The sequence below is a fragment of the Leucoraja erinacea genome, chromosome 11 (assembly GCF_028641065.1).
Source record: "Leucoraja erinacea ecotype New England chromosome 11, Leri_hhj_1, whole genome shotgun sequence".
NCBI classification, from domain to species: domain Eukaryota; kingdom Metazoa; phylum Chordata; class Chondrichthyes; order Rajiformes; family Rajidae; genus Leucoraja; species Leucoraja erinaceus.
This window is the reverse complement of record NC_073387.1, coordinates 10,504,135-11,656,634: the sequence shown is the minus strand read 5'-3', so window position 1 is coordinate 11,656,634 and position 1,152,500 is coordinate 10,504,135. Positions and strand designations below refer to the sequence as shown.

Below are 1,152,500 nucleotides of genomic sequence, written 5' to 3'. Positions count from 1 at the left end.
CAGCTGGGATTCGTAACGTGTAGTGCTAACCCTTATGTTTGTCAAGGCCACAATAAGCACATCTTTAGAGTCATTTATCCTGCAAATGAATTTATACATGTGGTGTCTTAGGATAGCTTCGAAAGTACTGACTCCTGCAGCCACAAACATATTACAAACATCTAGGTTGCCTTAGCAGTGTTCTCATGGCTTCGTTATATGCCACCTTTAGTCTCTGCATACTTGTCTTTAAATAGTTCGACCACAGGTGTGCAGTGTAGAGGGGTGTGAAGTATGCTCCAAATAGCAACATCTCCACCACATCTGCACATGCACCAAATTTACGCAAATGTAATATAGATAGATAGATATATATATGTGTGTGTGTGTATGTATGTATATATATATATATATATATGTATATATGTGTGTATATATATAGGTGCACATATATATATGTGTGTGTGTGTGTGAGTATGTGTATATATGCACATTGAACTTTTTTTCTGATTTAGCGTACTATCTTTACAGATTATGTTGTGCTGCTGCAAGTAAGAATTTCATAGATCTATCTGGGACATATAACAATAATAATAAAACACTCTTAACTTGAAATCCATGTGATGACAGGTAGAACATGCAAACTCCACGCAGACAGCATCCAAAGTCAAAATTAAACCCCCACCTATGCCATTGTCCAACCCTTAATCCAACCACATCAGTGAAGTTGCCACGTCTCCGAGCAGAATTAATCTGATGTTTTGTCTAAATGACGCATTTGTGACTGTGCTGTCACTTTGTTCACTTAGACAGCTGCCACTTCTGATGAGGCCGTGCCATGTAAAGTCAGCGGTGATCAGCGTGGCTTGTTGATAAACCTGAATACTCGTGCCACCTGCTCCATTTATTGTGAGAGAAATTATCTCCGCTCTGTTTGAGTACAGAGTCTCACTGCTTCCGTAATGAATTGGGACGTTGTGAAGCGGGAAGCTTGCTTAATGTCTGCAAGAGCTCCCTGGACTGAATGAGATGGAAGGAGACTGTGGGCTGCTGTGACCTTTTCTGCCACAGGCAGGACTGGCCATACATGGCTCTGTGAATGGAGTACGGAGCAGCTCTAGAGTAAAATTGATTTATCAGATTAGATGTTTGCATAATGATGAAACATTGAAGTGACTTGTTCTTTATTCCCTTGAGTTTGAGAAAAAATGTGGATATTTTATTAAAACACTGAACAAGTCTAACCAACGTGAGATTAGCTTAGTTTGGCATCATGTTCAGCACAGACATTGTGGGCCGAATGGCCTTATCCTGTGCTGTTCTGTGTTTTATGTTCTATGAGTAGGTGCAGGAAGAACATTTTCCTGGGTGAGGGGGAGATAGCATCATCTAAAGGGGCCATTTATGACAATGTCTCTTGAATCTTTTTTGCACGTCTGGAGATGCTCAGAAATTGAGGATGTCCAGAATGGAGAATGATGAAATTGTACATAGTATCAGATTCAAAGTATTGGGTACAATTTGGGAGGTTAGAGTTTAGAATATAACAAAGAAGGAAGAGTTCTGCAAGATTTACTCCCCTTCAATAATATCAATAATAACCCATCTCCATTTTCTACTGGGTCTATGTGTGTGAGCTGGATTAATAGTAATACAAAGAAAGCCGGCAACACATCAACAATTGCATAATTAGAACCAGTATGTTCAATTAGCTGCCTCACTGTCATATACTCAGCAACAGTTTGAACCACTTACGCCATATTTGATGACATTTAAAACCCAAAGTCCTGCTGAAAATGATTTTGTCATGTTTTGTTTTCCTTTCTTTCCACTTAATAATGTCAACATTAATTAGCTCTGCAATATTAACAAGGTGACTAACAACGTTCCAATTCTGCAATTCGAGGACAGCATCAAAGGTTGAGGCATGAACCTTAAGTAATACAAAAATAAATTCATTGGTTCTTTATGTTGGAACAGCATTATTGCAGTAATCCTAACACACTTGACAGCAGTAATTCCATCAGTCATCTGCACAGTTGCTCTTCCATATTCCTGCCAAGTAATTGCGTAAAGTTACTGCGCTAATCCTGATGTACCACAAGCACACTGTCAGTGCAGTAATATCCATCATTCAGTTGCTAAAAACATCGTATTATCTCGATAATCTTGGCACACCAGCACCCTTGAACAAGGTTGCTATAGTAATTCTAATTCATCACAAGCACAACATTGAAGCAGCCATCCTGAATAGTAGGCCCATCTCGGTCATGACTGACCATGGGTGATGCATCTTGGTCGGATGTAAGCCTGGGTGATGTCGTATGGAGGTCAGGCTGTTGCCCATGCAGCACGTCCCCCATCCCCACGTCGTTAACCGATTCAAAGGAACAGCAGGGCCGTTACATTGGCACCAACACCGTCGCAGGAGCTGCCAGAGCAAGGTTGTAGACAACGATAAACTGCCTTAGGGGCTCCGAATCCGGATTTTCTTGAGGTTTACTGCTGGATCCTTTTCCATGACTGGATATGGCCACAAGGCAGTGGAGGTTTTATATCAGAGTGTCCCCTCTCCTAGATGGACTGCCTTCCCAGGCTGACGAGCCCCATCTGCCCGAGACTCAGTGTGTTACATAGCATTACTAAAATACCCATTTTACTGTACTTAATCCCAGCACTGTTCTGCATCAGTATCACTTTATTAATCCCATTAAGAAAAATAATATCAGTGATTATGAATGCTACAGTTTCAACAGGTTAATACAGCATTGCTGTGTTATAAATGACACAAAGTGCTGGAGCACCTCAGCAGTTTCTCTGGAGAACATGGATAGGCGTCTTTTCGGGTCAAGATCCCGACCGAAAAGTTGCCTATCCAGAGATACTGCCTGGCCTGCTGGGTTATTCCAGCACCTTGGGTAATTTTGTTTGTAAACCAGCATCTTCAGTTCCTTGGGTCGACATATTACTGTGTTTAAACTTGTTGGCTGGTGTAGTGATTTTCTGCAGGTGAACATTCATCTAATCTATGGATATTTTGTTCTTCGACAGGTATATTGCCATAGTCCATCCCACAACAGAGAGGAGGACCATGCGATGGACAGTGCTGGTGAATGGTCTCGTATGGCTTGTCAGCTTGTCACTGACAGTCCCAGTCATGTTATATTCCAGGACTCTTCAGATGGGGGACTTTGAAATATGTGCAGTGGACTTGCCTTCTGGAGCAAAGGACATGTACTGGTATACACTTTATCAGTCCATATTGGGGTTTATCATTCCTCTGATTATTATAAGCACCTATTACTCACTGACTCTCTATCACGTCTTTAAATCACTGAGACGAATGGGTAGGAAGCAATCGGTGCAGGCAAAGCGGGCGACCAAAACTGTGCTCATGGTGATAGCTGTCTTTTTGGTGTGTTGGTCACCTTTTCATGTGATGCAGGTACTCAATTTAACAGCCATGCATCCCACCATGCTTTTTCATTACATCTACCACATCAGCATCTGTCTGAGCTATGCCCACAGCTGCATCAACCCCCTCCTGCTCCTGTTCTGCACAAAGAATTATCAGGAGCGCCTGTGTGGTATTTTGACAAAGAGCAGCACTGCCTCTCATTTCCAATTAGCCGTAACTCGAAGAGGTGGGGCGTGTGAAACTGCGGAAATAGAGTGCAAGACCTCAGAGAAAGAGGCACATATTTAATGCAACTCAGTTTTCTTAAGGTCTGAACATTCTGTACCCTTATCAGTTCAGGTCGATGGATGCTGCCTGTCCTGCTGAGTTACTCCAGCTTTTTGTGTCCATCCTCGGTTTAAACCAGCATCTGCAGTTCCTTCTTACACAGGACGGTTGCTCATTATTTCTGACTATTTCTAGAAACGTTGTTCCTGCCTGACCTCCACAGTGTTTCCAGCATTTTCATTTCTTATACCAGGTATCATGTGCCACAGTAATTTTCTTAGATGTTATCACCTTTATTATGGAGGTACAAGGGACTGTAGATGCTGGAATCTGGAACAAAAAACAAACTGCTGGAGGAACTCTATATGGTCAGGCAATATATGCGAAGGGAAAGGAATTGTTAACATTTCAGGTCAGGTGTCTGGTTGGCTCCATCTGCCTATCATCCCTCACCCATCCTCATTCCACCATATGTGCAAGAAGGAACTGCATATGCTGGTTTAAACCAAAGATAAACACAAAAGGCCGGAGTAACTCTGTGGGGCAGGCAGCATCTCTGGAGAGCAGGAACGGGTGACATTTTGGGTCGAGACCCTTCTTCAGACTGGTTAAGGATAAGGGAAACAAGTATAGACAGTGATGTGGAGAGATATAGAACAATGATTGAAAGATATGCAAAAAAGTAACGATGATAAAGGAAACAGGCCATTGTTAGCTGTTTAGAAACTTACAGAAACTTGTAGAAACTTTAGAAACTTGTTAGCTGTTTAGAAATAGAAACTTACAAAATTCTTAGGGAGTTGGACAGGCTAGATGCAGGAAGATCATTCCCGAAGTTGGGGAAGTCCAGAACTAGGGGTCACAGTTTAAGGATAAGAGGGAAGTCTTTTAGTACCGAGATGAAAAAATCATTTTTAACACAGAGAGTGGTGAATCTGTGGAATTCTCTGCCACAGAAGGTAGTTGAGGCCAGTTGATTGGCTATATTTAAGAGGGAGTTAGATGTGGCCCTTATGGCTAAAGGGATCAGGGGGTATGGAGAGAAGGCAGGGATGGGATACTGAGTTGGATGATCAGCCATGATCATATTGAATGGCGGTGCAGGCTCGAAGGACCGAATGGCCTACTCCTGCACCTATTTTCTGTGTTTCTATGTTTGTAGAGTGAAAATGAGAAGCTAGTGTGACTTGGGTTGGGGAGGGATATAGAGGGAATGCCCCTCTCTCTATCCATACCACTCGGCTGTAAGCTGCCCAAGTGAAATATGAGATGCTGTTCCTCCAATTTGTGTTTAGCCTCACGCTGACAATGGAGGAGACCCGGGACAGAAAGGTCTGTGTAGGAATGGGAAGGAGAATTAAAGTGTTTAGCAACCAGCAGATCAGGTAGATACAGGCGGGCTGAGCGAAGGTGTTCAGCGATCGATCGCCCAGGCCACGTTTGTTCTCGCTGATGTATAAAAGTCTACATCTTGAACAACGGATACAGTAGATGAGGTTGGAGGGGAGGACAGTGAACTTCACTGTCTATATCTCTCATTTCCCTTATCCCTAACCAGTCTGATGAAGGGTCTCAACCCGAAACGTCACCCATTCCTTCTCTCCAGAGATGCTGCCTGTCCCACTGAGTTACTCCAGTTTTTTTGTATGTCCTTGGTCCACCTATCTTCTACAGGTCCCTGTCTCCCCTCTCCACTTTAGAGTAGTCACCTTTCTCTCCCCTCTCAATCTTGATGCAGGGCCAAATTGTCAACAATTTCTTTCCCTCGACAGATGCTGCTGACCTGTTGAATTCCTCCGGCAGATTGTTTTCTACTACGTTATGCAGTGTTTAGTGGCTGTTAATTCCAGCTATCTGTTACTGAGTGCATCTTTATTCATCTGTGAATAAGTTGTTCATCAAATGAGAGGGTTGTTGTTCCTTTCCATTTCACCGTGCATTTGGACCGATATGTGTATAGAAAGGGCTTTAGTGCGATATGGGCCACATGCAGGCAAATGGGGCTAGCCCAGAATGCCAACTTGTCCATGCTGACCAAATTGGACCAAAGGGCCTGTTCTCATGATGCACAGCTTCATTTCAGACCAACGTGGATTTAACCAAACGGAATATGAGGTGCTGTTCCTCCAATGGAGTCTGCATCCCGGGGGCATGAACATCGAATTCTCCCAATTTTGTTAGTCCTTGCTGTCTCCTCCCCTTCCTCAGTCCCCCTGCTGTCTCCTCTCATCCCCCAGCCTTCGGACTCCTCCTCCTTTTTCCTTTCTTGTCCCCGCCCACCCCCGCCCCCGATCAGTCTGAAGAAGAGGTTCGGCCCGAAACGTTGCCTATTTCCTTCGCTCCATAGATGCTGCTGCACCCGCTGAGTTTCTCCAGCTTTTTTGTGTAACCTTCATTTCAGACCATTTGTGTGTCAGAACATTGTTGCTAGAAACAGAGGAAAATATCCTCTGTTGATCTGTATATATATATCGTGACTCGGTACAGCACACTGGCTTTGTGTCATCTTGGTTTCCTCTGCATCCCACTGAGATAATTATTCAGTGATTCTATTGTATGTGTTATAAACTGAGTTGAAACCCATTTTCCTAAATCCATTTTACATTAGCTATTTTGGAAGAGGTTGGAGTGCAGTGACATGGGCCATGCATTTCACAATAACTCTTACTTAAAGAATGCCTTTAACAGTATGAAACATTCCATTAATCTTCATGGGAGAGTTAGCAAACAGAAGCTGACATTCTAATGATATAAAATCATAATGGAAATAAAGGTTTATGGGCAACCTTAAAGGAGGAGAGGATGGTGGTGACAAATAGTGCCTTTTTGTGGGAGTAGGTGGGTGTGGGGGGGGAGGGGGGACACTTCAGCTTTTCAGTGGATGGGATGTTGAATATGGTTGAGCTATTTAGGTTGAGTATGTTGAAAAAGATGGAATCAGATGAGCACGGATACCCTGGATAGCTCGAGAGTGGAAAGGATTTTGACCCCAATGATTCTGGCCATTGGGGAATTTAAAGTGGATGTAAATTTTAAATTTCAAGCATTGTTCAACAAGCAACCAACATTCATCAGCGGAAAATACATGAACAGAATGGTGAAAGTCCAACCTCCGGGATGTAGATGACCTTAAATTTACCGAGGACATGGGGAGGGGGGAGGGGGGACGAGGGGTGAATTGTTGCCAAGAGTGCATTTGGGTTGTCTGTCTTTCGGTAACAAGGTCACAGTGGAAGGATTCGGCAGTAGCTAGGTTGGGGCAAAGACAGAGTCAGGTAGTGTTACAGAGTGGGCGGCACAGTGGCACAGTGGTAGAGTTGCTGCCTTACAGCGCCAGAGACCCGGGTTCGATCCTGACTACGGGTGCTGTCTATGTGGAGTTTGCACCTTCTCCCTGTCTCCCTATGGTGGGTTTTCTCCGGATGCTCTGGATTCCTCCCATACTCCAAAGACATACAGGTTTGTAGGTTTCCTTCGCTCCATAGATGCTGCTGCACCCGCTGAGTTTCTCCAGCTTTTTTGTGTACCTCAGGTTTGTAGGTTAATTGGTTTTGGTAAAATTGTAAATTGCACCTAGTGTGCAGGATAGGTGTCAATATATGGGGTGACCGCTGGTCAGCGCCGACTTGGTAGGCCGAAGGGCCTGTTTTCGTACAATATCTCTAAAGTCCAAAGTAAAAAGGTGGAAAGAGGTGATCTTAATGACGGCTGGTATGCATTGCAGTGTTGCCACTTTGATGCAACTTTGGCTACAAAGAGCATCACAAATTAATAGTGACAAAATATGATATCTCCTCATGCAATGAGGAACTATAATGCCACAAAGGAACATGTTGTGAATTGAAGGAAACATGGGAAGGAAGCGCTGGCTGAGCCACAGTATTTGTTGAACTTTGCCTATTTTCTTCTCTGAACCCAAGTGTTCTGACTGTCCACAAGCCATGGTCAGCTTATTGCTGAAATAAAACCCAGTCATAAGTTCTTTAAAATATCAATAAATCCCATCTTTGCATGATAATGATGAATCTTTGAACAGAATGACAGTTCCTTCATGTCAAGGGATTGCTGTTGTGTTCGATAAATTACTGGATTCAGACAACAGAGTTTGTTTCAGTAATTAGATGTGGGATCAGGGAGTTAAATGTGGCCCTTGTGGGATCAGGGGGTATGGAGAGATGGCAGGTACAGGATACTGAGTTGGATGATCAGCCATGATCATATTGAATGGCGGTGCAGGCTCGAAGGGCCGAATGGCCTACTCCTGCACTTATTTTCTATGTTTCTATTACACTACTATATAAGGCACATACACTCACGTATCCCCGAATATCCCCGTACTCATTCGCAAACCCTGGATACACAGCAGAGCACGCCACAGGATGTTTCTGTTCTCGATCACCTGGCACCATTCGCGAAAGGGCACCCAACACTATCCTTTATGACATTACTTATCAGAGCTGACCACTCTACTGCCCCCTCCCCGAGGTAATCATAAGCCCCCCGTGTCTGCAATGGTTATTCGCTACTTGCGGCAGGGGGCGCGGGTGGTCTACCCGACTGTTGCTGTTGTGTTTTGTTCACCAACGCTAAGCTTTCCCATCGAATGGCCTATGAAAGGCTCTGCTCTCAGACATGAACACAGGTGGGAGGTCAATTCTAGGAGATAATACGTTGAATCTTGTTTTCACGGAGCTATGGAATGCATGGCTGCTAATTTAGCTGATAACCCCGTTTCCTATTTGAGCTGAAATTGTCTGTTTTTTCCTTAGACAACAACTGCTTAACTGATGAGCTTGCAGCTAACAAACAGGATGAGGATGGCCTAGTCAAAGAGGTGTTGTGGGATGGGGCCATAGTGGTGAGAAATTCAGGAGTAACAAAATCCGTTGTCTGCAGTGTCACCTGATACATTTTGTAGCATGGAGTGGAACTTACTTCTAGATCTGTGACCTATTGAAATTGTTTTAGGACAATTTAGGCAAAGGTGAAACAGTTCTTGCTAAATTCTTGAGTACTTGGGGTCAGGAGGGGCTGGGGGAGGGTTGAGGTGATGTGACCTTTAGATGCAGAACAAAGGGGAAACAAGGAAACAACTGAGGTCAGGAAAGGGGTGAACAAATCAGTCACCAGAATGCCTGCTGGATCATTGGTGGACTGACTACAAAAGTGGCCTTGATTATGTGGGCTTTAGTTTAGTGTTAATGCTTGGAAACAGGCCCTTCAGCCCACCGAGTCCATGCTGAGCACCAATCACCCGTGCACTAGTTCTATGTTGTCCCACTTTCGCATCCTACACACCAGGGGCAATTTACTGAAGCCCATTAACCTACAAACCTGCACGTCTTTTTGGAATGTGGGAGGAAACTGAAGCCCCCTGAGAAAACTCAAGCATAAAACATACAAACTCCACACAGACAGAACCTAGGGGCCCTGGGGAGTATTGTGGAGAAGAGGAAACTAGGAGTACTGGTACATAGTTCCCTGAACAAAGTATCACATGGGTAGATAGGGTGGCAAAGAAGGCTTTTGGTACATTAACCTTCATCAGTTGGATCCCTGCAGAATTTAACTGGTTACAGACATCCTGCCAGAATAAAGTCCTTCCATATTCGTATTTGAAATTATGATCAGGCTCAAAAAGGACAGGGTGTTGAATATTCTTGGATACAAGGTGCTCAGGAAAGATAGGGGAGAGAAGAGCTGGATGGCAGTATTGATTCAGTGGAAAACTGCAGTGCTGAAAAGTGAAATACTGGAATGACTAAGCCCAGAATCCATTTGGCTGGATTTGGGAACCATTTGCAACGCAGGGTCCATACTATTGGCTGTCAGCAAGTGAAAAATATGTCAAGGAACAAATTTGCAGGGAATTGCAAAGATGTGCAAAAGCTGTAAGATGGTGATAAGGCCTTCAACTGTCTTAATTTAGCCTGGGATATTATAATTAGCTGGCACAACAAAATTATTTTTTCCCAAAGTGCATTCAGAAGAATTTTCTTGATGTTATTGCTCGATTTTGTTCTGGAAATAAGGTTAGCCGAATGGAATAAATATCCTATAGCAAGGGAGCTTTTCAGGAAAAGTGATCACAACAAGGTTTATAATTGGAATGGAAAGGATAAGGACCATCCTAAACTCAGCATACTAAGTTAGAAAATGATCATTTTCAATGGGATCAGAGCGAATCTTACCCAGGTAAAATGGAATCAATGATTCACAGAAATGGTTGCCTCTTCAGTTTGCCAGAGTCAAGGAAATCTGTTATCAGACTTGATCAGACCTCGTATAAGATAAGGATGTATTTACAATCTCAATCTACCTTCAGGCAACACTTTTCTTTTATCTGCTTTGTCTCTTGTATTCATGTATGGATGATTTACCATGCAAGACGAAGTTGTCACTGGATCTTGACAATGTGACAATAATAAACCAAGACAAAGTTGTAGCTGATTGACTAAAGTGACATCTTTGGCAAGGAGATAATTCACGTGCATCACATTCCTGTGAAGTAGAAATAAAGCTAGAGTTCCATGGATAATTAAGCAGGTGGCGGAAGAAAGTAGGAAAAAGATTGTGGCACAAGAACTGCAGATGCTCATGATACAAAAAAGATATCAAGTGCTGGGGTAACTCAGCAGGTCAGGTAGCATCTCTGAAGAACATGGATAGGTGACGTTTTGGGTTGGGACTCTTCTTCAGAAGAAGGGTCCTGACCCGAAACAACCACTATCCATGTTCTCCCGAGATGGTGCATGACTTGCTGAGTTACTCCAGCACTTTGTAGCCTTTTTTAAAGAAAAAAATGTTATGCCAGATATTACATTAATAACACAACAGAGGTTTAGACTATTTATGGAAACTAAAACACAATAAAATGAAGGAGCAAAGAGGGAGTGTGAGAAAATACTGATCAGGAATGGAAAAGGACAATCATTGTCACAATCATTCAGTTGGTGCATAAACAGAGGAAGGTATAAGAGGAGAGGTGGGATTTATCAAGGATCAACGGAAATCTACTCATGCAGGCAAAGGGCATAGGTGATATACTAACTGAATGCCTTTCCCTGTCTTTATCATGATATATGATGATACTGCAGTAAATGGATTGAAGAATAATTGATAAAGAATGGGTGCTAGATAGGCCAGATGTGATACATCTGTGTAGCAAGTCCATAGGTCCCTAAAAGTGGCACCAAGAATGGTAAATAATGCTTGCCTTCATCCTTCGAAACATTGAGTATAAAGGGCCTGTCCCACGAGCATGCTACTGCATGCGGCATGCGCGACCAAACGTGGTCGCTTGAGCCGTACGGCCTCACAGGGCTGGTCCCACTTCGATCGGCTGAGCCGTATGGAGTTGTGCGGAGCTGGTCCCAACATCGCGCGGGGCTCCGAAAAACTGACACTGTCCAAATATTCCATGTGGCAACGGCCTTCCGGCCCGCAGCCGCATTGAGGCCGTAAGCACCGTCTCAACGGGCGTGAGTAGCGTCTCGACGCTGTACGCAGCGTCTTGATGCCGTACGTCACGCGCGAACTTCCTGCGGACTTCGCTCGAACTACACGTCAACTCGTACGGGATCACTCGACCTCCGCGCGGCCCCCGCTTCTGGTTTGGTCGCGCTCGCCGCATGCAGTCGCATGCTAGTGGGACAGGCCCTGTACGGGGATCACTCGACCTCCGCGCGGCCCCCGCTTCCGGTTTGGTCGCACTCGCCGCATGCAGTCGCATGCTGGTGGGACAGGCCCTTAAGTGTCAGAAGGTGATAGGACTTTGGTTAGGTCGAATTTGGGGCAATGTGTGCAGTTCTGGTCTTCCCAGAAGTTAGGAAGGATTTGGAGCGGGTGCAGAAGTGGTTTTTGCAAGAATGCTGCCTGGATTAGAGGGTGTTAGTTCTAAAGTTAGACAATCTTGGACTGTTTTCTCCGGAACATTGTAGGTTGAGGGGAAACCCGAGTGAAGTGTACAAAATTATAAGAAGCATAGATATTGTAAACAGTCAAAACCTTTTTCTTAGGGTGGAAATGTCAAAGACTTGAGGGCATAACTTTAAGATAAGAGGAGTGAAGTTTAAAGTAGATGTGCAGAGTAGGTTTTTTTATGCTGAGAGTGGTAGGTATCTGCACCAGACTGCCAGGGTTGGTGGAGGTTGGTGGATGGAGCAGATATGAGAGGGTATTTAAGAAACTTTTAGATAGGCACATGGATATGAATAGAACGAAAGGATTTGGGTTATGTGTAGGCAGAGGAGAGTACTTTAACAGAGCATTATGTTTGGCACAGACATTGTGGGTTGATATGGGGATATTGGGAGAAGGCAGGAACGGGGTACATTGGAGATGATCAGTCATGATCACATTAAATGGCGGTGCTGGCTCGAAGGGCCGAATGGCCTACTCCTGCACCTATTGTCTATGTTTTTGAATACATTTGATGTCACCTTGGTGAGCCAGACGATTTATGGCCTTGAATGGATGTTGTCACGAAGGACTTTACAGTGCCGCTGTGCAACACCCTTCCCCAACCCCTTCCCGCCTTTCCCTCCTAATGAGAGAGTGAGTCAACACTGCTGGGCTAAAGTTCACTCTCAGCAACATCCGGGAGCAACTCAGCAGTAGCTAATGACTCTAAACCCCACAGAGACCAGGCCGTCTTGATTTATGTAATTGTTGGGGCATTTTTTGGGGCACGTAGCCTTCTGGGTAAGCGTCGCCACTATTGTTGGCTTGTTGCCACTCCTTATCTTACAATTGTGACTGAGTACAGAAGTAAAGTTCAGTTTGAAATAGTTTAGTGTCACATATACTGAGGTACAGTGAAATGCCTTTGTTGCATACTAACCAGAATTGTTAATGCAAGTGCGAGTTTATGTATGTCACATATTGCGTAAGGTGGGGAGTGTCTATATACATGATTAAACATATTTCTGGCAACACCGTTTGCCCGTCTAGTTCAGAGTTGTTGATAATGTTATAGTCCTAACTTGGCCATAATGGCCTGTTGTCCAGGCGGTGGCACTGGGTTGATGTTGCAAGGGTTGGGCTGGCCAGGTGATGTATCCATATCCTCCGCCTCTACTCCACTACTCTGTGCTGCTGCAGGTTGTGTCTCATTCACGTGCTCGACCACTAATATTCTGTGATTTACTACAATTTTTGGCATTGGATTGTTTTTGACGTGACCGATTAGTAGATCGTATTAAATTTGATTCTGAACATATGTGCTCATTTGTAGTTTGTTCTTTTTTCATGGGAATTAAATGCCATTCAATGCACTCATGCCACTTTTTCTTGTGAAAATTTCCCCCCAAAGCAGATAATAATTTCACTTCTAGAATAAGCTGGAACAAGTGGGACCTGTTGAGTCCCGTCCCCCAACGTGGGGAGGGGGAGGCGTGCGGCATCACACGGGAGGGCTGGTCTCCGAACGCAATATTCCACCGCTCACCCATAGCTCCCAATTGTGCAGGTGTTGCTGACGGATTCCCATTGTGACATAGACGATGGAGGCATTACTGCAGCTGACGAGCACAGCAGATGGGCACGGCAAGTGGAAAAGTGATTTATTGAAGCCGAATAACTTCAATTTTAACTTTAACTGGATAACTGAAATGTGAATAACTCTTAAAATATAACAACAATTTAAATGTTAAAGATGAGATTTATTCAGTTCTTTCTAGTTGCGTCTCTTGCTCCCCTCTGTTTTATGTTCTTTCTCATTGATCCTCAAGACGTTCAGTTTTTTCTTGTCCCATTTCTTCATTACTCGTGGCTTGCGCTCTATTTCAGAGATCTTCGAAACGTTGTTATTTTTTATTGCCCCTTCTTCCTTCTATCAATCCAATGACATATGATTAAAAAAGTCAATTCTATCTATTGTAGATATTTATAAACTTCTAAAGACAAATTTATCTTTCAATCCATTAACATATAATAAAAAAAGTCACGCTATTGTGTACCGTTCCACTGTATTTTGGCAACTTCTCGCTGTGTCTCTTGTTCCCTTCTGCTCCTTAATGCTTCTCGACGTCTTTTCGCATTGTTCCTTGACCATCCTGCAACTCGATTGCTTCCGCCTCTTGGCACGATGTAAAAAAGAGAAAGATGTTTATCACGATGTAGATATTTAGAAATGTCTAAAGACAAGTTTATCTATTTTAGACATTTATAAACTTCTAAAGACAATTTTATCTATCATTCCATTAACATATGATTAAAAAAATACTTTGCACTATCGTGTACCGTTTTGGCTGTATATTGGCAACTTCTTGTTGTATCTAGTGTTCCCTGCGATCTTCCGTTGTTATCCTCAAGAGGTTCAGTGCTTTCTTGTTGCGTCTCTTGTTCCCTTCTGCTCCTTACTGCCTCATGACGTCTCTTTGCAGTGTTCCTCCACCATCCTGCAACTCGTTTCTCCTGGTTCTTCGAATGATGTAAAAAAGATAGATATTTACCACAATGTAGGTATTTATAAACTTCTAAAGACAATTTTATCTATCAATCCATTAACATATGAATAAAAAAGACATTGTGCTTCGTATACCGTTTAGGCTGTATTTTGGCGAATTCTTGTTGTGTCTCTTGTTCCCTTCTGTCCTTGCATTACTTCTCAGAGATCCTCAAGTCTTTCAGTCTAAATATCTGAGATCCATATATGAGGTGACAGTGACAGCCCGAGACAAAAAGGAATCATTTGAACAAGCATGGTGTTAAGGCATGGGGGGAGGGGGATGGGGGTGAAAAACAGATTGAAACCACAAAGTGTTTTTAAAAATAAATGGGGTAAAAGCAAGGTCAATCTTTTAAAAAAGTTAATATTGAAGGAATCAGTGGGATCAAGTTAAAAACGGAATTAGTGCAATAAAGTTAGCATAAACACAGTCTCAGTTGTTAATGAACACAGATTAATTTGATCACTCTACTGTTGGGGGGCATGGAGGAGTGAAAAATGGATCAAAACCGCGAGGTGTAGTGTAGTGAGTGTGCACCCTTCGCCACTGTATGCCTCGTTCACTGTTGATTGAAACTGGATGCAAGCAACTCAAGTTAGTGTTCTATCAATCCACATTGTCATTAAATACTTTGTGATCACACATTCATTCTGTGTTGTCATTGATTTTGCATAACAATACACCGGTGCTAAATGCGGTTTGGTAAAACTATCACCGGATACTTTGATTTGATTGTACCTTTGTGATTAACATATACCACCACCAAAGTGTATCACCTTGGACTTGTGCATGCCGTATATGCATATCCATACACCTTTTAATGCACAGAATGCACCTGGTGTCCATTGGCAGTTGATACCATGACTGAACACTTGATAACTCATGCTAATCCCATCTGCCTCCGTAACTAGAGATGGTATTAGTAAATTACCCATCTTTGGGCAATAGCATCAGTTTGGAAATGACTGAAGATTTACGGATAAGAGGTTTTAGTGGAGCAAAGCTGTCCATCATTGTGACTTTGATTGTTTCAGCTAAAAATAGCAGAGGTCTAATTTTTTGTCTCAGAGCTGATCCCAGACCAATAAATGGATGATTGTATCCCAACAATCAATAGTTTCAGTTGGTATCAACTTAATTTAAATTTAACTGGACGGGTGAGAACCAATTCCTCAAATATAGCTATGTGGCTGATAAGGCTAATTTAGTAAAATACAGTATGTTCAATATCATCCAGATTGGCCATGCTCCTTATTTGTTAGCTCTGTGCAGCTGAAGCACTGATAGTAGTGATTTGGTAAATAATCTGGAAACTGGAGTTAGCCCATTTTGTAACGCTGCTGAGTGTATCGTTGCCTCATCCAGTTAAATTTCAAATATCTTCAACCCTGTGAGCGGAAATGATCACATGGACGTTATTCAGAAAATTCTATACTGCACATGCGGGTTGAGGCTGTTGACAATGATCAGTCCACATCCCATTCTTGTGAGCCTTGTCTTGAAAGGCAACTCCAACCATACCTGTGTGCAGTATAAACTAATCTAGTGTTATCCCAAACCAGTGTAAATATTCAAACCAGTTTAATATTACCAACTTGTATCTGTGACAGGAGACATCATCGATGTGGCTCCATACCTTTATCCGAATGGGAGGACTTATGCAACCCGACCCAGGAGCTGCCTCAAACATGTGTGCATGATTTTACATCTGCTCCTGGGAGGCAGAGGAGCTCGAGTACGAGGTTGGCACATCTTCCAGGAAGGCCGTTCTGGGCTGTGGCCTAAAAAAGACCTTTGTCCTGGTTGTACGGCCTTCAAGCTTTCACCAGCTTCAGTGCATCGTGGTTTGCTGGTGGGTGCGTAGGGGTGCTGCCGCCGGAGATGTGAGGTCTTTTGTGATGAAGTGGCCTTCCTGAGCCCGATGGCCCTCGTCGAGCTCCTGCTGCTGGTAGTGTTGTTCCTGCACCCCCTGCACACTTGTGGTATCTTCAGCCAAACCCCTGTCTTCAGAGTCAGCCCAGAAGTGACTCCTAATACTCCCCTCTGTTGAGGGAGATACATTATGCAGCCCTCAATAAGGTGCTGCCATGGGCATCCCAGGACCCCCAGGTGACTAGGCTCCATATACCGGAGCATGTCACATTGGAGCTTCTGATCCATCAACCGCACCATGCGGGATATGCGATCACAGTTGCTCGTGAGTCTTCACAGCCTGATTCGTCCGAGTCTTCAGCCTGTCCGACTTCTGCTTGGCTTTCCCACCAGTCTGAGGTGTTGATTCCGACTGTGCAGGTGCCAGGTCGGAGACTGCTATCAATAGCGATCCAGGTGCAGTCTACAGCTGCTGACTGCCCGCAATTCCACGGTCCTCCATAGTCAGCCTGGATGCGGTCCATTCCTGTAACATATTCTCACAAAATAGCACAAAACGACCTTCGAGTAAGGAATTTACCTGCATGTCCTTTTTAAACCTTCTGCTGCGGGGCAACGCTCCTCCCGAGCCTGGTCTCGTGGTCGTGGTTTGTTACAGCTGGGGTTCCTCTGTGGTCCTTGTAGAAACACTTCCATTGCGGGTTATTTCTCCCCCGAGCTTTTTCTCCGCGGTCCCTTATAACAGGGCTTCTCCAATCGTGTTCTCCAGGCGGGGCTCCCCCCCCCCACCCGATATGGGTATCCCCGGACTAACGGCAGCCGGGATATCCCCGCGGTCCCTATAAAAGGAATAGCCGCGATTTACAAAGTCGGTGGGGGGGTATCCTGCTTCGGGGGGGGGGGGGAGGTATTTGAAGCCGCTGGTTTAACTGCCAGCGGCACAGTACTTACTGCCGTCCGCTCCTCGCATCCCGCAGTCTACGGAGCGGGTTCTCAGGTCGCTCCCCATATTCCACGGTCTTCGGAGCGGCTGTCCCGGTGCGTCCGGCACCAATATGAAACCGCTGGCACCACCGCCAGCGGCTTGAAGGTGAATCCACCGCCGTCCGCTCCCCACTTCCCGCGGTCTCCGGAGCGGCTGGCCAGGTGCCCCCGGAACCAATATTAAACCGCTGGCACCACCGCCAGTGGCTCGAAGGTGAATCCACCGCCGTCCGCACCCCGCTTCCCACGGTCTCCCAAGCGGGTTCTCCATCAATATGAAGCCGCTGGTTCTACTGCCAGCGGCTCAAAGGTGAATTTGCCGCCGCTCGCTACCCGCATTCCGCGGTTCCGAGCGCCTAGGTCCTTGGGCGGGATTCCCCGTGACCGGGGTTCCCTGAAGTTCGAGACTGGGGTTTCTCTTCTATCCCAACTTAGGCCCGGACTTTTAGCAGGACCTCCAAGTAGAGGTTCCTGCAAGAAGATTTAACCTGAAAGTTTAAAAAAAAACTTACCTCAGGTCTGTTGCTGGCAGGAGAATCATGTTCACCCTGCCAGTCGTCACGCAATGCGATAGACGATATGGCACGCATGCGTACTGGACGGGGTCTTCACGTAGTCACTCACGTGACTCCGAAGTAAAATGTAATATATACATACCTACATTGATGCAGAAGTGCGAGCTTTAGATATGAATACTGTTCATTGCTACCATAGTTTAGTTTTTAATTTAACATATATTTGAGGAAAATCCAACCTATTTTTGAGGGAAATGAGTTACCGTATTTCCCGGCAATGAAGACGCATCACCATTTGAGTTGCTAAATTCCGAAAAAAGGATGGCGGGACAGGATCGAGGGTTTGGTTTAGTCCAGGGGTCGGCAGGCTTTTTTGCATAGGTGCCAGGACCCTCCAGGACTAGCTGCAGTTCCCAGGTCACCTGCGAGCCCCGGGTCTAGCTGCAGTTCCCAGGTCACCTGCGAGCCCCAGGTCTAGCTGCAGTTCCCAGGTCACCTGCGAGCCCCAGGTCTAGCTGCAGTTCTGCTGTCTGGTCCCGGCGGCCGATCGCAGCCACACAAGCTACTGAGTGAGTTTTTAAATGTGAATATCTCCTAACTACACATTTGTGGGTTAGGAGTATATTGCATCAATCCACTCAATTTTAAATAATTCTACATCAAAATTCATAAACAAGGATAACACTTTTTATTTCTGTCATTTATGATAAGATTTACATAATTTACATTGTTTTATGTGTGAGATATACAGGGTGTTCAGAACAAAAACGGCAGTTCTTTATCAAGCACTCCGTAGTTCGGTGTAGGAGATCTTGTCAACGAGTATTCTGGACCCATTGTCGACATCTGAAATTACAGTAAAATATCATATAGTAATTAACATAAGAACACATTTAATTATAACTGCATACCTGCAGAATGGATGATATGTCACTTAAATGCAATTGTTTTCAGGGGTGGGGAGTGACATGTATATTGAAGATACATTTTTCCTCTAATAGGTCAATTTATCTTAAATGTAGAACAGCTTACACTACCATGCATGCCTTACAACAAGAACAAAACCAAAAATGTACAGCAGTGTAAAAATTGACACCTTTATTATTCTTTAACAAGGAACTGCAGTTGCTGGAAAATCGAAGGTAGACAAAAATACTGGAGAAATTCTGCAGCATTTTTGTCTACCTTTATCATTGTGGTAAGTCAAGATCTATAAAAGAAGACTTTCTAATAACTTGCTCATGTACCAAAAAATTATGCCTTATATAATATAATATATTGTCGGGATCAGAAGAATAGAATTGTATATGTTACAGTTATCATACATTGGGAAGGAAATTAGGCTTTAATGTGTGCCGCTCGTGGCATGTTGTTCCCTATGACACCATTTATCATGTATTTTAAACACCATTGATCCGTGCACATTGTGTATATTTAACACCATTTATCCTGTATTTTAATCACCATTTCAAACTGGCTTGAACACAATCTGATTCGGGACCTCCACGGCTTGGAGGTTCTGAATCGGCCGCCTCCTACCGGAGACCGAGGCTTCACAATTCAATTCAATTCAAAGCACTTTATTCGTCCCCGAGGGGCAATTTAAAAAGGCGCTTTACAGTAGCTTTTTAAAAAGGGACACAATCAACAAACATAAGCAGCACGCATACTGCACAATCAACCAGCACACACATTTCACAGACACACTGCACAATCACACAACACACAACACACACTGCACATCAACATTCAACACATAGCAATAGTTTTAAAGTGCTTCCTAAGTGCTTCAATTAAAAAGTGCATATAGAAGGTTATTTCATTTCATATGTTCATGAGTCAGTGATCAGCATTAAAAAGCTGGACAGCCCTGGGGATGAAGGTTGCCTTCCTCCTCTGTGTCCGGCAACCCGGACAGCGGAGTCTGCGTCCTGAGGGGAGCCACTCAAACACAGGAAACAGGATGTGAGAGGGGTCCTGAAGAATCCTGCGTGTTAACTTTACAGACTGTTGGTCGCATAGGGCAGTGAGAGTTCGGACGGGCTGCTCAATGATTTTTGAGCAGACCTTGACCACATTCAACCGGCGGTTTCTGTTTTGCAGGGTGATGGAGTGGAACCAGCTAGTGGAAGACAAGGTTACTACATTGTCAATGAATGCGTAGTAGAATGTAGTGAGAATGTCTTTGTTAATCCCAAATGACTTCAGCTTCCTGAGTAGGTACTGTCTCTGATGGCACTTTTTAAGGATTTCCTCTATGTTAGAGGAAAACCTTAGCAGGTTGTCGAAGGCTGATCCCAGGTATTTGTATACCTCTGCTATCTCCACTGGCTCCTGCTGGATGATAGTGGTGGCTGCCTCAGCCATCTGTCTCTGTTGGGGGAAAAAAGTCACAATCATGTCCAATGTTATAGGCCACGGGCCGGCGGTCGGAGCTCTTCTCCGGCGAGGAATCCCAGACTCCGTGAGGGAAAATGCACACTGCCCCAGCAACAGAATTTCCGCACACCGTGGCTTCATGGTGTTATAGCCCGCCGGCCAGCGATCGGAACAATTTATCTCCACTCCGCGATCTGAGCTATAGGAAGAGATCGGGCAGACTAAGCGACAGAAAGTAATAATTTTTTTCTTACCTTTCGTCTTTAGTGGGGAAGTTGAAGAAAGACGGGTCGGGTCGAGCACTTTATAGCAGAACAGCAAACTACACTTGTAGACGTGGACGCTATGACAGAAGCCGACTTAATAAAACCTCATATATTTGATTCCCAAAATGGCGCAAAATAAATTACCCATGACGCCCGTGACCATCTACGGCTTTTTGCCTAATGGCCCCTCTTGCTCCTCTAGTATCTATGATGTTCTCAACTGTTGGAGAGGCGGTGAAGGTGGTTTTGAAATGCAGTTTATTTTGTCAATTGGGTAGTAGATCAATAATCTGTGAAAATTTCTGCACCAGCATGTGGCATTTTGACTAAGGTAGAAAGGCACATAGGCATACACGCGCAAACGCACACACACACACACACACACACACACACACACACACACACACACACACACACACACACACACACACACACACACACACACACACACACACACACACACACACACACACACACTCACACACACACATACAAGGCGAGAGTTTTAGGTATAGAGATTATATATCAGGATGTGGAGGAGAGGGAACTAAAAGGACGAATAGAAATCATTAGTTACAAACAGAAAAAACAGAAAGGTTCCAAATGTCTAAGCAATTTTAGAAGTCACCCATGAGTAATTTCCAAGTAACAGATAATTTTAATGTTGAAATTTCACGTTGGAATTAAAGTTAAATAGAATAGCACTACCTTATGTTTAAAGGGTGCTTGATAGTTGGCGCAGAATCAGTGGGCCAAATGGCCCGATCTGGGAATCGGACAATGACTCAATGAGTTTATTAGTCCACCATTCTGAATCTATGACATCCTTTGTTTGAACATTACATTGTCCTCCATTATCAATATTGTCATTCATCTGCCATTTCCCTTTTCCAAACTTTGTTGCACACTTTTTACTCATGAATATGAAGTGCTCACTCTTAAATATTTTAAGACATTTCCATTATTACCTCTACATCATACTCCCATGTGGTTATTTTAGTTCACCAACTTTATGTACCACATTTTAAAGTGTCCCTTGTAATTCACTTTGCACTTCTAAGACTGCATGTACTTCATACCTTCCAACATTTTCACCTATAACTCCCTGTTTAGTTATTTTTCTGCCAATTTAGTTTCAACAGTCCCCAACCATGATTGACACTGATGTGTGGCACAACAGGGATATATGGAGATTATGGTCTTCAAGATTCCACTTTTATCTTCCTACTTGGCTCCCGTAATCTCTTACCATTAGAACAGAACCAGAGCTTGCTTTGCCTTTGGTACAATTCAACTAGTAGCTCACAATATTCTCTGTAGAACATTCTCTTTTATGACATATTTTACCAGGCATTTTATCTGGACCTCTTAGTTACAGAAACATCTTTCTCTACATAACTAATGAGGCTCCTAAAATGCACCATTTCTACACATTATTGGCATACCCTTTTCCATGCAAAAATGAGGTTTAGATTGGACTCTTAGTTTCATCACTCACAGAAGTCCCAATGTTATCCATGTCATCTCTCCAATCAATTTACAATCTCCCCAAATCAAAAGGCATTCAGAACCTGTCCGGTTTTCAAGGACAAGTCTGCCAGTATCCCATCTCTGAGCCAGTTGAAGTAGTGTATAGAGGAAAGGCAATCAAACACAGATCTGTGATAACAATCAGATTGGATTGCAATCTACTGGTTAGAGATTTGCTCTGTACTTTCCAATTGAAGATAGAATGTGGTGATAGAGGAATAGTAGTGACCCCGTGGGCTCCCTTAAGGCAATGTTACCCCATAGTGACCCCTCAAAGGTGGTCCTTAGATCTGGATGAAGAACCCCTACTCCATATTACTCTGGCTTATGACAGGAGTGGGAAGAATAAAGAGCTGGAGGCCTTCTTTAAACTACATGAAGGACAGGACTGGGAGGTAAAAATGTTGGCACTAGTTGAAGGAAGGGAAGGAGCTGCGAAATATGTTGACATACCAGTAAGATTATTGAAGAGAACTGCAGGAATTGCTCCTCACATTACCCGAAATGTTAATAAACCGGCGAAGGCAAAAGATCTAGGAGTAATGGTACAAAGAGCAATCACCTTGGCAAACCCGAATAATTATCAAAAGCAAAATTTGTCTAACCAATATGTTGTTGAATTCTATCAGGACCCAAGGACAGTTGTTACCCACCTATGTCATCACCTGGGGAGTGAGGTATGCGAGTATGTGGACCCACATTTGTGGGCAGAAAGCTCAGCACAGGTAGGATGCGTGAACATCCCATCCAAGAAGCTCTCCAGAAAGGGGTAACACTTCCTTCAATACAGCAATATCCACTAAAACCACAGGCATTGACAAATTGATTCCTTGCTAGAACAAGGAATACTGGTGAAATGTCAATCGAACACCCCTATCCTTGCAGTTCCAAAACCAGGAAAGGAAAACTAATATAGACTAGTGCAAGAACTAAGAGAAATCAATTCTATTGTAGAACCGCTCTATGCCCTAGTCCCAAATCCTGCCCACATCCTAGCACAAATGCCGGCTGAGGCAAAAATCTTCTCGATAGTCGGCTTGCAACATGCATTCTCATCCATGCCTCTCCACAGGGACAGCCAATATGTGTTTGCTTCCACAAATAGGGGCCAACAATGCACCTGGACCAGATTGCCTCAAGGTTTTGTCAATTTGCCTACTTTATTTTCCAGGTGTCTCCGAGAACAATTGAGTACTTTAAATTTCAAAAAGAAATCCATGTTAGTGCAGTATGTCGATGACTTATTAGTGGCCAGCAAAAACGAGTCAAGTAACCGTGAAACTAGATGGTTTAGATACTAAACCATCTAGCTAATTTGGGATATGTAGTCTCCCAGTCAAAAGTACTAATGGCCCAGGTTAAAGTGAATGTTTTAGGGATTGTAATTTCGGCAAATGAAAGGAGTCTAGAGATAAGCAGATTCGAACCCATCTGCGAATTCCCAGTTCCAAAACAAACCAAACAAATGAGGCAATGGCTTGGCATGGTCAATTATTGTAGACCTTGGATCCCTAACATAGCTCTAGAAACCAAAGAGCTAACACCCTATATCAGCAAGGAAGGTGAATTGAAACTAACAAAGAAAGCACAGGAGGCCTTTGAAAACTTGAAGAGATCAATGATGCAAGCTCCAGCATTGGGAAGACCATTATACGACAGACCTTTCCAGCTCTACTGCAGTATTTTATCAGAGTGTGCAACCTCCGTTCTGACTCAAAATCATGGGGATAGACATTGACCAGTTGCCTATTACTCTTCCAAATTAGATCCTGAAGCCAGTGGACACCCACTTTGCACTCACATTCTAACTGCTATATATATAATAGTTTACAATCAGCTGCTAATTTGTCTCTCTAGCAGGAGACAGCTAGCTCACATTCAGTAGCGGCATTGTTTGGGCTGCTCCAAACCCCGCACCTAACAATGGTTCGCCAAAATAAGTATGAGATCTATCTCCTAAACAATCCAAAACTTCAATTTAGACATTGTACATTAATTAACCCAGCCTCCTTTCATGTCTCACCCCAAGAATAGCAATCCGAAGCAGGACATGACTGTTTATTTGTCATCGAGGAGGAAACATCTGTAAGAGAGGACTTGAGGGATGCAACTATAGAGGACTCTGACACAGCAATGTATGTAGATGGGAGTGCATCTATTGGACTATGGGGAGAGAAATTGTCTCGGTACGCAATGGGGAAATTGTTGAGGCAGCTGCCTTTGAGTCACCGTATTCAGCACAACAGGCTGAATTATTTGCTTTAATTCGGGCTTGCATTATTGGGGAAAATCTAAAAGTAAAACATTTACATTGATTCTCGGTACACATTTGGAGTGGTACATGAATTTGGACAATTATGGAAAAACAGGGGATTTCTAACTGCAGCAGGGACTCAAATTTCAAATAAAAAATTGATGACAGATTTATTGAAGGCCTTAATGCTACCCAGATAAATTTCTGTTATGAAATGTAATGCCCACACAAAAGGACAGACTCCAATAGATATCGGAAATCGTAATGCGATTTAGTAGCAAAGAAAGTGTCACGGGAACGTAAGATGGTAGTACCAAAATGATGAGGCAGACTAAAAGTTTAAATTACCAGTCCCCCTCGGAGAGACTGATGCCACCCATCCAAGAAATTGTTCAATTGCAGGAGGAGGCTACTGAAAGGAATAAAGAACAATGGAGACGGCATGGAGGTGTACTGGATTGTATGACTGGACTATGGACCACTCCAGCAGGGCAAATGTGCATGACAGATTATTTGGCAGTATGGGTTATAGAATGTATGTACTATGCAACCCATTGTGGTGCAAGGGCAGTAGGAGACACTCTTTTGGCTACTTGGTGGCATCCAAGATTACAAACTCTAGCTCAGAAGGTAAGCAGTAATTGCCTGGTCTGCCAGAAATACAACCAGGGAAAGGAATAGGATGCGAAGAGGGAAAAACACCATTGTTCATGGGTCAGTTCGAGACACTACAGTTGGACTACATTGAATTAGAAAGGTGCCAGGATTATAAATATGTACTTGTCATAGTCGATGTGTTCAGTTGGTGGATTGAAGCTTACCCAACCCTTGATAATAAAGCAGGTACTATTGTCAAGGTGTTAATGAGAGAAATGGTCTCTAGATTCGGTATCCCTATTCAACTTAGTTCAGATAATAGTCCACACTTTATTGGACAAATCAATAAAGAATTTTGTGAACAGGTGGGGATCCAGCAGCAATTGCACTGTGCTTATCGACCAAAGGCTGCTTGACTTGTAGAAAGAACGTCAGATCCTTAAAATTAAATTAGCTAAATTAAATGCGGAGACTGGACTTGGTTGGATTAAATTACTCCCAATAGCTTTGTTTCAGATGAGAGTCGCGCCTGTAAGGAAATCTAGACTGAGCCCAGCTGAAATTGTTTATGGTAAACCCTTAAGAACACCTTGGAATCAGAATGCAATGAAGGTAATTAACTTCCAGCATATGACTGCAGGGATGACCGACTACATTCTAGCTTTGACAAGAGCATTGAGGGACTCACACTGTAGAGTAAGAGCAGCCTATAGCGAGATGCCTTTATTAGCAGCTTCAACTAAAGTCAAACCTGGAGACTATGTCCTTGTAAAGAATTGGGTGAGGAAAATATTAGAAGTTCGCTGGGAGGGACCTTACCAGGTTCTCCTAATGACAGCAGTTAAAGTAGATGGAAGGAATGCATGGGTACACCTCCACCACTGTAAGAGTATCAGTGGAAATAGGGACTGCTAACTTATTTTATTCCAGGTTCTCTTAGAAATTTCATACTCTACTATGGATCAGGCACAGATGAATTATCAATATGGATGGAGGGGATTTGCACCCACGAAAACTCGGGAGGTGAAGACCCATCAGACGGACATCATGAAGCTACGCTCACGAAAATTCGGGAAGCTTGATGAAATTCTGGGAAAATACACAGCATCTTTGTTAAGATTTCTGTTAGAATGAGGCAGCCACTGTTGTACTTTGGTTATCCTTAATCATGGGTTATCATATGATAAAAGGGAGGAATGTTAATATGGGCTAAAATAGAGATATATAAAATGGAGGATCAGTGCATCTGCAAAACCTGTTTGGTCAATTTCTGTGCAAAGCTGAGAGCTGCAAGTAGGTGCCAGGAAGTCTAGGTCCTAGATTGAACTATCAGATAAGGTGAGGTCCAGATGTCCTCACTATTGTTAAAATGTATGAGTACTTTGCAGAGAAACCCAAAGGCGTTGCAACTGTATTAGCATCATTGGCTGGCTGCAGGATTGTAAATACTGTTAATAATGTTGCAACATGTTTGTGTTACTGTTTGATGATTGGCTGAAGTGTGAAGCCTTCTTTGAATTGTTTATACTCCCGAGGAGAAGGTTGCATTACTTGATTGATTGACTTCTGTAGAAACATTGTAATGGGATGTACACAAAATTGCTGGAGAAACTCAGCGGGTGCAGCAGCATCTATGGAGCGAAGGAAATAGGTGACGTTTCGGGCCAAAACCCTTCTTCAGACTGATTGGGGGTGAGCGGGAGAAGGAAGGAAAAAGGGAGGAGGAGGAGCCCGAGGGCGGGGGATGGGAGGAGACAGCTTGAGGGTTAAGGAAGGGGAGGAGAGCAAGCGCTACTAAAATTGGGAGAATTCAACGTTCATGCCATCAGGATGCAAGCTACCCAGGCGGAATATGAGGTGCTGTTCCTCCAATTTCCGGTGTTGCTCACTCTGGCAATGGAGGAGACCCAGGACAGAGAGGTCAGATTGGGAATGGGAGGGGGAGTTAAAGTGCTGAGCCACCGGGAGTTCAGGTAGGTTATTGTGGACTGAGGTATGCTTACTCCACATTGTAATGGGATGCTTTGTTATTGGGTTGGGGGATGTCAATAACACTTTAATGTAATAAATATCTGAGATTGGTTTGTAGGGGTACCACCTCCATATTGATCTGCCCCACAGTGTTCGATGACCTATAAAAGGTGACCCCCACGAGGTTTGTTATCAATCTTCTGGAGGAGCGCTTGGGACTGCATAACCTTTTGGAAGTATCTGCTTGCATGAGGCTGAAGGGCTTGAACAAGCAGAGACAAGGATTAGGTATGTTACAAAACTTACCTTCAGCGGCGCTGCAGTTCTGTCACTGGCCGTGTGCGCGACTTTGCCGCCTTTGAGAGGGGGGGCGGGTTTAAAATGCCATTTTCTCCAGCCTGTTCAAATCGATCTTTGTCAGGCTGTTTAGCTGCTGCAGAATAATCGCTCCGCAACTGTTTTATCAAGTTTATTAAAAATAGCGCTGAATAATGTAATAGCAGGAGTAAAATAAAAATCATCTTCTAAAGCCGTCAACGCCGACAACGGGACAGATCTCACATACGGGATAAAGCAAGGTACGCCGTTTATTTTTACATATAAACGTGCTTCTTAGGATGCCTTTAATCAAAATTTCACATTGCGAAAAGGTGATTTAGGCCCCATATGAACCGGCAGTGTTTTCCCTGCCGATATGGGGTTTAAATTCACCGCAAATGCAACGTTCCAATCGATCGAGTTCCATAAATTTCACCTGCAAGATGAATAAAATGACCATCAATTTACGGGAATTAAACACTAAACTCCTTCCATTTGGCCTATAAATTCATGACTGAGATTTTAAAATCATGTTATATTGTGAATTCTTGTGTGAATGTTATTTGGACACTTAGGCTATTTAAAAATGTTAACCTTTTCTTAAGAAATGGATAGATGTTTAGATCTAGTAATTGAATTTTGTAATTAGCTACAATTAGGTAACTAACTAATTATATGCTTTAATTTCACCTCATCCAAGTAAGGTTGTTTCATATTTGTTTCAGAATGCTTCAATCTATAATAACTGAAAATTTCATTCAGTTCTCTTAATTATTAAGAAAGTTATGGGCTTTTGAGTGTCCTTGATCACAGCTTTTGAGAAGTCAATGAGAAAGCAATAGGGAACAAGATGCTAATTTCCGAGTATGAAAATCACCATAATTATTTAAATACTGAAGATATGAAAGTGAATTAGGTGTCAAATTAAACTTCTTTTGATGCTTTATCTGATGGGATAAATTGCAGGCTTGATTTTTAAAATCTCAAAATGTTGTAACATTGCTACAAGGATCGATCCTCGGTGTGGGTAGGTATCGTACAGGGAATTTGTCATTGATTCATAAAATAAAAGATTTAGTGGTCCAGTGCTTGACTCGGTGTTTTATTGAACTAGACTAAGGGGGTTAGCTCTAGGAGCATAATTACACCAGCAAAACTGAGAAGTGTTTCGAGAGCATAGCGCATCTTGGGTTCCCCAGCACACCTCCCTGAACAAGATGTCCGGCATTGAATTTTATCTATTTATTTATTTATTTATTTGTTTGTTTGTTTGTTTAATAAATAAATAAAAAAAGCAAGTGTGAAACAGCATACAAAAACAAAACAAGAATATTTATAAAGTGTCATAAACAATATCTATAAATAAATGAAATCGTATGTGTCCGAAAAGGAGCAGGAAGTAGCCTAAGCTTATTAATTCCCACCCCTTATTCAACTGCTTATAATTATCATATACTAATTTAGCAGCTATATGTACACCATATGTACACCAGCAGCTATATGTACACCAAATTATTTCCATTTATACACTAATCAAATATTTACAAAGCCATACAAAAAAGAGAGAAAAAAAGAAAAAAGAAAAGAAAAAACCCTCATATACTATACTGTATTTTAGTCATATATACAACCCATCACCCTATAATCACCCTTCCCAATGCAATCAGTATAACAAATATCCCACTCACAATCACCTATCCTCATCCCAATATCCTTTAAAAAAAGTGTTTTTGTACATCTTTTTAAACTGAATTATGTTTGTGCTAAGTTTTATCTCCTGTTCCAGACCATTCCACAAATTCACACCACAGATTGCTATGCACATACCTTTAAGAGTTGTTCTGACATTGAGTTTTTTAAAATTATGTTCCCGTCTCAAATTATACCCACCCTGTCTTTCCATAAACAGTTTTTGTATATTTCTTGGAAGTAAATGATTTCTTGCTTTGTACATGATTTGCGCAGTCTTAAATTTAACCGTCGGTGAACTTTAGTGTATGTGACTTTAAGAGTAATAAATTGGTATGTTCAAGATATCCAACGTTATTGATAATTCTTATTGCTCTTTTTTGTAATGTGCATAACGGCACATTACTGTGTACTGTGAATTATTGTGAGTCTCTCTCTCCCTGGAGAAGGACCAAATCCTCGAACATTTGACAGCAGAAATGTTCAAATGTGCTTTCATAATTTTTGGTGTGGGATACACATTCTCCAGGATAATAGCGACTACTGCTTTTTCTTGAAATAATGCTATGCATCTTATACAGCTTTTTGCCTCAATTTAATGTTTCATTCACTGGACATCACCTCTCATTTTGGAGTGATTGTTTGATATTAGTTAGTTTTGGAGCATCATCTGGATTTTGTGCTCAACTCTGCCAAAGAGGAGCTGATACTCATTCTGATTCAAAAGCAAGAGTTTTCTCACCGAGCCGAGGCAGCTGCATGCATCTTGATGGTTCATTAGAAGAAAAGAGTGAACAGCGATTGCAAACCAGCTCGAATTGGTGAATGGCAAAGAGAGAAAAATAGTTTGTTATTTCAAGCAAACATCTCATCAAGAAGCATCCTCCCCTTCACTTTCTATTTGCATTCCTTCATCCAGCTTCACAATTTGCAACTCTTCAATCCTTTTGTCTCACACCTTCGGTCGTATTGTTTCTGGCCTTTGCCCAGCCATGTGCCGATCAATCTCTTTCAGCATTCCTTCCCCCCACACAATAGACAATCAGTCTGAAGAAGGGTCCCGACCTGAAACATCGCATATCCATGTTCTCCTGAAATACTGCCGAACCAGTTGACTGCTACTCCAGTACTCTGTGTCATCTCACCAATAAAGATGAGGAACTTTACAGCTATATTTCTATCCAGAATGTATGTGTACCATTGCCAAAAGCAACAGACACATTTGGGTGGCACAATGGCCACTGCATCACAGTTCCAGAAATCGGGTTCGATCCTGACCTCGGGTGCAGTCTTTATGGAGTTTGCACATTCTCCCTATGGCTGCATGGGTTTCCTTCTAGTGCTCCAATTTCCTCCAACATCCTCGAGACGTGCAGGTATGTAGGTTAATTGGCCTCTGTAAATTGTATCTACTGTGCAGGGAGTGGATGCAAAAGAGAGATAACATAGAATTTGGGTGAGCGGGTGATTGTGGTTTATGTGGACTTGCTGGGCCGAAGGGCCTGTTTCTATGCTGAAATTTTCCATCGAAACGGAAGAAGTTTTCATTAATGGTTCACCAGGTTGTGATGTGTGGAATTGAATGTGCATTTGGACTGGGAGAGGAAGGAATACATTCATCCATTACTTGCACCATCCATGCCTGGCTGCAGATCTCGCTTTTACCTCATCACTTACTTGAAAATTTGCAAAACTGGAGTCAAAGTAAGTTATCCTCGACCCCAAAGGATTGCCTGGGTAGAGATTCCAACACACATTTGTTATTCAGAGCATCTTAGATGCTTTGTTTAATGTATATGGAATTCCAACAGTGAAGTTTCACACAAACTTCTGCTGCAGAACCCAACCCTGAGAAAGAGGTCATCCTTGAGCTGCTCACTCTATATAGATCATAAACATTTTTTTTAATTAGCATCGGATGTTCCATAAAGAGAAATACTATCCCTTCAATAATTCAGCATTACTCCCAATTCAACTCAGTCTAAGGCATGGATCCTGTTTCCACATCAGGAGAAGCAATCAGTGCTAGAAAAACAAACACATGTTTAGTGATTGGCACTGTTGGTTCACAGTAATCCAAGTTTAATCCTGCCCTCAGGTACTTTCTATGTGGCGTCTGCACTATCTACTTCTTTTCCATCAGGTCCCCATGCTTCTTCCCACAGCCCCGGGATGAGCTCTTCAGTCAACTGCTGAAGTCAACTGGTTCAGTCGGAACACTGTGCATCAGTGCTTCAGTGCTGTCTGTACGGAGTTTTTATATTCTCCACATGGCCATGTGGGCTTTTACCGAGATATTTGGTTTCCTCCCATACTCCGAAGACATACAGGTTTGTAGGGAAACTGGCTTGGTATAGGTGTAAAATTGTCCCTCATGTGTGTAGGATAGTGTTAATGTGTGGGGAATGTTGGTCGGTGCGGACTCGGCGGGCTAAAATGCCTGTTTCCGTGCTGTATCTCTAAAAACTAAAACTAAATACCTTGGGCTCAATGGCCACCTTCTATGTTGTGATAACTGAATAAACTTCAACAGGCAATGTCCCCAACTCAAGCTTTCTGCTTTGTTCTATTCACTAGCAATGTGAAGTAGTGAAGCAACTTTTCTTTCTTCTTGTTTGATGCTTCATGAATGATTTCAGTAATTTGATTTAGTTTGCAAAATGATTCAGATTCCGTGAAGTGAAGCAAAATGCTCCCACTAAATATAGCTCACTCCCTTTCTCACAACGATGCTTCACAGGACATCACCGTGAATTGATTTTCATACCCATCCTGCTGTGAAATTTCCATGAGCATATGTTGAATAGGAAACCAATGTTTTTTTCATGTTTTTCTTTGCATTGGAATCACACCTCCCAATGAATCAGAATGGTGGAATCAGGGATGGAGGTGAGGTTTATATCTTTAACAAGTCTCCTTCTATGAACCCTTAACAAACTTAAAAGTAGCAATCATATTTCTTTTCAAAACACTCTTTCCAAGTGAATCACACCTCCAGCCCCTTAACCATTCTGCCTGCAGTCTTCAGCACGCGTTTAATAGCTGCAACACCTTACGGTCATGGTGGCGCAGCGGTAGAGTTGCTGCCTTGCAGCGCCGGAGACCCAGGTTCGATCCTGAATACGGATGCTGTCTGTACGGAGTGTGTACGTTCTCCCCGTGACTTACGTGGGTTTTCTCTGAGATGTTCGGTTTCCACCCTCACGCCAAAGACGTACAGGTTTGCAGGTTGGTAAATGTAAAAATGGTTCCCAGTTGGTGTAGGATAGTGTTAATGTTCGGGAATAGCTGGTCGGCACGGACCCGGTCGGCCGAAGGGTCTGTTTCCGGGCTGTATCTCTAAACTAAACTAAACTAAACTAAACTATACCTTGTTTGTGCCATTGCGACAAACAATCTCACAGAAGACGGGAGGACAGAGGATCTAAGGGGGTCGAGGAACTGAAATAAATTTTCATTAGGCGAGAGATAGTATTGGGTAGGCTAATGGGACTGAAGGATGGTAAATCCCCAGGGCCTGATGGTCTGCATCCTATGGTCCTCCGGGAGGTGGCTCTAGAAATAGTGGATGCACTGGTGATTGTTTTCCAATGTTCAATAGATTCAGGATTTGTTCCTGTGGATTGGAGGATAGCTAATGTTATCCCACTTTTCAAGAAAGGAGCGAGAGAGAAAATGAGGAATTACAGGCCTGTTAGCCTGACTTCGGTGGTGGGAAAGATGCTGGAGTCAAGAGGTAATAATGGGGCATTTGGATAGCAGTAAAAGGATTAGTCTACGTCAGCATGGATTTATGAAAGGAAAATCATGCTTGACTAATCTTCTGGAATTTTGTGAGGATGTGACAAGTAAAATGGATGAAGGGGAGCCAGTGGATGTGGTGTATCTGGACTTTCAGAAAGCCTTTGATAAGGTCCCGCACGGGAGACTGGTGACTAAAATTAGAGCACATGGTATTGGGGGTAAGGTGTTGACGTGGATAGAAAATTGGTTGGCAGACAGGAAGCAAAGAGTAGGAGTGAACGGTTCCTTTTCAGAATGGCAGGCAGTGGCGAGTGGAGTGCCGCAAGGCTTGGTGTTGGGGCTGCAACTGTTTACCATATATATTAATGATTTGAAAGAGGAAATTAGGAGCAACACAAGCAAGTTTGCAGATGACACAAAGCTGGGTGGCAGTGTGAACTGTGAAGAGGATGTTAGGATGTTGCAGGGGGACCTGGATAGGTTGAGTGAGTGGGCAGATGCAGTATAATATAGATAAATGTGAGGTTATCCATTTTCGTGGCAAAAACAAGGTTAGGTAAGGGGGAGGTACAGCGAGACCTGGGTGTCCTTGTACACCGGTCACTGAAAGTTGGCGTGCAAGTACAGCAGGCAGTGAAGAAAGCTAATGGAATGTTGGCCTTGATAACAAGAGGATTTCAGTATAGGTGTAGAGAGGTTCTTCTGCAGTTGTATAGGGCTCTGGTAAGACCACATCTGGAGTAATGCATACAGTTTTGGTCTCCTAATTTGAGGAAGGACATCCTTGTGATTGAGGCAGTACAGCGTAGGTTCACAAGATTGATCCCTGAGATGGCGGGACGGTCATATGAGGAAAGATTGAAAAGACTAGGCTTGTCTTCACTGGAGTTTAGGAGGATGAGGGGGATCTTATAGAAACATATAAAATTACTAGACTAAGTGGGACCCGTTGGGTCCCATGTTCACACGGGTGGGCTGGTCCCCCAACGCAATATTCCACCTCTCCACCAATTCCAATATTGGTGGTCAGTGGGGGGGGGGGGGGGGGGCGCTTTATGGGTATTAAGGACTATTGACTAGTATGGGTATAGTGGGCTATAGGGTCTGGTTTCCAGAGGGCTAGTATAGACATTGTGGGCCAAATGGATTCTTGGGGGTGACAGCTTAGTCACTCAAGCCTGATGTGCTGGCAGCTCACTCACGGTTGGTGGGCGAGCAGTTGACTCACGGCTATTCCTTGAAATTCCATTTCAAGCAGGGTGCAAGGCCCCCAAATTCAATTGCAGTTTCCTACCACTTCAAGCAGGGTGCAAGGCCACCAAATTCAATTACAGTTTCATACCACTTCAAGCAGGGTGCAGGGCCACCAAACTCAAGTACAGTTTCCTACCACTTCAAGCAGGGTGCAGGGCCACCAAACTCAAGTGCAGTTTCATGCCACTTCAAGCAGGGTGCAAGGCCACCAAATGTTAGTGCTGTTTTATACAATTTCAAGCAGGGTGCAAGGCCACCAAATTCAAGTGCAGTTTCATATCATTTCATGCAGGTGCAAGGCCACCAAATTCATATGCAGTTTCATACCATTTCAAGCAGGGTGAAACCACCATAAAACCACACAAAACACTACATAAACATCACACACAGTTCAGTAGACATTAACTGCGTTCAGTTGATTCACAGCTCAGACAGAGTCATGACCTCTCCCTCCCCCATCTTCCAGAGGGCTAGTATGGACATTGTGGGCCAAATGGATTCTTGGGGTGACAGCTCAGTCACTCAAGCCTGATGTGCTGGCAGCTCACTCACGGCTGGTGGGCGAGCAGTTGACTCACGGTTATTCCTTGAAATTCCATTTCAAGCAGGGTGCAAGGCCACCAAATTCAATTGCAGTTTCCTGCCACTTCAAGCAGGGTGCAAAACCACCGAATTCAAGTGCAGTTTCCTACCACTTCAAGCAGGATGCAAGGCCACCGAATTCATGTACAGTTTCCTACCACTTCAAGCAGGGTGCAGGGCCACCAAACTCAAGTGCAGTTTCCTACCACTTCAAGCAGGGTGCAGGGCCACCAAACTCAAGTGCAGTTTCATGCCATTTCACGCAGGGTGCAAGGCCACCAAATGTTAGTGCTGTTTCATACAATTTCAAGCAGGGTGCAAGGCCACCAAATTCAAGTACAGTTTCATATCATTTCATGCTGGTGCAAGGCCACCAAATTCATATGCAGTTTCATACCATTTCATGCAGGGTGAAACCACCATAAAACCACACAAAACACCACATAAACATCACACTCACAGTTCAGTAGACATTAACTACGTTCAGTTGATTCATAGCTCAGACAGAGTCGTGACCTCTCCCTCCCCCATCTTCCAGAAACTGAGCCACACCCACACTTCCAGGTTCTATAATCCCTCCCCCCTCCCACCAGAAGGGGAGTGGCTTTCATGGCGTGATTGACAGGAGAGAGATTCTCAACATTTTTCAAAACACTAATAACACTTTTATTTTTCATTGATGGGAAGAATCCTCTGCACCTGATGAGTGGAGGGGGACTGAGTAAGATGGCCAAAAATCACAGCCTGGTAGCATTTTATCTAAAATCAATATACAGTGCAAACAGGAAGTTGTCAAGTTACCACCACCAACAACCATTTGCAGTGCAGCAGTTACCATCACCAACAACCATTTGCAGTGCAGCATTTCAAATCCATCACCACCACCAACAACCATTTGCAGTGCAGCATTTCAAATCCATCACCACCACCAACAACCATTTGCAGTGCAGCATTTCAAATCCATCACCACCACCAACAACCATTTGCAGTTGCTGCATTTCAAAGCAGTTACCACATTTTCATTTTCAAACCACATTAAGTGCACTCACTGTTGAGTAGACATGTGTTCAGTGTTATTCACAGCTCAGAAAGATACGACCCTCTCACTTCCCCCATCTTGCAGAGACTGAGTGAGGCACAACACTTCTGGGTTTTATAGTCCCTCCCCCCTCCTACCAGCAGGGTCAGCAGAGAGCATGTTAACATTTTTTTAAACATTAATAACTTTTATTTTTCATCGATGGGAAAAATCCTCTTGTCCTGCGTAGCGGAGGGGGACTCTGAGTTAGATGGCCAAACATCACATCCGTAAGTGGCAGCGTTTTTTCAAAAATCATGAAACAGAAAAACAGGAAGTGGCCAAGATCTTACTTTTTAGTAATATAGATAAAAGGACTGGACAAGCTAGACGCAGGAAAAATGTTCCCAATGTTGGGCGAGTCCAGAACCAGGGGCCACAGTCTTAGAATAAAGGGGAGGCCATTTAAGACTGAAAACCCGTTTTCTCCCAGAGAGTTGTGAATTTGTGGAATTCCCTGCCACAGAGGGCAGTGGAGGCCAAATCACTGGATGGATTTAAGAGAGAGTTAGATACTCTAGGGGCTAGTGGAATCAAGGGATATGGAGAGAAGGCAGGCATGGGTTATTGATTGGGAACGATCAGCCATGATCACAATGAATGGCGGTGCTGGCTCGAAGGGCTGAATGGCTCCATCCTGCACCTATTTTCTATGTTTCTATGTTTCTATTGTAACTTGAATGGAATACAGCATTCCAAGGGCGTTTACAGAGAGGGTTCACCCTATTGTGTTGGATAAATTGTAACCTTTTAATACATCTCAAAATCTCACCTGCTTCACTCACTGCCATGGAGTAATAACACTACAGCATTAAGTTCTTGTCAATCAGGACCCTGAGACCTTTTCTTATTTTCCGTGAAATTATAAAAAAATACCAGGCGTCTGCCAGATCTGCCATTGTCATTTGACACCAGGTGATTGCGAATTTAAACAACTCTCAAAGCTTAGCAGTTGCTTGGTAACAGAATGTATGAGAGGAAAAACCCACAGGCGGTATAGAATAATTTGAACAAGAAACTAGCGCAGAGGAGGAAGGTGGAACCAACCTGGAGCAGGCACCCTGTTTCACTTGCACTTACCTCCTGGTGAAAGAGATAGAAAGTGGAGAGCAGAGATCACTGAATGGGACCCGAGGATTCTTCAGACACTGCTGTTCAAACATCCAGCCAATGTCACCTGATTCCTGGATATGATCTAGAGTGGAATAGTGTAGACTATACCCAGGAATCAGGGCATGGTCTACATTGGAATAGTCCTGGTGGAAGAGATAGACTGTGGAGAGTGGAAACTGGGAAACCCACCAAGTAGAAAGTGAATCAGGATGGGAAATGATTCCTGAAGCATTTAAGAAGTCCCCTTAGTTATGTTCCTGGCTCCTACTGGCCTTGCTCTTTTTGGTTGTGATGATCATACACTCTGACCCTTTATGACTGGGCTCATTGTTCTGACTGGCACGAACGTTAATATCTTTGCCAACCCTTACAAACAAGACACCTGTTACATGATTGATGCACAGCTCCTTGTGATAGTTGCTGAATGTGTTCTAGAAAATCCCTGGATGTCATTTTACACAGTGGAATTCTTCAGTGGAATAGTGTAGACAATTCCCTGGAATCAGGGTATGGTCCACTGTGGAATAGTAAGGATCATACGCAGGAATCATGGTATACTCTACGGTGGAATAGTGTTGATTATACACAGGAATCAGTGTATGGTCTACTGTGGAATAGTGTAGGCCAAACTCAGGAATCAGTGTATATAGGGTTAGTGGTGGTGCCTAACGGCAGCGGCTCGACTACAGTCGTCTGTCTTTTTTTATTTTTGTCTTGTTAAATGTATGTCTTGAGTTAGTTTTTATTATTTTTTTTAGCTGTGTATATGTGGGGGGTGGTGGAGGGCTGTGGGGGAAACCGTTTTAAATCTCTTCCCTTTGCGGGGACCCGACTATTCCCTGTCAGGTCTCGGATGTCATTGGGCCTAACATCGTGGAGTCGGCAGTGACCTCCGGCCGGGACTAACCTGAGGGCTCCAGTTGCAGAGCCTGCGGAACTGACATCGCGGAGCTGGCCAACTTCGGAGCGGGAAGAGCTGTGGTGGTGTGCGGCTGCGACCCGACTTTTGGAGTTCGGAGGCAACGGCCGCAGACCCGGTGGACGGGAACATCGGGAGCTCGCAGGTCCCTGGTGGGAGACCGCTTTTCCGAACTCCGCAACGGCGACTTCTCCCGCTGGAATCGTGGGTTTAAGGACATGGAGCCGGGGCCTAACATCGCCCCGCGTGGCTTAAACGGCCTCAGGACTTACCATCGCCCGCCGGGGGCTTTAACATCGGAGCCCCAGTTCGCCTCGACACTGCAGTTGGACTGCTGGACCACGGGAGAAGGAACAAAGGGAAGAGATAAAGACTTTGCCTTCCATCACAGTGAGGAGATGTTGGAGACTCACTGTGATGGATGTTTATGTAAACTGTGTTAAGTGTGGGTCTTGGATTGTTTTGTAATGTAAAAAACTGTAGAAATTATAATTCGTTCAAACCTAGGTTTGAATGACAATACATTGCATTCTATTCTATGGTCTACTGTGGAATAGTGAGGACCATACCCGGGATCCAGGAATCAGGACATGGTTGACTGTTGAATAGTTTAGACTATACCCAGGTATCAGGGTATCGTCTGTTGTGGAATAATGCAGATTATACCCAGGAATCAAGGTAAGGTATACGCAACCTGTATAAATGTAGATTAGGGGAACATAAGTCTGGTGCATATTTCTAATGTCTTATTATTATTATCTTATTAATACCCTTAGCATAAGCTGCACCTATTTTGGTATGGCTATGTATATCTCATGGAATCATGAAGTCATGTAACACTTAATTTAGAATGATCTCATGCTAGTTCGTTCCTTCTTTAATTCTCTCCACATTTATAATTATCTTCTCCAGATTCCACCATTTACCAGCTCTGGGGACAATTTGCAATGGACAGTTAACCTATCACCCTGCATATGAAGGAAATCCACATGGTCATAGCGGGAATGTAGAAGTTCCACACACACAGACCACCGGGAGTCAGGATTGAACCTGTTGATGCAGCAACTCAAATAGCTGCACTACCCAGTCATACTGTTTGGTATTTGTGGAAGCAGAGTTTAGTTTAATTTAGAAAATACAGATCCACACTGACCTGTTCACAGTAGTTCTATCTTATCCCACTTTCGCATCCACTTTCCCTACGCACAAGGGGCATTTTATAGAAGGCCAATTAACATACAAACCCACACATCTTTGGTGCATGAGGGGAGACTGGACTACCCAGAGGAAGCCTGAGATACAGAGAGAACATGCAAACTGAGCACAGTCAGCACCCGTAGTCATGATCAAACCCGGGTCTTTGGTGCCGTAAGCTGAGTCACCGTGTGAAGCCAGAGAGGTGAAGGTAAGCAATAGCATCATCAAAAGTTTGCATAATTTCTTCAAAATGTTTCTCCAGACATTCAATCATTAGCGCATGACGCAACTCTTTTAAGAATGTATTTCTGGGAATGCAGCCAAGAGACTGAAATGTTTGTTGCCAGATTTGTTTGTCACCTGTCTCAGGCGGCAACTCTCTTGGCTCGGCTGTGGTGACAGGCACCTAGAAGTTCAGCAAACTCAAGTTTAGTTTAGTTTAGTGTAGAGACACAGCAACGAAACTGGCCGTTCGGCCCACCGAGTTTGCACCAACCATCGATCACCCATACACACTAGTTCTATGTTATTTCACTTTCTCATCCACTCCCTACACACTAGGGGCAATTTACAGATGCCAATTAACCAACAAACCTGCATGTCTTTGGGATGTGGGAGGAAACTGGAGTAGATGGAGTAACCCACGTGGTCACGGGAAGAACGTGCAAACTCCACACATACAGCACCCAAGGTCAGAATCAAACCCTGGTCTCTGGCACTGTGAGGTACTGGCTGCATTAGCTGCACCATTGTGCTGCTAAATTTCACTGTACCGTTTCATTTTTAAAACTGCTGCTCATATATTTCTCAATGATTGAAATACCAAATACTTTCCCTTGGCGGTGGCTGCTTCTCGATACATTTGGTTTACACTCATAAATCTGTATGGTGGACCTCTAACTTGTGGGAATCTAACTTTCTTGCTCCTTTCCAAACCCGTTAAACTCTCAGACCTTACAAGTATGATTGAATTACATACTTGTATTCAGGCCTAGGTAGAGTGGATGTGGAGAGGATGTTTCCAGTAATGGGAGAGTCTAGGATCAGAGGGCACAGAGTCAAAAGAAAAGGAATCAGAATCAGAATCAATTTATTTGTCATTTGGACCCCTGGAGGTCCAAACGAAATGCCGTTTCTGCAGCCATACAATACACACAAATAGACCCCAGACACAACATAATTACATTTAACATAAACATCCATCACATAACTGTGGTGGAAGGCCAAAAAAACTTATCTCTCCACTGCACTCTCCCCCCCCCCCCGATGTCAGAGAAAGCATAGCCCCCGACTGGCGATGGCGATTGTCCCGCGGCATTTGTTTGCCACGCCGGGTGGTGCGAGGTCGCACACTCGGGTCTTGATGTTGGAGCCCCCGGAAGTGCGCTCGCAAAGTCCGCGGCCATGTAGAGGCACAGCATCCGCGCGCGGGGCGCGTGATGTAGGCCACCGCTCCAGGAGCTCTTCGACCCCGCAACTCGGGCGGGAGAAGTTTCTCATCCACTCCCTACAAGCCCCGAAAACAGATGCGGTCTCCCCCCAAACCTGCATGGGCTCGGCGCCGTCGTCCAGGAAACTGGAGTAGATGGAGAGCCCACCGTCTCTCCGGCAGCGTGCAAAACAGCAGCAGCAGCAGGCAAGGTCAGAATCGACCAGCAGGTCTCTGGCACTATGAGCACCAGCAGCATTAGCAACAGCACCAGCCAGCAGCTAAAGCGCACTCCACCGTTCATTTTTAAAACCGGCCAGCTCATACGGTGAGGTGAGTCGACACCTGAATCCCAAATCTCTTCCCTTGGAGGCCGCTCCTTCTTGATACATTCAACGACGACACTCATAAATCCGACGAGGTGGTCCTCTCAGTGCAGGGAAGATTCAAAAAGTTTCCCCCCCCCTCCCCACCCCACCCCCATCCCCACCACACACACACTCCAACATATAAATAACAAACATACATAAAAAACAGGACAAAAATAAGTAAAATGTGGAGAGGATGTTTGCAGAGGGGGAGCTGCTGGATCAGAGGGCACAGAGCCTACCGAAAAGGACATACCTTTAGAATGGAGATGAGGAGGAATTTCTTTAGCCAGAGGGTGGTGAATCTGTGGAATTCATTGCGACAAATCGTGTTGGAGGTCGTCATAAGGTATTTCTAACACGGAGATTGAGAGATTCTTGATTGGGAAGGGTGTCAAAGGTTACGGGGAGAAGGCACGAGAATGGGGTTGAAAGGATAAAATAGTCAACCATGATTGAATGGCAGAGTAGATTTGATGGGCTGTATGGCCTAATTCTGTGCCTAAGTATTATGGTCTTAAGGGCCTGTCCCACCAGCATGCGATTGCATGCATCTAGCGCGACCAGACGTGGTCGCTTGAGGCGCACGGCCGCGCAGGGCCGGTTCCTCTAGATATGTTGCAAAGCCTACCTGAAGCGTCGCTGAAAATCTGTCCCAGCCCGTGTGCGCGATTTTGGCGCCGTTTAGAGGGGGGCGGGTTTAAAACGTGATTTTTCACTAGGCTGTTCAAATCGGGGATGTTCAGCCTAGTTAATTATTAACGAAAAATCGCTGGAAGATTCCGTAGCTAGAGCTATTTTTAGTTTTAACGGCTTTCTATACTTGTTATAGTAGGTTAAAAATTAACCTCTAAACATTATTATTAAACCCCCGACCGCCGACAACCGGCCGGATCTCATACAGGGGACAACAGAAGGTAGGCTGTTTATTTTTACGTTAAAAAGGGCTTCTTAAGATCCCTTTATACAAAGTTTAAAGTTGCGAGTAGCTAATTTTGGGCCCATTATATCCCGCAGTATTTTTCTGGGCATTTGAGGGTACAAATCTACCGCAATGTGAACGTTCTAAACAAGCGCGTTCATAGGATCCCACTAGAAAGCTGATTTAAATGGACTTTAATTTACAGCAATTGAACACTAAATTCCTTCCACTTGGCCTATAAATTAATGTAAATGAGACTTAAAAATCATGTTTTATTGTGAATTATTTGTGAATATTATTTGGACACTTAGGCTATTTAAAAATGTTAATCATTTATTAAGAAATGGATAGATGTTTAGATCTAGTAATTGAAGTCTGAAATTAGCTACAATTGGGTAACTAACTAATTATATGCTTTAATTTCAGGTCATCCAAGTAAGATTAATTTATATTTGTTTCAGAATGCTTCAATCTATGATAACTGAAAATTTAATTCAGTTCTCTTAATTTTTAAGAAAGTTATGGGCTTTTGACTGTCCACGATCACAGCTTTTTTGTTATGTCCATAGAAAATCAATAGGGAACAAGATGCTAATTTCCGAGTATGAAAATGGTCATAACTTTTTTAATAATTGAGATATGAAAGTGAATTAGGTGTCAAATTAAACTTATTTTTATGCTTTATCTGATGGGATAAATTGCAGACTTGATTTTTTAAATCTCAAAATTTTGTAACATTGCTAGTTCCACTTCAAGTCGCGGAGGTGTATGGAGTTGTGCGGGGCTGGTCCCGACGTCATACTCACCAATCAGCTGGGCAGGAAGCGGGCCAGCTGAATTTGGACGTTGCATGGCGTCGGGCGGTGACGTCATCACGCAATGGCACGCCGGGCGGTGACGTCATTGTGCAATGCCACGCTCTAGGCGTACGCCATCAAGACGCTGCATACGCCGTCAAGACACTGCGTATGCCCTCAATGCGCCTGCAGGCTGTTGGCGCGCGGAATTTTTGGTCAGTGCAGGATTTACAGAGCCCTGCGTGATGTCGGGACCAGCCCTGCACAACTCCATATGTCTCTGCGGTTCGAAGTGGGACCGGCCCTGCCTGGCCGTACGCCTCAAGTGACCTCGTCTGGTCGCGCTAGACGCATGCAATCGCATGCTGGTGGGACAGGCCCTTCAATTGTCTTATGTGTTAAAAGCAGAGTCAAGCTCATTTTCCATTTGCTGTTAATTGTTCCCCGGCACTGGATGCAATGAGGCACAGACCACCCCTGCTGTGAACATGCGTTAATTTCCTGCATTAACAGATTGCCAAACCTGTACTGGGTTAATGATGAGATTATACGGTGCAGGTCTGGTCTCTGGGTAGAGACTGGCCAGAGTCATTTCTGTTTCCTAGATTAAACCTTCTTTAATGAGGCAGTGCTGAAAGGCAGTCAGCACGTATGCTATTCAGCATTGTTTATTGCTAACCAAATCTGTTCCTAATCACAATAAAAGGACCAGTTTAATTATTGGAAATGCATAACGTATGTAAATGTATCTGGCTTTGCTTCAAATCTGTAACTGCTTCATTCTCAGTTTCCTCACGCTAAAAGTTGGCCAATTATTGATAAAGTAGGGATCACTATCAAAGAGCCAGTGAATTTGTCATAGCTAAACTAATCTTTTCTTAATAACAGCCAGAGTAATTAAGATGACCCGATAAACTAATTTCCTTTAACCTGTTATGCTACTTACATTACATGTGTTGGCATCCTTTGGATTGCTGAATATTTAAAAATTGCAAACTGGTTGAATGATTCAAAGGGAACAAACTGTAAAAAATTATAAGATTGAATTTTAATCGGTCCCCATACACACAGATCCCAATTCTAATTCAGAGCTAGTGTTCAGCAGGTGATGTTTGTTGGCAGTTCAAAGCTTTCCAATTCCAGCGTGACATGAAGTGATTTAAGCAGGGTGGCACAGTGGCACAGCGGTAGTTACTGCCTTACAGCGCCAGAGACCTGGATATGATACTGACTACATGTGCTGTCTGTAGGGAACTTGGATGATCCCCTTCTGACTGTATGGGTTATCTCTGGGTGCTCCGGTTCCCTCCCACATTCCAAAGTAATGCAGGTTTGTACGTCAATTGGTTTCTGTAATAATTGTCCCTCATTTGAACGATAGAACTAATGTATGGGTGAGCATTGGTCGGTGTGGGTTTGGTGGGCTGAAGGGCCTGTTTCCATGCTGTTTGTCTAAACAAAACTATTACAAGTAAGGAATTGCAGATGTTGGTTTACAAATACAGATACAAATTGATGGAATAACTCAGCAGTTCAGAGAAAGAGCAGCACAAAGCATGATGGCAATAGGTCAACACTGTCGAGGGGCGATTTTGATAGGCAATTGGTTGGACAAAGGCCAGAGATGAAAAATCAGTAGATGTGAGGCTAAAGGATTGAAGAGTTGCGAATTGTGAAGCCAGAGAAAGGTTGTGAGCTACTCGAGCAGAATATGAGATGCTGTTCCTTCAGTTTCATGCTGCCGTACTCTGACAATAGAGGAGGCCCTGGACAGAAAGGTCAGTGTGGGAATGGGAAATTGAGTTAAAATGATTAGCAACTGGGAGATCCAGTTGGCCTTGACAGACTGAGTGCAAATATTCAACGAAATGGTCACCAAGTCTACAATTGATCTCGCTAATGTGGCATCCCCTAGATGAATGTGAGGGAGGTGGTATAGGGACAGGTGCGACATCTACCGTGATCTTAGGGGAAAGTAGCAGGGATGGGAATGTTCTAAGTTATTCTCCTCCTTTACATGTTAGCAGGCAGATCCCCACCCATTCTAATTTGTAAGTGATGGAAACTCAAACAGAACATCAAACATAGAATAGTACAGTGCGGGAACAGGTCCTTTGGCCACAATCTTTGTACCTAACATGATACCAAGTTAAACTAACCTCCTATGCCTGCATGTGATTCTTATATTTAATTCCTTGCATATCCATGTGCCTATCTAAAAAACTCTTGATGCCTCTCTCATGCCTGCATCCTCCATAACCCCTGACTGCTGCAGAGGCTTCCCAGAAAAATTGGGTTTTCATGAACTTGGGTTAGGAGGAGTGAATGGGATGATGGTACATGGTAGGTAGGCCTTACATTATATCTACTCCATCCACTCTTCAACCACCTGTCATTACCCCAGGTACCCCTTTGTTCTGTCAACCCATTCCTTTGTTTCCTTCTCCTCACCATCCCTCCCTCTGGTTCTAAATGTGAATCCCCCACCCACCTTAATTTTTTCCCAGATTCCACTATTTGTGCTATTCTATATTCCCCACGCATCAGCCTCCAGCTATGTTTACTATTTCCACCATTCTTTGCCTTGCCTGACTTATCTGTCAACCACTCCTCCTTACGCGCGACCACTTATCACTTATCAGCTCTTTCCCCACCCCTCTCCCTCACTTTTTTTGTTACCAGCTATCTCCATCTACTCCCCCCAGTCTTAAACAAGGGTCCTGCCCCAATAGTGGCGTTCTATCCATTTCCATCCAAAGATGCTGAGTTCACCAGCAGAGAACGGTGATTTTTTTTTTTAACTTGAGAAACAATACAATATAGGTTTAAAATGGTGCTGACATATGCACTAATTTAAAAAATGATTTTTACATTGTTCATATTAGGTGTGAGAAACCTAAATCAGCGGGGATTACACTCATTTATAGTAAGATTAAACAAGAACTTACCAGTTTGAAGTTTGATCTTTATTTTATGAAGAGTTACATTGAGGGACTACGTGAAGAGACCCCGTCCAGGCGCACGCGCATCAATCTTCAAAGCAGCGGTGTGAAATCACAGATGATAGTTACCGAAGCTTAATAGAAAGCTACGTGAAACAAACATAACTTACCTTTGATCTTTATTAGGGTGAGAGCGGAGGGCACGTAGTCCCTCAACGTAACTCCTCATAAAATAAAGATTAAACTTCAAACTGGTAAATTCTCGTTTAATCTTACTATTTTACTTCGGAGTCACGTGAGTGACTACATGAAGGTTTTAAAGCTTCTGTGATTTCAGGCCGTAGATTCAATCCAGGCGTCTCACTGCATTTGATTGACTCTATATGAGTGAAAAACAATCAATAACATGCAACCATAACATTGATGTAATCAGTTAATGGTTTTTATTTATCATAAAACATTTTTTGTCCCCTTTTTTTATCACTGGGGAACATTTAATACTGAATCCCGTTTTAGCAGTCGCTGGTTTTTCTACAGGGGCCCCCGCTACTCTCAGACATTCTGTCCTCTTGAGTTCTAACTGCGGTGTGCTTCACTTTACTTTTCCCACTTTTCTCCATAATTAGACTTGCCTGATTCCCAGCACACAGTCTCCACGGAAGAAAATTGGCCTGAAAGTCAAAGTAAAAGTACATACCTTCAGGTTTTCGTTCACTCACCGCTTGGTGGGCTCTGCTCCTCCCAACGCGGCCGCAACCGCTATGCGTCTGACGATATGACGCGTGTGCGCCTGGACGGGGTCTCTTCACGTAGTCACTCACGTGACTCCAAAGTAAAATTGTTGATAAGAACCATAGTTGAACTTACAATTGAGTGATCAAGTCCTTTTGTTGGAGAGCGATCAATCACTCAAAATGTTTGACACAAGATGTTGGAGTGACTCCGCGGGATACACAGCTTCTCGGAGGAGAAGGAATGGGTGACATTTCAGGACAAGATCTTTCTTCAGACTGAGTGTCAGGGGAGAGGGAGTCTGGAGATATGGTAGGGTAAGCTGTGAAAATGACAGATCAAAGCAGATGGTGATAAGGAAATGTAGAATGGTTCATTGTTAGCTGAGGGGAAGGTAACAGAGTGGCATACAATATGTAATATTTAATCAGGAGGACTAGTCCGAGAATGAGAGAGGGAAAGCAAGGTTTACTTGAAATTAGAGAAATCAATTTTCATACCGTTGGGGCAATATGAGGTGCTGTTCCTCCAATTTGTGTTGGGCCTCCCTCTGACAGTGGAGAAAGCCCAGGACAGAAAGCTCAGTATGAGAATGGGAGGGGGAGTTAAAGCATTTGGCAACCGGGAGATTATGTAGGTCTAGGTGGACTGAGCGGAGGTGTTCAGCGAAACAATCGCCGAGCCTGTGAACTCTTCAATTCAAAATGTTGAATCTGTAGGTGACTTTCGTTCCATGAATCCCAGGATCTTTCTGCCAGAGTGGACTAAGCAGTGAAGTTCCAAGTTGCTTTAGTTCCAATGTTCCTTCTGTCCTCAACTTCCTTGTGATTCATCAACCACAGATTGATTTTTTCCACCATGATTGTGAGACATGTTGCTGTTACCAGTTGGTTCAAGGTTTATTGGATTACTTTGTGCTAATCAGTTTAATGGTGACTTAGAGAACATACAACAGTATAGAAGATAGACACAAAATGCTGGACTAACTCAGCGGGACAGGCAGCATGTCTGGAGAGAAGGAATGGGTGACGTTTTGGGTCGAGACCCTTCTTCAGCCTGAGAGTCAGGGCAAAGGGAAACGAAAGATTTAGACGGTGATGTAGAGAGATATAGAACAAATGAATGAAAGATATGCAAAAGAGTAATGATGATAAAGGAAATAGGCCATTGTTAGTGTTTTAATATTGTGTTTCTTTACTTTAAACTGCTCCATTACAGCTACACAACTAATTAACAGAGGCTTTACACTCGGGCCTTGGGTTCAGCCATCCATCTTGGCTACTGCCTCATGGGTATTGCATCATCAGTACTGCACCACCGATGGCGCTATTCCCATAACAGTTAGCTGTTTGCTAGATGAGAACGAGAAGCTGGTGCGACTTTGGTAGGGGTGCGATGGAGAGAGAGGGAATGCATCAGAGAAATCTGAGAAATCATTATTCATACCACTGGGTTGTAAGCTGCCCAAGCAAAATATGAGTGCAGCACAGGAATGGGCCCTTTGGCCCATAATGTTTATGCTGAGCGTGGCAGACATAACTTGAGGTTAGTCATATAAATAGGCTCTCAATAGTCAAAAAGCAGTGTATAAGCAAAAGCAAAAGTAAATGCATATGACAATACATGGAACCATGGATCCAGGAGAATATTCCTACATTAAAAATGTTGCCCGCTACTTTGATATTCCGTTCAATTTCTTCATTGCTCGATTACATTTGGGTGTACCAAACGTCTTTGAGTCTCGACTTCACCGATTCAAGACAAAGTTATAGAATTGAGATTGGATTTCCAAACCAAAGAGTTTTCAGTTGTTCTGCTTCCTTCATTTCATCATTGATCACTTTATTCCATATTTAGCTTTGGAACCTGTAACATAGTGCCTCCTTGTTCTCTCTTTTTTCAGATTGCAACCCCCCCTTACCCATTAGAAATAAGATCTAGACATCTTTCATCTTATTTTTTAGCCTTCCTGTAAGATTTATTTTTACATGCTGTTAACAGCTTTGAAAGTAATCTGTCTGGCTGTAAGTAAATTCATAATCAAACAACATTCATTTCATAAAAATGCATTAATAATTGTTCAGCAAAAAACCATTAAGCTGCAACCAAGCGGAGCTTTAATAATAAGTACAAAGAAATAATTAGCACTTGACAGTCAGGTTGCATGCAGGACTATATCTAAAGCGGTGATAGATACCAGTGCAAATGACGCCATCTCCTATAGTGCTTCTCTCTTTCTTATCTTGTCATTCAAATGCAAATCCAACCTCATCCACCAGACACTAGCTGAAACAAAAGTGTAAAAGCAATTCATTTTTGAAGGATTAGCAATGCAGTCAAAGTCTGAAGCAAAGATCCTATAGCGAGCAAGGTGGTCCACTTGATGAAAAAGACGTAGTACAGTCATGGGCAATTCATGGATAATTTAAGGCCGCATTTCCGTAACCGGCTTCCGTCTCCGCACCAAAGATCAATTAGGATAATAGTGCGGAAACGGAAGCCGGTTACGGAAACATCCTCGTAAAAATAAAAGTTACTTGGTAAAAATCTTCTCCTCATTTTCAGAATTTTAATTTATTAACACAAACTGTTCCCCTGCAACGTTGATTACACTGCGAGTCGGGTCGGGTCGGGTCCGGTTACGAAAATGGATGAAAAAAAAGCCCATGTTCCGTTCCGTTGCGTACTACAAGTCAGCCCCATTGCATTTAGCAGGAGTGGTCTAACTTGCTCCGCTATAGGGTCTTTGGCCTGAAGGAGGGTCTCGACCCGAAACCTCGCCCATTCCTTCTCTCCCAAGATACTGCCTGTCCCGTTGAGTTACTCCAGTTTTTTGTGTCTATCTTCAGTCAAAACCTTAGTCGTTTAACTATTTCAAAGCTTGTTGTTAAAATGTTCTCAAGCCCACGTCTTCCAGGGTCTTGCAGGGAAAGAGGCTTATAACACTTAACTCAGTTTTAATTCTGTTCCTTCGGCAGAACAGAAACTCACAAATTCTAAATTGCATGCATGCTGACTGAATTTTCTACGCATAAACTTCAAACATCCCTTCAGGATACAGGCAAAGATATTCATATCATGCCTTACAAATATATAGACTTAAAGATCCTCCAAATCTTCTTTTAAATCTCTTCATCTTGTGGATAATCTTTACCATCCCAGCTCTCACAAACCAAATTAATATCCTTCTTTAGTTGAACCTCAATTTCATTCTCTCCGACAGATAACAAGGAGTTTAACTTGACGCTGAGTGTTTCTCAGCTTAGGACAAGGTCTTTCTGGGTTGGTTCCATTGTTGGTCATTGTTGCCCATGGTCCCTGCCCATTTGCGTTTACCTGGGCTGGTTGCAGACTTTCTTGCCTGCAATGTAACATGCCTTGCAAATTTATAAGGTTAATTCCTGTAATGAGGGAATTGTCTTATCATTGAGTGGGCAGATATGGGACAATGAAATTTCGAAGAACGAGAGGTGATCATAAAGAAACATGATTCTGAGGAACATATAGGTTAGAAACTGAAAAGTCGTTTCCTCCAAACTAATCGCAGAAACTCTGGATAAGCAGTTTGTAAAGTTCAGGAGGAATTTGTTTTTTAGAAGTGTATGAATTTGCGAGTCCTTTACTTTGGAGGAATTCTGCCATTAAGCGAATGTAAGGATTAAATTGGCACGAAGGGGATCAACGAAAATGGGGAAAAGAGAAGAAAATTGGTGGAAACAAGGAATTGCAGATACTTGTTTACAAAAAAAGACAAAGTGCTGGCGTAACTCAGAGGGTCATGCAGCATTTCTGGATAATATGGGTAGGTGATGTTTTGGCTCAGGATTCTTCCTCAGACTGATTGTGGGGCTGAAGAAAACAGGAAGAGAATAGGCAGATGTTTGATCAAAGGCCAATGATGAAAAAACAAAAGTTGGGAGATAAATGGATTGAAGAGTTGTGAATTGTGAAGCCAGAGGAAGGAATGGAGGTGGTGGGGGAGGGGAGGGGAGAAATAAGTGGAAGTCCAGATGAGGCACCAGGGGGGGGGGAAGAAAGAAAAAATAGGGGGGGGGGGGGGGGGGGGGGGTGGGTGTGAGGTTGGTAGGAGTTACTGAAAATTGGAGAATTCAATGTTCGTTCATACTTTTGGGTTGTAAGTGATCCAAGTGGAATATGAGGTGATGTTCCTCCAACTTGTATGTGGCCTCACTCTAGCAATGGAGGCAGCACAGGACAGCATGGGAACAGGAAGGGCAAAGATAAATTGGTATATTAGCCACAATCTTATTGAATATTAGAAAAGGCTTAAGGTGATGGATGCCTTGTTCCGGTTCTTATTTTTATGTTGTCCTTACACAAAAAGTAAGGCAGTGATTCCAACATTTGTGAAAAAAATTGGACATAAGACTTCCTTCAATTTGTGACAATAGAAAAGGAAGATAATGTTTCCTTTTCTTCTTTTATATTAATCATGGAATAATTTAGTACTTATTAATCCGAATTGGTTCCCATGGGTCAACATATTAGAAAGCGGAGAATGACGATGATGGTTGCCCAGAATGCTGTGAGCCACAAAAAGTGTTCCAGATGCAACCCAACACCGCTGACAGTTAACTCTTAGTGAGTTATTCCGGGCAGGGGATGGAGGGGGTGATTCCGACGGGTAAAGGCTGACTTGCATACGGAACGTATCCCTTACTTAAATTGGGGAGTGCCTGTACTTTTTTATTTCAGCAAATAAAAATTGCTGCTTTATTTTCAGATTAAATTGAAGATGTGTAAAAATCGGACTGTAGCTACTGTAGTTTATTCTAGTTTATTGTAATTCATTGTAGTTCTTTTCCCGTGACTTTCAGTCTGAAGAAGGATCTCGACCCGAAATGTCCCCCATTCCTTCTCTCCAGAGATGCTGCCTGCCCCGCTGAGTTACTCCAGCTTTTTGTGACTATCTTCGGTTTAAACCAGCATCTGCAGTTCCTTCCTACACATGTAGTCCACAAGCTTGCCAAGACCTACCATCACTCACTGACTTTCTGAGTTTTCCAAGAGATTCGAGAGGTTTATCCAGATTACAAATTCTTCAGATGGTCTCCCTCACTAGAAAAATGGATGAAGTTAATGACCCAGATTCCTAATTCCTCAGTAAGGATCCCATACAGCAATGACTTACCTTTAGAAATTGAAACAGAAAATGCTGTAAATACATGCCAGCTGGTGACAATTGCAGAGAGAAATGCTTGAGGTCACTGGTCTTTCACCACCTAATTCATCAATTATCTCTGTTAAGCTCCCCACAGATGCTGCCTGACCTGCTGAGAATTTCTGCTTTTATTTCAGATTTCCTCAGTTTGCATCCACAACTTGTTTGCTTCTTGGTTAGGGATTTATAGATAAAATTTTGTCACATAAATTCTCCTTGTTTTCAGCTCACACCCTCGCAGAATATATCCAAACTACTGGAGAGTAAAACATGAACTTCATCTTCAAGCTTCAGAGCTAATATTGCAAACACATTGCTGACAATGCTTTGACTTTCCCTCTATTTTTAAATGCCACAACATTATGGTTTCCCTGGGAGCCTCATATTTCTTATTTGCCAGGGCAATAAGATGAAGACAAGAGGGGGTGTTTGTCTCTTGAAAAATATTGAGGTGGACAAATACCTAGGTCATGACATGACCTATTCCAAGTTATTTAGAGAGTCAAGAGAGGAGATTACAGGAGCCTTGACAAAGATCATTATATCCCCTCTAGCTAGATGAAAGGTCCTGCAAGATTGGAGACCACTAGGGGCGCTGCATTGAAGGCGTCTCTGCCTACAGCCTGTCCGTTTTTTCCCTTTTTAAAATTTTTGTTTGTCTAAACTGATTGTTTAGGGGTTACTTTAGCTTTTCTATGTGGGAGAGGGGGGTAGGGTAATGGGGAAACTGTTTCCCAGTCGCTTCGTGGTGGCGATGCGACTATTTCTCTGAGTCGCGTCCTCGCCCCCCCCTTCTCACGACCTACCAGCTGGATCGGACCAGCCTTTCCTGCCGGGGACCAGACCAGAGCTACTACAGCGGCTCAGCACTGGATTCACCGCGGAGCAGGCACGTTTGGAGCTCCGGAGTGTTGGGCCTGCAGCATCAACATCATGGAGCTATGGTTCGCGGAGCTCCCAACACGGGAGATGCTGACCGACATCGTGGAGTACAGGGGCCCTTTGCCGAGGGCTGCCAGCGTTGAATCTCCGCCTGGCGCGGCAAGGGGAAGTCGGGAGCTGCGGACTACGTTGGGAAGCGGCCGTTTTGGAGGTCCAAGCTGCTGAGGTTGTCCTCCAGTCCCGATGTCCCAACATCCCGGCGAGCGGGCCCGAGCGGCGGGCTGCCCATAGCGGCGACTGCTGACGGCTCCAGAGGCCCCGACCACGGGCGAACATCGAGGAAGAGACTGACTTTGGTACCTTCCCTCACAGTGGGAAACTTTTGATTCTGCTGTGTGGGGATGTTTTATGTTTAAATCTATAGTGTGGTGTGTTCTTTATTTTAGAGTATGGCTGTATCCCATTTCACTGTGCCATCTGGCACGTGACAAATAAATATATATTGTATCTTGTATGTTGCCCCTTTGATTATCTCTAAATCCTTTCTTAAAAACAAAGAAATCACAGGCTGTTGAGCATCACATCAATAGTAGGATGCTATAGGAGAGGATTCATAGGGATAGATTCTTATTTGGACGATAATGGGTTAATTAGGGACAATCAGCCTGCGGCATGTCATATTTTACTAAGTTGATGTTTAATTTGAGGAGGTTACAAAGGCGATTGATGATTGTAGGGCAGTGGATGTTGTTTACATGAATGTTAACATTGATAAAGTCTCACATGGTAGGCTGATTCAATTTAGAGATATAGCCCAGTAACGGCCCTTTGGCCCACCGAGTCCACACCTACAACCAATCCCTGCACACTTACTCTATCCTATACTAGGAACATTTTTTTACATTGCTACCAAGCCAATCAACATACATATGTGTACGTCTTTGGAGTGTGGGAGGAAACCGAAGATCTCATACCGTCACGGGGACAACGTGTAATCAGGATCGAACCCGGGTCTCTGGCGCTGTAAGCGCTGTAAGGTAGCAACTCTACCGCTGTGTCAATGTCGCCGCTCCCGATCCAGAAAGTTAAGATGCTTGGGGTCTATGGTGACTTGGTAGTTTGGATTCAGAACTGGCTTTCTATAGAAGACAGAGGGTGATGGTGGAAGGCTGCTATTCTGGCTGGAGATCGGTGACCAGGGATTTGTGCTGGGACCTCTATTGTTGTGAAATATATAAATGACTTGGATATAAATATAGATGAGTTGGTTCGTAAGATTGCAGAGTTCAGAATAATTACTGGAGGTGTGGGCTGTGAGGAAGGCTGTCCAATGCCTGTCATTTACAGGCCTGGGCAGACAAATGGTAAATGGAACACATGTGAAGTGTTGCCCTTTGGGAGTTTGAATGTAAGGGGAAAGTATACAGTAAATGGCAAGACCATTAACGGAATTGATGTAAAGAGGGAGCTTGAGACCAAGTCCATTGCTCTCTGAAGTGACGATACAAATGGATAGATTGATAAAGAAGGCTGAAGGTATACTTCCCTTCATTGGTCCAGGCATTGAGTATGTGTCAGGAAATCATGTTGCAGCTTTATAAAATGTTGGTTATGTCACATTTGGGATATTGTATGCAGTTTTGGTTGCCCCATTGCAGAAAGGATGTGGAGGCTTTGGAGGGGTGCCGGAGAGGTGTATCGGGATGCTGCCTGCATTAGAGGGTGTTAAGAAGGCATTGGATAAACTTATCTCTGGTGTGTTAGAGGCTGAGGGGAGATCTGACAGAAAACTATAACATTATGAGAAGCATAAATAAGGTAAACAGTCAGAGACTTTTTTTTCCCCAGTTGGAAATGTCATTGACTAGAGGGCATAGCTTCAAAGTCAAAGGGGCAAAGTTTAAAGGAGGTGTGCTGGGCAAGTTTTTTTTTACACTGAGAGTGGTGCCTGGAATATGCTGCCAGGTATGGTGGTGGAAGCAGATATGATTGTGACATTTCACAGGCTTATTGATAGATATATGGACATGCAGGGAATAGAGGGATATGGATCACATGCAGGTAAAAGAGATTCATTTAAGTTGGCATCATGTTTGGTGGGATATTGAGAGCCAGAGGACCTGTTCCTGTGATGTTTTGCTCTCTGTTCTCTGTTTGGAAGAGACACTTAAATACTGAAGCTAAGGGTTCATTAGCTAATTGCCTTCATCTGTATCAACTAAAGGTTTGAATGTGCAGTTCTTTGTGTTATTTGGCCTATTCCATGCCAAAAATACATTATCAAAGTGAAACTCATTTACAGAACAACCATGCTCTACCAGGCTGCCATCGCTCTGCTGCCAGGAAACATGCAGGATAATATGTTGGATAATATGTTGGTACCATCTGCTACAATACCACAGGGATTGTTCTCTCCCTAGCCTTCTGCTAACCAAGCAGCTGACAGATGAAGTTTCAATCGGATTAGCATTACTGATATTTTAATCTCTTCTTCCTGTTGCCAGATGTTTGCCGTTTCATAAGTGATAGGAGTAGAATTAAGCCATTCGGCCCATCGCCAACCCCACCATTCATTTATGGCTGATCTATCTCTCCCTCCCAACGCCATTCTCCTGCCTTCTCCCCATAACCCCTGACACTTGTTCTAATCAAGAATCTATCTATCTCTGCTTATGAAACGGCAAACATCTGGTATCTATCTCTGCCTTAAAAATATCCATTGACTGGGCTCCTCTGACTAAATAAATTTCTCCTCATCTCCTTCCTAAAGGAACATTGTGGCATCACCTGATGGTCAGATGATTTACTGTCGAACCTCATCAGTGGTTACGAGGACTGTCACGTGATGTCATGGGATAAGTGGAGTGTCCTGCTACATCAGTAGATCTTACCTAGAGATCGTTAGTCAACAGGTAGCTGAGCTCGAGTCAACACCATCGCTCAGCAGCAGCAGCAATGACTCTTACGTTAAAGAGTCCCAAACACACATGTATGTTAAACTTATCTCACCAAATAAAGAAACCGTTTGATCACAAAGTTTGGACTCGCTACAACATCCTTTAATTCTGAGGCTTTGACCTCTAGTCCTAGACTCTCCCACAAGTGGCAACATCCTCTTCACATCCACTCTATCCAAGCCTTTCACTATTCTGTATGTTTCAATGAGGTCCCCTCTCATTCTTCTAATCTCTACTGGTGGACTAACTCCACCTGAGGCCCACAGGGTTATTTTGAAGGATTAATCATTCCATATAAGTAGTGATACGAGCAGAATTAGGCCATTCGGCCCATCAAGCTAACTTTGCCATTCAATCATGGCTGATCTATCTTTCCCTCTCAACTCCATTCTCCTGCCTGCTCACCAGGTGGACCTTTTCAACGACCCAACTTGCGTGGATGTCAAGCCAATCCACATGCTGAATTTTAAACCAAAGCACCTTAAAATTATTGCCCTTCCAAATCGGAGAATGTCACCAAATCGCACCTCTTTCCTGCTCTGCTGCTAACATTCAATGCAATTGCAACAAGAATACCCTTTGAAAAATAACCATGTGCAATTCTCAAGGGCAGTCAGTGATGGGCAAATCCTGAAAAATGAGTAAATAAAAATATACATATATTTCCTCTGTGCTGTTGGGTATTTGTACTGCTTCACTGGCTTGGTCCGACAGAACTCTGTGATATTGTTTGTAACATCAACACTTCCTATTTTAAGGCTGGTGATGGATGGACAACGCGCCTTTTAATGGGAGTCCTGTAGAGTTTGAAACGGTGAATGTGGGAGGACAAATTGTTAAAGGGCCACATGGAATAAGAAGAGGCTCATTGTACAAAAGGCAGACATTACACAAACCTATGTAAATAATTGATTACCCACCACCTAGAATATTGAACACCCCACTTCAGGGAGTATATTTAACTGCCAACAGAGCAGGGGAATTACTCATGTGGTAAAAGTCTGACAAAAAAAACATAATGCAAAGGGGAGCAGGAACACACCATCCAGCCCTTGAACCTGTTGTGTATTTTTCTCAAGATCTTGTACAGTACCACATAGCCATGGCCCTGCATTGCCAATATTACCTTTGAATACATTCATAATTCAGAAAATGATTGGTCTTTGAGTTCAAAGACCGAGCTTCAAAGTATCCTGCAAGAAGGAGAAATCCAAAGATGCATCACCACCTGTGTGTAGAAACATTTCCTTATTTCCCTCCTCCTTGAACATCATCCAGCCAAGTCAAATCAATTACTGTTTGCCATATGCACAAGCGCAGTGAGGTTTGCAGTACAATGGAAATCATGTTTGCAGCACTCACAGACACACAAACTCCTGTTACGTTATTCTATGTTCGCTCTTCTGGGTGAGATGCTAACTGCATTTTGTTGTCTCTGTACTGTACACTGCACAATGCCAATAAAGATTGAATCTGAATCTGAATCTGAATCTCAGACAATGCACTAAAACATGAATTACACATCGATTTTGTATGACAGTGAAAAGATAAAGACTGTGCGAATAAAAAAATACTTTAATCCAAAACACGATGAGTCCATGGCAGTGGAAGAGGGTGGTCCATTGTGTTCCATTGTCGAGGAAAAATGAATGTTGTGCAAGTCAGTTCATTAATCTTCGGTCCACCAAGTCCATGCCGACCAGGATCACCGATACGCTAGTTCTATCCTACCCAGTAGGGACTTTACAAATTTTACCAAAGCGATCCCTTATTCTGAAACTGTGACTCCTTAGTTTTATCCTCAGCCAGGAAAATCATCCCTCTTTGCATCCTCGTTGGCGGCGTGACTCAGTGTTGCAGCGGCCCCTACAGCTTGTCTGTCTTTTTTTATTTATTTGTCTAGTTAAATGTAATTTGTTGTGTTTTTTTATACTATTTTTAATTGTGTTTATGTGGGGTCGGGGGGGGGGGAGGGGGAAACTTAAAAAAATATTTTCCCTGCACGGGAGACCCGACCTTTTCCCTGTCGGATCTCTGTTGTCGTTGGGGCCTAGCACCGTGGAGCGGCCTCCAACCGGAAATACCTGGAGGCTCCAGTCGCAGGGCCTGCGGAGCTGCAGACTCACCATCGTGGGGCTGGCCGGCCTCGGAGCGTGGGGAGCGGTGGTGGCTCGCTGCTGCGGCCTGACCCCGGAGCTTGGAGGCGGAGGCTCCAACTGCAGCCACAGGTCCGGTGGACTGTGATATCGGGAGCTCGCGGGTCCGGGTGGGAGACCGCTTTCCGGAGCTCCTGCAACGCGACTTCTCCAGCCCGTATTGCGGGGTTGGAACGACCCGGAGCGGGGCCGTACATCACCTGGAGCGGCTTTAATGGCCGCGGGACATTCGAACTCCTGCTGGGGACTCCAACTTTTTGACTTTTGGGCCTGGAACGGGGCCGTACATCGCCTGGCGCGGCCTAAAATGGCCGTGGGTCTTACCATCACCCGCCTGGGGCTTCATCATCAGGAGAAAAATGGAGAGCAGGGGAGAAAAAAGACTTTGCCTTCCATCACAGTGAGGAGGAGGTTCACTGTGATGGATGTTTGTGTGAATGATTTGGTTGTGTGTCTAGTAGGAATTGTTTTTTGTTTGTAAGGCTGTAGAAACAGAGTTTCGTTTGAGCCTCACTGAGGTTCAAATGACAATAAATATTGTATTGTATTGTATTGTATTGCATCCAGTCTGTCAAGAATTTTGTAAGTTTCAACAAAATCGTCAATCTCCAGAGAATGTAATCCTGCACGCACTGCACTCTAGGGCAAGTGTATCTTTCCTAGGTAAGAGGACTGGAAGTGTACCCAAATCCCAGGTGTTGATTTGTGTACTATTGCAGTAAGACTTCCTTACTCCTGTATTATAATTTGATTGTAATAAAGGCTAAAGTGTGAAGAATAGTCCCGACCCAAAATGTTGTTTGTCCATTCACTCGACTCGCTCAGTTCATCCATCTTTTTGCTCACATACAATTTGTAATGAATTGTATTGTAATTAATTTATTAGCCAAGTCTGTAGACATACAAGGATTTTGATTTGCCAACAGTCATACACAAAAGCACCAAGGTACATAACCACATAAAAATTAAACATAGACTTAAACAGCCACCACAATGGCATGTGAGAATCCCCAGGGCACAGTGTAAGTGGAGACCCACAGCTATCAGTTCAATGATTTGCATTCTTAATCACGTTTCACCTGCTTGTTGGCTTCCAGTTGCACCAAAGCCTCTTAGAACATCAACACTAGCCAATCTTAAAATATAAATGCTTTCATATGTTCTAGAGCTGAATGAAGCCTTTCAGTCCATCAAGTCTACTCCACCATTCAATCATGACTGAACTATTTTTCCATCTCAACCGCATTCTCTTGCCTTTTCTCCAGAATTGACACCCTTACTAATCAAGAATCTCTCAATTTCCACCTTAAAAATATCCACAGCCATCTGTGGCAATGAATTCCACAGATTCACCACCCTCTGACTAAATAAATTCTTTCTCATCTCCTTTCTTAAGGTATGTCCTTTTATTCTGAGGCTATGGCCGCTGGTCCTAGACACTCCCACGAGTGGAAGCATCCTCTCCACATTCATTCTATTCAGGCCTTTCAGTATACGGTAAGTTTCAATGAGGTCCCACCTCACCCTTCTAAACTCCAGTGAGTACAGGCCCAGTGCCTTCAAACGCTCATCATATGTTAACCCAATCATTCCTGGCTTTCTATAGTGTCGACAATGTGGATAACCTCATATGTTCCCACATTATATTCTCTCTGCCCCTTTCTCCTGTCCTTATTCAGATTTCCCTTTAAGGTTCTTTCCATTCCCCTTTGTGTTCATAATTTCACTCTTCACTAGATTAATTTATTTTCAGCTGCACATCACAGTTTTTTTTATTAAGCCTTGTGAACACAATTTTTTCAACAAATCATTTATCAAAATGGCTTTATATGAATAGCTCTGCATGTGTCTGTGAGCATATGAATATTTCTTCTAGGTGTACAAAAAGGTTTAAGCCAAACAGTTTTGTCTCCTGGGAGCATGTTGCTGGGCCATGGATCAATGGCACCAGAGAAAAGAAAACAAATCGATGAATATGGCAACGGGAAAATATGATATTTGTGGGAAAACCTGCCTAAAGGAATAACAAAACACATCCAGCAGAGAGATGAATCCATCCGCAAATACCGATGTCTCTTATCATTTTTACATACTCTATGTGAGTTCTGGAACCAACTGTTATGCAGCTCAGAAGTCGCATATGGACGCTTATTTTTATTCCTAATCTGCATGCAGCAGGTTTAGTCAATGTACCCAGGGCATGGTGAATTACTGTCAAGAAGATAATTTAGTCTCCAGCCAACTCAAAATTCACTGTTAGCCATGGAAATAACGCTCACAAATACCTTGAGTGCAGTGGAAGAGTGGATGTAATTTCATTTACATTTTGAGAAAGAAGACTTACATACCAATCTTCTCACAAAACTTGTCCAAACCAGTGCATTCGATATGTCCTGTGCCACACTCCTAATGTGTTCCAAACTCAAATTTTGTTGAAAAGGGCCTGTCCCACGAGCATGCGACTGCAAGCGGCGAGCGCGACCAAACCGGAAGCGGGGGCCGCGTGGAGGTACTAGTTGCATTAAGTTTGTGCGAATACCGCGGGAAGTTCGCGCTAGGCATATGCTGTCAACACGCTGCATACGGCGTCGAGACGGTGCATACGGCATCGAGACGCTGCGCACGCCCGTCGATGCGGTGCGTATGGCCTCAATACGGCTGCGGAATTTTTGAACAATGCCAGTTTTTCAGAGCCCCGCGCGATGTCGGGACCATATGTAACTCCATACGGCTCCGGCGATCAAAGTGGGACCGGCCCCAAGAGGCCGTATGGCTCAAGCGACCACGTTAGGTCGCGCTTGCCGCATGCAGTCGCATGCTCGTGGAACAGGCCTTTAACTGAATCACTTTTGAATTCGAAGGTTCTAGATATGGAATCAACGTATTTAAATTATATTCTAATTGTTTCACTTCCACAGATCACATCGTTTATGACTGCATAAAATTGTGCAGTATAATATAGATAAATGAGAGGTTATCCACTTTGGTGGCAAAAACAAGGGGCAGATTATTATCTCAATGGGGTTAGGTTAGGTAAGGGGGAGGTGCAGCGAGACCTAGGCATCCTTGTACACCGGTCACTGAAAGTTGGCATGCAGGTACAGCAGGCAGTTAAGAAGGCTAATGGATTGTTGGCCTTCATAACAAGAGGATTTCAGTATAGGAGTAAAGAGGTTCTTCTGCAGTTGTATAGGGCTCTGGTGAGACCACATCTGCATATTGGGACATTGTGTATAGTTTTGGTCTCCTAATTTGAGGAATCCTTGTGATTGAGGCAGTGCAGCGTAGGTTCATGAGATTGATCCCTGGGATGGCGGGACTGTCATATGAGGAAAGATTGAAAAGACTAGGCTTGTATTCACTGGAGTTTCGAAGGATGAGGGGGATCTTATAGAAACATATAAAATTATAAAAGGACTGGACAAGCTAGATGCAGGAAAAATGTTCCCAAGGTGGGGCAAGTCAAGAACCAGGGGCCACAGTCTTAGAATAAGGGGGTGTCATTTAAGACTGAGGTGAAAAAAAACCGTATTCAACCAGAGAGTTGTTAATTTATGGATTTCCCTGCCACAGAGGGCAGTGGAGGCCAAGTCACTGGATGGATTTAAGAGAGAGTTCGATAGAGCTCTAGTGGCTAGTGGAGCCAAGGGATATGGGGAGAAGGCAGGCACGGGTTATTGATAGAGGACGATCAGCCATGATCACAATGAATGGCGGTGCTGGCTCGAAGGGCCGAATGGCGTCCTCCTGCACCTATTTTCTATGTATCGACATATCTATGTCCCTCTGCTCCTCCAACACTGCTCCAGACTTGCTCCGCTCTCATTGTGAAACATCACAACTCACCAGAAGTAAATGTCCAGCTGCCTCCTCATCCCATTCCTGCCCCTTGCTTAATCTTTCTCAATTCGCAACTCTCAATCACTTGCCAGAAAGATCAATGGTCCTAAAAAAAACCTTGCACATGATGCTATCAGATGATGTTTTCTTCTTCACACACCCTGACCTTCCAGTCATCCAATGACCTCCCTATCAGAGTAGCAATGTCTTCCTCAGTTTCAAACTCCACTATTTGCCTCAAACATCTAAGCCCCACTTACAGACTTGAGCATATAATAGAGACCCATTCCAGCGCAGTGGAGGGGGAGGGTTAAAACCATCATATTCACTCTCTAGTTTAATGATACCATCTTTCAGTTGCTAACCTGACTCTATTTTCAGACAGGAACCATTCAGGTGACTCATCATATTTTGTATTCTCATTACTAATAGGTCACTTGCTCGACCCTTAGACTAGAATCAAATCCAATGGCTTTAAGTTTGTCTCCAGTTTTTACCTGGGAGAAGTCATCATTGTTGGTCCCAGAGCCTAGTCTTTGTATTGATAGAAATGGACTAATTCAGCTCTCAATCTAATCACACACAGGTGGAATGCACCATCTTGTTATCTGCACCCAATTTTCATACCTTTCAATTGACTATATCTTCTCCTTCAATCTCTTCAAAGAACACTGAAGATAAATTGTGAAAGAAAATTCCACATTACATTGCAAGAGCTATATATTACAGTAGACAGTGAAGAAAGCGAATGACATGTTGGCGTTCATAACAAGAGGAGTTGAGTATAGGAGCAGAGAGGTTCTTCTGCAGTTGTACAGAGCCCTAGTGAGACCACACCTGGAGTATTGTGTGCAGTTTTGGTCTCCAAATTTGAGGAAGGACATTCTTGCTATTGAGGGAGTGCAGCATAGGTTCACAAGGTTAAATCCCGGGATGGCGGAACTGTCATATGCTGGGAGAATGGAACGGCCGGGCTTGTATACTCTGGAATTTAGAAGGATGAGAGCGTATCTTATTAAAAATATAAGATTATTAAGGGTTTGGACACGCTAGAGTCAGGAAACATGTTCCCGATATTGGGGGAGTCCAGAACCAGGGGTCACAGTTTAAGAATAAGCGGTAAGCCATTTAGAACAGAGATGAGGAAACACTTTTTCACACAGAGAGTTGTGAGTCTGTGGAAGTATCTGCCTCAGAGAGCGGTGGAGGCCGGTTCTCTGAATTCTTTCAAGAGAGAGCTAGATAGGGCTCTTGACGACTGCGGCATCAGGGGATATAGGGAGAAGGCGGGAATGGGGTACTGATTGTGGATGATCAGCCATGATCACATTGAATAGGGCTTAAAGGGCCGAATGGCCTACTCCTGCACCAATTGTCTATTATCTATTGTCTATTTACCATCAGGTTCAACCAATGAAGCCCATCATTTAAGGATTGTAATAAAATTACTAATTTGGTTGAAGATGATACTGAGATCTTCCCCAAGTTATGTGCTGAAAAGACTATTTTAAATAGATATCTGCCAGCATATAACCTGTGTACGTTAGAAGGGATCCCAGGTTATAAATCTGTCACATTATGTGTACACTCTCTTTGTATTGTGTTTAGTTTAGAGAAGCAGCACAGAAACAGGCCTTTTGGCCCACGAGTCCGTGCCGACCAGCAATCACCCCGTACACTAGCACTATCCTACATACCGGGGACAATTTACACTTTACAGAAGCCAATTATCCTACAAACCTGTACCTTCATGGAATGTGGAAAGAAACCAATGCTCCCTGGGAAAACAAGTGTATAACCTGCGCACTCACGGGGAGAATGTACAAACACAGGGAGAAAATACAACAATAGCATCTGTAGTCAGGATCAAACCCAGGTCTCCGGTGCTGTAAGACAACAACTCTATCACTGTACCTGTAACATAGAAACATAGAAAATAGGTGCAGGAGGAGGCCATTCGGCCCTTCAAGCCAGCACCGCCATTCATTGTGATCATGGCTGATCATCCCCAATCAATAACCCGTGCCTGCCTTCTCCCCAAATCCCTTGATTCCACTAGCCCCTAGAGCTCTATCTAACTCTCTCTTAAATCCATCCAGTGATTTGGCCTCCACTGCTCTCTGTGGCAGGGAATTCCACAAATTCACAACTCTCTGGGTGAAAACGTTTTTTCTCACCTCAGTCTTAAATGGCCTTCCCTTTATTCTAAGACTGTGGCCCCTGGTTCTGGACTTGCCCAACATTGGGACCATTTTTCCTGCATCTAGCTTGTCCAGTCCATTTATAATTTTATATGTTTCTATAAGATAACCCCTCATCCTTCTAAACTGCAGTGAATACAAGCCTAGTCTTTTCAATCTTTCCTCATATGACAGTCCCGCCATCCCAGGGATCAATCTCGTGAACTTACGCTGCACTGTCTTAAACACAAGGATGTCCTTCCTCAAATTAGGAGGAATTGGGGACACAACTGTGTCCCGCATTGTGGTAGCCTACAGTGTACCTCAACATTTGAGGGAAGATAGTGAATGGGGCTTGCTCTTGTAGTAGGTGGGGCTTGTTGTGAATGAAATTTCTTGTGAATGAAACTTTTTGTGAATGGCACTTGTTGTTTTACACTGCATATTGTGCATAGTGCTTGTAGTATTAATTTATTAATATCACATGTGCTGTGTTACATAAAAAGCTGTGTTTTGCATGCTTTCCAGGCAGATCATGATGTACATGAGTACACCAGGCAGTGCAAACTAGAAAAATAAACAGAATGCAGAATCTAGTGTTACAGCTACTGAGTAAGTGCAGATAAGAGTGCAAGTGCCACAATAAATGATTAGAAGATCAGGAATGCATCCTCAGCATGTTGTAGGTATGTTCAATAGTTTCACAACAGCGGGGAAGAATCTGTTTCTGAATGTGGTGGCACATGTTATCAAGCTTTTGTGTCCTCTGATTGGGTGTGAGTGGTCCTTGAATATGTTAACTGCTTTGATGGTGTAGATAGAGTCTATGGGGGGAGGAGGAGAGTGTAAGGGGGGGAGGAGCTGGATTTCATGATGGACTGGGCTCTCTATCCGACACTCTAGAATTTCTTCTGGTTTTGTGCAGAGTAGTTGAGATGAATCTGATTAAGGTGCTTCCATGGTGCATCTGGAGAAATTGGTAAGAGTCATTGAGGATATGGAAACTTCCCTTTGTCTTCTTAGGAAGTAGAGACTTGGTATACTTTCTTGACTGTAGCCTCAATATGTTGGGCCTTCATATTGTTGGTCATATGTACACCTAGGAACTTAAAGATCTAAATCATCTCCACTTCAGTACCATTGAGACAGACTGGGGCATGTACTCCACTCATTCCTGAAGTTGATGACCAGCTCCTTCATTTTGCCTACATTGAGTGAGAAGTTGTTATCTTGACACCATGGTACCTAGCTCTCTATCTCTTTCTTGTACTCTCTCATCGTTGTTTGAGATGCAACCCACGATGGTGGTATCATTGAAAACTGCAGCAGTTTTTTGGCAACATTGAACGGAACAAGAGTGTTGTAAAGGGTTGAAGATGCAACCTTGAGAATGCAACCCGGTTGGGCCTTGTTATACAAGAATTTTGCCTGAACAGTCTGTGACCCCTAGCTCTGTGGCCAAAGCACTATGTTTAAAGCCCATAGCGCTATATTTAAAGCCCATAGCGCTGGGGGCGGTAGCATTATATTTAGAACCGATAGCACTGTAGCCGACAGCACTTTATTTAAATTCCCACGCACTAAGCCGACAGCCCTCTGTTTAAACCATTGCATGCTAAACCGGCAGCGCTGTGTGTATTACCTTTACGTGGCAAGTCTGTAGAGTCATAGAGTCACAGAATGAATCAGTGTGGGAACAGGCCATTCAGCCTGACTCGCCTACACCGGTCAACAATGTCCCAAGTTTGAATTTGGGAGCAGCGCTGATTGACCAGGACTTACCAGCGGTTATTTCAACAGCTGATGAAGGCATTAAGGCCTGTATAAAGCAGGCCTTAATGCAGCACTCCGCGAGTTTGGGCTCTTTGCTCAGTCGTGCCTCAGGAATGGGTTGTGAGGTTGGCCGCTCCCACCGCATGTAGTCTATATCCAAGTCAGGCCTCCAGAGGGCCGGTGTGTAGCTGGTCTCTCCTGTAGCCTATGTTTTGTGCACAAGATTTAGACTGACATTCCAATGCTGTGCTGCATTTTCCGCTCGCTCAGATAAGGCAGCTCAAGGCACAGATCTGTTGAGTTTGAGCGCTGTGAATATATAATCCTCACTCTACAACATTGATTCAGATGATCTGGCCATTAACACATTAGCTTTGTTAGGCCCATGATGTCAATTGAGTTCAGAACTTCTTGCATTCAATGGTGGCTGCATTTTTAAAGTACTTAGTTGACTAAAACATACTCTGCGATATGCTGATATCCTGAATAATACCTTATCACTGAATGTCTTTCAACATGGAAGTTTTCTGAATTTTTGGGATAATTTCTATTAATGCACAGAGTAAAATGTAAACAGGTGAATTTCTGATAACTGTGATAAAAATGGTAGCAGTTCAAAGTTGCCAAGTCCATGGCTAACATCAATGTTCAATATCCAGAGTCAATTGAAGTGACAACACAGCCATCAAGAAGGTAGATTCATGGTGTGGGTACATGCTGCTGTATGTGGGGGGTTCATGGATGAAGCACAAAGGCACCAGCATGATATGCCTTTGTTTCAATTTACACTTGTTGAGAGTCATTGAGGTAAAATGCAAAATGTGGGAACTCTGACATGTTAACAGAGGAGGTGATGTTGGGAGGAGGTGTGGTGCTGGGGAGAAGAGAGAGGAAGGGGGGAGGAGTGGGGCAACAGAATATTATGTAGATCGCATTGGATCTGGACCATATTCCATTAAGGTGCAGGATCAGTTCGGGAATTTGAGGGCTGGTGCAGTACAAAGTTTGGGGAAAAATAATCCAAGTCTGATGGAGAATCTAAGTCTGTAAAAACTGAATTAAGAACATACTGCTGAAGGGTATCTGACCACCAAATTGGTGTGAAATTAGAAAATAAATCTACTATTGAGTTTTAAATAAATAAATAGTCTATTTATAGGTAGCTCTTGATTCTTGATGTGCCTTCTTCTTAAATCCTTGATGCGACCCAACCATTCATTTCAAGGGCAATAATCATTCCCAGACCCTGAAAACTGAACACATTTGATAAATGTAGCCCACTTAAGGTCAGTCAACTAGATAGAGCATATCAATGCAATACGCCAGCACTTGTTAGCATGGGGGTAGAGCAATGTCCCATAGACTGTATGGAAATTAAATGTTATCCAACCATGTGTTATCTGGCATCATTGCAACAAACATTTGGCACAGCAGTGGCATCCCAGCTGATGTGATGTGTTAGGAGAGCATCTGCAAAAGGAAACTGTGCCAACAATTCACAATTAATGCAAATGTCACATCAGCGCAGGAGTTATACTGGAGAGTGTATTGCATGATATACCAAGGCAATCTGGGGACATTTACAAAGGGAAATGTGCAGGTAAATCTTCAGACAGATGGAGTAGGGAGGTGGGGGTTGGAGAAAGCTGGAAAAGAGAGGTATGGGCAGTACAAAACCTAGCAAGTGGTAATAGACACAAAATGCTGGAGTAACAGCGGGTCAGGCAGTATCACTGGAGAAAAGGAATAGCTGACTTTTCTGGTCGGAAATCCTTCTTCAGATTGAAAGATAGAGAAGGCCGGAATAAAACAGCACTGGTGACAGATGACCTCAGGAATGGTAGAGTCCATAATGGCCCATTGTTGGCTGAGGAAGATGTGCTAACGACAGGGATACAAGGATGTGAACCGTGGAACTAAATAGGATGAGTAGGGAGGGAAAGGAATGCAAGGGTTACTTGAAATTAGAGAAATCAACATCATACCTCTGGGTAATAAGGTGCCAAGCAAACTATGGTGTGCTGTTCCTCCACTTTGTATGTGTCAAGTCAAGTCAAGTCACTTTTATTTCTATGGCACATTTAAAAAACAACTCTCGTTGACCAAAGTGCTTTACATTGGTGGAGGTACTAACGTTACACAACAGTGGTTCATAGATTAAGTACATACATAAATACATACATATAGCCCTCCCTCAGAGGACGTCAAGAAAGGCTTGAGAGTAAAGATGAGTTTTAAGTCTCGACTTAAAAGAGTCGATGGAGGGGGCAGTTCTGATGGGAAAGTGGATGCTGTTCCACAGTCTAGGAGCTGCAACCGCAAAGGCGCGGTCGCCCCTGAGCTTATGCCTAGACCGCGGGATGTTCAGTAACCCCAAGTCGGCCGATCTGTGGGACCTGGAGGTGGTGTGGTGGGTAAGTAGACTTTTGATGTAGGTGGGGGCAAGCCCGTCAAGGGCTTTGCAAACTTAAAGAAGGATCTTGAAATTTATTCGGAACCGCACAGGGAGCCAGTGGAGAGAGGCCAAAATCGGGGTGATGTGGTCCCTTTTTCGGGTGCCCGTCAGGAGTCTCGTTGCGGCGTTTTGGACCAGTTGCAGGTGGGACAGGGAAGATTGACTGATGTCAAGTCAAGTCAAGTCAAGTCAAGTTTATTTGTCACATACACATACGAGATGTGCAGTGTAAAGAGAGTTGTAGTAATCAAGGCGGGAGGAGATAAATGTGGTCTCGCTCTGACAGAGGAGGAGGTTCAGGACAGAAAAGTTAGTATGGGAATGGGAGGGCGAGTTAAAATGTTTGACAACCGGGAGATCAAGTAGGTCGAGGTGGACTGAGCGCAAGTGTTCAATGAAACTATCGGCAAGTCCACACTGGTCCTGCATTTGGGCCACGGGTTGCACTGGCATATATGAAGAATAGTGACCTTTTACAGTATATATGTCCTTTAATGAAGCAAAACATCCCAAAGCACCACACAGGATTATCATAAACAAATTTACACTGAGCAATACAGATAAGGAGAATGCACATCAGCATTTTCCCCCATGGAAGGTGAATCAAGAACTGGAAGGCAGAGGTTTAAGATGACAGATAGAAACCCGAGGGATAAATCTTGCACACAGACAAAGGAGGGTATATGGAAGGAGCTGACAGGGAAGGTAGTTGAGGTAAACATGTAAAAGTCATTTGGAGTGGTACATGGACAGGAAAGGTTCAGAGGGATATGGCCCAAACACAGGAAAATGTGACTAACTTAGAAAATAGGTGCAGGAGTAGGACATTCGCCCCTTTGAACCAGTGCCACCATTCAATATGATCACGGCTGATCATCTAAAATCTGAAATCAGTACCCTATTCCTGCTTTTCCCCGTATCCCTTGATTCCTTTTGATAGATAGATAGATAGTCTTTTATTGTCATTCAGACCGAAGTCTGAACGAAATTGCAGCAGTCATACACATAATACCATACAATAAAACAACAATAAACACACATTAACATCCACCACAGTGAGTCCACCCAGCATCTCCTCACTGTGATGGAGGCAAAAGTCTTAGGTCACAGTCTCTTCCCCCCTCTTCTCCCTCTGCGCTGGGGCGATACCCCCCCCCCCCCCCCCCCCCCCCCCCCCCCGGGCGATGTTAAGAACAGTCCCGCGGCTCAAACACCGCGGCCCGGGGGTGGTTGAAGCTGCCGCCCACCAGTCCTGCAGAAGCAGCTGCTGGCCCGCGGCCGAACCCCGGACTCAGGCCACCGCCGCCAGAACATCGTCCCAGCCACCCTCACGTGAGTACTGTGCCATCTTCAGCCTCGGGCTGGGCCGCCCCGACTTGGGCGCCGAACCTCCCCCGGATCGGGCCGCCCCGACTGCCCTAAGAGCTAAATCTAACTCTATTTTGAAAACATCCAGTGAATTGGCTTCCACTGCCTTCTGTGGTAGAGAATTCCACAGATTCATAACTGTCTGGGTGAAAAAAAAAATCCTCATCTCAGTCCTAAATGGCCTACCCTTTATTCTTAAACTGTGACCCCTGGTTCTGGACCTCCCCCAATATTTGGAATATTCCTCTAGAATCCTTAAGAATTTACATGTTTCTATAAGATCCTCTCTCATCCTCAATTACAGTGGAAAAAAACCCTGTTAACCCATTCTTTCATCATATGTCAGTCCCGCTATCCCGGAAGTTAACCTGGTGAACCTACGCTGCACTCAATAGCAATAATGTCCCTCCAAAATTGCACACAATACTCCAGGTGTGGTCTCACCAGGGCCCTGTACAACTGTTGTAGGACCTCCTTGCTCCTAAACTCAAAACCTTTCTCAATGAAGGCCAACATGCCATTAGCTTTCTTCACTGCCTGCTGCACCTGCATGATTACTTTTAGTGACTGATGTACAAGCACACCCAGGTCTCGTTGCACCTCCCCTTGTCCTAATCTGACACCATTCAGATAATAATCTGCCTTCTGTTCTTGCCACCAAAGTAGATAACCTCACATTGTCCACATTATACTGCATCTGCCATGCATCTGCCCACTCACCCAACCTATCCAAGTCACCCTGTAGCTTCATAGCATCCTCATCGCAGCTCACAATTAACCCCTTTGACTTCCTCTGTTGAGATTTAAATTTCTCCCAGTCCTCCGGTTTGCTGCTTCCCCCGGCTACTTTATATGTCTCTTCCTTGGATTTAACACTATCCTTGATTTCCCTCGTTAGCCACAGTTGAGCCGCCTTCCCCGTTGTATTTTTTTGCCAGGCTGGGATGAACAATTTTTGGAGTTCTTCCATGCAGTCTTCAAATCTTTGCCATTGCATCTCCACCGTCAACCCCTTAAGTATAATTTGCCAGTCTATCCTAGCCAATCCCCGATTCATACCTTCAAAGTCTCCTTTCTTCAAGTTCAGGACCGTAGTCTCTGAATTAAACATGTCACTCTCCATGACCATGCAGAATTCGACCATATTATGGTCACTGTTGCTTTGTACTAGGTTTAGAACTAGGTTTTAAGGAGGCATCCCATGGAAGGCAAACAGACAAAAAGATTTAGGGACACAATTTCAGAGCTTTCATCTCTGTCCATTTAAGTCAGGTTTGCCAAAGGTAGAGTGATAAATTTGGTGTTGATCAGATTTTGTGGCACATAGAAATCTCAGAAGGTTAACAGGTGAAGCTGAGCCCATGAAAGGATCACAAAATAAATATTTTATGATTGGACTGAGTAGAGACATGGACACACGATTCATAGTTTGTCCCCAGGGATCAAATAAATCATCACAATTATAAATCATGTTGCTTAATTTTAGAGTCAAGAGTCATAGAGTGTGGAAACAGGCCTTTCGACCCATCTTGCCCACACCTACCAACCTGTCCATTCTACACTAATCTCACCTGTCTGCATTTGGCACATATTCCTCTAAACCTATCCTACCCATGTACCTGTTTAAATGTTGTCTGGGTGTAGGAAAGAGCATGAGAACAAGTCAAGTCAAGTCAAGTCAAGTTTATTCGTCACATACACATACGAGATGTGCAGTGAAATGAAAAGTGGCAATGCTCGCGGACTTTGTGCAAAATGACAAACAAACAAACAACCAAACATACTACAAACAGAATGGAACAGAATCACATATTATTTTACATATTAAATATTGTGGGTGGAAGGAAAAAGGGGAAAAAAAACAGCAATTTAAAAAAAAAAGCCGTAGAGTGGTACAGTAAAGTACAGTAAATCCATGGAAGGGGTGGAAGGGGTCTCCCATGATCTTATTGGCTCTGGAGTTGCACCTCTGAGATACTCTGATGGCAACAAGCAACATGGATTGGGTCTCCTCAGTATTAAATTGAAAGAATTATCTGCTCGTTCAGTATTGGATAACCTCCAATTAGAGGAATGACTTAGAGCTGGCAGAGACATGGAGAAGCTTCACCAGAGGTTGAACTGGGTGGCACCGGTGAACATTTGGAAAAACAAACTCTCTGTTTTCAGATAAGATTTTGTGGATCAGTAGCTGGAAATAGAAGGGAATCCTATGGGAACATCAAGGTAATAATGCAAGAACAGGAGGGGAATTTTCTGTAGGTTCTGTTGCCAGATGATCAAGAATGGAACCAGACACATGGAAGATAATAAGGCAGGTTGCATTGGTCATATGCGCCAAAGGTTAAAAACGATAAAATAGGATAAATGAGCAAGTCACAATGTCATGTCTGATTTTGACCACAGCCATTTTAGCAGAAACCAGGTGGGGACGATCCAAATAAGGAGATCCGGGTACCTGGGTTACAATATAATTAAGGAGTTTAAAGAGGACATACAAGTTGCCTAGTTTTTTTTGCCAGATATGGGGTGGCACAATGGAGCAGCGGTAGAGTTGTTGCCTTAAGGGCCTGTCCCACTATACGAGTTTACCCAAGTGCTCTCACAAGTTAAAAAAAATCAAACTCGTGGTAAATACGTAGAATGTACGTGGCGGGTACGTCGGAGCTTGGGTCGTCTCTTAGCAGCTCGTAACGCTAATGGTAGGTACTCGGGAAACGTGGTAAGCTCGTGAAGTGTTTTCAACATGTTGAAAAATGTCCACGAGAGCCCTGAGTACCTAAAAGCAGCTATTACCGTAATTCTTCGAGTTCGAATTAGGGGAAACTCGGGAGTACTCTTGAATTACCTCATACAGTGGGATAGGCCCTTTACAGTGCCAAAAACCTGGGTTTGATCCTCCTAATTACGGGTGCTGTCTATACGGAGTTTGTATGTTGTCTTTGTGACCACGTGGGTTTTCTCCAGGTACTCTGGTTTACTTTCACATTCAAAACACGTGCAGGTTTGTAGAATAGTTGACTTCTGTAAATTGTCCCTAGTGTGTAGGATAGAAGCAGTTAGTGTATGGGTGATGGCTGATCAGCAAAGACTCGGTGGGCCGAGTTTCCACATCTCTATACAAAGCTGAATATTTTGCAAATTTGGTAGAAGAGAGGTTATTGGCAACTGGCTGATAAATGCAACCAAGTGGATGTTGAATGAAGACAAATTAGACCTTACTATTAACAATTCCAGTCCAATTGAAAGCACTCATATTGGAGTCAATCGGCACAGTGACCTCTTCAGCAAGGCCACAGAGAGAGCAGAGCACCTGGCTTCGCTACATGAACGGCAGTCATGAAAACTAGGAAGGAACCAAGGCAAGCATAATTTAATGAGGTTTTTGGCAGCCTTTAGTGAGTTTCCAGGGGAGAAGTTATTCACTGTGCTAACAACAGATCAGCTTTTGTCATTAAAATAGCAGCCTCTAAATTGGCCATCTGGTGGACAGTGCTACCATTGTGTGCTGATCTTTATCATGAACTCATTTCCATTTTGTCTGAAACATTTATCTGCAAATCACAGATAAACGAGCATCTGAAAGGTCTTCTGTCACTTTAACTAATTCAAGAAGGCCAAGTGACTTGATCCTTTACGTCTTTTATGATAAACAGGACTAAGGATTCATTTTGAATCATTTCTAATCTTTCAGTGGGATTCTGGTATCAAGTCGTCAAGTCAAGTCAAGTCAAGTTTATTTGTCACAGACACATACGAGATGTGCAGTGAAATGAAAGTGGCAACTGCAAGGCTCGCAATTATTGCCCATCCCTTGGCAAGTCTGCGATGAGCTGCCTTCCTGAACCGTAATAATTGATGTGCAGAAGGAACTCAAGGGTTTTACACTGGCAGCAAGAAGGTTCACCCCACCATTTATTCCATCACACTCAAGATATTTCATTGTCTTTGTGACTGCAATTTTCCAGAAGTAAGACTGTAGTTAATTATACATTAGTGAAATACAAGGGGTAAACTATTGTGTTTTAGAAATTTGAAGAGCTTCTACCCTTGCACTATGTGCAGGAAGGAACTGCAGATGCTGTTTTAAACCAAAGATACACACAAAATGCTGGAGTAACTCAGTGGGATAGGCAGCATCTCTGGATAGAAGGAGAGAAGAACCTCTGAAGAAGGGTCTTGACCCGAAACACCACCGATTCCTTCTCTCCAGAGATGCTGCCTGCCCATCTGAGTTACTCCAGCATTTTGTATCTATCTTTGGCTTGCACTAATATGGTCTGATAAGTTAGTAATAACTGATAATTTATTGTATTATTGTTCATTTATTGTATTATTGTTCACTGTATATTGTTGTTTCAATGAGCCTGTAAAGGGGTAGGAATAGGAAAATGAATAGGAACAGGAATTGTTCCCATTCCAGACTCACAATTAAACTCTCCTGAGCCTTGACCCTGAGAACATCAGACATAACAAAATGACAACACACCTCAAATACTTCACTGCACCTCTGAGAAATGGTGTAAAATTGCCTGCAGCAGGATAGATTATATTCACAATCACTGGTTTGCATGCAGACATCTGTTGCTGAAGTACACAGCAATGTGAAGATGAATGGATGAATAAATGAATGAATCATCATTTACATTGCAGTCTACAGTCTGGAACTCAGGATCTTTCAGAAAGAAAGATTTTCATTCAACTCATGTAGAGAGCTTGTACAAGCCCTGCAGTGGAGGTGACTTTGAGACAGGAAGAGAAATACATAAGTAACTGAAACATAATGTAGGACAGCATAGTGGTGCAGAGGTAAAATTGCTGGCTTAAAGCGCCAGAGACCCGTGTTTGATCCTGACTACAGATGCTGTCTGCACGGAGTTTGTACGTTCTCCCTGTGACCACGTGGGTTTTCTCTGGGTGCATCGGTTTCCTCCCACACTCCAAAGACGAACCGGTTTGTAGGTTAATTGACTTCTGTATGTAAATTCATCCCCAGTGAGTAGGATAGTGCGAGTGTCAGGGGGAAATTGCTAGTCTGTGCATACTTGGTGGGCCGAAGGGCCCGTTTATCACGCTGCATCTCTAAAGCCTAAAAGTAAAGTAAAGTTTTAAAAAGGCATATGTCGGGAATCCAGAGTCAGATTTCTGAAAACTGCCTTCAGCCATCATTCATTTTGTTTGTTTACTGGATTGGAAGTTTATAACTGAAAGTCCAACACCTCTCACAGGTTGTTTGATTTTAATGGGTCCATGGACAGATGACTGGTCTATTTATCCCGTGGGCCTCTTTCTGTTCTGTATCCCTATTAATATGTCCGTCCATATAATACAGTAATAATACTGTGCAAAACAATAATACTTTATTAGCCAAGCATGTTTTGCAACATACAAGGAATTTCATTTGCCAAGTCAGTCATGCAAATAAAAAGCAACAGAACACACAAATACATTTTAACATAAACATCCACCACAGTGACTCCTCCACATTCCTCACTGTGATCGAAGGTGAAAACAAAGTTCAATCTCTTCCCTTCTTTGTTCTCCCATGATCAGGGCTTCGAGCCTTCCGTTGACGGGGCAATCTTGGCTCCCGTAGCCGGCTGTCGGGCCTTCCGCGTTGGGGTGATCAAGCTCCTGTAGCGGGGGGATCGCAACTCCCCCGCACGGGCAATCGGACCTCGGTCGGGGCTGTCGAACCTTCTGCTTCGTTGGAGCTCCCGACATCAACGGTCTCTACCCGAGACTGCGAGCTCTTGATGTTAAAGTCCGCAGGCCGCGGTTGGACCGATCCCAGGCAAGGAATTGACTCCAATCGTAAGTCAGTCCCGAGTGAGGTCTCCAACTCCACGATGTTAGGCCGCAGAGCAACCAGAGATACGACCCAGAAAACAATTGCATCTCCGGCAGGGTAAGAAATTGAAAAAAAAAGTTTCACCCGACCCCTTCCGCCTCCCCACATAAAACAAACTGGAGACCATTTACACAAACTTTAAAACACACTAAAAAAAAGACGAAAAACAGACTGTTGGCGAGGCTGTCAATGGTGTGGCGCCCCTGGTGGTACAGAAGTTGGTGTGCAAATCTATTGTAAATTCCCATCTCTTCATCTCTTTGGGTGGCACAGTGGCCCAGCGGTAGAGCTGCAGCCTTACAGAATCAGAGACCTGGGTTCGATCCTGGCTATGGGTGCTGTCTGTATGGAGTTTGTATGTTCTCCCCGTGACTGCGTTGGTTTTCTCCGGGTGTTCCAATTTCATCCCACGCTCCAAAGACGACAGGTTTGTAGGTTAACTAGCTTCGGTATAAATGTAAAATGTAAAATGTAAAAAACGATTCTGGACTTACCTGGACTTTTACCTGTCTGTACATCTGGACGCCCGTAGCGATGGCTGCAGAAGGTTGAGGTCCCGACCACGGGGGAAAATGGAGGAGGACTGGCCAAATTTTGTGCCTTCCTCCACAGTGATGAATGCTGTGGGGTATTTTGTGTTAAATATTTAGTGTGTTTTTGTGTGTTCTTTATCACTGTACCACTGCTGGCAAATTCATTTCACTTGCACTTTATGTGCAATGGGACGAATAAAACTGATTGTTGATTGTTGTTGTTGATTGTTGTATCCTAGTGTGCGTAGGATAAGTGTTAATGTGCGGGGATCACTGGTTGACACGGACTCGATGGGCGATGGGCCTGTTTCCGCGCTGCATCTCCAAACTAAATAAAGCAAAGGTCTGGAAAATCCTGAAAGTGTGTAAGTTACGCTGTAGTTTCCCCGAGCTGCTCACTGGCAGACACTAAAAAGAGAAGACAAATGGAAATCAGAAAAAATGATTGTGATCTGAGGAGACTTAATTTCTTCTTCAAGGCTCCCTTTAGATCTCACAAAAGACATGGAATGATTGACCAATTAATTTCTTCTTTGCTATTGACCCAGATTCAGGGACAGTTTGTTCCCAGCTGTCATCAGGCAACTGAATCATCCTACCACAACCAGAAAGCAATGCTGAACATTTATCTACCTCAATGGCAACACTCAGACTATCCTTGATCGGACTTTACTAGCTTTACCTTGCACTAAATGTTATTCCCTTATCATGTATCTATACACTGTAAATGGCTTGATTGTAATCATGTATTGTCTTTCCCCTGACTGGCTAGCACGCAACAAAACCTTTTTACTGTACCTTGGTACACATGACAATAAACTGAACTGAACTAAACTGAACTGAATTGAACCATTTAGCCTAGGACACAGAGAACTTCATCAGAAAATGCTGGTGGATTTTTCCAATATGCATCAGATCCTAACAGGCAGGGTGAAGGTTTTTATTAATGTCTCTGCCTCTTACGGGGTTCCTTCCAACATTATTAGCATAAGTAGGCTGCTGAGTTTCCTACGCTACAGTCGGTGAGTCACTTCAAAGTGTTTTAATGGGTGTAAAGCACTTTGGGTTGTCTGAGTCTCGTGAAATGTATTAATGTTAACTTGGACCATATGCTGTTTATTGGAAATGGGAGCTTGATCCATAACCTTTTCCCTGGAAGTTACTCGAATTAAGTCACATTGGTTATTCTTTGCACTTGTTGTTCCCTTTACACTGTTCTTGAAGCATCAAGTTTACTCTGAGTTAGAAAGATGATGGGGTGGCGTGGGGGTAAGGTAAAATAGTGGCAACAACATTGCTGGCTATTTGACTACAGTGTCCTGAGCTTGATGACATGCAATGGCCAAGCAAGGACAACAACACATTTACTTTCTCAGAAAACGTAAGGAAATTTAGCTTGACTTCAGAGACTCTCAAATTTCTACAGGTGAACACACAAATTATTGGACAAATGAATTGCTATCAAGATGCATAATTTCTTGGTTAGGCAATTGCTCTGCCCAAGATCACAAGAAATTGCCGAGGTGGTTATATTCCAATCAAGCTTCCTCCCGCCTCCCTCATTTCCCCATCGACTCCATTCTAAACATCAACCCGGACATTTACTCTTCTCCATTGTCCTGTTGGGCAGGAGATACAAAAGCTTGAAATCCCATCCCAACAGATTCAGGAACAACTTATTCTCCACTTATATAACTCCTGAATGGACCTCTCACAGACTGAGGGTCTAGTCCTGATCTTCCAATCCACCTTGATGCAAATGTTGCACTTTTTTATCTGCATTTTCTTGGCAGTTGTCACACTACTCTGCTTATTTTCTCTTTGCATGACCTGTTGCACTGGTGTATCATTTGATCGTACTCATGTATGGTATGATTTGACTAGCTGGCACACAACATATGTCAATGTATCTTGGTGTACATGATAATAAAAGACCAATACCAATGCTGTTGAAAAAGGCTTGTATGTAGATATCAGGAGAACTCGGAATTGGACCATGCAGACACCTCTTGGCCATATCTCCTACCCACTTACACTAATCTGGATGGTATGAGAAATAATCTACTGAGCACGATATGCACGTGTCACAACGGTGGCTCCAGTGAATGAAGTATATTGTCAGAAATTTGATTCAATTTATTGAATAATGAGAATAGTCCTGATTGAATATTTTAATTTGAAGGATGTATAATGTCAAGGAGAATTTATGATCTTAAGAAAGAAGAAAAGTATTGAGACAATAAGGCATAAGTTTAAGTACAGAAAAATAAGTTTATAGGGAATCTTAGAGGTATGGTTTTACTCAGAAAGATTAATATATGAAATGCAATGCCAGAGGAGGTGCCGGAATCAGATACATTCACCACGATTATGAGGCATTTAGATTTATTTAGGTAATGCATGGAATGATATGATCCTCATGCAGACGTGGGATTAATGTAGATGGGCAAACAAGGTTGACATGGATGTGAAGGGCTGAAAGTCCTATTTATGTGCTGTATGAATCTATGATTCAATGAAAGCTTTGCAGTGATTTTTTATGATGCGATGGTGGTATCTATGCGTGTTGCTTGATGTTGTGTGGTTTAGAATTCTATATCATAACCCTATAGCATGGCAGTCAATAACAAAGTGGCATGGACAGAAGATTGCCTGGCTAACAAGAAATAAAGAATTGGTATAAATGGGTCTTTTTCTCGTGAGCACGATGCATGGAGTGGTGTGCCACTGTAATTAGTGCTAGACCTCAACATTCCAAAATTCAAGATTCAAGATTCAATTTAGTTGTCACATGTACCAATTAAGGTGAGTTACCATACAGCCATACTAAGTAAAGAGCAACAAGACACACAGTCACATAAATTAAAATGTAACATTAACATCCACCACAGCGGAATCCACATTCCTCACTGTGATGGAAGGTAATAAAGTTCAATCATCTTCCTCCTTTATTCACCCGTAGTCTGGGCTGTTGAACCCTCCGCAGTTTGCTGCTGCCGATGGTCCGAGATCCGAAGCCCTCTTGTCGGTACGATGAAAACTCCGGCGTCGGCACGGAATGAAACACTCCGATCATGAAGATCGCTCTTCTTATCGCGCTTCGCGGTGTTAAAGTCCACAGGCCCCGCAGTTGGATCCTCAGCAAAGGATTGCAGCTCCCGAAGTTAAAGTCCCCACCACTCCCATGGCTTGAAGCACTGGGCCGGTCTCCAGGAAAGGCTGCCAATTCCACGTTGTTAGGCCGCAAGGGAGACGGAGATGCAAGATGGAGAAAACCTATGTCTTCTAGTTCCTGATTCCTTTACTCTGGGTAAAAGACTGTGTGCATCTATCCTTCCTATTCTCCTTATGATATTATACAGATCTATAAAATCACCCCTCAACCTCCTGTGTTCCAAGGAGTAAAATCATAGCCAGCCCAGCCTCTCCCTATAGCTCAGGCGATCAAGTCCTAGCAGCAACCTCGTGAATATTCTCTGCATTCTTTCCAGCTTAACAAGATCTGTTCTACAGCACAGTGACCAAAGTTGAACACAATATTCCAAATACGGCCTCACCAACAGGACTCGCAAGAAACATTTAAGATTTTGAGGGGTTCCAAAAAATAGTTGTGGAGTTAGTTCCCATGGTGGGGAATTGTTTAAGGGTAAGGTGTCATCTATTTAAGACAAACTTTGAGTCCCTCCAGTACCTCATGATTTGCTCAAGTTTCCAGTGTCTGCAGTTCCTTGTCTCCAGTGGGTCAGACAGCATTTTTGGAGGGAACATTATGATTCTTTGGAACTCTCTTTTTCAAAGGAGTGGAAGGGGAATCCTTGAACATTTGTAAGGAGAGTTTGATGGGTTCTTGGGAAGCAAGTGCAAAACTTTATCATGGGTTGACTGGGAATGAGGAGATGAAGTTGCAATCAATGCAGCTATCATATTAAATGGTGGACGAATAGTCTAGCAGCTTATTTTTGCTCCGAGTTTGTATGTTTTTATGAATCAAAGAAACTCTCACTTTCAGATATGAAACAGCAGCAAGCCATCAATCTTGACTCTACACTGGTAATTTAAATATTGTTCTTCTGCAGAATTGTTTGTAATGTGCACCATTATAACATTCTATGGGTAACTCATCAGGACTACTAAAGCTGTCAGTCCATTGTGATTACAGTAGTTAAATCTGTGCCAAATATTCCCCTTATCCCCATTTACTTCCATGATCCCACATCTTCCACTCTGTTAAGTATTCATTCACTTTTACATACACGATGCGATGGTCTCCCCTGATGGTCTCCCCTGATGGTCTCCCATCAGCTCTCCGTCAATGCTTATGAACCGAGACTGTGTTCCCTGTGCTCCGTGATAAGCAGTTCTACAATATGCCCAAATATGTCACTCAGTAGGAGTGCTGCCAGAAGCTGCCAAATGTAACAACCTTTGGGAGCATTTGACTACTTGTTTGTCATGCTGACTTCAAAATAATTGAGAGCTTACCTTCGGAACTTCGTGACGGCGACATTTTTATTGTTTTTTAGTAACTCTTTGTGAAACATTAAAAACTTCACATTTGTGGGTCCATATGGCTGTGTTTCTTTTGCAGAGAAAGTCTGGAATGATGACAATCTAGCAAGAAATAACAGTAAGAAAATATTTGGTAGGTTTGAAATAAAATTAAATACAAGTTAGCTATTTGAACATATGATCAATCCAACTCCACTTAAGCCTGTTTCTCAACAGTGTACTAAGAAGTCTGTTCTGTAAATGTGTTAGTCCAGTGTCTTTTGTTCCTCGCCATGCTCATTCTTCAGTCCTTAAGTTACAGTTCCATTGGTTCTTTGTTTTATTAGTTATAATATGTTCAGTTATTAGTTAAGGTCTACAGATATTTTAATGCTTTGCTCTGATGCTGTGTAACCGTTATGCTTGAATAAAAGTTTTAAAACGCTACTAGTAGACTCGGCATATCATTGAGAATTGAGTGATCCTACACCTTCTTCCGGATGGGAAACCTGAAATGTCACCTATCCTCATGTTGTCTAGAGATGCTGCCTGATGCTGCGTTACTCCAGCACTTTGTGTCTATTGTATTCCAGCCTTTGCAGTCCAATGTGTCTACATTAAATAATATGAAGCATGTTTATTTTAACAGCAAGCTAAAATTAGGGCATTCATTTAGCTGTCAAGGTGTTACAGCGATCCCAGCAAGTCACACCCTGGCACTGTCACTTGCTGTGATTTACACCCAGACTTTTGCTCTCCACAGTCCTTCACCAACCAAGTTTAGAGCTGACATGGTTGAGGAAGTTGTGGTATGAAAACCTATTTAAAATAAGTAGATTTAGCTGCGCAGGAAGGAACTGCAGATGCTGGCTTACACCAAAGATAGATACAAAATGCTGGAGTAACTCAGCGGGACAGGCAGCGTCTCTGGAGAGAAGGAATGGGCAATGGAATGTGTAGGAAGTTTCTGCAGATGCTGGTTTACACTGAAGATAGGAAAGAAATGCTGAAGTAACTCATCAGGCCAGGCAGCGTTTCTGAATAGAAGGATAAATTATTTCTAACCAGAGATGCTGACTGTCCCGCTGAGTTACTCAAGTATATTTAGCTGGTAGGTGAACAGTGAGTGAATCTAGCTAGTCACTGGCAACAAACCTCATTTTACCATCTGATTGAGCTTTGCTTACAAATGACCATATTTTAGGAACTTTCTAATGTTATTACTGTTCCCTGCAATTCCTAGATTCTGAATGATAATGAGAACCATGGAGTGAGATAGTGACTTCAAAGGAGATGGGAGTTGGCACTAATTTAACAACAGGTTATCTCTCCACTCTAATTTCAAGTTCAAGTTCAAGTTCAAGTGAGTTTATTGTCATGTGTCCCTGTGAAATTCTTGCTTTGCTTAAGCACACAGAAAATAGTAGGCATTTACTACAAAACAGATAAATGTGTCCATATACCATGATATAAATATATACACACATGAATAAATAAACTGATAAAGTGCAAATAGCAGAAAGTGGTTATTAATAATCAAAGTTTTGTCCGAGCCAGGTTTTATAGCCTGATGGCTGTGGGGAAGTAGCTATTCCTGAACCTGGTTGTTGCAGTCTTCAGGCTCCTGTACCTTCTACCTGAAGGTAGCAGGGAGATGAGTGTGTGGCCAGGATGGTGTGGGGCTTTGATGATACTGCCAGCCTTTTTGAGGCAGCGACTGCGATAAATCCCCTCGATGGAAGGACGGTCAGAGCCGATGATGGACTGGGCAGTGTTTACTACTTTTTGTAGTCTTTTCCTCTCCAGGGCGCTCAAATTGACAAACCAAGCCATGATGCAACCGGCCAGCATGCTCCCGGTCAGTCCAATTTAATACATCAGTTTTAATCAGGTTTATTAAGATTTGAAATTATTAATTCCTAGCTTCTCAGTCTATGGCTGCAGATGTGATTTTTAAAAATAAGGATATATTTTACAGCTCAGAAGACTGATCACACCTAGAGTTTATGTTGGATAAAACTAAATTACTTTGATTAATCGCTCTTATTGATACCAGCATAGCATGGTTGTAGTTGCAGCTGATGTTACACTCATTAGGGTTATGATACTTGCCTTATATATAGATAATTCATTGTACTTATTCCTTTCCATTTAGTTTAGTTTAGTTTAGTTTAGAGATACATCATGGAATCAGGCCCTACGGCCCACTGTCTGGCCAACCAGCACAAACACTATCCTACACACACTAGGGACAATTTCCCATTTTACCAAGCAAATCCGGAGAAAACCCAGGGACAGAATTTACAATGTCCATTCAGACAGCTCTGTAAGGCAGCAACTTTACCCCTGCGCCACCGTACAACCACCAGTCAAATTCTTCAAGCTTCCTCCAACCTCCAAGTCACATAATCTTGACCAAAGAAAGTCACCAATCCCTGACCATTAAAGAGTAAAAGAATCCTACGGAACAGAAACGAGGTCTTTGAACAACCAGGATCATGAGTTTTATGTCAGTCCTGCACATTTGATTCCTGCACATTTGCCTGTACTCAATCTTTGCCTATTCAAGTACCTGTCTGAATATCTCTTAAACATAGTTATTATCTCTAATTCCACCACCTCCTCTGGCAGCAGGTTCCAGATATCAACTATTCTCTGTGTATGAAACATACCTCCGCAGCTCCCATGTAAAACTCCTTCCTTTCCCTATGAACTGAAATCCTCCAACCCAGGCAACATCGTCATGAATCTTCTCTGTGCTCTCTCCAGTGCAACAACATCACCCCAATTGCATGCCATTTTACTTCGTAGTCACGGGGTGGAACGACGTTCCCCCGCAGCGGTAAATTTGAAACCGCGACCGACAGGTAAGTGAATTACTCTGCGGTTATTTTTTGTTTCCCGCGCTGTTTTTTACAGGGGGAAACTGGGGGGGGGAGGGGGGGGGGGGGGGGGGGGGGAGTATCCAAAAACCGACGTCACAACCTCTATCTGAAGCAAGAAGTATCATTGCTTCAGATACATTTCATAAACTACTTGGAAGTGTGGGTGCGTTCTAGGACTAAAATCATACTGTTCAGAAATGCACCACCTGCATGTTAGACTACAGATTGATAACACCACCATGGTGACATATACTAACTACATGGGTGGAATCAAATCGGTATCGTGTGATAATCCGGCTAACACAATTTGGCAATGGTGTATTCAGAAAAACATTTGAATATCAGCTAGTTACCTACCAGGTAACCTCAAATTTAGTGGCAGACACCAGTTCACGCAAATTCATGTGACAAACATCGAATGGATGTTGGACCGCAAAGTGTTTGCTGATATTGTAGCATGATATGAAACAACAGAGATTGATCTATTGCATCTCGGCTAAATCACCAGATGCCTATCTGTGTTTCTTGGGAATCAGACTGGGGCATCAGCGACGGATGCCTTCTCACTGCATTGGGGGGGGGGGGGGGGGGGGGGGGGGGGGGGGTTGTTATTTCTATGCATTCCCTCCTTTCCCTCATCAGTCGGGGCAAAATACAACTAAACATGGCTCTCCGTTCCGAAATAACCAGATTGTTGGGTCATCCCGTAACGGGCGGGAAAATCATCCCTACCATAATAGGACAAATATGTTCGTCAGCAGAATCTTAAGTAACCATTTTCAGACCTGGGACTAATGAACCGAACAATGAACATATACAGCGGTTCACAGGCAGTCCATGAAGAAACTATATCGGGTCCACATCAGGAAGTAGGAAATATTGTTCTAGGAACAACATCACTACTGTACGACGAACAAAACGTCTATTCTGGAATTCCTGGCAGGCCTCCATTATGATGAGGGGCTCAGTTACAGTGCCATTAACTGCGCCAGAAGTGCCCTTTCAGCATATCTATGGCGAGGATCAGAGTGTCATTCTGTTGGGACTCACCCCCTGGTAACCAAACTAATGAGGGGAATTTTTTAATATCAATCCCCCCCAATACCAGGTACTCTCAAATATGGGATGTGAGTATTGTCCTAACGTTGCTAAGGAACTGGTCTCCAGCAACAGCTCTGTCCCTGCAAAAACTGACGCATAAAACAGTCATGCTGATGACTTTGGTCACAGTACAAAGGGTACAGTCTTTACATAAGTTAAGGCTGGACTATATGACTTCTTCAACAAGAAATATAACTTTTCATGTTCACGAATCAGGCCTCAAAATAGAATTTAGGGCTTACCTTATAGATGATCGTCTCTGTGTAATAAGACATTTTTATATATGGAGAACACCAAAAACATCAGAGGCTATGAGATGGCACTACTAATCAGCCCCAAGCAACCCCACAAAAAAGTGTCGGTTCAAACTATTTCCAGATGGCTGAAACAGGTTTTAACAACAGCTGGAGTGGATACTAACATATTCAAATCTCATTCCACCAGGGCTGCAGCTACATCGGCAGTTATGGAGTTGGACTACCGATGGACCAAATCCTGGAGACAGCAAGATGGTCAAGGGAAAAAACGTTGCAACAATTCTACCATAAACGAGTGGTTAAACCTGGAACTTTTGCAGAATCAATTTTAAGTTCTGTAATATGATTTCACCCCATGAAATAGGGGCTATAATTTGTTGTTAATAACTTTATCATGGATTTCAATGTCGGATTCATGTTTAAACATGTTAACACAATTCCTCCCTTAGTCAATTAAGGCAGATGTGATGCATGGACTCGTTTCCACGGCATGAAATCACAGAGCTTTGAAATCTTCACGTAGTCACTCACGTGACTCCGAAGTAAAATAGTAAGATTAAACGAGAACTTACCAGTTCGAAGTTTGATCGTTATTTTATGAGGAGTAACGTTGAGGGATTACGTGCCCTCCGCTCCCACCCTTGATCATACAGTTCAACTGGTATCTTCTTCTCTAATCTTACTATGTTTAAGTCATTACTGTTATCTGTGATTTCACACCGCTGCTTTGAAGAATGACACGCATGCGTCCTGGCGGGTTCTTCACGTAATCCCTCAACGTTACTCCTCATAAAATAATGATCACACTTCAAACTGGTAAGTTCTCATTTAATCTTACTATTAGACACTGAACACCATGCACCACATGCTGTCCAACCAGTGTTTTCTGAAGTTGCAACACAACATCCCAACTTTTTATAGTTAATGCCCTGATCTATGAAGGTTAAAGCTTCTTCACCGCCCAATCCTTCCACGTTGCCGCTTTCAGGGAAGTATGAACTTAAACCCCAATGTCTCATTGTTTATTAAAAAAATGTTACCAACCTATCAGTCATTGTCTGAGGTAGGGTCTGAAGGGTCTCGACCCAAACCATCACCCATTCCTCTCTCCAGAGATGCTGCCTGTCCTGCTGAGTTACTACAGCATTTTCTGTCTAATAGCAGTCACTGTATACGTTGTACCCCTATTTGACTTCACTTTGCACTTCTCAGGATTTAATTCACTTGGTCAAATTCCTGGAACACTGAAGTAGATTCATAGATAACAGTGAGGAGAGGGTTGAAATGATGGTAGCAGCTGGGACGTGATAAATGGAGTCAACAGAGCAATTCAGATTCTGGAGTGTAATAAGAAGGGAAGGTTGAACTGGATAGGAATGGATGGTGGCAGGTGGGATCAATTCTGATATATTTGACTCTGGTGAACAAAGGATGAGTAAGTGAAGCTGCTGGAAAGTTTCCTGATATGTCTAGTATTTGTGAAAGCAAGAAATAAATATTGGTGAACATCTGCTGATCCCAGCTCATGACAGAATCTCACACATTGCCGATTGCTGTTGCCATTTTCTAATGACCAATTTGAATGTTTAGGTTGAAACATCATCACACGATGTTGAGGAATTTCCAGCTTCTTCATAACAGGAATGTTTGGTAATATTTCCCCAATAACGGCAAGAACCTCTGTGACAAACTGTAGTTCCCACTGGAGGTTGTCATGAGAACAGCACAAGCACATCGCTCAGTAGATCAAATCATATCCCTTGATATATTGTTGGTTATTGAAGGAAAAAACAATTAAGCACTAGAATGACAGGGTTTCGCTGCTATAATATTCCATGCCCTTTGGGCCTGATCTCAGAACACAAGACTGATTTTTATTAAAGGTGGAAATAGTATTGGGTAGGCTAATGGGACTGAAGGATGATAAATCCCCAGGGCTGGATGGTCTGCACCCCAGAGTCTTCAGGGAGGTGGCTCTAGAAATAGTGGACGCATTGGTGATCATTTTCCATTGTTCAATAGATTCAGGATCAGTTCCCGTGGACTGGAGGATAGCTAATGTTATCCCACTTTTCAAGAAAGGAGCGAGGGAGAAAACGGTGAATTACAGACCAGTTAGCCCGACTTCGGTGGTGGGAAAGATGCTGGAGTCAATTATTAAAGAGGTAATAATGGGGCATTTGGATAGCAGTAAAAGGATTAGTCCAAGTCAGCATGGATTTATGAAAGGGAAATCATGCTTGACTAATCTTCTGGAATTTTTTGAGGATGTGACAAGTAAAATGGATGAAGGGGAGCCAGTGGATGTAGTGTATCTAGACTTTCAGAAAGCCTTTGATAAGGTCCCGCACGGGAGACTGGCGACTAAAATTAGAGCACACGGTATTGGGGGTAGGGTGTGGATAGAAAATTGGTTGGCAGACAGGAAGCAAAGAGTAGGAGTGAACGGGTCCTTTTCAGAATGGCAGGCAGTGGTGAGTGGAGTGCCGCAAGGCTCGGTGTTGGGGTCGCAACTATTTACCATATATATTAATGATTTGAAAGAGGGAATTAGGAGCGGATGACACAAAGCTGGGTGGCAGTGTGAACTGTGAAGAGGATGTTAGGAGGTTGCAGGGTGACCTGGACAGGTTCGGTGAGTGGTCAGATGCGTGGCAGATGCAGTATAATATAGATAAATGTGAGGTTATCCACTTTGGCGGCAAAAACAAGGGGGCAGATTATTATCTCAATAGGGTTATGTTAGGTAAGGGAGAGGTACAGCGAAACCTAGGTGTCCTTGTTCACCGGTCACTGAAAGTTGGCGTGCAGGTACAGCAGGCAGTGAAGAGGGCTAATGGAATGTTGGCCTTCATAACGAGAGGATTTCAGTACAGGAGTAACAAGGTTCTTCTGCAGTTGTACAGGGCTCTGGTAAGACCACATCTGGAGTATTGCATACAGTTTTGGTCTCCTAATTTGAGGAAGGACATCCTTGTAATTGAGGCAGTGCTGCGTAGGTTCAGGACATTGATCCCTGGGATGGTAGGACTGTCATATGAGGAAAGATTGAAAAGACTAGGCTTGTATTCACTGGAGTTTAGAAAGATGAGGGGGGATCTTATAGAAACGTATAACATTGTAAAAGGACTGGACAAGGCGCAAGAAAAATGTTACCAATGTTGGGCAAGTCCAGAACCAGGGGCCACAGTCTTAGAATAAAGGGGAGGTCATTTCAGACTGAGGTGAGAAAAAACGTTTTCACCCAGAGAGTTGTGAGTTTGTGGAATTCCCTGCCACAGGGGGCAGTGGAGGCCAAATCACTGGGTGGATTTAAGAGAGAGTTAGATAGAGCTCTAGGGGCTAGTGGAGTCAAGGGATTTGGGGAGAAGGCAGGCAGGGGTTATTGATTGGTGAAGATTAGCCATGATCACAATGAATGGTGGTGCTGGCTCGAGGGGCTGAATGGCCTCCCCCTGCACCTATTTTCTATGTTTCTATGTGTCTATGGCTCCCTCCACTGATTCATTGTTCAGTCTCTTATTTATTCAGCAACTGGAATTGAAAATCAAATTCGCAAGCCCATTCCAATATATATATTTTTTTACTAAAGTTCTATTCACCAAGTGCATGTTGCAAACAGCTTTTAACATCTGCATTTTAGAACATTATTAATATCACAAAAGTCCGCTGGATGATTTGAGGCAACTCATCCACACTCAATTTCAGAATGGTTTGAGACATGTATGCACCACCATTCGAAATGATCATTGCTGATCTTTCACCTCAGCAGGATATTCCTTCAGTAACCTAATTTCCCTGTAATCCTTTATCAATGTCTTCCTTAAGCATGCTTGACGAGATGCTGGTAGAGAATTTTAAAGGCTCATGGCCCCCTGGTTGAATACATTTTTATTCATCTCAGTCCTGAATTTTAAAATGATTTCTGCTTCTCAGTAACCCAGTCAGGGGAAAATCATCCCTTTTGAGTGTTCACGTATATCACATCTATTGTTTCCCTGATCTTATTCTGTTAGACATAATTTTCTTTTCATAAATCCATGTTTTAGTTTGCACATTTTGGAATACTAAAGTCCACAGGATGAGGATTTGCAACTGCTCAGTGATGCAGCTGGTAGAGCTGCTGCCTCCCAATGCCAAAGACCTGGGTTCAAGCCTGACCTCAGCGCTGTCTCTGTGGAGTTTGCATGTTTGGTTTAGTTTAGAGATACAATGTGGAAACAGGGCCTTTGGCCCACCAAGTCCATGCTGACCAGCGATCGTCCATACACTAGTTCTATCCTACACACTCCCTATGACTCTCAGGGTTTCTTCCAAATGCTCCAGTTTCCTCCCACATCTCAAAGACATGCAGGTAGGTAGGTAGGTTGATTGACTGTTGTAACTTTCTCCTGGTGTGTATGTCAAGAGTCAAGAGTATTTTATTGCCATATGCCCCGAAATGGAACAATTAAAACCTGACGCAGCAACACAACTGATATGTGAACATAGTACTTTGTAAACAACATAATAAACAACACAAAAATTCAGCTTATAATAAATGCAAACTAAGAATAATAGTGCAAAGACAATAACAGTCAATGTAGTTTGGAGTTTAGTTGGAGGTTGCAGTAGTTAAAAGCCAGATAGTTGGGAAGAAGCTGCTCCTGAACTTGGACTGCACTTGGTGTTGCCCAGCATAGAAGAGAGAGTAAGGAGGAGGCAAATAAAGCAAGTGTAGATGCCAGGCACAAAATGCTGGAGTTACTCAGCGGGACAGGCAGCATCTCTGGAGAGAAGGAATGGGTGATGTTTCAGGTCGAGACCCTTCTTCAGGCTGATGTCAGGGGAGTGGGCGGGACAGAGATAGAATGTAGCCGGAGACTGTAAGACTGGTGGGAGAACCGGGAAGGGGAGGGGATGGAGAGAGAGGGAAAGTAAGGGCTATTTGAAGTTGGAGAAGTCAATGCTCATACTGCTGGTGTGTAAGCTACCCAAGCAAAATATGAGGTGCTGTTCCTCCAATTTGCACTGGGCCTCCCTCTCAGGGGCTGAAATCGCTATCAAAACATGGGGGGGGGGCACAATTTGGGGGCCCGCAATTTATTGGTGACCGCAAGCGAACGAACACACACACACACACACACACACACACACGCACACACACACACACACACACACACACACACACACACACACACACACACACACACACACACACACACACACACACACACACACACACACACACACACACACACACACACACACACACGGGTTTGGAGACTTCAGTTGTGGGCCCTGTGGACGGTAACAGCAGGAGCTGACCTGGTTGGTGACCAACTCCGAACTCCAGCAACAGCAGCTTCATCTCCCCCGAATCGTTGGGCTTGAATCAACCCGTTCGCGGGGCCTTTCATTGCCCGGCGCTGCTTAAAATCAGCCGGCGGGGGCTTCAACAGGGAGCCTCAATCGCCTTGACGCAGCAGTTTGATTTTAAGCTGCACCGGGTGATGAAAGGCCCCGCGAAAGGGTCGATTCAACCTTTAGAAAGCATCTGATACCCGCTTGAATCTTTCAAAAGCTACAATGTGATAAATAACATTTAAACAAATAAAACTGAAGCAAATAAAGGCAACCAGATAAACCAACCTTGGAGGGGGGGAAAGAGAGAGAGATGCGAAATAACGTGAGTGACCGTGAATGAGGGACATACCTGCAAGCCAGCCAGGAAACCCGTTCGACTGGAGCCCTTAATGACCTGACCCATTTAAATCCGACACCAGTTTAAATCTTTCCCATCCACCAATACATTAATTTAAATGGTAATTGTACCTGTATCAGGCAGCTTTAAGAAATTCTCCATGAATACCTTCAGTAATACTTGAAGGTCAAAATGCAATTGGTGACACATTAAGTTTGCTGATGACACTGTGGTGGTGGGCCTGATCTCAGACAATGATGAGAAGGACTACCGGGAGGAGGTGGCTGATCTAGCACTCTGGTGCCAGGAGAACAGCCTCCTCTTGAACATCAAAAAAACGAAGGAGCTGATCATGTACTTTAGGAGGGCACATCATCCAAGGACGTACACTCCATTGAGTATAAATGGGGATCCTGTGGATAGGGTGAACTGTTTTAAATATCTGGGAGTCCACATCTCTGAGGATATGACATGGTCATCACACGCCTCAGCACTGGTGAGTAAGGCAAGGCAGCGCCTTTACCACCTCAGGCAATTGAGGAAATTCAGAGTGTCTCCGAGGATCCTCCAGTGCTTCTACGAAGCGGCGGTGGAAAGCATCTTGTCCGGGAACATTACCATCTGGTTCGGGAATTGCTCTGCCAAGGACAAGAAGGCTCTGCAGAGAGTAGTGCGTTCGGCCGAACGCACTATGGGAACTTCACTCACCCCCCTGCAGGAACTATACAACAGGAGGTGCAACTCCAGAGCAAACAAAATCATGAGAGACCTCTTCCACCCCTGCAACAGACTGTTCCAGCCGCTACGGTCAGGCAAACGCCTCCGTTGCCATGCAGTGAGAACGGAGAGGTTGAGAAGGAGTTTCTTCCCAGAGGCAATTCGGACTGTAAACGCCTTTCTCACCAGGGACTAACTGTACAGAACGTTTTTTTCCTTCTATTATTTATTATGTAAAATAATATGTGTGTTATGATTGTGTTTATAATTTGTTTGGTTGTTTTGTTGTTCCGCGAGCATTGCCACTTTCATTTCACTGCACATCTCGTATGTGTATGTGACAAATAAACTTGACTTGACTTGACTTGACTTGACTTGATCGTGTTAATACAATGTTAATAGAGACATTTAACAAGTGCTTAATAGTGACATCCCCACTCTCTTGCAGAAAGCGGAGATTTTAATAGATTTTTTTTCACTGATTTTCAAAATCCGGATTACAAAACAGGGGGGGAATTGTTCCCCACCTCTCAAAACATGGGAGGGACATGTGTCTCCCAGGAAAGGGGGGGGGGACATTTCTGCCAATGTTCTCTGACAATGGAGGAGGCCCAGGACAGAAAGGTCAGATTGGGAATGGGAGGGGGTGTTAAAGTGCTGAGCAACCGGGAGATCAGGTAGGTGGATGTGGACTGAGCGGAGGTGTTCAGCGAAACAATCGCCGAGTCTGCTCTTGGTCTCGCCGATGTACAGAAGTTGACACCTGGAACAGCGGATACAGTAGATAAGGTTGGGGGAGGTGCAAGTTAACCTCTGCCTCACCTGAAAAGACTGTCGGGGTCCTTGGGTGGAGTCAAGCGGGGAGGTAAAGGGACAGGTGTTGCATCTCCTGCGGTTGCAGGGGAAAGTACCTGGGGAGGGGGTGGGAAGGGACGAGTTGACCAAGGAGTTACGGAGGGAACGGTCTCTGCGGAAAGATGAAAAGGGGTGCAGATGGGAAGATGTGGCCTGTAGTGGGAGTATTGGGATCCCTTTGGAGGTGGCAAAAGTGTTGGAGGATTATATGCCTTATGCGATGGCTGATGGGGTGGAAGGTGAGGACAAGTGGGACTCTGTCCTTGATGTGAATGGGCAGAGGGGGAGCAAGAGCGGAGATGAGGGATGTCAAGGAATCCCTAGTGAGAGGCTCATCTAAAATGGAAGAGGGGAACCCCCATTTTCTAAAGAATGAGGACATCTCTGATAATCTAGTACGGATAACCTCATCCTGGCATAGATGTGGCATAGACGGAGGAATTGTGAGTAGGTTATAGAGACTGTACAGAAAACAGCATGGGAAGGTGTGTAACACACTCACGCTGTGCTAGCCGTCTTAATTACAGCGCCAACCTTCCTGTTCATCGTGGTGTGTGTCTGTATCTCCTTGGCTTTGTACCATGTGAATTTCAGACAGCACTCCCCCTCTTGCCCTGGCCCCTGCCTTTGCGGTGAATGTGTGTGTGTGTGTGTGTGTGTGTGTGTGTGTGTGTGTGTGTGTGTGTGTGTGTGTGTGTGTGTGTGTGTGTGTGTGTGTGTGTGTGTGTGTGTGTGTGTGTGTGTGTGTGTGTGTGTGTTCCACTCTGACAGTCGCCGTTCCAGTTCCCTGTTTTCCAGGCGACTGCCGGCAACTTGGCAGTCGCCGGCAGTCCACTGAAAAATCGCCTAAGTAGGACAGGCCCATAAGGAAGGCAAATTCAATGCTAGCATTTATATCAAGATAACTGGAATACAAAAACAGAGATGTAATGCTGAGCTCTGGTACACAAATTTACTTGGACCATCGCCAACACCTTCCTCGATCTTGTAAAGACTCTCTCCCCTACTCCCAATTCCTCCATGTTCGCTGCATCTGCACCCAAGATGAAGTGTTCCATACCAGGACAGCTGAGATGTCCTCATTCTTCAGGGAACGGGGGCTCCCCTCTTCCATTATAGTTCCATCACTCGTTTCTCCTCGGTACCCCGCAGCTCCGCCCATGCTCCCCTCCCCCTAGTCACAACAGGGACAGAGTCCCCCGAGTCCTTACCTTTCACCTCATCAGCCATTGCATACAACACATAATCCACCGAAATCCCACCACAAGCCACTATTTTCCCATCTCCACCCCTTTCCGCCTTCCGCAGAGATTGTTTCCTCCTGGTTAACTCATCCCTTCCCACCCAAACCACCCCCTCCCCAGGTACCTTCCCCTGCAACCACAGAAGATGCAACACCTGTCCCCGTAAATCCTCCCTCGACTCTTGGGACCCCGACAGTCCTTTCAGGTTAGGCAGAGGTTCTCTTGCACCTCCTCCAACCTCATCTACTGTATCCGTTGTTCCAGATGTGGACTTTTATACATCGGTGAGACCAAATGTAGACTAGACGATCGTTTCGCAGAACAACTTTGCTCAGTCCGCCTGAACCTACCTGATCTCACGGTTGCTGAACACTTTAATACTCCTTCCCATTCCCACACAGACCTTTCTGTCCTAGGTCTCCTCCATTGTCAGAGTGAGGCTAAATGCAAATTGGAGGAACAGCATTTCATATTTCGCTTGGGCAGCTTACAGCCCAGCGGTACGAATATTGATTTCTCTAACTTCAAGTAGCCCCGACATTCCCTCTCTCTCTATCTCTCCTCCACCCGAATGGCACTAGGTTCTTGCTTTCACCTAACAAACAGTTAACAATGGCCCGTTTCTTGTATCAATGTTACTTTTTTGCATATCTTTCATTCATTGTTCTTTATCTCTTTGCATCATTGCCTATATCTCTCGTTTCCCTTATCCCTAACCAGTCTGAAGAAGGGTCTCGACTCGAAACATCACCCATTCCTTCTCTGCAGAGATGCTGCCTGTCCCGCGGAGTTACTCCAGCTTTTCGTATCTAACTTCGATGTAATGCTGAGGCTCTAAAAGGCGCTGGTCAGGCGCATCTGGAGTACAGTGAGCAAATGTGGGCACCATATCTGAGGAAGGATGTGCTGGCCCTGGAGAGTGTTCAGAGGAGGTTCACAAGAATTATTCCAGGATTGAGTGGGTTGGCATATGACAAGCACTTGACAGCACTGGGCCTCTATTCGCTGGAGTTTAGAGGATTGAAGGGGTCCTCATTGAAACTTAAAGAATAATGAAAGGGATAGGTAGAGTAGATGTGGAAATAATGTTTCCACTAGTGGGAGAGTCTAGGAGCAGAGGTCATAGCCTCAGAATTAAAGGGAACTCTTTTAGAAAAAGGTGAGGAGGAACTTCTATAGTCAGAGGGTAGTTCATCTGTGAAACTCATAGCCACAGAGGGTTGTGAAGGCCAAGTCAGTGAACATTTTCAAGGCAGAGATAGACATATTCTTGATTAGAACGGATGTCAAGGGTTATGGGGAGAAGGCAGAAAAATGGGATTCGGAGGCAGAGATCAGCCATGGTTGAATGGCAGAGTAGACACGATGGGTTGAATAGCCTAATTCTACTCCTATAACGTGAACTAGTGAAGAAGGAGAGATGAGACAGCAGATTTGGTCCTGAAGAGATAAATTACCTGAGGTGGAGATTACAGTAATGTAAATTGCTCGTTCTATGCTTCTCCCCAGTCTAGTTTCAGTCAATAAAATATTAAGCACTTGCGCATCTAAACTTTATTTTGGAAAAGCACAACTTCCCCACTACTATACCTAACTACTGCGGATCCGATCCTTGTATCTGCTTGGCCATTACCCCCTAGCCTCGTGCAAGCAGAGACACTCCAAAAGGTAACGCAGTCCCAAGCGTTCTTCCAGAAGATCGACATTGGACCTTGTGGGAGCTACCTTTTATAGGTCCCCGAACCTCGAGGGGCCGAACCATATGGGGGTGGTCTCTATACAGTCCAATAACAGATATCAATTAACACAGTACATGATAGATATTTCCCTAACCCAATAAAGCCCCTGTCACACTGTATGAGGTAATTCAAGAGTTCTACCGAGTTTTCCCCTGATTCGAACTCGGAGAATGTCCGTAGCGAGTCCGTAGGAGTTTGTGGATGTCTTAGCGGCTCATACGAGTAAAAAGTTAAAAGAAATTTCATCATGAGTATTTTTTTACTCGTGGACATTTTTTGCAGGGATAAAAAAACGTCACGAGTTTACCGGATATCCAGAGTACCTGCCATCAGCATTACGAGCCGCCACAAACTCCTGCGGACCCGCTACGGACATTCCCCAAGTTCGAATCAGAGGAAAGCTCGGAAGAACTCTTGAATTACCTGGTACAGGGACTTAATACAATGACTAATACAATGTATCTGGCGAAGTTTCTAGAAGCAAGTTAACAGAGATGTTACTTGCATGTGCCTGGATAGTCAAGAAACCCAGACAAGGCTCAACACTTAACCCAATCAACATCTAGCAAAGTAAAGCTTTGCTATATTATATACAATGTGTATTTCTGGTTTGCATTCACCCAATCCGTTTCATGCAATTTACACCTAATTGTAAGAATCTGCAGATGTCCCATTCTTTCCCTGCAACTTTATCTGGGCTCCAGACAAGCTGGCACCATTCTGCAGCTTGTCTCATTTCTGCAGAAGGCACATTTAAATTGACCAAATAGCCTAACAGCACAGAAAGAAGCCTTTACTCAATTTTAGTGTCCTGGCATCTCTAATTTGGCCAGAATTAACAGTAACTATAAAGTCCTGACTCCAACAAATGGCAGATATCTAATTCCCAATATCACATTTGCAGGAAGTATTTCAATGTGCCTTCCTGTTTGGGAAAGACTGCTGTAGCTTGGGACTCCTTTTTGAATTGGAAGATAACTTAAAACAAGATTTTAAAGTTATAAACTCTCAACTTTTAATCTCCAAGTTTACAACAAGCTGTTTCTCCTCCCAGTCCTTCTCAACTGAGGTGATGACCAGGAGCAGAAGTCAAGATGCCTTTACTTAGGCTTCTCAATGTAAACCCAAAGGTCTCTTCTTCTGCACTGAAGGCATCGGCTACTTCCTTTATCCTGTGCAGGGTGGCAAGAGTGATATTATTTTCAAAATTAAGCAAACTCCCAGCTAACCTCTAGAGGGAGCAAGAGACAGAGAAAAGGAAAAAAACACAGCCAGTACCTTCCACAATAGGACGCAAAACCCACTATAACCCTTCTGCTAAATCCTAGCCACTGCTATGAATATCCAATCAATCAGGGAACTGCTCTTCAACCTCAAATACCTTTGACCTACTCTTCTTAAAACGTAAAGCTCCTGCCAGTTTAAGGAAAGGAAATATTGAGCAGGACTAAGTTGAGTAGATTCATGGGCCAGCATTGCTCTGTTATAATTCCAGCTAATTCTTCGCCTCAGCAGCATTCCCACTCGATCCTTAAATCTTTGACTCCTTTAGTGGCCCAAATCCCATCATTTCCAGCCATGACCACAGTCAAGCCCAAGTACCAAGGAGGAGGATTTCCAGTGACCTGTAACCTACTGCTTAAAGAATCTTTCTTTGTCTCAGTCTGGGATGACTTATGCTTTAACATAATGCTTTTGTTTAGCTTAGTTTAGTTTAGTTTAGTTTAGTTTAGTTTAGGGATACAGCAAGGAAATAGGCCCTACGGCCTACTGAGTCTGCACTGATCTGCGATCCCCGCACATTCACTCTATCCTATAACGCTATCCTACACACACTAGGGCCATTTACACTTATACCCTTATACAATACACTTAATTTGTGTATTGTTGATGTCTTTATTATTTATTTTACTCCGATTATATGTTTTTTACTCTTGTTAAATTCTGTAAGGTGTCCTTGAGACTTTTGAAAGGCGCCCACAAATAGAATTTATTATTATTATTATTATTATTATTATTATTACCAAGCCAATTAACCCACAAACTTGTACGTCTTAGGAGTGTGGGAGGAAACCAAAGATCTCGGAGAAAACCCACGCATGTCACATCACAGGAAGAACGTACAAACTCCGTACAGACAAGCACCTGTAGTCGGGATCGAACTCTGGTCTCTGGTGCTGCAAGCGCAGCAAGGCAGCAACTCTACCGTTGTGCCAACATGCTGGTTGCTGGCTTATGCCTTAATCCAATGCCTTTGCCTATTTCCAGAATCACTAGCTGGAGAAAGTAATCGTGTGGCACCTTTCCTGTGAATCGCTCTTAAAAAAAACTTGAATATCCCATTTAGACCTTTCCTCATTCTTATTAACTCCAGTATTTCAATGGTTCATTTGTATTTTTATTATCATATGTACCAAAGCACAATGAAATTCTGGTTTTGCATACATTTCTGTAAATTATCACCACACTCCCAGATTTAGTACAGTGTGTGGAAACAGCCCACTGAGATCGGTAAATATAAACCACATTTCTTCAATCTCTCTGCACAGGAGTCCACACTGTGCAGACTCCAAGGCATGTGTTGGAAGACCGCATGGTCTGCTGCAAATGGTACCTCACCAGAGCCATGTACAATCTCAGCATGTGTAGGAAAGAACTGCAGATGCTGGTTTAAATGGAAGGCAGACACAAAATCCTGGGGTAACTCCACGGGACAGGCAGTTCTGGAGAGAAGGAATGGGTAACATTTCGGGCCGAGAGCCTTCTTCACTGATGGTCTTCAGAATGATGATCAGTCTGAAGAAGGGTCTCGACCTGAAACGGCACCCATTCCTTCTCTCCACAGATGCTGCCTGCCCCGCTGAGTTATTGTATTGTATTGTATTGTATTGTATTCAACTTTATTGTCATTGTCTCAATTTGAGACAACGAAATGAATTTCCCTTACAGGCAGTATCATAAAAAAAATAAAAATAATAAAAATAATAATAAATCAATAATAAAACATATTAAAAATAAAATTGAAATTGAATTTAAAAAAAAGCACAAACACAGAAAGTCCACGACACAACATAACATAAATGGCACCAAGGTGAGGATGGCACCATAGTCCAGCCAGCCTCCCCTCCGTGTTCATCCGGGTCGGGGCCAATGAGCCCCGCAACATTTGAATCAGCCCTCACGTTTTGGGGAACGCCGACGCCGAATCCCGACGGTGACTCCTCCTCCTCAGCGGCCCGGACCTCCTAATTCTAACCCGCTACTGGGTAATTGAGTCAGAGCCGGGCAGCATAGAACAGTCCCGTTGTTAGCAGCGCCACCCGCGTGGGAGCTCCGCAAACCGCACCATCAATGTCAGCACAGGTCCAACTCCGGGCTCCAGACTAATCCCATTTATTCCCACCCCCGACCCAGCGCTGTCCCGCCGCTGCAGCTCCGGTCGATCCCGGCAGGATTTTAGCGCCATCCGAGGTAGGCCGCGCGGGGGGAGGGGGGGGGGGGGGGCGAGGCTGGCGCGTCCTCACCAGGACTATGGTGCCCTCTTCTGCACCTCCAGCTTTGTGGTAACTACAATCCAGCATTCCTTTACATTGCAACTCCAACCGCCATCAATGAATGCCTTCCTATTTGGTGGGTGAAACTTTTTGCCTCCTTGTTTCATCCCACTATCTTGTGAAAGCGTTTACCAATCAATACCAATGACCGGGGACCGATTGCCAACATTTGAATCAGCCTGTTTTGGGGCTGCAAATCCCATGTTAATTCATCCTATTCTATTTATTATTGTATTTAAACAGTTTGAGTTACTGGCCATCAAAGCATTCCTTAATCCATTTTATTGATACCCCCTCGTAAGGGAAATCTCCATATTTTAGCGTTCATCTCAAATTGAGGGCTAATTTACAGCAGCCAATTGAACCTTCGACCCTCCCATCTCACCAATGTGAGAGCAAATTGAAGTACCCAGAGGAAGCCCATGTGGTCATTGGGAGAATGCGCAAACTCCACAAAGGCAGGAGACACAAGGGACTGCAGATGCTGGAATTTTGAGCAAACCCCAAAGTTCTGGAGGAACTCAGCAGGTTTTGTTTAGTTTAGTATAGAGATACAGCACAGAAACAGGCCCTTCGGCCCATCGACTCCGCACCGACTAGCGATTCGCACTCATTAACACTATCCTACACACACACTAGGGACAATTTACACTTATACCAAGCCAATTAACATACAAACCTGTAATTCTTTGGAGTGTGAGAGGAAACCAAAGATCTCGGAGAAAACCCACGCAGTCACGGGGAGAACGTACAAACTCGGTACAGACAGCGCCCGTAGTCGGGATCAAACCCAGGTCTCTGGCGCTGTAAGGCAGCAACTCTACTGCTGCACCACCATGCCACCTGGCAAGTGAGGCAGCATATGCGAACGGAATGGGCGGACAAAATTTTGGGTCGGCTCCCTTCTTCAGTCTGGAAGAAGAGTCCTAATCTGAAACTTTGGATGTCCATTCCTCCACAGACTCAGGTAACCCACTGAGTTGCTCCAACACTTTGTGTTTTCCACACAGACAGTCCTGGAAGTCAGGATTAAACTCAAGTGGCTGGAGCTTTGAAGCAACAGCACCACGCCACTGTGCTGCCCCTTTATCTACTCTGTGCAAATAAATTAAGAATACAATAGACTTGAAACATGATCTCACTGTACACAGTGGGTATGGTCCCTGGGTTGGCTACTCTGAAGGTTATGGTTGAGGCACACACTCTCCCATCAGGACACAGAGTCAATTCTACATCGGCAGTAGTCGTTGAGTATGTGTAGGATGGAACAGCAGATGCTAGTTTAAAACCAAGATAGACACAAAAAGTTGGAGTAACTCAGCGGGTCAGACAGTATCTCTGGAGAAAGGGAATAGGTGATCTTTTGGGTTCAGACCCTTCTTCAAACCACTGGAGCCTGAAATGTCATCAATATCTATTCCTCCTTGTTTCAGACCACTTCTTCAGTCACTGAATAGTCGGCCAGTACAGGGGCCAAGTCTCGGCAGATTACCTTTTCTCTAGTCGAGGTGTGTCAAGGTCAATAATCCTCCATTTCAATCCTGCTATCTCTTACACTTCAGCTGTAGTTAGTGCCCTAGGAAAGAGACTACGTCCATGAAAAACAAGTACAATAAACAGAAATGCCACTGTCTGTCCTGATTAAATTAGTGACCCCATGCTGTCTGTACCAGTCGCACAAACCTATAGAGCAAATTGGAGACAGATGATTGTGGGAGACAAAGAGAGGCACACTGTGTTCTCATTCATATTTGAATGAAAAATAAAATAATTGCAAAATTCTGTTAATCTATAGATCTTGACCTTCAGGGGTTGGAAAATGCAAGAGGAAAAAAAAGTCAAAATTGATTTGTGCTGTCACACTCAATAACATTTTCATCCTGTCAGCATCTTACTAACTGGTCTGAACATTTTTCACAAATTAATCTTAAAAGCCTCCAGCTTTTACCATTTAAGTGATTAAATCTGCTGGATATGTGAATACATGTAAAATTATGAAGGTAAAAACTGTGTCAGTGCTTATTACATTTGAAATAATAGTTTGGAGTTCTTAATGAAATATGTTTTCAGAAAGAATATCAGATTGTTGACTCTACCAGTGCAGTCCAAGCTGATCTCCCTCCTTTCTCGAGTCAAGTCAAGAGAGTTTATTGTCACATGTCCCAGATAGGACAATGAAATTCTTGCTTGCTGCAGCACAACAGAATATAATAAGCATAAATTGTGAAGCAGAATAAAAAGCATTTGGCTTGTTGGTCTTATGTGTTCCTGCCTGCAGGTGAGGGAAAAAGAGTCTGGAAGAGCATAAGTTACAATCTGTGACCAGTAGCTGATGATTCAATGGGGTAAATGTCAGCCACCCCTTCAGACAAGAACTCTTCAGACTTCCACAGGGGTTTTGAGGTCCAGGATGAGCTGGAAGTTAGGGGTCTCCTCAAGGTATGCCTGCTTTGAAGAAGTTCTCCTCTCTCCGACGAGAGTTCTGCAACCCCCTCTCTTGCCGAACACCCTCTGTGATTCCTCCTGCTCTCCAGCTATATGATCACATTTTAACCCAGACTAGGTCACTCATTATCAACTTCCCCACAGTCAACAATGTACCATTGTGGGCTCTACCTTTCCTTGGTCATCGGTACCATCCCTGATTTGTTCTGCACTTGTTCATACCTCTCTTTTCCCTCTCCCCTGTCTCTCGGACTAAAGAAGGGTCTTGACCCGAAACGTCACCTATTGTTTTCCTCCAGAGATGATGCCTGACCTGCTGAGTTACTCCAGCATTTTGTGTCTACTGCCAGCACATCTACCTTGTCCCTGAGCATCTGGGCTCACCAACAAGACATGGTGCAAGTGGCGGTGGTGGACGGAGGGAAATAATTATGCCGGTGAGTGGATCCTGGATCTTACTTCCCAAGCCCTTCGAGGCGCTCTGGGTCAGCTCTGGGCAGTGCCTCGAGGTAGGGTGGCTGAGCGATGACCGCTGGAGGTGAAGGATGGCGTGTTATCATGGGCCGATGTCGAGGAAGTGTCGGAGAGGTCGAGTCGGTGGAGTGGGCTGCTGGAGATCCTACGCAACCTGGGCCTCCATTAGATTGGGCGCCGCTCTAGTAGGCTGAGTGTGCAGAACGGACATGGCCTACAGTGGCACGGAGTGGCGGAGCAGTGGCTGAGAACATTGACACATCTGCTGGCCAAGATGACCCCTGCAACACCGACCCAGTGCTGCCACCAGGACAACAGGCTTTTACAGCAAGTTAAGACTAACATTCTTTTGTTTTTAAATTTCTGATTTGAAGGGTAGAAGATAGCACCTTTAATAGATACTCTTTTGTACTGGCTCGGTGTGGTCCTGCACTCTTATACTTGGTTAAATTATGCCTAACGTATAGTGGAATTGTCACTGAACTGTCGCTGAATAAGCAGGGAATGGAGGAATATGGATCACGTGCAGGAAGAGGAGATTAGTTTAACTTGGCGTCATGTTGGGCATGGAAATTGTGGGCCACAGGGCTGTACCTGTGATATCCTGTTCTCTGTGCCTCAGGTGGAGTTCATTGGCCTTAAGACACTGGGATTCTCTGAGCTCAGGAAATGTGGTGCGCAAGTAAGTGCAAGTCTTTCATTCAACTTTGGAGGCCGCTATTATTTTGCACATTTTGTGCCTTTAAATTTTAAGGTTTATTATTTATTCATCAAATAAGATGGTTGTTCATGCCAGATTTATAGATCTCGTTCAGTCCAGAAATAGGGAACGTGGTTTCCCTGAGTCCATTGGGCAACGATATTATGCATATAACGTCCAGTTTTTTCCCCCATTGATTTTCACCTGAAGTTGTGCCAAGGAGAAATGAGAAATCATTTCTCAAGTTGCTGTATTTGCATCCTTGCCAAACCACAAAGTGGTATGAGGAAATTCCCCTTTTCCTTCCCTACCGGGCTCAGGAGATGTTATTCTGCGTGTCATGTGTATTTTTTTCAGAATTGGTCAAGTCAAGGTGGAGACTGGGCACCAGCAAATTTAAGGTCCATTGTGAGGATCCCTCATCTTTCATTAGAGGAAATCTTCAGTGAAGAACTGAGCAGATGAGCCACTTGTTGCACTGAAACAGGGGATTTCCTCTGACCACTTTGTGGTTTGGCACAAATGCAAGTGCAACATGCTGAGAAAATCTTTCCCCATTGCTTCTTAGCCCAGCTTCAGGCAAAAATGAACCAGACGAAACTGGCCATCACAGGTCTAATTTCAGGTGCATTGTGACTACAAGAAGTGAATCTGTCATTTTAAAGCATCACTTAATTTTTTTCTCCTTCTAACCCACTTTTCTCACCTCCAGGCACCCCCCCCCCCCCCCCCCCCCTCCCCCTCCCCCTCCCCCCTACCTCCCGACCTCCCCACCTCTATCTTTTCAGTCTGAACCAAAATGTAATCTATTCCTTTTCTCGACATTAAAAGCTGGAGTAACTCAGCGGGACAGGCAGCATCTCTAGAGAGAAGGAATGGGTGAAGTTTCAGGTCGAGACCCTTCTTCAGTCTGAGTTACTCCAGCTTTTTGTGTCTATCTTCGGTTCAAACCAGCATCTGCAGTTCCTTCCTGCACATTCCTTTTCTATTCCTTTTCTTCAGCAATGCTGCCTGACTCGCTGAGTTCAGCATTTTGCGTCTATCTTCGGTAAAAAACCCCATCATCTGCAGTTCCTTCCTACACTCTGTTTGAACTCACCAGTGTCCCCTTGTTCTGAGAAAAATTGTAATGGAAGTGAAAAGCACACTTTTGGCGGAATAGCTTAACGTGTGATTTTCACATTTTCAGACTCATTTCCACTCAGATGATTAACTTGGAGAACCCATTGATGTTTCTGAGCTCTGCCACTTTATGGAGGTGGGGATAGGATTTGCAAAAAGCCTCATGCAGAAAATGGACAAGGCCAAGAAACTCCACCAAGTATCTCATGTTGATCACCTTAAATAAGAGGTGACATTATCAATGCGTGTGTGAGAGCGTGTTGCGTGTCCACGCCTACATGCCCATGTTAGACTCCCCATCACTGATGGCATTAAGGCTGCAGCTGACGGGTGAATCATGGCCTAGTGTCCCGTACACCATCCAGCCCAACATCTGGGTATTATCAAATTGCTCTCTGTGGAAACAAACACAGTGCAAATTACATTACAGCAGTACCACATTTGAAATGCACTCCATTGACTGTAAATCACTCAGGAATGTGGTACATAAACATATACTATTTTTCTTTCCATTCCTTTCAATTTGGCATTTGCACGCCCCCACTCTCTTTGCCCAAGCCCATTGTTTGAACTTTCAACAGTCCAACTTTAGTTTTTTTCAAAATCACTCTAACCATTTTAGAAATATCTCACAAAATCGTTGTCCAAAGCAACTTTCTGTTAGCTGCCTATTATGAAATATATTTATTTATGACTTTCCATGAAAGACATGGGTGCGTATTTCTATTTCTAAAATCACTATGTCAATGCAACTGCTGCAGGGTGCTTTGTAATAAGGCTTTGCTGGTTATAATGGCTGATATTCCTTGTTCTTCTTCAGTTAGTGTTCACCGTGCTGATTGACTTTATGACCATTTACATGCCAAAGATCGATGAGCAGATATTGTTCTGAGATCCCTGGCGACATTGTTGTCGAACTGATCACTGAGATTCCACAAGAGTATCTGGGAGTAAATGTACAGCATTTAGCAGAGAGAGGCACTGGTTTCTTAGTTAAAAAGACTGAGATTCGATCATTGAATGTGTCGGAAGGAACTGCAGATGTTGGTTTACACTGAAGAAAGACACAAAATGCTGGAGTAACTCAGTGGAACAGGCAGCATCTCTGGAAAGAAGGAATGGATGATGTTTCAGGTTGAGACCCTTCTTCAGAAGGCAGAGGAGAAAATAAGCAATGTATGCTCGCATTGTCTGCAGTTTGTGAGTTACAGTAAGTTAACTACAGAATGGGAGGGAAGTGGGAAGTGAGTAGGGCGAATCGATATTCAGTGACCCTTAACATTGAATCCCTTCTGTTGGTGCTGGTCAACATTCTCTTGGTGATGACCTTCCTCATGACAGCCAGCCTTGTCTTCTCCACATCTCCAGGAAGCTTACATGAAGAAAACACTTAACTCCACCATGCCCTTTCTACTACCTCCTGTTATGCACCACCCCCTGTGCAAGAACATCGAACATCTGTCTGTGAGAGTCCCGTAAGATTTCTGTGGGTATGTAGAATGTCATGTCTGAACATCTGCCACTCATAGTTGAAACTGTAAAGGATCAAATGCTGATGAATGTCCAAGTGTTGAGCAAAGCACATGGAAAGCTGAGTACTGACTGGTGGAGTTTATTGGTGGGTGATGGGGATGTGATGAATGGATGAGGGCAATGGTGTAATTAATATGATGTATTATTTAAACATTAAAGCTGCAGGTCTTGACAGAATATATTGGACTTATTTGCATCCCTGCCCTTGGAATTACACTGCTGGTATTGCAATAGAGAGTCATTTGAATGAATGAATGATTGAATGTATGAATTAATGCCTGAATTAATGAATGAATGAATGAATGTATGAATGAATGAATGAGTGATTGAGTGAATGAATGGATGAATAAATGATGGATGAATGAATGAATGAATGAGTGATGAGTGAATGAGTAAATGAGTGAATGAGTGAATGATACTTTATCATCACATGTACAGTGAAATTGATTGTTTTGCATGCAAAACACAAAAGTATGTAAAGAGTCACCACGCATGGTGATGGCCCGTCAATAACGATGATGACGGGTTGTACAGTCCCAATTCTGGTGAGTTCTGATATGGCTCATGTCCAATTCGTGAACTGCACACTCGAGGGTAGTGTGGGCAGATGAAGGTCATCGCTGGCGGGTTCTGGACGGCAGCCTTCCTCTGCTCCCTGGCTTTGGTAAGTCGCTCTAGACAGCGCTCCCCGAAGCGCAGGCTTCCAGTTGCTCGGGCGCAAGACCACAATAGTGGAGATGGCCCTTGACGCAACCTTTGTGCTGCTTCCTGGGACGCCCGCGGTTCCTTTGTCCCTGGGAGCGCACGCCGTAGAAGACCTGTTGAGGCATGCGGGTTTCATAGGGAGCTGACAAAGGTACAAAAGTATTCATTATAGACCCCATAGTCCCTTTTCATTCTTGTCCCCCACCTGGGTCCTTCTTGTTCTCTTGGCACATCCCAAGCCCCCCCCCCCCCCCCCGTGCCAAACCCCTCTTTGTTGTTAATGCCCCCCCCCCCCCCCATGCCTAGTCTCTCTTTGTTCTTGGCAGCCTCCCCACATTGGGTCCCTCTTTTCTCTCTGTTTTATGGAGACAGGTCCAACGTCCACAAGACCCATTGACACTAATCCTATTTTATTCTTCCCACATTCCCGCCATCTCTCACTCATTTACACACAAGGGGATAACTAACCTACCAACCCGCACAACTTTGGGATGTGGATGAAACCAGGGCATTCAGAGGAAACCCACATGGTCAAAGGGAGAACATGCAAACTCCACACAGACGGCATCACAGGCCAGGATTGAACTCAAGCTGCTGAAGTTGACAGGCAGTGTCCCCATCATGCAGATCTCTATTTTCCTTGTGATACTTTCTAAACATACATCTGTTTGACCTTCCACCTCACCTTTCCTACCAAAAGATTCAGGGAGATCTCCATATCCCGTCCTCTTCCTCCAAGATCTCCAGTTCATTGTCAGAAACCCTTGTGCACACCCTCTAGCATGTTCACCCTGTAACATGTTCCAATGCACAGATTCATTTTTTAGATGACTCTCACCACTTCTTGGAGCCACAAAACATCTCCATAACTTCAATCAGTATTAGTCACCTACTACAGTAATACCACTTTTAGCAGTTAACACAGTGGGAAGCCTTTGGCTGCGTGCAACAATCATGGTGAAACAGCAGACGGCATCAGTTTAAGTTGTTGGCTACAACAGCAGGAACAGATGCAGCTAATCATAATCACAAAACCTCTATGCTGCGGTTTTACGATATCAAAGGCCTATCCCACGTAGGCGATTTTTTAGGCGACTGCAGGCGACTAGGCTGTCGTAACATGGTCGCTGGGGTGTCGCCTGTATGGTCGTGAGTAGTCACCTCAGTCGCCCAAAGAGTCGTAGCGTCTTATTTGCCGGCAGTCGCCTAAAAATAGCCTAAGTGGGACAGGCCCTTAACATAGAAACATAGAAACATAGAAAATAGGTGCAGGAGTAGGCCATTCGGCCCTTCCATTCCATGCACTGCCATTCAATATGATCATGGCTGATCATCCAACTCAGTATCCTGTACCTGCTTTCTCTCCATACCCCCTGATCCCTTTAGCCACAAGGGCCACATCTAACTCCCTCTTAAATATAGCCAATGAACTGGCCTCAACTACATTATGTGGCAGAGAATTCCAGAGATTCACCACTCTGTGTGTAAAAAATGTTTTTCTCATCTCAGTCCTAAAAGATTTCCCCTATATCCTTAAACTGTGACCCCTTGTTCTGGACATCCCCAACATCTGGAACAATCTTCCTGCATCTAGCCTGTCCAACCCCTTAAGAATTTTGTACGTTTCTATAAGATCCCCCCTCAATCTTCTAAATTCTAGCGAGTACAAGCCAAGTCTATCCAGTCTTTCTTCATATGAAAGCCCTGACATCCCAGGAATCAGTCTGTTGAACTTTCTCTGTGCTCCCTCTATGGCAAGAATGTCCTTCCTCAGATTAGGAGACCAAAACTGTACGCAATACTCCAGGTGTGGTCTCACCAAGACCCTGCACAACCTCCCTGCTCCTATACTCAAATCCTTTTGCTATGAATGTTAACATACCATTTGCTTTCTTCACTGCCTGCTGCACCTGCATGCCTACTTTCAAAGACTGGTGTACAATGACACACAGGTCTCGTTGCATCTCCCCCTTTTCCTAATCGACCACCATTCAGATAATAGTAACACAACAAGCCTTCTGAAGCAGGTTGGTATGCAGCACATTAACAGGCTCAAAACATGGCCAAACCTACAGTGTAGTCTGAAGAAGGGTCCCGACCCGAAATGTTACCTCCCCATGTTTTCCAGGGATGCTGCCTGACCCACAGAGTTACTCCAGCATTTGTGTCCTTTTTTGTAAACCAGCATCTGCTGTTCCATATATCTCTAAAATATATACTTTTTTTTCAAATTATATTATGTGTTTTAGAGATGGCTAATTTAGGAAAGCTGTGTTTAATGGGGTTTCCATGCATTTCAGGGCTAATGGAGCGAGTGCTGGTGGGAGGGATTTAAGTTGGCCAGCTCTTTCTCCACACCACCAATACAATGAGTTGAGCAACTGTGAGTTTAGTTTGATTTTATTCTTTCCGATGCTTGGGATAAGGCTATGAGCTGGCATTTCAATTCAAGGACCATTCGTCAGAATTTTTTTTTAACAACATGCAGATTATAAATCGCAGAGGTGGAGAGAACAGAGCAAATGTCCATTTTAGGGTGCAGACTCAAGTATCACGGTAAGTATTATTATAAAGAGAGGTATTATTATAAAGACAACAGAGTAAATTAAACCAGAGGTAGACAAAAATACTGGAGAAACTCAGCGGGTGAGGCAGATCTATGGAGCAAAGGAAGTAGGCGAAGTTTCAGGTCGAGACCCTTCTTCAGACTGATGTGGGGGTGGGGGGGCGTGAAGAAGAAAGGAAGAGGTGGAGACAGTGGGCTGTGGGTGAGCTGGGAAGGGGAGGGGAAAGAAGGAGAAAGCAGGGACTACCTAAAATTGGAGAAGTCCATTTTCAAACTGCTGGGGGGTAAACTACCCAAGCAAAATATGAGGTGCTGCTCCTCCAATTTACGGTGGGCCTCACTGTGGCCATGGAGGAAGTCCAGGACAGAAAGGTTGGATTCAGAATGGGAGGGGGAGTTGAAGTGCTGAACCACAGGGAGATCAGGTTGGTTATTGAGAACCGAGCGGAGGTGTTGGGCGCAGCGATCGCCAAGCCTACGCTTGGTCTCACCAATGTAGTGCAGTGGATGCAATAGATGAGGTTGGAGGAGATGCAGGTGAACCTGCACAATTAAGCCAGAAGGCTGCAGCCACTTTAGACATCCATCTTGTTTTTTTTTTTGCTCTCTCTCTCTCTACACAGATGTGGCAATACTTTTCTATTCCAATTATTTTTTTATATACAATAGACAATAGATGCAGGAGTAGTCAATTCGGCCCTTCGAGCCAGCACCGCCATTCAATGTGATCATGGCTGATCATCCCCAATCAGTACCCCGTTTCTGCCTTCTCCCCGTATCCCCTGACTCCGCTATTTTTTAGAGCCCTATCTAGCTCTCTTGAAAGCATTCAGAGAGCCTGCCTCCACCGCCCTCTGAGGCAGAGAATTCCACAGACTCCCCACTCTCTGTGAGAAAAAATGTTTCCTCGTCTCCGTTCTACATGGCCTAATTCTTATTCTTGAACTGTGGCCCCTGGTTCTGGAGTCCCCCAACATCGGGAACATGTTTCCTGCCTCTAGCGTGTCCAAACCCTTAACAATCTTATATGTTTCAATAAGATCCCCTCTCATCGTTCTAAACTCCAGAGTGTACAAGCCCAGCTGCTCCATTCTCTCAGCATATGACAGTCCCACCATCCCAGGAAGTAACCTTGTAAGCCTACGCTGCACTCCCTCAATAGCAAGAATGTCCTTCCTCAAATTAGGGGACCAAAACTGCACACAATACTCCAGGTGTGGTCTCACTAGGGCTCTGTACAACTGCAGAAGGACCTCTTTGCTCCTATAGTCGATTCCTCTTGTTATATAGGCCAACATGCCATTCTCTTTCTTCACTGCCTTCTGTACCTGCATGCTTACTTTCATAGACTGATGTACAAGGACCTCCAGATCCCGTTGTACTTCCCCTTTTCCCAACTTGACTGTTATATTCGAGGGCTAAATAACTCACAAACGACCCTTGGTGTACAGAACCCGAAGTGTATTAATTTCAAGCCAACATGGCTGCTGCTAAAGCCCTGCAGATCCCCTAGGGACCCTTCCTGAGGAAACATTCATTTCGGGCCCTCCAGTGGTGACTGCAGGACACAACATTGACGCCATTTAGATAGTGATCTGCCTTCCTGTTTTTGCTACCAAAATGGATAACGTCACATTTATCCACATTAAACTTCATCTGCCATGCATCTGCCCACTCCCCCAACCTGTCAGATAGATCCTTTATTGTCATTCAGACCTTTCGGTCTGTCCAAGTCACCCTGCATTTTCATAGCAATATACTCTTTTATATCTAACTATTGTTTTTTTTTAAGTAATTGTTGTCTTGACAATCTTGGTCAGCATCATATTCTTGTATCATTTTTCATATTTGCAAGTAATTAATACTGGATTCTTTGGATTCCATTAAGTCTTTCAGAATGCAAGAAAGAGAGGAGCAAAAGAAAACATTCTTTCACTGACCATTTCCCATCTGAACTTGTGTTAACATGAACATACTCAAGGGAAGATTCTGAAAGCTTTCTCCCCAGATCCAAAGACGATGAAACAAAATTCCAGGCTAACTATCCAACCATATTATTTTTCTTGAAATATTTCATTTTCTAAGTACCAATTTTCTGCAGTCTTAGCTGCTGAGGAACTATTGCAATTCTTGTGGCAGCTGTTAACCCTATGCATATTTATCCCTGTTAAGCCTCTAACCAGATAGCAATTGCTTTGGAGGATTTAATCAATGTGGCATTAACTGTTCCTTCAAGGGATCAATTCTGTAGGGCAGGTGGAAAAGCAAAGGATTCTGACTAGTTTTTAGGAAATGGAGGTTTTTTAGTTTTGTGTCTATCTTTCCCTGGCTCATGTTACTCAACCCGAACATGTACATTGTCCATGCTTCTCAGAATGTTAGGGAATTGTGTATTTATGAAGCTTTCCGACTAATGCTTCTCAAACAGTGTAATTCATTGCATGGGCCTGGATCTTTTTATACAAAGGGATAAAAGGTCAAAGGAATGCCAAGATATCTAAAGCCAACACAACCTTATCAGCAAAGGGACTAAAATAAATCCTCAGACAACTATGCATCTGGAGGTTTCTGAAGGGGTTCCAGCAGTAAAGAGTTGATATGGCACTTATGTTTTATGTCTGTCTGCCGACTTCATAAAAAGTTCAAGGGCGGATGAGTTGAAAGTAAAGACTGCTCGGATCAGTGTAATGGCAGGAAAAAATGTTCATTAACTGGGGGTGGGAATTAGGCAGTAATTCAAGTTATGAACAGTGCCACTGAGGTTTATCTTGGTCACCAAAACAAATGTCAGATAATTAAAATCCACAAAGTCCTGTGAAGATGGGATGATCTTATACACACCAAGGGACAAGGATACCTCCAAAACTCACTGCTGAGAGCATCTCTGCTCCAATATTTCCTCATTAAATTTAATCATTGAGCTGCCAACACGAAGTTCCTTTGCAAGTTCCAGGTACTAGTGATTTACAGTAGGTTGTCCTGTTATAAGAGGATTCCAGTTATAAGAGAGTGTAATTGCATCGACAATGTCTGTATCTTTTTGCATATTTTACTTTGTATGTTACTTTGATCTTTTGCTGTGCTGATTTTTCAAAGCTCTTCCTGCTATACTGACCAGTAGAATATTACAGGAACCACATGTGCAGTTTAAATCCATGCCCAAAATTAATTTGCAATTAATGAAAAAAACATGTTAATTGCAATTTTTGAAATTAATTTTCAAATGCCTCATTATGATAATTTGATGTTCCAATTTTGGATTCATTTACAATCAAGGCAACAGTATTTAAGACCAAAGGTACACAAAAATGCTGGAGAAACTCAGCGGGTGCAGCAGCATCTATGGAGCGAAGGAAATAGGCAACGTTTCGGGCCGAAACCCTTCTTCAGAGTACTTAAAACTATTTGCATTCGATATTAGAGAGTTAAAAAAAATCATAGAAGGAACTGCAGAAAATAAGAAACATAAGAACAAGGTGGACTAAGCTACTGAGCTTTGGGAGCTGGATCAGTGGGGGTCAGGACGGGTAACTACCAGGTACCTGATAGAAGAGAATGTGAATATTAGCTTACAGTCACAATGAAATATCTACCTCACATTGCAAAGTAGCTTTCCCCATGTCAACTTAAGGATGCACTAAGTTGCACTGTTTATCTGCAGGAAGGAACTGCAAATGCTGATTTAAACTGAAGATACACACAAAATGCTGGAGTAACTCAGCGGGTCAGACAGCATCTCTGGAGACGAATAGGTGACGTTTCATGTTGAGACCCTTCTTGGGTCTCGACCCGAAACGTCACCTATTCTTTTTCTCCAGAGATGCTATCTGACCCGCTGAGTCGCTCCAGCTTTTTGTGTCAATGCACTGTTTATCTGTTGAACTGAGTAGATGTACCAGGTTGAACTTTTGCACCAGCAGCCACACCGATCTATCTACTCACTATGTTTGTCGGTCTCGATGTCACAAATCTAATTTACCAGTTGAAATGTAGTTCACTGCTTTTAAGAACAGCCATGTGAGCAATTGCTAAACCATTAAAGTAGCACTCCAATGCATGCCTTGTACTTGGCATAAACAGTAAAATAACATGATTCAATGAGAAACACCACAATGAATTACCAGTAACTATCACTTGTCCTGTTGGTGACAGAACTAAAATTATTGTTTACTCAGCAGCACCAGCACATTTTTAGCTCATACTTATTTAAAAAGTGGCATTCACCCAACTAGATGCAATACTGCTAGATGCCTTCTCATCAATGTATTCATGAGTCTGTTACTGGACAGTGTCAGAAGAAGGCAGCATGAATGTTGCTGTGGTGGAAGACTTTAACCGACCTCCCAACCTGAAACTGAACATCAGTTGTTTTTCCGACCCAATCTACTATCCCAAGTTATCACATGCGCAGAAGGCTAGAAGGTGGAGTTTAGGTTCAGGGAAATACCTGTCCAAATAGATGTGAAAGTAGTCTCGAGAAGCAGTGATTGGAAGACTTGTTCAATATTAAGATCAACGGTATGGAGAAGTCTAGCAAATAATGGTTAACATTTCGGCAGTATACTGATTGCCAAGATGCCAAGGGTGGCAATCTTTCAATTGCTTCAATTGACACTTGCAGCGCATAGGAGGTGAGAAAGGTCACCACAAGGGTAGCATTCAAGCAGAAGGAAGGTCATAGGCTCATGTGATAGGAGCGGAATTAGGCCATTTGGCGCATCTAGTCTACTCTGCCAGTTAATCATGGCTGATCTAACCCCATTCCCCCCAACCCCTGACACCTGTACTAATCAATAATTTATCTATCTCTGCCTTAAAAATATCCATTGACTTGGGTACCACAGCCTTCTGAAATTGCTCCCCATCTCCTTCCTAACGGAACAAACTTTAATTCTGTGGATAGAACCTCTAGTCCTAGACTCTCCCACTAGTAGAAACATCCTCTCCACATTCACTGTATCCAAGCCTTTCACTATTCAGGATGTTTTGATGAGATCCTCCCCTCATCTTAACTCCAGCAAGTACCACCCCAGTGCCGTCAAACACAAGGGTTCATGTTCTTACGGCACTGGAATAATTTCTACAACAAGGGAAGGTAATACTGTGGTGATAACCATCATCTCACCTAAAGCAGGATTGGCAACCTATCAAAGTGGGTGAAGAGCGTACAGTTATATTCGTATTGTAAGGAGAAGGGAACAACAGAAGTGAGATGAGAAAGGAAAGTGATTTTTGAAAATAAAAGCAAATGGCTTGGTTGAAATGTCTAGTGGGGAGGTATTATCAGAATAAATGATAGGGGAGAACCAGTGGATGTGGTGTATCTGGACTTCCAGAAGGCTTTCGACAAGGTCCCACATAAGAGATTAGTATACAAACTTAAAGTACACGGCATTGGGGGTTCAGTATTGATGTGGATAGCGAACTGGCTGGCAAACAGGAAGCAAAGAGTAGGAGTAAACGGGTCCTTTTCACAATGGCAGGCAGTGACTAGTGGGGTACCGCAAGGCTCAGTGCTGGGACCCCAGCTATTTACAATATATATTAATGATCTGGATGAGGGAATTGAAGGCAATATCTCCAAGTTTGCGGATGACACTAAGCTGGGGGGCGGTGTTAGCTGTGAGGAGGATGCTAGGAGACTGCAAGGTGACTTGGATAGGCTGGGTGAGTGGGCAAATGTTTGGCAGATGCAGTATAATGTGGATAAATGTGAGGCTATCTATTTTGGTGGCAAAAACAGGAAAGCAGACTATTATCTAAATGGTGGCCGACTAGGAAAAGGGGAGATGCAGCGAGACCTGGGTGTCATGGTACACCAGTCATTGAAAGTAGGCATGCAGGTGCAGCAGGCAGTGAAGAAAGCGAATGGTATGTTAGCTTTCATAGCAAAAGGATTTGAGTATGGGAGCAGGGAGGTTCTACTGCAGTTGTACAGGGTCTTGGTGAGACCACACCTGGAGTATTGCGTACAGTTTTGGTCTCCAAATCTGAGGAAGGACATTATTGCCATAGAGGGAGTGCAGAGAAGGTTCACCAGACTGATTCCTGGGATGTCAGGACTGTCTTATGAAGAAAGACTGGATAGATTTGGTTTATACTCTCTAGAATTTAGGAGATTGAGAGGGGATCTTATAGAAACTTACAAAATTCTTAAGGGGTTGGACATGCAGGAAGATTGCTCCCGATGTTGGGGAAGTCCAGGACAAGGGGTCACAGCTTAAGGATAAGGGGGAAATCCTTTAAGACCGAGATGAGAAGAACTATTTTTCACACAGAGAGTGGTGAATCCCTGGAACTCTCTGCCGCAGAGGGTAGTCGAGGCCAGTTCATTGGCTATATTTAAGAGGGAGTTAGATGTGGCCCTTGTGGCTAAGGGGATCAGAGGGTATGGAGAGAAGGCAGGTACGGGATACTGAGTTGGATGATCAGCCATGATCATATTGAATGGCGGTGCAGGCTCGAAGGGCCGAATGGCCTACTCCTGCACCTAATTTCTATGTTTCTATGAAAAGGTCAGAACAATAGAAACCTATAGTAGATATAAAATGGGAGCATAACATTGTTTACGTTTAGACAAGACACTCAGAACACAATCTTCACAAGAAATTAAGATAATTAAGTGGTAGTGATAGCGATCATTGCAGCACTATTCATGCTTTGACTAAAAACAACAAAATTGAGAAAGGAAACTCACAACCAGCTATGAATTAATCTTTAATAAAACAGAAGAAATGTCAACTACAGTAACAGACCTTAAAATATGTTATTAAGACAGAGTGAATAGCTTTCACCTGAAGATAATGATTATATAAACCTTTATAATTCTTTTATCAGATAAATTGGATTTAGGAGATTAATTTGGACGCAGCCTAGTCCTTCTGCCACCTGGATTTGATTTACACAGGACTAATCCATTCACCCCAGAAACTGGACTGGAGTCCTGCACTGCCTCAGAGAATAAGAATTAATCAAAGACAGGGATGCTTGATGACATTCCAAATACGTTTTTCCTTTGATTTGATAACCAATACTAAAATTGTCAGTAACAACTTTAATTAGATACGGAGATTTCTTTTATATGTCGTAATTTGATAAACGAGGCGAGGGAAGGAAACTCAATTGACATTTACAAGGAAATTAATAGCGTGAGTTGAGTTGATTACGAGTTTTAAATTCCCTGTCTTAAAAACTGGCGTACATTTGTTTTCCAAAATGCAAACAATTTTCACTGAACAGAAACATTTGCAGTAGTTTGTAAGAAGGAACTGCAGATGCTGCTTTAAATCAAAGATAGACACGAAATGCTGGAGTCACTCAGCGGGACAGGTAGCATCTCTGCAGAGGGAATTGGTGATGATTCGGGTCTCAGAGAAACATAGAAACATGGAAAATAGGTGCAGGAGTAGGCCACTTGGCCCTTCGAGCCTGCACCACCATTCAATATGATCCTGGCTGATCATCCAACTCAGTATCCTGTACCTGCCTTCTCTCCATACCCCCTGATCCCTTTAGCCACAAGGGCCACATCTAACTCCCTCTTAAATATAGCCAATGAACTGGCCTCAACTACCTTCTGTGGCAGAGAATTCCAGAAACTCACCACTCTCTGTGTGTAAAATGTTTTCCTCATCTCGGTCCTAAAAGATTTCCCCCTTATCCTTAAACTGTGACCCCTTGTTCTGGACTTCATCACCCGTTCCTTCTCTCCAGGGATGCTGCCTGTCCCGCTGAGTTACTTCAGCATTTTGTGTCTAAGAAACATTTAGTTTTCCAGTTACAGGACATCCCATCCGACCATCCAGAAGTCTCGTGTAGAAGTCAGAAAATAAGGTGAGAGCAATTCTTAGGCACCTAGGGCTCCAGGTACAGATCTAAGTTTATCTCCTTTGCATGCTCTTGTCCATTCAATTCATTGACAAGAGATGTTATGGATATTGAGGATCTGGAATAGAATGCAGGAGGGGGGAGCAGTGATGCTGAGAAATAATTTTCAAGTGAAGTTTGCTCCATACTCAATCAAATGTTGTTCTTCATGTCAGAGCAGTTCCCTTCACATGGCTTGTGATTTATTTGGTGTTCAAAATTTAATTAAACTAAACACTGAAAAGCAATGATGTCACCTTTGGACTGGTGGTGAAAACTCCTTCCTCCTTAGCTAACTATTTCAACTGATTCTACTATTCCTTTTGACAATACCTTCTACCAAGCTATTAATAACATCGATAATTTCCACCAAGATTGCATCCTAAATCCACGCCTATCTCAAATATCTCTCATTGAATGTCTCATCCATATCTTTGTCATATTCGTAGTTGATAGTAGCCCAGAGTAGGGGAATTGAGGATCAGAAAACATAGGTTCATTGTGAAGGGGAAAAGATTTAATAGGAATCTGAGGGGTAACTTTTTCAAACAAAGGGTGGTGGATGTATGGAACAAGCTGCCAGAGAAGGTAGTTGAGGCTGGGACTATCCCAACATTTAAGAAACAGTTAGACAGGTACATGGATAGGAGAGGCTTGGAGGGATAGGGACCAAACACGGGCAGATGGGACTAGTGTAGCTGGGACATGTTGACCGGTGTGGGCAAGTTGAGCCGAAGCAGTATGACTTTATGTGGTAGAGGTGGGAAACTTATGCAATTTAATTGACAGTTCAACAGGTATTTAAATAAGAAAAGTACTGAGGGATCTTTGGAGCAGACACAGGCATATTGGACCATCTTGGTTAGGTAACTTGGTGGGCATGGATGATTCATGGAGATTCACCACTCTCTGACATTGTGTTTGATTCTCATCTTCTTCCTCACAGGATTTTTCTGAATGAAAACACCAGATCTCAGCCATGTCTCCCAATTTGCTGTTCTTACTGCAGCATCAAAGACATCATCCATGTAACACATTTGCATAACGATAATTCCATCTTCTTTGATTACAGTGAGTGACGGGTGTTAGCTCAGGCCCTGGCATTTGCCCCCATTGCCGCCTCCCCACAGCCACTTACTGTCCCTTCAATGATATGGGTCTTTCACTTGCCAGAACAAGCTTCTACTCCCTACATGTGCAGATGGATGTGACTCATCATGAGATTTTCCTCACTGTTTCCATGAAGCACACATAAAGTCTTCATCTTCAAGAAGACTAACTTGCCAGATCTTTTTTGTTCCCTGGTCAGCGATGCTCAGAAGATTAGATACTGCAGGATAGGGTTAAGATCTACTTCCCTACCTTCTCACACCAATTTATGTCAACCACTATTGCCTAGTGTCACAACAATGCAAGCTATGCCACAGAATCCTTGTGGAAAATGCTATTGGTTTTCTGTAAATTAGATTCTGGTCCCTGCATCAGTCTGAAGGATCATGGCTGTCGATGAGGCTTAGTCATATATGCTGCACAACCTCTTTATCCACTGGTGCAGGAGGAAGAACAGCCAGGAAGCACAAAGTCTGAGAGACATTAGGCAGAGACTGAAGAATAGGAACAGGAGAAGCAAGAGGACAATGAAGACTAGCTGGCGAAACTCCCAGTAGAACATCACGAGAGTCACCTCCCAGCAGAGTGAAAATGGGAGAAAATTTCCAGATTGATAATAAGGGACATTCTGATTAAAAGACACTTTTCATTTCGACAAAATTATCCTTTCCATTATCTAATCCTTAACTTCACCAGAAATCAGCTAAGAGAGGCCGGATGACTCTACCTCCTCACTTGCCAGATGACCGGACGTGATGATAAAATGTGTGATTGAAGCTCAGACCCATTTACATCGCGGTTCCCTACAGTTTTCAGTGGTGTGCAGCAAAGCTGATGTTTGTGGACTTCATGCCGTTTATTTGAAAGGTGTTCATTTGAGTAGGATGTTCAACAGACAGAGGAAACAACTGTAGTCTGAGGGCCTGATCTGCAGGGAGAGGTTGGGTAGGCAAGGACTTTATTCCTTGGAGGGCAGAAGGATGACAATAGATAATAGACAATAGGTGCAGGATTAGGCCATTCGACCCTTCGAGCCAGCACCGCCATTCAATGTGATCATGGCTGATCATCCCCAATCAGTACCCCTTTCTTGCCTTCTCCCCGTAATCCCCCGACTCCGGTATTTTTAAGAGCTTATCTAGTTCGCTCTTGAAAGCATCCAGAGAACCCACCTCCACCGCCCTCTGAGGCAGAGAATTCCACAGACTCACCACTCTCTGTGAGAAAAAGTGTTTCCTCGTGTCCGATCTAAATGGCTTACTCCTTATTCTTAAACTGTGGCCCCTGGTTCAGGTCTCCCACAAAATCGGGAACATGTTTCCTGCCTCTAGCGTGTCCAAGCCCTTAACAATCTTATATGTTTCATGAGAGGTGATCTTATAGAGGTGTACAAGATCTTGGGAGAAGTAGATTGGGTAAAATACTCTGTGCATTCACCCTGAGTTGGAGAATCAAGAAATCGGGACTAGAGGACATAGGGTTATGATGAGGGGAGAGATTTAATTGGAACTTGAGGGGCAACTGTTTCACACAGAGGATGGTGGGTATATGGAACAAGTTGCCAGATGAGGTAGTTGAAGATGATGCTATAAAAGCATTTAAAAGTCATTTGGACAGGTACGTAGATAGAAAAACTTTAGAGGGATTTGCGTCAAACAAGGTTGGACTAGTGTAGATGGGGCATCTTGGTCAATATGGGCAGGTTGGCCCAAAGGACGTCTTTCTGTGCTACATAATGTGACTCCATGTAGCCACCTTCCTCCAGGCACTGGGTATCTCCTGGGTCCTCCGGCACCTCTGTCTCAACATTTGCTTCACTGATAAGAGTTCTGGGTCTTATCATTAAATCCAGAATCTGTCTAATGTTGCTTGCAGCATCCCCTCCAAGCAGTATCAATGCATGTTGCTGTTGTTTGGCTGCCACAGACAGTGTGTCTTTAAGAATTGAAGCCCTTCTCAGATAGAAGACACAAGGCCTAAATGAGACCTGCACAGTTCTCAATAGTCTGGACCTATTGAGAACTGTGCAGATCCTGCTTTGGCTCATGATTCTGGGCGGTTCAATACCACTTTGCAAACCTTTACATATTTTTAGCCAGATTTATGATTTTTTGCAGGTATCTGAGCATCTGTTGATGTTGAACAATACACGTTCAATGCCCCAAAGAGTAACATCCAATTTCTAAGCAATTGTGTTAATTCATGCAGATGTCGGTAAATGAAGGAACTTTGCTTTGATGTCAAAAATGTCTGCTGAAGTACTTTAACAAAGTGGAAAGTAGTTGCAACTTGTAAGGGTCAAAAAAATATAATTTAGCTTTGGGACTAACATGGAAATTGTAGATTGAATTCCAGTTACTTCAGTGCCAATAATTGCAAAAGGTACTTGGAGTTACGATGTTTGTATTGGAAGTTATTCAACCTAAAATTATATTTTCAACCATGGGAAGTGATCCCCTATCCCACCAAGAGCCACAATTCCCAGTATCACTGCTAACTCTTCAAGTAGAATTCATCAGATCAAGAGTGTTTATTTGTTATGTGCACCAGTAAACAGAATAATGAATTTCTTGCTGCAACATTACTGGCACATTAAATGCACCAACACAACAACAAAGTATATGCAGTAAATGAACAGATATACCAGATGAACCAGACCACGATAATGCAAGCAAAAGTGTCTAGTTTAACCTTAGAAACTTAAAGTCCCACACCACCAGGTCCAGGGCCAGCTATTTCCTTACAACTATCAGATTCTTGAACTAACCTGCCCATCATTAATCCTAACTCAACATCAGGATCACTTCTTGCATTGCCAAGGACTTTTTTCTCATTGTATTTTGAGCAGCATTTTATTTTCCTTGTAATTTATGTATGATTTATATTTTTGTGTGTTGAGTCTATGTTCCTGTGATTCTGCTGCAAGCAAGGTTTTCATATTCCCCTTACTTCCCCGTACAATAACTCAACTTTACTTGACTGAACTCTGTGTGTCTGAAGTGGATCTTACAGAGAGACTGCAGGAATGTGTATTGGTATCAAATAGCATGTCATGTACATATTGAAGCCTCTTGCACAACATTTTTCAGTGCACACAGAGCCATATTTCCTACCAGACCTTAACTCAAGACCTTTTGGACATGCCCTGCAGTACACTGCGATGTTCAGGTTAAGTCACTGGAGCGGGACTTGAATACATAATAATCTAGATTAGAGGTGAGATCACTATCAAAGAGATCAAGCCTGTTATGATAAGGTCTTCAAATGCAAAAATGCAGCTCTAAATATAACATAAATGCAGGATGTACAAAAAAAATCGAACACAACTTCTAACTTGAATCTTAGATCTTTGAGCAGTGCAAGTCAAACTGTTTGTGCTAAGACGCTTCGGTAAAAATGTGAAGTCCAAAGCAGGACCCATTGTGTTCACAGGCATAAATGGTAGCACTACTTCAAACCTTGGTAAGCATTTGTGATCTGTGGTAACAGTAAGGTGGGCAGACATCTGAGCTGTATTCCGAGCTGCATTTTAAAATGCATCCTCCTGAATTAGACTTTAATCCTTCTTCTTATTATTATCGAGTCCACACACAAGATTAGAAGTTGTTAAGCCAGAGCTGAACACACCTCTCGGCATCTGCATACAATAGTGTCTAGCTTGCGCTTCTTGTGCGTGGTGGTGGAAAGATTTGTGAAAACAGGGCCGCGACGTGAACACTCTTTTCTTGACCCCACTTTAATCCTGAATGCCAATAGCATAGAAACATAGAAAACAGGTGCAGGAGTAGGCCATTTGGCTCTTCGACCCAGCACCGTCATTCGATGTGATTATGGCCGATCAGCCAAAATTAGTACCCTGTTCCTGCTTTTTCCCCATATCCCTTGATTCCTTTAGCCTTGATTCCTTGATTCTCCCGACGCCGGAGTACCATCACCCGGCGAGAACGGCCGGGAACATCGGGCCCCGTAACGGCGACTGTGGAGGCCTCAATAGGCCCGACTCTGGGTGGACAAGAGGATGGGGACTGGACTTTGTGCCTTCCCCCACAGTGGGAACCACTGTGGGGGGATGTTTTTATGTTTTAATGTTAAACTTTTTGAATGCTATGTTGTATTTTTATTAGTGTGCTGCAAGGACATCTGAATTTCCCCTGAATAAAGGGATTAATAAAGTATTTATTATTATTATTATTATTATTATTATTAAGAGCTAAATCTAACTCTCTCATGAAAACATCCAGTGAATTGGCCTCCACTGCCTTCTGTGGCAGAGAATTTCACAGATTTGCAATTCTCTGGGTGAAAAGGTTCTTCCTCATCTCAGTCCTAAATGGCCTACTCCTTATTCTTAAACCATGACCTCTGGTTCTGGACTCCCCCGACATCGGGAACACTTTTTCAACATGTCCTATATGCGCCATTTATGTAGTTGAAGAAGCTTTGTGGAAGTATATAAGAAGTAGCCATTAATAGTAAGATTAAACGAGTACTTACCAGTATGAAGTTTGATCTGTATTTTATGAGGAGTTACGATGAGGGATTACGTGAAGACCCCAGCCCAGTGCGCAGGTGCGGCATACTTCGAAGCAGCGGTGTGAAATCACAGGATAGACACAATATTTGAAGTAAGATAGTAAAGATCATGAGACATCAGTTTATTAGTTTGATCTATATATTGAGGGTGGGAGCGGAGGGCACGTAATCCCTCATCGTAACTCCTCATAAAATACAGATCAAACTTCATACTGGTAAGTACTCGTTTAATCTTACTATTTTACTTCTGAGTCACGTGAGTGATTCCGTGAAGACTTCAAAGGTCTGTGATTTCAAACCGTGTAACAGTTTTTATTTCACTCACTGCCGAAGTTTTTGAGGGAGGAAGTGTTATCGTAATCAACCAATGGATCTGCTTTCACAAGAAACAGAAAGGTATTTGTTAACAATAACAACATAAATAGCTCACATGAGCTTAAATTAATATTGCAGTTTGTAATATTCTTTCTGCAATTAAATCAGGCTTATCAACGGTTTACAATAAAAAATGTTCTGAACGTCGTTCCCTTGACCATTCTGCCGTATTGAGAATGTGGTCAACCGGGATGTCCATTCGTTCAGCCGCTGATATCAATGCTGCCCTAGTGGAATGGGATTAAAATGTATTATTATCTATTCCGGCAGCTTTCAGTACCTGTTTGAGCCACCTTGGAGTGGTTTGGCTCGTACCCCGTCTTGGGGTTTCTGTGGTTGACCCATAGGCTTTCCTCTCCCTCTAAGATTGTGGGTTGTGTCTATATATTGTAGTAGATGGGTCACCACATTCAACCTGGACTCTGGTGGGTAGGCCCGGAATCCCACCAGTGAATAGGGCGTTCCTGGTCCATATAACCATATAACAATTGCAGCACGGAAAACACAGGCCATCTCGACCCTACTAGTCCGTGCCGAACTCATAATCTCGCCTAGTCCCATATACCTGCGAGTTAGGTTTTTACCAGACCTAGAATGATGAACGTGATGCGTCTGGGGTAATCACCATGTTATCCAGTCTAGTTTTATGGAGTGACTGGACTCTGTGAGCGTATACAAGAGCCATAAGCATGAGCGTTTTTAACATAGATTGAGCAAGACTGAGGGATCTGGCTGGTGCCATTCTCTGAGATATGTCAATATCACACCGATATCCCATACATGGGTATACCTGGGTTTTTGGGGCTTATTATTATAGTTGCCCTTCATAAGTTTATCTTCAGTGGATGGGATCCCATGCTCTGCTGTCCTGCTGTTTTAGATAAGCAGACAAGGCGCTCCATGCTGTATTTACGGCACTGTAACTCACCTTTTAGTCATGGTGTAGATGTTCCAGGAACTCCAATACGTCAGTGGTTGCATAGTTTGGTATGTTGTCCCTGCGTCGTGGCAGTATTTTACCCATGTTAGCTCTTGGTGACTGTTCGCAGGGATGCCGACATGGTGGTAATGGTTCCTTTGGATAATCCCAGTCCCTGGTAAGGTCTATTCAAAACCTGCACCCAGGAGTTTGATGTTTTTCTGGCATGGGTGGCTGCCTGATACTGGGTTGAGTCAGCAACCATGGTCCACTAGGGAAATCCATAGGTGACTCGCCCACCATGTCGTGATGAACTGGGAACCATGGCTGTGTAGGCCGGTCGGGCACGTTCAATATCTCGGGGACAGATTCCATCTGTATTGCGAAGTGCCCGACTGATGAGGCAGAAGGGAGGAAGGCAAAGCAGAAATTCCCCCTTCCAGCGTGTAGGCATCTATCGCTGCTGCCTCTGATCTGGTTCCTAAGTCACATACATAGGTTACTGGTGATTCCGTCTTGTGCAACCAAATTGATATCTGGCTTTCAAACTGCTTAATACCTTTAGCAGATATTTTGGGTTTGACATCTATTCAATGTTATCATAAATTTTTACCCGTGACGTGGTGTCTCCCACTGTGTTCTAGCTTCCTAGGAAATAGGCAGCTGATAGTTAAAATGTCTTTTGACACACCATTGCCAGATCTGTTTGACCAATTTGTTGCACAATAATGATTTTATGCTCCCCATATGGTTGATATAAGCCACCACCATAGTATTATCAATCCGTAACCACATATGTACGTGTTGCATTTGAAATGCATATGCTTTTTAGCCCAATAGGCGATCACCAATCCCAAGTAGTTGATGCCCGGGGTGTGTAGCAACGATGTTTCTGAATTGGTCCATCTGTTACCTGTGCTGGATATGGAGTTTAGTTGCTCCCCAGCCTAAAGTACTGGCATCGGTTTTTAATAACCAAGTTGGGATTGGTGATGATAATAGGGCTGAAAACTATGCCAAATATATGTCTGCCCACCACTGTAATTGTGATATAGCTTCAGTGGGTACATTCATGATTTGATTATAGTGACCCAAGTACCTTGGCAAAGTAACAGTCATATGGATGGAATTGTTATTGAAGCCCAGATAATCCATGGTAGTTAACGGCTTCAATTCTAGTTTATCTGGGCGTGGGATGAACCTCAGAGCTTTAGGGAGCTGTTTCGTAGCTAGAACTGCTGCCACAGCTAATTCCTTTGTTTCCCCTAATATGAGGATATCATCCAATATATGCCATGATTATGCTTGTTTTCTTAATATTTTCATGGCCATTTATAATTTTTATAATAGTTTAGGGCTGAGGTTAGACCATTGGGAATGCTCTATACTCCCATAGTTGCCCTAACCGGGATATCCATTATCCAGGTAAAGATTTTTAGGTATCTATAATGATCCTAGTGTATGGGTATAAGATAGTTAGCATCTTCCATATCAATGCTCGCCATAGGTATCCTTTGGAGATCAGATGTCTGGCAGTGACAAAAAACCCGTCTCCATCTTAAAGTGTATATACTCAACAGATTTATTTAGTGATATTAGATCAATGATGATGCTACATTCACCATCTTTTGTAGTTTTGGTGAATATATTCGATACAAATTCCAATGGTTCATGTTTACTCCCATGATCCGTTTAGTAATGAGCCTTTCTAGTTCAGCTTGACCTTCTCACTTCTCTTTCTTAGAGGGAGAAAATGCCCTTTGGGCGCATTGCTGAACTGGCAGTAATATGCCCAATTTGAATTCAAGTTTTTATCCACTAATACTGTTGAGTATATTTTAGTTATTTGTGACAGCACCCCATGCTTTATCAACAAGTGTAAATGCCCCCCCCCCCCCCCGCAGTTAGTAGAACACCCTTATTTAGTGTAAACTGGGAGGAACCAGACTACCTACCTCCATGTTTATTGTTTTTTCATGAAGGCTTAGTTTTGCTGGTATGCTGGTGCTGTCGGTGGGGCGGCGCATTTTCCCATGGCTCCGCTCTGGGCCCCTGTCTAAAAAGAACTTTGGGGGTAATGTGAAGCGGTCGCCAGGCTTTCACCAGTCCTTGTTCGATATTGCTGGTGGATGCCGAGGGGTGCTGCCAGCTGGGTGTTGGATGCGATGTCCTGCTCGTTCCATGGCCTGCCCTCATGAGGCGCACAGGTTTAGCTGCCTCTCTTCCCGCAGCAGCGGTTTGCATAGCCCCGTATATTTGGGGTTGCGGGCAGGTCTTATATGCACAAATGTCAGTCGAGTATCCCAAATTTGGGAACATCTTAGGCGTCAGCACACTCGTAGTGCAACGGGATAGTCTCATCCTGGGAGAACCACCTTGGTGATCATGGCGTCTCGCCTGCCAGGTGAGTATGATCCGTGGAAAAAACAAGCAAAGGTGGTGACATCTTGACCCTCTGTTAGGAGCTTCAAAGTTCGCTGCTTTTAGCTCTTGTCTGCGAGTCTGCTGACCCGGCTGCCTGCGGATTGCCTCTAGAAAGGCCTACTCCTGCAGGGCTTTGTTTGGGAAGATGGTCGCGTGGAGGAGCCATGTAGTGGCCCACGACACCCAGTAGCTCTTCCTGATCCTGCTCCCCTGTCATACTGCTGTTCTCGTCCGCCTGCCCAGCGTTTAAGCCAGCCCAGCCCTGGCCTCCTTAGCTAGCCTCAAAAGAGGGAGCAAAAGGGTGTGCTATAAATTGGAGGAGGCATAGCTCAAACTCCGTACTCCTCGACAAGGGAGATGGCTAGTGCAATAGCACTGGGGTAGGAGTGTCAGCTCCCTTGGCATTCAGCCAGTGCCCCTTTTTTCCTGGAGGTTTTGAACTCCATGACCTCCTCTGGCTTGGGGAGACAGACATACTTATTTCAGCCTGTTCCAGTGTTGGAGGAAGTTGATTCCTATAGAACCTGTAATTTTGGTAAGGTTTTTGTCTTACCTGTATTTAGAGGCTGCCTGCCGTATTTCAGGCGGCATTGTAGCGGTTCCCGGGCAGCGATTCTCCTTGTCAGGAGTCTGCAGGGCTGCCGGTCGGGTTTTTAAATTTCCCTCCGGTCCGCTGCTGTTAACCAAACAGCTGTTCAGCGGACCGGCATCAGCGCAGCTCCCTGTCAGCGGTCCGCAGCGTGTGCGGTCCCGTTTGCGCCTATCCCCCTCCACTGTCGGCTCCTTCGCTGGAGTCGAACGGGGGCCGCTTCCTCTGCTGCTTTGCTCCCCCTGGAGCAAAAAACCACAAGGCCCGATTAAGGTAAGTACTTACCTCACGTTCCTTGGTTGCGGGAGCGCCCGACTCCCGCTGGCCGCGTTTGCACAGCTGTGCGATTATGCCGCACCTGCGCACTGGGCTGGGGTCTTCACGGAATCACTCACGTGACTCCGAAGTAAAATCCAACATTGAATGATAAGGAAATAGAAGCATGCTAAAGAAATTGGGGCATCCTTCAGAGAATGTTAAATTTTTGGAGTTATGTCAATGACTGCTCAGGTTCAACTGTCTTTATCACCAGTGTTATCTGAACTCAAATTAGACTGCAGTTTCATTCTTACTCTGTTTTGTATTACTCCAGATAATATACATTTGCATGATTTATTGGCCAAAGTTTTGGCTTCACATTATGGCGACACGATAGCTTCAAACTGACTGCAGAACCTAACAGTGAGATGAACTGTCAAGAGTCTGTGATTGGAATTGGCAACAAGTCATTTTGATTTTAAATAATTTTGATGTCTGTCCCAGGGGATTTATGGACCCAGTTCCTTATATTTAAACAAGTATGCAATCAAAGTCAAGTTTGTTTATCAGAAAAGCCACCCTCAATACATGTTGGTATTGACAGTTCTGCAAAATATGGAGACAGATTAGATAGAGAACAAGTTCAATAGAGTAGACATGAAGAAGATGTTTCGACTTATGGGCAAATCAATCACAGGGACCACAAATACGGTTTGTCACTGATAACTATAATTAGCTATTGAAAATGAAAGCATTTTACTCATAGTTTAAAATATGGAACAAAAAAAAATGCTGGAAAACTCAACGAGTCAAGCAGCATCAGTGGAGGGAAATGGACAAACAACGTTTGGAATTGGGATCCTACAATGGAATGAGGTCCAGATAGCATTCTGGAAGCAGTATATACGAGGAACTGCAGATGCTGGTTTATACAAAAGTGCTGGAGTAACTCAGTGGGTTATGAAGGATCCCTGGAGAACAGGAATAGACGATGTTTTGGATTAGTTTCTTTCTTCAGACTCCTGGATAATCTTTCATTCTGGATAGCAGTCGAAATGAAGGGTCCCAACGTGAATTGTCATTTAACCATTTCCTTCTACAGATACTGCCCGGCTTACTCCATAATTTTGGTTGATGTTTCAGATTCAGCATCTGCAACCTCATGTGTCTACAGTTTATTATATGGAGCATGTTGCCATTTGTAAGGATTGACATAAATTGTGCCGATACATTTAAAGGGATGCTTTACTTTACAGCGATCACCATCCTACAGACTAGCGACAATTTTCAATGTCACAATTTTACAGAAGCAAATGAACCTACAAACCCGTACGTCTTTGGAGTTTGGTAGGAAACTGGAGCATTCGGGGAAAACCCTCGTGGTAATAGGAGAATGTACAAACTTCATACAGACAGTAGTCATAGCCAGGATCGAATCCGGATCTCTGACGTTGCAAAGCAGCAACTCTACCGATGCGCCACAGTGCCGCTTGATAGGAACGTGAAGAAAGAAAAGGTAGAAGAACATGGTGAAAGGTCACTATGATGGAAGAGGGTGGTCTGGAACTTAAACACTGCTGCAGACTAAATAGATTGCTTCTGAATCTGTAAATACCACCTAATTGCAGCTTGTGGTAAGACAGAACCAAAAAGCATAAGATTCAGCACAACAAACCATTTACAGTAAACCAAGTCAGTAGATGATTAAAACACACCCTTTTGATCCACTGTACCATGGCACAGTTTTTGCAAAATGTAAATAGATCTAAAATGCAAAGCAATATATTTTTTAGTTTAGAGATACAGCATGGAAACAGGCCCTTCAGTTCCTCGAGTCCAAGTTGACCATCAATGACCGATCAGTGTGGCATGGTGATGCAGTGGTAGAGCTACTGCCTTACAGTGCCAGAGACCCCGATTTAAGTGCTGTCTGTACGGAGTTTGTACGTTCTCCCCGTGACCTGCGTGGGTTTTCTCCGAGATCTTCGGTTTCCTCCCACACTCCATAGACATACAGGTTTGTAGGTTAATTGGCTTTGTTGAAATGTAAAATTGACCCTAGTGTTAGGGTAATGTTAATATGCATGGATCGCTGATCAATGTGGGACTTGGTGGGCCGAAGGGGCTGTTTCTCTAAACTAAACTAAATTAAACCTGTTCAAGCTTTCTCATCCACTACTTACACACTAGGAGCAATGTACAGTGGCTGATTAATCTTTAAAAAGTTTGTCAGTTAATTAAATTACATTTCTTAATTAACCTACATTGATTGCTGATTGATCTTTCATGTCCATGGACAAATTCATGATGGCATAATGAACATATGTTTTTATTTTTTATTATTAAGTCCACAGTAAGATGAAGCAGCTGAGAAAAATCATGTAGCACAAAATCTGTTTATGCTCCAACAGACCATTAAGAGTACCCACTGCATCTGATGGAGAAGGAAGTCCCAAGGATTGATGACTGGTCTCTACATTGGTAGATAATTGCAGCTGGACCTGGTTTCATGTAGAACAAGGAACTGCAGATACTGGTTAATAACCAAAAGGACACACAGTGCTGGAGTAATTCAGCAGGTCAGGCAGCGTCTCTGGAGAACATGGATAGGTGAAGTTTCGGGTCGAAATCAACCTGAAATATTGTCTACCATGTTCACCAGAGTTGCTCCCTGACCTGCGGAAACACTCCAGCACGTTGGGTTGCAGATTTCATGACTTGTTTCAGCATCCTTATGTAGATGTGCATCAGTCTGCGTAGAGATGACCTCTTTCAGAGTGACGCCTTCTATTACTGCATAGAACAACAAACACTTTTGGCACGTCCTACTTGAGGAATGACCACATTGCATGGAGTTACAGGTACCACAGTAAACATGTGAGGAGACAAGAAGGATGAAAAACAATGCAAGAAATTTAAAAACATGTATCCAGTAGATAGTGAAAGTTAAATACCTATGGGGAGTGATTAACAAACTGTAATCCAATCTCAGAACTGGCATTGAAAACTCAGATTGGACAGTTAAATCCCTCGATCTCACTATAGCTTTGTTCTTCAAAGTGTGCACCATAATATTTATATCTATTCTGAGTGTCAATAGTGATTTCATTGCCCAAGAGAGTGCTATATTTCACACAAATTAATGTCCAAACCACTGATCCAAACGTGTGAAACAATATTTAACAATCTGCAGTGAGAGTCTGCATTCCACTGTTCAACTGAATTGGCTCTGAATATTCCAACTCAGTCAGTTGAATTCTGCCAAGTAAAACACATCCCATCAGCTGGAGAAATAGCAACTGTTTTACTCATGGAAAGAAGAACACTAGATCATAATAACAATAATCATACTTTATTAACCAAGTATGTTTTGCAACATACAAGGAATTTGATTTGCCATACAGTCATACTAATAAAAAGCAACAGAACACACAAAATATATTTTAACATAAACATCCACCACAGTGACTCCTCCACATTCCTCACTGTGATGGAAGAGGAAAAAAGGTTCAATCTTTTCCCGTCTTTGTCTCCCGCGGTCAGAGGCCTTGAGCTTTCCGTTGACGGGGCGATCTTGACTCCCGTAGCCGGTGGCGGGCCCTCTTCGCCGGGGCAATCAAGTTCCTGCATCGGGGGGGGATCTCAGCTCCCCACGCTGGCGATCGGACCCCGGGTCGGGGCTAGTCGAACATCATGCGGTTTGGGAGCTCCCAACTCAGTCTCTCCCGAGACTGCGAGCTCCTTGGTGTTAAAGTCTGCGGACCGCGGTTGGCGCATCGATCCCAGGTAAGGGATCGTCTCCAATGTAAGTCCACGCCTTACGGTGGGGCTCAAAGTCAGTCCCGAGCAAGGCCTCCAGCTCCATGATGTTAGGCTGCAGAGCGACCGTAGATACGACCCGGAAAACAATCGCATCTCAACCAAGGTAAGGGACTGAAAGAAAGTTTCCCCCGACCCTTTCCTCCACCCCCCCCCCCCCACATAAAACAAACCAGAGAACATAAACACAGACTTTTAAAACACACTAAAAATAATTTTAAAAAAGGACGAAAGGACAGACAGACTGGTGGCGAGGCTGCCATCACGGCACCACCCAGTGGTCAGATGTCAGATGTCATGTTTGTGCGATGAGTTTTAAGTCATTAATACTCTTGAAAAGAACTTTGGGTTGGTTCGAAGAAGGGTCTTGACCTGAAACGTCACCCATTCCTTCTCTCCAGAGATGCTGCCTGCCCCGCTGAGTTACTCAAGCATTTTTTGTCCATTTTGGGTGGTGAATCATTCCATTCAGAAATGGAAGCCCCAAATTCCCTGCAGTGCTTAAAGTCTTCAAAAATTATCCCTTTTAGTATTTTTAGAGTTTGAGACATTCCTTTAAATGTTTTGCATTACCAAACCTTGAAAACAAGATAGATCCATGATAATGACTTGCCATCTTCTCAGTTTGAAACCTGCAATGCCAGATCAATGAAGATCATACACAAGTGTAGGAAGGAACTGCAGATGCTGGTTTATACCGAAGATAGACACAAAAAGCTGGAGTAACCCAGCAGGTCAGTAGCATCTCTGGAGAAAAGGAATAGGTGACGTTTCAGGTCGAGCCCTTTCTTCAGTCCGAGGAAGGGTCTCGACTCGAAACGTCACCTATTATTCTTCTCCGGAGATGCTGTCTGACCCGCTGAGTGACTCCAGCTTTTTGTGTCTATCTTCATGATTATACACATGTTTGCTTACTGAATTAAATCGTATTCTAAAAGCAAGCAGGTACTTGGGAAAATAATTGCCTTGGAAGATAATTACATGGAGCGTGTGTTTATACAACTGCCAAGACATGGTGGTATTTCTATATTATGTATCTTGTGTCATCAAATTGGTAATGCAGACAGGAAATATTTATTCAACTACCATATGCCATTTCTACCATATGGAGTAAACTCACAGAGACCATACATTTGTCAGCTACTCTTGGATCCTTAGCAATGGAAATGATGATCAAATTGATCAATTGCATGAATGGAAGAAAAAAACAGCAATATTACTTAACTTAAGCAAAAATCAAAATGCTGGAGGAACTCAGCATTTTAGGTACCTTCTGTGGAAGGAATTGACAAGCGACGTTTCAGGCCAAGGCCCTTCTTCAGACTGATTGGAGTAGAACGAAGAAAATTGGAAAGAGAAATGGAGGTAGGGCAAATCTTGACAAGTGATAGGTGAATACAAGTGAGATGTGGTGGGGGGGGGGGGGGGGGGGGGGGGGGGAGAGGTTGTGGCGATTGGCCAATGGGTAGACAGTGACAAGGATTAGAGGTGAAAAGGAGACAAAAGAGTGTTGGGTAAGAAAAGAAGAGGAGGAGTAAAATGAAAACTGGACGGGACGACATGAGTGGAAGGGAATGGGAGGAGGGGAAAGGTGATTAAATGGAAATACAGGATCCGGGATGGGACTTGAGCACATGGAGGAGGGGAAAGGAGCAGGAAGGCTGGGGTGGTAGAAGAATGGTGGGAGAAATGTGAGTTCACCAGGAGGGGAGGGCAGGAGAAAGAGTAGGGGTGGGTAGAGGGCACATTACTTGAAATTGGAGAATTCAATGTTCATACTGTCAGGTAGTAAGCTATTCAAGCATAATATGAGGCACTGTCCTTCCAATATGTATATTGCCTCACTCAGGCAATGGTGGAGGCCACCAACAGAAATATTGGTATGGGAATGGAAAGGGGAGATATAGTTAGCAACCGAGATGTTCAGTAGGCCTTGGGGCCTTGTCAAAGGGAGTGCAAGTGTTTGGCAAAGTTCAACATACTTACAGTAAGTCTATCAATAATGAATGTGCATTTTCTTTACCCGCCTTCATCTCCAGAAACCTCGAGTAAGATTATTACTTGATTGCCATTTGTACTAGACAGTTTTACAGTTACAGACTACAAATTGATTGAGATCTTGCCACATCTCATGAAATCACAGAAACTACAACCAACAAAACTATGAGATGGCCAAGGTAAATATATACCTCACAGTTTGAATAAAAAATCAAAAATAAATCTAGAATTTTTCTACAATAACACAATCTAGACTATTTGAGGAATTTCAACCCAAGATAGTTTGGTGGAATAGATTATCTATATTATTTAATGCATAAATAATATTTCAATCTCTTTAGATAATGATGGAGAAGTTTGTGTGGTCCTGAGATCCAGAGAGCTATGCCGTCTGGAGCTATGCTCCTGGTAGGGCCACCCGTGGTGGTAAGGTCGAGGGGGAGGTCTCTGACAAAGAGCAATCCAACCAAGACCTCAACAGTGGAACAGGAGGAGGATGCTGGCTGACCTTAGTGGAGCGTAACAATGGCTTGGAAGGCGGTTGAAGGCTGCAGCAGAAAAGGGGCCCCAGTCATGTTGGACTCCATGCCACTGGATCCTGACACAGATCTGTCAAGGACCGTGTGGTGGCTGTCTGTGCACCAGTCTCCCCACGTTAAACAAAGTCACGCACTGGCGTCCTCCAACCATGGTCAGCCTTGACCGAAGTGGGCGTAAGAAGAACTTAATATTGAGGTGCTGCCTCAAGAATGCAGCGTAATCATCATAAATGGTGATGATGATGATACTTTATTGTCACTTGGTCCTAGTTACAGTGAATTTCCCTTTGTTCTCAGTGATGCAACCTTGGTCCGACTGCCGGGACTCCAAACTCAAGTGTCCGATCCCCAATCCCCACAATCCGGGTCAGATTTCTCATTGTACCTGTCCCTCACCAAACTCCTGCATATGGAAATAAACTTGAACTACAGTGAATTACTCAAGTATTTGAATATTGTGATTGAATTTTGAATGAATTTAAATATTTTGATCGAATTTCCACATTCGAATCAATATGATTTTATCCCTTTGGTTTATCACAGGAACAGACTCCCTGGATACCCAAATACCCCTGAGATCCTAACCTGAACTCAAACTAAAACCTCTGGTATTCATGAGAGGGTGTGTGGCTGTTTTGCTGAAGACCTGCAATTAATATAATGGATGCCAGCAATAAAATGCTGCAGTGTGTAGGAAGCAACTACAGATGCTGGTTTAAACCAAAGATAGACACAAAAAGCTGGAGTAACTCAGCGGGACAAGCAGCATCTCTGGAGAGAAGCAATGGGTGACGTTTCGGGTTGAGACCCTTCTTTATAAAATGCTGCAATCTACATTGAGAATGTAAGTCCCACTTAGACGACTCTTTAGGCGACTGCCAGGGACTAGTTATAATGGAATTCACCTACGACACCTGGCGACAACCTACGACAACACCTACAACAACCTACGACAACCTACGACAGCAAAAATTTCGCCACTGTCGCCAAAATATTTTGAACGTTGAAAATTTTGCGACAGTCGCCTGTAGTCGTCCAAAAATTCACCTGTGAGACAGGCCCATAAGAAGGTAGAGTGGAACTCGAGGAGTCACCAACAAATAGTGGTAGGCACTGGAATCGAAGAGATGTAACAGCAAGGTCCTCTAGCACATCTGGCCGACCCAACCAACATGAAATGCCAGACAACGCTACAATTCATTTCATAATATATTCTTTATTTTGCTTGACATTTAAAAAGTTCCATTTAAAAAAACTCACTAATCATGGCTGCTTCATTCAAAAATGTGGTTTTCTGCCTCCTTGCGAGTCAAATGTCCTTTTAAAAATCATGTAGTATTTACATAATTAAAAACTTGACATTAAGCCATTCATATTTAATCCAGAAGTTACCTTTTTGCTCTCTATATTGTGATGGTGGGAGATGGTGTGATTATACTTGCAGAGTGATCCCCGCTGCACGATGTATTCTAGGCTGGTTAATAAATAACTTCATAGTCTGTGTAACGGTTTGTACAATTGAGTCCAGATGGTTACTAAACACAGAACATGTGTGCAAGGCATTTGGGAAATCAAACCTACAGCAAGTATTTCCTATATCGATACTTAATCCTTCTGAATTCTTCAACATAATCAAGTAAAGCTCAGCAATAAACATGGAAATGATATCAGCAAACAATGAGGGTATATGTATTGCTACATGATCTAAGTCCTGAGTGACCTATTATAACAAAATTTAGATGTTTCATTTTCAAGGAATAGTCACCTTGATTGGGAGAAAAAGGCTCTGTCTTGGACAAACACCCACCAAGTTACAAAGGAAAGGGAAGAAGAAATGTGACCAGTTAAACATCACCAACCTCTAACATACTGACTGCTCTTTTGTTCACTTTGACACCAACCTAACGAGGGGCTAGGTTGTGTTATTGGATTGAGTTCATGGTATTGGAGTTCAATCAATCTTGATTTCATCAAAATCTTTGAAACTCGGTTATCGCAAGAGAAGTACTGCTGATAGATCATTGACAGAGAACTTGAAGGCAAACACACTGGATTCATAAGCCAGCAATGACAATTGTAAGTAATCCCCTTCCTTCCTTTCCCTGGGGAGAGCATACGGCCCCATTAAGATTTTTGAAGTCGTTCGTGTGTGAAGGCATAGAAAAGGGGCGAGGTGTTAAATGAATATTTCTCGCCTGTATCGTAGCATGGAGAAAGACGTGGATACTAGGGAACAGGGAAGTTAATAGTGATAACTTGAAGAGAGCTGAGGATCTTAAAATGCATTAATGTGCATAAACTCCCAGGACCTGACCAAGTGTATCATAGGCAATTGTGGGAAGCTAGGGAAGAAATTGCAGGGAGACTGACCGAGATATTTGTTTTATCAATGACATTTATTTCATCGATAGCCACTGGTGAGGTGCCGGAAGACTGGAGGTAGCTTACTTAATAAAGACTGTAGCAAAAGGTCTGGAAATAGAGACTAGTGAGCCTCATGTCAGTGGTGAGTAAGATATTGGAGGAGATTTTGAGAGATGTATGTGGAAAGGCATGGACTGATTAGGAATAGTCAGCATGGTCTTTTTATGTGGAAAATCAGGTCTTGCCAATTTGACTGAATTTTAGAAGGGGTGACCAAAAAGATTGTTGACAGAAATGCAGAAGACATTGTCTACATGGACGTTAGCAAGGCCTTTTACAAGGTTCTGCATGGTTAGTGGCCTGGGAGGTTTTACCAGATGGGAATCAAGGGCAAGCTAACCAATTGGATACAAAAATGGCTTGAAGGTATTACTCAGAAGTTGATGGTCGAGGGCAGTTTTTCATGCACTTATGGCTTACTGGCGCCTGTCTTTATACAGGTAAGAAATCAGCCATTGAAATAACCACTGGTAAGTCCTGGCCAACAGCACTGCTCCCAAATTGAAACTATAACGTTTAAACAGAGGGCTGTTGGCTTAGTGCGTGGGAATTTAAACAAAGAGCTGTCAGCTACAGCGCTATGGGTTCTAAACATAGCGCAACCGGCCGCAGCGCTATGGCTTTAAACATGGCGCTATGGCCACAGTGCTATGGGTCACAGACTGCTCAGGCGAAATTCTCATACAACAGTGTATAAAAAGGATCTATGAGGATGCTATGGGATCTGGTGGCTTTGACATAAGGAGACACTGAATAGGCTGTGCCTTTCCCCCCTGGAATGTGGGAGGCTGAGGGGCAACCTTATAGAGGTGTATAAAATCATAATGAAGGTGAATATAGACAGTTGTTTCCCCAAGGTAGGGGTGTCAAAACTGGAAGACAAAGATTTAAGGCGAGAGGGGAAAGATTTAAAATGCACCCGAGGGTCAAGTTTTTCCACACAGTGTTGGGTGCGTATATGGTTTGAGTTGCTAGAGGAAATGGTTGAGGCAGATACAATTACGGCATTTCAAAGAGACATGGACAGGGAAGGTTTGTGGGGATATAGGCCAGGTGCAGGTGGTTAAGCAACTTGGCCGGCTGAGTTAGGCCTAAGGGCATGTTTCGATGCTGTATAGTTCCAAGACTGTACGATTCTATGACTGAAGCATTTGGGAGATACAGGCAATACTGCTATAACATGATAGTTGCATCCCTATAACACTTTATGTTATTGAAAATCACATTATAAAAACAATCGTGTTCATGAAGGAAAGGAGGTTAGGGAACTGAGAGTTTTAGACTCACAATAATAAAGTTCAAGATTTTATAAAAAAATGTATTTTTAATAGCTGTTTATTTTTGTACCATAAGGTAAAAATGTTAAAGGCTCTATTGTTTAATAGACTAATACTGTACATGTCAATAGAACCAATTGCTTGTCAATTTCAATGACCTCTGGCAGTTAAAGTAGCAGCTGATGTCTGATTATTGTGGAGCGGTTACATGGGGAAAAAATTGCACTGTACTTTGTTTTCTCCATGACAGCTTTTTTTATCATGCATGCCAATTTTTAAAGTAACTTTGAAGTGCTTCTCTAGTTTCCGATGGAAATCAAGTTATGATGATTTCAGCCAGTGTAATACAAGTGTTTGCTAATTCATCATTAACATTATAGCGGAACCATCTGAATAGATACTCTGAAAAACAGTAGTTAACAACGTGTGAATTAATAAGTTTAACAAAAGGGAATCCAATATATATTATATTAGAGGTAAGACTGAACTTTAACTCTTGAGAGCTGACCAAATAATTTGATATATTGGAATGTGATGACATATGTTTTATGCACAGCAACGTCCCACAGACAGAAAAGGGTGTGATAATGTCCAAATAATTCATTTCAATGATATCGGGACATCCAATTATTTTTCAAAATTGCAGGATCTTGCACATCCACCTGAGAGAATAGACTTGGCCTCAGGTTAATGCCCCATCTAAAGATTGAGACTGACAATTTAGCACTCCCTCAGTACTGGACCAGAATGGTAGCCTGAATTGTTATACATTTATCGTTTAGTGGCACATGAAGTGAAACCTACAGAAGGGAGAGTGCTTTTGAAAAGCTTTTTTGGTTACTTTGTAGCGGCATTTGCTGGTGCCCGCAAGTAATCGAACCATGCCTTTGGGTGCCTCGGACATGTGACTCTGGGGAGCGGCTGCGGTTTCGCGCGCTTTCTGGGCGATGCCCCTTCGTCGTGCTGGACCACCGTTGTGGCTATGTTGAGTTACATCGTTGATTTCATCATTTTGTTAATAAAACTCATTTTGGAAATCGACTCTCGTCTCATCCGCCAAATTGGTGACCCCGACGCGCCCAATCGGAGATTGAATGACAGCATGCAGGACATTACCTTCCCGCCGCCGCTCCCAACACCCATCAGAGTGCCGTCAGCCTCAAACTGCCCGTGTTTTGGCCTGATCAGCCGCATGTGTGGTTCGCCCACGTTGAGGCGCAGTTTCATCTGCACCACATCGTCATGGACGAAACAAGGTACCTCCATGTGGTGGGAGCCCTGCTGCAGGAATCCGCCTCCCGTCTACTGCCTTATCTTCGGGACCCTCCTGCGACCGATAAGTATGACGGCCTCAAGGCCCTCCTATTACACGCCTTTGGACTCAGCCGCCAGGACCATGCCGCCCGCATCCTTCACACAGACAGTTTGGGAGATCGCCGGCCACCCCTTCTCATGGCCAATATGCTCCTTCCCATGGGCGGCCACCGCCTGTACCTATTGGTCGTACAGGCATTTCTCAAGCAGATGCCTGATGATGTCCACCTAATGCTCGCCGGTGCGGACTTCACTGATCCCCAGCAGCTCGCGGAGCGGGCCAACGAACTCTGGATGACCAGACACCAGGATATCAGCACCATCAACCGCGTGCCAGCACCAGCGCGCCCTGCGCCTCGGCGGCTCCGCGAGGAAGGCCCGCCCTCATCTTCCACCAAAGAACCACAGCAGCGTCCCGAGACCCGCGGTAGGCACCGTTGGTGTTACTATCACCTCCGCTACGGTGCAGAGGCTCAACGCTGCCGCCATCCCTGCACATTTCAGGGAGGTGCCTCGGCCGATCGTCTGTGCAGGAGATCGCGATCGGCCCAAACAACCGCCTCTACATCCGCGACTGCCATTCCGGCTGCCGTTTCCTGGTAGACTCCAGTGCAATCGTCAGCATCCTTCCCCCGACCGGCCGTGACACTCATGCTGGGACGCTCACCGCTCGCCATTGCAGTGGGTCTATGAAAGGCCTTTTCGTGTGCTGCGAGCTGAAGTCGCCACATTCACGTTGGGCGTGTGTAGCTGGGAGAAGTTAGTCTCCGTCGGCCATCTTAAGCCCGCCCACGTGGATGTGGACAGCCCGGTTGTCATTGCTCCACCGCGATGTAGGGGTCGTCCGCCTGCCGTTTTGCCTGCACTGAGTACGCCTGTTTACGGTTTCGTTCTGCCGGCCCCACTTGTTATGCCCGTCCCACTTTCGCGGTCCTCGCGCCCTCCCAGGCCTGTTTTGCCGGCCCCTCCTGTTATGCCCGCCCCACCTTTGAGAACCACGTGTTCTGGACGTCTCATCCGGGTCCCTGCTCGGTTCCGTACCTCGGGTTCTGGAGGGGGGGGGGCCCTGTAGCCGTAATCGAACCCTGCCATTGGGTGCCTCGGACATATGACTCCGGGTAGGGATCGCGGTTTTGCGCGCTTTTGGGGCGATGCCCCTTCAGTCGTTCTGGCCCACTATTGTGGCTAGACCTTTGTATTGGCTGTGTTGAGTTACATTGTTGATTTCATCGTTTTGTTAATAAAACTCATTTTGGAAATCTACTCTCGTCTCATCCGCCAAAACATGCTATTTAGTCACCGAAAAGACTATACATAATTACAATCGAGGCATCCACAGTATAGGATATAGTTTCCAGGACAAGGGGTCACAGCTTAAGGATAAGGGGGAAATCCTTTAAAACCGAGATGAGAAGAACTTTTTTCACACAGAGAGGGGTGAATCTCTGGAATTCTCAAGAGGGTAGTACTTGGATATTTTAAAAGTTAGATGTGGCCCTTTGGCACTCAGAAATGAAGAAAGGCAGGTAGGGAACTGATGGATGATCAGCCATATCTGGCGGTGCAGGCTCGAGGGCCGAATGTACTTGTTCTACAAAGGAAATAAAGTAAATGGATATCAAGATTTTTGTGAAGAAGGGTTTCCGACATGAGAATGTTACTGAAAAGAACATATGTACAAAGGATCTGAAGTTTGAAGATTACTTCCATCCATTACTTCCACTGTTGCTGCCTGACCTGCTGAGTTCCTTCAGCACTTTGTGTTTAGACAGGCTTGTTACCTGTTTTATTTTAAGTTCTGTTTGTGGTCTGAGCTGGGCATATTCAGGAAATCTAACCGTGGGAAACCTATCCATCAAGAGGAAGAAGAAAATAACTTTTGATTGCAGAGACAGAGGAAGGAAGCATTGAAATTAAAATGGATGGAACTTGGCAGAATTCTGAATGTAGTTAAGGAGGAATTCTGTGTTTTCTGTGAAAATGGGGAACATTCTCAAAAAAAAGTGACAATGAGTAAAGACAACAAGTTTTAAGGCTCTGGAATCCATCTAGTTTTGTAAGAAAATAATCTTGGTAGTAAATCTCTTGAAGAAAAATGAACAAGTTTACTGGACATATAACATTCCATTGCTTTTCTCAGAAATACTAAAGCACATAATATAAACATTTCATAGCTACTGTAGTTTTGTGAGCCATTGGAGTTGACATTACATGGAGCAAAGCTTTACAAATAGCAAATAAAAATGCTATATAGGGATATGTAAAAAAGTAACGATGATAAAGGAAACAGGTCATCATTGCGTTTAAAAAATGCTCAATAATAACAGGGAATACAAATAGCTGTGGAGTGAGAAATATAGTTAATGTTTATAACAAAAATAATTTATTTTTGAGAATGTTGATTGGGGATGTTTGTTTGGTGTTGGTTAGGAAGAAAACTTTGTTGCCAATGGCTTGGAATCTAAAATCCATTGGAATCATTAGGAAAGATAAACAGTGTGCTTAGTTTAACATTTCATTATAACTATACAGGTACTTCATGAGCAACCTCATGTTGTAGAAATCTTATAAAATCCACTGTGTCAATTGGGAAAATAAAGTTGGGGCTAGTGTTTATCAGATTCGCAATAATGAAGTCATTCCCTCCTTCTCCCACAGGATTCTATTTTTGTTATTGCAAGCTAAAAATATTAAAGGTTGCACAAAACATCGTTTAATAGTATCATTTCACAAGTGTCAACAGAACCAATTGCTTGTCAATTTCTATGACCTCCCATGGTGAAAGTAACAACTGTGTTGTTAAGGGACAATAGTGTTTGACTACTGCGGGGATGTTACATGGAAACAGTTTTGTTCCAAGGCAGCTTTTTTCTGCTTGCGGATTTCCAAAGTAATTGGTTCCCGATCATGATTGTATTATAACCCTAAAGTATTATGCCATGATAGGCCCATGCAATATAAACAGTATTCCCTAACTCATCAAGCATGTTATATTCAATATGCTTAAAGCACCCATGTAAAGGGGTTGTCCCACTTGGGCGACCTAATGGCGAGTTTAGAAGAGTTTGAAAAAGTGACATATTGAAGACCTCCTTTGACTATGTAGAAGACTTCCTTCAACCTCCTTCGAATATGTTGAAGACCAGCTTCGACTAGCTACGACTAGCTATGACTAGCTACGACTAACTTCGGGAAAATTGGACACCGAATAGTGGAGAGTGACGAAGACCTCTTTCGATCTCCTTCTACCTCCCTTCGACTATGATGAAGACTATCTATGACTACCTTCGACTACCCTCGACTAACATGCCGACCTACTACCACTAAACCTACAAGTAAAAAAGTATCGATTTTTTACCATGTTGACCTTTTTTTACTCGCGTGCATTTTTTAACTTATTGAAAAAAACGCCGCGACCTAGCTGAGGCCTCGAGTACGCGGAGGACACTCTCAAGCATGAAGGAGAATTACAAATACCTCCCACGACCTCGTGTCGACCATGCTGCGAGTACAAGTCGAGGGCAAACTCGCCAGAACTCGCGGATTAGGTCGCCCAAGTGGGGCAGGCCACTAAAGGTGTATGTTATTTCAAACCAATCCATAGGGTCAACATATTTATAATAGATTTTGCATCCAAATTGAATATTTGAGGGCCAAGAAACTCTTGTAAGAAAAGCAAAGAAAACAGAAGCAAGGATGGGATATTTTGGCCGATAACATTGTAGATGGGGCAGCACTTGAACCCTTTTTGATGGCTGGTGTATTGCAAGGATTCCTGTATGGGGCATGTATGAGCTGAGCACTCAACTATATCAGCTGGCTTGTAGTCTGATTTTTCTGGATTGAAAAAGACCAGCACATAATACATACTTGCTCTGCAATGAAGTTCTGTATTCTTGACGTTCCTATTATAAGGTACATTAAACTAAAGCCCCTTCTGCTTTCTTGAACAGATTTATGTGATCATGTAACACCCTTTTGAAAGATAATAGGAGTGCTAGCCTTCAGTAAAATCTTTGATGATAAAAATGATATTAACACACTACTGTTTATGGGAGTTTGCTGTGTGAGAATTAATTGCCACATTTCCTGCATTAAAACAGAGATTATCACTTTGGGGTCCTTCATCAGGTGTAAAGCATTGGGAAGATCTTGTCATCGTGACAAACACTGTATAATTGGATACTCCTATTTGCTTTTCCTTTCCCTCCTGGGGCTTTCTTCAAGTGTGAGGTAGGTAATGGTGTTACACAATGTGGATCCTGCTCAAACCTGACAGCAGTTCCAAGTCACCAGGACTTAGCAAAAAGAAACTGCCAAGATAAAACAACTCAACAGTATCCTTTATCAGGCAAAAAAAAAAAAAAAAATGCTGGAAAAACTTAGCAGGTCAGGCAGCATCAGTGGAGAAAAATGGACAAATCATGTTTTGGGTCAGGGCCCTCCTTCCATTTACTAATTTTCCACCATAGGCACTTCCTGACCTGCTGAGTTCCTTGAGCATGGTTCTTGCTCAAGATTCCAGCATCATCTGCCTCCAGTGCCTCATTCACCAGGTAGATAACCCACATTTGCAAAGCATGAAATGCTATCCATCTGTGTGTTCCATATTTACTATTGGACTCTCAGTAGATTCCTCTTATATGGTTTTGAAGTGAATACTCAATAATGTTTAATTGTCATATGTACCAACTGAGCTTAGTGTCGTGCAGTGTTTGAGCCTGGTGGTTGCTGGGAAGAAGCTGTTCTTGAATCCTGTGGTCATGGTTTTCAGGCCCCTCGACCTTCTGCCCAATGGAAGGATCAAAGCAAGAGCAGGGCCAGGGTGAAGTGGGACTTCGGTATCAGCTACCTGTGTGAGGCAGCGCCTCCTAAAGATCCCTTCAATGGCTGGGAGATCAATCCCTATGATGGGCTGCACATGTGAACAGCACAGTGGCACAGTTGGCAGAGCTGTGGCCTCATAGCACCACATACCCAGGTTTAATCCTGACATTGGGTATTATCTGTGTAGAGTTTGCATATTCTTCCTGTGACCACGTGGGTTTCCTCTGGGTGCTATAGCTTCCTCCTAAATCCCAGAGTCTTATGGAGTTGTAGGTTAATTGATAGCAGTAATTTGTCCTTAATGAGTGGATGCAAAAGTGAGGTAACATGGAACTAGTATGAATGGGTGATCAATGGTCAGTATGGAATCAATATGTTGATGGGCATGCTTCCATGCTGTATCTTTAAACTAACTAAATACCACAGTCTCCCTTGTTCCTGGGCATTCGAGTTGCTTATTCATATTCCCATATTCCAGCAGAGATCAAGTGCAAGTTAGAGTTGTAAATCTTAACGAAAGATTCAGGAGCAGGAGTCGGCCATCTGGCTCGTCAAACCTCCTCCACTATTCATCAACATCTTGATTGATTTTCCATCAAAACCACATTTTTCAGCACAATCCTCATATCCCTTTAATTCCATAAAACACAGAAAGGTATTGACTCTTGTGGCATCAGTCATGATAATAGATGACTAAATAATACACTGGCATTTACACAGCACATCGAACTCACCCAATTATCTTAATTTCTCGAGACAAACAAAAAGGTTCTAGTATCATCCTCACAGACTACAGGGTTTATAAGGGGTAGGTCTGTAGGATCAGGTTAATTGGTTTAATGGCCCTTAATTGGACTTGGCTGTGACTCATTTGCCTGTGGCCGGGAGAGGAGAACTTAAAGGGGACGTGTCACCACACTCTGGAACAAACTCAATGACTAAACTTCTACAACAAACGGGTGGAGAATTTTAAAGTTCCTAACATTCACGGTGAACAGATTTTCATATTCGAAGATTTTCTCTAACTTCAATGAAACCCACCTTCCCTCTTTCTCCATCCCTCCCCCACCTTGATTCTCTGACTAGTTTCACTGCTCCTGATTAATATTACTGTTTGTGTGCCTCGATGTCACCTTCCCCTCAGCCAACAATGAAACATTCTACATTTCCTTGATCATCGTCTGCTTTGATCTTTCGTTTTCAAACCTTACATTCTCTGTGTCCAGTTTATCTCTCCCCTGACTCTCAGTCTGAAGAAGGGTCTCGACCTGAAACATCACCATTCCTTCTTTCCAGAGATGTTGCCTGTCCCCCAGGGTTACTCCAGCATGTTGTGTCTATCTTAGGTGTAAACCAGCATCTGCAGTTCCTTCCTTCATATATTCTCCTCATTTTGGTCTTAAATGGCATTCTCCTCAGCAGGGAATGCATCCACTCTCTCAAACCCTTGAAGAATTTTGTAAGATTCTATGAGATCTCCCATTCTTCTAAACATTAAAGCATATAGTTCCAAACTATTCACTTTCCACATACAGTAAATCTGTCACTCCTGGAACCATCTTCCAGAGTGTAATCCTGTTTGAGGTAATTCTGTCTGAGATCACCAGATGTAATCTCACCAAGACCAAAACTATTGCAAAAAGATGTCCTTAATCCTGTAATCAAACCCTCACAAAATAAAAGCTTACAGCAATCATTTCCCTGCTAATTTATTATGGCACCTGCTTATCGGCAGTAAAATGTGTGCAAGTTCAGCACGAATTCTTTGTACACCAGCACTACTCAGTTTCTCACCATTTAACACACAAACCATTTGCTTTTCTGTTACATGTACCTAGGTGGATGACCTCAATTTTTTCTACATTTTTTGTTCCATCTGCCATGTCCTGACCCATTTTCTCAGAAGGTAGACATTCCTGTGAAGATATGGTTCACTCACCTTTAAATCTATTCACATGGAAAATAATTATAACTTAAGCTAAATGTGTTGGGTAAATCTTTTGATCAAGTCATTTTGGGTGGCGGGCGATTTCATTCTTGCGTTACTCTTTCAGCAAGAATTTTTTTTTAATAGTTCTTATTCAACATTAAACTCCCACCAGGCTCATTGTTGAAAACTTAACAGGCATTTTCTACAACACAACTGTAGTGTTTTAAGATGGTGATGGGCCAGTTGGGCCCTTAATTGTTGGCCTTGTCTCTTCCCTGAACTCTTCCTCGGACCCAGACTCAGTACCTTCTTTGGTACACTGCACAGGATGCTGAGGGAGGGGATTTGATGGGGCTCATTCATTGGACATTAATGTCCAGGCCAGGAGTTGGCAACCTTATTCTCCAAAGGGGCCAGGATGCATGTCTGTGAGCGGATGGCGTGCCACATCTATCATGTGTTCACATAGATCCCGCCCCCATCCCGCCCTAGATGGTAGGCATCAAATCACGTGTTCACATAGATCCTGCCCCTTCGACGACGCCACCCGGAGCATTGGCCCCTAATTACGGGTGCTCACAAACACGGCGTACCTACGGACCATTGCCTTGGCTCTGTCCTGAAGGCGGTGGCTCAAATACTCACACTCACTCATCCCCAGCCTATTGACATCCCGGATCCCGACAGTGAAGCCCAGACGCAAAAGGTGCGTGGCCGTGCCGGCGGCTTTGCGCAGGATGCGGTACAGCCAGAGCTCGGCCCTGCTCGGGCGCTCAGCCCTGCTCGGGCGCTAGGCGGCTCTGCAATGGCAGCCGCCAGCGCAGGCCTCCTTACGTCCTTGTGTCATCACGCCTGGGCACCTCGGGCCAGGGAGGTATCGGAGATGAAGGAAGTCTGCGGGCCAGATGACTTCGGAAAAAACACGCCTTTGGGCCGGATGATTTTGAGTTACGGGCTGCATTCGGCCCGGGGGCCGTAGGTTGCCAACCCCGCCGTAAAGCCATGGCCTATAGTTTTTGATATTTCCACTCTGGGGAAAAGGTTCTGCATATCTACCTTATCTATGCATCTCATAATTTTATATACTTCAATTAGGTCTCCTTTAGGTCTTCAATTAGGTCAGAGAAAACAATTCAAGTTTGTTCAACCTCTCATCCTAGCTAATGTCTTCTAATTCATTTTGGTGAACCTCTTAACTGCACCATCCCCTCAACCCTGCACCTTCTCAGATAAGGAAACCAAAGCAATGCCTCAGGCATGATCTCACCAGAGCCCAATAATTTTGCACAAAGACTTAAGGGCTTGTCCCACTTGGCCGTCATTTATGCGACAGGCCGGTAGTGACAGTCGCGCATGTCTTCATGCATCAGCAAAGCCGTCTGAAGCACGTGACGTCATTTGAATAACCAGTTTATGATATTTACCCAGTTTATGATATTTATGGTGGTGCTAGCAATAGGAAAACTGCAGATGTAATGCCCCTATTCAAAAAAAGAGGTGAATGAAAAGTAGCAAGCTGCAGACCAAATTAATCTGTAGGAAGGAACTGCAGATGTTGGTTTAAATTGAAGATAGACACAAAATGCAGGAGTAACTCGGTGGGACAGGCAGCACCTCTGGAGAGAAGGAATGGATGATGTTTCGGGTCGAGACTCTTCTTCAGTCTGAAGAAGGGTCTCAACCCGAAACGTCACCCATTGCTTCTCTCCAGAGATGCTGCCAGTTCCGCTGAGTTACTCCAGCATTTTATATCACTTATCCACAGTTTCTTTGATCTGGTATTTTATTGGTTCACATGCTTGATCAAGGGTGTTTTATCATTAATGTTTTATTATTATTAATGTTTAGTGTTTTCTGAGTCATTCGTAACTTTCACTGTACGTCATGTTGTTACTTGTGGGTGGAGCACCAAGGCAAATTCCTTGTATGTGAATACGTAATTACTTACTTACTTGCCAATAAACTTAATTACTTACTTACTTATCTGGTTTGCTCATCCATTTCCATATTGGTTTGTATTGGTATGTAACCTTTCAGGAATTTGTGTGCAAGGATTTCCAGCTCGTTCTGAATACAAACATCTACCATACCCTCAATTTCTCATTCCTCATGTGAATTGCCTGTTGCCAAAGATTGCCAACATTCCCATTGTTCTGAAAATGCTAAATAATTATCCACAATGTACTCTTAAATCGCGTGCGTTTATATCCATGATGCATAAAATGCGGGCCGACTGCGTATGGGCGGCGTGTGGCGGCGCATGGTTATGCACGGTGATGTAATCATGCGTCATCACGCACTACACGTATGAGGTCAGGATGTCAGCGTGTGACCGCAGTACGTCCATGTGCATAAGCGATATGCCACGCCGGTGGCACGCGAAGATTTTATGCGGCACAAAATCCTGGAGCGCCATGCGATACCGAACACAACTCCACACTCCTCCACGCATCTCCATCCCGCACTACCCACATGCTACGCGTGCGTCACAACGAGATGACCACACGTTTGGAAGTCGTGTAAATGGCGTGCAAATGACGGCCAAGTGGAACAGGCCCTTTACGTTCTCCATAGATAACCTCTCTCATATGCAGCATACTTTTTATCACATGAATCTGGTGGAAACTGAAGCAAGATTCTTCAGATTTAACAGACGAAGCACTCCCACCTGAAGTCAAGTCAAGTCAAGTCAAGTTTATTTGTCACATACACATACGAGATGTGCAGTGAAATGAAAGTGGCAATGCTCGCGGACTTTTGTGCAAAAGACAAACAACAAAACAACCAAACAAATTATAAACACAATCATAACACACATATTCTTTTACATAATAAATAATGGAAGGATAAACGTTCTGTAGAGTTAGTCCCTGGTGAGATAGGCGTTTACAGTCCGAATGCCCTCTGAGAAGAAACTACTTCTCAACCTCTCCATTCTCACCGCATGGCAACGGAGGCGTTTGCCTGACCGTAGCAGCTGGAACAGTCCGTTGCAGGGGTGGAAAGGGCCTCCCATGATTTTATTTGCTCTGGAGTTGCACCTCCTGTTGTATAGTTCCTGCAGGGGGGTGAGTGAAGTTCCCATAGTGCAATCCGCTGAACACACTACTCTCTGCATAGCCTTCTTGTCCTTGGCAGAGCAATTCACAAACCAGATGGTAATGTTCCCGGACAAGATGCTTTCCACCGCTGCTGCGTAGAAGCACTGGAGGATCTTCAGAGACACTCTGAATTTCCTCAATTGTCTGAGGTGGTAAAGGCGCTGCCTTGCCTTACTCACGAGTGCTGAGGCGTGTGATGCCCATGTCATATCCTCGGAGATGTGGACTCCCAGATATTTAAAACAGTTCAAACTATCCACAGGATCCCCATTTATCCTCAATGGAGTGTACGTCCTCGGATGATGTGCCCTCCTAAAGTCCACGATCAGCTCCTTCTTTTTTTTGATGTTCAAGAGGAGGCTGTTATCCTGGCACCAGAGTGCTAGACCAGCCACCTCCTCCCGGTAGGCCTTCTCGTCATTGTCTGAGATCAGGCCCATCAGAACTATGGCTGACACCATTTTGCAAACAAAACATCCAAGCCTGCAACTTTTCCCATACACTCTATTAACCTTCTAATATTATTGATTATCTTATAATTAATCTTCTTGGATCCAACCTGTGATAACATCTATTCTGGGAATTGGGGAAGAATGATCAAGTAATTAGGAATGTTGGGGGATGGAGGCAGAATCACCAATTGTAGAAATGAGGAAGGGATGGAACAAGAGATTAGGCCTGGCAACATGGAGGTCACAGATCACAGTGGGGTACCAAGAGGGGGGGGGGGGGGGGGGGGGGGGATTGGCTCTTGGGTTGAGGGAGATCAATGTTTTTTCTAGTCGTCGGCATAAGTAGTTGCATTGTTCTAAGGCCACAAATAGTGGTACAAAGTTTGCAGTCTTGGGATGGCACTTTTTAACTTTTATTCTCTAAACAACTGCAAGTCAGGCAAAAAACTGCTGGAGGACCTCAGCAGATCAGGCAGCATCTGTGGATGGGAATGAACAGATGGGTTTTGGGTCCATTTCCTCCACACATTCTGCCTGACCCACTGAGTTGCTCCAGGAGTTTGGTTTTTTCCCCTCTAAATTCCAGAATCTGCAGTCTCTTGTTTAGTTTAGTTTAGTTTAGTTTAGTTTAGAGATACAGTGCAGAAACAGAGATGGCCCTTTGGCCCACCGAGTCATCACTGACCAGCGATCCCTGAACGTTAAAGCTATTTGCACACACTAGGGACAATTTACACTTATCACAACCCAATTTACCTACAAACATGTACGTCTTTGGAGTGTGGGAGGAAACTGAAGATCTCGAAGAAAACCTATGTGGTCACAGGGAGAATATACAAACTCTGTACACACAGCACCCGTGGTCGGGATCAAACCTAGCGCTGCAAATGCTGTAAAGCAGCAACTCTACCGCTGCGCCACCGTGTAACTCAACTTTTTTGTAAGGAATTCTCTGAAACTCATGATTATGATATTTTCTGTACATGCTTTCTTCCTGTACACATTTGGCCAAGTTAGGCAGTAGTATCTTGTTGCTCATGACAAAAAATAATGATTTGTCTCACTTGAGCACTGAAGTGTCTCTCAGCAACATGATGCCTGTGTTTAACCGCATCTACCTGGCAACAGATTCTATGAGAAGACTTTGTGCGATTGATTCATGGTTCACGAGGCTGTCAGAGGCGCTGCTGTATAATAAACACTTTGTCATTGGTATGGGTTTCAACCATCACAGAGTAATTCTCTCCCTAATACATTGTTTTATTTGCTCCTTTCTTTCTTTATATGCACTATAGATATCTTCCCAAGATCAGCAATATATTTTTTCTTCCTCAAGTGGATTGGACATCCAAGTCTGATGGGAGTCAGCTCTCACCACCATTTATCAGCAATATCATTTCAGCAGTTACAGCACAATGATGAAGGGCGGAACAGTGGGGCAGCTGGTAGACCTTTTGCCTAGCAGCACCAGAGATCCTGGCTCGATCACGACCTAGGCTGTTGGCTGGGAGTTTGCATATTTACCCTGTTACCACGTTGGTTTCCTTTGGGTGCTCCCTTTTCATCCCACATCTTAAAACTGCAGAATTGTGGAGGTGAAATTAATAGTGGACAATAATCTGTGACCCATTTTCAATCATGCTGGATTAACTTTTCCTTCACAATGAAGCTCAAATACAGTTGCTGAAAAGTTAAAATAAGAACAGAAAGTTGGCAGTACCAAAGTTTACCAGCATGGGTTTCTTTGTGTGTTCTTCAGGGTTTCTAAGTGTGAAGGCCTATCTAGGATATCAGATAGTCATTTGAGGACCTATCCAGTGCATTAAGTGTTCCTGCATAAACGCGAGTCTCGTGGCTCTGGTTTCAGAAGTCACCCACTTTCTGTTTGTGTTTTTCCCTTTTCTCTGTGTTAAAATAAATATAAAAGGAGAGGGTTTCTTTCTTTATACTCTGCAGACAAGAACATAGATCATGTTGGACCACTGTATCACCCCTTGCTGTCTTACTCCTGTGAATGAGCTCTGATAAATGTGAAAGTAAGTGATGTAAAAAGGCCCAAGCACATTGTGCAGAAGTGCCAAATATAGACGGACTGGCTGATGGCATTGATACTTTCACAGTGGTGGCTGCAAAATAGATGCTCCTGACCTTGGATCCATGAAGGTGAGAACCTATAGGTTGTAATCTGCATAATCTACTTTCAGGATAAAGTTCATAAACTTCTATCTTAATATCATTGTGGATTTGCATCTACTGTGTTACATGGGATCAAGACACTTTGTGGGCTAAAAGAAGCAGGACTGGCTGGATATGGAAGGTTACTTCACCTGACTCTAGAATGATAGAAGAAGAAGAAGAAAACTTTCTTCTAGTTCTGAATTGCCGTGCTTTCTAATGCATCCGGCATAACCTGTCCAACATGATCTCCACCACTGTCCATTTCACCACCAGGCTTCATGATCTCCTCTTCCAGGATCCCTAGTCTGGCCTGTGCCACACACCTTCATGCTCACAGGCCCGCATACCTCACAACCTCTTCCCCACGTTTTCCAACCACCTTGCGCTGATGGTTATACTCCACACAAATCAACTATCTTTCACTTTGATCTCGACTCCCAATAAACTGGGATCATTGGGCCCTCATTGTTCCCAATTTCACCTGATATTGCAATGTCTAACCACCCCCCTCACTTTCCCCACTCTCCTACCTATTGCACCTATCCTCCTGTGGCCTCTGCTCCCCATCCCTTGTAACTACCATCTCTTCTCTCACCAATCTCCCCAACCCACCCATGACCACCCCATCCCCCCTTCAGGCCTTGAGCCACTGGGTTTCACAGCCAAGACTCACATCATGTTGCAGGAAAGAAAGACAAACAGCCCATCCCCGGAATGAGGTTGAAATACCTGAACTGATTTGAAATGTTAACTCTGTTTCTCATTCCTGACCTGCTGAGTGTTTCCAGCATTCTCTGTTTTTATTTTAAGTTTAAACAGTTTAATCAAATTTCCAAACCATTAACTTCCCACCAACACCCCATTAACTGTGGACTCATACCTCAGGAAATATCTGGGATTTTGATATCTCCACTCTTCTTAAATCACCTTCCTTTACTTTTCTCCTCCTCCATCAGTTTAAATAAAGGTTTGGCTTTTGTCGTTTCTCCATGAGAACACTTTAATCAAGATGAAGGCGAGCACATGATATATGAATGTAACAAAATAGGAGTAGGATTTGGTTATTCAACCCTTTTAGATCCATCCCATATTTTTGTCAGCTGCAAGTCTCCTTCTAATCACAGCGCTGTTCCAAAAATGTTGTGCAATTTAAAAGTCCCCACTCCTGGCCATTCGAGATGAAGTAGTCCCACCTATTTCATAGGTAGACAAAAGTGCTGGAGAAACTCAGCGGGTGAGGCAGCAACTATGGAGCGAAGAAATAGGTGACGTTTCGGGTCGAGACCCTTCTTCAGACTTCTATTTCATGGTCAGTATCAACATGTCCAAAATTGTTCCCAGCAAGAGGCACCAATCAGAACATCTGCAGTTGTGCAACTGCTAAAGAAAACCTGGACAATTGGTTTTGCCGGCATTTGCATTGTTCTCAGTGCCTTCTTTAAAATTATAGGGATTGTAGCAACTGCAAATCCTGCAACATCCACCCTCTCCTGCAACAGGCCAGATTATTCCAACCTCCTGCCCACAGCGCAGGTCCCGGGACTAGTTCTCAGCTACTCCCAGGGTCAATGATCTCCCACTTAGAAGACCCAGCAATATTGAATGTGGATATGAAATATTCTCTTTCTTCTTTGCAACCCAACCTCAACATTTTGACATTCATCCCATGGGGTAGGTAGGTTGTCTGTTATACAATGCTAGAAACTGGCAAAGAGTATTGATGTCCATTTTTCTTGGGGGCTGAGCCCATGTTCACATTTAGCCATCCTTTTCTTCTTTGCTGTCAAGTTGAAAAAACGTTGCTGAATCTTTGGTGGTTAACCCTTGGAAACTCAAGCCCCGCTTTATTTCAATAACATATTATAACGTCAAGCAGTAATTCATTGCAGGCAAACTGAGGGAAATCGAGAAATGTGACACTCTAACATTGATGCTTTACAGCTTGAGATCATCTGGAGGGATCCATACCTTGTTGCCCTTGTTCAAGAGATACATTTCAAAGGATGCAGAAGGAAGGTCTGGGGTTACCTTGTCTTACCTCAGTGGCCTAACTGAAGTTGGCAAAAGAAGACAGAAAGATGAGTAAGAGCCATGACAAGTTAGTAGCAAACATCTACTGTATCTAAAGGTATGTCTACGACTTCCTTTTCTCTCAGGTTTCACAGTAAATTATAGTGCAGAAGATACACCTAACATTTACTGTATTCTGAGGAGGGAAAACAAAATTATTTGCTGCGCTGCACTGACGGCCTTGTGGTACAGAAGGTAGTGCAGCTGTTTCCCAACTCCTGTGATCCAGGGTCCAAACGGTTCACTATTGCTGTCAGTGTGGATATCGCATATTCCACGTGAATGCATAGATTTTACCTGAGGCGCCCTAGTTCAACCCCACCATCCCACAGAAGTGTGAGTTGGTAGGTTAGTTGGCCAATAGTCATAGACTCACACAATGTGCAAATAGACCCTTTGGCCCAACGCCCACACCAACCAACATGTCCCATCGGCACTAATGCCGTGTGTGTGTGTAGCCCATATCCCTCTAATCATGTCCTATCCATATACCTGCCTATTTGCTTCTTAAACATTGCAATAGTCTCTGCCTCAACTATCTACACCAGCAGTTTGAGCTATACACCCACCACCATTTGCGTGAAAAAGTTACCCCTCAGATTCCTATTAAAATCTTTTTCCCCTTCACCCTAAACCAATGCCCTCTGGTTCTCGATTCACCCACTCTGGACAAGAGACACCATGCGTCCACCCGAACTATTCCTCGCATGATTTTATACACTACTATAAGCTCACCGCTTCTTCTTTCACGTGGCGTGCACAGCCTAAAGTTGTTGGACAACTTGTTCTATTTGATCTTCCGTTTGTGCACGTCGAGTTGATTGCATTAGTCGAAACAGGGCGGACCACATGAAGGTTGCAATCTTCCACCCCAAGATCACCACTCATCCTCCTGCACTCCAGGGAATAGGGTCCCAGCCTGCTCAACCTCTCCCTACAGCTCAGCACGTCGTGTCTTGGGAACATCCTTATAAATCTTCTCTGCGCCCTTTCCAATTTAATAATATCTTTCTTATAATATGGTGCCCAGATGAACACAATACTTGAAACGCGGCCTCAACAACATCTTATATAACGCAAAACATGAACTCCCAGCTTCTATACTCAATACTCTGACTGATGAAGGCCAATGTGCCAAAAGCGTTTTTGACCAACCCATCTACCTGTGACGTCACCTTCAAGGAACTATATAATTTCCACTCCTAGATCTCTCTGATCTACAACACTTCCCAGAGCCCTGCCATTCACTGTGTAGATCCTGTCCATGTTAGACTTCCCAAAATGTAACACCTCACGTTTCTCTGTATTAAATTCCATCAACCATTCCTGATCCTGCTGCAATTTTTGACAACCATCTTAAACGACTACAAACTTTTTTGTCATCTGAAAACTTGCGAATCTTGCCATGTACATTCTCATGGAAATAGAAGACAAATAATAATGGGCCCAGCACCGAACCCTGAGGTACACCACTAGTCATAGTCCTCCAGTCCGAGAAGCAACCTTCCAAAATAATCCTCTGCTTCCTTCAATTAAGCCAATTTTCCATCCATTCAGCTATCTCCCCTTGGATCCCATAACCTTCAAGAGTAGTCTACCATGTGGAACTTTGTCGAACGCTTTGTTGAACTCCATATAAACAATATCTACAGCTCTGCCCTCATCAAACCTTTTTGGTCACATCTTCAAAAAACTCAGATTTAGATTTGTAAGACAAGACAAGCCCTTTTATCTAAATGCATGTACATCCTATCCCCCAAAATACTCCCCAGTAACTTTCTGATTACAGATGTCAAGCTTACTGGCCTATAGTTCCCAACCCTTTCCCTGCAGCTCTTCTTGAATAGAGGCACAACATTTGCCACCCTCCAGTCTTCCGGCATGTCACCTACATTTAATGATGGATTGTACATTTCAACCAGGGCTCCTGCAATTTACTCCCTAGTTTCCCACAGTCATATGAGAGAGGATAGCGTCTGGGAAAATAAGTCAGGAATTGGATTGTGTAGGAAGGAACTGCAGATGCTGGTTCAAATTGAAGATAGACACAAAATGCTGGAGTAACTCTGCGGCACAGGCAGCATCTCTGGAGAGAAGGAATGGGTGACGTTTCAGGTAGAGACCCTTCTTCAGCCAAGAGTCAGGGGAAAGGGAAATGAGAGATATGGACGGTGATGTAGAGAGATAAAAAACAAATTAATTAAAAATTGGTTCGATTACAAACTCCTAGATGAAGCCAGGCATTAGCTCTCGAGCACCTCCTCAAACCTACCCTTTGACTATAACTTGGGGTGGAAGATTGCAACATTGACGTGGTCCGCCCTGTTTCGACTAATGCAATCAACTTGACGTGCACAAATGGAAGATCAAATAGAACAAGTTGTCCAACAACTTTAGGCTTTGCATGCCACACAAAAGAAGAAGACTATAACCTCATGGACAAACACGTCTACCAGGCCATTACTGATTTCATACATAGAATATAGGTGCAGGAGTAGGCCAGTCGGCTCTTCGATCATCATCATCATCATACATCTCATACGTACATTAGCTAGCAGCAACAAGTTGTCTGTTATTAGTGCTAATGACAATTAAACTCATTTGACAGGACGTGAATACATGTGGCACTAGAAATAGATTTCCTGTCCCATTGGACAGCTTCTGTGAAGGGGTCAAATTGCAAATGATGGTGCTGTCATGGAATTTGAAATAGACCGCAGCATGAAATTTAAAACAATCACCTGGAAACAAAATGTAATCCAGGTTTAGAGAACAGTGCACAAGAGGTGATTTTTGTACACTGGAATCTGATCAAGATGTTTGACTGGTTTACAGCAATTTGTAATTATCTGCTCTTTTTCTTTGAATAGCACCAGAGGCTGAAGAATGACTTGCAAAAACTCCATTGCTAAGAAGAAGAAGCCCCGTCCCTGGTTTCTCCTGCACTGTGTGGATGATGTTTACCGGCTACCACACAGTTTTGACATAATGTGGGCATGGTCCTATGGCAAGGAGATCCAAGTCAAACCAGTAGGGTTAATGCACTTAACATTCGCACATAGCACACAAAAATACACAGAAACGCCCAGTCTAATTGCACACACAAAGACTGAAACACATGACCTTTCCCTTACCTTTCCCCTTTGCCTCCTCCCTTGTCTCTCCTACACTGATGCCCTCAATCCCACTCTTCTTTAGTGTCCTCTCCAGAGTGTCACTTGATCTGTTGTTCCTCCTGAGTTGCTATTTCGCTTGAACACCCTTCCTTTGTTACCAAGAGTAGACCCATCCTCTCTTCCCCATCCACTGGCACCTTCCCCTGCAATCATAGAAGATGCAGCATCTGTCCCTTCATCCAGGGACTGAAACAGCCTTTCCAGGATGAAGCAGATGTTCACTTGAATCTCTTCCGATCTGGTCTACTGCATTTGGTGCTCGTGATGCGTCTTCCACTACACTGTTCAAACGAAGCGTAGACTAGGTTTTGTGGAGTACCTGTGCTCTATCCACAATAGCCATATTAAGCTGCCTCTTGCCTGTCATTTTAACTTTTCTCGCCACTCCCATGCCAGCCTGTCCATCCTCAGCCAGTTCCATTTCATATGGAGAGACCAAATGCAAATTAGGAGAACATCTCATATCCTACTTGGGTAGCTTACAACCTAATGGTGAATTTTCCAATTTCCTGTCACCCACATGTTTTATATGTCATTCTTAACTGTCACTGTATGTCATGTTGTGACTTGCAGGTGGAGCACCAAAGCAAATCCCATGTATGGGAATATTTGGCCAATAAATGTATTCATTCATTCACCCAATACCATCCTGCCACATACACTCTCCTGCCCTCTTCTAGTCATGTCTTCTCCTACCATATGCATTCTCCTGTCTATCTAGTCTTCTTCTCCCTTTGTTTATTCCTCCCATCTCCTCTTCGCTGCCTGGTTCCATTGGCCCACCAGCTCCTCCCCATCTGGTTCCAGCTAACAACTTGCAACCACTATCTCACCTTGTTCAAACTGCTACATTAGGGCAATCTGTTCCCTCTCAAACCTGGGGCAGAACCTCAACCCAAAAACCTCAACCTGCACCTTTTGCCTCCGCTGATGCTAATGAACCAACTGAGGTTTTCCAGCATTCTATATTTGCTCTGGATACCAGCATCTGCTGTCTCTTTTGTTTTCCAAGTAATCGTAACTCACTGAGCAACAAGGGTCAGGAGAACAGTTGTAACAGATTGGAAGGAGGAGGCAGCGCAGAAAAAATAAAGCCTTCCATAATATATTTCCTGCTTTAAAAAGGATTCTGACCTGAAACATCACCCAATATCCACCCTGAGATGATGCCGGACCTGTTGAATTACTCCAACACTTTGTATTCCACGCAAGATTCAAGCATCTGCAGTTCCTCGCATATCCATATTTCCTGGCTCCAATGCAAACGCTCATGTTGCAAATTGTAAGCACAAATGTTCCTGCAAATATTAATGAGATAAACAGACAGTTAAGCTGTCTTAATAGTTTTAATTGAGGGAGAAATGCTGTGCAGATCATCTGTAAAACTTTGCTTGACTTCAAATAAGTCAGTGGATTCTGTCATGAGTTTTTATGTTGAGTAGGCAGGTGTCTCATTTTAATATTTCATCAAAAGATAGCATTACCGACAATGTAACATTGCCTGGGGGTAAATACTTCAGCTGTATGGGCTATAATTGAGGGCTTTGGGGGATATTTTTTAGTTTAATGCATTGGAGGACTGGTTGCTGACATATACTGGTCTTCCAAGATGATTTACAGAATGGAAACTAATTGAAGGTTCTCTTGATTTATATTTAAAACTAGACTAATGGGACCCGTTGGATCCCAGCTTCACACGGGAGGGCTGGTCCCCCAATGCAATATTCCACCACTCCACCAATTCCAATATTGTTGGCCAGTGTGGGAAGAGGGGCTTTCTGGGGGGGCTTCCTGGATGGGTGTTGTGGCAGAAGGGACTGGTTTACAGAGGGCTAGTATGGACATTGTGGGTTGAATAGATTCTTGGGCTGGCGGCTCAGTCACTCAAGCCTGATGTGCTGGCAGCTCACTCACTCAATGCTGGTGGGCTGGCAGTTGACTCACGGCTATTCCTTGAAATGACACTTCAATCAGGGTGCAAGGCCACCAAATTCAAGTGCAGTTTCATACCACATCAAGCAGGGTGCAAGGCTATCAAATTCAAGTGCAGTTTCCTGCCACTTCAAGCAGGGTGCAAGGCTATCAAATTCAAGTGCAGTTTCCTGCCACTTCAAGCAGGGTGCAAGGCCACCAAATTCGAGTGCAGTTTCATACCACTTCTAGCAGGGTGCAAGGCCACCAAATTCGAGTGCAGTTTCATACCATTTCAAGCAGGGTGCAAGGCCACTAAAGACAAAGAGTCGTGACCTCCCCTCTCTCTCTCTCTCTCCCTCTCCTCTCTCCTCTCTCTCTCCCCTCTCTCCCCTCTCCCTCTCCCTCTCCCTCTCTCCCTCTCCCCCTTCTTGCTGAGACTGAGCCACACCCACACTTCCAGGTTTTATAGTCCCTCCTACCAGAAGGGGCATGGCCTTCATGGTGTGATTGACAGGAGAGAGAACCTCAACATTTTGTATACACTAATACCTCTTTTATCTTTCATCGATGGGAAAAATCTCGGCATCTAATGAGCGGGGGGGGGGGGGGGGGGGGGGGGGACTCTGAGAAGATGGCCAAAATTCCACCCGTACTGTTGTAGTGTTTTTTTTCTAAAATCAATATACAGCGCAATCAGGAAGTGGTCAAGATTAGACTTTTAGGGTTACCATCATCAAGTATGCAGATGATACAACGGTGATTGGCCTCATCAGCAACAACGATGAGCTGGCCTACAGGGAGGAGGTCCAGCACTTAGCTGCATGGTGCGCTGACAACAAACTGGCCCTTAACTCCAAGAAGACCAAGGAGCTCATTGTAGACTTCAGGAAGTCCAGGGGCAGCACGCACACCCCCATCCACATTAATGGGACGGAGGTGGAACGTGTTTCTAGCTTCAGGTTCCTGGGAGTCAACATCTCCGATGACCTCTCTTGCACCCACAATACCTCTACTCTGATCAAGAGGCTCATCAGCGTCTCTTCTTCCTGAGGAGACTGAAGAAGGTCCATCTGTCTCCTCAGATCCTGGTGAACTTCTACCGCTGCACCATCGAGAGCATCCTTACCAACTGCATCACAGTATGGTATGGCAACTGCTCTGTCTCCGACCGGAAGGCATTGCAGAGGGTGGTGAAAATTGCCCAACGCATCACCGGTTCGTCATCTCCATTGAGTCTGTCCAAAGCAAGCGGTCTGCGGAGGGCGCTCGGAGAAGGATGCTCTCACCCCAACCATGGACTCCCTCCTACCATCCGGGAGTGCCTACAGTCTCTTCCGTTGCTAACATTCGAGGAACATACTTTTTCCGGCGCTGTCACTCTACTCAACAACGTACCTCGGTCCATTACCCACCCCCCCCCCCCCCCCCCCCCCCGACACTTTAATGCAAATCGTTTGCTACGCTCTTCAAGGGAGATGCTAAATGCATTTCGTTTCTCTGTATGTACTGACAATGACAATTAATTGAATCTGAATCTGAACTTTTAATTATGTAGACGGCAAGGCGTCTTTAGCATTCTCAAACCAACTTTTCAATTAGGCAAGGCAACCTTAGCATTCTCAAACCAACTTTTCAATTAGGCAAGGCAACTTTAGCATTCTGAAACCAACTTTTCAATTAGGCAAGGCAACTTTAGCATTCTCAAACCAAAGGCAACTTTTGGATTTTCAAACCAAAAAAACACATTTAGCAAGCATTTTCAAACCAAAAAATATTTTTGCATTTTCAAATCACATTAAGGGCACTCACAGTTTTATTCACAGCTCACATTGAGAGACGTGACCCTCTCGCTCCCCCATCTTGCAGAGACTGACTGAGGCACTCAACACTTCCGGGTTTATAGACCCTCTGGAAGGGGCGTGGCCTTCAGGAGAGAGAGAATCTCAACACTTTTTAAACATTAGTCTTTTATTTTTCATCAATGGGAAAAAATCCTCTTGTCTTGACCAGCGGAGGGGGGACTGGGTAATATCGCCAAAAATCACAGCCATAAGTGGCAGCGTTTGTTCTAAAATCAATATACAGTGCAACAGGAATTGGTCAAGATGTGACTTTTAGTAATATAGATAATGGATACCCAGGGGTGTGCTGCAGGCTGTGACCCTTGGGGCTGATTTAATTATATCAACATGTATATTGCCAATATGTTTATGGAATAAAATGTATGATTGACATCAATTATTTGGAAATTGTTTGCAAGCAACATTTGCCCCTCTAGTTTATTACATTTCCTTTAGATCTGCGGATAATTATTATTGTCTGAGGATAACTGGCAGCAACAATCATCCACGTGCCCCTTGATAGGAATACAGAATGTTGTGTACAATCATAAACTTAACCTTCAGTGCACCTCTGCCTGAGGACTAGGGTAGACGATTTGCAAATGAAGCGAGGGACAGGATCCAAGTCAGGAATAATGGCCTGAAGCTAAAGAATAAATAACATCAGCATTTCATGAAGTGGTTTTAAGTAACTGTACAGAATAATATCTGTAGGGAGGTCAAATTCTGAATCATTTAGTAGTGTGAACAAATTTGATTTATTTGGAAGTGGGTGCTTTGGAAGTGCAACTCATTGCCAATCAAACCCCATTTAATTTTCTCTCTCCAAAGCCGACAGATGTGAAAGCACAACCTCACATCTGCTGGTGGACCTTTGCTACTCGTCCAATTGACTGTTCTTCATTAGTGAAGCCAGAGGGAGAGTAATGCAGTCTACCTTACAGTGAGAGCTGAATCACAGCTCAAACAGATGTAGTTACCTGACATAAATCCATTAAACCCGAGGGGAGGGAGGGTGGGGGTGGGGGGGAGTGTCGGTGAGGCAGTGGACCTCTACGTGGCCCCAGTGTCACCAGGAACCAAGAGCGGCAAGTTTGATTTCTATCCACAGCAGTCTGGGGTCAGGTTGACTGACCTTGTGGGCTGAGATGAGTTGACTCTAACTGATTACTGGGGCTCCCAGGTTCAGTACCACATGTGGCCAGCTCAACCACCAGCTGATTCTATCGAGAAGCCTGCTTCTGAACTGCTTTCAAAGTGTGATCCTGTCCTCCCACTATGTTTTTCATAAGTGAAGACATTGCATTGTTGATTCCCTTGGGCCAGTTTGCCATTTTCAGCCTTCTTGTTTGAAACATACTGTGATCAAGAGGTTTGGAGGATGTAATAAGTTGACTAGAGTGGTTAAAAACCTGACAAATGGAGTTTAAAATTGGAAAGTGTGAGGTCATAGGAGGAATTCAAAAGCACAGTATTATCAAGAAGAATAAAGACTGGAAATCAACATCGTGAAGAGAGATTTACACGTTCACATAACTGACCAGAAACTTTAACATGCAGGTGAGGCAAGTGCTTCAGAAGGCAAATGGCATATTGAATTTTATTTCAGAGAGATGGAGCTTTAACAATAAGAAAGCATTGTCACAGCTCTGCACAGTGTTGGCAAGGCCACACACGGAGTACTGGAGGTCCTGTGACTTCAGAAAAGATGGATTGGAGGCAGTCCAGAAGAAATTCATTAGATTAATTCCTGAGATGAGATGAATATCTCATCATGAACAAATAAAAATGTTAGATTTGTCAAGTTATATCTCCAATGACGTATTATTAGTAACTCATTCCACCTTTTTTTCTTTTTTGACATTTGTAATTCTTTTTTTTTTCTTTCTCTTTCTATCTATATATAGAAAAACTAGAAGCAGAATCAATCCACAATTGAAAATGTTAATAATGTATGATTGATGTATATGAAAAGTTTTTACGATAATATGTAACTATATTTTACCATAACATGTCTGCTTCTAATTTAAATAAAAAAGATTTGTCAAATTTGGGGCTTCGAAGAAGGATGGGTAATCTTATAGTCATACTGTTATACAGTAAAGAAAGAGGACCTTCATCCCAACTTGTCCATGCTGACCAAGATGCCCTATCAAAGCTAGTCCCATTTTGCCCATATCCCTCTAAACTTAATCTTATGAAACATTAAAAAAATCCTAAAGCACCATGACAGTGTAGATGTTGAGATGTTTCCACCAGTGGGAGAATCTCAAACAAAGGGACAGAGTTATAAGTAAGTTTACAATCATTTAAAAGTGAGTTGCACAGAATCTTCATCTTGGAGTAGGACATGAATTTCTGGATTTTTCTACTTCAGAGGATTTTGGAGGCAAGATCACCGCAGTTATTGAATGGAGAGGGAGGTAACATTTTGAGAGTTCCGGGAATTGAGGGCTTTGTGGAACTGCTTGAAAGAGAAGTTGAGGCCTGGGGCAGATATTGAACGGCAGGGCAGGCTTGGGGGGGGGGGGCAAATGGCCTACTGCTGCTCCTAATTACCGGTGCCCTTGTAATCTCACTGTTTAAAACAGTGGTGATGGCATTATCAGCGTTATGGAATAAAATATTGAATAATGAATGTGAATTAATATCACAATTCCATCATTAACTCAGATATATATTAAACTACCAACCACGTGAGTGTGCCTTAATAACCATTCACAGTTTTTGTCTAATAACAGCAGTGATTAAGATACAGTACAAAGAAGAGAAGGCCACTCAGAAAGATGATCAATGCTAAAATATCGTCACTCATTTTAATGACAGGAATATTTCTCTTGTTTGTCAACTTTTGTCAGTGTCCTCAGTTCCCCGGCATTTGGCAGCTAATCTCAACACAGATCTGGATCAACGAGGGAGAAAGAAGAACCTATTAGTGCAATTTGACCGGGTCCTTTAGCTCATAGGACAGAATCAAATCGCCAACTTTAACTAGTTTCTTTTACGGCACAAATTGAAAACTCTCTTACCTTGTGGGTTAAGAAGTAGGCTGTCATATGTGTCCCGGTGTTCATAGGTGGAATTTATCAGTCCTTGATCAAAGAGTACAGACTGCTCCTGGAGTTCAAGAGCAGTTGAAATAGTTTGTTTTTGTAAGGGGCTTTCTCGTGCTGTTTACCCCAAAGAGTGTAAACTGAGAAATTCTTAATTCTGGATATAATAGGATTCAGTTCCTGATAGCTGCCTGCAACAGTTTCTAACTCAGAAATATGCCAATATATTTAAAATAAACACAGAAGCTAACCAAGGGAAAGATGTATTTAAACCAGGGTGTTGAACTCAACCATTCAGGATACAGCCATGAACCAAGTTCAATAGTTCAATGATAGATTGTCACATGTACTGGGGAATTCATTTTAGTATAAAGTTCAGTACATGTATCACTATACATAAGCACTTGGATACATCTTAAATAAGCATCTCAGATACAGTACACACATCAGTAATACAGTGGAACAGTATACAGTCATCAGATTTACCGCCATTTTCAAGACTGAGTTGTGAAAGGTTTGGGTTCTTAATCTGATCATGAAAGCAAGGTGGTGGTGGGGAGTCTGTTATATAGTGCATGCCAAAGTTTCCAAAAGTATCAGGAGCATTAAAACTTCTTTGTCAGATAGCGAAAATGGCAAACAACTTGAAACAAAATGACAGTCACATCTACAGAGAGAGAGAAAGAAAGAAAAAAGGATGACCTAATGGAATAATTAAATTCAGTATTGTTTCCCTTGTCAATTCTAATGAAGATTCCTTGAGTTGTCGTGATGATGGCTGCTAAATAAATATTCACAAAGTTATTGGACTAAGTTTCCCTTTAGTAAAATTGTGCCTCAGTTGAGTTTATATCAATCCCCGCCAACCTTTGCATTTCATGAATCGTCACTTCAAATGTGGATTGATCACAGCCTCAGAGGGGGTGTAGCCTCAGAACCAAATGTTGCATTAAAATGTTTCATGGTCCCTTCGTTCCTTCTTTTGAAATGTTGACTAGTTGTTTGCTGTCTCTGAACTGCTGTCAATCCTGTCATGAGTTATTTTGAGGCTCAGCTTGTTCAGGAGAGAAATAATTTGGATCAAAGAAAAGAAATGAAAGGATATTGTTTTATATCACTGGGCTCATCAAATCCCAAAACAAAATTAAACCAGGAGCTACATCAGGTCTACCATCCCACCTCCTATGATGATGCATTATTTAACTGTGTTTATATAATGTTGATAAAAGGGCTTGTTCTCTGGAACATTAATTAATTTACTTTACTCATGGAATTTATTTTGCTTACGGTATCTTCTATATTACTAAATCTCTGTTCTTGACCGCTTTTGGCCATCTGTGCTGCGATTTCCGAGAGAACGCCGCCATCTACGGCTGTCATTTTTGGCCACCTTGCTCAGAGCCCCCCTCCGCCGCATGTGTGCCGAGGATTTTTCCCGTAGATGAAAAATGACAGAGATATTAATGTTTTTACACAATTCCCCATTCTCTCTGCTGCCCCTGCTGGAGGGAGGGGGAGGGACTATAAAACCAGGAAGTGGTGTGCCTCAATCAGTCTCTGCAAGTGGTGTGCCTCAATCACTCGGCAACATGGAGGGCACTCTGAGCTCTGAATGACACTGAACAAATTTCTTCACACCTGTGAGTAAGTACCCTTAATGTGGTTTGAAAATAAAATATGGTTAGTTTGAAATAAAAAAGCACTGCCTGCAAATGGTTGTTTGGGGGGTTTGGCTTCCCTCTCTCTCCCCACCTCTCTCTCTCCCTATCCCTCTCTTTTTCTCTCTCTCTCCCCCTGTCTCTTTCCCTTGCTCTCTCCCCTCCTCTCCTCCCCTCACCGCTCCTCTACCCCCCTGTCATCTTCCCCCTCTCCTCTCCCTCCTCTCCCTCCCCTATCCCCCCCTCTCCTCCTCTCCCCCTCTCCCGCTCCACCCCCCCCTCTCCTCCCCTCTCCCCCCCCTCCCTCCCCTCTCCCCCCTCTCCTCCCCTCTCAACCCCCTCTCCTCCCCTCTCAACCCCCTCTCCTCCCCTCTCAACCCCCCTCTCCTCCTTTCTCCCCTCCCCCTCCTCTCCACTACCCCCCTCCTCTCTCACTCCCCCCTCCTCTCACCCCTCCCCCCTCTCCCTCCCCCTCTCCTCCCCCCCCCCTCTCCTCTCCTCTCCCCCTCTCTCCTCCCCTCTCCCCCCCTCTTCTCCCCTCACCTCTCCTCCCCATCCTCTCCCCCCATCCTCTCCCCCCATCCTCTCTCCCCCCATCCTCTCCCCCTTCCTCACCCCCCTCCACTCCCCCCTCTCCCTCCCTCCCCCTCTCCTCTCCCCTCTCTCCTCCCCCCCCCTCTCCTACCTCTCTCTTCTCCCCCCTCTCTCTTTCTTCCCCCCCTCCTCCCCTCTATTCCCTCCCCCACTGTGGTATTATGCAATAATAGTGTAAGGCTGAGCAGAGGGGCACTAGGAACCTGTGTGCCAGAAGCCAGGCTCCAGTAACCGGATGTGACTGGAACCCAGGGTGTGGGCAGTTAGGGAGTTGCCTGGGCTTGCACACGAGGTTGTTGCAGGCTGCTGTTGTACAGATTAAGATATACTCTGTTTACGTCGTCGTCGTACGAGCCTTATTACAAGCATAACCCGACAACCACCATCCCTCCCCTAAACACCCTCCTCTCCACACACCCCTACCCCCTGTCCTCTCTCCCCTCTCCTCTCTCTCTCTCCCCCCCTCTCTCCCCCCCTCCTTCTCCTCTCCCTCTCCTCTCTCCCCCCTCTCTCCCCCCCTCTCTCTCCCCCCTCTCTCCCCCCCTCTCTCCTCCCCCCTCTCTCGCTCTCCTCTCCTCCCCCTCTCTCCCCCCCCTCTCTCCCCCTCCCTCTCTCCCCCTCCCTCTCTCTCCCTCCCCTCTCTCCCCCCCTATCTCCCTCCCGCTCTGTCCTCCCTCCCCTTCTCTCTCTCCCCCTCTCTCTCCCTCCCTCTTCCCCTCTCCCTCTCTCTCTCTGCCTCTTTATCCCCTACACTTAACTCAGCTCCCCTCCTCTCCCTCTATCCCCCTCTCCTCCCCAAACTATCTCTCCCCTCTCCTTATCTCTATCCATCCCTCTCTCTCTCTATCTCTCTAACCCCCTCTCCCCCTCCCCCCTCTCCTCCCCCCACCTTTCCCCCCTCACCCACCCTTCCTCTTCTCCTCCTCTCCACCCCCTATCCCTCTTGCCCTTCTCTCTGTGTTTCTGCCTCTCTCTCTGTCTCTGCCCCCTTCTCTATGTGCCCTCACTCTACTCCTCTACCCCCCCCCCCCCCCCCCCCCTCTCTAGATGTGACTGCAAGTTGGGGGCTATGCGTCAGTAGATAGGGTGGTTTTATGGGGTAAAAGGAGCAAATTAATAATATTAATATAATGTCAAGGGGGGTAATTAGCGTGAGTGCGGGGGGATATAGTTAGTGTGTGTGACGCTGCATGCCGCCTCCCCTCCCCACAACTGCACGTTGGGAGAACAGACCCAACGGGTCTGCACTTGGTCTAGTATATTTATAAAAATTAAAAACCCGAATTGGCCGAGAAACTAATTGTGGCAGCAGTGTCAAGAATAGAATCTAATAGTTCAATGGTACGTGATTGTCACCTATTCCTAGGTACAGTGAAATTATTTGTGTATGTAGTTCCGTAAAAATCTTAGTATACATGAGCACAATCATACTAAGTACAAGAGTGTAAGAATAGTAGATTACACTGAGGCAGTACACAAGAGTCAGCGTCTAGCTGGTTTCCAGCACCATCTTACATCGTTCAAGTTTCAACATTGTTAAAAATATAGAATCTTACCTTGGTCATAAGGGCTCCTTGTCCTGACACGGCAGTAGGTTGGAATTGTGGGGGTCAGCCTGGTCATGCGATGTTGGCGATATTGTCAATGCCCTCCACCGCTGTTCACCACTGTGTGCTGGTGCAGGCCGCATCCTGTTCACGTGGCTGACCTCTTGGAATAGCACCTGATCCAACTGAATCCTAATGTGTATTAAGGAACTGCAGATGCTGGTTTTAACCAAAGATAGACACAAAATGCTGGAGTAACTCAGCGGGACAGGAAGCATCTCTGAAGATTCCCTGACTCCTAGGCTGCTACAGAGCCTTAGCAGTCCACTCCACCAACACATCGACCCGGACACGTTGACCCATGAACGCTTTGTCCCTCACCTCACACGGCCACCACTCTGACTCCATGCATCGCGGCGACCTTGGAACACCCAGGGCATCTCCGTGTGTGTGGGAAGTGAGCCACTGACAACGTTTCTTTCCTCGGTCTGCTGCCAATACCATATTTACTCAAGGGGCCTGGAAGTTAGTTACAGCATGGAATCTAATTGAAGGAGTTAAAGATATTTGTATTCCATTGCTAGAGAGGGCGGAGTGAGGATTTACAAGAATGGTTCCTTCGTGAGGACCACAGTTACAAAGATAGATTATAAAAGTTGGGACTGTGTTTTTTAGAGGAGCAAAAGATGAGGAGAGATTTGACAAGCATATAAAGCATGTGGGGTTTGGACACAGATGGTAGTGGGAGACTATTCCCTTTTGAAGACAGTCGAGGACACAAGGTCATCTGTATACAGGTGAAGATAATTAAGTGTGATTGTGAGGTAAAGATTTAATGTACAACATGTGGTTGGAATCTGGAAGGCATTGCCTGCAGATATGGTGGAGGAAGCTCCCATTGTGGCCTTCAATGGGGAATCGGTTAAATATGTAGTTGAGCAAAATGTACAAGGCTTTGGAGAAGTAGCCAGTGGATGGAAGCTCTGGGGGAGAGCCAGCACAATGGGCTGAATTGGTTCTTTTGTTCAGTATTCGCTCCATGATTATATGATTGCTTCTTTTTTAACTTTCCTGAAAGATGCTAATTTAAGCTGGGGTGTAGAAATTGTGTTCATCTGGCCATGTTAGCACAAGAGCATGAGTAATCAAAGTAGGTAACCATTCTGGTCTCTAATGTATCCCAACACATTGGTTTCCAGCAAGGTTCAATGAATAGAGGGGAATGATGAACAAAATCTTCATGTAAGTACATCTAGTCTAACTGTTGCACCATTATTGGTGAAGGGTCTTCAACCTGTAACATTAATTCTGTTTTTCTTTCCACAGATGCTGCCTCATTTGCTGAATATTTCTGGCATTTTCTGTTTTTGTTTTAAATTTCCAGCAACTGCAGATTTTTTAATTTTTTACACCACTGAAGCTATGGTCACAAAAGTACATCATCGCCTCTACTCCCTCAGAAGACTAAGACAGTTTGGCAAATCTCCAATGACTCTTACCAATTTCTACAAGTTGTATCATAGATAACATCCTATCTGCATGTATTACAGCTTGGTTTGGCTACAGTTCTGCCCAACACCACAAAACATTGCAGAGAGTTATGAATGTAGCCTAATTCATCTCACAAAACCAGCCTCCTCCCACCAACTCCATCTACACTTCACAGTGTCTCGGGACACTTACATCCCAGTCAATGTCTCAACAAAATCAAGGACCATTCACACCCCAGTCATTTCTTCCTCTCTGCTCTCCAAGTGGGTAGAAGATACAAAAGCTTGAAAACATGGACCACCATATTCAAGATGAGCTTGTTCTCCTGGGCCATCAGACTGCTCAACAAGCCTCTCATAAGTTATGGCTGGAGCCCCAGTCTTCCAACCTACCTCATTACCCTTGCATTTATTTTTAACCTGTGCTTTCTCTGTAACTGTAATGCCAAAAATATAACAAAAATAAGTCAATAACAATACCACCAATACTAGCAATGTTACAAAATTTTCAGATTAAAAAAATCAAGTCTGTAATTTATGCCATCAGATAAAGCATAAAAATAAGTTTAATTTGACACCTAATTCACTTTCATATCTCAAGTATTTAAAACGTTATGGCCATTTTCATACTCGGAAATTAGCATCTTGTTCCCTATTGATTTTCTATGGACATAACAAAAAAGCTGTGATCGTGGGCAGTCAAAAGCCCATAACTTTCTTAACAATTAAGAGAACTGAATGAAATTTTCAGTTAATGTAGATTGAAGCATTCTGAAACAAATATAAAATAATCTTACTTGGATGACCTGAAATTAAAACATATAATTAGTTAGTTACCCAAGTGTAGCAAATTTCAAACTTCAATTACTAGATCTAAACATCTATCCATTTCTTAATAAATGATTAACATTTTTACATAGCCCAAGTGTCCAAATAATATTCATAAATAATTCACAATAAAACATGATTTTGAAATCTCATTTACATTCATTTATAGGCCAAATGGAAGGAATTTAGTGTTCAATTGCTGCAAATTAAAGTCCATTTTAAAACAGCTTTCTAGTGGGTTCCTGTGAACGCGCTGGTTTAGAACGTTCACATTGCGGTAGATTTGTGCCCTCAAATGCCCAGAAAAATACTGCGGGATATAAAGAGCCCAAAATGAACTACTTGCTATAGTAAACTTTGTATAAAGGGTTCTTAAGAAGCCCTTTTTAATGTAAAAATAAGCTACATACCTTTAATTGTTTGCTTTATAAAACCCTGGGGCAGCGAGAGGTCGCGGGTTTAGAGAGTGATTTTTAAACTACTATAACTATTATACAAGGCCATAAAAACTAATATTACCTTTTACGACAGGGTCTTTCAGCGATTTTTCGTTAATGATTTACTAGGCTGAACATTTTCGATTGCAACAGCCTAGTAAAAATCGCGTTTTAAACCCGCCCCCTCTAAACAGGACCAAAATCGCGCACACGGGCTGGGACAGATTTTCAACGACGATTCAGGTAGGTTTTGCAACATACCTACCAATACAATACTGGGATGTGTTTTGAGGGGCGTTTTGAATTTATTTTTTTCTTTCAGAAAATATGTTGGGAATCAAGGACCCTCAGCTCACAGACAATGGTTCCTTTACCTCACAGGTTTGGGCACAGGGGGTTGTCTGTCTTGTAGACTTTTTGATAAGGCTCCTCTCCTTCAACATCTGCAGTAAGATGCTGCAGATGTTTTACCAATCGATGGTAGGCCAGTGTCATCTTCTTCACTTTCTTGTGCTGGGACCATAGAGTGAAGGCCGCAGGCCCCAACAGGATTAACAAACTGATCAGGAAGGCTGGCTCCGTCCTGGGGGTGGAGTTGGATTCATGGAAAGTGGTCTTGGAGGAGAGGATGCTCCTCAAACTGCAGATCATCTTGGACAGGACAGCTCACCCCCTCTATGACACACTGGTCAACCTGAGGAGAACCTTCAGCAACAGACTGACTCCACCAAGATGCAGTACAGAATGCCACAGGAGATCCCTTTTCCCTGTGGCTATCAAACAGTAATACTCCTACCCCTTCTGTCTTTGGGTAGACTAATTCCCCCCCCCCCCCCCCCCCCCCCCCCCCCCCCCCACTGTTAGCAGATCAATTTCCCTCCTGAGATAAATAAAGTTCTATCATGACCAGACAGAGATGTTCTTAGCAACCTTCTGTGAGGAGTTCCTGCCTGTAGCCCTCAAAGATCTCTATGACTTTCACCCACGTGACTAGCCTCATGTATGCATTGTTATTCATCAGAGTTTCAGGGCCCCACTGATGCCCTGAAAAAATGTGTCCATCATTGCAGCATCTATTCTCTGAGTAGCAACACTCACCAGCAACTGGAAGAGCATGGCTTCTGTGATGACATGGGAGAGACGTGGCCTGCTAAGCTGCAGGTGGACATCAAAGACTCAGGCAAGGCTGAGTGGCCCCAGATAGTGTTGCTAATCACAATTGGAGGAAACACATCAACTCACAGCAACATTTAAGTCTGAAGAAGTCTCGACCCAAAACGTCACCCGCTCCTTTTCTCCAGGGATGCTGTCCCGCTGAATTACTCCAGCATTTTGCGTCTATCTTTGGTTTAAACCAACATCTGCAGTTCTTTCCCACACATTTTAGTCATCCACTTGGTTTTCATTGTCTCTTAAATAATTTTTAGATCATTAACTTAAATCACCGATTTCATAATAAAGAGTACCCAAAGGCCATCCTTGTTTCAAACGATTGCATCCATCTCAAGTCATGTGAAAGTTATTAGAGAAGTTTGCTGCTCCATCCAGGTTGGGTCTCTGCCTCTGTTACAAGCAAGGCATTTTACTGTATCACAACTATTGATAATAATACTGTTACAATCCTGCGCTTCAATGTGAAACATCGGTAAGAATCCTATGTTTTTAATCAAATGATCAGATTTCCTTTTATGGCTCAAACACCTAATGAATACACATCACAACATCAGCATTGATGCACCTACTGCAGTTCTTTGATGGAGTCTGTACGGCTTCTAAGGAACTAACAGAGTAATCCCAAGGGTGAGGTGGTAACTGTTTCAAATACATACTGAATCATCCACAGGTTGAACAAAGTACTCCAAACCTGTAAGAAACCATCTTGCTGCAGAGTAATCCCATATGTTTGACATATGAAGGTAATGCTCTCATTCAGACTCGTTGACTTTTTGACCAGATGTGTAATCTTTTAAAACACTAATCCCAGGTGATTGATACTCAGCAGGAGAAGCAATTCACTTCATGTACCAATAATTTGTCATTTTCCAGAAAAATAGTTCAGTCGGTTTTGGACTATATATAATATCTAGTAACACACCCTTCTTAGGTGATAGCTTTTGTATTTTTTCATTGACTGCCCAGTAAATGCGAACAATATCAAACTCTTGCACAGATGAATGTCCATGTGCATTATTTTCTAGGGAGGAAATCTTTTGAATTCCTATTCCTTCTCTAGACTGGGCTCTCCATGTTCGATCAGTTAAGAGAACATTTATTTCATTGAACATTGATTGATTTTTCTCCGATCTGCCCTGACTCCATTTCCAGCAGCTTTTTCTCCTTGCTCAGCATAGTTTCAGGTTAGGTTTTATCAATACTTTGAGGCAGCACAGTGGCACAGCTGGTAGAGTTACATATAATCATAGAAAATAGGTGCATGAGTAAGCCATTTGGCCCTACGAGCCATGGCTGATCATCCAAAGTCAGTACCCATTTCCTGCTTTTTCTCCATATCCCTTAAGAGCTAAATCTAACTCTCTCTTGAAAACATCCAATGGATTGGCCTCCACTGCCTTCTGTGGCAGAAAATTCCACAGATTCACAATTCATAACTATTGCTTCCTCACAGCTCTTCGTGACCCCTGTTCAATCCTGACCTCTGGTGTTTGCTGCATGGAGTAGGTACATTCTCCCAGGGATTCCATGGATTTCCCAAATGAAGTGCAGGTTGGTGGGTTAAATGGCCTTTGAAAATTGCCATTAGTGTGTAGGATAATGGGAGGATATAGGATGTATTGATGGGAATTTGAGAGAATAAAATGGAATTAGTAACAAAAGGGTGTTTGATGCTCGGCATGGGCCCAAAGGGTTGATTGGTCTATTTTCAATATTTTCTGATTCTATGACTCGGAAGTTTCTATGACTTGGAAACTTCTATGAAGTGTTCTATAGTCGAAAACTTCAAATTCCTAGGAGTCAATATCAGCAACACTTTTACTAGACCACCCATATTGACATAACAGCCGAGAAGGCACATTTACGCCTCTACTTCCTTAGTGGGCTTAGGAAGTTTGGCATGTCCCCTACAACTCTTACCAACTTCTACAGATGCACCATAGAAGCATTTTATCAGGGTGCATCATCGCTTGGTTTTGAGAACAACTCTATCCAGGACCACAATAAATTGCAGCTAATTGTGGACTATCCCTTCCACTCCGTCAGGCTATCTCGGCAAGTCCAGCAGCATAATCAAGAATGAGTCGCTCCCTGGCCATTCCCTATTCCCCCCCACCCATCAGACAAAAGGTATAGAAGTGTGAAAACTAACACCTGCAGATTCAGGAACAGTTTCTGCCCAGCAGTTATCAGGCAACTGAATCATCCAACCACAACCAGAAAGCAGTGCTGAACTACTATCTACCTCTTTGATGACCCTCGGACTATCCTTGATCAGACTTTGCTGGCTTTACCTTGTACTGAACGCTATTCCCTTACCATGTAACTATACACTGTAAATGGATCGATTGTAATCTTGAATTGTCTTTCTGCTGACTAGTTATCACGCACCAAAAGCTTTTCGCTGTACCTCGGTACACATGACAATAAACTAAACTAAACGAAGCAATAAGTGATGCAGTAAGCTGGAACCCTTAAGGTTCCACATTCATTTCATGCATCACACCTTCACACGTTCCTCATTTTTTTAGTTGTACGCTCGTAATTATCTGCAAACATTATAGTTTTTCCTTCTTTCCAACCTCCAGCCTGTTAACCTTACATAATTACTTTGTGAATTTTGGCATGCATACTGATAGTAGACTTTTAAATTATTCATTCCAATGAATATTTCAGCAACGTTCTTTTAAACTGGCCTTTTGTTAACTTTCAAATGATGACATCAATTATCCTGAATAAACATGAAGATTTGATAAGCTGGCTCTGTGAAATTTCACAACCTGAAATATTGTCCTTGCGAACAGCGCCTACTAATGATATCTTAATCACTTGGAAGTTTTTGATTGAGTTTGGCAGTGCATTTATGCAAGAAAAATTACAAAATGTTTTCATCAAAGTGAAGTTTCACTTCCAATGACAGCAGTTTACACACTTGTCCTTCAACTGTGGAACTTCACAGCGTTTTCAACAGTGCATTCTCCATCAATGGCTGTTTTAGTTATTATCCAACATTGTCCCTGTGGCTATGTAAGACTTTTCCAGATTCTTCCTTTTAACTTCATCCCCAAAGGACATGAGGGTTGGTAAGTCAATTGGTAGAATCTGGAATTCTACATACATTTGTGGAATTTTACTCAATCTTGAATTTCTCCCTTTCGTTCGATACAACATGGAAACAGACCTTCGGCCCATTGAGTCCATGCCTCTACCATTGATCACCTTTTCATTTTAGTTTCCTGCCATCCCATTTTCTCATCCACTCCCTACATACCAGGAGCAATTTTACAGAAGTCACTTAACCCACAAACCTGCTTGTGTGTTGGGATGTGGGAGGAAACCCAAGAACCTGGAGGAAACCCACACAAGCACAGGGAGAACGAGCAAATTCCAGACAAAAAAGTACCCAAGGTCAGGATTGAATGCCCAGGTCTCTGGTGCAGTGAAGCAGCAGCTTTACCTACTGCCCCCTATGCCACCTCTGCCCTAGAACAGGCAGCAACCAAGGTCAGGATCAAACATTTGTCTTGTGTGGTGAGACAGGAGCTCTACCATTGTCCTCTTCATTAAACACTTTGATCTCATTCAGTCCTTCTCATTACTGTGTCAATGTTGCACCATTTCAATGTCATCTATTGTCCAGGATTTCAAATGCTGGGACAGCTTTTTCTCTCTCCCTGCTGGTTGCAATGTCTAAACAGAATGGTGAATGACCTAATCCTGTCTCTATTTTACTATTTTTTACTTTCTTATTTCATGTGCAGGGACAAGGGATTTTCATTAATGCATACTTATTTTGATTCTGTAAATGTGAGATCTTCCATGAGCTCCACAAGATAGCACAGACTCCTGCCAAGTCCTTTATATCTGTGTAGGAAAGAACTGCAATTGCTGGATTAACCGAAGATAGATACAAAATGCTGGAGTACCTCAGTGGGACAGGCAGCATCTCTGGAGAGAAGGTCCTTTATATCTTTGTACAGAGCCTGTCACCCTTTGTCATATAGTGACAACATTATGCATAGCAAAAGGATTTGAGTACAGGAGCAGGGAGGTTCTACTGAAGTTGTACAGGGTCTTGGTGAGACCACACCTGGAGTATTGCATACAGTTTTGGTCTCCTAATCTGAGGAAAGACATTCTTGCCATAGAGGGAGTACAGAGAAGGTTCACCAGACTGATTCCTGGGATGTCAGGACTTTCATATGAAGAAAGGCTGGATAGACTCGGCTTGTACTCGCTAGAATTTAGAAGATTGAGGGGGAATCTTATAGAAACTTACAAAATTCTTAAGGGGTTGGACAGCCTAGATGCAGGAAGATTGTTCCCGATGTTAGGGAAGTCCAGAACAAGGGGTCACAGTTTAAGGATAAGGGGGAAATCTTTTAGGACCGAGATGAGGAAAACATTTTTCACACAGAGAGTGGTGAATCCCTGGAATTCTCTGCCACAGAAGGTAGTTGAGGCCAGTTCATTGGCTATATTTAAGAGGGAGTTAGATGTGGCCCTTGTGGGTAAAGGGATCAGGGGGTATGGAGAGAAGGCAGGTACAGGATACGGAGTTGGATGATCAGCCATGATCATATTGAATGGCGGTGCAGACTCGAAGGGCTGAATGGCCTACTCCTGCACCTATTTTCTATGTTTCTATGTTTCTATTCCCTCCAGTATATCCAGTAATACAGATTTATTACTCTTTTGATTGGGAAGTGAAATAAACTCTTGCTAAACCTAGATCTTGGACCATTATGACATGACACTTCCCAAGGGACATTTTCCTCAGTTGTATAGATCTTGAGGCAGACTGCAGACAACCAGGAACATCGTCAATTCTGCAGGACTCATTTTGTGTGAATATATCAACTCTGCAATGTGGGAAGAAACGTAATGCCATGCACATAATCGGCAGACATCAGCCCTGTTATCAGAAGCAGTGTCAGTCTTTGGAAGGGAGAAGGACATACCTGAAATAAGAATAACTTTGATCCCAGCAACATCAATCAGATCCCCTTTCCATCCCCAGATCCACATTCCCCAAGCAGTTTCCACAAAGCAGCACGAGGAGTTTGTAGATCGTTATTTATACAGTAAGAATGTAAACACCTAGATTGTAATCATCCATCTCAGGAAACCACCTCCATCTGTGGAGCAAACATTTTCCAGAGTTCCCTTGCGATTGCCAAGTCCATGGCGGTGACTAGTCTGGTATTTTATTTGCTGGCACAGAAAATGAAGTCACATAGTTTGATTTGAGAGGAGTAAACAGCAATGGGGTTCTATCAACATTTCTTCAATGAACTAAGTAAGTGGCTCCAATGCGGCTGGATAATCAGATACACAAGTGACAAAGGGTAGAATACTGGAGGCACGTCTTTCAATGCTTTTAGTCTTTCATTCACAGAGGCTCACAAACCTTATTCGATGCATCCCCAGATAAGATCCCACCTCTTCCCAAGCCTGATTCCATATAAATACATAAAACTCGCAAGCATTGCACAGCATCTGAATACAATTAATGTTAATTAATAGAATTAAATCATATGGATACAATTAACAACAAATGGTTCCTGGAGCCTGGCAATTTAGCCTTTGAATATTTGGATACATCAATAACTCAGATACAGAAATACCAATTGCTATTTAACCACATGGGCCATAGTTCCCTGTTTTAGCTTAGAATTTTTCAGCTCAGCTGCTGGTCGAGAATTAACTGCCTTCTCTCCATACCCCCTGATCGCTTTAGCCACAAGGGCCACATCTAAGAATGTGGGTTTTTTCCCACTTTCATGCATCGACTTGCGTGAATAGTTATTGATCACCATCCTTCAGTGGATGCAGGTCGATCGATAAGCCAGGTTAATATATCAATTTTAATGCAAATTCTGTAAAGTATATGTTTTGATATTTTTGTAATTTCAAAATAAATTAATTAAATATTGGTCTTTTCAGCATTTGGATGAGATGAAATCCTGGGCGCAGATGCGGTGTGTAGATGGAGGAATTGGAAGTAGAGGATAGAGTCTTTACAGGAGGCAGGGTGGGAAGAAGTGTATTCAAAATAGCTATGGGAGTCAGTAGGTTTGTAGTAGATGTCGGCATCTGTATATATGTGAGTATGTGCATATAAACACATAATGAACTGTTTTTTTCTCGCTTATTATATTGTTTACAATGTACTATGTTTACACATTCTATTGTGTTGCTGCAAATAAGAATTTCATTGTTCTATCTGGGACATATGACAATAAAACACTCTTGACTCTACATGGAGAGGGAAAGTTTAGAAGAATACGGGGCACATGCAGGCAAATTGGATTAGCTCACGTAGGCAACTTGGTTGGCATGTATGAGTTTGGCCAAAGGTTGTGTGACTCCTTGAGTAAGATTTGATGGAGCAACATTCAAACGTTTGTGTGTAAACACCAGAGTGCCTTTGCATCCAACTCAATGTTCCAACTGGATGGAAAGCTGAGGAGAGCTGTGTGATGTACATAAGTACTTTGGGAAAGGTATAAATATTTATAAAACTTGGACCAAGGTCCTCATGTCTGGGAAGTGGGCTGTTATCAGGATCAGGACTAGCTACAAGGAAGAGCCCCACTCCATGTCTAATCTGTTATTACTACAGCATGTAGGAAACAGTTGGCCCTGAGCATTAAAATATAGCACTGACAAGTAGCGTTGAGTAACTGAGTTTGACAAAGAGACCAAGCTGCCCTCACGTCTGGAAATATACAATCACAAGTAGAAATAGATAAATTCAATACCAAGTATCCTTTGGATACCCATTTCCCCGGATTCCTCTTCCCCACGACTTGATGTAGTATGTCAACGACAATCACAGGTTTAGTTTAGTTTAGTTTAGAGATACAGTGCAGGAACAGGCCCTTCTGCGACCAGCTATCCCCACACGTTACCACAAGTTCACACACACTACGGATGATTTACACTTATACCAAGTATACAAACTCAAGCCAAATAACCTACAAACCTATACATCTATGGAGTGTGAGAGGAAACCAAAGATCTCAGAGGAAACCCACGCAGGTCACGGGGAGAACGTACGAACTTCATACAGACAGCACCCATAGTCGGGATCGAACCCGGGTCTCCGGCTCTACAGGCACTGTAAGGCAGCAACTCTACCGCTATGCCACTGTGCCGCCCTTAATTGTATGATGAATTTTTAAAAGAAAACACCTATCCGCTTAAATGATACAAAGATAGGTATCATTGTAAGCATCGCTTAAAGACACACAAAATTATGAGGAGATAATTAAAAGATAAAATGAAGGAGGAAAAACTCCAGCAGTGGATTCCAACGTGGGAAAATATGAAGTCATCGTCTTTGGACGTTAAAGGTATGGAAACAATGAGCGAAAAGGTATTCACTTACAAAAGTAATTGGCACTTCTTAACTTACATGGCATTGAACCACTTGAAGCTTGGGGAGGTCCCTGATGTCAGCCCCCGCACTACACCCAATTGTGAAATTATTTCATGGTTGAATGATAAACATAACATATAAACCACACACTGGAGAATGGGTTTCAGCAGTTTGGTTGCGTGAAAGATCAGCTGTTACCTGCAGCATATACTTTGTTGAATATTGAGTTCCCGGAGAGCTCAATCCCTTCCCCAAGACTGAAGATTGCCAGTTGATGAACGACTGTTGGGGGAATGATAGTGAGAGATACAAGGAACTGTAGATGCTGGAATCATGCATAGAACCCAAATTACCGAAGTAACTTAGCGTGGAATTACAGTGTTTTGTTCCTCCTTTGGAAACGTCTCAGCTGGGTCTCTCTAGCATTACGAAATACAAGAGGAAAGGGTACTGATTGAGGCAACTATTTTCCAAGAGTCTTGCAAGTTTCTGACTTGCCTCATTCTGACCATCTATGGAGAAAGATGGATGTACAGGAAGCCACATCAGGAACACCGGATGCAGTAGATCAGGTTAAAGGAGGGGGTGCATGTGAACCTCTATCCCACCTGGAAGGACTGTTGGAGTCCTTGGATGAAGGTGAGAGAGGAGGTATAGGGACAGGTGTTACATCTCCTGTGTTTAAAGGGGAAACTACCTGGGAGGGAGTGGTTTAGGTGGGAAGAGATGAGTGGATCAAGAAGTTGCAGAAGGTGAGTGTTGAAGGGAGAAAGGGGTGGAGATAGAAGATGCGACTAGTGGTGGGATCACATTGGTGGTGGCAGAAATGACGGAGTATGCTGCGTTGGATGCAGAGGCTGGTGGGGTGAAAATATGAAGACCATGGGAACTCTATCCTTGTTCCATCTAGAGGGTGGGAGGGGAAAAGCACGAGCAGAACCACGTAACACGGAGATGACGAGGATGAGGGATCCATCTATGTCAGAAGGGTGGACCCACATTTACTAAAGAAGGAGAACCTCTTGGATGTCCTAGAATGGAAAGTTTCACCATGGGAGCAATTGCAGCGAGATGGAGGGAACAGTGTCTTGGCAAGAGGCAAGTTGGGTGGAAGTGTAGTCCAGGTTACTGTGGGAGTTGGAAGGTTTATAGTTGAAGTGATTTATCAGTAGAACACATTTCCCATATAGTATATCACGTTACCCAGTTTGTCATTTTCACCCACGCACAGAATACATGAGGCTTGGGTCTACTAACTGCAAGGGGACATTTTGATGTCAATTCATCATGCGATGGGGAGGGAATGTTCTCCCTCTCCTCCATTTTGCTTGACCTTCATGGAGGGCTTTTTCACCACTGTACTGTGGTTGCGATGGCTGCAGGAGCTCTTTGTGTGCTGACCCATTCCCCAATGGTCATTACGACCATAACATCAACAGGTACTGGCCCTGTGAATCACGTGGCCTGACCAAGGGAGCTGACTGAGTGTGATTGGTAGCTCAGTATCGGTGATCTGACCAGGGAGATGATGCTGACATTGGTTTGTTGATCTTTCCAGTGGAATTGGATTCAACAAGTCCGCCCCTTCTCGACAGGAGTTGATGAGGAGATGAAAGTCTTCATCGTCCATATAGGGATTTCATACAATATGTTTCCTCTCATAGAAGAAAACTATTCACCCCATTGAATGCATACATTCCCAGAATCAATGACACTTAATTGTTACATGTATCCAGGTACAGTGTAATTTTTTGTTTTTGCATACGATACACAAAGTACACAGGTATCTGGCATTGACAAAGTTAGAAATAACTTATTAGAGTCCTATAGGTCCCTCTTCATTCTTGGTAGCTCCCCCCCCCCCCCCCCCCCCCCCCCCCCCCACGATCCCCACTCTGCCAGGTCTCTCTTTGTTCTCTATGGCCCGACCACCTCTACATGGCCCATCCTCGGCCCGCTGTCTCTCTGCTGCTCATATATACTGTACATCCTCTCAGTAATTTCCCCAGGAACTTGATATCCCCACATACCCCAAAATCTCTCGCTAGCCTACAGATTAGAAGCAATTTACATTGGCCAATTAATCCACCTAACCACTTGTCCTCAGGATTTGTAAGGGAATTTGAGCACCTCGAAAGATACCCACGTAGTCAAGGGAGAACGAGCAAACTCCACACAAGCAGCACTGAAGATCAGGAGTGAACTGGTGTCCCCTGTGCTGCAAGGCAGCGGCTCGACCTGCTGCGTCAATGTGCCATATAATTTGAGAGGTCACAGGCCAGAGATTTCCGAGGCTCAGATTGTGGGCTGCATTCCTTGCCTGAGGTTGACTTGTTATATCTGGCATTAGACCAATGGGTTGGCAGCAATGGTAACCAATAATTTCTGAGATGCCTTTCCGTTCCACACATTTGAGTTCCTGTTTCTCATTAGGTACTGCAATGCAGCAGCAGCATTTCCACAGAAACCTGGTCCAAATACACGGACATTCACAGCCTTTTACACCTTAAGGAATGGTATCATGTTATCCATGCCTTTCACAATCCGTGGCGATCTCTCGCAAACCCCCACACCAACTCTCCCCCTCACCCCCACACGACATATATATAAACTTGCACATATGTGCGTTATTACATCAAAAGCATGTGGTGCCAAGGTGTCTGCCCTAGGTACATCAGAACAAAGAAACGGACACAGCATTTTATTACCCCCTGCTGCAATAGACCATAAAGGTTAACATGCGGCAGAGTGAAGTGTTTCCTCACTCCTTGCTTTAACTGCAAACACATTGAGCCAGACGGCAAGCCCTGTTTTTTGGACAAGACAGCTGTCTTGCTCCTCTTGCACAACTTGCTGCTGAGTTGATTCAAAGCAAAGGCCTGCTAAATTACATTTAGAACCGCAAAGACGGTGTTTTTATTACCTTCTGAATTTAAAAGAAAACTCTTAAAAAAATAGAAAGTTTTCAAACTTGCCTTATATTTTTCGTTTTAAAGTTTGAAGATCGTTTGTTAGGCATCTGGACTTATTACATACTTGTCCCAATTTCAAGAATGTGCCTTGTTTTGTTTGTTTTCCTAAAACTATTTTCATGAAAATAACACTGAAAATATGTTGGAAAGTTGTCAGTGTGAATTATTAGATTGAATAAATTGTCGCTTATAAAAGTAACTCTGTAGAGGTGAGTGGGAATGGGGAAGCTAGAGAAATGACCACTTGTTCACCATCAAAGGGCCTAATCCACAAAACTACAACACAAGTACGGTGCGGTGGTGCAGCGGTAGAAATGCTGCCTGACAGCGCTTGCAGTGCCGGAGAAACAGGTTCGATCCCGATGATGGGTGCCGTTTTGTACGGAGTTTGTATGTTCTCCCCATGACCGCGTGGGTTTTCTCAAAGGTCTTCAGTTTCCTCCCACACTCCAAAGATGTACAGGTTTATAGGTTAATTGGCTTGGTATAAGTGTCCCTAGTATGTGTCGGATAGTGTTAATGTTCGGGGATTGCTGGTCGGCACAGACTCGGTGGGCCGAAGGGCCTGTTCCACGCTGTATCTTTAAACTAAAATAAATAAACTAAAGTACCTCTCCCAACTGGAGCTTCATATTAACATATATTGTGTGTCAGGCTTTGATTCTTGCGTTACTATTCCAAGATTTGCCATAGATTGATAGAGAGATATAGCACAGAATCAAGTCATTCTTTGCCAACCATCAATTCCCCATTTTTAATCTATTCCTATTTTTCAATTCTCTCGCCATTTATCAATGGACCCAGATTCTACGCCTGACCCACAGACTAGAGGATAATTAGGGACAATCAATCTGTCAACCCACGCATTTTGGGAATGTGGGACGAAACATGAGCGCCAAAAAGTAACCAATGCAGTCGGGGGGACATGAGAATTCCACACAGACAAGGACCCATGGCAATAATTGAATTCGTATCTCTGGTGCTGTGAGGTAGTGGTTCTACAAGCTGTGCCACTCCGTTGACATAGTGTAATGTACAAATAGATCACCATGTCACAGGGATAATAATACTTTTACTCCTGTGTCCTAAGATGGGTAATGTGTAAAGGGAAAACTCGACGTTAGTTCATTGGTTCTGCAACCAAACAGTATAAGGAGGTGGAAACATGAGATCTTCACTCAGTAGATAGTCAACAAAATATCTTCGATGGACCTGGGGAGAGAACTCAGAACTCAGCTGACAGAACACTCCAAACATGTACAGGTACTGTATGTAGGTTAATTGACTTGGCATAAGTGTAATAATAATAATAATAATAATTTATCAATATTAAAATCAAGGTGATTAAAAACAAAAAAAAGAAAAAATACACAAAACATTTTAAGTCATTAAAATCAGGGTGAACATGGTGTAAGTTATGTCGGGTATGCTAATCTAAACAGGTGTGTTTTGAGTTGTGATTTGAATTGATCGATAGTGTCCAGGTGACGGATGTGAGGTGGGCCGTGTACAATGTCCCGAGTGTGTGTAGGATAATGTTACTGTGCGGGGGTTGCTGGTCGGTGTGGACTCGGTGGGCCGAAGGGCCTGTTTCCAAGCTGTATCTCTAAAACGAAAAAAACAAAACCTATAAGACTAATGCCATAGGAATTTAAAAAAATCAAAAGAAAGTAGGCAGTTCGACAACCTTTACAATGCCTACAGAAAGGTAGAAGCTGTGTTTTGAGATACCACGCATGTACTATACACAAGATCCCCTCTACTTCCAGTCAGCTTACCACAGACGTACGTACAGAGTGGAATATTCATAATGGAAGCATCCGAGTAATTTTTTAATTCACAAACTTGGAACGTGAAGTAAAAAGCATCCCGCGTGAAAGTGGAATAGATTGTATGTATAAATCCTCTGTTAACAGATCATTGGAGATCTCACAGGTCACTGGGTTATCCGCTCAGCTGAAACATTGCTTCTACTTTTATCAGAAAGAAAATCATGCAAATCCCAGCATTCACACGGCTTCTGTTCACTGATGTTGCTAGTGTGCTATTCTGAAAATAGGTCCATAGACATTTATTTTGTAAAAATCACCAAGTGTTGAAGTAACTCAACAGGTCGGGAATCATCTCTGGAGAACATGGATAGAACAATGGGACGTTTCGGGTCCCGTTGAGTTAATCCAGCACTTTGTGACTTTTCTTCTAAACCAGCACCTTGTTTCTACTGGTCACTTTTTTTGTTTAAAGAGACAGCATTGAAACAGGTCCTTCCACCATTATGGCTGATCTACCTTTCCCTCTCAACCCCATACTGCCTTTCCATAATCCTTAACACCCTTACTAATCAAGTATCTGTCAATCTACACCTTAAAAATACCCAAAGACTTGGCTATGCTCTCTGGTTCTCGACTCTCCCACTAGTAGAAACATCTTCTCCACATCCACTCTATCCAGGCCTTTCACTATTCCATTATTTTTAACAAGGGGTCTCCTCATCCTTCTAAACTACAGCGAGTACAGGCCCAATGCTAAAATTGCATTTGCCAACTTCTGAATCCTCTCCCCATTTATAAAATAGTTGACTCCTTTATTCCCACAATCAAAATGCATGATGGCACACTTTGCTACGCTGTACTGCATCTGCACTTCTTTTCCCACTCTCCCAACCTGTCTCCTGCAAAGTCCCTACTTTCTCTACAATACCTGCCCCTCCACATGTCTTCATATCATCTGCAAACTTGGCCACAAAGTCTTTGATTCCCTCATCTAAATTCATTGATATATATTCCACATTCTCAGCTTTCACAAGGGGCAGTCCCCCTATTAACTACAAACCAACCTCCAGTGGGACACTGAATACAGAGGAAACCCAAGTCACTAAAAAAACATGCAAATTCCATTAGACGGCACTTAAGTCTGAACCCGGGTCTCTGGTATTATGAGGCCCCATTTCTATCAGTAGCACCACTGACTCCTCTTATTCCCCAATCAAATTGCACACTGATGTAGTAGTTATTACACGATGTACTGCAGGCTGCAAACTTCTTTGGTTAGTACTCTCCCAACCTGTCCCCCTCCTCTCTGCAGAGTCCCTATTTTCCTACCATACCCCGTCTCTGTCCCCCATCCACATGCCCTCCTCTCATATCAACCCCAAACCCCCTCACAAAGTCTTTGATTCCCTCATCTAAATCATTGATATATATTATTCCACTTTCTCATCTGCTCCCTTCACATTAGGGGCAGTTTATTTTACAGAAGCCTATTAACCTACAAACCAGCACTAGGATGTGGGAGGACACTGAATACCAGAGGAAACAAAGTTGGGGGCTATGCGTGAGTGGATAGGGCGGTGGATGGAGGACAAGTAGCAAATAAATAATATGCATATAATATCAAGGGGGAAGGGTTAGTGTGTGTGTGTGGGGGGGGGGTGGGGGTGGTTAGTTTGTGTGTGACACCGCAGCCACCCCCAACAGGTCCCACTTGGTCTAGTTTTCTATAAAACACTGATCTTTCTATACTTTTAATGCCAAGGGAACTGATTATTTGGGTATGACCAGTGACTGATATTCTTCTTTGGGAAATTGTGGCAAAGGTGCCTTCTGAGATTGTGTTGGGCAATTGCAGTTTGAATAGTAACAGGGACTGGGAGACTTGGACATATTTACATTTCTACCCCACAGTAAAATGGGATTAAGTGGGAGGGGTGGCAAGGAGATGATGTACGTTTTGAAGATAACTCAGTCATCTGAGAGACCAAAGTTAGGGAGGGGTGATCTTTAATGTTGTATTTCACACAGGGTCTGATAGACATGGACATTGTTTTGGACTGTAGCATGCCAGGGGTGAGTGGGAGAGGGGTATTTAAAGTTATAATCTATACATTTTGTGAAATGTGTTCTGAGGGATGTGTATTTTTTTAGATTAAAACAACATAGAGTCCATGACACAGGATGTATTCATAGTTAGAACAGGGTGCATTTGTAGTTAGAACACTGTATGTAGTTAGAACACTAACAGGAAAGGTTAGTTTCAATGGTACATTTATATTTCAGCCAAGGAGTGGATCTCTCTCTTGGAATCCTGGTCATATAGCCCAGAAACAGGCCCTTTGGCCTTCCCTGTCCATCAAGTACTAATCTATACTAACGCTATTTAACAACGCATGCCCGTAACCTTCTATATGGCGATTCAAGAGCTCATCCAATTAATTCTTATTTCTGGGCAAACTCACCAGAATCACCAGAGATGGCACAGGGCACAGCTGGTAGAGTTGCTGTTTGACCTGGGTTCAATTCTGACCTTGGGTGCCTTTTGTCTGGAGTTTGCATGTTGTCTCTGTGACAGTGTGGGTTTCCTTTGAGTTCTCTGATTTCCTCCCTCATCTGAAAGTCGTGTGGGTTTGTAAGTTATTGGACTCTGTAAATTGTGTAGGGAGTGGATGTAAAAGTGGGATAACATAAACCCTAGTGCGAACGGGTGCTCAAAAGTTGTGTGCACCCATTGGGCTGGAGGGCCTGTTTCCATGCTGCATCTTTCAATCTAGTGGCCGTATCCTAATGTTCCCTCATTCAATATTTGCACGTACAATCTGGGAAGATTTAGCTGTTGAGGAAAGGGTTACTGGGACTGTCAACATTACACTGGGTTTTACTGAAGAAATGTATGCCAACTTTTCCGGATCTGAGCAGCTCTGCATTAGTTATAAATGGTCTCAGTTACAGAGGGGGTAAATTGGACAGGGAAATTAAGGGGCAGTTTCTTGACCTGATGCATGCTGCTTACTAGATAATACAACTTGCTCATCCTAATGAATTCCGCATTTATTCACTACTGGAGATTGTCTTTGCATGTCTGCGAGAGGTCCATATTTATGAGTGAACAGCAAATCTACTTTGTCCTGTATGTTTCAATGCAAATATATTCCAGCATTGAGGTGGAAGACACTGTGCAAGCAATTGTACGCTGCCAGGAGGCCGTTATTACCACAGTGGAGGGATGTGGGTTTTAGATTGTTGTACAGGGGAACTTGCTGAATGAGATGGGGGTACAATGTTCTTAAATCAATGCTTTAATTTACTGGATATATGTGCTGCTGGCAGGTTGTCATTTCTTGCCGACCACTGTTCGTGAGGAGAACGATGTGGTGAGTCACCTCAAACTGTGCCGAAGACATTCCCACATGTTGGATGGGGAGAGAGTTCCTGCATATATTCCCAGCAATGATGAAGGATGTTTCCAAGGTTGGATGGTTTGTGTCTTGGAAATGAACCAGTAGGTTGGTAGTCATGCTCCCATGTCTACTGCTCCTTTAGACAATAGACAATAGACAATAGACAAAATACAATAGACAATTGGTGCAGGAGGAGGCCATTCAGGCCCCTTCGAGCTAGCACTGCCATTCACTGTGATCATGGCTGTTCATCCACAATCAGCACCCCGTTCCTGCCTTCTCCCCATATTCCATGACTCCGCTATCTTTAAGAGCTCTATCTAGCTCTCTCTTGAAAGCATCCAGATAATTGCCTCCACTGCCTTCTGAGGCAGAGAATTCCACAGATTCACAACTCTCTGGGTGAAAAAGATTTTGCTCATCTCCGTTCTAAATGGGCTACCTCTTATTCTTAAACTGTGGCTCCTGGGTCTGGACTCCCCCAACATTGGGAACATGTTTCCTGTCTCTAGTGTGTCCAATCCCTTAATAATCTTATATCTTTCAATAAGATCCCCTCTCATCATAAATTCCAGTGTATACAAGCCCAGTCGCTCCATTCTATCAACATATGACAGTTCCGCCATCCCGGGAATTAACCTTGTGGACCTACGCTGCACTCCCTCAATAGAAATAATGTCAAATTTGGAGACCAAAACTGCACACAATACTCCAGGTGTGATCTCACTAGGGCCCTGTACAACTGCAGAAGGACCTCTTTGCTCCTATACTCAACACCTCTTGTTATGAAGGCTAACATGCCTTTCGCTTTCTTCACTGCCTGCTGTACCTGCACGCTTACTTTCAGTGACTGATGAACAAGGATTCCCCAGATCTCATTGTACTTCCCCATTTTTCAACTTGGCACAATTCAGATAACAATCTGCCTTCCTGATTTTGCCACCAAAGTGGATAACCTCACATTTATCCACATTAACCTGCATCTACCATGCATCTGCCCACTCACCCAACCTGTCCAAGTCACCCTGCATCCTTATTGCATTCTCCTCACAGTTCACTGCCACCCAGCTTCATGTCATCTGCAAATTTGCTAATGTTATGTTGAATTCCTTCATCTAAATCATTGATGTATATTGTAAATAGCTGCGGTCCCAGTACCAAACCTTGCGGAACCCCACTAGTCACTACCTGCCATTCTAAAAGGGACCCGTTAATCCCTACGCTTTGTTTCTTGTCTGCTAACCAATTTTCTATCCATGTCAGTACCAATACCATGTGCTCTAATTTTGCCCATTAATCTCTTATGTGAGACCTTATCAAACGCTCTCTGAAAGTCCAGGTACACTACATCCACTGGCTCTCCCTTGTCCATTTTCCAAGTTACATCCTCAAAAAATTCCAGAAGATAATTCAAGCATGATTTCCCCTTCATAAATCCATGTTGACTCGGTCCAATCCTGTTACTGCTATCCAAATGTGCCGCTATTTCATCTTTTATAATTGACTCCAGTATCTTCCCCACCACTGATGTCAGGCTAACTGGTTTATAATTCCCTGTTTTCTCTCTGTCGCCTTTCTTAAAACGTGGGATAACATTAGCTGCCCTCCAATCCACAGGAACTGATCCTGAATCTATAAAACATTGGAAAATGATCACCAATGCGTCCACAATTTCTAGAGCCACTTCCAAGTACCCTGGGATGCAGACCATCAGGCCCTGGGAATTTGTCAGCCTTCAGTCCCATCAGTCTACCCAACACCATTTCCTGCCTAATGTGAATTTCCTTCATCTCCTCCGTCACCCTCGGTCCTCTGTCCACTAGTACATCTGAGAGATTCTTTGTGTATTCCATAGTAAGGACAGATCCAAAGTACCTGTTCAACTCGTCTGACATTTCCTTGTTCCCCATAATAAATTCACCTGTTTCGGTCTTCAAGGGTATAGCTTTGGTCTTAACTAATTTTTTCCTCTTCACAAACCTAAAGAAGCTTTTACTATCCTCTTTTATATTCTTGGCTAGCTTACCTTCGTACCTCATCTTTTCACCCCGTATTGTCTTTATGGTTATTTTCAGTTGCTCTTTAAAAGTTTCCCAATCCTCTGGCTGCCTGCTCATCTTTGCTATGTTATACTTCTTCTCTTTTATTTTTATAAAGTCCCTGACTTTCCTTGACAGCCACGGTCACTCCTTACTCCCCTTAGAATCTTTCTTCCTCTTTGGAATGTACTGATCCTGCACCTTCTGTATTATTCCCAGAAATACCTGCCATTGTTGTTCCACTGTCATCCTTGCTAGGGTATCTTTCCAGTCAACTTTGGCCAGCTCCTCCCTCATGGCTCCATTGTCCCCTTCATTCAACTGCAATACAGACACTTCCAACACTTTCCCTTCTCCCTCTCAAATGGCAGATTAAAGCTTATCATTTAGGTGGGTCACCATGCACTGGTCTGGTAGCAATGGGAAATAATGGTTAAAGGGGTGGATATGGTATCAGTCAGGCCAGGGGCTTCGACCTGTATGGTGTTGAACTTTGTAAGTGTTGGAGCTGCACTCATCCAGGCAGTTCACCAGTGTATCCTGACACATGTCTCTGACCTGCCCTTACAGCTGTTGAGTGAGCAGATAAGTCAATGGTGAATCCCACTGCCCCCTTCCTGCCCCAATGCATCGGGTGGAGGGATCCTTGACCACAGGAATGTCCAGGGGAGGTGGTGAGGATGTAGTCAGATGACTTGGTCCTTGACAGATGGATACAGATTGAATTGAAGGATACAGCATGGAAACAGGCCCTTTGGCCAGCCGACTCCAGGCCGACCATCAATCACCCGTTCACACGAGTTTTATGTTTCATCCGTACCTTACGCCAGCTAATTTAAACCCACACATTTTTGAGGTGTGGGAGGAAACTGGAGAGCCCGGAGGAAACCCACGCGGTCACACAGTGAACGTGCAAACTTCACATAGATAGCATCTGAGGACAAGATCAAACCCAAGTCTCTGGCACTGTGAGGTAGCAGGTGTCCCAGCTGCACGAATGTACTGCCCTCCTCCTCCTCCTCTCTGCCACATGCTCCATTAACTGGATGGAAGGCAACAAGGACTAAACCAGTGTGATGGTGAGGTTATGCAGCAAACACAAAGGACAAAGGACAAAGGACAATTTATTTGTCACGTACACCAATTGGTGTAGTGAAATTTGTCTTGCCATGCAGCACACCGATAAAGATTAGACATAACATTAAATAAATTTAACAATAAACATAAAAACATCCCCCCAAAATGGTTCCCACTGTGGAGGAAGGCACAATGTCCAGTCCTCATCCCCAGTTCACCCATAGTCGGGCCTATTGAGGCCTCTACGGAGGCCCGATGTTCCAGGCCGTTCTCGCCGGGTGATGTACCTCCGGCGTCGGGAGAACCCTCACAGCGGCATGGGACACCTGAAACAGCCGCTTCCGTACTGGAGGCCGCGGCTTCCGAAGCCAACAAGGCCGTGCCGGATGGAGCTCCACAACTGGCGATCTCGGCAAGAGATCCCAGGCCCCCGATGTTAAGTTCAGCGCCGCCGCCCGCGGATGGCCGCCCACAGACCCGAGGCTCTGCGATGTTTTACTCAGCAGTCTTCAGCTCACCGGAGCTCTAGCGCAGTGACCCGGGCAAGGCATCGCCCGCTCTGCTCCGCGATAGCGCTCCAGCGCTGTGCTGTCGCCGAAGCCGGGGTTCTGGACGGTCCCCTCAGGAAACGCAGCTCCAGGCCCGCTGGTAGGCCGCAAGGACGGGTCAACAGTGCAGCCCGGAGAAAAGCTGCCTCTCCGACCAGGTAGGGACCCTGAAACGTAGTTTCCCCCTTCCCCCCCACCACCCCCCACATAAAAAAGGCTAGAACTCCTAAAAACAAAACACGCAACTAACTAAAAATTTAAAAAAAAGATGATAAACAGACAGCTGCAGGCTGGGCAGCCATACCACACAGGACGGCGCCCCCTAGATCCCCTAGCAAAACACCAGAGTACTCTGAACTTTAAGAACCATTTGCTAGTGTGCTTGAGGAAGCGCCAGTCTTGAGTATGCCCAAGGTCAGACTCTGTGTGACACCATGGCATTTCCTATGCCACCTGGAGCCACACTGTTCTTGTATGGCCCTTAGTAGTTAGCCTTTAGCTTTTCATTTTAAGAACAGAAGTAGATTACTAGAGGTTGAAGATGCCACAATTGTGCCCAAGTTACCAGTCACTGACCAAGATGTTGCCTTCTAAGTGCTTACATTCCAGCTCACCACAGAGGAAATGCAACCCCTTCCAAATCCTTGATTTCTGACCCCTGCCAATACTGTAGATTTCACCATGACTGAAGTAGTGAAATCCACAATATTGGTTAAACCATACTTGTTTTCTCTCTTGGAAAGAGAAAATGACATCCCTTGTGGCAGAGTCCATTATTTACCTTCCTCGCACTACATAGGACCTCAAAACTGTGGTCAAGCATTGTCAGTAACAGCTGCCAATTCAGTCCTGATCTACTCAGATAATGGACTAATGGCTACAACAATTAGGCTAGGCACCACTAGTCAACCACTAGTAAAAGGGAGCAGCACTGCAATGAAGACTGCTTAGGTGGATGATTTCATTTTATGCATTAACACTATATGGTGGCTAACCTGATCCACAATATAAATGGGCTGGAAGACACAAAATGCTGGAGTAACTCAGCGGGGACAGGCAGCATCCATGGATAGAAGGAATGGGTGACGTTTCGGGTCTCCTGAAACATCACCCATTACTTCTCTCCAGAGACGCTGCCTATCCCGCTGCCAGCCTGTCCCGCTGAGTTACTCCAGCATTTTGTGTCTACCTTCGATTTAAACCAGCACCTACAGTTCTTTCCTACACATATAAATGGGCTATTGGAACCTATTAGCTCAGCAAGTGCCCAAATTAAAATATGCTGGAAGCAGAATGTTGTGCCCACAGAAATTGATTTTAACAGCAAGGGTGACTTGTGTTGTACAATCTCCAGCAGTAAAACTCCCGCTTTGATTCACAAGCAGAAAATTATTCTTGGACTCCATCAGTAAATGTCAAATGCAGGTTGCAATATTCTTTTCTGTGCTGGTGATGAATTTTTGGTGAGATCTTATTTTGTGCCAGATAGATACTTTGAATGTATGTGTTAGTGCTGGGATGCAGGAAAGTAAGTCCCCCCTGAATAAATCAGCTACCATTCTTCAGTAGAAACAAGGAACTGCAGGTGCTGGTTTACAAAAAGACCCTAAGTGCTGGAGTAACTCAGTGGGGCAGGCAGCATACCTGGAGAACATGGAGCTCCAGGGATGCTACTTGACCTGTTGAGTTACTCCAGCATTTTGTATCCTTTTTTTTAAACCAATCTTCAGTATCCCTCAGAATGAACTTGAGCAGAGTTTTATCATGCTTCTGTCACCTTCATATTAATCACATACCCAAGCTTCAGACTGCCTAGCTTTCACTGTATGCTGTGCCCTCCCTGCTTGCTGCATGTTCCATGGTTGGGTGTCTTAGGACTATAATTTTGATTCCACAGCACAAGTCCTCGTTGGATGTGATTTACTGCAATGATATATGGCAAGTGCTGGGATCCAGAAACAGGAATGTACTGCATGATACAATGTGCTGGAGTAACTCAGCGGGTCAGGCAGCATCTCTGGAGAACATGAATAGGTGACATTTCGGGTCGAGACCCTAGTTCAGATTGAAGAAGGGTCTTGACCTGAAGTGTCACCTATCCATGTTCACCAGAAATGCTGCCTGACTCGCTGAGTTACTACAACACTTTGTGTCCTATTATATATTAACCAGCATCTACATTCCCTTGTATCTACAAGGTACTGCATGAATCGTATTGTGCCATAATCTACTCCCCTGCATTTTATTGTAGTGTCTTGTGTCTCACACAAGGATCAACCCTTTTTTTTCTGTGCTCCATATCTTTCTTCCTCTTGATGAAGTTCTGCCTATATGGAATCCTCCACAAGAGGGAGCTGATGGTTCCGAGGCAGAATCTTTTGTTCCCAAAGAATTTTAGATCTGACTTCCCATGTCATTGCTAACTTCAGTGTAAATATTATCACTATAGCAAGATTGAATGTTATAAGACTAGGCCTTGCCACTGGTCTGCTCATGAACGGGGTCCAGCAACCCAACAAGTTTGGCCTTCCTTCGTTAGCCGAGACATCTGTATTTGACAGGACATGCGTGGATATATTCATTATGTAGCGTGTTAGCTAACATGCAGAGAAACCAGGAAAAAAAACATTGTTATTCAGAGATTTGTGAGAATGTGACATAACAAATACGTCAAGTACTCACTGCTTTTGAAAAAAATATAAAGAAATAACAAAACAAATGTTGAATTTGTACATTAACTTCCCTGCACTTCTCGGGTATTGCTGGGTGCTTGAGTGTCATGGGGTCATAGTGAAATACAGCATGGAAACAGGCCCTTCAGCCCATCGTGTCCATGCCGGCCATCAACCACCCAATTTTACACTAATCCTACCCTAACCATTTTATTCTTCACACATTACCATCAAACCACAATCTCCGTAGATTCAACCCTGACCTGCACACTGGGAGAAATGTGTAGCAGCTAATTAACTTACCAACCCACACAGTATTTGGAAATGGGAGGTAACCCAGACTATCACAGGGTGAACGTGCTGACTCCAGACAGACAGGACCGTAGGTCGGGATTGAACCCGGGCGCCTGGAGCTCTGATGCAGCGGCTCTGCCAGCTGTGCCACTGTGATGCCCATTCAAACCACTATATAGCTGCTGATGTACTTCTGAAATGCATTTGCTGTTATAATGCAGGATTTATGGAGAAACAAGACACCCATCTGTGAGGATAAGGAATAGAATGACTTATTATTGTGGTAAAATGATAAGAGGAGAAGATGCAATATGGAAAGAGAATGCCATCTGCCTGAGGTGGGAGTAGTATTGTATGTGTGGCTGGATGGTTTACAAAGATGTTTAACTCTGCACCCCATTCCAAACAGGACAGTTGTCCTCCACCTTGGTATGGCTGCACTCGGAGTGCTCTGCTTGTGTGATCCGTGTAAGACAGTAAGAATATACAGATTCTGAATGAATTGCAGGAAGGACAACCAAAACTGATATATTGCCTGAAGCAACTTTGAGGAGAGATTGAAGCAATTGATTGTGTATGCTGACGATGAGGGAGACAGAGGAGCAAACCTATTCTGATGATGTAAAAGGGCTTTGTGTCATGAGCAGGCCAAGGACCCCCATTGATAATCCACAAGGTGTATAGCACTGAGCCTGATCTACTCTAAATTTGCCTGGACTTCCTCTGCATGTGCAATAGATGGATCTACATGGACCGGGCCCACAACCAGCAGGCACTGGCACGTTCTCAGCACCCATGGGTCTGTAGAGCCAGTCACACCGAGCTGCCAAAGCCTCCATTCAGATGGCATGGTCGCAGACAAGAGATGGCTTCAGGATGTGCAATACAGAGGTTGCTTCACAGCCGCTGGTTACTCCAGCAATCCAGCATCAGTAGTTCCTTGTGGCACCAGCGGTCACTTTCCTTGGAATAAACTGTGGACCAATCCTTCCGATCAATCTTTGGAACACTTAAACAAATATATAGGTGTTAACAACAATATTTTATTTTTCAACTATTACTACCTATTGTTTCTATAACAATTTGTCATTTTAATTAATGCATATTAAAATAATCATAGAACTAATTTGCACCACCTGGCCTGCTAGAAGGGTCTCGACCCGAGGCGTTACCTATTCCTTTTCTCCAGAGATGCTCTCTGACCTGCTGAGTTACTCCAGCATCTCCTGCTATTTTACTGCTGGACTCAGTTTACAGCCAGAGCTTTCTTGGCTTTGGGAAGATAGCTCAGGACTGAGCCGTGGGATTTGTCTAATGTTGACCTCTACATAATCGCCAGCTTGCCTCTGAATCAGTGGCAAGATCCAAACCCCCCTCGCTTTAGACTTCACTTTGGACTTTAGAAATACAGCCTAGAAACAGGCCAATTCGACCCGCCAAGTCCACACGAGACCAGTATTCACCCCTCACTGTCCGACACACTAGGGAAAATTTATAATTTTTACTGAAGCCAATTAACCTACATTCATCTACGTCTTTGGAGTGTGTGAAGAAACCAGAGCTGCCGGAGAAAACCCACGTGGTCACAGAGAGAATGTACAAACTCTGCACAGACAGCAGTCGAGGTCAGGATTGACCCGAGTCTCTGGCACTGTAAGGCAGCAACTCTACCACCGCAAAATCTACTCTTAGATTCCCCCGAATGACTGAAGGAGAATCAAATGTCAAATCTGTGACGATTTGAAAGTTGCAATACCAATTCATGTTAATACATCCATTCGGTTTAATATTTAGTTGTTACAATTTCAGATTCAGATCCAGATTCAAAATGTTATTGTCATTGTGCGGTGTACTACAGAGACAACAAAATGTCATTAGCATCTCACCCAGAAGCGCGAACACAGAATAATGGAACAGTAAATATATATGTGTTTATACAGTAGTAGTAGTGCAGTTTCCAGGGAGGGAGATCAGTCACTGGGGAAAGAGTGTCTAAGGGGGGAGAATGAGTGGCAAACACCAAGGCGTAGAGTTAAGTAGGGTAACAACCGCAGGGAAGAAGCTGTTCCTGAACTTGCTGGTCCGGGAACGGAGAGACCTGTAGCGCCTCCCGGATGGGAAGAGGGTAAACAGTCCATGGTTGGGGTGAGAGCAGTCCTTGACGATGCTGCGCACCCTACACAGACAACGCTTGCTCTGGACAGACTCAATGGAGCGGAGTGAGGAACCGGTGATGCATTGGGCAGTTTTCACCACCCTCTGCAGTGCTTTCCGGTCGGAGACAGAGCAGTTGCCATACCATACTGTGATACAATTAGTAAGGATGCTCTGGATGGCACAGCGGTAGAAGTTCACAAGAATCTGAGGTGACAGATGGACCTTCTTCAGTCTCCTCAGGGAGAAGAGACGCTGGTGAGCCTTCTTAATCAGTGTTGAGGTATTGTGGGTCCAAGAGAGGTCAAGAGAGATGTTGACCCCCAGAAACCTGAAGCTGGAAACACGCTCCACCTCCATCCCGTTTATATGGATGGGGGTGTGCGTGCCGCCCCTAGACCTTCTATAGCCCACAATGAGCTCCTTGGTCTTCTTGGTGTTAAGGGCCAGGTTGTTGTCAGCGCACCATGCTGCTAAGTGCTGGACCTCCTCCCTATAGGCCGACTCATCGTTGTCGCTGATGAGGCCAATCACTGTTGTATCATTTGCATACTTAATGATGGTGTTAGTACCATGTACAGGAGTGCAGTCATAGGTGAAGAGGGAGTAGAGGAGGGGGCTCAGCACACAGCCCTGTGGAACGCCTGTGTTCAGGGTGAGGGTTGAAGAGGTGTGGTTGTCTAACCTAACCTAACCTTCCAACATCCAATTGCAGAGGGAGGGGTTGATCCCCAGGTCGTTGAGTTTGGTGATCAGTTTGGAGGGGATAATGGTGTTGAATGCAGAGATAAAGTCGATGAACAGCATTCTCACGTAGGTGTCTCTGTGTCGAGGTGGGAGAGGGCGGAGTGAAGTGCCGTGGAGATGGCATCCTCCGTACTCCTGTTCTGGCGGTAGGCGAACTGATGGGGGTCCAGTGTGTGAGGTAGGCAGCCTTTGAGATGTTCCAGGACCAGCCTCTCGAAGAGTTCTTCCTGTGATAAGGCAAATTCCTCCCACATCACCAGCACTATATATAGATGAACTCTCCTATGTTTCGGCACAACTTGGTTCCTATACTTCATATCAACTTCACTGAATTATATAGGCTTCGAGGTACCTGAGGTCAAAATAACTTATGTAAATAAATTCTTCATTCTGCCACCTACGTGGCTTTGTTCCAAGTCACACCAAATCTAAGCTATACCTGCACATGAGACAGATCTAGGGTTTTTCCCTGAATACCACAAAAACAAAGCACCTTTGAAACAATGACTATATCTCTGATCATTTACAGGGAGCTCATCATAACTATAGGCTCACTTTACACTAAGCATTTGTCATTTGTGCTCAACTGCTAGGTGAGGGGAATGAAAACATCCTGTGATATTTTATGATAATCATAGCAGTCAGATTTCATCTCTTCTGCTGAAAGGATTTATCACTTTTGACAGTGCAGAGATTAGCAGATAAAAGGTTTGCAGTGAGAGCCCCCATCAACACAAAGGTTGTTATCAAGGTTGACATTCCAGTGACGGGCTGTAATACACTCCTTTATCTCAATGTGCACAGGAAACAACATTCAAAAGGAAAACTCCTTTGGGAAAATTGCTGCACTTCTCAAAGCTTTGTGGGAGAACCTGAAATCTCGTCCTTGGCTTTCCTTCACTTTCCCGAAATCAATTGGGGAGCAGAAAGAGGAGGTTTAATCAACTCTACCCTAGTGATTTGAGAGCAGGCAACGTGGCCAAAGTGCACAGAGCAATTTCCTCACAGAGTGGTCTATCACCGGGCACTGTGGAGTGAAAAGACTGATTCCACAAACAGTCACTGCGGTTGCATAGTGTTGCTGCACACCTGTGGGGCGTAGTCATGACATCATTCATGCAGCTTTTTCCTGGATATGTCTCTATGGTTCAATGATTGAATGGTTTCTTTATTGTCACATGTACCAGGTTCAGTGAAATACATATTTTTTTGCACACAGCTCAGTAAGACTATCCCTGTACACAAGCACAATCCCCTGGTTAGTACAGAATGTGCAGATCATGCACTGAGACCATATGGAAGAAGTGCCATCTTGGCGCCATTGCATGGTCCCAGCTGTAGTTGGCCGCAGAGGCCCATTGCAGCCATCGCTTCCATCCGGCTGTCCCATGATCCAATGTCCCTGTCCACACCCGGCCCTCTTCAGCCCTCATTCCCTGGGGGGAACGTCTCCCACAGCCGACCTCGAGGGTGCAGAAGGTACAACACCCCGGTTATTCTTACTGGGCCCTTTGTCCAGCACCCACTGGCTTTGCTGTATTGATTGGTGTCACTGTCTCCCTCCACCTCCTCTCCCATTCCCAGTCTATGAGGCGAGCTGGGGCCGGGCTCCTGCTCACCCCGATTAACAATCCATGAGTGAAGATAGCTTAATTAGACTATCCTTATTCAGGATTTTTTTAGACAAGATGGGGATACTTGAACAATGTAAAATGACCGAGTTAACTTTGGGTGAAAAGTCTGACATGTGTGTAAACCGATTTTAAAAACCGTTTTTGATATGGACAGTAGTAAATGGTGGTGCAGTGGCTGAGCTGGTAGTGCTGCTGCCTCATGGCCACAGCGACCCGGGTTCAGACCTGACCTCGGATGCTGTCTGTGTGGAGTTTGCACATTCTCCCTGTGTTTCCTTTGGTACTCCAATTCCCTCCCACATCCCAAAGATGTACAGGTCAGTAGATTAATTAGCTGCTCTAAATTGTCCCAATATGTAGGCAAGGGGTAGAATCTAAGAGGAGTTGATGGCAAGAGGAGGAGTTTTCCAGGGTAATATGGGGAGAATAAAATAAGGTGATTTATGTAGCATTGGTGTACAGTAAATGGTTGTTTGAGAAGGCTGGTACAGAAGGTGGGTTGAAGGACCTGTGTCTGTGCTGTATATCTTAATGACAATAGCACAATGATTTTATATTCTAAGGGAGAGGGAGCATACTGGTGGTGAACAGATGTACTGAAGGAATGCAAATAATAGGTTTCCCAGGGTTTTGCCTGAGGAACTATATTGTTACTGACTTACATTAATCATTTGGACTTCAAGGAATATGATGCAGTTTTGAAACCTGAATATCTTTAAACCTTGGAAATGTATTAAATAGTTGGAAAATTAATAACGCACTTCACAAGGATGCAAACAGGATGATGAAACAGTGGTCACATGGTTGACAAATTTCAAAGCAGAAAGTGTGAGGCAAAATATTTTGATAGAAGGAAAGATAATTAAAAAATAAATGTACAATATAAAGAGTGTGCAGAAAGAGCGTGGTTTGAGCTGATGTGTGTCCGAATCTTTGATCATCAGGAGAGAATAATAAAACAGTTGAAGAAAGTTGAAGACAGGAGACTGTAAGCCTAAAGTTCACAGAGAATCCAGGGAAACTTCAGCAGGTCAGACAGCATCTACGGAGTGAGCAGCGGAGCTAATGCTTCAGGCACGTGTTCTTTCATCGGAAGTAGAGAAACGATAGAATTGTTGGTGGTTACAATAGAATTAAGCAAGTTTTAAGAATGGGAATTAGTTGGGGAGACTTAGTGTGGCACAATGGTGCAGCGGTAGAATTGAGAAAGCAGATTCATCGGGGCTGGATATTGTCATCTTTTGTTGGTGGTTACAATGGGAAATGCTGGGGTTCAGCCCCAGATTTCCATGCATGTGTTTTCAAGCATGGAAATCAGAGACTTGCTTACTGATAGGTGGCACCGTATCTGTCACCATGGTCTACCATTAGACTCCATATCTGTACACTAGTGGAACCTTAGATACACTGGGGAGTCGACCCCTGAAACAGAGCTATTCAGATTCTGAGACCCCTACTGACATCAATAGTTTGTAGGCTGAAATTTTGAAGGCAGGGGGAAAGGTGGAAATGTTTTTAATCATATATATAGAAAAACCAGAAAGTCATAGAGTTTTAGAGCATGGAAACAAGCCCATGGGCCCAAGAGGCCACATCAAACTTCAGAGATCCATTTACACTAATCCTACACAAATTCCACATTTTGTTATCGACCCTCCTTATTTTATATATTTTTTAAGATTAATCATATTAATGGTTTATTTCAACCTAAATAGAACATGGAACAAGCATAAGAACAAACCCTCCAGCCCTTAATGTCTGTGCTGAATATGACGCTGTTAAACTGGGATAGTATTTAATGGTATGCAAAAAAATTGATTTCACTGTACTTGGTATATGTATAGAAAGGTACCATTGAAGCCTTCTCACAACTGATGGTTGACTGATGTGATTTGGAGTATTTTGAGCAGTTTTGGGACCCATATCTGAGGAGTGATGTGCTGGCATTGGGGAGAGTCCAGAGGATGTTTATGAGAATGATCCCGTGGGTGATCGGGTTAACGTATGACGATCACTTGACTGCTCTGGGCCTGTACTTGTAAGAGTTTAGAAAGGTGAGGGGGGGAGACTAGTGAAAGGCCTGGATAAAGTGGATGTGGAGAGGATGTTTCCACGAGTGAGAGACTCTAGGACCAGAGGACACAACCTCGAAATAAAAGGATGCACCTTTAGAAAGGAGATGTGGAGGAAGTCCTTTAGCCAGAGGGTGGTAAATCGGTGGAATCCATTGCCACAGACATCTGTGGTCATTGGGTATTTTAACAATTGGAGATTAGCAGGTTCTTGATTAGTAAGGGTGTTAAGGGGAGAAGGCATGCGAATGGGGTAACAGGGAAAGATGCGAATGGGGTAACAGGGAAAGATAGATCAGCCATGGTTGAATGACAAAGTAGACAATGTGCTGAATAGACTAATTCTGCTTCTATGATTTATGAAATTATGAACATATGACCTTGGGAACATACTTCCCAAGAGATGCAGGTTGCTAGTTTAATTGGTCAGTGTACATTTCTCCAATGTGGGTTAGAGGCGGGATCTTGGAGGAATGAATGAATGAATGCATCAATGAATGAATGAATGCATCAATGAATGAATGAATGGATGGATGGATGAATGAATTCGGTCATACATTAAAAAAAGAACAAAACTTTACAATCTGTGTGAATATGAACCAACACTGTACCCATTTCACACAACGTTCACATAATCAATGACTGAAAAAGGAATAGGCTGAAGCCACAAAGCTTATTTTTGTCTATCCTATATTGATAAGGAATTGATAAGGATGTGGGAAAAATAAAAACAAGATGAATGTAGGATCCATACAGAAGGGTGGCATCAGTGGGCTGAGGGCCTGTCTCCATTGTGTGTCTCTCTATAACTTCATGTTGAATGAAATGCGCTTAAGCTTTCACAGGATCATGTTGAGTTTAATTCAAATGGTGTAAGAGAGAGAGATCAGAGTGGGAGTGAAATAATAGATTAAAGTGACAGGTAATGGAAGGTTGGATGTTCCTGGCGAACTGGGCATAAGTGTTCCAACAAGCATTCGCTCACTCTACCTTTGGTCTCTAGGATATAAAATAGACTACAATGTGAGAAGTGAATGCAGAGCACTGAAGTGAAAGAAGTAAATCACAGTTGCACCCATGTGTACGTTAGGGGGCCCTGAGTGGTGAGAGGAGAAAAAGTTAAAGGGCTTTCAAGATGCGCAGCAAAAGCCCAGGAGTTGGTGGTGATGATGACACGTGAAGGGGAAACTGGCTTTATAAAAAAACAACATGGAATTCCAGGGGCAGGAAGTTGTTTTAAACTCATATGAGCTTGTTCCCAGCTGGAGTGCAGTGTCGAATATGGAATGAAAGATTGCAATGGTTTGGAGAGGCATTAAAGACATTTACTAGAATATCCCAGGAATGAACAAGTATGGTAATGTGGCTGTTCTCCTTTGAACTGGGAAGAGTAGGGGAGATTGGATAGAGATGTTTAAAATCAAGCAGAACTTACGACGTATAAATAAAGAATGTGTTTCCAGTTGCAAGAGCATTAAGGACCAGAAGGTAGTGATTTAAGATGATTGTCAAGCCAACCAGAGGGATTGTGAGGATTTTTTTAAATTATAATACAACGTATAATTAATTAGGGTTATAGAAGAATATGGTTGTGGAAACAGATTCAGCATTAGTTTTCAAAAATGATGAATACTTGGAGGGGGGGGGAAGCTGGAAAGTTGACGAAAAGCCAAGTAGTGAACCAACTACATTGCTTTATTAAAAAAAGCCAACACCTCGAACTGTGAGACAGAAGTTTCTCAGACTTAATAATCAAAGTCTGCAGAATACTGACAGTAATATTTTTGTTTCCCACTTGAATGCAGAGTGAAAGACAGAAGGGATTTCCTCTGCTCCGGCTATCAACAGTTTTATTTTAGAAGATTATTGCTGACTGCAATTATGCAAATATGCGCCCCTTTTTGCACACATTTACATCATTGAAGTGATGGGGACTTCATGAGCTTAGTTCAATTGCAAAGACTTCTCTCTTGGAATCAAGAAATTTAAAGAGGGAAGAAGACAACTTTTATCCTCCATTCTCCTGGCAGCTCCTGAATCCCTATTCTCTGATTGTGCCGGTTCTCATTGACCTTTCTCGTCTCCATTCTGTCTTTCTTCTTGGGTTTGTATGTCGTCCTGTACCTTTTCCTGCACCACCTTTGTTCACATTCTCCTTCCATTGCTCATCATTTCTTCACATCTCACTGCTTCTTATTCTTCGTGTCACACTGCTTTTCTTTAGGACATTTTATCCTTCTGCTCTTGTCCTCCTTTGTTCTCTCATTGCCATTTCTTCCCTCCCTTCTCTCACTGGCTCTCAGTCACTCAGCTATCAACATCTTTCCTCTATTGCATGCCTGTCCTGTCTAATCCTCTCTCCCCAAGTGCATTTGATTATAATGCAGTGTGAACTAATGATGAACTATAACTGATTCATACAGTCAATCTACATTTAAAAACAAGTATTAACTCGAGACAGGCATATACATCACTGCAATGCTTTTCTAATCTTACTGAGCTCTTGACTGAGAAATTATTTGTGCTCCTTTAGACTTTCACCCCCTATCCAGCAGTAAAATACAGTGAGCAATAGCATCTATGACAGAAAATACCGTGAAAGGAGTCACAAGCACACCACTGAGAAACAGAATGATAGCTGATGAATGTCATCCAAATGGCTTTCGGCCTTTCTGCAGACTTTACCCATCCAAACCCACCTGAAGGCAGGTTGTGATTAGACTTCTTGATCTGAAGGGCAATCTACTAATTTCACAGTAATGCTCTCGTGATAAATGATGAATGGATTGGACGGTTGCTAACTGGTCGTGAGGTATTAAATATCAACAGCCAGAAACCGCCAGATATTACTCATGATTAAAATTCCCACAGACACGTTATATATGTGACACCACTCAACCACTCTCTGCTTTACATTACCCTCTGCCCTCTCTTGCTCCTCCACTTCCTCAGCCTCAATATCCATTACTTTTCTTTTACTTCAATGCTTTCCATCTTACTGCATCAAGAAAAAAGAAGCACATCTCATGAGAGGCTTTTCAAAACAGGGTTGCTTTGTATGGAATTAATTCACTTTTTCTATTCTGTTCATTTGTGAGATGCCTCTTGGTGGCCTCGTCGTACTTTTCCAAGTATCCTCTTTTCAGTGATTGCAATCTTGTATATTCCACAACTATCTCATGTCCCAGGACTAGATATACTCATCCAACTTAAAGAACTGAATAAGCAATGCTTTTTACCTCATAAATATTGGTTGGAGTGGGGCCAATGTCTCAAGCACCATCCTGAGCAGCACAGGGGCTCCACAAGGAACTGTGCTGGCTCCATTCCTGTTTACCATCTACACAGTGGATTGTCAATATAACACCAACAGCTGCTTTTTGCAGAAATTTTCAGATGACACAGCTGTTGTCGGCCTCATCAAAGGGGGCAATGAGGAGGAGTATAGAGACACAATTAACAACTTTGTGGAGTGGAGTGCACACAATAACCTCCATCTCAACACCACAAAAACGAAGGAGATAGTTGTGGATTTCAGGAGGGGGAGGAGGAGGACTCAACCAACACCAATCACCATCAGGGGCACTGAGGTGGAGGTGGTCGCCAACCACAGGTACCTTGGTGTGCAGCTTGACAGTGAGCTGGACTGGAAGAGTCATATGGAGGCGGTGTACAGGAAGGGACAAAGTCGACTGTATTTTTTAAGGAGGCTAAGGTCATTCAATATCTGCCAACCCCTACTGTGCAGTGTCTACCATTCAGTGGTGGCCAGTGCTCTGTTTTTTGCTGCGGCCTGTTGGGGAGAAGGCGCCCGCATAGCGGACAAAAACAGACTGGACAAGCTGATCAGGAAGGCCGGCTCAGTGGTTGGGGCTGAGCAACTAACGGTCCAGCAGGTGGCAGAGGCCAGAACTCTGAACGAACTAGGTTCAATAATGACCAACCCCACTCACCCACTCCACGCCCTGAAGGTGATCAAGAGCAGCATCTTCAGTCAGAGACTGATTGCACCAATGTGCAAAATGGAGAGATATAGGAAGTCTTGTATACCAGCTGCTATAAGGTTTTATAATGCACAAAAATAATTTGGGATTTTTTTTAGTATTCATTCATTGTTTTTTAACTTATTAAGTATTGAAGCTGTCTGTGGAAATGTGTGGTGTTATGTCTGTCTTGAAGCTGTTGTGGCACTGTAATTTCCTGTAAAGGATTATTAAAGGTTATTCATTCATTCATTCATTGGCTTTGGTTCCCTTTCAACTCTGTTCTGTAACATTGTTTGAATCCCCTCTCTGACCAACAATTGTTCCTCAACCACACAATTTCATTTTGACATGCTTTGTATCTGAAGGAAAGCATATTTTGTAAAGAGGGATCCTGGGGTCCATAGCTCCTTGAAAGTGGTGCCACAAGTAGGTAGAGTGGTTAAGAAGGCATATTGTGTGCTTGCCTTCATCAGTCGAGGGTTTGAGTACAAGGATTAGGAAGTCATGTTGCTGCTTTATATGACTTTGGTTAAACCATATACGTATGGAACTGCACAAATTGTGTGAAGAATGTGAAGGCTTTGGGGAAAGTGTTTTCTATCTATTCAAATATTCAATAGCATCCATCAATGACATATTGGCTATCTCTGCCCATCTGCAGAGAACTCTTGCCTTTACATTTGTTACCTTCAGATTTTACTTCTCTCCAGATAATAAACACAAAACAAATAAACAAATAATTCTTGATTAGTACATGTGTCAGAGGTTATGGGGTTCAGAGGGAGAGATAGATCAGCCATAATTGAATGGCGGAGTATACTTGATGGACCAAATGGCCTGATTTTACTCCTATCACTTGTGACCTTATAACCTTAATAAATGATAAGTTGCTGATTGAACCTGCTCTGTCACTAAATAATATGTTCGAAATTCTACCACGGCTCCAGTTTCCTAACCTATATACTTAACAATTGTTTCCCTCCAACTCAGTGCTATAATATCTATTGATTATTGCTGAAAATATACTCATCCACTGAACATCCGCAGCCCTCTGGGTACAGATATTCACAACTTTTTAGATGAAGGCATTTTCTCCCATCTGAGTCATGAACGTTATTCTGAGTCGAAAGGACACCAGTACTAAAGCTTTCGATCAAAGGAAATAAACGTATCCATGCTATCCTCAAGGAATGAAATAATCTTTTAAAGTCATAGATTGTACAGAACAGAAATGAACCCTTTAGCTCACCATGCCCACTCTGACCAAATTGGCCAATAGACTAATCATGTTTGCCTACATTAGAATCATGTACTTTCATGCCTTGCTATTCAAATATTTGTCTAAATGCCTCTTAAATGTAGTGATGGTATCTGAATCCACCATCTCTTCAGGCAAAGACCTGCTTATGATTAATCACTCTCGGTAAAAAAAAAATTTCTCCCAGATCCCCTTTAAAATTCTTACCTCTCATTTTAAACTCATGCTTTCTTGTTTTTAATGCTCTTACTATGGGAAAACTGGCTATCTATCCTCGTCAAACCTTTCATACACTTACATATCTCTATAAGGGCATCTCTCTTTCTACTTTGCTCCAGGGAAAACAAACTCAACCTATTCAATCTCTCCCCATAATTAAACTCCCCCAATCCAAGTAACATCCAGGCCAACTCTTCTGTACTCTCTCTACACAATCAGTGTGGCAACCAGAACTGCATCCGTATGATCTGACCAGCATATTGCAGAAATTGCAACATAAGGTCTCGATTCTTACAGTATATTCTAAACCATGATCTGCGAAGGCAAGTATTCCATAAGCCTCCCTCACCACCTTTCCATCTGAATTGCCACTTACAAAGAACAATGGAGAAACAAGGAACCGCAGGAGCTGGTTTACAAAAACATTTTAGAACTTGATGCTTGAAAGGTATGAGATGGCACAAGAAATGTGGCAACTCTTTGTGTAAAGCCTCAGACGATATCTACTATTTTTGTCACACTATAATCCTTGCACTCTTTTACTTATGTATAGGATGATCTTTCTATAAGTGAGCAACATTAGCTATCCTTCAGAATTAGGGAAAATATCAGCTATCCTTGTTTTTCTCTAAACTATGGAAAATGCACACACGCCACTCAATATGTCTTCACAGTAATTCCTTATCGCCCAGGAACCACTCAAATGAAATTCTATCCTCTTGATGGCAAAAATGTATTTTCCTAAGGAAGTGATTAAAGCTGCACAAAACTCAAGCAATCTCACCCTACTCTCCTACTTCAAACAATAAATAATTTTATCAAAAGCTGACACATTAGGTTTTTGAGGCGCTTATTTTCTTGAACGATCCCAATTTCCTTTGATCTTCAACATTTACTAATCATAAATCATTTAAAAATATTTTTTTACTTATGGATGAATTTACACTCCCCAACATCATATGACATCTTCCACCTTTTAGCTGATAACTTATCTTTGCCCCTTTCCTCCTTATTTAATTCATAGCCTACTTTCCCACAACTTACTGGTGTTAACGGCATACTTGGGCATTTTACACCAGGTCCTTTAGATTGCTATAGATTCTAAATAGCTAAAGGCCAAGTGACACACCACTAGCTACCCTCACCAACCTATTTTCTGATCACTATCAATGTTCGATCCTTTTAATATATCATCTCCAATTTCTTGAATGCTGTGTGTGTGTGTATTGTGGTTTGGTCCGATGTCAGAATCGTCTTTGTTACATTTACAACTCAAAATATTCTCACTTTTGTGTCAGATTTTCAACTCACATCCTAAGACCTCATCAGGTTAAAATATGTGTGCTTCACCAATTGGATGTGCTAGTTGGTATGAACAGGAAATCTAAGAATATGTAGCAAGTTGTCTCCTGTACACTGTCTCGAATGCATTCCATGAACTTGTCCTATGTCACTTTTATCATTTTGATTTGTTCAAGCTTAATAAGAGAAACAATCTGACAATTTATTGCTGTATTATCCAAGTTGTATGCTCCTATAAGTTTTTTGAGTTATTCTCTGTTCACATTATGATTGCAAGTGAGAGTGGCCTATAAAGTAGTGAGGGTAATCATTTGCTGCTTTTTCCTTCCTAATAAAAACATCCTGATTTTCCGTACTATGCCACATACGATTGTCTGGAACCACGTGATTCAATTCCAATGAAAGCTGTATTATAATGGAAAAGTGAGACCTTTCGTATAGGTGGCCTGAGTGACTGATGTACAAACACATGGAATATTAGTGTCATACAGCATGGAAACAGAACGTTTGGCTCAACTCATCCATGCCAACCATTATGTCCCATTTATACTAGTTTCATTTTCCTGTGTTTGTTCCATATCGCTCTAAACCTTCCCTGTCCATGTGCCTGTCCAAATGTTGTTATTGTACCTGCAGCAACCACTTCTCCTGGCAGCCCGTTCCATATACAGTATGCACCAGCTTCTGTGTGAAAAGATTGCCACTCAGATTCCTATTTTACTTCGGAGTCACGTGAGTGACTACGTGAAGAAGCCCGCCACGACACATGCGTGTCATATCGCTTTCACGCTTGAGAAACGACAGGCGGGCTGGAGCGTTCCCCCGCAGCGGTAACCGCGACCTGCAGGTAAGTGATTTACTCTGCGGTAGTGTTTGTCCCCATGCCGTTTTACACAGGGGGGGGGGGAAGCTGGACAAAATAGTGTCCACAAGTGCTGTGAGTGAAGCTGGCTGGGGAGGACCGCAAAGTTGCTGCAGCCTATATGGGAGCCAGCAGCAGCTGAAGGCACAAGCCCCGTAAGGGATCAGCTGTGCCGACTTTTGGGTCCCACGCCGGCCAGAACACCACGGCCGGGCGGGAGACTATTCAGAATGGGGCCGTCGACTTTTGCCAAGTCGAAAACGGCAGGAGGCGGGGTGGAACGACGTTCCCCCGTAGCGACAATTTAAACCAGGACCTGCAAGTAAGAACTGCGGTCTTTTTGTGTTTTCCCATGCTGATTACAGGTGGAGAAGACAAGGCCTGCGACAAAACTGGTGAGGGAGGACCGCGGAGCAGCGGGCAGCCAGCAGCAGCCAGCAGCACTCGGATCACCGATAGTGGGATCAGCTGTGCCCGATGTCGCCTCCGCACCGGCCAGATCCACACGGCTGGGCAGTAAGGCTAGACACAAAAACAAACAAGGTCGTGGACTCAGAGGAGTCCGACTTTGAACAACCGCGGGCGGCCAGCGACCGAGAGCGCTGGAGCCAGATGGAGCGGTGTGTGGAGCATTTGCTCCAACGTGACAGACTCCAGGAGATGGAGTCGGGTCACTGTGGGCCTTATGATAAACCCACAGCAGTACCTCTTGAAGGGCTGCACAGTGCTTCTACCTCATCAGAGGGGAGCACTGCGGGTCAGTTCTGGGCTGACGTGGAAGAGGGGTCCGCAGAAGGAAAGACAATTGTGCAAGGGGTGCAGGAACGAGAGAACCTACTGGACTAATAAAAGGGACTCCAACAAAAACCCACTACAGCCAAAGACAGCACCCCTACGCACCCACCAGCAGAACTGGTGAAAGCTCGAAGGCCCGGTACTCAAAACATGAGTCTTTTTTAGGCCATGGCCCAGGCCGGCCTTCTTGGAAGATGCGGGGACCTCCAACGGCAACCAAACCGAAAATCCAGACACCAGCGCAACAACAGCAGTGAAGAACCTACAAAAAGAAGTAAACCTGCCACTGGTAACTATGGAGGTAGGTGGGTCTGGTTCCCTACAAAATATAGGGAGCATGGAGGTTGGGGGGAGATTACACTCTTTTCTGAATGCATGGAGCATGTTAACAACCGATACTTACATCTTAAGCAGTATCCAGGGATATACAATAGAGTTTATACACAAGTACAGCTCTCCAGTTGAACATATACCAAACCGAATGTTCGTACTTTCCGGTAAAGAAAAATCAGAAGCACAGGCTGAACTGGAGCGGCCTTACGCAAAAGGGGTAATTGAAAAATCCCAACACGAACCGCTAGAATTCGTGTCCAATATCTTTACCAAAATCCAAAATCAAAAATAGATGGTGGTTGTTATATTTGCATCATCATAGTATCTTTGTTACTGCTAAATTGAATACCAAAGGTTTATTCATGGCTAATACTTACGATTCAGTGTATACAGGTGACCTTGTTACTTAAAATTCCGGATGGGACAGCTCTGACAATATAGCGCTGTCAAATGGATTAACCAGGCCCCAGACATTTTGAACCAGCCCTAGATGGAAAAAAACACATGGTCATGTCCTTCTAGAGACATACTTCAAAACGAATTGGCCAAACAAACTGTAACAGCCCGCAACAGTTATTTGACAAATTGGGTTTATTATCCTCCGGTTAAATCTAAATTAACGTCCTACGAAGGGGTTCAATTGACCCACATTCGGTAAAAGAAAAGGTGAGGGTATATTGCGCGGGAGGGTTAATAATTGACAATCTGCTGCTGCCTGCACGCTGAGTTAAAAAGTTCCCACGGTAGACTCACGATAGTGTATCGTGAGTCTTGCGTGGAAACTTGTCGTTATATATGGAGAAAACGAAAATCATCATCACAGTGCTACATGATGAAGCACTTGCACTTTCTCCAGCTGTGAAGGTAGAGCCTGCTAGGAGCATCACCACACATAAAAAATGTTGGGTGCATTCTATGGCCTAAAGTCATATTGTACCAGACCCATCTCAAGATTGCTGAAACAGGTTCTCAACACATGTGCTGGGGTGGCAGTGGTGTACTAATATTTTTGGAATCATCTCTTTCCACCAGGTAAACTAAATTTAGGCTGCATCGGCAGCAAATTTAATGAAACACCGAATTGGATGTACCAGCACGATATGGAACCAAATCCTCAAGGCAGCAGGATGCATTTTCAGGGGAAAAAACATTCCTCCAACTCATTCGTTATTAAGGATAATACCAGTCATTCTGGTAAGCCCGATGGAACATTTGCAGAAACCATTTCAAGTTCTGTAATTTAATTACCCCATAAACTAGGGGAATTTATAATTTGTGTTAAAAAATCATCTACTACAGCTGGGATTTCAACAGTGAATATGATTCATGTCTAAAAAAACAGTATGTTGACACAATTCCTCCTCCTACAGTCATCAATGTAGGGGCTGATTAGAGTGATGCATGGACTGGCAAGAAACAGAGCGTCCAGGGCATGGTAAATCACAGAGCTTTAAAACCATCTTCACGTAGTCACTCACGTGACATTGTCCGAAGTAAAATAGTCTCCAGATTAATAGACTGACATTAAAACTTACCATTGGTCACGAAAAGTTTGATCTGTATTTTAAAAATGAGATCTGGACAGACTTACTGATGAGGATGAATTTGAAACGTGCCCTCCGCTCCCACCCTTGATCATATACTTAACTGGTATCTCTTCTCTAATCTTACTATGTTTAGTCATTACAACTATCTGTGATTTCACACCGCTGCTTTGAAGAATGACACACATGCGTCGTGGCGGGCTTCTTCACGTAATCCCTCATCGTAACTCCTCATAAAATACAGATCAAATTTCAAACTGGTAAGGTTCTCGTTTAATCTTACTATTAAATCTTTTCTTTCTCATATTAGCCCTTTAGTTTTTGATTCCCCAAACCCTGGGAAAAAGACCATGCATTCAACTATCTATGAACCTATCAGCCATGATCATATTGAATGGTGGTGCAGGCTCGAAGGGCCGAATGGCCTACTCCTGCACCTAATTTCTATGTTTCTATGTTTCTAAACTCATGATTTTATACATCCCTATAAGATCACCCTCCGTCACCTACACTCTAAGGAATAAATTCTTAGCTAAATAATTTCTCCTGCTAACAGACAATCAAGTCCCAGCAACATCCTTGTAAATCTTGTCTCCATTCTTTCCAACTTAATTACATATTTCTTGTGGCACGATGACAAAAACTGAACAAGTGTGACTTTGCCAATGTCTTACACAACTGCAACATAACATACTTATCAAAAGCCTTACTGAAGTCCATATAGTCCATATCTACAACCATATGCTCATCAACCTTCTTTGTTACTCTTTCAAAAAACAATTAATTTAACGGGATATGATCTCCCACACATAAAGCCATGCTGACTATCCATAATTTCCCCTTATCTTACAAATACAAATCTATCTTATCCCTCAGTATACTCTCTAGTACCTTATCTACCACAGATGGCAGGCTTACTGGTCTATTGTTCCTTTTTTTTCTCTTTTCACCCCTTCATAAAACTTAGCACAACATTAGCCACATTCCGGTCTTCCAGCACCTCATCTGTGACTAACAATGATGCATATATCTCAGTCAAGGCTTCTGACATTTCTTCTCTAGCTTCCCACAGTATGCTCGGATATATCTGATTAGGCTCCAGAGATTTATCTACCTTCATCCTTCTTAAAACGTCCAGCAAATCTATTCTAATGTAGACTAACCCCGAGTCATCTCCATTAACCTTTTCAAATTCCCTATTCTTAATTGAGTACCTTGCTCATACATAGATTTCACTTTGGTATTAGAGGGACCCTAGTCACTTCCTAATTACTCTCTTAATCTATATTACTAAATCTCTGTTCTTGACCGCTTTTGACCTTTGGTGCTGCAATTTCCGAGAGAACGCCGGCACCTACGGCCGTCATTTTTGGCCACCTTGCTCAGAGCCCCCCTCCTCCGCATGTGAACCAAGGATTTTTCCCGTAGATGAAAAATGACAGAGATATTAATGTTTTTACAAAATTCCCCATTCTCTCTGCTGCCCCTGCTGGAGGGAGGGGGAGGGACTAGAAAACCAGGAAGTGGTGTGCCTCAATTAGTCTCTGCAACATGGAGGGCACTCTGAGCTCTGAATGACACTGAATAAATGTCTTCACACCTGTGAGTAAGTACCCTTAATGTGGTTTGAAAATGAAAATATGGTTAGTTTGAAATAAAAAAGCACTGCCTGCAAATGGTTGTTTGGGGGGGTTTGAGTTGAAGGAAAAGGGCACTCTCTTTCTCTCTCCCCTCCTCTCCCCACATCTCTCTCTTCCTATCCCTCTCTCTCCCTATCCCTCTCTCCCCCCTGTCTCTCTCCCTTTCTCTCTCTCTCTCCCCTCCACTCTCTCTCCTCACCTCTTTCCTCACCCCCCTCTCCTCTCCTCTCCTCTCCTCTCCTCTCCTCTCCTCTCCTCTCCTCACTTCTCCTCCAGTCTCCTCCCCGCTCCTCCCCTCTCCTCTCCTCCCCTCCTCCTCCTCTCCTCCCTCCCCCCCCCTCCTCTCCTCCTCTCCCCCTCCCTCCTCTCCCCTCCCCTCGCCTCCCCTCTCCCCCCTCCTCTCCTCCCCCTCTCCTCTCCCCCTCTCTCCCCCCTCTCCTCTCCACCCCTCTCCTCCCCCCTCTCCTCCCTCCCTCTCCTCCCCCCCTCACCTCCTCCCTCCCCCTCCCTCTCCTCCCCCCTCCTCTCTCCCCCCCTCCCTCCTCTCCTCTCCCACCTCTCCCCCCCTCCTCTCCTCCCCTCCCTCTCCTATCCCCTCCTCTCCTCCCCCCCCCCCCCCCTCCTCCTCTCCTCTCCCCCTCCTCTCCTCCCTCCCCCTCCTCTCCCCCCTCTCCTCTCCCCTTCCCCCTTTCTCTCCCCCCTCTTTTTCCTCCCCCACCTCCCCTCCATCCCCTCCCCCACCGTCCCCCCCCTAAACACCCCTCCCCTCCACACGCCCCATACCCCCTTCCTGCCCGCCCCCTCCCTGCTCCCCCCCTCTCCCCATCCCCTCCCCTCCCCTCACCCCCCTCTCAGCACACCCTCTCTTCCCCCCCCCCTCCCCTCCCCTCTCTCCCCTCTCCCCCCCCCTCTCTCCCCCCCTCTCTCCCCCTCCCCCCCCCCCATCCCCCTCCCTCTCTCTCTCTCTCCCCCCCTGCCTCCCCCTCCCTCTCTCCTCCCTCTCTCTCCCCCCCTCCCTCTCCCCCCTCTCCTCTCTCTCCTCCTGCTCTCCTCCCTCCCCCCTCTCCCCCTCCCCCTTCTCTCCCCCCTCCTCTCCTCCTCCCCTCTCCTCTCTCCTCCTCCCCTCTCTCCTCTCCCCTCCCTCTCCTCTCTCCCCCTCTCCTCTCCCCCCTCTCCGCTCTCACCCTCTCCTCTCTCCCCCTCTCCTCTCTCCCCCTCTCCTCTCTCTCCCTCTCCTCCCTCTCCCCCCTCCCCCTCCCCCCTCTCTCTCTCTCCCACCTCTTTTTTCCTCTCCCCTCCCACTCCATCGACTCCCCCACCGTCCCTCCCCTAAACCCCCCTCCACACACACCCCTACCCCCTTTCCTCCACCCTCCCTCCCCCTCCCCCTGCTCACCACCTCTCCCGCTCCCCTCACCCACCCCCCTCTCAGCACACCCTCTCTCCCCCCCCCTCTCATCCCCCTTTTCCCCCTCTCTCCCCCCCCCCCCCTCTCCCCCTCTCTCGTCCCCCCCTCCTCCTCTCTCTCTCTCCCCCTCCTCCCATTCATCCCCTCCCCTCCACACCCCTTACCTTCTTCTCTCCATCCCCTCCCTCCCCTCCCTGCTCCCCATCTCTCCCCTCCCCCCTCTCTCCTCCTCCCTCCCCCCCCCCCCTCTCTCTCCTCCTATCTCTCTCCCCCCCTCCTCCCCCTCTCTCTCCTCCCTCCCCCCCCCCTCTCCCCCTCTCTCTCTCTCCCCTCCTCCCCTCCTCCCCTCCATCCCCACCCCCACCCTCCCACCCCTAAACCCCCCTCCCCCTCCACAACCCCACCCTCTTCCATGCACCTCACTCTCACCCTCTCTCTCTCCTCCCCTCCTCCCCCACCTTTCCCCCCCTCACCCACCCTTCCTCTTCTCCTCCTCTCCACCCCCTCTCCCTCTTGCCCCTCTCTCTGTGTCTCTGCCCCTTCTCTCTCAGCCCTCACTCTCTACCCCCCCTTCCCCTTCTCTAGCTGTGACTGCAAGTTGGGGGCTATGCGTCAGTAGATACGGTAGTTATGGGGTAAAAGGAGCAAATTAATAATATTAATATTATATCAAGGGGGGTAATTAGCGTGAGTGTGAAGGGGAGGGGGGATAGTTAGTGTGTGTGACGCTGCATGCTGCCTCCCCGCCACAACCGCACGTTGGGGGAAAGACCCGACGGGTCTGCACTTGGTCTAGTATGTTTATAAAAACTGTTTGGATTCCACTTCATCTTCTATGACAAATCGATCTCATGCCCACTATTTGTCCTCATAATTTCCTTCTTAGGTATACTCCTGCAACCCCCATTTTCCTCCAGGGGTTCACTGGATCCTGGATGCTTGTTCCTAACACATACCTTCTTTTTTCCATACCTCAGCCTCAATATCTATTGGCAACCAGGACTGCTGCTAGCCTTGCCCTTCACTCTAAAACCTCTTTTTCGCGGGGCGACTTGACTCAAGAATTAACCAAAGTTGAACATCGTGGGAACCTCTTGCGATAACCGTACGGCATTCGTGGACCACCGTGGCGCTAACGGTAGGTAATCGTGTAACTTGGTGACTCGGGAGAAAATTCAAACAAGCTTGAATTTCTCCAAGAGTGACTTGTACACTTGTGGTTGAACATTGCAACATTCTATGCACGTAGTGGCCAGTGCGATATCCGTACTGACTCTTGCGTGTACCGTGGGAACTCCTGCGAACGGTGAACCCGGAAGCTGGACAGAGGGGACAGAAGGTGAGTAAAAATTGTCTTCTGTGGGATTGAATTTAAAAATTAAAGATTTGCATCCGCATATGGACATCAAATCATTCATGAGTTTTGTTAATGAGATTCAAGAAAATAACTATAATCTTTAAAAGGGACTTTACAGAAAGGTCCCACATTTTTATGGTCCGTGAGAAATTTTTCACATGTACTTCTTTGAGAGATACAGCTCGGAGTCCTCGCCGACCAGCGATCGATGCCTTTCCGAAGCAGGGTCCGGAACGCTACCAATCAATGTTCTCCAGAGACCCGTGTAAAGGAGTGAACTGCACATGCTGGTTTAAAACGAAGACAGACACAAAAAGCTGGAGTAACTCAGCGAGTCAAGCAGCATCTCTGGAGAAAAATAGGTGATGTTTCTGGACGAGACACATCTTCAGACTCAATTCCGATTAGGATGTCTGAAGAAGGGTTCCGATTCGAATCGCCATCTATACTTTTTCTCCAGAGATGCTGCCAGACCCGCTGACTTACTCCAGCTTTTTATGTTTTTCTTCCCAGGTCTGACTTACCTGCTGAGTTACACCAACATTTTGTGTCCGTGTTCACTATGAACATTGAATTATTTAATTTTAGGTACACTTACACTCTCTCTCTCTCCCCCCCCCCCCCCCCCCCCCCCCCCCCCCCCCCCCCCCCCCATGCAGTAAATGTCGGTTAACCAGTCCAAGGTTTGCAACGCTGGTTCCCTCTTGGGATCACACTATCCCTAGCCAACAATTAGCCTATCAGGGAACCAAATATAGACATAAAGTGCTGGAGTGACTCAGTGGGTCAGGCAGCATCTCTGGAGGAAAGGGTTAGGCGACATTTTGGGTCGGGACCCCTCTTCAAAATACCCTGCTGAGGTCATCTGTTGTTGGCCCTGATTTGTCCCGGTCTTTTCTTGCTTCCAGTTCCCCCCTACAATCATCCCGAAGAAGGGTCCCGACCAAAAATGGAATTTATTCCTTTTCTCCAGAGATGCTGCTTGGCCCGCTGAGTTACTCCAGCATTTTGTGTCTAACTTGCTGATTCAGACAGTTTTTGATTATCAAGGATTCTATACTGACTCTTTACTCTGAAACACACGTTGGAAATTTAAACTTGGGCGCAACTAACATCGTCTTACTACCGTGGGAACTCTTTAACTCAGCGGGAAGGCAGCAGTTAATTGTTACTCCCTTCAGTTTCCCAGGGGGTCGGGACAGGACTGGAGTTGGGAGGGAAAGGTGGGGGAGTCGAGGGAGAGGAGGGGGAGACAGATGGGGGTGTCTTCATTTACTGGTGGCGGGTGTCTGTCACTGAAACAGGCAGGTGAGATTTCACATCCACCTTGTGTGTGCCTCTCTCTCTCTCCCTCCCTCCCTCTCACACAGGCTGAGAGACTCTGCAAGTGTACGTCTATTTCTCCCCCTCTCCCACACACAGTAAAGACCGAGTAACTGTGCTCACTCCATCTGTGTCTCCCACATACACAGTAAAACTCTGCTTTGTGTGTGTATATACCAATTCAACCAAGGGAGGATATTTATAGTGTGTGAAAAAAAAAAGTGACATCATTTGTGCCACGTGATGATTTAATTACACTTGACAGTTTACAATGTCATTCAAGATTTAACGGGAAAGCTCGGGAGACAGACAAGTCACTCGCACAAATAACAGAAATGCCGAGTACCATGGGAACTCTTTGTCTATACCCCGTTATATCGTGTGATATCGTGGTAGACCACGACCACTTCACTCTGGTTACATCTTGCGTCAAGTCGCCCCGTGAGAAAGGCCTATAACAGAAACAGATCGGACTGGGCAACAGTAAAAAAGAAAATGTCCATGACATTTGCCATGAAGTAATAATTTGTGGTTAATTTTAGTCTCATTGAGTATTGCATTGGTTGTATCCACTTCGGCAAAGTGGACAGGCAGCATCTCGAGACCCTTAGGGTCCCAACCTGAAACTTCACCCATCCCTTCTCTCCAGAGAAGCTGCCTGTCCCGCTGAGTTACTCCAGCATTTTGTGTCTATCGGCAAATGGATCTATCTTGTAGGATTGAAAGCTCTTTAAATCCTTAAGCTTGTTCAAACATTTATGACCCATATGTACTTCTATTTTGCACATTCCCACATTCCTAGTAAGAATAAAGATTGCTTTTTTTTAATGAGTAATAAACACATTCACTTGGAAAAACAGGCATTATTTTATGAGTGACCCTTAGAGTAATCATCCACTGAAATAAAGAGTGGGTTTGAAATACACAATTATCCTCACCAGCCTGGGTCTCTGGATAAAGATCAGGAATGAGAATCTGACCTGATTTGCTTCTCTTTCTTTCAGTTAAATCATCTTTTGCGGATACCAGCTAAAGTAACGGAGAATTGGAGTCAAACACAAGCTGATTTTGGTCCAGATGGCTCAGCTCCACCTTATGCAACAAGATTATTACAAGGATATTTAAACTTACTACATAAAAGAGAGCTTTAGAGCTTTCTAAATTAAGGGGACAGATTATTTTTCAGCCTTTTTCAGATCTGATTTTTGCAGAGAAAGCAAAGTTTTAAAGAGGCCCATTTACAGAGCCAACTCTAGAGGCTGGCCAAGGGTCCACTGAACACATGTTGCAGCCTGACAATTTCAACACCGGCAGGAAGAGGACTTGAGAAAAGTTCCTGTGATGATATTTAATAGGAATCTGAGGGTTAACTTTTCACACAAAGGGTGGTGGATATATGGAATATGCTGCCAGAGGAGGTAGTTGAGGCTGGGACTATTCCAATATTTAAGAAACAGTTAGACAGGTACATGGATAGGGCAGATTTGGAGGGATATGGACCAAACTCGGCAGCTGGGACTAGTGTAGCTGGGACATGTTGGCCGGTGTGGACAAGTTGGGCCGAAGGGCCTGTTTCCACACTGTATTGCTCTATGACTCTATGAGTCGCAAACAATCCTACCCGTTCCTGCATTTTGCACTCTTTCTATGATTGCACTGACCACATGCATTACTTTGAAATCTCACAAACATCCTTCCTTCCACTTCTTGCTTGTAATCTTTTCTTTATGGTCCAATTGTTGAAAATGATGAAGAGGACGTTGAAGGCTGCTTGTCAATAATTAATTCCACAGCTGCCCTGTAGGAAGTAACGCAGATGTCCGAAAGGTGACAATAGGTGCGGACAGAATACGATTAGAGCATTTTCAAGTTCAAAATATGCCGACATTCCAGGTGTGACATCTGCCGGAGCGAGGTCAACTCTGTATCTTTCGCTGGACTAATGGAAGGAGCACAGTCATTTCTGTTAAAAACAAGTCCGATTTGCTGAGCAGTACAAAAAGGCTTGGTAATGTCAGGAATGTGCCTTTCCCACTACTGCTAATTGGTTCCAGATCTATTGTACTGCTACCAATCTTCATGTAACTAAAAAGAAGAACTCAAAAAAGAGAGTCCAGCCACTTTCTAGCTTAACTGCAGCCAAGTGTATAAGGAGCTCATTGGTTTCCATTTCCATCCAAATAACCCTTTATTTGAGGGACACCTTGACCCAGGCAGATTGTCTTTGTTTCTGTAATACAAGAAGCCTTGGTCAAGTTTTTGTTCAAAGATTATTTATGTGAAATAGTGGGAGAAATTTGCATTGTGGTTCGTTCAGGCCTGGGTCAGTAAATGTTAACAAAGCTAGGTTCATTGTGACTTGCCTCCGATTGAGAAGGTTGAGGTGGGGGGGGGTGGTGGAGGGAGGGGGGAGAGGGATGGGGGAGGGGGGATGGGGGAGGGGGGGGGGTTCATGCTTCATTGTGAACATCAGTGAACAATTATGGCCAACATTACTGCAATCATAAGGGCATAAGGTCATAAGTAATCGGAACAGAATTATGCTATTCGGCCCATCAAATCTACTCCGTTCAATCATGACTGATCTAAATGTTCCTCCTAACCCCATTCTCCTGCCTTCTCCCCATCACCCCGGGCACCCGTACTAATGAAGAATCTATCTATCTCTCCTTTGAAACTATTCATTGATCTGGCCTCCGCAGCCTTCTGTGGCAGTGAATACCAAAGATTCACCACCCTCTGACTAAAGAAATTCCTCCTCATATCCTTCCTAAGGGAACATCTTTTAATTCTGAGGCTATGACCTCTAGTCCTTGACTCTCACACTAGTGGAAACATCCTCTCCACATCCACTCAGGACATCCAGTCCTGAATGATTGTTGCATTATTGGCTACTTTATTCACTGGAGGGAATATTAAAGTAAATTCAGATTCAGGATTTTATCATAGTAGTTTGCCAACAACATGTATTTCCAGAATGCGAATTGGATATAACGTGATTGATGAGTCAACATGGTTTTTTACGTGGGAAGTCGTGACTCTCAAATCTGATTGAGTTTTTTGAAGATGTGACTAAAAAGGTTGATGAGGGCTAAGCTGTAGACATATATATGGACTTTAGCAAAGCATTTGACAAGGTTCCACATGGTAGACTGCTCTGGAAGGTTAGAGCGCAGGGGATCCAAGGAAAGGTTAGCAATTAATGGAGAGAAAATTCAAGGAAGGGTTCTGGTGGAAGGTTGCGCTGTGAGGTTTAACCGAAGTTAAAAACACACTTGTAACTATTCTATTCAAGATTTTCTATAATACAAGGTTTCTAAGGAAAACAACTATCAAATTGGAGAACCATTTTTATTTGTGGATGTGCAGCAAATGTTTTTGTCTCTTTATTACAAAACCATATTTCAATCAACATTACCATAAAATGATTAATTGGCTTGTTATCAGAGTTTCTGAGATTTTGCGATGTGCAAGATAGCTGTTCTGTTGCAATAGCTATCATTGTACAATCTTGTAACTAATTGTTTATGCGGAGATATTTTTATGATTCTGAAAATGAATGTAACTACATCAAAGCACAAGCATTATCCACAATCTTTCAATTTTATTGCAGGTAGGAGACAGGTTTATTCCATTATGGAAAAAAAACTCTACTGTGCCAGGATCAAAAAGTTACAGATTCAAAATTATTCTGCGAATCCTCTGATGCTGGAAACCTTATGATCCCCGGCAAACATCAACTGCATGATATTGTAAGAAATGGATGAACATTAAAGTAAATTGCACCAAGAGAAGATAATTAGTGCAGTAATAAATGATTAGAAAGATTTACATTCATACTTTAATATAAAGGCAACTTTGTGAACTATGTGTGTTTTGCAGTCTAAAACTGCTGGCTGCAGTTATTGTCTCATGACCTAATAAATGGTGGGGAGGTGCAGTGAGAAAGAGTGTTGAGTTGAGCTCAACAGACATAATTTTACTGGATTTCATAATTTGAGTATAATTTTCTGTCATTGTTGTGCAAGAGTAGTATAGTTTAGAGATGCAGCATGGAAACAGGCCCTTTGGCCCACTGAGTCCACACTGACCATTGTACACTAGTTCTATTTTATTCCCATACACATTTTACAGAAGGCATCTAGCCTACAAACCAGCATGATTTTGGAATGTGGAAGAAAACCGGAGCACCTGGAAGAAACCCTCATTTTCACAGGGATAATGTACAAACTCCACACAGATAACACCCGAGGTCAGGATTGAATCTGGGTTACTAGCGCTGAGAGGCAGCAGCTCTACCACTGCGTCACTGAGCCAACATTGTGTGCATAGAAATTGGTAATGATGGGTTGACAGCCTATTTTATTTCTCTCCCAGTTTTTACTTCCATCAAAGACATCAAACTTAGTTACTAAAGGGAATATGAAAAACTGACTGTTAGAATTCCAGATAGCTGCAGCAGGTTTCACATTAAACAGGGGATGTGATGTGCTTTGATTTAGCTGTGCAGTGCAATGGGGAAGAGGTGAGTGGACATGCGTGGAAAGATTCTTCAGGATTTGTTATATTCTTTCATAATCATGAAGCTGTGAAATGCATCAGATTTACGCTCTTCTCAAAGATACAAGGTATTCACACTCATTCCAAGACACCCAAAATGGTAAAGGTCTCATGAGATCAAGACAACCTTTTTTATTAAAATCATTTGAGGCAATGGGATATTGAAATGGCACAGTGCCATATGTGGCCTTGAATGGATGTTGTTCAACAGAGATGCTGCCTGTCCTACTGAGTTACTCCAGCATTTTGTGTCCACCTTCGATTTAAACCAGCATCTGCAGTTCTTTCTTGCACATACCTAATCAACATTCAACAGAGCACTGATATCAATGCTTCACCTTAACTTAAGTATCAACCATAATTTGCGAGCCTACCTTTTCTGAACATCTTCCATATTTCCACCTAATAGAGAAAGGGGCCCATCAAGTCAATGTTGGTTCACAGTAAAATCCCGTTCTGCTATTAATTCTCCCCGTGACCCATTCTCCCCACTTTGCCATCAGCTCCCCCAGATTCTGCTTGCACTTGTGCCTGATCAAACTTCCAACTCTCGCAACTTTGGAATGTGGTAAGAAACTGAAGCATTCGGGGAAGTCCATGTGATCTTCCCAAAGCCTCCCAGATAATCACTTTCCCCACCCCTCGATGTTCTTTGCTGGTTTGATGATCTGTTCGTTGGCTGATTTCTTGACCATCTGCTCAACTCTGCATGTTTCCCAATCATCTTCCACTAATCTACATAATCTCTCTCACACAATATAATCCTTTGCCAACTATCCTCACACCAAGCCTAATAAGCTCCCCCATCAATATTGCACCCCTTGTATCCTGGTAACACCCCAATGATTTTTGTCCACATCTCTTTCCCAGTAATAATTCTGTTTTGCCACTGTACCCATGATTGCTGTGCTCCACAATGCCAGGGGGTCAAAGTAGAAATGTGCAAGAAGGAACTGCAGATGCTGGTTTACAGAAGATAGACACAAAATGCTGGAGTAACTCAGCGGGACAGGCAGAATCACTGGAGAGAAGGAATGGGTGACGTTTCGGGTCGAGACCCCTCTTCAGTCTTCCAAGTGGAAAGGTGACTGCTAGGTTTTGCCAGGAATGTATGACATGGTTGGGTTGGCTTGGGAAAGAAAGGAATTTTTGCAACTCAAAAAACGGTGCAAGCTCCCTGCACAGCATGATGTCAAACCACGCTGAAGAATTTCTGTGCCATTGTGGTTCATTCTCTGCATGTTAATGCCATTTGTCAAAGATAGTTTGACAGCAGAAAGTTGTCCTTCACGTGCACATCATAAAGAAAACCACAATGGTCATGCCCTCTCATTGCATCTTGGCTCCCAGAAGGACCTATCCCCCTCTCCTTTGCAACTCTCCCTTGTTACATCAAACTACAGCACTTCCTCTGTCTAACCTGAAGCCTGCTTCTGTTTGCGCTGAATTCTCACAGAAGGTGTTTCAGATTCCCTGCTGAACTCTGCTGGGAAATTGATGAATAAGATTGATGTTTCCTGCCTCTTGAGTTTCTTACTTCTGATACCCTTTCAGGCCAGCTCTCTGACACATCATTCCTTTTCAATTCAAAAATTCCAGGCAAATGTGACAAAACTTACAACAACACCAAAAAAAGAGTTTTCAAAGAACCAGTCCCTCGTGGTGTGAAAATGATTCTCAGATGAATACACTGCTAGCAGTACAGTTGCTCAGGTTGAAAACTAAAGGGGAAATAAACAACGTGATCTCAGCTGAACAAACCTCAGAAGGAAAACAAAGGCACAAATGGCTGGAGTAACTCAGGTGACCAGGCAGCATCACTGGAGGACTTGAGTAGGTGATGTTTGGGGTCAGGACCTTTCTTCAGACTCATTGTGGTTTGGTTTAGTTTAGTTTATTTTATTTTAGTTTAGTTTAGTTTAGTTTAGTTTAGTTTAGTTTAGAGATACAGTGCGGAAACAGGCCCTTTGGCCCATCGAGTCCACACTGACCAACAATCCCCGCACATTAACACTATCCTACACACATGAGGGACAATTTACACACACCAAGCCAATTAACCTGCATACCAGTACTTCTTTGGAGTGTGGGAGGAAACCGAAGATATCAGAGAAAACCCACGCGGTCAGTAGTGGGGAGAAAGCTGGAAGAGAGGTGGGGCAAGAACAAAGCCAGGTAAGTGATAGGTGGATAAAGGTGAGGGAGGTTGGAAGAACAAACGGATGTGAAAACCCTTAGAAGAATATTTCTAATGTACATTCCACGTTGTAGACAAACTATGATGGCATCACGGGTTATTGATAGGGGACGATCAGCCTTGATCACAATGAATTTGCTGGCTCGAAGGGCCAAATGGCCTCCTCCTGCACCTATTTTCTATTTTTCTATGTTTCTATATTCATGCATTACCCTCTCAGCAACATAGGCACACCTTACAGTAGTTGGCAAGCACCTATCTCTTCAATTTAATAAAATAGCTGGACTAAGAATTAATAGTTTCCCATAAAACTGAAATAATTTGCATTAAAATTGATCCCAGGTTTTGGTGAGTGACTTTGAGACAATAATTGGGTCAGATTATGCATACATTCTACGTCCTTGTGATCTGTGATGTCACCTCCACCCCCTGATTATATTCCAATCGTTGACTCAATTCCAGGTGCGCCAGGCATTTTTTTCTAATTGGTCTCACAATCTGGGAGATGTTAATACATTTTCCCTAATTACCTAGTCCAATTTGGATTAGTAGAGGCACAGAGGGCTGCATTTTGCTGGACCTGTTATGGATCTATGCATTGATAATATAGTTTCATGGAATTTAGGTTAGAAACTCCAGGAAGCTAATCTAGAGGTAGTTCAGGTGAGGACATCTGAGGAAGATTGGTGTGGGTGTTGAGGAGAAGTTGTGAGCACTTTAGAGTTTTTAGAGAGTTACAGCATGCAAACAGGCCCTTTAGCCCACCGAAACCTCGCCGACCAGTGATCCCCTGTGCACTGGTTCTATCTTACACACTAGGGATCATTTACAGAAGCCAATTAATCTACAAACCCACACGTCTGTGGAATGTGGGAGGAAACCGGAGCACCCGGAGAAAACCCATACTGTCACAGGGAGAACGTACAAACTTCCGCCAGACAGCATCCGTATTCAGGATCAAACTTGGGTCTCTGGTGCTGTACGACAGCAACTCTACCGATGCATCTAGTAGTTTTACCAGATGCTTGCCTTATTTAAAGCAATGCCTAGTGCTTCAATGAATTGTTCAAATAGAATCAAGTTTTCTGACTTGCTGCTAAGACAGGAGCAAGAAAGGTTCTCTTTTGCAAGGTTGCAGATTGCAATGTTATTCAAATATGTAGTGAAAGCCTCACAATGTCATACGGATGTCCAACCTGCAGATGCCTAGGTACACGGACATGTACCGGATTGCTGAGGATGTGGCTCTTAAGATTATGTAGTCTTGTTGTTTTCCTCACAGGAGGCAAGATTCCCAATCTCAATGGTATAACTGGAGAATATACCATTTTCCAATAATGGTATAACCAAGTAGTTGATCTTGCTTTGAAATCTACATCCCAGACAACATCTTGTCTACTCATTACCTTCATTTATTTCTCTGAGTAATATTGAATATGGTGGAGGACTGAAAGCAAGATTGTGGTTAGTAACCCCAAACTGGAAGCTTTCTCACCTGAGACATTATGGGCTGCAAAATCAATGCTAACACCAGGGCCATACATTATTTCCCCCCCACCTCATTTCTCATAGTCATTGAGGCACTCAGCAATAAATAGGCCCTGGCCCATTGAACCTACACCAGCTATTTACACTAATTTCACACTCCTCCCATTTTTAAATGTCGGATGATAGTAAACTGTTAAAGTTGTGAGCACTGCTATGTCGAACTGTTTTAAAAACAGAAGATTCTGGAAATACTCAGCAGTTTCTTCAAGACTTCAACCTGAAATGTTAACTATTTCTTTTAATTCTGGCCTGACCTACTGAGTGATTCCAGCATTGCCTGTTTTAGTTCAAATTTCCAGCATCTGCCGTTTTTTGATTTTTATTTATGTTAGATTGTTATTTGATGGGCTTGCAGGCATGTTGAGCACTTGAAGGAGGTGCTGCCCAATAACAGCCTAAGCCAACGACACAAGATTTCTACACTTCAGCTTAATGTGGTAATATTTATGGGACTTTTATGCGGCTGGAATTTACTTTATCACGTTCTTTAATATAAATACATACATTTTAGTCATAAAGTACTGTAAAATGAAACAGCCAACTGAGTGGCCACTGATCATCACACACTTAATTACCTAAATCTTCTTATATTCCCCCATATCCTCATCAACTATCCCCCATCCTCACACCCTCATAAAGCTCTAGGGACCAATATAAACACCATAGAGAGTTATTCACAAAGTGGACTGGAGTCAAATGTTGGCCAAGCCAGTTAGAGATAGCAGGTACACAAAAATGCTGGAGAAACTCAGCGGGTGCAGCAGCATCTATGGAGCGAAGGAAATAGGCGACGTTTCGGGCCGAAACCCTTCCTCTCTCCATAGCGATAGCAGCCTTCCTTCACAGGATATTTGCCAACCAAATAGTTCTTATGCCTGTAAGAATACTGAATTCAGCTACTCAACTCCACGGTGGGATTTGAATGAATGGAAAGGAATTTAAACCCTTCGGAATAGGCCAGTAGAACGGCAAATCTGAAATTGGACCCCCAATTTGCACAGATTTTGGTTTGGTTGAAGTGGTTTTGGGGGATAAGATAACCAGCTTGTTCTTCTGAGGTGCACACATCATATAGATAGTTGGGATTCCACAAATATTAGGCAAAGTTTAGACACAATGACTGAGTTACTTGGCATCAAACCATCTTTTACACTTCCATTTCTAGGCGAGGAGGTGCACATATTTTAAAATATTTGAACATTTATTTTTTCGTTGTCTGCACTTCGAACATAAACGAAAATAGATTATTTTGTTGTCATAAGGATTCAGGGAGGAAAAAAATGAAGACAAGCCAAATACTTGCTGAATAATCCTGTTCACGGATTGCTCAATAGGATGAAGTTGTCATCACAACCTCGGCATTGAAGTCGACTAGTAAGAAGTAATACTCAAATTTGATACAGTGGCACCATTTCTTTACACACAGTGTGTTCTCCACTTTTCAGACTGAAGAAGGGTCTCGACCTAAAACGTCACCCATTCCTTCTCTCCAGTGATGCTGCCTGACCCACTGAGTTACTTCAGCGTTTTGTATCTCCCTTTGATTTAAACCGGCATCTGCAGTTCTTTCCCACACATGTTCTCCTTCATTCTGTTTCTGAAGGCATTGCAGACATCTATTCGCCGCTAATACTACAAACTATAATGACCTCCTGCATAAGCTTGCAATTCAATTTTTCCGTTGCCACTCGACTGTTCTAATTCCATCCTTAAAAGCAATGCTGAAGATAATGAGTAATGCTGAGAAAGTGTAGAAATTTCAAAATTACACTATGTTGAGAAACTGTAAATATTTTGCACAATTACGAAGTGCTAATCTGAAGATGGTACATAACAAAAAGGCACACAGAGATTAGGGTTAACTTTTGAGATTTAATGTTCATTGCCTTAATGTTATTGTACAGAATATAGGATATCGCCAACTTAACGAATTAGATTATGTTTCTTTAGCATTTATGAATCCCTCAATTTAATTGCAATCTATCGGTTGATATGTTGGCCTTAGAAACTAAAGATCATGTGAAGACAATAAATTGCCTGTCAACTTATTTTCTATAAAGTTTGACTTTAAAATGTTCTTATAGAAAATAGGTGTAGGAGGAAGCCATTTGGCCCTTCGAGCCTGCAGCGCCATTCATAGTGATCATGGCTAATCGTCCACAATCAGTAACCCGTCCCTGCCTTCTCCCCATATCCCTTGATTCCGGTAGCCCCTAGAGCTCTATCCAACTCTCTTTAAAATTCATCCAGTGAATTGGCCTCTACTGCCTTCTGTGGCAGAGAACTCCACAAATTCACAACTCTCTGGGTGAAAATGTTTTTTTCTCATCACCGTTTTAAATGGGAACATTTTTGGGAACATTTTTCCTGCATCTAGCTTGTCCAGTCCTTTTATAATTGTATATGTTTGTATAAGATCCCCTCTCATCCTTCAAAATTCCAGTGAATACAAGACCAATCTTTACAATCTTTCCTCATATGACAGTCCCGCCATACTGGGGATTAACCTCGTGAACCTTCGCTGCACTGCCTCAATAGCAAGGATGTCCTTCCTCAAATTAGGAGACCAAAACAGCATACAATACTCAAGATGTGGTCTCACCAGGGCCCTGTACAACTGCAGAAGGACCTCTTTATTCCTATACTCAAATCCTCTTGTTATGAAGGCCAACATGCCATTAGCTTTCTTCACTTCCTGCTGTACCTGCATGTTTACTTTCAGTGACCGGTGTACAAGGACACCTAGGTTTTGTTGCACTTCCCTTTTCCCCAATCTGACACCATTGAGATAATAATCTGCCTGCTTGTTTTTGCCACCAAAGTGGATAACCTCATATTTATCTACATTATACTCCATCTGCCATGCATCTGCCCGCTCACTCAACCTGTCCAAGTCAACCTGCATCCTCATAGCATCCTCCTCACAGTTCACACTGTTACCCAGCTTTGTGTCATCTGCAAATTTGCTAATGTTACTTTTAATCCCATCATCTAAATCATTAATATATATTGCAAATAGTGGCGGCCCCAGCACCGAGCCTTGCGGCCCTCCTCTCGCCACTGCCTGCCATTCTGACAGAGACCCGTTTATTCCTGTTCTTTGTTTCCTGTCTGCCAACCAATTCTCTATCTATGTCAATACCCAACCTGCAATACCGTGCTCTAATTTTGCAGACCATCAGGCCCTGTGTATTTATCAGCCTTCATCCCATCACTCGCCAAATGCAAATACAATTTCTCGCCAAATGCAAATTTCTTTCAGTTCCTCTGTCTCCCAAGATCCTCTGTCCTCTAGTACATATGAGAGATTGTTGGTGTGTTCCTTAGTGAAGACAGAACCAAAGTACGTGTTCAACTTTTCTGCCATTTCCTTGTTCCCCATAATAATTTCATCTGTTTCTGACTGAAAGAGACCCACATTTGTCTTTACTAATCTTTTTCTCAACATACCTAAAGAAGCTTTTACTGTCCTTCTTTATATTCTTGGCCAGCTTATCCTTGTACTTCATCTTTTCACCCCGTTTTGCCTGTTTTGTTTCCTTCTGTTGTCCTTTGAAAGTTCCCCATTCATCTGGATTCCCGCTACTCTTTGCTGTGTTATACATCTTTTCTTTTTGTTTTATTCCATCCCTAACTTCTCTTGTCAGCCACGGTTGCCTCTTACTCCCCTTAGAATCTTTCTTCCTTTTTGGAATAAAATGATCCTGCATCTTCTGGATTATGCCCAGAAATTCCTGCCATTGTTGTTCCACCGTCATTCCTGCTAGAATCCTTTTCCAGTCGACCTTGACCAGCTCCTCTGTCAAGCCTTCATAGTCCCCTTTGTTCAACTGCAATGCTGACACTTCTGATTTAACCTTCTCCCTCTCAAATTGCAGATTAAAACATCATATTATGGTCACTACCTCCTAGCAGTTCCTTTACCTCGAGTTCCCTTATTAAATCTGGTTCATTAGACAACACTAAATCCAGAATTGCCTTCTCTCTGGTAGGCTCCAGTACAAGCTGCTCTAAGAATCCATCTCGGAGGCATTCTACAAACTCCCTTTCTTGGGGTGCAGAACCAATCTGATTTTCCCAGTCTACCTGCATATTGAAATCCCCCATCACCACAGTGACATTACCTTTGTTACATGCCAATTTAACTCCTGCTGCAACCTGCTCCCTACATCCAGATTACTGTTTGGGGGCCTGTAGGTAACTCCCATTAGTGTCTTCTTACCTTTACAATTCCTGTATTCTATCATCAGCGACTTTACATCGTCGGTCCCTATGTCACCTCTCGCAAGGGACTGAATTTCATCCCTCATCAACAGAGCTACCCCACTTTCTCTGCCCACCTGCCTGTCCTTTCTATAGGAAGTATAACCCTGAATATTCAGTTCCCAGTCCCAATCCTCCTGCAGCCATGTCTCTGTAATCCCCACAATTTCATATCTGCCAATCTCTAGCTGAGCCTCATCCACTTTATTTCTTATACTTTGTGCATTCATATGTAATACTTTTAATCCATTACTCACCTCACCTTTCACATCGATTCCTATTTCACTTGCCATACTCTCCTACCCCTTTGTGAGTTTTCTGCCCCGTTAATTCTGGTGTCTTTCTTAACTTTTCCTATACTCTCTTTCCCTTTAACTCCATCCTTGTATTTCCAATTCGGCATAATTAAACTATAGTGCTTGCCAAATAACGCCTGCCTATTAATTAAAGTAACAATAAGACAGAAAAATGTCACGTTGGAGAGGAGATAATTGGTGAATTAATCTTCCAAGTGAATGAATTGTGACAGATTTAAAATTAATGGAAGCTCCCAAAGTGTCAGATATATGAAACATTATTATATTATATTAAGTAAAACCAGAGATATGTTTCTGCCAGTCTGTGCCATGGAATTCAGATGGGGTTTCATTGTAATTGTCTTAACTGGTGTTTTAGTTGCCTTGACTTGCTTTATTAAAATCCTGATTAATAATTTTGATTCTGAGCAGAATGAAGACTGGATATTGACACAGCAAGGACTGCATGTTCTCGTATACTCTTAGGCCATTAATGAATCAAATAAGTGGAACATCATGTTCTATCTCCTAACCCTCGTCCTTTAAGTATAAGCTGGTGGCTTTTCTTCCTCTTCTAACTTCTTTTTGCAAACCCAGTGTTACTAATAGCACTTTATTTTATAATTCTTATTCCGTTAACACCTGCAGGCTTCCTCCCACAGAATTACCGTAAACGGCCAGATATGGAGCCAGCTGGGACAGCATATCAGGACTTTACATCCACACCGCAGCCATTACCAAGCCTTTGCTCGGTCCACCGGAACGCAGAGCTCTCTACACCAGTTCAGCAGGATGTGCTGGCCCTAATGTGTAACACACAGTATGAGCTCAACAACTTAAGGCGTGAAAACATCAGGCCTAAAAGCTCCCAGTGGGTGGTCAGGCGTTGGTTTGCGTCCGTGCCCAGGTGGCGGCTCTCCGTCTCAGGACCCTGCAGAGATATATGTGTTCTGAGTGTTCTCCTAGATGACATGCGTTGACGATGTACTTTTTCCACCAGGAGCGCTGCCTCCAGGAGGGCACACGGCTTACGGTAGTGGACAAAAGTCGATGCGCTAGGCAGGAGTTGCCTGGCTTTAATCGTGATTTACTTAAAGCCAGGAATCTGGTCTCCTACAGCCAGGGCGCTGCTCCTCAGGGGGAGGGGGATGTTGTAGCAATGTTACAAGATTTTAAAAACCAAGTCTGCAATTTATCCCATCAGATAAAGCATAAAAGGAAGTTTAATTTGACACCTAATTCACTTTCATATCTCAAGTATTAAAAAAGTTATGGCCATTTTCATACTCGGAAATTAGCATCTTGTTCCCTATTGATTTTCTATGGACATAACAAAAAAGCTGTGATCGTGGACAGTCAAAAGCCCATAACTTTCTTAAAAATTAAGAGAACTGAATGAAATTTTCAGTTATCATAGATTGAAGCATTCTGAAACAAATATAAATCAATCTTACTTGGATGACCTGAAATTAAAGCATATAATTAGTTAGTTACCCAATTGGAGCTAATTTCAAACTTCAATTACTAGATCTAAACATCTATCTATTTCTTAATAAATGATTAACATTTTTAAATAGCCTAAGTGTCCAAATAATATTCACAAATAATTCACAATAAAACATGATTTTTAAATCTCATTTACATTAATTTATAGGCCAAATGGAAGGAATTTAGTGTTCAATTGCTGTAAATTAAAGTAAATTTAAATCAGCTTTCTAGTGGGTTCCTGTGAACGCGCTGGTTTAGAACGTTCACATTGCGCTAGATTTGTACCCTCAAATGCCCAGAAAAATACTGCGGGATATAATGGGCCCAAAATGAGCTACTTGCAACTTTAAACTTTGTATAAAGGGATCTTAAGAAGCCCGTTTTAATGCAAAAATAAACAGCCTACCTTCTGTTGTCTGCTGTATGAGACCCTGCCGGTTGCCGGTGGTCGTGGGTTTAGAGGTTAATTTTTAAACTACTACAACAATTATATAAAGCCTTTAAAACTAATAATAGCTAAAGCGACAGAATATTCCAGCGATTTTCCGTTAATAATTAACTAGGCTGAACATCCTCGATTGGAACAGCCTAGGGAAAATCGCGTTTTAAACTCGCCCCATCTAAACGGCGCCAAAATCGCGCACACCCGCAGCGACAGATTTTCAGCGACGCTTCAGGTAGGCTTTGCAACATACCTAGATGTTGTGGGCGAGGGTCGGTCCTCACCCTGTCACGGTGGGTATCGAGGAGAGGTATGTGCTTGGAGCAATTCCAGCCGAGCTTCCGTCTGCTCCATCGGAATTGCTCATAGGACCTATGGCCTAGGTCCCTTCGCCAGAGCCGGCCCCACGCAACATGAGCCGCCTTTCCGAGATGTCCAGCGTCCCGTTCCGTGACGCTGAGAGGCGCGTACTGTACAGGCTGCTCCTGCACACTCTGCATTCCCTCGCCCTCGTCTTCCATCCGGACTCGCCCTGGCGGTCCGTGTTACCACCTGATGGCGGGAGCAGTCCCCAGTGGAGGTCTATCTATAAGGGAGTCCTCTCCCTTTACATTGGGAACCTGGGGTGGAGAGTCTGAAGAAGGGTCTCAACCCAAAATGTCACCTACACATGTTCTCTGGGGATGCTGCCTGACGTGCTGGGTTACTCCAGCATTTTGTATCTTACTTTGGTAAACTAGCATCTGCACTTCCTTGGTTTTACCACTTGTTCCCCTTGCCTCTCAATGTCATTTAAAATGTTCACACAAATGTTGATTTTTTTGGTGATATTTGCAATTCCTTCATATCCACAAAATCAGGAAATTTTCGATTTTCTTTAGATAAGAGGAAAGTGCAAATGTTTCTGCTGAAACTTGCATGGGCAGACATTAAAGGGCTGCTGTTGATTAGTTGTACAATAGCTTGAAAGGTGTGTATGTGTCAGTCTTACCAAATGCAACTTCTAAATAACAAGGGCAGGTCCCATTCAAATCCATAGATAACAATCCCGTTATTGTACAGCTCAATGATATATATCCTTAAAGGGACACTACCGTCAAGGTTTTGGTTATGGACAACAGATATAAATAAGCTGACAGTACTCCCTTTTTAAGTTGCGTTCTAATATTTTAAGAGCAATTTTACAGCAAATAGCAGAAATGCACTGAATGCTCTAAATGCAAGAAAGCAATATTGACATCAAAGGAAAGCAATAGGATAGAGGAAATGGTGGGTGTTTCAGGGTGTGCCAGCGAGTCAATGCCTGCCTAAAGCAGATCTGTACCCTTTTGAACCCTTTTGTTCAAAGTAGTGAGTGGGTAAGGGTTGTAATGTTTATCCATCAGATTACTTTCAACATGCAGGTGTGATCCCATCTTCAATAATAAGCCAACCCCAAGTGTACATCAGTCACTCCTCGCTGTGTTCCACATTACAATTCATAACAGTAACTGTCCACATTACAGTAACTGCATGAAGAACTGGTTTTGAACAGGCCACAGAATAAATACCATGATGTTGATGCCATAAACTGCATTGGGTCTTGAGCAAAAAACAAAGTGCTGGAGAACTCAACGGATCAAGCAGCATCTGTTTAGGAAATGGACAGGCAGTGGTTTGCATCCAGATCCTTCTTCCTTCTTCACACTGATGTCCCACGCTATTCATGCATCGCTACTTTGTTAAAACTTTTCTAGAGTAATCAAAATGTCTTTAAATGTCACCAAACTGAAAAGTAGTGTAATCTAATTCATCCCATTTTAACTTTACAGCCTCTCATTCGGTAATATATATGCAACACAAATGGAGCCCTCCATATCTGTGCCAATTCATTGACTGAATTATCCATGAACCCTATTCTTCAAAGTTTTCCTTTACAATATAGAAGTAATTTAATTCCCTTCTGAAATTTACTATTGTGTCTCCTTAAAGAAATACAGTCACTGCTGGAAAGACTTGGCACAAAAGGCAGCATCTTCACTGTGCTTTGCATTAGTGAGACTGAAAGAGAAAATGTATTAAAATTTCTCCCTCTGCAGATGATGTTGGACCTACTGAGTGTTTGCAGCATTAATTGTTTCCTGCATCTGATTTTTATTTATTTGTTACTGGTACCGGCCTCCATCAACTTTTCAGCCGACACATTTCAGCGCAACAAATCAAGGACAAAGTAAAATCTCATCTCCTATTGCATTTTTAAAATTGAATAACTTAAATATTAATTCTCTGTTTATCTGACCAACTTCCATTAGATAAAACTTTACCACATTAAAATTTACATTATGCTTTGGTGTTAATCTGACATGTTCTACTTTAAAATATAACAAATGTAGCTTCTTCAAACCCCTGTTTCACGGGGCGACTTGACGCAAGAGGTAACCAGAGCTTAACATCGTGGGAACCTCGTGCGATAACAGTACGGCATTCGTGGACCACCGTGGACCACCGTGGCGCTAACGGCAGGTAATCGTGTAACTTGTTGACTCGGGAGAAAATTCAAGCAAGCTTGAATTTCTCCAAGAGTGACTTGTACACTTGTGGTTGAGCATTGCAACATTTTATGAACGTAGTGGCCAGTGCGATATCCGTAGTAACTCTTGCGGTTATCGTGGGAACTCCTGCGAACGGTAAACCCGGAAGCTGGACAGAGGGGACAGAAGGTGATTAGTAAAAAAAGGTGTGTTGTCAATGTTGCCAATGGAACATGTGTCCATCGAGGACCCATTCCCACCTCATTGTCATTGTTGGAGAATCTTTATATCCAGGAACACGCAGAGATGGCTCCCAGAAAAGCTCAAAGAACAGGGGGTTAAAGCGTGTCAGAAAGGTTTTTGCCATGCAGGAGAATGAGGAGGAGACGCAGCAAGAGAGACAGGTGGAGAGGCAACAGGAGATGCCAGAGATAACACTGCCTGTGGGCTCCTTGGAGCAGGGAGAGGGTGATCAAGGTGGATTTCAGATTGCCTCCCCAGTAGCCGTTGTAGGAATAGCCTCTACAGACGCTTATGTAAAGGGAAGATGGCAGAAGGTAAGGCCAAATAACTTCTCCAGGGAACAAGAGGGGGAACTTGTAGAATGGCACCAATTTAACGAGATTCTCTACGATAAATTTGGAGGATTATAGAAACAGGGAGAAAAAACGGAACCTGCTGAAGGCTGTGGAGTATCCCGGGTGCTCATGTGAGTATATATAACGATATATCAGTTCATCAACAGGAGAACCATTTAATGTTATCCAAGATTTAAAAACATACAATGCTATAGATGTAAAAGTGCTGTTTTTGCAGTTAACTTAAACTTATAAGTCTGTCTGTGCCCTGCAGCTGCAAAGTAAAAAAGTCGCAGACAGCTTTTACATCCTCTGTGTTTGAGGTTGGAATCATGTCTCTAAGTGCCATAAAATAAATTATGACATCATTTGTGCCACGTGATGATTTAATTGCACTTGACAGTTTACAATGCTCATTCAAGATTTAACGGGAAAGCTCGGGAGACGGACAAGTCACTCGCACAAATAACAGAAATGCCGAGTACCGTGGGAACTCTTTGTCTACCCCCCCGTTATATCGTATGATATCGTGCTAGACCACGACCACTTCACTCTGGTCACATCTTGCGTCAAGTCGTCCCGTGAAAAAGCCCCATTATTCTCAGATTCATATTTAGATTCAGGTTCAGATTAGTTTACTGTCATATACTTCATGTTGTATGGAAATCCCTTGTTCACATGAAGATTGCAGAGTAAACATGTGATACTTATGTAATGATATCATCATCATTGCGACGACTCCCCCAACCTGGCATAACGATAGATATAACAATAAATACAACAATGTTGAATACAACAATGCAAAACAGCAGTATAGTGCAATATTGCACTGCAATCTGAAACAATGAAAACAAATTACTAATGTAAAATAAATTGGAAGTAAGAATACATGGCAACAGTTCTGCGAGTGGTGTGTGAAAAAGGTGAATGTTTCATAAGTCTCACAACAATTATGACTGTATGGCAAACCAAAATCTTTGTATGTTGCAAAACGTACTTGCCTAATAAATTACGATTATGATTATGATTATGATTATGATAACAATTAGTAGGATAGCAGTGGGGAAGAAGTTGTTCTTCATGTGTAGGTATAGTTTTAGTTTGGTTTAGTTTATTGTCACATGTACCGAGGTACAGTGAAAAGGTTCTGTTGTGTGCGATCAGTCTGAGGAAATACAATACATGATTCCAATCGAGCCATTTACAGTTTATAGATATTATAGATAACGTCAAATCAAAGATTGTCTGAGGGTCACCAATGAAGCTGATAGTAGTTCAGGGCTGCTCTCTAGTTGTGGTAGAAGAGAAGAGCAAATGGCCAGGATGGCAGGCATGCCTAACGATACTTCCAGCCTTACTGACGCAGTGAAGATTGTTATCAAGTGATGTAGCACAAGACCCATGGCTTGGACCATGTGTTGATCACATGATCTATTCACCATGCTTCTTGTTTTCTGTGGTCCCAGCATTTCGCATCTGTCTGTCTGTATCTCATCAGTAGCAACCGCCTGTCAGGATACTTAACATCCGGTGTTCAATTCCATTTCCATCCTTTTGATCCATTGAGTATTTAGCTAATTGCATCACACTGAACCTTGGCCATATTTAATCTCATACAATGGAAACGCCTGAGTCATTCTCCGTGTTACAATTCTTTTCACAAAGCACAGGCATGTACTGTAAATAGTGTTCAATTGTTCATCCTGTTCCCTTCTCTATAGCAATACAATTGATTAGTACGGGTGTCAAAGGTTACGAGGAGATGGCAGGTAGATGGGGCAAAATAGATCAGCATTGATTGAATGGCGGAGCAAATGTGATGGACCGTACAGCTTAATTCTGCTCCTATGTCTTATGAACTTATGAATATCTTCATGTCCCAGCCATATCCCTTCTCAAAAAGCACATATTTTCCAACTGGAAAACTTCCAACCGAGTTTATGCTGTGGAATTATTGGAAGTTCTAAAGCTTTACAAATAGCTCCCCCACAGTCTCCGTTGACCCAGACTCTAGTTAATCAGCAGAACAGATGCCTTGGTATGCCTGGGTGAATTTTCTTATTGGTTAAATTCCTTAATGATCATTGCTAATCCACGAGGGAAGTTTTCCTTGGTTGCCCTGCTCAAGATTTTTCCGAGCATCCAATTCGACCACATCGTTTGTCTCTGTCAGGATACATTAGAATTGTCCCATCTTTAGTGGAGAATGCCTCGGCTAGGTTATTTATCAATTCTACTTCTTTAAGCTTCACTAACACGATTCCAGAATGTTGTCAGCAAGATCAATTACTTTTTTTTACATTTTGGCATATATCTGTAAAATACAAGTAATTTCTACACTTACTTGCAGTTCTTTATATGGTCCTAATAAGACAAGAGTCTTAGACATTTTTTTCCCACTTGTTTGTTTGGGGTGGGTTTTGTAGTGGAGTCACTTGATTATTTTCCTTGGTTTGTTCCTCTTTATTTTAGTTTTCCATTTATCATATGAGACAAGGTACGTTTCATCTTGGATTTGCTTTAATTCATTGTCCATGGTTTGTGCCTGTATCAGATCTTCAATCTTAGTCTGATTAACTGTGACTGTTTCTACCTCTTTACCTATTGGCAGTTGCCATGGCTCCCCTTCTTGGGCACCTAACCTTGCCAGTTCATCTGCTCGCATGATTTGGCGGTGAAGATTTATGATGCACTCTAATTATACCATTTTCACATCCTTCAGCCTCTTGAATAATGTCTTTGAAAAGGTTGGCACATGATAGAGGTTTAGCATCACCATTACAAATCTGGTAACTTCCCAAAATGGCAAGAAGTCAGTTAGGCTATTAAATAAAAGGACACACAGTGCTGGAGTAACTCAATGGGTAGGTTAGCATCTCTGAAGAACATGGATAGGTGATGTTTTGGGTTGGGATCCTTCTTCAGACTGTCTGAACCAGTCTGAAGAAAGGTTGCAACCCAAAACATCACCTATCTATGTTCCCCTGACCTGCTGAGGTATTCCAGCACTCTGTGTCCAAGTGTAAACCACCATCTGCAGTTCATTATTTATACATTTAGGCTATTATATACATACTGAGTATATGTTGACCTGTGAGGGAAACATGTCAGGGTGACTGACCATATACACTGCTGTTGCCAGCTAGGCATTCTCAGCAATCAGTTTAGCTGGCCGGCTCAAAGCTATCTTTGCTAGCGATGTGCCTTGGTGGTTTCCACATAAATCCCACATCCTGTTTTCCTGATTCCATCAACCACTGCAGAAGATCCATCAACAACATGTTTAATGTGGTGTCTGCGGTGTCATTTCTTCAGCAGCTTGTCTGCTGGCCCCACTATTCCCTGGATCATTTAGTTGCTTGTTCTGTAGTCTCCCCCTTTTGGTTTGGCACAAATAGTCCCTGAGAACCACACTTGGCACCCGTGCTGATCTCCAGAATAATTAAAATTTTCTACAAGGGAGGTACGAATACATCAAAACAGTTTTTCAAAAGTAACACTAAAACTCAAAATCAGCAGGTCATTGTGGGTCGAAGGTCTCGTTCGTGTGCGGGAATGTTCTGTTCTAAAACTCTTGAGCAATGTCTATTACATCCTCAGAAAAAGAAAGAAGTCTTGTTGGCAAGGTCAACTTTTAGGATTGCCCCACAAATGTTCCATTCTCCCAAAATACTAATTTCTAACCCCAGTTTAAATATAATCTAATCAACAATTTCCCAAAAAAGTAAACCTCGCTTTGAAATGTGGGCATCTCATACCTGGAATAGTGGCCCTCACATTTCTAGCACCTTAACCTGGATTTTACTTCGGAGTCACGTGAGTGACTACGTGAAGAACCCCGCCAGGACGCATGCGTGGCATATCGCTTTCACGCTTGCGAAACGACAGGCGGGGTGGAGCATTCCCCTGCAGCGGTAAGTTTGAAACCGCGACCTGCAGGTAAGTGATTTACTATGCTGTAGTGTTTGTCCCCACGCTGTTTTACACAGGGGAGGAAGCTGGGCAAAATAGTGTCCACAAGTGCTGCGAGTGAAGTTGGCTGGGGAGGACCGCGAAGTTGCGGGAGCCAGCAGCAGCTAAAGGCACAAGCCCCGTAAGTGGGATCAGCTGTGCCGACTTTTGGTCCCGCGCCGGCCAGAACACCACGGCCGGGCGGGAGACTATTCAGAATGGGGCCGTCGACTTTGACAAGTCGAAACGGCAGGACTGCGGGGTGGAACGACGTTCCCCCGTAGCGACAGTTTAAACCTGGACCTGCAGGTAAGAGTACTCTGCGGTCTTTATTCTCCCCATACTGTTTCACAGGTGGGGAAACATGGAGAGCTGTGCAAACAACGGCAAGTTTTAAGCCTGGACCTGCAGGTAAGTGATACTGTGGTCTTTATTGTTCCCATACTGTTCTACAGGTGGGGGAAACATGCACAAGGCAAAGAAGTCGACCAGAGCTGCGACAAAGCTGGCGGGGGAAGACAGCGGAGTTGCGGACGCCAGCAGCGGCCGGCGGCACAGGAATCACCCGTAAGGGAACAGCTGTGCCCGACTTCGCTCCCGCACCGACCAGATTAAACACTGCGTCTGGGCGGGAAGGCAAGAAGAAAACCAAAAGGGTCGTTGACTGATGAGTCCGACTTTGGGCGGTCAGCGACCGTGAGCGCTGGAGCCGGTTGGAGCGGCTTATGGAGCCGAGCTCCAACATGACAGGCTCCGGGAGATGGAGTCTAGTCACTGTGGGCACTATGTAAAACCCACAGCACCACCTCTTGTAGGGCTGCACAGTGCATCTCCCTCGTCAGAGGTGAATACTGGGGGATCAATTGTGGGCTGACAATGAAGAGGGATTTTGACGAACAAAACTACAAGTGAGCAGGGGGTGCAGAAAGGCAAAATCTACTGGTCATGGTGTCCAAATACATACAGCCAGACCACGATGGACACCACTGCAAAAATACTTGGGACCAGGAAACTGCGCATCCCTGAATGTTCCAGTCGTGGAAATAGCATCTGGAAACATGTCGGAGCAGGACTTAGGAAAGCCCTGGGGCTCATAAAGGCGACAACATTAAGGATCTCCTACAGCCAAAGACAGCACCCTTATGCACCCACCAGCAGAACAAGAGAAGCTGGTGAAAGCTCAAAGGCCGGGCATACAGGACAGCGGTCTTTTAGACCATAGCCCAGACTAGTCCTTTCTGGAAGATGCGCAAACCCCCAACCCAAAAACAAACCCAGACAGCGGTGCCTCAACCTCCATGAAGACCACACAGAAGAAGCAAACTTCCACTGGTTACAATGGAGGTAGGTGGGTCTGGTCCCTTACAAATTATAGGAAGAGTGGATAATACACACATTGGTGGGAGATTACACTATTTTGGATATGGTGTATATTAACTACAGACACTTATATCCTAAGCAGTATCCAGGGATATACCATTGAATTGTGCAAAAGAGGTAATGGGTAAACCCAACACGATTGGCTGGAATACATTGTACTGTATATTCAGTACAAAATGGGAACTGGTAATTGCTAAAGGACCGATTTCCAAAGGCTACTCCATGGCTAGCATCGACCTAAAAGATGCTTACTATTCAGTGCCTACACGGACTGATCACAAACGTTATTTTTAAAAATTCAACTGGATGGGGCAGCTCTGGCAGTATAGAGCTCTACCAAATACATAATCATATGATCATACTAATTGTGGGCATAACTTTGGAGTTGACCTAACTAGCTGTAACAGCCACCATACAATTGGGTGAAAACTGGGGTTATCATCCATCCAGTTAAATCTAAACTAACGCCTACCAACATACTGGATTATTTGGGGTTCACTATTGACAGCTCACATGTCGGTGACTTTACCAAAGGACAAGGCTCCAGTCTTAACTGAGGCCTGCAACAACCCCACTGACATCAGTGAACCATCTATCAGATTGGTAGCAAGTATAATTGGTATATAGTGTCTGCCTTTTCAGCCACACAATTTGGACCTTTGTATTACCAAAAATCTACAAAGGGCAAAATACAAACACTCAAAGTTAATACTGGTCATTTCGACAGACCAATAAGCCACCAATCAAAGCTTATGGAATTAAAATGGTGGAGGGATAACATTCGGCATTGTTCCAACCCTATCGTTATCAGCAAACCCTTAGTGGTGCTACAAACTGATGCCAGTGCGCTTGGTTGGGGTACTACCAATTTCCATCTCCATCTGTGGAGGTAGATGAAAGGCACAGGAGGCATCATTATCACAGACACTGGGCATAAACTACCTGGAAATGTGGGGTGCGTTCTATGGCCTAAAGTCATACTGCTCTGGGATAAATCACCAGCGTGTTAGACTACAGAGTGACAATCTGACTAATACAATTTGGTAATGGTGTATCCAGAGAAATATTGGAATATCAGCTACTTACCTACCAGGTAACCCAAAATTCAGTGACAGACATCAGGTCACGCAAATTCAATAAAATAAGACTTAATCACCAGTTACCAAACTGTGTTTCTTGGGAACCAGACCCTGGGGCAGCAGGGACAGATGCTTTTCACTGCATTGAGGGGGCAATTGTTTAACTATGCATTCTCTCTTTTTCTGCATCATCAGTCAGGTATTACGAAAAATACAACAAGACTCAGCATCAGTTAATTGGTAGTGCCAATTGGCCTACTTAACCATGGTTCCCTGTGATACTCAACATGGGGTTTAACCATGCATCACCATCCTGAAACAACCAGATTATTGGTTCATCCCGTAACAGGGGAACCCATCCATGTCAAAAACAACAAACCTATCAATTTGAAGAGTCTAAAGAAACCTCTACTGCAACTGGGACTGGCGGACCGAACATTGAACATTATCTCAGCGGGCCACAGACAGTCCACCAAAAACTATATCTGGTATACATCAGGAAATGGGAGATATATTGTCACAGAAACAACATCACCTACAGTTTGATGAACATAACGTCTGTTCTCGAATTCCTGGCAGGCCTCCATTATGATGAGGGTGCCATTAACTGCGCCAGAAGTGCCCTATCAACATATCTATGGCGAGGATCAGAGCGTCATTCTGTTGGGACTCACCCCTGGTAACCAAACTTATGAGGGGAATTTTTAATATCTATCCCCCAAGAACCAGATACTCTCTAAATTGGATATGAGTGTTGCCCTAACGTTGCTAAGGAATTGGTCTCCAACAACAGCTCTGTCCCTGCAAAGACTGACGCACAAAACAGTCATGCTGATGGCTTTGGTCACGGCACTAAGGGTACAGTCGTGCATAAGTTAAGGCTGGACTATATGACTTCTTCAACAGGATTATAACGTTTCATATTACGAATTAGTCAAACAGAACAGACCGGGATCATCAGGCCTCAAAATAGAATTTAGGGATTACCCTACAGATATCGTCTCTGTATAATAAGACAATTATTGTTCTATATGGAGAACACCAAAAACATCTGAGGCTATGAGATGGCACTACTAATCAGCCACAAACAAACCCACAAAAAAGTGTCGGTTCAAACTATTTCCAGATGGCTGAAACAGGTTTTAACAACAGCTGGGGTGGATACTAACATATTCAAATCTTATTCAACCAGGGCTGCAACTACATCGGCAGCTATGGAGTTGGATGTACCAATGAACCAAATCCTCGAGACAGCAGGATGGATCAGGGGAAAATGTTCCAACTATTCTACCACAAACCAGTAGTTAAACTGGAACTTTGCTGAGCCAATTTTAAGTTCTGTAATATAATTTCACCCCATAAATAGGGGCTATAATTTGTTGTTAACAATTTATCATAGATTTCAATGTTGGATTCATGTCTAAACATTTTAACACAATTCCTCCCAGTCAATTAAGGCAGATGTGATGCATGTACTCGTTTCCACGGCATGAAATCACAGAGCTTTGAAATCTTCACGTAGTCACTCACGTGACTCTGAAGTAAAATAGTAAGATTAAACGAGAACTTACCAGTTCGAAGTTTGATCGTTATTTTATGAGGAGTACGTTGAGGGAATACGTGCCCTCCGCTCCCACCCTTGATCATATACTCAACTGGTATTTTCTTCTCTAATCTTACTATGTTCAGTCATTACAGTTATCTGTGATTTCACACTGCTGCTTTGAAGAATGACACGCATGCGTCCTGGCGGGGTTCTTCACGTATTCCCTCAACGTACTCCTCATAAAATAACGATCAAACTTCGAACTGGTAAGTTCTCGTTTAATCTTACTATTTTATTTGCCACAGTTGAATCAGGTCTCTCCTGAAAGTTCACCCATAGGCACCCTTTCAGCACACTATGATCTTTGAGAAATTGTGGAAAGGGTGCCAACAAATTCAGACTTCCAAGGAGACCTGATGTAGTTTGTTTAAGTGTTGGCTGATGATTCAGTAAATATTAATATGTTGCTGTATAAATCATCACTGAAAAAGATCCTAATCAGTGATAAAGCTGTGTGTTTCTTTATGAAAACTGAACATCTAAAAAATTTTTAGAGCCTAATAATTTATTGAAAATCTGTATAAATACAACAACAGTAAAGTATTTCACATCCAAAAAGAGATTTTGCTTTCTTTTATAAGTGTCCAAAATACATAGTCCTTGAAAGAGACTACACCCATGTCCTTCCCATGGTAATTCAACCATTATGGGGAGCAGCTATTTTTGTGTTGTTTAAAGGCCTTTCTCACGGGGCGACTTGACGAAAGATTGAAGTGGTCGTGGTCTAGCACGATATCACATGATATAACGGGGGGTAGATAAAGAGTTCCCACAGTACTCGGCATTTCTGTTATTTGTGCGAGTGACTTGTCCGTCTCCCGAGCTTTCCCGTTAAATCTTGAATGACAATTGTGAACTGTGAAGTGTCACATGGCACAAATGATGTTACTTTTTTTTCACACACCATAAATATCCTTCCTTGGTTGAATTGGCTCATTTGGAGACATGCCTGTACTAATGCCGTGACTTTACTGCAGGAAGATGCCACATTACTTAGACGATGTTAGTTGCGCCCAAGTTTAAATTTCCAACGTGTGTTTCAGAGTAAAGAGTCAGCGCAGAATCCTTGATAATCAAAAACGGTATGAATCAGCAAGTTAGACACAAAATGCTGGAGTAACTCAGCGGGCCAAGCAGCATCTCTGGAGAAAAGGAATAGATTCCATTTTTGGTCAGGACCCTTCTTCGGGATGATTGTAGGGGGGAACTGGAAGCAAGAAAAGACCGGGACAAATCAGGGCCAACAACAGATGACCTCAGCAGGGTATTTTGAAGAGGGGTCCCGACCCGAAATGTTGCCTAACCCTTTCCTCCAGAGTTGCTGCCTGACCCACTGAGTCACTCCAGCACTTTATGTCTATATTTGGTTCCCTGATAGGCCAATTGTTGGAGGTATAGATCCCAAGAGGGAACCATCGATGCAAACCTTGGACTGGTTAACCAATATTTACCTAAAATTAAATAATTCAATGTTCATAGTGAACACAGACACAAAATGTTGGAGTAACTCAATGGGTCAGGCAACATCTCTGGAGAAAATGAACAGGTGGCGTTTGTGTCTATCTTCAGTAAAAAACCAGCATCCGCAGTTCCTTCCTGCCAATGGATCTCAGTGTCAGTCTCTGACTCCCGTTGACAGGCCATTCGGCCCCCAGCGATGTCTAACCCATGTCACAGGGGGATGGTGTGAAGGTGGAGTTAGACAGAGCTTGATTAATGTTACGGTTGGGGAATGGGCCATAATATGGCCAGGGAAACGCTGTTATTCGTGACGCCCCCTCCGCCCTTTCCCAGCTGTTCTCAACCGCACCCCTGGCCACACAAAAATGTATACTTTAAGAAGGAATACACGGAACATTTAAACTCAGAACGCTTCTAACAGAGTGAGCCATGTGAGCATTTTGATCATTCTCCCTGTATTTGTATTTGACAAAATAGTCGGGAAAAAGATGTTTAAAAGTGTTCATACGTTTTGCTATGCCTAATTAACCCTTACGTCTGCGAAAATAGTCTGATATTCGTAGGTGAAATGTCACCAACAATAATTGATTCTATTATTAATTGACTAATAATTGACTATTAGCGGAAAGATGCAATTCTGATCTAATATTATCAATGCCTCTGTCTTTGGAAGCAACACCAGCAATTTATTAAATCTGACTACATGTGGCACAGTGGTAGAGTTGCTGCCTCACAGCCCCAGAGACCGGGGTTCGATCCTGACCATGGGTGCAGTCTGTATGGAGTTTGTATGTTCTCACTGTGACCGTGTGGGTTTTCTCCGAGTGCACCGGTTTCCTCTCACACTCCAGAGATTACAGGTTTGTAAGTTAATCGGCTTTGGTAACATTGTAAAATTGTCCCTGGAGTGTATAAGAATAGGTGGTCAGCGCGGACTTGGTGGGCCGAAGGGCCTGTTTCCGCGCTATATCTCTAAAATCTGAAGTTAGGCAATGTCTAAAGGAACTGCAGAGGCTGGTTAATACACACAAAAAGACACAAAATGTTGGTGTAACTCAGCAGGTAAGTCAGATCTGGGAAGAAAAACATAAAAAGCTGGAGTAAGTCAGCAGGTCAGGCAGCATCTCTGGAGAAAAAGAATAGGTGGCGATTCGAATCGGAACCCTTCTTCAGACATCCTAATCGGAATTGAGTCTGAAGATGTGTCTCGTCCCGAAACATCACCTATTTTTCTCCAGAGATGTTGCTTGACTCGCTGAGTTACTCCAGCTTTTTGTGTCTGTCTTCGTTTTAAACCAGCATGTGCAGTTCACTCCTTACACGGGTCTCTGGAGAACATTGATTGGTAGCGTTCCGGACCCTGCTTCGGAAAGGCATCGATCGCTAGACGGCGAGGACTCCGAGCTGTATCTCTCAAAGAAGTACATGTGAAAAATTTCTCACGGACCATAAAAATACGAGACCTTTTAGTAAAGTCCCTTTTAAAGATTTTAGTTGTTTTCTTGAATCTCATTAACATAACTCATGAATAAGTTGATGTCCATATGCGGATGCAAAACTTTATTTTTTAAATTCAATCCCACAGAAGACAATTTTTACTCACCTTCTGTCCCCTCTGTCCAGCTTCCGGGTTCACCGTTCGCAGGAGTTCCCACGGTAAACGCAGAGTTATTACGGATATCACACTGGCCACTACGTGCATATAACATAGACATAGAACCATAGAAATTAGGTGCAGGAGTAGGCCATTCGGCCCTTCGAGCCTGCACCGCCATTCAATATGATCATGGCTGATCATCCAACTCAGTATCCCATACCTGCCTTCTCTCCATACCCCCCTAATCCCCTTAGCCACAAGGGCAACATCTAAATCCCTCTTAAATATAGCCAATGAACTGGCCTCAACTACCCTCTGTGGCAGAGAGTTCCAGAGATTCACCACTCTCTGTGTGAAAAAAGTTCTTCTCATCTCGGAAAGGATTTCCCCCTTATCCTTAAGCTGTGACCCCTTGTGGACTTCCCTAACATCGGGAACAATCTTCCTGCATCTAGCCTGTCCAACCCCTTAAGAATTTTGTAAGTTTCTATAAGATCCCCTCTCAATCTCCTAAATTCTAGAGAGTATAAACCAAGTCTATCCAGTCTTTCTTCATAAGACAGTCCTGACATCCCAGGAATCAGTCTGGTGAACTGTCTCTGCACTCCCTCTATGGCAATAATGTCCTTCCTCAGATTTGGAGACCAAAACTGTACGCAATACTCCAGGTGTGGTCTCACCAAGACCCTGTACAACTGCAGTAGAAGCTCCTATACTCAAATCCTTTTGCAATGAAAGCTAACATACCATTCGCTTTCTTTACTGCCTGCTGCACCTGCATGCCTACCTTCAATGACTGGTGTACCATGACACCCAGGTCTCGCTGCATCTCCCCCTTTCCCAATCGGCCACCATTTAGATAATAGTCTGCTTTCCCATTTTTGCCATCAAAATGGATAACCTCACATTTAGCCACATTATACTGCATCTGCCAAACATTTGCCCACTCACCCAGCCTATCCAAGTCACCTTGCAGTCTCCTAGCATCCTCCTCACAGCTAACACTGCTCCCCAGCTTAGTGTCATCCGCAAACTTAGAGATATTGCCTTCAATTCCCTCATCCAGATCATTAATATATATTGTAAATAGCTGGGGTCCCAGTACTGAGCCTTGCGGTACCCCACTAGTCACTGCCTGCCATTGTGAAAAGGTCCCGTTTACTCCTACTCTTTGCTTCCTGTTTGCCAGCCAGTTCTCTATCCACATCAATACTGAACCCCCAATGCCGTGTGCTTTAAGTTTGTATACTAATCTCTTATGTGGAACCTTGTCGAAAGCCTTCTGGAAGTCCAGATACACCACCTCCACTGGTTCTCCCCTATCCACGCTACTAGTTACATCCTCGAAAAATTCTATAAGATTCGTCAGACATGATTTACCTTTCGTAAATCCATGCTGACTTTGTCCAATGATTTCACCACTTTCCAAATGTGCTGCTATCCCATCTTTAATAACTGACTCTAGCAGTTTCCCCACTACCGATGTTAGACTAACTGGTCTGTAATTCCCCATTTTCTCTCTCCCTCCCTTCTTAAAAAGTGGGGTTACGTTTGCTATCCGCCAATCTTCAGGAACTACTCCAGAATCTAAAGAGTTTTGAAAGATTATTACTAATGCATCCACTATTTCTGGAGCTACTTCCTTAAGTACTCTGGGATGCAGCCTATCTGGCCCTGGGGATTTATCGGCCTTTAATCCATTCAATTTATCCAACACCACTTTCCGGCTAACCTGGATTTTCACTCAATTCCTCCAACTCCTTTGACCCGCGGTCCCCTGCTATTTCCGGCAAATTATTTATATCTTCCTTAGTGAAGACGGAACCAAAGTAGTTATTCAATTGGTCCGCCATATCCTTGTTCCCCATGATCAACTCACCTGTTTCTGACTGCAAGGGACCTACATTTGTTTTAACTAATCTCTTTCTTTATATAATGTTGCAATGTTCAACCACAAGTGTACAAGTCACTCTTAGAGAGATTCAAGCTTGCTTGAATTTTCTCCCGAGTCAACAAGTTACACGAGTACCTGCCGTTAGCGCCACGGTGGTCCACGGTGGTCCACGAATGCCATACGGTTATCGTACGAGGTTCCCACGATGTTCAACTCTGGTTACCTCTTGCGTCAAGTCGATCCGTGAGAAAGGCCTATTATGAACTAAAGCATCTAATAAATAGGCCATTTTGCCTCTCCTGTATGCTTCACCATTCAATAAGATCACAGATGATGTTTTACTACAGCACCTCTTTCCTACACTCACCCATATTCCTTTATTCTCTTAATTGGGCTTTGGGGGGGACTCCAGAAATTACGTTAAACATGAATTATGCCAGCGCAAAATGTTGTGTATAATTTTATTTTAATAGGAAATTGCTACTGCAGTCTTATTTCATTGCAAAATTGTGAGGCAAGGTATATTTAGGTACCTCACATTTTACACATCAGCTTTCAAAGTTATCTTGTAAGTTCAGTTTTGCTTAACACAAAGAAAACTCAAATAATCACCTGCAGCTATTAGGTTATATGCTTACAAGTGTCTACTTTGGAATATATTTGTCCAATTATGGTCATAAACATAATTTTCTTAGTTTTATACTATGACGGTTAGCATGAAGCATTTTGGTTAAAGCATTCTACAGATAGACAGGAAAGTTTTAAAATGTTATAGCTTGATGTGATTTACCACTATTTGGCAGTGTAGTAGCATGCGGTGGCTGGTATATGTTTGATTTACACATTTTTTGATTTACACGCTGCTTTTCAAGCCTGCAGCCCCCGCGTAAAGTGCAAGGAACTTGTATATCCAAATACATCTATTGCAAGGTAGTAGCCAGCGAATATGTCAAGTCTTTAAGATGCTGTGCAGACTGTCAGTGACAATGTTACATTGCTACAGAGCAGGCAAACCACATGACTCTTCTGCCTAATCTTTTTGTGTTCAGTTCTGGGCACCATGTTATAGGAAAAATATTTTCAAGCTTGAAAGGGTTCAGAGAACAATTACGAGGAAGTAGCCAGGACTAGAGGGTTTGAGCTATAGGGAGATGTTGAGTAGGCTGGGTCTCTATTCCTTGGAGCACAGGAGGATGAGGGGTGATCTTATCATGATCATGAGAGGAATATATCGGGTAGATACACAGAGTCTCTTGCTCTGAGTAAGGGTATCCAGGACCAGAGGACATAGGTTCGAGGTGAAGATTTAATAAGAATCTGAGGGGTAACTTGTTCACACAAAGGGTGGAGGGTGTATGGAACAAGCTGCAGAGGAGGTAGTTGAGGCTGGGACTATCCCAACGTTTAAGAAACAGTTAGGCAGGTACATGAATAGGGCAAGTTTGGAAGGATATGGACCAAGCGCAGGCAGGTAGGACTTGTGTAGCTGGGATATATTCGCTGGTGTGGGCAAGTTGGGCTGAAGGGCCTACTTCCACACTGTATCACTCTATAACTCGAATGGTAATGTTTACGTGTGTTTAGATAGACACGTGACCAGGCAGGGAATAGGTGGATCCAGTCCATGGGCAGGCAGATGGGATTAGTTTTAACAAACATCATGGTTGGCATGGACATGCTGAGCCGAATGACCTATAGAGAAAGATCACATGGGAACTAAATGAAGAAATAGATCTGAGAGTTAGTATAGACTTGAAGGGCTAAAGGGTCTCCTTTTATAAATAAGGAAATGTAAGGATACGCAAATGCATTTGAGTACAACTTTGGGTGAGAGGAGGAAGTCATTATCTTTCAAAGTTGATGCAATTGGTGCTAGAATCTTCAATTGCACTGAAATTGACACCTCTAATATGAAATATTTAAGTTTTGGTCTGTTCATTATCAAAAAATATGAAAGATCGTGAATCATACAGGCAATACCTGAAAACGGTAAATATTGACAATAAAACTATCACCAGTGTCAGTACGGAGCCACTGGTGACAGGTAAGAAACCATATTTCAAAGAAACATTTTGTTGCAAGGATTTTCCATTTGACATCTGAAAATGTCACATTAATGGAAATATCCTAAATCAAGTTGAGATGCTGGCAAAGTTTGACCTCAAGCTGGGTTCATACTATGAGTGAATTGGGAAAAAAAGAAATTGATGATTATTATGACAATGTCAAATGAACCAATTCCCCAAATGGAAAACACATTTTTCATACTTCTGTTAAATAGGTTTACTCTTTGTGTTGGTGCGTATGGCCAATAAAGCAAACATTTGCTCAGCAGGTCAACTATCAAATCATACTCTTATTTGTGAACTCTTACTTGCTGCTTAATATCTGAACACTTCCTTGGATTTCTTACTCCTTCTGCAAATTCCAATAATAATAATAATACATAATAATTACATTTTACTTGTATAGCGCTTTTCAAGGACTCAAAGTCGCTTTACATGGCGAGTCAAGAACAAAACAAAATAGTGCAGTAAGACAGAGATGCAAAGGGGAGGGGGACATGGGACTAAGGGTATGCAGAGGTGAAGAGATGGGTCATGAGGCGGGACTGGAAGATGGTGAGGGACTCAGAAGTTCGGATCAATTGTGGGAAGGAGTTCCAGAGCCTGGGAGCTGCCCTGGAGAAGGCTCTGTCTCCAAAAGCGCAGAGGTTGGATTTCAGAATGGAGAGGAGACCGGCTGAAATGGATCTGAGGGACCATGAGGGTTGGTAGGGGGAGAGGAGGTCAGTGAAATATGGGGGGGGGGGGGGGAGTGGTTGAGGGCTTTGTAGGTGAGGACCAGGGTTTCTTAGATGATCCGGTGGGAAATGGGAAGCCAGTGAAGTTCTTTGAGGACTGGGGTGATGTGGTGCCAGGATTTGGTGTCAGTAATGAGTCGGGCGGCTGCATTCTGGACCAGTTGGAGTCGGTTGATGTTGCTGGAATTAATGCCAAAGAGAAGAGAGTTACAGTGGTCCAGTCGGGAAGAGATGAAGGCATGGATGAGTCTTTCAGCAGCGGGGGGTGTGAGAGAGCGAGGGTCTGATTTTGGCAATGTTGCGGAGGTGAAAAAATGATGTTTTGACAACATGGCGGATGTGAGGCTTAAGGGAGAGGGTTGAGTCAAAGATAAATAAAGCCTTATGCAATAATTTATTGAGTTATGTTTATTATTTAACTATTTGCAAACCATAGATTGGTTATACCATCAGGGGCGCTGCAGATTGGCAGACCCGCCAACAGTCTTTCTGTTTTTTCGTCTTTTTTAATTTTTAGTGTGTGTTAAAAGTTTGTGTAAACGTTCTCCAGTTTGTTTTATGTGGGGGGTGGGGGAGGGAGTCAGGGGAAACTTTTTTTCAGTTTCTTATCTTGCCGGAGATGCGATTTCTTTCCGGATTGTATCTCCGGTTGCTCTGCGGCCGAACATCGATGGAGCTGGAGGCCTCCTCAAGCTGGCTTTGAGCCCCACCGCGGGGAGGGGATATAACATCAGAGTCGGTCCCTTTCCTGGGATTGCTCCAGTCTGCGGACTTACCATCCAGAGCTCGCAGTCTCGGGAGAGGCTGGTCGGGTAGCTCCAATGATGCTGAGGCTCGACCAGCCCCGACCCGGGGTCCGATCGCCAACGCAAGGGCACTGGCATCCCCCCGATGCAGGAGCTGATCACCCCGATGCGAGGGCACAAACGCCACCGGCTGCGGGAGTCAAGATCGTCCCATCAACGGAGGGCTCGAAGCCCCCGACCGCGGGAAAGCATAGAAGGGAAGAGATTTGAACTTTTTTTCACCATACATCACAGTGAGGAATGTGGAGGAGTCACTGTGGTGCATATTTATGTTAAAATGTATTTTGTGTGTTTCGTTGATTTTTATTTGTATGACTGACTTGACAAATAAAAGTCCTCGTATGCTGCAAAACATGCTTAGCTAACAAAGTATTATTATAATTGTTACAGAAACAAGAAAATGGACTGAGTGCATGATTTGTGGTTAAAATATGACATTTAATTCTTGGGACAGTTCAGTTTGGGTGGCTGGAAACGTGATGTTTATTAGTCTCCCAACGACACGCTCATGTAATGTACATAGCGGATACATAGGAGCTTGTGGATGTCACGTGGCGGCTCGTACGAGTAACGGTAGGTACTCGGGAAATCCGGTAAACTCGTGCCTTTTTTTCAACACTGTGAAAAATGTCCACGAGTAAATAAAGTGTTCAAGAAGGAACTGCAGATGCCGGAAGATCGAAGGTACACAAAAATGTATATCAAGTCTGAAGAAGGGTTTCGGCCCGAAACGTTGCCTATTTCCTTCGCTCCATAGATGCTGCTGCACCCGCTGAGTTTCTCCAGTATTTTTGTGTACCCACGAGTAAATAAATACTCGTTATGAAAAAAATTGTTACTTTTTACTCGTACGAGCCCCTACATACCCGCTACGTACATTACACGACCTTGAATCAGGGGAGAACTCGGGAGAACTCTTGAATTACCTCGTACAGTGGGACAGGCCCTTAAGTTGCACACTTAAGTTAACAAATACTGAAAAATTAAGTCACCTACAGTAAGCTATCTGAAACAGCTCACTTGTCTGAAACACTTCACTGAAATTAATGCAGCCTGTTCTGCATACGCCTGTAGTAGTTCTTGCATAACCTCTGGGAAACGGCAGGTACTTGGCACCCTACGGCTTGAAGTCAATGCAGGAGTGCAGCCTTAATAACAGACTCAGAACAAGTCCACATTCATGTTCAGAAGTGATTCTGATCATCAATTGACAATATGATAATACGATTAGAAAAAAGCTGAGAAGATTGTTTGTTCACCAAAAGAGAAAGGGGGGGGGGGGGGGGGGGGGGGGGGGGGGGGGGGGGGGGGGGGGGCTTAATTCACTGTTTAAATGTGTGGTCAGAAAGCCTCATCAGAACCTATAAAGCTAGGGACTGAGTGGTGCTGCGAACTGCAGGTAACCTAAGTAGCTCCAACTCTTGCCAGTATTGCCATGATGTTGTAGATGACCTCCTCCAATGCCAGAAATGTCCACGCCTCAATGCACATGTGCAAAGTACATGTGACAGCCAGAACACGATAGCCGAGTTCCTAAGAAACCTTGCGTTATCGAAAATGGCATCTCAAAAACAATTGTCAACGAGGAAAATGCAGTTCAGGGTTGCACTCACAATAACAAAGTCACAGGATTTTCAAAAATAAAAGTGTTTTTAATAGCAACAAGTTTAAGCTAAAAATACTGAATGCAGTATGTTACATTTTTGAATTAGAGTATCGTTCAACATATGTCAATAGAACCAATTGCTTATCATTTTAAAGATCACCTGAAATGAATCTGACAGACTGTGTTCTTAAGAGACAATGGTGTTTAATTGCTGCAAAGAGGTTACAGGAAAGCAATTGTTTCCTCTTGGCTATTGTTTTTTCCACAACAGCTTTTTTTTTCTGTTTCTCAGCTTCCAAAGTAGTATAGCAGTTTCTGATTAAAATCACATTATAACCAATTTTCCCATGTAAGGCAAATAGTCTTTCTTTATACATCAAATGTGTCATAGTCAATTCACATAATGAAAACAGTCAAAGCAGAACCACATGTAATATTTAGAAAACTCATAATTAACACAGCTGATTTACCTTTATTAGTACAATGAGCTTTCTTGCCTTTAACAAATGGGTTTGCTTGCATTGCTCGTCAAACATCCGTGAGTTTAGACATTGGAGGTGACATATTTCTGGTGCTTGACGTGATAAAGCTTTATAATTGAAAAAAGTTGGTCAACAGATTATACATATATAATGAATCAATGGACCTCTGCCTTTTGATCAAAGAAAAACAAATGTAACAGTTGTTTCATTATATTATATATTATCAGATTGATTCCTGTTCTTACGGGAAGCTCCAAACGACACAGAAGGTTCAACCAGCCCCGACCCGGGGTCAGATCGCCCGGTGCGGGAGAGTTGAGACCCCCCCCCCCGATACAGGAGCTTGATCACCCCGAACGTCCGAATGCCACCGGCTAAGGGGGCCAAGATCATCCCGTCAACGGAAGGCTCGATGCCCTCGACCGGGGGGAACAAAGAACGGAAGAGATTTACTTTTCTTCACCTTCCATCACAGTGAGGAGGAGGAGTCACTGTGGTGTTTTTTCATGTAAAATGTATTTTGTGTGTTTTGTCGGTATGACGGCATGGCAAATCAAATTCCTCATATGATGCAAAACATATCAAATCAAGTATGATTTTGATTCTGATTACATCATAGGTGAGTTCCACAAAGCACCTTAGCTGCTATTCCATATCACCTACCCTGAAACTGCAATCCAGATAACTTTTCATTAGATTTGGAAATAGGCAAAAAAGATAATTCTACTTTGCTGTTGTTTTTAGTCACTGTATTCATCTCATGCTTTCATTTAGATCTCAATCATCTTCAGTAAATAAAGAGTGCATCAATTCGTGAATCTTATTTTATATTTAATGTTGTTAAGACATTTTCTGAATAGAAAAATGTGTAAGCAAATAAATCAGATCATATTTTATAGTAAAAACTCTTGGACTTAATTATTCAAATGCAAAAATAATATAGTCCAGGATTTTGAAAGCCGAGACCATTGTCCACAAATAACTTACATATTACTCAAGTTTTGAAGGTTTCAATATTATTCGTACTTCTTGAGTTTCTCATGGGGAAAAATTGTTTTATAATTTAAGTTATACTTTCCCTTCATTCCAACAGCAAGAATAATTTGACATTTGTTTTATGATCCTGGTTTGCATGAATAGATAAATAGTGCCACCAACATACATTACTGGCTAAGCTTCGATTAACCAGGGATGGATCAGGGTGAATGCCCTTCATATACATTGTGCAACTTTTCTTTCCATTACCATCAATAGGTAAAGATTAGTTGCCCATAACAAAAATCGTACAAATATAAAAATTGGGAGCAGGAACAGACCCAGAGGGTCAACTCTATGGTTCAATAAGATTATGGCTGATAAATTACTTCCTGTCTGGCCACAACGATCCCTTAGGTCCTTTAATATGAAAAAAAATAATCAGTCTTAGTCCTGAATATATTCAATGGCTGAGCAGGCACAGCCTTTTGAGGTAGGAATTTCCGAAGGTTCCCTCAATGTAAATATGGTTATGCTCCTTGCAGTACCTAGACCATGCTGCCTAGCTCTGGGCACACTAGGCTCAGTAAAAGAGGCAATTACTCTATAAATTGTGCTGATGCAAATGAGAAGGAGTCGAGGAGTAGATTAATAAAAAACATGGATGGCAATGGCCAACTTTGAACATACAGGTGTTATTTATTATCAATACCAATTTAGCTGTAACTTAGAGAAACCAACATTTGATTCATTTGCTTAAGTTTCCTTGTGATCACAAATATCCAACTTTTGCCAGACAGAATAATGGATAAAACACATCCAACATGATTGGAGAGAAAAAGTTGGAAAATTTAATACTTTGACTGGGCGGCTCGGTGGCTCAGCAGTGGAGTTGCTGCTTTACAGCATTTGCGACAGCAGAGACCGAGGTTTGATCCCGACTACGGGTGCTGTCTGTATGGAGTTTGTACATTCTCCCTTGACCACATGTGTTTTCTCCAAGATCTTCAGTTTCCTCCCACACTCTAAAGACATACAAGTTTGGAGGTTAATTGGTTTAGTATAAGTGTAAATTTCCCCAGTGTGCATTGGATAGTGCTAATGTGCAGTTATTGCTGGTCAGTGCGGACTCGGTGGACCAAAAGGCCTGTTTCCATGCTGTTTCTCTAAACTAAACTAAACTAAACTGTATTACTTTGTGATGTATTTTGAAAAATATTTCCCCTTTCACTCTCCCTTCTCCCTCTAAATATCATGTTTAACTTTCTGAGTTTTTCCACAGTTTTCTGTTCGACTTTGACCCACAAGGCTTAAAAATTCCAACAAAAGATTATATACAATTTGAAGCAATCACATCGCATTGTTTACATTTGAATAATTATTTTCTTAAAACAGTAGCCAAAAGTCACAATGCTGTGTTTTAAGTTTGGTGTAGAATTAGGTCTGCATTCAATTTTGGGTTGAATTTGTTTAATTGCTATGACTAAGTTTTAAAGGAACAGGCACCAGCCTGACATCTGGTGTTTCTGGTATTGATGAAAGGTTGTTAATTTTAAGTAATCACTGTGTGAGGGTAGATGTTGGGAGAAGTGTTTTAGTATTCACTGTTTAGCCACAGAGAGAGTTTGAAGGGGAACGTATCGACTCTGTTAAGACAATATTGATGGAAATTAGAAGCAGCGTAAGGCTCTATAGAGAGAGCAGATCTGTTGTATCACTGGAGATAGACACAAATAACTGGATTAACTCAGCGGGACTAACAGCTTCTCTGGAGAAAAGGAGACCCTTCTTCTGACCCGTTGTATCACTGTTTGGTTGTTCCATTGATGATCTGGACATTTGCTGTAAGGCAAGAACTTAAGAGTGTAATGGGGCTTTTTCACGGGGCGACTTGACGCAAGATGTGACCAGAGTGAAGTGGTCGTGGTCTAGCACGATATCATACGATATAACGGGGGGGTAGACAAAGAGTTCCCACGGTACTCGGCATTTCTGTTATTTGTGCGAGTGACTTGTCCGTCTCCCGAGCTTTCCCGTTAAATCTTGAATGAGCATTGTAAACTGTCAAGTGCAATTAAATCATCACGTGGCACAAATGATGTCATAATTTATTTTATGGCACTTAGAGACATGATTCCAACCTCAAACACAGAGGGTGTAAAAGCTGTCTACGACTTTTTTACTTTGCAGCTGCAGGGCACAGACAGACTTATAAGAGAAGTTTAAGTTAACTGCAAAAACAGCACTTTTACATCTATAGCATTGTATGTTTTTAAATCTTGGATAACATTAAATGGTTCTCCTGTTGATGAACTGATATATCGTTATATATACTCACAAGAGCACCCGGGATACTCCGCAGCCTTCGTCTCCAGCCGGTTCCGTTTTCTCTCCCTGTTTCTATAATCCTCTCTGGATTTATCGTAGAGAATCTCGTTAAATTGGTACCATTCTACAAGTTCCCCCTCTTGTTCCCTGGAGAAGTTATATGGCCTTACCTTCTGCCACCTTCCCTTTACATAAGCGTCTGTAGAGACTATTCCTACAACGGCTATCTGAAATCCACCTTCCTCACCCTCTCCCTGCTCCAAGGAGCCCACAGGCAGTGTTATCTCTGGCATCTCCTGTTGCCTCTCCACCTGTCTCTCTTGCTGCGTCTCCTCCTCATTCTCCTGCATGGCAAAAACCTTTCTGACACGCTTTACCCCCTTTCTTTGAGCTTTTCTGGAAGCCATCTCTGCGTGTTCCTGTTAAAAAGATTCTCCAACAATGACAATGAGGTGGGACGTCCTCGATGGACACATGTTCCATTGGCGACATTGAGAACACCTTTTTTACTCACCTTCTGTCTCCTCTGTCCAGCTTCCGGGTTTACCATTCGCAGGAGTTCCCACGGTAACCGCAAGAGTTACTACGGATATCGCACTGGCCACTACGTTCATAAAATATTGCAATGCTCAACCACAAGTGTACAAGTCACTCTTGGAGAAATTGAAGCTTGCTTGTATTTTCTCCCAAGTACCCAAGTTACACGATTACCTGCCGTTAGCGCCACGGTGGTCCACGGTGGTCCACGAATGCCGTACTGTTATCGCACGAGGTTCCCACGGTTAAACTCTGGTTACCTCTTGCGTCAAGTCGCCCCATGAAAAAGGGGTTTAACACAGAGCAGGACAGGAAAAAACTCTTCAGACCATGATATCTGTGCTGAGCATGATGCCAAGTTAAACTAATCCCTTCTGATTGCATGTGATCCTAATATGTCCATTCCCTGCATACTACTGCACTTCCCGAAAAGCCTCTTAAATGCCATTATCTTGTCTTATTCCACCACCACCCCTAGTAGCATATTCCAGGCATCCTCTACTCTCTGAGTAAAGAATGTGTTCTCACCGATCTCTTTTAAACTTTCCCTCTCTGACTTAAAAACTATGCCCATTGGTCATTGAATTTTCCACCCTAAGAAATGGGTTCTGTGCCTCTCATAGTTTTCGAAACCTGGCCTCTCCCTAAGGTTTATAAAATTATGAGAAGCATAGATTGGGTAGAGAGTCTCTTTTATAAGCTTAGGTCTCCCCTCAACTTTTGAAGTTTCAGAGATAACAATCTAAGTTTGTCCAATATGTTTTGTTGGCTATTACACTCTCATCTACACAGCATCCTGCAAAACATCTTCAACACCCTCTCCAAAGCCCTCACATGCTTCCTCTAATGGGGCTAAGAGAAGAATGTGGTTAGGCCACATTTTGAATACTCCAAATGTGGCTTTACCAATGTTTTATTAATCTGCAACGTAACTTCCTGAATCTTAATGACCTATTCTTTCCTTGCAGTGAATCCATTATGCAAAAATTAGGCAACAGTCCTTAATGTTCATCCCAAGGAGAGGAAAAGAGCCACAACAACACAACTATAGTCAATACATACCAGTACAATTTAAACTCTGCTAAATTTAAACTGGGAATGCCACTATTTGGGCATCTTTCAGTACTTAATGCCGGTTTCATTCTTATAGTTCACAGGGCTGTGTAGTTTGGGCACCATTTGGATTTATTTACACTAATGATAGGTTTCAGTACAAATTGTAAGAATTTACACAGGTTCTAAAATAGCAATCATATGTGAGTATTAAAATTCAATATTAAATCAAGCATCTGTGCCATTATTTGGTTTACCTGCCCAAGGCACGTATATGTACACTTAATTTTGTAGAATCATCTGAATTTACAATGTAGATGGACTGTATATGGCCCATTATATCCTCGATGGTTATAAATAGTCATAGTCATACAGCATGGAACAGGCACTTCTGCCCAAATTGCCCACACTGGCCAACATGTCTCATCTACACTAGTCCCAACTGCCTGCAGTTAGTCTCAGGTTTATTCTAAATTCAGCTCGTGGGTATGGTATCACGCATCAGCCATGTGGGTTATGATGCTGCAATGTTATGAACGTTGAATTTTCCTATTTTAGTTAATACTTACATCCTGTTTTTTTCCCTCTCTCAGTTTCCTTCCGATCCATCTCCAGACTTCCCATCCTTTTGTTCCTTTTCCCATACCACTCCACCAGACCTGAATTAAATCAACCCTAGCACACATATTCTGTCTCGTTAAGTTTAGTTTAGTTCACTTTAGAGATACAGCATGGAAATAAGCCCTTTGGCACACCGGGTCCCCGCCGCTGAGTGATCTCTGTACACTAATGGGCCTGTCCTATTTAGACGATTTTTCAGGCAACTATTGGCAACTGTCAAGTTGCCGGCAGTCGCCTGAAAAACCGTCAACTGGAATGGCGACTGTCAGAGTAGAGCACACACACGTCACGCACATCATTTCCTTTGCCCGCCCATTATGTAGGCGGGGGACTGGGTAAGCGGGGGGAAAGCCAAGGTGATACAGACACACACTGCGATGAATAGGAAGGTTGGCGCTGTAATTAAGGTGGCAAAGGACACTGGGTTCGGTAAGTCCTTTAAAAGAGGGGGGGGGGGGAGGAGGGGGGGAGGAGGGGGGAGAAGGAGGGAGAAAGACTAGAGACAACTTTTAAGAAGCCAGAGATACACGGCTGTGAAGCTCAGCGGACATTAACATTATCAATCAGTTCTGGAAACTACGGCTTATGTTTTTTTCCCCCAGTTAGCCAATGAAATTCACCGGTCAGCACTGGCTACAACCTACGAGAACCTTCAACCTCCTGGCAACCCACCTTCGTCACGAGAATTCTCACTACTCTCCATAGCAGCTTCATTCTAGTGGCCGCTATTTTTTCAACATGTTGAAAAATTCGCGTTGACCATAATGAGACCGCGACTAGTTCCCAGAATGCGGGAACTCCTCACGACCATGAACGCGACTTCCCTGCAAACCCCTGCAAACATGTGGTGACCATGTGGCGACTGCATAGTCTCCTGCAATCGCCTAAAAAGGCGCCTAAGTGGGAAAGGCCCTTTACACCATCCTACACACTAGGAGCAATTTACAATGTTTACTGAAGCCAATTAACCTACAAACCTGTATATCTTTGGAGTGTGGGAGGAAACTGGAGCACCCCAGGGAAAATTCATGTGGTCAAAGTGAGAATGTACAAACTCCGTACAGACAGCAACAATAGTCAGGATGAAACCTGTGGCTCTGTAAGGCAGCAACTCTACCACTGCTGTACTGTGCCGCCCACAAGCATTCTATTCAGTCCTCATATGTATTCTATTGCTAGAGATGAAATAAGCCAACATGTTCCTGTATGGTACAGTGAAATGAAGTAATATTTGCAATATAACCATACCGGTAAGTAATTTGTACTATCATACTGGTGAGAGATTTCAGTTGCTTTCACCCTGTAATCCTCCAATCCTGGCAATACAGGAAGAATTGCTCGACCCAAAATGTCATCCATTCTTTCTCTCCAGAGATACTGCCTGTCCCGCTGAGTTACACCAGAATGTTGTGTCTATCTGGCAATTCACCTTCTCCATTGCTTTCGTAATCTTCATACTGACCTTCCTGTACAACATTATACATTAAAGGAAGGAGAATTGCAGTGGAAGTTGACAGTGATGCTATGGTATCAGTGATGCATGAGCAAGAATTCAAGGTACATGAATAGATGATATGGTGAAGCTCAAAGGAGCATTAGCCTTCTCTGCAATCTTAACTGGTACAAGGTTCAAGGTGGTGGGAAAGTGTGAAGCTAGAGTCTAGGAGCAGTAAAAAGTGAAATAGAGCTCCCTCTTCTGATTTTTCCAGAATAAGGATACAACTTGAAATAGATATGAAAATGAGATCAAGAGCATGAAAGATTAGTTTGCATCAGCTGTGCTCAATAGATAACCTAATATTTAGTTTGTGAACTTGGGACCATTCAAGGTATGCAGGACAAAGTTCTCCGGAAGGAAATTGCTGAACCTTGATCCTTCAAATCCCTATACCTCCTCCCTCGACTCTGTCCAGGGACCATGACAGTCCTTTTGGGTTAGGCTAAGGTTCACTTGCACCTTCTTCAACCTCATCTACTATATCCGTTGTTCCAGTGGACTCTTATACATCGGCGAGACCAAACTTAGACTAGCCGATTGTTTCACTGAACACCTTTGCTTAGTCCGCCTGGACCTACCTGATCACCTTGTTGCTAAACACTTTAATTCCCCCTCCCATTCCAAAACGGACCTTTCTGTCCTGCCCCTCCTCCATTGTCAGAGTGAGTCCAAATGCAACTTGGAGGAACAGTACATCATATTTTGCTTGGGCAGCTTAAAACTCAGATATATGATTATTAATTTCTCTAACTTCAAGTAACCCTTGCAACCCTTTTTTTTCCTGTCCCTTCCCCCACCCAAGTTGTTGCACTAGTTTCAAAGTTGTCTTGTTGAGTCTCATTGCCTGTAACTCGTGTTCACCCAGACCACAGCTAACAATTCCTTTGACATTGTTACTTTTTTGCACATCTTTCACTTATTTGTTCTATATCTCTGCACCACTATTTATATCTCTCATTTCCTGTTCCCCCGACTCTCAGCCTGAAGATGGGTCTTGACCCAAAACATCACCTACTCCTTTTCTCCAGAGATGCTGTCTGACCCGTTGAGTTACTCCAGCTTTTTGTGTCTATCCTTCAAATCATGAGCCGTATTTCATAGCCTGAAGGGAAGGATAAGGCAGAGTTGAAGTGATTACAAGAAGCTGGCGTTGTTGGTCCAAATGGAGTTGCTGCAGTGAGCGTAGAGAGTACAGGTGGCACCAGTAGCATGTGTGTAGATAAAGTGACAAACAACGGAGAAGCAAGTATAGACAAATAACTCTTACCTCTGACCGATGATTTGTTTGCTCAGCTAGAACAGACCTCCACAATCTTTGACATGCTACATGCTTACTAACAAATCAATTTAGACAAGGATTCAAAGGAGTATTCATGCTAATTACTCACGTTAAGAGCATTCCGATACAGCAGACTTTGATCAGTATATCATCAGCTCAGGGCATTTTCCAGAGAACAATGAATAGTTGGCTCTAAGGTCTGTCTGATTTAATGGATTATCTGGATGACGTCTTGGTGTCTGGAAAGAAATCAAGGAAGCTCTTGAAGGTGTACTCTAATTCTGAGAGACAGGAGTATAGTTGAAAAAGGACAAAGCTAACCCTGGTCTAAATTGGTTAATATGCTGAAAAGCTCCACCTAGTTGGGGATACATTTAGTAACATTAATGTTGGGTTGATATTTTCCCCGGCTACCCATACTTATAGCTGACTAGTGATGGAATTATCACCAGTGGTGCGGAAGTCGTGATGGGAGATCTTTAGTAATTTACATAGTCCAAGATACTTTATTCTTTGATGGAATACCATTACCTGTTGTTGAGAGGTGTCGCTGTTATACCTCATGCTGCCTCGGCAAGGCCAGCAGCATATTCATGGACAAGTTGCATCCTGGCCACTCCTTCTTCTCCTCTCAAAAGTGTGAAAACGACACCTCCTGATTCAGGGACAGTTTCATTCCCGCTGTTACCAGGCAACTGAACCATCCTACCTCAACTAGAGAGCAGTCCTGAACTACTATCTACCTCATCAGGGACTCTCGGACTATCTTTGATCGGACTTTACTGGGTTTACCTTGCACTAAACGTTATTCCCTTATCATGCAATTGTGCACTGTGAATGGCTCGATTGTAATCCTGCATTGTCTTTCCGCTGACTGGTTAGCAAGCAACAAAAGGTTTTTACTGTACCTCGGTACACGTGACAATAAACTAAACTAACAAAGAGGTCACAGATATCTTAATGTAACAGCCAACATGATGATACCCTTCATGGCACAAACTGAAACCTGCACATGCTTATAACTGTCCTAATGATTAATCTGCAGACAATCCTAAGGACAACCTCTGGTGACTGACCAGGCCATCCTTTCCGACTGTAGTGCCCTCAAGGCTGAGAGGTCTAACATTTAAAGTATGTCTATAGCCTATTTTCGTCCACGGGCTTTAAACAATTGTAATTACAGCTTTCCTTTGGAAATTACACAAGGTATGCTGCTCCTTTCCTACTGATTTGAACAAATAGGGCTTCATCTCTATCTATTTCTTCAGTTTGTTATCCAGATCAGATGCTTGATACAAGTTTTAATCTGCTGCTGAGTCATAATTCCAGATTACATTCCAGCAGATCACCACAATTTGAATGGTTATAAAGGCTTCACATCAATAGAATTTCAAGTGTCAAGCCCATTTCAATGGAATTACAATGTGTGAGTGGCGGAGAGGAATGCAGATTTAAAAATCTTCTGAGCATCTGCTCCCTATTCAAACCAAGTTAACCACAAACTGGCCTGTGTTGCCACATGTAAACAAACATGTCCAACACATCAACACATCTGAAAGCTTCAAGAACATAACTCAGGCATGGAAATTCTGTTTTACAACAGCAAGAGCTCGCCATACTGTAGAGGTAAACACTTTCTCTTTCACTGTCCTCACGGTTTACACATTCCCAGAGGATGGTTTGCTCAGACTTGATGGGATTATACACTTTTGTTCAATTTGTATCTGTAAGCCACAAACTGCCCTAACCGTATCTTCTATACTATTACTACAACTGTCATCGTGACCACTTCCGGTTTGCTTTTAAAACACAAAAATGGTTCCCTTTATCGCTAGGCTTTTTACGCCACCTTACTCACCATTCTCCGCGGCTCCAAGCACACCAAGTTTTGTTCCGATCGGTGGAAGATTACAAAAGTTATGAAGGTTTTTAAAAATCATGAGATCAGCAGATTGGTCTTCTCGCCCATCAGGCACCATGAAGGTTACGCCCCTTCCGGCACCGCTGGAGAATAAAGTCCCAGAGGCGAGGCTGAGTCCACAAGTGTTGATTGAGTCTGCAAGAGTAGGGTGGAGTCGGGATAGTCGTTGTGTGGAGTCAGGTAAGCCGCTGTGTGGTCGGGAGGAGCTGTGTGGTGGTTCCTCCCCCCACGTTCCTCACACCCCACTCCCCCCGCACACCCCCCCCACCCATACCCCCCCCAAAACACCCCCCCACTGCCCCCACGCCCCCCCCCTACACCACCCCCCCCCCACCACCCCCCACACCCACCACCCCCCCCCCCCCCCCACACCCATCCCCCCCCCACACCCCCCCACCCGCCCCACACCACCCACACCCCCCCCACACCCCCCCCACCACCACCCAGCACCCCTCACACCACCCCCCTATACCAACACCACCACCCCCCCCCCCTCCCCCACACCACCACACCCCCCCCCTCCCCCCCACCACCACCACACCACCACCCCCCTCCCCCACACCACCCCCCTCCCCCACCCCCCTCCCCCACACCCGCCAACCCCCCCCCCTCCCCCACAACACCAACCTCCCTTCCCTACACCACCCCCTCCCTACACCACCCCCCCTCCGCCACACCACCCCCCCCAACGGGTCCCACTTAATCTAGTGGCATCCTACACAGCCACCCAGCAAGTTAATGTACAACCACCCAACACGGTTATTCTTCCTGTAGCTATTAGTTGCTTCAGGTGTGATAGAATTGGAGGGGCAAGAGGTGGAGGTGTTGCATCGCTTATCAGGGAAGATATTACAGCAGTGCTTTGGCAGGATAGATTAGAGGGCTCGTCTAGGGAGGCTATTTGGGTGGAACTGAGAAATGGGAAAGGGGTAGCAACACCTATAGGGGTGTATTATAGACTGCCAAATGGGGAGCGAGAATTGGAAGAGCAAATATGTAAGGAGATCTCAGATATTAGTAGTAAGCACAAGGTAGTGATTGTGGGAGATTTCAATTTTCCACACATAGACTGTGTGGAAACCTAAGAGTAAACCTAGCAATTATAGACCTGTTTGTTTGACGTCAGTGGTGGGCAAATTAATGGAAAGAATACTTAGAGATAATATATATAAGCATCTGGATAAACACGGTCTGATTAGGAACAGTCAACATGGATTTGTGCAAGGAAGGTCATGTTTGACTAATCTTCTTGAATTTTTTGAAGAGGTTACTTGGGAAATTGATGAGGGTAAAGCAGTGGATGTTGTGAATATGGACTTCAATGAGGCCTTTGACAAGGTTCCTCATGGAAGGTTGGTTAAGAAGGTTCAATGGTTGGGTATTAATGGTGGAGTAGCAAGATGGATTCAACAGTGGCTGAATGGGAGATGCCAGAGAATAATGGTGGATGGTTGTTTGTCAGGTTGGAGGCCAATGACTAGTGGGGTGCCACAGGGATCTGTGTTGGGTCCACTGTTGTTTGTCATGTACATCAATGATCTGGATGATGGTGTGGTAAATTGGATTAGTAAGTATGCAGATGATACTAAGATAGGTGGGGTTGTGGATAATGAAGTGGATTTTCAAAGTCTACAGAGAGATTTATGCCAGTTGGAAGAGTGGGCTGAAAGATGGCAGATGGAGTTTAATGCTGATAAGTGTGAGGTGCTACATCTTGGCAGGACAAATCAAAATAGGACGTACATGGTAAATGGTAGGGAATTGAAATGCAGGGAACAGAGGGATCTGGGAAGAACTGTGCACAGTTCCCTGTGGAATCTCATGTAGATAGGGTGGTAAAGAAAGCTTTTGGTGTGCTGGCCTTTATAAATCAGAGCATTGAGTATAGAAGTTGGGATGTAATGTTAAAATTGTACAAGGCATTGGTGAGGCCAATTCTGGAGTATGGTGTACAATTTTAGTTGCCTAATTATAGGAAGGATGTCAACAAAATAGAGAGAGTACAGAGAAGATTTACTAGAATGTTGCCTGGGTTTCAGCAACTAAGTTACAGAGAAAGGTTGAACAAGTTAGGGCTTTATTCTTTGGAGCGCAGAAGGTTAAGGGGGGACTTGATAGAGGTCTTTAAAATGATGATAGGGATAGACAGAGTTGACGTGGATAAGCTTTTCCCACTGAGAGTAGGGAAGATTCAAACAAGGTGACATGACTTGAGAATTAAGGGACTGAAGTTTAGGGGTAACATGAGGGGGAACTTCTTTACTCAGAGAGTGGTGGCTGTGTGGAATGAGCTTCCAGCGAAGGTGGTGAAGGCAGGTTTGTTTTTATCATTTAAAAATAAATTGGATAGTTATATGGACGGGAAAGGAATGGAGGGTTATGGTCTGAGCGCAGGTATATGGGACTAGGGGAGAATACGTGTTCGGCACGGACTAGAAGGGTCGAGATGGCCTGTTTCCATGCTGTAATTGTTATATGGTTATATGGTTATTACTACATTCGTAATAAAATCAGTAATAAAAATTAAATGAGACAGAGGTGCACATGTACCTCAGCAACACGTTGGTTCCCACCCAAACCACCTTCTCTCCAGGTACTTCCCCTTGCAACTTCAGGAGATGTAACACCTGTCCCTATAACTCGCCCCTCACTTCTAACCAATAAGCCCAGCGGTCCTTCCGGATGAGGCAGAGATTCACGTGCACTCCTCTAACTTTATCTACTGCATCCGATGTGGGTTCCTGCACATCGGTGAGACCAATCGTAGACTCGACGATCGTTTTGCTGATCCCTTGCACTCAGTCTACCAAGGCCTACTGGATCTCCTGGTTGCTATTCATTTTAACTCCCCTTCCTGTTCCCATACTGACCTTTCTGTACTGGGCCTCCTCCATTGCCAGAGTGATGCCACACACCAACTGGATGAACAGCACCTATTGTGCTTAGGTAGCTTACAACCTGTAACTAACCAACTCCCTTTCTCGCCTTGCCCCTCGCCCTTCTCCCCTCTCCTTCCTAGAACCCCATCTGGATCTCACTACTTTCTTCCCTCTGATTCCACAACTATTCAATCCTGATTCACACCATCTGTTTTTATCTCTGACCTTTGGCTATCAATCCCTCCCCCCCCCCCCCCCCAAGGTAGACAAAAATGCTGGAGAAACTCAGCGGGTGAGGCAGCATCTATGCAGCGAAGGAAATAGGCACCATTTCGGGTCGAGACCCTTCTTCAGACCCCGCCCCCCCCCCCCCCCCCCCCCCCATATACTTTGTGCTGCCTCTCCCTTCTTCCAGCTTTCGTCTCTCCCACCACAATCAGACAATTCTTAAACATCAGCTATCCATGTTCTTTAAATCCAACACTTTCCTATCTTTGATTGTTGAACACCAGTATCTGCAGTTCCTTGTTATTACATTACTATATCAGTATATCTTTGCTACATGAGGCCTTTCATTGAAAGGCAATTGTCTCTAAGAGACATAAAAACATAGAAACATAGAAAATAGGTGCAGGAGGAAGCCATTCTGCCCTTCGAGCCAGCACCGCCATTCATTGAGATCATGGCTAATTATCCACTATCAATAACCAGTGCCTGCCTTCCCCCCATATCCCTTGACTCCACTAGCCCCTAGAGCTCTATCTAACTCTCTCTTAAATCCATCCAGTGACTTGGCCTCCAATGCTCTCTGTGGCAGGGAATTCCATAAATTCACAACTCTCTGGGTGAAAAAGTTTTTTCTCACCTCAGCCTTAAATGACCTCCCCTTTATTCTAAGACTGTGGCCCCTGGTTCTGGACTCGCCCAACATTGGGACCATTTTTCCTTCATCTAGCTTGTCCAGTCGTTTTATAATTTTATATTTCTATAAGATATCCCCTCATCCTTATAAACTCCAGTGAATGCAAGCCTAGTCTTTTCAATCTTTGTACATATGACAGTCCCGCCATCCCAGGGATCAATCTTGTGAACCTACGCTGCACTGCCTCAATCACAAGGATGTCCTTCCTCAAATTAGGAGACCAAAACTGTACACAATACTCCAGATGTGGTCTCACCAGAGCCCTATACAACTGCAGAAGAACCTCTTTACTCCTATACTGAAATCCTCTTGTTATGAAAGCCAACATTCCATTAGCTTTCTTCACTGCCTGCTGTACCTGTAAGCCAACTTTCAGTGACCGGTGTACAAGGATGCCCAGGTCTCAATGCACCTCCACCTTTCCTAACCTAACCCCATTGAGATAATAATTTGCCCCCTTGTTTTTGCCGCCAAAGTGCATAATCTCATATTTATCTATCTTATACTGCATCTGCTACGCATCTGCCCACTCACTCAACCTGTCCAGGTCACACTGCAACCTCCTAACATCCTCTTAACAGTTCACACGGCCACCCAGCATTGTGTCATCTGCAAATTTGCTAGTGTTGCTCCTAATTCCCAAGTCATTAATATGTATGGTAAACAGTTACGGCCCCAACACCGAGCCTTGCGACACTCCACTCGCCACCGCATTCTGAAAAGGACCCGTTCACTCCTACTCTTTGCTTCCGGTCTGCCAACCAATTTTCTATCCATGTCAACACCCTACCCCCAATACCATGTGCTCTAATTTTAGTCACCAGTCTCCCGTGCGGGACCTTATCAAAGTCTTTCTGAAAGTCTAGATACACTACATCCACTGGCACCCCTTCATCCATTTTACTTGTCACATCCTCAAAAAATTCCAGAAGATTAGTCAAGCATGATTTCCCTTTCATAAATCCATGTTGACTTGGACTAATCTTTTTACTGCTATCCAAATGCCCCATTATTACCTCTTTAATAATTGACTCCAGCATCTTTCCCACTTCCGAAGTCAGGCTAACTGGTCTGTAATTCCACATTTTCTCTCTCTCGCTCCTTTCTTGAAAAGTGGGATAACATTAGCTATCCTCCAATCCACAGGAACTGATCCTGAATCTATTGAACATTGGAAAATGATCACCAATGCGTCCACTATTTCTAGAGCCACCTCCCTGAGGACCCTGGGATGCAGACCATCAGGTCCAGGGGATTTATCATCCTTCAGTCCCATTACCCTACCCAATACTATTTCTCGCCTAATGAAAATATCTTTCAGTTCCTCTACCCCCTTAGATCCTCTGTCATTCAGTACATCTGGGAGATTGTTTGTGTCGTCCTTAGTGAAGACAGATCTGAAGTACCTATTCAACTCTTCTGCCATTTCCTTTTTGCCCATAATAATTTCACCTGTGTCTGCCTTCAAGGGACCCACATTTGACTTTGCTACTCTTTTTCCCTTAACATATCTAAAGAAGCTTTTACTGTCCTTCTTTATATTCCTGGCCAGCTTCCCTCCGTACTTCATCTTTTCAGCCCGTATTGCCCGTTTTGTTTCCTTCTGTTGTCCTATGAAAGTTTCCCAATCCTCTGGCTTCCGGCTACTCTTTGCTGTGTTATATATCTTTTATTTTAGTTTTGTTCTATTCCTAACTTCTCTTATCAGCCACGGTTGCCTCCTACTCCACTTAGAATCTTTCTTCCTTTTTTGGAATGAAATGATCCTGTGTCTTCTGGATTATGCCCAGAATTTCCTGCCATTGCTGTTCCACCATCATTCCTGCTAGTATCCCTTTCCAGTCTACCTTGGCCAGCTCCCCTCTCATGCTTTCATAGTCCCCTTTGTTCAACTGTATCACTGACACTTCCGACTTAACGTTCTCCTTCTCAAATTGCAGATTAAAACTAAACTTACCTCGAGTTCTCTTATCATATCTGGTTCATTGGACAACACTAAATCCAGAATTGCCTTTTCTCTGGCCGGCTCCATTACAAGCTGCTCTAAGAATCCATCTCGGAGGCATTCTACAAACTCTCTTTCTTGGGGTCCTGAACCAACCTGATTTTCCCAGTCTACCTGCATATTGAAATCCCCCATCACCACAGTGGCATTACCTTTGTTACATGCCAGTTTTAACTCCTGCTGCAACTTACACCCTAGATCCGGACTACTATTTGGGGGTCTGTAGATAACACCAATTAGTGTCTTCTTGCCTTTGCAATTCCTCAACTCAATCCACAGTGACTCTACCTCACCAGTCCCTATGTCTTCCCTTGCAAGGGACTGAATTCCATTCCTCACCAGCAGAGCTACCCTCCTCCTCTGACCACCTGCCTGTCCTTTCTATAGGATGTATAACCCTGAATATTAAGTTCCTAGACCTGATTCTCCTGCAACCACGTCTCAGTAATCCCCACAATGTCATATCTACCAACCTCTAACTGAGCCTCAAGCACATCTACTTTACTTCTTATACTCCGCGCATTCATATACAATACTTTTAATTCCTTACGCATCTCACCTTTCACATCGATCACTATTACACTTGGCCATACTCTCCTATCCCTTTGTGAGCTTTCTTTCCCGTTAATTCTGGGGTCATTAACCATCCCTTTACTCTCTTTCCCTTTAACTCCCTCCTTGACTATCCCATTTGACACCCCACCCCCCTTATTCAGTTTGAGACAACTTGCACTCAAACCTGTCCAGGGGTTCAAGGCCAACTTTGGTTTCCTCATTTACTATGGACGTTTACAGCTAAGTTTTTTAGCAAAGTGTCAGAATCTCTATGTGAGTGGCAAGACAATGTGGAAATGGGGAAAAAAACCAGCAGGTAATAAACTATGAGTCAATACAGTTGCTTTTGACTCACAGCTTCACATTCACTGTAATCCAGATAAGTCATTGTTGCTCCCCTGTTCTTATGGTGCTGGGATTTTGTTTACAAGCTGCATGGAAAATGAAGATGAACAGCTGATTGGTTTTGTACTGAGGTGTTTTTTGAAAATACGGCATTGCATAAATTAAATCAACAAAGGCCAATCAACCCTTGGGAGAAGGTGTGTTTCTAGGTGCTGCTCCAGGTTGCTTCTCCTCAGGAGATGAATAAAATCAAACATGAACGAGATCTGTTTTTTCCAAAATTTGGTAATGGATGGGCTTATTTAAGGTTGGGTGAAGTGATAATGAAAAGTAGAATATCCGTTGACTTAGGTTAGCAGTGCCGGAGGAGATGATACCAAAAGAATGATCAGACGGGTCAACTCGGTGCAATGTGTGTAGAAAGGAACTGAAGAAGGACCCTGACCTTTTTCTCCAGAGATGTTGCCTGATCCACTGAGTTACTCCAGTACTTTATGTCTAATTTGGTACAATATAGATTACAAACAGGAACATGGTTGTTAAGATTCCATCAAACCATGTAACTATTGGATTTACAGTACCATGTGAAATTGGAACATATGTCAATAAATCCTACTGCACCAGTATATTCTAGCCACGCAAGTCCCAGGAAGTGAAGGGGTTAACAATGGATGCCCAGGAAAAGTCCTACAGTTGGGGAAGATGGAGAAACACTCAATGAGGAGACAGAGGCCTGGATCCAGAGACTGGGGAAAGGGAGGAAGGGGTAAAGGGACTGTGCACATGGAGCTAATCTAAAACCAAGAAACCCATAATCTCCTTGCACTTGGCATTGATTAAATTTAATGTTTCAAATGAGACTGAGGATTAGACCAAATGGTTTTTCCAGTCACTGGCTTGTAGACAAGTCTTCTATAAAAGCCAGTTAAATTGTCTGAATTAACTTTTTTTAAATTAGGATTTAGATAATTATATTCAGGATTCTGTTCCAAGTGTCCTTGATTTTCATTCTGGGGGGATCAATATAAATAGGCTACGAGCTCTCTTAAGACTTAGAGATAAAGATCTGTTTCGGATTGACGCAGATTGGAAGCAATTACAGTAGTTCCTTGGCTTGGCTCAGTTGATTGTTCAGCCGAAGAGACACAAAAAAGCCACATTTTGCTGCTGGAAAAACAAAATCCAACCAGAATTCTGGCGCAGGTATGGGCAAGATTCTTTCCAACACTTACAATTGCAGCATTGTTTGCAATGTCATTCGGTGAGGAGAGGCTTGCGTTTGAGTGCAAGTTATGCAGATAAAATCACACTATTCAATGCCAGGCCTCAACTGCAAATATTGGATGACATTGGGTCACATGGACCTAACCAAGCACACAGATGGGTACTGTCAGGGGAACACAAGAACAGTAGAGATAGTGTAGCCTCATTGGAAACCCCATCTATTTTATCTCATTGGAAACCCAATTAATTTTATTCTGTAACATTAAACTGTGGACGGCTTGATTGTAATCATGTGTATTGTTCCTGCTGAATGGATAGCATGCAGCAAATCCCTTAAAATAATCAATGTGTGGTGGCTCCCAAGGGTCGCGCCATCATACTGTCGAACCCCTCGGCCCGGGAGTGGTTCAGTCCGGAGGCGGTCCTTAACCAGAGGGTTTAAAGGCAGGGGTTTGGGTGCCATCTTTCTCTCGTTTGGACCTCCCTACAACCGGGAGGAACATAATTAAAGGTGCCTCTCAAAATACTCGACTCCTCTCTTTCCTTTTGAGACCCGCACACCACAAATGAATCAATTGACCAACCAATCAATCAATCAATCAATCAATCAATCAATCAATCAATCAATCAATCAATCAATCAATCTTTTGAATATATGTATGGGTAAAAAATTGCAAAGATTTGCTATCCACTGGTGAATGAATTATTTTCAGTTCAGTCCTATAGCTGTCCTCGCATTTTGGAAACATAGCGCCGGTTCTTTATAACACACTGAAGAGAAACATTCTTCTGTCCTGTCGGTAAATGTTTTGTACATTCCATTGTGATCAACACTTTTTCTTACGAACTCAAGAGTTCATCAGTGCAGTCTATTTAATCTCTCCTCATTTAACAAACTCACCATCTCAATAAATCTGGTTCACTCTAGATGCTGAAAACCTGAAATCACTCCAGTGAAACTGTGTTTCAATTTGTCCGATGCACATACATGCCTCCTCTACACTATTTCAGATGCACTCTCACAGGGCCTCTATGTAAATGGAACACAATCCCTCTCCTCTTGCATTCAAATCCTTCTACAATCAAAGCCAATGTATCAACAATGAATTCTCCAACTTCAAATGAACCTCCCATCCTGCCTCCTCATCCATCCAATAGACTCCTCACCCTATATGCACACTTTTTCCTCACCACCCCTGTTCACTTTCTTTAACCATCCTTCTCATCTCCCACCCCACCCTACTCAAAGTCGATCACTGTCCTTGGATCCACCTCTTCCTCCTGTCCCCTTCCACCCATTTCCCTGTCTTCAGCTTTACTTCCTTTGTTGTCTGACACCCTTTTGTCTCCATTTCACCTCTAGTCTTTATCACAATGTCCACCCATTTGCCAATCTGTAAATACCTATCATCTGCCCATTTCTTCCCCATACCCATCTTTACCAGCTTTCTCTCCTCTACTCCACATGTCTGAAGAAGGGTCTTGACCCAAAACATCATTGGTCCATTTCCCTACAAAGCTGGTGCCTGACCTGTTGAGTTCCTCCAGCACTTTGTTTTTGTACTCATGGTCAATGTAGCATTTACTTTCCTGATTGCTTGCTTTACCTGCATGTTAGTTTTCAATTATTCATGTATAAGGAAATCAGCTCCCACTGAACATCAATTTCTTTCAATCCGACACCATTTAAAAATACACAAACTTTTCATTCAAGTTGAATATCTGCATACTATTCCACAATTTATTCCATCTGCTTCATCTTGATCCATTCACTCTATCTGTCTATATCCACTGTAACATCCTGTATTCCTCACACAGCCCACACCACTACTTAGTTTTCTTTTGTCAATAAACTTACACTTGGCCCCTTTATTTAAATTATTCACCTAGACTGTGAACAGTAGGAACTCTAGCACCAAACCCTGCAGCACTCCACCAGTCGCAGCCTCCCACCCTGAAAACCATTCACTTATTTCTTCAAAGATAGACACAAAATGCTGGAGTTACACAGCGGGACAGGCAGCATCTCTGGATAGATGGAATGGGTGGTGTTTCAGAATTTCCTTCTTTCTATGAAATCAAAGAGGCTTGAGGAACAAAGACCTCCATGACTGACAGTGGTTGGGTTCCAGCAGAGAGAGAAAAAAAAAGGTTTTATTTTGTAACTTAGTATGTCTCTTGAAGCACCTCAAATAAGATGGATGGATTTTGGTGTGTAGTAACTATTGTCATGAAGTTAATTGCATGGAATGAATAGGGAATCCACAAAGAAGAGGAGCAGAGGGTTTGTACATTAGTAAAAAATGTCAGGACTTCGACCCAGTGGAGCTGCACAGTTAAATCCATGGACTACGACACACAAATAACTTGTTATAACATCTAAAGCCTCGGGATTTGGGAAAATGCAAAGTTTATTATCAGACTAAAGATATGAGTATTGCCAGAACGCACCTGAGTACCCTTTAACTTTAACTGAGTACCCTTAAAGCTAAACTTTAAAGAATTTCTTCATTTTAATATGGGAGTTTAATACAGTTTTCCAGCCTGCTGTTTAAGTACAAGGATCTCGTAAAGTGCTGATGCGACATAGGAGGGCGCTTTTGGGGATTGTGGGATTCGTAGAAGACATTCCAAAATATGGTATTTGTATAAATAAAGTGTTGCAGGATAAAAACCTGGCCTTTATTATTCAGAATGGCAAAAATTGGTAGCTGTATCAGGTTGTTACCTGTGTTTGACATCTCCGCATGGCCAATGCACTCATCTGTATTTTGTTAAGTTTCCAGAAACAACCAACTTAAAATACTCTGTTTTACTTTAAACCCATGCTACAGCATGGGGAAGTAGCCAAGGCAACTATTAAATTCTTTGAAGCCCACAAGACAGAAAGTGAAAGGAGAAAAAAAATATTATCCATGACCCAACTCTGTTGAGGTGACCTCGTCAACTCATCTTCCCTCTGATGCTCTGTACCACATGCTGTCTTCCTGGGGTAGCAGCTAGCTGAAACAGCTGGGCTTGTGCAGTCTGAGCAGCAGTATTTTATTAAACACCTGGTAAACAGCATCTGTTTTGACAGGCTTGACTGACGTTCAACTTGGAGAGCAGAGTTCCTGAATTTTCCAGCATTGAATGATTGCTACTAATTTTCTGACCAATTGTCTTTTGTTGACTCGTGTTTAATCTAATTCTTGCTTCAGGGCACCAAGCCAGGATGAGATATTAATTGGATGGTGAAGGCAGGATACCTGTCCATGTTCTCCAGAGATGCTGCCCGACCCATTGACTTACTCCAGCACTTTGTGTCTTCTTCAGAGGTATTCTTTCACTGGCATCCACTGGTCTTCAGGGTTGCTTCCTGCCTGAATCTGGACTAGAATGCAGGCTGTTATTTTGTGGGGTAGCACGATTTACGGAGGGGGTAAGATCATCTCAATGGTTCTGCAATGGGGCTGCATTGTGTATAGTAGGTGATTAATTGGACAGACATGCACAAAAACATTCTCTGTCTATCCCTTAAACCAGGAAGGCTGAAGGTCAAGGCAGGATCCTCCCTTTGATGAGCTGTACAAACCTACTCTTTTTTTCTTCTGGAAGGAAAAGCAAGTTACTGGTTTTATAGATTTCCCTAAGCCCCACGTCCTTTGTAATTGGCAGATATGCTCGGGCAGCAACCTTCTGAGTTGACTGGGAAGTGTGATGTGTTTCTTGCTAAACTCTGCCTGCTGCGACAAATATTATTAAAAGACCACTGGAAGATGATACTCGTACATTCTGGTGCAACTTGAATCAGCAATAATAGTTTGGGGAAATTGGAAGTGCAAACCACAATCTCAGCACCATATGGCACCGATCTAAATACTGAGCCAATTACCAACAATGCTTGCAATTGCAAAATAGGTGCAGATAAACTGGCGATTTGTGTTCTGCTTGTCCTTCTGAACAAAATTACTGGCTATCTACCACTTGAGCTACATATTAGTTTTGACAAGGCCATTAGTGAGTATGAAAAAAAGGATGATTCAAAACTATCCAATTCAATATATTTAGACACATTTGTTACTCTGGATTGTTACCTCTGCAAATATTACCATTAACATCAATTCCTGAAACTCACAACACCAGGTTCCAACCCACTAAAATGTGGATACAGCATGCTTTTATTGTTTTTCACCAATAATCAATAACACATACATAGAGATCCTTGTAATTTTTGTTTATGTTTTTGCATTGGTATCATTGTGTTGGTCTTATCTTAAGAATGTATTTTTTCAAAATATGGATAGTGTACATAAATTACAGAATAATTATGTTAGATGATAGATGCATTATAGAATATAGAAACATAGAAACATCAAAAATAGGTGCAGGAGGAGGCCATTCGGCCCTTTGAGCCAGCACCGCCATTCATAGTGATCATGGCTGATCGTCTTCAATCAATAACCCGTGCCTGCCTTCTCCCCATGTCCCATGATTCCACTAGCCCCTGGAGCTCTATCTAACTCTCTTTTAAATCCATCCAGTGATTTGGCCTCCACTGCCCTCTGTGACAGGGAATTTCACAAAATCACAACTCTCTGGGTGAAAACGTTTTTTCTCACCTCAGTCTTAAATGACCTCCCCTTAATTCTAAGACTGTGGCCCCTGGTTCTGGACTCGACCAACATTGGGAACATTTTTCCTGCATCTAGCTTGTCCAGTCCTTTTATAATTTTATATGTTTCTATAAGTACCCCCTCATCCTTCTAAACTTCAGTGAATACAAGCCTAGTCTTTTAAATCTTTCCTTATATGACAGTCCCGCCATCCCAGGGATCAATCTCGTGAACCTACGCCGCACTGCCTCAATCACAAGGATGTCCTTCCTCAAATAAGGAGACCAAAACTGTACACAATACTCCAGATGTGGTCTTACCAGAGCCCTATACAACTGCAGAATATACTGAATAGAATAAAATACTTGAGAGAGCCAGCAGAGAAAACCCACAATAGTCAAAACTTAGATGCACGTGGTGTTTTTAAGTGTGTTGGCAGTGGTTATTGTTGTAAAAACATAGAACCATAGAAAACAGGTGCAGGAGGAGGCCATTTGGCCCTTCGAGCTAACACCGCTATTCAATATGATCATGACTGATCATCCAAAATTAGTACCCCTGCTTTCCCCTATATCCCTTGATTCTGTTTGCCCTAAGAGCTAAATCTACCTCTCTTGACAGCATCCAGCGAATTTGACTCCACAGCCTTCTGTAGCAGAGAATTCCACAGCTGTGACCAATTTAATGATTTATTTTAAATGAATCGAAAATTTGATAGATTTGGCTAAAGTATTTTTGATGCTATTTTTGATCGAATAGTGATAACTGGAAAAGCATTCCCAAACTGAAGCAAACACGTTTAAAAATCAATTAACCACAGTATGAGCAAAATATTCACTTACCTCCATAACTTATTAGAGACTGTTGAGAGTTCTTGTGGATTCCATTAAAAACAGCTTGAACATTTAGATTTTGATAGACAATGACAGAGGTTGTTTTGTCCATTGCCTTTATGCTTGCACTCAGTCATTGCATTTTCCTACTAATTGTCCCAACACCTCATTAATTTCACATTCCCATTCTGTCCACTCAGATTCTCCCACACATTACATATTTGGGACAATTTATAGCAAACAAATAACCACCAAACTCAATGTCTATGAGACCTTGGAGGAAAATGGAGTATCCTGGTAAAATCCATGAGGAAAACATGCAAACTCCACTCAGACAGCACTGGAGATCAGGAATGAACTCTGATTGCTGAAGCTGACAGGCAGCAACACTACAAGCTGACATTGTGCATCCCTTAATGCAGCGGACTAATGATAGATAACATTTTGACTTTGTTTTCATATCCATTTGTGATTCTCTGTGAAATAACCGATACAATCCTCATGAGAGGTCAGAACTATCGACAATCCATTCAAACATCATATTATCATAGCAGGATGGCACAGTGGTGCAGCTGGTAGAGCTGCTGCCTCACAGTGCTACAGACACAGGTTTGATCCTGACCTAAGGTGCTGTCTGTGTGGAGTTACACATTCTACCTGTGACTGCATGGGTTTCCTCCAGGAGCTCCAGTTTCCTCCCAAATCCCAAAGACGTTGGTTTGTAGGTAAATTGGCCTCTGTAAATTGTCCCTATTGTGTAGGGAGTCAAGTCAAGTCAAGTCAAGTCAAGTCACATTTATTTTATAGCACATTTAAAAAACAATTCTTGTTGGCCAAAGTGCTTTAAATTTGTTATAAGAATAGTATAGACAAACAAACTACATACATATATACATATAACCCTCGCTCAGTGGACGTCAGGAAAGTCTTGGGAGTATAGATAGGTTTTTAGTCTTGACTTAAAGGAGTTGATGGAGGGGGCAGTTCTGATGGGAAGGGGGATGATGTTCCACAGTCTAGGAGCTGCAACCGCAAAGGTGTGGTCGTCCCTTATGCCTAGACTGCGGGATATTCAGCAGCCCCAAGTTGGCTGATCTGAGAGACCTGGAGGGGGAGTGGTGGGTGAGAAGACTTTTAATGTAGGAGGGGGCAAGCCCATTGAGGGGTTTGTAGACATAGAGGAGGGTCTTGAAATGTATACGGAACCACACAGGGAGCCAATGGAGAGAGGCCAGGATCGGGGTGATGCGATCCCTCTTTTGGGTGCCCATCAGGAGTCTCGCTGCGGTGTTTTGGACCAGTTGCAGGCGGGACAGGGAAGATTGGCTGATGCCAGTGTAAAGAGAGTTGCAGTAATCTAGGCGGGAGGAGATAAATGTGTGGATGATCTTTTCAAGGTCATCAAAGTGGAGGAATTGTTTTATTTTAGCTATCGTCCGAAGTTGAAAAAAGCTAGCTTTTACCACGGCATTGACTTGTTTGTCAAATTTCAGTGCTGAGTCAAATATCACGCCAAGGTTTTTGACGTGAGGTTTGAGTAGTGGGGTAAGGCTTCCAAGGCTGCCTGCTATCATTTTGATTGAGTCCGAGGGGCCGAGAAGGATGACCTCAGACTTACTCTCATTTAGTTGGAGGAAGTTCTGGGCCATCCAGCACTTTATATCCTCGAGGCAGCGGGTAAGGTTAAGTAGATTTGATTGTTTTTTGGGCTTCAGGGAGAGGTAGAGTTGTGTATCGTCTGCGTAGCAATGGAAGGAAATGCCGTGCCTTTCAATGACTTGGCCTAAGGGGAGCATATACAGGGAGAAGAGAATGGGGCCAAGGATGGAACCTTGTGGAACCCCACAGCAGAGATTAGCTGGGGAGGAGAAAGTGTTGCCTATGTTAGTCGAGAAACTCCTACTACAGGGAGTGGATGCAAAATTGGGATAATTGAGAACTAGTGTGAGTGGGTGATCGATGGTTGGCCTGTTTCCATGCTGTATCCTTCAATCAATCAATAGCAACATTTAGAATAACATTTATAGGATCTGAAATGTTTAGTTATTTAATTGTGGAGACATCTGTGTTTGAGTACTTGCTATGGAGGATGCATAATCCCACCACACACTCGGGAAGTTGCCCATTGATCAATACCAAGCTTTTACATTTTACTCACTATTAAATTACATTTTCAATGGAAACAGAGAACCATCCACGAAAGCTTTTTCAGATAGATGTCAGATCCAGAATTGTGCATTGGATATTTGTATTCGCATCAAAAAGCTTTCACTTCATAATTTGCTTCCTGGGCCCAAGACTTTATTTTGCACTAAATGATATATCCTTTATCTTGTATCTGGACACTGGGAGGCTTGATTGTAATCATGTATAGTCTTTTAATTGACAGGATAGCATGCAACAAAAAAGCTTTTCACTGTATCTGTACGTGACGATAATAAACTAAACTAATCTGAACATTCCCGTCTTTGATAACAGATAATTAATTTTGCCAAGAAAAAGCCAGGTTATTTGAATACTTGTGAGCAATAATGGAGTAACTTCTACTTAAGTTGGTAGAAAAGTGTCAAACTTCCTTCACAGAATTAGATTAAGAACATAAGTGCACACAGACCAAGTTAACTGTGCTCCTAGTGTGCAACTGGGTGTGCTCCTAATGTGGCCTCCTACACATTAGCGTGACCGAGCGTAGACTTGATGACCATTTTGTTGAATATTTGCACTCTGTCAAGGACTGCTAACCATATTAACCCCCCTTCTCATTCCCACAATGACCTTTCTGTCCATGGCCATCATTGTCAGAGCGAGGGCATGTGCTAACTGGAATAACAGCACCACATATTCTGCTTGGCTGCTTACAATCCAACCAGATATGCCCATTTCCCCCACCATGTTCCACCTCAGTCACTCTCCTCCTTTCCCCACCTATACAAGTTCATCTCCAATGCCAAAGTCCCACATTTCCCTTTTAACCTTGTTCTTTCCCCTCTCCGTTCCATTCCACCCACATTCATCCCAGCAGCTTGTTATTTCACTCCTCTTCTTTCCTCATCTGACACCCTTTTGTCTCCTTTTCACCTCATGCCTCTCACTTACTCCACCCCTTTGTCAATCGCATCCCCTCACCTGTATCCACCTCTTTTCCAGCTTTCTTTCCCCAACTCCAATCGGTCTGAAGAAAGGTCCTGATCTGAAACGTCATGTGTCCATTTCCTCCACAGATGCTGCCTGACCCACTGAGTTGCTCCAGCACTGTTGATTGAATGAGCCACGTACTTTATTCAATTCTTCTCTGCCATTTTTCTGTCACTGGCCTTCTATGATTTACGAATGTCCTCATAGAAGCAAATGCTTAAAGAACATACTCTAACTAACATCAATCAAATCTGTGTAGCTTGTTCATGGACAGAAAATACAACTTGCAATTGTATGGGTCCCCTGTTCATTCTCAAGAGTATGTATGGCTTGTTATTTGAAATGAGATGCTTGTTAAATTGTAGACATAGTTGCAAAGGCATATACTACAGCCAATACTTGGATAGCAAGATCCAAAACAAATATAAGCAAGGTTTCAATCAGATTTTAGTCAATTTAATGGACCCAGTTCACGGCTTCATGCAAATTCCACTCAGCTGAAAGATGTAATGGGTTATCAGCATTGGCCTGATCTGGCAGAGAATAATTTTTTTTTAAATATCACACCCTAATAGCAAACATCTGGCAGTGTGGGACTATTTGCTCTCAAGTTTTGATGTACATCAACAATGGTTACCGAATCAGAAAGTAGAAAAAATACCTACAAGTTAACTAGGCCATGTTTGTGTTCAGAACCATTCTTTAATGGTTGACAATGAGGCATGGTCAACAGAAAGGTAAGCACACTTATCCCCAAGTCCCACATACACACACCTCACAGTTGTGAGGGAATAAGAAATCTGCATCAATGTGGCACATATTGGTTGAAGGTTTGTAGGTATGATTGACCCAGGAAAAACAATTGTTCTATAGAACAGAATATAGACAAGCCATTTGCATAAAATGTTTCTGTGGAACTTGAATACAAGTTCAACTATTTCTACCTGTACGCAATCCATATCCCTCCATTCCCTGCATATCCAGGTGCCTATATAATAAGCTCTTAAACACCACTATTGTATCGGCCTCCATCACCAACCCAGGCAACAAATTCCAGGCGCCCTCTGTGTAGAAAAAACAAGAACATTTGACCTGCAAATCGCCTTTAAACTTTGCCCCTCTCACCTTGGAGCTATGACTTCTGGTATTTGACATTTACAACAAGCAAAAGTCTACCCTCTCAACGCCTTCCATAATTTTATAGACTTCTCTTAGGTTTTCCCGCAAGCTCCAGCGTTCCAGAGAAAACAATCCAAATCTGTCCAACCTCTCCCTGTAGCTAATATACCCTAACCCAGGCATCATTCTGGTAAACCTCCTACATGCCCTTTCCAAAGCCTCCTTCGTGTATTGGGGGGTGACCAGAACTGCATGCAATAATCCAAATGCAGCCTAACCAACGTCCTATAAAGTTGCATCATGATTTCCTGACTCTACTCAATGTTCTGATCTAAGAAATCAAAGCAAGCATACTATAATACCTTCTTTACCACTCTATGCTACTCTATCTACATGTTTTGTCACTTTCAGGGAGTTGTGGACTTGGACCCCAATATTCCTCTGTACAACAATGTTAAGTGTCATGCTATTAATTGTATATTTTCCCTTTACATCTGAACTTGCAAAGTGCACCATCATACACTTGCTTGGATTTCATTTTCTCTGCCCATTTCTGTAACTGATCTATATTATCAGTCCATGCCCCAGCAATCTTGGTATCATCTGCAAGCAACCTGTCTGCATTTAGTCTGTTATTTAGATATGTCACAAACAGCAGAGGTCCCAGTACAGACCGGGTGTGACTCCACCAGTCACAGACCTCCAGCCTGAATATTGTTCTTCCACCACAACCCTTTGTCTTCCTTTGGTAAATCAGTTCTGAATCCTTACAACCAAGTCACTGTTAATGCAGTCTTAATCTTCTGGATCAGCTTACAATGAGGGTCTTTATCAAATGCTTCCTTAAGTCTACAAAATAAAGAATATAATGTAGCCTGCTGCAATGTTGGAATTTCCTTTAAGGATTACTGTTTATGCTGCTGAGTATCTGGTACAGATGTGCAGAGAGCTCTGCACAAGAACTGAGCATTATGACTGGTGTTGGAGCCAGATGACTTTCTGGTTGGAAATGTATCCAAAAGCTTGTAGTAAATTGTATTAAATTGAGCTGAACAAAATCCCCAGAAATTACAATGCGACCTATTGAAGCTGGGGGAGAAGCATGCCAGAATGAAATGGTCAATATGTAGACAATCCCTACATATTTTGGATCCTAGATCAGGAAATTTAGATGTACAGCGATGGGGATTCTGAACTTGGCAGAACTGCAGTTAGCAGCGCTTGATTTTCATTTGAAACTTTTTTGCTCCAAACAGTTTATAAAATTCCAGACCCTGTGTTCCCTTATTCATAAACTGCAAGGATTAGAATGTTTTCAATCTAAAAGTATGAGCAAGGCACAGCTGCAGGTAATCAGTCAGAAATGGTCAGCTATAAAAGCATTCAAGAATTTAATTCTAACTGTGTTTTCATTTCAAAGTAAAGTATGGAAATCATTTTAGAGCACAAGGCAAAACATTTGGAAATGTAAGGCAAAATACTCGGTTAGCTAAAATATTCCACTATCATTGCTTTCAGGTGATGGCTTTCTTTCAATAAAGATGAAAATGATCTCCACTCCAGCAAGTGGTGGCGGGAAGCCACTTTCATTGTCTATTATTTTATTTTCGGCTGGCAAGATTTAGAGCATGTGTTGTTTATAAATTAAACTAAAGCCATCAGAAAGAGCTTTGTTCAGCGTCTCGGTAACCCTCAAAATCTTAACGACAGTTCAATAGGTTTATGAACATTTCTGAGAACCAGGGACTTCAGAGAGAATTCCAGGTCATGGCAGATCACATGTCCAGTTCATAAGTGCCCTTTTAGTTCCCATGACAACCTAGGCCTCAGCTTCTATGTTTTCCACTGGCACAAGCACACTCAATATCAGGCGCACTTGCACCATCCAAAGTTCTTAAAGGCTTGAGGTGACCTCACGAGAAATGTCCACAGGCTAGTTTAGTTTATGTTAAATATACAGCATGGAAACAGGCCCTTCAGCCAACCGAGTCCACTCTGACCAACAATCACCCATTAAATAGTTCTATTTTATCCCAGTTTCACATCCTGCACACTGGGGGAAATTTACAGAAGCCACTTAACCTGCAAACCTGCCCATCTTTGGAATGTGGGAGGACATTGTAGCACCCGGAGAAAACCCACACAGTCACAGGGAGAACGTACACACTCTGTACAGACAGCACACGAGGTAACGATTGAACCTGGGTCTCTGGCGCTTTAAGGCAGCAACTCCACTACTGTGCCACCCTTAAAGTTGAAACCTTTCTGAAAATGGTTGTGAAATAGAGTACAGAACCAATTATAAGTTGGGAAAAACAGTTGACTGTTTTCATGCAGCAAAGTCCCACAACAATGAGGAGAGAAACAACCAGATGTTCTGTTTCTGAAATATTATTTGAAGTACAGATGTTGTTTTAGGCATCAGAATGCCTTCTTTCTCTTCATCAAATAATGTCATTGAAGTTGTTCACATGAAGCTGTGCCTCCTGTATCAAGTGGCTCATCTCCCGGTACTCCAAAATCTTTCCACAAGGCATAAATCAGGGGTATGATGGAAACGCCCCAGTATCCTGGATGAGTGCAATTCCAAAACACCCGAGGCTTCATGCAATCCAGGACAAAATAACACGTATCTTTAGCAGCTTACTTTCGCCTGAAACATTCACTCCTTCCATCTCTGGCTGATCATGATTGCACAATGTGCCATCCGCAAAATGTTCTGCAATCATTACTCAGGGTTCTTGAACAGCACCTCCTTAACCACAAAATATGTCACATATAAGGACAAGGCAGTTGGCATAAATGACCCATGGCATCATGGTTGTCCCTGATGCGCAGGTGGGGAGGGAAGAATGCAGGCAAGCAATAGTGGTGGGGAATTCATCAGTGAGAGAAACAGACGGTTCAATGATGGAGAGTGAGACTTCAGAATTGGCGGTTGGCTCCCTGGTTACGATACGATACAATGGGATAGAACCTTATTTATCCCAGGAGGGAAATTGGTCTGCCAACAGTCATAAAACACAACAAGGTATTGAAATTAAGGTGACGAGTGGAAAGTCCAGACTTGGGGATGTGCAAAGATTTGGGGGGGAGTTTGCTGAAGGTGCTCCTCAGGTTGACCAGTATGCCATGGATGGGGTGAAGTGTATTGTCCAAGATACTCCGCAGTTTGAGGAGTCAAGTACTAGGTTCAAGTACAGAATGTTCTGAAGAGGGAAGAAAAACAGGCAAAGTTTTAGTACACACTGGTTCTAATAAAAGTTGGAATTAAATAACTTTATGGAGTTAGGCAGAAGATTAACAAGTAGGACCTCTTGGATTGTAATCTCAGTATTAGTTGTGCTATGTATTGGATTACAAAGATGAACTGCTGACAAGAGCTGATTATCTAGTTAGATCATATGGGCGGAAGTTGGGGGAAAACAGAATGGTGATCATTTTGTTGGGGTTACACTAAAGGTCTCATAATAATCAATGGGAATCAGAGCTATGGGTATGTAAGCAAATCAAAGAAAGACCAATAGGGTGGGAGTAATAGAGAGTTTTCTGCCTCAATATTCACTGGGATTTTCTTTGTGTAAGTGGCTTTGACAGGTTGGAATTTTGTTAAGTGCATTCAGGAATGTTTAGGGACAAAATGTTGAAAGTTCCACCAGCAATGATACAGTTCTTGATTTTATCTGAGGATACAAAACTGGGCAAGTGGCGTATGTTGCAAGGCGGATATGGAAAGGAATAAGATTGGCCCTTAAGTTTTCAAGCAGAGAGAAAGCTGATTTAATAACTTAAGAGACGACTTGATAAAAACATTGGGAGCAGATGCTTGCGGGTGAAATGACAGATGACGTGGAGTGTTCCAAAAGAAAGTTAGTAAGAGTTGGGGCCAGCATCTTAAGGCTGAACCTTGGATGACAAAGAATATCGAAGGTTTGATCAGGAGAGAAATAAGAAGCATATGGCATGTGTATGCAATTGGAATGGAAAGAGTCTCTTGAGGATTATAATATATGCAAGAGAGAACTTAAGAAAGAAATTAGAAGGGAAAAATGGAGTCATGAAATGCCCTTGGCAAATAAGATTAAGAAGAATACCAAGATAGGATGAATTTAATCTCCTTAGGGAATCGGGTAATGTGGGCGAGGTCCTAAATGAATTTTCCTCATCAGTGCTCACCAAGGAGAAGCAAGTGGAAGATCATGAGTTCAGGAAGGATTACTTGGATTAGTGATTGCAGGAAAGAACTCGGATGCTGGTTTAAATCGAAGGTGCACACAAAATGCTGGAGTAACTCAGCTGGACAGGCAGTATCTCTGGAGGGAAGGAATGGATGACGTTTTGGGTCGAGACCCATCTTTAGACTGAAGAGTTTGAAGATGGGTCTCGAAGACTGAAGAGTCTGGAACATCACCCATTTCTTCTCTCCAGAGATGCTGCCTGTCCCGCTGAGTTACTCCAGCATTTTGTGTGCACCTTGGATTAGTAGAGTAGGATAGTTTTAAGAAAGAGGAAGTGTTAGATGGGGCACGTCAGGGTTAGTAAATCCCCCAGGGCCAGATGCGATCTGTAACAGTTTGCTAAAGAAAGCAAAGGATGAGATAGCTGGGACCTTAACGGTGGTTTTTCAATCTTCATTAGCCCTAGCTGAAGGATCTGAGGCCTGAATGAAAGCTGAATGAAAATATTCCTTTATTTAAGAAGTGCCGCAGGGATAAGTCAGGTCTCCATAGAGAGGCTTACATCAGTGCTATAGAAATTATTAGAGAAAGTCTTAGGGCATCGAATTTATGTATAATTGGAAAGACAGGTGGCGATCAGGAATAGCCAGCATGCTTTTATGCAGGGCATATTTTGTCTTCTAAGTGGATTGATGAATGTTGTGTGATAGATGTTGGCTTTATAAACATTGGAAAGGCTTTTAAGAAGGTCTCACAAAGTGGACTGGTCCAGAATGTTAAGCTACATGGATTCAAGGGGAGCTGGCTAATTGGATCCAAAATTGGCATAATGATGGGAGGCAGAGCGAGGTGATAGAAGGGTGGTTTTCTGATTGAATGTCTGTGACCTGTGGTGTACCATGAGGTTCAATGCTAGGACCCTTGTTGTCCGTAGTATATGAACCAATCGTATATGAATGTAAGAGGTATGATTCGTAAGCTTGCAGATGACATAAAAGTTGGCAATGTTGTGGATATGAAGGAAGATTGGCTGGCTTACAGCAGGATGGAGATCAGACACAGACAGTTGGCAGATGGAATTCAATGCCTATAAGTGAAACCTGGCATGATTTCATTGTCTGGTTGGTGGTCAATGAAAATGGATTTGTCTATCACAAATCAGGAAAGCAAAGCAGAGAGATGAGTAGAAAAGGAAAATTCTTCTTACACACGTTTGTCAGAGCATAACTCTTTTCAGAAGTTGATGTAGCGATGTTTACATTTTTCAAGCAGCAATTGGATGAATAGTTGAGACAGGGCTCAAGAGAGAGCAAGCAACGGGATATGTTTTGTAATGATCAATCAAAGAATTGGTGCAAAAGGCATTCCTCTGCACTGTAACATACCTGGTTCCAATGAGTAACTTCCTCAACAACAACATACTCCGTTTCCTGTTGGCACACCTGGTGCAGGGGTAGAAAACCGAGCAGTTGAACTACAGGTTGTTTCTCAGACACCTCATCTTGTGCTGATTTTGTTCTACATGGTGTGAGAGCAAATATTGTACTTGTTATGGAAAGCAATGTTGGATAAAACTAACATCAGCGTGTTATCAGCATCCGGAGTTACTGGGGTTGGTAGACTATCCCATAGAGTTAAACCTCCCCTGGAGGAATAAATCAGTCATAGAGCAATTGATTGATTCTTCACTCCTGGGATATTCTTACATAGAAACATAGAAAATAGGTGCAGGAGTAGGCCATTCGGCCCTTCGAGCCTGCACCGCCATTCAATATGATCATGGCTGATCATCCAACTCAGTATCCTGTACGTGCCTTCTCTCCATACCCCCTGATCCCTTTAGCCACAAGGGCCACATCTAACTCCCTCTTAAATATAGCCAATGAACTGGCCTCAACTACCTTCTGTGGCAGAGAATTACAGAGATTCACCACTCTCTGTGTGAAAAATGTTTTCCTCATCTCGGTCCTAAAATATTTCCCCCTTATCCTTAAACTGTGACCCCTTGTTCTGGATTTCCCCAACATCAGGAACAATCTTCCTGCATCTAGCCTGTCCAACCCCTTAAGAATTTTGTAAGTTTCTATAAGATCCCCCCTCAATCTTCTAATTTCTAGCGAGTACAAACCGAGTCTATCCAGTCTTTCTTCATATGAAAGTCCTGACATCCCAGGAATCAGTCTGGTGAACCTTCTCTGTACCCCTCTATGGCAAGAATGTCCTTCCTCAGATTAGGAGACCAAAACTGTACGCAATACTCCAGGTGTGGTCTCACCAGGACCCTGTACAACTGCAGTAGAACCTCCCTGCTCCTATACTCAAATCCTTTTGCTATGAAAGCTAACATACCATTCGCCTTCTTCACAGCCTGCCGCACCTGCATGCCTACTTTTAATGAATGGTGTACCATGACACCCAGGTCTCTTTGCATCTCCCCCTTTCCTAATCGGCCACCATTCAGATAATAGTCTACTTTCCTGTTTTTGCCACCAGTGGATAACCTCACATTTATCCACATTATACTGCATCTGCCATGCATTTGCCCACTCACCCAGCCTATCCAAGTCACCTTGCAGCCTTCTAGCATCCTCCACACAGCTAACACTGCCCCCCCAGCTTTGTGTCATCCGCAAATTTGGAGATGTTGCATTCAATTCCCTTGTCCAAATCATTAATATATATCGTAAATAGCTGGGGTCCCAGCACTGAGCCTTGCGGTACCCCACTAGTCACTGCCTGCCATTGTGAAAAGGACCCGTTTACTCCTACTCTTTGCTTCCTGTCTGCCAGCCAGTTCTCTATCCACATCAATACCGAACCCCCAATACCGTGTGCTATCGTTGCTGGAATCCACTGGATTCCAAGCTCCTCAACAGCATCAACTACAGCACACATTTACATAATACCTTTAATATCATAAAACATTCATAGGTACTTTACATGACATCTTAAAATCAGGGATATACTATTGTCTAAAAATACATAAACACCTGGAGCACTACCTACAGAAAGTGCTGTCACCAATATTGCAAGATGCCATTGAAGGAGTGGTTAATTAAGCTGACTCATCTCTGAACAGAGCATGGAAAACGGAGTAAGGCTTTAACATCCTTGTGAACAATAAGCACCTGGCAGGGTTGATAGCCAAGCCAGACATATCTGTAGAAAATCCAGAGTATGAAGAAGGGTTCTGACACAAAGTGTCACCCATCCTTTTTCTCCAGAGATGCAGCCTGGCCCGCTGAGTTACTCCAGCATTTTGTGTCTATCTTCAGACCTATCAATGTGGCCAAGAGATGTGGTTGCCAGGGCAACTTGAATTATTTCTCCCATGGAAGAGCAAAGGCCACAACTCGTGTGTGATGCCAACAGGAAGCCAAGAGAGGATGCACCCAACTCTATGTGCCTTCTCCCTGTCATAAATCACTGATAAGTTGTTTACTGGAGTACTATTAAAGAGAATGCAGGTGCTAGCAAAGTCTGTATTCAGAGGAGCTAGTCTACATAAGGCATGATATTTTCATAGATCAGCCCCAGGAGAAATGTAAATAACACAAAACAAAACCCACTGTGTCTCGCTAGCATTGACCTAACAAATACAATTGAACCAAAAGAGAAGGCCTCTTCAATATTCTACAAAAGATTTGTTGCTCCCTGAGATGACTGAATATTATCACTTCCATCTGGTCAACACACAGTGAATGGAGTAGCATAATAGAGCCTTCAAGGATCAAGGCGAGAGCCTGGTAAGAATGCAATGCATTCTTCTCCTTTCTCTCTGACATGCTTTCAGAAATACAACCAACATGGCAGCATGTAGCACTAGTTTTGTGCAAAGGCAAATAAAAAAAATCACCATATACTGATCTAGAAAATGTTCCCTATGGAGAAAATGCCTTTGGCATGCATAATACAATTGATGACTAAACACTCTTGTAGGCATACAGAAAATATGTGCTTACATTAAATTTGAAGGAAACTCATACAATATATTGGGACAGAGCATGGAATGCTCTCTCAAAACAAATTCAATGATGGTTGTTATGATTTTGCAAATGTTCTCCAAACTTGCCTTCACTGGCAACTTCTCATCTTTTACCAAGATCAACTCAAGCGTGGTGAAGAGCCAATGTCTTTAAAATGTTGATCAAAACATTTGGAAGAACCAAGAGCTAAGATTAACATGAAAGTGCAAGTACAAAACTGTGCTTTTTTATACTCTGCTTTAAGGAAATAAATCACAGAGAGCTTACAGAAAGCAAGCCAGAAGATTATCAGCTTTCCACATTCCCTGCCAAGGTTGGATCTCAACTGGTATGATCAGTGACAAACATTGAAAGCGAAAACTTAAATAAACTGCATTTGTTGGAAATCAGAAAATGAAAACAGAGAATATTATTAAAAAATATTCAGCATATTGTGCAGCATTTGTGGAGAGAGACACAGTGGTAATATTTCAGATCACAAACCTGAGGAAGGGTCAGGTCAAGAGTTACTGACCTGAATTGCTAGCTTTAATTTTCTTTCTACTGATCAGCAGAATATTTTGAATATTTTCTATTTTGTTGCAAACACTGAAATTCTGCAGGGTCCTCAACAACCCGGCATTACTGCCGTTTTGAAAGATACAGCGTGGAGGTGGGCCCTTCGACCCATCAAGTCCATGCCGACCATTGATCATCCATTCACACTAGTTCAATGTTGTCCTACTTTTGCATCCACTCCTTACACACTGGGGGCAATTTACTGATGCCAATTCACCTGCAAACCCAAACATCTTTTGAATGTGGGAGGGAACTGGAGCACCCGGTGGAAACCCATGCCATCACTGGAAGAATGTGCAAACTCCATAGAGATGGCTTCAAGGTCAGGATGGAACCAGAGTCTCTGGCATTGTGAGGCAGTGGCTCTACCAACTGCTCCACTGTGCTACCCTGAAATAAACCCATGTCACCTGAGAGCTGGAACAATAAGCTTTTAGATCGGCATATGAATATGCATGATTAGTTTAATTTGCGTCATCTTCAGCACTGACACTCAGGGCCTTTACCGCTGTTCCTGAGCTGTATAGTTCTATGTTCTAGGTATACACATCAGAATAAACCTGGGCTAGAGAGTTGCTCATCTTTGCCCAGAGTTGCAATAATACCGAGCTATTCAGCGCACTTACGAATATGGAGAAGTACTGAGCTTCAAGCTTTGAAGTAGCCACTCACATCATGCAGACTGCATTAACGGACTCTGAGAACTTTGGTGTTGGGGAACTAGAACTTTAACTGCACTTGGATGTGGAGTTTAGAGATACTGCGTGGAAACCTCCATGTCTTTGGAATGTGGGTGAAAACCGAAGCTCTAGGAGAAAACCCGCAAAGTCACAGGTAAAACGTACAAACTCCGCAAAGACAACATCCATAGTCAGGATCGAACCCGGGTCTCCAGCACTATGAGGCAGCAGCTCTACAGCTGCACCGTTGAGCCACCATCCTTGGTGCATTACCTAGAGGCAGTTCACTGATGATCTCCCTCTGATGATATATGTCCATAAACACCAAGAGGTTTACTTTTTGATTTGCAATCATTTTTATGGTGTTCCCGTTTAGCAGAATCCGAACCAAAGTAGGATGATATAATTAAAGATGTGAAGTTGGGCCTTCTGTGGAATCAAACTGGAACGGAATTCAACTCATGGTCATCAGAGTGGTTGGAGAGATTAAGATAGAAATGGCATTTGCACATGGAAGGAATCAGTCGATAAAGCAATACAGAACGTGCAGCTGGGGAGAACTCAGTGGCAATAAATTGACAAACAGAAGCTGGGGTCAGGTGTACGTGTTGTAAATGCTTCAAGTTACGTGTGGCCTGTAAACCACAGGTATTAAGCCCCAGGCACATTTCGCTTTAATGTCCTATTCCTGCAGCTTTTATTCATGTGCTGCAGGTAAAACTAGAAAGAAAGGCCATTGCCCTAAATATTCATGTGCATGCTGACTTTCTACAACTAAACCTGCTTTTGGCAGAGGCAGTTATCGTGCCATAGAGAAGGTTCGTGGACTAATGGATAACATCTGTATGGTCAAAGAGTATTTCTGGTCTGAATCTGATTTTCGAGTTGCTAATGAAAATGGATTACTCATTTCGGTTTCCCAGCTTGCGTCTCTATTTCTGTTTTATATTGTCTTTCCCAGAATATTACAAGGGCACAAGTGGACGGAGGTAGTTTTCTCGCTGATCATCCATATTGATGCAAAGTCAGAGAGATGACATTGAATCTACCCTACCCACAGAAATTCCCTTTCTTCCCTTCACCTCTCTCCCTACTCTACAACATAATACAGTATTCATTGCGCATGTGTCCTTGTTCTGATGAAAGGTCATCAAGGGACAGGGCAGATACTGCCTCACCTGCTCAGTATTCAAATATTTTCTTCAGCTATCCAGCATCTAGATTTTTTTCTTCTATTTATTTACTTATTTATGCATCTATTTATTTATTGACAATCATTCATTCACCCATCTATTAATTTATCTGTCTGTCTGTCTGTCTGTCTGTCTGTCTGTCTGTCTGTCTGTCTTTATCTGTCTGTCTATTTATTAATGAATTCATTCATTTATTTACCCATTGAACCAAATTGCCCATATCGACCAAGCTGCCCCATCTAGCCCCACCTCCTATGTTTGGCCACAATCTTCTAAACCTTTCCTATCCACGTATCTGTCCCAATATCTCCTAAATGTTGTAATAATGCCTGCCACAATTACCTATTCTAGTAGCTCGTTCCATATATCCACCACCCTGTGTGAGAAAAAGATGCCCCTCAGGTTCCTATTAAATCTTTCCCCTCTCACCTTAAACCTATGTCCTCTGGTCCCTAGGTACACAAAAATGCTGGAGAAACTCAGCGGGTGCAGCAGCATCTATGGAGCGAAGGAAATAGGTGATGTTTCGGGCCGAAAACCCATCTTCAGACTGAGTCTGAAGAAGGGTTTTGGCCCGAAACATCACCTATTTCCTTCGCTCCATAGATGTTGCTGCACCCGCTGAGTTTCTCCAGGATTTTTGTGTACCTTCGATCTTCCAGCATCTGCAGTTCCATCTTGATCACAAACCTCTGGTCCCTGATTTCCCTACTCTGGGTAAAACAGTCTGTGCATCTACCCTATCTATTCCCCTCATGTTCTTATACACCTTTATAAGATCACCACTCATTCACCTGTGCTCCAAGGAAGAATGTCCTAGCCTTCCCAACCTCTCCCTACAGCTCAGACCCTTAGTCCTGGCAACATCTTGCCATTCACTATGAAGGTCCTGCCCTGCTTTGACTTCCCAAAAAGCAGCACCTTATACTTATCTGCATTAAACCAGGTGTTGCTGTTGAGCCCTCTGAGGGTGTCGTGGGCCTATCAACGAAACACCATGGAAGGAGGGTGCCTACCTGATGACCCCAATGAAGTCTTTACCCCTACCCCCACTCAAGATATTAAGGAGGTGCCAATCATAGTAGTGATTGTAATATCAAGTCCTATAAGCCTAACCATTCCTCAACCCACTGGCCCAAACAATTAAGACACTGCTGTATTTTTTGATAATCATCTTCAATACCACCAGCTTTAGTGATATCTGCAAACTAACTAATCATGCCTTGTACAATCTCATCCAAATCCTTGGCGTAAACCACCAACAGCAATGAGCCCAGCACTGATCAGTGGGGCACACCACTAGTCATACATCTCCAGGATGTATTACAGGCTCCACTGGTCTGTAATAATTATGTTAATTATTTTTATTTTGTGGAAGGCAGTTTAAATGAAATGGTGTTCCTCATTCAGATCTAATTGCAAGATTCACTAAGTCAGCTGTTAATTGAATGGAATTGGCCTTTTTAAATATTCTTAATGACCTTGTGATCATCACAATACAATGAACAGGTCTCCGTACATTTGTCTAAAGGGCCTGTCCCACTTGCCGATTTTTTCGGCGATTGCGGGCATCATTGACTGATGTATCAGGTCACCGAACAAGTCGCAGCGTGACGCGGCATGATGACGTATTGACGCACGGTGTTTCCTCAAGCGTCGTAACGTTTATTTTTGTCGCCGCTGGATTTTGAAATGTTCAAAATCTTTCAGCGACACTAATACGTCAGTCAATGACGCCGGCAGTCGCCGAAAAAATCACCAAGTCGGACAGGCCCTTGAAGAATGTGCAACTTTTAGGTTCTTCATTAGAAACAGTCAGACAGATGAGAAGTGTTATGAGAGCCAGAGCTAAGGAATAAAACAGCTCAACCCCAAATATCTACAGCTCATTTTTGGAAGTTTTCCTGAATCCTATCCGTTGACTAATATTGACAAAAGAGGTACAAGACTATTCTCACATGCAGAGAGAATTCCCTTGGTTTTGAGCTGACAATATATCCCCCCCGACATCAAAAGAGGCAGGAAGTTCAGATTATGAAAAGCACGTGTATTCAATGAGCGAAGGAAGTATTGACTTTATCAAGGGTGTGCACTCAGCACAGAAGGAAGCCCAGAGTATTGTACTCATGTGTTAGTGATCTTTGGGAAAGATTATGAAAAATGGCCATTCACTTTCTGTAACCAGGCCATTAATCATGGGTTGTGTAACTATGACAGGTATAAAAATAAAACATTCATCACAAATGCTCCATGCCATATCTGTGCACAATTAATCAAATTTACCAATAAAATTACCAAGATATTTACAACAAAGTAATCACAGTTTAGGGGAGAAAGGGGTAAATATATTTAGGATCGTTTAATGGTAAGAGCTAAGGCTGTAAATAGTTCAGGGTTAAAGAATCACATGGGGAGGAATACCAATTTATGCTCTGGTTCTGCTTTTCTAAGGTGAATTCCAGTGATCTATTGTGTCTGCTTATGATGATTGACTTCACGAACAGGCATTTTTGTCTTCTGGTCCATTTGAAAACTAATAACTCGCATCAGAAGTGTAATGAGCCTGTTTGAGAGACGGGCGTGATTGGGGCTTCAGGGATATAGTCCTTGGGGTTTTGAAGGCAAGCTGTGCAGGCTGTAACAGTGAGCGTCTCTTTGAAAAGGTTTGTTTGGTCTCAGAGAGGTAACAAAGTCAGGAATTAGTTAAAGAGAGAGAGAGAGAGAGAGAGAGAGAGAGAGAGAGAGAGAGAGAGAGAGAGAGAGAGAGAGAGAGAGAGGAGAGAGAGAGAGAGAGAGAGAGAGAGAGAGAGAGAGAGAGAGAGAGAGAGAGAGAGAGAGAGAGAGAGAGAGAGAGAGAGAGAGAGAGAGGAGAGGAGAGAGAGAGAGAGGAGAGGAGAGAGAGAGAGAGAGGGACAGAGAGAGGGAGAGAGAGAGAGAGAGAGAAAGTCTCTCACTTTTTTCAAAGTCTGATTGGAACTCATTTTGGACAATGTCTCATGGTTGTCACTTATTTATACATGTACCAGTTTGTGCCCCACCCCCCCAGGCTAACCTCCAGCACCAAAAATGGTGCTGACAAGAATACTGCATTAATTCTCAGTAAATGCAACCACCCAGTTTAATTGGTTTTGCTCCACTATATAATGTTGGCACCAAGGGAACTTGTTAAATGTATATTATTGGTTCCAATACATATACTCTGCCATTCGATGGAGACACACAAACTAGTAGAGCTGCTGCCTCACAGCATCAGATACCCAGGTTCGATCATGACCTTGGGTTCTGTTCTGTGTGGAGTTTGCATGTTCATCCTGAGACCACATGAGTTTCCTCCGGGTGCTCCGGTTTCTCCCACATCCCAAAGTCGTGCGAGCTTGTAGGTTACTTGCCATTTTTTTTAATTGACCCTAATGTGTAAGAAGTGGATGTGAAAGTGGGATCACAGACAAGTAGTGTGAGCGGGTGATTGATGGTCAGGATGCAATTGATGGGCTGAATCTTTAAACCATTGCAGTCGCATACACCTGGAGATCACTGCAATGAGAGTCATAGTTCAGAATCACCTACAAGTACTTCCCTCGTAATGATGTATCCCACAATCATATCATGTTCACAAATACAAGAACTCCATATAATAGGCCAGCTAGCTCCTCAAGCCTGCCCTGCCATTCAATACTATCATGGCTGACCAATTCCAGTCTCCAAGTTCTCTTCTGTCGAACATCTCCAAAGCCCCCAAAACCCCAATCTTTCCAACATTTATCTGCCGACACTTTGATCACCCACTGTGGTTCAACCTGTGCAATCCTCAGGGGCAGAGAATTCAAGAGCCTTGCTACCCATGTGAGATAGACACAGACACTCATTGCCTGCAGAGTGACATTTCACAATGATTTACACCTACTGAATGTCACGATTCATTAATGTGTGCCCACTGCCCATAATATGATTGCTCACAGTCATTGCCACTATGTCACAGTCACTAATGTCACAGTCACAGTCACTAATGCAATCATCAAGAAAGCTCATCAGCACCTCTACTTCCTGAGAAGATTACGGAGAGTCGGTTTGTCAAGGAGGACTCTCTCTCTAACTTCTACAGGTGCACAGTAGAGAGCATGCTAACCGGTTGCATCATGGCTTGGTACGGCAACTTGAGAGCCCTGGAGCGGAAAAGACTACAAAAAGTAGTAAACACTGCCCAGTCCATCATCGGCTCTGACCTTCCTTCCATCGAGGAGGTTTATCGCCGTCGCTGCCTCAAAAAGGCTGGCAGTATCATCAAAGACCCACACCATCCTGACCCCACACTCATCTCCCTGCTACCTTCAGGTAGAAGGTACAGGAGGCTGAAGACTGTAACAACCAGGTTCAGGAATAGCTACTTCCCCACAGCCATCAGGCTATTAAACCTGGCTCAGACAAAACTCTGATTATTAATAACCAAATATCTGTTATTTGCACTTTATCATTTTATTTATTCATGTGTGTATATATTTATATTATAGTATATGGACACATTGATCTGTTTTGTAGTAAATGCCTACGATGTTCTGTGTGCTGAAGCAAAGCAAGAATTTCATTGTCCTATCAGGGACATGTGACAAAAAACTCACTTGAACTTGAACTTGCCTAAGCATTTCTCCTGCCCAAGCCAGCATATTCAATATTTTCACAGCCAGAGTACACATCCATGTCACTAGAACTCAAGTCAAGTCTAGTTTATAGTCAAATGCACAAGTGGTACAAGAGGTACAGGCACAATGACAATCTTGTTTGCAGCAACATCACAGAAGCATAGACTCTGACGACACACTAAATATAAATTATACATAAATGACACACAAATGTGGCTGTTAAACTGTTTGTATCGACAAATGATAAAAAAAGTTATAAAAGCCCTTTGTAAAAAAATGACTTTAACCATGATATTTAACTGTGGTTAGATCTACTGCAGTGCCATATTGTATCTCCTAGATCTCACTCTTAGGTTCCAACTTCCATAACACCCTACAATTCTGCTTGATATAAAGCCACAATGCATCTCCTTGTAATATAAATCTTTCCTCACTGATGTAGTTTGTACCTACTTAAGACTTGTGGTAAATATCCATTTTAAGTGGTGCGGCACTGGACAGAAGGGACCAGCATTAAATTGGTCTCGTAAACATGGACTCTTGCACAAGGAACCTCTAATGTGGGAATTGAAACTTGTGATGCACAATGAACAGTAGTAGACATTTTATTAAGTAAAGATAAATATTCAGTGTCTGCAATGTCTTTCATTTTCTTGAAATAGAGCTGAATAACATTGACACAAATATGTGCTGCCCAACATGTGCAACGAGGTACTGGTATAGGACGGCTGGACTCTATCACTACAAAGAGCAATGAATGAATTGTCAAGCACAATTATTTGAACTGGCAATGAGCTAGTAAAGGGATAATTTCCCACTTTTCCATCCTCTGTATTTACCCGACTGTTAATAAAAGACTGAAAAATGCTGGCCTCTAAATCAGAGTATACAGTGCTTGCTTTTCCATGTAGAAAAACAGATGTCCAAGAATCCAATATGATGTGTTAGTTTTGCACCACATACTGCTTCAGCTTGGGTACTCTCTGGCGAACTAGGGTGCTTTTCTGAATCAGCTGTTGGTTGAAAGTCTAACATCTATTTCTGACACTTTTCCAATGGCATGACATTGTAGTCAGGACTTAGAAACATGGAAAATAGGTGCAGGAGTGGGTCATTCGGCCCTTCGAGCCAGCACCGCTAATCTCTCTGATCATGGCTGATCATCCAAAATCAGTACCCCGTTCCTGCTTTTTCTCCATATCACTTGATTCCATTAGCCCTAAGAGCTAAATCTTATGCCCCTGTCCCACTTAGGAAACCTGAACGGAAACCTCTGGAGACTTTGCGCCCCACCCAAGGTTTCCGTGTGGTTCCTGGAGGTTCCTGGAGGTTTTTGTCAGTCTCCCTACCTGCTTCCACTACCTGCAACCTCCGGCAACCACCTGCAACCTCCGGGAACCGCACGGAAACCTTGGGTGGGGTGCAAAGTCTCCAGAGGTTTCCGTTCAGGTTTCCTAAGTGGGACGGGAGCATAACTCTCTCTTGAAAACATCCAGTCAATTGGCCTCCACTGCCTTCCGCAGAGAATTCCACAGATTCACAACTTATGTAGTGGGAACAATTTTCTTAATAGTATTCTAACCGAAAGTCTTAAAGGTCAACAAGTGTTAAGAGATAGAAAAAATAACAATGGATAAATTATTTTTACATTGATCGCAAGTGCTGGTAAAGACTTTAGTTAATTAGTCAAACTATTGGTTAAGATATTAAAACCCCACTTTGATGTGTGAGGGGTCTTTGCTCTCCATGGACCACAGCAGGGACGAGATAGGAGGAGAGGAATCAAGTTAACAGGAAAGAAATCCAGCTATTTAGCTTTAGGTTTTTGTTTGTTAACAACCTGAGAAACATGTTGTGATGCTCCCTTCCAATGCATGTTGCTGTTAAATGATTGAAGTGTAAACCTTTCCATGTTAAAGTTTGGATTGGGAGCCGGCGACGAAACATGTTCCGAAGTGAGTTATCTAATCTCGGTGGTAAATAAATCATTTCAAATCTGCATCCCATAAAAAGAAAGAACTGTGTGGGACTTTCATGCATTTTGTGTAATGAAAGCATCAGCTTATTTATTTTCATTGAATTCACAGTGCACCAGGAAATCTTCCATGGAACCAATAACTACATGATGATTTTACATAGAATTTACAGCACAGGAAGGAATAAGATATCTAGTGCAATTAGTTGACACCAGTGTTTCTGTTCCACACAAGCCTTCCGTTAATTTCACCTTCCACATTCAGCACATTTTTACATTCCTTTCTTTGTCAAATGTACCTAACTTCCTGTTGTTTCTATTCTGTTCTCCTCAACACCACATGGTGCAGCAAGTTTTACTTTACCACACTTTTTAAGTAAAGGCAATTCTCCTAGAATATCAGGTGAATTTTGTGATGACTATGTGTTGTATTAGCGGCCCTCGTATCTGATACCACTCACCTCTCTTTCACCACCACCACTCCACAGTTAGAATTGTCAAACCTCCACGACACAAAATTGAATTAGCATAATTTTCCTGCAGGTGTGTATCAGGAATATTGAGGACATTGTCTTTGTTCCCTACCCCCTCTCCAAAAACAAATTCAGCCTTGCCCAGAACATCCCACTCCTGCAAATTCAAAGCTGTGGAAGAGAAATGTAATTGTGGTGGTGTGTTTGCGCCTGAAATTAGTTTCGATCCATTAATCTACCCGGTCACTAACTTCCCACTGTTGAGCTGCAAAAAGGCTTATATCTGCTCTGTAATTTGAAGCCTGCCTTTAACATACTCTGTTGCCTGGTCTCTCACCTGCTCCCCTACAGAAATTATTCTTGTTCTCTCCCCATTTCTTTAGGAGATACATTCATACATGATTTGGTGACTCAGTCTTTCGTTTACCAGTCATCATGTGGCACAGCAACAATTATATTCTGTTATATAATACCTTGGAACAATTTGATATACTTGAGTATATCATTGTTGGAGTGTTGGTGAATTAAAATCTCATGTAAGTAGATTGGAAGAGATTCATGAATCCTTAAATGTCTACTATGCAGATATGAGACTGTTCCATTATCTTTTTATTTAGACGTTGTATTTAACTGTTTGATATTGGGCTCATATCTGACTTATTCGTGATTATTATTTTGAAATGGTGAACAGCAATTCCCAGTTCTCATCCTATATAATTTCATTTCTCATCTTTAGTTGGTCTAATTCCCTGTTTTCTGTCATTTTGTTATGAATTCTGCCACTGATTTCTGGACTTCGCATGGTCTGAGCATTAGCTGTGAGTTTACGATGTGTTACCTTTATAAAAGCTTTCAGAAAATCCATACACATTATCTTTTTTGCATTGTTGCTTTTTGCTTTAACATTTTTGGGATATCTTCAAAGAATCAACTTTGGTTGGTTGATCATGTATGAACCTTCCTTGTAAAATATGTGCTAATTCGATATTTTTAGGTTCAAAGCATTTTTGTTTTCTATCTTTGAATAAAAAATACATTGTGGCGGCTCCTAAGGGTCGTGCCATTATACTGCCGAACCCCTCGGCACAGGAGTGGTGCAGTCCGGAGGCGGCCCTCAGCCGGAGGGTTTAAAAGGCAGGTTTTGGGTGCCATCTTCCTCTGGTTTCGTCTTCCCTTCAACCGGGAGGAATAAAATAAAGGTGCTTCTCAAACACCGGACTTCGTGCCTCCTTTTGAGACCCACGCACCACAACATTATCTTTGCTCCCAATGATATTAGGTTAATTGGTCTAAAGATTCTTGAAATTGTTCTATTCCCCATTTTAAATATAAGAATCTAATTAGCAATCCTTGATTCTTCTGGCACAAATGCCATTTTTAATATTTTTTGTACATATGTACTATAGTCCCTCCATACATGGTCAGTTTGTTTTAGTTTCTTAGTTTAGTAATACAGCGCAGGAACCTCCCCTTCGGTCCACCGGGTGAGCATCGACCAGCGATCACCCCACATTAACACTATCCTACACACACTATAGACAATTTACATATACACCAAGCCAATTAAACTGCAAACCTGTACGTCTTTGGAGTGTGGGAGGAAACCGAAGATCACTGAGAAAACCCACACGGTCATGGGGAGAATGTACAAACTCCATACAGACAGCACCTGTAGTCAGGATTGAACCCGGGAGAGGTAAGGCAAAAGTTAACGAGTGGGAACAGCAGAGGAAGGGGAGAGGTGAGCAGTGGTGGTGAAGGGAAGGGATTTAGTGGGAGGAGTATATGGGGAGAAGGAAAAAAGATGGGGTTATCCATGGGCTGGGATTAAGGTGCACGTGGACCAGGGTAGATAAAGGGTTGGGAGAAAGTGACAGAGGAGATCTCATCGTTGGTCTCATCGACGGAGACATTTAGAAGGAGTGGAAATCACCATTTGGCAGCATGTCAGGCAGCCTCAAAGGCAGGTTGTCAATAGGGTATTTGTTTCAACCTCCTGCACTGGTGGTTCCTCCCCACCCGCTCCTCCTTGTCGAAAGGGGCAAAAGCAGTGAGGCTGCACAACATTGGAAGTAGGGCTCCTATAAACAGTGTGGCCATGCGTAACCAGAGCAATACGAAAGCTGGATCTGGTGTGTTATGGTTTGCTGTTTGAAAAGAAAGAGTAACATAGGCTAGTAAATTGATGTAGATCATATGTAAATGGTGGAAGAAAAATTGCAAAGCTTGGAATGTTTTATTGCTTGGAGGAGACTGTTTAACTGAGGGCAGTCAGCATGGGTTTGTTGTTCAAATTTAACTGAATTTCTTGAGCTGGAAATGAGAAGTGTTGATGACAATAGAACACTTGACCGGAATGCACAAGGTTTTTTACACAGTATTTCAAGACCGATTGATCAAAAGAGTAAAAGCCATTTGTAAGCACTGGTGTTAAACCTGTGTTGCAAAGCGGTTGACTCCACAATATGCCACTTAAGATGTGCCAAGAGAACCATGTGAGCTGCTGCCCTTCCTAATGCATGGGTGGTGCAAGTTGTGCTACTCTACACCAGTGCCTCCCATGCAGCACACGTGAAGCAAATTGGCAAATTCCCAGCGCAAATCCCAACCTGACCTGGGCCAAATCCTGGCGATGGTAAATTCTGAGGCAGAATTTACAAATTTGCGCCTCCACTTCAGATGTGTGCACAACACATCATGAGGGGAATATAAATGGTGAATGTACAGAGTCTTTTACCCAGGGTGGGGGAATCAAGAACCAGAGGACATGGGTTTAAGGTGAGAGGGACAAGATTTAATGGGATCCTGAGGGGCAGCTTTTTCACTCATGGAATATGGAAGGAGCTGCCAGAGGATGTGGTTGAGGCAGGTACTAAAACAACATTTAAAGTACACTTGGACAGGAACATGGATAGGAGAGGTTTAGAGGGATTCAGGCCAAACACAGGTAAATGGCACTAGTTTAGATGAGGCACCTTTGCCAACTTTGACGAGTTGGGCCGACGGACCTGTTTCTGTGCTGAATGACTCTATGACTCTACTAGAAGTTTAGACCTAGTCTGCATGACTTTACAAGCCCAATGTGACCTGCCCTTCATGTGACTGATTTTTTTACATGAGTGTGCGTTGTGTGAAACCCTGTTCTGGGAGTGAATTGCCAAAGCATAATTTCTACCTTCATCCACCAGAAAAAGCTTCTCTTAACCACATCCTGAGCAGAAACAAAACATATCAGGGGCCGAGAGGTGGAAAATCCATCAAAGGGAATTTCCCAATGATTAGCATGTGCTTTCCTTTGGAGCTGGGAGTTGTTTGACAGTTTGGTCAATGGATAAATATTATATTTCGAAAGGACCCCAGTGTGTGGATCTATTTATTTTTGTTATGTTAAATTGTCAGTAAAATATGGATACCACTTAAGACGGACTAGATATTTAAAATCTGGTTCCTATAAAACGTGAGATATTATGGCATAATGACAACCGTATGTCGACCTGGCGTTGTAATATAAAGAGCACTGCTCTCCACCGTCCAGCAAATTGCAAAGTTAATATGTGGTTGCATTGAATGTTTATGGTTGGAAAATCAAATATTTCGCTCCAGCTAATGAGGTGAATTTGCCGACTTTCCTGTGGCTTGCCCCTTCTTGACAGCACAACCCTACCACAAACTACCAAGTTTCAAAACGTGATGGATGTCAACTCCGAAGGATCTCAAGTTTACAAGTTATAGGTAGAATTAGGCCATTCAGCCCATCGAGACTACTCCGCCATACTCCGTGATCACTGTTTCCAAATCCCTGTTTCCTGCCTTCTCCCCATAACCCTTGACACCCGCTCTAATCAAGAACTTGTCTATCTCTGCCTTAAAAATATCCACTGACTTGGCCTCCACAGTCCTCTGTGGCAATAAGTTCCACGGATTAACTACTTCTGACGAAAGAAATTCCTTCTCACCTTTTCTAAAAGAGTGCCCTTTAATCTTAAGGCTATGACCTCTGGTCCTAGACTCTCCCACCAGTGGAAACATCCTTCCCACATCCAATCTATCTATGCTTTTCATTATTCTGTAAGTTTCAATGAGGTCCCCCCGCAACCTTCTAAACTCCTGGGTTTTTAGGGAAGTTGAAGAAAGCCAGCGGGGAAAGCTCTCGAGGAAAATAAACCCAGGTCACGCCTCTACGACAGGGACTGCTCACAACAGAACCGAACGTTGCCTTTGAAAAACGATTTTGTCCGGGCAAAGAGAGTGCATGTTCGAGTTTATTCAGAGAGTGAAGTCAGTTTAAACAGCTTCTCATATCCTGTAGGGCACTACAATGACCTTTGCACCTAAACAGCTCATGAAAATCTGTCATTGAGAAAACAGAAGCCTGTGTATTCTGGAGGCCCGTAGCCTGATATTAATGTGAATTCACTCAGCCAGTACAGGTTTTATTAATTTGCAGAACTGGAGCAGCAAGGGTAGGGAATACAGTTGTTAGTAATTTAACAGCTCCACAATGTTTTGGTTGCTAAATCTGCAAAAATAATTTTCCATATATTCCTGCCATCTTCATGTTATTTTGCTTTGGTATATTGATGAAGATATGAATGCAAAAAGTTGAGTACATTCAGACTGATGTGTAAAACAAACTTGCACACAAAGGTTAACAGGGAGATCAAGGACTAGAGGAATAAATGTAATGTTTTGGGCTAAGAATAGGGGAGAAAGTCCTGTGAGCAGAGGTTGCTTATATCTGCAACTCATTGCCTGGACAGCTGGTGGAAACAGGGCTTTGAAAAGGGAGCTGGAGTGGAGAGAAATATTTTGCTGGTCTATTGGGAAAGGGTTGGGGAATAGTGCTCTACAACAAACCATCACAAACCTCAAAGGTCCAAATTGATCTTCGGCTATGTTGTAACAATTCCATGATTCAATGTGAACGGAATGGGGGAAGAAAGAGGACATCGCTCTCTGTTCAATGAGAATTCAAAAGCTGCACTTTCTCCCTTTGGGCTGTGGTCGACGGAAAATCTGAGAATCTCCCTTTTGTTATAATTAATGACTTCCCCCGCAAAAACGAACATGTCTAAACCGTGAGAGCTCCCTCCCAACTTTTCCCAAAGCTATGATATGTTAAATTTCTAAAATGATGCATCTTCCATGTTTGTGCAAATCATCTGCACTAAAAAAATGGTCATTACAAAAGATGGAGGAGCAAGATCGTAAAGACCATCCGTTTACAATTTCCACAGACTAATGAACAGTAGCTAATGCAATTCAAAAGGCTCCAGTGAGTATCTTAGAGTGGCATAATGTAGGAACAGAATTTGTCTAAGTTACTGTAATTCTGTGACCTGAATGTTATTTTCCTGACATATCCTGCTTTTATGAAACAGAGGCCCTCTTACTCGCTATAAGCAATGGCACAAGAGAGCTCCATACATCTTTATATCTGCAATTCAATATTTAACAAGACAGTATCTAGATTTGTACTCAGCTGCCTCTCAGGCCCTGGAGACATTTGATATAAACTAGATCTCTTTAAATAAACAAAAGAACTACTTTGATATATAGTATATTCAGTCCCAGTTGGTCGGACTTCTGCCAATTTTAAGCACATAAAAAAAGAGAACTTCTTGGCTTGACTTCTGCACAGCCTTCCTAATTTCTCACTAGCAAAGTTGTCTGGATGCTTTATTGGAAGATGTTGCTTGTGTGCAGCCAACTGGAACAGCCTGAAAGCACCTATAGGTTTCTCATGCAGACAACTTCCAGGCAATTCATAATCTCTTGTCAGCTGCTTTGAGATGGAGTTCCAAAGTTTCCAATTTGGGTCAACTCTATACAAACCAGCATTCAAAATCTAGACCACAAACCCACAGACTTCAGCTGAGGATTACTCATGGTCTTAAAATAAGCAGAGGATTTTCAATAGTTTAGTGCATGGATCTACTCTCCGACAGTGCCCTACATAATGTTTGGGACAAAGACCCAACATTTATTTATTTATTTATTTGCATTTGTACTCCACAATTTGAGATTTGGAATAGAAAAAAAATCACATGTGGTTAAAGTTCATTGTCAGATGTTATTAAAGGCCATTTCACCATGTAGAAATTGCAGCTGTGTTTATACATAGTCGTCATCCACCCCCCTCCCACCCATTTCAGGGCACCATAATGTTTGGGGCACATGGCTTCACAGGTGTTTGTAATTCCTAAGGTGTGTTTAATTGCCTCCTTCATGCTGGTATCGGGGGGCTAGTCTTTCCTCCAGTATTTCCATCACCTTTGGAACCTTTTATTGCAGTTTCACCCAGAGAGTTGTGAATTTGTGGAATTCACTGCCACAAAGGGCAGTGGAGGCCAAATCACTGGATGGATTTAAGAGATAGATTGAGCTCTACGGGCCAGTGGAATCAAGGGATTTGGGGAGAAGGCAGGCACGGGTTATTGATTGGGGACGATCAGCCATGATCACAATGAATGGCGGTGCTGGCTCGAAGGGCCGAATAGCCTATTTTCTATGTTTCTATGTTATCAACATGAGGACCAAAGTTGTGTCAATGAAAGTCAAAGAAACCATTATGAGAATGAAAAACAAAAATAAAACTGTTAGAGACATCATACAAACCTTACTCTTACCAAAATCAACTGTTTGGAACATCATTAAGAAGAAAGAGAGCATTGGTGAGATTACTAATCGCAAAGGACTGGCAGGCCAAGGAAGACCTCCAGAGCTGATGACAGAAGAATTCTCTCTAGAATAAAGAAAAATCCCCAAACATCTGTCTGACAGATCAGAAACACTCTTCAGGAGTCAGATGTGGATTTGTCAATGACCACTGTCTGCAGAAATGACCACTGTCGTGAACAGAAATACAGAGGCTACACTGCAATGTGCAAACCACTGGTTAGCCGCAACGATAGGATGGCCAGGTTACAGTTTGCCAAGAAGTACTTAAAAGAGCAATCACAGTTCTGGGGAAAGGTCTTGTGGACAGATGAGATGAAGATTAACATATATCAGAGTGATGGCAAGAGCAAAGTATAGAGGAGAGAAGGAACTACCCAAGATCAAAAGCATACCACCTCATCTGTGAAACACGATGATGGTGGTGTTATGGCTTGGGCATTTATGGCAGCTGAATGCACTGACTCATTCATCTGCATTGATGATACAACTGCTGATAGTGGTAGCATAATGAATTCTGAAGTCTATAGACACATCCTATCTGCTCAAGTTCAAACAAATGCCTCAAAAGTCATTGGCCGGCGGTTCATTCTACAGCAAGACAATACTCCCAAACATACTGTTAAAGCAACAATGGAGTTTTTCAAAGCTAAAAAATGGTAAATTCTTGAGTGGCCAAGTCAATCACCTGATCTGAGCCCAATTGAGCATGCCTTTTATATGCTAAAGAGAAAACTGAAGGGGACTAGCCCCCAAAACAAGCATAAACTAAATATAGCTACAATAGAGGCCTGGCAGAGCATCACCAGAGAAGACACCCAGCAACTGGTGATGTCCATGAACTGCAGACTTCAAGCAGTCATTGCATGCAAAGGATATGCAACAAAATACCAAACATGACTACTTTCATTTACATTACATTGCTGTGTTCAAAACATTATGGTGCCCTGAAATGGGGGAGACTGTATATATATATAAACACTGCTGTAATTTCTAAATGGTAAAATAAAAATGTATAAAAATGGCCTTTATTAAAATCTGACAATGTGCACTTTAGCCACATGTGATTTTTTTTTTCTATTACAAATCTCAAATTGTGGAGTACAGAGGCAAATAAATAAATGATGGGTCTTTGTCCCAAATATTATGGAGGGCACTGTATATTTTTTGCCGCTGGCTAATTAACATCCTCCTGTTTGAAGAGGCTGATTCGTGTGACCAGATGACCATGTGGCATGATGACCAGATTTAAGTAAGTCCATAACACACATAAGAGGCTGCTCTGCCTCTCCTTAGTCACCATTCTTTGCATGTCAACCAGATGGTGATGATCAATGTTATTCAACAGTGATGGACATCCTGATTAAGACTGGCTCTTTTCTGATCAGTGTCCGTACGCTTACATTCTTTTTTAAGCAGGTGGGCCACTAAAAGTGGTGTCCTTTGCCACCCTTCCTAATTCCCAATAGAACAGTTCTGTGATCAGGACATTTGTCGATCTGTATGGCTTGGTGCTAAATCTCTTGGTGCTCTCTTCCAGACAAGGAGTTGTTAGCGCAAACTAGTTTAATGAGAATGGATTTGCTTTGCTTCTTCTTAGTACACTGATTAGCTCTATAGTATTCCTTATTTATTGAGTGTTACTGGTTCAATGTCTAATTTCTAGCACTATCTCCTCCTTTCTTCCGCAAGGTTACCGGCTGTGGGATTCAGACACACTTGTGTTATTTTTCTGCCATCCTTCGAGATCAAATGTAACTTGTTTGCACTCTGCTTCTGTAGTTCCGAGATGCCATGGAGGCTAATGTGGAAACCACAGTGTCTTTCACATGGAAGGGCAGGAGGGGTCTGATGGGGCAATTGGGTGGATAGTTTGTGAGGAGGTGCATGTTATTGAGAATGCTTCTCTTCAATTTATATTCTCAGAAGTAGGTGGGGATGTTGCACTTTTTCAACAAAGCTGACCACCACATTGATAAGGCACAGATGCGATGGCATTATGTTAGCCGATCACTCCTTACAGGTAAATATATTCAATATTGCCTGAGTACAAAACTGGGGTCCATTCTTCTTCCCCACCTCATCCCATTTATTGGGGTCACCTGAAAAATAGAGATTGCAGCAAAAATACTTTCAAGTTATTGTGCCCCTTGCCCTAATGCAATTCCTGGTTGCACAATGATGGGGAAATGATTCTCAAACCGACAGGCTTTAAGGCAGGAAGCATAGCTAAATGTAAGCAAGCCCACAGCAAGCACAAGCCTTTTTTGTAAGCAAAGACAAATGATTCATGCAAATACATGGAGTACAAACTGGGAAGAAGTTCAACTTATTTAAAATCCTTCCATAGGCTGCATCACAAAAATGGAAGAATTGAATCTTTTTTCCAACATGATTTTTTCCATGTTAAAGCCCTGTCCCACTGTACGAGTTCATTCAAGTGCTCTCCCGAGTTTAAAAACAAATCAAACTCGTGGTAAGTACGTAGAATGAACGTAGCGGGAACGTCAGAGCTCGGGAATGTCTATTAGCGGCTCGTAACGCTAACGGCAGGTACGCGGGAAATGCAGTAAGCTCGGGAAGACTCGTGAAGATTTTTCAACATGTTGAAAAATGTCCACGAGAGCCCCGAGTACCGATGAGCGGCCATTACCGTAAATCTCCGAGTTCGGCTCAGGGTAAACTCGGGAGAAATCTTTGAAAGAACTCGTACAGTGGGACAGGGCTATTACTGCTTGAGGAAAGTGAGGGAAACTGAATATTTTTCATTCCTGTAAGCTTAGATCTGATCTGTTCTTCTGAGTTAATTGCCTCTGTAGTGACAGTTTTTACGTCTCAAGGGTTTAGCCCTCAATAGTCACTTTAATTGATGACCGTCGATCAGGAGGTAATCTAAACGCGCCCACGAGCCCTCCACGAGACATTCAATGCCGTCGAAACATGAACCTTCCAAAAACAGTCTCTTGATTAATAGTTTCTTTATTGTAGTGGTACAAACAGTAAGATAAATCATAAAAGCTTCTTCTTGTATAAGTATGTTTCAATCATACTCGTGTTCATGCTCATGCTCATGCATGACCGAAAACTGTATCTCTCCCCCGATCTTCATCAAACTAAACTAAACTCCTTGGGAGTCTGCACCAGAATCCTAGCCGCAAACCATGCCTCAGACTACGTATAAATCCCACCCACATAATTACAGGCAGATAACATTTAAAAGTAACTGGTTATAAATATAACATACTGAGTTAAGCTAAATGGCTACTACAGCCTCTCTGGCATGGTCCCATCACAACTCTAGAATGGGTTTAAATATTCTACCGTCTTCAAGGGTCAAGAGAAAGTCAAGAATGTTTCATCAACATTTTTATCAAAACAGGAACAACAAAATTCTAACATGCAGCAGCATAACAAGTTTGTAAACGCAGTACACTGTAGCAGACATGATAAAACAAAGAAAGGAAGTTCAACAATTAAAATAAACCAATATAGTGCAAAACAAAACATGAACCCGAAGAGCCGAGTGCGACCAAGGCGGTTTGTCATTCGTAGTTTAGTTATGTTCAGTTGTCTGGTGGTTGTTGGGAAGAAGCTGCTCCTGAACCTGAAGGTCACAGTTTTCAGTCTCCTATATCTTCTCCCCAATGAAGAGAGTGAAATGAGAGTATGTGTCATTGTTTGATGGTGCGCAAATGGGTGTGCATCCTTGATGATCCGGTTGCCATTCCTACAGATCCCTTCGATGGTAATCTCCATCATTCTTGGGCGTTCGAGTTGCCAAACCAGGCAGCAATGTGACCAGTTAATATGCTCTCTACTGTACACCTGCAGGAACTCATGAGAGGATTGGTCGACATACCAAATCTCTTCAATCTTCTAAAGAAGTAGAGGCATTGGTGGGCTTAATTTATGATCGTATCAACGTGCTGGGCCCAGGACAGACCTTCAGAGATATGCATGCCCAGGAACTAGAGGTTGTTGACTCTCTCCACCACTGGACCATTGATGAAGATAGGTTAGTGGCCCCTCACTGACTGGGGACAATGTCATTTGACACCTCCTTATGATTGGTGGACAGAGGTCTCTGTCACTGGCAAATGTTGCGCCTGACGTGGCAATCCTCAAAAAAAAAATCATTCTGATCCTCTTCCTAAACTTCTAACTCCAGGAAGAGGCAGCACTATGACCATGATTTTACTTCGGAGTCACGTGAGTGACTACGTGAAGAACCCCGCCAGGACGCATGCGTGTCATATCGCTTTCACGCTTGCGAAACGACAGGCGGGGTGGAGCGTTCCCCCGCAGCGGTAAGTTTGAAACCGCGACCCGCAGGTAAGTGATTTACTCTGCGGTAGTGCTTGTCCCCACGCAGTTTTTACACAGGGGGGGGGGAAGCTGGACAAAATAGTGTCCACAAGTGCTGCGAGTGAAGCTGGCTGGGGAGGACCGCAAAGTTGCGGGAGCCAGCAGCAGCTGAAGGCACAAGCCCCGCAAGGGATCAGCTGTGCCGACTTTTGGTCCCGCACCGGCCAGAACACCACAGCCGGGCGGGAGTCTATTCAGAATAGGGCCGTCGACTTTTGACAAGTCGAAAACGGCAGGAGACGGGGTGGAACGACGTTCCCCCGTAGCGACAGTTTAAACCTGGACCTGCAGGTAAGAGTACTCTGCGGTCTTTTTGTGTTTTCCCATGCTGATTACAGGTGGAGAAACCAACGGGCTGCGACAAAGCTGGTGGGCTAGCAGCGGCCAGCGGCACTTGAATCACCTATAATGGGATCAGCTGTGCCCGATGTCGCCTCCGCACCGGCCAGATCCACTCCTCGGCTGGGCGGTAAGGCAAGACAAAAAATCATCAAAGTTGTGGACTCAGAGGAGTCCGACTTTGAGCAGCCGCGGGCGGCCAGCGACCGTGAGCACTGGAGCCGGATGGAGGGGTGTGTGGAGCATTTGCTCCAACGTAACAGGCTCTGGGAGATGGAGTCGAGTCACTGTGGGCTCTATGTAAAACCCACAGCAGCACCTCTTGTAGGGCTGCACAGTGCTTCTTCCTCATCAGAGGGGAGTACTGGGGGGTCAGTTCTGGACTAATCCTGGAGAGGGGTTTGCAGAACAGAAATCAAGTGTGCAGGGGGTGCAGGAACGAGAAAATCTACTGGACATGGTGTCCAACTTCATACAGCCAGACCAGACTGGCCAAAACCTGGAGGACACCTGACACCGGGTAACTGTATATCCCGGAATGTTTCCTGTAATAAATAATTGTATATGGAAACTCCAAAACAGCGGGGATAACAGCTTTCACCCGCATAGTGGATGAGAAGGACATGTCGCAGGACCAACAGGATGCACTGGCACTGCTTTGCAACACACGGCCATAGACAGCACCCTTACGCACCCACCAGTAGAACAAGACTGACTGGTGAAAGCTCGAAGGTCCGGTACACCAAACATGAGTCTTTCTTAGGCCATGGCCCAGACCGGCCTTCCTGGAAGATACGCAAACCTCCAACATCAACCAAACCACAAACCCAGACACCGACGCCTCAACATCAACGAAGGATTTACAAAAAGAAGTAAACCTGTCACTGGTAACTATGGAGGTAGGTGGGTCTGGTTCCCTACAAATTGCAGGGAGCATGGAGGTTGGGGGGGGGAGATTACTCTCCTTTCTGGATGCATGGAGTTTGTTAACTACCAATACTTATATTTAAGCAGTATCCAGGGATATACAATAGAATTATACACAAGTACAGCCCTCCAGTTCAACATATACCGAACCGAATGTTCGTACTTTCCGGTAAAGAAAAATCAGAAGCGCAGGCTGAACTGGAGCGGCCTTACGCAAAAGGGGTAATTGAAAAATCCCAACACGAACCGCTAGAATTCGTGTCCAATATCTTTACCAAAATCAAAAAAGATGGTGGTTGTCGCATCATCATAGATCTGACCAAATTGAATACATTTGTACAATATATTCATTTTAAAATGGAAACCTTTGTTACTGCTAAACAATTGATTTCCAAAGGTTACTTCATGACTAGCATCGATTAAAAAATGCTTACTATTCAGTGCCTATACGAGGTGACCACAGATGTCACTTAAAATTCAACTGGATGGGACAGCACTGGCAATATATAGCTGCCAAATGGGTTAACATCAGCCCCCAGGCTGTTCACTAAAATTTTGAAACCAGCCCTAGCGTTTCTACGGAAACGAAAACATGATGACATACTTATTGTGGGCAAAACTTTGGAATTGGCCAAACAAACTGTAACAGACACAAAACAGTTATTTGAAAAACTGGGGTTTATTATCCATCCAGTTAAATCTAAATTAACGCCTTCCACTACTATGGACTATTTGGGGTTCACCATTGACTCAATTCACATGTCGGTGACTTTGCCAAAGGGAAAGGCTATAGACTTAATAGAGGCTTGCAATAACCTCATTGACATCAGCAACCAGTCTGTTAGGTTAGACAAGCACACCTCTTCAACCTTCACCCTGAACACCGGCGTCCCACAGGGCTGTGTGCTGAGCCCCCTCCTCTAATCCCTCTTCACCTATGACTGCACACCTGTACATGGTACTAACACCATCATCAAGTATGCAGATGATACAACGGTGATTGGCCTCATCAGCAACAACAGGAAGGAGGTCCAGCACTTAGCAGCATGGTGCGCTGACAAGTAACCTGGCCCTTATCCAAGAAGACCAAGGGCTAATTGTAGACTTCAGGAAGTCCAGAGGCGGCACGCACACCCCCCATCCACATTAACGGGACTAGGTGGAACTGATTTCTAGCTTCAGGTTCCTGGGAGTCAACATCTCCGGACCTCTCTTCGACCACCAATACCTCAACTCTGATCAAGAGGGCTCACCAGCGTCTCTTCTTCCTGAGAGACTGAAGATTATTCATAACACTCCATAAATCCATGTGAAATGTCTACACTGCACCATCAAGAGCATCCTTACCAACTGCATCACAGTATGGTATGGCAACTGCTCTGTCTCTGACCGGAAGGCATTGCAGAGGGTGGTGAAAATTGCCCAACGCATCACCGGTTCCTTGCTCCCCTCCATTGAGTCTGTCTAAAGCAAGCGTTGTCTGCGGAGGGCGCTCAGCATCGCCAAGGACTGCTCTCACCCCAACCATGGACTGTTTACCCTCCTACCATCCGGGAGGCGCTACAGATCTCTCCGTTGCCGAACCAGCAGGTCGAGGAACAGCTTCTTCCCGGCGGCTGTCACTCTACTCGACAACGTATAGTGCCAATCACCACCCCCCCCCGGACACTTATTATTATTTATTCAAATCATTTTCTATGTCGCTCTTCCAGGGAGATGCTAAATGCATTTCGTTGTCTCTGTACTGTACACTGACAATGACAATTAAAATTGAATCTGAATCTGAATTTGAATCTGAATCTAACCGTCCATCAGATTGGTAGCAAAAGTAATTGGCAAAATGGTTGCTGCTTTTCCAGCCACACAATTTGGACCTTTACATTACCAAAGTTTACAGAGAGCAAAAATACAAGCACTCAAAATTAATGCTGGTCATTTTGACAGACCAATGAAGCTACAAATCAAAGCTATAATGGAACTAAAATGGTGGATAGATAACATTTGGCTTTGTTTCAATCCAATCATTATCAGCAACCTTTCTATGGTGCTACAAACTGATGCCAGTGCACTTGATTGGGGTGCCACCAATTCCATCTCCAGCTGTGGAGGTAGATGGACTGCACAGGAGGCATCATTATTAGTAACACTGGGCATAAACTACCTGGAAATGTTGGGTGCATTCTATGGCCTAAAGTCATATTGTACTAGGTCATATCACCAGGATGGGACTGACGGACCGAACAGTGAACATGATTTTGGCGGCCCAAAGTTAGTCCACCAAAAAACAGTATCTGGTCTCTATCAGGAAGTGGGAGATGTATTGTAACAAAAACAGCAACACCTACAGAGATATGAACATCCCGTCTGTTCTGGAATACCTGGCAGGCCTCCATTATGATGAGGGGCTCAGTTATAGTGCCATCAAGTGCGCCAGAAGTGCCCTATCGACTTATCTATGGCAAGGAACAGAGCGTCACTCTGTTGGGACTCACCCACTGGTAACAAAACTTATGAGGAGCATTTTTAATACCAATCCCCCAAGAACCAGTTTCTCCCAAATACGGGATGTGAGTATTGTCCTGAAGATGCTCAGGAATTGGTCTCCAGCAACAGCTTTGTCCCTACATAGACTGACATTAAAAACAGTCATGCTAATGGCATTGGTCACGGCACAAAAGGTACAGTCATTACATAAATTAAGACTGGACAACATGACTTCTTCATCTGAAAACATTACGTTTCATATTTATGAATTAGTGAAACAGAACAGACAGGGATCAGCGGGGCTCAATATCGAATTTAGGTCTTACCTAACAGATGATGGTCTCTGTATAGTAAAACATTTGTCGTTATATATGGAGAAAACAAAAATCATCAGAGGCAATGAGAAGGCACTTTTAGTCAGCTATAAGCAACCACACAAAAAAGTGTCGGTCCAGACCCTCTCAAGATGGCTGAAACAGGTTCTAACACAGGCTGGGGTGGATACTAATATTTTAAATCTCATTCCACCAGGGCTGCAGCTACATCGACAGCTATGCAGTTGGATGTACCAATGGACCAAATCCTCAAGGCAGCAGGATGGTCAGGGGAAAAAACATTCCAACTATTTTATCATAAACCAGTCATTAAACCTGGAACATTTGCAGAAACAATTTAAGTTCTGTAATTTAATTACCCCATAAATAGGGGCTATAATTTGTGTTAATCAATTCACGGATTTCAATGTCGGATTCATGTCTAAAATATGTTGACACAATTCCTCCTACAGTCATTAAGGCAGATGTGATGAATGGACTGGTTTCCACGGCATGAAATCACAAGAGCTTTGAAATCTTCACATAGTCACTGACGTGACTCTGAAGTAAAATAGTAAGATTAAACGAGAACTTACCAGTTCGAAGTTTGATCATTATTTTATGAGGAGTACGTTGAGGGAATACGTGCCCTCCGCTCCCTCCCATGATTATATACTCAACTGGTATTACTTTCTCTAATCTTACTATGTTTAAGTCATTACAGTTATCTGTGATTTCACACCGCTGCTTTGAAGAATGACACGCATGCGTCCTGGCAGGGTTCTTCACGTATTCCCTCAACGTACTCCTCATAAAATAATGATCAAACTTCGAACTGGTAAGTTCTCGTTTAATCTTACTATTCTTGGGCATTTGTGAACAATCAGAAATGTCAAATGTTGGCATTTTTCTATGTGCTATGTATTTAGGCAAGCTGTGTTTTGGGTGTGTATCGTCACATATCATCGGAGTGGTAATTAGTTGGAGAGGGACAGTAGCGCACAAACAGGGCTGAGTCTCCTTTGTTGATTCTCCCAATACATCTCCCGAGGTTGTCAATGCCAGTGGTGTCTGTACATCACTCCTGATACAGTGTGAACAATTTGTCAGACTCCCCTCTCAAGCCTGACTCACAAGTTCCATCTTGTTGAAGCCCTAGAAGGACGTTATTGAACACATAATAAACTCTGAGAAGACTATTTGTGGCTTATGTTGATTTTGGTCTTGATTGTAATGAAGGAGAATGTTCACTTATTTCATTATCAGTAATTAGTGGTGATTTATCATCATAGAGGGCATTTATACTTATTTAATTTAATGTTTAAAGTTCACACTAATAATAGTACTTCAAGTTGTCAAAATAGTTTAATCGATTGCAAAGTCTGATTAAAAAAAGGAATTATGGAATTAGTGATAAAGTTAAGCCTAGCTCTTCTCAGCAGCCTCTGCCAAGCCCATGCAACAATAATGACTGACATCAATCCGTTGCACGCAGTTGTGGCTGCATTGGAGACAGCCTCCCTCCACAGGAATGTCCAATCAGTAATTGTTTACAGCACAATAAAAAGGCATTCTGGTCTGCTGTTGTTTACACACACACATACACAAACACACACACACAACTTTTTGGAAATCTTACAATTTTAAATTGTCCCAAATGTTTACAAAGTTGTGCAAATAACAGCAAGCCATAATTAGATAGACCAAACATTGTAGAATGCATTGCCCTTCATAAGCAAGCATGCAAGCCACTCAAATAGGTACACATGCTTCACTATAATATGTCTCTGCCAGTGCTTCAGGTATGGTTGTGGGAGCAAGGATATGCTGTGGTATCAGCATGCAATCTCCCATTATTCACTCCCTTGCTGAGAACAGAATTGTTAATGATAAAAATATTATGCCAGCTTTCAGCTGGAATGGAAGATTCTTGGTACACAATCTGCCCGAATGCATTCAGAAAATTGAGGGGATTACTGATTGGAGCTCATAAACAAACTGCAACAATAATCCATCATTTTAAAAAAGAAAAACTGACCATTCTTCAAATAAACTGCAATGGGAAAATTGAAGATGAAGTTTGTCCTGATTCAAGAATTGGAGTATTATAAATATTTGTCTAGGGAATTAAAAGGATCAGGGTTATGCAAGGAAAGTTCAAATTTTGGATGAGTAACAAAAGCACTTTCAACAAATAATACACAAGTATTGTTTCTCAGCACCAGGCTCTGGGTTTGTGCTGCAATCTGAAGGTTCAAAAACTGTCTGGAGTTATAGAGTTATAGTCATAGAGTCATACGATTTGAAAACAGGCCCTTCGTCCCAATTTGTCCATGGCGACCAACATGTCTGCATTTGGCCCATATCTGTCTAGACCTATCCTATCAATGTACCTGTCCAAATGTTATTGAAACGTTGTGATAGTACCTGGCTCAAGTACCTCCTCCAGCAGATGAATTTCCAATATCACCAACTTATTTCAATATAAAATGTAATTGTAATTAATTTAATTGTAATTAATGTATTAGTCAAAGTATTTAAACATTCAAGGAATTTGTTTTGCCAACAGTCATACAAAAAAGCACCAAGATACATAACCACATAAAAATGAAATTAAACATAGACATAAACAGCCACCACAACAGCATGTGAGAATCCCCAGGGGACACAGCATAAGCGGAGACCCACAGCTATCAGTTCAATGTCCGGGCCACACACACACGCTCCTTCACTGTGACGTGACCAGAGTTGTATCGACCACTGTCACTCTCTCCGCAGTCCCTATCCGCCCGACCAGTCAGAAAGTCGTCCACACTCGCACCAGACTCCGGGATGTCGTCATGGAGCCATGTCCCGCAAACACCGAGATCAGTGGTCTTACGGCACTCCCTCCGAGTCCCCACCAGCACAGGCAGCACGTCCATCTTGCTTTTCAGCAACCCACTGTGATGGAAGGCAAATAACTTATACCTTCTTTCCTCCTTTTTTCCTGCCGTCGGCGCAATTGAAACTTCCGCAGTCGGGCGATTGAAGCTCTTGCATCAGGGCGATCGAGTCTCCCACAATCAAGGCAGTCAAAGCTCCTGCAGTTGGAGCTCCCACTGTCGATCCCTAACAAAGGGACACCAGCTCCACGATGTTAAAGCCGCAATGCAAACGGAGATACAATGAAAAAGTCGCATCTCCTTTGAGGAAAGAGATAAAAAGGTTTCCCCCATCCCCCCACCCCCACAATGCAAGAGCTAAAGGTACACTAAAAACATACAAGTAAACATGGTAAACACAGCCCAAAACAGCAAAAGAAGAAAAAGAGGAGACAGGTTGTTGGTGCTGCTGCCATGTAAGGCGCCACCTTGCATGCATTCTGATGGTGTTTAGAGGGCCAGTCCCACTTGGACAACGTAATCCACGAGTTTAGAAGACCCTAGATGAGATGAAATAAATGTCAAGGTCGTGTTGACTCGCAGAAGTAAAAGACCTCCTACGACAATGTCTAGGACCTCATACGGCTATGTCTACGGCCTCCTACAACCCCCACGACCTCAGTCTTCTACACCTAAGACCAACTACCACTAACTATGAGTGAAAAATTATGTCATGTTTGCTTTTTTTTTCACGGGCCAGTTACCGACCTACGACTATTTACGACTATCTACGACTATCTACGACTACCTATAACTACCATCATGACCTACTATGACCTACCTACGACCTACCTACGAGTAAAAAGTATCCATTTTTTTCATGCCGACCTATCTTTTACTCGTGGAGATTTTATTTCAGGCTGGAAAAAACGCCACGACCTACTTGAGGCCACGAGTATGCAGAGACCACTCACGAACATGAGGAAGAGTTACAAAGACCTCCTACGACCTCCTACGACCTTGTGGCGACCATGCTGCGAGTGTGAGTCAAGGGCAAACTCGGTAGAGGTCGCCAGTTAGGTTCGTGAAAGTGGGACAGGGGCTTAACAGTGCTATTTCACAGGCTGATAGAATGCAGAGTCACGTCAATGTGCATTATATGGCAACATGGAAATAAGTGACTCATAAAGGAAAGGGAAAGTGGATAGGGACCAGACAGGACCTCTTCCTCCATCAGTTTGTTGCTGCAGAGATGATTGCCCACAAATGTTGGTGGTGAGTGTGTGAAGTTCGAGCAGTCACCATTGAAAGTTCCAATATACTGGCTGAGCTAAATATCAGGGAGTCACAGACAGGAAGGGGACTGTTGGAATGAACACAACTCGAGGGTCGTTCATGGTAACTGTCAGTTATGATTATAGTTTCTGTCACAACTTCAGAGGTCATGGAACCTTTTTTTTATTCTTTAAGGAGGCCTCTGAAGTTGTTTTTTGAATCATTGGACTTTGCCCAGTGCACTCTGAAGCTTAACATTTAATATTGTGATGGTTGGCTTGCCTGTTTGAATATCCTGCCATGTTACAAGCTCTCCTTGGTCAGGCAGACATGCGCCAACACTCTTTCATCCTAATTTAGTAAATTTATTTCTAACAAAATAAATGTGTGATACATACTGGCATGGATCCACACTCCAACAGTTCATGAAATAGCAATTGATAATCGCTGTTCCATTGCACCCATTTTTCTTTTGAACATAAGTAGATTACATTGGAAGTTAAACTTCAGTTAGCTTTTGGAAATGCGAAGACCAAAAAGCTATTGAAATTTAATTGAGCATATTATCAAATATGAGTGCAATAATAAAAGACTGCAGAAACAAGAAACTGCAGATACGGAAATCTGGAGCAAAGATCAAAAGTGCTAGAATAAAAATTGTAATTAACACTTTCACCACATTCCCCAAAGAAATATAGAAAGTATCACTGAGTCTTCTCCTGAAACTAATAGCCTCCCCATTATCTAGTTGCCTCCTGAGGGATACCTGGTAGAAGTATCTATGATACCACAGATGCATTACATGCATGCCATAATATTTCATGGAATTCAGTGTGACTAAATACTGAACTGCATTTCCATTGTCGGTTATTGGACTCAGCGGGTGCAGTAGCATCTGTGACGAAGGAAATAAATAAAACTGACTGATCTGGGTGGGGACAAGAAAGGGAAAAAGGAGGAGTAGCCCGAAGGCTGGGGGATGGGAGGAGACAGCAGGGCATTTCCGTTGTCGTTGCATATTCAAATGTTGCCTGACATACAAGACGACTTTGAAGCTGATGTGACTTGGGTGGGGGAGGGATGGAGAGTGAGGGAATGCAAGGGTTACTTGAAGTTAGAGACCCAAGTTGTACCAGTTTCAAAGTCGTCTTATTGAGCCTCATTGTCTGTACTTGTTCTCACCAAGCAAGCATCCAACAATGACCTGTTTCCTTTGTAATCGTTACTTTTTTGCATATCTTTCATTCATTTGTTCGATATCTCTCTATATTACCGTCTTCTTCTCTCGTTTCCCTTTCCCCGACTCTCAGTCTGAAGAAGGGTCTCGACCTGAAATGTTTCCTATTCCTTTTTTCCAGAGATGCTGTCTGACCCATTGTTACTCCAACTTTGTGTGTCAATCTTTGGTTTAAACCAGCATCTGCAGTTCCTTCCTACTGCAAGTATCCACAACAGACTCGAGAAATATGTAAATTAATCACATCCCCATCAATAGCTAATATATCCAATAAATCCAGGTGGCCGCATACAAATTTCTGCCTCCTGATCTTTTACAATATGGCCAAGTGAGCATACTCATGCATCTACTTCCTCAGAAGACTAAAGGGCCTGTCCCACTTGGGAGATTTTTTTTGCAATTACAGTCGACTAGGCTGTCGCCATATGGCTGTTACAGGTGACTAGGCTGTGGCCTGACTCCATGGGTGCTGACGGCTGATGCTCCTCCGGGGCACACAAGAAGGGAGAGGAGTGGCCACCTCGAGCTCCTGGGGAGGTGAGTGTGGGGTGTGGAGAAGATAGAGAGGAGGGGAGTATGGAAGTAAGAGGAGTTATGGAGGGATGGAGGGAGTGACTGAGGGTAGGGAAAAGGAGAGGTGAGGGAGGGAGAGTGGGGGAGGAGGGAGAGGAGCGGGAGTAGAGATGGGGAAGTGGAAGAGGTAAGGAGTGGGGAATAGAGGGAGAGGGGGGCAGTGGTGGAAGTGAGGAGGGATAGTGGGGGGATTGGGGAGGTGAGGAGTGTGGGAGGTGGCGGATAGAAGAATAGGAGGAGGGTATAGAGGAGAGAGAAGTTATGGAGGGAGGGAGGGAGTGACTGAGGGTAGGGGAAAGGAGAGGGAGAGAGAGGTGAGGGAGGGAATGGGGAGTGGAGGAGGATAGGGGAAAGGAGGGAGGGTGAAGAGGATGGGGAGTGAGTGGTAGGGATGAGGGGAAATGAGCTGTGCCTGTGCAGTTGGGGGCTATGGGTGAGTGGTGGAATATTGCGTTAGGGACCAAGCCTCCTGTGTGACAGGGACACAGCGGGTTCCACTTAGTCTAGGAAATGTTAAAGTCTCATAGATGTAATAGTAAGCTGTACATAACTGCATGGAGTTTTCTGATCTTGAGTTTCTTATCGAAATCAACTGATAATTTTATAAGTTGACCCAACTCCCTCCTCCCGCAGTTTCAAAAATGTACTTAAATAAACATTAACCACCTGTCTACTCATGCCTTCAATATTTTATAAAGACATTTCCAAAAAAAAATTATTGACAGGCTTGCCTTTCCAATTGTGACACCAGTCAGAAAAACATATACTGTAAGGCTGGCCTTCACTGTAAAGACATTTCCAACATTTATTACTACTTCGGAAACATTGACTCGGGCTGTAAATTCTTCATGTTTCTTATTAGAAGTTCTGCATAATAAGTTGTGCTACAACTGAAGGATACTTGATTTCTCATTCCCTTCCTCCATCCTTCTCTCCAAACATTGCCAAAGTTACCAACTCCTCCAAATACAGTCAAGTGTTGGCAAAGGGTTCTGATTTTGCCTTTTGGAATCGGGTCTTTGGGTCATAGAAACATAGAAACAGAAATTAGGTGCAGGAGTAGGCCATTCGGCCCTTCGAGCCTGCACCGCCATTCAATATGATCATGGCAGATCATCCAACTCAGTATCCCGTACCTGCCTTCTCTCCATACCCCCTGATCCCCTTAGCCACAAGGGCCACATCTAACTCCCTCTTAAATATAGCCAATGAAGTGGCCTCAACTACCCTCTGTGGCAGAGAGTTCCAGAGATTCACCACTCTCTGTGTGAAAAAAGTTCTTCTCATCTCGGTTTTAAAGGATTTCCCCCTTATCCATAAGCTGTGACCCCTTGTCCTGGACTTCCCTAACATCGGGAACAATCTTCCTGCATCTAGCCTGTAATTTTGTAAGTTTCTATAAGATCCCCTCTCAATCTCCTAAATTCTAGAGAGTATAAACCAAGTATATCCAGTCTTTCTTCATAAGACGGTCCTGACATCCCAGGAATCAGTCTGGTGAACCGTCTCTGCACTCCCTCTATGGCAATAATGTCCTTCCTCAGATTTGGAGACCAAAACTGTACGCAATACTCCAGGTGTTGTCTCACCAAGACCCTGTACAACTGCAGTAGAACCTCCCTGCTCCTATACTCAAATCCTTTTGCAATGAAAGCTAACATACCATTCACTTTCTTTACTGCCTGCTGTACCTGCATGCCTACCTTCAATGACTGGTGTACCATGACACTCAGGTCTCGCTGCATCTCCCCCTTTCCCAATCGGCCACCATTTAGATAATAGTCTGCTTTCCCGTTTTTGCCACCAAAATGGATAACCTCACATTTATCCACATTATACTGCATCTGCCAAACATTTGCCCACTCACCCAGCCTATCCAAGTCACCTTGCAGTCTCCTAGCATCCTCCTCACAGCTAACACTGCCCCCAACTCAGTGTCATCCGCAAACTTGGAGATATTGCCTTCAATTCCCTCATCCAGATCATTAATATATATTGTAAATAGCTGGGGTCCCAGCACTGAGCCTTGCGGTACCCCACTAGTCACTGCCTGCCATTGTGAGAATGACCCGTTTACTCCTACTCTTTGTTTCCTGTTTGCCAGCAAGTTCTCTATCCACATCAATACTGAACCCCCAATGCCTTGTGCTTTAAGTTTGTATACTAATCTCTTATGTGGGACCTTGTCGAAAGCCTTCTGGAAGTCCAGATACACCACATCCACTGGTTCTCCCCTATCCACGCTACTAGTTACATCCTCGAAAAATTCTATAAGATTCGTCAGACATGATTTACCTTTCGTAAATCCATGCTGACTTTGTCCAATGACTTCACCACTTTCCAAATGTGCTGCTATCCCATCTTTAATAACTGACTCTAGCAGTTTCCCCACTACCGATGTTAGACTAACTGGTCTGTAATTCCCCATTTTCTCTCTCCCTCCCTTCTTAAAAAGTGGGGTTACATTAGCTACCCGCCAATCTTCAGGAACTACTCCAGAATCTAAAGAGTTTTGAAAGATTATTACTAATGCATCCACTATTTCTGGAGCTACTTCCTTAAGTACTCTGGGATGCAGCCTATCTGGCCCTGGGGATTTATCGGCCTTTAATCCATTCAATTTACCCAACACCACTTCCCGGCTAACCTGGATTTCACTCAATTCCTCCAACTCCTTTGACCCGCGGTCCCCTGCTATTTCCGGCAAATTATTTATGTCTTCCTTAGTGAAGACGGAACCAAAGTAGTTATTCAATTGGTCCGCCATATCCTTGTTCCCCATGATCAACTCACCTGTTTCTGACTGCAAGGGACCTACATTTGTTTTAACTATCCTCTTTCTTTTCACATATCTATAAAAACCATTGCAGTCAGTTTTTATGTTCCCTGCCAGTTTTCTTTCATAATCTATTTTCCCTTTCCTAATTAAGCCCTTTGTCCTCCTCTGCTGGTCTTTGAATTTCTCCCAGTCCTCCAGTATGCTGCTTTTTCTGGCTAATTTGTACGCATCATCCTTCGCTTTGATACTATCCCTGATTTCCCTTGTTATCCACGGATGTACTACCTTCCCTGATTTATTCTTTTGCCAAACTGGGATGAACAATTTTTGTAGTTCATCCATGCAGCCTTTAAATGTCTTCTATTGCATATCCACCGTCAACCCTTTTAGAATTAATTGCCTGTCAATCTTGGCCAATTCACGTCTCATACCCTCAAAGTTACCTTTCTTTAAGTTCAGAACCATTGTTTCTGAATTAACATTGTCACCCTCCATCCTAATGAAGAACTCAACCATATTATGGTCACTCTTGCCAAAGGGGGCACGTACAACAAGATTGCTAACTAACCTTTCCTCATTACTCAATACCCAGTCTAAAATAGCCTGCTCTCTCGTTGGTTCCTCTACATGTTGATTTAGATAACTATCCCACATACATTCCAAGAAATCCTCTTCCTCAGCACCCCTGCCAATTTGATTCACCCAATCTATATGTAGATTGAAGTCACCCATTATAACTGCTTTGCCTTTGTCGCACGCATTTCTAATTTCCTGTTTGATACCATCTCCACATTCACTACTACTGTTAGGTGGCCTGTACACAACACCCACCAGCGTTTTCTGCCCCTTAGTGTTTCGCAGCTCTACCCATGCCGATTCCACATCCTCCAAACTAATGTCCTTCCTTTCCATTGCATTAATCCCCTCTCTAATCAGTAACGCTACCCCACCTCCTTTTCCTTTCTGTCTATCCCTCCTGAATATTGAATATCCCTGGATGTTCAGCTCCCAGCCTTGGTCACCCTGGAGCCATGTCTCCGTGATCCCAACTATATCGTAGTCATCTGACTGTGTGGTGCAATGGGCTGGCAAACTGTAGTTTCAACTTTGCCTTGTGCAGTATAATCTTTTTCACAACAGAAAGTTCAGCTTTCTCAATCCTTTACTAATCTGTGTGGAAAGAGTTCTGATGGCCTCAGCCAATGTCCTAGTGAGTATGGGCTCCCATCTTGAAATTAGCCTTTGCTCAATATAAATTGGTAATCTCACTTAAGTATCAGTAGGACCATCAGTTGTGGAAAGTTAAAATGTCACCATGATACAATTCTCTGGTGCTGCCCTTGTTCTGATGAATCAAGAACTCAGAATTCACCCTATTGATTGCAATAATCCAAATGCTAAGTAGGTGCTCGAATGTCTGGATCTCCAGATAAGATTTTAGTTTTAGTGACAGCATGGAAACAGGCCCTTCGGCCCTCCAAGTCCAGTCCACCCATCGATCACCCATACACTAGTTCTATCCTGTACACTAGGGTCACTTTACAGAAGCGAATTAACCTACATACATGCACGTCTTTGGCATGTTGGAGGAAACCGTGCACTTGGAGAAATTCCACGCGGTGACATGGAGAAAATACAAGCTCTGTACAGACAGCACCCGTAGTCAGGATCTAATTTTGGTCCCTTGTGCTGCAAGGCAGCAACTCTATCATTTATCATTAACCATAACTCACAGCTTGGTGACTTCAATTTACATTTGAAACCTCTGAAAGTGATTCGACACCAGCTTGCTGCTCGTTCCAACAATGTTCTCTTTCTGGAAGATGAGTTTGGAGAACTAGTAAGAGTGAAGAGGATAAAGTTCCTTGAGTCTGACGGGGGTTTGAAAAGGATTAACAAAAAAAATCTGTTAAAATAACAAAGAACTATGAAAAAAATTATTATAATCTGAATCTGATTTCTGTAGTTGCTTCCAATATTCTTCACTTTCCTATGGATAACTTACGCCTTGGACAATTCCTTTAATATTTCAATCTGGCTCATGTGGTCAGTGTAATGTCTCACCAGAAATCGGTTTATGCAGACAAATGATTTCCAGATTAAAAGAAAGATGCAAATATCAAGGTTGGTGTTCTTGGCTCTGTTTTATATCCTCAGCTGACACTGCTTTACCCTTGTGGTTGTCTTCAAATTGTATATTAAATTTATCAGGAAGTGTAATCTACTTTAATCACCAACATATGCCTGTGATATCATAACTTTATTTAAATTGAAAAAACATCGCTGTGATTGTTGCAGGGGAGACTGTTCAGCAATAATGAAAAATAAGCATTGACTAAAAGCACTATTGCTCTTGAAAGATCAGCGAGCTTGTACTCCTGAAGATATTTCCTTTTAAATCAGACTGATTAGCTTCAGTCACTGAGACTTTGGAATGAAGCATCTTTCTTTCACATTTGCATCTGGTGTTAGTGAGCCAACAGTTTTGGTGTGAGAATCCCAATAAATCACTGGCTTATCCAAGAACTCAGTGAGCTTTTACAGTCGAGATTGAATCCTGCAAAGATAATGATGATATTTGCTTTACACTGTAGGATACAAAGCGTAGATTCGGTGACCGTTTTATGGAACATTAGCGTCCGGACCACCAAGGCCTACTGGATTTCCCGGTTGCTCACCATTTTAACTCCCCTTCCCAATCCCATACTGACCCTTCTGTCCTGGGCCTCTCCCATTGCTAGAGTGAGGCCCAGGTGTGTAGGAAGGAACTGCAGATACTGTTTTAAACTGAAGATAGACACAAAAAGCTGGAGTAATTCAGCGGGTCAGAAAGCAACTATGGAGAAAAGGAATAGGTGACGTTTCTTCAGACTGAGAGCATACGTTCATTTGTTCTATACCCCTCTACATCACTGTCAATATCTCTCATTTCCCTTTCCCCTGACTCTCAGTCTGAAGAAGTGTCTCGACCGAAAACGTTACCTATTCCTTTTCTCCAGAGATGATGTCTGACCCGTTGAGTTACTCCAGCTTTTTGAGCAGACTAGAGGAACAAGACCTTATATTCCTCTTGGGTAGATTACAACCCAAATGTATGAACATTGAAGTCTCCACCCTCTCCCCTCCTGTTACTTTCCTCCCTCTGGCTTCACAATCTGCAACTCATCAATCCTGTCTCACACCTTTTGCCAATGTCCACCTCTTACTTGCCACATATTGTCCTGCCACTCCCTTTCTGTCTTTCTTCTCCTCCCCCATAGTCAGTCTGGTGAAGATGGGGCTAAACCCAAACCATCATCTATACATGTTCTTCAGAAATGCTGCCTGACATGGTGAGTTACTCCCGCACTTTGTGGACTTTTGTACATCTGCAGTTCTTTGTTTCTACATCTTTCTTTACGCTGTGTTTGCTGATGTGAACTCAGATACCATTTTACTCACAATTCTTGTTGGCACAAACACAAAGTACAGACAACATTCAACAGGTCAGGCAGCATCAGTGGAAGGAATAGATAGGGGAGACTTTGGTTTGGGACCCTTCCTCGGACTGAGTCTAACCCTTCTTCTTCTTCTATGTAGTGTTTTTTGGCGGTTGGCAAACAACTTTTTGGTGCATTACCGCCACCAACTGGCATGGAGTGTGGATCAAACAACACCATTACATATACTAATAACCTATATCCTTTTGAACAAATTGGTTACCCTAAGAAAAAGCAACAGGATTTGATAGCACTTATATGAACTCCCTTGCAAAATATCTACCAAATCAAATTGTACTCTTTCTTTTCTGAACTGCTCACTCATCCGTCCTCTCTCCTCCTCATACCTCTCACAATGTACAATGACATGCTCTATTGTCTCTTCTTGCCCACAGTATTCACATCTGCCTGTATTATGCTTGCCTATTATAAAAAGTGTACTGTTCAGACCAGTGTGTCCAAATCTAATTCTTGAAATTACTGTCTCCTCTTTTCTATTTTTCCTGCACACCTCATTTCTCCCACTTTCCTCTGGACTCTGTAGAACCACCGTCCTTTCCGCTCTTCCTCCCATTGCTTTTGCCATCTTTCCTTCAGTCTTTGCTTAATAATGTCTTTGATTTCAGTTTTACCTATGTTAATACTTAAATCAATCTTACTCCTTTTGTTACCTGTTTTGCTACCTTATCTGCCATTTTGTTTCCTATAATGCCAATGTGTGCTGGTACCCATAAAAATATGACTGTAAGCCCCATCATTTGAATTCTGAATAGTGTTTGTTGTATTTCAATCAAAATGTCTGGTCTACTATCTGAATGGCTGTGCTGTAAACTCTTTATTGCTAAACTTGAATCTGAACAAATAACTGTCCTTAAAGGCCTAGTATCCTGAGTCTAACCCAACCTGAAACATCGCCTCTAGAACACTTCATAAAATCTGCCTGACCTATTGATTTCCTCTAGCTCTTTGTGTCTTGCTCAAAATGTAAGCATCAGTAGTTGGTTGTGTCTCCATTTTGTTAGTATAATGGAAATTGTCACACTTGCCATGTCTCCAGACACTTGAGACTCTTTCCACACTCCTCCACGAAGCTAATTGGAGTTACACCTGCATTCAATTTGCTCCCCTAATCTTTCACTTGGTATAAATACCTGAGATCATCACCAATTGGGTGCTAACTAATCAGTTCTGCATTCTGTCAGTTTGATAGCAGTTCTGAGTTGTTGGTTCCATTTGAGTTTGTATTTTGGTGTTTCTTCAGTACTCCTTGGTGAGCCTGCATTCAAGGCCTTTCCATTTCTGAGCCTTCTGACAGTAAATAGATGAAGACTTGATTGTATTTGGGTGAACAGAGAGAATGCCTATCATCACAACCAAGGGACTTGATGAGCACAAAGGCTTGATACCAGAAGACATCAGCTTTCAGGCAGGTAATGCTTTCAAGATAGGAAAGATAACTGATTGCAAAACAAAATCATGGATTCTAAAATTGACTCTGACTGTTTGAATGTTGATGGTGAGAGTTAAAGTAACCTGCTTTTTCTACAAAAATTAATAAGCCCTTTATCAAACGGTATTTGAAATTGGACTGTAACTGCCTGTATATTTTTCTTTTCATGTGAATTTTACGTTTTGATTTCGATCAGATTGTTCAATGATATGCCACGGTCTCAAATGTTTTGGAATTTCACCATTCGGTGGTAAAAATCTTTATGGATTACATTATGGATCAGTGGCATTATGATACTGAACAGTTATTGTGAATAATTCTCTGGATGCAAGTGAATTTGATTAATGTATTGGGTGGATGTAAGCAGAATAATAATTTCAATAAGAAAATAGCATTTTGTAAAATACTGCCATCAGCTCATGTTTTGATAGCTCGCGTCCAACAAAATTCTATCTGTCTCCTTGGTTCACTTTGTTTAGTCTTTCATTGGTTCTGACACTTGGCAAGGTACAGTTTTTATTTAACTCCAACATTTCTGGCAATTATTCTTCTCTCAAAATGAGACCCACTTCAAAACCCAATTCAGTCTTTGAGGGTCTTTGTAAGTAAATGTGTGCCTTCATTTACCGATGTTACATCAATAATGGGTGCACTTTCACAATAAATCCATTGTTTATGAAACATTTGAGCTATGATAATGTGCTGGAGAAAATAGTTTAATGTTATGTAAAACAATTATAATTGTTTCTTTAAAAAGGATAGATAGACCTCAAATTGAATTCTATTACCGATTACATGCTAAAACTGAGATCATAAATGCCCAGGTTAAAAATGTGAAAATACTCTAATTCAGGCACCATCTGTAGAGAGTGAGACTTTTGTTAATTTCAGATCAATTGCTTTTCAACAGAACCTTTCATCACATATATTGGACTTGCATAAAATGCGACAAGGTAGTATATAAATGTTCTGTTATATTCGCTGTGTGCCATGCAACATGTATCGAAGAACAATAATAATAATAATAATAATAATACATTTAATTTATTAAGAGTCAAGAGTCTCAAGGACATGCCATGACTGTTTGAGTTCTTGATTTATTAAAGTAACAGGAATATTCTACTTGCTAATTAATGGGTCCTGTATCTCTGGGAGTCATTTAATAAGACTCCTTTCCATATCGTAGAATTCATATTCGGGCAGTGCAGTGGCACAACTGGTAGGGGTGCTTTCTCACAATGCCAGAGACCTTGGTTTGATCCTGACATCGGGTGCTGTTGATGTAGATTTTATATGTTTTCCTTGTGACCGTGTGGGTTTCCTCCAGGTGCTTCAGTTTACCCCATTCCAAAGACTTGTGGGTTTGTATGTTAATTGGCCTCTATAAATTACCCCCAGTGTGTAGGGATTAGATGAGAAAGTGGGATACCACAGAACGAGAGAGCACAGGTGATTGATGGTCGGTGTGTACTCAGGAGGCCTTTGGGCCTGTTTCCCTGCTGTATCTCAAAACTAAACTAAATTAAATTGTGGGACATTACTTGAACTGCTGTGAGATATGAATAGGTGAAATAGAATATTTTTACCTGATGTCCATAGCTTATTTAAGCTCTTTTCACATCTTGGGTTGAGCAGAAATGATTCCTTTTTAAGTCTCTAAAATATAGAATATTCTTGCGTGGATAAGATTTGCTTAATCCCAGATTCAAATTGATGAATTATAACTTGCGCACAAACAGTGAATTATTTATATTTGTGATGAACGTTTTTTTCCCCTCAGTTATGGACAGTTGCCCTACTCTGGGGTGGATGTAGTGGAGGCAGCACATTCCTGGCTAGCAGTATTTTTGCTCATCGGGCCTCCTCCTTACTTCCACTGCAGTTTTACGTTAGTTTAGAGATACAGAGATAACCTTCAGCCCATGGAGTCCATGCTGACCAACAGTCGACTGTACACTGGTTCTATGTTAACCCAGTTTTGCATCCTACACACTAAGGGCAATTTACAGAAATCAATTAACCTGCAAACCTGCATGTCTTTGTAAAGTGGGAGGAAACCAAAGCATAGGGAGAACGTACAAACTCCGTACAAACAGCACCCATAGTCGGGGTCAAACCTGGATCTATGGTGCTGTAAGGCAGCTGCTCCACTGTTGCACCACTGTGCTGTTGTGTGGTACCGAGGTAGTTAATGAGATCAATGTGGTGCTTGCAGATTATTCCACAGATGGGGCAGTTAGTGCGTGATAGAGAGAGAGAGAGAGATGTGTATAGTTTGTGCTCTGGCCCACTCATTCTGCTATTTTTGCACCTAATCCACAATCTCAATGTTCTTCACACCTTCACAAATGCTCCATCTCCACTTTGGGTGGTAGTGGGTAAGGGATTCCAAGGGGTCAGTGGTGATGTTGCATTTCTTCAAGGAGACTTTGAGCACCTCTTGAATCTTTTCATTTGTCTTCCTGGTAATCTCCTCTTCAAGTTTGAAACGGTGGCTATTTCAGCTATGTCGGGCATGAGAACAACATAGCCATAAGATTATGTAATGCCTTTCTTAATGGAAAAGAGCTGCTGTATGCCTGACAGTGCACAAGAATTTCTAAATTCAGCCTGATGGTATTAAGCTCTTAGAAAAAGACAATTGACTTTTCTCTTTGGCCTGTGCCTGTTTCCATCTATGCTTCCTGCATTTCAAAAGTAATCATGTACGATAGTAAGCAACAATCCTTGTGTGCACCACCCTTTATAACCCTCAGTTCATTTCCAAATGATTCAGCCACAGCCCTTGCACCAGCACAATTCTGGCAACTCTAGCTTCTTTCCCATATTTCATCAAGTTTTGTGTTCTCACGCAAGCTTATTTTGTGAGTGTTTGCTGACATTTATTTGACTGTGAGATTGAGGTGGTGGGATGGAGAGAGGTGCTGTGGAGGTATTACTGTCAAGCTGGTCTTTCCCAGCCCACCCACCTACTAAACGAAGCCTGGGACCACGGTGGCGCAGCGGTAATATTTCAATTACGGATTAAAACCAAGTTCTTTGTTCCTGCTATTACCATGACTGCAATACATTACCTCAGAACAGGCCAGAAACCACTCTGGTGAAAAGTTTGCATCTTATGGTGAAATCTTCTCTTCGTCTTTGCTGTCAGGAATAAAAATACCATACCTTGTGCTAAAATGCCATGGGCTGCTTAATGGGTTAAATGACTTAACCCAAAGGTATTAAATAGTCTCATAATTGGCATCTGGGGTACTGGAAGAATTATTAGGAGTTGTGTCAAACCAACATCAAAACCAAATATGAGATAATATGGAATGTTTGTGTCACAGAAAGAGGCCATTCCATCATGTCCTTAGATAATGATATAGTTGGGATCACGGAGACATGGCTCCAGGGTGACCAAGGCTGGGAGCTGAACATCCAGGGATATTCAATATTCAGGAGGGATAGACAGAAAGGAAAAGGAGGTGGGGTAGCGTTACTGATTAGAGAGGGGATTAATGCAATGGAAAGGAAGGACATTAGTTTGGAGGATGTGGAATCGGTATGGGTAGAGCTGCAAAACACTAAGGGGCAGAAAACGCTGGTGGGTGTTGTGTACAGGCCACCTAACAGTAGTAGTGAAGTTGGAGATGGTATCAAACAGGAAATTAGAAATGCGTGCGACAAAGGCAAAACGGTTATAATGGGTGACTTCAATCTACATATAGATTGGGTGAATCAAATTGGCAAGGGTGCTGAGGAAGAGGATTTCTTGGAATGTATGCGGGATAGTTATCTAAATCAACATGTAGAGGAACCAACGAGAGAGCAGGCTATTTTAGACTGGGTATTGAGTAATGAGGAAAGGTTAGTTAGCAATCTTGTTGTACGTGCCCCCTTGGGCAAGAGTGACCATAATATGGTTGAGTTCTTCATTAGGATGGAGAGTGACATTGTTAATTCAGAAACAATGGTTCTGAACTTAAAGAAAGGTAACTTTGAGGGTATGAGACGTGAATTGGCCAAGATTGATTGGCAATTAATTCTAAAAGGGTTGACGGTGGATATGCAATGGAAGACATTTAAAGACTGCATGGATGAACTACAAAAATTGTTCATCCCAGTTTGGCAAAAGAATAAATCAGGGAAGGTAGTACATCCATGGATAACAAGGGAAATCAGGGATAGTATCAAAGCGAAGGATGATACGTACAAATTAGCCAGAAAAAGCAGCATACCGGAGGACTGGGAGAAATTCAAAGACCAGCAGAGGAGGACAAAGGGCTTAATTAGGAAAGGAAAAATAGATTATGAAAGAACTGGCAGGGAACATAAAAACTGACTGCAAAACTTTTTATAGATATGTGAAAAGAAAGAGATTAGTTAAAACAAATGTAGGCCCCTTGCAGTCAGAAACAGGGGAGTTGATCATGGGGAACAAGGATATGGCGGACCAATTGAATAACTACTTTGGTTCCGTCTTCACTAAGGAAGACATAAATAATTTGCCGGAAATAGCAGGGGACCGCGGGTCAAAGGAGTTGGAGGAATTGAGTGAAATCCAGGTTAGCCGGGAAGTGGTGTTGGGTAAATTGAATGGATTAAAGGCCGATAAATCCCCAGGGCCAGATAGGCTGCATCCCAGAGTACTTAAGGAAGTAGCTCCAGAAATAGTGGATGCATTAGTAATAATCTTTCAAAACTCTTTAGATTCTGGAGTAGTTCCTGAAGATTGGCGGGTAGCAAACGTAACCCCACTTTTTAAGAAGGGAGGGAGAGAGAAAATGGGGAATTACAGACCAGTTAGTCTAACATCGGTAGTGGGAAAACTGCTAGAGTCAGTTATTAAAGATGGGATAGCAGCACATTTGGAAAGTGGTGAAATCATTGGACAAAGTCAGCATGGATTTACGAAAGGTAAATCATGTCTGACGAATCTTATAGAATTTTTCGAGGATGTAACTAGTAGCGTCGATAGGGGAGAACCAGTGGATGTGATGTATCTGGACTTCCAGAAGGCTTTCGACAAGGTCCCACATAAGAAATTAGTATACAAACTTAAAGCACAAGGCATTGGGGGTTCAGTATTGATGTGGATAGAGAACTGGCTGGCAAACAGGAAGCAAAGAGTAGGAGTAAACGGGTCCTTTTCACAATGGCAGGCAGTGACTAGTGGGGTACCCCAAGGCTCAGTACTGGGACCCCAGCTATTTACAATATATATTAATGATCTGGATGAGGGAATTGAAGGCAATATCTCCAAGTTTGCGGATGACACTAAGCTGGGGGGCAGTGTTAGCTGTGAGGAGGATGCTAGGAGACTGCAGGGTGACTTGGATAGGCTGGGTGAGTGGGCAAATGTTTGGCAGATGCAGTATAATGTGGATAAATGTGAGGTTATCCATTTTGGTGGCAAAAACAGGAAAGCAGACTATTATTTAAATGGTGGCCGATTGGGAAAGGGGGAGATGCAGCGAGACCTGGGTGTCATGGTACACCAGTCATTGAAGGTAGGCATGCAGGTGCAGCAGGCAGTAAAGAAAGCGAATGGTATGTTAGCTTTCATTGCAAAAGGATTTGAGTATAGGAGCAGAGAGGTTCTACTGCAGTTGTACAGGGTCTTGGTGAGACCACACCTGGAGTATTGCGTACAGTTTTGGTCTCCAAATCTGAGGAAGGACATTATTGCCATAGAGGGAGTGCAGAGACGGTTCACCAGACTGATTCCTGGGATGTCAGGACTGTCTTATGAAGAAAGACTGGATAGACTTGGTTTATACTCTCAAGAATTTAGAAGATTGAGAGGGGATCTTATAGAAACTTACAAAATTCTTAAGGGGTTGGACAGGCTAGATGCAGGAAGATTGTTCCCGATGTTAGGGAAGTCCAGGACAAGGGGTCACAGCTTAAGGATAAAGGGGAAATCCTTTAAAACCGAGATGAGAAGAACTTTTTTCACGCAGAGAGTGGTGAATCTCTGGAACTCTCTGCCACAGAGGGTAGTTGAGGCCAGTTCATTGGCTATATTTAAGAGGGAGTTAGATGTGGCCCTTGTGGCTAAGGGGATCAGGGGGTATGGAGAGAAGGCAGGTACGGGATACTGAGTTGGATGATCAGCCATGATCATATTGAATGGCGGTGCAGGCTCAAAGGGCCGAATGGCCTACTCCTGCACCTAATTTCTATGTTCTATGTTTCTATAAACATCTACCCAGTCGCATTCCACCTTGTGCAGTCTCCCTGACCATTCCTAACTTCCCATAGTTCATGGTTGTCTATCCTACTTGCAGCCCCATGGCCAATTTTGTAAATGCTTGTATGCTTGCGCCTTTGACTTCTTTTTCCATCGTTTTGATTAAATAATCAGCTTATGTTTAGCTAAATTATTAAATATCTCCAGAGTAGGCAACAATTTTGCCTTGGCTGTATTCCTTCAATGAAGATGTGATCAGTGGAAGTTGTTAACTCTCTCTTGGTGATTTAGCTTGGACTTTCTGTTGCATCTCATTTTGATTCATTGATATATAGAGCTGGCAAGTCTGGCTTCATTGTGCAATACCCCAGCAGGCTTATGAATAATGGAAGTATATAAATCAAGAAGCCGTGATTAAGATTGTTGAAGGAATAGATAGATGGCTGTTACATGAAGAATTCCACAATTCACAGAGACTGCGGAGGAGACAATACAATGAGACTTGATTCATTTTCTTTGAGCTAAGGAAGGTGCGACTGCAGGTCCTGACTGTAGTAGAGCATTATTCTCCAGGTTTGTAAAGTGTAGTTTGTGAAAACATGCAATTGTTCAATGAATAGTTTTTCCTGAAATGTAATTCCTGCAGAAGTGGTGTTGCAAAATAATATCGGGTTTCCAAAAAGTATGAAACAAAATGGAAGATCCCTGGATGTAGCTTTAGGAATGTAATGTAAACCAGTCATTGGCATCAAATGAAAGAGATTGGCAGTGTAACTCGTTAATGGCATTTTTTTTCCAGGGAAAAATGTTTGGAAAGGAGACGTGATGTAAAAGGCACCTTGTACAATGCACCCGTTTGCAGACTCATTAACTACTAAAAATTCTGGCTTGGGTATTCTATCCCAGTTTGAGCTGGGAATTCCAAATCACCAATATTGAGATTATGTAAGGAATTAAGGGACATGCTGTTCGTCCGCTCGTGTGTCAAATGACGTATAGCTTCACTGTTCGCTTCTGTTGTCATTCAACATGTTGACAAAATTGGTCGCCCGACACGTCACAGAGTGCATTGTGTCGTCGTTGCCAGGAATCGCCACAAGGTGGTTTCTGTCATGAGCCCTAGGGACATGCTGTGACTTGTTTGGATGCTGTGATTTACTTCGAAGCAGATATTTCAAAAAATCTTAAGGCTTTGTATGTCCATATTCAAACTTCATACTCAAACATTTCAGTTGCCATTGTAGCGATCCAAGGCATTCCAGAGAGCAGGAATTGAAACACTTGTGAAGCGCTCACACAATGCTGGTTCAAATTTTATTTTAGGAAATACAAACTGCTACTGCTCTTGAATTAATATTTATGAATTTCCTCCATAGGACTTGGGGAAACACTGTTTCCCATCTCCTCGCCTCTATGTATCACAGCTCTCATCATTCTGGCTCAGTTAGGAGTACTTTCACTGGGTCATGGGATCAGGTCTCACTCCAGACTTGAGCACTTAATCTGGGCTGACACTCGAGCTGTGCTATGGGAATACTCTGTTGGCAGAGTGCCATCAATTTCATGCTGTCAAAACAGGGATCTGTCCGCTCGCTACGATGATTTTGGTGGTTTTTGAATTATGTTTTAAAAAAAAAATGTATTTTAAAAAGTTCTATCCTGGCCAATCTTCCTTTGTTGATTGATTGAAAAATACAGCATGGAAACGGACTCCTCAGCCCACTCGTTCCACACCAACCATCGAGCACTCCGTTTACTCTAGCTGTATGTTACCCCACTTTCTCATCCACTCACCTATGTACTAGGGGCAATTTACCGAGGGCAATTAACCTAGAAACCCACACACTTTCAGGATGTGGGAGGAAACCGAAGCACCTGGAGGAAACCTATATAGTCACAGAACCTAACCCAGGTCTCTGGCACTGTGAGGCAGAAGTTGTACCAGTTATGCCACTGTGCCTCCCTCGTTTTTGACCAACTGATGAACTCTGCACCTTGCTCACTGCTGTTTTTAACTTTAAGCAAAATACTTAGCAACAATTGCACAATGTGAAATTCTTTGGGAAATGTTTTGACATAAATTTACTGCTTTGGAATTTTTTTGCGGGTGGCAGGAGATTTCTTCCATGCAATTGAAGGACTGAAATCTAATTCCAGTGATTAACTACTTATGCCCAATGTGTTAATGATTTTACAATGTGAAACATCACTCTCTATTTCATTCACGGCCTTTTTTTTAGGAAAAATGTGGGTGGGATGTTTTTGATGAAACAGCAAGTTCCTTCGACCTGAAAAGTTCCACGTTAAATTTAGGTCCTCTAAAAATGCTATTAACTTGTGCAAACTTTTCCAACGGAATGAACTAACTGATAGCAAATCTCTTTCGATTATCTCCAAAGGTAGCAAAGAACAACATTCAGTTGCAGTTCACAGGCATGTTCAGGTCATGTCCATTTAAAAAAAATTCCGTCTGGCGCTGAAAACTCATTAGAAAACCATTTAGTTTCCTCCATGGAGTCCCATCGAGCCCATGCCAGTTCCCAAGGGATTAATTCTGTTAGGCATAACTATCCTATCTCTCGTTCCCTTGTAGCTCTGTAAATTATTCCATCTCACTTTGCCATTCACCTACACTGAGTGGGCAATTAACTAACCGGCATGCTTTTGGGAATGTGAGAGTATCCGAGAAAGCTCATGCAATCTCAGATGGATCTGTGGCATCAGAGAAATGCCGAGTCAACAATGACTACACCAATACCCTTGCGGTAGGGTGAACTCGCGTGATGTTTATTTATAGTGAATAACAATAGTGACAAGAAGGTCCAGGTCCACATGGGTACACCTCTCTCTCTTTCTCCCTTGAGTACAGTGAAAAAACATTTGTGTTGTGTGCAATCCAGTCAGTGATAAGACGAAATATGATTGCAATCAAGCTGTCAACGCTATATAAATATAGGATCAAGGGAATAATGATTAGTGCAAGATAAAGTAATGTAAAGTCCGATTAAAGTTAGTCCGATGATCCCAAACGAGGGAGATGGTAGGTCAGGTACACTCTAGTTGCTGGTAGGATGGTTCAGTTGCCTGATAACAACTGGGAAGAAACTGACCCTTAATCTGGATGTGTGTGTTTTCACACTTCTATACCCTGGCCTGATGGGAGAGGAGAGAAGAGGGAGTGACTGGGGTGAGAGTGGTCCTTGATTGTGCTGGTGGCCTTGCTGAGGCAGCTTGAGGTGTAGATGGTGTCAATGGAAGGAGGTTGTTTTGTGTGATGGTCTTGGTTGCCTTCTCAATTTTCTGCAATTACTTGCAGACTTGGATGGAGCTGTTCCCAAATCATGCTGTGAGGCATCCTGATAAAATTATTTCCACGGCACATCTGTAGAAGTTGGTTTGAGTTGTTGGGGACATGCCAAATGTCCCAAGTCTTCTAAGGAAGTAAAGGCGTTGATGTGCTTTTTTTTTTGTCCATCACTTTGATATGGGTGGTCCAGGACAAGTTGCTGGTGATATTTACTCCTAGGAACTGAAGCTTTCAACCATCTCTACTTCTGCGGATGGGAGAGACCAAATTCTGCGGACCAAATTTCCCTCCTGGGATAAATAAAGTTCTATCGTGTCATTTTGTTTCTGTACCGCTTCACTTCCTGAAGTCAATCACAATCTTTGGCTTACTGACATTGAGGGAAAGTTTGCTGTCTTGACACCAGCTTATGAGTTTCTCCATCTCCTCCCTGCACTCTGCCTTGTCATTATTTGATATCCTGCCCACAACTGGTATCATCTGCAAATTTGTATATCGAGTTGGATTTGTGCGTGGGTGCACAGTCGTGGATGTATGTGTAAAGAAGAGGGCTGAGAATCCATCCTTGCAGAGAACCAGTGCTGAGGATTATTGTAAAGGATGATTTGTCCCCTATCCCCACTGATTGGGGTGGGTTGGTCAGGAAGTTGAGGATACAATTGTAAAGTTCCAAGTTCCATGAGTTTGGAGATGAGTTTGGGTGAAATAATAGTATTGGAAACAGAGCTATTAAAAGAAGTCTCACGTTTGTGTGTCTCTCTTATCCAGGTGTGTCAGGGATGAGGGTCATGGAGGTGGCATCAGCTATGGACTTGTTGTGGGGGCATTAGGCAAACTGCAGTTTGGTCAGTTTGCTTGGTTGTCTGGATTTAATGCTTTCCATAACAAGCCTCAAGTCACTTCATGATGGTGAATAACAAGGCCACTAGACGGTAGTCGATAAGGCATGAGATCTTGCTTTTCTTCAGCACTGGGATGATAGTGGCCTTCTTGAAGCAGGTGGGTACCTCAGAATGGGGTGTGGTTACATTAGTATTTGTCACTGGACAAAACAATCCGTGTTTAATCATTAATAATGTAGACTATGGCTCTATATATACACTTATACTATGACTGTAGCTTCAAGGTTCTGGGAGATTGTCATATATTCTGGAACTGGTCTTTTTTGAAGTGTTCAGCTACAGTCATCCATAACAAAATGGACACTGCAAAATGGTTTTGATGTGGTCTTTGATTGATGTTGAGGCGAAAAAACACTTGACCTGTTAGACTTGGAAAACAACTAAAAGTGGAATTTGTTCAGACTCGTCTCTGCAGCCCACCAGATGATCCCAGGGATGAAATCACTAATCACCATTCACCATAAGAATTCCCCACACACCTTTACCCCTTTACAGCTGCAATATGCCAGTGGTGAAGTGAGATACTCCTGTCTTTCAATTATAGACCATTTCTTGGCTGCATTAACACTGTAAGAATTTCACTTCTCAAAGGGAAGAGGAAAACAGATAGAGGGACAATAGCAATAAAGAACTTTCATTAACATTTGTTAACTGGCATTGATTTGGGGCTTTAATTACATGAAGCGTAATCAAGGTCATATGAAGGGGAAGTGGTGCTGGAAATTTGCAAGTGGGAAAAATATTAGAAGACAATGGGAGATTAAACAATTAGTAATGTTTCTGAAGTGTAGGAGCATGTCTTGTTCTGTATATTTATGTGCTCCTCAGAATCACAGTTCTGATCAAAATGATTCAGGACAGAGAAGCTATCTCTGATCCTTTTTCCACATATGCTGCCCAACCTGCTGAGTGTTATCTGCATAGGTACAAAGCTGGAGTAACTCAGCAGGACAAGCAGCATCTCTGGAGAGAAGGAATGGGTGACGTTTTGTGTCAAGACCCTTCTTCAGTGTTATTCCCCAGAATGGCCTTCTATCCTCTCTAGACTTCTATTTAAACAGTTCCTTCTTACATACGAGTGATTCCAGCATTTCTTCTTTTTGAGAAAGATTGTTAGCTGGAGCATAGAGTTCCAGTTTAATAGTTGTGCCTTCAGATTATCTTTATATAATGACCTATCCATATTAGATTTAGCCTTTGGGTAGAGGGGTGTATATGCTAAGTATCTTTACTAAAAGGCAGCCAATATGACGTATGTTACAATTGTGTGGATATACAATGATTGCAAATTTTTAGCATGAACTCGGCACCAGTACTATCCAAAAAATAGGTATCATAGGATTTTATTGACCCTGTAAATTGAGACCATAGATATACACCACCTTCTTTCACATAGACGAGTGAGCTGCCAGAGGATGTAGTTGAAGCAGGTGCAATGCCAACATTTAAATTACATTTGGGCAGGTCAGGTATATGGAAAGGGAAGGTTTAGAGGGATATGGGTCACATATGGAAAAATGGGACTCGCATACAGTAGATGGGCATTTTGGTCGGCATGGATAAATCATTGTTTACAAGAATGATTCCAGGAATAAGTGGGTTAGCATATGATGAGCGTTTGACAGCACTGGGCCTCTACTCGCTGGAGTTTAGAAGGTCGAGGGGGGACTTCATTGAAACGTACAAAATAATGAAAGGCATAGATAGAGTGGATGTGGAAAGAATGTTTCCACTGGTGGGAGAGTCTAGGACCAGAGGTCATAGCTTCATAAATAAAGGGCGCTCTTTTAGAAAGGAGGTGAGGAGGAACCTCTTTAGTCAGAGTGTAGGTAATAAGTGGAACTCATTGCCACAGAGGGCTGTGGAGGCCTAGTCAGTGAATATTTCTAAGGCAGAGATAGACAAATTCTTGATTAGAATGGGTGTCGAGGGTTATGGGGAGAAAGCAGGAAAATGGGATTTGGAGGCAGAGGTCAGCCATGATTGAATGGCAGAATACACTTGATGGGTCAAATGGCCAAATTCTACTCCTATAACTTATGAATGTGAAATTGGGCCGGAGGAGCTGTTACTATGCTGGATGACTCTATAAACACCTCTGATTACCTGAAACTAACAATCCTGAACACCTAACCAGGAAAATTCCAATACCACTTCCATTTGCTGTTATCTGTGATTCATTCAGTGACCAAATTGTGCTCCTTTTATCAGTTAAACAATGGAGCACTTTACGTTCAGATCCCAGGTTCAATTATCCCGAGATAGTCACACAGGAGATTAACAATGGTCATGAGGTCTTATGTTCTTAGATTATAGGAGCAGAGTTGGGCCATACGGCCCATCAAGTCTACCCCGCCATTCAATCATGGCTGACCTATCATTCCTTCCCAACTGCTTTCTCCTGCCTTCTCCCCATAACCCCTGAAACCCTTTACTAATCAAGAATCTGTTAATCATTACTATTGACTAGTGACCAGACACTAAATTGCTATTATTCACTGCCAAATTATAGATGCAAATTATCTCCAAATGTCGCTTGCACCTCTTAAGGGTCACCTGGGACCAGTTTTCTGGGAGTTTAAGCTGCAGCAATCAGTGTCTAGGCAGCCACTTCCTTTCTCTTCTTGAGTTTTTCTGCTTTAAATTAGAGGTTCCAGGTTAATGAAAACAACTGGAATTTTTGACACCATCCTTGGAGACTCATGAAATCTGCTTACATTAAGAACACGCAAACATGTTTTTTGTTTAATATATTGGTCAAACTGTGAATGTGGGCTGGAACACTGTCCTGTTTAACTGGCCAGCAATGCCTGATGTGCTGCGGTCACTGCAGCTGGTTCTAACTCAATCCTGATTCTATTTATTTGCCCAACTACTAATCCAGAAGTACCAAGAACTGGCAAAAACTTTAAATGCACACCGCAGCAGAAATTGCCTGATTGGGATAATAAGGAACCAATTATTTAAGACTTCACATGATTGCTCTCTATTTTGTTACCATGGGTAGCTGAGATCTAAAATCTTAGTGATCAGAATTACTATACCAGCAAACATCTGTAAATGTTGCTTAACGACCGATTAATTTCCTCTGGGATTGCACTGATTGAAATGTCTATATAACATTTCTTTGTGTGCTAATCAAACAGTTTATTTTAGATGTGTTAATGATTGAACTAATATAGGGCAGGAAGGAAATGAGCATGTATACAAAAACCAGTGCATTTGCAGCGTAAAAGTAAACTCCAATGAGTCCAAAATTCTTTAAAAATAAATTGGTGATGACAATAATCTTCTGTTAATGAGAAAATACATAGGAATGGAAGGTAACCTTCCAAAGTCTTTTTGTTTGATAACCCTTCCTTAGAGCTTTTTTGGATTATTATTTATTCATAATAAGGGTGCAATCCTTTCTGTGGTATCTGCTGACATATCAGCCAATTATTTAACATTAGAATGATTGGTTTGGCTGAATAGTGGTTGCAGTCTGCTCTGTTTGCTAATTTAGCAGCTGGTTGGAATTGTTGAACTATCATGAGCATTGAGGAGCTTTTCTCCAAATGTTTTTTCTTCAAACTATCCTTCCTCCTTTACAGAAGCTGTTCTTATCATTGCTGCTTGGCTCACAATTCTCCATCCTTCCATCAGTGAGCCCTGTCAGTGTAACGTATTCATACATATTCATGTATATGTTAATGAGTTGGTGCTCAATACAAGCAGAGAATGTTGGGTGATAAATCTCTCTCTTGTGATCCAGGCAACCTGTGTGTAAGTTGTTATTCATTCTGCCATCTGGAATATAACAAAATTGGCGACAAGGATGGGATAGAGTTTGAACTGATCCTTTAACTACAGTGCAGGACAGTTTTGCAACATGCAGTATTGTGAAACATTTTAAACAGTAAATACGGAGTTGTGTCGCTGTTGTTTGCGAGCTGGACATGATAGGCCGCAGATCCTTCTATGCAGGGGACTGTAGTTACAAAACAGCAGCTGGACAAATCGTTGTCTCTGTTGTCTATGTGGCAAGATACTGTATATTTTGACTCGGTGATGCTCAGAAATGGCAACTTATCTCCAAGTCAAAATAATGTATGATTGGAAGGAGAACGTACGAGTTGAGCAGCAGAATTGACTACCTTGTATTCCTTCTTCCCAAGTACTTTTTCTTATCCACCAACTTGACTAAATAAAGATTGGGTGCTATGCTAGCCATGAGCTGAATGACCCTGAGACAGTTACTTGTAGTTAATGAATTGACATTTAAGCTGGAAAATGTGCAGAAAAGATTTGCAAGGATATCACCAGGGCCTGAGCTATAGGGAGAGGTTGGACATGCTAGGACTTTATTCCTTGGAGTGCAAGAGGTTGAGGGGTGATGTTATAGAGATGTATAAGGTTATGAGGGGAATAGATGTAGATATACAGAGTCCTTTACCCAGGGTATGAGAATTAAGAACCAGAGATCATAGGTTTAAGCGAGAGCAAATGATTTCGTAGGAATCCGAGGGGGAACATTTTCACACAGAGGGTGCTGGGTAAGCCTGTGGAAATAGTTGACCTGCCTGTGGAAATAGTTGAAGCAGGTACTATAGTAACATTAAAAAAAAAAAAACATTTGGTCAGTTATGTTGGGCAGGAAAGGTTCAGAGCGATTTGAGCCAAGGTGGGACTCTGTGTAGTTAGGTCCACATGGGCAAGTTGGGCCGATTGGCCTGTTTCTGTACTGTACAACTCTTTGACTCTATGACAGAATGGCAAAGATTTTGCACTTGGCGGCTCACCTGTAATAAAATTCTGTAATAAAATGATGTTTAATGTTCAATAATCCTGCCACTGGGAGGAGTCCTCTACAGCAAGGCACAAGTAAGCCTGCCTTGAAGATCGTTTGCCAGCCAGCTAAACCCTGACATCACACGAAAGATATACACAAAATGCTGGAGTAACTCAGCGGGACAGGCAGCATCTCTGGAGAGAAGGAATGGATGTTGTTTTGGTCACACTACCTTGCTATCAAAGGTGGTACTTACAATGATAACAGCAACATGCTTGTATGTTGTTCTTTAGTTCTGAAATATAGAGTTATTGGCCCTGCTTGCCAGGAATGGTGCTCCCAATACCCTGCTGTATTTGTCTGTCGTGCTAGATATTACTGGTCTGAGAGGTGCTATGTACATTGCTTAGTATCTTTAATACTCTATCGTCGGACTGTTTGTAAATCTTAATGCTTCAGCATAGTGGCACACTGGGTGATTTTTCTAAGGTTTTAAAGTTGGTAATGAGAAGGAAAGGACTGGTTCACAAGTTATTATTAAATTAGGGCAAGGCTAATTTTGGAAGCATTAGGAGGGAACTTGCAGAGGTTGATTGGGAGAGCCTGTTTGCAGGTAAGGGGACAAGTGGGAGGTTTTTCAAAAGTGAGACAGCAAGAGTACAGGTGAAGTATGTTCCTGTTCAGGTGAAGAACAAGGTGGAAAGTTTAGGGCATCCTGGCTGACGAGATGATGAAGCTCTGGTCTGGAAAAAGTAATTGGCATACATCAGGTTTAGGCAGTCGGGATCAGGTGGATTCCTAGGTGATTATAAGAAGTATAGGAATATGCATAAGAAGACGAACAGGACGACAAAAATAGGACATGAAATGGATCTACCAGGCAAAGCAACAGAAAATCCTAAGCAAATCTTCAAGTTTATTAAGAGTAAAAGGGTAACTAGGAAGAGAATAGCCTTCCATTAAGATCAGAATGAGATCTTTATGTAGAGCTGCAAGAGACTGGGATAATATTAAATTAATATTTCTCATCCATTTTTACTGAGGAGGAGATCATGGTAGGTGAATTGTGATACCTTATACAAATTAACAAAGACGGGCTATTGGTGGTTTTCAAGTGCATGGAGGTGGGTAGATCCTCGGGGCCTGACCAGGTGCATCCTCGGATCCTTATTCCTTCTGGGGAAAAGTCAGAGCAAGAGCAGAATTAAAGGGCTTAAAGCACCTGTCCCACGAGCATGCGACCTTTGGATTCAAGTGAGCTGGGCAGGCCAGTAGATATTGTCCATATGGACTTTAGCAAGGCCGTTGACAAGGTCTCACATGATATGCTGGTCTGGAAAGTTAGATCACATGGAATCCAAGGTGAACTGGCCAATTGGATTCAAAATTGACATGGAGGATGTAGTCAAAGGATAATTGTGGAGGATTGTTTTGTTGACTGAGGCATGTGACCAGCGGTGCACAACAGATATTGATACTGTTGTTTGTCATCTACATTAACAATTTGGATGACAGTGTAGTTAACGTTGTTAGTGTTGTAGAACAGAGATCTAGGAGTACAGCTCCTTGATAACGGTGGTTCAGATGGACATGGTAGTGTAGAATGTGTTTGGTCCACTTGTCTTCGTTGGGAAGGATATTGAGTACAAAAGTAGCGGCATCATGATACAGCTGAACAAGTCATTGGTGAGATCACACTTGGAGTCCTGTGTGCAATTCTAGGCATCCACAAGGATGTTATTAAGTTGGAAATGGTGCAGAAAGTATTCACCAGGATGATACCTCAAGTGGCCTTCAGTTGCAGGGGTAAGTTGGATAGATGGGGACTTTTGTCTTTGGAGCTAAGGAAGCTGAGGGGTGTCCTCTTGAAGTATAAAAAAATGATGGTGAATGCTCACAGCCTTTTTCCCCAGTTTAGATTATTCTAAAACTATATGGCATAGGCTTAAAGTGACAAGGGGAAAGATTTAAGAAGGACCTCAGGGACAACTTTGTCACTCATTTGGTCACCTATATCGGGAATGAACTACCAAAGGGTGCAATAGAGGTGGATATAATTACAACCTTCAAAAGACATTTGGAAAGAAATATGGATAGGCAGGGTTTGGAGGGATATGGGCCAAATACATGCAAATGGGATTAGTCCAGAATGCCTACTTGTTTGGCAAAGACAGGTTGAGCCACAGTGCCTGTCTCCATGTTATATGGCTCCAGGGCTCTATAACTACCCCTTCCAATTCTGGGGACCGAGCTCCTTTGCTCATTTCTGACTTATTAGATGTCCAGATACTCGCATTCTCTATAAACCTACTGGGTTCACTGGAAAATGTATTCTAATGCTACGTAACATCGAAACTCATGTTGACATCTGAATAACACAAAGTAGTCCAGAATATTTCCAGTTTGGCATCTCCAAACTCCGGACCATGTCAGATTATTAGTATTGTGGGGAATCGTTGTTTAATTCTGGGGAAAATTGCAACCAAATCAATTGCAACTGAACCAAATATTATATGTATCCTGCATCCATGCACTGCACCTTCCATCAATAATGAATAGACCATGGTCAGGAGCTTGAACTCAGTCTAATATTTCTTTGCCTAACCCAGGAGTGTTGACACCAGTTGTATTACAGCAACTGACTGAAATCAACAAAGCTATCATAAACCAAGCTGTTTAGATCTCTATGGTTTTTTGGCTTTATTAACTGATCCATCAGGGGTCTACTTAATTATTTTTTTTTGAAGCAATCCATCACATCTGATTCCAGTCGCTTGGCATTTACAGGAAGGAAAGGATTTACTTTCATATAATGCTGCCTCACAGCCTTGAGTTTGTCTACATTTGCTCTCTGTATCTATAAGCCACTTGCTACTGGTTGAGATGTAATGCTCCCCATAAATCCCAATGCAGAGTACAAACCAAGTCTATGTTGGTTGAGGTCAACACCAGGTCACCTTTAGCGTGCTTGGAGTCTATTCCATCTTGCGATTTCCTCCTGTGTATATGATAATTCTGATGAGTGTGTCACTTCATCAGTTGAGAACCATAAGTCCACAATATTTACTCTGACATTGGATACAGCTTGAACCTATAATCTGTGACACAAAACTCCAACTGAAGGCTGAGCATTTGAGAGTGCTCTGTCGGGCAAATAGCACGGGTTATTATCCCAAGTAGTCCAAAACTTTGAAATAAAAGTCACAAAGTGAAGGGAATGTATATGAATTTTTATGTTAAATTGCAGGTAAAGTTCAGTTGAGCCGGGATCAAGACAAGGGCAGAGCTGTGTTTCAATTCCATTGCTCCTGGGTAAGGCATATGGAGGATTTATAGCATGTCTGGTAATGTCTGGTTCTGGGAAGCATGTCAAAGATGGATTAAACAAAAATGATTATACTCTGCAGAATTCTTTTAGAAATTAGCTGACACTTAGACATGCCAAATATCAAACAGCCGCACAACGGATAGACAGACTCAGCAAAAAAAAAAGACAATGTAGCAATATTCTAATTCCTCTATAACTGCCAGAAGATAAATAATAATCGGGTTCTATGACCTCCTGTATCGTCTTAGTTTTAAAATGTAAAAATCTCCAGAAGTCCCAGAGGTATTATAAAAAAAAATAAGATGGTTGAGCTAATCAGCTGAAACTTAAAGCACAACACACAAAACAAAATCTCACATTACCTTCCTTAAGGTTATACATTTGCTTAGAATTAATCATTCTAAGCACATTCCATTCTTCACACTTCAGGTATGGGTATCACACTGCCTGGTGCTCAGGCATATTTCTGTGTGATAATCATAACTGAATCTTACAAGTGTCAAAACATATGTCATGGTTAAAATTTAAGTCTCATTCCAGAATTATGATCACAAATATCTAAGTTTACCTTCCAGTGAGATATAGCTGTTCTGTTTAGTTTAGAGATGCAGCGCGGAAATAGGCCCACCGGGTCCGAGCCGACCAGCGATCTCCGCACATTAACACCATCCTACACCCACTAGGGACAATTTTTACATTTACAAGCCAATTAATCTGCAAACCTGTACATCTTTGGAGTGTGGGAGGAAACCGAAGATCTCGGAGAAAACCCATGCAGGTCACGGGGCGAACATACAAACTCCGTAGAGACAGTGTTGTGGCCCAAATATACTTAAACAGACAAAAACACGAATAAAATCAGTATAAGCAGTAATCTTTTTATTTTGCCAGGCGGGTGTGGTAAAACTCTTAACAGTATGCTGATAACAGACTATACAGAGATGTCCCACACAAAGGGACAATGGTTTCAGTACGTGTGTGTGTGTGTATATGTATATGTGTATATATATGTATATGTGTGTGTGTGTATATATGTATATATATATATATATATATCTCTTTACTCGACGATTCAGCAATAAGTTATCTATAAAGTTTAGTACATACTCTTGCTTCTTAAGATTGACAGATCCTTAAGATTGACAGCATCAGAAGATTGACGGGTTCTTCTGAGAGAGGAAGAGTTAGCCATATATGGTTATATGAGAAGGTTCTGCAGAAATATAACAAGCATTTTTGTTTTTTCTACTTGCGACACACATCATAATCTTGTGGAACAAGGGTTAGTTCCTATGTTATAGAGGAGACATTCGTGAAGTTTGTGCTTGTTATCTCGCTTATGTTATTGGAAAGAGGACATCGACAGTCTTCTGACCTTGTTAATGTATTGAAAGCAAGGGTTAATGCTTTTTTGCTAACTAGCAATTTAATAGAAGACGGTAAAAGCCTTGCATGCGCTGTAAGACAGCAACTCTACCGCTGCACCACCATGACTGCAGGTTCTGTCTTTGAAAGGTGACATTTAACTAAAGTCTTTTTTGCTCTCACAAATAGAAATCATAAGATCTCATGGGAATATTTCAAAGAATACACCTATTCTCTTCACCAGCATTTATTCTTCCATACAAATTATCTTGTCATTATGTACTTGGTTTGTGTAGGAACTTGCTGGTGTAAATTGACTTCTCCAATCCCCAGCTTGCAGCAAGACTGCATTCATCTACACTAGAAGCATTCCATTGTCTCTAAAGCACATTGTGGCATCTTGATACTGTAAAATATTCCATTAGAATGAAAACTTGTATATTTGTTTAACTTGACTTTTCCAGAGAGAGAATTTTCGAGAGAAAAATGTTTAACGTATTTGAGAAAGAAAATAGATTTTCATAATTTTAAACAAGACATGAATCTGATATCATAGATCATTGATAAGGTAAGGTAGTCTAGATGCTGTTTATTCATTGTCAATATATAAGCAAATCTGTAGGATGCTTTTTAGTGGATAAAGCACGTTTCTTGTATTGGAAGGCATTCAAGCAATGTCTTACTGTTTACAGTGAGGAAATAAAACACCGCATTAGCCCCTCACTGGGATGTTAAGGTAAAACGACTCCAGAAAAGGAAGATTGTAAAACAAGACGGTGAAATATTAAGCAGTTTACATCAGGCAGGATAATCTATTGACAGTTCAGGTTTTATTTCATCTTCAAGTGATTATGTGAAGATCCAATTGAACTTGTTGAATAAAATAACTGATTATAATTTATCTTATGAAAGCTTTTATTATGGATTTAAGTGGCAAACATTCTATGAAGCAAGCCTACTCTGCAAATCAAAAAAAAAAAGCTAAATTTGGAAATATGAAATAAAATCTAAGCACTGGAAATACTAAACATCTGCAGAGAGTGAAACAGTCATTTCAAAGACTCTTCTGCCAAACCTATTCGAGGTAGTTATATAGTGTAGGAACGTTGTCACACCCAGCTTATATGATACAGATGACTGGATATTTGTATTTAAGAATAGCAGCTGCCCTGTTAAGATTTTGGGGAAAACCTAACTGATTTTGTTATGCCGAATTGTAAATTACAGGATTTATTAAAGTAAATTTCAAAACTGTAAAATGGGCCGAAAGGGAGATTATGTAGAGCACAGCGTCATTAAGGACACCAAGTAATACTGCAGTGACTGATGTACCTAATATGCATTAAGAAATGCATTAAAATGTTTAAATACCAAAAAGGATTACATGACACATTGATTTTCCATTTGGATTTTTGACTGGCAAATTAATACTTTAAAGTGCTAAAATTATACTGCAAAGAACCGTGCAATGTTTTCCAATGTGAAACTGAGTGAGATATGAGAATACATTGGTGTCGTTCCTGCTCTTTTGGAAGCCTTTGGAGCTTTTTGGGACACCTCAAAACATCTGGAAATACTCAAAACCGCATCGAGGGCTGACCTCACCAATACACGTTTACGGACGGCAAGTTAGTGGACAATGAGGACTTGGTGCAATTTCTTTGATTTTCTCGGATAGTCTCGGTTTTCTCATGGCTGTTTTTTTGAGGCTGGATGGGAATAGAAGAGTATTAGTTTAGTGTACTTTAGTTATTGTCAAGTGTACCAAGCTGGTTCTGCGTGCTACCCAGTCAAATCATGCTGTACATGAGTACAATAAATCCTCTTTTTAATTTTTAGTATTTGTTTTGGAGACACAGTTGGAGACATTAACCACTGAGTCTGCAATGACCATCAATCACCCATACACTAGTTCTATCCTACACATTAGGAACAGTTTACAGAAGTCAACTAATCTACAAACCTACGCACATTTGGAATGTAGGAGGAAACTGGAGCACCTGGAGAAAACCCATGCGGTTACAGGGAGAACGTACAAACTCTATACAGGCAGCAGCCGGAGTCGGGATCAGACCCAGGTCTCTGGCGGTGTAAGACAGCAACTCAATTGCTATGCCACTGTGCCGTGCTCTTCTGGAACTGCAGACCGGGAGTTGCCATGTTCACGCACCATCTTGCAAATTCAAAGTTTCTGAAAAGTCTGATCCTTCATCTGAACTGGAAAAGAGTAAAAAATGTGAGTTTTAAGTTGCAAAGTGGGGAGAGGAATGGGAGAACAAAGGGAATTAATGTGATGGGTTGATGCCAGGTTTGATGTTGGGATGAATGAAAGCAATGTAGTCTCTGGAATGTCTTCCTACTTCCTTTTCCCTGACCCTACCCTCCAGCATTGGTAATAAAGCTCCTGACTGCATCTTAACCATTTCCCACACCAAGTTATACGATGTAGAAATAGATCCTTTGGCCCAGCATTAACCGCTTATTTTTATTATGCCCATATTTCCATGAGCCTTCTCCAGAACCTGCGAGCAGTTTTGGGCTGCATACCTGAGGAGGGATGTGCTGGTGTTCGAGGGAGTCCAGAGGAGGTTTATATCGGGTTAACATATGATGATCGTTTGATGGCTCTGTACTCACTAGAGTACAGAAAGATGAGGGAGGACCTAATTGAAACTTACCAACTGATAGCTGATTGATATATAAAGGTGTTTAAAATCATGAGGGGAATTGATAGGGTGAATGCACAATTTTTTAAATCCAGGGTAGGGGAATTAAGAACCAGATGACATAGTTTAAGGGGAGAGGGGAAAGATTTAATAAGAACACGAGGAGCAATTATTTTATTCAGAGGTTGATGAGTATATGGAATGAATTGCCAAAGGAGGTAGTTGAGACAAGTACTACAATAGCATTTAAAAGACAGGTACATGGATAGGAAAGGTTTGAGGGATATGGCCAGACACTGGAAAATGGGACCAGAGGAGGTTGCCCACATTGCAGTTCCTAATCATGGGGTTCCTAACTAATAGCTTAGATGGTCTTGGCATGAACATGTATGGCAAAGGTGCCTGTTACAGAGCCGTATGGCTCTCTGACTCTATGACTTTATGTACTCAACTGAACATGCAAAGCTTGAGGATGTATTTGTTCCACTCTGTTGGGGAAGAAATGGAGAGTCAACTATATTGAAGATGTGGACAGCCAGTGAGCATATCTTGACATTCACACTACCCTGGTTGGGTTAAAAGGTCAAGACGCAAGAGTCCAAAAGAACAGATTATATGTCTAGTATTAAACAATACGGAATCTTTTCATGCTGGTGCCACAAATTCCTTTGGGACCATTTATGTTTGGTCAAACTATGCAACAAAACGGTAGAAGGCAGACTATTAATGCATGAACTGCAGAATGCAGAGCATTTAGTGCACAAACAGAAGATCACAGACCATTAAGCATGTAAACGGGTCAATATGAACCATTAACGGAACAAAGGCAAACAAATACAGTAGTTGATAGATTATGTTAGGTAAACACAGTCCCTTCTCAATAGTACCATTGCCTGCTCAAGTCTAAATGGAGCGATGATAGTTTAATGACCAGTGACGTACATTCACAGTCGTGCTGTATGGTCCTTTGTAAGCAGTTTTAAATTAGAAAACAAATCGTTTTGTGTTAAGCCATGCCAGCAATAAGTAAAAGGCCAGCTCATTCCTGGGACATAAATTGTATCCCATGCCTCTCCTATTATTATTCTATTTATAAGGACATGGGAAAAATGAATGGTGAAAAAATCCCTTAGTTCATTGAAGCTTATTCTACTTTTGAATTCATTCATAATGGTTCATAGATGGTTAATAATTGTGAATATTGAGAAGATTTTTCTTCCTTTATTTTGTTTGTTATGTAACGCAAGTAATCTTGCCTGTGGCTAAAGTTTTTTTTTTTTCTGACATACTTTTTTTTAAAAATAAGTAATAACAAGAGTTTTGCCACTACTGAACGGACAATTATTTTGTATGTAAATTTATATCAGTGAATAATTAAATTTGGTATAACTGAGAAACTTAAAATTATCCAGAACAGGCTGTACTAGATGAAGATCTATCTTAAGCCCTAGCTTTCTGGATTCATAATACTTAAGTTATTTGTTCTTATCCTCTGCCCCAGCTTTACTCTAATTTGCTCTGCTCTTCTTTCTTGAGCAAATTTACATGCAATATTTCTTCCCCAGTAATACCCATTGTGGCATTGGACAGTGTTAACTAGGTCATGTTCATAAGTGATAGGAGCAGAATTAGGCCATTCAGCCCATCAAGTCTACTGTGCCATTCGATCATGGCTGATCCATCTCTCCCTCCTCACCCCATTCTCCTGCCTTCTCCCCATAACCCCTGACACCTGTACTAATCAAGAATCTAACTATCTCTGCCTTAAAAATATCAATTGACTTGGCCTCCACAGCCTTCCGTGCAAAGAGTTCCACAGATTGTGTGTGACTGGGCAGTCTTAACCATTTTGCTCTTGGTAGTGTTATCCATTGTATTAGAGGGTACTGCTACTCATTGCACTACTGGGCAGTATTACCCGCTGTGCTTTAGATCCATTTTACCCAATGTGCTGTTGAACAGTGATTCTTTTGTGCTTTTGGGCAGTGGCACCCATTCTGCCATTGGGCAACATTACCCATTGTATCATTGTAGTTTTAGCCAATATTTTGTCACTGGCAGTGTCGCCCTTTGTGCCTTTGGCAGCATTATCCATTGTATGAATGGGTTGTGTTATCCATTGTGTGATTGGGTTGTGGCATAAAAATGGGTTAGCCACAATCGTAAATAATCAGGTGGGAATATGACTTCAGATCAATGACCTTTCAACAGATCTAAGGAAAGGTTAGAGAGATCATAAAGAGAGTGGGTTGAAGAATTTAAGAGACTGGCAACTAAAAGCTTGCGGGTCCCCCTCACGGACTGAACAGCGGAGTTCTGCAAAACAATCACTCAATCTTCATTAATGTTCTTCAGCGTAAAGGAGGCAAAATTGCGACAGCTGAATGTTGTGCCTAAGTTGGATCAACTTGTTTTACTTGGAAGAAATTCTGAGCACCTGAATTGTAAAAGGCCACATGTTGTACCTCCTGTAGTTGCATGGAAAGTATCATGGAGAATGGAGTGGGTATTGGTGGAGATGGAAGAGTGAGTGCGTGAACAGTGAATCAGTAGGGATCAGTCCTTTTGGAAATGAAAGGCGGAAGATACATGTGTTGGTGGCATCTCGTATAAGGTAATAAAACCCAAGGGGATGATCCATTGAACATTGATACTGGAGGGAGGTGGAATATAAGGACAAGGAGAACCTTATCCTTACTTTGGGAAATATTGATGAGATGGAAGCATGAATATGGGAATAGGTGGAGCGGAAAATAAGGCACTGGTCAGGTTGTATTTGGAGTACTGTGATCAAATTTAGGCCCCATATCTGAGGAAGGGTGTGCTGACTCTGGATGAGGTTTAGAAGAATGATTCCAGGAATGATTGAGTTAGCGTATGATGAGCATTTGACAGCACTGGCCTCACTCATGGAGTTTAGAAGGTTGAGGGGGAACCTTATTGAAACTTACAGAATAATGAAAGGCATAGATAGAGTGGATATGGAAAGGATGTTTCCACTGGTGGGAGAGTCTAGGACCAGAGGTCATAGCCTCAGAATTAATGAGCGCTCTTTTAAAAAGGGGGTGAGGATGAACTTCTTTAGTCAGAGGGTAGTTAATCTGTGGAACTCATTGCCACAAAGGGCTGTGGAGGCAGTCAGTGGATATTTTTAAGGCGGTAGACAAGTTCTTGATTGGAACGGATGTTGAGGGAAGGCGGGAAAATGGGATTAGGTGGCAGAGGTGATTGGTGGAGTAGACATGATGGGCCGAATGGCCTAATTCTACTCCTATAACTTGTGAATTTATGAACCCATACTGCTGGAAAAGTGAAGACGTCTCCGATGTAGAAACTGTGTCAACAGGACAATGACAATGGAGACGGTGATAATTGGAGCTGGGCTGTAGGAGGTTTGCTTGAGATAGCTGTGGGATTATGTGGTTTGAAGTGGTCTTTGGTTGCCAACCTATCCCCAGATCTAGAGACGGAGGAGAAATAAGAAAGGAAGAGCCAGAGATGTATAATGTGAAAGTGAGAGTAGAATGAAAATTGACAGCAAAATAATGAAACTCTAGGTTTACGTAGGAGCAGAGTACAGACCAGCGCAGTCATCAAGCTTCTGAGTGGGTGCCAGAATACAATTGAAACGAGGAGTGTTCTTCACATACCACAAAGAAACGGTCATATTTTAGACACATGCAGGTTCATGTAGCTAGCCTTTTGATTGGGAAGCAATATGCGGAGTCAAAGGAGACGTTCAACGAGTGAACAAATTTAGCCAGGCCGACGAATCTGAGGATGAGAACACATTGAAAATGACAAGGCCTCTGACCATCCTGGAGTGGAATACAGGTGCAAGGGGATTGGATGTCCGTGAAGAATATTAGTCTATTAGTACAAAGATATTGGAGACTCTCAAAGTGGCAGAAGATATTGGTGGCGTCAAAGATGTTAACAGGAACCCATTATTCAAGGGGAGAAAAAGTTCACGGCCTATCCAGCCACTCCCTATAAACTATTGCATTCCATCTTCTGTTTTTATTGGGCTTCTGCATGGATGAGGTGATTTGAGGTTCTGATAACCATCCTGGAAGTTCTTCCATTTTGATCAGTCATTTCTGAAATGATAAAAGGGGGAGCATCATAGACTATAGGGGCTCAGAATCTTGCACATGAGGTGCCTTGAGACAGCTGAGCGTAGAGAGCTGTGGAAGTGAGTTACTTGGCAAACATGGACTTTATGAATCATGTCATTATCTATGCAGCTTGTGGTTATGGTACTGTGGTGTTCTTGTTTACACAGTGTAACTGGATGATTGTTTCCTGCAAACTTGGACTCCAATCAAAACAAAGGTCATGTGTACATATATGCCACAGGCTAGTTCTTCTGTAGCGGAATGTGCTAATTCCCATGAAATCTTCTAAGGCTCATGTCTTGGACTAAGGCCATCATATGCATCTCGCCCAAACACCAAAAAAGCTTTAGTATCCAATTGAAAATCTCTTGTGTCTTCACCATTGACAAAAAAACGTAAACAGCAGTTGAAGGTAGAGATTTTAGAAGAAAGTAATGATGGCATCTGTGGTTTATTAAAAGAAAACTTGTGGTAATCGACCTTGGTAACTGGAGTGTAACTGCAGCTGTGCACTGGTCTGCTGATCTGAGATACTTATTACTGGAGGGAGGCTTTCAAGGACCCTTGCTTAAACATGATTGTTATCCATAGAGGGCAATAGACCAAAGATTGCTTTGTGTAGATTTAAGCATGGTACAGTTTTTCACAGCGCTAAGGAGCACAGAAAAACATTGTGAACTGTTAAGATGATAATATCCATAAAATAGATTAGGCACATATGGAAGGAATGGGTTTGAAAACCTAAATAGCTTTCCACTGTCATATGTGTTGGGTTTGTGAAAATGGGTGCAAGAGACCTTTTCCAATCAAATCATACCATATTCCCACATATGGAATGATGAGCGTAATAATGCATTGGTATATTATTGCAATTGGGCAGCGAGTGGAAATTATTTTCCTTGCCTTTGCTTTTTCTTTTCTGGTTAGAGATTATCTTCTTGGTCTTTTGAGGAACGAACTTAACAGTCTGTTTTGATCTTCATATTCTCGTTCTTTTCCACGTGTGGAGAAACCATAATATTACAGCCCCACTGTGTACAGTTTAGAGAATCAAACACATAGCCTCCAGGTCCAGAACATATGTATTTAAAATGTCAGGAAAAGGTGTAGAACCAAGGGAAGTTGTGGTTTACTAATATTTCCGAATATTTTTAAAAAGAGATTGAACATGTTTGGAAATCAGAGAGCAGTCACAGTAGTAAGAACAATAGCATCCTTAGAAACCAAGTATGTATAAATGTCAACATAGATTTCCAAAGTGCACATTTTGTTTCATGACCTCAAAGTGGCATATCATAATCTTTTCAAGTTCACAATGTATAATTTGAAATGTAAATAGGGCAAACTCTCTGGTCATTATTTCATTGAAGATGTGAACAATGTATAAAGAAAACACCTTTGTGATTCCATTAAATCTTTGAACAAAGAAAATCTTTATGAATGAGTCTGCAGTGATGCAGTCCCATGATCAATGCACCTTCTGCAGACGTACAGAGGCATCAAAGGGAAAGACTAGGAATGGGTCATTTGGCCCAACTAGTCATTTTTGCTTCAATTTAGTCTTTCGTCAGTCTTCCTCATCTAACACTTATCAGAACGCCCCCGCCACTTCCAGCTCCATCATAAAATAATGCACAATAGACTTATAGATAGGATCAGAGCTTTTAAATTTAAGTTGATAGAATAGATAGCTACCTGGCTGAAAGATAAAATCAAAGATCAGAGGTATGGAATAGTCATTCGGAGCAGAATAATCTCAATAGTGGGTTCCACCAATTTCACAACCTAGGAAGTTAAAATTTGTGAAGTTAATAATTTAGCTTCGATGGATGATTCTAAACTTCATTTGACAGTCAAAAATGCCGTTGGATCGAAATACAAGATAATAAAAAAATTCACAGCATGGGCATGTTATTGGGGAAATTACTTTTATCATTCTTAAATATGTAAGGTATATTTCTGTCAGAAAAACAATGGTTGCCTATTACATTGACTAGAACAGATAAAATATACAGATCAATAGAAGTTGTAATGTGGGCTAATAAAACTAGAACAAAGCACTAGAATGTATTAGAAGATAGACACAAAGCTGGAGTAACTCAGCAGGACAGTCAGCATCTCTGGAGAGAAGGAATGGGTTACGTTTCGGGTCAAGACCCAATGTGTTTCTGGGTGATATATTTGAGAGGAAGGAATTGTCCGTGTGGAATTTGGAATTCCTCCCACATCCTAAAATAATCCCTTCCTAAAGGGAATCAAAGGGTAGTTGGTGGGCGTGTGTGTGTGTATAAAATTCTTAAGGGGTTGGACAGGCTAGATGCAGGAAGATTGCTCCCAATGTTGGGGAAGTCCAGAACAAGGGTCACAGTCTATGGATAAGGGGAATGTCTTTTAGGACCGAGATGTGAAAAACATTTTTTCACACAGTGGTGAATCTGTGGAATTCTCTGCCACAGAAGGTAGTTCATTGGCTATATTATTTATTTATTTATAAAAATTCTTTATTTCTGAAAGAATAAAAAGCAAATGTGAAACAGCATACAAAAAACATAACAAGAATATTTATAAAGTGTCATAAACAATATCTATAAATAAATGAAATAGTATGTGTCCAAAAAGGAGCAGGAAGAAGCCAATGCTTATTAATTCCCACCCCTTATTCAACTGCTTATAATTATCTTATACAAATGTAGCGGCTATATGTACACCAGCCACTATATGTACACCAAATTATTTACATTTATATACTAATCAAATTTACAAAGCCATACAAAAAAGAGAGAAAAAAATAAAAAAGAACAGAAAAAGAAAAGAAAAAACCCTCATACTATACAGTATCTTAGGCATATACAACCCATCACACTATAATCACCCTTCCCAATACAATCAGTATAACAAATATCCGACTCACAATCACCAATCCTCATCCCAATATCCTTTAAAAATGTGTTTTTGTACATCTTTTTAAATTGAATTATGTTTGTGCTAAGTTCTATCTCCTGTTCCAGACTATTCCACAAATTCACACCACAGATTGCTATGCACATACTTTTAAGAGTTGTTCTGACATTGAGTTTTTTAAAATTGTGTTCCCCTCTCAAATTACACCCACCCTTCTTTCCATAAACAGTTAAGATTATGTTTAAGAGGGAGTTAGATGTAGCCCTTGTGGCTAAAGGGATCGGGGGGGGTATGGAGAGAAGGCAGGTACGGGATACTGAGTTGGATGATCAGCCATGATCATATTGAATGGCGGTGCAGGCTCGAAAGGCCGAATGGCCTACTCCTGCACCCATTTTCTATGTTTAATACATTGTAGCATTGCAGGGAAAATAAGAAAAAGGGAAATGGGAATGATGAGATTGATCTGCTAGGATGGAATGCAAACCCATGGGCCACAAGTGGAGAGGTGGTAGAGCTGCTGCCTCACAGCTCGAGAGACCTGGGCCCGATCCTGACCTTGGAGGCAGCCTGTGGAATTTTACATTCCGCCTGTGACTGCGTGACTTTCCTCTGGGTGCACTGGTGTCCTCCCAAATCCCAGACATGTGGGCTTTTAGGTAAAATTCCCCCTAATGTGTAGGGAGTGGATGAGAAAGTGAGATAATATAGAACTAGTGAGAGTGGCGGACTCGGTGGCGGAAGGGTCTATTTTCATGCTCCATCACTAGCTCCCACTGGTCACTTTCAGTGTTGTGAGAAGTATAATTACAAGGAATTTCCAAGAGTCAATGAGGATATCACAATTTGTCAAGGTTTGAGATTCTCCTTGAAGTGTTTCTCCATTCTTCTGGCAATCACTTTCAATGATAGCAGTCAGGACAAAACCGATGTTCTGCTTGAAGATTTCCTGCTCATGAGAGGTGATTAACTGTGAGATGTTAGCCTGCAATATGATATTGGCTTTGGTTCACCTATTCTAATAGTGGTTTCAATAATTTGATGGGCATCATGTTTTTGATCTTTCTCCATTGTTTAGAATTGCTAATCATATGTTGTCTTAGTGTACAACACATTCAGGGTGATGAGAATCATTGTTGAAATTTGAAGAAGGATCCCAACCCGATACATCATCTATACATTCCCTCCACAGATGCTACCTGAACCATCGTGTGTCTCCAGCACTTTGTTTTTTGCTGATGAGGATCACTGCTCCTCCGTGCCAAGTTTGGCATCTTGATCTATGATTACTTTTCCACAACAGTCAAAGGTTGAGTTGCCGCCCTGGAGTGGTAATGAATTTCATCCTCAATGTGAGCATGACTTTAGTTCTACAGTTGCTGCCTTGTCATAAAGAATAACTCCACTCCACTGGGAAGCTTGTTGGGGGTGAGGTGAAATACTACAATGTGGAATAGTGAGAATAAGCTTGGTGCATTGTGAAAACCTAGTTTATAGTGGGATTGGGTCTGTGATGGATTCAGATTCAGATTCAATTTTAAATGTCATTGTCAGTGTACAGTTATAAATATTTGGGAACATCCACATTTTCAGAAAGATATATTCTAATTGATTGGATTGAGGTTTGTGAGATTGAAGATACCCAATGATCAGTGTTGGACTTTGTACCTTGCTTAATTTTGTCATGTGGCGAGGTTCATGTCTGCTGCACCTCGCAGGAACTCAACCACTGGGCGGAGGAGGTAGCCAGCAAGTAATCTTCTCAGTAACTAATGTAACCAGATATATCTCCGTTATTATAGATGGTTATGTTCATAGTGTCAATGTGATCCACTGGTCTGCTCTTTGTTTGCTCTGGAGTCTTATGGTGTTTTTAACCTCATGCAGCACCTGTATTTCATCAAGTAGTGGTTACTAAGCTAGGGAATAGAGACTTAACTAAAGAGATTTGCAAAGTGCTCCTTCTAATGGGTGCTGACTGCCCCTCCATTCTCTGAATTCTCATCTATTCCTGGCCTCTTTGTTTGGTGTGATTTACAGAGTTACTACTCTGGAGGTTTTGCGTTAAATGAGATTTAATTTCCTCTGTTTTATTAATGTACTCGCTTCCAATCCCAGCTTCACTCTGCTTGCTTCATTGGGAGATGGAGTCTGTGGGTGGAAAAACATCTGCAGTTCCTTCCTACACATTTTTAGTTGAGAGGACCATTATTCCAACCTATGTGTGGTAGACAGTATATGTCTGATGCCAAGGACACCAGCTACATACTCTGTTAGCAAGTTGAAATTGAGTGCTGACCATCTCTGTTAGGTTTTGCTCAATGGTCCAGACCTGGAGGTCAGGCAACTGCTTCTCCTAACTATGAGAATGCGTTGCACGCAAGATGATCGGAGGTTGGTTGCTGTTACAATGACTGTGCTCAGTGTATGTCACATAAGACAAAGGAACAGAATTAGGCTGAAGGTAGACACAAAGGTGTACATCAGTCACTAAAGTGCAGGTACAGCAGGCAGTGAAGAAAGCAAATGGCATGTTGATGTTCATAGCGAGAGGATTTGAGTATAGGAGCAAGTGGTTCTACTGCAGTTGTACAGGGCCCTGGTGAATCCGCATCTGGAGTATTGAGTATAGTTTTGGTCTCCTAGTATGAGGAAGGACATTCTTGCTATTAAGGGAGTACAGCGTAGGTTCAACAGGTTAATTCCGGGGATGGCGGGACAGACGTATGATGAAAGAATGGATCGACTGGGCTTGTATTCACTAGCATTTAGAAGCATGAGAGGGGATCTTATAGAAACGTAACATTCTTAAGGGATTGCACAGGCTAGATGCAGGAAAAATAATCCTAATGTTGGGGGATTCCATAACCAGGGGTCGTAGTTTAAGAATAAGGGATAGGCCATTTAGGACTGAAATGAGGGAAAACATTTTCAGCCAGAGAGTTGAAAATCTGTCGAATTCTCTGCCCCAGAAGGCAGTGGAGGCCATTTCACTGGCATTCAAATGAGTTAGATTTAGCTCTCAGTGCTAACAAAACCAAGGGATATGGGAAGAAAGCAGGAACGGGGTACTAATTCTGGATGATCAGCCGTGATCATATTGAATGGTGGTGCTGGCTCGAAGGGCCGAATAGCCTACTCCTGCACCTATTTTCTATGTTTCCACAAACAAAAATAGTCCAAAAGATTGTGATGCCAATTAACAAAAGTGGCCAATACTTAGTAACACTGCTTTGTTTCGCATTTTATTTTAGCCTCGCATGAACTTTAAAATTTAATTCTGCTCATACAATGTGGAAGCTTGAAAACACAATAGAGTCTGAGTGTAATGATGTAAATAAGCAGGTTTCTGCACCAATTTCAGATTTGTTCTGGTCTCTTTGGTCAATAGTTCAGAAGCCTTGTGTGCATCAACTCCATGTGCATTTAGTACAAACTAATGGAAAAGACTATTGCCTGACATTGTTTGGCCTTGGAGAATTTACAATGCTATCTAAGAAAAGGGTGCAATTAAAATCAAATGAGGAATCTGCTTAAAAAAATAATATTTAATTGACCTCATTTTTTCCAGAATCTCCATTTGGGAGCTGAAGCTTTGAGCAGCTGGGCTATCCCAAAATGCATCACTCAGCACACTGAGGATATCCAGGTTTGGCCAAACACATGGGAGTGAAATAGGGAATAGAATGTCAATGTGAGTCCTGTGGTTTACGCGACTGTTTCTGAATTTTAATAACCTCATTAATTAATATTTCCATCTCATGAGGCACAAAAGGAAATGAAACATGAAGTTTTATATCAAGAAACACATTCTTACCGTGTATGAATATCAAAATAGATGTTGAATGCCCTCATGCTGTTTTTACCAGCAAAATGGGACACATGATGAATGGGTTAGTCACAAAATGGCATTGCGATCATTTTTATCACACTTTACCTTGCACCAAAATCATCGGACTGATGTCTCATCTTGGCACTGACCATTTATTAAACGTTATTGGATCTTGGCATTGCAGGCAAGGTGAACGTTTATGGCGTCTCGTTAACTTCACTTGAAAATCCTGGGATTAGCCACTTTCTTGATTGGTTCCATTTCAATCTTAGCAGTTTGTCCTTGGGGAACATTGCGTGGCAAATGGAATCAAGTTGTTCCACTGTGCAACAGTCAGGAATAGCTGTGTTTTAATAACACTACACTGAAGTGTTTTCTTTATACAGAGCTGACCTCCCACACTGCCAACAATCTACAACCCATCTTCCCATCACATTCCCCACCATCTCCTGATAACATTTCAATCAGTTGTCAGGGTCCTGACATAAAATGTCACTTATCCATTTCCTCCTGAGATGCTTCCTGGCCCATTGAGTTGCTCCAGTGCTTTTATTTTTCTATAAACCAGTACCTGCAGTTCCTTATTTCCACTGTCTCTGACAAAGTGTAAAACCTTATGGGACACATTGAATCCTTGAGGTTCTCCGTGCTGCTCAATGTCACAATGCTGGATTCAAATCTAAACTTCCATAAGCTTAATACATTAAAAGACACAAAGTAGACACAAAAGCTGGAGTAACTCAGCGGGACAGGCAGCATCTCTGGAGAGAAGGAATGGGCGACGTTTCGGCTCAAGACCCTTCTTCAGACTGATGTCAGGGTACTGGACAGGACAGATATAGAATGTAGTCGGAGATGGTAAGAATGGTGGGAGAACTGAGAAAGGGGAGGGGATGGAGAGAGGGAAAGCAAGGGCTATTTGACGTTAGAGAAGTCAATGTTCATAAAGCTGGCATGTAAGCTACCCAAGCGAAATATGATTTGCTGTTCCTTCAATTTGCGCTGGGTCTCATAAAGTGCTGGGGTAACTCTGGAAAGCATGGATGGGGAACACTTTGGATTGGGACTCTTTGTACGATTGTAGGTACTCTATTTGTGTACACTGCTATAACTGCTACATGGACCATCCAAACACTTACAAGATGCCATGATTGTAGTTGTGTTACTGGATTTAGCAATCCAGACATTTGGAATCGCAATTCAGAAAACATTCACTCAACACCTTGTGGCAATTTAAGAACTTGAATTCAGTTCAAAATATTACCAATGATGAAGTTGTTTTTGTAAAATCCCGGTCGGAAGAAGGGACCCAGCCCAACATGTTCTCCTGTTCTGCCTGACCTGCTGAGCTACTCAAGCACTTTGTATCTTCTTTCCCAAACCAGGGAAGTTGGCTCTCAGCTATCCTGACTTGCAGGTTAATTGTATCAAACTAGTACAATTGTTGAAGAAAAGAATTCAAACTGTTCCCAATGTCAGCTTTCCATCGAAAACCTGATAGGAAAATGTGAGATATGTAACACATTGTGGTGGCTTCCAAGGGTCGCGCCATCATAGTGTCGAACCCCTCGGCCCGGGAGTGGTTCAGTCCGGAGGCGGTCCTTAACCAGAGGGTTTAAAGGCAGGGGTTTGGGTGCCATCTTTCTCTCGTTTGGACCTCCCTACAACTGGGAGGAACATAATTAAAGGTGCCTCTCAAAACACTGGACTTCGTGCTTCCTTTTGAGACCCATGCACCACACTGGTGACCCCCGACGCTCCATTGTCGTCATGATGGAGAGAAGAGAAAGTCCTACCTCCTCATATGCCGGCCCGGCCCTGTCTCTGGACGCGGTCTCGGTGAAACTGCCCACCTTCTGGACCACCCGGCCGCACATCTGGTTCCAGCAGGCGGAGGCCCAATTCAACCTGCGGGGCATCATGGTCGATGCCACCCGCTTCTATTACCTGGTGGGGGCCCTCGACCAGGACACGGTTGAAGAAGTATCGGACTTCCTCGCAGCCCCCCCGGACACTGATATATATCTCGGCCTGAAACAGCTCCTGCTCCAGATTTATGAACTAAGCAGGATGGAGCGTGCTGCTAGGCTTCTGCATATGGAGGGCCTAGGTGACCGACTGCCATCTAGCCTCCATCATCTACTGGATGGGCACATGCCGTGCCTGCTATTCGAATATACCTACCTGCATCTGCTGCCGGCCTACATTCGTCTGCAGCTCGCAGACGCCTCGTTTGCTGACCTCGGGGCCCTCGGGAGGCGCGCCGACGCGCTGTGGATGGCGCGCCCTGATGACGTCAGCGCGCTGGCCGTCAGCAGAGACAGGGTCGCGCTGAGGCCGATGCGCCCTGATGACGTCAACGCGCTGGCCGTCGGCAGGCACGCCGGTGACGTCACCCCGGCAGCTCCCGATTTCCTCCGGTGGGGCGGGGGAGCTGTGGAAGGAGTGACGGCTCCAGCCCGACGGCCCGTACGATCGCCCCCCAGCGGCAGTGAGGGGTACTGCACCTGCAGTCCAGCGCCAGCAAGCTGCAGGCACCACCAACAGGAGCAGGCAAGCTCCAAATAGCACCAACATGAGGCGCTGGTGCTATTTCCATCAGCGCTGGGGTGCTGCAGCACGACAATGCCGCCAACCGTGCACGTTCCCGGGAAATGCCTGGGCCAGCTGCCAATAGTCCCCGTGGCGGCTGGCCAAATTCACCGCCTCTTCGCCTGGGATCGGCGCTCTGGGACCCGCTTCCTCGTTGATACAGGAGCTGAGCTCACCGTCCTGCCCCCTTCGCTGGCCGACATTTGTTCCGGTAAGCGGGGGCCCGTCCTCACCATGGTGAATGGCAGCACGTATGGAGTGCGCATGGTCCCGATCGTTTTCGGCTCCTGCCATTTCTCGTGGCGGTTTACCATTGCTGATGTTTCCCAGCCATTGCTCGGGGCCGACTTTCTCCGGGCGCATTCCCTCATGGTGGACGTCGGGCGTCAGCACTTGATCAACGCCGCTACGTTGGAGCCGATCATGCTGCGTTTGGATCAGACGGTGGGACGGCCCCTGTCGTCTGTGGACTCCCACTTTGCGCGGATCTTGGCCGCGTTCCCGGACATCCTGACCCCACAGTTTCGGTCATCGACCCCCAGTCATGGAGTGGTACGTTTTATCCAGACTTGCGGCCCACCTCTCCACGCACAAGCGTGCCGACTGCCGCCGGATAAACTGCGTCTGGCACGGCTGGAATTCCGCACGATGGAGGCCTTGGGGATCGTCCGCCCGTCAAGCAGCCCATGGGCATCCCCACTCCACATAGTCCCTAAGGCAAGCGGGGGCTGGCGACCTTGCAGGGATTACCGGCGGCTGAACGCCGCAACAACCGCTGATCGATACCCTGTACCCCACATCCAGGACTTCACCGCCCATTTGGCTGGGACCACAATATTTTCAAAAGTGGATCTGGTACGGGGTTATAACCAGATCCCGGTCCACCCGGATGATGTACCCAAGACTGCTGTCATCATGCCATTCGGACTTTATGAGTTCACGCGGATGCCGTTCGGCCTCAAGAACGCCGCGCAGGCTTTTCAACGCCTGATGGACGGGGTTTGTCGCGACCTCGATTTCATATTTGTGTACCTGGACGACATCCTGGTGGCCAGCCGCTTGCAGCAGGAGCACTGCGCCCACCATCGGCAGCTCTGTCAGCGGCTCAGCGAACATGGTTTGGCCATCAACCTCAAAGTGCCATTTTGGGGTGACCGAGATTGACGTCCACGACCACCGCGTGATTGCGCAAGGCACGGTTTCCCTGCCTGACAGGGTCGATGCCATCCGTCGGTTTCCCCACCCACGTACGGTGCGCGGCCTGCAGGAGTTTGTCGGTATGGTGGCGTTTTACCACCATTTCGTGCCATCCGCGGCCCACATCATGCGGCCTCTGTATCAACTCCTAGCGGGTGGGCAGAACAAGAATGTTGAATGGACCCACGAGGCAGTGGCTGCATTTGGCAGCGCGAAGGAGGCCCTGGATCGGGCCGTACTGCTGGTGCACTCGCGGGGAAGATGCCCCGACGGCTCTCACGGTGGACGCCTCGCAGTCAGCGGTTGGTGCTGTGCTGGAGCAACTGACGGGCGGATGTTGGCGGCCCCTGGCCTTCTTCAGCCGGCACCTCAACCGCGCGCAGACGAAATACAGCGCATTCGATCGCGAGCTCCTGGCTCTGTACCTGGCAGTGCGCCACTTCCGCTACTTCCTGGAGGGCCGCCCGTTCACTGCCTACACGGACCACAAGCCGCTCACTTTCGCCCTGGCAAAGGTTTCCGACCCCTGATCTGCATGACAGCAGCGACAATTGGCCTACATTTCGGAGTATACCACTTCAATCCGCTATGTCGTGGGGAAGGAGAACCGGGTGGCCGACGCATTGTCCCGCCCCGCTATCAACGCCGTTTTCGAGTTGGCGCCCGGAATTGACTATTCTGCTCTGGCAGAGGCACAGCTCACGGACGATGAGGTGCCCGCGTACCGGACTGCCATCTCCGGCCTCCGCCTTGAGGATGTCCCTCTTGGTCCTGGAGGAGCGACCATCCTATGCGATGTATCGTCCGGTCAGCCGCGCCCCATCGTCCCTGCCGCCTGGCGCCAGAGGGTTTTTGATGTCATCCACGGACTGTCTTACCCATCAATTCGGGCGACAACGGCACTGGTGGCCGCTCGTTTCATGTGGCACGGTCTGCGCAAGCAGGTTGGCAATTGGGCTCGTACCTGCATTCTGTGCCAGACGGCGGAAATCCAGCGCCATGTCCGTGCGCCGCTCCAGGAGTTTGGTCTACCTCACCGGCGATTCGACCATCGACCACAACGTGGACATTGTGGGGCCTCCCCCGCCGTCCCGGGGCATTACCCACCTTCTCACAATGGTGGACCGCTTCTCGCGGTGGCCGGAGGCCATTCCGCTGGCCGACACTTCAACGGCTACGTGCGCTCATGCGTTGTCCGTGCACTGGATTGCTCGCTTCGGGGTGCCGGCTCGCATCTCCTCAGATCGGGGGCCACAGTTCAACTCCGAGCTATGGTCAGCCATGGCTCGCTTGCTGGGGGTGCAGCTGCACCACACCACGGCTTACCACCTGCAAGCTAACGGTCTGGTGGAGAGGTTCCACCGGCAGCTAAAGGCGGCATTGAAGGCACGACTCACCGGCCCGGACTGGATGGACGAGTTGCCGTTAGTCATGCTGGGCATTTGGACTGCTCCTAAAGAGGACTTGGCCTCATCATCGGCGGAGCTGGTGTACGGGGTGCCACTCACGGTGCCCGGGGAGTTCGTGCCGTCAGCGCCGGGGCAGCAGGGGACGCCCTCATCCAACCTAAAGCGCCTTCATGAGCGAGTTTGCAGGCTCACACCCGTCCCGACGTCCCATCATGGGACATTTCACCCGCATGTGCCATCAGCCCTCGGGGACTTCCCATACGTTTTCCTGTAATATTTTGGAAATGCTATATACTTGCATTATTATTATGCTATTAAACTATCCAAGAATTAAATCCACAGGACTGCATATCCTGAGCATGTGAAACAGATTCAGTCAAAGCATTTGTGCATGACGGGCTTTGCCACACACCAGAATAGACTGAGAAAATGAGATTCATTCAAACACTCCTGAGTGTAATGTTAGAATCGCTTCTTTTATGTGGACCTCACGGGGTTGGCTGGCCAGTACATCCACAGCCCAAAGCCATTTCTAGTTTAACTACCCAATCCCTGGATATTGATGAAGTTATTTTTTAATCTAAACCAGCCATTGGAAAACTCAAGTGATCTGGTGCAAACTGGAATTATGTCCTGTTTCATTAATAATTTCATTCCCATTGGACAGTGAAATATCAAGTAGAGTGTAAAGTCAGAGCAACTTCCAATCTGACCAATTTCCCAATTTTATTTAGCGAATGCAAAGTCCTTTAGCCAAGCAGTTGCCTCTTGAATTGCTGTATGAATGGTGACCTCTTTTGAGTCTTTGTTGAGGGCATGCTTCAATGATGTGTTGCATTGTTTGCTGCTCTCCACAAGCACACCGTGAGGTTGGACTGCTGCCCCATTTGTGAAGGCTGGCCAAGCAGGGGCCATGTCCAGTCCTGAATCTATTCAGCGTTGTCCACTGCTTCCTTGGGAGATTGGTGCCAGGGACCGGTAGGGTGGGGTCTGATACCAGATGTTTATTTGGGACATCCTTGGACTCCCATTCCTTTTTCCAAGCTGATTGGATGGTGAAATCAGCTGGTGGTGGGTTCTTCCAAATTGGTCGTCTAGATGGAAGTCGAGCAGCGGGTGGGTTGAAGATGTCCATGTGAATTGGCAGGTGAGGGGAGTTTTTGGTCTTTTGGAGCATCCTTTGAGTGAGGACTACTCGCCGGATGTGTGGAGGGGCTATGTTGGATAGGACAGGGAGCCAGGGGAGTGGTGTTAAGCGGATTGTTCCTGTGATGATCCTCATTGTTGAGATCAATTGGGTGTCCACATGGTCTGTGCGGGATGACCTGGACCAAACGGGGCACAATATTCGGCTGAAGAAAATGCAAGGGCTAGTGCTGAAATGCGCAGTGTGGGGGCTGCTGCCCCCCACTTTGAGCCAGCAAGCTTACTGAGGAGATTGTTTCTGGACTTCACCTTAGCTGCTGTTCTTTTGAGATGTTCCTTGAAGGATAGGGTCCTGTCAAGGGTCACTCCGAGGTAGGTTGGAGTGGAGGCATGCTTCAGTTTGGTCCTGCTCAGATAGATGTTTGGTTCTCTTGTGGCTTCTGCATTATGGAGGTGGAACACACTGGAGACTGTTTTTTTCCCAATGAATGGGTGATACTGAAGTTCCCTGTTAAGAAAGGTAAAACAATAAGCTTTTGGTTTCCCATCTGGTTGGAGATTCAATGTATGCGGTAATTTACTCAGGAAAACAGGTATCGAGTGAAAATTCTATTGTTAAATTTTATCCTGACCAGTTACAAGTCAGCAACACATGATTTAACCTGCCTGCTGGGTCCTCTGACGTATTTTACGTTGTATGTTACGAAGACCATTATTAAGTTGATTAAAATGCTGTAAATGTTATTTTGTTGCTTCCCATATTGTGCACAAAATGTGCTTGTTTGCATGTCGCCATATTAGTTTCCAGTTTACCTATTGCTTGGCAGAACCATGGCATCGTGGTAGTGCTGCTGCCTTAGTGCCAGAGATCCTGACTACTGTGATCTGATCTTGTGCGGTCTGTACGGAATTTGTACATTCTCTCTGTGACCACGTGGGTTTTCCCCGGGTGCTCCGGTTTCCTCCCACATTTTCTCCTGTAAATTTTTTTTAAATTGTCCCTAATGTGATGGATAGTGCTAGTGTATGTCAACGGGGTGATTGCTGGTCAGCGTGGACTCGGTGGGCCGAAGGACCTGTTTTCGTGCTGTGCCTCGAAACTAAACTACTGAGGTATACATCAGTCTCCTGTCTTGAGGACAGAGGGGATGCAGGTTAGAATGCCTTCACGTAATTGAGACAAGTAATTGCAATTCCTGTTGGGTCATTTTGTTGGATAACTAGGTATCGACCAGTAAAATTAAACCCTGGGTCACTGGAGACATGAGCTCCACCTACAGGAGAAACCATTGGCATTGAATCCTGGAAAAACGGAACCCAAACCCAAATAACTCGTACCGTGAGAACAAAATGTGAGAACATGCATTGGAATGTTTTCTTTCATTTTATATGCTGAATAGACTGGCAAGAGAAATGGGTTACTGATCTTCTAAAAAATGTCCTCTAGTTTCCAGAATTGAACAATAATTTCCAGAACATCGAGGAGTAACAGGAGAAAAAACAAGAGTCTATGTTCTTATGGCATAGAAGGAGGCTATTTTGGCTCCTGGATTCCAGGCTGACTCACAAAGCAATCACTGATATTCCTTGTAACTTGTTAGTTTAGTTTAGGTCTGAAAAAGGGTCCCAAACTGAAACATCACCTATCCATTTTCTCCAGAGGTGCTGCCTGACCTGCTGAGTAACTCCAGCACTTTGTGTCATAGTTTAGTGCAGTTCTGTTCAGTTTAGTTTAGTGTAGTTTAGACATACAGCAGGTTCTTTGGTCCACCGAGTCCATACCAACCATCAAACACTCATTCACATTAGTTCTATGTTATCCCACTTTCGCATTCACTCCCTACACTCTGGAGACAATTTGACAGATGCATGAGGAAACTGCACCCCTTGGAGGAAACCATTGCGGTCTCATGGAGATCATGCAAATTCCCATCAGACAGCACCCGAGGTCAGGATCAAACCTGGGTCTCTGGCACTGTGAGGCAGTAGCTCTATCAGCTGCACCACTGTGCTGCCCACATTCTCATCAACTCTCCCCAGATTCTACCACTCACCTACACACTTGGGGCAATCCACAGTGGGCAATTAACCTTCAAAACTGGAGCACCCTATGGAAACCCACATGGTCACAGGGAGAACGTCCAAACTCCACACAGACAGCAATGAAGGTCATGCTTGCTGAAGATACGAGGCAGCTATGCTGAACATAAATGCTGAGTCATGAACAAATTATGTTCTTTATTGGTCTTTTAGACTACTTTCATCCATTAGCTATAAAAACTTTGGAGATGAGGGAGACCAGTTGGACTGGGCATTTTGTGGACTGGGAAACTTGTCATAAAACCTCCAGAAATATGACCAACCAGCTCTCTTTCACCTCTAGTTTCAGGTTTGAATCTCTCTCTCTCTCTCTCTCGCTCTCATAAATACAAGTATAGAGTGCATTGATAGATGTCCCTGTACATAAACTCGCAATAGGCCTATAGCCCTTAATTGATTGCTACACGTTCTTGCAGCTGTAAGCAGTACAACACAATAGCAAGTTTAGCAATTCAATATTAATTTCTTAGTGTTAGTTAATGTCAATTAGTGTGTGCGTACATATGTGCATGTTGGTCATTCACCATCTCTCGGGTTATGGCATACTGTTACGTATTGTGCACCAAGATGTGCCGTATTTCCTTCGCCAAGGATTATTCTTAGTTTTGATCTATCATCTAGTTCTTTAAAGTCGGGGGTTGCCACACTGAGTTTGTCAAAGTATGCTTTCCTTGTTTTGTCAATTTTTTTGCATTTTAGGAGGAAGTGCACCTCTGTTTCAACCTCATCTGTCAAACAGTGGCCGTATATTCTGTTTTCTCTTGGTTGCCAGAATCTCTTCTGTCTTCCTTTTTCAACTGCCAAATAGTGGTCACTTAACCTGTATTTGGTGAGGGTCTGTCTCTGCTTTATGTCTCTAACAGTTGAGAGATAGTCTGCCAATTTATAATCTCTTTTTAGGGCATGGTAACATTCGAATCTGCTTTGGCTTTTGGTTTCTTTATCCTAATGTTCCAAATACGTTTCTTTACATTGTTTGGTAATTTGGTTCACTCTAACTGGTGATTGGGGGTCAGTATTGATCTGAGGCCGGTCAGGGTTTAACTGGATAGGGTTTAAATGAATAGGGGTAGTTAGTCTCAGTACCAACTGACACAGGGAACTGTTTTCTGGGTTCCCCTCTTGTGTTTGAAGGGCTTTAAACTGGAGGGGTGTCTCGTGCGCCTCTCGCCCCCCCCCCCCCCCCCCCCCCCCCCTCGCGTCCACTCTGGGAGTTAGGTTCTGACTGTCTACCATATCTATGCCCAATTGTACATATTACTATCAAGTCTCCCCTCAACCTCTGATGTTCCAGAGTTTTCTCCAGAGTTTTAAAGAATTGGAGATGATCTGGTAACATGCTGAATTCTTCTGGGATTTACATGTGCAGATGTAGGGACCATGTTTTCCCTGGTGGAGGGTCCAGAACCAGGGGTTGAAGACACAAAATAAGATGTTTGGCTGTTCAGGACAGAAATAGGAAGAAATTTGTTCTAGAGGATTCGGAATTAGCTTCGTTTAGAGATACAACACGGAAACAGGCTCTTTGGTGATCGCCGCACACTAACATCATCCTACACACATGAGGGACAATTTACACTCGTAGTGAACAAATTAACCTACAAACCTGTACACCTTTGGAGTGTGGGGGGAAACTGAAAATCTTGGAGAAAACCCACGCGGTTATGGGGAGAACGTACAAACTCCTGACAGACAGAGCCTGTAGTCGGGATTGAACCCAGGTCTCCAGTGCTGCATGTGCTGTAAGGCAGCAACTCTACCGCTGTGCCACTGTACCACTCGCTGTACCCGAGGGCTGTGGAGGCTCAGCTACTGAGTATGTTCAAGAGATTGATAAAAATTTAGATATTAAGGTTAACTAGAGTTAGTGCAGGGAAATGGTGGTGAGGTAAAAGATTAGCAATGAACTCATTGAATAGTGGAGTAGATACAATGGGCTGAATACCCTACTCCTGCCTGTATTCCTTACTAAGAGGAGATCTTGGTGAGCAAGAGAAGCTGAGATCTATAGGGAGATAATAAGGAGAAACCTGGCAAATAAAACAGAGGGGCATCTATGCACTTCCTTGATTAAGAGTAAGAATTACGGAGAGTCAGTAAAGGAGATTAGTTTAACATCACTAACTAAATCAAAAAGTAATGTACAGAATGTCACCTGGAACTACAATTAGGGTTGAGCAATGATTACATTTGCTTAAAAGCCTTGGACAATTTTTATCCCGTGAAGGATTGAAGAGAATTTCAAGCCTACGTTAGGAATATTAAAGAGCATTATTTTTCAGGCAGAATATAAGTCTCTTGAAGCTTTCTGTAAGTGTTAATGTTAAATACTGAATGAAGAATATTGGATCAGAACCGCAGTATCTTTGGACAGCATAATTGCAAAAAGCAATTAAATTGTTGCCATTATGAAGATTCATGAAATATTGTAAAAGTCTTGGCATTCCCAAATATAACATTTAAAAAATCAATAGATTTTTGATTGGACAAATGCTGTTTAAGTGATTATTTAAAGCTATTTCCTGCTCCAGTATTTTTAAACAAAATGGGTCGTCGTGTATTTGAATTTGTTGGAAACTTGCCCAATCCCTATTATTGCAATATAAATCAAAATTGAATTAAATTACACTGAATTCCTTTTAATATTTGACTAATATTGGCTGAAGAGTCAAGATGACTTTCAACAGCATTTTCTTGGTGCTGGTTTGCCCCAGAACTTCATTGAATATATTTTTTGTCCTTTGAGCTGAATCTTAAAAACAGAGTTCCATATAACTCACCAACCTTCGGTTTAACTGTGGATTCTTACACATGAAGTGAGGAGCTGAGCAGGGTCTTTTCGCCTGGCTGATGCACTTAGTAGCCTGAACCTGCAGATCCACTTTCGGAAGGAATATGGTGGATCCAATGCATTTTGCATGTAAACAGATCAGTAAATAATATCACACACGTGATGAATTTATCTTGATTTATTTTCTTCTGTGGATTGAATGGCCAATGGAATGGAGCATCAAAATACAGCAATCATTTGAGCACATGCAGGTCTTTATCATAAGATCATAAGCGATAGGAGCAGAATTAGGCCATTCAACACATCAAGTCTACACCGCCATTCAATAATGGCTGATCTATCTCTCCAACCTAACCCCATTCTCCTACCGTTTCCCCATGCCTCTGACACCCGTACTAATCAAGAATCTATATCTGCCTAAAATATATCCACTGATGGCCTCCACATGATTCTGTGGCAAAGAGTTCCACAGATTCACCACCCTCTGACTAAAGAAATTCCTCCTCATCTCCTTCCTGAAAGAACGTCCTTTAATTCTGAGGCTGACCTCTAGTCCTAGACTCTCCCACTACGAGATGTCCCACTACCACCTGGAGATGTCCTGAAAAGGAAGACTAACGATTTGTGGTCATGTGAGGTCATGCATATTTAAGTGTGTTTCAAATTGTTGGATTATTAAATTTATTTTTCCATTTGGAAGCAAGTAAATCTTCTTTTACCACACAATCTCGCTTTGCTTTTAGGGCTAGCCGGCTAACAAATAGCCTCTTTTGTTGGTGTGCTTAATGTAATGACATAAAATTAATAACCAACAATGTGAATGGAATGCTCGGTTTATTGCTAATTGCTAGGCTGGGCTAGTGCAACAGTTTTGCTTGCCTGTGATTACTAGATGGGTTTTGTGTAGAATTTGGGTCAACCTTACAATAATAAATGAATCAAGGTAATTGGAACAATATTTCCCTATTTCTAAAGTCTAACATTCTTGCAATAAAATCCATTGTGCCTTTTCCCTTCCGCGCCACGTCCTGCATCTGTCTGCTGACTTATTGTGATTTGTGTACTAGAAAACCTAGATTATCTGGTTGGAAAGAACTGCAGATGCCGGTTTAAACCGAAGATAGACACAAAAAGCTGGAGTAACTCAGCAGGACAGGCAGCACCTCTGGAGAGAAGGAATGGGTGACGTTTCGGGTCGAGACACTTAGAAAGATATAGAACGATTAATGAAAGGCCATTATTAGCTGTTTGTTGGGTGAAAATGTGAACCTGGTCGACTTGGGTTGGGGAGGCATGGAGGAGGAAGGAGCTCAGTGGTATGAACATTAATTTCTCTAACTTCAAGTAACCCCGGCATTCCCTCTCTCTTCATCCCTTCCCCCACTCGCCCAGCTTTTCTTTTTCTCCCAACAAACGGCTAACATGGCCTGTTTCCTTTATCCTTACTTTTTTGCATATCTTTCATTCATAGTTCTATATCTCTCTACATCATTGTCTATATCTCTCATTTCCCTTTCCCGTGACTTTCAATCTGAAGAAGGGTCTTGACCCAAAATGTCACCAATTCCTTCTCTCCAGAGAAGCTACCTGTCCTGCTGAGTTCCTCCAGCTTTTTGTGTCTACATAGATTATATGGTATTGGTTCACTGTCATTGCATTGAGATACAGTGAAATGTTGTTTGCATGCTCCCAGTCAAAACATACCATTCATAAGTGGAATCAAGCCATACACGTGTACAACAGGTAATGCAAAGAGAAAACTAACCAGGGTGTCGAATGTGCTGTTATAGCATTACAGCGTTATAACCAAAGTAAAAGTGCAGATTAAAAAAATGTTAAAGAGATTGGGAGATCCAGACTACGTCCTTAGCTTATGACGGGTCTATTCAATCATGTGATAACGGGGAAAATATGCAGTTCCTGAATTTGGTAGTATGTGCTTTCAAGGCTTTGTATCTGCCCATTGGAAGAGGGAAGAAGAGGGAATAGCTGTTTTGGGAGTGGTCCTTACTTATGCTGGCATAGATCCCTCTGTACTTTGATCGCCAGCAATCTTTCTTCAATTAATTAATGGTCTGCCTTTAGATTCCTCGTATAGTATTCTCAGTTTGTTTTTTGTGCAAAACCAGTTTGCAATCCTTGCTTACCTATTTCCCCCCATACCATGAGGTGTTGTGAATCGGTCTTTTATATGGCACCTTGCCAAATATCTTCTTGGAAATGAAAATACATTCCATCTACATGTATTCCACTATTGACTTGACTTATTTATATTCTCAATAAACTCCAGCAAATTTATCATAAAAGATTTCTCACTAAATGATGCACTATTTCTTCATTAATATAGGCTTTCGCATCTTGGCTATAGCATATGTTAAGCTAACAAGCCTATATTATATTGTATATCTTTATTGTCATTTTCCTGAGTACTCTCATACCCAGAGGAAACAAAACGTGGCTCAACCAGTGTCCATTCAGTGTGCAGTAAAAATAAATAGAAATAAAAATGCATATATCATGATCAAATTAACACTCTACTCTCTACTAAACATCAACAGGCGTTCCGATCGGCAGCGGCACGACAGTGGCTCTGCTGCAGTGTGTCCAGGTTGATGGTGCGCGATACTTTGGCAGGGGGCAAAGTCCGTTTATCAGTCTTATAGCCTGCGGGAAGAAGCTGAGGAGCATCCTGCTGCTTTTGCAGCTAATGCTCCTGTACCTCTTCCCAGATGGCAGGATGGAGAATATGTGATGCGATGGGTGGTAGGGGTCTTTGATGATGGAGATGGCTCTGCTGATACATCTCTTCCTGTATATGTCCAGCAGGAAAGGGAGTGGACACAAATAATCCTGCTGGCGGTCTTCACAATGCTGTCTAGTTGGTGCCGTTCATACGCCTTGCAGCTCCCAAACCAGGAAGTGATGCCGTAGGTTAATGTGCTCTCGATTGTCCCCTTATAAAAAGTTTGTAGGTGTATAGTGGGGAGACCTCTTGACCAGTGCTGTGGTGTTGGTCGTGGAGGTCAGGTCATCTGACAGGTGGAGTCCTAGGAACTTCATGCTGCTGACCCTTTCCACATCAGCGCCATCGATGTGCAGAGGTGTATGGTGTTGTTTTCCCGCCCTTCTGAAGTCAACCACCATCTCCTTAGTTTTTCCCATGTTGAGAATGAGGTTGTGGGATTTGCACCATCCTGTGAGCAGCTCTACCTCCATCCTGTACGCCGACTCATCATTGTCACTGATGAGACCCACCACTGTTGTGTCATCAGCGAACTTGTTGATGAAGTTGTTGTTGAGTCTAGCAGTACAGTCGTGTGTAAGCAGACTAAACAGCAGGGGGCTTAGGACACAGCCTTGGGGTGAGCCAGTGCTCACGGCTATGGTTTTTGATGTCCTACTGCCCACCCTGACTGTCTGCTGCCATTGCGATAGAAAGTTCAGGACCCAGTTACATGTGCCAGCATCAACCCCCAATAGCTTTGGTTTTGGATTTCCTCCCTACTTAAACAATATATTCACTTTACAAAGACACAGAGTACTGGAGTAAGTCCACAGATCAGGCAGCATCTCTGGGGAATATGAATAAGTGACGACTCAGTCTGGCACCCTTCTTCAGACTCAACAGTGGGGAAAAGTGAGAGAGGATCTCATGGACCTGCCTTCAGAGAGAGGAGGAGAACTTCAAAGTAGGCATACCGTAAGGAGACTTTCAGTAGAAAAATCAAAATGGAGAAACCAGGAACTGCAGATGCTGGTTTAGAAAAGAAAGACACAAAGAGCTGGAGTAACTCAGTGGGTCAAGCACTATCCCTGAAGAACATAGATAGGTGACGTTTCACTTTGGGAATCTTCTTCAGACCCCATTCCACATTTGTGGTTTTACACCTTCCAGAAACATAGTGAGTTTTGAATAACTTTAACCAATGACTTCACTGTCTCTGTACCCACTTCTATTAAAACAGCCAGATCTTTGATTGCCAACTTTATTGGTTTGCAGGCAGCAGCTTTCCATTGATCCCAAATCTGGTTTAATTAGTCTTCTCTTGAGGAACAATCTGTCATTGGGAAGACTGTGTCCATGTTGATCTGGAGGATCAAAGCATAGATCGAGGGTAGAAGAGGCCTTGAAAGTTTAGTTTAGTTTATTGTCGTGTGTACCGAAGTACAGTGAAAAGTTTTTGTTGCTTGCCAACCAGTCATCGGAAAGGCAATATATGATTAGATTACAATCGAGCGATTCACAGTGTACCGATTCGAGATTTTAAAGTGTGGAGCGATTGTAATGTGTGATTGCAGACCCACTTGTGACTAGAACACAAATAGTCACCTGGGTTGGGCGCCATCTTGGATAGGTTGGGATAAGTGTGGAAAGGACAGGAGGAAGAAAGAGATGCGATAAAAGGAGAATATGGTTCTCGAACCCTGGTGTGCACACATTTCTCCAACCATCTCTCACCGACCCAGTCACCCTGCTCCTTTTGCCTCCTCCATACCTCATCTCCCATCCTCATCCCATATTTCCCTTTTATCTGCCATCCACTTACCTAATCCTTGTTCTCATCCATCCTTCTCCCTCTCTCCAGCTTTACATTTTACTACTCCTCTTCTTTCTGAGACCCTTTTGTTTCCTTTTCACCTCTAGTCTTTGTCACTTTGTCACCCCACAACGCGATTATTACATCTCTGCAGCTGTATCCACCTCTCACATGCCTGGCTCTACCCCACCCACCTCTCTTTTCCTGCTTTCTCACCCCACCCCTACTCGGTCAGAAGAAGGGCCCCAACCCGAAACATGGTCTGACCATTCCCTACACGCATGTTGCCGGACCCGTTGACTGTGAATAATCCTTAGCTTGCTGATTGTAAATGCCATGTGCAACCTTACCCCAATCCAGTCCCCTTCACCCCAGCGCTCAGAGCACCTCTGGCAGGGTCTGACTGATCCAAAGCTGGGCAACTTTCTCTCCTATCCACGCTGAGTTGCATTCAGAGAAAATTAAAAATTATTAACATTATAGTAAATAACTTGTCAGACCCATTTTCCTAGAGTGGAAATGTCTAACACTAGGGGGCATAGCTCTAAGGTGAGAGGGGAAAGGTTTAATGGAGATGTGCGAGGCAAGTTTTTTTTTTTGCACAGGGTGATGGAGGCCTGGGACGCATAGCCAGGGGTGGTGGTGGAGGCAGATACAATAGTGGCATTTAAGGGGCTTTTAGATTGGCAGATGGAGGTGCAGGGAATAGAGGGATATGGATTAAGTGAAGGCAGGTGAGATCAGTTTAGCTAGGCATCCTGTTCGGCATAAACATTGTGAGTTAAAGGCCCTGTTACTGTGCTGTATTGTTCTATGTTCTATATTAAAAAGTAAAGATCATTAAGTAAAATGTTAGAAAAAAAGTTAATTGAAAAAAAAACTACTTAAAAATCATTAAAGACCAGAATATAATTAAAAGAGCAGGAGTTTACCTTTCCCATGGTAATGAATGACCTGTAGAGTCTTCATTGAAACCAAAGGGTCTCTGATACTTTGAATGTTTAATTGGTACAAGACAAGGGGAGGTTTCACTGGTTGCAAGGTGAAGGGCCAAGGTAGGTCATGGATAAAGAAGAAAAATAAGTAATTAACAGGGTGAAATAGCTAGTAATGACATGTTGCTAGTCTCTGGACAAAAATATGCCCAGTTTCATAATGAGAATGAAACAAAGGGATAGTTAACAATGAAAGTATTTTGGTGGTTTAAATCTGCAATCCTGAAACAAATCAAAAATTGTGTTCCAGGACAGAATTCAATGTTTTTTTTTAGATATTCAATGGTATGGGCCTAGCCAAAGACAAGCCCCAATCTTATTTAATGGCAGAGCTGTTACAAAGGGGCCAAATGGCATATGCCTGCTTCCAAAGGTGGCACAGTGGCGACGCTGATAGAGTTCATGCCTCGGAGCGCCAGAGATCTGGGTTCGATCCTGACCTCGGGTGATATCTGTTTACACCCCCTCCCCATGATCGCCTTGGTTTCCTCTGGGTGCTATGGGTTTCTCCCATATCCCAAAGACGTGCAGGTTTGTAGGTTAATTAGTGTCTGCAAAACAAATTGCTCCAAATCTGTCAGGAGAGGATTAGAAGTGTGAATGGGTGGTTACTGGCCAGCAAGGGTTCGGTGTCTTAAGGGCCTGTATCCATGCTGTGTCTCTAAAACCAGAAGGTAAAACTGAAACTATTTATCATATTTTCAACAAATTTTCTTTGCTTATCTGTATGTCAAAAAAGTTCAATTTAGGAAAATTCCCGAGTCTTTTTATTCAGATTACAATACTTGGGGTAAAGATCTAGACAACTGATTTAAAAAAAAAAAAAAAAAGCAAGTGTAAATCGTTTGCATCAAACTCTGGGTCTGGGCGATTGAAATTATGCTAGGCTGAAAATTTGCATTACCCCCCCTCAGTCTCACACACTCCAGAGAGAAAACATCCCAACCTATGCAACCTTTCTTCTAATATCAAGCTCAAAACCTCCAGGGAACATGCTGGTGTATCTTTTCTGTAACCTTTCCAAATTAATGACATCCTTCCTAGAGCTGGGCAAACAGAACGGTGCACAATATTCCAACTGTGGTCTCACCAGTGACTTGTACAACTTTATCATGATGTCCCAACTTTTGTACGTAGTGCACTTCCCGATGAAGGCTAGTGAGCCAAAAGTCTTCTTCACTCCCTGTCCATCTGAAATGCCACTTTCAGGGAACATGTACTTGTACTCCTGGATCTTTGCGTTCCACAACATATTCCAGGGCTCCACCATTTACTGCAGAGGTCCTGCCCTTGTTTGACATGACAATGTTGAACATCTCACATTTGTCAGAGATAAATTCTGCTTGTCATTACTTGACCCACCTTTGCAATTGATCTAGATCTTGTGTGTTTATTTATGAGCACTGTCTTGGAATATCAATATGTACAAATGAGGAATGACATAAGAGGTGTTGGGAAGAACTGCAGATGCTGGTTTCAATTGAAGGTAGACACAAATGCTGGAATAACTCAGTGGGACAGGCAGTATCTCTGGAGAGAAGGAATGGGTCACGTTACGGGTTGAGACCCTTCAGACTGATATCAGGGGAGTGGGCGGGACAGATTTGCTTTATTTATTTATATATATTTGTCTATTTATTTATTTATTTTATGGGGGTGGGGGGAGACGTTAGGGTGCGTAAGGGGAGAGGAAAAATTGAGGCAGTTGATGTCCTGCAGGCAGTTGGAAATGAAAAGGTCTAAAGAAGGTAGAGGGCCATCCAGGGGAGTCCAAGAGGAGAGGGTCCGGTGGAGACGGGAAAAGCGGTCATCACTGGGTGGTGAGGACTCCTTCCAATAGAAAAAGGCACGGAGGCACAGGCGACGGAAGAAGTGTGCTACTGGAACTCGTGGAGCCGGGGGCAGAGGGGAACAAATGTGAGGCCTCTTGCTGAGTACAGACCATTCCGTATCATAAAGGGGGAGATCAGAGGGGATGATGAACACACAGCAAGGGTGAGGGTTGGGGTCGGAGGAAGGCAAATGAGTAGATGGAGGCCGAGGCAATGTCTGATGGGGGGGGGGGGGAGGAGGACTATTGTTTGGGGGGGGATCGGCTGGGGCCACTTGGTTAAAAGTGGAGGGGGAAGAGCCAGTGGAAACCCCACTGATGTTCCCTGTAGGGGATGGGGGGGCAGTAGAGTCGGAGCACATAAGAGGTAATGGTAACCTTCTGAGGTAGATGAAAAATGCTGGAGAAACTTAGCGGGTGCGGCAGCATCTAACGGGCGAAGAAAATAGGCAACGTTTGAGCCAAAATCTTTCTTCCGACTCGAAAATAGGCAATGTTTTGAATCTAAACCTTTCTTCAGACTGGTAACTTTCTAAGTAGAAACAGTAAAGATTGTGGGTATCAGAGTGCGTTATCATAGGACAAAATCTATTTAATCTTTTGCTGCATAGAGGTTCGTAATTATAAACTAAACTCAAACTGCTGGAATAACAGCATATCAGGTAGAATCTGTGGAGGGAATGGATTGGCAATGATTTGGGTCCAAAGAAGGGCCCCGGGCCAACACATCATCTCTACATTCCCAACACAAATGCTGCCTGACCCATTGAGTTACTCCAGCACTTTGTGCTTTGCGCAAGATTCAAGCATCAGCAGTTCCTTGTATTTTGAGCATAATTATACATTCTTTAACAACAAACAGAGCGTTCAACTTAAATCACTGCAAAACGACTGAAACCAAATTTGGTGAATTCAATTTGTGGTTGTTGGAATGATAATCCAACCATGGAATATGAACAAATAACATTGACCAGCAGACACTTAATCCCGCTGGTTGGGGGATGGCAGTGGCTTGTCTGCCTCAGCCAGACAGAGTTCAGGATCTAAGGGCAGCTCACTGAACACATCATCATTAGCATCTTGTGTCCTCCGTACCTCAGTGGAATTGCCGTCATTTCAATAAGTTACACAAGAGAAAAAAGAAAGTTGTCCGAGCTGAAGAGAAGTAAAAGGCCAAGTAGTGTATAATAGAGGAACAGTAGAAAGACAGCTGGATCACTTCCCTGCATTTCTCTGGAGCAAGTTAACAATTTAACAGGAAATAATTAAAGGGGCCATTTCATTCAAAAAAAGAAATCCAAGGAATGTTCTCGGATACTTGGGCACATTACGGGGATAGAGAATGAATATTTAGTTATTAGAAGACTATGAAGTGAGCTATTTTTGAAAAAAGGAACATTACATCAGTAAAGGAGAAAATGCATAATGCTATAACAATTCCGCCTTGTATCCTTCTGTGGTTTCAATGTCAAAGACAACAATAATAATTATCGTAAGCCCCAGTGAAAAATAACCTGTAAAACATTTTTTTTTTTAAGTTGCAGATGTTGCAGTTTAGGGATCCCCCAAGCTTCTCCAAATTTATAGGGAAGCTTTTAATGCAAACCAGATATAAAATGGCAACAATCGACAGCAAGCCCTTCAGGCTGAACCTACAGTGCATTTAAGATGCACATAAATGGGGAAATATGCAATCATAATCTTAGACAAGAAGAATAAATACACTGTAACATATATTTAATTTAACATGTCAACTTTTCAAAGAGACTGAAACTTGTTCACCAGCCGAAGTGATCTAAAAGATTCCATGTGTTTCTTTATTCAAGAGTTGAGGATCTGCTTACATCAAGGTTGCAGTCTGTCTGCATGCAACTCCTCGATGTTAATGAAGCTGATAATCAGCAAAGCATAATACAAAACCACAATAAATCATTACATTTTTTTTTCCTGAAAGCTTTTAAATTGAGATTTTTTTTAAATTAACACTTTTTAATGGCTTATTTCTCTAGCTTCTCTGAAGAGGTGCTGGGTCTTGCTGAGATACATGTTTAAAGACTGCAAGCACGTCCTCTCAGTAAAGAATTCTCCCCGTGGTCACATGGGTTTTCCCCGGGTGCTCCGGTTTCCACCCACACTCCAAAGATGTATAGATTAGTAGATTAATTTGGCTTTGGTAAAAATTGTAAATTGTCCCTAGTGTGTAGTATAGTGCCAGTGTGCGCTGGTGTGTCGCTGGTCAGCACGGACTTGGTGGGACGAAAGGTATCTTTCTGTACTGTAGCTCTAAACTAAACTAAACAAAATGATGTCAAGATGACGAATAGGGTGGCTGCATTAAAATGGTTTGTGGATAGGATACATGAAAATAGAATAAGGAAAGTTACTTACTATTCATTGGAGCGAAGAAGAGGTTTTTACAATTATCAAGGGCTGGAAATGGTCATTAGGAGGAATAAATGTTACAATTGCTGCCATAAAAAATCAATTGATTAGTAGAATATTTTCAAGGGTAAAAATATTTGGGTATGAATTTCTTCACTGGAATTGTTATTAAATATGATTAAACAGGAAATGAATAAATACAAAAGAACAAAGTGAGATACGATGTTGATTTTGACTCTTCAGTCCTTGCTCCGTGCTTGCTCCGCCACTCAGCAAAGTCATCTCGTGCCCTACCTCGCATCCCTTAATGTCTTTAATATCAAAAACCTTTGCATTTGAGCTGTGAATTGAATCATTGATTTAGCTGCCACAGCCTTCCAGGGTAGAGAATTCTAAAGGTACACAAAATTGCTGGAGAAACTCAGCGGGTGAAGCAGCATCTATAGAGCGAAGGAAATAGGCGACGTTTCGGGCCGAAACCCTTCTTCAGACTGTGTACCTTTCATAGATGCTGTTGCACCCACTCAGTTTCTCCAGCAATTTTGTGTACCTTCAATTTTCCAGCATCTGCAGTTCCTTCTTGAACAGAGAATTCTAAAGATTTATCACCAATCTCTGAGAGATGAATTTCACCTCGTTTCAGTATGAAATTACCTATGCCTTACTTTGAGACCGTAACACCTAGTTCTAGACTCCTTAATACGAGGAAGCATTCTCCTTGTGTCTGCCCAGTTAAACCCTCCAGGAATTTGTTATGTTTCGACGCAGTCTTCTCTCCCTCTTTTTAGATGTACCATTCAGAGATCTCACCAACTCGGTCTCTCTTCATACTGCAGTCCTGCCACTCCAAGAAGCAATATGGTAAATCTTTGCTGTTCTCTTTCTGAAGCAAGTATATCCTATTATTAGTAAGAAGACAAAAATTGTACACAATACTCCGGGTACAAGGCACTGGAGTACCTTCAGCAACAGACTGGTTCCATCAAGATGCAGTACAGAACGCCACAGGAGATCCTTAATCTCTATGGGTATCAAATTTTACAACTCCTCCCCCTTCTGTCTTGGGGTAGAATGAGACTGACTGTCATCTCCCCCCCCCCCCCCCCCCCCCCCTGCCCAATCTTTGCACATCCCCCAAGCCTTTCCACTCATCACTTAAATTTCATGTTTCATGGATTTTGTGTTTTGTGTATTTTGTGGTTCAATGACTGTTGGCAGATTAATTTCCCTCCTGGGATAAATAAAGTTCTATCGTATCGTATTTGGAATATTGTAAGCAATTTAGGGCACCATATGTGAGGAGGGTTCAGAGGAGATCTACAAGAATTATCCCGGGAATGAGTAAGTTAACATATGATGAGCGTTTGATGGCACTGAGCCTTTACTCGCAGGAGTTTAGAAGAATGAGGGGAGACCTCATTGAAATGTACAGAATAGTGAAAGGCTTAGATAGACTGGATGTGGTGACGATGTTTCCACGAGTGGGAGAGTCCAGGACTAGAGGTCATTGCCTCAGAATTAAAGGATGTTCTTTTAGAAAGGAGATGAGGAAGAATTTGTTTAATCAGAGGGTGGTGAATCTGTGAAATTCTTTTTATCACAGAAGGCTGTGGAGGCCGTCAGTGATATATTTAAAGCAGAGATAGATTCTTGCTTAGTACACATGTCAGAGGTTATGGGGAGAAGGCAGGAGAATGGGATTAGGAAGGAGAGATAGATCAGCCATGATTGAATGGCAGAGTAGACTTGGGGCCGAATGGCCTAATTCTACTCCTATCACATGATCTTATGCTCTTACAGTCTCAGCAAGGCCCTATAAAATTGTACTGACACATTGCTTTTGTTCTTAAAATACTCTTGCGCTAAAGGCAAAAATATAATTTGTCTTCCCAATTGTTTGCAACATATCCTCATCACTCCTCACAATCGTGGTCAGTTTTGTGTTGTCACCAAAACTGGAAATATTATATTCACGTTCTCCAGCCAAATTGTTGATGGAGATTGTGAGCAGTTGGGACCCTCGCACTGTTCCTCTTGATACTTCACATGTCGCAGTCTACAAACATGACTAGGAGTTGCTTATCCAACTCTTTCTTTTCCATCAACTGACTCTCAATCTACGCAACATTTTACCCCATTCCATGCGCTTTAACCTTTTTCTCTATTCAGCTGTTACTGAAAGACCTATGAAAATCTAACTGCACCACATCCGTTGGTTACCACTCATCTATTCTAATGGATACCTCATCAAATAACACCAGTAGATTAGTCAGGCAAGAAATCCCTTTCATTAGTCCATCCTGACACTACTCAATCATATTATTATTTTCAAAATCTTGATATGACAACTCTTTTTTAAAATTAATAGACATCAACATTTTTCTCACTAGCACTGACAGGTTAAGGTTGGGGTTGGTGACCAATTCTTGGTGATCACCAATTCCCTGTCTCAGTTATGAACTGAGATGAACTGCAGTGTGCTCTCCATGAAATTCAGCCTTTGAGAACTTCCACTGTGACTCCGACCACTATTCCAGCTCCAAAACGTGGAGTTCAAGTTACCGCAACTTTATATAGTTCATGTACAAATGGATGTCTGGATCACTGGAAACGTCAATAACATCTCACATGGCACAGGATATGCCACTTTGCTGAGTTTTCCTGTCGTATCTCACTTTACTGAGAATTATAAAGGTGAAATTAGTCAGAAAACATTCACCCCTCAGCTACATAGCTTCTGCTACTATCACTGCTGGACTGCAGTGTCAACTTTCAAACCAGTGCCAGTGTTGAGTTGTTCCTACCACCTTTTTCCCAATCTAGCCACTCACTTATCTACCAATGTTTACACTCTAAGAACCCTAAAACCAGAGCAATGAGACATGCAAACGTATAAAAGGAGATTTGGGAATGGCTCTGAGTGGTTTGCCTATCTAGAACATTGGAACACTTGCATGAGGGGCCAAATGATCACTTTGGCTGAATTGTTTTAATATTGCTTCGTGTTTTCATTCCTGTGTATGCTACAAGTATTATTTTGTAAACTGTCCGTGTTGTGATGTTAGGGAGAGAGATTTACACATGGTATTCAAAAAACGGGCAAGGGTCTTCTCACCAGTCTTCCACTTGTAAAATGATTGTTGATGAAACCGAGAAGTCAATTTGTTCTTTTCTTTTAGTTATTAAATTGTGATTGGATCTGGCCAGGTAGTTTGAGCTGGATGAAACTTTTTCAGCTTACATCCTTGGATGTAAGCTCAGTTGGATGATCAGCCATGATCATATTGAATGGTGGTGCAGGCTCGAAGGGCCGAATGGCCTACTCCTGCACCTATTTTCTATGTTTCTATCCTCCATATTGAACATTGGCATGTTTTATATGCCAAGCGAGGATCACCATTTCTATGTGTGTCTTCTTCTGGTTGATCTACATCTAGCCATCTGATCAATGTATGGTAGAGCTACACACAAAAAGAAAATTAACTCTGAAGTTGCCGGAATGGTGCAGCTGGTAGAGCTGTGTCCTTACAGTGTCATAGACCTGGATTTGATCCTGACCTCGGGTGCTGTCTGCGTGGTGTTTGCACGTTCCCCCTGTGACTGCATATGTTTCCTCCCAGTGCTCCGGTTTCCTCCCAAATCCCAAAGACGTGCAGGTTTGTAGGTGAGTTGGAACTGTAGGTAACATTACCCTAACGTGTAGGGAGTGGATGAGAAAATGCGATAACATCGAACTGGTGTGAACGGGTGATTGATGATCAGTGTAGTCCTGATGGGCTGTAGAGCCCTGTGCCAATGCTGTATCTCTAAACTAATGTTTTGTGTTAAATTCTATAGTGTGTTGAGTCCTGTTTATTTTTATTGTATGGCTGTATGGGAATTCATTTCACTGTGCCATCTGGCACATGTGACAATTAAATCTATCTTGAATCTCTTGAACTAAAGGAAGTGTGATGAGTTACCTCTCGCTGTTCCATAAACCCAGCTTGCCACTTTTAGCTCAGTCAGCTTGGTGAGATGCCTTGCACAGGCACGATCACACACGAAAATCTTAAGGCTAGTGTTTTCTGTGTGGTCTGTTGGGCGTGTTCAATGACTTCATGTGCTGATCATGTGGCAGATACAGGGATTCTGTGAACAGTACACACCCAACAAATTGATAATGAATATGAATCCATTTTGCTCATCTATCCAGAAGTATCAGTTGACCTTTCTTCCCTCATGCTAGTTGCACGTTGAATAATAACTGATACAAGTTAGTATTCATGTGTTTATTGCACTTCATCCACATGGTTGTCACTCTGAGTGATGAAGGATAATCTAAACTTGGTCTGCCCTTGTTCTTTAGTTGGTTTGTTTACCTTAAATTCCCGACAGCATCTCAGCCAGACCTTCTGGTGGATTTTCTCTGGAACGTCAAAGATTGAAGTGGAACCTGATAGAAGTATATCAAAAATATGACAGGTCTAGATAGGACAGACAGTCAGAATTTTATCTCTGCGTGGAAATGTCAAGTACTGGAGGACATGGGTTGAAGGTGAGCATGGCAAAGTTTAAAGGACATGTGAGGAACAAGTATTTTCAGGCAGAAATTGGTGGGTGCCTGTAACCCGCCACCAGGGGTGGTGGTGGAGGCATATATGATGGTGGCATTCAAGAGGCTTTTAGAATGGCAATCAATGGAGGGATATGGGTCACAGGTAGGCAGAGGAGAAAGGTTTAACTTGGCAACACAGATATTGTGGGCCAAATGGCCTGTTTCTGTGCTGTACTGTTCTAGGTTTCATTACTTTAAATTGATTTTTAGTGAGTGTTCTTAGACATTGAACGTAAGGTTTTTATATAATTAAATGTTTTTTTGCACAGTGATTTTGAATGTTCAAGGATGTCAAAACATTAAACATGTTGGCCATTGGAGTTTGGAGACCAGGGATCTCCAGATACCAAAGCCCTTCTGACGGAACACCTGGCCTGGGACTCTCGATAAGAGAGTGTGGTTCAGGTCACGAGCAAGTACCCATCTCAGGGCTGTAAAAATGTGGATGTATCTGTTGTAGCACTTTGCTGTGCTCTGAATTTGCAATGAAAGAATTTGCTTACTTCAGAGTTTAATCATCAGTGCCATTCATCCTTTGTTCTCAATGCCTGATTTACCTCGGTTGTTATTTGGTTGACTTATCACCAGTGATAAAGCATGACAATCTCTACTAGGATTGTCAATATGCAAGCTTGGTGTTTGAAAATCTGATAGCGATACCCATTATCTCATGTAACTTTATTTATTTCATGATTTCTCTCTCGTTTGCTCTATGCATTGCTTATCTCTCTGTTTGCTGTTTTGTCTTTGTTCCTCGCCACATCCCAGACGGACTGAGAGAATAGCCAGTGTTCATTTATATAAGAAAGGCAATACAGATAATCCATAGGGATAGTGCCGGTGAGCCTTATCTTGTGATACTGAAATGAGTGGAGAAGATTCTTATGGGTAGGTTCTCCTCGCAACTAAAAGGCCTGGACTGATTTAGGACGGTCATGGTAGCTTTGTAAGACTGCCACTTTGTCTTACAAACTTATAGAGTCATAGAGTGATACAGTGTGGAAACAGGCCCTTCAGTCCAACCTGCCCACACCAGCCAACATGTCCCAGCTACACTAATCCCACTCGCCTGCATTGGCCCATATATCCCTCCAAACCTGTCCTATCTATGTACCTGTCTAACTGTTTCTTAAACATTGCAATAGTCCCTGACTCAACTACCTCTGGCAGCTCGTACCATACACCCACCACCCTTTGTGTGAAAAAATTACCCCTCGGATTCCTATAAAATCTTTTCCCCTTCACCTTAAACCTAGGTCCTATGGTCCATGATTTCCCTACTGTGGGTAAGAGACTCTGCAACTATCCGCACAATTTCTCTCAAGATTTTATACACCTGCAAAAGATCACCCTTTATCCTCCTGCACTCCAAGGAATAGAGTCCCAACCTACTCAACCTCACCATATAGCCCAGATCCTCGATTGATTGTGTTTTTAAGCAGAGGATGATGATGATTGATGGGTAGGGCAGTGGATGTGAAATACATGGACTGTAGTGAAATATTTGATAAGGATCCACATGTTAGGCTGATCCAGAAGATGAAGGCCCATGGGATCCACAAACACTTGATGAGTGGATTCCAAATTAACGGCCAAAGAAGACCAAAGTATGATGGTAGAAGGATGTTATTGTGACAAGATACACGATAAAAATACAAGATACATTTATTTGTCACATATACCAATTGGTACAGTGAAATGTGTGGTCACCATACAGCATAGGAATAAAAAAAGAACACAGCACATGATAGACTCCAACATAAAACATCCCCACACACAGAATCAAAGTTTCCCACTGTGAGGGAAGGCACAACAAGTTCAGTCATCTTCCTCTGATGATATTTGAATTTCTCCCATGGTCGGGGCCTCCCGAGCCCTCCGCAGTCACCGCTATGGGTGGCCCGATGTTCAGGCCCGCTCGCCGGGATGATGGGATTCCAACATCGGACCGGGAGAACAACCTCAGTGGCTTGGAGCTCCGAATGGATCACTCCTACCACAGTCCGCGGCTCCCGAAGTTCACAGGTCACGGCTCCCAAAGTCCACAAGTCAGGGCGCAGACCCACGGCGGTGGCCCCCGGCAAAGGGATCCCAGGACTACATGATGCCGAAGTCAGCGCTGCCCGCGCTGGAAGCCCCACGAACCACAGCACCCCGATGTTGAAGCAGCAGGTCCAACACTCCGGAGCTTCAAACGGCGATCCAGGTAGACATCGTCCGCTCCGCAATGAATCCAGCGCTGCGCCACCGCTGCTGAAGCTCTGGTCCGGTCCCCGCAGGAAAGGCCGCGCCAATCCAGTTGGTAGGCCGTGAGGAGGGGGGCGAGGATGCGACTCAGAGAATAGTCACATCCTCCCCAGGAAGTGACTGGGAAACGGTTCCCCCTTACCCGACCCCGCTCCCCCACATAGAAAAACTAAAGAAACCTCCAAAACAAACTGGAGACCAGTGACCAGTTACGCAGTGTTCAGTGCAGGGATCACTGTTGCATGAGGTATTTGGAAAAAAATATAGGTGGTATGATTAATATGTTTGCAACAACACAAAAATTGGCACAATGGAAAGTGAGAAAGGTTGTTAAAGGAGAGAGCAGGATATATACCATATGGAAGTAGGGGCAGAGAAATGGCAGCTGGAGTTTAATCCAGACAAATGTGGGGTGCTACAGTTTGGGATGTCGAGATATAATTCAGTAAATGTCAGGGCCTGTAGGAGCGTTGATGGATAAAGGGATCTTAAGGTTCAAGTCAATAGCTCCCTGAAAGTGGCAACACAATACGGTGTTAACGCATGTGTACACATACTTACAGTAAATTCATCAGTCGGAGTAAAGAACATAAGTTAGGAAGTAATGTTGCAGCTTTATAAAGTTTTTGTTTGTAAGTAAGTAAGTTTTATTTATATAGCACGTTTTAAGTCAACTCGCATTGACACCAAAGTGCTTTACATAAATTAAATAATAAGTTCCATTACAAACCATAGGAAAAGGTTAAAAAAAAAAAGAATAAAATGGACACAACACATTATAGAGTTCAACACAAACGTCCCCCCACAGCAGAATCAAAACTTTCCACTGTGGGGAAAGGCACCAGAAAGTTAAGTCCTCTTCCTCTGTGAAACACCCGAGGTCGGGGCCCATTTGTGGTCGTGCAGCCAGTCCGATGATTTTCAGGGCCCTCTTGCCGTGAAGATGGAACTTCGTCGTCGGGTGAAACATTCCTCAGCGGCTTGGAAAAGTCTGGAGCGGCTGCCTCCTCCCTGGAGACTGGGGCACTCGTAGTCCTCAGGCCGCGCCGGCTGGAGCTCCGACCCCGGTGAACTCGATCCCTGGCTCGGCGGCGCTCCACATGTTTGGAGTAGTATTGTGTGCAGTTCTGGTCATCAGATTGCAGAAATGATTTGGAGAGGCTGTAGAAGAGGTTAATCAGGATTTTGCCTGGATTTGAGTGTATTATCCATCAGGGCAGGTTGGACAAACCTGGTTGTTTTCTCTGGAGCATGGAACCTGAGGAGGTGACATGATAGACGTTTATAAAGATATAAGAGGCATAGATAGGCTAGACAATCAATCATTTTTCCAGAGTTCAAATGTCAAATACTCGAGGACAGCTTTAAAGTGAGGGGAAGAAAGTTTAAAGGAGATCCATGAGGCAAGTTTTTTTTTTTTTTTTTTTTTTACATGGAGAGTAGACAGAGAACACATTGATAGGGGTGTGATGTAATAACAACATTTAAGAGGCATTATTATTATTATTATTATTAAAGCTTTATTTCAGACACAGGTCCATATACACATCAAACAGTACAAAGAATTACAAAGATACATTAAGAAATTGCATATTAACATAGAAACATAGAAATTAGGTGCAGGAGTAGGCCATTCGGCCGTTCGAGCCTGCACCGCCATTCAATATGATCATGGCTGATCATCCAACTCAGTATCCCGTACCTGCCTTCTCTCCATACCCCCTGATCCCCTTAGCCACAAGGGCCACATCTAACTCCCTCTTAAATATAGCCAATGAACTGGCCTATATAGCCAATGAACTGGCCTTTGTATTGTACATACATTTGAATAAGCAGGACATTAAAGGATACAGACCATGTGCAGGCAGAAGGGCTTAGTTTTCCATGGTCAGCATAGACATGATAGGCTGAAGGGCCTTTTCCAGTGCTGTACTCTACTTTCTATTTTCCACTGATTTTCTGCATTTTGACTTATTTTCGTTCTGTTGCTGATGAGATTATCAACAGTACTTGTAGTTGTCAAAATTCTCTTCTTTACTTCTCGGCACATTTCAAAACCCACGGATCTTTTTGTTTGCATGTTAACACTGCCAATATCAATTTGATTGTGTACTTCTGTACCAGGTGAGAGAGACATGGAGAGTGAGTAGTGAAAGTTTCAATTTCTGCTCCTTGTTTAATCTTTCGATAGCATTTGTTTGCATGTCCACGTGTTTCAATTTATGTATTTGTTCCAAACTAAAGTTATTGAACATGCAGAGGATAAAAATGATTCATTACAAAAACATAAATGTTGGAAATACACAGCAGTTCAGTTCCAATGTAAGCTATTCAACCTAAATATCAGCCTTAATTCTCTCCCCATTAATGGTGCCTTTTCTGGTGAGTGTCCCTTGCATTTTTCCACTTTATTGTTTATACCTTTTGTGTGAAAGCTTGAACGTGTGTGTTTATCTGTCAAGACATCATAATAACTGCACCGTCCATATTTTCCACTGATTTACCATCCACGTACTCATGAGGTACTGGTCAGAAACATTGACGGGCAGGGAGGGACATTGATGGTATGTGGCTGGAGCCCCAGTCCAGTGTGTGAGCTGAGTTATGCCCCGGTCCCACTTAGGAAACCTGAACGGAAACCTCTGGAGACTTTGCGCCACACCCAAGGTTTCCGTGCGGTTCCCGGAGGTTGGAGGTGGTTGCCGGAGGTTGCAGGTACTGGAAGCACGTAGTGAGACTGACAAAAACTTCTGGGAACCGCACGGAAACCTTGGGCGGGGCGTAAAGTCTCCAGAGGTTTCCATTCAGGTTTCCTAAGTGGGACAGGGCGTCAGGGTTAGTAACACTGGGGATCAGAAACATGAGTAACCTCACATACAAGTTGACACTTACATGGAAGTTGTTGTATCCATGGGGGGGGGGGGGGGGGGGGTGTGATCACTGTATATTAATGTAGTGTTGGTATGAGAGCTACCCATGTTTTTATTATCCTCTGGCAAGTCCATCCCCTTGACCTGATGAACAATTAGGATTTAGTTTACTTTAAAATACCTGTGTTATGTTGGGTAACTATTCTGCTTGGAATATGAACTGCCCTCGTATTCCTTTTGCCCATAGCTTGCACAAAGGTGACGTCAATGCTGAGAACAGAAAACTCTTCACTAACTAATAGCCAGGATCACCTAGCAAATTAGTTTGAAGAAGGGATCCGACCCAATATGGCATCTATTCCTTTTCTCTGGAGATGCTGCCTGACCTGCTGAGTTACTCCAGGATATTGTGTCTAGCTAGGATCACAGACTGGACGTCTACAGCTATGCTAACCCTAAATGCACATAATTGATATCTCTCAAATGATTGTTTGCTGCAAATTATTTCTATTGGTGCTGACAGTGATTTATTGACCTTTGTCTGCTACATAAAACTAGACAACTGATCAATAAATCTTATAAGAAGTTAAGCTTTGTGAATTCTCTGATCCCAAATGACAATGATCAAAACCCCAGAACTTTGCTCCAAGTTTTTCTTTGCATCTGATTCTCATGGAATCAGATTCAGATGCAATCTTTATCCTTATTGTCATTGTGCAGTGTACAGTACAGAGACAACGAAATGCAGTTAGCATCTCCCCAGAAGAGCGAACATAGAATAATGAGCAATAAATATATATACGAATATTCATGGACTAATAATGATTGAGACAATGGTATATCACAGTGAATTGTATTTAGACTTTGGAATCTTTGAGAAACAGAAGGGCCTCTGACACCAAGGCAGTGGAATCTTGGAGAACATCAAGGCCCACAGTGTGCCCACATATAATTACTTTATCTTCAAACTGTTCGTACAGGTCTAAGAACTCTGCACTGTATGTTCCCTTAGTTGTTGGACCCTAAAGGGACTGTCCCACTTGGGCCGTCATTTACATGACAGGCGACGGTCGTGCGCATCATCATGCGTCCGCACAGCCTTCTGGAGCGCGCGACTTCATTTGAAGATAGACACAAAACGCAGGAGTAACTCAGCAGGACCGGCAACATCTCTGGAGAGAAGGAATGGATGATGTTTCGGGTCGAGACTCTTTTTCTCTCCAGAGATGGTGGAGCAGCATTAGAGTTGCTGCCTAATGGCGCCAAATACCTGAATTCAATCCTGACTACGGGCGCTGTCTGAATGAAGTCTGTACGTTCTCCCCATGATCTATGTGGGGTTTTTCGGGAATTCTGGTTTCCTCCCCCACTACAAAGACATACAGGTTTGTAGGCTAATTGACTTGCTAAAATTGTCAAATTGTCCCTAGTGTGTGTAGTATAGGATTGGTGTGTGGGGACCTCTGGCCAGCGCAGATCTGGTGGGCCGAAGGGCCAGTTTTCACGCTGTATCTCTAAAACTAAAAATAACACTAAAGAATGTATTAAAAAAATTCTGATAGGGTTTAATCTATTACTAGCAGTGAATGGTGATTTCTAGTAGTTGAACATACATCAAAAGCAAACCTTCACTGGTGTTTCTCATCTCTGCAATGTCAGTTGCAGTGAAATATTTTGCTTCCGTCCATATTAGTTTTGGGGGATCTGAATTAATAATCTGTCAATTGTGTATAATCCAGTGACACACTTAATTCCTGTTTATCTTCTCTGAACCATGTCCAGTAAACCAATATCCCTTTGAAAGTAGAAAGGTTCAAATGCACACAATTTAAAATGGTCACACAAATAAATTAAACAACATTAAAAATAACATGTTTCAACTTTAAATAAACACTGTTGATTAATGCTGTAGATAAAAGCGCCACAGCTGGCTGGAATTACATCATTGTGCAATGTAGGTAAAACATTTGAAACGGTCCATTACATTTCTTCTCTCGTAAGTCTTTGTGATTTGCGACAAATATAGGTGGTATTTGAGATCTTATCCTTATTAATGAATTAGGGATCATCTCATTGTTTTATATTCATCAGTGGAAAGAATAGACTCTGTGGTGGAGAAATAGATTCATAGATTGAATTTCATGTTGTCCGCAGTCACATTTCATTGTGTTTACGATGCAGTAGGAGTACAGTTTGATGCATTTTCCCCTGAGTTGATCTGATCTGTTCATTGCAACGTATTCCTCCCACTCAAAGTCTGACATACCCCAATGGTTCAGACTTAGAGTTGAAACAACAGCTATTGCTTAATGCACGCATTAAATATTGTGTTTCAAGTTCACCAGCAAAATTCAACATGCCAACAACATCGAAAAACTACTAGTAATTGACTTGTCGGTGAGATTAGTGATGGTTCCATATCACTTTAGCCATCAGGGTATGTAGTGCCGGAAGCCTTAAAATAAAACAAAGATTCAATGCTGATTCTCTCTGACTAGTTACCAGAAAATTACAAGCTGCAATTAATTTGCATACCTCCTCATAATTGCCAATTAATCCTAAGTGAAACGAGGCTTGTTGGCGACATTGAGAATCTGTGACCAGAAAAAAACTGCAGGCAAGACGGAATACAGCTTTGCGTTATTAGTCCACTGACAAATTATGCACGGCATGGTGTAATAGGCTAGTCATTGTGAGATCTAAATCTATGATGAGCACTATCAAGGGAGACCAACCAGTGTGCTTGTCAAATTATTTTCAGTCTTTGTGATAAGCTCAGAAATGGGCTTTGCTAATGATTAATTGCATTTGGAGCTCCTCAGATAATCAAGTCTGTGCCAGCCTACACCAACATCTAGGCAACATTCACGTATGGGCTGAGAAGTGGCAAGTACCATTGACTCCACACACACATTCCAGGCAATGGCAATCTCAAATATGAGTTTTCGTACTTTCCGTTGACACTCAGTTAGCTTATAATCAGCAAAGCCATGCGCTCTCTAGCAATACCTGCAACATTGTAGAGATTGTCAGTCATGTGGTCACTTAACTAAACCAGCCACATAAACGCTGGCTCTGCTATAGTAGATCACAGGCTTTATCCTGCCAGAAGTGAGTCACCAACTAAATACTCATACTGGTGGCATGATGGTGCAGCGGTAGAGTTGCTGCCTCACAGCGCCAGAGACCCAGATTCGATCCCGATTATGGGTGCTGTCTGTACAGAGTTTGTACGTTCTTCCAGTAACCGTGTGGATTTTCTCAGAGATCTTTGGTTTCCTCCCACGCTCCAAAGACTTACAGGTTAATTTGCTTGGTATATAAGTGTAAATAATCCCTAATGTTTGTAGGATAGTGTTAGTGTATGGGGATTACTGGTCAGTGTGGACTTGGTGGGCCGAAGGGCCTTTTCTGCACTGTATTTCTAAACTAAACTTAACTAAACTAATGCCCCCATCTACAAGATAGGATGGAGTATTCCCCGCAGCTTCAAAAACACTCAAGAATTCTGACACCACTCTGGAACAAAGTTACGGCTTGATTAGCACTGAAATGGACCACCCGGAGTATTTATTTCCTCCACTCTAGCTGAGTATAACTGCAAGGTAAGCCATGTAAATTACCACAGCAACTCACCAAGGCGTCTACAATTGCACTTCCCAAACCACGAGAAATAACAATGGCAGCAGGTCCCGCGTAAAACCTTCACGTGAATATTCCCTTCTAAATCCAACACAATCGTGACTTAGAAATATGGTTATAGTCCCATTCTTTCAACGTTACCATCCTGCATGCAACTGCTGTTGTGTCAAGAATGTGGTTTACCACCATCGTCTTCGTGCCAATTAATTTAGGCAGTAAATGCTCGCCTTCGCAGTGACATCCCATAACTGAATAAATAAAAATCAAGTCAAATTATAGTTTTTAATGTCTGTGTAGTAATGTTCAATGGCACTTTATGTGACATGTACCTAGGTGCTGTGAGATTGCTATTCTTGCATACAGTCCAGTAAAACGTATTATATGTGAGCTCAATCATACCTAACTACAAGAGTGTACGAATAGTAGATTACACTGAGGCAGTTCACAAGAGTACACAAATGTTTCTGGCACCATATTACATACTGCACTACATAAAATGCAGTGATTCAGGTTTGGTCTTCTCGGGGCATTTGCACATTCCCCTTGTAATCATGTGGCTTTCACAACTTGTTCTGGTCTGCCTCCTCACCTCAAATACATGCTGATAGGTTATCAGGCTGCTGCAAATCACCTCTTGGGTAGGTGACTGATGGGAAAATTGGAAGAGTATTAATAGGCATAGTCATACCGCACGGAAACAGGCCATTCGGCCCAACTTGCCCATGATGCCCCATCTACACTTGTCTCACTTCCCTGCATTTCGCTCATAGACTCTAGAATGTTCCTATATATGTACCTGTTCAAACCTTCTAAATGTTGTTATAGTACCTGCCTCAACGAATTCCTCAGAAAGCTTGTTTCATATACCTACCATCCACTGATTGAAAATGTTACCCCTCAGATTCCAATTAAATTTTTCCCCTCTCATCTTAAACCTATATTTTGTCATTCCTAATTTTTCTACACTGGATAAAAGACACCGTGAATAGATCACAGCGATGTCAGTGAGTCAATGGAAATGCTTTGGGAACTGACCTATTCACAGTGTCTTTTATCCAGAGTAGAAAAATCAGGAACGACAGAACATGGGCCATTTGCTAGTGTCCTATGGGAAAATATACAATGCTTCACTACATGCTTATACATCTGTCAGGTTGACAGTACAATAAAGGATGTATAACTGAACAACCAACTACATTGCCCTTGATGGCCTTTTCTAGAACCATTGTTTAAACTGATAATAATGCAAGGTGAAAAAAGATCTGACACATTTACATATCCTGCTGCATAGTCATATTTATTGAACTTTTCCTTTTTTCCCTGTTATATACAACTAGACTAAGTGGGACCCGTTGGGTCCCATGTTCACACGGTGGGCTGGTCCCCCGACGTAATATTCCACCTCTCCACCAATTCCAATATTGGTGGCCAGTGGGGGGGGCTTTCTGGAACGCTGGTATAGGTTCTTGGGGTGGAAGCTCAGTCCCTCAAGCCTGATCTGCTGGCAGCTCACTCATAGCTGGTGGGCTGGCAGTTGACTCATGGCTATTCCTTGAAATTCCATTTCAAGCAGGGTGCAAGGCCACCAAATTCAAATGCAGCTTCATACCATTTCATGCAGGGTGAAACTGCCATAAAACCAAACAAAACACCAAACTCACAGTTCAGTAGACATTCAGTGTGTTCAGTTGATTTACAGCTCAGACAGTCGTAACCTCTCCCTCCCCATCATGCAGAGACTGAGCCACACCCACACTGCCGGGTTTTATAACCCCTCCCCCTCCCACCAGAAAAGGTGTAGCCTTCATGGCGTGATTGACAGGAGAGAGATTCTCAACATTTTTTAAACACCAACAACTTTTATTTTTCATTGATGGGAAGAATTCTCTGCACATGCTCAGCACAGGGGGACTGAGTAAGATGGCCAAAAATCACAGCTGTAAGTGGTAGCGTTTTATCTAAAATCAATATACAGTGCAAACAGGAAGTAAGTGCATTTGCAGTAGTGCCTTTCAACTTCAAGCCAAAGCACCCAAGCCACCATTTGCAGCAAGTAGTGCCTTTAAACTTCAAGCCAAAGCAACCAAGCCACCATTTGCAGCAAGTAGTGCCTTTCAACTTCAATCAAGCCAAAGCACCCAAGCCACCATTTGCAGCAAGTAGTGCCTTTCATCTTCAAGCCAAAGCACTCAAGTCACCATTTGCAGCAAGTAGTGTCTTTTAACTTCAAGCCAAAGCACCCAAACAACCATTTGCAACCATTTGTTTACTTCAAACAAACCATTTTCATTTTCAAACCACATTAAGAGGACTCACAGTTGAGTAGACATTTGTTCAGTGTTATTCAGAGCTCAGAGAGGCGTGATCCTTGGGCTTCATCCATCTTGCAGAGACTGAGTGAGGCACACCACTTCAGCAGGGGCAGCAGAGAGGATGGTGAATTTTTTAAAAACATTATTATCTCTCTGATTCGTCATCGATGGGAAAAGTCCTCTGGTCCAGGGAGGCGCAGGGGGGCTCTGAGCGAGGTGGCAAAAAATGACGGCCATAGGCGGCGGCATTCTCTCAGTATGTGTGTTATGATTGTGTTTATAATTTATTTAGATGTTTTGTTGTTCTGCGAGCATTGCCACTTTCATTTCACTGCACATCTCGTATGTGTATGTGACAAATAAACTTGACTTGACTTGACTTGACTCTCTCAGAAATCGCAGCACAGTGGGCCAAAAGCGGTCAATATCAGACTTTTAGTAATATGGATGTTTACATATTCTGTTGTGCTGCAGCAAGTAAGAATTTCATCGTCCCGTCTGGGACATATGACAATAAAACACTCTCTTCTCTTGACTAGTCTTGTTTCGAACATAGAACAGTACAGCACAAGAACAAGTTATTTGACCCACAATGTCTTTGCTGAACATGATATTAAGGCCAACTGATATCTGCCTGCACATAATTCATATCTCACCATTCCCTGCATATCCATGCCTATCTAAAAGTCTCTTAAATGCTGCTATCATATCTGCCTCCATCCCCATCCCAGGCAGCCGTTAGGCACTCTCCACCCTCTGCCTAAAAAACATTCCCTGCACATTTCCTTTAAACTTTTCCCCTCGCGCCTTGAAGATACGCTGGTGCGGCATATTGAGGGCACAATTGCTGCCTCAGCGCCAGAGACCCAGGTTCAACCCTGACTATGGACGATGTCTGTACAGAATTTGTACATTCTCCCTGTGAATCAATGACCGCATAGTTTATCTCTGGCTGCTCCGGTTTCCTCCCACATCTCAAAGATGTGCAGCTTTGTAGGTTAATCCTATAGCAAACATGATAGACCACTCGATGAAAAAGACATAATACGGTCATGGGCAGATTCATGGGTAATTTTCGGCCCCCTTTTCCGTAACCGGTTTCAGTCTCCGCACCAAAGATCCCATAACGGAGCAAAGATACTAGTGCGGAGATGGAATCCGGTTACAGAAACATCTTCATAAAAATAAAAGTTATTTGGTAAAAATCTTCCCCTCATTTTCAGAATTGTAATTTATTAACACAAACTGTTCCCCCGCAATGTTGATTACACCGTGGGTTGGGTCGGGTTAAGGAAATGGATGAAAAAAAGGCCCATTCTCCGTTGCGCACTACACATCAGCCCATTGCATTTAGCAGGAGTGATCGATCTTGCTCCGCTATAGGATCTTTGGGTTAATTGGCTTCTGTAAATTGTCCTTGGTGTGTAAAACTAGCATATGGGTGATCATTGGTCGGCATGGGCTCGGTGGGCCAAGGGACCTGCTCCCACGCTCTATCTCTAAAACTAAAAATAGAATTTATTGTACTTGTGTAATATGATTTACCTGGATAACATGCAGAACTAGCAAACTAATGCTCTTCTGTTCCCACCAACCACAAAAAAACAAAGAAAACAACCAAAGAGGCTATTTGAGAAAATCAAAGCAATCACACTGAGTCATTGTTCACTGACTTGCCGCCTGTTGACATGTGTATGGGTGATCGTTGGTCAGCGTGGACTTAGTGGACTGAAGAGCATGTTTCCACGCTGTAAGTCTAAACTAAAAACTAAATATGTCATCTGAGATTTGATTTTTTTCTCTCTTGAGAGAAAAAGTTCTGACTGCCTGCCCTAGGTTAGTTTGGGATGTACTGTGGATAATAGGTTTAGCTGAATGTGCATGAAATCCAGTGAATCCAGATGATCATTATCCAGCTGAGTCAGCTCTCCCTAGTAGTTTCAAAAGAGAGGAGCACAGATTAGAAGCTTTGGTGTGTTGGCCAATAAATTGCATTTGCAACCTGTACGAGAGTTTTCCACTAACTTCATCTTTCGTTAAGACTAAATTAGCTGACAAAGTGATTGAATACTTGCAGAGAATTTTCTCCATCTTTCATTGTAATCCATTTTGCCTTAATGTAGCAGTTTTTTCTGTTTAAAGGGATGGAGAAGGAGATGGAGACTTGGTGGTTACTTAATATTGATCTGCTCAAAATTGAAATTCATTCTGTGCCATCCTTCCCTGTAATTTTGGTTGGTATTTTAATGGAAGTGATTTGACAGTTTCCTGGTAGGATGAGGTTTTTACACTTACAATGGACTAGCACAGATCGGGGACCTTCGGGATATCCCATCCATCCCTGTAATTTTAACACTGGTCTTCCTGACAGATGGCATTGAAGGACTGGCAGTAGAATTGGGTTTCTACAATTCCATTGTCTCCCTCCCCCACCCCTGACAAAACTGAGGTAAAGTTCTTCTGACAAACACCTGTTTCATGTTTCCTGCATCAACATGCATTACATTAGGTTTATATCTGCATTAAGTTCCATCTGTCACTCCTTACCTAATCCATTCAATCCATCTTGATCATTTTGAATCTTATTAATTTGCCCCTCATGCTATTTGTGGATTACCTTGGTAACAGAGGACTTTGTTGGACCACGGTCCTTAATACTTCCCAGATATAATGCAGATATAAACCTAATGTGTTTTCGTCATCCAACTACATCACCATTCATTCTATAAAACGTATACTTCAAAAAAAACTCCAATTATGATCCTAAATCATACTTCATCAGTTCTTCGATGAATTCATTTTATTGATTCTAAATACCATGCCTACAGTATCTATGTGCAAACATCACCATTAAAATATATCAGAAAGTCAGGGCATCATGGTGTTGTCGTAGTAGAGCTGGTGTCTTACAGTGCCAGAGACTTGGGTCCGATCCCGACTATGGATGCTGTCTGTTTGTACGTTCACCCCGTAACCTGCGTATGTTTTCTCCGAGACCTTCGGTTTCCTCCCACACTCCAAAGTACAGGTTTTGGCTTGGTATAAATGTAAAATTGTCCCCAGTGTGCGTAGGGTAGTGTTAATGTGCGGGGATCACTGGTCGTTGCGGACTGAGTGGCCTGAGTTCTCTAAAACTAAACTAAAAAAATAATTTGGATTTTTGAACCATAGGTTTTAATCTTTATCAACAATTTTACAGACCTGAACTCAAAAAATGCCATACTTTCTATAATGTTAAGAGATGTTTGTATTTGGCTCTTCCTCGTGAATACCCTTGAAAATTCAGTCTGCTCGCATCTTGGAATAGGAATTGGAGAGTTTCTCTGATTGTCGTGAGTCGTAACATGATAAATATTTCGAGGTCTCCATTCTTTTAGAACATGTTGATGGCTGCACCTCTTCTGTTTCCAATTCCTTGTCAAATGACCATTCCATCTCAAATCTAGAAATTGGCCAAAGGAAGTTAGAATCTGATCCAGCACAAAATCCAAGGAGACACAAGGGTCTGCAGATGCTGCTTTACCAAAAAAGACACAGTGCTGAAGTAACTCACCGGGCCAGGCAGCATCTCTGGAGAATATGGATAGAAGATGCTTTGGGTCGGGAACCTTCTTCAGAATGATTGTGATGGGGGGCTGGGTTCACAGGGAGGGGGAAGCTACAAAAGAGGTGGGAGCAGGACTCCAAGGGTTAATGTCCAATTTAGAAAATAAATCCAAATTTCAAGTAATTTATTTTCAACCAGTTATGCGCACACCAGCAAATTGTAACAGTTTGGTTACAAAAATAGCCAGGCCTCTAATATTTCTGCCTGAATTGCACCATGCACCAGAGGATGAAAGGAACAAAAATCCTATTGATTTCTCAACAAGCTTTAAAAAAGTTTTGCAGGAAATTAATTTTGCAAAGTAAATACATTTTTAACAGAAATTTCAGCAACAGTTATATTTACTAAATGTAACCAAAAGGAATGCTACCAGAGCAGGTTTGAATTCTAAAAGACCATAAGACATCAGAGCAGAATCAGGCCATTCTGCCCATCAAGTCTACTCCGCCATTCAATCATGACTGATCTCTTTTTCCTTTCAATTCCTTTCTCCAACCTTCTCCCCATAACCCTTGAAAGAAAATTGTCTTTGAATCTCAGCCAACGATTGCTCTTGAAGTTTCATACCTCTAGCTGTATTCAGTTGAGCCAATAGATGTTTTTACCATTCCCATTGCTGACCTTTCTGTTCTGGACCTCCTCCATTGCCTGAGTGAGGCCACACACAAACTGGAGGAGCAGCACCTCGTATTCCGCTTGGGCAGCTTACAACCCAACGGTATGAATGTTGAATTCTCCAAATTTAGGTAACCTCTAACTATTTCTCTCCCCTTCCCTCCCTGGGCCCCAACTTGACTCCCACCTATTTCTCCCCTGCTGTTACTTTCCTCCCCCTAGCTTTGCAATCTGCAACTGTTTAAACCTGTCTCACAACTAATGTTCTTATCGCTGGCATTTCTTCCAACCATGTGCCTATCAAAAATCCCCTTTTGCCTGTGTCGTCCTTTTATATTCCATACTTGGCCCTGCCTCTCCCCTTTTCTAGCTCCCCCCCCCCCCCCCCCCCCCCCCCCCCCCCCCCCCCCCCCCCCCCACCCCACACAATCAGACTGAAGAAAGGTCTTGACCCAAAACATCACCTTTCCACGTTCTCCAGAGACACAGGCTGACCTGTGGAATTTCATTTTTATGTAATCCATTGATTGTCATTGCTGTTATTGAGCATAACCTACTCAGTTAATAACTAAAACCACTAAAAAGAACTAAACATATTTCCTAGTGATTGAAATGCTTCTTAATCCCTAATGTACAAGTGTAGCCACCTACCCATTCCTTCAATAGAGAATAATTCTTAATGGGACACGAGCTTTTGTAATCCTCAGAGAACATTGTTGGTGGGAATTTGACTGTTGACTGGGCCAGTGAGCGAGGCACGAACCAGACTGCCAACCATTTTAACTCCCCTCCCCATTCCCACGCTGGACTTTCAGTCCTGGGCCTCCTGCAAAGCCAGAGTGAGATCCTGTACAAACTGGAGGAACAGCACCTCATATTCTGCTTGGGTTGCTTATAACCTAATATTCTGAACATCGAAATTTTCAATTTTGGGAACTAACCTATAAACAATCCCCCTTTTTATTTATTTATTTTTCATCCTTCACCCTCTCGATCAATCTTTCTCTTCCAGCTTTCTTGCCTCCACTGCACCAGTCCTGACATGATTCATCATCTATCCATTTCCCTCCACAGATGATGCCTCGCCCACTGAGTTCCTCCAGCACTTTGTATTTCTGCCGTCGTACGTTGATGACTATGATTTGACTATCACAGTACACGTTACAATTATAAATCAATCACAATACCAGTGGACCAAACGGGCTGATCCTGCTGCCATTTGTCATGTTCCTGGGACCCATCACTGACCAACATGGTTGAATCTTGATCACTTGGAGTAGACTGAGGCTGAAAAGGAACACTTCCTAAACTCCAGTCTCTTTGCCTGATATTGTGCAGACACAGCACTTTTATGCCCCTGTCCCACTTAGGAAACCTGAACGGAAACCTCTGGAGACTTTGCGCCCCACCCAAGGTTTCCGTGCGGTTCCTGGAGATTCTTGGAGGTTTTTGTCAGTCTCCCTACCTGTTTCCACTACCTGCAACCTCCGGCAACCACCTGCAACCTCCGGGAACCGTATGGAAACCTTGGGTGGGGCGCAAAGTCTCCAGAGGTTTCCGTTCAGGTTTCCTAAGTGGGACGGGCATTAGTCCAACCCACACTCCAGCAGAGTAACAAATTCTTCTTGCAGGACAAAAGTTGCAATGTCACTGAAACCGAAAGTTAATTTGTTGCTGCTCCAGCTCAATCCAGCAGAGGGCATTGCAGCTGCAGTGGAGCTTCAACTGATACTTGATGGATTAAAGTCCAAATTCAAGGCATCAGTTTCTGCCCCACCTCACATGCCTTTTCTGGTCGAAATCCTGTCAAATAGCTCATCTATTGTTTGTAGATATTTTTGTTAAGCCTTTTCAAATTAAATTGAACTTGAGCAAAAGTCATTGAGAACATTTTCTTTTCATCGCTTGGTTATAATAATTATAGGACCAATTCACATTGAAGAAATGCAGAAAATTAAGCTGGGGAATAGTTCAGGAACTATATTTTCCCTGCCCCAATCAAAAGTCCCCTTTCGCCTCTGTTGTTCTAGGCACTTTGACTAAAACATTGCACACTGCCTGGGATCTTCTGCTCTACATAGCTTAGCCTTGCACCAGTCAAGTGTCCCGTCAATTTAACATGAAGTCAGTATTACCCTGCATGTTTTCTCCATATAGGTTTTTCATGCGTTAGTAGCCTCTGATATTATGGTCTTATGGTCTAAAGAATCATGTGTAGGCAAATGGAAATCCAGAGAAAAACGTACTCAGTTCTTGAACAGAAGATTTAATGGGGAAAAAAAACATTGTGCTGCATGTGGAACACAGAAGAATATACCAGAGGGACAAACCCTTTGGCCCATAATATCTGTGCCGAACATGATGCCAGGTTAAACTAATCTCATCCGCCTATACATGATCCGTATTACACTATTCCTCACACTTCCTTGTGCCTATCCAAAAGTCTCTTCAATGCCACTATCATATCTGCCTCCACCACCACACCTGGCAATGTGCTCCAAATCCTAACCACTTTATGTGTAAAACACTTGCCCCTACACATCTCCATTAAATTTCCCCCCTCTCAACTTATAGCTGTACCCTCTAGTGTAAGACATTTCCACCCTGGGGGAAAAAGGTTCTGACTGTCTACCCTATCGATGCCTCTCATAATTTTATATACTTCATTCTGTAGTATCTGTATTCTTTTTCCGTTCCATTCATTAAAGTCATGCAAGCTACTATTTTGTTAGTTGTAAAAGTTATAAGGTAGAAATAAACCCAGTTCACACAAGATGGTACATTTCTCCTAGTTTCCACATATTAAGAACATCATATTACTAGGATTACTAATCTACAAAAACATGGATTAGCACTTCAGAAAAAATTTGGTTCCAACCCCATCACAACAGTAGGCTGGTATCAATTAGAGGGTTGGTCAAGGAAGTAGTGTCATCATCACAGGCATCTAACAGGTTTACAAATGTTCTTTATTGAAGAAACATTTGCAATCCTTCCCCAGATTTTTAAATGACCACATAGGAGTATGGAATTTAAAAGTACAAAGGCAAGCTTGTTGAATGCAGAAAGAGGTCACCCTCCAGACCCCTGCAGACCCCATGCAGAACACTATCTTAACATATGTTTAGTGTGCGTGTGTGTTAAATATCTAAGTTGTCTTTTGATTCCAGACCCTCACTGAGATGATGCATGACCTCAGAAAATGGTCAACAAAGAACTTAGCTTTATCAACATTGCTCTAGTTATTGAATAATCAGGATCTTGGGAAAATCAAAGATTTGTATTCAAATCTCATTCTTGCCAGTAAAACCTATATTGCTGTAGCTCTCTCCTTATGATCTATGTTGATTTGGCAATTTTTTTCCTTGTAACCCAATTGAGGAAAAGGTCTGACTGCACTCTCTCACAAAGCAACCAACAGCAACCGTGGAAAAATAACAGTAGCAGTTTCAGAGAACTTCTTCTGTGATGGCATTACTTGGAGCATTGTGATGTTATTATTAATGTTTAATGTTTTATGTGTCATTCTTAATTGTCACTCTGTCATGTTGTCACGTGAGCGGAGCACCAAGGCAAAGTCCTTGTATATGAACATACTTGTCCAATAATCTTATTTATTCATTCATTGATTGATTCATTCATTATTCATTCATTCACTCAATCATTCATTGTGGCATTAAATGTGTCACAAATCAAAATTAAGACAGCTGGCACTTCTCAGAAAAGATGGCAATCCTTTAAATTGGAATGGCCTCCATATTTCACTCTAGATGAACCTTTACATTATCTTTTAGTAAACTTTGCTGTTACATTAGCTGTTTGTATCCCTGATATATATCTAAATATCTAAACTTAAACTTAAAGCCCCTGAGTTCAGATGTTTACATTCCTGTCACACTCTGTGTAATAAGTCGCCTAGTAGATAAAGCCGCTGCCTCACCGCTCCAGAAATCCAGGTTCAATGCTGATCTTTATGGAGTTTGCATGCACCCTCTGACTATGGGGGTTTCCTCTGGGTGCTCCTGCATCCCAAAGACGTGGAAATACCAGGCCACTATAAATGAATGGTACGATCTCTGGGGGAGTTGATGGGAATGAGAGTAGAATGTGATTCTACTCCACTATTTTCAAACCTTATCACATTTTGTGGTACCTTGCTGTACGCAAATTCACTGCAATGTTTCTATACACAGTACAATGACTGTGTCCCAAAGAGATGTCAGTGGCTTTGAAATGTCCTGATCTTGTTTAATCCACAAATTTAATACGTGCTTTTATTTAAGAAAGTTTCTGCAAGCATGTGATCTTAGATAGCTTATTTCCAGATACAAGGAGTAAAGAGGTCCTTCTGTAGTTGTGCAGGGCCCTGGTGAGACCACATCCGGAGTATTGTGTGCAGTTTCGGTCTCCTAATTTGAGGAAGGACATCCTTGCTATTGAGGTTCACAATGTTAATCCCTGGGATGGCAGGACTGTCATCTGAGGAAAGATTGGAAAGACTGGGCTTGTATTCACCGGAATTTAGAAGGATGAGAGGGTATTCTTATAGAAACATATAAAATTATAAAAGGATTGGACAAGCTAGGTGCAGGAAATATGTTCCCAATTTTGTGGGGGTCCAGAACCAGAGGCCACAGTCTAACAATAAAGGGGAGGCCATTTAAAACTGAAATAAGAAAAACCTTTTTCACCCAAAGAGTGGTGAATTTATGGAATTCTCTGCCACAGAAGGCAATAGAGGCCAATTGTCTGGATGAATTTAAAAGAGAGCTAGATAGAGCTCCAGGGGCTAGCAGAATCAAGGGATATGGGGAGAAGGCTGGCACGGGTTACTGATTGTGGATGATCAGCCATGATCACAATGAATCACAGTGCTGGCTCGAAGGGACAAATGGCCTCCTCCTGCACCTATTTTCTATGTTTTTCTATGCTTTCTAATATATTACTACAGGGTGATAAAGGATAATGAGTGGGAACATGCAAAATAATGGATATGTGTGAAAAGAGGAGACTGTGTGTGAGACTGTATGGATGAAAGTGAGAAACATATAATGAAGGAAATTATGCAATCGCATTCCCCCAAGCATTTTCCCAATTGTTCATTGTGAGTTTTACCAGGAAATTCTGAGAAATTGGACAATTCATGTCTCGTGTGTAAGATTAAAGAGGGGGAGAATGAAGGAGAGTATTTCTGTGACAGGTTTGTACTTGCATAGATTTGATCTGTCATGAGGTGTATAGGAGAGAGAACCCAATTTATGACACTTTTGTTAGGCTGCATGTGAAGTACTGTGTGCATTTATGGTCGATCCATTACAGGAAGGATGTGGAGGCTTTGGATAGTGCACAGAAGAAGTTGACAAAGATGTGGCCGTGATTAGAGGATATCTTATTGGACAAACATAGATTGTTTTTTTCTGTAGCGTCGGAGGTTGAGGATAGACTTGATAGAAGTATATAAAATTATGAGAGGTATTGATAGGGAGACAGTCAGAATCTCCCCCCCCCCCCCCCCCCCCCCCCCCCCCCCCCCCCCCCAGTGGAAATATCAAAGACTAGAGGGCAGAGCTTTAAGGTGAGGGCAGCAAAGTTTAAAGGAGGTGTGCAGGGCACATTTTTAACGCAGTGAGTGGGATGTGCCTGGAAGGTGTTGCCGGGGCTGGTGGTGGAAGCAGATATATAATATTGTGGTTTAAGTGGCGTCTAGATAACCATATGGATATGTAGGAAATGGAGGGATATGGATCACATGCAGGCAGAGGGGATTTGTTTAACTTGGCAGCAAGTTCTGCACAGCCTGTGTGGGTCGAAGGGACTGTTCCTGCGATATACTGTTCTATGTTCTAAAATCTATAGGTTGCTATTCTGGCAATTAACCCAGGATTGTGCCAACTGGTATCCCTAGCTCCAGTCTGTGGAGTGGGGACATTAAGCCTCATAGACAATCTGACACTATCTATTATGGTGAAATATATCTCCCCAGTCTGATGCCTGTCCATACATGAAGAGGTTTTTCATATCTGTCGACACCCCCAGCAAATCTTAGTAAGAGAGCCATTCTGTCCAAATGATTTTTGGATCGGGGATGATCCAAGTTTTCCATGAGTCTAACCCCTGGTCTCAAGAGACCCCATTGAAGCTGGTGTACACCACCATCCTCATTCCATTGACCTTGCAATTGGATTCCAACTGAATCTGCAGAGCTATGGTCCTCCTACACCTGGCCAGGACTTTTCCTCCCATATCCCTTAAAAAACGAGATGGGGAAGAAATTTCCAGGGAGGACAGAGACCAAGCGGAGTTTTGCTGACTGCCTCTTGGAGCTGCTGCAACAGAAAGCCAAATATCCCCGAGGAACTCTGCTGAATAAGATTATGCATTTGCAAAAGTATGTATCCGAGGAAGATGGGCAATAATAGAGTGAAAATATGTGTAAGAAATTGTAGGTCACATATTAGTTCATGCTTGAGGTAGGCATGAAGTAATACAGTATGTGAATAAGGGAAAAGTTTGTGTGTGTGTGTGTGTGGGAGGAGAAATATAGATAGCAATACAGTATGCTGGAAAAGGAATGTTGTGGGCATCTGTGGGAGGAGAAATATAGATATGAGAATTCCGACCTTGGGTACCGTCAGTGTTGAGTTTATACATTCTCCCTGTGACTGCATGGGTTTCCTTCAGGTATGGGGTTGTAAGCTAATTGACCTCTAAATTCCCCCTAATGTATAAGGAAAGTGGGAAAACAAGGAACTAGTGTGGATGGGTGATCAATAGCCGGCATAGACTTGGTGGGCCGAAGGGCCTGTTTCCTTGCTGTATCTCTAAAGTAAATTGCATGTCCGTGTGAAAGACAGTAAGAAGTGTAAATATAGATTTGGATGAAAAAGGAGAATAAGAAGGAAAATAACAAATTTGCTTAAAGTGTACACACGTGACACTAAGTGAGAGAGAAATAATTATGAGAGTTGTGTGTTTGTGTGGAGAGCGTGTGTGCCTATAAGTGTGTGCATGTGCCTGTGTGAGAAGGAGAACTCTTTCATTCTAACGTGTTGAATTACATCAGCAAGGAGGGAGCCAGTAGAAACTTCAGCTAGGAATTTAGGGCGAGGGAAAAGAGAACTTTTATTGCAACTAAAATCACCCTCGCACTCCAGCCTGCAGAGCTGGGAAATGAAAGGAGCAACTCCAGGATTTTACAACAATCAGCATCCACATGATCATCAGCAAGGAGAGAGAAAAGAAAAAAACTAGTGAGAGGCTTTAGCATAGGCGAGAGAAACAAACCCGAGATCCCACCCCTCAAAGAGTGTGGCTAAAGAGTTTGTGGAGAAATGTGCTGGAGTTGGAAGTACTGAGCACCCTCGGATCTGGTGACAGGAGTGCGGGCTTGTGCTGAGTGATCTGATGGATGTTTAGACCATCACGAGAGACTACTCTGCTTTTGCCCGAAGTTTGTGGTCATATTTCTCGTCTTCCAATCAAGACTTTTTTTTTTCTCCTCCAAAAAAGGCTGGGGCGAGAGTTCAGGAATACAGTTCAGTGAGAAGCCTGTCCGCTGGGATTGCGTCGCCCTGCTTTTGTGAGGAATCTCCAAACTCGCACGCTGTTTCCGAGCCTACTCTTTCTGCCCGTCAGGAGTTTTAAAGTGAAAGAAAAGTTGGTTGTGTGGGGGTGGGTGGGGGAAGTTGAAGGAATCTGGGCTGGAATTTGTTGTGACAATAGTTTGTGGGATTACTTTGAGTTGCAGAATATAGGCAAGAGGGAGACCGGTAACTCCTCTGTGTAATGGTCTCCTGAAGATTGGCCGTTTAAAAATCAATCTCACCGGGAGTCACCAGTATTGAAGGCTGAACCGAGTGCCTGGGTCGCTGGAAAACTTTAAACTGATTAGAGGAAAAGAAAGCTGAACTCCGTTTCATTGCTCGGTCTTTGAGCTCCCGTGCTCTTTCTTTCCCTCCCCTCTCCCTCTCTCTCTCTCTCCCCTACTCTTCTATACTTCATCCTCTGTAATGGCCAGATTAAGGAGCATTTTGCCAGGGTTCGCCCTGTTGACTCTGGTAGTTGGTAGCCTTTGCATCCACGCGTGTCCCAGCCGCTGTATCTGCTCTGGATCCAACGTGGATTGTCATCATTTGGGATTAAAGGCTGTTCCGAGAGGAATACCCAAGAATACGGAGAGACTGTGAGTACAACTTAATTATAATAACAACGCGTATTTTACTTACACCGGTTCATCGAACTTAAATAAATGTCCTTCAGGTGAATCTGTATTTAAAGAAAAAAAAAATGTTGTGCCCTTCCCCGTTTTAATTGGAAAGTGTCGGGTTTTAATTCACGAAGTATGTGCTATAAATACGACGGATCGTTTGTCTTGGCAGGAAGGTAACAAGTTAAATAAATGTAATTACAGATTTTGCCATCGGTTGCAACGTTGCAACCAGTTGCAAGGCTTCCACTGAGCGACGATTAGACGGTGTGACCCCCACTATAGACATTTCAAAAACACGCCTCCCCAAAACGTGTCATCAAGGAGGGGACGGGGAGGAGTATATGTGTTTCAGTTTGGCCAAAGCCCAGCAGATAAAAGCAGGTCAATGTTTAGTGAAACATCCCGAAGCACTTCGCAATTTTAGCACAGGCGGGCGGGCGGGGAACTAGCATAGAAATGTACAATGCCATCGTTTTGAGTAGTGACAAGTGATATTTTATTGACACGTGTACACGCATTCAGTCTTGTGCTTTCTTAGATTAAAAAGCACACAATTCAGGTGGGAATATAAAGCATTATTCTCATCAAAGTCAGCCCATGTCAGATCACTGAGCTCAAAAACGTGGTATGAGTTATTTGTTACGAGCATTGGAAACCCATGTTACTTGAAATTTAAACTACAAAACATTAAATTTACACTGGATATACATCCTGACTTATTCTGGAGGCTGCAGTGTTCCTGCCGGCATTGAGTTTGTGTATCTTCTACACACTAAAAGCCTGAAGGGTTGGTGATGGAACAAGTATAATAGTTGATATACAGGGCTCTGGGAAGGATCAGAGTGGGGGAGAATATTGTATTTACTGCATTGCACTGCCTGTCACCACCTTGGCAAAGGCCAAATTATTTATAATAAGGGGTTTCTCGGTTCTACACTAAAGATACACCACACCACACCAACGTTGTGAGCTATGATGGTTGGGACTCTGAAGAAAAATGGCTCCAAACTTTATTGCGGTGAACTCTCCCTTTGCTGAAAGTGCTGGCTCGTTCTTTCTCCAATATGCTGTAGTGTGCCGTTTTTCTCCTTGAAGAGAACGCAATCCCGCTTTCACCAGCAGCTCCAAGCATTGACCTTCCAGCAGGGGTCGGTGACAAGAGGTCAGCCTCGGCAACTGCACTGCGCCCACTCACTCTCCACTTAACCTAAACAAGGGACTGAACCTGTGACTTCCTGACCTGTAAGATCCAATTGTGCAACATGCGTTGTGTTAACACATTGGGAGATTTATAACAGCTCCGTGCTAACATGTGTTAACTGTTTTAGAATACTTCCAATACTTAAGACGACAGTGCACATAAATAAAGTTACTCTTTTTGTTTTACATTTCTGTGAATTATTAGTGAGATATCATGGGTTTCTTTCCATCACTAATTCACCATTCTGTAAAACATCGCAGCACACACTATCACAGTATTATGAATTATTTGTGTATAAGTGGGGTCTTTCACTGCTGTGGGGTATTTTAATAAATATCGAAGTATTGGTACGTGCCGTGTTTTAGTTTACAACCTGGTGAATTATTAATGTCTGCTGTGGATTATCTTCCTCTGAATTTTCAATCCATAGGTTATTTTATAGTTTTGTCAATTGTTCATGTGTGGTGTGTCTTATATGCAGTGGTGAGTTATACATGAGTAAAGTGAATTATTTGACATTGTGAATTAATAGTGTGCATTGAGTTATTTTTCATTGTAAATTTTTATTGTGTGCTGTGGGCTATTTATATTGTGAATTATTGCATTGTACAGTGGGTTATTTTACATTGTTAATTGTTGTTGTGTGCTATAGATTATTTTACAGTTGTGAATTATTGGCATCTGTCTTGGATTACTTTACATTGTAAGATATCATTGTGCCTTGAGTTATTATATCAAGAGTATCAAGAGTATATTTAATTGTCATTTGGACCCCATATACATTATGAAGATAGAACGTAGAACAAATATGGCCACAAACACATAGAACAATTGCATGACAAGTTAAGATCATAAGTGATAGGAGCAGAATTAGTCCATTTGGCCCATCAAGTCTACGTCTACTCCGCCATTCAATCATGGCTGATCTATCTCTCCCCCCCCCCCCCCCCCCCCCCCCCCCCCCCCCCCCCCCCCCCCCCCCCCCCCCCCCCCCCCCCCCCCCCCCCCCCCCCCCCCCCCCCCATAACCTCTGTCACCTGTACTAATCAAGATTCTTTCTATCTGCCTTAAATATATCTACTGACTTGGCCTCCACAGCCTTCGGTGGTAAAGAATTCCACAGATTCACCACCCTCTGGCTAAAGAAATGCCTCCATCTCCTTCCTAAAAGAACGTCCTTTATTTCTGAGGCTATGCCCTTTAGTCCTAGACTCTCCACTAGTGGAAACATCCTCCACATCCACTCTATCCAAGTCTTTCACTATTCTGTACATTTCATTTGAGATCCCCCCTCACTCTTCTAAACTCCAGCGAGTACTGGCCCAATGACGTCAAACGCTCACCATATGTTAACCTACTCATTCCTAGGATCATTATTATAAACCTCCTCTGGACCCTCTCCAATACCAACACATCCTTCCTCAGTTATGGTGCCCAAAATTGCTCACAATATTCCAAATGTGACCTGACCAGCGCCTTAGAGCCTCAGCATTACATCCCTGTTTTTGTATACAAGCCCTCTCAAAATAAATGCTAGCATTGTGTTTGCTTTCTTTACTACTGATTCGACTTGCAGATTAACATTTGGAACTCCAGTCCCAAGTCCCTTTGCACCTCTGATTTCTGGATTCTCTCCCCATTTAGAAAATAATCTACGCCTTTATTCCTACTTCCAAAATGCATGACTCCACACTTTGCTACACTATATTCCATCTGCCACTTCTATCCCACTCTCCCAACCTGTCCAAGTCCTTCTGCAGAGTCCCTGCTTTCTCTAAATTACCTGCCCCTCCACCAATTTTCGTATCATCCGCAAACTTGGCCCAAAGCCTTCAATCCCCTCATGCAAATCATTAATATAATGATTATGTTGGGCCAAATAGCCTGTTTCCCTGCTGTATGTACAACAGCAAGGAACAGCACAGGAACAGTTCCTACAGCCTATCATGACTGTGCTACCATGATACCAATCTAACTCATCCCATCTGTTCTAAATTCCTCTATTGCTACCTATTATAAATGTTTCTGTCTAAATCCCTCGTAGTTGTTGCTATCTTAGCCCCTGTCCCACTTAGGAGACCTAAACAGCAACCTCTGGTGACCTTTCCCGCCACCCAAGGTTTCCATGAGGTCACCGGAGGTTTTGGTCACTCTCCCTAATGGTCGAAAGTGGTTTCCGCGTGGTCGAGGCTTCATCTAGGTTGCTGCTATTATTTCATCATGATTAAAACCGGCCTTGACTAAAAATAGGTTGCCGTTTTAAAAATCGATAATTTTATTGTCTCTGGTCTAGTCGAAGCCGGTTTTCTTCATAATCGAGGAAGGTTTTCAACTGCTTTCTTTGGGGCCACCTCCTGCACCCACACACAACTGACTGACTTCATCCACTTCACCACCAACTTCCATCCGGCACTCCAATACACCTGGACCATTTCCGACACTTCCCTACCATCCTTGACCTCACCATCTCCATCGCAGGGGACAGACTTCTGACCGACATACACTACAAACCAACTGACTCACATGGCTATCTGGACTACACGTCTTCCCACCCTGCCCCCTGTAAAGACTCCATCCCCTACTCCCAATTCCTCCGCCTACGCCGCATCTGCTCCCAGGATGAGACGTTCCACACCAGGGCATCGGTAATGTCCTCGTTCTTCAGGGAACGGGGATTCCCCTCCACCACCATAGATGAGGCTTGCGCCAAGGTCTCATCCATACCTCGCAACACTGCTCTCTCTCCCCATCCCCGCACTCGCAACAAGGGCAGAGTCCCCCTAGTCCTCACCCCCACCAGCCGGCAAATACAACAAATAATCCTCCGCCATTTCCGCCACCTCCAACGTGACCCCACCACTCGCCACATCTTCCCATCTCCCCCTATGTCTGCCTTCCGCAAAGACCGCTCCCTCCGCAACTCCCTTGTCAATTCTCCCCTTCCCTCCCGTACCACCGCCTCCCCGGGCACTTTGTTGCAACCGCAAGAAATGCAACACCTGTCCCTTCACCTCCCTCCTCGACTCCATTCAAGAACCCAAGCAGTCGTTCCAGGTGCGACAAAGGTTCACCTGTATCTCCTCCAACCTCATCTACTGCATCCGCTGCTCTAGATGTCAGCTGATTTACATTGGGGAGACTAAGCGGAGGTTGGGCGATCGTTTCGCCGAACACCTCCGCTCAGTCAGCAATAACCATATAACAATTACAGCACGGAAACAGGCCATCTCGGCCCTACAAGTCCGTGCCGAAACCTACCCGAACTCCCGGTGGCTCAGCACTTCCCCTCCCATTCCCAATCTGACCTCTCTGTCCTGGGTCTCCTCCATTGCCAGAGTGAGCAACACCGGAAATTGGAGGAACATCACCTCATATTCCGCCTGGGTTGTTTGTGTCCGGAGGGCATGAACGTTGAATTCTCCCAATTTTGCTAGCCCTTGCTGTCTCCTCCCCTTCCTTAACCCTCTAGCTGTCTCCTCCCACCCCCCCCCCCGCCCTCGGGCTCCTCCTCCTCCCTTTTTCCTTCCTTCTCCCCCCCACCCCCCATCAGTCTGAAGAAGGGTTTCAGCCCGAAACGTCGCCTATTTCCTTCGCTCCATAGATGCTGCTGCACCCGCTGAGTTTCTCCAGCATTTTTGTGTACCTTCGATCTTCCAGCATCTGCAGTTCCTTCTTGAACACAGATTTTCAACATATATGCATGGGAGGTAGTAGGAGGTTGCAGGTCACCTCGAACTTGATTTTTTTTTTTTGGGTGGCGTGCAAGGTCACCAGAGGTTGCTGTTTAGGTCTTCTAAGTGGGACAGGGACCGCACCACCTCGAATGTCAGCACATTCCAAACTGCTCTCTCTATATAAAAAAACAATTCCCCTGCACATCTCCTTTAAACTTTTCTTCTCTTATTTTAAACTCATTCACTCCTGTATACGTATTTCCACTGAGAAAAAGAACCTGACTATCTACCTTCTCTCATGATTTTATAGACAGTTCTATCAGATTGCCCTCAACTTCCAATGCTCCAGAGAAAACAATTTATGTTTGTCCAGCCTCTCTTTATGGTTCATAAAACCTAATACAGGCAATATTCGGGTGAATTTCTGCATCCCCTCCAAAGCTTCCACATCTTTCTTATAGCATTGTGACCAGAATGAAGCACACAAAATTCCAAATATGGCTTAATCAAAGTTTTATTTAGCTGCATCATAACTTCCCAACATTAACATGCAATGGACCTGGCCAGTAAAGGTGGCTTCTGTACACTGAATTATTATGGGCCTGTCCCACCGGACTGCTGGTGACTGTCAAGTTGCCGGCAGTCAACTAAAAAAAGGCAACTGGGACGGCAACAGTCAAGAGTGCGAAACACACACACACACACACACACACACACACACACACACACACACACACCCCACACACACACACCCCTTCCCCACCGTTATGCATGCAGGGGACTGGGCAAGCGGGGGGAGCGCTGTCTAAATAATTCACACGGTGCAAAGCCAAGGTGATACAGACATACACCACGATGAACAGGAAGGTTGGCGCTGTAAAAAGACGGCTAAAGCACAGTGTACGGTAAGTCCTTTAAAAGAGGGGGGGGGGGGGGTGAGATGGGGGAGAAGGAGTGGAGACAACTTCTAAGAAGCCAGAAATGCACAGCTGTGAAGCACGGCGGACATTTAACATTACCAAAGGTAGACAAAATTGCTGGAGACGCTCAGCGGGTGCGGCAGCATCTGTAGAGCAAAGGAAATAGGCAACGTTTCGGCTCGAAACGTTGCCTATTTCCTTCGCTCCACTGATGCTGCCGTACCCGCTGAGTTTCTCCAGCAATTTTATCTACCTTCGATTCTCCAGCATCTGCAGTTCCTTCTTGAACATTTAACATTACCGGTCGGTTATCCTTGCTTCTGAAAACTACTGCTTACCCTTTCTTTTCCCCAATGAGCCAATGAAATTCACCAGTCAGCACCGGCTACAACCTACGAGAACCCCCAAGAATCTTTGACCGCCTGGCAACCCATTAGGACCTCCAGGCGACCCACCTACGGCTTGAGAAATCTCGCTACTCTCCATGGCGGTTTCATTCTAGTCGCTGTTAATTTTTCAACATGTTGAAAAATTCACGGCAGCCATAATGAAGCCGCGACTAGTTCCCAGAATGCGGGAACTCCTCACGACCATGAAGCCGACTCCCCGGTAACCACCCGCGAACATGGAGCGACCATGTGGTGCCTGCATAGTCTCCTGCAGTCGCCTAAAACGTCGCCTAAGTGGGACATGCCCATAAGTGTTTGCAGTGAGTGAGCTGTGCTTGTGTATAGTAAGTGCAGAGATTGTGTACAGAACATTTTACAGTGTATGAGTTATTAGAATATGCTGTTGGTTATTTTCCATTGTGAATTATTAGTGAATGTAGTGAGTTTTTTGCATTGAATTATCCATGTGTTGTAGGTTATTTAACATTGTGAATTATCACTGTTAACTGTACATTATTTTACATTGTGACTTGTTAGTAATGTGCAGTAGGATATATAATTGTTGGAGCAGGCTGTAGGTTATATCATAGTGATGTGAACTGTTGATATTGTGTAGTGAAGTTTCCACTGTGATTGATTTTTACTGTGGAGCTTCAAAGAAACCTTTGGTGTTAATAGTTTAGTTTAGTTTAGAGATACAGAGTGGAAACAGGTCCTTCGGCCTACCGGGTCTGTGCTGACCAGCAATCCGCACATATTAACACTATCCGACACACACTAGGGACAATTGTTACATTTACCAAGCCATTTAACCTACAAACCTGGACGTCTTTGGAGTGTGGGCGGAAACCGAAGATCTCGGAGAAAACCCACGCAGGTCACAGGGAGAACGTACAAACAACACTCGTAGTCTGGATCGAACCCGGGTCTCCGGTGCTTTGACGCAACTATATAAAACTTTGGTTAAGCCGCATGTGGAATCTTTAGTGCAATTCTGGTCACAATGCTATAGGAAAGATGTGGAAGCTTTGGAGATGGTAACAGAGACAATGTTTCTGTTACCCCTGTTGTTTTGAGGATGATTAATGGAGATAAAAAGACTGGAATAGATGTGGGGCAATCCAATAGTCCAACATTTGTGGCAGCTCTGAGGTCCCCAATGCTTGTCTTGTCATAGTTATTCAGAGACCTTGTGATCTCTTGCCTGCACAATGATGTCATCTACTTCCACCATTACCTGAATTAGCAATGTACCCATGAAGTCTAAAACTGCTCCTCTCAAGAAACAGGAGTGTACGTTTCAACAATATTGTGTTATAAGCATTTTGTGGTAATTTTCCTCATGCATTTTTTAAAGTTTCTATGGAACTTGGTGAACTTTTACCGCTGCACCATCGAGAGCATCCTTACCAACTGCATCACAGTATGGTAGGCAACTGCTCTGTCTCCGACCGGAAGGCATTGCAGAGGGTGGTGAAAATTGCCCAACGTATCACCGGTTCCTCGCTCCCCTCCATTGAGTCTGTCCAAAGCAAGCGTTGTCTGCGGAGGGCGCTCAGCATCGCCAAGGACTGCTCTCACCCCAACCATGGACTGTTTACCCTCCTACCATCCGGGAGGCGCTACAGGTCTCTCCGTTGCCGAACCAGCAGGTCGAGGAACAGCTTCTTCTCGGCGGCTGTCACTCTACTCAACAACGTACCTCGGTGACTGCCAATCACCCCCCCTCCCCCCCCGGACACTTATTATTGTTTATTCAAATCATTTACTATGTCGTTCTTCCAGGGAGATGCTAAATTCATTTTGTTGTCTCTGTACTGTACACTGACAATGACAATTAAAATTGAATCTGAATCTGAATCTGATTATTTTACAATGCAGTAATTTTGTTTAGAGTGTGCAATTAGTTGTTTTCCATTCTGGTGAATTGTTTGTGTGTCCTGTGTGTGATACTGCATATGTCAGTGATTGAGTTATCAGTGTATGCATTGTGGTTTAGTCTCTTTGTTGATTGATCGCACTTTCTCAGTTTTATTTTACTTCATGATGAATTATCTGTATATGGCATGGATTATTTTCCATTGTGTATTATGGGTTAGTGTTGTGTTGCCTTTGTAGTGCATTAATAGTACATGCTGTGGTGTATTTATACAGTCTAGTAAATTATGAGCAAATGCTTGTGAAATTTTGCAGTTTCTGTTTATTTGTGTGCTCTGATTTATTTTGAAATGTTAAGAGTTACAAGCGTGCCATAGCATTGTGGTTTAATTTCCATTGCTTAAATTATCAGTCTGTGCTTTGAATTGTTTTCCATTCTTTGAATTATTAGTAGATGCCTTGGGTTATTTGACATCATTAAGAAAGATAAATGGAGTGCTTTGAAGTGTAAGCGTTGTTGTTATGGAGGCAATGTAGCAACTAATTTTGACAGCAGCTCTAAGGATTTATGCAGATAATCCATGTTCAGGGTTTCCAATCTTTGAATCAGGGGAGAATTTGCTTGCTGTCTTCCAAAATGGTATCACAGTTTTTTAGTTTCTATCTGATGGGAAGCAGAGACACAGTCTATAGTTACATGTGGCAGTGCATCATTCCCTCATCTTTTTGTAAGATGCTGGTTTACACTGAAGATAGACACAAAATGCTGAAGTAACTCAACGGATCAGGCAGCATCTCTGGATAAAAGGAATGGGTGACGTTTTTGGTTGAGACCCTTCATCAGACTGAGAGTCAAGGAGCTCTTGATCTGATGAAGGGTCTTGACCCGAAATGCCACCTACTCCATTTCTCCAGAGATGCTGCTTGACCCGTTGAGTCACCCTAGCATTTTGTATCTGTTCCCTCATCCTTGCCTATACAAATGATGGGGACTCAACACTCAAGTACAAATCCACTATTTTCTACCCAAGAAAGAGGAGTGCCCTCATTGCCCTTAATGGATAGAAAAGGTGAGAGCTGAGAAGGCAGGAAGAAAAGGTTGGAATCCCTTGTCCTTTTCAAGGTCCAGGGTATTGCTCCCATAAAGATCAAAATACCTGCAGAACAGAAGCACCTGGAGTCAGCACTAAAGCTATATTCGATGGCTGATTGCTCATGAAACATGAAGAGAGCAAGAACTCCAGACCCCCTGTGTATTGGATTTTTTGGTATTGGATGCACGAGTTCCAATTAGGACACTGCCTGTATAAATGTCTAATGCACTTGTACTACATTCCTGTGTGCATTATCTTTTTTACATGGATATTAAACCATTGATTCTAAGCAGTCTCTGTAAAATTACATCAGTACAAGTGCATTAAACATCTGTTCATGAGGTTTGCCAATTGGAATTTTTGCCTCATGTTATTTAAACGGGAAATCCTCTTTGACCACAGCACAAAGTGGTAAATGACCTCAGATGCAGGTTTGTTTATTGTCCTACACACCAAGGACCAATGAATTTACAAGTTCACATAAAGCTCACAGTGTAAACAATATCCATGGTGATGTCAGATATAGCAATAAATACAATCACAACAGCAAAATAATGAAAACAATACTAAAGTGAAAGAATGGAGTAAGTAAAGGAGAGCGAGAGTACTTGGCAACATCTCCTGGATGCGGCTGAGAAAGAGATATCATAGTAGGAGCTTGACAGCAGTGGGGGAGAGGTGGCTGGACACCCAGGGTTTCATGCTCATGAATCTACTCCCAGTAGAGAGAAGAGAGGAAACAGAATGGCCAGGGTGGCAGCCATCCAGCCTTACTGTTGCAATAACCATGAAGATGGACTGGATGGAAGGAAGTGACAAACCTGTGATGGACTGGGCTGTGTTAACCTGGTTCACAGAGTCAAGAGCAGAGATGTTACCATTATCAAGTTAAATTGCAACCCATCAGAAGACTTTCTAAAGTGCATCTATAGAAGTCGTAGAGAATTGTCATGGACATGCTGAATTATCTCAAACACCTAAGAAAGTAAATATGATGATGCACTTCCTTGATCACCATATCAGTGTGAGTGGATCAGCTGTGGTTGCTGGTGATGCTAGAAATTGCAGATGCTTGAATCCTGAGCAAAATACTAAGTGCTGGAGGAACCCATCGGGTCAGACAACATCTGTCGAGTGAATGTACAGATGACATTTCAGTGAGGATCTACCATTCTTCACTCCGAAGTTCAACTAACACTCTGTCGGTTGCTGGTGATATGAATGCTTAGGAGCATGAAGCTGCCAACCATCTCCATAGCAGCGCATTTGATGAGGACGAGGTTGTGTTCACCCCCTAATTTCATTAGGTCAACAACTAAATCTTTTGTCTTGCTGACATTAAGGACTAGATTATTGCTCTGATGCCATGGCACAAGTTTTCCAATCTCTTCCCTGTACTCCGTCTCATCATTGTTGTCAATTTGGCCAACAAGAGTGGTATCATCATTGAACTTAAAGATTGAATTGGGGCTATACTTGACAAAACACTCATGGGCGTACATAGAGTAGAGAAAGGGACTAAGTAAATAACCTTGAGGAACACCACTGATACAGGTCACGGTGGAGGAAAGGTTATGACCAGTTCAAACAGAAGGAGGGTCCCGACCAGGTTCTTTTTCTCCAGAGATGCCGCCTGACCCGCTGAGTTACTCCAGCACTTTGTGTCTATCCTCAAACCCACTGAGGTCTAATGAGCAGGAAGTCCAGAAGCCAATTGCAGATGAAAACCCCAAGACCAAGGTTTCAGGAGTTCAAAGATTGCCTTATTCAGCGTTATGGTGTTGAAAGCTGAGCAGCAGTCATTGAATAACATAACAATAACATAAAATGTGTTCTTAGTTCCAAGGTGATTCAGAACTGAATGTCGAGCAATGGAAATGGCATTGTCCATTGATCGATTTACCCTAAGTGCAAATTGCAAGGAGTCTCGATTGTCCGGGGAACCGGAGTAAATGTGGGCCATGACCAATCTTTTAAAGCATATTTCTTTAAAAATGGTATCTACACCTAAACCATGAAGCCAACATTCTCCATTCTAGACGCTCCATGTAGTTTTATATTCGCTACAAGATACTGTGCAAAATAGTGTTTCTATTGCTAGGAGGTGAATAAAAGCACCAGGATATCTCATTTTGGGTTTATATGAAGCGAGGCAGCTGCAATGTTTTTCCACTTCCGCTAAATTATTAAAGGTCATAATTTTTGATAAAGTACCAGGGGCGATTTTCCATTGAGGTTACTCCTTCTCCAGTATGCCCCTGGCCACTGCTTCTATTAGCCTGATTTTTGTCATGATGTGATTTGTTTTGACATATGTCTCTGTGAGGAATCTTAGATACTTTTGTGCATTGATATTAACACAAATTGTCCGTATATATTTCACAGAATGTATTTTACATTATTTGTTGTATAGTCCTGGTGCCTAGAGCTGTTGCTAACTGGTCCTTTGAAATTCTGGTTTAAATGTGAAGGAGAGCGATGAAATCCTTACAAGGGATTGATTTACAGTTTGACCCAGGGTTTGTTCAAGATTACCAATCCTACCTGATTCCCTCAGAGAAAAGGAAGTGAATCTCGCAAACAACTTGCTTGCAGCCCCAGGAGTAATGTGGTTTCTCATAATGCCCCTGTCCCACTTAGGAAACCTGAACGGAAACCTCTGGAGACTTTGCGGCCCACGCAAGGTTTCTGTGCGGTTCCCGGAGGTTGCAGGTGGTTGCCGGAGCTTGCAGGTAGTGGAAGCATGTAGGGAGACTGACAAAAACCTCCGGGAACTGCATGGAAACCTTGGGTGGGGCGCAAAGTCTCCAGAGGTTTCCGTTCAGGTTTCCTAAGTGGGACAGTAGTCTTCCTACATTGACCAAAAGGTTGATTGAGTGAAGTACATCCTGGGTTCAGGATATCTGCGATAAACCATTCAGTAAAACCAAAGTAAACATCTAATACAACAACCTAAAAAGGTTTGATTAGCACAGATACCACCAAAGGTCCGTTCCATCCCCCAGCCCCCCCACTGTTCCTCTCCCCCTAACTCCATCTCCTTCCATCCATATCCCTCCCTCCAAATTTGCATTTTTCTTCTCCTCTTCTTTCCTTCTCCGACACCCTTTTGTCATTGAAGATAAATACAAAATGCTGGAGTAACTCAGCGGGTCAGACAGCATCTCTGGAGAAAAGGAATAGGTGACGCTTCGGGTGGAGACCCATCTTCAGTCACTTATTCCTTTTATCCTGAGATGCTGTCTGACCCGCTGAGTTACTCCAGTTTTTTGTGTCTATCTTCAGTTTAAACCAGTATCTGTGGTTCCTTCCAACAATGCACCCTTTTGTCATCTCTAGTCTTTGTCACTTACTGCATCCATCTGCAGCAAAATGATAGTTGGCTTCAGATATAGAACATTTCAGTTGTTTTTACTTGCAGTAGACTGTGCAGTGCTAACATAAGGACTTTGAAAAAAACATTGATGTGTTCCATAGATTAATTAGCTGGAGTTGCTCACAAGTTGTCTGTGGTCTGTGCAAAGTGCCCATGTGACGTTTACCGTGCCGTTCAGACAGGCCTTGTGATTAATCAGAGTTTATGCACTATTCACTAAGTGTTTGGAAGTTTCTGGCTGCAGATCAGCATGGATTTTTATTTAATACTCTGGGCACTTAGAGTGTGATGTCTGGAATATGTCCTCCTGTAATGTTACTCATGGAAACAACAACATTCTGTCAACCTGACCCTCGCTTTAAGGTTAGCACCAGCTACTTACGATGAGAATCTAGGGTATTTTAGTTCCTTGGGAAAAATTATTGAGTAAATTGGAGATCAGAAAATATATTTTTAATTTTCAGACTGAGTCGGGGGATTTTGTTGTTTATTCATGCATTTTTCAGGTTGTGGGTAAGATTTTAATTGCCCTTGAAATGTTGGCTGTGGGTAGGTACTGCATTGAAGATACTACATTGATGTTACTCCCACAGTGCTGTTGGGTAGGCAATTTGAAGATTCAAATCCAGTCGCAGTGAAACATAGGCTGTGTAGGAACAGAGTGACTTGGAGAGCTGGTGCTCCTAAGCACCTGACACCATTGTCCTTCTTGGTTGTAGACAGCATGGTTTTGGGAGTGCTGTTGGAATAGTCTGAGCAAATAAGTTCAGTGCATTGTGTAGATGTGAGTATGATGTGACCACTGTGTGAACAGAGCTGTATAGGTTTATTATTGTCACAATGAAGATGCAATGAAAAGCTTTGTTTGTATTCTGTCCAGTCAAATCATACTACACACGAGTACAATCAAATAATGCTATTACCACAGAGAAACACACCAGAGTGCAGAATATAGTATTACAGCAAATAGCATTACGGTTACAGCAAAAAAAGTGCAAGGTCCGGAATGAGGTAGGTTGGAAGATGGGGACTGCACCTAGCTTACGGGAGGACCGTCTGATATTAGTCTGATAACAGTGGGGACGAAGCAGTTCCTGAATCTGGTGGTATGTGTTTTCTGCTTTTGTGTCTTCTGCTTAATGGGAGAGGGAAGGAGAGGATATGATTGGGATGAAAAAGGTCTCTGATTATGTTGACTGTTTTCCTAAGGCATTATGAAGTGTAGATGGAATTGTTGGTGGGGGGAATGCATGTTTACGTTGGTAGATATAATACCAATCAAATGTGTCACTTTATCCTGGATGGTGTTGGACTTATTGAGAGTTGCTAGATCTGCACTTATCCAGTCAATTAGAGACCATTCCTTCACACTCCTGAGTTCTGCCTGGTGGCATGGTTTTGATAAGCCTGGAGATAAGTCACTCACCATGGAATACCCAGCCTGTGACCACCTTCCATGACCATGGTGTTTGTATGGCTGGTTCAATGGTGATCCCCAGAATATTAATAGTGAAGGACTTGTTGACAATAATTGCCATTGAATGTCAACGGCAGCTAGCTGGAATCCCTCTTCCATAACAAATGTGGAATGTGATAGTTGAAATGTTTGGCATTTCTTGTGGGTATCTAGTCAGTATGTTTTAAAGTTCAGCACACCAGGAGATTTATTTGTTCATTATTCTAAATTTCACATTACAAGATTTGCCAGGAAGCACTAGATGTTTTTTGTTTCTATTGGCATTCCTTCATAACCTGTATCAGATCACCTGTGAACATCCCCTCCTTGAATCAAAATAGTTCCAGTACAATTTGCAAAACAGAGATCGAGAATTGGAATTTTATAAAAGGCAGCAGGTTTGGAGCGGCTAACCCTTGTGTTTGCTGACCAGAACGCGATCAGTGCCAGAACTAGAGAGAGAGGAAAAAAAGTTCCTCGGCAGTAACATCCATCAATTGCAGAATTAGCCAAAACAGAATCCAAACTGCAAGGCTGAAAACACACCAGGGGTGAGGCCATGAGCGGGAACAGGCTAATGCAGGTGGAACCAGACCATTGGCAGGGTCTGGGGTTTGCACTGGCCAGGTGCCAGTGCTTGGCTTGTAATGGAACATTTCATGACGGGTCCATTCAACTATTAACCCAAAATAGGGCAAGAGTCAAACCCAGATTACTCGTAACTAGGTACTGTATTAGGGCATTATTGTTGCCAAATGATCCATTAGAGCTATGTGTAATGGTGTTTTGTGAATGGGAAGTACATTATTGGCAGTTGTAAAAAATAATAATAAACTGTGAAGTTTGAAAGAAACATGCAACTTCAAGACATTCTAAGAAGAACAAAGTCTTCTGATAGCTGAGACTGAATTCAAAGATTCCAATCAGCAAATTCAGCATGGAGCCCCAACCAGGAAATTGCAATTAAAATTAAAATGTTAGTCAAGAATGTGCACATTGCTGGTTGATAGGTTGTGCAACTGAGTGGTCAGAGATGGGGTTCCATTTTGTCAAATTCCATGGAGGAAAAGCCATTTGTTGCTATAACTGAATTCCACCTGGCGTGTGGACTGAATGGTAGACACTTCCTCCCAAGAGTTCTAAAGCAGATGTTGAATATCTTTACATGTAGGAAGGAACTGCAGATACTGGTTTTTTTTTACTGAAGAGAGACACACAATGCTGGAGTAACTGGGGCAACATCTCTGGTGAAAAAGGATAGGTGACATTTTGGGTCGGGACCCTTCTTCAGACTCTTTTTTATCTTTATGACTGTTCTCAACCTAACGTTGTGTTGTGTTGGTCTTTGCTGAGTATAGGCTTCTGCACCTGCAGCTTGGGTAAGGGGAAAGTAAGGTGGGTTTCTGTTTAGACTGTGATCAGGTGGTTGTAATTGAAACATGAATTGAATGTGGACATCTGGTACGGACCTGGACTCACATACTATATCAGCCACCTCTCAGGGATATCCCTATCCTCCCTTTTCTTCCCCAGAGTTAGAGCTCACACATGACAGATGGTCATGGGTGGGATGCTGAGGGTTTTCTGGAAACAACAGACCAATATCGCTGGAGAAAAGGGTACAACAGCTGCACTCTTGCTCTGATGAATGGTAAATTTGATTGAAACCCCTTGTGTCCGAATGATACATATATCGTAAAATTCAGTGGATCAGGAGAAAACTGGACCAAATTACTGAACTCCGTCAATTCAGATTTCCAATGAGTCAGTGTCCAAACTACATATGTTCTTACAAGAGACCTGCTCCCTCTTTTTGACGTCTGTATTTCAAGTTTTAAAGAGCTCCGGTTTGTGGGTTTGGCCCAGGACCAAGACAAGACAGTACATAATTCAAAAGTGTAATTGTATACATTCGGCACATTGCAACTTGAGTTTCTTACCCTATTAGACCCTTCTTATGTAAGCTATCCTAATCGACCACAACATCTGATATAACAAACATTGCTTACGGCTTTCTCATTAACAGACATTATAGAACAATATACTCGAGAGAAAAGTCTTCAAGCATATTCAGAGCTTGGACTGGGTTCGGTTTCATCCTCATCTAAATTCCCCAAAAATAAGTAAGCTGAGGGAGGCTTCACTCTGTTTGGTAGTAAATCATGAAGATAAAATCTTCACTTGTATTTATATCCCTATTAGATCTCCACTTAGAGTTACTAGTTCTTTGCTGCGAAATGTACTCCCCTAGATTGGCGATGAATAATGCAGATAATCACTACTGCACTTCTTGGGGCTCAACGCTAACTGATAGCTTGTCTCTTCATGACTTTAATGTCTCAGATTTAAATTATTTTTGTATTTTTACATCTATCTGGATTTTGTCTCAATCTTTATCGGATTGTTGACTTTGACATCTTATTTACTGATTTGCAAGACTTCCTACTTATCATTTTTCAGTCTAACACGCCCACTCTGTGGCATTTAACATGGACATTAATGTAATACTCCTCTTATCTGTTTCTTGGCACAGACTGCATTACAGCATTCACCCCTAATGGAACCTAGACATCAAAACTTTTGGACAGCCATGCCAAATCATCCTTAATGTTATAAAGGCACATAAAAGTGCATGTATAATTTAACAAAAACATAATATTTTTAGAAGAATATTGGATGTCTTGTGCATCTGGTTATTCCTACTTTCTGCATATCTTGGCATAGGCCTCTCGTACTTATTGATGGGCTCATTATATCAATCCTCTTTGTAGCAAATTAGGGACATCTGTATTTAATCCATCTTAACAACGTATACAGTCACAGAGAGATACAGCTTGGAATTTGTGCTAACCATCAACCACTCATTTATATCAATCCAGATGAAGATACAGATTAGTCATTGTTATATACACAGAGCGCAATGAAATTCCACGTTTGAATGAAGCTTGTAGAATTGACAGCGCACATGACAATGATAGGTACAGCGATATATACAATGAGGGATGCAATAAACGGAGGAATGATGCAGCAAGCGACAGACAAGTGCAATAATCAAATATCTGACTGAGATGAGAGTGGAAATGTATGACAAAGTCATCCAAAATCAGTACCCTTCCTGCTTTCTCCCCATATACCTTGATTCCGTTAGCCCTAAAAGCTATATCTAACTCTCTCTTGAAAACAACCAGTGAATTGGCCTCCACTGCCTTCTGTGGTAGAGAATTCCACAAATTCACAGCTCTCCGATCAACATCCACCAGATTCCAGCATACACTAGGGGCAATTTGCAGAGACCTATATACCTATCGAGCCAGATACAAAATGCTGGAGTAACTCAGAGGGACAGGCAGCATCTCTGGAGAGAAGGAATGGGTGACGTTTCGGGTTGAGACCCTTCTTTAGACTGAAGGATCTCGACCCGAAATGTCACCCATACCTTCGCTCCAGAGGTGCTGCCTGTATCGCTGAGTCCAGCAGCATTTTGTGTCTACCTTCGATTTAAACCAGCATCTGCAGTTCTTTCCTACCTAGCATGCCAAACATCTTTAGGATGCGGGAGGAGATCGGACCACACAAAGGAAACTCAACAGGGAGAATATGCAAACCCCAGACAAACAGTACCCGAGGTCAGGATTGAACCCAGGTCTCTGGTGCTGTGAAGCAGCAGCTGAATTAGCTGTGCTATTGTGCTGCACTAACCTTAGTCCTGCTCAGAAGCTTGACACATGTGATATTTTAACACCTACTACAATATAGACTTGCTACTCTGAAGGCCTCAATATAATAGGCACCATTTCTGGTACTTAATAATGCCTCACTGTTATGTTTACTTTTTATTAGCGCATTGCTCACTGTAGCACCTTCTCTTTTGTCACCCTTTTGCAAACTTCTTTAAACTGTTGCAACATTTTTTTATTAACAGCTATTTAAAACTGTTTAGGTTCACTATTCACTAAAAAAGCACACATTTTGTATTGATGGCGGCTATTTTCCGATGGGTAAGCGCTTTATGTGTGTTGGAGCTGAATGCATGAATGGATGTCCTGGGGATTTCAAATATTGAGATAGGTGAATGACGTAGACGCATTCTGGATGGAAGAAAATAATCGGCAATAAAATGAGAGACATTGACCTATTTCTGGTAGTGTTGGTGAAGGAGGGAATGCTAGGAAAGAACGGTTGATGGATTTAGGTTTGTCATAAGAAATGGCTGGGAATGTGTGATAATGCAATGAGTCTATTAGCATGGTTGTAAGGGGAGGGAAATTGACTGGAGTGTGCTGTGAGGGAGGGCAAGAGGAGTGTTCGAGGGAGCGAGAAACATAGAAAATAGGTGCAGGAGGAGGCCATTTGGTCCGAGACAGCACCACCACTCATTGCGATCATGGCTGATCGTCCCCAATCAATAACCCGTGCCTGCCTTTTCCCCATATCCCTTGATTCCACTAGCCCCTAGATCTCTATCTAACTCTCTTAAATCCATCCAGTGATTTGGCCTCCACTGCCCTCTGTGGCAAGGAATTCCACAAATTCGCAACTCTCTGGGTGAAAAAGTTTTTTCTCACCTCAGTCTTAAATGGCCTCCCCTTTATTCTAAGACTGTGGCCCCCTGGTTCTGGACTCGCCCAACATTGGGAACATTTTTCCTGCATCTAGCTTGTCCAGTCCTTTTATAATTTTATATGTTTCTATAAGATCCCCCCTTATCCTTCTAAACTCCAGTGAATACAAGCCTGGTCTTTTCAATCTTTCCTCATATGACAGTCCCGCCATCCTAGGGATCAATCTCGTGAACCTACACTGTACTGCCTCAATTACAAAGATGTCCTTCCTCAAATTAGGAGAAAAAGATTGTACGCAATACTCCAGATGTGGTCTTACCAGAGCCCTATACAACTGCAGAATAACCTCTCTACCCCTATACTGAAATCCTCTTATTATGAAGGCCAACATTCCATTAGCTTTCTTCACAGCCTGCTGTACCTGCATGCCAACTTTCAGTGACCGGTGTACAAGGACACCCAGGTCTCGCTGTACCTCCCCCTTACCTAACCTAACCCCATTGAGATAATAATCTGCCCCCTTGTTTTTGCAGCCAAAGTGGATAATCTCACATGTATCTATATTATTATACTGCATCTGCCCACTCACTCAACCTGTCCAGGTCACCCTGCAACCTCCTAAAATTCTCTTCACAGTTCACACTGTGCACAGTTCACACTGAGTTGCGATGAAGGGAGTCGGCTGAGATGGAAGGAGTCTGAGAGATGCCGGGAGAAAGGTGGTAATTGAGAGAGAAAGGACGAAAGGAGTGGGTGGAATAGGCTCTGCTGAAGAGGGTGTGGACAAGTGCATTTATTTCCAAATATGTGTGTTCATGCTATTTGGGAAGGGCTACGGGTCTGCAGTAGAGACCAGTCTGCAATCATCTTGGACATTCTTCCTGTTGCACCAAGACTTCTCTCTGTCAACACACTGTGGTAGCTGAAGCACATTAAAACAAAAACTCAAATGTAGGCATCTTCCAGTGCTCAGAAATGAACTGGAAGCATTTGGCCCACAGTGTCTGTGTTGAAAATGATGCCAAGTTAAATTACTCTCTGCTGCCTGCACATAATCCCAATTCCCTCATTATCTGTCTATTCATGTGCCAATCTGGAAGCCTATTAAATGCCTTTATTGTATCGGGGCTTCCATCTATCCTTGGCAGTTCTTTCCAACACCCGTATGGCTTTGTTTAAAGGAGATGTTGTGTGCACATTTCCTTTAAACGTTCCTCATCTGACCTTAAACCTGTGGCATCTAGTATTTAACATTTCCAGCTGGGAAAAAGGTTGTGACTATCTATCCTACCTATGCCTCTCATAATTTTATATACTTTTATCAGGTCTCCTATCAACCTCTACACTCTAGTAAAAACAGTCCAAGTTTGTCCACCATTCTATTATAGTTAATATCTGCTCCAGGCAGCATCCTGGTAAACCACCCATGCATCCTCTCCAAAATCCCCACATCCTTCCTGTAAAGGAATGACCAGAAATATATAGAGAACAGAGATGTCAGATGAGTGCTAATACTAGCCATATCATTGTCGCAGCAATATAAGGAATGACAAGCAGAGATTACTATGTTTCAAATTCTATCCCAATACTCTTTCTTTCTTTGGAATACAATGAGGGATTGACTAATCCTTCTGCCCCGAAGATTCTAAAAGACTATATGATGCACAACTTTTTCATTTAGATAATTTTGGATTTTATTCATGTAATTATTGCTTGCTAACTACAGCAGTAACCAGTGCACTGTCTAATTTCACTTTTGCTATGTAACCCGTTAGATTGTTGTTTAAAGTCAACGTGATGGCTGTAGATTGGCAAAGAGAGAGCGGTGAATTCTTGGAGATTTAAAGAGAATTGTGTTCCCATATTCCAGAGCTTTAAGGCTGGCTTAGTTCTTGGAGAACATACAGAAGCCTATTAAGTTATGGTGCTATGAAATAGTTTATATCAGGAATCAATGTGGGAGGCATCAGGCAATGAATTCAATGTTATGTCCATAGATAGAACTGGGATCTAATTTCCTTTTTCTCAAGGAAGCAGATCAGGGATCAAATTTTATCAATGTTTTTATGTAGGCTTTTTTTCAATATGAGCTACTACAAGGGTTGCACTGTCTGACTAAGCTATGTAAACTGAAATGGCCAGATATGTGTCGGAAGGAATTGTAGATGCTGGTTTAAACCAAAGATAAACATAATAAGCTGGAATAATTTGTCGGGGCAGGCAGCATCTCTGGAGAGAAGGAACAGGTGACATTTTGGGTTTTGAAGAAGGGTCTGAAGAAGGGTCTCGACCCAAAACGTCACCCATTCTGTCTCTCCAGAGATGCTGCCTGTCCTGCTGAATTACTCCAGCTTTGTGTGTGTACGGCCAGTTGATGTGTTTTCCTGTTAGAATGAGGCAGCATGGAGCACTGAGATTTGGGATTTATTATTTAAATATTCTGAGAGAATTGGAATTTTGTCTGTCTTGTTTTGAATTTCAAAACATCATTAACAATCTCTTTACTACTGCTTCAAAAAGTTTTTAAAAATTGCAAAATTGATTTTTATCAGTTTGAAATAGATGCCAGTGTGTAAAGGTCTCCTCTTTCAGCGGACAGTGGAAAGTGAAGGTTGAATTTTCTATGTTATCAACACCTTTCCTCACTGTTCCCAGCTCTGACGAAGGGCAGCAGACCCAAAACTTATACTGTTGTTTTTCCAGCATTATCTGTTTGAATTTTGGTATCTACATATTTTTTTTGATTTACCTTTCCTCGTGACTCTGATCTCAGGAAATAGCCTTCAAAGTGTCCTTCGAAGTGTGAGAAGGTCTTGTAGAACTCCCTTTGAGAGACAAAGAGAAGTTCTTCACAATGGGCACACTGAGGCGATTTTGCAATGTGCAATTACATGGAGATACAGATGCTGGAATCTCGAATCACTGCTGATGGAGGGAAATGATCAAACATGTTTATGGTCCATACCCCAAAAGTCATCTATCCATTTCACTCCACAGATGATGCTTGTTTCTCCAGTAGTTTTCCAGCATCTGCAGTCTGTTGTGACTCTAATTTGAGAGGCCTGGTTTAATCACCTAAGGATGCCGTGGCTGGGATCCCAGTTGAGGTTAATCGATTTGAGGTTTGCATGGCAGAAAATTGTGCAGCATTCTGTCTCCGACTCCATGGGGATGTATCTGAGATTAATTAAGATTCAGTATGATCTTTCACTATTATTAAAAATTGGCTCTACTGTGAGGAATCAGTATAAATTGTTATTAAGACCATTATGGTTAAAAATCTTACCAGAATTTAATTTTCTACATTGCATTAACTATTGACATATCTCAGACAAACTGTGCCAGGCTTCACAATAATCTTGCATCGCATGTCTGCATCTTACTAATGACTGAATTGGCTCATTCAGATATGTGTGCATGATTGGAAAATATTTTTTTTTGGATGTTATACAAATTGATGTCTAGGAGTTTATTCCAGTAACAACACAGCATTTCTGCTTCAAGCCCACTGTGATTATAAGTATTCTTTTTAAATAGAGGGCAGAATATTCATCGGAATTTATGCTGCCTCCGTTCTTGGAAGGCAACATTACAAAATTCTCTCCTATTCAGAACAAATTGGTTTTCAGTTATCAATCTCAGACCATGGGAATGGAATAATGGGGACATTGGTGCAGGTGAGATTTTGAGACATTTTGTCCAAATTAACTTGTGAACACCCCACCGGTACTGTAAGCTTAGTGCTTCAGTTTCACCACTAGCATTCTCTACATTGCATCAAGATAAGTATTTGATAGCTTTTGTGGCTCAATGGATCCGTGTAAAGAGTGCATGGACTCAGCAGACTGGATGGTTCCAGTTTTCTATCCTGAAATGGAAAGTGAACTGTTATCTTTTACAAAGCAGGAAGAAACACAAATATGAGCGCGTGTGCATGCATGTAAGGGATATGAATTTTAACAGAAAATAACATCACTATACCCCAAACACTTCTGTGTGACTGATCATGAAGTAAATATGGACTATTTCATGACAACATAAGTTTTATTGAATTGCTTCTGATTATATGTTGTTCTGTATTGGCCTTTTGAACTGTGGATCCCTTTTTAACCCCACTCTTTCTCTAGTACAGTCTACAGTCTCCATTAACCATGTACATGCTGCTGCATTTAGTTGTTTAAAATTGTGGGGTTTACACTATGGTCCATTCATTCATGGCTTCCTCTGGCATAACGCATGCTTTCCTGCTCACAAGTACTAAAGGACTGGCACACAGCGGAGGATTACCCAGGTTTAAAACCCAGCCCGAGCATAGTCGAAGCAATAGCAATCTTAACCTGAGGACATAAAATGTCTGAAGAAGAGTCCCGACCTGAAATGTTACGTAACCTTTTTCACCACAGATGCTGCCTGACCCGCTGAGTTACTCCAGCACTTTGTGTCTATCTGAAGACCAGCATATTCTTTTGATGTGGATTCACTGTAGGCCATGTTCTATAGTGAAGCCATGCATTGGCAATTGGGAACTCCACTGCATTGCTGCCCCTACTCAGCAGTCAGCTGCACCACAATCCACAGCACTGAGATGTTCCAGGCTCAATGGACCATTGTGGCCTCTTTCTAAGTCATAAATTAAAATAATATGGAGTGTCCGTGCATTTATTTACAACCCAAGCAAGAGGATTAAAATTATTTTGGCACTTGACCTGACCCGAATTTGACAAACAGCCCAGTTTCGTCAAGCTTGGGTTGAACACCCCTTAATTGAGGGCATTCACTCCAAAATGTCCCTTTAAAATCTCTTCAATATTTTCCTCAAAATCGAACAATTTGTTGTGCCTCCTCCCATTCCACGATCTTCCTCTCAAACTCTCCGTAATATAAACAGTTTTCTCAAAGAAAGTGCTTCATCGATGCAAAAAATTGCTTAAAATCTTAAAAGTTGGTATGTGGAGGAAAGGAGACAAACTGTGAGAGGAAACCTTGTCTAATTACACTGCAAGTCTGCCAGCATTTCTTCACTTTACATGGGAGCTGGCATGGATTTTTGCATATAAATAAGAGGCCTGGGGCAAATGGAACATATATTGAAGTTTATTTTCCTTGCATAAATTTATCATAAATGCTGAGCTCTTTGAAGACTGAAGATTTTTTCACAGCTGAAAGTAATACTTTACAATGCTTTGTATTCATCTTTGTTGTCACTAACATGATGCTTTAAACCCTAAACCACATAAATGCTCAAGAATGTACATATTGTATGTTAGATACCATACCTGTCACATCAGTGAGATGTCATTGACCAGAAAAGAATGGATTATGCAAAGTCTAACTGATCTGCTAAAAACTAAACCAGATGTTAGGAATTTTTCTTTTTTGGTCCACACTTTCGTGCTCATTTATTGTATTAGGTTTCTGTGAAGCAGGCAGTAGGGGTGTTTTTTACGCCGATTGCTTGCTGGCATGCTCCGAGGCAATTAGGTGGCCTGCAAAGATTCTCACAAACCACTTTGTGTGTCTTTCAATGCGTGAAGTATAATCTAAATCCCACGCTATCATGGCAAAACAAGTCTTAACATAACTGAATGAAAGAGGGGCTTTTTCTGGGATTTCCAAATTAATAACAGTAAGATTTCTTTTATGTCAATTAAGATCAAACATTTATTAAAACAACTGTAATGTTATGAATGTGGTGACTCAAAATTTAATGAATGGAATGCTGTTTGATGTTATTAATACCATTTAGGACCTCTGACCTCCAGCTAACACCCTCTCTTAACTCTGCACTGCTGTACCACTTCCAGAACTTAGAAGGAAACTACGTAACTTAACACAATTTACAATTTACACAATTGAAGCACAATTTAAATCGGTCACCATCCACATGCAGATTAGTTCTTGACTGATTTCTTCTCTCTGTTGTTATAGTCTGCCAGTGCTTGGCTCTTTCTATAGTTGTTACATATTGAAAAAGGTTTCAGAATTATAGACTGTCGATGAATGGGGAACTGCGTTAAGCTTTCTGGATGGGTTCCTTGTGGACTTACTGAGAGCCGAATGCCTATTAGATTGCTTCTTCTCTTCTATTTTCTCCTGTGTGGCAGGTGCTGAAGGCTTTATTTTGCTCCCTTCAAGGCTTTTTTATTCAACCCAGTTGCCCAGCAGACCTGGGTGCAAAAGTAGGCATGCGTGAATATAGAATGACTGATAGCACAGAGCAGACTAAATAATGGAACAGGGAGCAGAAGAAAGCATCAATGTCTGGGAGGGGTGTTCAAGTGAAAACGCCACACGATGAACTTCAGCAAAAAACTGTACAAACCATGTCTGAATTTCTAATGCAATGTCTTAATGGCATGTTCCATTTGTATCAATTTTTATGCATTATTTAAGACCAGCAGCCAGGGCAAGCTTGCGAGCTACGGGCCGGTGATCCAGACGACAGCGGTGGAAGAGTTCAAGGAGGGGATTCTTAGGAACAAGATGTACCAGCATTTGGATAGGCAGGGGCTGATTAGGGATAGTCAGCATGTTTTTGTGGGTGTGTAAATTGCTCATTCTAAGCTCCCCCTACCCCCCCCCCCCCCCCCCCCAGTCTAGTTTCAGTCAAAAACACTGAATCAAACAATTATTTACAAGGTGTGTGTCAGGTTTGCAGCCATCCAATCCATGCTATGCATTTTGCACCTAATTGACAGGGTCTGCAGATGTTCTTATTCTTTTCTTGCAACTTGTATCTAGGCCCTAGACACACTGGCACCATTCCACAGCATGTCCCATTTCTGCAGAGAGCAATTCCAAATTGACCAAATCTCCCAGCAGCCCTGAAGCTTTTTCCCCATTTTAATGTCCTAGCCTCTCCAATTTGGCCAGGATTAACAGGTGGGAAGTCTTGTCTTACAAATGATCGTTTTTAGAAGAGGCCACAACGATGAGTGGTAAGGGCAGAGCAGTGGACGTTGTCTATGTAGACTTTAGAAAAGTATTTGCAATGTCCCGCATGGTAGACTACTCTGGAAGTTCAGAGGGCATGGAATCGAAGGTGAACTAACCAGATTGATTCAAAAATTGGCTTTCAGGATGGAGCCAAAGCGGTGTTGTGGACAGTTGTTACTTCGATTCTAGTCCTGTGACCATTGGTTTGCCACAGGGGTCAGATGTTGGGTCCTTTGGTGTTTGTTATCTACATTAACAACTTGGATGACAATGTACTTAACATTGTCAGGAAATTTGTAGATGCCACCAAAATTGGTGTTATACTGAACAGTGAGGAATGATATCTCAATTTATAACAAGATCTAGATCATTTGGATGATGGGCTAAGGAATGGTAAATGGAATTTAACTGATAAATTTAAGGAGTTGCATTTTGGTATATCAGACAAGGTCTGGACCTACACTGTAAATGGTAAACCCCTGGAAAGTGCTGCAGAACAGAAATATCTGGGAGTACAATTGCATAATTCCGCGAGTGTGGCGAGTCAGATAAACAGCGTGGTAAAGATGGTGTTTGGCACATGCCTTCATTAGGAAGGCTGATAAGTACAAAAGTCAGGCCTCATAATGCAGCTGTACAAGTTATTGGTGAAATATTTATGTAGTGTGGTCATCCAGCTTTAGGAAGGATGTCATTAAATTGGAAAGGATGCAGAAAAGATTTACCAGTAGGCTACCTGGGCTTGTGGGGTTGAGTTATAGGGAGAGGTTGGATAGACTTTGGCTTTTTTCCATGGAGAAAGGAGGTTTGACCTTATTCAGTGTACAAGATCACGAGGGCCATGGATACTGTGAATACACTCAAACTGTTTCCCAGGGTAGAGTATTCTAAAACTAGAGGGCATAGGTTTAAAGTGAGAGGGGAGAAATTCAAGGGAGCCCTCAGGTGCACCTTTTTGACTCGGAGGGTAGTCTATATCTGGAATGAGCTGCCGGAGCAGGCTATAGCAATGTATGATTTTTAAAATACATTGGGACAGATATATGGATAGGGAGGGTTGAGAGGGATATGGGCCAAATGCAAACAAATGGGACTAGTCCACTCTGCCAACTTTGATGTACAAGGTGGTTAGAATGGCCTGCTTCCATGCTGCAGCACTCTATTGGTATGATGGTAAAACTTTAAACTAGGGGTATGTCTGTGTGCACTGAAAGCTAGTTACCATACAAAATTAGATAGACCAGACCTCTTAAGAGTTGATACAGTTCTGGAGTGGTAGTTGAATCTTCACTGGGGCAGATGCAATATTTCTTGTGAGATGTTAAGTAACTTTTGTCAAGTGTGTGAAAAGCAGGTCAGTATTTCAGCTTGCATGCTAGCAACAAAGATTCCATGGTGGGACCCACTGGACTGGAAACACAGACAATAACCATGCATTGAAATTATTACCATTAACTTTGCTCCACATCTTAGGTGCACTCAGACCTCCAAAAAGACATATACGATACACATACACATATTCATATGCCCGTGAGTATCTGTGGAAAATAAGTAAGCATTAATGTTAAAGGCATTAAAGTAATTCAAGTTTTCATCTAGGCAGAGCATGCACAACCAATGTTTTGAATTTCTTAAACATTGATTATAATTGCCCCCAAATGATTCTGGAGATGAGGTGATTAAAGGTGAAATGCGGAGATTTAAAGTGAGGGGGGGAAAGATTCAATTGGAAACTGAGAGGCAGCTTTTTTACACAAAGGCATGTGGTGGTAGGCATATGGAAGAGCTGCCAGAGGAGGTAGTTGAGGCAAGTACAATCATAACATTTAAAACATATTTGGACAAGTACATGGGTAGGATAGGTTTAGAGGGATATGGGCCAAATGCTGGCAGGTGGTTCTAGTGTAGATGGGGCAGCTTGATCGGTAAGAGCAATTTGGGCTGAAGGGTTGTTGGGCACAAAGTTTTACATGTTGTGTAACTCTATTACTCTGTGTGATGAAATTTTAAAGCACAGGTCACACCTTCTTGTCCACAGTCCGTGACCAGGGGAAATATCTTGTCATGATTTATAAAATGTAGTCTGTTCATAATCCTATAATCAGCCATCAGACCGCTCATTAGTCCTTATTCTGTTGTAAAAAAATATATATATTTTTTTGTATTTGCATCTTATACTCCAATCCCTTCATCTTTTTAACCATTGTGGTTGATCCCTTTTGAATGATTTCAAAGGCTGCATCATTTTCTTAATACTTCAGTGACCAGAACTCCACCATTTATGCTAGGTCCTGATTTGACTTTGTGATTTCACTAGTTAAATGTATTACATGCCAAGTTTTGTAGGCAAGATGTTCCTGTGCCTGCCATAGAAAAAAATGGAGTGCTTATTTTGTGAATTTATCGTGGTGCATACCGTAAGATGCTTCAGGTAATTGGATCAGCACAGATGGAATTTTTTTTAAACATTGCAATATTGTGAGTCAACTTTGAAGTAGGATTAGGTACCATCTGCAAAAAGATTCAATTGATTTTATTAGTGTATCATAGCAATATATTCTATTTGCAGCATGTTCCTTGTGCCCTATAGCGGCAGTAGAACAAAGGAAGACAAAAGAGAATTCAGGGGAAGTATCTTTCTGTCAGAAGAATTTATGGGTAGTGAACCACTATTTTGCAGTGTTTACATTGCTATTAATTCTGCATGAATCTACACTCTGACGTGCAATTAGATATGTGACAGTTGCTGCATTGCTCGTAGCTGTAAAAGTGATTATCGTGCTGAATATCAGTTTCACAGCATTCTTACCAGCTCCAGGGCAATAATGAGCATCATGCATTCATTGGATATTACTGTATTTAGTGGCTGAAGAAATTGAAAAGATGATTACTGCATTGAATTAATTGGCCTTGCATTTTTGCCATTGCATTGTCTAGCGACTTATGAAAACTCGCAGTTTTGTAAGCACTTCTTTAAGCCCGCTGCTTTATTTCCGTGTTGCGTGCCTCGGTAGTCTTGATAGCAGTGCGCCACTCCTGGTAGTCTTGGTAGCAGTCCACATGCAGCCATTTCCGTAAGCCAGTCAGTTGTTCTCGTGGATGCTCCCTCGTGGTCTCTGCATTGGAGTTCCCAAGTGGTCTCCGCGTCGGTGTTCCCGCAGTCTCCACGTTGAAGCTCCATCGTGGTCTGCGTACGCCAAACAGTAAATCAAAATAAAATGAATTGATGTGAGTTGTAATAAATGAGAGCATTTTGATTCATTACCTTTCCCAAAATTGAGGAGAATTGCGATCTACTTGGAAAAACGTTTGTTCAGTTGTGAGGCTTTGAAATTTACGTTGATTTAGTACATTTGCTTTCATTCTTCAATGAAAGCAAAACATTAATTCAATGATTCTGCAAATAACTTGTAAAGGGTATTATGATACATGTCAGGTTCAGAGTTTTGTTTTGTCCTGTACATTTGAGAGAGATAATACATTCTACATTGAGCTTGCTGGAGCTGATGGACATGACATTAACTTAGAGCTGATAACTGCATTAAAGGTTCACAAATTCCTGCAGTTCACAGCTACAGTAAACCATGAGGTCTATTATTAAAAGAATGCTTAACATGTCATTCGACCAGTGTAATAAATAGGGAGATGGCATGTAGTGAATCTCTGAAAAAGTTTTCTCTACCTTTACCTTGCATGATGATTTAGCCAATTTACAAAGCTCACCGCAGAAAATAATTCAGTAAAATGCTGAACTGTATAATCTTCGTTTACAGACGTTGAAGGTAAATTAGATCATGAAAAGTGGGGGAATAAAGTCTATTTGAACTAACTGTTTTATTGCGAGGATGGCAATAAGCTACACAGACAAATCAAAATGTCAATTGCTCATCTCAATGACAATCGTTCCTGAAGAAACCCCATGGGCAACAAACTTCAAAGAAACTTTGCTCTAAAAAATAATTTGAAACAGGCTGCCTGAATTACTAAAAAATATAACTAAAAATGCTGGAAATGCTCAGCATGTCAGAGAGTAAATGTGAGGAGTGAAAGACCTTTCATCAGAAATCATATTAATCTGAAATGGGCAATTTTCCTGAGGAAAATTATCTGAATTTTACAATTCCTTTTATCTCACACAATCTTCTCCCATTGTCCTTTTCCAGACTATCACTGATATTATCACCACTGGAGATCATCTCACAGTGGCCTTCAACAACCCACACTCCCAATTCCACAAAGCCTGTTTCTACATCCTCCTCAAGATGCATAAGGTATCCATTGTTAAAATCAGTAGGATGGAACTGCAGGTGCTGGTTTAAATCAAAGATATGGACAAAAAGCTGGAGTAGCTCAGCGGGACAGGCAGAATCCCTGGAGAGAAGGAATGGGTGACGTTTCGGGTCGAGACCCATCTTCGGACTGAGTGTCGGGGGAGAGTGAGTTACAGAGATAAGGAAGTGTAAGAGATGAAAAGAGATGCAGGTCAAGGAAAATGTAGAATAGACCATTGTTAGCTAGGAGAAGGTGACAACACTGTGACTTCCTCTCTCCTGATGCTCAGTCTGAAGAAGGGTCTCGTCCCAAAACGTCATCCATTCCTTCTCTCCAGAGATGCTGTCGCTGAGTTACTCCAGCTCTTTGTATCTGTAATTGTTAAAATCCGTTTTCTCCCCCCCATGGAACCTATTTCTTCCTACGGAACATTTTGCACCCTCCCCCACTCCCTGTTCAGACTCTTCCTCATTATATCTACAAATAACCCATGCTTATCTCTACTTTGACAATTCTCAGTTTCTTTACCTTTTTCACTTTGTCCAATTCCTCTGCACATGCTTGCCCGTCCTGGAAATTCTGAGGGAATTCTGAGATTTTAAAATAAATTGGATAGGCATATGGATGAGAAGGGAATGGAGGGTTATGGTATGAGTGCAGGCAGGTGGGACTAAGGGGAAAAAAAAGTTGTTCGGCACGGACTTGTAGGGCCGAGATGGCCTGTTTCCGAGCTGTAATTGTTATATGGATGTCCTCTTCTTTCTTGAACAGAGGTCCAGCCAATCTTCCACAACCATGAACACTGTGTTTCACCAGTTGAACATGTTCCTAATTGACAACTTGCCCTTTGATTCCACCTACTTCTGCCCGATAGCCTGCCAATATTTGCTAGTTCTGATCAAAGGTTATTATGAGAATTTATGAGAATAAGAACAGTAGGTCACGGCCCCTTGAGCCTATTCCATAATTCAACATGATCCTGATTGACTTGCCCAAGCTTATCTCCTATAATGTGCCAGTTCCACTTAACTTTCAAAACTTTTATTTAACTCCTCCTTTAATACCATCTATGATCTTATTTCCACAACCTGAGTTAGAGCATTTCAGGAATTCATAACCATCTACGAAAGGATGTTTCTATGCACCACAATATTAAAAGAATTGGATGACGTTTCGGGTCGAGACACTTCTTCAGAAGGGTGAAGGGTCTAAGGAAGCATCTCAACCCGAAACGTCACCAGAGATGCTGCCTGTCCTGCTGAGTTGCTCCAGCTTTTTGTGTCTATCTTTGCACACATACAAACACACGTACTCGCACGCACACACTCACTGTTGACTTGGAAATGTGTAGCCACCTCTTCATTATTGATGGATCCTAGAAATCTCTACGCAAGGACATAGTGAGAGCACCTTCACTGGAAGCAGTGCAGCAGTTCAAGGAAATAGCTTACCAACACCTTCTCAATGGGAATTAAGGATGAGCTAGTGCTCAGATAAGATAAAATTAATTAAAAATCATCACCAAAAACAACCAGAATGATCAACAAAAATGATCAGCCTGCCCATGTTATCTGTAATGCAATCGCTGAACAACACTGTTTAGTTTATCTTCTAGATGTTCCCTATGATATATAGTTAATAATGGATAACAATAGACCAGCGATATGTGATCAGTAAGGGGACTTCATGCTCCAGAGTGTTTATTCCTGTTCAAGACTAATCTTTCTTTGAAATTGAACTGTTTGATGTTTCCATTTAAACTTAATTATGAAATTTCAGTTTGACAAATAAATCTCTCAAAATAGATTTGTTTGATCTGGCAAGCTCACGTCCACACACAGTCCAAAACAAAATAATCTGTTGGTCTCTGCCACAAGCCATGATCGAACCCAAGCTCCTCTCTATCGATGTGTTTCAGAACCATTTTTGTCGGAGTGGTGAGCCAAGTGTGAATGGCACAATGGATGGAGGTTAATTTCTGTGATTTTGTTTGCACACCCATAATAATTTCAGCCAAAAGCTAAAGAAAGCTTTCCCTCTGTGGGACCCATGCATTCCTCAATCAGTTGGTATCTTTACATCTTGCATGGTAGAGGTTCAATGCTAACAAATGGAGATCATACAAAGGAATAGAATTGCAGCTTGTTTTGGTGAAGACTGACGGGGTCAAACATTTGTGGGAAATTATGCTGTCTGTACTTCAGGGCAAGGGTGATGGCTGTTACAGTATACGTAATATCCATAAATCATAGTTTAATTATCCATAAATAATTTGAGTCTGAAATAGGGTCTTGACCTGAAACGTCATCCATTCATTCTGTCCAGAGATACTGCCTGGCCTGCTGAGTTACTCCAGCATTTTGTGTCTACCATCCATAAAGCATAATTCATTAGTGCTGGAAGAGGCCCTTCTGCCCCAGGGGTCCAGAGTCAACCATGATGCCAATTCAAACAAATCCAGTCAACCTGCAGGTGGTCGATATTGCTCCATTCACTGCTTGTTCATTCACCTGTCTAAATGCCTCTTAAATATTACTACCATATCTGCTTTCACTTTGCAGCTTGTTCCAGTTGTCTACCACTCTCTGTGTAAAAAAACAAACTTGCCTTGCACATCTCCATTAATCTTTCCCCTGCAGACTTTAAAACTATGCTCTCGAGGCTTTGACATTATCACCCTGGGAGCAAGGTTCTGACTGTCTATCCTATAGATGCCTGTCATCATTTTACATTCTTCTATTAGGTCCCTCAAGTTGTATAGACTTCTTTCATGATATTTCATTGTGCAGTTCTTGGAGATACAGGAGAGTGTATGCAGATCCTTCTCCCAGCTGCGTGGAGTCCATACCAATGCAGAACGTACAATAGGCTTGAAGCCTAAATGATCATATTTATGCATTAACTATTTGGTGTACAGTGGATATCAACAGCATTGTCCATCCTTTATTGTCCCTGAACTGTGATGTTGGAGAGTCATAAAGTCATGCAACATGGAAACAGGCCATTCGGCCCAACTCGTTCATGTTGATTAAGATGTCCAGCTAAACTACTCCCATGTTTGGTCCACAGAACTGAGTGGATAAGAAGGAGAGGAGCAGAGTTACCTAAATTGGAGAATTCAATGTTCAATTTGTTGGGTTGTTGGCTAACAAAGCAGAATATGAGATGCAATTATAGAGCCATGGAGTCATACAGGAAAGAATCCAGTCCTTCTGCGTAGACAAAAATACTGGAGAAACTCAGCGGGTTACCATATTACCAAATCACCAAATTGTTCAGACATTAAATTCCAAACAACTATGTTACAAATATACTAAATAACTACTATACAACTATGTCCCTCTCTAACGCCACCCGGGTGCAGCCGTAACTCCGGGAAATGGGCAACTATCTGGCTCAGGCAAAGCCCTCTTCCGCCTGGCGCCGTGTCTTGCCAGCTTGGCCAGGCCAACGCAGCCCGCACCTTGATAGTAATTCACAGCATGGAGCACTTCAGACCATATGACGAAGTAACGTCCTGTGCAATTAATCTCTCCGATGTCTGCATTCACTGTCCAAACAGCGCCGTTAATCATTCATGCTAACAATTTTGATTTTTCTTGTGAGAGGGCTGTAATCATTAGCAGCATAACCTTGAGTGGGATGTATGCCAGACTTCATAAGGCACATGTTAAACAAGCATGTACTTTTCACTGTTCTCCCCTTCTGTATACCAAAGGGACATTCCATGCTGGAATGAATCTCATATGCATGGATCTTTCCTGTTTTACCTGCTGCAACACTTCATGCTAATTTTAAGATATTTGAACTCTGCTCTCTGGTGTTTTTCTCTTTGCCCTACCTGTTGTATTTTTATATGGCTTGATTGTACTTGTGTACAGTATGATTTGACTGGACAACAAAGCTTTTCACTGTAATCTGGTACTGAGAGTAGGGAAGATTCAAACAAGGGACATGACTTGAGAATTAAGGGACATAACTTTAGGGGTAACATGAGGGGGAACTTCTTTACTCAGAGAGTGGTGGCTGTGTGGAATGAGCTTCCAGTGAAGGTGGTGGAGGCAGGTTTGTTTTTATCATTTAAAAATAAATTGGATAGTTATGGATGGGAAAGGAATGGAGGGTTATGGTCTGAATGCAGGTGTATGGGACTAGGGGAGAATACGTGTTCGGCACGGACTAGAAGGGTCGAGATGGCCTGTTTCCGTGCTGTAATTGGTATATGGTTATATGTTATGGTTATATGACAATAATAAACCAACACGAATATCAAGATTTATGACATGATTGTGGTTTTCTGGTGGTGCACAGCTAATGGCTGAAATGTTTAACACCTTTTGGTTTATTTTTGTTCCCCCTTTGTTGTTTAAGACCTGCATCCACCAAGACTCCAACAATTTGTTATGTTTTTTTAACCATGCTTCAGTCAGTGTTTTCATTATCTGATTTTATTTTCCTCTCTTGGTTAAGTGGCGGCCCAGGTTTGGCCAAGTCCTCCATCCTCACTTGCACTCCGTCAACCTACCTGGTGTGTATTAATGTGCTGATGACCCTCCTGGCTACATGTTCTTTTCAGAATGCCAGGCAGTGACTTGCGGGGAGCCACAAGGCTCGGTGCTGGGACCCCAGTTATTTACAATATATATCAATGATTTGGACAAAGAAATTAAATGTAACATTTCCAAATTTGCGGATGACACAAAGCTGGGTGGCAGTGTGAGCTATGAGGAGGCTGTAGGGTGACTTGGACAGGTTGGGTGAGTGGGCAGATGCATGGCAGATGCAGTATAATGTGGATAAATGTGAGGTTTTCCACTTTGGTGGCAAAAACAAGAAGGCAGATTATTATCTGAAAGGTGTCAGATTAGGAAAAGGGGAGGTGGAATGAGACCTGGGTGTCCTTGTACATCAGTCACTGAAAGTAAGTATGCAGGTACAGCAGGCAGTGAAGAAGGCATGATGACATTTATTGCGAGAGGATTTGAGTATAGGAGCAAGGAGGTCCTACTTCAGTCGTACAGAGCCCTGGTGAGACCACACCTGGAGAATTGTGTGCAGTTTTGGTCGCCTAATTTGAAGAAGGACATTTTTGCTATTGAGGGAATGCAGCGTTGCTTCACCAGCATAATTCCCGGGATGGCGGGACTGACATATGATGAAAGAATGGGTCAACTGGGCTTATATTCTCTGGAATTTAGAAGGATGAGAGGGCATCTTATAGAAACATATAACATTCTTAAGGGGTTGAACAGGCTAGATGCAGGAAATAAGTTCCTAATTTGGGGGAGTCCAAAACCAGGGGTCATAGTTTAAAAATAAGGGGTAAGCCATTTAGGTCTGAGATGAGAAAAAAACTTTATCACCCAGAGAGTTGTGAATCTGTGGAATTCATTGCCATAGAGGAAGTGGAGGCCAACTCACTGAATGTTTTCAAGAGAGAGTTAGATATAGCTCTTAGAGCTGACGGAATCAAGGGAGATGGGGGGGGGGGGGGGGGGGGGGGAGGGGGGGGTGGGGGGGTTTTTGAAGCAGGAATGGGGTACCAACAGTAGGCCCATTCGAAGGGCCGAATGGCCTACTGTTGCACCTATTTTCTATGTTTTTATGTGCACAGCATCATCCTGTCAAACCCATTGTGATACCTGAGCTTGGACGATATAACTGGGGAGGCCAGAGCTATTGCCGCTCATGTGAACCTCTATATTTTCTTTAAGGGACAGATAGTTATCCATAGACTTTTCAAAAATATTTTAAAGATACATATTTTTTGATTTTCTAAAAAAAATAATATTACCTGAAAATAATTAGATCAATGTTTAAATAATTGAACACGCTCAAATAATCAAAATCAATTAAAGAAAAAAAAATGCAACTTCCTTCATTCTTGCTACTTTTCTTTGTAGTCTTAAATTCCTCTTGCAAGTGAATAGACTGTCAATCTTACATCAGTTAGAGGAGAATATATTCGTGAGTGTAAAGGGAATATTGTAAGGGGCTGAGAACATAGTCTTGCAAGGAAACAGTGTTGAGAATTATAGTGGAGGATGTTTTGTTGCCTCATCTCACTGGTTGCGGAGTCTGGTTTAGAAGTTGAAGGAACCATTTGCTGATGGGTGCTGAGTGGAAGATGCCCATTAACTACAGATTTACATAGATGGGCAACTGAGAAATATAGGTAATATCTGCACTTGCACTGTTACCCAGGTGGACAAGGTTTATAAACATTGGAACAGAGCGTTGCCACAGGGCAGTAGTGTGGCTCAGCTTGCAGTGATATTGCCTCAAAGCACCAAAGACCCAGATTTCAATCCTCACTTCAGGTGCTGTCTGTGTGGAGTTTGCATGCTCTCCCTGTGACTGTGTGGGTTTCCTCTTGGTGCTCCGGTTTCCTCCCGCATTGTAAATATGTGTAGGTTTGTAAACCAATTGGCTTCTCCAAATTGCCCCCTTGTGTGCAGAGAATGGATGTGAAAATGGGCCAACATAGAGCTAGTGTGAATGGGTGATCTATGTGTGGCATGGACTCAGTGGGCTGAAGGGCTTGTTTTTACATGATGTATCTTTAAACTGAATGAAAGTAAGAGCACAACATGTGTGCTTTCGTAGAGTTTGCAGCTCTTCTGCTGGGGGTTAGGGTTGACAAGTGGGACAGCCAATTGTGAAAGAGTGGCTGTGATATAATGTTCTTGATGGTGGGACACAGTGGAGCCTCTCCACATAAACATGGCAACAGAATTATCCAGTTCCTATTATTCTATCTGAAATATGATTGCCCGATGCCAAGTAGCTGAATCGCTAATCCATGTACGTCGGCAACCTTACCCGACAAATGTCTTGACACAGATCACGTGCCAAATGGTAAAATCTACAAGCCAGTAATTGTGGCTGTTGGTAACAAGTATCGAGCAAACCCCTACTTCTGGCACCAATTCATGACTTTGTTTCCCTCATCTGGAAGGAGGAGAGTTTGCCAAGGATCCCAGAAGTGCTATAATCATGACCATCTTCAAAAAAGGAAACAACTCTGACTGAAGTAATTACAGAAGACTCTTCGTGCTGTCTGACTTGGGAATCTTTCACAACTGCTTCCTCCCAGTGATCAATGAGTTCTGCCCACAGCTGGACTGTTGATTCTATCCATCAAGAGGTACAATGGATATGATAAAGGGTCTAACGATGGGTCCCGACCTGAAACGTCACCTATCCATTTTCTCCAAAGATGCTGTCTGTCCTGCTGAGTTACTCCAGCATTTTGTGTCTAAGTGGTACAATGGACATGATTTTCACACTGCAAAAGATCCAAGAAAAATATATAGTTTAGCTTCAATTACACTGCACAGCTGTTTTGTCATTACTATATTCTATGGTTCCATCAACTAAAAAAAATAATTTCAAATTTGTCAGTACGCAAATGTTCATTACAATTTTACACCTTTCAAATTATGGTTTACAAACTGTGATCTTAACCAATAGGCCCATTATCAAAACGTTACAAAAAGCAACTGCAGATACTGATTTATACCAATGATAGATGCAAAATGCTGGAGTAACTCAGCAGGTCAGACAGCATCTCTGGAGAAAATAGATGGGTGACGTTTCAGGTCGAGACCATTCTTTAAACCCATTATCATGTAGACTGGGGTCAAGCAAGAGCATGTAATCACTTCAAACCCCTTCTCCATTTGTTCAAGAAGGAACTTCAGATGCTGGAAGATCGAAGGTACACAAAATTGCTGGAGAAACTCAGCGGGTGCAGCAGCATCTATGGAGCGAAGGAAATAGGCGACGTTTCGGGCCGAAACCCCTTCTTCAGACTGATGGGGGGTGTGGGGGGAGAAGGAAGGAAACAGGGAGGAGGAGGAGCCCGAGGGCGGGCGGATAGGAGGGTGGGAGGAGACCTAGAGGGTTAAGGAAGTCAGCAAGGGCTAGCAAAATTGGGAGAATTCAATGCTAATGCCATCTGGACGCAAGGCCCCCAGGTGGAATATGAGGTGCTGTTCCTCCAATTTCCGCTGTTGCTCACTCTGGCAATGGAGGAGACCCAGGACAGAGAGGTCGATTGGGAATGTCTAGTTGAAGAGCCACAGGTCATGTTGGTTATTGCGGACTGAGCGGAGGTGTTCGGCGAAACGATCGCCCAACCTACGCTTAGTCTCCCCGATGTAAATCAGCTGACACCTAGACCAAAAATGCAGTATGAGGTTGGAGGAGATCAGGTGAACCTTTGTCACACTGGAACGAATGCTTGGGTCCTTGAATGGAGTCGAGGGGGGAGGTGAAGGGACAGGTGTTGCATTTCTTGCGGTCCAAACGGAAAGTGCTAAGGAAAATTGACAAGGGATTTCGGAAGCGGTCTTTGTGGAGGCAGACATGGGGGGACAAATGTGGCAGTGGTGGGGTCATTTTTGACACCTTCCAAGGATGATGGTTTACAAACTGTGGGGTGATCTTAACCAGAGGGACCCCCTTGTCAAAGTGTTACAAAATGTAACTGCAGCATACTGGGTTATGAGACCCTGGTGTGATCATCTATGGTGGCGGAGGGGAATCCCCGTTCCCTGAAGAACGAGGACATTTCCGATGCCCTGGTATGGACAGTCTCATCCTGGGAAAAGATGTGGCGTAGGTGGAGGAATTGGACGTTTCACAGGGGCGGGTGGGAAGACGTGTAGTCCAGATAGCCATGTGAGTCAATGGGTTTGTAATGTATGTCGGTCAGGAGTCTGTCCCCTGCGATGGAGATGGTGAGGTCAAGGAATGGTAAGGAAGTGTCAGAAATGGTCCAGGTGTATTGGAGTGCCGGGTGGAAGTTGATGGTGAAGTGGATGAAGTCAGTCAGTTGTGTTTAGGTGCAGGAGGTGGCCCCAAAGCAGTCGTCAATGTAACGGAGATAGAGGTCGGGGATGGGGCCCTGGTACGTATTGAACAAGGATTGTTCAACGTACCCGACAAAGAGGCAGACTCCATTTGACTTGCTACACCTCACCTCCAACAAGCTTTCTGCAGGAGTGGAGAAGCAATAAGGTGAATTAGAAGTTGCTGAACCTTAAAAACCTCCATTGCCAAACCAACGTCACTGCAAAGATGGTCCTTGGTTTATAGATGCATGTGTTTTTTGTGCGTGTGCTTAAAATGGTGTGCATGAATCTATGCCATGGTTGAGTCCTTTGCTGATGTGTACATGAATGGGCCTCATATTAAACTCCAAAAACTTACCACCAATCTGCCCTCTCCCCACTATATTGTGACCCCTGATAATCAAGATCCATGGTGAGAATCTGGGCGGCAGCAGCAGTTGCTGCCTTACAGCACCAGGGACCTGGGTTCGATTCTGACTATGGGTGCTGTGTCTACGGAGTTTGTACGTTCTCCCTATGACGGTGTTGATTTTCTCCGGGTACTCTGGTTTTCTTTAAAAGACATGCAGGGCTGTAGGTTAATTGGCATCTGTAAATTGTCCCTCGTGTGTAGGGCAGAACTAGTATAGGTGATCATTGGTTGGCACATTGGTGAATGAGAAATCTCTTGGTGAAAGCAGGCATCAATGATAAAATTCACCACAGCCTGCACAACCATTGACTCTCTGAGGAATAGGGTAGTTTTAAGGGCTATATCTAGCAATGTTACAACATTTTGAGATTTCAAAAATCAAGTCTGCAATTTATCCCATCAGATAAAGCATAAAAAGAAGTTTAATTTGACACCTAATTCACTTTCAAATCTTCAGTATTAAAAAAGTTATGGCCATTTTCATACTCGGAAATTATCATCTTGTTCCCTATTGCTTTTCCATTGACTGAACACAAAAGCTGTGATCGGGGACAGTCAAACGCCCATAATTTTCTTAAAAATTAAGAGAACTGAATGAAATTTTCAGTTATTATAGATTGAAGCATTCTGAAACAAATATAAAACATCTTTCATGGATGACCTGAAAGCATATAATTAGTTAATTACCTAATTGTAGCTAATTACAAAATTGACCGTTGTGACTGAAATGGTAATAAACACGCAGATTGCCTTGAAAATTCAAAATTGTGATATTCTCAAGATCAGAACTTTAATATTATTGTATTATATGTTGCAGGTCCGTAACAGATCAGTAAATAAATTGCAATTTCTAGCAATAGACCAAGTTTTCATGGAGAAGATCAGTTGCTAGCTGGTACATTGGCATATCATAATCAGTAGCATCATCATACTCCTCAGATTGTAACCAATAAGAAACTGTACACCTTGTTTTTCCTCAACTTTTCAATTTTGGCATTGTAAACTACTAGTTTTTGGTCTTCAACCACGCATGACATGCCTTTCTGCCCATTACTTTCCCATTAAGAATGTCCTGTAGATTCCATTTCTTAAGAAAATGTTTTTTTTTTAAATAACCTAAGTATCCAAATAATAAACTACTCCCATCCACACAAGAATTCCCAATATAACATGATTTTTAAATCTCACTGTCATTAATTTATATGCCAGATGGAAGGAATTTAATGTTTAATTCCATAAATTAATCTAGAAACATCCACTCAATATAATCAAAATTATTATTTTTGCACAATACATGTGGCTAAAGCTGTAGTGTATATTTAGTATAAAAATATTGACTATGGATAGACAATAACACAAAATATAGATGATTTAAATGCTCATGACATGATTTTCCAAGAAAAAGAGCATTTTAATCATCTTGAGAGTGGGTGTTTCTGGAAAGCGATCGATTGGAATGTTGCGGTTGCAGTGAATTTGAACCCCATATCGGCAGGAAAGATGCTGCCGGTTCATATGGGGCCCAAATAACATTTTCGCAACGTAAAATTAGATTAAAGCCATCCCAAGAAGCAAGACGACTTACCCTTTGTTTTGTGTTTTGTCCCGTTCTTGTGATCCGTCACGTTGTAGGCGTTGAGGGTGTTAGAAGTCGCTTTTTATTTGAATCCAATTATTAAATTGACCAGTGAATTAAAAAATAAAAATAAACTGGGAAGAGAAGTCCAATCGATTTTTCTTCATTTATGGTAACCCCCCCAAAAAGGCCAAATTTTAATTTTTTTTTTTAATTTTGAAAAAAATTCCAAAAAAAAAACAACCCCCCCCCCCCCCCCCCAAAAGTTGCCAGAGTCGCACGCACAGCCAGTGGCAGAACTGCAGCGCCGCTGAAGGTAGGTTTTGTAACATCGCTACTATATCTCACACCATACACTAAGCTCATGGTCTACTGCTTTGGAGGCATGAGTAACCTGTAAATGGTGCATCAAGGATCGGCACTGATTCTTCAAGTGACTGGATAAATGAACCAATGCCAGTGTCATCTCTGTCCAGACTAACCTTTCCAGCATCGAAACACTGACTATCTCTAGCAGTTCTGCTGAATAGACCACATTATCAGAGTGCTCCATACCAGACTCCTCAAGCAAAGGCACTAATCTGCCACAGCAGTTTTTTGTGATTATGGTTTAAACCAGCATCTGCAGTTCCTTCCAACACATAAGTAGCATACAAGGCAGTAAAGGCCTTCAAACACAAAAATGGAATGGATGTAAAAAATACTCCATGAGGAAGTATCATCAGGGTGAAAGACATGTTCAACAGGTTGCATGAGAGGAGTGTAAGTATTTAGTATACTGAACATCTTAATTTAGTGCTGTAAATACGTTATAATAATTAAATCTGGAGGAAAGCCAGTATTATTAAAGAAACCATATTTAATTGTCTCCAATATAACAGAATCTGTTGCCAAATGTCATTGTTTATAGAGATATTATATTTGTTGTGAAAACATCTATAATGGCAGTAATAATTATTTGTTCACATTTTCCGCACCGAGTAATTTGCCAATAATTAATTGCCTGTAAATAAATATCACAAAGTACCTTGCACAAAGAAGCATTTCATTTTTCTAGAATATGCATGTTTGTGGCCAGTAACTAATGGCAATGGGCTATGTGACAGAAATTGATGGAGCTTCATAATGTGGAATGGCATTGCCAGAGCCTCTTTCTCCAACTGGATATAAATTTCCTCACTCTTTGTCGATGTGCATGACACAAATATAATGTGTTTACGAGCCAACATCCATAATGAGGCTTATCACCGATGGCAACATAAGCAAGCTTCAAGACGCATGTGGTGCCATTGTGTACCTCGAAGTGTCCACTGATGAGAATTCTCTTGCTTAGGCTGTTTCTTATTTCACTTCCTCATCTATATGTAGAAGCTCCTACTGCAGAGGACACAGCACGAGACCTCTTCAGGGTCAAGTTACGGCAAGTGTATTTGGGAGAGTACTTTGGTTCCAGTGACCATGATGCTGTTGGTATTAAAGTAGCTGTGGAGAAAGACTGGCCCATAAGATACGGTGGTTAAGTCTCAGTAAGGTTGATTTTAGATAAATTAGGCAGAAACACGCTGAGGTCAATTGGGAGAATCTGTTTGCGGATAATAGGATGGCTGGCAAGCGGGAGGCTTTTAAAAGTAAGACTGTGAGAGTACAGGCTATAAGGGTGAAATGTAAAGCTGATAAGTTTAGGGAACCCTGGCTGACAAGAGATGTTGTGGCTCTAGGTAGGAAAAAGAAGGACGTTTAAGGCAGATTTAGGCAGTTTTGAGCAAGTGATATCTGCATGAGAATAAGAAGGTCTGGGGTTTACTTATTAAGGCATTCAGGAGGACAAAAAGAAAACATGAAATGCCAGTGGAGCAACAAAGTAATGCAGCAGTAGAACTACTGCCTTGCAGCATCAGAGACTCTGGTTCGATCCTGACTTGGGGAGATTTTGTATGTTCTTCCTGTAACCGCATGGGTTTCTCTGGTGCTCTGGTTTCCTCCCACATCCCAAAGACATACAGGTTTGTCGGTTAATTGGCATCTGTAAATTGTCCCTAGTCTGCAAGATAAAACTAATGTACTGTATTGCTGGGCGTCGCAGACTTGGTGGGCCAATGGGCCTGTTTCCATGCTGTATCTCGAAACAAAATTCAACTAAATGGAACTAGAAGATGGGAAAACTCTAAAAGATTCTCCAGGTATTTTGAGAGTTAAGGGTCACAAGGGAAAGAATAAATTCCCTTAACGATCAGTCTGGTTGTCTTTGGTTGGAGCCACAAGAGATGTTAAAGAAATATCTCTCATTTATTTTTAGTGAGACAAGATGAAATGTGTGGACAAGGAATTGAGAAAACTGTGGGGAGTTCTGATGTCTTAGATCAGAAGCAAATTACCAAAGAGGAAGTATTGACAGTCTTAAAGCAGTGGATTCATCTCCAAGGTCTGACCAGGTGCATCCTCAGATTTTATGGGGAGCTTGGGATGCAGTCACATAGGCCCTTGCAGAGATATTTACATCATCTTTAGCCTCTGGAGGATTGAAGGGTGGGTAATTTTTGACCATTATTGAAGATGGGAAGCAAGGAAAAGCCAGAGAATTACAGACCGCTGAGACCAACATCAGTGGTGGGAAAATGTTGGAAGGGATTTTTGCAGACTGGATCAACCATCATTTGGATAAGGCCTGGATATTGAGCATGATATTGTGTATGGAAAGTGGTGTCTCATGGATGTGAATTAGTTTTTTTTTGAAGAGGTCACAAAGAGATTTGATGAAGGCAGGAAAGTGGGCGTTGACTATAAGGACTTTAGCATTGCTTTTGGCAAGATCCCACTAGTAGACTATTCTGGTAGGTTAGATCACATCAAAGGTGAGCAAGCTAATTGGATTCAAAATTATGCTTAATGGAAGGTGTCATAGGGTAGTCACGGGGGTTGTTTTTCTGATTGGATGCCTTCATTGGGAAGGGTTTCGAGTACAAAAGTTGAATCACCATGATGCAGCTGTAAAAGTCATTGGTGAGACCACAAGTTGTCGGTGAGAATATTGTGTGCTGCACTGGTTGCCCAGCTAGAGGAAGGATGTGATGATGTTGGAAAGGGTGCGGAAAAGATTCACCAAAATGTTACTTGGGCTAGGGGGCTTGAATTATAGGGAGATGCTGGATTGTCTGGGACTTTTCTCTTTGGAGCATAATTTGGAGCCAAGGGGTACAAGATTATGAGGGGCATGGATTAAATGAATGTTCCCAGTTTTTTTTTTACAGGATAGAGGTTGCAACACTAGAGGGCATAGGCTTAAGGTGAGAGATTTAAGTGCGACCTTGGGGGCAGATTTTTCATTTAGAGGGCAGTCAGTATCTGATGAGCTGCCAGAGGAAGCTATAATAGTGGAAAAAGTTATGACTTTCAAAATAAACTTTGACAGCCATACGGATAAGAAGTGCTTAAGTGGACATGGGCCAAATGCAGGCAAATGGGACTAGCCAAGAATGGTAACTTGACCGGCATGAAAAAAGTGAGATATAGGCATGAAATAGAGCTATGCAAGATCTATCAGAAATCTGGATCATGTTAGATGATGCCAGGAATGAGTAGGTTAACCTATGATGAGCATTTGTCGGCACTGGGCCTGTACTCGCTGGAGTTAATAAGATTGAGGGAGGACCTCATTGAAACATACAGAATAGTGAAAGGCTTGGATAGAGTGGATGTGGAGAGGATGTTTCCACAAGTGGGAGAGTCTCGGACTGGAGGACATAGCCTCAGAATTAAAGGACGTTCTTTTAGGAAGGAGATGAGGATATAATACCCCATTATCTGTCATTTTGCACTTTATCAGTTTATTTATTCATGTGTTTTGTAGTCAATGCCTATTATGTTCTGTGTGCTGAAGCAAAGCAAGAGTTTCATTGTCCTATCAGGGACACATGACAATAAACTTGAACTTGGGGCAAAATGTATTTATTTAGAGGGTGGTGAATCCGTGGAATTCTTTGCCGCAGAAGGCTATAGAGAACAAGTTGGTGAATATTTTTAAGGCAGAGATCGATAGATTTTTGATTAGTACAGGTGTCAGAGGTTATGGAGAGAAGGTAGGAGAATGGGGTTAGGAGGGAGAGATGAATCAGCCATGATTGAATGGCAGAGTAGACGATGGGCTGAATGGCCTAATTCTACTATCACAGGATCTTATGACTTTAAACCAAAGCAAGCATTGTAGCTCTGTGAATGTTTACATTTTTCCAGTTTACACAATGGCCTCCACTGTCTTCTGTGTATGATTCTAATGTGAAAGTGTCCAAACAATTTACCCCTTTCTTGCTAATCTGACACTTTGCATTATGACAAAGCTATCTGAATACACTTTCCAATATTAAGAGCATTTCGTCTTTGTTGATGTTGCAGTTAAGGTATAGTTTTGATTTTATTGGTGAATCTTAACATCTAGACTCTCATGGCTAGAAATAGTCTGGGTAATGAATTCATGCGACAAGGTAGCTTCTTGTGTGAATAATTATTAGATAGTATTGGCTCTCCTTATCCATATTTAACTGGGCAGAATATGAGAAATGTCCACAATTGGTAGACTTTGGCTTAATTCCATTCAGGATATAGATCTTGTGGCTTGGATATAGAACATTGTTCCTTGTCCATGATTTAATCAGGGTTTACCTTCTATTTCACACAAGGATGGACAGCTTAATCTGACTTGGGCTCCAAACCAGTGGTGCCACCAATTCACTCTGCAGTTTCTAGCACTCCATGATAAACCTGCTACCTTAATCTTCCATGTATCAGGTAGTGGTCTTGGCCGGCTGTGAATTGCCTTGGGATCTACATTGTTGCAATTGTGGTTCCTTCTGCATGTTGCCCTATAAATTCCTCCCAATATATTGATGATGATGACTTATACGTTCTTCCGATCAATCTTTACTTCCTGAGCTCCTTCCGCTAAAAGATTAGTCCACAAGGCATTCAGTCACCGTGATTGGTGTTCACATTTAACCATTGTAAGAATCTAGTAAAAAAAACAACAAAAAACAAATAAATCAGGATAGATACAGAATCGGTGTGAACAGATGGTTGATGCAGACTCAGTGGGTCGAAGGGCCTATTTCCTTACGCCATGTTCTGTGACATTTGTGCATCTATCTACCCCAGAGTGCTCAGTGCACCAGGTTATGTTTTCAAATTCACTGTCTTCTTTTCTAATATCACCTTGCTGAAGACATACATACTCTGCTCATGATAGTGAGACAAAGTCTTGCCCAAACATTTATGTTGATGTTCTGATTATATTTATTTAACATCAAATTGTTGTGTTTCACAAAGTTACTATGTAACATATATACTGTTTAAAATTTGCTCACCTCCCTCAATGTTATATAGACATTTTACTTGTGTAATTCTATTGGCAGAATGCCCATATCTGCCAGTTATAATGTTCTGGACAACTTTGTTTATTAAAAACGGTACTACCCATTTCCTGTTCCAACACCAAAGCTGACCCACCCAGCAATTTTCATTACAAATTTTGTTTAAATCCTTTTATAGTCTTTCACTATCTCTGCAAAGTACACAAGCTCAACAATAATTCTCCCAAATAATTCTCTCCTCCAACTCTAGATTCTTAATCACTTCAGCTTCTGTTGTAAAAACTAATGTCTGACTAAACCGTTCAGGTTTTCTAACTTCAATTAAGTTCCTTTTCAAAGTTTGCTCTCGTTGACCAAACCTTTGGCCTTATCTGGTATTATTCGTCTTTGACTTGATGACCAATTTTAGAATCTGATTACATCTGACTTTGAGATATTTTCTAGGTTGAAAGTTGTACATACTTACAAATTGTTGCAGGTGTGAGCAGTATCAGTGAAGCAACAGTTGAACATGTGTCTGTTCACGTTCACTATGGCTAGTGGAACACAGTGAGGCATTGAAAAGAGTCAAATCCAGGGCAATTTTAGGTTTAAATTGCTAAGCCTGAAAGATAGTCTTGGCTTATGAGATACAATGCTATCAGGTGAGGAAAGACACAGACTGAGTGTATAAAATCATGATTAATTCCACAGCACAGCACTACTCAGAGCGTTTGGAAAATGTTTGTTCTTAAGATCAAACAAATAAATTTGTGATGATGATGATTTGTGGAGTGCTGCTTTAATTAAAATTATAGAATGACAACATAAGACTGCATTTGCATTTTCAAATGCAATTCCATTTTAATGAAAACATTTGCTTTATGCAATTAAAAAATGCACTTACTCCATGATTGGTGGATCCAAATTTTCTCCTTTTCTGTCGGCACAAAAGATGTCGGAAAGAAGGGGATGAATATTCTGCAGCATGACTTTAGAGAGCTCGGAAAAATGCTGAAAAGCAGGACCTCCAGGGTTGTTATCTCCGGTTTGCTTCCAGTTCCTCGTGCTGGCGAGACCAGGAACAGGGAGATACGGGACCTGAACGTGTGGCTGAGGAACTGGTGCACGGGGCAGGGATTTAGATTCTTAGATCACTGGGATCTGTTTTGGGGTAAGGGGGAACAGTACAAAAGGGATGGATTGCATCTTAACAGGTGTGGGACCAGCATTCTGGCAGGCAGGTTTACCATTGCTACACGGGTGGTTTTAAACTGAATAAGGGGGGTGGGGTGTTGAATGGGATAGTGAAGGATGGAGTTAAAGGGAAAGGGTTTCTTAAATGTGTGAGTGTAGAGACAGAGGGGTGTAAAATGAGGTTAGATGCAATAGGTAGCAAGGTGAAAAGTAAAAGTGGCAGGCCGGCAAATCCAGGGCAAAAATCAAAAAGGGCCACTTTTCAGCATAATAGTATAAGGGGTAAGAGTGTTGTAAAAACAAGCCTGAAGGCTTTGTGTCTCAACGCAAGGAGCATTCGTAATAAGGTGGATGAGTTGAATGTGCAGATAGCTATTAATGACTGATATAGTTGGGATCACAGAGACATGGCTCCAGGGTGACCAAGGCTGGGAGCTAAACATCCAGTGATATTCAATATTCAGGAGGGATAGACAGAAGGGGAAAGGAGGTGGGGTAGCGTTGCTGGTTAGAGAGCAGATTGACGCAATAGAAAGGAAGGACATTAGCTTTGAGGATGTGGAATCGATATGGGTAGAGCTGCGAAACACTAAGGGGCAGAAAATGCTAGTGGCAGTTGTGTACAGGCCACCTAACAGTAGTAGTGGAGTTGGGGATGGCATCAAACAGGAAATTAGAAATGCGTGCAACAAAGGTAAAACAGTTATAATGGGTGACTTCAATCTACATATAGATTGGGTGAATCAAATTAGCAAGGGTGCTGAGGAAGAGGATTTCTTGGAATGTATGCGGGATCGTTTTCTAAACCAACATGTAGAGGAACCAACGAGAGAGCAGGCTATTCTAGACTGGGTATTGAGTAATGAGGAAGGGTTAGTTAGCAGTCTTGTTGTGCGTGGCCCCTTGGGCAAGAGTGACCATAATATGGTTGAGTTCTTCATTAGGATGGAGCGTGACATCGTTAATTCAGAAACAAGGGTCCTGAACTTAAAGAAAGGTAACTTTGAGGGTATGAGACGTGAATTGGCCAAGATAGACTGGCGATTGATTCTTAATGGGTTGACGGTGGATATGCAATGGAAGGCATTTAAAGACTGCATGGATGAACTACAACAATTGTTCATCCCAGTTTGGCAAAAAAATAAATCAGGGAAGGTAGTGCATCCGTGGATAACAAGGGAAATCAGGGATAGTATCAAAACAAATGTTGAAGTGTACAAATTAGCCAGAAAAAGCAGCCTACCAGAGGACTGGGAGAAATTTAGAGACCAGCAGAGGAGGACAAAGGGCTTAATTAGGAAAGGGAAAATAGATTATGAAAGAAAACTGGCAGGGAACATAAAAACTGACTGCAAAAGCTTTTATAGATATGTGAAGAGAAAAAGACTAGTTTAAACAAATGTAGGTCCCTTGCAGTCAGAAATGGGTGAATTGATCATGGGGAACAAGGACATGGCAGACCAATTGAATAACTACTTTGGTCTGTCTTCACTAAGGAAGACATAAATAATCTGCCGGAAATAACAGGGGACCGGGGGTCAAATGAGATGGAGGAACTGAGTGAAATCCAAGTTAGCCGGGAAGTGATGTTAGGTAAATTGAATGGATTAAAGGCCGATAAATCCCCAGGGCCAGATAGGCAGCATCCCAGAGTAATTAAGGAAGTAGCCCCAGAAATAGTGGATGCATTAGTGATAATTTTTTCAAAACTCTTTAGATTCTGGAGTAGTTCCTGAGGATTGGAGGGTAGCCAATGTAACACCACTTTTTAAAAAGGGAGGGAGATAGAAAACGGGGAATTACAGACCAGTTAGTCTAACGTCGGTAGTGGGGAAACTGCTAGAATCAGTTATTAAAGATGGGATAACAGCACATTTGGAAAGTGGTGAAATCATTGGACAAAGTCAGCATGGATTTATGAAGGGTAAATCATGTCTGATGAATCTTATAGAATTTTTTGAGGATGTAACTAGTAGAGTGGATAAGGGAGAACCAGTGGATGTGTTATATCTGGACTTTCAGAAGGCTTTCGACAAGGTCCCACATAAGAGATTAGTATACAAACTTAAAGAACATGGTATTGGGGGTTCAGTATTGATGTGGATAGAGAACTGGCTGGCAGACAGGAAGCAAAGAGTAGGAGTAAACAGGTTATTTTCACAATGGCAGGCAGTGACTAGTGGGGTACCGCAAGGCTCAGTTCTGGGACCCCAGCTATTTATGAAATATATTAATGATTTGGACGAGGGAATTGAATGCAACATCTCCAAGTTTGCGGATGACACGAAGCTGGGGGACAGTGTTAGCTGTGAGGAGGATGCTAGGAGGCTGCAAGGTGGCTTGGATAGGCTGGGTGAGTGGGCAAATGCATGGCAGATGCAGTATTATATGGATAAATGTGAGGTTATCCACTTTGATTGCAAAAACATGAAAGTAGATTATTATCTGAATGGTGGCTGATTAGGAAAGGGGGAGATGCAACGAGACCTGGGTGTCATGGTACACCAGTAATTAAAAGTAGGCATGCAGGTGCAGCAGGCAGTGAAGAAGGCGAATGGTATGTTAGCATTCATAGCAAAAGGATTTCAGTATACGAGCAGGGAGGTTCTACTGCAGTTGTACATGGTCTTGGTGAGACCACACCTGGAGTATTGCGTACAGTTTTGGTCTCCTAATCTGAGGAAAGACATTCTTGCCATAGAGGGAGTACAGAGAAGGTTCACCTGAGGATTCCTGGGAGGTCAGGACTTTTATATGAACAAAGACTGGATAGACTCGGTTTGTACTCGTTAGAATTTAGAAGATTGAGGGGGGATCTTATAGAAACTTACAAAATTCTTAAGGGATTGGACAGGCTAGATGCAGGAAGATTGTTCCCGATGTTGGGGAAGTCCAGAACAAGGGGTCACAGTTTAAGGATAAGGGGGAAATCTTTTAGGACCGAAATGAGGAAAACATTTTTCACACAGAGTGGTGAATCTCTGGAATTCTCTCCCGCAGAAGGTAGTTGAGGCCAGTTCATTGGCTATATTTAAGAGGGAGTTAGATGTGGCCCTTGTGGCTGAAGGGATCAGGGGGTATGGAGAGAAGGCAGGTACAAGATACTGAGTTGAATGATCAGCCATGATCATATTGAATGGCAGTGCAGGCTCGAAGGGCCGAATGGCCTACTGCACCTATTTTCTATGTTTCTATGTTTCTATCACCTCTGGCTGGGAGGTTTGCATTGCAACATCAGCTCATTCCCCTCAGTCACCAGCCTGCCAAGTGTCCTTTTCACATGTGTGAGCTTTGAGCATTGAGTCAAGTATATATATATGTCTTCTAGACTGAATATGAAGTGGAACCCTGAAATTCTTACTTGCTGCAGCTTTACAGGAATTTTAGACACAACACCAACAATAAGCATACAATAAGTGATCAGTTATTGTAATATACCTAAACCATGATAACGGGAAAGCCAAGGTATCAAGAACAAGCATAGTAGTCCAAAGCACACAGTGGTTAGGTAGGGTTGAGGTGGTCAAGATTGGTCGCTGGTTAGGATTGTGCAGGGTGGATCAAGAACCAGAAAGTTGATGGGAGGAAGCATTTTTTTGAACTGGAGTTAATAGTTCACAAGCTCCTGTATCTTCTTCATGATGTTAACAGCAAGATGAGAGGTGGCAGTGGTGTAGGTCTCCAGTGCTATGAGATGCCTTCTTGAGGCAGCACTTCCTGTAGATCCCTTTGATTGTGGGAAGGGCAGTCTCCATGAACAACTATTCCATTCAGGAGGCAATTTAAAATTTACCCTGAGGTGAAATAAGAAACTTTAATTGATTTTCATGTCTCCTTCTTGCTATACAGCATTGACCCAAACTCTAAAGTCTACTACTCTGAAAGAGCTGATACTGTATTATTGATTTGGAATTGAACCTTGGGGTTCCATGTCTCTATGCCTTTGCATTTTTTCCTCTGGATAAGTTATCAGTATTGGATTTCTTGCAAGGAATCCTTGGAACAGAATGTTTTCCACTGAGCTTTATCCATGTGTAGTCTTGAAGTTAAAGGATAAGCTGTTTGTTTATTGGTAACCTATAATTTTCCTGTTTGGTGTGATGATGAGATCTACTATGTCACCTGGTGCCATTTCCCTTTGAAGTATTTTCATGTCATCAAAATCTAAAACAATCATAAACAATGATAGAAATGGGGCAGTCTTTTCCAACTGTGACTTTTACTGATCCTGGTTTATTGCATTGATTGTAATTGCAATCTGTAATCAAAGGCAACAAACTAAAGTAATTTGAAGGGTTTTAAAAAGGGTACAAAATCGTGAAGAGGCACTTTTTGTTGAATGTGACAGTTCTTGTTTATCCATAAATGGGACATGTGAGGGGGGGGGGGGGTGATGGGTGGATACGGTATACCAGATTTTGCATTTTAAAGCAGTGTTGTTAACAAAAGAATAAGTTAACGCAAGCAAAACTACCTCTGCCTATCAACTGACCTTAAATAATTATACAAAAATAATAAAAATGCTAACTCCAAATCCGTCACAATTTCAGCAATGAATTACATTTGAAACCATAATTTTCTCTGCTTCTGGCTGATTTCTTTATTCACCATCTAGTTGTTACCTCTTGCTCATTAATACCTCGATGCTTCTTGTCCCTGTCTGCCTTCCTTAGGATGTAAGGGAGTGCAATTCAGAAAATATTAACTGCAAAATGTTTCACTCAGCGATCTCATATATACACACACAAATGATAATAATGTCATTGTTTATACTTGGAGAATATTTGAAGTGTGAATCACCCAGATTGAAATGCTGAATGCAGATGACCTGAGCACAGGAGAGAGAGAAAAAGTCTCGTAATTACATTGATCACTGCGGTTAATCAGGAATGCCGTATTTCAAAAGGTTGGTTCTGCATGCTAAAGTTTCAAAGTGTTCCCTGCCCATCTGTTGAAATAATCCTCAGGTTAGGAGTTACTGAGACACTGGTGGGATGGGGATACGGCGTGCAGCCTGGGATCCATGTAATCGATTTTCCACAGCTCAGCAAAGTGCACGGAGTACTTGCTTCAGCAGAGAACATGATTCAAACAGAAATGAGCAGCAGGGAAGCAAGTGCTTGCATTTCTAGAGACACACTATGACCTCAAGAAATCCCAAAGCACTTTACAGCTCACTAAGTATTTTTGAAGTGCAGTCTCTTCTGTAATGTGAGAAATGTGACAGCTAATTTACACACTGCAAACTTTCAAAAGAGCAACGTGATAATGATTTTATAATGGTACATTGAGAGAACCATATTGCCTTGCTCTTCTTTGGAAAGCAAATGGAGCCCTATAAGTCCATATCCATTTAATAGGCTGGACAGTAATGGCTCCCATCTCTGAGCCCTGGGGCTACACTTTGTTTCGCAGCCACCTAGTGCCAACAAATCTGAGCCTTTCCATTGCTGTCATGGGTTGAAGGGCCACAAAATTGCTGGAGAAACTCAGCGGGTGCAGCAGCAACTATGGAGCGAAGAAAATGGGTGACGTTTCGGGCCGAAACCCTTCTTCAGTCGGCCCGAAATGTCGCCTATTTTCTTCGCTCCATAGATGCTGCTGCACCCGCTGAGTTTCTACAGCAATTTTGTGTACCTTCGATCTTCCAGCATCTGCAGTTCCTTCTTGAACACATGGGTTGAAGGGCAACAGGCTGCAAGCAGCAACTAGGCCTAGCCCATGGAATGCACTTGTGGCATTATCAACGCTTGTGTTATCAGGAGGTTGAACCACTGTTTTCAAATACCCCAGGTAATTGGAGGCATTGTGAAACAACTGGAACACAATTTAATTTATATTTTAATTAAGAACCATGGCATGCTTGCCTTCATTATTCAGGTGTATTGAGTATTAGCGTTGGGAAGTCAGGATGCAGCTTTATACGACTTTGGTTATGTTGATCGTGTGCAACTCTGCTCATCCCAATACAGAAAGGATTGTGGGCTGAAGGGCCTGTTCCCGTGCTGTACTGGCCTTTGTTCTATGTTCTATTAATAAAAAAACTTAATTTATTGACGTTCAGTTCAGTTCAACAAAAGTGGGTTTCAATTGCCATTTTTTGGTATCACCGAGTGACACCATCTCACTTCCACACCATTCACTTGTGTCATCTCTCTCTCTCTCTCTCCTCCCCTCTTCTCTCTCTCTCTTTCCCTCCTCTCTCTCCCCCTCTCCTCTCCTCTTCTCTCTCTCCCCCCCCCTCTCTCTCTCTCTCCCTCTCTCTCTCTCTCTCTCTGTCTCCCCCCCTCTTTTTTTCTCCCCAAGGTGGTAATCTGAAGAAGGAAATAGCGTAGGGAATTATGGCATGTGGCCAAAACAATGGTGGCCAATCTGCAGAGATTTTCTCCAAGCTGAATCAGACCAAGTATTAGGATTGTGCCTCACATAGCTCTGGTGTGATAGGTAAAGAACCATCAACCAGTGTTAAAAATTATTTTAAAGCGTTTAGGCATATTTCTTCTTTGCTCCCAAAAGAATATGCCTGCTGACATTTGCAAATTACTGCCTCTTTTGAAAAGCCAACATTACTCTTTGCAATTTTGCCTTTGTGTGCAACTCGTGAAAAAAATTGCAATGTTTTTCCTGCATCATAGATAACCCCTTAAAAAATAATTTAAATCTCATTAGCCAATGTAAATTAATTCAAATGTTAATGAATAAGATTGTGTAAGATGCAGCCAAGATAACTGACCTCTGCCGCTGGTTGTGTGGTTTGCCAGGGATGTGAAGGTTGGTTGGTTAATTCACCATTTTAAATTGCCCCCCATTGTGTAAATGAGTGCTGTGGTATTTGGGGGCCATTGACGGAAATGTGGTGGGAATAAAATGAAATTAGTGTAAATGGATAACTGATGGTCAGTGTGGCTTGAATGATTGATTTCAGTGCTGTATACTTCTATGGCTCCAGATGTTTGCCACCTCAGCCATTTATGGCCCTTCTCTAGGAGAGACAATATTATTCCCCACTCAAAGTAGCAGCCTTCCATCAAGGCTGCCGAGACATTAGTCTGAAGAAGGGTCTCGACCCGAAACGTCACCCATTCCTTTCCTCCGAAGATGCTGAGTTGCTGCAGCATTTTGCGTCTATCTTTAGTTTTAAGAAACTTGCCTTTTTTTAATGTGAAGATTGTGTAAGGCAGCCATCGGCTGCTGGCTATGTGGTTTGCAGAGATGTGAAGGTTGATTCACCACTTTAATTGCCCTCAGTGAATAGATGAGTGCTGTGGTGGAGGTGGTGGTATGTGAGGGGCAATTGATGGAAATGTGGAGGGAATAAATAATAAATAAATTTCCAAGCACAGTCATGCCATGATGGCAAAGGATCGTCATTCCCTCAAACAATGGTAGGAGGGTGGAGGTATGCAACACAGTAAAGCATGAGGATTATGCCTTGGAAATCATGGATGCAAACACAAAAGGGGCTGCAGTGAAACGAGAGTGAGCTCAAGAACTTAGCTGAATACTTAAATCTGCTAAACTGATTCATTGCATATCACATAAACATAGAACAATACAGCACGGAAAAAATACCTTCGCTTCTCGATGACTCTGTCAACGATGATGTCAAATTAAACTAATCCCTTCTGCTTAATTTTAGGATAGAAACATAGAAACATAGAAATTAGGTGCAGGAGTAGGCCATTCGGCCCTTCGAGCCTGCACCGCCATTCAATATGATCATGGCTGCTCATCCAACTCAGTATCCCGTACCTGCCTTCTCTCCATACCCCCTGACCCCCTTAGCCACAAGGGCCACATCTAACTCCATCTTAAATATAGCCAATGAACTGGCCTCAACTACCCTCTGTGGCAGAGAGTTCCAGAGACTCACCACTCTCCGTGTGAAAAAAGTTCTTCTCATCTCGGTTTTAAAGGAATTCCCCTTTATCCTTAAGCTGTGACCCCTTGTCCTGGACTTCCCTAACATCGGGAACAATCTTCCTGCATCTAGCCTGTCCAACCCCTTATGGATATATCCCAAACCTTCATAGAAACATAGAAAATAGGTGCAGGAGGAGGCCATTCAGTGATCATGGCTGATCGTCCCCTATCAATAACCCGTGCCTGCCTTCTCCCCATATCCCTTGATTCCACTAGCCCCTAGAGCTCTATCTAACTCTCTCTTAAATCCATCCAGTGATTTGGCCTCCACTACCCTCTGTGGCAGGGAATTCCATAAATTCACAACTCTCTGGGAGAAAAAGTTTTTTCTCACCTGAGTCGTAAATGACCTCCCTTTTATTCTAAGACTGTGGCCCCTGGTTCTGGACTCGCCCAACATTGGGAATATTTTTCCTGCATCTAGCTTGTCCAGTCCTTTTATGATTTTATATGTTTCTATAAGATCCCCTTCATCCTTCTAAACTCTAGTGAATACAAGCCTAGTCTTTTCAATCTTTCCTCATATGACAGTCCCGCCATCCCAGGGATCAATCTCGTGAACCTACGCTGCACTGCCTCAATCATAAGGATGTCCTTCCTCAAATTAGGAAACCAAAAGTGTATACAATACTCCAGATGTGGTCTCACCAGAGCCCTATACAACTGCAGAAGAACCTCTCTACTCCTATACTGAAATCCTCTTGCTATGAAGGCCAACATTCCATTATCTTTCTTCACTGCTTGCTATCATCTATTGCAAGGGTTCCCCCAGATGGTAAATTTCGCCTACCCCAGATATTAAATTTGTTGATTCTGGAATTGTACGTATTTTTTCTCATTGACTGACTGTGTTTGTTTCTGGTATTTCATCATTAGTTGTTCATGAATAAGTGAAATAACATTGTTATGTGCTATTAAAGATGCCAGGGGTAAACGGGACGAAAAAGGTTGGGAACCTCCGATCTATCGTGTTGCAGTCATTGCACCCTTTCTTTTATCTTTATTTTCTCTGCAGCAGTAACACTATATTCTGCACAACGTGAATGTATTCCTGTGTGGATGATTTACTTGAATAGCATCGAAAACAACGTTTTTCACTTTATTTCGGTGCATGTAATAATAAACCAATGCTAATACTAATACAAAAAATGCTCTCATAATTTTGTGAACTTTTATTTGGTTCTCCTGTCAGCCTCCAGCTCCAAGGAAAACAATCCAAGTGTATCCAACCTCTCCTTATAACTCATACCCTCTAATCTAGACAGCATTTTGGTAAACCTCTTCTGCATCCTTTTCAAACCTTTCACATCCTTCCTGTAGTGGGGCCATCAACATCTGCACACAACACTCTGCACACAAAATGTGGTCTAACCAAATTTCTATGAAGATGCAAAATGACTTCCTGACTTTTATGCCCAATTCCCAAACCAATGAAGGCAAGCATAACATGCACTTTTTTTTTTTACCACTATCTGCCGGTGTTGCTATTTTTAGGGAGCAATGGACTTGGACTCCCAAGATTTCTCCCCACATCACCACTATTGCGTTGATCCATACACTTTCCCCATACATTTTACCTCCCAAAGTGCAAGACCTCATAGTTGCCCTGATTAAACTCCATCTGCTATATTCCTAATTGATCTGTAGCCTGCTGTATCCTTTGACAGTGTTCTTCAGCCCCGCAGAACGCCATTGATCGCAAAGCTCCAGTCAGAATGATGCCCTTCCACCACTACTCTCTGCCTTCTATGGATCAGTAAGGTTAATTCCAAACTATCTAGTCGTCATGGTTCCCAGGCATATAAATCTTCTGGATTAGCCGAACATTAGGGACCTTGTTCAATGCCTCATTAAAGTGCATGTAGGCAATATGTGGTGGCCTAACTCAATCACCTTTGCCGTCTCCTCAAAATCTCAATCAGGTTAGTAAGGTATTACTTGCCCTGCATAAAGCCATGTTCATTGTCCATAATTAGCCTGTTTTTTTCCCAAATGCAAATAAATCCGATCTCTAAAAATCCTCTCCAAAATCCTTTCCACTGATGTGACGCTCATCAACCTACTATTTTATTTATTATCTCTATTTCTTTTCATAAATAAAGGAGCAACAATCTCAAACAAACCTGACTGATAAACACGCAACAAAAACTTTTCACTGAACCTCGGTACATGTGACAATAAACTAAACTAAAGTAAAAACATATCTTCACTTGTGAGTAATGAATGGATTAGAGCCAGTGGCCTGACTGTAATTCAATTTTAATTCATAACCTGAAGCAAAGACTGACTGCTCCTCGGGATTGATTGTGCAGTCATAAGCACATTCAATCGCTGTTTGTTCTTTATGAAGCATTACACACTTAATGGTTTAATATTTTTTGTTAATTACATTGATTCTGGTAGAAGATCAGTGAAACATATTCATATATTGCTGTGGTTCTCACCATGGGATGCACAATTAATGCATATTTCAAGAGCTAAACCATATAACCATATAACAATTACAGCACGGAAACAGGCCTTCTCGGCCCTACAAGTCCGTGCCGAACAATTATTTTCACCTAGTCCCATCTACCAGCACTCAGACCATTACCCTCCATTCCTTTCCTATCCATATACCTATCCAATTTATTTTTAAATGATAAAATCGAACCTGCCTCCACCACTTCCACTGGAAGCTCATTCCACACAGCTACTACTCTCTGAGTAAAGAAGTTCCCCCTCATGTTACCCCTAAACTTCTAAGACTTTACAAAAATTCATCTGGCAAATAGTTTGTTGTTTTGCAAGGTGAGAGCAACCATCATGGCCCATCTGCCTCACCATAGTGATGCATTTTATGTAATATGTCTGTATTTGGAAATATTTTCTTTGTTTAGAAATGCTAAATCATGTTGGTGATGCCTCTTTAAGAGAATATGCCTATATTTTAACAAAGTTATTATTTTGTTGCAGTGACCTGGACAAGAACAACATCACACGTGTATCCAAGACTGATTTTGTTGGGCTGAAGAATCTCAGAGTTTTGTAAGTGAAATCTAGCTGGAGTTTGATCCCACACCCTGTCTCTTGGAACTGCTGGAGCTCAAAATCCTGCTGCCAGTTATTTCCTATTTGCTCCCAATTTTTATGCTCGTACGAATCATAGGGTCCAACCTTGGGCCTGGCTCTTTCTACCGTCATCCTCTTCCACTCCTCGTTCTACGTATCACCCATTTGCTGTTTTCTCACCCTTGCCCCTCTCCTATTACTGCTGGAAATCTTTCCTCTCCACTCTCAGTCCTGATGCAGGACCCAAACATTGATGATTCCTTTACTGCCTCACCACAGATGCTGCTCGATCCTTTGAGTTCTTCATCTAAATTTATATATGTGAGTGTGTGTATACATATATATATATATGTATATATGTATATAGATAGATAGATAGATTTAGATGAAAATATAGAAAGGCAAAGTGGAGAGTGAGGAAGATTGTCAAAGGATCTAGCAGAATATAGAAAGGATGGAAATTGGCAGAAAAATGGCAAATGGAGTTTAAATGGGAGAAGTGTGAGGCTTTGCACTTTGGGAAGTCAAATGCAAGAGGAAAGTATATGGCAAATGGCAGGGTTCCTGAGCAGTGACGCACTGCGGGATTTTATGTAAAAACCTATAGTTACCCATAAATGTGACAAAAAAGTAGCCTACTTTCATCATTGGGGTATAGAAACATGGCATTGCTGACAATTTTCATTTCATTAAAGGATGAATTATGGCAAATGCCTAGGGAGAAATCTTTTTCACCCACCCAAGGAATTTAAATAAGATTTAATAAGAGAGCATGCTGGGCGTAGACATCAGGCTACATCTGGAGGCAGAGTGAGATGGCAGGAGAACAGAGAGAGAATTTAAAATCTGCTCTTTTGCTTACTTATAACTTTTGTATCCAGACTGTTCATGACTAGAGGGCATAGCTTTTAGGTCATATGGGGACGTATTTCACACAGAGTGGTGGGTGTCTGGAAAGTGCTGCCAGGGGTGGCGGTGGAGGCGGAAAGCATAGCAGCATGTAGGAGGCTTTTAGCCTGGAATGCAGAATGGAGGATGGGGATATAGATCACGTACAGGCAGAGGACATTTGTTTAACTTGGCATCATGTTCGGCATGAACATTGTGGGCTGAAGGGCCCTTTCCTGTGCTGTAATGTTTCATTGTTGTATGTGGGAACCACCATATTTGGAATATTGTGTCAAGTTTGGGTTACATTACAGGAAAGATGGAAAGGTTTTGGAGATGATATAGAGGAAGGTTCATCGGGATTAGAGAATATTAGCTGCAAGGAGAAGTTGAATAAACTTGGTTTGCTCTCTCTGGAGTGTGAGAAGCGGAGAGGTAACAATGGAAATATATGAAATTATAAGGGGAATGGGTAGGGTAGATTACCAAAGTCTTTTCCTCAGGATGGAAATGTGAAATTAGTATTAAGGCATAGCTTTAAGGTGAGAGAGGGAAAGTTTAAAGGAAATTTGTACCATTGCCATATTGTTTCCAGCATGCTGAGACCCTTTGGTATGGTTCTGGTTTAGGTGTTATACTAGGTACATAGCAGTCATACAGGACAATTATATTAATTAAGTAAATGTTGGATTATGTCATCCTTCAGAAGGAAATAAATAAAAATCTAATTATTTCATTTATTTTGCTGCAGGCATCTTGAAGAGAACCAGATCATCATAATTGAAAGAGGATCCTTTCAGGATCTGAAGCAGTTGGAAAGACTGTGAGTTACTTTGCACATCCTTGCTGATGAATTGCCCTTGGTGCATACTGCATTGCATATGTTGCTTCTTGCATGGTGTACAGCATTCAGTGCTGAGGTAGGGAAGGAGGCCAGAGATGCTGCTGAATGTCTTGGGAACGAAGTGTGAGGTGGTGATTACCAGTTAATCGCTCCCACATCAGAACAATCCCAGAACCATCACAGACCTTCTCTTGGCTCTGCTATCCCGTCCTCGGATTCCCCTTCTCCTTGTGTGGTTGACTTTATTCGTATTGCTACTCCACAGGACAGTGTGAATCTTCAGTGTGTTTCCACACCTCCCTGCTACGTTAGTCTCTGTGACTTTCTCTCGATGCTACTGTTTCATGTCCCTTTGACACTATCTCGCCGTGTAATCTAGTTCTTCCTCTGACCTGTTTGCTGACTGGTTTTCACTGGTCAGTGTGTTTTCAATGTTTTTCTGTGATGTTTGTTGGAAAATATACCCAAACTTCAAGCTAGGTGCCAAATTGTTCTTAAATGAAAGTTGTGCTGTAAGTCTGTTTAAAATTCTTCTATGATCAGATCTTGTAATCAAGTCGAAGCATGATTTAAATTATAAACAGGTTGAGTTGTCAGAATGGAATCTCTTTCTTTTATTTCACATCTTTGTTGTTCACGGAACGCTGACATTGGAAGAGTTACACAACAAAAGTGATCATTGTTCAAAGTGAACGAGGAACATGCGAGTGTATTCTTGAAAAAAAAATGGTCTGCTCTTGATACCTGAGATTGTGGTCTCATATTGGTTGTTGTACTGAGTAAACTTTCTATTGCTGAACGCAGGCAATACTTTCTGGAAATTACCCACTTCTTTTTAAATTGAAGTTCCAAGTCCACATTGGTGTACAATAGAGATTCAGTGACCCCCATCTAATGGCAGAACCACTATGAATGGGGCACTAAGGGAGACTAAAATGCTTAAAACTCTTCTGTTATGAGAATTCCAGTGTAGTTTTTCCTTCTGGTTGATTAAGATATTTCCATTTCTATTCCTCATGTTGGAAAGGCAATTGTAATCTTTTCTTAATACATGCACATTGTGGACTTGTCATTATGAAAGTGGCTTTGGTAATTCATGGTAATCAATGGCTGTACAAATTAAAGTGCATCAAAATTATCCAAAACATTCCCTGTGGTTGCGAGCTCCATATGCTAAATCCGCCCCACCTCGAATGATCATGATCCAAATTTAGTATCAAACTTGTGTGAGTAATTTTATACTTTAGTATTGTTGCTCTTTCCCTTAGAAGCAAAGATGTTAAGGAATCTGAGACTAGTTGGAGCCTTGGAGAATTTTGTTTCAGTGAGAATGCAAGGGAGATTTAAGAATGCAAGGGAGATTTATTCGGAACAGTGGGTTTTCGATTATGTGGAGAACATTCTTGTGTTTAAAAGATTAAGATTTGATGATGACTTTTAATGTTCTGATAAAATAAGATGTTTTTTTTTCCCACTGGCAGAAAATATAAGGTAAGGCATGGGTATATTTCTTTCTCATGCAGAAGTGTTTTGATCTTATATGTACAATAAAAATAGAGGCAATTTCAATACACAAAATGGAATTGGATAGATCCATACAAGGTAAAATATTCAGAGCTGTGGGGAATTGAGAAAGGAAGTGGGCAGCACATACTGAACCACTGCATTCGTGTTTCTGCTTTATAGTTCTTGGCTCCTTTGTATGCCAGCCTCTCCCAATGCAAATAACTTTCAGAGTTCCGTGATGCTATAAATCTACTTTTTGCAACTATTCTTTCGAAATAAACTCAGTCCTCAAACTCTTAAGAAGTCAAGTAGAGATTCTGATCGCTTTGCTAATTAATTCTTTATCATTTTTGCCTTGACTTAATAAATTTAGATACCACTATCTACCAGACCCGGTTGTTCAAAATTAAATATAAGATTATAAACAGCCGGTGGGATGATATGCAGCAGTAAAGTATTTTCAATAACTGAATCCTCCCAGACTTATATTATCGTTGAAAATATAAGCTTACTTTGACAAGGCTCTCTCTATTTTGGAAAGCCTGTACTTTTGATTTCCCAATTTTTAATAGTGAGACGGACCTACTTATGGATCAGCTATTGGTAGATAATTGAGCCCCTATATTTACCTTGATATGGGCAAGATTTACAGTTTCTGATGGTTCTGTTTTGATTATGTGAATATGTTCTCAGCATCAATATCTTTTTTTTTAAATCTTGGGCTTTCCAAAACAAGCCTCTCACAGCCTTGCAACTTAGCACTAGAGGTCAATGATCTAATTACTGAATTCCATCAGGCACTGGACATTGAGACAGCAGCATCTTATCCCGCAGGGTCAACAATCCAGAGGCTGTGAAAATCAATTCAAAGATCCCTATTGCAAAATTAAACCTGGACTTTCAATTCCTTCTGAAACTCTTACAGATAATTGAAAGTGTGAATAACGGCAGCGTGTTTCTAATGGCCTTATCATCTCGAGATGCACTTGATTTTGCAGTTCTGCTTTATTTCTATGTGGCAGACGTAGTATGGGTGGATGATTATATATAAGATAATAAATAGCAATTTTTGTAGAAAACTGAAGATGTATGGCAACATTTTACCGTCACTAGAATCATATTGGAAAAGGTAATAGTGCAGTGTTCACAATAAACTGTAGATAATAATCAGCTTCATAATCAATACTATATTATTAATGAAGAAGGGTCTCGACCCGAAACATCATCCATTCCTTCTCTCCGGAGATGCTGCATGTCCTGCTGAGTTACTCCAGCTTCTTGTGTCTATCTTCGGTTTAAACCAGCATCTGCAGTTCATTCTTACACACTTAATTATTACAATACAATACAATACAATACAATATGGTTTTATTCGTCACATTGCACATAAAGTGCAAGTGAAATGAATTTGGCAGCAGCGGTACAATGATAAAGAACACACAATACACAATAAAAATTTAACACAAACATCCACCACAGCATTCATCACTGTGATGGAAGGCACAAAATTTGGCCAGTCCTCCTCCATTTTCCCCCGTGGACGAGACCTCAACCCTCCGCAGCTGTCGCAGACAGGCTGTACAATGTAGCATTACAGTAAACCATTGCAATTATGGACCATGGGAGGGAGGATGGTATCCATTGTTGCCGATTATCCGCTATAACCGAACGGGAGGGGTAACGTTTAACCCAAGGCTGGGAGGGAAGAAACGTGCCATTGGGTGGGGTATTTACAGGCTGGGGAGCTAGAGAACCCCCAGTCCCACATATGGTGCACCAGGGACGGGTCTGGTACTCACAATGCCTTCATGCTGCTCATTCTCTCCACTCCCACAACCAGAAGTATACTTCATGGTGCCATCTCACTGTGTAACTGGCAGAAGTCAGGAAATGGTGTAATGGGAACTGTCGAATGACCCATTCATACTCACGAACATGGTACAACAGTGTTTATTGAAAAGCACAAATATCACACTACAGCATGTTGCTTCTACTGTGTAACAGCATGGACTGCCAGCACAAGTTGGGTTGTGATAATATGAACAGTGTAGTAGGCGTAGCTTCTAATAGTAAAGCACTACATTGGTTAATAAGTGAAGTAACCAATCAACATCTTTCCTTATAGAAATAAAAGTGAAGCACATCTAAATAAAAGTGACCTAGAAGGAAAAACACATTACTATGTGATGACTGAACTATACAGTACCCAAAACGCTAATCACGCATGCAGGGATGTACAGATGGTTTAAACGAAATCCCCGTATCTAAGGGGCGGCCTACAAACCCGTCCTGTGCGCATCTGGTACAGATCCACGACAGAGTATACAATGAGCTCCAGCGGATGGTGTCCCTGGGTGTCATTGCTGCGGCTACTGACCCGTCCGACTGGGTTTCCACCATGGTGGTTGCAACAAAGAAAAACAAGGATGAAATCCGCATCTGCATCAACCCCAGAGACCTAAACACCGCGATCAAACGCCCGCACTACCCGATACGCACAGTAGAGGAAGTAGCTGGGAAGTGTCTCCGTTTTTTCCATTCTGGACGCCAAAAGTTCTCTCTGGCAGATCCCACCTCTGACACCATGTCGAATGACCCATTCATACTCACAAACATGGTACAACAGTATTTATTGAAAAGCACATATAAAACTCTACAGCATGTTGCTTCTGCTGTATAGCAGCATGGACTGCCAGCAAGTTGGGTTGTGATGATATGAACAATGTAGTAGGCGGAGCTTCTAATAATAAAGCACTATATTGGTCAGTAAGTGAAGTAACCAATTTACAGGAACCCCGACCTGCTACAACGAGAATCCGCTATATAGAGGTCTGTTATTGCAAAGGTTTACTATATAGTTGGATGAGTTGCTCGTTATTTATTTACTTAATATTGTCTTGTTTGTGTGATTCAGATTTATTTCATTGCTATAATGGATAATTATACATTAATCAAATCACTAAATTCATATATGTTTTTCCTAAATATTTTTCAAGGCAAATTTCTTATTTATGCATTCTTTGAGATCTTAGCATTGCTAGCAAGACCTGCATTTAGTGCCCATCCCTGATTGTCTCTGAGAAGGTTGCTCACTATAATCACTTACTTTGTTTAAAGTCTATCTCTCACAAATAATATACCAAATCATGCACAGATCCTACTCAACACAAGACTGAGTCATTTTGTGGTAGGAATCACAATGGATGGTGACCTGGTCTGGAGCTCACAACTTGTTACAGTGCATTCCAATTTTGATTCAATCGACAAGATCTATAATAGACAAGTAATCCACTGGATTACTGTCATGCAGTGAAGACACATATCTCCTTTCATTTGTTCCTATCTAGATTAAACCACATCATGGGAGATTAATCTTGTTGATACCTTGATCCCATTGCAATCCAGGGTACATATGGGTATCGGACTCCAAAATGCCATGGTTTGTTGCAGTTGCTGAAATATTCCTAATAATGTGAAGGAAGTCCAGCTGATTTTATTGCTTTAAAGAGTAAAAAATATAATGCCAACCATTAACCTTTAATGTTCTCAGTTTAAATCACTGAATTACTTATTTGGACCATATTTTCATAAGTATTTTAAAATGCACCATTAATAGCATTGGGCAAATTATTGCAGCCATGAAAACCACAGAAGCTGCAGTATTAAGGACAGAGGAACTCAGGCAGGACAACCTCATATCTGTTCCAATATTCAATTTAATGCTGGCTGATATAAATAATGTTTCAAGTGCAACCATCACGCTTAAATGTGCACTCTAAAATTTGAGTGACTTTGTGTTCTCCTTCCACTCTTTTGCTTTTCCAACAGACTGGGAAATAAACACAATTCCATGTTCATATCTGATGTGTGCAGCAGCATGTTAAAGTGCAGCTATTTCCTTCCTTACAGTGAGGAGGTGTACAGTCCATTCAAAACTTGCCATTGATGATCCCATGTTAGAAACTTGCATAGATGCATCCTTCTATGAGTATTCCTGACTGGGGACTGCATTCGACTCCAACTCTTAGAATCTGGAATTTCACCGTTCCTGACTCTGTTTATTCAGGCCACATTTGGAATATTGTGATCAGTTTTGGGCCCCATATCTGAGCAAGGATGTGGTGTCGTTGGAGAGGGTCTAGAGAAGGTTTACGAGAATGATCCCAGCATTATTGGGTTTAATATACGAGGAGCATTTGAAGGCTCTGGGCCGCTACTTGCTGGAGTTTAGAAGACTGAGGAGGTTCTATTGAAACCTACCGAATAATGAAAGGCCTATATAGTGTGAATGTGGGGAGGATAATCCCAGCAGTGGAGAGCCTGGGACCAGAGGGCAAGGCCTCTGAATATAAGGATGTATTTTTAGAATAGAGATAAGGAGAAATTTATTTAGTCAGAGAGTGGTAAATCTGTGGAATTCATTGCGACAGATGGCTGTGGAGGCCAAGTCATTGGGTATTTTTAAAGCAGAGATTGATAGGTTCTTGATTACTAAAGGGAGGAGAATGAGGTTGAGAGGGAAAAACAGATCAGTCATGATTGAATGGCGGGGCAGAGTAGGAGCAGCCTAATTGTGCACCTATATCTTATGGTTTTACAGTCTATTCAGTGTTGCCATCCTTTCTTCTTGTTTGGAAGATGCATATAGCAGACTGGGCTGGAAGCATACTGTAAGCCATGCTAGCTGAGGCTCTGATATGCTGCATGGCACATGATGCACAGCAGACCCAACCCGGCTGTGGTAAACCTATATAGAGCCCGAGCTGGAACATTTTTAATTTAGTTTCCAGGAACCTTATCTGGTAAAAATGAAAAGAGATAGCATTGTGGCTGCTTCGAGACTGTGGCCTCATACGGAAAATATTCATTGCCTTTGGAGAAACCAAGTTTATTTTAATTAAAATCATTGGCTGCTGTACATATTGCTTGAATATTCAAATCTAAACCAAAAAAAGCCCCATATTCACTGCTCAAATAGGTTGGTGGTTTGACATTGCAATTAGTGTGCGAGGGTTTGAGTGGATAAAAATCAGTGCCAGTTCTATTATCTATGCTGGATGATATTTGGACTTTGACAATGAATCGGAATAATTTATATTAACCACTACCATGATTGCTTGCAGTACTCCATTACTATCCCTGTTTGACCTTAGAGAGACACAGAGTCAAACAGCACAGAAATTCCCTCCCAGATTCTGCCAGACATCCACACACCATGGACACTTCACAGTTGTGTTTAGTTCAGAGACAGAGCATAGAAACAGGCCCTTCGACCAACTGAGTCCTTGCTGACCATTGATCATTTGTTCACACTAGTACTATGTTATCCCACTTTCTCATCCACCTTCTGCATACTGGTGGGCATTTTTGCTAGAGGCCAATTAACCTACAAATCCCCATGTCTTTGGGATGTGGGAGGAAACCGGAGCACCCGGAGGAAGTCCACACGGTCACAAGGTGAATGTGCAAACTCCACATAGACAAGGTCGGGATTGAACCCAGGTCTCTGAGGCTGTGAGGCAGCAGCGCCACCATGTGCCACGTTTGCCGATTAACCTACTTCTGCATGTCTGTGGGGCCACGTGGAAAATGTGCAAACTCCATGCAGACCACACTGGAGCTGAGAGTTGAACACAGTTTGCATTGGACCACTCACAGTTCCTCTGTTTTCATTTGCAAGCTCTCATATTTTCTTTGCCTATCGTTAAATTTCATTTTACTGTATTCCTTATGTTCTTGGTGTGTGTTATAATTTTATAATGCAGGTAAAATTATGTATGTAGTAAATCTGAATACAGCTTAGTATAGGCATATGTAACTATGCAGAACATAATGGTCTGCGCTTTCAGACTAGTCTTAGTAATAGAAACATAGAAACATAGAAAATAGGTGCAGTAGTAGGCCATTCGGCCCTTCGAGCCTGCACCGCCATTCAATATGATCATGTCTGATCATCCAACTCAGTATCCTGTACCTGCCTTCTCTCCATACCCCCTGATCCCTTTAGCCACAAGGGCCACATCTAACTCCCTCTTAAATATAGTCAATGAACTGGCCTCAACTACCTACTGCGGGAGAGAATTCCAGAGATTCACCACTCTCTGTGTGAAAAATGTTTTCCTCATCTCGGTCCTAAAAGATTTCCCCCTTATCCTTAAACTGTGACCCCTTGTTCTGGACTTCCCCAAAATCGGGAACGATCTTCCTGCATCTTGCCTGTCCAACCCCTTAAGAATTTTGTAAGTTTCTATAAGATCCCCCCTCAATCTTCTAAATTCTAGCGAGTACAAACCGAGTCTATCCAGTCTTTCTTCATATGAAAGTCCTGACATCCCAGGAATCAGTCTGGTGAACCTTCTCTGTACTCCCTCTATGGCAAGAATGTCTTTCCTCAGATTAGGAGACCAAAACTGTATGCAATACTCCAGGTGTGGTCTCACCAAGACCCTGTACAACTGCAGTAGAACCTCCCTGCTCCTATACTACTAAAATCCTTTTGCTATGAATGCTAACATACCATTCGCCTTCTTCACTGCCTGCTGCACCTACATGCCTACTTTTAATTACTGGTGTACCATGACACCCAGGTCTCGTTGCATCACCCCCTTTCCTAATCGGCCACCATCCAGATAATAATCTACTTTCCTGTTTTTGCCACCAAAGTGGATAACCTCACATTAATCCACATTATACTGCATCTGCCATGCATTTTCCCACTCACCCAGCCTATCCAAGTCACCTTGCAGCCTCCTAGCATCCTCCTCACAGCTAACACTGCCCCCCAGCTTTGCGTCATCCGCAAACTTGGAGTTGTTGCATTCAATTCCCTCGTCCAAATCATTAATATATATCGTAAATAGTTGGGGTCCTAGAACTGAGCCTTGCGGTACCCCACTAGTCACTGCCTACCATTGTGAAAATGACCCGTTTACTCCTACTATAAGGACAAAACGGAGATAATTGTTTTTGGTGCTAAAAAAGAAAGGCTTAGAGTAACCCAACACCTACACTCTCTGTCCCTGAAAACTTCAAACAAAGCCAGAAATCTTGGGGTCATTATGGATTCAGATTTAAATTTCGACAGTCACATCAAATCAGTAACAAAATCGGCCTACTATCACCTCAAAAATGTAGCAAGATTAAGAGGACTCATGTCAGCTCAAGACTTAGAACAACTTGTACATGCCTTTATTAATAGCAGGCTAGATTATTGTAATGGTCTCCTTGCAGGTCTTCCTAAAAAAACTGTCAGGCAGCTACAGCTTGTTCAGAACACTGTTGCTAGAGTTCTAACAAAGACCAAAAAATTTGAACACATTACACCAATTCTTAAATCCTTACATTGGCTCCCTGTATGTCAGAGAATTGATTTTAAAATCCTGCTGCTCACCTATAAATCACTACATGGTTTAGGACCAAAGTATATCACTGACATGCTTCCACTATATAAGCCTTCTAGACCGCTAAGATCTTCTGAAACCAATCTGTTAGTGATTCCCAGAGTAAATACAAAACATGGGAAAGCAGGATTTAGTTACTATGCAACAAATAGCTGGAATAAACTTCCTGAAGATTTAAGACTTGCCTCAACTTTGACCACTTTTAAAACAAGACTGAAAACTTTTATGTTTACTTTAGCTTTCAGCTAAATCTTAACTACATTGCACTTTTAACTGTCGCACTTTTTATAATGCATTTTTTAATTTTGCTTTTCTTTTCTTTTAGTTCTATTTTATTTCATTTTATTATTTCATTTTATTGTATAACATGTTTTTATGTGAAGCACTTTGAGTCTGCCTCGTGTATGAAATGTGCTATATAAATAAAGTTGCCTTGCCTTACTCTTTGCTTCCTGTCTGCCAGCTAGTTCTCTATCCACATTAATACTGAACCCCCAATACCGTGTGCTTTAAGTTTGTATACTAATCTCTTATGTGGGACCTTGTCGAAAGCCTTCTTAAAGTCCAGATATAACACATCCACTGGTTCTCCCTTATCCACTCTACTAGTTACATCCTCGAAAAATTCTACAAGATTCATCAGACATGATTTACCCTTCATAAATCCATGCTGACTTTGTCCAATGATTTCACCACTTTCCAAATGTGCTGCTATCCCATCTTTAATAACTGATTCTAGCAGTTTCCCCACTACCGACGTTAGACTTACTGGTCTGTAATTCCCCGTATTCTCTCTCCCTCCCTTCTTAAAAAGTGGTGTTACATTAGCTACCCTCCAATCCTCAGGAACTACTCCAGAATCTAAAGAGTTTTGAAAAATTATCACTAATGCATCCACTATTTCTGCGGCTACTTCCTTAATTACTCTGGGTGCAGTCTATCTGGCCCTGGGGATTTATTGGCCTTTAATCCATTCAATTTACCTAACACCACTTCCCGGCTAACCTGGATTTCACTCAGTTCCTCCATCTCATTTGACCCCCGGTCCCCTGCTATTTCCGGCAGATTATTTATGTCTTCCTTAGTGAAGACAGAACCAAAGTAGTTATTTAATTGGTTTGCCATGTCCTTGTTCCCCATGATCAATTCACCCGTTTCTGACTGCAAGGGACCTACATTTGTTTTAACTAATCTTTTTCTCTTCACATATCTATAAAATCTTTTGCAGTCAGTTTTTATGTTCCCTGCCAGTTTTCTTTCATAATCTATTTTTCCTTTCCTAATTAAGCCCTTTGTCCTCCTCTGCTCATCTCTGAATTTCTCCCAGTCGTCTGGTAGGCTGCTTTTTCTGGCTAATTTGTACGCTTCATCTTTTGTTTTAATACTATCCCTGATTTCCCTTGTTATCCACGGATGCACTACCTTCCCTGATTTATTTTTTTGCCAAACTGGGATGAACAATTGTTGTAGTTCATCCATGCAGTCTTTAAATGCCTTCCATTGCATATCCACCGTCAACCCATTAAGAATCAATCGCCAGTCTATCTTGGCTAATTCACGTCTCATACCCTCAACGTTACCTTTCTTTAAGTTCAGGACCCTTGTTTCTGAATTAACGATGTCACTCTCCATCCTAATGTAGAACTCAACTATATTATGGTCACTCTTGCCCAAGGGGCCACGCACAACAAGACTGCTAACTAACCCTTCCTCATTACTCAATACCCAGTCTAGAATAGCCTGCTCTCTCGTTGGTTCCTCTACATGTTGGTTTAGAAAACTATCCCGCATACATTCCAAGAAATCCTCTTCCTCAGCACCCTTGCCAATTTGATTCACCCAATCTATATGTAGATTGAAGTCACCCATTATAACTGTTTTACCTTTGGTGACTGCAATACTACAGGATTGTTGTTCGTTTTAATATTTTTTATTATTTTATACAATTTTTTAACAAAACAAAACAAACAAAAAAAAAAATATATATAAAAAAACTGAAAAAGACAACAGGAAAAAAAAAGGAAAAATAAATAAGGAAAAAAAATAAAAATAAAACAAAGCCGCGAGACATAACAGTATTGGTACAATCCACATGGTGCTACACAGTCATGCATTGCAAAAGCAGAAGTAAAGGTCACAGGACTACATCACTGCAGATAATATGAAATTATGAAATTATTGGACTTTGAGATGGTTGATAAATGGTCCCCAAACCCTTAAAAAGTTGTTTGGTACCTTGGAGTTGTAGAAGCGTATCCTTTCCATCTGTATGATTATTATCATTTCATTGAGCCATTTTTCGAAGCAGGGGGGTGTAGATGATTTCCAGTCTGTTAGGATCATTTTCTTGGCTGCCACCATACCAAGCATCAGTGCTTGTTGTTCTTCAGACGTGAAGTACAAAGCAGTCTCTGAGCATCCAAAAAGTGCCAGTTCTGGATCAGGGAGAATATCTTTTCCATAGACCCCAGAAAACCACAAATATTTTAGACCAGTACCTTTGTATATGAGGACAGAGGCAGAAAATATGTGTTAAAGAACCATCTGCACTTTTGCATCTGTCACATAATGGAGAAATAGCAGGATAGATTCGATGTAATTTGGTCTTTGAGTAATGGAGTCTGTGGATGACTTTAAACTGAATCAGTTTATACCTGACATTGATCGAACAAGTTTCGATTCTGGTCAGACCTTCATTCCAAGTGTCGTCAGACACCTCGAAATTCAGCTCAGTAGACCAGGTTTCTTTCAGATGGGTAGTGGATACAGAGGTAGTGACTAGACTCACAAAGCGAGATATTAGATGTTTGGAGTCTGGAGGAAGCTGCAGGAGCTCATAGAGTGGGCAACTGTCAGGCATGGTTTGAAAATTTGCAATTTGATCTTTAACGTAATGCCTCATTTGGAGATAGCGAAAAAAATGAGAGTTGGAAAGGTTAAATTTTGATTTCAGCTGATTAAACGAAGCAAACTTTTTATCAATATATAGATCTCTGAGGGTCGCAAGGCCCTTCTACAGGATTGTTGTTAATATTTCATCTGATTTTCGAAAGGTGAAAACCTACCTTAGTCTGAAGAAAGGTCTTGACCTGAAACGTCACCCATTCCTTCTCTCCAGAGATGCTGCGTGTCCCGCTGAGTTACTCCAGCTTATTGTGTCTATCTTCAGTTTAAACCAGCATATGCAGTTCCTTCTTACATAATATTAATAATTTGCTTCACACAAAGTCACACACATGGAAGTGTTGCTCTGGCAAATTTCCCACTTTTAATGGGTCATTTTCATTTGTCTGTCTTCATTTCAGAGCAATTAACTATCTCCTGCCTGTCCTATTCTCCAACTAAATAATTTTATTATCTGGGCACAATTTTCCATTATAATGTAGAATGAAAATAGACCACAGAATCGAAAATCCAATTGAAAATGTGCAGCAGCTTGATTATATCTTTACTCGGGCATGATAATGTGCTTTATTGAAATATTCAATTGTAGCATTGATGGTCTTTAAACCTATATATTCTTCATTGCCACAGCATCTGATTTGGTTTATTCAATTTCATTGGAATGCAAATCAAATTTGACGATTAGGTGCATCACCTGATGTGAAATCACATATTCCAGATTAGCTATTTCCCTGGTTTCATTCTTAACCCATGCTGTTCTTAATTGCAGCTCAAGTGCGGACAGTATTTTTAGTCTCGGCAACTCAAAGAAAGTGATGATTTAAAAAAACTAACAAAGATTTCTGTTCCTCATCGCTATTCAGTACTTGGTGCACCGTGTTAGTTAGGACATATTTGAAGCCAATATGGTCGTGGCCAGATGTTTTTCAATCTCACACATCTGCTGCAGTGACCTACTGAAAGGTATCTTCTGCCCTTGGTAGAAGTAGGACTATATATGGAAATAAAAACAGAAAATGCTGAAAGCATTTAGGGCATCAGGCGGCATCTGTAAAACGAGAAGCAGAATTCGAGGTGTAAGTCATCGCACCTTTGTCAGAACAATTCTGATGAAGGGTCTTTAGTCAGAAACATTGCTTTCTCCACAGATGCTGCCTGACCTACTGAGTATTTCCAGCATTTTCTGTTTTTAATTTGGAAGTCTAGCACTGCAATTTTTTTAAATTCTCAGTGTGGACGTAGGTTGAATCAGGGTAGAAGAAATAGTACTGATATCAGAGGAAGGAAAATAAATCTATCAGCATTTGAGACACTACTGAATAATTTAAGGATTTTGTAAGCCATGTCACTTTATGGTGAATTCTCCAATTGACCATATGTGGATGGTTTGTAAAGTCTGCCTTGTTTGTACCTCCATTACTTAAGAGAGAGTAACTAGAGCAATATTAATTGAATTATTAACTACATTTCCAATTTTAAAATGTGACACCAATCTTTTGCAGGAGGAATACCTGAGAAATTTCAAAGCAGCCGAGGCCAAGTATAAGAGTTTGGAAGACAAGTTGCAGCTTTATTAATCTTTGTTCAGGCAAAATATTGTGTGCATTTCTGGTCATCCCATTACTGGAAAGTTTGATGAGGGTGCGGAAGATGTTTACAAGAATGATGCCTGAAGTAGAGGAGATTTACTAGAATGTTGCCTGGGTTTCAGCAACTAAGTTACAGAGAAAAGGTTGAACGAGTTAGGTCTTTATTCTTTGGAGCACAGAAGGTTAAGGGGGGACTTGATAGAGGCCTTTAAAATGATGAGAGGGATAGACAAAGTTGACGTGGATAAGCTTTTTCCATTGAGAGTAGGGAAGATTCAAACAAGAGGACATGATTTGAGAATTAAGGGACAGAGGTTTAGGGGTAACATGAGGGGGAACTTCTTTACTCAGAGAGTGGTAGCTGTGTGGAATGAGCTTCCAGTGGAAGTGGTGGAGGCAGGTTTGATTTTATCATTTAAAAATAAATTGGATAGGTATATGGACGGGAAAGGAATGGAGGGTTATGGTCTGAGCAGGTAGATGGGACTAGGGGAGAATAAGTGTTCGGCACGGACTAGAAGGGCCAAGATGGCCTGTTTCCGTGCTGTAATTGTTATATGGTTATATGGTAACAGCTATAAGGAGAGGTTGGACAAACGTGGATTATTCTCCCTGGAGTGACGACAGTTGAGGGGAGTCCAGATAGAAGTATCTATCACAGTAGCACAGTACAGCGGTAGAGCTGCTACCTCACAGGGGTTTTATCCTTGACTACTGGTGCTTTCTATGTGGAGTTTGTATGTTCTCCTTGTGACCACGTTGGTTTCCTCTGAGTGATGCGGTCTCCTCGCCCGTTCCAAAGACATGCATATTTGTAAATGAATTAGCTGTTCTGTTGGATGTGAAAGTGGGATAACAGGTGATCAATGTTCGGCATGGACTTGGCAGGCCGAAGGGTCGGTTTCCATGCTGTAACTGTCAACTCAACTAAACTGTAAGATTCTGATGGACTTAAGTAGGGTAGAAAGCACAAATCTTTGTCCCACGGTAATGTTAAAGACCACTGGATGCAGCTTTTTAAGGCCAGAAAGGGGAGAGTGTAAAGGAGATGTGTGGGACAAGTATTTTCACAGAATAATGAGTGTCTGGAACTTGCTGCCAGATGTGGTGGTGGCAGAATATATGATAGTGGTGTTTAATAGGCTTTTAGATAAGCACATGGAGATGTAAGGATTGGAGAGACATGGATCACTTGCAGGCAGAGAAGATTAACTTGGCATCATGTCTGACCAGATATTGTGGGTCGAAGGGCCAGTTCCTGTGCTGTACTGTTCTATGTTCTTTATTAATGATTAATAGTCAATTGATTTTGATGATACTGATCTCTAGGTGCATTATATTTTTACGCTTTCTTGAAGTTGTACAAATCTTAAGTACGTGCTTTATGAATGATTTTATTTGCTTTTCTTCTAATATTGTCACGAGTTGTTTTAAAAAGCATTGCTGTTTCATTCCTTGGTGGTTGATGGGACAGGAAACTCAGGCATACCCCATGCTTCATTGAAGCCTTGGTGAGTGTGGGCCTTGCATGCAATAACTGCAGAACCAAGATCCTCCACCAAGCTGCTCTACTGTGCAACACCGCACTCCCACGGGAACATCATAAAGGCTCAAGTAATAAACATGAGGTTTTGAAGAACAAAAGGGGGGCTGCTGAGAACAAAGGGGGATCATTAGACGTTGATGATGAAATTCACCATGGCATTCAGTGCATCAATATATCCTTTTCCCATCAGAAAAAAAGAATGTTTGATGATCCAGATGTCAAACTTGGCATAAAGCTCACTGTCTACAAGGAAGCAGTGATCCATGCCATGCTGTGTGTTTCTCAGACATGGGTAACCACAACAGGCACCTCAAGTGACCTGAAGGAATTCCTTCAATGATGAGCATGTCCTTGAGGCCACCATTCCCAGCCCTAAATTATACTCCAATGGCTTTTATGGGCAGGCCACTTCGTTCACAAGTGTATTGCGTACAGTTTTGGTCTCCTAATCTGAGGAAAGACATTCTTGCCATAGAGGGAGTACAGAGAAGGTTCACCAGACTGATTCCTGGGATGGCAGGACTTTCATATGAAGAAAGACTGGATAGACTCAGTTTGTACTCGCTAGAATTTAGAAGATTGAGGGGGGATCTATTGAAACTTACAAAATTCTTAAGGGGTTGGACAGCCTAGATGCAGGAAGATTGTTCCCGATGTTGGGGAAGTCCAGAACAAGGGGTCACAGTTTAAGGATAAGGGGGAAGTCTTTTAGGACAGAGATGAGAAAATCATTTTTTACACAGAGAGTGGTGAATTCTCTGTCACAGAAGGTGGTTGAGGCCAGTTCATTGGCTATATTTAAGAGAGAGTTAGATGTGGTCCTTGTGGCAGGGGGTATGGAGAGAAGGCAGGTACAGGATACCGAGTTAGATGATCATCCATGATCATATTGAATGGCGGTGCAGGCTCGAAGGGCCGAATGGCCTACTCCTGCACCTATTTTCTATGTTTCTATGTAATGCCAGATTCCTGAAACAGGCACTCTACTTTGAGCTGTGCCACAGTAAGAGATTACCAGGTGGACAAAACTAATGATTCAGTGATGTTCTCAGAGCCGCCTTAATAAAATTAAAACCTCCTGCAGCTTTTGGGAGTCTTCAGACAGTTCCTGGTCAGAATTAGGAAGAGCCCTCCACTTGATCTTGAGAACCTCAGATCCATTAATCAGGAATATGGAAGCCCAGTGCAAGTGGGAGAAGAAGCAAACTGCCTCCAAACTCCACATCAGCTCAAACACCTACTGTCCCACCTGGTACTTATCCACTTTAATGTTCTTGAAGAGGTCCAACATATATTTGTTCTTGATGTGAATATGCTCTAGAACATCAGCACACCCCTCCCTGATCCTTTTGGTGAATATTAATGCAAAGTGTTCATTTGGTACCTCACCCTTTTCCTCTGGCTCCTGGAGTAAATTGCTTCCTTTTCCTTGACCGGGGTCCTACCCCCTTCCTGCTTACCCTGTTGTTTTTAATGTTCGTATAAAATGCCTTGGGATTTTCCTTAATCCTGTTTGCTAAGGACACGTTATGGCCTCTTTTTGTCATTTTGATTCCATTATTTAAATTCTCTCCTGCTTTCTTTATTTTCCTCAAAAGGCTTGTTGAGTTGTAGCTTCCTAAACCAATATAGTGAGATCCATGGTGAATGTCATCATCAATGTATGCCTTCTTAGCTCTTGAGGTATGGGAAGTGATCCACATTTTTCTTGGTCTCAATGTCAACCATAATTGTGTGGCAATGAAAGTGTGTGTTTGACATGGATGATGTTGGGCACGAACTGGTATCATCGTTTATTGTGTGGGAGTGGATATGTGGATATATATCAAGTAGGAGTATGTGTATATACCATCATCAATCTTCAGTGTGGGAGTGTGTGTGTGGTCCATGAGTGATGTTAGGCATGAACTGGCATACTGCCAGAGGCTAGACCCACCTCATCGATGAAACAATTTCGGGAAATTCGGTCTTAGTGGCTTTCAGGTAAGTAGTGGGAGTGTTATTTAAACTCCATCTCTGAAATACTGCCAGTGGCCCAGTGGTTAAATGCAATCATCTTAAACTGGGTAACTTATGTAATGCAAGTATTTTCAGGCCTACTTGTTGGCCTAAGTAATTTAGCTGATTCTGGCTATGTCTCTGCAGAGGTAGATGAAAGTGCATTAGTAACCTATTGTGTTAAAGAGAAGGAATATAAAATCAAGCACCCTACATTTGATTTGAAAATGCAGATCTGCTGAAAAGAATGTTGACTCGTAGCAAAAGTCAGTAAGGAGGTGCTGAATTATCTTGTGCCATTGTTATCAAGGCTCAAGTCTCATAGCACCAATTTTCAATGGAAATAAAGAACATTTGTGCATGATCTTAGCTTGAAAATGCTTCCAAACCTTCTGATGCAATTAAAGGCATTCAAAGAAGAATGGTGAATAAGATGAATACCTGGTTAATCCATCTTTGGTTGAGTTGGTGGTGCTGGTGATCAAATCAGAAATATTAGCCAGGATACTGAGAGACAATTCAGTATGATTGGAAGAAGATAAAAGAGAACTAGGCAACTAGGTTGGAGAGGCCACATTTGGAGTATTGTGTTGAGTTTTGGTTACCCTGCTATAGGAAGTTAAGTTGGAAAGAGTGGAGAGAAGATTTACAAGCTACAGAGAAAGGTCGGCAGGGTAGAACTTTACTCCATGGACCGTGGGATGATCTTATGTCGGTGTGTAAAATCATAAGGGGAATAGATAGGGTGAATGCACCTAGTCTGTTACCCAGGGTAGGGGAATCAAGAAACAGGTTTAGGGTGAAGGGGGAAAGATTTAATAGGAACCCGAGGGGCAACCTTTTCACTCAGAGGGTGATGGGTATATGGAAGGAGCTGCTATGTGAGGTAGAAGAGGCAGATAGTGTAACAGCATTTAAAAGATACGTGGATAGGAAAGGTTTGGAGGGAAATGGGCCAAAATGCATGCAATTGGGAAATGGGACCAACTTGGATGGGACATCTTGGTTGGCATGGCGGAGTTGGGCCGAATGGGCCTGTGTCCATGCCGTGACTCTAAACGAACCACCCACTTGATGAATGTGGCAAAACCCAAGTTGGTATAAGGAGAGTTGGTATAAGATGCACACAGACTTTGGTGTCGTCTTGATTAGCCTCTTATGCCTGGTACCATTGTTCCATTCCAGTCCATGAGTGCTGTCATTGTAAACTCTCTGTCCTGTGCGTAGATTGATGTATTTAGTGTCAGCACCCTAGGAATGTGTAGTAATGAAAGCGTGTCTGATCACATTACTGTTCTGTGTCTGTGTCCAATCGTGCCTGTCTGTACCTTTCCTTCAATCAGCCGCCTGAGTGGACATTCCTTTGCAGTCTGATGTAGTGCAGTGGCACTAAACGAGAAGATGATACTGAGAAGCCTACAGAGACTCATTTGATACTGCAGAGACAGGGGCAGCCTGGTACATCTGCTAATGATATGGTAGACATCTTCCAATTCCTTCACCTGTTATTATTCCCCATTTTCTTTCAGTTACTTTAAACATTGTAAAGGGGAGCATTGTAGTTGGAACCTTCAGAAAACCATCTATCTGTATATATGACAGTCAGTAACTCCTTATTTATCTGACTGATTATATGTAAGTTAAATTAAATTTAGGCAGCACAGTGGAACAGCTAATCTCACAGCTCCAGCACCTGGGTTGAATCCATACCTCTGGAGCTGTCCATCATAAATTTTCCCTGTGACTATGGGTGTATTTCCTCCGACTGCTCTGGTTTCATTTCCCATATCACTAAAGTTTACAGGTCGATGCGTTAAATGGCCACTAAGTTGCACACACTGCGTAGGTGAAAGTTAGAATTTGGGGTAGGTGATGAAAATATGGGGAAAATATAATGAGATTAGTGTAGTATTAGTAATGGCCAGCACAGACTCACTGAGCAAAAGGGTCAAAAGGTAGCAAAGGACTGCAAGGCAATGGCTGATTCTTTCTGTTCGTAAATGGCTTAATCACATATATAGGTTTGCCACAAGCCTCTATCACCCCACCCCCACCACCAATTTACTAGCCTCCTCCATTTTGCACACTCCTGACTCCTGCTGGAAGGAGCAGCAAGTAAAATAACTCTTCTTTCTTCCTTATCTGACACCCTTTAGTGTCCATTTCACCTCCATCCTTTGCCCGCATGACCACCCATCTGCCAATCACCCTCACTTATATCCACCGATCACTTGCCAGACTTTGCCTACCTCAGACTACCCTTCTTTACCAGCTTTCTCCCCTCTACTCTTATCACTGAAGATGAATCCCGACCCGAACATCTGTCCATTTCATTCATAGAGGCTGCCTGACCACTGAGATCCTCTAGTAGTTTGTTTTTGCTGTTGATTAGGTGTAACTATCTCCACTAATCCCACTCCAATTTTTGGATACGGTACTCCATTTGCACTAATTATGTTTTCTGCTTTGGTTGTTTCAATAGCAAACCTCTCCAGGTATTACAATGCCCACTGTATGAGAGCATACATTTATCAGTCAAGCCTTTAGGTTGACATATATCGAGCATGAAATCTCTTAAATATGACCTGTCAAATTGTTGGGGTTTTTATTGTCAAAAACCTTTATCATTTCAACAAAAGTCCGTACTCTCTAGATAGCAACAACATAATTGATGAACACAAATCTATGTGTTTCTGATGATTGGTGATTTTGCCATATTTCCAGGTGATGTTTGATTTATCTACACTCGAGCTTAATATAGCCAGTTAGTCAATGAGCTTTTCTTCCTCTTCCATAATGGCTGCTCCTAATTGGTTGGTTTTGAGGCATTTAGCTTCTAAATAAGATCTTTGCTTCTCAAACCTGTCAAATTCTACTCCCCTTCACCCCTATTTCAGATGCTTTTTACTCTGATTAAAGAAGATTAATGTACAAGCAAGAAACAATAAATATAACATTTGGTATAGATTTTATCTTGTGCCTAAATTCAAGAGACATAAAGCTGCTTCAACAAAAAATGTGGCACTCTGTAATGGCATTGATCTGCAATGCTTGACCCTGTCCGTTAACCTTTACTGCAATCACATTAGGCTGTTAGTGATTTTGTTTCAGATCGTGTTGTATAGACTTCCTGGAGACTGCATGGATTCTAATTCAAAAAAACATAACATTTTTAGTAAGAAGCAAAAATTCTTGTCAGATATACTTGTAGCTGTTTTTGGCAACTGACACTGCCATGTAGACTTAGTGGAGTCTATGTGATGGAAAGTAAAAACACAAATAGCATGGTCAGCCACAGGTGGTTTGTCTTGCGTCCTCCCTGCAATGATACGTCGGAGCGAGTCACATCTGAATCTGAACATTGCTGGCGTGAGATGGCGTGAGTTTTCATTCTGCCCCAAATCACAGCCCTTCCCATCTGTCGACCACATTGCAGTAATATGTATTCAACTTGGTTAAGCTTCACAAGAGTAGAGTAAATAAAGGAAAAAAATCACTGTCTCCAGTCTCTCAAACCTTGCCAAATGCTCCATGTAGGGGATTGTGTGCACATTTAACTTTGACCGTGATTGGAGGGGCATGTTTAACAGATGTGTGTGGCACACACAACAACATCCTTGAAATGCTTAATGATTATTGGAAACTGTCAGTCCCTGTATCCCACCTTTGTGAGTGAGCTTGTTGTTGTTGAGCAAGATCCCATTGGTCTTTAACTACAGCCCATTGATCTTGAATATGCATTGTACTTATCAGAATGGTCCTCAATTTAACTTTTGATCCAATGATTTGCATGTCCAACAATACAGTACCTCGATTTTGCGCTTGAGTGCCAGATTCATGAGTTTAGATGCTGGAACCTTCAGGCAGAACACAACCCAGATGCTGAAGTTGCTGTTAATGGTTGATTGCAGATTCCTTTGGAGTGTTTTTCCTCATTATATGAATTGCCTTGGATAGAATCCATATTCAAGGTAGAATGAAGCTTCAATGTCTCGTTTTGTTTAGTTTAGAGAGATGGAATGGAAACAGGTCATTTGGACCAGCAAGACCTTGCCGGCCATCAATCACCTGCTCACACTAGTTGTATGTTGTCACACTTTTGCATCTTCCTACGCACTACAGCCAATTTATACAGGCATATCTATCTATTTATTTATTTATTTATTTAATTCTTTATTTCGAACAGAATAAAATGATTTCAGTTCATGATGCGGATAGATCTACATCTCCGAAAACAGATTTGAAAAATTCTCTTTTAAGGGGCCTTCTCTTCTATTTCTACTTTCTACTTTTTCTTTTTTTTTTTTCTTTTTTATAGAAAACATAGAAACATAGAAATTAGGTGCAAGAGTAGGCCATTCGGCCCTTCGAGCCTGCACTGCCATTCAATATGATCATGGCTGATCATCCAACTCAGTATCCCGTACCTGCCTTCTCTCCATACCCCCTGATCCCCTTAGCCACAAGGGCCATATCTAACTCCCTCTTAAATATAGCCAATGAACTGGCTTCAACTACCCTCTGTGGCAGAGAGTTCCAGAGATTCACCACTCTCTGTGTGAAAAAAGTTCTTCTCATCTCGGTTTTAAAGGATTTCCCCCTTATCCTTAAGCTGTGACCCCTTGTCCTGGACTTCCCTAACATCGGGAACAATCTTCCTGCAATATACACACTTCACGTTTTTCTACTCTCTACCATCTATTTTTCCACTTTTTCCTCTTTCTATTGTTTTCTTTTTCTTGTCTTGCTTACTTCCTTTTCATAACATAAAACTAGAGGTTGTACATAGAATGGATTACGGTATGACATAGTTGGCACCTAAAATTAGGTTCCACTGTACTGTTTTGTACTGTATTAACTTCTAATAAAAAAAACAAAAAAAAAAACAAAAAAAAAGAACAGAATAAAAAGCAAGTGTGAAACCTGCAAACCTGCACATCTTTGGGATGTAGGAGGAAACTGGAGCACCCAGAGGATGCCCACGTGGTCCTGGGGAGATGAATATAAACTCTGCACAGCACCCAAGGTCAGGATTGAACCTGAGTCTCTGGCAGTGTGAGGCAGTAGCTCTACCAGATGTGCTGCTCTGCTGCCCAAACAAAGCGTCGTACTCATCAATGTGTTCATGAGGATGAGTTAAAGCTCTGTTCAAGCTCCGTTAATTCCTATAACCTTGTAGTCAGAACTTAACTGAGCAGGCAGCCCTGAACAGTGCAGCAGAGGTCACTCCACTGATACACTGGAGCCAACCCTTTTTGATAAATGACTGAATGAATGCTGAAATTGTTTAAAAAAAATACTGATAGTTTCCTCCCCCTAGCCTCAAAATTCCACCCAGATGTGGTATTTCATAATTTTCTGGTAAGCTTTTCCTGACATTTCCTTCAACCGTAGGGAGGTTTGTGTACCTGCATAATCCAGAAACAATAGGCCTATCATCACTTCATCCAGCTCTCTGCAAAACTGGCACAGAATCCCATTTTACTCCAGGCTTAAGGCGTATCAGCTCTGACCTTACTTAAAACTGCAGGTTTATGCTGAGATTCCTATGTAATGCTCACAGAATCTTTGGAGCCAGAGTCTCCTTCAAAATAACTCAGGCTAAATGGAGCAGGCAGGACCCGATTAGAATTCATCTGTGGAGCTGATTTTAATTGGTTTTAAAATGTGTTCAGGATGGATGGGTGGCTTTCATTATCCCATTTGGAAAGGGAAGCATTCATTTTGATGCATGAATTAAACTTTATTTACAACTTTCCAGGTATTGTATTCTATGTTTTTCCTTAGTGTATAGATACTGCTTGTCTTCCTGTTTTCATGTCATTTTTTTTACCTTTCTCAAATTACCAATTGGTATAAGGACAAGTCAGATGTTCTGCTACATCACCACAGCTGTTTCCACGTGCATAGGGTGGCACAATGGTGCAGTTGGTAGATTTACTGCCACTTAGCTCCAGCATCCTGGGTTCAACCCCAACCTCTGGCTACGTGGAGTTTATACATTCTCCCTGTATCTGTCAGTTTGCTTCGGATTTATTCTCATATCTCAAAGATCTATTGGTTAACTTACCTTTAGTTTATGGGTGAGTGGTTATGGCGGAGTATGGGGGAGGGATTAACGTGAATGTTGAGAGAAGAGATTACAGGGAAAAATAGTGGTGCGGATGAGATGGCTCTGTAATCTGGCGTCATCTCAGTGGCTGAATAGCTTCCTTTATGTTGTAGGGAAATGTGATAATAGATAATGGCCCTGTCCCACTGTTTGAGTTCATTCAAGAGCTCTCCCGAGTTTAAAAAAAAAATCAAACTTGTGGTAAGCACGGAGAACGAATGTAGCGGGTACGTCGGAGCTCGGGGACATCTCTTAACGGCTTGTAACGCTAACGGCAGGTACTCGGGAAGACTCGCTAATGGCAGGTAAGCTGGGGAAGACGTGAAGATTTTTCAATATGTTGAAAAATGTCCATGGGAGCCCCGAGTACCGACGAGCGGCCATTACCGTAAATCTCCGAGTTCGAATCGGGGCAAACTCAGGAGAATTCTTTGATTTAACTCGTACAGTGGGACAGGGCTTACACTTGTATCAATTTTATTATATCGTACCATTATATTTTCAGAAGGGAGGACAAGGAGGTTGACGGTAAGCTGCCAGTTTCCCAGTTTCCCAACCAATGCACCTGATTAGCAGGCATATTTTATGAGGTCTCAATTGGAAGATTCCAACAAGTTCACGATCTGCCAATATTTTCTATGCTGCACTGTAGTTTCCAACCGTTCCAAAGTGCACATCATCCATCTCCTACAGTCCCATGCAGAACAAACAACCCAACTGCATATGTTTTTTGCTTGTTCCAACCAGGTTTCCAGTGATGTTTAGCATATATTGGTGGAGCTGAGAAATACAAAGGGGATGATCACTTTGTTGGGATTACAAATAGGCAACAGAAATGAGAGGAACAAGCATGCCTTGGGATTTTGGATTGCTGCAAGAATAAAAGGAGTATCATAGTAGGGGATTTTAATTTTCATAATATAGACTGGGACTGCAATCGTGCCAAAGATTTAGACAGGGTGATATGTGCCAAGTGTGTTCAGGAAAGCTTTCTCAAGCAACATGTACAGGGCCCCATAAGCAAGAGGGTAAAGCTCGGTCTATTAGGGAATTGGGCAGGAAAAGTAACTAAAGAGTCAGTGGGTAGGCAATTTGGGAGCAAAGACCACAGTTCTATCAAAGACCACAGTTCTATGAGCTTTAACATAGTCATGGATAATGAGAGGGCTGATCCACATGTTAAAGTTCAAAATTGGGGCAAGGCCAACTTTAGTGGTATTAGACAGGAATGTGCAAAACTTGATTGTGGGGTGAGGGGTGATCTTATAGAGGTGTATGGTGTTGTAGAAGTGTCCAAATTCATGAGGGGGATAAGGTAAATGAGCTTATTTTTTCCCTCAGGGCATGGAAGTAAGTCACTAGAGTGCATAGGTTCAAGGTGAGAGGGAAAATATTTAATAGGAATCAGAGGGGCAAATGTTTCATACAGAAGGTGGTGGGTCGAGGGAATAAACTGTCAGATGAAGTCATTGAGCCGTTGCAAAAGCATTGAAAAGTAATTCAGACAAACATATGGATAGGAACAGTTTAGAAGGTTATGAGCCAGGCACTGGCAAATACGACGAGCTCGGATGAGGTCTCTTGGTCAACGTGGACAAATTGTTTCCATGTTGTATGACTATGACTCTCTAGCAGATGACAGAAATATATCTAAAAACAGCACCATCAATGTTGTGGCTTAAGTTCTGAACTCGGATTTCACGCTCGTGTTTATTTTGCTTCTCTTGGTTATTAGACTGGTGTCTGTGTCAGTTCCACTGAGACAGGGGACTCAATGTTCACTGGACATTATTTGAAATCTGCTAAACATTTGATCAGAGTAGCACCTGATCACATATCTCATTGATTCTTCCGGGCACAGTGATGCAGAAGGCAGAGCTGCTGCCTCAGCTGTGGGATGGGGGGGGATGGGATGGGGGATGGGGGGTGGGATGGGATGGGGGAGGGGGGGGGGGGGGGGGGGGGAAGGGGGGGGGGGGGGGGTTGAAGGGGGGGGGGGGGGGGGGGGGGGGGGTAGGTTGAAGGGGGGGGGGGGGGGGGGGGTTTTGACCTGCGCTGATCCTGACCTCTGCTACTACTTTTGTGGTCTGATACGTCCTCTCTGGGACCACATGGGCTTCCCCAGGATACTCCGGTTTCCACTCGCATCCTAAAGATGTGTACGTTAGTGGATTTATTGGGGCCTGTACATTTTACGAGTGTAGGTTTGCGGTAAATCAGGGAATGTGGGGAGAGTAAAATGTGATTTGTGGACGAGTAGTGTCCATGCATGATTGTTGATGCAGATTTATATTCACTAGAATTTAGAAGGATGAGAGGATATCTTACAGAAACAACAAAAAAATTCTTAAGGGATTGGACAGGCTACATGGAGGAAAAGAAATCCCGGTGTTAGGGGAGTGCAGATCCAGGGGTCACAGTTTTAAGAATAAGACGTAGGCCATTTAGGACTGTGATGAGGAAAACACTTTTCACCCAGAGAGCTGTGAATCTGTGGAATTCTCTGCCACAGAAGGCAGTGGAGGCTAATTCACTGGATGCATTCAAAAGAGAGTTAGATAGATCTCTTAGGGCTAGCAGAATCGAGGGGTATGAGGAGAAGGCAGGAACAGGGTACCGATTGTGAATGACCAGCCATGATCACATTGAATGGCGGTGCTGGCTCAAGTGGCCCACTCCTACACCTTTGGTCTATGTATCTGTGTATCTATATGGGGGAAAAGCAGGAACGGGGTACTGATTCTGGATGATCAGCCATCATCATATTGAATGGCAGTGCTGGCTCGTTGGGTCGAATAGCCTACCCCTGCATCTACTTTCTATGTTTCAGACATGGCACACTGAAATGCCTCTTTCCATGCTATGTTTCCGTATGGGAGCTGTCGAAAGCTAGGGCCATAGATTAAAAAATAATTTGTTAGTGATTATGGTGGAGATTAGGAAGATTTATTCCCCCCCCCCCCCCCCCCCCCCCCCCCCCCCCCCCCCCCCCCCCCCCCCCCCCCCCCCCCCCCCCCCCCCCCCCCCCCCCCCCCCCCCACCCCCCCCCCCCCCCCCCCCCCCCCCCCTCCCCCCCCCCCCCCCCCCCCCCCCCCCCCCCCCCCCCCCGATGATGGTGGTCTGGAACTCAGCATGAAGGGATAGGATTGGGAAAAGCCGAGGGCTAGGTGCTGGAAAAATGTGCCAGTGGGGCTGCAGAACAAGGCTGGGATCTGAGATTGGTTTGGGCGTTTGGGCTTGGACATGGCAGGCCAAACAGCCTGCTGTCATGCTAATTGACTGGGAGGAATGGAAAGTTTTCATCAGTTTCAAATGAACACAGTCATAAGCACTGCTGGGGCAATGTCCTTAACCTCTAAAATAACCGATGGTTTAACCCATCTCCAAAGTTGCTTTCAGAGGACAATAGCATGCAAACCTAAATTAAAATGTATGCATCGGCCAGTTAGCTCTGGTCAAATTCTGTTGATGTTACTGCATGAACTGTATGTCAGTGGGGGGGTTCCTACGATCCTAATCCCAAATTGCTGCAACGTTAAAACCGTGAAGGCACACACTATGCTGAGAATATAGAGATTTTGAAACACCTGCATAACCCGTGAGCTCCGAGACTGGGTAAATTCCACAACAAAGAAAGTAACAGGCTGATAAGTATTTCTTCAAGTAAATACTAACATTGCAACGTTTGTTTTTGGGTGCAGGGCGGGGATTTTCCAACAATCACTGAAAACGAGTAAACTCTTTGGGTTGAATGTGGCCCACAAAGTTATACAATTAAACCTAAATGCTGTATACAATTTACCTTTGATGTTATTTAAAATAAAAATAAAATATATAGTTTATTTGTGATGTTTACAATCAATACAATCAGGACATGGTGTTATCCACTTCATTGTACCATGTATTGAATGTACAGAAATGTTCTCCTACAATGTTACTCATTACATACAACCTTACTCATGCTGTCTTCTGAAACATTTGAGAGGCTGTTATACAGGGACCAGACCCTCGTGTCCAATGGTGGCAGGACCTGAGACTGTGGTCCTATCCCATAGAACCCGTTCAGCGCATCCCTCAGTAACATGGACAATGGTGAGGGACTGCCCATGGGGACAATTGAGCAGGAGAATGGTGTGTGCACAATGGTGTCTTAACAGGTGCCAGTTGAGGTCTGAAATGATTGAGGGAAAGGTGGTCAGTGAAAGGGCTGATTTCCATGAATGGAGATGGGGAGAGTGGTAATCCATTGGAAAGTCAAATCTTCTTAAAATGTCTCTGTCCACCTAACCAGCATCAGACGAGGGAAATACAATGAAGATAGACACAAAATGCAGGAGAAACTCAGCGGGACAGGCAGCATCTCGGGAGGGAAGGAATGGGTGATATTTTGGGTTGAGACCCTTCTTTAGACTTCAGACAGAAATACAGCACCTGATTCTTTGGAGAACATTGGATGAGTAAAGACTTTTCAACTCTTACCAATGTTGATGTCTGCTGAAGCAAAGTGAGCCAGAAAATAAGTCCTATAGAAATGTGCCCAAACTTATTGAGAGAAAATTAAAGTTGCAGATCCCCATGACATGCTGGGCCCTTGATGAATACACTATAATTTACCCACTGTGGAACCCAGGTGGATGTTCCTGTGGCTGACGTCAGACACTATAGTTTGCTCTTTTGTAGACGCAAGCAAACAGGCAGGATTCAATTCTGTGTAATTATGTGTCACCTCATTAGTGCAGTGAAGTATGAAGCAAAAATGAATCTATTCTTTGCCCAACTCTCAAAGAGGCTCTGTTCAGATATAGTCAGAGAGCTTTAATACTGAAAGGCCATGCACACAAGAGAATATTGCTCTCTGAATTCACATTTGTTTGGGGCAATGCAAAATGTGTTCACAAGATGGTAGAGAAACACAGGGAAAAATGGCAGGGACACCAGTGAAAAGATAACCCTTTACATATTAAGGACAATGTTTTACAGTAGTTTTATATGGGACATAGGTAAAAGGGCAACTTATTCTATTGTGCAGCTTCCAGCGAGAGAATATAACACATGAATGTAACAAATTCATTTGGATATAATTATCATGGAAAAGTAAAGCACAATCGTGTATTTTTTGATTCAAGAAGCTTTAGTTGGCATTGTCTTGGGAATTTGAGAAACTCAATACATTTTTTGATAATATTAATTTCAAATAACAACTCAAAAAACCAATGCAATCTGCTGCTTCGGAAATATGATCACTTACTAGTTCTTTCATTTCAATAACGGTATGTATAATTCTTATGGGAATTGATATATTTTCCGTCAATATGTTTGCTGAAATGGTAAATCATTTTGACATAGCTTGGCAGAATTTTGCATCTTTTACTCATAATAGTGGCCTAATAATGTGGCGGAACTTGGTTAACATCAACAAAGGTACAGTCAGAAATGTAATGCTGCTTAGTTCTTTCTGCTCATGCCACTGATAACCCACTGTTTCAAGTTGCTTCAAGTTGTGAAGCTTATTAACAGCACCCTCTACTGCTGATTGCATTCCTGCTGATTTTAATTACATATAGTGTGAACGTGTCTATTTGGTGTATTTTTAAGTGTAAAGTTTGCTAAACTGCAACCGTGTGAGCTGAACTCTGTTTGTGGCACTTTCACCGCAGTCGAACTCTTGGATTCCGAATTCGCAAAGTATTGAAGAGTCACACGGTACAGAAACAGGCCCTTGAGCCAACAAAGACTATGCCAGCCTCCATACACCCATTTACACTAATCCAACACTAGAACTGTGAGGAGGCAGCTCTGCTAGTTATCGCAACACAAAATGTCACTTCTGAGAAATAAGCAAAGCATTTGTAATTGCTAATGAATAACAAGTTTCTGATTCACTTTACTGCACTGCATAGAGTACATTGCATAATAAACTTGGATTCAGTATGGTATAAAATATTCTGTAATCCACTGTGTCACCTCTATATTGTGAGTATTTAACAAAGTAGAGCATTCTAGGGCACTTTCCAGAGTACAATGTTTTATGGATTCTGGGCAACCTACCTGGATTGATTAACTTGTATATAAGGCGATCGGATAATGCACTAACTTGTAAACTTATGTCAGTTTGGTGTATTGCAGAGTATGCTTCACTTCACGTATTTAAGTTGACTTTAGCAGAATCCAGATCACACTACAAAACTATATTTTTTAAAGATTTATCAGAATAAGCAACAACAACATCATATTGGCAGATGTTGGGAAGTTCTGTATTTGGAAGGTGGAGTAGTGAAATTATTGGATCTTGTCACTTGTAAACTTGATCTTCAAACATCTCAGATCAATATATTGATTGTTTTTGTTCTACATTTCTTTACCAGGCGACTCAACAAGAATAAACTTCAGGTCCTTCCTGAACTGCTCTTCCAAGGCACCCCAAAGCTCTCCCGACTGTGAGTAACAAAAATGTTCATCCTTCCCTTTCCAAAAGAAATTGTACTTTGAATCAATTTAATTGACAAAATGGCTGTGTACTGGGAAAAAAAATGTCTGCAATGTTTCTGTTCAATTGATCAATCAATGCCTTGTTTGTTTGAGTTGGTTGACCTGTCATCTAATTAGGAAAAACTGCTCACTCAACTTGTTTGAGTAATTATCCAATCAAAAAAGAGTTTGTTTGCATTATTGACTTGACCTGGATGTTTCAAGAATGTTCAGGATATTATTTTGTAAATTTTGAAGAACAAGTTTCTGTTCACTCGTTTCAATGCCATGTGTATGAATATATTTTAAATACCAAATCAACCACTCCCTGAAACAATGTTGCGTAGTAGTTTTATTTGTGAGCAATTAAAATATGTATTCTTGAGTTAGGCTAAATGGACTTTCCTCCTGCAATCATGTCTTGCAAATGTATTGGTCCTTTTTTTCTTTGCTAACAAGGTGACTAAAGTCATGAATGCCTTTTCGGATTCTCCTTCAGCAAGTGACAACTGACTGTCTTGGAGATATTCGTTAATTAATTTGGTTTTTTTTCTATTCAGGAGGGCTAAGAGTGATTCTTTGTCTTACTTGGGTTCCTTTTACTTGATTTATACCAAATGTAGATTACAGCTACTGCATGTGAAGCAGAATTTTACAAGCTGGCACAATGTCAACTGCTTTCCTTATTGGCAGAGGACCACCCAATTAAGCTGGGTAGGGCATGCTACCAGTGCTGACAATTGCTTTTTGTTTTCTGTAATTATGTTTAAAACATAGCACCTTCTGTAGTGACAAGGTTGTTAACAGATTAACCAAATCCTTTTTACAAGCTCCCAGGCACCAATAGGACATATTCTAGATGAGGATTTTCTCTCTAATTTCTATTGAATTTTTCTGCGTTATTCATTTGCTGGGTGCCCTTGCTTTTCCTGTCATGGGAGGTAGTTAATGAAACTTTACAGTCCTTGAAGGTGCAGAGCTGAGGAAAGCATTATCAATAACACATGCATCATTGCCCAAATATTTTGATTTAGCAGTTAGTGAACATGCATTCAGAGTAACATCTCAAATCTGTCCAGGGATCCTGGGACATCTGATTGTATCCTCAACTCCACATAGTCACACACCCTCAGGAAACTTATACCTCTTTCCTCATCAAGAATCTATCTACCTCTCCTTTAAAAACATTCAAAAGCTCTTCTGTTACTACTGTTGAGGAAGAGAGTTTCAAATCTCGGAGAGTCCGCAAGAAAAAGATTCACCTACATTGGGTGACCCTCTTAGTTTTCTGTTCTCCCACAAGAGAAGACATTATCTCTACATCCACCCTGTCAAGACCCCTCAGGATCTTATGTTTCAATGAAGTGTCCTTTCATTCTTCTAAACTCTATTGGATGCAGAAAATAGATTATTTGAAGTTCTCGTATGTCCAATCATATATTGGTAAATACCCATTTTTATGATTCTGTATATTGCAAAAATAAAATCCTAACCCTGTTTGACCAAGCTCTTTGTTTTTATAATATCTCCGTGTTTGTTTCTGTGCCCATTTCTATTTTCTCCAAGCATTCACCCTTAATTCCTTGGGCTACTTTCACATTAAAGTTGACATGTAAATGAATGAACCCCCCCCAGAAAATTCAGCAGGTCAGACAGCATCTGCGGAAAGGGAAAGCAAATTAACATTTTAGTTCAAAATTCTGAGGTAGGGTCATTTTCTATTTTTATTTGAGATTCTTCACAACATTTTTCTAATGTCAGTACATCGTTCTTGGAGGAATCGCAGAACCAGGAAAATCTTCACCAATGTATTACAAAGTTGTTACTATCAGTTGCTTGTTGGAACAGAAAGTTATGGCAACTGCCCAAGGAACTAACCTTGCAATGCTCCCTGTTCCTGTCATGGCCAGGGCAAGATGGGAAGGTGCCAAGCTGAGGCCCAACTTTCTCCTTTGGAAAGGAAATAAAAAATTAGAGCAAGAGTTACTACCTGGCCACTCTTTAAACCTCCTGGAAATTGTTGGAGGAATGCTTCTGGCAGCAGTGTGTTCAGTCCCCCATGTATCTACTTAGCAGGATTTACTGCTTGTTCTAAAATATAATTAAAAAGGGAAAGAGAAATAATGGCTCAGCCACTTGCAACAAGGCTAGCTTCTGATTGAACAACCTATAACTTCCCTAATTTTGCCCTAACACTTGTTTTTATGCTGAATCCATATTAAAACGTCATAATCTAGGTTTGAATATTTTCCTTAACTGTTGGCGCTTTGATCTGGAAATGGAGACTCGGTGATCTTACAAGCACCTCAAACTGCTGTGCTTGATCGCTGGGGAGTACCCTGCGAGGGTGAAGCTACACCTCAGTTATCCCCACCTGCTGTTATGCTGACTCTCGTGGCTTCTCTATTCTGTACCTGATTCTAGTAATAGTGATGGCTTGGCTGATTTGCTCAGATTTATTGTTGGGGTTTATAACTTGTTTGACTTTTGATTAGTACTGCAGCCAAATATTCTCAATAGAAACCTTGTTTGTTAAACTAAATACGTTGCCTCCATTATTTCTTTGTTTTATGGTGGGACCATCAGACTTCAGTGGTTAAAACAAACGTCTAGCTGTTTTACACAATCCTGATCCAAGTTTGACATGTGGGTTTGCCCTGTTCATCAATAATAATAATAATAATAATGTTTATTTATATAGCACTTTTCAACAAAACCAATATTTGAACCAAAGTGCTTTACAGAGATTGATTAAATTAATTGAACAGATCAAATGTCAATAAATCCATACAAAACAAAAAAGAGAAAAAAAGAAAAAAAAGACACAGAACAGTACACTATAGAAATCAACATGAAACATCCCCTCCACAGCAATAGTAACCATTCACTGTGTTCTATTCTAATGACCTGTCCTGGCAGATCGCTAGTGAGACTCATGCTTTAGAAAGATGCTACTGGTGGATATTTGCATTGGTATAGGGGCATCTCCAATCTGCGTGTTTGAAGAAACACATATATTGGACATGGGTACAGAAAAGTATGCACATGATACACTTGCTCACACTTTCTCTGACTTTACTATTTTCTATTCAATGTTATCGTGTGTTATTAAAACAGGATAAGTCACTGCATGATGACTGATTATTTGCAATGAGAAAGCATTCACATGGTAGGCTGCTCTGGAAGTTAGATTATATGGAATCCAGGGCGAGCTAGCTGACTGGAAAGAGAATTGGCTTCATGAGAGGAGGCAGAGGGTGAGGATGAGAATGTAGACGGGATGATTAGTAATTTTGCAGATGACATGAAAGTGGGTGGTATCATAGATGGTGAAGATGGTTACCAAAATTTACAGCAGGATCTTGATCAGAAGGGCATGTGGGCTGAGGAATGGTTAATGAAGTTTAATGCAGCTAAGTGGGGGTGTTGCATTTCGGAAAGTTAAACTAGGGCAGGACCTACACAGTGAATGACAGGGCTCTGGGGAGTGTTGGAGAGCAGAAGGATCTGGGAGTGCAGGGTTTCCCAAGGATGCTCCGACTTCTTCCGAGATCCCAAAGATGTGCTGACCGCTCGGTTATGGGTTGTGGGTGGTGGGAGAGAGAACGGTGAGTGGGTGCAACTAATGGGGTTACTCTGCAAGCTGGCAAAGGCCTGAACAACCTCTTTCTGTGTCATCAGAAATATTCAAATAGGCACGATATTAACTATCCTCTGGGCCACGTGAGTTTGAACACAAAAAGCTGACGATCCCTGGCTTCTGGTCAAAAAGACGATCCCTGGCTTCTGGTCAGTAGAAGTATAATGAAAAGTTTGCCAAAAACTGGCAATCTCCCTCACAAAATGTGCAAGAACAATTAGAAAATGGATAGGCAAGAATAAACACACACCTGAATTATACCAGTGACTGAGGGAGGGGGAAATGTAATGCTGAGGTATAAAAATAATCAAAGGTTATAATGTTCCTGCAGGAGGCCAGATGGAATCCGATGTAATAAAGCAACAATAACATTAAATGCTAGGATAACAAATACCTTTACAGCATGTCAATGGCATTATTTGAAGAGCTGGTATTCTCACTGGAATAAACCAGTTTAGCACCTCCTGTAAGTAGCCAAGCCATGTGTCTCTACATGACTCCCTAATGAAATCATATCTAGCTTAAATCTATAAAGTGTGATGGTTATTATTCCCCCATCATTTGAAACTGCTATGTGTGCGATTTCTTGAAACAATAAGGTTTTCACTATTGAGGTTCAAAAGAATTTTGCGCAGTTGATAGATCAATAAAGCAGCTCCCAAAAGGAGCCATAGAAACCTCAGGTTGTGACTCCATCTTTCATCTGAGGTGCACTTGTCAGCACAGTGATTGAAAGCAAAGCTGTGTGGTTGTCGTGAACAATCTGCTTCTCATCGGAATCCAGGCATCGCTTGGCTCTTTCCAGAATGTTTTTTTTCTCCTTTTTCTTTTTAACATAAGGAATAAAACCTTTATAGGATCAGATAGTCTACATAGATTATTGGATGATCTGGATTTGTTTAAAAATTACAGCTTGCTGAAGCTCCATATTTGTGGGGCAGACTGATTCCATTTGAAGCTGCACAAGGAATCTCATCTCCAGCGTATCGTAATCCCTGGATATCATTTCCCTTTCGCTGGATAATTTATCCTGACCAGGCCTCTAGGCCTTCAATTGATTAATCACCTCAAATGTGAGTTCAGTGATTGCTTAGAAGCCTGGAATAGTTATGGGCTTGTTAATGAGGTAGCATTTGGTTTGTATTCTGACATCCACTTCCTTTTGCACTTTTTTATGGTTCAGAAGATGAGAGTAAGTTATTTTACTTGCACAAGTACAAACCTTTTATTTATTTATTTACTTAAACATTGGTGCCTGGAATTGCTTTCAATGCACCAGGCTTGGTTGCTGAGTTTGGAATGTTGGAGCTTATGTGACCCTTCTCTCATTGCAATGCGTCTTTAAATGTACCATATTCCTACTATCGTTGGGTGGACAGTCAATTGAGAGCAAAGAGTCACCTATAAGAACTGAGGGAGGGGAACAAAGTCTGTTGGAACCATTCCTGGTTGGCACAGACATGTCAGTGTGGTAGTGCAGTGGGAAAGGTGCTGCCGTACAGCATCAGAGACCCGCGTTCGATCCTGACTATGGGTGCTCTCTGTATGGAGCATGTACATTCTCCCCATGACCTGCGTGGGTTTTGTCTGGGAGCTCCGCTTTCCTCCCACACTATAAAGACAAGTTTGTATGTTATTTGGCTTGGTAAACTTGTAAACTGTCCCTCGTGTATGTAGGATCGTGTCGGTGTGCCTAAATGGGCTGAAGGATCAATTTCCAGTGGAGTATGTCTAAACTAAACTGAATTAGACTGATATGGGAAGGAGAAATAGTTTGTATTAACCAATAATATATACTGTATGAGAGAAACAGTTTCCCTGATGTGAGTGAGAATCTGGTGGTGTGAGAATATGTTAGTGAGAAACAGACAAGGGGAAGCAAAACTTGGGTACATGAGGGAGAAACTGTGTCTTCGCGCTAGGGATGGGTATCTGTTAAGGGAGTAGTTCTGTGACTGGGAAAGCAAGGGAAAGAGTGGCTGTGTTAACAACTTGTGGTAATGGGAAGAGGGATTCAATGCATTGACGAGGGTTGGGTGTGGCTGGGGAATGTGATGAGGACAGGGAGTGGTAAAAGGCAGTGCTCAGTAACTGACGTCAATGTGTGAGTGAGAGATGTCTCTTTACATGGCAAAGGAGTTAGAATAGAGATTGTTAGTGGACTCAGAAAAAAGCATAAATAAATCCGAGATAGACACAAAATGCTGGAGTAACTCAGCGGGACAGGCTGCAACTCTGGAGAGAAGGAATGGGTGACGTTTTGGGTCGAGACCCTTCTTCCTATAAATAAATAGGAGCAGGAAGAGGCCACTCAGCCCCCTCGGCTATCCTGCCGTTCAACAGGATCAGGACCAATCTGCCCAAGGCCTTAACTTCTCTCTTGTGCCACCTTGATATAGTTCTCACTTCCATGATCGTTTAAAAACTATCTACTTACTCTTTAAATCCCTTCAACAATCTGGTCTTGATCAGTCTGAGTAAGGGTCCTGACCCAAAACATCATCTGTCCATTTCCTAAATAGATGCTACTTGACCCATTGAGCTCCTCTAGTACTTCGTGCTTGCTCAAGATTCTTGTATCTCAAATATATAGCCTAGACCAACCCACAGGTTATAGGATTCCAGTGATTTACTACCCTCTACAAGAAGAAGCAGCATCTGTGCATAGAGGGGTGGGTTATGATATTTCAGATAAGGTAGGAGATGGAGATGGGGCACTGGGAACAGAAGTCTGCAACTAACAGCTCGGACAAGCAGCCTTTGATAAAAGATCAACCATGAAAATGTGAAATGCCATTTAATTCTTTGATATATCCACTTTAAGCTGGAAATCGCACAACACTGTGAATTACGTCAACTGTCTTAAAATTATGTAGGGTTTGAATGTAGAAGAGAAGAAATTATGTTCTGAAAACGTCTGAACCAATGGAAGGATACGAGCTGAAGGTAATAGTTCAGCTGTACACGAGAACATTTAAATCTGCCTCCTATGCTCTTGCTATAGCCTAGGGGAGCTCGGGCAAAAGGAGAAAACAACAGCCTCCCTCGGGGATGCATGTGTGCTGTGTTAGGGAATAATCAAGAGTTCCACAAATGATGTGAGGCCCCTCTGCTACAAGCCTGTGGTCAGTGACACGGGTTGAAAAGTATTATATGGAGTTCAAGAGCATTTACAAGAAACAATGACAGCCACACACCACCGTGTAGCCTGCAGCCTCTGTCCTCACCGTATGGAGGTTGCTGCTGCGAAGCCTTTTGCTCACAACCCGGTGAGCAGATGGGCTCTGTTAAATGTTTAGCAATCATGTTTTTTGAAAGTTCCCAAGTTCTTTATCAGCTCGTGAAATACATATTGAATTATAGTCCACAGAGGTGATGTCGGAAACATGGCAATCAATTTGCACAAATCAAGGACTCGCAAGCAGTAATTTGGATGATCTTAATCAGTAATGTAGGACTGAGAGATTAAGCATTGGCCTGTACACCAAGGAGAATTCCTTAGTTTGCAATCTTTTGTATCCAATTGAGAGGACATATGGTAAGCCTGTGCAATGGCCCTCAGTGTTGCCTTGTGCCTTACTGGATTGTTGGAGAGGATTATGTACTAAAGCCTGCAGAGGGACTTTAACCAGTGACCGTCAACTTACAAAGCTGGAAAACTCAAAAGTGGCCTGGATCTTTCTGGTCTGCATGATTCTCGACATTCACTGACTGATCGCATTGGAAGGTGGGAATTAAGTAAAAGGGGAGGCATGAAAGGGGTAACATTGATGTTTGCTCCTGGGGTAATATCTGCTGCATCAAAGGTCCAAACAGTTCTGAGAGTAGATCCATATCAATGTGCTCAACACCAAACAACTAAAGCAAGGACCCTGCTCTGAATATCGCCAAGTAAAATGCATTTAACAACTACCCTCGGTATCCTTGAAAAACACCGTGACAACTTAATCGATCTATGGAATCCATAGCTGTGACCAATCCAAATGTAGAAGGAGCGTCTGCACAGACATTTAAGCACCTCGTACCATTACAGCAGGAGTAAATCCCCCTTCAAGCAATTTAGCCGTATCAGTTGCTGAGTCTGCAGATCTTCCATAGGAAGCATGGGGCACCCCAGAAGCCGTAAAACTACAAGGAAAGCAAGTCGAGGTACTGCCAGAAAGGGAGAAGTAATCTCAATGAGGTTTTGGTTTAGGCTTATTATTGTCATGTGTACCTAGGTTTGTTTTGCATACTATCCGATCAAAATCTGTCAATACAAAACTTAAATGCATTCAAGCCAAGCTCAAGTACAATAGGTAGAATAATGGAAAATATACCGAGTGCATTATATAGTTCTCAGCATTACAGCACAACTGTTCCAGAGAAAAAATCCGATGTCTGCAATGAGGTAGAGGAGAATCTGACTGTATCCTAATTTCTGTAAGGACCATTCTTTAGTCAGAGGGTGTTGAATCTGTGGAATTCACTGCCACAGAAGGCTGCATAGGCCAAGTCAATGGATATTTTTAAGGCATAGGTTTTTGATTAATACGGGTATCAGCGATTATGGCGTTATTATCACTTATGAACATAAACATTCAGAAGTCTGACAACAGAGGGAGAATAATCTGTTATTGAGGGGGAATAAGTCTGGTGGTGTGCGCTTTCAAGCATCTGAGGATGTAAGCATGATGAAATGAGACTGAACAGCAGCCAACCTGAACCTGACTCACCCGCAGATTTGCTCGTCATCAGCTACGTTTGTCACAATCACCATGTGCATTGTGTGTGACCCAGCTCATCATCAAGATTGTGCCAACTGGAATAAGAAATGAAGAATAATTACTTATTTTAAATGTATTATAATTTCTCTTGCGGTGATTATATGTTAGATACAAGGCACATTTTAAGACTTTCACCCTTTCTCAGTGCATGCATTTTCTACTCGTTTTATTGCTTGCAAATTCATGGCCAAAGTTAATTGCCAGGGAGAGCCTTTCAGTTGTTTTAATCCAAGCAAGCACATAAGGATAAGGGGGAAATCCTTTAAAACCGAGATGAGAAGAACTTTTTTCACACAGAGAGTGGTGAATCTGTGGAACTCTCTGCCACAGAGGGTAGTTGAGGCCAGTTCATTGGCTATATTTAAGAGGGAGTTAGATGTGGCCCTTGTGGCTAAGGGGATCAGGGGTATGGAGAGAAGGCAGGTACGGGATACTGAGTTGGATGATCAGCCATGATCATATTGAATGGCGGTGCAGGCTCGAAGGGCCGAATGGCCTACTCCTGCACCTAATTTCCATGTTTCTATGTTTCTATCTGCACAGATCTGCACAGCCTTGCATCTTGTGGCCTAGAGATAAAAGTGTTTGCAAGGGAAGGGAAGAAGGCAGGTCTGGTTATTTGTTTGTCCACACTGTCACCACATCTCAAGTCAGCAGAATCAATCTTGATTGAAAGTGTAAATGCAGTGGGTGTGCTGCAGCACAACAAATTATCAGACAATCCTGGCTGCACACTTGTCTGGTAATTAATTGTCAGTTTTAGTGCTGCCTTAAAGAATAGAGAATATTCAATGCAAAACCTAGCGCTGGTTAATGGAAGTTATTCTTAATTACAGATGAGTGACTATATTATCTTGGTGCATTTTCATTTCCTTTACCATGGTTCTATTTAATTCTGGCTACCCTACCAGAATACCATTGTTCTGTGCTCCTCAAAGAATTAATGATAAAATGTGTAGCCCCTTAATTGAATTAAACTTTTAAATTATTAAAATGCACACTCACTAATTCCATGAATTGCAACAAAGACTTTCTGACCTAACGGATTTTTTTGGACAAGAGATGATCATAAGTCCACCTCGCCAGCCCTTTCAAACATCCCATTAAGATCCTCACTGTAATGACCCTCCGTTAATGCTTTTTCCTCACTGCAATATTTCAGAAACACAAAAGGAAAATACTGTGGATACAGGAAATATGAAGTAAAGGCAGGATATGCTGGCCTTTCTCATGTCGTAGCAGCTGCAGAAATGGAAAGACTCAATGACCTTGTATGATAAAAGAAAACTCAAATCTATGGATTTATCAAGTTTTCAGATTTATTTTGTTTCCAGATACAGTGCGGAAACAGGACCTTCAGCCCACTGAGTCCACGCCGACCCGCCATCCCCGTACACTAATACTATCCTCACACACTAAGTACAAATTACATTTATACCATATCAATTAACCTACATCTTTGGAGTGTGAGAGGAAACCGAAGATCTTGGAGAAAACCCACATAGGCCTCAGGAAGGACGTACAAACTCCATGCAGGCACCACCCATAGTCGGGATCGAACCCAGGTCTCTGGCGCTGTAAGGCAGTATCTCTACCACTACGTCACCATGCCACCCTACATGATGCAGGGAAAGAAGGCAGGGGAAGGAGCAAAAGAATATTCTATGGTGGGTTGAAAGGCAGGACAGATTGAATGCAAGTTAAAAAAGGGTCGGTAATTGGACACACATGATGTCCAGCAGAAGTGTAAATAATAAAATCAATAGTAAAATCAACATCTGAAATTGACATTCCAGTAATTATCCATGCAATGGATAATTCTATAATTCATCAACAATTCATCTCTACCCTTCATTTATTTGGAGAAATGGCCCAGTGTTCTTCACTAGTTTTTGCACTCTGTTTTTTATTTGATTTTTATTTTACTATTATATTCTTCTCTGGAACTCTTACTCCAAATCCTCTGGTTTTGCCAACTTCGTCCTGTCCTCTGTTATATCTTTCAGCCTCCTGCTTTCTCGTTATCTTCTGCTCAGTCAAGGATAAGTGAAGAATTTTGGTGCATGCTGAGTGTTATTCCAGTGCAAAGTGCGTAGCTACATTTGCAGCAATAGCCTCTGTAGCAGATATGTATTTAGACCCACGTCTGGGGAAACATGAATCCATTGAGTTTGGGGAAAGGTCTCATGCACTTAACAAACTATTCTAGATCTTTGATGAGTGATCATTTTGCTCTTTCAACATAAGTTCATGCAGAACTAATATACCAATAATGAAATGATTTTGCAGGAACTCGTTATTTGCAAAATAGGAAGGAAGTTGATGTATAATTGCTAATGATTAAAACCAGGCTCCGTCTGAAGTTTGGCTTTGATATGCAGCACATAAAAGCAGAATGTTTGTTAAATGGTGAAGAACTGGGTAGTGCTGATGTTCAAAGGGACACAGTGGTGCTTGTACACAAGTCGCGGAAAGTCTATAAGGAGGTGCTGCAAATAATTATGAAGGCAAATGTTAATCTTATTTATGGAATTGAATGCAGGGGTAAAGAAGTTTTACTGCAATTGTAAAGTCTTGGTGGAGGATTATTTATAGTTTTTGTCTTCTTACCTAAGAAAATACATCTTTCACACTGAGTTCAGTGAAGATTCATTAGACTGACTACAGGGGTGGAATGGATTGTGGTGACATTCTGCAGAGCTCAGAGGAATGAGAGCAGATCTCATAGGGACATCCAACATTTTTAAATGGCAGGATAAGGTAGATGCATGGAAGATGCTTCCTCTTGCTAATGAATCCAGGACCAGGGTCACATTCATAACATAATTTCTTCACTCAAAGAAGGAACGAGAGGGAGAGGAACAGTGAGAATGAGAGATAACAAGCGAGAGAGTGTGAGTGAGAGTGAGAGAGGATCATTACTTTTCTGATGACTGGTCATTGAGCTGAAATGTTTGTACTTATTCTCTTTCCATTTGGCCAGAGTTTGCATTTGGCCAGATTTTGGTTTCCTAGCACCCTACCTTCCTTTCATACCAATTTCCCAAGGGTGTAGATGGGGCCAAGATTAAGAATATTTTCCCCTTAGCAGAAGTGTCTAAAGTTCTAAAGGGCATAGATTTAAGGTAAAAAGACAAAGGATAAAAATATATCTGAGTTTCTTTTTAACCCAGCAGTTGCGAGCTGCAACACATTGTCAAAATTGTAGAGGAGGCAGAGACTCTCACAACATTTAATAAGTGTCCAAACAAGGATTTGTATTGCCAAGCCATAGAAGGCTATGGATCAAAGGTTCTGGTAAATGGGACAAACATGGATGGGTCAACATAGAGATGATGGACAGAAGGCCTCTTGTCTATGCTGTATGATCTTCAGCCCTAGCTGAACTCCAAGGTATTGAAGTCAATGGTAATGCCCAGCTCCTTCATGACGCTAGACCATACTGGAAGCCACTGCTGACTTTCATTAATGAGCTTCACTTCACTGCAATCTCAGGAACAAGGAGAGTTCAAACCAAGTGAAAATAGAGTTAATAACATATTGCATTATAAAATATAAAATAAATGCTGGTCTTTGCTCAGTCCTTCGATTTCTCCTTCTGGCCTGTTGCAATGGAGGTACATGTAAGAAAATGCTTGGATATAAACCTTCCTCGTGTCCAATCCGGGGAGACCCCAGCAGAAGGTGTGATTCAAATTTCCTTACTAGGAAGGAGCAAAGGCAACACTGGGAACACCTCACGGAGCTGGGCAGATTGTGCTGAGGGCTGCTTTGGGGATCAAATGTCTGCTTCCTGATCCAGTGATGACCTTCTCACACAGAATATTGCTTGAATCACTCCAGAGAAAGCAACTTGAGAACAAAGAGAAATCTTCCCAATCTTCTTGACCTCTGAACTCTTTTGCTAGCTGTAATTTTTAAACTCCCTTCCATTTTAGTTACAGTCAAATGGTGGACTGACCATCGCATCAAGTAATCTGTTTTTTATTTCACTTCAAAACTCTGTAAATCTGAAATTGGAATTCTATTTCTGATTGTTTTCATATGTTTTACCACCCCCTTTACCTATGTCAATGTTTGATATGTCTGTTAGGAAAGCAGATGAAGACTTATTTTGCTTGGCATGTAACACTGTTAGGGCTCAGAACATTGTGCTGCTTCATGGCATGGTCAGTATTTGTTACACAGTGCACTGGAGTTGCTTATCACTGGAATGGTCAGCAATGACGTGAGGGCTACCTGTTGGCAAAGACGTTTTGGCAAAGATATTGTTCACTCCGTTATGAGATTTGTTCTAGTAAATATAACGGCCCAGCAACATAAGGTCAAGAGTCAAGATGGTTATTGCCTTATGCAGCGAGAACAGAACAATGAAATCCTTCTCGTTGCAGCTCAGCTTCAGTTGGGTGTTGGGTGCAGGGATGCTGATCGAAATAATCTAGCATTCTAATTCCTAATTTCTGTGCGGTGAGTGTGGGTAGAATGTAATTTGATTGTCTTCTAGTCATCAGCTTCATCTTTCCACCCTACAAGTGAGTGTGTCAGGCTGTTTCAACTGTTCAATGGAGCTGAGCTCTATTAAACCAACTATGCCCATCCTCAGGGGTTGGAGGCTGGAGACAGATACTCTCACAACCTTTAAGTATGTAGATAAGGTCTTAAATGCATGAAGGCTTCAGTCCAAGTGATGATAAATGGGATCAGTGTAGATGGGCACTGATGGGTCAAGGGCTTATGTCTGCCATGTTTGAATCTATGATACTTCCATAAAGATGCCCATCTCTGCCTCATCTTCTGCTGCTAAAGTCAAGTCAAGTCAAGTCACATTTATTTATATAGCACATTTAAAAAACAACTCCCGTTGGCCAAAGTGCTTTACATTTGTACAGAGTACAGAGCTAAAACACTAATCCATAACTTTGTAACCTCTAGACTTGACTGACCCAATACACTCAAGGTAATTAATGATAGGAGCAGAATTAGGCCATTCAGCCCATCAACTCCACCATTCAATCATGGCTGATCTATCTCTCCCTCCTAACCCCATTCTCCTGCCTTCTCCCCATAACAATAGATAATAGGTGCAGGAGTAGGCCATTCGGCCCTTCGAGCCAGCACGGCAATTCAATGTGATCATGGCTGATCATCCACAATCAGTACCCCGCTCCTGCCTTCTTCCCATATCCCCTGACTCCGCTATCTTTAAGAGCCCTATCTAGCTCTCTCTTGAAAGTATCCAGAGAACCGGCCTCCACCGCCTTCTGAGGCAGAGAATTCCACAGACTCGTAACTCTCTGTGCGAAATAGTGTTCCTCGTCTACGTTCTAAATGGCTTACCCCTTATTCTTAAACTGTGGCCCCTCGTTCTGGACTCCCGCAACATCGGGAACATGTTTCCTTTCTCTAGCCTGTCCATACCCTTAATAATCTTATATATTTCAATAAGATATCCTCTCATCCTTCTAAATTCCAGCGTATACAAGCCCAGCTGCTCCATTCTCTCAACATATGACGGTCCCGCCATCCCAGAAATTAACCTTGTAAACCTATGCTGCACTCCCTCAATAGCACGAATGTCCTTCCTCAAATTTGGAGATCAAATGGGCTTTGGAGAAAGGAGTCAAAGGGGAGTTGCAGAGGGTTGTGTTTCTGATTGTAGGCCTGTGGCCAGTGGAAAACTGGAGGGGCCAGTGCTGGTTCCACTATCGTTCAGTATCTACATTAACAATTTGAATGACAAGTAGTGAGCACTGTTATTAAATCTGCAGATGACATAAAAATTGGTGGAATAGAGGACAATGAGGAAGGAGATCGAAGTTTAACACGCTGATCTATATTGGCAATTGATTTGATATTGCCTCAATTAAAATTCCTGTTACCTACAGACTGCACACTTTTCCTGTTTCTGGAAACTTTGTTAACCTCGTGGCCCTCTGAGATTTCTACATATGTCTACCGTTGATCTTCATTGTATTCCTAATCCTGATCATTCCACCATGGAAAGCTAGCCGTGAGTTTGCCTGCCTAAGCCTCTGTGCTTAAATTCCACCTGTTGAATAATATCTCTCTAGTTAGAATAGAATAGAATAGAATGCCTTTTATTGTCATTCAAACAGCTTGGTTTGAACGAAATTGCATTTCTAGTCTTAACATTACAAAAAACCCAAGACCCACACTTAACACAATTTACACAAACATCCATCACAGTGAATCTTCAACACCTCCTCATTGTGATGGAAGGCAAAAGTCTTATCTCTTCCCTTTGTTCTTCCTCCACGGTCCAGCAGTCCAACTGGCACATCGAGGCGACTGGGGCTCCTGATGTTAAAGCCCCCGGCGGGCGATGGTAAGTCCCGCAGCTGTTAAGCCGCGCCATGCGATGTTAGGCCCCGCTCCAAGTAATTTAACCCCGTGATTCCGGTGGGAAATGTTGCCGTTGCGGGAGCTCCGAAAAGCGGTCTCCCACCAGGGACCTGCGAGCTCCCTGTGTTCCTGTCCACCGGGCCTGGTGCCGGAGCCTCCGAAGCTCTGAAGTCGGGTCACAGCTGCGCGCCACTACAACACTTCCGGTTCCGAAGTCAGCCAGCTCCGAGATGGCAGGTCCGCAGGCTCCGCGACTGGAGCCCTCAGGTTGGTTCCGGTTGGAGGCCGCTGCCGGCTCCACGATGTTAGGCCCAACGACATCGGAAACCCGTACAGGGAAGCGATTAAACGGTCCCCCCCCCCCCCCCCCCCCCCCCACATATACACAGCAAAAACAATAATAAAAACTAGAATCAAAACATACATTTAACGACAAAAATTAAAAAAAAGACTGACGGACTGCAGTCGAGCCGCTGCCGTTAGGCGCCGCCACACCACATAGTTCTTTCTTGATTGATGACATTTCTTAGAACCTATGTCTTTGACCAAGTACAGGTAGTTCTTCTGTAACGCTGTTTCCAAGCTGTGAATTGGACATAGTGTGATTGATGAATTAGGGAATGTTTTTTCGCATTATGTGCCGAAATTGGTTTTAAGCGATTTCAATTACTAATTGGAGAACCACTTAGGAGTTACTTCGGAGATTGACAAACAGTTAAAAAAAAAGCTGTCTTGGCGAAAAAAAACATACTTAGGAAAAATAAATTGTTTTCATGTAACCTTCTTGTTGTAATCGGACACCATTGTCTCTTAAAGATATAGTCTGTCAGTTTCACCCCTGGAAGCTATTGAAATTGACAAGCAATTACTTTTATCGATACTCTAGCAATGAATACTCTATTAAACATTCTGTTGTATTTTTAGCTTGCAGCAACAAAAATAAACACAACATTCTCAAAAAGACCATCATTTCGTTAAAACAATATTTTTATTGTGTCTGAAACTTTTTAGTCCCCAAAGCTCTTATTCCTCATTTTGTTTTTGTTTTGTAAACACAATTTTTGAGAACAAAAGATTTCTAAAGAATTCAACGATAAACTTATAGCAGAACAACCCATCTTCATTCCCCAGTGCAGATATACAGTAAGTTCATTGATTAACTTGGTGTCATAATTTGTGAGACCTTGAACATACAGTTCACAGTATTACTTTAAACCTTGGTCAAATTGACCATTATTTATTGCTGAACATCATGGTGACATTCACTTCTCAACTGACATCTGAAAATAAAAGACTTAGGTGAGATATCAGAGTGCAGTTCTTTGAATCAATTTCTCGATAAGTAATGGGCCTGTCCCACTTAGGCAACTTTTTGGGCAACTGCAGGATACTCTGTGGGCGCAACATGGTCGCCACATGTTCGCGGGAAGTTGCCAAGGAGTCGCCTTCATGGTCGTGAGGAGTTCTCGTACTCTGGGAATGTTGAAAAATTAGCGGTGACCAGAATGAAGCCGCCATGGAGAGTAGCAAGAATTCTCAAGCCGTAGGTGGGTCGCCAGGAGGTCCTGGTGGGTTGCCAGGAGGTCGAAGATTCTCGTTGGTTCTCGAGGGTTGTACCCGGTGCTGACCGGTGAATTTCATTGGCTCATTGGGGTAAAAAAAAGTAAGCAGTAGTTTTCAGAACCAAGGATAACCGACCTGTAATGTTCAATATCCGCCGAGCTTCACAGCCGTGTATCTCTGGCGTATTAAAAGTTGTCTCCACTCCTTCTCCCTCATTTTCCCCATTCTTCCCCCCCTCTCCACCCCCTATCCCCCCCTCTTTTAAAGGGCTTACCGTTCACTGTGCTTTCACCTTCTTAATTACAGCGCCAACGTTCCTGTACATCGCGGTGTGTGTCTGTATAACCTTGGCTTTGCACCGTGTGAATTTCACTCAGATAGCGCTCCCCCCGCATGCCCTGTCCCCCACCTGCATAATGGGCTGGTGAAGGACAGTCACCTGAAAAATCACCTAAGTGGAACAGGCCCATAAGAGTCAGCACTTCAGTGAGGAGAGAAGGATTTTTTTTGAAAGCTTGAATAAAGTTAATTAAAATTAAATTGATTAACAATCATTTTCATTATGGATCTGGGAAAAGCACTGTAAGAAATCACTGACTAATCAGTTCCAAGTGCTTTTATGAACTATACTGTGGAGCAGTTGTCTGATTACCCATTCTGGACCATTGCTTCTTGTGGTTCTGAAGGAGAATTGCAGAGTCACGTGTTATCATTCAGATGCAATGTTAAATTGAGTTCCCACCCATCTGAAATTCTATCACTGCCTTAGTTTGAAGGAAAATAATGCCATTCTCCCCACTGTCCTTAACCTCGACTTTCAAAACTAATTATTGATTAGTTTTTGTAGGACACCTGATGTGCACATTCAGTTCCATGGTATAGAAATTCAAATGCACCTAAATCGGTGTGTTAAGTGGGTGACAGAGTGGGCTTCAACCAAGTGGAAGTGGACTCCAGCCACTGTATAGTTTTTCCGCTCCCAAAGCTTTGGGCACAAGTAAATGAGCACTGCACAATTTTGGGAATAAAAAGGTAGATCCCCGGTAGTCAGGTAGACAGACAGACAGGTTTGTGCAGGGTGGAGTTGGTGTGAGCTTACACTGTGGTCAGGAAGGAGTGGGGGAGATGGGCCATGTTCAAGAGGGTGTGGGTGGGAAGAATGATGGTTTAGGATTGAGGTAATTACCAGGTGGAGGAGTTAGGGCCTAAAGTGATTGCAGCCATGGGTGACACACACACGATTGGGGCCTTTACTTCTGGCCAGGGAGTCAGCAGCAAGACTTGCTTCAAGTTCAAGAGGCAAGATTCAGGAGTTGAGTGTTTAGTGTTTTTTGTATAAAAAAAAACACAGAACAACATTCTTACTTGCTGCAGCATAACAGGTTTGTAAACATAATACTAATAGATAATATTTTAAAGAAAAAAAGTTCAATAAATTAAACAAAATTGTATTAGTGCAAAAATGGCCCAAAGTCCCTAGTGCAACCAAGGCAGTTTATAGTTTGTGGTATAGGTGGTATTTGTATTGTTCAAGAACCTGATGATTGTTGGGAAGAAGCTGTTCCTGCACATGTAGGTCATGGTTTCTCAACTCCTATATCTTCTCCCAGGAGTGAAATAAGAGCATGGCCAGGATGATGTGGGTCCTTGGTGATGCTGGCTGCCTTTTTGATTGATTCCTTCGATGGTGGGGAGGTCAGTATCCGTGATGGACCGGGCAGGGTTGAGGGAGAGGGCTCCAATTGGTAGGGGTTTCCACTCGAGCATTGTCCTGTCAGTTACTGTCCATCTTTGAGCTGAACTTTATGATGGAATTGGGATACGATCTAATTTTTCTTTTCCTTTCCTTGCCTCCACCTGCCCGATTTATGATTCTTCCTTTGTTTCCTGCTTTACTCGTTCCCTCAACATTGTATTCTGCACAACTGCATTCAGCATAAAATTGTGTGTATGCATGTGTTTATGTGAGTGTGAGAGTGCATGTGTGATTATGGTGTCAGAGCTGAGGCCCAGGGGACAGAAAATGGTTTCATTATGTCCTGGTAACTGAAGGAGTTTAAAGGATTCCGCTGCGGGAAGGTCGGAGGTTGCGGTGGGTTAGTGGAGAAAGGATTTCAATCGTGTCATGGGAACTGGTCACACCAAGGAGGTTGATTATAGGGAGAGTGGGTCAGTGCCAGAGTTCAAGAGAACATAAGATTATCAACACACACAGGCCTTGGCAGCATTTCATGATAAAGTGTCATTTTCCTTGTGACATGTCTGACTCTGGTCATAGTCTAGCTGAGTGTTTGGTCGGTACCAGATTATTTTTGCATTGGATTTATATTTTGGTTAATTTCACTGCAGAGTAAATAGACTCATAATTAAAAACAAAAAAAAAAAATGTCAGTACTTTGTCACCATGGAAATTACAGGAAATGACCTTGCAAAAATTAGGGGAGCCCATTTTCAAACAGTTTCTGTTTCCTGCAACAAACAATCTGCTGAAGGAATTCTTCAGGTTAAGCAGCATCTGTGGGAAGAAAGGAATTGTCAAAATTTCGGGTCTAAACCCTGCATCAGGACTGGTGTAGAATTTCAACAATTCTCCACACAGATACTGCTGGATTTAGTTCCTCCAACAGATTGTTTGTTGCGAAGATAGACAAAATGCTGGAGTAACTCAGCAGGACAGACAACATCTCTGGATAGAAGGAAAAGCACCTCATAATTCGCTGTGGCAGCTTACGCCCCAACGGTATAAATATTGACATTTCTAACGTCAAGTAACCCTTGCTTTCCATCTCTCTCTCCATCCCTCCACCTTCCCGATTCTCCAACCAGTCTGATTACATTTTATCTCTGTTTGCTTTGTTGTCACCATCCCCTAGCTAACAATGACCTATTCTACATTTTCCTTGAATTTCATCCCCTTTGGTGTGTCGTTCTCACACCTCACACTTCCTTATTTCTGTGTCTTGCTCTCCCCTGACTTTCAGTCTGAAAAAGAGTCTTGACCTGAAATGTCACCCATTCCTTCTATCCAGAGATGCTGCCTGTCGCACTGAGTAACTCCAGCAAGTTATGTCTATATTCGGTGTAAATAAGCATTTGCAGTTCCTTCCTACACAGATTGCTTGTTGCTCCTGATTCCACCATCGATAGGCTATTGTGACTATGTTCAGTTTCTTTCCTCCTCTACTATGTACATTTCTATTTCTTCCTCACCTTCTTCCTTATATGTGCTTGTCCTATCCTGATCCATGGATCCTCGACTCTGCTCAAACAACCAATATCTCCCACACGTCTTTTACTTTCATTTCCACTCGATTAGAACTTGCCTGAATGGCCATTTCTATTGGCTATGTCTTACTATGCCTTCTTCATGCCAATTTCCCTTGTAGTAAGTTAAGTTAAGGACACTAAGTTGAGGCTCTGTGAGCACATCAGGCTGGATATGGGACATTTGTGTTTCCCTTTGCTTTGGGTTGTTTGTAGTACACCATCTTATATTCTTCTCTTTCAAAACGTGCTCATGTAGTGTCACAGGAATGAGTGTATAAGGTACTAATTTTGTAGCAAAGTGTATAGTCTACGCAAGGATTGTTTCCACTGCAGACTGAAGAACATTGAGTGGCATTCCCTTACAATGTCATCTGAAAAAGGATGAAACAATCAGCTGCTCTCCATTTAGATTGGACATAGTGTGTTTCAGAGACAGCGACACCATCAAAATGGCACTGAAGAATGTTCATGCATAATGCACCCTTTCTACTAGGCAATGATATAGTCACTGAAAAAGACTAAAGTGCTGAAGTCCTGTCACATGTTTAATGCCTTAGAAACTTAAGAAAAGAATAAAGTTTAAATGTTGTTTTTTTCCTCTTAGACGTTCATCAGTTAGACATAGGATATTTAATTAGAGTAGCCACGATATGCCCGGGAGATTCAAACTGCATCTTGGAGATTGCGTCTTGCAACCTGCATCCACCACATGGAGTGGGTGACTTGCTGGAATAATAGCTATAAATGGACTGCTATTGTTATTTTACTTAGAGAGAGAGTAAAAATAATGGAACATGGAACAAAGAGATTTGATCAGGAAATTGAGTAACTGGAGAATGAGGATGAGCAGTTTGCACTGCTTATTGAACATAAATTGTAGACTGATAGATAAAATAGACGATTTGGTTGTAAGCAAAAAAATCCTGGTGTGTTGAAGTGAAATCCCCTCAAGTAATCAAGTCATTTCAATGATTATGGCTGACGTCCTTTCTAATACACTTACCCCTCCCACACTCCTTGCAGATTATTCCTAGTTTTAATACCTTCGTTACAGATCCCACATTTGTGGATTGAGGGATGGAATCTGCAAGCTATTTCTTAATATGTAGTTTATTTTTATTGAAGAAAGAAAGTTGAAGGAGCCTCATTGACTGGAAAGTTGTTCTTGGTGTCCATTGCTTTGTATTTGGATAGGTTGGGGGGGGGGGGGGGGGGGGGGGGGGGGGGGGGGGCTTGGTGGGACCCTGCGGCTTATCCCTGAAGCATACTATCAATCAACTCCAAATAGAAATCCTTAATCTCGTGTTCAGTGCAAAAGTTCGAGTAACAGGTGGAATGTGTGCAGAATTTGTGAATGATAACATAATCAGGTAATATCTAGTTGTCCATTTACAATTACATTCTATTTGCTTCCGAAAGGACCTTGTGCAAGTTGCAGAGGTGAAATATCCATGAGCTCCAGTTACTGAGCATTGCATTGGAGCAAACGACATTGACAGCATATCTGTGATCACTTCATTTAGATTCCGGCTACTGTTCCCCTTAGTTTGCGGCCAACCGTGGGCCAAGATCTGGTTGGCTGAGCAATCTCTTTAATAACTCTCCCTTCAAGTGATCATTTTAGCTCAATACTAGTTATCAGAGAAACACAGGGGGCTGATATGAAGATGGCACAAATCCAATGCAAGGATGGGCTGTAATTCAGTGTGCTGTTACTTTGCCTGGTATTCTTCTGCTACTTCTTTTATTGCCGGTTCCGTACTTTAAAAAAAAATCCCATCATGTAATCATTGGCCATGTTATTACAGGCTTGGGACTATTTACAGGATGCACCAAATTGAAAGTGTTAATTTTAGCTTTTGACTTAGACAAACAAAACTTGGCCTTTTCTGGAATTATGAAGGTATTTTACTAATCCAATCCCCACCAGATACAGGGAATGGTGGAATGAAGAATGCATGTTGGAGAACATAAAGAGAGCAGGTGCATTGTTCTCACTGTAAGTCAGGGGTGTCAGGGAGAGTGGGGGGTTCTTACATCAAGGGAGCTACATTAGCTGAGATGATAACTTTGACTTAGCAATAAGACTCTTGGTCCACAGTCAGAGGCTCATGCAGTCAACCCTCAGTTCAAGACTTGACCACAAAATCCAAGAAGATATTTGAGCAGGAACTTCTGTGAGCATCCTGGCCAACATCAATACCTCCTTTAATCTTGCTACTGAAATCTCATCATTTATCTCTTTGCTGCCTGTGAGTTTTTGCCGTGCAAGAATTAATCGCCATTTCCCAGCATAGCTCTTGGTGAATAGCTGAATGGCAGTGACAAGTGCTTTGACAAATTCTGAATTTACTCAGAGCATGGCATAAATGAAAGTCCTTTCTTAATTCTACATTATGGTGGAATTCAGGGAGAGAATCTCCCCAGTGTATTTAACTACCACTGGCATCCATGTCCGTGTCCAAGTCTCAGTTTTATAATTAGTTTCCTACAAGCTCACCAAATAGCAGAAGCAAAGAATAATTGAAACATCAGAAGACAGCATACAGATTGTACCCTGGTATCAGAATCCCACAACCACAGAAAAATATGACTAACTCCAGCCATTTGCTTCATCAGACTTTCATGACTAGGATAAATGATTGTTCTTTTGAGATGAAGCCAGATGTGAAGAGATAATATTAAAAGCGAGCATTGAATATGAAATGAGTAACTTCAGGCGAGTTTTAATACAATAAGTTAATGGAGCATTTCAATTCACTGACGACATTTTAGATGATTGTGAATCACAAAGCTCTTTCCACCATCTATAATTGCAGCTCCTCTAATTATTGTACTGTTACATAGAAACATAGAAATTAGGTGCAGGAGTAGGCCATTCGGCCCTTCGAGCCTGCACCGCCATTCAATATGATCATGGCTGATCATCCAACTCAGTATCCCGTACCTGCCTTCTCTCCATACCCTCTGATCCCCTTAGCCACAAGGGCCACATCTAACTCCCTCTTAAATATAGCCAATGAACTGGCCTCAACTACCCTCTGTGGCAGAGAGTTCCAGAGATTCACCACTCTCTGTGTGAAAAAAAGTTTTTCTCATCTCAGTTTTAAAGGATTTCCCCCTTATCCTTAAGCTGTGACCCCTTGTCCTGGCCTTCCCCAACATCGGGAACAATCTTCCTTCATCTAGCCTTTCCAACCCCTTAAGAATTTTGTAAGTTTCTATAAGATCCCCTCTCAATCCCCTAAATTCCAGAGAGTATAAACCAAGTCTATCCAGTCTTTCTTCATAAGACAGTCCTGACATCCCAGTAATCAGTCTGGTGAACCTTCTCTGCACTCCCTCTATGGCAATAATGTCCTTCCTCAGATTTGGAGACCAAAACTGTACGCAATACTCCAGGTGTGGTCTCACCAAGACCCTGTACAACTGCAGTAGAACCTCCCTGCTCCTATACTCAGTTACGCAGAGTAGCAATTGATTTTTACGATTCTTGGTTCAATGTGCTAATTACAACCTTGAGGTGGAAAACTGCGATTTTGCTTAAATGCACCATGCACAGGTGACAGAGTGGTGCAGCAGGGAGTGCTACTGCCTCACAGTTCCAAGAACCTAGGTACGACCTTAGACTGCAATGCTGTCTGTGTGGCGTTTACATGTGCCTCTGGGTACCATGTGGGTATGCTCGGATAGTTCGGTTTCTCCCCACACCCCAAAGTCGTGCTAGCTGGTGTGTTATTTGGCCACTGTAAATTACAAGAACAGATGTGAATATAAACAGGATTAGGCCACTTTGCCCCTTATGCCTGCACTGCCTTTCACCACGATCACAGTTGACTTGCCCCAGGTCTCAACTGCTCCCTATTCGACAATACATCTACTTACTGTTTAAATATCCATGGCGATTTATCCTTCACTGCCCTCTGGGAAAGTGAATTCCAGAGATTCATCACTCTCGGCCCTTGACATGGGTAAGGGTAAAAAAAAAAACAAAGGGAAGTTAATGGGCATTGATGTGAGGGGAATTAATGTGAGACAATAAATTCCTGGGCTCTGATTAGTGAGGGGAATGTAACATGAGGTTACTCTGCTGGGAGCTGGCATGAATCCGCTGGGGCAATGGCCTCCATAATTAGCCTCCAGCAACAAAGTTGAACATCTGATTTTTACTCTTGCCATAGGGTTAATGTAATGTACATTTTAAAATTGAGTTTGTGCAACAGTAATTGTGAAGGTTTCTTTAAATGCCTGATGTGATTTAAGACACTGGATTGAAAACTAAGGAAATCCATTTTTTTATAATGCACTACCCTCTGTCACAGGACAGAAAATGATACTCACTCACATGGGTAGCAATCATCCATTTAAGCTTGCTGGATTCTATGCAGCCAATGTACCAAGTCATTTTGTATGCAATACTAGTGTGCACATGTAAAAGTACAATGGGCAGGAAAAGCTCCTCTGTCATGTCATTCAATTGTGACTCATTTTTCAACCAACTTCTAGACATTGTCACTGTCCACAATTCTGTGTCTCTCGAATCTGCTTGGCTTTGCAAAAATCAGGGAGGCTCATTTTCAAACAGTTTCTATTTCCCGCAACAAACAATCTGCTGGAGGAAATCACTGTGTTTAGCAACATCTGTGGGGAGAAAACAATTGTTGACACTTTGGGTCTCAATCCTGCATCAGGACCAGTGCAGACCCCCCTCTCCCCACTGATACTGCTCAATCCTGCTGTTCCTCCAGCAGATTGTTTGTCGCTCTACATTCCAGCATCTGTAGGCTCTGGTGACTCCATTTTCTGTTCCCTCTCTACCCCAATGTATACATTTCATTTTCTCCCCACACTTCTTCCTTTTATGTGTTTGTCCCATCCTGATCCTTGATGCTACTAACCAGCCAATATTTATTTTTTCCTTTCATTTCTACTTGATAAAGACATGCCTGAATGAGAATTTCTTTTTTACCCTGCCACCCATGCAGCAATTCTCCCAGAGAAGGTAGTGGTAAGCTGCCATCTTAAAGCACACACAAAGCTCTAATTTGTAACATACACACCACAGATGGTTGGTTTTCAGTGGACTGCTCAACCATGGTGACATCAAAAACAAGATTGATTCCACCACACAATTTCCAACAGGTGACCCCTGTAACCTATTCTTATAGCACACCCAAGGGTTGTACTAATGAGAACACATTGTAAACTTAGTTGTTCCTCAGTCTAAAGTTTTCTAATCATTCAATGTATTGAATTGATGAAAACCTTTGACCCATAGACCTCCAAACCCTTCCAATCCTTATGTCTGTCCAAATACCTTTTCAAAGTTCTAATTGTACCTGCTTTCTATACCTTCCTCTGGCATTTTGTTCCAGAATCTGACCACCCTTTGAGTGAGAAAGTCGCCCCTGAGGTCCTTTTTAAATTTCTCCCATCTCACGTCAACCTATGACTACTGAGGGGAAAAAAAGACCACGAGCATTCACTTTATCTATGACCCTCATTATTTTGTATGCTTCCATAAGATCATCCTGTTACTTTAGCCCGCAAGTCTAGGTAACATCCTCGTGAATCCCTTCTGCACCCCTTTCAACTAAATCACACCCTTTCTATTAATGGGTGATCAGAACTGCACACAGTACTCCAAGTATGGACTCACCAATGAATAGTCCAATTAACCTACTAATCCACATGTTTTTGGAATGCAGAAGGAAAAAGGAGTACCAGGAGAAAAGCCTCGCGATCACAGAAAGAACGTGCAAACTCTACGCAGCCAGCACCCAAGGCCATTATCGATCCTTGGAAAATGGATCTGTGCCACTGCGTCCGATACATTTTTATAGTCTGAATATAAATCTGTCTTCACATCCTTATTCCAGAAATGTAAATCTCACCTGATGGCTCTCGACACGTACCCTGCTGAGATCAGAAGACTTGAGTTACCTGATGCAGCGGAATGTTCACACTTGTCCTCATGGTTTAAAGCTCATCATCTTATTCACTCTCTCTTGAAGCACAGCCCAGCTCAAATAGCCTCAAACGATTTGGTCACCCTGCCAGGATGGTTTCATTAACGATTGGCACACATGATTATCTGTTGTTATTTCTAATTCAGCTTGGAGAGTGAATACCATTGTGAATTAATAATCGCACGGAAAATATATTTACATGTAAAAACTATCTTCCCAAATGTTGAAATCCACACCTAAACATTCCTGATAACATCTCAATTAATTTATATAATACACTAGACTAAGTGGGACCCAATGGGTCCCATGTTCACATGGGAGGGCTGGTCCCCCAACGCAATATTCCACCTCTCCACCAATTCCAATATTGGTGGCCAGTGGAGGGGTGGGAGGGGGCGCACTTTCTGGAGTGCTAGTATGGGTGTTGTGGGTTGAAGGGACTGGTTTCCAAAGGGCTAGTATAGACATTGTGGGCCAAATGGATTCTTGGGGTGGCAGCTCAGTCACTCAAGCCTGATGTGCTGGCAGCTCACTCATGGCTGGTGGGCTGGCAGTTGTGTATTCAGTGTTATTCAAGCTCAAACTGCGAGTCGTGACCCTCTCACTCCCCCATCTTGCAGAGTTTGACTGAGGCACATCACATCTGGGTTTTATAGTCCCACCGGAAGGGGCGTGGCCTATTGAGAGAGAATCGCAACATTTTTTAAACACTAATAATTATTTTATTTTTCATTGATGGGGAAAATCCACTTGTCCTGCACAGCGGAGTGGGAATCTGAGTAAGATGGCCAAAAATCACAGCCGTATGTGGCAGCGTTTTTTTCTAAAATCAATATACAGAACAACAGGAAGTGGTCATGATCAGACTTTTTGTAATATAGATGATATATAAATAACCTCACTTCTAAAATTACCCCTGAACCAGTGGCACCTCTTAAAACGGTATAAATGGGTTGCCCTTATTGTGCCACCTAATGTTGTAACCAAACAAGGAATAGAATGTAAAAAGAATAGATATCTTTTGTTTCCCTTTTCCCCAACTCTTGATCTGAAGAAGTCTCAATCCCAAATGTCACCAATTACTTTTCTCCAGAGATGCTGTCTGATCCCGCTGATTTACTCCAGTTTTTGGTGTCTATCGTTCTGTTTAAACTAGCATCTGCAGTCCCTTTCCACACATAGGAATAGAATGTTTTTGGACTATATATGCCTCTTATACGATCCATTTTGAACAACTGAAAGTAGCATCAGTGAGACTAAAGCTGAGGACAAGGTGGATTTATACCTGAGTAGACACTGTTGTTAACCTATTACCTGTGCATGGCTAGGTGCTAAACCCAAATTCCTTGCCCCTATTCTGCAATATAATGGGAATCAAGTTGTAAAAATTCCCATTAAATGATCTGGGAAATGGTCTCCCAAAGTAGTGAGTTTTCTACATGAAATGTTTATAAGAGCTTCCTGTACATTAATGAATTATCATTTACTGAAGAAATAATGCAATGAAATCTCGACCGCATACACACAAAAATACAAATGCTCAAATACACACGTACACACATGTTCACCCACATGTACACATCCACCCACACTCCAGCACATGCATACACTCATTTGTGCATGCACATACAATTCATGCATGTACACACAATTCATGCACGCACATATCTCACACCTACACACACGTCAAACATACACACATACTCATACACACACACACTACCGCGCTCACATAATCCCATATACCCACGACGTACTCGGGTGCACACATGAATTCACACCATTATACCATACCCCTCACATACACTGAAGTACATACGCATAACACAAGCATTCACCCACTCTCTCTTCATAAAGAATGGAAATGCTGCACCATTTAGCATGAATAATGATGATTGATTGAATGGCAGAAGCAGCATGCAGATATTTCACTTCCCACAGAAGGGGTAATTTACTCCAGCAAGCAGAGGCTCTCACATGTAGCCACATAATACATACTCTGCTAAGTTATGCACTGGACAGTCAGCTCAATATCTCCAGATGGAAAATAATTTGTTATATGGAAAAAGAACATCCTGGAAGCTTCTGGGAATGTCAACAGCTCTATTAGTTTGTTTATAGACCTTATCTGTCCAGTGTTTCATTTATTTTTGCAACTCTCTCCCCCACCCCAAGGTCTGTAGGCATAAATAGTTTATGTAATAGGGGATAACAGCTGGTAACTCCAGTTCTATAATCCAGTTAATGTTTCAGGAGTGTGAACCCAAAATAAACCATACATGTTCCTGCTTCTTGTTTGATTTGGACCATTTTCCTGCTGCATTTATTTATTAGTGGACAGGATAACTCTCGACTTATATGTGAATAGCAGTCAGCAAGATCACAAGCTTGGAGGATTTGGTGCATTTTCCTGTTAAGTATTAACTCTACATGTGCACATAGATATACTGTAGTAAACTAGAGATGTTCCATCTCTTATAGTCCTTCTATCAAGTACTTTTGTACTATCTCTTTCTTAACCCTTCTGGGAAGGGAAGCCTGGCCCTTCCTATTTATTCTATCTCAGTGGCTCATAACCTTGTTCACCTGAATTACATTCATCATCACCCACATCTCAATTTGTTTGAGCTCTTTTTTTTCCTCAACAAAAACAACCCCAGCCAATCAAGCTTCCAAGATGGCGCCTAACTAAGGCGCCTATTTGCGTGCTAGCCACAGAAGCAGATCTACAATCATATATTATAATCGCTCCAAACTCTTAGAGATCTATGCACTCTCTTGTAATTAGCATCGGCGCGGCTTCTAGCAGCGTCTGCAGCCTTTCCGCGTTTTTACTATCTTTTCTGTGTTTTAACCCTTCTTGGAAGGGGGTGTGCCTGGCCCTTCCTATTTTGTTCTCTCTCCCTCACTGGAGACCCGACATAACCGTGTTCACCTGGCCGCATTAGGAGCGGCCTCCAACAGGAAGAGACATCAGGTGCCGACTCACATTGCCGTCAATTTGGCCGGGTTGAGCTCTTTTTTTTGCTGCTGCTGTCGTTGCTGCTGCTGCTGTCCCTGCTGCTACCGGAGAGTCGGAAAACACAGGTCCCGCCGGGAGCCAATCAAGCTTCCAGGGCTCCTGCAACAGCGATGGCGGCGCCTAACTAAGGCGCCCTATTTGCGTGCTAGCCACAGAAGCAGATCTACAATCATATATGGCTAATCGCTCCACACTCTTAAACTCTCTATGGGGGGGGGGGGGGGACTCAGTTGTAATAATGTTTATTGTCCTTCCATCACAGCTATGTGATGGCATGTTACATGTAATTATTGTTGTGTCTTTTCATTTGTATGTAATGTATGGCTGCAGAAACGGCATTTCGTTTGGACCTCTAGGGGTCCAAATGACAATTAAATTGACTCTGACTCTGACTCTGACTCTGGCATTGTCTTTCTGCTGACTGGATCGCATGCAACAAAAGCTTTTCACTGTACCTTAGTATACATGACAATAAACTAAACTAAACAAAACTAACTAAACTTCCTTTCCTCATAACTAAACATTTCCAGACAGGGTGACATGGCCTTGCATTTCCTCTGCACTGTCTCAAGTACATTCTAACCTATCCTGTGCTTTGGAGACCTCAACTGGATGCAAATTCAACCTGTGGACTGAAGTGTGGTTATAGCTCTGGTATCACCTCTAATCTCAGATCAGATTGTTTCCAGTGTGTGGGATAGAATCTGTGTTTTTTTTTAATGGATTTTGTGTCAGGGACAAAAGAGATTGGTTCTACACATTACTGAATTAATTTAATGGGCATTTCTGCTCACACAGTGCTGGATGTCAAATAATAATTGAAAATCAAAATATTGAAGATGCTGGAAATCTGAAATAGGTAATAGGTACAGCAAAATGCTGGAAATACTCAACAAGCCAGGCATAAACTGTGAGGTGAAAAGCAGAGGTGTATCAAACACCTTCGTAGTCCATATATGAATACATGTGTCTACCTATGAAGACACAACATGGTGGAGTAACTCAACAGGCCAGGTATGTTGTCTAGAGAACATGAATAGGTGATGCTTCATGACAGGGCCCTTTTTCAGACACCTATCCATGTTCTCCAGAAATGCTGCCTGACCCGCTGAGTTCCTTAAGCACTTTGTGTCTTCTTTTGTAAACCATCTACAGTTCTTTGTTTCTACTGTCTAAATATGAATATTAATAAATGAAAATATAAGCATATACATGGAAGCAGATACAGACTAATTTAGAGTAATCCTGTGCGTTCACATGCACCCTGAAACATGCTGATAAAAATCTAATATGCAAAAAACATATTGCAGTTGTATGATATACACTTAATTATTCAAATGATACATACCACCCACAGAAGGGTCTATATAATTTTTTAGACCTCAATGTGTGCATGGGATCCTGATGCCTAGTTTAAATAGGTTCTTGCAGTGACCTTAAACAAGCGTACAATGATGTGGCTGTCATTTATCTTCTGGAGCAACCTTTAATTGTTGCCATAACAGTCATTTCTTGATGTGTAAACTTTAATGATGACTACAAATGAAACAAAAAGAATGAAGAAAGAACCATTTTCCAAACCATTCAAAGCTTCCTTCTGTCCATGTGGGTATTGCACTTCTCTTTGAAAAGTGAGTGTGTTTATTTTAGTCTCTGTTTCCTGCTGTGCTGCTTGTTTGTAGCTTGAAGGATTTGTTGAGTAAGAGTAATTTGCAGTAGGCTTTGATGTTTGCGCTTTTTATTCCCCAGAGTTTGCTTTTTATAAACGTCGGCAATTGGAAGATGTCTTTCTGACTGAACATGAATTTCAAAAAGGAAATGGTATTTTTCAAAATGTGAGATATTTTAGCTGGACAAATTGCTGCTCCAGTCCGTTGAAAGAAAATCTTTAAGCTTTTTGCAATAGCATTCAGTGTAGAAATGTAAACAGTGGGACTTCCTTGATTGCTGCATTTGTTGCTGGTGTGGTTTCAAGCTATATACAGCAGTCCTCACTCCGGGCTGAGTTTTCCGATCTCCGCATGGGTGACTTCAACAATCCATGAGCCAAAAAGTAAATTTGCTCTCAGTATAAATGTGTGAGATTTTGGATGAAGTCAAAGAGGGAAGAGACAGTAACCCTAAGACTTTTGCCTCTATCACAGTGAGGAGGTGCTTGGTGAACTCACTGTGGTGGATGTTAATTTGTGTTTATTGTGTGTTGTTTATTATTACATGTGTGGCTGCAGGCAACGACATTTCGTTCAGACCGAAAGGTCTGAATGACAAATAAAGGAGGTTCCTTAATTTAAACATTTTTCTAAGTGTACAATTTGATTCAATTCAATCATTGAACTTATTTAGGGTGTACTCTGTGGTCAACCAGCCTCTTAATTGTACACATGGTCATAGATGACACCTGAATAATTCCACTTGCACAAAGTCTGGAGGACAACTTATGTCAGTGAAGATCATGAACAAAGTTGACCTTGGGTGTATAAGAGCTGTGTCTAATTGCTTCCTCTTCAACGCTCACACATTTCATTACAACTTCCTTCCTGGCGTTGGGCCGTGTAGAATCATAACTCTAGGAAGTTGAAAGGATGTTAATAACATTTATTGATTGACAGGATGAGACCTGGAGATTAGACTTTGAAAGTAAATGTTTCATCAGCTGTCTCTGTACTGCCAACCTATTCGATGCATGCCAATCAGCATGCTTGTTTGTGCTGTCAATCAGGCAAAGCATTGCGGCCCTTCGGAGATTCCCAAGAGTACTGACTCTTTCAGAGGCAAAGCCGATAATCCTGAAATCCATTAGTTAACGCTGCCTGGGGGTGGGGGGTGGAATGCCCCTCTCTCTGGGCTTTTCTATGACAGCAGCTGAATGTTGTTTAAGAACAAAATACGTCACACTCGACTCTATCCAGTTAATGCAGGAAGGACACATGCCAGATGCAGAGCTACTTCCCCACTGTTGGAGGAGTTCATAATGAAAATCTTCTCTGCAGGACTAAACTAATTCAAAAATAGCAGCTGGATGTAAATGGCAAATGTTGCTCTCTATTGGATTATATCCTGACCTCTAATAATGAATTGCTTCCAATTATTTCAGTACTTTAAAGAGACAGTTGATTGCCATCGAGTTACACAGTAGAAAAACAGGTCCTTTGGGCCCATGGGTTCTTGCTGACCATCAAACACCCATTCACACTGTGTCAATAAATGATCCGACAGAACGTACTAAAGAAACTCTCGGAGGAAATAGAAAGAAAAATGAAGGAGAAGTTCATAAGACATGTTATAACTGATAGGAGTAGAATTAGGCCCATCAAGTCTACTCCACCATTCAATTATGGCTGGTCTATCTTTCCCTCATAACCCCATTCTCCTGCCTTCTCTCCATAACCTCTGACACCCGTACTAATCAAGAATCTATCTATCTCCGCCTTAAAAATATCCACTGGCTTGGCCTCCACAGCCTGGTGTGATAAATTCCACAGATTCACCACCCTCTGACTAAAGACGTTTCTCCTCATCTCCTTCCTAAAAGAATGTCCTTTTATTCTGAATTCTCTAGTCCTCGACTCTCCAACTAATGGAAACATCCTCTCCAATCCACTCTATCCAAGCCTTTCACTATTCTGTATGTTTCAATGAGGTCCCCCCTCATTCTTCTAAACTCCAGCGAGTACAGGCCCAGTGCCGACAAACGGTCATCATTGGTTCACCTACTCATTCCTGGGATCATTCTTGTAAACCTCCTCTGGACCCTCTCCAGAGCCAGCACATCCTTCCTCAGATATGGTGCCCAAAATTACTCACAATATTCAAAATGCGACCTTACCAGCGCCTCAGCAGAAAGTGGCAATTAGTGAAAATAATTAACAGAAGTAATTGCTTTACCCCGGAATCTACTTGACATGTCAATTGAGTTAGATTTAGATTGTCACGAATGGAAACAGGCCATTTGGCCCATCGAGACTGTGCAGAACATCAACCATTCATTTCTACTGTAATCCGAATCTAACCCCTTTAAATCTCCCAACATTTCCAAGCTGCGCTTCTATCCCTCGCTAATACATTATGGGTAATTTATGGCTGCCAATTAAGCTACAAGGTTGAATTCAGCTCTCTGGATCTGTAGGGCAGCAGCTCTACTAACTGTGACCATGTGCCTCTCATATTTTCACTTTTATTTTTGATTTCAACTCTTCATCTCTTTCCATTGTCAGTGAAGCTGGCACGTTGCCTACTCTTAGATCAGAACTCCATGTTAGAAAATGTATACGTAAAAGGCTGGAGGTCAATGTGGGTCCATTATGAGATGTTCTTTATTCTGGATACATTCTAAGGTTGTGACATTAAGCAAGGCAGTGAAGCATCAGCTTCCTTATGGTCACATTATAGTGAATATCAAGCTAAGCAAGTAGTTTATTTTGCTGCAAAACACAAAGTGCTGGAGAACTCAATGGGTCGGGCAGCATATGTGCAGGGAATGGAGAGACGACATTTCAGGTTGGAGCTCTTCTTCAGACTGATTGTCTATTCCTTCCACAGATGCTGCCTGACCCATTAAGGTCCACCAGCACTGTGTTTTGCTCAAGATTCCAGCATCTGCAGTGTCTTGTGCCTTCAGTTTTTTTTTCACTGGTTGTCCCCACCTTTGGCACACTGTCCCAATCAGGATAATTTTGGTCAATAATTTTACATTCTTGATTTATTGTCCAGATACATCTTGAGAGATATTGCACCAAGTTATGTGGATAGACTACACACACTCTCCTTAGCCTTATAAGATGTGATGTATTACAAGTGAACTTGTTGAATAAACAGCAGGGACCTTTCTAATGCAGCAACTATTTTAAGTAATAAATTAGACCCTTTAACACCAGATTCATTGTCGTGTTGCCTTTAAAATGCCGTGAGTTATAGGACAAACGTTTTAATTAGCGGGCAGAAGAATGTTTCCTGTTATTGGCTACACTGTTGAGACTTAACAATTTATGCGGCCACATATTGTGTCCTCGCTGAACTCATGTTTGCAGAGGGATGCCGAACAAAAGGAATGATGCAAATCATTGAACAACTTCCTGGCAAATGCAAGTAAATTAATGTAGGATTAGTTTAAAAGGGCGGCTAATGGTCGCCTCTGACTTGGTGGGCTGCAGAGCTGGTTCCTGTGCTGTATCTATCTTTGACTTCACGACTCCAGTAACTGACCTCCTATTTCTGATCTTTCAGATAAAGTGCAGATTTAATGCCTTTTGAGAATTTGCTTCCAGATAATATAAAGTAGCATTCATAGGACATAGAACATAGAACAAAGAATAGCACAGCACAGGAATGGGCTCTTTTGCCCACAGTGTTTTTGCTGAACATGAAGTCTATCTGAACAGATCTCATCTGCCTGCACATGATCCATTTCCATCTATTCCAGGCACATCAATGTTCCTTTCCAGAAGCTTCTTAAAGGTCATATCTGCCTCCACCACCATCCCTGATAATGGGTTGCAGGTCCACACCATCCACTTTCTAAAAAAACTTGCCCTGCACATCTTGATTAAACTTTCCCCCGATCATATTATAAATATGCCATCTAGTATTGGAGATTTCCACCCGGGTAAAAAGGTTCTGACTGTCTACCCTATCTAGCCCTCTCATAATTTTATGCTCTCTCATTTCATTTAACCCTCCAGAGTGCGACACCTCGCACTTGCTGGGGTTAAACTGCATCCAACATTTCTCTGCCCATTTCTGCAGCTGATCTGTATCCTGCTGTATTTGCTGACAGCCTTCCTCACTCTGCAACTCTACCCATTTTGGTGTCAGCACCAAAGTTATTCACCCTTCTACATTTAAATCTAGGTTGTTTATATATATCAGTCACAAACAGCAAAGGTTCCAACACAGAACCCTGAGGAACACCACTGGTCACAGACCTCTTTCACACAGAGAGTGGTGAATCTCTGGAACTCTCTGCCACAGAGGGTAGTTGAGGCCAGTTCATTGGCTATATTTAAGAGGGAGTTAGATGTGGCCATTGTGGCTAAGGAGATCAGAGGGTATGGAGAGAAGGCAGGTACGGGATACTGAGTTGGATGATCAGCCATGATCATATTGAATGGCAGTGCAGGCTCGAAGGGCCGAATGGCCTACTCCTGCACCTAATTTCTCTGTTTCTATGTTACCTCCAGCCGGAATATTTACCTTTCAACCCTTCTATGAATGAGCCAGTTCCAAATCCATATGACCAAGTCATCATGAAACCCGTCTCACCTTAATTTTTTGCATCAGCTTACCATGAGGGTCCTTTTCCAATCTTTTTTACATCGACAGAGATAAAGACAGGAAGAGGAGACACAAAGACCTGCACATGCTGGAATCTTGCCTGGAATATAAAGTACTGACGTAACTTAGTGGGTCAGGCAGCCTCTCTGGAGGACAGCGATGGGCGACATTTCGGGTTGGAACACTTGTGACTGATTTTAGCTAGAAAAGCCAGGAAGAGTTTGCTGCCAACTGATGGATGAGAATGGATGAGAATACTCCTTGTAGGCATACACAATGTCATAATGAAAAGAACTTTGAACTTATACCCACAGACCTGCCTACCTGCCCCTTTTGCAGATAGAGTCTTAATCATATGGCATGGCCCTTTGGCCCAACCTGCCCATGAGGACCATGATGCCCCATATACACTAGCTCCACTTGCCCACGTTTGGTCCATTTTCCTCTAAACCTTCCCATCTATGTGCATGTGCAAATATCTTTAAATTGTTGTTATAGTCCCTGCCTCAACTACCTCCTCTGGCAGCTCTTTCCATAACCCACCACCCTCTGTGTGAAAAAGTTGCCCAAAAATCTATATTACTAAAACTCTTCTCTTGTTTGTGTGAATATATATGTGTGCGTGCGTATGTGTCATCTGGCCACAATCTGGTTGATTCCTATTTTCTTCTAAATGCTAGTCCACAGCCTTCCCATTTTCACACATCTTACTCACATTTCCCCCCTGGAGGCGATAAACATCTAACTGTCGCATTTCCACCAATATTTCTGAACTTTTTGATCCTTGAAATTAAAAAAACAGCCCAATCTCACCCATTTTGAGAAAGAAAAATCAGAGTGATGTCACAATGCACTCGCAAGGCAGATCGGGACACTCCGGGAGGGAGGGGCACTCCAGCGCTCCCGGCGAATGAGGATTGGCGGCGGCTGCCGACCGCCTGGCGCCCTGCGGCCTCCCGTTGCCTGGTGGGGAGGCTGCTGCCGCGGGCCGAGCCCGGCGACTGGGCCTGGGCTGGAACGGAGCCTGCAGTTGGAGTGAGAGACAAGCACTGGGACCGAGGAAGAGAATGGCGGTGGAACCAAGGACGAGCCTGGGTCCAGGGTCAGAGACGGTGAAGTCAGAACCTGCACTGGAGCACGGGCGGCGGCTGAGCTGACGGCTGGAGGCTGCTGCTGGAACCAAGGATGAGCATGGGTCTACAGCCAGGGCCGGGGCGAGTACGAGAACCAAGCCGAGTTCCAGGCCCTGGCACTGCTCTACCACCTGGGTAGATCCTGTGGCAGGGAATGGGAGTGAGTGGAGGAGGATGAGGGAAATGGGGTTGGGAGTGGGGTGGTAGAGTGAGATGGACGGGGTGTGGAGGAGGGAAATGCCCCCTCACTCCCACTCACTCTAGCCTCCCTCCCCCTCACTCTACCCCCTCCCTCACCCCCTTCCCCTCTCTACCCCCTCCCCTCTCTCTACCCCCCTCCCTCTCTGCCCATCTATCTCTCTAACACCCTCCCCCTCCCCTCCCTCTCCACTGCCATCCCATCCCTCTCCCTCTCTACCCCCTCCCCCCCCTCCCCCCTTTCTCCCCCCCCCTTTCCCCCTTCCCTCTCCCTCTCCCTTTCGCCCCTCTTACCTCCCCCTCTCTAACCCCCTCCCTCCATACCACCCCTCTCTCTCCACCACCCCTCCCTCTCCACCACCCTTCCCTCTTTACAGATTGAAGAGGGAGGGTAACGAGGAGGAGGAGGGAGTGCTGGGATGTGAGGATAAATGAGCCGCGCCTGCGCAGTTGGGGGTTATGCGTGAGTGGTGCAATATTGCGTTGGAGGAACGGCTTGCGTTGGGGAACGGGTGAGTGGTGGAATCTTGTGTTGGTATAGCAGACCCAATGGGTCTGCACTTGGTCCAGCATCGATTAAATCTTTCCCCTCTCACCTTATACCTATGTACTCTGGTTAGATACTTTGAACTTACTCAGTTCACCTGAAATAAAAAGACAGAAAATGTAGAAAACTGTCAGAAGTCAGGAAACAGTCATGGAAAGAGAGACATTTAAGTTTCAAGACCAGGACCCAGAGTTAGCAGTACTACTTTTTCACTGATTGTTACCTGCTTTCAGTTGTTTTATTTCTGATTTCCCGCACCTGCAGTTTTATTTTGGTTTCACCTATACTGTGTGGAAGGCTTCTGATCAGATGCTACAACATGGAACAAAAGAGACTGAGAGAAGGAATAGGTGACATTTTTGGACTCAATGCCTATCCCGCTGAGTTACTCCAGCTTTTTGCGTCTATCATCGGGTTTAAACCATCATCTGCTGTTCCTTCCTGCACAAATGAGAGGAGGAGACTTGCTGCTGTACTCATCTTGCAGCACTGGGTTTCCAAAGGCATTGTTGCAGACCCGGGTGTAAAAGGCTTCTTGCCTGTGCTTGGCTGCAGAGCAGCCCTGCAACAATAGCAACATGGCAGTCAGTCTCTACTAGAACAATTCGCAAATTTTACCAGTCTGGAAGAATCAGAGAGCCGCCTCCTGCAGCCTCAGCATCCTTTGAAGGAACTCCATGGGAAGTCAGTGGCAGCGGCCCAACGCTCTATCCAGACAATATGCATCAGCGTTATTACATAAGGGTGAGTAGCTGCCCAATAAAATAGTAAATTTGTCAACTCGCTCAGTTGTATTCATCAGCTAAAAGCTCTCTGCACCTATAGAGGGACTACTCTGTTGTGCAGATCGTGTAACATTTAATTAATAATTGTCACTCTAGACAGAAACAGGAGGAAATATTTATTCTCATATTCCCCAAATACTCATTCATCCCATCAGCAGCACACCTTGTCTTCTTGTAGAAAAAAGCTCCCACATTATGGCCGAGGATTAATGTGAAAACCCTGACAGTTAGCAAATAATTTATATGTTTTGCAAACTGCATTTCACCAGAGGATGATCTTACATATCGTGAATGCTCTCTGACAGGACTGCTCAGTGGATAATAGCCCATGGTTCCTGCCAGTTTTAAGATGTATCTTTATTTACTTAAACAATGTATTAACCCAAAACAGGTTGTAGAATGAGATAATGTGACGAACAACGCCATTATGAAATGGCTGTATAGTCGCTAAAGAACAATCCAGATGTGCACTTCTCTACAATAACCACTTAACATTTTTTTTCGGCTGCAAATACACTCCAAGGCTTGTCGAAGAAGATCTATCTAACTGAATTTGATACCAATCATGAAGAGGGGATAGCAGGGTGAGTGGTATAAGGAGGTAGGTTGTAAAGATTGTGTAAAATAAGGAAAGAAGGTAATGCTGTGTAAGAATTCCAGATGTTGGAACCATGGGCGGCTGTGGATAATACAAGGACATATTCAGAGGAGATATTAAAGGGGTATAGATCTGTGATTGAACTCTTCCTTCATCTTACCTCTCCCTCTCTTCTCCTTTGTCTCTCCATCAACCTCCATTGTATAGGGTGATTTCACCAAAGGTCAAATGAGCGTAGATCCCCCCTCACGTGACCGAAAATTTTAACTGGAGGACATATCTCAGTTCGGTACATGTTAGTGAATGGGGAAACACGCACTTTCCCACCCGTTAAAAACATGGAAAACGGCCGATTTTTTAGCTGAAATCTTCTGTGCTAGTCGGGGTGACCGTGAAGCACAGCGACCTAAATTTTCAGGCAAAAAAAAAGATAGAAAGTAATGTAATTACAAGACTTTACTGAAGGTAGAAAACAGCGGAAGTGAACAGCTGACATTTGCCGTGGAGATTTTAAGATCCAAAATATCGGGAATTATCGCGTTTGCTCGCTGCATTTCATCAAAAGTAAGTTAATAATTCCTTACTTTTGATGAAATTTAGCGAGCAAATGCGATAATTCCCGATATTTTGAACCTGTAAATCACCACGGCAAATGTCGGCTGTTCACTTCCGCTGTTTTCTACCTTCAGTTCCCTCTTGTAATTACCTTACTTTCTATCTTTCTTTTTGCCTGAAAATTTAGGTCGCTGTGCTTCACGGTCACCCCGACTAGCACAGAAAATTTCAGCTCAAAAATCGGCCGTTTTCCATGTTTATAACGGGTGGGAAAGTGCGTGTTTCCCCATTCACTAACATGTACCGAACTGAGATATGTCCTCCAGTTAAAGTTTTCGATCACGTGAGGGGGGATCTACGCTCATTTGACATTTGGTTAAATCACCCTATAGTTGCCTCATCAATGATTGACTAGACAGAGAGACCACAAAACTGACATGTGTATAGAACAGATGGCAAAGAAAGGAAATGGCGAACTTGTTGAGGAAAGGAGAAAGACGGAAAACATAGGAATGTTTTTCCCCCAAAATGTACTTTATTCATGATGTATAATGCAATACATTTATATTCCATCATTTAGTACAGGGAAGATTTTTCTATTTGATTATAGAATTTAATTTACATCAGCATGAAATCAATTATCATTTACATCCATTCCATGAGCATGAAGCTCAAGGGGTTTGTATGCAGCTACCAGTCCCTAAGTGTTGAATTGAGGAAGTACCCAAAAATGTGGCCTTTCCCCATAGTTCTTGGCAGAGACTGAAGTCTCTGTGCATCCCTCAACATATAGTTCTGAACCTTGGAATGCCCCAGTCTACAATGTTAGGTTGCGGATAGTTCTTTACTCTGAAGACCAGAAAGTGTTGGTTAACCATTGGCTTGACTACCTTCCAACAGTTGAGATTGTCTCAATGTATGTCTCTGGAACTGTGCGGAGAGCATAGATCCAGGGTTGTACTGTTACTCCCAATGAACCTTGTGGGAGCCAACTGAATCCAGGTCCAGACCTTGACAAATATAACAGTCCAGAAAGAGACAGATGATGATCTTATTCCCACTGCAGATTCCTTGAGGGCAGTTTGTGATAGGATTGAGAGTGCTGCTGTGAATGAAAGATCTGACTAGAAGAGTCCCTCTCACCAAAAATGGCAATTTTTTGAAAGAGGCGATGAAGTCTTCTGCTTCATTGCGATTGTGTCCTCCATAATATCTGACAGGATTCACCATCTCCTTTTTCTATAGATATTCAGACCACCATCTGATAACTTGGTGTTCCACTGCAAATCTTCTTACACTGGGAAAGGTGTGTGTTGGCATTGTCTACCAAGATAAAGAGCTACAGCCAGAGCCAACCTACATTACACTGGAGAATTATAGGATATCAGCATGTAGTTATGATACTTACATATCCAATTTCCATGCACAGAAATCCAGAAATTTGTACCACATGGTCCTGTGAGGTTGATCGTAAATCATCAGGTGGAATAGAAGATGGCTTGGGTGACTGCTACAGTACTGCAGTAGGTATGAGTCACACTAACGTCACATAATGCAATGCTGAGAGCATCTCACACCTCACGGACCAGATTAATTTTTGCAACTGAGAGGGAAAAGCATTCCCAACAAATCCAGTGTCCACCCAAATTCTCCCAGCTTTTGCTTCATGTTCCTACTGTTCTGGATGAGATTCCCAGCATTTTTGGGTAATGGGATGCGATAGTGAATGAAGGATCAATGGAATTTTGTGTCAAGGTACTTGGTCGACCTTTTGCAGTGATTAACACTGGACCATGGAGATCTTTTCATAAAACTCACGTTTATTCATCATCCTGTAGAATGGCAAATAGATCACAATAGAACATAGCACCCGTACCTATTCACATGGAGGGTTTAATCTGAATTTCTTCACTCCCTGAGACCATCCTGCATCTGCCTCTTTTCTGATCAGCTTGACAAAACACTTCATACAGTATGTTAGCTGGGAGAGTGAATTAGAATGAAGAAGGGTCTCGATCTGAAACGTCGCCTATTCCTTTGCTCCATAGATGCTGCCTCACCCGCTGAGTTTTTCCAGCATTTTTGTCTACCTCCTAAATTAGATTGGGAAGCTTTCCTTTTCTGACTTATTAATTAAGGAACTGACGTTGATATCTTTTTAGAGAGTTCCCAATGCAGATTGCTTCCTAGACAGGTTCAACAACCCTGTGTGCGTTGTTGTTTCAGAGCCCTTCTGGACCAAACTGACTTGCCAAGCTGATTTTTCAAACATTCACACCCATTGTATCTCATGCACTCAAGCTCATTTTGCTGAATAGAAGAAGGCTATGAGAGATTTTCACGATGGATAAGGTGCAAGTATAATCAAAAAGAATGTCCATGTACCGAACAGACTTGATTAATGAGGACCTTAGAGAAGATATTGTCAAGTCAAGTCAAGTACTCCACATTAAATAGTGAGACAGGTATGATCTTTCCTGTCTGCCCTTTGCTTTTTATAGGTGAGGGTGATGATGTTCTTCCAAATGCATTCTGACATACTGTGAGCTGGATATGTGGCACTCTGCACTTGCTGCAGGTCTGGGCCCATCCAGTCCGCACAGGATAAAGGACAGACAGTTTGCCCAGCATCAATGGGTAGCCCAGGCAGGCTCCCTTTCTAAAATCCAAAACATCAAAGAGAATGGAGAGCAAACTCTGGCTAAGAAAGATTTACAGATTCTTAATATGTCAGGCAGCAAGGATGTTACCAAGCCATCCTCTTCCTTGCATCTCATGTGAACAAGGGAATATATGGGGAATTTTAATTTAACCTATAAAATGAGGAAGTGATGAAATTAGATCTGGTCCACAGTTTAAACTATATATATTTCTACTTTCTGGGAAGTGTGCAAATAAGACAGTCAACTAATCATGGAGGTATCCTGGCAGGTGAACTGCTGTTAAACGATCACTCCCACAGCGTGAAAGGCAGAGAAAGAGAAATGTTGCAATACTGAGGTTGGTGAGAGAAAATGAGTGTGGATCATATGTGTAATTTCACAGTTGGAAGTTCACATATGATCGATTTTTACTGTAGTTGGGATGGGATTTAGTAGCGTTCCACCTTCTGTTTAGGTATTCCTTTGTGATTGAGGGTCAGCCTGTTTTTCTGGATTTCGGCTCTGGCTAATAAAGTAATGCAGGAGCCGTTGACTCCGATTCAACCCCAACCTCCAGTGCTATCTGTGTAGAGTCTGGTCAGTCTGCACATTTGGCCTGAAACCATATAGGTTTTCTCAGGTGCTTCAGTTTTCTGTATTTTCTCTAAACTGTCAAAAGGATTGCTGGTTGGTAGTTTAATTGGCCAGTTTAAATTATCCCTGGTGTGCAGCTGAGTGTGGGATGGGGGAAGATTTGATGGGTATGTGGGGAGAATGAAATGGGATTAGTGTGGATTAGAGTAAATGGCTGCTAGGGCCAATGGTTGCCATAGACTTGGTGGGTTGAAGGGCCTGTCTCTGAGCTGTGTGATTCTGTAACCAATATACCTGAAGTTCTGAGCTAAGATAGTGGCATTCAGATCTGTCACTGTTGAGACTGTGTATTCGGATGTGTGCCTTGAATATGATATCATAGTACAGTAGATGTGCTACTGCTCTGTATGTTTAGCCCAATATTAAGTGAATCCAGCTTTTCTGAGCCATATAGTGGCAGAACTGGACGATAATATAAGATGTTTGATAATGTTACTGAAGGATTAAAGGCATATCCCCAATTACTGGCTGGCTCGAAGGGCTGAATGGCCAAGTCCTGCAACTATTGTCTACTGTCCGCGGACGCTGTTGCCACTCGTGAGGGTGAAGGACGCGGTTCCTCACAGCACATTTCTTTCAAGTAAGTAGTTTTTAGCCAGCGAGATCTGGATACTCTTTCAAAAAAATTCCTGACTTGGAATGCTTGATAATTAGAACAGGGATTGATAGGAGAAGTTCAGATTAAGTGTCAGTGAAGAATTTATGTCCATGGAGTCAGCCAGGAATCTATAAAGTGTTGTAGCCTCCAGATCTCTTTTTTTTTTACTGAATTTGTTAAGTGAGATTAAAACTACCTCACTGACAAGCAGATGAATCAACTGCTTCAGGCATTTTGTGCAGTAAACGGTTAAGTGTTTACAGTGCAGGAGATGTGCTGTTACTCAGTCGCTGCTGATGCCAATCGCTGCATTCCTTCCAAAAGCTAAATGAGCCTCCTTTACTGAATAATGTAGAGAAATAGCTGGAAGCTATTGTGAGGCTCGGCAAATGATGTGTTGCAGTGCTGTCTAACTCGGAAACAAAGCTACTAATGAGCCACTTATTCCAAAAGAAACTTTAATTTCATTCAAAGGAACTCAGGGTGCAAAACGTGTATTTAAACATTTAATTGAACAAAAAAAGCTGGAAGGTGATGGCTGGAGCTGTTGCCATCTTACTCTCTTTTGAGAGGACTCTAGAGCCAGTTGCCATGTTGCAGCTATGTGAAGCTTAGTGACGTTGACTTGTATTTGGTTGCTGGTCCGGTGTGAACTCACTCTTCTGGCTGAACCACTGGTGAGATTAATGGAGTAACTGCTGGCTTCATTCCAGTTCCACTTCGCCAATTGTAGTAGGAGTAATGGGTAGTTCAAGAACTGTGACTGACTTATGCAAGGCCATATTTCATGTTCCACCTCTCTAGGTGACAAGATTGATGACCCCAATCTTTGGTTGTGATGTATTCAGTAATGTTTTATGTCAAAGGGATATTTTCAACTGAAAACTTGCTGCGATAGAAACTTTTACCCCTTTTTCACAGGGTTTCCATTCTGAACAAAATTACACAAAGCTTTCTCAGCTATAGTTCAATGTGAGTTGAGTCTCATTACTAGGTTGTCCTGAAATTTGGTTGGAATCCTCTTCACGCTGGAAATTTTGGTTGAATTTAGAAGATAGAGGGGATTTAAGAAACTTACAAAATTCTTAAGGGGTTGGACAGAGATGCATCCCGATGTTAGGGAAGTCAGGACAAGCTGGAATTTAAAACCGAGATGATTTTTTCACGCAGAGAGTGGTACTCTGGAACTCTCTGCCACAAGGGTAGTGAGGCTTCATTGGCTAATTTAAGAGGGAGTTAGATCGGCTCGAAGGGGACGTATGGAGAGAAGGCAGGTACGGGATATTAAGTTGGATGTTCAGCCATGATCATATTGAATGGCGGTGCCATACTCCTGATGCTGTTTCTATGCACCCGCTGAAGAAGGTTTCGGCCAGCATTTTCCTTCGCTCCATAGTACCCGCTGAGTTTCGATTTTTGTGTACCTTCGATTTTCAGCATCTGCAGTTCCTTCTTAAACACCTATTATTAAGAAAGTGGGAAAAGAGCACGAACAAAATAATAATAGGATTGGGAAGAGTCAACAAGGATATATGAAAGAAAACCCATGATCGATAAATCCTTTAGTATTTTTTGGTATAAATTAGCTGAATAAATAAAGGTGAATCAGTGGATGTGGAGTATTTGCACTTCAATAATGTGGCACATATGTAAAACAGAATTAGAGTGCACAGTATTGAGGGGAATATTGCAGGATGGGCTGAGGATTACAATAGTGTGTAGGAATAAATGGGTCATTCTCAAGTTGGGGAGCTGTGATGTTCACAGCTCAATGTTCACAATCTATGTCAATTAATTAGATGGGGTATTGAGTGTGATATATCCAAGTTTGCTGATAATGCAATGACAATGGCCTCTGGTGAGGATGCAATAAGATTGTGCCAACTGAAGTGCAATGACACAAGAGACTGCAGATGTTGGTTTACAAAAAAAACAAAACAAAGTGCTGGAGTAACACAGCAAGTCACGCAGCTTCTCTGGTACAGGTGAGAGGGCTTATAATATCTGATGGGTGGACAAAGGCCAGAGATGACAATAAGACACAAGGCTCTCAGATGAGTCGAGGAGTGAGAAGTGAATCCAGAAGAAGGGATATCGGTGGAAGGGGGTTGGGATAGTGGGAGGTAATTGGTGTGCACCTCAGTAGGCAAAGAGCTATGGTACCTCAGAGGAGACATGGGCGAGGGACTATCTACAGGGCAATGACATGCCAGATAGAGTATAATGTGAGAAAATATGCATCCTCTGTGGTAGAACAGAATAGCAAAATGTATTTAAATGGTGAAAGAGCAAAATGTATTGGTGTTCAAAGGGAGCTGGAAGACCTTGTATGCAGATCACTGAGGGTTAACATGCAGATTCAGAAATCAGTTGGGACGACAAAGAGTATGTTGCCTGTTGCTGTAAGCAGATATGAGCACAAAAATAGAGATGTCTTGCTTCAATTATATGTGTTCTTTGTTAGACAGGATCTGGAATATTACATGCAAGTCAGGTCTCCCCGCCTTGGCAAGGATATAATTACAATAAAGGGAGTGCAGAAAAGGTTCACCAGATTGATTCCTGCCACATGTGGAGAGATTGAACCAACTGTGCCTTTGCTCTGTAGAATTTAAAAGAATGAAATGTGATGTCAGTGAAGTATACAGGACTGGACAAGGGAAATGTGGGGAAGATGTTTCCCAGGCTGGGGCATCTGATAGATATTTGGATGTTAAGGGAACCAGATGCTGATGTAAAATTCCAGCCATGATCTTATTGCATAACAGAGGAGGCAGGAAGGGTTGAATGGCCTACTTCTGCTTCTACAGTTCACGTTCAGTTTGCATACATGATTAAAACCCATTCCAAACTTACCACAGTTATTTTATCTTCAGTCACTAACTTCACATTCAAGAGAAAAAATGTGTTTCTGTTTGTAGCAGCAACTCCATTTGAACAGAAAACTATTTCACATTCTGAAATATGCTGAATATGAGGTGATCTAAAGTAGGCACCTTTGTTTATTCGCCCAAAGTCTCTGTACACACTATTGAATTTTCCCCAATAATTTTGTAATGTATTTCTCTTCCCCAACATTGGCGAAATATTTTATAATGGCAACCTGAATTGAGGTGCATGAAAAAGACATGACCCAAGGTTGGTGAGGGTCGATGAATCTGTATAATTTACTCATTATCCCCAGGCACGCAAGATAAGCTAGGTTATTCATCACTTGCGGGGATAAAAAGTCTGTACTAACATACACCTTTTGCATTACCATCAGTAGCGTCACCTTACCAGTAACCCTCCATCCAGTCAACGTTGTGTCACTGAGCCACCTGTTTAATAGCTAAATTACCCAAGTCTGTGTGCGATTTCCTTGCCTTCTAAAGAAAATAGCAGAAAGCAATGTGTTAAATGCAAGAGCTGAGCCAGGAAATACCTGCTGGGAAGCTTAGTGTGGTGACATTTCAGCACTAAAGCATTAATGCAGGACATAAACTTCAGACTGCTACTTCGAAATAATGGACATTCAATTGCGTCATCTTTGAAATCTTTTGGCTACTGAGCCAAATTGGGTTGGTGGTATTGATTTTTTTTTAAGAATCCTTCTGAGTAATTGCATCTCACAAAATACATTTAAAAGCTGTATTAATTGTTGATTTGAATCCTGAGGGAATGCTTTTCAATTTCAGCAATGGTTGATGGCAGATTGGTTGCCTGGAGAATGGGTCTTGCACAATTGGTGCTCCTCACAAGGCTGAAACCGATTTTTTCCTACCTAAAGAAGAGGAACAGTATATATAAAGTATTGCCTATTGACAGAGTGAGAGAGCAGTTTCTATGACAGCCTTAACATGGTGGTAGATGCACACGATCAACGCAATGCTCAAAGAACTAAACTGCTTAATGTTTAGTTTAGTTTAGTTTAGAGATACAGTGCGGAAACAGCCCTTTGGTCCACCGAGTCTGCGCTGACCAGCGACCCCAGCATACTTACACTATCCTACACACAATAGAGTCAATTTAAATTATACTAAGCCAATTAATCTACAAACCTGTACGTCTTTGGAGTGTGGGAGGAAATCGGAGATCTTGGAGAAAATCCACGCAGGTCACAGGGAGAACGTTCAAATTCCATACACACAGCACCCATAGTCAGGATCGAACCCAGGATTTCTGGCACTGTAAGGCAACAACTCTACCGCTGCACCACCTTGCCTATAACTATGAACTAAACTGAATGGATTCAAAGATGGACAATGGACAATGTCACTACCTATGCCATCAGAGCTCCTATGAACTGCAGCATGAGTGTGTGTGTGTGCAACTGTGTTTGTGTGAATGCTGTAGCTTTAAGTTGGAAAAAGTAAACATTTTAGAATACTAATATAAATTGATAATATATATCAAAATGATCTAACTGTAACAGCAGTACTGGGAAGCATTAATTAAAAATTAAGTCCAGCGCAATGTTTCTGATTAAATATAATTATTATTTCCACTGAATCACAGAATGATTACAGCATGGAGAAAGGTAATAGAGTGATCCTGTTTGTCCCACTCATCCACTTTATTCACACAGCCTTGCAATGTCGTTCTTCTCGGATACTTATCCAACCTGATTCTGAGCATTCCAATCGACTATGCTTCTACGCTTATCCTTGGTTTTATATTTCAGAACCTCATAGGCCATACATGTCATCTCTGGTTCATTTGCCAGCCACTTTCGTTCTATGCCGCATAATCATTTATCAATGAGAATAATTTATCTCTATCATGATTTCAAATAACTCCACCAGATCTCCTTGCAACTTCCTCCACAAGAAGGATAATCCATGCTTGTCTTGTCTATCCACTGACATCTCTCATCCCTTAAGACATTTTGGGAAATTTGGCTGCGTCTTTTCTAAAATACGGTACCAGGAACTGAACAGGATGCAGCACACATGGCGATGTGTTATAAAGGTTCAACGTGACTTCCTTGCTCTTGTACTCCATGTCTCTATCTACTTATATTTTCTTGACCAGCACTGCCACTTTCAACCAAACAATGAACATATCCACTTGATTCTTTTGACCTTTCCAGAAATATACCTTCTGGTTTATATTCCTTCTTATTCATGTCACCAAGTGTGATATATGATATTTCTCAAAATTAAATTTTATCTGTTAGATCAACCTGAGAAAATCTCCTGAACGATGCTTTCCTGATCACAGTTCACTTTGTCCTTCTTTGACCTCCTAATTTTAAGTTGTACTTGATACAGTCAAATCCAATTCATTAATATATATCAGAAAAAGCTATAGTTCTAATATTGACCCCTGAGGAATGTCACTGCACACTTTCTTCCAGTCTGAAAAACAACCTTTCTCTACTCCTTTTTGTTTCCAGTTGCTTAGCCAATTTGTGTCCATACTGATACATGCCGTTTTGTTTTATAGTCTTTAGTTTTGGTCCCAATGGCCATTGGGAATCTCTGGTGACAAGCCACTTTAATTCCCCTTCCCATTCCCACAATGACCCGTCAGTCCTTGGCTTCCTCTGTTGCAAACAGCAGGGACACCATCTAATATTCTGTTTAGGTACTCTACAACTCAATGGTGTCAACATTGAATCCTCCAATTTCTCACTCCTCCTCCTAGGTCCTCTCATGCACCCACATCATTTTGAAGAACTGCTCCAGGAATCTAAACACCACCTTCCTGCATCATCTCTGCAGCCACTCTTTTAAATCTGTTCCATCCTCCTATGTCTAAAGGCGAGAGGGGGAAAGTTTAATGGGGAAGTGCGGGGAAAGTTTTATACACAGTGTGGTAGAGACCTGGTACACACTGCCAGGTGTGGTGTGGGGAGGCCGAGACAGTGGCATTTAAGAAGCTTTTGGATAGACAGATGGATGTGGAGGGAATAGAGGCATATGATTCATGTACAGGCAAATGAGATCAGTTGAACTTGGAATCATGTTCGGCACAAACATTATGGGCCAAAGGGTCTGTTCCTGTGCTGCACTGTTCTATGTCTTATGCTCACTAATGCAGGGCACATGGAGTAATCTGGAGATTACCATCTTTGAGGTCCTGCTTCTAAATCTCTCTCCTAATTCCTTCAGATCTGTTTTTCAGGACTGTACCTCTTTCCCATCTAAGTCACAAGTGCTAGTATAGCCAACAATCTTCCTCTGCAAAAAAAAAAAAAAAATTGAAAGTGCTGGAGTAATTCAGCAGGTCAGGCAACATATCTGAAGAAGATGGATAGGTGATGTTTTGGGTCTGGGCCCTTCTTCAGACTGACCTATTGAATCAGTCTGAAGAATCAGTCACCTATCCATATTCCCCAGGGATGCTGCCTAATCTGCTGAATTATTTCAGCACATTGTGTCTTATTTTGTAAACCAGCATGTGCAGTTCCTTGTATCTAAATCTTTCTCTCCAGCCACTCAATTACATCTTTAACCTTGGCAATTCCTGGAATCACATTGAAAATCAAAATCTGACACTGTGAGGCAGCATCTCCATCAACTACACCACTATTTCGGAGCCACCAGACAATGGTCATTAAAGCACACTACCTTGTTGTTCTTCGAAGACAGTGGTCTCCTTTAGGCAAATGGGGGTGTAGGTTGAGGTTAAAGGACTTCATGAATACTCCTGCCAATTGGCCCATGCAGATTCTGAGGACACAGCAAGGAACTCTACCCGGTTGTGTTACTTATCATAGATTCACCTTCGGGAAAGCTGATCTGCGAGGGTGAATCAGGATACATATTGCTACGAGGTTGGGCTGCAGTGATATCAGTCAGTGTTGCAAATCCAATTTTTGGAGCTACAACAATGACTGACATCACTGCAGTCCAAGTGTTTAAGAAGGAACTGCAGATGCTGGAAAATCGAAGGTACACAAAAATGCTGGAGAAACTCAGCGGGTGCAGCAGCATCTATGGAGCGAAGGAGATAGGCAACGTTTCGGGTCTGAAGAAGGGTTTCAGCCCGAAACATTGCCTATCTCCTTCGCTCCATAGATGCTGCTGCACCCGCTGAGTTTCTCCAGCATTTTTGTGTACCTTCACTGCAGTCCAACACAGGCAAATCTACACCAGCACCTTGTGTTGGGAGAAAGACCTGTAGAACAGGCAGTGATGTAATGCGACACGCATATTGGCACTGTGCTGTAAGGTAATGGTCGAGTATATGTAAATACTCTAATCTAAAGAGACAAATCTGTACACCCCCAACACTTTACTGTATGGAGACAGACTAGTGATACACCAGAACTTACTCTAAGGCATGAGACCAGTATAAATACAAAGTCTGCACTGTACAAGGACAGACCATTACAAATCCCAACATTGTACTGTAAAGAAAAAGACCAGTACAAACGCAGTACTGAGATGTTGCCTTTCAATACATTTGTGGGGAATATCTAGCACAATCTGGAGAGTCTGTTGAGAGAATAACATGGCATAGGGTAGGATGAAAGTAAAATCGGCTGTTTAATGGTCCAGACTCTTTGAACCAAAAGGCCCATTTCCATCTGTATGCATCTAAGACTCTGACTCAATTCAATGTCAAGCAGATTTCAAAGTAAAGCAGTTAATTCTGTTAATTAATACAATTTTAACGAAAGAAATTGAGGGTTTTTTTAGATTTGGGAATTAAAGACTTTTATGGGCAAAATTGTGTTTTCTGAGCTATTGGGCCTTAGAAATGTTAACGCTAAGAAGGCAACATCAAAAATGTGTGCAGAATTTAAGATTCGAACGCTGTGACTGATTTATGTTTGGGGGACAAGAAAAATGTCTTTGAAGAACATTTTACTGTAATTCAGCTGGGTAGGTTGGGCCATTGTTGGGGCAGTGTATGGTATGGTGTTTATGAGTCTTTTGGGCATTTTTATGAACCAAATACAATCACATCAGAAAGCTTGGTTGCTGTTTCCAAAAAATAATTTTAATTCAATAGCTGTCACAATAATCTACCTAGTAATCTAATGCTGTGAGGAAAATGCAATATATTTCATATCCCAATGCAGTTTGTCATTTGATTTGATGATTTTATCCATCCATCCATCTCTCCCCACCCATCCCTCCCTCCCTCCCTCCTCTATTGGTACAGCACAGAAATAGGCCCTTCAGCCCACCTGGTCCATGCAGACCATTAACCACCATTTACACTAATTCTACATTAATCCCATTTTTAAAATGTTCCCCTCTTTCGCTTCAACACCCCTGCAGATTAGAGAGGTATAGAGACATACAACGCCCATGCCGACCACATGCTCCATCAACACTTGTCCCACTTGCCTGCATTTGACTCTTCTAAACCTATCTTATCCATGTACCTGTCTAAATGTTTCTTAACATTGCAATCGTACCAGCCTCAACTACCTCCTGTGGCAGCTAATTCCGTACACGCACCATCCTTTGTCTAAAAAGGTTATCTCTCAGGTTCTGATTAAATCTTTCTCCCTTCACCCTAAACCTATGTCCTCTAGTTCTTGATTCCCCTACTCTGGGCAAAAGACTGCATTTACGGCACACACTCTATTCTTCTCATGATGTTGTACACCTCTATGAGATCACCCCTCATCCTCCGCGCTACAAGGATTAAAGTCCTAGGCTGCCCAACCTCAAGTCCTGGCAACATCCTCGTAAATCTGCTTTGCACCCTTTCCAGCTTGACAACATCTTTCCTTTAACATGGTGACTTAAAATGAACACAATACTCTAAATGTGGCCTCACCGCCTTCTTATATAACTGTAATCTGACGTCCCAACATCTATACTCAATACTCATTACTGCTGAAGGCCAATGTGCCGAAAGCCTTTTGACCACCCTATCTACCGTGATGCCACTTTCAAGTAACTACATTACTGCACTCCTAGATCCCTCTGCTCTACAACACTCTACAAAGCCCTACCATTCACTGCGTACGCCCTGCCCTTGTCAGACTTCCAAAATGCAACTCCACACATCTCTCTGTATTTTTCTATATTAATTTCCAATTTAGATTCTACCATTTACCTTCACACCAGAGACAATGTACAGTGGCCAATTAAGATACCAACCTGCACAACATTTTGTGACATGGGAGAAAACCAGTGCACCCCCAGGGGAATCCCATGCAGTCACAGGGAGAACGTGCAAACTTCACACAGACAATACCTAAGAACAGGATTGAACCTGGGTTTCTGGAACAGTGAGGCGGTGGCTCTGTGGCCACCGTGTCTCCGATTGATCCTTATATCCTTCGTGCTAAAATATGAATGTCTGTAATTTAATTTTGATCTCCTTGAACTGAGGGTTATAACAATAGACTTATTGCCACAGACAACATGTACACAGTGGGGTGAGTTTTATCAACTCAGCTTCTTACAACCGGAGCACATAAATGTAGGGTGATGTATGTGCTTGGTGATTGATACAGTCGAACTCCCACCTGCCCTCTAATTTCACAAAGCTCTACTTGGGAGCTCTCATCTTTCAAACCTCCCCTAAAGTCCAAATATATTTAACTGGGATTGCTGTGGGTAGCTCTTTTAAGTATTCAGGTTAGGAAAGATGTATTGCATCCTCTCTTTTAAACCATGCATCAAATTTATCAAATTATCATTATCAAAAGTAAATATTAAAAATGGCTATTGTCTGTATTTTAATATAATAGAAATCTATTGTGTTAAAAATGTCAATGACATTTGAATAGCATTGCTTTCTTTTGTGAACAAATATTCCTATTTGCTTGCGTGCAAAGTAACACATGCAAGAGTGTACACTTGCCCATGCAGGCACAGGATTTGTACCCTCACCACAAACCTGAAAACAGTTTTACCTGCATCATTCATCCATGCTTTCAACCAAGAAGTGATGCACAAGCTGTCACACATTCCTGAACTAACATTCCTGGTTGCCAAGCACTGGTGTCCCTGTACTTCACCTTTGACCTGCAGGGAGCCTGCTGAGGGGGTCCATCTGCGTGCGTGTGCAGGTGCGCTGCCTTGTTCTCTCCGTGCTTTACTGAAATGCTGTCATCAAGAAGAGATTCGGATCGAACACATTCCTTCCGTCCTTACACAAAGGCTGTAACTGAAAACCTGTCTGGTGTTCATGATGGTGCCAATGGAAGGGGTCGAGAGAGTGGAAGAACATAGAGAGGGCCAGGAAAAAATAGAGAAAATGAAATGAAAACAAATGGAGGTACAATGTAACCTGAAAGGCAGCAAGATGGCAGTGGAGAATATGGTTGATCAACACCTTCCTTGTTTCCTCTGAGTTCCCATTAACCCTCACCTGCGTTACACCAACCATCAAATACAAGCTATAGACACAATATTCTGGAGTAACTCAGCGGGACAGGCAGCATCTCTGGAGAGAAGGAATGGGTGACATTTCGGGTCGAGACCCTTCTTCAGACTGGTTGTTGGAATACAGGTTGTTAGAATTATCCATCAGTCATCATACAATAGTATAACAATACAGCAAGGTGTGCCAGTGAGTGCTCTGTTTGAAACAAAAAATGCACTTCCACAATTGGGAGCTCCCAACGAAAAATCTCAAACTCTGATGCAACAAAAATTCCATTGTGTAGATTTTGATCAACCATTTTAACACTGAAGCTCAATAGTTGTGTGCTCAATATTAATGAGTGAAAGGAATGAGTTGGTGTCAAGGAGGTAACAAGATCTTTAAGCATGATTCCTTGGGGCGTGAGAATGTTTACTGCTTCTCTCTGCCTTTCTGCTCTCCAGAACATTATCATAATGAATCCAAAAACCAAAATACTATGAATGCTGGAAATTTGCCGAAAATAAAAGCTGAAAATATTAAAATATTAGAAGAGTATGTGGAGAGAGAAATGGAGCTAATATTTCAGGTTGACGACCTATCATTAGAATAATGGTTTCTCATGATAACATCAAAAGGAATTTCAAGTGAATGCATTTAGCAGCTGGTCATTGATGTTACAGGTAATTTTTAAGCTACGGTCAATTAGTACGTTTTTATTGTGAAAATCTAGCAGCAAGCCTCATTTCAGGTATGCATTTTATGCATTTAATTATGCTTCCCTCAAAACCGGAACTTCCATTAATACATAGAGGTAACAAATCCAGAGCAGAGCTTTGTGCCAAACTTCCTCTCAAAGTATTGAGTGTGAGAGGAACACTAAACATATACAACTGATCCTTTGTTCACAGTCTGGCTATACTCCCTTTCCTAATTTACAGAATTGAAATAACACACACATTGTCCAGAGAACAGCCTCTGGGAAAAAATCCTTATATGTTATCTTCTTTCCCCCATTAATCAAGAGGGTTACTCATTAGGATAGACAGATCCCTTCACCAGGCACATCAGACAGAGCTCTTCACATTACCCACACAGATGTAAACAGAAGCATCTCTTTGCCTGCTGTGGTCTCCAGCCAGCTTGCAATAAGGCTTTGGATTACCCAAAATGTGCTTGGACCAGAGATAAGAATGTCGAAGGAATGCAAGGCATCAGCTCCTTTTACTGCAACTACAAGTTGGTTGCACTGGAACATTGCATAGAGGGCATTGGTAGATCCATTTTATACCTGGATATTTATACATCCTTCCTGAAGGAAATCAAGGCTCTGGTACTGGTGAGGCAGTGCTTTATAATGGTGAGGACATGGTGTGTCTTGCAGTTTAAGCACTGCAGAAAGCATGGTGACTGACGCAAATACAGAGAGCTACTAGAGGAGCAGTGGTGCATCTGGTAAACGGCTGCCTTACAGCACCAGAGGCTCAGGTTTTATCCTGACTCGGGTGCTGTCTGTGTGGAGTTTGCATGTTCTCCCTGAGATCGTAGTGGTTTTCCTCTGGGTGCTCTGATTTCCGTCCCAGATCCCAAAGACATGTGGGTTTGTACGTTAATTGGCCTCTGTAAATTGCCCCTAGTGGGTAGGAAGTGGATGTAAAAGTGGAATAATGTAGAACTAATGTGAACGTGTGATCGATGGTCATTGTGGACTCGATGGGGCGATGGGGCCTGTTTCCATGCTGTATCTTATTAAAAAAAAAAAACTCAAAGGGTCAGGCAGCATCTGTGAAGTGAAATAAACAATCAACATTGTGGGTCAGGACCCTTCACCTAGACTGGAAGAGCAGAGGGATGTTATATAGAGATGAGGAGGAGGGGTGGGGAAAGAGGTGGCAAGCAATTGATGGATGCAAGTGAGGAGGGGTTGATGGGCAGATGGAATTAGTGGAGCGAGGGAAGAGTGGAGATAGTGACGGAGGTGATTGTTGAAGACATCAAGAGCTGCAAATTCTGGAATATGATAAGAATGGAAAATGTAGAGTGGAACCATTTGCAGGAGGGATGGTGGCGGATGAAAATACTGAGGGAGTGGTGAGGTCAGGAGTAGGGGGAGCGAGGGGATTCTGTGGGCGTAGGGCAACTGAGGTGTGGCTCATCTACAGAGAAAGTGACACCATGGACTGAGACTAATTACAGGAGCTCAAGTTGCTTTTTTAATCGCAAGGCTCACAACCACTTACTAAGGAAAGGAGTGAACTGTGCATCAAACCAGCGTCCAGTTAATGAAAAGGTTTAGATTTGTGATCCATGCAGCTGGTATTTTTGGTACATAACATGGTAGGACAATGGTTGAACAATTTTTATTTGTGATTATGGCAAAATCTCTGGCTGCTTCGATCAAAAGAGTAGCAATGGTCTCTGGAGAGTCATCATTGCCCCATGAAAGGTGGCTGGATCTACTTTAGCCTGTTAATGGGCAATGTGTTGACATCATTATAGTGCAGCGGTACAATTGCCTGCAGGGGCATTAACACATCTCCCTTTGAGGTAGTTGTAATTTGTTTTCAAGAATAACACCTTTCGAGTGGATCACATTGGCTAAACATTCTCTTTGAGGGAAAAGAACCGTGGAATATTTTTGGCCTGATACATTGCCCAAATGAATGGTGTTTACAATCTTTGTAACCTTTTGCAAAATTCACGTGAAGTGTGTCCCTTATTTAAAAAAAGAGAAAATACTGACTCAAACCAGTGCATAGAAATGTTGCTAAACTTTATTTTGCACTTTGACTTTGAATTGTAATATGTACAATGGAGACAAATAAACTTTCATGACCTAAAGGGAAAATATAGTTTAGCTCAGTTGTTATAACACTTCGTTTTTAAAAAAAAAGGCAACTTTTCAGTTGGCTGAGTGCTGTTGAAATGTGCTGTGGAACCAGAATGTTAAAACCAATAAAGACCCTGGCAGGGAGATTTATGAAGTGCTATGTCTCTGCTTTTGGTAGTTAGCACTCACATTTCTGAACCTTCTGCTTGGCATGATATCTCCAGACCAGGATGTTTGTGTCTGCCATAAGGTTGCTTCAACATTCCCATTATCAACACTTAAAATGACTGCATCCGAGCAATAATCTTTATCTTATGTGGGGATCTCACTTACTGCTGGAACTGGTGAAAGCCTGCTGTGAGCTGAGGGCTCAGAAGAATTAATATAAAGTTTTGCTGCAGCCAACATTGATTGCTTTTTGCAATGGCCAGTTGATTTTCACCTGGGTATTTTGTGCACAAAATGGGTATCATTTTGGTATTATACTTTCAGATAATGCTCTCTTCATGACATCTTTCAAGTTATGTAACAAGGAGTCTACTTATCCAATTCTCCTAATGAACTATAATGACTACGCTTGAGAAACATTTAATTTGGCAGTAAAGTGTAGTAGAAGTCACTGTAAGAGTGGGTGACATGATACATGAACTTTGTTTTGTCAGAAATAATCCAAGATTTAACGAATCATACAACTTCTGCTCATGTAGGATGTTGTTGTTTTAGTCTATTGTGATGATCTCTAGATGTTAGCATGTATGCCAAGTTGCACTGGCTTTCTTTAGGTTATCTCCAAGAATGTTACATCATTAAGATTATATTTAAATTTAGACACTCTGATCTATTAAATTAATATGTCAAGGTAGGTCGGGATTTCCTCCAACATCACAAAAACCTTTTAATGGTTAAAATATTTCTTCAGATGGCGAAATTATCCTCATCGCCCTGTAAATGTTGATCAGGTGCGGTCTGGTGCCTTGCTGAAGTGACCATTCCCTCATAATGTTGCTTGGATAGGGAACCTTTAGGATTTAGCCCTTTTGGACGTGCATATTCCTAATCATGTTAAAACATCCACATGTTAACAATTATACTTATCTTGATCTTCACCTGCTGAGATTTTTTTAACCGCACTTCTAGTGAAGCTCCTGGCAGAGAGCAGACACTGGGAAGTGTTAAGTCTTTCATTTCATGCTCCATGATTGAATATTCCTCGATCTGAAGGCCAACGTATCAAGTGAATGGGCTCGCCGCGCCTTACCTCTCTGAGCTGCTTCATCCATACGCTGATCAGCTGCTCCTGGAGGTATCGAGGTCTAAGCGGAAGCTCAGAGGGGATAGAGCCTTCTCTGTTGCTGCTCCGGCGCTATGGAACACCCTGCCGTTGCACATCAGACAGGCTCCCTCACTGTCCATCTTCAAAACCAGTATTAAAACACATTTATATTCCTTGGCTTTTGACCCTGCTTGAGACTTTGCTCCTGTTTTAGTGCTTTTAATGTTTTTTAATTTTATTGTTTTTACTTTCTCTTCTAGTGTTTTTATTGTCATGTAATAATTTTTTTGTCCATGATTAGTCATGTACAGCACTTTGTGGCAACAGTGGTTGTTTTTAAAGTGCTCTATAAATAAAGTTATTATTATTATTATTAAGTGATGTAGTACGCTTGGCAATGAGTGTTTGTGCTTTCTCCATGTACCATTTATTCATGTTTATCGATTGTTGAGGCCGAGATAACATAAACGGACACATTCTTCTTTATAATTTACTGTACGTGAGCCAGCACAGCTCACTCTAATCTTTACCCAATTATGGTAAATTAGTGACAGAAAAATACTTGATCACCAATATCATCTCATATTACTCAGAAGGCAGTAAATAATAAGAATTTTTTCATAAAATTTAGACAATTTTGTGTTTAACATTCAAGAAGAACATAAAACTAGCAATGAACGCTACAATATTTAAATTTGCACCACAGATCAGATCATTTCTTAAAATATCTTAAAAATCTGACTGTGTGTGATTCCTCTTAGTGATCCAGTTTTCTTCCATTAACAAAAAGACGTGCTTGTATGTTAATTCTCTACTGTAACTTGCCCCACAATGTAGGTTAATGGCATAAAGGATCAAATAGGAGGCGACTGGCAAGTGTGAGAGAGGATAAGGTGCAAAGAAATAGGCCGAGAGAGAGAATGGGGTCAATCGGATTTCTGTTCTGGTAGCTGGATTTGTCCCAATGGTTCAACTGGCTTCCACCTGCGTCATTTAAAACATAAGATCCTGTTGAAGATTTATAGAGGGCTATATACATATACTGAGCAGAAAATGATAAACCAGACCAGGTCTTTGCAGAAATCAATCAAAATTAATACTCATAACGGTGCTTGGGATGATGTGCTCCATTACGTGCATTTTATGTAAAAGCATTAAGTTGTGCAGAAATAATACCTCCATCAAGCAGGCTGCATACAAAACTACTGCTCAGCCATCAGGAAAATCTTTTCTATCAGCTGCTTGCCTCATGCAGAGTAAATGTCTGCTGCCCTGTATAACTGAAGAGGGGCCATTGAACCTACGTTAAACCATATAGAAAAAGGCAAATTCCCTGAGGACATTTTTTACCATAATAGTTTTGCAGTAACATCTGTTGGACCACTTTAGAAGCCATTCTATTGTAACCTTTGCTGCCATGAGTAGGTTTCAGTGGAGAAGAACAATGGACTCTGCTCTGGAAAACGTTCCATTACTGTAAGTTTACTCAGTAAATTTAATTTTCTCCTGACCACAAGATAATATGTTTAATTTGTAACAAGATCATACTGGGACAGTTAGGGTTGAGAGGTTTGGATTGTCCTCTTACATTGAACTCATTGTTTCACAGCAGTGTCATGCTGGCTGCTCTCTTCCAAGTGGTTATAGATCAAATATGACAAACTGATTACAGAGAGTATGCATCCCCCAAACTCTCAGTTTCAATCTATTGTGAGGTTTAATTACACCCGTTTGAGTAATGGAAATTATGTTGAGAATACTGAGAAGAGACTTGGTTCTGATGGTGTGAGAGCATGAAGGGTGGGTGGAAGAATCTTTGTGGTTGGAGGGGGTTGAAGTGGTCGGTGTTGGGTGCTGGAGTAGAATGCAAACGTCCGGGGATTTCACCTTAGAAAGATATGGCATAAAATCATCGGACCCATGACTGAGCTCCAGTAATTAATTTATGAGGAAGGATTACACAGATTATAATTGTTTTCTTGGTAATTTGGAAATCTTAGAGATGGTTTGACTGAGGTTTAAGCAATTAAGGAAAACTAATGGGGTAGATAGAAAACTAATTCAGGGTGGTTAAAAGAGCTGTTACCCCGTAGTCTCCCCTAGGTGCTCTGGTTAAGGTTAAGATTGGCTCTGCTTGTGATGAGGACATCGACCTGCCTACAGAATTCAGAGCTGATCCCTGGCCCATCGACCTCCTTCCAATGAGTCAAGGATGAAGGCAATCAAGCAGAAAAGTGGAACTGAGACCAATCATATCCGCCATGTGACAGGGTATGCTCGAGGACTGTAAGTCTACTTCTGCTTACATTTCTTATATTCTGGAATCAGCATGAACTCCTGAAATGAATGTGCACTATAGTACCATTGATAAGACTTAAGCCCAGGAATCATTGCGTGAGATATAAATATGGATATTAATGAAGGCGGCACCAGACTGAATGGGTGCAGTCTTATTTTTATTGCCCATCTACAGAGCAATTGAATATCTACTCCAAAGTTTAGTTATTGATTCATAAGTAACACTGCTTCAACTGTAACTACACAAGAAACTAACACTGGCTATTTGACAGTAGATGCCACCACAATTGCACCATATCTGATCCTCTTCCAAGCCTGATTATTCCACCTTTCAACAAGGGGCACTGAATAACAATCAAGAACGATAGCTAATGGCCTGCTGAGACCAATTAAAGCACCCTTAGCTGTAACCGTTACTTTTGGTATATTCAGCAATTCTCTAAGTCATCAAGCTAATGAAGAATTCTGCTGTGAACCATCATTGTCTCAATAAATCAAGATTAGTTTGATTATCTTTGATTTTTTTTTTAAGGTCAACCTCTACCACATGTCAAATGTGTGATTAATTTTAACCTACCCAGCCTACTGTGAAACTGATAGGGTCAGATTGGTTGTCTGTTTTTACACCCCACCCATTTACTTCAAAGGGAAAGTGAAATTGGGCAACATCAATCACTTAATTCACCTGGAATGTAGGTTACATTAAATGAGCTGCCATGAGTAACAGCCTGACCATACCTTTTGTGGATGAGATGGTCAAAACGTACATTTAATTAGGTGAGGTTCACTATGCACGTATCCTGAGACATGGAATAGTCCTGTTGGTATAAATAGTGCATCTTTCCCTTGATGCGACCCTTTGCATTTAGCCTCATCCAACCCCTTGCAGCATTGCCTGTTTCATCAGAGACGTAGCCCTATCATACATCTTGTCACCGAAACAGAAGCAGGCTACACATTTCACCCTCTCTCTGCATTTGTTTCTCACTCAATGTAGCACAGTGCTGCCTCACAGCATCAGAGCCCTGGATTTGATCCTGGCCCCAGGTGCTGTCTGTGTGGAGTTTGCACATTCTCCCTGTGACTGCATGGGTTTCCTCTGGGTACATTGGTTTCCCACAGCATGGGTTTGTAGGTTAATTGGTCTTTATAAAAGGTAGTGACGTGAAAGTGAGATTTCACATAACTAGTGTGAATGGGTGAATGATAGTCGGCATCGGCTTGGTGGTCTGAATGGAGTGATTCCATGCTGTAACTTTCAATCAGTCAATTAAGTTGCTCATTCGGCTCGAAGGGGTGAATGGCCTACTCCTGCACCTATTGTCTATGTCTATTGGATTTATGATTCAAAAGTAATATTTGAATATGGATGTGTCCATAGGCAGGATGAATACTTGTTGCATGCTTATAAATTAAAATGTTAAATACTGAACATTTTTCATTTTTAATAAAATGTAGTCTGTGATCATGTTCCTCTTGACAGTCTGATACTGGGTATCTTAATATTTTGTGTATGTAACATTCAAACACTTCAACATTATCAGAATCTGAAATTATTATGATATCTTATTAGTCTCTTCCCTTAACTTTAACTAATAAAGTATTGTCAACTATAACTTAAATCAACTGGTCCACAATTAGTTACTTCACTTCACAAATTCTATCCAAGTGATTGCGTGCTTTTGCATGGGCTAATCCGAAATGAACAAGTCTAAAGGGGGTTAACTTTGAGTGGCGTGTTGGCAAGTGAGTTATTAACAAGCAGATCTTAATTAGGGACTCATGATGAGGACATCGTCCTGCCTATCAATACCAAATTTGGATAACTCGCATTTTCTTCCTGTCTATATCAGAACAATCCATATATAATAAAATATATATTATAAAATGCAAGATAAATAATGTTTGATATAGAATAAGACAGAAATATTGTGTCACGCCAATATTTCAGTGATGAAACAACCTTGAAATCTGAAATGTTACATGTAAGTTACGTTTAGCACAGGGATATGTACCATTCGATCAGTTTTGTTTTTCCAAAATACCCAAAGTCATACAGCATGGAAACAGGCCCTTCAGCCCAATTCGTCCATGACAAAGATACCCCATCTAAGCTAGTCCCATTTGCTCATATTCCTCTAAACCTTTCCTAAACATATACTTGTCTAAGTGTTTTGTTTATGTTGTTAGAGTACTTGCCTCAACTACTTACTCTACCAAGTCGTTCTGAGGGAAAAGGTACCCCCTAACTTCCTATTAAATATATCCCTTCTCACCTTAAACTATGTCCTCTTGCTCTTGATTACCATATTCTGGGTAAAAGACACAGATAAGGCTTGTCAAAGCCTAAAGGAGGTCTAATTTCATTTATAGGGAGTGTTATGAAATACAATTGCATAGAAATAAATGCGAACATCAATAAATGCCAACATGGCAGACTATAGCAGCTTGTTTACTGTAAAACTTTAAAAGAAAACAAGAAAATAGGACAGGTTCCTCAGTCCTCAATTCCATTGATCTTTCAAAAAGTGTCATGAAGAATCATATGGTGACACTAAGAAGGTTTTAAACTCTGAAAAAATGCAGATTGTGTAGAAAGTTGGACAGAAATATGACAAATGGAGTTTAATTCAGAAAAGGTGTTGCATTTGTTGAGGTGTAACAAGGCAAGATGTTGTGGAGTGTTATGAAATAGTGGGAGGAACACAGGGATATTTAAAGGCAGTAGGACAGGTTAATGATATGGTAATAAAGGCAGGGCCATGGAAACATACTGCTGTGCAGCCCACAGAAATAGCCCCTTCAGCTTTTAACTCATTGATAAAATTCCATCTTTTAATTGGTGAGATGTCTTAGTTAAAAGATACACTGCACCTAAATTCGGAAAGTCCAGTTTCCATCATCATGTCTGGGAGTTAGAGGACACATGATCGTAACTGGCATCTGTGAATTGGAAACACGATCACTAATCTACAAAGATTGGAATACTTCTGTGGAAATTGGGTAAGGTATCGACAAACTGTATCATTGTGGTTTGATGTTGGATAGCCTATAGAAGGAGCTAACTCCGTTTCCACTAGTGGAGTAATCACCGTGATAGGTTTTGGACGATGAATCTATCCCAGTAACTTCAATTTCAGCACAAGTCACCACTTTCTCAGCACAGATAACAGGGGAAGAAGTAACTTGACGAATGTACACACAGGCTCCATGCACTCTTGCAGTTAAACTTTCAGGCATTTGCCTACTTCTTCCTGACATTAAAATTAAGCAGAATTCACACCACTGCACTTTTTGCTTGTTACTGTGATCCCAGCATTCCACAGTTACACATTGTCCTGCCTGGATATGAAAATAATATCAATTCAATTTGACTGCATGGATGAATGAATTCAAACAATTTATTGACAAAGAGGCTGTAACTTTGCAACAGAGCAATATACAGATGTATTTGCAAAGTATACTGATAATGTCAGTATTGAATGAATTGCTTATCCTTCCATTAGTGATTTCCCTCCTATCCCCTCTGAGATCCTGTCACTGTTGTCGATGTTTTCAATAAAGCACCTGCTAATACAGTCTCACTGATGGCATCTAACCTTTTAATCCTACCCCAGTCATGTGTTTAATATCATCTAATTGTTTGGATTATAGAAGCTTGGATAATGGACCAATGCTTCTAAGCCTATTGCGGCTTTAAGAGCTACAAGCCCTACATATGGTTGACTTCAGATAAGCACACAATTCCAATCAGCCAAATAACCTTTCATTCACTCGCACTGCTGCAGTTACTGATCCAGAAATAGTATTTGAGGACTAATTCCTGATCCAGTCTCTATGGTCCCAGGATTTCTACCCAGTACCATTCTGTGCTGTATATGGATGGTCTGCTGCCTTTTTGTTATGGCGAGCATGTAGTCACCCTGCATGTTAGGTGTTGCACGCTCTCAGCACAGCATAACCACAGCATCATTTCTGGAGAGAGGATTTGTTCATCTTTAATGTTGACCTGTAATTGGGTGGAGTGGCAGTTTTGATTGATGCATTGACAAACGTATGAGCTAGCAGTTGCTTTGGTTAAAATATGTCATTCGGGTTTGTGCAAGTCATTATTAGAAATAAACACACCTCGTGTGATTAAATGGGAATTAGTTCTTTATTTTGGGCAATACATTTCTCTATAACTTGCACTCTCCACTTGGCCCACTCCATAAACCCAAGCAATATTACCTCACGCCCTGAAGGTGACAGCATAAGTAGATAAAGTGGTAAAGAAGGCATGTGATATGCTTGCCTTTAACAGTCTAGGCATTGAGTGTAAAACTCGCGATATCATGATGCAGCTTTATAAAAACTTTGATTAGGCTGCAATTGGAGGATTCTGTACAGTTCTGGTTGTCTCATTACAGACGTATTTGGAGGCTTTGGAGAGTTTACAGGTTTTTACTAGAATTCTGCCTGGTTCAGTGGGTATTAGCTATAAGAATAGAATAGAATAGAATAGTTTCTTTATTGTCATTGTAACATGAACCATGTACAACAAAATTTAAAAATGTCAGCCAGTCAGTGCACCATTCAAACATTTCTAAAAGCTAACGATACATACAAGATAAAATATTAAAAGATAAACAACTAAAATAAATATCACGAAAATAGCACGCATAAACACCCAACCCTCCATCCTTCTGTCGATTTCACAGTGTACCACAGTCCCTTAGTATGTATCGCCTCTGCGTTCCTTGGCGGCTACATTTAGTGCTTTTATAGCAGTGGGGTAAAAACTGTTTTTTAGTCTGTTCGTCCTTGTCCTTGTAGATCTGTACCATCTGCCTGACGGCAACAGTTCAAACAGGGAGTGTCCGGGGTGGGAAATGTCCTTTATGATACTCTGGGATTTTTTGATGCAGCGGGAACTGTGTGTAAGTCCTCCAAGGTAAGGAGAGGGCAGCCGACAATCCTCTGGGTGTTGTCAATTGCCCTCTGGAGCGCTGGAGCGAGGAAAGGTTGGACAAACTTAGATTGTTTTCTCTGGAGTGTCACAGGTTGAGGGGAAAGCTGATGGAAATAAATAAGATTATTAAGGTGTAAAGAAGGTGGTAAATCAGGTTTTTTTTCCACAGGTGGAAATTACAAAGATTAGAGTTCATAGCTTTAAAGTGAGAGAGTAAAAGTGCTTGGAATAGTGGTGGAATCAGATGTGATAGTTATGGTTAAGACTCTTTTAGACAGGCATGTGGATATGCAGGGAATGGAGGGATATGGTTCACAAGCAGGCAGAAGAGATTAGTTTTACTTGTCGTCATGTTCAGCACAAACATTGTGGACTGAAGAGCCTGTTCCTGTACAATACTGTTCTAGGTTCTATATTCACCACGTTACTTAAAAAGGCAGTGACATTTTTTTTGGTTTTGGTTTTGGTTGTTATCTGCTAATGCTAATAAATCATTTTTTGGTTACCACTAGAATCTATCTCTCCACCAATTTACCAAAATTATATGCCATCTTTATTTAGCAAAAGGATTACAAGGCACTTCATGGGGCCAATTTCAAGTTAATTAGTGTTTCCAGCAGAATTGAGGCCAGCAAATATCAAACTTGAAGGGCTGGTGGCCCACTCCTGTTCTGATTTTCTTGTGTTCTTGTTTGTTATCGAGTCATAGAATCATAAAGCTACACAACATGGAAACAAGGCCTTTGGCCCAAATTGCCCATGCCAACCAAGTTGGCATTCTGAGCTAGTCTCATTTGCTTGCATTTGGCCCATATCACTCTCTTGTTGTACACAGCAGGCTCCAGCAAACAATCTGTTCATGAATAATGTTTTTGTTTGCTGTATTGAGTGCAGGATAAACATTGGCAAGGATACAATGGATAATACTTCTGAATTTCTTTGCATATGAAACCTAACATATAATTGTTCGCGATCACTTGAGAGAACACATGGAGGACCTGGTTAAAACCTGCAAACCACGACCAAGTGACAATAATGATGAGGAAGATGCATCCCATTTGACCCTATCTTCTATAAAGCTTATTTCTCATATTGTTTGCTGCTTCACTTTGAGGAATATAAGACCCTGGTCCGGAATAATAGGAGAAGATACCAATTTAAATAAAGACCAAAATGTTTTTTTTAATTATGGGTTAATAATTGGAAAGAAATTGATACTTAAATTTTGGAAAAATACAACCATACCAACTGTTAAAATGTGGATTAGGAATATGATGGACATAGCACGCCTTGAAGAAATGAGACTCCGACTAATAGATAAATATGACCAATTCTTAAGGAGTTGGTCTCCTTTCATCGACTTTTTGGAATCATGTGATGCAGAGGTACCGTAAAGATTGCTGATTTCAGCTCATGACGCGGATAGATCTACATCTCCGAATACAGATTTGAAAAATTCTCTTTTTAAGGGGCCTTCTCTTCTATTTCTACTTTCCACTTTTTCTTTTTATTTTTTATTTTTTATATACACACTTCACGTTTTTCTACTCTCTACCATCTATTTTTCCACTTTTTCCTCTTTCTATTGTTTTCTTTTTCTTGTCTTGCTTACTTCCTTCTCATAACATAAAACTAGAGGTTGTACATAGAATGGATTACGGTATTACATAGTTGGCACCTAAAATTAGGTTCCACTGTACTGTTTTGTATTGTATTAACTTCTAATAAAATAAACAAAAAAAAACAACAACAAAAAAGACCCTGGTCCATTCTCTTTTCCCATTTCAGGGTGACTGAAACCCATCTAAGTTCTCCATTCAAGGGCTCATAAACATTAACAAATTCAGCACAGGCTACGATGTTCACTGGTGGAACTTCAGTGCAGTTGGTTTAGTTTTGTCTCTATTGAGGTCTACCTGGTATTTAGACTTTTGTCACAATATAAAGTTACAAGCTTCATGTTTATATTTATACTTTTACTGTCTCTTCCCTTTGGCATGCAAAATATACTCTTAATAACAAAAGTCCTATTAAGCTGCAACATGACTTCCTGTATTTTATACTCAATGCCCCGACCGATGACAACAAGCATACCATTTGCCTTCTTTATCTTATGTTGGTACTTTCTGGGAGCTAAGGGAATCAGAATTAATGTTTCAGGCCGAAGACCCTTCCTTCATGATAATTTACTTCCTCACCCAGATGTGATGAAGGTTCCTCATTTTGAAATTATTATCATTGTTTATTGTTCTACAGGTGCTGCCTGACCTGCTGAATGCTCTTAGCAATTTTTACTTTTATTTCTGATGTCCGGCATCTGCAACTTATTGATTTTCCAATTCTTAAGAAGTTTTTGAAGACCATTCATGGGGGATCCGCAATGTGGAGTGCATGTGTAAAAACATGGTGTTGCTCAGAGTTGTTTAGAAGCCCTACCATGGCACAGAGTTCAAACTGACATCAAATTGTGAATAATCAGGAATTCAACGCATCAGTGATTTTTTTTTTCCATTTTTGCTTTTGTTCTCTTTTCCGTTTATCTCCAAAGGAAAAGCAGCCACTTTGGAGTTTCGTCATTCCACTGGCACTCCTAATGGTTAATAAAGCTTGAACATAAAATAGATCTGTAGTCTCCACTGTCATGCATGGTACCTTAATTACACTTCCAGTCCATTGTTCTCCTATCGAATCTGCTCAGTACAAAGTAAGAGCTCGGAGGGCAACTCATCCTTAAAAATGGCTTCTTTTGGCCCATAACTTAAACTTTAAAGCTTTTATTTTATCATCCACAAAATGAGTTTTCTCACTTGAGTGAGACCTGGTGGTTACCAAATTCAATGTGGACGATTGTAAACTCATTTCAGTTCAAAAGCAAAATTGTGAATTTATAGAAGTTTTACAGCTGCACGGGGAACTAATTCTCCCAGTTCACTCGACTGGGTACTCATACGTGCATGCTTCAGCAGTTTATAATGTGTTAAAAAATACAGCCCGTAAAAACACGAAGCTGATGTATTTCATTTCACAGATGGGAATCAAACGTATTTTAATGAAATAGTTTGGTATTTTAAGGGGGCAGAAAATACCTTGCCCCTATATTTGGACCATTATGAATGAAACAGTAGAGAAATATATTTCTAAAGTACACACTTCTCATATTTTGGAGTGTCCAAAAAGTTTCACAAACGATAAATTCATTTACACGTAAATTCCAGTTGCTGTTGCCACCCAAAATACAGACAGATCTGATATATATTTTTACTTCATCAGTTTTGGTATCTAGCTTCTAGCATGAGTCCATTGTCCTAAAGTTACTATTAAATATTTCATTCAATTTACTCTATTAGGAAGAGCACGCAAGTTTTAAAATATTCTCTCCCACGCTTTATTTAAAATTAAAATTTGCCATTAATCAATTGGTGATCAGGTAGTACTTTCCATTGATCTTTCAGGTAAAATCTTGTCCCAATTCCTCGAGTCCTCTTAATGTCTTTGTAATTTAGCAGTCTGGCATCACCACAAGCTCCAAAAACAATATTAGGAGGGAAGAAGTATAATATGAAGCTGACAAGGTTCAGAGCTTTTCCTGTTGAATGAGGGGTATAAAGGTTTTTCTGTCCATTATTACTATCCCTCCTAGTTCTTATTTGATGATTCCATTAAAATATATCTTGGAACTGAACATAGACACAAAAAGTTGGAGTAACTCAGCAGGTCAGACAGCATCTCTGGAGAAAAGGAATAGGTGACATTTGGGGCCGAGACCCTTCTTCAGTTTGAACCTCGTAATGTCCAGTTGGTAAAGAATATGATCCGGTGAAATTGTTTCCTGATAGAGGCTGTCATAGAACAATGTGATGATACCATATTACTAAATTTACAGTGAATTATTTTCCTCTAGAAAATGAAGCAGAGGGTGAAATTCCTCTTTGGGTATAATCATGGAGGAGTGTCTTGGCCTTGGATGTATGATGAGCCACGATTACTGTCCCCTTTAGAGGATTAATTTCACCCCAGGGACTTTAGATTTAGTTTAACGATACAGCATGGTAACAAGCCCTTCTGCTCACCAGATTCACGCTGATCATCGGTTAACCATTCACACTAGATCCATGTATGAAGGAACTGCAAATGCTGGTTTAAACCAAAGATAGACACAAAAAGCTGGAGTAACGTAGCTAGCTGGACAGGCAGCATCTCTGGAGAGAATGAATGGGTGACGTTTTGGGTCGAGACACTACTTCAGACTCATTAATATTCTACTTTCACAATAAGGGCAATCACAGTGGCTAATTAACCTGCAAACCCATACGACTTTTGGATGTGATGGGAAACCGGTGTGCTCGGTGGAAACCCCTTTGTGGAGAACATGCAAATCCAGACACACACACAAGGCCAGGATTGAACCGGGTTTCTGGTGCTGTGAGGCAGTGGCTCTACCAGCTGCGCTACTGTCCCACAATAAATGGTATTCACGGTCGTCTTCAATTTTCACAGACTTGTTACTTTATTGTGGTATGCGCTGGGTTTTCTAAACAGACCCTCCCTTTCATGTTACATTTTGTGTGTTTAAGAAGCTGCTGGGAGAATTTTCTAAACAAGCACCTATGGAGCGAAGGAAATCCTTTCAAACGTTACATTTCCTTCGTCCATAGATTGCTGCACCCGCTGAGTTTTCCATTTTTTGTGTAACTAGTATTTGACGCCTGAGCTATTGCTCAATCCTTTGTTCTTCTGGTGGGCACTTTATCCAAATGATGTATGTCCATGTGTGTACCCATGAATGGGAGAGCACAAGAGTTGTTGAGCATTCTCTTTTTTTGTGACCACTGTTTGAGTGTTGTATTACTACTTTTTAAAATATGCCTTAAAATAGAGAATGTCTAATTCACAAAGAATAATTCTGCTGGTGTAATAGAGTGATGTGGTAACCCTGCTGTGAAACATCAATAGGAATGAAAAACAAATGTTTACCCTAACAAGAAGTGCTCAGTTCCCATGGAGAAAGTTATTTACTGACATTAAAGTTTTCCTTTCCCCTCAGTGGTGTAAAGCGAATGTTAACGTTCTGTTGTGATTAAGTGCGAGACCCATTGACCTCCATCAGTAGAATTTTACTTCACGGTGTGTTCTGGTGTGATCTGGTGACACATGTCTTTTTGTAAGCATTTCTTCTTAATTTTCTTCAGACTTCGCCTGTCTTGCATTGCCTTTGATTTCCTAAATACCAGTCGCATGCCTAGGAACTGCCACATACAAGTTCAGGCAGCATTGCGCTGGTTGGCTACAGAAGGTCATATGCATCGATATCTTCCAATATTGGTCAGTAATAGGCAGCAGGAACCCTGGGTCTGAAGTAGTGTCACCCCTCCTCTGGCTCATCTGTTACCAACTAACTCCAAACGTAGTGTAGATGCTAGTTGAAACTAAAGACAGATACATAATGCTGGAGTAATTCAGCGGGTCAGGCAGCATCTCTGGAGAAAAGGAATAGGTGACGTTTCGGGTCGAGACCCTTCTTCGGACTGAGAGTCTGTGGAAAGGGAAACGAGAGATGTAGACGATACTTAGGAGAAATTCATTAATTTCTCTCATTTCTCTCCCCCAACTCTCAGTCTGAAGAAGGGTCTCGACCCAAAACATTATCTATTCCATTTCTCCAGAGATGCTGCCTGACCCGCTGGGTTACTCCAGCTTTATGTGTCTAACTCCACAAGGAAGCTGATTCATTTGCTCACTAAATCATAACATCACTTTGGAAAATCTTTCTATCAGGTTCTTTGGTTAGTTTGAGATTTGAGTGATGTGAGATTTTCATTGGAGTACCTTGCAGATGTCCCATTCTTCACTATTTTGGACCGTTTGATTCTGATTTTCTCCTACTTTTGGAGACCCAGCTGCCTTGTAACATTGGACGAAATCTCAATCTACGGATATTTGATCGGTATTATTTCCAATGACAAATATTGTGATGCAGTTGATGTTGGAAGGGAGCAAGAATGTCAATACATGGGCAAGTATTGAAGCTAGAACAGTGACCAAATCATAATTCAATCTAGTCTGATTTGAAGTGCTTTCTAGTTTGTTTGGATGGCAGAGAAATTGTGTGTGCATAGTTTATGGAACCAAGAATACACGAGTACGAAGAACCCGTGTTTACACAAATATATGATTTGATATGGATGACATATAAATTGAGTGTGCAGTTGCAGTAATTTATTTTAAAGGGTGGCTATTTCCAGATGGCAAATATTTAATATGAGGATTGAAAAGGCCAGAGGAAAGACTTTCCAGTAGGCACATCAGTTGGTATAGCACAATCGTGTGTGAAATGATGCTGGATTTTGCTGACATTTCTTATCTAGCATTTACTCGATACTTATTTCATAAAGTGCCTTTAAACTGTGAACAAAATGAAATGCTAAAAACACTCAGGAGATTAAGCAGCATCTGTGGAGAGAGAAATATAGATCATATTTCAGATTTCCAACATCTGCTAATGTTTTATTACTTAAACATAAAATGCACAATTGCCAAAGGGGTTATAATGGTGATGGAGAGAAAAAAAAGATTTGGGAAGAGGACGTGCCATAAGAGTTGATGTCTTTTTCAGTGCTATGGTGCCACACACAAGTAAAATGGTTTACCTCACTGTGTTAACATTTGCTCAGCATCTCCCCTTAAAGTTGCTCTGTATTTCTATGCTTTTGTGCTTTGCTTTACTCTGCCTGCAGTTAAATTATGGAGCAAAGGAATAAAGTCTAAAACCAGGCAGGAAAACCCTTTTGTCGTTTCAAAATCTTGAAAATTTGTACTTTGATTTTTAATGTATCTCTGTGTGTGATGGACACACTCAAATATATGCTGCTTCATGTTATCTTGATTTATCAAAAATGTAATGCATCTAACTGGGACTGGCACAGTGAACCATTGCTATCTTTTCATCGTTTCGGTCTGACTGCTATTCTTTACTGAAGGCAGTGATATTTATCAGTATTGCAGTTACCTTCATGCTGGAGAAGGCGTAGATTAGAATTCAATTAAATGCATTAAGCCTCAGTAATCCCCTCTGTGTTGGTCTGTGGAAAAACATTGGCCTTTTTAACTGTGTAAATGCTTTGCTGTTGTGCTATGCATTTTAGCCTCAGTAAGTAATTGAAGGAGATGACACAGTTGTATGCAATTCCCGTTAACTCCACATGTGCTGCGGGGTTTACAAACCTGAATTACTTTTTGCTCTTATAACATCTGTACAAATGTATGTATTGTGCGTATTTGTACTGATGATGTTAAACAGAGATTGGGGAGAAAAGATGGGCATCTGGAATAGGGGAGCAAGAGTAACATTCAGCTTTTGGCAGAAATATAAGACAGAAGGGAGCAAATCTGCTTCCTGATATGCACTTCCCCCAACCTTCCTGCTCATTCACATGTGGATGGGTGGGTGTTAGCAGCTTATAACAGATATTGCAAAAATGTAAAAATGAGGAGCAGGAGCAAGGCCCTTGTTCTTCCATCCGGCACAATGGCTGATCTTATACTTTCATTACTTCCTTACCCAGTCTTCATATCTCTTATTTGGTGCTCAGAAATCTATTAATCTCATTCTCGAACATTCTAAGTAACTGAGTACGTCTGGGTTAAAGAATTCCAAATGGATTCATCCTGAGACCACTGCTCCATTTGGCTTCAATAACAGCATTAGTTATTTAAAAGATGGGATTTGACAGTAAAAATATTAAGGCAAAATCCCCTAGAACTGGCTTTGGGAAGTAGTTTCCAATACTGAACAGTCCTCTTGTAAACCAAGGGTGTATTCCTGATCTCTCAATCTACCTCATTGCAGCCCTTATATTTTTTATGCACCTTCTCTGTAACTGTATCTCTATAACACTGTATCACTATAATTCTGCACTACCTCTTTGTCTGTTGTACTTGTGCATGGCTCAGTTGTACTCATGTATAGTATAATTTGAAAGGAACAAAGTGCTGTAGTGACTCAGCGGATCAGGCAGCATCTCTGAAGAATATGGATAGGTGATGTTTCGGGTCTGGGCATTTCGTCGGTCACAACCCGAAACATCACCGATCTATGTTCCCCAGAGATGGTGCCCGACCCACTGAGTTACTCCAGCACTTTGTGTCTTTCTTTGTAAGCCAGCATTCGCAGTTCCTTGTGGCTCTATAGTATGATTTGACTGGTTAGCTTGCAAACAATGTTTTTCGCTGTATCTCGATTAATGTGACAATAATAATCCAATCCCAATACCAATCCCAATCAAACTCAGGCTCATGGCATAGTAGTCTCCTCTTCCTGCTGGGTTCCCCAGACTGAATGAGATTGGCCAGGCTCGACTCAAGGCAAGTTGACAGTTTGCTAAAAGTACTAAATTGGTCTAAATTTCATAGCTTCACAGAGAAGCCATGAAGATGGCTGATGTTAAATTACCACAATTATGCTTTGGCTTGCCTAAGTTTTTTTACATTTTTCAGATTTTTCTTTTTTTTTGCTTATTTTCTCTGATTTAGCCCAGATTTTGGGGGATCCATTTTTTCTCTATTCTAGAATCTGTGTAATAGTGCTTTTGTGATTGATTTTAATCTGAAAAGTGCTGGAGTAACTCAGTGGGTCAGACAGCATGGCTGAAGGACATGGATAGGCAACATTTCAGGTCAGGACCCTACTTCAAGCTGATTGTAGTTGGGGGAGAAAGCTGGGTGGATAAGGGTGAGTGGGCTTTGATTGGTGGACAAAGGCTAAAGATACAATAGACACAAATAGGTGTAAGAATAGGAGAAGAGTGAAATAATAAGGAGAGGACTTCAGTGGCAGGGATATAGCTGTAAACGAGACTGGGAAGGGGAGGGGTGGGAGGATTAATGGGAGAAATTGGTAATTTAAATCTGGTTGGGCTACAGAAGACTTTAGACAAATATAGCAGACTCAAATCTGCTATATGTATTCATATTTTTTTTTTCTAATGAGAGGATGTAAGGGGTTAATGAACAAATATCATTATTGATTAACTTTCCTTCATAAAGGTTGCGAGACATTATCAAATTCTTGTTTTTGCCATGTATTTCTGAACATTAAGGGTCATTAATATTTTAAACTGCAAAATTGAGAACTGAACCTTCTTGTTTCTCCATTTGGTGTCAATTGGGAGAGACTGGAGGGAAACTAAGGACCCCTGAAAACCTGGGCTAGTTCAGAGAAAATAAGTGAAAGCTTATTAAAAAATTGAAAAAAATCAGAAAGTGGAAGTAAAAAGGCAAGGCAAGTCAAAGCATAATTGTGGTGATTTAAATTTGGAGCACTCGTGTAAAACAAGTACTGGCAAATCGGCAGCCGGCTTTAATTTCCGAATCATTATTGAATAAAGTCGACATTGTGCCTGGCTAATTTAAACAACAACCCTGAATTATATTCAGAGGCCAGTCTGTGCAGCTGAATGGCAGTCACAAAGATTTGGCTATTTTAACGTCACAAGATAGAATCAACATTGAAAGTACACCCCATTCATCCTAAGTTTTCAGAATAAAGCTCTGGGTAACTATGAACCTTACAATGTTGTTCGTTTTATGCAATGATGAAAATATGGCTCTAAAAACAAACTTGGCGGAACTCAGTGTGTCAGGACGCATCTGTGGAGCCAGCTTCCTGCAAAGTCCTGGTCCCAAAGCGTCGACCATACCTCTGCCTCACAGATGCCGTCTGACCAGTTGAGTTCTTCCAGCAGTTTTTCTTTGTGTTCCAATTTCCAGCATATGCATTATTTCATGTCTCTATATAATATGGCTGATGTTCATGTTTAAATCAAAACAAACAAAAATGAACACTCCATGCAGAACATGGGAATTATGCAGGAAAGAAACCTGGAAGTACAAGATTAGCCGCAATGTAGAATGTGGATAAACACTCTAAGATGAGGATAAATACACACATTGAAGCTGGATGCAGAATCTATCACCTTGTGTGCGAATATGCAAGAAGATAGATTGTCATGCTGTTTACAGTGGGACTTTGTTCTCTGGAAACCAGACTTCCAAAGGAAATATGAATGAAGGCTTTAAAATCATGAAGGACTTCATGTGGAGAATTTATCTTCCAAATGATACCAGAACAAAAGAATGGGAATATGTAATATAGCCACCATGACATCAAATGAAGAACTTATGGAGGATTTCTTTACGGAGAGAGAGAGTGTGGGAATGTGGATCATGGTGCTGGATCTGGTGATTAGGAACAGAAGAGGGGATGATATTACAGGATGTAGGGAAGGAACTGGAGAGGGTGTTGAGGGAGGGCCAGTGGGATGTGGGGACTGGATAGTGGGAGATACAGAAGGAGTCAGGGCAGAAGATAGCGAGGCATTGGTTGGTATAAAGTATGTGGGGGCAGTACAGAGGAAGGTATAGAGTGAAGCAGTGCCGGAGTGGAGGTATGTGGTAGAAGTATAGGGGGAGGAATAGACGAATATGTAGAAGGTATGAGGGGAGATGTGGAGGGACTTGGAGGAAGTATAGAGGGATGTAGGGTAGAATAGCAAGATGTCAAGAGAGACTTTGTATGTTGCAGAGAGATATAAGAGAAGTACAGCCGCAGTGCAGAGGGCCATGTATATGGAATAGAGGCACGTTTAGTGGGAGACTAGACCAAGTGCAGACCCGTTGGGTCTGTTCCCCCAGCGTGCGGTTGTGTGGGGGGGGGGGGGGGGGGGGTGGTATGCAGGGGTCACACACTAACTACCCCCCCCCCCCCCCCCCCCGCACTCACGCTAATGGAGGGGAGAGAGAGAGGAGGGGAGGGGGGGAGAGGGGCAGGAGGGGAGGAGGAGCTGAAAGGGGGGTGAGATGTGGGGGTGAGAGCGGGGAGGGAGGGTAGAGGGAGGGGTAGGGATTGTGTGGGAGGGGAGGGGATGGATGGGAGGAGGGGGAGAAATAGAGGGGGAAGAGGGAGAGGGAGAGGGGGAAGAGGAGAGGGGGGAAGAGGAGAGGGGGAAGAAGAGGAGGGGAGGAGGAGAGGGGGAGAGGGAAGAGGGGAGGAGAGAGGGAGAGAGGAGACGGGGGGGAGGAGAGGGGGGGGAGGAGGAGGAGGAGAGGGAGGGGAGGGGAGGGAGGGAGGGGAGGGAGGAGGGGGGGGGAGGGGGGGGAGGGGGGAGGAGGAGAGGGGGGAGAGGGGGGGGAGGGGGGGGGGAGGAGAGGGAGAAGAGAGGGGGAGGAGGAGGGGGGGAGGCGAGGAGGGGGGGGAGTGCTGAGAGGGGGGTGAGATGAGGGGCGGGGGGAGAGGTGGGGAGCAGGGAGGGAGGGTGGAGGGAAGGGGGTAGGGGTGTGTGGAGGAGAGGGGGGTTCTGATTGAGGCACACCACTTGCAGAGACTGATTGAGGCACACCACTTGCAGAGACTGATTGAGGCACACCACTTCCTGGTTTTATAGTCCCTCCCCCCCTGCTGCCAGCGGGGGCAGCAGAGAGAATGGAGAATTTTGTAAAATCATTAATATCTCTGTCATATTTCATCGACGGGAAAAATCTTCAGCGCAAATGCGGCGGAGGGGGGCTCTGAGCGAGGTGGCCAAAAAAGACGGCCGTAAATGGTGGCGTTCTCTCGGAAATCGCAGCACAGATCGCCAAAACCGGTCAAGAACAGAGTTTTAGTAATATAGATAGATATTCAGAACCATGAGATAGATATAAATGGACATGAGGAAGAGTAAGGATGGTTACAGAGGGACACTGATTGATTATAGAAGGCAGAGAGAAATTAGAGGGAGAACAGTGAGATGGAAATCGTGGCATGGGGTGGCAGAAGGAGAGGGATGGAAGGATGTGGAGATGGTAGAGAGGGACGCAGACAGTACTGAAGAAATATTGAGGAAAATATATTTGGGGAGGTATAGAGAGGTATGGGGCAGTATAGAGTGACATGGCATTAATACATGCAGACGGAGATGATTTGAGGGCACACAGCCACAGTTTAAAGTGACATAGTGGTTGTGCAGAGAAAATAGGGACAGGGCACCTGGTCAGTACAGTTCACTGTGAGGGCAATACAGAGACATATGAGGCAGTACATTGAATTTTGAGAGATGGGTGGAAGTTTGGGAGAGTGAGTCAGATTAATCTCATCCTCATGCCATAGTAGACCATCCAGATTGAACGGTTGATAGGTGGCATGTGATAGATTAGGTAGCAAAACACAGGAAACATTTAGAGCAAAAAACACATTTTTTTGTGTTCTTTGTGTCTTTTTTTGTAAACTGGCATCTGCGGTTCCTTGTGTCTCCAAACCTTGAAAGCATCCTGGTTGTCAAAATCATGAGGAACTAATTTTACTGCTATTCTACATGAAATATGATCGTTATGTAGCATATCAGCCACTCTCTGGCTGTCATTCCTCTACACACAAAATATAAAAGAAAATCAGTAAATGATTCAGTAAATGAATAGGCAATCACTCAATAATGATTTTTCCACAAATGGAATACATATGTTAGGGACGATTGACTTTCATTTCTAAAAGTATATCTGACAACCACATGGAACAACATAAGTGGTGGGACAGATCATCAATGTAATACGTTACCCTTCTTTTCCTAGAATCCTTACTCAACCTAGGCACACTTACTTACTAATGCCAAATTGGGAGCTCCACAGAGGAATTGTCTATGTCTTTTGAGTGAAAAATAGAGAGTCATAGAGTGATCCAGCTCAGAAACAGATCCTTCAGCCCAACTTGCCCACACCGGCCAACATGTCCCAGCGAGATTAGTCCCACCTGCCCGCATTTGGTCAATATCCCTCCAAACCCGTCCTATCCATGTACTTGTCTAACTGTTTCTTAAAGTTGGGACAGTCCCTGCCTCAACAACCTCCTCTGGCTGCTTGTTCCATTCACCTACCACCCTTTGTGTGAAAAGGTTACCCCTTGGATTCCTATTAAATATTTTCCCCTTCACCTTAAACTTGTGTCCTCTGATCTTTAATTCACCTACTCTGAGGAAGAGACTCTGTGCCTCTACCCAATTTATTTCTCTCATGATTTTATACATGTCTAGATGATCACTTCTCATCCTCCTGCGTTCCAAGGGAAAGAATCCCAGTTTAATAAAACTCTCCCTATAGCTCAGACCCTATAGTCCTGGCAACACCCTCGTAAATCTTCTCCGTACCCTTTCCAACTTGGTAAAGGTCTTCTGGATTTCCACCAGTGGGAGGAAAATGTCATTGAAAAGTTGTGGCGATCGGTTGGATGGTTGATTTTGACCTGGAAAAGCTTCTGTAACAAGTGGAAATTCAAAGACGTGTGGATTTTTCTACTCCAAATGTTTTGCCTCTCTGTGCAAGTAGCCTGGGGAATGCACAGATGATGATTACTTCACATGCACCTGAGGCTAGTTTACCGGATGCTTGAAAAATCGTCAACTCGGTTTGTGCTCTGGCAAATAAATGGAAGCTAAATTTTGACAGGTGTTCACTTAAGTAGGTGGCAGTGCTTAATAGCATCTTTTAGTGCCATTCTGTTAACTACTCATCTGGCCCCAGGGAGAAATGGCTTTTCTGACCTCCCAGACCTTTCCAGTTTTACAAACTAACTGAGCATTTTACTGTATGAACTCCTTGTGGGTTTCTCACTAGTCTATACTTGCGCTAATGAGAAATTAAACATCTGAGAGACAGGTGCGTGACTTGAGGCCGGGTGAGTTATGTGCACATAATTCTGGTCAACTAAACCAAAATTATATAATTCCACCTCAAATTATTGACTGCATGTCATTTTAACCATCCTTCAATCTTTTGCTTCTTTGATAATGATCTGCTAACCAGTTGCCTATATACTTTGCAATCCACCCAGTCAATTGGGCAGGGTGGTCTACATTGTTCAAATGAGTACTTGGTAAACTGGGAGAGAAGCTCGATTTCTACCCAAGAAGCAAATGGTGCACACCTCTAATTTTGATAGATTGATTGAAAATTTATAGCTTGGAAACAGGCCTTTCGGCCCACCGATTCCACTTGGACCATTAATCGCCCGTTCACAGCAGTTCTATTCTATTCCACATTTACATCCACTCCCTACAGACTGGAGGCAATTTACAGTCAAATTAACCTACAAGCACAGATGTCTTTGAAGTGCGAGGAATCTGGAACACCTGGAAGAAACCCACAAGGTCACAGGGAGAATATACAAACTCCACGCTGACAGCACCTGAGATCGGAATCGAACCTGGGTCTCTGGCGCTGTGAGGCAGCAGCTCTACTAGCTGTGCCACTGAGCCACCAATAATTGTTATTTGTTTCACTCAGCAGTCTAAAGTCACAAAAGGATGGTAACATCTTAAAGTTTAGCAGAGGGTGGAGCTGGAGATGGGGTGATGTTGACTTTATTTGGGGCTAATGTTCACAAGTTGCTTTTGAATCAGGGGGCTACATTGGTAATTGGGTTTGTGTTGCTGGGGTGTTCCGTGAACAGCACCTCCCTTATTTACCTCAATCACTACAAAAACACCAACCCTGGCAGGTTTTACTGTTGCAGAACTCACAATGAGCTAGTCTCAAAAGTACAGATCGATGGAGGGGACCAATAATAGTCTGGCTGTAGCTTACTTCAGAAACCTATAGGATGCTTTAGCTTTCACCTACTACACAGTTTGATGACGGGAAGTAAGATGGGTTGAGCTTACAACCTTACAGTGTAAAGCAGGGAACTTAAAGAAGTGCTCTAGTTGCCACCCATTTAGTCCTCTGAATGCATATAACCCGGAATCATTTACTTTCTGCCTATATAGTTCAATATATGGAACCCGGATACTGGCTTTCACACATGAAGTGTATTTGCAGAACTAAATGATGTTGCATTATAATGTGAAAACTTCAGGACAACATGTCTTCTAGCCATGCAATTCAGTAGGTGAAACCAGATGGGCTTGGATTCAATCAATGCAATTTAATACAGGAGATTGACCTGGCATCGAGCCATAAAGATTAATGCATAGAACCTAGGATGGTTCAGAACCTACAGTATAACGTGCCAAAATATAAATATATTTAAATGCATAAAATATAAATCTATTCATACTTTTCTATATAATAACATTGTTTCCAACATTGCAGAAGTGTGTTCAACAGTGTAAATTGCATATATTATTCTAGGGAGATAAAAGCAAATAAGACTGTGTTTGAAAATCAAAAAAAAATGCAGGTGATGAAAATCTAAAATAGATACAGAAAATGCTGGACGTATTCAGCAGGTTAGGCTGCATCTATGGAAAGAGAAAAAGAGGTAATGTTTCGGATCAAAGACCCCTCATCAAAACGTTATCAGATTGTGTCCTTGCATGTGAAAGCAAGGATTCATATTAGATGTTTTTCGGCTATAGGAGCATATTGCCTACTCTTATGGATGCAACATTGTAAAAACGATATTGGTGCTGAGAAGGGTAGCAAATATTCAAAACAGAATCAAAAAGTTTTGTTATGAAAGTTGACTAAATAACAAAGGAGGTTTATAGAAATAATGTAAATGAATGCTTAATAGTTAGCACCCATTTAATGGTCCAGAAAGCCTGTTTCCCTGCTATATGACAATAATTCTATGAGAAATAAGGAAATAGGAGTTTGTGTAGGCTACATAGCCCTTTGAACCTGTCCTGGTCATCATGACCATAAGACATAGAAGAAAAATCAGACTGTTCAGCCCAAATATGCTCCACTATTCGATCGTGGCTGATTGATTTTTCCCTCTCAACTACATTCTCCTGCCTTTTCCCTATAATGTTTGGCGCTCTTATTATCAAGAACATGTCAATCTACACTTTTAAATTACCCAATGACTTGGCCTCCCTCAGCCATGGCTAATCATGTCTAATCTTCTACATCAGCAACATTTCCCTACATAATCCCCATTGGTAGAGAATTCCAAGGTTGACCATCCTCATCTCAGTCTTACCGTTCAAACTATGCACCCTGGACTCTCAGCCAGGGTCATAGAAACATAGAACCTAGAAAATAGCTGCAGGAGGAGGCCATTCATTGTGATCATGGCTGATCGTCCCCAATCAATAACCCATACCTGCCTTCTCCCCATATCCCTTGACTCCATTAGCCCCTAGAGCTCTATCTAACTCCCTCGTAAATCCATCTCAAAAATTGGTCCTGGATTTAACCTCTAAAGCCCCATAAACTTGGAGTGCCACTGAATTACCAACAATTCCACAGTTGTTACTTTGAACAGCCTAGGGGTAAGTTTTTGTTTTAGGGAGCATTTTGGCCCAGTGACAGAGCTTTTATTAATCTTACTCTCAAATTCTGAAATCATAATGGTGAGAATTCTTTCAGATAGTTAATGTTTTTTGAAGTTATTTGAAGTGGAAGAAATGGCAACTGAAATTTCACTCTGACAATTGTGAAATGTTGTACTTCGTTACTTAAAACCAGGAGAGGGCTTGTACAGTAAATGGTAGAGCCTGAAGAATGTTGTAGAACTGAGAGCTCCAGGAATACAGGTACATGGTTCCCTCAAATTGGCGAGTCAGGTGGACCGGGTGGCGAAGAAAGCATTTGACTCGCTTTCCCTCATCGGGAAGATATTGAGTACAAGAATTGGGACTTCAAGATGTGAACACACTTGGAGTACTGTGTGCAGTTCTGGTCACCCTGGTATAGAAAGCATGTCATTAAGCTGCAGATGAGATTCATGTAGATTTTACCTGGATTTGTGGGCTTGAGTTCTAGAGAGAAGCTAGATGGGTTGGAACTTTTATCTTTGGAGCGTGCGAGGCTGAGGAATTATCATATTGAAGTTTAGAAAATTATGAGGGGTGTTGACGGGTAGAGTATTATAAAACCAGAAGGAATAAGTTTATGTTGAGAGTTAAAAGGGACCTTGGAGAACTATTTCACTCACAGGGTAGTCCAAATCTGGAATGAGGGGCCAGAGAAATCTATGGAAGTGGATATAATTGTGACCTGCAAAAGACATTTGGACATATATATGGATGGGAAGGGTTCAGAGGAATATGGGTCAAATGCAGAAAACTGGGACCAGCACAAATTGCTGACCTGTGCAGCATGCACAACTTTAACCGAAGGGCCTGTCTGCCTGTGGTATACATCTAAATCTTATGGGTCTTAATCGGTGCATAGTTTAAATCGGGTTCAAGATTTGCATGATAATGTGCACTCTCATACAATAAGTAAGATTGCTGCCTGTACACTTGAAACACATGGAATATTTGGCTGTAATGCCATTCACAGTACAATGCTAATTTTACCACTTTGCCTGTTAAATTGGGCTGTATATGTATATACACCCAATGCACAGGAAATTAGGTCTGAACTGCAGACAAAAACCTGCATCTGTACTATTTAAAAGAATCCTTAATGACTTGCAGGTTTATTGCAGATTGACTTGAAGCAGACCTTACAGTACTCTGTGGGGCTGCACTTTGGAGCTCCCAGACTAATAGATTATTTTCCTGCCAACTGAGGTACTGGCTGCTACATTAAAAAAAAATGTAATATGAATACTTTAATACTGGACGGCCAGCACAACTAAAAGCAGGAGTGTCTGAAGCCAAGCCTTTTTTATATATATGGATACTGCGAAAATAGCCTTTGACCAGAAAGTATTCCAGGTGCAATACTTGCATTTCCACACGTATGAACAAGAGCAACAATATAGCCAGAGGCTAGACTTTCAAAAAGGTCAATGAGACCAACCACTTGCTGACCACAGCCCTGATCTATTTTGTTTGCTGTAGTGAAAATCAGATAGACTCTGAGTTTGTTAATCTTCACATCACCACAGGTGTGGGAGGCTAGTATAGGCCACCTCTTGCAGCTGGTAGTTCACTCCCTCTTTATGGCTTGACCGAGGATTTCTGTTGATGGAGGGGGATCAACAAGTAATGTATATGTCGTATTGCAGTAGATAGCAGCAGGCTAAAGAAGTTTGCAGGCATCCAATAGACAGTATGTGCAGAAGTAGGCCATTCGAGCCAGCACCGTCATTGAATGCGATCATGGCTGATCAGACCTTGCAAAAAACTGGAATTGTAATGTTAAGTGGCATGTTTTCTCTGTGACACCCAACCATGCAAGTGTGACAAGTTCCATTAACACAAAGGCAAACACTTTTAATACCAAAGTACATACCCATATCATCAATGCGTATGAAGGAACTGCAGCTGCTGGTTTAATCCAACAATAGACACAAAATGTTGGAGTAACTCAGCAGGACAGGCAGCGTCTCTGGAGAGAAGGAATGGGTGATGTTTTGGGTTGAAACATTTCTTCAGACCATGTCATCAATACTTTGGGTATTGCCTTCATATGGAAAGAATCCTGGGCAATCTACAACATATTGGCGGTGATCTAATTTTACAGTGTGAGACTCAACACCTGGCTTCATAAAGTCTCCATCAAACTACAAAGCCAATATCAGTGTTGTGAGAGAGCTTTCTCCACTTACTTGATGAAGGATAAGGGAAATAAAGAAACTACATTTACTGCTGTCCAATGTCCTCCTAATTGTCTACCTGCAATTGATCTCAAACGTGAGGATGGTGGATAGTGGTGTAGAGTAGTGGTGATGATTGTTAAATCAGTGGTGGGGCTGTGTTATAAGAAGCAATGTGAAAAGCAAATGGTGCAGTTGCCACTAGATGGGGCAGGGTTGATATGTTCAGTGACCCAGATCATATCTGTGAGGTCATTAGATTTCTTTCAGTATTGAGACCATGTCCTGAGTAAATTGATCTCCCTGGCAGTTCCTCCTGTTGATCATCAACAAAACTGCAGAGGCCGGAAATCTTAAACAAAACAGAAAATCCTGGAACTACTCACCTGTGGGAAGAAAAACTGAGTTGATGTTTCAGATCAGAACAACCGTCTGCCGGAGGAACTCAATGGGTCAGGCAGCATCTGTGGAGGGAATGGACAGGCGACGTTTCGGGTGGGAACCCAAAAACTTGCCTAGCCATTCCCTCCACGGTCTGATTTGCTGAGTGGCTCTAGCACTTTGTGTTTTGCTCTATATTCCAGCATTTGCAGTTTCTTGTGTCTCCAGGCCTTTTCTTATAGCTCCCAACCCTATTATTACGGCCTTTCACAAGTTCCCAATGGCTGTGTTGATAAAGTTGTTCTCTCATCTATCTCCTCATTCTTCTGAACTGCACAATCACTTGCAGCTATGGTTCGAGGTGATTGAATACGATATGAGACGATAGTACTTTATTTATCCCTGGAGGGAAATTGGTCTGCCAACAGTCATAAAACACAACAAGATACATGAAGCATGAAATTAATTCACGTGACAAGTGGAAAGTCCTGGTTTGGGTATGTGCAAAGATGGGGGGGTTAGTCTACCCCATGACAGAAGGGGGACGAGTTGTACAGTTTGATAGCCACAGGGAAAAAGGATCTCCTGTGGCGTTCTGTGCTGCATCTTGGTGGAACCAATCAATATAGGCTGCTTTCAGCTTGTGCGTGCAGGACTCCTGAAAGTACACACAACAGTGAAGCAAAAAACAATGTGATTGATTCTGCCTAGCTTTATTCATTTTTGAATTAGATGGATGAATCTTGTTCACAAACTGATGACGGATACCTGAATGTTACCATTCGTTTTTGCCCTCGACAGATCTTAATCCCACTGTTGGCAGACCATTCCCCTTATCAATGTCAATCCTGATGCTCCATAGTTTAGTAAGTGAGTAATTCAATCTGTTAACCTTTCAGGTTAAGACAGATACTCATTACAATGATGGTGATGTTGGACTACATTATGATTCATTTTTTGTCCTTTCATAGAAAATAGAAAACAGTACAACAGGCCCATTGGCCCACAATCTCTGTGCAAACATGATGCCAGGTGAAACCAATCTGCTCTACCTAAACATGATCCATATCCCTCCATCGTTTGCAAATCCATGTGCTTATGTAATAGCCTCTTAAATACCACTATCATATCAATATCCACCATCATTTGTAACAGCCCATTCTAGGCAGACACCACTCTGTGAAAAAAAAATGTCCTGCCCATCTCCTTTAAACTGTCTTCCTCTGTCCTTGAAGCCCTCCAGGCTTTAAGTCACTTCCACCCTGGGGAAAATAAGATCTTGCCTAGGCCTCTCGTAATTTTATATGCTTCCATCAATTCTCTCCTCAGCCTTTGATGCTCCAGAGAAAAACAATCCAAGTTCTTGAACTTCTCCTGCGTGGCAACGGAGGCGTGCCCTCAACAGTCCGTTGCAGAGGTGGAAGAGGTCTCTCATGCATTTTGTTTGCTGGAGTTGCACCTCTGTTGTATAGTTCCTGCACCTAGTGCGTCAAAGCCTTCCAAAATTCTTCCAGATGTACTGAGGCGAGAAGCACTGGAGGACCAAATCTGCAATGCTCTGATACTCGCTTTTTAACTGCTGAGGCGTGTGATCTCATATCCTCAGTGGACTCCCAGAAGCAAGGAGGAGTGTACGTCCTCGGATGATGTGCCCTCCTAAAGTCCATGATCAGCTCCTTCGTTTTTTTGATGTTCAAGAGGAGGCTGTTCTCCTGGCACCAGAGTGCTAGACCAGCCACCTCCTCCCGGTAGGCTTCCACCCCGGGGAAAATAAGATCTTGTCTAGGCCTCTCGTAAATTTTATATGCTTCCATCAATTCTCTCCTCAGCCTTTGATGCTCCAGAGAAAAGAATCCAAGTTTATTGAACTTCTCCTTGGTCAATGCCCTCAAATATAAGGAGCATTCTGGTAGACCTCTTCTGCACCTTCTTCAAAGTCTCCAAATTCTTCCTGTACTGAGGCGAACAGAACCAAATGCAATGCTCTGATACTCTTTTTTAACTTGTTTATCTCATTGTGTTAAGCAAGGAGGAACCTCAATATATTGAACCTCTGTGATGCAGGCAGTTCCAGAAGCCAATTGCTACTCATCCAGGTACTACATGTAACAAGGAGACAAATGATCAATGAGTTTATTGATGTGTACAGATTGGAAATCCCAAGTCTTTGGAAACTGGATGTCAAGCAATGTATCAGTTTAAAGCAAAGTTCCAAAATTTGATAGCTTCTGGAATCAGTCAATTAATTTAACTGTACTGATCACATCGAAAATATTATATTTGAACATCAGAGTAAGTTCGTTGGCCATTAACGCTCAGCAGGGTCCCTCGTCCAATGTTTATGGATAATGTTAGAATGCACCAGTCCTCATGTTGCAATCCATAACTCCACACTGTTAAGATGAGAACGGCAAATGTGTGCCTTATAGTTATGAACACTAACTTCAACAACAATGTGATGTGGAGTTAAAGAGAAGAGCAACTGGAATGTTTCAGACCTTAAACTTACTATTATGAACAAAGTCTCACGGAACACAATTTGTTTTCACTGGAGGTTAGATGAAATATAGGGGATGTGATCCAGATCGTTCAAGTGATGAGAGGTACGGTTAATGCAGATATAAACAAGCAATTTAACTTGGCCTGCAGTAACAGACGTTTAGGGCATGAGTGCAATTTTAATGAGACTCAAGTGAATTTAGGGAATTGAATTTCCCACAGGGAGGTGAAAATTTGGAACAAGCATAATTAATGTGTGTTGATTATGCAGTTTTTATTTTATATGTATATGATCATGAATATATCAATGGAATTGAAAGTTCTAAGTGTGGACATGGATGATCAAATACCATGGAATGTGCAGCTGGGTCCAAGGGAATGTCATCTGTGGAGTGCAACTGGCCTGACTTCAAAACCATGATGTTGAGAATCCAGAATTTTACTAATTATCTTTAAGAGTTAGAAAAAATATATTCCTATAGCTTCATTTTGTCCATGCTTACTTTCCTCCCTCGGGGTAGTAACCGCATTGAGAAGAATTCATGATGATTTTTGTTGTATCTGGTGGAATTTACCCCAAAAGGCATTCTCATGTTCTACATAAAGCTCTTTTCCTTTAAGCAACTTGGCTAATTTCCGAACCTCAGCTTTGTGCTATTCTATTCCTACTTTCCATTCGATTTTTGTTCTTGCCAATATTGCATTTAGCTTTTCCACTTGTAATCTTGCCAACTCCAGGTACCCCATGGAGGGGCAATGACATAGTTTCAACAATGAGTAAAGTGCATGCAGTATTTATTAAAGTAATGTCAGCAAAATCCAGGTTGCTGCCTAATCAATCCAACCCACTAATACTGACAATTATATACTGAACAGTCAGTTCAGGTATGCACTTTGTTTCCCCAGGAATAGGTTAGTATGGCAGAGGTGAAATGGGTGCATATACAATTGGGGAGAAATTGCAGAGAAATAAGGCAAATGGGTCTTTTTTTGTCCCTCCACACAATTTGGTGTGACAGGAGGTGAAATTAACAAATTCAGATCTTATTTTCGTCAAGCTAATGTTATGACATTGTCTGCATATTATTTTTGAGTTGGTACCCTGCCAGACTTTGTATCTTGCATTATTTCTCAAAATGACCAGATCAATATGGGCAGGAGCAAGATCGATGCATAATTTCTGATCGTCCTTCCTTTTTGTGTGTTATTGGTGGCTGATAAAGCCACACATGGTAATAAGATATTCCCAGTGTTGTAATATTTTGCTATGTTATTGGGGCTGTTGGAGTGACAGAGTGGGGAGGGGACAGTAGGTGTTAGGCTCGAGGCCAAACGATAACAGTGCATTGATTCCAATTCACTAGTTTTGAAATAGATCAGTAAAGAGCAGGATAAAGAACACTGCCCAGAACAAAGAGCAGATTTTAATGTAAGAATAAGGAACTACAGATCTGGTCTATATCAAAGAGAGACACACATTGCTGTAGTAACTCATATAAAACATGGAACACATATAAAATCGGTGCAAGAGGAAGCCATTTGACCCTTCGAGCTATTGTGATCATGGCTGATCATCCACGATCATTAACTGTGCCTGCCTTCTCCCCATATCCCTTGCTTCCGCTAGCCCTTAGAACTCCATCCAACTTTCTTTTTAATTCATCCAGTGTATTGTCCTCTACTGCCTTCTGTGGCAGAGAATTCCACAAATTTACAACTCTCTGGGTGAAAGAGTTTTTTCTCATCTCAGTTTTAAATGGCCTCCCCATTATTCTTAGACTGTGGCCCCTGGTTTTGGATTCCCCCAACATTGGGAACATTTTTCTTGCATCTAGCTTTGTGCAGTCCTTTTATAATGTTATATGTTTCTATGAGATAACCTCTCATCCTTCTAAATCCCATACTTTCCAATCTTTCCTCATATGACAGTCCCGCCATCCTGGGGATTAACCTTGTGAACCTAAGCTGCACTGCCTCAACAGGTCCGACAGCATCTGTGGAGGGGGGAGGGGGGGGGAGCTGGAAAAGATGAGGGGCAGAACAAAGCGCCAGTTGTAGGTGAACATAGGTGAGGGGTGGGTTTTGATGGGCAGATTGTTGGACAAAGGCCAGAGATAAAAAAAAGACAGGTGTGAACTCGAAAAGGATAAAGAGTTGTAAATTGTGAAACTCAATGGTAGAAAAGTTATGAATTGTGTAGCAATTGGAAGGGATGCAGGTGAAGAGGGAGGGAGATAAAATGCTGTAAGGTCGGCCAAGGTTCAAGGGAGGGGAGTGGGTAAGGAGAGAAGAAAGGGGAGTGGAAAAGAGGTCTGTTTGAGGGTTAATTACCTATATTTGGAGAATTCAATATTCACACCGTTAAGTTTGCAAGTTGTGAGCAGGTTTAAGCAGTGTTCCGTGACAGACAAACCCATATTTATTTTCAATAGTGTGAAGTGATGATACATTAAGAATGAGTAGCACCTGGCCCGCACTGAGTTACTGTACCAGGTATCCATCCTGTGGTTGTATCTGACTGCTGACTTTGCATGTTTCAGGACACAAAAACGCAATGCTAAATTACACCCGTTAGATTTTAATCATAAAATTACAAACATTAAAGTTTAACCATTCACGCATTTTCAAGAACAATGTTTCGGAATATTTATTCTGGATATTTCTCACAAACCTTTGAAGTCATTTGCTTATCAGAGGAAACCCTTAAAAGTCCATTTATGCGTTACTTACACACAAGCGCATGAAATCTCTGCAAAGTGGTGCAGAGATATTCTGTGGAACAGGTTCTATTTTCTACTGTTCTCAAGGTTTGGAAGGTACAACGTTATAATATCTGACATTATGACATTATGTAAAAGAATATGTGTGTTATGATTTTGTTTATAATTTGTTTGGTTGTTTTGTTGTTTGTCTTTTGCACAAAAGTCCGCGAGCATTGCCACTTTCATTTCACTGCACATCTCGTATGTGTATGTGACAAATAAACTTGACTTGACTTGACTTGATTGTAACATTGAGGTAATACTGGGATGTACGCATTCTGAAGTGGTCTCTTTCCAACTATTAAATAGTGCTGAAGGAACTATGGTAGACGCAATATGACTGTGCAATGGTTTTTCTCATTTCTTTTCCTGGATGCGGCTAACCATTCTCTACAGGATCCTGACAGAAATTTCCTCTCTCTCAGGACACCACTGACATTTGAAGAATCCTACTGTGTGTAACCAGTCTTGACAGGCAAATTCTGTAATGCCCGAGGCAACACAACAAATGACTGCAGTGCAATACAACTGAATGGGCCTGGGGTGTGTTAAACATATTAAGGATCAAACAGGAAGATTAAAGATTTTACCTTAACTCACTTTTTGACCTTTGGTCTTTCCCTTCCTTCCCTTCCCTCCTTTAGGGCAAAGGATGAATAAATTTACTTCTGTAATGTGTTGGGGAAATATTCACACCAGTTGTGTGAGACTGCAAATTTAATGAGTGACTATTGGGTTTTGAAGAGAAGAGCTCATTTGCAAATGCCAGAATTAATTCCTTGGAAACTCACCCAACACCTTCTCCCATTATTGTTTAACAAACTGTCTGCATGAATTATAGAAGTACAGATTTTGTCTTTGAAAATGTCAACAATGCAGAGTTATTTACCATAAAATAAATGGCTTCTTTTTGGGGAGCTGAAATAACACAAATTGGACAACTCAACTGGAATTTAAGTCATCAAGTTTTAACTAGATCTACATTTGGAAAGGTAATTATCATTCAGCATTAAACTATTCCTTTGGGATGGACAGGTTGCCTAAATGATTCACATACTGAAATCTTATCAAAGTGCTTGGATGTTTTATCTATACAGAATAACAGATATCCAGAAATGCTGCTGCACGTGCTCTTTGTGCAGTTATGTATTAAATAAAAGTGAAATTGAACATGTCTCTGTTCCCCTGCAATTTTTCAATCCTTTTCCTAACCAGATATTTACCCAAGTGGAATGAATCAGCTCAGCTCTGACCGTAGACTTTATAGGAGCCTGCTGCACATATGGAGGAAGGAAAACAATGCCTAAAATCTGGGCTGACTAATTTTCAACGTGTTGCTCATCTCTGCAATCAATTCAACTTAAATAACCTAGCAATGGCATCATTTAATCACATCAGAGTAGCTTCAGTACACTTTCTGTTGCCATTTTTTCAAGGGAAGGTTGAACTCAGAGAGTCTCTGTCAGTGAAAGTTCAAAATCCTGTTTGTAATCCCTTGAACCATCTCTAATGGATTGATATCCTTTTTGTGAAGGCTACAACAACAAACGTATTCCAAACAATGCCTCACTGATTATCAGTACAGGGAGATACGTTTTTGACTTGTACTTGCCTGCCCTCAGGATGTATCCTATCCATGGTTCACCACTGCTTCACATCCTGTCAAACTTTAAAAGCCAACTTTCAGTCAATGAACATTTCTCAAACCTGAATTGATTTCTTTCTTACTTTTGCTGGGGGGCGGTTCTTCACCACATGCACGTGTTTCATGTTTCCTGCTTCTATACCACATCGTCTGACATTGCCATCATTCATACCCATCTGTCATCCCTTAGCTCGGACACTGAATTCTTTGCCAGTGCCCCTTTTCCCTTTCGAAAACAATTTCCCTTTTCTTGCATCAGCTGCTTCGATACCACAATGATCTGGAGAATCAACATAACAGTGAACTGTCACTGCTTTGAAAATCGAAGGAGTACTTTGTCTAATATCATGGAATGGTTACGACACAGAAACCGACACTCTGGTCTGTCCATGCCAGCTGTCTACCAGAACAAGTCACCAGATACCCCAAATAAGCCTATTCCTGTTGCTCAGCAAATTTTTCTTCAGCACATATTTATCCAGCCACTTCCTGAAGGCCATGATCGAAAATGTGCCCACTAAATTTGCAGGCAGTGAATTGTAGATTCCAACCACTCCATGCATAATTCAGAAAACCCCTTCATTTCACTTTCATTCTGTTCCGTTTCTTTTAACATCTGTGACTTCTCAAATCCTCCACCATAGGGAATATCCTGCCACCATCCACTCTGTCCAGAACCCTCATGACGTAGTGTACTTATACGAAATCTCCCTTTGCCTAATATGTATGGAGTGCTTCAAAGAGCAAATAACTAAAGTTGCTAGAAATTAAAAAAAAAAAAGCTAAATACTAGAAACACTCAGCAGATCAGGCAGCCTCAAAGAAGAGATGAACAGAGTTTACATTTTATGTTGATGACCTCTTCATCAGAACTGAAGAAAGTAAAAATTGAAACATGATTTATTGAATAAGTAGTTGAAGGTCCAATCAAACAGAAAGCGCTTGACCTAAAATACAGACGGGGATGAATAAGAACACAGTGGATTTCATTTATAACCGATGTATGATTTTTTTTTTAGCATTGTTGAGGCAATCTGTGGCTCATACAGTCATGGGCACACACTGCTGTATCCAAGAACAGCTTTTCAAGGCTAGAGGGGGAGTTATAACTGACTGTAAGGATCACTTTGATATTTGTATGGGTTATTATTGTAACATGTACCAAGATACCGTAAAAATATTTGTTTTGCATAATGTCCATGCAGACCATAACATACATGGGTACATTATATAGTACAATAGATAAAACTAAACAGGCTGCAGAATACAGTGTTAGGGCAACAGAGAAGGTGAGATTTGAAAAAGTGCAAGGGCCGCAATGAGGTAGATTGGAATATCAGGTATTTACCTTTCGCTTATGAGAGAACTGTTTGAAAGACTGATAACAGCAGGGAAGAAATTGTTTTTCAATCAGGCGGTGCATGTTTTCAAGCTTTTGTGTCTTCTGGCCAATTGGAGAGGGGAGAAGAAAAAATAACTGGGGTATGAGTGATCCTTGATTATGTTGGTTACTTTCTCACGGCAGTTTAAAATGTAGATGGAATTGATGGGGTGGGAGGCTTGTTTATGTGATGGAGTTGGCTGCATACAAAACTCTCCATAATTTCTTGTGGCCTTATTGCCAACCAAGTAGTAATGCACCCTAAAAGGATGCTGATGCTTTCTATAGTGCAATTGTAGAGTTTAGTAAGATTCATTGCAGATGGGTCAAATGTCCTTAGTCTTCTGTGGCATTGATGTACTTTCCTGGCAGTTGCATCAATGTGTTTGGAGCAGGACAAATTGTTGGTGATATTTTTGCTGAGGATCTTGAAACTCTCAACCATTGATACATCTGGGGTGTGTACTTCCCCCCCCCCCTCCCCCCCCCCCCCCCCCCCCCCCCCATCTTCGTGAAGTCAATGACTAACATTTATTTTGCTGACACTGAGAGAAAGATTGTTGTCTTGACACCATTTTACTAAGCACTTTGTCTCCTTCCTGTTCTCCGTCTCATCATTATTTGTGATCTGGCCCATTACGGTGGTGTCATCTGCAAATTTGTAAATGGAATGAGAGCAGAATTTGGCTGCCCATTCGTAGGTTTGTACAGAGCAGCGTAAGGAGCTGAGAAAAGCAGCCATGCAGGGAATTGGTGTTGAGAATTATCATGGGGGATGTTTTGTCGCCCACATCTGGGAAGGGGAGCATATTCCAATGTGCTTGCTTCATCGCCATAGTATTTAAGTGGTTGCGCCTATCGAGTCAGTGATACCCTCAAATTGATCATTGATGGTGGATGATTGTTGATGGTAATCCAATTAAATGTTGAATTATTAGTGATAAGATCACTTCCTGGAGATGGTTTTTAACTAATATGGACCCCGGGTAGGTCATTCTAAAGTAGTGCTGCTTTCGGATACAGAGAACTATTTTTATGAATTGAATTTATTATGCGTGAAGATATACCTTGGAGAAAAATCTGAATGTACCAAGAATTTTGTAATTGGAAGATCTGGGATTGTGAAATATTTCCAAAGCCCTGTAATGGGTTAGTGGTACTCTGATGTCATGATGGAAGGAAGGTAATTGAACAATCAGTAGCTAGGTCTGAGATGGTGCCTTGAGGAAACCTCTGCAGGAGTGTGGTGGAACTAAGATTATTTCCTCTCTAAATACCATAAGCATTTTCTTTCATCTCTACAAGTAGAGTTTTCCCTTGATTGTCATGGACAATATGACTCTGGGTCTTTGACACCTCATTCAGGCTAATTCCTCCTTTGATGCCATGGGCAGACATCCTAATTTTAGATCTTTTGTCTAAGGTTAGACCAAAGCTATGATGAGATCTGAACAGTTGCCTCTGGTCGATATCAGTGAGCAAATTATTGGTGAATAAGTGCTGATTGATGACGTAGGATCTGTGGTTTCACTGATATTTGAGAGGATGAAGAGGCAGTTTTGTCCTGCTTTGTTGCAAATGGGACAGACCAATGTTCAAAAATAATGCTCAAAGTACTTAGTAACTATTTTATTCCTAATCATCTGGCCATCATTGAATGTCAAGAACTTGCTAAAACACCATCCATCCAAATGCAAATTCCTCCTTTCTGAGCTCAAACAAGATGGTTCAGCAACAACTAATTGCTGAGCTATCCATCGAAGTCTGTTCTAGGTTTAACTTTCAAGTTTTTGCAAGCCATACTGAATCAGTATTTTACTTTAATACCCCTCTAGTCCACCACAAAAATGATTTGCTCTTAATCACTTGGGGGAAAAAGAAATCCATGCGCATATATTTTATAAAATCTTTCACCCACATCTACAGTGACTAGGGCCTATATTAACATGGTTTTACATTAGCATATCCTATTCTAATTCTCTCCTCCCTTCCAACCAAAGATCCTCTAGCGGAGCTCTTCTATAGGATCTTTGCTTCCAACCTTGTTTGACACGAAAGCAACATGGCACTCCCATTCCCCAATTAATGTATTACAAATCAGTGAATGTCACTCAGCTTGATAAAGATACAAGACACGTGATGGAGGAATTGCAGGAATAGGAATCCTGCCCCAAATTTTTAGGAAAAGTGCAGATATGGCTGCAGGAATTTAACAAAACATCAGGCATAGAGGCAGCATATCAAATTATTGTCCCAATTTTCCTTCTGAATTGATATGTACTGTAAATTCCTTACAGGATTTGGCATTGGAGCCAAACTTTTGCCACACCAGTGTTGAATGAGAATGAGGAACTCAGCGGGGTGCAGCGGTTAGTGTTGCTGCCGCAAAGCTCTGTCGACCCGGGCTAAATCCTGATCTTGGATGCTGTTATCCATGTGACTGCTTAGGTTTCCTCTGGGTGCTCTAGTTTTCTTACATATGCTGGGCATATTAATTAGCTGCTGCAAATTGCCTTTTAGTTTAGACTGGTGATGAGCATGCTGGAGAATATGTATTACAGGGAAATAGTGGGGGAATAGAAGCTCTTGGTGCTGGCATCCACTCGCTGAGTCAAATGACTTCCTTCCATGGTGTACGTAAGTTGTGAGAAAATCAACTTAAATTCAGCCACATAATTAAGATTTGAACACTAGTAATCAAGCCATTTGGGCCGGCAAATTTCAAGCGAGTTAAGAAGCTCGTGATGGTTTCCACATTGCTTTGAAACTTCTGTTTCTTCTCATTGATTATAAGTGCGATTCAGGTCAGGCAGTGCCTTGTCCTCCGAGGTTTTTAATACAACATTGTCATGTTTCTCTGTGTACATCAATAAAATCTGTCCCATTGGGGAATTGAAGGGAAATTGATTGTGAGGCAGCTGGAAGCCAGATGTGGCAGGGTCTGTAAACCAGTGGCAGAATTGGACTCACACAATTGTTTTACTCACACAACTTACCCAACTCGTGTAAAAAGAGGAGGAATGTGCACAGAGATGAATATGTCATTCCGAGTTGCATCTGCATCTGTAAACAGGGCTGTAGAATATTAAGGGTTAACAGTCACAACAGGTCAAAACACAATTGACCTCTGACAAGCAAGTACAAAAGGTTCAGGGGCAAGGACTAATTTCTGAGGAATTTCACAACATTCTTGAAGGTTTTACCACTGATTGCAACACATTTCGTAATTTCAGATCTAGAGCGATGTCGTTCTTCCATATGGCTGAACAGAGAACGAATAGCTGATACATGTAGTGTTAGAAATTTTTTGTTGAGATGTCAGTGACATTGTCCTTCCAAACCGTCTGAAGTATGGGACATATCTAACAGTACAGAGATGAGGTAGAGAATATGTCCTCTAGTTTCACTTCTGGTTCTAAGTGATGGTGCTATTTCTCCATACTGCAAGTTGAACAGGCAGTGGCAGAAAAGAGGCAATTATGCCTCTTCAGTTCCTGTCTACTTTCCCGTTCCATTGGAGTTTTGTGCTACAGATTTCATCCAAGGCAACTCTTACCATTTGGTTATCTGAGAGATGTTGTTGGCAAGTCACATTTAAACAGAAATACCCCACCAAGATCAACATATATTTTTAAAAAGCTTATAATTCCCGTAGTCCTTTCTAAATATTCAGAAATAACTAATGGTGAGTTCTCTGTTTCCCTTGCTACACATCTCAAGGAAAGGAGAGCAGAATGCTTATTTTGTTGGCAAGCACATTTGGTCAAAATATTTTCTGTCAAAACAGTAATAACTTTTCTGTATTTATAAGCAGTCGCATATGACATCGCCCTCCATGTAGCTCAGTGCCTGGGTTCCCTAGGGTCCCACTTTCACCCCACCCCCCTCCCTGCTTGGTATCCAACTAAAAATACCCAATTATACAATGGAGTTACTGTAGGTATTTCAGGTCTGTGCTCTCTCAGTTTAGCATCACCACTCACATCCATAATTGGACCCTATGAACCATAGGGTTCAGGATGCACATCCTCCCCAAAATCTTCTTTAAAAACACACTTTTTGCAGATGCATGATGTGAAGATACCATACCTGCCGATCTTGTGCATGCCCTTGTGTAAATCGCTTTTGAAAGCAAACAAATCTATTAGAATTTGCATATATTCACACACATTTTCTCTAATTATTTGACAGAAAATTTGCAAAATAACAGTTTTTGATATTCTTTATTCCCCTTATTCATCAAAAATACTGTCCCTTCCTAAGGGACATGCCTCATTTTGAAAGTCTGCTATTGAATAGAAAATTAGGCTCTGCTGTCTCCTTTGTTGCTTCAAATGACTGCCCTTTTCTACTGAGAAAAAGCATGCACTCTATTCTTATCTGCTGTTCCTAGTGGAGATCGCATTGCCAATTTTTTTGCTGACCTTGATGAAGAATTCCTCTGCATGGAAATTGTGGAAACAGCATATGCTACTTATCTGGACCTTCTGCTGGGCTAAATGTATTTACTTAATTAATTATAGGAGCAAAAATACATGGCATTTAGAAACCACCTCTCTCTTTGTTGTAAGCTAATATGACATTTTGAGTGTACAGTTTATGTTGCATACTTTTAGTTGACCCTACTATCTCTATAAGGTATCAACAAAATCAAGGGTTATTACAATCTAAACCTAGGGTTATTACAATTTAATCTCTGTTAATACTCGAGTTTCTTAAACATGTACCTGCGCTACTGTTTATAATGGACACATAAAGCTGGAGTAACTCAGTGGGACAGGCAACATCTCTGGAGAAAAGGAATAGGTGATGTTTCTGGTCGAGACCCTTCTTCAATCTGAGTTACTCCATCTTTTTGTGTCTATCTTTGTTGTAAACCAGCATCTGCAGTTCCTTCCTACTGATTTATGACAACTTTATTTCTCAAGTTGACTTACTCTTCCAATTTATCACTTAACCTAAATCATAAGACTTGTGGCTTGAATTGAAATTGCTTTGACACAAACTCTCAATCTCTCTCTCTCTCTCTCTCTCTCCTCTCTCCCTCATACTGTACCTATGGTTGGTAGAATGTTCTCCTGATGCCTGTCAGGATGCTTGACATCTTGTCATCATTGCTTGCAGTTGTGGTCAATAGTTTAAAATCAATAACCTGAATTTAACTTTGGAGGACCCTATGAATACAAAACTGTCCTGAAATATTGTGCATCACTGAAAAGGAGCCGCAACCCAAAATGTCACCCATCCATATTTTCCAGAGATGCTGCCTGATCCGTTAATTTTTTTCAACATTTTCTGTCTTTCTTTGGTAAACCAGCAACTGCAGTTCCTTACACAGCTGACGATTATTGTTTAGATCTTTTCTTGAAGAATGGGCATTATTGGAATTACCAGGGGTCATGTCACTGCTCTTGGGGCCCAAAGTGCTATCTTGAACATCAAAAAAACGAAGGAGCTGATCATGGACTTTAGGAGGGCACATCATCCGAGGACGTACACTCCATTGAGTATAAATGGGGATCCTGTGGATAGGGTGAACTGTTTTAAATATCTGGGAGTCCACATCTCTGAGGATATGACATGGGCATCACACGCCTCAGCACTCGTGAGTAAGGCAAGGCAGTGCCTTTACCACCTCAGGCAATTGAGGAAATTCAGAGTGTCTCCGAGGATCCTCCAGTGCTTCTACGCAGCGGCGGTGGAAAGCATCTTGTCCGGGAACATTACCATCTGGTTTGGGAATTGCTCTGCCAAGGACAAGAAGGCTCTGCAGAGAGTAGTGCATTCGGCCGAACGCACTATGGGAACTTCACTCACCCCCCTGCAGGAACTATACAACAGGAGGTGCAACTCCAGAGCAAACAAAATCATGAGAGACCCCTTCCACCCCTGCAACGGACTGTTCCAGCTGCTACGGTCAGGCAAACGCCTCCGTTGCCATGCGGTGAGAACAGGGAGGTTGAGAAGGAGTTTTTTCCCAGAGGCAATTCGGACTGTAAACGCCTATATCACCAGGGACTAACTCTACAGAACGTTTTTCCTTCCATTATTTATTATGTAAAAGAATATGTGTGTTATGATTCTGTTTATAATTTGTTTGGTTGTTTTGTTGTTTGTCTTTTGCACAAAAGTCCGCGAGCATTGCCACTTTCATTTCACTGCACATCTCGTATGTGTATGTGACAAATAAACTTGAATTGACTTGACTTGAGTATGTAGCTTCAAAGGAGGACAGGAGAAAATCAAGGGACAATGTAATAAAAGTCTTGAGCTGAAGCCAATTGTTGAAAAATATCTGAGGAATTTATGATTTGCCAATGCCAAACCATTTTTTTTACATTTGGAGTCTTAGCAGTTTGTGTTCCTGTGATAATTAAGCAGTCATGGATCACTAATGCATCGTCATTGTTTAAGATTTTTTTGTAAACCAACATGTCCTACTTTAGGCATGTATGTTTGGATTGATTTTGGTCTTTGGACAGGTCTTTATTTCTCAAGTTGATGTAATGAAGCCTGCAAAGCACAGTACTGCATTCATGGCCGTTTTAATGCCCTCTTAACTGCTGAGATTATCACAGTGAGTGCTTCTCGGAATTAATAATGTTAGCAGACAGCAGAACTAATTACTTGTGATTAAAATCAAAAGCTTTTTAAAGCTGAAATTCAGTATAAGCAGCTTGAGTAACTTTCAATGTTAAGGATGACTGTTGCTAACATTAGCTGGTTGTTCTGACAAATGGATCATGCCAGGCTTCAGAACAATCTTCCCGTCACTTGCTTTGATGTTTGTTGAGGTGATTGTCTGCCTGTCTCTGAGTTACTTGTCGGGTTGTTAGTGATGCAGGCTCCATATTCTTGGTCTGCTCACAGCTCACATACCACGGGCCTGTTAGTGAAACATCAAGAGGCTGCTTGCTGTCCATGTAACTCAATCCTCAAAGCTGGTTGTAGATTACTCAGCAGCCATGGAAAAACCTTTGAAAACTGAGTCTGCAGGTCATGGCCAGGGGAGGTCAGGTCATGCACTGCTGCTTTATTCTACTCAGGAGTTGCCCCGACACATGTTCAGCCTGCAATAATTAAATTAAAGACTGTCTGCCATCCCGTGGTGAGAGTGGGAGGAAGGAAGAACCACAGGTAATCACTTAAATCGGTAAAAATCTCACCATAAAACTCAGCATAATGATAACAGCTGGAGTTCCATTCATCCCTGATTATTTATTCTCTCATTATTAGTTGTGGGATCTTGCTGTGCAGAAATTGGCTGTTGTCTTTCCTATATCTGCACTTAAAAAACGTCATTCATTGACTGCGAGTGTTCTAAGGTCATGCAAGATGTTCATAAACACCCATCCCTTGATCTCTCTGACCTCTTAAAAGTCAGACTGCTTGTATGGTTTCCGCAAAATGATGAACGGATGTTTCATTAAATTAAATGGCTCACCATCACTTTGATTGTTTGATAATGCTCCTGTGAATTGTTTTGGTTCATTCAAAGCATTTATAGAGTCATAATGTCCTACAGCATGGAAACGGACCCTTTGACCCAACTTCCATTTTCCAGGCCCCCACTTCCTCATCGTTATCACGGATGCCCAGTCACTCTACACCTGCATCCCCCAACAGGAGGTCTTAAAGCCCTCGTTTCTTCCTCGACCGCGGAACCAGACAATTTTGTGCTAACTCCTGCACCCATGCAGAGCTCACTGACTTCATCAACTTCACGACTAATTTCCATCCTGCACTTAAATTCACATGAATCATCTCCGACATCTCCCTACCGTTTCTGGATATCAGCGTTTCCATCAGACTATTGACCGACATCTACTACAAACCTACTGACTCGCATAGCTATCTAGACTACACTTCTTCCCACCCTGCTTCCTGTAAAGACTCTATCCCCTAGGATTCGGATTCGGAATGGGGGGGGGAGTTGAAATGCTGAGCCACCGGGAGATCAGGTTGGTTAATGCGAACTCATATTTTGCCTGGGTAGTTTACACCCCAGCGGTATGCAGAACCTTCCCCTCCACTTCCCAGCTCTCCCACAAGCCACTGTCTCCACCTCTTCCTTTGTTCTTCTCACCTCCCCACCCTCACATCAGTCTGAAGAAGGGTCTCGTCCCGAAACGTCACCTATTCCTTCGCTCCATAGATGCTGCCTCACCCGCTGAGTTTCTACACCACTTTTGTCTACCTTTGATTTTTCCAGCATCTGCAGTTCTTTCTTAAATATTTATCCTCTCAGTTCAGTTAAGTTTAGTTTATTGTCACGTGTACCGAGGTACAGTGAAAAGCTTTTGTTGCGTGCTAACCAGTCAGCAGAAAGACAATACATGATTACAATCAATACATTTACAGTGTACAGATACATGATAAGGGAATAACGTTTAGTGCAAGGTAAAGCCAGCAAAGTCCGGTCAAGAATAGTCCGAGGGACATCAAAGATGCAGATAGTAGTTCAGCACTGCTCGCTGGTTGTGGTAGAATGATTTGGTTGCCTGGTAACAACTGGGAAGAAACTGTCCCTGAATCTGGTGGTGTGCGTTTTCACACTTCTATACCTTTTGCCTGATGGGAGAGGGGAAAAGAGGGAGAGGCCAGGGTGTGAGTCATCCTTGATTATGCTGCTGGCCTTGCTGAGGCAGCGTGAGGTATAAATGGAATCAATAGATGGGAGGTTGGTTTATGTGATGGCCTGGGCTGTGTCCACAATTCGCTGCAACTTCTTGCGGTAGTGGATGGGGCTGTTCCCAAACCATCTTGATAAAATGCATTCTATGGTGCATCTGTAGAAGTTGGTGAGAGTTTTAGGGTACATGTCAAACTTCCTAAGCCTTCTATGGAATTACAGGTGTAACACTCTCTGCTCCACCACCTTCACCAAATGGATGCTTCACAGTTTACAACCTTTGATCTGCACATTAGGCATTCCAATACAAAATGTGGGGCAGGAAATGTGATTGTTTGCCAGTGTACTCGCCTTCTCACATTCAGTTCCATCACCTTGACCAGAACAGGATAGAGATGAGTTCTATCGGTAGCCAGTATTCCCTCGAATGTTCCACAACATTCCTCGTGCATCATGGTCTTTCCTTAATTTTGATATTTATGGCTTTAGATAAGGGGTGAAGATGTTCAATTTTTTTCACTCAGAGGACATTAAAAGCAGATACTCTCATAACATTGAAGAAGTATTTAGACAAGTCAAGGCATGGTCCAAGAGCCAGTAAATGGGATCAGTTTAGATGGGATAGCAGTCTGAAGAAGAGTCATGACCCTAAACATCGTCAGTCCATTCCTCCAGAGATGCTGCCTGACCCGCTGAGTTCTCCAGCACTATTGCACAAGATTTCAGCATCTCCAGTTCCTTGCATCTCTAGATGAGATATCTGTAGTTGGCATACACGCTGTAAGCTAAAGGGCCTGTTTTTGTGTCGTTATCTCTGTAACACTTATGGAAAGAAAATTGACCTGGAGGATGCCACCCACTGATTCACAGATAGGGCTTTCCAGCTCCGCGCTGGTAGATTGAGTGCTGAAGTTGCACTCTCCAGAAGAGAGCACAACATTTTCGGGTGACTGTCTACTTCAGTATCAAAGAAGTCTGAATCGACAGAAGCACAGCCCTTTGAATTAGGTATTAAAGTGCCTTCTCAAGTAAGGATATTATAATGTGTTGCATTATTTTGAATAAGTAGTTGACTCGACCTGTGCCATGATCATCATTCATCTTGTAGCATCACTGTAAAAAGTATATCTGTCCATTATCACATTGCTATTGTGGGAATTAAACCACCTCAGGGTGTGAACAGGAATCAGATTTAATTGCCTTCAGAAACTAACTTTAAACAGATGCACATCATACTGTACACATTAGATTAATTATCAGGGCAGTCGAGCAGGGAAGGCATACTCCTCACCTTCTTACACCCCCACCCTCATAAGATGCACACCCCGGAGTAAATCTTTATATATCATCGTCACGACACATCAAAACGTTTTGAAGTACTGGAGCATCCTGAGGTCATGAACCCCGTGATATATAATTGCAAATCCATTTTACTTTTTCGTTAAATCTCTCAAGATCAGTTAGGAGGGAACGGAAGTACAGCAGTAGTCTTACTGTGCTTCTAATGCAGAGGCCTGCAAAAATAAAGGACAGATAAGGCACGATCAAATCCCAGCACAAGCACTTTGACAACTTTAATCCTATGTAGAGCAGCAGAGCCTCGTTCAATTGACCTTGCCAATGTATTGTTCTCAATCAACATCACTAAAATTGATAATCAGGTTGCTATCATATTATTTGTGAGAGTCAGCTCTTGGCACCGAGCTGCCAATACTCCACCACACTCATTGATTTCATTATTTGTCATGTGCATTAGTGTATCCTGGGGTATAAAGGCAGCTCCTTTATTTCATACAAGCTATATTCTTTATATGTGTAAATATATTTCATACAAGCAAAATATATGTGTGAGTGAGTGTGTGTGTGTGTGTGTGTGTGTGTGTGTGTGGTCTAATCCTGTTTTCTTGTTCGTTCTTTGCAATGTTTTTTTCTCTAAGAATTTATCATGTTCCATTTCAGATGTTGTGATTAACTTTGTTTCAATTGCCACATAGCATCATAAAATTGCAGCAGCGCAGTGGGCAGAGCTCCAGTGACCTGAGATCCGTTCTTGTTTCTGGTGCTATCTGTGTGGAGTTTGCACATTGTGACTTGTGACTTGTGACTGTGTGGGTTTCCTCCAGGAGCTCCAGTTTCCACCCACATCCGAAAAATGTGTGGGATAGTATGTTAAATGGCCACTGTAAATTGCATTCAGTGTGAAAATGAAGGGTTAGGATCTAGGTGTTAAAACATAGAAACTAGGTGCAGGAGTAGGCCATTTGGCCCTTCAATATGATCATGGCTGATTATCCAAAATCAGTACCCCGTTCCTGTTTTCTCCCCATATCCCTTGTTGGCAATTTGAGAATTTAAAAAAAATGAATGTAACTTTATTGTAAAAGTGGGTGCTTGATTGTCAGTATGGACTTGTTGATCCATCGGGCTATTTTCCATTCTGCATCACAGTACAACTCTATCCTGCACAACTGAAGTGTTCTTTGTTGGCAAATATGTTTTGTTTCCTCTTCTTTACACTTCCTCTACCACACCTGAATGCACCTTTGTTACCCAGACTCCTCCCAAAGCCTGTCAATGAGCAGAGGAAATGGTGCAAAGTGAGATTTTGTTGAGCGTTCCTTTCAAAGTTTATATCACAGGGCACAGAGTGAAATCGTTACCTCATGCTATAACAATGTTATCTGACTATAACAATTTCAGTCTTGCTAGATGTGCTAAAAATATCCTATACATTTTTCCGCAGCTGAATCAACAGAATTCAAAACTCCAAATACTGACTGATACTAGTCACTGGTGACAATTCTGATTGTAATATTACGAAGGCACAATATAAACATTAATCCTGAAACCAATGCACCAGATTACACCAAAATTACAGCATCCCTCGCTCTCCGAAGAAACATTATTTAGAGTAATTTGCAGGTTTGGATGAACTGTAACATTGATATTAAACTTTGCATAGAACATGGAACAATACAGACCAAGAAAAGGCCCTTCAGCCCACAATGTCTGTGCCGAACATGATGCCAATTGAAATAATCCTATTTGTTGCACTTCATCCATATCCCTCCATTCTTTTCCTGCTCACATGCCTGCCTAAATCTATATATATATATTACTAAAACTCTCATCTTGTTTGTTTCTATGTCTGTCTATGTGTCTGATGTCCTGAAATTACGCCAAAACAGTACACGATAGCACAATTTTTGGCCTACCTTACTTAAAATTGTCATTTGGTGTGTTGGATCAAGTTTCGTTCAGATTGATGGTATATTTTACAAGTTATTCACATTTTAAACTTTACAAAAACTATTTTGACAAAAATCTCCTCCATCTGCACTGACAGTTAGCGGCATATGACGTCACAATGGGCTCTCATTTACATAAACTGCCCATTAGCAATGTTCCACCCCATAATAACATCACAATGGGATCTCACTTACATTAAAAAAAGACTCCGTTTTTTTTTTAAAAAGCATCTTCCACCTCACAATGACATCAAGGAGGGGAGAGGGGTTATGGAGGAAGAGAGGGAGGGAGTGACTGAGGGTAGGGAAAATGAGGGGGAGGGAGATGTGAGGGAGGGAGTGGGGGAAGGGAGGAGGAGAGGGGGAAGAAGAGCGAGGGTGAAGAGGAGGCGGGAAATTGCTGGGGATGAGGGGTAATGGAGGAGGTTAGGGGTAGGAAGAGGGATGGCGAGGCGCACTTGGGGAGGGTCACACTGGGGATCTATGGCGTCACAACGGGGCTATGGGTGAGTGGTGGAATATTGCGCTCTGGGGCCAGCCCTCCCATGTGACAGGGACCCAATAGGTCCAACTTGACTAGTACCTCATAAACATTACCATTGTATCTGCTTCTACCACATTCCCTTGCAAAGCATGCAAATCTTCTTTAAACTTACCTGCACTCACTCTAAAGCTATTTGACGTCTAAAAGACTGTGACTATCTACCCTTTCTATGCCAATACACTGCTGTAAGTACTGTGTTGATGCTGCATAGTAACCAACCTTCAAAATACATTTGGACAGGTACCTGGTTAGAAACATTTAGAGGGATATGGGCCAAGTGTGGGCAGGTGGGATTACAGTAGGTAAGGCATCTTGGTAGGCATGGGCAAGGTGTGCCGAAGGGCCCTGTTTCCATGCTGTGAAACTCTATGACTCTAAGTAATGAATTTATCAACACATATTAGAATTCAAAATCATAACCAGAAAACAATTGTTATAATCAAAAAATAACAATATTAATCAAAAGCTAGCAGGAAAATCTTCACACTCTCTTGCATTTTGGCATAATTTCAGGACATCACAGACACATAGTCCATTTATATACAAAAAAATATATCAATTTAGATTTTTCTCATCGATTATGTGTGTTATGCATTGCTGTGCAAGATTTCTCTGCTTTTAGTACATTAAAAAAGAACTGGGTTGCCAGTAAAAAGTGTTAGTGCGCTATTTGGTATAAAGCTGTGTGTGTGTGTGTGTGTGCGCGTGTGTGTGAGCGCGTGTGTGTGTGCGTGTGTGTGTGTGCGTGTGCGGGTGTGTGTGTGTGTATGCGCGGGTGTGTGCGTGTGTGTGTGCACGCGTGTGTGTGTGTGCGCGTGTGCACATCCGTGCGCGCAAGTTTGTTTTTCTTCTTTTTTTTCATGGTAATCCCAAAAGACCCAACTAATGCCAAAAGACCTTCCATTGCCGCAGTTTTAATACGATCCAACTGCATGTGACGCAGTGAGGCGTTTATACCTTTTTGTTGTAACCATGTGCGTTTGCCTTGGATGCTACGGCTCCCACCCTCATCCTAAGAAGTGTTGGTCATCAAGTTACTCTGTAAATTGCTCTAATCTAATGGCCTGTTGGGAGGATAGGGGGAGAGGGATTCACATGAGGGGTTGTATTAATGGGTATATTTGGGAGAATAAGTTACAGGAAGTTAATGGGAGGCTGGGACTGGGAATGACGGGATTGCCTTTGGAGTTGGCATGGACTCAACAGGTGGAGAGGCCTCATTCTCTTACCTCTTACTGTTTGAGTTTGTTACTTCCGATGAGCTGATACTAGTGTCTCCAGCTTTCTCTCAGAAGTACACTCCTGTGTGGGTGATTCATTGGATGTCAAGTACTTGGGATGTTTCTGAGAGACATACTAGGTGCTGCCAAAATAGTGTCTTTTTGTTCTCTGTATTCCTGACATGCTTCCTTGCCCAGTCAAGGTATAATTTACAATTTCCTAACTGTTAACTGGTAAGAATGTTGATAGACAATGAGGACTGTGTCCCGTGTGACAAGGTGATCATTATTGTGAATAAAAACCAGCAAGGTTGTTGAAATATGAGCCAGACCATATGGCGCTGAGTTTCTACATAGATTTTTCCAAAAGTTTAAGATTTGTTGTAACTGATGCAAATGTTGATATTTGTGTGGTGATTTTTGTTTATTTGCTATAAGTTAGCAAGAATTGTGGTTTGGTTGTAATAGGCAACCTATTGCTTCCCTCCTAATCTTCATACACTTATCTTGTTGCAACCTAGTTGGGAGCATATGTGGTACTGTTTGCAAGGAGTAGAATTGGTCACTGACGTAAAGAGGAAAGTGCCAAGGTTAGAGTTAGTGAGGTATTGCATTCTGTTTAGATCTGGGGCATGTGATGTAACATGCACCAAACACAGTGGTACAGTGGTGGAGTTTAGGATTATCATGAAGAAAGAGAAAGGCAGAGTTGCTCCTTTACAGCACCAGAGACCTGGGTTTGATATTGACTATGGGTGCTTGTCAGTATGGAGTTTGCTCTCCCTGCAACTGCGTGTGTTTCCTCCGGGTGTTCTGATTTCCTCCCACATTCCAAAGATGTATAGGCTTGCAGGCTAATTGGCTTCTGTAAATTGTCCCTATTCGGTGGGATAGAACTAGAGCACGCACAGACATGGTGGGCCGAAGGGCCTGTTTTCACGCAGCATCTCTAAACTAAACTAAACTAAATTGCATCCTAGGTTATACATGTATAAGACGTTGGTGAGGCCGCATTTAGGACATTGTGTTCAGTTTTTGGCACCATGTTATAGGAAAGATGCTGTCAAGCTGGAAAGGGTGCAGAGAAATTTACGAGGATGTTGCCAGGACTCGTGGGCCTGAGCTATGGGGAAAGGTTGAGCAGGTTAGGACTCTTCCTTGCAGTGCAAGAAAATGAGGGATGACCTCTCAGAGGTGACAAAATCATGCAAAGAATAAATCGAGTAGATGCACAGAGTCTCTTGCCCATAGCAGGGTAATTGAGAACCAGAGGACATAGGTTTAAGGAGGGGGGAAAGATTTAATAGGAACCTGAGGGGTAACCTTTTCACACTTGGGGGATGGGTGGTGGAACGAGCTGCCGGAAGAGGGAGTTAAGGCAGGTTAAGAAACATTAAGACAGGTACATGGATAGGACAGGTTGTTACTTGTGAGCAGAGCACCAAGGCAAATTCCTTGTAAGTGTACATATTTGGCCAATAAACGTATTCATTAATTTATTCATTCATTCATGTTGGCCAAACGTGGGCAGGTGGGACTAGTGTAGAATGGAATATGTTGGCTCGTGCGTAAGACTCTATGACTCATTGACTCTATGACATGGGTTGGAGCAAGTAAAAATGCAAGACAACAGTGTCAGACTAGAGGTACACAATAATGCTGGAGAAACTCAGCGGGTGCAACAGCATCTATGGAGCAAAGGAAATAGGTAACGTTTTGGGCCGAAACCCTTTCAGACTGGAGCGTGTGTGAAGATATGATAAGGTTCCAAGATATCCACCATGTTGGCTCACATGTAGGAGAATACATGTGGAACTGTTCCCCCCAGCCAACATGTCAGGGCATTTAAAAACTATGAAGGGCTGGGACAGAGTAGACACAGGCTGTTAACAGATCTTAAGCAATGCTTCTTTGAGCTAATTTCTAAAGAATAGTAGCTAAGGTAATCTCCTGTCATGCTCTTCATGGTGGTTGAATTTTAAAATTCAACCAAGCAACCACTGAAGTTGATAAATCACCTCTCCCCACTCCTTAGAAAAAGAGGAGAAGAAAGTGGGGAGTGACATATATATATAAGTGGGGAGTGACATATATCAGTCTGAAGAAGGGTTTCGGCCCGAAACGTCGCCTATTTCCTTCGCTCCATAGATGCTGCTGCACCCGCTGAGTTTCTCCAGCAATTTTGTGTACCTTTGACATATATTGTCACATCAGTTGCCAGACAGTTATTTGTAATTCCAGGGAATTTTCTACTCTCCACTCACACGTCCACTCTTGATTGTGGTCTCCACAGTGCTAATCACACTCACTAAGTTCACTCCCATTGGAATGAAGCTCCAGAGATTGTGGTGCAGTGGTTACGTTACATGAGTGTTGAAGCAGAGATGGGAGTTCTAATTCCACCCTATGGAATCTAATAAAATAACCTGGATGTTTTTTTTAATTGATATTTTAGAATAGTGGGTGATTGTTATAAAACCCTCAGCTTATTTCATGATGCTATGTAGGAAAGACAATGTCTTGACTCGCAGTAATATAAATGACTCCAAAAATATCTGCAGAAATAACTGAGTGAGCCATGCTGTTCTGTTATATTTAAGAGGGAGTTAGATGTGGCCCTTGTGGCTAAGGGGATCAGGGGGTATGGAGAGAAGGCAGGTACGGGATACTGAGTTGGATGATCAGCCATGATCATATTGAATGGCGGTGCAGGCTCGAAGGGCCGAATGGCCTACTCCTGCACCTAATTTCTAATTTATATATATCTGTTCTAGAAGGCAGATCACTGCCACTTTTTGACAGGGAATTAGGGATGGGCACAACACCCACATACTGAAAAATAAATAAAATGCAAAATGTTAAATGTAAGAGGTGAAACAGGTGAAGAGAGGGAGCAGGAGAAGATTTGTTACGTGGAAACGCAATGCACTGTTCACGGTGTGGTTGTGCAGTGCTCCGCTCCCACTATTTTCTTACAGTCGGCTAATGTGTGAAGAGAAATTCTGAAACACCTGAACACATTTGCACCTTAATGAGCGAAATTTGAAAATACATTTTGACAGGTTGTTGAAGAAAAAAGTTTGGCTTGTGTTTTCATCTGTAAATGAAAATCAAAAAATTGCTAATACAGGAAAGCCAAAATAAAAAAATAAAACAAGTGATGCAATCAGCAGGTCAGGCAGCATCTGCGGAGGAAGAAATAGAGTTAATGATTTAAGGGCCTGTCCCACTTACGCGACCTTTACAGGCAAAAGCCGGCACCCGTGATAGGTCGGCGAAATTTTCAACATGTTGAAAATTCAGCAGCGACCAGAAAGACACTACGACTCTTTGGAGACCTCTCACGACCATACAGGCGGCCCCTGGTGACATTTTGCCGACCTATCACGTGTGCCGGCAGTCGCCTGTAAAGGTCGCGTCAGTGGAACAGGCCCTTCAGGTTAAAGACAGTTTCAGTAGAATTAAGACCTGAAACAAGAACTTTGTTTCTCTTCTCACAGATGTTGCCCGATCTGTGTGTTTGCAACACATGCTGTTAAAGCATCAGCCGTGGAAGGTAAAGGACAGATGGTGTTTGGGGTCAGGACCCTTCTTCTGGTTGACGGAGTAGAGGGAAGATGGTTGGTCTGAAGTGAGGGTAAGGGTGGGGCAGGAGCAGGCAAGTGTTAAGTGGATCCGGGTATTGTTACCACATGCAGCAATATCACAGGACAGTTCTGTTTAAGTTGCTGATGCAACGAACTGCAGACGCTGGAATTTTAAACACAACACAAAGCACTGGAGTAATTCAACGGGTCAGGTAGCATCAATGGAGAGAATGGATAGGCGACGTTTCGGGTTGGGAACATTCATCAGACAAGAAGAAGACATGGTCTGAAGAAAGGCCCCGGCCCGAAATGTTGCCTCTGCATACCCTCCATAGATGCTGCCTGGCCCTCTGAGGTATTCCAGCAATTTGTGTTGTTTTAAGTTATCTTGTGTCCCCTTTATGAAGGGGCCATGCACACAGCTCAGTCTGTACATAAATCTAATGGATGCAACATATTTGTCATTTCTCTCTTCCTCTCAGTCCTCTGCTGATACCGCTCGCTACATTTCCATTCCATTGTGCTTTAAGAGCTGGGGCAGCAAGATTTCCACTCTGCTGGTTTTATTGATACTGATGTTACTAAATTAATGCTGTTGGCTCCATAATTCTCCAGCTGTGTGTCATTTATTTATGTAAACAAAGCCCCAGAGCTGTGTTTTCCACATTAGTCTGTAACAGTTTAAACATTCATATTCTGAAGTGCTAGTTTACAATAATTAGTGAGCTCCCCGCAACTAGAAGTAATTATGATGAATCTGTGTGTTAAAACATTATCTCGATTTGAAGGAGAATGGCTTCTTTCAGTTATTCTTTACTCTCAACCTTGTACTGTCCTTTTAAAGGGACTGCTCCCTATTCTGAAAGGTGATGACAGCTGAGGTTTATATTTGTTCGTCCTGTCAGGCTGCCCCCGCTCTCAGCCGCCAATTCATTTCATTGATTTGTCACATATTTGAAATGAATTCCTCCACTTTAGCACGGACCTGCCCAGATACAGTCCGCAACTGTCTCCAGCCTCAACATCCATTACTCCCACGTCAGGTACAGTGGAGAGCAGACGCAGAATACTGTTCTCTCTGCACTGCCCAGGAACTTCCTAGTTCAGTTCAGCAACAATTAAAGGCAGCATTACAAAAAAAAGAAACAAAATGCTGGAGTAACTCAGCGGGTCAGGCAGCATCTCTGGAGAACATGGATAGGTGACATTTCGGATCAGACTGAAGAAGAGTCCTGACCCGAAACGTCACCTGTCCATGCTCTCTAGAGATGCCGTCCGGCCTGCTGAGTTACTCCAGCACTTTGTGTCTTTTTTGTAAACCAGCATCTGCAGTTTCTGTGCAGGAAAGAACTGCAGATGCTGGTTTACACCAGAGATAAACATAAAATGCTGGAGTAACTCAGTGGGACAGGCAGCATCTCTGGAGAGAAGGAATGGGTGACGTTTCGGGTTGCCTTGAACATAAAGGCAGCTTTATATTCTATCCTTCCTTTTGTTCTGCCACACCAAAGTTCAATGCAATTTTAAACAGCTTGTAGAAAAATAGCAACTGTTGAAAATTAAACTAAAACAGAAAATACTGGAAAATCTCAGCAGGTCAGTTAGCATCAGTGGAGAGAGAAACCATCAATATTTCAGGCGTTAACATGCTGGATTTTTTTTTGATTTTTTTTTTAGCATTTTCAGTTCAGTTTAAATATCCAGCACTTGCAGTATTCTTCTTTTTTATTAACAGGTGACATATGAATATGTAGCGAAAGCAGGGATATGGGCAGCATGTAGACAGAAGAGATTGTTTTAATTTGACATGCACAGTTATTGTGGGCTGAAGGGCCTGTTCCTGTGCAGCACCATGTTATACCTGCTGGAAATACTTAGTCCAGCAAATAACATCCAAGGACAGAGTTACAGTTTTGGGACAATCAAGCATCGGGAAGCACTTCCCAACCACGTGCAGAGGAAGCTTCACCCTGCACCTACTGAGTCCGAGATGATACAAAGCAGGGGGAGTATTGTTCCTGATCTGTAGCTGATGGGGGAGCGCTCGGTGGAATCGTTTAGTAGAGATACAGCATGAAAACAGGCCTTATAGGCCCACCGAGTCCACACTGACCAACGATCACCCATACATTAGTTCTATCCTACACACTAGGGACAATTTAGATGCCAATTAACCTACAAACCTGCACGTCTTAGGAATGTGGGAGGAAACCGGAGCACCTGGAGAAAACCCACGCAATCACAGGGAGAACATACAAACTCCGTACAGACAGCACCCAAGGTCAGGATCTAACTCGGGATTCTGGCGCTGTAAGATGGCAGCTCTACCACTGCGCATCCGTGCTGCCCCTAGAATAGTCTATGATCCACACTGTGAATGAATGGGGAGATGTAAATAACTGGAAGTGATGCTGTTTCTTCTTCCCACCACAGACGTTGGGCAGCTCAGTGGTTGCAGGCAGCCTCCAGCTCCTGGCAGCTCGCTGACTCCAGTGGTCTGGGACTGGCCACAAACCTCCAGCTGCCTGACACCAGGCCACCATGTGTGACCAGACAGCACACACTCTGGCTGGAGCAATGCAGAATGATCTGCACTTCAGACACGAGCAGAACTGAAAGAGCCTACTGGGAGAAATGTTGGCAGGACACCGAACCATTTCCTGCTCCTTTTTTTTTAGAAAACCCCTCAGCTTTAAGCCCTGTTTGTACAGCTGGTTTGATTTCTTTTATTTTTCTTTGCGATTTTCCCTCAAAGCATGTCAGCGGGTAAAGAAACACAGACAATTTCTTCTCAATCTGACTCCATCTATCAACTCCCCTCTGCTTGTCTTTTTTGTTGTTAGCCATCTGCAGTGATTCAGAGCTACCCTCGCCACCATTCAGTGGCTTCACCCCGTGGTTTCCACCCACAGTCAGTTCTGAGCAGGGCACTGGGAGAGGACTGAACAGAATACCAAGTCCTTCCCTTAAGTTAGAGCCCTGGTATCCCTCAACCACACCTGCAAATGCCATGCACCCTTCACCCCCTTAAAGGGGCGAGCACAGAGAATGGACCCTATCCCATTCTGTTCTGCAGCCAAACCTTCTTGAATCTCCCCATATTAATAATCCGTCTCAGAACGTATCTGTTTCTCAGATTCACCAGCCCTTCCACCTGCCCTGCTTAGTGTATTGGTTTTGCACCCTCTGAGATGCAAAGGTGTGGGTTCAAGCCTCTAGAGACCACCCCACATCTTGTGCACAAAATCCAGATTTGACATTTCAACGAGGAAGTATTCTCTTCAGGGTCCCAGCCAACACTTATCCCTCCACCAGCACCACTGAAACAGATTATCTCTTCATTCTCACATCACTGTTCTGGCACTCGCTGTGAGCAAATTGCCTGTTGTGTTTCCTACATTTACACCAGTGGCTAGACTTCACAAGGAGTTCAATTGGTTTTAAAGTGCTTTGGGAAGACCTGAGCTGCGAAAAGCTCTCCATAAACGGAAAACATTTCTTGCTATAAACACAACATATATCTTTATAGCTCCCACAAATTTAAAGAGGCCAGCATCCAGAGGAGAGGTACCACAATGGTCTGGAACCACCACACACTAGTTTACACATATGCTGGAGATGGCTGGGTTTGGTCAAATGTTCCAGTTGAACAATGCTAAATATAAGGTGCAGGTTGCAAGTGCAAATTGCAAGATGTCCATACAGTACAGATCACATATTGTGGATGATTTCACATTGAGTATGGATCAGAAAGGAGTGGATTGGGCAGATAGGATAGAGCACCCTTAGGAGACAGCAAGCAGGATGGGATATAAACAGAGGAAGGATTCACACAAGCAAAGCAGGGAAATGGCTAGGCACAGGCCAGGGAGAGGACGTAGAGGACAAAAGGACTGATGGGGTAGTACATCATGGAGTAAAGCTGAAGATTCAGTGGTAAAGCACAGGCTATACGTGTGAAACTCACACTAGAAAGTGCAACAAACTCTGTACATGTTGGCGGAGACGGTGATGCACAGGCTACAAGTTGCAAAGTTCCATCTGTAAAGCGCAATACAAAAGAGTAAAGTACAGGTTGCGGTGGGAAACACAGGATAAAACGTAGGCGCAGAATACGACACACAGTGTGAAGGCCGGGTAAAGTGCAGAGCTGCTGTCTCCCAGCATCAGAGATGCGGGTTCGATCCCACAGGCCCCGACGGGTTGCACAGCCGGAAGGCTTCCCTTCCCGATGGGCTGCAGCTGTGGACAGGGAACGCGGCCGGTGGGCTTTATAGAGGCACCACGGTGTCAATGCACCCTGGATCACCACGTAGAAGCCGGGGTCAGGGCCCGGCTGGGTCCTCGTGGTTAGATGTCCGCGTCGGGCTAAGCGGCAGACGGAGCCCGTGGCTGGGGCCCGGGTCGGCACCACGGAGGCGTGACAGCGGTGAGGCCTTGGTGACAGCAGCGCTCAAGCCTCTCAACGATGGGGCCTCGACGGTGGTGAAGCCTTGCGGCAGCGGCGATGACTTGCGGGTCAATCCGCGGTCGACGGTTAATGAGAGCTTTGAGGGCCACCATGAGGGGGGGGAGGGGAAGAACAATGTAGGACCCGGCCTGGGGGGGACTGCTGTGAGGGAGGTGGGGGGGATAAATGGACAATAGTGGGGGAGGGGGTGAACAAAGGACAATGGGGACCTGGCATGTGGTGAACTGTTGAGGGGAGGGGTGGGGGGGACAAAAGGGGGAGCCGGCGTGCTTTGTAACTGACAATAAAGTATTCCTATTCCTTTCTCTCCTGAGCATGCACGCTATCTGTGTGGAGTCTGCATGTTCTCCCTGTAACCACGTGGGTTTCCCCCATATTCCAAACACGTGTGGGCTTGTAGGCTAATTGGCTTCTGTAAATTGCCCCTAGTGTGAGGCGAGTGGATTAGAATGTGGGATAACATAGGACTAGTGTGAACGGGTGATCGATGGTTGGCGTGGACTCAGATCCTGTTTCCATGCTGTATCTCTCAAACTAAAATAAAAAAAACTGCAGAATGCATGCAAAATAAACCACAGAACTAGAGAGAGCAATAAACAGCGTAGAAGGCAGGTCAAGAGTGTGACAGACAAGTCAAAGTACTGGAGTAAAGTCACACAGGATAAAGATGCAGCTGGAGTGATGTACTTGATAAATGCAGGGTTCTGAGTGCAACACTGAGGTAAGGTTGAGGCTGGAATATGTGACATGCAGGATGATGTACCAGTTGGAGATGTCATACACACAGTCTAGCACTGGGTGCAGAATAAAAGACCAACTGGAACCTGTGGTACACAGAGCACTAACGCATAAAATGTTGGCGCAACTCAGCGTGTCAGGCAGCATCTCTGGAGGGAATGGACAGGCACAGAGTTAAAGCCCTGTCCCACAGTACGAGTTCATTCCAAGAGTTCTCCCGGGTTTGCCCTGATTCGAACTCGGAGATTTACTGTAATGGCCACTCGTCGGTACTCGGGGCTCTCTTGGACATTTTTCAACATGTTGAAAAATCTTCACGAGTCTTCCCGTGCTTACCTGCCATTAACGAGTCTTCCCGAGGACCTTCCGTTAGCGTTACGAGCCGCTATGAGACGTCCCCGAGCTCCATCGTACCCGCTACATTCATTCTCCGTGCTTACCACGAGTTTGATTATTTTTAAACTCAGGAGAGCTCTTGGAATGAACTCGTACCGTGGGACAGGGCTTTAAGACCTGGAATGCAGCATGCCGAGTAGAATTCTGTCCAGATAGTGTAATATACAGGCTAGAAGTCACAAAGCATTCATACCCGGAGTGGGACAACTACAATTAATCATTATTACGATGTTATGTGATAAGGCACCAATCCGATTAACATCTCCATTCAGTCTTACATGTGTTTTTAATATAAAAGTTGAAGTTGCTCTTCTGGAAAAAAAACATGGCACAGATTGAAATGGGTCAGAGGCTCCCACAACTGTAACTCTCAGCCCAGCCTGCTGTGTCTTGCAGTTGCATTTCACCATTCATGCCAGGTAAATCACTCTTTTATAACATGGACATGAACGATGGTTATCTAAATCTGTAACTCTGAGGTTACAATTATGTGGACGTTTAATGAATTTAATTGAGTGAATTGATGCAGTTCCGAGTTTGATTACTGTCGGTTCAGGTTTATTTTGCTTGGCAATTAATTAATTCTCATGAAGGGTTTTATGGGGGGGGGGGGGGGGGGGGGGGGGGGGGGGGGGGGGGGGGGGGGGGGGAAACAGGATCCAAAGTTTGGAAGGTACATTGTTACTGCCGCTGTGATTCCATCCATTGTTTTGAATTAATGAGATAAAGGTTGGTCTAAATGTTTAATTTGAAGTGCCTGCTTTTCGCAAACACATGGAAATGTGGTGGAATAATCTGTGGTACAGACCATATCTCCAGTTTTGCTTGGTGGTGGGCAATATCTCAAATGACAAATGTGGCAATACTATTTCTGCCAGAGGATTCATCATCTCTAGATGTGTACGTATGTTTCCCCTTCATTGGCAACTGGCAGCACAGTGGCACAGCTGGTAGAGCTGCTGCCTTACAGCACCAGAAATCTCGGTTCAATCCTGATCATCGGTGCTGTCTGTGTGAGTTTGCAAATTCTCCCTGTGATTGTGTGGGTTTCCTCCGAGTGGGATTACATAGAACTAGCATGAACGGGTGATCAATGGCCGGCGTGGAATCAGTGGGGCGGAGGACCAGTTTCCATTCTGACTAAACTAAACTAAACTAAAACTAAAAGCTAAAACCGGTTTAAAATAAAGGCTGCCCATTGGGCTACCATTTGGTACATGTAATGTGATTTAATACTGCCAACATTAGCTGACCCTGAAAGCAGGGAGAGATTCAAAGTGTTGTAGTGGTGATTCGTTAAACATTTACTCTTTAATTGAGGCTAAAATGTGGACATAACATAGACAGGAGTAAAACCTTTGGAATCCGTAGCAGTGACACCGCAAGTAGTGCAGCTGCCTCAGGGCTTCATTGATGTGGGATAGATTCTAATTTCCAGTATTGTCTTTGTGGAGTTTGCACATTCTCCCTGTGACTGTGATATCCCAAAGACTAACTGCTGGTTTATTGTAAATTACCCTTTCGTGCAGGTGACTGAAATACTCAGGGGAATGTTTATGGGCATGTATGAGAGGGTTGACTGCAGGGCTAAATAGTGGGAAAATGGGACAGAGGAGTGGAATGGCTTCCTTCTATATTGTGTGAGAAAATGTTAGCGTCCATTCATCTGCGAGGGATGATGGTGCGGGTTTGATATTCTCCTGTTTGGAAAGGGGAATGTTTCACCTGTGGTTGCATCTCCTGTTGTGGCTGACTAGGCCTATCCTTGACAGGTAGACCCTCCCACAGCTTCCACAGGTGAAGTTGTCTCTAGCTGTTGGATTGGGCCGCGAGCTGCTGTTGCTTTTGTCCATTTCTGTTCATTTGCTGTTTGTTCTTTGTTCTTTGTTGTATGTGACCGATGTGAAAGAAATCGAGCTGGAGGAACACAGAGTAGGAGGAGCATAAGGATGGGGGTGGCTGGGTGGAGGAAGTCTGGTCACAGATTCATTTGAACACAAGGATGTGAATTATAACATTTGGTACAGTGAAGACAGGTGGTGGCTGAGTGGGACTTGGTGCAATTTAGATTAGAGGCAGTTTCCTAGCAGAATTTTCTCAGACCACTCAAACTAGGAGCTAATTCTGGTTTTAAAGTGCAACTTTATGCCTTTTCAAATTGGAAATAGTTTCACAACAGCATCAAATTTAGAATCTAAACCATGCCTGTTCTAGTACTGGGTGCCCAAGTGTACACTGACGTTGCCTGTCCAGTATTATTTCAAATAGCAGTTATCGACTGAAGAACCCAAACCCATTGTACAATATCAGGTGAGGCGGAGTCACTGGTGAGTGAAGAGGGCAGCAAAAAGGTGGGTTCTAATAGTTACTGGGAGTTTTGCTCTTGCAGTCTATGGCAAATATCAGCTGGCTTGATTAAGTTACCATCTTGCGACTCACTGCAGGCTGTTGTAATTATGTTATTTATCCTGGCAGAAGGGTACAGATTCTTGTAGAAATTAATTCTCAGTCTGCTGCTCAACGTTCCAACCTCTGCAGGCGATGGCTGCAGTTTCACCACAGCATGGAAACAGGCCATTTGGCCAACCATGTCCATGGCAACCATTACACTAATCGAACATTGATCATTTTTATTTTTCCTCGTATTCCCATCAAATCGCATAAATTCCACCACACCTCCATGGTGGCCAATTAAATTGCCAACCTGCACGACTTTGGGATGTTGGAGAAAACTAGATGACAGGATTGAACCCAGGTCCCTGACGCTGTGAGTCAGTGATTCCGCCAACAGTGTTACTGTGCCGCCCGTGTGACAACAAGACTCTTTGTAACAAATGTAGATGAAACTCATAACTATAAATGAATGAATATAATTAGATGCAGGAATCAATGCTTATATAAGAACCACTGGAGATGTTCAGAATTACAAGGGGTGGCACATTTCTTCACTGGCTGCTAATTTACTTCAAGCCGGATCTTTCCTCATATGATTTTTATTTTTTCTTCTTCAAAAGATATGTTTCATTCTGCTTCCAACTTTGCTTCTCACAGGATGTTCCTGTGGGAATTTCGTGCTTCACAATTGAGTGTGTGGGTGTTTTGGTGCTGATGGGGGAGGTGGCGCAGGTGCATCTAATCCACTTCAGTAACACTAAATGAAAAAGCAGCACATCTCCTGTTTCCAGCTGCAATATGGAATTGTGTCAATTGTACAAACCCAATTTGGACCACCTGTTAAGTACCTTTGCCAGTAGATCTTAAAACATCTGAAAAACCAGTGAAAGGAATGTTAAGTTTAATTCCATGGTTGTTTCCATTGAAGTCTCCCTTTCCTCTTTAGCTAATATTAACTGACGATAGATAGAGCCTAAAGGGCCTGTCCCACTCAGCTGTCATTTGCGTGGCATTTACGTGACCTCATCGTCGCATTGAGACGCACGGGTAGCATGTGGGCAGTGCGGGACGGTCGCATGGAGAAGCGCGGAGGGGTATGGAGTTGCCCGCGGTATCACGCGGCGCTACAGGATTTTGTAGTGCACAAAATCTTCACGCACCTCCGGTGTGAAGCATCGCGTATGCATACGGACATATTTACGGTCGCACGCTGATGTCCTGACCTCGTACGTGCAGTACTGTAGTATATGAATCAATTATCACAAATATCTTGATTGTACATGCTTTTGATGGTGGAATGTAGGTACATTTTGCGATGGAGTTTGAAATCAGTAAGTCCCCAGAGAATGTCATCTCTATTGAGTCATTTGCCTGTATACATGTAGGTGGCATATTGTGATAGGCAGATCTGCGACATTTGATGCTGATGATGATTCATTAAAAGTTGCGAATATTCAGACACTTGACACTCTTTTATAGAGTTTAAAACATTTTGTTCAACGGGCTGCTGCACCGATAATTGAGTTTGCGGCGCAAGGTTCAATGTTAATGCAAGGTCAGGGAGTCAAAGAACAATATTCGGTGTTTTGCTTATACGCTGAGTCGGCTCTGATTATTTTACCTGTTTATTTCTTTTTTGTTCCAGCTTCACTCACAATGTGTCAAGTTCTCGTCATTTCGAACCCCCACCCCACACCCCGAAGGGAACGTGCAAAAGTCGCTTAATTAATAGGTGTTTAGGCATTTCCTCAGTACGGGTACCATCCGCAACACAGCGATTGGAACCAATACCATTTGTACTGAGCACGGAGCAGACATGTATATTCCGTGGGGGGGTTTGGGGGGGGGGTTTGGGGGGGGGGGGGATGAAAACATAACCCAAAGCGACCAATTTTCTGAATTACACCATAATTAGAAAGAAAATACAGTGTTATGCACTAAATAACTTTCCACTGGGTATTCAAATGACGTCACGCGCTCCAGACGGCTGTGCTGACACATGATGATGTGCTCGTCAGTCACTACCGGCCTGTCACGTAAATGATGGCCAAGTGGGACAGGCCCTTTATTGTTAATGGAACTGATTCTTCCCTATTTCACTTTAATACCATGTTTTATAATTTTGAACATTACCAGTAATTGCTATATAATTATGATCAATTCTTGAATGCAATTGTATTTTATTGCTTTTCTAATTATAAGCCTAGTCTTAATTTGTTACAAAGAGAAATTGCCTTTTATTTAAAATGAAGTAACTAAATTCAGGAAGACAAACATTTTGGAAACTGCTTTCCTTGCTGTTTTCTCAGAGACTCATTCAATTCAATTCAATTCAATTTTAATGTCATCGCACAAATTCAGAGCTCCCTGAGACAATACAAATAAGCAAATATATAATTAAACACAAAAAACCCCAAATGCTGGAAATCTGAAATTTAAAAACCCCCAGAAAATACTGGAAATGCTCAGTAGCTCAAACAGCATCTGTGGAGAGAGGAACATAGTCAGTATTTCATGTCAATGGCTGGAAGTAAACAACAACCAATGTAACCTCATTGTCCAACACTATTTACTCAGTGAGGTCATATATTTTTCTGCACTGTGTGAAAGTTAAACCACCAACAATCTGGTTCAAGCCAGTCGATGTTGGTGCCTGTTTACTCTTTGAACAGTAATCTTTACTATCCCTTCTGTTCATTCTATACCCAGATCCCTTTATCCTTCTTTCTTTCATCCTGTTCTCCAACATATTTTTAATTGTTGACCAGGTCTCAACTTCAATCACAGCTCCAAGATCAGATTTCACTGCTTCATGACTCTTTGTCCATACTTTGTCCATAAATCTCTTACAATCTATTCTATATCTGGATCTTTCTTTAGTTTCTGCTGAAATCCACAATCCTCATCTCTTCCACTTACTCAACCTTCCCCATTCAAAGCATAATTTCTTAACCCAGAACTATTACACTTGCTACCTAATTTCAAAATTTCACCATTCTGCACATTTATGTTCTTCATATTTCTCGTAATAAATATTACCTCACAACATCCTGCGTTAAATTTCATCTGATGGTTTTATCTCCAAGATTTACATTCTAAGCTTCTCACATTTAATTCTGCTTTCTTCGGTCTTCCACAAATTTGACAATGCAGCCTCGATAAGTATTTATTGACTCGTATCATTGCTCTCTAGAGTACCTACACAGTTAAACAGCCATTACCTTTCAAAGTACTTCGCTATACTTGAAATAAATGGAAATATGGTGAGATCCTTCATTTTCTGACTGGATAGCACGCAACAAAAGCTTTTCACTGTACCTCAGTAAACTAAACAAACTGAATCAGTTTTAAATATGTAGGTAGGAACTACAGATGCTGGTTTAAACCGAAGATAGACACAAAAAGCTGGACTAACTCTGTGGGACAGGCAGCATCTCTGGAGAGAAGGAATGGGTGATGTTTCGGGTCAAGACCATTTGTCAGACGTCTCCGCTGTAACCCATGCCTTTGCTCGGTGTGAAGTTGCTGTTTTCCTGTCTTTTGTTTAGGGCATATGAGGTATCTTAGACATAGGTCGGGAGAGATTGGACCAGGGGGGTTAGGATGGAGTCGAGGTACGTGGAGATCATTTCAGTGGGACAGGATCAGGCAGAAACAAAGGGTCTGACAGAGCAGTTTGCTTATGGATTTTGGGGAGAAGGGAAAACCGGGCTGTGTGGGGCTGGGAAGCGATAAGGTTGGAGGCTGTGGAAGGCAGACAGCCTGAAGTGATTAAATCTGAAATGGTCTGTGAGACTATGGCCTGGTGCTCATCTGTGCGATCATGGCCCATGGATATGTAGGAGGAGGCATCCGAGAGCTGGCGTCTGGCCTCAGTGGGGTAGAGGTCAGCGCACCAGACTACCACAGCACCTTCCTTGTCACTGTGGAGTGAGCGGAGGGCTGTACATTCAGAGGGGGTGAGGTTGGAGTAGGTAAGGGGAGTAGGTAAGGGGAGTGGAAAAATTGAGATGTTTGATGTCACGCCGACAGTTGGAAATAAAAAGATTTAGAGTGGAAAGCAGCATCTGCTGTTCCATCCTCCATTTTTATTTCACTCTTTTTAACACGTTATACAGTAATTTAGTGAATTTCAAGTGAACCGTGAGTTTAAAGGAAGCAGGAAACATACTAATGCTCCCAGTTTCATCTGCAACATGTACCCTGGCTCTGAACAGCACAGCGAGCTTGCACTCTGGACCAAAAGATCACGTTCAAGCCTAATAAATGAGCCAGATTCCAGACTATTAGCACTTTGGAACAATCTGAGTTTTACTCTTAAGTACATGGGAGTTTCATCATGACAGAAATAAAGTTAACCGACATACAAGAGAGGCGATGTGTGACGTTCAATTGATTTTAAGTTCACCAGTGTGAGTCTAGGTTCTGTTCTGCTGCTGGTTTGATAAGATCAGAAGTAGTTTGTTTATATTACAGTGCAGCAGGGCAGCAGTTCTCAGGGTTGATAAAGTCGTTGCCATAGCAACAGCTAGGCCACAAGAATAGCAATATTAATTTCATACCTTGACAAGCAACGAGCGGTACATCATAATTATGAAAACCATTGAATTCCTGGTCTATTCTAAGCTACGATTAAAGGCTTATTGTCCACAATTGCATGTTTATTGTTTAGAATGTCGTTTTCAAAGCGAAAAAGTGCACGATGTTAGGTACAAAAGTACCTAATTGTTTTAATTAGTTTAAAGTTTAGAGATACAGCATGGAAGCAGGCCCTTTGGCCCACCGAGTCAGCGCTGACCATCGATCGCCTGTCCAAACTAGTTTGATGCTATCCCACTTTCTCATCCACTCCCTACACACTAGGGGAAATTTACAAAGGCCAGTTAACCCTCAAACCCACACGTCTGTGGGATGTGGGGGGAAACTGGAGCATCCAGAATAAGCCCACATGATCATGGGGAGAACTTGTAAGCTCCATGCAGAGAGCACAAAAGGTCCATTCTACCTGCTGTGTCACTGTGCCTCCTAAATGGGATTATTAAATGGGGTAGCGACATTAAGCTTCTTGGAAGGAGGTAGTAAATTATGGCCAGGGAAATTTCAGTGACCAAGCATGAATAATTGTTGATCTCCGTGGAATCTGCAAAATTGTTCACTTGCAAGGTTATGATACATTTCAGCAAATCATAGTTACAACCATTCCATTGCTCCATCCTAAGAGCAATATGCGTAAAAATGTGTGGATTATTTATCTGTCCTTGGTGACCACATAGGGTTTCCTAGTGGACAGTACCCATTTAAGGTTGAGATGAGGAAGAATCTCCTCTCAAAGCGTTGGGAATCTTTGTAATTTTCTGTGCCAAGAACATGGCTTTTGAGTCTTTATTTTGAGATACAGTGCGGAAACAGGCCCTTCGGCCCACCGATTTCGTACCGACCAGTAATCCCCACACATTAACACTACCCTACACACACTGGGGACAATTTTTATATTTACACCAAGTCAATTAACTTACAAACCTGTACGTCTTCGGAATGTGGGAGGAAACGGAAGATCTAGGAGAAAACCCACGCAGGTCACGGGGAGAATGTACAAACTCCGTACTGACAAGCACCCGTAGTCAGAATCGAACCCGGGTCTCTGGAGCTGTAAGGCAGTAGCTCTACCGCTGAGCCGCCATGCCACCCTGCTGCATTTCCCCAGCACTTAGTGCTCTGCTCAAGATTCAAACATCTGCACCTCCTTGTGTTTCCAACTATTGATGGATTTGTTCTATTTGGGATCTGTCATGAACCCAATAGTCTGAATTACCACCTTCTGCTATGAGGCAAGAAAGACCATTCACACTCATGAAATGCATTGGACCACCTTACATTCAACCCTTGATATTTGTAATAGGGTTAGAATCTGCAGGGAGCTGAATCCACTTTGTTTGGTAAGCCATCTTCCCTCTCTTCAGCATTTGTACAATTAGTGCCCATGAGTAGCAGTAACTGAGGAGGAAATTATTTGTATTATCACCTGGCTCCATTAATAATACATACAGTATCAAAGTACCTCAGGTTCAGATTTTAAACCAGTGTCATAAATGGGTCTGAAAAAGGGTCCCAACTCAAAATGTCACCTATCCATGTTCCCCAGAGATGGTGCCTGACCCACTGAGTTACTCCAGCACTTTGTGAAACGTCACCTATCCATGTTCCCCAGAGATGGTGCCTGACCCACTGAGTTACTCCAGCACTTTGTGAAATGTCACCTATACAAGTTCTCCAGAGATGCTGCCTGACCCTCTGAGTTACTCCAGCACTTTGTGAAACGTCACCTATCCATGTTCCCCAGAGATGGTGCCTGACCCACTGAGTTACTCCAGCACTTTGTGAAACGTCACCTATACAAGTTCTCCAGAGATGCTGCCTGACCCTCTGAGTTACTCCAGCACTTTGTGTATTTTTTTCCTCACAAAAGAGTTCCTCTGATATTTTCAAATTGCCTCCTGATGGAACGATAGTATAATTCTAAGGAGTAGGGTGAACGGACAGGACATGTTGGAAGCAGTTCAGAATAGACTGACAAACAGAATCCTTTCCTACCAATTACTTCTCCTGCTGCCTGGGCTTATTGCTTTACAAGCCCTTTCATTTCCTTTTAGCTATGAAATACCAGTCAGAAATATCAAATTACGGGTCTATCTCCATTACAAAGAATTGTGTTATGGGTTAGTGAAGGCAGAAATAGCAGGAATCCTCCAATTTACCTGTAAATGTAGCAATACTCATTTCTCACAAGCCTGCCAACTCCAAAGAGGAGTGAAAAAGAATAAAAGCAAACATTTGGATGGAAGAAAAGACGGGAAAGATTGGGAAAGTTTGTAAAAAGGGTTGGAAAGTCTGAAGAACCAAGAAAGAGGCAGAAAGTGTTTACAACTAGCGAAATGGAGCAACTCAGTAATTGAATACATCAGGCACAGTAATGTTTTGTAGTTTATATAGTTTATGTTTAGAGATACAGCATGGAAACAAGCCCTTCTGCTCACCAAGTCCACGACGACCATCATTCACCCGTTCACACTAGTTCTATGTTATCCCACCTTTGCATCCACACATGCACATGAATTAAGGACAATTTTACAGAGGCCAATTAACCCGCACATTTTTGAGATGTGGGAGGAAACCGGAGCATCGGAGGAAACAAGGTGGTCACAGGGAGAATGTGCAAGTTCCACACATACAGCGCCCAATGTCACAATTGAACCCGGTTCTCTGGCGCTGTGAGGTAGCAACGATGCCTCTCCGTCGCCCAAGGATGCAGTGATGTGGGAATTGGCTTTGAAATAGGCAACTAAATGCTCATTGATGGCAGAAAAAAGACAGATATTGTAATTTACACCATATTTGGAAATTGGTCTTCAAGAGGACATTAAGAGGAATAGTTTAATCAACTGATGTCCATCCATTAGACAATTTCACGCTCTGATCAATTTAGCACACTTTGTAGCGTATGATTCGATTAACGCTATTTGTTGGAAAGGAGAATAAGAGGCTGAACTGTGTGGTAAGGGAATTAGTTAATGGTGGAATAATTACATACCGATTCTGAATGGGGGTAGTGTCAATGGACTGATTAACCAGACCCTCAGGAATAGATCTTGGCCCAAATCTTGCTGAAAAGTGATGGTGCATTCATGATGACGACAATTATTAAAACATAAATTAATTGGAGCGGAAGGTGTCAGTGACTTGTGCATGATGATAACTTGTTGCTTGATTAACAATGTCAGAAATGTTGAAAACCAGAAATAAAGCACTTGTGGCTGCTGGAAATCTGAACTGGAAAAAAAAAAGAAAACCCTGGAAGCACTTGGCAGGTCAGGCTGTATCTGTGGAAAGAGACATAGAGTTAACATTTCTGGCCAAAGATGAAAAGACTGTGAAGTGAATTGTTAAATCTTCGTCTTTAGCTAGAAATGTTGGCTGTATTACTCTTGAGGTAGAACTCCAGGCTTAGTAATGCTGCAACAGCAACCTCTCACTAACATCAACAAAACCAAGGACCTAATTGGTGATTTCAGAAGGGGGAAGTTGGGAGACCAAATGGAGCAGCAGTGGGTAGATTTAGCAACTTAAATTCTTGGGTGTTAATATCTCGGTTGGCCTGCCCTGGGTCCAGCACAATGTAATCATGAAGAAGGTGTGCCTGGTGAGCCGGCCTGGACAACGTCATCCTATCTCAGCTGCAGAGCATGATGGACAGCCAATTGCACTACCCCTGGACTTGTTTTTCTAACTATTTTTTGCACATAATTTGAGTTTAGTTTAGTTTAAAGATACAGCTTGGAAACTGACCCTTTAGGCCACCGGGTCCGGACCGACCAGCCATCACCTGTATACTAGTTCTATCATATACCCAAGGGGGAAATTTACAGAAGCCAATTAATCTACAAACCTGCACGTCTTTTGCATGTGGGAGGAAACCGGAGCACCCGGGAAAACATCCGTGGTCACAGGGAGAATGTACAAACTCCATACTGACAGCCCCCCTCGTTGGGATCGATCCCAGATCTCTTTCCCTGTAAGGCAGCAGCTCTACCTCCACGCCACTGTGCCAACCTAAATCTTGCATTTATATTGCACAGTCCAGTTTAGTTTAAAGTTACGGCGTGGAAACAGGCTCTTCAGCCCACCGAGTCCACACTGACCAGGGATCACCCATACACTAGTTCTAGCCTACGCGGGACAATTTACAGAAGTTAATGAACCTACAGAGCTGTTAGTCTGTGGCTACCTTTGTTGTCATGAACTAAGTATGTGTCACAAGAAAACAGGTTGGAGCTAATGCCAGCTCGATTCACCATGTTATGGAACACTGCCAACCAGGATTCCATCTGCTCTACTGATTATCAAACACACTATTTCAAAGAAGAGCAAGTGAGGAACTCTAAATACCCTGACTAATATTTATCACTCATTAGCCACTAAATATTGTTCATTATCATATTGTGTTTTATGTAACACATTTCTGTGAGTTGATTGTTTCATTTCTAACATTATAACAGTGAGTACACAACACATGTACTTTCATGCGCCCCACTGCCTTTTTTCCATTCATTTGAGGTATGTGGGTTTCACAGGCTGAGCCAACAGTTAATTGCCCGTCTCTAATTGCATTTGAGAAGGTGGTGGTGAGCTGAATTCTTGAATCATTGCAGTCCTTGGGGAGTGAATATATCCATAATGCTGTGGGCAAGGCAGTTCCAGATTTTTAACCCAGTGACGCCAAAGGAATGCTTTGGAGATTTTGTGGTTATGGGTAAAATTACTGTTTTTTATCCTTTTTCTATATTGTTGAGGGGCCCTGAGACTAATTAGTTTTAGTGGTTACACAGCCACCCATTTTAATGATTCCATCTGAACTCTGAACCTGGTCTGTAATTGCTCACATCAGTAGATTTTGAAGTATTTCAACAATACAATTGAAAGGTTTCTAAAGAGTTATCGACCAGAGCACTAATATGGAAATCAATTTACATCAAGTTTTGCCCAAGACATTTAGATTTAATTTGCTTTTCCAGCTAAAAATCCAATAAGTTTTGCTTAAAAGTAGAAAATGGTGCCTCAGAATCTGCAACGGGTGCAGTACGGGTTACAGTACACTTGGTACAAATGATGCAAGTGTAAGCATCCCGAAATGAAACCGGCCCATGTTCTCCAGAGACGCTGCCTGACCTGCTGAGTTTCTCCAGAACTCTGTATCCTTTCCAGCTATAAGCATGGCCCTTGGATGTCTCATAAGTCTACAGGTACAAAACGGTCACCTCTCTATAGATCTGCCACATGATCATGTTTACATTAAGAGTATTTCAAATCTCAGTTACCCTTGCTCAGTTTTAAATATACAACATCTAACATATTGTGATTCAGCATTCATGTAGTCATGCAATGTGGAAACGGACAAGCTCTTCACTCCAGAGCAACACCAACCTTCACACCTACCTTCAACTTCCCATATGTACTAATTCCCTATTTCCCCTTGCATGTGCATGAACACCACCCTCATTCTCCTATCAGGCAATTCACATGGAAACAGGCCCTTCGGCACACTGAGTCTGCACTGACCAGCGATCCCTGCACACTAACACTATCCTACACATTCTTGGGACATTTTACAATTTTATTTAGCCACGTACCCATAGTCAGGATGGAACCCGGGTCCCTGGCGATGTATGGCAGCAACTTGACCCTTGCGCCACAGTGCCGCACACCTCCATGCCATTTCTATCGGATACAGGGCTTCCCTCCATGATCATGTGTCAGATCTGCCTGTTTACTTTTCGGAATGTTCATGGATTGTCATCGCCTATATTTGCAGAACACTCTCTGCTCTCCTTGGTGATATTGGACACAGTTACAGAATATTCTGATTCTCATTGTCCTGCTGCCTTCTTCCTAACATTGTTTTCACCCAGGTAACCCAGCACTGTCGAAAAAAAGACTGAGGGGAAATCCTTTGTTATATCCAAAGGTTAGCATGCTTTTTTTTAAAAATAAAATGCCCATGGGATTTCAATAATTTTTATCAAAAATAGCACCCATTTTCTTGTGTAATATTACCAGATGAGTTTCCTCAGCCTGACTGCTCCCAAAATAATTTCTCAGTTATTCTCTGTATTGCTGCGTTATGTTGCCTTGTTTTGTCTCAGTGCATGCCATGTACCACCTGGCTTTTGAACAGGGACCTGGTGTCTTATCTTGAGCTCTGTTTTCATAGATGCAAATTTTATTTTAGATTCAGGGAGTGTCTTCTGCTTTTCCCTGCTAATATAAAGTTGCAGACTCACCCGGCTTTGTTCCCACAGCCTGGCTTTTGTATACATCTCAGTGCAGCATTTTGAACTGGCCAAGAACTAAGTACTGGTATATCTTTGCTCATTCAGCCACTTAGCATCAAGCAAACACAGCTGTTTACAGGGGTGAGCTGGTCTTTAGCAGAAGAACTGTCATGGTATGATATGATAAGACATGACTGTCTCTTAAGATGTTAGCAGCTCATCAAGGTAGCATTTTTGTCAACAGCTGACCGACACACCAGAAAGTCAAATATCATCATTGCTGAGTCTGACACCTGAAAAACTGTGTGAGCATATCTGTGTCATTTTGTCCAGGTTCTTAATGGTGTGGCATTAATCAGTACTGATGAGGTTCTTTACTGATGAGATTCGTGGGAGAACAGGCCTTCTGGAAGTTGTACTGCTACAGGTGTGATAGATATACTGCAAAAAGGGAGTGGGGATATGAGAACAAATGTATTGCAGTTAAATACAGATTGGGTCTGTCTGTGTAAGTGCTTGCACTTTGCAGATGAGCTGTTTTTAAAAAAATAGTTCATCTAGTATTTGTTATGAGGATGTGGATTATAATGATAGGTTTTCATTTATTGGCACAGGCCAATTGCAATTATTTTTCCAATTGAATGACTTACAAGGCCACATCAGAGGACATTAATTAGTGAATTATTCAGTGTAGGGTTGGGGTCACATGTAGGCCAGAGTATGTCGGACAACTAAGCCATCCTGAAGTAAGTTGGTGAACCAGTTACATATTTACAGTTCAGCAATTTTCATGATAATCTTATTCTACAAATGTTGTAGCTTTCTATTGTGCGGTTTGAAGTCTTGATTTCCATTTTGGTAATCCAATGCTTCTGCCACTACACATGAAGAGAATTCAGATAATAGCTGAATAAGTGTGGCACATGTGATGATACCAAGTCATACTGGGGGTAAAGCAATGTCCGCAGCTATCTACAAATGATTTTTCACTGAGCAATAAGACATATTCTGTCAGCTTTTGGGACAACTCAATAAATTCAGCAAAGAGAAACCTGGAACAAAGTACATACACTTTAAAAAATAAATGTGGATTATCCACTTTAGGGTGACTTTTTCTGAGTTTTAATAGCTAATCAGAAAATCTGACAAATGCAAGTTACTTTGATTTTAATAATGAAATGAATACTTTTCCTCGCAAAGTTATTCAATGGCAATTAAAAATTTGAAAAATAGCGCAGTGGCAAAGCCGCCATGTGTTTCAAATTTCCTCTCAACCAAATCAACTATCGAACCATGGCGGTAATTTGAAACAGACATCTTTTATAAAGCGACTGACCTGCTTGCAAAGACACAAATTATGTGTGGGTGGTGGCCGGAGAGGTGATGATAGAGGGTAGAAAAAGACCTCCAACAGTAATCTTGAGACAATGGGGATAGAGAGAAGTGTTTGCATTAAGTAGTCATGTTGTTAGAATTCCTGTTTTACATTAAGTGGCTCCAAGTTAATAGCTGCGGGCTTGCAGAGAGTACTGTTTCCATGTTTTACTGCCAGAAAACACCATAAATTTTAACTTGACTGCCTCTTTCAACATAGCCAACTTCTCTTCACTCTCATGCATGTTCTTAAATGATCTGCACGGAAAGTATTATTACTTGCTATGATTTATATTTCGGTGCCCGACTAATGAACGAGAAATTACTGTTTTAGAGAGAGAGCATGGAAACAGGATCTTCAACCATCCCAGTCCACACCCACCAATGATCACCGTTTCACACTAGTTCTATGCTTTCCCACTTTCTTATCCACTCTGCTCATTAGGAACAATTTTACAGAGGCCAATTAACCTACAAACCTGCACATCTTTGGGATGTGGAAGGAAAGCCATGCGATCCCAGGGGGAGCGTGCAAACTGCACACACAGCCAAAGATCCTATAGCAAAGCTCCGCTATAGGATCTTTGCACACAGCACTCGAGGTCAAGATTGAACCTGGGTCTTTTAAGCTGTGAGGCAGTCGCTCAACCAGTTGCACCACTCTGCCATGTGATAATGAGTACCTCAAGTCTCTAACACTGAACTGAATTAGTGAATGAGCCTCCAATTTATCTTTAGGAAGGGCCCCAACCTGAAATGTCAGCTATACACGTCTTCCAGAGATGTTGCCTGATCCACTGTGTTACTCCAGCACTCTGTGTCTTTGTTTGTTCTAACACTGTTCCAGCTTCCTTCCCAGGTAATGTTATGGTCAGGTTAAACTGTGTGGTTAGGTGAAATTAATTCTATGTCTGGATAATTAGGTAGGTTCAGGGGTTCCGACAGCAGCAGATTTATACATGACTCGTTAACTTTGCAGCTTGTGACACACTTTAATTGCTGCACATTTACACAATGGGAGGAGAGGATCCTGTCCATGTTATGGCAAAAATTATGCACTAAGTATGCAGCTAATGGAATCTAGGGATCTAGTACAGTTATGTTGACAAATCTCTATTATTAGTACTGGTACAGATTTACTTTGTCTTTACCACATAGCTGTTTGAACCAAGTAATAGTTCCTACACTGCTTGAAAGAGGTCTTCCCTTGACTCCTAATGTCTAATACTATTCACATCGCCTCCAACTCCTCATGTCTATGGCAACTTCTCCTCAAAAATAACTAAGCTAGCTGTCTCATTGATTGCTTTGAATAATTTCACAACCAAGCATCGATTTGGCACAGAACACGGGTAAAGAGATCTGATTATCCCGACCCTTTATTCTAGATTCTCCTGTTCAAGGAAACAGCCTCTTGGAATCGTACCTGTCAATCCCTCTCAGAATCTGTATTTTGCAACAACATCGATTTGTTGTGGTTATCCTTATTCAGCCTCTCGTTATAAAATAAGCTTCCTTCACTCAAAACTCAATCCAATGACTCTACACCTGCACCTACAGTGATGCATTTTTCGGCTTTCAGGTAATGAGAGTGATTCTGCGCTTTGTACTTTGGAAGAACTCTCAGAAACCGCTGTTCACTTTTGACACAATTTTATACCTTTCATGCACTAACCTCCTTCCAGTAAAGACAAACATATTATGTCTTCCTAATTACTCGCACTATTCGCTTATTTAGTTGTTACATCTCATGAGACAACACCTCCACATTCCTGTGTACAAATTTACAAATTTCTCACCATTTAAAACATATTCTGCTTATCTATTTTGATATGAAGACCCTCATTCTCTATTTTCCCATATTGCACTTCACGTGGCAATTTATTGTCCATTTACTTAATTTGCCTCTGTCCCATTGCAGACTTCTTGCATGTTCCTTCCAGCATAGGCTCACCTTTGGCGTTTTATGATCAGAAATGTGGAATTAGGCATCTAATACAGTTGTGTAGTGTGTAAATATCCTTTCATCGTCATTGATGGAAGTTATGATAAACGGAGGACCCTGTGACACTCAGTTATTGTTTATGAATCTCCAAATGGTTCCAAGGTATTATCTGTCTGCAAGTGAATTCATCTTCAGTGTGTCTGCCCTATTAAAAAAAAAAAACCTTCAAAATCTTCATGAGTCTGAAGAAGTCAGCTCTTGATCTCCTCTCTGGGAAAAACAATTCAATTGTTCTTGATCGTTAATCTTTATGAAGCATGCGATGCTCAGGCAGGGATTGACATGGTAGGTTCTGATGGGATTTCTTCCCTGCTTGGGGGTATCCAGAACTAGGAGGCATAGTATCAGAATATGGAATCTTCTATTTATGACAGAGGTGGGGAGGAGTTTCTTCTCTCAGTTATGAACTTTTGGAATTCTCAGAGAGCTGTGGTGGCTGAATCATTGAATGTGTTCAAGGCAGAGATTGGCAGACATTTAAACTACAAAGAGGTCAAAGAGTCTGCAGAGAGAGTGGGGAAGTGGTAGTGTTGAGCCTAGGGTTGGGTCATCCATGATCTTATTGAAGTGTGAGACAGGCTCAAGAGGTGTGTGGCCGTTTTAACCCTTCCCCTTATGCCCCATTAAATCGTGTTGTTCACTTTTCCTGTGCCTCAAGGTCCTATTCATTCTGCAGAGCATGGGTCTGAAATAATTGGAGTACATGAAGTATATTAGTTTTTACCCAGGGTGGTGAATGCCTGAAATGTGCATTCGGGGGTGGTAGTTGAAGCAGATATGTTAACGGCATTTAACATACTTTTGGATAGGCATATGGCTATGTAGGGAATGGAGCGATACAAGTTATGTGTAGGTAAAAAAGTGTTGGCGTCATGTTCGGTACAGACATTGTGGGCTGAAGGGCCTGTTCCTGTGCTGTACTGTTCTATGTTTTATGTGGTTCAGCTAAGGTTGTGGACAAGCTTAAAGCCCTGTCCCACTGTACGAGTTCATTCAAGAGTTCACCCGAGTTTGTCCTGATTCGAACTCGGAGATTTACGGTAATGGCCGCTCGTAGGTACTCGGGGCTCTCGTGGACATTTCTCAACATGTTGAAAAATCTTCACCAGTCTTCCCGAGCTTACCGCGTTTCCCGAGTACCTACCGTTAGCGTTACGAGCCGTTAAGAGACGTCCCCGAGCTCCGACGTACCCGCTACGTACATTCTACGTGCTTACCACAAGTTTGATTTTTTTTTTAACTCGGGAGAGCTCTTGAAGAGATAGATATGCCATTTATTGTCACTATACATGTACAGTGAAACTGAAAGCTGCTCGTACTCAGTGCATACATACAATTTAGCACAAAAAACAAGAAACAGAAAAAAAAACGAACTCGTACAGTGAGACAGGGCTTTTAAGATAATTTCCCTGCTTTTCAGTTAGATCCATCTAGAAATGCTCTCTGCTTGGTTCTTTAAAATGTTATGCCTTACAACCCTGTATTGATATTTTTATTACAGTACATTCAAGGAAATATAGAGATAGGAATTTTGAATTTCCGCACAAGCTTATTTCACCATTTAACGTGATCATGGCAAATCAGTGACTTTACACAATATATCATCTTTTCCCCATGTCCATTCATACATTTAGTTTTATTTTATTCCTCAAACAAGAGGACATGACTTCAGAATTAAGGGACAGATGTTTAGGGATAACATGAGGGGGAACTTCTTTACTCAGAGAGTGGTAGCGGTGTGGAATGAGCTTCCAGTGGAAGTGGTGGAGGCAGGTTCGTTGGTATCATTTAAAAATAAATTGGATAGGCATATGGATGAGAAGGGAATGGAGGGTTATGGTATGAGTGCAGGCAGGTGGGACTAAGGGAAAATAATTGTTCGGCACGGACTTGTAGGGCCGAGATGGCCTGTTTCCGTGCTGTAATTGTTATATGGTTATATGGTTATAGTTGATGAAAATCTATCAATCTTAAGTTTAAAATTAACAAAGTATCAACAAAAAATTATCTTTGCAGAAGGATAATTGAAGCCTTTACCACCCTCTTTGTTTAGAACGAGAGTTCCTGGAGCTAAATCTAGAAACAGTGGAGATACTTTATCTCTATCCAGTTATCAGGTCCTCTTGATTTCTTGAACACATTGATTAAATTAGCCTTTAACTTACTAAAGTCATAGCATAACTGCCCTAGTTTATATCAACTATATCCTTATAATTTAACCCTTTTAAAATAAAAAAATTAATAAAATGGTATATGGATGGGAAAGGAATGGAGGGTTGTGGTCTGAGTGCAGGTAGATGGGACTAGGTGAGAGTAAGTGTTCGGCACGGACTAGAAGGGCCGAGATGGCCTGTTTCCGTGATGTAATTGTTATATGGTTATATAGTCCAAGTATCACCCAGGCAAATTCACTTTCTCCAATCCATCATGCCCCACTTAAACCCTTGTGCCCAAACTCCTCCTAAAATTCCAGGTGCAGTTTTATCCAGCTGCAGTATAAGTTTTTATTTCAGCATACTAAACGAAAAATATACGGCTCCATTATCCTCTCTGTGCCTCTTTGATTTGTTAATGATCCTGGATTCAGAGGCTTTTTTGGACCTCGACATTCCTAGCTTTTTCACCATCAATAAATTATGCTGTTTCATCTTTCTTAGATCCAAAATATATGACTTCACATTACATTGAAATCCATTTGTCAGAACTCTTTGTGATCATTTAATCTATTAATACCATCCTGATGTATTCCATGTCATGCTGCCTACATTTGTCACATTGACAAATTTGGAATTGACTTTCAAACCTTCCATCTAAGTCATTAATAAGTGAATATTTCTTCAGCCCAGATCTTTGTCCAGATTGCACATTGCAAATTTGTGAACCATCTTCCCATCCCAACACTCCATCATTGGCTACTCTGCCAATTTTCTCAAAAGTCAATAATTTGCATTTAATTCCATGATCTTCAGGTTTTTTAAATAGATCTTATGAGTGCTATTCTCAGATGCTTTTCTAAAAGTTTGTGTGAGAAATGTGAAATGACATTTCTCAATCCATCTTATCTCTGAAATACTGCAAGTTCCAGATGTCTGTTATTCTTTCCTGAACTTGCGTGGCACAGTGGCGGTGCTAATAGAGTTCCTGCCTCAAAGTGTTAGAGACCCGGGTTCGATCCTGACTACGAGTGCTGTTTGTGCGGAGTTTGTATATTCTCCCTGTGATCTGCATGGGTTTTCTTCGGGATCTCCAGTTTCTTCCCACACTCCAAAGACGTACAGGTTTGTAGGTTAATTGGCTTGGTGTAATTGCATAGCGTTAGTGTGCGGGAATCGCTGGTTGGTATGGACTCGGTGGGTCGAATGGCCTATTTCCATGCTGTATCTCTAAACTAAACTAACATAAACCTGGGGTCGATATTGACCTCAAGTGGTGTCTGTATGGAGTTTGCTCGTTCTCCCTGTCACTGCATGAGTTTCACCCGCGTGCTCCAGTTTCCTCCCATATCCCAAAGACTTGCAGGTTTGTAGGTTAATTGCAATCTGTAAAATTGCCACCAATGTAAAGGGAACGAATGATAAAGTGGGATAACATAGAACTAGAGTAAACGGGGGTTTGATGTTTGGTGTACATTGTGTGGGCCAAAGGGTCTGTTTCTATGCTATATCTTAAACTACTGAGTCTAGTAATTTCTTGATCATTGAAATTGGGCTAATTTTTTTATTTTAATATATTGGTTGGCATCCCACATCTTTTTTTACAGTGGGGTGACGTGTATCTCCTGGTGTGAATATTTCATTACTGAATCAAAAAACTTTGGATAAGTTTCTTACGTACTTTCTTTAGGTCCCTCTATACCTGGCTCAGATGTGAATCAATAAGTCGGGCCTTTGGCTGGATAAGACATTGCTTGGCAAACTTGTAATGAAAGTTTTGGCCAATTATTGAAAAAGCTCCCCTGAACCCAGTTTCAGTAATGCAATACTTTCCAATGTGGGCTAGCTGATTATTCCAACATAAACCCTCCTCCCAACCCCATCCCCATTCAAACAACCTTTGCCTTTTGTGCATTCTGCAGATTTAATCCCACTCGTTGCTTATTTCATTACTGATGACAGCAGCCTGCCTGTAGCCTTTACCTTGCTCATGGTCTGTTGGGTGAAGGCTGTCAGTCCACATGGAACTCGGCCTTTTGTTTGATGCTGATACAACTGAGCTGCCAAAAATCTACGCCGCCAGTCATTTGGCGGCAAGGTGTCTGTGGTTTAAGTAGAATAACAGGGCAGAAGCAGACCATTGGGTCCAACACGTCTGTGCCAGTGTTTATGTTCCACAAGAGCCTCTCTCTCTTTCTCACCCTGTCAGCACCTAGAGTCAAGGTGAAAATCCACTTCATTGTGGATCTTTACTCCGATGTGGTATGGATTTAAGATTCAGGGCAAAAAGAAAATATTCAGCAGTGGCCGTAACATTGGAGAGGAACCTACCAACCCAGAGTTGGTGCAGATAATTCATCAATAAAACATACATATTGATCAGTAAAAAAGTACAATGCAGGAATCAATAAATAACTGAAATACAACTTTTTTTTGTTGCTTTTACTTTTCACATGCCTTTGAATGTTTATCTATTCTACAGAGATGCTTTTTTATAGTCTATCAGAGATCGCATGGTCAAGAGGATCTAGAATCCCATGGCTTACATCACCAACATGGGTATGAGGATTTATTGCAGTTCACTATTCAGGAAACTGTTCAGTGCATCCAATTCCTTTAGATCCACACAGAGAAGCATTTTGAATTGTTTTCATCCCCTTCCCACCTTGACATCAAACTATCTGTATTCAATGAGGATTTTCGTTTTCCTGAATGCTCCAAACAACTCTTTAAAGCCCCGTCCCACTTTCCTGAGTTACTCACGAACTCTCCCGAGTTTTCCCCTTGATTCAAACTCGAAGAATTACAGTAATAGATGTTCGTAGGTACTCAGGGCTATTTTTTTTAACTCGTGGACATTTTTCAACATGTTGAAAAATCATCCCGACTTACCTGATGCCCCGCGTTCCTACGGCTGGCATTATGAGCCGCTACGAAACATCTGCGGACTCCTACGGGCACCTACGAGCTCGCTACCGACATTCCCCGACATTCCCGGAGTTCGAATCAATGGGCAAACTCGGGAGAGTTCGTGAGTAACTCGGGAAAGTGGGACAGGGCCATAATACAACCAGTTTTCAAGAACAGATAACCACTGCTTCTTATGGTGTTTTAGAAAATCTTGTTTAAAGACATCTTGAAGGCTGTCCCATTATTCCAGGAATATTATATGAGGTGGAACTATGTTGAAGAAAGAAATTCTGGAGGGAAACTAGGCAGACACCTGGCACACTTTTATTGGTGCTCGGGTGAAAAGATTACAGATGAACTGTTGCACTCTTCCAGTTGGAGGTAAATAAATAAATACTTCTCTTCTTTCAGGTCTGAAAGGGAACACAGAGTTTCTCAATAAATATATTGATACCATATGTAGATTATTGGGAAAGAAAGAAATAACTTAAATTTCTCACCAGTTAAGTTGCCCATTATATACCAAACTTCTATATTAACCTTTGTGAACATGGCAGCACGGTGGTGCAGCAGCAGTTTGCTGTCTTACAGCTCTAGAGACCCAGGTTTGATCCTGACCAAGGGTGCTGTTTGTATGAAGTTTGTACGTTGTGTGTGTTTGGAGTATGGATTTGTATGTTGAGTTTGTATGTTTCCCCGTGACCTGTGTGGCTTTACTCCGGGTGCTCCGGTTTTCTCCCACACACCAAAGACGTACAGGTTTGTCGGTTAATTGGCTTTGGTAAAATTGTTCATTGTCCCTAGTGTGTGTAGGATAATGTAAGCATGCGGGGATCGCTGGTCGGCACGGACATGGTGGGCTGAAAGGCCTGTTTCCACGTTGTATCTCAAAATGTAAATCAAACTAAATTAAACATTATTTGCACGAGAAGCATGGCCTGTCACAGCAGGCTCCGTGTACCAGAATTTTGACCAATCAAACAGGTCATTGATTATGTAATATAATCAACACTAAGTGTCTCTCTTTAGAATACCTCTTCTGTTGCTGTGGAGAAGGCTTGTGTTCTGGAGAGATGCTGGATGAAGTCTGAGAGCTTGTGTGAATGAAAAGATGTGGCAACTAAAGGGCAACATTGAAAGCACTTTAAATATTTGCAAATGGCTTTGACTGCTGCCTGAGCCTTTCAGGCAATGTTGAATTGATGGAATTTATAAGAGGATGCTTGCTTGTTACTTTCCTGGAGAGAGTGCTCTACTCTCCCGCTGCGTCTTATCTGATCAGTACCTTAAAGTGGTTTGTATTTATCATTCTCTTTAACAGCCATTGGCCAGCAAAGTGAGGGGAGAAAATCACTGCAAAAGGAAACTTATTTACTGTTGACAAAGTGAATCTGTTCATTATGACACAACTTATAAATGAAACGATTGCTTGAGGCCTGGATCTTCCTTTCCCCATGAACAGAAAGAAAGGACATTTTCTCTACAGCTAGGAATACCTGTAAAATTCCTCAGTTGTTGCCAATAGTGATGCCACTGTACATCATGCCAACACATCATAAACCACTACAGGGCTGCCAGCATTGGGTGAGAGTTGGGAGTGAGAAATTGCGAGACTCCAAGCCCGACTGAATCCCCAAAATTAACAACATTTGCCACATCCACTTGCTTCCTTGTTATCTAACATGCTAGTTACTTTGTCAAATAAGTCATCAATTGGTTGAACACAATTTCTCATCCATAAAATTATACTCACCCAGCTGCATAAGTATTCTGTTACCATTTCCTTCATTTTCCTAACAGACTGTACTGAAGTCTTTATCAACCCCCAATATTTTCTGTATTTTGCTGTCTTCCTCTCAGCTGGGACTTTTCCGAAATGGAAAGTCCCATAACTATATATTTAAGCAATAATATTCTATTTAATGTGATCTTGAGAGTACATAATATTTTCTGTGGTATTCATAAACACAACAATGATAAAAAAAATATCTTTGTTTGATTGCACCTACCAACATGCATACATTATCATATATACAGTTAATATACCGAGGGCAAATTTTTGTTCCAATGCTCCCCATTCCCAATTAAGTGATTGAAATCCAAGTGAAGATTAAATGGCATCACAAAAATAAAACCTCCGGAATGGATGATATTCATTACGTGGTTGGTTGGAGTCAGTATCAGCACAATTACTATATTAAACTTTGAATCTTCAGATATCCTAGTTCAAGCTAAAACTAAAGACAAATAATAACCTCCTCACACATTCCCCTGCAGGTATCTCTGTCACTCCTTTAAAATATGCCCCTTCTTTGAACAAGCTCTTAAACATCGCATCTGAATCAGTTTCCATCTGATTGAGGATGTTCATCTATGTGTTCAATTAATAAAAGAACAAGATTTGGGACATTTCTATTCAACCTGTCAAAGGAATTTATGGGGGGGGGGGGGGGTGGGGGTTAGAAATATTCAGTGAGGTAAACAAACATAATAGGAAAGTGGCAAATAACAACAGTGCTACCTTCCCAATGTTTAACTGAAGGAAATAATGGGTTATTGGGGCTGTATGTTGTGACAGACAGCCTGATCCCTTGCATGTTATTTTAATATTACACTTATCCCATCCACCTGGATATTTCAGATGAATAAATTAAGGTTTTATCAACTAATTACAAATCGGACTAATTACAAATCATTAACATTAGCTAACTCCGAAACACGAAGAGCTGAGCATTGGGATCCAGACAGCACAGAAAACTGGCATTAGTTCCCCGCTCACATCTGGCAGTGCTCGCCGTCTGAACCAGGGCCTGCGAAGCGTTTTTGAAAGTGGGGGGGCTGAGCAATCACCGATCACTGACTTTGGGGGTACCAGGCGAGGGAGTGGAGCAACCGAGTGGGGGAGGGTGTGGGAGAGGGGTCCCGCCCCCTCCCATGGTAGGGACTTTTTGAAATTTGATGTGTTAAAATAATGTTTGAATGCATTGTAGAAGTACGATTTCAATGTATTTTGTTTGAAGTATTTTTAAGGTAACTTTTTACGGGGTAACCTTTTCCACACAAGCTGCCAGAGGAGGTAGTTGAGGCAGGGACTATCCCAACATTTAAGAAACAGTTAGAATGATACATGGATTGGACAGGTTTGGAGGGATTGGACCAAAAGCAGGTAGTGCAGCTGGGACATGTTGGCGGGTGTGGGCAAGTTGGGCTGAAGGGCCTGTTTTCACACTGTATCACTCTATGATTACATTATACCTCCACCCTGCATGAATGCTTCAAAATCAAGTGGTCGAGTTTTATTGCCATATACTCAAACATAGAAAATAGGTGCAGGAATAGGCCATTCTGCCCTTCGAGCCAGCACTGCCATTCAATATGATCATGGCTGTTGATCTAAAATCAGTACCTCTTTCCTGTTTTTTCCCCCATATCTCTTGATTTCGCTAGCCCCAAGAACTAAATGTAACTCTTTCTTGAAAACATCCAGTAAATTGGCCTCCACTGCCTTCTGTGGCAGAGAATTCCACAGATTCACAACTCTCTAGGTGAAGAAAGTTTGTCGTCATCTCAGTCCTAACTGGTCTACCCCTTATTCTTAAACTGTGACCGCTGGTTCTGAACTCCCCCAACATCGAGAACATTTTTCCTGAAAAGTGAAAATCTAGCAGGCAAGCAGGATGCTTTCTCCAACCACCCCTATTTGAAGTCCACTATCTTCCACCGCTTCTACCCAGTGCTTGGTACCTACTTCCAGCAGCCACTGGTTGTCCTCCAGGATGCACCGAGCCACAGCCTGGTCTATGCCAGTCACCAGGGCAAATTTGGCGCAGTCTCTCACGACAGCAGCGCAATGCTTCCGACACGTCCGACGGCCTGGGACCCGTGCACTGAGGCTGCTCCATGGCCAGAGCTGCGGCGAGCGACTCGCCAGCCCCGTAAACACTCGCCAGCCCCGGCTCCCCGTCCGCATCTGCCCCCGCCGCTACTTCTGCTTCCATCCCTCCCTCAGCCCCAGCTCTCCAACACCCGCGGCCCATGCATTTGATATTAATTTTGAAATTCTCGTTGATAATGTTAATAAAAATTCAAAAAAATCACTTTTAAACCAATTTAAATGGAGTAAAACATCACTATCAATTAAATTATGTCAGGAAAACACAACACACCTTTTTAGTGAAGATCAGCAACCTGATTCTAATGAGTGGGGTAGACCAAATTTGCCTGCCAGGATTGAGGTAAAGTTGAGGAATCAAATACAAAGTGTATCCTGTCTCTCAGCTCCACGCATTACTAAATATCTTTGAACTCTACGGTGAAGCAAGAGGTCAGATGCACCCACATCCAACCTCCAGCAGGTTCCTGCTTAGCCAAGGTAGTGTGAAGTCTGCTGACAGGCATATTGTGGCCAGCCGAGGTCTCTATGGAAACCCCAGTCAGCCTCAGCACATTCAGGTTCATTATTTACAGTGTGGTGCTCCAGTTATGTTTGGTGACCAATTGCTTGCCTTCACAAATATTGGTTGTTAGAGAACTTGATTGCAGCTAACCCCAATGAATTGAATTTATATGTTGGAGGTAGAAACTTCACTGCACAGAACAATTTTGGTATGGGATTGAATATGTCTACTCACAAATCATATTTCTGACTTTTTTTCTGCCCGTGAAGTGGAGAAATGCCCACACAGACCAGTAGCATCTGAAGTGCATGAAGAAACTTTTAACGGTTCAGTGCACTAATGTGCAGTCAAGTCAACCATGTTGAGTTAATTGTCATATGCGCAAGTATGGTGATGCACGGGTACAGTGAAAATCTTGCTTACAGCAGTATCACAGGCAAATAGTCTCAGACCAACACACAACAAAGTGTTCATAAATGATATAAGAAAGAATAGTGCTATAACATAATTAGGAAACAATAACAAGCCCATGGTAGTTCAAGTGTAAGTCTGTAGTATTCCATTGTTGAGGGAGAATTAGGGTTGTGCTGGATGCTTCAAGAAGTTGATAGTTGTAGGAAAATTGCTGTCTCTGAACCTGGTGATGTGGGACTTCGGCTTCTGTACCTGTGTCCACTGGTAGCAATGAGTTGAGGGGAAATGGCTTAAAAATTGGAGATCCTTGATGATGGTTGTCGCCTCTTTGAGACAGATCCTTATGGAGATGCATTGTGCGCATGATGGGCCAGACTCAGTACACCAGCCTGTAAACATTGGAATTGCCTTGCCAGGTCATGATGCAACCAGTCAGGATACTTTCTACAGTACACCTCTAAAGGTATGTTGGGAGTATTCAGAGACACACTGAATCTCCGTAAACCTTCAAGAAAGTGGAGGCACTGGCACGACTTAGTCATTATTACAAAATGAACATAAATGAACATCATTACAAAATAAACATTATTACAAAATTACAAAAATGGCAAATCCTGACATATGATACAGAGCCAGTCGATTTCTTTGCAAGCTGAAATATTTCTAAATTATAAAAAATAAACATAGACATGCAATTATTTTCTTGAAAAATTCTGGCTTAGTATTCCCCTTGAATTTCTGCAGTGGCATTTACTTCTCTCAAGATTCACATTCAGAGTTTATTATCATATGTGCCAGGGTGTAATGAGATTCCTTGTTTGCATGAAGCTCACAGGGCACACATGATACATTGGGTACATGATAATGGCAGATGCAATAATAAAACAGTGACAAATGCAGAACAATAGAATGGTGCAAAGAATGTTGTGTAAGAGAGGGTTCTCCGGGGCATCTAAAAGAAAGTGCCTACATGCTCTTTTTCTTAAAAAGCTTGTTTTTTATTGAGCTCCAACATTACACCTTACAGAATAGCAAGGAACAATGGATGTTTTGATGGAGAGAAGGAGTGGGTGACGTTTTGAAACGAGAATCTTTCTCAGATGTCTGAAGGCCCTCGACCTGAAACGTCACCCATTCCTTCTAATCAGAGATGCTTCCTGAGTAACCCGAGTTACTCCAGCATGTTGTGTCTGGTTGATTCACTTTCTTTGCTACAGTCATAATAGGACTTGAACTGAGTTTCTATCAGAATTAAAGTTAGTTGCACTTTCCTTGACCGGCATATATAAGTCGCTCTTCCAGGGAGATGCTAAATGCATTTCGTTGTCTCTGTACTGTACACTGACAATGACAATTAAAATTGAATCTGAATCTGAATCTGAATCTGATATCAAGTCCAGAAATTAAGTAGAAGTGCTTGTTGAAAAGATTTATTCAATAAGGATGATAATAATATCTCTGTGTGGAATGTTGTTGTTCTGTAGGAATCAACCGCTCTCTCTGACCTTTTCCATAACATATGGCTCTCATTCATTCAGTCTTGCCATACACAGTAATCTGGTTCCAAATCCTATATAAATTGCAACAATGGCATTATATATTTACTTATGAGAAATGGCTGTTATCGTGCATGGTTATAAGTTGGCAGATTTTGTAACAATAAAAATAAATCGAACATTCTTTGGAAATATTCAAATGCATTTAAAAGAAGCAAGGGGGTAGCTTTGAACTTAGCAGTGCTCACCTGAGGGGAGAATGTCTTTGCTGGTGTGCAACACCTATTCTAGTTGGTTACAGAACAGGTAGGATTGGAGAGGGAGCACTTTCAGACAAAGATGAATGGCAATATCCTGCTGAATAGCCCCTCCTTGTGGTTCCCGCTCTTGGTAGCATTAGTGAAATAATGCTGTTTTGATCTGCGTCATTGCTTGCTTATTATAAAGGAGGAAATAGCTGCTTAAACACGACTTGATGAATATAATATTCTTCAGGGATGCACAGAATCATTTTAGATGATGCATTAAGGAATGAGGGCTGTGAAGTCCCATTTCAAACTTTATTTCATAATATTTATGTAACACTCTATAGCATTGTGATGTGCCCATCCATATGTTTTGCTAGTGATACACACTGCAGGGATGATTGCTATTCTGTTCTTTTCACTGCAAAAACGGATTAGTCGTAAGATCCTTTCATTTGCAACTTTTCAATGATGATGACTGGTAATGACAATAGAAGGAGTTATTGAACCCAATACAGCCTCATTAACATCAATAGAAATGCATTCATTAACACAGGATACTCACTGGGAGGAGTTATTGAGTGTGACAGTGTGAGAGAGTTACATTAGCATCATTATAAACACAGTCACCCACACAGTATGTTGACTGGGAGCAGTTACTGAGCCTGAAACTGATGGAGCTGAATTAACATCAGGGGGCAGAGGACTAGAAATGCAATTGCACAATGTTTCCCTTTAGCCGACATTGCAAATGGACATTCTACAGAGTGAAATGTTTACCACTTCTGGGCCACATTTTGTCACTCTGGAAATTTGACAAGATATTCCCCAGAGTGATTCCTCCTTGTGATTTCTGCATCGTCGTGCACAGGATGATGTTGTTCCTCAAACAATTATTGTTTTGGAGCATTTTGGGGAACGTTAGGCCACGCAGTCCTGGGAGCAACCACTTCTGAGCACTCTAGGGCTACCTTGTTTTACTGCAGTGCTAGATAGGATCACATGTAAGGTAAGTCCTTTACTTAACTTTGATCGGTGACTTCTGCATGCCAACCAACTAGCTCCACTGAACCCTCAGACTGGATCACTCAATTCAATGTGAAAAACTACAATGCTTTGGGTTACATGCTCCTTTACAATTTGCAGAGTGCGGTTTGCAACTGAAATGTTTGTTGTTATGCTCCGGTGCATTGACTACTGCCCATTGATAATTATGGAAACAAATGGGATTAACTCAGGTTGGCACGGACGAGTTGTGCGAATGGTTCAATTTCCATCTAGCTCCCTGAAAGTGTCAAGACAAGGTAAAAAGAGTGGTAGAGAAGGTGTAGGTCCGCTTGCCTTCATCGGTCGGGGCATTGAGATTAAAAGTCAACAAGTCATGTTGTCATTTATTAGGCCTTTGGGCCACATTTGAAGTATTGTGTGCAGTTCTAGTCGCCCCATTTCAGAAGAAATATGGAGTCTTTAGACAGGGTGCAGAAGAGATGTACCAGAATGTAGGTAGAGGGTATTAGCTATAAGGAGAGATTGGATAAACTTGGTTTGTTTACTCTGGAGCATCAGAGGTTGAGGGCAGATCTGTGGAAGTCTATAAAATGATGAGAGGTAAAAATTTGGTAGACAGTCAGAACCTTTTTCCCCAGAGTGGAAATGTTAAAGACGAGAGGGCACAGTTTGAAATTCAGTGGGGAAAATTTAAAGGAGATGTATGGGGCAAGTTATTTTACACAAAAAACAGAAGCCAGGAATGCACTGTCAGGGTGAACGCAGGTGCGATTTGGGAATTTAAGAAGCTTTTAGACAAGGGCATGGATATGCTAGGATTACATGCAGGCAGAGGAGATTAATTTAAATTGACATCATGTTCGGCAGAGACATTGTGCCAAGTGGCCTGTTCCAGACTGTACTGCTCTATGTTCGATGAATGGGGTGGGGGTGTGGTGTGTTTGCTTCCCACCCCAGTTCCCGTATGCCCCTCCTCGTGATTCTGAGATTTGCCTGTAAATCAGTGGGACAGGCAGCATCAAAGATCCTATAGCAAACAAGATTGTCCACTCAACGAAAAAGACGTAGTACGGTCATGGGCAGATTCATGGATAATTTAAGGCCCCATTTCCGTAACCGGCTTCCGTCTCTGCACCAAAGATCCCATAGGATACTAGTGCTGAGACGGAAGCCGGTTACGGAAACATCCTCATAAAAATAAAAATTATTTGGTAAAGATCTTCTCCTCATTTTCAGAATTTTAATTTATTAACACAAACTGTTCCCCCACCACGTTGATTACATTGTGAGTCGGGTCAGGTCGGGTCCGGTCCGGTTACGGAAATGGATGAAAAAAGGGCCACGTTCCATTCCTTTGCATACTACATGTCAGCCTCATTGCATTTAGCAGAAGTGGTCTTTCTTATATCTTATCTATAGAATCTTTGGGCAGCATATCTGAAGAGACCTTCTCGCCAGAGATGCTGCCCGTCCCGCTGAGTTACTCCAGCATTTTGTGTCTATCTTTGGTTTAAACCAGCATCTGCAGTTACCTTCCTTACAGTTACCTTGCAGTTACCATTTATGCCTTAGTTTGTTTTAACTGTTCTAAGTCTCCCTACCAAAAATGTCAAATGCATCTACATGCCTTTTTAAAATTATTGATCAAAACTTTTTTTTACTAACATGATACGAATTTACACAAAATTAGGTAATATATCCAAGCACGGCCCAAGATTGTGATATTGTATAGCTTCCAATCATGTGGCATTCAATGCAAAATCAATTTGTCTAAAAGTGTCTTTATTTTGAGCAGTGTTAACTACCACTTGTCAGGTCTCTGACACCATTGTAGACACAAAATGCTGGAGTAACTCAACAGGACAGGCAGCATCTCTGGATAGAAGGAATGAGTGACGTTTCAGGTCGAGACCCATCTTCTGACTGAAGAAAAGGTCTCGACTCGAAACATCTCCCATTCCTTCTATACTGAGATGCTGCCTGTCCCGCTGAGTTACTTCAGCATTTTGTGTCTATCTTTGATATAAACCAACATCTGCAGTTCCTTTCTACACACTCCAACACCATTACATAGCAAGAAAATCAGAACAAAGCTAATCCTGCTCAAACCACCGGATCAACCTACTTTCAATGACTGAAGGTGTTGGCACAATTTCTCTTGCTTATTCACTGCACAGTTTTGTTTTGTCAGGGATACAAAATGTTGATCACTTCAAAGCTCTGCAGTCCTCCAATATCTAGTTGTAAATGGGGCTGGGTAATTCGGTAACTAATAGACAATAGACAATAGACATTAGGTGCAGGAGCAGGCCATTTGGTCCTCCGAGCCAGCACTGCCATTCAATGTGATCATGGCTGATCATCCCCAATCAGTACCCCGTTCCTGCCTTCTCCCCATATCCCCTGACTCCACTATTTTTAAGAGCCCTATCTAGCTCAATCTTGTAAGCATCCAGAGAACCTGCCTCCACCGCCCTGAGGCAGAGAATTCCACAGACTCACCACTCTCTGTGAGAAAAAGTGTTTCCTCGTGTCCGTTCTAAATGGCTTACTCCTTATTCTTAAACTGTGGCCCCTGGTTCTGGACTCCCACAACATCAGGAACATGTTCCTGCCTCTGGTGTGTCCAAGCCCTTAACAATCTTATAAGTTTCAATGAGATATCCTCTCATCCTCCTAAACTCCAGAGTGTACAAGCCCAGCTGCTCCATTCTCTCAGCATATGACAGTCCCGCCATTCCGGGAATTAACCTTGTAAACCTACGCTGCACTCCCTCAATAACAAGAATGGCCTTCCTCAAATCAGGGGACCAAAACTGCACACAATACTCCAGGTGTGGCCTCACTAGGGCTCTGTACAACTGCAGAAGGACCTCTTTGCTCCTATATTCGATTCCTCTTGTTATAAAGGCCAACATGCCATTCCGTCTTCTTCACTGCCTGCTGTACCTGCATGCATACTTTCATAGACTGATGTACATTTATAATTGACTCCAGCATCTTCCCCACCACCGAAACAGGGCCAATTACATTCAATAGGCACCGACTGGTGCATATTGAATCATTCATTGCTTGGAGTTCTACCTTGCACAATGGTTGCGCTTATTATAGGTCAGTCATCCCAGCCTTAGTACATAGACGCAGGTGTTTCTGATGACAGTGTCCTTGGCCAACAATCTTTAGCAGCTTCATCAATAGCCTATATGCATCAAAAGGTCAGAGAGGGGTCTTAATTGATGATATACAATGTTCAGTCCCATTTTTAACTGCTCAGCAAATGAGTTAGTTCACATCTGCACTCAGCAAAATCTAGTCAACATTCAATTATAGATTGATAAATGCAACTAAGAGTGTTGCTGCAACAAGTGCCAGGCAAAGGTCATCCATAACAAGAGAAATTCGGACCAACTTCCTATTATTACCATTGCCAGGCTCCCACTATCATTCAGTGGAGTGTGGCAGAGAGAGTTGCTATACCCAACCAGAATCTTAATTGGGTCAGTTACAACGATATTGTGGCTTCAAGAGCAGGTCGGTAACTGGTATCCTTCAGCAAATAACTTGGCTTTGACTCCCTGAAACCTTTTGCAAGATCCACAAGACATTCGGCCGGGAATCCGATGAAATATCCCCGACTGGCATGAAAGTGCACAACTCCAATAAAACGCAAGGAACTCCACTGTTCAACCATCCAATGCCACATTTCCTTCACCAATATTGCACCATTGCTGCATAAAGTCACAGCCACAACTAGTTTTCTTGCAAATCCCCCGCAAACCTGCTCTCTGCAGCATCTAGAAGGACAGAGCATCAGATGCCTGTCTAACTGCAGGCCCCATCAAGTCATGCACAAACCAGCAGAGGAAATGTACCACTGGTCCTTTACTTTTCTGTAGAACATTATGGAAGTCTCAATGGAACTAAGTTCCTTCACCAGCCACAGAGTAGCAGTTCAACATCACTTACTCAGGGACAAGTGGGAGTGGGTAAGAAACAATGTTCAGGTCCTCTCCATATTTCCATACCAGTTCTGCATCACTGGTACAACTGTGTGTTGTACCATTCGGTTTTTATGTTGACTGGCCAATGCTCTCTTTCCCCTGTGATGCAACAGAGGTAGGAACTGAGATAAGAAAGCAAATGAACATGTCCGTGCCAATTGCAATTCTTTCAGATTATTTCCCCCCCCCCCCCCCCTGCCATCCTGATCATCCCCATCAGTACCCCGTTCCTGCCTTCTCCCCATATCCCCTGACTCCACTATTTTTAAGAGTCCCTATCTAGCTCAATCTTGAAAGCATCCAGAGAATTGGCCTCCACCGCCCTCTGAGGCAGAGAATACTTTGTGTCCTGATAGTGCCATCGCAGATAGATAAGATGGTGAAGGAGACTACTACTGATATGCTGGCTTTCATTCGCCAGTAAAATGAATACAGAAGTTGGGATATAATATTACTGTTGTACAACTTGTTGGTGAGGCTGCCTTAGGAGTATTGTGTTCAGTTTTGGTTAACCTGTTATAGGAAAGATGCTAGTAAGCTGAAGAGTATGCAGAGACAATATTACCAAGGCTCGAGGGCCTCAGCTACAGGGAGAAATTGGGTGGGCTATGACATAATTCCTTGCAGCACAGGAGGCTGAGGATGGATCTCATAGAGATTTATAAATCATGAGGGGTATACGGAGCTTTCAGAAAGTATTCAAACCCCTTTACTTGTTCCACATTTTGTTACGTTGCAGCCTTATTTTAAAATGGATTAAAAAAAAAATTTAAATCATCAATCTACACACAAAACCCCAGAATGAAGAACTGAAACAGGTGTTTAGCAAATTTTGCAAAGTAATTAAAAAGAAATAACTGAAATATCACATTTACATAAGTATTCAGACCCTTTGCTATGAAATTCAAAATTGAGCTTCGGTTCATTCTGTTTCCATTGATTATCCTTGATTATCCTTGAGATGTTTCTACAACTTAATTGGAGTCCACCAGTGGTAAATTAAATTGATTGGACATGAACAGGAAAGGCACACACCTGTCTATATAAGATCCCACAGTTGATCCCTCAGTGCATGAGAGCAAAAACCAAGCTATGAAGACGAAGGAATTGTCCGTAGACCTCCGAGACAGGATTGGGTCGAGACACAGATCTGGGGAAGGGTATAAAACAATTTTTGCAGCTTTGCAGGTCCCGAAGAGCACAGTGGCCTCTGTCATTCTTAAATGGAAGAGCTTTGGAACCACCAGGACTTCATAGAGCTGGCCGCCCGGCCAAACTGAGCAATCGGGGGAGAAGGACCTTGGTCAGGGTGGTGACCAAGAACACGATGGTCACTCTGACAGAGCTCCAGAGTTCCTCTGGAGATGGGAGAATCTTCCAGAAGGACAACTATATCTGCAGCACTCCACCAATCAGGCCTTTATGGTAGAGTGACCAGACGGAAGCTACACCTCAGTAAAAGGCACATGACAGCCCACTTGGAGTTTGCCAAAAGGCACCTAAAGGACTCACAGACCATGAGAAACAAGATTCTCTGGTCTGATGAAACCACGATTGAACTCTTTGGCCTGAATGCCAAACATCACGGCTGGAGGAAATCAGGCACCGCTCATCACCTGACCAATACCATACCTACGGTGAAGCATGGTAGTGGCAGCATCATGCTGTGGGGATGTTTTTCAATGACAGAAACTGGGAGACCAGTTAGGATTGAGGGAAAGATAAACGGAGCAAAGTACAGAGATACTTGATGAAAACCTGCCCCAGAGCTTTCTGGACCTCAGACTGGGGCAGAGGATCGCCTTCCAACAGGACAATGACCCTAAGCACACAGCCAAGACAACGCAGGAATGGCTTTATGACAAGTCTGTGAGTGCCCTTGAGTGGCCCAGCCAGAGCCCAGACTTGAACCCGATTGAACATCTCTGGAGGGACTTGAAAATAGCTGTGCATCGATACTCCCCACCCAAGCTGCAGAGCTGTAGAGGATCTGTAGCGAAGAGTGGGAGATATTACCCAAATACAGGTGTGCCAAGCTTGTGGCGTCACACCCAAGAAGACTTGAAGCTGTAATCGCTACCAAAGGTGCCTCCACAAAGTACTGAGAAAGGGTCTGAATACTTATGTAAATGTGGTATTTCAGTTATTTCTTTTTAATTACTTTGCAAAAAAATTTAAAAAACCTGCTTTTGCTTTTTTTTATTATAGTGTATTGTGTGTAGATTGATGATTAAAAAAAAAATTTAATCCATTTTTGAATAAGGCTGTAATGTAATAAAATGTGGAAAAAGTGAAGGTGTCTGAATAATTTCTGACTGCACAGTAAATAAGGCTAATGCACAGAGTCTTTTTCCCAGGGTAGGGGCATCAAAAACCAGACGGCATTGGTCTAGGGTGAGAGCGGAAGATTTTAACAGGAACCTGAGGGGAAACTTTGTCTCTCAGAGGTTGATTAAAAAAAAATGGAATGAGCTGTCAGAGAAAATAGTTGATGCGGGTGCAATAACAAGGCAATTGAAGAGGTACATGCACAGGAAAGGATTAGAGGGTTATGTGCCATACCTAGGCAAATGAGACTATCTTGCATGGGCTTTCGTGATTGCTGTGGATGAAGTGGGTTGAAGGGGCCGTTTTCTTTGCTGTATGATTCTATGACTATAAAATATGCAGCTTTCCTTTAAGAACAAAAGTCCATCAGGACCTCCATCTGCATAACTGTTACAAATTGAATGTATTTCCACTTTACCTGAGAGCTTCCTTTTGGAGAGAAGAATGCAATGGTCAATTATGACATGCTTCCATCTCATTTATTAATCTGTCAGGCACAAAATTGACTGTCAAAGGGGAGGTAAAGGAAAGGACCATTTCAAAATGAAGTGAAGGCTTTTTAAGGATTGTTCATTCCTTGCTGTCACTGGATTTATAGTGCGTAATGAATGACATGTCAGCATTAATGGACAAGAATAAATGACTATGCTAATTCTGAAAATTGTTTTAGCTTAACTCTGTGTTTACCACATAATGCTATGCAATGGATAAAAGCCATTAGTCCTATCACTTGCTAAGCTGTATACTCACTCCAAATTCATCATTTTCTCATAACTAAAAGCCAGTTAAATTATTTTCTTCAAAGTGGGGAGGGTGGGGGGGGGGGGGGGTTGTTAAATTTTCCATTGGCTTTTGCCAAAGTTATTCAAGGTTGTAGTCTGCAAGAATTGGGCTTTGCCTCTGTTAGCCCCTCTCCCTGCTCAAGAGCCTGCATGCATACGTGCATACATCTAAGGAAAGAATGTCAACTTTCACAGCACCTTTAATGACCTCAGCTTATCCCAATGCGCTTTGCAGCCAATCTAATATAATGAACCTCAGGGAGCCAAGTTGCAGGCTGGAATCTAATCAAGGGATTCAAATGATTCTTTTGCACAAAGATGGATGGCTTGTGTTAGGCAGTAATATTATCGAGGAAGATCTATGAAAGATATCTGGAAGTGAGTAACCGGCTTGAATTTATTTGTGGGATTCACATCACAGGTGTAAAATGTGAGTGGTTTATAACTGTCAGAGAGAGAAGCTAAACCAAGCCAATATTCAAAGGTAGACACAGAATGCAGGAGTTATGCCCCTTGTCCCACTTAGGAAACCTGAACGAAAACCTCTGGAGACTTTGCGCCCCACCCAAGGTTTCCGTGCGGTTCCCGGAGGTTTTTGTCAGTCTCCCTACCTGCTTCCACTACCTGCAACCTCCGGGAAGTGCACGGAAACCTTGGGTGGGGCGCAAAGTCTCCAGAGGTTTCCGTTCAGGTTTCCTAAGTGGGACAGGGGCATCAACTCAGCGGGACTGGCAGCATCTCTGGAGAGAAGGAATGGGTGACGTTTCGGGTGGAGACCCTTCTTCAGACTTGCCAATATTCCTGCTGCTCACTATGGATTCTTTTAATCATATTGTGATTTGAATATCCACCAGAACTGTGTTCTGTACCCCTTGACTCTTTTGTCACTGGAAGCATTTCTCTCTGCATTCAGACTACCACTTAGATGGGTTCAATAACCCATGGTTTTAAGTCTAAACCTGCAGGCATTTAGAAGAGAATCAAGATAAATAATCTCCCACCAGCCAATGTGAAGGCTATTATACAGCTCTGTACTGTCAGCTTTAAGCACATCACAGGTAAATCCTTTTAAAAGCTGAAGGCTAAATGATCTTAATCCAGTGTAAAAAAATGCTGCAGTGATTATTCACTAAGAAACCCACTCAGACATGAGTCATAGAATCATATTGATTGGAAACAGGACCTTCGGCCCACCGAGTCCATGCCGTCAAATTAATCCTTTTATTCTCCCCATATGTTCATCATATTTCTCTAGATTAAGGAAAAATACAAGTGCAAGGTGTGGTGATGGCAGCACTTTCTTTGAAATGTCATTAGCAGAATGCAAGGAAAATGTACACGGGTAGGAAATGTTCAATTTACAGTTTCCAACTGGGTAGGTTGTTTTGCACTGAGATAAGGAGAAGTTTCTTTACTTGGAGGGCTCTGGTGAACGTTTGGAGTTCTCCACTCTGGAGGACACTGGAAACTCAGTCTTTGTGTTCATTCAAAACCACGATCGATAGATTTCTGATAATCAGAGGTTATGAGGGTTGTGCTGGAAAATGGCTCTGATTTTAATGAACAGCCATAGAGTAATGGATGTTCCTGTTTTTTTATGCTCTTAAGATTATATTTAGCTGATAAGCCACATTGCTGGAAGTCAAACAGCCCTCCATCTTCGTGATTAAGAAGGAACTGCAGATGCTGGAAGAAGGCTTTTGGCCCGAAACCTTGCCTATCTCCTTCGCTCCATAGATGCTGCTGCACCCGCTGAATTTCTCTAGCACTTTTGTCTACCTCCATCTCAGTGATACAGCTAACCGGAGCTGTGGCTTCACAGTGCCAGAGTCCCAGGTTCAATCCTGATCTTGGATTCTCTCTGTGCATGATGTGTGTGTTCTCCCTCTGACCACACTGGTTTCATCCCAAAGCTCTGCTGATTGGAAGGTGAATTGGCAACTGTAGATTGTTCCTGGAGTATATGTGGTGTATAGGTGAATGGTAAAATATGGAGGGAATTGATGAGCCTGAGGGGAGCACAAAGAAGGGGATTAGTATAGAATCAGTGCAAATGAATGGTCCATGGTTGAGCAGACTTAGTGGGCTGATGGATCTTTTTATGGACTCTATTCCTCCATGACTACATGAAACTCTGTTAATTAAAATAAATTGGTGCCAAATCACGTGCTGCAAATATGCAACTTTCGGGAATGTCAAAGCAGATATTATCTTTGTTTACTTCTTCAATGGTTCAGCTGGTACACTTTCCAGTTGTATCTATCACTAAAAATTGAGCTGTTGAGTCAGATGGCTCAAGAGCCACTCCAAAATTCTTACACTCTTCAGGGTGAACCTGCATTATGAACCTAGAGAGTGCTTCCCATTGTGTTAGTCATTTAGCCTTAACATACCAGGGGGGTAATAAATATCCCATGAAACGCTTCAGACAATGGAACTCTCCTAAATCCTCACCAACATGTCCCCTGCAAGCAGCAAGTCTATGAACTGATGAACTAGCCATTCCACCCAGTTCCTATTTGTGCGACCTTGCTGTGCTCAAACTGGGATATCTTTGCCAAACTTATAATGGTATATTGACTTTGATAAAGTGCTTTATAAAGTAAACCAGCATAACATATGACACTTCCCTGGATTTGCTTACAACCAGCTTTGATTGGAGGATTGATCTGAAAATGTGACAAGAATGCAAGAACAAAAGAGAACTTCACAGGAAAGAAAACCATTTTTTCACTTGACTTAGTGACATCTGAGCAGCATCCTCAGTTTCTTAGTTTAGAAGGCCCTTTGTGCCAATAGCAAAAACAGATGACACATGCGAATAACGTTAATAAATGAATCCTGCAGCGGTGACTAACAAATGCTTCACATTCTCTCTCTTAGCTGCTGGCGACAATTTTGATGTTTTTCAAACAGATAAGGAGGGGCTTTCACATCTGTTCTGTGGTTTCTGTATTTAGTTCTCCCTCTTGATAGAAACTAATAATAGGCAATGGTGTGGGAAAGAACTACACAAGCTGGTTTAAATCGAAGATAGACACAAATGCTGGAGTAACTCAGCGGGACAAACGGCATCTCTGGAGAGAAGGAATGGGTGACGTTTCGAGTCGAGACCCTTCTTCAGACAGATGGTCATTAGCCAATGGTGATTTATTCTAAATATCTCGGGCAGAAGCAGAACTTCTGGCTGTTTTGTCTTGGGGCACGTGCTCTGCATCTTTTGAGAAAGGCTTAGTTTGCAGCGCTCCTTCTTCCTCCCACCTCCATTTTAGCTGGATGCGTAACTCTTTAATCAGGCATCCAGTAGATCCAGCTTTTGTAGATGGCCATGTGCTGGATTGACGGACATGTTAATACCTCAATGCATCAGATGAGGATAGAAGTGTCTTGAACGAGCAGTGTTACTATTACAATTATAACATCAAATGATATGAAAAACTGTAAGGTTTTAATGATAAAAAATAAAAATGCTCTTACTCAAAGTGTGGCTACATCTTTGTGGGCAATTAGTGACATTGTAAGGGGGCAATTAGTGACATTGCTGAATAGACAGTTTCTGGCAGAACTGCTGTAGATGATAATACTGGCACTTAAGGATATTGTTAGTATCTGGAATTAATCATATAAGATGTTCCTCTCCAGGCAATTCTCTGGTGGGGGGAGAAACTTGTTTTTTGATGAGGAACAAAATTGGTATTTGTTTCCGAGAGGCATTCATCAAATTCTGTAAGTAATTTTCTAGGGCTCTTGTTAAACTAGATTTAAATTAACCCTGTGAACCTTGGTAAACTGCTCTATTTGTACTGCTCCACACTTCCTCCTGTAAATAACTGTAATCATGAATAAAGCTCTTAATAGTTTCAAGAACTCTGCAGCCTTTCCAGCTTTTGCTGACACTGGTCTATTGGTGGCTCTTTCTTCAACCTTTAGAGCCATGAGCTCGAAACTTACTTCTTAAACCTTACTGCCTCTCTCCATCTCCCCTTTTTCTTCCCTGTAGACATTCCTTAAAATCTACCCCTTTAAGAAATGTTTTGGTCACTGGTTCTAACATCTCGTGCTCTGTGTTGCAGTCTTGACTATTTTCAAGCCACAACCACTTTGGTAAAATGTATTCAACATGGGAGTGACGTTAACTTCTAGACTAAAATCTTGCTTAATATTTAATAGCTTGCTCTCACCCTTCCTCTTGTACTTTATCTTTAGTTTCACACTATCTCATTTGCCTACCCCTCTCAAATATATAATCCTTCTTTCTGAATGTCTTTCTCCCTCTCTGCCTTACTTTTGCAATCGTTCGCTATTCTCTTTTTCTCTCATTCTCTTTTTCTCTCATTCTCTCTCCCTCATTTATCTCCTTTACATTCTCCCTTCTCTTTCAATTTTTCAGTTCTTTCATCTCCTTGTCACACTTTTTATTATCTTGCTCTGCTTCCCTTTCTATGAATCTATGCCAGCCTCAGAGGCACACTTTCCCTCCATGTTTCTTTATGATCCCCACTCTGTCACCATCTGGCGTTCACCCTTGATGTTTCTGCATCCTTTGCCTCACTGTCCTATCTCTCCCCTCTCCTATGCATATCAATGTGCGTGAGTGTTCTCTGACACGTCCACTTTTCTGTTTTTTGTCCAGTGTCTTTCACTGCCTACACACTCTCCATTTTGCCATGAGTGTATTTGCCCTACAATGTTTGTATCTTGTCTGTCTTTCTCCTCTCTTTTTCTCAACCATTGAATACACATATATTTGGAGACATAAGAGATTGCAGTTGCTGGAATCCTGAGCAAAAAACAATCTGCTGAAGGAACTCAGCATATCAGGCAGCATCTCTGGTGGCAAATGAACAGACAACATTTTAAATCAATACCCTTCATCCAGACTGGAGGAGTAGAGTGGAGAGAGTCAATAAAATGAGCAAGGGGTGGGCAAGCAATTGTTGGATCCAGATGAGGAGGGGCTGGTTGGTAGATGGAATCAAGTGGAGGAGGGAACTCCTTCAACCAGGAGATCCAGATGGCCATTGCAGACAGAGCACAGTTCTCAGCAAAGCAGCCACCTATTTTTCACTTTGGTCTCACAGAATCCTTTTTTTCTTTATCTGTTTGTATCATATCTTTTCATGCTTCTTCTCTTTTTGTCTTTATCTTTCTTTGCAATTGTAATTGTTATTCTTTCCCTACATATTTACACCTCTTTGTCCTCTTCAGATTGACCCACCACTTACCAGCTTTCTCCACCAATCTCCTGTTATATCTCTTCTCTCTCTATCTCTCCATTTGAAACTTGACTACCTGAATAAACATGGGCCAATGTTTTGACTCACCATCCATCATTCTTAATTAACATACATACTTTGGAATGAAATAATATACAACACCTCATGAATGAATCCAGGGCTACCAGAAACAAAAGATGGACTGAAAAGAGATATTAGTAATATTGCCAAATTATAACAATCTTTAAAATTGGGAAGTTTGGGCAAGGTCCAAACTTTGGCCAAGGAATTGATAAATAGAGAAGATAAAATATGAAAGGAAAAAAATAACACAATTTGTAAATATTTTGAGAGCTATGTAAGTGTTAAGCATAGTAGAATCCCTTTCAGGGAACAGGTGGAAAATTATAAAAGGAAGAGAAAATTGTGAGGTCATTGGATGTTATTAGTTCTGGAGCAAGAGATCACACTGGATCAGGTTCAGAATAGGTTGAGCACTATTTAAAAGGAAATGCGCGGGTTCAACTCTGTGGATGGATTACCATGTTCTTGGCCACACTCGTCCTTTGGCTTCTGATCCCAGCCACACTAAACCCTCGGTTCTCAATTCCAACCATACTCCAGCCCCCAGCTGCACACATGTCCCCACTACTGGCTGTGCAGCAGCCTCCCTGCCTCCAGATCTCCGCCATGTTCCTGGACACATTCCGACCCCCCTGCACCCCACGTGGGGTTTGCACTCGGAAACGGCGCAAGCTGCAGCTGGCTCACGGGTCTTGCAACAAAGAGCACCACTGCTCAAGGGACTGAATCTCAATGTCCCCAATGTCAGAGCAAGAAAAAGGTTGGCAAAAAGGCCAGATTGCAGCACAAATATGAAGACAACGATCGGTGGCTCGTGTTTTTAAAACAGATGTTGAATAAGGTCTCAACAGTTTCAATAAACCCAGTTTATTATATCTCAACATTTCCAAGAGGCTTATGAGAAATAAAATATTAACATATTTTTGAAACAAAAATAACCTTAAAAGTTAGAAGCAAAATATAAAAGTTTTTTTTTTATACTATTAAAAGTCGAATCCAGTTTCAAAATATACATGAGGGGAGAGAGAATTAAAATCTGTGCTAAAAGTGTTCCAAAGCCTGTAAATAAAACACTAGAACTAAGATCAAATTATTTCTGGAAATAAAACACTGTGGCGAGTGGCTGAGAAAAAGATGCAGAGCATTCAACCCCCAGTGAGGTTAGATGGATTGGCCGGAAGCCAAGATATACCAAATTATGGCCCATTGAAGCAATGGGGTGTTAGACTGAATAGCTTTCTCTCATGCAATGCTTAGTTTTTGAACCTCAGTGGGTTTTTTTTCTCTTTCTCCCATTTGTTTGTCATTTTATTTTCTTGTCCAATGTTGAGGTTCTTTGGAGGAAGTGATCACAGATTCACATCAGGATGGAAGCATTCTTGATTAGCAGCCTCTCCTTTGTGCAGCTCTTGCCTGTCACAGGATTAGCAACCACAGCTGTTCAGCACTGAAATTAGTTTTCCACATTTGTTGTTTACTTTGGCTTCCTAATGCAGAGCTAGGATTGTGCAACTTTAATAGCTTAAACAGTTATCAGATCACAGTGTAGAATGCCAGCAAAGTTTTACAAAACCCTGGTGTTTCTTTTAAACAACTGGTATATTTTTTATATGAATGTTTACAAAATTAAAAATATGATAATTTCCCAGTTGGCTCATATTTTATGGCATTAGATAACAGGAGAGAAAGATCTGAGATTCCTTCACCAGCCTATTGTGGGGGCAATGAATCCAACTTAGGTGGCAACGATTCTGTATCATTCTTGTCCTGTGAATCCCCTTGTGAAGTTTTTTTTTCCTACATTGAGATATTACACAAATGCATCTGTCTTTGATAGATACCTCTCTGACTAGCTTGATAAAGGATTGAGCTCAATGGAAGCATTGATCAATCAATGGGAAATATTTGCATCTCTCATCAACAGTTCAGTTGGCTAAGTGTTCTCCTACTGCATTTTCAAAAGTTATCATTTACGCAACATTGACAGATGCCAAGACTTGTTAGAGACTCACGAACACTTGGATTTTTCTGAATGTTAACATCATTCAGATATGCAATACAACCTTGCAGGCATCCATCATTGATCTTTACACAGATTCACTTTCTGCAGACTGGTAAAGGATGCAAGCCTGGAGGCAGGCAAAAAGGAGTTCTCCAGCTTTTATCGTTGTGAATAGCTCAGAGTTGTGTCTACTGGCAGGATAATCAACAGATATTGGATTGCCTCCTTGAATTGCTTCACACCTTATGGTGCTTTAGGTAGGGAGTTCCAGGATTTAGTCCAAAATGTCACTGGTCAACTTATGTGAAAGAATGTGTCCTTGCTTTCGTGGCCAAAATTACATTTGATGTTCAAAATGCTTGAGGTGGAATTCAAAGTACAATAAAACCAAAATGACAAAAGAGAAAAGAAGCCTTCCTTCTATATCAAGAATATATCTTAGTTCATTTTTGGGAATTTCATGTTGTCAATGTGACTCATACAGTATATGCCTCACAACTCCAGTGACCAATTCTGACCTCTGCTATTATCTGTATGGAGTTTGCATGTACTCCCTGTGAGCGAACAGATTTTCCCCCCTCCCGGGTGCTCCAGTTTCCAGCTATATCCACGTACAGAGTTAGTTGATTATTGGAAATTATAGCTAGTGGAGGTGGCTTGTAGGAGATTGAGGTTGAAGTCGATAGACATGTGAGTGAAAATTGTCACAGGCAATAAGAAAGGAAAGGGACTGATGGGAATGGTTTAAAATATGACATTGACTCAATAGGCTAAATGGCCACCTTCTTAAACAAATAAACAAGAGTTTCCCTTGAAAAGATAGGGATGAATTGTGTTCTTGAACGGCAGCAGTCCACATTGTGAAGGCATTCTGTGAGTTCTGTGTGGTTGACAACTGCAGAAATGTTGACTCCACAATGATGATACAAGAATAATATATTTACAAGTCAGGCATAACTTTGCTTCTCAGTCTTTTGGCTCTGATCAGATGTAGGATTTGTTCTAATCAGTTTAATATCTGATAAGGTTTTTAAGTACAGACACCTCACCTTTTTCATGCAGGAATTAAGCTTAAAGCTTCTAAATCAAATATATGTGTAAGAAGGAACTGCAGATGCTGGTTTAAACTGAAGATAGACACAAAAAGCTGGATTAACTCAGCAGGACAGGCAGCATCTCTGGAGAGAAGGAATGGGTAATGCTTACCCGAAACGTCACCCTTTCCTTCTCTCCAGAGATGCTGCCTGTCCCGCTGAGTTACTCCAGCTTTTTGTGTCGATCTAATCAAACATATGCCAGGCACCGCACGCGACTGCACAGCCATATAGTGGCAAGTATAAATCTGAGTACGTTATTCTGAAAAGAGGAGCACGTTAATTAAACTTTGTTGTAATTAGACAAAAGTGTTATTCTAAAAATGCATAAATCAAGCACATTTTAAATGCAAGGTGCTTGTGGTATACCAACATTTAAAAGACATTTGCTCAGGTACTTGCATAGGAAAGGTTTAGAAGGATATGTGCCAAACACAGGCAGGTGGGACTGGTGCAGATGAGCATTTTGGTCGGGTTGGGCCGGAATGCCGTTTCCATGCTGTATGACTCTAATTTAGGACTTGGATGGCACTCTAATTCACCTTTCACCTTCGTTGATCTTGATGGTTGGGACTATTCAGCAGTGACGTGCTATTGAAGAAGCCTTAATGAATCATTGCGATGTATTCTGTGAACAGACCATTCTGTAGCCAAGATGGAGGGAGAAGATTCTTAAATTTAGACAGGGAGGCAATAAGTGGTCAGTTTCACCATAGGTGACCAGCTGCATCCTAAGTGCAAGTAGAAGGTTTAAGAAAAGAGATTGTCCAGGCAGTTTATACCTGCAAGAGAGCTTTGGAATTAGTCATTACTCCAGAGTCTTGAGAATTCAATTCAAATACTGCTCAATAGGGATCATTCAGGCAAGAAATGATGCAGGTGGTTCCGTCAACGTTGACTGCCAGCTGTTCATAGCTCAGACCCGTACAAATGCATTGACACATGAAATGATCTGGATACAAAATGCTGGTGTATCTGAAGTCACACTCATCCACTAGACTGGTCACAAAGACCATCAGTTCACAAATTATAGGAGTAGAATTAGGCCATTCGGCCCATCGAATCCACTCCGACATTCAATCTCTGCCTCCAAATCCTATTTTCCTGCCTTCTCCTCATAAGCCTTGACCCTTTCTATTCAATAATTTGTCCATCTCTGCCTTAAAAATACGCACTGACTTGGCCTACACAGCCCTCTGTGGCAATGAGTTCCACAAATTCACCACCCTCTGACTAAAGTGGAGTATGGAATGCCGAGGAGAGGGACTGGAAGCTCTTCACATGCTGACAAACCCAATATAGAGTAGTGTACAATAGTGACTGATGCAGTGCAAGTGTAAATAGTTTATAAAACATAGCACATAACTTAGCATATATCATTGATTTCTATTTATTGTATTATTTAAACTGTTATTCTACAGTGTAATAAAAAGGAATTGCAGATGCTGGTTTATACCAAAGATAAACACTAAATTCTGGAGTAATTTGGTGGGACGGCAGCAGCATTTCTGGAGAAAATGAATAGATTATGTTTTGGGTTGGGATCTTTCTTCAGTGATTGTATTGGTGTGGGGGGGTGGGGTGGGGGGGGGGGGGGGGGGGTACTGTAAGTGAGAAAAAAAAAAACAGGACAAATCAGGGCCGGCAATAGATGACCTCTTGCAAGGAGGTTCCCTGGTAGGCCGATTGCTGGCTAGAGACGGTGTCATCCCAAGAGGGGCACTTTGTTGCGAACTTTGTAACTGGTTTAATGGTCTTTTAGAGGAGGCAGGAGGTGAGAAGGAGAGAGATGTTTGTCGAAGTAACCTCATATTCCCCCTGGGTAGTTTACAACCAGTGGTGTGAACATTGAATTCTTGAAACTTAGGTAACTTTTAAAATAACTCCCTCTCCCTCCCCCTTCCTCCACTAATAGTTCCACAGTTTGCAACGATGTATTGCAACAATGAATTAGGATCTCAATGTCTCAAGCCAACAATCGGCGTATCAGGGAACCTCCTCGGCTGAGGTCATCCATTGCCATCACCGATTTGTCCTGTTATTTATTTCTCAATTTTAGTCCCCACTACAATCAATGTGAAGATGGGTCCCAACCCGAAACATCACCTGTCCATTTTCTCCATAGATGCTGCCTGACCAGCTAAGTTACTCCAGCATTTTGTGCCTGAACTGTTTTTCTAACTTTTCAATATCTTTGTCAGATTTTCCATTGTGTAATGAACTCCAACAGTTAGAAATTTACAAGGATGTTGCCAGCACTAGAAAATTGTAGCTGAAACGAAAGATTGGAGAAGGTGGGGTTTTGTTTACAACAGAAGAGACTGTGGGGAGACTTAAATGTGGCATTTAAAATTACGAGCCAAGTTACATTAAATTGAAAAGACTAGTTCCCTTAGGCATGGGGTTTAAAGTAGTTAATAGCATGATAAGAAGGGAGATTAACATATTTTCACCCAGAGAAGGGCAAGGGTTTGAATTCAAGCCTAAAAGAGAGTTGGAGACTGAAAACCACATCACATTTAAAAAGTGCCTGTATATGATTAAAGACCTATGGCAACAGACCAAGGGCGGGAAGGTGAGATTTAGAGAACAGCTCCTCTTTAAGTAGCGCAGTAATGACAGACCTAATAGTGTCCTTCTGTGTGGGCATTTCCTATGACCTGGTGATTCTAGTAAATGTAACAGAGATAAATGTAATTGGGCTAGGCCCATTTCCCGATGAAGGAAATCCAAGTCATTATGCCAGATGAGTGAAAATCTTAGCAGTGATTAGTTGCATCTTATTCTCAGGGGCACAAAACAACCTCAGCCATGCCAGGTTCCCCGAGGAGCTTGGACCTTGTTTTATTGTGGCAGTGAACGACAGGAAACTCAGTCTCATGGTTGCTCCTCACTCATTCAGTTGCCACCACATTTCCTGCAAGGCAACTGCAGGAATTCTATTGTGATGTTACTCCCTGCTCAGCATTGGTTTGGGAGAATGTTAACAGCCAAGCCTGGGTTGGGCAACTAACACCCCACACTCCAGACCCCTCTTGAGAGCTGAACCTCAGGGGATCTGAGTAAACCAGTTAATCTGTTAGAGGATAGACACAAAATGCTAGACCCTTCTTCAGTTTTCAGTCTGAAGAAGGGACCTGACCCAAAACATCACCCATTCCTTCTCTCCAGAGATGCTGCCTGTCCCGCTGAGTTACTCCAGCATTTTGTGTCTATCTTCAGTTTAAACCAGTTTCTGCAGTTCCTTCCTGCACATTTTATCTGGGTAGAGGACTCACAGATCATCAATGCCATACAATGGCAGATGTAATCCCTCTTGGTTGCAAGTGTCTTGCACTGAGCATGTCTCTTAACTCCCTAGGTGACTGATCTCACCTCAGCAAACATCCAGGGACATGCATGAAGGAACAGGGTTCTCCCAATGGTGCATGTACGAAGGTTGGGTTAGTGGCTCCACCTGCAGGAAATAATTCATCAGGGAAATTGTATTTTTAAAATCAAAATATACTTCTTTCATAATATATATACAGTAAATGAATTAATTAGATGTCTTCCTCTACACTTATACATTCAATTCAATGCATCAAGCCACCTTTCCTCCTTAAACACTACATCTGTGAAGTGTTGGAGAGAGTGCTACAGAGAGTCCATCCCCTGAGTATCCAAGTACAGCAAGACACTAGACTAGGTCCTTCTCCATGGACCATTGTAGTGGCTGTACGTGTGGCCCTGCACCCTGGAATGTGTCAGTTAGCAGCATTCACTTGCAAACCACCTTAAATTGGAAGACCGACGGGGCATTCGTTTCATTGAGTCAATGAGATCATTATCTTCAAGAAGCAGTTTGTGCCAATGCACATAATTGGGAAGAGCCTGTAGATCAGAGTTGTGTGTTATGCTTCTGGTCAGGGTAAAACCTCAACAAGGGCTCTTGCATCCTTTTCCAGGCATTCTTGGCAAATGCAGAGACCACAAGGAGACAGACAGTTATCTCATCAGCACCACAGCCATCTTGATGGCAGCATGATTCTGCCAAGGATGGCTCCTCTCAAAGTCAGTCACATAGTCTTAATGCTTGTTTGGAATTCATTAGGGAGTGATATATCAGACGACCTGCATAGAAGTTATTTTTGTGAGGACTACAGTTTGTGTAAATTAATTTTTTGCTGAAAGTTGAGGATCCATATTGCACTCACAGACGTTGTCACTACTAATGCTTAGCAACTTTTATGGAGCAAAATATCCCTGGAAATTACACAAGAGCTTTGACAAACAAAAACAACAAAGGAGATATAATAGCAAATGACCAAATGCTTAGTAGAAGAAATAGATTATATAGAATATTTTACAGTTTTTTTGTGAGGGAAAGTATTTTAGAGAATACATTTCAGAGTTTAGGAGATTGGCAGCAAAACCAAGAATGTTTTGGAAGCTATAATTGGAGAAAAGCCAATATTTTAGAGTGTTGTCAGACTGTTGATTAGAGTAAGGGAAGGATGAGTATGCAAGGATTTGAAAAACAAAGATGATAATTTTAACATCAAGTTATTTAATCAGAAATTATCACAGTTTACCCATCATGGGTAATTGTGTTCACAGGTCTTAGAGTGGGTTAGGCAGCAGATTCAAGCATGGCCACATGTTTAGAGCCACGGCCGATGCTATTCAGGAGTTCTTTACAATTGTAAAGTCTTAAAGTAAGAAAAGTGTGGGTAAGAGCTTCAACACGGTAGACCCCAATCATCGATGCAGCTAGATCATGTTGAAGAGATAGAAATGGTCTCCAGACCCAATCGAAAATGCTGAAAATGATTGAAGATTACTTTGCTGTCAATGATGGGAAGACATTGATAAACAAGCATGAGGTTGTTAAATCAAAAGGATTACATTTGGAATTTTTATTGCTGACTACAAAGCCACCCCACGAAGCATTAATCTGTAACTAATATTTTCCTACATTAGGGGCCTCAGTATGCTTGAAGGCCTGTTGACATGTAATTCATCACAGAATAAGCAATGAAATAGGTTAAACCAGTGGTGGTCCCAGCCCTGTTGATCTCCCAAGTTGAAAGCAGCTCAATTACTTTGCTCACTCGGCTTGTAAGCGGCAGGCAGCTGCTCCTATGATAGAAGGCAAATGAATAACTAATAGTAGATTGGCTCTTATTATTCCACTCACTTAACACTGTTCTTTGTGCCACATCTTGGTGCAATGTGGTTACCATCGGCAACTCCTATCCTCGCTCTGCTATTCTATTTGGGTGTCACAAGACCATTGAAAAAGGGGGCTGTGGAATGTGTGCCTGGGGCCAATCCAACCCGATGATAATGTGGAAAACAACACTTAAACAATGCCTTTAACGGAAGAAAACTTCCGAAAACAATTTGAAGGAGGGTTATTGAACAACATTTGACACTGAACATTGACATTTGACATCTTCTAAGGAATCTCATTAGAGGTAGGTTTTAAAGAAATATTATTAAGGCCGAAGGGAAAGCTGAAGGGAATGAACTATGCAGCTTAGGGATCTTAATACGGAAGGGAAGACTGTCAATGGACATGGGCGGAGGTGGGAAAGGTGTTTAGCAGCTCTAACAACTCAACTCTGATCCTGGCCTTCAACACAATCTGTGCTGTTCTCCCTGTGAGTTCATAGATCTTCCCAGCTGCTTCACTTTCTTTCCACATCCCAGAGGTGTTGGTGGGTTTATGGGCTCTAGGGTACTGAGTAGGAGGAAAATCAAGTAAAGATCATTGAGCATGTTAAAAGAAATACATTACAGAAATTAGATTGTTGGGGTTGCTCTGACAGCTGACGTGGATTTGAAGAGCCGAATGGCCTCTGTTTGTATCATTAGGGAATATGATATTAACTCAACGTGAGAACAGAAACAGCAGCACAGTGGCGGAGTGACCTGACTACGAGTGCTGCCAGTACGAAGTTTGTATCTTCATCCTGTGATCACGTGGGTTTACTCCGGGTGCTTCGGTTTCCTCCCACTTCCCAAAGACGTGTGGGTTTGTAGGTAATTGTGGTGGAGGTGGAATATTGTGTTGGGGGCTATGGGTGAGTGGTGGATAGAACTAGTGTGCGGGTGATCGTTGGTCGGTGTGGGATAAGTGGGCTGACGAGCCAGTTTCCATGCTGTATCTCTAAGCTAAACGAAAGGAAGAGTACAAAAAAGCAGAGTACATCAACTGAGTATCAGCTTAATTGACAACCAAACAATTTGGAAATGAGGGTACACAAAAATGCTGGAGAAACTAAGCGGGTGCAGCAGCATCTATGGAACGAAGGAAATAGGCAACGTTTCGGGCCGAACCCTTTCTTTAGCCTGAAGAAGGGTTTCGGCCCGAAATGTTGCCTATTTCCTTCGCTCCATAGATGCTGCTGCACCCGCTGAGTTTCTCCAGCATTTTTGTGTACCTTCGATTTTTCAGCATCTGCAGTTCCTTCTTAAACAATTTGGAAATGAGGTTCCATCTGATTTTAGAATAATCTCAATCAATTTTCTCCAGAAAAGAACAGGAAAAGTCTGATCCCATTAGGAACAGAATGAGTGAACATTTGTGGGAGGTTGTAACATATTGTAGTACAGGTTATCCCCCTCCCACTGAGAATTGAAAGGGTTGGTTCCTCTTAGAACTCCTTCAGCATCCACTTCATGCTGCAAATTGAATCCCACTTACAGTAACATTGAAAGGGTTAATCTGACACTGTGTCGAGGCAGTAGACAGTAGATTTATTTGTGGAGATACTGAGATTCCACACAGATTGTCACTCAGTCTAATTCACTGTGTTTTCCATGCCTGTTTGAAAGCAAGATCGACATCCTGAGGAAGTGACAACTGGTATTAGCTTTTCTAATTGTATGGCCATCAGAAATGGCAGGGAAAGGATAGACCTATTCCTCGTTCATTTACAATTTATTGTTTAAATAAAATGTATTTTTTGCGCAACAGCTTGATCTTTGGTATTCTTTTTCCAATGTATAATTTAAAAGCCAGTATTAGCTTGGTAATGTGTTTTTATGAGGAATATGCAATAATGTAATTAAATCTAGAATTACAATGCATGCATGAAGAAATGACTGCATGAAGCTATGGTTATGGAAGACCTTTAACCTCAAATTGAAATGTGTTTACATTAAATGCATTTCCACACACTGTTAAAATGTTCCTCTATAACCTTCACCCTCCTACAAGGGCGCTCCTTACACTGTGGTATTGATGTGTTGTATCTTAGAACATGGAACAGCACAGCACAGGAACAGGCCTTTTGGCCCACAATGTCTGCACCGAATGCTTGTACAATTATTGTACAATTATGTCACTTTCAGTTCTGGTATCCAGCTTTTGTGTTAGGTTCACAGTGGTGCGGTTGGTTCTTATACTTTTTCAGATCTCATAAGTTCTAGGAGCAGAATTAGACCATTCAGCCCATCAAGTCACATAGTCATAGAGTGATCTAGCATGGAAACAGGCCCTTCAGCCCAACTTGCCCACACCAGCCAACATGTTTACTATACTATACTAGTCCCACCTGCCCGCGTTTGGTCCATACCCACCAAACCTGTCCTATCCATGTACCAGTCTAACTGTTTCTTAAACGTTAGGATAGTCCCAGCCACAACTACCTCCTCTTGCACCTTGTTCCATACATCCACCAACTTTGTGTGAAAATGTTGCCCCTCAGATTCCTATTAAATCTTTCCCCTTCACCTTAAGTCTGTGTCCCCTGGTCCTCAATTCACATACTCTAGGCAAGAGACTATGCATCCATCCGATCTATTCCTCTCATGATTTTATATGTCTATAAGATCACCACTCATCCTCCTGCACTCCAAGGAATAGAGTCCCAGCCTACTCAACCTCTCCCTATAGACCCTCAGACCCTCTAGTCCTGCAACATCCTTGTAAATCTTCTCTGTACCCTTTCCAGCTTGACAACATATTTCCTATACAGCACAGTACCCAGAACTGAACACAATACTCTAACTGTGGCCTCACCAATGTCTTACATAACTGCAACACGACCTCCTAACTTCTATACTCAATACTCTGACTAATGAAGGCCAATGTGCCAAAAGCCTTTTTGCCCACCCTATCTACCTGGGACTCCACCTTTAAAGAACCATGTACCTGCACTTTTGGATCCCTCTGATCTACAACACCCCTCCAGAGCCCTCCCATTCACTGCGTCGGTCCTGCCCATGTTAGACTTCCCAAAATGCAACACCTCACATTTCTCTGTATTAAATTCCATCAACCATTCCTCAGCCCACCTGGCCAATCGATCAAAATCCAAGATCGATCAAGTCTACTCCTCCATTCGGTCATGGCGGATCTATATTTCCCTCTCAACTCCATTCTCCTGCCTTTGCCCCCATAACCCCTGACACCGCTACTAATCAAGAATCTGTCAATCTCTTGTTTTAAATATCCATTCACTTGGCCTCCACAGCCTTCTGTGGCAATGCATTCCACAGATTCACCATACTAAGGAAATTAGTATGTCTGAAAGTTGTGTCCTTTTATTCTGAGGCTGTAGCCTCTGGCCCTGGACTCTCCCACTGGTGGAAACATCCTCTCCACATTCACTCTATCTAGGCCTTTCACTATTTGATAAGTTTCAATGAGGCCCTCCCCCCCCCTCATCCTTCTAAACTCCAGTGAGTTCAGGCCCAGTGCTGTCAAACGCTCATCATAAGTTAACCCAATCATTCCTAGGATCAATCTTGTAAACTCACCAATGTCTTATATAATTAAACATGACCTCCTAACTTCTATACTCAATAGTCTGGACCCTGTCCCACGCCAGCACATCCTTCCTCAGCTATGGGGCCCATCTGGATGGGGGAGCGGGGAATTTCATTCATCTGATAACTACCACACCTCATTAAGCTGTAAATATAAATCTCCAATATTTAATGCATTCTGGACTCTACATTTTCCTCAATCTAGTTCAGTTGTGAATCTTTAGCACTGACCTTTATGCTCTTTCTCCTCCATTTTCTCAGTATGCTTTTATTTTTGAATTGCCCGTTGTTTCTCAGTGTTTGAGCTTGCCGCAGAACGTGCACATGTAGTCATCTACGTTCCTTCTGCGGCCTTCTTTTAATTTGTTTTCCTTTCTTTTATTTCTAATACTGAACTGCATCAGTTTTGCTTTCTTTCCTAGGACCATTCCAGTGGTTGGATGTTTAAATATTTCAGCACTTTAATTGGTCTCCTTGTGGCCTTGTGTGCTGTGGCAATATCTATAGTTTGTACTGCAGTGAACTCCACTTTACTAATTAAAGATGTCTACATGTTTGGGTATGTGAGTTGGCCACGATCCTCAGTCTACATTATCAGCTGTGCTCTCAAGTCCTGAAATTAAGCCATCAATGGTTATCCATGTTTCCTTTTGCCTCAGGCTTTTGAATTCATGTCTATATATTGAATGATTTAATCACAGACTGAAATATGTTTTTTTTTAACTTTTATATGGAATTTTAATTTTGTCCTCAAATGTTTCCAAAATGCTGAAAAAATCTTATGCTTTCTCAAAATCTCCTGTTCCAAAAATGATATTCTCTTCGTTATTCATGCCTTTTGGAACACGACTGAGTGTTGGCTTTTTCTAAAGATTTTTTTCTATGCCTCCATAACATCAGCGGCCACTGAATCCATTGTGTGTTGTCATCGTGAGCCATTTCACATACACAGGCAAAGGTAATCCACTGGGTAGAGTTGATTTATTTTTAATTCAGCATTCATGTGGCACATTTTACAGAGGTTTTTATTGCTTATATGCATTTAACTGCCACCCCGTTAGACTTCTTTATTTTCCATGGTGCAATTTGTAAATTATGCTTCCAGGTAATATTACTTCCTACTCAGTCCTGCACCTACTAAGTAAATGATTTCCAGTGGTGCCCCTGGAATTGCCTCACCAAATGCCAATCTCATGAGAGGAATGTGTTCAGCATGTGGGGTGGGACATAGTGGGCATGTTTCAATGTAACCCAATTTTGGTGTCAACAAAAGTTAATGGCCCTCCATCATCTGACAGCTCATGTACAGTCTTGATTGGAAGACTTTTATTTATATATAAATAGTGTTTGTACGTTTAATTGTAAAGTTACCCAACATTCCTTTACTTCAGGGGTCGGCAACCTTGTTCTGTCTAGGGGCCAGGACGCATGTCTGCGAGCAAATGGCGGGCCACATCTATCACTTGTACACATGGGTCCCGCCCCCATCCCGCCCCGGATGGCAGGCATCAAATCACGTGTTCACAGAAGGTAGACAAAAATGCTGAGCAAACTCAGCGGGTGAGGCAACCTCATGCAATCCTTGCATGTCTCACCTGCTGAGTGTCTCCAGCATTTTTGTCCACCTTCTATTTTTCCAGCATCTCCAGTTCTTTCTTAAATGTTTTCACAGAATGTGCGCGGCCGTGCCGGCAGCTTTGCGCAGGATGCGGTACAGCTAGAGCTCGGCCGCACGCTCGGCCGTGTTCGGGGCGGGCGCTCGGCAGGCCGGATGATTATGGGGAAAAAAATCCGCCTGTGGGCCGGATGATTTCGGGTTATGGGCCGCATTTGGCCGAGGGCCGTAGGTTGCCGACCCCTGCTTTACTTGAATGGATAAAACATATGCTAAATCCAAAAAAAACCTTAAGGGGAAAAGAAAATGTTGAATGCACAAAATTAGTTCATTTCTAAATGCTCTGAAAAAATCTATCCCTTGTGGTAGTTGCATTAGAGAGCATGCATTCCAATTTCTTTCAAGTGCTTTTACATTGATTCTGGCATTTGGAATTTCAATATATACAGTAAACCATTTAAATTATTTCACCAATATCTACGCCCACACTTGTGTAGTTGTAGTTAATCCTATGACTCAGCGCAGTACATCACAGGAAGGGGCCCTCGTCCCACAATATTTGTGCGGAATATAATGCCAAGGTAAAGTGCTCTCATTTGCCTGTGCATGATGCATATTCCTCTATTCCTTGCACATCCATATGCCTATCTAAAAGCCTCATCAACCACCATTATTGTATCTGCCACCACCCTTGGCAATGTCAATGTCACCACCACCACTCTTGGCAATGCCACCACCACCACCCCAGGCTCCCACCACAATCTGTGTAAAAAACATGCCCCACACATCTCCATTACACTTTCCCTCTCTCACCTTGTAGCTGTGCCTTCCAGTATTGCACTTTTCCATCCTGGGAAAAAGGTTCTGATTGTCTAAGACTCTCATAATTTTATATACTTTCAAGTCTCCCTTCAACCACCAATGTTCCAGAGAACACAATGCAACTTTATCCAACCTCACCCACACACTCCTCCCATCGGGTCCCGTCTACACCCCTACTTCATTTCTCCACCCCACCTCCCTTATTTGGTCACATATTCAACCTTCCTTTCCCATCGTATTCCATCATCTTCCCCTGGTTACCCCTACCAAGCATGCCCCAGCCTCTTTTGTTGTCTCAACCTTTTTCTCCCACCTGACTCCATCCACCAATGTATCCTTCTCACCAGGATCATGATTATGATTATTGCTCTTTTTGACATAATCACCAACACTTTCCTCTAATCTTACGCTATCATTAACATTTTCTCAGCTGCATTTAGACCATATTTCCTCCTGATTGTTGTACCTTAAAGGGATTTTTATTTGTTGTTGACTCCTCTCCGATTTCCACTGCTGTCTATGCTTACATCCTATTTCCCTCTCATTTTACCTTATGTCCTTTTTAGCTGCTTATCAATTAGTCTGTTCTCCCATTCGGAGCCCTTCCTAGTTCTGACCAAAAATGTCATCCACATGACACCAGAATTTCAAAGCATTTCCTTTCACCTTGGCATTGGTACCAATCGAATCCATTAGCATCAGACCTGAGTGGGAATGAAATTAAAGAGCAGGAATATCATCAACAAATAGAAATCGCCTGTATAAAAAATGTTGCACATTCATTTCCTATTTAAGCAGCTGAGATCACTTAATTCAACACGGATTGAAGACTGTCCTGGGAGTCGCTGGGATTAGGCTGTCAACCATGAAGAAAGGATACCAGAAATAGGCAATGTTTAATACAAAGCTCGGGGGAACAGCCAAGGATTTAGTTCCATTTAACAAATTTGAATGAATTATTTAAATAGCACTTAAATTACCAATTTGCACCCGCCATATAAATGGAATCATTTGCGCCAGCACTTAGTGTATTAGAAATTATACTACCCAACGGGCAATGTAATAGAAAATGCTGTATGCAGTATATTATGTGTTGCGCTTAAAGCTGCACATAAAACTGGGGATATATATTGATTTATAATGTATTGTACTGTGCATTTTCTATGGCAATGCTCAAGGAGAGAGTTTTGATGGAAGAGCAAGATGGAAACTTCAGCAAAGAGTTTCCAATCGCACAACTTTTTTCCAAGGTTAACTATTCTCTATGATTCTCTATGAACTGTTTGGAAGCAAAACTCTGAATTGAGTGTGAGTTTATATCATTTAATTTGATGTACACGATGGTTTAATTGTTTTCCCCATTTTTTCTGATGTGAACATTAAATAGGCACTTACCTTTTGGGTTATTGTTCAGTTTGAATGGCTATATTATTTATTCATTACACGGTAGCACGTATGCCCCTATTCTATTGTTTTTTAGCTTGCTTAAGTTGAAACATGATTAGAACATGGAGCATGGAAAAGACCAGTACTGACACACCTCCATTAATCCCCATCTTCCAGAACTTTGCCCAAAGCCTTCCATACCTCGGTGGTTCAAATGTTCATCAAGATACCTCATAATGTTATCAACAACTCGACATCCACTACTCTCTCAGGCAGTCTATTCCAGGTACTCATCATTCTCTGGGTGAGAAGGGTTACCCTTTGAACATAGAACATAGAACAGTACAGGGCAGGAACAAGACTTTCAGTGCATGATGTCAGTGTTGACCATGATGCCACTATACATCAAAGTGCATTGAACAGTGTCATGACGAAGTTGTCATGAACAGTGCAACTGTTGACTACTTCTCAGGTGATCTGCTCACCATTGCCCAGTTGGGGTTTCGCCAAGACCAAATGTGTTTGGACTATTTCTTTGCAAAAGTTGGATAGGAAGGAGCACTCCTGTCTCACCTTATCACTTGGAGATGTTTATCAAATATCAAATTAAGGGTCTGTCATTTAAAACAAAGGTATGTAGAAATTTCTTCTCGGAGAGGATAGTGAATCTCAGGATTTTTCTGAGTTATGAAGGCTGGATCATTAGAAGCATAAAGTGTTTGTAGATACATTTTTAATGGATTGGCAGATTGAAAGAAATAAGGATCAGGTGCAGGGAAGAAGTTGAGGCAGAGGATGGATCATCCATTGATCATATTGAATGGCATGGCAGGCTTGAGAGCTCAGCTGGTATACTCTTTCTTGCTCATATTTTCTTGTGCCCTTGCATTATAAACTTTAGACATCTACTAATTAAAGGGTGTAACGTATGCAGATGTGCTTCAATCATTTATTATGTTCAGGAATCCCAGTTTATTGAAAATAAGGCTATGGCATCTGAGGTTTGTTTGCTAATGAAGGCTCTAAAAGGAGCTTGCACGAGTTTACTAATCACATCAGATCAACTGTTTTATGCATCTCTAATGCAATTTTCCTCACTAACTGGATTAAAGTCATTACAGAATAGATTAGCCCTCGTATAGACCACAGCCTAATGAGCTTGTTTGCCTCGGGTTGGTTCCAGTAGAAGACCAAAGGGCAGGTTGGCAGTAGCTGCATAAATCATTTGTTGTGTCTCCTCTGAACATTCAATTGCTGACAGAAAATAGAATTCTTCAAAATAACCAGAATTTAAATGTTGTCTTTCTTCCTCAGACACCCAGCAGAATCTTTACAATACCATGTTAGACAGTTTTAAGATCTGATTTGGCATGACTTACAAGCAAACTATTTTTTAACAAGACTAAGGTCTTTAAAAATTAGTGGCAGATTCTGAAAATCAGTGTGGCGCCTGAAAATGTAGTTAACCACATTCTTACTGGCTTTCATATCTTCCTCATGGATCAGAATTCATAATTGTTTTAATCGCAAACATACAGAAGGCTGGTAGGTTTTAGTTCCAAAAGTCTACAATCCATTCCAAATGGGATGAGCTCAGAAAATATGAGCTATTGCTGGGAGAGGGCAGCAGTGTAGGCGAGTAAATGAACATTGTTGGTGACGGTACTTCAGGGATTTGTTTACTTTGTGTAATATTGTCCAAATTCTCAACTCATTTCACAGTCTGTCAGATCTTGAATTATACTTTGAGCCGTTTGAACCCATGACTGATGTGGTAAATGGCAGAACCTGATGGTTACCTGTCTTTGAAGACTACCTTGCAGGGAGCTAAGATTGCACCAGGGCCACCTCCATGGCCAGAGTGAGTCCCACCGCAAATTGGAGGAGCAGCACCTCATATTTCGCTTGGGTAGTTTACACCCCAGCGATATGAACATTGAATTCTCCAATTTCAGGTAGTCCTTGCTTTCTCCCTCCTTCCCCTCCACTTCGTAGCTCTCCCACAGCCTACTGTCTCTGCCTCTGCCTCTGCCTTTCTTTTTCCCGCCACATCAGTCTGAAGAAGAGTCTCGACCTGAAACATCTTCTATTCCTTCACTCCATAGATGCTGCCTCACCTGCTGCATTTCTCCAGCATTTTTGTCTACTATCGATTTTTCCAGCTTCTGCAGTTCTTACTTAAACATCTGTTCTGAGAAAGTAAATGGGTGGGAGACAAAGTGCAGAAGAATTAATTCAGTGGGTCTCTCATCACAGAAAGCATTACTTGTGATGCTTACTCGCACAAATGATGCGATACCGTTCAGTCTAATATTGTCAGGAAACTGGGAAGGAAGTATATCTTAGACACACACAGAGGAATGGTTAAATTCTGGAGCATTCTTCTCTGTCAATTGCGAGGTGTGGGACATCAGTCTTTAGATTACGTTATTGAGGGAGTGCAGCGAAGGTTCACCAGGTTAATTCCCGGAATGGCGGGACTAACATATAATGAAAGAATGGATGAACTGGCTTATATTCACTGGAATTTAGAAGGATGAGAGGGAGTCTTATAGAAAGATATAAAATTCTTAAGGGATTGGACAGACTGGATGCAGGAAAAATGTTCCTGATGTGGGGGGAGTCCAGAACCAAGTGTCACGGTCTAAGAATAAGGGGTGGGGCATTTAGGACTGAGATGAGGAAAAATCTTTTCAGCCAGAGAGTTGTGAATCTGTGGAATTCTCAGCCACAGAAGGCAGTGGAGGCCATTTCACTGGATGTATTCAAGAGAGAGTTAGATATAGCTCTTAGGGTTAAAGGAATCAAGGGATATGGGGAGAAAGCAGGAACAGGGTACTGATTCTGGATGATCAGCCATGATCATATTGAATGGAGGTGCTGAACTCCTGCCTCTATTTTCTATGCTTCTACGTTACGTGGATATGGTTATGGTAGGAGGGCATGAAGCTAAGTGGTCAAGTCATATGTGTGGAATTAGTGGAGTCATTTGGGCTTTGGAGATCATACAAGTCCAAGTCACTCACTGCATGCTTGAGGCATGGGTGATTTGTTTCTTTTGTTTGCTCTCTTCTATTGTGGCTGACATATTTTTGGAAAGATGTATGTGTGCATTTCCTACCCTAATACCCTCAGGAGGTTGCAAAGTAAAATAATAGCCATTTCTTGGTCCAATTTAACATGAAGGATCTTTCCAATGGAAACACCAAAATAATACAAACTTGAGACAGAACTTGTGAAATTGCATTACCATACTTCAGTGAAATTAATATAATATGGCAGAATCGCAGAACAAACTTTGTGAAAATTACGTAAGGAGTGAAATGTTGAAGAATGCAATTAGCTAATAAATGCTGTTAGATTTACCCATGTAATACTGGGCAGGAAGCGATGATGTTATTTTCCGCCTCATGTTTCGATTGATGTATTGCATGTTCTTATGGCTGTTGTAATTTAACCTCTCGGGTTCAATCTTTTCAGCCAGTTCTTAAAGAGACATACTGCATCGTAAGCAACATTTTTCCAGTGACTGGTTGCTAATGCATGTGTAGGAGATGAGATGTAGGAAGTTGAGTACTCCTGAGGGCCAGGGTAACCAGGACAAACCCATGAAGATCAGTGCCCTAAAGGAAGTATGTCCTTTATTCAGTCAATGTTATAACAATTCACCAGAGCAACAGCCAAGTGCTGGAAGACTATTGATGGTGAGGTCTCTGTAAGGACATGAGTGTAGTCTCTGATGTATGCACTTTGTGGAAGCCTGAAATGATAACAAATGCCAATGACTGTTCTCCTTGCTCAAGTGAGAGAAGGATTCACAGATGAAGTCTCCTCTCCTGGAGTAGGGAGTTTGAGTGACCTCCTTAATGCAGCATTGGGAAGAAAACTGCGAGAAGCCATAGAGATCAGTGACAGGAGACTGAAATAGTCCAGAGGCTCAGAAATAGACTGTGACTGTGACAGCATAGCAGTCCAAGAACACATGTGTGAGGCAGAGTTTGTGGCGGTAGGAGATCAGGGACTATCAACATATTTTCAGTGTTGATCCTTCAAATATCGTGGTTTCAAGGAAACAAGGATCGTAAATACACTTTGTTCTGTGAGCAAACAATAATTGAAGAATTTTAGATGAGCAAAGTTAGAAATCTTACGATGGACACATTTAGCATTTTGCCCCATTACATTTTGGGGGGATTTTATATCAGAAAAAAATAACTGAGGAAATGAAATTCTCAGCAAAAAGGTCAGAGGCTGGGTTTCCTGACTGGCACTAAGACACCCAGAAACATGCGCAGCATTGTTTTGCTGCATGTTAAACCAACTTCAACTGCACTTTCTTTGGATTTGCATGAACAATCACAATATTATCCATCAACAGTATAGGATGATTGCTCCTATAGTGGTGCCTTAGATGACTACAGTAACTGAGGTGGAAATGAACAAAATGTTTGGGATTCATTGATAACGTAGCTGATTTCAGATAGGCTGCTGTTGGACCAGGTAAAACATTTCTCCAGTGTCCTGATCATTAGTGCTGTTCCATGTCTTTTATTGGGAACCACAAGCACTCGGTCCTCAAGTATCAAGCCAGAAATGAACCAGGATATGCTCATTCAATATGCAGCCAGTAAGTACACACTGTCTGGACTAAAAAATGAATAATGGCTGCCTGGGCAAAATATTGGAGGACAATGGTTCCCACGGAGCTACTTTTCAAGAAGTGTTGAGACTCGCGTGAGGAGAGGAAAGAAAATTGGACAAGGAAAGAATAGCTGAAAGCAGCATCCAAATCACAGTTCAATAACTGGCAGTGAAATGGAATAATTATTCTTTACTCAAGTGCTAAATAGTTGTGCAAAAGCAAATCACAGCACACACGCAAAGGCAAAGCTGCAGAATTAGGGAGATCAGCATATGTTTGAGATCCAATAAAGCTCCCAAAGCACTGGCCATCTCTGAACACAGTTCCCTGCCAACTGCCCGTATCCCACCTCCAGCCAATGCTCAGCCTTTGGCTGGATGGAATTAACATTATCCATCTGCTCATGAGATACCATTGGTACGCGCAGCCTTTTTACAGCTGAGCTGTTATTCCAGCGAACTGAAAAGCATTTCCCAAAGGGATGGTAAATGTCAAATGATGGCTGACAGTCTCATCAAAGCTCCCACAGTTGAAGCCAATGACACAAAACAGATCTCCTTCTGAAATTGGTGGTGGAGGAGTTATATATTCCATCACTGCAGGCGAGCTAGCAGTGGGGATTTGGTAAATCCCCTCCTCCCTTAATAGCTAACACTGTGTCATCACAGACTACTGTGCTGGCTGACAATGGTGTGAATGGAAAGGTATAATGCCCTGGGGTTGAAGCTGACAGCATCTGTAGTTTGGGGATTCGCCGCACACTGCTCTGTTTGGAGAAGGAATTCTGCACAGAAACTGCATGGCCGCTGCACAGTGACTTCCTGCAACATCTGCACAATACACTAATACAGGGCATTCTGGAGTAAATACATCTGTTGAAGTGACTCAGTAAGAGGATTGTTATGATGTTGTTGAGGTTTCCGTGCAGCTGGAATCATTAGAATTGGTGCAGCTCATAAAAATGCAATGTGTGCAATCTGTCTACTATTTGAGTTTAATTAGACAGAGTGCTATGACCGCACAAAGTCAGGTATGTTATGAGCAGAACCCAGGTGCTTCCCAATGTGGAGCTTGGGAAATAGATGTTGGTGAGGAGGGGCGTGTGTGTGTGTGTGTGTGGTGTAACAGGGCGGACAGGCAGCAGAAAGGATCCTCCTTACACAGTTGTAGCAGCACCCGGTCTGAATATGTTTCTTGGATTATCTTTCAGTGAGCATAAACAGGCTAACTATAATCTCAATGGCAGGTAAGTATTTTTCTTACTATCTATCCATCTCGATCATGCTGGACTCATTGTCTATCAGCACTTCTTCTCTCGATGTCAAGGACTCAATGATTGCCTCTCCATATCCGAGTATGTTCCATGAGCTGTTAAAACCTCAGGAGGTGGATCTTGAGACTTCACTCCCAGCCCCCCCCCCCCCTCCCCCCCCCCCCCCCCCCCCCCCCCAGCCACCTGTTGAACAATTTTCAATTAAGATACTTTAAAAGCAACTCAAATGGATTTGAGTTATAAAAACAATGATTAATATAATAAGGTTAATTAAAAGCAATATAAAATGCTGAAATGTAATTAGATACATTAAAGGAAAGCAGTCAAATCATTCAAACGCCCACGTACTACCATAGGATTATTCACTCCATTCAAATGGTTTGGCCGCTGCCTGTTCTCCAGTCAGCCCTGGTGTAAAGTTGAAAGGGTAGAACAGAAACACATCTGGCCCCACTCTCCAGAATGCCAATGTCTGTCACTGGACTCAATGTGAAGCTGAATGTGTTTTCCGATGACCTCCAGGTTCTTTCTAGTTCCCGTGTTTGGTCCAGAAACAAACAGCTGGAAACTGGCAATTCTAACTGGCAGTGGTTCAGGCCATTAAATACATGCCCCCTTTACATGGATCCCACTTCATATTGCTGTTTACAGAGCCTCTGGGATTTAGAGTTGGAATGAAATTCTGAACTTCCCTGTTCCAGAGCAGTATTTACTTCTTCTTGTGCATATGAGGTTGCTCTCTTGGTTTAGCACTGGTGATTCAATATCATTGGTGCAACATGTAATTTAATGGATAGGAAAGATTTAGTGGGATATGGTCCAAATGTGGGACCAATTTTGGGCATCTAGCCGGTATGTGCAAATTGGACCGAAGGGTCTGTTTCCATGCTGAATGACTCGATGTAGTTTAGTGAATTGTTTGTTAAGATGGCGAAGGGAGCTAACAACCGGTTGATTTGGTGAAGAGCACTGATACAGAATCACAAATAGGATGTTCAAACCATCTCCAAAACTTCCTGGATCCCTCAACAGTTTTTAACTGTCTAGGAACATCACCATCAGGAAACTGATTGGGAACCGTGTGTTGTCATTAAGGAAAGTTAGAATAAAACATGTTTAAACATATGTATCTGCCATCTGGAGCTAATTTTATTTTTCAAACTAAGCAGTATCAAAATACGACAGTTGTAAGCCAATGTTTGTGACACTTGACAGGTCTGTCTTTAAACCTGTAAGTCTTCCAAGATTTAAATAATGCTCTGGTTTCTGAGATGCATCAAACCACCATCTCTTACTGCTGGCTGTGATCCAAGATAAAGCTCTTCTCTCCAACTCTGTTGTCTAGGGTTGTTACATCAATGACCACTACCCCTCTGATCTCTCTCCCATTTTCAAAATGAGCCACCCGACAGACTCCTTCCTCAGTCATTTTCTGGTCATCATCGTTTGGTCTTTTACATTAATGACCGCAGAGTCACTGTTCGTTCACTCAATGATCAAAATGTGCCGCCATACAGCGTTCTCAGTGCAGAAATTAAGATTTTTTGCATAGTTCTCTTCAGTCAAATTTGTTACCAGACCATAACAATTAAAAAAATCTTCAACTATTTGTCTTTTTTTCTCTGTCTTTAAAATTACTAGCTTTTAAGAGAATGAGGCTCACTGAAAGTAGAACACCACATTCAAGTCTGTGTTTCTCATCAGTAAATGTTTGCTTCATTTACTTTTTTTTTCTGTTAACCACTGAAATATTTCCTGCAAGTTACATTTTTCTTCCTTCGTTTGTTTAATGTTTTGGTTTGAGGATCTTATAATTGAGAATCATAGAACCATACAGCATGGAAATAGGCCCCTCGGCCCAACTCGTTATTGCAGACCAAGAGGCCACATCTAAACAAGTTCTATTTGCCCAAGTTTGGCCCATATCCCTCTAAACCTTTCCTATCCATACACGTGTCCAGATGTCTTTTAAATGCTGTTTAATGCTGTACCTCCCTCAAGTATCTCCTCTGCACTCATTCAATATACTTAATCACCTATGAGTGAAAAGGTTGCCCCTCAGGTTTTCTTCAAATCTTTTCTCTCTCATCCTAAACCCATCTCCCCTGGTCCTTAACCCCCCATCTCTCCTGGTTCTTAATCCCCTAATGCTGGGTAATAATGCTAATAAAATATTTTCTGCATTCATCAGCCCCCCTCATAATTTTATACACTTCAATAAGATTGATCTTTCAACATCAGCCTCCTGCGCTGCAAGGAATAAAATCCTAGTTTGCCCAACCTCTCCCTGTGGCTCGGGTCTTAGACGGGCACCATTCTCATAAATCGTCTCTGCATCATTTCCAGCCTAACAGCAGGATGATCAATACTGAACATGATACAACAAATATGGCCTCACAAACATCTTGTATAACTGTAACTTAACTTCCCAACTCCTATGCTCAATGATAATGGCCAATGTACAAAAAAACCTATGTACCTGTGATGACACTTTCAGTGATCTATGAAACTGTATTCCTCTGCTCTTTAACACTTTTAATGTCCCTACCATTCACTGTAAAGGTTCTGCCCTTGTTTGACTTCCAAAAATGCTACACCTGGCACCTATATGCGTTAAACTCTATCAGCCATTCCTCAGCCCACTTTGACCAGCTGATCAAGAATCTGCTGTAAATTTTGATAGCCATCTTCACTGTCTGCAATACCGTCTACTTTGTTTCACTAGTTGGAGTAGCTTTAAAATTAAGTAAAGCATGTGTCCTATCCTCCCTCACCTCGTCCCCACTTCTCACAACAATTTTTATTTGATCATTCCAAACTTTTGACCACACTAAAGAGGCTGATATGGGATTATAATTTTCACCATAATTTAAATTTCTGAATTACTTCTGTTGCTTCCTTTATACTCCCCCCAAAAGCACTAAAATGGTTGCTATGGTTTTGTGCCTGGATGCACATGATAGGAGGCGGTGGGAATTGAGGGGAGGCGAGTACCCGAGGAGGCTGAAGGGGGGGGGAAACGCAGAGAGAGGAAAGAAATGGGATGAGGTTATGGGGAGTGCAAGTGTGATGATGGATGAGGGAAAGTAAGCACAAACAGAATAGGATCGTGGTAGAGCAAGGTTCAGAGTGTAGTGGAAGATGATTTACACATTGTAGAATACTGCAGTGTCAATAAATTGTACAGCCATTTCTCACTGGGATCTGAATCTGTTGGAAACATCATCAAACATCGAGAGAATTGGAGGATGACCAGGAAACATTAGGCAGGAATAAAGACAAATCTCAAATGCATGTTAAGAAATGCACTGGCAATTCTTAACCATTTGAAATTCTCTACCCCACTACAGTTCTTTAAAGGGTTAAGGAGTGTTATAACGCAGGACCAGAAGAGAAAGACAAGCATTGATATTTTAATCTGATATATTACAACTGTAATCTGCATTTTCATTCACGGCCTGCATCTCATTATATCTGTAATGCTTACTATGTGGTCTCCTTTAATTAAATCGAACAGTGACTTTTTTATTGCAGTGACGTGCAGTTTAAAATCTCCCGGGAGTACTTGTAAAAATATACAATAATCTGTTTTAGTGTTTGCACTAAATTGGACCTCCCTTACATAGCCTACCCCCACCCACCTCTTCCCCAACCCAGCCCTCAGTTTCTTTGTGTTAGAAGAAAATCCTATTGAAATGACTTTCAAGCTCTCAACTGTTTCAGTGAAGACCCTGATTAGAATGACTGACAACATAACAATCTAAAGTCCGAATGTAATGCGTTTCTCCACTCTGAAGTATTCTTAAGAGATTTCCAAAGCATTAGACTGATGCTTTATGTGGTTATGCCAACGTAATGACCAATGGAATGCTGGCCAGCGATGAACACCAATCACTAACTCCCATCAATATAGTGATGGGGAATTGAAATTAATAGTTCTCTTTGTGACTGTTGGACAAACCTCAATGTAATTTTGTAGTTGGATTGAGAATCAACCTCTTGGCTTCCACGTCTGGGACTCAAGTTGCAATCCAGCCTATCCAGATGGAATAACAACTTCTCTCATAGGATCCGATAATGTTCAGAGTCTGGAAAAGTCCCAGGCTTAATTATAATGACTGCAGGCCGATGCTAAAATAATTGCCCGTATATACCAAACTAACCATCTTACTCAGAGTTTGTAGTGGGGAATTGTGTCATTGTGTAATTAATTGTCATTGTGTAATAAGGGGTTGCTGTAATGATGAGTTTAAGGAGTTGAAGTTTAATCCAGAATATTTTTTCCACTACAGGAACTTCTCCAAAAATAAATTAGACATAGTTCCCATTCAGTTCTCCTCTCGATCAGTCTCGGTCCATTGGGGAGCATTCCTACCTGTTGGTTCAAAGATTATGAATGCAAGTTACCCTGGTGGTACCAGGAGATCGATCAAATATCTCCTAAATTAATCCCACCATCTGATTTATTGCATTGGTCAATCAAGAAGATATTGGAAGAAATAGCATTTCTTTCCACAACCTCCATACAGACATCTTGGTGTAGTAGCCATTTAACTTAACTCAGTATGTTATAACTATAACCAGTTACCTTTACATTTTATCCAGCTGTAATTATGTGGGTGGGATTTATATGTAGTCTGGGGCGTGGTTTGTGGCTAGGATTCTGGCGCAGACTCCCTAGTAGTTAGTTTAGTTTGAAGAAGAATGGGGGAGAGGTCATAGCTTTTCACCATGCACGAGCATGACTATGATTGAATTGAAATGTACTTATACAAGAAGAAGTTTGGATGAATATCTTACTGTTTTTACTACTACAATAAATAAACTATTAATCAAGAGACTGTGTTTGGAAGATTCATCTTTCGACGGCCTTGAATGTCTCGTGGAGAGCTCGTGGGTTTGTATCGATTATCTTCTGATCCCCTGTCTTCAATTAAAGTGGCTAAAGGACTTATCGTCTGCTTCTTGCAAATGGCGTGCACAGACTAATGTTGTAGGACAACTTGTTCTATTTGATCTTATTTGATTGTGCACGCTGGGTTGATTGCATTTGTCGAAACAGGGCAGACCACGTGAAGGTTGCAATCTTCCATCCCACTAAAGGACTAAATCCTTGAAACGATATAAAAATCTGTCACTACACGTGGTGAATTTAAATAACTATTTTATAGGTGTGACTCATGCACATATTTAAGTCATAAGGTTGTGGATTCAATCTCCATCCACTAATTTGGCGATGAAAGTGTAAGTTGACACTCCCTGGCAATACTGAGGGAGTACTACTCTATTGGAGGTTCCCTCTTTCACATAGCACAATAAACTAAGTGGCGCAGCGATAGAGTTGCTGCCCTACAGCGAATGCAGCGCTAGGAGATCCGGGTTCGATCCCGACTGTGGGTGATGTTTGTACAGAGTTTGTACATTCTTCGATTTCCTCCCACACTCCAAAGACGTACAGGTTTGTAGGTTAATTGGTTTGGTAAATGTATAAATTGTCCCTAGTGGGTGTAAGATAGTGTTAGTGTGCAGGGATCGCTGGTCGGCGCAGAATGGGCCGAAGGGCCTGTTTCCACACTGAAAATCTCTCTAAACTTAGGTTCAGGAGGATAAAAAAAGATCTCATGATGCTGATTTGAAGAAAATTATCGAAATTTCCCCCAGCATAGAGGGCAATGTTTATCCTTCATTCATTGTTTGTGAGATAGGTGAGCTCCTCATTATCACATTGTGGTACATGGGAGCTCACTGTGCGAACATTGCGAGTCATATTTCCGACATTACAACTGTGACTATATTTTGAATAGTAAATAGTTGGCCACTTTATTTGGAGTTCCCCCAGAGATATAAAAGCCTCTGTATAAAAAGTATCTCTCTCCTTATAGCACAAGGGAACTGCTGATGCTTTGTCCAACATCAGAGGTAAATCATTTCTCTCTCACTGCTGATAGTTAGAATGATGCATCTCCAACAATGCAACATTGACTCCAGACAATTTTGTTAGCTCTGAAATAATTATGGAGTTGCAGAAGATAGAAAAAGAGTTACATTAAGGCAATTTGTGCCTTTCTTCTATAAGATAGCTGGATAAAATGCACAGTTATAGCTTTGGCACATCACCACGCATTTGTCCCAACAATGTGGAGTCCAGGATAAGAGGGTTTGTAGGAGAAGTCTCCAATCTTGTTTTCTGTCTCTTTGCCATTCACAACACGTATTACAGTGTTGACTGGCTAGCTGTTTTGCAAGTATTTGGTAACAGAGATAATCGCATGTGTTAACTATTGGAGGAACAACGCAAAGCCAACCTGACCATTACAAATCTGAACCTAACCCTGACTTGATCTGATCCTTGACCCATATGTGCTCCCCACTTTATGTATGCTTTATGTATGTACATACGGTTGAGTGTTTGGGAGAGCGGTGGGATGGATTTGCCAGCTGCCCTGGGGATGTAGGTGACTGTTCAGGACTCTAGCTGGAACTTTGCACTATTGAACCCAGGAAGAATGCATTCTAGCTCACGGGTTGATGTTTTTGTTAATCCTATGGTGAGACACGCCATTCAGGCCAGTAGCAGTGTTTTTAAAAAAAACACATCAATTGCATTTAAAATGTGTAGGAAGGAACTGCAGATGCTGGTTTACACCGATAGACACAGAATGCGAGAGTAACTCAGGCAGCATCTCTGGAGATAAGAAATAGGAACCTATTCTGCAATAAAACCTTTTAAAATAACATCACTATTAATCTAAAAATCTATTTGGCTAAATTTGCTAATATCATGTGCAAACTACAGATGCCATTTACAAAAAAATACAAAATGCTAGACAAACTCAGTAAGTCAGGCAGAATCTCTGGAAGACATGGATTGGTAAAGTTTTGGGTCATTACTTCTTCAAACTAATGTCGTCTATCTCCAAGGATGCTGCCAGACCCGCTGAGTTAGTCCAGCATTTTGTGTCTTTCTTTGGTGGAAACCAACATCTGCAGCCCTTTGTTATTAGACTGTGAATTACCCTTAGTGACAATTAAGTGGCAGAAGAATCAGAATGGAGTCCATGGACAAGTGTTAGTGAAACAAGTAGCAGGACTTTGGGGAAATAAGAGAGAGGCCTGCTCTGCTGGGAGCTGCCATGGGTCTGATGGGTTGAATGGCTTCCCAATTAAATGCTGATGAAAAAACTCAAGGTTTTAACTGCAGTCCTAGATGAAAGATAGGAGCAAAATGCCAGAGTAACACAGCAAGACAAGCAGCATCTCTGGAGAGAAGGAATGAGTGGTTTTGGGTCGAGATCCTTCTTCAGACGCAATCAAAGGATGGTCGTCCTTCATGAATGAATTAGTTTATTGACCAAGTGTGTACACATACAAGTAATTTGCCTTGGTGCTCCGCTTGCAAGTAACAACATGACATAGAGTGAACCATTAAGAATAAAACATCTATCAGAATATAAAACTCTGATCTTGGATGTGGATGTATTTGTGTGTCGATTTATGTGTTTGTCTGTGATTCACATTTCCTCGAAAACCCATTGCACTTAATGGTGACATTTTTATATATTCCGGTTGAGATTTACCTGAAAATCTGAAAATTTGATTAATTATTTCCCGAGTCTTTTACTAAAATTGTTCACCAATCTGATGTATTTTTAAAATCTAACGTGCTGAAGCGAGCTGGATGACGTCACAATGCCTCTGCTCCTCGCGGCTACTGTTTTCCACGAGCTGCGTAACCCCCCTCCCCCGCGTAACTCGCACCCGGCCGACTGTCCGCAGTGCCCCACCCTCCCCCCCCCCCTCCCCCCAGGGCTCTGGATTACATAACTTTTCACAATGGCAGGCAGTGGCTAGTGGGGTACCCCAAGGCTCAGTACTGGGACCCCAGCTATTTACAATATATATTAATGATCTGGATGAGGGAATTGAAGGCAATATCTCCAAGTTTGCGGATGACACTAAGCTGGGGGGCAGTGTTAGCTGTGAGGAGGATGCTAGGAGACTGCAGGGTGACTTGGATAGGCTGGGTGAGTGGGCAAATGTTTGGCAGATGCAGTATAATGTGGATAAATGTGAGGTTATCCATTTTGGTGGCAAAAACGGGAAAGCAGACTATTATCTAAATGGTGGCCGATTGGGAAAGGGGGAGATCAGCGAGACCTGGGTGTCATGGTACACCAGTCATTGAAGGTAGGCATGCAGGTGCAGCAGGCAGTAAAGAAAGCGAATGGTATGTTAGCTTTCATTGCAAAAGGATTTGAGTATAGGAGCAGAGAGGTTCTACTGCAGTTGTACAGGGTCTTGGTGAGACCACACCTGGAGTATTGTGTACAGTTTTGGTCTCCAAATCTGAGGAAGGACATTATTGCCATAGAGGGAGTGCAGAGACGGTTCACCAGACTGATTCCTGGGATGTCAGGACTGTCTTATGAAGAAAGACTGGATAGACTTGGTTTATACTCTCTAGAATTTAGAAGATTGAGAGGGGATCTTATAGAAACTTACAAAATTCTTAAGGGGTTGGACAGGCTAGATGCAGGAAGATTGTTCCCCCAGGACAAGGGGTCACAGCTTAAGGATAAAGGGGAAATCCTTTTAAAACCGAGATGAGAAGAACTTTTTTCACGCAGAGAGTGGTGAATCTCTGGAACTCTCTGCCACAGAGGGTAGTTGAGGCCAGTTCATTGGCTATATTTAAGAGGGAGTTAGATGTGGCCCTTGTGGCTAAGAGGATCAGGGGGTATGGAGAGAAGGCAGGTACGGGATACTGAGTTGGATGATCAGCCTGATCATATTGAATGGCGGTGCAGGCTCGAAGGGCCGAATGGCCTACTCCTGCACCTAATTTCTATGTTTCTATGTCTATGTTTCTAACCCCTCCCGCTGAACACACAGTCATTTGGTTGGGCTTCCGAAGGCTTCAGTTGTCCCGAGGCCCGCCACCCGTTCGCTGTTGGCCCCGTCCACGCCGCCCGCTCGCCGAGTTCAAGTCTGTCCTCTCCCCTCTTTCTACCTCCCTCACCCCTCTGCTCCCCGTCCCCCCTCCCCTCTCCCCCTTTTCCCCCCTCTCTCTACCCCCGTTCCCTCCCTCTCTCTCCCCCACTCCCCCTCATCTCCCCCTCTCTCTCCCTCGCCTCTCCTCTCCCCCCTGCCTCTCCCTCCCCCTCTCCATATCCCCTCTCTCCCCCCCCCTCTCCCTCTTTCTCTGTCCCACTCTCTCTGCCCCTCGAGACAGGGCAAGGATGGGGTAAAAGGAGTCAATTAATAATATTAATATAATATCAAGGGGGGTGGTTAGTGTGTATGTGTGTGGGGGGTGGTTAGTGTGTGTGTGACGCCACAGGCCCCCCCCCCCCCCCCCCCCCCCGTACGTTGAGGGGACGGGACCCAACGGGTCCCCCTTGGTCTAGTTATAGATAAAACATGTGAATGAAATGAAATACCAGAACAAAAGGAGGCTACAGACTTTGGTTATTGAGTAGAGCTACTGCTCGTGGAAAAAAAGCTGTTTTTATGTATGGCTGTGCGGCTTTGACGATCCGGAGTCGCCTTCCAGAGGGAAGTTCATCTTCACTCTTCTGCCACTGATAGGACCACCTACATTTCATGGCATTTGTGATGAGGAAAGTCATAAAGATTTATTTACACTTGGGGTGGTGGGTAGTGTGGGGGGTTGTTGGAGTGGGTTAACTATGCGGCGAATGTTTAATAAAAACATAAGCATTGCAGAACTAATGGAAGTGAAAAGAAGGAAAGATAAATGAGAAAAAGGATGCAGTCAAGGTAAAAGACACAAAGTGTTGGAGTAACTCAGTGGGCCAGGCAGCACCTGGATAGGTGAAGTTTCGGTTGAAACCATTCTTCAGACTGATACCTCCTTTTCAGTCTGAATAAAGGTCCTGTCCCAAAATATCACATCCATATTCTTCAGGGATGCTGCCTGACCTGCTCAGTTACTTCAGCACTTTGTATCTTTATTTGTTAACCAGCATCTGCAGTTCTTTGTTTCTGCAGTCATGTTATTAGGTTTCCACCCATGCTCACATTACTGGCAACAGATTCAATAATGGCTGCTCCATCGATAACGAGAACTGTACTGTCTTTGCCCTGGGGGTAGAGTGATGTAGTCATACCTGTCCACCACTAATTGATTGCTGTTGCCTGCATTTGTGCAGCTCTTCCTCCTATAAGAGATGGAAGTGTGCTAATACAGTATGTATCTGACTCATATTTGAGTGATGTGCTGTTATATTTGAATGGCAAAATAAATGTATTTACACCAGTGCTAGATGTGAATGGATAAGTTGGGCCGATGGCATTAGATGTGAGCCTTGACTGAGGGAAATTGTTAGTGAGTGAGTCAAGGAGATATGATGAATTGAGCAGAGCTCTTGGGAACCTATGGTGTGTTGCATGGGATATGGCATTCGAAGATGCAATCACTGAACTCCACCACACTTGTAAGCCCATTGGGTGTTCCAGGTCATTGTAACTTAACTTCTGGCAGTGACCTGCACAATTATCTCCTCTCATGTATATCTGGGTGCGGATATGGGCCCGTATATGTGTGTTATGTGTATGTGTGTTTGTATGCATGTTCATATCTTAGGTTTTTTCCTATTCTGTTTGCTCCATGTATTAAGCACCTTGCCCTCACATGTGTCATAATATAGTGACATCTTTATCAAAGCTCAGAAATTAAAACTGTTAAGAGAACAGTTTCTTGATAAGATGTAATGTCTGCTGTACCTTTTCTAGAATGCCTGCATTTAGCTTTATTTATTTACGAGCCAGCTATCTGCAATCACATTTCATTAGCGTTAATGGAGAAACGGAAAGTGCTTTAGTGCCAGTGCTGCACCCAAAACAGCAAGCGAATAAATCATTTTGGAGCAATATCCAGGCTGCCTCTGCAGGTGACTCATTGATTATGCTATTAGCTTCATGCACACTCTAATGTCAAACTTAAACACTCCACATTCATTATGACGGCTTCTTCTGCAGTAATATCACCTTATTAGCCATGACATGAGAAGCATTTTGTTTTCCAGGCTCTGGTTTCCTGCAGGTATACTGTACCCTGTTAGATGTGGAATTTAATTTATCAAACATTCCCGCTTAACAGGATCTCACTGGACAGGACTGACAGACACTATCAATCACTGTTTTACAGAGTGTAGCTTTTAACCCTGCATGAATGCAAATGCCCCGCACGCACCCTGTCAGCTGGGAGGCAAACAAAATATTTCTAGCCATTGTGAGGGCATTCACACATTTACAACGAGGGCAAGTCATCAGGGTTTAGTGATGCCAGCTCTTGGTCCAGTCTTAACCGGGCTTTGATGATGTACAGGACATGATGAGAGAATGGGTTGAATGACCAGAAACAACAGCCAAGCAACAGATGTGTTGTCCAACTGGTGAGTAGAATGTACAGCGTAAGGGACATGTGCAAGAAGGACAGAAAAATTGAAGAACCTGATAACAATTAGAGGGAACAATTAGCAGTGTCATTGTGCCGTTGTTAATAGAGTTAATACTTGAATGCATCAACATATTTTTCCATAATGAGCACGGACAATTCCTGATGGACACCAATGTGTGTTTACATTGCGATAATTACTCGATTCTGAGCTTCCCCCCCAGTCTAGTTTCAATAAAACACTGAACCAAGCACTTGAAGCCACTCCATTTTATTTTACCAAAAGTGCGTCACAGATCAAACACTGTACCTATCCCACTGCGGGTTCGATCCTCGCGTCTGCGTGTTCAAGCCCTCTAGGCCTCACTCAGATAGAGACACTCCAGATGTTCACGCAGTCCCGAGCGCTCTTCCAGAAGATCGACGCTGAGCCTCGTGATCGCAAACTTTTTAATGTCCCGGGACCTCGAGGGGCTGAACCACATGGGGGTGGTCTCTCAATAACCCAATTACAGATATCAATTAACCCCATACATAACAGACATTCCCCTAACCCAATGGTACAATAGTTCAATCCATTGTATTCAAAACGGACTTTGAGAGGAAGTCAACTTAGAAACATTTATCCTGATTTACAGAAAACCCAGACAAGGCTCAATACCTCATCCAATCAACACATGGCAAAGTCAGACTGTGCAACATTATTTACAAGGTGTGTGTCTGGTTTGCAGCCATCCCATCTATTCTATGCATTTTGCACCAGATTGACAGGGTTTGCAGATCGTCCCCATTCTTTGCTTGCAAATTGTATCTAAGCTCCAGACACTTTGGCACCTCTCTGCAGCTTGTGCCCACTCTGCAGAGAGCAACCCCAATTTGACCAAATCCCCCAGCAACCCTGAAACGTAACCCCATTTTGAAGTCCAAGCTGCTCCAATTTAGCCAGGATTAACATTCCTTCCTTTTATCATAATGATAACCCATCATTAATGATAATCAACGTGGCTCAACAAACAGCTAACCAATATACATAAGTGTGCTTTATATTTCGTATTTATCAGTAGCACAAGATGATGATGTTTCTTCTCTGAATCTTGTCAAGCGTCCCGAGTTTTCATGGGCATAACTTCACAAGTTCTGTCTGAGGAGTCTTCACCTCCCGAGTTTTCGTGGGACGCGAATTCCCTCCATCCGTGTTCCTGCCCAGTCTTCCATCACCTTCCACAGTCGAACCTAAACCCTAGAAAATTCTAAGAAGCTTGGGACAAAGCAAGTTACCATCATGCACTCGTGCTTTCCCACACATTCGCTATTTATTTTGAACCTATCCCTATTCTATTAACTATCGAACCTATTATATTACTCTCTATGACTATATCCATATTCCTATTCTGTTCCCTAATATATTCTTTATTATTCTAGGATCAACACTAATTAGCCTTCTTCTTACTCACACGGTGTTATACTATGTATATCTGATGACAGGTAATCATATAATTTCCAACTGGGTTCGGTCCAGATTCCCCTGCAGGCGTGACTTTAACTTAAAGGAAACCATGATAAATGTTCCAATTTAACCAAATTCAGTCTCAGCCTTCAATTTACTATTCTAATTGCAATGCCCGTTTCCTGTTTCTTATTCCACAGCATTGTAGCCGATAATACAATTCCCTTCCAATTCCTGTGGAATTCCCAGCTGTTCAAATTTAAACAATCAATTTCCTTTGCTATTAATTTTATCCTAAGTCCAATCAAAAATTCCAAATCCAGGGACAATTTATTTCCACCTTGATAATAATATAAGCCACTTTACCATCAAGGGTTAAACTGAATTCAATTCAAATCCATCGGGCGCATACACATAGGCTCCGCTATTCCCAATACAATTCAAGTTTCCCCCAACAGTTAACCAAGTCTTTCCTCCGGTGACTCTTATTCATTTATGCACTCCTCATTATGGTAACTCGTTACTATGCTGATTCTCCACTATGTTAGTTCTTTACTCCATTAACTCTTACTATGTTGGCTCCGTTCTCTGTCTAGGGGTTCATCGCTTTTATTCTATTGGCTTCGTTCTCGGTCTAGAGGTTCTTATCTCTAAGTAACTCTTCTAGATGTTTAGTATTGATCTTCCGAGGGGAACATAAATTTTCGGTCTTCCGCATCATTTTATACTACCACCTTACGTTTCCAGGGTATGTCTTAATTCCTGATATGTGCTAGGGTCTGTCCCTTCCTTAATGGTAACTAAATGGTCCAGTTCTATCTTTGACTATAGCCAATGGGTGAGACTCAAGAAGAATGCTAAATTAACAGTTAATTCTCTAACAATTCTAAGACTGTATCCCATAAGCCCTCTTTGAATTAATTTACTTATAACTAAATGTTGGCGCAAACTCAGTATTTTGCCCCAAATATCAGAGAAATTCCTTTTTAATCAGATCCAATTCTAAAGAGGAGCCATCCCAACAGTCATTATAAGTTGGCAGTGTTATTTCTTTCAAGGATGATTAAAGTGTCCTTTATTCTCCTTCCTTTTCTTCCTTCAGTAGCTAGGTGCAAAAGTGAAACTCGCTATCAAAACATGGAGGGGACGGGGGACACGATTTTTTGGCGGCCGCTCGCATGCGCACTCACACACATACGCACGCGCGAGGCTTCGGAGGCTCAATCCAGCGTTAAATGCAGCTCAACTCTGCCTGTCTCACTGGGTTAACTACAGGCCTGTCTGGATTGACGGGATATCAGCGCTGCTTCTCCACATGGCCATATTTCCCGCAAGCCCAGGAAGGGTTGTCAGCTCACCTGGCGGGACAGGCACAGTTAGCTGGGTTTATCGCTGTTTCTCTGCGCTGGCCCGTCTGACTGCCGACCAAAGATCCTTTAGCGGAGGATCTTTGCTGCCGACCTCTCTGGCCACCTGTGGTGGGGTGGGGGGGTACTCGGGAGGGGACAGGACAGCGCCGGAGAGCCGGCCGGGATTATCCTGGCTTCGGATGAAGCGCAGGTCTGTGCCACGTCTCCCTCCTCCAATCACCACACTCTATCCACAGTCCCCCCCCCCTCCTCCCCCTCTCCAACTCCTCCCTCCTCCAATCATCGCGCTGAATCATGTCCCGCCCCCATTGCCTGCCGACCGACGTCTCTCTCTTCCAATAGGCACCCTCGATCACCCTCGTTTAAAAAAACTTGGGGGGGATGTCCCCCACCTCTCAAAACATTGAGGGGACGTGTCCCCTCTGGCCCCCCCCCGGGTTTTCCGCCCCTGGCTAGGTGACATTAAAGTTGGGCACTAGGGTAGGTCTTTTTCTTCCTCTCTACTGAGGGAGGGAGTGGAGATAGATACTGAGGAGCATGTTGCTCTGCCTGCTGGCCTTCTCAAATGTCTTAAAGGGGCTGGACAGTATCAATTCTTCCTGCTGGTCACCTTTTTCTGGGGAGCTACATTACCTTTCGCTGTCTTCTTCCCGTTCTTAGGGGTCTGTGCATTATTTTACCTCACTCCCCGGACAGTCTCTTGTTGACATACTGTCCTGCAGGCACAAAACTCAGCAATACATCAACTCAATATCTTCTTTCCCCACTCCCATTCCTCCTGCATGGTAAGTTTGTTTTTTCTCTCCCTAGTACCATTTCCATTCCTTAATTGTTATCTCTTTTCACGCCAGCTACTATGTTCCTTTTCTTACTTACTTTATTGCCCCTTGATTTTTCTTCAATCCAGCTTTGTTCTGCCTTCTTGCTGGACACCCCTTACTCCAGTGACCTGATTGGGTGCAGTTTAAACAAGCTCCTTTATTTACAATCTTCTTTGCTCTAAGGGGGTTTCTGGGGTAATCATAAGAGGTTTTATAATTTTCTTCCATAAAATTTTCCGTTTTTACTACGATCGTATATCCAATCAGCTCATTCTGGTAAATTACTTGAGAGGGATCTAGAGTAGGGGTCATGTCTCCACGCCCACAATTCCAGGGTGGGTTGGTGAGTCAGGACTGAAAAAATGGGTTAGCTTGAGTAAACGGGTGTGACTTCTCAGTTCCTGACATTCGGGCCATCTCTCTTTCCGGTCTTGAATTAAAGGATCTCCCATATTTCCTTGGGTTTCAGATGTCTCTATATTCTCTAGGATCTCTAAATTCTTCATAATCCTGGAAATCCCTTCTTTGACCCCTCTCTTTCATCTGCTCCTTCGTTGGAAAGGCCCTACTCCAATGTCCCATCCCTTCACAAGTATAGCATTGGTTAGGCAGCATTGTTAGTCTTATTCTACCCCTGAAATGTTCCATTGAAATGGTCTCAAGATTGGAAGTTATCGAGTTATACTATCGAGGTGATAGTACTCTGAATAATGAGGGACCCTAATTTCTCCCAATCCGTAATTTGCTGGCACTCTGGCTCAGAGTTAGATTTTGGTAATTCTTCCTTTGCTGTGCATTCACTTTCTCTCATAGTTACAGGACCATTGCCTATGCGATACCTATTCAATTCGTAATCTTTCAGTTACGTCAAAGTCTATTTCGGAGTAACTCAGCGGGACAGGCAGCATTTCTGGAGAGAAGGATGGGTGACGTTTCAGGTCGAGACCCTTCTTTAGACTGGGACTCGACCCGAAACATCACCCATTCCTGCTCCCCAGAGATGCTGCCTGGCCCGCTGAGTTACTCCAGCTTTTTGTGCCTAACTGGTTTAAACCAGCATCTGCAGTTCCTTCTTACACATGTTTCTTAAATATGCATATTTTAATGCTAGGAGCATTGTAAGAAAGGTGGATTAGCTTAGAGTCTGGATAGACATCTGGAAGTATGATGTTGTGGCAATCAGTGAAACATGGTTGCAGGAGGGCTGTGATTGGAAACTAAATATTCCAGGATTTCGTTGCTTCAGGTGTGATAGAATTGGAGGGGCAAGAGGTGGAGGTGTTGCATTGCTAGTCAGGGAAGATATTACAGCAGTGCTTTGGCAGGATAGATTGGAGGGCTCATCTAAGGAGGCTATTTGGGTGGAACTGAGAAGTGGGAAAGGTGTAGCAACACTTATAGGGGTGTATTATAGACCGCCAAATGGGGAACGAGAATTGGAAGAGCAAATATGTAAGGAGATAGCAGATATTAGTAGTAAGCACAAGGTAGTGATTGTGGGAGATTTCAACTTTCCACACATAGACTGGGAAACACATTCTGTAAATGGGCTGGATGGTTTGGAGTTTGTAAAATGGGTGCAGGATAGTTTTTTTGCAGCAATACATAGAGGTACCTACTAGAGGAGGGGCAGTGCTGGACCTCCTGTTAGGAAATGAGACGGGACAGGTGGCGGAGGTATGCGTTGGGGAGCACTTCGGGTCCAGTGATCACAATACCATTAGTTTCAATATAATTATGGAGAGGGTCAGAACTGGACCTAGGGTTGAGATTTTTGATTGGAGAAAGGCTAACTTTGATGAGATGCGAGATGATTTAAAAGGAGTGAACTGGGACATTTTGTTTTATGGGAAAGATGTAGAAGAGAAATGGAGGACATTTAAAGGGGAAATTTTAAGAGTACAGAATCTTTATGTTCCTGTTCGGTTGAAAGGAAACAGTAAAAATTGGAAAGAGCCCTGGTTTTCAAGGGAAATTGGACATCTTGTTCGGAAAAAGAGGGAGATCTACAATAATTATAGGCAGCATGAAGTAAATGAGGTGCTTGAGGAGTATAAGGAATGTAAAAAGAATCTTAAGAAAGAAATTAGAAAAGCTAAAAGAAGATATGAGGTTGCTTTGGCAAGTAAGGTGAAAGTAAATCCAAAGGGTTTCTACAGCTATATTAATAGCAAAAGGATAACAAGGGATAAAATTGGTCCATTGGAGAGACAGAGTGGACAGCTATCTGCAGAGCCAAAAGAGATGGGGGAGATATTGAACATTTTTTTTTCTTCGGTATTCACCAAGGAGAAGGATATTGAATTATGTGAGGTAAGGGAAACTAGTAGAGTAGCTATGGATATTATGAGGTTCAAAATAAAAGAAGTACTGAAACTTTTGAAAAATATAAAAGTGGATAAGTCTCCAGGTCCGGACAGGATATTCCCTAGGACATTGAGGGAAGTTAGTGTAAATAGCCGGGGCTATGACAGAAATATTTCAAATGTCATTAGAAACGGGAATAGTCCCCGAGGATTGGCGTACTGCGCATGTTGTTCCATTGTTTAATAAGGGTTCTAAGAGTAAACCTAACAATTATAGACCTGTTAGTTTGACTTCAGTGGTGGGCAAATTAATGGAAAAGATACTTAGAGATTATATATATAAGCATAAACAGTCAACATGGATTTGTGCCTGGAAGGTCATGTTTGACTAATCTTCCAGAATTATTTGAAGAGGTTACTAGGGAAATTGACGAGGGTAAAGCGGTGGATGTTGTCTATATGGACTTTAGTAAGGCCTTTGACAAGGTTCCTCATGGAAGGTTGGTTAAGAAGGTTCAACTGTTGGGTATAAATGCAGGAATAGCAAGATGGATTCAACAGTGGCTGAATGGGAGAAGCCAGAGGGTAATGGTGGATGGCTGTTTATCGGGTTGGAGGCAGGTGACTAGTGGCGTGCCTCAGGGATCTGTGTTGGGTCCTTTGTTGTTTGTCATGTACATCAATGATCTGGATGAAGGTGTGGTAAATTGGATTAGTAAGTATGCAGATTATACCAAGATAGGGGGTGTTGTGGATAATGAAGAGGATTTCCAAAGTCTACAGAGTGATTTAGGCCATTTGGAAAAATGGGCTGAAAGATGGCAGATGGAGTTTAATGCTGATAAATGTGAGGTGCTACACCTTGGCAGGACAAATCAAAATAGGACGTACATGGTAAATGGTAGGGAATTGAAGAATACAGTTGAACAGAGGGATCTGGGAAAACCGTGCATAGTTCCTTGAAGGTGGAATCTCATATAGATAGGGTGGTAAAGAAAGCTTTTGGTATGCTAGCCTTTATAAATCAGAGCATTGAGTATAGAAGCTGGGATGTAATGTTAAAATTGTACAAGGCATTGGTGAGACCAAATATGGAGTATGGTTTACAATTTTGGTCGCCCAATTATAGGAAGGATGTCAACAAAATAGAAAGAGTACAGAGGAGATTTACTAGAATGTTGCCTGGGTTTCAACAACTAAGTTACAGAGGTAGGTTGAATAAGTTAGGTCTTTATTCTCTGGAGCGCAGAAGGTTAAGGGGGGACTTGATAGAGGTCTTTAAAATGATGAGAGGGATAGACAGAGTTGATGTGGACAAGCTTTTCCCTTTGAGAATAGGGAAGATTCAAACAAGAGGACATGACTTCAGAATTAAGGGACAGAAGTTTAGGGGTAACATCAGGTGGAACTTCTTTACTCAGAGGGTGGTAGCGGTGTGGAATGAGCTTCCAGTGGAAGTGGTGGAGGCAGGTTCGTTGGTATCATTTAAAAATAAATTGGATAGGCATATGGATGAGAAGGGAATGGAGGGTTATGGTATGAGTTCAGGCAGGTGGGACTAAGGGAAAAAAAGTTGTGTCAGCACAGACTTGTAGGGCCGAGATGGCCTGTTTCCGTGCTGTAATTGTTATATGGTTATTATATGGTTATGTTGATTAATGTTAACAGTATATCTGCAAACAACAAATAACTAACAAATGGAGTGAATAGGTAGGGCAAAACTTCAATTGTCATTCTACGGGGATTGAAATATGTGGATCATTCTATATATTGTCACAGTGACAGAGTACTAATGGAATGGAGGCAAAATTATGCACCGTATATTGGAGATGCAAGCATGTCTAAGTAAAGGCATTTCTAGTCCAAATATAAAATCTGGGCATCCTGAATCATTTCCCATTATGTTCCATTGTACATAATGCTTGATCCAAGTATAACAGTTAATACAGAGGCCAAGGCCAAGGCAATAAATATTTCCCTCCTCAATACACTGTTTTTATACATTTCTATTTAGATTAAGTATGGCTCTACCCATGCCAAACAGCACTGCAGAGAGCAATGTATTCTTGAGGTTTAATCACTTTTGGGTAAATTATTACTTTTCGTTCCCTGTTTCAGAGGAATTTGTTTGCTTTTGAGAGGGGATTGACAATGATTGAATATCAGCAATTACATCTGCAGATGTTGTATATCTGAAATAAAAAGAGATGTTAGAAACATTATTGTTTGCTTTAATATGGAGTTTTACTTGTTCAGACCCTTTCAAAGGCATAGGCCATGTTATACAGAACCAAGAGATGTGATGTTTAGAATGGGGGCAAGACACATGTTGTACATGCAGTGGTGATGAGGAGAAGGACCCTGGTTTAAATTGGGTGGAAGATATTTGTGTTATGAATATTAAACCACTCACCTAGCATCTAGCCACATTAGAGTCAGTGGACCACAAATTCATTCACACAAATCTCTCAAAAAACAGTGCTAAACAGGGCCGCCCGTAGCGGCAACTGCGGAGGGCTTGGGGAGGCCCTGACCACGGGGAATAGTGGAGGAAGAAGACTGACTTTGGTGCCTTCCCACACAGTGGGGAACTTTGATTCTGCCGTGTGGGGATGTTTTATGTCAAACTCTATAGTGTGTTGTGTCCTGTTGATTTTTATTGTATGGCTGTATGGAAATTCATTTCACTGTGCCATCAGGCACACGTGACAATTAAATCTATCTTGAATCTTGAATCTTGGATCTTAAACAGTAGCTTAATCTGGAGACAGCAATGCTGCTCACATTTCTGTGTGTGATAGCACTCATCCTCAAACTTGTCTTTGTTATTGGAGGGATTTCCACTCTTCCTCGCACTTTTCGCTAAGGGTACTATTGCCAAATATAACAACAATAGAACAAAATGAAAATTTCATTGACACTGTGATTTTCAACTTCACTGGTCCGGAATGTGACAGATGTCATTTCTGCATAAAACCAGGATTTGATTTAGTTTAGTTTAGAGATGAAACGTGGAAACGGGCCTTTCCACGCTAACCAACAATCCCAGCAAACTAACACTATCCTACGCAGACACTATTTACAATTTTTAGCTAAGCCAATTAACATACAAACCTATACATCTTTGGAATGTTGGGGGAAACTGGAGCAACTGGAGAAAACCCACACGGTACGAGGAGAACGTGCAAACTCCATACAGACAGCACCTATAGTCAGGATCGAACCCGGGCCTCTGGCACTGTGAGGCACTTTGCCACTGTGCCGCCCTCTTCAATATTTCTAATCACAAATAAGATTGCCCTGTTAGCCAGTATACTTGATGTGCTAAATAATCTCCTTCTCATAAATAAATATGGGAAAAAGAAATGAAACAACATTATGGGCGTGTCCCACTGTGGCGATTTTTTCAGCGATTGCCAGTGACTGTCATAGTCGTAGAAGGTCGCCGAAAAACCGGCGACTGGCCCCCCCAACGACAATGTTCACGACAGTGTCTACAACAACCTACCACCTAGTCGACGTCCAGCAACGGCAAGCTACCGACAACCGGCGACCCATTAGGACGTCCACCTACGACCACACCTACGACAACCTACGTCCACCCACGACAAGCTAAGACAATTCAGTCGCCGGTATCTGTCGCCGGTTGACATAGGTTGACGTAAGTAGTCGCCAATGGAATTTACTGAAGTCAGCACCGGCGACAACCTATGTCATCCTGGCGACAACATACATCATCCTGGCGACAACCTATGACAAGCCGACTGTCGTCGACAGACGCCGAAAAGTTTCGAACATTTCAAAATCCAGCGATCACCAGAAAAACACTACGATTCTTTGGGCAACTGAGGAGACTATACAGACAACACCTCGGCGACCATGTGGCAATAGCCTAGTCACCTGTAGTCACCTAAAAAATCACCTAAGTGGGACAGGGGCATTAGAGTGATGTTTTTAAATTGGAGAAAGCTCTGGGCTTTATATCATCTGTGAAGTGGTTGGATGATTCACACAATGACCGGAGAGATTAAGTACAAATTGTTGTGGACAAAAATATGGTATTGGTTTATTGAGATACTGTCAAAATCTTCGCAAAGTAAGCAGGTGCTGTGGACTAGTACTGCCTGATGTTGATACATTAGCAAGGAATCGCAATAATGTTGAACTTGGCAATTGGAATGGCAATTGTTGAACTTGTTTTGAAAGAAGGCCAGTTTATGTTTCAAAACATCTGTGCAGCCTGGAACAACTACAAGGTAAATAGAAACTCTGAATGGCACAAGATGAAGTCAGGACAGAATCGGGGCTACATTTTCAATGCAATAGATACAATAGATAACCTCCGTTTCAGATGTCGAAGGATGAAAAGATTAATTAATCGCTTCCCAAGGGCCTTGTTTCACCTACTACCTGATCATTTCTACTAATTTATCCTGTAGAAGCCATCCAGGATGATTGGCACTTTCTGCTTCACAGGAAGTGCTCAATGCCTTTTATTGTGGATCTTTCCCCCCTTCCCCAAGGCTTTATAACAAGCTGGGACTGTTATTAAATCACACAAAAAAAACGTGCCCTGCTCATCCAAGTCGCCAGCTGCAACAGAGTCCTGTTAGTGTTCAGTAATCCAGTGTCTTTATTTTGTTTGATAAAATTCAATATCCTCAATAAATGGAGCCAGAATGAATCTTTGAGAAAGTACACTTTAAGTGACTTGGGAGTGGTTCTCAACACCAGAGATCACTTCCTTTATTTTCAGCATTAATCTGATAAAAAAAAAGGTCAGGAATGAAGTTAGATTTGGACATTATGTGAATAGGGGAAAACTGACACTCAGGACAATTATGCAGCTCCCCACTTACTTGATGAGATAATTTCAGCTACACAGGGGGATAATAGAAGGCGGGATCACTGACTAATCCTGCCCAGTAAACTGGCATATACTGAATAAATACTTTGTAGTTGGGAACTATTATCATGTAACCAATTAGACCTGCTGTGCTAATTAGGTCCAGTTCCATGAGTCCTAAAGTAACCATGGCAATGAATGAGCATGAAAGACATGGATTAGTGATAGAAAATGAGCTCCTTGTTTTCCTGATCCAGGGAAAATGTCTTTCGTTATGGTGTAGTAGTAATGACATGTTTAATTAAGAAATGCCACCACAATTACATCATTATCTATTGTCACTTAGAACCCTTGTAACTTTTAAGTGCAATTTGCCTGAATCCTAACAGTCTTTCAGTGGAACAGGAATTCAACATTTAATTATTTCTGTTAATTGGAGGATGTTTTGCATTCTGGCATCACCTCCTCACTAGAAAGTCCAATCAGTTTTGTTTGAAATGTACTATTCGGTAATATTCTAAAGCACCAGTCTGCTAAACCACAAACCATTGAAATATGGGCTCATTCCATTGATAACACTATTCTAAATACTCAATCTCAGTCATTACATCCAGGCAAGATAACTAAAGATTATTTTGTAATGAAGATACTGCTTTGCAGTTCAGACATTTTGCACAAAATGCTGATTGAAGTTTCAGTTTCCAAAAATATATATTTGGAAAATCTCAAAATGTCACACAAGTCAATGTAAAAGGGGAACATCTTTCCAAAAAATGTTCTATTCAAGTGCATATCTCAATGTCAACACAAAAAGCTGGAGTAACTCAGCAGGTCAGGCAGGTGAATATTCAGGTTGAGACCATTTTTCTGACTGAGAGTCAGGGAAAGGAAAACAAGAGATATAGACGGTGATGTAGAGAACCGGTAGGCGGCGCGGCTCTGGCCAGCAGCGGCCTCTGCAGCCTGTCCGCGTTTTTATTATTTTTTGTCTGTGTTTTTATGTAGTTTTTGTTATTTTATGTCGGGGTGTGTGTGTGTGGGGGGGGGTGGGGTGGGAGGGGGGGGGAAACTTTGTGAATCTCTCCCTGCACTGGAGACCCGACCTTTTCTCGTCGGGTTTCCATGGTCGTTGAGGCCGCAACGAGGAGCGGCCTCCAACAGGAAGAGACCGGGGACTCAGGTGCCGACTCACCGTTGCCGTCGCGGAGCTGGCCGGGTCCGGAGCGGTGGAGGAGCGCTGCTGCTGCTGCTGCTGTGTCGTTGCTGCTGCTGCTGCTGCTGCTGCTGCTGCCGGAGAGAGTCGGAGGCTCCAACGACAGGTCTGTGGACGGCGGCGCCGGGAGCCCACGGCTCCTTGGAAGGAGACCGCTTCTCAGGGCTCCTGCAACGGCGACTTCTCCCGCCCGAGTTGCGGGGTTGAAGAGCTCCTGGAGCGGGGCCTGACACCACTGCCCCGCGCGGCTGGAATGGCCGCGGACTCTGCGAGCGCACACCGGGGGCTCCAACATCAAGACCCGGTGTGCGACCTCGCACCACCCGGCGTGGCTTTAATGGCCGCGGGACAATCGCCATCGCCAGCCGGGGGCTATGACTTTGACTCTGACATCGGGGGGGGGAGAGTGCAGTGGAGAGATAAGTTTATTTGGCCTTCCATCACAGCTATGTGATGGATGTTTATGTTAAATGTAATTATTGTTGTGTCTGGGGTCTATTTGTATGTAATGTATGGCTGCAGAAACGGCATTTCGTTTGGACCTCTAGGGGTCCAAATGACAATTAAATTGACTCTTGACTCTTGACTCTTGACTCTTGAGATATGGAACAAATGAATGGAAGATGTGCAAAAAGTAACGATGATCAAGGAAAGATGGAGTCCACAATGGTCTATTGTTGGCTGTGGGCTAGGTATTAACAAGTTATACCGGCAATGTCCCTCCCCCACCTTAGTTGTCATTCTAGTTTCACTGTCGTCCTGTTGAGCTTCAGTGTCTGTATAACTCGTTATCACCGAGCCCACAACTAATAATGGACCATAGGTAGACACAAAATGCTGGAGTAACTCAGTGGAACAGGCAGCATCTGTGAAGAGAAGGAAAAAGCGACTGAAGAAGGGTCTTGACCCAAAACATCACTTATTCCATTTCTCCAGAGATGCTGCCTGACCCACTGAGTTACTCCAGCTTTTTGTTTCTATCTTTGGTTTAAACCAGCTTCTGCAGTTCCTTCCTACACACATTTCTCAAACACACAATCACCTACTGCAACTTTATTAATTCAGCTGAAAATTGATTTATCTTTACAAATAATAATTGTAACAAATATGTCATGTTCTGTACCTGTGCAGAACCTGATTTAGAAACACTGAAAATTAAAATGTAAATGTTTCAGAGAACACAAAGTACTGGAGTAACTCAGCGGATCAGGCAACTTCTCTGACGGACATGGGTAGGCAACGTTTCAGGTCCGAATCCTTCTTCAGACCAGACCTGAAACATCGCGTATCCATGTCCTTCAGAGATGCTGCCTGACATGCTGAGTTACTCCAGAACTTAGTCTTCTATGCAAGATCCCAGCATCTGCAGTTTCTTGTGTCTTAGTAAATGTTTCAATGCAGTGGTAAACTAATTAATGCAGCTCTGTGTTTCTTTTCTGAACATCAGAACGTCCCCATTATGGGAGATTGTGGAAAGTGTCTATTATTGCGTATGCTTTTAAAGAAATTAGTGAAATTTCAAATCTGTACAATTGTCCACATCTCACAGTTTCCATATGGGACAAGGCCAATTTGGGAATTGTTAAACACAATTAAAAATGGCAGAAAGAACATAACATAGAACAGTATAGCACAGGAACAGGCTGTTTAGCCCACAATGTTTGTGCTGAACTTAATGCCAAGTTAAACTCTCATCTGCCTCCACATGATCCATATCCCTCTATTCCCTGCACTACCATGTGCCTATTTAAATGTCTCCTCAAGGCCACTATCGTATCTGCCTTGACAGTGCATACCAGGCCCCAACCACTGTGTGTAAAAAAACTTACTGCACACATCTCCACACATTAAATGTTCCTCTCTCACCTTAGAGCTGTGACCTCTAGTGTTGGACATTTCCACCTTGAGAAAAAAATTCTGACTACCTATCTTTCCCGAAGCACAAATATTTGGGTGTGACTCACTTACGTTGTGCTGGAATTCAATGGTCCATTTTTGGATAAGTTAAACCTAACGAGGACCACTTATGTAAATAATTAGAGTAGAATCCACATGTCTCATGAAAGGAAAATGTCTGTCTGTACCTGGTGTACAACAGCACTGGTTTTGCATGAGCTTTGCAGATGTGAAAATGTACGATGGTTAGCAGAAGTGTAGTTTAAGGGCCTGTCCCACTTGGCGATTTTTACAGCGACTGCCGGTGTCATATCAGTGTCGCCAAAAGATTTTGAACTTTTCAATGTCCAGCAGCGACCAAAAAAATGTTGTGACACTTGAAAAAACACCGCGCGTCAAATGTCATCACACCGTGTCATGCCGCTAATTTTTCGGTGACCTGATACGTTAGTCAATGATGCCAGGCAGTCGTCGAAAAAATCGCCAAGTGGGACAGGCCCTTTACTATTACAGCTTTGAACCTTTTCTGTTCCTGCATTTTATAATGTAGAGGCTTTCATTATTAAGTGTTTTGATTAAACTTTATCAGCCACAACAAGGTCATTTGGGAATGATGCTTATTACAGCTGTGTTTCTGGAGTACCAGTTTATCGATTGGAATAGAGTGAGAGCTTTGATAGTAACCTCTGCTGTATGAGGATTAGAAGTCTTTGAAGTCAGGAAGTTTGTGCCTGAAACAGGTGGGTGTTTTATGGGAACATTTCACCGTACAGTATTTACTTACAACACAGAATGCTTTCCCATCATTCACATCAACTCATTCCTCCACGTATTTCCCTGTAACCTCATCTGTCTCACATGTCCATCAATTCTTCCTGCCCTCAATCTGTACCAGGGGCAATTTAAAATTTAAATTAACATGCCAGCACACCTATGGGCGAGGGAGGAAACTGGAGTACCTGAAAAAATTCAGAAGAGGAGTGTCAGGGGTGTCGGAGGTTATGCAGGTAGGCATGAGAATGGGGCTAGGGGAGTGAGATAGATCAGCTATGATTGAATTTATGGGCTGAATGACCTAATTCTGCTCCTTATCACATGATAACCAGCAAGATCAGGGAAAACATGCAGATTTCATGCCAACAGTAGCAGAGGTGAGGAATGTCATGAATGAACCCTCTGAACTGTACATCAGCAGCATCTCTAGTTGATGTGTCATGGCGTCAACACTATATTTTGGGGAGAGTGATATAAGTGTATTAGCAACATTTTGACTGTTTTACAATGCCTCCACTGCAGTCTTCCATTTTCATCTTGTACATACATCCAGTGATTTAGAATTTTGTCTCCCATATTGTCACCTATGTTGATACACGTGATAATAATAAACTGATACCAATACCAGTATCCTATCCTGCATTAGAATCACCCATTATCACTGTTCTTGCTGAAATGCAGTTTGCTATCACCACAAATTTAAACTCATCCTCCTCACTGTTAAATCCCATTTGGTTTATACATCGGCTGCGCAAACTATATTCATCTGACTCAAACCACATATTCACCTTTCCAACTTCTCTTCCATCTTAAATCTATCCTGAACTTTTCTTATACCCTCTCCTAATCCCACAACTCTCACCTGGAGAGAAGCAGATGTGTGAGAACATTATCACAACTAGGTTTCCTTTCATCCTTCCACAGTACTAACATGGGCATAAGTCGCTGCTTCATTACTATCATTTGCTGAGCAGATTTGATACAGATTGAACCCACAGCTGGAGGATAAGAGATATGCCATTTCTTTGTAATGGGCCAAAATTACTTCAGTAACAAAGTGTCAGCTTGATTTTTATATTTAGTTTTATTTGTTTTACTTTTTATGGTTGTATTTAGTTTATTAAAGTAGTATAATATAAAACATTTACAGAGTGTGAGCCATATCTTTGGCAGTGAGCAAGGGGATGGGGCTTAGGTTCCACTTCCCACCTCATCTTTCTTCCAGATGAACAACCAAGTAAAATACTCCAGCACAATGTGTCCTCCTGCAATGCTGTGAAAGTTTAATGTCACAAGGGTGACGAATGGAGGAGTTGTGAGATGATTATCAGGCATTGGCAAGGTCAAGCACGATCCAGTTCAATATTTTACTTGCTCACCATGGACAAGCTACAGTATTTGATGTTGAGCTTCCTCTAACACATTATTCCCAGGGGCTGCCCTTTCATGGGTCCATTCCTGGCAGCAATGTCTTTCCAGCAAACATTTATTTTCTGCCTCCCACACCGTCCCTTCTGGAGATCTGCTTGATTGAATCCTTGGCCTTCATCCTTGTTCTGCCCTCAATGATGTCATCCTCTGGCACACAGAGCTATGGTGATTATCCTGATCAATGACCACAGGCTTTTTGTTTTCTTTTTACTTAAGCTGAAAAGTACAGATTTCATTTCATTCATGTGGGCTGGTGGTTTATAAATGTTCCAATATGTAAGAATCCTTGTGAATATTGCCACTTTACTGAAGACCTCCTGCAAGTTATCATTTACCCCAAGGAAAGCATTTCCAGATAACATTCTTTGTATTGTTACAAGAGAAGCAATTGTGGCATTTTTAACTATCCAACAAGGAAAAAAAAAAAACAGCAGGATAAAAAATATAATATTCAGCAGTAACTTTTTTTATCAGCCCTTAACTAGTTTGCTATTGACTTAAATTCTTACAGGCAAACCTAAAGTTCTTTAGGCCTTAATTTTGAGAATACAAGTATAAGATTATAAGGTAGAAAAGGAGATGAGGTCCTGCAAAGAGAATGGGGGCTAAAATCTGCTGGAGGAGAGAGGGTTTTCTCTGGTGCGTTGGAGGATGAGGGGATACCTGATTGACTATAAAATGATCAAAGGCATAGATGGGGGCAGACAGCCCTTTTTCCCTGGATGAAAATGTCAAAGACTAGAGGGCATTGCTTTATAGTGAGTGGGGGAAAGTTTAAAGGAAATATGCAGGGGTGATGGTGAAAGCAGATACAATATTGGTGTTTAGAGACTTGCGGAGAGGCAATTGACACTGAAAAACAACCTTCCACTACCACACTCTGCATCCCGCCACCAAGCCAATTTTATATCCACTGCCTCGCTCACCCTAGATCCCATATGATCTCACCTTCCAAACCATTTACCATGTGGGACCTTGTCACAAACCTTGCTAAAGTCCATCTAGACATTGTCTACTGCCTGCCCTCATAAATCCTCTTGGTCGCCTCTTCACAGAGCACAACCAAATTCATCAGATACAATTTCCCATGTGCACATGTCTATGCCTAATCAGTCTTTGCCTTTCCAAACCTCCTCCAGTAAATTTCCCATCACTGATATCATGCTCACTGGCCTGTAGTTCCTTGGCTTGACGTTGCACCCTTTTTTAAATAAAGGCATAACAATAACCATCCTCCAGTCTTCTGGTACCTCACTCACACTGAAAGACGGTACAAAGATCTTGCCCTTTCTTAGTTTCCCACAATGTCCAAGCATATATTTGGTCAGGTTCTGGGGATTTTTTGCCTTTCATGCACTGCAAGACCACCAACACCTCTTCTTCTGCAATGTCAATATGTTTCGGAACATTTCTCTTCTCTTCCCTGAACTCACTAGATTCAATTACTTTGCCATGGTAAATATAACAGGAGATCCTCTTCCCCGAACACACTAAGTTTCCATAACCTTGACCCTGGCTATTTGTAGACAAAATATATGTTATTTGCCAAAGACCCGTGATTTGTTATGGAATTATTGCTGAAGAAATATATGCGTGTGTGTATATATATGTATATGTATGCATGTGTGTATTGGGTGTGTGTGTGAGTGCTTTGCTACTAGAAATTGCTGCACCATCCTTGAACGCAAGCCTTGTACATCTTGTGCTTGAGGTACATTCATGTGTAAATCTTGGGATAACCTGCTGGCATGTGCATGGGGAGAGATGAGGTAATGTAAGGGATTAATGCCTTCATTTATCATCACCTGCCAACATCTAATTATTTTTATTCCGTTATGGACCATTCTCTTGTGGTATTGTTTTGTGACCAGGTTGAGACAACTTTCCTCAAAGTTTGCCAGTTTCTTCATGGTCAAAACATAGCAACGTAGAAGATAGGTGCAGAAGTAGGCCATTCGGCCCTTCATGTTAGCACCGCCATTCAATATGATCATGGCTGATCATCCAAAATCAGTATCCCGTTCCTGATTTCTTGCCATATCCCTTGATTCCATTAGCCCTAAGACCTAAATCTAACTCTCTCTTGAATACAAGTCTTCCCCAGCAGGCTTTTGTTGTTACACTATCTCACAACCACATCCCATGTTATTTATTTTGAGGGGGCCTTTGATGCCTTACCTTTGGCCTCCCGCTACATCCCTCCTATGGCAAATTGGACAACAGCACTCAGTTTGGGAGGCAGGTATCAGGCATTTTTACACAGTGCCATCGTCACCTTGCTTGATAATCAGGCACTCTGTGTCTCAAATGTCCTCTGTGATATCGCTGATGTTAGTGTGATGTTCCTGTCACTTTATGTCGAGGAGCCTCTGACAACAGGATATTTAATCCTTTATTGTAAGTCAGCCTCATTTCACAAATGTAAAGGGTAATTGGGATTGCTATCTGTTTGTAAACTATAATTCTGGTAAGTATTCTGATGCTGTAGTTATTGATCACCCAGTGAGACAGCCTGCCACAGGCAAAAGCTGACACGGCAGATTTTGTGCTAAATCTTGACATCTCTGTTTGCCCCCCGGGAGAGATGGCTGCCAAGGAAGGCAGCGTGTTTTATGTTTCCCAGTTCTTCACTGTCAGTATAGATCTTCTTTGCTGAGTGTAATGATTGATTGGGAGCAGGCAAGTAGGGAACGTTTCTTCTACCAATGTTCTGGGTTAACCCTTAGCTGTTATAAACCTTTGGATAAGTCATTTAAAGCTATCTAGAGGTCCACGTTTCGACTGGCAGCTGTCTAACCACGTTTGATTATTGTTTTTGATGTTTCTTACATTTCTCAGAGTTGAATGACTATTTTCAAACCTGCAAGAAAAATATAGAGAAGTGGTTGGGTGTCAACATGCCAGCTTGAAATAAAATCTCCTTTGAATCTTAATGCAATTCACCCAGAGTAAGGAGTGATTTATGGTGGCCAATTAACCTATCTGCAAAACATTCCCATTAATTACAACTCCCCACTTAAATCCATGGAACGTGTTTTTTTCTGTCATGCCCACCCACTCTTTCCTGATTCTTCAGCAATCCATCTGCATTTGAGGCAATGCAATGGCTAGTCGATCATTGAGATGTGGGAAGAAACTGGAGCACCAGGCAGAAATCAAGTTGTCACGGGAAAAATTTGAAAACTTGCATGGCCTACACCTGAGGTCAGGTTCAAACCGGATCATCTGCAAGTCTTATCTCGCTAAGGGCAGCAATGTCAATATTCCCAAGCAAAAACAATTGTCTCCAGTGAGCTCTTCCATCTTTCATTCATACTTTGGGGTCAGGCACTCCCACGTTTAATAAATATTTTGCTTTTCTGATCACATTGGGTGTGGTGCCACTGGACACTGTTATTGAGTCATAAGCGCAGCAGCTAAAGTGACTTCACTATTCAGTCCATGTATACACAAAAGACAATTGTTAGGTTACCACCTAGGTATTGACCATTTTGCCTGTTCCCGTCATTTTCAGCCATCGTTAGAGAACCTAGAGGGAGACAAGTGTGGTAAGGGAATTTTTTATCATGAAAGAAGCCCTGAGGTAGCTTAATATGAAGGAACTCCTACACACTGGCGATAGGTTTGGCAAAGGAGACAAAATTGGTCAAGACAACCAAGAATTTCCCTTTCAACCCCAGCTTAATTCCTGTACAAGGCTGATGAGAAGATAATCCTGTTACATCTTCCCACTCTGTCAGTGAGACCCTTGTGTTGGACTGCACATGACCGCTGATGGTATCGTTCTCAGTCCTTTGTGTGTGTGAAGCATTTACATCATGGTAAAGTATTAACCGAGTTAGAGAATTAGTCATATCGAGTTTATTGTCATCTGCAAGAATATGGTGAGGTTCAGGTACAATGACAAATCTTGTTTGCCGCAGCATCACACGCATATAGTCTAAGACTTTAGACTTTAGAGATACAGTGCAAACAGGCCCTTGAACGGACCGAGTCTGTGCCCACCAGCAATCACTCCCGTACAATAACACTATCCTACACACTAGGGACAATTTACAATTTTACTGAAGCCAATTAACCTACAAAGATGTATGTCTTTGGCATGTGGGAGAAAATCAGAGCCCCCGGAGAAAAGCCACAAGGTCACAGGGAGAACGTACGTACTCTGTATGGACAGCACCCATAGTTAGGATGGAACCCGGTTCTCTAGTGCTGTAAAGCAGCAACTCTACTGCTACGCCACTGTACTGCCAAATACACGACAACAAATTATACATCAAGTATACAGAAATTTCACATTAAATTTCTAAAAGAGAGAAGAATTTGCCAAAAAAACAAGACATTAGTGCAAAACATAAATACAAAGAAAAATACGTCTATGTTCGGGCAAGAGGTGGCCTTTAATGTTCTATCGTCAAGGTAGGATCAGGGTTCAAGAACATAACAGTTGTCGGAAAGTAGACACAAAATGCTGGACTATCTTAGCGGGACAGGCAGCACCACTGGAGAGAAGGAATGGGTGACGTTTCGGGTGAAGACCCTTCTTCAGACTTGGTCTCGACCCGAAACGTCACCCATTCCTTCTCTCCAGAGATGATGCCTGTCCCGCTGAGTTACTCCAGCATTCTGTGTCTATCTTCAGTATAAACCAGCATCTGCAGTTCCTTCCTGCACAGTTGTAGGAAAGTAGCTGTTACTGAACCTGTTGGTGTGGTATTTAAACAACATACATAGCAATGAATGTATTAGGTTTTGAGGGATCACTGCACGACAGAGCTTCACTCCATTTCCTTGACCTATCTTCCACCAGAAGACACAAGTGCTGGAATAACTCAGCGGGTCAGGCAGCATCTCTGGAGAAGATAGATAAGTGACGTTTCGGGTTGGAACCTTTCTGCAGACAGCAGCAATTTATACCGCTAAATAAGCGGTGAGTTCGGTATTACAACTGCGCATGCCCAAGCTCAATGGTCATTCGGGATAAGCATTCTCACCAGCTGAGCTACTGGGTGTGTACAGACCTGCGTATTCATTTCAATGAGATTTATAAATAAATGTATCCGTCAAATATGTCAGCTGTAGGCCACAGCGTACTGCAGGCTGCACAAATCCACAATTGTATCTATTTAAATTATTGACTCAATACATCACAAGCCTTGAAAACGCAAGAATGCCTGGAACAAACCTGTCAATTATAAAATCCTTGGCATCAGCCCGAGTTACAGCCATTCAAATTCAATATTGATTTACACAAATTACAAGTTGTGTGGTCAACCAATTTGAGACAGTCTTTACATTCCTATCTAAACAACCTTGTGGATTGAAGGAAACGAGGAGAATGGGCTGTGTTGGAAAGATTAGATTGGATTCGAACAGGCTGGTTAAACTTTCGAGTTGGGTTGGCTTAAATAAAGATGCTGTCACTTTAACCTCTGGGGTTGGTTCCAGTCTGTCAGGGCACACAGTTGGCAGCTGGGTCCGGCTGACCTGGTGGTGATAATTATGTGAATTTGCAGCCATTTGAACTGCAACCTAGAGACTTCACTCAGCAGTGGGTCGGAGCTCCCCAGCTGATGGGACTTGTTCTCGCTCTCTTTGAAGGAGGTGCCGCCCGCCCCAGTGAGTGGGCAAATGTGGAGCCAAGCTGTAATATGAGTGGGAGCATTTTCTCAGTCAGACTTTGTCGACAGTTGGGGTGGGGGATCTGGCAGAGAGAGAGAGAGCTGGCGATTCCACACAGACAGAACAGTTTAATAATGATTCATTAAAATCCGCCTTTCGGCTACTCGGTAACCTGGGCCGATCTGATCTGACAGACTTCTCACCAGCTCGCTGCTTGCCGGATCCTAACGCAGAACCTTTGGGGTTCTGGTCGCACCTGCACAAAGAGCCTCTGCTAACAAGGACTGGCGAACTGTTCTGGTCAACGTGCACTGGGCGTGGTGGCTGTGGGAAACACACCGCAACCACTGCAAACTTGGAACAGCACAGACCCTCCACTCAATCTATCCAATACTGAAGGGCAGGCATTTTGCAGTTAAATGTCTTATACCGGATTAGCGGCTGCTTCACAGGGCCAACCCTGTACTTAGTTTTCCTCCGAGATGAATCTTTGCCTTAACGGTACATTCACACGGCCTGTAGGTAAAGCATCAGCCCACATCACACTGATACAGTCAATGCCTGCCTCAGATTAAATATCTTTTTACACATAAATTATGAATAAAGATACGAAAATGTTGCAAACTCAATATTTTCTTATTCCAGTAACAAACACATTAAGGATTAAATGAAAAATAATAAATTCTTTAACTTTTTGAAAATCTCAAAATTGCAGATTAATTAACTGAACTGGAACTGTCCCACGGTACGAGTTCATTCCAAGTGCTCTCCAGAGTTTAAAAAAAATCAAACGCGTGGTAAGCACGGAGAAAGAACGTAGCGGGTACGTCGGAACTCGGGGACGTCTCTTAGCGCTAACGGCAGATATTCGGGAAGACTCGCTAACGGCAAGTAAACACAGGAAGACTCGTGGAGATTTTTCAACATGATGAAAAATATCCACGAGAGCCCCGAGTACCGACGAGTGGCCATTACCATAAATCTCCGAATCAGGGCAAACTCAGGAGAGCTCTTGGAATGAACTCGTACCGTGGGGCAGGAGTTTTAGTAGTTTGTGACAGCAGAACAAGAAAGGAAGCTATGGAGTTGACAGAATTCTAGATTAATTCCTTGGTAGAATAGTGAACAATTTATACACAGTTTATACAGCTGCATTCGCTTTTTTCTTAATCCCGAATGAACTTTGACAAATCCCATGATTCCTTGCGTTTATCGAGATACCAAATTCGCTTATTACTCCAGCACTTTGAGCCTTATTTTATTTCTATATCTATCCTCCACTGCTTCAGTATAGCCATGTACAATACAAACTGCATATCCAAACTCATGGCCCGATAGTGGGATGTAGTAAATTTTCAAGAGGAAGCCTGGCAGAAAATTGGGAAGGACAAATTAATTAAATCTGCATCTCATACTGGATGATGGTTCTATCTATTCCCATCCCAGCTCTCTGCTGGAGTCAATCTGTGTTCCTGGAGGTTTCATCGAAAGACTTGGAAGATTCAATGACCTAACTTAGTCGAACAATTTATAATATCACATTATTCCTACCGTCTGTGAGTTTTCGTCCCTGGTAGCTTGCAGTAAGGTCGGATTATTTATACAGTCATACAGCACTGAAATAGGCACCGTGGCCCATTATGTCCATTGTCACCACCAAGTCTCCATCTGTACTAATCCCATTTACCAATACTTGGTCTACAGCCTTCTTTGCTCTGGCGATGCAAGTACACATCCAAATACATCTGAAGGCAGGCACAAAGTGCTGCAGTAACTCAGCGGGACAGGCAGCATCTCTAGAAAAAAGAATAGGTGACTGTTCAGGACGAGACCTTTCTTCAATCAGATACTTCTTGACTGTTGTGAGAGTCTCTGCCTTCACCATGCACTCAATGCATTCTCGATTGCAACCACGGGATGAAAAAATCCTTCCTCAGCTCCAATCCAAATGTCTTGCTCCTCATTTTAATCCAATGTTATCTGGTCTTAGATACCACTGCCAGAGGAAATAGTTTCCTAATAGCCACCTTTTTTATGTCTTTCACAATTTAGTATTACTCTATTATGTCCTGCCTTATGGGCCTGTCCCACTAAGGCGACTTTTTAGGCGACTGCAGGAGACTATGCAGTCGCCACATGGTCGCAACATGTTCGCGGGTGGTTGTCAGGGAGTCGCCTTCATGGTCGCGAGGAGTTCCCGCATTCTGGGAACTAGTCACGGCCTCATTATGGTCACCGCAAATTTTTCAAAGTTGAAAAATTACCGGAGACTAGAATGAAGCCGCCATGGAGAGTAGCGAGAATTCTCGTGCCGCCAGGAGGTCCTAGAGGGTGGCCAGGAGGTCGAAGGTTCTCGTAGATTCTTGTAGGTTGTAGCCGGTGCTGACTGGTGAATTTCATTGGCTCATTGGGGAAAAAAAAGTAATCTGCAGTTTCCAGAACCTGGGATAACCGACTGGTAATGTGAAATGTCAGCTGAACTTCACAGCTGTCTATCTCTGGCTTCTTAAAAGTTGTCTCCACTCCTTCTCCCTCCTTCTCCCCCCTTCTCACCCACCCCCCTCCTCCCTCTCTTTGAAAGGACTTACCGTTGCTGTGCTTAAGCCATTTTAATTTCAGCGCCAACCTTACTGTTCATCGCGTTGTGTGCCTGTATCAACTTGGCTTTGCATCATGTGAATTTGGGACAGCGCTTGCCCTGTCCCCCGCCTGTGATGTGTTTGTGTGTGTGTGTGTTCCACTCTGACAGTCGCCGTTCCAGTTGCCGGCAACTTGACAGTCGGTCGCCTGAAAAATTGCCCAAGTGGGACAGGCCCATAAGATTCACCTGCTCAAAGCAAACCCAGCCTATCCAGTTTCTCCTCATAACTGAAACATCCCATCCAACCACTGTGGATCTGCTGCTTCAGTGCCAGAGACCTAGGTTTGATCCTGACTTTGGATTCTATCTGTGTGGAGTTTGCACGTTCTCCCTGGGATTGCGTGGGTTTCCTCCAGATACTCTAATTTCCTCCCATTTGCAAAGACGTGCAGGTTTGCAGGTTAGTTGACCTTTGTAAATTAAATTTCTCCCAGTGTGTAGGGTGTGGATGAGAAAGTGGGATAATATAGAACTAGTGTGAATGGGTTGGTGTGGGCTCGATGGGCCAAAGGCCCTATGTTTATGCTCTATGTTTAAACTAAACTCTGAACAAAAGTGCGGTGGGCAGAAATACATGTAGCTTTGTCTTCAGTTTGTGGAAACTCCAGGACAATTCTGCAAGGATTATTAAACCAAGTCCTCTCAAATGCCCAGACCATCCTATGTTCTTTGTACGTGGATGTACCTGGTTACCCGCAGTGCCTAGGCTTGAACAGTGATGATTGAGGTCATATTCTCCTCACATTGTACAGGCTAGCAAATTGTTGGGCATTCACAACTGACAGCCCAGCAAGTAATTTTTTATCATTAAAATTGATTTAATAGCGAAGACCAAATGCAGTTCCGTTAAGTGGCTTTGATTTATGACTGAGTCATGAAGGCATCATCTCCAGGAATCAATATGGGAATATTTATATTAATAAAACTCGGGGTTAATTAAATCAGATTGACTCGTGGGTAAATCAGGCAGGATGGAATAGGAGCAAGATACCCAAATCGTTTGTTATAAGGCTAGTTAGCTAAGTTGCTTTTACTGTCAATTTTTAAAGAGATTTTTAGCAGCACTTTGGAAATATGTCAGAAAATAGTGACATCATCCTCACAGAAGTTTCCAGTACCATAATCTATCATCTTGTCCTTTGTTTTCAATATTCTCTGCCCATTATTAACCAACCTATCTTTCACAAAGAAATGCTTGGATTTAATTCATTGCTTTCCCCAACATCAGGCTGTCCCGTAGTGTTCAACAGACAATTACGTATTTTTGTTGCACAGGTACTGCAGGAAATATGGTAGCCAATATTTATACAGTCAGTTCTCACAAATGGTCTTTCTCCTGATTCTTTTTTACCTCAGTTTTGCAAGGATTTCTTGATGCCACAGTCAATAAAATGCTGAAGAGTTCACTTTGGGTTGTCTGCTCATTGTGGCATCTTCCTGGAGATCTTGATGTAGTGCTGGCTGAAAGATGTGATTCTCTGAGCGTGTCTCTGAAGGATCTTGATCTGAAAGGTAAACTGTCCTTTTGCCTCCATAGATGCTGCAAGACTGGCTGAGCTCCTCAAATAGCTTGTTTGTTTGCTGGAGTTTCAAGGGACGTGGTGTCCCTTGTTAATATCAGACATTGTAGGATAATTCACCCAAATTTGGCACAGATGTCACACCTTTCAGCCAATGGCCTGGGCATCTTCACCAAGATCAAAGACTGCCCTGTTCCACCAGGACAACCACCTCTAAGTGAACCAACAGCCCAACAATCGCACAAATTGCATTCCTCCCCATGCATTACTGTGTTGATGTAAGTTGGGAGGACATTGCTAGGTTGACTGGTTTAATTGTCTGTGTCATGCCTATGTTGATGTAGGGTGGTTCACCCTATTATATTTCATTGTCTGTTTTTGCAGCAGTGTGAAGAACAAGGCCAGGCCATTTCAGACGAGTTAGTTAGCCACACTGGCATAGATTTGGTGTCAAAATAAGGCAAGATGATTTCCTTATCTAAAGTGCATGAGTAAAACAAGCAGATTTTTAACAGCACTCTGGTAGTTTCTCTTTCAAGCTTATAGTTTGTAGTAGATAGTTTAATTCCTTGTTTATTTACTTAATTGAATTGAATTTTCTAAGATGCCAGGGTGAGATTAGAACTCTTGATTTTGGATATTAAAACCAGGGTTTTGGATTAGTTGCCACAACAGTCTCATTTCCTTTGAGACTTCATTAACCTAATTCATTGGTATGCAAACGGCGCAGTCTCCAGTTGCAAGTCATCTGCAAGGTTGCCTCTTTTGCTGACTCTGTAGTTTTCAACAGATGAGTTACACTGCTAACATTGTGGTCAAATAAAAATTAATGAGTATAACCCCTTGAAAAGGAGGTCTCATGAAATGTTCAAGAATATACAGCTTCAAAGCAATGTTCTGTTTTAACCTTTGATTCATATAAGAGTGCTATCATGTGATTTGAACTCCCAAAGATTCCACTGTTTTGTAAAACGGTGTATTTTTAAATATTTGGACATTAAAAAATTTTTTGATGTTTTTATTCTCTCAACTTATAATCATTATTGGGAATGTGGGATGTTAATGCTTCTGATAATCACAATATGTTAATTATCACAAGGATGTAAGAGTATATGCTGGTGGCAATATTACCAAATGATCCCGTAACACCTTTAATGAATCAACGGGCATTAGCAGCACAAAAAGGAACTAATCAGGCTATCAACATTTTTCACCGGAGTTTCACTCTAGTTGGAAGGACACAAAGTGCTGGTGTAACTTAGCGACTGAGGCAGCATCTCTGGAGAACATGAATGGATGATGTTTCGGGTTGGAACAACCTGAATTTCTATCTATTTCGGGACCCGACCTGAAACAACACTTATCCTTGTACTCCAGAGATGCTACCTAACCCACCGAATTACTCCAGCACTTTGTGTCCTTTTGTGTAAACCGGCATCTGCAGTTTCTTGCTTCTACATTTCTCCCTAGCTGAACTCGATGTGTTAATCTCACACCTGCTTGCTCCCCACACTGTGGAATATTCCTCCTTCCCAACTAACTTTGTAATTCACGATTAGGGAGATACTTGGACTCATTTTCAAATGTTCATTCTGAGCAATAGATATCCAGCAAACATCAACGGTGATGATTGCTGAAGTAAGTTTGAGATAATGAAGGAAACGTTTGTTAAAAGACAAGGATGTGAGTGTACAATGCTGCCATGTCATTCATCACGGTGCACCAATCTATAAACCATTTGAACATTATCAAAACTATATTGGTTCAATCTTATTTTAACTGACCCCATTATTTCACCCTTTAAGAGAAATTCCTTCTGTTCTAACCGTCACCCTTCCACACCTTTTTACCAAGGCTAACACTCTTTCTCAATACTGACAAAGGGTTACAGATTTCTCTTTCCACAGATCCTGACTAGTAGACTGAATCTTTACAGTACTTTCTATTTTATTTCAGATTTCTATCATCTATAGTTTTTGTTTATGATTTTCATTTACTGACCAGAAGTAGTTGTTCCAGATGGTCCCAAGGTTTATCCAGTGCACACCTTGAAAATGTCTACTTCTCTTGTCAACAAGAAGCAGGGTGACATTCAAGTTTGGAAGATAGTGCTGAACAGAGTCTGAAGGTTGATTTGAAGAGTTGGTAGCTATTGGGGATATCAGGAGTGAAGTTAGTTCACAATAGAAAAATAAAATAATCAAAAAGAGACTTTATTATGTGAGATAATTGAAACATACCTTCAGGAGTGTTTCAATCAGATTCCGCTCAAGTTAATGTTTCACCTACTGTCAAAATTGTGAACAGTAAGTAGACATCTTTATTGATTTCTCAGAAGCATTCTGCATTGAAGTGTTATCTCGGGAATTTACTTTCTTACTCCTATTGCGTACCAGATTGCTGAAATATTTTAATTACTGTATGACTGCGAGGATCGGTTTACCCATCAACATCATATTTTAATAGGTGACATTCAATGGAGCTTGATTTGAAGAATATTTTAGAAGGAATGACTCTAAACGCTTGTTCTTGAGATGTGTAGCACAACAGGTTTTACAGCATTGCTTATTTCTGTACAGAAACACTTGGTGTTGACCCCATCAAACGTGCAGGATTTAAGATTTCCTAAAAAACCCAATCTGCTTTGTGGTCAACAGCAGTACAGATAATGCCACAAAGGAAGTCTGAAAAAGAGGCAGATATGCATGCAGAAAAGTAATTTAAAGGCTTGTGGCATCGATGATAGAATATTGGCAACAGATGCAAAAAGAAATGTTATCTGGCACATCGCTTGTAGGACTAGCAGTTCACAGTTTCTTCAATGACCATCGGGGGGAGGGGAGGGGAAGTGAGGTGCAACTTTTTCACACTGGTCAGAGGCAACTCATTTTTCTCTTTGCTCTATCTGTTGTACTTGTGAATAGCTTGCTTCTATTCATGTATAGTATTATCTGATTTAATTGGATGGCACCCAAGCAAAGACTTTCCTTTGTGTCTCAGTACACATGATAATAATAAACCAACATCAATACCAATAGCACCAGGAAGTGACAGAGACAGGGCCAATTATGCTACTTGACCCTTGCACAGGTCTTTGGATACGAGAGGGTATGGTGGGATATGTGCCAGGTACAGGAAAGTGGCACTAGTTGGCATGGTTGAGTTGGGCTAAAGGGCCTGTTTACAATGTATCACTTTATTAGTCATTAAAGAAAAATCAGAGTCAGCATAAGATTGCCCTTATCAACGATCTATCTGACTTGACCTTCTCTCCTGTTCCACTGATGCCCAATATAAGCTCAAGGGATATCACCTCATGTTCCAATGTGTCACATTGTACCATTGGGAACACAATTAAATTCAACAGTTTCAAGTAACGAGCCTTTCTGTTTTGCCAGATTTCAGTTTCAATTTATTTATGTTTTAGTTTATTTTATTTTCTGTCTCTGAGTAATATTTGAGGTAATTGGTACTTTGACAAGTTTGGTCTGCACCCTTTCACATACACTCCCACTACTCTCTCAACCCCTCTCTTTACTACTTAAAATATCTAATTCCTCATTTTTCCAATTCCAGTGAAGGACCCAAAATGTTAACTGTTGTTTTTCTCTTCACATATGCTTTTTTTGTTCCAAACCACAAGTGTGATTTGTTTTCCTGTATGTACTGATCATGAATTGGCTTTGATTCACTCTGAAGCTTTACAAGAATTATAGTTGTTCTTTTTACATTTGTAGGATGGCAACTGGTGTGATGGACAAAATACAATTCAACTAACTCTATTACAAACAATCATTATTATAGCTTTAATACTTGAAGCAGCAATATAAACAACTCATTTCACTAGGTTCACAATAAGCTTGTTTTTCTTCAGCATGTGTTCGTATTTCATTCACTTAAAACACAGTGCATGCAATTAAATCTCTATACCTCTGAATAAACGAATCTAATCTAATCTAATCTAATTAATTTATTATTCTAACATCAGTAATTTGAGTAACGTCACGATTGTTCTCGCCATTTAACTGCTACCCACCAGCAATAAACTCCAATAGGTTGCCATATTCGCAGAGTCTTGAACTTAGAGATCTGTTTTCTGAATATTAGTCTTTGAATCTCACATAAACCAGCATTTGGAAAGGAGTTAAACCCTGTTTCTAAGATCCATCTTATTGATATTACTTACATTTTCCTCCGATATGATGATATTGCATTGATAGTTCTGTCCTGGTCAGACCAATTTCTTTCACCTTCATCCTGTTATCACTGGACTATTGATGTCACACAGTCATCTCTATCTTTCACTTCACAAGTTATGAAGCATCTTAGCTGTTACTAGTGAGTCAATCCAATATGATTGATTTCCACTCACATCTTGTACAAAGACTTCAACCCCCAAACTAGGTTAGGTCTTCTTGCTGTTACAGATGTAATTGAGAAGCCAACCTCATCACAGCCAAATTGCCAGTGCCTTAATTTAGATCTTATTTTACCTCTGACTGTCTGTCATCTTGTGCTAATTTGGTGTTTCTAGTGGTAAAGTTATCAGTTGCTTCCTGGTAATTTCTTGACATCCTTAGAGAACTTTATGGATCTACCTTCAAATGGTTATTCAAACTTTAAAGCTCATCTTTCCTCCGTTCTTCAATGGTAGGTTTTTACTCATTTACTATCACTCCATCAGACTGATGGCTTAGTCCATGATGATGAAAGTGAAAATCCAGAAGACTGGAAATGCTGGAATCGCGAGCAAAATCCAAACAGTTGGAGTAACTCAAGGGGTCAGGCATTATCAGTGGAGAGAAATAGACAGATGATGTTTTGGATCAGGATCCTACTTCAGAACTATTGATTTCTTCAAACACTTTGTTCTTTGCTCATGATGATGGCAAATAGTATGGGATTTTAGTTTCAGTCATAGAGTGATGTAGGATGACAAAACTCAGAACAAAATCTATTATAAGTAAAAATGTGAACAATGTCACAAATGTTCTCTTTGTAAGTTTAACAATCATAAATAGTTAATTTCAGTGAGAAGTAAACATTTTATGATGTAATTAGATGCAAAAACAAATGTGTTTTTTGCAAACTTCTTTGTACGATGACTGAACAGTGCTAAATAGCTATCTTTGTCTACATTTTGTTAATAGAAGTGAAATTTACATTTAATTTGCAAAATAATTTTAACTTTCGCTTTGGTGAGATATGATGTTTTGCACAGCATTTTATGTCACCTACTTGTTGTTGGGGCTCAGAACTTTATGTGTTTTTGAATGGTTTGATTTTCCTTTTCAAAGAGGCAAGATAAAAAAATAAGCTTGTTTAAACCAATCATAATGGCGTTTGGAATAGATAGATATGAAATAGTTCATTTTTTATTGTCACTTATACATGTACCACATGAAATTAAAAGCTGCTCGGCACTCAGTGCATTTTAGGTGATTAGGTACAAAAAACAAAAAAAGTTGAAAAACTGGTCTAAAAACAGAAGGGAAAATATTTAATTTGCAAAATAATTTAAACTTTCGCTTTGGTGAGATATGATGTTTTGCACAGCATTTTTATGTCACCTACTTGATGTTGGGGCTAATTTATGTATTTTGAATGGTTTGATATTCCTAAAGAGAATCGATAAAAAATATATTTCTATACAAATTATAATTATAATTTGGAATTCTCGACTATGGACCATTGGTGAAGAAGATCCCATGAAAGGCAATGAAATATTAAACAAAAAAATACGATAAGAATATGTTTGAGATTGATACATTCCTTTAGCAACAGCAATTTCTAAGCTGCATTGTGATTTGCAATGCCCACCATTTCCATCCATTTCCTAGGAATCTTGGCATTTTGTCTGACCAGAGATTAACATCGGAGAAGATGTTTCTACCTCCCAAGAGTTAAAAGTCAAGGGTGTTTAATTGTCACATGTGTTGGGACTAGAACAATGATATTGTTATTTGATGTGGCTTTGCATACACATTAACACAACACAACAAATAAATATACAATAATTAATAACACAATAAATTATTAGTAACCAGATTATACTATGAAACTGAAGTCAAAAGGCAATGAACCTATTCCAACAAAATTCCTGGGATAGGACTGTCTTTGAAGAAAGACTGGATAGACTTCTCTCTAGAAACAGCAATTGAGAGGGGATCTAAGCTTACAAAATGCATTAAGGGATTTGACAGGCTGATGCAGGAAGATTTTCATCCGATGTTAGGGGAATCTTGGCATTTTATCACAGCTTAAGATAACATCGGAGAAGATGTTTCTACCTCCCAAGAGTTAAAAGTCAGAGGGGTGAATTTAATTGTCACATGTGTTGGGACTAGAACAATGATATTGTTACTTGATGTGGCTTTACAGACACAGGGGGTATGGAGACAAGGCAGGTAAATAATACTGAGTACAATGATTAGCCATAATCATAATGAATTATTAGTAACAGGCTCAAAGGGCCGAATAGCCTACAAACTGAACCTATGCAGTGCAACATAAACCTATTCCATAATGGTTCATTGCTGAGGTAGGATTATAGTTTGAATTGTTCAATGTGGTTCCAGAGCTTGATGGTTAACAGGAAGAAGCTCTTCTTGAACCAGGAGGTCACGGTTCTCAAGCTCCTGTACATACTTCACCGATTGAAGCAATGAGAGGAGAGTGTGGCTGGGATAGTGAGGGTTTTGGATGATATTAGCTTTTTTTTTGTGGCAGCTCTTCCTGCAGAATCCTTCAGTAGTGGGGAGATCAATACCAGTGATAGACTGGGCAATGCTCACTCCTTCCCGTGGTCCCTTAAGCCTTGGCCATTCCAATTACTGAACCAGGCTATGATGTAATGCATTCTACCATAAACCTGTAGTAATGTGATAAAGTATTTGATTGAGTGAAGGATGTTACTGCAGGAACACGAAACACTTTAAAATTTAACTGCCAGTGTTATGATCACAATTCCCAGGCAATGACCCATCAGTGGCTATCTATTCTGCTGCATGATAATTTATTGGGAACTAGCTGATATCAGTATCAATGACCCCGACAAAAAAATCAACAAACCATTGAAAATGTGCCACTGCACTCCTTCATTCAATATCTAGTTGCAATAGTTGTGGATAAATCTGGGAAGACTTCCCACTGTACTAATTAATGTAGAGGGAGAAAAGCTTGTGGTTAAAAATCAGTTTTAGTCGAGACAAATCTATCCCCTTGTCCACATTTTTCTTTCACTTCATTTATAAATCTAGGATTTACATTATGTGCCTGCTTTAAATGTCATAAAAATTGCAAAGAAACTATACCTAATTTGAAATCGACACCATAATTAATATCCACTTTAAATATGTACGATTCTATTGTCATAGAGTCGTACAGCACGGAATCAGACCCTTCGGCCCAACTCGTCCATGCCAACCAAGATGCTGCAGCTAAGCTAGTCTTATTCCCTCCTGCATGGCCCATATACCTCTAAACATATCCTATTTATGTACCTGTTCAAATGCATTTTAATGTTGTTATAGTACCTGACTCAACTACTTTACTTGGCAGCCCATCCCATATAATCACCACTCTATGTGAAAAAGCTGCCTTTCATGTTCCCATTAATTCTTTCCCCTCTCACCTGGAACCTATGCCCTCTAGTTCCTGATTCCCCCTACCCTGGGGAAAAGATTCTATACATTCATCCTATCCATTTCCCTCATAATTGTTTACACTTCTGTAAGGTCGGTCACCTGCTCTAATCAAAAAAATAATATACTTACCTGCCCAATCTCTCTCTGTAGCTCATGCCCTCAAGGCATGGCAACTTCCTCATAAATCTCCTCTGTACTCTTGTCAGCTTAAGTGCATCTTTCCTCTAACAGGGTGACAAAAACTAAACACAATACTCCAAGTGCAGCCTCAACAACCTCTTGTATAACTGTAAAATACTGTCCCAACTTCTACACTCAAGTCCCTGATTGATGAAGGCCAATGGCCAATGTGCTAAAAGCCTTCTTCACCACCCTATCTACAAGTGCCACCACTGTCAAGGAATTATGTACCTGTACTGCTAGATCCATGTGCTCCACAACCCCCTCCCTCCCCGCTACCATTCACTTTGAAGATCCTGCTCTGGTTCGACTTCTCAAAATGCAACACTTCAGAATCATCTGAACTAAACTCCATTTGCCATTCATCAGCCCACTTGCACAGCTGATCAAGATCCCGTTGTAATTCTTGGAATGGAATGGAATACTTTATACGTTATTGTCACATGTGAGTAGGCACAGTGAGATTCTTTGATTGCATACAAACAGCAGCCAGCTACAGCACTGACAAAGTTACAAAGCATCTCCTTTTGTTCTACCCCCCCCCCCCCCCCCCCCCCCCCCCCCCCCCCCCCCCCCCACAGCTGGTCCTCTTCACCGGGTCCCCATTGTCCTTTGTTCTCCCACCTCCCCTATTGTTCTGTTGTATTTTCTTAACAGTAAACTAATGGTCTGCATCTATCCACTCCTGTGGAATACATGGAACAACAGATAGCTGCATGTGGACAGATTCATAACACTGCAGTTCTGTCCAGTGTCCTTCCTAGAGCTGCAGAAGTTTCAGTGTTTGTATCCCCTCTTACTCCGGTGACAACTTCACCTAAATATTAATCTTGTGGCCTATCCATCTTGCATATGATTTCCACCTATTCTGATACATAGAAACTTTGAAAATAGGTGCAGGAGTAGGCCATTCGGCCCTTTGAGCCTGCACCGCCATTCAATATGATCATGGCTGATCAACCAACTCAGTATCCTGTACCTGCTTTCTCTCCATATACCCCCTGATCCCTTTAGCCACAAGGGCCACATCTAACTCCCTCTTAAATATAGCCAATGAACTGGCCTCAGCTACTTTCTGTGGCAGAGAATTCTACAGATTCACCACTCTCTGTGTGAAACAAGGAATGACAGGCTTAAATAAAGCACAAACATCAATCATATGTCTATAGAAGCAAGCAACTGCAAATGCCATTTTAATAAAAAAGTACTGAAATGACTCAGCGGGTCTGGCAGCATCTTTGGACAACATGGTAGGTTCTCAATCTGAAGATTATTCCTGACCAGAAACACCACCTATCCATGTTCTCTAGAGATACTGCCTGACCCGCTGAATTACTCCGGCGCTTTGTCTTTTCTTAATGATATGTAGATGACGAATTATATAAAGGGAGGGTCAAACCTGTTCTTAACTATTTTTCTTCAGCACTTTGCTGTTGTCATCCACATTTTGCATTTCCTTTAGGTTTGGACTGCTTCAGAGATTATCTTGGGTAGACCACTCATATAAATAACTCAATAACTCAACGATATAACTTTACATTCTGAAGTGTGCCAAGATATATCATTATTGATTCTTGCACTGCGTAACACAAATGATGTCATAAATTCTTTCTTAGCTGAACTGGAGCTCACAGGTTTCTGCATGTGTTCTTCATTCTGTAAATCAGCTGCAATGAAGGTAGCACAGTGCACAACTGTAGAGGCATTGCCACAGCTTCACTGGCCTGCGTTCAACCCTGACGTCCTGTGCTGTCCATGTAGAGCTTGCACAATCACCCTGTCACAGGGTAGGCTTTCTCCAGATGGTCCTGTTTCCTCCCTCAGTCCGAAGGTGCCAGGTTGAGAGAATAATTGGCCATGGGTATTGGTAGGTTGCAACATTTGAGAGGATAAAGACGTAGATCTGGTAATAGGTTACATAGGCATTTTGTGGAAAGGAAGGGTTAGCTGGTATTGACTTGATGGGCCAAAGGCCTCATATATCACATGGAAATGTCTAATGGAATAGGGTATAGTATGGATGTGTTTACTTTGGAGACAGTGTGGAAGAGGTTTACTAGAATGCTGCCTGGATTAGAGGACATTTGCTCTTAGGAGAGGTTGGGCAAACTTGGATGTCATTCCACGATACATCTAGACAATCTCATACATGATTAAAAAACCCAATGTCCTGATGCAGGATCTCAACCTGAAATATCAACCATCCTTTTGTTTCCACAGGGCTGCCTTACCCACTGATTTCATCCAACAGCTCATTTTTTATTTGATGTTCCAGCATCTGCAGTCCCAAGATTATAAAAGTTTCACGTCTTCATTTATTATTTGTTCATTTTTTGGGATGTAGGCCAGCATTCTTTGCCCATCCCCAACTATCCTTAACTGTGCCTTAACAGTGCAGAGGAGAATTGCCAGGATGTTGCGTGAATGGGGGCCTTCATAGGGTTTGGCGTGATTCCCTGGAGTGAGGGCTGACTTGATTGTGGTGTATAAAATTATGAGAAATATAGATAGTATCTAAAGTCATAGAAAAAGTAGATAGAATCATTTTCCTGTGGTAGCGGTATCAAAAACAGAGGGCATGGGTTTAAGGTGAGAGGAAGAAATTTTAACGAGGATCTGAGGAGATTTATTTTTTTAACACAGTTTGGTTGATATCCAGAATATGTTGTCAAAGGAAGTGATAGATCCAGCTGCAATCCCGACATTTAAGAGACATTTAAGAGACCTCTGCTGACACTAGTTCCCTCAACATCCTCATCCTCCTCGACCTGAGCGCAGCCTTCGATACAGTGAACCATAACATCCTGCTCACCAGACTCAAAGACCTCGGCATTGAAGGCTCTGCACTCAGCTGGCTCCGTTCCTACCTTTCCAACAGATCCCACTTCATCTCTCTCCACAACCACACCTCTGCTACAGCCACAGTCACTCAAGGCGTTCCCCAAGGCTCCGTACTCGGCCCCCTCCTCTTCATCATCTACATCCTCCCCCTTGGTCAGATACTCCGCCACTTCAACCTGGACTTCCACTGTTACGCTGATGACACCCAGATCTACCTCGGCATAAATCCCCCCACAACCCCCCCTCTCCCATATCAACTCATGTTTGTCAGCTATAAAAACCTGGATGCAACATGATTTCCTCAAACTAAACAGCGATAAGACAGAATTCCTCCTCATAGGCTCGAAAGCCACACTCAGCAAAATCAATAACCTCACTCTCACCATCGACGGCACCACTGTCTCCCCATCTCCCCAGGCCCGCAACCTTGGCGTGATCTTTGATTCCACCCTCTCCCTTGAGCCTCACATCCGCCATGTCATTAAAACCTCCTTCTTTCATCTCCGCAACATCGCCAAACTCAGACCCTCTCTCTCACCTCCCGCTGCTGAAAGACTCATCCATGCCTTCATCTCCTCCCGACTGGACTACTGCAACTCACTTCTCCTTGGCATCAGCTCCACCTACATCAACCGACTCCAACTGGTCCAGAACGCAGCCGCCCGACTCATCACCCACACCAAATCCTGGCATCACATCACATCCAGTCCTCAAACAACTTCACTGGTTTCCCATCTCCCACCGGATCAACTACAAAATCCTGATCCTCACCTACAAAGCCCTCCACCATCTGCCCCCCCCATATCTCACTGACCTCCTCTCCCCCTACCAACCCTCACGGTCCCTCAGATCCACATCAGCCGGTCTCCTCTCCATCCACGTCCAACCTCCGCAGTTTTGGGGACAGAGCCTTCTCCAGGGCAGCTCCCAGGCTCTGAAACTCCCTCCCCCAACTGATCCGCAATTCCGTGTCCCTCACCATCTTCCAGTCCCGCCTCGAGACCCATCTCTTCACCTCTGCCTATCCTTAGCCCCACGTCCCCCTCCCTTTTCATCTGTGCATTAATTGCCTCATATTGTGTTTTGAATTGAATTCTGTCTTTACTTTGTGTACTAGTCATGTCTCTACTATTTATTTCATTCCCCTTACATGTTTTTCCTCTACCTGCTAAATTTTTGTAAGGTGTCCTTGAGACTCTTGAAAGACGCCCATAAATAAAATGTATTATTATTATTATTATTATTATTATTTGGACGGCACTAAAATAAGCAATGCTTAGATGGACATGTACCAAATGGAGGGAAATAGGATTAGTGTTGGTGGGCAGTAAGGTTGTCGTGGATGCGGTTGGCCACAGGGTCTACAACTCGATGACTGTAACACATGAGCACGGTTTGTAGACAGATGCAAGAAACTCATTCATTGTGCTCAGTACTGAACAGCTGAGCAACCATGGAAGACCAAGACCACAAGATATTGCAGAGAATTGTGGACACAGCTCAGATCATCACATAAACCAACCTCTCTTCCATTGACTCCATTTATACCTCACACTGAACTCGGCCAACCGAAAGGCCAGCAGAATAATCAAGAATCACAGCCTCTTCTCCCCTCTCCCATTGGGCAAAGGGTATAGAAGTGTGAAAAATCACGCCTCCAGATCAGTAACAGTTTCTTCCCAGTTGTTATCAGGCAACTGAACCATTCTACCACAACCTGAAAGCAGTGCTGAAGTACTATCTACCTCATTGGAGACACTTGGAGTATCTTTGATTGGACTTTACTGGATTTATCTTGCACTAAACATTATTCACATTATTCCCTTTATCATGTACCAGTACATTGTGGATGGCTCGATTGCAATCATGTATTGTGTTTGCGTGCAACAAAAGCGTTTCACCTTGGTACATGTGACAATAAACTAAACTTGATTAAGTCATCCGTTGTCAAGAGCAACCTCTCCCATTGCTGATTCAATCAGAAATTGAAATGAAGCCTCGTGTTCTCTTCTGTAGCCCTACACACATAGAGTTGTTCATGTTTAGGGCTAAAGGAATCAAGGGATATGGGAAAAAAGCAGGAATGGGGTTTAGATGATTTTAGATGATCCATGATCATATTGAATGGCAGTGCTGGCTCGAAGGGCCGAATGACCTACTCCTACACCTATTTTTTATGTTTCCATGTTTCTGGCTGTAACCACTTTACAATATTATGAATTGGACTGACATAAATAGCTCTTTTTAAAATGGAACGCATGTAATTGCTAATTTTAATATCCTTTTGTTTTTTTAGCATTTTCTGTTTAGTTTTCTTTTCCTCAAGAAATGTTCCTTTCATGTACGTGCGTTGGCCCAGATGAGTGGTTGGTATAACAGCTTTCTAGTTTGCCACGTTCATGATATTTACTGCCTTGTTTATGTAGTTCAGGCATGCACTGAAGTGTGTTTATCCAGGGGAACTGTTGTGACTTCATCTATCAAATTGTGTAATCATCACATTATAATCTCAACAAATTCCTCCAAGATATGCTCATTGAAAAGCTTGCAGAAGGTTTTCCTCTCCAGCATTGTGTTGGATGCCACTGAGCGGAAAGCTCATGCACCTTGGGAAGCTGTAGCTTTTATGCCAGACTTTTAATACTCTGAACAGGAGTCCCCTCGCATTAAACAGTTGCAGGTCTCCAGATGGTTTGGCAGAAGGAAACAGTGAGCTGCATACTCTATACCTTAACGATTCTAGGTTCATTATCCAATCTGTTCTGAGTTTAGAATGGCATAATGACCCAGCAGGTGGAGTTGCTGCCTCACAGATCCAGTGACTTGCGTGTAATCCTGACCTCGGCTGCTGTCTGTGTGGAGTTTGCACGTTCTGCCTGTGACTTCCTGGGTTTCTCCCAAGCACTCTAGTTTCTTCTCATAATCCAAAGTCATTCGGGTTGATAGGCTAATTGGCCAGTGTAACTTTCCCTAAGTGTGCAAATGTGTGGTGAAATTTGGTAGAAAAACCAGAGGGGAATGTGGGAAGAATACAATGTGATTAGGGTGCAGCGATGCTTGATGGTTCATGCAGACATGGAGGGCCAAAGTGATTGCTTTATTGCTGGACGACACCATGATACTGAGTTACCTATCTTTAGCTGGGGTACTGGCACGGATGATCAAATTGGAACAACGGGCAATGCATTTAGTGCTGCTAACTTCAGCATCCATGGTTCAATCTTAACCTCACCTCCTGTGTGTGTGAGGTTTGCCTGCTTTCTCTGTGATCACACGGGTTTCTCCTGGGTGTTACAGTTTCCTACCGCATATAAATGACTAAATCAAGATTTATATCTTGATGAAGGACATTTGTGAGACAAACCAAATTGCAGGAATAGCAAGAGGGTGAATGGGATTGATAGGATTTCTAAACTAGAAGCCAGCATGAACTAAATGGCCTCTGTGGTCATTAGAAGTATGAGGCTTGTTAAGAAAATGTAATTAATGCTATTGGTTAGAAAGAAGAATCATTGGTCAGATCATTAACCATTAATCGCTCTGTGCATTAACATTCACTTGTCTCGGTTCACATTGAAAAAGGTCACTTTCTCATGTAGGTAACTGTTTAGTTTATTTTTTTTTTAGTTTAGAGCTATAGTGTGGAAACAGGCCCTTCATCCCACCGAGTCCATGTTGACCAGCGATCCCCATACTCTATCATCCTGCACAGTTTGGACAATTTACAATTTTTACCAAAGCCAATTAACCTACAAACCAGTACATTTTTGAAGTGTGGGAGGAAACTGGAGCACCGGAGAAACCCTATGCTCGTCACGGGGAGAACGTACAAACTCTGTACAGACAGCACCCATAGTCAGGATCGAACCCAGGTCTTGGGCGCTGTAAGGCAGCAACTCTACCGCTGCACGACCGTGCTGCCCTGTGTTGAGGGAAAGGTGAGGAAAGACTAGATATCCCACTTTCTTTCTGTGCTGCAACAAGACATTTAGTATACCTCTATTAATCAACATGGGCTCAAAGCAACTAATACCAGTGAATCAGAGCTTCAGTAGTTCACTAACACGATTCAGATATATCTTGGAGTGTTTGGAACAGAGCTACCTAACTGGCATTTTAATATGGCCATCGGCCTCAAGAAAAGAATACTTGCAGTTCATTCTTTAATACGGGGAATGTGCTACCTAATTTGTGCACAGCAATGTTCCACAAAAGTAAAATATCACCAAATAATTATCTGTTTGAGTGACTTGCCAACTGACTCAAGACATAGTGGCCATCTCCACTGGTCCTCTGAAAGAGCCAACTTTGTCCATCTGCAAAGGCAAGTAGGCAACACCGTGGTGCAGCAGTAGAGTTGCTATCTTACACAGATTGCAGCACTGACGATCCGGGTTCGATCCCGAATACATGCGTTGTCTCTAGGGAGTTTGTACATTCTTCCTGTGACCTGCGTGGATTTTCTCTGAGATCTTTCGTTTTCTCCCACACTCCAAAGAAGTACAGGTATGTAGGTAAATGGGCTTGGTAAATGTAAAAATTGTCCCTAGTATGTGTAGAATAGTGTTAATATGCAGGGATCGCTGGTCGGAGCAGTCTCGATGTGCCAAAGGGCCTGTTTCTACACTGTATCTCTAAACTAAACTGTCTCAGTTTAACACCTCATTTAGAAGGAAGTTCCTCCAAAAAAAGCCACGTTCCCACTAATACTGTGATGTGCTTGAGATGAGACTTGTTCCCACAATCTGTAGTACAAACGCAGAGAGTTAGCATTGAGCTAGTGTTAACCTTGAGCTAGTGTTAAACTTGAGCTAGTGTTACCCTTGAGCTAGTAGCATTGTTAGCATTGAGCAAGTGTTAGCATTGAGCTAGTGTTGAAGCTATGAACAGCATACATCATTGAAAAAGAATGAAATACCTGCAGGATGTTGTCCTGTCTCACAATGCTTTAAACACAATAAGAAAAACGATGACATCACTGCTATTTTGACCATGGTCCCCTTCCTCATCAGCTTTCAATAATGACCATATAATCTGTTTCAATTATGTTGGTTTGTAAATTTAAATTGGCTAGGGCTTCAGAAATAAATTCCGTTCTCTTCATAAGAGTGCCACGGGATATTTTATATCTTTCTCAGAGAGCATGCAGGATTTTAGTTGCCAGGGACACTCAGGATTCATCTGTAAATTCACCAACCTCCCTTCCCTCTTGGTATCAAACTTGTAACATAATCCCGCTGAGTTACTCCAGCATTTAGTGTCTATATTCGGTGTAAACCAGCATCTGTAATTCCTTCCTACAAATAATCTCTGTGTTTCTTTCCATTCTGGTGCTAGCTTACATACTGAGTAGTCTCAGTATTCTCTTTTCTTTTAGTTATGCAGCAAATCTTTACTTTTGTATCTTGCTGTTCCAACAATATTCTTTTTTCTCTGTCATCTGTCCTCATTCAACTCCCTCTCTCCACATCTCCTCCAGACAGATCAATTGATATGAACTTGTCATTTCCACCCTCTCTCACCCAGTACCGCCATCAATTGTATTGTTCAGCTTCTCTGGTCTCTTGCTTGGTCTCCAGCCTTCCCTGGTCCCATCCCACCCTATTCTCTACTTGATTGCTGTTTTTTTCTTGTTTAGTCGTCAGTCAGAAAAATTAACTCCCTTTATCCACAAATGCTGCTTGATGTTCTGAAAAGTTATACAATTGTCATAGAATCATAGAGTCATACATCATGGAAACAGGCCCTTCGGCCCAACTTGCCCACGCCGACCAACATGCCTCATGTGCACTCATCTCACCTGCAAGTGTTTGGCCCATATCACTCTAAGCCAATCCTACCCATGTATCTGTCTAAATGTTTGTTAAATGTTGCAATAGTACCTGCATCCTCTGGCAGCTCATTCCATATATACCCACCACCCTATGTATAAAAAGTTTCCATTACCCCCCCCCCCCCCTGGTCCCATCCCCCCCCACCTTAAATCTATATTCACTGGTTCTTGATTCCTCAAAAGGGCAAAAGTCTCTATTAATTTACCCGATCTATTCCTCTGATGATTTTGTGCACCTCCATAAGATCACCCCTTACTTACTTCTTGTGTTCCAAGGAATAAAGTCCTAGCATGATCAACCACTCCCTATAGCTCAGGCCCTTCACTCCTGGCAACATCCTCGTAAATATTCTCTACACCCTTGAAACTTGACTACAGACTCAATCTAAAATGTTATTTGTAGGTTTGTAAATTGGACCCAGTCCTTTGGGTCAAAACAGAAGCGTTACCAACTAAGCTGCAACAAACACAGTAAATTTCAAATCTCCATTTCTGTGAAATACAATATTTATTATATATTAGAAGAATATTGGCATAATATTATTGCGCACAATATACTTCTAAGCTGTGATATCTGATTGGAAACATGGTGTTGTGGTTGTAATCAGCCATTAATATGATGGCTTGCTGATATTCATGTGCATCTTTGGCCAAGTTATGGGAGACCTACACGGTGTCTATGGAGAACCATTTAAAATGGACTGCTGCCATTAGGACAGGAAGGGTAAGTGGAGAAAACTAGAGCAGAGAAATAAATGTGTAGTAAAGGAAGCCAAACTGGTAAATGGAACCATCAGACAATGCTGAGAAGAAAGCAATCAATATTTATTTTTCAGAATAAAAACATAGATTGCTCTCTCAGGCCTAGGAATAAAATCACTTCAATTTCAGTGAGTCTAATTACATCTCAGTGATTTATTTGAACAGACAATACTACTTTGTATTCCTATTTTAATATACTCAACCCTATGGAGCATTTCTAATAGAGTTTGCTACTTGCTTTACAATCTGGGAAATATTGTTGCACACATTGCATGGGATCACCACGAGAACTACCTCCTCCTTCTACAATTGCTGCAGGCAAGCATCTGGCACTCAGTAACTGCAATGCCATCTAGATGCTGACCAAGTTCAGGGTCAAGTTCAAGTTTATAGTCAAATGCATGGGTAAGTCAATGCAAAGATGCAATGAAAAATCTTCCTTGCGAATCATCTCTGGGACAGTCTTAGACCAATGCACAAATACAAATTATACATGAATTACATGTAAAATTGTAAAAGTGAAAAGACTGCAACAAAAAAAAAACATTTGTGAAAAAACATAATTAGAAAAGATTTAAAAAAGTCCACAGTTGTACAAGACGGGTGGCGTGGTGTTCCATTTTCAAAGTAGGGTTAGAGTTGTGGGAGAAAACCGGAGTAGTTCAGTTTAGTTTATAGTCATGCGTACCGAGGTACAGTGAAAGGCTTTTGTTGCATGCTAACCAGTCAGCAGAAAGACAATACATGATTACAATCGATCCATTTACAACTCTCACAACTCTCTGTGTGATAAAGTATTTCCTCATCTACGTTCTAAATGGCTTACCCCTTATTCTTGAACTGTGGCCTCTGGTTCTGGGCTCCCTCAACATCGGGAACATGTTTCCTGCCTCTAACATGTCCAAACCCTTAATAATCTAATATGTTTCAATAAGATCCCCAGTGTTAATCACAGCCAATTATACAAATCGGAAAGCAATGTTTGATAACATTTCAAATACAAGAGTGCTTGAAAGAGTTTGGGAAATTGATATAATTAAATGATAAATTATAATATCAAATCCAACCTTACTATTTAAAAAAAACCTCTTGTATTTGTGAGATATTGAGAAGGAAAATTACAGAACGTTTGTATAAAATTAGCACTACTGGGGCAAATTATTGATGTGTGGTAATCATAATTTAGTACAACATTTTTAAAAAATGGTGCAAATAAACACAAGGTTGTCAGGGCATTTATATGACGTTTACATTATAAATACCCTGAGATTAATACCAATTCAAATAATTTCACCATGATCGTTCTAGAAAAGCCTGGAAACCAGCACTGCCTCTGTCAAAGCACTAGTTTACTGCTGGAAACTTCAAGCTTTCTTCATTGAGCTTCACACAACCTAGGTTTCTGTCAATTTCCCCGAAAAGTAAAACCAAATACCAATAGGTTAAGCTGCTCTTACCATGACAAAATCCATGGCCTTCAACAGAGCTAACTTTGTCAAGGTCAGTTCCGCGAATCATTCTTTCCGATTTCAGCGTGGTTCTTCTTGAAGAGCCCCCCGGGATCGGGGATACATGATTGCACTCCAGTCCCATACCTGGTGTGGTCACTGCTGAGGCCATTTGGAAACTACTTACTCTTCCAGCAGTGTAGCTGACAGGCCTTCCCAAAAGGGTTCACGTGTCAGTCTTTTCGCTGCTGTGATTTTTATGCAATGTTAACATAGGAATTTTTGTCCTTGGAGCAACAGTGTGAAATGGCCAAATCTGTTTCACTTTAAAATAATGTGGAGATGGAGATAGTGACAGGAAGAGAAAAGACAGCCAGCATGCTGTCTCATTTGCTCTTGTTGGAAGGTTTATTGAAAGGACCTCAAATCTAGTTCAATTACACAATATGAGCCTGGTTGTCTGAAGTCACTAACTTCTCCACACTGATACACAGATTGATTTGAATCATTCGTTACCCATGCAGACATTTGCTTCAATCTTGGCTTCTTTTATGGCACCGTTTGATTGTTTATTATTGTTAATAAACTTTACAGTAGACAATCAGCAGGGATAGATATGTAAAATACAAGATACAAAAATTCTCTCAATGCACAAACAAGATATTGTTCAATACTCTGGAAGTATTACGATTTTTAAAAATTAAAGGAAAATCAATATTCTGCCAAGGGGTTCAGTAGCAGGTATTTACAAAAAAAATGTGCTCACTATTTTATGTGAAAGGCACTTTAGATTCTCACTATACGAAGTTGATGCAAAGCATTGAATCTCAGTTACAAACAGTTGTTTTAGTAACACAGCATGGAAGCATAGTGACACATTGTGCTGCTGAATGTTCGGATGTGGGATAAGTGCCCACACATCTCTCTCATGCTACGTTCTCTCAGTGGGAGTTAACAAGAGAATAACAGCACCAAATGGAATGAAAAATTAAGAGTCAAGTCATCTTGCAGCAAATACCTGCCCAATACTCAGGGCTGAAAAGTTATTTTTGTATTCAAGTGGTTTCATCAAAATGAAAGTCTGTGCGGTCTGTGCCTGAGCTTAATTGCTGAATGGGAGGAGAAGATGTCAGAGGGGGGGCTCCTGTAACCACCAACATATTGAAGCTGAATTATGCAAGGCAGGATCGATCAGGTCAAGAAAGAGCTACAAGAATGATCTTTCGATGCATGGACCCAAGTATCAGCAGGTTCCAGGTGCAATCGTTCCAGGTGCGACAGAGGTTTACCTGCATCTCTTCCAACCTCATCTATTGCGTCCGCTGCTCTAGATGTCAGCAGATCTATATCGGTGAGACCAAGCGGAGGTTGGGCGATCGTTTCGCCGAACACCTCCGCTCGGTCCGCAATAACCAAGCTGACCTCCCGGTGGCTCAGCACTTCAACTCCCCCTCCCACTCCGCCTCCGACCTCTCTGTCCTGGGTCTCCTCCATGGCCACAGCGAGCAGCACCGCAAATTGGAGGAACAGCACCTCATATTCCGTTTGGGGAGTCTGCACCCCGGGGGCATGAACATCGACTTCTCCCAATTCTGTTAGTCCTTGCTGTCTCCTCCCCTTCCTCAGCTCCCCTGCTGTCTCCTCCCACCCTCCAGCCTTCCGGCTACTCCTCCTTTTCCCTTTCTTGTCCCCACCCACCCCCACCCCTGATCAGTCTGAAGAAGGGTTTCGGCCCGAAACGTTGCCTATTTCCTTCGCTCCATAGATGCTGCTGCACCCGCTGAGTTTCTCCAGCTTTTCTGTGTAACCTTCGATTCTCCAGCATCTGCAGTTCCCTCTTAAACCCAAGTATCAGCACGTGTTTCTAGCCATGCTTGCTGCTCTGGGACAAAGCAGATTTAAACAAGACAGTCACTCTGATGGCATCAATTGATGAATCTGTGAATGCAGAATTCCAAATTAATGATGCATTTGACACCACTACAAAAAGAACAGCATGCCATTATCTGATCAGTTCCACTGTTACAGTTCCACAAAAGAGTGCTGAAGTTCCTGGAAAAGTACTTTCATATTTTATTGAAGGTGGTTGAGGATGAAACAAGAGTATGAGTGAAAATTATCCAGTCAAGTTTTTCTGAAGTTTGTTAAACTGCAGTGCCTTCAACAGCCACCCTGGCCACCCTCTTCCCCTCTTTGATGACACAGAGGATAGGTGAGATAATGAAGCAGCAACCTAATTATCTCATAAAAGGCTCCCATCACGTCATGAAGCACATGAGAGAAAGTCTAACAGTATATGCCTGTCACCTTAATCTATGGTGGGGTTATTGATTTACAATCAGTGGTGGCTTGATTTGATACAGCCTCCGTTTATAGATGAAAATTAATTTCATTTCGCACCACTTTGATTTGTGACTTCATCCACACAAAGTTTAATAATTGTAAAATGCTATCCATGAGTGTAACAAGTGATAATGAACTGTTAATTGCTGAAAAATGCAACTGTTACCTTTGTACCAAAGAAAAATTATACTAAGAGGTTTTATTAACCAAATCAACTGATGTGATCTTGCTTCTCTGGAGCCCATCAAAGAATTATACAGACGTTGAGTACTTTATATTTAATTTGTTCCTCGTTTTAGAAAGTGACTGCCACCTTTTAGAGAAACTCAGAGAGGCAGCTTGATTATGAGAACAAAACAACGTAACCATCAGATTACCATGGCTACAGCCAGTTAGAGGAGGGCAATTAAAAAGGATGGCGAGACAGCGTGCCTGCTGCAATTCCTTCTAAATCATTTCAAAAGGGTGAGCTTCATATGAAAAGTGTTTTATATCAAACAGCAACAACGTTCTTCTTCCGTAAATTATAGTAAATTTCTGCAACCTCTTTAGTTGAGCCCACTTCACATTTCTGGGCAGTGTGCCAAAATAGCTCGGATCACAGAGGGTGTAAAAATTGTGCAAATATTAAAATTAATATTGAATATTCCCAAACCTACAATTGCATCATGCACAGATGGAGAGAGACTAGGACTTTCCTGTATCTATGTCTGTTGGACAAAGATTTTAGAATCAAATAAATTGCCAAGATGTGGGGCCAGAGCTATAGGGAGAGGTTGAGCATGCTAAGGCTGTGTGCGTGTGCGTGTGTGCGTGTAGATATATATACACAGATATATGTGAAGTTACTTACATTGACATGAGCTGGTAAAAATAAATCAGAATGCACCACGATATACTTTTTGGAATGATGATCACATTTATTTCTATATTATATACTAGACTAAGTGGGACCCGTTGGGTCCCATGTTCACACGGGAGGGTTGGCCCCCCAACGCAATATTCAACCTCTCCACCAATTCCAATATTGGTGGCCAGTGGGTGGGTGAGTGAGAGGGGGGGGAGGTGGGCTTTCTGGAGCGCTAGTATGGGTATTGTGGGCTGAAGGGACTGGTTTCCAGAGGGGTAGTATGGACAATGTGGGCCAAATGGATTATTGGTCACTCAAGCCTGACGTGCTGGCAGCTCACTTACGGCTGGTGGGCTAGCAGTTAACTGGGGGGCTAGCAGTCACAGCTATTCCTTGAAATTCCATTTCAAGCAGGGTGCAAGGCCACCAAATTCAAATGCAGTTTCCTACCATTTCAAGCAGGGTGCAAGGCCACCAAATTCAAATGCAGTTTCCTACCATTTCAAGCAGGGTGCAAGGCCACCAAATGCTAGTGCTGTTTCATGCCATTTCAAGCAAGATGCAAGGCCACCAAATTCAAGTGCAGTTTCATACCACTTCAAGCAGGGTGCAAGGCCACCGAATTCAAGTGCAGTTTCCTACCACTTCTAGCAGTTTCCACCGACCATTTCAAGCAGGGTGCAAGGCCACCAAATTCAACTGCAGTTTCATACCATTTCATGCAGGGTGCAAGGCTACCACATTCAAATGCAGTTTCATACCATTTCAAGCAGGGTGAAACCACCATAAAACCACACAAAACACCACATAAACACCACACACAGTTGAGTAGACAATCAGTGTGTTCAGTTGATTCACAGCTCAGACATTCGTGACCACCCTCCACCATCTTGCAGAGACTGAGCCACACCCACACTTCCGGGTTTTATAATCCCTCCCCCCTCCCACCAGAAGGACCGTGGCTTTCTTGGCGTGATTGACAGGAGAGAGATTCTCAACATTTTTTAAACACTGATAACACTTTTATTTTTCATTGATGGGAAGAATCCTCTGCACCTGATGACCGGAGGGGGACTGAGTAAGATGGCCAAAAATCACAGCCGTATGTGGTAGCATTTTTTCTAAAATCATGAAACAGAAAAACAGGAAGTGGTCAAGATTTGACATTTAGTAATATAGATATAAATAAATGTGATCTTCATTCCAAAAAGGGTATTGTGGTGGATTCCGGTTTATTTTTATCAGCAAATATATGTCAATATAAGCAAATGCATTAAACCTAGGTGAGGGAAGCATGTTTATTTTGTTTCTTGTGGTTTCACTAAACAGCAGCACAGTGGTGCAGTTGGTGGAGCTGTTGTCTCACAGCTAACCGGGTTCGATTCAGACTTTGGTTTCTGTCTGTGTGGTGTTTGCACGTTCTCCCTGTGGCCATGTGGGTTTCCTCTGGGTGCTCCTGTTTCCTCTCACATCTTAACGATGTGCAGATTTTTAGGTTGGATTGCTTCTGCACAAAAACCCCATTAGTGTGTAAGGAGTAGATGCGAAAGTGGAATTCTTGGAACTGGTGTGTGTGGGTGACCAATGGTAGGCGTGGACTCAGTGGGCCAATGTTTCCATGATGTATTTTCAATCAATCAATCACTCAGTTAAGGTCATCTTTATGGCCTGGCTCTGAATATCGCTAACTCAGCAAGAAAAAAACGTTGGATCTTCTGGTCTGTGTGACTTTGGTAATAAACCAGGTGGTCTGTTCATATATTAGGCTGCAAAAAAGCTTGAATAAAAGTTTGACAAGAGATCCTTGCAGCTCTGTTTCCACTTATTCTTCATCATCATTACATTCCCTCATGTTCAATTGACCAAAGTTCTTGGCATCATCATAAGGTACAAAATCGGCTGTAAATATCATGGTTCTTTGCTTGATTTCTCTATCCAGTTCTTCACAATTCATCATTGTACGAATAAATCTAGATGCATGATACAATTATCTACAAAACATAACAGTTTCAATTCTCACAGGACTTTGGGATGTTGTGTGCAGAATGCAACAGATTGAGTTGAGTAATGTAGGTTGTAATGTTACTCTGACAATCTGGAGTTGGCTTGATTGCTGTTAACAATTTAAGAGAAGTTCCACAGGATTTATCTTCATGGTACTTTAACCTGAAGTTATTCCCCTTCCTGAGGGGATTAACTGCATTAAGTAAAGTTGATTGTAAAGTAACTTGTACACGGTTGGCTGGATGCAGCAAGCATGATACGTGAGCATGCAAGTCAGCCAGCACATCTCTGAATCAACTGGGCTGTCTTTGTTCCCAGTGTTGTTGGCATTTCAGACTGCAGTGCCACAGGCAGGGCATTGCAACTCAGCAAACTGGTGACATGCATTTTCTAGATTTCTTCAATGGTGGAGATCAAAAGGTCCAAGTGTTTCCTATAAATACTGACCTTATATGTGAATATGACGCAATCATGTTTGTTGTCACGGTATTGGGCAAGGTACGAGATGGAGGGAAGAAGGGTTTTGGCCCAAAACGTTGCCTATTTCCTTCGCTCCATAGATGCTGCCGCACCCGCTGAGTTTCTCCAGCACTTTTGTCTACCATTGGGCAAGGTACGTTGTGAAGGCCCTGATGAAGGCAGCTCATGTATGCATGAATGCACGCACACTCACTCACTCACGCACGCACGCACGCACACACGCACGCACAATCACACACACACACTTATTGACATTGTATGCAAATGTGATGCAATCATGGAAATAGACAATCTTTTTTGGAGGCCCAGAGGAAGGCAGTGCACATTTGCGTACACACACACGCTCTCACAAAATAAAAATACACCTTCATGGAACACACACGTGGAAGTAAGCACGCACACGCTCATGCAAATACCCAACAGTTCACTGTCTTTTGAATAAATAAATCCCCATGCTCCCCATGAAAAGGTGTGTGGGAGTGTGTGTGAGATGTGAAACCATGAGTATGGTTTCTCTCATTAGGTTTATCCAAACTCATGGTGTTTATCTTTATTTTCTGATTCCGATTGGGTTAGAACAGTCATAGTTGGACCTTGTTATCACGCTTTTCTTGTTTTTGTTGGTTCATTGCAACTGTATGTGTGCATTGGTGCATATGTAAACATGCATTGATACAAGTCCATGGATATCTATGAATGACTTATTTTGTTGAATGAAGACAGCTATATTTAAGCTGTACTTCCTTGCAAAGTGTGAGCAATAATATTTCTTGCCTGTTAAATATCATAGTATTTAATTTCTGTTGCCACCTATGTTCTTAATTTAAATCTGTGTTTTATAAAGTGACGGGGGGCCGTGGGAGGGAGATGCAAAAAAAAAAGACACTGCTTAAGTATTCAAAGGAGCAATTGACAGGCTGCCACTGAAGAATGGTATTCGAGTCTGATTCATGCCCAAATAAATCTAGTTTCCTTAAATTCATCTATTCTGGAGTAAATGATGGATGGGAAGAATCCAGCTGTTAAACAAGCTACAATGGTTGGATCTTCACGACTGGCCGGAGAATTAATACTGTAGAGAGCATCTAACTAATGATCAGAAAACAGCCTTCTGAACGGTTTTATTTGACACCATTATATAAGAGTCCAGAAGATCACATGATCCATGGCTACCATTATTTTTCTTTGCATTTCCTCAAGATCAAGACTTGCTTCCACTCCAATTGCATGGCTTCGCTTCACTGGTAATTGATGAAATCTATCACAAATGGGCAGGCGGTGCCTGATGGGGTAGTGGTTTATATGGCAGTGTGTTGCTCTCACCAGTTATGGTGGACTACTCTGTGCTGGTGAAGTATGGGCAAGAGGTTCTTAGTGCTGCACAAAATGCCTCTTCTACATTTTGAGGGGACCTGGGTTAGTAAATCTCAGGAATAAAGAGGGTGTTGTATTTTTCTCATGGATGATCTGACAACATTCTCGAGTTGTTTCATTTGATGAATGGCTGAGCCTTGCCATGACATAATTGAGAATGGAGTTTTGAGAATCTTGTGCTGGGCACAATGAAACCAACTGAGTATTATCATGCCTTTAGTGCTGGATAGGTGAGCTGGAAAAGAACATTGATACTAAATGTTTGTCTTCCCAATGGATCTGAAGGATTTTTCTAGGACAGCATCGGTGGCATCCGTTCCACACTTTGTGAGGGTACAGCTGTTGTATAAATGTAGAGGACAGTTGGAATCACGGCTTCCTGATAGACCATGAGAATAGATCAGGGACTGAAGCTCACCATTTCACCTCCAACAAGCTTCTTGCTTAGTAGAGCTGATCTGGAGGACTTATGGGAAACTTTAACCCACGTTGTCTCCATTTGAGAACCAAGATCACCCCAATCTCTACAGGCGAGCTGCCGATGATACTTACATTAGGTTGCAGGGCAAGTTCTGCCTCTGTTATCTTCTTCATTGTAATATACAAAGCTTATACTCAATATCCACAAACAAGAGTGCTCTGTCCACCTGCAATGATCATACATTGCCATTCTCCAATTATGACTCAATGCAGGAGCATGGAAAATGTGGACCATTTCCAATATATCTGGAGACAGTGATGGTAAATACTGATATGAAAATTTACCATGGCATTCAACATGCCAGCAGAGCCTTTGGGTGACTAAAGAAAAGGGCATTTGACTGGGTGACTGGTACAAAGTCACAGAACCTTAGAGTTAAGAAGGGTCTCGAATTAAAAATGTCACCCATTCCTTCTCTCCAGAGAGGCTGCTTGTCCCGCTGAGTTACTCCAGCATTTTGTCTCCATCTTCGAACCTTAACCAGTTCTCTTTGTGCCACTGTATGATCTGTGCACAGCCGTGGATCACGGAGATCCCTTTTGAATCCAAAGAAAAAATAACAACGTTATTAACTCTGTACCTCAATAATAATAAAAGAAAAGTTCACAAATATACACAAAATGACTCAAAGTACTGAAGTCACTCAATAGGTCAGGCAGCATCTCTGAAGAACATGGATCGGTGATATTTTCGGTCGAGATCCTTCTTCACCAATATACAGCCTATCCCTAGTTTGTGTAATCTAAACCTATGGTCCATGTTTCTCCCAAACCCGTTTCCAGAATGTATCAACTTGCTTGCCGTCCTGCCCTATTATTATCTATGAAGCAGTCTACATCAATTAATTTTTCTTTAATTGAGTCAGGTCGGGGGGAATTCCCCCCATCATGGGCACCATGTAATCCCGTGCTACCTGCTCCATGGTCGGATAGACGGTGACTAAACCGACATCCCCACCTGGTTTGCCAGGTGAGGAGGGGGCTGTGGCCACCCAGCAGGACCAAAAACAAGACCTGTCAAGGGGCGGATGAGCTCCTCGCGAGCCAGCGGCCATCCACACTTCAGTAGAAGTTGCGATCACTGTCGTACATAGCATTGTAAGGTATGCCCGTCGGAAACCAGCACCACTGCGTCGCTAATGTTTTCAACGATTTAATAATAAAATAACAATTAATTGAGCTTCTTGCAATTTGGTGTCAGTCTAATGACAGCAGCTGTTGGGAGAATGGAGTTTGTTTGTGGGAGAGAGAGAGAGAAGCAATGTTTCTGCTTCTGTATCTGTGCTGTGGTTGTTTTATTTTTGTGGTTAAATGCAGATCTTCTCAAAAGATTTCATTCCAGAGTTGGTTTCATACTAATAATGACGCTACTGTAATTTATAGAAGGTAAATTGATATACATTTTAAAAGTCCAATATGCCAAAATGATAATGATCTGCCTTCTGGTGTCGCTGGTACTGGATCTTGACAATTATCAGATGTGTACTGGGAGAAGTAATCTCACTGCACCCCAGATGGTCAGAGAAATGAAAATCTCAGACCATTCACATGGCCGTGCCTCATTAGCATTTGCTCGGTCAGCTACAGTTGGCATGAGGTGATGGGCAAGTCACCAACAATGGAGATGGTGGGGAAGGGAAATTTGCTCGCTACTCTGTGGCGTCAAGCTGGTAATAAGGCCTTGAAGAGCTGGAGGCCATCTGGGACAACATGGCAGAAAACAAGCACGGTCCACAGCAAATGTAGCCAGGCTTTGCTTCATTTCTGGTACAGCCTCACTGATCCCTTAATAATGTTTCCATATTTGCTCAAAATCAAGTGGGCTTGAGCTGATAATATTTGTAAACACTCCCCTGAATTTTTTTTTGCCAGCATGTTTGGTGAGCTAAGTAAGCATGGCTGAGTGTCACTATGCAACTGAGTCCTGACAAAAATGGACAAAACCCAGACTGAAATGGTGTTAGAGTGATTCACACTCATAAAAAAGCCGAAGCCAGGACCACATGCTTCCTGATAGGACCTCATCTCATTATTCTTTGCTGCATAGTTTAGTGTTTAGTTTAAAGTTGCGGCATGGAAACATACCCTTTGGCCCATTGAGTCCAAACCAACCATCAATCTCCCGTTCACCTTGGTTCTCTGTTATCCCACTGCCTACATATTAGGAACTGATATGAAGCACAATCCATTCTGGATGAAGCCAGAATCAGACCAGGGAATGAGTGCTACCTTGTAGGCTGAAGTGTCCTCTATGATGTTTGTGGCGAGCAAGGAGAACACTGTAAAACATATCTGCGCACTGCTGCTGCTTCACACAAAGATTATATGGGCAGGAGCACTTCAAATATTAGATCTTGGAGAAGCCTTTTTGTAGAACCTACTCTGTTATGCACCTTGTCTGTAGCTGTAACACTATATTCTGTACGTTATTGACTGTAATCATGTGTGGATGATTTACTTGGACATTACGCAAAGCAACGTTTTTCACTGTATTTCAGTACATGTGACAATAATAAACCAATACTAATGCCAATGCCAAAGTCCAACTTTAAACAGTTCTCAACTTTCAAAATCTTTTTTTCCCCAAGATTTAATATATGCGTAACTAAAGGTAGATGATACCAGCGTAGTTAAATAATTAAAGTCAATGGTGTCAAAAGTGAATATACTGGAACGCTATGTGTAAGAAGTAACTGCAGATGCTGGTTCACACCGAAGATAGACACAAAATGCTGGAGTAACCCAGCAGGACAAGCAGCATCTCTGGAGAGAAGGAATGGTTGATGTTTCAGGTCGAGACCCTTCACTCTCAAGACCCGTCATGTCACCTATTCTTTCTCTCCAGAGATGCTGCCTGTCCCGCTGAGTTACTCCAGCATTTTTTGTCTATACTGGAACTCTAGTCAAGTTTTGTGGAAATTAAACCCAAATGAAGAGCATTCTGTTAAATACAATGAATGGGCTGTATATCTCCATGTGTCTTACATGCATTTTTGTAAAGGAAACATTAGTCAACCAAACCTGTCAATTTAAATAACATCATCCATACAAATTGGCAAAGGATTAGAGCTCTTCATGCGGTTGAAAAGAGTTGATTTTCTTACAACATATCTGTTTTTGACCGTCTTTTAACTTCCTTCCCCAAGATTTCTCCCCGAATTTTATCCTACATATATTCCCAAGTTATTCCTGCCTATTTCTTACAATTTCTCCCCTGCTTTCACTGGCATCCTGTCTGTGCCCTTGTAATTTGCTCTGCCTCCTTCCTTCCCTGCTCTAATCCTGTTTTTCTCTCTCTCTCACTCTCTTTTTTCTCATTTTGTCCCTGTGGCTGTTTCTCTTGCTCTCTGTTTCTCTCTTTGTTTTATACTTATCCTGATCATAGGTTATGTAAAAACATCTGCTGTTAAATGGAATCCCCTTGCCTTTCTCTCTGTCCCTTACCCTTCAACTAATATATATGCCTCTGCTCTTGTGTGATCCACCCAATCCCTTTCCATCTCTGTCTTTGTCTCCCTCCTGTCTTGTTTGAATGTGTATTTGCAAATGCTTGTCTTCCTCTCCCTTTGCTGTCTGTTCCATGACTACTTATGTTGCTAAATGAAACTCCCCTGAGAATGAGCATTGATTGGCCTTCTATTTAAAGAATTGAAAAAATCAAAATCAGTCTTTAGTCATAATCTTTCAACAGAATGCTACTTAAACAATTGAAAATATTGTACTATTTTTTAATTACCCTGCTAATGAAATCCTCAATGGATTAATTAAAGGTTCAGTCAATTAAATTCTGTGAGATCCAAGTGTTCCTGAAGATTAGAATTTTCTTTCAAGACATGAAATAATCACATATAGATACAAAATACTGGAGTAGCTCAACGGGACAGACAGCATCTCTGGAGAGAAGGAATGAAGAGAAATTAATTCCTTCTCTCCAGAGATGCTGCCTGTCCCGCTGATTTACTCCAGCATTTTGTGTCTATCTTCGGTTTAAACCAGCATCTGCAGTTCCTTCCTACTCAAGAAATAATCACACATGGCTCAAAACCGTTTGCTCAACTACAAGCCAATTGGTGAAGAGGTTTCCCTTTAATGTGACACACACTTTCTCTTTTGTCATAAAATAGTTCGAGTATATTTTGAAATGTCAGTATTGAATCTTGCTCTCCTTATTTACAGTGACTTGAGTGAGAATCGGATTCCAGCTCTTCCCAGGAAAGCTTTCCGTGGAATCGTTGACATCAAAAATTTGTGAGTAGAGATGACATCCAAAATATGTTGACATCAAAAATGTGTAGAGATGACATCAAAAATATGTTGACATCAAAAATGTGGAGCTGTGTCATAACATTTTGTAGATGGCATGCATTTGACATCATCAGTTTGTGAGTAGTGTCATCATTTTTTGTAAGTGCCATGAATTTGATGTCAAAAATGTGTGAGTGGTGTTGAATTTTTGGTTTACATTCTGGGAGCTTGCAACAGACCTTTATATAGGTAATCATCTACAACAAATGATTTCCTCCGCCCTGCCAGGATGCATGTGCATGATTTTGCAATGAATCAAATAACATCCCTGATAATATTATATTATAATAGAAACAGAAAATGCTGGAAACACTCAGCAGGTCATGCAGCATCTGTGAAGTGGGAACTCAAGTCAATGTTACAGGACAAAGATCTCTCATCAGAATGATTCTTAACCTCAACCTTGATCCTTTCCTTTTCATTTCTCTGATGCACTCTAACTGGTTGTGCATTTGGAACACTTTATTATTTTTATTTCAGATTTACAGCACCAATAGATATTTCTTTTACTTATATTTACTGTTGAAAATGTCTGTGCTGTGTAAATGAAAATGATCTTCTCAGTTTAAATGTTTTAATTAATCTGTCAGAGGCTTGTACAAAAGTAATTTTTATCCTTTCTTCCCGTCTATCTTGTACCTAAGCTGGGTGTGGACAGAAGAGGTTTCACTACATCTACTTTGAGCTTGTCATTTCTGAAATTGGCACTAGTGTGCTGTTAAAGAGTAAACGTTTCTTCCCAGCTGCACCCATCCTCTTACATTGAAAAGGAAGCCAGAAATGTAAACGATAAGAAGATTTGGTTGTGAATTCTAAATACATTTATTTAATTTTCAACATTACAAACTGTAGTGATAATTTTCTGATAATGTTTGATCTAAACCTATAACCTATATTTTCCTGCAGTTAATTGACCAGTTGACCCTGTTGTTTGATTAAGCTAGCATTAATCTACATCATAGCATAATATATAAGCAACCTCTGAAATATGTAAGAACATATGAAAATCGGTACAATAAAAGACCCATTGGCCACTTAAACGTCCTCCACCATTCACTATATTTAAATGTATTCTGCTTCAGGTCTCATCTGCTTTTCTGGGCCAGTTCTCCTAAAGGGCCTGTCCCACTTATGTGTCCTTGGCATGCAAATTACGCAACCTCGTGGTCGTGTTGAGCCACGATGGTCCGGCGAAGGTCGGGCGCGATTACATGCATACGCACAGCCGTCTGAAGCGCGTGACGTCATTTGAAGATGGACACAAAGCTGGAGTAACTCAGCGGGACCAGCATGGAAAGGGTGACGTTTCGTGTCGAGACTCTTCTTCACTCTTCTTCTGTCTGAAAAGAAGGGTCTTGACCCAAAAAGTCACCCATTGCTTCTCTCCAGGGATGCTGCCGGTCCCGCTGAGTTACTCCTGCATTTTGTGTCTATCTTCAATTTTCTTGGCCCCGCTCTGGGAGTAGAAGTGGGGGCGGATCCGGACCGAGTTTGGCGATCGTTTGTGTGCTTCTGCTGCAATTGAAGGCGAGACATTGCGTTGCGCCAGGGTCTTGGGCCTGTCCCACTTTTGGCCGTCAGTTCCGCGACAGGCCGTTGGCGCGCGAAGATTTTGTTCACTCCAAAGATTTCGGAGCCCCGCACGATGTCGCACACAACTACATACCCCTCCACGCTTCTAAGTGGGACCGGCCCCGCGCAGCCATACGATGCCCGTACGCCTCAACGTGACCACGAGGTCGCGTAATTTGCATGCCAAGGACACGTAAGTTGGACAGGCCCTTAGGCTTCAGATCCATAGAAAAGTACAGCATGGGAACAGGCCCTTCAGCTCACAATATCAGTGCTGAACATGATGCAAAGATCTTATCTGCCTGCATATAATCCATATGTCTCCTTTTTCCTGAAATATTCACCTGCCTATCCAAAAGTATCTTAAAAACCACCGTCGTATCTGCCTCAACTGCCACCCCCGAGAGCACATTGCACGCACTAACGACCCTCTCCGATCTTTCAAACTTATCTATCTCTTCTTTTAATAATCTGGCCACAAACATGCAGGGTAGAGAACCCTAAGAGAAAAAAGTCCTGTAGACCTCAGCGTTGAATGACCAACTTCTTGTAACTGTGTTGCCTCTTTTGAGTCGGAAGACTCCAACATCTGTGGGAAGGAACTACAGATGTTGGTTTACGTTGACGGCTGACACAAAATGCTGGATTAACTCAGTTCAGGCAGATAATAAGGAATAGGAGACGTTTCGGGTCCAGTCCCTTCTTCAGACGATCTGATGAAGGGTCTCGACCCAAAATGTCACATTCCTTTTCTCTAGAAATGCTGCCTGACTCGCTGAGTTGCTCCAGCACTTTGTGTCACACTCCTACATCTAATCTCTATGCCCTCTCAGTTCTTCAAATTTTAAGAAGCAGATTCCTCATTCTTCTAAACTCTGCGAAAATACAGATGTAACTTTCTTATCCATTTATGATGGAATTCTTTCATCACAGCAACTAGCTGAGTGAATCTGTTCTGGACTGCATTCAATGCTGGTAAATGCTTATTTAAACAAGGGATCCAATAAAGTGCCTAATCCTCCTGGGGCGGCCTCAGCAACATCTGGTACAAATATCTCAATACTTTCCAGTTTCCAAATCCCAACCCCTTTGCAATTGTTTCCCATCCTGAGGCAACAGAGCACAACTAGAAGTCCTCTTTCACTGAAGCTTTATTATAGTGCACTCCTTGATAATCAAAGACAGAGCTTTGCTCAAAGGAGCTCTTCTGTCAAATCTGATATCTCACTGGCAAAAAGATGTTGTGACTGATTGTATTTACAAATACCAGCATTCCAGGCCTTTGTCTGTAAACAGCCTTATCTGAACCCTAACAGTGTTGATCCAACCCATTTTCCACCTCAGTATCACTGTTACTGATCCTCTCTTACTTTCTGTAATGAGTGTTTGCTTTCTCCTGCCTCCTGCAACCCATGTTCTGTTCCTGACGTCTATTTATGGTGTCTTCCTGGAAAACTATTTCCCTGCTGTCCCCTTTCACCCTGCTGGGACCCTTTGGCACCTGTCACTGAAAGTAAGGGTTTTGGCCCGAAAAGTCACCTATTTCCTTCGCTCCATAGATGCTGCTGCACCCGCTGAATTTCTCCAGCATTTTTGTGTACCACTGAAAGTAAGCATGCAGGTACAGCAGGCAGTGAAGAAAGTGAATGGCATGTTGGCCTTCATGACAGGAGGAGTTGAGTATAGGAGCAAATAGGTCCTTCTACAGTTGTTCAGGGCCCTAGTGAGAACACAGCTGGAGTATTGTATGCAGTTTAAGTCTCCAAATTTGAGGAAGGACATTCTTGCTATTGAGGGAGTGCAGCATAGGTTCACAAGGTTAATTCCCGGATGATGGGACTGTCATATGTTGATAGAATGGAGCAGCTGGGCTTGTACACTCTGGAATTTAGAAGGATGAGAGGGGATCTTATTGAAACATATAAGATTATTAAGGGTTTGGACACACATGAGGCAGGAAACATGTTCCCGATGGTGGGGGAGTCCAGAACCAGGGGCCACAGTTTAAGAATAAGGGGTAAGTCATTTAGAACAGAGATGAGGAAAAACCTTTTCTCACAGAAAGCAGTGGAGGCCAATTCTTTGTATGCTTTCAAGAGAGAGTTGGATAGAACTCTTAAAGATAGCGGAGTCAGGGGAAATGGGGAAAAGGCAGAAACGGGGTGCTGAGTGTGGATGATCAGCCATGATCACAGTAAATGGTGGTGCTGGCTCGAAGGGCCGAATGGCCTACTCCTGCATCTATTGTCTATAGTAATGGTGAAGAATGAACATGAGGCAGAAAGGAATAAAATATTCTGTAAAACAAATGGAAAATAAATTGCTTTGAAAGTTGGCCTCAGTCTCCAAGGCTTAGTGCTTTTGGATGAATTTCTCCCAGCACTTTAAGGACAATGATAATAGATGGTGTCAGGAAAGGTGCAAATATGCAACATGACCAAAATCCCAGTGCTATTTTGTTAGTGGGGGCAGAATAATTGTAAAATTCATATGGACAATAATGGACAAATTTCACATACCCAAATATGTTTCATTCATAATAATTAAATTTGGACCTGATCAAATCAATCCTTATATTCAGAATCAGAAAAATGAATAATTTATGCTCTAGTATCTACATCATATTTCCCCATTATTTTAAACATTTCTAAAACAAGAATATTATAATTTACAGATTCCAGTAATTAATTAATCTCACCAGCATAAGCTTAAAAAAAGCACAAGATGGTTGCAAGATCACATATTGCTTTTTTTTTTTTAACAAGGCTAAGTGAAATAGTTGCAGTGATTTATATTTATTGAGGGAATGCTTCATGGAATGCATGCAGTTAGACACAAGAGAGAGCTAATTTATCTTACAATATATTGTAATTCTTAATTACTCTTCCCAGCAGCTTTATTGAAGCCATGAACTCTGAATATGTCATTTTGTTAATGCTCTCTCTTTCACATCCATTTTATTATTCAGTTGCCTTCCAAACGTTCGGAAGGATGCATCTTTTTTCTTCTCCAGCTTTTCAATGGAATTGTTTTCCACTGAAACTGGATTTCAGTGAAGAATTCCCTGTTGCGGACGGGATGCCATGAGATGTGAATGAAGATTGTTCCCGATGTTGGGGAAGTCCAGGACAAGAGGTCACAGCTTAAGGATAAGGGGGAAATCCTTTAAAAACGTGTAAAATGAGAATAACTTTTTTCACACAGAGAGTGGTGAATCTCTGGAACTCTCAGCCACAGAGGGTAGTTGAGGCCAGTTCATTGGCTATATTTAAGAGGGAGTTAGATGTGGCCCTTCTGGCTAAGGGGATCAGGGGGTATGGAGAGAAGGCAGGTACGGGATACTGAGTTGGATGATCAGCCATGATTATATTGAATGGCGGTGCAGGCTCGAAGGGCCGAATGGCCTACTCCTGCACCTAATTTCCATGTTTCTATGTTTCTAAGTGACCTTTCACTTTTGGCAGCTGAGTAAATTAGTTCCAATCCAGACAGATCGTCTCCTCCATGGAATTGAAATTAGACCATAAGACCATGAAGACTAGGAGCAGAATTATGCCATTGTGTCTACTATGCCATTCGATCATGGCTGATCTATTTTTTTCCGCTCAACCCCATTCTCCTGCCTTCTCACCATAACCTTTATGCCCTTACTAATCAAGTAGTTTTGGGATTCATAAAGGGAATTGGTCACTGTTGTGAATGCTCATAATACAACATTGATTGACACATCATTGAGAATCAAACAAGGTTTGAAATTCTCCACATCCCTTGGCCCACTTCACCAAAACTAGAATAAGTCATTCATCTCATCGTAGGTCCTATCTGTATGTAAATTGGTTGCATATTAGCCATATGACTACACTAATCTACCTCAAGTACTTTGGACAATCAAAGTCTGGAAAAGATGCTGTATGGTTAGAATATAGAACATAGAACAGCACAAGAACAGGCCCTTCATTACTGAACATGACCATTACTGGCTGCCAAGACTATTACTTAGCTACCTGCACACAACTTGCCCTGCACATCTTTTTTTACATTGCCCCTGTCACCTTAAACCTATGCCTTCTAGTATTTGAATTTTTTCCATCCTGGGAAATGATTCTGATTGTCTACCCTACCTAAGCCTCCATAATGTGATGTACTTCTTTCAGGTTTCCCTGCATCCTCTGGCATTCCAGAGAAAACAATCCAAGATTTTCCGATCTCTCTGTGTAGATAATACCCCCCAAATCCAGGCATCATTCTGGTAAACCTCCTCTGCACCCTTTCCAAAGCCTCCACAACCCTCCCTGTAATGGGGTGAGCAGAACTGCTCACAATCTATAAATGCAGCCTAATCAACATCCTATAATACTACATCATGTCTTCCTGACTCTTATACTCAATGCCCCAACCTGTGAAAGCCAGCAAACCATATGCTTTCTTCACCACTCTATATACTTGTGTTGCCACTTTCAGGGAGTTATGGACTTAAACTCCAAGGTTCCCCCAACGTCAATGCTGTTAAGATTAATGCATTTAATTGTATATATTTTCCGTTACATTTGACCTCCTAAAATGCAACAGCTCACACTTACTTGGATTAAACTCAGTTGTAATTTCTTCCCCTCTATTGCCATGTTTTTATATGCAAAATGCACCCTGTGCTTTTTCTTTTGACCTTTACACATCAACCTTCCATAATCTCTGAATCACCTGAAACTCATTGAATATAAAACAGTACAGAACACTACAGGAACAGGCTCGTTGGCGCACCATGCCTGCATCATCCAGGATACCAAACTACCTTATCCCACTGTCTGCCCATTGGCTGTGCCCCTCTATTCCCTGCCCGCTCACGTGTTGGTCTAAATACCTCTTACATGTTGCTATCATATCTCCATCCACCACCTCACCTGGCAGCGTATTCCAGGCATTTACTGCCTTTTGAACAAAACAGGTTGCTCCCATATCTCCTTAAACTTATCCAATTTCACCCACAAATCTATGCCTTCTATTATTTGCCATTTCCACCCTGGGTAAATGACTCTGGTTCTCGACCCTATTTATGCCTCATAACTTTATATGGTGCCATCAGTTCGCTGCTCAGTAGCCGACGCACCAAAGAAAACAATGCAAGTTTTTCCAAGCTTTCTCTATACCTAGTACTCTCCAATGTAGGCAACATTCAGGTAAACCTCTTTTGCACGTTCTCTTTCCTTCCTATAGTGTGGCAATCAGAATTGCACACAACACTCCAAATGTGGCCCAACCAAAATATTATACTGCTGCAACATGACTTCCCAGTGTTTATGCTCAACACCCAGACCGATGAAGTCTAGAATGTCATACACCCACCTTATTAACATGTGTTGGCACCTTTCATGGAGCTTTCATATCAGTGTTCCTTGCATACCCTGTCTTTATAACCAATAAGTAATAATAGTAATAATAATAATAATAATAATAATAATAATAATACACTTTATTGTCATTTGTAAATACATACAATGAAATTAGGGTTAGGGTAAAGTGGAAAAGCTGGAAAGAATGATCAGCACAGATGTGAAACAGTGGCTTGGACTTCCACGATGCTTAAGTGCTGTCGGAATGTACGGGAGTGGCAAATTGGAATTGCCCATTGCAGGACTTGTGGAAGAGTTCAAATGCACTAAAGCAAGGTTGGTCATGAGCCTCACTGAATCTGAAGATACTGGTCCAAACAGCGGCCCCCAGTGTGGCAAAGGGGGTGAAGTGGACCCCATCTGAAGCCATTCAGAGTGCTAAGTCTGCTCTTCATTTCCGGGATGTGGTTGGCCAAGTCCAACACGGGAGAGCCGGGCTTGGACTCGTCCCAAAAGCTCCTCAATGGCACAAGGCAACATCGGTGCAGAAGAGATGGCTCGTGGTGGAGGAGGTGAGAAGACGGGAGGAGGCAGAACGACATGCCAAGACCAAGCATGTCAATGGCCAAGCAGGGCCAATGGACTAACTGGGAGAGCCTGGAAAAGAGGAAACTCAGCTGGCATGACATCTGGCAAATGGAAGGATCTCGGCTAAGTTTTGTCATCAGAGCCACTTATGATGTTCTATCATCACCCCAGAACCTGAAGCAGTGGTTCGGAGAAGACCCCATTTACTCCTTTTGCCAAGCACATGCATCACTAAGGCACATTATAACAGGATGCACTATGAACCTCGGCCAAGTTCTCAGACAGCTGGCATCAATCCTGGAACAGTGGCGTAAGATCATAAATGTTTCCCCACAAACATCGGCAGGAAGTGTCCACTTCACAACATTTGTACCAGCAGGCCAACCTCTAGAGCACCAGATATCATCAAAGGATGCAAGCATTCTGCAGCCTGCTCGGGATTGGAAGTGGACTAAAAAAAAAAGCTTGTGCTTTCCCCCAGACATAGTGGGTACAACACTCCGGCCAGACATGGTCCTGTGATCCACAACAGCCAAGTTGGCATATGTTGTGGAATTGACAGTTCCATGGGAAGATGGTGTTGAAGAAGCTTATGAGAGGAAAAAGACCAAGTCTGAACTGGCTACTGAAGCTTCCCAGAATGGCTGGAAGACCAAGATTTTCCTTGGCGAAGTTGGATGCAGGGGACTTGTTGCTACATCTATGACCAGGCTATTAAAGAAAATGGGGGTGAGGGGTCGCTCCCTCCAACAAGCAATCAAATCATTATCAAATTCTGCAGAAAAAAGCAGTAATTGGCTTTAGATCAAATGGAGAGACAACAATTGGGGTGCAAGATGAAGACAGGCGGGTATGGAATTGAGGGGGATGTAACTGGGACGCCAGGTATCACCATTGAGCCATCTGGAGATGTTGTGGGCTTATCAATGAAACGTCAAAGAAGGAGGGTGCCCACCTGATGACCCCGATGACGAAACTACCCTACCTTTCACCACTCCAATCCCACTGCAAATAGCAAGAGTGCCGATTTATAACAGGGATTGAAACATCAAGTCCTATTAACTCTACTAATCAAGCGCACTGCCCGAGCAGAGCTCCAACATATCAGATAAATAAATAACGACAATGAAAACAGCAAAAACGGCAAGAAAAACGTCATCGTCAGAATGTGCAATATTGCATAGTATAGTGTTATAGCAGTACAAAACATTGGCTATAGTGGGTGTGTGTTCAGTGCAGAGTTCAAAGTGGTGATGGCCTTGGGGTAGAAACTGTTAATCTTGTGCTGTGTGATTTGATGGACCTGTAACGCTTTCCTGAGGGCAGAAGGGCAAACAAGTGATGTGCGTGATGAGATGAGTCCTTTAGGATGTGTGATGCCTTTCGCAGGCAACGAGAGCTATAGATCTCTTCCAGGGCAGGCAGGTGTGTGTTGGTGATCTTCTGGGCTGTGTTGATGATTCTCTGCAGATTCTTCTTATCAGCCGCAGAACTGTTGCCATACCACACCTGGATGCCATGTGTCAGGACACACTCTATGTAGCAATGGTGGAATGACACTAGCAGCTGTTGTGGCAGATTGACTTTCCCGAGTGATAACCATATAACCATATAACAATTACAGCACGGAAACAGGCCATCTCGGCCCTACAAGTCCATGCCGAACAAATTTTTTCCCCTTAGTCCCATCTGCCTGCATTCGTACCATAACCCTCCATTCCCTTCTCATCCATATGCCTATCCAATTTATTTTTAAATGATACTAATGAACCTGCCTCCACCACTTCCACTGGGAGCTCATTCCACACCGCCACCACTCTCTGCGTAAAGAAGTTCCCCCTCATATTACCCCTAAACTTCTGTCCCTTAATTCTGAAGTCATGTCCTCTTGTTTGAATCGTCCCTATTCTCAAAGGGAAAAGCTTGTCCACATCAACTCTGTCTATCCCTCTCATCATTTTAAAGACCTCTATCAGGTCCCCCCCTTAACCTTCTGCGCTCCAGAGAATAAAGACCTAACTTATTCAACCTTTCTCTGTAACTTAGTTGCTGAAAGCCTGGCAACATTCTAGTAAATCTCCTCTGTACTCTCTCTATTTTGTTGACATCCTTCCTATAATTGGGCGACCAAAATTGTACACCATACTCCAGATTTGGTCTCACCAATGCCTTGTACAATTTTAACATTACATCCCAGCTTCTATACTCAATGCAGGATCTTAGGAAGTAAAGTCGTTGTTGTGCCTTCTTTACCAGGGAGTTCATGTTAGTTTACCACTTGAGATCTGCTGAGATGTGGGTGTCCAGGAACCTGAAACTGGAGACTCTGTCCACTCTTTCTCCATTTATGTGCAGTGGGGGATGTCCCCCACATCATGCGTAGCTGCAGAAATTAGATCTTGAAGTTTAGAAGAATGAGAAATTGTCTAATTGAGGCATATAAGATCATTAGGAAATGCGACATAGTGGATGCCAGATGTTTTAACAATTATGAAAATCAAATGAGAGGTCATGGTTGCAAGATCAGGAGGCGGTCCCCTTAGAATTGAGGTTTGTCTCAACTTCTCATAATGGGTGGTGAATCTCTGGATTTCTCTACCCCAGAAGACCGTGGAGACTGGCTCTCTAGAGGTATTTGAAGTGGAGATTGAGACATGTCTGAAAGATCGTCAGATTGTGCAGGACTTGATAGTTGGAGGAAAGTAGCTTTTTCCTGAACCTAGTGGTATGGAACTGGAGGCATCTGTACCACCTGCGTAATGGTAGCACTGAGAAGTGGGCAGGGTGGGGATTCTTGCGGCAATGCTTTATGTGGCTGCTTTCAGTGGAGGGGAGGACTGTGCCTGTGGTGGACAGAGCTGAGTTCATCACTCTCTCTACCCTCTTGCATTCCTGTGTATTGGTATTGCCATGCAAGGACACAATGCTGTCAGGATATTTTCAACAATGCACCAGTTGATGTTCTATACGTATTTGGTGACATGCCTATTCTCTTTCATTTCATTGGGCGGCACAATAGCGCAGTGGTAGAGTTACTGCCTTGCACCATTCATTCCTGACTCCAGGTACTATCTGTATGTAGTTTGTGTGTTCTCCCTGTGATCGCGTGGGATTTTTCCCGGGCTCCAGTTTCCTCCCACAATCCAAAAATGTGCAAGTTTGTAGGTTAATTGGCTACATTTAGCTACAAGGGACAATAATGTGTAGGATAGAACTAATGTACGGGTGGTCACTGGTCAGCGTGGAAACGATGGGCCAAAGGGCCTGTTTCCACACAGTATTTCTGAAACTAAAAACTAAAACTAAAACCTCTTAGAAAGTAGAGGCATTGAAGCATCTTCTTCATGATTACATCTGTGTACCGGATCCAGGGCAGGTCATCCAAGATGTTGAGGAATTTGAAGCTGCTAACTCTCTCTGCTGCCAATCTATCAATGGAAACTGGCATAAAGCTTCCAGGAATCCCCTTTCTGAGTCCAGGATTAATTTTTTTGGTTTTGTTGGCATTAAGCAAGAGGATTTTGTTGTGGCCCACATAAGCAGGTGTTCTCTGTTTTGCCTGTAAGCTGACACATCGCCACATCCACGGCAACCCTTTTGGCCTTCGCATTAAACTTATTTGCCTTATTAGTAGGTCCTATCCCTCTCAGCCTTCCCTGCCTGTCTAAATGTCTCTTCAAAATAGTGTTTTTAGTTTAGTTTAGCGATCAAGCACGGAAACAGGCCCTTTAGCCCACCAAGTCCATGGCGACCAGTGATCCCCGCACATTAACACTATCCTACACACACTAGGGACAATTTGCACTTATACCAAGCCAATTTACCTACATATATATAAATCTTTGGAGTGTGAGAGGATACCGAAGATCTCAGAAAACCCACAAGGTCACGGGGAGAATGTACAAACTCCGTTCAGACAGCATCTATAGTCAGGATCGAACCCGGGTCTCTGGCACTGTAAAGCTGTGGTCATATAGTGGTCGTGTCTGATTTGACCATCTCTTTTGGCAGCGATTCCAGATATCAACCACTCTCCCTGTGAAAAAAACAACTTACCCCTTGAATCCCCTTTTCACTCTTTCCACTCTTCTTAAAGCTATGCCCTCTATCACGGGAAATAGATTCTGACTATTTACCCTATTCATGCCTCTCATAATATTATATGCAGTACCACTGCCCGGTCACACTACAGTATTTGTGAGAATATAGCAACACGTGGATAGAGTGGTTAAGAGGGCTTTTGGTATGCTTGCTTTCATTGATTAGGGCTTGAGTACAAGAGTCAGAATGGCATGATGCAGCTCTGTAATACTTTGGTAAGGGTGTATTTGGAGTATTGTGTACAGTTGGTGTTCTCTCATTGAAGGAAGGATCTTGAGGCTTTGACAAGGGTGCAGAAGACGCTTACTAGAATGCTGCCTGGATTAGAGGCATTAGTTACAGGGAGAGGTCCCATTTAAACTTGAATTGTTGACTTGGACAGACTTGGATTGGAGGTGGCTGGAACCCTTTGCCGGGGGTGGTAGTGGAGGTGGATACATTAAAGGCATTTAAGAGGCTGTTGGATAGGTACATGGTTATGCAGAGAATGGAGGAATATTGATATGACTGGGCCTTCTTCACCACCTTGTCCGCCTGACTTGCACCTTTCAGGGAACAAGTCAACTGTACTCTCAGACTTCTCTCTTCTACCTCTCCAGACATCTACCATTTATCGTGTATGTCCTGCACTGGTTTGACATACCAGAATGCATCACCATACACTTGTCAGAGCTAAATTTAATTTGCCATTCCTTGGCTCACCTTCCCAACTGATGTAGATACTGTTTTAAACTTTGATATTTTTCCTCACTCCTGAGCCACAATGTTAGTGTCACTTGTAAATTTACTAGCAATCTACATTGTCATCCATTTGGTTCATGTACTGTAAAGTTTATTCTTATCGCGTCCACACACAAGATCAGAAGTTGTTCAGCCAGAGCTGAACCCACTTCTCGGCATCTGCATACAATGGTGTCTGTCTTGCGCTTCTTGTGCTTCTTGTGCATGGTGGTGGAAAGATTGGTGGAAACACGGCCGCGACGTGAACGCTCTTTCCTTGACCCCATGTACTGTAGATAATGAACAACAATGAACTCAGCACTGACCTTTGTGGCAGTCCAATAAAAAACAACCTTCCTCAGCTACTCTTTAACTCCATCCAATTTTGAATCAATTTGGCCAGCTCATTTTGGATTCCATGCAACCTAACCTTCCAGAGTAGTTCACCATCTGTTGTCCATTGCATCACCATGCTGCCATTCATCTTCATTACCATCCTATCTACATGCGTTGCCACTTTCTGTGGACTTGAACCCCATGGTCCCTCTGTTCATCGACATTCCTTGGCTCCTTACCATTTACTGAACACTTCCAGTTAGCTCTGGTTGTTCCATTGAAATCCGCAAAAAAGACTTTTTTTAAGATCAGTGAGCTGGATAATAATGCTGAAAGGTTGAAAGCAGAATATGCCTTATATTCAGTGGGCCAAATTTCAGGCCAGATGCTCCTTTCAAGCAGTAATGAAAGTTCCTACAGAAGATCGGGGATAAAATTGCTTCTCTTGCACTGAGAGTCATAGAGTAACACAACATCGAAACAGCCCTTCGGCCAACCAATATGCCCCATCTACACTAGTACCACCTGCCTGTATATCCCTCTAAACCTATCCTATCCTGTCCAAATGTTTTTTAAATGTTGTGATAGTAGCTGCCTGGACTACCTCCTCCAGTGGTGTGTTCCTTATACCTAACACCATTTGTGTAAAAAAAAAAATTGCCCTTCTGTTAAATATTTCTCTCCTCACCTTAAACCTATGTCCTCTGGTCCTTGATTCCCCTACTCTGGGTAAAAGACACCATGCATTTACCCTATCATTCCTCTCATGATCTTATGCACCTCTACAAGATCACACCTCATGCTCCTGCTCTCCAACGAACAAAGTCCTAGCCTGCTCAACTTCTCCCTATAGCTCCGACCCTCTAGTCCTGGCAACATCCTCGTAAATCTTCTCTGCACCCTTTCCAGCAGTTCATCATTTTGCTATATTCCAGGGTTAATTTATTTTTTCTGAACAAAGTTCTCAATTATTTATTTGGGATAAGCTAAGAATTTAGTGAGTGGAATTAACTATATGTTTATTTCAACGAGCTGACCTTGGTGCAATATGCTAAATGACCACCGCTTCCTGTGCAGTTTGATCCATAATTCTATTATTTCTACCACCTGCTTTTTAAATAGCTTTTATTTATCTCATTGTCAGCAAGGTGTAATACATTGTTTTATTTATAGTGTGTTTAGTTGCTCCCAAAAACATTATGTGCCCAACACAGAAATACAACACCATTCAGTTTTCAATAGCAAACAGCATTCAAAATAAGATTATACAGGCTACAGTGAAGTGAAGCTCACTCCTCATTGCTCCCTGAGACATTCCCCATGGAAAGTGCAAAACAAAATTAGGGCCAGTGGGATAGGCCATTCAATGTTGCAGGAAAACACTTTTTGAACAAATGAATGGTTTAAGCTATAGGCTTAAAAACCTTATAGGAAGGAAATGCAGATGCAGGTTTACACTGAAGATAGACACAAATTGTTGGAGTAATGGGGCTGTCTCACTGTACGAGCTAATTCAAGAGCTCTCCTGAGTTAAAAAAAAAATCAAACTCGTGGTAAGCACGTAGAATGTACGTAGCGGGTACGTCGGAGCTGGGGACGTCTCTTTGCGGCTCGTAACGCTAACGGCAGGTACTTGGGAAACACGGTAAGCTCGTGAAGACTCGTGTTGAAAAATGTTGAAACATGTTGAAAAATGTCCACGAAAGCCCCGAGTACCTACGAGTGGCTATTACCGTAATTCTCTGAGTTCGAATCAGGGGAAACTCGGGAGAACTCTTGAATTAGCTCGTACAGTGGGACAGCCCCTTAACTCAGCAGGACAGGCAGCATCTCTGGATAGTAGGAACGGGTGACGTTTCGGGTCAAGACCCTTCTTCAGACCGAAGTCTTCATAGTCTGAAGATTGGCCTCAACCCGAAACATCACCCATTCCTTCTATCCCAAGATGCTTCCTGGCACGCTGAGTTACTCCAGCATTTTGTGTCTATCTTCGGCTTAAAAAACTTGATCTCAGTGATTACAGTTTACAGATAACAGTCTACTTGAGGGGCAAACTGTCACTGCTAAATGCATCATTCATTACTACTTGTTTCCTAGTTAGAGAGGGAGTGCGGTAGATCAGAGGTGAAGTACCCAGCTTCACCTTCATATTAAAGATTAATGACAACATTCGCTTATAAACCGAACAAATCACTCAAAATAGAGGTCTTAAATAAAATTGTTATTGCACTGCTCCCCAGCAACATTCATAACACAGCTAGATAACGATACAATAGAACTTTATTTATCCCCGGAGGGAAATTGATCTGTCAACAGTCATAAAACACACGATACATGAAACATACAATTAACGTGACAAGTGGAAAGGATTGGGATGTGCAAAGATTTGGGGTGGGGGGATGTGGGGAGGGTGTCAGTGAGTCAGTCCACCCCACGACAGAAGGGGGAGGAGTTGTATAGTTTGATAGCCACATGTAAGAAGGATCTCCTGTGGCGTTCTGTACTGCATCTTGGTGGAACCAGTCTGTTGCTGAAGGTACTCCTCAGGTTGACCAGTGGATCATGGACGGGGTGAGCTGCATTGTCGAAGATGCTCTGCAGTTTGAGGAGCATCCTCCCCTCCAAGACCACCTCCCATGAATCCAACTCCACCCTCAGGACGGAGCCAGCTTTCCTGATGAGTTTGTTAATCCTGCTGCTGCCTGCGGCCTTCAACCTGCTGCCCTAAAGTGAAAGATCACAATTCATACATTTTAGTTTGACAATACTGCAATTAATTATTAACTTTTAATTCAGGAACTTAGCCAATCCGAGAAGCCTAGGTTTTGGATTATTTTGCTGATCACAACTTTTGGAAAGCAAACGCCTATACTACCCCAATAGATGCTGTTTTACTAACCCAATCCCCAAGCAGATAAGTCACGAGGAGTGGATTCAAACAGTTTCATTGTAGGTTTATAATCCCTTCTCCAGGCTTCTGGTCTACCTTTAAATCAGATAAATCCTCCTATTAGTGATACTAGTGACCTTCCCAGTAACCACAGGCTGTCCCTGTACTTCCAAACCTTTGATGCCCAACCACTTCAAAAGTTCCCGATTTCTCAAACATCTCTCTCCAATCAATACGTATTTATCTTGGAGTAACGTTGTAGACATAGTCGATCAGCACAGGAAGAAGCCCTTTGGCCCACCATGTCCATGCAGGCCATCAGCTCATGTACACTCATTCTATTTACCAGTATGTGGTTCTGTGACCTTCTGTGCCTTGCCAATGCATGTGTTAATCTATGTTGGCTTCAGGAATGTACATGTGTTCCCAGATCAATGTGCTTGGAATATTGTGTACAGTGTTGGTGAGACTGCTATAGGAAAGATATCATTAAGTTGGAAAGAGTACAGAGAAGACTTACGAGAATGGTGGCAGTTTTGAAGGGTCAATTGATAGGAAGAGATTGGACAGGCTCGGTCTTTATTGCTTGGATGGTAAGAGGAGGAATGACCTTATAACGATGTATAAAATCATGAGGACATAGATAAAATGAAAGCGCACCGTCTTTTTCCCAGGATAGGTTCTTGTTTAGCAAGAGCCTCCAAAGTTATGTGGAGAAGGCAGGAGAATGGGGTTGAGAGGGGAAAATAAATCAGCCATGATTGAATGGTGGTATAAACTCGATGGACTGAATGGCCTAATTTTGTTTCTATATTTTATGATCTAAAGCTGAGGGCATAGAGGTTCAAGGCAAGGCGGATAGATTTATATGGGAACTGAGGGGCACTTTCTTCACACAGAAGATGGAATGCATATGGAATGAGCTGCCAGAGAAAATAGTTGAGGCGGGTACAATAACACATTTAAAAGATGTTTGAATAGATACATGGATAGAAAAGGCCCAAATGGATATGGGCCTAATGTGGACAAATGGGACTAGCATAGATAGCAGTCTTGGTTGGCGTAGATGAGTTGAGCTGATAGGCCCGTATCCATACTGTTTACTCCATGACACTTTATTCTAATCTTCCTTCAACAATCCCTTTTTCACTGTTGACAGTACCTGGCTCCCCTTTATAATGCTCTGCCTGTACCACTGGACATCTCACAAATGTTCCCAGACTTTAATCTGTAAGCCAGACTCTATTCATAACAATCCTCCACTCCCACCTGTATCCACCTATCACTTGCAAGACCTTGCCCCACCCATATCTATTTTCTCAACTTTCTCCCCCTCACCCTCCCCACTTCTGCAGAAGGGTCCTGACTCAAAACATTGCCTACCCATGTCTTCCAGAGATGCTGACTGGCCCATGGAGTTATCCTGACATGTTGTGTCTTTTTCTCTATGGATAACAAAGCATAAGAAGTAAAAGCACTGAATCTGTTGCCTATATTATTTGCACTTTCTGAATCACTTGGTATGGTGAAGAGCTTTTATTTTACTAGAGTCGGAGAATATGGAAATTTATATTTTGGCCCACCAAGTTCGTACCATCAACCACTGTACACTAATCCTACATTAATACCACTTTTATTCTCACCACGTTCTCAACAACATCACCCCCCTCCCCTCCAAACTTAAGGGCCTGTCCCACGAGTATGCAACTCCATGCAGCAAGCGCGACCTAACGTGGTCGCTTGAGCCGTACGGCCTCGCGGGGCCGGTCCCACTTCAATCGCCAGAGCCCTATGGAGTTGTGCGGAGCTGGTCCCGACATTGCGCGGGGCTCCGATAAACTAACCGTGTTCAAAAATTCTGCGCGGCAACAGCCTGCCGGCCCGCAGCCACCTCGACGCCGTACGCACCGCCTCGACGGGCGTGCGCAGCGTCTTGATGCAGTACGCAGCGTCTTGACACCGTATGTCACGCGCAAACATCCCGCGGATTTCGCTCGAACTTCACGTCACTTACTCGACCTCCGCGCGGCCCCTGCTTCCGGTTTGGTCGCGCTCACCGCATGCAGGCGCATGCTGGTGGGGCCGGCCCTGTACGGGGATCATTAGACCTCCGCGTGACCCCCGCTTCCGGTTTGGTCGCGCTTGCCGCATGCAGGTCGCATGCACGTGGGACAGGCCCTTTAGAGATTGCACCCACACAAAAGGGACAACTTACTGCGGCCAATTAACTCACCAATTCGCTTATCTTTGGGATGTGGAAAGAAACTGGAGCTCCCGAAGGAAACTCGGGCGAACACAGGGAGTACGTGCAAACTCCACACAGGATCGAACCGGGTCTCTTGCAATTCTATCATTATCTCACTCCACACCCTATTCTCTGATCACTGACCACCCCAGCCGGTCAATGCATTACATTCACACGAGGAACGATTATGCATTTTACATGATTTTGGTCATTGTGTGACTGTCACTCAGTCAGTTGTTCCCACTTGTTCATTCATGATTTTTCACATGTCGACAATGCTGCTTTAAAACAGCAATTGATGGCCCCCTAAATATTCCTCCTTTTCCTTTTCTTTTGGAGGGTACACCCTTGACTGAGGGGATGGAGTTGATGGCTCAATCTCAGGGCAATGTTGCATGCTTTTGGCGCACAGCATAATTAGTGAATATCAAATGAGAATTGTTGTACTTAATTCAGAGTGCTGTGTACTCTGTGTGCGCCCTGACAGATCAGTGCAGTGACTGAGTACTCAGCATTGTGTCACAGACTTATCAGGCAGACTTCGAGACAGCCTCTAAAACCAGGAGAACTGAAAAGAATGAAAAAAATTCTGGTAGGTCGGCGAGGGCAACTGTGTGACCTCGAGTGATTTAGAAGCCTTTACTTTTAATGAAATGGTTTCAATGACAGGACAGTAAAAGACTGTAATGGATTAGGCCACCTAATGTAATGAAATTACTCCCTCTGCCTTTAAAAAACTGCGCAATTAATATTTACGGAGAGCTGATAGGCTTCTGTGCTCACTGCGAGGTTTTTCATTCGGTGGAGGAGAAAGGCATCGTGGTGTGCCAGGCCAGAGGCAGCCTGGTGTTTCTACTGTCAGGCTCAGTGTTACCAGCGAAGGGTGCAGAGAATGTCCGAGACCCTTGCCTGCTGAGAAAGGTGGCTTTGTCTTTTTGCTGCCCCTCTGATGCGTTTCTTTGTTGTTTTTTTATTTGTTTAACAGGCAGCTGGACAACAACCACATAAGTTGTATCGAGGATGGAACCTTCAGAGCCTTGCGTGACTTGGAGATCCTGTAAGTGGACCTAGTCTCTCTCTTTTTTCCCCCTCCTCCTTACCCTGTGCCTGCAGTTTGTCTCTAACATTGTCATTCATTAACCCATTCCTAGTTGGGAGGTTGGCTGCATGTGCTGGAGCTGAACACAGTTGACCAGGCAGCAACCCACTACTGAGAGTGCGAACGTGACACTCTCCTCTCTCTTTACTTGCATTTAATAAATCGTCATGGCATGTAGCAATCCAGCAGAGAGATGGGTGCGAGATAATCCAACTCACAAAAGAAACATGTCTAGATAATTTGTCTAAATTTAATGTAATAAAAATGGGTTAAATTCGCAAGGTGCATGCAAGCTTAAAGATGCATGGGGAAAAAAGCCCCAAATTGTAGAATGAGAATGCAGATTGAAGAGAGCTTTTGGCAACTATGCAATTTGTTTTATTAATAATTACATTTTGTTTTATATGAATAAATCATTCCACATCCTGTTATAACTTGAGTGGAATTACATTGTTAATGATGTATTAATTATATATGGATGTGCCTTTTATATGTGGAAGAAGTGGGTCCAAGATTTGTTTCTTGAGCCATCAGGTGTGTAGTTCAGCAAATAGTTGCGTGTGTGTGTGTGTGTGTGTGTGTGTGTGTGTGTGTGTGTGTGTGTGTGTGTGTGTGTGTGTGTGTGTGTGTGTGTGTGTGTGTGTATGTGTGTGTGTGCATGAAATTGTGCGCGTGCGTGTGAGTGCACGTGTGTAGGTGTGAGGTAGGATTCGTTACTCTTGCGCAGTTGACGATTATATCTCTGTTACAACGGATTATATCTCTGTTATCAGCAATGTATATATATCTGTTATCAGCAGATACCCCTCTTGTAGTCTACTCACATGATCTTCAGGGAGGTTACTGGGATGCATTAAGTCAGGATTTTACATGTGGGTCACACGTTGGACAAAGTGGGGGCATTTGTACATTTATTACCTATGTTCGAAAAGATACAGGATTTTTTTATCGCCATGTTTGTGGACGGAAGTTCAGTGATGACCGATAATATTTTCGCCCAGCAAACAAGATATTGTAGCTGTAATGATAGCAAACATATGTTATGCAAAGCTTGATCAACATAGTGAGACATTCAGCTTGCAGTTCTACGAGTGGAACTTCAATGAACAAATTTTACTTGATAAAATATTATGCATTTCAACCATACCCTGATCTACATTCATTCTGTGTTTTGTTCTGTTGCAACACAGAACCTTTGTACTGTAGTCGGTACATAGAATAGGAATAACCAGGATTAGGTCATTCAATGTCATCCCAATAATCACCTGATTATAACCCTTAAAGTTGCATCCTCCCATTGAAATTGTCCAGTATTTCTGATACCTGCACTCTAAGTTATCCACGTCACAAAGATTCTCCAAAAATATAAGTTGAAATTGTTTCTGTATCATGAGCCATCAGATTTGCGAATCACTTTATCCCTAACCATTTTCTCCCAAAAAAATCAGTGCAATGTTTGCTATCTCTTATGGCTCTATGGAGAGTGCTACATAAATCTCTTATTGGTGCTTTGTTCAAGAAATCTGATTATCAGGGTAGCTGAATTGACTGTGTCTTTTTTCTTTCGGAATGAGAAGGTTAAGGGATGATGTTACAGATTTCCTCAAATTTTTCGAAGGTATTTGATAGGGTGCATTATGGAAAAAGTGTTTCCATTTCCATCTAGAAGTCATGAACATAAACCCGAGGAGGAATTCCGTTTTGTTTCATCCAGAGATTGGTTAGAATATGGAATTTGAAGGAGACAGAGTAGTTGCACCAAAGTTTAAGGAGCGCCGGATGGCACGTGGGAAAGAAATGAATGGAAGGTTATACGGAAAGGGTTGGATGAAGTTCAAGAGAAAGCTTGTGTGAAACATGGGCAATTTGGGTGAAATGTTCAAATTCTCCAAAGGAAAGGTGTATGTCATTTAGATCTTGTTTACAACATTAAAGCATTGATCATTTTTAAAACAGATTCACTTAAAGGTCTCTAATTTAGTTTGCCCAGCCCCATTTTGGAAGGATTTACTTTGTTGCCTCCAATTATTCTTTACAAATATTTTGTTCATTATGGTTCTCCCTCTCCAACTTTATCATGCCTCACCTTCGTGTAAATCTGCCTCTTCCACACAAGTAAAAAATCGGAGAGCTTAGCCCATCAAATCATGGGAGTATTGTCCAGTGTCTGTGCCTTGCAGATAGTCTTCACAATTACAAAGATACTCATTAAGCTGCAGGATATGTGCGTGATTCAGGTAGACTCTATAAGGGTGGGAGAGTCTTCCTGCTTTCTGGTATAAAATACCTCCGCATCAAAGTGGAGCACGCAACCTACATCATCTTAGTTTTCTGTGAAATAGTCATCCACCGGTGACCTAATTTACAAAGAAGGAAATCTCTCTGGAATGTCCTCCTCAAATTTTGGAAGTGACTTCACAAATATAATGATTAGCTGGTCAATTCTAAATGTTACGACGAAGCAAGGAAAACAAATCAGTCGAAACAAGTGGGTGAATTCTGAGATATTGACTCTATTCCTCCCCCCCATACCTTTGAAGCATTAAGAAAGCTTTGCATGGTAAGGAGGAAGGAAAGTTGAAAAGGAATGTGAGGCGTTGCCGAAGACACAGTTATGTCAACCTGACTTCGTCAGCTAGCACTGGAAAATAAATGCAGCTAATGGTTTGCTTAGGTATTGGCTGAGATAAATGCTCACTTAAGGAGATAAATGCAATCTATTCCTTAAAACCCATGGTGTTTATCTCAGGCAATCACCTGAGTAGGAGTAGCTATGAAATATACTTTGAGATATCAAATTATCAACACAACACCTCATGATGCTAAGCGCTTACTTTTAGTCTTGTTCTTTTCTTCCAGGTGCAGGCAGCAGAAGCTGTCATTTTTTCCTTATTTGTCTTCGATTAATAAACACGTGCATCATTTTTGCTAATGCTTTCATAAAGTATTGGTCACTTGGTCCATTTTATTTCTTGATAGAGAAGAAACGGTAAGAAACTATAAAACTCCACACTGCTGGTGAGGTGAACCTGATATCGAAAGCAGCGAATCTAAAATTTACTGTGGATGTTGTGACTAATACAGGAACAATGCAACACACATCGGTTTCAGGACTCACACAGAGGCAGGGAGCGTGGCTGGCTGCTTCCATCCACACCCACAGTATACTGATACCACTAAAACATCCCTTCCATTGGCCTAGTTGGGGGTGGGCTGCAAGGAAAGTATCTGTTCTTTGCAGCTTAATGTAATGGCATGCTTTGGCATGGGTGAGAGAAAATAAATAGGATTTAAGAAAAGCCAACAGCATCATCTGTGGATTTCATTCTTTCCTCTATTGCTGGTCGATAGGTGTGGCACATAGCTTTGGATATGGCTGCAGGAACTGCGGTATCTGCGTAATCCCGCTATTGTTTCCTCCTCCTTCTCGTTTAACGGCGGCGTACGCAAAGCTGCCGTGAACCAGGACAGCAATCCACAACTCCCACCCCACCTCCCCTCCTCAAATTTGCTGCGGTAAAAAAATAGCACGGTGCTATTTTACCGCAGTGATTAATCAGCAAGGATCGCCCTGATGTCAGCACGCTTGGTCCGGCATAAATCTCCGCAGTCGGAAGATGGGAGGGATATTCGGCGAGCGACCGAGAGCGAAGCAGCTGCAAGGAATGCAACGCGCCTTCGCAGCCGAAAGGAAGACCTTCATTTTCCAGATCGGCCACCCTACGTTTATCCCCTCACTTCTCAGCACTATGCATTTACCAGGAATCCCATGGACAGGACAGGTATGTAGCTCCAGGAATTTTAGGTTGCTCCTTACCTATGGGTTTTCAACTAGCTTCGCGCGTTCCTGTTCCATTTGTACGGCTGATGCAAACTGCAAAGATATGAGGTTTACATTTTATTCGCCATATGCATTCTCCTTCTAAGAATTGGGGATCATAGTTGAAGAATGTACACTGCTTTCTGCACACCCCACTTTATTTAAAGTGGTCCAGTTTGGTTAAATAATATCAGTTTTGTTGCAATTTTCCTTTCATTAATGTGTTACATGAAGCAAAATGATAATTGGCTCCGTTATTTCAGTGCAGGAAAAGGCTATTGTATTATACTAATATGCTACTCGTAATCAAATGCAATGCATAATATATTGTTTAAAAGATTATTTTTTCAAAGGGATTGAGAAGCTTGTTTTCAATGGCATTCAACCTTTTGCAAATAATGAAACTGAAGGACTGCCAGTTTCCTATTGTTTTCCATTTTGGGGGATGAGAGCAGGCATTGTAATGTCTGGCAAATGTAATCATGTCCGTGATGTCCACTCCCTTCTAAAACTGGCAAAACTAAGCATCAGTTTATTTCTTAAAACAACTTTGTCCTTAAATTAAATGATGCATAAGTTATAGGAGGTTAGATATATTTTATCTTATTTCCTTTTTCTTCTTGTCCTGGCACCTGTCATTGAATTAAGCTGCATGGACCAGATACCTTCCCTGCAGTCGACTCTAACTAGAGCAATGGAGGGGATGGTACGAACCCTGGGTGGGGACGGAACCAGTTAGTCACCGCTCCCTGCTTCTGTGCACTGCACAGTGGCCCATCGCAGAATCTCAGTGAATCTCATCTGCGAATGAATCAGATCCCAGCTTGATGCCTTCCAGTCAGATAACAGCTCATGCAATGTGAAAGACTTCAAGGTTGAGGTTTCCTAGCTCTTTCTCAGTAAGCCCAGTGATGATATAATTATGAGAAAAATTGTCCAACTTTGATGGAATATTCACTGAGAGAAAGACTGAATTTTTTTCTTATTTTATAATCAGAATCAAACGCTTTATCTTTCAATTTGGGTTGAGATTGCATCGATGAAATGCCTCAGAATGTTTATGATTCATCTATAGCACCTAATATCTTACTGCTTTGTGGCACACTGTTGATAGTGTGATAACCTATACAGCGAGTGCTCATGGCATGGTTTACGAAATTAGCTGACAATAGTATTAGAGCCCACCATTGCCACAGAGCTTTTGCAGCATGACACTAAATTGATATGTACCTCAGTGCTGAGTGTTAACATGCTAACAGGCTGAGTAAGTCCTCTCAAGACCATTCATTATTGACTGCGTCTCCGCTAATGTTAATAACTGCATTGCATTTTAAAATTAGACATATGTGTGTTTGTATCACTATAAGCAGTGAAGTATTGAATTGAATTGAATTGAATTAATTTTATTCGCCAAGTACATATACATACAAGGAATTTGCCTTGGTGCTTTGCTCACAAGTAATGACACAATATACAGTAGACAATTAAAAAAAAAACATTAGAATTTAAACATGTGAAGAATGGAAAAAAATACCAGAGTAATAAAGTACCAGAGCAATAAAATGCTATTGCCATGGACTGTTGGAATAAAAGGTAATGTTGGGGAGAATGTATATTTACTGTCCTTAAAGGTAGCAGCACGGTTATAAAAGGAATATGGAAAGCTACATGGACTTTTCGCAAAATCTTTCCTTTTTCTAAAAGCCAATTATCCCTTCACCATCGATGTATTCTGACGTAATAGATGTTGCAAAATATCAAATGATTAACAATGTTGGACCAGCAACTTAGTCGTCGTAGGGTTACCGATCACAGCCGTTCACTTTGCATCTTCTGTTTGGTGTTCTAGGATTTTTAAGCACAAGCTGAGCGATTTATTTGGTAAAAGAAGAAGTATTAGACATTTATCATCTTTGTAAATGGATACGTTGCCTTGCCCAAATGAAATATATCTCAGACTATGGAAAGGTGCAGGGGAGCGGGGGGAATTTCAAAAGCTCCGACTACAATATTGAAATTTTCCTGGCGACAACAGTGTTTCAGGATGATCGGATGACTGATATCATTGTACCATTGCTTAGAAAGAGAGATAAACATATAGGAGGCTTTTAACATATTCACATTTAAAGTGGATGGTGGACAAACTATTGGGTTTGATTCCAGTGGATTGCATGAAACCACATTTAAAGAACCACAGGTTAATCAGGGACATACATGGATCAGTTACAGGCAAGTGGTACTCAATTATTTGACTGATTATTTGAGGAAGTTGAAGGTTGAAGAGGCAAGTGCATTTGATATAGTTAATATGGATTTTAACAAGGCTTTTGACCAGGTCCCATTTGAAGTAAGTGTATAAAATTGAACCTAAAGCCACAAGATTAAAAGGAGTTTAAGAAGGAACTGCAGATGCTGGAAAATCGAAGGTAGACAAAAGTGCTGGAGAAACTCAGTGGGTGCAGCAGCATCTATGGAGTGAAGGAAATAGTCAACTTTTCGGGCCAAAACCCTTCTTGTGGGGGGGGGGGGTGGGGGGGGAGAGAAGACTTCACCCCACCCAAGGTTTCCGTGCAGTTCCCGGAGGTTTTTGTCAGTCTCCCTAATGGTCGAAAGTGCTTTCCGTTTCTTCCATGTTCCGGCGATTATTTAAAAAAATTCAAAACCGGCCGCGACTAAAAATAGTCGTTTTACCTTCCACTACCTGCAACCCCCGGCAACCACCTGCAACCTCCGGCAACCACCTGCAACCTCCGGCAACCACCTGTAACCTCCGGCAAACACCTTCAACTAGCATCGCAACCGGCTTCGACTAAAAAATTACCGATTTTTAAAACGGCAACCTATTTTTGGTCGTGGCTGGTTTTGAATTTTTATGTTGCGCAAAGTCTCCAGAGGTTTCCGTTCAGGTTTCCTAAGTGGGACAGGGGCATAAGGCAGAGGTTGGTTGTAGGTCTGGAATCTTGGAGAGCTCTGTGACATGGTCCCTCGTGTGGCAAGCAGCCTGAAGTCGCTTCACCTGTTACCAGCCCAGCAATTATAGTCAGTGTCACTAGATGTAAGTCAGCAGTCAGAAATGGGGACCTAAACTATACCTTCCATCAGACAAGTGAATGGCCTGAGAAGTGAAGCAGAGAAAACCAAAATACATGTAACTTCTCCCTTGAAATCAGCAAAGAGGAAGTTCAATCTTCACATTGGTCCCCTCAATAACTTATTTCCCTCCTTTACATAAAAGCATTGCAATGATAAAGGGTGGAAAATCAATGAACCAATGCAAATCAGGAAAAAAAGATATATAAGTAAACATTTTAATGAAACCAGCTCATGACACTTAGACAATATTTTCTCATGTGCTAGTAGGCTATGAGAAAGCAGATCATTCTCAATCGTTGGCAAATATTTGCAGGGTTTTTGATGAAATAATGCTGCTGTTGCTAGATGGCAAATCCAGGGGACAAGTTGGGGAATCAAGTTTGTTATTCTGCCTTGTTACAGGATGAATTTGTTCCAATGAAGAAATGCAGCATCAATATCATTCAGCATTCAGAAATTGCATGCTTCATCATAACGGGGTGGTAGAAAAACAACATTTTGCTTTTTTAATTCAGTAGCAACAAAAACAGAAAAAATATCATAATTATGAAATTATCTTTAAAGCAGTCAAAACTGCATTGAACAGTTGTTAAAGGTTGACTGTGGATTACTTGAAGCAGATTTGCTGTCTGGAGATGCCTGATGACAATAATTGCCATTTGCATGCTAAATGTAACATCATTGTGTTAACGTAATTACATACTAGAGCTGACACACAACAAGGTTTGCACAGAACACGCACAGAGCCAAGCTGAAGATTGATGAACAGGTCACCTGACAGTAAGAGACAGGGGAAAATGTCAATTTTATCACCACTGCTTCTTGGTTAAATCTCAGAGAGAAAAAAATTGTGAAACCAAGCACCAAATATTTAGCCTCCATTTTTCTGCTTATGTTAGTACAGACCTGATCCATTTACATTAAGCGTGCACCCCGTTCCGGGTCACTCAATCTCTACCGTCTATTCCCCGTACCCCCCGCCCCACCATGGTAGATCATACAATGCATGTTGTTAAAATGGGAGCATACCATCAAATTATTAGCAAAATATTTAATCAAAAGTACATTGACATTATGGAAGAGAGGGAAGCTGTTTGATGAATTTTAGATGATCAGCACCACAATGAGATGTGTAGGGAGGAACACCAGATGCTGGTTTAAACCAAAGATAGATACAAAATGCTGGAGTAACTCAGTGAGACCGGCAGCATCTCTGGGGAGAAGAAATGGGTGACTTTTCAGGTCGAGACCCTTTTTCAGACTGAAGAACGGTCTCGACCCAAAACGTCACCCATTCTTTCTCCAGAGATGCTACCTGCCCCGCTGAGTTACTCCAGCATTTTGTGTCTATCTTCGGTGCAGTTGAGAGATGGTTCCACTGCACTGTACGTTCTGAAACCAAGTGTATAGTAGGAGTTGCAAGTAATGTTGGAGGTAATAAAGCAGCATTAAGTAGATCTGGTGCAATTATAACATCTGAATAAACCCTGGTTGGAAACATAGAAAATAGGTGCACGTGTAGGCCATCCGGCCCTTCGAGCCAGCATCGCCATTCACATGATCATGGCTGATCATGCAAAATCAGTACCCGAGGAGCGACAACCTTTTTCTGGAAACCCCTCCCCCACACTTCTCTAAGTTGGATAACTCACCTCCTTCGTCTATTCCTTTTAAATTAGTGGGTCAGACAGCATCTCTGGAGAAAATGAATGGGTGATGTTTCGACCCGAAACGTCACCTATTCCTTATCTCCAGAGATGCTGTCCGACCCGCTGAGGTCTTCTGGTTTTCATGTCTACAGTTTAAACCAGCATCTACAGTTCCTTCCAACACCTTTTAAACTTTGCTGATTCCTGCCCTCCTCCCCACCATTTTTACCTAACAGGAAACAATGTGGCTTCTACACACAGGGCACCCATTAAAACATTCTTGGGACCAGCAACATAATCAGCACTGGATAAGCATAAGTAGAGAAGATAGCTATCAACTTCTGGTAGTGTTTGAAATATATAATTCATTCAACATAAAATCTCACCCAATGGGGAATATAAACAGATAAAATAAGCAAAATATATAAATATTTTTGAAGACGTACCTTTTTTTTCTTGGTTGTTGGTAAACTGAATACTCATTCAATAAATATATGCAGCAAATATGTTTAACTGTACTGTTGAGATTGTGTGAGAGTCTTCTCCTGAAATTAAACACTGTTAAGACAGTGGAATTGATTGTAGACTTTAGGAGCGTTCCTCCTCCCCTGACCCCACTCACCATCAACAACACCACAGTCAGATCTGTGGAGTCTTTTAAGTTCCTGGGAACCATCATCTGCAAGGACCTTAAGTGGGGGGCTACCATCGAGTCCACAGTAAAAAAGGCACAACAGAGGATGTACTTCCTGCGGCAGCTGAGGAAGCACAATCTGCCACATGTAATGATGGTCCAATTCTATACGGCCATCGTAGAACCTGTCCTCACCTTCTCCATCATGGTTTGGTTTAGCTCACCCACCAAGCACGACACCCGGAGGCTGCAGCGAATCGGCTGGCTGCAACCTTCCCTCCATTGATGAAATGTACACTGCAAGGGCCAGGAAGTGAGCGGGTAAGATCATCTCTGACCCCGCTCACCTTGGCCACAAACTCTTTGATTCACTTCCCTCCGGAAGGCGACTCCAGACTGTCAAAGCTACCACAGCCAGACATAAAAACAACTTTATTCCACAAGTAGTAGCTCTACACAATGACCAGAAATCTGTAGCCTCTTATTTCACTGGTATTTTATTTAATTCACGTGATTAATCAATAATGTTTTATTATTAATGTTTAATGTTTTATGTATCATTCTTAACTGTCACTGTATGCCATGTTGTCACGTGGTCGGAGCACCAAGGCAAATTCCTTGTCTGTGAATACTTGGCCAATAAACTTATTCATTCATTGATTGTTATTCATTCATTGTTAGCCAATCATTCAATTCATTCATACATTCATTCACTCATCATTCATTCATTCATTCAATCATTCATTCATTCTGTGACATGAGCAATAACTGGTCAGCAATTTCCACTGCGTAGTTCTGTGCAGGGCTGTGGAATGTTGATTCTGTTGGACTCTTCAATGTATGACTTCTCCGCCATGAGGCAGGGTGATATTTCACTCTTTGCTCCACTCCCCTGTACAACCATTGCAGGAAGGCAAGGCAAAGGCTTAGCGTTATCTTGGCTGTTTGGCTCGATGATTACAGAGCCTTGCTTAATTGGCCAAGGGACCAGCAAACAGAAGAGAGGCCTTTGCAAAAAAACAAACCAAGGCCCCTCTCTCACCCATATGTGATGTCATTATAATCGGTACATTGTTTCCAATGGTTCATTGGTACTTTATTGTCCCTTGTACATAAAGGACAGTGAAATTCACTTTTTGCATTCAGTTCAATGAGAAAGGTACTGTACATTATGCACAATCATACTAAATACAAGAGTGTTTTTTTCTTTGGTTTTGCCATCACAGGCCTGGAAGTAAGTTGATTTTTTTTTCTTTTGTCTTTCAGCACCCTCAACAATAACAACATCAGTCTCATCCCCTTGACCAGTTTCAACCATATGCCAAAGTTGAGGACTTTGTAAGTATTTGTAACATACTTTGCAATCTTTCAAAAACCAACAAGTTAATTTTGAGTGCTTCAATGTGGGCGTTTCTGAAAGTCGAGTTTAGAAGAATCCTTTATGTGCAGTTTGTTCAAGATGGAATTCCCAGCATGAACAATAGTGGCGACAAAATCTACAATGGCTTTGAAGATGCAAACACACTCCATTCTCATTATTTGCTTTTCTGTTGCTGCTCCGGCACTCTGGAACACCTTGCCGTTGCACATCAGACAGGCCCCCTCACTGTCCATCTTCAAATCCACCCTAAAAACTCATTTTTATTCTCTGGCTTTCGACACTGGCTGAGACATTGCTTCTGTTTTTAGTGCTTTTAATGTCTTTTAATTTTTACTGTTTTATAGTCCTTTGTTTTACGGTTTTTTAATGGTTTGTAATAACTTCTTGTCCATGAGTTCTCATGTACAGCACTTTGTGGCAACTGCAGTTGCTTAAAGTGCTTTATACATAAAGTTGTTATTATTATTATTATTATTTGCTGATTCACTGTCCATGGAGCTACGAGCTCTCGATGCTGGCCTGGGAATGCATCTCACAATTCTTCTAACAAATGTATTGCTATACATGTGCACACTGAGGAACATATTATTATCTTCATAAAAACAGAGATCAGATTCCAGACCACTTATGTCAAGTGGCTCACTGCTGTGTGATGTTCTCATAGAGAACGGTCTTTGTGCACACTGTTGCTGTTGTGATTGGCAGATCACTGCTTGTAAGTCTCAGTGGCCATAGTTTGTTCGTTCTTATCAATCCCTTTCAGGTATTTAAACATTTTGTTGTGTCTGTTTGTGCATGTTAATGTGTTTAGAACATTATAAGGCATATTTATGTTTATTTGGCAATATACTGAGCACAAAGTAGATGCCTTTAGTGAGAGCTGCATATTTTTGTTATCTAAGCAATCCTACATCCTGATTCTGTGTGGCTGGCCCACTTAGGCAACTCCTTAGGCGACTGCCATGGACTAATTTTAATGGAATTCACCTACGACACCTAGCGACAACCTACGCAACACCAACGACAACCTATGACAGCAAAAATTGTCGCCAAAAAATTTTCATCAAGTTGAAAACTTTGTGGCAGTCGCCTGTAGTCGCCCAAAAAATCGCCTAAGTGGGACAGGCCCATTAGAAACATTTAGGCAAAGAATGGAGAGAAGGGAATGGGTAGAAGTGGAGAGGTCTTTGAAGGAATTGGTGCAGGTGAAGTAAGCCAAGTGCCTCCTTCTATGCTGTGAGATTCTAAGTGCAATATGGGAATCCATGTGTGTGTGGTGATTTTCAGATAATGCATTTCAGAATATCGGATTTGTGCCTTCTTGTGCTAACATTATTGAAACCATCTGCAGAATCAGACCAGCCGTATTATAAAGAACACAAGTGAAGACAAAGTAGTTGGTTAGATATGTGTAGGAAGGAACTGCAGATGCTGGTTGACACTGAAGGTAGACACAACATGCTGAAGTAACTCAGCGGGACAGGCAGCATCTCTAATAGAAGGAATGGGTGACATTTTGGGTCGAGACCCTACTTTAGAATCGACCCGAAACATCACGCATTTATTTAGTTAGAAAGTTTTGTTTATTGTCACATGTATTAAGTTACAGTGAAAAGCTTTTTTGTTGTGTGCTATCCACGTGTGAAAAGATTATACAGTAAACCTTCGTTTTAATGGGCCTCTTTATAATATTGTTAGCTCAACTAGGCGGGATGAGGTGGAGTCACAAAAAACTGCAGATGCTGGAATCTTGAGCACAAAGAAAAGTGTTGGAGGAACTCAGCGGGTTAGGCAGCATCCCTGGAGGGAATCCTTATTCAGACTGGACAGGTGATGTTTTGTGTTGGAACCTTTCTTTAGGGTTGCAGACAACATTTTGTGTCCGGGCCCTTCTACATTCAGGGTGAGATGGGGATGGATGTGATGGCAAATGGTCTGTTTTGTTTCTGGTTCTGGTATTTCATGATCCTTTGATGAGAAGTCAGTTAAAGTTACAATAAGTATATAAAAGTCAGGAGATTAACCTTAGGCTTTAAAATTCTGAGTTAAGTTGAAATTTCTTCTAAATGTAATTGGATACATCAATCAAACACTGGCGGCGCAAACTGGAATATTGGGTGCTCTAGACCTCTCTAGCCACAAAAAGTAATTCTTGCATTTTGCAAACTATTTCTCCTCTGAAGATATAGAGGGATGTGGAACAAATGCGGGAAAATGGAAAGACACAAAGTGCTGGAGTAACTCAGCGGGTTCGGTAACATCCCTGGATAACATCTGGGTCCGGAACCAAAACGTGTTCTCCAGGGATGCTGTCTGACCCATTGAATTACTCTTGCACATTGTGTTTTCTTTTTTGTAAACCAGCATAAACCAGCATCTGAAGAAGGGTTTCGGCCCGAAACGTTGCCTTCTTCCTTCGCTCCATAGATGCTGCTGCACCCGCTGAGTTTCTCCAGCTTTTTTTGTGTACCTTCTGCATTTCTTTGTTTCTGCAGGAAAATTGAAGTAAATGCTGATCAGCCCCTTACGGGAGAGTGTTCTTGAGAAGCTGAATGACTTACACCTGTTCCTATATTCCTACAATACTTGGCAGGTCAACAGAGAATTAGTAAATGAGAATCCAAGCTCATTGACTGAAATGAGTGGAATTTAAACATAGCACTGTAGCAAACCAGAAAATTGCAACAGAGGGGGGGCAAGGGGACAGGGGTGATCGAAATGATTAGTGAGCTGAAGTGATTTTGACCATTTCCAGGATTGACAGCAGCGCAGGTTTGTCCTTGGATTTGAAAACATTAATGTTGGTGCAGGCTAATTTACCTGATTAGGTGGAAGTTTTATTGCTACTCTCAAGCCGGCTGGCTGTTTGCAATCGATCTCCCACTGCTCGCTATCGATCTCTTCCAGGCAGTTCAGCAGAATCCCATACTTGCCTGTGTGTTTTTTTAATTTCAGAGGTTGTTTAATGTCTGACTCTCGAGGGAGCCAAGCCGCCTAATCTCCTTTCTGTAATTAAATGTGCAAAGGAAGGAAATCATAAAAGCGGATTAGAATGGGCCATTTCAGATTGAATTCCCCCTGTCATGTTCAGTACAAAGTGGTGACCTCAGCCTGAAAAAAGAGTTTGCTGGGCTAATTCAATGCTGGCCAATAAAGGCAATCTTGGTAAAGGTTTTGCTGTCTGTTCTCTGTCGACTTGCTTGACGTTGTCCAACCATTTTGTACTTCTACTTTCCCCCCTTCATTAATCTTGGTGATTCAATGAGATTAAACACTTTACTTGCACAAATCCGCATTTGTAATGGAAAGAAAGGACATAATGACAATCAAGGGAGCCTGCTTGTATCTACAAATGTAATCTCTCCCTCAACATATGTGATTCTTTTTATCCCGACCATGGTTTGGCTGTGTTGTTTTATGATGAGGTTAGAGTAATAGATATCATCTGCCCCCTTTCTTTAGTAAGTGGCTTAAGAACAACTGGCTTTCAGTTTCAGAGTGAGTCATGTACAAATAAAGCAGTGTGATAATGCAGAATTCTCAATTCCATTGCTGGAAGCCTTAGATTACAAATCAATACCCAAACAATTAAACTTGATTTTAACATTTTTAACTTTCTATAGTTTTAATTTTACAAGTTTAAAAATAAAAAAAGATTCAATAGTACAAGGTATATTGAAATGTTTTTCAAAAACTATTAGGCTTCTAATATTAGAATATTCTAATTCTCTATTGCCTGTAGTGTATAAACAGTTAGATTTGACACAAACAGGAATGTAATGAAGTTTGTTGATCCCACTGAATTTTATACATTTTAATTTTTAATTATTGTGTTTGGATTAACTCAGCTAGTTTACACTATAAAAGGTTCCCACATAAACAAAGGTGTTTTTCTAAACCACAGAGAGACTTCTTCATTTGTTTCAGCTCCCCTCTATCTGTGTAAACATCTCTACATGTGCTCTCCCGATATTGCTGGGATTCACGGATTTAATTGTTTGGAACTATATTAAGTAAGAGTAGGACTCAATGGTTTCAATTTTTATTCCAACTTGAAGCTAAAAAATCTTGATTTGCTTTGCATAAACTATTTTACATACCAAGGTAAACATTGCCACAGGGAAGCTATCAACAATGAAAGACACACTTAGGTCTGATTACAATTTGTTGGTCTTGCATTGCAAGGAAATGGCTGCAACTGAATGCTGTCGACTAGGTAGCTCTAAGGTGCATGAGTTTGAGGTAGGGTGGGAGATTAGGATTCCACCCTAGTTTATGGGACGATTGTCTGATAACGGCAGGGAAGAAGCTGTTCCTGAATCTGCTGGTACATGCTTTCAAGCTGTTGTATCTTCTCCCTGACAGGAGAGGGGAGAAGAGGGAATGACTGGGGTTGAATGGTTTTTAATTCTGTTGGCTGCTTTTCCAAGGCATCGTGAAGTGTAGATGGAGTCGATGGGAGGGAGGCTGATTTGTGTGATGAACCGGGCAACATGCATAACCCACTGCATATTCTTGGGGTCTTGGACAGAGCTGTTACAAAGCAAGCAGTGATGCTTCTTGTCAGGATGCTTACTACGATGAATCTGTAGAAGATGATAAGAGTCATTGGAGACATGCCAAACTTGCTTTGTATTCTGAGAAAGTAGAGCTGTTGATTTGCTTTCTTAGCTGTTGGTTCAAGCCAGATAGATTGTAATATTTATGCTTGGGAACCTGAAGCTCTCAACCATCTCCACTTCACCAGCTTTAATACTGAGTGAAGCAGCTCACAGAGATTCCAGTGGAGATTCTACTGCTCACCTGCACTCTGGGTGTAATTTACAGCAGCCAATTACAGCATAGCAACCTGCACGTCTTGGGGATGTGGGAAGAAATGAAAGCTATGAAGAAACCCATATGTGCACAGGCATAATTCTTATGAGAATCACTAACAGGCAACTCGAGGATGAGGGGAAGATTAAATTTAGGATCCCAATTCTATTCTGCCACATGCTAATTTAACTGGTGCAAGTTGGTTATGGAATGAATGACTGTTCTAGGGAGCCTGGTCAGAAATTATAATAGTTAGATCAGACTGTGTGCCTTTGATTTCACCAGTTAGTTGGTGTTGACATATGTGGGTTAGATTTACTAGAGCCCAGTAAACTCACCATCTAAAAGAAGCTGCCGCTTCCAGAAGCCAAATTGCTACACCTCCAGAAATATGATTGATTGATTGATAGATACACCATGGAAACAGGCTGTCCGACCCACCAAGTCCACAGTGACCATCGAAAACTTGTTCACATATGTTCTACGTTATCCCATTTTCGCATCCACTCCTTATGCATTAGGGGCAATTTACAGAGGCTTAGTAATATTATCCTACATACCAACACGTCTTTGGGATGTGGAAGGAAACCGGAGCAGCAGTCACAGGGAGAACATGCAAACACAGACAACATCCAAAGTCAGGATAGAATCGTGCTCTTAAGTGTTGTAAGCCCGCAGCTCTACCAGATGCGCCACTGTGCTGACATCCCCACATGGTCCATACTTTCATTCTTTGCTATAAAAATTCCATCTGCAGATTTACCCTTTGTGATTCCCCATTTGCCACAGTCTTTTATCCCCAATTCCCAACCTTTACCTTTCTGCTCTCTGCTCCTCACTTCCTTCTTCTGTTGCCACCATGTTCTACACAGCAAGGTACCTTGCTTGGCCATTGGCCAACCTTTCAATTTCCATGGATGATAGTCATGTATAAAATGGTATGAAACAATTTCAAATAAGATGCTGTGATTAAGTTTGGCAGGACCTCTTTTTCCAGATCTCTTGGCTACCGGATGCCATCCCCTCTCCTCACTCCACCTCCCTATAAATACTGGTCTGAAATGTGAACATTTTATTAATCCCACAATGCGATCTGTTGTTAACAGCTTTAAATAAAACACAAAGCAGAAGACATATAATTAATCCAGCTTTTGCATGTGTGAAGATAAATGCTTATATTGGGAAGCATATTATTGGTGCATTCCATAATATGCAAGGAAGAAAATATTTCAGCTGCTAAGCAGCAGGAGATATAATAATGCAGGTGAAAGCATGCTTTGCAAGTGCAGTAAATTTAGCAACAGATAACAGGCTAGGTTGAAGGAATAAGAATGATTTTCTAATATGAGGACATATTTCTCTTGGTTGCTATAGATTTCTATCAACTCATTTGATTTATGTTACAACAGTTTTAGCTTCTTGTTATATACCCTGCCAAATTTGAAATAGTTCAGATCAGCAGAGGTTCACATACTTTATTAGGATTTGGACAGGATGATGATACCTATTCAACAGCAACATGCAAAGGGGAGATAGAGGAATATTTGAAGGAGAAAGGAAATGGGACAAAGGGAAGGAGTGATGCACTGAACTTAGAAAGAGACCTCAGTGGGACCTCCATGTATGCTGCCTCATTTCATGTGGTGCAGCAATTCCAAGTCCTTTCAGGTGAGGAAGAGGTTCACTTGCACCTCCTCCAACTTCATAAACTGGATCCACTGTTCCAGGTGTAGACTCCTATATATCGGCAAGTCCAAGCGCAGGCTCGGCGATCATTTCGCTGAACACCTCCGCTCAGCCCACCTAAACCTACCTGATCTCCCGGTTGTCAAACACTTTAACTGACCTTCCCATACCCACACTGACCTTCGTCCTGGGCCTCCTCCAGTATCAGAGTGAGGCCCAACGCTAATTGGAGGAACAGCACCTCATATTTAGCTTGGGCAGCGGTATGAATATTGACTTCTCTAACTTCAAAGTACCCCTGCCTTCCCTCTCTCTCCATCCCTCCCCATCCTAATTCTCCGACCTGCCTGACTGTCCTCCTGATTAAAATTTATCTTTGTATGCTTTATTGTCAACTTCCCCGAGCTATCAATGCTCCATTCTACATTTTCCTTGATCTCTGTCCCCTTTCATGTCTTTATTTCACACCATATCTTTGTGTCTCCCTCTCGCTTGACTTTCAGTCTGAAGAAGGGTCTTTACCCGAAACATCACCCATTCCTTCTATCCTGAGATGCTGCCTGTCCCGCTGAGTTACTCCAGCATTTTGTGTCTAATTCCAAGTGAAGGTTGACCATCTTCTTCTCAGTCAGCCACAGACCACACCTATTTAAGATAATAAATCACCATATACCTTCACATCAGCCTGAAACTTTGCACAGTTGGGTGGCCAGTGTACATCTCAAAGAGGATAAAACCGTGTTGATATGAATGCCTTCAGCTCTCATCAGATCTAGTTCCAGTCAGCGTAACTTGTTATTTTTAACAGGTGAACACAGTTCAGAATTTTACAGTGCAGAAACAATCCTTTATCACAGAAGGATTTTTGCAATACTCAAATAACGTCATAACGTGGCATCTGAGTATTTCTGAGACAAAAGTATTTCAGAGAATAACTCCTTGGCTTCAATGTCACCAGACTTTGGTTCACTTTAAGAATTGGAAAAGTTAAGAATATTGTGAAAAAATCTCAAACAATATTCATTGTCAATTAACATTTAAAAAAATAAGTACAATCCATATAACCATATAACAATTACAGCACGGAAACAGGCCATCTCGACCCTTCTAGTCCGTGCCGAACACATAATTCACAGCTATATTTTAAGAGGGAGTTAGATGTGGCCCTTGTGGCTAAGGGGATCAGGGGGTATGGAGAGAAGGCAGGTACGGGATACTGAGTTGGATGATCAGCCATGATCATATTGAATGGTGGTGCAGGCTCGAAGGGCCGAATGGCCTACTCCTGCACCTAATTTCTATGTTTCTTTCTTCTGTTGTTCTATGTTTGTCCCTCTCCACCAGTATCAGAGTAGGCCCTAATTGGAGGAACAGCACACCATATTTAGCTTGGGCAGCGGTATGAATATTGACTTCTCTAACTTCAAATTACCCTGCCTTCCCCTCTCTCCATCCCTCCCCATCCTAATCTCCGACTGCCTGATGTCCTCCTGATTAAATTTATCTTTGTATGCTTTATTGTCAACTTCTATAATCTCCCCTAGTCCCATATACCGGCGCTCAGACCATAACCCTCCATTCCCTTCCCGTCCATATAACTATCCAATTTATTTTTAAATGATAAAAACGAACCTGCCTCCACCACCTTCACTGGAAGCTCATTCCACACAGCTACCACTCTCTGAGTAAAGAAGTTCCCCCTCATGTTACCCCTAAACTTCAGTCCCTTAATTCTCAAGTCATGTCCCCTTGTTTGAATCTTCCCTACTCTCAGTGGGAAATGCTTTTCCACGTCAACTCTGTCTATCCCTCTCATCATTTTAAAAACCACTATCAAGTCCCCCCTTAACCTTCTGCGCTCCAAAGAATAAAGCCCTAACTTGTTCAACCTTTCTCTGTAACTTAGTTGCTGAAACCCAGGCAACATTTTTTGTTTAGTTTGGATAGTTTAAGAATAAGGGGTAATTCATTTAGAACGGAGATGAGGAAAACTTTTTCACACAGAGAGTTGAGAGTCTGTGAAATTCTCTGCCTCAGATGGTGATGGAGGCCGGTTGGGGTGATGGATATTGGAAAAATGGTAAGGTTTAGATAATGTGCGTCTGGGTAGTTGGTGTTTAGTCCCTTGCAATTGGTGGGGAAGCAGATCAGGTACTCAGTCATAGAGCCATAGAGCCATATAGCATGTAGACAGACCCTTTGGACAAATTGTTCATGCCAACCAAATTGCCTAATCAATGCAGTCCCACTTGCCTGTGCCTGGGCCACATCCCTCCAAACATTTCCTATCCATATACAGTATATCTTTTAAATGTTGGAATTATTCTCCCCTTCCCTGTTCGCTCTGGCAGTTTGTTCCTTATACTCACCACTCTGTGCGAAAAAAGTGTCCATCAGGTCCCTCTCACCTTAAACCTATACTCTCTAGTTTTGGACTCACTTACCTTGGGGAAATGACTTGACAATCCACTGTATCTATGCCCCTCATGATTTTATAAACCTCTCTAAGGCCACCTCTCAGCCTCCTATGCTCAATGGAAAAACACTAGCCTATTTAGACTCTCCAGCTAACTCAACATCCTTGAAAAAAACCCTTTTTGCACATTTATAAGTTTAATAAATCCTTCCTAGAGCAGGGCAACCAGAATGGTACACCGTATACTGTGCTCCAGATATGACCCTACGACGTCTTGTACAGCTGTGACATGATGTTCCAACTGCTGTGCTCAATACCCTGGCCAATGAAGGGTATTTCAAGTGTGCCAAACGCCTTCTTGCCCATCCTGTCTACCTGTGTTGACACTTTCATGCCACTATGCATCTGCACCCCTAGGTCTCTCTCTTCTGCAACACTCCCTCGGCCTTACCATTTACTATGTAAGTCTTTCAAGAATGCCTCACATTTATCTGAATTAAACTCCATCTATCATCCCTCAGCCCATTGGCCCAATTGATCAAGATCCCATTGCAATCTTAGATAACCTTCACTGTCCACTATACCACTGCCTTGTGTGAGTCATCTGCGATCTTACTAACCACACCACCTACATTCATATCCAAATGGTTAGTCAAACTAACAAATAACAGGGGGCCCAGCACTGATTTCTATGACACACTACATGCTACAGTTTCCCATTCTGTAAAACAACCATCTACCACCACCCTCTTTCTCTTACCTTCAAGCCAATTGTGTATTAAATTGGCTAGCTCACTATAGATTCCATGTAATCTAAAATTTCAGACCAGCCAACCATACGGTACTCTGTCAAAGGCCTTGCAAAAGTCTATGTAGATAATGTCTACTGCACTGTCCTCATCAATCTTCATTATCACCTCAATGCTCAAATCCAAAGGCACTTACTTTTCCAAAAAATCAAATGTGGTTAAAGTGCACACTGTCAGATTTTATTAAAGGGTATTTTTATACATTTTGGTTTCACCATGTGGAAATTACAGCTGTGTTTATACATAGTCCCCCCATTTCTGGGCACCATAATGTTTGGAACACATGGCTTCACAGGTGTTTGTAATTGCTCAGGTGTGTTTAAAAACCTCCTTAATGCAGGTATAAGAGAACTCTCAGCACCTAGTCTTTCCTTCAGTCTTTCCATCACATTTGGAAACTTTTATTGCTGTTTATCAACATGAGGACCAAAGCTGTGCCAATGAAAGTCAAAGAATCCATTATAAGACTGAGAAACAAGAATAAAACTGTTAGAGACATCAGCCAAACCTTAGGCTTACCAAAATTTACCAAGTACTTAAAAGAGCAACCACAGTTCTGGAAAAAGGTTTTGTGGACAGATGAAATGCAGATTAACTTATATCAGGGAGATGGCAAGAGCAAAATATGGAGGAAAGAAGGAACTGCCCAAGATCCAAAGCATACCACCTCATCTGTGAAACACGGTGATGATACAACTGCTGATGGTAGTAGCATAATGAATTCTGAAGTGTATAGACACATCCTATCTGGTCAACTTCAAACAAATGCTTCAAAACTCATTGGCCGGTGATTCATTCTCCAGCAAGACAATGATTCGAAACATACTGCTAAGTTTTCAAAATTAAAAAAATGGTCAATTCTTGAATGGCCAAGTCAATCACCCGATCTGAACCCAATTGAGCATGCCTTTAATATGCTGAAGAAAAAACTGAAGGGGACTAGCCCCCAAAACAAGCATAAGCCAAAGATAGCTGCAATACAGGCCTGGCAGAGCATCCCCAGAGAAGACACCCAGCAACTGGTGATGTCTATGAATCGCAGACTTCAAGCAGTCATTGCACGCAAAGGATATGCAACAAAATAATAAACATGACTACTTTCATTTACATGACATTGCTGTGTCCCAAACATGATGGTGTCCTGAAATGGGGGGGAATATGTATAAACACTGCTGTAATTTCTACATGGTGAAACCAAAATGCATACAAATGGCCGTTATTAAAATTGGACAATGTGCACTTTACCACATGTGATTTTTTTTCTATTACAAATATTAAAATTGTGGAGTACAGAGGCAAATAAATAAATGATGGATCTTTGTACATAAGGTCATTCTCCCAATATCCAGTTTCAATCTGAATTGTTGACAATTCTTTGCTTCCCACCGAATCTGGTAGATCCACTAAGTTCCGCCAGTAGATTGTTTAATGCTCCAGATTTCAACATCTGCAGTCTTTAGTGTCCTCAGTTTCAGACTTTTTGGATAATTCACTAAATAGCAAATGGCAAGAAATGCAGACAGTTCAAGAGTTGAATAATGTGTGTCTGCGCAAGGGAGAATCAAGATTCTTTTTAAAATTCTAATTGCAACTCCTATTTATAGAAATTACCTGAAGTAAGTATTGCACGATATTCCTTCATTGCCAAATAGTAGTAATAATAATAATAATAATAATAATAATAGTAATTCATTGGGGAAGCTCTGGAGAGCAAGCAGCGCCGAGGAATACAGGCAAAGGAATAATTGATTTCAGATTACTCCTGTATCTTCCCTCTCTGTTAATCAAGCACTGACCACATGAGCAGATGGGGACTGTGCATGGGTTAACTTCAATTCCTCAACCACAGACCGTCCCAACATTAACCTGTATGTATAAGATGCCTTTAACCCAGAAAAACACACCAAACCAACTCACGCAGTGGTCATCAAGCAAAACCTGAAATATTCAGCAGGGCGGGCAGCATCTGTGGTAAAGGAAACAGTCGACATACTGGGTCTCTTTGTCAAAACTAGGAAAGAGGGAAAACAAGTTTGTTTTCAGTAGCAGGGATAAATGGGTAGATTAAAGGAATTAACTCTGATGGGGTGAGCCCGAAAAGATTACTGATTGAGTTAGAATTAGATTCTTTGTCACTGTTTTGAGCTGTTAATTGCGGGGCTGTGAGACATGCCCTAGGACAATATTGGACACCAGTTCGGGCAGGGGACCAAAACTTTTTGTCAAATGGGAACCAGATTTCAATCAGTGAATGTCTACTTGAGCACAATATCTTGCTAAGTCTTGTTATTACATCATTAAGTTGATCAATATTTTAAAATCAATCTAATTTGGACTTGATTGGTGGTTGAGTCTCTGCAATTGACCTCAGCGTTCTGAGGAAAAAGACAAACGGAGATTCTCTCTCTTAACAATTAAACAGTGAGAGCTATTGCAAAGTAGTCACATGCATATGTTGTCTATAAACAATATTGAGTTGACTGGTGATGCCCTCTTAGTCAACTAGCCTGCTGAGATTTGATGCAGAGCAAAATAAATAGCTTCAGGAGAGAAAGAGGGGTGGGGGTGAGGGTGAGGGTGAGCATGCTGTGCACAAAAATACTGTAAGCAACCCATTTTTAAGCAATCCAGTATTATAGTAAATATGTGCAAGGCAATTGGAGTTCCTTATAGCTTTTCATTAAATTATGGGGAGTTCAGAAGGGTACTTGCTCTTTAAAGGACGCAAAGCAGCGAGCTGTGTAGTGGCAGGCTGAGTGCCGAGACGGAGGGGATGAGCCAGCTGCTGGAACGTTGTGCCAGGAATACAATGGAGCACAGTCATGGGGGAATGCGCTGAAGTTAAGATTGCCCTGTTTCTATCTGAATCAGCCAGCTCTCTGAATTGTTTATTTGCAAAGAAAATTATTTCCTGCGATACTCGTCCCCCAGGTAATAAACTCGTTGCATTTTTAGCTTCTGTGGGAAGGTAATGGAAAAAGTCTAGAAGATATTTTGTGTAATTGCTCATCAGTGTGCCTGCAACATAAATAAGTGGAAAGAAAGGAGAATGACATTTATATGGATGAGAGGGACTGCAGAGGTAAATGACAAATAGCAGTTTTTACAAAGGAAATGCGTCTGTTTGTAGGTTGGCATGACAACAGCCACTTGACTTCAGTCATTATCATCACCCCCCACCCCCCCCTTTTCCTCTCCTCCCAACGTCCCAACCAACCCCCTCCCTCCCCAAACATCCCTCCCTACTGTGCCTGATGAAAAACAACTGACTTTAGAACAGAAAGGTTTGAATATTTTGAGTGGAACGTTGAACGCTCAGTGTCAGAGTGTCAGCGAAAAGAGAAAAAAATGTGTGGTTATCAGAGGATTTCTGTGCCAGTTTTTTCTCCCCTATCGGATGCAAAAGGACCATATTCCCATCTGTCTCTCGAGGAATAAGTATGAGAGGATTTTCCTTGTTCATTCTGCGGAGCATGAAGGGAAAGATCCGATCTGTGTTTCGGTAGGATCTCTGCACGCTGGTTTATTTTGTCACCATTTGCATCCTTATCTTTTTTGTGGGAGTAGCAATTAAAAGTGAGTACGTAACTCATAGATTTAAACCATTTCTTGGGATATCGAAAGGATTTGAGTTTTCACTACTCAGTGGACTGGTTATTTTTGGTGTGTGTACCCACAGGGAGGTCCACACTTGATTAACTTTTCCTTACCTTTACCTCCTCACCTTCTCGCAGGCGGCTTCACTCCAACAGTCTGATTTGCAACTGCCCCTTGGCCTGGCTCTCTGACTGGTTACGACAACGACGTCCCATTGGCCAGTACGCCCAGTGCACAGGTCCCGTACACTTGAGGGGGCTCTACATCGCCGATGTTCCAAAGAAGGAATTTGTTTGCAGCGGTAAGAAATCTTTTTATGGGCTTAGTATTTTTTATCAGTGAATGTCATCCCTTCCCACCATCAATTATGCAGAATGTCTTAACGTGTACGTGCATTTTACTTCTTTATTTGTTTATTTTTATTTATTCTTCATTCATTTATAAATGTTCATATACAAGTGGCAGCTATAATGGTTTTGAAAATGTTCCTGGAATTGTGAGATTTAATTAAGAGTTTTCGTGGAAAGCTTTTTGGTATCAATTGTTATTCTTTTGTGCTTTGCAAGTAGAGGTGTGTAGAGTTGGGAAATTAAAAGTTTTCTTAATTTGGATATCAGTGTCCAAAAGTTAAAAAAAAAAACTCCTACAGTTTCAGGATAACAGAAATAAAAGTTGAGTATGCTGGAAGTACTCGACAGGTCAGGTCCACAGTATCTGTGGAGAGAGAGAAGGAGTTAATGTTTCAGGGTAATCACAGCGTTATGTATCTTGAACTGTCTTGTCCTGCTCTGGTTCTCCTCTGGAACTGTGACCTCCCCCTTCTGACCATGCATCAGCTTTCCTAGTACAAATTAGGAGGAAAAAAGACACAAAGTGCTGGAATAACTAACCCAGGGGTGGGGAACCTTTTCAAGTTGGAATGCCGCATTAAGTTAGCTGTAATCTAATAAGGCCGCATTCAAGAATCTTCAATTAGATATACTTCAAAATGTACATTATTTTGTAAAAATCTAACTACTATGTACTAAATTCAAGAAAATGAAAAAGAAAATGTTCATTGTAAAGTTAATTAACCTTTTAATTACTTTGTTGTGACTGCTTTTTGTGGGAAAGCATTTGAATATTTTGTTGCAACATGGAGGTACGCAGTTTCAGCTGATCTTCTAGATGGGTATCCGTCATTTGTGACCTTAAGGGCGTCTTGATTTGGGTTAGGTAGGAGAATGTAGATTTGCAGCAATAAGTGGTTGAAAAGCAAGAAAGCATTTTTCGTGCATGTCAAAGTTATCGTACGTTCTAGAGTTGAATTAAAACTAAATAATGAGCATAACAGGTGTTAAAATAGGCCTCGTGACTTCCTAATGTTTTAATTGTGGCCGTCAATCGGGGAGGATTATTTTGTTGAATCTTCTTTTACTCTTTGGTATTTTAAATACGTTCATTTTAAGAATAAAATAAAAATAATAAAAGACGAACAAAAACATATTAATAAAAATAAAATGATTTGTTCTACAAAATTTGGATTCATTCAAAAGGCAGCACTTAATGGCCTAGAAGGCCGCAGGTTCCCAACCCCTGAACTAACCAGACCAGAGGCAGCATCTCTGGCGAACATGGATAGGTGATGTTTCAGGTCAGGATCCTGCTTCAGATTTCAGCTAGCATCAGTCTGAAGATGGTACTGACCCAAAACTTCAACTATCCACGTTCTCCAGAGATGAGGCCGGATCTGCTGAGGTATTCCAACATTTTGTGTCTTTTTTTGGTCTACCAGCATCTGTAGTTCTTTGCTTCTCCAAATTAAGAGTCTGGTGTCCTTGCAATGATCCCAAGGAATCATGGAAACTGGATTGAGTTGAATTCAAATTAAAGGGTGAATACAGCCATCAGAGATGGTATTTTCTCAAGCAAAAAAACGCAAAGTCTGTAGAAGGGTTCAGGCTCAAAATGTCACCTATCCATGTAGTCCAAAGATTCTGCCTGACCTTCTGAGTTACTCCAGCAACATACGGCTCTGTTTTTTCCTCAAGATTCCAACAACTGTAGTTCCTTGTCTAGTTGGTATTTTCTCAGTCTAGTGAAACATTCAAACCCAGATTATGGGGGTTAAATTCCTGTGTATAATCTTATTTCATTGCTTGACTCCAGTGGGAATAACTGAGGTGATTATAATTGCCTCGCATAAGTATTTCTTCACCAGACCTCTGCAAAGTGGACTCAAATCCAGTAATCTGCTCTCTGCTGACTGTACCAATGCTCAAGTAAAATAAGTTTGCGTTTTCTCTGCGCTGTTTTTAATTTGTGTTGATGTTCAGCATGAATGACAACTAAAAAACTTCCTCTCCAGTTCAACCTCCATGCTGAATCGGGCATGTACTGTTTGTAACTGCGGGATCAAAATCCTGCCATTAATTTCCTAACAATCAGTGGCCCAACTTCACTGACTTCTCAAACCCAATAAATGCCTGCCTTGCTAGTAATCTGCCTATGCACAGAATTAGTTTTTTGTTACATTCAACACAATTGCAATTGATGCTGTACCAGAGCAAGTCACAGAGATGGCAGTGACTGCCAATGGAAAGATTCACAGCGACAACGCAGGAGGTAAATAGCAAATTTTGGAATTAAGACATTGCTCATAGTTAGAGTGCTCATAGTTAGAATTAAGACATTGCTCATAGTACATAGAGTGATATAGTGAGGAAACAGGCCCTTCGGCCCAACTTGCCAACATTGGCTTGTGTGTGTAAAGTGCGAATGGGTCCATTATGCTTTCACAAACTCATCATGTGTTGATGGGCATCTCTGTTTTGTAATAGTAGAACATAAATGAAGGGAGATATGATGATCTTGCATTGATTAAAAAAAAGTGCTTTATCAAGTGCCTTTGAAGGCTACTTTCTGTTCATGTTGGTGTATGTAGCCAGGCAAACTGTGAAATTCAATTTAAAGCTCTTAATTTCAATAAGAGTCTGTTGGTCGAGACATTTGAAGGTGTGGCATTGTTCTTCTCAGTACTATATGCCTATACTTGCTTTCAGAGGATGAGGCAACTGCATCCATTTCTGGGTCAACTCATAACACCTGTGAAACAGAACCAGGCCTCTTTAGGTTGATTGGTCCGACACAGTTTCCTCATCAGACACACATGGGATACCTTATCCACGTATGGCCTCTTGGGACCAGCACTGGGACCACAACCCATGTAGATTTACCTCTTGTAAATCTGCTTGGATAACTTAAACCTAATGAAATAAATATTGAATTCTCCAATTTTTGTTAACTAAGCTACAAAGAACACCTCCACCTTCTCACGCCCCCCTCCTCTATTCCCCCCTCTCCTCCCTGTGCCAGACTTTTTCCAATCTCTTACCTTGCTGGAGATGCGATTGTTTTCCGGATCGTATCTCCAGTCGCTCTGCAGCCTAACATCATGGATCTGGCGGCCTTGCTCGAGACTGACTTTGAGCCCCACCACGAGGCGGTGGACTTACTATTGGAGCCTTGTCTGGGATCGACCCTCCAACCATGGCTTGCGGATTTCACCATCGAGGAGCTCGCATTCTCAGGTAGAGACTGATGTTGGGACGCTCCAAAGTCACAAGAGGTTCGACCAGCCCGACTCGGGGTCCGATCGCCCGAAGCAGGGGAGCAGAGATCCCCCCCCCCCGGGATATGGGAGGGCCCGACCACCGGCTAGGGGAACCAAGATCGCCCCGTCAAATAAAATTCCTCTTATGTTGCAAATCATACTTGGCTAATAAAGTATGATTATGATTATGTCCCCTCTTATAACTGATCAAGTCCTGTTGACCCCACACCATCAGTCCCCGCACACAACTCACGACTTCCCAACTCTGATCTCATGACACAGCCTCCAATTTCTGCCGCACTATTTTGCACTACCACCCCCATCCAATTCAATCTCTTCCCTCCCACCCCCATCTCAACCATAACTCTGTGTTCTCCGTGGCCCCCAGCTACTAAAACGCTGATCCTTGGCTGTCCTACCATCCCAACCCTCTGGTTTCAATCATTGGCCACACCCCATCCCCAAGGATCTTACATCCAATCAACCCCACTCATGCCCCTCTCCAAGCATTAATTAATCCTTCAGTTTTCTCTTAACTCTCCATCAAAAACAGTCCCATTATAGCCCTAGTTATAAACTCCATGATTTGCTCTGCTGAGACTTTGGGATGTGAACATAAGTGTAGCAATGTGGCTACAACAGAACAGCTGTTTTCAGGCAATGGGAAATACCTCCACATGCTTTTAGTGACCCAGGTTGATCTCAAAGATTCAACATTTTATCAGACACCATTGCTGGATTGTTCAGATTGGCCACAATTGGGTCATTTTGCTCATGATGCCCAAGCAGCTCAGTCAGTGGTCACATACCTTATTCATCTATTTGACATTTGAATTATGCTGGCTTCAATGTATTGGTGGCTTTACTTCGAGGGCTATGACACCATGAATGCATCATCAGAATGCCAAATTCTATCGTCATTATCAATGTGTTAAACCATATTCAGAACTGGACAATAGAATTTTGGATTACAGAAGAATCGAGTCATGGAGAACAGACAGTAAATTGGATAGACTAAAAACTGATCAACCAAGGTAGTGAATTGAAACTGCCAGATTGGTTTCTTGCATCCATATGCATAATATTGCTTTTTTTTTGGTTGGGTGGGCACCACTGATAAGGCTATTTATTGTGCACCATTATGCACACAAAGACTTCTATGTGTTGGGGAAAGAAATCAATAAAGACTAGCTAAGTTCATGTAACAATTTTTGGGCTCTCATGGTTAATTTCTGATGATGGCAAGACTCATTGAATTGGATAAGAAACTTAAAGGTTTGATTCTGATGCTGTTGTTTTGAATGAGGGATTTCAGGATTAAATGCCAGTGGTTTTGGAATGGATGACCTGTTTCTTGATTTAACTGCAACACAGTTGTATTAGAAGACAAATGTCAGGCTTTAATGCATTGGGTTTGGATGAGATGATTCTTGGTTTAAGATTCCAGTGTTTATTTGTCATATGCACCAGATATGAACTGGACCAATTAAATTCATACTTGCTGTAGCTTTGCAGCAATATTAGACACAACAATAGCAAATAAATATACAACTAATTATCAATTATTCCAAGTAAAGTAGACCATGATAGTGTAAAAACCAGTGGAGCAACCATAGTAGTACAAAGTCCTTCATGGCTTGAGTTGTGTGGCTGAGCTACGGTTATGGTTAAGTTTGTGTATGGTGGTTTCAGAATCTGATAGTTGATGGGAGGAAACTGTTCTTGAACTGGGTGGTAATGGTTGTTAGACTCCTATACTTTCTTCCAGGTGGTAACAGCGAGAAGAGAACGTAACCAGGGTGATGTGGGTCTTTGACGATATTAACTGCCTTCTTGAGGCAGTATTTCCCATAGATCCCTTCGATGGTGGGGAGGTCAGTACCATGATGAACCAGAAAATATGCACCACTTTCTGCAGCCTTCTTCGTTATCGAGCATTAACATTTCCAATGATCCAACCAGTTAGTAGGCTCTCCACTGTTCAATTCCAAAAATGCGATGCAATATTCAGTGGTATACCAAATTTCCTCAAATATTTGAGGAAGCAGAGGTGCTGCTAAACTGTCTTTGTGATTGGATTAATGTGTTGAAATTGTTAAATTACATGGAATGTAACAACCTTGTATCAGGTGTAATGTTGGTTGAAATGCAGGAAGATTAAAGAATTAGGCTATGGAGATAGAGCAATTTAGTGAAGAGGAAATATTTAGCTGTTGGAAAAAATAGATGCTCCTAGAAATAGCCATACTCTAAGATAAATCCTAGGGCTTCAAGGCCATTGAAAACTTTAGAGCAAATCACGAGACCTCCTATAATCCAACCCCCAAATAATTCACACAAAACATCGAGTCTACAATAGGTCTAAAACCAAATTTCTGACATTTATGAAAAATACCTCATTAATATACATTTTTTTCCCATCTATCACTGCGGCTGTAAAGCAAATTTTCAATGAAGCAGACATTCTTGTGACAGAAAGAATGTAATAAGAATGTTGTCTCTATCAATATGTCCCATGTGGTTCAAAACTCTGATTCACAGATAGGAAATGGTGCAACTTGTACCAGAATAACAATTAATTCACCGGAGCCATGTCTGAGTTAGATATCCACAGTGTGCTTTTAATTAGCATAAATAATTACAGATTCCCAGGATGAAGTTGGATTTACCCTGTTTCAATCATCGAGGAAGTAATTGGATTTTTAATTACTGTCTGCTTTCTGCTTGGCTTTCTGTTTTTTAAAACCAGTGTTTAAGCTGTAAACGTGTGGAGGCCATTCATTTGTATTCTTTCCATCTGTTTCTGCCCTCCCTGCTGTAAGCAACATAAAGAGTAGCTTGTAGGAGTGAATTATTTACTCGTTTCTGTGGTAACCTGTGGACTGAGGATCACATTTTGCACAGTTTGTGCTTTCCATCAGCTGGTCACCAAGATTCTGGCTTTCACAGTCAGTCAGATTAGCTTTTTTATGCACCTTAAGGTGAGAAATTCTTATCATTGGGCACAACACAGCTTTCCCAGATTTGGCCAGGAATTTTATTCCTTGCTACAGTAGTCACACTCTTTTTAAAATTATTTATCTTTCTCACTGACCCAAGTCAGTGGATATTTTTAAGGCAGAGATAGACAAATTCTTGATTAGAATGGGTGTCCAGGATTATGGGGAGAAGGCAGGAAAATGGGATTAGGAGACAACCATAATTGAATGGCAGAGTAAACTTGATGGGCCGATTGGCCTAATTCTACTTCTATAACTTGTGAACTTGGGGAAATGTATCTGACATCTCCTGCATTATTAATAATAAAGATGTGAGATGTTGAGTAGGAACGTGAGTGACACAAGTAGGATCGGTACTGTCATGTGGAGTTACTACTTTCCCACAAATATATAGAAAGAAAATCCATTCCACGCCAGTAGACAAGTTAACTGAGTTGGAGGGAGGAAGGATGGAGGGAGGGAGGGAGGTCTTTACCTCCAGCCAGGGACCCTAGCAGTGCTTCCAGGTGAGACAGAGGTTCACATGCACCTCCTCTAACCTGATCTACCACATTCAATGCTTCTGATGTGGGGTGATCAAGCGTGGACTAGCGTAGATGATTACACTGAATACTGGCGCTCCGTCCGCCAAGGCATGCTGGATCTCCTGGTTGCTAACCATTTTATCTCCCCTTCTCATTCCCATACTGACCCTTCTGCCCTGGGACTCCTCCATTGCCAGAATAATGCTACATGCAAACTGGAGAAACAGCACTTTATATTCCGATTAATAGCATACAACCCAATGGTATGAACATTGATTTCCCCAATTTTAGAGAACATCCCCTTTTCCCCCTCCCTCTCTTTCTTGTGCCTCCCACCATCCTAGTGTGCATCCATTTCTCCCACTATCCCGTCTGCCTTCCACCCCTCTTCGAACCTTTCCACATATGTCCTCTCTCAGGCTTTACAGTTCACTCCTCTACTCTACTTATCTGACACATCTTTGTCTCTGTTTGTCCTTTCTATTTCTGTTTGGCCCCTTTCATCACTCATTTGTCTCCGTTTTTCTCTAGCCTTTGTCCACCAGCGTACACCTACCACTTGCAGGGTATTGTCCTGCCCTAATCTCTTTCCAGCTCCCCCCCCCCCCCCCCCCCCCCCCCCCCCACCCCCCCCCACTGCAATAAGTTTGAAGAAGGATTCAGCCCTGAAATGTCACCTACAGTATCTGTGTCCTCCAGAGATGCTGCCTGTCTCGTTAAATTACCCAAGTACATTCAAGTTTCCAGCGTCTGCATTTCCTATAGTCTCTCTTTATAGTTTATATTTACTGTGGATTAAGTTATTGTTCAGCAAGTTGAGGTAGGTGAAGCCCAATGACTGTGTAAATAAGCTTGTCCAGCAGCAATAGGAGGTCTGCTAGGGAGGAAAGAGACATCAGCAGGGCCGTGGGTATAATGTGAGCATAATGTGTTTATCCTAATGCAACTGGTGAATTTCACCATTATCCTAATGGTGAAAATAACTTATATTTCTATGGTCAGATAAATTTCCTAAACTGGTGCAAACAGATGCTAGTCACTTCCTTATCACCGTACCATCACCTCTGGTGTTATCTAATGACAAGTGTCATCTTGTCATTATAAAAACTCATTTTTATTCTCTGGCTTTCGACACTGGCTGAGACATTGCTCCTGTTTTTAGTGCTTTTAATGTCTTTTAATTTTTACTGTTTTATAGTCCTTTGTTTTACGGTTTTTAATGGTTTGTAATAACTTCTTGTCCATGAGTTCTCATGTACAGCACTTTGTGGCAACTGCAGTTGTTTAAAGTGCTTTATAAATAAAGTTATTATTATTATTATTATCTTTTAATTAACCCACATTGTACTGGTATAATTCAACAGAATTGTCATTTGAATTGTCATCACTATAGATCCAGTGTTGGTAAATAGCAGCTCTATAGGACTCTGGTTATTCTGCAATTGGAGAATTGCATGCAGTTCTGGCTGCCTCATTACAGGAAAGATTTGGAGACTTTGGAGAGGGTGCAGAGGAGGTTTATCAGAATGCTGCCTGGATTGGAGGGTTTCAGCTACAGGGAAAGGTTGGACAAACTTGGATTGTTTTCTCCAGAAAGTCGGAGTTTGAGGAGAGACTTGATAGATATATATAAAATTATGAGTGGCTTAGATATGGTAAACAGTCAGAACCTTTTTCCCAGTGTGGAAATGTTCAATGCAGGGTAGTGTTAATGTGTGCGGGGATCATTGGTGGGTGCGGACGCAGTGGGCGGAAAGGCCTGTTTCCGCCCTATATCTCTAAACTAAACTAATCTAAGGGCACAGCTATGAGGGGTAAAGTACAGATGGAGATGTACAGGGCAAGGTTTTTTCACAGAGAGTTGTGGGGGTTTGAGATGCATTGCCAGGGGTGGTAGTGGAGACAGACACAATAGCAGCATTTAAGATGCTTTCAGATAGGCACATGGAAGTGCATGGAATAGAGGAACATGAATCATGTACAGACAGAGGAGATCATTTTAACCTGGTATCATGTTTGGCACAAACATTGTGGGCCCAAGGGGCTCGTTCCTGTGCTATACTGTTGTATGGCCTATTCAATAGTACAAGGACTAATATATACCTGGTCATCAGCTGGGACATAATGGGTCAGAGAGCCTGTGTCTGCGTTGTATTACATTTTCATGAGTCTGAAAAACATACTCATAAGAGATCCATCCAGGGAAAGATCAGGGCGATGGCAGCGAAGTCAGCCACCAAATACCTCTGAAAACAAAAAGAATGGATTTCAATACTGTTAGCTGCATGTTATATACATTAACAATTTGGATGACAATGTGGTTAACATTGTTATTATATATGCATATGACACCAAACGTGGTGGTATATTCCAGTGAGGAAGATTTTTTTAAGTTTATGCAAGAGCTAGGTTAGTTAGGAAAGTGGGCCAAGGAATGTTAATCCTGACAAGTGTGAGATGTTGCACTTTGGCATGTCAAAGCAAGGCAGGCTTTGTGCAGTAAATGACAAACCCCTGCATAGTGTTGGAAAGGTGAGAGATCTGGAGCAATGATGCATGATTCCCTAAAAGGGACAAGTTGGGTGGACAGGGTGGTGAAGTAGACATGTGGCATGCCTTCAATGGGAAGGGTATTGAGCATGAAAGTTGGGATATTATGATGTAGCTGTACAAGTTGTTGGTGAGAGCACATTTGGAGAACTGTGTGTAATTCAAGTTGCCCAGCATAGGAAAGATGTCATTAAATTGGAAAGGATTCAGAAATTCGCCAGGATGTTATCTGGCCTTACAGACTTGAATTATTGTGAGAAGCTCGCTATATTTGGACTGTTTTCTTTGGAGTGTAAGAGTCTGAGGGTTGATCTTATTGAGGTGTACAGGATCATGATAGATATGAATAAAGTGAATGCTCACAGAAGGGAGAATTTAAGATAAATCTCAAGGGCAATGTTTTAATTGAAAGCATAATTTGTATCTGCAATGAGCTGCTAGAGGAAGATATAGAAGCAGATACAATTATGACATTCAAAAACCATTCGGATAGATATATGGATAGGAAAGGTTCAAAGGCCAAATGCAGGTAATTGGAACCAGGTCAACTTGGTCAGCATGAACAAGTGTACCAAAGGGCCTGTTTATTGCTGTACAACTCTATACCTCTATGATTTTACGTAGCTGCTGGTAATTGGAGAAACCAGCAGGTCTGCAAGCACCAACTCCTACCAAGCTCCAGAACCCTTCCATTAGTAGTAACACCACAGAGCAACATTTAGCTGAGAGAGGCCTGCAGTAACTCATGGTTGCAGTGCTCATAAGTATGAGCTAGGACATACGAATCCCAGGAGAATAAGTCAGTGGATGACGCAGGCAAAAGGGAAGTGTGGCAAATGGATAAATGGAAGGCCAATGGGGGCAAATCAACAGGTGACACTGAAGTACTTGGAAGGGAGGAGAGGAAAAAAACTAGAGTAGAATAAAACAAGTGCCGTGTTGCTCAATTAGAATGATGACCAGTCGCCTCAACCTGCATGAGCCAACAAATTGGAAATGTTGCAATCAAACACAAGGAGCCCACTCCTTGCTTGTAAATTACATCTATTGATTATATTTTTCTTTCATTTTTTCTCCAACTACGCAGAATCTATATCACTGGGATATTCCCTTGATGGTACAAAAGTAAGTAAACCTTGGCTAGCTAGAATAGAATGCATGGAGCATCAAGGGTAATGAGACTACTGATGATCTGTCATCAAGGGACCTCATTCTAATCAGTCCTCAGCTGTCTTAAGTTGATATATTCTAGTGAAAATGCAAAAGATACTATAATGGCATCATGAATGAATCTGCAGAGGCCTTCTTTACTCGTCCTCAGCTGCCTCAGTTAACATATTCCGTACAAAACCACATAAAGCAGACCAGGAAACCTTGGAATCTGGCCAGAGTGAGCAGGTGAATAGTATCAAGGCTTCTGCCATTTTTTTGGTGTAATCTCCCTGCCTCACTACAAATTTCAAAACATTTTGTTTAGCTTGTGTATATATTTCCACCGGCTTTTCTCATTGTTTTAACAATGACACCACATTAGCAATTGAACATTTTATAAAGAATATAAACACAAATTAACCTGACATTTTTCAAAATGCAAGACCTTAAAATAACGTCACCATAAGTTTTTGGATTTAGGTTAATTATTGTACTGAGGTAAAGTGAAAAGCTTTGTTTTGCTTGCTTATCCAATCAGATCACATAATGCGACACACAAATACAATCGAGTTAACTCAAACACAATAGGAAGAGCAAAAGGGAAGATACAGAGTGTATCATATAGTTTTTGAATGCAGAATTAGTTCATCAGTGATGAGGGCTCACTCAATTCTGCTATCTCACTGAAGGGCTGACTTTTCATGAGCTGAATCACAGATAATAATCATTCTTTGCCTAACTTAAATGGGCAGGCAATCTTCACCAAGACATATGTGAAAGACAGATTTCCGTTCACCCCAAACCACTAACGTAAACTCCTGGTTCCCATTGGAGTCTTGCAACTTCTCTCTCAGATGGCCATCAACTCTCCTTTGATTCTGTTGCTACTTACATAAACCATCAGATAATTTGTTGTGGCCAATTAACCTACAATCTTTTGGATGTGGGAACAAATCTACACATACATTAGGAAAAATGTATATTCCAGACTTAAGGGCCTGTCCCACTGTACGAGGTAAACCAAGAGTTCTCCCGAGTTCTCCCCTGATTCGAACTCGGAGAATGTCCGTAGCTGGTCCGTAGGAATTCGTGAATGTCCAATAGCGGCTCGTACAAGTAACGGTAGGTGCTCGCGAAATCTGGTAAACTCGTGATGTTTTTTCAACACTGTGAAAAATGTCCACCAGTAAAAAAATACTCGTGGTGAAAATAATGGTTACTTTTTACTCGTACGAGCCGCTACGAGACATCCACGAACCCCTACGGTCCCGCTATGGACATTCTCCGAGTACGAATCAGGGGAAAACTCGGGAGAACTCTTGAATTATCTCGTACAGTGGGACAGGCCCTTAACAGCATCCACGGTCAGGATCAATCCCAAATCCTTGGAGTTGTGAGGCCACAGAACTAACAGTTACACAACCCTGCTGCCCAAACTTGACATCAATGTTCACAATTAATCCACTCATGGTTAGTTGTTGAATGAACCTTGCAGAAATCCCCTATGGTTGTCTGGTGTTGAATGTTAAATCACATGGAATCCAAGATGAGTTGGCCAATTGGGTTCAAAATTGGCTTACAGGAAGGAATAAAAAGGTAGTTGTGGAGGGTTGCTTTTCTGAGTGGAGATTTGTGACCAATAGTGTACCTGAGGGGTCGATGCTGGGTCCACTGTTGTTTGTTATCTAAATTAATGGTTTGGATAACAATGGAATTAACATTATTAGTAAATTTGCAGATGGTGCCAAAGTTTGTGGTATAGTGGAAAATGAGGAAGGATATCTTTGTTTAGAACAGTTGGGAAGTTGGGCCACAAAACAGCAATTGGAATTTAGCACTGATAATTGTTACATGTTGCCCTTTGGTATGTCAATCCGTGGCAAGACAAACACAGTAAATGCTGGAGCCCTGGGCGTTGGCAGAACAGAGAGATTAGTTTAGTTTAGGTACATAGCTTGGTAACAGGCTCTTTGTTTGACCGAGTCCACGCCAACCAGTCATCACCCCTACACCAGTTCCATCCTACTCATTGGGGACAATTTACAGATTCCAATTAACTGACAAACTAGCATGTCTTTGGAATGTGGAAGGAAACCGGAGCACCCTGAGAAAAACCCATGCAGTCACAGGGGGAACGTACAAAATCCACGCAGGCAGCACCCATACTCTGGATCGAACCCGGGTCTAAGGCAGCAACTCTCCCGCTGTGCCACTGTTCCGCCCATGGACCCACACAATTGGCAGCCCCACCAACAGTCTGTTTGTTTTTTCATATTTTGTTTACATTTTAGTGTGTGTTAAAAGTGTGTGTAAATGTTCTCCAGTTTGTTTTATGTGGTGGGAGGGGAATTTTTTTTTTCAGTTTCTTACCTTGCGTTTAATTTTCGGATCGCATTCTCCGGCTGGTCTGCGGTCTACCATCGATGGAGCTGGAGGCTTCCTCGGACTGACCTTGGGCCCCTCTGCGGAGGTGTTGACTTAACATCGGAGTCGATCCCTTGCCAAGACCTTTGACAAGCTTGCTTTCATTTGGATAGATATTGAGTACAAATGTTGGGACATCATGATGCAGCTGTAGGGGTTGTTAGTGAGACAACACATTGAGTAGTGTGTGCAGTTTTGGTTGCCCTGGTGTTGGAAGGATGCCATTAAGTTGGAAAGGGTGCAGAAAAGATTCAGCAAAATGTTGCTGAGGTTTCTAGGCTTGTGTTATAGAGAGAGGCTGGACAGGTTGGGATTTTCTTTTGTTTGGAGCATTGGAGGCGGAGGTGTACAAGATCATGAGGCAAGGAATGAGAAAAGATCATAAGGGACATAAAAATTGAACACTCACAGTCTTTTTCCCATGGTTAGGAGTTTCCAAAACAAGAGGGTATAGCATAAGCTGAGAGGGCCTTCAGAGGCAATTATTTTACATACAGAGAAGACTATCTGGAATGAGCTGCCAGGAGAAACTAGAGAAGTGGATATAATTATGACGCTTTAAAGACATTTGGATAGATATAGGGATAGGAATGGATGTGGGGCAAATGCAGTTCACTCAAAATGCAAACTTGATCAGCATGGACAGGTTGGGCCAAAGGACCTGTTTCAATGCTGTATAGCTCTATGAATCGAAGTTTGTGGACTAATCTGAATTAAAATTGGTCCTCAATAATCACATCTGATAATTATTTTGTTCATTACTTCTATGTTTATCTAAAAGAAACACAAATAATCTTTAATGAGTCCACCACATTAGATTTTGATGTTAAGTGTGAAATAGCATGCAAATAGATTATTGCATTTCAGTGGGTAAAAGAATCAGTTTATCAGCAACTATATTTGCCAATAATTAAAGGGAAGTGCCATTTGACTGGGAGCTAAGTCAAGGATTTCCATGCGAGGGATGAAAAGTAGAAAACAAGCACTGGAACATCAAGAGAAAGGAAAGGATAATCGTCGGTTTATTTGCAGAATTTTTTGACTAATCCCACGAGAATAATCCCTAAAGGCCAATGGGACAGCTGCATGAGATCGACTGATACATGCTGAAAAGGACAAGTCGTCATCATGCATTTCTGCAGGGAGTCATGGTTTCAGTTAATGAAATGTCAACAATACCCCTGAGATGTGGTAACCATGTATTTGTAAATGTTGTAGTCGCTGTGACAGATGGAACAAGAAACCAAGCACTTGATTCCTTCAGCTCCCCTCCATTCAGCGATGTAGACATGCAGAATGAATGTGCTTCTTGAGTTGGTTTCAGTGCAGATGAAGAGTGTAATATTGCTAAATTATGCATTGAGATACATTGGTACATGCTGAAAGGGACAAGTTGTACTCATGCATTTCTCATGTCATGACTTTGGTTAATGAAATGTCAACTAAACTCCTGAGAATTGCAAGCCATACACTTGTGAATGTTGTAGTCACTGTGACACTGCAACTGTTCCCTACAGCTTTTGAGATTATTCTTGTGGGATGAATACAACTCCACAAACTTCCTTTCCGTGATTTTTCAGTTCTTGTTTCCATCTTTCAAACTTTACTCTCAACTCTCCAACTATTTCTATTTTGTCTTTGATCTAGTTCTTGGAGGGTCATTGAGGGATGGTCATACGTTGTCCATTGACGTTTGTAATGAGGAAATCTGCTGCAGTAACACTCCAGCATTTCACTATCTGACCATTCAGAAATCCTGATCATTCAGCATTGGCTCAGCATAGCCCTCTATCTTGCCCTTCCCTTCACCAGAGCCCAGATTCCCACTTCCCTTTCACAGGCTAGAGCCGTTTCCTCATTTCCTTTCACCCACCTGAGCCCAATTTCACCGTTCCCTTTCACCCACCAGAGCTCCAGGTTTCCTGCTCCCTTTAACACACCAGGAACTGATGAGCATGTGCTTGTAGACATTGGCTGGTCAAAATCTTCAATGAAGATCCTTTGTGTGCCTCAGCCTTCATGGTGAACGTCATTGCTGGTATTGCTCCTGACGGTGTGTATCCATACTATATAGCAAAATCGTAGGGAATAGACAAATTCCAGAAGGGAAGTGTCATTGATGCTGCAAGGAATGTCCAGGCTTAAGTGTGAGCCTACTATGTAGTAAGCTGCAATTCTGTGGCGGAGCATTGCAAAGAATGTACTTTTACAGAAGTATGATATGTGCCTTTGACAGCAGCAAACTGCGAGAATCAATCTCGGAAGCTATCCAGCCCACTCCAACTCAAAGGTTAGTGTGGCCACAGGGATTGTGCCTGGGTGGGTGGGAGATGCAGACCATGCCAGGCATGTTCCAGCTCACTAAATCAATTACTCCTCTCCAATGACATTTCTTGGCCTGTTGAGAGTTTCCAGCATCTTCTGCTTTTGTTTCAGATTTCCAACATCTCTTGTATTTTCCTTTTGAATTGTTGCCTTTCCTGTGGAGAATTCTCTGGGCAGGAAAATATCTTTTGTTTATTCAACATATTTCTCTCTGACATACATTTTTTAAATCATAACTACTTTTAACCATTGCATTGTTTGCTTGGAAACTGCTTCTCAGTCACATCCTGGCTAGGATGCGACTATTTCTCTGAGTCGCCTACCAGCTGGATCGGAGTGGCCTTTCCTACCAGAGACCAGGGACCGGACCAGAGTATCGGCAGCGGCAGCGCGATGCTGGATTCACCCCGGAGCGGGCGATACCTACCTGGATCGCCGTTTGAAGCTCCGGAGCGTTGGGCCCGCTGCTCCAACATCGCGGGGCTGTTGTTCGTGGAGCTCCCAGCGCGGGCGGTGCTGACCGACATCGCGGAATCCTGGGGCCCTTTGCCGAGTGCCGCCAGCATTGAATCCCCACCTGATGCGGCCTGGGGTTGTTGGGAGCTGCGGACTCCGGTGGGGAAGCGGCCGATTTGGAGGTCCAAACCGCTGAGGTTGGCCTCCCGTTCCGACGTCGGAGTGTCAACATTCCCGGCAAGCGGGCCTGAGCGGCGAGCTGCCCGTAGCGGTGACTGCGGAGGGCTGCAGAGACCCCGACCACAGGTGAACATCAGAGGAAGAGACTGACTTTGGTGCCTTCCCTCACAGTGGGAAACGTTTGATTCTGCTGTGTGGGGATGTTCTATGTTGAACTCTATCGTGTGTTGTGTTCTTTATTTAGTTGTATGCCTGTATGGTGATCACATTTCACTGTGCCAACTGGTACATGTGACAAATAAATGTATCTTGTATCTTGTACAAGCACACATGATCAGAATTGCTGGGTCTCTGGTGCTGTAAAGCACCAACTTTACTGCTAATGCACTGTATGAACTATGGTGCCCACCGACCACTGCAACCATTTGGTGTCTGTGATGACTCTGGGCCGTTCAGGGGGACATTTTGCTGATCGGATTGCAACATCTACAAAAGTTTAAAGCTTATTGTGTTGGCGGCAATGAAGATCTGTAGATATTTTTTGAAGGGTTTCTTTCGTATTGCCAAAGATTGTAAAACTAATTTACAAGCGATGTAATCATTTGCAGGGTGCCTTTTATTTTCCCTTCAGACCGTGAAATAAAAGCTCTTGTATTGCAGATTATTGAAGGTTAGATTAATCTGTTGATGAGGTTGGAAACTTATCCCTCTTGACATTGCAACTGTTTGGAATGATAGGGTGGTCCTCTCTGGACCAGCCACCTAGAATGAATTTGCTACTGATTTCATCGTGCTGTCTGTGCCTCATTCCAGCCACAAACGGATGTCTCAGAATGGAAATCTTCTGAAAGGTACCGTGGAAAATGGCAACCGTTGTATGAAGGTCTAGGATTGTCTTTCAAAAATAGATGGCACCAGTGGACCACTGCAACACTTCCATTGACTCAGGTTCCACTGTGACGCTGTTTGTGTGGCGTTTACATGCTCTGTCTGTGACCATGTAGATTTCCTCCTACAGCCGTAAGATACTTGGCCTCTGTAAATTCCCCCATCTCCCCCTTATTGTAGGTAAGTTGTAGAATAGACAATGGGTGCAGGAGTGGGCCATTTGGTCCTTCGAGTCAGCACCGCCATTCAATGTGATCATGGCTGATCATCCACAATCAGTATCCCATTCCTGCCTTCTCTCCATATCCCTTAACTCCACTATCCCTAAGAGCTCTATCTAACTATCTCTTGAAAGCATCCAGAGAACCAGCCTCCAATCGCCCTCTGAGGCAGAGAATTACACACACTCACAACTCTCTGTGTGAAAAAGTTGTGAAAAAGGTGTGAATGTGGGGACAGGGGAGAGGTTGTTGGGTGTTGATGGTCAATGCGGACTCGGTGCGGTGATGCGCCTGTTTCCATGCTTGCAGCTCTCTTTGACCCTGACTCTATTGCTCTTGTGTCCTACCAGGTACTCAGACCCCAGAACCTCAGACATGCAGTGCCCATGCCACATCATGTCCACCGGCATGTGTATGCAGCAACAACATCGTGGACTGTCGGGGGAAAGGGCTGACCGAAATCCCAGTCAACCTTCCAGAAAACATAGTGGAAATGTAAGTGATACACGTTCCGGGCCAAGATAATTAAAGGGGTGGGAGGGTAACTTCAGGTTCCTTTTGTTTCCAGAGTTCCCAGAATCATCTTTTAATCCAGTCCATTACAGGACTCAAATGGTTTTGGCCTATGGCTAAGTGCAAACCACCTTGATCAGATGATAAGGTCATAAGTGATAGGAGCAGAATTAAGCCATTTGGCCCATCAAGTCTACTCCGCCATTCAATCATGGCTGATCTGTCTCTCCCTCAAAATCCCATTTTCCTGCTTTCTCCCCATAACTGTTGACTCCAGATGAAGTGCAGCGTTCTCTATAAGGAGCTCAAATAGCAGGGGTAGTTAATGGTCCATTGGTGGATCATTGGAATGGGCTGACAATTGCTGCATCCTCAAATGGAGAGATATTGGATTCTGTGGAAGGGCAGCAGTGTGAGCACAATGGATCTGTATAAATCCTAGCCGGGGATAAGTAAGACTTATATCTAAATAGAGTCAACACCTAAGCCTAGAAAAGAGACAGTGCTGGAATAACTCAGCGGGTCAGGCAAAATCTCTGGATTAAAAAAAAATGTGCTGGAAGAACAGTGAGTTATACCAGAGATGCTACCTGATCATTGAGTTATTCCAGCACTTTGTGCATTTTTTTTGTAAACCATCATCTGCAGTTCCTTGTTTCTACTGCAAGGCTAGAACTAGACACTTTCTGAGGCTCAGATGTATGGAAAATCAGAATCTAGTTTTATTTTCCTAAAAATATGTAGCATACAATATAAGAACATAAGAAAAATGAGCAGAAGTAGGCCATTCGGCCCCTCTATGCTTCTGCCATTCATTAGGATCATAGTTGCATCTTCTGCCTCAGCAGGATTTTCTGCATTATCTCCATATCCGTGTCTTGCCTTGATGAAATAAATGTGTTTGCTGTGTTTTGAATGAACACAACAACTAAGCTTCCACAACCCTGCAGGGAAAGAATTCCATTGATTCACTAAGCTCCGAGTGAGAAACTTATTCTTATCTCAGTGATAAGTGGCCTATCCATTCTTCTGAGACTGCACCACCTGGACCTAGATTTCTCTGCCAGGTGAGTGTCCTCTCAACACCCAGCTTGTCAAACCCTCTAAGAATTAGTAAGATGCAACAAGCACACCAAACTTGGAACCAGTCCAGTAAATCTTTGCTTGCAGTCCCTCTTGAATAAAGAGACTAAAACTCTACATAGTACTCTGAGTGTAATCACATCAAGGCTCCATACAACTACAATAAGACTTCCTCCTGTAATTAGATCCTCTCATAAGGAAGGTTAAGATAGCATTTTCCACATAATTGCTTGCATCACCTGCATCCTTCAACAACTTGTGTACAAAGACATTCAAAACCCTTCCAACATCCACACTACCCAGTCTTTCACTCAATTTTTCTGTTTTTGTACCAAGTAAATACCTTCACATTTTCCACAGTATATTCAATCTGCCATGTACCTTTCCTGTTACTTTGCCTGTCCATATTCTCTTGAAGCTTCTTTACATCCTTTCCCATACCTAGATTGGAAGTATGACACTTGGCCTTCTTAATCAAATCATAGAGCCAAAATAAACCAAATTGTGTTACTGTTAATTGAACTTTGCAATCAATTGTGAAATGAGTACTTTACTGTTTTGTGTAAATTCATTCAAAGGATGTGAGCCTTTCAGGCTGAGCCAGCATTTAATTTTGTACCACTAATTGCTATTGTGAAGCAGATGGTGAGCTGCCTTCTTGAACCATTGCGGTCTCCAAGGTGTAAATACACAGACAATATTGTCAGGGAGAGAGTTCCAGGATTATGTCCCAACTACAGTGAAGAAAGGACAATTTATTTCCAAGTCAGGATGTGTGTACCTGCAAACTTAGCATGTTCCGGAATAATGTTAGTCCATAGATTAAACTAGAATGAAGACTTATGCTTCCTCACTCAACATCGTCTTGAGTAACCAAATAAAAAGCATAGAGCATTGCACAATCAAAATGGGGAAGAAATCGGTCAGTGTTGGATAAACAAAGCCTAATCATCTTCTAAAACTTCACTGGGAGAATTCAATACAAGAGGCAAACCACAAGCAATTTAGGCTCATTTTAGGGAACTGCATCATGAAGCTCTTAACATGCAACTGTGGTCGGTGCCCATTAAATCGTGCAGCCAGCTTTTCCCAGACCTCCTGCTCATGTACAGCTGCATCTGGCAATGGGTGATCTTTTTCAGGAAGAGACTCAATTTCCAGATGGCATTCCTACCCTCTGCCCACCGAGCAACATTAAAAACACACCACAACATCAGCTGTAACCTGGATCTCCACAGCTCTCTTAATGTATCGAAGTATCAAAAGATATTTCACATGAGCAACTATCAGACAAAATTGATGAATAGCTTTATGAGGTGATGTTAAGGCAGATGATCGAAGGTGTGGTCAAAGAGGTACAATTTTAAGGAGCATCTTACAAGAGGGAGAGGATCAGGATCAGGAAAAATAAATCGCGCTGCTTGAAAGGAGAAAGGATAATTTTTACTACAGGTAGTTCTACAACTTGCAGGTTTGGTCTGGCTCCATTTGGCTACTATTTCGCACTCTGGCCTAGTTGTTCTAATTATATTAAACAAACTGTCAGAAATAGTTGAAGGATGCAGTGATTGAATGAGACAGGAAAAACACAGGATCAAGGAAACACTTTTATTAGAGATGTGGGAAGAAGTCTGCGCCATTTAATTTGAAACCGATGTTGAGAAAACAGTTCAAAAAGAAATGGGACTGAAATGGTTGTGTTTTAATTTCTAAAGATCAGTTCAATGTAGGTCTTAACCAAGAATTATTAAACAATCAAGATTTTAAGTTCTTTGTTTTGCTCCTTTAGCAGTAACATAATCACATTGATCATTATTTCATTTCTGACAAAGCATAATATCTTTGAAGCATTAACATTCCTTTCAATATTGAAAGGAGTCTCTACTTATTATAAACATGTGTTTCGTATAGTGACTTGGCTTAAGAGAATAAATCTGCTGGTGAGGGTGAGTGTGGGGGGAACATGCACTGTATCAAGCCATGACCCCAAAACACACACACACACACACACACACACACAGCTTTGGAGACACAACCACGCCTTTCCCCTCAGTCAAACAAAACCTGGTGCGGGGTCTTCCTAGACAGGAAATTCAAGAGAAGGTGCCACACTGCCACTTCATTGCCAGGTGCAGAACTACTTTATACAAACCTGGGAGCAAGTTGTCCCTTATCTGGGTAGCAGAGGAATAATTATGTATGTGAGCAAGATATTTTTGAGAGGTCAGTAAAAAGGTAAATTTAATCATGCCTATTTGAAAAAAGATTATTCATGGGACACACTTGCTGATAGCTTGCACCAATCCAGCTGGCTACACCTATAATCCACAACAGATTTGGTGGGGAGGAGACAAAAACTGTGTCCCCCACTTCCCTAGCCCAGAACTGGGGGGGCTACTTTTAAAATAGGCTAGATTCTGATATCATCAGGGCAGAACTTCTTTTGTAAACACATTGGGCCTCTGGGAAAGCAATTGCAAAGATCAAAAAAGGCACTTGTATACAGTACAGTTAAGAAGCACCAAAATCCACATACTGTAACAACTTGCAGTTAATAGAATCTATTTAGAGTTTAGTTACCGTTGCAAGGTTGTAAATTGCAGCAGCCAGTCTGAGCGAACCATGCTCGCTCAAACGACAATAAGATGCTTGGCTGATTTTGATGGAGGAGCATTCACCACCAGTATTGGAGAACTGCCCTGCTCAATTAGTGAATAATGTCATGGGATCTCTTGCTTCCACTTGATAGATGTGACTTTCAGGAGCAGTGCCTTTTGAGAAGCAAATGCTACTCAGGTGGGTAATGAGGTGTTCAGTGCAGTGATGTGGAGATGCAAGAGACTGCCGCTGCTGGAATCTCCAGCAACAAACAACCTGCCGGAGGAACTCAATGGGTCAAACAGCATCTGTTGAGGGAAAGGGAAGGTCGATGTTGCAGTTGAAAACCCTGCAGCAAGTTAGATAGTATAAAGAGGAGGGCTGTGTGGGTGGGAGGGGGCAGAGTGTTGAAATAGGGGCAAGAGGTGGACAGGGGAGTGGTGAAGAATGACAGGCAGGTTCAGCAAAGTAAATGTGGAGCCAGGTGGAGGTAGAGGTGGGGGGTGCTGGTGGGGTGGAGGTAGACACGGAGACAAAGACAGCAACAGCTGCTGAAGGCTGATAAGAAGAGACACAAAGAAGGTTTAGCTTTGCCCCATCTCAAATGATACAATAGTCATTAAACATGACGATTAGAATACTGGAGTTGTAATCCAGGAGACTTTGAATGTTTGAGAATTAAAGAGAGATGTTTGAGTGTTCAGGGGAACTGGAGCCATGATGATGCTCGCCATTGCCGCCACCACATTCCAGACCGCCACTCCCCTGCTGTGATGGATGTTGGGATCGATCAAGAAACCAAGCACTGGATGAACTCCAGCTCTTTGTGTCTATCTTCAGTTGAAACCAGCATCTGCAGTTCCTTCCTACACACACTGGATGAACTCAGCAGTCTGAAGTTGGAAGAAATGTTCCGACCCAAAATATCATCTGCCTATTTCCCTCCACGGGCGCTGCACGGTCTGCTGAGTTCAAAGCTCTTTGTTTCTTGTTTTGTGCCAAAAATTATGTTGCCCCCAGTCCAAGATATAACCTGATTCTGAAGAGATTGGTGTGAAAGGAAATCCAGTTATCACTATCTCAATCGTTAGCTTTCTAATCCATTCACCCCGCAAGCCAGTTTGCACATGGCTGAGATAACAATCAAAGGTTATTACCTCTGAGGTTCTGCACTTTTCAAGGATCAAAATAATAGTCTCCAGAACCAAGATTAGTCATGAGTAAAATGCTCTGTATTCCCCAATTTAAACCCAGCACATGCTGTTTCATAGGCAGTGATACATCTGTCTCCCTACCAAATGACTGGACTCCACAAGGAGTCTAAAAGTGGAGTCAGTCTGTGCTGAAACCCACAGCATCTTGTTCCTAAAGGTGGATATCAGTGGGAAAGTGAGTTATCTGTGTGATTTTGCAATTAGTAAGTAGCGTTTCAATAAAATCTTATTCAATATATTTTGAACTTTAACTATTTAATCATTTTTGTTTCAAATTATTCAAATATCTGATAGATTTAAAATGCCTCTTCATATCAGGATCACTAAACAAATTTAAATACAAGCTTCCCAGCTAAGGCAGGAAAATCACCAGCACTAGGTTTTCACCCTGTTAAAGGCTTCTTGGATCCTTAGCAGTTCTGAATTTCACCTGGTTGTTACATATGGCTTTCTCCATCTCAACATTTATAGAGAGGTAGCTTGAATATCTTTTTGGATCCAGACCTTGTAAGTAAAGGCAGCATGGGCTGTTTGTGGATCGAGGACAGCATCCAGGTAACAGGTGAAAAGGTTAATGGAAAGGCTTGTAATGTTAAAAAAAAAGTCTAAACTGAGCAATTTTTAGGTTGATAGGTTAACTGATTGTTCTAAATTGTCCCAATCTCACCCTGACGTGTTACATATGATAATGAAGTATCATTCATTCATTCAGAGTGAGTGAGTGAGTGGTAGAATCAGGAGAGAGTTGATGGGAATGCAAATGGAATAAAATGGGATTATAGTGTAAATTGGTTGATTCACACTTTGTGGGCCAAAGGAACTGTTTCTATGCATTATGACTGTGGCTATCAATTAAAGGAGATTGGAAGTTGAATGTAAACCATTTCTGAAAGATTGCTACAGAGACGGAAATATAATCTGGACGTTAAGTGAAAATGAGGTAAAAGTAGTTTGAAAACATTCTCAAATATGTGTAAAAAGGAAAAGTTGGATGTAGTCATTATGGATTGCTTATAGGAAATGACAAGAGAAGTTATAGTGGAGTAAGGAAATGGTAGAAATATTAAGTAAATACTTGGTTTAACTACTAATAACAATCAGGAAACGGACAATAATAGATCTAGTGAGAACGACAAATTTAGAGAAATTACTTATTAGTTATGAGTTAGTACGGGATGGATTAATGGAACTAAAAGTTGCCAATTAAAATAAACCTAATAGCTCACATTCTTAGGTTTCAACATATATTGCAGCAGAAACAGCGTTTTGATTTTAAAGCCGCTGCTGCTGTTTGGAAGGTAGCAAATATAATGTAGCTATTGAAAACAGGAAACTTCAGCCTAACCTGACATCAGTGATGGGGGATATGTTTGAATCCTTGGCGAGGAACAATGAACGTCATTTTGAAAAGCATAATATGAATGAGCAAAGTCAAAATGGATTTGTGGAAGGATAATTGAGTTTGACTAATCTATTTGAGGTTTTTGAAATTATTAAACAGGAACATGTGTATTTTAGATTATTTTGGAATTATAAAAACATGGTCATTTGCATGATGTAGAGGAATGGGTAATATATTAGTACAGGCAGAGAATTGGAAATGGATAGAAATCAAAAAGTAGGAATAAATGGATCTTTTTTTAAGATGGTAGACTGTCAGGCTGCCAAGGTAATTATTACAGCGTCTTTGGATATTTACAGTCCTTTAATAACTTAGATGAAAATACAGAGTCCAATACATTCAATTTTACTGAAGAGACAAATCTCTTGAGGAGACAGAGTAGGAAGAAAGGCAAGCAGTGAGGGGGGAAAGGTGAAGTTACACACTTTCATTCAGAATGCATTTTAATGGCAAAGAACTGAAATGTTTTTCATATTCAGAGACCTGATCACAGAGATTTAATATGGGGGACAATTAAAATGACAAATGGTATGCAGGTCTTTATTTCAAAGGAAGGGCAGTATCAAAATTGAGAAACCGTAACCAATTTTATGGGCCCTTGCTGAAACTACATTATATGTGTTTTATCTATCTAAAAAAAAAGGACAGACTTGCTTTGGACAGATTGCAGCAATTGATACAATTATTGAGGACAGGGATTTTCCTAGTAGGAAAGTTAGAATGTGCTATTCCTAAAATCCATACAGAGTGGAATAATAAGAGATATCTACTTGAAGCATAAACTATCAAGGGACATTACAATACAAATGCTGGGGGAATGTTTCCCCTGATTAGAGAGACTGGAGCTAAGAGTCATATTTTTAGATTAAGGATTCAGCAATTTCAGATTGAGGTAGAGAAGTTTCTGCTCCTAAAATCTTTACAATTCCCCATTCTGGGCTTTCAGGCATTGAGTGCTTTCAATGGAGAGATTACTAGGTTGTTGGATAGTAATGTGGACAATGATAAGAATATGGAGTTGGAATTGATATGGTCATTGAATCATAATCTTACAGAACGTTCCAGATCCTGGTTTCAATGGAAATAGAAAAATATACGGGAAAAATGGTGGGATTGGAGAAGCGTCCATCCGTAGTTTCAAATTGTGTGCTTTCAAATACAGTCTGCCCAGGGAAAGGAGAACTTGCACATATGTTGCTTGCATTCACAGTCAATTATGTGTTGCAGTGATTTGTAACTAACATAGCAGCTAATTTGTAATCAGTAAGCTGTCAAAGATGCATTGAGAAATGATCAGGCAATGTGTTTAATTTATATTAACAAGAGGTTAAATGCTAGACAGAAGTGTGAGAGGGACTATTTTGCTTCAAGATGCTTCTGATGTGAATCTTGAATTCGAAGAAGCTACCATTGAATCAGAGCTGCAAACGCCAATGGCATTTGTTATGATTTAATGATAACAATTTTTTCCACTTCTACAGATCTATTATAAGCCGGGTGAAGTTGGTGGATACCAACTGTACTGTCTTTCTTTAAGAAAATTGGTTGATTTATCGGCTGTCATTTGATCATATAGCAGAATGACCAGTTATACCAGAAGGAGTTTCATCCGTGCCCTGAGGTGAAAAGTTTCAGTCCTAAAAAGTAAAGAATAAAAATATGCCAAATATGCATGTTGTTTATCACCTTTGAACAACATGCCCCAACTATATATTCTATAGCTCAACATTTATATCCTTGTGCACACAGCAACATTTGACTACGGGGTAATGCAGGTCACTATATGTTTAATATTGCCGATTATGATGACTGTCACGTCCATTTAATCAGTTACATGGAATGACTTTGTAAATCGTATCCAATTAATGGGAGGAAACATACGCAGTCGCCATGCAAACTTTGCACATAGCACCCGAGGTCAGGATTGAACCTAGATCTCTTTTGCTATGAGGCAGCAGCTCTACCAGCTGAACCACTGTGCCACTGAAGGAATTAATTTTAGGACACATAACATAGAACAGCACAGGGATAGAATATTCGGCCCACCATGTCTGTACCAAACATGATGTCAATGTAAGCTAAACCCATCCACCTGCACATGGAGCTTATCCCTCTATTCTCTTCCTGTTCATGTGTCTGATTAGCTGCATTTTAAACATTGCTATCAGTCTTCTTCTGACATCTCCTGTGGGTTCCCACTGTGTGAACCTTTTTTTCATGAATCTCCTTTAAACCTTCCTCCTCCCACTATTAATATATGTCCTCATGTATTTGCCATTTCTACCCAGGGAAATACCTCACTATCTATCCTATTTATGCATCTCATAATCGTCTATATTTCTTTCAAGATGCCCTTAAGTCTTTGATGCCCCAGTGAAAACAAGGCAAGGCTGAGCAAATGTTCTTCATAATTTGTACACTCTATTCCAGGCAACATTTTTGTGAACATCTTCTGCTCTCTCAATACAGTGCAATGTCTTTCCTGCACAATCTGATCTTGGTATACTAGGAAGAATGGTTATAATATCAAAGAAATTTGGAGCCTCAGAGGGGAAAATAATTTGCAGATATGTCAATGTATTCCAATTCCTGAAGTACTCTTTAATAGAATTACTTAATTTTGTTAATAATGTTAAAATAAAGCCCGTCCTTTTTAAAAGTTGAAGGAATCATTTTGATCCCTGTGGAATTAAGTATTTATGAATGGATTGAGCTCCCTTCGTCTGTGACATTGATGACACTTGCTTCTCAATACGTTTGCATATCTTGCAGCTTTAAATTCAGAAAAAAAAAATGCTTCTCGACGATTAAGCCCTTCTGCTGGTAAGCTGCCTGTCCCAATGCATTATTAACCTCTTCCAAGACGCACTGCCATTGCGACACAATTGCGACATATGAAACAATTGAAAATAATCCAAAAAGGAGCAAGAACATAGAATAGGGACGGCATGGTGTTGCAGCAGTAAAGTTGCTGCCTTTCAGCGCTTGCTGTGCCGGAGACCCAGGTTCGATCCCGACTACGGGTATTCTCCCGGTGACCATGTGAGTATTCCCAAGAAATCTCCGGTTTCCTCCCACACTCCAAAGATATACAGGTACAGGTATGTAGGTAAATTGACTTGGTAAATGTAAAGATTGTCCCTAGAGTGTGGGACAGTGTTAATATGCGGGGATCGCTGGTCGGTGCAGACCCAGTGGGTCGAAGGGCCTTTTCCACCCTGTACCTCTAAACTAAACTAAACTAATAGCACAGCACAGGAATAGGCCCTTCAGCCTGCAAAATCCTTGCCAAACATGATGCCAAGTTCAACTGAATATTTAACTAATCTCTGCCTGCACGTAATCCATATCCCTCCTTTTCCTATCTAAAGACTTCTTAAATGCTACTATCATCTGCCTCCTCCACCAACCATGGCGTGCTTTCCATATATCCACCACTCTTTCCAAAAAAAAATTGTTCTACACATCTTCTTTAAACTTTACTCCTCTCACTTAAAGCTATGCTCTCTAGTCCTTGACATTTCCACTCTGGGATGAACCTCCAGCTGGGTTCCTGGAGTTTCACACTCAATATCCACGGTGCTTGTCCATATCATGCACCCACAGATGAGTAAACAGCGCCCATCACAATGGTGCCAATGCATCCGCTGCTGATGTTGGCTCACTTATAAACAGCAATGCATTTTAAAAGTGTGATGAAATCATACCCATACTTAGAACATGGAACATTTAAAAGTACAGCACTGGAACAGATACATCGGCCCTGACAAACATGATGCCAGGTTAAACAAGCAACCTCTCACTTGCACATGATCCCTATCCCTCCATTCCATGCATATTCATGTATCTATCTTAAAGCCTCTTAAATGGTGCTATCGCATCTGCCTCCACCACCACCCCAGCTAACTCATTCCAGGCATCCACTATCCTCTGTGTAAAAAAAAATGTGTCCTGCACATCTCCTTTAAACTTACCCCCTCTCACAAAGCCATGCTTCCTAGTCTTTGACATTTCCGGAAAAAAGGTTCTGACTGTCTACCCTATCTATGCCTCTCATTTTTCCCCTTTATTTGTAACAAGAAGCAAGTAGCTTCATGGTGTGCCTTCTATCAATTTAGACCTCGAGGTGTATAAACTGAGGAACAAAATTTGGTGCAGTCAGAAGTTTGGACACAATGATTATAAAAGTTTTATTCAATGTGTCTCATAATTAAGGGGGGCAGTGGGGAAATGGGTCAAGCAGCAGATTTAGGAACCTTTGGCTGAGTCAATCAGGCTTCCTTGCCTCTGTTGACATCAAAGGTTACATGGCAACATTCTGACAGGTGGAGGAACTATCTCTGGCGATATTCATCTGTCAGTTTCCATTATAAAAAAAACACCCATATGATCATCATCAGATATTACCAGGCTTTGTCCCGCTACCACCTCTTTTCCACTTTCTACCCCTTTTCCAACTTTCTATCCCATTCAGCCTGAAGAATGGTTCAGACCTGAAATGTCACTTGTTCATTCCCACCATGGTCGCTGCCTGATCCAATAAGTTTCTCCAGCACTTTTTGTTTTGCTGATCATCATCACATTCAGTTAGTGGAAGCTTGTTTACATTTAGCTTAATTGCTATCACATGTAATGAGGTATAGTGAAAAGCATTGTTTTGAGTACTATCCAAAACAGATCAAATATACCATACACAAATACAATCAAGTCAAATTCAAATACAATTGATAGAGCAAAGAAGAAGACACAGAGTGCAGACTATAGTTCTCAGAATTGGAGCTCACCAGTTCCAAAGACAAAATCGTCCTCTATATTTGAAGTATATTTGTTCAACCATCAAAATGTTTTGAGAAGAACCATTTTATCTTTCTATTTCCTTAATCTCATCTGTAACAATCCAGCTTCCGTGGCATGTTTGGTATTCACAAACGGTACATGAATTTCATATGATTCACAAAACCTGAATTAGGTTCAAATTCAGTCTTGTGGGAAAACAATCTCTATTTAGGGTTAATTTATTTGAACTTGATCCTTGTCTTTCTTTGCTTGTGACCCACCGGGCCTCCTCCATGTGCTCCACTGCCAAACTCCACTGAGGCAAATTCTGGTTATCAATTTAAGTTACATAAATGTTTGTTCTTACATAAATTTTTGTTCCAATCCACTTGTCTACAAAACTACAGCACACAGGCTTAAATGATTTCTGATTAAAAGGTTTTGCTCAAAATGTTTCTAATGGGGACATAAGGAACTGCAGATGTTGGAATCTTGAGCAAAATACGATGTGCTGGAATACCTCAGTGGGTCAGACAGTATCTGTGGAGGGAATGGATAGGCAAAGAAGAGTTACTCCAGCACTTTGTATTTTGCTCACATTTCTTATGGGGCTTTGTTGCTAGTTTTGCTGCCATAGTTCATCAAATCCCAAACTGTGTGGAACTCTGGAATGCCTGGTAGACCACAGACAGCAACTCTAGCCATTGCATAGTCCACTGTCAGATATTCAGTAAATTGATATCTTGGAAATATAATGTTAAATTGTAAATGTTGATGAATGTTCTCTCCCAACAGTCAACGTTTCCCATTAACAAATTACCATTTACAATAAGCATATAACATAAGAAACATCTGTAGTCATTTGGTAGTCTATGTACATGCCCCAATTCAATAGGCAGATTTAAACATGCACTTAAAGTGCCTTACTTTCTACAAGAGAAACTCAGACGCCACTGCAGTAAAAACATGATTGAACCCACGTGTTGGTCAAAAGGTTGTGTTTTAAACTTGCAAAGTGTGTGAGGTAGCAGGTGGGTGTGATGTAGTTAACATTAGACTAAGGTTTTCAATGAGCAGCAGCAGCACAGTATGGAATGTCCTAGTGCTACCTCAACACCAGCTCACCAGGCAGGTAGTTTGTTCTGCATGGAATGAAGACTCTGCGTTGTGGGACTTTATCAAAGTCAAATCTTGTATTGAAGACAGGAATTCAGTAACCCCATAAACGTTCTCCAGCTGCAGCTCTAATCAATAACATTATATGCTACTCACAAACCTATTTACAGATTAACTAGAGCAAATGCACAAAGGAGAATATTAGCCTTTGTCAGTTAACTGACTTTATAAAACAGTATTCTATATTACTTGTACAACTCAAGCAGCAATTTCAGGATTTTCCCTGGCCCTCTCTAGGTAATCCATCAGCTGTAGTGACAAAAGCCCAGAGGGTGCTAATATGTGTACTAAACCTTTTACCTGCTTATCGTGGGGGGTTGGTGTTGGAATATGGCAAGCAGATTAATAGCAGCACAAAGCCACCTAATTGAGAGCGGGCGGAGGAAGAGAATAGGGAACATTAATTCCCTGCTTCACTGTTAAATAAACAAGAAATGTGAATAAAGAATGGATAGATTTTTGAGAGGAAGGTGAGCGTGTTTAGTGATGGAAAATTTCAGGAGACAAATGCATGATCATTAATTTGCCCAATCAAGGCTAGGCCTGTGTCGCAGTTTTGAATGTGTTTTATTCACTGATGCGATTTCTCAGAGTTCATTGTTGGAGCCTAGAGCATACTGTGCAAGGATGCTTAAGCCCAGACTGGCTGGGGCTGCAGTCTGCTGCGTTACAAGGTGTGTGGGTGCGACTGTGAAGAGAGGCACTGGAGAACGACACAGGATCTGTCATCGGTTCAGAGCTGATTTTCAGTGCTTACCATTGAGTCATAGAGACAAACAGCATGGAAACAAGCCCTTCGGCACAGCTTGCCCACACTGTCCAACATGTCCCAGCTACACTAGTCCCACCTGCCTGCATTTGGCCCATATCCCGCTAAACCTGTCCTATCCATGTACCTTTTTCAAACTGTTTCTTAAACGTTGGGATAGTTCCTGCCTCAATGACCTCCTCTGTCAGCTTGTTTCATACACTCACCACCCTTTGTGTGAAAACCCCTCAGATTCCTATTAAATCTTTCCCTCTTCACCTTAAACCTATGTCCGCTAGTCCTCAATTCACCTAAGAGACTGGCCAAGAGACTGTACATCTATCTGACTATTCCTCTCAGTCCTACCATCGATCATTCCAAACACCTGTTCCATCATCACAAAACGTCTGTATTTTCTTCAGGCATACAATTCGATAATGGAACAATAAATGCAGATTCTCACACTTTAATGGAGGAGGGCATACAAGTGCAGAGGGTTGGGGTGGCTCAAGAATTAATCCATGTGTGTTTTATGGTCTATCCTGAAATGGAACAATTACATTTTTACTTGCAGCAGTGCAACAGATATGCACACATAGTACTCAATGTACACCATAATAAACTAAAACAATAGTTCCATATATAAAAACATTTAAAAAAAAATAGTGCAAAGACAAAAGTAATACCCCGAGACACTAGTGCAATCAAGGCACTTTGTAGTTTGGGTTCAGTCCACACCGACAGTATGCACATCACAAAGGGTATGGAGTGTCAGAATAATGTGAAGCGGATCTAATATTCCTTAGCCTTGAGATTTCCAACCTGATGTTGTTATGAACATCTCGCCCAAATCAATGATCCGATTTCTTTTGCTTCAGAAACTGCAGGTGAAGTATCAGCATGCTTTGGATTCTGTTGCTGAAATGTTATTCATTCTATTTATTCTTTAACTCTGCAGACGACTGGAACAAAATTTGATCAAGACTGTGGGAGCCGGAGCATTCACTCAATATAAAAAGCTCAAGCGGATGTGAGTAAACAAAGGGATATTGAAAACTGGGCTGTGGGGTCATGCACTAACAGAATCATCACCCAGGAGACTCTGGGAACGTACTCCCTTTGGCATTGCTTACTGCTTCCCCCTCTTAGCCTTTTTTTTTTTCATTTCAGAGGTAAACAGACCAAGAATGTCAGAAGCAGAGTCAAAACACAGTGCATTCAACAAGACGACATGTTGTTAGGAAAATTAGATTCTTCAGAGAATAGGAATCTTCATCTGAATTGAATCAAGATTTAAAATTCCTGGTTGGTTATAATGCTATCCATGTCATATGTGTTGCAAGAAACAGAAGCAAGTGTAGGCCACTCAGCCCATCGTGGCTATTCCACCAGTCAATGAGATCATGGCATGTTTTTCACCTTGGAGTCATTTTCTAGCATGAAACACATATGCCTTGATTTCCTTAATATCCATAAATATATCGATATCTGTTCCTGAATATACTCAGTGACTTGGGCCTTCACACTCTTGGATTCAGAGTTCTGGATAAAGGTGCAGGCCTTATGGGTCACCTATTTGGCTCACTAGGTCAATGCCAACCATTCTTCACTAGTGCACAATAATTCTATGTTTTCCCATTTTCACATTCGCTCCCGACACACAAGGGACAAGTTACAGAGGCCAATTAACTTACAAACCACCACGCCTTTGGGATGTGGAAGCAGCACCTGAAGGAAACCCATGCAGTCACAGAGAGAATGTGCAAACTCAACACAGACAACACCTGAGGTCAGGATTGAACCCAGATCTCTGGCGCTGTGAGGCAGCACCTCTGCTACACATAGGAAAGTGGGGAAGGCTACACGTGGAAACGTTGGAACTATAATAAAATGGCACAGATGATAGGCCAACTTAGCTTAGAGATACAGCACAGAAATATGCCCTTTGGCCCACCGTGTCCGCACCGACCAGTGTTCCCTGCACATTATCGCTATTGTACACACATTAAGGATGATGATACCTACAAACCTGTACGTCTTTGGAGTGCAGGAGTGTGTGAGGAAACCAAAGATGTCGGAGGAAACCCACGCGGTCACAGGGAGAATGGACAAACTCCGTACAGACCGCGTCCGTAGTCGGGATCGAACCTGTGTCTCTGGTGCTGTGAGCTCTGTAAGGTAGCTGCTCTACCACTGCGCAACCCTGCAACCCAACTGTTTCATGCCATTACGATTAAATATCTGGAAGATAATTTTACAACTGGCTGTTGAAACTGCATCAGGAGATCTGTTGGAACCCTGGTGTTGACACTGCACCAATACATTTGCCTGTAACTTCCCCAATCCTTGTTATTGTTTATCACCAGCGGTAAAGTCTGATTATTGTTTTAACTACAATATCCTTAACATTCACATGAATTTAACATTAACTATTCATATTGAACATTCCTATTTATCTACTTAATTAAATTATTAATAATGAGCACACACACTCATGTGATTCCTCAATATTAATTGATATTAATGATTATCTTGGAGTCCTGAACATCTCCAATACCAATAACCATCATTTCCACAGTAGCATCATCATTGCAAAGTCGAAAGATCACATTTTCTCCTAAAACAGCCAGCTACTGAATAAATGGATTGGGTTGATAAATTTGACGTGGAAATCTTTAACCATCATTTTGAGAGTACAACACTCTCCGCTGGGTTCAAACCTTTATCCAATAATTGACATTGATCTTACAATCATTAATGACATTATATATTTTCACTATTTCATTCAGAAGATCAATAAATACATTGCGAGAGTAAGTGTGTAACAGGAGAAAAAAAGCAATGTTGGTGCTGTTTAATTTTGAATTTATTCTGCTATGTATTATGTTTCCCCTTGGTTTCATGAGCCAGTTATGATCAGATCTTTCAGTCTCTCAAAGTAATTTCCTAATTAAGTGCCTTCTTAACTTATCTGTTAAAATAGTAACAATGATAATTAGAGTCCTTGGTGTAATATACGAACCAGCTGGCATCTTGCTCTCACTGGAACCACATTCACAGCATGTGCCTGCTTTCAGGTTCTGAGCCAGTGAAAACATAGTGCCTTCATTAAGTAGGGATGAAAGGCTGCGATTTTCAGGGCAATTACTTTTAGGGCAATTTTTGTCTGCATTTCTGGTGATAAACTTCAGATTTTTATGTCATAGACACCCCTGCATTCAGGTTGCTGATCACCACACCGCACCATGAATGTGAAGCTTCACATCAACACCTGACTTAGTTGTCAAATTTTTTTTCTCCTCTTTTGAAGACAATAGTAGATGCCATAACTGTCAGGGCACACTGCAGATGGCCTCCCATGGAGTCCACTGGCAGAGTTCAATCATCTTCAGATTCCCCAGCATTTATAATACAATTTCATTCAGCAGCACTTGGGACTTTATTCCTTCGAGCGCAGGAGGCTAGAGATTGATCTTACAGAAGTTTATAAAATCATGAGGGATAATTAATAGGGGGAATGCGCAGAGTCTTTTACCCAAGGGAGAGGATTCAAGAACCAGAGAACCATAGGTTTACGGTGAGAGGGAAAAACAATTAGTAGGAATCTGAAGGGCAACTTTTTCACTCTTTTTCATGATCTGCCAGAGGAGGTAGTTGAGGTAGGTTCAATAACAACATTTAAAAGACGCTTGGATAGCTACATGGATAGGAAAGGTTTAATGGGTTCTGGGCCTAATGCGGGGAAAATGATTAGCTTAGTTAGGGCATCTTGATCAGCATGGGTGAGTTGGACTGAAGGGCCTGTTTCCATGCTGTATGACTACATGACTCTACAGTAGTGAAGCTGTTGAGCTGCCTGACAGCTCCAGTGATCTGGGTTGAAACCGGATGTCTGGAGCTGTCTTTGTGCACATTCTCCACATGACCAGGTAATCTCTGGTCCTCTTCGTTTTTGTTCCCCATGGGTAATCCGGTTTCCACCCAAATGCCAAAGACACATAGGTTGTTGACAAAATGAGTAGGAAGGAACTGCAGATGTTTGAAGAAGGGTCTCGACCCGAAACTTCACCCATTCCTTCTCTCCAGAGATGCTGCCTGTCCCGCTGAGTTACTCCAGCATTTTGTGTCTATCACATAGGTTGTTATGTTAATCGAACGCAGTCAATTATTCCTGGAGTGCAGGTCAGTACTAGAAGCTGGGGAGCAGACAGGAATGTGAGGTGAATGAAATGAAATGAATGTAAATGGGGGCTGAATAGTCAGTGTGGATCAATTGGACTGAGGGGCCTCTATGACTCCAATTATTTCAATGGGGGGGGGGGGTGCAGGGCTACAGTGTCAGTTTGTTCAAAACAAAGGGGGGAGGTGAATAGCTTATTTATTCATTTATTCCCATTTCATTTTTTTACGTGATTAAAACATATTTATTTTGAACTACTTTTAAAACATGTTTTCATTTTTTTGTGGTTTTTATTGTTTTTGATTCAGAGACAGTAAGGGATAATTTATAAAAGTTGACATTCTTCACACCAAATGCTACTGACCTTTGTCAGCTACCAATGGTTTCAGGAGCACTTCAGCGGCAGAACTTCAGTGCACAACTGAAGTCTCTCATACCACTCAGGCCATGGTACTCAAACCTGGAGAGAATGTTCCCAGAAGTGTGGGCTCTCTGCATTCATGTCAGATAAGATTGGGCATGCGGTGCCCATAAGGCCATTGTGAATAGGCCCTGACAAAGGCTACTTGCATTGACCTTTGTTCTTACCAATTGTCTCCCTTCTTCTATTCCATTGAAGTTGCTGATTTTCTATTAGGTTAGAGTTTGATGGTTTCCTGAGATTCATTTACACTTTCTTCCAGTATCAGTTTTTTCTTTGAAGATAGACAAAAATAGCTGGAGTAACTCAGCGGGTCTGACAGCACCTCTGGAGAAAAGGAATAGGCGATGTTTCCAGTCGAGACCCTTCTTCAGACATTGATTGCAATTTACAGCATGGAAGCAGGCCTTTCGAGTCCATGACAACCATCAATCACATTTACACAAGATTTATGTAATCCCACTTTCTCATCCACTCCCTCCCCATAGCGGTGATTTACAAAGCCCGCAAGTCTTTGGTATGTGGGAGGAAATGGGAGCACCTGCAGGAAACTCACACGGTCGCAGGGAAAATGTGCATACTCCACAAAAATAGCACCCTAGGTCGGGATGGAACCCTGGTCTCTAGTGCTCTGAGGCAGCGGTTCTATCAGCAGCGCCACTCTGCTGCCCATTGTCATTCATAAATAAGCATAGCGTTTACAGCTATTTATTCATTTGTGGCTTGGTTTGGCAACTTGAGCGCGCAGGAATGGAAAAGACTACAAAAAGTAGTAAACACTGCCCAGTCCATCTTCGGCTCTGACATCCCTACCATCGAGGGGATCTATCACAATCGCTGCCTCAAAAAATCTGGCAGCATCATCAAGGACCCACACCATCCTGGCCACACACTCATCTCCCCGCTACCTTCAGGTAGAAGGTACAGGAGCCTGAAGGCTGTAACGTCCAGGTTCAGAAACAGCTTCTTCCCCATGGCCATCAGGCTATTAAACTCAACTGAAACAAATCTCTCAACATTAATAGACCATTATCTGTTTATTTGCACTCTATCTGCTTATTTATTGATGTGTGTATATATTTATATAATGGTAGAGGGACTCAATGATATGTTCTGCGTTCATGCCTACTATATTCCGTTGTGCTGAAGCAAAGCAGGAATTTCATTGTCCTATCTGGGACACATGATAATAAACTCTCTTGACTTGACTCGTTCTCAGGCTGTGGATGTTATTTGCCATCCTGGTCTGCTGAAGGGTACAGAGGACTGCCTTCTCAAACAGCTGGTTTGGTTGACCATAACTGTGCTTGTAGGGGTGCTATAAAAAATAGCTACCATGATGTGGTCATATACTCAAATCTCACATAGGGCAGATCAGGTAAATATTGTATTATTTCTTGCCAAGTTTTGCACCTATTTGTCATTTGGATTCTGCTTGCTGTCAAAGTTGTTATTTTAAAAATAATTCGCAGTGTCTCAGATTCTGAGATAAATCTGAAATTGAAGTAAAGATTTTTTAGGAAACATAGTTAGACTTTCATATATTTATGAAAAATTTCCAAAAACGAAATAAAACTTACATAGACACATAGAAATTAGGTGCAGGAGTAGGCCATTCGGCCCTTCGAGCCTGCACCGCCATTCAATATGATCATGGCTGATCATCCAACTCAGTATCCCGTACCTGCCTTCTCTCCATGCCCCCTGATCCCCTTAGCCACAAGGGCCACATCTAACTCCCTCTTAAATATAGCCAATGAAGTGGCCTCAACTACCCTCTGTGGCAGAGAGTTCCAGAGATTCACCACTCTCTGCGTGAAAAAAGTTCTTCTCATCTCGGTTTTAAAGGATTTCCCCTTTATCCTTAAGCTGTGACCCCTTGTCCTGGACTTCCCTAACATCGGGAACAATCTTCCTGCATCTAGCCTGTCCAACCCCTTAAGAATTTTGTAAGTTTCTATAAGATCCCCTCTCAATCTTCTAAATTCTAGAGAGTATAAACCAAGTCTATCCAGTCTTTCTTCATAAGACAGTCCTGACATCCCAGGAATCAGTCTGGTGAACCGTCTCTGCACTCCCTCTATGGCAATAATGTCCTTCCTCAGATTTGGAGACCAAAACTGTACGCAATACTCCAGGTGTGGTCTCACCAAGACCCTGTACAACTGCAGTAGAACCTCTCTGCTCCTATACTCAAATCCTTTTGCAATGAAAGCTAACATACCATTCGCTTTCTTTACTGCCTGCTGCACCTGCATGCCTACCTTCAATGACTGGTGTACCATGACACCCAGGTCTCACTGCATCTCCCCCTTTCCCAATCGGCCACCATTTAGATAATAGTCTGCTTTCCTGTTTTTGCCACCAAAATGGATAACCTCACATTTATCCACATTATACTGCATCTGCCAAACATTTGCCCACTCACCCAGCCTATCCAAGTCACCCTGCAGTCTCCTAGCATCCTCCTCACAGCTAACACTGCCCCCCAGCTTAGTGTCATCCGCAAACTTGGAGATATTGCCTTCAATTCCCTCATCCAGATCATTAATATATATTGTAAATAGCTGGGGTCCCAGTACTGAGCCTTGGGGTACCCCACTAGTCACTGCCTGCCATTGTGAAAAGGACCCGTTTACTCCTACTCTTTGCTTCCTGTTTGCCAGCCAGTTCTCTATCCACATCAATACTGAACCCCCAATGCCTTGTGCTTTAAGTTTGTATACTAATCTCTTATGTGGGACCTTGTCGAAAGCCTTCTGGAAGTCCAGATACACCACATCCACTGGTTCTCCCCTATCCACGCTACTAGTTACATCCTCGAAAACATAATTAAAAGGGAAGCAATGTTCCTTTGCTTTCTTCTCTTTAGGCCTACGATCCCCTCTGAGATCAATAGTCAGACAACATTTGGTTTACCGACTGCATTGATCATCAAACATGTGTTTACATAAATCCCACAGCAACACAGTTAAACTTAACACCAAATTGATTTTAAATTCCAAAAGTACTATGTAGGGATTTGAATTTCTCAAATCTAGATTACTGTTCAAGTAATGAAAGCAGTATTACCCTTCCTTTATTTTGCCTGGAGGTGGCATGGTCATTAAGCCAGATATTGCACGATGTTCTTGTGTGCGCATTCCATTTGTTTGTGTTCCTCACTTAAGATAAGCTCTCCCTGAAGCCTCAATCAACACCTAAATCTAATTAGTTAAGAATTCAGACTCTTGGGTTTGATGTGCAGTGCAAGAATAACACAATGTGAGGGGGAAGGAAAAAGACTGAACTCGCACCATTCACCGCTCAGTAACCCTCTCCTCCCATTTTTGCAACTAGTATTTTTTAAGAATGAAACTTATGCCACATTTTATTTCTCCCAACAGAGACCTGAGTAAGAACCAGATCTCAGAAATTGCAGCTGATGCATTTCAAGGCCTGCGATCTCTGACCTCACTGTAAGTATGGAGCCTAATAAAGAGGTTGTTCATTGTATGGCTGCATAATATGTTCAAGATGTTTTATTATCTCATCATTTGACTCTAAAAGGTACAGTTAATTACCCTTATTCCAATCTGCCTTCTATTCCATGTATTTTTTTCTATTATTTTGTGCTTTTTCTTCCGTTTCCTCTGATGACTTGTTGAAAGAGATTGTGATTGTGTAAGAAATTGTAACGATTGAAGCAGTTGCATTAGTTGGAAGACTTATTGAGTCTGACACTGAGAAAGAGTTAAAACAACATGCTGATATTCCGCAGTTAATATAATTTTGTTCCTGCATGCTGTCAGGCTGAGTAATTCCACCCGACCAACTCCTTGTGTTACTTTGAACTAGAATTTATTTGCAATTTAATGCTGAGCAAGCCTTTGGGAAAGCAGCATTCTACCATGTAGGATATCATAGATTTGTGAACCCAGGCCTTTGGCGTTGAACTGCACATAAAATAGGCGTTAGCAGCAAGTTTAACCTTGATTGCCCAATCTCATATTCTCATTAGACCCAAGGAACTGCAGTTGCTGATTTGCAAAAAAAGAACAAAGTGCTGGAATAACTGAATGGTTCAGACAGCATCTCTAGATAACATGGATAAGTAAAGTTTTGGGTCAAAGCTCTTCTTTCGAAGAAGGGTCTTGACCCGAAACATCGCCTATTCATGTTCTCCAGAGATGCTGTCTGACCTGCTGAGTTACTCTAGCACTTTGTGTCTTTTTTTCTTATTCTCATTTCCTCCAACAACGAAGAGGGGAGGGACTGAGTCTGTGACAGCTCTTTGTGCTCTCTCTGGCCCATTCCCTGCTTATTTCCCTGTGGCCTATACCCCCTCATGTCCCTTTCAACACCTGGAGACATTTACAGTAGTCAATTAACCTATATCGGCACTTCTTTGGGCTGTGGGAGGAAATGGAGCACTCTGGGGAGATCTATAGTCGCAGGGAAAACATAGAAAAGTCCACACAGACAGCATCCCAGCACCTGCTGTGCTACTATATCATCCTAGTACCATGATGGTAAACACCCACTTCAACTAGACATCCAACTACAAATATCTCTCAGATGTGTGTGACAGAAGAGAACATGGTCTATGGCTGGTAGGCAAAAATGTAGGAGAAACTCAGCGGGGGAAGCAACATCCATGGAGCGAAGGAAATAGATAACGTTTCGGGCCGAACCCCTTCTTCAGACTGATGTGGTTAGGTTCTATGTCTGGTCACTGCACATTTCTAACAACCAAAAAGATCTTTTGTTGTTGATGATGAGCACTAGGTCAGGAACTATAGAGGCCACAGAGCACTTTAGCGAAAGCACTTGATTCAGTTGCTATAAGAAAGATGACCAGGGAAGCAACCAGCTTGATTGAAGCCATTGCTACACTGGACAGCTCAGTGACCCCTGCTTGGGTAAGCATTCATCTTTTAAGCACTTCTGGGCGAGGACTTCATCCACGTATTTTTGTGCCCATGGTCACACCATTGGTAAACAACTCAAGCTTAATAAATGTTTTCATCAATGAAGGCAGGCCTACATTGGACATCAGGTGTAGCTTTTGCACACACACCTGGCAGCATCTGTGCACATGTGTGGAATTCAGGAACAGTAATTCTTGAAGGATGCCACAAGCTCATAAAATGCTTAGTTGTGTTTTAGTTTATGTGACCAATGAGCTAGGCAGTTAAACATTAGGACAGCTCATGCTCAAGATTGACAGGAGATTCTCTAAATCAACAAAATGGTTCCCTTTAGAACTTTTTTTCAGATGCTGTAAGATCATTTAAGTAACATCTGTGACCTGATTTCTACTTCCAGCGGCAAAAATAGCATAAATCTCGTGGCAGCCAGCAGCATGTAAAGCAGGTAGATCATGGTGAAATTAGAGTATAAAGCAACTAATTCACACTGCATCCTGTACACTCTCTTCAGCTCAAAATAATATTTAACAGCTTCACAAAACAAATCTAAAGAGATCATGATTACATGGAAGCATGTAACATCCGTGCAAAAGAGGGCCACACAATCCCCGTTTCCAATAAGGTATTAACAAGTTCCCCTTGATATTCAATAGTTAATCAGAAATATAATGAATGCAGCTCTAAATACATCAGCAACAAGAGCAGTCCATGGGTTGGACATTCTGTGCTGAGTTGCTCTCTTCCTGATGGACTGCCATCAGCTACAAGTCAACAGTACATGGAGTCACAGAGAGATGCAGCTCAGAAACAGGCCTTTTGACCCACATATCAGTGCTAACAATCCAGCTTGATTTCTGCACTAATCCTCATCCACTATTATTGTCCCCACATCAGCCATACCCCCCTGCCCTCCCCAAACACACCTTGAGTTTCTATCACTCAACTACATACTAGTGTCAATTTACAGTGGCTAATTAACCCACCATCTTTGGGAGGCATGACAAAGCTAGATCACCCAGAGGAAAGCCATGCGATCGATCACAGGGAGAAAACACAAGCAGCACTGGAGGCCAGAACCCGGTTCCTGGAACTTCGAGGCAGTAGCTCCACCAACTGCATTTCTGAGCCAGCCTCTCCACCCACTAGTTCTCTTCTTTGGTCCTTTTGAATGAAACTCAAGTAACACTCACAAGGGTCAACATCATCGAGCACATGGCATCCCATTTGATCAGCAGACCACTATTTGCGTACACCATCATTCTCTCTACTACTATGCACCATACCTGCAGCTCTTCGAGGCAGGGGTCAGAGGTCAAATGTGTTCATTTGAGAAGCAGCTGTAGTTCCATCTGCGTTGAGCCGCTCTACTTCCCTGACGCAGCATGTTAACAATTCAAGTAATTTGTTGGATAACAAGTATGAGAACTGCTGTGACACCTTGAATCCCCCTACAAATGATTGCGTCCAGATCCAAAGTGAGCAAAAGGAAATGTGGATGAGCAATCCATCCATGAAAGCAGGAGTGAAACCACAATATAATCAAAGAGGACATCTTGGATATCCTAGAGTGGAAAACCTCACCTTGGGAGAAGATGCGGCAGAGGCAGAGGAATTGAGAATAGGGGGATAGCAGCTTTGTGAGAGACAGGGTGGGAGGAAGTGTCAAGATTATCGTGGGAATTGGTAGGTTTGTAATAGACATCCATCAATAGCCTGTCCCCTGTGATAGCAACAGAGAGATCAAGGAAGTGAAGAGTGGTGTCGGAGATAGTCCAGGTGAATTTGAGGGCAATGTGGAAGTTATTGGTGGAGTTAATGAATTGAATGAGTTCTGTACAGGTGCAGGAGGCAGCGCTGATTCAGTTGCCAATGTAGCGGAGAAAGTGTTGGGGGATAGGGGCTGTGTACGTTTGGAACAAGCATCGTTTGACATAACCAATGAAAAGCCAGGCATACCTGAGACCATGACAATAGACAATAGGTGCAGGAGTAGGCCATTCGGCCCTTCGAGCCATCACCGCCATACAATGTGATCATGGCTGACCATGTGAGTGCTGATGGCTACATCTTTAACTCGGAGAAGGTGAGAGGAGTTTTAGACACACTGCTGATACCTACAGTTAATGAACAAAGTGAGAAGCTTGGAGAAACAAAGTGAGGATTCTTGTAGAAACCATGGAAGTGAGCAAGCCATGGGAGGTTGGATCACTGCCTGGAGGGCGACCAACGTGTATACGCTGGAACATGTATCTTGGCTTGCTTCTATGGTGGGGGGTTATCCAATTTTACCACAAGGGTCCTCTTAAAAGAAAGTCTCTTACTGCTTGGTGCATTGCAAGGGTAATAAAGTTTTAAATACTGCCCTCCAATAGTTGTGGCAGTGAAGGGCCACACAGGCAGGGAATATGATTAACCCAATAAATTTACTTTTAAGCTTTAAACTAAATACAGGCATTGAAATAAGAAGTGGATGTCAATTCTGTTGCGTCCATGGTCGTCACACAGGTCATCAAGTTTCAGAGTAACTTTACATTACACGGTCAAGCCCCATTTGTGAATAATCTTTTGGTTTGACTGCTTTTCAATTCCAGTTCATTCTTCATCTCCCAGTTTCTGTGTGGCATCACCCCACCCCCCGCCCAGTCCTAAATTCTCCCTTTCCTCTTCCAATGAAACACAGCAGCAGTTGAAACTAGTCGGGCCCTATTATGATTGAAACCAGATGCTGCAAGTGTCAATGCATTTTGGGTTGAAAGGGCCATTACATTGCACAAATCAGCCAAATGCAATGTTAGAAGTTAGCTTCTCCTTCCAAAAATAATAGACTCTGCTTTTATATTGCTTATATCCACTGATCATCCACTTGACTATTTATTACACCATTCTGCTTGGTTCATGTACAGAGCTGCTAAGCAAAAAAATCTGTTGACCTTCCCAACCATGTGAGGTTCCCAGAAATATAGATCCATAGATAAATGACAGCATTTTCGAGGCAGCAGCTATCAAAGTTATTTGAGCACTTCAATGCTAATATTCCCATGCAAACAGACGAGGTTTTGAATAGGAATAGCAAACAACGCAATGATCTTAACTCCACGAGTACGGTCTATAGAATGGACAATATGTAGAATACATAACGCATCTAACTAGAGAATAGTATTGGACATTGGCGGGCAGGCAGTAGAATTCTTTAAAATTAACAATTTACTACCAAAAAGCAAAACTACGTATGTACTGAGGGATCCAGGGGAGAATTAAATTTAAGCACTATTAAAAGTTCCTATTGAGTACGATGTTTACATGCCTGTTGTGCGGCTGCAATGTAAGAATTTCATTCTTCCATTTTGGGACATATGACAATTAAACACTCTTGATTCTCGAAGACGTTTCATTGTATGTAGAAAATTAACCTGACGACTCAAATCATGAAGACTCTGGCATTGTAAGATCCAAATATGCAGAAGATTGCATGGTTGTAGGTTGTAGATGATGTACAGAGTGGTGTAGGGATTATTAAACAGTGTACTGGGAGTGTACTATTGATTGTTTCCAGCAGGGTGTCACTACAGGAGAATCAAACATTAAAGAATAACATACCATGTACGCAGAAATGGTAGAATGTGATACAAGGAATACATAAGCAACAAAAAGTGGTAGCAGCAATGCAGAGACTGAAATGTGCTGTATGAGAGGTACAAGATACTGGGAGTGCAGAAATCATGGTCCTTTTACAGCGAGTGTAGACATTTTAGACTATAGCACCCAGAGATAATAAATCATGGGAGTGGGAGGTGAAAGACTGGAATGTGGGAGTATACATAACTCTGACAAATTATGTTTGGAGTACAGAGAGAAAGGAATATTATATTGAGAGGTGCAGAGACAGTGGATACCAGAATATCCCTTCATTGCAGAAGCTAGCTTAAAGATAGTTCTTGTGCATTCACACCAATACTCCTTTGCTAATCCGTTCTCAACTCTTTTAACTAGTCTCCTCCTCGCAGAGGCATTCAGTTGACATTATCAGCCTTTATAATCAGTAGACTTACCGCTTGCCCACTGTAGAGCACTGCACATCCCATTTGCCTTAATATTCTTCAAGGTTTCCTCAGAGTACATTATAATTTTAAATGTGCTTCTTGCTCCTGGCACTTTACCAACCCTGCATATTATGGATTAGTCTTCAGTCATATTAATAATCAATATCGATGATTACACTCATTTATAAAATAGTTGGTTTCTTTCTATTATAACTGCTGGGATAAATGCGATGTAAAACAATTTCCCCAATTTGCTCATTTGCTTTTTCAGCTTTCTTTTCTGTAATTGTTTTCTAACAATTGGGACACGTTCTGGCGGACAATAGCTCGGGCAATCTTTACTCCATTTTGCTTTGTAAGCCGAGCCTTGCTTTCCACTATGGTATTGAAACATTTTGCTGCTCTGAAGTAAATGATTGTTCAGGGCATGTTAGCAAGGTTTCCTGCCAGATTTTTGACCCACTCACCTAGACCTAATATATGTTCCTGCCACTGGTCTGTATATTGGGCTTAAAGCAATGTCCTGGATCAATCTAAATTCCTTTTTATTTTTAGAGGGCATTTCCATTGATGCAGCAATCTCCTCATGGGTGTTAACTAACTGGGAGTAAAGGAAAGCTTTAGAGATATATGGGCCAAATGCAGGCAGGTGGGACTAGTGTAGATTGGGCATCTTGATCGGCAAAGGTAAGTTGGACCAAAGGATAAGCTTCCATCTTGATGACTCTACAACTCTATCACTCTATGACTGGATATGTTGATCCATTAGTCCACAAGCAAAATTATCTCCTTGTGCATAGTCGAGAAACGCGCTGAAGTTGCAATGCCTCAATGCATCTTTCCGAGCAACCATGGAGTCACTAACTGATAAAAAATAATAAAACTGCAGGTGCAGAAAATTTGAAATAATGATTAAAAATGCTGGAAATACTCAGCAGGTCAGGCCACATCGGTGGAAAGCCATAAATTTTCACATTGAAGACCTCCCTCAAAACTGCTAACTGATCAAAATGATCTCTAAACTTATGATAGACAAAAAAAGCTGGAGTAACTCAGTGGGACAGTCAGCATCTCTGGAGAGAAGCAATGGGTGACGTTTTGGGTCAAAACCCTTCTTCAGGCTTGTCAAGGGAGAGGGAGGTACATAGATAATGAAGTGTATAGGTAAGGATGTGTAAGGTGTGAAAATAGGACAAAGGGAATGGAGATCAAGGAAAATGTAGAATAGATCATTGTTAGCTGGGAGAATGTAACAACAAAGCAAACAGGGATAAAATGTAGTGGGAGACAGTAAGACTGGTCGTAGAACTGGGAAGGGGGAGGGATGGAGAGAGAGGGAAAGCAAGGGGTGCTTGAGGTTAGAGAAGTCAGTGTTCATACTGCCCATGCGAAAATGTGTGGAGCTGTTCCTCCAATTTCCGCTGGGCCTCACTCTGGCAATGGAGGAGGCCCAGGACAGAAAGGTCAGTTTGGGAATGGGAGGGGGAGTTAAAACGTTTAGCAGCCGGGCGATCAATTGTTTAAACTTATAACTTGCCACAATATATGAAGGTGATTGGCAGAAATAATTTTGTAATTTCCCTGTTACTTTGTTAAATAGACAATTGTCAAGTAAGTTTACCAACACTGAAAAGCATCAAACTCTATTTTTACAAAATAGTTGGTCTTCCCAAATTTGTGTAGAGCCTTGCTTTGATCACAAAAAGCCACAAAGTGCTGGAGTAACTCCGCAGTTCTGGCGGCATCCCTGGGGAACATGGATAGGTGACGTATCGGGTCGAGACCCTTCTTCAGACCTGAAACCCGAAACGTCACCTGTCCATGTTCTCCAGAATGTTGCCTGATCTGCTGAGTTACTTCAGCACTTTGTGTCCTTTAGTGTAGTCATAGCATCTGCAACTCTTTGCTTCCACCTCTTGTTTTGCTCACGTTTGCTCTCACCCACTATTTGAATAATGAAGAAAGGTTTCAGCCCGAAACGTTGCCTATTTCCTTCACTCCATAGATGCTGCTGCACCCGCTGAGTTTCTCCAGCTTTTTTGTGTACATTTGAATAATGATGTTCATGTGTAAACACTTTTTCATCCTTCTGGTGCACGAATTGAAACATCCCTGTGCTTTATTGTAACATCAACATGTCTGTAATTGTCCTGATATAGTGAACGTATTGCCACTCTGACAGCTAACAGAAGTGACAGCTGATAGCTAACAAAGTGACATTTTATCCAACTTCTTGCAGGTGCCACCTTTCATTTTGCCCTGTGCTTGAGACTGGTTTATCATGAGTTACACAAACTCACCTTAAAATTGAGTCACGTAGTTGTAAAAAGAGATGTGGGAATACAGCAGGGCTATGTCGAGGTAAATCAGGAATTATTGTATTGAATGACAGAGCAGACTTGAACACCCACATGGCCTAGTCCTGCTCCTACATTTTATGTTCACTCAATATTCAGCGCAACTACCAGCCTGCACCGAAGAAGCTGTCCTGACCCGAAATGTCACCTATCCTTGTTCTCCAGAGATGCTGCCTGACCCCCCGAGTTACTCCAGCACTTTGTGTCTTTTTTTTTGCATATTGTTATCATTAGTGTGCTCAGCGGATTTTTAACCTCAACATGATATGCTGCAGTATGACACAAAGGAGATCTGCAGAGCTCAAGCAAAGTTTGTGCAATTTATACACGGGTACTTCACAGACTATCACCCGCCCCGTAAAATATCGTTGCACCCGAGGGAGCAATCAGTCACATGATTCAATCTTAAAATGGTGACAACCTTAAAGTTACAATCAATGCTCACAACCAATACTACAGTAACAGGCTTCAAAGCAATCTACCTGCAGCATACTAAGCAAGCACTTGGAGTGAAATTCAAACTGACAGAGATGCTGCTATCAGTAGTGTTTAGTTAAAGAGCAAGGATAACCTGCTGGAATAGTCATTAATCTTTTAGTGTGAGATATTTGCACACACTGATGTTCTGTAGTCATGTCACATAGTATAGAAAATTACAGGAATGGACAAGTCTCAATAATTCATGAGGCCAGAATCAAAAGCCAGCATTTCTCAATCACACATAACTTCATATAATGTATCTTACATTCCTCCACACTATTCCTCTTCATTTATTTGAGAGGCAGTCTGTGCCATATGTTCACCACCTTTTGCATTGTAATCTTAGTTTATTTGTCCATTTTCTCAGCATGAGTCTGTGTCTCTTGATAGTAGAGTCTGTAGCCATCTGTTCTTTTATTAACCATGAATAATATCTCCATCGCAATATCTAATCAACTCAGTCTTTTTAACTTCTCCCCTATGTTCAGATATTCAAAGCTAATTATAACATTGCTCGTATTTTCCCTTATCTCCTTTGTGTTTTTGTTTTCAGAGCACTCACAACAAATGTGAAAGAAGGACGAATATAGTATCAAATAATTGATTGGATATAGTAACCCCAAAACTAATTAACTCAGCACAGCATCTTGAAAGATAAAGAGAGATGTGCCATGTCAGTCAGTGGTGTGGAATACGTATTCAATGAGGGAGCTGCGAACCTTCCCAGCTGGAGTCTGGAGCATAGTCTGCTTCCCAATTTGTTTCTTGACCTTGGGCTTGGCTACGCAGAGTCTCCCTGTGATGGCTACACCGGCCTCGACCCAGCTTCTCTTGGCTGAACAGTTACAGACAGTTATCTGAAGGATGCTGAATTTTGTGAGACCTTGCTTGACTTTGTGGCTGTATAATACTTTGCCCTTCCCCAGTGGCTGAATATTAAGTTGACCATAGCATTCGGCAGGCAGTTTTGATGTATGCATTGGACATAAGCTAGTTCAATTCAACTCTGCCCCATTGCAGACAATGGACTTTGCCACAAGGCTTAGAACCATATTCTGTACACCATATATTTCCCTTTGCATTAGTATACTTGTTTGGTTTTGTTTATTGTTATCACATGTACCAAGGTACAGTGAAAAACGTTTTTGTTGCGTGCTATCCAGTCAGCGAAAGGACTATAAATGATTACAATCAAACCGTCCACAGTGTACAGACACAGGATAAAGGGAATAATGTTTAGTGCAAGATAAAGTCCAGTAAAGTCCGATTAAAGATTGTTCGAAGGTCTCCAATAAGGTGGATGGTAGGTCAGGGCCCCTTCCTAGGACAGCTCAGTTGCCTGATAACTGCTGGGAAGAAACTGTCCCTGAATCTGGAGGTGTGCATTTTCACACTTCTGTACCTCTTGACTGATTGGAGAGGGAAGAAGAGGGAGTGACCGTGGTGAGACTCATGCTTGACTATGCTGGTGGCCTTGCCGAGGCAGCGTGAAGTGTAGATGGAGTCAATGAAAGTGAGATTGGTTTACACGATAATCTGGGCTATGTCCACAACTCTCTGCAATGTTCCCAAGCCAGGCTGTGATGCATCCTGATAAAATGCTTTCTACAGCGCATCTGTAGAAGTTGGTGAGAGTTGTTGGTGACATGCCAATTAAGTCTTCTGAGGAAATAGAGGTATTGGTGTGCTTTCTTATTCATGGTTTCAATATGACTAGTCCAGGACATAATGCTGGTGATATTTACTACTAAGAACATGAAGCTTTCAACCATCCCTCCTTCAGCGCTGTCAATGTATGTGTACCACTTTGCTTCCTGAAGTTGATCACAATCTCCTTTGTTTTGCTGACATTGAGGGAAAGGTTGTTGATTGACTTGATTGTATTTATGCATAGTATTATTTGATTTGATTGGTTGCATGCAAAACAAAGCTTTCACTGTACCTCGGTACACTTGACAATAATAAACCTAAACTTAAAAAATGTTATTATCAGTGAATCCTGAAATTATCCAATGTAGTCTATGTAGAAGACAGGCCATTTTCCTCAATGATTTATCCACTGATGAAGTGCTATGATAATTTTGAGGCAGCGTTGGTTGAAGTTGCTCCATCTCTGACACAATTTACAAAGCCATAAGAAAAGGATCCTGAAGTTTTTTTTTTTTTTTGTTAATGCTTGGTTGTTCTATAAAAGTGAGGTAACTTTGATAAATGTTAACAGAGGCTTTGCTAATGTTCATGTTGATTTGTCTGTCGATGATAAGTCAGCTGGTACGAATTGATCGAAGACCGAAGAGCTGACCCACTTTGACCAGATCTTCATTGTAGAGTCGATTCTGAGTGGGGTTTACAGTGTCTGGTGGCACAATACCTCTTGATACTGATCACCAAATTTGGCACATGCAACATCAAACCTGTCCCATCCGATCCCCAATTCACTATGCAGCTACTAGGGATAGTGGTGGATGCAGATATAATGGTGGCATTTAAGACACTTTTAGATAGGCATAAGGATATGCAAGGAATGGAGGAATGTTGATCATAAGCAGGAAGAGGAGATTAGTTCAACATGGCATCATGTTCGGCACATAAATTGTGGGCCGAAGGGCCTGTTCCTGTGCTGTAACGTTATCTGTCATAACATAAGGACCTCAGATAAATATTTAATTTAGCACATCGTCTTTCTATTTTATCATTAATTATTTTGTTAATTCTTCTTATTTTGCCATTGTAACTATCTACTTTTAAACACGGAGTTTTGATGTCTTAAATCAAATATGAATTATCAAAGAGGAGGCATTGGTGATTTTAAAGTGCATTAAGGTGGACAAATCCCCAGGGCCTGATCAAGTACATCCTCAAAAATTGGTGGAGAAAATTGTGGAGTCCCTTGCAGAGATATTTGCATCATCTTTAGCTGCAATTGAAGTTCTGGAGGATGGATAATTAGGAACCATTATTTAAGAAGGGCAACAAGGACAATCCTGGGATCTATGGGCCATTAAGCTTGACGTCAGTCGACTTCAAGTCAAATGTCAATGAGATTTTATAATCTCATTCTGTGCTGCACCAGGATAAACATTTTGCCTCAAGCCTACAAGTTGATCACACATAGACACCACATGATCAGGATGTCAGTGAATCCAGGGAACAAAGACTCTCACATAACATCAGCAGGGAATGGAATTAGTTCGGGTGAAAAGTGAATACATGTGGGAGTGGTTCCCAGTAAAATCCCATCACACATCCTTTCCTTGAGGCTACAATAATATGTGTGGCGTGCGTTCAGTTTTCAGTCCTAAAGTCTCTGTGAAATTTCTAAAGCTGTAACATGCCTCTGCCTCCGCTTGAACCTCCTGTTCCTAAAACTCACATTGGTGCTGACTCCAGATAGAGTTATTATCTTCTATAAACCTGCAATAGACACAAACATCTGGAGTAACTCAGCGGGCCAGGCAACATCTTAGGAGAGAAGGAATGGGTGACGTTTCGGGTCGAGACCCTTCTTCAGACCTCTGAATTCCCCCATACCCCAGTTTATAGTAGATAATAACTCTATCTGGAGTCAGCACCAATGTGAGTTTTAGGAGCAGACGGTTCAGGCAGAGGCAGAGGCATGTTACAACATTATACATTTCCCATCTCCCACCTCACCTCTCCAAAATCCCTTCCACACCCTAGCCAAAATAGACTTGCTTTTGCAGAAAATGTTTATAACATTATTTATCCCAAATTGTTAGGAAAACAATGCAATAATAGCAAAGCTTGCTTTTATGGTAGATTTTATGGTGTTGGAACACATACACTAATTCACATGATGGTTTTGGCTGCTGTCCATCAGTCTAGTTTTTAACTTTTTAGAGGTGCCGGCACACCGTACTGTCCCCAAAAAAAATCACTGTTGTTAAATATAACAATAGCTGTACTCTAGGTAATATAATGGCCAACCTAAGCACAGCAAGAGTTTCATAAAAAGCTATGTGATAATAATCATGAGTTAATCTGTTTCTCTAGCTTCTTGTTAGGGATAAATATTGAGAATAACTACCTTAATCTTTGGATATACACAAAAAAATTGCAGTAACAGGCAGCATCTCTGGAGAGAGGGAATGGGTGATGTTTCGGATCAAGATCCTCCTTTAGTTTAGTTTAGAGAAACAGCAAAGAAACATATCCTTTGACTCACCAAGTCCTTACCGACCTAGATCTATGTTATCCTACTTGAGTTCCACTCCTCTCCACACGGGCAGCACCCAAAGTCAGAATCACATCTGGGTCTCTGGCGCTGTGAGGTAATAGATCTAATAGACGTGCCTCAGTGCCTCCTTCAAAATGGCATCACGGATCTTCTTTATTCAACTGCGAGTGTTGATCGATCCTTGTTTTAAATTTGCAAACACGCACTTGAGCATCAGCAAAGGGTGCTCACCTCTGGTGTCAGCTTTGAACCCACAGTTAAACCTTCTCTCTCATCTGATTCTCTTCCAACATCAACTTTAAAACTCTTCGAAATTAGACAAAATGGCAATTTTCCATCTTAGCTTAGATTCGGTTTCTCCATGCAACACTTGGGATACCATTTTATGTTAAAACTACTATATAGTGCAAGTTCAAGCTATAAAAATGAAGATTAAAGATATGCCATCCATAACGTTCATGGTTAATCCTTAATAAATTAGTTTAGTGTTGAAGTGAGTTCTTTATGCCTCACGGATGTGTCTTCATTCTTGTGGTTTTTAGCGTCCTCTACGGAAACAAGATTACTGAGCTCCCCAAGGGCCTCTTCGATGGACTGATATCGATCCAGTTGCTGTAAGTACCAATCCACATTGGTTTCATTCGTAAAGTTAAACAGATCTGCAGCACTCTGTGTAATGTTAAGGCTCCTGAAATTGGCTGCCTGTTCAAAATGATTCAATAAATCAGGAATGGTGAGATCCATTAGACACACAGCAAGCTAAATTATGATTCCATGTTAGTCATCCTTGCTACAACTTCCACCTGAGACATAAATGGAATGAATATAAGCTTTCTTGGTCGAAACACACTGAAGTAGCAGAGAAACAAAGTGCATTGTTAATTGGTCCAAGTAAGAAGATGTGAAAGAATTAAACAGATTACAAAATAACAATGCTGCAGTTCATAATTTCTAGGAACAAAATTAAGCCACGTGGCCCATTAAGTCTACTCCGCTATTCAATCATGGCTGATCTATAATTCCCTCTCAACCCCAATCTCCTGCCTTCACCACATATCTCCTGACACCCATACTAATCAAGAATCTGTTCATCTCCACCATAAAAATATCGATTGATTTAGCTTTCACAGCCGTCTGTGGCAATGAATTCCACAGATTCACCACCCTCTGATTTAAGAAATTCCTTCTCGTCTTTCTAAACGTAGGTCCTTTTTTTCTGAAGATATGGTCTCTTGTCCGATACACTCCTACCAGCAGAGCTGTTGCCACACTGCTCTGATGACCAACATTTATTCCTAACATTAGTTTTTTGTGTAGAGTTTACACAATCTTTCTGTGACTAAATGGGCTCATACCAACTACTCCCATTTCCTTCCATAGTTCCATGAGTTAATTGACTACTATAAATTGCCCCTTGTGTCAGCAAGTGTTAAAATAAAGGAGGGTTAATGAGTATGTGGGAGAGCAAGTTGCAAGAATTCAGGGAAATTAGAAGAGAATGGGACTGATAGGAAGGTTCTGTCGGTAGTCAGCTTGGACTCGATGGGCTAAATAGCCATCTCATGTATTATAATAAATAGATTTATCATATATGTTGATCTGTCCCTATATGTGCAAATTAGAAGTCACAATTGAAAAGGAATTTTGAGATGAACACATTCAAATGGCTGACATTCTGGTGTAGAGAAGGATGTCACCACAATGAAATAATTTTTCAAAATATTTTGCATTATATACACAAAGAAAGGATGAAAGATTTCCATATTGCATTTACCATGCCCCTACAATATGAGCCCCTCAATTGAGTGAGTCAAACTGAAAGCAAAATCTACACATTTGCAAAAATAATTGCCATTAGCTATTTGAGCTATGAGAGGGTGTGCAATGCAACAGATAATTCAAAGTTCTCAATCAAGGAGATCAACAGAGTAATTCAAATAATATACAATTCAGCATTAAACATTTGGGCTGTAATAAAATGGCTTGTCAAAGACATTGTGAAATTATATTTTGTGGAATTCAGGTGAAATGTTGATATCACTAAATTGTTTGGGAAAATAGAAGACTGAAAGAATATCCTTAACTCAAGAAGAAGCAACAATGGGATATTCTCCAACATTGCTCAATGAAACCTTACATTGGTCCCTTTACAAGGGAAAAACACAGTTCAAAAAACATAGATTCAAGTTAAACTTTATTCATACAGTTTATGCTGATCAGCTAAAAGGCAATTTGCCATGATTGAGCCAAATATAAAAAAATCAGGGCAGCCTATAAAACTTGAATTATCACTTACAATGCAGGCTCAACATTGGTATAGGGTTTATGCAGTTAATTGGGCATTTTAGATCCAATACTTGCGCAGGTTGACCCTTGTATATGTAATTGGACTGATAATGGTGTGGTGGTGCAGCTGCAACTGAATTCGCATCGCAATGAAGTCTTTGTAAATATAGCTATCCATAAAATAAAATGAATGGCGGCACTGCCTTAGCAGCTGCGGCTCGCCTGCAGTCTGTCTGTTTTTTTGTTGTTTTTTTGTGTTGTTCTTTTGTCCTGTTTAGTTGATTTTTGGTTTATTATGTTGTGTATGTGTGGGGGGGAACACATTTTTGATCTCTTCCTTCGGGGGATGCGACTTCTTATGTCGTATCCCCCGTCTCCGCCTGCGCCGAGGCCTAATGGCGGAGCTGGCGGCCTCGGAGCTGGGGCAGTGGCAACGGCGGCTGGGACAGCGGCAGCGGCAGCAGCAACCAGAACTCGGAGCTGGGCAGCGGCAGCGGCGGGTTTGACAGTGGCAGCGGTGACCTGGCCGTCGGCAGCCGGGACAGCGGCGGCAGCGGCTGGGACGGCGGCAGCGGGAGCGATAGCGATGGATGGCCTCGGAGCTGGGACAGCGGCAGCGGCGACTTGGCCTCGGAGCTGGGGCAGCGGCAGAGGGGACCTGGCCTCGGAGCTCAGCGGCAGAGGGGACCTGGCCTCGGAGCTGGGGCAGCGGCAGCGGCGACTTGGCCTCGGAGCTGGGGCAGCGGCAGAGGGGACCTGGCCTCGGAGCTGGGGCAGCGGCAGCGGCGACTTGGCCTCGGAGCTGGGGCAGCGGCAGAGGGGACCTGGCCTCGGAGCAGGGGCAGCGGCAGCGGCCACACGGCATCGGAGCAGGAGCAGCGGCAGCGGCAATCTGGCCTCGGAGCTGGGACAGTGGCGACCAGAACTCGGAGCTGGGGCACGTTCTGGCGGCAGCGGCCACTCGACCCGACCCGACCGAGTGGACGACAGCGGCGGCTGGGGCAGCGGCCTCGGTGCAGAGGGAGAATAAGAAGGGATGAGACAAAGACTTAAGACTTTTGCCTTCCACCACAGTAAGGAGGTGCCTGGTGAACTCACTGTGGTGGATGTTAATTTGTGTTTATTGTGTGTTTTGTCATTTTTACTATATGTAGGACTGCACGGCAACTAAATTTCGTTCAGACCTGAATGACAATAAAGGCTACTTGTTACTTGTTACTTGTTGAATAGGATCTAATTGTGTTCATTTCTTCCTTTACTTCCCAGTCTTCTAAATGCCAACAAGATTAACTGTTTGAGAGTGAATACCTTCCAGGACTTGCAGAACCTCAATCTCCTTTCACTCTATGACAACAAGCTACAGACGATTGCCAAAGGACTATTTACACCTCTCCGATCCATTCAGACACTGTATGTATTCTGTTCTGGTGGTAATTCAAATGGCATTTTCTGGCATAGGAAACTGATTCAGTATTGATGGAATAGAAGGGATCAGATTTTTCTTATAGCAGTAGCCAAAGGCACAATGTATTAAATTAAGATTCTGGACAAGATAAATGGTTGGGATTATAATGGAGGTATAATGAATGGTGCCACATATTATTGATGGCATTGCTACAGATTTTAATTCAGCTCCCATCTGTTAGTAGAACCTGAAATTAAAATTGTCGGTGAAGCAGGGTGACAAGAGCCGCAGCTAATGGATATAACAAGGGGTCTTGCTCCTGACACATTAACGCTGCTTCTCTTTTCACAGATGCTGGCCAACCTATTGGACATTTTTAATGGATTCTGTTTTTATCACAAATTCTCGGTAGATTTGGATTTTCAGCTAGTTCACCCACTGCCTGGGTTTCTTCTGGGTATTCCTGTTAGCTGACTCATTCCAAAGATATGCAAGTTGTTAAATTAACGGGCCAATGTAAATTGTTTCTAGTGTGCAGGTGAGTGGTAGAAACTATGGGGCAATTAACAGAAATGTGTGGAGAATTAAAAGAAAGGGATTAGAGTACATGGGTGCTTGATGGTTGGTGTAGCCCTAATAGGCCAACGGGTCTGCTTTTGTCCTGAGTGCCTCTATAAGTTCAAACATCATGGAATTGGCTTTCACATGGAAAAGCAATGGTAGACTGGCTCACGATTTAGCAATGACTGAAAAGAAATGTGTAGAAATGTAAACGTTTGTACGTCCTTGGTTTTTTAATTACTACCTCCTCATTCTGTTTAAATGCAGCCATTTGGCTCAGAACCCATTTGTCTGTGACTGCCATCTGAGGTGGTTGAGTGACTATCTCCACAACAACCCGATCGAAACCAGCGGTGCCCGCTGTAGCAACCCTCGGCGCCTGGCCAACAAGCGCATCAACCAGATCAAGGGGAAGAAGTTCCGCTGCTCAGGTAAACCCCAATTCAGGAAGCTAACTAAACGTCCAAATCAGATCCATTTATGAAGCCTTGTGAAGCACAATTCAATTAGCATCAAGGGTTCAATGCAGGTGCATCCGCTACTCTAGCCAGCCACAGTCATAAACAGGGACAAATGGAAGTCACAGCAAGATAAGTACCATCCATCTTTCTCAGAGTATGTTTTGTTTTCACTGAGATTTGTTATTGTTGAATTGAAATACATATTTATATTAAAAAAAATAGAATTACCTATAATGCCAAATTAAATTTGTCTGGGACAAGAGTAGTTAGGAAGCAGGATAATCTTCACAAATTAAATTCAAGAAGCATTATTAAGTTAAAGGAAGAATAATGGAAAGGACAGAGGGTAATAATTAAGGTTAATGGCTTTATTCTATCAGATAGAATTTGAAGCGGCATTTCTTCTTTCTCTTTTACGATCAGATCCTTTTGGTACAGAAAACCTAGAGATTGACACTAGACGTAAAATATTTCATAATTCATTTAAATGTTTTAACTATTTTGCTGATTGACAAAGAGTGATGGTATCGACTTGGGGAGTACATGGCAGAGGGAAAAGTTATACTGAGAAATAAAAAGAATCACATTGGTCAAGACATTGGCTGGGATTTGAAATCCAGCAGTGGCTTTCACTTAGAAAAACAAATGGTGGACCAAGCTCATGATTTAGCAATGAGTGAAAAGAAACATGTAGAACTAAATCAAAGTAACATTTGCAAATTTGCAGAATCAAAGTAACATTAGCAAATTTGCAGATGAGACAAAGCTGGGTGGCAGTTTGAACTGTGGGAAGGATGCTATGAGAATGCAGGGTGACTTGGACAGGTTGGAGGATTGGGCAGATGCATGGCAGATTAAGTTTAATGCAGATAAATGTGAGGTTATCCACTTTGGTAGCAAAAACTGGAAGGCAGATTACTATCTAAATGGCGTCAAGTTGGGAAATGGGGAAGTACAATGAGATCTGGGGGTCCTTGTTCATCAGTCACTGAAAGTAAGCATGCAGGTACAGCAGGCAGTGAAGAAAGCGAATGGCATGTTAACCTTCATAACAAGAAGAATCGAATATAGGAGCAAAGAGCCCTAGTGAGACCACACCTGGAGTATTCTGTGCATTTTTGGTCCCCTAATTTGAGGAAGGACATTGAGAGAGTGCAGCGTAGGTTTACAAGGTTAATTCCCGGGATGGCGGGACTGTCATGTGCTGGGAGAATGGAGCAGCTGGGCTTGTACACTCTGGAGTTTAGGATGAGAGGGCATCTCATTGAAACATAAGATTGTTAAGGGCTTGGACACACTAGAGGCAAGAAACATGTTCCCGACGTTGGGGGGAGTCCAAAACCAAGGGCCACAGTTTAAGAATAAGGAATAAGCCATTTAGAACGGAGACGAGGAAACACTTTTTCTCACAGAGAGTGGTGAGTCTGTGGAATTCTCTGCCTCAGAGGGTGGTGGAGGCAGGTTCTCTGGATGCTTTCAAGAGAGAGCTAGATAGGGCTCTTAAAAATAGCGCAGTCAGGGGATATGGTGAGAAGGCAGGGACGGGATACTGATTGGGGATGATCAGCCATGATCACATTGAATGGCGGTGCTGGCTCGAAGGGCCAAATGGCCTACTCCTGCACCTATTGTCTATTGTCTAATGGTGAAGTGTCCAAAGTATTTTTCACAACTTGGCTCCCTCCTGCACAGTTATGTTGTGTACAGATTAAGTGGGGGATCTCATGTGGATCATGGAGCAGTGGATTGAGGTAGGAAGATGTCTGGCAGTGTCAGAGAGATTCAAGATTCAATTTATTTGTCATTTGGACCCCTTGAGGTCCAAACAAAATGACGTTTCTGCAGCCATACATTACAAACAAATAGACCCAAGACACAACATAATTTACATAAACATCCATCACATTGCTGTGATGGAAGGCCAAAAAAACGTATCTCTCCACTGCACTCCCCCCCGATGTCAGAGTCAAAGCCAAAGCCCCCGGCTGGCGATGGCGATTGTCCCGCGGCCATTAAAGCCACGCCGGGTGGTGCGAGGTCGCACACCGGATTCTTGATGTTAGAGCCCCCGGCGTGCGATCGCAGAGTCCCGCGGCCATTCCAAGCCGCGCGGGGCGGTGTTGTAAGGCCCCGCTCCAGGAGCTCTTCGATCCCGCAACTCGGGCGGGAGAAGTCGCGGTTGCGGGAGCCCTGAAAAGCGGTCTCCCTCCAGGGACCCGCGGGCTCCCGGTGCCGCCGTCCGCCAGACCCGCAGTTGCAGCCTCCGAATCTCCGGAGGTCGGGCCGCAGCAGCAGCAGCGCTCCACCACCGCTCCACCCGCTCTGGACTCGGCCAGCTCCGCGACGGTGAGGTGAGCAGTCGGCACCAGAGCCCCCGGTCTTCCTGTTGGAGGCCGCTCCTCGTTGCAGCCCCAACGACAACGGAGACCCGACAAAGAAAAGGTCGGGTCTCCCGTGCAGGGAGAGATTTAAAAGTTACCCCCCCCCATCCCACACCAACCCCCCAACCTCCCCACACACATACCCCAACAAAAAATAACAAAAACTACATAAAAACATAGACAAAAAATAATAAAAACGCAGACGGGCTGCAGAGGCCGCTGCTGACGAGAGTCGCGCCGCCTACCGTTTCAGTGCCTCATCTGCAAGGCCATTTAGATCCCAAGAGCCATGTGCAGATCAAGTGGGGTTGAGGTGGGCGAGTGGGAGGCAGCCATCACATTGGACAGCTCGATGAGGGATCTTGAGACCACAAGATGATAGCAGCAGCAGAATTAGGATAGCATTCGGGTGGAATGGCAGGGAAATAATCGCAGTGTAGTGATAGAGATCCTGCAGCATGAAATAAGATAACTTCACTATTCCTGGTTCCAAGCATACACAAGCCTGCTCATCCAGTTGCCTTGGTATTCATCCTCACTAAAGGAGGCCTTGCATTTATTTGCCTTGCTTACTTTGGCATGGGCCACTGAAGCACAATTGAATTTTGCAGAAGAAATATCCAAATTATATAGTATGTCATTGGATACTACTAAATTTATATAGAACATAAACACAACAGAATAAGAACAGGTGCCTTGGTCCACATTTCTGTGCCGAACATGATGCCCAGACATAATCTATATCCCTCCATTTCCTGCATATCCATATGTCTATCCAAAAGTCTGTTAAACTCTGGCATTATTGTATTTGCCTCAACAACCGTACTCCAGCACTCACCACCCTCTGTGTAAATAGCTTATCCTGCACATCTCCTCTAAACTTTGCCCCTCTCACCTTAAACCTATGCCTTATAGTGTTTGATTTTTCCATCCTGGGATAAAAGGATTCTGACTGTCTACCTGATATATTCCTCTCATAATTTTATATACTTCTATCAGGTCATCCCTGCAACCTCTGCCATTCCAGAGAAAACAACCCAAATCTGTCCAACTGTGACTAATACCCCCTTATCCAGGCATCGTTTTGATAAACCGCTCTGCACCCCTTCCAAAGCCTCCGCACCCTTTCTGCAATGGAACAACCAAAACTGCATGCAATACCCAAACACACCCTAACCAAAGTGCATCACGACTTCCTGACTCTTGTACTCAACGCCGTGACCAATGAAGGAAAACACCTGCCTAGATACCTCATTGCAGGTATACAGAGGACCAGGAGCAATCTGGCAGTTGTCGTAAAAGACTTACACAAAAAGCTATTTGCTTTTAGTGATAGATTTTTCAATAAAACTCCTTATCATGTAGCACACATTAACATTTCACTTGGCAATAGAATTTCTAAGGTATTATCCCTGACTTTATGAGTCTTCTGCAAAACAATAAATTCCTTTAAAGTAAAACAGGAAATTCTGGTAATGCTCAACAGTATCAGTGGAGAGAGAAGCAGAGTTATTGTTTCGTGTTGATGGCTGTCTTGTTGATGAAATGTTTTGAAGCTTTGTTAGATCAAAAATAACACCCCCTAGTTCGGAATTGTCTTCATGAGTTGTAATGAGTTCAATCAATAAAGTTCCATTTTGTTGGAGTGTTCTCCATGCTATTGGCATGGATGAATCAGTACCTTTCACAGACGGCTTTCCACACAATGTTGAAAAGCACTTTGCAGCCAATGAGATATGTTTGAATTGTAGTCTTTGTTGTGCTGGAGAAGATGTGCAGCTGGGGAAATCTTGATATCACGTACAAATTATACCTTAGTTTTGCACTGAAGTTCAAACTTAATCAAAGGCAGCAGCTAGCACAATAGGAGTTTACCCAATTAAGCACTGGCGATAATTAAAAAGTTCAAATGCACAGCAACTTTGTGACAGATTTCCTTGCTGTGATGTACATCTGTGCATGGTGTGATTGCCTGCTCTCTTGCTGAGTGAACCACTACTAACACTTAGCTGTCAATCTCTTTCTTCAAATACAAACTAAATCACTACGTTACTACACCAATCAAGATTATTTTATTTTACTCCAACATGGAAACATAGAAAATAGGTTCAGGAATAGGCCATTAGGCCCTTCGAGCCAGTACCGCCATTCAATATGAACATGATAATCTGAGGAAAGACATTCTTGCCATAGAGGGAGTACAGAAAAGGTTCACCAGACTGATTCCTGGGATGTCAGGACTTTCATATGAAGAAAGACTGTATAGACTCGGTTTGTACTCGCTAGAATTTAGAAGATTAAGGGGGGATCTTATAGAAACTTACAAAATTCTTAAGGGGTTGGACAGGCTAGATGCAGGAAGATTGTTCCCGATGTTGGGGAAGTCCAGAACAAGGGGTCATAGTTTAAGGATAAGGGGGAAATCTTTTAGGACCGAGATGAGGAAAACTTTTTTCACACAGAGAGTGGTGAATCTCTGGAATTCTCTGCCGCAGAAGGTAGTTGAGGCCAGTTCATTGGCTATATTTAAGAGGGAGTTAGATGTGGCCCTTGTGGCTAAAGGGATCAGGGGATATGGAGAGAAGGCAGGAACAGGATACTGAGTTGGATGATCAGCCATGATCATATTGAATGGCGGTGCAGGCTCGAAGGGCCGAATGGCCTACTCCTGCACCTATTTTCTATGTTTCTATGTTTCTATGGCTGATCCTCCAAAATCAGTACCCCGTTCCTGCTTTTTCCCCATATCCCTCGATTCAGAGCTAATTCTAACTCTGTCTTGAAAACATCCAGTGAATTGGTCTCCACTGCCGTTTGTGGCAGAGAAATCCACAGATTCACCACTCTCTGGGTGAAAAAGTTTGGAGAAACAGATTGTTCTAGAATGTAAAAAAATGTGTTTTATTTCTGTAATCATTTTTTTAAATTATTTGTAAACACAACAAATTTACAGTTCGATTTCATTGCTGTCATATCTCATGACTAAAGGTGTTGTGTCATCATCTTTTTGCGTTTCACAATCTCCGTTGAGCTGTCAATTATATATTTTTAAGTTCATTCATAAAACTTTAGCTTAGTAGAAGCCTGGGGTGGATTTTCATAGAAACAATGGAATATTTATGTTTTAATAAATATTTGTGTTTAACGTTTCTACTTAAGGTGGTGATTCACTGCAGGCCAGGTGAGTGCATATCAAGTGTACTGTTGGACAGCTGTTTTTTCACAGCACAATAGTACTCGCAAAAGTGATTAATTTCGGAACAGACAGAAAAGTGATCTGCAAAGTGGTTTGCAAATGATGCAGACTGTTCAGTGCATGAATTTTACCCTGCAGATATGATAAAGTTTTTAGGCCTGAAATATGGATAGGTTTGGAAATCCCAATTTGAGGACCACCATGTGTAATGTAACACCATGTGTTACATTACTAAAGCAACCGCATTTATCACTAACTATGATATAGGCATTTGTTCACACTATTAATGCAAATGAGTTTCTAACAAACTGTAGTAAACGGAACGGATCATGACAGAACTTTAATAAAAATGGCATGAATTTCTCCAGCAAAGTGCAATGAGTGGAGGTTAGTAATTTAATACAGTTTATTTATGTGAAAACAGTCTCAGTGATTTATATTAGTACAGGGGCAGAATTACTCAGTCAGATATATTCTCCTTGGCCACAGTAGTTTTGCTATCAATATCATTTATCTACAGACATAATGGCATTGAATTTCAGATGGAATTGCCCCTACCCCCGGCTGTAAAATCTTTGGATTGTTCCTGTAAATTTTTTTTAACATATAGCTTATCAAATTATAGATCATTGGTGGAAAAAATAATATTTTAGTAGTTTTCTCTTGACATTTAGGACTAAAGTATTTGTTGTGTTGGTCAGAGATGATAGGGCTGCTGTTGATGTTATGAAGCATTGTTTGGTCAATTCTATATTTCATGCCAGTGCACTTGCAATTGTTCCATGCCTCAAATGATTGGGTACAGATGGGCTTCGAGTCCTTTCTGATGCGTACTGCATGCTTGCCAGTATCTGTAATGAAGCTCTGCCATGTGAGAAAGTACAGAAATTGCTTGAGGCTGGTATTCTAGCAAGAAGTCATCTTTCAGTTCTAGTACTTCCCCCATTGGTATGGTTAGAGTTGGCAGATTCTGGTGATAAAGTCGGCAACATTTTTCTTCCTTTAATTTAGTGTTTAGTTTCATCGCAAGATGGATTATTAATAGAATGCACATTTAAATCTTTATTATTTTGGTTTAAATGAAATGCATTACGGTGACATTTAAGCAATGCATTATGTGATCAGACTATTTATTTTTGGTTTCTGTGTAATTTTCCTTTTTGATAATTGGAGTTCAGCCTGAATTCTGTGATCAATCTCCACACTGGCTTCTGTGTATTCAAATATATGCGACACAGAATGGATGAATAGATTTATATTATTTCCAAAACATCTCCCTCGCAGTAAAAACATTCATTTTTCACCCAGACACATTCCTATCCCAGATATTTTATATGTAAGATTGAGTTTCTATACAGATGATGTGCAGATGTGATGATGGAAGCTGCTTTTTTCAAGAGAGCAAGACCACTGGATCTAATTTCAATTGTAATGAAAGCAATCATGAAATGAATCATCCACTATACAGTATAAGAATGTGCAACGCTCTGTATATACTAGAGGTATACATGTATATCCCTCCTTGCACTTGCTTGCTACAGATACTTTTCTTTGTCAATGCACATTTCACAACTTTTGGCCCTTTTCTTACATTATTGCCACATTATTCACATTTAGTTTTCATATAGACCAAGTGTAGGAATGTTGGCTATAGTCATTGGATAAAATAGTTAGGTTTATTGGAACTGTACCCAGTATAAATAGTAATTCAAGAGGAGAGGTTGAGGAGGCTATGGAAGATGTGTTGTTCACTTGTATATTCTCCACAGGATACTTAGTGCTGGAGTAACTTAGCAGGTCAGGCAGCATCTCTGGAAGAGATACTACCTGACCTGTTGATTTACCACAGCACTTTGTATCCTTTTGTGTATTAACCAGCATCCACATGTCCTTGTTTCTGTGTATTCTCCTGGTTGTTCTATATTCTGGGAACTTGTAACAGTGCATACATATAAAGTGTACTCCATCGGTAGAGTGATTGAGATTCCTTTTGGTAATTTGTGACAAAGCTGATTGAGTTCAATTGTCCTTTTGCAGTTTAAGTTTCCTGATTCACAAATAATGTGACTGAGTATAGAAATGAAAACTAACTGTTCCTGTGTTGTGCTTTGCCGTCAATGTATCACAAAATGTTCTGAGACTGGGGCAAGTTGAGAAAGACTTTCAAACACCCTGAAATCACCTTGGATTTTAAAACCCAGGTCAATGTCGACACAAAATTCAAATCATGGCAGTTTGAATGTAATCAGAAATTTCCGCATGTCAACCTTAGCCTGAAAGGCTGATTGGTTGCTTGTATTAAATTACAATTTTGACAACATGAGCTAAAGAAATGAATCAAAAACAGAAATAATTCCTTGAAATATTTTGGGTGAACTTAATACTCATGCTGAGCAGACCAAGGTGAAAGAGAGAACAGGTGGATATGCAGCCTTGGTCTTGGTGTCACCACCGAATAATGAAAGACCTAGATAGAGTGGATGTAGCGAGGTTGTTTCCAGGAGTGGGAGGAGATAGAACCAAAAGGCCTAACTTCCCCGTAAAAGGGCATACCTTGAGAATGGAGTTGAGGATATATTTCTTTAGCCAAAATGAAGTGAATCGATTGAATTATTTGCCACAGATTGTTGTGGAGGCTGTCATTGAGTATTTTTAAAGGAGAGATCGATAAGGGCATCAAAGGCTATGGGAAGAAGGCAGGAGAATGGGGTTGAGAAGGAAAAGTAAATCAGTCATGATCAAATGGTGGAGCAGACACGAAAGGCTAAATGGCCTGATTCCGCTCCTATGTATTATGGTCTTAATGCCTATGATCTTGTCCATTTCATTGAGTGCTAATTTGGAGCTGAATTGGAATTAGTTACAAGCATCGGACTCAATAATTTGACTCTTTCTAACCAGCCATCTCTCTCTCCCCCCATCCGTCTAACTCTACAATAACTTCCCATTCTTCCTTGACCATTCACACTTCCAATTCCCCCCTCTCTCTCGTATTTACCCCATCTTCAGCCAACTGGATACTGCTTCATAAAAAGATGCAAAGTGCTGGAATAACTCAACAGAAAGGGCAGCATCTCTGGAGAACATGAATAAGTGACATTTCTGGTTGGGACCCTACTTAAGATTGATTATAGAGGGAAGTGGGGGCGAAGAAAGCCAGGTGGACAAGATAAAGCATGCAGGTAGTAGGTGAACACAGGCGAGATGGGCTTTTAATAGTCAGATAGTTGGACAAAGGCCAGTGGGGGAGAAAGGGTTCCAATTTAATCAATGGTTAGAACAATCCCTTCTATGTTGTTTGGGTTCCAATTTAAAAAAATATGTAAAGTGCTAGAGTAACTCAGCGGGTCGGGAAACATCTCCAGAGAACATGGATAGGTGATGTTTTGCATCGGGTCCCTCCTTCAGAAACAGATGATAGAGTGTAGGTACCTGAAATCTTAGTTTGGCCCAAACTGGGAAGCCTGGAAGCCACATGGCACATGTTGGCAGTGCAGGCAAGTGCTGAGGAAACACACAGGGAGAGAGGAGCTCACATAACTCCCTTTGGAGGGAGGAGGAAAATCTCTTCAAAGTAGGCATACCTTGAGGAGATTATCAGTAGATCGGTAAGCAGTCCTGATCCAGATACCAGTTTATCTTTACATTATCTTGCATTTTCTGCTCCTCCTAAGTCAATGTTACTGAAGTACGGTCTTGGTCTGAGATGTCACCCATTCCTTCTCTCCAGAGTTGCTGCCTGTCCCGATGAGTTACTCCAGTTTTTTGTGTCTGTCAATGACCACCCAGAACTGACCACTTCATTTTTGTAGTGTCCATTCATTTTCTGTGTAAATATAGCAACTGTATATAAATTATATATGTGTACATAAATTGTTTGTAAAGCTAAAAATCAACCATCAGAAGTCATAATTGAGAGGCAGCTACCTATTCATGGAGTTTCTTAATGACTAAATGAAAAGGTCATTTAGCAATCTTTTTTACTTTGTTTACTATATTTCCAAACAACATACAAGGGATTATTCTAACCATTGATTCTATGTCGGTTCACTGAGTAATCTTATTGCTTGTTACATTTCTCCGCAACCTAAGGTGTCTCCACATTCCTCTCCCAGATCCTGCAACTCACTTAGGCATAATTTGCAGTGGACAAGTTACTTATGAACCCACACATCTCTGGGATTGGGGGAGGAAACCAAAACACCGTGCGGAAGGTGACACAGCCACAGGGGGAACGTGAAAACTCCACGCACTCAGCATTGGAGGTCGGGATTGAAATTGGGTTGCTGGAGCTGTTAGGCACAACTAGCAGCATCACTGTGCCATCCCTTGGTATTTTAGTGGTTAATTTAAGAAAAACAGAAATATATTAATAAATAATATCTGGACTACCATGCCATTCCATTAAGTGATGGCATGATCACCAGGTACAAAAGTTATGATGTGCATTATTTATTAAGGATTTGTTTGGAATAGCCTATCAACTTTTGGACACCCCAGTCTAGAAACATGTGAGAAGATATAGAACTAATTTCTCAGAGTAATGCATGGGTTATGGGATTGTTGTTATGCTGAGGAGTTTAACTTCAAAATGACTTGCAAATTTATTGAAACTGTGCCATGTGGTGTGTACTTTCAAATACTCAACTTTGGCCCACTTTGAATCTCTTTGGGTATTCAGCAGCCATACCTTTTATTTATTTTTTTATAATGCGCACACACAGGGTAATGTATTTTCAGTCAGATACCATTTTCCCTGTTGCACACTGGAAGCGTAGCGAATAACTGATACTTAGTGGTTCATAGCAAGAGATTTCTGGTATTTCCATCCGTACAAGATGTTTTGGTTGCAACCTGCCCACTGAGAGTAGTTGAGTTGAAACGCAAGTCAAGGATGAAATTTGAATTTGGAGCCACCCATTGAGAAGCCCAGAATAATTGGAATTCAAGTGGGCCTCTTCGAAAGGTATCCAGTACTCCACAATCCATACTGTTAAACTTGGAATTGGAATTCTGTGCCTTCAGATGAAGATGCAGCATTCTACAATTTTTAAATTGTCAAAACTCTGAATCATTTCACTGAGACTCCATGGGTACTCAAGGTTAAGAGTTGGAACTTATTTAAATCCCTCTGATGGGGGTAGGGTGTTGTCATGGATAGAAAATTGGTTGGCAGACCAGAAGCAAAGAGCAGGAGTGAACGGGTCCTTTTCAGAATGGCAGGCAGTGGCGAGTGGAGTGCCGCAAGGCTCGGTGTTGGGGCCGCAACTGTTTAACATATATATTAATGATTTGGGAAGAGGGAATTAGGAGCAACACTAGCAAGTTTGCGGATGACACAAAGCTGGGTGGCAGTGTGAACTGTGAAGAGGATGTTAGGAGGTTGCAGGGTGACCTGAACAGGTTGAGTGAGTGGGCAGATGTGTGGCAGATGCAGTATAATATAGATAAATGTGAGGTTATCCACTTTGGCAGCAAAAACAAGGGGGCAGATTATTATCTCAATGGGGTTAGGTTAGGTAAGGTGGAGGTGCAGCGAGACCTGGGCGTCCTTGTACACCAGTCACTGTTGGCTTACAGCAGGCAGTGAAGAAAGCTAATTGAATGTTGGCCTTCATAACAAGAGGATTTCAGTATAGGAGTAAAGAGGTTCTTCTGCAGTTGTATAGAGCTCTGGTGAGACCACATCTGGAGTATTGTGTACAGTTTTAGTCTCCTAATTTGAGGAAGGACATCCTTGTGATTGAGGCAGTTCAGGTTCACGAGATTGATCCCTGGAATGGCGGGACTGTCATATGAGGAAAGATTGAAAAGACTAGGCTTGTATTCACTGGAGTTTAGAAGGATGAGGGGGATCTTATAGAAACTTATAAAAGGACTGGACAAGCTAGATGCAGGAAAAAATTTCCCAATGTTGGGCGAGTCCAGAACCAGGGGCCACGGTCTTAGAATAAAGGGGAGATCATTTAAGACTGAGGTGAGAAAAAACGTTTTCACCCAGAGAGTTGTGAATTTATGGAATTCCCCGCCACAGAGGGCAGTGGAGGCCAAGTCATGGATGGATTTAAGAGAGAGTTAGAGCTCTAGGGGCTAGTGCAGTCAAGGGATATTGGGAGAAGTCAGGCACGGGTTATTGATAAGGGACCATCAATCATGATCACAATGAATGGTGGTGCTGGCTAGAAGGGCCGAATGGCCTCCTCCACCTATTTTCTATGTTTCTCTCAGGAAAACGATTTATTCTTCATCATCATGCTTTAAATGTGGAATTATGTATTCACTGTATCTGCATCTATTTTATTTTCTGATAAACTAGCTCTTTTTTTATAACTTGTTTAACTTAACCAATGACTTTTGTATAGATGAGATCCTCTTCGAAGGGTATCCAGTACTCACAATCCATACTGTTAAACTTGGAATTGGAAATCTGCTCCTTCAGATAAGCATAGAGCACTCTACAATTTAAACTGTCAAAACTCTGAACATTTGACTGAGGCTCAATTGGCACTTATTAAGAGTTGGAACTTATCCCTCTCAGGAGAACCATTCATTGGCCATTATCATGATGCCTTAAATGTGGAATAATGTATTCACAGTATCTGTCTAATTTTTTTTCTGATAAATCTTTTTTATAACTCATTAAACCTAACTTAACCAGTGCCTTTTGTATAGGTGTGAGCCTGCAACCATGGGTCTTAATTGCAGTCAGTGACACAAATAGAAATACGTGAACTGAGTGCAGTGATTTATTCTGAAATTTATGGTAATATTGTTTCCGATGGTGATTGTCCAGACACTAGTCATCTGATCGTCCCAGCTGCTTCATAGCATTCATTTTCCACATTTGCTTAATTAAACTAACCTGCTCCTGACATCGTTCCTGAAATCCCTGGACAGACCCCACTTCTGTATTCTGTTAAAAAAATCAATCTATTTATAAATCCCAAGTGTGGCTTTGCACACTCAAATTGCATTGAATTTTCTCTTTCTATAATACTGGATACAAGGATATAATACAAGGAAAATATTATCTACAACACAGGAACCATAAGCTTTAAGAGGCACTGTATACTGTAGTTCATGCATTACATTCGGTTGTTACAGAGAATGATCCATTCCATTGGGAAATGTTATACAAATAATGTATTACACTGTATCATTACAGATTATTCATCTGACAGATTTATTATATCAGTGTATATCATAAAATGATGTGTTATACTGAATTACTTAATTAATGGATATGTGATATCAAGAATTGTGGAGAAAGGTTATATTATACATGATTATTACAGTGAGGTTGGATATACCAAGGAATGAAACAATAGCAAATCATAAATAGCAAACGATCTCATTGTGTTTCCCAATTACAGTGCCTGCAAGAATGTGCAGTGTCAGGCAAGGTGATAGGAAGGTTGCCATGTCCACAACATGGTTCAGTAAAAGTCTTATCTATCAGGCTGTGTTAAGGTAGATTGGAAGATGAACTGGAGGAACAGCACCTCATATCCTACAATTGTATAGTATCTTACATTGGTAGCTTACAGCCCAATGGTAGGAACATTGAATCCTCCAAGTTATTCCGCTTGGATAGCTTCCAACACAACAGTATGAATGTGTAACCAGAAATTGTGGAATTCACTCTAACAACTAACCTACCCATCCCCCTCTCCTTTCTCCCACAGACCCCCTTTTTTGCATCAAAAACCTCTCTCGCCTCTGTTCACCTATTAACCGCCACACTTTACTCTGCCCTTCCTCTTCTATCTTTCTTCCGCCCTCTCCAACAATCAATCTGAAGAAAGGTCCTGACCTGAAATATCACATAGCCATGTTCTCCAAGCATGCTGCCTGGCCCACTGAGTTACTCCGGCACTGTGTCTATTTTTATAAACCATCACCTGCAGTTCCTTGTTTCTACTGTGTTAATGTAGACTGTATTGTGCAGATTCTTATGGTGAAATTGATGTAGCTGAGTTGTACACGAAATGATACAATACGATACGACAGAACTTTATTTATTCCAGGGGGGAAATTGATCTGCCCACTGTCATGTTAAATGAAGAATGCGATAGTGTTGGGTGTGCCCAGAGGAGAATCACCAGGCTGCTACTTAGATTGGAGGACTTTGATTATGGGCGAGAGATTGGATGGCCTGGGTTTGTTTTTCATGGAGCAAAAGAGGTTGAGGAGTGACCTGACAGAGGTACATTAAAATATGCGACTGAGTTACTCCAGCATTTTGTGTCGATTTAGTGGACTTTTGTGCAGGCTCCAATGCGAGTACACCTGCCTTTCAATAAGGAGATCAAATGTCTGCATTCCCAGAAATGATAAACCACTGCAGTTTAACAATTCCATATTTATCACCTTGTCTGGCCATCAATCGGTTATGCACGGATCTGATCTGAAAACTTTAGTTTTATGCTATTGTTGTCCACATTATGATAAAGCAAATACTCGTTGATTTGAATATTCACATGAGTGAATATCCACTTCCACCAATGAGGTCAAGAATATGATCTACATTGTTGTTAACAGCAGAGGAATATCTAGACAGGATCAGTTAAGGTACATATGGCAACTGACAGCATTGTTATAAAACACCTTTAATGTTTAATTGCATTAGAGTTGAGCTGAGCAATTAGTTCCTGTCCTATAAACTCTGAGATATCTGTTCTTCTAACTCTGGCCGCTTGTGCTGCTTCATCGCCTTCAGCTGCCCAGCATATAACCTCGGTAATCATCCTCTACCACCCGGCCAAAACCTCTCTTCCACTCTGCACCTCCTTTTGTTTTTAATTTGTTATTTATTACTCATCCCTTTAACCATATAAAGATCTTAATTAGGACCAGATTAGACCATTTAGCTCCTTATGTCCACTCTGCCTTTTAATGAAATCATGGCTGATTTGATTGTAACTGCATTTCCATCTATCCCCAGTAACCTCTTACTCTCATGTGTATCAAGAATTGATCTGCCTCTGCCTTGAATCTACTGTATGTAAATGCTCTGCTTTCAATGCCCTTTGGAGAATAAAGTCTCAAATAATCACAAACATCTGAAATTTAAAAAAATTGCCTCACCTCCATTTTAAATAGATAACCCCTTATTCATAAATAGTGATTCCTGGTTCAAGATTTTACCACAAGATGAAACATACATTCCATTTCCACCCTGTGAAAATCCCTCAGAACTTTACATATTTCAGTCAAGTCCATTTTCACATTGAAACTTATCAGATACAAGCCTGGCCTGTCCAACCTTTTCCTATAAGATAAACCACCCATTACTGTACTCCAGGTGGGGTCTTAACCAGCAAACCCTATAACTGAAGCACAACCTCTTTACTTTTGTGTTCAATACTAATTAGCAGTAAATTATAATATTTTGTTAGATTGCTAGCTCCTTGCATATTAACATGTTATGAATCATGTACCAGGTCACATGGATTCCTCTGCAGCTCAGAGCTCTGCAGACTCTCATCATTTAGCTAGTTTCCCTTTCACTTTTCCTGCCGAAATGCATATCTTTTCACTTTTACCCTTTTTCATCACCATTTACCATTCCTCTACCCACTCAATGTACATACTTTGTAGCCTCCTTGTGTCCTCGTCACAACTGACTTTTCTACTTGGCTTTACTTCATCAACATATTTAGTAACCAACCCTTTCCTGCCTTTGTCCAAGGCATATATACATACTGTTAAACATTGAGGCCCCAGGAGATGACCAAACTATTGTTCATCTGTCCCAGTATCTCCTTGTGGAGTTTATCATTGATCTTTGTGATTAATATTTGGGGCATTGTTATGTTAAAGATGTTACATACAAGCCAGTTGTATGGCGCCGTTTAGTGAGGCTTCCAGACCCTACAGTATCTTGGCAGCTAACACAAGGTAACAACCAGCATGAACACTCAAAGGTGCCCAGCAGTTGCAATGGCCAAGGTAGGAGTGTGGACTATTGAATCTGAGCGACGGAGCATGGTAACATGTACATTACTTGCTTTAATTGCACCACATAGCATCTATCCCGTGGGTAATTAAATTGCTCATTGGGATATTGGCAACCTTGATGGTCCACATTTGGGATTGTGAAATGCTAGGTAGTAAAGTTGAGAAAGTGAATGGGCAGGTTGGTCAGAACTGAAGTTGATGGCTGAGATACAACTGACCAGTTTTTATTTTGGTTATTCTTAAATAAAATAGCTTGGAATATATTATCAATAAAATACAGTATATAATCCTGTGTTGCTGTTATTATATGCACCAGATTTCTGAAAGCAAATATCTTTAACATTGTTGCCTGTTGCAGTTATAAGCCTGCGGCGATCTATGCAATGATTGCGTTCACCTTGTTAGCTGCAGTGAGGTAAGATTGGTGCTTCACAGTAATCGGTTGTAGATGGCTGTTAACTAATTACTTTGCCTGAGCGTTATTTTGTAACAGTTATATATGTAACAAGGATCTCCTATGGCCCATGGTGTGAGTGAATTTTGCAAATAAACAGACCAAAACTGATTTGCTTCCGTGAGTTATCCAAATGTGGAAATGGTCTGCTTGTCAGACTCCCATGTGCTTCAAAGCTAAAGTTGAATGATGATTTTTCTTAGTCTTTTCTATCCATTAATTGGTTATGAAATTCACCACTAAGTAGGTAATCTGTGCCTGGGTTATGAATCAACAATGGAGTCTTCCTGCCTGGTTTTGTAAGATAACAGCTTGTTCTGGTTGGATGAGTTGACAGTGCTGTTTTGACTTCATGCATGGATAAATCATTGACTGCCGGCCGAGCTTCCAGATTGTGCTCACCAGTCCCCTTCGTTCTCTCTTGTCTTTTCTTCTCTCCTTGGCATTGTCTAACCCTGGCTCTGATTCTAGGCGTGGTGTACTGTTGTGCTTGATCTAACCATGTGGTTCCAAGCTATGAGTAAAACATGGTTTCGTCAAGCACCATGGCACGCCACGTGTCTTTCTGCAGCATGACAAGCCTCGCCTGCCTTACTCCAACAAACTGCGGATGTTAATAGCGCTGATTGCAGAAAGGACAAAAATACAAAGACCTGAAATGTGTCTTCAGGCAATTTGATACTAACATTGACCAAGTAGATGGCAGATTGTTAAAAGCTTCTATTCTCTAACTCCTCAAAACCATAGTGTTAGCTTTAGCTTTATTAGCAGGTACAACAAATAGTGATGATCAGGGGCGGAAAACCCGGGGGGGGGACAGAGCACGTGATGGAGCCCGCTGCATCATTAAATGGTCCACCGTCACCACAGGCAGCTCCCAATCACGTGGTCACTTGACAGTAACTGTGGCTAGATTGGAAAAAAAATTCCTTAGCATGTAAACAATGCAAACCTTGTAGGTTTTCAGTGGATTAAATGTAATTTGGTCACTCTGTGAGTCAGTCAGAGGGCTGCATCAATGCTGATGGATATCGTTAGACCATAAAAGGAACATAAAAATCTAAGAAGGAGAACAAAGTGTGGCCATTCAGTTAATTCATGCCCCGTCCCACTTATGAGTCCTTGGCACGTTAATTACGCGACTTTGTGGTCGCATTGAGGCACGACGGTCCCGCGAAGGTCGCACGCGACTTCATGCGTCCGCACAGCAGTCTGGAACGCCATTTGAAGATGGACACAAAATGCAGGAGTATCTCAGCAGGACCGGCAGCATCTCTGGAGAGAAGCAATGGGTGATGTTTCGGGTCGAGACCCTTCAGTCTGAAAGAAGGGTCTTGACCCGAAATGTCATCTATTCCTTCTCTCCAGAGACGCTGCCAGTCCCGCTGAGTTACTCCTGCATTTTGTGTCTATCTTCAATTTTCTTGGCCCCGCACTGGGAGTAGAAATGGGGGCGGACCGGATCCGCAACGGCCGTGAGCCCCAGGCCGAGTTCGACGATCGTTTGCCTGCTTCTGCTGCTGTTGAAGGTGAGACGTTGCGTCGCGCTAGGGTCTTGGGCCTGTCCCACTTTGGCCATCAGTTACGCGACAGGCCGGTGGCGTGCGAAGATTTTGTTCGCTACAAAATTTCGGAGTGCCGCGCGATATCGTGCTCAACTACATACCCCTCCGCGCTTCTCAGTGGGAACGGCCCCACGCGGCCGCACGATACCCGTGAGCCTCAACGCGACGACGTGGTTGTGTAATTTGCGTGCCAAGGACACGTAAGTGGGACAGGGCCTTAAGCCTGCTCAACCATACAACAAGATCATATACCATACATGAGCACAAAAACGTAGGCAGATATTCTGATGTGATGCTGTGATAATGCTGCATCATCAGTGGGGTTGACGTTTGGATAAAATATTTAAAAAAGATTGTAGCCAATTCTCACGTTAGACATAAAACAAATCTCGAGTAACTATTTCTAATGGAGAGCATGGAGGTTGTTCCCAGTGTCTTGGTCAAAATGATCTTGCAATCAATTCCATAAAAATAGACTTTCCATCCATCATTTTATTGCTTTGTGCTGTAGCTTGCTGTGGTTGGTGTGAAAGTTGGCTAGCTTTGGCCACCCCCACTCACCACCCATATTAAAACTAGTAAACCATATGTCATAAAAGTACTTTATTGTCTCTAAAGTGCTTTGGCCCAAATTAAGATTATGAATAACATGAAATAAATGCCAATCTTTCCTCAGCAATTGAGTTAGGAAATTGGGATAGATATCCCCGGAGTGCAGGAGGTTAAAGTAAAATTTATTGGAGATGTTTAAAATAATATGGGGTTTGATGGACTGAATAGGAAGCTGCTGTTTTCATATGGAATATGGGTCAGTACCCAAAGGTTGTAGATTTAAAACATTTGGCAAAAAAGATCAGAAAGTAATGAGATTTTTGTTTTGCCTTGTATGGTTTTATGGTCTGGCAGTCACAATTTCAGGAGCTAATGGATACAAAATTAGTGGTATACTTTGAAAGGGAATTACAGTGTATTCAGAAAGTATTCAGACCCCTTCACTTTTTCCACATTTTCTTACATTCCAGTCGTATTCTAAAATGGATAAAATTATTATTTTTTTTATCATCAATCTACACACAATACCCCATAATATAAAAGCAAAAACAGGTGTTTAGAACATTTTTCAAAGTAATTATAAAGAAATAACTGAAATATCCCATTTACATAAGTATTCAGACTCTTCACTCAGTACTTTGTTGAGGCACCTTTGGCAGTGATTACAGCCTCAAGTCTTCTTGGGTATGACGCTACAAGCTTGGCACACCTGTATTTGGGTAATTTCTCCCATTCTTCTCTGCAGATGCTCTCAAGCTCTGTCAGGTTGGATGGGGAGCATCGATGCACAGCTATTTTCAGGTCCCTCCAGAGATGTTCGATCGGGTTCAAGTCCGGGCTCTTGCTGGGCCACTCAAGGACATTCACGAACTTGTCATGAAGCCACTCCTGCGTTGTCTTGGCTGTGTGCTTAGGGTCATTGTCCTGCTGGAAGGTGAACCTCCGCCCCAGGCTGAGGTCCAGAGTGCTCTGGAGCAGGTTGTCATCAAGGATATCTCTTTCCCTCGATCCTGACTAGTCTCCCAGTTTCTGCCACTGAAAAACATCCCCACAGCATGATGCTGCCACCACCATGCTTCACCGTAGGTATAGTATTGGCCAGATGATGAGCGGTGCCTGGTTTCCTCCAGACGCTTGCCATTCAGGCCAAAGGCATATGACAGCCCGCTTGGAGTTTGCTAAAAGGCACCTAAAGGACTCTCGGACCATGAGAAACAAGAACTCTTTGTCCTGAATGCCAAGTGTCACGTCTGGAGGAAACCATCACCTGGCCAATGCCATACCTACGGTGAAGCATGGTGGTGGCAGCATGTTTTTCAGCAGCAGGAACTGGGACATTAGTCAGGATCGAGGGAAAGATGAAGAAATTGCTTTTCAAGACTGTAGTCCTAACATCCAATATGCTGCTTAAGGGTCCTAAATATTTGATTGTTCCCTTTATTCATTCTCTATGGACCAATCATATGTGCCAATCAAAGGTGAAAACAATTATTTTCACAAGATAGGGGACTTAAAATGGAGTGGAGATAGTTGCTGCCTTACTGCAACAGACACCCTGGTTTTATCCTGACTACGGGTGCTGCCTGTAATGGATTTAGTATGTTCTCCCTGTGACTGCTTGGGTTTTCTTTGGGTGCTCTGGTTTCTTTCCACATTCCAGAGATGTGCAGGCTTGTTGGTTAATTTGCTTCTGTAAATTTCCCCTAATATGTAGAATGGAATAATATAGAACTAGTATTTGTGTGATTGTTGGTCGATGTGGATGCAGAAGGCCAAAGGCCTGTTTTCATGCTGCATCTCTGAGACTAAACTAAACTAAAATCACCTGTGAAGCTTTCCCACCAAGTAATGTTCTCGAGTGATACAGCACAGACACAGTGTGTGGCTGCCTCCACTATTCATACTAGATAGGGCATTCTAACCGTAACTACCCTCTGGGTGAAAGATTTCTTCTTCAAATCCCTTTTAAACTGCCTACCAGTTACTGTAAAATTATACCCTCTGGTTGTAGCCACCTTTGCTGTTTGAAAAAGTTTCCTCTTACCAAATCTACTGTATCTATGTCCTTCATAATGTCAGGGCAGCACAGTGCTGTGGCTGGTCGAGCTGCCACCTCGTACCTCCAGAGACCCAGGTTCGATCTTGGCCTCAGGTGCTGTCTGTGTAGAATTTGCACTTTCTCCCTGGGACCGCATGGGTTTCTTCTGGGTGCTCCAGTTCCCTCTTGTGTAGGTTTGTTGGTAAATTGGCCTCTTTAAATTGTGTTGAGAGTTGGTGTGTCTGTGGGATAACAAAGAAATAGTGTGAATGTGTGATACTTCATCTTGCCATTCTCAATCAGCATAGAGGCACACCAATTATTAGCTCTGGAATGTACACAAAAATGCTGGAGAAACTCAGCGGGTGCAGCAGCATCTATGGAGCGAAGGAAATAGGTAACGTTTCAGGCTGAAACCCTTCTTCAGACTCTGGAATGTTTGTTAGTGTGTTTGGGCCATATAAAGTTCACTCTACTAAATCAGACCTGGTTCTGAGTGGATCATTACAGAGCTGATTTCCATGGCTAGATCAGATAAAATTCTATCTATAGTGGATCAGCGCTGGCTCTACTGGTTCTACTTCAAAGCTGATTTTATCTGCGTCATGTTCAAGTTTATTGTTTAATCTGGCAATAAGTTAGAATTAATTATTCCCGTGCTGAATCACTGTCCGTTTTCCCTCAATACTGAGCTCTCGTACAATCTTACACATTTTGAGCACCAAAGTATAGACAAAAAATTGCAGCTGTTCGAATCTCGAGCAAAAAAACCAAAACTGCTGGATGAACTCAGCCGATCAGGCAGTATCTGTGAAGGGAAATTGACAGATATTGTTTTGGATCGGGGCCCTTCTTCTGATATTTTAAGCAATGTCACTTCAGCTGAAAAACTGGATTAATTGGCATGCATTGCGATGGGATGTAGGCTTCAGAACAGCTGTTGGATTGGACAAACTTGTATAAGCAGACTTAGGTCTCTGGCAAAAACTGTCCTTAATTAACTCTAATTTTAGACATTACAAAGTGATGCCACACGATGGCACGTTCAAGATAAACAGTGCAAATAACAAACAGATGACTCCCACGAGGCTGGAACTGGCACAGAGGAGAGAGAGAGAGAGCGGTGTTTTATATTCAGTTGGGATCTGATTTACTTTGATGCTGTTGCTGGGAACTGGAAATTACTGGAGTTCCATTTCCCTGCACTAACATCCCTCTTCCAATAAACACAACAAATAAGGAGTTAGATTAATTCTGTCTTGCGGTTACAATGGGATACATAACAGATGCACTTACTGTTGCATTACTGCACCTGCAGTCTATTATGTTATCTAGATCTCCAAAATATAATAGTTGGAGTTTAAAATAAATTCTGTTTCTGAGCTCCTGGCTGGTGTCAAGAGTGTATTACATGTAATTCTATCGTCCCAGCCAAGGCTTTTATCTCCTGGGAGCACTGGATGAGAATTGTTTCTCTTTGCCAGAGACTTGCTGACTCTTTCGATTTTTCTTCTTTCTCAAAATGCTTGGTTTGAATAAATGAATGGGAATCTCTGCAGCATCTGGCTTTCTGTCTGGGTTTGTTGTAAGATCATGGATTTTTTTTTTTTAAGTCCAAGGACTCCCCAGGTTACAACAGGTCTCTGCTCCTGAGAACTGTTCATGAGTTGTACTGTTTGTAAGTCAGAAACAAAATATGTACGGGAGAGGATGACAGAAGCAGCTGTGATAGGACAGCCAGCAGGTGTGGGGAGAACAGCCATCAGCCAGCCTCACTGTCTCAGGAGTGAGGCTGGCTTTCCACTTCCAAACAAAAATGTGGTTGGATTATTCAGCGTATGATCAACCTCGGTGAGACCAAGCGCAGGCTTGGCGATTGCTTCGCACAACACCTCCACTCAGTTCGCAATAACCAACCTGATCTCCCGGTGGCTCAACACTTCAACTCCCCTTCCCATTCCGAATCCGACCTTTCTGTCCTGGGTCTCCTCCATGGCCAGAGTGAGACCCACCACATATTGGAGGAGCAGCACCTCATATTTGCTTGGGTAGTTTACACCCCAGCGGTATGCACATTGGCTTCTCTAATTTCAGGTAGCCCTTGCTTTCTCCCTCCTTCCCCTCCCATTCCAAGCTCTCCAACTGCCTACTGTCTCCGCCTCTTCCATTCTTTTTCATGTCACCCCCCCCCCCGACGACACCAATCTGAAGAAGGGTCTCGACCTGAAACGTCGTCTATTCCTTCGCTCCACAGATGCTGCCTTACCCGCTGATTTTCTCCAGCTTTTTTGTCTACCAATGGGATCCCACCACTGGCCACATCTTCCCATCTCCTTCCCTGTTGGCTTTCTGCAGAGACCGCTCGCTCCATAACTCCCTGATCAATTCGTCCCTTACCACCCAAGCCCCCCCCCCTCTCCTGGCATTTTCCCTTGCAACCGCAGGAAATGCCACACTTGTTGTTTTAATAAAGTTCAAGACTATGGGGCTGTACATTGGCCATAAAGTTGCTGCCTAAAAGTTCCAGAGATCCAGAATTGATCCTGAATATGGGTGCTGTCTGTATGGAGTTTGCTCCTTTTCCCTTTGACCACATGTGTTTTCTCTGGGTGCTCTTGTTTCCTTCCACATTTCAAAGGTGTGCAGGAACCTATTTCAGACCCAACCCAAAACGTAATATTTTCCTGTTGTCCAGAGATTCTGTCTGACCTGTTGAGTTACTCCAGCTTTTTGTGTCTATCTTCAGTTTAAACCAGCAGTTGCCGTTCCTTCCTACACACACGATACTATACGATAGAACTTTATTAATCCCAGGAGGGAAATTGTGTGTGTGTGTGGGTATATATATTATACACACACACACACACATATATATATATTTATATAGTTATATATTCATATATAAATATACATTGTTTTTTCTCGTTTATAACATTGTTTACAGAGTACTATGTTTACATATTCTGTTGTGCTGCTGTAAGTAAGGGTTTCATTGTTCTACCTGGGACGTGAGAGAATAAAACACTCTTGACTCTTGACTTACTCCGCTAACGTGTGGGAAAGAACTAGTGTACGGGTGATCAGTGGTCGGCGTGGACTCGGTGGGCTGAAGGGCCTGTTTCCACGCTGTATCTTTAAATTAAACTAAAGACACTAAAACCAGAGGGAGTCTCTACCCGAAACCATTTTTCTCTATCCTGAGGTGCTGGCTGCTCCAAGGAGTTCCCCCGCACAATTAAAGCATGGAATAGTCTTCACCCTACCATAGTTATCCAACCAGATGCAACTAAATTTAAGGTACCTCTTTTTCCCCCAAGAACCCTTTTTTGCTTAAGTCCAAGTCAAGAGAGTTTTATTGTCATGGTTCCAGATAGGACAATGAAATTCTTGCTTGCTGCAGCACAACAGAATATGTGAACATAATACAAGTTCAAGTTCGTGAGTTTATTGTCATTGTCATGTGTCAATTATCAAGGGGCAATAGACAAGGATGTTCATTATCACCGCTGTTATATGCTCTGGTAATTGAACCTTTAGCTGAAAGAATCAGAACACACCCAGATATTTACGGTTATAATACAAAATATTCAAATAACATAATATCGTTATATGCAGACGATGTACTACTGTACATCACAAAACCCCAAATTAGTATACCAAACATACTAAATCTAATTCAGGACTTTGGATCTTTCTCAGGATACAGAATAAATTGGAACAAAAGTGAAATTATGTCGATAAAACCGAAAGACTCAACACATCTCTTAAAATTCCCCTTTAAAATAACCACAGAAAAATTTAAATATTTGGGAATTGAAATTACTAGAAATTATCATGCTATGCTTAATGCCAATTATAGTCCTTTACCTAAGAAACTAAATACTCTAATCAAATTCTGGAAAACGCCCCCGATGTCTTTAATAGGTGGAATAAATGCTATAAAAATGATCTTTCTACCACAAATCTACCAAAATTTCAATCAACCCCTATATACCGTCCAAAAACGTTTTTCAAAAAACTGGACTCCGACAGTTTTACAATTTTCCAATTACAAATTTTATATGGGACTATAAATCCCACAGAATACAAAGAACACATCTGAGCAAACCCCAAGAGCTGGGTGGTCTAGCACTCCCTAACTTTATGTACTATAATTGGGCAGTACATATTAAAAATATGATTCACCTGCTGGACAACTCTGTCCAGCAGGTGGACTGGATTGTAATGGAGAGAGAGGACTGCTCTCCGTGCAATATAGGAGCAACTCTCCTCTCACCAATGAATCTGAATAACAAAAATTACAATAAAAATCCAATTATACATAGCACAATTAGAACTTGGAAACAAATAAAACAGAATCTAAAATTAAGAAATCTATCTCTTTTATCGCCAATAGTCAATAATCCGTCGTTTAAACCCTCTACTATAGATAAATCATTTACACAATGGGAAAGAATAGGAATTAAAACGCTCGGAGACTTGTATGAATTTGGAAAATTACTATCATTTCAACAATTACAACTGAAATATAATTTGAGAAATAATCAATAATTTAAATATCTTCAAATATGTGACTATCTGAAAAAATACACAAAAGACTATCATAATATGCCTCCAGACTTACTGGACGAAGCAATGAAGACAAAGGCCGAATCAGCAAACTTAATATCATACTTATATAACACTATTTAAATATAGAAATACCTACAACTGACGGTATTAGAAGAGACTGGGAACAAGAACTAGCTATAAAAATTTCAAAAGAGAGCTGGGATAAACACTTACTATATGTGCATAAATGCTCGATCAACGTAAGACACACTCTAATTCAATTCAAAACATTACATAGACTATACTATTCAAAAACCAAAATAAATAAACTTTTCCCTAACGTCTCACCCATTTGTGATAAATGTCAGTCTCAAGAAGCTACCATAGCGCACTCTTTTGTTTTTTGTATAAAAATCCAAAAATTCTGGAACTAAATATTTGAAATCTTCACAAAACTATTTAAAATAAAACTGATACCAAAAGCAGAATGGATTATCTTTGGAATAATGGAAGGTAGCCCTGAACTAAATGTGTTTCAAAATAATTTGTTTAATTACGGGTTAATAACGGGAAAAAAGCTTATACTCAAATTCTGGAAAAACGCTCCTATACCAACAATAAAAATGTGGATTTCAAACATGTTCGAAACATTACACCTGGAAGATATGAGACTCCTCCTCGCAGGCAAAGCAGATTACTTCCAAAAGACGTGGTCTGCATTTATGGACTTACTACAAGCATAAGGTGCAACAGTAATTTAAAAAAATAAATGGTGCCAGGATCTGGTAACGGGGGATGAAAAATATGGTTGGTATATGCCTTTTTGCGGAGTTTTTTTAATAATAGAGCGATTGTTTCTCTTTCTTTCTTTCTTTCTTTTCTAGGGCCTATTTCTTAACTTTCTTCTCTAACTCTCTTTCTAATGGGCTTTCTTTTCCCAACACTTTCTTGAACTATCACGACTCTTTCTCACTTTCCTTACTTATTTTATTTCTACCTTTCTTAAAGCTCAAAAAATGAAGGGGTACAACAAATGTAATAAGATATATGTGGTGTGTATTACTGTAAATTATTGTACTTCTAATAAAAATAAAATAAAAAAAAAATTAAAAAAGGAAATAGTGGTGTCGTCAGCAAACTTGATGATGGAGTTCGCACCGTGACTGGCTACGCAGTCATGAGTATAGAGTGAGTACAGCAGGGGGCTGAGCACGCAGCCTTGAGGTGCTCCCGTGTTGATTGTTATCGAGGCTGACACATTTCCACCAATACGAACGACTGTGGTCTGTGAATGAGGAAGTCGAGGATCCAATACAGAACAAGAGATAAAAGTTTAATGTGTTTATATACCATAGACCATATATATACACAATAAATAAACAGATAAAATGCAATAGGCTGTTATTGTTCAGCCCTCTACCACCTCCAATTTAAATTGCATTTAGAATATTTATGGCAGACCAGGAAACCAGAACAAGAGTTACTCCAGGGAGTTACTCCTGATCCAGGGTCAGGGAGTGATTTTGTGTTGGTTTTCAGCGCTGGCGGCGAGGCAGCGACCGGATATCAATGGCGGCCAAATCTTCCACAATTCAAAGCGAGGGAGAAAGTGCCCAGCGCCAACCAGTCGCTGTGGCAGTGCTCATGCGCAGGGCAGCCGATAATGTGCTGGCCGTGGTTGTGCGCATGTGCAGGGGGAGGACGTGCAGGCCATAGCAGTGCGCATGTGCAAGGCGGCCTGCTGTGCCAGCGGATGAGGAGCAAGCGGATAGCGGAACCCAGCGGCCCGGATACTGGTAGCGGGGGGAGACGGAGAGAGATAGAGAGGAAGGCCCGCCCAGAGTTGAACGGTAGGTGTCCTGCCTTGGCCGGAGGCCCCCTAGATTTTGAGGCCCTCGGCTTCAGCCTATGAAGCCTAGTGGTAAATCCGGCTCTGCGAGGCCCCCCTAGATCTCGAAGCCCTAAGATGAAGCTTGTCCAGCTTAAATCCGGCCCTGCTTCTCCCCGTAAACTCTGATGCCCTTACTGATCAAGAACCTAACAGTCTCTGCTTTAAAAATACCCAATGTTTTGGCCTCCACAGTTGTCTACAAAGATTCACCACCCTTTGACTAAAGAAATTCCTCCTCAACTCCATTGTAAGGTTACTGTGCCAAATAAGAGCATACGGAGGTAGATGAAATATGGGATAGAACTAATTAATCAAAAACAGAGTGTTAGGGTAAATGGGTAATTTTTGAGAGAGGTTTCTTAATGAATTGGGATGAAGGATCCGAGTTATTACTGACAATGTTAGGTCAAGTGGATTGACAAGTGGAGAACATAACACCCCTTTAAAGGTATATAGATAGTTTAAGTGAATGGGCAAAAGTTGATAGATGGACTACATTGTGGTTATTCACTGGAAGGGTGAATGATAAAGCAATTTGTTATTTAAAGGGAATGAGACTGCAAAATATTATGGTTTGATGAAACCTGAAGCACAAGCTATGTACATGCTGTAAAGCAGGTCATTAGGAAAACTAATCGGTTGTTGGCCTTTATTGCAAAGGGTATGGAATTTACAAATAGGGAAGTTTTATTGCATCTTTACATGATGTTGGTGAGACCTACCTGGAGTACATTGTCCAATTTTGGTTTCCATATTGAGAGAAGGATGTGCTCGTATTGGGGGAAGTGCCGAGAAGGTTCACTCGGTTGATTCCAAGGATGAAGGGGTGATGTATGAAAAAAGGGTTAGGCTGGTTGGATGTACACCCATTGGAGTGCAGACTAATAAGAGGTGATGTGGTCAACAGACATTTCTGAGGGTTATGATAGGGTGGATGTTGGGATCATCCAATTATTAAATTACTACAAATCATCCAATTGAGCTGAGAAGAAATGTCTTCACTAGGAGTCACAAATCTTTGGAACATTTTACCCAGTGATGGAGGAACTGAAAAAGAAAAGTCAAAATAAGATTTACAGATATTTAACAGGTGAGGAAATCAAAGGGTATCAGTCAGCACAGGAGAGTGCTACCTTATTGGTGATCCTCGGACTATCCTTAATAGGACTTGCTGGCTTTATCTTGCACTGAATGTAATTCACTTTTCATGTATCTATACCTTGCAAATGACTCAATTGCAATCACGTATTCTCTTTCCGCCTACCAGATAGCATGCAACAAAAGCTTTTCACTGTGCCAATAAACTAAACTAAACTAAGTGGTGCTGAGGGCAAAGTTGAATTAGCCATCATCTTAGTGAATAGCAGAATGGGTTAAAGGGGGTAGACTGGCCGATTCCTGCTTTTCTTTCATATGGTTATATCCGTTAAACCTAAGGTACACAAAAATGCTGGAGAAACTCAGCGGGTGCAACAGCATCTATGGAGCGAAGGAAATAGGCAACGTTTCGGGCCGAAACCCTTCTTCAAACTGCCCCCTCTCTGTGATCCCTCTCTAACTGCCCCCTCTCTGTGATCCCCCCCTGCCCTCCAACTCTACGACATCACAACCTCCTTTAAACCTAACACTATCAGCAGAACAGCGATCTATCTTTGGACCCATTTGTTTGAGAAAGATTGTTTTACATTGTGCTGAAGGCGTAGACTTAATGGAACTTTATCAAGACTTAAAGGGCTAATGTATAAAGACTGTTTGCATTACCTTATCTTGAATTCACTTGAGATTCGAAGATTGCCAAGTGATCTAAACAAGGTATTTAAGATTATTAAAGGATTTGACAGAGTGGATACAGAGATGTCATTTCCTCTGATGTAAGAATCTAGAAGAAGGGGGATTAACTTTAAAATTACACCTAAAACATTTGGCTAAAAGTGGTGTGGAAATATGGAACTTGTTACATTAGACGGCAGTGATGTGAGCAGCCCATTGAGATTTTCAAGAAACAGATAGCTAGGATTGTCAGGATGAAGATTAGCCATGATGTATTTAAATGGCGGAATGGGTTTGAGTGACCGAATAATGTGCTCCTATTCCCAAATGAAAAAAATAATTAGTGCTGGCAAGTCTCTGTTAGTTGTTTGGGTCTGAAGTGAGATGCATTTAGGCATAATTGGGCAGCACAGTGGTGCAGTTAGTAGAGTCACTGTGGGTTTCCCCCTGCACCACTTTCCTTCCATATCTCCAGGCCACTAAATGTTCCCATTTGTGTAGTATCTGGGGGGATTTGAAGGGGTGTAGGAAAAACATTTACCGTACTTTAGAAGGAGATGTATATGGGATGAGTGGATAAAGGTCAGCATGGACTCAGTGAGTCAAAAGGCCCTAATCTAATATTGGTTAAGGCACTTCCCTGGAAAAATACAGGAGAAACGTTAAGACATACAAAGTGCTGGAGTAACTCAACGGGTCAGCCAGCATCTCTGGAGAACATGGATAGGTGATGTTTTGAGTTGGAATTTTTCTTCTGAAATGTCACCTATCTTTGTTCTCCGGAGATGCTGCCTGGCCTGCTGAGTTACTTAAGTACTTTGTGTCCTTTTGTTTACAGCAGCATCGGTAATTCTTTGTTTCTACAAGGAGAAACTTCATCTTGCCAACCTATTTCTATTTCCATCCCAAATGAAAATAGGCTGAACAAATATTGTATTGATGATGATAAACCATAATTAAAAACTCAGAATATTAAATAAAATTAAGCAATACGATGAAAAGGCATGGCGATTGGATGGGTGTCATTAAGGAATGAATGAATGTTGATACAAACATATGATATGGATTAAACAAAGAGCTCCATGGTGAAGTTTAGTTTAGAGATACAGCATGGAAACAGACCCTTTGGCCTACTGAGTCCACACCGACCATCGATCACCCATTCACTCTATTCACAGTTAAACATCCACTCCTTGCATGCTAGGGGCAATTAGAAAGCAGACAGCAATTATAAACAGACAGCACCCAAGGTCAGGATCAAACCCATGTCTCTGCCGCTGTAAGGCAGCAGCTCTACCAGATACGCCACTGTGCTGCCCTTGTCATGCAATTGCATTTGGGATGGTCAAGCAATGTCTTATTTGAGGGGTTCAGCAGAAATTATTTGAGGTATGGCAATATCTTGTTTTAAAAAAATGAGGTATGTTTTAAAATTGTTTTAAACTTGAGGTATGGCAATATCTTGTTTTAAAAACAAGATATACTCGACTAAGTGGGACCCGTTGGGTCCCATGTTCCCACAGGAGGGCTGGTACCCCAACGCAATATTCCACCTCTCCACCAATTCCAATATTGGTGACCAGTGGGGCAGGGGGGGGGGGGGGGGGGAATTTCTGGAGCACTAGTATGGGTGTTATGGGCTGAAGGGACTGGTTTCCAGGCTGCTAGTATGGACATTGTGGGCCAAATGGATTATTGGGCTGGCAGCTCAGTCACTCAGGCCTGGTGGGCTGGCAGCTCAGTCACTCAGGCCTGGTGGGCTGGCAGCTCAGTCACTCGGGCCTGGTGGGCTGGCAGTTCACTCAGGGCTATTCCTCAGGCCACCAGATTCAGTTTCACAGCACTTCCAGCAGAGTGCAGGCCAGCAAATTCAGTTTCACAGCACTTCAAGCAGTGCAGGCCAGCAAATTCAGTTTCACAGCACTTCCAGCAGAGTGCAGGCCAGCAAATTCAGTTTCACAGCACTTCCAGCAGAGTGCAGGCCAACAAATTCAGTTTCATAGCATTTCAAGCAGAGTGCAGGCCCTCAAATTCCATTTCGTAGCATTTCAAGCAGAGTGAAATTGCCAAACAACTCATTACATTGTCATTAAGAGCTAACAAATCATTTCTTGCAAGTACATTGCAAACTCACAGTTCAGTTGATTCACAGCTTAGAATCACAGTTGTGGACTCTCCCTCGCGATCTTCCAGAGTAAGTGACTCACGTCCAGGCATCCGGGGTTTTATAGTCCTGCCCCCCCCCCGGAAGGGGCGTTACCTTCATCGTGGTGATTGATAGGTGAGTGGACCAATCAGCTGATCTCAATATTTATTATACATAACTTTTTTATATTTCATCAATTGGAAAATTCCTCAGGGCTGCCTCAGCGGAGGAGGATTGTGAGTAAGATGGCCAAACATCATAGTGATATATGGTAGCGTTTCATCTAAAATCAATATACAATCAAAATCTATATAACTAAAGGTCTCATCTTGACCACTTCCTGTCTGCGCAGTCAGGAAGTGGTCAAGATGACACCTTTAGTTATGTAGATTAAGCTACCAGCATCCTTGTGCTGGTGACCATGGATAGTAAGGAACCACTTGGCCTGGAGTGAACACCTTCTCTTGGAGATCAGGAGCTCTTCAGTTCTCAAGTGGAAGTTGCTCCTTTCAAGGACATAGCATACATGAACTTGATGGGAGGAGTGCCCTTCTGCACCACAAGAACTCTATATCAATCTACTTTTATGTATGAAACTTAACTGACAAATCCCCTTGCAGGAACGAGGTACTGCAGATGCTGGTAAATCGCCTTGTCAACCTCCTCCAATCTAAAACATTGCACAATCACGCATCGTTCATCCCAATGAACTTCCCTCCTTTTACTCGCAAAATGAGAACTTACAATGGATTTGTAAAGCTTCTTGTATTTTAGTTTAATCTTCTCTCTGAAAGTTATTGATGAGGTAGTAGATTATGATAGGTTGCAGACTATTGATAGAATTTTATGCCATTAAAAACTTATCTCTCAACATATAGCTTTTCCACACAGTAACTCCTTACCTCAGCTGGGGATTCAAGGACTGTTACATGGAGATTGACATCATATTGGAGAGTATATCATATGAAAATATGATCTGATAAAAAAGTGAAAATAATGGAAACCTGGCTAATGTCACCCAGACCTTTCAATTAGAGAATGCAAGCATTATATTCTTACAAGAACCAGGATTCTCTAATTCCAAGTTGACCAGCAGTTAGTTTTTTTTTTTCTTTGCCCATTAAAATGTGTGGCCAAGTCTTTACCCATTTAAAAAAAAGTGTGGTCAAGTTGGGCCGAAGGACCTGTCTCCACACAGTATCACTCTGTAACTAATGATAGGTAAAACATCGATTAGTCTGGCAAAAAATGAAAAGTCAGGGCTTTAGTCCTGGAGATGTTGGTCTGAGTTCCTTCCAGTAAATTTAGGGAATTTTCAGAGACAGCATCTTTCCAGAGACTTGAGGTGACTGCTATGAGTAGAGTTGATGTCAGAATCATCCAGTTAAGGGCCTGTCGCACGAGCATGCGACCTGCATGCAGCAAGCGCGACCAAACTGGAAGGGGGGGGGGCCGCACGGAGGTTGAGTGATCTCCGTACAGGGCCGGTCCCACCAGCATGCTCCTGCATGTGGCGAGCGCAACCAAACTGGAAGCGGCGGCCGCGTGGAGGTCGAATGAGTGACGTGAAATTCGAGCGAAGTCCGCGGGAAGTTCGCGTGTGACGTACGCCGTCAAGACGTGCGTACGGTGTCGAGGCGGTGAGGCGGCTGCGGGCCAGCAGGCCGTTGCCGCGCAGAATTTTTTAACACAGTCAGTTTTTCGGAGCCCCGCGCGATGTCAGGACCAGCTCCGCACAACTCCATACGGCTCCGGCGATTGAAGTGGGACCGGCCCCGCGAGGCCGTATGGCTCAAGCGAGCAAGTTAGGTCGCGCTTGGCGCATGGAGTCGCATGCTCGTGGGATAGGCCCTTCAGAGCAAGGATTACAAGCGACAACAAGTTTGTGACAGATCTGCTCTTCAAATACCATATTCACCAATCAACCAAAGGCTGTTTCTTTTTTTTGCACTTTGTAGTTAGTGATGGATATAATCATTGATATCCGTCTTTGCTCCATATTTGAATTGTGCTCATTTTTTTATATATACAGGTACTGTCAATACAGCCATACTAAATGATTCAAGAAGGCTTGAACATAAACAAGTACTACTGATAGATGTTGGGACTAAATAAGAAGCCAATTTTTGAACAGGGTTTCAGTGCAGAGCTAAGTATAATTTCTGAGATAAATTTCATAATTTATTCATTAGAAACGAAACAAAGACATTTTAATCAACAAAGATTTAAATGAGGCACGTTAACCAGTGCCACAGATGGCAGACTACTGAATTACAAATTAGTGCTAATTTCTCTGTGTGCTCTAGGTTTCATGTTCAAAGATTAAATCGTTAATGTAACATTGGGTATATTACCAAAATAATATGCAAGAGAAGCAACAACTTAAATTTGTTAGCTAATTATGTTGGAAAGTAATCCGAGGCTTCGGTAGAACAACGCACAGACATGCATCAGAACAGAAAATCACATGTTGTGGGGGAGATTTCTTCAATGAAGCAAGAGCTTTTCCAGTTTGTAGATGTAAGCAGAACTAGGTGGCTTTTTGCAAAGTTGTCTTTTGGCCTATTGGTGACTCGGGAGAGTTCACTTTCATTTCATTACGTTGTTGCTCTGAATAGCTTCTTTCTCAACCCGAACAATTGTTTTTATTCTAAATGAGTGGCTGGCAAGATCTCAAGAACATTGAAACAGAGACACGATGAGACCATCTTGCCCATTGTGCCTGATCCACATAATTCAGTAAGATCCTATTTGATCTTTTGCTTCCACCTCATCCTCGTATCCCTTGGTTGCCTTCATGTCTAAAAATCTTGGTCTTGAAATGTTCAGCAATTGAAGCTCCACAGCCATATTGAGTAGCGCATTCCAAAGGTTTAATGATCCATGGGTGAGGACATTTTCTTTCTTCTCTGTTTTAAATGGCCAAACATTTATTTTTAATCTATGGTATCTTATTCCAGATGTTGGTGAGACTGCAATTGGAGTATATTGCTCAGTTTTGGTCACCCTGCTATAGGAAAGATGGTGTTTAGCTGAAAAGGGCACAGAGAAGACTTACAATGATGTTGCTAGGATGCAAGGGCCTGAGCTATGGGGAAAGGTTAGGCAGCCTAGGACTTCATTCCTTGGGCCGCAGGAGGCTGTGGATGATGTAAAAGTTCATTAAAGCATGAGAGGAATATATTGGGTGAATGTACAGTCTTTTACCTAGGAAAGTGGAATCAAGAACAGGAGGTCATATGCTTAAAGTGAGAAGAGCAAGATTTAATAGGATCCTGAGACAAAACATTTTCACTCGGAGGGTGGTGGGTATTTGGAACAAGCTGTCAGAGGAGGTAGTTGAGGCAGGTACTATAACACCATTTAAAAGACACTTGGGCAGGTACATGGATAGGGACTGTTTAGAGGGATATAGTACAAATATAGTACAAAACGAGCAAATGGGACTGACTTAGATGAGGGATCTTGGTCAACATGGCTGAGTTGATACGAGGGGGCTGTTTCGTGGCTTTATAACTCTACGATGCTATGGCTGTAATATCCCAACTGGGCGAAAACCCTACCCACATACAGCTCAGTGAGGTCACCTCTTTACTAAATTCCAGGGAATATATATCATTTCTGCTTAAACTCTCTCTTCCCAGAGAGCAATCTGGAAACTTTTCTTGCATTTCTCCAACTGCACATGTATTGTTGATGAAAACAAATAGATTAGATCTATGCATAATGTTCCAGATACATTCTCACCAGAGCCATGTATAATTGGCATAAAATGTCGCTGCTCTCGTGCCAAACTCCCCTCAGTGGCAATTCATTTTACAAGCCATGTTTTCTGCAGCCACTTTGTGGTTCTTGATTGTCCAGGAGATGTCATGATGAAGGGGCAGGTGGAGAGAGAGCCTTTTATTTTGGGGTTCTTCAGTGTCAGGCGGACCACCTCAGATTTTTCAGGGAAACACTCAAGGATAATTTGAAACTTGACCTCCAAGGTGCCACATATGCATGCATCATCTGTGTATTGTGAATCAATAATTGAGATTACAGTGTTGAGCAGTTATCTGCTCATCCTGTTGAACGACTCACCCAGGGCTGCATGCTTGAGGGAAACGATGTGGAGTAAGAGTGACTAGCGTGTTGTCATAATATTGCCTGACCCCATTCTGTGCAGAGATTGGGTCTGTGTTCTGTTGATCGTCGTGGACCAGTTGGTTAAGAACACCATGCATGTAGCTGACAGAGATGGAAGGCATATTTCTGAGGCATATTACAGCCAAGTTCGAGAAGGATTTCACATAAGCAATAAACAGATGTAAGCAGGCCTGAGATCGCAGGACAGGAAAGTGCTGTCAAAGTGACAGTCTGCAGTCGTTACATTCTGCAGCCACTGTGAATTGGTGATGGGGTAAGCAGATGTTGAATTCAGTGGTGGAATACTAATTTAACAGAGTGGTCTGTCCTGCAACTCTCCATTGTAATGAGATTTGAACTCTTAATCATTGAACTGCTAGTTCAGAATCCTAGCCATGGCTGGCCTGTATGGTACTTAAGTTCAACCAGGCAAGAGCAGGAAGGGCCAGGCTGTGAACAAACCACAGGAAGGTCAGATCCCATTTCTTAATCATTCTGACATTTAAGCTGAATCAAGTTCACAAGAGCAGAAGCATCAGATATAAAAATATCCAGAGCCATTATGTCGAAAACATGAACCAAAACAATGCTGAGGAGACCGAATTGCCTTTTCGAGTATGTTGAACAATATGTTTAGGGCAGTACAGCTGGTAAAGCTCCTGCCTCAGTGCCAGCAACCCAGGTTCCATTCTGACCCCGGTGTCTGGGTGGAGTTTGCACGTTCTCCCTGTGACCACATGGATTTCTTCTGGGTGCTCAGGTCTCCTCCCACATTCCAAAGACGAGTGGGTTTATAGGTTAATTGGCCTCTGTAAATTGCAACCTAGTGTGTAGGGAATAGATGAGAAAGTGGGATAACATAGAACTAGTGTAAATGGGCTGTTATTGGTAGGCATTGACTCGGTGGGCCGAAGGGCCTGTCGCCATGCTGTATCTCTAAGGTAAGCTAAAGTAAGTGGACAATTGTTCTCAATGCCATATTATACTCAGCTACCAGGATACATGCAGGGTAATCTACAGGAATGCCACAGTCAAGGGCAGCATGGTGGTGCAGCGGTAGAGTTGCTGCCTTGCAGCGAATGCAGCGCCAGAGACCTGGGTTTGTTCCTGACTACGGGTGCTGCATGTACAGAGTTTGTACGTTCTCCCCATGACCGTGGGTTTCCCCCGAGATCTTCGGTTTCCTCCCCCGCTCCAAAGACGTACAGGTATGTAGGTTAATTGGCTCGGTAAATGTAAAAATTGTCCCTAGTGGATATAGGATAGTGTTAATGTGCGGGGATCGCTGGTCGGCGCGGACCCAGTGTGCCAAATGGGCCTGTTTCCGAGCTGAATCTCGAAAGTAAACTACAAAAAATTCCTCTTCTCCTCTTCTCCTTCAACTAAGTATTAAGTTCAGTGCAGTGACAGCACAGTTGAACTGGGATGAAATGTGGTGCAGGCTGCATGGAGCTGTGATTCTTCACCTATTTGTTATGTGGGTTCACATGCCTTTAGAAAGTCATCGTCTGGCCAGTAAAGGATGGATGCCCGTCAAGTTCCTTGTGATCTGCCACATTATGCAGGCAGGTCAATCTAGGTGCATGTCTTATAGTCATGTTTACATATAAGACAAATATATGAAGGTTCTTGCAAGTCAAATTTGGGAGGAAATGAGAAACATCAATAATGCTGCTAATAATTTTTTTGTTTTAGTTAATAGTTTTGATGGCTTTTGTGCACAGGCTCAGAGGACTACCGAACTAAGCTAAGCAGCGACTGCTTCATGGACCTGGTTTGCCCTGAGAAATGCCGTTGTGAAGGCACTGTTGTGGACTGCTCCAATCAGAAGCTCTCCAGAATTCCCAGTCATCTCCCAGAGTACACCACCGAACTGTAAGTCTGGCTATCAAAGCGTTCCCTCCAACCCTCTGCTTATAGTTAAAGAACCTTCACCCTCTCGACCAAGCAAGAACTTTAATGTGTTGCCGCGCGCCTTCGATATAGATTGAAATGAATTGTGACTGTTGAAATCTTTTTGGATTGGGGGACAGAATTGAAATGAAATCACTGTAAAGTGAAACATTACAGGCATCGGACCGTGTGAGCCAAGAGAAGTATCAGCTAGCTGATCTCAAACAGAAGTTACTGAGGAATGCAACTGTTATCTTCATGCCCATTGTTTAGAGAGGGGGAAATCAATAATGATTTTTGCTTCCTATCCCATTTTCTTTTCCCACCACTCATAAATGTTAGCTTTCTAATTACCGCTAGTATTTGCTCCATCCTTCCCTGAAGACCAGGATTTAATTTTGTCAAAATGAGCTGTTCAAGTAGATATTATTTTTGTAATGATATTTTGTTACAAAGTGGATTGTGTTCAAATTCATAAAACTGTCCTTATCCAGGGGGTTTGCAAATTGACCAAGGATGGTCACTGTCTGCCTTTTCATCTCTGGCCTTTGTCCAACTATTTGCCTATCAAAACCCTCCTCACCTGCATTGACCAATTACTTGCCCCTCCTCTCTTCCAGCTTTATTCCTCCTCCCCCATCACAATCAGTCTGAAGAAGATTCCCGACCCGAAACGTCACATATCCATGTTCTCCAGAGATGCTTCCTGACCTGTTGAGTTACTCCAGTACTTAATGTTTTTTTTTTTTGTAAAATGGCATTTGCAGTTCCTTGTTTCTACATTTGAGAGCAGTAATTGGTTTGAGATTGGGTTGCTGAGATCAAACCCCTCTCAGCAACTCATTCGTTCTTGCTGTTTGTGCATTCTGATTCAACTTCACGATGTAAATAGCTGCTCAAATTATTGAGGCGACTGAAGACATGAGCGTGAATGCAGGTTTCATTGAAAAGGAAATGGGGCAGATTGCAAATACCGCAGGGATTAAATGGCTACCAATCAGTCACAGGTGATGAAGAATGGAAATGATTTGAACTAGTGGGTAAAAGACATGGACTAAACAATGTTGATGAAACCAAATGTACTTTTGATAAAGTTTTCTTGTGCAAAGGATAAATGTTCAACTGATTTATTTTACCCATTATACACTAACATTTGATCTCAACCTTATATGTAGTTCATCTTGGTGTTTTTCCACAATTCTTTGGCAAATCCTTATCATATTTATCTGTCTCTTTGATTGGTTCAGGCGATTGAATGACAATGAAATGATCCTCCTGGAAGCAACAGGCATCTTCAAGAAACTCCCCAATCTCCGTAAAATGTAAGTTTATCAAATGAATAATAATAATATCTTTTTTTATTGTCATTGCACATAAGCGCAACGAGATTTGGTATGCAGCTTCCATCCAATGTCATAACATAAATAACTAATAAAATTTAGATTTAGATACCCCGAGAACATGGATTGTAAAAAGAACAGTAAAATAGTCAAAACAGTTCAAATGAATGCATCAGTCACAAGTTTCCCACGAGCATTTTCGGGAATCATATGTTGACATTCAGTTGTAAATGATAATGAATAAATGATAAAGAGGCACTCCTGAAAAACATATTCCAAATCTTGCAATATTGTGTACATCTCTGATCACCACATTGCTGGAGGTAGATAGTTGGAATAGAGCGAGTACAAATGAGACCCACTAGGATATTGCCTGAAATCGAAGGCTGCACTTATTAAGAGAGAATGGATACGCTGGGTTTATTCCAGACATGTAACATCAGGGTAGGCAAGGTAGTCAGTGCCTACACTAACTAAAATTATAAAAAGGTAATTATTAAATAAAAATAGTAAAGATTTCCAATTCATTTACTAAATTCAGTATTTATTATTAAATGGTTATTATTTTAATAATCGATCTTAGGTAGGCATAATTCTCCCGTGCCTTTCATCCGCAGTACGCATAATACGCGTAACTATGCTCAACTCGCGTGCCGTGGACGCTGCTTCAAGCCTTCACTTACAACGGGCAATAAAGGCAGCTGAAATCCTGCCTTTGCACTGTGAACTGCACGCAAGGAGAGGAGACCAATCAGCGCATGCAGGGTTTTTAAAGATTTTTTTAGTCGACTAACGGTCTACAGAAGCGATCTGCGCATGCGCGGTTTTCATGATTTTCTGCACATGGGCGGATTTTTACAATTTTTAAAAGTCGACTGACTGCCTCGTGCCTACCTTGAGTAATTACTCACGGCACGTGCCTCGTATTCTCACTAGAATGTAAGAGACTGAGTAGTGTCCTCAGAGATGTTTATATAATTATGAGGGGCATAGATAAGCTAGATAGTCTATTCATTTTTTAACATTTGTATTCTTTAATTGACCGCAAGTGATAGTCATACAGCATGGAAACAGGCCCCTCGGCCCACCTTGCCCACACCGACTAAGATGCTCCATCTACACTAATCCCACAGTGCTGCATTTGGCACAAATCCATCTAAACCGTTCCTATTCATGTCCCTGTCCAAATGTATTTTAAATGTTGTAATAGTACCTGCCAACTTCCTCCTCCGGTAGCTCGTTCCATTGCCCACCAACCCCCTTTGTGTGAAAAACCTGCCCCATTGTAGTTTACACTTGGAGTCCAGGTATCATTTCAGTAATCTATGGAGACTGATAGATCTCACCTGAGATCTGGTGACTAGAACGGCTTACGGAAATGCAGTTTAGTGTAACCTTGACTTTAGATAATTTGTAGCATAAATTTCTGCTGGGTGTCTCATCCTTCAGTCCTTCTGAATATATTCTGAATGTTTCCATGATTATTTAATAATCAATGCACATGGAGCACAATCTATTTTTGGGTAGCTGCTATCCATAGCTTTCTCTACTGTTTAGGTACTTTATTCCATTTTATTTTAGGTTCAAAGTGAATGTCTACAATGAAATGTTATTGTTACTAATGTTGTCCATTCTTTTGATCTATTAACATGTTCCTTTGGTATTATACCTCCAATGACATTCCTTTCATGGCTGTCTTTGGTGAGCTTAGATATCCATATTATCATTTATCTTGGTTATGTACAGGATGGGTGAATGATTAGTCCCATCCTGCCATTTAGAGTGCTTGCCTATTACTCCAACTCACTGAATCCTGCTGCTTCAATAGTGTGCTAACCAACTCGATAATTTGCCTTCAATTCCACAAACTTCAGGTTGAGCTCCCATAAAAAATGCCTTCTGGATATCAATTTGAAAGGCAATCTTTTTTGGTCAACGTTTCCTATTTTAATCACATCCTCAAAATACTAAATCAAATCCATGCAACCCTGACTCTCTCATCAGTCTGCAGGTTTTAGGATGCTCCAGCCCCCCTTACCTTTATTATAGGCTTTATTATATTATGTTTATTATATTTCTCAGTGACAGTTGTTACGTTAACTAGTCCATTATTTCTTAGTTTCCCTTTCTCATCTTTTTAATTAGTGGAGTGTAGTCTGGAGAAAGGGATTCCAAGCCATCTTGAAATGAAGAATTTTAAGATGATGGTCAGGCCATGTGTTCTAATTCACTTTGTTGAAATCCTTAGACAGAAATTATTTGGCTCTGAAAATGTATTTCCAGTATTCTCTTCATAATGGTTACTTTGCTTTTGTGAAATTAAGTGTTTCAATATACATTTATTTGGGGTTAGTGGCATAATAACATCTGTCTTTTCCATAAACATCAATTTCAAATACTCACTATTACTTCTAAGGGCAACATCAATGTCATCAGTTTTCATTGCTCCTGACTATCTTTCCTTTCATTTTGGAATCTTGCTTTGGTTTCATATCTGTGCAAGTTTCTTTCCACTCTTGCTGTCTTTTGTTGTTCCTTTTTTATATCTGCCAGATGCTGGGATCGAAGTTATTGTGGATTTTTAGCTGCTTTCTTTTCTTTTAATCTCTTGTGATCCTTTGCTTCACGAGTTGTCATGGTTTTTTGTTGTTTGGCAATGAAAACTCTTATATTTATGGATGTACACTGGCACCCTGTCACATACAATTATTTTGGTCAAATAGCTTCATTGATCTTCTGTCCTGTTTATCCATTAGTAACATTGGCCAGTTTATTGTCCATTTACAATAATTGCAAATAAATAGACAAGAACCATGTCAGTTGGCAAATACTTTCAGTGTATAAAAAAAGTATGAGAAAGTTATTGATGCATCAATTATAAGTTGACAGACTGATGTCTGATTAAATTCAAATTAAATTGTAATTAAAAAATTCAAATAGCATTATCTTCAGTCTCTTTTTATATCATCGGGCAACCTCCATCCTCAGTTCAAAACAAGCTTTCAAATTTCTATTTCTGTTTGTGATCCCTTAAATGATGTAGCTGCCAGTCTGTTAACTTATTTGATATAAAGGTTGACAAACAACCTTACCCACTATAAGTACAAATAATTCAATACCTTAAACAGATGTTACTAATGTTATGGACATCAAGGCCATCTGGGCTTGAATATTTTGCAAATTGTATCAAATATGCAAATCTTCATCAATAAAAGAGACTGATTAGATTAAGTTTAAATGAAGAATGCCAATTGAATCAATGCACCAACTTCCTTTAAGACACAATCTGATCTTGATGTAAATGAAACAATTAATTCTTCTGTACTACATACGGAGTGATTCAGAATCTTAGGAGCTGACAAAATGGCCAAACATTAGCCCATCAATGTAAATTATTAATGATTCTTTCTGAGCTTAAAATACTCAACAATGATGCAGGAAAGTCAAATCCTACCCCAAAACCTTCCCCAAGATGTCAGAGCAGTTCAACATTTATTAAATATGTTCTGCCTTGTATGATAGTACCGTTTCTGTATATCATGGTTCAGGTCTGTGCTCAATGGAACTCAGGCTCAGTCTTCCTCCTTTGACGGTCTTTGAATCTAGAGCAGTTGCCTGAACTCCAAAGGCTTCTCTGGACCTGAGAGGGGCCATTGTGGTTGATGCTCAGTAACTGAATCCAAAAATAAATGCTTTGCCACATTGACCTCGTTATAGTCTGAAAGCTGGCAGCTTCAGGGGTGGCAAACATTTTCCTTAAGCCTGTGCTGAGTGGATATATAAAATTTATATCCAGAGATTCTGTCAGGATACTCTTAGATCATATCGTGGCATTCCTGAAAATTATACTGCTGCATCCCAACGAGGACCAATTCCAGAACTCCATGAACAAATTGAATATCTTAAGACCTGATTGTGCATCCAAATATGAGTCGAAGAGCATACCCTTCAGTAGTTGCAGTAGAATAACAAGACATTGAATAGATATCTCTTCACAGAGTATCCTGACAGAATCTCAGTGAAAATTCTTTCACCTTGCCTGAAAGCAGCAGTGGTGGAGAGGTAGTGACAATGGGCTCAGTCTATGTATCACAGAGCAAGCAGAAACATGGGAACAATGTTCCTGCAATTGTTGTTACCATGTTGTGTTTTGCATTGCCCTGCGTCAGTACTGATGAAACCAAGTAAGAAATGTACCCCTGTTGATTGAACTTCCCCTGAGCAGATGATATTTCTCTCGTCAAAATCTGGATAGCCTGATATCCAAACAGGTAAAGATATCTTAAATAGTTATTGCTGGTTAACATTAAGTATCCCAAATGTTTCACTGGCTGACTGAGATACAATACTATTAATTATATCATATAATAGAAGTCAGATTTTCAAGTTTAATGTCCAGCAATGCTTTTCATGGCTTTGCAGAGAAGCCTGCTGGAAAATGTCCACATGTGGACATGGTGGCTCTTGGGGCTGGTTGAATCAATTGCCAAAAGTCTTTAGATTACGGATGAGGACCAATGTATTGGGTTGCTATCAGTAGAGTGTTCTTGGAATATACTTCAGCAGGAATGGGCTTCTGCCAGGAGGCATGAGGAAGGAAACTGTGTGCTGATCAAATGGATGTTAACAGTGCACACATATCAGAATCTACAACCATCGTGTGCTAATCTGCCCAGTCTTTATGGTCCTTGGGGAGCCTTACATCTTCTTCTTCTTGCGTATGGAGTGCACAGCCTAAAGTTGTAGGACAACTTGTTCTATTTGATTTTATTTGATTGTGCACACCAGGATGATTGCATTAGCCGAAACAGGGCGGACCACGAGAAAGTTGCAATCTCCCACCCCGCCTTACATGCAGGTGGTGTAGATGTAAAATGGGGAACAGTCCACCTATTAGTTAATAATCATGCCAGCAGTGTGTGTCATTCTCTGTCAACACTGCATATGTGACAAAGAATCCCAATTTATTTTCCTTCTGATGGAAAGAACACATTTCCAGGCAGCAAAGTAATGTAGTACATGGTGTTGTTGTCTCACTGTTCCAGCAGCTTATGTTCAATCCCGACCTCTGTTGACATCAGTCTGGTGGTTTACATGTCCTGCCTTTAACTGCATTCAACAACCCTCTACCCCCAATGGATCTACTTCCTTCTGCATCTCAAACAAGTGCTGTGAGATTAACTGGTTACTGAAAATTGTCCCAATATTAGTTTAGTTCAGAGATAGTGCGGAAACAGGCTACTCCAGAGCAAACAAAATCATGGGAGACCCCTTCCACCCCTGCAACGGACTGTTCCAGCTGCTACGGTCAGGCAAACGCCTCCGTTGCCATGCGGTGAGAACGGAGAGGTTGAGAAGGAGTTTCTTCCCAGAGGCAATTCGGACTGTAAATGCCTATCTCACCAGGGACTAACTCTACAGAACATTTTTCCTTCCATTATTTATTATGTAAAAGAATATGTGTGTTATGATTGTGTTTATAATTTGTTTGGTTGTTTTGTTGTTTGTCTTTTGCACAAAAGTCCGCGAGCATTGCCACTTTCATTTCACTGCACATCTCGTATGTGTATGTGACAAATAAACTTGACTTGACTTGACTTGACTTGACTTTGACCCACTGAGTCCGCTCCAACCAGCAATCCCGGCACAGTAACACTATCCTATACAGACCAGGGACAATTTACAATTTACAATTTTAAAATGGCAATTGACCGCCCAACCTATACATCTTTGGAGTGTGGCAGGAAACCAGAGTTCCCGGAGAAAACCCAAATAGGTCAAAGAGAGAACATACAAACTCCATACAGACACCACCAGTAGTCAGGATGAAACCCAGTTCTCTGGCACTGTAGAGAATGCTACGCTACCACTGTGCCACCATGCTGCCCTTTGGTAGACGAATCAGAGGAAATATGAGAAAGAATACATTACAGGAAAATAAATGGGGTTATGGTACTGATGGGATTGCCTTTCGGGTTAGCATAGACACAATGAACTAAATGGCCTCCTTTGATGGTGTAAGGAAATATGGAAAAATAATGTGAAAATATAATTTACCTATTTTACTCAAAAGGCACCTACTGATCAATGAGTGTTTAACACACAGACTATGTATGTACAACCAGATATCATCACTGCCATCTGCCCCACCTGTTTCAATTTGTTATCGACTTTAAAATGTTTGCCAGGATGCTGAGAAAGTGTCTTGAATCTGGCAGCGGAGAGAGAGGAAAAAAATAACAACTAGGATGATTCATTTAATGCCTTTTTTCTGAGGGAACGACATTGATGAATGTTGGGTATATAGGAAAGAGCCAGGAATTAAAGAACTTTGGAAATCAATCATCAGGGCCAACTAAGGGTGGAACATGGCTTTCTGCATGTAATGGATCACCACTTAACAAGTATGAGACCACGGAAGTGGCCCACATGTTCCTCTCACCACTCTGTACTCTTCCTAATGAGCCTGTATTATCATGCCTGTAACATTCCTGCAGCCACACGGCAACTTCCATTTTGTTTTCTGTTCGATCTTTAGCAGCTCATGCTCATATTCCCTTGGTTCTGCTATATCGTGGTTTGTGCTGCCATTTGTCTATGGTCTGACTCACGTTCTCCTGTTGTCTTTGTCGCTCCTTTGCCCGCCCTGCCTTTTCTGCATCATCGTTCATCATATACAAATGCCAATGAAACATAAACAGTTTAAGCCATGACCTCAGTGGAAAAAGGGGAAAGGCTTATCCTGTCACTCCAGGGCTTAATCACTCAGTTGCCTACTTAACTTTCCCAGGTGCAGTTTGGAAAGTTTGGTCCCGTCCTTCAGATGAAGAAAGAAGGAAGTTCTAATTTCAAACTAACTTTAGAACCTGCACCTGGAGAAATTAAACAGGCCTCACAAAAGCAGCTATCAAGGGAGCTTATTAGATTTCTTTAGAGAGAGAGGGGAAAGGTCTGAAAGTCCAAATCAAATTGGGGCCAAGATTCTGATTTCACTGTTCATTCACAACACCACAGTTTTCAGTTTTTGTTGAGCCAGATTTTAATGTTGCAGGCAGTGCTTGCTGGTTGTGGAGCCAATTCACTCTCCTCATTGATCACGGACCCTTGACTTGCTCAGGCAAACACTTTGACCATTGCTTCATTCCAAAGGAGTCAACTAAAACTATCAGCCAGAGTCAAATATTATAGCACAGAAGTGCCATTCAGCGCCTCAGTTCTCATGATAGATCAAATCCAATTTCCAAGAGTAGTTTTAGTTTTACAGATACGGCATGGAAACAAGCCCATCGGTCCACCGAATCCACACTGACTATCGATCACCCGCCCACACTAGTTCTAGGTCATCCCACTTCACCGTCCACTCCTAACACTCTAGGGAATATTTACAGTGGCCAATTATCCTACAAACCCACACATCTTTGTGCGAGGAAATCAGAGACCCAGAGGAAACCCATGCGGTCACAAACTCCACACAGACAGCACCCCGGGGATCAAGATTGACCTACAGTCTTTGGCGCTCTGAGGCATCAACTCTACCAGCTGTGCCAATGTGCCATCTAAGTATCTATCTAATTCCCTTTACAAAACCTGAATAACTTTATTGCTTCAATAATGCAAGTGGAGTTCCAGTTACTGCCTGGAGTTCACAGTTACTGCCTGCGTAAAATAGATTTGTTTGCATCCCTCAGATCCTTTGTTCAGAACATGAAATACATGGCCCTATTTCTGAAAGCATCTACTAAAATGACCAGTTTCCCTCTTCTTAAACTGTTAAGGGCCTGTGCCACTTGGGCCGTCATTTACGCGACAGGCCGGCAGTGACTGACGCGCAACGGTCTCGCGCGTCATCATGCGTCCGCACAGCCGTCTGGAGCGCGTGACATCATTTAAAGATGGACACAAAATGCAGGAGTAACTCAGCGGGACTGGCAGCATCTCTGGAGAGAAGGAATGGATGATGTTTCGGGTCGAGACTCTTCTTCAGTCGGTCCCACTGAGTTACTCCTGCATTTTGTGTCTATCTCCAATCTTGGCCCCGCTCTGGGAGTAAGTATGGGGCAGATTCAGATCCGCAATGGCCGTGAGCCCCAGGCCGAGTTCGGCGATCGTTTGCCTGCTTCTGCTGCTGTTGGAGGTGAGACTTTGCGCCACGCCAGGGTCTTGGACCTGTCCCACTTTGGCCATCAGTTATGTGACAGGCCGGTGGCGCGCGAAGATTTTGTTCAGGACGAAGTTCACACTCCTCCACACCACTCCACGCTACCCACACGCTACCCACACGCTAGCAGGTCGCGTAAATGGCGCGCGAATGACAGCCAAGTGGGGCAAGCCCTTAACCTCGTTGTGATCTTGAACAACTCTGAAATCTCATCTCAACTTTCTTTAAAGCATCAGCTTTCTGGGGTCGATTCTGCTCCTGAATCCATTTAACAGATTTTCCTGCTTCAAAGATTGCAGAATCATGTCTTCCTAGATGTGTTTTGTTAAACCTATCCTTCATTTTCCTTTCTTGTTCTGCTTCCACTTAGTAATTGTGGTCAATTACTAAATGGGAGCACTCATTTCCATGGATGGAGGAAAGGATAAATCCATAGGCTTTTGTGTATGTGAACTGGTTGACATACCCTGTTAACTATTGCTCCTTATACTGAACGGGCTTGCCCGCAGCACTGGTATCTGAGAACAAATGGATCCTCACTTGTTAAAACATTAAAAGCACTGCAATTGGCACATTAGGTTTCTGTGTGAGGAAACCAAGCACCTCAATTCTCAGTTTCAACTTGACAGTGGACAAATGTGGAATTGAAAATAGAGACACCTTGTTTCTACTCCCCTGCTACTTGGTTTCTAAGAGGGGAGAGGGACTTGAAATTTACCTGCATCAATCGTGTTGTACCCTTTTGTTATTAGAAACCAAGTTAGATTGCACACAATTCCTACAGATTGAATTTTACTGGAATTATATGGAGATATATATATCAGAGTAATGAGTCCATCTATGTTAAGGTAAACCATGTTGTCCCTGTATCACATCAGTTCCACAAGCTTCCTCCAACATGACAAATCCCAATGGCACAGCGTATTACTTAGCTACATGGATCCAAAGCTCTCAGTTTTGATCCATTGCTTGTGCTGAGACAGCTGATTATACTGCAATGGTCTCAAGCCCCCTCCATTCCCACCTTTGCGGTTCCTTTGCAAAGGTGTTCTTGTGAAGGTGTCAGGCGGGGAACAGAATCAGTCCCGGCTATGATGCTTTCCACAGTCAAGTAATTTAGACCGGCCAGTGAGATGAATACCTTTCTGTCCATTAGAACTTCACACTCCACTGGGTTGCTAAGGCACCACAGATTGTTAATGCCTCGGTCATTATTAAAGTGTTCATTGTAACAGTGAGTATCAGAACAGCACCATTTTGGAGATGGAAGGATGTGGAGCAACCTTTTTTTGTAGATTATAAATGGATTTTCCAATTACTGCAATTCAATTTGGAAAGCCTGCAAGTTCCTGGCTCTATAATAGCAGGCGTCTTATTTCACAGCCTTCACTCTAATCCAATTTCAACTCATTTGATCTGTTGATAAATTACTTAATGCAATAAAATGTAAACATTATGTGTGTGCACGCTGAGCCATGTACATCTCCTCCGGCCTCTCTCCATAACACACCTATTGCACAACTTTGGCATTCATTCTTCATTAACCTATTGAATGCAGAAAGTACATCCATGCATGTCTGTATGTGCATCCAGGCTCTCTACGTACATCCCATGTTCTTATGGCCCCATGTGCCTTTGTCTACATCACCATGTCCCCGTATCATTATATCCATGTGTGTTAAAAGGTATAGTTGCCTGTCTCTATATAAATATTTCCACATGTCCTCACACAAATGTGTGCACATTGTGTATGTGTTTCTGTGTGTGTATGTATGTGTATGAGAGAGAACGAGAGAGAGCGAGAGAGAAATGGGAAAGTCCCAAAAGCAGACAAGTAAAGCAAGTAAAGTCACAGACACTAAGGACCCCAAGCGCCTGTTGCAAGGCATCCAGTCTGTCACCGGCTACAGGCCAACCGTGCGAGGACAACACAGACTTCCTCAACACATTTAACACCTTCTTCAACCGGTTTGAGGAGGACAACACCATCACACCAACAAAAGCCCCCCCCTGCCCAGACCATGAAACACTTCACCTGGACCCAGCTGATGTGCGGAGGACCCTACTCAAGGTGAACCCCAGAAAAGCTGCAGGCCCTGACAACATACCGGGGCGTGTGCTCAGAGACTGTGCTGACCAACTCACAGATGTTCTCACTGACATCTACAACACCTCTCTGAGCCAAGCCATCATACCAGCATGCTTCAAAGCCACCACCATCATACCGCTGCCCAAGAAATCCCCAGCCTCAACACTGAACGACTACCGGCCCATAGCACACGTCCATCATGATGAAGTGCTTTGAAAGGTTGGTCAAGGCCCACATTACATCCAGTCTCCCCTCTACACTTGACCCATTCCAGTTTGCATACCGTCACAACCGTTCCACTGATGATGCCATAGCAACAGCACTCCACCTAAGCCTGGCTCATCTGGAAAACTATAACAGTTACGTGCGGATGCTGTTCATCGACTTCAGCTCCGCCTTCAACACATTCATCCCCCAACACCTGGTGAATAAACTCGGCGGAATAGGCATCAGCACCCCACTATGCAACTGGTTACTGGACTTCCTCACTGACAGACCACAGACGGTAAGAGTTGACAAAAACTCATCAGAGACCACCATCATGAACACGGGTCCCACAGGGATGTGTGCTGAGCCCTCTGTTGTTCACGCTGATGACACATGACTGTTGTGCCAAACATAATTCGAACCACATCATCAAGTTTGCAGATGACACAACAGTGGTGGGTCTCATCAGCCACGATGACGACTCAGCCTACAGAGAGGAGGTACAACAACTCATCAACTGGTGTGACATCAATAACCTTCAACTCAATAAAAGAAAATAAATAACTGTGGACTTTAGGAAGAAACAGACAGCACACACCCCACTCACCATCAATGGCAGTGCAGTGGAGTCTGTGAAAAGCACCAAGTTCCTGGGAGTGCACATCACAGATGATCAGACATGGTCCACCAACACCATCTCCCTAGTCAAGAAAGCACAGCAACGCCTCCACTTCCTTCGACGGATGAGGAGAGCCGACCTCCCCCCTTCTGCCCTCACCACTTTTTACAGGGGTGCCATTGAGAGCATTCTTACCAGCAGTCTCTCAGTCTGGTATGGCAGTTGCTCTGCTGCTGACCAGAAGGCCTTACAGAGAGTGGTGAGGACAGCGGAGAAGATCACCAGATCACCCCAACCAGCAATCCAGGACTTATACCCATCTCGCTGTCGCAAGAGAGCAAGCAATATCATCAAAGACACCACCCACCCAGCACACAAACTGTTCACCCTCCTACCATCCGGCAAGTGCTACCGCAGCATGCGGAGCAAAACCACCAGATTCAAAAACAGCTTTTTCCCTCAGGCCATCAGACTACTCAACACACTCAAGAAAATTCCATGAACATTACACAAACAATGACCAACTGACTGTCAAAATAACTTTAACTCAATGTCTGCAGTATGCTATTTGCACTTTTCTATATTGCACCTTTATTATTGCACCTTAATAACATACCTTAAAATTTTACTACACTCTGGCACACTGTGAATATTTTATATAATGTATATGTCCATTGTCTATCTTTATTGGCATATGGTCTGTCTGTGTTATAAATATTACTTGCACATTTGGAGTATGGGGAAACGCAATTTCAATCCTCTGTGTAACTACTTGTTGCATTATTTGAATTGACAATAAAGTTTACTTTGTCTTTGACTTTGACTTGATTCTTGTCTGTATTGAGCAAAGGCAGTTCCAATGTACCAGGGGTTAGACAGAGTTCACAGCTCCTTTTACATTGCCCCAGTAACATGCTTGAAAAATACTCCTTACTTGCACCAAAGTGACGTATCCACTTCCCCCACCATCCATCCTTGCAACTGTTTTGAGGTGGATTGGCCAATTAGTGCTGAATTATGAGCAGATTTGTGTTGTGGATTAACTTCCTCTGGGAGGCTGTGCAAAGTGGACGCTTAATAACCATCGCAGAGTGAAGACTTAATTCCATCTGTAGGGATAAGGTTGAAATAGATTGGAAAGTAGACTGCAAACTTCCCAGGCACTGCTCACATTAGATCACAGTATCACCATCTCATTAATAAAGTGATTACAATTATAATCCAATAATTATAATCCTACACTTCAATTAAAATAGTATTTTAGCAATTCAATAGTGGTTTATAGATTAGTTCATTTTTCATCGACTATTAAATGCTGTTTTTATTAAACTCCTTAATTTTCCAACTTACTATAAATCTATTTATTAAATCAAGTTATTTTGCATGATTTTATCAAAAATGCTTTCGTAGAGAGCAAAGAATGTTATTTACGCATGCTGATGAATTGTTAGCTTTTTTATGGAATTAATGTTCTCATCATCTTTCATCAGAAACCTGAGTAACAATAAGATCCGAGATATTCGAGAGGGAGCATTTGAAGGGGCATCAGGGGTTTTGGAATTGTTGCTGACTGGAAATGAACTGGAAATGGTCCACAACCGAATGTTTTCTGGTCTCTCTGGGCTCAAGACACTGTAAGTACACAACATCGATAACCTATAAGTGCCCGCAGAGAGCTCAGTGTCAGGTCATCTGTCAGAGTGAAACAGTTCCATTTATCAAAATCCAACCTTTTCCTGTTTAATCTGATTTCTGAATTTAATTTGTCCCCAGAAAGTTAACTTTCGATTTTTGAAAAAAGAGGCAAAGCGCTGGAGTAACTCAGCGGGTCAGGCAGTATCTCTGAAAAACATGGACAGGTGACCTTTCGGAACAAGACCCTTTTTCAGACTGAATTTTTGGAACTAAAATTAGTCTATTTAACTAAAATTAACAATGGTCCTCATTTGGTGTTACATAGAAGAAATGAATCACAGAATATAAGAGTAGGCCATTCAGCCCTACTGCACTGCTACATACTATCATGACTGATGCTATATCTTAGCACTATATTTCTTGATGCCTGATGGTCCAGAAATCTATCTGTCTCCTTAAATACATTCAGCAACTTGGACTCCGCTCCCTTCTGTGCGGAGAATTCCACAGGTTCACTGCCTTATGAGAGAAGAAACCTCTTATCTCAATCCTCAGTCTTTACTCTGTCTCTTGAGATGGAGAATTCTAATTCTGTGCTTCCCAGTTAGAGGAAACATCATCCCTGCATCCAGCCCGTCCAATGCTGTCAGAAGTCTGTATGTTTTAATAACATTTTACGCAATAAGCTATGAACAGAGTGTAGGCAAATATAAATAGTTCTGATTCTCTCTGGATGAAAAATCGCCCTCAATCTGCAAAATCAATTCAATCATTGATTAAGTCCGATATTAAATAATATGTTTAATCACAAATCTAAAATCTTCCATGAGGCAGTGCATTCGGGAAATTTAGGGCAGCATGGTGGCGCAGTGGTAGAGTTGCTGCCTTACAGCGAATGCAATGCCGGAGACCCGGGTTTGATCCCGACTATGGGTGCTGTCCATACGGAGTTTGTACGTTCTCCCCGTGACCTGCGTGGGTTTTCTCCGAGATCTTCAGTTTCCTCCCACACTCCAAGGCGTAGAGGTTTGCAGGTTAATTGCCTTGGTAAATGTAAAAATTGTCTCTAGTGGGTGTAGGATAGTGTTAATATGCGGGGACCCAGTGGGCCAAAGGGCCTGTTTCCACGCTGTATCTTAACTAAACTAAACTAAACTGAATGGTTATATTCCTTGCAATCAACTGTATACATTAATGAAACCATGAATGCTGATTGCTGGATATTTTTTGTGAAAATGTGTTTATCATATAAAAATATACACACCCAGACTATAGTCTATGTATAACTTAAAATACAATAATTCTAAACCATTTGCTAGTTTTACTTAACAATACTTTAGTTGAATTTTGTTTAGATTAGTTTAGAGATACAGTTGGGGAAACAGGCCCTCCAGCCCCCTGAGTCAGCACCAACCAGTGATTCATGCACATTAACACTATCCTACACACACTAGGGCCAATTTTGCATTTATAACAAGCCAATTAACCTACAAACCTGTACGTATTTGGAGTGTGGGAGGAAACCGAAGATTTCAGAGAAATCCCTGACAGGTCATGGGAATAACGTAGAAACTCCGTACAGATACATACCTGTAGTCAAGATCGAACTGAGTCTCTGGTGCTGTAAGGCAGTAGCTCTACCACTAAGACACTGTGCCGCCCACAAATATTTGATGCATTGAACTTTTTTAATGTATTGGATATTACTGTTAATACTGTGACTATAAGTAGGTGGGCATCAGTCAAAGAACCTTCCTAAATCACCATGTTATTGGAATTTTACTAATTTCAGTGTAGTTATAGGAGTCCTAGTCAAACAACACGGAAATAAGCCTTTTGAATCAACATCCATGCCAAACAAGATGTCCCATCCATGCCCGTCCTACCTGCCTGCATTTGGCTCATATCTCTCTAAACCTTTCCTATCTGTGTACCTGTCCAAATGCCTTTTAAATGTTGTTATAGTACCTACTCAACTACCTCCTCTGGCAGCTTGTTCCATATACACCACCCTCTGTGTGTACAGGTCACCTCTCAGGTTCCTGTTAAATATTTCCCCTCTCACCTTAAGCCTATGTCCCTTCTCGATTCTCGATTCCCCTACTCTGGATACAAGACACTGTGCATTCATTGCAGCTATTCCCTTCATGATTTAATACAACTCTATAAGATCATCCCTCACCCTCTGGCTCTCCAATGAATAAAGTCCTAGCCTGCCCAAACTCTCCTTATAGTTCAGGCCCTCAAGCCCTGGCAACATCCTCATAAAATTTTCTAAAAAGTTCTGAATTTCTCAAATGTTCTGAACTTTGTGCATGTGGCCTGACTTTACTATGTATGTAAATCTGTGCCATATGTGTACATGCACACTGTTGTTCAAGCTGAATAAACAGCATGCACGTAATGCTTCACATCCTTCATAATGTGTGCCTTTGCAAATAAATTGGCAATGTGGATGTAAAGCATGGACTGTGTAAGCAAGCTAAGAAAGTGATTGAAGAAAGAATAACATATGTACCGATTGTGTTTGTGATCGATTAAAAGTGACCGATTAAAGTATCAGCAGCATTGCTGAGCAGAGCAACCAGTCAAAACAATGCCAGTCAAAACACTGCACAAGAAGTGGGCTTTTAAGGCTTCTGGATGAGTGTCTTAGGAGAGGACTGACACAACTCCCACGGAGGAAGAGTAACTAGTAGAGTCACTTCAGCTCTGCATCAGGATAAGGAAACTCCTGAAGAGTTTGGCAACAAGGGAACTAGGCTACAAAAGACAGTGTGGTTGGTTCCACCATTCAGTGGTTTTGACCAGTGAGCTTAGCATGCACCTGGAAAGAGAGAAGCTTTGGGGGTTCTTGTTTGACATCATCTGTTTTGGTAGAAACAGCATCAGCAATGTTAAACTGGAGCACAAAGAAGCACTGTTTCCAAATGAAATTTGATCTGAAACAACAAAAACATTAGCTAATCTTTTAACGCCGCAGAAAATATTCTTTAACAAAGTAGAACAAAAATTACAAGGCAAATTCAAATTTGAATCCTCAAAGTAGGAACAATTTCAAATTTGTAACAATGATTCAGAATCCAAGCATTTTTTTTTCCCATGCAAAGACTTCTGTCTCAGGTTTGCAATCCTGGCACTTCTTAAACCAGATATGCATGACATGTTTGTTGTGGTCCAATAGACAAACAAATGCAATTGAAGTAATTAAACACAGAATCGTGCATTTGGCCCTGTCTGCAAAATTGCCTGCAGGTCCAACATCGGAAAAAGAAAAATAATTTTGTCCTATTCAGGGTACAAACAGAATGAGTTTTCATAATCATGAAGCAGGAAAGTGAAGACAAACAGCAGAATCTGAAGCATTTGGTTGGAACTGGTGTGAGTGGCTGCTACGGATGTAACAAACCCTATTTACTGCACTGATGCCAAAGCAGCACAGCAACATGCTTTAACCATCAAATGAAAGGAAACATATCCTCAGTGGACGTCTAAAGGGACGCTAGTTAATCAAAGAAACTGTAGTATTGTGAATTTTTCACAGAAGAGATATTTTCACAGCAGAAATCCATGGAGACAAAATCTCCACAGTGTTGAAGCCAATGTGAATGTTGGATAATTGGATTTGTATAGCCGTTACATCACCAGCAGCAATGGCAAAACTGAACAAGATGGAAGTGTGGTTAAACTGTCAGTGCATCAACACGGGTGACGACATATTGCCTATTTAAGGGAAAGGACACGTCGCGTCAGGTTAAGCCATGTCGAGTTTATTATCATAAGCCCAAGTTATAGCTAGATACAAATACAATGAAAATCTTGTGTGCTGCAGCGTCACAGGCACATAGACTCATGAAAAATAGGCACACAGAAAACATGGCCAATACAGTTGAAAGGAAAAAGACTGCACATAAACAAGACCTCAGTGTGAAACACAGTTATAAAACAAGTCTGTGATAATGCAAGAGGCGTGTAGTATTCTGTTGCTGATCTAGGATTAGGGCGTGCAGTTCTTTTCACGAACTTGATGGTGGTTGGAAAGTAGCTGTTCCTGTGTGAGAATTTCAGGCTCCTGTTCCTCCTTCTCGAAGGTAGAAGTCAGAAGAGGTCAAGGATGGAAAGGATCCTTGATCTCAAGCGCCTCATGTAGATGCCTTTGGTGTTGCCATGATGGAATGAAACCAGAACAGAAATATTGGTTGGTAAATGTATTTTGAGATTTAGCCCAGCAATCATGAAGACCTAGCATTATATTTCCAAGTATTTTGGTGTGTGATTTTACCATATTTTACCACTGCATTTGGAAAGACATCAGTGTTGTTGTCAATGTTTTTGGGAAAGTCTTAATTTGATGATGCTCACCTGAGGGTATAGTTATTAATGAATACTTTATTGTAAAATGTTTAAGTCTGAAACAATGGTCTTGCAGTTAACACTCGCTCAAATTGTTCCATTTTTATCCTCATTGACCTGTGTTACAGGATGCTACGGAACAACAGGATCAACTGTGTCAATAACGACACCTTTACCGGACTTACCTCAGTTCGTCTGCTGTCACTCTATGACAACCGAGTCACCACCATAACTCCTGGAGCATTCAACACCCTCCATTCCCTCTCAACCATGTAAGATCTGCTTCTCGTCTCATTGGTTTGTTTGACGTCAATTTGCATTGATGGAAATTTGTTCCACCTTAATCATTGGTATCATTACACTTGCATCGCTTCTACTTTGATCTTCACAAGCATCCCACATTCATCTCTACTTAGTCATTTCCACTGTGGGTTGTCATTCCCATTTATTTGTATGTTGGTTACTTAAATAAGACTTTGAACTATGGATTAATTATCCATTAACACAGGATGAATGGACTATAAATTAGATCTTGCAATTAAGTTTCCTGTGTTCTATATTTTCTAATTGGATAAGATGAATACAGAGAAATCCATATGTCAGAGTCCACAATTAGGTGCTCGAAACTTAAGATGCTTGATAATAAATCTAATGGGAAGTTACCTATTAGGCAAACCTCGTTGTCCAAAGAACAGATTCAGATTCAGACTCCGACTCAGCTAGTTTATTATCATGCAGGATGCAATGAAATTCCCTGTTCACATGAAGCTCATAGAGTAAGCAGTATGCATGTGGTAACGATAAATACTGCAGTAATTACAACAAGTTCAAAGCAGCATATAGGAGCTATAGGATGGAGTATTTGAAACAAGAGCCTGTTACATCCAGGTGGAAGCTATGTAAGTCAATGAAGGTAAAGTAAAAAGACAATATAAATAAGATAAGATAAAGATTGGGTGATAAAAGGACAAAGTGGACCATACATGCCAACATAATTTGGGTTAAGTGCTAGTTCCATGCTATGAATTTGATATAAAGTGGAAATGTATAATCGTGTAAAGTGGAAAATATTTGGAATTTGGTGTTAACATCTGGTATGCTGATTAAGAGGATAATGGTCTAAGAAGGGATCTGCTGTTGTGAGGTTAAATTCGGAAAATGATTTCTGCCGAATCTAAGGGTCAGAATATTGTATGCATAAAGATTATAGTTGGATTAACTCACTGCTCCTAGACGGTGGAGACTAGATTGGTCAGTCTGCAAAATCTGTGATTGTGCAATACACAGGTAAAATATGTCATCTCATTTGTAAAGAATGTTTAGTTTCATTTATAGACACGGTATAGAAACTGACCCTTCCTTCCATCCACCGAATCTATGATAGCCATCGATTACCCGTTCACATTACTAATGCAGGGAGAACATGCAAATCCCACACAGACAGCACCCAAAGTCAGGATTGAACCCGGGTATCTCGCGCTGTGAGGCAGCAGCTCTACTAGCTGCACCACTGTGCCATCCTATCTTTACTGCTCAGAAAGTGCAAAAGATATTAACCCTAGGTTTGCATTGAGAAGGGATCCCTTGGGATTTAAAAATGTTCCTTGAATTTGCTCTTCGTTGGGATAAATAGTTTATTTTCAAAGTGATAACTCGTAATTATTACAAGTTATAGATTGAGGCCCAGCTTTCAGAAGCTACTGAAATATTTAGTCATAGCAAAGTATTTTTGTGAGTATTTTTGCCAATGTTATATGAAAGAAAACTTTGCAAAATGATTATAATTAAAATGTGTAGCCGTTATATACTTTCTTAATAGGTACATGGATAGGACAGGTTTAGAGGGACATGAGCCAAACATAGGCAAATGGGATTAGTATTGCTAGGCAACTTGGTCTGCATGGGTGAGTTGGTCGGCATAGATGAGTTTCCGATCTGTACAATTCTATGATTCTGTGGATCTATTAATTGGTATTTTGACTGTCTTCCACAGAAACCTACTAGCCAATCCTTTCAACTGTAACTGTCACTTGGCCTGGTTGGGAAGGTGGTTGAGGAAGAGAAGGATCGTCAGTGGAAACCCACGTTGCCAGAAACCATTCTTCTTGAAGGAGATCCCGATTCAGGATGTGGCTGTACAGGATTTCACCTGTGATGGTAAGGACATGGCTTCTGGATCAATGTTGCGCTGAAGAGAAAAATTGTGACAAATCTGAGATAAAATGTTAGTTGTGAAAAGGTGGAACATGTATCACTCATGGTGCTTCTGTGAACATCAAGATTGGCATTAACCTGTTATTGTAAAACACACATGCCACAGCAGAGCATGATTTAACATGGTTGTGCAAAATATCAGATGCTGGAATAACTCCATGGCTCATACCGCATCTGTGGAGGGAATGGATAGGTAATATTTTGGGTCAGGACTTTAACATGGTTGTGATGGCTTTGTAGTCAAATAGCCTGGCCAGGCTCATGTGGAAAATGAACAAGCCGACAGTTTAGGAGGAGCATCTACCACAAAATTTACTTTTCTGAAACAAATCCAGAGAAAAATAAGAAGGGAAAAACTGCCACTGTAAAATAAGATTGTAAAAGAAGTAAGTACTTGATAATAGTAGTTCTCCAGTTTCTTGCTGCAGAAGTCGAAGAGCACCATATGACCTCTGTGCAATGCCACACTGTTAAATGGCTCGCTCACTGAGCCACCCTCTGGGAAATATCTATCATTTTCTTTAGACCTCTGGAAATCGTGTATCCACAATCAAATCACCATGTGTTCTTGGTTATAATTTAGTACTTTTAAGAGATAAATAGAGAGATTTTATCATCAGAATAAATATTTTGTATAATTGTGTTATGCCATATCTTAGTATGGTGTTTTGTTTTAAATTCCTATGGCATATTCATGCCTCTGATGTATTCTTTCATCTTGATGTTCAACGCAGTATGTGTAACCTGATTTGTATCTCCCAGTTGTTTATAGAAATTAAGACATATTACAAAAGCATCCCAGCCCCACTTCCACCTCTTGCTAACTCACTTATTTCTATAAATTATGTTGGTAAGCTCATTTTTCTGGATATTATCATGAGGTGAAAGGTTGTTGTTTTTCTTTCCTTTGATTTCTTTATTTTGCTCCTTCCTGAGTTGCGATTCGATGCAAAAATGCTTTAGATGTCCACTTCCCACTGTTTCCACGCCAAGCTACTGTAGTTTATTATCAGATGGTCGTCTACTGAGAAGCGTAAACACCAGCATGGAAAAATAAATCTCTTCACCAGGCTCACCACACAATGTGATGCAGAATTTAAATGCTATTCAGTTTTTTGTCAATTACATATAAATGTTTTTTTTCTACTATGCTTTGGGGAGTAAGATAATTGTTGAATAAGAGATTAAAATTTCAGTAAAGATATTTTTCATCAGAACATTTAAGAGGCATTTTGACAGACATTTAAATACGTACCCAATGCAGACAAATGGGATTAGTGTAGATGAACAAATAATGAGTAGTGCCACAGGGTTGGATGGGGTGGAATTTGTTGAGTGTGCTCAGGAAACTTTTATTAGGCAATACATCTAGAGGGCCCCATAAGGGAGAGAGCAAAGCTTGAACTACTTTCATGAAATAGGACAGGTCAAGTGGCTGATGTGTCAGTAAGTGAGCACTCTGAAACCGCTATTCTATTAGTTTTAAATAGTTATGGGAAAGGGCAGGGCTGGTTCACAAATTAAGGTTCTAAATTAGGGGAAGGGCAACTTTGATAGTATTAGATAGGAAATTGTAAGTTGGTTGGAGTCAGTTGTTCGTGGGCAAAGGAACATCTGGAAAGTGGGATGCTTTTAAAAGTGTGAAAGTGAGATTTCAAAGTTATGCATGTGCATGTACTGTAAGCATGAAGGACAAGGGTGGTATGAGTGAGGATCCCTCAATGATGAAAATAATTGAGGTTCTGGTCAGGAAAAAGACGGAGGCATGGATCACGTGTGGGCTGCACAAATCAAGGGTATTTCTGGAGGAGTTTAGTGGATTGAGGAGCATATTTAGAAGGAAGTCAGGAGGGCAATACTTTTCACTCTCTCTGTACACATGACACTAATATACCAATACCTAAAAGGGGGCATAAGATAGCTCTGGCCGATATGATTGAGGAGGATCCACGGAGATTTAATAGAAATATTAAGTGGAAAGGGGTAACTTGAGAGAGAATTAAATGCCTCAGAAACCTAAGTGTGACACAGATTTTGTATGGAGCCGTAGGAGATGGATATGGGCCTCAATAAATATTTTTCCTTTATTTTTACCATGCGGAAAGACACAGAGGTGAGGGAACTTGGGAAATGTAATGCCAATATCTGAGGGATAGTTTATATTGCAGTCGAGTAGGTGCTGCATGCTCTAAAATGTATGAAACACTCTGAGGCCTGATCAGATATATCTGAGAACTCTGTGCAAAGTGAAAGAATAAATTGTGGAAGCCCTGGCTGAGATATATGAATCATTGTTGGCCACGGATGAGGTAGTGGAAGACTGGAAGGTGGCTAATGTAGTGCCTATATTTAAGAAGGACTGCAAAGAAAAACCTGGGAACCACCGTGGTAGGCAGGTCACTGGAGTGTGGGTTTAAGATATATATTAATTTGGAAAGACAGGGGCTGATTAGGGCTAGTCAGTATGATTTTTTTGGTGGGAGATCGTGTCACACAAATTTGGTTGTATTTTTTGTAAAAGTAACCCATCCAGTTCATGAGGACAGGTCGATATGAACTTCAGCAAGGCCTTTGAAATGTTCCACACGGTAGGTTGCTCTGGAGGTTAGATCACATGGGATCCTAACAAATTGGATACAGCGTCTGAAGAAGGGTCTCGACCTGAAAAGTCACCCATTCATTCTCTCCAGAGATGCTGCCTATCCTGCTGAGTTAATCCAGCATTTTGTGTCTAATTGGATACAGAATTGGCTTAATGGTAGGAAGCAGAGGATAGTAGTGGAAGGTTGTTTTTCAGACTGGAGGCCTGTGATTGATATGATGCGTCATGAAATCGATTCCGGGGCCATGGCTTTTTGTCACCTATATCAACGATTTGGGTGCGATTCTACAAAGTATGTTTAGTAAGGTACAGATGGTACAAAAATAGGTGGTATCGCAAACACTGAAGATGAATATAAAGATTTACTGTGAGATCATGATCAGCTGAGCAAGTTGGCCGAGGAACGGCAAATAGGGTTTAATTCAGATGAGTATGAGGTATTGGATATTAGGAAGTCAAAAATCTGGGCAAGGTCTTCACAGTGAATGGTGGGGTACTGGGGAGTGTTGTAGAGCAATGTTATCCAGGAGAACAAGTACATAGTCCCCAGAAAGTGGATTGCAGTTAGATAGGGAGGTAAAGAAGGCTTTTGGCACACTGACATTCATCAGTCAACAATTTGAGTATAGAAGTTGGGACATTGTACAAGATGATAATGTGGCCACACTTGAAGTAGTTTCGGTCACCTGACTTCAGGAAGTAAAGAAGTACACTGGCATTGCTGGTGCCAAAGTAGAGATGGTGGGAAGCTACAAGTTCTTATGATTGAATATCACTGGACACTCAAAGGCAGACACACCTGTCTCGGGAATGGGGGCTACCAGACTTGATTTCTTCTTCTTCAAATCTTTGTATCAAATACCAATTTTATCCATTTTAATCGAGGCAATAATAGAGTGAGATGTGGTGAGTTAGATCCTCTGACAATTAAATGTGAATGTACTTTGTTCAGAGAGAAGTGGGCTCCAGAATTGTTGTCTAAATGCTACAGTTACAGTCATGTAGAGCTGCAATGGCCAGTATAAGGGCAAAGTTAGTCGCCTGGGCAGAGTGTCTGTCCCCATGGCAACTTGGTGATGGAATGGTAAGTCACTACATCCTCGGGTAAGCATGCCACTGCCTAGGGTGGTAAACAAGAGGCCAGTGAAATCCTCATTGTAATTTCTGCTTTTAGCTGACAACAACGAGAGCAGCTGCCTGCCAGACCCTCGATGTCCTGAACTATGCAACTGTGTTGACACAGTGGTGCGGTGCAGTAATCGAGGCTTCCGCACCTTACCAAAAGGCATTCCCAAGGACGCAACTGAGATGTAAGTACAAGTTTGAGCAGAACATCCCTGTCATGTTAATGCCACTCCTTCTAACAAAGGAGGAGCCGGCGTGCTTTGTAACTTTGGCTGCACCGTAGGTGGCCACTATTTGTATACATTGGGTATGCAAATAAAGAATTTCACTGTGCCTTGTCACATGTGACAATAAGGTATTCCATTATATGATCCTGAATAGGTGATTGCTGTGATAAAGGAAGCATGATTTATTCATGGACTCCAAGCTTGGGCATACTGTAGGTGGTGAGAAGGATAGTAATAGGGTGCAGGAGCTCATAGATGAACTAGCAGAATGGGCAGGCAAGTGGCAGATGAAATTTAATATACTGTGGAATGATAACTGTGAAAAAAGAATAAAGACGATATTTGTTTAATAGCAATATAGTTGAAAGTGTGTACAGGAACCAGGAACACAGGGGCACACGGGCATAAACCTCTAATGGCAGGGCATGTTAAGTGTGGTCAAGAAGGTGTATGAGATCCTGCTATTCATTAATAGAAGCATCAAAAACAAAAGCAAGGAAGTTTTGTTGAAAATATATAAAAGTTGGCATAAAAAATGCAGCACAGTGGTGCAGCTGGTAGAACCGTAGTATGAAGTTAAAGGGATCAGGGGGTATGGAGAGAAGGCAGGGATGGGATACTGAGTTGGATGATCAGCCATGATCATATCGAATGGCGGTGCAGGCTCGAAGGGCCGAATGGCCTACTCCTGCACCTATTTTCTATGTTTCTTTGTTTCTATGAGAATTCCAGAGACCCGGCTTCAATCCTGATTCCATGTGCTGCCGCCTGTGTGTAGTCTGTATTTTTTCCTTGTGACCTCGTGATATTCCTCCAGTTGCTGAGGTTTCCTCCAATATCCAAAACATGTGTAGATGTGTAGGTTTAATTGGCCACTGAAACTGCCCCTTGTGTGTGGGTGAGTGGTGGAATCTGGGGGGAGTTGATGTGACTGAGGTGAAATGTAAATTGGATTAATGTAAAATTCATGTAAATGGGTGTTTGATGGTTGGTGCGGAGGGTGGACACGTTGTATTTCCCTATGACACATTAAGCCATGATTAGAGAATTGCATCCAATTCTGATTATAACATTTAAAAAAGAATTTGAAGTTCCCAGGGAGGGTGCAGAAGAAATGTGTTGGCACAGATCCTGGGATAAGGGATTCCACCTCCAGTTAGACATAGACATAGAAAATAGGTGCAGGAGTAGACCATTCAGCCCTTCAGCCATTCAATATGATCATAGCTGATCATCCAAAGTCAGTAACCCGTGTCGAGCTTCTGTTGTTGGAACAACTTAGGTCGCACACAGTGATGAAGATCCAAAGACTTTATTAATGTTACAGCATAGGTAACTTCATCTTAATACATAACTCAAGACTGAGGGAGAAAGGGCTGAGAAGCTTTCTGTTAAACTAGTGGGCGTAGCTACAAAGTGTGACTCATAACATGAGTGACACTGATCTACACCCCGTTCCTGCTTTCTACCCTCCCCTCCCCTCCTCTCTCTCCTCTCCTCTCTTTTTCTCTTTCCTTCTCTCCCACCTTCACTGTTTATGTTTGTGTGAAGTAGTTTTATTGCAAAAACATTCAGCCCCTTGCCTGCTGGAGATAATAATTGCACACCGCTGAGGAAAGTTTTTCTCACTTGACAAGTGTTAATTGTCGTCGACTGTTCTGTTTTGCAGATACTTGGAAGGGAATCAACTGACCACATTTCCCAGCGAGCTCTCTAATTTCAAGCAGTTATCACTCTTGTAAGTGACACTTCAAATCTTCCTTAACATTCTGATAATTTTCAGTTAAATAATTGCATAATTAAATAATAAATAAATTATTCTACGTTTAATAATTGGGTGGAATGATGCACAGCTGGAAGGGAATTACCCACAGCAATTCTGACTCATGCTAACCCTGATATACTGAAGGTCAGTTTGATTATCCTCATCATCTACAGTGCACAACTTGGTGGATAATCAACATTGTCCGTGTAAAGTGGTAAGGTGGTGACTGAGGGAGCTTGCAGTTCAGTGGTGGGGACAAGTGTTGTGCTGCAATGTTGAGATAGAGTTATAGAATGACACGGCATGGGAAAAGGGTCTTCAGAACATGCCCAACCCATCCATGCCAACAAAGAGGGTAGTTAATCTGTGCAACTCATTGCCACAAAGGGCTGTGGAGGACAAGTAAGTGAATATTTTTTAGACAGACGTAGAAAAATTCTTGATTAGACCGGGTGTCAAGGGCTATGGGGAGAAGGCAAGAAAATTGGAATAGTAGACAGAGATCGGCCATGATTAAATGGCAGAGTAAACTCTATGGGTTGAATGGCCTAATTCCACTCTCATAACATGTGAACTTGTAAAAGATGCTCTTCGAAACTAATCCCTTCTTTCCATGCTTGACCCATATCCTTCTAAAGGTTTCGTATTCATGTACCTGTCCAAGTATTGGTATTATACCAACCTTGACCCCACTTCATCGGGCAGGTCATTCCACATCGTAGGATGGTACATAAAATAAAACTGTGCCCAGCAGAATAGTTAACTTCAAAAATGACAGCTGTGCCAGTGTGTGTTGGTATTCTTAGTTTCCTGGTTTTAAATCCAGTGAGCAGCCAGGCAGTGTTGCAGTACTTGCTTGGCAATTGGCAAAGTAAAAGCACTCTCCAGGCACCCGTAGGGGTGGAACAGTGGTGGAGCAATTAATTCTGCAGCCTTGTCGCTCCAATTCAATCCTAACCTCTATTGCTGACTCTGTGGAGTTTGCATGTTCTCCATCTCATAAGGTCATAAGTTATAAGAGCAGAATTAGGTAATTCGGCCCATCAAATCTACTCCACCATTCAATCATGGCTGATCTATCTCTCCCTCTCAACCCCATTCCCCTGTCTTCTCCCCATAACCCCTGACACTCATACTAATCATGAATTTATCTCTGCCTTAAAAATATCCATTGACTTGGCCGCCACAGCCTTCTGTGGCAATGAATTCCTCTGATTCACCACCCTGACTAAATAGATTCCTCCTCATCTCCTCCCTAAAGGAACGTCCTTTAACACTGAGGCCATGACCTCTTATCCTAGACTCTCCCACTAGTGGAAACTTCCTCTCCACACCCACTCTGTCCAAGCCTTTCACGACTCAGTACGTTTCAATGAGGTTCCCCTCATTGTGACTGTGTTGGTTTGCTCAGGTGCTCTAATTTCCTTGCACATCCCAAAGAGGTATTGGTCGGTTTATTAGTTGCTGTAAATTGGTCTGGTCGATGGTGGGCGGGGGAATTAGAAATAAATTGATGAGCAAGGGTGAAAGCTCATTGTCCATTGTCCAGGGAAATAAAAGGGGGATGGATGGGATTGCTATAAAAGGTGGCACAGATTTAAAAGGCTGGTTGTCCTCCATCTATGTCACATGGAAATGTGATAGTATGAAATTGCCTGAAAGAGAACTGCTCATTCATTGTGTCTATATGGCCCAGTGATTCTATGTAAAATCAAATTCTCTGCGAGTCTGCAGAAGGGTCCCGACCTGAAATGTCGCCTATCCTTGTACTCCAGAGATGCTGCCGGACCCATTGAGTCAGTTCAGCACTGTGTATCTTCTCAAGTTAACAACACTAATCACTACACCTTCATGCTGCATATTAAACAACACATTTATTCTTTTGTCAATTTGTACCGAGTCTTATACTGAACTGCAGACATGATACCAATGTTCCCATGTATAAAATTGACAATAAATGAATATTTTGCCTTAGCCTCTAAATGCACCTCGGGTATCCTGATAAGGTGGTGCTGGAAGGATCAACACTACATCTGAAGCAGGAACATTAGATGCTGTCATTAATGTTTCAGCATCAGACCCTAAACTCCAACAGAACTTCTATGGAGAGAAACCAATTAATCTTTAAACCAACTTTCTTTCTCTCTTTCTAAAACAAACCTGTTTTCGCTCTTTCCACGCTCTGATGATATGTCTTGGACCTGAAATATTGATTGTCCTCTTTCTGTAGCGGATCAGATGCTACCTGACCTGCTGAGTGTTTCCAGTATTTTCTGGTTTTAATTCAGAATTACAGCATTTCTGTGTTCTTTATCTTTCTGGTAGATATTATAAAATGTGATGCCCTTCGCATTGAGGGGCTTTTGTCAAAATCTCCATGTAACAAATTAACAGTGTCCACTGCCAACTCCACACTACTATAACAGTATTGATTGTAAAATCAGTTGCCTCCATAACATCTTGATTATAACCCAGTTAGTTTCTTTCATTAAAATTTTAATCCAGAATTATGTGGCGCAAGCCTCTTTTTTTAAATTTTGGTCATTGTTTTAAATTATTCATGCTAAAATTAAAAACATTCCCCAGCTCGTTCATCAATTGATTGGTGGAAGATATTTATCTACAATCCGTGTAACTGGATTATGTGATGAGGCAGCTTAATGCTTATTGTTGTAATATTTAACTGTGCAACGGAATAGAAAAATTGATTGATATTACCCATTAAATGTATTCCCCATTGCTCTAAATTAATTGAAACAGGTTAGTTTTACTCCATACAAAGCTACTCGGCTGCTATTCCTATTTCTAGCCTAATGTTGTTGCTTAAGGTGCCTTTAAATTTAATTCACAAAGTAATGAATTACAGTCCACAGTCCTTTTTTTTGCGCAAGCAGTGTTTTAAGGTAAATGCTGTTAGCTTGAGCTTACAATGTTTTAAATGATATTATGTTCTAAAGGATAAAGAAAGAGATTAGTTAAAACAAATGTAGGTCACTTGCAGTCAGAAACAGGTGAGTTGATCATGGGGAACAAGGATATGGCGGACCAATTGAATAACTACTTTGGTTCCGTCTTCACAAAGGAAGACATAAATAATTTGCCGGAAATAGCAGGGACCCGCGGGTCAAAGGAGTTGGAGGAATTGAGTGAAATCCAGGTTAGTCAGGAAGTGGTGTTGGGTACATTGAATGGATTAAAGGCTGATAAATCCCCAGGGCCAGATAGGCTGCATCCCAGAGTACTTAAGGAAGTAGCTCCAGAAATAGTGGATGCATTAGTAATAATCTTTCAAAATCTTTAGATTCTGGAGTAGTTCCAGAGGATTGGCGGGTAGCAAACGTAACCCCCACTTTTTAAGAAGGGAGGGAGAGAGAAAACGGGGAAATACAGACCAGTTAGTCTAACATCGGTAGTGGGGAAACTGCTAGAGTCAGTTATTAAAGATGGGATAGCAGCACATTTGGAAAGTGATGAAATCATTGGACAAAGTCAGCATGGATTTACGAAAGGTAAATCATGTCTGACGAATCTTATAGAATTTTTCGAGGATGTAACTAGTAGCGTGGATAGGGGAGAACCAGTGGATGTGGTGTATCTGGACTTCCAGAAGGCTTTCGACAAGGTCCCACATAAGAGATTAGTATACAAACTTAAAGCACACGGCATTGGGGGTTCAATATTGATGTGGATAGAGAACTGGCTGGCAAACAGGAAGCAAAGAGTAGGAGTAAACGGGTCCTTTTCACAATGGCAGGCAGTGACTAGTGGGGTACCGCAAGGCTCAGTGCTGGGACCCCAGCTATTTACAATATATATTAGTGATCTGGATGAGGGAATTGAAGGCAATATCTCCAAGTTTGCGGATGACACTAAGCTGGGGGGCAGTGTTAGCTGTGAGGAGGATGCTAGGAAACTGCAAGGTGACTTGGATAGGCTGGGTGAGTGGGCAGATGTTTGGTAAATGCAGTATAATATGGATAAATGTGAGGTTATCCATTTTGGTGGCAAAAATGGGAAAGCAGACTATTATCTAAATGGTGGCCGATTGGGAAAGGGGGAGATGCAGCGAGACCTAGGTGTCATGGTACACCAGTCATTGAAGGTAGGCATGCAGGTGCAGCAGGCAGTAAAGAAAGCGAATGGTATGTTGGCTTTCATAGCAAAAGGATTTGAGTATAGGAGCAGGGAGGTTCTACTGCAGTTGTACAGGGTCTTGGTGAGACCACACCTGCAGTATTGTGTACAGTTTTGGTCTCCAAATCTGAGGAAGGACATTATTGCCATAGAGGGAGTGCAGAGAAGGTTCACCAGACTGATTCCTGGGATGTCAGGACTGTCTTATGAAGAAAGAATGGATAGACTTGGTTTATCTAGAATCTCTAGAATTTAGGAGATTGAGAGGGGATCTTATAGAAACTTACAAAATTCTTAAGGGGTTGGACAGGCTAGATGCAGGAAGATTGTTCCCGATGTTGGGGAAGTCCAGGACAAGGGGTCACAGCTTAAGGATAAGGGGGGAAATCCTTTAAAACCGAGATGAGGAGAACTTTTTTCACACAGAGAGTGGTGAATCTCTGGAACTCTCTGCCACAGAGGGTAGTTGAGGCCAGTTCATTGGCTATATTTAAGAGGGAGTTATATGTGGCCCTTGTGGCCAAGGGGATCAGAGGGTATGGAGAGAAGGCAGGTACGGGATACTGAGTTGGATGATCAGCCATGATCATATTGAATGGCGGTGCAGGCTCGAAGGGCCGAATGGCCTACTCCTGCACCTAATTTCTATGTTTCTATGTTTCTATTAGTCTTCAGGATTTTCTATCCTTTGTAACCGCAGGAGAATTGAATCCAGACTTGTATTCAGACCTGTACACTTGGAAAATAAATTAGTCCAAATCTCGCTGGGGGAAGGGATCTTTCGATGTGCGGCAGAAGTTAGACATTTATTCTCTCACCTTCCACGCTATAAATTGTTGTAAATACGTCAATAAAGTGAATCTGACACTTTAATATTTAGGAGGATTAACAATCTATCTCTTGAACCAATCTGGTTGAAGGATTGTGGAAAAACAAGATAAAGAGTGAGGGAAATGGAGATTGGATGAATTAGGGTTAAATTAGATAAATCAGCAGGAAATTGCAGGAGGGAATGAATGACTGGATTAAGCGAGAAACATAGAAACCCCCAAAAAGGTGAAATTCTCCAAACTCCAGAGAATGTTTTACCAGCAGGAAGAGATATGACAGTTTGAATTGTTTCTTCTTTCAACTGGAAGGGATTTGCACTTGCTTATATTATTTTATTCTGTTCGAAATAAAGAATCAAATAAATAAATAAATAAATAGATAGATATGTATAAGGCCCAACTTTCTATAACAGTGCAAATACGACTCTTTCTTAAAAATATATTGAAGGTATTTGAGTGCAATATTGTGTGTGACAAATGGTGACCAAAATAAAGGAGTTGGCAACTCATAAGAATTCTCCATTTGTGATGTATCTCTTCTTTACTGGAACTTGACTTATGCTTTAATAACAATGTGCATGTACAATCCCATATTTTTCCACAAGACTTGAACCAAACCTGAGAGTTAAATAATGTATTAAAGATTGCTTTCTCTCCTTGTCTTTTGATGCATTGTTGTCAGTGTTATCATTGTCGCATGAAGGCCAATTTGTCATTGGTTTTGTTATCACGGAGCTAGTTTAGATGGACAATTGATATGTGTTGTGTTCAATTTGCAGAGATTTGAGCAACAACAGTATCAGTATCCTTAGTAATTCCAGCTTCAGCAACATGTCACACCTCTCAACACTGTGAGTATCAGCACTAACCTCCCAACGCTCATTATATTAATTCATCACCATTGTATATTCTGTTGTTTATGACACCGGGGTATGGATGTGTGTGTTTATTGATAATGCCCCTGGGTGTTAATTTTGTAAACACTATACAAATTACCATTATTATTAGAATGTATTTTGCTCCTGTTGTCAGTGGTTTATGTTAATAGCATTAAAGTGTGACTTAGTATAAATACCATTCCTACTTTTATTAAGGGATGTCTGTGCTTTAATTGATGCTGATGATAGAATGGGTTATGGCTAATAATTGTGGGTGAATGCACAAAGCAGCATAGGCTGCGATGTCTGAGACTTAGAAAAACGTCCTAAAATGATTTTTCTCGGACTAAGTGGCACATAGATACAAAATCAATACACTTTTATTTCTGACGTTCAGATTCTGCATCTAACTCAGATGGACTGAGGTGGTTTGGAGGTTTCTCCGACTAACTATAAAATGAACTTGCTTCTGCGTGGTATGAGGGCAGAGCAGGCATGTGTCTCTTGACGGCTAACAAGACTGAATTTGTAATTGTGACAAAAAGTGAATAGGAGAGTTCCAAATCCCAAATACTATCACCAAGAAAAAATTACATCCCAGAATAAACTGTAACATTTAATCTTTTTGGAATCTCTTCACTGCCTTCTTCCCAACCCTCACCCTTTGCATTAGATCTTCCACTCCTTCCCCTCCTACTCTTAATCCCTATCCTTCCCCATACCGTCCCCTGCTTCCCTCTCATCTTGGCATCCCACTCCACCATACTCTGTTGCATCTCTAGCCCATAATCATCATTTTTTTTCTCTTCTCAGGATCTTGAGCTACAACCGGCTGAGGTGCATTCCAGTCCATGCTTTTGATGGTCTGAAGTCTTTAAGATTGTTGTGAGTACAGATCAAGGTGTTAATTTAAAGAAGCTTTGCGTCATTGATTATTGAGTGGCAACTAACCTTGTGATTCTCTGGGGTTGTTGTTGAATGAACTCACATCTCAATACCCATTCTCCGATCTCAAACTTCCCATTCTCTCTCTCTCTCTCCCCTCCACTATCTCTCTCTCTCTGACCCATTTCCAGCTCCATGCCATTTTTGAGTTGTAAAACCTGCAGTACCTTTTAATAATTTTGGTTTTGGATGCAATGGTATTGGCAAGTGTTTCCTCAATGTCAACCATCTAGTCCAGACCAGGTTGGAATTGTTAAGTTCCCTTTACCAAAGAATATTAGCAAGCCCATCAATTCTTTACAAGCATTAGATTCTGATACTATTTGAGTTCTACAACATCTGCATCGCCTATTTTCCTAATTACTAGAGGACTGGAGCAATAGAGAGCAACGGTGATAGACACAAAATGTTGGAGTAACTCAGGAGGTCAGGTAGCATCTCTGGAGAGAAGGAGAATGTGTTTTATGATGAACTGCATGGCTGTAACATCAATTGTGAGGATGTCAAGATTAAAAGTATTTTGCCAATAGGAAACAAAAAAGCTTTTCACTGTACCTCAGTACACACGACAATAATAATAAACTGAAGTAAATGATGTTGGCACATATTCGACACATAGTGAAGTCCTGCAGGAGTGCCTGAGCGTGCAGACTCAATATGTGACATGGTTTCCTGTCAAGTTCATTTTGCTCTGCCCAGCAAAAGCAAAGGGTTAAGATCAGGCAAAACATTTATTAATTAAACATTTCATAAAACATCGGGTGAATATTCATATAATTGCTGTCACAGTGCACTCCCTTCCTTAAAATATGTTCGAATCACAGGCAAAGTTAGCAATCGTTATCTATCTCTGTTGGGAAAATGCTGATGAAGCAACTTCTTGAACTTGGGGCAAAGATCTGCCATGATATTGATATTTAAACAGTTCCAGAATTAATGTTGATGATGTCGAACAGGCAGGAATGGTGAACTGTTTTCAAATTATGATGCTGTGCATTCTGGAAAGGAACTTGTAGCTGACACTGGTGTTCTCTGCTGCATGACCTTAGAGGCCATAGTTTTGGAAGGTGCAGTCAAAGAAGACATCAGCAACGTCTCAAAGTGCTGATGCCTGTAAGTGGCGTGTATGTTGGAATATGAGGCATGGTTAAGTTTATGCACAACACGACTGTTCTCCAAGGTTGAATGTCTGTATTATCATGTTGAAAACAACCATTTGGACTTGGTAGCTCAGCTTCGAGGAGAAATGGTAGGGTTTGATGGTTGGAGGATGAGAATCTTTTGCCATGTTTGCTTCCTGAGGGCATCCAACCAAAGTCTGTCAGCTATGCAGCACTGAACAAGGGGCATAAACTTAAATTAGTGCTGCATCGTTCAAGTGTGTTGGCAGGAAGCATTTATTTTCTATATGTAACAATAGAATCTCTGCAGAACTTCCTCCCATGTTTACAAAACCATTGAATCCAGGCCAATTGAACAGCACAAAACTGAGATTGATGGGCTTCGGTTAGGGGAAGGATATAAAGGGATATTAAATCAAAGTAGTTAAATAAATTGGTGTAAAGCTCAATGGTGGAATGGACAATTGTAACTGAATGGCCTGTTGCATTAGTGGCATCGTGCATAAATGGCCACGGACCATGCATAGTTTCATATATGTAGTTGCTATGTATTATCATGTCTGCCAAATGTGGCATCCCTCTTTCTGCATTGGTCTACACTCTGTCTATCCTGTACTATCGTTCATGGTGTTCTGTATTACACACCAATGTACTATTTACTAGGTAACTTATTGCGGTTGGTGCATTACACAGCGTATGACATGCTGCAACCTTCAAGTTATGCTGTGTATGATAAACTGTGGTCCATACATTTTCCTGTGAGTGAAACACTTGTGGCCAATGCATTATTTAGTGAGTATGTGATTGAAACATTGCAAACTGTACATTATCCTGCAGGTGATGCTGAATCTAATTTGATAGCTTACCCTGCGTCTAATCCTGTTAGGTAAAAACAATACAATTTCACCTCACATTTTCTTTTAAATCCATCTGCTATTCTGCCAACTGGGATCAATTGTCACTTTCCCTTGAGTGGAATTGCATTGATATATTAAATTATTTAAGTGTACAACATTGATGTATTTTTAATTTTTATTTTAAAATAGGACTTTACATGGTAACGATATATCTACCATTCCCAATGGAGCTTTCAGTGGTCTCTCGTCGCTCTCTCATCTGTAAGTAAATGAAGCACCATTCCCCACACCTGGAAAAATGTCATTAAATATCTGAATTACAAACAGAAGGTGTTGTAAATGTTCTGCAGGTCAAGTAGTTAATGTAGTGAGCAAAGGTTATAACATTTCAGGTTAAATGTTTTAAAACCTCTTGTGTTCTTGATAGATGTTAAAATGACTTTAGTTTCCTAAAGGGTCCTGCCTTGGGAATTCTAAGGATTTTGTTTGTCAGTAACGCTCCAGTCTCAGCAGATGGTTTGTCAATTTTGATTTAAAGTGAATGTCCATCCTTTCATTGCTGCCCAAAGCTATAGAAACATAGAAAATTAGTTGCAGGAGTAGGCCATTCGGCCCTTCGAGTCACACTCCGCCATTCAATATGGTCATGGCTGATCATCCAAAATCAGTACCCCGTTCCTGCTTTTTCCCCATATTCCTTGATTCCTTTAGCTGTAAGACTTAAATCTCTCTCTCTTGAAAACATCCAGTGAATTGGCCTCCACTGCCTTATGTGGCAGATAATTCCACAGATTCACAACTCACTGGGTGTAGTAGTTTTTCCTCATCTCAGTCCTAAATGGCCTACCTATTATTCTAAACTATGACCCCTGGTTCAGGACTCCCCCAACATCGGGAACATTTTTCCTGCATCTAGCCTGTCCAATCCTTGAAGAATTTTATATGTTTCTATAAGACCCCTCTCATCTTTCTAAATCACAGTGAATGCAAGTCCACTCAATCCATTCTTTCATCATATGTCAGCCCCGCCATCCCGGGAGCCTGGACCCTTCTAAATGGAATTTCTGCAGCTTTCCACATTATAAACTTTCTACAGCAACACCAGCAACCGTACTGAAAATGCGTAATTGATTCTTAATTTAATTTCAGCAATTTTTTGTTTTGCAAAGGGTTATTATCTTTGGAGTATTGCCAAAAAAATCTATTTTTAACCTTCATACATTACTTGCCATTTTGCTGCAATATAGTTGACTAGGCAGTGTGGTGTTTCTCTTTGCTGAAGTGCATGCCCTCTCAGAGTAACTCACAGTGCTGGTGAATGCCATTTACATCTCTTGCTTCATTTGATGATGTTGGGGTTGTTGTGGACAGCTTTTAGATTGACCAGTCACTAAATTCATAACAGAGATACAAGGAGCTGCAGATACTGGTTTACAAAAAAAACACACACACTGCTGGAGTAACTCAGCAGGTCAGGCAGCACATCTGGAGAACATGGCTAGGTGATGGTTTGTGTTGAGAATGTTGGTGGTCTTTCTACCACCCAGCTGTATTTGGAGATATTTCCCACCAGTTATATTAAATTGTATTCAATTTGAATATTTTCTCAGCTTACGTTGGACACTACACCACTTCACTACACCAATTGGTGTATGTGACAATAAATGTCCTTTGTCCTTTTGACAGTGATTAAGTGAAATATTATGAAATCTTACAAGTCACGTATTTATGTTTAGTTAACAGCAAATTTTCACACATACTGTGGTAGTCAGGAGGAAGGGGTTGAAGCACACAATTACTTGGTAGATACAAAATGCTGGAGTAACTCAGCGGGACAGGCAGCATCTCTAGAGAGAAGGAATGGGTGGCGTTTCGGGTCGAGACCCTTCTTCAGTCTGAAGAAAATTCTCGACCTGAAACATCACCCATTCCTTCAGTCTGAAGAAGCACCTCGACCCGAAACATCACCCACTCCTTCTCTCCAAAGATGCTGCCTGTCCCGCTGAGTTACTCCAACATTTTGAGTTCCTCCAACATTTTATCTTCGATTTAAACCAACATCTGCAGTTCTCTCCTGCACACAATTACTTGGTCAGTTTTGCCACCACTGCTGTTGTTTTTTTACCCAGGTGATTTTAAATCAACATCAACCACATTTCAGTACAATTCTTGTATTCTACTGTGAGTTGCACTTGTTATTCATTTTCTCAATTCTTAATTTGTTCACATCTTTGGCCATTGGCTGCATAACTGCAGATTTTTTTTTTTTCTACCTGTCCTATCTCAAACTCACCCACTGCCTTCAGTCTCAATTGGAGCCTTGGCACAGTACATATTGTGATTCATCAATGACATTCTTGTGTACAAATGTCAATGAAAAAGACAATTAAAAAGTATAGTTTTGAAGAGTCTGCACCAGTGTTATATGGGGCAGCATTTATAATTTGAATTTGCAATTTGAATTCAGAAACTATATCACTCGTATGCATTTCGTGTCTGTTATGAATCAGTGGAACCACTCTAAGCTCTGAGCTGGACGGCAGCAGGTTCAAGAGTCACTTCGGAGTCAAGTACAAAATTCATGTTAAGACCGAATGTGCAGTATTGAAATGGAAGAAGTGCTGCTTCTTCAGCTGCTCACTGAATCAATGCTTGTCCACCTTCTCAAGTAAATATTAAAGATCAAACACAAATAACGTTATAGGTAAAAATTCATCCTTGGTCAGTCCAATTGAATTTCAGTTGGTGCAATTTATTTCTAAGGAGACTACAGCCATGAGCAGACATTCATGGATCTAGTTAAGGATACAACTTAATATGTATTAACATAGAACATAGAACAATGCACCACAGGCACAGCCCTTCAATGTTCGTGTTGAACATGATGCCAAGGTAAGCTAATCTCCTCTGTCTGCAGGTGGCCCATCTTGCTCCATTCCATGCATATCAATGTACTTATCAAAAAGCCCCTTAAATACCACTATAGTAACTGCCTCCCCCACTATCTTTGGCAGCGCGTTCAGTCACCCACCACTTTCTATGTTAAAAAAAATCCTTTAACCATCTCCTTTAAACTTTGCTCCTCTCACCTTGAAGCTGTGCCCTCTTGTATTTGATATTTCCACCTTGGGGGGTATAAAAAAGGTTCTGACTCTCTACATTATCTAAGCTTCTCCAAATGTTATATACTTATATACTTCCACCTAACTTCACCAATATGAAATAAGACGAGTGGTTGGATTGTAATGCAAAAGTGGAGTGATTTTTAAATTAACATACAATACCAATTCAAAAAGTTCTTTCAAGCCGACTACAAGTAAAAGTAAACCATTCCCAACAGCTGCTTAGATGGCCAGGTTATAAACAAGATTAAGGAATGACGTGCTGTTCAAAATTAATAGGTTCATAAAGATTATTGCACTAATGTGTTTCATTGGAGGCTTAACAGTTGTGGTTAAAAGGATTTATAACGCATGCCCTGCATTATCATTTGCTTATTAAACAAGAGTCTCTGCTGAGCCAGTTCTGATAAAAATGTGCATAGATTATAGCACCATTTGTAATGAAGAACACATATCATACATTTTATAACTTATCCTTTATCATAATTTGCCTTCTGTATTATTTACTTCACAGAAGCATTTTATGAAATGAGGTAGCATCCTTTGCTTTGCACCATGGTCAGAATGAGTTAATTAAGTATCTTTCATTCTCCAAATGCAAGGATAAAAAATACTTTCAGTGTATTATGATTTTTATTTCTCCATTTAAAATTGAGTTCAGTTGTGGCTGGATGTTTTATTTGTTTAATTCACGAGTGGTTTCAAAGATATCATAACCAGGGATTGAATGGAACATTGATTTTGCATATCATCCTTTCAGTTTTTCAGTTTTGTTAAGCTCAGACCTAAGATGCAAGCCTTCATTCCTCCAGTGCTTCAATCTATCATTATCAATATAGCCATCATGGTGCCAATAATGGCTGCCTCGCCAACAGTCTGTCTGTCATTTCCTTCTTTGTATTTTAATTGTATGTGTTAAATGTATGTTTTTAGTGTTCTTTAAGCTTTTTTTTATGTGGGGGGGTTGGGGGAAATGTTTTCTAATCTCTTACCTCAACGGAGATGCAATTTTTTCCCATATCATATCTCAATACGCACTGCGGGCTAACATCGAGGAGTTAGCGGCCTTTGCTGGAGACAGATTTTGAGAGCTCCACCGCGGTCGCCTGTGGACTTTAACATCGCTGAGCCCGCGATCCCTTTGCCAGGGGTCGACCTCCGAGCTCTGACCATGGGAACTTGTGGAGTTAACATCACGGAGCCCGCAATCTCTGGTCAGAGAACAACTTCGGGAAGCCCAAGCCACGGGAGTTACGATCGCCCCAACGTGGGAACATCGATCGCCCTGACGCGGGACTTTCGATCACCCCGGCGCGGGAGCTTCGACTGCCCCGGCGCGGGAGCTTCGACCGCCGGCTGTGGGGGCTTTGATCGCCCTGTCGGATGGTTCGAATGCCCCAATCAGAGGAGAATAAAGAGGAAAAAGATTGGACATTTTTGTCTTTTATCACAGTGAGGAATGTGGGGAATCCGCTGTGGTGGATGTTTATGTTGACTCTAATTTAGATGTGTGTTGTTGCTTTTTTTTCGTATGGCTGTAATTTGCATATCACTGTACCTTAATTGGTACATGTGACAATAAAAGACCTTTGAAACCTTTGAATAGAAAATCAGGTTGAATAAATAGTTGGAAGGAAATGGTAAACATGGTGATTATGATGAGATATGAGTAGGAGGATAGGAGGTTGGGAGTAATTGTGTGGCATTGCTTACCAATATCTGGTTCAACGTGCCATTTTACCTCTTCTGTGCTGCACCATTCAAAGAATACCTCCATATTAAATCAATTTTTGGGAGTTCTGGGTGTTGACAAGGTAACCTGCAAAATTTGTTTTCTGAAGGTTATGCAACATACCACCACAAAACTCCCCAAGGCACTTCACAGGAATGTTTGACAACAGTGGACAGAAGTAGATATTGAAGCACATAATCAAATGTTTGGCTAAATAAGGAGGTTGGCAGGAGGAAGGAGCAGTGAGAATCCTATGGATAGAATTCCAGAGTTTAGGACCTTGGCTACTTCCAAAGGTGGACGACCTATAATCACGGATACTCTGGAAGGAGAGTGGGCATTGGAATAGACTGGGAGGAGGAGGCTGTGATGGGATGTGGAAATGAGAACTGTGTTGGATTAGTCAAGAGGAACAAAGATATGGTTAGCAGCAGATGAACTGAGGCAATGCAGAGGGCCATTCACCACGATGGAAACTTTATGTCAAAGTGATAGGGCAGATATAGAGTTGAGTGATACATAAGAGCACATTTAAAATCTGATTGCAGTTTTAGGGTTTTGGCAGAGAAATGAGCTAGATAAAGGAAAGCCTGTATATTTAGGTATATAAAGCAGGAAGGAACCTGAATTTGACTCTCTGAGAGACTTGGAAAACAGAACATGCGACTGAGGTGGGTCATTTAATAAATTTGACTTTTTGGTTGAATGGGAGACAGAAGTGAAATGTATGCTGGTAGAAGAGAAGAGGCTGAATATTTATCATTGCATTCAGGAATGATCATGAAGCTTGGAGAGAATAATGGCTTTATGAGGATAAAGGTATCACAGATGAAGCGGAGAGTGTTGTTGAGCACATTGATAGCACATTGAGGTATCACAAATCTTTCTTTTAACAGATAAATTAATATTCAAATCAACAGTGTGGGTTGTCATTAAGGAGAGATTTAGTCTGGATGTAAATTATAATTGATAAAGTAACTGTTCATGAATGTTGAACTCTTAAAAGCGAAGTGAAGGAATTTGGAACATGTAGTTATTGGAATTGGGGAAATTTGCCTTGTATTACCTACATTTATGGTCTCCATGTAAGTTTATTGTTTAATGCTGCTAGTCTAAGCATAACACGATTGATGGGTAAGTTCCTATACTCACTGCTGACTCTAAAATGGTGGCCATGTTATTTATCCTGATAGTAATTTGAATTAGAGAGACCATTGATTCTCTTGGTGGATTTTAGCTCAACCTACTGTGAGAAAACTGGTCATATCATTTGAAAGAGTTGATGACAATTCAAAAGAGACTTCAAAAAGTGTAAGATTAAGTTATTGATAATAGGCCTGCAATGCAGATTGAACACCAAGGAATAGAACGGACAGTAGCTTCACAGGAAGTGCCAGGAAACAGAGTGGCAACGAAGAGTGGCTTTTTGAACAAGAAAAATTGGATATAACATGATTAATTAATTAGAGAATACCGTTTAAATTACACAGACCAAATTGGTTACAATGCAATTTCTATCAGAAATTAGAGAACAACTTCAAACTTACTGGCAAGCCGAAAAAGAAGAACAGTCTAGGAAATAATTGTTTGCATGTAAGATGGAAGCACAAGGGACTCTTAAATAGAGCTAGCACAGACTTGATGGGCCACATGTCCTCCTTCCATTTTGAAATGTTCTGTAATTTTGTATCCAGGCTAATGCTGGTTTTACTTTCAGTTGAAGTCAGGAAACAGTTGTACTTCTGGGTAAAGACAAGAGATAGCCTTGGTATCATGTTTGGTACAGACATTGTAGGGGGGGGGGGCATTTTCTTGTGCTGTACTATTCTATGATCTGCTGAGGTTCAAATGATTCACCAGCCATTGGGCATGACTCTTTGTTCATTTTCTCTCTGCCACTAGAGCACTTGGGGCCAATCCTCTGTACTGTGATTGCAACCTCCGCTGGTTGTCTGAATGGGTGAAGACAGGCTACAAGGAGCCAGGTATTGCCCGCTGCACAGGACCTGAGAACATGAATGAGAAACTTCTCTTAACAACACCCACAAACAAGTTCCACTGCAAAGGTACGTAGCCTTGGATCACACAAAGGAAGACTCTAAACAGTCAACATTTATCTTATTAATTAAAGAAAGTCACCTTTGCTGTGAAATGCAGGGTCATTTTAGTATGACTATACAGTTTGGAACATTAGGTACAGAATTCAAACAACCCAATATGAATTTCAACATTTTCCAGTTGTTTTATTCAAGTTAAAATTGCAGTTCCAAAAGCAACAGTTCATACAGTTATGAAAATTCAAACACTGACAGATGCCAGAAATATGAAATAAAAAGAGAAAATGCTGGAAGTACCTGTGAACAGAGAAACAGCTAATGAATACAAAGCAGAATGCCTTCATCAGAACTGAGAAAGTCTTTTGTGTTTAATACTCAATCTGCTAACCTAACAGTTAACAAACATTTAAGAGGAGTGTAAGAGCACTTGTTTTTTGCACAAGGCTTAAGCAAAATTATCTTCTCCAGCAACCCCTCAAAGTCAGGGATGACTGGTTTCCAATTCTGTCCCATGGAAACTGAGGTGGCTGAAGAGCCCTTTGCAGATCCTACAAGTGGGGATTGTTTGTATTACATGGACCAAATTTGTTGTAATGTGATTCCAGTCAGGAATTAGAGAACACTAAGTTCCTTTGCAAACTGACAAACAGAAAAAAAGCTGTCTTGCAAAAAAATAAAACTGCAAAGAGAAAGAACTGTTTCCATGGAAGGTAGAGACACAAAAGACTCAAAAGCTGAGTTTTGGTCCTATGGACAATGTCTTTGTCAATGTCTACCTTCACTGAGAGTGGCTCTCACACAATGGAAAGTGGTCCCCATTTTCCAGTCTTGCCATGTATCTTGATAGTTGAGTAGCTGTGTTGTACTGATGGCACAGATCGATTGAGCACATTTATTTTCCAGATGTTCAGTATAAGACCCATTTTAATATCTATTCCACAGAAGAGGTCAACAAAGAATTGAGTTTCAGCCTCCACACCTGCACATATATGTAAACTGTAAATTGATGCCCAAGGTTGGGAATTTCCAGATAATGAAAACAATTTGTTCCAGATAATGTTGAAACAGTTTGTGTGTGTTCCATTGATTAACACTTCTATATCTGGAAACTTGCTGGAGAATAGGTCCAATTCTGCGGTGAGAATTATTAAAGAGGGCTCGACTTCGGGAGAGGAATGGAGAGCAGGGGAGAGACAAGACTTTGCCTTCCATCACAGTGAGGAGGAGACTCACTGTGATGGATGTTTGTGTGAATTGTGTTGGTGTGTGTCTTGGTTCTTTTCTTGAATGGCTGCAGAAACCAAATTGCGTTTGAACCTCATGTGAGGTTCAAATGACAAATAAATGGTATTGTATTGTATTGTATTGTAATTGTAATATGTCTTTGTTGATCTGAATCTATACAGGTATTGGGCCTATAGCTTCAAGTTTGAATGTCATAAGATAGCGTACATAAAATGGCAATGCATAGCTGCAGTCAGCCAAATTTGAGAAGGATTCTCCATCATCTGATTGATTGTGGTGAAGGTTTTGTGAGGTTGAAGAATACCATGTACTTGTCAGTGTTACTTCTTATGGATTTGTCATATGACGAAGATGATATCTGTGGTCTCCTTGATGTGCAGAATCTACACAATGACTCTGGGAGGAGCACCTCAGCCACTTGGAGGAGATGGTTGAGTTTCCTTGTGGCAAATAATAGTAAATCTCCTCTGCAGTTATCGCAATTGCACATCTTCTATTACAACATATCTAAGAATTTGAGAAGGCAAACCAGGGGAGGACTTTCACAGTGTATGTGATGGCCCTGGGGAATGATGTCAAGCAGAGGGATCCTGGAGTACAAGTACATAGTGCCCTGAAAGTGGTGTCTCAAGTAGATGGGGTAGTGAAAAAAAAGCTTTTGGCAACCTACCCTTCATCATTCAGGGAAGTGAATGTAGAAGTTGGAACATTGTGTTGCAGTTGTACAATACATTGGTGTGGCTGCACTTGGAGCATTATGCTTAGTCTTAGTCATGCTAATATAAGAAAGATGCCATTAAGCTGGAAAATGTACAGAAAGGATTTACAGGGATGTTGACAGGACTCAAGACGTTGAGCTATATGGAGAGGATGGTCAGGGTAATATGTTATTCCTTGGAGCACAAAAGGCAGAGGGATGAACTTACTCAGGTGTATCATGATGGGTCATTTTCTCAGGGTAAGGTAATCAAAAATTAGAAGGCATAGGTTTAAGGTGAAAGGGGAAAGATTTAATAGGAACCTGAGGGGCAACTTTTCCACAGAGACGGTGGTGGGTTAATGGAATGAGGTGCCAGAGGAAACGGCTGAGCCAGATATAATAGCATTTAAAAGACATTTGGACTGGTACATGGATAGGAAAAGTTGAGAGAGTTATAGGATAGACACAGGTAAATGGGACTAACTTAGATGGGGCATCCAGGTCAGCATGGATGAGTTGGGCAAAGGGGTTTGTTTCTGTGCTGTCTATAATTCTACAACTAAGATGAGCAGGCAAGCTCTCCTCTTCCCAGCTGGAGGAGATAAGCCCATAGGTTGCACCAGAAATATTTATCTTGTTTTGTTTTAGTACTCTGGCATGAATTCAGTCTGTTCATGTGACCTTGTAGTTTTCCACATTTTAATGGTCATTTCAACCTCTATCCAGGCTGAGAAGAGCTAAGATTGTCACAGATAGTGTGTTGTGGAAAGCAGTCAAGGACACGCAAGTCAAGGTTCCAACAATGTAACCTAGCCAATCTTCATGTACTGAACAGTAAGAATGAACTCTGGTAAAGTGTAACTCTATCGTGCATGAAACCTCCCCCAAAAGAAAGGACCACTGTTTTTAATTAAATAGACAAAATGGACATCCATCACCTTATTGAAAAGACTAAATGATTTATATTGAAAGTTTCAATTTGGATGTTCTTTATGACTTTTCCAACAAGAGTACTGCGCACTCTCCTGTACTACCTTATCTTGATGAAAATTCTAGATTCAAGAATTTACGTTATAAAGCACGATAGATTCGCAGCCTGTTCTTGTTATTTCAATAGGTTTAACCAAATCGCATGGGACCACAGAAACATATTATTCTCTTCTTTTTTTACAGACCCACTGAACATCGCAATAAAGGCCAAATGCAATCCTTGCCTGTCCAGCCCTTGCAAAAACAATGGAACCTGTAACAATGACCCTGTTGAGTTCTACAGATGTACCTGTCCCTATGGGTTTAAGGTAAGAATTGAACTGAAAATATACAAGACTCTCACCCAAAGGGTAGGTTTGCTCCTGAAGTAGGTTTACTAAAGTATTGTTGAAAATACAAAACGGCACTTAGTCTCTCAATAGAAGGGGTTTCACACTGAAAAGCAGTTTAAAAGGCTAAGATATTTCCAACGTGGTAAATAATATCTTCTCATACACTCTTACCCTAAGGACCTAAATCAACAATAGCAGTAATTTTTTTCTGGTAATCAGAAAAGGACATCTCTCGACATCTGCTATCCATTTCCTAACTTTTATGATTCAGTTCAATTTGGTCCTTAAAGCTTTTGTTTGTTCTGTTTTGATGTAGACTTTGAGAAAATCTTGTTTGGAGTACAGTGTAATTGAAAGAAATTGTGCTTTGAGTAGTCACGTCACATGCAATTGAATTATAATGTGCTTTGTCATTTGGTTTCACAAACAAAATTTTAATTTAGCATTAATCTCAAAAAGAAGCTCTCTTTGCACGAACAGGATGACTTTTTCACTTTCTTGTCAATTTGCCTGTCTCTCCCGAGGGCATTGTTGCCTGAGGCTTTCTTGGCAGTCTGCAGGACTATTCCATAAGCAGCCATTAAGTGTGGCAATAGCAAATCTAGTGAAATTGCCTAAGTGTAAGACAGACATTTCAAACCGGAGCTGTTGATGACTTGTTCCACACTTCCCACTGACATCTACAGAGAAAAATTAATGGATAAAAGGAAGGTCAAAACCCAGCAGCAAGTTAACTTGGAAACTGATTCTTGGCCGACCGGCCTCCTATGTCTCAAATGCTTCTTGGACAAACTTACTGAGCCTTGGGGAATAACAACCTCCAATGAATTATTGTTTGCAGTAGCATATACTTTTTTGTCACACGTACCTAGCAACAGTACAACGCTTTGTTTTCCGTATATAATCCAAATAAGACATAGCCCAGACTATTACTTAAACCAACCTCCCTTCCATGGACTCCATCTACACTTCACGCTGTCTTGGCAAGACCACCAGCATAATCATGGACCAGTCTCACCCCGGTCACTCCCTCTTCTCCCCTCTCCCATCAGGCAAGAGGTACAGAAGTTTGAAAACACGCACCTCCCGATTCACGGACAGATTCTTCCCAGCTGTTATCGGGCAACTGAGCCATCCTCTCACCAACGAGTGCAGCCCTGACCTCCCACCTACTTCAATGGAGACCTATGAACTATCTTTGATTGGAGTTTATCTTGCACTAAATAATATACCCTTTATTATTTATCTTGCACTGTGGCTGAACTGATTGTAATCATGTATAGGCTTCTCGTTGACAGGATAGCACGCAACAAAAATGCCTTTTACTGGACCTCTGTAAACCTTAACAATAATAATAATAAACTAAACTAAAACCATGCTATGCATAAGCCCAATAATCCATGAGTAAAATAATGCAACAATTGAGTACATTACTTCTGAGGCAGTACACAAAGTCTCACCACTTTTCCAGCGCCATCTTATAGCTTTCAAGTATCAGGTTCTTAAAACTATTGAGTTGAATCTTGGCTTTAAAGATCCATTATCCTGGCAGTGTTACTGGATTGGTGAAGTACGGGTCAGCCTGACCTGGCAACACCACGTGTGGTGTGATGAGATGTGAGGTGGCACGTATTCTGGAATATACTCATTCTCCTCTTCCAAGCCTCGTGGCTCCAGGCATTAGGAACTGAAGCACATTTTTTTTTTATGACAGGAAATGCTGGGATTTGATGTGCAACCCTAATTGGTTCAAGGTTTTGAATGTAGCCTTCGAGTTTTAGTTTTGAGATACAGTGTGTAAACAGACCCTGTGGTCCAATGAGTCCGCGCCGACCAACGATCACCCGCACACTGGTTCTATTCTACACACTCGGGCCAATTTACAGAACCCAATTAACCTGCAAATCTGCACATTTTTGGAACATGGGATGAACCAGGAGCACCCGGAGAAAATCCACGTGGTCACAGGGAGAACGTACAAACTCTGTGCAGACAGCATTCGCAGTCAGGATTGGACCCGGGCGTCTGGTGCTGTGAGGCAGCAACTCTACCGCTGTGCCACTTTGCCACCCTTGAAGCCTTTTGAATGAAGATTCCTATTTTTTTACAGGCCTGATCGTCCAAATCTGCTAATATCCATTCTGCTGTCCTCATCACTCCCTATTTGCCATGTTAATGTTTCAAAAGTATTGGAATATCCATAATTTCTACCCTATGCCGACAATAATAGCTACATCTCATTGTTGTTTGTCAAGGTGTAATAGTTTGTCAATATTCCTTTCTCCTTAAATTCCTAATCTGTCCTTATTCCCCTAAACGATGTGACGGGTCACTACCTACTAGGTATTTCATTACTTTATCATATGAATATGTTTAGCAAGAGGATAACTAATATTTGTGCATTGTAAGTTCCCAGAAATAGGCATCTTTGAAAACCAGGTTTCTGGTCATTCTGAATGATGTGAAATAAAAACACACTATTAATGTTCATCCAATGCTGGAGAAACTCAGTGGGTGCAGCAGCATCTATGGAGCGAAGGAAATAGGCAACGCTTCGGGCCGAAACCCTTCTTCAGACTGACCTATCCATAGACCTGTTCACATGTCTTTCAAACATTGAAATTATACCTGCATCTTCTGGTAGCTCATTCCACATACCCACCACCCTCAGATGCCCAACTCATCTTTACCCTCTCACCTTAAACCTATGTCTGGTTTTACACTCCCCACTTAGGAAAATGACAGTGACTATCTATCTATCTATGCCCCTCATGATTTTATCTATGTCTAAAAGATCACACTTCAGTCTCCTTCAATCCATAGAAAATAATCCCAGCCTATCCAGTTGCTCCTTGTAATTCAAACCCTCCAGTTTTGGCAACATTCTTGCTAATCTTTTCTGTACCCTCTGTAGCAAAATCACATCTTTATATAACATGGCTATCAGAACTGCACAGAATACCACTGGTGCATTCTCACCAATAGTTTGTACAGCACTAACATGACTCCTTGACTCTCATATTCAATGGTCCGACTAATGAACGTTAGTGCGCCATATGCCTTCTTCATCAATCTGCCTACCAGTCATCATTATCAGGGAACTATGTATTTTACCCCTGAGTTTCTCTGTTCTACATCTCTCTCCAGGACATTGACATTCACTTGTGCTTCCTGCCCTGGTTTAATTTCTTAAAATGCATTACTTCACACTTGTCTGAATTAAATTCCAACTACCATCTCTTCCACCCACTTTCCCAGTAGACCTAGATCTTATTGTAACCTTAGACAGCCTTCTACACTGTCCACTATGTTACCAATTTGGGTGCCTGCAGAAAGAACTTCCTAATCATACCTGAACGCTTGTTTTGTGTCCCAGATTGAGGCTCAAACCCACAAGTGTTGGTCAAAGATGTTCAATCAGACGTCCTATGATTTTCTTCCGATTTCTCATGATTGTGGTGCAGTGATTCTCATTTAATAATTCACATACATGCACTTCAGCTGAAAATATAATACAGAGCGAAATAGACTCACATGTCAGGAATCTGAAATAAAATGGAAAATGCATGAATACTCAGCAGGTGAGGAAACATCAGCCGAAAGGTCATTAACTTGCAATATTAACTGTTTTGGGCTCTGCAGATGCTGATTGACTGCTGAGTATACATCATTTTCTGCGTTTAATTATGTCAAAGTCAATTTTATTTGTCACATGCACCCGAAGGTAAATGTGAAATGGATTTGCCAGCAGCGATACACTTAAAACGAACACACAATACACAATAAAATTTAACACATACATCCACCACAGCATTCGTCACTGTGGTGGAAGACAACAAAGTTCAGCTAGTCCTCCTTCTAGTTTACCCGTGGTCGGAGCCATAAACCCTCCCTAGTTGCCGCTACGGACGGCCCGATGTACAGGCCCTCTCGTCAAGATGATTGAAACTCCGCATAGTCTCCCCGATGTAAATCAGCTGACATCTAGAGCAGCGGATGCAGTAGATGAGGTTGGAGGAGATGCAGGTGAACCTTTGTCGCACCTGGAACGATTGCTTGGGTCCTTGAATGGAGTCGAGGGGGGGAGGTGAAGGGACAGGTGTTGCATTTCTTGCGGTTGCAACGGAAAGTGCCCAGGGAGGGGGTGGTGCGGGAGGGAAGGGAAGAATTGGCAAGGGAGTTGCGGAGGGAGCGGTCTTTGCGGAAGGCAGTTGCAGTAGATGAGGTTGGAGGAGATGCAGGTGAACCTTTGTCGCACCTGGAACGATTGCTTGGGTCCTTGAATGGAGTTGCAGTAGATGAGGTTGGAGATGTCAGTTGATTTACATCGGATGTCAGCTGATTTACAGCAGATGTAAATGTCAGCTGATTTACATCTGGGAGACTAAGCGTAGGTTGGGCGATCGTTTCGCTGAGCACAACTCCAGTATCTCAGTCCACAATGTCCAACACCTCTGACCTCCCGGTGGCTCAGCACTTCAACTCCCCCTCCCATTCCCAATCCGACCCAGTCTCTGTCCTGGGTCTCCTCCATTGCCAGAGTGAGCAAATAGCGGAAATTGGAGGAACAGCACCTCATATTCCGCCTGGGGTGACTTTGTGTCCGGATGAAATACATTTACATCTTTAATATGAATTGTGGTGCATTAGAATTCTCCCGAATGTCTAGCCCTTTTGCTAGTCCTTGCTGTCTCCTCCCCTTCCTTACCCCTCGAGCTGTCTCCTCCCACCCTCCCTATCCATCCGCCCTCGGGCTCCTACTCCTCCCCTTTTCCTTCCTTCTCCCCCCCCACCCCCCATCAGTCTGAAGAAGGGTTTCGGCCCGAAACATCGCCTATTTCCTTCGCTCCATAGATGCTGCTGCACCCGCTGAGTTTCTCCAGCAATTTTGTGTACCTTCTATCCACTGTTGTCTTATTATCAATGTCCATGACACCTCCTGCACCATGCCCTTCACAAATGGAAAAGGGACAAGTTCATGTTAATTCTTGTATCCTTACATTATAAATTGGATGATACATATTCCAGTCAAACATCTGATCTTTGGCCTCAAGGTCAGCTCTACATGATGGAGAAAGACATATTAATAATACCAGAGTTTTGTATTAGCTCTATAGCCATATACATTATCCCTACTACTTGGTGTGAGATTTTAACTATATGAAATACATTTACATCTTTAATATGAATTGTGGTGCATTAGTAGCATCATTGGGTGTAGAATCATCGAGTCATTTGGCACAGCAGCAGGCCATTGAGTGGACCATCCATCAGGCCCCCATGGACATTAATCCTACAATATTTCACTTTTATTCATCCCACATTCCCATTAACTCTTACAAATTCTACCACTTCACCTTGGCACTAGGAACAATTTACAGTGGCCTATTAACATGCCAGTCCCCACATCTTGTGGGTGGAAACTGGAGCACTCAGAAGAGACCAACGTGGTCACAGGGAAATGTGTAAACTCCACACAGACAGCAGGTTAGGTTTGAATACAGACACCACATCTATGATGCAGCATCTCTACTAGCTGTGCCACTGTGCTGCAAATTGTCTAATGTTGTCAAGAGCTCCAATAGCTTATAAAAAGAAAAATCATCCTGGAATTCTTTTCCTGGCCACATGCATGGAATCACTGGTGATAAGTACATATATGTGATGACCGAAACTTAACTCATACCCTTAAAAAGGTAGCAAATTTTGTCTAGGCTCAGGAATGAAAAGTGACCATCTATGTCTATTTACACAGAGAATGGTGAATCTGTGGAATTCTCTGCCACAGAAGGTAGTTGAGGCCAGTTCATTGGCTATATTTAAGAGGGAGTTAGATGTGGCCCTTGTGGCTAAAGGGATCAGGGGGTATGGAGAGAAGGCAGGTACAGGATACTGAGTTGGATGATCAGCCATGATCATATCGAATGGCGGTGCAGGCTCGAAGGGCCGAATGGCCTACTCCTGCACCTATTTTCTATGTTTCTATGTCTATGTATTGGGCTACAACAGGTCCCATTGAAATTGAAATCCAATGCATGCTGTCTTTACAGCAACGAGTTAATAGGAGGGAGAGAGAGATATTGTCTACAGCTCTATCAGGATGAAGACCACTGATTTGCCTTGTAATCTCTGATGAACTATCTGGTACTTTCATTCACAGGGCCAGGATTGTGCATTCCCCATCAACGCCTGCATCAACAGCCAGTGCCAAAACGGAGGAACCTGCCGCTTAATTGAGGGAGACAAACGTGGATTCAGGTGATCATTTAAATAATTGAACGCAAGAAGTAATTTAACGTTAAAACATGTGCTAATTCACACGAATAATAATAATAATAATAATATCTTTTATTGTCATTGCACGTCAGTGCAACGAGATTTAGTATGCAGCTCCAACCGATGAAAAAGAAAAGTAAAATAAATAAATGTGTCTGCAGTCAGTTTTGGCATCATTGCAGACAATCACAGAGCAATGATGAAATTGTTGCTTTGTGCTGTTCTGTAAGTGGAGAACACTGATCAAAGTCTCCACGGCCTTCCTTCAATGGAGCAATCAGAATTGTACAAAGTACCTCAAATGCAGCCTAACCAAAGTCCTACAAAACTGCAACATGACTTCTTTACTCTTATACTTAATGCTTCTCCCCCTCATTCTTTACCACGCTACCTATTTGTGTTACCACTTTCAAGGATCTAGGGACTTGGGCCCAAGTTCCCTCTGCACATAAAATGATAACTCATTTAAAGAGCAGTTCACTAGAAGAGATGTGCAGTGTTATATCACTATTATTTAAAATTTGGTCCATTCAAGACCTCGCAATTGGAAGAATTTGTTGGCTAAAAATTTGAAACGTTTACAATGAAAAAATGTGCTGCAGAAACGTTGAGGTGGGGGGGGGGGGGGGGGGGGGGGGGGGGGAGGGTGCAGTGTGAAACAGATTAATGTACAAAATTTGAAACCACCAAGTGTATTGTGGGTGAGGAGCAAAATGGAAGTTTCTGTCCTGGAGATAAGGTTTTAGAAGTAGAAAGTTATTAATGGATGACCTCTCAAAATATTCTAAGGCTATCAACTAAGTGAATTGCAATTATGTCACTGATCACAAAACTTCACAACTAACTGCAAAATAATTTCAATTTCATGTGGGCATGGTAAATATACGGAACAAAATGAACAAAGAGATAGCAAAGATGTGAGCTAACTCAGGAAGCAGGTGCTGAGATATTTGGCAGAGAAGGTGACTCAATGTTTTTTGGCATTTTGCTAATGCTCTACACAATGAATATGTTATGTTTACCCACTAACCGTTTAACACAATTTTTAGATCTAAAGATAATTATGGATATATTATCTCTACCTGGATGTTCTGGGGTGGAATTAGTCAAAGTGTACGTCAGAATATTAGTTAACAGTTGTCTCCTTACATTTGATTAAATTGACTTTGATAGATGCTCATCTGTGCATTTTTCTCCAGTGACCAAGGTGGATTTTCTTATTCCTTATGTTACGGAAAGAGAAGTGTGTTTTTTTCAGCCAAAGGGAGATACTTATTTACCAAACAAGCATTAGGCTGCTGGGTTTAATGCAATATTCGTTAGCAAGAATAGTTCAGAGAAGGGATAGTTGAAATCGCATTAGATTAACCTAAAAAGGTTAAACTGCACTCAAACGTTCGGCTTCAAAATATTCCAAAGTGGAATCGAGGCTGGAAATATCATGACAGATTCATGTGTTTTGCTGTCTTGTTAGATTTTACAGATCTGTTATCTTGGAAAATGCTTTCCTCATTGTCCAAATCAAAATGAAAACCTCTCACTCTGAAAGTTGATAGTATCTGGAAATCTCACTGGAAATGAATTAATGTTGTTGGGAATTTGTCGTGCTTGAGTGATTGCACCTTTGGAAATGTTATTTCTGGGTAAAGAACGTAATCATGCATCTCTTGAACTTCCTACGTCTCACACACAAGTTTACAAATAAAAATGTCACCCTCAGGTCTGGCCAGCTCCATCAATAACCCCCTGTGAGAGACACCTTTATTTATTCTGGACAGGGTCCAGTGGTCCAATGTAATGATAAATGTAATCTGAAAATGCCCAATAACATTCATATTTTTTGACCTTTGGATGTCTGCACAGTTTGACTCGCCTTGAGCGGAAAGCTTTGATCTCACTGAAGGTTTGCGTAAGGAGAATGGTAAGCAGCATAATTCTCTGTCAGCAGCTGCTCATATTTCCAGCTCTCAGTCAAGGTCAATAAAAATTGACGGTATTTTCTCTGTGGCACCTGGTGGAATTATGTGAAGTACTCCGACCTGCCTTTTGTGAGATGTGCCTTATTTAGAATAATTGCCTGGAAATGCTATCACCTGGTGCCTTTCTTTGACAGCATTTTGATAGTGAGCATTGATTTAAATTGGAGTAAATGCAGTCGCGTGTGTGTTGAAATGCTTGTGACTATTCCTGGATTGAACTCTATTAAGCCTCTGGCACAATTTCCATGTGAAGTTTGCATGGGATGATCTCATTCTATGCACAGGGCTCCTTTTTTAAGTTTGTACCTTGGTGTCACAGTCCTAGTAAAACATTGGCTTATTCCCATAGTGTCAAATAGGGAGGTCTGCAGGTAGCAAACAATTATTTATTTATTTATTGGTATAGTATGTGTATGTATATATGTATATATATGTGTGTGTATGTAAATATGTGTGTGTATATACAAGATACATTTTTTGTATATATGTGTGTGTGTGTATATATATATGTGTGTGTGTGTGTGTGTAGATATGTATATATATAAATATATATATATATGTATATGTGTATACATATGCACACGCATACATATATGTCCAGAGATTTCCAGATACTATATATTGTATATGTATAATAACTGTGCTGAACATGCTGCCTAGTTAAACAAAACGTCTCTGCCTGGACATGATCCACACCTCTTCATTCCCTGTATATCCATCATATCTATCTACCAATTTAAAAGCCTCTTAAATGTCAATATTGCATGTGCTTCCACACCACCCCTGGTAACCCATTGCAGGCACCCACCACTGTTTGCATGAAAAAACTTGTCCCCACACATCTCTTTAAACATTTCCCCTCTGATGTTAAAGCTCTGCCCCTTATTATATTTTTTTTTTACACTTCCAATCTGGGAATAAGGTTCTGACTGTGGTCACGGGGAGAACGTACAAACTCCATACAGACAGCAGTCATTGACAGAATTGAGCCCGGGTCTCTGGCGCTGTAATGCAGCAGCTCAACTGCTGCGCCACCGTGCTGCCCCTAAATTGTAAAACAAGCATTTATACTTGTCCTATTTTATTCTCCCCACAATCACTTTGACTTCACCTCAATTCCACCACTCCCCTAGAACATCGGAGCAATTTACACCGGCCTTTTTATCTTCCAACCAACAAATCTTTAACATGTGGGTGGAAACCGGAGCATCCAGGAATACTCGTGGGCACAAGGAAAATTCATAAAATTCAAGCCGGAGGTCAGGTTTGAACCTAGATTGCTGGGGTTTTGAGGCAGCAACTCTACCAGCTGCATCTCTGTGCCATTCTTGGACAGTGTCCTCGGCCTGAACTCATTGGGTGGCCTCTCTGCCGTGATCGCCACAGCCATCTCCTAGCCTGACCTCCCAACCTGCATGTCCTTGGCTGGCCACCTAGATCAATATCAGATCATATTGTTCCAAGGATGCAGAGTATGGGGCAACCCAGGCAAAACATGGCCCAACTTCCACACGAGGAAGGTTAAACTGGAAGTGATGTTAACACAAGTATCCCCAACATGCACATTACATGGAAGACCCCAAGCCTCAAAATGACTTGTTGAAGTTTTTGAGAGGAATGAAACAGCTCAGTCATTACTTATTTTATTCCTGAAAGGAGAAATTTAATTTGAACAACCCTGAAAACAAACCAGTGGCATGTTTGCCAGCATTTAATTCACAATGATCTCTTCTTCCTCCGAATCTGTTGTCATAATAGCTGTGGAAATATTAACCTGAGTAACATTGGTGATATTATTATGTGATTTACCATAATAACTTTTAATGTGGAGGCACTAAATCAGACTTGTCTTTGGTGTCCCCATCATCAGTGAAGGTGAGCAAGAATATGTTTCACTTTGAAGGATAGATCACCTTTCCTAAATTAACCTTTGAGGTTTCTCTGGGATGCTAGCAATTAAAGGGGGTAGAAATTATCCTTTGATCGCTGGCAAAAAGCAAGCGCCCGAGTAAAGAGCATTTGATATAATCACCTCGAGATGCATTGAAATCAATGAAACCAATGATAGATGCGGGGAAGAGAAGTGGGTGGCTGATACTCCTGGACCCTGTTTAACACGGAATTCCAACCCCTGAGGGTTTTAGCCCATAGCTACTCTGAATCTCAATGTTCACAATGTTAATTAATAGTTTGGAGATCTATAAAAGTATTCTGCAGTTAAAGCTTTGGAATTTTCAGTGTTTTCTTTCATAAAGCGGCTGTCCCACTGCGGCGACCTAATCTGCGAACTTAGATGAGTTTGCCCTCCACTCAAACTCGCAGCATGGTCGACACGTGATCCTATGAGGTCACTGGAACTCGCGAGGGAAGTTCCCGCATACTCGCGGCCTCAGCTAGGTCGCAGAAACTTTTCAGCATGTTGAAAAATTTTCTGCTCGTACAAATTGGTCGGCATGGTTCTTTTTAACTCGTGGTGCAGTGGAGTGGGGTCACTATGTAGTTACATGCAATCGAGGGCAACCGTAGGCAATCTCCTTTGCTGACCGGGCATTTTAATTGGCTCACTGGAGTTTTCAGGACCAAGAAAAACCAAGGAAAAGGTTAAATGCCCACTAAACGTTATTATACTTCTCAAACGTGTTTCCACTCCCCCCCCCCCCCCCCCCTTCCCTCCCCCCTTCTCTCCCCCCCTCTCTCCCCCTCTCTCCCCTTCTCTCTCCACCCCCTCCCCCTCCGCGCTCTCTAAAGGACTTACCGTTACTGTGCAGTCGTCTTTTACCTTCCTCTTCATCGCGGGTGTGAATTTCAGACAGCTTTTCCAGGCCCCCGTTTTTGCGATGTGTGTGTGTGTGTAGGTGTGTGTGTAGGTGTGTGTGTAGGTGTGTGTGTGTGTGTGTGTGTGTGTGTGTGTGTGTGTGTGTGTGTGTGTGTGTGCGCGCGCGCGCGCGTGTGGTCAGTCGATCCAGCGCGCGGTTTCATCGCTGACGGTTGATCCAGCTTGAGGTTTTCCAGGCGAGTGCCTACGAGCTTGAAGGTCGAAGGCGCTCTTCTGAATTCATGGATTAGGTCGCCTTAGTGGGACAGCCCCTTAAGGCCAAAATGACTGGGGGAATGCAGTGAGTTAGACACATTAATTTCACCAATGCTTCACCTATCACATACACTTCAATTACATGCCCAGGCTACCCAACAATACTTTTCAAAGTCATGACCTCTAACACCAAGGAGGACAAGGGAAGCCAGTGTCTATGAAAACCATCACCTGCATATTCCCTTCCATGTTGCACACAAACCTGGCATGGAAATAGATCCTTCATTGTCACTGGCTCTGACTCCTGGAATTCTCTTCCCAACAGGATTGTGTGGTCTCCTGCACTAGAAGGGACTGTAGTATTCGGGAATGTGCCGCTCCACCACCTTTGCAATGGCTAAATAATTGCTGGAGCTGCTTCTGGAAAAATAAATGAATGGGCTCCTGATTGTCAGGGATAAATTGGTGCTGAATTTCAGGAAATACCTAAGGAAGTCCAGAGAATATATCAATTATGAAGTGGGCAGATAGAATGAAAGGATTGAGTGCCTGTGATTTCAAAGGAGAAGGAAAGCATTGTGAATGGGATATCATTTTCCTTATGTTCTCACAGATCCCCATTCTCATTAGTACTTGGTAGTCATTCAATGGAAGCTTCACTTTGTAACACCTTCACTTCATTTTTCCTTTTATGTACAGGTGCCTCTGCCCGCCAGGCTTCGAGGGACAGCTGTGCGAAGTGAATCCTGACGACTGTGACGATAATGACTGTGAAAATAACTCCACATGCATCGATGGAATCAATAACTATGCCTGCCTTTGCCCACCCAATTACACAGGTATAGATGATAATGTATTGCATCTTTGACAGGCTATTGTTAGCTAGTTTGAAAAGAAAGGTAAGGTTTAAGCAGAAAGGTAGATTTTCAGGCATTTTAGTTTAAGAGAAACTGCGTGGAAATAGGCCCTTCAGCCCACCAAGTCCGCACCGACCAGCGATCTCCCTACAATTCTATATTATCCCATCCTACACACTAGGGACAATTTACACTCCTGCACATCTTTGGAATGTGGGAGGAAACCGGAGCACCCAGGGGAAACCCACGCGGTCACAGGGAGAAGGTACAAAAACCGTTCAGCATCCGTAAACTGGATCGAACTAGGGTCTCCAGCTCTGTAAGGCTGCAACTCTGCTGCTGCACCACTGGCCCTTTCAGAATATGTGCTTTTGCATTCTTAATTGTAAGGAGGTGAGGGGAATACACCCTTGTTCATCCATAGCCGTGCATTGTACAGATTTTTATTGAATGATAATTGGAGGCTGTTTCTTGCTACAACCTCCACTCCTCACCTTCCTCTTATGCTGCTCACAAATCAAGGCATGGATGTATCATCTCACAGACCCCAATAGTTGTCAGGATAGGATGGGTTCAGTGGCGGATCGTCGATCAGTAGCGAGATCCATGAAGTGTCAGTTACGTAAAAATGTATCAATGAGAATTGAATCTGGAGACATGCTTTGTGTTTTATCATTAAAGGAATCACTTGTAGAATTGCATTGCTAAGACCCACACGCCTGAAGTAGTTAGTTGGCAATGCTCTTTGAAAATGAAGAGCAAAAGAAAAACGTGAAAAATTCCGTTTGATTCAATTCTTCATTCTTTTGGTCTTCAGGGAAGGTTATTCCGTATTCTTCCTCTTTTGATTGAACAAAAAAGGAAGCAGGGATGTGCTATATGACCCCTTCAAGCCTTTTCTGCCACTGAATAAGAACAAGGCTTATCTAATCTTGGCATCAACTCCACCTTCCTTCTTGATTCCCTTAGACCAGCGATCAATCTCTTTAAACCTTGAAGATGTTTTAATGACTCTCCTCCACAGCTCTCTGAGGTAGAAAATCCTAGATCCACGAGCTTCTAAGAGGAAATTAAAATCTCCTCATCTTTGTCTTAAATGATTGACCCTTTTTTGGAAACTAGTACTAGATATCTTTGCTGACTGAAATATCCTCTCGGAATGGCCATCCAACCTTAGGTGTTTTAATAGGATCACCTCTCAATTATCTAATTCCAAGCAATATAGAGTCATTCTTCACTTACAAGGGGAACTATTCAGTGTTCAACACTAACTGGAATTAATTTAGCAACTTTACTAAGAAGCATGATATGGTCTGGTGATAATGGACAAAACGTTACCCGTCTTGCTGTTTTGTGCTGTGTGTAAGGGCCATTCTGTCAGCCTTCATATAACTTGGAAACACAATCCACAGAAATAGCTTTCTTCAGGTTTTAGTGCAATCTTCAATCTAGGACCTGAGGGCACAGCCTCAGAATAAAAGAATGTACCTTTAGAATGGAGATGAGGAGGAACTTCTTTAGCCAGAGGGGAGTGAATCTGTGGAATTTGCTGCCACAGGTGGCTGTGTTGGCCAAGGCATTGGGGATTTATAAAGCGGAGATTGGTAGGTTATTGATAGGGAGGGCGTCAGTGGTTTTGGGGAGAAGGCAGAGAATGGGGTTGAGAGGGAAAAATAGATCAGCTAAGATCTAATGGTAGAGCAGACTCAATGGACCGAATGACCTAATTCTGCTTCTATGTTTTGTGGTCTAGGTTTTTCACCACTCTGCATCAACAGTGAATGTCAGTTAATCATTTGATTGTAGAAATCCTATTTTCACCTGGGGCAGATATTTAATTGTCAGCTGAGACCAGCACTAAATATATATTTCCCCCAACACGTTTTGGCCCCCTGGCCCAATTTCTTTCCTGATACTTGCAACACTGTTTGTAGCATCCAGAATTTCCATCAAACAAGTTCTGCTAAAGCAGCATAGCTCTGAAACTTTCCTGTTTTTTTTATGAAAGGAGATTAATATGAGTGACACTTTTACACGTTAAGCCATCAATAAATAAAATATATCCTTTGTTAAATCATGAGATGTTTACTTTCTACCAAGCTAAGTAAGCCTGACACCGTCACCTCAACAAACTGATAGCCCCACATTGTAGAAAAGGGCTCAGACATAAGAAAAAGATTGTAATAAAATACAAATTCAAAGAAAGCATTGGAGCTTTCAAGGCAGCTCTTTAAACTTCTCTCCAGGGTGTTCTGTGATTTCTAAGCTTTCACAATGCACCCCACATGTGTTGATCCGTTTCATCTCCAAGCAATGGCATGTGGTTCCCAGGCAAGGATTAACTACAACCTAAACCACAAAGGATGGAGTCTATAAAAAGGATTAAAATCAGGAGTCAAATGATTGGGGTTTCCCTAATTCTAAACAGATCAGACAAAATCCAAACTCCACAGGGAGTCTTATCGCATCTGCCCATGAACATGCGTATAAAACATATTCCCCACGGTAAACTGATGTGCATTCAATGATAAGTAGCCCAGAGTTTCCAAATGTTGCATTGTTTCACAATGATGTGCACATTAAAATCATTGCTTTGTGTGTAAATGCCCCTGAACTCTTAGGAATGTTCTTTATTCTAAATTAGATCAATTTTGCCCTGAGCGAGTGGAAATTAAGATATAAAGCAGCTATTTGTCTGACCCAGCAAATGCTCTGAATTCAAATCTCCCTTTCTCATAAATTGATGCTGAGGTGTTGAGCAGATTCCCTAATCCATCCCTGAAATGTGGTGGAAAAGTAGATTTAAACACTTGCCATAAGTCTTGTCTGTTACAGTTTACGACTGTTAAAATAGGAGCCTCTAGTAAATTATTCAGACATTTCAAAGAGCTGTATACCACGAATTGCTCTTAATTCAGCCAGTTTTGTTGGAGGCAACACAACAACCATAAACAATAAATGACCAATTAATCTGTTTACCTGGGTAGAAACTGAGGGTAGGACATTGGTCTTCAGTGTGAGAGTAACAAGCAAATGGAGCATCAAATAAGTGTCTAATCTCAATGACACAGTAGAGATTGGGCTGGGAATGTTACCACATAGATGGTATGGCACTGCTTGAAGTACACACCTCCTGATATTGGAACTGGATATAGGATGGCTATTTTTGGAAATATTCATTTAAAACATCCTGGTGCTCTTAGCATGAAACACCTTCCCTCATCGCTAGCAGAAAATAATGAGTTCAACTCCTGGAGTGCTGTTTAAATGTATAACAGTGCGAATAGGTTAAGTGTATTAACCATTGATCTTAACTGTGTGCAGTTGAACCGTAGTGCAGAGAAGGTTCACCAGACTGATTCCTGGGATGTCAGGACTGGCTTATGAAGAAAGACTGGATAGACTTGGTTTATACTCTCTAGAATTTAGGAGATTGAGAGGGGATCTTATTGAAAGTTACAAAATTCTTAAGGGGTTGTACAGGCTAGATGCAGGAAGGGGTTGGACAGGCTAGATGCAGGAGGATTGCTCCCGATGTTGGGGAAGTCCAGGACAAGGGGTCACAGCTTAAGGATAAGGGGGAAATCCTTTAAAACCGAGATGAGAAGAACTTTTTTCACACAGAGAGTGGTGAATCTCTGGAACTCTCTGCCACAGAGGGTAGTCGAGGCCAGTTCATTGGCTATATTTAAGAAGAGGGAGTTAGATGTGGCCCTTGTGGCTAAGGGGATCAGAGGGTATGGAGAGAAGGCAGGTATGGGATACTGAGTTGGATGATCAGCCATGATCATATTGAATGGCGGTGCAGGCTCGAAGGGCTGAATGGCCACTCCTGCACCTAATTTCTATGTTTCTATGTTTCTATCATTTGGGTTTGTGCTGACATTCAACACCATTCATAATTCCATGTGGAATTACTATATAAGTGCAGCACAGAAGCTCTAGGGATGGATAATGGTGAGCAGTTGTTCATGTGAGGCTGGGAGAGGTGCAAGAGAAATAATCCACAAATTGGGACATTTAATTCCCCACAGTAGTGGGTAATTACGCACTAGGCATGCACTTTATAACAGCAAATTCTGGTCAAATGGTGTTCTGGCATCTCATTGATCTTCTATCTCTTCATCCACAGGTGAGCTTTGTGAAGAGGTTGTGGATTACTGTGTTGCAGAGTTCAACACCTGTCAGCATGGCTCCAAATGTATCTCCAAGGACAGGAAGTACAGGTGAGCACGCTCCACTATCTTGGATCATATGGACTAACATAAAAATCTGCACATTTTTTTTTAAAATAAAGAGAATCCTCTATTACTTTGTAGAAACAAGAGACTAGATGCTGGGTTTATTTTCAAAAAAAGACAAAAGGTGCTGGAGTATCTCAGCTGGTCAGGCAGCATCCCTGGAGAACATGGATAGGTGACGTTTTGGGTTGGGACCCTTTTACAGACTGATCATGTTCTCTAGTGATGCCACCTGACCCGCTGAGGTACTCCAGCACTTTGTGTCTTTGTTTTCCTCTATTACTTTGTTCCATCTCATATTTTCCTTCCCAGCCACAACAAACAAAGTGTTGGAGGAACTCAATGAGCCAGGCAGCATCTGTGGAAGAAAATGGCAAAATATTGTCAGTCCATTTCCCTCCGCAGATGCTGCCTGACTCGTTGAGTTCTTCCAGCACATTTTGCTGAAGTTTCCAGCATCTGCCGTCTCTTGCATTAATATTTATTTAGCGTTTTTTCCAGGTCACCAACAATATTAAAGGGCTTGAAGACAAAAGAGATTGCAGATGCCAGAATCTTGAGCTATAAAAAAGCAAACTGCTGGAGGAATTCAGCGGGTCAAGAAGCCTGCAGAAACATCCAAAGATAATATTCCTTTCTCACTCCATGGAAAAACACCTTGTTGAGTTGTATCAGAGTGTTCTACCAACTCTGCATCCCAACTTTATATTCATCCACTCACATTGTACAGGGTCTGGGTCATCAGGAACTAATGCTGTTTAACATTGTGGTGTGTTTTGTAAATTTTACTTGGTCAATGGTTAATTCAGCAACCTTTATTATTTCCAACAGGTGTGAGTGTTTGCCAGGTTACACCGGCCAAAATTGCCAAACTGATTATAACGACTGTGTGGAAAATGAGTGTCGTCATGGTGCACAGTGTGTTGATGCCGTTAATGGCTACACCTGTGTCTGTCCAACTGGTTTCAGGTAAGCAAAGGATTTTCTGGTTGGGAGAGGATTAGAGAAGGAAAAATGAACCAAATAAATAATTTGTTTATTCGGTTCGTTTTAACTCTTTTAGTTTTAGTCCAGAACCAGGGACAACAGTTTAAGAATAAGAGGTAGGCCATTTAGAACGGAGATGAGGAAAAACTTTTTTACCCAGAGAGTTGTGAATCTGTGGAATGCTCTGCCTCAAAAGGCAGTGGAGGCCAATTCTCTGGATGCTTTCGAGAGAGAGTTAGATAGAGCTCTTAAAGATAGCGGAGCCAGGGGATATGGTGAGAAGGCAGGAACGGGGTACTGACTGTGGATGATCAGCCATGATCCCAGTGAATGGTGGTGCTGGCTCGAAGGGCCGAATGGCCTACTCCCGCACCTATTGTCTATTGTCTTCTCACCCATCACAACTGCACAACAGCCACCATGATATTGCCAGTGTGCAGGAGCTAACGAGGACAAGTGAAGCATGATTGTCTTCTCCTGCCACCTGGACAGAAGTGTACAAGATCAAGTGGGACATGGATAAAGTGAACACACACTCCATATGTTGTGAATGCACACCATATTATCCAATAGAGGTCTAAGACTCGAAGGCATAGGCTTAAGGTCAGAGCAGATAGATTTAAGAGGGGCTTCAGAGGCATTTTTCACAGAGTATAGTCCATGTCTGGAATGAGCTGTCAGAGCAAATTATAAATACAATTACAACTTTCAAAAAATATTTGGACAGATATATGGATAGGAAGGGTTTAGAGGGATGGGGTGAGGGGATCAACACAGGCACATGGGACTAGTCCAGAATACCAATTTGGTCAGCATGGACAAGGTAGGCCAGCGAGCCTGTTTCCATGCTGTATCTCTCAATGCCTCTTTGTTAGAATAATAAGGTGCATATTGCTTGTCACATTATATAATGTTACTACAGCAATTTCTATGCTGTTTGCAAAATACAGATACAATAATACTATAATGCAAATCCCCATCAATTCTTATTCTTTACCATTCTGTCTTTACCCACCCTCACTATGCTCTGAATTGTTTTTCCAGTGGTCTGCTTTGTGAGATCCACCCTCCTAAGGTCCAGTCCCGGACCAGTCTCTGTGACAACTACGAGTGCCAGAATGGAGCTCAATGCATCGAGGTACAGAATGAGCCTGTCTGCAGGTGCTTAGCAGGCTTCGCAGGGCAGAGGTGCGAGAAGCTTATCACCGTCAACTTTATCGGCAAAGACTCTTATGTGATGTTGTCAGCTTCCCAGGTCCGCCCGCAAGCAAACATCTCACTTCAGGTAGGAACTTAATAATTTTAAGAAAGAGAAACTTGAAGGGCACAAGATGGTGCCGGAAACATGGTGAGTCTTTGTGTTCTGCCTCAGTGATGTTTACTATTTTTACATTACAATAATTGCATTATGTACTTGTATATGATCGTGCTAATGGATAATATGATTTTACCAAACTGTATGCAAAAGAAAGAATTCCAATGTATCGAGCTACATGTGAAACTAAACTACCATTGAACCATTAAGAATCAATCTCCATCAGTACGAGAACTGTGAAAGTTGCCAGCATTAAGGAGAGGCATTGCAAACTTCAGCAAAGGCTTCTTCAGTGTTATGTTAGAGATCATTGGTTGGCAAGTACCAGCAACCGACATATGGAAGTTTTAATGGAGCCTAGCAAATCAATTGTTAATTAGGGCCTTAAAAGCCCTGTCCCACGGTACGAGTTCATTCAAGAGCTCTCCAGAATTTGCGCTGATTCGAACTCGGAGATTTACGGTAATGGCCACTCGTCGGTATTTGGGGCTCACGTAGACATTTTTCAACATGTTGCAAAATCTTACCGAGTCTTCCCGTGCTTACCTGCCATTAGCGAGTCTTCCCGAGTACCTGCTGTTCGCGGTACGAGCCACTAAGAGACGTCCCCGAGCTCCGACGTACCCGCTACGTTCATTCTCCATGCTTACAACTATTTTTTTTTAAACTCGGGAGAGCTCTTGGAATGAACTCGTACCGTGAGACAGGGCTTTAACAATGCTTTTGGTAACTATCCCCAGTGCAGACTGCAACTCATTTACTGAGATGTCATCTTGAACTTTCAAAAGCCTGAGCTGCATTGTGGCTCAAGAATACATCTTGACAATGTCACAATGTGAGGTTTGTTATCAGGGAAAATGTTCCTCTCACTGTTGGCAGACAGCTCTCTTGTCTGATATAGCATCATCAATTTGTAAATCGAAACCCTTGGCACCCAGACCCAGGTCAGGTAGACCTTAAGCCAGAGGAGATGAAGGGCATTGTCTTTGATATTGCTTCAGTCATTCTGAGGCAAGTTACAATCAAAGTTAGATATTGAATAAAACCCTTTACACAATCCCACTTGAAGTACTGGGAGAGTCTGGAAACTGGCAACAACCAAGACTGAACCAATCCTTTCCTCCAGGGATATCGAGATTACAGTAGATTTGGTATAAATGATGATCAATGCAAACTGGTGGGCCAAAGGGCCTGTCTTCATAATGTATGACTCTGTGTGTGTGCAAGGTCAGTGAGTAGGTGACATGTAAACTGGAAAGGAGCAAATAAGCTGAACACCATCGATCAGAGATGCAGGGAGTGCATTTCAGGAGCTTTCCTAAAATAAGGTCTAACACACTTTTTTAAAGTAAAAAAACTGTCAGTATGCATGTAATAATTCATCTGACACTCCTGGCTGCTCTCCATCAATCTAATTTTCAACTTTTCAGAGGTGCTGGCACACCATATGCTCTCACAAAGAAAATGCCTTGGTCTAACATGTCTTCTTTCTGTTTGGCTAGGTTGCAACTGACAAGGACAACGGTCTTTTACTCTACAAAGGTGACAACGATCCTCTGGCTCTGGAACTGTATCAGGGACATGTTCGACTCATATACGATGCATCCAGTTATCCACCCACCACTGTGTACAGGTGCGTTCTCCCTCGCCTTGTATTTGACCATTCATTTCAGGTTATGTCGCAGTTTGGCTGATGTGGGTAGAGTTATTCGGAAAGAGCTTCCAAATGGGTTCGCATACGAGATGTGTGAAAGTGCTTGTCACTTGACAAGGATGAAGCTTTACTTTCCTTATCCCATTGGTTGTGAACCAAGGACTAGCCATGACTGAAGCGAACACTGAGCTGCTGGTGTGGTGTTGACCTCACACAACCAACATCATGGCAATAACTATGGACAGCTGGGTCAGCATGTTTGCACTCTGCATGTTGCATGGTGGAGATGGAATTGCAAATGGAAAACAAGAAACCAGGTTGCATTGTGTTGTATTTTTGTATTGTACACAATCCTTGTCCCAATAACAATCTGTGGAAAAGAAGAATTCATCAAGTTGCAAGGTGTTCACAGCCTTCCTCATGTTCTCTGTGCATCTGAAAATTGGATGCATGGAAGAGCCCAAACATTGACATCCAGATGTGAGTAGCAAACCTCTATGTGATACATGCTGCACTTCAGCACAGATGTGTGTACCTTGCAGAAGGGAGAGGTTTCTCATGTCGTAGCAAGCCTTCACCCCACTCCAAGGTTCAAGTTGGACATGGGGTTGGGCATGGAGATGTGCCTCCCTTTAGCCCCCAGTTTACCTAACCATGTACCTGCCCTGTCTGATCTGCTGATCTGCACAGAGCCAGCCACCAATCTCACCATCCCACAGCTGCCCTGCCTCCCTTCATTTCCAATCGATCAATGTGATTCTCTCCTCCATCAAATTAGCCCAAACCTACCCCATCCCACCCCACCATCTCCTCTCACCCCCACCAACCCCACTGGCAATCTCCCCACTCAGTGAAGCCTAGCAGCTGACCCTCTTCCATCCCGATACCAATTCCTCCACCAACAATAACTTTGCCCATCCTCAATTGTAAACTCTCACCCCTATTCTTAATTCTAAACCCTGATCCCTATGTCCCAGCCACTTGCCCCGAAACCACACATGAGCCAGCCCTAACTCTAGTGGCTATGCGCATTCCTCATTGGCAAAGAGTACATATAAAGGTTTTTCTCTATTGTAGGGACTATTCAGTAGTGTAGAAAGGTTAGATGTTGTGGCAGTCGACCCTTAAATGTAGGCATTTTCTAGCCTGCTCGGCACAGGTTCTCCCAAGTATCTCATGATGCACAACACAATACTGTGTATTCCTCCTGCCACAAGGAAGAAAGCCTTATGATCTTAAAAGATTCAAAATCACAGGTGGATATGAATGCTGAAACTAAGCACTTTCTGATGTTAAACATTTTTTGCAAATGTGTCCAAAATATTGTTAAACTAAAAGAATCAGCACATTTATAATATTTATACATAAAGGTGCTGCTTGCAAACATAATACTATGTGCAACACTATGCAAGCATCCCATTAGTATCAATTATATCAGTTCTGCTCACTATGCAGGAGTTGGCTCAAAGGTGACACTTTGCACGGACATCTGCCCTCATCAATCGATTAGCAATGACAGCCATTCACTGCTTGATGAGCTGGCTTTCATGGATTGTCCACATCTGTAGGCACGGAACAGGGCAAATGCTGCACGAGTTCTAATTATATTGATAAAGAAGGAGGTCGTCATTCACAATGGTGGCTCATTACCATAAGATTAATAGTTCCATATGTGTTCTGAACCCTTGCTGCTGATATTAATTCCATCGGATAATGTATTACCCTTTTATTAAATGTCACACCATTATCTTATTAGCACACTGAGAGAGATGATGCATGGCTTAAATATCTGAGTAAAATTAAATCAGAGCTGGAAGAAAAGCAATCAGATATCAGATTTCCCCGAGCTAAAGCATATATCTTAAATAAACAGCTCCCAAAAGGCAGGTTTGAGAAAGCTTTTCATTTCATTAGGACACCCAGTTTCATGTCAAAAGGTTATTTTCAATTTAAGTAAATGCTTACATCTATTATTGGGAAACGGCAATGAAAGGTTACATTGAATAATTACTTGCAGGTATATACAGAGTTCTTCAGAGTTATGTATGATTCTTTAACACTATGGGATGATCGGTGGTCGGAGCGGACTCGGTGGGCCAAAGGGTCTGTTTCCATGCTGTATCTCTAAAGATTTTGCATTGAGTTTTGTTCATTGCTCCATTGTCTCCAATGTTCTGACATGAAGGTGCAGTGTGCTCCTATGCTCCTATCTACTTCATTTGAGATCTTTAAACTATCTTTAATTAGACTTAATCAAGCTTCAATGTTATATTTTGCACAAATGCCGTACCCTTTATCCTTTATCTATGCTTTGTGGGTAGTTTGATTGTATTCATGTATAGCCTTTTCTTTGACTGGATTGCACACAAACAGAAGATTTTCACTGTACCTCGGTACACATTACAAAATAAACAAAACAAAACCAAACGGTTTACTTCCGTCAAGCACCATGTAAAGGGACACTGTCATCCTGAAACTATTAAATTACCAGCATTAAATTAGTTCTTATCTATTCACACTCAAGTGGTTTACTCCTTAATGGTATAAGATGATCCATGTTAAATTGACACACACATATTTGGTAATAGTGTGAACAGTTTAGTGATGTGTTGCTAGAATCTAGCCATGTATTACTCTATGAGGTTTAACCTTGCGTCGGTTTACTCCACTCTGCTCTGGTTTAGTATCGATAATACCATTACTAATGCTGTTGATAATACTATTGAGGGTAGACAAAAGTGCTGGAGAAACTCAGCGGGTGAGGCAGCATCTATGGGGCGAAGGAAATAGGCAACGTTTCGGGCCGAAACCCTTCTTCAGACTGATGTAGGGCGGGGGGGGGCGGGAAGAAGAAAGGAAGAGGAGGAGCCAGAGGGCTGACGGAGAGCTGAGAAGGGGAGGAGACAGCAAGGGTTGCCGGAAATTGGAGAAGTCAATGTTCAAGCCGCTGGGGTGCAGACTGCCCAAGCGGAATATGAGGTGCTGCTCCTCCAATTTCCGGTGGTGCTCACTCTGGCCATGGAGGTGGTCCAGGACAGAAAGGTCGGATTCGGAATGGGAGGGGGAGTTGAAGTGCTGATCCACCGGGAGATCAGGTTGGTTAATGCGGACCGAGCGGTGGTGTTCGGCGTAACGATCGCCAACCCTACACTTGGTCTCACCGATGTAGATCACCTGACATCTAGAGCAGTGGATGAAATAGATGAGGTTGGAGGACGTGCAGGTGAACCTCTGTCGCACCTGAAATGACTGCTTGGGTCCTTGAATGGACTCGAGGGGGGAAGGTAAAGTGACAAGTGTAGCATCTCCTGCGGTTGCAAGGGAAAGTGCATGGGGAGGGGGTGGTGCGGGTGGGAAGGGAAGAATTGACCAGGGATTTACGGTGAGAGAGGTCTTTGCAGAAAGCAGACGGGGGGAGATGGGAAGATGCGGCGAGTGGTGGGATCACGTTGGAGGTGGCGAAAATGATGGAGGACTATTTGTTGTTTGTCATGGCTAGTGGGGTGGAAGGTGAGGACTAGGGGGACTCTACCCTTGTTCCTTGTGGGGAGTTGGGGAGAGAGAGCTTATGGGGTAAGCTTATGGGGTATTGAAGAGACCCCGGTGAGAGCCTCATCTATCGTAGGGGAGGGGAACCCCCGTTCCCTGAGGATTGAGGACATTTCCGATGTCCTGGTGTGGAACACCTCATCCTGGGAGCAGATGCGGCCGAGACGGAGGAATTGGGAGTAGGGGATGGAGTCCTTACAGGAAGCAGAGTGGGAAGAAGTGTAGTCTAGATAGCCATGGGAGTCAGTGGGTTTATAGTGGATATCGGTCAGTTGTCTATCACCTGTGATGGAGATAGTGAGGTCAAGAAATGGTAGAGAAATGTCGGAAATAGTCCTGGTCTATTTGGGTGCCGTATGGAAGTTAGTGGTGAAGTTGATGAAGTCAGTGAGTTGTGTGTGGGTGCAGGAGGTAGCACCAATGCAATCATCGATGTAGCGGAGGTAGAGGTCGGGGATGGGGCCCGGGTACGTCTCAAATAAGGATTGTTCGACGGACCCTACAAAGAGACAGGCGTAGCTGGGGCCCATGCATGTGCCTATAGCTACGCCTTGTATTTGGAGGAAATGGGAGGAGTCAAACAAAAAGTTTTTAAGTGTAAGGACTAGCTCCGCTAGGCAGAGGTGAGTATCTGTAGACGGGGATTGGTTAGTCGAGGAAGAACCAGAGGGCTTTGAGACCCTCCTGGCGGGGGATGGAGTCGAGGTATGTGGAAATAAGTTCGGTAGGGCACGAACAGGCAGAAACAATGGGTCTACCAGGACAGTCAGGTTTGTGGATTTTGGGGAGAAGGTAAAATCGGGGCATGCGGGACTGGGGAATAATGAGGTTGGAGGCTTGGGAGGGCAGGGAGCCAGAGTTCATGAAGTCAGTGATGGTGCTAGAGATAGTGACCTGGTGCTCGTCAGTGGGGTCATGGTCCAGGGATAACTTTAGAAGGAGGAGGTGGTTAAGAAGGTTCATGTGATGCAGGAATAGCGGATGAGTGAGGGAGAAGCCAAGGGGCGCGGGGCCTCAGCTTTGTAGAGTTCATGAATAATATCTGGATATGGTTAATGGATTAGTATATGCAGATGAGATAACAGAGTGGCCATTTGGAAAAATGGGAGGAAAGATACAGTGCTGATAAATGTGAGGTGCTACACCTCCGCAGGTCAGGACGTACATGTGGGATCTGGGTATAACCGTGCTGAAGGTGGATGGCCAGAAGCAGGGATGTAAATGTTAATAGGCATTGGTGAGACCAGGGAGTATGGTGTACATGAGAGGTAAGGAGATTTACTAGAATGTTGCCTGGTTTCAACATGCGGGACTGGAATACAATGCGCGAAGGTTGTGAGAGAAGGATGACAGTGAGTGATTTGCTAGAGATAGTGCCTGGGACTCGACTTCAAAGTTGCTGTCAATTCTTGGCGCGTGCCTTTGCTAGGTCTTAGAGATCAGAAGGTTAAGGATATGCTATTGAGCCTCAGAATACTATTGATATAATAATTGTATTTAGTACATTGATTCAAGCTCTCCAGTGCCATGGCAGTATATCTGTGCTCTGCAATGTCACCCACATATTTTGTTAGTAACAATGGGCCTTTGAATCAAATAGTGGGCTTCAGGACAATCCATATAGTGTGGCAGAAGTGCTAAGTTCTCATAGTTGTCATTCTTTACATGATATGAGGTCTGACTACTCGGGAGGTTCAAGATGGAGTTAACAACCCTGAAGTTATATTCGAAGAAGTGACGGAATTACATCTACTATCCTGGCCCATATTGTTCCTTCAACCAGTATTACCAAGAGCAAAGTGGCTGACCTTTTGTCACTTTTCACTTTGTGGAATTATATTATATACCAACTCACCACATTATTTTCTTTATAACTAAAGCCACACAGCCTAGAAGGGAATTCATTCTGTCTGAAGTACGGTGAACTGCAGACAATGATGAAGTGCTCTATTAATATAAATCTGGTCTATCTAAATCATCATCAATTTATTCCACGTAAAGTAGAAATTTCTAAAAAAAATAATAATTGAAAGCAGCTCAGAGAAGTAAATCCTTATTAAATTGGCCATTAGTAAAATTAGCATGGCTATAATGTTAGGCAAAAACCTAATGTTGTGACTGTGGGTCATTTGGCATAATCTGTATATGTAACATTGATTTAATATAACAATATTGGCAGCTGCATGATAATTGTGAAACTGCGATTGAGGTGTAAAATAGGTTAAAAACTATCTTAAAACTAAAACTAAATCAATTTTTGGATTCAACATGTATGGACTGTGTACATCTGACTGATGGAAACGCATATTTTTATTAAAAGGGGACAGTCTGCCTGTAAATATGTAGGAAGGAACTGCAGATGCAATTTTAAACCGAAGATAGACAGAAAATCCTGGAGTAACTCAGCGGGTCAGGTAGTATCTGTGGAGAGAAGGAATGGGCGAGGTTTTGGGTCAAGAACCTTCTTCAGACCATGGGTGATGTTTCGGGTCGAGACCCTTCTTCGGACTTCTTCAGAAGAAGGGTCGAGACCCGAAATGTCACCCATTCCTTCTATCCAGAGATGCTGCTGTCCTGCTGAGTTACTCCATCATTTTGTGTCTGCCTGAAAATATGTTTGGCCAGTTTTCTTTAAATCTGGTAGGGGACAAGACCTTATTTATTTTTATTTAAAAGAGACTTGAAGGATGTTCAAAGTGCTTTGAAGCCAAAGTCCTTTTGAATTGTAGTCACTGTTGCAATGCAGAATGCACTGCAGCCAATTTGCACACAGCATGCTCGCACAAGCAACAATTTGATATGGCTCACGGAATCTGTTTCTAATAATATTGAGTGAGGATAAGTATTGATCAGGACATGGGGAATAATACCTCCTGTTCTTCTTTGAAATAGGGCCACGGGATTTTTTTACATCCATTTTTAAGTAGATCTCTTTAAACGTATGTAAGTGATTCTCTGTAGTCTGCATCAAACATGTGGTCCAATTGTAAATTTATTATTCCAAATAAAAGTGCAGCGACTGTACCAATTATACAGTCTACTCATACAGAATAGCTTCTTGCAGGCCCAAGGTGATCACATTAGGCTTCTATAGGCATTTGACCTTGGGTTGGTCTTTGATCTCTTTCCAGAAGAATGGTATCCTAATCAATTCTAGTTCACCTCCCAGAAAAGCCATCATTTGTTTCCCTTTGATGTCCTTTTATGATTCTTGGAAATGTGTTCCCCGTTCAAAACTCTAGTTTAGCTGTGATCTCATACGGAGGAAGATGCGATTTTCCACCCTAGCGTCGGTCAAATCTCCAGCCAATATTCCACCACACCATCACCATCCCAACTCCATTCTTATTTACAAACTGTAATACTCACACTTAGAACATAGAACAGTACTGCACAGCAACAGGCTGCTCAGCCCACAATGTCCATGTCGAACACAATGCCAAGTTAAACTGATCTCCACTGCTCACATATGATCCATATCCCTCCATTCCCTGTAAATCCATGTGCCTATCTAAAAGCCTCTGAAATGTGGTGTTTGCCTCCACCACCATCCCTGGCAGCCATATCAGGCACTCACCACTCTTTGCATAAAAATCTTGCTCCCACACATTCACCTTTAAACTTTGCCCCTCTCATCTTAAAGTTGTACTCTCTAGTCATTTGACATTCCATCCTGGGAGAAAGGTTCTGAATGTACACATTTATTCTATACATAAGGTGTAAATAACTCTTAAGTGAAAGATTCAATTCAAAGGTGAGAATGCTTTGAATGAGAAGTATAGAAGAAGCAGATTTCAAAACCATCTGCTTTGCATCATGTTTGACACCTTATCCAGAAAATGGTATATCTGACAGAGAAGCAGTTTTCAATGCTGCGGGGAAATTTCAGGATGGACATCTATATCTAGGGTTTCTCTTGAACATTATTAGAGCCAGGATTTTACCATAAATGCCATGTGCCTTTTCATACCTTTTTTGATGTTTTCACCAGGATAATGCCCTTTTCACAATCGAGTGCCTAAATCAGCCTTTTTTTGCCATTTTGCTAAAAGGTCGTCCTATTTTATCTAGTTGAACCGTGATTACAATGACGTTTTCTATGTTAACATGTTAATATTAATAAGTTATTATTAACGTGTTAACGTTGTATAATTTACAAGAAAATTTCCAACACCAGGGACGCCACCGTCGGTCATTCATTCGTTCGTGCTGCTGCCCACTGGTTCAGTCTTCTCCAAGATCTATCTAAGAAAGAACTGCAGATGCGGGAAAAAACTGAAGGTAGACAAAAATGCTGGAGAAACTCGGCGGGTGAGGCAGCATCTATGGAGAGAAGGAAAAGGCGATGTTTCGGGTTGAGACCCTTCTTCAGACTTCTGGGGGGGGGGGGGGGGAAAAAGAAAGGAAGAGGCGGAGACAGTAGGACTAGAAGGAGAATTGGGAAGGGGGAGGGGGAGGAGGGAGAAGAGAAGGGCTATCTAAAATGTGAGAAGTCAATGTTGATACCACTGGGGTGTGGACTACCTAAGTGAAATACCCCCAAGCTTGTCCCCTCACTACATTTACTGCTGGCTCCAGTCAAAAATCTGAGTTTTCGAGTGATCTGTACAAGGCATTCATTGATGCTGGATTCCACTGTGGAAATTGGAAAACAAATCTCTTAGAGGTTTTTTTTTAAAGAAATGCACAGAGGAACATATACCAAGCAAGTCATCATTACAGAAAAAAATATGTTGACAGCAACTTCAACATTGTTTTGCAGAAATTTAGAGTTGAAGTTGCATGCAACAAAATATGGATCTCAATAGACGAGACAACCGATGCTGTGGAGAGATATGTTATCAATGTAGTCATTGGCACACTGGAGGCAGGTCAACCATCAAAGGAGTATTTGTTGACTAGAAGTATTGGAGAAGTCAAACAGCTCAACTATTGCTCAGTTGTTTACATCTTCACTTGCTGTACTTTGGCCAGTAGGTATAAAACACGAGAATGTTCTTCTGTTTGTGACTGATGCAGCTTCGTACATGAAAAAAAGCTGCTCATGCTCTGAAAGTTTTATTCCCCGAAATGTTGCATTTGGCATGCTTAGCTCAAGGTCTTCATAGAATTGCCAAGCACATACGTAGCTTGATTCCAAATGTTGATCGCCTAGTTTCCAACGTCAAGAAAATGTTCCTCAAAGTGCAATTGTTCATGGAAATGGCACCTGATATTCCGCTACATCCTCAGCCCGTTTTGACAGGTGAGGTACATGACTCTCTGCTATACTCCACTATGCTGCAAATTTTGAAAAGATAAAATAAATCATCAACTGTTTTGAAGAAGAAGAATCTGCTGCAGTCAGGATCATCAGTGAAATCATGCAGAAAAAGGTCCCTCCACCGCGATCTTGTGTTTATTGCCTCTAATTTTGCAAACTTCCCACAAGCTATCACTTCCCTTGAGAAACGTGGCAAAACATTAGTGAATTTCAACAAAGTAACTGCCGATATTCGTAAAATTCCTGGCGATGTAGGTAAAGATATACAAGGAAAATGTGAGAGTGATTTTAGCTAACAAAGATCTTGAAGAAATACAAAACATAGCTAAAGTTCTCAAAGGTAGTTGTAATGCACAGGATATGAATATATAGGCTGTAGCTTGTTTCGGGTATGCACCAGTGACCTCAGCTGAGGTAGAGACATGTTTTTCACAACTGAAGCATATTCTGTCTGACAGATGGCACAGCTTATCACCAGATAATTTGAAAGAAATGCTAGTAATTAAGTGCAACCTGGCAACTTTGGTAATTTAATGTAGTATATCTTTATATTATCATTTTTAACCATATTTTGGTGGTGGAAATACCTGCATTTTTTGTGCCTTTTTAAAATAATTTTATTATGCCTTTTTGCCTGCATATTTCAGTTTTTTAGTACCTAAACATCCTGGCTCTAAACATTACAAACAAAAGTAAGATCAACAATAATGAGCTTGAAACCACTTGATTACCATTAAATCTTATCTGGTTCGTGAATGTCCTCAGGAAAAGGTCTGCTGTGTGTGTATCTCCAGTCATAAAACAATGTGCTTGACAAAGTTCTCTAAAAAGTCATTCAACTCACTCAGTTGATAACAGTTTAAATACTCGAAGGGAACTCTCATCAGCCACAGGGTAGGTGTGGCACTGGAGGATTACCACAGGATAGATGTGTGATTAGCCAACTTCACACTGCCTCTTTCTGCCCATAAAGGTTCCAGTGTTCAGTGGTTTAGTAGATCAGCATGTAGGATGAGCTTCCCATGATGTGACTGCAAACTCATCAATTATGCTGTTTCTGTATGCAAGTGTGTGAAGACAGCCTTGACTTGACTTGACTTGACTTATAACAGTGCTGCTGTCAGGAGCATTTTTCACATCTCCATGACAGTGTTGCTTGCTGGCTTATTAGACTTGCACTCTTACCCTGGTCAGCTCCTCAAGAGTTGCTAATATCGGCCAAAATGGAACCTCATCTTCTGCCAGTACATCTTGTGCTGGGAAATAACTGGAGGGGAAGGGATACACTTGTCTCTCACTAGTTGCTTCCTCAGGTGGACCAACAGACTATTGGCAAAGGAATAGCCAGTTACATAATGTCCCAGCACAGGAGAGCAGAACATTTTTTCATTCACAAATTATTTCTGTGAGAAGATCAGCATATAGTATTGCTAAGGGAAATTCTTGTTTGGTAACTTAAATTCATTTATTGGAGAAAGTAACAAATTGAGTCAATAAGTGTAGGACTTTAGATGTGGTCTGGCTGGATCTTAGGCCAACACTTAGCTGAGGTCCCACTGACTGAAAAGCAAGCAATTTGAGGGCGATCCAAAACCCACTCAGCAATAGGAGCAAAGAATCATAGCTGATGGGTGTTTGATGGGGACACAATGACTGGAAGACCGTTCCCTACTATGCACTAAGTTCCTTACTTTTAGTCATTTAAATTCCAACATGAGCTGTGATTAAGAAGTCTGCAAATGATACTGAAACTGAGCACAAATCAATGATTTAAAAAAACTAATCTTAGAAACATGGCAAATGGAATGTACTCCAGAGAAGTATGTTTTCTATTCAGCGAAGAAAATAAAAGTGTGAAACAATGGTAATATGCAATGATGAGTGGAGCAAATGGCTGTTGGGTGCATGTCAACAGGTATCTAAAAGCTGCAAGACACATAGATAAGATGGTTAGGAAAGCATATATGACTGGTGCCTTTATTAGTGGAGAAATTGAGTATAATAGCAAGGAAGTCAAGTCAGAACAAATTAAAACATTACTTGGACCATAGCTTGAATATTGTATAAAGCTGTAGCCCAATATACTGAGGAAATGATGGTAAAGATTTACAAGAATCCTTTCAGAACTGGAAGATTTTAATTATGGGAAGAAAATTGCTAGACTGATGTATTTTTCTTTACCAGTTTAGTTTACTATTGTCACCTGTAACAATGTACAGTGAAAGGCTTTTAGACATGGGAGTTATGAGAGTCCTGGGTAGAGTAAGTAACAAGTAATTATTTCCCTTGGAAGAGGACTAATTAAGGGAATACTGTAAATCCAAGGCCATTCCCTAAAAGGATATGAAGTTGGGAAATTCTTATCCCATTTAACATGGTCTTTGGTGTGCACTTCGTGTACTGGAGTCTACACAGCTATAGACCAGGCACTGAGAAGTATGATTCACCTTATAGTGTTTCTCTTGGCCGACATGGATAAGATGGATAAATCTCATGTGCAGTTAAAGACAAGGTTCCCTGAGTTATTGGCCATCACTAATTGCATTTGAACCAAGTGGCATGCCAGGTCTTTTCTGAGAGCAATCAACGACAGTGCTGAGTTTTGTAGTCGTACACAGAGCAGATTGAATAATTACTGTAGCTTGGCAGATGGACTTTTACAATAATCCCAACAGAGCCATGGTTCCTGAGACCAGCTTTTATTTTGTTAACCAAATTTAAAATCTCCAGCTGGCAGATTAAAATTTGAATATCTGGTGTTTTATACAAATGTCTACATGCCTGGCCCAGTGAAATAACCACTATATCCTCAAATGTGATGCAGCATTGGTGGATACAACTGCCCCTGAACTGCCCCAGATGTTGTCTGCTGAAAATCTCACCATCAGTCGAGGAATGAACCCACTCATTATTGTACTGTTAAATATCTTTGCACATTAGTTCAAGGAGTTGCTGAGAATGACTGGAAATTGTCCTTCAGTAATATTTTAAAACTTTTCCACAGGAGCAGCATATTATGTCCGATGACCCGTAAAACAAACACAAGGCAGAGCTTGAAAGCAAACAATGTTTGTTTTCAAAATGTTATCCCGAACCAACGATTGGTTTGAGTGGGCGCTTGATGTAATATGGTTGTATATTCTGTGAAAAGCCAGTGACTTGAAAAGCTTAGGCAGCAGGTTTAACGGCTCAGCAGAGAAGGATATGCTGCTTGGCGTCTGTCATGATGTCAGGTTGAATGCAATAAAATAAAGACAGAAGATATTGGTTGCCTCCCCTTCATCCAGTGCCAAGCCACTGTCTCTGTCTGTCTGCAAACATGGAGATTTATCAGGAATTCCAAGAACGGACTCCGTCTGCACAAGACAGTGAGATCTTTAAACTATCTGTGGGAATCGGAAATATGTGCATTGAAAAACGGGGAACTTCTGTCCAAATGTTTAGATTAATCAAAGGCTCTTCAAAACAAACCTTATGTCACTCTGTGGAGCTATTTGCTTGGAGTTTTGCGATGCCGGCTAAGTTTGGCAGTCTTTCCACCTCTCACATCTGTGTAAGCTCAGTAAAAGTGAATAACGCGGCAGTAAATCAGCAAAAACACAAGACACTAGTTTGTAGTTAGGCTAGAAATCTCTAATTGCCCAAGGGTGTTGCTGCTTGCTGCATGTTACAAGTTTTTTGTTGGCTCTAGATAATCCCTCAGATCCAAATGCTAATCAAGTCACGATCACAGGATCTCACATTGAGGATTGCATCAATACTGTTCTACATTTGATAATAAACCAGCATGTTTCAATATGGTCTGACAGTATATGTTCTAAGTGCCTCTTATGTTGACTTTCACATATTCCATCTGTGTTCTCCAGTCATTCATAAGCCAATTGAAGTATTTGGTAGGGGTCATTATAAATGAAAGCAAAGAAAAACTGCGGAGACAAGATATCTAAAACAAAAACAGGAAACACACAGCAGGTCATCTAGCATCGGTGGAGGATACAAAGTGCTGGAGTAACTCAGCAGGCCAGGAACATCTCTGGAGAATATGGATAGATGACGTTTCAGACCCAAAACCCGACCAGAAATGACCTGAAACGTTGCCTATCCATGTTCTCCAGAGATACTGCCTGACCTGCCAAATTACTCCAGCATTTTATGTCCTTTTGTATGTTAACCAGCATCTGCAGTTCTTTGTGTCACCATCTGTGGAGGGGTCGTTTGTCAGAACTGGAAAAGAGAGATTAATTTTAAGTTGCAGAGAAAGTGAGGGAGAGATGGATAGGACAAAAAGGATATGTCTGATTGGGTACGATCACATCAAACGGATGATTATGTTTAGGATAATCTGCAGATGCTGGTTTACACTGAAGATACACACAAAATGCTGGAGTAACTCAGCAGGACAGGCACCATCTCTGGATAGAAGGAATGGGTGACATTTCAGATCGAGACCCTTCTTCAGACTTTGCTTCTTTGCTTTGTTTCTTTGCGTGTGTTTTATATTGATAATTATAGGGCTGTGGGACATGACCTGTAAGTCAAGCTCCGCTGGAGAGAAAAAAAACTGAGCCAATATCACAGATGAAATAAGAGAAGGAATGGCCAGTTCTGATACCAATTGAGAAAGCAGGCTACTTAAAGCTGGGGAACTAGATATCGAGTCCAGAGGTTGAGGTGCAGTTCCACAAACTTGCATTGGGTCATGGGTCACAGAACCAAACTTCTACAGTCCCCCTCAGCCTAAGTCCAAACTTGCAGCTTTCTCCAAGTTCTCTCCCATTTCGATTATACAGTCTACTCTTGTATATACAGACCTCTTTATAACGTAGTTGAGTTGTAGCAGATGGAGCCTCCCAACAGTAATCAGACTCCACTGTCTCTGTAAGAACACAGACTGCTAGTTGCACTGCAGGGGTCATTAAAATTGACAAGCAATTGCTTCGATCAACACTTGTGCAATGATACTCTACTAAACAATGCAACAAATAGCCTTTAGTATTTTTAGCTTGCTGTAACAAACATATGTTTTTAACTATTAAAAATAACTTTGTATTTGAAAACAATTCATTGTTTCACCGAGTGACCTCTTGGTAGTTGGAGCAAGTCCCTTACTCAGTTATAGTGGACAATTGGCAATAACGGATATCATCCCCCCACCCCCTCACCAGTGGTCTACAATAAAGAGGGTTATCTGTCTGCTTGTCCATGAACACTCTCTCCTGCTCCCTAAATCATATAATCCACAACAGCACAATTTCTTGTCCAGATTGCTGTATTGCCAAGAGTTTAAAGTAGAAAACAGTTTCCTGATCAACAAAATTTGAATGATGCATAAAAGTGGCAGCATGGTGGCGTAGCAGTAGAGTTGCTGCCTCGCAGCACCAGAGACTATGGCCACTGTCTATACGGAGTTTGCACGTTCTCTCTGTAACTGCGTGGGTTTTCCCCCGGTACTCTGGTTTCCTCTCACGCTCCAAAGTCTGACAAGTTTGACAGGCTAATTGGGTTTGATCACTGGTTGGTGCAGGCTCGGTTGGTCGAAGGGCCTGTTTCCGCGCCGCATTACTAAACTAAACTAGAAATATAAATCATCATTAAGCATTTCACTGCTATTACACCCTCATGCTGCCAGGTTGCCTGTGGTCAAATCACCCTCTAATGCTATCCATAAAGTGGAACCATCTGGCAGAGCAGCATTTAGATGGCGACTTAACATGAGCTGTGTGTGCACTTTTGCCCAGCACCTTAACATGGGCAATATATTACTGGAGTACTATCCCTCTGTGAGTGCATAGCTTTAAATTCAAACGGAAAGGAGTACTTCACACTTCACCTTGCATCCGAGTGATGTTTCTGTCGCAAGCCTCATTCTGTTTTGTGTTCGTTTCCCCTTCCTGTGTGTGCAGTGTGGAGACGATCAATGATGGGCAGTACCACACTGTCGAGCTGATGATGATGAACCAATCTCTCAGTCTGGTGGTGGACAAAGGTACTCCCAGGAGTCTGGGCAAACTCCAGAAGCAGCCGACTCTGAGCCAGAACTCCCCCCTCTACATTGGAGGTGAGTTTGTTGCCACATTTCATTTATCTCCATTACTATCACAATGTTTAAGAAACATATGGGCCAAATGCAGATAAGTGGGACTAGAGTAGATGAGGCATGTTGGTCAGCTTGGGCAAGTTGGGCTGAAGGGCCTGTTTCCAGGCTGTAAGACTCCTTGACTTCCTCACCCCTTGTTGCAAGTTTCATTCAGTTCTATTCCTATTCATACATGGACAAAAGATTACTTTGCACAAATGCAGTTAGTTCCCTCTTGACTCCTACGGTTTATTTCCAGTAACCTTTTTTCTGACAGATGTGTTTAAAATGCCAACTTCCCAGTTAATTTTTCAAGCAATCTCCGTTGTTTGTCTCCAAACAAATCTGTCCATTCAAGAAAGCAAGAGACTTGAATTAGCATTGCACCTTCTAAAGCCTCAAAGTCACATACAGCTGACAAAGTATTCCTGAAATGCAGTCACTGGCACAATGTTATAAGCTCAGTAGCTAGCCAACACCAACTAATAGCAATGAGACACTGCTTAATTTACTGCTTTTAGCAGTTATGATGTAAACTGAGTTGAACATATATGAAGCTTGTTACCATGCCAGCTGCATCACTGACATTGTTCAATTGACCCACTTACACTCATTCCCTGGTCCGCACTGCTTTACTTTCACCTCTAGTGTCAGGGTTAAAGATTGGTCAGAGCACCTGGGAGACCCCGTCAGATCTTACATGAGAAAATCCTCCTGCGCGGATGGATTGGCCTTAACATGTCATCTCATGCCAAAGGCTTGTTATAGTGAATGGGTTGTACTAAAGAGTCAACTTTGCCAATTTAATCAAGACTCTGCGGGTGCTGGAGTAGGGGGTAGGGTGGTAAGGGATTCAATCCCCAGTCTTTAGAGTTTTAACATTCCCCCTGTGTCTGCGTGGGTTTTTCCGGGTGCTCCAATTTCTTCCCACATCCAGAAGATGTGTGGATTGGTAAGTTATTTGGCCACTGTGAATTGGTCCCATTGTGTGAGTGAGTGGGAGAATCTCGGGGGAACTGATGAGAATGACGAGAGGATTAAAAAAATACATTTTATTGGATTAGTGTTATGGGCTGATGACGATTGACACAGCTCTGTGGACCATAGGGCCTGTTTCCCAAAGACGTGTGGGTTTGTAGATTTATTGGTCTCCATAAATTATTCCTAGTATGTAGTGAGTGATTGCGAGAGTGGGATAACATAGAATTAGTGTGAATGGATGATCATTGGTCAGCATGGACTTGGTAGGCTGAAGGGACTGTTTCCATGCTGCATAGAAAATCAATCAATCAATTTCCATGCTGCACATCCTGATTACTCTCTGACTCCTGACTGTGATGTCACTGAGTCAAGGTTAACCTCAACCACGCCATCTGGTTCACCAAGTGGCACAGTGGTAGAGTTGCTGCCTTGCAGCGTCGGAGACCCGTGTTCGATCCTGACCATGGGCACTGTCTGTATGGAGTTTGTACGTTTTCCCCGTGACCGCGTGGGTTTTCTCTGAGATCTTCGATTTCCTCCCACACTCCAAAGACATACAGGTATTTAGGTAAATTGGCTTGGTAACTAATATAAATTGTCCCTAGTGTGTGTAAAAGTGCGGGGATTGCTGGTCGATGCAGACTCAGTGGGCCAAAGGGCCTGTTTCCGCGCTGTATCTCAAAATAGATAAAAATAAGCCAGCAGAGGGCACCATGCCAAACTCCCCTATCCTTGTGCCAATTGTTTGTCGTTACAGGATTCCCTCCGGTGTCAGGGGTGGCAGGACTCCGCCAGGGTCCAGAACGCAACCTCAACGGCTTCCATGGCTGCATTCACGATGTACGGATCAACAACGAGCTGCAGGACTTCAGGAGCGTGCTGCAGATGCCCCTGGGCGTCTCCCCAGGGTGCCGCTCCTGCAACATTTGCAGGCACGGCGTGTGCCACTCCATCGATCAGTCCAGCGTCACCTGCGACTGCCACGCCGGATGGACGGGACCTCTGTGTGACCAGGAGATCCGGGATGTCTGCGCCAGCAACAAGTGAGTCAACGATCTGTAGAAACAATTAAGTGCAGATGCTTGGTTTATTTTTAAAAAACACAATGTGCTGGAGTAACTCGGCGGGTCAGGTAGCATCTCTGGAGAACATGGATGGGTGATATTTCAGGCCAGGACTCTTTTAATTGGAACCTGACAGGCTAACAAAGAAATGGGTAGAAAGGAACTGCAGATGCTGGTTTATTACGAATATAGACACAAAGTGCAGGAGTAACTCAGCTGGTCAGGCAGCATCTCTGGAGAAAAAATATGTCCATTGTTCTGTACAATGACAATAAAGATATATATTATTATTATTATTATTATTATTATTATTATTATTATTATTATTATTATTATTATTTGTGACATAGAGGAAAGAGGATACAGAGTACATAATATAGTTTCTCAACAATTTAGCACATTGAAGTGCATCAGTTCCATAGACTAATTCCAAGTAGTTTTTGGAACTGTGGGAGGCTACCTCAAATGCCATGGTCATATAAATTCCCAGTTAAAATAGTGAGGAAGTGGATGTATTCTTGTGCCATCAATTATTTCAGCAGGTTGAGGTTTTTATAGCAACATGACGACCTCTTGACCAACAGAGGGGGCCATTTCTCCTTGCTTTGCAAATGGATAAGTAGGTTGGCAAACAACAGCGCCATCTGCTGTGGGAAATTCCTGCCCTGTTAAGCAAGGCGACTGTCAACTGGGCTATTCTTGCTACTGGAGAAACCACACAGGTTGTGACCTGCCCAGTCATTCCTGATAGTTTTATCCTCTCAGCATCCATTATTTTTATTTCTCAGGTGCTTTGGTTTTCTTTTTGCAGTATGGAGTTTAGAAGATGCACCTTGTAGCCTGTCAAAGTATATTTTGTTGCACTGTTTTCCTATCGAATACAAGGAATTTTGTTTGTTCTTTGTATGGTGTCAAAGAAATTTCTAAATCTGTATATTTAATCCATTTAGTTTCTTGCCTTTCACAATGCAGAAAGAGGTTATTCAGCCCTTCTTGGCCATGCCTGCTCCCAACAAAGCAATCCCATCAGTCTTATTCCGCCCTCTTAATTCCCTGCACCTCTTGCCACTTCATTTCTATCACTTGTACATCAACTCCCCTTTTGATTATTTAGGCTATCCACCTACACCAAGGGGTCATTTGAATTAGTCAGTTACCAGTAGGTCTTTGGAATGTGAGAGGAAATCCACCCAGTCACCAGGAAAGCTTGCAAACTCCACACAAACAAGTCAGTCAGGGTTGAACCAGGGTCTGTGGATTTGTAAGGCAGCAGAGATGCCAACCACTTAAATAAGCCTGTCACTGCTCAACCTTTTCATTTGCATCCTGGTACAGTTCTGTACATTATTTGTTAGACTCTTCCACCTCTTCCAATTTGATATAAAAGCAATGAATGCTAGAAATATTCAGGGTGCCACAGTGGCACAGCAGTATTGCTGCTTTACAGCACCAGAGACCCGGGTTCAATCCTGACCATGGGTGCTAGCTGTACGGGGTTAGTACGTTCACCTGTGACCGCGTGGGTTTTCTCTGGGTGCTCTTGTTTCCCCCCACATTCCAAAGACATGCAGGTTTGTAGGTTAATTGGCTTTTGTAAATTGTCCCGAGTGTGTAGTGTAAGGCGATCACTGAATGCTGACTCGCTGGACTGATGTGCCTCTTTCCATGTTTAAGAAAGAACTGCAGATGCTGGAAAAATCGAAGGTAGACAAAAATGCTGGAGAAACTCAGCGGGTGAGGCAGCATCTATGGAGCGAAGGAATGGGTGATGTTTTGGGTCGAGACCCTTCTTCAGACTGAAACGTTTACCTATTCCTTCGCTCCATAGATGCTGCTTCACCCGCTGAGTTTCACCAGCATTTTTGTCTACCTTTGCCTCTTTCCGTGTTGTATCTCTAAAACTAAACCTGAACTAAAAGAAGCCTAAATGCTGAATTGTCTCAATTGTATCCCACCTTCCACTACTCGAAGAAACTTCAGTTATTTTTTACCCTGTGTTCGGTTCTTGTAACCATCATTCAGATTATAACCTGCATTTTCCCTTGTGCCTCTTCCCAGGTGTGTTCACGGCACGTGCATCACGTCCGATTCCACCATCCGCTGTGTGTGCAAGGACGGCTATGTCGGCAGGTTCTGTGACAAGGACCAGCTGACGGTCAATTGCCAGAATCTGAAGTGTGGCCACGGTCGTTGTAAGATTTCTGGGCAGGGAGAGCCGTACTGTGAGTGTGATACCAACTTCACAGGAGAAACTTGTGAAATAGGTAAGAAAATGAGATGGACTGGAGTGCTAATGGTGCTCATTTTCTTTGGCCAACTGGTGCATGTGGGGTCCACAATTGTTTCGTGTGAGGCAAATCGCAAGTTAGAATAAGACAAAATGTGTAGGGGGGAACTGCAGCTACTGGTTTAAACCGAAGAGAGACACAAAAAGCTGGAGTAACTCAGCGGGTCAGGCAGCATTTGTGGAGAAATGGAATAGGTGACGTTTTAGGTCGAGTCCCTTCTTCAGACCCAAAATGTCACCGATTCCTTTTCTCCAGAGATGCTGCCTAACCCGCTGAGTTACTCCAGCTTTTTGCGTCTGTCTTAAGATGTTCTTTATTGCAGACGACTAAGAGCAGTAAAAACAGAAAATGCTGGAAATACTCAGCGGGTCAAGCTGCATCTGTAGAAATCTGAAAGATCATCCCCTGAAATGTTAAGTCGTGTCCTCTTTCCACAAATGCTGGCCTGACTTGCTGAATATTGCCAATCTTTTCTGCTTTTATTTCAGATTTCCAGTATCGACAGTTTTATTTATTTTTTAATTAACTAAAGCAGCGACTATAACAACTATCAAATATCATAACATTCTTCATAAAGTATATATTCACTTAGAACATATTCTACTGCTTTTCCTTAAGTAAGCAACAAGTATATTAACATTCATTAAGTTTGCTCATCTGCGTAGATGGCCAGCTTTTGAGTCCTGACCAATAAATTCTCACTAAAGACACTTCCACACTGGACAACTAAGCAGTCACCATCATTGCTATTCCTTTCACATGGTCCCTATCCCATCTCCAGGATTACACTCTAAGAAAAGTTGCCTCGCTTTTTTAAAATGTCATTTCCACCAGGGAGGCCATTTTGCTTTCTTGCTCAGAAGTTGTATCAAGTAACTCCTGGTGATCTCATTCATCAACAGTCTACATTCCAACCAGTCCTCCTAGGCCCATTCTGAAAAGATCTTGAAACATCTTCCACTATCCAAGGGCCCAAACAGTTCTTCCAAACAGTAAAGCAGCAATTTACTGGCATTTATGGCATTTATTCAGGTCAGATCTCCATGATGTAGTCTGCTCTACAATGGAGGGACCAAACACACATTGGCAATCACTTTGTGGAGGACCAACATTCAGTCTGCAAATTGCTATCATTGGTGATTATGCCTGTATGAACTACTCCACGAAACCTCCGGATGTAATGCCTTAAATCCGTATCTATGGTTAAGTTTCTGATTATTGGTTCTGGAATTTCTTTATCTCTGATTCACATCCGTGCAGCATCTCCACACATTTAGTGAATATTTTAGTTAAGGGCAATGCCTATTGAAAGCACATATTGGCTAGTTCTTCATTATCATTTTCACTGTGTTGACAGCTACCAAAGCTTTGTTTTGTTTTGCATTTATTTATGCAAAATTACTATGTATTTCAGTTTCCTAGATCCCTTTAGCACCTTAATTTCCAAGAATTCTATCAGAAATAAAACAAGATAAAAATGTGGAATTATTTGTTCCAAAGATGTACAGGTTTGCAGGTTAATTGGCTTCTGTAAATTACCCCTAGGAAGCCTTTGTAGGATGCAAAACTGGGATAACATGGAACTTGTGTACGGGTGATCGATCATTGCCGTGGACCTGGTGGGCCAAAGGTCCTGTTTCCATGCTGTATCTCTAAACTAAACAAAACATTATTAGAATGAGAAGTCTAACTTGTTCTAGAAACCCGATTTTTTAAAACTAAAGGGAACAAAATCTGGAAATCTAAAATAAAAACAGAAATTACGAAAGATACTCAGCAAGTCAGACAGCTTCTGTGGAAAGAGAATGAGAACTAATGCTTCATGTTGAAGACGCTTTATCAGACCGATGAAGGGGAAGATGGTTAATTGTGTGGTGGAAATGAACAAAATTCACCGATAGGAATTAGATTAATAGGGTGAAAAGAGACTCATGGGGATTGTCAACATTATCCAGACCTGCTGGATCAAATGGTCATTTGCTGTGCTGCAAAGTCTACTTAATTACAATATCATCCATTGTTTAGGCCTTAGATATTTGTAGTCCACTCGGGGAAACCCAAGGTTGTGGCAGGTCCACCTTTCTTGCTTTGTGGCTAGTTCTGTTTGGACCTGCGAGGTTGGGAAGAGTTGTTGTAGTTTATTCTGCAGCACCTTCTCATCAGTGGATGAATCCCAACCTCAGACTGAACTCAGTCATACACAGTGGATGCAGATTAATGGTAGTCACCCCTTAAGGCCACATGATATCCTGGGAGGGCCAGACATGTTTGTTAAACCAAATGGCCTGTGCAAATGTGGACTTCCCTATTTTGTCTTGCAGAGCTCCTTTGTCAAAAGGAAATGATCCGAGATGTCTACCGCAAACAGCAAGGATACGCTTCATGCCAGACCACAGTCAAAGTTCCCCGGCTCGAATGCAAAGGGAGCTGTGGTAATGGTGAGTGCTGTGTGCCGCTACGTAGCAAGAGACGGAAATATGTCTTCCAATGCACAGATGGCTCCTCTTTCGTGGAAGATGTGGAGCGGGTGGTTGACTGTGGCTGTGGGAATTGTTCCTTGTAGGGACCCAAAACAAGAGAAGAAGGATTAAGAGCAGCAAGCGCCTGCAACAAGAGCTGGACCATTAACTCTCAGTGGACCAAAAGAAATGGAAATATATTGTAAGATAACAAATAGAACCTATTTTTATTATTAAAAAAGGACTATTTTCTTCAGTTATTACTAAATATATCACATCACCTGGGTATATGTATCATACAGTGTTCCCTGAGCAAGATTTTTTTCTTAACCATGTTATTAACCTAACCAAGGAATTCAGAGAACGCTTCATCCTTTGGTTGTTGTAAAGATGTTTCAAGGGCTGCCTTCCCTCTGTCAAAGTTTGCCCTGCCTTTTTGTCATTGGAGGTATGAACTTTTGAAAAAGTTGAAACATCGGCAACACCTAAAATGTCAAGGGGAACATCACCAAACACCAGTTGGCTTTTGGTTTCATTGTAAACTCTGTTCCCACCTCTGGTTTCCATGCTAAGGATCAAATGCCTCCTAAAGCACTGCTAACAACAGTGGAGAGAGCACAGCAGGTACACTTAAGGAGAGCACAGTGTAACAAGCACACTACAATTAAACATAATATTATGAAGTGTCTGCAGGATCCTAATAATGTATCTATAACTTTGACAATAGTTTTGAATGTATTGCATATTCCCAATGATACACCAATAACATTGGCTCAATATAAAATATAGGGCAGGTATCTAATTCTGCAATAGAAAACAATCTAAAGCATCCTGTAGCATCCAATATTGGACACCATTGATGGAATGTTACTATTGGCAAAAGGTTGTGCATTATTTAGTACTGTTGTAAGCAGTAACATGCTTTGTCTCACAACAGAGTTTAGGTTTGACATTTCAACCAAACCATTAAATCAGGAACACAGCCACAAATGAGACCACATTTGCACCTCAAATGGTTTGCTGGTTACAAAATGCACACTTCTATATTAGGCTATGGCTATGACACTCTGCAGACTTGAGCACCAACAGAGAAATATTTTCTGTTTCTCCCAAGACCATTTAATCATCATCTTTTCACCTCTGACATGCATGACAGAATGTCTAGACTTAAGGCCCCTCAGCAGATGGAAATTCCCTTTACCCATGAGACTGTATTAGATCATTAGATCACCCCTTTTAGGGAACACATGAAAATTAATTCTAATAACCATTACACACACACCAGAGAGGGAAATTATACATTATCTGCACCAAAATTGGATTTGGCTACTTCTACATAATGCACAAGCAATGTAGACTTGTGATGTCTGAGATATTTATTGATCATCTGTCCAAAATTGCCTCCCCCAAGTCTGGTATCCAAAATATCTCCCACGTGCCAACCCCTCTTCCAAATATCTTCTCTTGAGAATCTGACTTTGATATTTAAGTTCTCAGATGAGGACGATTTATTGCACATCGAGTTAAATTCAGCTCTCTGAGGCAATGATTTAGAAAATGCCGAGCGTAATTTTAAGTAGAGAGGTACACCATGGGATGAACATTGATTATTGTGATTTAATGCATGTGGACAGGAAATGATGGATGATAAACAGGTGTTGAATTTTATCTAGGAATTTGTTAAGAAAATAAATGATCAATTAGGCACAAGAAAGAGGGCTGAATAGGGAGAAATTCCATTCTATCCTCCCCCAAGTGTTTTGTCCCCTACAGGATTTTTCTTGTGCCTAGCTATCGTTTTACCATTGATAATTCCATAAACAGCCAAAAGGGAAATCATTTCTCTTGAGCTCTGTGCCAATTTAGAGAAGTTGGCACATTGTGCACACTTCAACCACTATTGCTTAGAGTGCCACCTGACACAGGCCAAGTGAAGCTTTGGATTTCTCCATGTCATTTCGTACATATGACAAAAACACGGAGGGCCAAGGAAAACTAAACAGTCTTTTCTGAATTAATTCAGTGCCTTACATTTAAGTGATGATTGCAGTATTCCCACCTAAGTGCTAAACAGTTTCCTCATTTTTGCTGGATTGAACCAAGTGCCTTAAGTCAGCCTCTTGCCTTACATATTAACCCAAGGGCCTTGCGCTCTATTTAAAGCTTCCCCGAGGATCTGGATGCCTTGAACATTAAGCGCAGCATGGTGGTGCAGCAGTAGAGTTACTGCCTTACAGCGCCAGAGACCCAGTTTCGATACTGACGATGGGTGCTGTCTGTACGGAGTTTGTTCGTTCTCCCCATGACCGCATGGGTTTTCCTCGAGTGCTCCAGTTTCCTCCCGCATTCCAAACACGCACAGGTTTGTAGGTTAATTGCCTTCATTAAATATTGTAAATTGTCCCTAGCGTGTAGAATAGTGTTACTGTATGGGGATCGCTGGTCGGCATAGACTTGGTGGGCTGAAGGTCCTGTTTCCACGCTGTATCTCTAAACAAAATGAATCGAAAGTCCTTGGTCAACCTAGTGCATATAATAGCCCAAGGGCCTTCTGGTTCCCCCAATGTTTCATACATGAACCTATGGCCTTTACAAGTACCTCATCTAATAACCCGAGGGGTTTACAGTCAACCCAATGCCTTATACATTAAATTGAGAGTCTTACAGTCAAATGAATGTTATGTACATAAACATCAGTACCTTAATACAATAAAGAAACACCTGGACTGTTCAAGAAGGAGGTTGTACTATATACTCTCATACTGCTCTGTATACTACTTGTGCACCACTGCAGGGGACAAACAACAACATACCCACGCTCAGTGAACTCAATACCTTGTGCATTAAACTGATCCACTATTGGCAGAGTGCCGTGGTCTAAAAGTTCTACGGTGCATGATAAATGTGCGCGATTACATCACTTCTGTAAGCAGTAAATATTGCCTTGAGTCTCGGAAACCAAAGGGAGTTGAGATGGGTTTTGATTCATTTTTTAAATAGCAGACAAACATCAAAGTGCTTGTAGGCTTTGTGAAGAATAGTGTCCATTCTAAGCCTTCATGGATGTCTGGTTACAACATGGTAAGAAAACATGAACAACTATATTTCATGGAAAACAATGTTTCCATTTTCCTTACTGCTTTGCCTGCAGTATATCCATGTGTAGCCTGGACTGCAGAGTTGCTGCAGAGGGTTTGTGTGGAAACCCTGACTCTGATTTTCTCTGTATGACAATGTATTCAAGGAAATAAGCCTCAGTTTACAAATTACAGGTGCTTAACCTTTTATTCTTTGTTTTACAAAAATATGTACATTTTTATGTTATATATTTTGTGAAATGCTACTATGTCTTGTACAAAAAAAATTAAAGTGTTTGCACCAAGAAATTCACGAAAATATTATTTTCATTAATATTGGGTAAACCAGTAAAATTTGATGTTTGTTTGTAATTGATATTGATGTGCTATTGAATCTACATACCTAACTTACTAAGCTTATGATAGATCTACATAAACAGTACAATTCTACAATCCACCAATACCATTGTAATTTAATATTAAGCATATTCAGAGTAAAGAACCTATACTGACTCAGCTTTAAGCATTCATTGAGCTAGTTGTAAAGGAAAAAAAGACATGCTGAGTTTATCCTGATTTATTGAATTTTCCGAACAGATTTTTATATAACTGATCAGATTTGGATTGGAGTCTATCTCGGTTAACAATTGACTTGTTGCTGCTTCCATACTGTGCTAGTGCAACAGATTTGATGCTGAATTGCTAATAACTCTATATTAGAAATAAAAATAGTTCTGCGTTGAGTTGAGCTTGCACTGATTCAGTAAGTAGCAAGTTCAGAATTAAAGCCTACTGTCTCAGCACAGAGTTCTAAAAGAGATTAGTGTGTGACAATTCATTATTGAATCTACTCATTCTGCATTGAAGATGGTTTGTGTCAGTATAGTGTTCTCCAAGAATTTCACACACTCACTCACTGTTAGTTCCATTAAGCACAGGGCTCCACGATGGGGCAGATGGTAGAGCTTCTGCCTCACAACGTCAGAACCCGAGTTCAATCCTGACCACAGGTTTAGTTTATTTTAATTTAGAAATGCATTGTGGAAACAGGCTCTTCAGCCCACCAAGTCCAAGCCGATCAATTATCATTCATACACTAGATCTATCCTACACACTTGGGACAATTTACAGAAGCCAATTAAACTACAAACCTGCATGTCTTTGGGATGTGGGAGGAAATCCACGTTGTCACAGGGAGAACATGCAAACTCCACACAGACAGTACCCAAAGGTAGACAAAAATGCTGGAGGAACTCAGCGGGTGAGCCAGCATCTATGGAGCAAAGAAACAGATGACGTTTCAGATCGAGACCCTTCTTCAGACTCTGAGGGACTCGAAACATCACCTATTCCTTCGCTCCATAGATGCTGCCTCACCCGCTGAGTTTCTCCAGCATTTTTGTCTACCTTCAACTTACCCAGCATCTGCAGTTCTTTCTTAAACAGACAGTACCCGAGGGCAGGATTGAACCTGTGTCTCTGGAGCTGTGAGGCGGCAACTCTCCCGCTGCACCACTGTGCCACTTGTGGTGATTTCTGCATAAAGTTTATACGTCATCCCTGTGGCGGCATGGGTTTCCATCCACATCCCAACGACATGCGGGTTTGTAGCTTAATTGGGTCCTGTAAATTGCCCCTTGTGTGTAGGGAATGGATGCAAAAGTGAGATAACATAGAATTAGTATGAATGGGTTGGCGTGGACTTGGTGGACTGAAAGTTCTTTTTTCATGCTGCATCTTTCAAACTAAATCAAATCGTTCACACCAATCCCGTTCTCCATTTTTACTGCCCCACAAATGTGTAGTCAAATGTCTTTTGAAAACCCAAACTGTTCCTGTTTTAGTCACACTTAGAAGCATTTTCCTCATGTCTTCCCTGTAATTTTCACCCCAAACTACTCCCGTCTCACATTGGGCAGAAGATGCAAAAGCTTTAAAGCTGATATCATCAGATTCAGTGTGTAAGAAAGAACTGCAGATGCTGGTTTAAATCTAAGGTAGGCACAAAATGCTGGAGTAACTCAGCAGATAAAGCAGCATCTCTGGAGAAAAGGAATGGGCGACGTATTGGGCCGAGACCCATCATTCAGGATCAGCTTCCAGATTATCAGACTACTGAATGATTCTCCCATTGATTAAGGTGTAGTCCTGATCTTCCAACCTATTTCATGCAGAAGTTGCATTCTTACTGTGGAACTATACTGCTACAATGCTGTAACACTAAACTCTGCACTCTGGTATTTTTCTCTTTGCACTACCTGCTGTATTTGTGTCTAGCCTGATTGTTCTCATATATCGTATGATTTGACTGGACAGCATGCAAACAAAAGCTTTTCACTGTATCTCGGTACACACGACCATAATCATAAACCAAACCAAACCAAACTCTGGGCCCCCTATCCCTGGACCATCTGCTAAAGGGAACAGCATCTCTCCATGTATCCTGTCAAAATCATTCAATATTGTGCACATTCCTTTCTAATCTCCTCTTGACTTTATTTGCTGCAAGAACATTTTACTACTTCACACAGAGTCTGTGGAATTCTCTCCCGCAGAGGACGGTGGAAGCTGGTTTTCTGGATAATTTCAAGAGAGAGCTAGATCGGGTTCTTAAAGATAGCGAAGTCAGGGGATATGGGGAAACAGCAGGGACAGGGTACTGATTAGGGATGATCAGCCATGATCACATTGAATGGCAGTGCTGGCTCGAAGGGCCAAGTGGCTTACTCCTGCACCTATTGTCTTTATTTGCTGCAAGAACACTTTAATTCCCCTTCCCATTCCCATACTGATCTTTCTGTTCTCAGCCTCCTCCATTGTCTGAGTGAGGCTAAATGCAAATACATTTTGCATTTAGCAAGAACAGCAAATATGAGATGCAAGAACAGCATCTCATATTTCGCTTGGGCAGCTTACAACCAGGGGTATCAATATTGATTTCTCTAACTTCAAGTAACCTCTGCATTCCCTTTCTCTCCATCCCTCCCCCACCTTACAGTTAACAATGACCTGTTCCCTTTATCATTGTTACTTTTTTGCATCTCTTTCATTCATTTGTTCTATATCACTCTACATTATCGTCAATATCTCTCATTTCCCTTTCCCGCTATCTTGTTTCCTTTCCCACGTCACCCATTCCTTCTCTCCAAAGATGCTGCTGAGTTACTCCAGCATTTTGTGTCTATCTACGGTTCAAACTAGCATCTGCAGTTCCTTCCTAAACATTCTCAGCTAACCTTGTATCCTTCTCATTCATAGAACCAAAGCTGTAATTCTTTCAGTATCTTGTCAAAGACCTTCACATGCGCTCATTGTTAGGTGATCAGAATGGAGTGTAATACTCCAGTTGTGGCCCAAACAGTGTTTTAAAAAGGTTCAATATAATCTCAATGCATTCATATTCTAAGCCTCTATTTATGAAACTCAGGATCATAAAAGCTTCACTGACCAATCTCTTAACACACCCTGCCACTTCCAAAGATTTATTTGCCTATATATTTTCCTGAAAGCTTTTGGAACGTTGCCATTTAATCTATATTGAGTCTCCTTTCTTTCTGTCAAAACGTATTACTTCATAATTCACTCTTAAATTTGTTCTGCCACTTGTCTGCCTAGCTGTGTGCTTTTGCCGTCTGTTGCTATCTGTCTCCCACTTCCAAGCTTAATGTAATTTACAAATTTAGACATCGTAGTAGCCTTTTTGTTAAGGGATATGGGGTTAGTGCAGGAAAGTATTGCTGAGAATAAAAGATCAGGCATAATCTTATTGACTAATGGTAAAGGCAGGAGCACTTGAATAATTTACACCTGCTACTATATATTTTGTTATCGCACATATCCATGAAACCTGCATGAATCAAAAAGCAGTCATCCCAGCACTGACCTCTCGTGGGCACTATGGTCTACCTTCATCTAATTTAAAGAACTATTTATCAATTATATATCTGCTTTCTCCCTTTAAGCTTATTTCCTGTCAATAATACCAGTAATCATTATTTCCTTGGATCGCAATGTTTCTTTTATGGGGTCTTCATCAAACATTAGCTGAAAATTCATGTGGATGACTTAGTTGAGTTTAGTTTAGAGATACAACATGGAAACAGGTCTTTCAGCTCACACCGGCCATCAATCACCTGTACACTAGCCCTTTGTTTTCCCACTTTGGCATACTACGCATTAGGGGCAAATTACGGAGGCCAATTAACCTACAAACCTGCATGAAATTTCGGAGCACCCTGAGAAAATCCATGCAGTTACAGGGAGAACGTATAAACTCCGTTCAAACACCACCGGTAGTCAAAATCGAACCAGGGTCTCAGCCCACGTGAGGCTGCAGCGCCACTGTGCCATGCTTCTATCTTCTTCATCAACATTCTCTGTTAACTCATTAATAAAATAATTTTGGTTGGTCAAACATGATGTCCCAGTAACAAATTATTTGGCCAACTTCATAAACTTATTCAAAGGTATCAAAGGTATTTTATTGGTCACATTCACATACACCTAGGTGTAGTGAAGTGAAATGCTTCTTGCCATTTTGCAGCACATAAAGAAGGAATACAGACATAACATTAATAAGAGTTTTAAACATAAAGAACATCCCCCCACAATGGTCCCCATTATGAGGGAAGGCACAAAGTCCAGTCCCCAACCCCAGTTCACCCATAGTCGGGCCTATTGAGGCCTCCACAGTTGCCTCTACGGAGGCCCGATGTTCCAGGCCGTTCTCGCTGGGTGATGTTGCTCCGGCGTCGGGAGAGTCCTCTCAGCGGCTTGGGAACCCTGGAATGGCCGCTTCCGTACTGGAGGCAGCGGCTTCCGAAGCCAACAAGGCCGCGCCGGTTGGAGCTCCACAACTGGCGATCTCATCTAGAGATCCCAGGCTCCCGGTGTAAAGTTCAGCACCGCCGCCCGCAGCTGGTCTCTCCACAGTCCCGCAGCTCCGCGATGTTTTCCTCAGCAATCTTCAGCTCACCGCAGCTCCAGTGCGGCGACCCGGGCAAGGCATCGCCCGCTCCGCGATAGCGCTCCAGCGCTGCGCCGCCGCCGAAGCCGATGGTTCTGGGCGGTCCCCGACAGGAAACGCCACTCCAGGCCCGCTGGTAGGCCGCGAGGACGGGTCGAAGCTGCAGCCAGGAGAAAAGCTGCCTCTCCGACCAGGTAGGAACCCTGAAAGGTAGTTTCCCCCTTCCCACCCCCCACATAAAAAAGTCTAGACCTCCAAACAAAACACTTTAACTAACTTAAAATAAAAATAAAAAGATGAAAAGACAGACAGCTGCTGTCTGGGCAGCCATGCACAGGACAGCGCCCCCTACAAATGCCTATATGTATTTTTTTCTGATTCATATTTTTAAAAGCTTCTCCACAGCAGGGGTTGAACTAACTGGCTATACTTGCTCTGAATACTCCTGCACTCTAGTGTGAACAAGAGTGTTATTTTTACCATGTTCCAGTTCCCCGTGTCTCTAGGAAGTGTTGACAAATTATGGAAAACCTCCCACCACCCTTGATAACATAAGATCTGTATTCCTGATATGTTGAACAAATATTGAACAGGTATAAATTCAATATGCATTAAGTATTGAGATTGGTCTTGACAACACTGGCAAGGCTAGACTAAGATTAGACTGTGCTCATTTAGCATTTGTGCAATCCAGACACTAGTGAATCTATAATTATTTAAATTGATCCTGCAGCAACAGTGATTAATCCATAGTCATTACTATTGATCTTGTACTGACATTGATAGCCTGTACTTATTGCTCTTGATTCTCTGACAGTGGTTCATTTCAAAATGTATATCCTGAATAGAACAGCTGAAATCAACAATGCTGCAAAAACAGGCAATGCTTCAAAGAGACTGCGCTCATCTGTTCTGCAGATAACTTCCCAGAATGGGCAGACATCTCTTCTGTTCACAACCAGCAGCCTGAGTTGAGGAGTGTTGCTGTACCTATACTGATGAGGTACTGCTCCTGTCCTCATTCTGAATTATTGAAGTATTAATTCCATACACATTCAGTATAACCCAGCATAACCCAAGTTAATGTACAGGAAGGAACTGCAGATGCTGGTTTAAACGGAAGATAGACACAAAAGGCTGGAGTAACTCAGCGGTACAGGCAGCATCTCTGGGGAGAAGCAATGGGTGACGTTTCTGGTTGGGACTCTTCTTCAGACTGGTTAGGAATAAAGGAAACAAGATATATAGATGATGATGTAGAGAAATGTGTAGGAAGGAACTGATCTTCTGAAATTTTCGCCACCTCCAATGGGATCTCAACCCTAGTCACTTCCCATCTCCACCCCATACGCTTTCCGCAGAGATCGTTCCCTCCACAACTCCCTGGCTAACTCATCCCTTCCCACCCAAACTACCCCCTCCCCAGGTACCTTCCCCTGCAACTGCAGAAGATGCAACACCCTGTAACTCCTCCCTTGACTCTGTCCAAGGACCCCGACAGTCCTTTCAGGTTAGGCAGAAGTTCACTTGCACCTCCTCCACACTCATCTACTGATCCATTGTTCAAGATGTGGACTCTTATACACCGGCGAGACCGAACATAGACGGGGGATTGTTTCGCTGAACACCTTTTCTCAGTCCGCCTGAACCTACCTGATCTCCCAGTTGTAAACACTTTAATTCTCCTTCCCATTCCCACACAGGATCTGTCCTAGATCTCCTCCATTGTCACAGTGAGGCTAAATGCACATTGGAGGAACATCATCTCATATTTTGCTTGTGCAGTTTACAGCCCAGTGGTATGAATATTGATTTCCCCGGCATTCCCTCTCTCTCTATCTCTCCCGCACCCAGGTCGCACAAGCTACTCGGTTTCACCCACAAACAGCTAACAATGGCCTGTTTCCTTTATCATTGTTACTTTTTTGCATATCTTTCATTTATTGTTCTTTATCTATCTACATCATCATCTATATCTCTTGGTTCCTTTATCCCTACCGGTCTGAAGAAGGATCTCGACCCAAAACGTCACCCATTCCTTCTCTACGGAAATGCTACCTGGCCCTCTGAATTACTCCAGCTTTGTGTGTCTATAGTCCAAGCTAGCCTCCCAATGACTGAAATAGTGAATACTCACCTAATGTTGTAATATTTCTGTAGAGATTCGCTCTTTAAAATTGAGGGTCTATTATTTTTGGTTCAGTATAAGCGAGTTCAGTATTCCGAAAAACGCAAGGAATCATGGGATTTGTCAAAGGTCGTAAGCTATAACGGTAAATAGATCTCAGCGCAATAGATACAGTGAGTATACTTTTGGTCCGATCTTTAGTCTTTTTTTAAACTACTATTTGTCATGGCTGATTCAAAGTACCAAGATATGACGCTGGAAAATTTTATGTCATGGAAAGTCAATGCTTTGAAGATTTTTTTGCGGGAGGGGGTTAAAAAAAAACGGGAAGTAAAGCTGAACTTGCACCTCTTGCTGTAGCTGCTGCAGCCATGAGGAAGCCTGGCTGCCAAATGCAGGTGAAGAAAAAAGAAGCAATTTAAATCAGTACAAAGAACTCCTTAAAGTCTATTGAAAGTTATAGAAATCATACATTTAATTTCATGCCCTCCACCCTCAAGAAAAAAAATGCTTATCAACGAGAAAAACTTCACAGCTTTGTACAGGAGACGTCCAGACCGACGGGACACCGGCCCCCAGGCCCACCAGGCCCACCAGGCCCACCAGGCCCACCGCCAGCATCAAATCCACAGATCCACGTCAACTCCAGCCCAACCCCGCTTCAACTCCAGAGGAATCTGCTCCCCAATGGACCGCTACGGCGACAAGTCCCAGTTTGCCCACGGCCTGGCCAAGCTGCGCTCTGCCCCTACAGTACCCGCTGCCACTTCATCCAGTCGATGGCTGCCCATCTTCAGCAGGATCTCAGTGTCAGATTAAGGGTAGGGGGGGTGGAGGTGGAGGGCAGGACAGGCAGAGCCGAGCTGGAGCCAGCGGCTGCAAGTCTGGAGCCGCCCCGTCAGCCCACGGCCACCCCGGACACCTCTGGACAGGGACGGGACACCGGGGAGGGGAAGGCCCAGCAGCACCAAGAGTGCCCCCACCCCGACCCTGACCCCGACCATGGACGAAACGCAAGCCTGCACACAATGCAGCACCACCATTGCCAAGACTTTATAGCTAGTGACCTATGACCTGGGCATGCGCAGTCGGAATACCGAACTTGCTTATTAGTTCTAAATGGACTCATTTGGAACCACAAGATGACACCTTAGGAAAAGGTAATCATCTACTCTATCGCATTTATAACAATAAAGAGGCGATAAAAAGATGAGTGAAAGCTACTGGTGCAGTAAATGGTTTTAGTAAAGTATCAACCAGGAAACTATATGGACAATGAACAAATTGAAAAAGATATGATTGCGATACTTGTAAACAGATGGATTATAAACTATTCTCAAGGTGTTATTTTAGCTGAAAGATGAAAATAGGCAAGAAAATGATGGAAATAATCAGATCATCATCAACCTGAAATGTTAGTTCTGTTTCTCTTCCCCAAGATGTCAAGACAATATCTTTTATTGTCATATCCCAGATAGAACAATGAAATTCCTACTTGCTGCAGCACAACAGAGTACGTAAACATAGTGCATTGTAAACAATATAATAAACAAAAGAAAGAAAAGTTCAGTGTATATATATATATATACATACACGCACACATGCATGCACGCAAAAAACAAAAAACAAACAATAGTAGTGCAATAATAACAATAATAGTCTATTGTGGTTCAGAGCTTATTTGAGGTTGCAGTGTTTAATAGCCTGATGGCTATTGGGAAGAAGCTGTTCCTGAACCTGGGCACAGGGCTGGATTTACGTATAAGCGTGACAAGCTTAAGCTTAAGGGCTCGAGATCTAGGGGGGCCTCGGACCGCTCCACCAAGGTGTATAAAACTTTTGACATATTCGTATTTTCTGAGGCTTGTCCTTTCAACAGTCAGGACTGTTCGAATCGGTGTGCGGCTGCAAGTTTAATAATGTCAGAACCAGCTCCGACTGTGTCCGACCTGCCTGCTTCAGGGGAGAAGAGATAAGGCTCCGGGCGGGGTAAAGGGTGGGTGGGAACGAGCAGCCACCCGCTACGATAGTCGGAATGGTCCTTTCTATAGTTAAATCTGCTCACAGTCTCTGATGGGGCTGGTTTCCCGCCCATGCTTTGCCCGCTGACCCTCGCCACTCCACCACCCTCCAGCAGCCTTTACCTGCAGCCTGGACTCAGCACCGGGCCTGGAGTTTCGACGCTGCAGACTCCAACTCCCCTGAGTTTGACCACGCTGGGTCCTAGTGCTTGTCCCTCCCAACCCTGGTAACCTCAGTGGCTGTTCCACTGGGTCTTCCCCATTCCCCTCAAACCATGTGACCCCAGCTCTTCCCCACCCACACTACAGTCCTCATACACACACCCTGACCACCCACCAACCCCCCACCAGACATCGCCTCGGCCCCAGTCCACTCACCTTCCTTCCTCCGTCCCAACCCCCATCCCTGCCGTGTGTTCTCCATCCCCCCTGATCTCCCCCTCTCAGATACCAAATGGTCTGTCCGCAGCAGTGGCCTCCCCTTTGTCCCCCTCTATCCCCACCTCAATGAGTTCCGCGCTCGTCGCGATTTGGAGCTCTTCTTCCGAGGGCAGCCTTATGACAATGCTGCCAACATGGCTGGTAGGTACAAGGGTATGCAGGAAAAACATCCTCGAAAAAAACAAATTCGCAAGATTTATTCCATGCGCTGCTCACTCATTACATTTGGTGGGCAGTTCGGTTGCTGATTCCTGCCTTGATGCCGTGAACTGTTTTGGAATTATCAATGAAATTTATACCTTTTCATCCTCCACAAAGAGATGGGTAGTTCTAAAATCATTTTTGCAACCTCAGATAAAAGTGCCTAAATATTTGTCAGACACTAGGTGGGAGGCACATGCAAAAGCAACAGAAGCTATTTTGGAAAGTTACAGCTCTATCACTGATGCCCTCAGTCATTTGTACTCTGATGTTAATGTGAAGGGTGATACCAGGCTTCAAGCTAACAATCTTTTGCGGAAAATGGAAGAACTGGAATTTGTGTTTATGCTGCATTTTTGGATCCGTCTGCTAGATCATTTCCACAAGGTCAACAAAGCCATTCAGAAATCCAAACTGTTATTGAAAACTTGTGCAAGTTTGTACAGTTCACTTCAGGATTTTGTAAGCAAAATTGGAGAAGATTTTGATGAGCTTGAGCAACAAGCAAAGGCCAACTTGCCAGATGTTAACTACAGAACTGTCACAGGGAGACAAAGAGTAAGGAAATGGCAAGGAAATGGTGGGAGTGCACCTTGTCCTGATGCTTTTGGTAAACTCTCTTCAAGAGATAAGTTTAGGATAAAATCCTTTATTCCTATAGTAGATGCACTTGAAACCAATTTATAAAGAAGAGGTACTGTGTACAGTGAAGTTGCACAGCAGTTTTCCTTTCTTGCTAATCTGGTCACATATACGCACAAAATTCAGCAAGGTGTTGAACTGTTGATGGAAGCATCCCCAGAAGATGTTGACCTGAAACTTACTGATGAACTTTTGCACTTTCACTCATACGTGAGACAAAGCCAAAGGCATACAGAAGAGCACTCTCTGTCTCATACAGACGATTATCAAATAATATACAAGGAAACAATTCAGATGGCCTTCCATAATGTGGAAGCAATCTTGCAGCTGTTTCTTAGCTTAATGGTCACCAACTGCTCGGGAGAGAGGTCTTTTTCAAGACTCAAAAGAATTTAAAATGAATTGAGGTCCAAAATGTCTCAAGAGAGGTTGTCTGCAATGAGTATTCTGTGCATTGAGAGTGATAAACTTAGACAAACAGATCTTGGTGAACTTCTGGATGATTTTGCTATGAAGAAGGCGAGAAAAAAACATTTTTGCTCTTGGTGTATTTATAGTTTCTTTATTTCTTAATATTCCACATTCAATTCAAGAGACACTTGTTGTCACAAGCACCAATTGGTGCAATGAAATTTGGGGTCACCAACCGACATCGGAACGGGAGAACATTCTCAGCGGCTTGGACTTAAGAATCAGCCACTTCCTACTGGAGACCGCGGCTCCCGAAGTTCACAGGCCGAGCTGGGCGGAGATTCACGCTGGCGGCCCTCGGCAAATGGTTCCCAGGGCTCTGCGATGTTGAAATAAGCGTGGCCCGAGGCTGGGAGCTCCATGATGTTGAAGCAGCAGGCCCAACACTCCAGAGCTTCAAACGCCGATCCAGGTAAGGCATCGCCCGCTCCACAGTGAATCCAATATGTATTTTAAAACGAACTGTTTAATGACAACTTACAGTAGGGTCTAAAAGTGCCACACTGTCACTGTCGGTAGTCATGGTCCTCTAGTCGTGGGGTGGGGGATTGGGAGGGGGGGGGGGGGGGGGGGGGCTCACAAGTTAAATAGCTTAGGGCCTCTCTTCATCTAAATCCGGCCCTGCCTGGGCATTACAATTTTCAGGCTCCTGTGCCTTTTTCCTGATGGCAGGAGTGAAATGAATGTATGGCCAGGGTGGTGTGGATCTCTGATGATGCTGACTGCCTTTTTGAGGCAGTGACTCCGGTAAATCCCTTCGATGGTGGAGAGGTCAGAGCTGGGCAGTGTTCACAACTTTTTGCAATCTTTTTCGATCCTGGTTATTCAAGTTGCCGAACCAGGCCATGATGCAACCAGTTCATATGCTCTCGACTGTACACCTGTAGCAGATCAAGAGAACCCTATCTGACATACTAAATCTCCGTAATCTTCTCAGGAAGTAGAGGCGTTGATGTGCTTTCTTTATAATTGCATCAGTGTGCTGGGTCTTCGGAAATATGCACACCTAGGAATTTGAAATTTTTGACTCTCTCCACCATCTGATGTTGATCTAAACAGGATTGTGAGTCCTCATCCTCTTCCAAAGTCCACAACCAGTTCATTGGTTTTACTGATATTGAGAGCCGGGTTGTGCTGGCACCATTTGGTCAATCGGTCGATTTCACTTCTATACTCTGACTCATCACCATCTGTAATTCCGCCAACAATGGTGGTTTTGTCGGTGAACTTGAAGATGGAGTTTGCACTATGTCGGCTACACATAGAGTGAGTAGAGCAGGGGTCTGAGCATGTAACCTTGAGGTGCTCCCGTACTGATTGTTAATGAGGAAGAAGTGTTTCTGCCTTGTTACATTGCCCAACCTACTGAGTATTTCAAGTATTTTCATGTTACAATTGTAAGCAATGCCAAACTAACAAATTTGATACAACCTAAGTTAGAGCCGCAAGTGACTCTACACACAGTACAGCTCAGGAATAGGCCCAATGTCTGCTGAACATGATGCCAAGATCAACTACTCAACTGCCTGCACATGATCCATATTCCTCCATTCTTTGCATCCACATGCCTATCTAAAAGCCTCTTAAATGCCATTATCACATCTGCTTCCACCATCACACCTGGCAGCACCTTCCAGGATCTCACCACCTTCTATGTTAAAAAAATCTACCACCTCACATAAACTTTGTCCCTCTCACATTAAATCTATGCCCTCATGTCTTTGACATTCTCACCCTGAAGAAAGGGTTTTAACTGTCAACCATACCTATGTCTCTCATAGCGTTGTATACTGCTCTCTGTTCCTCCATCAACCTCCAGTGTTCCATAAATCTGATGCCATCCAGACTTGACTTTCACCACATAAGAAAGAAAAAACTTTGACATATCTTCATGCACTTGATGTTCAAATCACTCTGTCTCTCAAATCATAGGGCTATCTCACAATTTGATGAATGTGCATCTTTATTATTTTTCCTGCTAAAATGGACAATTTTGCATATTTCTGCAGTATACTCACTCTGCCAGATTTGGTCCGCTAACTTATCTACATTATTTTGGTGTCTCCTTATGCCCTCCTTACAACTTACTTTCCTAGGTACACAAAAATTCTGGAGAAACTCAGTGGGTGCAGCAGCATCTATGGAGCGAAGGAAATAGTCAACGTTTCGGGCGAAGAAAGGAAAAAGGAGGAAGAGGAGCCCGAGGGCTGAGGGATGGGAGGAGACAGCCCGAGGGCTGGGGAAGGGGAGGAGACAGCAAGGACTAACAACATTGGGAGAATTCAATGTTCATGCCCCCAGGAAGCAGACTCCCCAAGCGGAATACGAGGTGCTGTTCCTCCAATTTCCGGTGTTGCTCGCTCTGGCCATGGACGAGACCCAGGACAGAGAGATCGTATACGGAATGGGAGGGGGAGTTGAAGTGCTGAGCCACCGGGAGGTCAGGTTGGTTATTGTGGACCGAGCGGAGGTGTTCGGCGAAACAATCGCCCAACCTCCGCTTGGTCTCACCGATGTAGATCAGCTGACATCTAGAGCAGATCTCACCCAGACCTGCAACGGACCACAACTATACTTCATCCGCCGGAAGATCCACCTCTTCAATCAAAGATTCCTGGCCTACCTTAACTCCACCAAGGACTCTAATTTTTTTCTCTGTAAAGCACTTTGGCTTCAACATGATTTGATTTAAAAGTGCTATATAAATAAAAATGACTTACTTACTTACTAACTAAGACATAGGTTGGTGAAGCACCACAATTATAAACCAAAAGCAATTAAAATTGGAATAATTGTTACTGGCTACTAGAGTGACTAACATTGATTAAAAGAAACAGCATGGAAACTGTCCACCATTGATCACACGGTCACACCAGTTTTATGTTATCCCACTTTCTCATCCTATCCTACGCACTATGGGCAATTTACAGAGCATATTAAATACAAATCCGAACGTCTTTGGGATGTGGGAGAAAAACGGATCATCTGGTAACAACTGCAATCAAAAGTTCAATGTCCCTTTATTGTCATGTGTGCAGAGGTACAGTGAAATTTGATTTACCATACAGTCATACCAAAAAAGCAAAAAGATACAAAACTACATAAAGATTAAACATAAACAGCCACCACAGCGGCATGTGAGAATCCCCAGGGCACAGAGCATAAGCGGAGACCCACTGCCATCAGTTCAATGTCCGGGCCACACACACACATGCTCCTTCACTGTGATGTGACCAGAGTTGTATCGACCACTGTCACTCTCTCTGCAGTCCCTGACCACCCGACCAGTCAGAAAGCCGTTCACACTCGCACCAGACTCCAGGATGTCGTCATGGAGCCATGCCCCGCAAACACCGAGATCAGTGGTCTTACAGCACTCCCTCCGAGTCCCCACCAGCACAGGCAGCACGTCCATCTTGTTTTTCAGCGACCTCACATTCCCCACTGTGATGGAAGGCAAATAACTTATACCTCCTTCCTCCTTTTCTCCCATGATCAGGGCGATCGAAACTTTCCACAGTCGGGGCAATCGATGCTCCCGCAATCAGCGATCGAAGACCCCGCAACGAGGCGATCGAGGCTCCCGCGATCAAGGCGGTCGAAGCTCCTGCGGCTGGAGCTCCCGAAGTTGATCCCTAACAAAGGGACCGCCAGCTCCACGATGTTAAGGCCGCAGTGTGGAAGGAGATACGATATGGAAAAAGTTGCATTACCGTCGAGGGAAGAGATAAAAAAAGTTTCCCCTAACCCCCACCCCCCGCATAATACAGTATTAAAGATTCACTAAAACATACAAATAAAACAGACTAAAAACAACTAAAGAAGGGACGAGACAGGCTGTTGGCAGGGCTGCCACTTACGGCGCCACCCGGTGATCACAGAAAGAATGTGCAAACTGCACACAGATAGCACCGAGGTCAGGATTGAACCCAGGTGTCCGGTGCTGTGAGGCAGCAACTCCACCACTGTGCTGCCCTTGTTAGGCAAATAAAAACTGAAATTGCTGGAAACATTTGGATGACCAGGCAGAATCTATGAAAGAGAAAATGTGTTAATATTTCAGGGTGAAGACTGCTTGTCACTGGGAAAAAGAGGTTTAAGGTTAGTTTTAAGTTGTGGGGGAAGTCGGGGAGGAATGAATAGCAGCAGTGAAAGGTGATAAGGTGGGAGGACTGCTGAACATTTACTTTTATTTCACTTAGCTGCAAGTTTGACTAACAACATTTAAAAGACATTTAGTCAAGTACGTGGATAGGAAAGGTTTAGTGGGCTATGGGCTAAGGGAGTAGTGGAGATGGGGCATTTTGTTTTGCATGAACAATTTGGGCCGAAGGGGCTGTTTCCATTCTGTATAACTCTGACTCTAAAACTGAAAATTAATTAGTCTTAAAAGGTAAAAGTTGGCGGTTTTTAACAGGTAAGAAACTACGCGTTTCGTGTGTTAATAGTGTATGCCGGAAGCTGCCATGTTCTCCAGACGGATTGAGCTGCTCCGTGCATCACGCTCTTTGACCCGATGACCTTACGTGCAATCCCCCAAAAGGAAGTATTGTGTGTGAGCAGAGTAGGCAGAGGGATCATATAGGTGGTAGAGTAGATATGGGGTGTGTATAGGAAGTACAGAGAATAAAGAGTGTAAAAGGAGTTCTGGTGAGGGTATGAGGATTTATAGTGAGTGTAGTAGTGGTTGAGAAGGTGGGTAGGGGTCAATGATGTGAGTGCTGAGTGCTTCTAGTAGTGTGGGGGTTTAGCTGCAGTGGCCCATTAACAGCGGCCTGCCCGCTTCTGCCCAAAGATCATATGATCTTTGCTTCTGCCGCTTCACGTCAAAGATCCTATAGCAAGCAAGATAGACCACGCGACGAAAAAGACGTAGTACGGTCATGGGCAGATTAATGGATAATTTTCGGCCCCATTTCCAGAGAGGTTAACAATGTTTTTTTATTTAATGTTGTCCCTTGTCTAGTCCGAAATAAAGTTTATAATTGAATATTAGAATCAGGAGAAATATAAATGTGTGTTATATGATTATATACATCTATATCACATTCATATATGTGTGTATGTGTGTTCTTTCCAGCACAATCTAATCAGTTGTATGCTCGCTGAATAAAACCATCCTTAAGTTATACATCATGTGTAAATCTTGCTCAAAACAAATTTTATTTTGTGAAATACTTCATTTAGATAACCCTACCATTACAGACAGATCTCTGGCTATTGGGAAGACCAGACGCATTTTATTGTTGAGAAACAACTCCATAGACACAAAAATATTAAGCAACATTCCAAGAGCAGAGCAACTGCAATCTTCATAATGCTACTATTTTCCCAAATACTGCAGTTGTGAACAGTGTGATTAGATGAATTACAGAGTGCGTGTAATACAAAATCAACTCAAACACAGAACATGAGCCATTCGTCTCCAGTTGGTCCAAAATGCTGCCGCTCGCCTTTTAACCGGAACTCGAAAGAGGGAGCACATTACGCCAATTTTGGCCTCCCTTCACTGGCTCCCAGTGCACTTTCGAGTTCATTTTAAAATTATTTTATTTGTTTTTAAATAATTGAATGGCCTCGCCCCGCCTTACCTCTCTGAGCTGCTCCACCTATATGCTCCTACCCGGTGCCTCAGGTCAGCGGATCAGCTGCTCCTTGAGGTACCAAGGTCTAAGCGGAAGCTTAGAGGGGATAGAGCCTTTTCTGTTGCTGCCCCGGCACTATGGAACACCTTGCCGCTGCAGATCAGACAGGCCCCTTCACTGTCCATCTTTAAATCCTCCCTAAAAACTAACTTTTATTCACTGGCTTTCGACACTGGCTGAGACATTGTTCCTGTTTTAGTGCTTTTAAATGTCTTTTAATTTTTACTGTTTTTATAGTCCTGTCGTCTTAATGGTTTTAGTAGTTTGTAATAACTTTTTGTTGACTTCCCATGTACAGCACTTTGTGGTAACTGATGTTGTCTAAAAGCGCTTTATAAATAAAGTTGTTATTATTATTATTATTATTATTATTAAAAAGAAATTATGTAAAAAAACATTTAAAAAAAAGAAAGTTAACAGAATCAAAATTTATAAACATATTATTATTTAACATATTACGCTTTAACAACAATTAACAGAATTATGAATGAACAGAATTATGAATCTATATCACACACACACAAACTGTTTCCCGCAACGCTGATTACACTGTGAGAGAGTCGGGTCGGGTTACTGAAATGGACGAAAGAAGCTCCGTTGCGTACTACACGTCAGCCCATTGCATTGAGCAGGAGTGGCCTATCTTGCTCCGCTATTGGATCTTTGCTTCACATTGTTGCATCAGGTGCGGGGAAAGCCGCGATTGGTTTAGCGGTGCAGAGTAACGAGGCGACGTGGTGACAGTAGAGGAAGACAAGTCGGCGGCCGGGACCGGGACCAGGACCAGTACAGCGTCTGTGTCAGTCCCAGTATAGCGGCCTGAACCAGCGTCTGTGTCAGTCCCAGTACAGCGGCCAGAACCAGCGTCTGTGTCGGTCCCAGTATAGCGGCCTGAACCAGCGTCTGTGTCAGTCCCAGTACAGCGGCCAGAACCAGCGTCTGTGTCGGTCCCAGTATAGCGGCCTGAACCAGCGTCTGTGTCAGTCCCAGTACAGCGGCCAGAACCAGCGTCTGTGTCGGTCCCAGTACACAGCCCCTGAACCAGCGTCTGTGTCGGTCCCAGTATAGCGGCCTGAACCAGCGTCTGTGTCGGTCCCAGTACAGCGGCCAGAACCAGCGTCTGTGTCGGTCCCAGTATAGCGGCCTGAACCAGCGTCTGTGTCAGTCCCAGTACAGCGGCCAGAACCAGCGTCTGTGTCAGTCCCAGTACAGCGGCCAGAACCAGCGAGAGGCCGGCGGGGAGAGTCCACGGGCGCGGGTGAGTCACGGAGAGACAGACACGGCGGTGTCCCCTATACTGGGGAGCAGCCTCAGTAAGAGGATTTAAATGTGGGACCGGCAGTGTGGGCGTAAGGGGCGCTGAGCGAGAGGTTGTAACTTGGACTGAAGTGGTCACAGTGGTAGTCGGGTTGCCTGCACATGGAGAGGTAGCTTGGACTGGAGTGGTCGGGGTTGGCACTGGAGGGACTGGTGGTCTGGAGCTGTCAAAGTTTCTGATGTACCAGGTTAAAATGTACTGGTCACTTTTGTAAAATTAAGTTTAAAAAGTTGTTCTAATTTAAAATGTTATTATTTATTTTAGGTGACGTTCAAAAAGTAAACAAGTGAGAGTAACAGCTGTGATCAGGTCTTTTTAAACAGATGACGTTGGGCTAATAAACTGATGTAGAATGTAGAACTGCAGTTTTCAAGGAAAGTGTATTATTAATTGTACAGCGTTTAGGTTTTGCAGTGAGCCATGTATGGCCTTAGTCATAGTGTCTGGTAATTGCTGTTGTGAACTCATTTATGTGGGGTTTTCATTAGAAACATAGAAAATAGGTGCAGGAGGAGGCCATTCGGCCCTTTGAGCCAGCACAGCCATTCATTGTGATCATGGCTGATCGTCCCCAATCGATAACCCGTGTCTGCCTTCTCCCCATCAAAGATTCTAGATGAGCCCCATATCCCTGGATTCCGGAAGTGGCGGCGCTGCCCTGGCAGCAGCGGCTCGCCTGCAGTCCGTTGGTTTTTACTTTTTTGTGTTGTTTTTTTTCGTTTTTGTCTAGTTATGTTTTTGGTTTTTAGGCCGTGTTTATGTGGGGAGGGGGGTGGGGGGGTGAAACGGGGGCTGCTGTCACTCCCTTCGGGGGAATACGACCTTTTTGTCGTATCCCCCTTCTTTGCCTCCGTCTACACTGAGGCCTAGCGGAGCCGGCGACCTCGGGACTCTGGAGGCAGCTGACAGGACTCGTCCTGGGCTCGCTCCCGGACCAGCCCGGGATGGAACGGTGCTCCCGTGAGAGCAGCATGGTGAGGGGCTGGAGTGGCCCAGCCCGAGGGAGGAATGGCACTCCCGTCGGAGTGGCCAGCCCGAGGGAGGAACGGCACTCCCGTCGGAGTGGCCCAGCCCGAGGGAGGAACGGCACTCCCGCTGGAGTGGCCCAGCCCGAGGGAGGAACGGCACTCCCGCTGGAGTGGCCCAGCCCGAGGGAGGAACGGCACTCCCGTCGGAGTGGCCCAGCCCGAGGGAGGAACGGCACTCCCGCTGGAGTGGCCCAGCCCGAGGGAGGAACGGCACTCCCGCTGGAGTGGCCCAGCCCGAGGGAGGAACGGCACTCCCGCTGGAGTGGCCCAGCCCGAGGGAGGAACGGCACTCCCGCTGGAGTGGCCCAGCCCGAGGGAGGAACGGCACTCCCGTCGGAGTGGCCCAGCCCGAGGGAGGAACGGTACTCACGTGAGGGCGATCCGGTCCGGGGGCTGGGACGGTGCTCCGGTGGCTGGGACGACGTTCTGGCGGCGGTGTCCAGAGTCCTGGGTTCAGCCGCGGGCCGGCGGCTGCGTGTGCTGGACTGGAGGTGCGGCGGCTTCGACCACCCCGGGCCGCAGTGTTTGAACCGGCCCGTTCGCGGGGTTCGGTGAGCTGCGGGACTGTTTATACCATCGCCCGGTGGGGAATCGCCTCAGCGCAGAGGGAGCAGAGGGAGAGACTGCAACCCTAAGATTTTTGCCTCCACCACAGTGAGGAGGTGTTTGGAGGACTCACTGTGGTGGAAGTTAATTTGTGTTTATTGTTGTTATTATTGTATCATTGTATGTATGACTGCAGGCACGAAATTTCGTTCAGACCGTAAGGTCTGAATGACAATAAAGGAATTCAATTCAATTCAATTCAATTCAATTCAATTCAATTCAATTCAACCAACTCCTAGAGCTCTATCTAACTCTCTCTTAAATCCATCCAGTGATTTGGCCTCCACTGCCCTCTGTGGCAGGGAATTCCACAACATCCCAGCACTTTCTTGTCAAACTGAAGTGCAAGAACTTGCCTGGGTGACCAAATTGTGCACAAGTTTGAGGGATACATTTTGACTAACTCTAGAAAAAACAACTTTGAATGGTGTCATTGAATCTTGTATAATTAAGAAGGCAGACTGGCAGCGGATTACAGCTCTCGTTCAGTTATTCTAGTAGCAGTGATTAAGCTGCAGAAAAGTGGCATAATGTTTTGATGGAACATATATTAGGTTGGGAGATTCCTATAGCTGTTCACTCAACTCCCTACATTATTGCTATGTTTCTGTATATCAAAACTTTTGAACAGTTATAAATGAGTGTATATAATTATAAATTATTTAATGGCCATTTATAAATGAACAGGTGTCTGGTTACAAATCCCAGTGCCTATAAATAGACTGATAATTCCAAGTTTTCCCAAATAGTATTTTAATTGTAATATTAAATAGATAACTTAGATCAACACTCTGCAGAGACACAAAACATTCAGTCATTATCACAATACGGAAAATAAGGAGCAAGAAATTCTGGCCTTTCTAGTGATGCTTTCTCTGTTTGACTTATTAAAATGAATATTTGGCTAATAATTACTCTTGCTTTTCACATAACGACTGGCCCACTGCTAAGACCATTGATTATAAGGTAACTATTAAATACAAAGAGAGTACAGAAGAAAAGTGGTTACTGGTAGACCAGAAGCCAGAACTTCCCTGGAAATCAATTAAAAATCAATAAAATGCAATCAATAGTCAATAGATGCAGGAGTAGGCCATTCGGCCCTTCGAGCCAGCACAGCCATTCACTGTGATCATATCCACATTCAGTACCCCGTTCCTGCCTTCTCACCATATCTCCTGTTTAAGAGCTCGATCTAACTCTCTCTTGAAAGCATCCAGAGAATTGCCCTATGCTGCCTTCTGAGGCAGAGAATTCCACAGATTCACAACACTCTGGGTGAAAAGGTTTTTCCTCATCTCTGTTCTAAATGGTTTACCCCTTATTCTTAAACTGTGACCCCTGGTTCTGGACTCCCCTAACAATGGGAACATGTTTCCTGCCTCAGCGTGTCCAATCCCTTAATAATGTTATATGTTTCAATAAGATACCCTCTCATCCTTCTAAATTCCAGAATATACAAGCCCAGCCGCTCTATTCTATCAGCATGTGACTGTCCCGCCATCCAGGGAATTAGCCTTGGGAACCTACGCTGCACTCCTTCAATAGAAAGAATGTCCTTTCTCAAATTTGGTGACCAAAACTGCCACAATACTCTGGGTGTGGTTTCACTAGGGCCCTGTACAACTGCAGAAGGACCTATTTGCTCCTATATTCAACTCCTCTTGTTTTGAAGGCCAACATGCCATTAGCTTTTTTCACTGCCTGCTGTACCAACATGCTTACTTTCAGTGAGTGATGAACAAGGATTCCCAGATCTCTTTGCACTTCACCTTTTCCCAACTGACACCATTCAGATAATAATCTGCCTTCCTATTTTGGACACCAACGTGGATAACCTCACATTTATTCACATTAAACTGCATCTGCCATGCATCCGCCCACTTACCCAACCTGTCCAAGTCACCCTGCATCCTCATAGCATCCTCCTCACAGTTCACACTGCCACCCAGCTTTGTGTCGGTAAATGTGGTCAGTAAATCAGTAAATGTGGCCATCCAATGTTAGATTGGAAAGCCCCATCTAATCAATGTAATGTTCACTGCAATCTTTGCCTTGTCTGCTGCTATGTGTGTGACTTTAGGGTCCACAATGTTATGGTGGTCCTGTAAATGAGCATAGCGGGTCACTTGGTTATATCACCAAATTCCTGGGGCATTAATGGATGGGCACAGATACCAGTTTTGCAAAGATGAATGCAAAACAATCTTGTAAGATTAATGTGGCAGCTGATGAAAATGGTATGGCTGTGGAGTAAAGGTTTTAATAAGTGCTTTGGAGTTCTGCATTTGTACACATTCACACCACTGCACTCTTTGCATCTTAGATTGTGAACGTTCTGAGAATGAAACCTTTGCATTTCAACCTGGTGTTGATGCTGATTTTTGTCCAGTGTTTCGCTTCCAGTTGGAGTGAGGACAGCAAACCACCGGTGAGTTGGGGAATTTGTTGCAGAAGGTGAAAGTACATTTTGATGATGCATATCTAAAAAATTCTGAAGTAGTGACTTTCAACCAGAATTTCTTCAATTTTGTTCCAGTTTGTTTGAATATCCAATGAAAGTTGGTACGTTCATTAGTGGGTCACTGTCATATTCTTAAAATGTACTTTCCCACCAGTCTGTACAATTTGCTTTCTACAAAGAAGTTGATCTTATAGTGCTGGATCTTGAGATACAGCGGGGAAACCCACCAAAGTCCAGCCGACCATAGATCACCCGCACACCAGTTCCATGTTATCACACTTTTGCATCCCACACATAAGGTACAATTTACAGAAGCCAATTAACCTACAAATCTTCACATCGTTGGAATGTGTGGGGAAACCAGAACACCCAGAGAAAACCCATGCGGTCACAGGGAGAAAGTACAAGCTCCGCGCAGACAAGCACCCATAGTCAGGATCAAACCTGGTCCTCCAGGGAGCTGATTGTCTTTTGTTCTATGCTACAATTTTGCAAAGAACTGCCGAATTGAGATGAAAACCTGAGAGCGCATCAGGGTCAGAATGCAAGGCAAACCTGCAAATGTAACAAGTTGAGTGATGCCCATTCCACAAGAACACTTAGCAATTGAATGCAAGCATGTGACTGAGTTTCTCTGCATATCGAAATCCAGTGTAAGTTGCTCAGCCTAGTTTAGTTAAGCTATCTTGACGCTATGCAGCAAGTATTACCAAACTCTTGAAAGATTGATAATGCATTCTATCCTTGTCTCTAGAATGTGTCTGCTCTTGCTGTTATGGAACGGGCGGAAGAAAATGTTGGAAAAGTAGAAGAAGCAATAGTGGAGGATGACTTGGACCCTGAAGACATGGAGGTCTTTTATCCAACTAATGAATGGCAAATTGTTAAACCAGGTAACTTCTTCTTTATGTATCTGAGTGAGCCTGTGATGTATTAGTAGGAGCAATATTGCTTGCTATCATAACTTGCCATCACTACAGAGGGGCATGAGGTAGAGCTGCTGCCTCACGGCGCCAGAGTCACAGGTTCTATCCTGATCTCGGTTGCTGTCTGTGTGGAGTTCACAAGTTCTCCCTGTGACCATGTGGGTTTCCGCTGGGTGTTCTGGTTTTCTCCCTCATCCCAAAGACATGTGGATTCAGAGGTTAATTGGCCTCTGTAAATTGCCTATGTTGTGTGAGGAGTGGATGCAAGAAATTATATAACAGAACTGGTGAACAGATGGTCAGTGTGGTCTCGCTGGACTGAAGGGCCTGTTTCTGTGTCCTTTTTGCCCTTACTTGTTGTACCTCTTTCATCCTGTCCACTCTAATCTCTCAACTTTCCCAATACTTCTGCAACTGGGTTTGCTGTTTTTCTATCTGTGCAGGTCAAGCAATCCCGGCAGGGCTACATGTTCGGTTAAACTTGGAGACTGGGACAAATGAAGCAAAAATCCTGGATGACGAAAGAGGAAATAGTGCACTGAAGCACTGGAAACAGGGAACAAGGTATCCTGCGTGTTACATATCTGTGCAGTATAACATTGAAGCCTGATCCTGACGTGACTTGCATGGAAAAAAAAAACCATTGTTGGTATAACACCGTGGGTTGGACAGCATCTCGGTAGAACATGGATAAATGGTGTTTTGGGTCAGAACCCTTCTTGTATGTGAAGGATCAGAAGAATCCCGACCGAAAACATCACGTATCCATGTTATCCAAAAATGTTGCTTGATCTGTTGAGTTACTTCAACAATTTGCACCTTTTCTTTGGAAATCGGCATCTGCAGTTCCTTGTGTCCACATTTGATTTGCATGTAGTTGTTTCCTGCCAGGAGCTGGCTGGGGGATGAGGAATGGGGGGGAGGGGGGGTCAAAGTGGTGAGGAGGTGATGGACTGCAGGAGCTTCTGGAGGGAGGTGTACATGTATATTAAAAAAAATGTGGAGGAACTGTCAGAGAAGAATTATCAGAGTGACCACAAAACTGATCCTTTCGTTGTCTTGGAGATGAGGGTTGGGTCTCTCTTACCCACCTTTGGCAAGTACTTGGAGTCAGTTGCCCCATGCATTGGACATCTTGTGAGTGAGACCTAACCCCCAAATCCAGGGCAATAAAAAGGGATGATTGGAAGACCTTTGTCATTATAAGGGATCGGCTCCAATGTTAAGTCCACACCCCGCGGTGGGGCATAAAGTCAGTCTGAGGAGGCCTACAGTTCCATCGATGGTAGGCCACAGAGCGACCAGAGATGCAATCCGGAAAATAATCGCATCTCCGGCAAGGTACGAAATTGGGGGGAAAAAAATCCCCAACCCCCTCCCCCTCCCCCCCACATAAAACAAACCGGAGAACATTTACACAGACTTTTAACACACACTAAAAATGTTAAAAAGACGAAAAACAGGACAGACTGTTGGCGTGGCTGCCAATTGTGCGGCGCCCCTGGTGCCGCAACATTTTGACATTGCACTTGTAATCCCACTTATTTTCTATGCATGTTGGTCTCTTTCTGTTGTAGTGGAATGCTTTTGTCAATATACTTTGCCATTCATGTACACTTGATGACAAAGTGGTAATTTTATTTGTTTATGAATGGGTTTTCTGACCTACGTCAAGGACACAACTTTTCTAGTCTTTGACCCAACTCTATGTATTTGGGTCCCATCAAACTTGGGTTGGGTACCAGGTTTTATTGGGTTGGTTACATTGACAGAAAGATCTTGTCCTGTTGCAAATATGTTGAAAGATTTGTGGATATTCGGTATGTGGGTGTGGGTGTGTGTATATATACATTATCTATATAGATATATATATCTATATATCTATATAGATAATGTTTTATTTATTTGTTTATCCTCCAATCCACAATCTAGTTATTTTTTGGTAGGATGATTTGGGGGGGGAAGGGGACAAAGTGGTGAATGAGGCTGATGACATTTTGTGAAAACTGCTCTAAATTCACACTCCGACTACAGGAATTCAATGTTACTTTTTTCAATATATAATAAGACATGATTAGGAATCCTGGTCATTGATCTGCTTTTTCCCTTTTAGGCAGGGAATGGTGAATACAAACTCCAAATCTTTCACAGCAGAGGAGCTGAAAAAGTCCTTGAAATTTATTAAACAAGACGGCAACATAGAGATGGAAGAGGTAATGTTGTTTATAAAGGAATTACTCTGAAAGTTGAAGAAAGTCTCCTGTTTGGAAAAGTTCTTAAGAAATGATTTGCTTGATAATGGAACTGTTGTATAATTATGCATGTTACACGAATACCTTTAATCTCACTCTTTCATTCAATATTTTTGTTGTAATCAATTTTTTCCTTAATCACACTACAAAAGGATATAATTTATTTAGAGTTCACAATTGATGAGTATTGTGAATTAGCCATTTAATGATCTGAGATTCTGGTCTTTGTTTTTAGTTATTGTCCTAACTTTTGGAGAGCAAGGTTCAGGGAAATATTACATAGAAACGTAGAAAATAGGTGCAGGAGTAGGTCATTCGGCCCTTCGAGCCTGTACCGCCATTCAATATGATCATGGCTGATCATCCAACTCGGTATCCTGTACCTGCCTTCTCTCCATACCCCCTGATCCCTTTAGCCACAAGGGCCACAACTAACTCCCTCTTAAATATAGCCAATGAACTGACCTCAACTACCTTCTGTGGCAGAGTTCCAGAGATGTACCACTCTCTGTGTTAAAAATGTTTTTCTCATCTCGGTCCTAAAGGATTTCCCCTTTATCCTTAAACTGTGACCCCTTGTCCTGGACTTCCCCAACATCGAGAACAATCTTCCTGCATCTAGCCTGTCCAACCCCTTAAGAATTCTGTACGTTTCTATGAGATCCCCCCTCAATCTTCCAAATTCTAGCGAGTACAAACCGAGTCTATCCAGTCTTTCTTCATATGAAAGTCCTGACATCCCAGGAATCAGTCTGGTGAACCTTCTCTGTACTCCCTCGAGAGCAAGAATGTATTTCCTCAGATTTGGAGACCAAAACTGTACACAATACTCCAGGTGTGGTCTCACCAGTACCCTGTACAACAGCAGTAGAACCTCCCTGCTCCTATACTCAAATCCTTTTGCTATGAAATCCTTTTACATCTTCTAACATCCTCCGCGTTCATTGCCCGCATTGTACCCTACCCCTCCAATCCCACTATATTTAAATCATTTTAATACGCATATTGACTGCAAAATGCAAAAGTGCCTTTTTTTAATGAAAAATGATCTGCTTCTTGGTTCTTGGTTTCTTGGTCCTCCAAAATATTCCAAATGGAATTTAAACTGGAGGTGGTGTTTAAACTGGAGGTGGTGTATTGTTCTGTATTGAACTTAAGTACTGAATTAAACTGACAGTCATAATGCAATCAAATCTCTTTTCACATATTTCAAATTCATAAATTAGTGCTAGAATTTGAATAAATGTTCACCCTTTTTACTTGGGTATGCTGTCAATTTGAAAAGCCAATTTTTTTTTAAATCAAAGGAGACTGTTTAGGGGTATTGGACCAGGGAATTAAAGAGCTTTGATGTGTATTGGCTACTGTTGCTGGTAAAATGATTGGAATTTGTGAGGTGTTGAAAAGCATACTGCAGTTGATATGTCACCTTTACAAGAAACTGTAGGCTTTTGTTTATGCAGATAAATCGAGTATCAGATATGGATGAGCTCTGTTTATTTGGAATATGTTGGAAAGATTAAGATGCTATTAGGAGGTTATTTCAAATGGTAATTTTCAGAAGCAGATTCACTTCAATGAAACATGTGGGTTTTTTATACTATATATGGACTTGCTTGTCAAGTTTTAACAGAAAACCTACCACTAACATACATTGTACATACATTATCTTATGCAATTTTAGATTTCTAACAAGTTGCCTAGTCACTCTCAAAGTACACGGATTACACAGAAACGGGCCCTCTTTATATCTTTATATTTATATAGGACTGTCAACAATGACCTTAAGAATGCTTAGTGTGATAAGAGGTTTAAAGAGGGAATCGCAGGTTCAAATGCCAAAATTATCAACGTTTGCCTTTTTTGTTTATTTTCATTCAGGACAACCAGGAGAAGGTGATGGAACGCTTCCGTCCAATAAATGAGCTGAAGAAAGATTTTGAAGCAATGAACATAAGGATAGAGACTGACATGGAAATAATTGATAAACTTGTTGGCAAATTCAACAGTACCAGTGCAACACTGAAGCAGAAAATTGGGGCACTTTATGACCTGGAATATTATGTCCATCAGGTACTGACAATGTTTCTTTTGCATGTGAACTGGCAATTGGTGGTGAGGCATAATCACTATTATGAAGATACAAGGTCACCCATTTATTGTGCTATCCTACACCTCTCCTCTCTACACCTCCCCGGGGGTTGCCTTCCTTTCCCTGTCCCCTTCTACTCGCATCCCTTTCTCTGGATTTCCATTCACTCCTTTCCTCTGCTTATCAGACACCATTTTGTCTCATTTTCATCTCTAGCCTATGTCACTTACTCTACTCATCTGCCAATCCATCCCCCTCACCTTTATCCATCTATCATTTTCCAGGATTTGTCGCAAACTCCCCCACCCCCACCTCTCTTCTCTAGCTTGCTCCCTCCTAGTACAACCAGTGTGAAGAAGGGTCCCGACCCGAAACGTCACCTATCCATTTCCTCCACAGATGCTGTTTGACCATCTGTACGCTGTATTTGTTCATAATTCTTCTTGCACTTGTTCCTAGGTGGACAATGCCAGGCACCTGATGTCCACCGGAGGGCTGCAACTTGTGATCAATGCCTTAAATGCCAGTGAGCCTTTGATTCAGGAACATGCTGCCTTTGTCCTGGGATCCACACTTTCTGGGTAACAACTCATTTAGTTTTCCTTGTGTTGGGAGAGGGGTGTTTGGTACAATGCGCAAAGAATGTAACTGAAAATGTAGGGGTAATGTCTGACTTGTAAATTTCTTGCTGCTGACGTCAGCATAATGGTTTATCTGCACCAACCAAGCAACAAGCCATCTGCACAGGGTTGGACATCTTGGGTTTTTTTTCCCCGTTTTCAGCTAATCTTTGAGCTACAAATTGTTGAAAGCTGATGGAACATTGGAGACCTTTAACAAATGAAGAAGTTATTTGCCTATCTCCTGAACCAATGATTTGAAGGGTGGGAAAGACATTTTTTAAATGGGTGATGCAAATGGGGAAAATTAGAATTAAATTGGTTTCAGAAATAGATACACAAATTAGATAAATGTATAGAAAATGTAATGTAAATGTATAAGATCTTAAGTCTCTATTTTGAACCACAGTGTCAACTGTTTTCTTCCTGGACCTCCAAGATTTAGTGGCTTGGAAAAACACAAATCCCCTCATTTATAAGGGTCCTTGCAGTGTTAAGCACCGTCCATAAGTTTGTGACACAAATTGTTTGTTTTAACAGCTCAAATGCAGCACTTTAATGGGATCCACAGGGAAGCTAATGACAAAGAATCTACTAAGCATCTCTTCCACAGCACAGATTGACATATAAATAACACAATTTGGACACTTAACTCATTGGTAAATTGCCAGTACATTGGCAGGCTTGACAATAAATTCCAGCAGGAGAAGAGAACAAGTGCTCTTTGGCGAAATCTTCTTGGGATGACTCGAGTCTTGATCTCCATATTATGATCAGTTCTTGCGCCGGTTTGCTGTCAATGCTAAGAGTCATTGAGATATGCTGGTAACGTGGGTATCAATACGAATTAGGTTGGCCTTAGTTTTAATAGTCATCTGCGTTTGATTTTTAGCGGGACTTTACAGGAGAGTAAAATTCTGAGCTGCAATGTTGTGGGATCAAGTGCCACTCCAGAGTTCTGAGCACTTGAGGGGTGGCACGGGTTCGATCCTGACCACGGGGCTTGTTTATGCGGAGTTTGTACATCCTCCCCGTTACCTGCGTAGGTTTTCTTCCGAGATCTTTGTTTTTTTCCCACATACAGATCTATAGGTTAATTGGCTTGGTATAAATGTAAATTTGCCCCTAGTGTGTTTAGGATAGTGTTAGTGTGTGGGGATTACGGGACTGTGCAGACTCGGTGGGCTCTATTGTATCTATAAACTTAACAAAAAAAAAACAGAATCTTAACTAAACTTGATTGGAGCTGGAATTTGATCAGTACTAAGAATCTACCGCACTGATAATAGTGCAATTTATTTTTCATGGGATATTCAAACAGTGGAATACCAAGAATACATGTTACCATTTGCAGAAGAACAGATGAGCTATTGCTATAGCCTTGGCCATTATTTTAATAATGTGAATAGAGATTTTTTCCAGCTGTTATTCTTCCTGTTTGTGGAACCTCCCTGTGTTAAATTGACTATCTACATTTTAGAGGTGACTGCACTTCAGGCATAATTGCAAAGCATTTTGTGGAAAACGCGTGAGAAAAGTAGTATAAAATGAAATGGAGGTCTTCCAGATGAGATTTGTGTTCACTTCTGAATCCTCCAAACTCATCTATACATTAGCCGCTGAGATACTCCAGCATTTTGTGTCTATCTTCATCTGTACATTCAGTGATCTCTACATCGGCGAGACTAAGCATAGATGGAGGTGCCTGTTTCGCCAATAACTTACTCTCTGTCAGCCAAGGTCTGTCTGCTGGTACGCTCAGTTGCTAATCATTTTAACTGCATTTCCCATACCCATATCAACCTTCCTGTCCTCTGCCACATGTACTGATAGAGAACCAGCACACAAATTGCAAGAACTGACCTCTTCCACTTTGTTGGCCTACAACCCAAGAATACAAAATTTTCAAATTTCAAATAAACTTTCTGACCCCATTTCTATTTCCACCACATCTGTGTACACCTTTCTCCCCTTATCCCATTCTTTCCTCCCTGTCCCCTTATACCCATATTCCTCCCTCCAGTTTTATATTTAACTCTCCTTCCTTATCTACACTCTTGTTTTCATTTTACATCCAGCTGTTGTTACCATCCCCATCCATTTGCCAGACACCTCTTGCCTGTACCCACCTATCACGTCAGTTCTAGCCCCATCCCCCTTTACTCCATTAGATTGAAGGAAGCGCATGACCCATGACGTCATCTGTCCACTTCCTTCTATAGATTTTGCCTAACCCGCATAGTTCCTCCAGCACTTTGTGTTTTGCATGTAAATGAAATTGTTCCCTTGTTTTATTATGAATTTATTGATTTCAATTTTATCCATGTGAAGCAATTTGACACTAATGTACTTCAAAACTCTGCTATTGGTGTATAGGGTGTGTTACTTTAAAAGAACACCAGAATGTTGTTTGGAGTGTGGCAATGTTTGAAACATCACTACAAGTTAAACTGTTTCACTTTGTTCCCTAGAAATCCACAAGTTCAAATTGCAGCAATGGAAGCTGGAGCTTTGCAGAAATTATTAGTATTGTTGGCTACTGATCATCCTGTGGCTATAAAGAAAAAGGTATGGATGAAAAATAAACCAAATCTGGGCCAGAGGGAGAGGCAAATTTCTGGTGGCAGTCAGTACCAAAATAGAACCAAAATCATAAAATACTAGGAAAAAATCAGATGGTCAAGCAGCATCGTCAACCTGAAAATGTAACTTTCTCTTTTCATTCAAGTTGCCTGACCTGAATTTTTCTCACATTATCTGTATTTTTTTCAGATCTCCAGCATTTTCAGATTATGTTTTGTTTAATTTTCAAAATAGTGAGCTGTTTGTAATGGAAGATTTGATTCATCTTGGCAACTAATTCAATGGCAAATAATTCCCCAAACAAATATAATTCTTGACTGTCAATGTAATGTTATACAAACAGGCCGTGCCCAGGTCATTGACATCCCTACACACAAATAAGCTCTGATACAGGTGCACAACCTTTTATACGGAGTTCCGGAAACCAAAAAACTCCGAAAACCGGCCATTTTTTTTCCAGGATGTCGCCTGCACACCAAAGCTCGCGTTTCGCGCCAAACTTGACCCGAAACGACCCACGGTCAACCCAGGTCTGTACTACTGTAGCGGCTGCCTCCTCCCCGGAGACCGGGGAGACACTTAAACATCTGTAAATCATTGCTTAAATGTTAGTCAGTTAGTTTGGAGGGCTTTTATGTGAAGGGGGGGGGTGAGGTGAGGGGGTGAAGGAATAAACTTTAATTCTTAGTCCCCTACCTGGTCGGAGAGGCGGGGAGTGGTCAATGCCTTACCGGGTCGCCGTGCAGTAAGCTCCGCAGCGCTGTGGCCGCCAACTTCCAGCTGGGGCTGCGGGCGTCCGGCCGCGGGCGGCGCCGGTTGTAGCTCCGACCCCGGCAACTCTACCCCTGGCTGCGAGGCGCTCCAAATCCACCGCCGCCCGCGGCCGGACGCCCGCAGCCCCAGCTCCGCGAATGTTGGGAGTCGGCGGCGTCGCAGCGCTGGGATACCAGCGGGGAGCGGGCAATGCCTTACCGGGTTGCCGTGCGGTAAGCTCCGGAGCGCTGTGGCCGCCGACTCCCAACATTCGCGGAGCTGGGGCTGCGGGCGTCCGGCTGCGGGCGGCGCTGGATTTGGAGCGCCTCGCAGCCAGGGGTAGAGTTGCCGGGGTCGGAGCTCCAACCGGCGCCGCCCGCGGCCGGACGGAGCCCCCAGCTCCGCGATGTTGGGAGTCGCCGACCAGGTAGGGGACTAAGAATTAAAGTTTCCCCCTTCACCCCACCACCACCACATAAAATCCCTCCAAACTAACTGACTAACATTTATGCAATGATTTACAATGATTCCCCGGTCTCCGGGGAGGAGGCAGCCGCTCCAGACTTTTCAAGCTGCCCGCGCTACCTACCTAATCTACGCTAAAAATCTTCCATTCGGAAATCCGAAAATGTCCGAAATCCGACAAGTGTCTGGTCCCAAGGCTTTCGGATAAAAGGTTGTGCACCTGTAATAGTATTAAGTGCAAATGTCGTCCAAAATTTGCTCAGTAGTGGGGTAATGGGTTGCTATTGTGATGAGAAGCCCCTTTGGTGTGGGCTCTCTTGCTGCTTGCTATGTACATTAACAACCTAACTGAATGTAAGACATGGACATTAGTGTTGTTGATAGCAAAAAGAGTAGTGAAGCTTCAGAATGATATTGATCTACTGATAAGATGAGCAGAGCAATGGCAGGTGGAATTTAATCCTGATAAATATAAGGTGGTACATTTTAGGGAGTCTAAGGGTAGGATGTATACAGCGACCGTTATTTTAGCAGTGGGAGGTGGGGTTGCATTCCCAGAAAACAGACCATATAACTATTTTCCACCGTGCGAAGTGCCATCATTGGTGCACGCATCAAGAAATGCAATAAATGCCATAAGTGTCTTTTATTCTGCGTCTCCTATTTTTGTGTAGTAATTTGAGAATTCTGCAAGGTTGTATGTCCATTATCCGAATGGCGTAATGCAGGAGGAGCCTGTAGTATGAATAGCCAGGCCTTGGGAAGATTGAGGAACAAATGGAACTTGGTGTACAAATTCAAACATCCCAGTAGGTGGCAGCAAGTGAAGTTTATTGTCATCTGCACAAGTACACTGAAGCACAGGCATAAAGATCTTGCTTTCTTTCAGCAGCATCATAGGCACAGACTCGAACAACACAAATTATGCATAAATTATACAAAAATTACACAAATTTTGCAAGACAGCAAAACAGAAGAATGTGCCAAGTAGTCCAGAATTTGTGCAAAACACAATTTGAAAATAAGACACAAAATGCTGGAGTAACTCTGCGGGACAGGCAGCATCTCTGAAGGAATGATATAAGAAAAGAGGGCTATGATATTGCACAAGGTAGTACATAGTGGTTCCTGATGCAGAGTTAGGATTAGGGTTGGGCAGGTCGGTTCCAGAACTTTGTGGTTGTAGGAAAGTAGTTGTCCTGAAAGTGGCAATATGGGTGTTCAGACTTGTGTTCCAGGCTTAGATGGTGGGGATCTTTAATGATAAATACCACTGCCCTGAAGCAACGTGTCATTTAGATGCTTTCAATGGTGAGGGATGGCTATGGTGATGATGGATTGGGCTGCGTCCATCACTCTCTGCAGCCTCTTGCATTTCTCTGCGATAGGCTGGAGAAGAAGGCACATGAGATTCTTGCCATCATTAAGCAGGGCATAGAATAAAAAAGCAAGGAGGTTTTTGGGAAACTTTGTAAAACATTAAGTTTCATTTACAATATTGTGTGCATTTCGGATTGCCACAAGATAGGAAAGATGCAATTGCACTGGAAATGACGCAGAGATTCACTAGAATTTTCCCAGGGATCGGCATTGAATTATGAGGAGAAGCTGGATACACTGTGTATGTCTTTCCCAGAGCAGAGGAGGCTGAGGCAGGACATAAAATTTGAGAGAGCCAATACAAAAGAGTGCTTAATTGTCATGTGTTCTGGAAACGGAATAACTAAATTCTTGCTTGCTGTAGCTTTACAGGCTCATTAACACAAATGTACAAAATAAATAATATAATAAATCAATAATCAGTAATACTAGGTAATCACACCATAATAGTGCGAAACCACACTCTGTAATGCAACTAATAATAAATCCATAGAAGATTACAGTTGTTGAGGTAGTTGTTGGTGCTGTTCGGTGTTCAAGGGTCTGATGGTTTCTGGAAGAAGCTGCTCTTCAACCTGAAGGTCATGTTTTCAGGCTCCATTACCATCTATCTAATGGTACAGGGTATTAGAAAGATTGGAGCATGACCAGAATAGTGTGCCTCTTTGATATTAGCTGCCTTATGTAGATCTCTTTGGTGGTGACCAGGCAAAGTCCACCATTTTCTGCAGCCTGGGCATTTGAGTTATTGAACCAGGCTGGTATGCCTTTTACTATACATCTGTAAAGGTTTTACATAATTTTTCGCGACTGACGAATCTCCTCAATTCTTCTATGGAAGTAGAGGTATTGTTGAATTGCTTTCTGTGATTGCATCAATGTGCTGAGATATCTGGGAAGACAATTCTTCCTGTGGCAGAGGTTTCTAAGACCTGAGGGCATGGGTTTTAAGGTGAAGACTAACACATTTAGGAAGATCTGAGGAAGAGTTCTTTTCAACCAGATGGTGGTTGCAATCTGGCACACTGCTTGTATTCAAGGCAGGTATTCAATAGTTGAGCATCTGCACATACATTTGCATTACCAATGCATGGTAAGCTATGGACCAAGTGCTGTCCAATGCACAAGGGTGCCTGAATGGTCAGCATGGACATGTGCGCCAAAAGGCCTGTTTCTGTATGAATCTGAAATAATCCTGGCTTATCCACCCCTGTCCTCAGTTCCCCAATCAATTTATTTATCTACCTCCTCTATAATTATCTACCATGATTTATCTTCTACAACTCCTGAAACGATAATTCCAGAAATGCCCCACCTTCTGTAAAAAATATATATATTCTGTGCACCTCATTTTGAAATTATTCCCCCTTTAGCTTACATTTTTGTACTGTTTAGTCTTAACTTCCACTCAGAAAAGTATCAATCTATCCAGTCAAACATTTTTTAATGATCTTGAATGTTTCAATAAGGTCACCCTTTATTCTTGAAAACTCTTTCAATGTCCAGTGAATTCTTTGAAAGATTGTGACCATATTTAATATATAGGCTTGACCAAAGATTTCTGAATAAAATTTTCCACTTTTGTTTTATCGACCTATTTACAATGAAGGCTGAAATTCCATTATCTTTTATATCTATCCATTACTTTAGCCCATCTGCTTATTTGGATGTTATAAATCTCTTAGCTTAATTGTTAATTTCCTGCCTTTCATAGACATGTTCTAAAATAGAAAAATAAAATGGTAGAACTACTCAGGAGATCCAACTACTGCTGAATATGTCTGTTTTTGTTGAGGTTATCCTCGGATTTACAGCATCTGCGGGTTTTTATCACTTTTATATGTCAGAAAATATTTTAAATTGGTTGTCTATGATATTGACGTACCCACAGAGAACTTTAATCGATGCTAAATTTTCCCCATCCACTCATTTGCATGTAGGACTTTTCTCCTCAATGGAATATACTTTATAGCCAAGCCTCAGCTTCATTCCAGTTTGTGATGTTTCATATTTATGTGGTGATGGAGAAATATATCCAGGCAGTTGAAGGCTGAAATGGAGAGAGGTACAAAATCTTTAAACAATGCATTATTGGAAATATCTTCTTTTTTTTTTATAGGCACTTTTCGCATTGTCATCAACATTACGCCACTTTCCCTTTGCACAGCAGCAGTTTCTGAAACTTGGGGGCCTGCAAGTACTACGGCAACTTTTTCAAGCAAGGAGAACAGAGTCCCTGCATGTTCGAGTGATAACCCTGCTCTACGATATGGCCTTGGAGAAGGTGAGGAAATGGTCCGAAATGAAGAGTTTGGTGTGAATGATTACTTTTGCCATGCCGTCCTTATTGTGACCATTGCAATCATACAACTTATAACGTGGATAAACTAAAGATATGCTATCATAAGTAGAAATAATCTTGTGTTTATAACAGGCACTGGAGTTGGACTGTACCTGTGAGAATTTCCAAAGCACACGTGAAATGCATGATTGGTAGTACTGAACATCTGACTACAGCAGTTCTTAAATATCTCCCCCTCTGCACCTTTATGAATTGAGATGTTATGTACCTTTTCCCCAAAAAAGTGAAATTATTGTTTCACTTTGGTTATTTAATTACAGCTGAATTAATTTTAGATGTTTTTGAAACTTTGTGGAATGAACTGTGTTGAGGTTAAGTGGATAATAATGCACACGGTTGTAGTGCTGGGTAGATGTTTAGCTGGTGGTTCTAAAGTGAATGCAGTTCATCATGGGTGGCTGTTTATACTGGAGGTTTGGACCAGTCTGCAGTCTCTGCCTCACACTTGATTCCTGTATTACATGTATTTTCATATTGGGAGCAGAAATTTGTGAATGAAAAATAAGGCAGTAAATTCAGAGATTTGGATGTTGACTGGACGATTGTGTAATTTATTGAGTATTATTTGATCAATCACAGAAGCTCATCCAAGAAAATAAAGACAGCCATACAATGCACAAGGAGGAAAACCGGCAATATGATGAGATTAACTTGCTGCCACCCATGCTGGAACAGGGCTGGTGTATACTGCTTCCACAGCTCTTGACATCTACTGAACATGACACAAGAGAGAAGGTGTTCAAGACCATGAGTCTTCTGATGGCTGCCTGCAGGAACCAGTACCAAGCTTTGCAGGGGCTTAGTTCTTCGCTAATTATGCTCCGATCTGAGTACGAGAACCTGGCTGCTGAAGAACTGAGAGAGGGGGAGCAAGATGGTTATTTCCTGGGACTTTTGAACTCTCTCAATAGCATTATTGAGCAGCTGAGATGATTGGTATTGGAGGTGCTTCGAACTTGAACTTTTCAAAACCAAAAGCTATCGAGGCAATATTCTGAAACGTTTACTCCCTGCAGCTGAGGTCAAAATGAATATTGGATATCTGTCAGGATAATACCGCTGTGCCTTTGTACAGTTGGGTTTGTTATCTATTGCCTGTTGTGTGCCTGACTAAGAGATTAACGTATAATTTATGTGGTATTCTTGAATAAATTGACAATCCATTGATGTGAAGATTTTTACCTCACTTAAAATCTGATTTTTGACCCTCTACTCGATATAATTACAGAATCAGCAAAGGTAGTCTGCCAGATCTGGATGCTATGGTTATCATCAGATCTGTACTGTTCACATTATCTATATTGGTTAGTAAAGGTCACTGAAGTTGAATGTTACTTTTGCTCTGTTTTCAATGCTGACTGGTGTCTAATTTCAATTTAATACTGTGTATTAATGTCTAATCGGTTTCCGGAAAATAGTGTTTCAGAATGTTTTAGAATTAGGCAAATTCTGCAATGTTAATGTACAATATGCACCTTTTTTTAAAATCGCTTTCCCCAAGTTTATTTCAAATGCCAAACTACTGAAATCTAATTTCCTCCACTGTCATAGCAATACAAATTGGAAACATCAGTCCAATTAATTTATATTCCACCCAAAAAACATTTCAATCTGATAATCTTAATAATTCTCTTTAAGATTGATATTAGAACAGAAGGGCATTTGTTTCAGCTGACCAAAAGAAGGAACCCCGTAGTATGATGTATTTCCATTTACAAATCACTACAGCAAATTCTAAAGACTTGCCTCTGAGTAAAGAAATTTATTGTTTATAAACCAACTGGCCTATTCTTTGTTTTGTGACTGAGTCCGTTCCAGATTCCTTGTGTGGGGGTTGAAATGTTGCTCTACTTGATGAAACCACCAAAGTTGGAAAAACTCAGCAGGTCAGACAGCATCTGTGGAAACTGTCAATGTTGAATCGGGGACTTTTCGTCTGAGCTGCTCAGTCATGAAATGTGGTCTGTTTTACATTCTACACTGATAATGGTGCCAGAAATGGCGGCCCCTACATGTGTAATGTATGAAAAAATAATTTCACTGTCAAATAAAGCACTATTGAGATGCATCTACAGTCTCTTGTGTTTCCAGCTTCTCCAGTTATTTTTTAAAATCATTGTTCCTTTGTCCACCATCCAAGAATTCTGTATATTTCAATGTTTATAAACTCTAGAAAGTATAGGCCGCACTTTTCCTCCTGTGACAGGCTACCAGCAGGAGATTCAGGCTACTTAATCCTTTCAACACCTTAATTCAAACAAACTCTTCCCCAAACTCCTGCAACAAGGACTCGGCAGCCCCCTCTGCAATTGGATTGTCGACTACCTGACCCATCGATCATAAGCAGTAACGATAGGTCACACAACAACCTTCATGATAATTCTCAATATTGGTGCCAGATTCAAGATCAGTTTCTTCTCTGCTGTTACCAGACTACTGATAATTTTTCTCATGAGCTCAAGTATAGTCCCAATTTCTCAATCTACCTCTGCTAACCTTGGGACGTTTTTTTTGTAACTTTAACACTACAGGTGCACAACCTTTTATCCGAAAGCCTTGGGACCAGACACTTGTCGGATTTCGGACATTTTCGGATTTCAGAATGGAAGATTTTTAGCGTAGATTAGGTAGGTAGCGCGGGCGGCTTGAAAAGTCTGGAGCTGCTGCCTCCTCCCGGGTGACCGGGAGACTCCCAACCTCGCGGAGCTGGGGGCTCCGTCCGGCCGCGGGCGGCGCCGGTTGGAGCTCCGACCCCGGCAACTCTACCCCTGGCTGCGAGGCGCTCCAAATCCAGCGCCGCCCGCGGTCGGACGTCCCAGCTCCGGGAATGTCGGGAGTCGGCGGCGTCGCAGCGCTGGGATACCAGCGGGGAGCGGGCAATGCCTTACCGGGTCGCCGTGCGGCAAGCTCCGGAACGCTGTGGCCGCCGACACACAACATCGCGGAGCGTCGCTGGATTTGGAGCCGCGGAGTTGGGGGCTCCGTCCGGCCGCGGACGGCGCCGGTTGGAGCTCCAACCCTGGCAACTCTACCCCTGGCTGCGCGGCTCCAAATCCAGCGACGCTCCGCGATGTTGTGTGTCGGCGGCCACAGCGCTCCGGAGCTTGCCGCACGGCGACCCGGTAAGGCATTGCCCGCTCCCCGCTGGTATCCCAGCGCTGCGATCCCGCCGACTCCCGACATTCCCGGAGCCGGGGCGTCCGGCCGCGGGCCGCGCTGGATTTGGAGCGCCTCGCAGCCAGGGGTAGAGTTGCCGGGTCAGAGCTACAAACTGGCGCCGCCCGCAGCCCCAACGGCCACAGCGCTGCGGAGCTTACTGCACGGCGACCCGGTAAGGCATTGACCGCTCCCCGCCTCTCCGACCAGGTAGGGGACTAAGAATTAAAGTTTACCCCTTCACCCCCCCCCTTCACATAAAAGCCCTCCAAACTAACTGACTAACATTTAAGCAATGATTTACAGATGTTTAAGCGTCTCCCGGTCTCCAGGGAGGAGGCAGCCGCTACAGTAGTACAGACCTGGGTTGACCGTGGGTCGTTTTGGGTCGGGTTTGGCGCCAAACGCGAGCTTTGGTGCGCAGACGACATCTGGAAAAAATGGCCGGTTTTCGGAGCTTTTCGGTTTCTGGAACACCGGTTGTGCACCTGTATAATGCTGTAAAACGCTATTCTACACTTGTCTTTTTTTCCTCTTTGCACAACCTGTGATACTTATGTAGAGTCATGGAGTGATAGTGTGGAAACAGGCCCTTTGGCCCAACTTGCTCACACTGGCCAACAATGTCCCAGCTACCCTAGTCCCACTTGGTCCATATCCCTCCAAACCTGTCCTATCCATGTACCTGTCTAACTGTTTCTTAAACAATGGGATAGTCCCAGCCTTGACTACCTCTGTCAACTTGTTCCATACACCCACCAGCCTTTGTGTGAAAAGGTTACCCCCTGGATTGCTATTAAATCTTTTCCCTTTCACCTTGAACCTATGTCCTCTGGTCCTCGATTCCCGTACTCTGGGCAAGAGACTGCATCTACCCAATCTATTGCTCTCATAAGATCACCCCTCATCCTCCTGCACTCCAAGGAATAGAGACCCAGCCTACCAACTCTCCCTATAGCTCGGACCCTCTAGTCCTGGCAACATCCTTGTAAATCTTTTCTGAACCCTTTCAAGCTTGACAATATCTTTTCTATAACATGGTTGCCAGAACTGAACACAATACTCTAAATGTGGTCACACCAACGTCTTATACAACTGCAACATGACCTAACTTCTATACCCACTGTGTGGTTTGATTGTACATGTGTATAAGCTGGTTCAGGTTTATTCTTAAGTGTATTGGGGTACAGTGAAAAGCCACCTTTTGCATGCTATCCAATCAATTCAGATACTACTGTACATAAAGGCAATGAAGCCATACTCGAATACAATAGGTAGATCAAAGAGGAAGATACAGAGCGCAGAATATCTCTCTCCGTGTTGTAGTGCATCAATTCCAGAGACCAAGTCCAATGTCCGCAATGAGGTAGAGGTGAATCAGACAGTACCCTAGCTTTTGGAAGGACTGTTCAGAAACCAGTTCACAGAAGAAGCTGTTCCTGAGTCTGATGGTGCACATTTTCAAGCTTCTGTACCTTTTGTCACAGAAGCAGGGAGAAGAATGGCTGGGTTGGGACAAGACTGAAGAATATACGTAAGAAACGTTTCACTATTTAATGGTACATGTACCCATGATAAATCGTTACCTATATCTTGCTGTAGGAAGGAACTGCAGATGCTGGTTTAAATTGAAGATAGACAAAAAAATGCTGGAGTAACTCAGCGGGACGGGCAACATCTCTGGAGAAAATAAATGATAATAGACAATAGGTGCAGGAGTAGGCCCTTTGAGCCAGCACTGCCATTCAATGTGATCATGGCTGATCATCCCCAATTAGTACCCCGTTCCTGCCTTCTCCCCATATCCCCTGACCACTATTTTTATGAGCCCTATCTAGCTCTCTCTTGAAAGTATCCAGGGAACCTGCCTCCACCGCCCTCTGAGGCAGAGAATTCCACAGACAAATGGGTGATGTATCTGGTCGTCAGGTCTGAAGAAGGATCTTGACCCAAAACGTCACTTATTCCTAGATCTTGCTGCCCCTTCTCAGCACATGTAGGTATTAATGATGATGGTGGTGCGGTGCAGCACTGTTGGACATCCATTTTACTTGGCCAGCTAACACCCCAGCAGTATGAATATTGACTTCTCTAACTTCAAATAACCCTTGCTCTCCCTCTCTCCTGTTTCCTAGTTCTCTGACCAATCTGACTGTCCTCCTGATTAAATCTTATCTCCGTATGCCTCTTTGTCAGCTTCCCCGAGCTAAAACGATCTATTCAACATTTTCCCTGAGCTTCATCCCCTTTGATCTCTCGTTCTCACACCTTGCCCTTCCTTATCTTTGTGTCTCCCTCTCCCCTGACTCTCAGTCTGAAGAAGGGGCGATGAAAGAATGGGTCGACTAGGCTTGGAATTTAGAACGATGAGAGGGGATCTTATAGAAACATGTAACATTCTTAAAGGAATGGACTGGCTAGATGCAGCAAAAATGTTCCCGATGTTGGTGGAGTCGAGAACCTGGGTTCACAGTTTAAGAATAAGGGATAGGCCATTTAGGACTGAGATGAGGAAAAAAGTCTTCACCCAGAGAGTTGGGACTGTGGAATTCTATGTCAATTCACTGGATGTATTTAAAGAGGGAGTTAGATTTAGCTCTTGGGGCTAACGGAATCAAGGGATTATGGGGAGAAAAGCAGGAACGGGGTACTGATTCTGGATGGTGAGCCATGATCATATTGAATGGAGGTTACACAAAAAAGCTGGAGAAACTCAGCGGGTGCAGCAGCATCTATGGAGCGAAGGAAATAGGCAACGTTTCGGGCCGAAACCCTTCTTCAGACTGATCGGGGGCTCTCCACAGGGTGCTGACAAGAAAGGGAAAAGTTAGGAGGAGCCCGACTTTGGGGGATGGGAGGAGACAGCGGGGGGCTGAGGAAGGGGACAGCAAGGACTAACCTATTGGGATAATTCGATTTCATGCCCCAGGGTGCAGACTGAAACGTAACATGAGGTGCCCCCTCACAATTTCGAAAATTTTGTGGCCATGGAGGACATAGGACAGAGAGGTCGGAGACAGTGTTAGGGAATGGGGAAGTGCTGAGCCACACTTCAGCTTGGTTATTGCGGACCCGCGGAAAAACATGGAAAACGGCCGAACCTGAGCTGACATCACCGATGTGATCTGCTGACGGGGTGAGCAGCGGAAGCAATAGATGAGGTTAAAGAGATGCAGGCAAAAAAAAGCACCTGGTAACGAATTACAAGAGGGAACTGAAGGGAGTCGAAACAGCGGAAGTGAACAGTGTGACATTTCTGCGGTTTTAAGATCCAAAATGCCGGGGAGGGGGTGGATCGCGAGGGCTCGGAAGAATTGACAAGGGAGTTAGTTAATAATGCCTTACGTTTGCGGAAGGCAGCGAGCAACATGGGAATTCCCGATATTTTGGTCTTACGTTCCACGGGCAAAACTGTCAGAGGATTACTTTTTGTATGTGACGGCTGGTGGGGTGAAAGGTGAGGACTAGGGGGACTCTAGTCAGAGACTCAGGGACTCCATATTGAATGGAGGTGCTGGCTTGAAGGGCCGAATGGCCTGCTCCTGCACCTATTGTCTATGTTTCTAAGGATCTCTCCACAGATGCTGCCTGTCCCGCTGAGTTACTCCAGCACTTTGTTGACCTTCTGTGTAAACCAAAGACCAGCATCTGCAGTTCCTTCCTGCACATTTCTGACGTCACCAGGAGTTGACCTCTGACCCCAGCCGCTGTCTGACGCAATCCGCAGCAACGCTCACCTTCACGGCGAGGCCCCCGGCCTGGGCTGTCCACCCAACGCCAGCGTCTCTGCGGTCACGTCAAACGCCCGCCCAGCCCAGCACGGATTTCCCAGGCGTTATCTACGACAGGAGAGTCGATGTGAATGCGTTCAGTTTTTTCCCTTTTAGTTTGTGAGAGGGGAAAACAATCTCCCTGCCTTCAGGCGGCGCTTGGACGCGGCGGAGCGGGGTCCTTGCTGGCGGGGCTCTGCTCTGACGACATCAGCTGCGAGCGAGGGGCACGTGTGGCGGTGGAGGGTTCGAGAAGGTCCGCGAGCGGCGACGGCGGCACTGGTGTCACGCTGCTGCCCCTTGACACCCGCTCATCCTCCCATCCAGCGGGCAGGCAGGCTCCGTCATCCCACCCCGGAACCACTCGCACTCGCACACGGACTGGGCGGCAAGTCGGACCCGGACACCGTGAACCCCCGCACCCGGCCGGCCGGACCCCAGTGTGCGCGGACACCCGGACCCCTCGCTGCAGCCTCCGCCGTTTGGTCGCCATGATCCACCTCGTGCGCTCCGCGTCCCGGCGCCTCGCCACCGCCACCGCCAACACGGTGAGTAACGTAGCGCGGGGCCGCTCGCCGGGTGTAGGCCGCCAATCCACGGCCTCGCCTGCCCGTGGCAGCCAGTGACCTTCAGCCCGCCCCTGCGGCGGGTGGATGGGGCGGGGGGGGTCGGGGTCGGGTGGCGTGGGTCGGGCCCGTCTACCCGCTCCGTCTCCCGGGGCCGCCCTGTAGTCAGTCAGTCCGGGGCGCTGCCCCCCTCCAGCCCCAGCGGGAAGATGTCCGGGATGGGGACAGTCACAGTCGGCGCCCTGTGAAACACCTCACACTCTATCTGGCAAGAATCTCCGGGCTTTTGCCTCCTCCCCTCTCCTCAATTCATTAAAATTCAATTCATCTCTCTATAACGTTGTTTTCCATAAGACAAGGTTTCTAGGAGCGTAGTCACCGCGTTACAGCAGAAATATCTGTACAATAAAACTGCTGTTCCAGCACCTTTTGAACTTTGGTTGATCCGGGCTAACTTGACTAGTTGATCGATTAACACCCAAAGTACACTTTCTTACGCAATTGGTTTAAAATGAGCTGGACTCCAGCTCCAGCCACTAATCTACCTCTTCGTGATGCCCTAACTGTGGCTCTGGCCACATGCCTGACCCACAGTCTGGACTCTGGCCCCAATTGTACTCTTGAACCTTGGTTCACATTCTAGACAAATGAGTGAGAAAATGCCAAATTATTATGATTTCTCATCATGCTGGATTATTGTAGTTTTACCTCACTATGCAAAAAATCCATTGTGATCTTTGGGTACATGTGGACCCAAACGAAGCTTACACAACAATTTTATACTGTTCTCAATGTACTCCGTTTTATTTCCTGTCAAGTTGTAAATGGGCAAGATCAGTCATTTGCTATGAATCCTCTGGGACCATTGAACACATTGAGAAGGACACAAAACCTAGTTTACTCAGCAACTCTAAAGTTCTCTCTTTTGTCTCTAAAGTTACATAAATCCAGCAAAGAGTGTACCCCCAGTCGACCTATCAGCCGACTTTGAATGTACTTTTTTGGTCACTTGTTTTAATGTGAAAATGTAACAGAATTTGCAGATGAAATCACTGCTGATGTGAAGCTTCAGGTTCATTTTCCAATGGTTTTACTGATATTCTTTTCAAAACATTTGACATAACAGTTGTAGGATATGCCCAGCAGGGAATTTTTTCTTCACTTGGGAGGACAATGGTGGGAAGGGAAGGAGTAAAACAACTGGTGGCAGTCCCCTCTAATTCTCTCTGACAGAGAGAGGGGAATAGTTAGTACAATCTCAAGGTCGAAGACTTGGAACAGAAATGGCCAGTTCTGGTGCAGATGGAGAATGCAAATTAACCAAAGTTGTAGAATTCAATATTGAGTTTGCAAGATTATAAGGCGCTCAGATGGGCAATGAGCTGTTCTGCAAGCTTACACAAGGCTATATTGTAAAAGAGGCCACAGCCAAGTCTGATTGGGTTGTGAATTAAAGTGGCAGGCAGCAGTGAGCTCAGAGTTGTTCCTGTGGACTGATTGCTAGAGCTCTGCAAAGTGGATTACCAATCTATGATTTTTACAGTGGAGAAGTTACCACTATAGGGTGATTTCACCAAAGTTAAAATGAGCGTAGATACCCCCTCACGTGACCGAAAATTTTAACTGGAGGACATATGTCACTTCGGTGCATGTTAGTGAATGGGGAAACACGCACTTTCACACCCGTTAAAAACATGGAAAACGGCCGATTTTTTTAGCTGAAATTTTCTGTGCGTGTTTTCCCATCCACTAACATGTACCGGATGTCTAGCATGTCCTCCACTTGAGATTTTCGGTCACGTTGGTGCGGATCTACGCTCCAGTGACCTTTCATGAAATCACCCTATAACCAGCATCATTTCTTTTGAACTCTTATCTACTGCTTGCAACATCTCACAGCAACCTTTTGGAGACATTCCAACGTTTTAAAGTGATGAAATCTCCAGAAATGATTTAACATGCCGATCACACATATTCCCAGATTTGCCTGGGTCGGCCACTGCACTTTTCCATGCAATTACAGGAAATCCATCACATCCCTTTACATCTTCCCCTCAAGCCATCCAAACACCCAAACCGTAATTCCAAGTGAAGCTGCAACCCCCCCAGCACTTCTTCCAATCTAAGGTATTGTAGTCAACATTCATAAAGTGGACAGACACAAAAAGCTGGAGTAACTCAGCAGGACAGGCAACATCAATGGAGAGAAGGAATGAGTGACCTTTCGGGTCGAGACCCTTCTTCATATAGGGTGATTTCACCAAAGTTAAAATGAGCGTAGATCCCCCCTCAAGTGACCGAAAAATGTAACTGGAGGACATATGTCACTTCGGTACATGTTAGTGAATGGGGAAACACGCACTTTCACACCCGTTAAAAACATGGAAAACGGCCGATTTTTTAGCTGAAATTTTCTGTGCTAGTCGGGGTGACCATGAAGCACAGCGACCTAAATTTTCAGGCAAAAAAAAAAAATAGAAAGTAAGGTAATTACAAGAGGGAACTGAAGGTGGAAAAACAGCGGAAGTGAACAGCCGACATTTGCCATGGAGATTATCACGTTTGCTCGCTGAATTTCATCAAAAGTAAGACAATAATGCTTTACTTTTGATGAAATTCAGCGAGCAAACGCGATAATTCCCGATATTTTGGACCTTTAAATCTCCACGGCAAATGTCCGCTGTTCACTTCCGCTGGATTGGCACCTTCAGCTCCCTCTTTAATTTACCTTGGTTTCTATCTTTTTTTTTTAACTGTAAATCTAGGTAGCTGTGCCTCACGGTCCACCCCGACTGGCACAATAAATTGCAGATCAAAACCTGGCCGTTTTCTATGTTTTTAACGGGTGGGAAAGTGCGTGTTTTCCCATCCACTAACATGTACCGGATGTCTAGCATGTCCTCCACTTGAGATTTTTGGTCACGTGGGTGCGGATCTACGCTCCAGTGACCTTTCGTGAAATCACCTTATACTAACCACCATTAACTTAGTTAATGAAATGAATAAAATAAATGATGGGTGAATGCTAACAGTAAGATGTTTTCCAGGGTCATTGGAATGGTTTGAACCAGGATGTCCTTCAAACATTGGCAAGACGTAATTATGCGTGAGTATTTTTATTAATCACATGAGTGCAATAGTCTTGTTACCCAACAGTCAGCTTTTGAGCATTGATATATTTCTAGTTTATTGTCCAAATAATCTGGTAACTTGGAATTGTTATGCACATTTATATGTATGTAGATTGCTTAAATGTGTAGGAAGGAACTGCAGATGCTGGGTTAAATCAAAGATAGACACAAAATGCTGGCTGTTGCCTCTTCCCATGTGATCTTTGAACTTTAAATGTCATTGCTTCAATGGGGTCTTGCATTATTATCACAATTATCAAACTTCAAAGTTCCAATTGTTTGGGTCTTTTTGCAGTTCTTCCATTCATTCTCAGAATTTGGATATTCCAGATACAGTCCCAGTAGTGATATATGGCATTGAAATGGGGGTATTCCATGTCAGCCCAAGTTGGCATTTTGGGCTAGTCTATTTTCCTGCATTTAGTCCAAATCCTTTGCTCCAAAGCAAAAAAGGTCTGATCTATCCATTCCTTGGGTAACATCTTGGTTGTGCAAAGTACTTATGATACAGAGTCGTCATATATCATAACAAGTACTTTAATTTGTATGGTATACATACAGAGACCATCGAGATGAGTACTGTAGGCTCCGAATCGTAAGTTAAAACTAAAAAACACTTCATGGCTGCCCGCATGCCACAAGGTGGTGGTGGTGGTGTGGAAACCTTGACATGGATTATGGATCAGGTCATCAGCAGCAAAACCAGACATGGATCAAATCAGCAATACTGTTTAATCTATATCCCCTTCTTGGGCATTCAGGATAGTTAATTAACACAATTGCAATGTATTAATGTGTGTTACTAAATTGCTCTGCTCTTCAGGAGAATGAAGTGTACTATGTGATTAGTTATAAGTAAATATTAATATGGTGTTTTCAAATTATCAGAAATTTCAGTTATTAAATATTTCCACATTGATATGGAAGTCTATAGCTGTGATTTGTATTTCTCAGGTCTGAAGCTATTAAAGGTGCTGTTGTTGGCATTGATCTGGGCACAACTAACTCCTGTGTTGCTGTGATGGAAGGCAAGCAAGCAAAGGTAGGTTACTATGCTAGTTCAAAAACTTTAGCAGAACTTAAACTCCTAGTATATCTCATAGACTTGTCGTTTGAGCTTTTTTAGTCACTTTAAAATGCGACAAATCAGTCAAACTTTTTACAGCATCTCATTAAGAAGCTGTTCGAATTAAAGCGTTACAGCTTTCAAATTTACAGCATAGTACAATTTCTGTTCGTTACTCACGATTACTCGGTCAGTGAAAATTTTCAATCTTCAGATCAGTTGAGTGGCTGTGTCAATTAACCTACCAGCGGGTAGGCTCTAAACTGGATCAAGCTGGCAGAGATTTAGCCTCTTCAGTTCCTCTTCTACAGAACCAATTCTTCAGGCAGTAATCTCACACAGAGATCCAACCCAATCTTCTACCTTCTGGTAGTAAGGTAGTTTTTGACTCTAATGTAATGACAGTCTTTACGACGTCTCAAGGTTTTAGCCCTCGATAGTCACTAATTTGCTGACCATGGTTCAGAAGGTAATCTTGCGCATTCCAGGAGCTCTCCACAAGAAATTCAAAGCCTTCGAAAGATGAATATTCCAAAAACACTCTTGATTAATAGTTTCTTTATTGTAGTAGTACAAAACAGTAAAATCACTCATAAAAACTTATTTTTGTATAACTACATCGTCTTCCAGCATATATACATTTCAATCATGCTTGTGATCATGGTCGAAAACTAACATTCCCCCCAGTCTTCATCAAACTAAAAAAAAACTATCTGGTCGTTTGCGCCAGAAACCTAGCTACAAACACGCCCCAGACTACGTATAAATCCCATCCACATAATTACAGGCAGATAAAATTAAAGGTAACTGGTTATAATTATAATATACTGAGTTAAGCTAAATGGCTACTGCATTCAGAAATACATTATATATAAGACCTTCTTCGGATCGTTTACCTTGTCGTGGTGAAGAGGCCTGCGTGTCCCCATGATTCCGAGAGCGATGCCGTCGGAAGCACCAGCTTCTGGTAGTGACACCCATGACGGTAAGGTCGAGGATGAGGGTCCGGACTCAGAACGATCCAACCTACAAGACCTCAGCAGCAAACCAGGCGGACAAAGTTATCTGTAACACAACGGCTGTGAAGGCGGATGAAGGCTGCAACAGATCTATCAGCTCCAATCGTCTTGGTTCCCTTGCCATTTGAACGAGTTGATTGATTTGTGAAGGACCGTGTGCTTCTTGGAGTGTAACATCAAATACACGTTAAACAAACACACGACAGGCGTCTTTGTTCTGTGAGTAGCACAAAACTTTTCAAGACTTTCGGCAGTCGGGGAAGGGCGACGGGAGCAGGCCACGTGATGGTTGGAAGCTCCTAGTCAAGAACCGGCACGGAAGCGGTGAATGCTTGATTCAATCGCTCAACTTTGGGCGGAAGCAGGAAAGTTGTTCAGTAGCAGTATTCATGTCTGAGCAGCCCAATTTAGGATCCACTCTGCTCACTCTGAACTGGGAAGGGGCTAGAAAAGGTGCCCTAAAAGTAGTCTGCTTCGCCTCATCATGTCTGGAAAGCCGCTGTAATTGCCGGACTCGTACACATTTGAAGATACAACACATCTTTATTAAACTACTTGCAGTATTGGATATGCAGCACATTACATGTCCAAGCTTCTACATCTACTGCCTGATGTAGGCGAGTTCCTAATATTTTAAAGCATGTACTAGGCGGGGCTACTACTAACAAACACTCTGATTGGCTAGCATGCAATAGCCAATCTACCGCCGCATCCAGAGGGATCACCATCATACGGTCGGAAACCATCACAAAGCGAAATTATGGAACTCAGAACTAGGAATATACGTACTCTGATGGACAACCCAAACTCACACCGACGAGAGAGAAGAACCGCCTTTGTTGCTCGGGAACTCAAAAAATTCAGCTTTGACGTTGTTGCTCTGAGTGAGATCCGCAAAGCTGGAGAAGGGCAACTAAAGGAAGAACAAGATCAATACACCTTTTCCTGGAAAGGTCTTGATCCTAAACAACTGAGGATCCATGGAATAGGTTTTGCTGTCCGAAGTGACCTACTTCAAAAACTGATAGAGCAACCACTGGGAATCATGATGGTGGTTTATCGGTTTTTGACGAGCTGGACTCGTAGAATCCTAAGACGTTCGTTGATTCCCATCGCTCCATAGATGCTGCCTCACCCGCTGAGTTTCTCCAGCATTTTTGTCTACCTTCGATTTTTTTTTTTCCGGTTCAGTTCTTAAATAATTTTTAAGCGGTACATTACCAACATCTTTGGGGATCCAATATAGAAACAATGCACCTCCAACTATCTGTGTGTGGTCAGTGCTTGAATGGGTTTCTTAGTTATTGCTTTGTATTCAAGGTACTGGAAAATTCAGAAGGTGCCAGAACAACCCCCTCTGTAGTTGCATTTACAGCTGATGGAGAACGTTTAGTCGGAATGCCAGCTAAAAGACAAGCAGTAACCAACCCGAAGAACACTTTATATGCAACAAAACGCTTGATTGGGCGGCGATTTGAGGATTCTGAAGTACAGAAGGATACGTAAGTTTGAATTTTATCTGTAATCAAAAATCATTATTTTTTCAAGATTGCAATTTTGATTATTCAAACGTAAAACATTTTTACTTTTATTTTAAATGTTCATAGTGAAAATGTGTCCTATAAAATAGTCCGTGCCTCTAATGGTGATGCCTGGGTAGAAGCACACGGGAAGATGTACTCTCCAAGCCAAGTTGGGGCATTTGTCTTAATGAAAATGAAGGAAACAGCAGGTTGGTGCAAGCATGGCAAAAGGTTTATTTTAGAACCCCAAGGAGAAGACAAGAATTTATAACATCACCTTTTTTGTTTTTAGAAAGCTACCTGGGACAACCCGTGAAGAATGCAGTTATCACAGTGCCTGCATATTTCAATGATTCACAAAGACAGGTAAAAACAATACGCAAATTTAAGTTTTTTTTGACTGACAAAATTAGTTTATGTTTGATGTTGGTAAGTAAGCTACATGTCAGTATTGATTACTTGGGGGAAATTGTGTTTATTTTCTTATTTACTTTATTTACTGTGGTATGTATAATCCTCAATCATATTTCAAATTATAACTGTTTCCTACCTGTGCCTTATGAAACAACTGTTAATTAATATGGCCAAAAACTATTACCAAATATGTGAAGCAATCAAATTTATGGTGTTGCAACGGTGACTGGCCATGTAAACTAGTTCTGGGAGCCACCAATACTGCATATTTAATATTCCATTACGCTCTTGTTCCTTCCAGCTGAAATTATATTTTAAACTAATACGTTAGTTTATATATTTTTGAAATATTTGGTGTGTCCATTTAGGCCACAAAAGATGCTGGACAGATATCTGGATTGAATGTTCTGCGAGTCATTAATGAACCCACTGCGGCAGCTCTAGCATATGGATTAGACAAATCTGAAGATAAAGTGTATGTAAAATCAAACTTTTAATTCACAAAGTTTCTGTTTTATTGAAAAAATGAACACTCTTGAATCTGAATACCATTTGTGCATTCTTGTTACTTTGAAAGATATCGGTGAATTTGTTGCAACAGTATAATAGCTGACATGGTAAAAATAGTTTGACTTTCAATAGTAAAGCACTCGAAATGTGTGACTTTGATCTGTGTTTCAAAAGAAAGTGAAGAAATTGTAGAATAGACTGTCATAGTGCCTGAGACAGGAATTCTGCTATCAATTACAAAATTTTAAATTTCAATCAAATTTAATGAACAAATTGTAAGCTTAGTAAATGTGAGAGGTTGTCTCACAAACCTGATTGATTTTTTTGAAGACGTGACCAAAAAGGTCGATGAGGGCAGAGCTGTAGATGTTGTGTACATGGAATTCAGTCCGCATGGTCGGCTGCGCTGGAAGGTTAGATCGCATGGGATCCAAGGAGAGATAACTGAATGGATAGCAAATTGGCTCCATGGAAGGAAGCAGAGGGTGATGGTGGAAGGTTGCTTGATGGTGGAAGGCCTGTGACTAGTGGTGTGTCTCAGGGTTCGGTGCTGGGCCCGTAATTGTTTGTCATCTACATCAATGATTTATAGGAAAGATATTGTAGGCTTGAAAGGGTTCAGCAAAGATTTACGAGGATGTTGCCAGGACTAGAGGCTGTGAGCTATAGGGAGAGGTTGAGTAGGCTGGGTCTCTATTCATTGCAGTGCAGGAGGATGAAGGGTGATCTTATAGAGGTGTATAAAATCATGAGAGGAATAGATCAGGTAGATGCACAGTCGGGGAATTGAAGACCCGAGGACATAGGTTCAAAATGAAAGGGAAAATATTTAATAGGAATCTGAGGGGCAACTTCTTCACACAAAGGGGCGAGTCATTAATGAACAAATTGCCAGAGGATGTAGTTGAGGCTGGGACTATCCCAACATTCAAGAAACAGACAGGTACATGGATAGGACGGGTTTGGAGGGATATGGACCAAGCGCAGGTAGGTGGGACTAGTGTTGCTGGGACATATTGGCCGGTGTGGGCAAATTGGTCCGAAGGTTCCACACTGTATCACTCTATGACTAGCCCTATCAATGTAATCATGTACAAAGTGATCGATGTCCATGTTGATGCATTGATATAAAATCTAGTCTAGAAGTTTACTGTACACAAGGTTATTGGGATTTTATAAAGCTACATTTGTGCTCTACAAATTGTGAGATGCCATCTAAGATATCGTGTTGCAGTTTTAGGAACAAACCACACAAAGTAATGGTCTAAGAAGCATTTAATAAAAGGATTGAGTAGAATAAATCACCTGTGTCCCTAAGTTGGGACTATGTTTACATATACTGTTGTGCTGCAGCAAGTAAGAATTTGATTGCCCTTTCTGGGACATATGACAATAAAACACTCTTGACTCTCTTCAGTTCTGTTATGTTGAAGGGTTGCTTAGGCTGGGTCTCTATGAGAGAAAAATGCTGATTGTTGCTCCAACAGAGATTTTCAACATTTCTGGAGTTCAGTAAGAAATGTATGTACAGGTGCACAACCTTTTATCCGAAAGCCTTGGGACCAGACACTTTTCGTAATTCGGAATTTTTCGGCTTTCGGATTGGAAGATTTTTAGCGTAGATTTTAACGGCTGGCTCAGTGGTAGAGTGCTCGGCTCATATCCGCAAGGTCGCGAATTTGCGCCTCGATCCCGGCAGTTACTCGATCGCGAGTTTGAGTCTTCAATGTAGTTTTTCTTGCAGAATAGGAGAGAATAGGGAGGGTTAGGCTGGGATCATCCTCTGCGAGATAATCTTAGTGCGGGAGACAAGTATAGGAGAGGTGTACTGACTGTGTGGGCAGAACTTTGGAAGTGATTGCCCACCATTCTCAAAAGCCGCTGTGTCTCCCTGTCCCTCCAACTCCAGAGGAATCCGCTCCCCGATGGGCCGCTACGGCGACAAGTGGCAGTTCGCCCACAGCCCGAGCTGCGCCACCCCAAGAACAAGACGTACCTTGCACACCATCAGCTTCTGCCCCTACGGGGAGCGTGTTCCTCTGGAGTTGGAACGGGGCTGGGCTGGAGTTGCTGATCTGGGATCTTCGTGCTTGCAGTGGGCCTGGGGGTCGGTGTCCCGATGAGGGGGCGCAGCTCGGGCTGTGGGCGAACTGCCACTTGTCGCCGTGGCCGCCCATCGGGGAGCGGCTTCTGGTGGTCCTGACGTCTTCGGCCACCCCCCTGTACAGGAGCTGAGACTGGGAACTGTACCGCCCTTGCAGGTGAGCAGGAGAGTGGGGTTGTTTGCAGTTGCAGAGGGAGGGGGCAAGGGCGGTACAGTTCCCAGTCTCAGCTCCTGTCCAGGGGGGTGTCCGGAGACGTCAGGACCAACAGGAACCCACTCCCTGATGGGCCGCTACAGTGACAAGTGGCAGTTCGCCCACAGCCCGAGCTGCGCCCCCTCATCCGCAACCCGGGTTCCTCTGGAGTTGGAACGGGGCTAGGCTAGAGTTGCTGCTGGCTGTGAGTCTCTGGGATCTCCGTGCTTGCAGTTGGTGTCCCGTTGGTCCTGACGTCTCCGGCCACCCCCTTGGACAGGAGCTGAGACTGTGAACTGTACCGCCCTTGCCCCCTCCCTCTGCAACTGCAAACAACCCCACTCTCCTGCAAGGGCGGTACAGTTCCCAGTCTCAGCTCCTGTACAGGGGGGTGGCCGGAGACGTCAAAGCCCGAGCTGCGCCCCCTCATCTGCAACCCCAAGAACAAGACATACCTTGCACACCATCAGCTTCTGTCCCTACGGGAAGCGTGTTCCTCTGGAGTTGGAACGGGGCTGGGCTGCTGCTGGCTGTGGGTCTCTGGGATCTCCGTGCTTGCAGTGGGCCTGGGGGTCGGTGTCCTGTTGGCCCTGATGTCTCCGGTGACTGGCACTGACCTGCTGGCTGGCATCGCCGACGTGAAGACAGTGCAAAGCCCCCGCGCCGGTGCAATGGGCGGTGAACTGGAGAGGGGAGGTAAGGGGTCACACACATGGCCGGAAAGCAGAGGGGTGTAGGTGGGGTGAAACTGAAGGGAGCGACAATCTGCTGCTGCCTGCCCGTTAAAACGTTCCCAGGCAAGACTCACGATACACTGTGTATCGTGAGTCTACCGTGGGAACTTTTTAACTCAGTGGGCAGGCAGCAGCAGATTGTAAATTATTGACCCTCCCACGCAATATACCCTCACCTCTTTTATGAATGGGGATTTAGTTCCCCTTTCTTCGAGGACCAACCGGAGGTTCCGCTGTCACCTCTGCGGGCCGCCCTCAGTGAACGTCTTCAAGGACCTTTCTTCAAGGACTGAAAAAATGTCCGCTATTCGGAGCTTTTCGTTATTTGGATCTTCGGATAAAAGGTTGTGCGCCTGTATTTAAAAATAATTTTCTAGTTGTGGGACAACAAAGCTCACAAATATCAATTGGTTGCCAATTAATTCATAGAAAGTTAAAGATTTTTTTAATTTAAATGGTGATCAAAATATGGAACTTGCTATCATTATAGTTGAGATAAAGAGCATTTGTACCATCATAGATAGATTAGTTAAATACATGGAGAAAAAGAATAATACGTTGACAAGATGCCGTAAACAATAGTCAGAGGCTACCATGGAGCATAAGTGTTGGGTTTACTGAACTGAGTTACAAATTCTCTGTATGATGGCCTACTAGAATTAAACCTAGACTGTTTCGGACTGGAGTCAAGAAGCAATTGTTCCATGTAGTCGAAAGCTGGAGCAAGATCCCTTAAGGTTATGATCAAATATAAACTTAAGCTCAATAGACCTGAGAAAGGTGAAGATATCGAGAGATGAAGCAAAGAAAGGCTACTGCATAGATCAATTGACATTAATAGGAGATTGAAATTATCCTTCTGAAGAATGGTGTTTGCTGTTTTTTGATAGGTATGTGACCAAACAGAGAATGGAAGGGCATGGATCACATGTTGATAGAAGAGAGGTTTCATTTCACAAGCACTCTGGGTCTTTCCTATGCTGTGCTATTTCTTCCATGTATGCAATTAATTGCATATAATATGTTTGTAAGTGTTTTTTCATTAAACTGGATTAATTTCTGTCTTGTATAGAATCGCTGTCTACGATCTGGGTGGTGGCACCTTTGATATCTCTGTTCTGGAGATTCAAAAAGGAGTCTTTGAAGTAAAATCCACAAATGGGGATACGTTTTTGGGAGGCGAGGACTTTGACCACGCATTGCTCAAGCACATCATCAAGGAATTCAAGAGAGAGGTCTGTATTTACTATGACTCTATTGAAGTTGATGGGCATGGAAGAATGCATTTTAAATTTGTTAGATTTAATTGTATAATAACATTGCACTGAAAGGTAATGTTATTTCCATTGTAATAATTCTCATGAAAGCCAGTTAATTTATATCAATGAGGCGTACAAGAGCAGCATCAAAGTTGTATCTCCAGTGACCTGATGAAGCTAGAACTCAACTTCATGCTTGCAAAAAAACTGGAACAAAGTGCTTCAGAGCTGACTGATCCCACAGTAAATTAAGCACAGTGAGGTTGCAGGTTTAATGAAACAGATGTATATAGAAAGCATCCCCACTGGTTGCATCGTGGTCTGGTATAGCAATTCCAATACAGGAGCGCAAGAGCCTGCAGAGGTGGACTCTGCCTGGGCTATCACAGGCGCAGCTCACCCTCCAAAAGTATTCCTGTCGGGTCGCAGCCAGAGAGTCAGAGTGGGCCATCATACATCCACGGCCCTCAGCCTCAGTACCGGCTCTCCACAGGGCTGTGTACTGAGCCCCCTGCTCTACACCATCTACACACATGACTGCACCCCCGCCCACCACAGCAACACCATTGTCAAATTTGCGGATGACACTACGGTGGTGGGACTCATCTCCGGGGGGGGGACGAGTACGCCTACCGGGATGAGGTGGAGCAGCTGACAGTGTGGTGTGAAGAAAATAACCTGCTCCTCAACACCTTAAAGACAAAGGAAGTAATAATAGACTTCAGGAAGAACAAAACGGACATGGTACCATTGACTATCAGAGGGGACTGTGTAGAGAGGGTGGCGGATTTCCGCTTCCTGGGAATCCATATTGAGGAGGACCTGACGTGGAGCGTGAACACCACTGCGCTGCTGAAAAAGGTCCAGCAGAGACTGCACTTCCTGAGGGTGCTCAGGAAGAATAACATCACTCAGAGACTGCTGCTGTCCTTTTATCGGTGCTCCATTGAGAGCATACTAACATACTGTGTATGCGTGTGGTACACCAGCTGCACAGCGGCTCAGAGGAAAGCGCTCCAGAGGGCCATTGACAACGCCCAGAGGATTGTCGGCTGCCCTCTCCTTACCTTGGAGGACTTACACAGTTCCCGCTGCACCAAAAAATCCCAGAATATCATAAAGGACATTTCCCACCCCGGACACTCCCTGTTTGAACTGTTGCCGTCAGGCAGACGGTACAGATCTACAAGGACAAGGACAAATAGACTAAAAAACAGTTTTTACCCCACTGCTATAAAAGCACTAAATGTAGCCGCCAAGGAACGCAGGGGCGATACAGACTAAGGGACTGTGGTAACTGTGGAATCGACAGAAGGATGGAGGGTTGGGTGTGTATGCGTGCTTTGTCCGTGATATTTATTTAGTTGTTTATCTTTAATATTTTACCTTGTATGTATCGTTAGCTTTTAGAAATGTTTGAATGCTGCACTGACTGGCTGACATTTTAAATTTCGTTGTACATGGTTCATGTTACAATGACAATAAAGAAACTATTCTATTTGCATAAGATGCTGGCTCAAGAATCAGCATCTATCAATGATGGTTGCCATCCAGGCACAGCTCACTGGGCACAACAGTAAACTAGCTCGTCACCACAACCATTGGGCAAGATGATACAGAAACCTGACGTCTCACATCACTAGGTTCAGGATTCGCTACATTCATGCAACTATCAAGTTATTGAACCAAACTGTCCAACCTTCAAATTATATTTTTGTACTTGTGTTGATTTTGTTTTGCATGGTTTTTAGAAAATGTCAGTATAATTTATGCATAATTTGCCTTTGTTTGTTTGAGTCTATGTGCCCTCCATAATGTTTGGGACACCCATTTATTTATTTGCCTCTGTACTCCACAATTTGAGATTTGTAATAGAAAAAAAATCACACGTGGTTAAAGTGCACATTGTCAGATTTTAATAAAGGCCATTTTTATACATTCTGGTTTCACCATTTAGAAATTACAGCAGTGTTTATACATAGTCCCCCCATTTCAGGGCACCATAGTGTTTGGGACACAGCAATGCCATGTAAATGAAAGTAGTCATATTTAGTATTTTTTGCATATCCTTTGCATGCAATGACTGCTTGAAGTCTGCAATTCATGCACATCACCAGTTGCTGGGTGTCTTCTCAGGTGATGCTCTGGCAGGCCTGCATTGCAGCCATCTTTAGCTTATGCTTTTTTTGGGGGCTAGTCCCCTTCAGTTTTCTCTTCAGCATATAAAGGGCATGCTCAATTGGGTTCAGATCGGGTGATTGACTTGGCCACTCAAGAATTGACCATTTTTTAATTTGAATGCACTGCCGGCCAATGAATGAGTTTTGAGGCATTTGTTTGAACATGCAGATAAGATGTGTCTATACACTTCAGCATTCATTATGCTACTACCACCAGCAGTTGTATCATCAATGATGATAAGTGAGCCAGTACCTTCAGCAGCCATTTATGCCCAAGCCATAACACCCCCACCACCGTGTTTCACAGATGAGGTGGTATGCTTTGGAACTTGGGCAGTTCCTTCTCTCCTCCATACTTTGCTCTTGCCATCACTCTGATGTAAGTTAATCTTCGTCTCGTCTGTCTACAAGATCTTTTTCCAGAACTGTAGTTGCTCTTTTAAGTACTTGGCAAATTGTAACCTAGCCATCCTATTTTTGCGGCTAACCAGTGGTTTGCATCTAGCAGTGTTGCCTCTATTTCTGTTCATGAAGTATTCTGCGGACAGTGGTCATTGACAAATACACACCTGACTCCTGAAGAGTGTTTCTAATCTATCGGACAAATGTTTGGGGATTTTTCTTTATTGTAGAGAGAATTCTTCTGTCATCAGCTGTGGTCTTCCTTGGCCTGCCAGTACCTTTGCAATTAGTAAGCTCACCAGTGCTCTCTTCCTTCTTAATGATGTTCCAAACAGTTGATTTTGGTAAGCCTAAGGTTTGGCTGATGTCTCTTTAAGAGTTTTATTCTTGTTTCTCAGCCCTTATAATGGCTTATTTGACTTTCATGAAACAGCAATAAACAATTTCCTAAGGTGATGGAAAGACTGGAGGAAAGACTAGATGCTGAGAGCTCTCTTATACCTGCATTAAGGAGACATTTAAACACACCTGAGCAATTACAAACACCTGTGAACCCATGTCCCAAACGTTATGGAGCCCTGAAATGGGGGGAGTATATATAAACACAGCTGTAATTTGTACATGGTGAAATCAAAATGTATAACAAATATCCTTGAATAAAATCTGACAATGTGCACTTTAACCACATGTGATTTTTTTATTTTACAAATCTCAAATTGTGGAGTACAGAGGCAAATATATAAATGATGGGTCTTTGTCCCAAACATTATGGAGGGCACTGTACCTATGATGCTGCTACAAGCAAGATTTCACGTTCTACTTGTACCTTACCGTACTTGTGCATATGGTAATAAAGTTAACTTGCCGTATAAATGTCCAATATAATTTATGAGTAGATGTGGCAGGAGTTTGAACTATTCCATACTGAGGTACAAAGGGAAGGTGGGCGTTTCTTAGGTCTGTTTCTTTGTCTTGGGCTTTTCTACCTCCCCATAAAAGTGAGTTTAATTGCATACCTTTTTTTCTTTGTGTTGATATTATTAGTTGTATGTGTCTGTATGTTGATTTAATAGCTAATACACCTACTGTTATATTAAATCTTATTTAATTTTTAGTCTGGTGTGGACCTCGCCAAAGATAACATGGCACTGCAACGTGTAAGAGAAGCAGCAGAGAAAGCCAAGTGTGAGTTGTCTTCATCCCTTCAGGTGAGTGTATATTTCCCAAGAATATTTACCTGTAAATTTTCACACGGGGGTTTTGGAACTCCAGTTTCCCATACTAAGTTGACCTTGCGAGTAATGTGGATGGGATAGCTAAAGATGTATTGGCATTTATTCAAGCCTGATTGGAATTCAGGGTTACATAAAAATTGCTTTGTTTTAGACTTTGATGAGGCCATGCTAAGAATCATGTGTACGGAAGGGCATTATATTCCAGAGTTCAGAAGAATTACATATTTAGACATTAATGCCAAGTTGCTTTTTGTTAGCGAAATAGACTAAAAATGGGGGCGTTTTGACAATAAATTACTCTGTCACGTTGGACTGAGATGAGAAATGTGCTAACTAAATAGCAAAGCCAGGTTCAAGTTCTGTTTGCCCTATGAGTTCATGTTCAGTTTGTGGACAAAATAATCTGATAATCTCAACCTGGTCTATAAAAAGCACAGGTTTAGCAAATAATGCAGGTTTGGTGTTCATTGTTATAGTTTAATATTATGTGAGATTGCAGGAAGTGGAAAATGCAGTATGAAGTGCATCTTGGTTTTGTTTAGAGATGGATTACAAGAAATGTTAGTTGCTATTTCAACAATTCATCTTTGTGTTAATTTAGTCTCCACTAATTTATCATTGTCACCTCCAATATTTAAAGATGAGATGGTGAGTGTTCAATGTCTGCATGTTCCTGTTGGCATGAAGGGTAAGTCAGGCAGGAGTAAGGAACTCTGACATGAGAAAAATCGATGGTCTGGTTTTGGGTGGGGGGGGGGGGGGGGGGGGGGGGAAGGGGGGGGGGGGAAGGAAGGGAAGGGGGGGGGGGGAAGGAGGGGGGAGGGGGGGGGGGGGGGGGGGGGGGGAAGAGGTAGCTGGGATCAAATGTATTCCCAGAGGAGTATTGGAGATTGAGAAGCCTATGTAAGAAGGAAATCAAGAGTGCAAAAATGGGGCTTGAGATACCTGGCAGGTAGGAACATTAAATAGGGTAACTAGGAAATGAAAGGGGCCCCTCAGAGTGATCATCTAGCTGTGGAGCTGCAGGAGATGGGCGAGGTCCTCAATTAATATTTCTTATCTTTTTTACCTTGGAGATAGAAATGAAGATGAGGAATCTTGGGAAAGTTAACAGCACTATATTGAGAATAATCCTTATCTACAGTTAATGAGCTGAATGTTCCCAATTGTTTGAAGGAAGATAAATCTCTGGGAGCTGGTGAGGTATATCTAAGGGAACGATGGGAAGCTGGAGATGAAATTGTGGAAGGAAGCCCTGGCTAGGATATAAGAATCCTCCTTAGCCATAGGTGGGTTGCTGGTGGACTGAAGGGTGGTTAATTGTGCTCCTTTATTTAAGAAGGGATGCAAAGAAATACATGGGAACTATAGGCCACTAAGAATAGCATTTGTATTAGACACATTACTGGGAAGATTCTGAGGGATAAGGTGTACATGAATTTGGACAGGTTGTCTAGGAATATTCAGCATGGTTTACTGTGTGGGGAATTGTCTCATGAATCTGATGAAGTTTTTTGAAAAAATAACCAAGAAGGTTGATGAGGGCAGGGTTGTAGACTCAGTCTATAGACTACCCTTCTAATTGCGGAACTCTTTATGACGGATTTTGTTTATGGCGGACGAAGCATCCCCACTGTAATCAGATACCACGGTCTTTAAGAACACAGGCCACAATCAGAACACTGTAGGAATTCATTGAAATTGACAAGCAATTGCTCCAATTGGCAAGCACTTGTGCAATGATACTCAAATAAACAATGTAATAAAAAGCTTTCAGCATTGTTAGCTTGCAGTAGTAAAAAATATACATTTTAGTTATTAAAAAGAACCGTTTCTATTTGAAAACCACTCGTTTCACAGAGTATATAGACTTCAGCAAAGAGGTAGTTGATTTTTCAGAATGGAGGTCTTTGTTTAGGTGAGGGAAAAGGAACCTGAGGATACAACATTTTCACACGGTGGTGGAACTAGCTTAAGTAGGGCATTTTGGTTGGCACAACCGAGTTGGGCTGAAGGGCCTGTTTCTATGCTCTGATTAATATGTGCAGAGTTCTAATTAGTTTGTTCAAATAACTACTTGAACCTGGACATTTGCACTCTGGGGAAAAAATGAAGATTTTACTGTGATTTCCAGCCAGTGTATTGGCCCACTGGTTTTAGAAGTGATTAGCAGAATCTTAGAATGTATATTACAGGTTCACCACCGACTTTCCAGCAACTGATTGCCCAGCACCTCTTTTCATCTGAACAAAACCACGAGAGCGCACTTGAAATCCTGCACCCGCCCACGCCTCCAAAAATAAGGCGGCCGATCTCGACCTACTCCGGACTTCCGCGCTGGGTCGAATTTGCACCCTGCGGCCGGGACTCTGAAACTCCAACCCAGATCGGTTCCCATGTCCAACTTCCGAGACTGACTGCGTTATCTCGGTGCCTAAGAGGACCATTCTGGTACCGTTAGACTCCTCTTGGAGGCCATGACCTCTGTTGGCCCGGCAAAACAGATCATCCAGAAATGCTCTGGAATCAAGGGTGCTGGAAAATCTGTGGAGGACCTGTATTTGTTATTCCAGCAATTTACTAACAAGTGTCTTTTCTACATTTGAACAGACTGACATTAATCTTCCTTATTTGACAATGGATGCATCTGGACCAAAACATCTTAATATTAAAATTACTCGTGCTCAATTTGAGAACATTGTTGGTGATCTAATTAAGAGGACTATTAAGCCCTGCCAGAAAGCCTTGCAAGATGCTGAGGTCAACAAAAGTGACATTGGTGAGGTCATTCTTGTGGGTGGAATGAGCAGAATGCCAAAGGTGAGTGACATTAAGATATTAAAGCCAGTTTGAGTGTCATTGAGGGAGAAAGGATTTGAGTATTGTGGTTTGAAATTGCACTGTGCCATGATGTTTTACAAAAACACATCATTCTGACTTAAGATTATGGGGAACATCTTATATAACTGAGCACAGTGTTTATATTCCTATCACCTTTGTGGCTATAATGTACCAATACTCTGGACAAGAAAATCTAGTATTTGTTTTGATGTTCACTTTTGATCTGAGTTTAGGTAGAGAGAAGAAACGTGATATTTTTCAGTTTGCGGGGAAAAGGTTAGGCGGGATTTCTGTTACTGAAAAATATGCATGCACCGGATAGGACTCTGCTGTTGGGTACTCCTTGCTCGAATTTACTTGATAATACTGCTTATCTAGTCCTTCGTGTAAGTGGGAGCTATTGGGTGGGCTAACCTTGGGCTGCTGACATTGGAACCTTGAGTCAATGTCTTTGGGTAAGTTTGGAACTAGTTTGAGATGAATATAAACTGAATGTAATATATTAGGCTCTGTTTTGAAGTATTTTTTATGTTGTAGCTGTCAAATAATTTTTGTTTTTGATTATAGCTTATCTTTGTTTGTTTCTCTAGGTTCAGTCAACAGTTCAGGAGCTCTTTGGTCGATCCCCCAGTAGGTCTGTGAATCCAGATGAAGCTGTTGCTGTCGGTGCTGCCATCCAAGGGGGGGTGCTTGCTGGGGATGTCACAGATGTGCTGCTGCTTGATGTTACTCCTTTGTCACTGGGTATTGAGACCTTGGGAGGCGTTTTTACCAAACTCATCAACAGGAACACTACAATTCCAACAAAGAAAGGCCAGGTGTGCAAATGAATAGTTTAACAGAACCAACTTTTTCATCTGAAATTACAAGGCGTTGGGATGTTCCATGCATTATTCTGACCCTGAGTGTTGCAGAATATGTACATGGAAGAAAACTACACAATTTAGTAAATTATCGCTAATAAAAATGAATACCTGCACTTTATAATCCTATTTAAAAGGGAAAATGTAGTGTTATATATTTTAGCTATTTAATTATCTGTGTGCTTACTCTATTCCATATAGTTCATAGTTCAGCTGATATAGTGATCTCATGACAAATAAAAACATTTCTTTAAATCGAGCTTTTGCTTTAAGATTACAGACATCCCAAATTAAATGCATCTTATATTGACTGTTCATGTGCGGCAGGTTTTTTCGACGGCTGCTGATGGACAGACACAGGTTGAGATCAAAGTGTTTCAGGGAGAGCGAGAGATGGCAGCTGACAACAAACTTCTGGGGCAGTTCACTTTGGTGAGTATGTAAGAAATTTCTCAACACTCTGAGAACCTAGTAATGAAGTTGTGCAGCTAAATTATTTTTGAACCAAAATGACCTTGCATTAATTTGAAAATAGCCACAGGGCATAATTGCATGAAAGAGCTTGGTTGGACCTAATACTGAAACTACAGCCAATATTCCAAACATTGAAATATATTTCTGTAACAAGAGTTCTTAAGGATTTTCTTCGAACTGCTTCCTCTTCTAAATTATGGATTGTCTCACAACATCCATCCCTAATTATCTTGAATGATGGAACTGCTTCAGTGGGGTGGAAGATTGCAACCTTCACATGGTCCGCCCTGTTTCGACTAATGGAATCAACTCAACGTGCACAAGCGGAAGATCAAATAAACAACTTTAGGCTGTGCACGCCACACGAAAGAAGAAGAAGAACTGCTTCAGTTGTAAGGGCATTCCATTATTGCAGAGAGTCAGGCATTGATTGCTTATCCCAAGTGGATATGCATTTCTATGTTAGGATGGTGTCTGACTATGAATGCTGACCTTGTTCTTCAAGGCAGCGGAGGTTGCAGATTGGGAAATGTTGGTAAGAAACCCATGCTAATATGATGCAGTTCGCATTCAAGATGTTCTTCTTGCGTATGGCGTGCACAGCTTAAAGTTGTAGGTCAACTTCTTGTCTCCTTCAAAAAAAATTGATTGTTCGCGCCAGGTTGATTGCATTCATTGACCACGAGACGGTTGCAATCTCCTACCCCATTGAAGATGTTAATACTTTGATTGAAGTACTTGTATCCGAATGTCATCTCAGCATTCTTCTACATTTCACGTGAAATAAATATTTTGGGGCTGTCGAGGATTAGCAACCCCACATTTTGTTGATTTACAAATGGTAATGCTTTTGTTTTGCCAGGTTGGCATGCCCCCTGCTCCCCGGGGAGTTCCTCAAATTGAAGTAACATTTGACATTGATGCCAATGGTATTGTCCATGTTTCTGCAAGGGACAAAGGCACAGGCCGTGAACAGCAGAGTAAGTAATAGTGGTGTGTACAGAGGTATTGTCTTTGAAATAAAATATTTGATCTCATTTTTTTCAAAATGTTTTCACTTTTAGAAGGGGTTTCAAAATGAACATAGTTATTTTTCAAGTGAAGGATCTGTTAAGTACACGTTGCAAAAAGAAAAGAGATCCTGTGGGCGTTGGATTATTATTTTTTTTAAAGAAGGAACTGCAGATGCTGGAAAAAATCGAAAGTATATAATAAATACTGGAGAAAATCAGCGGGTGAGGCAGGAAGGGTCTCGACCGAAACGTCGCCTACTTTTCTCCATAGATGCTGCCTCACCCACTGAGTTTCTCCAGAATTTTTTGTATACTTGGGGTTATTATGTAGGCTATTTGTGATACTTGGAATTTATTTGAACTGCTTGTTAAATCATTACAACTTTCTAAGATTTTCAGATAACGTTTTATTTAATTGAAATTTTGTAAATTATTTTCCATTTCCAGTTATCATCCAGTCTTCTGGTGGACTGAGCAAGGATGATATTGAGAACATGATCAAGAATGCAGAGAAATACGCTGAAGCAGACAGGAGGAGAAAGGTAAGACAGCTTTATAGTTTGGCTCCAAGACAGGAATCAGAAAGGTTGAAGTGAAGGTTGGTAGTTCCAAATGAAGATGTTACAGCTGGGGAGAGGATGTGAGTAAGAGTCCAGGCATGAAATTCATTTAATTACGAAGCAGGAAAGGAGGCGACATGCCACCACCTGGTAAGATAAAAGCAAATTTTAGAAAAATTACAGCATTATGTAAGAACAGTCCAGTTCTTACATAATGCTGTAATATTCAGGTACTGCTTTACCCTTTCCTCAAAACTGGAGTCATTGTGATTTTTAAGAAGGCATTTGCCCTAGAAAAAAACAAGATAGTAAAATAGATGTACAGGGTATTAAAGGGTCACTCCAGCATGGATTGGAATTTGGCAGAGACAAAAATAGTAGTGATTTCTTAAGAGTAGGTGATTGAACATGGTATTTTACAAGAGTCACATAAATAAGTCTTGGGATAGAAATTATAATTTCCAGAATTGCAGATGAGACAGATGAACTAGCAACAAATGCAGGCCTCTGGAGCGCACAATGTCATTTAATAAGATCATGGTCAATATTGCTGTAACTGCAACTCCCCTGCTATCCTGTCACCCCTTTGCTTGTTAAGTATCATTCCATCTTTTGCCTTACTATTTTGGTTAAATTATGTAAGTTAGGTGCAAAGGGTGGATTTTTGTTTAAAAAAAAGGAAATATAATCAACGTCGGCCTTCAGGTGGGAAGTGGAAGCTACTTGAGAACGAACAGTTTAGGCAGAGTTGGGGAAATAGGACGGGTCTACTCTGAAATATTGTGTGTTGGATTCATGGCTCATTTCTTGCATAAATCTGCGTTCTGTTTTAAGTGTGAACTCATTGTCAATGTAATTGAGCTTTTCTCCAGATTCTGGTGTTATATTTTAAACATTTTGAAGGCCATTATGTAATTATTCACAACGTACATTCAAAGTTAGATTAAATTAGATAACTAACAATGAATAAGCACAACAAATCTCTGCCCTGCAGTTCCTTGCATTTAAACTCTAACCAGTTAATGAATTTGTGGTTGGAGTCGGTGTGGATAGGCTTTAATTTTGTTGGTTTTCACCACAGGAAACTGTTGAAGCAGTAAACACTGCTGAAGGAATTATTCATGACACAGAGTCTAAAATGGAAGAATTCAAGGATCAGCTTCCAAAAGAGGAGGTATGATTTTAGCATTACAGACAGCCGTTAAATGGGTTAAATTTCAGCAATTGTCAAAAATGGTTTAGTTGATAACTTAGTGAAAATTGTCTTTCTTTTTATATAAACTAGTGTGATAAATTAAGAGAAGAAATTACCAAAGTGAAGGATCTCTTGGCGCGCAAGGATTCAGAAACGGGTGAAGCCATCAAAGCAGCAGCATCCAGTCTACAGCAGGCTTCATTAAAACTCTTTGAGATTGCATACAAGAAGGTAAGGCTTGATTTTACGTTCGCTACTATGTATTTGAGAGTCTAGGAAAGGGATGGTTAATGTTTTATGTCCAGTCTTGTAATTTGAATTCTATTTACTGAAGGTCTGTAAGGCCATGTTCTAGTTCGTTCTTTAACATAATTGAACAATATGTGGACACATGCACACTTAACTGTTTAATCGTTGATTTGCAGATGGCATCTGAGAGGGAGAGCTCGGGCAGCACAGAAAATACAGAAGGTGGAGACAAGAAAGAAGAGAAACAATAAAAGGCTTAGTTATTGCTATAATGAACTGGCAAGGGGACATAAGCTTGGGAGCAGCAGAGACAGCCGACAACTTTTTCCTGAGCGAATTTGCACGATATTCATTCTTGTACTGTGTTTTCTGCAGTATCCTATATACATAGTTTTTGTTTAATGTGAAAAGTATCAGCATTGTCTGCATTTTAACAAAAGTCAGGCTTGTCATTCCTGCAACTTAATTTACCTTGTGTAAGAAATGCATCTCTAAGGGCCAGAGTAGTAGAAGAAATAAACTTTTTGGTTCACAGCCAGATTGTAATTCCCTGTATGTGATAAGTTCCTTTTATTTGGGCAGTGAAATACAGTACTCTATTGATCTCTGCTGGTGTTTTAATTTGAGAGCAGACTGTTATTCATGGAAGAGCATTTTGTGTACAGTCCCAGTTGTAAAACAGGAAGTGGCACTTGTTTGAATATAAACCTGACAAATAATAATGTTTTAGGACTTCTGCACAAGAGATAAAAAAAATAACTTGCAAATGAATGCTTGGATTGAAAACTATAAGATAAACTCCAATATCGCGAAGGTGAAAGATTTATATTTAACATATTTATGGGAGCCCTCAGCAGCTAAAATGAAATTGTACATCTTTCAGCTCGATGGTGACTGGCTTTCAAATAACTTTCCAGTTTATCATGTAATTTGTTCATTACCAGCAGCATCTCCTGCTCCACAAACAGCTGCTTCAAGTGACACAAAACGACATGGCATAATCCTTTGTTTATTAATGATCTGTTTAACTGAAACGGCTGCATTACAAAAGACTATTTCTGGCTCATGAGAAGAAGTTTGATCAAGTTGTATCAGACACAGTTGCTACACTGAAACGATGATGAAGATGCAGGTACTTTCAATAGTTGTTCATGATCTAATCAGTTACATGCACAATAAATCAATTTTTTTTTAGGTTTGATTTCATTTGTCTGCTCTCGAATATTGAAGAGTGGTGGGTGGGAGGGAGTGGTAGAGAGTAAGGAGCACTTATGGCGCTCCTGCTTCCAGTTCATAATTGTACGAAGTTGTGACTAAATTTAACTGGAAATATTTAGTAATCCCAGCCTTGTGATTTATTTGTAATAAATGTTAAAGATGAAATGACAGGGCTTCTGTAACTTGTTTGTTCCACAAAAAGTGTTTAGTTGAAATTAAGGTGAATGACTAAGTTTGTTAATGTTCCATACGTAGCTTTCTAGAATATTAAGTCATGTGTGATTAAGTATAGGATGTAAAATAATTTTGTAATGCACAGATTAACAATAGTTTAAAATGAATTCAAATTAAATACTGAATATCTTAAGATCCCTGCCATGACCCTATGAAAAGCTAGCCAGTTAACTTACTGGGCATCTCAGACACCTTTAAGCTGTGACCTACAACTGCTAAATAACTAGTGTGATCTATCTGGAATTGTAAGTACCAAAACACTTTTGTTGCAAATGCCTGAGGACAATCTCCACAAGCTTTAAACTAAATTCAAGATCTTCCTGGTGTAATGCAGGAAACAGATCCTAATACAAGAATCTTTAATCACCAGACCTGGCAGGTATCCTTTTCTTCCCAAGTTTAAAAGCTGCTCAATATGACAAATACTTTCCCAAGCAAATCCAGAAGCCAACGGGAACACAATAGATCAGGTGACCATTTTGTCACACATTTGTGGTCTGTCTGCCAAGACTAGAGTTTCTGGTTGCTAGCCATTCATCGTCCCATTCCCATACCGACCTAACCACCCCCATCTCAAGAACATTCCCCAGCAACTGCAGGAGATATAACATATTTCCTTTTACCTTCTCCCTTGTATCCATGCAGGGACTCCAGTGAGACAAAGATTCACATATACTACCTGTAACTTCATCTGCATTTGATTCTCCCACTCCATTGGGCAAGACCAAGCGTAGACTACGCAATCATTTTGCCGAACATTTACACTTGGTCCATGGAGACCTGCTGGATCTCCTGGATGCTCACCATGTTAACTCCTTCCCATTCCCATACCAATGTTTCTGTCCTGGGCATCCATTGCCAGTGAGGCCACTTGCAGACTTGAGGAGCAGCACCTCATAATTCAGCCTGGGTAGCCTTCAACCCAGCGGGACGAACACTGAATTATCCAATTACACATAACACCTCCCCTTTTCTCCCCACCCAACCTCTTTCCTGTGCCCCACCTCAATTGCTCCCCTGTGCAATTCCATATACATCCCTTTCTCTGGCCTCATGATGCCTCTTCTCTCCTTATCTCTGTCCTTTGTCTCTTTTTCATCTATGGCCTTTGTCCACCCAGCTGCTAATCAAGCCTCGTCTCCCCTTGCCTGTCTTCCAGCTTTCTCCACCTTACTACAATCAGTCTGAAGAAGGGTCCCAACCAAAAGCATCGCCTATCCATGTTCTCCAGAGATGCTGCCTGACATTGCTGAATTACTACCGCGCACTTTTTTTGCCCATTCTGACATTTCTGGCCTCGGCTGCTTTTAGCACAAACTGGAAGATCAGCAACTCATTCTGTTTTAGTAGCTTGCATTCCAACGACATTCTCTAATTTCACATACCCCCTCTCTTCCCCTACCCCATATCTACCTAGCTTTCTTGCCACCCCCATGTTTCTTTAGAATATAGAATAGTACAGCACAGGAACAGGCCCTTCAGCCCATAATATCTGGGCCGTGCACGATGTCTAGACCAAGACATATGCCTGCACAATCCATATCCCTCCATTCCATGCATATCCATGTGCCTACCCAACATTCCTAAAGGCCACTCTTTATCTGCCTCCACTACTCCCAGCAGCGTGTTCCAGACACTCAGAGTGCTCCGGATTCCTTCCATATCCCCAAGAAATGTGGGTTTGGATGTTAATTGGTATTGTCAGGAGTGGATGAGAAAGTGAGATGACAGCACTAGTGTGAACAGGTGATCAATGGTCGGTTTGGACTTAGTGGGCTGAAGAGCCTGTTTCCATGCTTTATCTCCACAATAAACAAATGCTCGAGCTTACCCTCTCCTAATGCCTCCCCACAAGGCTCATGATTTCAGATATTCTCCAATCTTTATTGCAAGTCTACAAGAGAGAAAGAAAGCTCTATTTTAGACAATAGGTACAGGAGTAGACCATTCGGCCCTTCAAGCCAGCATCGCCATTCAATATCATGGCTGATCATCCACAATCAGTACCCCGTTCCTGCATTCTCCCCATATCCCCTGACTCCGCTATCTTTAAGAGCCCTATCTTGCTCTCTCTTGAAAGTATCCAGAAAATCGGCCTCCACCGCCCCTCTGAGGCAGAGAATTCCACAGACTCACAACTCTGCGACAATGTTTCATCGTCTCCGTTCTAAATGGCTTACCCTTTATTCTTAAACAGTGTCCCCTGGTTCTGGACTCCCCCAACATTGGGAATATGTTTCCTGCCTCTAGCGTGTCCAAACCCTTAATAATCTTATATGTTTCAATAAGACATCCTCTCATCCTTCTAAATTCCAGAGTATACAAGCCCTGCTGCTCCATTCTCTCAGCATATGACAGTCCTGCCATCCCGGGAATTAACCTTGTGAACCTACGCTGCACTCCCTCAATAGCAAGAATGTCCTTCCTCAAATCTGGAGACCAACACTACACACAATACTCCAGGTGTGGTCTCACTAGGGCCCTGTACAACTGCAGAAGGACCTATTTGCCCCTATACTCAACTCTTGTTATGAAGGCCAACATGCCATTTGCTTTCTTCATTGCCTGCTGTGCCTACATGCTTACTTTAATTGACTGATGTGCAAGGACCCCCAGAAGAGTTTCAGCCCGAAAAGTTGCTTATTTCCTTTGCTACATAGGTGCTACTGCACCCACTGAGTTTCTCCAGCACTTTTGTCTACCATTGTACTTCACCTTTTACCAACTTGACACCATTCAGATAATAATCTGCCTTCCTGTTTTTGCTACCAAAGTGGATCACATTTATCCACATTAAACTGCATCTGCCCACTCACCCAACCTGTCCTAGTCACCATGCATTCTCATAGCACGCTCCTCACAGTTCACATTGCCACCAGCTTTTAATATCTAACCTGGCCATACAGCCTTTTCTTACTGTTCAGAGCTTTTATTGTGCATTCATACAATTCAACACACCCCTATGTCTGAGCAGTAAGTTTCCTACAACTACCACTCTTGAAGATCTTCTAAATTCACGAGTGATTTTCACATACTGGTTGAAGTATTTCCCACCATCCCCTATTATGTTGCTGCCAAGGAGTCTTTCAAATGCTAAGTGTTAAAAGTAAAAAAGATAATTTAAAAAATTGTAGGCCATAGGTTTAATGTGAGGGGAAATTTTAAAATGGAACTTGGGAACTTTTTCATTCAGACGGTACTATTTGGAGCAAACTGCGAGAGGAAGTTATGAAAGTGGATACAATTAACTGATTTGGACAGATAAATAGATAGGAAAGGCTTACTGCGACATGGGCCAAATGCAGAATACCAACTTGGTCAGCTTGGACAAGTTGGGCCAAAGGGCCTGTTCCTTGCTGTATAGCTCCTTTACTTTTGTGAGAAATATGACTTTTACCCCCAGTTGCTGGAATAGGATTCATTTCTGGAAATGTAATTGACTGTTGAACAGCAGAGCATAGCAAGAAGCCCTTAGGCCCATGGTGTATGTGTCAGAATTATTAAATGATCATTAATATTTTCTAAAATTGCTTCCGGTAAGCCTACATTTTCAATCCATTTTGAAACAAGGACAACTGATTACCCAGTAACTGGTTCTAATATTACTCAAACTATTCACAAAAACTGGTTATGATCATTGTCATTTAATAGGAAAATAAATTTAAATTTACAAGAATTATATGACACCACTATAAGGTGAAATGGCGGGAAAAATAATTGACACCAATCTTGTTGGTTTGAGGATTTTTTTACAGAGCTTACAGAGGAAATTATGCGTTGACAAGAACATTCAGAGCTTGAGACCAAGCACCCAAATCAGAAATACAACTAGCACAGCAAAAGACGTGTGTCCATATCTGTTACCAAGTCACCCAAGTACCTGTACTGTTTATACACTCGAGTCACAGCACAGAAATGGGTCTTTCAGCCAACTCACACATGCTGATCAAGAATTGCCATCTAAGCTAGTTCTCTGGTCTATATCCTTCTAAACCTTATCCATGTACCTGTCCAAATGTCATAGAATCATAGAAATTATGTCTTTTCAATGTTGCTTCAACAACTATCAGCTCATACCACTACCATTTCCTCTGGCCACTCATGGTTTTATACCTCTATAAGATAACCCCTCAGTCCCTTATGCTCTAAAACTAAAGTCCCATCCTGTCCAAACTCTCCCTATAATTCAGAAGCTGGAGTATTGACAATTCCTGGGCCCAAGTGGCACATCTGGTAGAGTTACTGCCTCATAACACCAAAGACCCAGGTTAGATCCTGACCTTGGGTACTGTATGTGTGGAGTTTGCACGTTCTCCCTGTGTCTGCTTGGCTTTCTTCTGCGTGATCTAGTTTCCTCTCACATCCCCAAGTGTGAGTGTAGGTTAATTTGTCCTCTATAGGTTTGTCGGTCAATTTGTTAGTAGTGAGTAGGAACTGAATAGCTCCCTGCATTCACTCCACAGGATCTCATCCCTTTTCCTACATATGTCATTTGTGTCAATGTGCACAATGAATTCTGACTGCTCCCGCGCCCTCTTGAGAATGTTCTGCAGCTGCTCCAAGACATCCTGGACCCTGGTACCAGGGAGGTGACACGTCATCCTGGAGCCTCGATTGTGGCCACAAGATCGCTTGTCTGTCCCCTAATTCTTGAGCCTCCTATCTCTATAGCCTTGACTGACTTCAGCCTTCCCTTTGTGTATCAGTGCCAGTCTTGGTGCTGAAAACATATTAGCTGCTGTATCGCCCAGAACGATCATCCCTCACAAGATAGGAATCTTCCAATGCCTCTGGTGACGACACCTGTGCGAAGTGAGTCCAGCTGCAGCTCCTGACGGAACAAATGAAGATGTTGGTGCTGGAGCATCATAGATAAGAGCTTTAATTATGTAGTTGCACTTAAAGGAAGCAGTTAGGTGACCACCAGGAAGGTTAAAGGGAGTAGACAGAAATCCCTGTGGTCATTCCCACAATGTGAACATCATTGCCAAGAGATAGTGTTATTCCTATATACACAGACAGATGGAACAAATCGAAGGATTTTAGTCATACAATAGCTATTGTATTCCAAAAATTGATTAATTGAACTTGAGTAAAGTATAATGAATAACCTGAATTTCAAAAGGAGTTGTCGCACTTGACAAACTTAGTTGAATTATGACTTAGCAGAAATAAAAGGTTAATGAATTAGATGCAATATTCCAGACTTTTTAAAAAGGGTTCCCATAAGATGTCCAAAAACACTTGCACTGGGTTAGAGGATGTGGGATCAAGGAAGAAGAGGCAATTGGATGGAAATCCAGCTTCCAAGCAGAATGCATGTTGGTCAGCAGTTCACAAGTGGGTGGTGGGAAGTGATGCTTCTTTAGAGCGGGATCACTGAAGTTCACCATGTATGGAAATAGTTTTGTATCTCACAGAAATGTCAATATGCTGTAAGAATTTCCAATGACAACATACGCGAGCGTGATGTTCATTTAGATGGGACAAACTAGATTAACTTGGGGGAAAAAATGTGGCTGCAAGTAATTGAGTGTGAATGTGATGCAAGTTCACAAACCAGCAAAAGTGCAATTGTTTCTAAAGAGATGTAAAACTTATATAGAACACAAAGAGAATCACGATGCACAATTCTGATCATCATGTTAGAATCAAGGAACAAGTGGTGAAGCTGTGCAGTGGCAGCACAGTGGCATTGCGGCAGCACACTGCCTTACAGCAATAGAGACCCAGGGTTCAATCCTGACTACGGGTGCTTGTCTGTATGTAGTTTGCATGCACTCTCCTAGACCTGCGTGGAATTTCTCTGAGATCTTTGATTTCCTCTCACACTCTACTCCAAAGACATACAGGTTTGTAGGTTAATTGGCTTGATGTAAATGTAAATTGTCCCTGGTGTGTGTAGGATAGTGTTAGTGTGTGGGGACCGCTGGTCGGCACGGACTTGGTGGGCTGAAGGGCCTGTTTCTGCGTTGTATAACAGTAAACAAATAATTTCGGACTATTACTCCAGAACCATGAATTTGTAACTACACAAAAAGTCTGGTACTCATTTCTTTGCAAGGTTCCTCTTCAAGGAATTTGAAGTTCTTGGCCCTTTCCATCATTAGATATAAACAGCATTGTGGGTCCCTATCCTACCCCTCCCAAAGTCCACAGTCAGTTCCTTGGTTTTGCTGGTGTTGAGAGCCAGGTTATTGTGCTGGCACCATTTGGTCAATCGATCTTTGCAAGGTTCCTTGAAGAGGTTTCAAGTCAAGTCAAGAGAGTTTATTGTCATGTGTCCCAGATAGGACAATGAAATTCTTGATTGCTGCAGCACAACAGAGTATTGTAAGCATAAATACAGAACAGTTCAGTGTGTCTATATAGCATAGACCCCATATATACACATAAATAAACAGAAAATGCAACAGGCTGCTATAGTTCAGAGTTTGTTTGAAGTTCTGTTTAATAGTCTGATGGCTGTGGGGAAGCAGCTGTTCCTGAACTTGGATGTACCAGATTTCCTGCTCCCGTTCCTTCTACCTGATGGCAGCGGAGAGATGTGTGGCCAGGATGGTGTGGGCAGCCTATTTGAGGCAGCGACTGCGGTAGATCCCTTCGATGGTGGGGAGGTCAGAGCCAATGATGGACTGGGCAGTGGTCACAACTTTCTGCATTCTTTTCCGCTCCTGGACGCTCAGGTTGCCGAACCAAGCCACGATGCAGTTAGTCAGAATGCTCTCAACTGTGCACCTGTAGATGTTTGACATACTGACCCTCTGTAATCTTCTCAGGAAGTAGAGGTGCTAATGTGCTTTCTTTATAATTGCATCAGTGTGCTTGGAGCAGGAAAGATTTTCGGAAATATGCACGCCCAGGAATTTGAAGTTCTTGACCCTTTCCACAATTTGATATAAACAGGATTGTGGGTCCCTATCCTACCCCTACCAAAGTCCACAATCAGTTCCTTGGTTTTGCTAGTGTTGAGAGCCAGGTTATTGTGCTGGCACCATTTGGTCCATCAGTCGATCTCACTTCTATACTCTGACCCGTCACCATCAATGATTCGTCCCACAACAGTGGTGTCGTCGGCGAACTTGATGATGGAGTTCGCACTATGTCTGGCTAAGCAGTCATGAGTATAGAGTGAGTACAGCAGGGAGCTGAGCACGCAGCCTTGAGGTGCTCCCATGCTGATTGTTATCGAAAATGACATATTTCCACCAATATGGACAGACTGTGGTCTGTGGATGAGGAAGTCGAGGATCCATTTGCAGAGGGATGCGCAGAGACCCAGATCTGAGAGCTTGGTAACCAGCTTGGAGGGGATGATGGTATTAAATGCTGAGCTGTAGTCAATGAATAACAGCCTGACATATGAGTTTCTGTTGTCCAAGTGGTCCAGAGCAGAGCCAGTGAGATCGCATCCACCGTTGATCTGTTATGGCGGTAAGCGAACTGCAGTGGGTCGATGTTCTTGTCAAGGTAGGAGTTGATATCACTCTGTAACTTTGCTTTTGCTCTAATTATTGTACTTGAATTTGAACTTGTATCTTTGTATAGTATATCCGATCTATTTGGGTAGCATGCAACACAAAGGTTTTCACTGTACCTCAGTACATGTGACAACAATAAACCGAACCGTAAAAATACAAATCAATTATTAATTAATCTAACACAGAACTCAGGGGAAAAATACTTATTGCCTTGCAATTAGAATATGGAAATTGAAAGCACATAGCTTAAATGCATTTAAAGTAAAGCTAGAGACACGAGGAAGAAAAATAATTACATTAAGCAGGATGGCCATTGAGATCTGCAACGACAATATTCAACTTAATTTCTTGAGTTTACTCAAATGTAACAAAATGCAGAAACTGAATTAGAATATCAACAATTATTCATATGAAAACTGCCATAGCTATTTGATCCATACTGCAATGAATAATTAATCTACTTCTTGATGATGTTGGTCGAAAGAATGTAGCCCAGGACACAGCAAAACATTGTTCCTTTAATCTTGCCCCCTAAGCAGGATGACTCAAAATGATTCAAATGGTGCCAGATCTGACAATCTGGTAATTATCCCAGTATTGGTTCTGTGGCAGCTGATTTACTTTTTCTTTCCCACGCTGGCAAGATCGAATCAAATCCCTATTGAGAACCGAGGAAAGCTGATGCATGTCATGATAAAAAAAAGTTAGAGGATGAGATTACAACAAGAATAAGACCTTTGAGCTGTAAATATTGATTTGGCCAACTTTGACATGGCAAATTTCATTTTGATTTTTGCAGTCTGCGTTCAAAGGAAAAAAGTGCTGGATTGCTAAACAAGCTTACTGTCATGTTATTGTTTAATAGACATTTCATCATCGACCGAAATAAACTTCATTTTTCATCAGCACAAAGATTAGAACAAACCAGTCAGTAGCTTCTGCTGAAGTAGTGCTCAGTGGAACTTAACTACAATTTGTTAATTCTCGTTGCTGGTGCCTAACTTTGGATTAATCAAAAGGGGGGCGGGAGAGAGAAAAGCTTCCTAGCACTACTGTTCCTTACACTGAGCACAGCCATACAAATCCCAGCAAGATAAATTAATTGCAGAGGCCAGTACCTGTTAACATATTCCCTGAAGACACGCTGCATCTGAGAACCTTGAGGCACAAACCCACATAAATTAAAGCCTCTTTGTTTAATTGATTGAACATCCTGAAATAGAGGTGCAAAAACACAAAGTGCTGTAGGAATTCAGCAGGTCAGATAACATCTCTGGAGGACATGGATAGGAGATGTTTCGGGTTGGGACCCTTCTCTCTGGTTTCGTGTGTTTGAAATAGAGATCTATCCCTATGGCGTTGGGTTGTTTCCTATACATAGCTTTAGACCACAACTACAAATAGTTTCACTGGACGCTATTATTTAGGATTTAAGTAGACTATCACCTGAATCTTGATGAAAACACTGGGTGCAAACTAACTCCTTTCCGATTCAATTTCCTTCCCAACAATGCTGAGGGGGATACCTGGCAGGGCAGCAAATCTTGGAATAATAGGTAATTATAAACATAGCCACCAGAGGGAGGCATTTCCACGCTTTTGTAGCTTCATTTGGCAGCAAATCAGAAGGAAGGTGAGGAATGGAAGATAGACACAAAAAGCTGTAGTAACTCAGTGGGTCAGACAGCATCCCTGGAGAAAAGGAATAGGTGACGTTTCGAGTCAGGACCCTTCTAGAGATCAGAATTCTTCGGAATGGAGCTACCAGGGTAATAGAGTTTGGTGGGGGGGGGGGGGGGTATTTTAGATTAGATATCACATCAGGACAATTACTATGTCTCTTGTCAGATTCAAATTCAGATTCAACTTTAATTGGTATTGTCAGTGTACAGTACAGAGACAACGAAATGCAGTTAGCATCTCCCTGGAAGAGCGACATAAAATATGATAATATGATATCAATAAATAAATCTATTTACATGCATACAGTCATAGTGTTTTTCATGTGGGAGGAGTGTCTGGGGGGGGGAGGGTGTGATTGGCAGTCATCGAGGTACATTGTTGAGTAGTGTGACAGCCGCAGGGAAGAAGCTGTTCCTGGACCTGCTGGTCCGGCAACGGAGAGACCTGTAGCGCCTCCCGGATGGTAGGAGGGTAAACAGTCCATGGTTGAGGTGAGAGCAGTCCTTGGCAATGCTGAGCACCCTTTGCAGACAGCGCTTGCTTTGGACAGACTCAATGGAGGGGAGCGAGGAACCGGTGATGCGTTGGGCAATTTTCACCACCCTCTGCAGTGCTTTCCGGTCGGAGACAGAGCAGTTGCCATACCATACTGTGATACAGTTGGTAAGGATGCTCTCGATGGTGCACCGGTAGACGTTCACCAGAATCTGAGGAGACAGATGGACCTTCTTCAGTCTCCTCAGGAAGAAGAGACGCTGGTGAGCCTTCTTGACCAGAGTTGAGGTATTGTGGGTCCAAGAGAGGTCATCGGAGATGTTGACCCCCAGGAACCTGAAGCTGGAAACACGTTCCACCTCCGTCCCGTTGACTTCCTGAAGTCTACAATGAGCTCCTTGGTCTTCTTGGAGTTAAGGGCCAGGTCTTGTCCCACCAATGGCCAGAATACTCTTGACCACTGCTACATATCCATGAAAAACACCTATCACACCTTTTCCTCAGCCCCATTTTAGAAAATCTGATCATCCAGCTGTGGTTTTACTCCCTGTATTCATGCCTACTATATTATGTTGTGCTGAAGCAAAGCAAGAATGTCATTGTTCTATCTGGGACACATGACAATAAACTCTCTTGACTTGACTGCTTACAAAACAACCACTGAAGCAGGATGATCGGGTACAGAAAGTCGTTTAGTGCTGGTGTGCGGAAACGGATGACATCCTACGTGACTGCTTTGAGTCAGTGGACTGGTCCATATTCAGGGAATCTGCAGCCAACCCGTGACTGACTTGATCGGGATGTGTGTGGAGGAATGCATGATGAAGAAAACACTCACAGTGGCCCAGCAGTAGAGTTGCTGCCTTACAGCGCCAGAGATCAGGGTTCGATCCCGACTACGGGTGCTGCCTGTACGGAGTTTGTACGTTCTCCCCGTGACCGTGTGAGTTTTCTCCGAGATCTTCGATTTCCTCCCACACTCCAAAGACGTACAGGTTTGTAGGTTAATTGACTTGGTATGAATGTAGAATTGTCCCTAGTGTGTGTAAGATAGTGTTAATGTGCGGGGGGTAGCTGGTCAGAGGAGGGCCTGTTTCTGTGCTGTATCTCTAAAACTAAAAAAAAACAGAAACCATGGATTCATGAAACCATGGTCCATTCTCAATGGTCCATTCCCAGTGAGGGACAAGACCGCTGCATACAAGTCAAACAATCAGGAATGTCAAGAGACAATACTGGGACAAACATGAATCCAAGTATAATCACCCAGACTGCCAACTGTGGCAGTGCCTGAATACCATAACTATCTGCAAATTGAAGTCAGGCAGCATCGCTGGTGATAGTGCTGCCCTCCCTAATGAACAATGTATTCAATGTTCACTTTGAGCAGAAGGCCAACAGGGTGATGACATCCTTCCCATCAGGCTGGAGTGTGCCCTTTCCCAGGGTCACTTACAGAAGTTAGATCACTGTTACTGAGGGTGAGCCCACGGAAAGCATCTGATACGGAAGGAAACCCTGGCCTTGTCCGTAGGAACCACAAACCAACTTCCCGGAGTGTTCACGGACACCTTTAATCTCTCCCTACTCTCCTCTGAAGTACCCACCTGCTTCAAGAAGGCCACTATCATCCAAGTGCCGGAGAAAAGCAAGTCATGCATTAATGACAACTGTCCAGTGGCCTTGACATCGACCATCATGAAGTGCTTCGAAAGACTGGTTATGGCACACTTTTAATCCAGTCTACCAAGCGGCCCTTATCCATTGTAGTTTGCCATCTGCCACAACAGATCCATGGCTGATGTCATCTCCCTGTCCCTACACTCATCCCTGGAACACCGGGATAAGAAGGACATCTATGTCGGACTCCTATTCATTGACTATAGTTCTGCTTTCAATATCATTATCACAACCAAGCTCATCTCTAAACTAGAAGGCAGATACAAAATGCTGGAGTAACTCAGATAGACAGCATCTCTAGAGAGAAGGAATGGGTGATGTTTCAGGTCAAGATCCTTCAAACTTGTGGAACATGGAGTCAGCGCTCCCCTCTGCAACTAGATCCTTGACCTCCAGAGGGTCCTCAATGTTGGAAAATGAGGCAGGGCAAGTGACTGAAATGTCAATGGAGGAGCACTTTGGGATCAGTGACATTAATTCTATCAGATTTACTATAGTTGTGGAAAAAGACCAGACTGGTTCTCACGTTAAACCCCTAAATCAAGGCAAATCTGATTTTAATGGTTTAAACATGACTGATGGAATAGGGGAGGGAACGCTGGAAAAGAACTCTCAGGCACTTCCTCATAACTACCCGTTCACCATAACCCATCTGATGAATACCAGGCTATCATCTCCCAGGCAACTGAAATGTCCTCTCACCAGCTACAGCTTGATCCCAAACTACCATCTACCTCATTGGAGACCTTTGAACTATCTTTAATCAGACTTTATTGGGCTTTATCTTGCCCTAAATAATAATATACCTTGTGTCATCCTGTATCTGTACACAGTGGACAGTTTGATTGTAATCATGTACAGTCTTCTCATTGACTGGATTGCATGCAACAAAAAAGCCTTTCATTGTACATTGGTAGACATGACAATAATAAAGTCAGCTAAAACATTTAACTGGCTCAGGTGATCTCCCCTCCAAGGCCTCAAACCTTGGAGCTCACCAAGCCCATTTCTATTGCCTTCTGCAAATTCACAAGACTCATCTGACTGATTGTTTTTGCCTGCTCCTGCTTCAGCGAATGCATCTTCAAATAATTTGACTCTGTCTTCCATTCAAGGCCAAAACAAGTGACAGAGCACAGCGGCAGGCCTTTCAGTCCACTGAGTCTACAACCAGTTTCATGAATCCTATGTTATTCTTCCCAAAGTCCCACCAACTCCCCTCAGATTCTCCCCCTCGCCTACACACAAGGGGCAACATACAAGGGGCACATTAACCTACCCCAATCTGCACGTCTTTGAGATGTGGGAGGAAACCAGAGCACCCGAAGGAAACTCATGAGGTCAAAAGGAGTGCATGTAAACTGCACACAGACAGGGCCCAAGGACAGGATTGAACCTGGATCGCTTGAGCAGTGAGGCAGTAGCTCTACTTGTGGCACAATTGTGGCATCCTGCAGTAACAAGCAATAATACACCATCCCTTTTATACCGCTCAATGCCTCTTTAAGGAGTGATGAACCATGTCCACCGCGACCTCCCCTGCTGGCTGTGCAGCTGGCAATTAACATAGTTGGCACTGGCAGGATTCAGAAACCATCATTATTAACCAGGCAGTGTGAAGCTGGTGTACATCTGGATAACACCAAGTGAGCACAGGTTCATCACACTTTGTGATTCCTCCACATGTTGTCGTATGCCATCCAATTTTATCCCCAGATAACTCTCAGACAAATGCAGCGTCGTTGTCGTGCTACAATGGTCTGTCAAATGCAGGGCTTTGAAATGTTGATTCTGATTATTGATGCAAAAACACACAAACGGTAAAACCTCCCTCCAGGTGTCGAACCACATCTAGATCTGGAATTTGGAATGGCCCAAACATGACTTTCTACAATTAGCAAAAGTTTTGTTTTTACGAAGAAAGAAGATCTCCAGAAATTAAAAAGGTGAAAAAAATCTGTCATTTTTTAAAATCTTGCAAAATAAACTTCTGGTATTTAAATACCTCTGAAATTAATTAGATTAGCAAGAATATTGTTGATTTCAAGTACAATAGGTAGAGTGAAGGGAAAGATACAGAGTGCAGAATATAGTTCTCAGCATTGCAGCGCAATGGTTCCAGGGACAAAATCCAATGTCTGCAATGGGGTAGAGGGGAATTGGATAGTACCCTAGTTAATGGATGGGCTTCAGCTCACCATGATGGTGCCGATCAGCCTGTAGCCGTCTAAACTGATCCCATTTGCCAGTACTTGGTCCACAGCCTACTATGCCTTGGCAACAATGTTTGGAACAAACTGCCGGAGGAGGTAGTTAAGGCACAGACTATCCCAACATTTAAGAAGCAGTTAGACAGACACATGGATAGGACAGGTTTGGAGGGATATGGACCAAATGCTGGTAGGTGGGACTAGTGTAACTGGGACATGTTTGCCTGTGTGGGCAAGATCCCACACTGTATCTCTCTATGACTCTAATTCAAATGATCATCCCGATACTTTTAAAATGTGCCTGTCTTCACCACTTCTCAGGCAGTGCGCTGCAGATTGCAACCAACTTCTGAGTGAAAACATTTCTCCTCAGCTTTCTTCTTGTTTCAAGATTCAAGATTCAAGATTCAATTTAATTGTCATTTGGACCCCTTGAGGTCCAAACGAAATGCCGTTTCTGCAGCCATACATTACAAAAAAATAGACCCAAGACACAACATAATTTACATAAACATCCATCACATCGCTGGAAGGCCAAAAAAAAACTTATCTCTCCACTGCACTCTTTGTCAGAGTCAAAGTCAAAGGCTGGCGATGGCGATTGTCCCGTGGCCATTAAAGCCACGCCGGGTGGTGCGAGGTCGCACACCGGGTCTTGATGTTAGAGCCCCCGGCGTGCGCTCGCAGAGTCCCGCGGCCATTCCAAGCTGCACGGGGCGGTGATGTCAGGCCCCGCTCCAGGAGCTCTTCGACCCCGCAACTCGGGCGGGAGAAGTCGCCGTTGCGAGAGCCCTGAAAAGCGGTCTCCCTCCAGGGAACCGCGGGCTCCCGTGCCGCCGTCCGCCAGACCCGCAGTTGCAGCCTCCGAATCTCCGGAGGTCGGGCCGCAGCAGCAGCAGAGCTCCACCACCGCTCCACCCGCTCTGGACTCGGCCAACTCCGCGACGGTGAGGTGAGTAGTCGGCACCAGAGTCCCCGGTCTTCTCCTGTTGGAGGCTCACTTGTTCACTTACTCCTCACCATACACCTGTGATCTTTTACTTTACTTTTCTCCGTTTTGAGGAAAAGTATCTAACTACCCTATTTTTGCCCCTCACGATTTTGTACAATTCCATCAGGTCCTGTCTCAGCCTTCTACGGCCAGAACAAAGCCAGAGTGTCGTGCGTTCCCTCATAACTGAAATATTCCATCTGAGGCAATATCCTGGAGAACCTTCTTTGCACGCTCTCTAACGCAACCAATCCCTCCTATAGCCTGGTGACTAGAACTGCACACTGCACCCTAACTGTGACTTAACCAATATTTTATAAAGTTCTGTCTTAACGTCTTTGCTCTTCTACTCAATGCCTTGGCTATCAGAGCAACTCACAGATTTTCCTCACCACCCTATCTACCTGCACTGCCACCTTCCAGGATCTATGAATAGGATCTATAGATTGATACACCTAGATTGCTCTGTTCCTCGATACTACCAGACCATTGTCATTCCTGTTGCATGTCCCACCTTTATTATTCCTTCCAAAGTACATTACCTCACACTTATCACAATTACATTCCATTTGCCAAATCCGGTCTGCCAATTTATCAGATGATCAATATCATTCTTTAAATACGATCCTCTATATTATTAACACCACCATCAATTCATGTGTCATCCGCAAATTTAGCAAATATACCTTCTATATTCACATCCAAACTATGAATGATGTACAGTGAAGTTCCCAGTACCAATCCATGTTGATCACAAAAAATAAATCTCCATTATCACCCTTTGCCTCATATTACTAAGTCAATTTTTGGATTAAATTTGCCAGCTAGCCTTGGTGCCATACGGTCCATGAACCAACCATCTAATTAAAGGGCTTACTGAGGTCCATGCAAACTTGACTTGACTATATTTCGTTACTTCTTCAATGTATTCAATCAAATTAGTCACAATTGACCTCCCACTAACATAGGTGTGCTAACTGTCGCTAATCAATCCTTGTATTACCTTGTGTAGATTAAGGTTGTTCCTCTGAATTTCTGCTGATACCTTCCCATTACTGGCTATTACTACCTGGCTTATTTCTCCTAATCTTCTTAAATAAAGGTATCACATTGGTGATCCTCCATTCATCCACCTATTGTCAGCAAAGATTAATGGGCTTGTCCCACAGGCGATTATTTAGGCAACTACAGGCGACTAGTTTGTCGCCACATGTTGGCCGGTAGTTGCCGGGTGTAGTCTCCTCAGTTGCGCAAAAAGTCGTAGCGTCTTTCTGCTCGGCGCTAAATTTTCAACACGTTGAAAAAATTTCCGCGACAGTGGGTTTGATGCCAAAGAGCGAAGCCTGACTTCTCCTGACGTAGTTGCTGTCGTAGGTTGTCGCCAGGATGACGTAGGTTGTCGCCGTTTGTTCGGCGGCCTGCTATGACTATGACAGTCGCCGGCAGTTGCCTAAAAAATTGTCAAGTGGGACAGGCCCATTAGAATTCTATCAGGGCCGCTGCAATCTCGTCCCTTGCTTCCTGTAGCAACCTGGAATATCTCTCATCAGGCCCTGGGGATTTATTCCCCTTTATTGCCTCGGAGACATCCAAAGTTTTTAATGTTAACATGCTCTAAAATATTCTCATCCACTTCTCCAACATCTGCAACTACAATGTCTTTCTCCTTAGTCATCACAGCTGAGAAGGATTCATTTAAGAAACATGTCCTCGGGCTCCACACTATTTCTGGTCCTACTCTTTCCCAGGTTCCCGAGTAACAAAACACATAAAATGCCTTGGGCTTTTATTTTGACTCTTGTCTGCCAAGGATAATTCGAACCTCCGCTGCCCTTGTAATCTCTTCTCTTAATGCCCCCCTACACATCCAATACTCATGAAGCTCCTCATTTGTTCTCAATATTCTATATCGGCTAAATGCTTCCTTTATTCCTCCTTCTGTTACCGACCTCTTGAAATCCATTGATATCCAGAGGTCCCCAAACTTGTCATCTGTACTTTCACCATTAAAGGAAAATACCGGCCATGAACTTAGCCAGAAACTTTGACAACTAATAATGTTAATACCTTCCTAATGTAAGGATGAATATTGCAATGGCAGCCTGATTGGCCCCAAAATTGAACAAATGAACCTTTCATGGGCCTGTCCCACTTACGCGACTTTTGTGGCGACTTCTGACACCCGTCATAGGTCGTCGCATGTTGAAAATTTGGCGGCGATCAGAAAAATGCCACGACTCTTTGGGCGACTGAGGAGACTACTCACGACCATAAAGGCGACACTCTGGTACATGTCCCAGGGTAAAGCCTGTATGGTCATGAGTAGTCGCCCAAAGAGTCGTATCTTGTTCTGGTCGCCGCTGACTTTTCAACATGTTGAAAACTTTCGGCGATCGATAACAACCTATGACGGGTGCCGGCAGTCGCCTAAAAAGTCATGTAAGTGGGACACATCCTGGTGGTAAATTGTTCTTAAGAGCTGAAGGATATCAGAAAAAAATAGTTTCCTCAACTCAGCGTGAAATGTTCTGCTCCAGGAAGGTCACATCCAATAAACCTGCCTTGAAAATGCATCTAACTTTTGCTATTCAAATTTGACTGGTGCCAGAGGAACTTAATGAATGGCTTACTAATGTGGTTAGTAGAGTTGCTGTCTCACAGTGCCAGAGCCCTGGGTTCAAACCTGACCTGGGTTTACAATTTCTCCCCATCCTGGCCTGGGCATTCCCAAACCCAAGGTCCCCCATTCCGCACCACCAAAGAAGTACAGGTTGGTATTGGTCACTATAAGTTGTACCTCATGTGTAGGTGAATGGCAGAGGTTGGCACGAGTTGATTGATTGAAACATACAGCATGGAAACGGGCCTTTCAGCCACCAAGTCCACGCTGACCATCGATCACCCGCTCACATTAATTCTATGTTATCCCACTTTTGATGGGAACGTGGGGGCATACAGGGGATTGTGGAGTGAGGAAGCAAAAGTGCCTGTCCCACCAGCATGCAATTGCATGCGATTAGCGCAACCAAACGTGGTGGCTTGAGGCGTACGGCCTCGCGGGGCCGGTCCCACTTCCAACCGCGGAGCCGTCTGGAGTTGTGCGGGGCTGGTCCCGACATCATACTCACCAATCAGCTGGGCAGGAGGCGGGCCGACTGAATTTGGACGTCGCACGGTATCGGGCGGTTACGCCATCACGCAACGGCACGCCGGGCGGTGACGTCATCGTGCAACGCCACGCGCTAGGCGTACGCCGTCAAGACTTTGCGTACGGCGTCAAGATGCTGCGTACGCCGTCGAGATGCTGCGTACGTCCGTCGAGGCGCTGCGTACGGCCTCAATGTGGCTGCGGGCCGACAGGCCTTTGTCGCACAGAATTTTTGGACAGTGTCAGTTTTTCGGAACCCGCCGATGTCGGGACCAGCCCCACACAACTCCATACGGCTCCTGCGATCGAAGTGGGACCGGCCCCGCGAGGCCGTACGGCTCAAGCGACCACGTTAGGTCGCGCTAGCCGCATGCAGTCGCATGCTGGTGGGCCAGGCCCATTAATGATCAGCATGGGCTGGGTGTGATGAAGAGCATTTTCTGTGCTTGTACTACAAGTTTGCTGGATTTCAAAGATTAAGCATGTCATATTTCAGAAATGTTATGCTCATACATCAGACTGGAAATAGGACACCATTAGCAATACTTCTCCACCCCACACTGACAATAGTAATTATTCAAAACATTGATAATAATAATAATTATCACAAGCACTTAAATTACAGTGACTTCCTCCATCACATTGAAATTAGACAACGAAAGCCAGCAGAAAAAGATTAACAGTTTGCATTCATATTTTATGTTACATATTCTTCAGTAATTTTCACCCCTCCCCTGACTGACACTGGATAAATGCTGGAATGCGGTTTGTGCAGTTCGATCTGTCCTTTTATTGTGCCATCCCAGAGGCCATTCTTGCTACAAATGTGACGTCAAAAGAGGTTGTGTCGGAAAAGTTTATGAACCTCATCCGACACTAGCATTCGCGCAACAAGGTGTGCCGCAAAACACAGATGCTTTTACACCCGTCTTCATGTCCTGGGTTAACGTGGCCAGCTTAAAAAAACATTTAGAATGTGTAGAATCCCATGTAGAAAACTATTTGAGCTCTTAAAAATTACATATTTGCAGGAGTTTATGGGAAGTACAAGAGTAGAAAGCTGATGTTTTTAGCTATGCAAGGATGACCATGAGATATTCAGGAACTTGAGCATGTTTCGTCAGGCAGGTCACAGCAAGAATGTACTTCAATTTATTTTGGGTTTCCTATTGTTTGATGTCCTCACTCAGTTTAAAAAAATCCCAAACAACCCCTGTTTGTCTTTGGGCTAGGGAATTCCATATCATTGAAGGTTGTTAAAACAATGCATTTTTCATTGTAATGTTTTCAGGTACAATGCAGTGCTTCGTTTCTGTACATACAAGGATTGTCCTGGATCTGACCCAGTATCTGAGCTCCTGCGGCCAACACCAACAGATCAAAATTCAACAAATTCAAAGACTCAGAGTTCAACACATCAGAATTCAAAGGCCTGCAAGTCAACATCCAAAATCCCACCTGCAAATGAGAGTAGATTGTGATCCCTTAACTCAGCACAACAGTTTTTGCAGGATGCTAAATACAGTGGTAGAAAGTTCCTTCCTACAACAGAGGTGGAAAGGCAGGTCAGATACACTAAGGACAATGCAGCCAATGATTATCTGTCGAACCACTGATCCAGGATGGGTATAATCTGGCCCATTGACCATTATTGTTTAACAGTGCAATTAAAACTGCAATTAATTAAAACAAATAAATCACTCAACAGCCTTAATTACAACCAATATTGCTATAATTTCCCCACCACGAGCCATGGGTGAAAATATCAGATTCTGAAGGTTCATCCACACCAACAACTTTGTTATTAATCTTAAGTACAACAAGTTATATTTCTGTGCAGGATGGAACTGCAGATGCTGGTCATATATGGAAGATAGATACAAAATGCTAGAATAATTCCGTGGGACATGCAGCATTTCTGGAGAGAAGAAATGGGGGATGTTTCGGGTCGAGACCCTTTTTCAGACTTAATGGGTGACGTTTTGGGTCGACACGGAACGTCACCTATTCCTTCTCTCCAGAGATGTTGCTTGGCCTGCTGTGTTACTCCATCATTTTGCATCAAATTCATATTTCTTTCACCTGTATGTTATCCCTTTCATTTGCTGTGCTAGATGGTGCGGCAAAATTGACAGCCCTTAACATCAAGGCAACATTTGAGTAAGTATGGGACCTCTGCATCTTAATGAAACTGAAATCGGTGGATGGAGCCTTATCCCGCATTGAGGAAGATGGTTGCAGTTGTCAGCCAGCCCCAGGATATGAGTACAGGATTGCCACAAGGCATGTCCTCAACCCAACCATCTTCAGCTACTTCATTAGAATGTCAGAAGTGATGTAGAAGTTGGTTGTTCAATTTTATTTACATCTCCTTAGCAAAAATTGTTACGGTGGCATGGCTGGCAGAGGTGCCCCCTCATAAAGCCAGAGACCTGGGTTTGAACCTGACCTCGGCTGCCCTCTGAGTGGTGTTTGTGTGTTCTCCTTGTGACCGCAAGGGTCTCCTTTGGGTGCTCCTCCCACATCCTAAAGACTTGTGTGTGTGTAGGTTAATTGGTCTCTGTAACTTGCCCCTAAGTGTGTAGGGAGTGGATGCAAAAGTGAGTTTACATGGAACTAGTGTGAATGGGTGAATGATTCTTGGAGAAGACTCGGTGGGCCAAAGGGCCTGTTTCCATGCTGCATCTCTAAACTACAAATGAACAGTTCATGCCTGCATGCTGCATGACTTATGGCTAGGTGTGTGTGTGTGTGTGTGTGTGTGTGTGTGTTGTGTGTGTGTGTGTGTGTGTGTGTGTGTGTGTGTGTGTGTGTGTGTGTGTGTGTGTGTGTGTGTGTGTGTGTGTGTGTGTGTGTGTGTGTGTGTGTGTGTGTGTGTGTGTGTGTGTGTGTGTGTGTGTGTGTGTGTGTGTGTGTCAATAGTCAATAGTCTATTTAAATGCCGTTTCTGCAGCCATACATTACACACAAATAGACCCCAGACACAACATAATTTACATTTTACATAAACATCCATCACATAGCTGTGATGGAAGGCCAAAAAAAACTTATCTCTCCACTGCACTCTCCCCCCCCCCGATGTCAGACTCAAAGTCAAAGCCCACGGCTGGCGATGGCGACTGTCCCGCGGCCATTAAAGCCACGCCGGGTGGTGCGAGGTCGCACACCGGGTCTTGATGTTGGAGCCCCCGGCGTTCGCTCGCAGAGTCCCGCGGCCATTCCAAGCCGCGCGGGGCAGTGATGTAGGACCCGCTCCAGGAGCTCTTCGACCCCGCAACTCGGGCGGGAGAAGTCGCCGTTGCAGGAGCCCTGAAAAGAGGTCTCCCTCCAGGGACCCGCGGGCTCCCAGTGCCGCCGTCCACAGACCTGTCGTTGGAGCCTCCGCATCAGCAGCAGCAGCAGCAGCAGCAGCAGCAGCGGCAGCGCTCCTCCACCGCTCCACCCGCTCCGGACTCGGCCAGCCCCGCAATGGCGAGGTGAGTCGGCACCAGAGTCCCCGGCTTCTTCTGTTGGAGGCCCCTCCTCGTTGCAGCCTCAACGACAACTTGAGACCCGACGAGAAAAGGTCGGGTCTCCAGTGCAGGGAGAGATTTAAAAGTTTTCCCCCTCCCTCCCACCCCACCCCTTTGACCCCAACATAAAATAACAAAAACTACATATAAACATAGACAAAAAAAATAATAAAAACGCGGACAGGCTGCAGAGGCCGCTGCTGACCAGAGTCCGCCGCCTATGGTGTGTGTGTGTGTGCTTTATTTCTTGAGTTATTTATGAAAATGTTCTGAAAATGAACGAGTTGGGCATGTCACAATGGCTCTCTGCTCGCGCTGTATTCCGTGCCATCACCCTCCGACCCCTCTCCCCCCCCTCCCCGACCACTCTCCACTCTCCACCCCCCCCCCCCCCACATCGTACTCGGGCCCTGAAGCCTGCCGCCCACCCACGGGAGCATTCGGGAATCAGCCCTCCTCTGTGATGAGCCCCCCCCTCTCCCCCGAGCTCTGAATTGAAGCCTTTGAAGTCCTTTTCCCTGCAGCCCTGCTGCCCCCCTAGATCCCTTCCTCCTCTTCCCCCTCCCCCTCTTTCCCCACCTATTCCCCCTCTTCTCCCCCCCATCGTCGCCCCCCATCTCCCCCCCATCTCTTCCCCCCATCTTTCCCCCCATCTTTCCCCCCATCTTCCCCCCCCTCTTCACCCCCACTTTTTCCCACCTCTTTCCCCCTCTCTCTTCCCCCCCCTCTCTTCACCCCCCTCTTTCCCCTCCTCATCTCCCCCCTCCTTCCCCATCCTCTTTTCCCCCTTCTTTCCCCCTTCCCCCCCCTCTTCCCCCCCTTCTCCCCATCTTCCCCCCCTTCTTATTTTCCCCCTCCTTTCCCCCCCCCTCCCCCATTTCCCCCCCCCGCTCTACCCCCCACTCTGCCCCCCCTCTCTCCCCCTCTACCCCCCTCTCCTCCCCTTCTCTACCCCTCTCTCCCCTCTCTCCCTCCCATCTCTCTCCCCTCTCTCTCTGCGTCTGCCTCCGTCTCTCTCTGCCACTCTCTCTCTGTCTCCACATCCCCTCTCTGTGCCCTCTCTCTCTACCCCCCCCCCCCCCTCCCCTCCCCCCCCCCCCCCCCTCTCTAGATGCACCTGCGAGTTGGGGGCCATGCATAAGTGGATAGGGTGGGGATGAGGTAAAAGGAGCCAATGAATAATATTAATATAATATTAAGGGGGGTGGTTAGTGTGCAGGGGGAGGGGTGGTTAGTGTGTGTGTGATGCCGTGGGCCACCCCCCCTCCCCCCCACCCTCGCAACCACGGTTTAAGGGGACTTGGTCTATAAAATATAAAAAAAGAACCAAGTTTAGTGATAAGTGATTGACATTGCGGCACTGTTAGTAAAGCCATTGTCTCTCATGCAGGAGACTCAGTTTATATTCTGACCTCAGGTCTGTCTTTGTGTTATTCTCCCTATTGGCCCCATAGCGTCCACATTGCGGGGCTGTGAACTGGAAGTATCCTGAGCTAATTCTGCTACCACCATCATCTATTGCAACAAGGGATTGCTCCCACTGATTGTCGCCGGAAGCTTGCGTCTTTTTCAGGATGGACGATGACAGCCATGTCAACATTTGAAACATGAAAGACGGACACGAAAGAAGAAGGTGAAGAAGATTCTCCCTGTGACCTCTTGAGATTCTTCCAGGTATGTCGGTTTCCTACCACATCACATAGGTGTGTTGGATGGAATATTAAGTGGTTGCTATAAGTTTCCCTTAACATGTAGACATCCTTGTAATATAGGAACGGTCCTCTTCTCCCTGAAAAAAAATGAATAACACAATATATAAGAAGAACCCAATTATATATGGTACAATAAGAATTTGGAAACAAATAAAATTATCTTTAAAATTAAGACATTTATCATTGTTAATGACAATAGTGAATAACCCTTTATTTAAACCATCTCTTATTGATAAAACATATAACCAATGGGAAAGTCTCGGAATTAGAAGGATCGGGGATATGTACGAAATGGGAAACCTACTATCATTCCAACAATTACAATTAAAATTTAAACTGAAAAACAACCAATATTTTAAATATCTTCAGATTTGCGATTTCATGAAAAAATATATACAAGGATATCAAAAAACAACTCCTGAATTATAGGAAGAAGCAATGAATATTGAAGCTGACTCACAAAAATTAATATCATATTTATATAATAGTATTCCAAATATAGACCTACCATCGACAGAGGTACTTAGAGAAGAGTGGGAACGGGAACTAATGATAAAAATTACGAAGGCTACATGGGAAAAGTATTTGATATATATTCACAAATGTTTGATTAATGTAAGACATAATCTAATTCAATTTAAAATTTTACAAAGATTATATTATTCAAAAACAAGATTGATAAATTTTATCCAAATATACCCCCCATTTGTGATAAATGTCTAGCCCAAAACGCAACTATAACACACTCCTTAGTCTCCTGCACAAAACTTTATAGATTTTGGTGTGATATTTTCGAAATATTTACAAAATTATTCAAGATAAGAATGGAACCTAATATTGAAACAATTATATTTGGAGTGATGGAAGATGGGAATAAATTGAACATATCTCAAAATTTATTTTTAAACTATGGTTTAATAATAGCAAAAAAATTAATACTTAAATTTTGGAAAAATACATCAATACCAACGCTTAAAATGTGGATTGCAAATATGTTGGACATCTTGAGGAAATGCGATTCCTCCTAATAGATAAATCAGACCAATTCATAACGAGTTGGTCCCCATTTGTCGTCTGTTTGGAATCATATGGTGCAACACAATTGTAAAAACTAACTGTTTCAGGACTGGACGAGGGTTAGTCAAGATTATAAACAATGATCTCCTTTTTTTTTCTTTTTTTTCTTTATGTCTTATTCTCTTTTTTCTATTTTATTTTCCTCAACTTTCTTCACTCATTCGTCTTTCTTCTTTTTCTTCACACACCATATATATCACGCTTTTCTATCCTTTACTATCTAATTTATTTTTCTTATTCTAATCTTTCTTTAATATAACAAAAAAAAAGAAGCTGTACATAAAATGTATTATGTAAATATATATTAGGCACTTTGGTGCCATATGATTGTACTTGCTTCTAATAAAATATAATATTAAAAAAACAAAACATGTAGACGAATGGTAGAATCTAGGGGTAGTAGATTGTAATGTGGGGAGAATTTTAAAAGGTGTGATTAATGTAAGATTAGTGTAGATAGGTGGTCAGCATGGGCTCGGTGGGCTGAAGGGCCTGTTTCTGAGCAGTATCTTTCAGTCCATTAACCCATTCATTAATAGTCTAATCTCCCTTCATTGCTCAATATTTATAGACATAGATTTAGAGGGAGAATTATGAAAAGTAAAGAAGGTTGAATACAAGGAACAATTACTGAGGGTGCACAGGTCAAGGGTCAACATCAAGGCCCAATGAATAAGCTATAAGTATATTGATCAATCTATCACTTCTATCATTTTCATGGCATTCCACAACAATCAATACGACTGTGCCGTGCAAGTTCTAATTCACATTCTCCAGGTGAATTGTACGTTCTTTCAACAACTGCTAGCAACAATCAAAACTCCCTTTCACACAATCAATAGATTCAGCTTCATGTGCAAAATAACTTCTCAAGGTCATTTTGTTGAATCCCGTTTGATCCCCAAATGATTTTAAGGTAATCTTCGACAGTTGAAGGGGATTAGAGTATTGACAGTTCACTAGTAACTAGATTTAATGTGAAGTGAGCTGGTTAATCATGTAATGGAATACACTGAGCATGCCTTGTATGAGGGAGTTAGAGCAAGAGTATTACTTTCCAGTCATCTTCATCCAACAGTTATACTGCACGGAAATTTGATTAATATAACATTTTGTCGTGTTTGTAAAAGGTGGAGAGATAAGGGCTTTTAAGAGCTTCTGGTCCGGTGTAAATTTAGGGTTTAGAGATACATCATGGAAACAGGCCCTTCGGCCCACCAAATCCACGCCGGCCATTGATCACCTGTTCACACTTGTTCACTCCCCGTGCACTAGGCCAATTAACCTACAAAATCTGCACATCTTTGGGATGGGGCAGTAACCTGAGACGCCCAGAGAAAACCCATGCGGTCACAGGGAGAAAGTGCAAACTCCACGCAGACAGCACCGGAGGTCAGGATCAAACCCAGGTCTCTGGCACTGTGAGGCAGCAGCTCTATCAGCTGTGCCACTGTGCCACCAAAGTTGATTTCTGTATTGCGTCCATAACAAAGACCTGTTATTTATACTAGTATATTATTCTGTCCTACATTAGGGAACTGTTCTTACAATGTGAAAATGTTATTCCCACATTATGATAGATTACCTAATGAATATATAAATGAGGTTGCACTTCTACACTATATTTGAAGTAAGTGATAGCACCCTTGAGACCTCAGTGCACAACGATGAAACCTCATGTAGCCTTGAATCATTTTGTTCCAGTGCAAGCATTGTTGAGGCAATGTTGAGTTAGTTGATTCTAACTGGGATAGATTTGTCCCTAAATTAATTTCTGTACTCCAGAGAGCACAGGGTTTGGGGATGGAATGGATTGCCCAGAGGGATCAACGTGTTTACTTCTTGGATGTGGAACAAGATTTTCCTTTTTTTCAATCTCTTACGTTGCCGGAGATGCAATTGTTTTTTGGCTTGTATCTATGGTCGCTCTGCGGCCTAACATCATGGAGCTGGCGGCCTTGCTCGGGACTGACTTTGAGCCCCACCGTGGGACCATGGACTTACCAACAGAGCATGCGATCCCTTGCCTGAGATCGACGCTCCAACTGTGGCCTGCGGATTTCAACATCGAGGAGCTTGCAGTCTCGGGTGGAGACTGATGTCGGGAAGCTCCAAAGTTGCAAGAGGTTCGACTAGCCCGGACCCTGGGTCCAATCGCCCGGCATGGGGGAGCTGAGATCCTCCCGATGCGGGAGCTTGATCGCACTGCTGCGGAGGGCCCAACCGCCGGCTACGGGAGCCAAGATCGTCCCGTGAATGGTAGGCTCGAGGCCCCCAACCGTGGGAGAACAAAGTAGGGGAGAGATTGAACTTTTTTTTTCGCCTTCCATCACAATGAGGAATGTGGAGGAGTCAGTGTGGTGGATGTTTATGTAAAAATGTATTTTGTGTGTCTTGTTGCTTTTTATTGGTATGACTGTATGGCAAATCAAATTCCTAGTACGTAAAACATACTTGGCTAATAAAGTATGATGATTATTACGATTATGAATTACCAGGTGGGGTGAGGAAACAATTCAAGGATGCTCTCCAAGCTTCCTTGGGAAAGTACAACCTCCCCAGTGACTCCCAGAAATTCCAGTCTGATAATGGAGATGGGGTAATGCATTTGGAGTGACACTCAAAATCTCAAGTCAGGAGGATTCAAAAGACCAATGTACACATTCCTAATGCCCACCCATCTGCTCTGTAAAGTATTTGTCCCACCAATGGCAGAGACGGTGGATCCTACTTTGTTCATCGGTCACGGATCCAATTTATTTGGTTATCGATATTCACAGAATATTATCAATTCTGCAAAAAGTTTCAATGTTTTTATTAAATCCATTGAAGTTATAGTTATGCATTTTGAAAATATTTAACAAGTATAATTTCTTCAACTTTTAAATTCTGCCTTCATGGCTGATACCCATGCAAACTCATTTATAGCAAATCAGATATATTATGTATTAACAAAAGTAAGAACATGCCTTGGAAGAAGACAAAGATGTCGTGCAATACTTACACTAAGAATGATTTAATTCATCATGAGAAATAATGTTGGACAAATTTTCTTTACGTGCAATGCAAGGAATTCTTTTAAAATCCCAAATCTAATTGTTTGTCTTGTGCTTTAATTTGTGGCTTCTCTGCTTAGGAGGTCTCCTGGATAGCAAATCAATATTCTCATTCAGTAACTATTGACACATTCAAGTCACTGGTACCCTGTTTTTCCTTCAAACTTTAGAGAATTCACCATTTGATGTTGTGCAATGTAACAAGACCAGCTTGCACCTTTATAAATGAAGACCAACAACTCAACAAGAACGAGTCAGCCTCTACTCCAGAGACACGTGTTCGTAATCTGGGCTGAATTTTCAGTACAATATATTATAAATTGAGGCTCCATTTGCCTTTCACCTGCAGGTAAAACATTCCTGAGGGTATTTCAGGAGGAATAAAGGAATCCTCTGGTTCCCTGAACAACATATCCTTCAGTCAACATCGTTCATTTATCGTTCATAATTAATTTGCAATTTGAACGATCTTACAGTATGTTCTCTTCTTTACAGCTGTAAGAGTTACAAAGTACTTTGGGTCCTGAAAGATACCATACAATGACTTGTTCTCTTAACAAACAATATTTCTGTATTGGTTCAATACAAGACAATAACTAACAATGAAAAAAGAAGAACATTGCAGATTTAACATTGAAAATCTCAGGAAAATTGGTCACTAAAAAAGAAAAATCAAGCTGACATTGTCTTCCCTCAAACGCTGAAGCACAGAAACAGCCCTTTCACCACACCATGTCCACTATGATCTTTATTGGCCATCTACACTGTCCATTTGCCCAAAATAGGACTGAGTCACTCCATGCCTTGCCTATTTAAGTATTTGTCTAAATGCCTCTAACACAAAGGTGGCAACAGTGTCTGATTCCAACACAATTTTCAGCAGTGTGTTCCCAATAACAAAGTTGGCATAAACAATTAACCCTCAGATCCTTGGATAGATGCATGGAGAGGAAGGATTTTGAGAGACATTTGCCAAATGTAGGCAGATGGGACTAGTGTAGATAGAGCATCTTGGTTGGCATAGATTAGTTTGGCCGAAGGGCCTGTTTGTATGATGTTTGACTCAATGAATGCCTGATGAAATGTCATCCTCTTGTCTCAATACTATGTTTTCTTGCTTTTGCAGCATTGGATGATTTTGTTTTCATTTAGGTAATTAACATTGTAATTACTATAAAATGTTGTGTCTCCATAACATGGTGGTGAATTGGATATGCCAGTGTGTCATGGAGTCCAGTTTTGCACTTTGCAAATTGTAACAAGACCCACAAGCATAATACGTAAAGAATTATAAGGAGCCTGAGGATACCTTTGGCAAAGGGAGCAGAATGTGCCTCACTAAAGTGGCTGAAGTCACTCCCAAGTGTGAAGAAGGGTCCCGACCCGAAACGTTACGCTTCCATGTTCTCCAGAGGTGCTGCCTGACCTGCTGAGTTACTCCAGCACTTTGTGTCCTTTCATGTAATTCCTTGTATCTACAATCCATCAAGGTATTTTGCTTGGGAAAGTGCTGACCAAATAGAAGTTTTAAGGGCCTGTCTCACTTGGACGGCCTAATTGGCGAGTTTAGAAGAGTTTGAAAAAATGACATGTTGAAGACCTCCTTCGACTATGTAGAAGACTTCCTTCGACCTCCTTCGACTATGTTGAAGACCAGCTTCGACTAGCTACGACTAGCTATGACTAGCTACGACTAACTTCGGGAAAATTGGATCCCGAAAGTGGAGAGCGAAGACGACCTCCTTCGATCTCCTTCGACCTCCCTTCGACTATGATGAAAACTACCTATGACTACCTTCGACTACCTTCAACTACCCTCGATTACCTACGACTAACATGCCGACCTACTATGAGTAAAAAAAGTATAGATTTTTTCCATGGCGACCTTTTTTTACTCGCGGGCATTTTTTTAACATATTGAAAAAAATGCCGCAACCCAGCTGAGGCCTCGAGTACGTGGGAACTACTCTCCAGCATGAAGGGGAGTTCCGAAGACCTCCTACGAGCTTGTGTCGACCAGGCTGCATGTATGAGTCGAGGGTAAACTCGTCAGAACTCGCAGATTAGGTCGCCCAAGTGGGACAGGCCCTTAATGCCACCAGTTTATTTGCCAGCATTTTCTTTTGTACACTGACACCAAAGGACAAACTAGGTAGACATTCACAAGGACATTTTGGGGGGGGAATTCATACAAATTGGGCAGAGCTATCTGGTTGCCTCATGTTGCTGGTCTCAGAAGTGAAGAGCATCGTAAACTTGATAACATCATGAGCTCCAATTGATCCCTTCAACTTTCGTAAAGGCATATTCATTGAATTATGTCTGAACTGCTGCAGAAAATAAAATACACCACGAAAATCCCAGATTTGCTCTAAGTATCTATGATTTGTCCATCCTTAACTCTGGTTTTTCGAAGAAATTCCAGAAAAAGTGTTAAGGGACTGGGTAGCTAACACATGATGAAGAGGCTGAGTGGTGACCTTATAGAATAGTGTAAAATTATGTAAGACATAGATAGGGTAGACCCTCAGTCTTTTTCCTGAGATGAAAATGTCAAATTTATACTGGAGAACATGAATTCAAGGTGAGATGGGAATGTTTGAAGGTGATGTGCAAGGCAAGCATTTTTTTTAGTTGCGGCCTGGATTGCATTTCCAAAGAAGGTGGTAGAAACTGATACGGTTGCAAATTTTAAGAGGCATTTTGAAAGGAACATGAACAGGCAGTAAATAGATGGATGTGAATCATGTCCAGGAAGATAGGATTAGTTTAAATTGGTATCATGGTCAGTGCAGACATAGGAAGGGCCTGTTCCTGTGGTGTACTGTTGTACATTCAAAGTATACCCCATGGATAATAGCCCATCTCCAAGAACCAGGAACAGATGAGCTAAAGTGACATATGTGCCTACCACTGTTGAAAGAGAGACAGAGAGGGGATTTATAGGGATCCTAAAAGCCATTCTTTTTCTGCTGTAGTAGATAAAGAGGGCATCTCAATGAGCTTTGGGAAGAACTGCCTCTAGGATGGCAGAGAATGGTACTGCTTTGAGAAGTGAAGATAGACAAAACACTGGAGTAACTCAGTGGGTCAGACAGCATCTCTGGAGAAAAGGAATAGGTGACGTTTCAGGTTGAGACCCTTCTTCAGAAAACGTAATCTATTCCTTTTTTTGTGTCTATCTTCGGTTTAAATCAGTATCTGCAGTTCCTTCCTACACATTTCGTAAGCAAAGTGGATTTGTTCTTATGAGCAAAGTAATCAATGGCCAGAGTGCACATCTGAAACATAATTGGAAGAGCCAGGGGTGAAGAGAAGAAGGCTGAATGTAGAGTATAGTTATGATTTGGCAGCATTACCTGAAGGCACATTGGCTGCAGATCCAATTGTGACTTTCAAAACAGAATTGTTTAAATAGTTGCTGATTAAACATTAACTGGGATGCACAACATTTCAGAACTATGGAATCGACTGGATTACCTCCAAAAAGAGTTGGCATTTTATCTCCTTCCATGCCTTTGCAATTCCTGGATTTTTGATAACTGATCAAGCACTCTGTAGGTATATCATTAAATTTAAATCAATGTTGTTGGTTAACATTTCTTAATATTCTGCAATAAAATTTGGCTTTATTACAATACTGCAATAACAGGACTTCAAGATAGTAACATAGAAACATAGAAAAATAGGTGCAGGAGTAGGTCATTTGGCCCTTCGAGCCAGCACCGCCATCCAGAATCAATACCCCATTCCTGCTTTCTCCGCTGGGAGTCTGGGATATTATGAAGATGTGGAAGATGCTATATATTAATATAAACAATGTTATGAGGTTTTGCACAGTGTTGGTATTTGCTCGCAGATAACGTCACCTAGTGTGATCACTTTCTTTTGTGTATTTTTTTATTGCAAATGAACATTCATGACTGCAGTGAAGTAACTTACATTGAATTTAGAGAGAGGTCTACACAGTAAGATTACCACAGAAAAATATTTATCTTTCATTTTATTGCATCTCTGAAAATACCTGCTCCACAGTGTTCAGATTGATAAGTGCCGAGCTATATATCATTATTGCACAGTGGTCTCTTGGTACCTTGGAGAATGTATAAACTTCATACAGACAGCACCCGCAGTCAGGATCGAACCCGGGTCTCTGGTGTTATAAACCAGCAGCTCGACTACTATGCCACTGTGCCATCACTTTGATATGCTTTGAGCTAATACTTAGAAAATATTTAGCAGAGTTTAGAATGAATGTTTAATTATAGACTGTATATGGACTAATTTTATTGAACACCACAAGTAACTGGCATCCTATTCGGCAAACAGCCCTCAATGTCTATTTTACTTCGGAGTCACGTGAGTGACTACGTGAAGAACCCGCTTCCAACACATGCGTGTCATTACGCTACACGCATTGCAACTCGTCATTGTCGGGAGGAAGGACGTTCCTCCCAAACGGCAGGGTTTCGAACCTGCAACAGTAAGGTAAGGGAACATCGTTTCCATACTTACCTTTTTTTCTACAGAAGGCTGTTGAAAGCTGGCGGGGGAGGAGTCTGCAAGCAGCAGGCAGCCAGCAACGGCCGGTGGCACGACAGTCTCCCTTAGCGGGAGTTCGTGCGACTTCAGCTCCGGGAAGAGAACGCCGACAAGGGAGTACTCCGGAGCCGACAGTCCGACAACTCGGACAACAGCCCCAAAGACCGACGCTACATGGGCCTGGGGCTGCGGAACAGGTAAGAAATTTCCTTACCTTTTATCTTGTTTGCAGGAAGGCTGCCGAGCTGCCACTGAACAGCAGCAGGCAGCCAGCAACGGAAGTCGGCACCACTGTCTCCCATAACGGGAGCGAGTGCCAACTTCACCCCATACGGGGTGGAGAAAAACAGAGCCAACAACCCACAAAACAGTGGGTTGTATTAGTGCTCTGCCCCCTTTTTAAAATTAGGGGATAAAATGGACTTTAGCTCCGGGAGAAAACGCCGACAAGGAAGTACTCCGGAGCCGTCAGTCCGACAACTCGGACAACAGCCAAGGACCGACGCTACATGGAGGGGAGAATGGAAAGTTGGGAACAGCAGGTAAGAGACTCTGCGTTCCTTCCACTTACCCTTTAGGTGCAGACATGGACCGGGTCCATGTAAGCTGCAGAAAGCTGGCGGGAGAACCGCGGAGTGCAGGCAGCCGGCAGGAGCAGCAACGGCAGCGGCAGCCGGCAGAAGCAGCAACGGGAACAGCAACGGCAGCCGGCAGCGGCAGGAGCAGCAACGGCACATCGATTCCCGGAGAGGGAAAACACCTGTGCCCGACTTCGCTCCCGCACCAGGGGAAAATTCATTTCTCGGCCAGTATGCCAGTCTCGCTTTGGAAGCGAGTCTGGCTTGAAGCAGCGCTACCGGCCAGCGCCGAGGCTCACAAACTAAGGACATTGCAGTGGAGTTGACTGGCTGCAATCGACCGCGAGGGACCAGTACCGTGAGTACCGGGGGCGGTCCCAGCGGTCTGAGATAAACGAACAGCCAGGAGCGCTGAGAGCGCTGGAGCCGGGTTTTGACCGCCTACACAGCAAAATCCAGACGTATCGGGTACAACCCCACGGACCCCATTGAATTGAGTGGCGGTGCAGGCTCGAGGGGCTGAATGGCCTGCTCCTGCACCTAATTTCTATGTTTTTTCATAAAAATCTGTTTATTAATCCTTTGGTTAAAGTATTAGATGGGTCCATGGCGCTGGAAGTACGGAGACGGCGTGGACCCGCTAGCCCACGCTGGAGGAAGCCGGTACGAGTGGCTGCAGCATGACAGCAGCCAGCACAGGTGCCTGTGAGTACCGGGACCGTGTGGAGAGGTGGACCTACATACAAGACCGGTGCGGACAGCGGTAGGGCGAGGAAAACCCGCAAACCAGTGCCCGTGTGTACGGGGGACGGAAACAGCGGGGGAAAAAAGGAGCTCCTTCACAGTAGCAGTCACATGGATGTGGAGACTAGCCACAGTGGGCAGGAGGTAAGCCCCACATGGGTACCCCGTGCGGGACCCCTAGAGATCTCTAACTATAAAAAAGAGTAGGCAGGACCCTGATGGGCCAGAGCCTGGTAATACAGCGTCCCATGATCCTAACACAGCAGGGACTCTGCTGGACATGGTGGCTGATTACTTTAAACCAAGTCAAACAGGGGTAGACTTGGATCCAGGGTGGCAATAGTATTAACTATATGTCTGGCCACAAACTCCAACAAGAAATATTTACAGAGACTGGCCAGACATCTGCCACCTGGCAACGGTGAGGCATTACAGGTGCCCAGTGTAAACCAATGCATTTGGCAGCATATGGGGAGGAACATCAGGAACCAGGACCTCAAGATCCAGAAAACCTTAAAGGGAATGACGGAAGGGATCACAGCATACACCCGCACCCTGGACCAAACAGAGGTAACCAAAGACCATCAAGACGCACTAGCTCTGTTTTAGTAATATGCAATATGAGCTGAACTACATGTGGAAGGCTGCCATTCAGCCAGCACTGGACCCCTAAAATGCTACCATTTGCAAACAAAGAACCGTGTGTGGACGAAGCCAAGACACTGGGGCTCATCAAGGCCAGCGCAAGGGCCTATTTTGGAGCACGATACCAGCCACATGCAAGGCCATAAAAATGTGGCTCATACCAGCGGCAGTGCCAGAAATCAATATAACCCGCAGCAGCCTTTTTAGGGTATGGCCAGGAACGGCCACCCTGGAAGATGCGGAAGCCTCAACCTCCCACACAACCCCGAACAAGAGATATCAAACCAGAATCCCCTTTTCAAAAAACCAAGGAAATAACACAACCACCGGTAACCATGGAGGTAGGTGGGTGTGGTTCTTCTGTAAAAAGGGGACCCACGACGGTGGGGGAGGGGAGGTTGCAACACTACAGTTATGTATGGTGTAAAATCACTACAGACTCATATAATCTCAGCAGTATTCAGGGTTATCTGATAGAATTTACTCATCCCAATAACCCCAGTACAACATACACCAGAATGGCATTTTGTCCTTACATAAAACAAAAATTGTACACAAAAGGTGTGATTGAGCATACTTTTCATGGAACATTAGAATTTGTATCAAACATATTTATTAAAAATAAAATAGATGGGGGTTGCAGGATTATCATTGACCTTTCAACCCTAAACACATTCGTTCAATATGTTCATTTTAAGATGGATACTCTTATTACTGATAAAGACTTGGTGTCAGCTGGGTTTTCTATATGGCAGGCATTGACTCAAAAGATACATACTATACAGTACCCATCAGAGGGGATCACAGACGGTGTTTGAAATTTAACTGGATGGGGGGGGAACTTTGGCAATATAAAGCTTACCAAAGGGGCAAACATCAGCCCCAATATTATTTACTAAAATTCTAAAACCAGCTTGGCATTGTTACGTAAACAAAGCCATAGGGTGATGTATTTCCCCCGTTCTGCCCCATCAATGGGGTACTAGGGAAAAAATTCAACAAGACTCGGCATCTGGGATTCTCATAGTACCCGACTGGCCTACTCAATCATGGTATTCGGTCATACAGGGGATGGTGTTAGAACCATGTTCCCTCATGAACATAGCCAAATTTATTAATTCATCCAGTGACTGGGGGCAGTCATCCATGCCATAAGACTATGGATTTGTTGATTTGTAGAGTCTGAAAGACCCACTACACGGCATGGGGCTGTCAGACAGGACGATGAATCTCATCTCATCTGCACTAAGACTGTCAACACGGAAGCAGTACCTTGGACACATCAAGAAATGGGGCATATACTGCTTGGACAACAACCTCGACCAAAAGGACAAGAACATTCTGGCTGTATTGGAATTTTAACAAGCCTCCATTATGATAATCGATGGAGCTACAGTGCCATCAATAGTGCCAGAAGTGCACTCTCCAATTACCTATCACAAGGAACGGAGCGGCACATGGTGGGAACACACCCCCTGGTAACAAAACTCATGAGGGGCATATTCAATGGAATCCCCCTAAAACCAGGTACTCCGAAATCTGGGAGGTGGGTGTCATTCTAAACATGCTGAGGAGCTGGTAGCCCATAACAGCATTGTCACTTCAGCAACGGACCAGGAAGATGGTTATGCTCATGGTGTTATTTACCGCACAACGAGTCCAGCCATTAAGCAAACTGAGCCTGGACTCCCTGATCATCTCACCCGAGAAACTGGTGTTTGTCATACAGGATTTAATAAAAGAAAACAGACCAGGTTCATCGGGTCAAGTGTTTGAATTTATGGTATACCCATATGACGAACGACTGTGTATAGCAAGACACATCCAACTATACATAGAATATACTAAGAGCATTCGAGGTCAGAGAATGGCGTTGTTAATCTCTTACAAGAAACCGCACAAAAGGGTCACGACCCAAACTATATCAAGGTGGCTCAAATATGTCCTAAAGATGGCAGGAATAGACACTAATGTTTTTTAACTCTCATTCCACCAGGGCTGCAGCAACATCCGCAGCAAAAATTCTAGAGGTACCCACAGACCAAATCCTCAGAATGGCAGGATGGTCATCCGAAAGGATTTTCCAAGGTTTTATAATAAACCAGTTGTTTTTTTGAAGCCACCATCGTGTTCGGAAACCATTTTACGTTCAACAATATAATTTGCCCGAAAGGTTACAGGGCTATGATTGTCAATTTAAAAAATGTATATATTTTTTCGTTATACCACACAACTCTTTGTATAAGTGTGTTTTAAAATTACTAATGATGCTCTCTCCCAATACCCAAGGCAGTTGTGAAGCATGGACTCGTTCCACGGCATGAGGTCACAGAGCTTTGAAATCTTCACGAAGTCACTCACGTGACTCCGAAGTAAAATAGTAAGATTAAACGAGAACTTACCAGTTTGAAGTTTGATCTGTATTTTATGAGGAGGAACGTTGAGGGAATACGTGCCCCCCGCTCCCACCCTCTTATGATCATATCAAAAACTGGTATCTCTTTGATAATCTTACTATGTTAGGTCATTATAGGTTTCTGTGACCTCACACCGCTGCTTTGAAGAATGACACGCATGCGTTGGAAGCGGGTTCTTCACGTATTCCCTCAACGTTCCTCCTCATAAAATACAGATCAAACTTCAAACTGGTAAGTTCTCGTTTAATCTTACTATTTCACGATATCCCAAAGAAAAGGGAAGGCAGTTTCAATTTTTGCAGAACCAACCAATCCCCGTCTACTGATACTCTCCTCCAACTAGCAGAGCTGGTCCTCACCCTTAACAACTTTTCATTTGACTCCTCCCATTTCCTCCAAATACAAGGCGTAGCTATGGGCACACGCATGGGCCCAAGCTGTGCCTGCCTCTTTGTAGGGTACGTCGAACAATCTTTGTTCAAGGCATACGATGGCCCTATTCCCAAACTCTACCTCCGCTACATCTACGACTGCATTAGTGCTACCTCCTGCACCCATGCACAACTCACTGACTTCATCCATTGCACCACTAACTTCCATCTGATACTCAGATACACCTGGACTATATCTGACATTTCCCTACAATTTCTGGACCGCACTATCTCCATTGCAGGTGATAGACTCTGACCGACATCCACTATAAACCCACTGACTCCCATGGCAATCTGGACTACACTTCTTCCCACTCTGCTTCCTGTAAGGACTCCATCCCCTACTCCCAATTCCTCTGTCTACGCCGCATCTGCACCCTGGATGAGGTGTTTCAAACCAGGGCATGATGCTCTCATTCTTCAGGAAACGGAGGTTTCTCTCTTCCACTATAGATGAGGCTCTCACCAGGGTCTCTTCTATACCCCGTAACTTTGCTTTCATTCCCCATTCCCCCACTCGCAACAAGGGCAGAGTCCCCCTTGTCCTCACCTTCCACCCTACCAGCCATCACATACAACAAATAATCCTCTGACATTTTCGCCACCTCCAACGGGATCCTACCACTGGGCACATCTTTCCAGCTCCTCCCCTGTCTGCTTTCCATAGAGACGGCTTCCTCCATAATTCCTTGGTCAATTCGTCCCTTTCCATCCAAACCACCCCCTCTCCTGGCACTTTCCCTTGCAACCGCAGGAAATGCTACACTGTTGCTTTACCTCCCCAATTGGTTCCATTCAAGGACCCAAGCCGTCTTTCCAGGTGCGGCAGAGGTTCACCTGCACCTCCTCTGCACCTGCATCTATTGCATCTGCTGCTCTAGGTGTCAGCTGCTCTACATCGATGAGACCAAGCGTAGGCTTGGCGATCGCTTCGCCCAACACCTCCGCTCGGTTCGCAATAACCAACTTGATCTCCCGGTGGCTCAGCACTCCAACTCCCCCTCCCATTCCAAATCCGATCTTTCTGTCCTGGGTCTCCTCCATGGCCAGAGTGAGGCCCACTGTAAATTGGAGGAGCAGCGCCTCATATTTCGCTTGGGCAGTTTACACCCCAGCGGTATGAATATTGACCTCCAATCTCAGATAGTCCCTGCTTTCTCCTCCCCTTCCCAGCTCCCCTCAGCCCACTGTCTCCGTCTCTTCCTTTCTTCTTCCCGCTTTCTTTTCCCAGCCCCCCCCCCCCACACCCTCACATCAGTCTGAAGAAGGCTACTTAGCCTATTTCCTTCGCTCCATAGATGCTGCCTCAACCGCTGAGTTTCTCCAGCAGTTTTGTCTACCTGCAGTTTCAATTTCATTCTCTTAATTCTAGACAGCTTTGCTTAGATTACCTTGCTGAGATACGAACACATTAGCTGCAATTCTAGCTCTGTAACATAACTTTCCTATTAGCAGCTGTCTCAGAAAGCTCAAATCCGTCCGATTTGTCAGAAAGCCACGTAGACAAGAAATTGAAAGTGCCATGCTCACAAATACTACCTTCTCGAGGAGGAAGCAGGGTGGTAACACAATACCAATTCTTAGTATTACAAGGGAAAGAAAAATATACTCTAAACAGTCGTTCAATATCCTCCCAAGAAAGTCAAATTTGTTTCATTTAATGGAAAAGGTCACAGAAGCATATGCATAGCCTGTATATGACAGCAGAAATCTTACATATGAAAAAGTGTTGGTTCATATCTGTAATTTAATGTGTGCCAAAGGCAGAATTGAGAGGAGTCCGATATGAAAAGACATCAGTCAAATTGAAATCAGTGATTATTCCATTTCAATAGACTGGACATAAAACGATTGAAATATGCTGTCTCTCTCTCCAATTGTGTGTTGTGCTTACAAGTGCATAGGTAGTGTTTTTCAAAATATTAATCCATTCTGAACTAATTTATTTAATGTTGAAAAACATCCATTTTAAGATACATAGCTTGCATTTTAATGCAGGATTGCAATCCACAATTCATATTGCTGCAGCTGTGAATCATAAAGTGTGCTTTTAACAGAGCTGGGGCGAGTAATGCATTGTACAGTAGAGGGATGAAGATTATAATCAGATTTAAAAACCATTTCAGGAGCGCATTTCAGAATATCATCAGTGACTCAAAGCAACAGCACAGAGACGAGATAAAGCCAATAATAAAAAATAGACAATTGAAGAAAGAAATTTGCAAACATCGTTGCAAGGCCTTTTAGGTAAACACGTCCAGGAGATCATATATAGATCCTGATTATATTACAGGTTACCTATCTTCTTGGTCAAGGTGATCTCTTGCAGCTCCAGCTACATTTAGGGATTTAATAAATTGATTGAACCGATACCCTTTCCTGATAGATGGTTGAACTACTTAATTTTATTCTTGTGATTTTGGGATTTCCCTAAACGAACAAGTTGAAATAATTTGGTCCACAAAGTGCAAGCAATCCCGCCATTTTTCTTTCAAGGCAACATTGATTAAATCGCGTTTATATTTGTGCTCCTCCAAGACATACAAATCAAACTTGAAGCCTCTAAGACTATTAAAAATATTTTAAAATGGGGACATTTGTCCTCTGATGCTCCACTGCTCCCTTTCCAAAGAGGCATCATCCAAGAAATGATGAGTCATGAACTATAATGTATTCTGATTTAAAGTATAAAGTAATGTTCATTTTAGAAACAAATAAGATGCCTTTATAGTCACTTTATATGTTAAATATATTGAGTCTAGAATTGGGTGATTTGGGTTAGGCAAATTATATATAAATGCAAAGTACATAATACATCTCAAAAATGAATAAAATAAACTGTTTAACTAACTCCATTAGGATTAGGACTTTCTGGACCAATGCAACAGATGTTGAATTCTCTAGCGCATTCATTGAATGGAGTTATGGTTAAGCTGACGTGACAAGTCGGCAAGAAGTGTGCATTAAACACAGTGTAGTTCAGACAAGTGACCAGCAGTGGGAGGCACGGTCCATTCTGAGAGCTGCCCAAAGTTAGCGTTGTGCTGAAAACAAAAAGGGCAGCAGGTCTGATCTGCATCACCCCACCTCACCAATAAGCAGTCGGGTATTGACCTGGTTTGGAAGGTGAAGGGAAGAAGGACATGGCACTGATGGAGCTTCCATTGTTTTGTAAAGTGTGACAATGTAAACATATTGCACCAGCCTCGAGAAATCAGCATCAACTAAGGAAGATAGAATCTGAACCAAGTGGACACTTGAACATGCATTCAAGTGGGAGTGGTAAATACAGGTCTTCAACTCCATTGATGTGACCAAGCACATTTGCTGCTCTGTCAGGGACATATGTTCAGATCAATCATAATCAAAATCATAATAATCATAATCATACTTTATTAGCCAAGTATGCTTTGCAACATATGAGGAATTTAATTTGCTATACGGTCACATCAATAAAAAGCAACAAGACACACAAAATACATTTTAACATAAACATCCACCACAGTGACTCCTCCACATTCCTCACTGTGATGGAAGGTGATAAATAGTTCAATCTCATCCCTTCGTTGTCCTCCAGCAGTCGGGGGCCTCTAACCTTCCATTGACGGGACGATCTTACTCCCGTAGACGGCGGTGGGCCTCCTCCTCGGGGCGATGAAGCTCCTGCATCGGGGGGGGGGAAATCTCAGCTCCCCCGCACTGGGCGATCTACCTCAGGTCGGAACATCGTGCGGCTTTTGGAGCTTCCCGACTCGGTCTCTCCCGAGACTGCGAGCTCCTTGATGTTAAAGTCCGCAGGCCGCGGTTGGAGCGTCGATCCCAGGCAAGGAATCGACTCCGATGGTAAGTCCACGCACCCTGCGGTCGAGCTCAAAGTTTAAGAATAAGGTGTAAGCCATTTAGAATGGAGACGAGGAAACACTTTTACTCACAGAGAGTGGTGAGTCTGTGGAATTCTCTGCCTCAGAGGGCGGTGGAGGCCGGTTCTCTGGATGCTTTCAAGAGAGAGCTAGGCTAGGGCTCTTAAAAATAGTTGAGTCAGGGGTTATGGGGAGAAGCAGGAGTGGGGTACTGATTGGGGATGATCAGCCATGATCACATTGAATGGCGGTGCTGGCTCAAAGGACCAAATGGCCTACTCCTGCACCTATTGCTTATTGTCTATTGTCTATTGTCTAAAGTCAGTCCCGTACAAGTCCTCCAGCTCCATGATGTTAGGCCGCAGAGCGACCGGAGATACGACCCGGAAAACAATCACATCTCCGGCAAGGTAAGAGATTGACAAAAAGTTGAAAATGCCCATTGTGAGTGGGCTGGATGTTGAAGGACTGTGTTATATCGATAGGGAACTGTTTGGAATAAATCGTGCCAGGGACCCGTGTAAACCTCTCCAGACTGTCTTTGCAAATCCACACTCTGCAAAAAGGTGGGCAACTGTCTCCTCTCCATAGGGCAGCGTGCGCTGGTGGTGAGGTTCCGATGGTGCTGGAAGGATCTGACTGGGAGGGCTCCCCTCACCACCAGCCAAGCATTTGTGCTTGTTGGTGAGTTCTGGCAATGAGGCATTTCGCCAGACAAGCTGGGCAGTCTGCTCTGGAAACCATGCCACAGGATCCATGGAGTCATTTCCCTGCAGTGCCTGCAGGACGTTCTGTGCTGACCACTGCCTGATGGACTTGTGGTCAAAGGTGTTTGTCCAGAAGAACCTTTCCACGAATGACAGATGGTGCGGCAATGTCCAGCTGACTGGCACTTTGCGTGGCATCTGCGCTTGGCCCATCGTTCGCAACACCGGGGACAGGTAGAACCTCAGCAGGTAGTGACACTTGGTGCCCACGTGCCTTGGCTCTATGCTCCGCCTGATGCAGCCACACGTGAAGGTGGCCATCAGGGTGAGGGCGCGTTGGGCCCCCCCGTTGTCTGCCGACTTGTGCATTGTGGCCCGTCGCACCCGGTCCATCCTCGACCCCCAGATGAACTGGAAGACGGCCCGGGTGATCCCTGTGGTGTAGGAGGGAGGGACAAGTTACACTTGTGTCAAGTACAGCAGCCCCGAGAGCTCCTCACACCTGATGACCAATTTATTTCCTTTTATAGAGAGGGAGCGCGTTGCTCCCACAGCTCCAGTTTCTTCCCCATCTTGGCTATCCGCTCCAGCCAATTCTTGTTACTCGCCTCAGCCCCCCCGAACCAGATCCCCAGCACCTTCAAGAAATCAGGCTTGATGGTGAAGGGGACGGAAGATCGGTCGGGACAGTTGCCAAAGAACACGGCCTCGCTCTTCCTGCGGTTCACCCTGGCTCCCGTGGCCGATTCAAACGGGTCACAGATGCTGATCAATCTGCAGACCGACCCTGGATCCAAGCAGAAGATGGCAAAATCGTCCATGTACAGGGAGGTCTTGACCTGAAATGTCCCCACTGCCTGGCAATGTCTATCCTCTTATGCTCACGTCCTTCCTGATGGACTCGGCAAAAGGTTCAATACAACAGATGAACAAGACAGGGGAGCGAGGGCAACCCTGCCTGACTCCATGCCTGACGGGTAAGCTGTCTGATTCCCACCCATTGATTGGGACTGCGCTACAGATATCGGTGTTGAGCAGTTAGATTCAATTTCCGATTCTCATCCCAAAGCCCATTTTGGAGAGCAAGTCCCTCATGGACGTGGGCGATATCCTGTCGAAAGCCTTCTCCTGGTCCAAGCTGACTAGGCAGGCATCCACCCGTCTGTCCTGCACGTAGGCAATGGTATCTCTCAGCAGCGCCAGGCTATCTGTGATTTTCCTGCCTGGTACAGCACAGGTTTGGTCCCAGAGCAGACTTCACCCAGTTGGCAATGACCTTAGACAGGATCTTATAATCAACAATGTGATGGGTCTCCAATTTCTTATATCCTTCATCTCCCCCTTCTGCTTGTAGATTAGGGTAATGCTGCCCTTCCTCATGGAGTCTGACATGCTGCCAGCTAGAAGCATGTCGTTGTATACTTCCAGCAGGTCTGGGCCCACCCAGTCCCACAGACCCCAATACAACTCGGCCGGTAAGCCATCGCTTCCGGGAGTTTTACTCGATTCAAAGGAACAGATGGAGCCAGTCAGCTCCTCTAGGGTCAGTGGTTGGTCCAGACTCTCCCGCTTGCTGTCCTCCAAGCCCTCCATGATAGAGGACAGGAAGTCCTGGGAGGCGGTGCTGTCTGTGGCCTTTCTGTCGTACAAATCCAAATAAAAGGATTTGCAGATCCTCAACATATCTGTCTGCAAGGATGTTACCGAGCGTCCTCCTCCATAAGGCTGTTGATCATAGAGCTCCCCCTGTGAACCTTATGGAAGAAGAAGCGTGAGCACGTCTCATCCTACTTCACGTGGCGGACCCTGGATCGGAAGATGATCTTGGAGGATGCGGAGGTAATAAGCCGAGCTTGCAGGTCATTCAAATCTCTAGGTTCCTCCATCACATCCACCCCTCTCGACTGTAGAAGGAGCAGTTGCTGCAAATCTGCCTAGAGTTGACACAATTCCCTCTGACTGTCATGCTCTCTGAACCCCTTTACATATGAAGAACCTCTTAATGTTCTCCATGGTTGTTGCCCACCAGTGTGTCGGGGAGCCAAAGAGCACAGTTCTCCAACATGCGTAGTCCTTCTTTAGCTCCTCAATGTTCTCTGGGGTCAACAGCTTCGCATTTAACTTCCACGTTCCTCTGCCCGCCTTCCGGTCCTCCTGTAGGTGACAGGAAGTCTGAAGGAGGCAATGATCAGAGTAGAAGCATGAGGTGGATGTGTCTGACCGTGGGCCCTTCGACGTGAAGAGGAAGTCTCTCCGGGACCGGGCTGAACCGTCCGATCTCAACTAGGTGAACTGCGACTGGGACCTGCCTGCAGGGTTGCTGAAGGTGTCGCGCAACTTTGCGTCTTTTACCGTCTCCATCAGGAGCTTGGAGGTGCCGTCCAGTCTGTGGTTGTCCAGCCGCATCAATGATGCAGTTGAAGTTACCGGTCAGAGCGAGCGGCCGGGATGTGGCCAGCTGCTGGAGAATGGTCAGCCGCTCGCTCAGCACGGGTGAGGCATACACATTAATCAGCCGGAGCGGAGAGCCATGGTACATAACATCCACCACGAGGAGACGCCCCCCCAACCACCTCCGTGACCTCAGTGATGGCGAAGTTCCCTCCCTGCAGCAAGATCCCCAGACCGGAAGCGCGACAGTCATTGCCCCCCGACCATGTCGACAGTCCGTGGGGCCACCATCGCGACCACCTCCGATAGCAGCGGAGGTGTGGCAACCCGCACTCCTGCAGAAAAATCACGTCCGCCGTGACCTTGGCCAGGTACTGCAAGGCGTTTACACATCGCGCAATGTTCTTCACACTGCGCACGTTTAGCGATGCCAGTTTTGGCTCCATTGTTCTTAAAAAGACACTGACCGTCATCATGTCCCCTCATGCCCACCACTTTGGTGAATTGCAGCACCTTTCCGGGGCTCAGACACTGGGTGCTGGCATCCTCAAGGAGGGGGGGTCTCCTCTGGCGTAGCTGGAGTTGTTGTCAGAGGGACCCTCCTTGTTCCACCCTCTTCTGGGAGCACTGCCTCCTCCGTCTCCTGTCGCTGGGGTACAGTGGCTGATTTACTGCTCCCGGTCTCCCGGAGCTGGGGCCCATTGGCTGCTGCACTGCTCCCGGTCTCCTGGAACTGGAGGACAACAGGCACGCCCTTTCCCTTTTCGATCTCCTCGCCCGTTTTCTTCCTCTGCCTCCGTCGTTGGGTCCTCAATGTCACCTCATCCTCCAATGAGGAAAGGTTGCTGGCGTGTGTCTGGGAGAGGACTCTTTTTTTAGACTTTCCTGTTCCCTCCGGCCTTGGCTTTTTGGGCAGAGACCTCTGGTGTTTCTTACTTTTCACCACCTGCCATGCCTCCTCCTGTTCACCATCTTCCATCGACTCCCCCTCCTGGACAGGGGGCTGGGGGTCTATGTCTGGCGGTTGGGGGCTCGAGGTGGTCGGGCTGTTCACATCTGTGTTCTCTTATTCTGCAGTCAGACAACACAAGATACACATGCTGACAGTAGGAAATGAAACCCGAGACATTACAAGGCACCTACCACTGGAAACACTAATGCACCATGGAGCAGGCTATTGTGAAAGTGGCACAAGACTTTCTGTTGGTGCTTGCAAGGTAAAAAACTTTCAATCTCCATTTTAATATCCAGTTAAAGGCAACAATTGAAATTAACATTGACCTCTAATCTAGACAGTACTTGTTCATTTGCAAGAAAATGAGATACTCCAATAATCTTCTACAGTCAAATAGATGTCATGAACTAAAACTGTACTCTGATAACAGCAATCAAGCACCAATTCTTAAATTCAACTTTCAATTGACTATTTTTTGATTATCTGACTGATTTTTAATTTGACTAAATCTTCTCAAAATGCATATGACATAATTATTAGAAGTCCCTCTTAAGTGACCACTTACTAAAGCAGGGGGATGATTCTATGTAACGTAAGTTGCCACAATCATTGTCTCCTCATCAATAAATATTCCAATTCCAAATGTTCAGGAGCAAAAATAACAAAGTGCTGGAAGATCTGAATGGGTCAGGCAGCATCTGCACCCATCTTCCAAACACCAACCTCCGCCCCATCTGTATCAACCTATCATTTGTCAGACTTTGCCTCATCCCCAACCTCTTTCTTCTCCAGCTTTCACACTTTTACTACATCAATCTGAAGTATAGATCCCTCTGACTTGTTGTCTGTCATATTCCCACACAGATGCTGGCTGGCCTGCTTTTCATTTTTTGCTCAGGCTTCCAGCATCTGCAGCGTCTTGTGTTAAGGAGACCATCTCATTTAATCTTTCCCCCTTTGACCTTCTAGTCATTTGACATTTCCACTCTGGGAAAATTATTCTGACTGTCTATTCTATCTATGCCTCTCTTAATTTTATAAACGTCCATCAGCCCTCCAACACTCCAGAGAAAACAATTCAGGTTTTTCCAACCTCTCCTTATAGTTAATACCTCTAATCCACACAAACCTCTTTTGCACCCTCACCAAAGTATCTACAGTACACCCTTCCTGCAATGGGACAACCAGAACTGCACACATTACTCCAAATGCAGCCAAACCAGTGTTTTACAAAGTTGCAATATGACCTCCTGACTCTTATATTCAATGCCCTAAATAATAAATGCAAGCATATCAAATCTCCTCTTTACTATTATCAATATTGGTTTATTGTTGTCCTGTGTGTTAAGATACAGTGAAATGCTCTATTTTGCATACTATCCAGGGGAATCATCCATACATGAATCTAATTAAATCATGCAGAATATAGTGGTACAGCTATACAGAGAGTGTAGATGAAAGAAAGAGTGCATGACCCACAGGAGGAACATTGGGGTATTGGGAATACATCCTTAGATTTTAAGGATGCTGTCTGCACCAACCAGAAATGCATCAAACAGAGAAGCTATCTGACCCACTGAGTTACTCCAGCTTTTTGTGTCTACCTTAGATTGTAAGAGATCTGTTAAATAGAGCAATAACAGTGGGGAAGAATTTTCCCCTCAAATCTGGAGGCACTTGCTTTCAAGCGTATGTCTCTTCTGCCCAGCAGTAGAGGGGAGAAGCGGAATGACTGGGGTATAAGTGGTCCTTGATTATGTTGTTTGTTTTCCCGAGGCAGCATGAAGTGATGATAGAGTTAATCAGGAGAGATTGAGGAGGCTAGTTTGCTTGATATACTGGTTTGTATTCACACCCTTCTATAATTTCTTGCCATGTTGGGCATAGCAGTTACCAAGCCAAGTTGTGATGCATCCTGATGAGATACTATACAAGGTGCATCTGAAGAAATTAGTAAGAGTCATTTGAGACATGCCAAATATTTCTTTGTCTTTTGCATTTGGTGTGCTATCTTGCCTACAGCACCAAGGATTGGACCAGGACAGATTGTTGTGTGATATTTATGCAAAGGAACTTGAAGCCCTCGACTATCTTCATTCACTTCAGCACCAGTGATGTAGACTAAATCATGTACAATACTTGTGTTGTAGAGCATACGTGGCTGATGGGCCGATTGGCTTAATTCTGCTCCTATGTCTTATGGTCCTATGGTTGCTACTTTCAGGGAGCTTTAGACTCGGACCCTCGAGATCACTCTGTTCATCAATGCTGGTATAGGCCCTTTTAAAGGTCCTGCCACTAACTGTATACAATCCACTTACATTTGACCTTATAAAGTTCAACACCTCACATTTTTTCCAGAATAGATAGATAGATAGATAGATAGATAGATAGATAGATAGATAGATAGATAGATAGATAGATAGATAGATAGATAGATAGATAGATAGATAGATAGATAGATAGATAGATCATTTATTGTCATTCAGACCTTTCGGTCTGAACAAAATTATGTTGCCTGCAGTCATACAAAGAATCAATAATAACAAAACATACAATAAACACAAATTAAACATCCACCACAGTGAGTTCACCAAGCACATCCTCACTGTGATGGAGGCAAAGTCTTAGTCTCCGTCTCTTCCCTCCTTGTTCTCCCTCTGCGCTGAGGCGATCGATCCAGGCCGAAGATGCCGCTCTCCAGTCCAGCGGACCTCCGTGGTGATGTCGCCGCCGCTGAAAGCCTGAACGCCATCTCTGCTCCGAGACGGCCCTCCACAGCATCAGCTCCGGGCCGCTGCCCCAGGTCCGGGTCCCGCAGTCTCCGTTCCAGGTCCCGCAGTCTCCACTCCGGGCAGCCGCCCCAGCTCCAGGCCGCTGCCCCAGCTCTGGGTCCCACAGTCTCAGCTCCGAGCCCCGCTGCATCAGCTCCAAGCCACCGCCGAAAGCCAGAACGCCGCACCAGCAAGTCGGGCCACCGCTGCCTTGGCACCGAAGACGGCCAGCCTCTCGTTGGTAAGTCCTGGCTGGCTCTGCCTCCGCAGCAGCCTCGGGGTCGGTCGCAGGTTGGAGGCCACCAGCTCCGCCATTAGACCTCAGCGCAGACGGAGGCAGAGAAGGGGGATACGACACAAAAAAGTCTCATTCCCCCGAAGGAAGAGACAGAGAACATGTTTCACCCCACTCCCCCCTAACACAACCCAACAAACTAAAACTTAACCAAAACAAGACAAACAAAAAAAACAACAGAAAAAAGTAAAGGCAGACGGACTGCAGGCGAGCCACAGCTGTTAACAGCGCCACCACTTCCGGATTAAACTCCACCTGCCCATGTTTATAAATTATCTTTACCCCACTCTATCCTTTGACATCCTTCGTCATTTTCTGCAACTACACCGTTTTTTGTGCTCTCCATCAACTTACAAACCAACCTAACTACATTTTACTCCAATTAATTTATGTACAAAATCATAAACATCAGGAGTTCCCAGTACTCATCCCTGCCAAATACCACTGGCAAAAGAACTTCAACCAGAATGACACCACCCTTCCACCACTATCATCTGTCTTCAATGTGCAAGCCAGTTCTGAATCCAAACTACCAATTTACCATGGATCTCATGCATCTTAATCTTCTGGATCAGACTACAATAAGGACCTTGTCAAATACCTTACTAACATCCACTACCTATTCTCAACAAACACCTTCATCGCCTTCTCAAAAAACATAATTATGTTTGTAAGACATGACTTGTCACAGATAAAGCCATGATGGCCATCCCTATTTAACTCATTCTCTCCCAAATGTGAGAAAATCCTATCCCTAAGAACCCTCTCCAATAGTTCCCCTATCACTGATATGTGAGGCTTACCATAATTTCCTGGAATATCCCTATTTCTCTTCCTAACCAAGGAACAACATTGGCTACTCTCCACTCCTCCAGAATCTTCGCCTGTGGCTGGAGAGGTTACAAAATATTTTTTTATGTCCAATCCCCAATAATCATCTTTCTTTCCTCTCTCAATAACCTATGATAGATCTCTATAAGGCCTGGGGATTTATCCACCTTAATGCTCATCAAGAGACCTCACAACATCTCCATCTTGATCGCAAAGTGCTCTAGCATATTAGTGTTAGTTTCACCTCATACTGTTCTCACTGTCCTCAATTTTCTTTACCTTGGTAAATACTGATGTAAAGTACTGATTTTGTACATGTTACATCCTCTGACTGAGCATAAATTCCCTTCTTTCTCCTGAGTGGTCCTACCCTCTCTCTGGTTACCTGTTTGTATAAAAAGCCTTCCAATTCTCTTTAATCTGACTTGCCAATGACCTTCTGGTCCTCCTAATGCCCTACATGTATTCTATTCTGCTTGCTTCATTTTCTTCAAGACCTATCTAATTTCATTTTCTGAAGTTTCATATACACTCAAATTTACAACCTCTCATATTGTAGAAGAATCCCTGTCCTTACTCTTTATTGGGACATGCTGGGTCTGAAATCTGACCAACTGGTCGTAGTTTAGTTTAGTTTAGAGATACAGCAAGGAAACAGCCCTTTCACCCTTTTTTTATATTTAGTGAGTTAAATAGTGTTTGTTTTGGAGGTCTAGTCTTTTTATGTGGGGGGTGGGGGGGGGGAAGGGGGAAACTGTTTTTCTCAGTCCCTATCTGGTCGGATATGCGGCTTTTCTCCGAGCGTACCAACGGGACTGGAGCGGCATGTAGAATGAAGATTTCACTTTCTGAGAATCAGCATTCTCAGAAGTTCTCAGAAATTTCCGGAAAAGATAAGCAGGAGGGTGGTAATGGATTACAACTTGTTTGCATTTAGTAATTGCTGTAAGTGCATACATGCCTGATTCGATTTGAAAAGGCAAGGACAAATGTTTGGGGAGAAAAAGATCATCAATCTACTTGGATCAGGCACATGTTAGTGTTACTTATTAATTTTTAAACCACCCTTGTTCATATTATAGTGACAAGAGCCAAAGAAAATGCATTATGTAAAATCAAATGTTTATGAATTCAAGGTGTTCGTTTTCATTCTTTATGAATGACATTCTCAAGGCAAACTTGTGCTGGTGCATTAATAGATTTGATGGAATTTGGTAATTGGGATCAGTTGGATTATGGAAGATTGAAAATCACAGGAGACTACAAAATCTAACGGGTTTGTCATGAGTAAAATGCTGCTGCCATACAGATATGAAATCAAATTAAATATAAATGGTAAAATGTATGTGTTTGTGCAGTCTCAATCATTTCCCTGTGACATGGGTTCACAAAAGAAATCGGTCCTTAATTTTTCTAAATTGGCATTAAATTGGAAATTTCACTCAAAGATGGAGAAGATAGCTGGGAAGGGAGGCTGAGAATAATTACACATCACAGCCTGTTCCTCTCAGCTAGAGCTGAGGCTATTTGCCGAGGCAGAATGCTATACCAAATGGAAGATTTTTGGCACTGGCCCTGGTCATTTCAAATGGAAGGAATTTCAGCTCCTGTCAATAACCTCTCTCCTTAACCAGCAACTACGTTTTTGAAAATAGTTCAAACACCCAATGAGGGTAATACTTCCAACTACTGAATGACTTGAACAGAATGAACCTATGGGTGAACCTATGGGGGGCTATAATTATGAACCATGGCTATTATGGTGAAATGTTTGAACCTATGGGTGGCTATAATTATGTTTTACTTGCTCATGCGTTCAAACGAAATACGAGGCAAATCATATCAATTTTTTTTTCCAGGTGACACAGAGCCTGTAGATACTGAAATCTTGAGTGAACAAAGTGCTGAAATAACTCAACGGGTCAGGTCGCATTTGTGGAGGGAAATAGACGGACAACATTTCAGGTCGGGACACTTCTTCAGTCCTTTCATTTCAAGCAAACATAAACAATCTGCATAATTTAAAGAAAAGCAAATTATTTATTTACACAAATAGCTACATGTAGGATCAATGCCATAAAAATATTCACTGGTCAGCCATCACATGAATGCCCATGGGATCTCCCTGTGCACAGATTGTTACTGCATTCCAACTGGGATGTGTAGTAGATGGTGCATAACAACTATTGATGCAGCTAGATATGGCACACATGATTGCGGTACTGGACTTGATACGTGCCGAATAAACCTTCACTTTCCTACTAGTTGTATAAATATGAGCAGTTTTCATTCTAACCTGGATTTGTGGGAGTGTGATCACAAAATACATTAAGCCACAGGATTAAAGGAAAAATGTGTAAGTCTATATTGTGTGTCTAGGCTCCTGCAGCAGACTTAAGGGTTCCAGTCAGTCATTTATCTAACAGATCACTGTATATCCACACACAAATATACACACAGTCCTCTATGTCCATCCAGACCAACTCGCACACAGGTCGCTGGTACTTATAGTAAACCTATGTCATTTGGATACATCTAATGTCTACGAGGATATGAAGTGGTGAGGAATTGAAATCACATTCATCTCAACAGAAGCAAAACCAAGGGTATTTTTCATTTCTTATATAGTTTGTGCATAACTCCTGCTCCAATTTCCTCAACCTCCCCTACAGTGCATTCAGAAAGTATTCAGATCCCTTCACTTTCTCCACATTTTGTTACATTACAGCCTAATACTAAAATGAATTAAAAAAAAAATGTTAATCAATAATCTATGCACAATACCCCATAATAAAAAAAAGTGAAAACTGGTGTTTAAAAATTTTTTGTGAAGTAATTAAAAATAAATAACTGAAATATCATGTTTACATAAGTATTCAGACCCTTCACTCAGCATTTTGTTGAGGCACCTTTGGCAGCGATTATAGCCTCGTCTTCTTGAGTATGACGCTACAAGCTTGGCACACCTGTACTTGTGTAATTTCTCCCATTCTTATCTGCAGATCCTCTCACGCTCTGTCAGGTTGGGTGGGGAGCGTTGATGCACAGCTATTTTCTGGTCCCTCATGTCCTGAGATATTCGATCGGGTTCAAGTCTGGGCTCTGGCTGGGCCACTCAAGGACATTTACAAACTTGTCATGAAGCTACTCCTGCATTGTCTTGGCTGTGTGATTAGAGTCGTTGTCCTGTTGGAAGGTGAATCTCTGCCCCAGTCTGGCCTGAAAGCTCTGGAGCAGGTTTTCATCAAGGATCTCTCTGTACTTTGCTCCATTCATCTTTCCCTCGATCCTGACTAGTCTCCCAGTTCCTGCCGCTGAAAAACATCCTCACAGCATGATGCTGCTACCACCATGCTTCACCGTAGACATGGTATTGGCCAGGTGATGAGCGGTGCCTGGTTTCCTCCAGACGTGACACTTGACATTCAGGCCAAAGAGTTCAATCTTGGTTTCATCAGATCAGAGAATCTTGTTTAGGTGCCTTTTGGCAAACTCCAAGCGGGCTGTCATGTGCCTTTTACTGAGGAGTGGCTTCCGTCTAGCCACTCTACCATAAAGGCCTGATTGGTGGAGTGCTGCAGATATAGTTGTCCTTCTGGAAGGTTCTCCCATCACCACAGAGGAGCTCTGGAGCTCTGTCAGAGTGACCATCGTGTTCTTGGTCACCTCCCTAACCAAGGCCCTTCTCCCCCGATTGCTCAGTTTGGCCAGGGCGGCCAGCTCTATGAAGAGTCCTGGTGATTTCAAAGTTATACCATTTAAGAATGACGGAGGCCATTGTGCTTTTTGTGACCTGCAATGCTGCAGAAATTGCTTTATGCCCTTCCCCAGATCTGTGTCTCGACACAATCCTGTCTTGGAGGTCTACGGACAATTCCTTCTTCTTCATGGCTTGGTGTTTGCTCTGACATGCACTGTCAACTGTGGGACCTTATATAGACAGGTGTGTGCCTTTCCAAATCATGTACAATCAATTTAATTTACCACAGGCGGACTCCAATCAAGTTGTAGAAATATCTAACGGATAATTAATGGAAACAGGATGCACTGAAGCTCTATTTTGAGTGACATAGCAAAGGGTCTGAATACTTATGTAAATGTGATATTTCAGTTATTTATTTTTAATTACTATGCAAAAATTTCTAAACACCTGTTTTTGCTTTTATATTATGAGGCATTGTGTGTAAATTGATGATAAAAATGTTTTTAAATTAATTTTAAAATATGACTGTAACATAACAAAATGTGGAACAAGCAAAGGGGTCTGAATACTTTTTGAATGCATTGTAGATGCCTTTGCTGGCTAAATAGCATATTGTGCAATGTTCATGTTCTTTCAAATCATGAAATGCCTTCCCTTTTACCAGACGTTTGAACCAATTCACCTCTGATATAGTGTCCATTTATATTCTGCATCATTCCTTTGGTGCTAATTTCTTAATCTTTTCCTTCACGATCACTGAGACTTGGGAGATTGTTTACTAATTCACCCTCTCCATTCATAAATAGCATCTCACACAACCTGATGCCTGAGACTCCCCTTAAACAAATCCAGTGAAGCAGACAACCCTGTATTTGTGATGTTCCTTGAACTCATGTTCAAATTGTCCAAAGTTTTGCTTTGGTTGAATGAGCAATTTTCTCTGATGAGGTCAGAACTTATATCATCTACTACTCTAATTGCAAATGACTGTTCAATCCTTGTTCACATCATCTTACACTCCTGGTGATGGCTGATCCTCCTGCTAATCATTACTGTCTGCAGAGTAATCTACATATACCGTACCTTTACTACTTGGAAAATCTTTCCCATTAAACGTTTTCCCATCCTTACTCTTTATATGTATAAAGATGACACCCTCATGTGTGAGATGTTTATGGATGTTATTTGTCCTTTTGGCATTGAAAATGCTCATGATGCTAGTTATTAACATATCATTCTCATTCACCAATAATTGAAAAATGATTAGTAACTGGCTTCAAAAACTAACCTTACAGAGGTTATGGATAAAGTGTGTTGTTGTTAGTCCAATCACCCAACAAAAACAACCTCTGAGGTCCAATAATGCCGTCTCAGTAAGCACCACAGTCTTCGCATGTTCAAGAGACAAGGAAAATTTGTTCACTCAACTCAAGCAAGACTTTGGGCCAATAAGCATCATGGTCCTTGAATGGATGAGATACAAAGCTGCAGCATTCTGTTGCAAACACAATGTATTTTCTGGTATCATCTGTGTTGTGGTGGGTGACCAAGCTTGATCCTACATAGATCTAGTTTTTCCACCCTTACCTTCATTCTACCTTTCTCTGTTTCCACCTCCATCAAAGACGTCGAAGTCAGCTTCCACATATGCGTGAATGACTAGGTCAAAAAGGTTATGGATACAATGCAGATTAGTACAGATAGATACAACAGCAGGAATGCTGGCCATGGGCTGAATGGCCTTTTTCTGTGCTGTACAACTAATGTGGACCTTTCTACAATGTACTGTATTATAGCATGCATTCTACATTCTACAATCCTTTCGATATGTTATAATGAATAGCACTTTCTCAGCTGTGTTTAAAATAGAGATTCACTGTTAAAAAAACCCCATCTCATTGATCACAATATGAGCTCTGTCCAATGTCTCATCACATCATGAGTACAATAAGAATTATCCGTTGCTACTGCCAACAGCTCATAAGGCACTCGAGGGATTGCTCTTTTTTAATATTTCACAAACAAGGTATTAGAAGGACTAAATTAATCTGCATATTTACAGTTTTAGTTAGCAAAGAAAATGAATTGCTATTTCATTCAAGTAATTTGCAATTCAAATAATAATCTTTGGAATATGTACTCCCTTGTTAACATTGATCATAGTTTTCAAACAATATTATTCATAGTGAGAAAGTGGCATTTCTGATAACACTGACGATCAGAGAGTGCATTACTGGAGAAGAAGACGCATGATTATTTCAGCTCAAATAATCTTTCTGCTTATTCTCTTTACTGAAGTCCACACTTCATGAAACAACCAAGCTCCAGAGTTTTATCAACCCGCTAGGTTGGAGGAACAGCACCTCATATTTTGCTTGGACAGCTTGCAACCCAGCGGTATGAATAACCCTTTCTTTCCCTCCTCCGCCCTAGTTCTCTGAATAGTTACACTGTCTTTCTGATTCATCTTACTGATTGTATGCCTCATCACCTTCCTCTCAGCCAACAATGAACCAGTGGAACATCTTCAACCTCAATGGTGGCACAGTAGTTACGAATCACCATCTGTCAGAATTAGTGATCTGTTTATCTACCTGTTCCCCTGAAGCTTCCACCTCCACAGCAATCGATTGCATTCACTCTGTGGTATCAAGAGGTGTCAGAGTTCACCTGATACCCAAAGAGCATCAGGCTTAACATCTGTGGTGCTGAAACTATTAATCACATCTCTCCATCCATCAGTTACATTCACCACCAAATACAACCACTTGTCTGCACAACCTACATCTGACTCGCCTGACTGCTGACTATTCAATGCTACTCAAAACTTTGCCACTGTGTTGGAGGTTGAGGAGAGACCTGCTAGAACTATAATACACCCTTGTTTTAATGGACCTCTTAATAACAGATTTTGGTAGTAGCGGACACACCTACCGATGGCTGCTGGTACCACACCCAGCTTTCACCCCCCTCCCCTAGCGCTTTCCGCCCCGGCTGCCGAAGCCACTCCTGATTCATGCTGCATCCCCTGCCACTTACGGCCTCAGCTGCCCATGTCAGCCCAGGCTTGCACCACTTCCCCCGCTGCTTACAGCCCCCACTGACCAGGTTAGCCCTGCCTGCCTACTCCATCCCTGGCTCAGGCCGTTTCCCTGCCGCTTACAGCCCAGCTGCCCATGCCACCCCTAGCCAACACCACCTCCCCTGCCACTGGCTGGCTGTCCAGGCCACCCTTGCCCCCCTGGCCACCTCCGGCACGCACTGCCTCCCCTGCTGCCACCTCCCCGACCCTTACCTGCACCCCGGCTGCCCGTAGGCCACGACCGTTGATTCTGCCGATCCTCGCCTCTTACCCCGCTGTCAGCAGGCCAGGGCCATCAACTCACCTGGATTCCAGGCCCAGTTCCAGAACAAGAGTCTGAGGAAGGGTCTCGACCCAAAATGACCCCTATTCATGTTCTCCAGAGATGCTGCCTGACCAGTTGTGTTACTCCAGCACTTTGTGTCCTTTTGTTTATTAATCAGCATCTGCAGTTGTTTGTTTCTACTACTTATACAATGATAATACCTCTCTTGATTATAGCGGACAGATCCCCCACCCGCCTCCACCCCCCCATCCATTGTCCATTACAATAAGGGTTTGCTCTATATTAAATTTAAAGTATAGAAATGGTAACCGGCAAAAACCTTTTTCCAATAGGGAGGAATTGTCAAGGACTGGTGGAAATAGCATGAAGGTGGGATGGGCAATGTTTAAAGGAAATGTGTGGGGCAAGTTCCTTTTACACAGAGTGTTGGGTGCCTGGAATGCAAAGCCTGGTGTGGCGGCGGAAGCAGATATGATAGTGGCATTTATGATGCTTTTAAGATAGCCTATGATGGGTATGCAGAGAGCATGGGAACATGGATCGCATGCTGACGGAGGAGATTAGTTTAAATTGTCATCATGTTCAGTTACAGTGCTGTGCTGTTCTATGTTACAGTATGTGCTTTCTATCTTACTCAAAGACTAGAGTCCACTATTGATTCTATCCAGCAGAGGATAGATCTACCCTCTAGCAAATACTTCAAAGCTCCTGTTCTGCACCCCGACATACATAGAGCACAAAGAACTGAAGCAGATGTAGGCCATTCAGTCCTTCTCATCTGAAAGGTCATTCAGCAAGAACCTGGCTGATCTTGTCCAACACAACTGTCATATGCTAACTGCATATCTCTAGATTTCCTCTGCCTAAGGCCTCTCACCCATGACTTGGCACCAACTCCTACTCCCCAGTATTTGGTGACACCCCAATTACTCTCTGCATGTTCTGCAATGCTGGAGCACCGTAAGGAAGACCTTTCAAAGCACAGCCATGGCAGTTTGTACATTGTGTACCACTGAATTTCCTACCAAATCCCTTCAATTAAACCATATGCTGACTTGTGACAAACCATCATGTGCCTTTAAAAGCAGCAACCAATTTCTACATACAGGAATCTATATTAAGGGAAAATGTGGGCCAATATTTGCAAAATTGCGGAACTTTAGATGGTCTCGAAAATTCACCATGGTTCTGTAGATTTGTAAAATGTATTCCAATAATGTATATGAAGTGGGGTGTACAGTAAGTGCTTAAGAACAAGCTTAACAATCAAAAATTATATACTGGTTATTATGCAGGCACAGTTCTAATGTACTAAATGCTGCAATCCTCACAGACCAATTTTTCACAAACAGTAATGTAATATTGATCAGCTCAGCTCCTTTAGTGATGATTGTTGATGGATAAATATTGACGAAGACATCAGGGAGAACTCTGTAGATCCTTTTCAGAACAGGGCTACAGAGTCAGTGGCCAAGAGAGGAGACAAGGCTTTAATTTAATAGCTCATATGAAAAACAACTCGTGCCAAATGTCAAATTAATACTGGCCTGTCATTAACCTTCCATGCCACAAGATGTTGGTTACAGTGAAACGAAGGGTTAGCAACATTGACAAAGTGATAGGGTTATTCAAAGGATGATAATCTAGATCTGGATTAGTAGCAGGAATGGGGTATTCAGCTCCTTGTGCCTGCTTTACCAAACAACAAGAGTGCAGCTGATATTTAACAAAGCTATGCAGTCCTGAACTACTATCTACCTCATTAGAGACCTTTGGACTGTCTTTGATCAAACCTTTCTGGCTTTACCTTGCATAAACGTTACTCACATTATTCCCTTTACCATGTATCTGTACATTGTGGATGGCTCGATTGTAATCATGTATTGTCTTTCCACTGACTGGTTAACACACAACAGAAGTTTTTCTCTGCACCTCGGTAGACGTGACAACTTGGATACAGCCCATACCTGACGTTGTTGGGAAATGTCAGCCATGGACACAGGGACAATGTCAGTTATGGGCTCGACTTGGTACAATTATGGGTACATACCAATCATTCATGGTGTTGCCATCCACTTTCACACCATTTGTTGCTGGCAAAAGATCACATACATATTTTTTGTTTACTCAGGCCTGGATAGAGTGGATGTGGTGAGGATGTTTCCGCTGGCAAGACTCTTCCTCTGGACTCAACTTTCTTCCACAGATGCTGCCTAACCCACTGAGTTCCTCTACCAGTTTGTTTTTTTTTGCTCCAGATTCCAGCATCTGCAGACTCTTGTGCCTCCTCCTGAGAGTTTTGAGATTAATGGTTCTCTGCTTACAATTTCTAAAAAAGTCATTGTAAATATCGAAGATTAAAATTATGCAGAAATACATTTCCATGGTTTGACCTTTCATTGCAGAATAAGATCACCAGCTTCACTGATGAAGAATTCAGCTGACTTATTCACTATATAAGGGGCTTATCATTCAATCATTTTAACAAATGTCATAATTTAGGATGGAATTAATGTGCAGCTAGATTTCTGATAATGTTCTTGGCCCCTGCTGTTTCCTGCACAGGTCATTAATGGTTTCCTCGTCAATATCCAGTCTTCTTTTCATATCACTAAACCTGTCTAACTGACCACTGCAGTCTGTGATTGCTTGCTGTGATTTTGAGAAACCCCGACAATGTGAGTAGCACTTCATTTAACTGGGAGATTAATAACAAGGGGATACATGCTACAGTATTTAAGGGTGAGGAGAATTGATGGATTTTGGTTCCAACCTTGAGCAGAGGATAAAGCACAAAAACAGGCTCTTCAGCCTGCCATTCTCCCAATTGTGTTAGCCCTTGCTGTCTCCTCCCCTTCCTTAGCTCTCGAGCTGTCTCCTCCCATCCCCCAGCCCTCGGGCTCCTCCTCCTCCTTTTTTCCTTCCTTCTCCCCGCCACCCCCTATCAGTCTGAAGAAGGGTTTCGGACCGAAACATTACCCATTTCCTTCACTCCATAGATGCTGCTGCACCCGCTGAGTTTCTCCAGCATTTTTGTGTACCTTCGATTTTCCAGCATCTGCAGTTCCTTCTTGAAATCTTCAGCCTACTTTTGTTTTAGTAGATGGGTTTTAGAACTCGCTGTGTTGAACAGTGGTAGACCAAAATCCTTGCAATATATAAAATATACATGGATAATCGCATGGAAAGTTGCAATGTACAGGATGATGGATCAAGCAGGATTAACCCAAATATATCCTTAATTTGCTTGCGTGATAAATGGCTTCATCTCTGCAATGCCCGTGCTGGTGGTAAATTAATTCAATGGTTCCGTGTGTAAATTGGCTGCTGCATATCCTGCATTAGACACATGACAACTTTTTGAAAGTACTTCACTGCCTGCAAATCACTTTGGAACATCCCAAAATCATGAAAGGTGCTGCACTAATGAGAATCCTTTAAAGGCTACAAAAACAACTCCTTTGTTCTGAAATGTTCTTGTTCCTGTTGATTGCATTTTACATCACCAACAGAAGGGTTAGGTTGTGAAACTCCATGTCACCAGCTGAACCTGTTCCACACTCAGTAGTTTATCAGTGTATAGTTTCAGTAGCTATCCTATCTAATGCACTCACAACATTCAAATGTCCTTTTCTGAGCCTGAGGTCCCAACGCTAACCCCCAGACGTTCAGCAAACAGGAATCTAGGCTATAAAAGTTCAATACAAACACTACAGAATTGGTAGTGACCAAATGCATTGATGGGATGATTTATTCAGTCTTTTTACAGAGCAAGAATACATTTCGATCCAGCCCACATCAAATTCATTGCATGCAAATTCTTAGAGTGATTTATTTGCCAATAAGAAGAACATATTTTCTTTGTACCTAACATGAATAAACGTATTCTTGATATTTATAATGACATGATGCAATTACTAAAGCTCGTGATTACTGTTACCAATTGTAGCTTAATGTTTCTGCATAATAGTTCTTGTGTTTGTTATTTTATTAAATATATTACTAAAAAATAATGTTCAATGGTAATTATAGTTGGGAAAATATATATATTTGTAAATGTGAAAACCTAAAGCAATCCACTGAAATAAGATTAATATTCCTCTGTTTTACCCCCATTGATTCTGTAATCCCTCACCACAGAATCTCGCAGAAAAATCACTCTGTAAACATCAGTGTGGGCTGGACTGAATCCACAATCCAGACACAGAAGCATATCCTTCAACTGAGCTAAGTACCAATGTTTAAGAGTTGCTAAATAATATTAGCATTTATCTAAGTACCTCTTGTCTTTATGTAGACAACCATAGATCAATACATTAGGTTTCTTAGCAGATCTTGGAACCATCCAGCGGCAATGCATCAAATTGTATTATTGCCAATTATTCTAAATAGCCCTTCGACCTGATGCAAGATAATCCCTAAGCACTCTTTCTTTTGTCAACCTAATGATTACTCTAAATCCAACATATATTGTCCAACAGGCAATTTATTAGAAGATTATTTATTGCACAATAAAATGATTCCACTTGGAGCCAGCAACAAAATATTTGATTTAATTGGCTTTGGCAAATGTTATAAATTGTTGTGTTTGTTTTAGGACTTCCAGGGGAGAAGAGATTCAAATTTCATGGGGAGAAGAGATTCAAATTTCTACTAGTCATTGTGTGAGGAAGGTATTCCCCTGATTACCCTAGCTCGGAAGTTATGTGTATCCCTTCTAGACCAGAGGTTCCAAAGACCCATTAACAAACATGTACTCACCAACATGTAACCTATGGGCCTGTCCCATTGTAATAAGGTCAGTCACACGCACAACATAGTACAACATGTTTATTAAAGTCTACTCACAGTGTACTTCAGCATGGTGTTAAGGCCAGCTTAGCAGCTACTCAGACTGATTATATGAACTAAATTATGATAATTTAAACCACGTAGTAGGCAGAGCTTCTACTAATAGAGCACTACAATTGTTTAGTGTGATGTAACCAATCAACATCTTTCCTTGTAGAAATGTGATAAAACACAACTAAATTGCAAATCAATAAGCAGAAATACATTAATACATGATGGCCAAATAATACAGTAGCCAAATTGCTATTAACGCATACAGGGATGTATAGATGATTACACAAAATCTCCATATCTAAGGTGTGGCCTACAGACCCATCCAGCGTGCGTGCGGTATAAATCTGCATCCTCTCCTTTCACCGGGGAAGTGACCGGGGAAGCGACCGGAGACCCTCACGGTGGAGGCGGCAAACCAGGCGGGCATGGCGCTGAACGCTGTGGAGAGACCGCAGGTGTCACGGTCAGTGGTTGTTCTGCAGCAATTCATCTCGCACTTTGTCACTGAGTAAACCTCCTACAAGTTTGTCGCGGGTTAATTTGTCACATAAATCTCCGAAGCGGCATCGTGTAGCCATGTGTTTCAAATCACCCAGAAAACTTTCAATCGGCTCATCTTGTTGCTGGAAACGAGCAAAAAACCTGGTGCGTTCGATTATCGAGTTTGCTCTCAGGTCACATAACTGTCTGAACATAGCTAGTAAAACCGCAGGGACGTCAATTGTCTCCGCAGGCACCGCAATCTGATTGTTGTGGTCTAAAACAGCAGGCGCATAATTAAAAAATGTTCTGCATGCTTCATTGCTTCAGGGCCAGCAAGATTTAAGCATGCACCTCAGGCGCATCGTTGAGATGAGCAATACAAATGTAGTGGTTGTAGTTGCGCTCGAAGAGGCGCCATCATTCAGCGATGTCGGAGTCAAAGATCAGGAGACTTGGACAGCAAGGTGCATTTGCCATGATAGAGATAATGAGCACACAAAACAGGATGGAAAAATAAAACCCGATAAACTTAAAAACGGAGTGGATAGGATCCCACTTCTGACACCATGTAATAAGGTCAGTCACATGCACGACATGGTACAACATCTTTATTAAAGTCCACTGACAGTATACTTCAGCATGGTGTTAAAGCCAGCTTAGCAGCTACTCAGACTTACTATATGAACTAAATTCTGATAATATAAACCGCATAGTAGGTGGATCTTCTAATAATAGAGCACTACAATTGGTTAGTATGAAGTAACCAATCTACACCAACATAGGCAATTTTTTAGGCAACTAGGCTGTCGCAACATGGCAGCCGGGGTGTTGCCTATATGGTCGTGAGTAGTCTCCTTAGTCGTCCAAAGAATCGTAGAATTTTTCCGGTCACCGCTGGATTTTGAAATGTTCAAAACTTTTTGGCGACAGTCGGTGCCAGTTGACTTGATGCCAATGAGCGTAGCTTGACTTCTCTTGAAGTCATAGGTTGTCGCCAGGATGACGTAGGTTTTCGCCGGGTTGACGTAGGTTGTTGCCGGTGCTGAATTCGGTGAATTCCATTGGCGACTACCTATGTCAACCTACCTCATCCGGCGACAGGTGTGGTCATGGGTGGACACCCTAATGGGTCACCAGTTGTTGGTAGCTTGCCATAGCTTGACGTCGACTAAGTGGTAGGTTGTTGTAGACATTGTCATAGAAATTGTCGTAGGGGGTTTCCAGTCACCTGTTTTTGGGTGACCTACTACGACTATGACAGTCACCGGCAGTCGCTGAAAAAATCGCCTAAGTGGGACAGGCCCATTAGACTCCTATTCATCAACTGTAGTTCCACCTCCAACACCATAAACCCTGGGCCTTGGAATCAGTACCACCTCTTTGGCAGCCGATCCTTGACTTAGTGAGGATAGGTGACCATAATCAGTGAGGAGAGGTGACAACACCTCCTCCACAATAATTCTCAACACCAGCACCCTGCAAGGATGTATCTCAGTCTTTTACCATACTCACCATAGATTTACGACTGTGCAGCCAAATTCAGCTCTAAATCCATTTAGTAGCTTGCAGATGACATAACTGTGGTGGGCTGGATCACAAACGAGATGGAGTTCAAGAAGTAGTAACATGGTGGCAGGATAATGACCTCTCCCTCAATGTCAGCAAGACAAAGGAATTAGATATATAATTAAATAGTTGATGCTTATAAAGTAATTTTTCTGTGCTATTCTGTGGTAAGGGATTTGGGAATCAAGAGGGATAGAGCATAGGAATCTTTGCCCACCAGCAATAACTACAAATGCACCATAGAAAGCACCACAGCTTTGTTTTGGAACAGCTCTGCATGACTGCAAGCAATTGCAGAGAGCTATAGATGTAGCCCAGTCCATCGCACAGACCAGACTTCTCATCATTGACTCTATTTACACTTCATGCTGCCTCGGAAAGGCAGCCAACATAATCAATGACTTGCCCCACCCCAGTCACTCCTGCTTCTCCCTATTCCTATCAAACATCAGATACAGAAGCTTGAAATCACGCACCACCAGATTTGGGTTAAACTTCTTCCCTTCTGTTACCAGGCCTTGGAGCGGTCCATCCATAAACTAAGTTATGGTCTGATTCACGTAGCTCATCGCGGATGTTGGGCTTTGTCCCTGGAACTGGTGCATTGCAATGGCAAGAACTATATTCAGCACCCTGTATCTTCCCCTTTGGTCTACCTTTTGAACATGAGATAGGCTTAAATGTATTTATGTACAGTAACTGATTTGATTGGAAAGCATGCAAAACAATGCTTATTACTGCAGAAGGTTCTGCAGATGCTGGTTTAATCTGAAGATAGACACAAAATGCTGGAGCAACTCAGCGGGACAGGCAGCATCTCTGGAGAGAGGGAATGAGTGACGTTTCGGGTCGAGACCCGAAGGATATTGTCTGAAGAAGGGTCTCGACTCGAAACGTAATTTCTTCTCTCCAGAGATGCTGCCTGTCCCGCTGAGTTACTCCAGTATTTTGTGTCCATCGACGCTTATTATTGTACCTCTGCACATGTGAAAATAACAAAGCTAAACCTAACATACTCATCCTCTTCTGCCCAATAGAGTGATGATTGCTGAAACCCACAGTGCTTGCTTCTTACTCCCTGGGGACATATTGGAGACAGTAATATGCAGGTGCGGAAATTCCGGGGGGGGACAGGGGACACCCCCCAACCCCCCTATTTTGAGAGGTGGGGTACGATCCCCCCCATTTTTTGTAATCCGGATTTTAAAACTCTGTGAAATCTCCGCTTTCCGCGTGACAGTGGGCATGGGACTACTGATTGAGGGCGTGATTGTGAATGAGAGAGACGTCAGTCAGCAGGCAATGGGGGTGGGATAATGATATTCCTGGCAAGACAGGCAGAGTTGAGCTGCCTATAGCGCTGCTTCTCCGTGCAGGCTGTGGGCCTTACGGGATTTTTCAGCGACTGCCGGCACCGGTCACTAATCACCATCCATAGGGCCCACGGCTGAAGCCTCCGAAGCCGTGTGTGTGTGTGTGTGTGTGTGTGCGCGTGTGTGTGTGTGTGTGTGTGTGTGTGTGTGTGTGTGTGTGTGTGTGTGTGTGTGTGTGTGTGTGTGTGTGTGTGTGTGTGTGTGTGTGTGTGTGTGCGCGTGTGTGTGCCTGTGTACGCGCGTGCATGTGGCAGCCAAGAAATTCTGTCCCCATGGTCTCCCCCATGTTTTGATAGCAATTTCCGTGCTGGGTAATACGCACTCAGCATGTACATAATCAATGAATAATCTTGATCTATACCTTGATTTTAGCAACGGTCATCTGTAAAAATGTGTTTTTCCATGAAAGTAAATGCTGGCAAACATAAAATGAAGCCCAATGCAATTCTTTTCAGAAGTGAAAAATTGTCATTTGAAGATACTGCTAGAAATACAATCAAATCACCGACATTGATTTGTAACTCAAAGCATTGTCTGTCCATAGATAAATGAGTCCAGTTGCAGTGTTTCTGGTGCCGAATCAATACTGGCAGCAAATGGATTTTCAAATAGCTGTTTGTCAGCATCTTGTTGGTGGGGATTTTAGGATCTCACGGAGAGCTGCTTTTGCAACTCATTGCTCCGTGTGTCCCTTGTAAATTATGGTTCCAGAGTTTGGCTCTCTTCAAGAGTGATATGAGCCAGAAAATGATTGAACTTGCCTTCAGCTAACTGCTTACTAAACAGCTACAGCTATATCACAAACTCTTTAACACAGCTATATAAATCACCGATTAGCTTCCCCTCTGCCCTACAATTTATGGTTGAGATCAATTTATGCGTTGTTAGAGCAGAGATAGAAGTGAGCTTGCAGAGATGTAGGCTATCAGAATATCCTTTCACAGGCCTGCCTTCTTTCAGTCGGGGACATGTCAATCTTGACCATAGCTCTAAAAACCTTTTGTACATCCACTGTGACAGATCACGTCAGTGAATAGTGCACTAGTTTCTTCCAAGCACGTTTGGTAATGTCTATGATTATCAGCATGAGAAGGGATGAAATTTACCATTGAAACCACAACTTCATTACATCATCAAAGTCACCTGCCGCTCCATGAAGCAACTGTTGCTGGATAATGCAATGATGATTGCTTTTGCTCTGAACATCGCTTCCCCATCACGTTACTTGCTACTTCAGTGATCACTCAATTCAGAGTTAAATCCGGGAACTCACACATTTTACAGATAGTTAATTAAAATGGATTAGAGTTTTTACAGAGTGGGAGAGAGAGGGGTCTGGGAGAGGGCTTATCAAGGAGTGTAGAAGGAGTGTGGAAGAGATTGTGGGAGAGAGAGCAACGGGGACTTTTGAGGGAATGTTGGAGAGACAGACCCAGGGATTGCAGAAGGCGTTTGGGAGAGAGTGTTGGAGAGAGTGGTGAAGAGAGCACAGAGGGAGTGGGGCAAGATGGGCTTGGTGACTATAGAAGGGTGGGAGAGTGGGCTGTGGAGTGCAGAAAGAGGGTAGATGAGTGGCGTTTGGATGGTGCGGATGGAGTGTGGGGGGATAGGGCCTGGGAGTTTAGATGAAGTAAGGTGAATACATTTTCTGCATCAACCTTCACAATGGGAGGCATTGCTAATATCCTGAAGATATCAAAGATAGACAGAAAATGCTAGAGTAATTTTAGAGTAATATGTCTATCTTCGATTTAAACCAGGATCTGCAGTTCCTTCCTACACATTCTGAAAATCTCAGGCAGATTAATTTCATATAATGTTGGAGAATTTACAAACATCCCAATTACAAGAAATAAAGTATTAGAGAAACATAAGTGGGCAAAGATTGACAAGTCGTCAGGATCGGGTGGATTGCTTGCTTTTTAATGGAAATGGTTGCAGAAATTAATGGAAATGGTTGCAGTACAGAGACAGAAATAATGGACCCATTGGTTGAAAATTCTCAATTTTCTGACTTCTGGCAGGGTACCAGAAGATTGTAAAACACCCAACAAACATTTTTTTTTGTAAACCAGCATCTACAGTTCCTTGTGTCTCCAAAACAACCAGTGTCAATCTTGTATACAACTGAGAGAGGCAGAGACAGGGAACTGCAAGCTCGACAATTTCACAGATTTTATTAGCAAGATGCTAGAGTTAATAACCAAAGAGGAAATAGCAAATCATTTAGGAAAGCTGAATATGATTAAACCTAGATAACATGATTTTCTATACAGTAAATCATGTTTGACAATTGTGATCAAATTCTTTGAGGATGCAAACACGGGGTTGATTGAGTGGAACCGGTAGATGTTGTGATTTAGATTTCCAAAGAGTATTTGACAAGATATCACATAGGAGGCTGGTGCATACATTAGAAGCACATGACATTGGAGGAAGTGTGTAAGAATGGATTGAAAACATAAACAATTAGAGACTTGAATTGAATGGGTCCTTTTCAGACTGAAAGGAGGTAATTGGTGTAGTACCACCGAATATCAGCTCTTGGTACTATTTATATAAATGACCCGCAAGAAGGAACAGTGTGTAACATTTGCAAATTTGCTTATGATGCAAATATAGATGGAAGGATGCATTGTGATATAGATACTGTTATTCTGCGATGGGATATGGATAAAATAAGTGAGTGGGCAAAAATCTGACAAATAGAGTTTAATGCTGGCAGGTGACAGGTGGCATCAAAAGGCAGATTAATATCTAAATGGAGAGAGAGTATGCAGGTGAGTGCAGTACAGAGAAATGTTGGTGTTTCAATTCATGAATCACAAAAAATTAGCCGACAAGTCCAACAACAATGTAAGAATGTTGGCCTTTATCGCAAAAGGGTTGGAGTTTTAAAGTAGGAAAATAGGGAGGTTTGTTACTGTGTATAGTGTTTTGGTCCCATTGCTTAAAAAATGCATTGCAGCATGGGAGGCAGTGCAAGGGCAATTCCAGGGCCGAGACGGTTATCCTCCCAAGAGCAATGAAACAGCTTGAATCATATTCCTTGCAGTTTAGGAGATTGGTGATCATTTTTCAAATATATAAGATACATAGGGGGGGCTTGACAGGGTAGATGTTGAGATACTTTCACCAGTGGGAGCATCTCAAACAGGAGAACTGGACTTTAAGGTAAGGGATCGACCATTTAAAACTATGGTACGTAAGAATTTCTTCATACAGAGGGTGATGAATCTCTTTGACTCTCTGCCCCGGTGGAAGATTAAAATCAGACTTAAGGAGAAAGGGCATAAATATTTGAAGGGTCAAGGTATGGAGGAATGGAGAAATGGCACAGCAGAGGAGTTGGGGCTGGCATAGATTAGTCACAATCAAATGAAATGGTGGGGCAAGCTTGAAGGGCCTATCGGCATACTCCTGATCCGACTTTTCTTGTGTCCATGTGAGAGTGGGAGAGAAGGGCGAGAAAAGTGTAGAAGGAATGCAATGACAGGACTCCTGTATTTTGGTCATCTTTGGAGGGCACAATGGCACAGCTGTGTAGCCGCTGTGTCTCATAGCGCTACAGAATTGCGTTTGATCCTGAGCTCAGGCGCTGTCAGTGTGGAGTTTGCATGTTCTCCCTGTGAATGTGTGGGTTTCTCTGGGTGCTTTGGTTTCCTCCCACATCCCCTAAAAGTGCAGGCTTGTAGGTTAATTTTCCTCTGTAAATTGATCCTCATAGGTAGGGAGTGGATGCGAAAATGGGATAACATAGAAATAGTATGAACGGGTGATCGATGGTCGATGTGGACTCGGTGGGCTGAGTATCTCTAAACTAAACTAAATCAAACTACATTTACTGTTTCTGCTGGACAAAGGTGATGGCATTGCACGGTCAATTTTCCTTTTCTATTTTCATAGGTTATACCTTCATTTTGATAAAATTGATCTGCGCGGTTGATTATTTTTAAGCCTCTTTGTGGGCCGGGAAGGGATGGTAGGAGCTGTTATAAATAATTGGGCTGCAATTTGCCTGCAGGCCATACTTCGGCGATCCCTACTCTAGACTAATGGAAAAAATAGTTTCCCTCTGTTTTCCAATCAAATCTTTCATTATCTTAGACAGCTAAATAAGACAACTTAATATTGGCATGGCACTTATAAACGGTGAGTCGGAAATGAAAACATTATCTCTGTTTCTCGTAACTTCTGAGACTGAACCTGAATCTGGGATGAACTTCAGATGAACATGCCCATGCCGTCACAAAGACTAATGTAGCCCCGTACTCCTAAAACCCTAAATTAACCTTTGTTAACTCTAATTAATCTAGTTTAGTTTTGTTTATTATTGTCACATCTACCGAGGTACAGTGAAAGGCTTTTGTTTGTGTGCTATCCAGTCAAAAAAAGGCAATACATGAATATAATGAAGCTGGTCCACAGTGCACATATAAAGGCTAAAGGGCACAACATAAAGGGCAATATTGAAATCTGATACAATTTGATTAAAGATAATTCAAAGATCTCCAATGAGGTAGAAGGGAGGTCAGGACTGCACTCGAGCAGAAGAGAGGACGGTTCAGTTGCCCGATAACAGCTGGAACAAAACTGTCCTTGAATCTGGATTTATGCATTTTCAAATTTCTGTACCTATTGCCTAAAGGAAGAGAGGTGGAGGGGGGTAACCAGGGTGAGACTGGTCCTTGGTGGTGGCCTTGCTGAGGAAGTGTGAAGTATAGATGGAGTCAAAGTGATGATCTGGGCTGCGTCCACAACTCTGCAATTTCTTGCAGTCTTGGATGGAGTTGTTCCCAAACCAGGCAGCGATGCATCTTGATAAATGCTTTCTACGGCGCATCTGCAGAAGTTGGTGAGGGTTGTCGGGAACATCCAAACTTCATAAGCCTTCTAAGGAGGTAGAGGTGTTGATTTGCTTTATTAGCTATAGTTTTGAGGTGGCTGGTCCAGAATAAAATTGTCGGTGATATTTATTTGATATTCCTACACATTTCCAGTTTGCCTGCCTCTCTGTAAATGTGAGGTCTTCCAACCTCCACTGCTTCTGCCTCAACTTGCTTCAAGCCTATAGCTAACATCCGCTATGATTGTTGTTATGCACAGACTTCTTGTTGAGCAATGCTTTAATTTAAAAATTCTTGACATGCTTTTTAGTTCTCCCCAAAGCCTCACTTCTTCATATCTCTGTAGGCATCTCCTGCCCAACAAGCCTCTATATTTTTCAAATTATTTCGTTCTGAACACACCCAATTTAATCACCTCACTTCTGATGCTGAGGCACCAAGTTATAGAAATTCCTCCCGAAACCTTTCCATTTATATCTTCTTTCAAGACATTAAACAAAAAATCTGCTTCTTTTACCAAGTTATTGTCAATCTCACTGATTAACTCCTTCTGTAGTTTAGATGTTGAATTTTGCTTTGTTCTTGCTGCTGAGATGCAACTTGGGATGTTTGATTATGTTATGCATAAATTGTTGCTCCTAATGAACAACACAAAGATGAGGGGAGAGGTAATTTTCAGGGGAAGTCATAATCTATATTTACTTTAACACCCTTTACTTTGTGTCCAGCAGCACCATTTCTATTGAAAACTAGACTAAGTGGGACCCGTTGGGTCCCAGCTTCAAACGGGAGGGCTGGTCCCCCAACGCAATATTCCACCTCTCCACCAATTCCAATTCCAATGTTGGGGGGGGGGGGGGGGGGGGGGGGGGGGGGGGGGGGGGGGGGGGGGGGGGGGGGGGGGGGGGGGGGGGGGGGGGGGCTAGCATGGGTGTTGTGGGCTGAAGGGACTGGTTCCTAGAGGGCTAGTATGGACATTGTGGACTGAATGGAATCTAGGACTTGCAGTTCGGTGAGTCATGGCTGGTGGGCTGGCAGTTCATTAAGTCATGGCTGGTGGGCTGGGAGTGCAGTCACTCACGGCTGGTGTGGTGGCAGTTCACTCAGTCACCCCTCCTCCCTTCACCCCCCACTCTGCTCCTTGCTATTCCCCTCCCCCCATGCATTCAGTCCATCTCCCTCAACCTCCCCCCATGCCTTAGTGGCTCTCCGACAGCGGAGCCATTCCTGCCTATTAGGTTCCCATTGTGATGAAGAACACGCAGGCATTGCAAGTGGAAAAATGATTTATTAAATTTTTAAATGTGAACGACTCTTAAAATATAACACCAATTTAAATGTTAAAGATGAGATTCATTAAGTTCTTTCTTGTGTCTCTTGTTGTGTTCTGCTGCTCACTGCCTCTTGATGACTCTTTGCTGTTGATTTAAAAAAAAACACAATTTTAATATAGAGAGCTTGAGCGGTCAAATTTTAACAAAGAAAATCTGTTAATTTACCTCAAAAGTCATCATTCAGTGCAGGCCTGCAAATCCAATCTCACAGCACTTGAAGCAGAGTGCAGTCCGCAAATCCAATCTCACAGCACTGGAAGTGGAGTGCAGGCCACAAACAGCAGTCGAAACAAGTCAGGCCACAAATCCAATCTCACAGCACTCCAAGCGGAGAGCAAGCAGCAAGTCCAACCTCACAGCACTCCAAGCAGAGTGCAGGCGGCAAGTCCAATCTCACAGCACTCCAAGGAGGGTGCAGGCAGCAAGTCCAATCTCACAGCACTCCAAGCAGAGTGCAGGCAGCAATTCCAACCTCACAGCACTCCAAGCAGAGTGCAGGCCAGCAAATCATATGAGCAATTGGACGAATTTCTGAACAGGTTAGCTTTTATTCAGTCCTTCATAGAGGACAACAGGTCATCCTGTGTCTACGTCATGGGTGATTTTAATGCTGACATGGCAGATAGCAAATCTTTATTTGCAGCACACCTGCAGCAGTTTTGTAATGAGTCTAAATTAATTCTATCGAGTAAAGCTCTGTTGCCTGACACAAGTTTTACCTATGTTAGTGAAGCGTGGCACGCAACATCTTGGTTAGACCATATTGTGACCACAGCTGATGCTCATGCCTCACTGGAAAAGGTGGAGATTTGTTATGAACTTGCCACCTCTGATCACATACCTATTGCTGCACGGTTAAATGTTGAGAATGTCCCCCTGCTGTCCAGTAATAATAATGTTGCTTCCTCAAGTAAACTGGACTGGTCAAAACTGAGCAGAGAGGTTATGGCTGGATACTCACTGCGAACGGACAGTTTTTTAAAAATAATAATACTGTATTGCCTCAAGAGGCCCTAATGTGCTCAGATATGAATTGTAAGGATGTGCAACATGCTGAAAAACTCTGTGCCATGTATGATATTATTGTGAAATGTCTCAATGCTTCCAGTGAACCCTTTCGTAAAAGTAAATGTAAGGTACCCAACATCAGACCTGGGTGGAATGAGTTTGTGGCTGAGCAGTACGCTGAGGCAACAGAGGCCTTTGGTCAGAGGCAGGTAGGCCTAGACAGGGGGTATTGCTAGATATGAAAAAACGCACAAATGCTAGAGTTAAGTATGCACTTCGTGTTATTAAGAAAAATGAAAACACAATGAGAGCAGACTCGCTTGCCAGAAAGCTACAGAACAACAACCTTACTAACTTCTGGAAAGAGGTCAAAGTAATGAATAACAATAAAACACCCCAAGCGTCTGACATTGAAGGTGTTAGTAGCCCAGAAAAAATAGCTGAGATTTGGCGTGAGCACTACCGTAACCTTTTTAATTGTGTTAAAAGTAACCCAGTTAGAATCAATCATGAACATATTGATCTCTCAGCAGATATGATAGTTAGGGCAGCAGATGCCTATGATGCCATTAACATGTTGGATAGCAACAAAGCCTGCAGTATGGACTGCATTACAGCAGAACATCTAAAATATGCCAGCTATAAGCTCTGCCCTTTGCTTTCCATATGCTTTAATGGTTGTCTGGTTCTTGGTGTCCTGCCAAATGCTATTATGTCTGTAATGTTAGTGCCTGTGCTTAAAGACAAGGCTGGTAAGCTCAACAGTATTGACAATTATCGACCTATTGCATTAGCCAGTATCTTGTCTAAAGTACTGGAGAGAATACTGCTAACAAAGCTAGAAATGTATGTCCTAACTTCTGACAATCAATTTGGGTTCAAAAGAAAACATGGAACTGACCAGTGTATCTATGCTCTTAAAGAGATTGTGTTCAGGTACACAAGCCTGAATTCATCTGTATTCCTATGTTTTATTGATGCGTCCAAGGCATTTGATAGAATTAATCATGAACAATTGTTTGTAAAATTGCTAGATAGAGGTGCCCCTAAATTTTTAGTGAGAATTTTAGTGTTTTGGTATGCCCATCAAACGTTTCAGGTTAAATGGGACAATGTTGTATCTGCTCCATTCTGTGTTAGTAACGGAGTGCGGCAAGGAGGAATTTTGTCTCCTATTTTATTTAATGTTTATATGGATGAATTATCAAATCAGTTAAATAGGTTAAAAACTGTCTGTCTTGTGGGCAACACTATTGTTAATCATCTTATGTATGCAGACGACCTGGTCCTGCTCTGTCCATATAGTGCTGGGCTGCAGCAGATGTTGAAGGTGTGCTCTCAGTATGGCCTTGATTATGACATAAAGTATAACGCTAAGAAAAGCCGCATAATGATAGTTAGAAGCGCTGAGGACAGGAAATCAACTTTTCCGATCTTTTATTTGTCAGACAGTCCTCTAACTGTGTGTGAGGAAATTAAATACCTAGGTCATGTCATATCTGATGACTGGACGGATGACAAAGACCTCTACCGACAGCGCTGTAAAATTTATTTTCAAGCTAACATACTTCTAAGGAAGATTTCTATGTGCTCTGACTCTGTGAAGTGTTCCTTGTTCAGAACCTATATCACACTGTTATATACTGCTCAATTGTGGTCTAACTATAAGAAAAAGAGTATGCAGAGGCTCAAGGTAGCATACAATGATGCAATGAGGTTGCTACTTCGTGTCCCTAGGTGGCATAGTGCCAGTCAATTGTTTGTGTCCACTAGAGTGCCAACCTGTGAGGCACTCTTAAGACAGCTGATGTTTAGTTTTATGTGTCGCCTGGACAAGTCAGAGAACCACATAATTGAAGCCCTAGGCAGCGCTCTGAAAAGCTGCTATAGATTCAGTTCTAGGCTAAGATGGCATTGGTGCAATAGCTTGTATATCTTATAGGCTAATGTGCAATTTTTAATGTATTTTTTGTATCTCCTTATACTGTATGATGTGTTATATGGACCTGTGTCTGAAATAAAGCTTTATTATTATTATTATTATAAATCCAATTACACAGCATTTCAAGCAGTCACACACATGCACTCACCCACACATGCACTCACCCACACATGCACTCACCCACACATGCACTCACACACACATGTACTCACACTCGTTCAGGAACAGCTTCTTCCTGACAGCCATCAGGCTATTAAACCCCGTAAATAAGCTCTGAACTACAAAATACTATATTATTTGTACTATTTGTTATTTATTGAACATTCACACACACCCTCCACCTCACACACACACATCCTCCACCTCACATACACACCCTCCAACTCACACTCACCCACACACTCCACCTCACACACACAGACACACTCACACAGACACACACACACAGCCACTCACACACAGACACTCACTCACGCACACCAGACACCACACACAACAATCACGCACACACACACACACCATATAAATGGCAGTAAACTTTTTTGAATACTTAAACGGCTCAGCACGGCTTCTCCACTATGGGCCTTCCGCAGTCAGCAACACTTCCACATTCAGCACAACCTCTGCACTCACCGGAAATTACGCGTTGTTCAGCGTGACCTGTCCACTACATCACGGAATGAGCGGGACTTTTGCAGTAAACAGAGTCTGATCTTTCAAACCACATTTTCATTTTCAAACTTCATTTTCAAAGCACATTTCCATTTCCAAACCCCATTTTCAAACCAAACCACATTTTCATTTTCAAACTTCATTTTCAAAGCACATTTCCATTTCCAAACCCCATTTTCAAACCAAACCACATTTTCATTTTCAAACTTCATTTTCAAAGCACATTTCCATTTCCAAACCCCATTTTCAAACCAAACCACATTTTCATTTTCAAACTTCATTTCCAAACCACATTTTCAAACCAACCCACATTTTCATTTGCAAACTTCATTTTCAAACCCCATTTTCATTTTCGAACTTCATTTTCAAACCACATTTTCATTTTCGAACTTCATTTTCAAACCATTTTCATTTTCAAACCCACATTTTCAAACCACCCACATTTTCAAACCACCCACATTTTCAAACCACCCACATTTTCAGACCAACCACATTTTCAGACCAACCACATTTTCAAACCAACCAAATATTCAAACCACACTAAGGTCAGTAGACACTGCAGGCACATAAAACTACACTCACAGCGTAGTAGACATTCAGTGTTCAGTTGATTCACAGCTCAGATTGAGAGTCGTGACCTCTCGCTTGCCATCTTGCAGCCACAGAGGCACGTCCAGACTTCTGGGTTTTATAGCTTCTCCCCCCACCCTCCAGAAGGGGAGTGGCCTTCATTGTGGCGATTGACAGGAGAGAAAATCTCAACATTTTTTAAACACTAATAACTCATCGATGGGAAAAATCCTCTGCACCTGATGAGCGGAGGGGGACTCTGAGTAAGATGGCCAAAAATCACAGCCTTAGGTGGTAGCGTTTTTTCTAAAATCAATATACAGCGCAAACAGGAAGTGGTCGAATTTAGACTTTTAATTACATAGATAATTGTCAGCACATTAATAATTTTTTAATTAATCCACGCTGTTTGTGAATATATGAAACACATTCAGATAATAGAGCCTACAATTACTTCCAAATTTGCTTAGAAAATATTATCTGTTCATTCAGGGAACTTCCAATGTGCAGGATTTTACAGGTCTGTGCCCCACAGTATCAAACATGGTCAATTTCTGCTGCTTCACATTCTACGTCAATCCTTTCAGAGAGGTTGCTTCTGAAGACTGGTTCTCCTGTGCATTGTTACACCACCTGTGAGCTACCAACGTTTCTGTGTGGATCTGTTGAATCTGATGGAAACAGATGTCCACCCTGATAGAACCCACTGGTTGTTCTCCCAATCAAGTTTAATGGATGCGAATACCAATGGTGCTTTTACAAGGACCAAAAGCTCTCTACTGGAGTTTGCTCTTAGCTCAATCTGTCCTGTAACATAGCATTTGATGAGTGATTTCAAAGGAAGAAACGCACAGGTTGAGAGGAACTGATCGACAGGGTGCTCAGGATGTTCTTGAGACAAAGCATCCACAAACTTTGCTGCATAACAGTGGTTGAGAATAAAGAGAGGTCATAACTACCAAGAAAGTGAGAAGTGTTTCCCATTACATAACTTTAAAATGTCATTGTTTACAGATTTGAAATTCCTGCCCTGATAGCAAAATTTCCTTTCTATTGCAATAAAGCGAAATAAAACCTCCTTGGATATTCTCCTTTATAAATAAAGCATTAGTTGTTTTAAAGTAAAATTTAAAAGTGAATTCCTTACAACCTACAGCAAAGCAGTGAGTTACATGTCATTTAAGGAGACCATTCTGTCCAGTGGATTCTGTCCATCCATTTAGAGCATCTAAGATGCCTGGTCTTTCCCCCAGAGTCCTGCAGTTCCCTTTCCAGTAATTGGACAAACCTCTTTTAAACATCACAAATCGGTTACTTTCCATTGTCCATCTTGCTTCTCATCCAAGTTACTTTAAACCAATTGGCTTTGACTGCTGATCCCTTTGGGACAGGTAAGGTTACAGCCTGCAAATTGTCTCAAAGTCGTCATCATTTGGCTCACCTCAATTAGATCTCACCTTAACTTTCACTGCTCCTGTGCCTCAGCTAAGTCAATCTCTTTCATGCCCAGGCAAGGTCTTTAAATTGGCACAACAGTGCAACAAACAGAGCTGCTGCCTCATAACTCCAGCAACCTGGGTTCAATTCAGACATTGGGTGCTGTTGTGCAGAGTTTGTACGTTCTCCCTGTGTCTGTACAGATTTCCTCTGATATTCTGTTTTGTCTTCCCACATTCCAGAAAGGTGAGGTTTAATAGGTTAATCACCTACTGTAATTATCCCTAGTATGTAGATGGATACTAAAATCTGGAAGACTGGTGATGGGAATGTGGGGAGAATAACATGCATTCAGGTACGATTTGTAGAAAATATTAATTCAGTGCAGCCACGATAGGCTGACGGTTCTTTCTCTGCATGTATCTCTCTGTAACTTTATGACTAAAAATTGGGTAATCAGAGCTGAACACTACTGCCAAGCCCAGACTTATGATTTATGAAAGTCTTGCACATCTTCCTGGCTTTCGATCCCCCCTTCTCATTGAAAATTCTAGGATCCTCTATGCTTTTTTTAACCAATCTTTTCAATGGACAAACCACATTCAAAAGCCCGAGTGCATGAAGCTCCAGGGCTTCTCTGACCTGTATATTTTTTAAAGCTGTTCCATTTGATTTATATTTCTTCTCTTTATTTGCCCTTCCAAATCCATCATTTCATGCTTCTCCATTCAGTTTAATCTGTCTTATGCCTACACCTTTCATCAGGCCATCTCCTTCCTCCTGATCTTTATCTCTGTTTCTTAGGCCTGTGTCACCTGTGGACATTGAAATTTATGCCCTATGCTGGTTGCTGATATACATCAAAACGAGCTATACGGTATTCCTGATCCCTAGATAGACCAGCTGCACTTTTCAGCAGCATGATAAACAACTGTTCATCAGAGTACACTGCTCTCTATCCCTTAGCTGATTTCATACCGTGCTGCCTTTGCATCTTGGACCAATAATTAATTGAACTTTTAGCTTTAGGAAGTGATAAATAGTTTAATGCTCCCAGTGAAGTGAAGCAAAGATTTAATAGGAATCTGAGGGGGTAACCTTTTCACACATAGGGTGGTGGGTGTATGGAACAAGCTGCCAGAGGAGGTAGCTGAGGCTGGGACTATCCCAACGTTTAAGGAACAGTTAGCCAGGTACATGGATAGGACTGGTTTGGAGGGATATTGACCAAATGTGGGCAGGTAGGACTAGTGTAGCTGGGACATGTTGGCAAATTGGGCCGAAGAGCCTGTTTCCACACTGTATGACTCTCTGATTCTAAGTCTGCTTGGAGAGCATTGAATGGGAATTCACATCAGTCAGAAAGCCTTGCAATTATATGGCACTGTAGGATGATTTCAAAGGACTTCGTAATCAATTAGCCATTATATTGTGAAAAACGAGATGATCTCATTGATAGCAGTTTCTCCACAAAGGATTAATGATCCACATAATTCATAACTAGCCATGACCCTGGATTCACTGCCTGCTTGCACCAAGCTGAACCATAAGCTGTTGTAGTTAGTCACAAAGTGCTGGACTAACTCATCAGGTCAGGGAGCATATCTGGAGAAAAAAAGATAGATGACGTTTTGGGTTGGGTCCTAACCTGATCCTTTTTCTCCAGAAAGGCTGCCTGGCCTTCTGAGTTACTCCAGCACTTTGTGTCTAATTTTGGTATAAACTAGTATCTGCAGTTCTTTGTCTCTGCTGTTATACTTATGCCCCTGTCCCACTTAGGAAACCTGAATGGAAACCTCTGGAGACTATGCGCCCCACCCAAGGTTTCTGTGCGGTTCCCGGAGGTTCCTGGAGGTTTTTGCTTCCACTACCTGCAACCTCCGGCAACCACCTGCAACCTCCGGGAACCGCACGGAAACCTTGGGTGGGGCGCAAAGTCTCCAGAGGTTTCAGTTCAGGTTTCCTAAGTGGGACAGGGGCATGAATTGTACAACATGATGATGAGACCACATTTGGAGTACTATGTTCAGTTATGGTCACTGCAATAGGAAGGTTGCCATTAAGCTGAAGAGAAAGTAAAGAAAATCTACAAGGAAGTTGCCAGGAGCTGAGATCTGAGCTATAGGGATAGGTTGGGCAGGCTAGGACTTTTCATCTTTGGAGCAGGGATGATCTTATAGAGGTGAATAAAATCATGAGGAAAATAGATAGGTAAATGCACATTCTTTTACCCAGGGTTGGGGAGTCAAAAACAAGAGGATACATGTTTAAGGTGAGATGGACAAGATTTTATACAAATCTGAGGGGCAGCATTTTCACTCAGAAGATGGCGGGTATATGGAACAAGATGCCAGAGGAGGTAGTTGAGGCAGATACTATAGCAACTTTTTAAAGACCCTTGGACAGTCTTAATTTAGTCTAAAGAGGCAAGAGATTTTGAGGGGACTGAGGGGGATCTTTTTCACCCAGAGAGTGGTAAGCAGTTGCAATGCACAGCTGGAGAGAGTCGCTGACAGCACTTAAGAAAATAAGACCCAAAATGCTAGAGTAACTCAGCAGGTCAGGCAGCATCTCTGGTGAATATGGATAGGCAATGTTTCGGGTTGGTGCCCTTTGTCAGACTGTGTTGACAGCATTGAAGACTTTAAGAGTTGTCTAGACAAGAACAAAAGGGTATGGGTTAAGTGCAGGGAGATGGGATTAATACGGATGGATGCCCTCGAGTCAATAGTGAAGGGTGGTAATTGTCATATGTACTGAAACGGAAAAATGAAATTCTTACTTGCAGCACCATAACAAGTCGGTAAATACATTACTCAATAGAGAGCATAATAAAGGGATGCACAAAGTTTCCTGCCCAGAGTAGTGGAATTGAGGACCAGAGGACATAGGTTCAAGGTGAAGGCAAAAAGATTTAATAGGAATCTGAAGGGTAAAGGGCCTGTCCCACAAGCATGCAACTGCATGCGGCAAGCGCGACCAAACGGAAGAGGGGGCCGCGCGGGGGTTGCGCGGAGGTCGAGTGATCCCCGTACAGGGCCGGACCCACCAGCATGCGACTGCATGTGGCAAGCGCGATCAAACCGGACGCGGGGGCCGCGCGGAGGTCGAGTAAGTGCCGTGAAGTTTGAGCGAAGTCCGCGGGAGGTTCGCGCGTGACGTATGGCGTCAAGACGCTAGTCCAGCGTCGCGACGCTGCGTATGCCCGTCGAGGCGGCTGCGGGCCAGCAGGCCGTTGCCTCGTGGAATTTTTGAACACTGTCAGTTTTTTGGAGCCCCGCGTGATGTCGGGACCAGTTCCGCACAACTCCATACGGCTCCGGCGATCGAAGTGGGATCGATCCCGCGAGGCTGTATGGCTCAAGCGACCACGTTAGGTCGCGCTTGACGCATGCAGTCGCATGCTCGTGGAACAGGCCTTTAACTTTTTCACACAAGGGGTGGTGGGTGTATGGAACAAGCTGCCAGAGGAGATAGTTGAGGGTGGGACTATCCCAACACTTAAGAAACAGTTAGACAAGTACATGGATATGACAGGTTTGGAGGGATATGGGCCAAGCGCAGGCAGGTGGGACTAGTGTGCTGGAACATGTTGGCCGGTGTGGACTAGTTGGGTCAAAGGGCCTGTTTCCACACTGTATCACTCTATGACTCTAAACAGACAAAACAAAGAAGTTCAATAAATTTAATAAAAGCAATATTAGCTCAAAAACAAAACAAATGCCTCAAATCCCTAATGTAACCAGAACAGTTTGTAGTTTATGTAGGAAAGAACTGCTGATGCTGGTTTAAGCCAAAGGTAGAAAAAAAATGCAGGAGTTTGTAGTTTGAACTTTAGATCATGTTTGTTGTGTACAATTGCCTGATGATTGTTGGGAAGAAGCTATCCCACTGGTTAACGGGCTTGTTTCCATGCTATGATTAACACTGATTAAACTTTTACAGGTAAAACAACTACAGTATTTCACCTGCACATATACACCAGGAGCAAAAGTAAGCCACTCATACCCTCTCCTCCATATTCAATAAGATAACGTGTGGTATGATTGCATTCTCCACTCTAGTTCACATCTATGGTAACCTTTCACCCCCTTGGTTATCAAGAACATATCTACCCATGTCTTAAAAACATTCAAAGACTGCTATTACTGCTCTTTGTGGAAGAGAATTCTAAACACTAACAACCTCTGTGAGAAACAAAAATAACTCCCTCTGCGGCTGAATGTTTATTTCTGTATGGCAACCGCGAGTATTAGATTCTCCTGCTTTTGGAAACATCCTCTTCACAGGAGCCCTGATCAGATCGCTCAGAATTTTAAATGCTTCCACCATTACCTCTCACTTCGGAACTCCAGTGGATACAAGCTTAGCATATCCTGTCATTACTCTAAGATAGACACAAAAAGCTGGAGTAACTCAGCGGGACAGGCAGCATCTCTGGAGAGAAGGAATGGGTAATGTTCCGGGTTGAGACCCTTCTTCATTACTTAGCCTCATTCCAAGTAGACTTTGAAATTTCAGTATATAACCGACCACTGTGTAGATAGCTTATTCTCTAAAGATGACTCTCTTAATGCATTAAACATTACAACTTATTCTATGTCGCTGGTGGGTGGATTGCCAAACTATGGCTAGTTGCTTTCAGAAAATTGAGGATAAAAATCGTAGAAGGTGCACTTTCTTCTCCAGCCCGAATAATCCGATTTGCTCGCCTCAATCTGTCTACAAAGTGGCTCCACAAAAGCCTGGGAGCATATTGATTCGACTGTGGCAAATGAAGCAGAACCTAGCAGAGAGAAACTGCAGAGTGAGGAAAAGAGGTCAGTGTGCTGAATAAATGCAACTCATCAACAAAAAAATGGTTGATTTATCTAAGACTAAGACGGTTTACAAATTCTGCCTGCTCTTTCTGGGAACATTGGTTTATGGTAAATCAGACAAGGATTGATATAATCATCAGTTTCATTTCTCTCCAACACAACAAGAGGCAATTATTATTGTTTTTATTATTAATAACAGCAGTAATACTAATACTACTACTAATAATAATGATGATGATAATAATATTAAGCTATTCTTCCCTCATTCGAAAGTCAGCACAGAATCGCTTCACATTTTATTTAATGGTCTGACTCCAACAGATCCAAAGGATTCTGCAGGACAGTGTAGGATATTTTTTCAGTAATACATTTCCTGATGTTTAACTGCAAACAAGATTTTTTACAACGTCAATCAATCAGCTTTCATCCAGGCCCTTCCCTTTTGAATCAGGACGATAGTTTTATTTAAACTGTGCTTAATATTATTATTTAATTTTATATGTTTCTGCTATCTGTTTGATGTTTCATAGACACCCACGGTCTTCAGAGTCACAGAATGATCACAGCATAAAATGAGACCATTTGGCCCATCAAGGGGCACCTAGGTCAACATGGACGTTGGATTCAAGGAGGCAGTCTCGTCCACTGTCTCCCCAAAGCACTGCAATCTCTTTCTTTTTGGATACTTATCTAGCGATAAGGCTTCCACTACACCTTTTGGAAATGCATTTCAAATTCTTCCTCCCAAGTCTCTGAGCGCCTTTTTACTCTTTTGTCAATTATTTTCACCTTGTATCCCCAGTTCCTGACCATCAAAGCTATATCTCTTATAGGGTTATCTCTTCTCCATTTATACCCTTCATACCACTATCAGAATCTTTCACAATCTTCTCTTTTCCAAGCAGACCAACACCAGCTTCTCCATTCTATCTACATTATTGAAGTACTCGACCCGGGTATCATTTCAGTAAATCTCTTTTGCAACCCCTCCATTTGCTAAATCAGTTTTTTATAAAGTTTCATCGTGAGTTCCTTGTCTTGTACACGGTGGCACTATTTATAAAACCCAAGTCCTCACTTACTTTTTTCACCACATTCTCAACCTGCCACTTTCAACAAAATATGCACAGAGGTACAAGAACAACATTACAAATAACATTTGGACAGGTGCATGGATAGGAAAGGTTATGAGGAATATGAGCCAAATGTGAGTAATTGGGATTAGCTTAGATGGGGCATCTTAGTCAGCATGGATGAGATGGGCCTGTTTCCATGCTGTATGACTATGATTATGATTCTATGATCCCTCTGTCCTATCTCTATTAACATTGTGTATTCTAGGTTATTTCAGTTCTTCTCATTTTTCTTACAGCAGTTACACTTTGCATTTTTCAACAATAAATTTAATTCTCTATTGTAAATAAGCTCTTTCTAAGCTTTCCCCCCAGTCTAGTTCAGTTAATAAAACACTGAGTCAAGCACTGGCACATCTAAACTTTATTTTTGGATTGGACAACAAATTCCCCTATACGACACCTAAGCTACCACGGGTTCGATCCATGTATCTGCCTGGTCAAGCCCTTCAGCCTCGTGCAAGCATAAACACTCCAAAATGTCACACAGTTCCAAGCGCTCTTCCAGAAGATCGACAAAGGACCTCGTGGGGGCTGTCTTTTATAGGTCCCCGAACCCTGAGGGGCCGAACTACAGAGGGGTGGTCCTTTTACAATCCAATCAAACATATTAATTACAACAATACATTACTGACAGTTACCCAGACCAATAACAGAATTCCCCATACTTTGTTGCAGGAGAAGCTTCTGGAAGAAACTAACTTAACTTGAATAATGCAACATTTACCCTGGAATTTAAATGACCGATCCAGGGCTTAACACTTTTAACCAATCAACAACAGCAGGGTAACTGTCTAGCACCATTATTTACAATATGTACAATTAGTTTGCAGTAATCCAATTACATTAAGGCATTAAAGTTTGTTTGCAGAGTTTTTATACATTTTATCAATTAAGGGGAAATGAGGAGAACACCTGGATCTTTCACCATCCTGCATATCAATCTTATGCTCAGACTGGTCGGTGCCATCCACAGCCTGTGAGTTAAGCAATTCTGACAAATGCAGAGATCCTCCATTTTATGGTGTCTTTAATTTGGTCAATATTAACACTATCTCTGTGGCCACATCTCCAGCCTGTCCCTAGTCTATTGTTACCCTTGTCAGAGTTTGATGCACTACCATGTATAATATCCATCAGCAAATTTGGAAACTGTGCCTGTGCCTGTGCAGTTGTGTCAGTTTCCCCCATCTCCACCCAGAGAATTCCACTACGCATCTCCCTCCAAAAAAACACAAACCTTTGCACTTTGCTTCCCGCTAATTAGTCAATTTTCTATTCTTCTTTAACCCCTTTTATTTCGTGGTCTTCAGTCTTCATGACAAGCCTATAATGTCATGACATCAAATGCATTGGATCTCCATATATTCCATATGAACTGTATTTCTCATATCAATTCTTTCTGTTACTTTATCAAGAACCTTCTTCAAGTTTTTTATTACATGATTTGCCTTTAACAAATCAATGGGTTTTTTTCTCCGATCAATTCTTACTTGTCCAAACGTTTGCTGGTTCTGACTCTCATTATTACTCTGGATATGTTCCACAGGGGAATCTCGCTCCATCAGTACACGCTGTGTGTCGAACATAGAACAGTCCAGCACAGGAACAGAGCTTTCAGCTCACTATGTGTGTGTTGACCATGATGCTAAATTAAATTAATCCCTTCTGCCTGCACGTGATCCATATCCCTCCATTCCCTGCATATTCATATCCTATTTAAAAGCCTCTTAAATGTCACTATTATATTTGATTTCACCACCGCACTTGCTAGTATGTTCCAGGCATCTATCACTCTCTGTGTAAAAACCAGCCCCACACATCTCATTTAAACTTTCCTCCACTCTCCTTAAAACTGTAAGTATTTGACATTTCTACCCTATCTATGCCCCTCATGATTTATAAACGTCTATTTGGCCTTCCCCCCAGCCACAATGAAAACACTCCACGTTTGTCCAATCTTTCTTTAGAGCTAATATCCTCTCATCCAGGCAGCATCTTGCTAAATCTCTTTTGCGCGATCTCCATAACCTCCACATTCTTTCTGTAATGGGGCGACCAGAACTGTGCACAATTTTCTAGATATGGGCTAATAAAAGTTCCTGACTCTTATTGTCAATGCATCGTATGATAAAGACAAGCATATGAGGCACCTTCGTTATCATTCTATCTAGTTATGTTGGTACCTTCAGAGAGCTATGTGCTTGGACCTGATGTTTCTTACATCAATGCTGTTAATTGTCCTGCCATTAACTATACACTTTCTCCTTACGTTTGATCTCACTGTGGCCACGGTGCCTGCCTGGAAGGTTAGTTGGTCGGCAAGACCTTGCCTGATAGCTCGACAGTCTGGCTGAAGGCTCGTTGAATGGCAAGACAGGGAATCCACCTGAAGGTTCATCAGACGACGTAACCGGGCACCTGCCTGTAGTCTCGTAAAACACCGCAACCGGAGCCATGCCAAAGGCATATAGGATGGCACAACTGGAGGCCCACTGAAGGCTCTTCTACTAATTCCATCATTTCAGAGCCAGGGACTGGAGGAAAGTGCCTGGATGGGGTTTAGGAAGGTCTGAGCTTCTGCTGGGGAATTGGGGGCTTGAGGATTGGGTTGAAGAACAGGAGAGTGGGAATTATGATAGGCAGGGGGAGTGGGGAAATGTTTTACTCAAATGCAGAGGTGGGCTGGTCTGATTGATCTGATTTTGGGGCCCCAGAAAAACCAGAGTGAGTAGGGATAGACTAAAAGATAGATTAAATGATTAAAGCTACAAGATGACCCAGCTGTAAGATCTTTGATGATGCACTACATAAAGTATCTTCCCTTTAAATGGCACTAAATCAGGTCTCACGTGTTATAAAAATTTGCTTCTATTTGAACAGCTCCTGGCATTAAAAAGCCACATAAGGACTGAAGAATGTACAATCCTACTGTGCATAGAGACCTCAAAGGATTTTGATACCCTATAAGGAATGTGATGTAGGTGCCTGATTACCTTGTGTAATTTGGTGTTTGAGAAAATTCCATTGCATTGCAGGTAATTCTGGTGTAATGCATATTTCCATGACGTGGACTGGATAGAGTATGATTGATGAATAAAGGAATACTTTAGCATTACAGACTGATTTGATTATAGCCCAATTTCAATCAAGAACTAGAGACCTACCTAAAAGTTATTTTGGAAACTAACAAGCAGAAACAAAAGCTGTCTTGCTAAAAACAAATAGGGGAAAAAAAAGGCTAGTTCGCCACAGTATCAAGACACTATTGTCTCCTAAGAACACAGTCTGTTAGTTTCACCCATGTGGCCTTTAAGATTGCCAAGTAATTGTTTCTATAGACACTTGTACAATGATATGATGTAACCTACAGCCTTCAGTATTTGTTTTTCTAAACGGTTTTTGATATAATGCAAGATTTCTTACGAATGCAGTGTTTGCATTATAGCAGAACAACCTGTGCATTCAAAATCAGTGTGCTGTGCCACCATATTTCCAGAGCACCATCTCCAGTGATGCAACATGCCATTGAAGTGTTATCCTGTCTAATGTGCTCCAGTCTCTGAAATAGGACTTAAATTCAGAACCTTCAGACTCTGAGGTAACAGCACAACCGGTGAACCATATCCAATAAATGGATGGGCTATCAATCCTTCATTGATGTCTGTACAGGGAAGCATTCCCCTCCAAGGGACACAGATGAGATATTAAACCTTTAATCTCATATCTAAGTGTTAAATTTCACCTTTATGTTGCCTTTCAGCTTTTGGAAGGAAATTATATTTGGAAGAATGTTTTATTGCTAGATTTGAACCAGGTGATTTGATAAATCATGTATTCTTCCCAAACCAACATATTAAGGGGTGATGAAAGTCAAACAAATTACTTGCAGACTCGACACTTAGGATATTTAGACGGATTTCTTCCTATTGGGCTCAAGTCAATTAAATATAAAAGCTAAAATTATATCTTTGTTGTATTAATATTTTTTAACCCCAGTTGTACATGAGCTAGAAATATGATGGACGGCACAGTGGCACAGCTGCTGGAGCTGAGCCCCTCACGGTGCCAGAGACCGGGTTAAAATCCTGACTTCAGGTGCTGTCTAAGTGGAGTTTGAAAGTTCTTCCTGTGACTGAATGGGTTTCCTCCCACATCCCAAAAACGTGTGGGTATGTAGATTAATTGGCCTCTGCAAATTCATCTCCTAGTGTGTAGAGAATGTGAGATAACATAGAACTTGTGTGAATGGGCGATCAGTGGTTGTAGTGGACTTGGTGGGCCAAAGGGCCTATATCCATGCTGGATCTCTAAACTAAGCTAAGCTAAACTAAACTAAAGTAAACTAATTAAACTATTGTTGGCTTGAACATTACCTTGATAGTTAGATCCATATTGTCTTGTAAACTATTGCCCCATTGATATTGCGTCTGTAATGGACCAAACACAAGTAAATTAGACTAGCTTAGATGGGGCATGTTGGTCAGCATGGGAAAGTTGAGCCAAAGAGCCTACTTCCATGTTATGCAATTCTATGAGTGTATTTTAAAATTTCAGCTGCGTAATTGTCCACAATTCCATTCAAATGTAACTCTGGAGTGTTGGTGGGGCAGGTGAGGCTCAGCAAACCAACTAATCATGACTTAGTACATTCACAACCAAATTGGTGATACGGATGAGAAGCCTTTCACCGATCCCTGAGGCGTACTACCGGTTAAGACTTCCAGTTCGATAAACAACCTTCCACCACCACCCTATGCTTCCTACCAAGAAGCCATCTCCGTATCTAGTTAGCTAGCCTCTCCCTCGATTCCATGCAATTTAACCTTTCAGAGGTGCCTACTTTGTGGAACCATATCAAAGGTCTTGCTAAAGTCAATATAGATTTCCGATTTACGAACAGCACAGGTTACAAACAGTTCCCAGGAATGGATCCCTGTTGTAACCAGGGAACTTCCTGTAATGCAGGTTCCTGGTACAGAATTGACCAGTCTGCGGCAGATGAGGATTTCATTTACAGAATATTGTAAAGTGCAGACTCGAGTGGGTAACTAGACTCCAGCCATTTTGAAATAATTAAATGTGCATAGTTCAGTTCAATTGCCTGAGTTTCTTGTAATTGCAAGTAGATATATATAGCTATCGAATTATTTAAATTACTAAAAGATTAACATTGGGCCACAAAACATCTCCGTAAATGTTCAGAGTTAATGATGTTCTTGAGTATTAATATGCCGACATAGCTGTTCTGTGACATTCAAACTTTACAAGCAAACGGCTCTTGAACTTTGGTACATGTTTTTGAATGTTGGATTTCATTAAAGAGAGCATGAAAGAACTCTCCCAACATCCATCACAACTTAAGATAGACACAAAAAGCTGGAGTAACTCAGCGAGTCAGACAGCATATCTGGGGAAAAGGAATAGGTGACGTTTCGGCTGGGTCAAGACCCTTCTTCACACTCGCCTCCATCACAACTTACTGCCAGAGCCTATGAGAGCACATCGGGATGAGATGGAGGTTAGAAAGTGGCCTTTCATTGATTTTTTTTGTCTGAATCCGGTGATTTATCAAACACAACACTTGCGGGGTAGGTTTGGTTTGACCTTTGAAATGTTACGCACAGCAAGATGGCAAATGGCAAATATGCTCGCAGGAGACCAGTTCCAAAGGCAGCAGCTGGGTGTGAATTGTTGGTCATCAAGGAGGAAACACAACCTAACCAATATTTAGCCCCTGCTGGGGAATGTTGCATTAGTATTCAGTGCAACCTTCATGGCAAGAAAAACAGTCTAATGCAAAAAGATATTTGGTATTCTCACAAGGTACACCAAAGATATGGTGCCAGTGCACTTGATGAAAGGTGTTTTTTTTATGTCTTCAGGAATTCCTAAAGCCTGTCACACCTAATTACTTTTGAAGTGGAATCATTACTGTCGCAAAAGTGTTTTGGCTCGCTCTGTAATATCTCTTCTCTCTAATCCTGGTCCAAGATAGCCACTTGTACACTCAGAGGGTGGTCCATATTATCACAGCTGCAGGGACTAGTGCTGCAACAAGATTGCTTTTGTTAGATGTCTTTACTAAAAGGTTCTCAGTTTTAGAAGTTGAGAAAAAATGAACTTGCATGTTATATATGCATAAATTCAGAATGGCCATTAGAACATAGAACAGTACAATATAGGTACTTCGGCCCACAATGCCTGTGCCAAATATGATGCCAAGTTAAACTAATCTCCTCTGCCTTCACATGATCCATATCCTTCAGGCCCTGCATATGCAAGTGCCTATCTAAAAGACAATCATATCTGCTTCCACTACTGTTGTATCTGTTTCCACCACCACGTCCAGCAGCAAGTTTCAGGCACCCACCACCCTTTGTGTAAATTATTTGCCCCACGAACTTTCCATTAAATGTTATGACCCTCACCTAAAGTTATGCCCTCTGGACTTTGATACTTTCACCTTGGGGGGAAAAGGATCGGACTGTCTACTCTAACTGTGCCTCTCATAATTTTATATACCTCTATCAGGTATCCCTTCAACCTTCGACGTTCCAGAGAAAACAACCCAAGTTTGTTCAACCTATTCTTACAGCAAATACCCACTAATCCAGGCAGCATCTTGGTGAACATAGTCTGCATCCTCTCCAATGCCTCCACATCCTTTCTGTAACAGGGTGATCAGAACCACACACACTACTCACAATTTGGCCTCACCAACGTCCTATAAAGATGCACCTCCCATTGGTACGGAACGTTTGCATTTTTCAGCTTGAAATTGTGCAATATGGTGCATACTGTAGCGAGTCTTTTAACTTACACTTGAATGCAATATATATGCTTTAAATGGATAGGAGCGTTTTTGAAAGGGGGGAGGTTGTGCGATCACTGATCACTGGCCTTGTGGGTACCTGGTGAGGGAGTGGAGCAACTGAGTAGGGAGAGGGTGTGGAAGAAGGGTGACCCCCCTCCCAGGGTAGAAACGTTTTGAAATTTGATGTATTAAAATCATGTTTTAGTGCACTGCAGAAGTATGATTTCAATGTTTTTTGAATTAAGTATTTTTAAGAGGTAACATTTTAAGGGACCATCACAACATTTAAGAAAAAGTTAGACTGATACATGGATAGGACAGGTTTGGAGGTATGGAGCGTAGCTGGGACATGTTGGCGGGTGTGGGCAAGTTGCACAGAAGGGCCTGTTTTCACACTGTATCACTCTATGACTACATTATACCTCCACCATGCATGAATGCTTCAAAATCAAGTGATCGAGTTTTATTGCCATATACTCAAGCATAGAAACATAGAAAATAGGTGCAGGAAATAGGCCATCGGCCCTTCGAGCCAGCACTGCCATTCAATATGATCATGGCTATTCATCTAAAATTAGTACCTCTTTACAGTTTTTCCCCATATCCCTTGATGTTATTAGCCCCAAGAACTAAATGTAACTCTCTCTTGAAAACATCCAGTGAATTGGCCTGCACTGCCTTCTGTGGCAGAAAATTCCACAGATTCACAACTCTCTGCGTGAAGAAAGTTTGTTCTCATCTCAGTCCTAACTGGCCCCCCCCTTTATTCTTAAACTGTGACCCATGGTTCTGAATGCCCCCAACACCGGGAACATTTTTCCTGCAGTTACCGTAAGTGAAAATCTAGCAGGCAAGCAGGATGCTTTCTCCAACCACCCCCATTTGAAGTCCACTATCTTCCACTGTTTCTACCCAGTGCTTGGTACTTACTTCCAGCAGCCACTGGTTGTCCTCCAGGATGCACCGAGCCACAGCCTGGTCCATGTCGGTCACCTGGGCGAATTCGGCACAGAGACTCTCTCTCTCTCTCCCCCCTCTCTTCCGCTCTCTGTCCCCTCAACCCCCCTCTCTCTCCCCTATCTCTCCCCTCCCCCTCTCTTTCCCCTCTCTCTCTCCTCCCTCCCTCTCTGATGTCTCCTCTCCCAAGAACTAAATGTCTCTCTCTTCCCTCTCTCTTCTCTCTCTCCCCTCTCTCTCCCCCCCACTCATCTCTCTCAGAGAATCTCCCTCACTCTCTCTCTGCGTGAAGAAAGTTCTTCTCTCTCCTCTCAGTCCTAACCCCCTCCCCCCCCCCCTTATCTCGTAAACCTCTCCCCATGGTCTTTGCCCCTAACTCTCTCTCTCCCCTCTCTCTCTCTCTCTTCTCTCTCTCTCCCCTTTCTCCTCTCTCCCCCTTCTCTCCCCCCTCTCTCCCCCCCCTCTCTCTCTCCCCCCCTCTCTCTCCCTCCCCTCTCTCCCCCTCTCTCTCCTCTCTCTTTCTCCCCCCCTCTCTATATCCACCTTTCTCTCTTACTTCCAGCACACTCTCTGTCCTCTCTCTGTCTCTCTCTCCACAGCCTCCCCCATTTCTCCCTCTCCCTCTCACTCTCCCTCTCTCCCCTGGCCCTCTCTCCCCTTTCTCTCTTTCTCCTCTGTCTCTATCTCCTCTTTCTCTTTGCCCCCCCCCTCTCTCTCTCTTTCCCCCCGTCTCTCGCCCCCCCGCTGTCCTCTTCTCTCTCTCTCTCCCTCTCTCTCACTCACCCTCTCACTCTCTCTCTCTCTCCCCCTCTCTCTCTCTCTCTCCCATTCTCTCCTCCCTCTCCACCCCCCTCTCAGTCCCATTCTCTCTCTCCCTCTCCACACCCTCTCTCTCTTCCCTTTCTTTCCCACCCACTCCCCTCTCTCTCTCTCCCCCCCCCCTCCCCCCTCCTCTCTCCTCCCACTCCCCCCCTCCCCACTCCCCCTCTCTCTCCTACCTCTCTCTCTCTCCCCCCCTCCCTCTTCTCTCTCTCCATCCATTCCCCCTCTGTCTCTCCCCCTCTCTCTCTCTCTCCCCCTCTCTCTCTCCCCACTGTCTCCCTGTCTCCTTCCCCTCTCTCTCTCTCCACCTCCCATTGAGAGTCTGTACCTTCGGCACAGAGACTCTCGCGGCAGCGGCGCAACGCTTCCGACGCCTCCGTGGCCCGGGACTTGCTCGCTCCATGTCCGGAGCTGCTCCACGGCCAGAGCTGCAGCGAGCGACTCGCAGCACCGCAAACACTCGACTGCTCGGCAAACACTCGCCAGTCCCGGCTCCCCGCATCTGTTCCCGCCGCTGGTTCTGCTTCCATCCCTCCCTCAGCCCCGGCTCTCCAACACCCGCGGACCATGCAGTTTATCCGAGTTTTGAAATTTTCGTTGATCACTGAATTTCTCACCACAGAGCGTGAGAAATTTCTGATCAGCGTGAGTTTGCTTGAGGGCGTGATTCTCACGCTCAAAGCGTGAGAGTTGGCAGCCCTGCCTATATCTTGCTGCATACTTTGACAGCTTTCCTCACTGTCTGCAACTCCACTGATTTTGGTGTCACTGCAAACTTACTAACCAACCCATCAACATTGTAGTCCAAGGTTGAAAGAAGCATTCAAGAGGAGCATTTAAAACTGATCCTAAAAATAATGTAACACATCTATAAGTAGTGATGTTATATCAATACATTGTATTATTTCATATTTAGACGTTAAAGAGGAATGGGATATTTAGTACTACAGGAGCTCCAGTGTAGCAAGGGTCTGCTCCTAATGATTGAATCCCCTACATCATATTCTGCCATTCTTCTCACCATCTTATTCATCTTAAGTTATTCTAACTGCACCATGGGGTGAATGAAAATCACTCTCATCACTATTTATGTAATGATGCTCCATCTAATTTCTTTCTTGGATTTTGTTGGCTACCTTATGGTTTTGCATGCTGATAACGTAGAAGAAATGAGAATATAATTTCTCAACTGGTGTAGAAATACTTTCCTGTTACACAAGGAACCTGTAGCAGTTAGGTGCAAGGCTGTGATGGTATTCCATTGCACAGAAAACACAACACCAGCAGAACCGAGCTTCCTTGTATGAATTGAATAGTGGGCCTAACCTCCATAATCCCTCTCCTCCTGTCTTCCCTCTGATATCACTATCTCCTTCTCACTCTTCCTCAAAGTTTTCCTCATCCCACCTGTGTCTCTTCTCACTACCTGATCATTTTCAACCTGAACTCTTCTATGTGCTCAGTATGCTCTAGGTATCTTCCATCATGATCTTAATTTTCTGAACTTTGCAATGCATTCCCCTGTCAGCAAGATCATTCCCGTCATGTCTTCCAATCATCTCATCAAACGTCCCTGCACAATCCTTCTCCCCCCTTGTGGTCTTATCCTCACTAACTCAAGCCAAACATTTGCCTCCAAATCTTCTTCTACGCCAGGGGTCGGCAACCTACGGCCCCCGGGCTGAACACGGCCCGTAACCCAAAATCATCTGGCCTGTAGACGGATTTTTTTTCCCCGTAATCATCTGGCCCGCCGAGCGCGGTCGAGCACTGAGCGACGAGCTCTGGCTGTACTGCATCCTGCGCAAAGCTGCGCACCTTCTGTGAACACGGTTAAGAAAGAACTGCGGATGCTGTAAACATCAAAGGTAGACAAAAATGCTGGAGAACCTCACGGATGAGACATGCGAGGATTGCATGAGGCTGCCTCACCCGCTGAATTTCTCCAACATTTTTGTCTACCTTCTGTGAACACATGATTTGATGCCTGCCATTCGGGGCGGGATGGGGGCGCGATCCATGTGTACATGTGATAGATGTGGCCTGCCATCTGCTCACAGACATGCGTCCTGGCCCCTATGCAGAACAAGGTTGCCGACTCATGCCCTATGCAGTATCTGCTCCCTTCACCCTTAGTGAAGACAGGGGGTACAAGGGAGAAGGTATTGGGGAGGGGATGACGGGCTAATTGATGAGGTGGAATCAGATAGAAGAACAGTGTTGTGATGGGTTGAGGTCGGGGGATATGGATGATATCCAAAGGGAATTAGAACCAATCATGCGGACGTGATAGGAAGTGAGTGATCAAAGTTGCCTGAAAGAAGACTGGCCCATTCGACAAAGAGCTTTATCACCCAATACTTTGACAGGTATTGTTCAGTAAAAAGCCACACGAGTCACATCAACCATATAATGCATATTAACTAATTCCACCTTGTATTTTTAGTTTGCAGTGACAAAAATAAATTCATTAGAGACATTTATTTTTGAAAATCCTGCATATAAAACCACGTGTATCTCTAGTGGCAGCATGCAGTAAGGTTGCATATTGCTTGCTCCCTCAATGTTTAACCCTTTCCTACCACTCTTTCAATATTACTTGGTTTCAAGACACGGAATAACTCTTTTTAACCAAAACAAAGGATGAAGACAAGAGGAAAAAAAGGTTCTCCAAGAAAAGATCGTGGAGAAGGCATGATATCTGATCCCAGTAGGTTAGAAGCAATAGCAAAACTGAGTGATAAACTGGTTAAGAGATTCTGCGACTTGGAAGCAGTGATGAAAGAAGTTGGAAACAGTTGTCTTTTTTACCCGACTGTTTATAACATGAGCAACTTTGCGTTATGGAACAACTACTTATGTATCTCTTTAAAAGTTGTGACACGTGACCAATTACTCTCCACATAATGCTAATAGTGTAAGAAACAGAAAGCATTTAAACAGATATGACCTGAATTTAGACTATCCAGCTATACCATGAATGGGGAAAATCCATCTCAGCTCCGATGTATGTCATGATTTGTGCTTGATCCCATCTTACGAACTTTGATCTCTTCAGATTGAGTGTTGAAAATATCTATAATGTTATTCTTGAGATTGTCTCCCTATAATGGCAATTGTTAATGCATTACATAAGAATATGAATATGAGCAGGAGTGGATCATATGCCTCCCATCACTGCTTCACCATTGAATAATATATTAGATTTAATCTTGACTTCAACTTTACTTTCCGACCTGTTCCCCATAACCTTTACTTTGGCTCCTCAGAAAAATCTGTCTAATAATCTGGCAGAGAATTCTGTCTACTCCTTATCGGAAACTTGTCAGTGGCGATTTAACTCTTGAAGGTAAATTTGTGTAAGAGTACTGCCACTTAAAGTATAATTTTGATTCTCTTGGTTTGCAATCACTGAACATACAGCACACATGTGACAAGTTTACCTTTGAAAGTAATTTGGCTCTTAGGTGTAAAGATCTTGTGCTATTAGTAAACATCCGGCTTGAAGGGCCAAATGTCCTACTCCTGCACCTATTGTCTATTGTTTGCTTAACATTCATTACTTGGTTGTGGGTCACTTGATCTATTTTGTCAGCTCTTGATGCTACCATGATAAGGGTGTTTAAAGACATTCGATTCCTTTTCAATGCGGCTTTGTTCTTTTCTAGTTTGTCCATTTTTTCTGCCATTTAACTTTTTGCAAATAATTACTTATTAAAATTTTGAACAAAACAATTTTGATCTGGTTGTATAGAAAGGAACTACAGATGCTGGTATACCGAAGATAGATACAAAGTACTGGAGTAACTCAGAAGGTCAGGTGGCATCCCTGGAGAAAAAGGATAGGTGACGTTTTGGGTCAGGACCCTTCTTCAGTCTGATAAGTATCCCTGAAGATTTAAGGTCACAGAGTCATATAGCACAGAAACAGGACCTTCAGCCCACCAAGTCTACATTCATCTCAATGTCCTCCCACATACCACAACGGAACTAACACTAGTTTCGGGGAAAATTATAGTAGCAAATTGTCCTAGTAACCCACATGTCTTTGGAATGTGGGAGAGACCTTCTGCACTTTGAAGAAACCCACCCCAGTCATATGGAGAATGTGCAAACTCAATATAGACATCACTAGAGGTCAGGATTAAACCTGGGTCACTGGAAATGTGAGGCAGCAAACCTAGTAGCTGTGCTCTGTATACAACTCCCCAATTGATTTTTAGCTTCCCAGAAATGTTGGTTGTACATTTAATTAGCCATGATTATTGGCAGTTCCAACTACTGGCCATGAGAGCACTGAACAATGAACTAACAATGCTCATGTTAGCTGAATCAAGGGCCAGCAGAATCAAGGGATATGGAGAGAAGGAGACACTGTGGATGATCAGCCATGATCACAATGAATAGCGGTGCTGGCTCGAAGGGCCGAATGGCCTCCTCCTGCACCTATTGTCGATGTTTAGTTTAATTTAGTTTAGAGATACAGCGTGGCAACAGGCCCTTTGGCCCACCAAGTCCACGCCGACCAATGATCACCTAAACTTCACTTCTATCCTACATACTAGGGACAATTTGTAGAAGGCAATTAACCTACAAACATGTGTCTTTGGAATGTGGGAGTGAACCGGACCACCTGAAGGAAACCCACATGGGCACAAAGAGAATTTACAGATTCCATACAGACAGCACCCGTAGACAGGATGGAACCAGGGTCTCTGGCGCTGTAAAGCAGCATCTCTACCGCTGTGCCACCCTTGTCAGTAGTCTAGTTGCTGATCTGTGTCTTGATCTTGAAACCATGCTCCTCCCTTTTCCACTTGCAGAGTTGTACTACCCAAACTGATTCTGCTCTCTGAATTGGTTGTGATTTTGAGCAGGGCCTCTTTTACTATGTCTTTGCAGGATAAGTTTGATCCCTGTGACCCCTGCTTCCAGTTTGGGCTTACATTGCTATAGGCCCCTTCTTCTGAAACACTGTCTGTAAAACATGCCTCCTTAATGGAAGGGAGGCACCGTAAGTGGTTGCCATTACATATGAAAATTGGAAGCATCCTGTACCCCATGAACCTGAAGCAGAAGTTGTTACAGAAATTCTGCTATTGTAGTTCATTCCCCACAAAAATCCACAGCCACATTTGTTTCAGGTGAGGTATACATTCCTTGGCATTTTTCCAGATGGCAATATTACAACTCGTCAAGCATGGAATTCTGTTTGCTAAGCAATTTGGACTGAATCCACACATTGTCTAAGCCACAAACAAATATATCCTGCAGTGTAGTTTAGTATACAGCACAGTCACAGTGTCTCGGTAAATCCTTTAAGCCAAAGATATATTTGTGACTCTTTCTCCTGCTGTTTGATTATTTGTGCCAAATTTGTATCTTCCTCTACTTCAAGAGATATTTCTCCAACTCCTTCACCATTCTAGTCTGTAGTACGTTAGTCGACAGCCAAATATGGGCAGAAAATACTGTCTGAACATTTTTTTTTGTTATATATTATGGTGTTTACAGATTGTATTCACATATCTGTTGTGCTGCTGCAAGTAATAATTTATTTGCTCTTTTGGGATATATGACAATAATATACTCTGGATCTTTCACCTGAAAATTCAACTATTAACTCTGTCTCCCCAGAGGTGTAGTCTGACCTACTGAGTATTTCCAGCATTACAGCTTTTATTTTCAGATACAAGAATCAGCAGATGTTTAATTTTGTCAAGGAGGGTCACCTTTTCAGAGGATGTGGCCATGCCCCGCTCATCCACCTCCTCCCCCTCCCCCCACCGCCCTCTCTTTCTCTCCCTCCCTCCCTCAACATTGACATTGCCTGTGTTCTGAGTGGTCCCAAGACACTTGAAGCATCAGCTCATCGACCTGTAGAAATCAGAGAATCTTTGTATCCCGAGAGAATGAACATTCACCACAAACACTTTCTAAAGATCTGTAACTACCTGCAAACATCTGGCCTTGGAATCACACAGGTCCTGTTTTAACGTAGAAAATGGGGCAAGAAACACCCATTTCAAGATACATTTTAACAATTTACTATCTTGGTGATGAACATGGTACTCATTCAATTAACAAAAGACACAAAAGGCCGGAGTAGCTTAGCGGGTCAGGCTGCATCTCTGCAGAACATGGATGGGTGATGTTTCAGGATGGGACCCTTCTTCAGACGGATTGTGGTGGTGGGGAAGGGGGGAGAGGGGGGGGAGTTGAAAGAGAGAAGAGGCAGGACAAAACCTGGCAGGTAATAGGTGAATACAGGTGAGGGCTTTGTTTTGATAGGCAGATGGTTGAAACAAAGGCCAGAGATTAAAACATAAGTTCTGAGAATGAGTAGAAATTGTGAAAATCAAAGTAAAATTATCTTCAAAAATCATTGTAAAAATCAAAGTAACAATAGACATATTTAGGCACCTTTAGTCTGCTCCTATCCATTCTCGAAGAGTAACATACAGTAACAGTTGCTTTGGAATTGGATCACCTGTAGTTGTGTGATTAAGCTGATCTCGACGTGCAAATCCCATTGGAAGAGATTCATAGTGATCGTCATCTTTTAGTTTAGTTTATTGTCACATGTACTGAGGTACAGTGAGAAGCTTTTGTTGCGTGCTATCCAGTCAGCGGAAAGACAACACATGATTACAATCGAGCCATTTACAGTGTATTGATGCATGTTAAGGGAATAACTTTTATACGCAAGGTAAATCCAGCAGTAAATCGAGGATAGTCCAAAGGTCACCAATAGATAGTAGTTCAGGACTGCTCTCTGGTTGTGGTCGGATGATTCAGTTGCCTGATAACAACTGAGAAGAAACTGTCTCTGAATCTGGAGATGTGCGTTTTCACTATTCACACTTTTTTGCCTGATGGGAGAGGGGAGAAGAGGGAGAGGCCAATGTGCGTCTCGTCCTTGATTATGTTGGTTGCTAAGGCGAGGCAGCGTGAGGAATATATTGAGTCAGTGGAAGGGAGGTTGATTTGTGTGATGGCCTGGGCTGTGTTCACAATTCGCTACAATTTCTTGCGGTCTTGGATGGAGCTGTTCCGTAACCATACTGTGATGGATCCTGATAAAATGCATTCAAAGGTCTCAAAGCTCTTTTACTGTCACATGTACCAATTAAGGTACAGTGATATGCAATTTACCATACAGGCATACGAAAAAAAGCAACAAGACACACAACTACATAAAAGTTAACATAAACATCCACCACAGCGGATTCCCCACATTCCTCACTGTGATGGAATGCAAAAAAGTCCAATCTTCTTCCTCTTTCTTCTCCCACGGTCGGGGCGGTCTAAGCTTCTGCGTCAGGGCGATTGAAACTCCCGGGTCGGGCGGTCGAAACTCCTGCAACTTGGAGTTCCTGAAGTCAGTCTCTCACCAGAGACCGCGAGCGCTGCGATGTTAAGACCGCCAGCACCCATGGTTGGAGCTCTGAGAGATCGATCCCTGGTAAAAGGATCACAGGTTCCGCGATGGAGCTCTCAAACGTCGGTCTCGAGCAAAGCCCGCCAACTCCACGATGTTAGGCCACAGTGCGGACGGAGATATGATACGGAAAAAAATCACATCTCCGTCGAGGTAAGTTTCCCCCAACCCCTGCACCCCCCACATAAAACAAGCTCGAGAACACCAAAAACATACAATTATCACATACTATTAAAATACAAAGAAGGAAGGGACTGACAAGCTGTTGCCGATGTTTGTGAAAGCAGATGCCAACTTCCATCAATTAAGTCCTCCTTGTCTATTTACAAATAACATCATTTTCCCTTGCAAAGATAACTTATTAAGCTGAGCAGCATTCTCTGAAGTCTTGTTTGTACATCATGATGCTTTCTAACTGTTAATAACATCATTAAATATTCACTTTCTTCTGTTCAGAACCATACAGTTCAAACTTGTCACTGGCAAAGTTATTGCTGAGAGCTCATTCTCAAACTGTGCACATTCTCATCTCTACTCCTGTTTCTCTACCTAATGTCATATTGATGCTCCAAGTCCAATTGAGACTCATCACAGGTAAAGTTACTTTTTCCTGATGATTATTACACATAAGTAAGAAGTAGTGTGCTCCCAACTGCTAAATCTTTTCAATGAAGAAAAACCCCACAAAGTGCTGGAGTAACTAAGCGGGCCAGGCATCATCGCTGAAGAACATGCATTGGTCTTTTCAGTGCCTCAGCTATTTCAGTGCTTCTTCTTGGGAATCATTCTGTATCTCACTATTTTAAATCTATGTTGAAGAAGGAACTGCAGATGCTGGAAAAATCTAACGTAGACAGAAATGCTGGAGAAACTCAGCAGGTGAGGCAGCATCTATGGAGCGAAGGAATAGGCGACGTTTCGAGACCCTTCTTCAAACCTATGAGTTGCTTCACTATATTTCATAGATGAATGAGAAACTTGCAACAATATTGGGAAAGACCCAACTAAAACAGTACCTGCCGCATTTGTAGGCATAGGCATCTATTTAATCATTTCAATTTTGAGTGGGTCAACATAAATTATTTGGCCGATGGTAATCTATTCAGTAAAAGTAGCTCTATGTCACTGAAAGTACAAAGAACTTCTTCTTCGTCTTTCGTGTGGCGTGCACAGCCTAAAGTTGTAGGACAACTTGTTCTATTTGATCTTCCGTTTGTATACGTTGAGTTGATTGCATTAATCGAAACAGGGCGGACCACGTCACGGTTGCAATCTTCCACCCCTACAAAGAACTGAAGATACTGGAATTTGTAGCAAAACAAAGGAAAGCAGCTGGAGGAACTCAGTGAAATGGACAGTCAATGTTTTGGGTCGAGGCTCCTCTTCAGGACTGAAGGGTCTAGACTGACTAATCTTTGACGTTTCACGATATCTTTATATGGCACTACTCCATCTTTGAAGAGATACATGCAACTTTTTATCATGATCTTAAATGGAATCACCCAGCTCTTTCCCAAAACCTAAAGCCACAGGTTATTAGTTGTTCCCGAACACACTCATTTGTCCTTTAGAAAGCATCGTGCCAAGCTGATCCCAAATGACTTTGTTGCGCCTTCACACCCACGTTGGTTTTTCCAGTTGTAAGATTAACTGAATCCCACAACAGATAACAAAGAACAAACAACACTTAGCTGAGCCAGACACCTTGTGTCACGTTTATTCCAAAAGCCCCTTTTACCTACATTCTCACCAATCATAACCTGTGTGCAGGTAAGGTCAATTAATACATCTGACCTTGGAGTTGTTATTGAGTTCTTGTGGCTAGACCATCTCGTGAGGTTGCTGGCGAGTCGCCAGCGGTGACAGGCTGCATGCAAAACCAACGTGGGCGTGAGGGCGCCACAGCTCCATTCCAGCTGCATTTCCTAAAAGAATAAATGGGTCTTCCTCAATGGGTCAAGCTCGGGCAAATTGGACTAGCTTAGTTGGGCATCTTGGGTGACATGGATGAGTTGAGCTGAAGGGCTGTTTGCTTTCTCTGTGAATATGACTCCAAGATTAGTTGCATGTAATGGCAATGTATCTAAACTCAGGTACTAAATTTCACCTGTCATGAAAAATGTTAGCGGCAGGTGGATCTTTATTCCTGTGGCTAATACTCTTTTAATTGCTTTGCTCAAATTTTTCACACATACATATACTCCACACAGTGACTCATCCTTCTGAGATAATGTACCTTTGAGTTGATCCAAGCCTGTTGGTGTTACTGGAACTGGAATATCTTGTTTGACGAGATCATCCGATGTTTCTATCAACTTATGCCTTAAAGTCACTGGCATTTGACGAGGTGCAGGAAGCACTGGACAGACATCTTCGTGACGCCTGATTTGCTGTGTTCCTTTAAGGCGTTGAAATTCATCACTAAATGCTTGAGGACATTTCTGTTCTAAATATTGCTTGGTTACTATCTTCTGGTTATGTAATACACTTAGTATGACTCTAGCAAAAGTGATTTATTCACTTGCACCTCTACCAACCTCACCCATTGCATTTGGCATTTTTGATGTGGTCTTCTCTGCATTAGCAAGACCAAGTGCAGGCTCTATGACTTCTTTGCTGTTAATCTGTGCTCTCTCTGTCATGGCCACCTGGAGCTCCCAGTTGCAAACCAATTTAAAACCCCTCCCCATTCCCTCACCTACCTGTCTGTCCTCAGTCTTCTCCACTGCCAGGATGAGGCCAAACGGAAATTAGAGGAGCATTACCTCATATTCCACCTGGGTAGACTGCACCAATGAATTCTCCAATTTCAGATAACCCTCTGGCCAATGCTCTATCCTTCTTATCTACCCATGTCCTCTCAAACACACCCTTCTTTTCAAACCACACACGCCCAGCTTTCTCTCACCCGGTTTCTTCCATGCTGGAGGCCCTACAACAGTCTGGTTGAATGGGGCCCTGATCCAAGAGGCCAAGAATGTGCACCAGATGTGGCTTACAGTGGCGGAGCAGTAGAGGACACCACGGCTACGCTTGTCATCCAGGACGGGACTTTGAATGATGATATGTCATCAAACAAGGCGACGCCGGCATTGTATGCAAAGTGAATTTCACTATGTAATGTTTCATTGCAAATGTGACTATAAATATCCGTGGGCATGTACTCTCTCCACTGTTCCCAGCTGCCCACCCACCCTACTTCCCATATTTGCTTCTATATTTCACTTTTGGTTCCTATCAGATTCCATCATATGTAGCCCTCTGTTGCCACTTATCACCTCCCAATCTCCTTCGAAATCTGCTCCTTCCCCAACCCCTCCATATGCCAAGCAATTTCCCCGCACCTAGATCCATCTATTACTTGCAAGTTCTAGTCCCACCACCTCACTGCCACATCCATCTATTTATACTTTCTATATTTCCCCCACTCTTTCAGTCCAGATGAATGATCTGACCCAAAATGTCAACAGTTCAATTCCCTCCGCAGATGCTGCCTTATCCATTGAGTTTCTCGTGTAGTTTGTTTGTCCTGGATTCCAGAATCTACTGTCTATTGTGTCTCTGTGTTTTATGATTTGCATTATTATCAATATAGTTGATTATATCCAAGCTCACATATGCCTTTCTGCCCTGTATACTTTCCACACACTTGAGTCCAGCTGACATTTGAAATACCAGGTTGAACCTATCCCTGAGCATGAGGTGGAGTTGGTAAAGACAGGTACAAACACTAAAAGACATTAAGACTGGTCCAGGGTTAGGAAACATTTGGGAGAATATGGAGTAAAAACTGGCAAATTGGGCTAATTAAGGTGGGCAGACACTTTGATCAGCATGGATGAGGGGCTGAAGGGCCTGTTTACGTACTGTGTAGCTATAAATCCAAATCTATAAGGCAGATGAACTCCACCATGTTGAAGATTTAAGTGACTCTATCAGTGCAGGTTTATAATGTTTGACTGCTTCCTTATGAAGAAGACAGATTTACATTGGTTTTAGCTTCCATGTGTATTTACAATCTCAATCCCAATACACACCTCATTCCATTTGTTATTCCATTTTTCCTTCGGACATAGTAGTAGGCCATTCAGCACACTGTTTCTATGCTGGCTCATCGAGCAAATCCCATTTCCCAACTGATTTTCCCTCTTATTTATTCACTGCACATTCCCAACTGCCCAGATTCCATCACTCATTTGCACGGGCAAAATACAGTGGTCAATTAACTTACCAGCATGCAGGTTTTAGTAAAATGGAAAGAAACCACAGCATCCATAGGAAACCCACGCAGTCACAGGGCTACATACAAACTTCACACAGATAGCACCTGAGGCCATGCTTGAACCCAGTCACTGGAGCTATGAAGCAGCAGCTTTGTTATGTGTGCCAATGTACTGCCCCACATCACCATCCAAACATAAACAATGTCCTTATTGATATATAACTTTAATATGAACATTAAAAAATAGAGGCAGCAGTGGGCCATTCTGTTCCTTGTGCCTAACTGCCATTCCATTAGATATTTTAATCTCAGTGCCACTTCCCTGCACCAGCCCCATTTCCAATGGTTCATTTAATGGCTAAACTTCTATCAATCTTTCTCTCTCTCACACATATAGTCAGTAATTGAGCCTCTGCATTTCTCTTATGTAGATGGTTTTAAAGATGCACAGCCTCATAATGACAAGAGTGGCCAAAACTGGCTTCTCGATTATCCTGACTCTCTACTTCTGTGCAGCTGATTATCTTCCATATAACTCTCGGCCCTGTGCAGCTGCCGAACAAATTTTGGAATCTTCCACGGCATTCCTTTACAAAATTAATGTTTTTTTTGCACTTGTTATATATTCTACCAAAAGCGGGTCTCAGTTCTTTTCTGCAGCGCCAACACTCTTGTACCTATAGTAGAGTTTATTGTAGCTACAGCTTACAGCTCTTGTCTGTCACCCATAGAGATACCTTTGGGTTTACAACTTAGACTTACATTCTGTCCTGTTGATCCGCTAATTACTTTAGGTTAAGCTTCCATGCTGTCTGCCATTAGAAAAATTTCATCCATGTCCTCTAAGATCAGACTGGTTTCATCTCTCAAAGTAATTTTCCTCAGAATCATGAGCCTGTAATTCCTAATGCTAGTCTGTCTCTGGGTACTTCATGAAACTCACAATCTTTAATGTAATTTCGAAATGACCATATGATTCACTAGACTTTTGCCACGTCTTGTTACATTTATACCTCTCAGCGGGAATGTTTTCTCAAAGTTTGAAATGTTGAAAATATTTCCTGAACAAGGGTACTATTTGATACTATTCCCCTCTTAACTCCAAACTGTCCAAGCAGCATAAATATCATAATTTTCTACCTCATTGCAGTAAGATTTGTTACATCCTGGACCTATTCCATTTACTGCTCTGCTTCATCACCACATCATAACTCTGCCAAGCTAGCTTGAATAACCACTTTGCAAAATTTCCATTATGTAATTTAATAGCTTATGGGATTGAAAGATATATTTAAGTTTTCAAGCAACTTCCAAAAATGACAGGATACAAAACAATGTAAGAATTGTTTTTTACAATCATGCTCTCTAATATTGACACTTTTCAAAGGCTTCAAAGGTTTCAAAGATCTTTTAATGTCACATGTGCCAATTAAGGTACAGTGATATGCGAATCACCATACAGCCATACGAAAAAAAAAAAAATCAATAAGACACACAATTACATAAAAGTTAACATAAACATCCACCACAGCGGATTCCCCACATTCCCCACTGTGATGGAAGGTTAAAATGTCCAATCATCTTCCTCTTTATTCTCTGCGATCGAAGCTCCTGCAGCCGGCGGTCAAAGCTCCCACGTCGGGGAGTTCGAATCTGACCAGAGACTGCGAGCTCCATGATGTTAAGTCCACAAGCACCCACGGTTGGAGCTCCGAGGTCGATCCCTGGCAAAGGGATCATGGGTTCCGCGAAGTCCCATAGGCTCCCCGCGGTAGATGGAGATACGATACGGAAAAAACTGCATCTCCGTCAAGGTAAGAGATCATATAAAGTTTCCGTCAAACCCCCCCCCCCCCCCCCCCCCCCCTCCACCCCCCCCCCCCCCCCCCACCCACCCACATAAAACAAGCAACTTTAGGTTTGTTATATGTTAAATATATGTTTTTAGTGTTCTTTAGCCCAAAGAACACTAAAAAACACTTATTTAACACATATAACCACCCATCTTCTCTCCTTGACCTGAGGAGCAGTATTTACTTAGTTATCATTTCACAGTTCATTTCTTCCCTCAATATGATTTTGACTTGGTAGCAACTGGGGTTAAAAACATAAAAAAATATCCATTTTGCTTCAAATGTTTGCTGTTTGATTAGTGTTATAACTTTTTGACTAATTTCTGCTGTTTAAATTTTGGAGCAAAATTTGATAAAGAAAAGTCAACTAAGTTCACAACCTTTTCCTCAACAAGATTTCTACAGATGTACCCTTCATGCTGGAATGCTGAGTTGTACATGCTGGAATGCTGAGTTGTACATGCTGGAATGCTGAGTTGTACTTTGTAGACGTGTGTGTATTAACCAGCTTCTGCAGTTCTTTGTGTCTATGTGTTTTCTCATCCACTCTATTTGAAGAGATGATACTCAATTTTATACAGTTTGAGAACAACGAAGGTTAAAATTGAGGTTCACTCATAAACAAACTTGTCAGACAAGCAATGTCTGTTCATCGACCCGTTTCAACACTGGGTCTTCCTGCATCTTCTTTGCGATTTCATCCTTCACATCAAACAGGCAAATTCCACTTTCACTTCTAACATCAGAATTCTCATACATTAGCCATGACAGGGCATCTACAGCATTATTCTACTTGCAGCCTCTGTACTTGATTGAACAGATTTACAGTGATTGAACAATTTTCTCAGCTTGGCACACTTGAAATAACACCGTAAGCATCACTGACTTGCATATTAGAAGTGGCTTATGATGTGTTAGGGTAAAGTATCTGCCCAATACAAATGATTGTATTTCTTGATCCCAAGTATTTCCTTTCGGATTTGTGCATGATTGCATTCACTCCTTGTAAAAGTACAACACCAAAAGTGATGGAGTTTTTTCTTCTCTTTTGTCCATTATGTGGTTTTCACAGCTCCTGAATCTTCGCTATGCATCACATCCCAACTTCAACGGGCACGTTGTATTGTGATAAGCAGGTGATTCACTGCCTAACGTGTCTTGCCTTCATCATTTGTTCCTCCCTGCTCCATCACCATTTCACATCCATTTAATCAACAGCACAGTGGAATTGCTGCAAGATCTGAAAGGAATTAGGTAATATTGTACTATGCCAAGGCAACTATGTTGTACTTTCAGGCTTGGGAACTTGGTGATGGCTTCCATTTCCTTCTGCAAGACTGTAGGTTATAGACAATCATACTAAGGCACACCTCTGCCAGCTGAAAGAACCCACATCCATCCACTTCATCTTCATGTGTAGGAAAGAAATGCAGATGCTGGTCTCGACTTCAAACGTCACCCATTCCTTCTCTCCAAAGATGCTGCCTGTCCCGCTGAGTTACTCCAGCATTTTGTGTATACCTTCACAACATAGAAACATAGAAAATATGTGCAGGAGGAGGCCATTTGGCCCTTTGAGCCAGCACCGCCACTCATTGTGATCATGGCTGATCGTCCCCAATCAATAACCCATGCCTGCCTTCTCCCCATATCCCTTGATTCCACTAGCCCCAAGAGCTCTATCTAACTCTCTCTTAAATCCATCCTGTGATTTGGCCTCCACTGCTCTCTGTGGCAGGGAATTCCACAAATTCACGACTCTCTGGGTGAAAACTTTTTTTCTCACAACGTCGTCATTTGTCAACATCGTCACAACAACGGGAGCCTCGGTGGTGGTGGGGCCTCGCGGTCGATGAGCATGAGGGGGGGGAGGGAAAGACAATGGAGGACCCGGTGTGGGGGGACCGCAATGAGGGACGGTGGGAGAACAAAGGGGGACCCGGCGTGAGGGAGAGGGGCGGAGGATTTCTAGTTTAGAATCCTCTGCCCAGGGGATAAGTCTATGTTGTTTGTTTGTTTGTTCATTTGTTTCGGTGAAGGTGCCGCACACAGCAGCCACCAACAGTCGCTTGTCATTTTCTTTTTGTTTTCACTTTTAATTTTCGTGTACCTTGTGTCTTTGCCTGTCAGCAGACCAATCTCCCTCCGGGGATGAATAAAGTTTATCGTATTGTATCATACCATATCGATACTTAAAGATAAACTACTATGCTGGATTTCCTCTGCACCCTCTCCAAGGCCTCAACATCTTAAACTCCGCACAACTTTCCAGCTTGCTCCTGAAACATCTTGGCATGGCTTCCTTATTTATTTAATCCTCCTGTTTACAAAGTCAAATATCTCATATGCTTTGTTAACTGCCCAATCTGCTTGACCTTTCACCTTCAAAGATCTGTGAATGTTGACCCCCACCTGTCTCATTCCTGTAACTCACTCAGAATGGAAGAGAGATAAATATTATTTATGCTGCTGTTACTATTTCTTGCTCTTCTTTGTAAAGCAAACATTGGACTGATAGATTTAGCTTAACTGGCTGCTGGAGCCACCATTTCCTCTTTAAGACATTACCTTTGATAATGTAGCTTTTGATCAACTGAAGAGTCAAGCTAGATTTCAAGATCAAATCCTTGGCTGCGGTTAAAGTGTTTCCTAATTTTCTCTAACATTTATTACTAACCTTATTGGATAAGAATTTCTCTTCATCTTTTTTCTTGAGGCTAAGCTATAGGAAAGAAAAAGTGTTTCAAAAGTGTGTCTTATCTGTTGGTTTCTAACGTGTGATTGATGCATCAAGCTTTGCAGGAATTGTCAAGCTGGTTCAAAGAACATGAGTCGCGGTGTCTTCGTTCCCAGTATCTCATTTATCTAACAAATAATTCTCAATCATCCACAAAGAACAGATGGAATCTCTGTCAGTTAACTATTTATACCCATGAGATTTTCTGCAAGGAAGTTTATTTTTTCTGAACTTTCCCTGTATCTCTCCTAACACCCTTGATTGTCATTCTTTTAAACTCAAGTATGGTACTTTCTCAGCAACATAAAATGTGGAATATATTTGCAAGTGCAATCATAGTTTATTATATTGCATTATTATGAACTGGCAAAATAAATGTAATTTGCAGTCTTTAAGTCACTTTGCACATCAGGGTACTTGATGATCACACCATCCTGGAGCATGAGCTCGTTTGAGTGGGGGGGGGGGGGGGGGGGGGGGGGGGGGGGGGGGGGGGGTTTAAAAAACGGTTTTTTTTCCCGACCTGGTCCTGAATTATATTTGTTGGAGTGCAAGATGTTGCTAAAGAATCGTTCCTACGGCTGTTCTGTGTGTTTTTAAAAAAATTCACCCGACAAGTTAATCGCTGGAATGATTTTAAAATCAGCTTCTGAAGCCGTCAATGCCGACAACTGGGACGGATTTTATGGAGGACCAGGTAAAAGAAAGTAGTTTATTTTTATGTATAAAAGTGTTTCTTAAGATGTATTTAATTCACATTTTAAGTTGCGAAACGTTGATTTTTTCCCCCCAAGAACCGGCAGTGTATTTGCTGCCGATATGGGGGACTAAATTCACCACATCCTGAACATTCCAAACGGTCCCGTTCCAGAAAATCCCACGCGCAAGCTGATTTAAATGGCCATTAATTTACAGGTATTAAACATTAAATTCCTTCCATTTGGCCTATAAACCATTGACAATGAGATATAAAAATTATGTTATATTCTGAATTCTTGTGTGAATGTTATTTGGACACTTAGGCTATTTAAAAATGTTAATCTATTCTTAAGAAATGGATAGATGTTTAGATCTAGTATTTGAATTTTGTAATTAGCTACAATTAGGTAACTAACTAATTATATGCTTTAATTTCAAGTCATCCAAGTAAGATTGTTTCATAATTGTTTCAGAATGCTTCAATCTATAATAACTGAACATTTCGTTCAGTTCTCTTAAATTTTAAGAAAGTTATGGGCTTTTAAATGTTCTCGATCACAGCTTTTGCGTTAAGTCAATGAAAAAGCAAGAGGGAACAAGATGCCAATTTCCGAGTATGAAAATGGCCATAACCGTTTTAATACTGAAGATATGAAAGTGAATTAGGTGTTAAATTAAACTTCATTTTATGCTTTATCTGATGGGATAAATTAAAGACTTGATTTTTAAAATCTCAAAATTTTGTAACATTGCTAAATATAGCACGACACCACCGAATAAAGTGATTTCTTCATTTACAGTAGTGGCAAACTTTCCCGTAGGCAGGGCATTCCTCGTGGACAGCGGAGAGTGTGAACCACCGCAATTATTACATTTATCGAGGAACCTGCTATGTTGCTGCACTTCTGGTGGCAGGTGTTGAGCATGGATGAACGGGTTGGCAGCATTCACCTGGTATGAGAAATGTGCACCCGGCCCTGTGAGGCGGGTATGACAGTCAGTAATTTCAGCAATGCTACAGACATTCTCTGCTCCAAATAGAGTTAGATCAGCATCTATAGTTCACTTCTCACTTTATCGTTCAAGATGCCACTCACCAGTCTGTCACGGACAAGCTCATCGCACAGATCCCCGAAACGGCACCGACTGGCAGTGTGCGTTATAATACTCATGTAAACCTCGACTGGCTCACCAGGGAGCTGGTTTCTTTAAGAACATTTGTTGTGCTCCATCACCATATTAGTCCGAAGTTCACACAGTTGTCTAAACATTTGTCATCAGACAAACTGGATCGTTAATAGACTCTGCAGGGGTGATCTCCGCATCATTGTCATCTAATACAGCCGGGGCATAGTTGAACCATTCAGTTCATTGAATAGCTTCTGAGCCCGTGACGTTGAGAAGTACAGCGGCTATAAGATCAGGAGGTGCACCACGATGGGCAGCCTGAGTGTAGACGTTAATATCTCTTTCGAAAATTCGCCAATGCTCACTAAGATCGGCATCGAAAACCAGGGGGTCAGGCTTCTTAAATGTATGAGACATAAAGAAGGTGGGACAAAAAAATACTGGGAAAATAAAACAAAAGAAAACCCAATAGAGGTGTAGAATGAACCTTCTGAACCTTCAGAATTTTGTAGTCAGTATGCTGCGGGCAGTACTCTGCATATCGCCAACTTGAACAATTTTACATTTCTATCAAGCCAATTAATCAAGCCAATTAACCTACAAACCTGTACGTCTTGGAATGTGGGAGGAAACCGAAGATCTCAGAGAAAACCCACGCAGATCACAGGGAGAACATACAAACTCCATACAGACAGCACTCGTAGTCGGGATCGAACCCGGGTGTCTGGCGCTGCATTTTGTTGTAACGCAGCAACTCAACCGCTGTGCCACTGTCACTGCTCCCGAATGGGTCCAGAAACTCTGACACCATGTAGAGCCAATAACACATACTCAGTAACAATCCAACAGGTTTATTGACATACAATAAAGTTACACAGCATGTTGGCATCACCGTGTCCAGACCACGACTGGCAGCTTGTGCCAGGAATCGTTAATAAGGTGGTGCTGGCATGATGAAAACCCAGACTGGATTATAGATAATAGTGGTGTGTGTTAGTATTGGTTAACAAGTAAGTAGAGCAGATCTACAGGTATCACCTCCTCAGCCATCTCCTCTGGTGTGGGCATCAGGGGTATTAATAAAACTCACCAAAAATGGATCTTTTGTCATTATGTGGACCCCTTTGGCCTTTAATCCATGTACTGTACATGTGTGGCAGCAGCCATAATATGGAGGTGGCATTCCTTGCATATCATGTAAATGAACAGGACCCTACTTCCTTTATCTACATGCTGTTTGGAAAAGAACTGATGTTGTGGATGACAATTTGCGGAGCTGATTTGATAATACAGGTACCAATAAATCACATAATTGTAATGGCTGTAGTACGGGCAGCACTTCAATTGGTTTCTTATGTTCAGGATGCACGAATGTCTACAGTGCACACCACTGGACCATCACCAAAATACCTGTGGCAAAATAATTAAGAAAATAATTGTGCATCTCAACCTGATTTGCAAAAATATCTTACACCGTCTGCATGAGGCCTCCAGTCTCCAGGCGGCAGCGCCACAGACATCAGTGCATCTTCCTCTATGTCAAGGATAACTTGTTTCCAACTCCAGTCTTGTGGGTTGAAAGGAACTGCAGATGCTGGTTTATACCGAAGATAGACACAAAATGCTAAAGTAACTCAATGGTTCAGACAGCATCTCTGGAGAAAAAGGATGGGTGACTAAGCTGGGTGGCAGTGTTAGCTATGAGGAGGATGCTAGGAGGCTGCAAGGTGACTTGGATAGGCTGGGTGAGTGGGCAAATGTATGGCAGATGCAGTATAATGTGGATAAATGTGAGGTTATCCATTTTGGTGGCAAAAACAGGAAAGCAGACTATTATCTAAATGGTGGCCGATTAGGAAAAGGGGAGATGCAACGAGACCTGGGTGTCACAGTTCACCAGTCATTGAAAGTAGGCATGCAGGTGCAGCAGGCAGTGAAGAAAGCGAATGGTATGTTAGCATTCATAGCAAAAGGATTTGAGTATAGGAGCAGGGAGGTTCTACTGCAGTTGTACAGGGTCTTGGTGAGACCACACCTGGAGTATTGCGTACAGTTATGGTCTCCAATTCTGAGGAAGGACATTATTGCCATAGAGGGAGTGCAGAGACGGTTCACCAGACTGAGTCCGGACATGTCATGACTTTCATATGAAGAAAGACTGGATAGACTCGGCTTGTACTCGCTAGAATTTAGGAGATTGAGGGGGGATCTTATAGAAACTTACAAAATTCTTAAGGGGTGGACAGGCTAGATGCAGGAAGATTGTTCCCGATGTTGGGGAAGTCCAGGACAAGGGGTCACAGCTTAAGGATAGAGGGGAAATCCTTTAAGACCGAGATGAGAAAAACATTTTTCACACAGAGAGTGGCAAATCTCTGGAACTCTCTGCCACAGAGGGTAGTTGAGACCAGTTCATTGGCTATATTTAAGAGGGAGTTAGATGTGGCCCTTGTGGCTAAAGGGATTAGGTGGTATGGAGAGAAGGCAGGTACGGGATACTGAGTTGGATGATCAGCCATGATCATATTGAATGGCGGTGCAGGCTCGAAGGGCCGAATGGCCTACTCCTGCACCTATTTTCTATGTATCTATGTTTCAGGAATGAACCCTTCCTCAGTCCAGTATTGTGTATCCTGGCTTGGTTGATGGGGCAAATGTGGGTACCACTGGTTGGAAAAGCATTACTTTGGGAGGTGGATATATAGCTTCTGCTATTGCAGTAGGCTTCTGTGTGCTCCAGCTATCTGGCCTCAGTGCTGCCCAGATGTCTCCTTGTTCATTTTGAACTATTGTGGATTCCAGTAGTTAGTAGAGATGCTGCACTTTCTCAAGGATGTTTAGAGAACATCTTAAATCATTTCCTCGTGTCGTGCCAAAACTCAGAATAGTTTGTCTGTTTGGGAAATCTGGCATCAGGCAAGCATAACATGTGGCCTGCTCCTTGCAGCTGTCTAAGTGTAATGAGGACTTCAAAAATGGGATGTTGTTTTGGAGAGCATCTTGATGCTGGTTCACTTATCATGCTCATGGGTTTTGAGGATTTGGGAGCATCGCTCCAGTGCCTTGAGGTGCTGCTGTAAGTAGCCCAAGTCTCAGAAGCGTACAAGATGATAGGGAATCACTTTTACCTGATGGGCTCGGAGTTATGTTCTGGGATTAAGATCATGATATTCAGGCAGAAGATAGACACAAAATGCTGGAGTAACTCAGCAAGAAAGGCAGCATCTCTGGATAGAAAGAATGGGTGATATTTCGGGTCGAGACCCTTCTTCAGACCGAGTGTCAGAGTAGAGGGACTTACAGAGATAAGAAAGTGTAACCATTGTTAGCTAGGATAAGGTGACAACATAGCAAACAGAGATACAATGTCAGACTGGTTGGAGAACCGGGAAGGAGGAGGGATGGATGGAGAGGAAAAGGAAGGGTTACTTGAAGTTTGAGAAGTCAATATTCATACCACTGTGGTGTAAGCTGCCCAGGCAAAATATGAGTGCTGTTCCTCCAATTTGCGCAGGGCCTCACTCTGACAATGGAGGAGGCCAAGGACAGAAAGGCCAGTGTGGGAATGGGAGGGGGAGTTAAAGTGTTTAGCAACCCTTCATCTCAAGCTGCATTGACTGCACAATAAATCTTGGGTACTGAGGTTGAGTGACCTCAGTTCTGGAGCAGAGGTGATATTAGTTGAACAGTTTCCTATTTGCCCTGTAGAATAGTTTAACTCAAGTGAAAAGCTCATTAGATGGGAGGTGCAACATTGCAACAAGAGAAATATGTAGGAAGAAACTGCAGCCACTGCTTTTAAACCGGAGATGGCCACCAAGTGCTGGAGTAACTCAGCAGGACAGGCAGCATTTCTGGAGAGGAATGGTTGATGTTTCGGGTTGAGATCTTTCTTCAGAATGAAGAAGTGTCTTGACCCGAAACGTCACCCATTGCTCCTCTCCAGAGATGCTGCCTGTCTCGCTGAGTTACTCCAGCACTTTGTGTCTATTGCAGCAAGAGAGATGGAGAAAATGCAGGGGCAACATCTCAACCTTGCTTGACTCCAGTTTGCACTGGGACAGAAACCATTGAGGATTCATTGGTTAATGTCGCGGCTTTCCTGCCCACATGACGCAAACATAAGATGGAAATGAATTGCTGTGGGCAGCCAAGTTTGAGGAGGGTGTTTCATAGACCCATGATTGAAGGAGTTAAAGACTTTAGTAAATTCTGTGCTGCTCTCCGCACTACCCTTGGGATATTGTGTGATGGAGATTATGTCCACTTTTTCTGGAAATTATAACAATGAATTTCTCCAATGTAGAATGCAGGAACAGTAATTAGAGTTGTCACATTTTCTCCATCCTTAAAGATAATCACATTTACAACATCTCAATTGTCTCCTGCTCCGTTTCCTCTTCCCAGACATAGCAAAAGGCACAAGTCATAGCAATTAGTCAAAAGTCAAGAGCATTTAATTGTCATTATGTACCGACAATGGAAGAATGATATTTCTTACTTGCTGCAGCTCAACAGGGCTATTGAAATAATGATGTGCAAATAAATACATAATAATCAATAATACAATAAATTAGTATCCACTGCTTCCTGCTGATGCTGACGATGGGTGCCACTGATCCTTGCTGTTTTGTATGTGTTTGTTCGTTTGTGTTGTATGAAAATCTCACAAAGATTACTTTCATGAGAGAGGTACTGATTAACATCAGACATACGGTACCTCCAAACATCATTCCCAATTTCTCTCACTCGCTGGATTATTTGGACATACTTGTCGGCGGGGCAGTGGCTGCGTTCGTGGTCTTGAGACGGAGGTTGACCCGTGGGAAGCGCTCTGGAGCACTCACCCAACTCCGGCGACGAGGATTATGTACACTGCTCCCGAGTGTATGCCTTGCAAATCTACGTTCTCTCAACAACAAAGTGGACGAACTGCAACTCCTGCGCCAGACAAACAAGGACTTCTCTCGAGCAGCTGCCCTGTGCTTCGCAGAGACCTGGCTGTGTGAGTCGACCCCAGACAATGCATCTGGTTGGCTTTCAACTACACAGAGCGGACCGTGAGAAGCAGTGGGGAAATCAAGATGCGATGGAATATGGTTCTATACTAACCAGGACTGGTGCAGCGACATCACGGTACTGTCTAACTTCTGTCTCCCAATCTAGAATCACTCTTTAGAAATTGCAAACCCTTTTATTCTCCGAGGGAATTTACCTCTATTATTCTCGTTGGAGTTTACATTCCCACCCCCCCCTCCCCTCCACCAAGTCTGCGTACGTGAGGTGCAAACGCAACTCGCAGACCAGATAAAGAGGCTAGAGAGTGAGTTCCCAGACTACATGGTCATTGTTTTTGGGGACTTTAACAAGGCTAACCTCATCCGTGAGCTTCCAAAGTACAGACTTCATGTTACCTGCTCCACTGGAGGGAAGAGAACACTCGATCAATGTTACACTTCAATCAAGAACGCGTACCGCTCCCCGTTCCCCGTACAGGGCTCTGGGTCTCTCTGATCATTGTTTAATTCATCTTATTCTGACCTACAGGCAGAAACTAAAATCTGCTAAGCCTGTGGTCAGAACAATGAAAAGGTGGACAAGCGAGGGCATTGAAGACCTACAGTCCTGCTTTGACTGCACTGATTGGAATGTGTTCAGGGAAGCAACCACAAGCCTCGACGAATACACAGACACTGTGACATCATATGTCAGCTTTTGTGAGGACAGTTGCATTCCCACGAGGACCCAGATCAGGTTTAATCATGACAAGCCCTGGATTACAGCAGAACTCAGACAGCTCCGCCAGTCTAAAGATGAGGCCTACAGGAGCGGGGATGCAGACCTCTACAGGCAGGCCAAGTACAAGCTGAGAAGAGCAATCAGAGCTGCCAAGGAAAGTTGACGAGCAAGTTCTCAGTTAATGACTCTTCTTCAGTTTGGAAGGGTTTGCAATAAATCACCAGCTACAAGAGGAAAACTGCCCGCTCTTTGGACAATAGTCAGCAGGCCAATGACCTGAACGAGTTCTACTATTGGTTAGATAAACAGAAACATAACCCAGGTACCCCCTACTCCCCCCCCCCCAATCACCACTTCACACCTACTTACAGCCTAACTCCAGTCTGCAAAGACTGGGCATTCGTGCACTACCCACCCCCTCCTTGCTGCCCAACATTAGTCTGGCCACTTCTCCATCACCAACAATAGAAATTGAGGATGTGGAGAGGCTATTCAGAAGACAGAAAAGCCAGAAATCTCCAGGACCAGACAATGTTTCCCCCTCTACCCTCAAGCTCTGTGCTGAACAGCTGGCACCGGTCTACACAGATATTTTCCACAAGTCCCTGCCAACCTGTACTGTCTCTGTCAGCTTCAGTCTCCGCTATTGTCACTGTACCCAAAAAGACAAGGATTACTGATCTTAATGACTACAGGCCTGTCGCACTGACCTCTGGAGTCATGAAGACCCTTGAAAGACATGCTGGCCCAGCAGAAAAATATCACAAACTCCCTGCTGGACCCTCTGTCAAGCTACTCAAGTTTGGAGATGACACAACACAGTCCTGATTGGACTGATCCAAGATGGGGAGGAATCTGCCTACAGACAATAGACAATAGACAATAGTGCAGGAGCAGGCCATTTGGCCCTTCGAGCCAGCACCGCCATTCAATGTGATCAGGGCTGATCATCCCCAATCAGTTCCCCGTTCCTGCTTTCCTGCCTTCTCCCCATATGTTTAAGAGCCCTATCTAGCTCTCTCTTGAAAGCATCCAGAGAACCTGCCTCTCACTCTGAGGCAGAGAATTCCACAGACGCAGAGAATTCCACAGACAGGAAGTGGCACAGCTGGCATCCTGATGCCTTCGTAACAACCTGGAGCTCAATGCTCTTAAGACAGTGGAATTGATATTAGACTTTAGGAGAGCTCCCCCTCCCCTCCCCCCACTCACCATCAACAACACCACAGTCACATCTGTGGAGTATTTTAAGTTCCTTGGAACCATCATCTTCAAGGACCTTAAATGGGGGGCCACTGTAAATCCTGGCTAAAACAGAGTTAAAATAAAGTAAAGGATTTATGCATCAAGGCCTGTTAGCCTTTTTCTGTAAGAAGCCACAAGCTGTGAGCTGGTGCCAGGAAGTCTAGATCCCAGATCGATATATCAGATAAGGTGAGGTCCAGGTGTCCTCCCAATTGTTAAAATGTATGAGGACTGCGGGTGTTGTAGGTGTATTGGCTTGATTGGATTGCTGCAAAGTGATTTTAAATAATGTTAATAATGTTGCAGGACAGTTATACTGCTTTTTTTTTAAATGATTGGCTGAAGTGTGAAGCCCTGGCTGAATTGTTTATACTGCCAGGGGAAATGTTGTATTATTCTACTACTTTCCAGAAGCTTCTGTAGAAACATTGTATTGGGACTCTTTGTAATTGAGTTGGGGAACTATCAATAATACTTTAATGTAATCATTATGTGTGATTGGCTTGTAAGGGGAGCCACCCCCATGTGGTTCGGCCCCACAGGGTTCATTGACCTATAAAAGGTAGCCCCCACTAGATCTTCTGCAAGGGCGCTTGGGACTGCATGACCTTTTGGAAGTGTCTGCTTGCACGAGGCTGAAGGGCTTGACCAGGCAGAGACAAGGTGGTTAGGTATTGTATAGGGGATTCATTGTTTGTTCAAAAAATAAAGTTTAGTGGTCCAGTGCTTGACTCAGTGTTTTACTGAAATAGACTAAGGGGGTGGAAGATTGCAACCATCACGTGGTCCGCCCTGTTTCGACTAATGCAATCAACTCGACGTGCACAAACAGAAGATCAAATAGAACAAGTTGTCCAACAACTTTAGGCTGTGCACACCACACGAATGCAGAAGAAGGGGGCAAGCTTTAGGAGCATATTTACACCACCATCGCCTCCACAGTCAAAAAGGCCCAACACGGGATGTACATCTGGAAGGTGACTACGAACTGTCAAAGCCGCCACAGCCAGACATAAAATTTTTTTCCACGAGCAGTAGCTCCACACAATAACCAAAAGTCTGTAGCTGCCTTTTGCTCTGGTATTTTATTTCATTCACATGTTGAAACCATAATGTTTTATTCTTAATGTTTTAATGTTTTATGTTTCATTCTTAGTTGTTTACTGTATGTCGTGTTGTTACTTGCGAGCGGAGCACCAAGACATATTCCTTGTATGTGTATATACTGGGCCAATAAACTTATTCATTCATTCATTCATTCAAATACTAGATGACCATAATAGTGCAAATTCAAGTACGTGGTGCAACCAAAAACCAAGAGTTCACCGAAGATCGTAGTTGCTGAGGATTAAGTTATTAATTATTGCATAGCCTGGGTCCCCTTACGTTTGTGTAAGTAGAACGTGATTTTTTTCCTGACAGTTTCTACAGTTACTTCAAGATTCCAAGACTGATCAGTGCCAAATCCTCAAATTGCATCTATGCAATACACTGTGTTGTTAGATAGCTTAGCCTTGACAATTTCTCTGGATATGTATGTTGTCCAATGTTCATGTTCATAAGTGATAGGAGAAAAATAAGATCAATCTATCGATCAAGTCTACTATGCCATTCAATCATGGCTGATCTATCTCTCCCTCCTAACCCCATACTCCTGCCCTCTCCCCATAATCCCTCACACTTGTGCTAATCAAGAATCTATCTATCTCTGCCTTAAAAATATCCATTGACTTGGCCTCCATAATGAATCTCTCAGATTCACCACCCTCTGACTAAATGTGTTCATTCCTAGGCAATGAATGTGACATTTAGCTTAGTTACCAGCAACACCCACTGAAATACGTCAGCCAGCCTAAGTTTGGTTCTCCTCCACTTATCCACACCTGAAGTTGCATCCTGACTTTGCTCTGCATCGGAAGGGTTTATCACCTGCTTACTATGTCGATACTGTCACTTATAATGACACCCAGGGAACGTTGTGCCCTTGTGACTTTGGAATCGAAACATAGAAAATAGGTGCAGGAGTAGGCCATTCGGCCTTTCGAGCCAGTACCGCCATTCAATATGATCATGGCTGGTCAATCTGTACCCCGTTCCTGCTTTTCCCCCATATCCCTTGATTCCATTGGCCATAAGAGCCAAATCTAATTCTCTTGAAAACATCCAGTGAATTGGCCTTCACTGCCTTCTATGGCAGAGAGTGGCGCAGATTAACAACTCTCTGGGTGTAAAGGTTTTTCCTCATCTCAGTCCTAAATGGCCTACCCCTTATTCTTAAACTGTGACCCCTGGTTCTGAGCTCCCCCAACATCGGGAACATATTTTCTGCATCTAGCCTGTCCAATCCCTTCAGAGTTTTATATGTTTCTATAAGTTTCCCTCTCATCCTTTTAAATTCCAGTTAATAAAACCCCTGTCAATCCATTGATTCATCAGATGTCAGTCCCGCCATCCCGGGAATTAACCTGGTGAACCAGGTGAGCAGATTTTGCGGACTCTTGGATGCCAGATCTTATTAAAAAGAGAACGTTTTAAGTTCTCTTTTTGCCTGTTACATTGTGGCGGATAATTCTTTCAGTGAACTCCGCTGAGTTTCAAGGCCATAAACACATTTCAGCTTGTGTGTTTCGACATGCCCAAAGAAGTAGTCCAGACCCCAGCCTTGCTGTGGACACATCCACACACCACGCTCCTCACTCTGACCTCCGTCCTGATGCCAGCTCCGGTCACACGTTGGCTCATGCTCTGGACTAATTTATTTTTTATTTTTAGAGGTATGGCATGGAAAAAGGCCCTTCGGCCCACCGAGTCTGCATCGACCAGCGACCCCCACACATTAACACTATCCTACACACACACGAAGGACAAATTACGCAAACACCAAGCCAATCAATCTACATACCTGTACATCTTTGTAATGTGGGTGGAAACAGATGATCTCTGAGAAAACCCATGCGGTCACGGGGAGAATGTACAAACTCCATTCAGACAGCACCCATGGTCAGGATCGAATCTGGCGCTGCAAGTGCTGTAAGGCAGCAACTCTACCGCTGCACCACTGTGGCCACCCAATGGTTAATGGTGAAGCTAGATTCCAAACTATCAAGATTCCTGTAAAATAAGGCCAAGGATTATCAGAATTTCATCATACTTGATACAACATCTGGATTACCATTCTTCAATACCATTCATTCCATGGCCCCTATGCTTATCCTGCACCTCTGCAACTCAATACATGTGCCCGTAAAACTTTTCCAGCTTCCTCCCTCCTGCAA

General features: G+C 42.5%; 4 protein-coding genes, 1 non-coding gene and 1 pseudogene across 6 annotated transcripts in view; all 6 read left to right on the top strand.

The window, feature by feature from the left end:
* The window catches only part of LOC129701452 (melanin-concentrating hormone receptor 1-like), a 16,802-nt gene extending 12,664 nt beyond the window's left edge, over positions 1-4,138 (top strand). The window contains exon 2 of the mRNA XM_055642637.1: positions 3,031-4,138. Coding sequence (XP_055498612.1) covers positions 3,031-3,685 — 655 coding nt within the window. The 3' untranslated portion in view covers positions 3,686-4,138. The remainder of the gene's footprint in view (positions 1-3,030) is intronic.
* A 401,172-nt stretch (positions 4,139-405,310) lies between these two features.
* Positions 405,311-967,285, top strand: LOC129701451 (slit homolog 3 protein-like). 2 transcript variants are annotated; one of them, XM_055642634.1, is made up of 36 exons: positions 405,311-406,555; positions 464,601-464,672; positions 466,336-466,407; positions 495,849-495,920; positions 741,051-741,122; positions 759,944-760,015; positions 770,520-770,591; positions 784,095-784,258; positions 801,619-801,763; positions 815,737-815,808; positions 822,766-822,837; positions 835,907-835,978; positions 838,917-839,060; positions 839,884-840,047; positions 876,434-876,584; positions 877,850-877,924; positions 890,506-890,649; positions 895,132-895,275; positions 896,997-897,160; positions 900,994-901,129; positions 902,841-902,909; positions 908,680-908,751; positions 909,592-909,663; positions 911,891-911,962; positions 918,458-918,621; positions 921,731-921,855; positions 928,040-928,137; positions 933,865-934,004; positions 938,155-938,248; positions 939,095-939,232; positions 940,295-940,535; positions 942,068-942,198; positions 956,935-957,089; positions 958,846-959,131; positions 961,211-961,416; positions 963,762-967,285. In XM_055642634.1, exons 1-36 carry the CDS (start codon positions 406,383-406,385, stop codon positions 964,001-964,003), a joined length of 4,557 nt encoding a protein of 1,518 aa, XP_055498609.1. In that variant the 5' UTR covers positions 405,311-406,382; the 3' UTR covers positions 964,004-967,285. The 2 variants fall into 2 exon arrangements, with proteins under 2 accessions (XP_055498609.1, XP_055498610.1); XM_055642635.1 differs by lacking the exons at positions 405,311-406,555; positions 464,601-464,672; positions 466,336-466,407; positions 495,849-495,920 and adding an exon at positions 638,617-639,323.
* Positions 654,694-654,789, top strand: LOC129701913 (U2 spliceosomal RNA; annotated as a pseudogene).
* Positions 967,286-984,613: 17,328 nt separating the features above from the next.
* sil1 (SIL1 nucleotide exchange factor) lies at positions 984,614-1,004,417 on the top strand. Its single transcript, XM_055642633.1, has 11 exons — positions 984,614-984,749; positions 985,074-985,118; positions 988,770-988,874; positions 989,662-989,800; positions 990,277-990,397; positions 991,947-992,046; positions 993,967-994,158; positions 994,637-994,758; positions 997,269-997,365; positions 1,002,098-1,002,262; positions 1,002,920-1,004,417. The coding sequence occupies exons 3-11, from the start codon at positions 988,788-988,790 to the stop codon at positions 1,003,271-1,003,273; spliced, it is 1,377 nt and encodes a 458-aa protein (XP_055498608.1). The 5' UTR covers positions 984,614-984,749; positions 985,074-985,118; positions 988,770-988,787; the 3' UTR covers positions 1,003,274-1,004,417.
* Positions 1,004,418-1,009,343: 4,926 nt separating this feature from the next.
* hspa9 (heat shock protein 9) lies at positions 1,009,344-1,033,343 on the top strand. Its single transcript, XM_055642632.1, has 17 exons — positions 1,009,344-1,009,814; positions 1,012,880-1,012,938; positions 1,013,918-1,014,005; positions 1,016,369-1,016,550; positions 1,016,656-1,016,780; positions 1,016,864-1,016,937; positions 1,017,354-1,017,460; positions 1,021,599-1,021,761; positions 1,025,483-1,025,575; positions 1,028,213-1,028,422; positions 1,029,034-1,029,261; positions 1,029,634-1,029,738; positions 1,030,643-1,030,760; positions 1,031,241-1,031,335; positions 1,032,435-1,032,527; positions 1,032,639-1,032,779; positions 1,032,974-1,033,343. Exons 1-17 carry the CDS (start codon positions 1,009,359-1,009,361, stop codon positions 1,033,046-1,033,048), a joined length of 2,412 nt encoding a protein of 803 aa, XP_055498607.1. The 5' UTR covers positions 1,009,344-1,009,358; the 3' UTR covers positions 1,033,049-1,033,343.
* On the top strand, positions 1,028,505-1,028,577 carry LOC129701919 (small nucleolar RNA SNORD63). Its single transcript, XR_008724290.1, has one exon. It is a non-coding gene; the product is annotated as a small nucleolar RNA SNORD63 (small nucleolar RNA).
* Positions 1,033,344-1,152,500: the final 119,157 nt, after the last annotated feature.

Bases quoted from the DNA above. Each gene is read 5' to 3' on its own strand.
- hspa9 (XM_055642632.1), top strand. From the start codon at position 1,009,359: ATGCGTTCAGTTTTTTCCCTTTTAGTTTGTGAGAGGGGAAAACAATCT. The intron at 1,017,461-1,021,598 runs GTATGTAAAATC...TGTCTTGTATAG, and splicing joins GACAAATCTGAAGATAAAGT to AATCGCTGTCTACGATCTGG. The intron at 1,028,423-1,029,033 runs GTGAGTGACATT...TTGTTTCTCTAG, and splicing joins GAATGAGCAGAATGCCAAAG to GTTCAGTCAACAGTTCAGGA.
- sil1 (XM_055642633.1), top strand. From the start codon at position 988,788: ATGAAACCTTTGCATTTCAACCTGGTGTTGATGCTGATTTTTGTCCAG. The intron at 988,875-989,661 runs GTGAGTTGGGGA...CCTTGTCTCTAG, and splicing joins GTGAGGACAGCAAACCACCG to AATGTGTCTGCTCTTGCTGT. The intron at 989,801-990,276 runs GTAACTTCTTCT...CTATCTGTGCAG, and splicing joins ATGGCAAATTGTTAAACCAG to GTCAAGCAATCCCGGCAGGG.
- LOC129701451 (XM_055642634.1), top strand. From the start codon at position 406,383: ATGGCCAGATTAAGGAGCATTTTGCCAGGGTTCGCCCTGTTGACTCTG. The intron at 770,592-784,094 runs GTAAGTATTTGT...ACCTTCTCGCAG, and splicing joins ATGCCAAAGTTGAGGACTTT to GCGGCTTCACTCCAACAGTC. The intron at 940,536-942,067 runs GTAGGAACTTAA...CTGTTTGGCTAG, and splicing joins AAGCAAACATCTCACTTCAG to GTTGCAACTGACAAGGACAA.